The 1,140,046-nt window shown below is 45.4% G+C and overlaps 32 protein-coding genes, 2 long non-coding RNA genes, 6 other non-coding genes and 7 pseudogenes across 71 annotated transcripts in view; 19 read left to right on the top strand and 28 right to left on the bottom strand.

Moving 5' to 3' along the window:
* Positions 1–28,599, bottom strand: part of NUSAP1 (nucleolar and spindle associated protein 1) — a 34,563-nt gene extending 5,964 nt beyond the window's left edge. The window contains exons 1-9 of one of the 3 annotated variants that reach the window (XM_012766459.3): positions 28,467–28,599; positions 19,956–20,024; positions 15,136–15,273; positions 14,197–14,344; positions 12,151–12,252; positions 9,033–9,142; positions 5,666–5,853; positions 3,477–3,631; positions 76–192 (exon numbers count right to left, since the gene is read on the bottom strand). In XM_012766459.3, coding sequence (XP_012621913.1) covers positions 76–192; positions 3,477–3,631; positions 5,666–5,853; positions 9,033–9,142; positions 12,151–12,252; positions 14,197–14,344; positions 15,136–15,273; positions 19,956–20,024; positions 28,467–28,559 — 1,120 coding nt within the window. In that variant the 5' untranslated portion in view covers positions 28,560–28,599. Of the gene's footprint in view, positions 1–75; positions 193–3,476; positions 3,632–5,665; positions 5,854–9,032; positions 9,143–12,150; positions 12,253–14,196; positions 14,348–15,135; positions 15,274–19,955; positions 20,025–28,466 lie in introns of all 3 variants that reach the window. The other 2 variants (XM_012766458.3, XM_076004262.1) reach the window with 2 other exon arrangements.
* Positions 27,253–27,343, top strand: LOC142871578 (uncharacterized; annotated as a pseudogene).
* Positions 28,600–28,871: 272 nt separating the features above from the next.
* Positions 28,872–46,063, top strand: OIP5 (Opa interacting protein 5). Its single transcript, XM_012766460.2, has 5 exons — positions 28,872–29,245; positions 29,873–29,939; positions 40,105–40,227; positions 43,439–43,520; positions 45,496–46,063. Exons 1-5 carry the CDS (start codon positions 28,924–28,926, stop codon positions 45,589–45,591), a joined length of 690 nt encoding a protein of 229 aa, XP_012621914.1. The 5' UTR covers positions 28,872–28,923; the 3' UTR covers positions 45,592–46,063.
* LOC105872472 (protein archease pseudogene) lies at positions 32,825–33,595 on the top strand (annotated as a pseudogene).
* Positions 46,064–55,605: 9,542 nt separating the features above from the next.
* On the bottom strand, positions 55,606–69,472 carry LOC105872469 (uncharacterized). Of its 2 annotated transcripts, none has more exons than XR_001154608.3 (3): positions 69,271–69,472; positions 66,974–67,063; positions 55,606–55,976 (listed from the first exon to the last, which is right to left on the bottom strand). It is a non-coding gene; the product is annotated as an uncharacterized LOC105872469 (long non-coding RNA). The 2 variants fall into 2 exon arrangements; XR_001154609.3 differs by having other exon boundaries at positions 69,279–69,472.
* Positions 69,473–73,433: 3,961 nt separating this feature from the next.
* On the bottom strand, positions 73,434–110,916 carry CHP1 (calcineurin like EF-hand protein 1). Its single transcript, XM_012766457.2, has 7 exons — positions 110,703–110,916; positions 101,286–101,358; positions 92,697–92,777; positions 87,863–87,990; positions 82,076–82,137; positions 75,508–75,630; positions 73,434–75,378 (listed from the first exon to the last, which is right to left on the bottom strand). Exons 1-7 carry the CDS (start codon positions 110,767–110,769, stop codon positions 75,325–75,327), a joined length of 588 nt encoding a protein of 195 aa, XP_012621911.1. The 5' UTR covers positions 110,770–110,916; the 3' UTR covers positions 73,434–75,324.
* On the top strand, positions 77,099–80,652 carry LOC105872468 (RNA-binding protein 3 pseudogene; annotated as a pseudogene).
* An 83-nt stretch (positions 110,917–110,999) lies between the features above and the next one.
* On the top strand, positions 111,000–145,702 carry EXD1 (exonuclease 3'-5' domain containing 1). The gene is made up of 12 exons (XM_076004261.1): positions 111,000–111,699; positions 114,907–115,092; positions 117,115–117,183; positions 119,827–119,884; positions 120,214–120,341; positions 124,020–124,078; positions 128,443–128,529; positions 135,559–135,663; positions 135,737–135,817; positions 138,386–138,529; positions 140,376–140,567; positions 144,234–145,702. Exons 2-12 carry the CDS (start codon positions 114,960–114,962, stop codon positions 144,900–144,902), a joined length of 1,725 nt encoding a protein of 574 aa, XP_075860376.1. The 5' UTR covers positions 111,000–111,699; positions 114,907–114,959; the 3' UTR covers positions 144,903–145,702.
* A 2,024-nt stretch (positions 145,703–147,726) lies between these two features.
* On the bottom strand, positions 147,727–148,055 carry LOC109730555 (small ribosomal subunit protein uS14-like). Its single transcript, XM_076003634.1, has one exon. The coding sequence runs from the start codon at positions 147,977–147,979 to the stop codon at positions 147,809–147,811; it is 171 nt and encodes a 56-aa protein (XP_075859749.1). The 5' UTR covers positions 147,980–148,055; the 3' UTR covers positions 147,727–147,808.
* An 11,022-nt stretch (positions 148,056–159,077) lies between these two features.
* LOC142871648 (U6 spliceosomal RNA) lies at positions 159,078–159,185 on the top strand. Its single transcript, XR_012919880.1, has one exon. It is a non-coding gene; the product is annotated as a U6 spliceosomal RNA (small nuclear RNA).
* A 34,449-nt stretch (positions 159,186–193,634) lies between these two features.
* On the top strand, positions 193,635–335,594 carry INO80 (INO80 complex ATPase subunit). Of its 3 annotated transcripts, none has more exons than XM_076004254.1 (36): positions 193,635–194,170; positions 219,578–219,763; positions 220,012–220,181; positions 220,273–220,340; positions 222,844–223,005; positions 225,962–226,082; positions 227,305–227,519; positions 232,624–232,677; positions 233,283–233,486; positions 237,838–238,033; positions 239,275–239,342; positions 240,255–240,464; positions 241,029–241,109; positions 241,899–241,994; positions 248,939–248,998; positions 249,755–249,897; positions 250,993–251,077; positions 253,188–253,305; positions 254,461–254,546; positions 257,766–257,933; positions 258,151–258,284; positions 259,075–259,142; positions 260,724–260,817; positions 261,595–261,766; positions 283,536–283,676; positions 288,981–289,206; positions 294,145–294,272; positions 305,276–305,370; positions 314,361–314,433; positions 324,149–324,307; positions 324,883–324,985; positions 326,090–326,178; positions 329,289–329,441; positions 329,703–329,862; positions 330,743–330,958; positions 333,989–335,594. In XM_076004254.1, the coding sequence occupies exons 2-36, from the start codon at positions 219,621–219,623 to the stop codon at positions 334,204–334,206; spliced, it is 4,677 nt and encodes a 1,558-aa protein (XP_075860369.1). In that variant the 5' UTR covers positions 193,635–194,170; positions 219,578–219,620; the 3' UTR covers positions 334,207–335,594. The 3 variants fall into 3 exon arrangements, with proteins under 3 accessions (XP_075860369.1, XP_012621909.3, XP_075860370.1); XM_012766455.3 differs by having other exon boundaries at positions 329,286–329,441; XM_076004255.1 differs by lacking the exon at positions 240,255–240,464 and having other exon boundaries at positions 329,286–329,441.
* On the top strand, positions 315,768–315,893 carry LOC142871601 (uncharacterized; annotated as a pseudogene).
* A 2,601-nt stretch (positions 335,595–338,195) lies between the features above and the next one.
* Positions 338,196–569,105, top strand: RMDN3 (regulator of microtubule dynamics 3). 2 transcript variants are annotated; one of them, XM_076004256.1, is made up of 14 exons: positions 338,196–338,199; positions 548,111–548,134; positions 548,491–548,684; positions 549,838–550,030; positions 550,434–550,577; positions 560,992–561,277; positions 562,092–562,194; positions 564,849–564,909; positions 566,714–566,789; positions 566,936–567,013; positions 567,216–567,314; positions 567,547–567,600; positions 568,077–568,157; positions 568,404–569,105. In XM_076004256.1, the coding sequence occupies exons 3-14, from the start codon at positions 548,498–548,500 to the stop codon at positions 568,455–568,457; spliced, it is 1,416 nt and encodes a 471-aa protein (XP_075860371.1). In that variant the 5' UTR covers positions 338,196–338,199; positions 548,111–548,134; positions 548,491–548,497; the 3' UTR covers positions 568,458–569,105. The 2 variants fall into 2 exon arrangements, with proteins under 2 accessions (XP_075860371.1, XP_012621891.1); XM_012766437.3 differs by lacking the exon at positions 338,196–338,199 and having other exon boundaries at positions 548,062–548,134.
* On the top strand, positions 338,196–713,829 carry CCDC32 (coiled-coil domain containing 32). 3 transcript variants are annotated; one of them, XM_076004259.1, is made up of 5 exons: positions 338,196–338,199; positions 703,110–703,167; positions 706,112–706,367; positions 709,942–710,098; positions 712,850–713,829. In XM_076004259.1, the coding sequence occupies exons 3-5, from the start codon at positions 706,124–706,126 to the stop codon at positions 713,004–713,006; spliced, it is 558 nt and encodes a 185-aa protein (XP_075860374.1). In that variant the 5' UTR covers positions 338,196–338,199; positions 703,110–703,167; positions 706,112–706,123; the 3' UTR covers positions 713,007–713,829. The 3 variants fall into 3 exon arrangements, with proteins under 3 accessions (XP_075860374.1, XP_075860375.1, XP_075860373.1); XM_076004260.1 differs by lacking the exon at positions 338,196–338,199 and having other exon boundaries at positions 703,042–703,176; XM_076004258.1 differs by lacking the exon at positions 338,196–338,199 and having other exon boundaries at positions 703,044–703,172.
* CHAC1 (ChaC glutathione specific gamma-glutamylcyclotransferase 1) lies at positions 355,890–358,234 on the bottom strand. The gene is made up of 3 exons (XM_012766454.3): positions 357,870–358,234; positions 357,433–357,468; positions 355,890–356,977 (listed from the first exon to the last, which is right to left on the bottom strand). The coding sequence occupies exons 1-3, from the start codon at positions 358,098–358,100 to the stop codon at positions 356,576–356,578; spliced, it is 669 nt and encodes a 222-aa protein (XP_012621908.1). The 5' UTR covers positions 358,101–358,234; the 3' UTR covers positions 355,890–356,575.
* On the bottom strand, positions 370,149–379,206 carry DLL4 (delta like canonical Notch ligand 4). 2 transcript variants are annotated; one of them, XM_012766453.3, is made up of 12 exons: positions 378,794–378,947; positions 378,413–378,682; positions 377,844–377,901; positions 376,752–377,015; positions 376,275–376,335; positions 376,059–376,189; positions 374,412–374,581; positions 374,010–374,229; positions 372,701–372,888; positions 372,186–372,403; positions 371,608–371,716; positions 370,149–371,085 (listed from the first exon to the last, which is right to left on the bottom strand). In XM_012766453.3, exons 1-12 carry the CDS (start codon positions 378,857–378,859, stop codon positions 371,080–371,082), a joined length of 1,761 nt encoding a protein of 586 aa, XP_012621907.1. In that variant the 5' UTR covers positions 378,860–378,947; the 3' UTR covers positions 370,149–371,079. The 2 variants fall into 2 exon arrangements, with proteins under 2 accessions (XP_012621907.1, XP_012621906.1); XM_012766452.2 differs by having other exon boundaries at positions 372,186–372,888; positions 378,794–379,206.
* Positions 402,295–410,518, bottom strand: VPS18 (VPS18 core subunit of CORVET and HOPS complexes). The gene is made up of 5 exons (XM_012766451.3): positions 410,128–410,518; positions 408,977–409,118; positions 405,960–406,051; positions 403,948–405,818; positions 402,295–403,109 (listed from the first exon to the last, which is right to left on the bottom strand). The coding sequence occupies exons 1-5, from the start codon at positions 410,216–410,218 to the stop codon at positions 402,384–402,386; spliced, it is 2,922 nt and encodes a 973-aa protein (XP_012621905.1). The 5' UTR covers positions 410,219–410,518; the 3' UTR covers positions 402,295–402,383.
* LOC142871569 (U1 spliceosomal RNA) lies at positions 412,818–412,981 on the top strand. The gene has a single exon (XR_012919826.1). It is a non-coding gene; the product is annotated as a U1 spliceosomal RNA (small nuclear RNA).
* On the bottom strand, positions 421,132–421,853 carry LOC105872591 (high mobility group protein B1 pseudogene; annotated as a pseudogene).
* On the top strand, positions 434,112–436,246 carry RHOV (ras homolog family member V). Its single transcript, XM_012766736.3, has 3 exons — positions 434,112–434,479; positions 434,676–434,734; positions 434,927–436,246. Exons 1-3 carry the CDS (start codon positions 434,113–434,115, stop codon positions 435,368–435,370), a joined length of 870 nt encoding a protein of 289 aa, XP_012622190.2. The 5' UTR covers position 434,112; the 3' UTR covers positions 435,371–436,246.
* SPINT1 (serine peptidase inhibitor, Kunitz type 1) lies at positions 450,957–466,045 on the bottom strand. 7 transcript variants are annotated; one of them, XM_012766439.3, is made up of 11 exons: positions 465,778–466,040; positions 464,949–465,482; positions 456,829–456,956; positions 456,470–456,608; positions 456,210–456,380; positions 456,045–456,071; positions 455,589–455,714; positions 455,438–455,488; positions 452,675–452,845; positions 452,416–452,463; positions 450,957–451,960 (listed from the first exon to the last, which is right to left on the bottom strand). In XM_012766439.3, the coding sequence occupies exons 2-11, from the start codon at positions 465,397–465,399 to the stop codon at positions 451,755–451,757; spliced, it is 1,518 nt and encodes a 505-aa protein (XP_012621893.1). In that variant the 5' UTR covers positions 465,400–465,482; positions 465,778–466,040; the 3' UTR covers positions 450,957–451,754. The 7 variants fall into 7 exon arrangements, with proteins under 7 accessions (XP_012621893.1, XP_012621892.1, XP_075860365.1 ...); XM_012766438.3 differs by lacking the exon at positions 465,778–466,040 and adding an exon at positions 465,685–465,774; XM_076004250.1 differs by lacking the exon at positions 455,589–455,714 and having other exon boundaries at positions 465,778–466,045.
* On the top strand, positions 465,696–495,892 carry PPP1R14D (protein phosphatase 1 regulatory inhibitor subunit 14D). Of its 2 annotated transcripts, none has more exons than XM_076004252.1 (6): positions 465,696–465,785; positions 478,698–478,897; positions 484,765–485,026; positions 495,294–495,377; positions 495,570–495,602; positions 495,804–495,892. In XM_076004252.1, exons 2-6 carry the CDS (start codon positions 478,824–478,826, stop codon positions 495,867–495,869), a joined length of 519 nt encoding a protein of 172 aa, XP_075860367.1. In that variant the 5' UTR covers positions 465,696–465,785; positions 478,698–478,823; the 3' UTR covers positions 495,870–495,892. The 2 variants fall into 2 exon arrangements, with proteins under 2 accessions (XP_075860367.1, XP_075860366.1); XM_076004251.1 differs by having other exon boundaries at positions 484,765–485,056.
* Positions 491,139–491,242, bottom strand: LOC142871633 (U6 spliceosomal RNA). Its single transcript, XR_012919866.1, has one exon. It is a non-coding gene; the product is annotated as a U6 spliceosomal RNA (small nuclear RNA).
* Positions 492,934–503,487, bottom strand: ZFYVE19 (zinc finger FYVE-type containing 19). The gene is made up of 11 exons (XM_012766444.3): positions 503,127–503,487; positions 501,762–501,883; positions 501,546–501,596; positions 501,035–501,153; positions 500,791–500,936; positions 500,328–500,436; positions 498,704–498,922; positions 498,221–498,300; positions 497,795–497,893; positions 497,551–497,678; positions 492,934–497,472 (listed from the first exon to the last, which is right to left on the bottom strand). The coding sequence occupies exons 1-11, from the start codon at positions 503,178–503,180 to the stop codon at positions 497,403–497,405; spliced, it is 1,197 nt and encodes a 398-aa protein (XP_012621898.2). The 5' UTR covers positions 503,181–503,487; the 3' UTR covers positions 492,934–497,402.
* On the top strand, positions 503,466–538,017 carry DNAJC17 (DnaJ heat shock protein family (Hsp40) member C17). Its single transcript, XM_012766445.3, has 11 exons — positions 503,466–503,611; positions 525,859–525,928; positions 526,982–527,040; positions 527,272–527,359; positions 529,471–529,556; positions 529,814–529,910; positions 530,508–530,551; positions 530,992–531,069; positions 531,677–531,757; positions 532,273–532,383; positions 537,822–538,017. Exons 1-11 carry the CDS (start codon positions 503,534–503,536, stop codon positions 537,942–537,944), a joined length of 915 nt encoding a protein of 304 aa, XP_012621899.1. The 5' UTR covers positions 503,466–503,533; the 3' UTR covers positions 537,945–538,017.
* Positions 533,417–537,822, bottom strand: C6H15orf62 (chromosome 6 C15orf62 homolog). The gene has a single exon (XM_012766446.3). It carries the CDS (start codon positions 535,355–535,357, stop codon positions 534,830–534,832), a length of 528 nt encoding a protein of 175 aa, XP_012621900.1. The 5' UTR covers positions 535,358–537,822; the 3' UTR covers positions 533,417–534,829.
* GCHFR (GTP cyclohydrolase I feedback regulator) lies at positions 538,171–541,825 on the bottom strand. Its single transcript, XM_012766450.2, has 3 exons — positions 541,628–541,825; positions 539,875–539,969; positions 538,171–538,656 (listed from the first exon to the last, which is right to left on the bottom strand). Exons 1-3 carry the CDS (start codon positions 541,661–541,663, stop codon positions 538,533–538,535), a joined length of 255 nt encoding a protein of 84 aa, XP_012621904.1. The 5' UTR covers positions 541,664–541,825; the 3' UTR covers positions 538,171–538,532.
* On the bottom strand, positions 571,726–603,523 carry RAD51 (RAD51 recombinase). 3 transcript variants are annotated; one of them, XM_076004257.1, is made up of 11 exons: positions 602,893–603,523; positions 601,717–602,018; positions 599,898–599,980; positions 596,884–597,021; positions 592,478–592,595; positions 589,315–589,406; positions 583,399–583,493; positions 573,819–573,932; positions 573,347–573,476; positions 572,995–573,116; positions 571,726–572,525 (listed from the first exon to the last, which is right to left on the bottom strand). In XM_076004257.1, exons 3-11 carry the CDS (start codon positions 599,976–599,978, stop codon positions 572,402–572,404), a joined length of 1,014 nt encoding a protein of 337 aa, XP_075860372.1. In that variant the 5' UTR covers positions 599,979–599,980; positions 601,717–602,018; positions 602,893–603,523; the 3' UTR covers positions 571,726–572,401. The 3 variants fall into 3 exon arrangements, with proteins under 3 accessions (XP_075860372.1, XP_012621885.1, XP_012621886.1); XM_012766431.3 differs by lacking the exon at positions 601,717–602,018; XM_012766432.3 differs by lacking the exon at positions 601,717–602,018 and having other exon boundaries at positions 603,075–603,523.
* LOC105872451 (ferritin light chain pseudogene) lies at positions 607,628–608,135 on the bottom strand (annotated as a pseudogene).
* On the bottom strand, positions 611,345–681,386 carry KNL1 (kinetochore scaffold 1). 3 transcript variants are annotated; one of them, XM_020285948.2, is made up of 27 exons: positions 681,027–681,386; positions 672,682–672,742; positions 671,897–671,950; positions 670,455–670,494; positions 664,700–664,759; positions 660,634–660,695; positions 659,712–659,764; positions 659,111–659,144; positions 655,967–656,004; positions 654,844–654,896; positions 649,002–654,053; positions 645,549–645,687; positions 645,083–645,150; positions 644,203–644,301; positions 630,172–630,287; positions 627,958–628,048; positions 627,288–627,404; positions 625,629–625,716; positions 623,700–623,777; positions 623,505–623,544; positions 621,661–621,762; positions 620,782–620,882; positions 617,950–618,018; positions 616,863–616,972; positions 616,545–616,663; positions 614,960–615,082; positions 611,345–613,036 (listed from the first exon to the last, which is right to left on the bottom strand). In XM_020285948.2, exons 3-27 carry the CDS (start codon positions 671,929–671,931, stop codon positions 612,922–612,924), a joined length of 7,002 nt encoding a protein of 2,333 aa, XP_020141537.2. In that variant the 5' UTR covers positions 671,932–671,950; positions 672,682–672,742; positions 681,027–681,386; the 3' UTR covers positions 611,345–612,921. The 3 variants fall into 3 exon arrangements, with proteins under 3 accessions (XP_020141537.2, XP_020141538.2, XP_075860362.1); XM_020285949.2 differs by lacking the exon at positions 672,682–672,742; XM_076004247.1 differs by lacking the exons at positions 664,700–664,759; positions 670,455–670,494; positions 671,897–671,950; positions 672,682–672,742; positions 681,027–681,386 and adding an exon at positions 661,208–662,457.
* On the top strand, positions 681,496–681,577 carry TRNAS-GCU (transfer RNA serine (anticodon GCU)). Its single transcript has one exon. It is a non-coding gene; the product is annotated as a tRNA-Ser (tRNA).
* On the bottom strand, positions 691,816–696,679 carry RPUSD2 (RNA pseudouridine synthase domain containing 2). The gene is made up of 3 exons (XM_012766427.3): positions 695,741–696,679; positions 693,675–693,971; positions 691,816–692,725 (listed from the first exon to the last, which is right to left on the bottom strand). Exons 1-3 carry the CDS (start codon positions 696,344–696,346, stop codon positions 691,994–691,996), a joined length of 1,635 nt encoding a protein of 544 aa, XP_012621881.2. The 5' UTR covers positions 696,347–696,679; the 3' UTR covers positions 691,816–691,993.
* LOC142871668 (U6 spliceosomal RNA) lies at positions 704,025–704,128 on the bottom strand. The gene has a single exon (XR_012919896.1). It is a non-coding gene; the product is annotated as a U6 spliceosomal RNA (small nuclear RNA).
* Positions 713,830–720,723: 6,894 nt separating the features above from the next.
* On the top strand, positions 720,724–720,864 carry LOC142871593 (U4 spliceosomal RNA). The gene has a single exon (XR_012919834.1). It is a non-coding gene; the product is annotated as a U4 spliceosomal RNA (small nuclear RNA).
* A 26,035-nt stretch (positions 720,865–746,899) lies between these two features.
* LOC142871398 (uncharacterized) lies at positions 746,900–752,430 on the bottom strand. Its single transcript, XR_012919647.1, has 2 exons — positions 752,195–752,430; positions 746,900–747,347 (listed from the first exon to the last, which is right to left on the bottom strand). It is a non-coding gene; the product is annotated as an uncharacterized LOC142871398 (long non-coding RNA).
* A 39,503-nt stretch (positions 752,431–791,933) lies between these two features.
* Positions 791,934–794,116, bottom strand: CHST14 (carbohydrate sulfotransferase 14). The gene has a single exon (XM_012766426.2). The coding sequence runs from the start codon at positions 793,925–793,927 to the stop codon at positions 792,797–792,799; it is 1,131 nt and encodes a 376-aa protein (XP_012621880.1). The 5' UTR covers positions 793,928–794,116; the 3' UTR covers positions 791,934–792,796.
* A 2,777-nt stretch (positions 794,117–796,893) lies between these two features.
* Positions 796,894–820,980, bottom strand: BAHD1 (bromo adjacent homology domain containing 1). Of its 2 annotated transcripts, none has more exons than XM_012766422.2 (7): positions 820,621–820,980; positions 804,645–806,084; positions 802,192–802,574; positions 801,055–801,214; positions 800,515–800,591; positions 799,672–799,772; positions 796,894–799,178 (listed from the first exon to the last, which is right to left on the bottom strand). In XM_012766422.2, exons 2-7 carry the CDS (start codon positions 806,068–806,070, stop codon positions 798,989–798,991), a joined length of 2,337 nt encoding a protein of 778 aa, XP_012621876.1. In that variant the 5' UTR covers positions 806,071–806,084; positions 820,621–820,980; the 3' UTR covers positions 796,894–798,988. The 2 variants fall into 2 exon arrangements, with proteins under 2 accessions (XP_012621876.1, XP_012621875.1); XM_012766421.2 differs by having other exon boundaries at positions 799,672–799,763.
* Positions 820,981–841,164: 20,184 nt separating this feature from the next.
* Positions 841,165–856,325, bottom strand: IVD (isovaleryl-CoA dehydrogenase). Of its 2 annotated transcripts, XM_012766419.2 has the most exons (12): positions 856,064–856,325; positions 854,802–854,891; positions 854,545–854,596; positions 849,830–849,999; positions 848,929–849,022; positions 848,452–848,588; positions 847,065–847,161; positions 845,400–845,493; positions 844,861–844,942; positions 843,845–843,949; positions 843,667–843,739; positions 841,165–842,151 (listed from the first exon to the last, which is right to left on the bottom strand). In XM_012766419.2, exons 1-12 carry the CDS (start codon positions 856,214–856,216, stop codon positions 842,018–842,020), a joined length of 1,281 nt encoding a protein of 426 aa, XP_012621873.1. In that variant the 5' UTR covers positions 856,217–856,325; the 3' UTR covers positions 841,165–842,017. The 2 variants fall into 2 exon arrangements, with proteins under 2 accessions (XP_012621873.1, XP_012621874.1); XM_012766420.2 differs by lacking the exon at positions 843,667–843,739.
* Positions 856,326–863,936: 7,611 nt separating this feature from the next.
* Positions 863,937–877,534, bottom strand: KNSTRN (kinetochore localized astrin (SPAG5) binding protein). 5 transcript variants are annotated; one of them, XM_012766415.3, is made up of 9 exons: positions 877,133–877,534; positions 876,905–876,999; positions 873,802–873,934; positions 872,744–872,791; positions 871,557–871,662; positions 871,244–871,337; positions 867,755–867,810; positions 866,607–866,681; positions 863,937–864,705 (listed from the first exon to the last, which is right to left on the bottom strand). In XM_012766415.3, exons 1-9 carry the CDS (start codon positions 877,390–877,392, stop codon positions 864,574–864,576), a joined length of 999 nt encoding a protein of 332 aa, XP_012621869.1. In that variant the 5' UTR covers positions 877,393–877,534; the 3' UTR covers positions 863,937–864,573. The 5 variants fall into 5 exon arrangements, with proteins under 5 accessions (XP_012621869.1, XP_012621870.1, XP_012621871.1 ...); XM_012766416.3 differs by having other exon boundaries at positions 877,184–877,534; XM_012766418.3 differs by having other exon boundaries at positions 864,576–864,705; positions 866,607–866,671.
* Positions 877,535–881,262: 3,728 nt separating this feature from the next.
* LOC105859471 (nascent polypeptide-associated complex subunit alpha pseudogene) lies at positions 881,263–882,035 on the bottom strand (annotated as a pseudogene).
* Positions 882,036–891,486: 9,451 nt separating this feature from the next.
* DISP2 (dispatched RND transporter family member 2) lies at positions 891,487–909,385 on the bottom strand. Of its 4 annotated transcripts, none has more exons than XM_012766412.3 (10): positions 909,211–909,385; positions 903,005–903,334; positions 902,691–902,720; positions 902,388–902,511; positions 901,995–902,110; positions 901,675–901,802; positions 901,251–901,348; positions 895,637–898,701; positions 893,569–893,725; positions 892,644–892,769 (listed from the first exon to the last, which is right to left on the bottom strand). In XM_012766412.3, exons 1-10 carry the CDS (start codon positions 909,324–909,326, stop codon positions 892,740–892,742), a joined length of 4,194 nt encoding a protein of 1,397 aa, XP_012621866.2. In that variant the 5' UTR covers positions 909,327–909,385; the 3' UTR covers positions 892,644–892,739. The 4 variants fall into 4 exon arrangements, with proteins under 4 accessions (XP_012621865.2, XP_012621866.2, XP_012621868.2 ...); XM_012766414.3 differs by having other exon boundaries at positions 896,114–898,701; XM_012766411.2 differs by lacking the exon at positions 893,569–893,725 and having other exon boundaries at positions 891,487–892,769.
* Positions 909,386–978,204: 68,819 nt separating this feature from the next.
* On the top strand, positions 978,205–990,792 carry CCDC9B (coiled-coil domain containing 9B). 2 transcript variants are annotated; one of them, XM_012766407.3, is made up of 11 exons: positions 978,306–978,344; positions 979,182–979,295; positions 979,582–979,689; positions 980,261–980,416; positions 980,498–980,623; positions 981,263–981,432; positions 981,735–981,793; positions 982,338–982,391; positions 982,488–982,578; positions 983,155–983,197; positions 983,281–990,792. In XM_012766407.3, the coding sequence occupies exons 1-11, from the start codon at positions 978,333–978,335 to the stop codon at positions 983,827–983,829; spliced, it is 1,482 nt and encodes a 493-aa protein (XP_012621861.3). In that variant the 5' UTR covers positions 978,306–978,332; the 3' UTR covers positions 983,830–990,792. The 2 variants fall into 2 exon arrangements, with proteins under 2 accessions (XP_075860359.1, XP_012621861.3); XM_076004244.1 differs by having other exon boundaries at positions 978,205–978,344; positions 980,261–980,623.
* A 1,173-nt stretch (positions 990,793–991,965) lies between these two features.
* INAFM2 (InaF motif containing 2) lies at positions 991,966–995,028 on the bottom strand. The gene has a single exon (XM_012766409.2). The coding sequence runs from the start codon at positions 994,637–994,639 to the stop codon at positions 994,178–994,180; it is 462 nt and encodes a 153-aa protein (XP_012621863.1). The 5' UTR covers positions 994,640–995,028; the 3' UTR covers positions 991,966–994,177.
* Positions 995,029–1,009,009: 13,981 nt separating this feature from the next.
* PLCB2 (phospholipase C beta 2) lies at positions 1,009,010–1,027,437 on the top strand. Of its 2 annotated transcripts, none has more exons than XM_076004242.1 (32): positions 1,009,010–1,009,350; positions 1,012,522–1,012,599; positions 1,013,229–1,013,297; positions 1,013,921–1,014,061; positions 1,014,199–1,014,278; positions 1,014,361–1,014,414; positions 1,014,518–1,014,593; positions 1,016,110–1,016,210; positions 1,016,373–1,016,539; positions 1,016,630–1,016,776; positions 1,016,971–1,017,128; positions 1,017,374–1,017,456; positions 1,017,729–1,017,813; positions 1,018,315–1,018,489; positions 1,018,579–1,018,688; positions 1,018,816–1,018,912; positions 1,019,934–1,020,018; positions 1,020,160–1,020,284; positions 1,020,787–1,020,941; positions 1,021,464–1,021,628; positions 1,022,113–1,022,212; positions 1,022,708–1,022,812; positions 1,023,206–1,023,300; positions 1,023,441–1,023,516; positions 1,023,747–1,023,797; positions 1,023,919–1,024,147; positions 1,024,236–1,024,401; positions 1,024,489–1,024,565; positions 1,024,656–1,024,751; positions 1,025,263–1,025,320; positions 1,025,943–1,026,029; positions 1,026,373–1,027,437. In XM_076004242.1, exons 1-32 carry the CDS (start codon positions 1,009,267–1,009,269, stop codon positions 1,026,574–1,026,576), a joined length of 3,579 nt encoding a protein of 1,192 aa, XP_075860357.1. In that variant the 5' UTR covers positions 1,009,010–1,009,266; the 3' UTR covers positions 1,026,577–1,027,437. The 2 variants fall into 2 exon arrangements, with proteins under 2 accessions (XP_075860357.1, XP_075860358.1); XM_076004243.1 differs by having other exon boundaries at positions 1,009,023–1,009,302.
* Positions 1,027,438–1,032,235: 4,798 nt separating this feature from the next.
* ANKRD63 (ankyrin repeat domain 63) lies at positions 1,032,236–1,038,407 on the top strand. The gene is made up of 2 exons (XM_076004241.1): positions 1,032,236–1,035,235; positions 1,036,623–1,038,407. Exon 1 carries the CDS (start codon positions 1,032,683–1,032,685, stop codon positions 1,033,820–1,033,822), a length of 1,140 nt encoding a protein of 379 aa, XP_075860356.1. The 5' UTR covers positions 1,032,236–1,032,682; the 3' UTR covers positions 1,033,823–1,035,235; positions 1,036,623–1,038,407.
* A 349-nt stretch (positions 1,038,408–1,038,756) lies between these two features.
* Positions 1,038,757–1,073,153, bottom strand: PAK6 (p21 (RAC1) activated kinase 6). Its single transcript, XM_012766397.2, has 11 exons — positions 1,072,039–1,073,153; positions 1,071,209–1,071,292; positions 1,059,898–1,060,023; positions 1,049,388–1,049,596; positions 1,047,918–1,048,571; positions 1,042,521–1,043,018; positions 1,042,251–1,042,384; positions 1,041,775–1,041,901; positions 1,041,551–1,041,676; positions 1,040,962–1,041,096; positions 1,038,757–1,039,378 (listed from the first exon to the last, which is right to left on the bottom strand). Exons 4-11 carry the CDS (start codon positions 1,049,589–1,049,591, stop codon positions 1,039,211–1,039,213), a joined length of 2,046 nt encoding a protein of 681 aa, XP_012621851.1. The 5' UTR covers positions 1,049,592–1,049,596; positions 1,059,898–1,060,023; positions 1,071,209–1,071,292; positions 1,072,039–1,073,153; the 3' UTR covers positions 1,038,757–1,039,210.
* A 15,349-nt stretch (positions 1,073,154–1,088,502) lies between these two features.
* BUB1B (BUB1 mitotic checkpoint serine/threonine kinase B) lies at positions 1,088,503–1,139,013 on the bottom strand. The gene is made up of 23 exons (XM_012766393.2): positions 1,138,934–1,139,013; positions 1,135,388–1,135,534; positions 1,128,017–1,128,076; positions 1,127,441–1,127,585; positions 1,123,021–1,123,217; positions 1,118,169–1,118,338; positions 1,115,502–1,115,716; positions 1,115,243–1,115,334; positions 1,113,113–1,113,342; positions 1,107,966–1,108,078; positions 1,107,342–1,107,457; positions 1,106,723–1,106,772; positions 1,105,452–1,105,512; positions 1,105,228–1,105,333; positions 1,100,664–1,100,938; positions 1,099,473–1,099,606; positions 1,099,039–1,099,179; positions 1,098,605–1,098,705; positions 1,096,103–1,096,252; positions 1,095,158–1,095,300; positions 1,091,728–1,091,890; positions 1,090,833–1,090,939; positions 1,088,503–1,089,417 (listed from the first exon to the last, which is right to left on the bottom strand). The coding sequence occupies exons 1-23, from the start codon at positions 1,138,966–1,138,968 to the stop codon at positions 1,089,243–1,089,245; spliced, it is 3,126 nt and encodes a 1,041-aa protein (XP_012621847.2). The 5' UTR covers positions 1,138,969–1,139,013; the 3' UTR covers positions 1,088,503–1,089,242.
* Between the last annotated feature and the right edge of the window lie 1,033 nt (positions 1,139,014–1,140,046).

Below are 1,140,046 nucleotides of genomic sequence, written 5' to 3'. Positions count from 1 at the left end.
TTCACATCCTTAGATGCAGGATTGACTAATCTGATGTCTTTTATAGGCCCTGTACCTCAAAACACTCCCACATACCTTTGTGTGGCTCATAGTTGAGGGGACGAGACAAACTTGCTTTAAGATCAAACACTGGCTTCTTATTGGAGACTGGAGTCTGCATTGCCTCCGTTGTCAACTTGAATGGGGTAATAACTAACAACAACAAAAAAACACCAAAAAACACCAAGTATTAATTAGAAAAAAAGACCCGTTATAGTTTTTGTCAAAGTATCACTTCTCAATCTTAAAATTATAATCTCTGTTATAGACTAAATGTTCGTGCCATTCTCCCCCACCCCAAAATAATATATTGGAATCCTAATCCCCTCTATGTAATTGGTATTTGGAAGTAGGGGCTTTGGGAGGCAATGGGATTGAATCGCATTCATTTCTTATAATGGGACCTCACAGAGTTCTCTAGCTCTCTTTCTACCATGTGGGAATACAAGAGGTTGGCAGTCTGCTAACCAGAAGAGGGCCTTCACCAGAATCTGATCATGCTAGCACCCTGGTCTGCCTGATCCAGCCTCCAGAAGTATGAGAAATAAATGACTGTTGTTTATAAGCCAGTAGATGGTGCTTTATTATAAAGCAGTCCAAATGGACTAAGACAATCTATATGAACAAATGTGGGGTTAAAAAGGAGAAAAGGGGAGAAAATACAAACTAAGGAAAGTTCACCTATTAGAAGTTTTGTTTCTCCTGTTAAGCAAATATTCTGATTATTATTAAATTTTCTAGGATCGGCTGGGAGTGTAGAATTCTTTTTGAAGGAATAATAGGGTCATTTTTCAGTCTATTTCTCTTATAGTAGATAGATACCCTTTTAGATAATTATGTTATTGGCCAGGCATAGTGGCTCATGCCTGTAACCCTAGCACTTTGGGAGGCTGAGGTGGGAGGATTGCTTGAGCCTAGGGGTTCGAGACCAGCCTGAACAACATAGCAAGACTCCATCTCTATCTAAAAAAAAAAAAAAAAAGAAAGAAAAAATTAGCTGGGTGTAGTGGCGCATGCCTGTAGTCCTTGCTACTCAGGAGGCTGAGGCAGGAGGATTGCTTCAGCCCAGGCATGTGAGGTTGCAGTGAGCTATGATGCACTCTACCCTAGGCAATAGAGGGAGACCCTGTCTCAAAAAAAAAAAAAAAAAAAAAGCCCAGCTTGGTAGCACACGCCTGTATTCTTAGCTATTTGGGAGGCTGATGGAGTTAGATTGTTCAAGTCCAGGAGTTTGAGGTTATAGTGAGCTATCATAGTGCCACTGCACTCTAGCCTGGGTGACCCTATCTCTTAAAAAAAAATTGTTATTAATAGTATCATCATTAACACAAACAGATATAAAGAAACATGATCACATATAGTTGAAAAGATTCATGGCTGTGGTTAATAATAAAGGCTGTATAACTTATGAACGTGAATTTTTGCATCATAAAGTTAGAAGTATACCAAAATGGTATAACTTGGTAAGCTTTTTGCTATAGATGGACATCAATATCTGGCACATTTTATAATCCCCTTTCCTCAAAGAGTAAGCCACTCACTTTCATCCAGGTTGTTGTCAAATGTTAACACCTGCCTGTATTTGTGAAGCACCATTCAGAATGTATAAGCTATCCCATCATGTTACTATCAAGTGCTGGTAGGGAGTGGAACAAGGGACTGTCATACGCTGCTGGTGGGGGCACTGAAAAGGTTTAATTCAGCCAGGATAGTAAATGTCTACACACCCTCCAATCCAGCAGTCCTGCCTCTAGGTCTAAAAAAACTCGTGCACATGTACAAGAGACATGTTCAAGAGTGTCCATAGTTATATCATATATAATAATGAAGGCCGGGGACGGTGGCTCACGCCTGTAATCCTAACTTTCTGGGAGGCTGAGGTGGGTGGATCCTTTGAGCTCAGGAGTTCGAAACCAACCTGAGCAAGAACGAGACCCCATCTTGCTCAGAAAGAAATTAATTGGCCAACTAATATACATAGAAAAAATTAGCCAGGCATGGTGGCATATGCCGGTAGTCCCAGCTACTTGGGAGGCTGAGGCAGAAGGATCGCTTGAGCCCAGGAGTTTGAGGTTGCTGTGAGCCAGGCTGATGCCACGGCACTCACTCTAGCCTGGGCAACAAGCCGAAACTCTGTCTCAAAAAAAAAAAAAAAAAAAAAAAATGAAAGCTGGAAATACCAATATGTCTATAAGCAGGGAAGTAGATAAAACAAAATATATCCATACCCCTGAAAAGTACAGTGAAAATGATTCAATATGGTTGAATCTTCAAACATTATGCTGAGTGAATGAAATAAATCATAGGAAAAGAAATCAGAGTTTGATTTTGTTTATATAAAATTTGTCATTTGTTAATTGGAAAAATATAAAACTATCTCTTCCAAACTGGGCACACTCCCAAATTACTTACAGAGGATGGCTCAGAATGTTGTAAACATTTAGTTTTGGCCTCGTGCCTTTATCTGTGGGCATTTGTAAACCTGTTCTCATTATAAAGTAGGTGGCTACTGTTCAGTAACTGCCAGCTCTTTGTAAATAACAGTTGTATCTTAGGTAAGTCCACCAATCATTCTCTATCACTGCCCCCTACCCAGTGCCTTTCTTCATGATTTGGAATGTTTGCTGGTGGATACAGATAAGGGTAAGGAGGTAGAGTAGGAATGGGAGGTCATTTAGGGGAAGAATCATAAATTTATTATTCTCACCTCTGGGCTCACTCGAAATTTTGTTGTCAGTCTCACTTACAGTCTTTAACTTAGGTGATTAAGACATGAAGTCCTTAAACCGTCTCTCCACACTGATTATTACCAACCATTCTCTCCTCTAGTCTTATTTCTGATGGAATCTTGTAGTCTCAGGGAATCTGGCAATAGTTTCTGTATCTGTGTAACCAAAGATCTTAGACCAACACATTCCACAGGACTGTCAAGGGAACCTTGACATATCTAGTTGTATTACAACTTGATATAATGTTTGAACCTTCATATCACTACTGTAAGTATTCTTTTGAAAGGTAGTGGTCCAGCAGAAAAATATCTGTGTAGAAAAATATCTGTATGTATTACTCTGGCCTGTATAATCTATTAGTCATTAGTGTGACATTTATTCCATGAACCACTCTGTGGTCTGGGATCCTGTTAGTTTCCAAGTCCTGCAGAACCTTTCAGAGACTGTAATGTATACTGTGCTCTTCCTCTCACTCCCTGAGTTCTAGAGGGGCACAGTGCTCCTTAGGGAGCCCTCAGGCAGATATCATGCTTTTGTTCATGTCTTTGACATTTCTGTCACAAGTATAAAATGAAAAATATCCTATGGTAAAATTTTCAGTTGTGATTTATAGAGATGGAGAGGATTTCAGGGAACCGATATACTTAATAATTTTGGGAAATTACATGGCTTAAAGATGAAACAGAAGTGTGTTTTTTTGTTTTTTACCAGCAACAGCAGAATTCCCCTTGGTGGTCTTGTGTGTCCCAAGCACAGCCTGGCCTTTTGAGGCAATCCCAGATGTGGTCACATGTGCAGACTTTCTGGCTGGAGTCTTGGTCAGTGAACGCTTATGCTCATTATCTTTAGTAGCAGCTGAAAACCTGAACAGTACAGTGGAGTATAAGACATGAGTACTTGGGGCAAGAGTAACCTGTGTCAAGCTTATAAATAAAACCACTCGACCATTAGCAAGTAAAATGGTCTCAATAAATACTTGTTATATGAATGAACCTCTTTTGCAGAAGAAACATGTTCTTAAAGGCTGATACTAAAGCAAATCATTTATCAACTTCTGTTACTTGTTAAATATGTTCTTGTATTTTCTGTTCTCCCTGCCTTGGCCAACAACAGTATAAGACAGCACTCAAGGTATAAGTCTGTAGGCCTTAAGTTATAGTTTAGGACATAATCCCAGGGGCTCCCCTTCTTTCTCTTCCTGCTCCTGGGGTCAGCAAGTCAGAGGGAGCAGGAGATGGCTATGCCATATGAGCAGTGATAACAGATCTTATATCTTCCTAGAAGAATGCCATTCAGTTGAGTGGTACAGAAATAACCACATTCTCTACTCATGGCAAATGGCCATTAATATACTTCATTGATTTTCTGATGTGTATTTATTCTACATTTTAATGTCTCTGAAATTGGTATGTGTCTTGTAATTGGTAACATGTCAATACTTAATTGGCAGTCACTTTTCAGTCAATGTTGTCTTAAATTCAATGAAAATCCAGTAATGACATATATAAATGCACATAGGTTTGGTGGTGATAGGGTTAAGAGAAAGAAACTTCTGGACTTATAACTATAAATTTGATGGTCATCCTGAATCAACACACTGAAATTATTAACAAGCAGTATATAATAGAGTTGAAGAAAATTAGATGTTTCTTGGCACAGTGGCTTATGCCTGTGATCCTAGCACTTTGAGAGGTCAAGGCAGGAGAATCACTTGAGCCCAGGAGTTTGAGACCAGCCTGGGTAACACAATGAGACCCTGTTCTCTACAAAAAATTAGAAAAATTAGCCAGGTGTGGTGGCATGAGCCTATAGTCCTAGCTATTTGGAAGGCTGAGGCAGGAAGATAGCTTGAGCCCAGGAGTTTGAGGTTGCAGTGAGCTACAACTGCGCCACTGCACTCCAGCCTGACTACAGAGCAAGACCCTATCTCAAAAACAAATTAGACGTGATAGGATAGGTGCTGTGAAGTCCAGTTCTGTACAATGCAGTGAAGCAAGGACCAGAAGATTCACCATGGGGTTCTTAAGTAATATCAATGAAGCTGGGGCAGTGGCTCACACCTGTAATCCCAGCTACTTGAGAGGTTGAGGCAGGAGGATCACTTGAGGCCAGGAGTTCAAGACCAGCATGGGCAATAAAGCAAGACTCCTGTCTCCAAAGAAAAAAAAGTACTGAATGAAATCAGAACCACTAATTATAGGTATTTCATATTCCAAGCTAACTCAATAAAGAGAATTGCAAACTTAAGGCCATTTTTAAGTTTTAAAAACTATGTTAGATAATTGCACATGTTGGGAAAAGTTACCATGCCCCAGGTCTATTAGATTCTACAAATGCCTTTTGAAAAGGAGAGAATAAAATTTTGGTATTAGAAGGAACTTGAAGATTTTCATCTATGAGGACAGTCATAGTTGAAGGTGACCTTGATGTTAAGAAAGGCACAAGCAAAGAAAAATGGGGATTAATGGGGCATAATATGGGTATGATACTGCAGTGCCCAATGGGTTACAATATTAGTACTTTAGGAAAAGTCAATTTTTCAGTTCACTGCATTGAAAGACTTTCTGTAGGAATTTAGCATTATGTATTATATTTAAATCAATGGAAAACTTTCTCCTTAGACATCTTGACAGGCTTACATTAATAAAATCAAAGACTATCCAAATATTATCTTTTTAAAATATTTACTTATTAATGAAATATGTGCTTAGGAAAGCTGGATAATACATAAAAACTGAACACACATTTAAAGAGAAAAGATTAGAACTTAAACTGTTTACTGATCTCTCAGTTCCTTATCTTCTGTTTTTTTTTTTTTTTAAACCAATGTTAAAACAAATTTGATATTGTCCACCTGAAATCTTGCCTATGATTATACTCTGAAGTGACTTCTTTACCTGACACTCATTTTAGTTGCGGAGAGAGCAGAGCACTTGACTGACCCCTTCAGACCCAAGGTGCTCTGACTTGCAGGGCTGTGAAACCAGCCTTGTAAGTGCTGTTGGCTGACGGGAGTACAAGCCACAGAACTTCTTCCTTTTGGAGGAACTGGAGTCACTACCTTGCCCTTATTGACAGTCTGCTTCTGAAAAACAGAAAAAGGCACCATTTTAAAAGCTTGGTCTCATATACAGTATTGTCTCCAAGACAAAGCCCAGAGGAGTGTTCCCATTTCCCCCTTGTGTCATCCCCACTTTGAACTCCACCTGGCATCTCTTCCTTCTGTGCTATACCACCTCATCCTATCCTACCTGTCTGTCTAGCAGCCCAGTTACCCACCACTGTGTTGCTAGGGTGATTCTACTGTAAAGAATAACTTTGGGTTGTGCTGAGTAGTGAATTACGAGAAAGTCTTTCCCAGCTGCCATGTACCCATACGTAGAAGCATTTTCTAACTGGAGAAAGAATATAGCACAACTGTCTCTTGTAGCCAGAAAGAAAGAATAGATTCTCTTGGAAATATGGTAAATTAGAGAGCATGATATACAGTTTATTAGATACAAACTGAAAGAAGAAACTATTATATATTTTGCAGGTGGAATCTACAAATAATTCCACCTTGTCCCTCTCTCCCCAAACAATAGCATTTTGAAGTTCTTAAAAATAAAAAAACTAAGGCCGGACACAGTGGCTCATGCCTGCACTTTAATCCCAGCACTTAGGGAGTCTAGGGCAGGAGGATCACTTGAGGCCAGGAGTTTGAGACCAGCCTGAACAACAGTGAGACACCATCTCTACAAAAAATAGAAAAATAAGCTGGATGTGGTAGTGCACACCTGTAGTTCCAGCTACTCCAGAGGCTGAGGCAGGAGGATCACAAAAGCCCAGGAGTTTGAGGTGGCAGTGAGCTATGATAACAGCACTGCACTCTAGTCTGCATGACAGAGCAAGACCCTGTCTCAAAAAAAAACAAAAAAACAAAAAAAAACTTAAAAAAGTAAAAGAGTAAAGAAAAAAATGGGAAAGAGGGAAAGAAATGCTCACTTTGAAATTGCTATGAAGGGTTCCACTTAGGTTATAGCTTTCAGAGCTTGTCAAGGCACAAAGAGTAATGGAATGTTTTACTATTATCAATCTAAGATCTGTTATAAGTAGAAAAAATGTAACTTCATTACTGAGACAGGACAACTGAAATTGACATATAAAAAAAAATGTGGGTTAAGGATTAAAAACAGGGAAGAAGCCAGTCGTGGTGGCTCACACCTGTAATCCTAGCACTCTGGGAGGCTGAGGCAGGCAGATCACTCGAGGTCAGGAGTTCAAAACCAGCCTGAGCAAGAGCGAGACCCTGTTTCTACTATAAATAGAAAGAAATTAATTGGCCAAATAATATATATGGAAAAAATTAGCCGGGCATGGTGGCACATGCCTATAGTCCCAGCTACTTGGGAGGCTGAGGCAGGAGGATCACTTGAGCCCAGGAGTCTGAGGTTGCTGTGAGGGAGGCTGACGCCATGGCACTCATGCTAGCCTGGGCAACAAAGCGAGAGTCTGTCTCAAAAAAAAAAAAAAAAAAAGAAAGAAATTAGCTGGACAACTAAAAATATATAGAAAAAATTAGCCAGGCATGGTGGTGCCTGCCTGTAGTCCCAGCTACTTGGGAGGCTGAGGCAGAAGGATTGCTTGAGCCCAGGAGGTAAAAGTTGCTGTGAGCTAGGCTGATGCCATGGCACTCTAGCCGGGGCAACAGAGCAAGACTCTGATTCAAAAACAAAACAAAAAACAGGGAAGAATAGAAATAAATATAAGAGCTTATTTTAATAATCTTGGGATAGGCAAGGCCTTACTAAGCATGATGAAAAACTCAGCCTTAAAAGGAAAACTTGAATAAATGTAACTAAAACAGAAATAAGACCTTCCTCAAGGTAAGACACCATTAATATAGTTAAAAGATAAACTATGCGGCCGGGCGCGGTGGCTCACGCCTGTAATCCTAACACTCTGGGAGGCTGAGGCGGGCAGATTGCTTGAGGTCAGGAGTTCAAAACCAGCCTGAGCAAGAGTGAGACCCCCATCTCTACTATAAATAGAAAGAAATTAATTGGCCAACTAATATATATATAGAAAAAATTAGCCGGGCATGGTGCCACATGCCTGTAGTCCCAGCTACTCAGGAGGCTGAGGCATAAGGATTGCTTGAGTCCAGGAGTTTGAGGTTGCTGTGAGCTAGGCTGACGCCATAGCACTCACTCAAGCGTGGGCAATAAAGCGAGACTCTGTCTCAAAAATAAAAAAAAGAATTGGCAAAAGAAAAAGTAAATCCACAGAAAACAGACAATTATAACATATTAGGATTTACAACTATATAACCAATATATAACATGCAATGATGAAAGAAAAGACATTTCTTCAGGCTGGGAACAGTGGCAACATAGCAAGATCTTCATCTCAAAAAAAAAATCACTTAGAACTTAGCACCCAGTGTGTTTCTCTCTTGGCACTAGTTGCTGGAAAACTCAAAACTTAAGTGGGTGATTGATATATAATTGACCTTATCTCTTGGTGACAACTGTTTTATAAACAGAATAAAGAAAAAATATCCTGAATCATGCCAGGGTCAAAAATAAATAAATAAAATGAAATAAAAAAAAGAAAAAAGAAAATCAAAACAGTTTTGTTATATTAATGCCACAAACTGCCTTAAATTCTTTTTGAGAAATAGGCAGCTTGTTATATATTATTAAATTCTAAAATAAATGTTTTTCACCCTCTATCTGGTACTCCCTTAGCACCAGATACCAACAACACCAACTTCCTAGGATGTCAGGAACTCACTACTCTGCTAACTGAAGCTCAGGGTTGATTTTATCACTTTCTTTTACTTGAGGAGGCCTTGAATCCAGTAGGACTAGGATTGAAGGCCCCCGAGGGAGCTGTTAACATAGAAACTGTTTAGGTTAGCCACTATTAATCACTCCATTTTCCTTTAGGTGAGAGATAAGAGAAAGAAGACTGCTTTAGCCATAAGTTAGTTCATTCTCAACGAAAGTGATAGGCAAAAACGTCTGAATATGGAAAACAGAATGACTTATTAGCACTTTGGAATTAGTTCTTCATAGTGAGGATTCACTACTTTATTTGGAGGGTTTTGAGAATTCTTAAGGCTGTAGAACACAATTTTAAGATAAAGATATGTTAAGCCAAAAAAATCCATTCCATTGATAGAGAAATAGAAAGCTGGCTGTATTAACCATGGTGTTATACAGTTCATGCATCAAAACTAAACAGTTTAGTCCCATTAAGAACATAATTTTATCTACATACCTTCAGTTCCTTAACCAAATTGTGTTCTTCAAAATGTCTCTTTTTTCTCTCAATATATTGATCAAGGGACTCCATTTCCTTAAAATGAGCCTCATGAAGCTTCTTAAAGTCTAGAATGTTCCCCCCAAATATGAAAATTAATGACAAGACAAAATCCACTCATATACTTCCTGTGTTTTTCTGGTAATAATTATTCTCTCTTCTTTGCATCCCTGACATTCAATTTCAACATAATTTTTGCCAAAACTTTAACCTCAAAATACTTAGTTTTTGGAAAATGAGAGGCAAAACATATTTCTCTTATAACTAAACATTTGCTATCTGTCCATTTTACTGACATCTTGGATTAGTCCAGGGAATAAGAGTAATAGATTTATCTTCTACAGTTAGTCAAATTACTTTTATTTAACCATCATAAATTTCATATTCTATAATGCTTAGACAGCTCTATGCCAAGGACTCACAAACTTTTCCTCTACAGGGCTAGATAAAAAGTATTTTAAGGCTTTGTGGCCAGGTATGGTATGGTCTCTGTCTCTTTCTTCTTCTTTTAAATATTCTTATACTTTATTTTTCTTATTTATTTATTTATTTATTTAGAGACAGAGTCTTGCTTTGTTGTCCAGGCTAGAGTGAGTACCGTGGTGTCAGCGTAGCTCACAGCAACCTCAAACTCCTGGGCTCAAGCAATCCTTCTGCCTCAGCCGCCTAAGTAACTGGGACTACAGGTATGCACCACCATGCCCAGCTAACTTTTTCTATATATATTTTTAGTTGGCCAATTAATTTCTTTGTATTTATAGTAGAGACAGGGTCTCACTCTTGCTCAGGCTGGTTTCGAACTCATGACCTCGAGCAATCCTCCCACCTCGGCCTCCCAGAGTGCTAGGATTACAGGCGTGAGCCACCGCGCCTGGCCTTTATTTATTTATTTTTTATAAAATTTCTTTTGCTCCAGGTAACTGACCAATCTTTCTTCTTTTTTTAAAACCTTTTTTTTTTTTTTTTTTTTTTTTTTTTTTTTTGAGACAGAGTCTCGCTTTGTTGCCCAGGCTAGAGTGAGTGCCGTGGCGTCAGCCTAGCTCACAGCAACCTCAAACTCCTGGGCTCGAGTGATCCTTCTGCCTCAGCCTCCCGGGTAGCTGGGACTACAGGCATGCGCCACCATGCCCGGCTAATTTTTTTATATATATATCAGTTGGCCAATTAATTTCTTTCTATTTATAGTAGAGACGGGGTCTCGCTCTTGCTCAGGCTGGTTTCGAACTCCTGACCTTGAGCAATCCGCCCGCCTCGGCCTCCCAAGAGCTAGGATTACAGGCGTGAGCCACAGCGCCCGGCCAAGCATTTTATTTTATTTATTTTTTTTTTTTGAGACAGAGTCTCGCTTTGTTGCCCAGGCTAGAGTGAGTGCCGTGGCGTCAGCCTAGCTCACAGCAACCTCAAACTCCTGGGCTCAAGAGATCCTCCTGCCTCAGCCTCCCGAGTAGCTGGGACTACAGGCATGCGCCACCATGCCCGGCTAATTTTTTCTATATATATATATTAGTTGGCCAGTTAATTTTTTCTATTTATAGTAGAGATGGGGTCTTGCTCTTGCTCAGGCTGGTTTTGAACTCCTGACCTTGAGCAATCCGCCCACCTCGGCCTCCCAGAGTGCTAGGATTACAGGCGTGAGCCACCGCGCCCCTAAAACCTTTTTTAAACACATAAAAACTGCTGGAGCTGGGCGCAGTGGTTCACTCCTGTAATCCTAGCACTCTGGGAGGCCAAGGTGGGCAAATGAGTAAAGGTCAGGAGTTCGAAACCAGCCTGAGCAAGAGCGAGACCCCATCTCTACTAAAAATATATATACAAAAAATTAGTCAGGCATGGTGGTGCATACCTGTAGTCCCAGCTACTCGGTAGGCTGAGGCAGAAGAATCACTTGAGCCCAGGCGTTTGAGGTTGCTGTGAGCTAGGCTGACGTCATGGGACTCTAGTCTGGGCAATAGAGTGAGACTCTGACTCAAAAAAAAAAAAAAAAATTACAACAAAACAAAGAATACCGCTGGGTGTGGTGGCTCATGCCTGCAATCCTAGCACTCTAGGAGGCCAAGATGGGAGGATGGCTTGATGTCAGGAGTTCAGGACCAGCCTGAGCAATAGCGAGATCCCCATCTCTACTAAAAATAGAAAAAATTAGCCAGGTGTGGTGGTGTGTGCCTGTAGTTCCAGCTATTTGGGAGGCTGAGGCAGGAAGATCGCTTGAGCCCAGGAGTTTGAGGTTGCCGTGAGCCAGGCTGATGCCATGGAACTCTAGACTGGGCAACAGAGTGAGACTGTCTCAAAAACAAAAAAGTAAAAACCATTCTTATCTCAAAGGATATAAGAAGACAGGCCAAGGAAGGCAGTAGTTTGCTTACCCCTGCTCTATGCCATTCTAATTAAGTACATAAACATTGATTGAATCTCTAGTATATGACCAACAGCATTCTAACTACCTTAAATACATAACAATCAACATTCTATGTGCAAAACAGTGTTCCAACAATATAAGATAGAGAAGAATTACATATCTAAAAATGGAGGTCCTTAGATTTATGAGAAAGTATTACATGGTGGGCTTTATGTCAAGTACTTCATAGACATTCATTCAGAGTTTTTTTTAAAAGATAGGATCTTGTGTGTCACCCAGGCTGGAGTGCAGTGGTGCGATCACAGCTCACTGTGACCTTGAACTCCTGGGCACAAAGTGATCCTTCTGCCTCAGCCTCTTGAGTAGCTGGGACTATAAGACACACACCATCATGCCTGTCTCATGCCTCAGATATTTACTAAATCCTGGATAGAGGTTATTTGCTATGCTAGGTAATCAGTAGTGGAAAAACATTCTCAATTAATTTATGTATCAACCTGATGAAATATGTACTGTAGTAAAATTATTTACACTTTACATTGAGGAAGTAGGTTTATTGAAGATAAGTTGCTCAAGATCTGAAAGCTAGAAAATGAGAGAACGAGAATGTAAACTCTAGTTTCATCATTTAACCTTCTAGCTGTTCCAATCCACTGCCTTCCAAAATCAGTTTAAAGTGGGCTAACCATTACTTTATGTACCTTTGTGTATAAAACTTACTTGGAGTAGTGATTGCAGTTCTTTTGGTTTTTCCACGTTTGTAAAATTCATCTCTGTAGGGAGACTTCTTTCTTTCTAAAGATACCTTTGAATCTTCATTACCTAAATCCAAAGACACAGAACTAAGAAGGATTTCAAAAAATTTAAGAAGCCCGGGCGCGGTGGCTCATGCCTGTAATCCTAGCACTCTGGGAGGCTGAGGCGGGCGGATTGCTTGAGGTCAGGAGTTCGAAACCAACCTGAGCAAGAGCGAGACCCCGTCTCTACCATAAATAGAAAGAAAATAATTGGCCAACTAACATATATAGAAAAAATTAGGCGGGCATGGTGGCACATGCCTGTAGTCCCAGCTACTCGGGAGGTTGAGGCAGTAGGATCCCTTGAGCCCAGGAGTTTGAGGTTGCTGTGAGCTAGGCTGACGCCACGGCACTCTAGCCTGGGCAACAAAGCGAGATTCTGTCTCAAAAAAAAAAAAAAAAAATTTAAGAAATGTCTAAGTTAACAGAGCATTTTTCTATTGTAGGCTCTGCCAAAGTGGTGGTAGAAATGGTACATAAGGAACACAAAGAATTATATCTGGGGGGAGGGGGGGAATGGGCATCTATTGAAACCTTAAAATCTGTACCCCCATAATATACCGAAATTAAAAAAAAAAAAAGAATTATATCATTACTACCATATTAACTCATAAGCTTCAAGTGGGTAGAAATTTTATGCTGTCTGTATAGAAGTTACATAAATATACCAGAAAGTTAAATAAAACTTTTTCAGAATTTTTACTATGAACATATTATTGTTATAACTAGAGTGATGAAAATCACAAAATCAGCCGGGCGCGGTGGCTCACGCCTGTAATCCTAGCACTCTGGGAGGCTGAGGCGGGCGGATTGCTCGAGGTCAGGAGTTCGAAACTAGCCTGAGCAAGAGCAAGACCCCGTCTCTACTATAAATACAAATAAATTAATTGGCCAACTAATATGTATATATATAATTAGCCGGGCATGGTGGCGCATGCCTGTAGTCCCAGCTACTTGGGAGGCTGAGGCAGGAGGATTGCTTGAGCCCAGGAGTTTGAGGTTGCTGTGAGCTAGGCTGACACCATGGCACTCACTCTAGCCTGGGCAACAAGTGAGACTCTGTCTCAAAAAAATAAAAAAATAAAAATAAAAATAAAAAATTAAAAAAAAAAAAAGAAAATCACAAAATCCCAATAGCCAAAGAAACACCATTAGCATTTTGGCATATTTCCTCTGGTTGTCTGATTCTATACTTACTTATTTTTAAAGAGACAGGTCTTGCTATGTTGCCCAGGCTGGCCTTGAACTCCTGGGCTCAAGAAATTGTCTTGTCTCAACCTCCTGAGTAACTAGGACTACAGGTCTGTGCTACCACACCACTTACTTACTTACTTACTTATTTTTGAGACAGGGTCTTGCTGTCTCCCAGGCTAGAGTGCAGTGGCTGCTCAGTGCAACCTTGAACTCCTGGGCTAAAGTGATCTTCCTGCCTCAGACTCCCAAGTAGTTGGGACTATAGGCACATGCCACCATACCCAGCTAGATTTTTCTATGTTTTGTAGAGATGGGGGTCTCACTGGTCTTGAACTCCTGGGCTCAAGCAATCTTCTTGCCTCAGCTTACCAATGTGCTAGTATTATAGGTGTGAACCACTGTGCCCAGACTGGAGTACTTTTAAGAAGACAGATGTACCTAGAGAGAATGCCATATGATAACAGAAGCAGAGAGTGGAGCTATGTGGGTGCAAGCCAAGAACACCAGGCATCGATAAGTCACAAGTCAGGGAAAGGCAAGGAAGGATTCTACCCAGTGTCTCAGAGAAGAATGGCTCTACTGACACCTTGATTTTCGACTTCTAGTCTGTAGAACTATAAGAATCAATTTCTGTTGTTCTAGCATCTAAAAGTATGAGATAATCAATTTCTGCTGTTTTAAGCTACGCAGTTTGTGGTATCTTATTATAGCAGTCCTAGGAAACTAACGTACATGGCTATAACTAGCAATTTTTTTTTAATGTTACTTGGCATACCATTTATTCCACTTTTTCCTGAGGCAACTGCATGCTTAGCTCCTTGGCTCTCATCTGATGGGGAAGGAGTAGAGCTGAGATCTTGGTTTTCCTGCTTTTCACAATTCTGGAATTCAGTGGGATCACTTATTTTTATCTCTGAATGATCCTGCTAATTTTAAAAGGAAATAAAAGATTTAGATGATAAGTAAGTGCTGCCTTCCAAACATAGGTGCCAGAATGAAGAGGGGAAGAGGCTAAAGGAATAAAAGTAGGAGAATGAGACTTCTGAGTGTTGGATTTGGGCTCTGCCCCACCAAGTATCAAGAGAATGTAAATTTAGAAATAGGATACACTAGGGAACATTGGAAGGCATAAAAGAAATGATAAAATTAGCCTCTCTTTGGGATAAGATAACACTACTAACAAAAGGACTACTAACCAAAGGACTATATGAAGCTAGAAAATAAAAAATTAAGACTGTGTTGGGTAAAAGTTAAATTTGAATGGAAAGATAAGATAGAACAATAAAATCAGAATCTAATCAAAGCAAATGAGGGAAGTCTCTTGCTCATCATATGACCATAGTGCTGAAAGACTAAGTACATGGTGATCACCAGGCAGGGGACAATTTAGGAAAGAGAATTAAATGAAAAAATCATAGTTGATGTTGGTTTTTCTTTTCTTCTTATGTACTACACCTCGTCTAAGTGAACACTTAATGAAGGTTCCTGTTTATTCAAATATTTATTTGTGCTTAATACTTAAAAAGTACTTCTTGGGTGCCAGGCCCTAGGGTGCATCAAGCAGCTAGACTTGGGCCTGGGCCTTCATGGATCTTATAGCACACAGTCAACTTGAACCACCTGATATCATAAGGAAATTTAAAAAGGAAGCTCCTTAAACATGCCAGTTTGGCACAGGTGTTAGCTTATTTTCAGTCTGTACATTTCCATTCACCTGGGAGTCAGGGTTCCCATGGACTGTCTTGTGCCTTCTCCTTGTTTTGGTGACATGGCCAGTTGGCTCTCTCTCACCTTGCTCCTGATTGTTAATCTCAGTCTCATCACAGGAGGACGCAGAAGTTTGACTTTCATCCTGAAAAGAGACACATTAATCTGCCATGTCCTATGGACAGAGGTATAAAGCTTAGGAGAATCAGAATTTAAACTGAATAAAAAACATATTGCACATATAAAAGATAATTTTTAAAACTCTCTAGCAATAAATTATAGGCAAGGACAAGAATTAGAGAGTATTTAAAAAGAAACAATCACATTTAATAACCTGAGATAATGAACTAGGCTGGGAAAGCATTCCAAGTTATCTTAGTGGGAATAAATAAATTAAATAATTATTAAAAGTGCATTCATTTATTGAATATACACTATGTGCCAAGCACTAAGTGATTAGCTAATAATAATTATAGCTAGTATTACAACTTTACTGGGTTAAGTATTTATGTGAATTATCTCATTTATTCCTTAAAGCCTATGATATATGTATTGTTATTATCCTTAGTTCACAGATGAGGAAACTAAACTTTGATAGCCCAAAGTAACTTATCAAAGGTAAAAATAACAGAGTAAGGCGAAAAGCACTTGAATCACCATAAACTAGAAGTAAAATGGTACAATATGAAAACAGTGTGGTCAGGTACCAGAACATCCAAAACAGATCTGCTTATTTAAGAAATAATTGTTTGATTAGAATCTGAGGGTATTTTGTAAAAAAAAAAAAAAAAGAAATAATTGTTTGATAATGGTTGCACTTCATATTAGTGGGCGAAGATTGGATTCATTATTCAACACATGATGTGCGGAAAACTAACAATGTTTTTATAATTTTGGTGGCTCGAACAATTGGTTGTTCTCTCACACCAAAATGAAATCTGGATGGGTTAAAGATTTAAATATAAAGAGTAAAAAGTAAAAGTTTCAAAGCATTAGAAAAAAAAATACGTGAATATAAAGGCATATTATCTTATCTAGAAACTATAAAGGAAAGGCTTGATTTGGTTTTGATGTTTTTGTATTTTAAGTAAATCCTAATTTTTTGAAATAAACTACTAGATACATATGGCTAAATCAAAAACTAAAGAAAAGATTATAATGAAAAGCAATTGGTTCTCTGCTCACCCTTGCTATATGTAAGGCTTAAGTTCAGGTGGTTATTTAATATACCACCAGTGATTTGCTGATGGGATATTTGTATTTTCAACAGCTATTTTAGTGCCTATCACGTGCTAAAATTAGCTTATTTGTACTCTCATGTTGCCGTCTTCTTCCTGATAGAATTATAACACTTTAATCACTCTATTACTTACTTTTGCAGCTATAGATATACCTTTAAATCTTGTTCCACAACTACAGGCAATATATCCTGTAAGTCATAGATATTAACATCTTTATGTGTCCTTGTACCTCTTGTCTTCCCTTTACTTCTCAATTGCTGTCATCTATTCATTTTAACTATCAAGTTAATGATTCTCCTGTAAATACTGAGCTGAGAGCCACCATATAAAATATGTGTGCTAGAAGTAAAATAATAAAGAACTGAAGGCCTTAGACGGAGGTGAAATATTACAAAAGTGGAATCGTTCCAAGAGATGTAAGGTCTAGGATATACCCAAAGAAGTGGATGGCTGTTGAAGAGTAGAAACAAAGGTTACTAGAGTTAAGGAACAAGGAGGCCAAGATAGTAAAAAGAGACATACAGATGGACCTTTGAACTCACCCAAAATAAGGTCTGGACATAAGGCAACGAAGACAATGGGACAAGAAACAGTAGAGAGCAACCAGGAGGTCAGCAGATAAGAGATTAGAATAGGGGAGCATAAATTTCAAAAGAGCAGGAATTTTTACATGAGAAAAGAAAAATCCTATCTGGATCCCACTTTTTTTTTTTTAAATTTTTTAAATTTTTTTTTTTTTTTGAGACAGAGTCTCACTTTGTTGCCCAGGCTAGAATGAGTGCCATGGCGTCAGCCTAGCTCACAGCAACCTCAAACTCCTGGGCTCAAGCAATCCTGCTGCCTCAGCCTCCCAAGTAGCTGGGACTACAGGCATGCACCACCATGCCCGGCTAATTTTTTCTATATGTATTAGTTGGCCAATTAATTTCTTTCTATTTATAGTAGAGACGGGGTCTCACTCTTGCTAAGGCTGGTTTCGAACTACTGACCTCGAGCAATCCACCCACCTCGGCCTCCCAGAGTGCTAGGATTACAGGCGTGAGCCACTGCGCCCGGCCTGGATTCCACTTTTAAAGTATCCTCCCACACCCCATAGTAGTGAAGTGTAGATAGGTCCTGTAATTTGTTTATTTTTATTTATTATTTATTTATTTATTTTTGAGACAAGAGTCTCGCTTTGTTGCCCCGGCTAGAGTGAGTTGTTAATTAATTTCTTTCTATTTATACTAGAGACAGGGTCTCCCTCTTGCTCAGGCTGGTTTCAAACTCCTAACCTCAAGCAATCCACCCACTTAGGCCTCCCAGAGTGCTAGGATTACAGGCGTGAGCCTGGCCTATAATTGGTTTAAATACCTGTTATGACTCCCAGAGATGTCTTATTTTAATTCCATGTACCCGAACCATGGTATGTTAGTCTAGGAGTCTCACAATGATCAGGGAGCAGTATGTTCATTCCTGAATGGACCATGATAAACCCTCTAACTCAGTTGTCTAAATCTAAGACTCAAAAGAAAGCATACCTGCTTCAGTTGAGGCAATGGCCAGCACACATCCAGACTAATGTAGTCAGAGCTGTTACAACTCATATTTAAGGCCTCTAGAAGGTCCACTGTCACCCTCACTTAAATATAATACACAATGGTGCACTTCTTAGAGGATGATTTTGTGGTCTGGAAGCTTGTACATCTGTCTATCCTAGGTAACACTGAAGATCTCTTTGCCACATATCTGGACTTTGCCGACTTGCTTCTGTATTCTTAAACTCTCTTTGATTTACCCAAGTGATGTCTACATCAGGCCTTTTCACCCATCTCATTAACAGATTCACCACTTAGGAATCCTGTACCTGATTGAATTCTGATTATTTCATCCTGTTCTTGTAAAATGTTTAAATGTTTTTTTTTTGTTTTTTTTTGAGACAGAGTCTTGCTTTGTTGCCCAGGCTAGAGTGAGTGCCCGGGTGTCAGCCTAGCTCACAGCAACCTCAAACTCCTGGGCTCAAGCAATCCTCCTGCCTCAGCCTTCCAAGTAGCTAGGACTACAGGCATGCGCCACCATGTCCGCCTAATTTTTTCTATATATGTTAGTTGGCCAATTAATTTCTTTCTATTTATAGTAGAGATGAGGTCTCGAGGTCTCGCTCTTGCTCAGGCTGGTTTCAAACTCCTGACCTTGAGCGATCCACCCGCCTCGGCCTCCCAGAGTGCTAAGATTACAGGCGTGAGCCACTGTGACAGCCCATAAATGTTTATAAGTTAGAAAACAGAGGAAGAAGTTAGATTTTTCAGTTCATGTTTATATTTACCTTTGCTTTCAGATATATGATCAATCTTTCTATATGGCTCAGTCCTTAAGGCCTTTCATCCTTTCCCTCTATCTCAAGTTAAGAATCCTGGCCCTTAGGCCGGGCGAGGTGCCTCATGCTTGTAATCCTAGCACACTCGGAGGCCTAGGTGAGGCAGGAGGATCACTCAAGGTCAGGAGTTCAAAACCAGCCTGAGCAAGATCAAGATCCTGTCTCTACTAAAAATAGAAATTAATTGGCCAGCTAAAAATATATATACAAAAAATTAGTTGGGCATGGTGGTGCATGCCTGTAGTCCCAGCTACTCGGGAGGCTGAGGCAGTGGCATTGCTTGAACCCAGGAGTAGTATGAGGTTGCTGTGAGCTAGGCTGACAGCCATGGCACTCTAGCCCAGGCAACAGAGTGAGACTCTGACTCAAAAAAAAAAAAAAAAATCCTGGCCGGTGATCTATCTAGGTGTCATGACTTACAAAAAATCCTTGGCATCGGTCTGAAGCAACCATGACAATCTCTCCCATCAGTAGTGGTTTACAATTTAAAAGTAAGTCACTTTCACAATCCCTACTTTATTTGATTCTCACAACACTCAGTTCAGCACAGCAGATACTATTTACAGTTAAAAGAGGAGTTTCAGTTTTTTAAGGTCACAAAGAAAGAAAAGAGAGCTGCTACTTCACTTGGGGCTTTCTGACTTCAAATCCAGTTACCTCCCTACTCATCAGGCCATCTCTCATCACATTTGCCAACTAGGACTTGGCCTTTGCATTTATATTATCCAACAGATTATTTGCCTCAAGGCAGTTTTACCATTTATAACAAATAGTTATTATGAAAGGATTCAGTCCCTGGCACTATTACCAATAATGATCTCTTTGGTAATAAATAGCATGTCTTAAATCATCACTAATTATGTGGCTTTTTTTTTTTCTTTTTGAGACAGAGTCTCGCTTTGTTGCCTAGGCTAGAGTGAATGCTGTGGCCTCAGCCTCCCGAGTAGCTGGGACTACAGGCATGCACCACCATGTGCGGCTAATTTTTTCTATATACATTAGTTGGCCAATTAATTTCTTTCTATTTATAGTAGAGACAGGGGTCTCACTCTTGCTCAGGCTGGTTTCGAACTCCTGACATGGAGCAATCTGCCCGCCTCGCCTCGGCCTCCCAGAGTGCTAGGATTACAGGCGAGAGCCACCTTGCCTGGCCCTAATTATATGTTAATTGCTCATTACCTAAATGGTTGTTTTGTTAGCTAATAGGTGATGATGAAAAACATTACTCACCTGATTCTCATTTTCTTTTTTTGCTTCATGTTTAAGGTGGGCTTTTAAGGCTTTTAACAACTTGTCTGCCTGCAAAAATCAAACAGGAAAGATACATTGAACATTTTCTGCTGTTTTAGTATTCAAATGTACTCTTGTCAGGCTGTAGGTCTAGAACTATGACCTAGCTAAACTAGTTCCTGTCCTAAGGGATTTCATGCCTGAGTGGGAAAGTCAGAAAAGGAGAGAGGCGATTGCAATACAGTGGGGTAAGTACCCAAGACAGGAGGCTCAGGCTGTGAGAGAACACAGGTGGGCTTGGCCCCAGGCCAGTACTTTTTTATTTTTTGAGACAGACTCTTGATTTGTTGCCCAGGCTAGAGTGAGTGCCATGGCGTCAGCCTAGCTCACAGCAACCTCAAACTCCTAAGCTCAACCGATCCTGCTGCCTCAGCCTCCCAAGTAGCTGGGACTACAGGCATGTGCCACCATGCCTGGCTAATTTTTTCTATATATATTAGTTGGCCAATTAATTTCTTTCTATTTATAGTAGAGACGGGTCTCGCTATTGCTCAGGCTGGTTTCAAACTCCAGACCTCAAGGAATCCACCTGCCTTGGCTTCCCACAGTGCTAGGATTACAGGCATGAGCCACCGCCCCCGCCCCCTAGGCCAGTTCTTAGATAAAGATGTGTTGTCTAGCTGCTGAGATCCAAAAAATGAAGGAGAGTGAATGAGAAATAAAGAAAAGGGTAGAGAAATAGCACAGCAAGGCAATGCCAACGGTGAAGTTTGAGGAACTTAAGTTCGGTGCGGCTGGAGCATGGAGCTATTGGAAGGAATGGTGAAAAATAATGTTCAGAAAGTGGGCAGGGGCCTGACCTTGCAAACCTCTTAAGAGTGTGAACTTTACTCTTAGGGAAAAAGGCAGTCTCTGAGGAGTTTGCAACAGGGCTGTGGGTGACCAGTTTCAGATTACTCAGAATGATCACTCTGGTTTCACAATGTGCAGGATGCACTCAACGGGGATAAGATTGAAGACAGGGAAACAGTTAGGAGCCTGTTGTAGGAAACCAGAGATGCTGTGACCTGAAGTAGAGCAGGGCTAAGGCAGCATGGATGAAGTCAAAACCTTCTTAGGAAGTAAAATCAGTGCAAACGTGGGAGTTGAAGAATAGGGAAACTTTGTTACGCCCAGGTTTCTGGCTTGGGCAGCTGGTGGGACATGGTGGCGGTCCCTAAGATGTGGAATGCAAAAGGTCCCTGGTGGGAAGGGAACTCCTAGTTTCTCTTTCCATTTTAGGAAACCTTCCCTCTTGTTCCTTCTTGAAAGAGTAATATTGATCTGATTGGTTACATTTTCCTGTGCTTTAAAAGCTCAAGTATATTGTTTGGGTTCTCTTTTCTTCCTCTTCCACCTAGCCATGCAGTTGAGGGTCAGAGACATCCTTTTCAAGGCGGGCCCGCCACTGGGCTTGGTTCTGTTCTTCTCACACCTTTTTTTATTGGTCATGTGCCCAGTAAAGAATGGCAGAGATCCTGAAACTTGGTTTGGGCTTTAGGGAACAGGAGAGGTTTTGCTTAGGGTCTGAGCCTAAGCCACATCCTATAGCCCACTTTACCAGAACTTTCTGTATAACAACAGGTACCATCTCAGCTAGTAATAAAATGGTACTTTATTTCCTACTTGTTCCTTGAACTGCCCTTGAGGGTCTTCTCTGGGAAGGAGGTGATTGGTAATGCAGAATTCAGGAATCCTTGATCATTCTGACTCTAACACCTTCTTAACATACATGTCACCAAACATACAAGAATGCTGAAGTGAGATACTTTGTGGCAGAATCAAGTGAGGAAATTTAGCAGATTAAATGATCTGGGCTGATACTCAAGAGTTGTGCTGAAGCTAGAGATGTTCCTTATCAGCATGTATCCATGCCTTCCTTTGACAGCATTTATTGAGCTTCCAGGCACTAGCAAAGACAATGGTAAACATAACAGACAAGGTATCTGCCCTCCAGGAGCTTCTAGTGGTGGACTAGTTGGGAAACAGCCTATTCACCAAGTGAGCTAGAAATAAATGATATGACATCAGGTGCTATAAAGCAAAAACTAAAACTGGGTGATTGGGGTAGGGAGGGAGTGCTATCTGAGTTAGCATGGTCAGAAAAGGGCTCTTCAAGGTGGTGGCATGAGCTGAGATGTGAATGAGGAAAGGGGCAGCAGGTGAAGTTGTGGGGAAAGAGCACTCCAAGCAGAGGGGACACCAAAGCACAGAGGCCCTGAGATGGACTGATGAGTCAAAGGACAGAAATAGACACTGTGGCTGGAGCATGGTGAACATGGGTGCATGGAGGGCAGGAAAATCAGAGAGGTGACTCAAAGCTAGGTCAGGTAGATTTATAGGCCACTGCAAAGAGTATGGATTTCTTCCCCCTAATTTATTAGAAAAATATCAGGCCTATAGAAGTCAAAATAATGTAATAAACACTCATACTCTCCACCTAGATTCAACAATCATTAACATTATCTTGTATTTGCTCTCTGTATTAACATATATTTCTTGCCAAACTTTATGAAAGTAAGTTCTAGACATCATGATATTTTAACACTAAATACATAAACCACATCTAAAGGGTAGAGTCTCCTATAAAATCTCTAATGCATTATTGTACCTACGAAAGTAATAATTTCTTAATATTACCTGATACATAGCCCATAATGAAATTTCCTTGTCTCTAATTTTAACTGTTTTCTTTTAAAAAAATTTCCCTCTAAACCAGGATCAAACCAAGCTTCTCTCATTACATTTGGAAGAGTTTAGATTTTATTTTAGATGTGAAAGAAAACATTGGAGGGCACTGAGCAGAAAAATGTCATGTTCTAAGTTCTAAATATGACTCTGACTACCAAGAGAACACTATTAGGAGGCAAGAAGCCCGGTATGGAGACTGAAGCAGTGGTCAAGAGATGAGAGTGCTATGGCCCAGGTTTGTAGCACTGGCATGGTGCCCAGAGGTTGGTTTCAAGTGTTCCTGGGAGAAAATTCCAAGAAGGATGAGTGGGTGGGGTGTGAGCAGTGAAGTGAGGAATCAAAGATGGGCCTACACTATATACTGAAATGGAGAAGAGATTGTCAATGTTTGGAACTAACCATGCTGTCAAAAAGCAGCTCAGGCCGGGCGTGGTGGGTCACCCTTGTAATCCTAGCATTCTGGGAAGCTGAGCGGGTGGTTTGCTCGAGGTCAGGAGTTCGAAACCAGCCTGAGCAAGAGTGAGACCCCGTCTCTACTATAAATAGAAAAAATATATATAATATATATATAGAAAATATAATATATATATAATATATATAGAAAAAAATTAGCCAGGCATGGTGGCACATGCCTGTAGTCCCAGCTACTTGGGAGGCTGAGGCAGAAGGATGGCCTGAGCCCAGGCATTTGAGGTTGCTGTGAGCTAGGCTGATGCCACGGCACTCTAGCCTAGGCAACACAGTGAGACCCTGTCTCAAAATAAAAGAAGCAGCTCAGAGGAGAGGTCCTACTGGAGATGTGGGTTTGGGAGGCATTAGCTTCTTGATGAATTTAAAGTTACCGGAGTGAATAAGATCACTAAGGGAAAGAGCACAGTTAGAGCAAAGGCCAACGAACACACCTAGGCACTCCATGTTTAGAGATCAGGCAGAGGTAGAACTAGCCAGGTAGACTAGAAAGAACTGCTAGTAAGGCAGGAGAGAGTGAACAATCAAAGAAATCTAGACAGAAAGTTGGAGCAGACGGGAGTGTTCAATCATGCCAAATGCTGCTGATAGGCAAGGGTGGGGATAGAGATGGACCACAAGCTTTATAAGATGGTGGCCTCAACAAGAGAAATGTCAGTAGAAAAGAATACGGAAATGGGGCAATAAATGAGAGGAAGACCGGGGGTCAGGAGAGGATTTTTGATTTCTTTTTTAAAAAAATGAGTGATATTAAAACATGATTGCATGTTTTATGGCAATGAACCAGCAGAGTGGGACAAACTGATGCTGGAGAGCAGATCTCATTACAAGAATGTAGTCCTAGTGGAGGCAAGAGGGCCCAGGATCCTCAGCATAAACAGAAAGGTTGCCCTTAGATACAGCCTCTTACTATAATGGGTGGGAAGGCAGAGTACTTGGTGCAGGTGCAGGCTAGCTAGAGGGTTTGGTGGTGAAGGATGAGGTAGTTTTCATCTGATTCCTTCTACTTTTTCATGACCTATGAGGAAAAGTCATCAACGGAGGGAAGGGAGCCAAGTTGAGTAAAGAAGATAGGAAATAGTTATCCTTAAAAGCGGGAAAGTTAATGACTAACATGAAAATATTGGAGGATCATATGCCCATTTTAAGCTTTAGAGTCATATATTTAATATTTAAAATAAGTTCAGTCAGCAAAGTTAAGTGGTTTCTCTAGCCAGTCAGCTGCATAGCTTTACGAAAGGATTATGCACAGAGCTGGGTTTAATCAGGCTTGGGTTTTGCCAGGTTGAGTACAAGGAGAGGCGAGGAAGTGGCAATAGTGCCAGTCTTTTTTTTTTTTTTTTTTTGAGACAGAGTCTCACTTTGTTGCCCAGGCTAGAGTGAGTGCCGTGGCGTCAGCCTGGCTCACAGCAACCTCAATCTCCTGGGCTCAAGCAATCCTGCTGCCTCAGCCTCCTGAGTAGCTGGGACTGCAGGCATGCGCCACCATGCCCAGCTAATTTTTTGTATATATATTTTTAGTTGGTCAATTAATTTATTTCTATTTTTGGTAGAGACGGGGTCTCGCTCAGGCTGGTTTCGAACTCCTGACCTTGGGCAATCCGCCCGCCTCGGCCTCCCAAAGTGCTAGGATTACAGGCGTGAGCCACCACGCCCGGCAGTGCCAGTCTTTGTATTATAATTTAAGCTTGCAATAAGGGAAATGAGAGCATGAAAGAGGAAAAGAACAGTGGGCCACAATAATTATTAATACCTGATTCCCTCATTTTGCTTTACCATTAAGAGAAGTATCTCAAAAGAAAGAGCTAATATTTTCTCTTCTAAATTTATTTATTTATTTTGAGACAAGGTCTCACTCTTTTGCCAGGGCTAGAGTGCAGTGGCATCACCATAGCTCACCGCAACCTCAAACTCCTGGGCTCAAATGATCCTCCTGCCTCAGCCTCTGGAGCACCTGGGTCTACAGGGCACACCAATACACCCAGCTAATTTTTCTTTTCTTTCTTCTTTTCCCCGCCCCTTTTAAAAGACAGGTGTCTCCCTGTGTTACTCAGGCTGGTCTTGAACTCCTGGCCTGCCTCGGCCTCCCAAAATGCTAGGATTACAGGCATAAGCCACCTTACCCAGCCTAAATTTAACTTTAATAATATCATACTGGTGGAATTTATTTTATTTTATTTTTTGAGACAGAGTCTCACTCTGTTGTCCAGGCTAGAGTGCAATCCTCTTGCCACAGGCTCCCGAGTAGCTGGGACTACAGGCATGCACCACCAGGCCCGGCTAATTTTTCTATATATTTTTCAGTTGGCGAATGAATTTCTTTCTATTTTTAGTAGACACAGGGTGGGGTCTCACGGTTTCTGACTCCTGACCTTGAGCAATCCTCTTACCTTGGCTTCCCAGAGTGCTTGGATTACAGGCATGAGCCACTGAGCCTGGCCTAATGGAATGAATGAAGGAATGGATGGATGTTTTATTATTTATCCATTCATTCATTTATTTAGACAGAGTCTCACCCTGTTGCCCAGGCTAGAGTGCCATGGCGTCAGCCTAGTTCACAGCAACCTCAAACTCCTGGGCTCAAGCAACCCTCCTGCCTTAGCCTCCGGAGTAGCTGGGACTACAGGCATGTACCACCATGCCTGGCTAATTGTTCCTATATATTTTTAGTTGGCCAATTAATTTCTTTCTATTTATAGTAGAGACGGGGTCTCACTCTTGCTCAGGCTGGTTTCCAACTCTTGACCTTGAGTGTTCCCCCTGCCTCGGCCTCCCAGAGTGCTGGGATTACAGGTGTGAGCCACCACGCCCAGCCTGGAATTTATTTAAATTGTATTTTGTTGGGTAGGCATGGTGGTTCATGCCAGTAATCCCAGCACTTTGGGAGCCTGAGACACCCCCCTCCTCTATAAAAAACAAACCAACAAACAAAAAACCAACCAACAAACAAAACAAAAAAACCAGGGTGTGTTGGCAGGCACCTGTAGTCCCACCTACTCAGGAGGCTGAGGCTGGAGGATGTCTGAAACCCAGGAGTTCAAGAGTGCAGTGAGTTGAGACTGCTACGCTATACTCCAGCCTGGGCAACACAGTGAGACCCCATCTCTTTTTAAAAAAATTGTGTTCTGTTAAGTTTTAATCAAATTTTGATAATTTCTCAGAGCAATTTATTAAGTTTTTTGCTATGTTCTTGGAATTTAAACAGGCAATTGATTTAATGAGCTTGAGCTATACCAACAGTAAATAATTTAAAACATCTTATTACAGAAAATTTCAAACATACACAAAAGTAGAGAGAATAGTGTAATGAACCCCCATGTATCTATTACCAATTTCAATAATTATCAACATTCTACTGTTCTTACTTCTAGTTCCCCCCTCTTACAGGTACTATAACATTTCTTCCATAAATACTTGATATGTATCACCAAGAGATAAGGACTTATAAAAAAAAGTTAACATAACCACAATACCATTATCATACTAGACCAAGTTTAATTTTCCTCAGTAGTCTCAAAAATGTCTTTGGTTGGTTATAATAAAGCCTCACATGGTCAAGTTCGTCTGAGAAATAGTACATTCCAACAAATATTTATCTACACCTACTATGTGCCAGATATTGCTAAGTAGGCAATGGGTTCTGTAGTGACAAGACATACTGTATTACCCCATAGCTATGAAAACTGATTAATTGGCTACCCCAGATCAAGTGCCTCAATGATAGGCAGGACTTTGCGGAAAAAAATTTAACTTGCTGGAGCTTTTCAGAGATGCAAATAGTTGTGGTGCCTTAACATTAGCCAGAGCTCTGAACTCAGGTATGAAAACTCAAGGTAACTCTGGCCAACCTAACTACCTTCTGGTGCATTATTGTAGCACTGCCTAGAAGAAATTGTAAATAATTGTTGTGAATAATTATTCAGCATCTCTTACATAAAATGTACTGCAATTAGGGCCATAAAGACTTCCATGGTGGATTCATGAAATCCCTGTTTGAAGAACTTTTAGTAGAGAAGATAACATACATACTGGATTGCAAGGTGAAACCTGGCAGGTGCTCAAATACAGTACTTGAAAATAAACTGGTTTAAAAGCACAGATTGCTTCTCTGCTTTTTGGCTAAGATCAAATGTAGTATCTGTTCTTCTAAGTTTAAAAGCACAGAGTGTTCCTGGAGCAGTAGACATGTGGCCAAGGGAATGAAGGGCAGGGGACCAGGCGCCAAGTCAGTGATGCCATTTTGGTTAGACTGTGAAGGGTAATTGAAAATTATCCCATGCAGATAAAGAAGGAGAGAGAAGGGAATCCGAGGCCAAAGGGTCAAAATGAGCAATGGCACAAAAATGGACAAAAGTACCAAGTGTTCAGGGATGCAGCCTTGGATAAAAGATTTCATTAATTCAGCAAAAATCCTAAAGTATTTAAACTAAGAAATTAAGGCTTTGTTCATGAACTATTGAGGAGCCATTAACCACTATAGCCCAAAAATATCCCAAAGGACGCGCCTTTGTCATTCATCCCCAACAGGTACCTGAGCCTGAATTATTTTGTTCAAATCATTGGAAAACATTTGTGATGACTGATTTAGGCATTCATTCAGTAACTGTCACAGCCTGCAGGACAAATCTCCAGAGTAGACATTAGTATTATGTGGGAAATATCAGCTAGAATATATAAAACTCCAACCCCATATTGAAACACCACATTTTCCCCTAACATCTTGCAGCCTCGGAGTCAAAGACCTTGGCGGCTTTGAAAGAGACTCCACAACAGCAAGCAATAAATAAATGCTTATGCTAGATCAGGGTTGAGTTATAAAAATTTACGCCCTGGAGGTGGCCCCCTAAAAGGCATTGTTTTCTATTAGGTCCCTCAATAAAATATCAAGAGATTATAGGCACTAATACAATTTACTGAAGTGTTATTGTTTGAAGTTTTCCAAAAGCTGAGTCAATTATTTATTCAACTGCCTTAAAATTAACCGGCATTCCTTGGGCTGTTGGGGCCTGCGTTTCCTAATCGATGTAACTGAGAAGTGCCCTAGAGTACTTCCAAAAAATCCCAAAGCAACCAACCCTTTCGGAGCAGAGGCCTATGTAAGCCTCCAGAAAACTCAGCCTCAAAGGAGGTGAAAACTTTGGCTTCTCTTCCGTTTCGCAGATTCTAACTGGGACCACCTTGAACCAAATCTATCGCCCCAGGGGCGGGGACACCTACCTCAGCCCGCTCAGTCCCTTCGCAGCCTGCGCATCTCCCCAAGGCCCCGAAACTCGTACCCCGCCCGCCCAACGGCACGCACCGCCAGCCCCGTACCCTTAGGTTTGCCCGGAGGCCCAGACTCTTGGCTAAGTTCTGCAGGTCACTGTACTTGAAGGAGTCCAGCTCCTCCAGGGAGGGGACGGTCATCGCGATCAGCAATCCAGTCGATCCGCAGAGGATGGACAACCAAACCTACGCGGCACCGTTCAAAACTCTGGCGCCACTCTCAGCTTTGACCAAGTAGGACTTTATAGTCAGTTTAAACGAAGAACATTGCACTTCCATTGGATGAAAACGTCTGGAAGGCGGGGTCTCTGGCGCAAACCAATAGGAAGGCCGATTTCGCGCCTTCACTGACTCCGGCTCGTCCACACGCTTCACCTACACGCCCGCGCCGAAGGGTCTGTGAGGCTGTGGAGCCCATAGCCCACGACGTCCAATGAGGACGCAAGAACCGTACTTGAGGCGGGGCCTGGTGCGGGTTTGAAATGGAGGCGCCTGTTGCTGGAAGATGGCGGCGCGGCCACAACAGCATCGCTCGTGCGGTGCAGCGCTGCCTGGGGGTGACTTTAATGATGGCGCTAGGAGGCCGATTGACGAACCTTCTTTGACAACCTCCATGGAGTGGGACACGCAGGTAGTGAAAGGATCCTCGCTTCTAGGCTCCGCAAAGCTAGAGGCGGAGGAGCCTGCTGCTGGCCCGCAGCTGCCGCGGTGGCTGGAGCCCGAGAGGTGCACAGTGTTCCATTGCGCCCAGTGCCACGCCGTGCTTGCCGACTCAGTGCACTTCGCCTGGGACCTGTCGCTGTCCCTTGGAGCCGTGGTCTTCTCCAGTGAGTTGGATGCGGCGATTGGGAAAGGCGGGCCCCAGGGGGTGTTCCGGCTTTCTTCACTGGGTGGCTGAAAACCAGCTGGGGTATGGGCGCGTTGGCTCACGCCTGTAATCCTAGCACTCTGGGGAGGCCCAGGCAGGAGGATCGCCCAAGGTCAGGAGTTTGAAACCAGCCTAAGCATGAGCGAGACCCCCTCCTTCCCTGTCTCTACTAAAAATAGAAAGAAATTAATTGGCCAACTAAGAATATATAGGAAAAATTAGCCAGGTATGCCTGTAGTCCCAGCTACTCTGGAGGCTGAGGCAGGAGGATCACTTGAGCCCAGGAGTCTGAGGTTGCTGTGAGCGAGGCTGATGCCACGACACTCACTCTAGCCTGGACAACAGAACAAGACTGTGACTCAAAAAAACAACAACAAAAAAAAAAACCACCAAAAAACAAACAGCTGTGGAAGAAACGGGGATGAAGATTTGTAAGGACATTAACCCCTTGACTTGGGGGATAGGGGCGGGAAATGGGGGAGTCTTTTCTTGATTTTTTTTTTAATGGCCATGATGAGTCGACGGGGTGGATTTCTATTTCAAGGCCCGCAGAAGTACGCATTCTGACCCGTGTTTGTATTCATAGGAGTCACAAATAACGTCCGTTTGGAAACGCGCTTCCTAGTTGGCATTGAAGATTCGCTCAAAGGGAGGTATGTACTGAGAATTCCCGATTGTTCTTAGTCCTTGACCTGAGACTGAGGACCCTGGAACTGACGTGTGCGAGGAGAAAACAGTTTGTTCCTATGTTGTGCTAGAAGAAAAGGTTATTCCATTCAATTCAGTATATTTGAAGGATAGGAGGTTGCTTTTATTTTTTTTATTTTTTATTTTTAGACAGAGTCTCACTTTGTTGCCCTGGCTAGAGTGCCATGACATCAGCCTGGCTCACAGCAACCTCAAACTCCTGGGCTCAAGTGGTCCTACTGCCTCAGCCTCCCCAGTAGCTGGGACTACAGGCATGTGCCACCATGCCCAGCTAAGTTTTTCTATATATTTTTTAGTTGGCCAATTAATTTCTTTCTATTTATAGTAGAGACTGTCCGGCTCTTGCTCAGGCTGGTTTCGAACTCCTTACCTTGAGTGATCTACCCGCCTTGGCTAGGAGGTTACTTTTACCTCTTTGACTCTTGTACAAACTTGATATATTAATGAAATGGAAAAGTTATATTAATATTTGTGTATAGGTTTTTTTTGTTTTTTTTTTTGAGACAGAGTCTCACTTTGTTGTCCAGGCTAGAGTGAGTGCCGTGGCGTCAGCCTAGCTCACAGCAACCTCAAACTCCTGGGCTCAAGCGATCCTTCTGCCTCAGCCTCCCGAGTAGCTGGGACTACAGGCATGCGCCACCATGCCCGGCTAATTTTTTTTTTTTATATATATATCAGTTGGCCAATTAATTTCTTTCTATTTATAGTAGAGACAGGGTCTTGCTCTTGCTCAGGCTGGTTTTGAACTCCTGACCTTGAGCAATCTGCCCGCCTCGGCCTCCCAGAGAGCTAGGATTACAGGTGTGAGCCACCGCGCCCAGCCTAATATTTGTGTATAGGTTTTAAGATCTTTCTGAGGGCTACATCTCCCCAGTGGCATGTACAAGTGAAGTGAGGCTAAGAAAGTTATGTCTAGAAGAGGAAAAAAGAGGAAATATCATTTTGGTTTATAGTAATAGTAACATACTATAAATGACAGTCCTTTGAGATACTGGGACTTTTAAGTTTGCATTTAATGTGGAGTTTGTAATAAGCTATGTCAAGTCTGATTCTTCTATAACCCGAGAAACTAGGGAAAAACACAAGTTGAATGTTATGCACTTTAATACTACCTTGTAAACTTTGCATCTAGCCAGTATTGTGGTTTACAAGTGACAAAGTAAGTACTCAATGAGTTTGGTATTACAAGGCTATTCAATTTTTTAACATTTTAATCTATTTTTCCTTATTTTTACTTTTTCAAGTTAGAGGTGTATTTTAATCCTCAATTTTGAGTGTTGGCTTTCACGGCAAGACAATTCATTTTGACCACAGTTTGGTTCACTTTTAGGATTAAAGTATAGGAATTCTTAGTTGCATTGTCCAGTAACCAGGAAGAATTCGGTAGCTTGAACAAACATGAAACTGCATTAGTGAACAAACATGATACTGCGTTAGTGAACAACAAACATGAAACTCCCTTTCTCTTTCCCAACTGAAAGACTCTCCCTATGGCTATTGGAGTCCTCTTCCTATTCAAAGGGGACAGTGAAGGAAGGAGTGATGGCCTCCTTGGAATTGGGTGATATGGGGCCAGAGGCAGAAGCTCCTTGAATCTCCTTTTGGAGAGAAGGATAATGCATCTAGACCTGTGCTGTCCATTGCTGTAACGACTAGTCACATGTGGCTATTAAAATACAGCCATTCTTTCCTTCGCTGATTTCTTCCCAAAAAAAAAAAAAAAAAAATACAGCCATTCTGTATTGAGATAGGCTGTGAATGCAAAACATACACTAGGTTTCAAGAACTTGGTACAGAAAAATTGATCACTTTTTAAGAATGATTAAATGTTGAAATGACATTTTTAACATATTGGCTTAAATAAAATATTTTAAAACTTATTTCACCTGTTTCCTTTTTTTTTTTTTTTTTTTGAGACAGGTGTCACTTTGTTGCCCAGGCTAGAGTGCCGTGGCATCAGCCTAGCTCACAGCAACCTCAAACTCCTGGGCTCAAGCAATCCTCTGGCTCAGCCTTCCAAGTAGTCGGGATTACAGGGATGTGCCACCATGGCCACCTAAGTTTTTCTATATATTTTTAGCTGTCCAAGTAATTTCTTTCTATTTTTTTTGTAGAGATGGGGTCTTGCTCTTGCTCAGGCTGGTCTCTAACTCCTGAACTCAAAAGATCTGCCCGCCTCGGCCTCCCAGAGTGCTAGGATTACAGGCATGAGCCACCGCACCCGCCTGTTTCCTTTTTTTTTAAATCAAGACTAGTAGAAAATTTAAAATCACGTATGTGGCTCATATTATATTCCTGTGAGACAATGCTAGTATAGATGCTTTGCAAAACACTGTAGGGAAAGTCCCATGTGTTTCTGTATTTGTGGAATAAGAAGAGCTATGGGACTTAGGGAGAGGATAACGAAATGGCACAGCTCGCGACAAGTTGATTTTTTTTTAAAGAGCGTTTATGTTCATTACCTAGATGGGCTCAGAGAATGAATTAAGAGGATGATTACTGATATAGCTAATAAAGCATAAATTTTGAAATAAGACTTGGGTTCTAATTTTAATTTTATCTCAATAATGCATATGAAGGATACTGATCCCTCTCAATCTACCATATTTAATTAATTCTAAGGTATACTCTCCCTCTCCCACATTTAAACATCTTAAAATTGGCATGAGCTTTTCAGTTATGATACCTCCTGGATTCAAAGTCACAAGGTAGATAGATACAAGGTTATTTCTTGCATCTACATTTTATTATTCTGTTACTGGTAGACGGTTTATTGCAACTAATTTCAAAAAGCATTATTTTTTTTTTTTAACATGCTGTATGTCAGAACAAAAAGCATTATTTATAGTGTGCTGACACTTAGAAATAGCTTTGTTACTCTGAGATTTGGTTGTGCTCAACTAAGTGTCAGTATTAAATGGAATTTTGCTTATATTGATTGTAAGTAAAGTACATTGTTTTTTAATTGTTATGGCACAAACACCAGACAGAAGAATATAATGAACTATACACCCATCACTACACTAGAACAGTTAATCCATGGCCAATTGTGTTTCATCAAAATCATACTTAAGGCAATCATGGTGCTGGAAGAGGCAGATGTTAGAGACAATTTGACCGAGGAGCAGAAGGCGATCAAGGCCAAGTATCCGCCAGTCAATAAGAAGTACGAATATTTGGATCATACAGCGGATGTTCAGTTACATGCATGGGGAGATACTTTGGAGGAAGCATTTGAGCAATGTGCAATGGCCATGTTTGGTTACATGACAGATACTGGGACTGTGGAGCCCCTCCAAACAATAGAAGTGGAAACTCAAGGAGATGACTTACAGTCTCTTCTGTTTCACTTTTTGAATGAATGGCTTTATAAGTTCAGTGCTGATGAATTCTTCATACCCCAGGAAGTGAAAGTACTTAATATCGATCAAAGAAATTTCAAAGTACGGTCAATTGGGTGGGGAGAAGAATTTTCATTGTCCAAGCACCCTCAGAAGTCAAAGCAATAACATATTCAGCAATGCAGGTCTATAATGAAGAGAAGCCAGAAGTTTTTGTGATTATTGACATTTAAGACACCAAAAAAGAAAAGAAAATAAAACTACTCCTGGGAAGAACTGTTTTTTTCCTCTTCTTTTTAAGAAGATCCTATGATTTAAGTTCTATATTTTCTTTTGATCGATGGAAATTTGCAGAACGGAAATTTTAAACTTAAAGTATGACTTTGGGAAATGGAAAATCAGGGCACAGCCTTGGTCTATGTTCCCCAGTATTCAAACTTTAATAAATTCTTCAGTTCTTGAGGGGCAGTTATGGTCCTTCATTTGTTAATTCCCTGCTGTGGCCGCAGGTGCCTCATGCCCTTCCAGTGGGATGCAAGCCCTCCAGCCTCGACCTAAAAGGGACCACTGATGTAAGCAGCAGCCTGGGACTGAATCCAGTTCAAAAAAAGAATAATTTGAGAAAAAAAAAAATCATACTTAACTCCTTCACCCCATATTTTGAAACAGATACTTGAAATTGTATCATTCTGGCCATAAATATTTTAGTGAGAATCCTTATAATATAGGAACTTTTTTCTCTTTTTAAAGGCATAACCCAATTGTAAGAAAAGTATATTATTGGAAAACTACTTTTTGGAATAAACTAAGTTAAGCATTCAATATTTTTTGTAGATTGACTCTTTTTAAAACTTTTTTTTTTTCTTTTTTTTTTTGAGACAGAGTCTCACTTTGTTGCCCAGGCTAGAGTGAGTGCCGTGGCGTCAGCCTAGCTCACAGCAACCTCAAACTCCTGGGCTCAAGCAATCCTACTGCCTTAGCCTCCCGAGTAGCTGGGACTACAGGCATGCGCCACCATGCCCGGCTAATTTTATATATATATATTAGCTGGCCAATTAATTTCTTTCTATTTATAGTAGAGATGGGGTCTCGCTCTTGCTCAGGCTGGTTTTGAACTCCTGACCTTGAGCAATCCGCCCGCCTTGGCCTCCCAGAGTGCTAGGATTACAGGTGTGAGCCACCGCGCCCGGTCTAAAACTTTTTATTATGGAAAAATTTAAACATATGCCAAATACTGTACCCATCAACTCTTTTCAACAATTATCAATATTTTGACAATTTTGTTCCATTTATACTTTTCACTTATTTTATCCTGAAGTATTTTTTTGTGTGTGTGTGTGTGAGACAGAGTCTTACTTTATTGCCCAGGCTAGAGTGTCATGGTGTCAGCCTAGCTCACACCTACCTCCAACTCCTGGGCTCAAGCAATCCTTCTGTCTTAGCCTCCCAAGTAGCTGGGACTACAGGCATGCACCACCATGCCTGGCTAATGTTTTCTATATATTTTTAGTTGGCCAATTAATTTCTTTCTATTTTTAGTAGAGACGGGGGAAGGAGGGAGGGGGTCTTGCTCATGCTTAGGCTGGTTTTGAACTCCTGACCTGGGGTGATCCTGCCTCGGCCTCCCAGAGTGCTAGGATTACAGGCATGAGCCACCGCGCCTGGCCCTGAAGTATTTTTAAAGCAAATCAAAGACAAGTCAACTTTTCACCCCTTGTTGGTATTATTTCTATTGTCTTGTAAATTCACAGAATGTTATGACTAAAAGATTTTATAATCTAGTTGACCTCATTTTACAGATAAGGAAATGGAGAAGCAGTTATATTTGCCAGTATATTGGAAGTATGTACTTCTAATAAAATCCTCCAATGTCCATGATCCAATGTAAGAATGGAAGGCCCTGCAAGTTAGATGATGCTAACCCTTAATGATGGAGCAAGGTAATCCAAAACAGCTCTATGAGTATGGGTAAGGACTTACTACCTAGTGTGGTAACTTTCTTAACAAAAATAATGAGCCACAGACAATACAAATGATCAGAGGCAAATTGTGGAAATTAAAATTTTTAATCAGAAACTATGATTCCATAGCCACAGAGGCACTGCTGTATCATTAATTTCACTATCTGAATTTATTAAAATTTTTCTTTTGTGTACTAATATTCAATGAAATATAGGCATGTCTTATATTATTGTGCTTCACTTTATTGTACCTCACAGATACTGCATTTTTTTACAAGTTGAAAGTTTGTGGCAACGCTGCCTTGAGCAAGATTATCGGCACCATTTTTACAACAGCATGTGCTCACGTCGTGTCTTTGTGTCATATTTTGGTAATTCTCACAATTTAAAATTTTTTTCATTATTATTATAGCTGTTATGGTGATCTATGATCAGTCATCTTTTTTTTTTTTTTTTTGAGACAGAGTCTTGCTTTGTTGCCTAGGCTAGAGTGAGTGCCATGGCGTCAGCCTAGCTCACAGCAACCTCAAACTCCTGGGCTCGAGCAATCCTGCCTCAGCCTCCCGAGTAGCTGGGACTACAGGCATGTGCCACCATGCCCAGCTAATTTTTTCTATATATGTTAGTTGGCCAATTAATTTCTTTCTATTTATAGTAGAGATGGGGTCTTGCTCTTGCTCAGGCTGGTTTCAAACTCCTGACCTCGAGCAATCCACCCGCCTTGGCCTCCCAGAGTGCTAGGATTACAGGTGTGAGCCACCGTGCCCGGCCAATTAGTCATCTTTTATGTTACCATTATAATTCTTTTGAGGTGCCATCAATTACACCCAAATAAGATGGCAAACTTAATTGATAAATGTTTTGTGTGTTTTGACTGCTCCAGTGACTGGCAGTTCCCCCATCTCTCTTCCTCTTCTCGGGCCTCCCTATTCCCTGAGACACAACAATATTGAAATTTAGCCAATTAATAACCCTATAATGGCCTCTAAGTGTTCAAGTGAAAGGAAAAGTCATAAATCTGTCACGTCAAATCAAAAGCTGGAAATGATTAAGCTCAGTAAGGAAGGCATATGGAAAGCAAAGTTGTGAATGTAAAGAAAAAGTTCTTGAAGGAAATTAAAAGTGCTACTCCAGTGATATTCTGATACAGAAAATTTTAATAGTCTGGATGGAAGGTCAAACCAGCTACAACCTTTTTTTTTTTTTTTTTTTTTTGAGACAGAGTCTCACTTTCTTGCCAAGGTTAGAGTAAGTGCTGTGGCGTCAGCCTAGCTCACAGCAACCTCAAACTCCTGGGCTCGAGAAATCCTTCTGCCTCAGCCTCCTGAGTAGTTGAGACTATAGGCATGTGCCACCATGCCCGGCTAATTTTTTTTTTTTTTTTGAGACAGAGTCTCGCTTGTTGCCCAGGCTAGAGTGAGTGCCGTGGCGTCAGCCTAGCTCACAGCAACCTCAAACTCCTGGGCTCAAGCAATCCTTCTGCCTCAGCCTCCCGAGTAGCTGGGACTACAGGAATGCGCCACCATGCCCGGCTAATTTTCTATATATATTAGTTGGCCAATTAATTTCTTTCTATTTATAGTAGAGACGGGGTCTTGCTCTTGCTCAGGCTGGTTTCAAACTCCTGACCTCGAGCTATCCGCCCGCCTCAGCCTCCCAGAGTGCTAGGATTACAGGCGTGAGCCACCGCGCCCGGCTTAATTTTTTTATATATATGTTTTTAGTTGGCCAGTTAATTTCTTTCTATTTTTAGTAGAGATGGGGTCTCGCTCTTGCTCAGGCTGGTTTCGAATTCCTGACCTTGAGCAATCCACTCTCCTTGGCCTCCCAGAATGCTAGGATTACAGGCGTGAGCCACCATGCCCGGCCATAACACTCCCTTAAGCGAAAGACTAACGGAGAACAAGGGCCTGTCTTCAATTCTATGAAGGCTTAGAGAGGTGAGGAAGGTGCCAAAGAAAAGCTTGAAGACAGCAGATGTTGATTCATGATGTTTGAGGAAAGAGGCCATCCCTATAACATAAAAGTACAAGGTGAAGCAACAAGTGCTGATGGAAAGGCTGCAGCAAGTCACCCATCTAGAAGATCTAGCTAAGATCACTGATGAAGGTGGGTACACTAAACAAGACATTTTCAGTGTAGATGAAACAGCTTTGTATTGGAATTAGATGCCATCTAGGACTTTCTTAGCTAGAAACAAATCAGTGACAGTCTTCAAAGGACAAGCTGACACTCCTGTTAGTGGCTAATGCAGCTGGTGACTTCAAGTTGAAGCCAATGCTCAATTTACCATTCCTGATATCCCAGGACCCTTAAGAATTATGCTAAATCTACTCTGTGCTTTATAAATGGAACAACAAAGCCTGGATGACAGCACATAGCACATCTGTTTATAGCATGATTTACTGAATTGTGCCCACTGTTGAGATCTACTATCAGAAAAAAAGATTCAAAATATCTCTGGTAGAAACCATGAGATATGAAAATATAGATTTACTGTTCATTGATAATATACCTGGTCACCCAAGATGTACAAGGAAATTGTTTTCATACCTACTGATTAAACATCCATTTTGAAGCCCATGGATCAAGCAGTAATTTTGATTTTCAAATTTCATCATTTAAGAGATATATTTTGTAAGGCTATAACTGCCATAGGTAGTGATTCCTTTGATGGATCTGGGCAAAGTCAATTGGAAACCTTCTGGAAAAGATTCAGTATTCTATTTTTTTTTTTTAATTTTATTTTATCTTATTTTTACTTCTTTTCTCTAAGCATTGCGAAGCAGAAGGGATTCATTATTCTAGATGCCATTAAGAATATTCATGATTCATGGGAGGAGGTCAAAATATCAACATGAACAGGAGTTTGGAAAAAATTACTTTGAGGGGTTCAAGACTTCAGTGGAAGAAGTAACTGCAGATGTGGTAGAACTAGGAAGAGAAGTAGAATTAGAAGTGAAGCCTGAAGATGTCACTGAATTGCCACAATCTCATGATAATTAAATGCATGAGGAGTTGTTTCTTATGGATGAGCAAAGCAAGTAATTTCTTGAGATGGAATTGACTCCTGATGAAGATGTTGTGAACAGTGTTGAAATGACAACAAAGGATTTAGAATATTATATATATAAACTTACTTGATAAAGCAGTAGCAGGATTGGAAAGGATTCACTCCAATTTTGAAAGAAACTGCAAGTAAAATGCTATTAAACAGCATCACATGCTACAGAGAAATCTTTTGTGAAAGGAGGAGTCAGCTGATGCAGTGAATTTCATTGTCTTGTTTAAAGAAATTGCCACAGCTACCCCAACCTTCAGCACCCACTGTTCTCATCAGTCAGCAGCCATCAACATCAAGGCAAGACTCTCCACCAGCAAAAAGATTATTATTTGCTGATGGCTGAGATGATTAACATTTTTTAGCAATAAAATCATTTTTAATTAAGGTATTTACATTGTATTTTTAGATATAATGCTACTGAACACTTCCAGGGGTCCTCAAACTTTTTAAACAGGGGGCCAGTTCACTCTCCCTCAGACCGTTGGAGAGTGCGCACTGTGGGCCCAGGACGAGTGGGCTGCTAAGCAGGACGGGCAGCAGTGGCAAAAATACCCGGAGGGCTGGATAAATGTGCTAGGCCGTAGTTTGAGGATGCCTGTTAACAGACTATAGTATAGTGTAAAAATAACTTTTATATGCCCTGAGAATCCAAAAAATTTATGACTTGCTTTGTAGTGATATTCGCTTTATGGCAGTGGTCTGAAAACAAACCAACAATATCATTGACATATGCCTATATTTCTGTTATATTGCATGCATAAGCATAATATTGGGATTTCTTTACATATTGTGTTGTTCCATATATTAGTTTCTTCTAAGATATTTGTCTATAAGTACTGTGCTTTGTCTGAACTAATTAATTACTATGTGGAATTAATTCAAATTAATGCAACTTTATTTCATGGCTTGCTTTTTGGTTACCTGTATTCATAAAATTACAGTACTATATGTGTGGTATGAGACTTGTTATTACAAAGAAATTTAATATATTTTGTCCCTCCACCCCACCCCAAGATAGGGTTATTTTATTTATTTATTTATTTTGAGACAGAGTCTCACTTTGTTGCCCAGGCTAGAGTGAGTGCCGTGGCGTCAGCCTAGCTCAAAGCACCCTCAAACTCCTGGACTCAAGCAATCCTTCTGCCTCAGCTTTCTGAGTAGCTGGGACTACAGGCATGCCCCACCATGCATGGCTAATTTTTTTCTATATATTTTTAGTTGGCTAATTAATTTCTTTCTATTTTTAGTAGAGACAAGGTTTCGCTCTCCCCGTACCTGGCCTGTTTTTTATTTTTGTTTTTGTTTTTGTTTTTTTGAGACAGAGTCACTCTGTTGCCTGGGCAAATGCCATGGTGTCATCGTAGCTCACTTGCAATCTCAAACTCTTGGGCTCAAGCCTCCTGTCTCAGCCTCCTGAGTAGCTGGGACTATAGGTGTGAGCAACCATGCTCAGCTAATTTTTTATATTTTTAGTAGAGATGGGGTCTTGCTTTTGCTGAGGCTGGTCTCAAACTTCTGAGCTCAAGCAATCCTCCCACCTTAGCCTCCCAAAATGTTAGGATTACAGGCATGAGCCACTGTACCTGGCCAACATTTGTTAAATGTGACATTCTTCCAGTCTTATTCCTATTATGGCATCATTTTCACTTATGTCTTAGGTGACTGGAATCCTTCCAGAGACTGGTTGTTTTTTAAATTCTATGATATTCTTTCTTACCCATATTCTGTTTTTCCCTTCCTTTAGCACTTATAACCTTCTATTCTGTGGTCCTTGTGGGATTCCCATTGGTTTCCATCTATATTCTACCCATGCTGCCATGGCTGCCTTGAGAGGTCACTTCTGCCTTTCCAGTGACAAAATTATGTGGTAAGTACACTTAAATATTGTTCATCAAATTAATATTAAAAGATCTTCTAGAAAAGACAAAGTGTTTGTACCAAAGAAGATGCTTGAAAAGGACGAAAAAGATGCTAAAGCTAGGATGAAAATATAATGTCATAATTTTATGATCATTTAAAATGTCTTGGCCAGGCGCGGTGGCCCACGCCTGTAATCCTAGGTCTCTGGGAGGCCAAGCCGGGCGGATCGTTTGAGTTCAGGAGTTCGAAACCAACCTGAGCAAGAGCGAGACCCCGTCTCTACTATAAATAAAAAAGAAATTAATTGGCCAACTAATATACATAGAAAAAATTAGCTGGGCATGGTGGCACATGCCTGTAGTCCCAGCTACTCAGGAGGCTGAGGCAGCAGGATTGTTTGAGCCCAGGAGTTTGAGGTTGCTGTGAGCTAGGCTGATGCCACGGCACTCACTCTAACCTGGGCAACAAAGTGAGACTCTGTCTCAAAAAAAAATATGTCTTATAATCCTACTATGTATTAATCATACCCTAGAACAATTCAGAGGGAATTCTTTCATTAAAGAAAATTCTAGAAGGTAATAAGCTTTTGCAAAATAATGTTACTGTAGACACCTTTTGGGTTTGTCTCCATCCCATAGCCAGTCTTGTGGTTGTTTTTCTCATGTGTGATACCACTCCCAGGTATGGGATCAAGAATAGATACCTAGGGCCAGGAACAGTGGCTCACCCCTGTAATCCCAGCACTTTGGGAGGCGAAGACAGGAGATCACCCAAAGCCAAGAGTTCAAGACCAGTCTGGACAACATATTGAGACTCCATCTCTACAACAAATTTGAAAAATTAGCTGGGTATGGTGGCGCACGTCTGTAGTCCCAGCTACTCAGGAGGCTGAGGCAATAGGATCGCCCGAGCCCAGAAGCTTGAGGTTACGGTGATGCCTGATGTTGCCCCTGTACTCCAGCCTGGGTGACAGAGGGACTCTGTCTTAAAAAAAGAAAGAAAAAAAAGAATTAAGTTTAAAGAGGAAATAAAAGTATCCCTAAGCATGTGTTATTAGTAATCTCAAATCTTTTTTGGAAACAGGTATAAGTAAATGTCCTAGAAGAGCTATAATTGAGTTTTTGCTAGGGAAGTAAAAATAAAAAATTTTAACATAAATTTGAAAAGCATTCTGGGATTTTGATTAATTTCTTAATCTTTAAAATGAGTTGGATCAAAAGTCAGTTAAGTAGAAACTAGGAAAGTATTGGTGGCATGGGTCTGGGAAGATAATAAATCTCTATCAGGATGACTTTAGTTGCTAATCACAGAAAATCTGACTGACAGTGGCATTAGTAAGAGGCAGGGGCAGTTGGCTGCTCCAGGAATCATTTAGTTGCTCAACCATCACAGGGCTTTTTTTTTTTTTTTTTTTTTTTTTTTTTTTTGAGACAGAGTCTCACTTTGTTGCCCAGGCTAGAGTGAGTGCCGTGGCGTCAGCCTGGCTCACAGCAACCTCAATCTCCGGGGCTCAGCGATCCTACTGCCTCAGCCTCCCGAGTAGCTGGGACTACAAGCATGCGCCACCATGCCCGGCTAATTTTTTTTTGTATATATATTTTTAGTTGGTCAATTAATTTCTTTCTATTTTTGGTAGAGACGGGGTCTCGCTCAGGCTGGTTTCGAACTCCTGACCTTGAGCAATCCGACCGCCTCGGCCTCCCAAAGTGCTAGGATTACAGGCGTGAGCCACCGCGCCCGGCCTATCACAGGGCTTTGAGTTAGCACTCTTCTGGTTCTCTTGGCTTTTTCCTCTTGGATGCAGGATGACTGCTTTAATTACAATCATTCCATCTATCCATGCTAGCATCCTCAACAGGAAGAAAAAGGATATGGAGAGTATGGGAACACAAGAAAAAAATCTCCTTTTATCAGCATAAATTTCTTTATTCATGGTCACCAGAATTATGTCACATGATCACCTTAAGCTGGGAAAGTAAGTATGTGGCAATATGCTTGTCACAGGCCTGGTGTGGTGGCTCATCTCTGTAATCCTAGCACTCTGGGAGCCCAAGGCAGGAGGATCACTTGATGTCAGGAGTTCAAGACCAGCCTGAACAACAGCGAGAACCCCATCTCTATTAAAAATAGAAAAAATTAGCTGGATATGGTGGCGCACATCTATAGTCCCAGTTACTCAGCAGGCAGAGGCAGGAGGGTTGCTTGAGCCAGGAGTTTGAGGTTGCTGTGAGCTAGGCTGACACCATTGCACTCTAGCCCAAGCAACAGAGTGGCGGGCAGATCGTTTAAGCTCAGGAGTTCAAGACCAGCCTGAGCAAGAGCAAGACCCCATCTCAAACTACAAAAAAAAAAAAAAAAAAAAAAAAAAAAAAAACAGAGCAAGACTCTGTCTCAGAAAAAAAATAAAAATAATTTTAAAAATAGGCTTGTCACAGTTGGTTTACAACAATTATGATTCATCTGCTAGGGCTGGGCACACTGCTGCCCTAGACAAAATCTGGATTCTGATAGCATGAAAGATGTGCAGAATGGCCACTGGGTAGGCAACCAACACTATTCTCACAATGTGATTACTTTCCTTCAGACTATGCTACAGGTCTGCTGGTGGAGTGTGAAGCTTATACTCATCGTCATTATTCATAAGACCCTGGTTTTTGTCTTCAGTTTATCCTGAGATAATTTTGTCTCTTGGAAGGGGTAGGATGAGGCACAGAGCTTCTCTGATTTGTTTATTGAGAATCTGTTTTTCCAACAAAATACAGTTATCTCTCAGTATCCTTGCGGATTGATTCCAGGACCCTCACAGATACCAAGATCCATAGACAATGAAGTCTCTGATATAAAATGGTGTAATATTTGCATATAATTTTTCTATATCCTCCCATATACTTTATATCATCTCTAGATTACTTATATAACCTAATACAATGTAAATGCTATATAAATAGTTGTTATAATGTTTAGGGAATGATGGCAAGAAAAAACGTCTGTGTTCAGTACAGATACAACCATCCATATTTTAAAAAATATTTTCAGTGCACAGTTAAATCCATGGATGCTGAAAGAGGGCTAAGTGTACATCATGAGTTTTAAAATTGTAATCAGTTAAGAGGGCAGGCTTTGCTTGACAGATCTTTTCTTTAGATGGCAAGTTTGGTTCATTGATAATCTTAACTGTGGTATGATACTAATGTTTTCTCTGTATATTTTCTATTTAGCTATCATTTAAAAACAAAAGCCATAGTAAATGCATCTGAGATGGATATTCACAATATACCTCTACGAGAAAATATTGCAAAGGTAAAATTTCATGATGGTTCTTAGTTACTTTAATATATACTACTCTTGATAATTTGTGCCAATGAGCTAGGGGATGATGAAATGGTGTGATACTCAATAACGGTTTATACTTGGTATGGCCTTCTTTATTGACAAGGCAAAATACTAAAGTCATATTTTAAGGTCTAAATCAGGAAGAGGGGAAAGCTGCTTATCTACTGCATTCCTGTATTCGCCTTTGTGCTGAGAATGGACATTAGCATCTTGCATAGAGCTGTCCTCTCTGCAGTTACCTTATAATTGTTTACCAAGTCTCAGAGGAAGGTGTGGTTAAAACAATTATTGAGAATTCTTATTTAAATGGGTTTTTTTTTTTTTTAAGCCTCTAAACATTTGGCATTAAATGGGTTTTATGAGCAGTTGATGGCTTTGAATTGAAGAAAGATTTTTTAGTAGCTTGCAGACTTATACTGAGTGAAAATTTGGTTATAACTTTATTATCCTGAAAAGAACAATCTTAGAATTTACTATTGATTTTGTCATTAGTAGTGTTAATAGTTTATACCTTGTGAATTACACATTTTGTAACCAATGACATTTATTTTTCAAAATTTAACATTAGGAGTAACATTAAGGACAGAACAGTGATTTTTTTTTTTGTTTGCTTTTTTACAAAGCTAGCTAAGCTCATTATACAACATTCTAAGCCCAGGAGTTGGCAAACCTCTTCTGTAAAGGGCTGGATGCAAATATTTTAAGCTTTGTGACCATATAGTCTCAACTACCCTACTCTGCCATTATTGTGCAAAAGCAGCCATAGATAATGCATAAACAAATGGACATGGCTGTGTTACAATAAAAATTTACTAAAATGGGCAGTAGGCCCATAATTTACCAGTCTCTACTCTGTGAGTTCATGAGAAGGTCAGTAAGTATTGTTCCTAAAAATAATTGACATGGGAAATGACATTGGAATGACAGAGTCCACAAAGCTGAAGAAAATTAAAAAGAAAACAACGATCTTAAGTCTGTGGAAATTTTCCTCAAGGCATTCAATAAATAGAAAAACAAATATTTAAGAAAATCTACTACATCTTGGTAAGAACAGTGAGAGAGCCTGTGGGATCTGAGCCATAACCTGTTCTCTCCCTTCTACTCCCCACCCTCAGCACAGAAGGAGGGAGGCTCCATCTGGGCAGGTGCAACCAAGAACAAAGGAATCCTTTCCCCCCCATCTCCCAGTCAAGGGATATGGTATCTCCCCATGAAGGGCGGGCCACCAGTATTTCTCATTCCCCTATTCTGTGTCGCCGAAGCTCTGTTCCAGGCAAGAGTGGCCATTTGTAGTGTATTGGTTCTACTACAGGCACAATAGGCCAAGAATATTGGGAACCCCAGCTTGATTGTAGGTGAAAATTCCATGCTGGGACGGACAAGCTGAGATGACCAGAAACCACTGCCTCTGCCCTGCTGAGGAACACCACTAAATGTGGTTCTCAATATAGCTCTTCTAATGTGACAGAACTCTTGAAAATTATCTAATTAATTACAACAAAACATTTGTTCTAAACCTAATTACCAGGGTTATTTATGAAGACCATTTGCAGAATATTCAAATCAGAAAGGTATTTGTTACTGTTAACAAAAGGTTCAAAGAAAAGCTAAATTCTTGCCACTGAAAAAGGAGGTGAAGACTAATTGATGCTTCTATCTCCACAAAGCTCTCTGACCACATTTGATTCTATTCCTCACAGAAACAGTGATGCTCAGCAGTGGCTGGTCTTTTTTCACATGAAACTTTATGTCTGAGGATCTTATTGTGCACTAGGTTGTTGCATGAAGTTCTTTCAGAAACAGAATGTGTTCTTGAAATGTGTTGAGACATTGCCAGTTCCCAATCACTAGATATAAACTAGTTTAAAAATTTGAAGTGGGTTTACAACTAGCAAATTAGGAGTTAAGCTTAAGATGCCCTAATATCTATCTCTCTTCCTAGCTAAAAGAGAAGATAATGTTAACGCATACTCGCTTAAGTTCACTAATGAAGATTCTGAAGGAAGTGACTCTTGACCAGCCCAAGCCAGAAAACTGATCCAGAACCAAGGCTCAAGCATCAGGTTTCAGGCTTTATTGTCTTCAACAATTTGGTCTTTTCTTGAAAAAGACTGGCTTCAAGAATGGGGGAAAATGCAGTTTATTATGTTTGCCGCTAGACTGATTTTCCAAATGATTTGTGAAGCTGTTTTTAGATTAGAAATTAAAGAGTCTTCTGTCCAGGTTTAATAGCTATTTGCTTTAAGAACTTATTTTAGCTTCTTATCAATTTCATAATACTTATCTCTGAACACATCTTTGATTGCAAATTTAGGAATTAGGATGCAATGTTCCATGTGTCTTCTGATCTAAAGTTGCATGGTTGGTCTGAAAGTAGAGTTGGGTTTAATGTTGACTATTTGTATTCCTCTGTGGAGTAGTTGTTATTAATGCTGAAAAATCATTTTTTGCTTATGTGAAATAGAGATACCTGATACTCTATAGGTAATATTTAATAAATTGACTGGATAATATATAATTTGTCTCTTTTATAAACTGAGCTTAACAGGATAATAATGAAAGCAATGATAAAGTATCAAACATTCACTGAAGTATTGTTTTCTCTAATTTTCCTTTATGTAGCACTTTGGCTGAGTAGCTTATCAAAATATTTATTTAAAAATTTATAAGGTATTATGCTTAGGTGCTGGGTAAAAAAGGTAAGCAAAAACAGTTACTGTGTAGCCTCACAAAGTTTATAATCTAGTCACAGGTACACATTCACATAATCACATACAGACATGTAAAATTATGACAGTGGTAAGGGTTTTGAGAAAAAGGGACAGTGCTACAAGCACATAAAGCAGGCAACTGATCTGGTCTCTGGTTCAGGGAAGGCCTCTCTGAGGAGGTGGAGTTTCAGCAAGGGTCTCAAAGAAGAGTAGCCATTAACAAGGTGATAGAGGGAATAGCAGCATGTGCCAAGACCATGTGAGGTCGTTTGAGCCTATTAAAAGGCAGCCTGCAAGAATTGTAAAGGTAGCCAGAAACCAGAGGGTGCAAGGATATTTATTTTTCACCCAAGAACAATGGGAAGCCCTCGAAGAATTTTAAGCGTGTGTGTGTGTGACAGATCAAATTTACTTTTTTAGAACCTCATTTTCATTGTCCTGTGGAGAAAGGGAGGGAAAGGCAACAAGCAGACACTAAGGAGAGGCTGTGACACTAGCATAATCAAGGAATTATATATCCAGGTGGTGGTGGTAATAGATGCTAACTTGGTTGAAATGTAGCTAGTAAAATTTTTATATATAGCAGATTCTTTCCACTTTATACTGCATATAGGACATTTTCCTTTAAAAAGGTTTTATACTGAGAAAATTCTGATTTGCTTGCAAATATGCTTTTGAGTTGCCAAATTTGGTTCCATAAGCAAGGACAATAAAGGACACTAGAAAAACTTTTAGGCTTGGCGTGGTGGCTCACACCTGTAATCCTGGTACTCTTGGAGGCCGAAGCAGATGGATTGCTAAAGGTCAGTTCAAAACCAGCCTGAGCAAGAACAAAAACCCTGTCTCTACTAAAAATAGAAAGTAGCTGGACAACTAAAAATATATAGAAAAACTTAGCTGGGCATGGTGGCACATGCCTGTGGTCCCAGCTACTCGGGAGGCTGAGGCAGAAGGATCACTTGAGCCTAGGAGTTTGAGGTTGCTGTGAGCTAGGCTCATGCCACGTCACAGGGCAACAGAGTGATACTCTGTCTCAAAAAAAGAAAAAGAAACCAACTCCATTTTTGTAACCCTACCATCTAGCACAGTATCTGGAAAAGTGAAGTGTACTAGTAAATGTTTATTAAATGAATAGTTTCATAAATCAGAGGAAGTTATATTAGTCACATGGACAAAAACCACATAGCTTTGTTCCTCCCCATTTGACAATAGCCAGTCCCAAAGAACTCTGTAACACCTACTTTACTTGAAAAAACCTTTCCTTTCTCCTGAATCAAGAGAAGCATCTTTTAATTATTATACTTTAACGTTAACCTCTTGAGATAACTAAGCTAACATTTACATACTTGATGTAAGAGCATCTTAAACACTTTATATCATATTTCAGATGGGAAGGATTCCCTGCAATAGTTGTGTCATGATTATATAATTTAGCTATTTCCTTACCAGAAACTAAATATTTATTTGTTGATAGACCTTGCATAAGGTAGGCAAAACAGGGAAATGGAGTCAGTTGAAACAGGATGCCCATTTTTCTTCAGATGGCTGCCTGTTCCACTGGACAACATACAGCACAGACTGCCAGAACTAGGTATCAAGAAACCTTGTCCTTGGTCTGTTCTTTGATGTCTGGAGCCTACTTGAGCATGGGTCTATGGAAAGGCTCCTTCTCCATCATAATTTTCTGTACTATTTGAAATTACTCATTCCAAGTAACAAATAACACACAATGAAATTTCAGTGCATTCTCAGCCCATGCTGCTTTATTGCTAAAATATATATATATACACAGGTGCAGAGTTTCCAACTCTCGTAACAGTTCCTTTTTACATCAGAGAATAAAATTTCTTCTTCAAAATCCCAAAGATGCATAGATTAAAAAGCAACCTGCCTTTTATAATACTTCAAACATATTCAATAAAATTCTTTCATCATTATAACATATACTAATGATGCAATGGAGAATATGTAGGACAAGTAAACATCGTGAGCAACTCCCATACTTATAGGACAGGACAGTAAACTGTAATGTGGACATTATACAGTAAGTAAACTAATATGAAGGGCTCTCTAATACTAATCTTTTTAACTACAAGAGATGGGTGGTTAAGATAAGCAACAAGACTACTGTTATTTACAAATTGATGATAATGGTTTACCTCTGGAAGAAAAATACATGTTAAGTGATGACATGGCATATCATTACCAAGGGAGACAAAACCTGAAAACTATAAGGTATCTATTCTGACTTTGTTTAGGAGTATGAGTTCCTGGAGAAATCTGTGATGTTTGGTTTTCCAATATTAACTATTTTGACAGCCTTAATGGAATAATCAGAAGAATTTAGAAAGACTGTCCTTAAGTCTTCATTGGTTGGCAGACATGCTATCATTAAGTGGCAAAGAGAAAATATGGAATGACTCCTCACTTCATATATTTGAATGGAAAACAAACATTGCAGTGACAAGTCTAGTTCAATTATGAACCACTGAAAAGTTACCATTCCACTTACTTCATTCCCAGGGGTATTTGTAGTGAAGTCCCACAGCAAAGAATATGAAGTTAAAATAATTTTGAAAAATATTTTTTTTTAATCATAGAACATGAAACCTGAAAGTAATCTAGTGAAAACCATGTAGTTTAGTCTGGAATTCTCTTCTATTTAGCTTCTTTAGACATGAATCCCATTTGTACATTATTTGTCATAATGATTTGTACTTATAAAGGTTATTTCAAAGTAAGAAATCTCAAGGAAAATTTTAAGCTATATAATAAATTGATCTATTTATTCATCAAATAAAATAAATGGCAAGGATTTTCATGTTTTTTAAAGTGAAAAATGCTCTCCTCTTTACCTGGGATCAAAAGCTTTAGGGGCCAGGTGCAGTGGCTCATACCTGTAATCCTAGCAGTTTGGGAGGCCAAGGCAGGAGGATCACTTGAGGCCAGGAGTTTGAGACCAGCCTGGGCAACAAAGCAAGACCCTGTTCTCTACAAAAATTTTAAAATGAGCCAGATGTGGTGGCATGCACCTGTAGTCCCAGCTACTCGGGCTGAGGACCGCTTAGACCCCGGAGTTCAAGGCTACAGTGACGTAAGTCACTGTACTCCAGCCTGGGCAACAGAGCAAGACCCCATCACTTAAAAAGAAAAAAAAAGCTTTAGGTAAGAAATTGTATATATTCCTGTTTCTGAATACTCTCAATAAAAAAAAAAAAAGAAATTGTATATAGTCCGACTAAACTATCAAGGATAAAACTTTGACTATACAAAATTTTTTTAATGTAATACAGTAACAGAAACCAAAACATAGATGTATCCATATGTCTACAAAATAGGACTGTCTCCCTTACGGGGGTCCTTTATGGCTGGTCATTACCAGTACTATCCACAACGGTTGCCTAGTTACCTGAAAATCCTGAAACATCTGAAATATGTGCATGTTGACTATTCAATTCCAAGATACTAGTTTTCAGAGACCCCAAACTTAATCTACATAAATTTTAACATAAACCCCATACCCAGTTATTTTATATGCTCCATATTGGCATTCTTTATTTTCCTGCCTTTTCTGAAACTCTGCACCTTTCTGATATTATAGCCATAGCAGCTTATTTATTCAACATGCGTAATTTGTGCCTTTTGTTTTCAAGCATGCTTGGGGACTAATGGAACCAGGAAAGAGGTTAAAGGGTGAGCACTGTTATGCCCTATTCCTGACAGTTTGAATGTCTTATGGTTGCCCCTGTTTATCTTCTACTTCCCATTTTCAATGGAAGTAAGATAATCTTTAATTAAAAAATGAAAACTAATAATCCAAATAAATTCAAGCTATTGGTTTAAGTCTCTATTGCTTCATTATTAACAAATGCATATGTAAAATTACTAGTAACCACAACACTGGACATGTTCAGCCATGCATTACAATATTAGTACTCTAAAATCAGAGTTATGGGCCTGCCAATATTGCTTGCAATTTCAACCAAACCCAGTTTTAGTTTAACAAACATGCAAAGTAAACTCCTTGATTGAGAGGAATTATGGAACAAGGAAACATGCAAAGTTTCAACTGAATGTTTAGGTTAATTACTTAGAAATGTAGACAGATGCACATCTGTCACAACGCTGCTTCAGAACAGAGGTACAAGCCAGAAACAAAAATGTTAAAATTAGGACCACTAATCAATTTTAAAAGGCTTATATGCAAATCCTGCCCTTTTGAGTAGAGAATGATGTAAAAGCTCTGAGAAAGGAGAGATGTACAGTTTTATGGTGCAGTTAAGTATTCTTGGCCATTTATTGACAGCTATATCTTAGAAGAGCATAGGTGGTGTAGGGAGATGAAGATGCTCTTAGGCAGAATGGTTTCTTTTCTGATTCACATTAATAAGCATTACCTGTACAGCTCCCTGGGGAAAAGATGATAAAGAGCAGAGCGAATACAATGTAAACTCAAGCATCAATGCCCTGAAATTTAGCATAGCTCTTTGCTTTTTAAAATTGTTTACCAAGGGATCCTTCCAAATATGGTATAATTAATAGCCGAGCAATGTTCTTAAACTAGAAGCCATTTTCTTGCACCAACAGCACCATGAGAATGTAAACTCCTGGAGGTCAAGGGTCTCTTCATATTTTGCATATCACAGGTACATAGAGAGTAAACATAAGACCACAATAACTTTGCAAAGAAATTAACTGCATGCTTTGAGACTATGACAACTTGTAGCATATTTTAGCATTTAGGACTATTGACATGGCTGTGAAGGGTAATCTTTAAAAGTTCCAAGTAATGGAACTATTGACATCACTGTAATATGTACCCGTCCCCATGATCATGCAGATATCTAAATATTGTTTCGATGTCTCTAACACCAACTGATGGTATAGGATACTCAAAGAGAAGCTATAATCAACTTAAAATAGCCTTTTCTCTATCTGTTAAGAGTTGTCATATAAGAATTAAATATTTAAGAGACACTATATTCTTAGATCTATACCACTTATCTTTTAGTATTTGTTTCCTCTGGGAAAACGAGGGAACATAAATCCAATCTTTTCAGGGATCTCGAAGGTGCTAAATGGCAAAGATGGACGTGAGGTAAATGGGAGTAAGATATCACCCTAGTTCCATTATTGTAACCTGATATGAACTGTGTGATTCCTCAGATCAAGAAAGAAATTAGTTTGCTGGGTTCTCCTTATTAAGAAAATAAGCAATCACAGGCCACAGGCCACATCTCCATTAGACAAGGTTTAACACACACACAAACAAACATACAGGCATTGGCTATTCCCTTCAATGCTTTTACTTTTCACCTTTAAATCCCAATTTCAAAACCATAAACATTAGGAAAATCCAGCTATCCATGTTCTTGGGTTTTATTAAGATACTAAACACACAAACTTTTCTCTTCTTTTTTAAAAAATGAACAGGAAAGTAATGGAGAAAAATGAGACAAATCAGAAAAGTATGCCATTCTACAGAATAAATGCCTGTTGTTAGAAAGAATATCTTAAGCACAAAACCCACATGACAGCTTCAGTGGAGTTGTAGAAGCATATTTGTTTTCCAGTTAAGCACTAGAAAGGTTTCATTTCAACGGCTCACATCCTTTGCTTTAGGAAACAAACAGGGTTTTCAACCTTTAACTTATACAAAAGTTGTTATTTCTCAAACAATGATATATTCGTATACATTCACACTATTTTAAAAGAAAGTACCTCTTATATGCTCTTTATCCAGAACATTTTTCCTTTTGTGCAACTCTGTTGATTGCAGAGCCCCACAAACTCAAGTCATTCACTTATTTTACTGTACAACCTTGTTAATGCAATTTACTATACAAGCAAAACTGTTATTGCTATTAAAATTCTACCTCTTGAAAATTATTAGTTCATTTTATGGCTTTTTTTTTTTTGCAACAGGAAATATCCTTTCCTATATATACTGTGCTATTTTGCATTTATTACCTTTACAGAGGTATTTTTTTAAAAAAATTAAATGCTTTTCAGAAATGGATTCTCCCAGGCACTAAACTACTTGAGTCAAAGTACAACTACTTTAAGTATACTATGAGAATCTAAACCTGAGTCCCTGGAGATCTGCTGCCAGAAGCTTCTTATTCTAACTTGCTTGTATACAAGATACACCACATTAAAACAGTTTTGTGTTTCCTATCATACTAGCTATAGAATCTATGTCAACAAATCCTGGATTCAAATCTTTAATACTGAGATTTAAGAATCACCTCAGAAAACTGCCACTTCCAAGTTCTCAAGGTAGCTTTTAGAGGTAGGAATTCGTTTTCTATAGAAAACTATCTTAACGCTTTCAGAACAACTGTCCACAAGGAAAGTAGTAAAAAATGAAAGCTGTCTGAGGCTTTCTATAACCAAGGCAAAGAGTCTACTTATTTCATAGCAACCTAGGTACTTGCCATCCAGCTGTATCTCCAATTCTCATGAAAAGGTCTGAAATTCCATTAATACACAATTCAGCAGATTTGGCAGTAGGAAGAGCCTATTACAAATAATCTAGGATACTCTGAATTACTAACAGTATTTACACACAGCATGCTGCAGACAGGAAATGTAAATGGTCTGCAGATTTAAAAAGCACTCACTGAAACAATATGGCATCTTAGTATGACATGCAAAATGTAAAATAATTTGAGAGACAAGGAATGGGAAAATAATCTAAAAGACAAATTAATATGAAGACAGTTTAAGAAGAAAATCACATCAAACTAAGAGCAAACGGAATCAGGAAACGGGGGCTCATTTTAAGATTTCATAAAATAAAAAAGGTTTCCAGCTACCTCATGGAAAGCCAAAATATCCTGAAACACAATATTCAAGATTTTGACCCCACATTTCTATTCAAAAATGACACTTATTTGGCCTTAATCTCCTTTCCCCAGGGAGAATATCACAGATTCGGACATTTATGAAAAAAAGGCTAGATTTTCCACTCTTTTTACACTATTGTTATAATCAACAATTCATCCTGAAGTGTAAAATTATTACTAGGTTCATGCACTAACCCCTAACATGGCACTACAATATGCTACCAAGCACTAATGCTTACAAAACTATACACATCTCAAAATGGAAGACATTGGTGATTTTGTTGTTCTTAAACAACTTGTAACATTTGTCCACAAGTATTAAAATATACATATATATATATATATATTCCTATTGCACATATCCCATTTTTGTCAAACTTTTCAAAAGAGAAACTGCCAGCTAACATGTAAGAGCAAGGGAAAGGAAGGATGCACAACTCCATATTAAGGATAGTCCTGCCTAAAATTACAGCTTTTGCCTTCAAGAAGGGAACAAAAATAGACAAGAAAAAATACAGAGGTATAAGTAAACATTAGGCAACTACAACTGGAATATACCCACTTTGTTAAGTAACATCTAATATCAGCCATGGAAGATGCAGAATAGAATCTGAAAGCATTAAACACAGTTGTCTGAACTAAGAGATGGAAAAATACAAAGCATCTAGAGAAGCTTAGTCGAATACCTGTTCAAACCAGAGGGCCAAAGCTGGTTTCACCGGTGCTGATGAATACAAGTACCCTATCCCCTGCCCAACAATCCTACCAAAAAAGTTGCCAAAGGACATGGGGAAGACAGATAACAGATAATTGGAAGGTATAAATTTTTCATAAGATATTCATAACATACCATTGGGAACCATGTATGCAGACTTCATTCTATCTTTAACAATTCCAAAATTCTAAAGGAAAACATCAGGAAGTGGCTTGGAGATTATTCAGAGAAAAATTTAAGTTACCTTTAACCAAAGTTAATTCTATGCATTACGACTTAGTGATTGTCCTCAATTAAAAGAGATTATATTTCATCTGTATCATGTAATAATTTTACCAAAATTCTTTTTTTTTAATCCCAATTCAAATTGGTTGATCAATCTCACTAATCATTAAGAGTGCTCAGCATTTCCTATTTGGGGCCATTCCTCTCACTCAAATTTTGATGAATCTACACTAAGTTCCCAGCACTGCAGCATGCATGGCCCCAAGCAAACATTCTAAAAAACACAGAGATGATCTAATTCTGTTCTTAATTTCATCTAAGAGGTTCTAAATTCATTCTGTACTCACAAAGAATCATAAAAGTTTTACTCTTCTTATGTAAAGACCTGACAGTATGTACAATGTTCCTCTGTTGATTTGGAAGCAATGAGTTTTCTACTATAGTCTGTACATTATATTGTATAACTTTGTTAAGGGGAAAATCTCTATTTCTTATTAGAACAATTTTTCTTGTTTGAGGTTTCTTTTCCATGCCCTGAAACTACAATGACCCATCCACAAGTTTGGGAAGATTGTTTCTGAAGCCAATTCCCTGGTAAGACAGTTCAGTCCCAACTGAGGAAAGTACCTGAGTCCCAGCCTTTTCAGCATAACATTACACCTATCACCTAGAATAAATCAAACATCCAAGTATCCGTCTGGGGTCTAAGGAAAAGAGTTATGTTTAAAAAAAAAAAAATGGAGCTATAAAATATAACACACATAAAGTTAGATGGATTTGCATTAGGCATTTTTGTTTCTTAGAAGAGGGAGTTAAAATGGAAAATTCTCTCATTTCTCCCCATTCCCCCTACTCCTCAGTTGAAGGCAGGTCATACTACTCGGTTTATCACATCTTCTGAACTGAAAAACCACTTATACCACTTTTCTTCCAGTCTTAGCAATGCGGAAAACAAAGTCTCAAATGTATGTAAGATTCCACAAAAAAGAATGAAGCAATTTATAGCAGTTTCTCCTTCTAAGGGGGTGAACAGGTCCATCACTGGACTCAAACTGTTTTCTTTTACTGCCCTTTCACTAAACCCAAACATGCATTCATAGGGTTAATTGCTACACAATCTGTTACTTCCTTAGAAGAATGAAAATCATTTATAAGTACCAAATGTCCAAAGACTTCTGAGAAAGAAATCCAAAAACAGCTTCCTTCTCTGGGAGAAAAATCCCTCTTCTGATCCGAAAATGTGGATTTACACATGTAAAAGTGCATATTTGTACAGACAATGGGAAGGCATGTTCACATAAGAAATTAACGTTGACATCTTGTCTTTATGCTTCTTTTATCACATCGAAGGTTTAATTGTAAAACTAGACCTTTGTTCTTATTCTGTAAATCTGTGTCACAGCATAATGAGCTAGGATATAGATATATATGTAATTTTTTAGCATCTTTCATCTCAAATTAGAATGCATATTTGGAATTCACTGCTGCAGTCTCAACTGTGCTTATCATGATAGTGGCTGAAACTGGAAGACATTTAAAAAACCCTGAAGTCATCCATATTTGCTATTTATTTAGTCTTCTCATTTGGAACAAAAAGAATTCACAAATACCACCACCTAAGCACCTGTTTCAAATGAAACATCCACCTTCAGCTTGTAAAACAATTTCTTTATAATTAAGCAAAGAGCAGCAGAAGACACCCATATCAGTTGCTTCTCTTTCTGGAGAAGTAGGCAGGATAACCGCATCTTAAGGGCTTCTCTTTGTAGAATCTGAGAGGTGGGACAAAAAAACAACCTGGTCTTTTCCATTCCAAATCATGGAGGTAATGTGTAGAGAAGAGATATCCACATTTCATGATTAGAGAAAGTAGCTGGATAAAGGAAGCAGGACTACCCGCTCTAGGAGACAACTTAAGAGATACCTGGAATACAAAATAAATTAAAAACACAAAGATTAGAACAGGTACTTCTGCATGAGTTGACCTTTAAAAACAGTATTTAAAAACAAGAAAAGAATATTTTGGATTACACATTGTCTAAAATAAAATGTTCAGGCTGGTCCGAAGGTAGTGAGTTATCTCACGTGATTGTTCACAGTCAGTTACAGATTGAACTCCTTGTTCTACTACTTTCCCCCCTCCTCACTACTGCACTTGACTAGTCTTAAAAAATAAAAAAATAAAATAAAATGTTCAACCATAACACCAATTCAATATTGTCATCAGAGGCCGGGCGCGGTGGCTCACGCTTGTAATCCTAGCACTCTGGGAGGCCGAGGCAGGCGGATTGCTCAAGGTCAGGAGTTCAAAACCAGCCTGAGCGAGACCCCGTCTCTACTATAAAAAAATAGAAAGAAATTAATTGGCCAACTAATATATATTGTAGGGCAGAGGAATTTGTAGGACAGAGGAAGGGCAGAGGAATTCTTCCAATTGTCGGGAATTTACTTGGGTGGGGCAATGAGCTAACCGCAAACTTTTGCTTCTGGTCATTGCTTGCTCGCTACACCGCTGTAAGGGGAATTATGGGATGAGGTCATTAAAGCACGGGCAACTGGCCCATCAGGCAATAGAGGGCAACCAACCCGCCAATTATTTCAAAAGGCAATAGTGGGCAACCAATCATTTTAAAGGTCAACGCATGATCCATGCATAGTCGGCTTGTGCGCAGCTTGTGCACCATGGGGATAAAAGGCATGCCGTTGTTCCGGTCGGGGTCCTTGCCTGCGAGAGTGGCCACTGCGTTGGTGCTCTGGGGCTTGGACCCTGGCTAGCCAGAAAATAAACCTCCTCTTGCGTGAATGCATCCTCGATGTCTCTGCTTTTCTGTCCGGTGGGGCTGTGGAAGGTCGGTCCCTAACATTATATATAAAAATTAGCCGGGCATGGTGGCATGTGCCTGTAGTCCCAGCTACTGGGGAGGCTAAGGCAGTAGGACTGCTTAAGCCCAGGAGTTTGAGGTTGCTGTGAGCTAGGCTGACGCCACGGCACTCACTCTAGCCTGAACAACAAAGCGAGACTCTGTCTCAAAAAAAAAAAAAAAAAAAATTTGTCATCAGAAAAGCAGCAGTAGCTGGAAAAAATATACATATAAGCATGATTTAAAAAAGCTAGATTTAGGCCGGGCGCGGTGGCTCATGCCTGTAATCCTAGCTCTTGGGAGGCCGAGGCGGGCGGATTGCTCAAGGTCAGGAGTTCAAAACCAGCCTGAGCAAGAGCAAGACCCCGTCTCTACTATAAATAGAAAGAAACTAATTGGCCAACTGATATATATATATATAAAATTAGCCGGGCATGGTGGCTCATGCCTGTAGTCCCAGCTACTCGGGAGGCTGAGGCAGAAGGATTGCTTGAGCCCAGGAGTTTGAGGTTGCTGTGAGCTAGGCTGACGCCACGGCACTCACTCTAGCCTGGACAACAAAGCGAGACTCTGTCTCAAAAAAAAAAAAAAAAAAAAAAAAGCTAGATTTATATATAAAACATTTGTGTTTAAAAGCAGCACTGTACTCCAAATTAGATGTCTATTTATATAATACTCAAAACTATATGCATCATCTTTCAATTACTTTCACCTACCACCAGTTAATAAAAATTTTATAAAATAAACATAAGTAAAACAATATATATTACCACCAGCTGCAAGCATGTAAAAACAACCAAACTAAGTTCATTGCTGTCAAATGTAAAACTGTCAAATTTGCAAAAATAAGTGAGAACAAAAGGACAGATATTATATAATTCCACTAACTTGATATTCCTAGAATAGGCAAATTCATAGACAGAAAATTGAATAGAGATTACCAGGGGCTGTGGGAAGAAAGATGGAAAGTTACTGATTAATGAATACTGAGTTTGGGATGTGAAACATTTCTGTAAATAGATAGTGGTAATGTTTACACAACAATGTGGAATATTCTTATGTCAACAAATTATAAACTTAAATGTGGTTAAAATGGCTGGACATAGTAGCTCACATCTATAATCCCACTAACTCTGGGAGGCTGAAGCAGGAGGGTTGCTTAAAGCAGGAGGGTTGCCAGGAGTTCGAGACCGGCATGGGTAATATATTGAGACCCCTGTCTCTAAAAAAATTAAATAAATGAATGGTAGCTTAGTGTAAAAGCTAAAGTTCATGTCCTCTTAAGATCTGTACCTCCTCATTTACCTCTTCTAATTTCAGCTCTCTCTCTCCCTCCTTCATGGGCTCCAACCACAATGGACTCCCTCCTATTTCTGGAATGTAAGACACACTCCTACCTTACACCCTCTGTACTGGCTGTTCCCACCCACGTTGGGAAGACTCTTTCCCCCAGGTTAACTAACCCATAGCTAACTCCTTTCCTTAATGACGTCTACCCTGGGCCCCTATCTAAGATTATATCCTTCCCCTATCCTACATGTACTCTTCCACCATTGCCCTTTACCCTGCTATTAATAATGCTACCTAACCTCCTATTTAAGGTACATATTACATTTCTCATTTATTATTAGGTCATAAAATATGAAATGTCTGATTTCCAATCAAAACTTATTTATTCTATCTCAAACAAGCAGTAAAATTAATCAAAGTATGCGCCTAAGCTATCGACCCATGGCCTAAACATGGTTTTGCCATTTTAACAGTAGCTTGTGTATGCCAGCAGCAAAGAAGCATGGAGAGCAAATGGCGATGAAATCTCAAAAGTTGTTTTCCATACACAGCTTGTTGAGAATTGAATATTTTTCCTTGCAAGAAATAATCCAAAGCCTGGAAGAAGTGGCAGTCAGTTGGTGCAAGGTCTGGTGAATATGGTGGATGACAGAGAGTTTCCAAGTTTAGCCTCTGTAGTTTGAGCAGTGCTGTTTGTGTGATATGTATGTCACGCAAGAGGATTGGCCTATCTCTATTTACCAATCTCAGCTGCTTAATTGCAAGCATCCTCACCATTTCATCCAATTAATTGCAGTAGACATCCCATGTCATCCACTGACAAGGTTTCATGAAGCTGTAGTGGATAATACCAGCATTGGACCACCTGACACGATTAGCTTTTTTTTTCATATTCAGTTTTGGATTGTGTTTAAGCACTTCATCTTTATTCAACCATTGTGCCAAATGCTTGCAATTGTCAAAAAGAATGAATCCATTTTTCATCACACGTAACAAATACCAGTGTAGAAATGGTTTGTCTTTATGTCATGAAAGCAAAGAAAGGCAAGCTTCAAGACAATTTCTCTTCTGATGCTTGTCTGATTCATGTGGAACCCATCTATCCAGCTTCTTTATCTTGCCAATCTGTTTCAAATGGTCCAATATTGTTGGAATAGTAACATTAAACCTTGTTGCTAATTCATGAGTAGGTGGAGATGGATTCACTTCCACTACAGCTTTAAGCTCATCATTATTCACCTTGGTCTCAGGTTACTTCACGGGGCTTATTTTCAAGATTAAACTCACCAGAATGGAATTTCTCAAATCATCCAACGTACTGTGCATTCATTAGCAACATCCTGCCTAAACGCTTTGTTGATATTTTGAGTTGTCTGCACAACATTTGTTCCATAACAGAACTCTTATTTGAAAATAACATGAATGTTTAACTTATCCATGGTTTCACAAAGATTGCTCTAAAAAAAATCTGAAAGATAATCACAAGCCAAAATATGCATTTGACTTAGGATATACCTTCCAATAAAAATAAAACAAGAAGTGTCTAAGTAAGATGTGAGAGATATCAACTGTCACTTACTACTTCAGGGAATCAGACATTTCACACTTAGTAACCTAATATCCAGTCTAGAATGTAAGATCCACGGGGAAGGAGCCTGTTCTGTTCACTGATGAAGCATTAAGTGCCTAGAATACCACATGATCCATGATAAGCACTCTATGAAAATTTGTTGAATAAACGAATAGCTGGGCTTCTCAAATACAATTGGCCAATGAATTAAAAACTTAAAATAGGCCGGGTGCGGTGGCTCACGCCTGTAATCCTAGCTCTCTGGGAGGCCGAGGCGGGCGGATCACTCGAGGTCGGGAGTTCGAAACCAGCCTGAGCAAGAGTGAGACCCCGTCTCTACTATAAATAGAAAGAAACTAATTGGCCAACTAATATATATAGAAAAAATTAGCCGGGCATGGTGGCTCATGCCTGTAGTCCCAGCTACTTGGGAGGCTGAGGCAGGAGGATTGCTTGAGCCCAGGAGTTTGAGGTTGCTGTGAGCTAGGCTGACGCCACGGCACTCACTCTAGCCTAGGCAACAAAGCAAGACTCTGTCTCAAAAAAAAAAAAAAAAAACTTAAAATAGACAATTTCTAAGTTTAGGTAAGAAAATCTAGAACTGGCCGGGCGCGGTGGCTCACGCCTATAATCCTAGCTCTCTGGGAGGCCGAGGCGGGCGGATTGCTCGAGGTCAGGAGTTCGAAACCAGCCTGAGCAAGAGCGAGACCCCGTCTCTACTATAAATAGAAAGAAATTAATTGGCCAACTAATATATACAAAAAATTAGCCGGGCATGGTGGCACATGCCTGTAGTCCCAGCTACTTGGGAGGCTGAGGCAGGAGGATCCCTTGAGCCCAGGAGTTTGAGGTTGCTGTGAGCTAGGCTGACGCCACGGCACTCACTCTAGCCTGGGCAACAAAGCGAGACTCTGTCTCAAAAAAAAAAAAAGAAAATCTAGAACTATACATTCTGATGCACAACACTTTAAAATAAACTGTCTGTAAAGTTGGTACCTCACTAGGGCACTGCTGGGTCTCTGAAGTTTCCTTGCATGGTGCTGTTGATTATACAAAGTCACTTTGTACTAGAAAATCTGACTTACTGGGAAGATGGAAAGGGAAAAGGAATTTTCAGTGTAGCACTTAAGCTAGCCAACTTATTGAGTCAATGACTGTGTGCTAGATAGCCTCCAGAATAGCCCCCAGTTATTGTTACCTCCTGGTATTCATGCTCTTTTACAGTCTATTCCAACAGTGTTCAGGGTTAATCTATGTGATTGTTGTATTATATATTATATAACAAAGACTTTGATTGGCCTTTGTCCTTGGGAAAGAGACTCTAACTCCTTGGAATTTAGAGTAAATGAGCCAGTGGAAATTAAACAACATACTCTTTTTTTTTTTTTTTTTTTTTGAGACAGAGTCTCACTTTGTTGTCCAGGCTAGAGTGAGTGCCGTGGCGTCAGCCTAGCTCACAGCAACCTCAAACTCCTGGGCTTGAGTGATCCTTCTGTCTCAGCCTCCCGAGTAGCTGGGACTACAGGCATGCGCCACCATGCCCGGCTAATTTTTTATATATATATCAGTTGGCCAATTAATTTCTTTCTATTTATAGTAGAGACGGGGTCTCGCTCTTGCTCAGGCTGGTTTTGAACTCCTGACCTTGAGCAATCCGCCCGCCTCGGCCTCCCAAGAGCTAGGATTACAGGCGTGAGCCACAGCGCCCGGCCTAAACAACATACTCTTAAATAACCAGTGAGTCAAAGAAGAAATCAGGGCTCACGCCTGTAATCCTAGCTCTCTGGTAGGCCGAGGTGGGTGGATTGTTTGAGTTCAGGAGTTTGAAACCAACCTGAGCAAGAGCGAGACCCAGTCTCTACTATAAATAGAAAGAAATTAATTGGCCAACTAATATACATAGAAAAAATTAGCCGAGCATGGTGGCGCATGCCTGTAGCTCACTCTAGCCTGGCCAACAAAGTGAGACTCTGTCTCCAAAAAAAAGAGAGAGAAGAAATCAGAAGGGAAATTAGCAACTATCTTAAGACAAATGAAAACACAACATACCAAAAACTTAAGGGATGCAGTGAAAACAGTGTTAAGAAGGAAACTTACAGATGTAAATGTTTACAATAATAAAGACCTTAAAATCAACAACCTAACTTTATAGGGGAAGAAACAAGAAAAATAAAACTAAACCCAAAATTAACAGGAAGAGGAAAAAAATAAATATTACAGCAGATATAAATAGAGAACAGAAAAATAGGGAAAAACCAATGAAATCAAAAGTTGGTTCTAAGAGGGTCACGGGAATCCCCAAATTTGTAGTGCAGGTTGCCTAGGGGTGCTACAAAGAACAGCTGGCATCCGAAATGAGGGCAGTTTTGTTGGGGACCTCACCCTTTGATTTGTGGAGTCTATAATAACTCTGGATGGTTACTGTCAGAATTGTATTGCAGTAAACCAGTTGGTGTCAGAATAGTGACCAATATGATGAGGAAGAAGTGATAGCGACTGACTTCTGAGGCACGGTCACAGTCATAGAGGAAACTGGCTTCTGTCTTCTCTTGCTTGCTTAGGCAGAAGCTAGCCACTATATCATAACGACACTCAAGCAGCCCTGAAAGAGGCCTACATTGGGAGGAAATGTCCCCATACCCAGCATGAATCTGCCAGCCATGTGAATGTGCCACAATGGAACTGTAAGCCAAAACATCCCAGCTATCTACTTCCAAATTCTTAAGAGAGATAGACAATGCATTTTGTTGCTGTTTTAATCCACTAAGTTTTGGGTTGTTATACAGAAATAAATAACTAATAAAGGCCAGATGCGGTGGCTCACGCCTGTAATCCTAGCATTCTGGGAGGCCAAGGCGGGAGGATCCCTAGAGGTCGGGAGTTCAAAACCAGCCTGAGAACGGTGAGACCCTGTCTATATTAAAAATAGAAAGAAATTAATTGGACAACTAAAAATATATAGAAAAAAAATTAGCCAGGCATGGTGGCGTATGCCTGTAGTCCCAGCTACTTGGGAGGCTGAAGCAGAAGCCCAGGAGTTTGAGGTTGCTGTAAGCTAGGCTGATGCCATGGCACTATAGTCCAGGCAACAGAGTGAGACTCTGTCTAAAAAAAAGAAAAAAACAACTCCTGACCTTGAGCAATCATCAGGCCTTGGCCTCCCAGAGTGCTAGGATTTACAGGCATGAGCCACCACGCCCGGCCTACCCCATCAGTTTTTCTTCTTCTTCCTACTATGAAATAGAGAGACATACATATGCATGTAAGAGTTTTTTGCTTACTTTTTCCAATTTTTTTGTGATAAAATACACATATAATTTACCATCTTAACCTGTTACAACAGTATAACTGTATACAACAGTTCAGTACTATCAAGTACATTCATATTGTTGTGCAACCATCACTACCATCAACCTCCAGAACTCATTTCATCTTCCCAAACTGAAATTCTGTACCTGTTAAACAATTTCCACCCTCCACTACCATTCCTCCCTTTTCTGCAGCTGGTAGCAACCACCATTCCACTTTTGCTATGATTCTGACTACTCTTAAGTAACTCACACATGTGATGTATAAGTTTTTGTTTTGATTTTTCAAAGAGAGAGGTCACTATATGCCCAGGCCAGGGTGCAGTGACTATTTACAGGCGCAATCATAGTACGATGCAGCTTCGAACTCCTAGCCTCAAGTGATCCTCCTGCCTCAGCTGCCGGAGTACCTGGGACTACATAATCTTTAAAGCAGTTGTACAATGAATTGTTTTCATATAATACAATCAAGGTATATAATTAAGTAGGTGTTATGGGTTGAATTATGTTCTCCCAAAATTCATAATGTTGAAGTCCTAGCCTCTAGTACCTGAGAATGTGACCTTATTTGGAAATAGGGTCACTGCACATGTAATTAGTTAAGACAAAGTTCTACTAGAGCATAGTGTGCCCCAACCCAGTATTACTGATGTCCTTATTAAAGAGGGGAACTAGAACACAGACCACACAAAGGGAGAAACTGATGTGAAGATTGGAGTTATGCTGCCACAAGGCAAGGAACTACAAGAAGCTAGAAGAAGGTACTAGAACAGATCTTTTCCTAGTGTCTTGAGATGATGGTCCTGCCAACGCTTTTGATTTTGGATGTCTGACCTCTAGAACTTTGAGACAATAAATTTCTGTTGTCGAAACTACCCAGTTTGTGGTACTTTGTTACAGCAGGCCAAGGAAACTAATACAGTAGGTATGAAGCCTATTTTGTAGATATAAGGTATTCTGTCAGTTAAGAAAGCACAAAACTCTTGCTATTTGAGCAATGAACCTACTTTACCTCTGTGATAAATTCAGAAGATATCAACATTTGGCACAAAACAGCCACATACCTAGGAATGTTAAACATGAACTGAAAAGTCTTCTAGAAATTGAAGATTAAAATATCATTTATCAGCCGAGTATGGTGGCTCACTCCTGTAATCCTAGAACTCTGGGAGGCCGAGGAGGGTGGATCATTTGGGCTCAGAAGTTCAAGACCAGCCTCAGCAAGAGCGAGACCTTGTCTCTACTAAAAATAGAAAGAAATTAACTGGATAGCTAAAAACATACAGAAAAACTTATCCAGGCATGGTGGAGCATGCCTACAGTCCCAGCTACTCCGGAGGCTGAGGCAGAAGGATCACTTGAGCCCAAGGAGATCACTGAGCCCAAGAGTTGGAGCCTAGCTGTGAGCTAGGCTGATGCCACAGTACTCTAGCCTGGGTAACAGAGTGAGACTTTGTCTCAAAGAAAAAAAAAAATAAATAATATATATAGAAAAAATCAGCTGGGAATGGTGGTGCATGCCTGTAGTCCCAGCTACTTGGAGGCTGAGGCAGACGGATTGCTTAGGTCCAGGAATTTGAAGTTGCTGTAGGTAGGCTGATGCCATGGCATTCTAGCCTGGGTAACAGAGCAAGACTCTTGCCTCAAAAAAAAAAAAAAAGCATGTATCTATAATTAAAACTTACATAAATGTATTCTAAAATTTGCCTGGCTATAGAGAAAAGTAAACTCTTATTCACTGTTTGTGGGAATAGACTGATATAGCCACTATGGAAAATAGTATGAAAGTTTCTAAAGAAATTAAAAATAGAACTACCGTATGACCCAGCAATCCCTCTTCTGGGCATATAATCAAATGACCTGAAATCATCACCTCATAAAGATTAACGGCACTCCCCTGTTCACTGAAGCATTATTTACAATAACCAAGATAAGGAAACAACCTAAGTGTCCATCAAGGGATGAATGGGTAAAGATACTATAGAAACGAGGGAACACATATACCATGGGATATTATTCAGCCCTAAAAAAAAGAACAAGATCTTGTCATTTGCTACAACATGGATGAGCCTGGAGGACATTATGCTAAGAGAAATAAGCTAGACAAAGAAAGAAAAATTTTATACAGTCTCATTTATATGTGAAATCTTAAAAAAAAAATCAAAGACAGCAATAGAGAACAAAACAGTGGCTGGGGGATAGGAAATTCAGAGATGTAGGTCAGAGGATATAAAATAGCAGATATGTAGGATGAACAAGTCTAGAGATCAAATGTACAACATGAGAACTATAGGTAAAAAAATTATACTATAAATGAGATTCATGCTAAATGAATAAGACTTTAGTAGCTCTTGCCAAAAAAAACAAAAAAATGGGTAACTGTGGAAATGATGGATATACTAATTTGCTTTAACTATAGCAATCTTTTTACTATTTCTAGGTTCTTCCATAACATCATGCTATATACCTTAAATATACACAATAAAAATTATTTAAATAAATAAATTTAACTAGCAACATCTTTTTAATCAGGCGATTTCCTTCAATATAATTAAATCCATATCTTTTTTCTTTACCCATTAAAAATTACTGAGTAGCACTCTGGGAGGCCGAGGCGGGAAGATCACTAGAGGTCAGGAGTTCGAAACCAGCCTGAGCAAGAGCAAGACCTCGTCTCTACTAAAAATAGAAAGAAATTGATTGGCCAACTAAAAAACATATATGAAAAATTAGCTGGGCATGGTGTTGCATGCCTGTAGTCCCAGCTACTTGGGAGACTGAGACAGAAGGATCGCTTGAGCCCAGGAGTTTGAGGTTGCTGTAAGCTATGCTGACGCCAAGGCGCTCTAAAAAAAAAAAAAAAAAAATTACTAAGGATGGATGCAGTGGCTCACACCTATAATCCCAGTGCTTTGGGAGGTCAAAATGGGAGGACTGCTTGAGGCTCGGAATTCTAGACAATCCTGGGCAACATATTGAGACCCCCGCTCTACAAAAAATAAGAAAAATTAGTGGCGTGGTGCCGCACGCCTGTATCCAGCAGGGTGATAGAGCAAGACCCTCTTTAAAAAAAAAAAAAAAAAAAATCGGCCGGGCACAGTGGCTCATGCCTGTAATCCTAGCTATCTGGGAGGCCGAGGCGGGCGGATTGCTCAAGGTCAGGAGTTCGAAACCAGCCTGAGCAAGAGCGAGACCCCGTCTCTACTATAAATAGAAAGAAATTAATTGGCCAACTAATATGTATAGAAAAAATTAGGCGGGCATGGTGGCGCATGCCTGTAGTCCCAGCTACTTGGGAGGCTGAGGCAGGAGGATTGCTTGAGCCAGGAGTTTGAGGTTGCTGTGAGCTAGGCTGACGCCATGGCACTCACTCTAGCCTGGGCAACAAAGTGAGACTCTGTCTCAAAAAAAAAATTACTGGTTTGGGCAAACGATCAATTTTTTTTAACCCATTTGTTGAAAAATAAAAGATTGAACTTAAATATCAATAATTTAGTCTTTTTTTAAAAAAATTGAGACAGGCTCTTGCTCTGTCACCCAGGCTAGAGTGTAGTGGCATGATCACAGCTCACTACAAACTCTAACTGTGGGGTTCAAGCACACAGTTCTTCTTGCCTCGGCCTGTGAGTAGCTGGGACTACAGGAGCACGCTACTATACCTGGTTAACTTATTATTTCTTTTTGTAGAGACAGGATCTTGCCATGTTGTCCAGGCTGGTCTCAAACTCCAAGATTCCAGCAATCCTCCCACCTCAGTCTCCCAAAATCCTTGGCCTACAGTCATTTTTGATGTTCATCTTCTGTTGAAGCTAATGGCTTACTGTTCCACTCTATCTAGCTATTTTCAAGCTGCTTAAACAGCACTTGGACCGATTAGCCCTCTATTACTTACTTTCAAAGTCCTGAGTTCAGCATTTTGTTTTTGAGATGAATATAAAAGCACCTAAAAGTCAAGGAAAATGTTCTTCTTGTGATAAGGAACCTGAAAATAAAAAGAAAATTAAGGATATAGACCTCACTGGTGGTAAATACATTAGTATACAAAATTATTCAAATAAACCAAGCTATTCCAATAAAACATTACTATCATAAGCTATTCAAAAGGAACAATAAGAAAGCAATTACTGGCCAAGTGGCGTGGCTCACGCCTGTAATCCTAACACTCTGGGAGGCTGAGGCGGGTGGATCACTCGAGGTCAGGAGTTTGAAACCAGCCTGAGCAAAAGCGAGACCTCGTCTCTACTAAAAATAGAAAGAAATAAATTGGCCACCTAATATATGTAGAAAAAATTAGGCGGGCATGGTGGCACATGCCTGTAGTCCCAGCTACCCGAGATGCTGAGGCAGGATTGCTTGAGCCCAGAAGTTTGAGGTTGCTGTGAGTTAGGCTAACGCCACGGCACTCACTCTAGCCTTAGCCCAGGCAACAGAGTGAGACTCTGTCTCAAAAAAAAATAAAGAAATAAAAAATAAAAGAAAGCAATTACTGTCTATCTGCACTGGCATCATTTTTAAAAGATGTCAGAACTCTTGAAGCAGTGGTTCTCAAGCTTTTATGGAACACAGTTCTCTTTGAGAATTTGTTGCTATTATCGAACCTCTTATTCACACAAAAATGTATAATTGTGTACAAATTTCCCCAGTAGTTTCTAGTACCCTATTAAGGACCTTTCCTTTAGTGTGTCAATGAGCGCTTCCCCTGTAAGACAGGGAGCGATAATGTTCCATTCCTTTCCTCTGGCCCATATCTTTTTTTTTCTGAGACAGTCTCACTCTCTTGTTTGGAATAGAGTGCCATGGTATCAGCCTAGCTCACAGCAACCTCAAACTCCTGAGCTCAAGCAATCCTGCCTCAGCTTCTCCGGTAGCTGGGACTATACGCAGGGGCCACTGTGCCCGGCTAATTTGTTCTATTTTAGTTGTCTAGCTAATTTCTTTCTATTTATAGCACAGACTGGTCTCACTATTGCTCAGGCTGATCTTGAACTCCTAAGCTCACGCAATCCTCCTGCCTGGGCCTCCAAGAGCGCTATGATTACAGGCATGAGCCACCTCGCCCAGCCTGGCTTGTATCTTTTTTCTTCTCCTGGAGATGAAAAAAACCACTGACAAAAGCAACAAAAAAGGTCACATTTACAAGTGCTTGTTTATCTGATATTTGCAGATCTACTAAATCCAGGGCCAGCAAAGAACATATAATCTACCAAAAACATTCATCTGTATAATGATATGGCCATTCAAACTGGAACTAACTAATGTGCCACACATTTAAACAAGTTTCACCAATTCAGAAATCTAATAACAGGAACTCTCCTGTTATTAGTTATTAACTGAGAGACCGAATGAGGGATTGTAATAATGCAAATTACAAAATGAGATATCCCATGAAGTTAAACAAGAACCGAATGCAAATGCCTGACAGTACTAATACTCTGCAACCCCACTACATTACACAAATTATGTTCTAATAACATTTCTCTAAACTGTTTTACATCTTCTCTCTTTAAAAAAAAACATTGTACACTAGACTCCTTTAGTTCTGGATCAGAAACCAAAACCAGTAAATTCTACCGAGATCTAGTGTCAGCAGAAACTAATGCGCCATTAGGGCATTCTAAGAACATACTCGGACAAAATTGCTTACTCAGTTTTCTCATAAAAGTTTGGGAGGTGGGAGTGAGAGTGAATGGACATAGTAAAGATTGCAAGAGGACGTCTGCTGTACATGTACTTGAATGAATATCCTAAAGGGAACCTGTTATACTAAATCTCAAGGTCAAAGGGGTGGGGACACAAAGTACTCAGGGCCGCAACAGGCCTCCATTGATACTAGAACCTCGGGCAAAAGAGAGGGCACTAAGTCGTGAGGCAAGAAGTATAAATAAATCAATAAAACAAAGATATTCTTCAAAAAATAAATCGATGGCCGACGCACCGGCTCCCAGATATAGCCCTGCGTGGGTGCAATCCCCAGGGAACAAGCAGAAAGCACAAAGGCAGCCAAAGGCGCTGCACTGGAAAGGGCTGTGGCGGGTCGAGGAGGGAATGGGCTGGGCTACATGTCCAGAAGGCGGGTGCGGGCCACCCTGGGGCCGAGGAGGGCTGAAACACCCCCGCTGGGGCAAGGCCCCGGCGGCTGCCAGCAGGCTTCCGCACACTCCCGTTCCCGGCTGCGATGGACTGAGCTACCTCCTCACCGCCTGTTCGTCCTTCCGTCGCCGGCCTTCTCGGCTCACCTCGCACGGGCCGCCAGGTGCACTCGGCCTCCCGGGGGCCGACCCGCCCCCGGCCCAGAGGCCAGTCAGCAGCGGCACGCCTCACTCCGCCATCTTCGCTCCTTCTCAAGTCCGCCAACCCTGCGGCGAGCCGTTTCCGCAAGCCCCGCCCCCGCCGCCGCTGCTGAGGTACTGATAGGACATCAGCTTGCTCGCGCGCGCTCTCCTTCCGTCGTAGGTTGGTTGGAATGCACGTCGATCAATAGCGCTCGCCCCACTTGATCCCGTTTCTTTGGGAGGAAGTCCCAGGGTTGCGGTAATCGTGGAAAAAGCTTTTGTAAGTCATTTATTAAGAATGTAAAATTATTTCCGCGAAGAAACAGTGTCACACGGTGGTAAGATAACCTAGCTGGGCTGCATGACTATTTTAAGCCATTATTAGGTTAAACTACTGAACAGATAATTTTATTCTAAGGGCAGAGAGCGAGAGTCCTGAGCGTCACATAACACCCAGGCAAACAATGTCATGGTTCCAGTTTGTCTCTGACTTTGTTTGACCTATTCAGACTCTTAAAGGGCCTGAACGTAGGCCTGCATTTTAGAGCTCTGGTCAGTACACGAGAGCAGGCTTTGTCACTCTTAAGGGCCCTCCTGCCGAAGGAAAATCTGTTATAATTGGCAGTTTTGTTTCCTACACCCAACCGTAGGGCTCAGATCCTTTCTTTAGCGACTGATCCAGAAGCAGGGAGGGTAATAGGGTGGCGCCTCTTCTCGGAGCAGAGCCCCTAGTCCACAGTGCTTCCCAAACACCATGAGGGCTGTCATCTGGGTCGCTTGTTAGAAACACAGATTCCTAAGGCTGCACTTCTCCAAGGCCCAATACCCTGTCTTCCGATGAGGCTGAGGAATCTTATTTTTACAGAAGCTTATGATAAAGGGTATCTGGAAAAACCTACAGCTTACATTATACTTAACAGTAAGACGTCATACTTTCCCTTTAAGATCAGGAACAAGGCAAGGACACTGGCTACACCACTTCTATTCAACATTGTACTGGAGGGTGTAGCCAGTGGAAAAAAAAATCAAATGGCATCCAGATTGGAAGAAATAAAACTGCCTAGGGCCGGGCGCGGTGGCTCACGCCTACAATCCTAGCACTCTGGGAGGCTGAGGCGGGCGGATTGCTCGAGGTCAGGAGTTCGAAACCAGCCTGAGCAAGAGACTCCTGTCTCTACTATAAATAGAAAGAAATTAATTGGCCAACTAATATATATAGAAAAAATTAGCCAGGCATGGTGGCGCATGCCTGTAGTCCTAGCTACTCGGGAGGCTAAGGCAGCAGGATTGCTTGAGCCCAGGAGTTTGAGGTTGCTGTGAGCTAGGCTGATGCCACAGCACTCATTCTAGCCTGGGCAACAAAGCGAGACTCTGTCTCAAAAAACAAAAACAGACTGCCTTTATTTGCAGATAACATGATCTTCTGTAGAAAATCATTAACAAAAACAATAGCTACCAGAACTAGTAAGTATAGCAAGGTCCCAGGATACAAGATCAGTATAAAAAATCAATTGTATTTCTGTATACTAGCAACAAAAAATCAAAAACGAAGTTAAGAAAAGAATTCCATTCACAATAGTATCCAAAAAGATACTTAGGAAAAAAATTAGCAAAACAAGTGCAAGATTTTTACACTTTTTTCCACTACAAAGCATTACTGAGAGAAATGAAGACCTAAATAAATGGAGAGACTTAACAGACTTTTATGGTTAGACTCGATATTTTTAGTATGGCAATTCTTAACTTGATCTATAGATTAAATGCAATCCCTAACAAAATGCCAGCACTCTTTTTTTTAGAAACTGGCAAGGTGATCTTAAAATGAATGTAGAAATCCAAAGGGCCTAGGATAGGCAAGACAATTTTGAAAAAGACCAAAGTTGGAGGAATTCACTAATTTTTTTTTTTTTTAGGGACAAGATCTCACTCTGTCACTCAGGCTAGAATGGAGAATGCAGTGGAATCATGATATTAATAGCTCACTGCAGTCTCAAGCTCCTGAGCTCAAGGGATCCTCCTGCCTCAGCCTCCCAGATAGCTAGGCTGACAAGTACACCCTTGGTGGCTAATTGTTTTATTTTTTGTAGATACCAGCATCTCATTATGTTGCTCAGGCTGGTCTTTTTTTTTTCTTTCCCTAACTGTATACAGTGTGACTGCATTTTTTAAGAACTCCAGCCAGAGCCAGGTGTGGTGGCACGAGACACTAGTCCCTGCTGACTAGGGGAGGGGGTTCAGGTAGGAGGATCACTTGAGCCCAGGAGTTTAAGGCTGCAGTGAGCTGTGATTTGATGCTACTGCACTCTAGCCTGGGTGACAGAAGGAGACCACATCTCATGGGGGGGAAAAAAAAAGAGTTGAGGAAAGTTTTAACAAGCTCTCTAGATTAAAAAAACAAAAACAAAAACTGCACCCAGACAACTCAGTTTCAAAACCTACTACAAAGCTATAGTAATCAAGACAGTGTAATACTGTCATAACACATACATCAATGGAACAGAATTGAGAGTCAGAAATAAACTTTTACATTTATGGTCAATTTTCAACCAAGATAAATCATTAGGGAAAGAATAGTCTCTTCAGGATGCAGGATGTAGGATTTTGGCAAGGGCAATTGATATTTAGCTCAGTTTATTAAAATATTAAAATATAGGCCGGGTGCGGTGGCTCACGCCTGTAATCCTAGCACTCTGGGAGGCCGAGGCGGGCGGATTGCTCAAGGTCAGGAGTTCGAAACCAGCCTGAGCAAGAGCGAGACCCCGTCTCTACTATAAATAGAAAGAAATTAATTGGCCAACTGATATATATATATATATATATATATATATATATATATATAAAATTAGCCGGGCATGGTGGCACATGCCTGTAGTCCCAGCTACTCGGGAGGCTGAGGCAGGAGGATCGCTTGAGCCCAGGAGTTTGAGGTTGCTGTGAGCTAGGCTGACGCCACGGCACTCACTCTAGCCTGGACAACAAAGCGAGACTCTGTCTCAAAAAAAAAAAAAAATATTAAAATATAAACACACTTGCTTAGGAGTAGCCATTGTCCCAAACCGGTCCATGCTTCACTTACTAACTACCTTGCTGCCCCACAGAACAGAAGACTTCCAAGACCTTGCTCCAGCCCTACATTCTGATTGGTCATTGTAGCACTGGTTGTAAAATATTTTGAAAATCATTCCCAGATACAAGTGTTTTTCTTCCTGACACACAAGCAACTAGGGAAAAACCAAAACAAAGCCATAAAATAGTGTTAACTGGGATACAGGCTATGTTTCATTCATTTTCTCTTCCTTAGCAACCCCCTTCCTATTTAAAAAACCTTCAATGTATAGCAATGTGTGTTCTTGCAAAGAAAACAGAATCAAACTTGCATATAAGTTCCCATTTTTGTAAAATACTGTTATATCTACTAGGAAAACTTGCTATTTAAAGAAATGATATTATACATTAAATTACCTAGTTCTGTTTTCTAGAAATGTAACAGAGGGCCTTTTAAGGGCAGGTCCTTAGCTACCTGAATATAGTTACCATATCATATCTTTCTTTTCTCTGGGTTAAAGTCCAAGTTCCTACAATTGTCTAAAACAATAAATTGCCTTTAATCTCCTCACCATTTTACTACTTGAGAACACATCATTTTTTATCAATGTCCTTCCATTTTTTTTTTTTTTTGTAAAAGACGCTTAGAGACAGAGTCTCACTCTTGCCCAGGCTGGTCCTGGCCTCAAGCAAATCTCCCACCTCAGCCTCCAAAATCCAACTGCTGGGCAGATGTGAGCCACACTGCCCAGTGATTTTTCTACATTTCAAGGAGCCAGGAAATCAAGAACAAAGATTGAATCTTACCTGGAATGAATGGGAAGTGGCTGTCTGTGGCTGACAAAACTGTGCCTAGGGGCAGACAATGCTGGTCCCTAGATGAATGTTTCCATTTCATATGTCCAGGAAGCAGCAGACTAGACCTGCAGCTAATATTACAGACATAAATTTGAGTGAGGGAGATACTGTTTGTGATCTCAAACTTGGATGGGGCTGAGTTATGTAAAATTCTTATAAAATATACAGACAAAATCGTTTTTTTTGTTTTAACCACAAGTGTTTATTGATGGATCAATGATACAATTTTATGGAACAATAAGGCACAACTGTGGATTAAAACAGTTTGCTGTACAGCCAAAAGGGAGAAAAGCCATAATCTTAGGAACTTTAAATATGTAAATCAAGGAGCCTCTGAAGTACCTCTAACAGATCAGTATCAGACAATTATTCCCTTTTATCCAATTCCTATATTACATCACTTAATCATAAAGTCAGACTGATACTTCATAAAAAATTCCTTATTTGTTTACACTTGAGCCATCCAGCCTGGCCACTCCCCTGTCCCCCACCCTTCCCCATCCCTTTGCAATGAGTGATATTTTTTAGCAATCCCCTTCCTAAAGAATTGTGTACACATCTTAGCCTTCCAAAAGCAAGGAAACGAGCAAGCAAGCAAGTCAGCCAAAGGCAAATATATGGATGAATTGACTCATACAGACATACATTAGGATGTCAACAGCCTTATTCACTGAAGCTTAAACTAAGCTGACTTTGGCAGAGAAGCTGCTATGGCTTGCACAAAGACCTGTGATGCCGCCTTAGGTTGTGGCACCAGTGCCAGACCCCTAAGGGATTAGCAGTGGTCTACATGAAGAACTAAGAAGCTTACACAACCAGGCAGCTAATGATACAATACTTTCAATGCTTTGGACCTGCATTAGGAGCTGACCTTTGGCTTCCATCATTAACATTTGCCAAGTGTAAAATTCATAAAGAATTTTGTATAAAACTTCAAGACACTGAAGACAATCTTTAAATCTTTTGTACTGGGATAAATTAGGCACTTCCGTAACACTAATCTTTCTACATGGAAACATGAGGTGGAAAGCATTCCAGTGTACATAACACTGAGGCATAAATCATGCTGCACAGGCATGAATTCAGGAGGCTTTAGGGGGTGCCAAACCTCCTTGTTCAAAAAGCCATGAGAAAGTCCCCAAGCATATTGTCAGAGCAGCCATTCTGGTGGTAACAATGTCCCAAAACTAAGCAAACTTGCAGGCATATGGCTCTTTTCTGAATAATCAGCACTAACAGAGCCACATGGGTACGTAAGTTAAGAATCAGAAGCCAGAGGTAGAGAGCCCTGGACAAGACGTGGCTCTATACCTCACCAAGGCAACCTTTCAAAAAGGAAATCTTCACCTAGCAGCCCTTTGATGACAAAACATAGTGCAAGGGACAAAGAGATGGTCTCATTCTTCAGAGAGAAATGTTGGTTACCAAAAAGCTCCCAAAGAGGCAAAATTCCAGAGACCCACTGAAGTGTGAAGGTGAATAAAAACTGCCAGACCACCGAACTATCCTGCCAAGTCAGAAATATATTTAACAGGCATAGCTTGGGGTGCCAAGTAGAACAGAGGAGATTTCGAGACTCAATAAAAAGGAAAGATACTATTAGACTAAGTGAATCGTTTGTGGGATGACAGAGAAGTAGGGAGCAAAAAACATATAAAAAGGATGAAAAATATGCCAAAGCCTCACTAGAGGGAAGGCAACATGGCTACAGTCTACATCCGGTGAAAGAGCTTTGCTGGCTTGTTCTTGGCATTATTCCCTCTCACTTTCTTAGACTGGATGGATGTGTAGCATATATTAGCAGAACAAGGGAAGATGATATTTATAAATGGAGAACTGATGAATGGATAATGAACAGAAATAAACTGGGTGTACCATTCTGTAATGCCCTGTTTACATACCAAAGGCAGGTTTGTATTGACAGAATATATTTGGGGTTGTCATGCAACAGCAGTAGTACTCTGGGAGAAGGGGAATAACGGGGTGGAGGTGGGGCTGGTGGATGGGAGGATTCTCAAGTTCCAGTTCTTAAATACTAGAAAGTAGTGAACAGTTTGGTTTCTATCCCTTAGTGAAGAAATCGGATGCTCATTTTCTGCTCTACGTCCACCTTCTCCAAAACCTGGGGGAAAAAAACAATTACAGTTATAAAGGTTGCAATAGTCCCCAGCTCTTATCTAAATAATGGTTCTCCCCCTCCCTCTTCTGTAGTAGAAGTTAACTTTTTCAAACAAAGAGGTGATTGACCAACCTTAACAAATTCTGTGAAAGATATGGCACTGTCCCCATCCTGATCAGCCTCCTGAATGGTCCTGTCTGCGATGCTGCCCAGCTGTTCATCTGAGATATTCACTCCAACCATCATGCGTAACACCTATAGGAACAAGAGCCAGGAATTACAATACAAGGAACTTGGCAGTCAGCGCAACCCTTACTAGGATTAAAGATAAATCTACCACACCCTACTTTTCCTATGATGCCCTCAAATATAATCATGCTTTGCACGATGTTTTGGTCAATGACAGACTACATATAATAATGGTGGTCCTATAAGATTTTAACACTGTAGTTTTATTATACCATTTCCATGTTTAGATATTAGATACACAAATACTTACTGTGGTGTTACAATGGCCTAGAGTAGTCAGTATAGTAACATGCTGTACAGCTTTATAGGCTGAGAGCAATAGGCTACACTACATAGCCTAAGTGTATAATAGGCTATACCACATAGGTTTGTCAAGTACCCTCTATGACTGCAGTCCCCAACCCCTGGGCCACAGACCAGTATCAGGCCAAACAGTAGGAACCTGGCCAATCAGTAGGAGATGAGAGGCCACAAGTGAGTGAAGCTTCATCTGTGTTGACAGTTGCTCTTCATTGCTCATGTCAATGCATAAGCTCTGCCTCCTGTCAGATCAGCAGTGGCATTAGATTCTCATAGGAGCACGAATCCTACTGTAAAGCGTGCATGCAAGGGATCTAGGTTGTGTGCTTTTATTTTTTTTTTTATTTTTTTTATTTTTTTTTTTGAGACAGAGTCTAGCTTTCTTGCCTAGGCTAGAGTGAGTGCCGTGGCGTCAGCCTACCTCACAGCAACCTCAAACTCCTGGGCTCAAGCCATCCTCCTGCCTCAGCCTCCCAAGTAGCTGGGACTACAGGCACAAGCCACCATGCCCGGCTGATTTTTATATATATATATATATATTAGTTGGCCAATTAATTTCTTTCTATTTTTATGGTAGAGACAGGGTCTCGCTCAGGCTGGTTTTGAACTCCTGACCTTGAGCAATCCACCCGCCTCGGCCTCCCAGAGTGCTAGGATTACAGGCGTGATAGGTTGTGTGCTTTTTATGAAAATCCAATGCTTGATGATCTGAAGTGGAGCAGAAGTGGTGATGCTAGCGCTAGGGATTGGCTGAAAATACAGATTATCATTAGCAAATAGGTTTGACTGCACAATAAATGTAATGCACTTGAAACCATCCACCCTGCGTTGGTCTATGGAAAAAGTGTCTTCCGTGAAACCAGTCCCTGGTGCCAAAAAAGTTGGAGACCACTGCTCTATAATGAAATTGCCTAATGACACATTTCTCAGGACCTATCCCTGCCATGACTATATAACAGCTAGAAAGCTAAAACTCTTATCTTCTTATCTAGGCCACTCTAGATAATGATGTAAACAGAACTTTCTGGCAAGGTCACTGGATAAGAAAACAATACCTCATGAAGGATGAGTCCTTTGCATTTTGCTCTTCCTCATTCTTCCTGCCCAGAGTACAGATATGTCTGGTGGCATAGCAGCCATCATAGAACCATGAGGTGAGTTATGTGTGCTATGGATGCCAGAGCAAGAATATAGATGGAGCCTGGTTCCTGGACGTCATTTAGGTACTGCACTAGCCTGGACAGTCTATCCCCAGAATACTGGTAGCATGAAGCTAACTAGTTCTTTGTTGATTTAAGTCAGTTTGGTGGGGCTTTCTGGAATCCTACCAAAATGCACTCCTAAAGTATGGCCCAAGAAACATAAGGATCCTTGAAGGGTTAAATTCCCTTCTTAGAAAAGTAACAAGCATATTTAAAGGGTTATGAGAATTGAGTAAAGAGAATTTAATACTGTTTCACCAAATTAACCAAGCCACCCTGCTCTGCCACCACTCCCCCCCAAGCAATTATACTAACATCTTCATGGTGTCAACATATTTTGAAAATTGCTGCCTTAAATGAAATAAGCAACTTTAACCATTTAACCATTAGACAATATGAAAAGGTTGACTCTTAGACAATATGAAATGGGGGACAGGGTGCTTTTCATTTAAAAAAAAAAAACATTTTAAATTCTTTTTCCACTTCAGTAAGTTGATCTAGGGGTGTTTTTCTGATTTCCTCATATGATTGCAGTCAGCCACCTCTGTCTTCAAAAGGTCTTAGCTTTCCGCAGGAAAGAAAGGTCCTCTAGCCCAATGGTACACAGGCCTTTCTTTCTCCATTGCTTTCCCCCCTCTCCAATCTCATTAAATAGATTTTTTACAAGTACATTACAAGCCTGGTGCAGTGGCATGCACTGGCATAGCTCCAGCTACTGGAGGCTGAGGCAGGAGGATTGCATGAGCCCAGGAGTTGGAGTCCAGCATGGGTAACATAGCAAGGCCCTGTCTCAATCAATCAATGAATCGATAGTAAATCACAAGATTTTCAAAAGAGAAAAGAGCTGAAATACTGATTTGTACCAAAACTGGTTATTTTTATAACAATCCAACTCTTAAAAATTGGAAGTTACATATTTTAGGTATAAATGTACATAAATTGAAGGACTAATAAAAAGAGGCAATGCTAGCAAAGATAATAAATACTCAAGCCATGGCCAGGTAATCCTAGCACTTTAGGAGGCTGAGGGATGAGGATCAGTTAAAGCCAGGAGTTTGAGGTTGCAGTGAGCTATGATCACTTCACAGCACTGTATCCTGGATGACAGAGTGAGAGCCTGTCTCAAAAAAATAAAAAATGAAGAAATAAAATATACAATGTGATAAGGTTGGACATATGTGTATGTACATACACATGACATCATCATCACAATCAAGATAATGAACATATCCATGACCTTCAAAAGTTCAACCAGGACTTTTTACAAGAATCATATTAAGAAAACGTGACTACTCAGCCTTTCCTTAGGATAAATTCATCACAAACTTTTTTTTAAACTTTAAATGACTTTTTTTTAGCATATTATGGGGGTACAAGTGTTAAGGTTACATATATTGCCCATGCCCCCCTTCCCCCTCGAGTAAGAGCTTCAAGAGTGTCCATCCCTCAAATGTTGCACATCTTACTCATTATGGTTGTATATACCCGTCCCTTCCTCCCCCCTCCCACCCTCCTGACACCCAATAAATGTTACTCCTATATTTCCACTTAGGTGTTGATCCGTTAATACCAATTTGCTGGCATCACAAACTTTTAACATCCACTGAATACCTAAGAATTCCAAGTTTCCAAATGTTTTAGGAATTGTAGTGTCTATAAAGATAAACTTTCTTCTTTTCTCTCATTTTGGTCAAATGTTCACATCCCCTTCCTACTAGGAAAAAACTAATTGTGACATCTCAACGGTCGATGAGCACATTTAACCCAAAGTCATTCTTGGCCCCAGGAACACTCTAGTGGAACTTACTGGCAATCTGGCCTTATGGTGTCCTCCCCACTCCCTGCCTGAGGCTTTCATTATCCTAATAATAAAAACAAATCAATCCTTTGCTCCAAAAAAATCTTTCTGGCAGCTATATCTGGGCCAAAGGATAAAAACATGCAACTATAGAGTGACTGCCTGTGTCTCTTCTCTTCAAAACTCATCAGCCTATATGTAGCAACTTTTTTTTTTTTTTTGAGACGGAGTCTCGCTTTGTTGCCCAGGCTAGACTGCCGTGGCGTCAGCCTAGCTCACAGCAACCTCAAACTCCTGGGCTCAGGCAATCCTGCTGCCTCAGCCTCCCGAGTAGCTGGGACTACAGGCATGCGACACCATGCCTGGCTAATTTTTACTATATATATTAGTTGGCCAATTAATTTCTTTCTATTTATGATAGAGACAGGGTCTCGCTCTTGCTCGGGCTGGTTTTGAACTCCTAACCGAGAGCAATCTGCCTACCTCAGCCTCCCAGAGTGCCAGGATTAGAGGCATGAGTCACTGTACCCGGCCAGCAACTTTCAATAAAACAAATTCTTCTCACTGAAGAAAGACATTCCCAACTCAAAAGCAATAGACAGTAACACTGACCTGCAGACTGTTTAGTTTTTTGCTCATACATAGAAATGTAGGAATACTCTGGATTGGTCCTGAATCTGGCCTGAGTAATCTTCAACTTGGAAGACTTCTCAAGACACTAAATAAATTCAGATTTACTTAAGGACGAGTGGAAAACACTTTACTTTTTAGGTATATCTTGAAATGGAGAAATCTCTCATGGAAATTTGGGAATATGTTAGCCTCCAAGGGTCCTCCAGACACTAGGCATCGTAGATTTGATGAAATATGGTCTCTCTTCCAACAAATAAGGAAGCTTCATAAAAAGAGAAAACCACCCTATTCTCCCTGCTCGCCGGTGCTCGCAGTTTGTCCGGTCCTTTTGCTTTTTAATTTCTAGGACTCGAATTTACTGCCAAGTCCTCTGAAGAAGGGAAGCTCTTTGTGGGAGGGCTCAACTTTAACAATGATGAGCAGGCGCTGGAAGACCACTTCAGCAGCTTTGGGCCTATTTCTGAGGTGGTCATTGTGAAGGACCGGGAGACTCAGCGATCCCGGGGTTTTGGCTTCGTCGCCTTCACCAACCCAGAGCATGCCTCAGATGCCATGAGAGCCATAAATGGAGAGTCCCTGGATGGTCGCCAGATCCGTGTGGACCATGCTGGCAAGTCTGCCCGGGGAACCAGAGGAGGTGGCTTTGGGTCCTATGGGCGTGGTCGCAGCTACTCTAGAGGTGGTGGGGACCAGGGTTATGGGAGTGGCAGGTATGACAGTCGACCTGGAGGATATGGATATGGATATGGATATGGACGGTCCAGAGACTATGGTGGCAGAAGCCAGGGTGGTTATGACCGCTACTCAGGAAGAAATTACAGAGACAATTATGACAACTGAGATGAGACATGCACACATAATATAGACACAAGGAATAACACTTCTGATCCAGGATCGTCCTTCCAGATGGCTGTATTTATAAAGATTTTTGGAGCTGCACTGAAACATCTGTTTTAATACACCAACTTCTATTTTTAAATTGCTCTTCCAAGGTAGTTTGTTAAAGACCTTTTAGAAAGCTCTGTGTATTTTTTAAGATATGTTTTTCTCCCATTTAAAGGCAAATTCTGAGATATTTGTAAAGTCTGGGTATTTTTTCTTTTACCAGTTTTTTGTTTAGGATCTCAGGATTATTGGTTCTGGCAAGCTTAGCCAGACTGGCTTTTCTTTTCTATTTTTTTTTTTTTTTTTTGAGACAGAGTCTCACTTTGTTGCCCAGACTAGAGTAAGTGCCATGGCGTCAGCCTAGCTCACAGCAACCTCAAACTCCTGGGCTCAGGCAATCCTTCTGCCTCAGCCTCCCGAGTAGCTGGGACTACAGGCATGCGCCGCCATGCCTGGCTAATTTTTTTTTATATATATATATTAGTTGGCCAATTAATTTCTTTCTATTTATAGTAGAGACAGGGTCTTGCTCTTGCTCAGGTTGGTTTAGAACTCCTGAACTCAAACGATCTGCCCGCCTTGGCGTCCCAGAGAGCCAGGATTATTCTTTTCTTTTAATTAATGATTATCTAGGATATTTTATTTGTATTTTAGGGACATTTTAAAAACACATATACAATGTTTATCGTGGTTAGAAAACAATTTCTAAATGTACCTGAGAGAAATCTGTATCAGGAACATGATTGCCTGGGGTTTTCTTTTTTTTTTTAACTGAAGTTAACCAACCTGATTATACAGAAGAGCTGCTTTAAAATGTTTGTAAATGTTATTTTTTAAAAAATACTGGAAGAAAAAGTATTCTGTTGTGTCTCACGTATTTAGGTTATCTTTCATGAAGCTGATTAAAAAGATGAAACTTTAAAAAAAAGAGAGAAAGAAAGCCAAATGTCCTTTTTCTTATTCTTATCCTAGAATGTTTTTTAAAAAAAATAACGCTTAAGTGGTTCTGTCAGTTACATCACTTCACACAGGCCATACACACACACACACACACACACACACACACACACACACACACACACGTTTTAAAAAGCATCATTTAGTCCCCTATTAAATTTACAGAAAGTAAAAGAGGTAGGGGAAAGAGAAGGGCAATGCTAATAGGATGAAATGCCAGTCCTTGCTAGCTAGAGGACCAGAAATTGTCCACAGGAGCAACAAAGAGCAGTGAGCAGTTAGCTCAGGGTACACCAGCACAGCAGCAGTTCTTTAACTCTTATTTCAAGGCTCGGGACAGAATAAATAGCAGCATTTACCTAAGTATCATCAGAACTACGTGGTTGCCAACAAGCTGATTTAGCAATAACTAAACTATTTGATAAACCATGTTATATATTTTAGTTCTGCCTGTGATTACCTAAAAGACATTTAGTTAGCTTTTAAACAGTAAAGACATCTATCTGTGAAAACTCAGTGAGCCATTCATTTGAAGTTTTCCCAGGTCATCTATGCTACCTTATATCTAGGATGGGACTCTGCATACAACAGTAATTAAATAAATACTTACTGAAAGAAAGAACAATTCCTGCCCACAAAAACAAGCAGACAGGGGCCTTACAAGTTATCCACATACCTGTAACAGCTCATCACGGGATATCTTGTCATCTTTATCCAAATCATATAGTCGAAAAGCAACTGTAGGGAAAAACCAGGAGTTAGTAGAAATTCTGTAGTGTTTTCTCCTTTTCAAGGAAATAAATATGTGAAGGACACTAGACAGAAAACTGATAGCCAATTCATAGATTTTTCAATAGCAATTATGATTATTTCATAAAATATGATCTTTCTTCCAACAAATCAGAAAACATCACAAAAAGGGAAAGCTGACGGGGCATGATGGCAACAGAATTCTAATAATTTTCAGCTTATTGTAACAGTTACCGTGTTTCCCTGAAAATAAGACCTACCCATAAAATAAACCCTAGCAGGATGTCTAAGCATTTGCGCAATATAAGCCCTACCCCGAAAATAAGACCTAGTGATGGGTGTGGCTACGCAGCACATCTGCACAACCCATGCATTTCGTTGTGGAGCGATAAAGAAGATGAGCAGCCCTTCTCATCTGCCCCATCGTGACAACTACTATCCCAGAGGTGATGGGAAAGGTGCAGGCAACCCCACCGACAAGGTGGGCTCCCCCTGTCAGGTCTGGGCCATCCTGTGCGTGCTGCAAGCTGAGGCTTTGAGGGGAAAATAACACATCCCCTGAAAATAAGCCCTAGGGTGTCTTCTTGAGGAAAAATAAATATAAGACCCTGTCTTATTTTTAGAGAAACATGGTAGTCCAGGAGCCAAGACTAAAGTATCTAAAGAAAAAAACTATGCATAACTTGCACAGCACCTGTTATTATTTTATGTCATCCTAAAGTTTGCCATTTCTGTGGCAATCCAAACTTCTTTCTTGACAGAATATCATCCATAGCTTCAGGAGGAGAAATAGGGATCTAGTGTAAAATCTTTTCTATTTTTATATCCTAAGCCTTACTTTTAACACATGGAAAGTCTTATGGCAAAACACTTTAATAAAAGACTGTCCTAAGCATAACCTGAAAGAGGCAGCACAGAGAGAACTGTTAATCCTTAGCAAAAGTGAGTTAAGCAAAAATAGAAATTTTCCTTTACTAGGAAATGTTTGGTTTTTTTTTTAGACAGAGTCTCGCTTTGTTGCCCAGGTGTCAGCCTCCCTCACAGCAACCTCAAACTCCTGGGCTCAAGTGATCCTGCTGCCTCAGCCACCCGAGTAGCTGAGACTACAGGCATGGGCCACCATGCACGGCTAATTTTTTCTATATATATTAGTTGGCCAACTAATTTCTTTCTATTTATAGTAGAGACGGATCTCGCTGTTGCTCAGGCTGGTTTCGAACTCCTGACCTCGAGCAATCCGCCTGCCTCAGCCTCCCAGAGTGCTAGGATTACATAGAATATGGTTTTATGATTCTACATGGAACTCACAAACTAATTATACCTACAAAATAGTAATAACTAAATTGACCTCTATATTGATTTTTCTAACACTCATGTAAACAAATATTACTAACGGCATTTTATAGACTCCACAATCTACAAAAGAAAAAGTCAATCTAGTCTCATCAAAATTAAAAACATTGCTGGACTCAGTGGCTCACCCTGTAATCCTAGTACTTTTGAAGGCTAAGGTGGGTGGATCACTTGAGGCCAGGAGTTTAAGAACAGCCTGAACAACATAGCGAGACTGCATCTCTACCAAAAAAATAAAAAATTAGCTGGCATGTTGGCGCCAGCCATTCAGGAGGCCGAGGCAAAAAAATCACTTGAGCCCAGGAATTCAAGGTTACAGTGAGCTATTATCATGTCATTGCACTTTAGCCTGGAACAAGATCAATAGAGCAAGATCCTGTCTCTAAAAAAATAAAATAAAATGTTTGCTCTGTGAAAGATCCTGTTAAAAAAATGAAAATATAAGCTCTAGACAGTGAGAAAATATCTGCAAACCATATACCTAACAAAGGACATGTATCTAGAATACATAAATAATTCTCAAGACATAACAATAAAAGAAAATAATCCAATCAGAGCACAAGCAAAAGATGTGATCAGACATTTCACCAAAAAAGATATATAGATGGCAAATAAACACATACAAAGATGTTCAACATCATTCAGGGAAAAGCAAAATAAAATCACAATTAGCTATCACTGCATACATATCAGAATGGCTAAAATTAAAAAATAGTGACACCACCAAATGTTGGCAAGGATGAGGAAAAACTAGATCACTTGTACATTGCTGGTGGAAATGTAAAATGATGTAACCACTGTGGACAAGAGCTTGGCAGCTTCATTCTTTAGAGTTTTTTGGTAACAGCTTTATTAAGATATAATCAATATAGCATAGATTTCAAACAGTTTCTTTTTAAACTTTATTTTGAGATAAATGGACATTCACATGCAACTGTAAGAAATAATACAGAGATCTACTGTGCTCTTTACCTATTTTCCCTTAATCATGACATCTTGCAAAACTATAGTTTAATTGCACCAGATAGTTGAATGCCGGGATAAAGGCACAGAACATTTCTATCAGCACAAGGATCCCTCGTATTGCCTTTTACAGCCACAACTACTTCCTCTTCAACTCTACCCCCTTTTTAATATCCCTGTCTACCACTAATTTGTTCTCAATTTCCAAATTTTGTCATTTTAAGAATGTCATATACATAGAGGCCAGGCAAGGTCGCTCATGCCTGTAATCCTAGCACTCTGGGAGGCCAAGGCAGGAGGATTGCTCAAAGTCAGGAGTTCAAAACCAGCCTGAACAAGAGTGAGACCCCATCTCTACTAAATATAGAAAGAAATTAATTGGCCAACCACAAAACATAGAAAAAATTAGCCGGGCATGGTGGCCAGTGCCTATAGTCCCAGCTACTCGGGAGGCTGAGGCAGAAGGATTGCTTGAACCTAGGAGTCTGAGGTTGCTGTGAGCTAGGGTGATGTCATGTTACTGTAGCCTGGGAAACAGAGTGAGACTCTGTCTCAAAAAAAAAAAAAAAAAAAGCTGAAAACTGGAACCAATCAAAATGTCCCTCAATTTGTAAAAAACCAGATTAAAAAAACTGTTGTACATCCATATCATGAAATAAATAAATAAATGTAATAAAGTAGAATGAATTTTGATAACATGCAAGAATTATGCTGAGTAAAATAAAGCCAATCCTTACAAGGTTACATACCTTATGGTTTTATTTATATAATATTATTATTTTTTTTTTTTGAGACAGAGCCTCGCTTTGCTGCCCAAGCCAGAGTGCCGTGGCATCAGCCTAGCTCACAGCAACCTGAAACTCCTGGGCTCGAGCAATCCTGCCTCAGCCTCCTGAGTAGCTGGGGCTACAGGCATGCGCCACCATGCCTGGCTAATTTTTTCTCTATATATCAGTTGGCCAATTAATTTCTTTCTATTTATAGTAGAGACAGGGTCTTGCTCTTGCTCAGGCTGGTTTCGAACTCCTGACCTTGAGCAATCCGCCTGCCTCAGCCTCCCAGAGTGCTAGGATTATAGGCGTGAGCCTGGCCTATATAATATTATTGAAATAAAATTATGGGCCGGGCGTAGTGGCTCATGCTTACAGGCATGAACCACCGCACCCAGCCTGTTAATTGTATTTCAATATAATTGGCTAATGTTGAGTATTCACATTGCCTACCTGTTGAGTTGGATGCTTATCAAGAGTCAGATATGGCCAGGCGCAGTTGGCTCAAACCTGTAATCCTAGCACTCCGGAGGCCGAGGCGGGCAGATTGCTCGAGGTCAGGAGTTCGAAACCAGCCTGATCAAGAGCGAGACCCTGTCTCTACTATAAATAGAAAGAAATTAATTGGCCAACTAATATATATATATAGAAAAAATTAGCCAGGGATGGTGGTGCATGCCTGTAGTCCAGCTACTTGGGAGGCTGAGGCAGAAGGATTGCTTGAGCCCAGGTGTTTGAGGTTGCTGTGAGCTACGCTGATGCCACAGCACTCACTCTATCCTGAGCAACAAAGTTTGACTCTGTCTCAAAAAAAAAAAAAAAAAGATTCATTTCAGTTCTCCTCAAACTATTCATCTAAGATATGTTATTTTTATTTATTTTTGTTTTTAGACAGAGTCTTGCTCTGTTGCCCTGAGTTTCATGGCATCAGTTTACCTCACAGCAACCTCAAAGTCCTAGGCTCAAGCGATCCTCCTGCCTCAGCCTTCCAAGTAGTTGGGACTACTGGCATGCGCCACTATGCCCAGCTAATTTTTTATATTTTTAGTTTCCTAGCCAAGTTTCTTTCTATTTTTTAGTAGAAACGGGTCTCACTCTTGCTCAGGCTGGTCTCAAACTTCTGAGCTCAAATGATCCTTCTGCCTCGGCCTTCCAGAGTGCTAGGATTATAGGCATGAGCCACCATGTCGGCCATTCATCTAACGTATCAACAGAGGAGTAAACTTATATTCCTATATACCCAAGGAGATCTGGAGATACAGACCAGGGGCCACAAACTAAAACATTAAATCTCATGTACCATTCCTCAAATGTATATAAATTTGGCATTGTATTCTATAATTTATTTATTATTTGTTTTAATATTAAAAAGCCCTTTATTTTTCTTGAAACCACCAAGTAAAATTTTGATGGACCCCATTTATTCTGTGGCTTCACAAACCTCTCTGTATTCCACTGTGTGCTCTTGTAAGAAAAGCTCGGGCTCAGTAAGTTTAATACAACTTCAATTTCAAGTTGTGTTGAATGAAAAGAGACATTTCAGCTGGGCGTGGTAGCTCATGTCTGTAATCCTAGCACTCTGGGAGGCCAAGGCGGGCGGATTGTTTGAGTTTAGGAATTCGAGACCAGCCTGAGCAAGAGCAAGACCCTGTCTCTACTAAAAATAGAAACAAATTAGCTAGAAAACTGAAAAAATATATATGAAAAATTAGCCGGGCATGGTGGCGCATGCCTATAGTCCCAGCTACTCAGGAAGCTGAGGCAGTAGGATCACTTCAGCCCAGGAGTTTGAGGTTGCTGTGAGCTAGGCTGATGCCACGGCACTCTAGCCTGGGCAACAGAGTGAGAATCTGTCTCAAAAAAAAAAGAGAAATTTCAATTTCCTGGAGAAGTGTTGTAAGGCATTGGGCAATATCATACATGAAGTTGCAGAAACTTCTCTGGCATGTAACAAAAGCAAAGGAAGAAAAAAAACATCATATATAAACTGACAAGAGCCGTAGGGAAATGTAACAAATGCTCTAGAAAAGGAGGCAAAAGGCATGGGGACAAAAATTAAATCTTGCACTAATCCAGCTGTCTACCCCTACATAAGCCACATCCTGAGTCTATCAAATTCTAAGATGGGCTGAGGATTGCCATTATTCCTTACAGATGGGGCCTGGGCCTTGTTCACTATTGCCACTCTAGCGCTTACCACAGTGTCTGGCACACAGTAGTTGCTCAATGAATTATAATGATAGGTGACACTTATTGAGTACCTAGTATATGCCAGGCACTGGTACAGCACTTGATGTAAATCAACTCATTTAACCCTCACAATGATCTGATGCAGAACATCTTAATATACCACTTTATAGAAGAAGAAACCGAGGCCCAAAGATTTTTAAGTAACTTGCTCAAAGTCACAAGGTCAAAATGTAGTAGAGTTGGGACTCAAACTCAGCTAGTTTAGCTCCAGACTCTGAGCTCTTATACAAGAGCATAGCAGAGCTGAGCTCTGCTATGCTCTCGTAAATGCTTGTTCAATGAATGAATGAGCAAATAAATGAATTTTAAGGAATGAATGAGCAAATAAATGAATTTTAAGGAATGAAAAGCAAATATTTTAAACCACTGTTCCTTACAGTGCAGTTTGTTGCTTCGGCTGTTGAGTGGTTCTGGTCCATTCACATCTTTGCTCTTTTCATTATCCTCAATGGGTCGGAAATGAGCCAAAGTTCTCATGAATCCACGGAAGTTTACCTGGTCCTCTCTGATGGGGAAATATAACAAACAGAACACCATATCAATCTGGGTGATTATTTCTTATGAATTCAAAATACTGAAAATAGCTTTAGCTACAATAGCCTGAAAGTCCATTTAATGAGATCTCTTTCCATATGCATGATACTTCAGGGCTCACAGAATATCATTTAAGCCTAACCCCAACCTTGTGAGGTGGGTGTTAATATTTCCACTTTATAAATGATTAACCTGACTTAGGGAAGTAGCATGATTTATCAAGGGCAGAGTTATCTGTTGAATTTACTTATATTTCTTTTCTTAAAACATGATTTAGAGTAGTGCCAAAGCTACACAAACATGAGAGTCAGAACCTGAACTCACTGCTTTGAACCCTGCATGAGCCACAAGTTAGTCATTTCAACCCAAGGACTCCTCAGCCATGTCCCTATCTCCCCTACAATAATGTATACCTAGGGATATTTTTAAATTAAGGCATATTATGGAAAAGCTGCTTTTAAAATAAAGTTTATTTAGTTGTAGAAGCAATTAAACATATATTTGAAAATTTCGAAAAAAGAAAAATGTCACTCCTAATTTTACCAATTACAACTATTCTTTATTTTTTATCTTTTTCTTTTTTTTTTAAAGGCTGGTCAAGTGGAGCAACAACTATTCTTAATATATTTTATTCTAAGAACTTTCCTATGCTTTCCAGATAATTGTGAACATATTATATATAAACTTTGTATCCTACCTTTTTGTTTTGTTTTGTTTTTGCTGTGTTGTTCTGGAACTCCTAAACTCAAAAGATCCTCCTGCCTCAGCCTCCTAAGTAGCTGGTACCACAGGAACATGCCACAATATCCACATTTGAAAATTTTTTTTTAACTTTTAAGCATTTCTCCAATCAATAAAAACACTTTAGAACATTTTAAATGCCTGCATAATAATTATGTGGATATATCATGATTTTATTATTCCCTCATAATTGGATAATTTTTTTCTCATTTTTCATTATACTAAGTAATGCTTTAAAAGACTTCTTTGTGTATAAAGCCTTTTCAGTACTTAGGCTTAGAGAAAATCTTTTTATCATGCCACAGGGTAATCAATAACCCTATAAGAAATAATTCTCAAAACTTGAAGAATGTTCTTTAATATTAAAAAAGAATGACTGAAGTGACAAAATTATGACTTGAGAATGACTCAAGTGACAAAATTATTTATCTAAGGCAGTCATGGAAACAGCAGATAGCCTGGTTCTGTGGCTACCTAAAAAAAGTCCCAGTTATCAGGTGCCCCACTAAACAGATGAAGTATGTAGGGTCAATTTTTTTTTTTTTTTTTTTTTTTTTTTTGAGACAGAGTCTCACTTTGTTGCCCAGGCTAGACTGAGTGCTGTGGCATCAGCCTAGCTCACAGCAACCTCAAACTCCTGGGCTCAAGCAATCCTACTGCCTCAGCCTCCTGAGGAGCTGGGAATACAGGCATGCACCACCATGCCCGGCTAAATTTTTGTATATATATTAGTTGGCCAATTAATTTCTTTCTATTTATAGTAGAGACGGGGTCTCACTCTTGCTCAGGCTGGTTTTGAACTCCTGACCTCCGGCCTCGGCCTCCCAGAGTGCTAGGATTACAGGCGTGAGCCACCACGCCAGGCCATATGTAGGGTCTCTTAAGTGCCAGGTACACACAGTTCAGAGACCTCCTAAAGGCAGAGTTGAAAGACTAGCTTTTGAGCCCCTTGTACTCAAAAGAATGACCTTTAGCTTGTCAAGGGAGTTATACTGCTAACAGAGCAGTATCTGGTAAAATATGTAAAATCCAAGGAATCAAATAATGTGGAATAAGATGTAAGTCATATGCCAGAACAGATTAATGAATATTATTAGCATAAAGTTTCTGTGAACTTTGGTTCTGTGAACAATGGTTCACTTTCAATTCTCATTCTTTAAAACAAACAAACAAACAAACAAAGATACAAAAAATTCCATGTGCATAAGACTAGAGAAGAAAAACCCAGACGCCAAGTATCTGTCTGATTAGAGCAAGAAGCAGAGGTGGGGCCTACTAAGAGCTAAGCAGTAGAGCCCACTACAGTCCTCTGCTTCCTCATATGCACCCTGCCTAATCTCCTCAGCAGCAGATTGGTGGACAGGATGGCAAATGATACTGTAGTCAGAGCAAATGTGGTTTAGTCTTACAAAATAGCTGTCCACAAGCTGCTTCTTCAAGTAATCGACGGTGACTAAGGAACTCTGAAAAAAAGTTGGCAAAATGACTCTACCAAGTTTACTTTTCATTACAAAAGGTTTGGATACAAAGCATAGCTGTGAAAGTTATCTCTGGACAGGGTTCAATGCTGTGCAAGGGCTAAAAGAGGAAGCAGAAAAATGGAAGAATTCAGCATAAAAACCACACCTGAAACAATCAGAGCAGTTCAGGGAGAGAGAAAGGAAAATAAGAGGAAGGGTATGAGATTAGTGATGGTCAACACGAATTTGAAAAGTGCAAGTAAGTCTTAGTCTGATTCAATTCCCTTCTTTACATAAACTAACTGCCAGTCTCCATTCCCCTACTGTGATTCAGATTTATTGAGTGCCCAACCCTCTCAACTAGCAAATTACTTTACTCTCAATTGGGAGTTCTAAAATTTCCTCTCCAGGCATTTTATCTGTTAGTGTCCTCACTGACAGTCTCATTATTAAGAACTAGCACCCATCTAACATTTTAAAATCCTTTGGGTCATATAGACAATTCACATGGAGCCAGAAAGAGACTGTTTAGGAGATTACTTAAAACAAGATTATATGATAAGCTCTATTCATGAAAAGGTAGCTAATCAAATCAATAAATATTTACTAGTACTCTGAAGGCAGTGTATTAGATAGTGAAGCATATCAAGTCTAGTTTTTGTTTTTGTTTTTGTTTTCCTTGAGACAGAGTCTTGCTTTGTTGCCCAGGCTAGAGTGAGTGCTGTTGGCGTCAGCCTAGCTCACAGCAACCTCAAACTCCTGGGCTCAAGCAATCCTGCTGCCTCAGCCTCCTGAGTAGCTGGGACTACAGGCATGCGCCACCATGCCCGGCTCATTTTTTCCATATATATATTAGTTGGCCAATTAATTTCTTTCTATTTATAGTAGAGACAGGGTCTTGCTCTTGCTCAGGCTGGTTTCAAACTCCTGACCTCGAGCAATCCGCCTGCCTCAGCCTCCCAGAGTGCTAGGATTACAGGCGTGAGCCACCGCGCCCGGCCTCAAGTCTAGTTTTATATTAAACAAATCCAACTTAAGGAATAATCTACTTGAAAAAGTGTATGTGTGATGAGGAGAATTGTATCCTTAGTCAATATCATAAAAGTAAAACAAAGGCTGTGGAAACGTTCCAGATTAAAGGAGGCTAAAGAGATATGACAATTGGCCCAGACTAGATCCTCTACTGATGAAGGGGAAGTGCTATAAAGGAGATTAATTAATGTATGAACTCACAAAATTGGAATATGAATAATAGATTAGGATAAAACAGATAATAGATTAATAAAACAGAGTAATGGATTAAAGTATTATATCAATGTTTAGTTTATTGAAGTGGATAACTATACTATGGATATATAAAAGAATATTGTCATTCTTAGTAAACACATTGAAGCAGGAATAAAGGGCCACAACTATGCAACTTACCCTCCAAAGGTTGAAAAATACAATTATGTGAACATACACAGAACAATTATGTAAGTATATGTGTATGTATCTGAGAGAGAAGTATGTACAGAGAGAGAGAAACAGGAGGGTAGAAAGAGAGAGTATGTATAGAGTGAGCATGGGTAAGCAAGCTGCACTGTCCAATACTGCAGCCACTAATCACATATGGCTATGAGCATTTGAAACATTTGTCTGATGTGGTATGTGCTATAAGTGTAAATTACACATTAGATTTCAAGAACTTAATATGAAAAAAGTATGTAAAATATCTCAGTAATTTTTAATATTATGTATGGAAATGATAATGCTTTTAATATATTGGGTTAAATAAAATACATATTGCCAGAGTTAATTTAAATTATTTTTTACTTTTTTAATGTGGCTACTAGAAAATATATAAATATGTGGCTTCTATTATATTTTCATTGGCTACTACTGAGAGCATACAAATGAGCCAAAATGTTAACATAATAGATGTATCTGGGTAAATAATATACAGGTATTCTTTGTACTATTTTTAATTTTTGCAACTTTCTGTAAATTTGAAATTATTTCCAAAGTCTAGTTTTACATCAGTGATAAACAGAGATTAAAGACAGAATTTTGCTGGGCACAGTGACTCAAACCTGTAATCGTAGCACTTTGGGAGGCCAAGGCAGGAGGCTGGCTTGAGTTTGAGGTTGCAGTGAGCTATGATGACACCCCTGCACTCTAGACTGGGTTACAGAGTAAGACCCTATATCAATAAATAAATAATTTAAAAATAAGATTAGACTATGTGGAGAAAGGTAAAAAAGATTTTTTTAAAAAACACAGAATTTTGAAGACAGGCCTGTATATCTATTTGAAGTTTAAAACAGAAGGGGGTACAAAAGAAGAGATACTCTAGATGTGACCAAATTAAGGATGCCCAATATAATCAGAGGGATCATGCTCTGAGATGACTGAACCAATGTCATTATTTCAGATTAGCAATGATTTGAGGCTGAGACAGCCTCAGAAACGAAGTATATCACGTGCACTGACTTACCCCTCTGGAAAGAAGGCATTGATGATTCGGTCCCCCAGTGGGTTGATGGCAAGTTCTGGAATCCTCTGGAAATCTTCCCGGCTGCCAAGAGAATCACCTGGAGTTAAAGACCACTGACCCCTGGCATAAACTCTTCCAGTCTAAATGAGGGTACAACCTAGCAAGAATATCATCTCTTGGAATTTACTTCTGTGGCAAATTATACCAAATAACTGCAAAGAATAGCACTTTAATAGCTGCCAAGTGTTTCTTGCACCAACTCAGGAGTTGAAGAAACCAGATTTGACTATGCCACATTCCAGTGAATTCAGCACACAATAAACCAACTGACAAGCACATACTAAGCCATCCCTTAGTAAATGATTCCTTGAACATTACCATTTTGTACTTAGTTATTAAGTTTGGAGACTGAACAGCAAAGGGAAAGTATCAAATACTACAGAACTTAAATATGGGGACAAAATATTTAGAGGGGGTCTCCATATCCTTGTTAAAAAGATCTAAAGCACCTATGAAACTGGATGAATTCTTAGGCGATACTTATATCAGTGTGAGAACCCATTGATTTCCATATTTCCTTGCTCTGTCTCGAGCTTTTTCTCCATTCCCTTCTACACACTAGAACAGTAGAGGCAATGGAGAACGTAACAAAGAGCAGTCATCTTCACATAACTTAGGTGGGTGTAGCAAATGTTAGCTACTGTTCATTGCACATATATTATGTGCTGCTTTTATAAACATTATCTCATTTCTTCATGCCAATGTTTTATCTATACCCTTTTAGAGCTGAGGAAATTGAGAGTCATAGAGAAAAGTAACTTGTCCAGTGCCATACCACTACTTAGTATCAGAACTGTGATTTAAATCTAACTCTATAAGTCAAAGTATGTATTCTCTTTCTAAAAACCACATTTTGTTTCCATATTAAACTTCTTGAAAGAAAGTTGATCTCCCAAAAAATATTCAGTATTTTTTCAAACTTCTTTGGTTGATGTCCTGTGCCAAAAATACAAAGCTACAACATATCTGCACTGCACTCTTCAAAATATCCATGTCACGAAGGACAAAGAAAGGCAGAGGATTGTTCCAGATCAAAGGGGACTAAAGAGACATACAACTAAACCCAATGAATGATCCTGGACAAGGACAAATATTGCTATAAGGGACATCTGGGTGACAGGTGAAAATGGAAAATGGACCACATAGAATAATATGAACTATTACATAATAGAACTATATCAAAATACTAAATTTATTGATTTTGATCTAAGAATGTCTTTGTTTGGCTGGGTGCAGTGGCTCACACCTGTAATCCTAGCACTCTGGGAGGCTGAGATAGGTGGATTGCTCCAGGTCAGGAGTTCGAAATCAGCCTGAGCAAGAGTGAGTCCCCGTCTCTACTATAAATAGAAAGAAATTAATTGGCCAACTAATATATATAGAAAAAATGAGCCGGGCATGGTGGCTCATGCCTGTAGTCCCAGCTACTCAGGAGGCTGAGGGAGAAGGATCCCTTGAGCCCAGGAGTTTGAGGTTGCTGTGAGCGAGGCTGACGCCACGGCACTCACTCTAGCCTGGGCAACAAAACGAGACTCTGTCTCAAAAAAAAAAAAAAAAAAAAAAAAAAGAATGTCTTTGTTATAGTAAATATACACTGAAGTATGTGTGACAAAATGTTAACAATTGGTGAATCTGGCCTTAGAATGAAAATTCTCTTTGTACTATTCTTGTTATTTTTAAGTTTGAAATTATTTCCAGATAAAAAGTTTAAAATGTATATATATATAAACTTGAATGAATCTGATCCTGCCTTTTAGAAGTTTGCTGACAGAAGAGATAAAACAGGCCGGGCGCGGTGGCTCACGCCTGTAATCCTAGCTCTCTGGGAGGCCGAGGCGGGCGGATTGCTCAAGGTCAGGAGTTCAAAACCAGCCTGAGCAAGAGCGAGACCCCGTCTCTACTATAAATAGAAAGAAATTAATTGGCCAACTGATATGTATATAAAAAATTATCCGGGCATGGTGGTGCATGCCTGTAGTCCCAGCTACTCGGGAGGCTGAGGCAGAAGGATTGCTGGAGCCCAGGACTTTGAGGCTGCTGTGAGCGAGGCTGACGCCACGGGACTCACTCTAGCCTGGACAACAAAGCGAGACTGTCTCACAAAAAAAAGAAGAGATAAAACACATTCCTTCACTTTATACTAAATGCTAATGAAGACAAAAGAGATCATGAAATGCTTCTATTTTAACCCAGGAGTCTTCACACTCTGTTCCTCTTGTGGTTTAACATTTACATGGTGCTTAATTAATTCAACAAGCTCATCTCCACCAAATCTGGTGACACAGGTAGAAACTGACCTAGTGAACTGAGCACAAAGCTCTGGAAGAGTAACTCTGAATTCTAATTTTCCTTTCATTCACGGTTATAATTTTTATATCAATGAATGAACCAGAAAAAGCCAATCATAAGATAATTAGATTGCTCAAGATGATAAAGAAAATCACTGAGGTCCTGGTTATTTAATTCAACAAACATGTACTAAGCTTTTATTACATAATTTGTTCTATAATACAAAGTCCACATTATCACCAAAATGTAGCTCCCCTTGTTTGAGAAGTTAAGAAACAGTAACTACTCCCTTTTAAATGAAGGCTAAAGCTGATTTGAATTGCATGGCCACATACTTCAGTTTAATGTCTAACAAGCTCAAGTAATTTTAGCTGAGAAGAGGCACAGTTTAAACACCAAATCTATCAAGTGTTGGGTGCACAACCTAGCCCGAACCCCTTTAATCTCAATGAGGGAATCTAGACTTGGACTTCCAATCTCAATAAAGACCTAAATCCTGTCCTATGATACTATTTAACTCCAGTCTTAGAATTTAGATTGTAATACAATGTGGTTCCAGTCACCAAACCAAGAGGTATACTACTGAAAGTATCAAAATAAAAATGAAAGTAAAAAAATAGTCTGTCGTCTGCTAAACAAAATGCAACTTATTATTAGTTGCTCTGTAGTAGAATATAGATCATCCTGGCAGTGTCTCCAAACTTATCTTTTCAAATGTGCCCATCAACACAAACCTAATAGAGAAAAATAAATACTCCAAAGTGGCCCACATACCACAAGTACAAGATCCATTTGAAATTCAGATTTTTATGTACTTATTAAGAAACCTATTGACATTATATTGTACCTCATAGTATATCTTTGAGGAAAATCTTCCTCAAAGAATTTTTGAGTAAAAGATATTATTAAAGGCCAGGCGTGGTGGCTCACGCCTGGCCTTTAAAATAAAAAATAATTTAAAAAATAATTAAAAAAAAATAATTTAAAAAAAAGAAAAAATGGCCGGGCGCGGTGGCTCACGCCTGTAATCCTAGCTCTCTGGGAGGCCGAGGCGGGTGGATTGCTAGAGGTCAGGAGTTCGAAACCAGCCTGAGCAAGAGCGAGACCCCGCCTCTACTATAAATAGAAAGAAATTAATTGGCCAACTAATATATACAAAAAATTAGCCAGGCATGGTGGCGAATGCCTGTAGTCCCAGCTACTTGGGAGGCTGAGGCAGGAGGATTGCTTGAGCCAGGAGTTTGAGGTTGCTGTGAGCTAGGCTGACGCCACGGCACTCACTCTAGCCTGGGCAACAAAGTGAGACTCTGTCTCAAAAAAAAAAAAAAAAAAAGTAATAAAAGAAAACTTTTTAGTTAACGGACCTATTTTTAGTCTAGGAAAGTTCATCTAATCTTGAGCAATGAATAGTGAAAAATGATACACAAAAAGGTCATCTTGGTGAAATTCGAAAATATCAAGAGGTGATATTTGAAGCTTTCAGAGGGAAAAAAAAGATTACCTACAAAAAGAACAAGAATTAGATTGGCATCTTGCTTCTTAGCTGTGAAATTCTATCCTGGAATGACTGATACCACTGTGTACAAAGCAAGTGCTTGTCCAGGATATTGAAATCAACTGTCCTTTGGATAAAGTAAAACAAGAAAAGGAACTTCAAAAGCACTTAGTGTTTGAGCAGATAAATGGCTACCATTCAGAACACAATCTCCTAAAATTTATAGATAATCTTCTTTAAAGTTACATAGAACAACACAGCCAACTAGCAATTCCCACTAAAAACTTCCTTGTAGGGCTTAGCTACAAGGAAGCTAGTAGTACTGTCTCCTATAGTCAACTCAGCCTGCATGATTTAATATCCAGGAATATTTTTATCATGGCATTATTTGAGAAAAAGTATTAACTGACAAACACCCAACATCAAAATTGCTCAATGCAGAGGATAGTTTTACAGCAAACTTTGACTAAAGTATAACATACATAAAGAAAAGCAAATCAAAAGCATCCAGCATAATGCATTTTCACCAAGTGAAGACTATAACCAGCATACAGATCAAGAAACTAATTGGACGGCCACGGTGGCTCACACCTGTAATCCTAGCACTATGGGTGGCTGAGGCGGGAGGATCGACTGAGGTCAGAAGTTTGAGATCAGCCTGAGCAAGAGTAATACCCTGTCTCTACAAAAAGTAGAAAAATTAGCTGGGCATGACGGCATGCTCCTGTAGTTTCTTGGGAGGCTGAGGCAGGAGGATCACTTGAGTCCAGGAATTTGAGGTTGCAGTGAGCTGAGGACCCCACTGTACTCTAGCTTGGGCAACAAAGCAAGACTGTGTCTCAAAAAAGAAACTAATGGCAAAGTCATAACATGTAACCAAAATGTTTGTACCCCTATAATTTCCTGAAATAAAAAAAAAAAACTAATTATTACCAATACTCAGAAGCTTCCCTCATGCTACGTTTATCTCTACCTGCTCCCTTCCTCGAAAGGTAATCATTACCCTGACTTGTATGTAACACCATAGATTAGATCAGCACAGAGAATATTTAAACAAAAGAAACCATCTTTGTGTGCAGACGCTGACCAGGCTCTCAGCTTGACCTGACCTACAAAAGACCCCTCTGGGACCCTTTCCAACACCCAGCTGCCTTTTCAGAGAAAAAACAAATCCTACGGCAATGGTGGAAATATCTCACCTATGATAATGGTATCTTAAGAAAGTAAGATTAGTAAGGTCATAGTATGTATTTATATTCTATGAAATACCAATCTGAAGGGATGGTCCATGTAAAAAGGAGTCTACAGAGAAAATGCAAATCAATTTGGTAAAAACTGTTTTCCATACTTCCCTCTTAGAGATTTCTAGTTCACCTGAGTGTGTTAGAGATGTGGTAAAATCCTATAATTGGAAGCCTGTTTAACCTTTACCAAGCTTTTCACAAATTTTAGTGATTTTTTCTTCCTTCCTTCCTTTTTTTTTTTTTTTTTAACACAACACCTATTGACAGACCAAGGAATTATTGTTCTATAAAACATACTTTGCAGGCCTGGCGCAGTGGCTCACACCTGTAATCCTAGCACTCTGGGAGGCCGAGGCAGGCAGATTGCTCAAGGTCAGGAGTTCAAAACCAGCCTGAGCAAGAGCGAGACCCCGTCTCTACTAAAAATAGAATGAAATTAATTGGTCAACTAATATATATAGAAAAAATGAGCCGGGCATGGTGGCACATGCCTGTAGTCCCAGCTACTCGGGAGGCTGAGGCAGGAGGATTGCTTGAGCCCAGGAGTTTGAGGTTGCTGTGAGCTAGGCTGACGCCATGGCACTCACTCTAGCCTGGGCAATAAAGCAAGACTCTGTTTCAAAAAAAAAAAAACATACTTTGCATACATAGGCGAGGTAGCTCATGCCTATAATCTAGCACTCTGGGAGGCTGAAGCGGGAGGATCACTTGAGGTCAGGAATCAACCCCAGCCTGAGCAAGAGTGAGTCCTTCAACACATGTAACCTAAACATTTGTACCCCCATAATATGCTGAAATTAAAAAATAAAAAAGAGTGAGGCCTTCATCTTTACTAAAAATAGAAAATTTAGCTGGGCATGGTGGTTCGCACCTGTAGTACCAGATATTCAGGAAACTGAGGAAAGAGGATAGCTTATGCTTGGGAGTCTGAGGTTGTAGTGAGCTATGATGATACCACTGCACTCTACCTGGAGTGACAATGCAAGATCCCATCTAAAAAAAAAGAATACTTTGCAGTGAATCTCTGAAATCACTTTGAAGAAGCTCCATTCTAACCAAAACCTTCAATAGATTTTGCTTTGGGACTGGCCACTAAAGGAACACAGAATGACAAACTGTATATACTATAGCCTCTCACTCTATAGAATTTGGCTTCAGGTCCCAGACATGGAGCATCTTGGAAAAGTAAAAAAAACATATAGAAGGGAAAATATTTCTCCTGATAACCACAACTACATTCTTAAGAAGATGGGAGCTATTCCAGGTAACAAACAATAGGAATCCACTTGTATTAAGATGAGCATTCTGACAGGTTCCGGAAAGATCAAGATAGGTCTTGAGCTGAGTTTGGCAGCAAAGGCTGGAGGAAGCTGATTCTCTCTGCACTACAAAGAGTTTAGAGTTCACCAGCTGATATCTAAGGCTACAGGGGGTAGAAAAATGTTTGTACTTCAAAGGACACAATAAAAAGAATGAAAAAACAATCCATATGAGCCACAATTCCACTTATAGGTATATACCAAGAGAAATGAAAATATATGTCCACACAAAAATGTTCAAAGCTGCACTATTCGCAATAGCCAAATGGTGTAAACTCAAATGTCTACCATCTGATGAATGGATAAACCAATGTGGCATATCCATACAATGGAATATTATTACTCAGTCATAAAAGGGAATGAAGTACTGATAAATGCTACAACATAGATGAACCTTGAAAACATCATCTTATATGGAAGAAGGCTATATTTATATGAAATGTCCAAAGAGAGAAAGAAAGTAGATTAGTGGTTGCCAGGGGTTCAGGGAATGAGGAATAGGAAGTGATTACTTAATGGACATGGGGTTTCTATTTGGGGTGATGATTATGTTCAAAGGCTTAGCACCCATATGTCTTCCCCCTTTATGGTACACCCCATACCTGTGCTAGAAACCTTCCAAGATGTCCTAAACTGTTTCATGCCAGCCACCAGAAAGACAAATGGCTTCATTACATGCCAGTCAACCAAAGCTGAAGAACAACAGTATAAAAAAGGCTGCTACTGAGAGTTAGGTGGGAGATGGGGCTAAAGAGATATCTCATTTGACTGTAATAAGACAATTATAAACACAATACAATGCAGCATTACATCCCTCTGAAATCATATACTTACTCTACATCAATTTCTCAACTTTGGCACTGCTGACATCTAGGGCAGAATAATTCTTTGTTGTGGGGGCTGTCCTGTGTATTGCAGGATATTTAGCAGCACCCCTGGCTGATACCCACTAGGCACGAGTGGCATTTCCCAGTCATGACAATCAAATATGTCTCCAAAGGCCAGGAGCAGTGGCTCACTCCTGTAATCCTAGCACTATGAGAGGCTAAAGCGGGAGGATCGCTTGAGTTCAGGAGTTCAAGACCAGCCTGAGCAAGAGTGAGACTCCATTTTCCACAAAAAATAGAAAAATTAGCTGGACATGGTGCACACACCTGTAGTCCCACCTACTAGGGAGGCTGCCACAGGAGGATTTCTTGAGCCCAGGAGTTTCAGGTTGCAGTGAGCTATGACACCACTGCACTCTAGCCTCATGACAGAGTGAGACTCCTTTCACAAAAAAAAAAAAAAAAAAAAGAAGTCCTGCCTGGTGGCTCACGCCTATAATCCTAGCACTCTGGGAGGCTGAGGTGGGAGGAACTGTTCAAGGTCAGGAGTTCAAGACCAACCTGAGCAAGAGCAAGACCCCGTCTCTACTAAAAATAGAAACAAATTAATTGGCCAACTAAAAATATATAGAAAAAATTAGCCGGGCATGGTGGCGCATGCCTGTTGTCCCAGCTACTCGGGAGGTTGAGGCAGAAGGATTGCTTGAGCCCAGGAGTTTGAGGTTGCTGTGAGCTAGGCTGACGCCCTGGCACTCTAGCCCAGAAAACAGAATGAGACTCTATCTAAAAAAAAAAAAAAAAAAAAAAAAAAAAAAAATTCTCCAGACATTTTTCCCCTGAGTGGCAAAATGGCCTTCAGATGAGAACCACTGCTATAGACTAAAATACTGATTATCTTGTCTAAAATTAATATACATAAAGTGATGTACCCTAGGGTTATGGGTTGGGTTGTGAAATGAGAGGAAAGAAGAGAGAACAACCCTAGACCACCTGGGATTGCTGAGATTGCTATGGGTCAACTTCATAAAAGCCAATGTTTGGGAAAGGATTGAGGGAAAATGCAAACAGAGAGAGTTGAAGTCTTGAAAGTATGTTCTTACGACCAAAATAATGGCCACTTAAACTAAGGGAGCTGGAATAAAGCAATAAAGCATCTGATGATAAATTTAATGTAATTGTTCTGCTGATTTAACTTCCTGTGGATCAATGATGCTCAAAGACTAGTGAAGAAATGGTCCCTGCCGTCTGAAAGCTGGATGCCTATCATGTCTGCTTCTTGGGATACAGGCAGCTATTCAGACATTGCCAGAGAGTTTCTAGCTTCTGTGAGGAAAATAAAGAAGGGAACTGCCTACCTGAGAGTCCCGTTCTCTCCTTTGTCCAGGCTGGTGAACCGGCTGTAGAGGCGAGTGATTTGACTGTGGGAAACTAAAGAGCACAAAATTAGTCCCAGCTGGGGAAATAACCCTCACCTGAACTGAACCTGCCCCCTACTGTCAAATGCTTCCAGTGAGTAAGCTAGGGAGATACAGCAATTCTAAAAGTTGTCTCTAACCATGAGTTCAAGTCTAGCCTGGGCAACTTAGCAAGAACCCCATCTCGGCCGGGCGTGGTGGCTCACGCCTGTAATCCTAGCACTCTGGGAGGCCGAGGCAGGCGGATTGCTCAAGGTCAGGAGTTCAAAACCAGCCTGAGCAAGAGCAAGACCCCCATCTCTACTATAAATAGAGAGAAATTAATTGGCCAACTAACATATATAGAAAAAATTAGACGGGCATGGTGGCGCATGCCTGTAGTCCCAGCTACTCGGGAGGCTGAGGCAGGAGGATTGCTTGAGCCCAGGAGATTGAGGTTGCTGTGAGCTAGGCTGATGCCATGGCACTCACTCTAGCCTGGGCAACAAAGTAAGACATTGTCTCAAAAAACAAAACAAAAAAAAGAACCCATCTCTACGAAAAATAAAAAAATTAGCTGGGCATGGTGACATACTGTAGTCCCAGCTACTCAGGAGGCTAAGGCAGGAGGATCATTTTAGCCCAGGATTTCAAGGTTGCAGTGAGCTATGATCATGCCACTGGACTCTAGTCTGGGAGACAAAGTGAGACCCCTTTTCCAAAAATAAATAAAATAAAAGTTATCTCTATAGCATTGATGCAGAAAGTTTAAAACCTAAAGAATGAAAGGAGTTAGAAAATTAAAGAACAACCAAAATTGAATCTCAGGGCCAGGCGCAGTGTCTCACGCCTACAGCACTCTGGGAGGCCAAGATGGGAGGAAAAAAAAAAAAAGAAAGAAAACAAATAAAACACCATAAATTCAGGCACAAGGTGACAATTTTAATGAGGTAATAACTTCAGGTACACAATACAATTTTGAAAATGCAAAAAGGCATGTGAGAGTTTTCACAGGAGAAAAGACAACAGCCAAAAAGGGTGTGACAAGTGTGGACTTTGTCCTAGGCTGTACCTTCGGAGGTTTAAAGGGGTGGCTGAAATAGTTCTGATAGTTGTTCTCCTCCCTCAGCTCAAGAAATACAAATTTACTAGCAGTGTTGGGAACAACGGAACAAAGTAAACAGGGGCAAGCAGGAAGTGAGTGATCCAAAGCGGGGATGAGAAGACACACTAGGTGTGCCTGTGAATTCTTTAGCATTAGTTTTCACCCTCAAAGCTGGGCTCTGTTCTACACTATCACTTTAAGGTGAGTATAGAAGGGAGCAGAGAAGGGAGCAAAATCACTCCGATCCAGGGCAGAGGCAACAGGGCTCCAGCTACCACTCAAGAAGTGGTGGACTGTTCTGCCAGCCAGCCAGGTGTGAATAGCTCACTATAAAGAGCACACACTTGTGAGGGTCAGGCAGACAGATTCTGATTCCATTCATAGCTTCATAGCTTACCAGTGAGGGGTCAGTGAATGGGGCTATGGGCAAACTGAGTCAATGAAAGGAAAATGCTTGGCCAAGTGCCTGGAACATGACAAGCAACTCCAGGTTAGCTATCATCATTATGTCGTGAGCTGGAAGGCACAGTTTTATTGCTGCACTAATTACTTTCCATTTCCCTCCTGACTCTGCCAGTTATAACTGCTTTCTTTAACCACTTGACCACTCTCTTCCGGCTCTGGCCTCAGGCCTTAGAGGCTACTCTTTACACTAAAGTTCCCTTTAGCTTAGCCAAAATAGGTACTTTAAAGAATTACTAAGTTTCCCAAACTATTTTCTGAAAAAACAAAATTTGTTCACAATCCCAACACTGCTCTTTCCATTTCTTCATATATCATCTATTATACTGAGTCACTTGTATACTTTATATAGTTGCAATAGCATACTTTTCATTTAATAATTCCTAATTTTTCTATATTGCTTAGAGTCCTTTTCAATAACTGCATAATATTTGGTCTATTGGATCAACTTTTAGTGTTCAGAATATTAAGTATTTATATTACTTTAAGAAGGAAAATTATTTCTTTCTTTCTTTTTTTTTTTTTTTTTTAAGACAGAGTCTCACTCTGTTGCCCAGGCTAGAGTGCCAGGACGTCAGCCTAGCTCACAGTAACCTCAAACTCCTGGGCTCAAGCAATCCTTCTGCCTCAGCCTCCTGAGTAACTAGGACTACAGGCATGCGCCATCATGCCCGGTTAATTTTTTCTATACCAATTAATTTATTTCTATTTTTAGTAGAGACGAGGTCTCACTGTTGCTCAGGCTGGTTCCAAACTCCTGACCTTGAGTGATTCTCCCGCCTCAGCCTCCCAGAGTGCTAGGATTACAGGCATGAGGCCCAGCCTGGTGGCTCACGCCTGTAATCCTAGCTCTCTGGGAGACTGAGGCAGGTGGATTGCTCAAGGTCAGGAGTTCAAAACCAGCCTGAGCAAGAGCAAGACCCCGTCTTTACTATAAATAGAAAGAAATTAATTGGCCAACTAATATATATAGAAAAAATGAGCCAGGCATGGTGGCACATGCCTGTAGTCCCAGCTACTCGGGAGGCTGAGGCAGTAGGATTGCTTGAGCCCAAGAGTTTGAGGTTGCTGTGAGCTAGGCTGATGCCACGGCACTCCCTCTAGCCTGGGCAACAAAGTGAGACTCTGTCTCAAAAAAAAACAAAAAAAAAGGATTACATGCATGAGCCACCACACCTGGCCTAGTATTTCTTTTTATACTAGTTGTTTTTTTTTTTTTTTTTTGAGAAAATAATCCACGCACATGGCAAAAATGCAAAAGGTACAAAATACACAATGAAAAGTCACCCAAATACACCAATTTCCCAGTGTCCTGTGCCAAAGAGCAACACTATTATCAGTTTCTTGTGAATACTTCTAGAAATTTCCCATCAGTATATATATTATGTGAGTATATATCTATGAGTGTGTATATATATATATATGTATAGTGATTTAGAAAAATTTTAAATTGGAAGGAATATTACCTAGTCCAGTTCCTTCTATTAGGAAATGAGCCAGTACATCTTTCTTTTTTTTAGACAGACTGAGTCTCTGTTGCCCGGGATAGAGTGCCATGGCATCAGCCTCGCTCACAGCAACCTGGGCTCAAGCAATCCTTCTGCCTCAGTCTCCTGAGTAGCTGGGACTACAGGCATGTGCCACCATGCCTGGCTAATTTTTTCTATATATTAGTTGGCCAATTAATTTCTAGACGGGGTCTCACTGTTGCTCGGTTTCGAACTCCTGACCTTGAGCGATCCTCCTGCCTTGGCCTCCCAGAATGCTAGGATTACAGGCCTGAGCCACCACACCCAGCCTATAGTATGATTTTGTAAATTCCTCAGTAAGTATTGGCATGGCATTACATCCCATCCATATTTATTTATTTTTTTTCCCCTCCCTACCCATAATCCCCATCCATATTTAAAAAAAAAAAAAAAGAATGAGTTTATGGCTGCTTGAATTCACAATGTACTAATATGTTAAAAATAAATATGTAAATATATAAACAAGTAACCAAAACAATCATAATACTGATATTTCTCAGGACAATATGGAAATCAATGGAGAAATATACAACCAAATGTCAACTTTTAAAATTAATATGGTTACATCTGAACCTATCTCCTAAATTTTGGAGTTAGTATTATAATTATATTGTAACAAAAAGCTTTCTTAACAAGAAAAAAAAAGAATGAGAGAAAGTGTTAATCTTGGTGCTAAATCCACTGTGACAAAGAACATAAAGCAACCTTCAGGTGTAGAGCTCAGAACAACCCCAATCCACCTATAAAGAGGCTACACAATCCATATGGAGAAAGGCATTAGAACTAGCACAAATGAAGGCAGGGCATGTTTCCAGTAAACCATCCTCACCTCAAGGCACTAGGCTAGCCAGATACATGCCCCAAACCTGCACAATTCTTGGTAACCCAAAGGAAGTCTCAGGAGTTGAAAGTTACTCTCAGAAAAGACTGTGCATAAAGACATGTCTTGAATGAAGCTATATTTTCTATCACTGATGGGCAAATAATTATTTTAAAGCATTAAAAGATTTAAAAGACCATGTTAACCTTCCTGACTATAAATCTTTCTATCATCATTGCATTGTGCTCAGAGGGAGGTGTTTTAGAGAAGTGCCAAGCACCAAGGAAAAATGGCAGAGAGAAGAATAAGAACAAAAAGGAAACAAGAAAAAAGTTATTTTGCCCTTGCCTTTATCCTAAATCTTAATATAGAAGAACAAATTGATAACCTCGGTAAAGTATAAAAGGGTAGCCAAAGGTAGCTCTAGATAAAAGATTTCGGGTCAGGCCAGTGGCTCATACTTAGTAATCCCAGCATTTTGGGAAGCTAAGGCAGAAGGATCACTTGAGCCCAGGAGTTTAAGACTGCAGTGAGGCATGATCTGGCCACTGTACTCCAAGCCTGGAAGACAGAGTAAGACCTGTCTCTAAAAAAAATTATTTTTAATAAAAAGATAAAAGATTTTGAAGTTAAAGTCTATACCCCTAATCATTCCTCCTGAACACTCCACCTTAACATTTCCTCTGACATGAGATTTCAAGATCTGGCCTCTTGTAATCTCTAAAAAAAAAACTTAAAAAACATTATATAGGGCCAGCGAGGTGGCAGACACCTATAATCCTAGCACTCTGGGGGGCCAAGGCTGGAGGATCGCTCAAGGTCAAGAATTCGAAACCAGCTTGAGCAACAGCGAGACCCCGTCTCTACTAAAAATAGAAGTAAATTAATTGGCCTACTAAAAATATATAGAAAAGATTAGCTGGATATGGTGGTGCATGCCTGTAGTCCCAGCTACTCAGGAGGCTGAGGCAAAAGGATCGCTTGGGCCCAGGAGTTTGAGGTTGCTGTGAGCTAAGCTGATGCCATGGCACTCACTCTAGCCTGGGCAACAAAGTGAGACTCTGTCTCAAAAAAAAAAAAAAGAAAAGAAAACATTATATAAAACAAACCCTACCTTCTCATAATTGGGGAAATCTGAATATGGACCAAATAGATAATATTATAAAATTATCAACTTTCTTAGGTGTGATAATAGCATTGTGATTATGCAGGGAAAAAATTCCCTATTCTCTGGAGATACAAGCATAAGTATTTAGAGATAAAGAGTTCCAATACCTGCAACCTTCAAATGATTCATCAAAAATATACATAAATAGATAAAGCTTTTATCTTTGCAGCTGCTGCTGGGGTCGATTATCTTCTAAATGAGTAAAACTCCAGGCTCAGAATTTGGTGGTATGCCCCTCTGAGCCTGCCAGCAAAATAAAAGCTGATCCTCCAATCCTCAATAAATAAATAAGTAAAACTCCAAATACTCTATGCTCTGGACCACCTTTCCCTACCAAAAAAATGTTCCCAGAGTCTCCCTCCCGCAGAGCCCTCTCTAATGTAACAAGTGGTTGCCTCTTACCACTTTCTGGAAACAAATGAGAATAAAACTTCATACTAGAACTAAAAAAGTACAGAGCTTTACAAATTACCTAACTCAAAATAAGCTAAAGGTGTTAGTTATCTGTGCATTCCATTTCAATGGAAGGAGGAAGACAGTAGAGTCTCCTGTAGTGACAGAACCTTCAGGCACCAAGGCATGGCAGGTGAGGGCCATAAAAGGGTCCTGCACTGGAGGCAGTAGCAGCCTGGAATTGCACTTCCACTTACATTCTAGCCCGGGAAATTATTCTCAAGCAGTTGCCTTTGCCAGCCTCGCACTTTGGTGGAACTGTAGGGAAACCTACATTGGTTCTATCATCACTACACCCTTTCAAACAAACAAAATCTCACCATTCTATACAATTTACTTCCTAAACCTGTTCAGCACACTCCACATACCATGTGACATACACCAGAAGGTAGAGACTAAAATAAATTAATCTGTATTCATTGTTACTTTGTTGGTATGAATTGTTTCTCATAGATAAGCTTTTAAGTAATTCACAACCGGTTTATTGCTACAGTTAAGTAAACTAAGGACTGGGAATACAAAAATCCCCAAGATATTTGTGGCTGTCTCCCAATTTCATCTTTTATTCAAATGAGCTTTAATTTATGAAAATGTAGAAGTGTGAAAGAAGGTAATAGAACAAAGACAGTATAGCAAATGTCTTATGCCAACCCAAAGCGTTTCTTGGACCATGTTTCTTAAATTGTTAAAAATATAATTTCTACTCCTTTAAAAGTTTTATTTCCTTAGAATTGGCAAAACGTCTGTACTTGATTCCTAATCCAATGCATACTGAAAATAGAAAATGTATAAAATATTGTCACCTCCCCCAATCATATAGCCCTACACACAGTTTTTATAACTAGCACGTGCAAATGATATTTTCACAATGAAATGATCTATGGTTCAAAATAATAATACCTAACACACTGAATTTATTATACCAGACACTATTCTAATTTACCTCATTTAATTGTCAAAAGAATCCTATAAAGTAGGTGTTTATCTTCTCTTTTTTTCTTTTTTTAATAGAAGATCTTGCTCTGTCACCCAGGCTGGAGTACTGCCTTGGCACAATCATAGCTCACTGTAACCTCCAACCTCTGTCTCCCAAGTAGCTGGGACTAGAGGCTCAAGCCAAGTAGGTACTACTATTATTCTCATTTTACAGATGAAACTGAGGCTCACAGGTAATTCTTACCTAGAATTACTTTTCCAGACATTTAGTGGTTAACTTCCAAATGCCAGCTAAACTGGTCATATATGAACTCTAATCAATTTAAATTTACAAAAAATATGTTTAAATATAATCATCAATTCCAATGCAAAGCTTTCACATTGACTATAAGGTCAGTTTCCCCCAATTATACTACATTTTCTTACTTGCAAACAGGGTAGTAAAATATCTACTTGTTCTTAAAGTGTTTCTGAGTGATATAGTTCCCCAATTGTTCTTCATGAAACAAGAAGCAGATGAAAATAGGACAAATTCCACCTTTTTACTGCACCCTCCAGGTATCTGTTGTTTTTATTCTTCAAAACCTTTTGCATCATACTAAAATTACTGCTTTAAAAAACAACTCTGATGAGGGGCACCAATTGGATAAACTGATGGCTCCACTCTCAGGGCAGAGGAATGTCTTTGTAGCAGGCTTGGGGGAGATCACTCCTGGAAGTCACCCAAAATGACCTAGGCTAATTTATCCAAATCCAATTCGCTTATGCATGCACCAAGGCCCAATTCTGTCCTCCACAAGGCCAGCCCACAAGGACTCTCTCTTCCCTGTTTTCTGAAGGTGGATGACACAATTTCAACTTCCTAATGTCACAATGCTAATCATAACTCTCTTGGGCTTATCTTCCCAATGAGGTTGTGGGCGTCTGCTGTCACCATCTGCTCTGGGTACCTAGCATAGTACTGAACAGATACTGTGAAAATTCAGTAAGTTCTAATTTCACTAACATTCTGGCTCAACACATACATATGCATTGATTGTGATTGAGAATCCCCCCCCCTTCACTCTTTGGCAACAGGTAAAAGAGCTCTTCATGAGCACTTAGTTCTGCTTGTCCACAAGTCACATGGTAAATAAAACATCCCAGAGTCCTATAGCAATCCAGACCCTTTTCATTTGGTCAAATATAAATAAACCAGAATGGGACTATTGCTCCCTTCGCTCTGAGGCAAACATGGCTTTTCTCATCTTCACTATGGTTTACACTTCCTCATTATGTGACTTTCTATTTTAAGCACAAATGCTTTAATTTGGGTGTCACCTTAGACCTAAAATAGTTACTATATTTACAAGTGTGGCCATAGGTCATGGCCACAAAATGTAATAAAATGTTTGCTAAATCCAAACTGCCTATATTTCTATTCCTGGACTCAGATTAAGTCATAAAATGACTATAAGGTTCAGTGGCCAAACAAGTACTGCAAATTATGAATAGCTAACTACTTTGTCATTCATTTGAAATCATTGAAAGGACTGCCTTGGTAAGTGGTGAGGTCATCATCATTAAAGGTCTTTATGGAGAGGCTTAAGGGCCATGTTAGGAGATGCTGAAACAAGTAAATCAATCATACAAAGGGTGGGTCTAGATAACATGCCTACCACCTTGAAGAGTCTAGAAAGTTGAACTCAGAAAGCACAGGACACCATTTAATTTATCCCAAGCCATTAATGCCTGAGTAATTGTGTAGTTCCCTCAGCACTCCTCAGTACTACCTACATATAGTATACTGAGTACTTACTGCTCACATCATTATCAAAGACAGGTATCATGAAGAAACAGAGGTCAGGTACTTACATATCTCAAAACTCAACCAGAATCATAAAGGATTACTCAGAAAATATGGTATGCATCAATATAATTGTATCATGCATTGCATTATCAAGGGCTATTTAAATGTATAATGGTATTTTACAGAGCTTCTGAATTCCCAGAGCCCTGTTACTCCACTGTTCAGGCTAATAAGGAAGAGACTGAACTATCAAAAAAATCAGTTCCTAGTACAAATTCACACTGAGATTTTTAGAGCACATCCAATTTCAATTGCGACTGCATAAAGTACACCAGCATAGTAGAAATCAACATACACGAAATTAGGACAGCAAGTATGTTCAGTGTAAGTAAAAAAAAACACTGGTGTCACAGTATCTGTGCTTTTTCTCCAAAAGTTCAATTTGAAATAAGTCTCACACTCTCAGAACCCTGATTAAAGGTCTCCAGGCAGTGGGTCGCATCTTCCAAAGTCTTACTACTACGTGGTCTTGCTTTCTGGATTTGTTTATCTAGTTTGTGGCAAGAACTTGTTTATGATTCCCACAGTTGTCAGTGGTTTTAGATCCTTGCCCAAGAACGGATTATGTTTTCTACAGAATCCATCCAGAATTCCTGAATTTGATTCTCCGGCTTTACCCCACTGGTCAGGATGCCTGTTCATAGGGAAGGGTGATGTGAGGATAGATAGAGGACAGGAGTTTGGTCAGGGACTTTCATGGGCCGGGGACTTTCAGAGGCTGGGGGTTGCGGGTGGGAGGAGAAAAGAGAGGATTCAACGCTCTATGAGTGATCGAGACTCCCGCCTTTGTGGGGAAGGACAGCTCCACAAGAGCTAGATCACTGCTCCGGAAAGCAGCAGCTGGAAGAACAGGTCCTCCCAACCCTCGGTCTCCAAACCTGGAGGCTGCCCAGGACCCCTCCACACACACACACACACACACACACACACACACACACACACACACACACACACACACACAGTCACTCCACCTCCAGACCTTAGCGACAGCCGCCCTCGGACCTGAGGCCAGCCGGAGGCGCCTGGCAGCGTTCCCACCCCCCAACCTAAACTCACAGCCCGTCTCCTTCTTGATCTCCTCAAGCTCTTCGTCCCGCAGTAACGTAGAAGCCCGAGACCCCATCACCGAGCCGGGAGCAGCGGCGCCTGAAGCGACGGCGGCTGAAGGGAGGGAAGGAAAGGAAGAAGGGAGGAAGGGTTAGGGGTCAAGAAGGGAGAGGGCAGTGTTTCTACTGCGGACCCGGGAGGGAACCCAGGGTTGGCGCGCGGGGGAGGGCGGCCCCGGGGACCAGCCAATCAGGAACCAGGCTGCGCCCTGCGCAGGAGCCTACGTCTGTGCGGCGAGTTCCAGCCCCCGAATGAAGCAGCCCAGCGCCAGCCGGAGTCCTGCTGAAGACGGACCCCGCCCCCGGAACCGCGGCTGCTACCGGCCTTAAAGGGGCGATGCCACTCTGGCGCTAGCGACCTCGATTAAAAGGGACACACCATCGACCCGCCGTTTTACAACAGAATAACCTGCGGCAGACAGCGTATCCTACCCTTTCTCACAGGACTCTTAACTGAAGGAATCCTACCCAGCAAGCGGTACGGATTTCGGAAAACAATAAAAATGAATAGACAAAACTTCGTGAGGTAGAACCCTGGGGTGTGTCTCCTGGGAACTGCATGCTGGGAGTCGCACCTCTTCATTTTTCCTGGGCGGCCTTCCCTCCTCCAGGCCGCAGGGGGCGCTGGGGAGCCCTCCTCGGGCCGCGAGCCGATTGGCTCTGTGCAAACAGCCGGGACTTGACGAGGTTCCCGGCGGGCATCTGCTCTGCGGCTTGGGCGCCGGGCGGTGCGGACTCTTCTCCGGTTTGCCTTCATTATGCTTTGCTAACCGCCGCCGGGGGATTTGGAGCGCCCAGAGATTTCTTCCTTAACGGCAGTCCCTCTTCTTTTAGTTCTAGACTGAAGTTCGAGAACCTCACCATTTGGCTGAAATTAGGATCCAGATTTTCCACACTTCCTTCGGGAAAAAAAAAACCCTGACGGAGGAAGAAAGTGAATTCTTAGCGTATGGCCCGCCGTTTATTTGAAGTTTATTTTGTCTTAAAAATGAGGAATTTTGTATTTTACTCTTATGGCATGTTTGTTTTCATGACAAAGTCTAAAGACACCCGTCAAAGTAGTACACCCCCTCTGGTGAACCAGTTATTTTCCTTTGTCTTCAACTGTCTTACTCGTTCACCTGTTTATTTTGAGATATAAAAGAACCACATTCTGGTCACTATCGCTTAGTACCTATACCTAAGTACTAGGGTATTCTTATCTTAGCAAGGTTTCCCGGATCAGTTTAGGTTACTAGTTTTAAATGTTACATAAGGCCTTACAGCTTAGCCTGAGGCCCCAGGGGTTCCCTGTAGGCTGAGTTCTAGTCTCACAGTTATTTTCACAATTGGCTTGCTCGTGTCTGACCTAGTGATGTAGGCCTTCCTAGACAGAGAGAAACATTTTGGATATGCTGGCCTAAGAAGCCACTGTAGCTGCTTTTTATTTGCGAATATGGGTGTGGTAGGAAAACCGAGACGTTGGCCACATGATTATCCCTTTTCTCAGTCTGCCTTGAAGCCCATGTCTTGATCCTGACCTTACTTCTTCCTTCCTCATCTTTTTTTTTTTTAATATTTTTTAAAAATTATATTAAATATCTTTTTTCTTTTTTCTTCCCTAGGCCCATCCATGTACTTACATTCCTTCCTCATCTTGAAGCTTACCATTTACAGCTGTCTCCAGTCGAAGCTTTCTTTGCTTAGTGTTAACATATTTTTCTGATTTAAAGTTTCTTTTTTCTTTGATGTTTAAAAAATGTTCTTGTTTTTCAAGCAATAATTCACACACTTTTCTTTCTTTGGTATCTTTTTAAAATATAAATTAGTTTTTGTCTCTATTGAGGGCTTCCCCCTCAATTTTATAATTTTATATTATTCTTTCTATAAGAAATCCCCTTTTCCCTGTTGGATTAACTTGAGCAAATAATTTATTCCACCCCCCCCCCCAGGATCTCATTCTGTCACCCACACTAGAGTGCAGTAGCTCACTGTGGCCTCAAACTTCTGGGCTCAAGTGATCCTCCCACCCCACCCTCCCAAGTAACAGGGACTACGGACACACACCAGCACACCTGGCTAATTTTTAAAATAGGGTCTTCGGTGGCTCACACCTGTAATCCTGGCTCTCTGAGAGGCTGAGGCTGGTGGATTGCTCAAGGTCAGGAATTCGAAACTAGCCTGAGCAAGAGTGAGACCACCGTCTCTACTATAAATAGAAAGAAATTAATTGACCAACTAATATATTTATATAAAATTTGCCAGGCATGGTGACGCATGCCTATAGTCCCAGCCACTTGGGAGGCTGAGGCAGAAGGATTGCTTGAGCCCAGGAGTTTGAGGTTGCTATGAGCTAGGCTGACGCCACAGCACTCACTCTAGCCTAGGCAACAAAGCGAGAGTCTGTCTCAAAAAAATAAAATAGGGTCTTGCTGGGTTGCCCAGGCTGGTCTTGAACTCTTGGCCTCAAGCAGTCCTCCCACCTCGGCCTTCCAAAGTGCTGAGATTGTAGGTATGAGCCATCAAGCTCAGCCCAGAATGATTTTTCTCAGGCTCTCTGATGACTTGTTTTATGTTCTCTCTGGATGCATAACACTTGGTCTTGTAGTAGAAACATCCTGCACTAGAGCCCTGGTCTTGGTTCAGTTTCCATTACCTTCTAGCTGTGTGACTTTGGGCAGGTGTCTTAAAGCTCTAAGCTTCAGTTTCCTCATTTATAAATTAGGTTGTAGTTGTTAAGTATCAAATAATATTTGTATAAGCACTTGATAGACCTTAACATTTAAAAATAGGTTATTTATTTGGCTAACAGTGATATGTAACATCTCACCTTCCTGGTTGAATTAGACTCTAGTTGTTTCATCAGTGTTTTTATAGTTAAATCGCAGAATTCACTGGTTGAATTTTGCTAGTGTGGCAATGGCAAGTAGCTTTTAAATTTAAACCACCATAGAAGAACATTTATCTAGGGTTCGAAATACAAGGACATCCAAATAACAGAATAGTTCTAAGAGATACTTTTAAAAAAGCATTTGTCTTTTTTTCTTTTTTTTTGAGACAGAGTCTCACTTTGTTGCCCTGGCTAGAGTGAGTGCCTTGGCGTCAGCCTAGCTCACAGCAACCTCAAACTCCAGGGCTAAAGCAATCCTCCTGCCTCAGACTCCCGAGTAGCTGGGACTACAGGCATGCGCCACCATGCCTGGCTAATTTTTTCTGTATATATTAGTTGGCCATTTAATTTCTATTTATAGTAGAGATGGGGTCTTGCTCACGCAGGTTTTGAACTCCTGTCCTCGAGCGATCCGCCCGCCTCAGCCTCCCAGAGTGCTAGGATTACAGGTGTGAGCCACTGTGCCCGGCCTCATCTTTTAAATTACTGTATTACACTAAAGAATGAAAGAGTATCTACTATGAATGAGCTATTTCTTTACTTTGTATATTTTTCTTTGTATATTTCTATATTGTTGTAATTCTTTATAATGAGCATATATCATTTTTATAAAACATTTGAGTGTATGGCATGTGGCAGTTTGATCTGTCAGGCTGCACATGACTAGGTGGTGACACTACAGCAGCCTAGTCCCCAAGCTATGGCCAGGGTGGCATGGATTGACCCTTGCAGTGATATCATGGCAGCTGGATTGGCAATGCATAAATTGTGATAGTTCTAAGTCAGTTATGCTTTAGTTGGTAACAGTGTAAAACTCTGGAAATGTTTTTAATCCAGAAGAGGATAGATCCAAAAGAGGTTACAGTCAAGACATTTCTGGGTAAACAATTTATTGCAGCATGTGTTAGCGAGTATTTTTGCTGATGTCAATTTTTAAAATTTGTTCTTTTCCCTTTTTTTGGTTAAAACTATGTATGTATGTGCCTTTTAAAAGCCTCTAAATATTCTGCTTGTTCCATTTATGTAAGGAAGGGAAGGTGATATTATCCCCATTTTAGAGACAAAGAAGCCAAGCCTACCTTGCCCAAAATCTTATGGCTTTTCGTTTCCCATGTATGAGAGTTAGTGCTTGCAATGATCCTTTTCTCATCATCTAAAAAGATGAGCAAAACTGAATTACTCATATTTTTATTCTTCTTGTCCATTACAGATATGGGTAAAGGAAAAATAATCTTACTCTCAAAAAATCGTTTTAAAATCATAAATCTCTTTATTAATTTTCAAGTGTTTGGATGCTTAAAGAAGATTATTTGAAGACTGCTTTTGGAATCAATTGGCATGGATCTCAGCAGTGACTACCATTTCCTCAATCAGATTTTGTGGAGAAGGGTAAAACTCACATTGGTTTGTGGCATCTTCGAGGGTGTGCTCCAGCATGTGGACCCTAACAAGATTGTTGTCCTAAAAAAAGGTCTCATTCTATTTCTTATGATCTTCTGCCTTTTAAGAGATTAGTGACTGAATTTAAGTGATGGCTTTGGGCTCCATTATTAGCAACTGGGAGGGTGGGTGACATTATCCCTATTTTGGGGAAGGGGTGGGAGGAAGGTTAGAATATCATTTTCAGAACATTTCTAGCAGAACAATGTGACTACATATGCTGGTTAGTCCCCACTTCTTTACTTTTGACATGATAGCAGAATTTCAATATAGAGAGTTCTTCTTTTTTTCTCCCAGAGCAGTGAGGTGGTGAGAAAGCTTTTAATTGAGTACTTCTTTTAATTTCTGTCCATATGCATCTTGACATTAAACATGACTACTGTATTAGTTAGAATTGCTTTTGACTTCAACAGACAAATTCACAAAGACAGTAAGGGGTTGGTTTTTCTCATGCAAAAAGAATTCCATAAATAGGCTTCTGAGGAATAGTGCAGTGGCTGAAAGACACTAGAAGGGACCTGATGCTTTGTGTTCCTGCTCTGTCACCTCTGTGATCCTCTGTCTCATGTTTATGGTCACAAGGTAGCCTCTACATCTCCCGGATTCAATTCTGGTTTATTATAAAGGGTACAAATCAGGAACAGCTACATGGGAGAGATGCACAGGGCAAACTCTTGGGAAGGGGACACAGAATTTCCATACCCTCTCTGGGTGCATCACCCTCCCAGAGCGTCCATGTGTACCAGCCCCAAAGCTTCAATATATAGAGTTTTTATTCAGCTGCAGTACTGATTTGCTAGGGTAGTTGTTTTCCTGACATGATAAATTTAAAGTTCGCAATTGAGACATGTATAAATGGCATTTGAGATATTACTGCTATTTGTTAAGCTATATTTTGAGTTAAAATAGGCTTTTGTGAACTAGGATGGGACTATAACAGGTTTTTACAACATTAATTTATTCAATAATCATTTATTGATTGCTTTATATCCCAGGTACTGTGCTTGGGATGCATGTAGGAATAGCATGGTCCCTGTCCTCAAAAAACTTAGTCCAATAAGGAGACAAATAAGTAGACAAGTGATATCCTCTCTAATAGAGGAGAGATGCACAAGATGCTATGGAACTTTATCTTTTAGTGCATGGATTAGGATAGTGGAGATACCTCCTAAAGGAGAAATTGATGATGTAACTGCATCTGGGCAAGTAGGAGTTAACAATGAGAAAAGAGAAGGTTGTATTAAGCCAGTGGTTCTCAAACTTTGTTGTGTATCAGAATCACCTGGAAGACTTGTTAAAACACAGATTGCTGGGCCCTACTCCCAGAATTTCTGATTCTTAAGGTCCAGAATTTGCATTTTTAACAAGTTAATAGATGATACTGTGCTTTGGAGCCACACTTTCTTTTTCTTTTTCTTTTTTTTTTTTAAACCAATTGGAGCCACACTTTGAGAGAACCATTGTTTAAAACAGAAGTAGCAGTATGTGCAAATACATAGAGACATAAAAACCTGGTGCATTCAGAAAAACTAAGTAAATTTCAATATAAGGATATGATGAGAGATAAGGCTGAAGAAGTAGGCTTGGAACAAATCAGAAGGATTTACATATCAATCAGGAATTAGATTGTTGTCCTTGATAATATTGTAGAGCATGTAACATGACATGAAGCAGTGTGTGGACTCTAGAAGTAGTCAGATGACTTCAATTTCTTTCTGGATTTATTAGATGCAGTAAAAATAAATAGAAGTATAACTAATAGGTAGTCCTGAGCCCCAAAGGCCTTAGAATATTCTCAGGAGAATTTTAAAATCAGTGTCCTACTGCTGCCCTGTTTAGTTTCTCTTGGACCATAACAGGGTTTACTTTGTTCTTTACTTCTTTCAGGGCTGTAGCTTTGTAATATATTATTGACTATTTCCTGGGGAAGATAATTTGCGGATTTTTATAAAACTCAGATTTGGGCCATTTTGAGAGTAAGAATGTTTTCTTATTGTTTTAGGAAAATATATTTTTTAAAATTATTAACTGAATGAATTGTTTTCTGTAACAGTAAAGAATGTACAGACAGGTCGAAGTGTCCCAGGAGTGAAGATGTTTTTTGGGCATGAGATTGTGAATGGTGAGAATTTCATCTTCCCTGAATGCTAGTACTAGGATTTGCAGTAGTAGTAAACTCACTGCTCTGCCTCATTCCATTATTTGAAATAAAATGGGATTTGTCTTGCCTTTTATATTGCACTTATGAACTCTTAAAGTTGGTATTTGAGAATTGACCCTTTCTTACTGTTGCTTTGGGTACTCTATGAGCAGAATAGGCTTACAGAATTGCAATTATTTTGGTTTTATAATATGAGGTCTGTTGGTGCTCATCACTAGATTTGGACAGCTGGCAGTTAGGAGCCTGAATAAGAAGGGATTGTCTTGCTAAGCAAGCTAGTTAAATGCTATAGGTCCACAGTCCAGTCACAATTCCTTATCTGAAACCTTAGAACCAAATGTCTCTGAATCCAGAATTATCCTGTACTTTCGGAAAACATAGCACAGAGAATATACTGTTCATATTATGTCAAGAAGGTATGGGCAGCACTCTGAAATACAACACATTTCTCCAGAGATAATCCTACTAAGTGGAATAAAATTGGACTATAAATAGCATGTCAGGTTTTGCTGCTAGAAGAGTTACAACAAAATTCTGGCTTTCACAGGTTTTGGGATTTTGAAATTGCAGGAAGTAGCTCTGTTTTTTTATGTCTGCTAGTACAAGCCAGTTAGCAAGAGTAGGTACAATTGTTTGCCTGAAAGAATAGCTATAGGAACTCATCTGGTCAGTGTGCTTCAGACAAGTCAAGTAGGATAAGAGAAAGCAGGAACATTTCTTGCTTTTAAGGATTCAGGAGCTTTCTGCTTCTACCCCAAGGAGGAGTGAATATCAGTGCTGAGCAGAGGAATGGAAGCTCTGGGGCCTCTCAGGGCTGTGCATTTCTCCCCATTGGGGCAGATCAGAGGAAAGGAGCATTTACTATTGCTTAAAAGATTGCTTTGCTTTGTGAGAAAACTAGAATTTAGGAGGAGATGAAAATCTCACCAAATTAATGATTGCAAATCCAGAGCCATTGCAAGTTCCACAAGTTTGGACAGCTACCTAGCTATCCTTTCTCATTGAAGATGCTACCATAAACTTTGTCCCTTGAATACCTTTTTGTAATAGCATTGATTGTGGTGGTGCTAGTGGAATTCTTAACTGTGCTCTGTTAACCTTTGCAGTAAAACCGAGCTCTGGACTGGAACAAAGCTAGGCTGTGGATGAGTTTATAGTGAGAAGCAAAGGAATCACTACTACCTTTTCCCTAGCTCAGAAGAAGGCTGATTATTGACCAGCTTTGTAATCTGTACACATGGAATTCATCTCTTCCTAAATTCTTTACCAGGACTTGTCCTTTGTTCATAATTTTTAAGCTCAAAAGATGGTCCTCTCTTTCTTTGCCCTGTGGCCCAATCAGCCATGGAGAGGTCCCCCCAAAAAGCACCTTGGATAAGAATTGTCAAGATGGGCTGGGCACGGTGGCTCACGCCTGTAATCCTAGCACTCTGTGAGGCTGAGGCAGGTGGATTTCTCAAGGTCAGGAGTTCAAGACCAACCTGAGCAAGAGACCCCGTCTCTACTAAAAATAGAAAGAAATTATCTGGACAACTAAAAATATATATATATAGAAAAAATTATCTGGGCATGGTGGTACATGCCTGTAGTCCCAGCTACTCTGGAGGCTGAGGCGAGAGGATGACTGGAGCCCAGGAGTTTGAGGTTGCTGTGAGCTAGGCTGATGCCATAGCACTCTAGCCCAGGCAACAGAGTGAAATTCTGTCTCAAAAAAAAAAAAAAAAAGAATTGTCAAGATGAAGGATAATAATAGCTAATCAGCATTTTTACTGAATTTTACTTTTCTCTGCCCCATATTCAATAGTGCAGAGAAAGATAGTGCAGAGAAAAGAGACATTTAAAACATAGTGGCCCTCTGAGAGGCTTTTTCCTTGAAAAGTACCTAAACATGCTTCATTGAATCTAAGGTGCTATTAATTATGAGACACACTGTTGCTTTTTGCATCATAAGAAAAAGAAACTTCCAGTTAAACTATCATATATATTTACTAATATTGAAAACAGTAACTTCAGAGCTATTTAAAATGTCCATGTTAGAATCAATGAAATACAATATTTCCCTACATTACCTGCACAATTTGATTAAAAATAATGATTTCAGGATTTGTGTGCAGTATTTCTCTTATAATTCTTTTGGGATTTCCATTTTAGCTTTCATTACCCTTCATGTCACTGAACTATTAATGCACCAGCCTGTGAGAATGGCAGGGACAGATCTATGAATGATTTAAAAGAAAATTCTCAAACAGTACACAGTGTGAGTGAGGGAAAATGCTTTACAATTGGGATGGGTGGGGAAAAAAATCTCTAGAACCAGTGTGAAAGACAACAAAGGCACCCTGGAACAAAAAGAGTGAAGGGAATATGTAGAGAGGTTCCTAATCCTATTGAATAACCAAGAAGCTACGTAAGGACATGATATTGGGAATCTTCATCACTTTGGATAGGCTTTTCTACTCTATTTATTGCTGGCAAATGAAAGCCCTATGGACTGAAATTTCAATTACTATTTGCAGTACCTAGTAAAACTGGATGTGTGGTGGTTGGGAGTGGTTAATTGTTTTCAGCTTGGAAACTGTTGGAAGCCAATTGGTTATTTTACAGTGGAACTACTGGATGAAGTGGAGCAAGGTGCAGTGAGAGAAAAGGCATCTTCTGTTAGGTATGATGGAATTGTTTTCTTAATTATGATATTTCCCAAATGTGCACATTAGTGTGGAAAGCCTAATTCTCACTCTAAGCCTAAGCCTAACTCTAATTCACTAGCTGCTTGATTCCTAAAACGGCATAAGGAAATAGAAATAAGAAATATATAGATGTTTTCTTCCATCTTTAAATAGCACCCTCAAGTCAATGTAACAATGGATAAATGGATCCTTTAGTTAATGGGGGACCACAGTCCTTACCATTAAGGTAGGTGTGGAGGAATCTGTGTATGACATCAGCAACAAAGAACAAGTTCACCTGAGTGTTGTTTTTTTGTAAGGATAGTCTAAATACAGAAAGAACCAGGATGGATAAAATGAAAGATGAAAACCTAAATGTATGTGAGCCTGTTTCTCCTGACCCTGAGGCACCAACCACATCCCTGCTGAATGATCTCAAGTACAGCCCATCAGGTGAGCACTGGGGCTCTGAATTTTCTAGGCTCTCTTTATTGTGGTTCAAAACTCTTTTTTTTTTTTTTTTTTTTTTTGAGATACAGTCTCACTCTGTCGCCCCGGGTAGAGTGCAGTGGCATCATCATAGCTTTCTGCAACCTCAGACTCCTGGGCTGAAGCTACTCTCCTGCCTTGGCCTCCTGAGTAGTTCGGACTATATCCGAGTCCACCGCACCCAACTAATTTTTTCTACTTTTGGTAGAGATGGGTCTCACTACGTTGTCCAGACTTGTCTTGAACTCCTGGCCTTAAGCTGTCCTACCACCTCAACCTCCCAAAGTGCTGGGATTACAGGCATGAGTCACCACACCTGGCCTTTTCATTCTCTTAAAGTATTTTTTGAAGAGCAGACATTTTTAATTATTATGAAGTCCAATTTACCCACTGTTTTTTCATTTATGGTTTGTACTTTTGGTGTAATATCTAAGAAATATTTGCTTAACTCAAAGTCACAAACATTTTCTCCTATTTTTTCATTTTTTTTTCTTTTATTTTTATTTTTTAAAACATATCTCATAGGGCAGTTCCCTTTTTTTTTAAATTAACATCTCTTATGTTTTCCTCTAGATGTTTCATAATTTTAGGTTTTACATTTAAGTCTATCATCCATTTTGAGTTAATTTTTATATATGATAGGTATAATTCAAGGTTAGATAGAAAGAAAGAAAGAAAGAGAGAGAGAGAGAGAGAGAGAGAAAGAAAGAAAGAAAGAAAGAAAGAAAGAAAGAAAGAAAGAAAGAAAGAAAGAACGAAAGAAAGAAATCTAATTGTTCTACCACTATTTGTTGAAAAGACTATACTTTCTCCATTCAATTACCTTTGCATCTTTGTCAAAAATCAGTTATCTTAGCTGGGCCTGGTGGTGCATATCTATAGTCCTAGCTACTCTGGAGGCTGAGTGGGAGAATCACTTGAGCCCAGGAATTTAAGGCTGCAGTGAGCTATGATCTGGTCATTACACTCCAGCCTGAGTGGCAGAGCAAGACTCTGTCTCTAAAAAGAAAAAAATCAATTATCTGTATCTGTTTATTTTTGAAATTTCTATTCTGTTATATTGATCTACTTTTCTATCTATATACCAACAACCTTAGGCTGTTTTATTATCATCAATTTATGACAAATCTTGAAATCAGATAGTATTAGTTATCCAACTTTGTTCTTCTTCAAAGTTATATTGGCTATTCTAGGTTCTTTGCATTTCTCTATAAGTTTTAGACTCAGCTACTCAAGTTTCTTAAAATGAAACAAAACAAAACTCACTAGAATTTTGATGGGAATAACATTGAATCTATAGATAAATTTGGGGAATATTGGCATTTAAAAAAATTGAATATTTCAATCTATGTACTTGGTATGTCTCTCCATTTGTTTTAGATCATTTTTAACTTCAGCAGTGTATTATAGTTCTCAGTCGTTCACATCTTTTGTCATATTTATCCCTAAATATTTCACATTTTTATACTATTATAAACGGATCACAGCATGGTAATTGGGTTAAAAAAATGAAAAAAACTATTACAGATGATCTTTTTGAAAACAATTTCCCATTGGAAACTTTCGACCAGTGGAATAACACGATCTGACTTCTGTTTTGACAAGATCACTCTAGATGCTGTATAGACACTGAGAAGAAGTCAGGGGTAAGAGCATAGATACCAGGCCGGGCGCGGTGTCTCAACGCTTATAATCCTAGCACTCTGGAAGGCCAAGGCGGGAGGATCGCTCAAGGTCAGGAGTTCGAAACCAGCCTGAGCAAGAGCGAGACCCCATCTCTACTAAAAATAGAAACAAATTAATTGGCCAACTAAAAATATATAGAAAAAATTAGCCGGGCATGGTGGTGGGTGCCTGTAGTCCCAGCTATTGAGGAGGCTGAGGCAGAAGGATTGCTTGAGCCTGGAAGTTTGAGGTTGCTGTGAGCTAGGCTTATGCCACGGCACTCTAGCCTGGGCAACAGAGTAAGACTCTGTCTCAAAAAAAAAAAAAAAAGCATAGATACCAGTTAGGAGGCTATTGAAATAATTAAAGACAAGTGGGTGGCTTAGCTCTTGGTGGTGGCAATAGAGTTTGTAAGAAGTATTGGAATTCTGGATGTATATTGAAGGTGGAGGCCACATGATAACTGATAATTAGATGTGGATGTGAGAGATAGAAAGGAATCAAGGATGATTTCAGGGATTTTGGCCTGAGCAGCCAGAAGTGTAGAGTCATTATTAAACTGAGATGGGGCCGGGCGTGGTGTCATTTAGCACTCTGGGAGGCTGAGGTGGGTGGACCATTTGAACTCAGGAGTTCAAGACCAGCCTGAGCAAGAGGGAGACCCCCGTCTCTACTAAAAATAGAAAGAGCCGGGCGTGGTGGCTCACGCCTGTAATCCTAGCACTTTGGGAGGCCGAGGCGGGCGGATTGCTAAAGGTCAGGAGTTCGAAACCAGCCTGAGCGAGACCCCGTCTCTACCAAAAATAGAAATAAATTAATTGACCAACTAAAAATATATATACAAAAAATTAGCCGGGCATGGTGGCGCATGCCTGTAGTCCCAGTTACTCAGGAGGCTGAGGCAGTAGGATCACAGCCCTGGAGATTGAGGTTGCTGTGAGCCAGGCTGACGCCACGGCACTCACTCTAGCCTGGGCAACAAAGTGAGACTCTGTCTCAAAAAAAAAAAAAATAGAAAGAAATTAGCTGGACAACTAAAAATATATAGAAAAAATTAGCTGGGCATGGTGGCGCGTGCCTGTAGTCCCAGCTACTCGGGAGGCTGAGACAGGAGGATTGCTTGAGCCCAGGAGTTTGAGGTTCCTGTGAGCTAGGCTGACACCACGGCACTCTAGCCCAGGCAACAGAGTGAGATTCTGTCTCTAAATAAATAAATACATAATAAAATAATATAAAATAACTGAGATGGGAAAGACTATGGGCGGGAAAAGTTCTGGGGAGATGAGTAGGAGTTCAGTTGTGGTCACCTTAAGTTTCTATAAAAGCCTAGAATGAGGAGAGCATTCTGAGATGGAAAGATATATAAATTCAAGAATCAGCCTATAGATGATATTTAAAGCCTTGAGACTAAATGAAGTTGCTAAAAAACTGAGCATGGATAGAAAAGAAAGAGGTACATGAACTGTCCTGTGCCACTCTAAAGCTTTAGGAGTTGGGAAATGAAGAGAAACTCTGTGTTCTATTATACCTTTAATTTTTAAAATTACATAATTTTTAACAATAATTAACTGTTGGGATACAGAGAATTCCAAAAGTGTGGGCATTAGCCCATCTCCAGAACTCATTTATTTTAAATTATTATTATTTTTTATGAGCATGCTTTTAAAAAGTTCATGTATTAAAGTGTTCAAGATGTACACCTATGAGGAAGGAAGCATTCCTGGAATATCCCAGAAAATGAGCAAAAAGTTCCATTTGTAAGGCTATCATTGGTGGGGATTTTGTTTATTCTTAATTGACAAACAGGATGCTAATTAGTGTTCACTTTGTGATGGCCCGATGCAGGTGGTAACAAAATAACATTAGACATTTGAGTTGTAATAGAGTAGAAGTATATGAATTTTGCCAAAATTAGTGGGAAGGCTATTCTATTGCCAAAGGAGGAGAAATATATCTGATGCCATCCTTCTCCTGTAGAGGAAGAGGAGGTGACATACACAGTCATTGATCAGTTCCAGCAGAAGTTTGGTGCTGCTGTAAGTACTGTCCTCAGTCATTCCCAGTATTGTCTGTATATAGGTATTGTGTCTGTGTCTCATAAATTTATTGTAAGATCTTTGATATTTTCCCTATTAATTAAACAAAAATATTTAGGTACTTGCTATATGCCAGACATTGTTTTGAAATCTGGGGTAAAACAATAATCAAGACAAAGTTCCAGTCCTCAAGGAGTTTACATTCTAATGCAAGACAATAAACAAATGTTTGCATTTCAGCTGACAGTAAGTGGTATGAAGAAAAATAAAGCATGGTATGCAGAATAGAGTGACAGAGAGATCCTGTTTTATATGGAGTGGACAGAGAGAACTTCTCTGAGGAGGTGACATTGAAACAGACCTGGCCGGACGGGGTGACTCACGCCTGTAATCCTAGCACTCTGGGAGGCCGATGTGACAGGATCGCTCAAGGTCTAGAGTTCGAAACCAGCCTGAGCGAGACCTCGTTTCTACTAAAAATACAAAGAAATTAATTGATCAACTAAAAATATATATACAAAAAATTGGCTGGGCATGGTGGCGCATGCCTATAGTCCCAGCTACTCGGGAGGCTGAGGCAGTAGGATCACTTGAGCCCAGGAGTTTGAGGTTGCTGTGACCCAGGCTGACGCCACGGCACTCACTCTAGCCTGAGCAACAAAGTGAGACTCTGTCTCAAAAAAAAAAAAAAATCCAAAAGAAACAGAGACCTGAAGGAAGGAAGGGAGCTAGTAAAGTGGATATCTAGAGGAAGAACCTTAAGTAGAATTAGCAAGTGCTAAGACATTGAGGCTGAAGCATTCCTGACTTGGGTGGAGGAACAGCAGGAAGGTCAGTGTGGCAGGAACACAGTGAAGAACAGTGGTAGAAAATGGGGAGGGGCCCAGAGGCAGATCATGTAGGGCTTTTTACACATTATAAGGATTTTGAGTTCAACTTGAGTGAGATTGCAAACTATTGACAGTTTCAGAGAACAGTCAGAAATTGTATGACTTAACATTTTAAAAGGACCACTCTGGATGCTCTACTTAGGCAATTTTTCTATAACCATGTATTTATTTGAGAAGTGGCTGTATCTATTTATCCTAGAGTGTGGTTCACAAATGGGCTTCAGGAGAGTTATTGAGCTTTCTGTGTAGGTGCAAGCCTATGCTTATGTGTACATCGATGCATTTTTTTTTTTTTTTTGAGACAGAGTCTCACTCTTGCCCCAGCTAGAGTGCCATCGGATCATCTTAGCTCACAGCAACACCATACTCCTGGGCTCAAGGCATCCTCCTGCCTCAGCCTCCTGAGTATCTGGGACTACAGGCATGTGCCACCATGCCCGGCTGATTTTTTCTATATATATTAGTTGGCCAATTAATTTCTTTCTATTTATAGTAGAGACAGGGGTCTCGCTGTTGCTCAGGCTGGTTTCGAACTCCTGACCTCGAGCGATCCACCCGCCTCGGCCTCCCAGAGTGCTAGAATTACAGGCGTGAACCACCCCACCTGGCTATGGATACATTTTTAAAGTGAGAGTTAATCGTCAATTCTTTTTTTTAAAACAGCATTATTGAGATATAATTCATATGCCACACAGTTTACCTATTTAAAATGTATAGGCCAGGCACGGTGGCTCACACCTGTAATCCTAGCACTCTGGGAGGCAGAGGCGGGTGGATCGCTCGAGGTCAGGAGTTCGAAACCAGCCTGAGCAACAGCGAGACCCCTGTCTCTACTATAAATAGAAAGAAATTAATTGGCCAACTAATATATATAGAAAAAATCAGCCGGCATGGTGGCACATGCCTGTAGTCCCAGCTACTTGGGAGGCTGAGGCAGGAGAATTGCTTGAGCCCAGGAGTTTGAGGTTGCTGTGAGCTAGGCTGACACCACGGCACTCACTCTAGCCTGGGAGACAAAGCGAGACTCTGTCTCAAAAAAATAAAAAAAGTATAGTTCACTGGTTTTTAATATATTCACAGAATTGTACCTCCAACATCATAATGAAATTTAGAACATTTTGATACCCAGAAAGAAACCCCACACATCTGAGCCATCACTCTCAATCCCTCCTCAACCACTGGGAACCACTAATCTACTTTCTGTCTCTATAAATTTGCCTATTCAGGACATTTCATATAAATTGGATCATACATATGTGTGGGGGTTTTTTTGTTCTTTTATTTTTTATTTTTTTTTTTTCTTCCCTTAAAAGCGTCTCCAAAACTGACTTTGTTTACTTAGCATAATGTTTTCAAGATTCATCCACATTGTATCATGAATCAGTATTTTACTTTGTTTTATTGCCAAATAATATTATATTGTATGGATGTACTTTTTTTTTTTGAAACAGAGCCTCACTCTATTTCCCTGAGTAGAGTGCCCCAGTGTCAGCAACCTCAAACTCCTGGGCTCATATGATCCACCTGCCTTAGCTTCCCCAGTAGCTGAGACTACAAATGGACGCCACAATGCCTGGCTAATCTTTCTATTTTTAGTAGAGACAGGGTCTTGTTCTTGCTCCGGCTGGTCTTGAACTCCTGAGCTCAAGCAATCCTCCCAGCTTGGCCTCCCTGAGTGCTAGGATTACAGGTGTGAGCCACCACGCCCCACAAATGTACTGCATTTTATTTATCCATTCACTACTCGATGGGCATTTGGGTGGTTTCTACTTTTTGACTATTGTGAATAATGCTTCCATGAACATTCATGTACAAGTTTTTGTATGAACATATGTTTTTATTTATCTTAGATACCTAGGAGTGAAATTGCTAGGTTGTATGGTAACTCTGTGTTTAACTTTTGGAGGAATGGCCGGACTGTTTTCCAAAGCTGCTGTACTATTTTACATTTCTACCGGCAGTGTATGAGAGTTCCAATTTCTCCACATCTTTGCCAACACTTGTTATTATCTGTCATTTTGATGATAGCCATTGCATTGTGGTTTTGATTTCTATTTCCCTGATGGCTAATAATGATGAACATTTTACCATGAACTTGTAATTTGTGTAACTTCTTTGGAAAAATATCTACTTAGATCCTTTGCCCATTTTTTAGTTGAGTTGTGATAATTGTTTTTATCAGTGAGTTGTAAGAATTCTTTATATATCACAGATTCTTTATAGGGCCCATGACAACAATAATAAAAAATGAGGTGAGAACTTTTGCTCTAGAATTTTGAGGAGGTAGTTGGGAATTCTTATCAATAGTGAAATATAGCTTTTGCTGCCAGTTCTGCAGCCTTCTCATTGTTGATTGCAGATGAAACTGAAATGCAGTCCCCTTTTCACATCATTGGTGAGAGATACTCAGAATATAGAGCACTTTATGCTCTCTAAAGGAAGACAATGCTAATGTAAATTGCTATGTCCTTCTATTTTCAAGTAATTTACCTACCTATAAAATAGGGAGAATCTTATGTCATGCAGATATTTTTATGGATTATGGATTAAGGATTTTAGAATTATATAATATTTTGAAATAGGATGAGATTATAGATAAAGTACAAGAGGGTATTCCTGGGGTACCACTATTTCAGTTTTAAGTAACTTAATGAATCCAAGGCTTTAAGGGACCTATTGAGTCCTTATTTCTGTCATTCTGAATAGTAGACACAGTGAGACTTAGCCATAGCATGTGTTCCTTTCAGATACAATAAATTGCCCTGTGTTAGGGGCATGACATAAATTTGCATGAGGAATCTCATCATAAAGATTAGAATTCTTTCTTGGAAGCATCAGTGGTAACAAAAGGTGCCTGAGTTTTCAACTGTTATTAGCATTTGGGGTATGAGTGATTTATTTTCCAGTTGTGGAATACTTTTGCTAAAACTAAAAAGAGAGTCAGAATTGTCAAGTGGTGATTTATGTGTGTATTTGGAATAGACTCTGTGTTTCGGATTAGTCAAATTTTGTAAGTTTAAAAAATATGATCCACTTTTTGGCCGGGCGCTGTGGCTCACGCCTGTAATCCTAGCTCTTGGGAGGCCGAGGCGGGCGGATTGCTCAAGGTCAGGAGTTCAAAACCAGCCTGAGCAAGAGTGAGACCCCGTCTCTACTATAAATAGAAAGAAATTAATTGGCCAACTGATATATATATAAAAAATTAGCCGGGCATGGTGGCACATGCCTGTAGTCCCAGCTACGTGGGAGGCTGAGGCAGGAGGATTGCTTGAGCCCAGGAGTTTGAGGTTGCTGTGAGCCAGGCTGACGCCACGGCACTCACTCTAGCCTGGATAACAAAGCGAGACTCTGTCTCAAAAAAAAAAAAAAAAAAATATGATCCACTTTTTAAAATGACTGGCCATTTTGCTTATGCTATTCATGGTGTTATAATGCCAACACTTATTCCTCGGAGCATTTTCCTTTTCTTACTAGATGTTCCACATCAAGAAGCAGAGTGTACTGAGTGTGGCAGCAGAAGGAGCTAATGTGTGTCGTCATGGGAAACTGTGTTGGCTTCAGGTAAAAGTTGTTTCCGTTTTTTATTTTGTGACACAGGGTCTTGCTCTGCCACCCAAACTGGAGTGCAGTGGCACTCCTGGGCCCAACTGATCCTGCTGCCTTAACCTCCCAAGTAGCCAGGATGGCAGGTGCATGCCACCACACCTGGCTAATTTTTAATTTTTTTTTAAGAAGGGGTCTCTCTGTGTTGCCCAGCCTGGTGTCAAACTCTTGGCCTTAAGCATTCATGCCATCTTGGCTTCCCAAAGTACTGAGATTATAGGTGTGAGCACCTCACTAGCCCAGATTTTTGAAAACTTTTTATTTTTAAATAATTATAGAGGGATGAGGGTGGGGGGATCAAAAATTATCTATCCTATACAATGTATACTATTTGGGTGATGGGCACACTAAAAGCCCTGACTTCCTCATCATACACTTCATCCATGTAACAAAAAACTATTTGTATATAAAAAATAAATTTTTCCTGATAAACAAATGGTATCCTCAGTTTGATGCTATCAATATACTCTACCAAATTTTTTAAAAGAAATTATAGATTCACTGGTAGATTTATTTTATTTTATTTATTTATTTTTTGAGACAGAGTCTCACTCTGTTGCCTGGGATAGAGTGCCATGGCATCAGCTTAGCTCACAGCAACCTCAAACTCCTGGGCTTAAGCAATCCTCCTGCCACAGCATCCCAAGTAGTTGGGACTACAGGTATGCACCACCATGCCTGGCTAATTTTTTCTATATATTTTTAGTTGGCCAATTAATTTGTTTCTATTTTTAGTAGAGATGGGGTCTCACTCTTGCTCAGGCTGGTCTTTGAACTCCTGAGCTCAAACGATCCACCCGCCTCAGCCTCCTAGAGTGCTAGGATTACAGCTGTGAGCCAACTGGCCCAGCCAGATTTATTTATTTATTTATTTATTTATTTATTTATTTATTTATTTATTTATTTATTTATTTATTTGAGACAGAGTCTTGCTTTGTTGCCCAGGCTAGAGTGAGTGCCGTGGCATCAGCCTAGCTCACAGCAACCTCAAACTCCTGGGCTCAAGCATTCCTTCTGCCTCAGCCTCCCCAGTAGCTGGGACTACAGGCATGCACCATGCCCAGCTAATTTTTTCTACATATGTTAGTTGGCCAATTAATTTCTTTCTATTTATAGTAGAGACGGGGTCTTGCTCTTGCTCAGGCTTGTTTTGAACTCCTGACTTCGAGCAATCCGCCCGCCTCTGCCTCCCAGAGTGCTAGGATTACAGGCGTGAGCCACATCACCCGGCTCAGATTTATTCTTAATTGTCTTCTTTTTGTCAACTCAGTGTCATTGTTCTATAACTTGTTTGGAATGTTATTCCTTCTAGTACTTAATTTATTCTTTTCACAAGAAAGAAAAGATTCACTTTTTCACCATCATTGCTGTCTCACAGGCTCTGATTGAGGTCTTCTTTCCCACCTTTGTTCTATCACCTTAGATATATGAAGAGTTTTTTCTCTCTTCTTCTAGGGTGGTAGCTTTCCACAACAAATTTCTATCACATCATTTTTGTTTTTCTGAACCTGGGAGATATTACGTGACGATCCCCATTATAGATAGCCAAAGAAGTTTGTGGTGAGCCTCAAATAGCTAGAGGGGATGGGTAGCCACTTTTGGATCTATCTGAGCCACATCGGTATTTAAGGGTGGTCAAGAGAACACACTGAATCCTCAGTCAGTGTCTTCTATGGTTTGACTCAGGATCTACTGCCACTCTCTGAGAGACTATTTTCTATTAGAGTTGGCAGTCTGTCCTCTTAAACTCCCCCCTCTGGAATGTTTACCTTCTCCAAGGGAAAGGAATGGAGGTGTTTGAGTCTAGTTTTGCTCAAGGATTAAATTGCCTCTCTCTTGTTCTGTGTACTTACTTGATAATCCTTAGTTTTTAGATGGCTAGATTTGAGTTAGTAGTACAATCACAAATAACTTTTTTTTTTGAGACAGGGTCTTGCTCAGTTGCCCAGGCTAGAGTACAGTGGCATCATCAAAGCTCACTGCAACATCAAACTCCTGGGCTGAAGCAATCCTCTTGCCTCAGCCTTCCTAGTAGCTGGAACTAAAGGCATGTGCCACCATGCCCGGCTAATTTTTCTATTTTTTTTTTAGAGACAGGGTCTTGCTATGTGGCCCAGGCTGGTCTTGAACTCCTGGCCTCAAGCAGTCCTCCTGCCTCAGTCTCCCAAAGTGCTAGGACTACAGCTGTGAGCCACCATTCCCAGCCACAAATAACTTAAAACAAACCAAAATTTCTGTCTACTAAAACAAAAGCATATACTTTCCGGTAATGCAGGTGTGGGCAGTCCTGAGTTATTTCCTAATTTGTTTTTCTAGGTACCATAGGGGACATCCAGTTGGTTATAGCTGTCTTCTTTGTGACTGGAAGCAAATTAATGGGCACATTTTCCCCATCTAGGTCCTTGGGCTTGTGTGTTTCAACCCCCACAAATAATGGTAAATATTTTATGAGGAAAGAAAAATCCCACTACTTTTTTTTTTTTTAAGGCAGGATTGGCTGGGTGAAGTGGCTCATGCCTATAATCCTAGCACTCTCACTTGAGCTCAGGAGTTTGAGACCAGCCTAAGCAAAAGTGACACCCCATCTCTACTGAAAATAAAAAATTAGCTGGGCATGGGGGGAGCGCCTGTAGTCCGAGCTACTCGGGAGGCTGAGGCAGGAGGATCGCTTGAGCCCAGGAGTTTGAGGTTGCTGTGAGCTAGGCTGACGCCACGGCACTCACTCTAGCCTGGGCAACAAAGTGAGACTCTGTCTCAAAAAAAAAAAAAACCACAAAAAAAGATGTAGGTGGCAAATATTTGTTAAGAGTCATGCAGTTTTTTATATCCTTTTGCCCACTTCTCAGGGCCACTTTTAGGAATCTATTATAAATAATTGAAAATATGAAGAAAAATACATATGCAAGAACCTACTTCTCTGGGCATGATTTTAAATAGCTAATGATAGATGTTATGGTACATTTGATAGATCTTATACAACTGTCAAAAATTGATGATGAGGCTGGGCGTGGTGGCTCACGCCTATAATCCTAGCTCTCTGGGAGGCCGAGGCGGGCGGATTGCTCGAGGTCAGGAGTTCGAAACCAGCCTGAACAAGAGCGAGACCCCGTCTCTACTATAAAAATAGAAAGAAATTAATTGGCCAACTAATATATATATAAAAAAAATTAGCTGGGCATGGTGGCGCATGCCTGTAGTCCCAGCTACTCGGGAGGCTGAGGCAGAAGGATTGCTTGAGCCAGGAGATTGAGGTTGCTGTGAGCTAGGCTGATGCCATGGCACTCACTCTAGCCTAGGCAACAAAGCGAGACTCTGTCTCAAAAAAAAAAAAAATTGATGATGAGAGAAATATGGAAAAATGTTTGAAAGTTTATGAGTGACAAAGTAGGTCATAAATTTGCATGTTGTTTATGCATGTATTTATTTATTTTTTTGAGACATAGTGTCACTCTGTTGCCCTGGCTAGAGTGTGGTGGCATCAGCCTAGCTCATAGCAACTTCCAACTCCTGGCCTCAAGTGATCCTTCTGCCTCAGCCTCCCAAGTAGCTGGGATTACAGGCATGTGCCACCATGCCCGGCTAATTTTTTCTGTATATTTTTAGTTGGCCAATTAATTTCTTTCTATTTTATTTAGTAGAGACGGGGTCTTGCTCGTGCTCAGGCTGGTTTTGAACTCCTGGCCTTGAGTGATCCGCCTGCCTCGGATCAAATGCTAGGATCATAGGCGTGAGCCACCGTGCCTGGCCTGTTTGCATGTTGTTAAAGCCTTATACAGTTTTTGTATATGTATGGCATACATTGATTCACTGAAGAAATGGATAACAGCCATCTATTTGTTCAGCTCTGTTGCAGTTGTTAAATAGTGGTGTTAATGGTGAACCCTACATAATCTCTTCTACCACAGAGTTTGCAGTCCAGTAGAGAATTATTTTCCAAACATTTATAATGTGTCTATTCAATTTTTATAATTAAAGAAGCAGAGATATCAAGTTTGTGAACTTTTATTACAAAAAGAAAATTGAAAAAATATTTTAAAAAAACAATAAAAAAAAAAAAAAGAAGCAGAGAAAGGCTGGGCGTGGTGGCTGACGCCTGTAATCCTAGCACTCTGGGAGGCCGAGGCGGGCTGATTGCTTGAGGTCAGGAGTTCAAAACCAGCCTGAGCAACACCGAGACCCCGTCTCTACTATAAATAGAAAGAAATTAATTGGCCAACTAATATATATATGGAAAATTAGCCGGGCATCGTAGTGCATGCCTGTAGTCCCAGCTACTTGGGAGGCTGAGGCAGGAGAATTGCTTGAGCCCAGGAAATTGAGGTTGCTGTGAGCTAGGCTGACGCCACGGCACTCACTCTAGCCTGGGCAACAATAGAGTGAGACTCTGTCTAAAAAAAAAAAAAAAGAAGAAGAAGAAGAAGCAGAGGAAAAAAGCAGGGATTCACTCTTAGTTGTCAAATTCTAGCATAACATATGAAGGTTCTGAGACTAGATGTCAGCTAAGTCTGGCAATTGTAGCTGTAACAATAGTTCAGCTTCTAAAGTAACATCAGACTTCACATGGCTGGCTTTTTAGATCCATTTGGATCTTTTTTGCCTTCATTCTCTATCTTAGTAGATCATCCAGCTATGCTGCTTTTGTGATTTCTGTGATTAGAAACTAGAATTCTTATATAAAATTGATCTATAAAATACTGTTGAATATTTCACATCCAAATGTTTGTGCCATTGTATTTGTTGCCTGTTTTAAACCTCTAGAAGGCAGAGATCTCCCCTTATGTGTAATTTTATGTAACACCTAACACAATCATGCATATTTTGGAACTCAGAGAGGTAGCATTTCATGTTAATAACAATGGAATGCTGTTCATTTACTTTATTTATTTATTATTTTTTGAGACAGAGTCTTGCTTTGTTGCCTAGGCTAGAGTGAGGTGCCATGGTGTCAGCCTAGCTCACATCAACTTCAAACTCCTGGGCTCAATCAATCCTGCTGCCTCAGTCTCCCAAGTAGCTGGACTACAGGCATGTGCCACCATGCCCGGCTAATTTTTTCTACATATATATATTAGTTGGCCAATTAATTTCTTTCTATTTATAGTAGAGACAGGGGTCTTGCTCTTGCTCAAGCTGGTCTTGAACTCCTGACCTCTAGCAATCCGCCCGCCTCAGCCTCCTAGAGTGCTAGGATTACAGGCGTCAGCCACCGCACCAACCTGTTCATTTACTTAAACCAGTGATCCCTGGAGAGTTAGAGTTAAAGATACGGGGGTAAAATTTTTTTTTCCCTAGTCTCTACTGTTTACTCAACACAGACAAATTCTGACCCCAGATGTGTGGAGATTGTATCCCGTCACACCAAACATTCAATTCTGCTGTGTATTAGCTTAGTGTCCTCTAATTCAATTCAATTCTGACACTATTTACCTAGAGATAGTGTCAGACCCCACAGATTGAGTGCTCAGTCTTATAAGACTGCCCCCTACTTCAGATGGCAATGTTTCTTTTTTTCTTTTTTCTGAGACAGTTTCACTCTGTCACTTGAGCTAGATTGCCATGGCGTCATGCTGCCTCAGTCTCTGAGGTAGCTGTGATTACAGGTGCGCGCCACCACACTCAGCTAATTTTTCTATTTTTAGTAGAGATGGGATCTTGGTCTTGCTCAGGCTGGTCTCAAACTCCTCAGCTCAAGTGATCCTCCCGCCTTGGCCTCCCAGAGTGCTAGGATTACAGGTGTGAGCCACTGAGCCCTGCCAATTGCCAATGTTTCTGACCAACCAGCATATAAATTGGGGTTCCCATGACCCCCTCCTCTCATTGATTTAATTTGCTAGAGTAGCTTGCCTAACCCAGGAAAACACTTTACTTACATTTACCCACTTCTTATTATAAAGACTATTACAAAGGATATGGATTATTAACTGCCAGATGGAAGAGCTGCATAGGGTGAGGTATGGGAGAAGAGGCATACCACCCTCCAGGAACCTCCACATGCTCAGCTATCCAGAAGCCCTCTGAACTCAGTCCTTTGGAGGTTTTATGGAAGCTTCCTTATGTAGGCATGATTGATTACATCTTTAGCCAGTAGGGATAAGCTTGACCTTCAGCCTTTTCCCTTCCCTGGAATTTGGGGAGTAGGGATGAGTCAACCTCAACCCTCTAATCTTGCTGGGGGTTTTTCCTGTGACCAACAGTTCATCCTGAAGCTATCTAGGTGCCCCCAGTCACCATCCATCTCATCAGCATACAAAAGACACTTTTATCATTTCCATGATTCCAAAGGTTTTAGGAGCTTTAGGACAGGAAACTGAGGGGGTGGGGAATACCAAATATATATCTCACAGTATCACAATTAGAATGCTATCAGTGAAATTGGTAAAACAGTAAAGTTCAGACTGTAAAAAGTGAAAGTCTAAGTCATCAGCTTATCCTTTCCTTTTGAAAATCACAGTGATTGTCTTTTTTTTTTTACTTAAGATTATTTTAAACCTTTTTCCCCTAAGAATCATTGAGTGCCTATTATTTACTTAAATGTGAAGATGTTAATTTTTTTTTTTTTTTTTTTTGAGACAGAGTCTCTGTTGCCTGGGCTAGAGTGCCCTGGCTTCAGCCTAGCTCACAGCAACCTCAAACTCCTGAGCTCAAGTGATCCTCCTGCCTCAGCCTCCCCAGTAGCTGGGACTACAAGCATGCGCCACCATGCCTGCCTAATTTTTTCTATATATTTTTAGTTGGCCAATTAATTTCTTTCTATTTTTTATTTTTAGTAGAGACAGGGTCTCGCTCTTGCTCAGGCTGGTTTCGAACTCCTGAGCTTGAGCCATCCTCCTGCCTTGGCCTCCCAGAGTGCTAGGATTACAGGCGTGAGCCACCACACCCGGCCAGATGTTAAATATTTTATTGCATGTCTTTTATTCTTGATTCCCAAATCCCTTAACACAGTTCTTCCTTATCCTATAATATGTATGTCTGGATGGTTTATTGTAGGTGGCTACAAATAGCCGAGTTTACTTATTTGACATTTTCCTTCTGGGAAGTCGTGCTTTCAACAATGGACTTCAGATGATATTAGAAGATAAGAGAATTTTGAAGGTAAGTTTATAAGCTGATTTCTCCCCAGTAAGATTATCAGCCAGGTTCTAATTACTGTCTCCTGATTCCTTAGGTTATTCATGATTGTCGTTGGCTTTCCGATTGCCTCTCTCACCAATATGGAATTTTGCTGAATAATGTCTTTGACACACAGGTACGTGACGGGAAATGCTGGATTCAAACCAGTACACATAGCTCCTGTACAAAATAGGCCTCGTCTGATGAGTGATTAAAAGTCTCCTTTTTGTTTGGTGCCCCATTCCTGCCCAATTCTTATGTAAGATGTTTGTATAATATGATATGTGAGAACATTCATATATTATAAAAGCACTGTAGGACAGTTACTTAAAATTATTAAGGAATACGTTTTCTTCATTTTGCTCCATAATTTGTCAAATAAGAAGCAGGGTGTTCATAGCATTCAGAAACTCAAGCAATTTTAGGATCATTCAGAAGTCTGACATGGGAGATTTTGGTGTAAGATGAATAATCACATCTCTCTGCCTTTACTTCATATGTATCAATTAAGACAAGTTGGCTTTTAGCTCAGGGGTACAGGTTGTTCTGGATATGTCCCCCAAAAACCTTTTCTGACCTAAAACAGCCTGAAGAGATGTGATTTGTCTCTCATCTAAGGGACCTTAGAGAAATGAGAAATCCCTAGACTCTAGTAACCCTTAGAGCTGATCTGGGTTTCTGGTTTGGCTGTGAGAGCAGTAAAACTATTAGTTCTCCTTATGTTTTCTTTAAGTTCTTCTAGGTTTATGCCAGTGAAAGGAATATCTTGAATACATAGCCTACAGCTTTTAGAGGAAATGAATGAATTAGCCAATTATTTTTGAGCAGCAATTCCTAAAATCCACTTTTGTGTTACTATATGTGGTTCACTTTTGCTCTTTGTTTATCTACTCATAGACTTTGACATTTCTCTTGTTTACATGTTCCTTTGTGTCTTATTTCAGGATCTTTCGTTATATAGAGATTGCTTGTATGCTTTCTCCAAAATGTAAGAGAATTGCTCATTTTTTGTTGAGGTCGATAGGCTTCTTGATTAAATCTATTGTCTAATGAGGACTGTGGCACATCTTTCCATGTTTTTCTTTTCAGATTTTCATTGTCTAAGAAACAGGAAATCAGAATTTGACCAATTTGTTTTTCTTTAACATACTATATTAGTTTCCTATTCTGCTGTAACAAATCACCACAAATTTAGTGGCCTAATACTGTTTTGGAGGTCAGAAGTCTCAAACCACTTTCACTGGGCTAAAGTCAAGGTGTCAGCAGGACTGGTTTCTTCTAGAGGCTCTGAAGAGAGAGAGATCATTTCCTGGGCTTTTTCAGTTTCTAATAGCCACTTATATTCCTTCACTGTGGCCTCTTCCTCCATTTTCAAAGTGCATCACTCTAATTTTCGCTTCCATCATCACATCACTTTCTTCTCTGGTTATAGTAAAATCTACCTCTGCCTCTCTCTTAAAAGAACACTTATAATGACATTTAGGCCCTACCTAGATAATTCAGGATAAACTCCTTATCTCAAGATCCTTAGCTTAGTGACAGCTGCAAAGTCCCTTTTGCCATGGATGATAACATTCACAAGTTCCAGGGATTAGTATATCTTTGGGGGCCATTATTTAGCCTGCCGTACACAAATAATTATTGAAATTTTTAATTTTATTAGCTTTCCTTACCAAAACTTTATCAAAGTTGCTAATAGGTAATAAAAATAATTCTTGAATTTTATCTTCCTTTCCTATTAACCAGAAGCACCAAAGAGTAATAAATGACTATTAAAGCTAGCAAATAAAAGAAGTAGAAAAGAAAGTAGACAATGATCTATTAAAGTTGTATTATTTTTTTCCTTTTTTAGAAACATTTTTTAGAATAAGTTGACTGAACAACTTTAAATTTCCTATTGACATTGTCTATCATGTGGATCCTTGGGGAAAATTATATTTAAAGAATTGTCTCTAGGCCAAGCGAGGTGGCTCAACGCCTGTAATCCTAGCACTCTGGGAAGCCAAGGCGGGAGGATCGCTCAAGGTCAGGAGTTTGAAACCAGCCTGAGCAAGAGTGAGACCCTGTCTCTACTAAAAATAGAAAGAAATTAATTGGCCAACTAAAAATATATAGAAAAAATGAGCCGGGCATGGTGGCGCATGCCTGTAGTCCCAACTACTCGGGAGGCTAAGGCAGAAGGATTGCTGGAGCCCAGGACTTTGAGGTTGCTGTGAGCTAGGCTGACACCATGCACTCTAGCCCAGGCAACAAAGTGAGACTCTCTCTCAAAAAAAAAAAAAAAAAAAAAAAAGGCTGGGCGTGGTAGCTCACGCCTGTAATCTTAACACTCTGGGAGGCTGAGGCAGGCGGATTGATTGAGGTCAGGAGTTCGAAACCAGCCTGAGCAAGAGCGAGACCCTGTCTCTACTATAAATAGAAAGAAATTAATTGGCCAACTAATATATAGAGAAAAAATTAGCTGGGCATGGTGACGCATGCCTGTAATCCCAGCTACTCCGGAGGCTGAGGCAGCAGGATCGCTTGAGCCCAGGAGTTTGAGGTTGCTGTGAGCTAGGCTGACGCCAGGGCACTCACTCTAGCCTGGGCATCAAAGTGAGACTCTATCTCAAAAAAAAAAGAATTGTCTCTAAATATATTTCTGCCATGAGATAGATTTCTATATATATTCAACTGTTATGTTTATCTTTTTTTAATACCACAGGTAGCAGATGTCCTTCAATTTTCCATGGAAACAGGTGGCTTTCTTCCAAACTGCATCAGTACTTTGCAGGAGAGTTTAATCAGACACCTTAAAGTAGCCCCTAAATATCTCTCCTTTCTAGAGGAGAGACAAAAACTAATTAAGGTAAGTATTAAAGGATGTTCCATATGATATTAATTTTTTTTCTTGAGACAGAGTCTCACTCTATTGCCCTGAGTAGAATGCCATGTTGTCAGCCTAGCTCACAACCTCAGAGTCTTGGGCTTAAGCCATCCTCCTGTCCCCAAGTAGCTAGAACTACATGCATGCACCACCACACCCAACTAATTTTTCTATTTTTTGTAGAAACGGGGTCTCACTCCTGCTGAGGCTGGTCTCGAACTTCTGAGCTCAAGCAATCCTCCCACGAATGCTAGGATTACAGATGTGAGCCACCATGCCCGGCGGATATTAATTTTTTCAAGTGTTTTCTTTTTTTTTTTTTTTTGAGACAGAGTCTCGCTTTGTTGTCCAGGCTAGAGTGAGTGCCGTGGCGTCAGCCTAGCTCACAGCAACCTCAAACTCCTGGGCTCCAGTGATCCTTCTGCCTCAGCCTCCCGAGTAGCTGGGACTACAGGCATGCGCCACTATGCCCGGCTAATTTTTTATATATATATCAGTTGGCCAATTAATTTCTTTCTATTTATAGTAGAGACGGGGTCTCGCTCTTGCTCAGGCTGGTTTCGAACTCCTGACCTTGAGCAATCCGCCCGCCTCGGCCTCCCAAGAGCTAGGATTACAGGCGTGAGCCACAGCGCCCGGCCTTCAAGTGTTTTCTGAACAGGATCATCAGCCTATTTTATAGAGAAATGACAGCTGCCATATAATTACAAGCATTGCCTAAAATGTTAGTTGTGCCAAATGAGAACTGTTTGTGGTCTCAAGTGGATAAAAGCCAGGATCCAGATTTGTTGGTTATCAATTAAAAGTACTTTGGGGCCGGGCATGGTGGCTCACACCTGTAATCCTAGCACTCTGGGAGGCCGAGGCAGGTGGATTGCTCGAGATCAGGAGTTCAAAACTAGCCTGAGCAAGAGTGAGACCCTGTCTCTACTATAAATAGAAAGAAATTAATTGGCCAATTAACATATGTAGAAAAAATTAGCCGGGCATGGTGGCACATGCCTGTAGTCCCAGCTACTCGGGAGGCTGAGGCAGAAGGATCGCTTGAGCCCAGGAGTTTGAGGTTGCTGTGAGCTAGGCTGACGCCAGGGCACTCACTCTAGCCTGGCCAACAAAGTGAGACTATGTCTCCAAAAAAAAAAAAAAAGACTTTGGGCCAGGTACAATGGCTTAGGCCTATAATCCAGCAGTTTGGGAGGCCAAGGTGGGAAGATCACTTGAGGCCAGGAGTAATGAGATGTTGTCTCTACAAAAAAATAGAAAAATTGGCTGGGCGTGATAGTGCATGCCTGTAGTTCCAGCTACTATGGAGGCTAAAGAAGGAGGATCATTTGAGCCCAGGAGTTTAAGGTTGCAGCAAGCTAGACTGATGTCACTGTGCCCTAGCTCAGACAACAGAGTGAGACCTTGTCTCAAAAAACAAACAAACAAAGGTACCCTGAAATAAATTTTAAATTTTTGACAAGGGGGAAATTTTGTGGTAATTTGGTTTAAGGCAATGAAACCAAAATTATCCCATTTATTTCTCCAAAAAAAATTAGCTCCTAATATCCTTGACTATATTGACTACAATTTTGTTCATATAATGAAGTCTGTTGCCTCCAGCTTTGAATGAGAAGCCCTGATTGATTGACCTACCTCTCCCCTTAGGCGTGTTTGTGTGTGGTGTGTGTGTTTGCACACTTGCATGCTCTTAAGACTATTGATAGTATGAAAGTAGAAGGTAATGATAGAAGAAAATGACGGTGTTTTAAATTAAGCAACCCTTAGACAGTTATTCTCTTTAAAGTCTTGCCTACTATTCAGAGAATTATTTTCTTGTCTCTAGGAAAATCCAGAAGTATGGTTCACACGACCCCTGTTACCCTCTTTACTGAAAATGTTGGCTCTGGAAGCTACCTATCTGCTACCCCTTCGCTTGGTACTCCTGGATGAGATGATGTCTGACCTAACCACCCTGGTGGATGGGTACCTAAATACCTATCGAGAAGGGTCTGCCGACCGGCTTGGAAGCATAGAGGTAGGTGTAGCTCTTTGTGGGTGTGTCTTCAGGACTTCCTTTCTGCCTCCTTCCTCGTGGAGAACGGGCATAGTGATACCCTTTCTTCATAGCTGCAGCAACTTTTGTGGGACAGACTTGGTGATAAATATTTTTCACGGGGCTACAGCTTGGGCTTGATCCATTCCCTTGAGCACCTTGTCACAATATTAAGTTATGTTTCCAAGAAATACTTCTGTCAAAGAATGGGTAAACTCCTAGCACTCTGGGAGGCCGAGGCGGGCGGATTGCTCAAGGTCAGGAGTTCAAAACCAGCCTGAGCGAGACCCCGTCTCTACCATAAAAATAGAAAGAAATTAATTGGCCAACTAATATATATATATATAAAAATCAGCCGGGCATGGTGGCTTGTGCCTGTAGTCCCAGCTACTCGGGAGGCTGAGGCAGGAGGATCACTTGAGCCCAGGAGTTTGAGGTTGCTGTGAGCTAGGCTGATGCCACGGCACTCACTCTAGCCTAGGCAAGAAAGTGAGACTCTGTCTCAAAAAAAAAAAAAAAAAAAAAGAATGGGTAAACTTAATATTTCATTGGTTCTTTTCTGCAGCCAGAGTAATATAAGAAAATTATAGACTAGGAATTGGCAAACTGTTTCCCACTGGCCATATCTGGCCCATGGCCTATATTTGTACAACTCATGAGCTAAGAACAGTTTTCACAGTTTTAAAAAATTATATAAAAAAAAAAAAAAGAAGTAGTAGTCAGGGTGAGGTGGCTCATACATATAATCTCAGCACTTTGGGAGGCTGAGGTAGGAGGATTGCTTGAGGCCAGGAGTTCGCGACCAGCCTGGGCAACATGAGGTGTCACCCGCCATCTATTAAAAAAAAAATTAGCTGGGTGAGGTGGGATGTCTGCAATCCTACCTGCTTGGGAGGCTGAGGTAAGAGGATCATTTGACTCCAAGAGATCAAGGTTACAGTGAGCTATGATTATGTCACTGTATTCCAGCCTGGGTGGCAGAGTGAGACCCTGTCTCTAAAAAAAAAAAAAACAGAAAAAAGAAGAAGGAGAAGGAGAAAAAGAATATAAGACTGAGTTCATCTGTAGTTCATAAAGCCAAAATATTTACTATTTGACCCTTTACAGAAAAAGTTTTCCAGTTGCTGCTATAAACCATTCACAGTTATGAAAATAGATACAAAATTCTAAATAAAATACTAGCATTTTTCATATGTACCCGACTTAGATGTGTTATTTTTTATTAATGTGTTACTGGATTCTGGTTGCAAGCATGGTTAAACATTAGAAAATTCTCCAAGAGCCATTCTCTTTCTTGGCTCTATAAGAGCCAAGAAAGTCTTATGATTATCTCATAAATACTGAACTTTTAAAAATCATATTTGGCTAGATACAGTGGCTCACGCCTATAATCCTAGCACTCTGGGAGGCTGAGGTGGGAGAATCACTTGAGGTCAGGAGTTTGAGATTAGCCTGAGTAAGAGCAAGACCCTGTCTCCACTAAAAACAGGAAAAAAATTAGCTGAGCAACTAAAAATAAGCTATTACACACACACACACAAACACACACATACACACACACTCCATGGTTAGAAATGCCAATATGGAAACATCTCCAAGGCAGTTTTTTTTTAAATCAAGATACAGAAGAATATATAATGGTATATAGTAAAAATGGTAATAGTATGTTACCATTTGTATAAAATGATTTTTAGAAAGAGTTATCATGGGCTGGGCGCGGTGTCTCACGCCTATAATCCTAGCACTCTGGGAGGCTGAGGTGGGCGGATTGCTCGAGGTTGGAAGTTTGAAACCAGCCTATTAGCCAGACATGGTGGCAAATGCCTATAGTCCCAGCTACTCAGGAGGCTGAGGCAGTAGGATTGCTTGAGCCCAGGAGTTTGAGGTTGCTGTGAACTAGGCTGACACCATGGCACTTGCTCTAGCCTCGACAGCAAAGTGAGACTGTCTCAAAAAAAAAAAAAAAAAGAAATTAGCTAGACAACTAAAAATATATGGAAAAACTTAGCCAGGCATAGTGGCGCATGCCTGTAGTCGCAGCTACTCAGGAGGCTGAGGCAGCAGGATTGCTTGATCCCAGGAGTTTGAAGTTACTGTGAGCTAGGCTGATGCCATGGCACTTACTCTAGCCTGGGCAACAGAGTGAGACTCTGTCTCAAAAAAAAAAGAGTTAGATGGCCAGCCACAGTGGCTCATGCCTGTAATCCTAGCACTCTGGGAGGCCGAGGTGGGTGGATCACTCAAGGTCAGGAGCTCAAAACCAGCCTGAGCAAGAGCAAGACTCCGTCTCTGCTAAAAATAGAAAGAAATTAATTGGCCAACTAAAAATATATAGAAAAAATTAGCCAGGCATGGTGGTGCATGCCTTAGTCCCAGCTACTCAGGAGGCTGAGGCAGAAGGATTGCTTGAGCCCAGGAGTTTGAGGTTGCTGTGAGCTAGGCTGATGACACAGCACTCTAGCCTGATGCCACCGCACTCTAGCCTGGCCAACAGAATGAGACTCTGTCTCAAAAATAAATAAATAAATAAATAAATAGAAATAATAAAAATTTGAGTCTGGGTCGGTGGCTTACCCCTGTAATCCCAGCATTTGGGGAAGCCGAAGGCAGGAGAATTGCTTGTGGCCAGGAGAATTTGAGATCAGCTTAAGCAAGAGCAATACTTCTGACTTTATAAAAAATAGAAAAATTAGCTGGGCATGATGGTGTGCTCCTGTAGTTCCAGCTGAGCCGTAGGGTTGTTAGAGCCCAGGAGCTTGAGGTTGTACTGAGGTATGATGATGCCACTGCACTCTAGTGCAGGTGACAGAGCAAGACTGTCTCAAAAATAATAAATAAAGAAAAATTTAGGGGAAAATAAAAATGTAATCCAATAAAAGGATAAACATTTAGTAAGAGACATATGTATAGGCCGGGCGAGGTGGCTCACGTCTATAATCCTAGCACTCTGGGAGGCCAAGGCGGGCTGATTGCTCAAGGTCAGGAGTTCAAAACCAGCCTGAGCAAGAGCGAGACCCCGTCTCTACTATAAATAGAAAGAAATTAATTGGCCAAACTAATATATATAGAAAAAATTAGCCTGGCATGGTAACGCATGCCTGTAGTCCCAGCTACTTGGGAGGCTGAGGCAGCAGGATCGCTTGAGCCTAGGAGTTTGAGGTTGCTGTGAGCTAGGATGACGCCACCGCACTCACTCTAGCTGGGGCAACAAAGTGAGACTCTGTCTCAAAAAAAAAAAAAAAAAAGGGATGCATGTATATACATATGACCTTACATGCCTAGACTGTCTCTGGGAGATTACATAAGAAGTTGCTTTTTTGGGGATGTACCTGCTAAGGCAACTGGTGCCAGTTTGGAAAAGAGACTTTCTTTTCCCATATGATCTTTATTCATGCATGCTTATACACGTGCACGCTCTTGTAGATTCATTGCCTTTTCAAAATATTTAAATTACTCAAAAAATAGTACTATTCTGTAGCTAAATTTACTTCAGTAAAAAGAAAAATAAGTAATTACTATAGTTGAAGACACTAGAGGGTGCTATATGAGCACATTTGAATAGACCCTCCCTGGCCAATTACCATTGATTTTAAGTAACAGATTCAGAAGTTTAGTTATAAGTAACTCATGTTCATTTTCTTTTCTTAGCCTACATGTATGGAGCTGCCAGAGGAGCTGCTTCAACTCAAGGACTTTCAGAAGCAGCGCAGAGAGAGAGCTGTAAAAGAATATCGGATGAATGCACAGGGCCTCCTAATAAGGACAGTGCTACATCCAAAGAAATTATTGACAGAGACAGCAGGAAAAGAGGAAAATATCAAAGGTTTTTTATTTTGTAAAGATTCTCAGACAAATAAATCTCCAAGTTTTATTAATATATCTCCTGAATCTCATGAGGATGTGAATTTTCTGAAAGAAGAATCTAAGAGTAAAGAAAATACAACACCTCAACCTCTACCTCCCATAAAAGATGGGGAAGCCAGTGAGGATTCCAGTAACAAACACATTTGCCTAGAATCAGAGAGGTCAGAAGACCAGAAAATGGCTCAAAAAGAACACTTTACAATACATAAACATGAGTTTCAGGCAAATTTATCTTTGAAAGAGGAGATAGAACAGTTATTGATGGTGGAAAACAAGGAAGATTTAAAATGCACAAAACAAGATGTTTCAGCATCTCCTCTTCTTCAGGAAACCAGAGTCTCTCCAAGTGACGTCTTTCATCCTTTAAAAAGAGCTGTGCTTTCCACACTGCCTCCCTGTCCAGCCTTGGAAAAGACTGATTCCTGGATAAATCCTTCTCTAAGTCTGCCTTAGGGATTTGCAATTTGTTCTTAAGGCCATAAAAGTGGCCCATTTCCCCTGCCATCAGGACCTTACATAGTGCTTAAGTTCCTTATGTTGTAAATTTCTTAATGTTCAGTCACAGGCTTGGGGGGGGCGGAAATTACATCCTCTTGCTTAGTCCTACATTCCTGGTATTTGGATTAGAGTGGGAATGAATAAGTTAAATAATGGAAGAAGTAAAATTTCTAATTATGTCACTATGCAGTAATGTTCCCAGTGGCTGGAGTGAATTATTTATCATAATTTGGGTTCCTCTGATTTGAAGAAAGGAAAAATCTTGGGCTTAGTATCAGGAAGAATCTATAATTTTTAAATTTTTGTTTCTTGTTTTTGGCTTTCTCTTTGGCTTGAAGGGAGTTGGTAAAACTATTAGTCATGAGTTTTTTAAAAAATTGGTACCTGACAACTTTATCAGCACTTTTTTCTGTATTAAAATATTGGTTTTATGTTTGAATTTTGAATGTTCTATCTCATGTCATACATAGACAAACATTAGTTAATGTTATTATAGGAATCAATACCTTAGTTTTAATTTCTTTTTATTTCATTTACTTTTAGAAGGTTTTGTCCATTTTCCTAACAAAGCAGGGACTCTGAGCTTCTTGTTATTATGTCTATTATGTAAACTTGAAGTTTGATCTGTTCTCTCTCCTTGGAGTAGATATACTTTCTTATGGTGAAAGAAACACAGCTTGTTCTGAGCCTTTTTTATGTTAAATACTTATCAAGCTGCCAACATTCTTTTGTGTAAAATTACCAATAAACCTGTTTTGGCATTAAGTTATCTCTCACTTTCTTCATTGGGTCAGAGTAGGAAGAGATGTCTGGATTTCTAGGTGTAGAGTCCAGTTTATAAATCTGTAATTTGTCTCTGTTACAAGACTCTAACTCTCTGTTACCTCATACACTGAGGGAGAATCTAAGATTCGGAACATCTTTGTCTGCACCAGCCACTTCTATGATGAGTGCCACCCAAAGAATGGCTGTGCCCTACCAAACTCTAGAGCCTAGATCTAGTCTGAGTTTAAGATTAAGGTAGGCCCAAGAACAGTTGGCTCAGCCCTGCAGTTGCCTTGTCTCACTTTAACCTAGTTTTAGAAAGTCACTTAGGGCCAAAGTGGTTACTGGTTCATCTTGGGTGCATGTATCTTAAGGTTGAGTCCAGAATGTGGCTAATCTAAGTTTACTCTGGAAATGGCATGAATTCCTAGAATTGATTTAGCTTCTTATGGAATTATTAAGTTACCACTCACAACACATATACATATATGCTACAAAGTATTAATACCATATAATTGTCTTTGTGTTAAAGTATTTTTCTTTCATTATATAGGTTTGTGACTATACTTAAAAATAGCAACAGGGCCAGGCACAGTGGCTCACATCTGTAATCCCAGCATTTTGGGAAGCTGAAGTGGGAGGATTGCTTGACCCCAGGAGTTCAAGGCTATAGCGAACTATGATCAGGCATGTATGACATGTATGTATGCATGTATGACATGCATGTATGACATGTATGCCTGGGTGACAGAGCAAGACCCTGTCTCTAAAAAATAATAAATAAATAAATAAAGTAATTAATTAAAACAGGACTGTTTTAGGCCTTTGCTGCTTTGTTCAGTGTGGTAGCTATTCGCCATATATAGCTATTTAATTTGAAATTAAGTTAATTAAACTGAAATAAATTAAAATGTTCATTCCTCAATTACACCTACCACATTTCTGGTACTCAAGTAGTCTTATGTGGTAGTGTCTACCTTGTTGAACAGCACAGATTTAGAACATTGACATCATTTTAGAAAGTTCTATTGGACAATGTGTTTGAGAAGTACTTTGACTCCCCAAACTAAATGAGCCTTTTGGGTTTCATCACAGTATTTTCTCAACAAAACACATATACCTGAAACCATATGTTTTCTTCACTTCTCCATTCTAGCCTGGAGTGTCTACCTAAATTCTATGTGTGTGGTTAGACCCTGCAATAAAGTTCTGTTCTTTGCTAGAGTATAAAAAAATCCCTGGGTTATTCAAGCCCTGTTGCTAGTGTTCTGTGCTGTTACTCATATTTCTTTTTTTAAATCCTGCCCAGAATTTTGGGAATCCTGGGTTTTGTAACAACCCATCATTGAGTTCTTTACTTACTCTGTAAAGAACTAGTTTGAGAGATCATAAACTATACTGCCTGATTTCCCAAACTCTTGGGGTCTTGCTGTAGTCTACCACTAATTTTCTGCATCTCCCCATCTCAGCTGACTTTTCTGTACATGACTTGCAATTAGAGTAAGTAATCTGACCCTTTTAGTACTGGAATTAGGAAACAAGGTTAAATGAACTCCCTGAACAAAAATGCAGCACTGAGAATAGAACCAATATTTCTTGGCTTCTTGGTCCATTCAGTGTTCTCTCAACTATAGAAAGGAAAATCATTGTGGCAGCTTTGCCTCTTACCTGTAGGCTTGATAAATTATGACACAATAGAATTTTAATGCCCTATAGGCCTCTCATCATCTTCACACAAGACAAGTCCCAGCAGCAAGCTGAGATGAGGCCCAGGGTAAACTAGGGGCCCTGGGTGCAACTGACTCCCTGTGAGTCAGCCAGGTATACTTGTCAAAAGGTATTTCTTATAAAACTAACACAAATAAATACATAAAATTTAAAAAATAAAACTAACACAAATAAATACAGGAAATGTAGAAAATAAGAAAAAAAATACTCGATTACCACCCTACTTTATATAATTATTCCTGGCATTTTGACTTTTTTTTTCTTTCTTTTTTTTTTTTTTTTTAAATTTTATTTTATATACAAAGAGCTACTAGCATGGTCTCTTTCACTTCGTGGGTGCCGTGGAAAATCCATTCAAAGAAGATCACTTAGTCCAACTTAATGAAACCGATGTCCTTCGCATACACACAGAAACACTGGCGGCACATATTGAGGCCGTATTTCCGGATCAGACCGTGCCGGTTTGAGCAGACTCGACAAGAATGAGAACCCTGGCCGAATTTTCGCGGGTGGCTCCAATAGAGCTGCTGGTGACCCATCTTGCTCTCAGGAGGGCAACGAGGCAAAAGACGACATTTTTATTTCTATTCTCTCTCTCCCACCACATACACAGATATTTGAAACATAATTACAACTAGACTGTAAATACATTTATTGTGTTTTGCTGCATATTTTTCTATTTTATATCCTAACGCCCAACATTTTCAATAGATATTTCATTTCAAAATCAATATACTATTAAATAGAACTTAGAAAATACAGGAAAATAAGTAAAAATATACTTATTTCTCTAACTCAAGGGAAAAAACAGGTAACATTTTTGTATATTTCAGTCTCTATGGACAGGATCTTTTTCCACTACATACTTGTAATCATACATGTGTATATATCCTGCTTTATGAATAATTTATGAATTATTTCCTATACTGTTAAATAGCCTTTGTAAAGATGGTTATACACACACACACACATGCACACACACATATATATACATTTTTTTTTTTTTTTTGAGACAGAGTCTCACTTTGTTGCCCAGGCTAGAGTGAGTGCCGTGGCGTTAGCCTAGCTCACAGCAACCTCAAACTCCTGGGCTGAAGGAATCCTCCTGCCTCAGCCTCCCAAGTAGCTGGGACTACAGGCATGCGCCACCATGCCCGGCTAATTTTTTCTATATATCTATTAATTGGCCAATTAATTTCTTTCTATTTATAGTAGAGACGGGTCTCGCTCTTGCTCAGGCTGGTTTTGAACTCCTGACTTCGAGCAATCCGCCCGCCTCTGCCTCCCAGAGTGCTAGGATTACAGGCATGAGCCACCGCGCCCGGCCATATATACATTTTGTTACAGAGACTCACTCTGTTGCCCAGGCTAGAGTGCCTTGGTGTCAGCCTAGCTTACAGCAACCTCAAACTCCTGGCTTCAAATGATCCTCCTGCTTCAGCCTCCCGAGTAGCTGGGGCTACAGGCGTGCAGCACCATGCCTGGATAATTTTTTCTATTTTTAGTAGAGACAGGGGTCTTGCCCTTGCTGAGGCTGGTCTCAAACTCCTGACCTCAAACAATCCTCCCATCTCAGCTTCCCAGAGTGCTAGAATTACAGGTGACTCACGTCACTGTGCCCAGCCAATTTATTTATTTTTGAGATAGGGTCTCACTGTGTTGCCCAGGCTAAAGTATAGTAGCATGATAATAGCTCACTGCAAAATAAAAAAAATAATTAGAAAAAAAAAAAAGAAAAAACAAAACAAAAAAAAAAAAAGAAAAAACAAAACAAAAAAAAAAAAGAAAAAAAAAATAGCTCACTGCAGTCTCAAATTCCTCAGCATAGGCAATCCTCCTGCCTCAGCCTCCTGAGTAGCTGGGACTACAGTCAGTTGCACATGCCTGGCTCTTTGTAAAGATTTCTAATGACTGTGTACTATTTCTAAGAGGATGCAGTGTGGTTTATCTAACTGTATTTTGGTATATTCAGGTTATTTCCAATTCTTTATTTCATTCATAAAGCTTTCCCCATTTTTTTTTTTTTTTTGAGATAAAGTCTCACTTTGTTGCCCAGGCTAGAGTAAGTGCCATGATGTCAGCCTAGCTCACAGCAACCTCAAACTCCTGGGCTCAGGCAATCCTTCTGCCTCAGCCTCCCGAGTAGCTGGGACAACAGGCATGTGCCACCATGCCCGGCTAATTTTTTCTATATATATTAGTTGGCCAATTAATTTCTTTCTATTTATAGTAGAGACGGGGTCTCCCTCTTGCTCAGGCTCGTTTTGAACTCCTGACCTTGAGCAATCTGCTCGCCTCAGCTTCCCAGAGTACTAGGATTATAGGCATAAGCCACCACGCCCAGCCTTTCCCCATGTTTTGGATCATTTTGTTAGGATGAAAATCTAGAAATAGAACTAGCAGATCAAAAAGAGTGCTTTTTGTTTGCTTGTTTTTACCAACTTTTTACAGCTATTGCTAAGTTGCTTTCTAAAATGTTAATTAATTATAGCACCACCTTCATTTTTGTAGTAATTATGTTCCATTGAGAGCATTAGGTTTTTTTCTTGAGAGTCATGGCATACTTTTAACTTTCAAAATTCTAACTTCTTCATCCATAAATTCGATAGGTTTTCTGTCATTTTTTGTAACTTACCTGAACTGGAAGCAATGAAGATTGATGAGACCATAATTAGTAGGAATAGTTGAATCCTGATAAAGGTCCCTAATCTCTGAGTAAGGATATTATTAATATTATGAACGAAACATTTTAATCATTGAAACCCTAAAATAAACCAAAATTTATATACTCATTATAAAAAATATGGTTGAGGTGGACATGATGGCTCACACCTGTAATCGTAGCACTCTGGGAGGTGAAGGTGGGAGGATTGCTTGAGGTCAGGAGTTTGAGACCAGCCTGAGCAAGAGTGAGACCCTATCTCCTCTAAAAATAGAAAAATAAAAATAAAAACTAAATAAATAAAAATAAAAATAGAAAAAAATTAGAATTAGCTGGGTGTAGAGGCATGTGCCTGTAAACCCAGCTCCCCAGGAGACCGAAGCAGGAGGATGTCTTGAGCCCAGGAGTTTGAGATTGCTGTAAGCTAGGCTGACACCATGACACTCTAGGCCAGGTGAAAGAGCGAGACTCTGTCTCAAAACAAAACAAAACAAACAAATAATATATATACATGGTTGAAATGTCTTCAGGGCTCTAATCAGGGATAATCTAATCAGACAAAATTATGTTTACTATTACATGAAACAAGACTTTAGGGTGAACCTAAATTGCTAGGGCTACCCTAAGACAAAGTTTTATACATTCTATATACTTATAGGATTTGAGCTTATGACTCTATAGTTTAATAGATCTCCTCAAACAAGAAGAGCTGTTAAATTGTAATCAGGGCATAATCAGCAACCCATCTTAAAATAACATGTCATTAAAAAAATGTCTAAGCTACACTTCAAGTTAGCAAGAAATAAACAGCATTTCTTAGTGGAATAAAACAGAAAATAGCAGACTGTATTGCACATAGTAAGGGAAAGTATTATTTTGTGAAACCTCTTTTTTCTTCTATTTCTGGGATATGTGTGGTTTGCTCTTGGTTACAGTAAAAAATAGCTAAAGATGTACACAGAGGAAAATTTGTAGCTTTAAATGCTTATAATACAACAAGAAAAATCTAAAACCAATGATATAAGCTTCTTATATCAAAAAGAAGAACAAATTAAACTTGGAGTAAATAGAGGGATAGAAAAAATTAGAGTGGAAATCAATAAAATTAAAAATGGACAGAGAAGGCTGGGCGTGGTGGCTCACACTTGTAATCGTAGCACTCTGGGAGGCCAAGGCGGGAGGACCGCTCAAGGTCAGGAGTTTGAAACCAGCCTGAGCAAGAGCAAGACCCCGTCTCTACTAAAAAAAATAGAAATATTCCATCCAAGTTGTTACAAATTATAAAATAAAAAAAAATAGAAATAAATTAATTGGCCAACTAAAAATATTTAGAAAAAATTAGCCGGGCATGGTGGTGCATTCCTGTAGTCCCAGCTACTCAGGAGGCTGAGGCAGAAGGATCACTTGAGCCCAGGACTTCGAGGTTGCTGTAAGCTGGGTTGATGCCATGGCACTCTAGCCCAGGAAACAGAGTGAGACTCTGTCTCCAAAAAACAAATAAAAACAACCAAAAAACTGTCATTGACACCAAAGGTATAGACTACAGAAGAAAAAATAGACACATCTGTCTTTAATGAATTAAAATATTTTGTGCATCAAAAAACACTATTGACAGAGTGAAGTGGCAACTCACAGAATGACAGAAAATACTTGCAAATCACATGTCTGATAAGGAATTCATGTCTAAATATATAGAGATAACTTCTAAAACTCAACTACACACAAAAATCAAATTCAAAAATCAGCAAAAGACTTGAATAGACAGGTCAAGTCCACAGAAGATAGACAAATGTTCAATAGGCATAAGAAAAGATGCTTATTCATAATAGCTAAAACATGGAAGCAGCCCAAGTGTTCACCGATTAATGAATGGATAAACAAAATGTGGCATATACATAAATGGAATGTTATTGAGCCTTAAAAAGGAAGGAAATTCTGACATATGCTACAACCTGGATGAACCTTGAGAACATATGCTAAGTGAAATAAGCCAATCTAAAATGGCAAATATTATATAATTCCATTTATATGCAATCCTTCCTGAGGTCAAAATCATATAGTCAGAAAGTAGAATGGCGGTTGCCACAGGCTGGCCGGGTTTGGGGAGAATGGGGAATTGATGTTTAATTAATTAGTATAGAGTTTCAGTTTTGCAATATGAGAACAGTTCTTTTTTTTTTTTTTTTTTTTTTTTTGAGACAGAGTCTCACTCTGTTGCCCAGGCTAGAGTGCTGTGGTGTTAGCCTAGCTCACAGCAACCTCAAACTCCTGGGCTCAAGCCAGCCTCCTGCCTCAGCCTCCCAGGGAGTTGGGACTACAGGCATGCGCCACCATGCCTGCCTAATTTATATATATATATTAATTTTCCAGCTAATTTCTTTCTTTTTTTTTTAGGAGAGACGGGGTCTCACTCTCGCTCAGGCTGGTCTCAAACTCCTGAGCTCAAATGATCCTCCTGTCTAGGGCTCCCAGAGTGCTAGGATTATAGGCGTGAGCCACTATACCTGACTGAGAAGAGTTCTTGAGATGGATAGTGGTAAAGGTTGCACAACAATATGAATATACTTAATATCACTAAACTGTATACTTTAAAATGGATAAGATGATCAATTTTATATTATATCCATTTTACCACAATAAATAAATTGAAAAAAAAACTATTACTAACAACACATTTATGATGAATGGTGAAATTTTGAATGTTTTCCCACTAAGACTGACAATAAAGAAAGGATATCTTCGTATGTGTTATAGGATGTTTAGCAAAAAAAAAAAAAAAAGAAAGAAAGAAAGAAAGAGAGAAGAGAAAAGAATAAAAAAGAAAGGATATCTAACCTCACTACTTCAATAGATCATTGTACTGTGTTAGTACTAACTCATGCAATAAGGCAAGAAAAATAAAAAGCATACAGATTGAAGAAAAAATATAAAACTGTATTTGGAGATGACATGATCATGTTTATATGAAATCCTATGGAATCTACAAGAAACCTACTATAATGGGATTGAATTTAGCAAGGTCACAGGATACAATGTGAATACAGTATATGAATACAGTATGCAAATGTAAATCTGTAGCAATGAACAATCAGACATTGAAATTTAAAAACAAAACCACTTACAATAATACCCAAACATAACATCTTTAGGGATACATTTAACAAAACATATGCAAGACTTTTGTGTCCAAAACTACAAGATATTGCTGTGAGAAGTTAAAGAGGATCTAAATAAATGGGACATATACCATGGAAAACTAGGTATTGTCAAGATGTCAGTTCATCTCAAGTTGATCTATAGATTTATTGTAATCCCAATCAAAAGCCTAGCAGGCTTTTATGTAGAAATTGACAAAATGATTCCAAAATTTATACAAGAATGCAAAGGATTTGGGTTACCTAAAAACAAGTTAGAGAAGGAAGGCTAAAGTTAAGGGATTTATACTTCCTGCTTTCAAGACTTTGTATAAAGCAACAGTAATCAAGACAGTGCAGTATTAGTGCAAGGAAGTCACAAGATTAATGGAACAGTTGAGGGTTTTGTTTGTTTGTTTGAGACAGAGTCTCCCTTTGTTGCCCAGGCTAGAGTGACTGCCATGGCATCAGCCTAGCTCACAGCAACCTCAAACTGCTGGGCTCAAGTGATCCTCCTGCCTCAGCCTCCCAAGTAGCTGGGACTACAGGCATGCGCCACCATGCCTAGCTAAATTTTTCTCTATATATTAGTTGGCCAATTAATTTCTTTCTATTTATAGTAGAGACGGGGTCTTGCTCTTGCTCAGGCTGGTTTGGAACTCGGGACCTCGAGCAATCCGTCCTCCTCAGCCTCCCAGAGTGCTAGGATTACAGGCATGAGCCACCTCGTCTGGCCTTCAGTTGAGGTTTGACAAAGGTAAATTCAATGTGGAAAAATTGTTTTTAAAAAGTGATTGTAGGGCAGGCACAGTGGCTCATGCCTGTAAATCTAGTACTTCAGGAGGCTGAGGTGGGAGGATTGCTTGAGGCCAGGAGTTTGAGACCAAACTGAGCAAGAGTGAGACCCCGAGACCCCATCTCTACAAAAAATAGAAAAATTAGCCAGGCATGGTGGTGTTCACCTATAGTCCCAGCTACCGAGGAAGCAGAGGCAGGAGGATCTCTTGAGCCAAGGAGTTCGAGGTTGTAGTGAGCTTTGATGACCCCACTGCACTCCAACCTGGGCAACAGAGCAAGACACTGTGTCTTAAAAAAAGAAAGAAAGGGCAAAAGATTTGAACACTAATTTCAAAAATATATATAATAATGGCAAATACACACATGAAATGATGGTTAGCGTTACTCATTACCAGAGAATAAAAAGTAAATCCCCAATGAGATACAACACACTCATTACAGTGGTCTTTAAGAAGACCAACACCACCCAGTGTAGGTGAGGATGTAGAGCAACCAAAACTCGCACACATTGTCGATGGGAATGTAAAACGGTACAACCATTTTGGGAAAAGTTCTGGTCATGTTAGAGCAGGAAACCATAGGACCACAGAACAAAGAGACAGGGTCACTGAGGCTGAAATCATCAAGAGGAGTTTTATTGACTAGCTCGAGCTAGGGTCTAAGTCCCAGAGCACCGATATGGCGGCCTCCATTGGGACAAAGACCCGGTGCACTGTGGGACAGAGCCCTTTATACCCTAGGTGCATAACCTGTCCACGAGCTTGACCTTTACATTGATTGGTTGGCCCCCTGTGCCCACACACTTGACCTTCACATCGATTGGTTGGCCCCTTGTGCCCATGAGCTTGACCTTATCATTGATTGGTCCCTTGTGCCCACATGCTTGACCTTTACATTGATTGGTTGGCCCCTTGTGCCCACGTGCTTGAACTTTACATTGATTGGTCCCTTGTGCCCAAGTGATTGACCTTTTGTTTCATTCCAAAATTTTAGTGCGATCGGCCCAACTTCCTAAAAACAAGCAATATACATAAACTTAATGAAAGCAATTAGCCTGAGGCTTCACAGTCATTGCTTAAAAATTTCCTATAAATTCAGCATATAGTTACCATACAAATCAGCAATTCAACTCTTAGGTATTTATTCCTCAATTTTTTTTTAATTTAAAAGAAATACGAACAATACTAAGTGTTTCAGGATGTGGGACAGCCAGCACTGTAAAATGTACAACCACATTAAGAACAATTAGTCAACTTCTTGAATCCACTCCTAGGGATTTATTTCAAGAATAATGAAAGCATATAACTATACACAGAAAAATGTGGACACAAATGTTCAAGATTTTTTTTTTTTTTTTGAGTCAGAGTCTCACTCTGTTGCCCTGGCTAGAGTGCTGTGGCATCAGCCTAGCTCACAGCAACCTCAAACTGCTGGGCTCAAACAATCCTTCTGCCTCCCAAATAGCTGAGGTTGTAGTGAGCTATGATGACCTCACTGCACTCCAACCTGGGCTACAGAACAAGACATAGGCATGCGCCACCATTCCCGGCTAATTTTATATATATATATATATATATATATATATATATATATATATACATATATATATATATAATTTTTTTTGTTTTTTGAGACAGAGTCTCACTTTGTTGCCCAAGTAGAGTGAGTGCTGTGGCGTCAGCCTAGCTCACAACAATTTCAAACTCCTGGGCTCAAGCAATCCTGCTGCCTTAGCCTCTCGAGTAGCTAGAACTACAGGCATGTACCACCATGCCCAGCTAATTTTTTCTATATATATTAGTTGGCCAATTAATTTCTTTCTATTTATAGTAGAGACGGGGTCTCCCTCTTGCTCAGGCTGGTTTTGAACTCCTGACCTTGAGCAATCCGCCCGCCTTGGCCTCCCAGAGTGCTAGGATTACAGGCGTGAGCCACCATGCCCAGCCAACAGTACAATTCAAATAGGTACATTTTATTGTATGTGAATTATGCCTCAATAAAGTTTACTTAAAAATATTTGGAAGCTAGTGGTCTAGTGGGTGTAGGGGAAATATCATTAGGGGCACAATATTCTGTTAAACCAAGTCAAAGAAGAAAAGGAGCAAATATGTGTCACTACTGTAGTTGGATAAAATTTAAACAAAATTTTAAAAGAAACAGTAATAGATACACAAGGTTATAAAATAAGTGGTACAAGCCGGGCCTGGTAGCTCATGCCTGTAATCCTATCACTCTGGGAGGCTGAGGCGAGCGGATTGCTCGAGGTCAGGAGTTCGAAACCAGCCTGAGCAAGATCGAGATCCCGTTTCTACCATAAATAGAAAGAAATTAATTGGCCACCTAATATATATATAGAAAAAATTAGCCAGGCATGGTGGTGCATGCCTGTAGTCCCAGCTACTCGGGAGGCTGAGGCAGCAGGATTGCTTGAGCCCAGGAGTTTGAGGTTGCTGTGAGCTAGGCTGACGCCACAGCACTCAGTCTAGCCTGGGCAACAAAGTGAGACTCTGTCTCAAAAATAAAATAAAATAAAATAAAAAGTGGTACAGAAGGGCTTATAATGAAAATAAATAACCCTTTTCCCCATCCTTTCTTAACCTCAGTCCTATTCCCCAGAGCTGTCCACTTTTAATACTTAAAATTTTTTTTTCCTCTGTTTCTCCAATGAACCAGAGGGTAAACTGGTAGATGTGGAATGGTTGATGAAAGGTATTTAATTTCAGGGTAAACTAGAGTGCCAGTAACTTAAGCCTGGGCTGCTGATCTCTCCACATTGCAACAGTAGCCTCTCTGATTTTGATGAGACTCTTCCACACCCTGGAGTTTTCAAATTTCCCAAATGCTTTATTGTTTATAACTTGAAAGCCACCTGATGGCTAAACCCTGATTATTTTAAATAAGAGCTTTGTAATGGAAACAAATTCTAATGAAGACATTCCTTAGGAAGAGCCAAAATGGCAAATTCCAGGAATGAGGGAAATGAGGGAAATAAGCTTTCTTTTTTATTGTGTAACTTGTTGGGATGTCATCCAGAGTTTGCTTTTTAAGATGTCATTGAAATAACAAAATCTTTTTTTTTTTTTTAAATAGAGATGGGGGCCGGGCACGGTGGCTCAAGCCTGTAATCCTAGCACTCTGGGAAGCCAAGGCGGGCGGATTGCTTGAGGTCAGGAGTTCGAAACCAGCCTGAGCAAGAGCAAGACCCCCGTCTCTACTATAAATAGAAATAAATTAATTGGCCAACTAATATATATATGTAATATTAGCTGGGCATGGTGGCGCATGCCTGTAGTCCCAGCTACTCGGGAGGCTGAGGCAGCAGGATCACTTGAGCCCAGGAATTTGAGGTTGCTGTGAGGTAGGCTGATGCCAGGGCACTCACTCTAGCCTGGGCAACAAAGTGAGACTCTGTCTCAAATAAATAAATAAATAGAGATGGGGTCTCACTCTTGCTCAGGTTGGTCTCAAAGTCCTTAGCTCAAGTGATCCTCCCCCCCACCTCAGCCTCCCAGAATGCTAGGCTTACAGGCATGAGCCACCACATCTGGCCTGAAATAACAAAATTTTGATTTTGGAGAAATGGAAGGTCTTCCTCAGCTGTTTCAGAGAAGGCCAACTTAAAAGAAGCAAAATGTAAATTAAAATATTACATGTATGACCGGCACATACTCACACTCACCTTTAAAATAGAGACCCCTGAGCTATGGCTATAAAGCTACCGCACTACAGTGTCTTGAGTAGTAGCCTTCATTTGGTTTTTGCATTCATTAGCACACATTTTGAATTTTTTTTTTTTGAGACAAAGTCTCGCTTTGTTGCCCAGGCTAGGGTGAGTGCTGTCTTGTCAGCCTAGCTCACAGCAACCTCAAACTCCTGGGCTCAAGCAATCCTACTGCCTCAGCCTCCTGAGTAGCTGGGACTACAGGTATGCGCCACCATGCCCGGATAATTTTTTCCATATATATCAATTGGCCAAATAATTTCTTTCTATTTATAGTAGAGATGGGGTCTCACTCTTGCTCAGGCTGGTTTTGAACTCCTGACCTCCCGCCTCGGCCTCCCAGAGTGCTAGGATTACAGGCGTGAGCCACCGCGCCCGGCCTCATTAGCACATATTTTGAAATGTCTTTTTGAGCCAGACACTGTACTGGATTGGGGAATCAGAGATAAAGAAACAGAATCCCTACTCAAAGAACTTAGAGTCTAGTGAGAAACATGTACAAAAAATTATAACTGAAGTAACAGTTATGTTTAAAGTATACTAGTGCATTGTAGGGATATAGGGGAAGGCAGAGTAGCTTGGAAAGGAGATTGCACTCACCCTGGAACTGAGATGTGTGTCAAGAGCTTCTTAAGAGGTGAGGGAAGAGTACACCTTGAGTGGGAGACTAAGAGGAGTTCGCTATTGGAAGACGGGAAAACACATAGGGTATGCCAGTGAGACGGAAGGCGGGAAATAGACAAGGTCCTTGTATCTGTTGTGGTTTTTCAGTCGTAAGCAAAACGACTGACTCAGATAATATAAACAAACAAGAATTTATTGGAAAGATGGGTGGCTCGCAGGGTTGACGGGAAAGCTAGAGAACTAGGCTTGGAAAAAGGATGAAGGGCTGCTGCAGAACTCTAGGCACCAGGAACAACTCAACTGTCAGAAGGACTGAGTGCCAATATATATTTTTCCCATACCTGCATAATTTCACTCAGGATTCAAAATCCCGAGAAGGAGAGTTTAATTGGCCTTGTAGCATGGACCTACCCATCTAGGGTACCTTAATTTATTGTTCCTTCAACACCACCCACAGTGGGGGAAAGGTTATTCCCCCAAAGGAATCTAAGTGCACTGCCAGAGGGAGGGGCAACTGAAGATATGCCTTGTTGAGGAGCTTAGATTTTATCCTAACCAAAGGAAACAATTGAAGAGTTAGGAGCAAGGAACTGAGATGGGCAGGAATGTAGACTATAGATCATCCTGGTTTAAATTGGAGGAGGGATTGAAAAGGAGCAAGAATAGTATGAGGAGGACTTGATACAAACCAGTATTGAGTGCTCGCTTCAGCAACACATAACTAAAAACTTGGAACAATGCAGAGAAGATTAGCATGGACCCTGTGCAAGGATGGCATGCAAATTCATGAAGCATTCCATATTTTTTAAAGAAAACACGAGGGATGTGTATGTGTGTGTGTGTGTGTGTGTGTGCGTGCATACACACACACCATGGAGTACTACTCAGTCATAAAAAGGAATGAAATAATGTTATTGGCAGCACTGTGGAGGGAACTGGAGATCATTATTTTAAGTGAAGTATCTCAGGAATGGAAAACCAAACACCATATGTTCTCTCTCTCTTTTTTTTTTTGCAGAGTCTCGCTTTGTTGCCCAGGCTAGAGTGAGTGCTGTGGCATCAGCCTAGCTCACAGCAACCTCAAACTCCTGGGCTCAAGTGATCCTGCTGCCTCAGCCTCCCAAGTAGCTGGGACTACAGGCATGTGCCACCATGCCCGGCTAATTTTTTCTATATATATTAGTTGGCCAGTTAATTTCTTTCTATTTATAGTAGAGAAGGGGTCTTGCTCTTGTTCATGCTGGTTTCGAACTCCTGACCTTGAGCAATCCGCCCGCCTCAGCCTCCCAGAGTGCTAGGATTTCAGGCCTGAGCCACTGTGCCCCGCCCGTATGTTCTCACTAAGTGGGAGATAATAACTGGGTACACGTGGGCACAAAACGACATAAAGTATATGAGAAACCAAGAAGCAGGGAAGGTGGGAGGGTGGGTGTGGGATAAAAACTTATCTATTGGGTATAATGCACACTATTCTGGCAATGGGCACACTAAAAGCCCTGACTTAAACATTATACAAGATATTCTTGTAACAAAAACACTTGTACTCCCTTAATATTTTGAAATAAAAAAAATGAGGAAAAAAACCCTGGTATTGATACAAGTGGGAAATGGTGACTGCTGATACAGAGGGACAGAGAAGTTGGGAGGGGCCAGGCCCAGGGGTCCAGGCCTATAATTCTAGCACTCTGGGGGGCCAAGTCGGGAGGATTGCTTGAGCTCAGGAGTTCCAGACTACCCTGAGGGAGAGTGAGACCCCCATCTCTACTAAAAATAGAAAAATTAGCTGGGCATGGTGGCGCATGCCTGTAGTTCCAACTACTCAGGAGGCTGAGGCAGGAAGATTGCTTGAGCCCAGGAATTTGCTGTCAGCTGGGCTAATGTCACTGCACTCTAGCCTGGGCGACAGAGACTCTGTGTCAGGAAAAAAAAAAAAAAGGAAATTGAATTCCTCCCTCAATCCCTGCTTCATATTAAAAAATAAAAAGAAGCTGGTAGGATGGAGAGGACTACACAAGTATGGATGATATCTAGGAAGTAGAATGAACCAAATGACCCATTGAACACGGATGGAAGAGGAGAGGAAGGAGTCTTGGTTGATTCCCTGGTTTCCGACGTGGTCGTCCGATAGGACGGTGGTGCCACATACGGAGAGAATACACTGAGAGGGGAACCTGAGGAATTGTGATTTAATAAGTTGAATTTTACATGTTTCCTATTTAGAACACATTTGGAATTTCTAAATGGATATGTGTAACAGGCACTTGGATATATGGGGATGTAGAGAAGGAAAAAGCTCAGAGCTAGAGAAATTAGGAAATGGAAATGGCCTTTGAAGTCATGGACATGTATGATATTTTTCAGGTAGAGAGTAGAGAGTGTAAGAGAGAAGGAATGAGAAAAATCACATTTTAAAACAGGGTAAAGGTCGGGTGTGGTGGCTCACGCCTGTAATCCTAGCACTCTGGGAGGCCAAGGCGGGCGGATTGCTCAAGGTCAGGAGTTCAAAACCAGCCTGAGCAAGAACGAGACCGTGTCTCTACTATAAATAGAAAGAAATTAATTGGCCAACTAATATATATAGAAAAACTTAGCCAGGCATGGTGGCATATGCCTGTAGTCCCAGCTACTCAGGAGGCTGAGGCAGCAGGATTGCTTGAGCCCAGGAGTTTGAGGTTGCTGTGAGCTAGGCTGATGCCAAGGCACTCACTCTAGCCTGGGCAACAAAGTGAGACTCTGTCTCAAAAAAATAAAAACAGGCCGGGCATGGTGGCTCACGCCTGTAATCCTAGCTCTCTGGGAGGCCGAGGCGGGCGGATTGCTCAAGGTCAGGAGTTCAAAACCAGCCTGAGCAAGAGCAAGACCCCGTCTCTACTATAAATAGAAAGAAATTAATTGGCCAACTGATATGTATATAAAAAATTAGCCGGGCATGGTGGCGCATGCCTGTAGTCCCAGCTACTCGGGAGGCTGAGGCAGAAGGATCGCTCGAGTTTGAGGTTGCTGTGAGCTAGCCTGACGCCACAGCACTCACTCTAGCCTGGACAACAAAGGGAGACTCTGTCTCAAAAAAAAAATAAATAAATAAATAAAATAAATAAAAACAGGGTAAAGAGGAAGAGAGACACAGAGAACAAGAAGGAAAAGACACATTGGAAGAAAATCAGAATAGTATAATGTAAACCAGACAATAACTCACTTATAGTTTGATGAACATTCATTGTGAATATGTCATCCACAAAGTATTTTAATAGCTTTACTAAGATATAATTGATACACCATATAATTCACTCATTTTAAGTATACAATTCAATTTTTTTAGTATATTCACAGGTTGTGCAACCATTACCACAATCTAATTTTAGGACATTTTTGTCTCCACTAAAAGAAAGACCATATCCATTAGCTGTCACTCCCCATCTCTCCTCCATTCCTCCACAGACCTAAGCAACTACCAGTCTGGATATTTCATGGGAATGAAATCACACGTTATGTGATATTTTGTGACTGGCTTCTTTCACCTAATATAATGTTTTCAAGGGTCATTCAAGTTGTAGCGTGGTATCAGTACATTCTTTAGTTTGAGACAGGTCTTGCTCTTTTGCCCAGGCTGGAGTACAGTGGCTCAATTATAGATCACTGCAACCTTGAACTCCTGGACTCAAGTGATCCTACCACTTCAGCCTCTCGAATAGCTGGGACTACAGGTGCATGCCACCATGCCTGGCTAATTTTTTTTTTTTTTTATAGAGGCAGGATTTTGCTATGTTATCCAGGCTGGTCTCAAATTCCTGGCCTCAAGCAATACTCCTGCCTCAGCCTCCTAGAGTGCTGGGATTATAGCTGTGAGCCACCATGCCTGGCCTCACAATTCCCTTTCATTGCTATCATTATATTTTATAGACATGCCACATTTTATTTATCCATTCATCAATTGATGGACATTTGAGTTGTTTCCACGTTTTGGTTATTATGAATAATGCTGCTATGAACATTTCTGTGCAAGTTTTTGTGTAGACATATGTCTTCATTTCTCTTGAGTATATATACCTAGATTGGAATTGCTGGGTCACAAGGTAACTCATGTTTAACTTTTTGAGGAACTGCTAAACTGTTTTTAAAAGTGGCTGCACCATTAACTGCAAATTCTTTTAAACATTTCTTTAGCCAATATTTTGGATGTATAATTACTTTGAGGAGACATACACTTTATAACTAAATACCTTATTTAGTATAATAAACACTCCTGCAATAAAGACCCAGGTCATGCCATAGAACTTGGCTAGCCATTCCAGAAGATCCACCATATGCCCCAACTCAAGCTTAGCCCTGGCTTCTGTCCAAAAACAGCACCATTCTGATAATCATATTATATCTATATCTCTTACACATCAAAAATTCAAGTTGTGGGTTAGGCGCAGCGGCTCACATCTATAATCCCAGTGCTTTGCAAGGCTGAGGCAGGAAGATTGCTTGAGGCCAGGGGGTTGAGAACAGCCTGGACAACACAGTGAAACCCCCCATCTCTAAAAAAAATAAAATTAGCTGGGGGTGATGGCACACACCTGTAGTCAAGCTGCTTAGGAGCCTGAGGTGTTCCCTTTTGAGCCCAGGAGTTCTAGGTTACTGTGAGCTGTGATCAAGCCAATGTACTCCAGCCTGGGTGATGGACAGAAATCCCGTCTCTAACAAATAAATAAACAAGCAAATGAATGAATATAAGAATTCAGGTTCCTCCTCCTCCTCCTCCTCCTCCTCCTCCTCCTCCTCCTCCTCCTCCTCCTCCTCCTCCTCCTCCTCCTCCTCCTCCTCCTCCTCCTCCTCCTCCTCCTCCTCCTCCTCCTCCTCCTCCTCCTCCTCCTCCTCCTCCTCCTCCTCCTCCTCCTCCTCCTCCTCCTCCTCCTCCTCCTCCTCCTCCTCCTCCTCCTCCTCCTCCTCCTCCTCCTCCTCCTCCTCCTCCTCCTCCTCCTCCTCCTCCTCCTCCTCCTCCTCCTCCTCCTCCTCCTCCTCCTCCTCCTCCTCCTCCTCCTCCTCCTCCTCCTCCTCCTCCTCCTCCTCCTCCTCCTCCTCCTCCTCCTCCTCCTCCTCCTCCTCCTCCTCCTCCTCCTCCTCCTCCTCCTCCTCCTCCTCCTCCTCCTCCTCCTCCTCCTCCTCCTCCTCCTCCTCCTCCTCCTCCTCCTCCTCCTCCTCCTCCTCCTCCTCCTCCTCCTCCTCCTCCTCCTCCTCCTCCTCCCTACTCAAGTGCAACAGTGAGAAGGGGGGAAAGCGGTAGAACAAGGCTGACTGTGAACAATCAAATGAGATAACTCACTACCTTCAGACCAGCCAAGAATTCACATTCTTAAGGACATGTGGGGCCGGGACTGGTGGTTCATGCCTGTAATCCTAGCACTCTGGGTGGATTGCTTGAGGTCAGGAGTTTGAGGTTGCTGTGAGCTAGGCTGACGCCACGGCACTCATTCTAGCCTGGGCAACAAAGTAAGACTCTGTCTCTGAAAAAAAAAAAAAAAAAAACGACATGGGGGATATTAGAATTAGAATATTCTGTAACTAACATTTGCATTTGCTTATCCACTTTGCACATGCAGATGTTTCTTTTTTTTTGATTGAGACAGAGTCTCACTCTGTTGCCCAGGCTAGAGTGCCATGGCATCAGCCTAGTTCACAGCAACCTCAAACTCCTGGGCTCAAGCAATCCTTCTGCCTCAGCCTCCTGAGTAGCTGGGACTACAGGCACACGCCTGTGGAATTTAAAAACAAACAAGTTTAAAAACTATACAAGTCTGATCCTAGCACTATGGGTGCCCGAGGCGGGAGGATGGCTCAAGGTCAGGAGTTCGAAACCAGCCTGAGCAAGAGTGAGAACCCATCTCTACTATAAATAGAAAGAAATTAATTGGACAACTAACAATATATAGAAAAAATTAGCTGGGCATGGTGGAGCATGCCTGTGCCCGGCTAATTTTTTCTGTTTTTGGTAGAGATGGGGTGTCCCTCTTGCTCAGTCTGGTCTCCAACTCCTGAGCTCAAAGGATCTGCCCGCTTTAGCCTCCTTGAGTGCTAGGATTACAGGCGTCAGTCACCATACCCAGCCCAGATGTTTCATAATGATAATACTAGTACTACTACTATCACTGCCACCAAATTATGATTACTGAAAACAAAGTTTTTCTGCATACGGTGTTTTCTTTTTCCCACATTATAAAATAACTATTATTAATATATTTAAATTGTTAGGTCAAGTAGCTATTACATACTATAATCTCTCTCTCTTGTTTAATCTTCATTTAGTTTTAGTTCTACAAGGAACTATATATTTAATGTTTACCACCAGTGCATTATATCAGTGATCCTCTGGACATTTTGATTGTTTGAAGCTCTTTGTCTAATAGATTTATTAGCAGGGGCTCATGGGAACAATATTCACTGAGTTAATGCAAAATGTAAAAAATGTATTTGTGACCTTTATTTTTAAATGTCAGTTTTGCTGGATAAAATATCCTTGATTCATATTTTATATTGTTCAGTGTCTTTGTCTTAATATACTCTTTCTTTTTTTTCTTAAAGAGAGCTTTATTTTTCATGAAGGGGTCTCAACCTGCAGTGGTCATTCTTTCTTTTTTTTTTTTTTAAACGTACCTTTTACTTTGCTACTTGCTACTTGCAGTGGCCTTTCTGACAGGCTGAGAAACACTATTCCAGCCACAAGGCCACAAGGTAGGAACACGTTTCCTGTTACTCTATTTTGCTGTTTAAGTCTAATAATACTTATCTAATTTTACTTCTCACTTTATGTCATGCACTATTCTTATCTAGGTGCACACAGGGATTATTTTTCTTTTTCTTTCATGCCAAATAAATTTACTAGATTATTTTTTGGTGTTGCTCATTCTGTCACCATTTTCAGAAATACAGTGCGATTTTTTAAAATATACTTTTAAAGAGAGGGGGTTCCACTGTGTTGCCCAGGCTAAACTTGAACTTCTGGGCTCAAGTGATCCTACAGCGTCAGCCTCTTGAGTAGCTGGGACTACAGGTATGGGCCACTGTGCCAGACTTGTATAGTTTTTTTTTTTTTTCTTCTTTTTGAGACAGAGTCTCACCCTGTTGCTCAGGCTACAATGCCGTGGCATCAGCCTAGCTCACAGCAACCTCAAACTCCTGGGCTCAAGCGATTCTTCTGCCTCAGCCTCCTGAGTAGCTGGGACTATAGGCATGAGCCACCATGCCCGGCTAATTTTTTAATATATTTTTAGTTGGCCAATTAATTTCTTTTTATTTTTAGTAGAGACGGGGTCTCGATCTTGCTCAGGTTGGTTTTGAACTCCCGAGCTTGAGAGATCCGCCCACCTCGGCCTCCCAGAGTGCTAGGATCAGACTTGTATAGTTTTTAAACTTGTTTGTTTTTAAATTCTAGGAACATTTTCTTGAGTTATATTTTTAGTATTTATCCTCTCTTCTTGCTTTTTTTCTCTTTCCTTCTTCTTCTCCTTTTTATAGACTGGGTCTTGCTCTGTCACCCAGGCTGGAGTGCAATGGCATTATCATAGCTCACTGTGACCTGGAACTCCTGGGCTCAAATGATCATCCCACCTCAGTCTCCCAAGTACCTAGGGAGACGCACACCTACTACAGGTGTGCGTCACCAGCCTGGCCTGTTCTTTTCTTTAAGGACTCTTATTGTCCATGTATTAGATTTTTTTTTTTTTTAGTCTGTCTTCAATAGCTGTCACTTTCTCTGGAATCCTTTTACTTTCTTCATTTCTTTTTTTTTTTTTTTTTTGAGACAGAGTCTCGCTTGTTGCCCAGGCTAGAGTGAGTGCCGTGGCGTCAGCCTAGCTCACAGCAACCTCAAACTCCTGGGCTCAAGCAATCCTGCTGCCTCAGCCTCCCGAGTAGCTGGGACTACAGGCATGCGCCACCATGCCCGGCTAATTTTATATATATATTAGTTGGCCAATTAATTTCTTTCTATTTATAGTAGAGACGGGGTCTTACTCTTGCTCAGGCTGGTTTCGAACTCCTGACCTCGAGCAATCCGCCCGCCTCAGCCTCCCAGAGTGCTAGGATTACAGGCGTGAGCCACCGCGCCCGGCTTCTTTTTTTTTTTTTTGAAACAGAGTCTCACTTTGTTGCCCAGGCTAGAGTGAGTGCCATGGCGTCAGCCTAGCTCACAGCAACCTCAAACTCCTGGGCTCAAGCAATCCTGCTGCCTCAGCCTTACCATGCCCGGCTAATTTTTTCTATATATATTAGTTGGCCAATGAATTTCTTTCTATTTATAGCAGAGACGGGGTCTTACTCTTGCTCAGGCTGGTTTCAAACTCCTGACCTCGAGCAATCTGCCTGCCTAGGCCTCCCAGAGTGCTAGGCTTACAGGCGTGAGCCACCGCACCAGGCCTTCTTAATGCCTTTTAGCTTCTTATGCACTAACACATTAGAGCGTTAATCTGTTTATTGAGTAAGACGTTTTAGCATGATTTCATTGGGATATTTATTCTGTTCTTGGAGTAACTTGTATGGAAATTTAGTTGGTTACTTTCCTGTTGGTCATATTTATGTGAGACTTATTTTCTTAAAATCTTGGAAGAAGGATTAGTTCAATTAATTTTTTAAATTTACATAGCTTACTCGTTTTTCATTTTTGTATAGTGTTAAAACTGCATCGTTTGCTTTCTGAGATTTTTCCTGGCTCAGTTTTCCTCCCCTGGTTTTATCATTCCTTATTCTCTGTTGTCTCTGCTCTGCTCAGTTTTTGTTCCATTTCTAGCAGTTTCTCCCCAATGTAGGAAGCTGTCCTGGAAGGGATACATGGTTAGTTATTATCCAGTGTTTATGGGGTCAAGACTGTCGTAGCCTGTGTAGACCTTCATTCTGTGGGACCCTTACATGCACCTGCTACTGGAGTGGGCAATACCCTTCTTGGTTTCAGCCATTGTTCTCAAACTGGCTCTTAGCACTTTTGAGTGAATGCCAATAGGTTGTTTTAGGGTTTTCTTCTTAGGTCAGTCCCATTGCTTTCCTCTGTTGTGTTTTTTTTTTTTTTTTTGGAGACATTGTCTCGCTCTGTCACCCAGGCCAGAGTGCCGTGGCATCAGCCTAGCTCATAGCAACCTCTAACTCCTGGGTTTAAGGGATCCTCTTGCCTCAGCCTCCCAAGTATCTGGGACTATAGGTACATGCCACCACGTCCAGCTAATTCTCCTATTTTTTAGTAGAAACAGGGTATCACTCTTGCTCAGGATGGTCTTGAACTCCCAAGCTCAAGCTATTCTCCCACCTTGGCCTCCCGGAGTGCTAGGATTACATGCATGAGCCACCACGCCTAGCTCACTTCCCTCTTTTTTTTTTTGCTACATGGATGTCAATAAGCTCTAGGTTTGTCCTTATGTGCTTGCAATTTCAGGTTTATGGGATACTTTGTCATCTAGTGTTGTAAATAATGTTCCTGGGTCTTGTGTTTTGCTAATTATTCTGTTTTTATATGGGAGTTTGGGAAGATCTAAAAACTATGCTACTACTACACTGCTACCATCTTCCCAGAATCTTGGTATATATTTTTATCCTTACTGAAAGCTCTAATACTGTAGCTACATCTTGGGTGCACTCTCTCCCTCTCAGATCACTTGCTCTGGGCAATTCAGCTGCTATGTGGGGAGAACATTTGGGCACCCCTTCCTATGGAGAGGTCAACATGGCAGAGAACTGAGGACTCCAGCCAACAGCCTGTGAGACACTATGTCCTCAGCAACCACCAGACTTAAATTTGGAACCTCATGAGAGACCCTGAACCAGAACCACCCAGCCCAACTAATCTTGGACTCTCGATCCCCAGAAACTTTGAGATAATAAACATTTACTGCTTTAAGCTGTTGAATTTTGGGTAATTGGTTACCCAGTAATAAATAACTAATGCACCTATAAACAGATATTCCCATTTTGTGAACCTCAATATCTTTCTTGCTGCCTTCAGTGATGTTTTCCTAACATTTTATTATATTAATAGAATATTTCAAATATACTGCAAAGTCAAAAGATTTTACAGTGAGCACCCACGTGCCCACCACCTAGATTCTACCATGAACGTCTTTCTGTGGCTTTTAATGATATCATCTAGAATTTGTAGAAAACCATTTCATTTTTAATATTTCAACAATATTTACAGAACTGTAGGCTCCACGGTCACCATTTTTCAAGGCAAATTGTTCCCCTTTTAAGACTCTTCTGCTTATTTAAATATTCTTCCTGATTTTGAGATGAAATTTGTTTTCCTGAATTTTCTGTTGGGCCTCCCATGTACAGTGGAGAATAAATTCATTCCCTCTCCCAAGTAATGGCCCTTTGACTTCTTGGAGATAAATGTCATGACTTTTCTGAATCTCCTTTTCCTTCCTAGTCACTCCATTTTTTTTTTTGTCCTTATTCTGTTTTCCTACTTGCGCTGTTGTTCAGCTGGATTTGGTTAATGGAAAGCACTAGTGGAATATAGGAGGGAGAGAGAAGCCAGGATGCTGCACTCTCCCACTCTGCCCTGGGTGGTCCCTCTAGCATTGGTTGCATCTTCTCCATGGCTCCATTACCAGTGTGACAGGCCTGCATGCTTTCAGCTTCTGCAGCGTGGTTCTGGCAACCGGGCCCCAGTAATACCACTTCTTTGCTTTGTCCCTTTGGCTAAGGTGTAGTAGTCTTCTGGGCACTGATTATCTCTGGACTGCCTTACCATCCACTGTTGGCTGCTCACCTCCTCCACCAGCTGTGCAATTAATTTCCTGCATTAAAACTTCCTCTGTTTCAAATACTCTGTTTTCTTGGTTAGAGCCTCACTAGAACAGGAGTATACTACATAATTTTTTAGGAAGATATATGCATAAGAGGGTATCTGTAGTGCTTACCACAATCACCTGTGCTTTCTCCCAGGACATGGAATTATTATGAATTTGTGTTTTCTCATTTGTGCCCTGCCACCCATGTAAATGCCTGGAGGAATAAGAGAAACCCTATTTTCAGCGGTGCCTGTAATTAGATGAGGAAAACTTACAATAATGATATTTTAGAAAATGGCATATGAATGAGTTGTAAGCATAGAAAAGGAAGTTTCTTTGGAGTGATGTACTATAAATGAGATTAGAAGAAACATGACAGCCAAGGAGAAATTAGGTGTCAGAGGATTTGATTTCGGTCAGGCACATGAACAAAAAGTTGACTGTATATTGAAAATGTCCTTTTAGTAAGAAAAAGAAAAATAGACCCATTCATGATGAAAAGCAAACACCAGTAATATTGTATGACTTGTTGCTAATGTTTCAAAAACAAAAGGGAAATCAAAATCATTCATTAGTAGTGTTTCTCATTATGACATAGGTTAAACATTCCATTTATTGTTACTTTTACAGAATATCAACAATGTGTCATTGTTATTTTCATACATCTGTATGTGCACTGAAGGTGCTAAGTAGCTAATTGGAATTTGGGGAAAATGAGGAATGAATACATGAATTTCAAAAAATGTTTCTGGAAATCACCATAATGCAACTATGATATCAACATTAAATAAAATAACTGAATAAATATTTAAAAAGAAAAATGTGTAAGCCTTTAAAGTATGAAGGAATTCTGACTAATCAACAGCAGTGATGAATTATAAATAGTGGATCTTGCCAGATTGGTATGAGTGGTTTTCTGGGGGGTTTTTGGATTAAGAATTCCAGGAACAAGAGAAGGAGTTAAGTGTTAGACAGTCTATATTGGGTTGTCAGTAAAGCATTTTGATCTAGCATCTTGTGAAATCTCAATTACCGAACTAATTTATAGTGATTTCCAGGTGAGAGTCATAACTGGAAACTTTCAAGGAAGACTTAGAGGAACAAGTGAGCAATGCCTGGAAAAGTTTTTAAAAACTTTTTATTGTGAAATATACATAGAAGTTAATAAAATGAAAATGTGCTGTTTACAAAAAATCAAAAGTGGACATCCAGTTCAAGAAATAGAACATTGCAGTACCATAGAACCTCACCTGTATCCTGTGTCTGTCACAACACCTCCCACTTTTCCACCCCCAGAGATAACCATTATCCTGATTTTTACAGCAGTTGCATCCTTACTTTTCTTCATAGGGTTAACCTTAACCTGTGAATTTCCCCCAACAAAGTAGTTTTGCCTGCTTTTTTAAACTTTAGAGTGAATCATATTGTATATATGCTTTTGTATCTGGCTTTCATTCTACATTATTTTGTTGTTGTATGCTGTGTGTGGCTATAGCTCATTCATTTTCATTGCTCTATGGTATTCCATTCTTGCTATATACCACAATTTATCTATTCTATTGTGTGTATTAGCCTTGCTGCGGTAAACAACCCCTAGTCTCACTGGCTTACAATAACAAGTATCTGTTTCTTGCTCTTGATACTTGTAAACTGTACCAGCTTAGTTCTTTTCCATGTGTTTTCTCATTCTAATACATAGAGCAAACTCTGTCTCGGACATGCCTTTTTGTAGCATAGGCAGAAGCAATAGCTTTGGCAGAAATTCATTGTGACTCGTAAAGCTTCTGCTTGGATGTGATATATATTACGTCTGCTCTGCTCACATTTTATTGACCAAAGCACGTCTCACAGCCAAACCAAAAGTCAATTAGGTGGAGTAAATACTCCACACCAAGATGCATGACAAGTCACATGGGGAGAAATATATATTATCCTTTTGAAACAAAAGGGGGTACCATTTGCCTCCACTATTGATGTTCTCTGTGTTTTGTTATCACAAATAGTGTTGCCATGAGCTTTTTTATGTATGTCTTCTGGTGCAAACGTTTTACGAGTTTCTTCAGGAGTGAAATTGATAGGTATGTGTATATTCAACTTTATTGCTTTCTGACAGTTTTCTGAAATGACTTTACTTTCTCTTTCTTTCTTTTTCTTGTTTGTTTGTTTTTTTTAGAGATGGGGTCTCTGTTGCCCAGGATGGAGTGCAATGGTGTGATCATAGCTCACTGCAACCTTGATCTGGGCTTAAGTAGTCCTCCCTGCCCAGCTAATTTTTTCTATTTTTAGTAGAGATGGAGTCTCATCCTCACTCAAGCTGGTCTTCAACTCCCAGCTCAAGCAATCCTCCCATCTCAGTCTCCCAAAGTACTGGGATTACAGGCATGAGCCACCATGCCTGACCCTGAATGATTTTGCTGATTTATACACTTAATAGCAATGTATAAGACATCATTACATGCCTCTTAGGATAAATATTTTTAAAAAGTTAAACCAACCTTGGATTCCTGAGGCAAATAAGACTTGGTCCATTTAATGTATTTCCAGGGGCCGGGCACGGTGGCCCATGCCTGTAATCCTAGCACTCTGAGAGGCCAAGGAGGAAGGATCTCTCAAAGTCAAGAGTTCCAAACCAGCCTGAGCAACAGTGAGACCCCGCCTCTACTAAAAATAGAAAGAAATTAGCCAGACAACTAAAAATATATAGAAAAATTTAGCTGGGCGTGGTGGCACATGCCTGTAGTCCCAGCTACTAGGGAGGCTGAGGCAGCAGGATTGCTTGAGCCCAGGTGTTTGAGGTTGCTGTGAGCTAGGCTGACGCCACGGCACTCACTCTAGCCTGGGCAACAGAGTGAGACTCTGTCTCACACACACACACAAAAAAAATATATTACTGGAGGTTGGATGTGGTGGCTCACACCTGTAATCCCAGCACTTTGGGAGGCTGAGGCAGGGAATGGATTGCTTGAGGCCAGGGGTTCCAGGCTGCAGTAGGCTGTGATTCACTGCACTCAAGTCCCAGAGACAGAGTGAAACCCCATCTCTAAAAAAATAAGAAAATACATATTACTGGATTCAGTGTGCTAATTATGTTTGAGTGAAATTGATGTATAATTTTCTTCCTCTCAGATTTTGTTAAGATTATATTAACTTCATAAATTGTGTCATGGAATTCTGTGCTCTACAAGTTTGTGATTGTTCGAATTAGTTGTTTTTATGTTTGATAGAACTCCCTAGTAAAGCCAGGTGTGCCTGGTATATTCTTTTTGAGAAGATTATTTTTTTTTTTTTTGCGTCAGAGTCTTGTTCTGTTGTCTGGGCTAGAGTGCTGTGGTGTCAGCCTAGCTCACAGCAACCTCACACTCCTGGGCTCAAGCAATCCTACTGCCTCAGCCTCCTAAGTAGCTGGGACTACAGGCACACGCCACTATGCCCAGCTAATTTTTTCTGTTTTTAGATGCCCAGCTAATTTTTTTTTTCTTTTTTTTTTTTAAAGACGGGGTCTCGCTCTTGCTCAGGCTGGTTTTGAACTCCTGACCTTGAGCAATCCGCCCGCCTCGGCCTCCCAAGAGCTAGGATTACAGGCGTGAGCCACAGCGCCCGGCCATTTTCTTTTTTTTGAGATAGAGTTTCACTCTGTTGCCCTGGCTAGAGTGCCATGACGTCAGCCTAGCTGACAGCAATCTCAAACTCCTGGGTTCAAGCGATCATTCTGTCTCAGCCTCCTGAGTAGCTGGAACTATAGGCATGTGCCACCATGCCTGGCTAATTTTTTCTATATATTTTTAGTTGGCCAATTAATTTCTTTCTGTTTTTAGTAAAGACGGGGTCTTGCTCTTGCTTAGGCTGGTTTCAAACTCCTGACCTTGAGCAATCCTTCTGCCTTGGCCTCCCAGAATGTTAGGATTACAGGTGTAGAATTGGAGTCTCACTCTTGCTAAGACTTCTCTCAAACTCCTGACTTCAAGCAATCCTCCTGCCTTGGCCTCCCAGAGTGCTAGGATAACAGGTGTGAGCCCTCATGCCTGGCCTGAGAAGATTTTTGATTATAGATTCAATTTCTTTAAGAATTACAGGACTGGCGGGGCAGGTGTGGTGACTCACGCCTGTAATCCTAGCACTCTGGAAGGCTGAGGTGGGAGGATCACTGAAGGTCAGGTGTTTAAAACCAGCCTAAGCAAGAGTGAGACCCCGTCTCTACTAAAAAAAAAAAAGAAAGAAATTAATTGGCCAACTAAAAATATATAGAAAAAATTAGCCAGGCATGGTGGTGCATGTCTGTAGTCCCAGTTACTCGGGAGGCTGAGGCAGAAGGATTGCTTGAGCCCAGGAGTTTGAGGTTGCTGTGAGCCAGGCTGATGCCACGGCACTCTAGCCTGGGCAACAGAGCGAGACTCTGTCTCAAAAACAAACAAACAAACAAAAAAAAGAATTATAGGGCTCAGGTTTACTATTTATTTTTGAGTAAGTTTTAGTAAATTATAGTTTTCTATAAAAATGTTTTCAAATTTGTTGACATATTATTATTTATATAATGTCTTATTATTATCTTTTTTTTTTTTTTTTTTTTTGAGACAGAGTCTCACTTTCTTGCCTAGGGTAGAGTGAGTGCCGTGGCGTCAGCCTAGCTCACAGCAACCTCAAACTCCTGGGCTCAAGCGATCCTCCTGCCTCAGCCTCCCGAGTAGCTGGGACTACAGGCACAAGCCACCATGCCCGGCTGATTTTTATATATATATATATTAGTTGGCCAATTAATTTCTTTCTATTTTTATGGTAGAGACGGGGTCTCGCTCAGGCTGGTTTTGAACTCCTGACCTTGAGCAATCTGCCCGCCTCAGCCTCCCAGAGTGCTAGGATTACAGGCGTGAGCCACCATGCCCGGCCTATTATCTTTTTAATTGTGAAGAATCTTTTGATGTCTTTCTTTTAATTGCTAATATTGGTTATTGATGCTTTATCTCTTTTTGTCTTTAATCACTGTCATGTGAAGTTTGCCAATTTTTAGTCATTTTGAAGAAACAACTTTTGGCTTTATTTATTTATTTTTTGAGAGAGCATCTCACTCTGTTGCCTAGGCTAGAGTGCCATGGCATCAGCCTAGCTCAAAGCAACCTCAAACTCCTGCGCTCAAGCGATCCTCCTACCTCAGCCTCCCAAGTAGCTGGGACTACAGGCATGCGCCACAATGCCTGGCTAATTTTTTCCATATATTTGTACTTGTTTGGTTAATTTATTTCTATTTATAGTAGACATGGGGTCTTGCTCTTGCTCAGGCTGGTCTCGAACTCCTGAGCTCAAATGATCTGCCTGCCTCAGCCTCCCAGAGTGCTAGGATTACAGGTGTGAGCCACCGTGCTCGGCCTTTGGCTTTATTTTTTCTCTCAATTATATGACAGATTCTTGATGGTGTAAGGAAAGCCAGATGTTAGATGAAATCACAGCCTAATTCGCCATTCTATAAGATATCACATTCAACACCTCTAATTATAGTACATCCACAAGGCCACTGGAGAATGATTAGTAATCTAGAATTTGAAAAAAGTGAGCTTACTTAATTAAGAATTAGGACATCTCCAAGTCATAAAATAGTGCTGGCTGGATCTAAAGAAGCTCTAGTGGAAAGCAATATGGAGATACCTCAAAGCGATACAAGTAGATCTACCATTTGATCCAGCAATTCCACTACTGGGCATCTACCCAAAAGATCAAAAGTCACTTTATGAAAAAGACACCTGCACTCGAATGTTTATAGCAGCACAATTCACAATAGCAAAGCTATGGAAACAACCCAAGTGCCCACCAATTCACTAGTGGATTAATAAAATGTGGTACATGTATACCATGGAGTACTACTCAGCTTTAAGAAACAACAGGGATATAGCACCTCTTGTATATTCCTGGATAGAGCGGGAACCCATTCTACTAAGTGAAGTATCTCAAGAATGGGAAAACCAGCACCACATGTACTCACCAGCAAATTGGTATTAATGGATCAACACCTAAGTGGACATATAGGAGTAACATTTATCAGGTGTCGGGAGTGTGGGAGGGGGGAGGAGGGGATGGGTATATACAACCACAACGAGTAAGATGTGCAACGTTTGGGGGATGGACACACTTGAAGCTCTTACTCGAGGGCCGAGGGGGGCATGGGCAATATATGTAACCTTAACACTTGTACCCCCATAATACGCTAAAATAAAAATAAATAAATTAAAAAAAATAATAGAGGCTCTAGTGTTGTGCTGTCCAATATGGTAACCACAGCCACATGTGGCTATTTAAATTCATTAAAATAAAAAATTCGTTTCCTTACTAGCACTAGCCACATTTCAAGGACTCAATAGTGGCTACCATATTGGACAATAACTTGATACTACTAGTGACTACAATATTGGACAGTACAGAACATTTCTGCCAGCATGGAAAGTTCAATTAGGTAGCACTGCTCTAGAGCTTTGTTATTTAAAGTGTAGTCCATGGACCAGGAGCATCAGCATCACCTGGAAGCTTGTTAGAACTATACAGTATCTGGATTCTGCTTCAGTCTCTTCACCATCACCCTTCCCCACTCCAAACCACAGTTTCTCACCAGGCAGGTGGGTTCTTGTTTCTTGCATTCCCAGCCTTACCCCTTTCGGCCCCTCAAAAGCAGGGCCAGGAAGCTGTGCACTCTCCTTGGTCCTTGGGGTTCTGTAGACCATGTCCTTTCCTGAGTCCCTCCTTCCATTTTCAAGTCCTTCTGGAACTCAGACTTGCAGTCCTCAGGCCTCCTGGTTCACAGCCACCACCTTAGGGAGGATCCTGAGCCCTCCACCGGGGGAGTTAACCCACCCCTATCCTGTGCCACCCTGAGTTCTTCTTTCCCCAAGCCCATCCCACTGGCTGTGCCTGTCAGGTTATATTTACGTTCCTCATGTCCCACTGGAAAATGTGCTCTTTCTGGACAAGGGACAACTTTCTTCCTATTCCTGTGCATTTGAAAATGGGGCAGAAGGGTGGGGAAAAAGAAAGAGACAAATGGAGAACACAAGCTGCTGGTGTATCTTTCTCTTCTCATAAGGAAACCAGTCAGATCGGATTAAGGTCCACACTAACAGCGTCATTTCAATTTACCTCTTTCAAGGTCATATATCCAAATGCGGTCACATTTTAAAATGTGTGGTTCAACACATGAATTTTTGGGAGACAAAGTTCATTTCATAACAGTTGATTCATTCATTTTCAAGCCTTCTGCTTTCAAATAAGTGTTTTAAAAGTTAGACATTTCTGGGCGTGGTGGCTTATGCCTGTAATCCTAACATTGAGGCCGAGGTGGGAGGATTCCTGGAGGTCAGGAGTTAGAGACCAGACTGAGCAAGAGCAAGACCCCATCACTACTAACAATAGAAAAAATTAGGCAAGCGTGGTGGCACATGCCTGTAGTCCTAGCTACTTGAGTCCCAGGACTCTGAGGCAGGAGGACTGCTTGAGCCCAGGAGATTGAGGTTGCTTTGAGCTAGGCTGATTCCATGGCACTCTGACCTAGGCAACAGAGTGAGACTCTGTCTCAAACAAAAAATAAATAAATAAATAAAATAAAAGTTATACATTTTTTCAGGATAACAACTGTGGTTATGGTTTTGACTACTTTCATTCTTCATGGATCTCAGGACTAATCGGTAATGCTCCTTTGATATTACTGCAACCTCATTATTTTAAACTTTTTTTTTTTTTAAATTATCTAACTTGCAGGTATACATGGATTCTTTCTTTCTTTTTTTTTTAAATTATTATCTAACTATTTTAAACATTTATTGTCTTTTTTTGTTTGCTTGTTTTTGAGACAGAGTCTCACTTTGTTGCCCAGGCTAGAGTGAGTGCCATGGCGTCAGCCTAGCTCACAGCAACCTCAAACTCCTGGGCTCAAGCAATCCTGCTGCCTCAGCCTCCTGAGTAGCTGGGACTACAGGCATGCGCCACCATGCCCGGCTATTTTTTCTATATGTATTAGTCGGCCAATTAATTTCTTTCTATTTATAGTAGAGACGGGGTCTTGCTCTTGCTCAGGCTGGTTTCAAACTCTTGAACTCAAGCAATCTGCCCATCTCGGCCTCCCAGAGTGCTAGGATTACAGGCGTGAGCCACCGCGCCTGGCCACTTTCATTGTCTTTTCATTAGTTTTGTTTGGGCTACCTGATTATTGTTTATTTTCATTTTGATCTTATCAACATAAGCACCTATGGCCTATTTTTTATACATACATAATTTTCAATTAGCCAAAATTTTCCCTGTGGCCAATTGCACTTTTTTTTTTCGGAGACAAAGTCTTGCTTTGTTGCCCAGGCTAGAGTGAATGCTGTGGCGTCAGCCTAACTCACAGCAACCTCAAACTCCTGGGCTCAAGCGATCCTGTTGCCTCAGCCTCCTGAGTAGCTAGGACTACAGGCATGTGCCACCATGCTCGGCTGACTTTTTCTATATATATTAGTTGGCCAATTAATTTCTTTCTATTTATAGTAGAGACAGTTTCACTCCTGCTCAGGCTGGTTTCGAACTCCTGGCCTCGAGCAATCAGCCCACCTAGGCCTCCCAGAGTCTAGGATTACAGGCTTAAGCCACCACGCCTGGCCCAATTGCAGTCATATTTGATTGATGTAATGAGCTTACTGAAGTGGAATACAAAGTCTTTGCATTTACATTTTCATTAAAGTTTCAGAAAAAAAAAACACAGAGATATACAATATCTACCTCACTTCAGACCTACTAAATCAGAATTTGCATTTTAACAAGTCCTTCAAGTGATCTAAATGCACTAAATTTTAGAATCTCTACTGTAGATATTATCTCCAGTAACCTACACGTATTGAGACAAAAAAGGCAGAACTTTTGCCAGGGATTTCCTGGAAACTTTTCTAAATCTTTAGCACTACTAGCAAATGTATTGAGTTTACTAAGATATCACCAAAGTAATACCCACATGATTCAGCCAGCCTACCTGAGGGACTGTCCAGGTGGTGAAGTAGAAAGATTGGACTTTTTGGAACTAGACAGACTTCTACTGACCCCTTTGAATGTCAGTATTCACAAATGTGCTGCAGTGGAACAAGCAGGAAGCAGCAGTTCATGTCAGAATGTGATTTTTGCAAAAAAAAGGTACAGATCCAATTTGACTGGTGTTACCAAGACAGAAAAGGAATCAGGAAGTTTCCTGAAGGAGTTAAAATTTCAAAGGGCTTGAGAAATCCATGCTAAGTAAGGAAAATAAAATGTACTGGTCAGAGTTCACAGGTCACTTATGGAATCCTTATTATGACTAGGAATTATGTAGCAATTCCTCAAAATCTTGGCCAAGTATCAGTGTTAAATATTTTCATTATTTGTATGCAATTAGATCCTAGAATTTTTCAAAAGTCTTGAATGTATGCCATTAGATTCCAATGACTTTTTCCTAGTATCTTACTATAGAAATGTCAAACATACAGAAAAGTTATTTTAGAGTGAGCAGTAGATTCACCATCTAGATTCTAGAATCAATATTTTACTATACAGTATTTATGGCAGATCTATATATCCATCCCTGTACCCATCCATCAGTCCATCTTGTGTTTTAAAGCTTTCAGAGTAAGTTAGAGACAGAACACTTTGCCCTAAACACTTTAGCATGTATAATATTAAGTAGAGTTTAGCATTTGGTTACTTTTTTTCTGAAGTAGAAATACATAATCATAAATGTACCATTTGATGAGTTCTGATAAATATACACAATTGTGCAACCCAAAACCTCTATCAATATTCGGAAAAGCCTGAGCATTAATCCAGAAAGTTTCTTTCTCAGAAACATGACCCTGCATTCCAGAGGCAACCTCTGTTCCCATTCTTTCAATCATATATTAATTTTACCTGATCCAGAACTTCATATAAATGGTTTCATACAATATGTACACTTTTGGGTAAGGATTCTTTCATTTAGAATGTTTTTGATATTTATCCATGTTATTCCATGCAGCTTATTCCTTTTCTTTCTTTTTTTCTTTTTAAGAGGACAGGGTCTCACTATGTTGCCCAGGCTGGTGTCCATCTCCTAGCCTCAAGTGATTCTCCTGCCTCAGCCTCCCCAGCTGCTGGGATTACAGGTGTGAGCCACCACACGAGCTAGTTTGTTCCCTTTTATTGCATAATAATGTTTCATTGTATGGTTATACCATAGTTGATATATTTTGGTTTGAATATTTTTTGTTTTCAAATAATTTCAGACTAAAAAAAAAGTTGCAAGATTAGTACAAAGAATTCCAGAATATTCTTGATGCAGGTTCTCCAAACGTTAGCATGTAACTATACTATCAGAAGATGAGAGTGACACAATAGTATTGCATAATCTACAGACCTTTCTCAGATTTTGCCAACTGTCCCAATAAGATCCTTGATAGTAAAAGAATCCAAGAATATATATTGCCTTCAGTTGTCATGGTATTTTAAGTCTTCTTTAGCCTAGAACAGTTCTTGAATCTTTCTTTGTATTTCATGGTATTGATAATTTTTGAAAAATATTACCAAGTTATTTTTTAATTAAGCTTTTATTTTGAGATAATTATAGAGTACATGTAGTTTAAGAAATAATACAGAAAAATCCTGTTTATACCCTGTACTCAAATTCCCCTAATGGTAACATCTTGAAAAACTATAATACTATGATATCACAACCAGGCCACTGACATACAGTCAAAATACAGAACATTTCCATCACCAGAGGGATCCCTCACATTGCCCATTTATAGTCACTCTTACTTCCCTCCCACCTCCAATCTCCTTAACCCTGGTAACTAGTAATCTGTTCCTCATTTCTGTAATTTTGTCATTTCCAGAAAGTTTTATAAATAGAGTCATACACAATCTGTGACCTTTGGGATTGGCTTTTTTCACTCAGCATAGTTCTCTAGAGATTCATCTGGGTTGGTGCATGTATCAATAGTTCCCTCTTGCTGAGTGGTATCCTATGATATGAATCAACCACAGTTTATGTAACCATTCACCTGTTGAAGGACATGTGGGTTGTTTCCAGTTTTTGCCTATTATGAGAAAAACCTGCTGTAAACATTTGTGTACAGATTTTTGTGTGAACATAAGTCTTCATTTCTCTGGAATAAAAATGCAGAAGCACAATTGCTGGGTCGTGTGGTAATTGCATGTATAGTTTTTTAAGAAACTGCCAGATTGTTTTCCAAAGTGGCTGTACCATTTTGCATTCCCAATAGCAATGTATGAATAATAAAGTTTCTCCAAATCCTTCCTAATACTTGTAACTATTTGTCTTTTTTATTTTAGCAATGTGAGTAGGGGTGAGGTGGCTTTATTATGCATTTCCCTGATGACTAATAATGTTTTCATATGTTTATTTGCCATCTGTATATCTTCTTCATTAAAATGTCTCTTCATGATTTTTGCTCATGGATTGTTTAGACTTTTCTTTTTACTGTTGAGTTTTAAGAATTTTCTTTTTTCTAAATTTTATTTTATTGTTTAAGAGATGAGGTCTTGCCATGTTGCCCAGGCTGGAGTGCAGTGGTTACTCACAGGTGCAATCCCACTACTAAAAAGCACAGGAATTTTGATCTGTTCTGTTTCCAACCTGGGCCAGTTCACCCCTCCTTAGGCAACTTGGTGGTCCCCTACTCCTGGTATGTCAGACTTAGTGTGGACACCCAATCAGCATAGACAGTCCAAAAGTCCTGGGCTCACGTGATTCTCCCACCTCAGCCTTCAGAGTAGCTGTGACTATAGGAGTGTGCCATAGAGCCTGGTGAAAATATTAAATAAATAAATATATATTTTAATGGATGGGGTCCTACTCTGTAGCCCAGGCTGGAGTGCCGTGGCATATGCCACCAAGTCCAGCTAAGTTGTTTTTTCTGTTTTTGTTTTTAAGACAGACTCTCACTTTGTTGCTCAGGCTAGAATGCTGGGGCGTCAGCCTAGCTCACAGCAACCTCAAACTCCTGGGCTCAAGCAATCCTACTGCCTCAGCCTCCCAAGTAGCTGGGACTACAGGCATGCACCACCATGCCCAGCTAATTTTTTCTATATATATCAGTTGGCTAATTAATTTCTTTCTATTTATAGTAGAGACAGGGTCTTGCTCTTGCTCATGCTGGTTTCGAATTCCTGACCTTGAATGATCCTCCTGCCCTGGCTTCCCAGAGTGCTATGATTACAGGCGTGAGCCACTGCACCCAGCTGGAGTTAATTTTTTATATGATGTGAGACTTAGATCAAGGTTCATTTTTTGGCCGGGCGTGGTGGCTCACGCCTGTAATCCTAGCTCTCTGGGAGGCCGAGGCGGGCGGATTGCTCGAGGTCAGGAGTTCGAAACCAGCCTGAGCAAGAGCGAGACCCCGTCTCTATTATAAATAGAAAGAAATTAATTGGCCAACTAATATATATATAGAAAAAATTAGCCGGGCATGGTGGCGCATGCCTGTAGTCCCAGCTACTTGGGAGGCTGAGGCAGGAGGATTGCTTGAGCCCAGGAGTTTGAGGTTGCTGTGAACTAGGCTGACGCCATGGCACTCACTCTAGCCTAGGCAACAAAGCGAGACTCTGTCTCAAAAAAAAAAAAAAGGTTCATTTTTCTACCTACGAATGTCCAGTTACTCTAGGACATTTATTGAAAAGACTATCCTTCCTCCGTTGATTTGATTTTGCGATTGTTTTTTGTGACTTGTATTAGGCAATAGTTGCCTAGATGTCACACCAAAGGCACAAGCAACAAAGGAAAAAAATACATTGGACTTAATCAAAATTTAAAACTTCTGTACTTCAAAGGACACCATCAAGAAAGTGAAAAGACATTTCAAAGAATGGGAGAAAATATTTGCAAATCATATACCTGATAAAGGACATATATCTAGACCATATAAAGCACTCTTAAACAGGACCCCTATCTCCCACTATTTACAAAAATTAATTCAAGATAGAGAAAAGATTTAAATGTAAGGCATAAAGCCATAACAATTCTAGAAGGAAATGTAAAAACTCTTCTAGCCATCATCCTAGGCAAAGAAGTTATGAGTAAGGCCCCAAAGGCTAATACAGCAACAACAAAAATAAATAAATGGAACTTGATTAAATTTAAAAGCTTCTGCACAGCAAAGGAAATAATAAACAGAGTAAATAGACAATCTAAATAATGGGAGAACATATTCCCAAACTATACATCCGATAAAGGGCTAATGTCTGCCGGGCGCTGTGGCTCACGCCTGTAATCCCAGCACTCTGGGAGGCTGAGGCGGGCGGATTGCTAGAGGTCAGCAGTTCTAAACCAGCCTGAGCAAGAGTGAGACCCCATCTCTACTATAAATAGAAAGAAATTAATTGGCCAACTAAAAATACATAGAAAAAATTAGCCGGGCATGGTGGCGCATGCCTGTAGTCCCAACTACTCGGGAGGCTGAGGCAGAAGGACTGCTTGAGGAGTTTGAGGTTGCTGTGAGCTAGGCTGATGCCATGGCACTCACTCTAGCCTGGGCAACAAAACGAGACTCTGTCTCAAAAAAAAAAAAGGGGGGGGGGATAATGTCAAGAATCTACAAAGAACTCAAACAAATCAGCAAGAAAAAAAAAATCAAACAATCCCATTAAAAAGTGGAAAAAAGACATGAACAGAAGTTTTTCAAAAGAATATAGATGAATGTCCAACAAGCATATAAAAAAATGCTCAATATCACTAATCATCAGGAAAATAAATGTAAATTAAAACCACAATGAGGGCCGGGCGTGGTGGCTCAAGCCTGTAATCCTAGCACTCTGGGAGGCCAAGGCAGGCAGATTGCTTGAGGTCAGGAGTTCGAAACCAGCCTGAGCAAGAGCAAGACCCCGTCTCTACTATAAATAGAAATAAATTAATTGGCCAACTAATATATATAGAAAAAATTAGCCAGGCATGGTGGCTCATGCCCGTACTCCCAGCTATTCGGGAGGCTGAGGCAGGAAGATCGCCTGACCCCAGGAGTTTGAGGTTGCTGTGAGCTAGGCTGACGCCATGGCACTCACTCTAGCCTGGGCAACAGAGTGAGACTCTGTCTCAAAAAAAAACACACAAAAAAAACCCACAATGAGGAGTCTACTTGTTCAAGGCTTCTTGCATGTGGCTCCAGATTAAAAAAAAAAAAAAAAAAAGAAAAGAGGCCGGGCGCTGTGGCTCACGCCTGTAATCCTAGCTCTTGGGAGGCCGAGGCGGGTGGATTGCTCAAGGTCAGGAGTTCAAAACCAGCCTGAGCAAGAGCGAGACCCCGTCTCTACTATAAATAGAAAGAAATTAATTGGCCAACTGATATATATAGAAAAAATTAGCCGGGCATGGTGGCACATGCCTGTAGTCCCAGCTACTCGGGAGGCTGAGGCAGAAGGATCACTCAAGCCCAGGAGTTTGAGGTTGCTGTGAGCTAGGCTGACGCCACGGCACTCACTCTAGCCTGGACAACAAAGTGAGACTCTGTCTCAAAAAAAAAAAAAAAAAAAAAAAAAGAAAAGAAAAAAAAAACCCACCACAATGAGATACCACCTTACCCCTGTCAGAATGTCCATTATTAAAAAGTCAAAAAAAGGCTGGACGTGGTGGCTCACACCTATAATCCTAGCACTCTGGGAGGCTGAGGCAGGAAGATAGCTTGAGCTTAGGAGTTCGAGACCAACCTGAGCAAGAGTAAGACCCCGTCTCTACTAAAAATAGAAAAATTAGCTGGGCATTGTATTGCACACTTGTAGTCCCAGCTATTCAGGAGGCTGAGGCAGGAGGATGCTTGAGCCTAGGAGTTGGAAGTTGCAGTGAGCTATGATGAAACCACTGCACTCTACAAGCAGGACTCTGTCTCAAAAAAAAAAAAAAGATACTGAAATAACACAGGCAGGCAAAAATAAATAAATAACAAATATTCATATTATGGACATTCCAAAAGAAGGAGAAGAAAAGGTAAAAGTTGTAGAAAATATTTAATGAAATACTAGCTGAAGACTTCCCAAGTTTTGGAAGGGAAATGGACATCCAGGTACAGGAAGTTCAAGAACCCCCAATAGATTCAACCCCACCAGGTCCTCTATGAGGCACGATATACTCAAACTGTCCAAAGTCAAAGACAAATAATTCTAAAAGAAGCAAGAGAAAAATGTCAAGTCACATGTAAGTGAATCCCCAGTAGATTAACAGATTTCTCAGGAAAAATTTTACAGGCCAGGAGAAAATGGGATGCCATATTCAAAGGATTAAAAGAAGAAAAAAAGGCCAGGTGTGGTGGCTCATGCCTGTAATCCTAGCACTCTGGGAAGCCGACGCAGGTGGATTGCTCAAGGTCAGGAGTTCAAAACCAGCCTGAGCAAGAGCGAGACCCCGTCTCTACTAAAAAAATAGAAATTAATTGGCCAACTAAAAATACATATAAAAAAAATTAGCCAGGCATGGTGGCGCATGCCTGTAGTCCCAGCTACTCGGGAGGCTGAGGCAGCAGGACTGCCTGAGCCTAGAAGTTTGAGGTTTCTGTGAGCTAGGCTGATGCCATGGCACTTACTCTAGCCTGGGCAACAAAGTGAGACTCTCTCTCAAAAAAAAAAAAGCCATTCCAGATTATTATACCCAGCAAAGGTTTCCTACAGAATTAGAAAGGGAAAAAAAAAAAATCTGGGGGCAGGGAGGGGTGACTCACGTCTGCAATCCTAGCACTCTGGGAGGCTGACATGGGAGGATCGCTTAACCTTAGGAGTTCAACACCAGCCTGAGCAAAAGTGAGACGACCTCTCTACTAAAAATAGAAAAATTAGCTGGGCATCATGGTCTGTGTCTGTAGTCCCAGCTACTCAGGAGGCTGAGGCAAGAGGATTGCTTGAGCTCCAGAGTTTGAGGCTGCAGTGAGCCACGATGACACTACCACATTCTAGCAGTGTGACAGAGTAAGACTCTATCTCCAGAAAAAAAAAATCCTTCTGTGATTTTGTAATCACAAAAGACCCTGAATAGCGAAAGCAATCCTGAACAAAAAGAACAAAGCTGGAGGCATCCTACTACCAGACTTCAAAATATACTATAGGCTGAGTATAGTGGCTCAAGCTTGTAATCCTAGCCCTTTGGGAGGCCAAGGTAGGAAAATCACTTGAGGCCAGGAATTCGAGACCAGCTTGGGTATGAGTGAGACCCCATCTCTACAAACAAAATGCACAAGCTATACTACAAAGCTGGCTGGGTGTGGTGGCTCACACCTGTATTTCCGGTGCTTTGGGAGGCTGAGTGGGAGGATTGTTGAGGCCAGGAACTCAAGACCAGTCTAGAAAAAAAAACGAGCCCAGGAGTTTTAGACTGCAGTGAGCTATGACTGTGCTACTTACTGCATTCCAGCCTGGGCAACAGGGTGAGAACCTGTTTCAAAATAAATAAAAATAAAATAAAATAAAAATATATGTTAAAGCTCTAATAACCAAACAGCAGGAAAATACTGGCACAAAAACAGAAACATAGATCAAAGGAACAGAATAGAGAATTCAGAAATTATTCCATGTATCTATAGCGAACTAACTTTTGAGACAGACACCAAGAACGTACACTGGGGAAAGGACAGTCTCCTCAATAAATGGTGCTGAGAAAACTGTATATCCATATGCAGAAGAATGAAAACAGACCCCTACCTTTCACCCTGTACAAAAATCAACTTAAAATGGATGAAAGTCCTACATGTAAGACCTGAAACCATAAAACTACTAGAAGAAAATTTGGGGGAAATTCTTCAGGAAATTGGTCTGGGAAAAGATTTCATGAATAAGATCTCAAAATCACAGGCAACAAGGCCGGGTGCGGTGGCTCACGCCTGTAATCCCAGCACTCTGGGAGGCCGAGGCGGGCGGATTGCTCAAGGTCAGGAGTTCAAAACCAGCCTGAGTGAGACCCTGTCTCTACCATAAAAATAGAAAGAAATTAATTGGCCAACTAATATATATAATATAAAAATCAGCCGGGCATGGTGGCGCATGCCTGTAGTCCCAGCTACTCGGGAGGCTGAGGCAGGAGAATCGCTTGAGCCCAGGAATTTGAGGTTGCTGTGAGCTAGGCTGACGCCACGGCACTCACTCTAGCCTAGGCAAGAAAGTGAGACTCTGTCTCAAAAAAAAAAAAAAAATCACAGGCAACAAAGGCAAAAACAATCAAATGGGATTATGTTAAACAAAAAACTTTTGCACAAGGCCGGGCGCTGTGGCTCACGCCTGTAATCCTAGCTCTTGGGAGGCCGAGGCAGGCGGATTGCTCAAGGTCAGGAGTTCAAAACCAGCCTGAGCAAGAGCGAGACCCGTCTCTACTATAAATAGAAAGAAATCAATTGGCCAACTGATATATATATAAAAAATTAGCCGGGCATGGTGGCACATGCCTGTAGTCCCAGCTACCAGGGAGGCTGAGGCAGAAGGATCGCTCGAGCCCAGGAGTTTGAGGTTGCTGTGAGCTAGGCTGACGCCACGGTACTCACTCTAGCCTGGGCAACAAAGCGAGACTCTGTCTCAAAAAAAAAAAAACAAAAACTTTTGCACAGAAAGGAATCAATCAATAGATTGAAAAGCCAACCTACAGAATGGGAGAAAATATTTTCAAACTATTCATCTGATTAGTATCCATAGCATACAAAGAACTCAAACATCTCAACAGAAAAAAAAAAAAAACACGCACACCAAAAAATCCAATTTTAAAAATGGGCAAATGGAGTGCTTTGGGAGGCAGAGGTGGGAGGGTAGGAAGATTGCTGGAGGCCAGGAGCCCTGCCAACATAGTGAGATCTTGTCTTTACAAAAAGAAAAAAATTAGCCAGTTGTGGTGGCGCATGTCTGTAGTCTTAGCTACTCAGGAGGCTGAGGCAGAAGGATCACTTCAGTCGGGGAGTTTGAGGCTGCAGTGAGCTATGATCAGGCATTCCAGCCTGGGTGACAGAGCAAGGCCCTGTGTGAAAAGAAAAGAAAAGAAAAGAAAAGAAAAGAAAAGAAAAGAAAAGAAAAGAAAAGAAAAGAAAAGAAAAGAAAAGAAAAGAAAAGAAAAGAAAAGAAAAGAAAAGAAAAGAAAAGAAAAGAAAAGAAAAGAAAAGAAAAGAAAAGAAAAGAAAAGAAAAGAAAAGAAAAGAAAAGAAAAGAAAAGAAAAGAAAAGAAAAGAAAAGAAAAGAAAAGAAAAGAAAAGAAAAGAAAAGAAAAGAAAAGAAAAGAAAAGAAAAGAAAAGAAAAGAAAAGAAAAGAAAAGAAAAGAAAAGAAAAGAAAAGAAAAGAAAAGAAAAGAAAAGAAAAGAAAAGAAAAGAAAAGAAAAGAAAAGAAAAGAAAAGAAAAGAAAAGAAAAGAAAAGAAAAGAAAAGAAAAGAAAAGAAAAGAAAAGAAAAGAAAAGAAAAGAAAAGAAAAGAAAAGAAAAGAAAAGAAAAGAAAAGAAAAGAAAAGAAAAGAAAAGAAAAGAAAAGAAAAGAAAAGAAAAGAAAAGAAAAGAAAAGAAAAGAAAAGAAAAGAAAAGAAAAGAAAAGAAAAGAAAAGAAAAGAAAAGAAAAGAAAAGAAAAGAAAAGAAAAGAAAAGAAAAGAAAAGAAAAGAAAAGAAAAGAAAAGAAAAGAAAAGAAAAGAAAAGAAAAGAAAAGAAAAGAAAAGAAAAGAAAAGAAAAGAAAAGAAAAGAAAAGAAAAGAAAAGAAAAGAAAAGAAAAGAAAAGAAAAGAAAAGAAAAGAAAAGAAAAGAAAAGAAAAGAAAAGAAAAGAAAAGAAAAGAAAAGAAAAGAAAAGAAAAGAAAAGAAAAGAAAAGAAAAGAAAAGAAAAGAAAAGAAAAGAAAAGAAAAGAAAAGAAAAGAAAAGAAAAGAAAAGAAAAGAAAAGAAAAGAAAAGAAAAGAAAAGAAAAGAAAAGAAAAGAAAAGAAAAGAAAAGAAAAGAAAAGAAAAGAAAAGAAAAGAAAAGAAAAGAAAAGAAAAGAAAAGAAAAGAAAAGAAAGAGAAGAGAAAAGGAAAGAGGCAAATGATCTGAACAGATATTTCTCAAAAGAAAACATAGAACTCATCAATAAATATATGAAAAAAATGCTCAATTATCACTAATCATCAGGAAAATGGAAATCAAAACCACGAGGTATAATCTCGCCCCAGCAGAATGGCTATTATCAAAAAGGCAAAGAATAACAAATGCTGGCAAGGATGCAGAGGAAGGGGGACTCTTATTCACTGTTGGTGGGAATATACACAAGCACAGCTGCGATGAGGAACAGCATGGAGGTTTGTCAAAAAACTATAAATCTAACTATAAGTAGTGGGATTACTGGATCACATGGTAGTTAGATTTATAGTTTTTTGAAAGGGAATTTGTTTATCAAAGAGACATCTGCACTCATGTCTTTTGCAGCTTTATTCACAAAAGCCAGAGATGGAATCAACCTACATATCTAACAGCACATGTATGGATAAAGAAAATGTGGTATATATACACAATGGAATACTATTCAGCCATAAAAAGGCATCCTGTCATTTGCAGTAACATAGATGGAACGGGAGGACGTTACTTTAAGTGAAGTAAGCCAGGAACAGAAAGTTGAAAATCATATGTTCTCACTTATATGTGGAAGTTAAAAATAAATTGATCTCACAGAAGTAAAAAGCAAAGGATGCCAGAGGCTGGGAAGGGTGGATAGGGAGAGATTTGTTAAAGGACACAAAATTACAACTAGATAGAAGGAATAAGCTCTAATATTCTATAGTACTTTAAGGTGACTATAGTTAATAATATATTACATAGTTTCAAATAGCTAGAAGGATATAGAATATTCCCCACACAAAGGAGTGATAAATGTTTGAAATGACGAATATGCCATTTATCTTGATCTGATGATCACTATATGTTATGTGTGTTGCAATATCACTATGTACCCTACAAATATGTACAATTATTGTCAATTAGAATTTTTTTTTTAGATTTTAGAAATCAGGAAAAACTTTAATGCTAAACTCGCAAAAATTATACATATTACTGTTACACATTAATTTCATAAATACAACTGTAAAACTGAGGAAATATTTCAAAATGTTGATACCATGTTTCCCTGAAAATAAGACCTACCCATAAAATAAGCCCTAGCAGGATTTCTAAGCATTTGCCCAATATAAGCCCTACTAGGAAAATAAGACCTAGTGATGGGTGTGGCCATGCAGTATATCTGCACAACCCATGCATTTCGTGGAGGAATGGTAAAGACGAGCAGCCCTTCTCATCTGTCCCATGAGAGCTCTATTGCTTGACATGAGAGATTGAGGCCAATGTTTCTAAAGGAAATAAGAGTTGCAAGAAATTCAGGATGGAATCCGGGGTTTGGAGAATTATGATGATGTTCCAGAAGAAGACAACTTAACTATATTTGAATAAATGTAGATTGTTCTACTGTACTTAAAAAAATAACACATACCCTGAAAATAAGCCCTAGGGTGTCTTCTTGAGGAAAAATAAATTTAAGACCCTGTCTTATTTTCGGGGAAACATGGTAGTAGTTAATGCTGAATGACATGACCCAATAGATTTTCATTTTATTCCATTTCCTAAATTGTCCTAGATTACCTTGTACTACTTGCATATCTGAATCCCAGAAGCTCCCATGCAACCTGAGGGGCAATGGTGAGAATATGTGCAGGTGCTGCAGCTGAAAAGAAACTAAGACTTGGAATAGCTGTCAGTTTTATTTCCTGCCATAACAAACATTTAAGCGCATAACAAAAAAACAAGGGCACCCTGAGCACCTGAGGGCTGATACAGGCAAAACTTAGGCCCCCACACTAAAGTAGCAACTGCTGTGGGAATCACTGCCCTAAGGAATGATGCCCTTCCTGGGAGACATAAGGTCAGACCTACTCAGCTCCTTTACCCAGGCTAGGCTTAGCGAGAAACAGGGGGCCCAAAGCGCTGCATGGTCCGCACCACGAGGGAAAGCTGGTCAAGAAAGTTGAGGATGGAAATTCGGAGCAGGCGCGAGTCTTCAGCTTTCCAGCGGACGGCAAGGATACAGCCACTCACTGCAAGGTCCTTCCCAACGGCCCTTGGGCGGGGTTCGGCACCTGGAGCCAGGGACCCATGGGCGATTTCCGCCTCCAAGGAGGTCGGAAAAGGGATGCAGAGGGTGAATATGTGTGGTTGAATTCCTGGCCTTCCGGCCACAGGTACTGCGTCTCCGCCGGGACACGGGGTGTGTGGTGCCCGAGCGACAGGGGGCGCTCCGCCGGCCACAGCTGCCGCCATGCTCCGCCCCTGGCCGTCAGCGCCGCCTGCTGCACCTAGAAATTTTGAAAATTAAAAAAGCCACTTAGCTAAAAAACTGTTAATTAAAATTGTACAGCAATTTTTAGAGAATTGATATCTACACTATGTTGCATCTTTCAGTCCATGAACATGGGATGCCTCTATTTATTTAGATTTTCTTTAATTTCTTTCATCAACATTTTGTAGTGTCCGGTAAATGAGTCCTATGTACAAGATGTACACCTAAGTGGTTTTCTTTGAACAATTTAAACGGTATTGTATTTTAATATTGATGCCCATGTGTTCATTCCTAGTATATAAAAATGCAATTGATTTTTCTTTCTTTCTTAGACAGAGTCTCACTCTGTTGCCTGGGCTAGAGTGCCCTGGCATCAGCCTAGCTCACAGCAACCTCAGACTCCTAGGCTCAGGCAATCCTTCTGCCTCAGCCTCCCAAGTAGCTGGGACTACAGCATGCGCCACCACGCCCAGCTAATTTTTTCTATATATATTAGTTGGCCAATTAATTTCTTTCTATTTATAGTAGAGATGGGGTTTCGCTCTTGCTCAGGCTGGTTTCCAACTCCTGACCTCAAGCAATCCGCCCATCTCAGCCTCCCAGAGTACTAGGATTACAGGTGTGAGCCACCACACCTGCCCCAGGTCGGTTTTATGGAAGACAATTTTTCAACTGATGGGGGGGGGGGTTTGGAAGGGGTAGGGGAGGCGGAGCTCAGGCAGTGATGCCAGTGATGGGGAGCAGCTGTAAATACAGATACAGCTTTGCAGGGCCGCCACTCACCATGTGTGTGTGGCCTGCCCTCACCCTGTTTCCTAAGTTTTGTGGAAGACTATTTTTCCAGAGGGGTTGGGAATGGGGTGGCAGAGCTCTGCTGCTTGGTCCCTAAGATGCCCTGGACCTACTGGTACTGGTCCATGACCTGGGGGTTGAGGACTACAGATCTATATAGTGTATTTACTTACTCTAGTATATACATAGTTTCAAATTGCTAACCCATTCCCCTGTAAAAAACTTATGTGGATCACAGTATTTACATACTGCTTACTTGGTTTTATCCTTAAGTATCCAGTCAAGATACTGTTTCTCTGTTACCTAGGTGAGTTCTTTTCTTCCCCAGACCCTGCAGAGTGGCCATGTTACTCATTGTAATACAGCTAAATTCATTTGTTAATGTTTACATTCAGTTTTAGGTCTCCCCTCACCCCTACACATCTTTTTCTTTATTGCTTTACTATTTGGTTATGTTGACATATAAAGCTTTTTCAAAATGATTGTTAAATAATATTCTGTATATTTTATTTTCTAATGTATTTTAAACACTATCTTGATTTTAGCCCAGTGAGATCCAAACAGTAATCTAATAAATTTGTGCTGTTTTGAGTCACTAAGTAGTGGTTATTTGTTAGCAAAGCAATAGAAATCTAACAGACAACCTACATTCAAACTTTAAAGGCCTCTACAACTTGGTCTTGCTAACCTTCTGACTTTTCTCTATTCCTTTCCTTCTGGCTTATGCTCCAGACAGAACTCATTTTTACTCAAATATTATGCTAGTTGGTTTTAGCTGTTTACTTTTTTGGTACCTGAGGGCTATGTGAAACATTACTATGGTTCACAGTCCTTTACAAAAAGATTTACCATTCCCTTCTGAATCCAGCTACAAAATTCCCATTCCTTTCCTTCTTCCTACACTCCCCATACAGGAAGTCAACCATGTTAGTTTATGGTTAATCTTGAATTTTGTTTGCATGAATGAGCAGACATCTGTGTTTTCTTTTATTTTTTTTTTTGAGACAGAGTCTCGCTTTGTTGCCCAGGCTAGAGTGAGTGCCGTGGCGTCAGCCTAGTTCACAGCAACCTTAAACTCCTGGGCTCAAGTGTTCCTCCTGCCTCAGCCTCCCCAGTAGCTGGGACTACAGGCATGCGCCACCATGCCCAGCTCATTTTTTCTATATATATTAGTTGGCCAATTAATTTATTTCTATTTATAGTAGCGAAGGGGTCTCACTCTTGCTCAGACTGATTTTGAACTCCTGACCTCGAGCAATCCGCCCGCCTCAGCCTCCCAGAGTGCTAGGATTACAGGCATCAGCCACCGCGCCAGGCCTTTCTGTGTTTTCCTACATTCCTTTTTTTTTCCTTTCTGAGTAGAACAGTTGTCCCGTGGCTTCTGAGGGGATTGGTTCCAGGACTCCAGAGGATACCAAAATCTGATCCTCAAGTCCCTTATGTAAAATGGTATAGGATTTGCACATAACCTACATATCCTTCTACATACTTCAAATAATCTCTAAATTGATAATGCCTAATACAATGTAAATAATTGTTATACTGTATTTAAAAATTTGTATTTTTTTCATTTATTTAAATATTTTCGATTTGCTGCTGCTTGAATCCAGGGATGCAGAGCCCACCGATATGAAGTGCCAACTGTATACTATACTTTTTGATCTTAAGCAAACTTAGCTTTTTAGAGTTCAGTGAATTGAGCACAAGAAGCCAAGTCTTTTCTGTTTAAATGCTAAAGGCCAGATTGAACTGGATTAAAGCACGAGGCATGAAAGAACTGAAATATCAGCATATTTAACTTTCAGGAAGTTCTAATTCTTATCCATAGCTAGGCTCTACTCGGTGTTTCTCACCATAGATCCTAATAGTTGGGTTAAATTAACTGGTAAATGTGGGTAGCAGGGGACTGAAACTATAAGGTTGGCACAGACAAAATCAATTATTCCCTTTCGAGAGACTCACAGTGTGGATACGAGAACAGGGTGAGCTTTTTGGGAACAAATCAAATTGAAATCCTTGAATCCTAAAACCTTCACACCTTACCTAACTATGCCATCTTACCTAACCTATAGCTCTCTTGGTCCCAGAGTCTAAACGGAAGCCCTAACTACTAATATAGGGGTGGTACTAAAACACCAGGCACTTCCCCGATAATCTGCAACCCGTCTAGAGGGGCCAGAAACTGAGGACGAAACATCAGCTCCGAGATGTTCCTTCCCCTCAAGTGATCTTATCAGTGTTTGGTAAGACTTTTCTACCTCGAGCCTGCAGCGACGAAGGTTCCCAGGATCCCCAGCAGTTTCGATTGACGTTACTTCCGGGAAAAGTAACCTTTCTTCGGCGGTTGTAGGCCTGGAGAACTCTCGCGACATTTGCTCCCGCGAGATCTGCTGGCTCACTCTAGCGATGACATCCTCCTCCTCCTCCCCACCGCCTTTCGGCAATCTTCGCCAGTCCCAGCCCCGACCAATCTGCACTCAGATGGCATGGATCAGAGTCTCCCCCCGAACCCCGGTCCGCGCGGGGCGTCAGGCAGCAGCGGCGGGGTACGAGTTGCACGAGGCCGACGGCAGCGGCACTACGGGCGGCCACGGGCTGGTGACGAGCAGTGAGTGTGGGCGGGGCGGGGGTAGGCCAGCCGAGTAGCTGCTCGATTGTTCTGGCCTGGCTATGGCGCCTCTCCTCCCCCCCGCCATGGCTCCCCGTGTCCCTGCTCCGCTCCTCTCAGTGAGTGAAAGTGGCCGCCGCCGCCGCCGGCCCAGCGCCCGCAGCCGCCTCAGCGCCGCCGCCATCTTGGGGTCCCAGGAGCCGCCGAGGGAGCGAGCTAGGAGCGTCCACGCCCAACGCAGTCACGGTCCCACGGCCTCAGAGAGCGAACCGCGGCTCCACAGTCGGCGGGGCGACCCCCCCCTCCGGACCCCGCCCGCACCCCGCCCCCCCTCCGCCGCCGTCGCGGCGGCGGGGCCCGGCGGCCCGAGGTGAGGCGATTAGACGTGGGCGGGCGAACGGAGGGGGGGGTCGTGTAGGCCCCGTTGCGCCCCTCTCTGCGGGCGATGACTGGGCCGCTTCTTAAAGGGGCAGTCGCCCCCGGCCCTGGGATTTGTTGGGGTTAGTATGGAGGATGGGTGTGGACACTCCCCACAGGATTGGGACCTTAGGGACCTGGGCCGCTTCCTTCCCCTCTCATATCTCTGGAGGTACGGGGTCACGGCGGTGACCTTAGTTACCTGAGGAAGCCCGTGGGGCGCCCACACGTGGGGCGTGTGTTAGACCAGGTGCACGTGGGACTCGGTGGGGCGGTGTCGGGCTAACACGTGTGTGGGTTTGCGGGTGGGGAGGGGCAGGGCGGGGGCTGGTTGGGCTAGAGTGGGAACCAAGTGAGGGTTATACCTGTCATTTTAAACAAATGAGATTTAAGGGCTTATAAGTGTCAATTTGTGGGGAGCAAGTTGGGATATGGTTGAATGGTGCACACTGCTGGTTAGTGTTGGGTGGGGGCAGGCTAACACGTGCATAGACTTAAGAGTGTGTAGGTGACACCTTTTCTGGTTTTTTAGGGCGTCTAGGCAAGTGTCATCCTATTTTGACATTTCTTCTTGAGCTTGCTGATGAAAAGTACTACTTCCGTAATCACTGAGGATGGAAGCCCCCTACAGTTTAGGAGTGATAGAGCCTAAGAAGGCACTTAACTATTCTAGTTAACAGCCAACTGTGCCTGGAATTCTTTGATTCACACACAGTCTCTTGTTTCATGTTCTTGTACTAGTTAGGAGTGGGGGAGGGAATTTGGAGGTTGTCCTCGCTAATATCACAGGTTAGCTTTCCAGTCAGTGGCTTTCATGATTTCCTTTCCCAACAGAATTTTCATTGTGGCTTTTCAGTGGCAGCTTTTCGTTTTTTTAAAATTTAAGTAACAGCTTTATTGAGATATGATTCACATATCAAAAAATTTAGGGTCTTAATGTGTATAATTCCATGATTTTTTTTTAGTATATTCATTGAGTTGTACAGCTATTACCACTATTTAATTCATCACCCCAAGAAGAAGCTCTAGAAGCTACTTAGCAGTCACTCTCCTTTCCACTCTCTCCACCTCTGGCAACCACTAATGTATTTTCTGTCTCTGTGGATTTGACTATTCTGGACAGTTCCATTTTGTATAAACAGTATGTGTCCTGTGTCTGGCCTCTTTCACTTAATATGTTTTCAAGGATCATCTGTGTTGTAGCAGGTATCAGGATTTTATTCCTGTTTATTGCCAAATATTCCATTCTGGTTGTGTTTTATGCTTGAAATTCCCACCTTCTTGGAAAACATTAATTTAGGATTATTATATATGGTAAAAGTTGTATACCTTCTAGATTTTAAAATGAATTTTGTTTTATTTATTTACTTATTTTTTTATTATTTTATTTATTTATTTATTTGTTTTGAGACAGAGTCTCACTTTGATGCCCAGGCTAGAGTGAGTGCCATGGCATCAGCCTAGCTCACAGCAACCTAAATCTCCTGGGCTCAAGCGAACCTACTGCCTCAGCCTCCCTAGTAGCTGGGACTACAGGCATGCGCCACCATGCCCGGCTAATTTTTTCTATATATATTTTCAGTTGGCCAATTAATTTCTTTCTATTTATAGTAGAGACGTGGTCTCGCTCTTGCTCAGGCTGGTTTGGAACTCCTGATCTCAAGCAATCCGCCTGCCTCGGCCTCCCAGAGTGCTAGGATGAATTTTGTTTTAAAATGGCATTAAATTTCATTGTTTTAGTTTATTTTGTTCTTTTCCTTTACATTTTGTTTCAGAAGAATGCAAGTCGAATTTTTTTTTTTTTTTGCCTCAAAAAGTGACATTTATTCAAAGAAAAAAAAATGACAAGATGTCCATCCCTTGGCTCCCTTCCCTCCCTCCCAAGTCGAAATTTTTTAATGACGGTTTTTAATGACAGGGTCTTGCTCTGTTGCCTGGGTTAGAGTGCAGTGGCATCATCACACACAGCTCACTGCATCCTGAAATTCCTGGGCTCAAATGATCCTCCTTCAGCTTCCTGAGTAGGTGGGATTACAGGTGTGTGCCACCATGCCCAGCTAATTTAAAAAAATTTTTTGTAGAGATGTTTGTCGTCTTGCTGTGTTGCCCAGGCTGGTCTTGAAGTCTTGGGCTTAAGCGATCTTCTCGTCTTAGCCTCCCGAATTGCTAGGATTACAGGTGTGAGCCACCACACCTGGCCTAAATAAATTTTTGAAAGTCTGCATCTTTTGATAGAAAATAACTGTAGAGAGCACAAATGTGATTAGAAAATTTAATAACTAATAAAAATATTTTGTGTACATCAAAGTGGAAATATTAAATCAAAAGATCAAATAATAAGCTATAGTGTTATAATTTCACTTAATAAAAGTTTGTCATAGTATTACCAAGAAAAGTTATCATAACAGCTTTGACTGCTAGTTACTCGTGAAGACACAGAGATAAGGAAGGAATAATGGACACCTTTTCTGACCGAGAGAAGATAAAAACTGACTTGGAGATTTAACGTGTCAACATAGAAGTTCACACAAAATATAAATGCTAGGATGCTGTGGATTTTTTAGTGCACAGAATGGGATAGGGTTAATAGGAAATTGTGTTTGTAGGAAAATAGTTGATAAGTTTTTGTTTTGGCTTTTTTGAGACAGTCTCGTTCTTTCACCCTGTGTAGAGTGCAGTGTTGTTGTCGTAGCTCACTGCAACCTCAAACTCCTGGGCTTAGTGATCCTCTTGCCTCAGCCTCCCAGAGTGCTAGGATTACCTGCATCAGCCACCTTGCCTGACCAAGTTGATAAGTTTTAAAGTTGGATCTTAAGCATCAGAATTTTGATATGATAGGTTGTCTGTAGTATACAGTGGATGAGAAGAGCATAGTCACTAATGTTGGTTAAATGTCTCTTATGAGCCAATAACTATGGAGGTACCTTATATATTATAGTTTTGATCCCCACAAAACCCTCTGGTGGATAGTCTCTCTTTTTACCATGAGAAAATTGAAATCCAGTGAAATTCTATAACCAGTAAATGATAGACTCATTATTCTCTTGTTATAGTCCTTCTGCCTTCCCAAATATTCTAAAGTTTTTAATAAGATTCTTTATGTACATAAAGTCAGAAATTCAATTACAAAAACATTAGATTCACTTGTTAATCGTGATATAGTAGGTTAGGGTTGAAAAGTTGGTCACAAAGTACATAAGGGAGATTTCCTTATGTGTTAGGTCAGAAGTAGATCAGTAATAGTAAATATAGTTGAAAAATGAGATACAAAAAAAATCATTGCTACTAAATGCTGTCCTTTTAACAGACTAGTGGAAAATGGGTAAATTGTATGACATGCCTTTTTTTTTTTTTTTTTTTTTAATATTTGAGACAGAGTCTTGTTCTTTTGTCTGGGCTAGAGTTCGGTGGTGGTATCATAGCTTACAGCAACCTCAAACTCCTGGGCTCAAGCAATTCTCCTGCCTTGAGTAGCTAGGACTGCGGGTGTGTGACACCAAGCCTGGTTAATTTTTTTTCTATTTTTTGTGGAGAGAAGTTCTCTCACTAAGCTCAGGCTGGTCTTGAACTCCTGGCATTAAGTTAACTGTCCTCCCACCTTGACCTCCCAGAGTACTAGGATTACAAGCGTGAGACACTTTGGTCAACATGCTTTTATATAAACCTTCACTACCAAGGATTGACGGCCTGTGTGATGTCTCTAGAGCAGGGTTTCTCATTTTTATGTGCCTTGGGACTCTTTGGCAGTCTAATGAAGCCTGTCAACACCTCAGAGTGTGACTTCTAAATGTATATAATATAGTTCTTGTATTTAAAAACAATTTGTGATGTAAGAAATTTGCTTTTTATTATTGAATTAAATGACTAGTGGTAGCCTTGCCAATATTGCTGCATGTGCTGCCTACATTTATAATTATAATTGTAATTTCAATTATAAATTAGTGAAAATAAGGTATAAATTTTTTTTCATCCAAATTCATAGACCCTAGTTTAAGAACCCCTGTCTTGGAGAGTTTTGGCCACATAGCTCAGTTATTTCATGTGGGATAAACCAGTGGTTTCCATACAAGAAGGATTGCTGACTTCTAAGTTCTTGTTCACAAGAGCATGAACATGACTTCTTACAAGAAGAGCCATTAATACTTTAATGAGAAACCTGGTAGTATAGGAAAGGCATTGGTTTTGGGCTTATAAAGACTTGGGTTTGATTCTTACCTACTGGGTAAGTTACTAAATTTTTTTAGTTTGAGTTCTTATCTTTAAAATGGGGATCATAATTTCTGCTTCTGTGATTAAATGGTGCGTTAAAAACACTCAACACATCAATGAATGTTAGTGTATTTTCTTCTTTGAAGAAATAAATATGCCAAAGTCTATGATATATATTTAGTTTTTATTTATTTATTTATTTATTTGAGACAGAGTCTTACTCTGTTGTCTGGGCTAGAGTGCCTTGGCATCAACCTAGCTCACAGCAACCTTAAACTCCTGGGCTCAAGCAATCCTGCTGCCTCAGCCTCCCGAGTGGCTAGGACTACAGGCATGTGCCACCATGCCCAGCTAATTTTTTCTATATATTTTTTAGTTGGCCAATTAATTTCTTTCTATTTTTAGTAGAGATGGGATCTTGCTCTTGCTCAGGCTGGTTTCGAACTCCTGACCTTGAGCGATCCTTGCGCCTTGGCCTCCCAGAGTGCTAGGATTACTCGAGTGAGCCACTGTGCCCGGCCTACATTTAGTTTTGATTTAGAAGAGGAAAAACAATTTATGTAATTTGAAGGAACAAAATATATGGACATGGAGTTTTCTCAGTTATTCAAGTATAGAATATACGTTTTTAGGAATGCTACTAAGAATATTCTTATTTCTTATAAAAGAATGAATAAGGTGCCTCTGGGTTTGCATGGAACAGCTCTTTTGGTAAGAAGTTAGTAGCAGGCCAGGCGTGGTGGCTCACACCTGTAATCCTAGCACTCTGAGAGGCCGAGGTGGGTGGATTGCTCAAGGTCAGGAGTTCGAATCCATCCTGAGCGAGATCCCGTCTCCACTAAAAATAGAAAGAAATTAATTGATCAACTAAAAATATATATATACAAAAAATTAGCTGGGCATGGTGGCACATGCCTGTAGTCCCAGCTACCTCTGGAGGCTGAGGCAGTAGGATCTTGAGCCCAGGAGATTGAGGTTTCTGTGAGCTAGGCTGATGCCACGGCACTCACTCTAGCCTGGGCAACAAAGTAAGACTCTGTCTCAAAAAAAAAAAAAAAAAAAAAAAGTTAGTAGCCACATAGGATAAAGTGTGGTTAAATCTTTCATATCTGTGTGCATGAACAGAGAAATGGCTAGTGAAGATCAATATGATAAAAAGCATGGTAGACCAAGTGATCAGTTTATGTCCCTGAGAATGTTGCCTAAATATATTGCCAGAAGGGCCAGTAAAATGTTAGTTATTCCCAAGAAGGGTATGAAAAACAAATTTAAAAGTAGGCTGTATTATCTTGATAAGAAAAATCTCGATACATCCACTCTTAGACTATTGAATGAAGATTCCAATTATTGTACCTCAAGAAAGAGCACATTGAGCAATAGTGAAGTTTCCAGTAAGTGGCAGTAAAAATGATGAAGGCAATGGTGAGGCTTTCATATGAAGATAAAGAGGGCTGGGTGCAGTGGCTCATGCCTGTAGTCCCAGCTATTTGGGAGGCTGCAGCTGGTGGATCACTTGAGCCTAGGACTTCGAGGTTATAGTGAGCTGTGATCGGTGGCCACTGCTTTCCAGCCTGGGCAACAGAGTGAGAGTCCCTGACTCTTAAAAAAATAAATAAATAAATAAATAAAAAAAAATATGACCGCAGAATGAGATAGACTGTGAATGGTATTGAGTTAGGGAAGAAACATAAATAATAATCCTGGAAAATTAGAACTAGCTTGAAAGATGAATATTGCTTGACAGGACTTGAATAATGAATGCTTTGTTTTTAAAACTCCTTAGTGCAGAAGGTGGTTAAGTCTCAAGAACAGAGACCAGACAGTTCAAAGATTATAAAACCAGTGACTTTTGTGATCCAACCCTTCTTCAGTTCTGGTCAGTAAACCATTTATTGATATTTGTACCTAGTGGTTTATGTAACTCCTTATTCCATTCATTTATGTTTATTGAGCACCTAGTGAATGCTTTTTTTAAAGAAGAGATTAGGTCTGCCTCTGTTGCCCAGGTTGTGTGCAGTGACGTGATCACAGCTCATTGCAAGCTTTAACTGGTGGGCTTAAGTGATCTTCCTGCCTCAGCCTTCTGAGTAGCTAGGACTTCAGGTGTGTGCCACCATGCCTAATTAATGGCTAATTTTTCTTATTTTTTTGTAGAGATGAGATCTAGCTGTGTTGCCCAGGCTCATCTTGAACTCCTGGCCTCTAGTGATCCTCCCACGTTGGTGCTGGGATTACAGGTGTAAGCCACTGCACCTGGCCAGTGAATCCTTTTTGATGCAACCATAAACCGTTTCTTGAGCATTTGCCATGTTCAAGGGACTGTAATAGTCTGTGGGGCATACAAGGGAATCAATCCAGTTGTTTATGTATGTGTAGAGAGTTCAGAGTGGCTCTACAAAGGTAAACATACTATTAGGCAAACTCTTTAGTGCCATAGAGGAGAAGTATTAACCTAAATGTTTCTCTTGAGGTGCAGATATGAATTACCAGTACTTAGTTTTTGGTTTGTTTTTAAATCATAATGAGACATTCTTTTCATTTTTTAAAAGGTCCTAAGCTGCCTTTTTAATAAGCAACATTCTAGTGGCAGTGTAGGTTAGCTAAATTTCTTTTAGATCCAGATGCTCTGGGTTGGTTTTGTTTTTTTTTTTTTTTTGTTTTTTTTTAAAACTATAGATACAGATCTTAGAGCCTGAGAAGGTTTGAATTTTAGCTCTCTCTCTCAACTTTGTGGCCTCTGGAATACTATGTAAGCCTTAGTTTAAGTTAGGATAATAGTCCCTACATCATAGAGGATAATCATGAGAAGTAAATGAATACATAGAAAATGCTTGGAATATTACCTGGCACATAGTGCTCTCAACAAGTGTTAAATCAATTTGACCGAGAGTTTAGTTTAAACTATTTTATTTATTCATTCATTCATTCATTCATTCATTCATTCATTCATTCATTCATTCATTCATTCATTCATTTTTGAGACAGTGTCTCGCTTTGTTGCCCAGGCTAGAGTGAGTGCCGTGGCGTCAGTCTAGCTCATAGCAACCTCAGACTCCTGGGCTCAAGCAATTCTCCTGCCTCAGCCTCCTGAGTAGCTGGGACTACAGGCATGTGCTACCGTGCCCGGCTGATTTTTTTCTATATATATTAGTTGGCCAATTAATTTCTTTCTACTTATAGTAGAGACAGACACCGGGTCTCTTGCTCAGGCTGGTTTTGAACTCCTGACTTTGAGTAATCCGCCCGCTTTGGCCTCCCAGAGTACTAGGATTACAGGCGTGAGCCACTGTGCCCGGCCTAGAGTTTAGTTTAAACTATTGAGACCAGAACCTTTTTACTGTGAGTAGAATATAACTAATATCTTTCTTTAAATAAGGCGGGGAAAACCACATCAATAAAAAACTAATTATATTGCATTAACCTTTGTGTTTATATAATGAATGCCAATAAATGTTAATAGAAATACTTAAGATTATAACTCAAAGAGGTGGTGTTTTGCAATATTAAGCAGGTTTTAAAATATTTCTGTCCAGGATGTCATTCTAATGTTAGTAATAATTTGCCCTTTTAGAATCACTCATACAATACAATAGTAGGCCAAGCTCTGAAGCAGGGCTTGGGAAAGTTTTTCTGTAAAGGGTCAGATAGTAATGTCTTAGGCTTTGAAGGCCATACCTTCTCTTTGCAGCACTTCAACCCTGACTTAGTAGCGTGAAAAGCTGTGGTCAATATGTAAGTGAATGAGTGGGACTATATTCCAATAAATTTTATTTATGAGCACTACAATTTTAATTTTATATTTTCATGTCACAATTTTTTTTTCCAGCCACTTAAAAATATAAAAACCATTCTTAGCTTAGCCTTTACAAAAATGGTCAGCAGGCTAGATTTGGGTTATAGGCTGTACTGGGTCAGTCCTTGCTCTAGAATTTTGGCTTAGCCACTCCCTGACTATGTGATCTTGTGCAAGTTATTTAACCTCCAAGCCTTAATCTATCTTTGAAATGGGGATAATAATACTATCTACTTTATAGAGTTGTTAGAAATAAGTTAGATGATCTGTGTGAAGTGCTTAACACCATTCATGACACATAGTGTTTAGGAAATGCTATATATTATTATCATCTAATTTAACCCTCAATTTTACATTGAGGCTTTGGGGACCCTGAGAGGATAGCTGTTAGTCCTAAGGTCTATCTGTGGCTTGTCAGTGGGTTAAACTCACAGCCCTTGACTTACCAGCTTACCTTACCATGCTGCTTCCATCAAGGGTTGTAGTGCTCTTTAATTCAGTTAAAATTACTGCTTGATAAAAAGTGTTCTATTTGATACTGTAATGATTGGATACATGATATTATGCATTTATTAAAATCCATAGCATGTGGAACTTTACAGCATAAAGCATAAACTTTTTTTTTTTTTTTTTTTTTTTTGGAGACAGGATTTTGCCCTGTAGTCTGGGCTACAGTGCAGTGGCGTCATCATACCTCACTGCAGCCTCTAACTCCAAGAGGCAATCCTCTTGCCTCAGCCTCCTGAATAGCTGGCACTACAGGTGTTAATGTCCACACCCAACTTACTTTTTTTTCTATTTTTTGTAGAGACAAGGTCTTGCTTGCTGTGTTGCTCAGGCTGGTCTCAAACTCATGGCCTCAAGCAGTCTTCTCACCTCAGCCTCCCAAGGTGCTAGGAGCACAGCTGTGAGCCACCTGCCAGGCTAAGAGTAAAGATTTAATGTGTGCAAATTTATTTATTCATTTTTTTTAAAGCCAGTCAAATTTAGCAGTGGGGGGTTGATTTCCAACTTTAGTGATACTGAAGTTAAGTTCCGGTAACCCACTACCATCAGGTCAGCCTAATGTGTGCAAATTTAAAAAATCATTTAGGAAGTCAAAGGATTTCAGGAACTAATGCAGACTGTGACTTGAGAATCTAACTGTATCATACCCTAAGGGAAGAGGGGAGGAAGTAACCTTGGCTATGAATGGAATGTGTGAGACAAAAGGAACTGCACATAGGCACTTTACTCTAATTGATAAAGGTGTGTCCCATAGGGGTACAGGTTAACATTTCTTTTCTTTCTTTCTTTCTTTTTTTTTTTTGAGACAACATCTCACTCTGTTGCTCAGGCTAGAGTGCTATGGCCTCAGCTTAGCTCACAGCAACCTCAAACTCCTGGGCTTAAGGGATCCTCCTGCCTCAGCCTTCCAGGGTTAACATTTCTGATGCTGATTGATATACATGTATACTGCAATTGAACAATTAAGTAAATGGATGGCAGGAGATAGGCTTCTCACCGTTGGAGTGGGAATTTACAGATAAGGGCAGGAGGCTAGAATGATTCACGTGGTAATACAGTAGAGCTGGAGATATCAGCAAGGACCCATGTTTACATGTAGAAATATTTGTAGATATATGTCCATACTTGAGTTAATAAACACATATCTTTCCATGTTCTGTCAGCTAAGAAAATTAAAAGAAACAACACTCAGGAACATACCTAGTGCCCAGATCTTAGTTTCTAATACCATTCTCCAATAAAAGGAACTAGAGCTCCTTGGAGAAATGGCTGATACTAGGATTGGGACAGGAAACATATGTATAAGATAAGCCTTGAGCATCTTGTAGTGCCAGAAAGTAAGGAAGTGCTAAACAACAATAGGTAGCAGCAACAACCCCACATTAATGGGGCTATGTCAAAGGAGCATGGGAACCCTCTGAAAGAGCTCCCGAATGACCAAAGCTGGAACAATTTTGAGTAGTGAAATAAAGAAGTATTGGATTATAACCTATAGTATAAAATAAATATATGAGTCTGTATTGATACAAACAAATGACTGAATAGTTTAAAGTACTGCTTGAATTACTCCAGTGGCATGGTTTTGTGTCCTGGGAGCCTGTGATTTGCTGGAGGTACTTCAGACGATATTGGAGTAGTTAATCTTGTGGGGCTTTGGAGTGGGACTTCTTGGATTCCAATCCTGGCCCACTCTGGCCGTGTGACCTTGGGCAAATTATTTAAGCTCAGTTTCTTTATCTGTACAATAGTGGTTGCATTCATATCTTTCTCATATAAGGTTTAAATGAGTTAATGCGTATAGAAGATGCACATGCATATAAAATATTTGGCACGTAGCTCTCAGTAGAATGTGTTCCATGTAACTTCCTTATTACAGTAGTATTTGATAAAATAAAGATTTTGGACCCTGCTTGTAATTCTTTGTAATGGAAGCCTCCCCTCTCCCTCTGGCCAACTTCTTGCATAGAGAAAAAATTCTAACATTAATTCAACAAATGCTTATTGACTACCTAGTTTAATGCAAATTTATCTGTTTTTTCAGATTGTTAGACCACATAGTGGAGAGAATGGCAGTAATTATATTTGCTATTAATATAATAATTACAGGTCTAAGTGGCTGAAATATCTAGAGATTGAAAAGCAGGATCCCGCCGGGCACGGTGGCTCACGCCTGCTCACGCCTGCTCACGCCTGTAATCCTAGCACTCTGGGAGGCCGAGGCGGGCAGATCGCTCAAGGTCAGGAGTTCGAAACCAGCCTGAGCAAGAGCGAGACCCCGTCTCTACTATAAAAATAGAAAGAAATTAATTGGCCAACTAATATATATAGAAAAAATTAGCCGGGCATGGTGGCGCATGCCTGTAGTCCCAGCTACTGGTGGGGGGGGGCGGGCTGAGGCAGCAGGATCGCTTGAGCCCAGGAGTTTGAGGTTGCTGTGAGCTAGGCTGACACTGTGGCACTCACTCTAGCCTGGGCACCAGAGTGAGACTCTGTCTCAAAAAAATAAATAAATAAAAAACAGGATCCGATTAGTATACGATTCAACTCATGCTTATTTTTATTTATTTTATTTTATTTTTTTTGAGACTCTGTCTCAAAAAAATAAATAAATAAAAAACAGGATCCAATTAGTATACGATTCAACTCATGCTTATTTTTATTTTTTTTTTGAGACAGAGTCTCACTCTGTTGCCCAGGCTAGAGTGAGTGCTGTGGCGGCAGCCTAGCTCACAGCAACCTCAAACTCCTGGGCTTGAACTCCTGACCTTGAGCGATCCGCCCGCCTTGGCCTCCCAGAGTGCTAGGATTACAGGCCTGAGCCACCGTTGCCCGGCCAACTCATGCTTATTTACAGATGATTTGTCTTTGGGATGAATTACCTGAATTTAGATTTTCAGTCTTCCTTTGCAGGACACAATTCTACACAGCTTCTCTGTTACCACTCATATCAGTTAAGTGTGTCCATTCCCAAATTGAAAACTGACATTTAGTATAGTAAAGCTAAATATAAAATCAAATTTCAGAATATCAGTTGGTTTTCCATGTTTCTTTATATTCTCAATAGTAACCTCTCACTATCACTTGTGTAATAATGGAGGGTTGACTATATCCAACTGATAAGTAAATTTCCCCAGTGCTTTGTATGGGATCTCTACATTTTACAAGTGACTACCAAGTAAGCTAATGTTATCTTTCCTTTGCTGAGGAATGAACTGAGCTGCTCAAATTTTTCTAGGCTTTGAATTTAGTCCTTTAAATTATCTACCACCCTAAAAAAATAAACAAAATAAATAAATTATCTCTCCTACAGAAGCATATTTGTTTCAGCTATCTCATTCCCTGAATAAGGTAAGTGATTTCATGGACATAGTTGTCAAAGTTGTTGAAGTCATTGATTCTTCAGTGAGAGGGATCTTTTTGTTTTTAAATTTTTAATTGAATAAATTGTTATTCATGTTGGGTGCCTTTTGCCAGAAGACTTACGAAATACAGCTTAGGGGCTATCAATATAGCCTAACTTTTTAAAAAATTTCCATGTGAATAGTCTACTGGCTAGATCAAGAAACATTCCCCCTGCTTTTGGATTTCTTGATTTAGTAATATTTAGACCCTAAATACCTCATAAATAAGGATTAAACTTGTTTCACCAAATGTTCTGTCTATGGTATATACTACAGCACTTCTCTTAGGCAGTTGTGCAAATAAGGCAATTTCTTTTATTATTCTGATGTTTTTTTTCCCTCATATTCTCAGAGATATTCTTTTAGGAAGTTGAAATGATTCTTTCCTATAGAAGAAAGCAAATCCATTGTTATTGATTTTGTTGTCCTTGGTAATATATTTCATTTGGGGAAACGATCAAATTTCATTAAGGGAGAAAAATAGGGAAGGGAAATAATATATAAGCACTTATTAATTTCTCACGATATACTTAGGTTGGCCAAAGTATTTTTCTTCGCTATTTTAGAAATTTATGGAAGGGCTGTCTTTTTTTTTTTTTTTTTTTTTTTTAGCCAGAAGTTCTTCATTCCATTTAAAATGCAGGTATTATTTTTATCCCCAGCGCTCTGTGCTCTGGGTAAACCCTAGGCCTGTCAAATTGCTAGACTATTTCCATGCTTGTCCAGTGATCCCTTCAGTTGAGCAGGTTGTTTCTGACCTCCATGATCTGTGGAGTGGAGGGCTCTGTCTGCCTCTACTCCTTGAGGGCAAGGTCATTTGCTGCTTGTGTCTGGTTCAATATCTGGTACATGGTAATCTCCTAATAAATATGAGCTTTGTGATTTTATTTACCTCTTATTTATTATGGGTAGGGTGACCAAATCTACCTGGATTATTCAAACCTGGATACTTTTGAAAGTGAAAGGAGGCCAGGAATGGTGGCTCAGTCCTCTAATTCCAACACTTTGGGAGGCCAAGGCAGGAGGATCACTTGAGGCCAGGAGTTCAAGACCAGCCTGGGCAAGAAACCTTGTCTTTACAAAAATATTTTCCATTTTTTTCTTTTTTTAGACAAGAGTCCTGCTCTGTTCTGCTGCCTGGGCTAGAGTACCATGGCATCAGCCTAGCTCATAGCAACCTCAAACTCCTGAGCTCAAGCAATCCTCCTGCCTCAGCCTCCCAAGTAGCTGGGACTATAGGCACACACCACCACGCCTGGCTAATTTTTTCTAATTTTAGTAGACACAGGGTCTCACTCTTGCTGAGGCTGGTCTCGAACTCCTGAGCTCAAGTGATCTTCTTGTCTTGGCCTCCTAGAGTGCTAGGATTACAGCTGTGAGCCACTGCACCTGGCCAAAATATTATTTTCTTTTTATGGTTAGCGCTTTTTATGTTCAAAGCAATTTTTACTTACCCCAGGTCACAAAGATATGGTCTTACATTTTTTTTAGAAGCTGTATCGTTTTAGCTGCATCTAAGTCTATGATTCATCTCTAATCTCATTTTTGTGTATGCTATGATGTAGGGGTTTGAGGTTCTTTTTCCCCATGTATAGATCTCCAGTTGTTCTAGCACCATTTGTTGGAAAAATTTTTCTTTCCTTGTTGGATTGTTTTAGTGCCTTTGTCAAGAATTAGTATGACCATCTAAATGTAGGTTTCTCTCTGGACTCTGTTCTGTACCATTGGTCTATTTGCCCTCATACCAATACAATATCATCTTGATTACTGTGACTTACAGTAAGTCTTGAAATCAGATAGTGTAAACTCCAACTTTGTTCTTTTTTTCAAACTTGTTTTGATTATTCTACATTCTTTGCATTTCCATATAAATTTTAGACTCAACTTGTCAGTTTCTTCAAAAACCCTTGATTTTGATTGGAAATGTGTTGAATCTATAGATTAAATAAGGGAGAATTGATATCTAATAATATTCCAATCCAAGAACATATATTACTAATACATATATTAATATATCTATATATAGATATAATTCCTTTGTCAGATATATTAATAAAGGACTCCTATAACTCAATAAATAAGACTGTAGTTTTTAAAGAAGTGTTCAAAAAGCTTCAACACACATTTCACAAAGGAAGTTACACAGGTAACCCAAAGCATATGAAAGGTTCTCAACTTTATCAATTATCAAGGGTGTATAAATTAAAATTACAATGATAGACTACTCACTACCTACCAACATAGAATGGATTAAAAAAGGTCTTTTTCCTTTTTTTTTTTTTTTTTTTTTTTTGAGACAAGATCTTGCTGTGTTGAGTGCAGTGGTGTGATTACAGCTCACTGCAACCTCAAACTCCTGAGCTCAAGTGATCCTCCTGCCTCAGCCTCCCAAGTAGCAGGGACCACAGGCACGTGCCACCATGCCTGGCTAATTTTTCTATTTTTTGTAGAGACGGGGTCTTGCTCTTACTTAGGCTGGTCTTGAACTCCTGGCTTCAAGCAGTCCTCCCACCTTGGCCTTCTAGAGTCCTAAGGTTATAGGTGTGAGCCACCACATCCAGCCACAGATTTTTTTGAGATGGGGTTTTGCTGTATTGCTCCGGCCATTCTCAAATTCCAGGGCTCAAGCAATTGTTCTGCCTCAGTCTCCCTTACAGCTGAGACTACAGGCTTGCCACTATACCTGGCTAATTAAAAATTTTTTATTATTACTGTATTTTTTCAGAGATAGTGTCTCTCTGTGTTGCCCAGTTCGACTGGTCTCGAACTCCTGACCTCCAGGGATCTCTCACCGCAGCTTCAATTACAGATGGCCAAAATTACAAATTGTAAGACCAAGAGTTGACAAAGATGGGGGAAGCAAGTAGAACTCTTATACATTCTTGGTGGTAGTGTAAAATGATAGGACCATTTTGGAAAATTAGTGATTTCTTTTTTTTTTTTTTTTTTTGAGACAGGGTTTCACTTTGTACCTGGATTACAGTACAGTGGCATTATCATAGCTCACTGCATCTTCAAACTTCTGAGCTCAAGCAATCCTCCGTCAGCCTCCCTAGTAGCTGGGACTACAGGCATGTGCCAACAGCCTACCTAATTTTTCCATGTTTTTGTAGACAGTGTCTCACTCTTGTTCAGGCTGGTCTCGAACTCCTGGCCTCAAGTGATCCTCCCATCTCAGCCTCCCAAAGTGCTGGGATTACAGGCGTTAGCCACTGCGTCCAGCCAAATGGGTGATTTCTTACAAAGTTAAACAAATGCCTGTGACTCAGCAGCCATTCCCAGAAATTTACCCAGAGAGAAATGAAAACCCAAATATCCATCAATATATAAGTGGATAAACAAATTGTGTTCTGATTCACCACCAAAAGGGGGTGAAATAGTAATACATATACCAATAGGTATGGATCTCAATATCATGCTGGAAAAAAGAGTACATACATTATGATTCCCTGTATATAAATTTCTGGAGCATACAAAATTAATGTGTGGTGATAGAAATCGAAACAGTGATTGCCTCTGGGACAGGGTAGGAGTTGACTAAAAAGGAACATAAGCCTGAGAAAACTTTCTTGGGGTAATGGAGCTAGTTGTTGTTGTCATCTTCTTTTTTATTTTATTTTTTTTTTTAGAGACAGTCTCGCTATATTACCCAGGCTGGACCCAAATTCCTGGTCTCTAGCGACCCTCAGTGTCCTGAGTGGCTAGGACTACAGGTACACCATCACCCCACCTGGCTTCCTGGGGCTATTCTTCATACATCTTGATAGGAATGTGAATTATACAGATATGTGCATGTGTGAGAACTCAACAAGCTATATATTTGGTATCTGTACATTTCAACATTTGTGAATTTTACCCCAGTTTCAAAATCTTGGTAATTTTTTTCACTAATACATACATGGTAAGAATTTTGAAAACTACCAAAATTAAAAAAAGAAAGTAAAGGTCTCCTATAGTCTAGTTCCCAGAAATAAACACATTCAGTTATTTGGTGAGTATCTTTCTAGATATTTTCTAGTCTTATTGGTGTAGTGGTTAAAGGCTGGGGATTAGGGATCAGATTGTCTGGATTCAAATCCATAGACCCTATTAAGTTATATAACCTTTAGCAAGTTACTTAACATGTGTAAGCCTTTGGTTCCTTATCTGTAAATGGGATAATAATACTAACAATCTTTTTAAACAGAAAATTGAGTAGGTACTGTGTGCTAGAGGTATTATACTAGAAATTTATAAGAACCCTCTGAATATACGGAATTTTAATTTGTCAAGTGTAGCATATATTTTTAACAATTTACTATTTCTTTTTAAACTATATATTTTTTCTGTGCAGAAATGTTACATTTTTAAATATGTTTATTGATATATAACTAATTTACATACAGTCCACAAAATCACTCATTTAAAGACTTTGTGGTTCTAGTATATTCAGTGGTTGTAGTGTAGTCTCAGAGTTGCAACACTTACCACCATGTAAGTTTGGTTTAGTAGGTGAGTTGTTACATACTTCTCTGTGAATTCCAACTTCCATGGCGATCATCCTGCTGTAAAAAAACAACCACATTTATATTCTTCCCCCCTTCATCTTTCCCTTCCTTCATTATGGTTTTGATTTGCATTTTCCTGGTGGCTGTAGATGTTAAAGCATGTTTTTATGTGCTTATTATCCATTGGTATATCTTTTTTTTTTTTTTGAGAAATGCCTATTCAAATCCTTTGCTTATTTTAAAATTGGTCTTTTTACTGTTATTGTGTTTAAAAATTAGGCCGCTCACAGTGGCTCGCACCTGTAATCCCAGCTACTTTGGAGGTTGAGGCAGGAGTGTCATGTGAGCCCAGGATTGTGAGGTCGCTGTGAATTGTGTTGATGCCACTGCACTGTAGCCCAGGCAAAAGAGAGAGACTCTGTCTCAAAAATAAATAAGTACATAAATATTCTGGATATTATTTCTTTATCAGATATATGATTTGTAGATATTTTCTTACATTCATCAGTTTCTTCATGATATCATTTGTGGTGCTAAAGTTTATTTAATAAAGTCCATTTATTTATTTTTCTTTTTGTTGATTCTGCTATTAGTTTAACATCTAAGAATTACCTTCTCCAAGGCCATGAAGATTTATCCCTATGTTTGCTTCTAAGTGTTTTATAGTTTAGGTATTAAGTTAATGTCTGTGATCTCTTTTGATTTTTGTGTATGGTGTAAGGAAGGGATTCAGTTTCATTTTTTTTTCTTTTTGCATGTGACCATCTAGTTGCCATAGCACTGTTTTTGTTTTTTTTGGTTTTTTTTGAGACAGAGTCTCACTTTGTTGCCCAGGCTAGAGTGAGTGCCCTGGAATCAGCCTAGTTCACAACAACCTCAACTCCTGGGCTCAACCAATCCTTCTGCCTCAGCCTCCCGAGTAGTTGGGACTACAGGCATGTGCCACCATGCCCAACTAATTTTTCTGTATATATTAGTTGGACAATTAATTTCTTTCTATTTATAGTAGAGACAAGGTCTCGCTCTTGCTCAGGCTGGTTTCAAACTCCTGACCTTGAGTGATCCGCCCGCCTTGGCCTCCCAGAGCATAGCACCATTTTTTGATAAACTTTTCTTTTCCCATTGATTAATTTTGACATGTTTGTTGAAAATCAATATTCTCTGTATAAGGACTCTGATCCTGTTCCATTCTCTATAACTAGCCTTATGCTGGTACCACACTGCAGTAGCAGCTATGTAGTAAATTTTGCATTTGACAAATGTAAGTCCTCCAACTTGTTCTTTCTCAAGATTGTTTTGGCGACCCTGAGTCCCTTGCATTTCCATATGAATTTTAGGATCAGCTTGTCTATTTTTGCAAAAAAGCCAGCTTAGATTTTGATAAGCATTATATTGAATCTGTATATGTTGCTGTCTTAACAATATTAAATCATTCAACACATGAACAATGTCTTTCTGTTTATTTATTTCTTTTAAAATTTCAACAATGTCTTGCTGCTTTCAGTGTATGCCTTATGTTTCTTTGGTTAAATTTATTTCTACATTTTTTGTTCTTTTTGATGCTATTATAAATGGAACTTTCTTAATTTCATTTTCAGGTGATTCACTGCTAGTGTATAAAAATATAATAGTTGTATATTGATCTTGTACCCTGCAAGATTGCTGAGCTTATTAGTTCTGATCAGATTTTAGTGGATTCCTTAGATATATCTGTATATTAGGTGTCATCTATAAATAAAGTTTTACTTCTTTCTCTCCAGTCTAAGTGTCATTTATTTCCTTTCCTTTCCTAATTGCCCTCGCTAGAATAGAAGTGGTGGTGAAAGTGCACATACTCGTTTCGTGTGTGATTTAGTCTTTTGCCACAGGTATGATGTTAGCCATGGGTTTTTCATAGATTTTCTTTTATTGTCTTGAGGAAATTCCCTTCTTTTCTTAGTTTATTCAGTGTTTTTATATTGAAGTTATATTGGATTTTGTCAAATCATTTTTGTGTGTCTATTGAAATGATCGTATGAGTTTTGTCATTCTATCAATGTTGTGTAGCACATTGATTGGTTTTTGTGTGTTATACCACAACCTTGCATTCTTAGCATAAATTCTTGGTAATGTGTAATCCTTTTTATATGTGGCTGGATACTAATATTTTGTTGAGGATTTTTGTTTCTATTTTAAGTGATATCAGTAAATTTTCTTGTGATATCTTTGCTTAGTTTTGGAATTAGGGTAGTATTGACCTTATGGGATAAGTTGGCAGGTGTTTTTTCCTATTCTGTTTTTTTGAAGAGTTTGTGAAGGATTGGTATTAGTTCTGCTTTAAATGTTTGGTAGATTTCACTAGTGGAGCCATTTGGCTTTTGCTTTTCTTTGTGGGAAGTTACAAGCATTACCTTTTTTTTTTTTTTTTTTGAGGCTGAATCTCACTCTGTCACTCAGGCTGGAGTACAGTGGTATCACCATAGCTCACTGCAACATCAAACTCCTGCACTCAAGTGATCATCCTGCCTCAGCCTCCCAAGTAGCTGGGACTACAGGTGTGAGGAGCTGTACCCAGCTTCCCCCTTTTTAGTAATAAAAGCTAAAAAAAACAAAAACAGACTCAAAACTGTTTGCTAGACTGGGCTGCCATTTGAATCGTGCTGCTTAGCTCATTTCCCTCCAGAGATAGTGTGGCTTTCTCTCCAAGTAGATATCATTGTTAGACTCTTCATTGGGAGGAAGATGTAAATCCTCCCACAGGTAAGAATTGGTGATTTGGGACCCTTATTGCTCACCATATATAAAAATCAACTCAAAATTGATGAAAAACTTAAATGTAAGACTTGAAACCATGAAACTATTAGAAGAAAACGTAGGGGAAACGATTCATTTGTCTAGGCAAAGATTTTATGGACAAGACTTCAAAAGCACAGGCAACAAAAACAAAAATAGACAAATGGGACTGTATTAAACAAGAAAGCCTTGCACACAGCAAGGACAAACAGCAGAGTGGAGAGACAACCTGTTGAATGGGAGAAAATATTTGCAAACAATTCATCTAAGGGATTAATAGGAACTCAAATGATTCAACAGCAAAAAACTCTAAATAATCTGATTAAAAATGGGCAAAGCATTTGAATAGCCATTTCTCAAAAGAATACATACAAATGGCCAAGAAGTATATGAAAAAACCACCCACAATGAGGTATCCCAGTTAGAATTGCTCATCCCAGTTAGAATTGCTATCATCAAAAAGTCAACAAATAGGCTGAGTGCAGTGGCTCATGTCTGTAATCCTAGCACTCTGGGAGGCCTAGGTGGGAAAATTGCTTTAGCTCAGGAATTGGAGACCAGCCTGAGCAAGATGGAAATTCTGTCTCTACTAAAAGTAGAAAAATCAACTGGGTGTAGTGGCATGGTGCCTGTGATCCCAGCTACTTGGGATGCTGAGGCATGAGAATCATTTGAGCTCAGGACTTTGAGGTTGCTGTGAGCTAGTGCTAGGCTAACGCCATTGTACTTTTAGCCCAGGTGACAGAGGGAGTATATGTCACTCACACACACAGACACACACAAGACCAATTAAAAAGTCTAAGAAATAACAAATGGAGGTAAGCATGTGGAGCATCCTTATACACTGTAGAAATCTAAATGGCCATCAACAGATGAATGGATAAAGAAAATATGGTGTATGTACATAGTGGAATACTATTCAGCCATTAAAAACGATGAAATCTTGTCATTTGCAGCAACATAGATGTGCCTGGAGGACATTATGTTAAGTGAAATAAGTCAGGCGCAGAAAGGTGTATACCTCATGTGCTCACTCATATGCTTGAGCTAAAAATTGAGTTTTCCTAGAAGTAGAGAGTAGAATTCTGGTTATTAGATTCCAGGAAGGATATTGGGGGAAGGGAGGACAGGGAGAGATTGGTTAGTGGGTACAAAGTTATAGCTAGATGGAAGGAATACGTTCTAGTGTTCTGTAACACTGTAGGTAAATATAGTTAGCAATAATTTAGTGTATATTTTCAAAAAGCTAAAAGGATTTTGAATGTTTGTAACACAAAGAGATGATAAATGTTAGGGGTGATGGATAGGCTAAGTATCCTGATCTGATCATTATGTATTGAAATATTAGTCTGTTTCATAAATATGTACAATTATGTGTCAGCTAAAAAGGAAAAAAGAATTGGTGGTTGGCGGAGGTGCACTTCTATAAGTATTATAAAACCTTGATCTCACCTGCCCAATATTTAATAGCTTGTCTGAGATAGTTGTTTAAATTTTATTTCATTTTATTTATTTTGAGATGGGGCCTCACTATATTGCCCGGGTTGATCTTGAATTCCTGGGCTCAGTGGATCCTCTTGGTTCAGCCTCCTGAGTGTGAGAGACAGTTTTTGTAGAAGATTTCCAGAAGGACAGTTAGTTTTTTAATTCTCCTGTGCTTGTTCACAACAGTGGTTATGAATGATTGGACCCATTCTGCTACTTTTGAATCTTTTGGTTGGTTTTATTTAAACTTTTGTTTCCAAATCATGTATCCAGATGGAGCTGGAGGCCTATGATCATTAACTACAGATTATCTTTATATACAGTGTAACATTAGAACCAGAGTTTTGTAGCCTTGACATTTAAGATTGTGCATTAAAAAGGAAGTTAATGTAGTCATTTGTAAAATATCTGAAGTAAATAGATTCATGAAATACGTACTCTTTCCCCAAATAGTTTATAGTTTAGTAAGGGTGATAAAGCATGCACGTGAACAGTAAATTCAGGTCATGAATGAATGACAGAATATTTTTGTTGGACAGTCCTGATTTAACTAAGATGTGCTTGTGGTTAAATGAATGTGATCAATTTTTTGAATTTTGATAGTAATTTTTGTTTTTGACCTAAGATTTGTACATCCTATTGATAGTAATTCTAATTCAGTAAATGTTATCACTGTTTTCCCTTTCTAAAGATATGATTGGATTTAATTAGTAATGTTCAACTTTTCACAAAGATGGTAAATTGCCATCTCAAAACCAATTGAAGATTGGTTTTATATTTAGACTTATATAACTGGTTATGTGAATATATTTAAATACTAGGGAAATCCCTTCACTGTCTCATACTCACTGGTGTTTTAATTTGTGTTCATTGGCCTATTAAAGGTGAGGGCTGGAGATAAGGTAGCAATGTTTACTTTGTATTTTGGTCTTCATTATGCCAATCTAATTCTTTGTGTCTACTAGAATGCTGCCTCTTATTTATTGAAAGGTGTTTTAGTGTGGTTTATTATGTAATATCAAATAAAGAATGTTTAATGCTGCTCACATTTTATAGACAATCTATAAGGTTAAATGCTTTTAAAAGTCAATGTGACAAGCAGTATTAAATTTAACTTTTGAATTCTTTACTACCTAAGTCACACTGAGTTATAATTTAGGGTTGTCTTTAAACAGCTCTTCAAAAGCACATAAAACTGTAGAACTGATGTATATGTGTGATCGGTAATGGTGCTTTTACCAACTCATTAGAATGATTAAAGTAGAGGAGATACACACAAATTTAAAAAATTATGTGTGATCATAACTTAAGATAATTAAAATCACAGATCATGGAGAAAAATTGTGGATGGTGGTAATAGTTGCACAATAATGTGAATGCACTTAATGCCAATGAATTGTACATTTAAAATGATTAGGCCGGGCGCTGTGGCTCACGCCTGTAATCCTAGCTCTTGGGAGGCCGAGGCGGGCGGATTGCTCAAGGTCAGGAGTTCAAAACCAGCCTGAGCAAGAGCGAGACCCCGTCTCTACTATAAATAGAAAGAAATTAATTGGCCAACTGATATATATATAAAAAATTAGCCGGGCATGGTGGCGCATGCCTGTAGTCCCAGCTACCCGGGAGGCTGAGGCAGAAGGATCACTCGAGCCCAGGAGTTTGAGGTTGCTGTGAGCCAGGCTGACGCCACGGCACTCACTCTAGCCTGGGCAACAAAGTGAGACTCTGTCTCAAAAAAAAAAAAAAAAAAAATGATTAAACTGGTAAATTTTGTTATGTGTATTTTACCACAATAAAGAAAATAATCAAACACTTGAGAAGTATTATTACTTGGCTCTCCAGATAATCACTGTAAGACTTCTTGTGGAGATATGTCAAGAACTTCATGCTTGTAGCACCTTTTCTTTGTAGTCTTGTGGACTACAGTTCACAACTGCCTATTTCAGCTATCAGTGGTGATATGCTACAAAGGTTATTCTGGGATTAATTAAACTACAGAATTGATGTGTGCTAGGTGTCACAAAGGGACATATATTGAGCATTGTGGGACTGTATAAATAACTAGGATCTTTTCTCAACAAATTCGTTTTGACTTCATGTTCACATATAGCCTATTTACTGAGGAATGAATTTTGAAAACATCCCATTCTTTTTGAATCACACAGTATTACATTTTAGTCCTTAATTAGGACCATTTTCATTATCAGGCCAAATAAATAAAGCATTAGATCAATTGTTTGTAATAAAACCTCAGGAAGGAACCAAGCAGGGTTTTATCTACTTATATATACATACATCAAGCTGAATTATTTCCTGTCTCTAATTAAGGGAGTTTAACTGTATCTTTAAAACCCAATTTCTTGAAGTCTTTGGGAATTGGTACATGTTAGGTCTCACTTTGAAAAGGTGAATTTATTGAAATCTTTATTGTTTAACATTCTTTTTATATTATCAAGACTGATGATTTATATATCATGAAATTCACCTCATTTAAATGTACAGTTTAGTGTCTTTTAGTGAATTTACAGAATGGTGCAACCATCACGATAAAGTGAGTTTAGAACATTTTTGATCTTCCCCCAAAAGTTCTCTCATACCCATTTACAGTCATTCTGGTACGTACCTCCCAGCCAACCACTAATTTATAGACTTCTTTTTCTAGATATTTCATACAAATGGAATAATACAAGATAGGATCTTTGTGTCTGGCTTCTTTTACTTAGCATAATGTTTTAAAGTTTTTGAGGTTCATTCACGTTGTGGATATATCAGTAGTTCCTTTTTATTGCTGACTAGTATTCCATTGTGTGGATATACTACATGTTGTTTATCCATTCACTAGTTATGGACATTTGGATTTTTCATTTTATTTTTTTTATTTTTATTTTTTTTTGAGACAGAGTTTCGCTTTGTTGTCCAGGCTAGAGTGAGTGCCGTGGCGTCAGCCTAGCTCACAGCAACCTCAAACTCCTGGGCTCAAGCAATCCTTCTGCCTCAGCCTCCCGAGTAGCTGGGACTACAGGCATGCGCCACCATGCCCGGCTAATTTTTTATATATATATATCAGTTGGCCAATTAATTTATTTCTATTTATAGTAGAGACGGGGTCTCGCTCTTGCTCAGGCTGGTTTTGAACTCCTGACCTTGAGCAATCCGCCCGCCTCGGCCTCCCAAGAGCTAGGATTACAGGCGTGAGCCACCGCGCCCGGCCTCATTTTTTGATTATGATGAAAAATGCTATGAACATTCACATAAAAGGCTTTAAGTGTATGTATTTTTATTTCTCTCAGGTAGATATCTAGGAGTGGAAGCGCTAGGCTATGTGGTAAATTTATATTGAGCCTTTAAGAAACTGCTGTACATTGTCATAGTGACTGTATTTTGCATTTTCACCAACAGTATATGAGGGCTTCAGTTTCTTCACATCGTCCCCAAGAATTGTTATTGTCTACCTTTTTTATTACAGACATTCTAATGGCTAAGGTGGTATATTGCTATAATTTTATTTTCTTTGAATTATTTAAAATTTTTATTTATTTACTTATAGATTCAAGTCTTACTCTGTTGCCCAGGCTAGGGCGTAGTGGCCTGAACATCACTCACTGTAACCTCAAATTTCTTGGCTCAAGGGATATTCTCACCTTATCCTCCCAAGTAGATGGGACTACAAGTGTACCACTAGCCCAGCTAATTAAAAAAAAATTTTATTTTTAGAGATGGGGTCTTACTGTGTTACCCTGGCTGGTCTTGAACGCCTTACCTCAAGGGATCCTCCCACCTTAGCCTCCTAAGTGCTAGGATTATAGGAATGAGCTACTGTGCCCCTCGCATTCATATATTTTTGGCAAAATGTCTGTTCAAAAGTTTTTGCCCATTTTTAGATTGGATTATTCATCTTACTGGGTTGTTAGAGTTGTTTTATGTACACTGACAACTGTGTCAAAACAAGGTTAAATTGTTTAGATAATATGAATATAAGACATTTATTAGATGACTTTCAGGTATCTTCTAGTCTGTGGTTTATCTTCATTTTCTTTTTATTTATTATTGTATTCTTTTAATTTTTTAAAAATTTTTTAAATTTATTTATTTATTTATTTTTTTAGACAGAGTCTCGCTTTGTTGCCCAGGCTAGAGTGAGTGCTGTGGTATCAGCCCAGCTCACAGCAACCTCAATCTCCTGGGCTCAAGTGATCCTTCTGCCTCAGTCTCCCGAGTAGCTGGGACTACAGGCATGCGCCACCATACCTGGCTAATTTTTTCTCTATATATTTTTAGTTGGCCAATTAATTTCTTTCTAAGTTTTCTAAGTATTTAATCCTGACTTAACGGTTTAAGTCTTTGAAGATTGCTGTGGCATGGATTTGGATAGTTCTTTGTTCAGAGTTGTGAGTAAATGTTCATTGTGAGGAGAAAGGAAAGTGGGTGTACATTTTAAGGTACAGTTTCAAATAAAGTATATGAATTTTCATCGTGAGATATGGCACTATTTTTGTATTTCGATATTCTTCCCATCCTGCATTTGTGTTAGGAGGCATTGTCTAACAAGGGCTTTATCATTCTCTTTCTACAGACAACTATCTTTTCAGTGTCTTGTGTTCTAGAAGGCCTGATTTCTCTTCACTTTCAGAATAAGCCGGCAAGAGAAAGCGAGAATGTATTCTCTTGTAGCATTTCATCTTTAACTACTTATCTCCATTCTGCAGCCGTGCAGTCGGAGGCCCTTGTGCATGAAGACAGATTTGTTCTATGGCCTCGGAGTTGGGTGCCGGGGACGATGGCGGCTGCACTGAGCTGGCAAAGCCCCTCTATCTTCAGTACCTGGAGAGGGCCCTCCGGTTGGACCATTTCTTGCGACAAACATCAGCCATCTTCAACAGGAATATTTCTAGGTGTGTTATTCTATCTTTGCAGTATAATATTTAACCACATTTCTGATTTCCATCATCCCTATAGACTTTAGGAGTAAAGTATTTTAGGATTTTTGTTATGTTTGGTATTTTCCTTCTTTCAAATAAGACATAGTCAACTTATTTAAAGGATCGATTTCTTCTGTAAAGTGTCCAGTTATTCTAATCTTAAATTAGAATATTTTGGTGGGTCAGCTTTGATTGTGGATTCATCATTCTTCAATTTATAGTGATGACAGTGAAGATGGACTGGATGACAGCAATCCCTTATTGCCCCAGTCTGGGGATCCCTTAATACAAGTTAAGGAAGAACCTCCAAATTCATTGCTTGGTGAAACTTCTGGAGCAGGCAATTCTGGAATGTTAAACACATATTCACTGAATGGAGTTCTACAGTCAGGTTAGTGTCATATGAGATCCTTTTTTGGACTATCAGTTATCTGGGCGTAGTCATCCTTTAATTTTTTTTATGTTTATGTTTATTTATACAGAATCAAAATCTGACAAGGGGAATTTATATAACTTCTCGAAGTTGAAGAAAAGCAGAAAGTGGCTAAAGGTAAGGGATAATGCAGAATGTAATTTGAATAATTTACTAACATTAATAGACGGGAAAGTTATCAGTCATTTTGGCAGATGGACAGATGTTTTTCCAGATGTTAGTTTTTTATACTGGATATGGTTTTGTGAAGAGATTATAGAGAAAATCTGGAATAGTCAGTGAAGTCATTTTAGCAAACATTTATTGAGTACAGGTGGAGTGTTCCTTATCCAAAATGCTTGGGACCAAAAATGTTTTAGATTTTTTTTGGATTTGGAATATTTGCAATACATAATTAGATATATTGGAGGTGGGACCCAAGTTTATAAACATGAATATTATTATTATTTTTTTTTCCTTACCTGAATAGTGTTCATTGTAAAAACATGAATATTATTTATGTTTCCTATATACCCTATAAATATAGCCTGAAGGTAATTTTACTTTTCCCTTGGGAACACAGAATAAACTCTGTTGTGCACCAGTGTTTTGACTATGACCTATGACGTGACGTCAGGTTTGTAATTTTCCACTTGTGGCATCATGTTGGCACTCAGAAAGTTTCAGATTTTGAGGCATTTCAAAATTTCAGAATAGGGATGCACAACCTGTTATAAATCACTGTGAGGAAAGGGATTTTAAAAAATTGATCCTTGCCCTCATAGGCTCACATTATAATCAGGATAATTAATCTGTCTTCCATCAGTGTTGATTGAGTGCATCCATGTGCCAGGTACTGTTTTAGATGGGCAAGTTTCCTGCCCTGTGGAGCTTATATTCTAAAGGCAGGAGGCAATGAGTAAGCCTATAAACAAATAAATACAGCTTCTTTAAATAGATAACATTTCAACTGATTTATGATCACAGAGAACCATGTTAAGGTCTAGGGTAATTGCATTTCAATCAGAAGGAACAACTGTCCTTAGCGAAGAAGCAACTTGGTATGTTTAGGGGTGAAGGAAGGCTATATGGCTGGAGCACAGTAAATGAGGAGGATGGTAGAAGATGAGGTTAAAAAATATGATCACATACAGCCTTGTATACCAAATTGAGGAATTTGTATTTTACTCTAAGTTATAGTTGTAAGCCGTTGGAATGTTTTTAAGCAAAGAAGTGGTGGTAGAATCTCGTTTATACTCTTCAAGGTTATTGTCAGTGGGCAAACTGAATTGAGGATAGTATTTCTTAAGTTGAAACTATTTCTCTATTTTATACTTTTCCTGTGAAGAATTCAAAACAATTTAAATCCTTCATTATTATCACTAGGCCATTTAAAAGGCTCATGTGTAAAAGGTCCGATTTGCTCCATATCAGTAAGACTTTAGGCTATTGGGTATACAGAAATTGTTATGCTTAGCTGTCTTATTTTGAAAAATTGAGCTATAATTCACTTGCCATAAAATTCACCTTTTTAAAGTATACAATTTAGTGATTTTTAAATATATTCACAATGTCGTACAGTCATTACCACAATCTAGTTTTAGAACATGTTTAACACCCAAAATGAATCCCGTACCCATTAACAGTCACTCCTCGTTCTCTATTTTCCTCAGCCATTGTCAACCACTAATCTGCTTTCTGTCTCTATTGATGTGCCTATATTGAACATTTCATATAAATTAAATCATATATATGTGGCCTTTTGTGACTGGCTTCTTTTCACTAAGCAAAATGTTTTCAAGATTTTTCATGTTGTAGCCCCCATTAGTGCTTTATTCCTTTTTATGGCTGAATAATATTAATATCTTATCTGGATATACCATATTTTGCTTATTTATTTGTCAATTAGTGGATATTTGGGTCATTTCTCATTTTTTTAGCCTTAATAGCTTGCTTTCTATATTTCTTTATACCCTATAGGTAGGTTTTTTGTTTTGTTTTGATTTTTTGCCTTGGTATTTGACATTTAGTTAGAATATATTATATATAGTATAAGTACTTAGAAAAATTTAGCCTTTTTGCTGTTTATAGCACATCCCATACTTTATTGCACTTTAATTTGTAATGACTAGATTTTTGTGTTTTTTAGTTGGATTGATAAATTGTATAACAAGGGAAATTGGGGATGGGCATGGTGGCTCACACCTGTAATCCTAGCACTTTGGGAGGCCAAGTTGGGAGGATCACATAAGCTCAGGAGTTAGAGACCAGCCAGAGAAAAGAGTTTTATTTATTTATTTATTTATTTCTATTTTTCTACTAAAAATAGAAAAATTAGCCAGGCGTTATGACAAGCACCTGTATAGTCCCGGCTACTTGGGAGACTGAGGCAGGAGGATTGCTTAAGCCCAGGAGTTTGAGGTTGCTGTGAGATAGGCTGATGCCATGGCACTCTAGCCCAGACAACAGAGTGAGACTCTGTCTCAAAAGAAAAAAAAAAAGGGGGTAATTGGAGTGACTGTCCTAGCTGTTTTTTTGTTGTTGTTTGGGGATTTGGGGAAAAAAGAAAAAGAAAATGCTTGGATTATAAACAGAATTGCTTCACAGCAAAAGTTATATTTCTATTTTTGCCCTTTTTCAGAGCATTCTGCTAAGTGATGAGTCTAGTGAGGCAGATTCTCAGAGTGAAGACAATGACGATGATGAAGAAGAACTCAATCTCAGCAGAGAAGAACTTCACAACATGCTTCGACTACACAAATATAAGAAACTTCACCAAAATAAGTATAGTAAAGACAAGGAGGTGAGAGTTTCAGGAGAAACAGACTTTCATTCTGTCTGGGTACTCACCCTGTGATTTATAGTCATTAAGGGATACTTCATTTTAACTGTATATTTAGTTAGTGGTGGTTGTTAATAGCTTTATTGAGATATAATTTATATATCCTGAGATCATAGAGAGATATAATTCACCTTCTAAAGTATGCAGTTAACTTATCTTTAGTATATTCTTGGATTTGTGATGCTATCATCACTAATTCCAGAACACATCACCCTATAAAAAACCCTCTAAACCCCTTAGCTGGTGCCCCTTATTTTCTTCATCCCACTTAGCACCAGGCAGCTAACAGTCTACCCTCTATTTTTATAAATGTGCCCATTCGGGACATTTCATACAAACAGTACAACATGTGATTCTTTATGTCTGGCTTCTTTCAGTGTAATATTTTCAAGGTTCATCCATATTGTAGCATGTATTAGAACTTTATTCCTTTTTATTGCCAAATATTCTATTGTGTTTGTATCATATTTTGTTTATCGATTGTTCAGTTGATGAACTTTTTAGTATTACAAATAATGCTACAATGAAGATTTGTGTAGAAGTTTTGTGTGGACCTGTGATTTCATTTCTCTTGGTAATATACTTAGCAGAGGAATTGCTAGGTCATATGGTAATTTCATGCTTAACCTTTTGAGGAACTGCCAGAATGTTTACACTGTAGTGGTTGCTTCTTAATGCAAAACTCCCTTTCTTCACACACTAACATTAAAACTATGGTAGTTTTAAGTGACAACTATTTGAACACTGTCACCAAAGCCTTCTGATTTTTTCCACTAGTACTGTACATTGTACATACTGATCAACAGCATATTTGAAGACCTAATAATTTTCCAGCAATTACTTTACGTCCAAAGTTAGTTCAGAGGGCTTTGAATAATAGGCTGAAGCTTATCAACCTATAGAATTGATAAACAATACCTGACCATTTTGATTCAAGCAGAATTCCTTCCTAAGTTCAGTGCTAAGGCACTTCGTGATCTAAATATTTGCTTGTTTTTTTTTTTTTTTTTTTGAGACAGAGTCTCGCTTTGTTGCCTAGGCTAGAGTGAGTGCCATGGCGTCAGCATAGCTCACAGCAACCTCAAACTCCTGGGCTCAAGTGATCCTCCTGCCTCAGCCTCCCGAGTAGCTGGGACTACAGGCATGCGCCACCATGCCCGGCTAATTTTTTCTATGTATATTAGTTGGCCAATTAATTTCTTTTTTATTTATAGTAGAGACGAGGTCTCGCTCTTGCTCAGGCTGGTTTTGAACTCCTGACCTCGAGCAATCCGCCCGCCTCGGCTTCCCAGAGTGCTAGGATTACAGGCGTGAGCCACCGCGCCTGGCCCCTTATTTTTGTTTTTTTGTTTTGTTTCTGTTGCCCAGGCTAGAGTGCCATGGCATCAGCCTAGCTCACAGCAACCTCAAACTCCTGGGCTCAAGCAATCCTACTGCCTCAGCCTCCTGAGTAGCTGGGACTACAGGCATGAGCTACCATGCCCGACTAATTTTTTTTTTTTTTTTTTTTTTTTTGAGACAGAGTCTCGCTTTCTTGCCCAGGTTAGAGTGAGTGCCATGGCATCATCCTAGCTCACAGCAACCTCAAACTCCTGGGCTCAAGCAATCCTCCTGCCTCAGCCTCCCGAGTAGCTGGGACTACAGGCACGAGCCACCATGCCCGGCTGATTTTTATATTATATATATTAGTTGGCCAATTAATTTCTTTCTATTTTATGGTAGAGACGGGGTCTCGCTCAGGCTGGTTTTGAACTCCTGACCTTGAGCAATCCGCCCACCTCGGCCTCCCAGAGTGCTAGGATTACAGGCGTGAGCCACCGGGCCCGGCCTCCCGACTAATTTTTTATATTTATATTTTTAGTTGTCAAGCTAATTTGTTTCTATTTTTTTAGTAGAGACAGGGTCTCATTCATTCTCAGGCTGGTTTTAAACTCCTGAACTCAAATGATCTGCCCACCTCGGCCTCCCAGAGTGCTTAGGATTACAGGCGTGAGCCACCATGCCCAGCCTATTTGCTTGTTTTTTAAATTAAAGTAAAACATTCTTAGAGAAGAAGAGTTCATAAATATTAAGTATTTAACTTGATGAATGTTCATTTAATTTTGACCTTTGACAGAGGACCTAGTAATAGTACTCCATGTTGTTCTTTCGTCTTAGTTTGATTCCTTGAACAATTCATTTGGTTATAATCCAGGGAAGAGGTTCATCAGTGGAGTACCTAATTTTAATTTATATTCGTATTTATTCATTTGTAATAAGTGAGACAAAATTAATGAGAAATTTAGGGGTTAATTTAAGTGAAGTGCTTCAATGGATTTGCCATTTCCTGGATGAGAAAAATTATTCATATGTTAGAATTCTGATAATGTAGGCACTATCCAGAATAATAGCAGACTCTCTTAGTGGGAAATGAGGAGAGAAGAGACTTGAAACAATCAAGAATTGGAATGATTGATGACTACTCAAAGCAAGTGTAAAACTAAGAGCCTTAATAGCAAGCATCAGGAACCTTAGTAAATCTGAGAACCTATCGGTAGTAGAAATATGGGTTATTTCTTGTTGAGGAATTTCCAAGGGAATACCTTTCTATAAGGAATTAGTTGTATCTCAATGTATGTAATTTTAAGTAAATAGTCTGGTAGAAATTCATTCAGAAGCATTTCAGAAGAGTTTTCCTTTCTTTAATCATTTCCAGTAACTTGTCCTGTGCATTGCAGTTGAACTCATTTTGTTTTTAAGTTAAGGAAATAATTTCCTTTGATGGACTAAATTCTTTTCTGTGGGAACAATCTTGTGTTTAAAAATCTTGTGTTTAAATCTTGAGTGATGATTTCTTCTGGCTCAGCTTTCTATAGTAAAGATGATTTGAAGGCTGTACTGTAAAACACAGATCCATCATGGTTTTTGCCTGTTTCAGTTGCAGCAATATCAATACTACAGTGCAGGCCTGCTCTCCACACATGACCCTTTCTATGAGCAACAGCGGCACCTACTTGGACCCAAAAAAAAGAAATTCAAGGAGGAAAAGAAACTTAAAGGTGAGCATGTTAAACTGCCTTCCTTGTTTATTCATTCTTAGTTTCAGAATTTTGTGTGGCTTGCTAGTGTTTTTGGACTATTTTTTTTTTTGAGACAGAGTCTCGCTTTGTTGCCCAGGCTAGAGTGAGTCGCCCGCCTCGGCCTCCCAGAGTGCTAGGATTACAGGCGTGAGCCACTGGGCCCGGCCCCAGCTAATTTTTTGTATATATATTTTTAGTTGGTCAATTAATTTCTTTCTATTTTTAGTTAGAGATAGGGTCTCGCTCAAGCTGGTTTCGAACTCTGGACCTTGAGCAATCCTCCCACCTTGGCCTCCCAGAGTGCTAGGATTACAGGCATGAGCTACCGCCCCTGGCCTCTTATGACTATTTTTTATCGTTATTTATTTTTTGTATAAGCAACCATTTTACCAAGATTTTTCATTTTAGACAATCTTACTCTGTTGTCCTGGGTAGAGTGCAGTGGCATCATTGTAGCTCACTGCAACCTCCAACTCCTAGGCTCAAGCGATCCTCCTGCCTCAGTCTCCTTAGTAGCTGGGACTAGAGGTGCATGCCATGACACTTGGCTAATTTTTCTTTTCTTAGTAGAGATGAGATCTCACTCTTGCTCAGGCTGGTCTGGAATTCCTGAGCTCAAATGATCCTCCCGCCTCTGTCTCCCAGAGTGCTAGGATTATAGACGTGAGCCACCATGCCTGGCCAGATTTTTATTTTTGTACAGTGCAAATTAATCAATTTAAATAGTTACAAGAAAGCACAGCAAATTAGAGATTATCTTTAGAATTATTAGTGCTTTTTTAAAGACCAGGTAGGATTAGAGGGTAAGAAATGGTATAGGGTAGGGGGAACACCTGACTAGCTCTAAGGCTTTAAATACACAGTGCAATTGATTACATATTAATCTTGTGACTATTATTTGAGACCATGGTACTTCATAAACCTTTCTTACTGTTGTGTTCAAAAGAAATTGGGTTCTCAGGTTTTATTCTGTATTTCTCTTTCATGTAAACAGAGGAAGTATCCAGTGTTCTTTTCTAGGTTGGTGAGATTTTCCTTTTCGAATATTCATGGGCCTGGTTAGATGAAGGGATAAATGTTGCCAGTCTCAGGTGGAATAAGGAAAGAACCTTGAATTTTCCAAAAATGATAAAATTGCTTTGTGACTATCTCCCATGGTAGGGAAGAAATACAACCTTGTTAGCATCTGTTTCCTTTGCAGCCAAGTTGAAAAAAGTGAAGAAAAAAAGAAGAAGAGATGAAGAACTTTCGTCTGAAGAATCCCCTCGCCGTCATCACCACCAGACCAAAGTCTTTGCCAAGTTTTCTCATGATGCACCTCCCCCTGGCACCAAGAAAAAGCACTTATCCATTGAGCAGCTTAATGCTCGTCGCAGGAAAGTATGGCTCAGCATTGTGAAAAAGGAACTCCCAAAGGTAAGTGAATAACTTCTGTAGAGGGGGATGTGGATAATATTTTCTCTCCTTATCCTCTGAGGTGGAGCTATGACAGCTAGATACCTGTACAAATAGGATTTCAGAAAGGAAACTAATCAGTTGGAATTAAGGGAATTCTGAGCTGTACTCTTTTTTATTAACTATTGTTTCTAGAATTTGGTCAGAATTCACAAGAGAGTTATTGTCAATGCTCCTTGGCCAGAAAAATGGAAGGAAACCTCTTAGAGGAAGGAATGCAGTTTTCTTAAAAATAGCAATAGAGATTTGACAGTAAATTGATAGGTGATAATAGAGAAAACTAAAATAAAAAGGAGATGATATGTTTCTTACAGAATTTATAAACACTTGAAAATTGCAAATAATTACAGGCACTAGAAATAAATTGAATGATTTAAAAGAAACATGTATAAACATTCTTTTTACTCTTTTTGTTTAGTTTTTATAGCATTTCGTTTTGATATAATTTCAAAATTAAAAGTTGTAAGAATAGTGCAAGGTATGTTCATATACCCTTTACTGTGATTCACCAATTGTTTGTATCATACCCTTAACGATGAATTACATTTAATGTTGATATGAGCGGGATATTTCATTATAAATTAGATATTTCGTAATCATGATATTTTATGTATTTAGACAAGTTGATCCTGAAGTCCATATGGATAAAGTCAGTATGCAAGTGTAGCTAGGGAAGAATTGAAAAAGCCCTATGAAACATTAAAACATACTATAGTTTGTGCACAGTGGCTCACTTCTTTAATCCCAACACTCTGAGAGAGGCCACGGTGGGAGCATCACTGGAGTCCAGAGTATAAGGATACGGTGAGCTATGATCATGCCACTGCACTTCAGCCTGGATGAGACCTTCTCTCAAAAAATAAAAACCAAAAATAAAACAACAAAAAAAACCCCCGAAACCTCCACAATTAAAAAATGTGGTACTGGCAGATGAATAAGGAAATTAGATCTGTAGAATAAACTGGTGGAGTGGTGCTGGGAAAACTGGGTAGCAATTCAGAAAAACATTGTTTGGAATGCTTTTTGGAAAAAGATAAAATTAGATCTGTATCTCACACATATATTCCATATGGATTTAGGATCTCAATGTAAAAAAAAATGAAACCATAAAAATACTAGAAGAAAATGTGATTACATTCCCCTGTAAACTTTGTATCGGAAAAGAGTTTCTAATTATGACTCAGTGTCTAACAGAAATAAAAGAAAATAGTGATTAAAAATTTGACTAAATAAAATGAATTTTTTTTTTTTGAGACAGAGTCTCACTCTGTTGCCCGGGCTAGAGTGCCGTGACGTCAGCCTAGCTCACAGCAACCTCAAACTCTTGGGCTCAAGTGATCCTCCTGCCTCAGCCTCCCGAGTAGCTGGGACTACAGGCATGCACCACTATGCCCAGCTAATTTTTTCTATATATTTTTAGTTGGCCAATTAATATTTTTCTATTTTTAGTAGAGACGGGGTCTCGTTCTTGCTCAGGCTGGTTTCAAACTTCTGACCTTGAGCAATCCTCCCACCTCGGCCTCCCAGAGTGCTAGGATTACAGGCGTGAGCCACCGCCCAGCCAGAAGGATTGCTTAATCCCAGGAGTTTGAGGTTGCTGTGAGCTAGCCTGACGCCACGGCACTCTAGCCTAGGCAACACAGTGAGACTCTGTCTCAGAAAAAATATAGGAGATTGTCAAAGGAACATGGAGGCCAACCTGAAGGAGTTCCTAATGGTCAAAGCTAGAACAATTTTAGCAACAAAAAAATAATGATAATATTGGACTTCAGCCTTTAGAATAAAAGAAATATTCATGAATCCATACTGTTATAAATAAATAATTGAATATGTAAATAGGTGAGATAGAAGAACATCTTTTTCTTTTTAAGTAGAATTACATTGATAAGTATAGAAGAAAAGAAGGAAATAGAGAATCATCATTAGCCAAACACCAAGTAATAATTGTTGGTGACCAGATCCATTGATGAATGCTAATATTAGAGGGCAAAAGTTAGAGGAGAAACAGAATTAGCATAGACTCAAAGCAATTTACTCAAGCATATGCTTTAGGACGAAAGAAGAGATAGTAATCAGTGGTGAATATTGACAGAAAGCCCCTTAACCAAGTTATCAAAGTAAACATCACTAATGTATATTTTAATATTAACTCTTTGATGTGATGCACTGAGAGCACATCATTTCTGTGGTACTTTTGCCAAAATTGCATAACTTTATTCCATCCTGAGAAAATATCAGAAAATCCCCAATTGGGGAACATTCTGCAGAATAACTGAGTGATATTCTTCAAAAGTATCAAGGACATGAAAGAGAAAGATTGAGGAAATATTATAGATCTGAAGAGACTAAGGAGAAAACCAGCCAAATGCAATGTGGTATCCTGCCTAAGATTCTGGAATAGTAAAGGAATGTCAGTGGAAAAATTGTTGATGGTCAAATAAGACCTTTAGTTAATAATATTGTACCAATGTTAATTTCCTTTTCCTAGTAATTATACTGTGGTTAGTGTAAGATGTTGAAATTAGAGAAGGAATAGGAGATTGACAAGAACTCTGTACTATTTGCAATTTTTCTGTAAGTCTAAAGTTAGTTTAGGCCTGGCACAGTGGTACACAGCTGTAGGCTGAGGCAGGATTATTGCTTGAGTCCAGGAGTTTGAGTACAGGCTGGGCAACATAGCGAGATCTTATCTCTTAAAAAAATTCAAAATATATGGCAAGGATCTACCATATTTACTTTACTCATATTTGGCAAATGGTTGCCTCATTAACTTTATTTTTCTCTTTGGAGATAGAGTCTTGCTTTGTCATCCTGGCTAGAGTACGGTGGCATTGTCATAGCTCATTGCGACCTAAAAATCCTGGGCTCAAGTCATCCTCTTGCCTCAGCCTCCTGAGTAGCTGGGACTACAGGCACACTCCACTGTGCCTGGTTAATTTTTTGTATTAATATTTTTGGTAGAGGTGGTGTCTCGCTCTTGCTCAGGCTGGTCTCGAACTCCTGGCCTCAAGGAATCCTCCCACCTTGGCCTCCCAAAGTGCTAGGATTACAGGCATGTGCCACTATGTCCAGCCCTCATTAACTTCTGTTATATACATGCATACCTTTTATTTGTCAACCTTTTTAGCGTTAGAGACTTTGTGCTACACTTACTACTAATACTTGAGTGTGTATTTCCTGAGGAAAAGGACATTCTCTCACATACAAAGCATAGTGCAATTATAAAGATTAGGAATTTAACGGTGACATAATACCATTATCTGATCCATAGTTCATAGTAAAATTTCATCAGTTGTCTCAATAATGTCCCTTATAGCTTTTTTTTTTTTTTTTTTTTTGAGACAGAGTCTCGCTTTGTTGCCCAGGCTAGAGTGAGTGCCGTGGCGTCAGCCTAGCTCACAGCAACCTCAAACTCCTGGGCTCAAGCAATCCTGCTGCCTCAGCCTCCCAAGTAGCTGGGACTACAGGCATTCGCCACCATGCCCGGCTAATTTTTTGTATATATATTAGTTGCCCAATTAATTTCTTTCTATTTATAGTAGAGATGGGGTCTCGCTCTTGCTCAGGCTGGTTTCGAACTCCTGACCTCGAGCAATCCGCCCGCCTCGGCCTCCCAGAGAGCTAGGATTACAGGCGTGAGCCACCGCGCCCGGCCTCCTTATAGCTTTTTTTTCCTTCAGATTCAATCCAGGATCCAGCCTAGGACTACATGCTGCGTTTATTTGTCAAGTCTCTTTAATCTTGTTTAATCTGAAATAGTTCCTCAGCCTTTGTCTTTTATGACATTGTTATCTTTGAATAGCATCATGCATGTTATTTCGTACAATGTTTCTAAATTTGGGTTTGTCTGATATTTCATCATGATTAGATTTGGACTATACATTTTTTGGCAGTATTACCACAGGAGTGATGTGTCCTTCTAGATATATGCATCTGATGACATATGGTATATTTGTCCTAATAATGATGATATTATCTTTGGCCCCTTAGTGTAGTGGTAGTTTGCTACTGTAAAATTAAAGTTTTTTTCCATACCAGTTAAGAAATATTTCTGGAGGGGTAGTTTATGTATGAGCATTCTTGATGGTAAAGTTCTGGGAAAAACCTGTTTAGTACCCGATGAAGAGATTTCCAATGATGCCCTTTCAATGATAAGAATTGACTTTTCAATAGGAATATTTTCAGTTCTTTAAAGTGACAATAGCTACTCAAGAATTCAAGGAAATTTTTGATAAAAGGCTCAAAAGTTTCCATAAGCAGATAGTCTGAGCTGGAAACATTATAGAAATGGCTTTCACACCCTCGGTGTAACTTTGAATCTGTTGTTTTTTCAGCGTCAGGAAGATGGCTCTTTAATAGAGAGCCACTCTACTTTGCCTCTTCTGTGTCTTCTCCCATGTCAAATAGTGTCTCACTTCATGGAAAGTGAGATTTCTTTATTGACCTTTTTTTTTTTTTTTTAAGCTTGAGTGGAAGACACTAATAGCAGGAGAATGGGTTGTGGGATGCTGGGTCCTCTTGTGTTAGATCTACCTTTGAATTTTTTATTGGAGCTGAAACTTAAGTGGTGGCAGAAATTGAGTAATAGTGACAGGAGGCCCTGGCTGGAGCTGGGTCTAGAATCACAACCTGGGAGACTATTTTACCTTTCTTCTAATGATTCCTGTATCTGAGTGTGCTGTTCTCTCAGCTTTGTAGATTGGCCCTGGAAAGCAATGTGTTTTAATCAGGATGGTGCTAAGGTTTGGGTATGTCACATTTTCCTTGTCCACTTAAAGCCTTATATATAACTTAAATTCTTTCCAAAAGTATACAGAGGGTTCTATTTAAGGCAGCTGCAATGTTAGCTTATTCTTCTTAATGCTTCTTTAGGAGCTTGTGTATAACACTGAGATAGTACATCTGGATGACTTTTACATATATGCCTGGCTTGACATTTTCTTTTGTTTTTTATTTTGACATTTTATTTTCCCATCCTCTAGGAATTGAATAAAAGACAATGTCAGTCTACATAATGTTATTTCAAAAATTAATCCTAAATGAAATATTATTTTAAATATTTTAGGCCAACAAGCAGAAAGCTTCAGCTCGTAACCTGTTTCTCACCAATAGCCGGAAGGTAAAATTGTAGTTTTAAATTTTCCATTTCATGTTTTGCTGGAATATCTATTCTCTAAGAAATGATTCTGTGAACTTATTCCCTCAGAGGGCAATAATACAGTTTCCTTTAAGAGTTGTTTTGAGGATCAGAGGAGGTTAAAGTTAACTAGTTGTTTTTTCCTGCACTAGTTATTCAGCCTCTTTTCTCATTTATAAAATGAGGATTATGATAATACCAACTTCATAGGGTTTCTGTGAGGAATAAATTAGTTTAATATATGTTAAAAAGGTGCTGAACATATAATAAGTGGTGATAGCTATTATCATTAATGTGTGTGATAATACCTTGTAACTTCCTAGCACATCTTAGGGCCATCTTAGTCATTGTACTTTGTTTCATCTTCTAAAGTGATAGATATGGATAAATTTCTTATCCCTGATATTACTGCAGGGTCTGGGTCACATTATTATACAGGGACATTAATCAAGTTGGGAGAGAAAGACATGTAGCCATAGGGTTACTACTTGTGCCAAACAGATTAAGGAATGATGTAATTCAGAGTCCATGAAGAACCATCCTCGGGTATTGGGTCTGCCCTGTTGTGATGACAATGTTGTTTGCAGCTTGCCCACCAGTGCATGAAGGAAGTGCGTCGAGCTGCCTTGCAGGCCCAGAAAAACTGTAAGGAGACCTTGCCTCGTGCCCGCCGCCTCACCAAGGAGATGCTTCTTTACTGGAAGAAATATGAGAAGGTGGAAAAGGAGCACCGCAAACGTGCAGAAAAGGAAGCTTTGGAACAGCGGAAATTGGATGAGGAAATGCGGGAGGTAAGGCAAAAGCATAAAATTTTGAAAACCCTAATTACTATAGCCATATCAAGCGATTTGTTTGTAATTTGAAAATTGTACATCTAACCAGTGAAACTGTCAAAAATTTTTAGACTTGAAGGTAGAGATTTTAGTCCAGTAAACTGTTTCTGTTCTTTCGGTAAGGCCCTCCTGATGACCTTTGCCTCTTTTCTTCTATTCTATTCTCTGCAGCCTTATTCTTCAACAAAAATGCATGAGTAAAAGAAAAAGAAAGCATCTTATAGTTCAACTTGACTTATTTCCAGATGCCAGCTATAGTTTTGATTTGTTTTTTGTGACAGAGTCTTGTTCTGTTGCCCGGGCTAGAGTGCTGTGGCATCAACCTAGCTCACAGCAACTTCAAACTCCTGAGCTCAAGCAATCCTCCTGCCTCAGGCTCCCAAGTAGCTGGGACTACAGGTGCATACCACCACGACCAGCTAATTTTTTCTGTTTTTACTTGTCCAGCAATTTTTTTTCTATTTTTAGTAGAGACGGGGTCTCAACTCTTGCTCAGTCTGGTCTCAAACTCTGGAGCTCAAGCAGTCCTCCTGCCTTGGCCTCCCAGAGTGCTAACATTACAGGCATGAGCTACCATGCCTGGCCTGTAGTTTTGATTCATTGGGTATTAAGGGCTAGATGCCAAATTTAGAGCCAGATAGGGACAGTGGATGATTAGACTAATTTTCTGAGACTCATCCCCCCACCTACTTTACTGTTTTAATTTGTTGCCACTACTATTGCTAAACCTGATGTCAGCTGATCTAGGCTGTGTATATTGTTGAGGGAAGCAAGAGGAGAGAAGAAGAGGGCAAAGTTATTACATTGCCATTTGTAACATAGTTAAGAAAAATGGAAGGAAGGCTGGGCACGATGGCTCAGGCCTGTAATCCTAGCACTCTGGGAGGCCGAGGCAGGTGGATTGCTCGAGGTCAGGAGTTCGAAACCAGTCTGAGCAAGAGTGAGACCCCCGTCTCTACTATAAATAGAAAGAAATTAATTGGCCAACTAACATATATAGAAAAAATTAGCCTGGCGTGGTGGTGCATGCCTGTAGTTCCAGCTACTTGGGAGGCTGAGGCAGGAGGATTGGTTGAGCCCAGGAGTTTGAAGTTGCTGTGAGCTAGGTTGACGCCACGGCACTCACTCTAGCCTGGGCAACAAAGCAAGACTCTGTCTCAAAAAAAAAAAAAAAAAGAAAGAAAGAAAGAAAAATGGAAGGAAAGTAGAAGTTTAAAGAAAGAAGGGAATCAGTGGTTTGGATGATGTTTTCTTTCAGATATAGGTAGTAACTTTTGTCAAAGTACAGCTTTGGAGCCTCCTCTAAACTCTTGATCTTCCCTTTATCATGGCTCTGAGGATAAATATGGATTTTGCTCAGTTCTCCTAAGTAACTTGAGTAACTTGTATCTTTGTATGTAAGATAAATGTATTACTCAGTTAGTGTATACATTTGATGCTGTTGGGACTACTTAACTCACTGAGTTTAGAGGCTTTTGAAAATTTCATCTCTTAATTAATTTTTTCTTTCTCCTGCCCCCCCCCCCAATTTTAAATTTTTAAGTGGCTTATCTTATAATCTAGATTTGGTAGACCTAGATTCTCTCAGTTTTGTTGATAGCTAATTGATAGGAATTTCATCTGTGGTTATACTGATTTATGTGTCTTTCTTTTAACTTTTGAAGTAAAACTTTGCTAGCCAGGCACAGTGGCTCACATCTGTAATCCTAGCACTTTGGGGAGGCCAAGGTGGGAGGATCATTTGCACAGTCAAGACCAGCCTGAACAACAGTGAGACCCTGTCTCTACTAAAAGTAGAAAAAATTAACTGGACAGAAATAAAAAAAAAAATTTAGCCTGGCGTGGTAGTGCACACCTGTAGTCCCAACTACTCGGGCGGCTGAGGCAGGAGGACCCCTTGAGCCCAGGAGTTTGAGGTTGCTGTGAGCTAGGCTGATGCCACGGCACTCACTCTATTAGCCTGTGCAACAAAGCGAGACTCTGTCTCAAAAAAAAAAAAAAAAAAAAAAAAAAGTGAAAGAAATAAAACTCTGGTGTATTTTTATTGTTCCCTTAATTTACACTGGTCAGGCTGGATGCGGTAGCTCACACCTATAATCCTAGCACTCTGGGAAGCTAAGGCTGGAGGATTGCTTTAGCTCAGGAGTTTAAGAGTAGCCTAAGCAAGAGTGAGACCCCATAAAAAAAAATTAAAAAGAAAAAAATTTACATTGCTCATTAAAACATGTGACAATTAACTAAGGTGAAAGGAAATATTACTAATTTTCTTAATTATTTTACTTTAGAAAGTTTTTCTTGATAGCACTTTAGCTTTAACTCATGAACATCCATTAAGGAAGAATTTCTTGACGTGTCAGATTATGTGTTTAAAGAAACAAAAAAGAAGGCCGGGCGCGGTGGCTCACGCCTGTAATCCTAGCACTCTGGGAGGCCGAGGCGGGCGGATTGCTCGAGGTCAGGAGTTCAAAACCAGCCTGAGCAAGAGCGAGACCCCATCTCTACTATAAATAGAAAGAAATTAATTGGGCAACTAATATATATACAAAAAATTAGCCGGGCATGGTGGCGAATGCCTGTAGTCCCAGATACTTGGGAGGCTGAGGCAGGAGGATTGCTTGAGCCAGAAGTTTGAGGTTGCTGTGAGCGAGGCTGATGCCATGGCACTCACTCTAGCCTGGGCAACGAAGCGAGACGCTGTCTCAAAAAAAAAAAGAAAGAAAGAAACAAAAAAGAGAAAAACTTCAGTTTTCTCTCATTCTCTCTCATATTTTCTTCTAATTAGAATCTGGCTCAAATGCTATAAAGCCTGAAAGGGTAATTTTACGTAGCATTCTGGTTTGTAAAATACACTTCTGGACTTTTTGTCTTTTTTTTCTGTGTTCCTTATTTTATTATTTTTCTTGTGGGTAGGTAGATCAAGGATAAGTCACGTATACTTCATATGAATTTCATTCTAAGATAGTTATTCAAAACAATGACTTTAATTTAGTATTTATAGAGTGTTCTATATTCCATAGTTTGGCTTTTTGGATTATTTTGTTTAGCCATTTTATTGTTTATCTTAAGAATAATTTTATTTATTGACACAGTGATTATTTTTCTTATCTAGTTATTTCAGAGCCTTTTTTTTTTTTGAGACAGAGTCTCACTCTGTTGCCCGGGCTACAGTGCCGTGGCATCAGTGTAGCTCACAGCAACCTCAAACTCCTGGGCTCAAGTAATCCTCCTGCCTCAGCCTCCTGAGTAGGTGGGACTACAGGCATTCACCACCAAGCTTGGCTAATTTTTTTTATATATTTTTAGTTTATTCATTTTATTGTATTAGTTGTACAACTAATTTTGTTCTAGTTTTTTAGTAGAGACATGGTCTTGCTCTTGCTCAGGCTGGCCTCGAACTCCTGCACTTAAACAATCCACCTGCCTCTGTCTCCCAGAGTGCTAGGATTATAGGTGTGAGCCACCGTGCCTGTCCCAGAGGCAGTTTTAATTTAGCTTTCTCTTTTTTTTTTTTTTTTGAGACAGAATCTTGCTTTGTTGCCCAGACTAGAGTGAGTGCCCAGGTGTCAGCCTAGCTCACAGCAACCTCAAGCTCCTGGGCTCAAGCAATCCTTCTGCCTCAGCCTCCCCAGTAACTGGGACTACAGGCATGTGCCACCATTCCTGGCTAATTTTTTTTTTCTATATATTAGTTGGCCAATTAATTTCTTTCTATTTATAGTAGAGGCGGGGTCTCACTGTTGCTCAGGCTGGTTTTGAACTCCTGACCTTGAGCAATCCGCCTGCCTTGGCCTCCCAGAGTGCTAGGATTACAGGCGTGAGCCACCATGCCCAGCCTAACTTTGTCACATTAAAAAAAAATTCACACACATAATCAGTCTATTCTTTTTTTTTTTTTTTTTTTGAGTCAGTGTCTCACTTTGCCCGAGCTAGAATGCTGTGGCATCAAGCTATCCACATGTGATTATACCACCAAGGTTATAAAATAGAATATGTTGTTTGAATTTAATTGATGTCTCAGTGCCACTATATAAAATAATATAGCGAGGAAGTAATAGAGAAAAGATTGATAGTGTAAAGGAGAGCAAACAGAGGTTATGATTATACTATGAATGAAAGTTATTCATTGCTTTTAGCGCCCCTGACTTTACTAAAATAAAATTATTCATTAGCAATTTTTACCTTTATAAAAGTAAAGGATTTGTAAAGGAATTGTATGTAAACTATATAAAGGTTCAGTGAATTCTGTTGACTTCTTGAATATAATTGATAAATTGTCTCTGTTTTCATTTTCAACTTTTTCCCTCTTTAGGCGAAGAGACAACAGCGAAAACTCAACTTCTTAATCACCCAGACAGAATTGTATGCCCATTTCATGAGTCGCAAAAGAGACATGGGTCATGATGGTATCCAGGAAGAAATCCTAAGGAAACTAGAAGACAGTTCTACCCAGAGACAAATTGACATTGGTGGAGGAGTGGTAGTTAACATCACACAGGAGGATTATGGTGAGTCCTGAATCAGGAATTAGAGGGGAAGTGGGTACCCCGATTTTTCCAATATAAGGTTATATACGTTATTAATTCTTTTTTTTTTTTTTTTGAGACAGAGTCTCGCTTTTTGACCAGGCTAGAGTGAGTGCCGTGGCGTCAGCCTAGCTCACAGCAACCTCAAACTCCTGGGCTCAAGCAATCCTGCTGCCTCAGCCTCCCGAGTAGCTGGGACTACAGGCATGCACCACCATGCCCGGCTAATTTTATATATATATTAGTTGGCCAATTAATTTCTTTCTATTTATAGTAGAGACGGGGTCTTGCTCTTGCTCAGGCTGGTTTCGAACTCCTGACCTCGAGCAATCCGCCCGCCTCAGCCTCCCAGAGTGCTAGGATTACAGGCGTGAGCCACTGCGCCCGGCTCGTTATTAATTCTTATAAGTATTATTTTGTTTCATTGGTAATATTCATCAAAAAAGGGAGGATTTATTGTATTGGAGTAAGAAAAGTGTGCATTTCTGTAAAAAAGCCTATAAAATAACTTATTGAAGAATTTTTAGAAAGGAAAGGGTCTGGTTATGCGATCTTGCAAATTTGGAAATAAATTTTATTTGTTGTGATATGTTAGTAGAAATAAAAGGTATTGAATCTGAATTCAGTGAACATGTTTGAGCAGAGAAAAATAATCTTTTGCACAACAAGATTCTTGCTTACACAAACATGAGAAAGATACTGTTCAGTTTTGATTTTTCGTGACTGAAAGGGGAGGTAGGAATTGGGGTGAATGATGTTTGAAAGATTTACATAGAGAATAGTGCTTCAGATCATGTTGAGCTAGAAATAAAAGATAGTGGAAGTGTTTTAGCATATCCTGGGAGTTCCACATTTGTCTGTCTTCTGTTTAAATAGTTTAACCTAGCATAAACATAATGATAATTTGAATCCTCAGTGTCTTTCTTTTCCTTCCAGTTGGCATCAAATCATAGAAGAAACCCCAGGGCTTAGAGATAGTGGACCTCAGGTGGTTTTTGTGAGCTAGCTTTGGCTACTGAAGACCATGGCAGCCCTCTCTGCCTCCATTGTACTTCTAGCTCCTTATGTCTAAGAATTTAGCTTTTCTCTTCCCCCACCTTCTGTGAACTTAGGGATAAGTAGAATGAGGGAATTAGTGGTCCACACATGTTGTGTGAATTGCATCTTTGAAGGAGCTTAATTGACAAGGTAAAATAATCTAATCTACAAGTTTTCCTTTTCAGATAGTAACCATTTCAAAGCGCAAGCCCTGAAGAATGCCGAAAATGCTTACCATATTCACCAAGCTCGGGTAAGTCTTAAAAATGAAAAGGTATCATGTAATTGGCCCTGGAAATACCTCACAATCCTTTACTTAGGTGGTCTTCCTTTAGTGTTAGTCACATTTTCAGTTATAATAAAGGCACTGGCCAGCTTGTTTGTGTGTGACTATGTGTATAGAGTCCTGGGGGCTGCATTTCGGTTTAGTTTAGATTAGCAGGAATACTTGAGGAAAGGCAGAAAAACTGGCATTCACTTGCCTAAGCTTTAGGAGTGTGTTGATTTAAAGTTAGACTAGTTTGTATATTTTTTTTCCTCTTGAGTAATCAGTGGTAATATAGTATGAAATGTATTGTGGTTATTCAGTGAAAAGGCCACCATACTCTTGGCTTATTGAGAGAGCTGTATCATACTTGGAAAAAACTGCTAAGTTATTATTTTCTTTCACTTTAGTGATAACTTGCTCTGTGTTATTCATGATATAATGATGTTTAATAAAATCAGAACAAAATTGCAGTTAGATTGAACTAAGTAAAGAAAATTCAGTTTTCTGCATAGGAGGCTCTATTTAACTTTGATAGGATCCAAGTCAATGATAGACACGGAACAACCTTCTCCCAACCACCCCTAACCAAACACATTTTATATCAAATCTTTAACAAGTGCCTTGAAGCTAATAATGTTATAATATGGTGTAGTGGATGTTCATCAAAAATATTATATTCCTAACATAATTGTTATATTAATTAAATAATGAGTAATATACTTCATTATAATGTTTTACGTATATCATGTTAGGTTATATTATCATTATTTTTTCAGAAATTTTGTTCCACTTATTTTTCTTAGCATAGGATAGATAGATATGTTGTTATTGTGAATTTTATTTGCATTTAATATTTTTCCCTCTTATATTTTTCTTCTACTTTTTAAATTTTTCCAGACAAGGTCATTTGATGAAGATGCAAAAGAAAGTCGAGCAGCTGCCCTACGGGCCGCAAACAAGTCTGGCACTGGGTTTGGGGAGAGTTATAGCCTAGCAAATCCATCTATCCGGGCTGGTGAGGATATTCCACAGCCCACAATTTTTAATGGCAAATTGAAAGGTTATCAGCTGAAAGGCATGAATTGGTTGGCCAATCTCTATGAACAGGTGAATTTTAGCTTTCTGACTTTTGCTACCTTACTAATTCTCTCCATTTATTATTTTCCTAGAATCATCAGTTCAATGTAATTGTGAAATGAACACAAGATAATGTCTTTTATTTAAGCCCTTTAAAAAGCTTTTTCTTTCTTTCTTTCTTTTTTTTATTTTTTTTGAGACATGGCTTCATTCTGTTTCCCAGGCTAAAGTGCAATAGCGTCACCATAGCTCGTTGCAATCTCAAACTCCTGGGCTCAAGCAATCCTACTACCTCAGCGTCCTGAGTAGCTAGGACTACAGGCTTGTGCTAACAACATACCTGGCTAATTTTTAAATTTTTTGTAGAGATGGGGTTATACTATGTTGCCCAGGCTGGTCTAGAACTCCTGGCCTCAAGCGATCCTCCCACCTCAGCCTCCCAGGGTGCTAGGATTACAGGTGTAAGCCAAGGGGCCTCTTTTCTAATCACATTTGTTTGAATGAGTCTCTTATCCTGGATAGTTACTTTTGGCAGTAGGTTGAACCCTGTGTGATAAAACACATGGGGTATTGAGCATGTATTTTATTTTTCAGGGTATTAATGGCATTCTTGCGGATGAAATGGGCCTTGGTAAAACAGTACAGAGCATTGCCCTTCTGGCCCATCTGGCTGAGGTAGGTAGATGTAGTTTTTCTATCTTTTTGTTTCTAGAATTTAGGCTCATTTTCTATTGAGAATTAGCTACTTACAAAGCACTATACTCCCTACACTCTTAGCATACCAAGACAATAGGACTTGATCCTTGCCCTCAAGGCTTTTTACAAGGGAATGGTATAGTATAACTTCTTGGTTTTCAAGAGGGCTAGGACTATTTTGAGCATGTGTGGTTTGATAAACTCCCTCCCACTTCGTATTGATTATCACCAGTGTAGTGACAAGGACACTGTAGTTAGAAGACCTTGATTCACATCTGAACTCTGTCCTTACTTGCAACATAAACTTGGGTAATTCACTTAATCTCTTTTCTAGTCAGTTCATGTTAACTCTCTGAGGCTTAGTTTCTTATTCTGTAAAGTGAGTGTTGTGAGAATTAAATAAGAAAATTAAAACACTGAAAAAAGCAAATGCTCTATACCAATTAAGTAATTATAAAATTATTATGATAATCTAGTATAAGAAAAAACAATACATTTAAGCAAGTGTGTCATTTGTGAATGACATAAATTAGGACCTATGAGAGGCCAGAAAGGTTAGTAATTGCTTGGTATTTTTTTCTCAAGCTATACTCTTATGTTGTTAATATTAATATAGGATATTATTATTTACTGTACAGATTTGGGAACTAGGTACGGTTTCTCTTGTTATAATGTGTTTCCTATTCTTAAACTGCTCTTGTCATTAATTATTAATATTAAATATTTTCAGTTTTTCTACAGTTGGCTGACCCAGTTTTTCTGTTACAGAGAGAGAACATTTGGGGACCTTTCTTAATAATTTCACCTGCTTCTACACTTAACAATTGGCACCAGGAGTTTACAAGATTTGTTCCTAAATTTAAGGTAAAAATCAACCCAACAGAAAAATCTGTTGCTGTTTAAAATAAGCTGACTCTTCTTTTGCTGCTTTACTAATTTACTTACTCATAATCATTTTACATTTTTTCCATTGTTTCTAAAATAACTTGCATATATTCACTATAAAATTTATTGATGCAAGCAATAAGAGAAACTTTACATTTAGCAATGTGAATTGACACTTCTGGTCAAACTGCCACGATAGAACATGTCTACTTTGTTTGGTTTAACATAGATTTTAACAAATCATATCTTCAAGACACATATCCTGTAATTTATGATGTTGCTTCCTCACTTCAAATCTATTGATAAATAATTCATGTTTTTTACTGTAAAGCCTGATCTTTGGTCTTGGTCCAGCTTATAATGTTTAAAATAGATAATGTGAAAGTTGATTTAACTAATTTGAGGAAAAGAATTGAGTTTGAGGTAGGAAGTGATCAGTAGGGAAGTATGTTGTCTCAGGTTGGGCAAGACATGGACAAGATTTAAACAAGTGTTTAGTGATAGGAAGTTGTACAGATGTATTAATAAAAAAGAATGGGTAGGGTTTATCACATTAGTTGCAATTAAAAAGGGTGGAAAATGAGGTAATTATGTCTTGTGTCCCTAAAGGGGCATGGTCAGGAGGATTTTATGAAATATGTATCAAGAGATATTGACATGATCTGTCTAATTTTGGGTCTCCATAACAGTTTAATGTAGTTTAAAGGGCCTGGGGTGGGGTAGAAATGGGAGGCTTCTACTTTGTAAGGAATAGGAAATTGTCTGGGATTTCACACTTTGGGGAAGCTTTATGGCTATTGTTCTATGTTTGTGGCTGAATTGTAAATTTAGAAACTGTTTACAAGACACATTAGGTATATAGCTTTTAACTTGGCTGACTCTTCTTCATCTAAGAAGATGAGATCATTGAATATTCTTGAATTGTTTGCCATATGGATTATGGAGATCACCATCTTTTTCTCCCTCTTTTTTTCATACAATGTTCAGTACATGTTGAATAATCAGGATGTTGAAAAATAAAAAGTCTTATAAAAAATTTTCATCAAACCACTCAGGTTTTCAATAGCTCCTCCACTGGCTGATAGATGGCAATGTGGTACCACTAATGTGATTGGTATCTCTCCTTTGATTTTATACCTATGCTTGACACTAAGCTTTAATTTGTATGTTGAGCTTCTTTTTGAAAGTCTAGTTTAGGGATTAGTAAAATATAGCCTGTAGGCCAATTCTGCCAACTCTTTGATTTTTTTTTTTTCTTCTTTTTTTTTTGTGAGACAGAGTCTCGCTTTGTTGCCCAGGCTAGAGTGAGTGTCGTGGCGTCAGCCTAGCTCACAGCAACCTCAAACTCCTGGGCTCGAGTGATCCTTCTGCCTCAGCCTCCCGGGTAGCTGGGACTACAGGCATGCGCCACCATGCCCGGCTAATTTTATATATATATTAGTTGGCCAATTAATTTCTTTCTATTTATAATAGAGACGGGGTCTCGCTCTTGCTCAGGCTGGTTTCGAACTCCTGACCTCGAGCAATCCGCCCGCCTCAGCCTCCCAGAGTGCTAGGATTACAGGCGTGAGCCACCGCGCCCGGCTTATTTTCTATTTTTAATAGAAATAGTGTCTTACCCTTACTCAGGCTGATCTTGAACTCCAGAGCCCAAGCAATAGTAGGCTTGGAAGTGCTAGGATTATAGGTGTGAGCCAGTGCACCTGGCCCCATTTTAACTGTTTTAAAGTATACAGTATAGCAGCATTAAGTAAATTCACAATACAATGTTGTGCAACCATCACTGCTATCTAGTTCCAGAACTTTTTCACCACCCTAAATGGAAACCCCCTACCCATTAAGCAGTCACTCCCTGTTCCCCTCTGCCTACAGCCTCTGGCAACCACGAATCTATTTTTTGGCACTGGATTTATTTATTCTGGACATTTCACATAAATGGAATCATAGAATATGTGGACTTTTTCTTTTCTTTTTTTTTTTTTGGAGACAGTTTCATTGTTTTGCCTGGGCTAAAGTGCCGTGGCGTCAGCCAAGCTCACAGTAACCTCAAATTCCTGGGCTCCAGCAGTCCTTCTGCCTCAGCCTCCCAAGCAGCTGGGACTACGGGCACACACCACCATGCCCCAGCTAATTTTTTCTATATATTTTTGGTTGTCAAGCTAATTTATTTCTATTTTTTTGTTGTTGTTGTTGTTTATTAGAGACAGGGTCTCACTCTTGCTCAGGCTGGTCTCGAACTCCTGAGCTCCAACGATCCACCTGCCTCCTGAGCTCAAATGATCTTCCTGCCTCGGCCTCCCAGAGTGCTAGGATTATAGTCATGAGCCACCACACCTGGCCCCATATATGGCCTTTTATGTCTGACTTCCTTAACTTAGTATAAAGTTTTTGAGGTTTACCCATGTTGTAGCATGTGTCAGTGCTTTATTCCTTTTTATGGCTAAATAATATTCTATTATATATATGTATCACATTTTGTTTATCCATTCATTGGTTGAAATTTGGGTTATTTCCTACTTTTTGCTGTTGTGAATAGTATTGCTGTGAACATTCATGTGTAGTCTTTTATTTTAATACATGTCCTGTTTTCACTGCTTTTGGGTATATACCTTTGAGTGGATTGCTAGGTCATAATTCTACTTAGGAATCTGCCACTTTTTTTGTATGGTCTATAAGCTAAGAATAGTTTTTACATTTTTAAATTATTTATTTAAAAAGAATATTTCTTAAGATGTGATATATGAAATTGAAATACATATATATTAGAACACAGCCACACTTTTATTTATGTATTACTTATGGCTCATTTGCCATACAATAGCAGAGTTGAGTTATAATGGAGACTGTGTGGACTGCAAAGCCTAGAATCTTTACAGATAAGGTTTGCTGGCCCCTCCTGTAGCTGTTTTATTGTTTCAATTGCAACTGCTTTTTTATGTTGTCAGAAATGTGTTAATTTTCCTATAGAATATAGATGTGGACTCTGCTCAGGTGTGTAGTTAGATTATATTCAAAGACAGTTATATCTTTGACAACATCTGAAAGTTCATTTTATTTTTCAGTTATCTGAGTAATATTCTTCATGGTTCTGCTGTGATTAATGCCCTGTAACTTCCTCTTCATTTCTTCTGACTTCCTTTTTCCACATGAAATGTGATTTATGTCATTTTAATAGTTACTATACTAATTTTTATTCCTGAAATTGGTTATTCTATTTGTTTTCTAAATCATTTTCTTCTCTATTATTTTTTTCCACTTACTTTGAAGCTTTTTTATTTTTCTAATGCTTTGAGAAAGAATTTAGAGTATTGGTTTTCAGCTTTTAAAATGTGTGCATTTAGGCGTGGCTCATGCCTATAATCCTAGCACTCTGGGAGGCCAAGGCGGGAGGATCGCTCAAGGTCAGGAGTTTGAAACCAGCCTGAGCAAGAACGAGACCCCATCCCTACTAAAAATAGAAAGAAATTAATTGGACAACTAAAAATATATAGGAAAAAGTTAGCCAAGTGTGGTGGCGCATGCGTGTAGTCCCAGCTACTCGGGAGGCTGAGGCAGAAGGATTGCTTCAACCTAGGCGTTTGAGGTTGCTGTGAGCTAGGCTGATGCCACAGCACTCTAGCCTGGGCAACCGAGCAAGATTCTGCCTCAAAATAAAAAAAAGAAATACAAAAAAAAAAATGTGTGCGTTTAAAGGAATTAATTGCTTTATGTGACATTAGCCATCCAAAATTTTGATGTGTCACATATTAATTATCTTTCAGTTCAAAATAATCTCTGACTTCCATTGCAAGTCTTTCTTTGATTCATGGTTTATTTAAAACTATAGTCTTTTCAGCCCGGCGCGGTGGCTCACGCCTGTAATCCTAGCACTCTGGGAGGCCGAGGCAGGCGGATTGCTCGAGGTCAGGAATTCAAAACCAGTCTGAGCAAGAGCAAGACCCCACCTCTACTATAAATAGAAATAAATTAATTGGCCAACTAATATATATAGAAAAAATGAGCTGGGCATGGTGGTGCATGCTTGTAGTCCCAGCTACTTAGAAGGCTGAGGCAGAAGGATTGCTTGAGCCCAGGAGTTTGAGGTTGCTGTGAGCTAGGCTGATGCCATGGCACTCACTCTAGCCTAGGGAAACAAAGTGAGACTCTGTGTCAAAAAATAAATAAATAAAAGTATAGTCTTTTCAAACAACAGAGGATTTTCCAGGTGCCTTTTTTTATTATTAATTTATGGCTGAAATCCATTCTGGTAAGAAAACATAGTTTTTGTGATTTTAATGCTTTGACATTTGTTGAATGTTGTTTTTGTGGCCTAGCATATAGTCTATTTTTCTGTGTTCCCTGTGTGTTTGAAAATTATAGGTATTCTGCAATTGTTCAGCACAGTATTATATTTGTTTTCATTATTTCAAGTTTGTTAACTCGTTCAGCTCTTCTGTATCTTTAGTGATTTTTTTTTTTTTGAGACAGGCTCTTGCTCTCTCTTGTCTGGGCTAGAGTATAGTGGTGTCTTAATAGCTCACTGCAGCTTCAAACTCTTGGGCTCAAGTGATCCTCCTGCCTCAGGCTCCCAAGGAGTTGGGACTACAGCAAGCATCACCATGGCTGGCTAATTTCTTTATTTTTTATAGAGACGGGGTCTTGCTGTGTTGCTCAGCCTGATCTCAAACTCCTGGGCTCAAGGGTTCCTCCCACCTCAGCCTCCCAAACTGCTAGGATTACAGGCTTGAGCTACCATGCTGAGCTCTGCTCTTAATGTAATTATTGGTATGTTGAGTTTAAATCTACTGCCTTGCTGATTGTTTTTTACTTATTTGACCTCTTCAATTTTTCTTCTCTTTTCTTATATCCTTTTGGATTGGTTAAATTTTATTACTTTCCCCCCCTTTCTTAGTTTTCTAGTTGTGCTAGTCTTTGTGCTGCTATAGCAGAATACCTGAGATGGATGATTTATTTAAAAAGGAGATTTATTTCGTACAGTTCCAGAGAGTGGGAAGTCCAAGGTTTAGGGGCTCTAATCTCATGAGGGCCATCTTGCTATGTCATCCCATGTTGAAAGGTATGGAAGAGCAAGAGAGTACAGGAGGGGTCGGGTGGTGTATGTGTGATGGGGGAAGGAGGGACTAACGTTATCCTTTTAGTAGTAACCCACTCCTGTGATAATAACATCCATTCATGAGGGCTCTGCCCTTACGACTTTTTACCTCTTAAAGGTCATAACCTCTCAACATTGTTACTTTGGGTATTAAGTTTCCAACACATGAACTTTGAGGGGACACATCCAAAGCATAGCACTAATTATATATTCATTTTATTATTTAGTAGATAACCTGGAGAACACAACAATATTCTTAACTTTTAAAAAAAGTAATATAAATTAATACTGTTAATATTTCCTGGCCGGGCGTGGTGGCTCGCGCCTGTAATCCTAGCACTGTGGGAGGCCGAGGCAGGCGGATTGCTCGAGGTCAGGAGTTCAAGACCAGCCTGAATAAGAGTGAGACCCCATCTCTACTATAAATAGAAAGAAATTAATTGGCCAACTAATATATATAGAAAAAATTAGCCGGGCATGGTGGCACATGCCTGTAGTCCCAGCTACTCGGGAGGCTGAGGCAGAAGGATCGCTTGAGCCCAGGAGTTTGAGGTTGCTGTGAGCTAGGCTGACGCCACGACACTCACTCTAGCCTGGGCAACAAAGCGAGACTCTGTCTCACAAAAAAAAAAGAAGAAAAAAATTTCCTAGATGGTACAAGGGCCTCAGTATACTTTAACTATATCCCTTTCTTCTAGACTTACATGCTGTTGATTTTTTATATTAATCTTCATTTCTTCCTGCATTTTTATGCTTCTGTCTGGCTAAAAGTGTTGAATTTTGCATTCTTCTGTTTCTCCAATGCTTTATTCTGGATATTTTCTTCTGTCCTATCATCCAGTTCATTAATTTCGTCTTCAGCTACATCTAATCTGTCATTAAACCCATCTATTGAATTTTTAATTTTATTTATTATATTTTTCAGTTCTAAAAATTTCCTTTGGTTCTTTTATAATACACCACTGATATTTTCTGTGTATTTTCTGTGTACAAATTAAATTAGCATTTTTTAAAAGTCCTTTTTTTTTTTTTTTTTTTTGAGACAGAGTCTCGCTTTCTTGCCTAGGCTAGAGTGAGTGCCGGGGCGTCAGCCTAGCTCACAGCAACCTCACACTCCTGGGTTCAAGTGATCCTCCTGCCTCAGCCTCCTAAGTAGCTGGGACTACAGGCATGCACCACCATGCCCGGCTAATTTTTTGTATATATATTAGTTGGCCAATTAATTTCTTTCTATTTATAGTAGAGACGGGGTCTCGCTCTTGCTCAGGCTGGTTTCGAACTCCTGACCTCGAGCAATCCGCCCGCCTCGGCCTCCCAGAGAGCTAGGATTACAGGCGTGAGCCACCGCGCCCGGCCTAAAAGTCCATTTTTTATATCTTCATTGTGTGGCTCTCCTCTGGGTTTTTTTTCTGTTATCTGTCTTTCATGTTGATTTTGAGTCTTGTGATGCGGCCTTCCATGTGTCTGGACTTTTAAAAAATTGTATGCTAGACATTGTATAGAAAAAAAGTCTAGAGATAATTATGGGAAAGTATACCACATAGTAGACTTACCTTTCTGGGGTTCTTTTTTTTCTAGTTCTTGTCTCCATAATTCTCTACTGCCTAGTAGTTCTCTGATGCCTTCAAAACAAATGTATCATGTATGTGTTTCTATTTGGTTTGCAGAAGGATTGGTAAAACCACCTATTCCACTATTGACAGCAGAGGAACTCTTATACTCATTCTGTTAAATCATTCTATTTTAAATCATTCTAAATAACTAACATATTTGTGATGATAATCTTAAGATTATTGATAGAAAATAATATATATGTTGGCCCTTTTTCCAGGTGCTACCATATTGGGGAAATCCTCATGATAGAAAAGTCATCAGGAGGTTTTGGAGTCAGGTAACTTTTTGCTTCCTGTAAACATACATACATGCAGTCATCATTTCTCCAGTTGATTTGAATAACTTCTTGTGGACAAAGTCTTATGTATTATATATTTCTGGATACTGAGCAAGTGTCCATTTTTTCTGATAATATATTTTTCCTGTTTTGCTTTTTTTTTGTTTTGAGACAGAGTTTTACTCTTTCTAGAGTGCCATGGCATCAGGCTAGCTCACAGCAACCTCAAACTCCTGGGCTCAAGCAACCCTCCTGCCCCAGCCCCCCGAGTAGCTAGGACTACAGGCATTTGCCACCATGCCCAGCTAATTTTTTTCTGTATATGTTTAGTTGTCCAATTAATTTCTTTCTATTTTTAGTAGAGACTGGGTCTTGGTCTTGCTCAGGCTGGTTTCAAAACCTGAGCTCAAATGGTCCGCCTGCCTTGGCCTCCCAAAGTGCTAGGATTATAGGCATGAGCCATCGCGCCCAGCCTACTTTTCCTGTTATAGGCAATCAGCTGGACTTGAAGTCCAAGATTAAGTAATTACTTTTTTCTTTAATAAGTTGAAGACCAGTTTTTAGCATAGTTTGCGATAAAGGTGACTGTTTTAAAAACAGTTATGGTTCACTTCATTGCACATCTCCCTACCACATGGGAAAAGCACATTTTCAGGGCTATCTTAATTATCCTGGCCCTAGAAAATGTCCATACTTCATTACCCTATTATGAATTGTTAGGTATCCCTTTTCACCCTTCCCCTCTTGTATTTACAGAAGACCCTCTACACTCAGGATGCCCCCTTCCATGTGGTTATCACTAGCTACCAGCTGGTGGTGCAGGATGTAAAGTATTTCCAGCGGGTCAAGTGGCAATACATGGTACTGGATGAGGCTCAGGCGCTCAAGAGTAGTTCCAGGTAATATGAGCAGTAGAAACCAAACTCAGTGGATTGGATCATTCCCATATATAAATGAATGAGATCCAAGAACATAGTGTGACATGGTCTCTGCATCAGCCATGTAACTGAGCAGAAGGCAGAAATTCCCTTTTATATTTTTTCATGGGACACAAATATTAATGCATAGAATACAAAGCTTCGTATAAGCTTTTATCTCCTTATTCAATAATTGTTAATATGACATTTTAACAGGTTGTTTTTCTTTAAGGAAAATTTCTATAGAGAAAGGTGTCTCTTCCCTTTCTTTAAGAGGTTATTTTAAATGGGAGTGCTAAGTAGGAAGTAAAATGTTACATTATGTGATTTCTAGGTTCTTTATGTAGATTGTCTCCGTCCCTGGAAGGTTATTAGACCTCCAAGGATCCTTTTATCTTAAGTTATATGTTTAAAGTATTTCACATACCTGTGACATTCCAAGCTGAATATAAAATGTTACTCAGTGGTATTGAACCTTAGGTTTGAGGCATTTTTATTAACTCTTGATGAGGCCAAAGAACTTTCTTAGAGGTCTGTGTTAAGTGGCTGGATGGTATTTTCCATGGAACTTTCTATCCTCTGAATGGCATTATTTCATATTGCATTCTTTTGAAGGAGGATATGCCTGTGGCCAGGAGCAAGGAAGACTAATTTTATATTTTCTTCTCATATCCTCTCTTCCTCCAGTGCTTCCTTCACACTCACACTGGAAGTGAACAGATTAATAATTTTACTGTAGTATAAATACTACAAATAAGTAACTTCTGATTAACTGACTTATTTCAACAAAACTGACCAAAGATAACAGAAGAGTTTATGAAACCAGAAATGACCCTACTCTGCCTATTTGAGGGCTATTTTTTTCTAAGCCCTAATATCATGTTTTTGGTATGGAAGAGTCAGTGCCCTTGAAATTTCCTATTCTCACCTTTGTTGAATAATCTTTTTTAGTTGTGTACATGATGGCATATTAGATTCTGAGTGTTACTTTTTTGGAAAACATTTTTAGAAATCTGGGGTCAATAGAGTAATTAAAGGAACATTTATTGCTAACATGGAATTTATTTTATTAAACAGTGTTCGTTGGAAGATCCTTTTACAGTTCCAGTGTCGGAATCGGCTTTTGCTAACTGGGACCCCAATTCAGAACACCATGGCAGAGGTAGGCACGAGTCTAGGTCCCAGGTTTATGTCTTCATAAAACAGAATTGTTCCAGCAAAGCATAGAATTCTCTACCCATGTCCCCTTGGAGTGCTACTGCTCTATATGAATTATAGTCTCTACATAAAAGGAAGAATTTTTGTTTGTTTGTTTGTTTGTTTGTTTGTTTGTTTTGAGACAGAGTCTCGCTTTGTTGTCCAGGCTAGAGTGAGTGCCGTGGCGTCAGCCTAGCTCACAGCAACCTCAAACTCTTGGGCTCAAGCAATTCTCCTGCCTCAGCCTCCCGAGTAGCTGGAACTACAGGCATGCGCCACCATGCCTGGCTGATTTTTTCTATATGTATTAGTTGGCCAATTAATTTCTTTCTATTTATAGTAGAGACCGGGTCTCGCTCTTGCTCAGACTAGTCTCGAATTCCTGACCTCGAGCAATCCGCCCGCCTCGGCCTCCCAGAGTGCTAGGATTACAGGCGTGAGCCACCACGCCGGCCAAAAGGAAGAATTTGACTATAGGTTTCATAAGTCATCTTTAAGGCATCTTCCTATTTTTTCTTCCCTCTCCCTTTTGACAGAGTCTCACTCTGTTGCCTGGATTAGAGTGCCATGGCATGAGCCTGCTCACAGCAACCTCAAACTCCTGGGCTCAAGCAGTCCTTCTGCCTTAGCCTCCCGAGTAAGGACTCGGGCTGGGACTACAGGCATGGGCCACCATGCTGGGCTAATTTTTTCTATGTATTTTTAGTTGGCCAATTAATCTCTTTCTATTTTTAGTAGAGATGGAGTCTCACTCTTGCTCAGGCTGGTTTCAAACTCCTGACCTTGAGCGATCCTCTCGCCTAGGCCTCCCAGAGTGGTAGGATTTACAGGAGTGAGCCACTGCCTCCAGCCCATTCCTATTTTCTTATTCTCTGCATAAGCCAATGCATTATTTCATTCCTTTTTTTTTTTTTTTTTTTTGAGACAGAGTCTCACTTTGTTGCCCAGGCTAGAGTGAGTGCCGTGGCGTCAGCCTGGCTCACAGCAACCTCAATCTCCGGGGCTCAGCGATCTTACTGCCTCAGCCTCCCAAGTAGCTGGGACTACAGGCATGCGCCACCATGCCCGGCTAATTTTTTGTATATATATTTTTAGTTGGTCAATTAATTTATTTCTATTTTTGGTAGAGACGGGGTCTCGCTCAGGCTGGTTTCAAACTCCTGACCTTGAGCAATCCGCCCGCCTCGGCCTCCCAAAGTGCTAGGAGTACAGGCGTGAGCCACCACGCCCGGCTATTTCATTCCTTTATGTAATAAATAGTGACCTCATTAGGAAATGTTATCCATCTAATGCAGAGATGTTTTTATATTAGAGTAAAAAAATAATATTATTTAACAGTGAGAAAAGCTATAATAAAATTTTCTTTAGGAAACTTAATCATCTAGAATAACAATCAGAATGTTTTCTATAAAGCACCAGATAGTAAATATTGTAGATTTTGTAGGCCATACAGTCAATGTTGCAACTATTCAACTTTGCCTATGTAATGTGAAAGAAGCCATAGACGACACATAAATGAATAAGCATGGCTATGTTTTAATAAAACTTTATTTATAAAAATATGTGCAACATTTGGGGGATGGACATGCTTGGGGCTCTTGCTCAAGGGGTAGGGGGGCATGGGCAATGTATGTAACCTTAACATTTGTGTCACCATGATATGCTAAAAAAAAAAAAAAAAAATAGGTGGCAGACCAGACTTGACAGGCCATAATTTTCCCTTGGTGTAGTTTTATTAGTAGCAAGTTATGCTACCTCAGACTGTGTTCAGTTGTGGAATGGATTTTAAAAATAAGATCTTTTAAACTATCCCACTATAAAATCTGAGCAGCACTTGCACTTTCAAAGTTTTAACTTGAAATTAATTGAAAAATAATCACAATATCTAATAGAATTAAGGTTACTTGATAAGGCATGTGCTTGTACTCAGTTCACTTTCTCTCACACTTAACACCTGTGTCTAGACACATACACACACATAGGCACCTTCAACTTTCAGTTTTTCTCTCCTAATATGTCCTTATAAACTGTCATTTTATTGCCTCACAGCTATTTCATTTTTTCTTTGTTTCCAGCTCTGGGCTCTGCTGCATTTCATTATGCCAACATTGTTTGATTCACATGAGGAATTTAATGAATGGTTTTCCAAGGACATTGAGAGCCATGCCGAAAACAAATCTGCCATTGATGAGAGTGAGTACCATTAAGAGCTTTCTTTCTTTCTTCCTTTCTACCTATGAATGTGTAGGCACCACATAATTGTATATTTCTTCTCTGTGAAGAATTTTTCCTAAAGCATACATAGAAGAATTAGGGCAAAAAATTTTTTTTTCTCTTATAAAATAATTATGTTTTTTGTATATATTTAACGGAGTCAAAAAAACAAAAAAAGGACTAGTATAGGCGTTAGTTATTGTAATCTTGACTAATGAAGGCTGAAAGCTTAAGACTAAATGAAGTAGTAAAGTACTACATTTTGGCTTGCCGACTCCCTATTATCCACATATATCTTGAAAAATTCATATTAGAATTATATGCTTTGTGTAATAGGTCAAGGCTTTTTTTCCTGAGGTAAAACCAGAAAATATTAGAAGGGTCATTTTTGTTATTTTCTTCATATGTTAGGATTTGTTTCAATTTGAGCATTTTTAGCTTTTTTTTTTTAATTTTAAAAGTGAGATTTAATTATACTATAGGAAATAGAAATTCTCCTCCAGTTTTTCTTCTAATTAGCATTCCACAAACCTTCCAGTGCTCTTATTCTTCTATTTATCCATTACATTTTGAATTCCTGGGGAGCAGCAATCCTGTCTTTAGAGTTTAAATAATTATCACAATGCTTAGATTATATTTAGCCTTATTTATCAATACTTTTTACTTTATTGAATTATATCTACCCGATTTTAAGAGCATCTAAGGTGTTTATTACATAGACATGAGGTGACATCTACTAACTGTTATAAAAGTCTTTAATTGATTGTATACTATACGTTGTTAATTTGGTGACATTCCTTGAAATATAATTTTTAGGGAATACTGAGAATCTCATATAGTTTTCATTAGATTTATATGAGATCTCTATTATTGATTTCAAAAAGTATTCCTAAAAACTTGTAAAAGTGAATTCTAGTAAAAATAGAAAGTAGAGCCTGATGGATTTAACCAGTCTACTATAGCAAGATGTTACAGAAAATTAAAATTCCTTGCTTTTCTACTTGGGGAAAAAGTTCCAGAATACTTTCAGAGAATCATTGAGGTATTTGAAGGGTTTAGTGAGAGATGAGCAATTTGTTTTGATTGTTTGTGTTAAATCAGTATAATGTTTTGGGGGGCCTCCTGGCATTTCAGATCAACTCTCTCGCTTACACATGATTTTGAAGCCATTTATGCTGAGGAGAATCAAGAAAGATGTGGAAAATGAATTATCTGACAAGGTAAGAAAGGAAGACCTCATGAGTTTAAGCCTCAGTATGCACCAACTTAGGGTTTTACGGTTTGGTAAATGTTTTGATATATATTTAGTGGAAGGGTATTTAGAATGTTTGAGTGAAGACTTTTAAACTTGAGTGGATCAAAGGGAACTTAAAAAAGAGGCAAATAATCAAGGAAAGTAACATTTCCCCCCTTCTTTTTGTTTATACTTTTCTTTTTTTTTTTTTTTGGAGACTGAGTCTCACTTTGTTACCCGGGCTAGAGTGCCATGGCATCAGCCTAACTCACAGCAACCTCAAACTCCTGGGCTTAAGCGATCCTCCTGCCTCAGCCTCCCAATGTTTTATACTTTTCTAATGGGAGAATTTGAAACATTACAAAAGTTAAAAGCATAGTGTAATGAACCCTGTTGTATTCCATCATACAGTGTCAACAGTGATTGAGTCATGACCACCCCTAACTTTCTGGATTATTCTAAAGCAAATCCCAGATGTCTTTTAATTCATTTATAAATATTTTCATGTTTTTCTAAAAGAGTTGGTCCTTTTAAAAACTACGTAACCACATGCCATTATCACTCCTATTAAAAGACAGTTCCATGATAATGTCACGTATCTAGTCAGTGCTCAGATATCTCCATTTGTCTTTGTGTATGTGTGTGTATGTCTTTTTTAAAGAATTAGTTTGTTGAGATCAGGATATAAGCAAGGTCCACACATAGCATCTGGGTGATATGTCTGTTACATATCTTTCCATCCCTTCTTTCTTTTTTCCGCCTTACAATTCTTTGTTGAAGAAACAGAGATTTTTGTCCTGTAGCGTTTCCCACATGCTAGATTTTGCTAAATGCATCATCATGGTATTGCCTAACATGTTACTCTGTCTCCTGTATTTCTGCAAACTGAGAGTTAGATGTAGAAGTTTAATGTGCTTCGGGTTATAGCATTTTTTCTAGTTCAAAGCCAGTAATTTTTTATTGGATGGGGCAGGATCCTTACTAGATTTCTGTAATTTTCTATTATCTCCTGTGAATCCTTCCCATATTCTTCTTGCTTCTTTTTCCCCCAGTTTCCAGTTGTCTGGGGGGTTTCCCCATCTTCCATAGATTTCACCTGTTCCTCATGAGTCTACTCTCTGCCCTAAATGCATCTTCCCAGGTTATTGATAATATCTTGATAATTTCCTAGGTTCTCCTCTATCCCTGCTAGAACGGTTTATCATTTTGAAATTAGTGACTCTGGAAGTTGTAGTAGGGATGTACAAATGGTTCTTGACTTACAATGAGGCTGTGTCCCAATAAACCCCATTGTAAGTTGAAAATATATTAATATTTAATGCTGGCAACACAGCAGATGATCCCCAGATTACTTTGATTTTCTATGATTACTGTGATTTACTATGACTTAAATTTTTTTGACTTTATGATTACACATAACCCATACTTAATCAGTAGAAACTCTAATCCCATCCTAAGTTATCAGGAGGTGCTTCACCTATGTGTAGATAAACCCATCATAATGTCAGAAAATCACTATGTCAGGCAATGTACGTATACCCTCTTAAGACAGGACAAAAAGCGTACCTACGTTTTATCCCCTTTTCTAAAAATTTTGACAGATATTTTGTCAAACTGGCTCATTTTACCTGAGAACTATAGTAACAGCATCATAGGAGGAATATACCTTATTAAATAAGTGAATCAGGCCAGGCACAGTGGCTTACTCCTATAATCCTAGCACTTTGGGAGGCCGAGGTGGGAGGATCGCTCAATGTCAGGAGTTGGAAACCAGCCTGAGCAAGAGTGAGACCCTGTCTCTACTAAAAATAGAAAGAAATTAATTGGTCAGCTGAAAATATATAGAAAAAATTAGCCGGGCATGGTGGCGCATGCCTGTAGTCCCAGCTACTCAGGAGGCTGAGGCTAGAAGGATTGCTTGAGCCCAGGAGTTTGAGGTTGCTGTGAACTAGGCTGATGCCGTGGCACTCTAGCCAGGGCAACAGAATGAGACTCTGTCTCAAAAAAAAAAAAAAGTGAATCCTTGAGGCATTTATATCTGAAAGGGCTTATAAATGATAGTGGGCTTATAAATGATAATTTTCTTTGTTTAGTGGTAAATAGGTGATCAGAAGATGTAGTATGGTTGTTTTTAACCAGTGTACATGGTATACATTTCTTAACTATCATTTAATGTTTCTAATCTCATTTTAGTTAGGAAAAGTTAGAGAATACAATAAAGCAGAGATGACATGTGAGCTAAGTCTTGAATGATGAGTTGGCATTTACTAGGAAAATATGGTGGGAACAGAGTGCTAGGCACAGGGTGGCATGAGCAAAGGTAGAGTGATATTAAAATATGTAGCATGTTTTGGTAAACATTTTTCAGACCATTGTGACTAAGTTGGTAATATGGGAGGAGAGCATGGTGGTAATCAAATGGATAACAGGGTGGATTAGATTATGGGAGGCCTTTTGTGCCTGCATATGAAATTTCAATGTTTTATTATAGGCAAAAATACACATTGCAGATTTTTTAGCACTTGAATTACTTTATAAGATTTAGGTGGAAGTATTACTATACTAGAACCAGGAGAGACTGGAAGCAGGAAGACCTAAAAATATTAGCAATCTAGACTATATCAGATGAGGGCCTACAGTAGGGCAATGGGAATGGTTAGAATGGGTAAATATTGATAAATTTTCAGGCTGCATTAAAGGATTTTAAAAATGGTAGAACATGAGGTGTGTGAGAGACAGGGAAATCAGAGCGGAAATAAGTTTGTCTTTGGTCAACTAAATGAATGATAAAGCTCTTAACTAATTTAGTAAATGATATAAATAGTGGAAAAGATAATTTTTTCCCTGATATGTCACATATGCAATTGCTGCAGACTGAGTGGTACTCTCATAGTTAGTAGTTGAAAATATGAGTCTGGAGATGTTTGGGAATATATTTTTGCAAGTCACTATGGGTGATAGTTGGTGCTATTGGAGATGGAAGACATTCCCCAGGGAGAGCATGTAGAGTGAGTGACAGGAGAAGGCCAAGGAAGGAACATTTTTTCTTGGTAATGATCCGCATCACAGGTTTATAGAGATAGTTCGTGTATGTGTCTTATTTACTCAATCATAATCTGGTTTGTATGTGTTTTCAACTTTAAGATGATACTGAATTTTCTTACAAACTATTTTCCCAAGTATATGTGTTCTTACTGATTTTTAGATTGAGATTCTAATGTACTGCCAACTGACCAGCCGACAGAAACTGTTATATCAAGCACTAAAGAACAAAATTTCTATTGAGGATTTATTGCAGTCTTCTATGGGCTCTACCCAGCAAGCACAGAACACCACCAGCAGCCTCATGAATCTGGTCATGCAGTTTAGAAAGGTAAGAGCTTAGGTCAGCTGACTTGAAGTTGTCTTTATTAACCCACTTCAAGAAAAAGACTTTAACCTTGATACCAAATAAAGCCCATTAAAAACAGTGGAAAATGGGAAAAGTATACATTTTCAAAGGTAAAAATTTGGCATTTGGGATCCCCCGTTGTTTCTTAGAGTAATATCTACCCATGTCAATGTTGTCTTACTATTTCTCTTCCTCCTAGGTATGTAATCACCCAGAGTTATTTGAACGGCAAGAAACTTGGTCTCCATTTCATATTTCCCTAAAGCCATACCAGATTTCGAAGTTTATCTACCGTCATGGACAGATCAGGGTCTTCAATCATTCACGAGACAGGTAAGCAAGTCACAATATCTGTTTAACCTGAGTGTTTTTGTAATTTGGGATTTTATGGCTTAGTAGAGAATATGAGTTCCCCAACAATGAGGCATTTAAGCAGAGGATGGACTAATATTGAGTGATCTTTTGGTAGAAATTTGAACAGTAGTATGGCTTTAACTAGATGACTTTAAAGACCCTAACTAATATGCTAGAGACTACTTCCACTCAGGAAACAGGTGTGTGGTCCATTCTACATCTCTGAATTAGGATGGCCTAGGCTTCTGCATTTTATAATCTTCCAGAGTATTTTTCTGCACACCAATGTTTGAGAACCATGGTTTTAGAAATTTTCTATAGAGAAACGGTATAAACTGTGTTATAAAAATAATTGTCAACAATATTTAGCCTAATGAAACTGAAATTGAAATACATTTATTGAATTTTATTTTGTGAGTTCTCTGTGATAGTTCCAGGTTAACATTTAAGTGTATAAGCAATGATAAAAGGCCAGAGCTGTAGTACTTTTTGTTTAGTAAAGTATGTGATAACTTACGGTGCTAGAATTATGATTCTCTGAAATAAAATGAGACTATGAACTTGTATCATCTTCTTATATTTTCATTAAGTAATTTGTACTTTTTGACATTTATGCCATGATTTTTGTCTGGTAATATGGCAGGAAACTTATTAAAAGTAGAAATATCTTCAAAACGAAAAGATTCTCCTTAATTTGGAACCTCCAATCTAATTAACTTCCCATTATTTATATTTGGATTTGGATTTATTTTATTTACTTACTTCACAGATGGTTAAGAGTTCTTCTTTCTCCGTTTGCACCAGACTACATCCAGCAGTCTCTCTTTCACAGAAAAGGTAGGTGTTTTGATCTTTGGGAAGGAAGGTATGTCAAGATTTTATCTGGGTGCTCTTTGTTTGTCTGAGTGACCACTTTGAAAGTAGGAGTAGTTTTGCCTATATACTGGGCCTTTTTTTTTTCTTATATTTCCTTACTCTTATTATTCTCTATACTGGGCCTTTATAAAATATTGATAAGGTTTAATTAAGTAAATTAGTCATGTTTATCTATATAGCCTCTATGATTTGTGGCTCTAACAGGAAGCAATGGAAAATGGTTATATTGGCCTTCCATCTTTAAGAATTTCTTGACAAAGTCAATGCTAGACTCTTTTTTTTTTTTTTTGAGACAGGGTCTGTTGCAGTGGCATCATCATCGCTCACTGCAACCTCAAACTTTTGGGCTCAAGTGATCCTCCTGCCTCCGCCTCCCAAGTAGCTGGGACTACAAGCACATGCCACCATGCCCAGCAAATTTTTTCTATTTTTAGTGTAGACAGGGTCTCACTTTTGCTTAGGCTGGTCTCAAATTCTTGACATCAAGCAATCCTCCCACCTCGGCCTCCCAGAGTGCTAGAATTATAGGCGTGAGCCACCTTGCTCGACCATGTCTCGTCCTTTTCTTTTTCCTAGCATGATAAAAAGAAAAGGCATTTAGCCAAGGTTCCCAAAATCCCAAAGGTGACTGATGAACCATCTCCAGTCTGGTCCATGTGCCGTATCTCATAGACTTGCCTCTTATACCTGTGATTTTAGTATAAAGATATACACTCTGACTTCCATCAAAGTGGCTTGATCAGAACCTTTAGAATATCTTTTGATTCTAAAGTCAAAATTCAGCAGTTCAGCAGGTTTTAGTTGAGTATAGTGTCTTGGTTTGCCATTGGGGTGTTTTTTTTTCTAAGACAGAGTCTCACTGTGTTGCCTGGGATAGAGTGCTGTGGCATCAGCCTAGCTCACAGCAACCTCAAACTCCTGGGCTTAAGCAATCTTCCTGCCTCAGCCTCCCAAGTAGCTGGGACTACAGACATGTGCCATCATGCCCGGCTAATTTTTCTGTATATTTTTTTTTTTTTTTTTTTTTTTGAGACAGAGTCTCACTTTGTTGCCCAGGCTAGAGTGAGTGCCGTGGCGTCAGCCTAGCTCACAGCAACCTCAAACTCCTGGGCTCGAGTGATCCTTCTGCCTCAGCCTCCCGGGTAGCTGGGACTACAGGCATGCGCCACCATGCCCGGCTAATTTTTTATATATATATCAGTTGGCCAATTAATTTCTTTCTATTTATAGTAGAGACGGGGTCTCGCTCTTGCTCAGGCTGGTTTCAAACTCCTGACCTTGAGCAATCCGCCCGCCTCGGCCTCCCAAGAGCTAGGATTACAGGCGTGAGCCACAGCGCCCGGCCTCTGTATATTTTTACTTGTCCAGCTAATTGCTTTCCATTTTTAATAGAGACAGGGTCTTGCTCTTGCTCAGGCTGGTCTTGAACACCTGAGCTCAAACCTTCTGCCCACCTCAGCCTCCCAGAGTGCTAGGATTACAGGCGTGAGCCACTGCACACGACCTTGCCATTGGGTGTAAAATTGTCCTTTGGTATTCCAGGGATTAATGAAGAAAGCTGTTTCTCTTTCCTTCGATTTATTGATGTATCTCCAGCAGAAATGGGAAACCTCATGCTTCAGGGACTTTTGGCCAGGTAAGAAGTTTGCTTATTGTTTGATAAGAGAGCAGTTGGGAATAAACTAGGACAAAAATTGGATACTGTGGAATATTTTATCATCTTAGAGAACCTCTCACTCTTTTTCTATTGTTATGAATAATGCTCTGTCATAGATAAAGCTAGAAAAAAAATAAAATTGGAACAGTAATTTTCTTTTGATGATTTAATAATTACATGATTCTTCATGATATACCATAAAACTGTTTAGACTTTTCTTCCATATGCTACTAGAATGTTTTCAAATCTTATATTCTAGTTAGTCTCCTGTGTTTTACTTGCTCCTATAGTGCAAACAGTGGCTGATAATTCATTTAGTTAGTGGTGATGGCCACATAGCCTCCCTCAAGTGTTCTGGGAAATTTAGTTCTGTGTACTTATTCTTTGGTGTAATGGATTTCACTGATGTATCACTTTGTATTTATGTCATTGGGAATGGCTCTCTCCTTAATATGAAGATGTTTTCATGATATGGATTTTTTGTAGTTTCAGGATGAATATTCTTTAATACTGAGAGGAGCTTTTTGGAGGAGTTTAGTTTTCATAGTAACAAACCATGTCATGCCAAAGAATTTACAGAATATAAGTATAAATCAGTTTTATCTGTAAATAGGAAAGAATGTTTCTAAAGTAACAGAGACTTACAAATAAGTTATGTTAATGAGAGACAACCCTTGGATGGTTCCTCGCTGCTGTGAATGACCCTCACACCTCCATGGAGCACTGAATAAGCATGTCTGCTATGGTTTGTTTCAGATGGTTAGCTCTTTTCCTGTCTCTGAAAGCCTCCTACAGGCTCCATCAGCTGCGCTCCTGGGGAGAGCCAGAAGGGGAGAGCCAGCAGAGATATCTGAGAAACAAGGATTTCCTTCTTGGGGTTAATTTTCCACTCTCCTATCCCAACCTTTGCAGCTGCCCTTTGTTAAAGGTAAGCAATTACTTGAACATAAATTACCTACTTAGTCCTCAATTCCCTTTTCTTTCAATCAGTAAAAAACATAATAAAGTAAATGAAGACCTGACAGAGCCAAAGAGTTCCCAGAGGAGTAGGTGCAGTGTATTTATTCAGTTATAACTTAATGTACATTTTGTATATACATTTTAAGTGTATATATTTTTTCAAAGTATGAAGTTTTTATGTAACTTTACTGGAAAGTACACCAATCTTAAATATACAGCTCTATGAATTTATACGTGTCTATACACTTATGTAATAACCACCTAGATCAAGATATAGAACACTTTCAGCATCTCGAAGTCTCCCTCATGCTCCTTCCCATTTAAAATGCCTCTAGTTCAGAACAAACCAACCAACACATAAAGATAATCACTGTTCTACTTCTGTCACTGTAGATTGTTTTTGAGCTTTATATAAATGGAATTATCTTGTATATACTTTTGTGTCTGATTTCTTTCTCTCAATATTATGTTTATGATATTCACCCATGTTGCATATAGCATTCTTTTTTTATTGCTTTGAAGTGTTACATTGTCTGTATAGAACCACAATTTTTTTTTTTTTTTTTTTTTTTTTGAGACAGAGTCTCACTTTGTTGCCCAGGCTAGAGTGAGTGCCGTGGTGTCAGCCTGGCTCACAGCAACCTCAATCTCCGGGGCTCAGCGATCCTACTGCCTCAGCCTCCCGAGTAGCTGGGACTACAGGCATGCGCCACCATGCCCGGCTAATTTTTTGTATATATATTTTTAGTTGGTCAATTAATTTATTTCTATTTTTGGTAGAGACAGGGTCTCGCTCAGGCTGGTTTCGAACTCCTGACCTTGAGCAATCCGCCCGCCTCGGCCTCCCAAAGTGCTAGGATTACAGGCGTGAGCCACCACGCCCGGCCCAGAACCACAATTTTTTAATCCATTCTGCTCTAGGTAGAAAATTATTTCCAATTTGGTGCTATTATGAACAAAACTGTTGTATACATTCTTGTTTATGTCCTTTGATGAATATAAATATTAATTTCCTTGGGGTTTATATCCAGGGGTGAAATTGCTGCACCATCAGGTATAAGTATGTTTAGATTTAGTAGCTGTTGCCAAAAATTTTTCCAAGATGGTTTTACAAATTTACATTCCCACCAAAAATGTGAGATTTGCTGTTGTTTCAGCATCCTCCACTAAACCTGACATTGTAAATCCTTTTATGTTCTTCTTCTTTTTTTTGAAAAATATTTATTGAGTACCTGTTTTAAGGGGCTGGGAACTAGCTGGGAACTAGTGTAAGGCACTAGAGATATAGATAAGAATAATAAGATGGCCTGCTCTTGAGCTCACAGTGTAGTGAGGAAGGTAAATATAAACAAATCACTGTGATTTTAAATTATATTTTTGTGAAAGGTAATGTTGTGCAGTTTTTCTTGCACTTTTTGGCCATTGCAGAGTAGGTGACACAGAAAGTGACAGGAAATGAAGTTATAAATGTAGGTCCAGGTCATGGGGAGCTTCATAGGTGTTGCTGAGGGTTTGGATTTTATTTTGAATGAAATCGGTTATACCAGAGAGTTTTGAGAAGAGGAATGACAGTTTGTATGTTATATAATCCTTTAACTAGATTAAAAGTTTAGATGCTAGATCATTTTTCTTGTGTCCTCTAGAAAATTCTATGGGTTGTTATTAGGGAAGCACAGGACATGCTTTGCTGGATCCAGTATTTGCCCCATGTACACTGGAAGGCTCATATAATTTCCTTCTCTTTTATTTTGTAATTGATTTCTCAAGTTTTGGCCCAAGTACTTTTTTGGACTTTGGAATAGAATCAGTAATGCAAAAGGAGAATAAAATTGGGTTTCAATTTTGGAATAATGTAGACAGTGGTGGTGGGGTGATTTCCTACTGGTAAAATATTTCTAGCACGTCTGAGAATACTGATATGTGTAAAGAATTGCTTAACCTCCTATAGACTATTTCCTTCTCTCAACACCTGATTTTGGTAATATATGTTACTACAGTAATACATTTTTACTATTTCTGTTTTTGGTACAGAAAGCATCATTCTCCCAAGGGTTATTCATGCCCTATTATGTAGACATCTGTATCTTAACTCATGGAGATATGCATCACTTCTGTGTATTCTTCTCTGTTTTCTGAAAATACAGTAATATGTTAGATAACCTGCTCATTGAAATCCTTATTGTATCAGTTAGAATTGCTTGAAAATTTTAGATGTGGATAGTATACTTTATGGGAAATTGGTAATGAAATCTGAAAGTTTACCTAATTTAAAGATTCTCTTCCATTTCCTCTTCTTTAATTTTATCTGTGTTATGGGTAGATATTTGCTGTTGTAGTGGTTTAGAGTATAACAGTGACTGAGCCAGTGGGCCATAGGTAGCTGAAAGATTGTCATGTGTGTATAGAGACATGATTTTGCTTTCACTCTCATCTTCCTCGTCTCCAACATGTGTATATTGAAATACCAGCGAAACGCTGCCTTTTGCTAGAGTTTATTGATCTCGTAATTAATTATGACTGTCAATTTTAAGAAATCTCTGCTGTCAGCTAAGCAGAATACTCCTTAGGTGGTGTCTAGTCTTAAAGATTAGCCTAGGTCCTGAAAATAGATTTATTTTGTTAAAGCTCCAAGTGTAACAATTAATAAAAATGTAATAAAGCTCACTATATGTGTGCCTTTTGAAGTTTGGATATGACTCTTGTCAAGAATATTTTACATCACCAAGGCCAGGTGCGGTGGCTCATGCCTGTAATCCTAGCACTCTGGGAGGCCTAGGCGGGCAGATTGCTCGAGGTCAGGAATTCGAAACCAGCCTGAGCAAGAGCGAGATGCCGTCTCTACTATAAATAGAAAGAAATTAACTGGCCAACTAATATATATAGAAAAAATCAGCTGGGCATGGTGGCGAATGCTTGTAGTCCCAGCTGCTCAGGAGGCTGAGGCAGCAGGATTGCTTGAGCCCAGGAGTTTGAGGTTGCTGTGAGCTAGGCTGACGCCATGGCACTCAATCTAGCCTGGGCAACAAAGCGAAACTCTGTCTCCAAAAAAAAGTATATTTTACATCACCAAATGGCAAGTATATACATATACCAAAAATTATTTACATAACAAAAATACATATATTTCTAAAACAAAACATTGACAAAATAATATTTGTTCTCTGATTTTTTTTTTCCTTCTCTTTCATTCTGATTTTGTTTTTGATTTTGCAAACAGGATCTGTTGCCTGGGCTAGAGTGCAGTGGCATCATCATAGCTCACTGCAACCTCAAACTCCTGGGCTTAAGTGATTCTCCTGCCTCAGTTTTTCAAGTATCTGGGACTACAGGTGCACATCACCACACCTGGCTAATTTTCCCATTTTTTGTAGAGACAAGGTGTTGCTATGTTGTTTAGGCTAGTCACAAACTCCTGGCCTCAAGCAATCCACCTGCCTCGGCCTCTCAAAGTGCTGATATTATAGGCATGAGCCACAGAACACAGCCTGTTTTCTTAAATGTTAGTTGGAACCTATTAAAAAAATGACTTTATAACTCCTAGTTTTAAAAATACAGTACTAGATACTATATAATATTAAAATAGCCAAAGAACTAGATAGTCACCGTGTATAAGATTTTTTATCAATCTTTTTAGTAGTAAGAGTAGAAATAAACTTATTTGTCTTAATCAGCTTGGGTTACCATAACATAGTAGCATAGACTGGGTGGCTTAAACAACAGCAGTTCATTTTCTCACAGTTCTGTAAACTGAAAGTCCAAGATCAGAGTGCCAGCATGGTTAGGTCCTAATAAGAGCTTTCTTCCTCTCTTGCAAATGGCCACCTCCTCACTATATCCTCCCACAGAGGAGAAAAAGAGAGGGGGGGGACACAAACTCTCTAATGTCTCTTTTTACAGAGGCACTAATCCCATCATGAGGGCCCTACCCTTTCAACCTCATAAACCTTATTTCCTCCCAAAGGCCCAATCTCCAAAAACCATCACATAGATGCTAGGGCTTGAACATGTGAATTTTTAGGGGGATACAGTTTGACCCATAGCACTGACCTTTTGGGACTTTAGAAAGTCTTTCTGAATATAAAAGGGAAGTCTAGAATCTACTCAGAGAGCAATATGCATACATATCATTTCAGAGTTACCCTGACATGTAGTTATTGATCAAGGTGCATCTCTGTCTTAGTATATTCTGTCATGTATCTGTTATATCACTGGTATTCAAAGATAGTATACATTAAGCAAGTTTGAAAGAAACAACTAATTTAAGCTTGAGCAAAGAATGGCTTGTGAGAATAAGCCTATCAACACTATTGTGCTATTTCTCATACTGGTTTTTCTGAATTGACTTTTTCTTATTCAAGAGACATTTCTTGGCCGGGCGCAGTGGCTCATGACTGGAAATCCTAGCACTTTGGGAGGCTGAGTCGGGAGGATTGCTTGAGCTCAGGAGTTTGAGACCAGCCTGAGCAAGAGCAAAACACCGTCTCTATTATAAATAGAAATTAGCCAAACAGCTAAAAATAGAAAAAGTTAGCCAGGCATGGTGGCACATGCCTGTAGTCCCAGCTACCTGAGAGGCTGAGGCAGAAGGATTGCTTGAACCCAGGAGTTTGAGGTTGCTGTGAGCTAGGCTGACGCCATGACACTCTAGTCCGGACGACAGAGTGACATTCTGTCTCAAAAAAAGAAAGAAAGAAGATTTCTTGAGAAAACATTGGTTTTCTCTGCCGCCTTATATTAGTTTACATTGGTTTTCTCTTCTGCTTTATGTAAGAGGAGTAGAGAAGGAAATTTCAGATACCTAATCCTTTCAGAACATATTTCCAGAATTCATTAGTTAAGAGGATATGGTAAAAGTTAAACTCAAGCTTCCTAATATTTTGGTATACATGCACACATCAAACCATATTTCCGAATTTCATCTACTCTGATCTTGCAAGTTTTCAGTTTAAAAAAAAAAGGTTTGACAAAAACCAGTCTTTTTAAAAAGATATTAGACCAGTTGTAGTGCACATGCACATCTATATTTCCAGCTACTGGAAGGCTGAGGCGGGAAGATTGCTTTAGCCTAGGAATTCCAGGTTGAGGTGATCACTCTAGCCTGGGAAACACAGCAAAACTTATTCTCAATTTAAAAAAACAAAAGATCAAATGTGGACACCAAAGTTGAGACTTCAGTGTAAAAATCATTTGTTGTGAAGATGTCTGAATTTGTCAGTTTGTTTTAAATACAAAGTCTTGGTTTATTTTTCAGTTTGTTGCTTTGTATCTTTAATTTCTGACATGATTTATTCCCTATCCTTGAGGTCTACAGAAATATTTATAGCGTTGTTAATACAATTTGCAAATTCTATAGAGCAACAGTCCCCAGCCTTCTTGGCACCAGAGACTGGTTTCATGGAAGACAATTTTTCCACGGACAGGGCAGGGAGGGCACAGAGGTTTCAGGATGATTCAAGTATATTACATTTATTGTGTACTTTATTTCTGTTATTATTACATTGTAATATATAGTGAAATAATTATACAACTCACCATAATGCAGAATCAGTGGGAACACTGAGCTCATTTTCCTGCAACTAGACAGTCCCATCCGGGGGTCATGGGAGACAGTAACATCTGAAGTGTGTTGCTTGTGTCCAGTCTACTCCACAATCTCATTTTGGTTGCTGTCATTCCAGAAAACCATACTTCACAAAGATAGGATATTGGAAATGGAAGCAGGCTTTTCATTTTCAGTGCTTCTGTGGCAATCTTAGGATATTCCACCTTGACTTTAGTCCAGAACATATAGAGATTTGAAGTTGTCTGAAACACTTCTAAGCCCAGTGTCATTTGCGATCTCAAGCAGTTGATCATCTTCTAGCATGAACAAAGTCAATTCACCTGGCATATTCACAAATGGGTCATGGATCCATTTCTTCCCAGTTTAGGGGTCTTTAGTGGGTGAGAAGTAATGCTCAAATTTGTTTGAAAGCTGAAATAAGTGGTCATGCATCAGCTGGGAGAAAGAAGTCCCTGGCTCAGTCTTTTTCAAAATCTCTGCTAATGTTTGAAACATGCCAGAAATCCCTATGTTCACTTATTGACCCCATAATTCCAGTTTGGCTTTGAATGCAGCCACTTTATCTGCCAAGTTGAACACAGTTGTTGTTCTCCACTGAAATGACAGATTGAGTTTGTTGAGCAGGTTCAATATGTCACCCAAGCAAGCAAATTTTGTGACCCATTGTGTCACTAAAATGTGCTGCCAGTGGCGACTGTTTTTCTAAAGGAAATCTCTGGAGTGGCAGTTGTAACTTAAAAACTCTGGCCAGTGATCTGCCTTTAGAAAGCCATCTCACTTCTGGTGTAAGAGAAGATGTGTGTTCTCTGCGTCTATCTCTCCATGGAGCTGTGCAAATAAACATGAGTTAAGGGCATGTACTTTAATGTGGTTGATAATTTTAGTCACATCCTGCAAAACATTGTTTAGCTCAGGTGACATTTTTCGGCTAGCCAGTATTTCTTTATGGATGACACAGTGTATAGACTCACATTCAGAAGCAACCTCATTGACCCAAGTAATGAAACCAGAAAGCCTTCCTGTCATGGTAGCCACTCCATCCACATATACAGCAACACAGAATGATCAGTTCAGTTTTCCTGATATGTAATTATTCAAAGACTTGAATAATCTTCGAGCAGAACCTTGGAGGTGAAAAATAAAAATTTAATATAAAACAAAGACAAAGACTTGAATAATCTGGAGCTATGGTATGGTGTTGATTGACAACAAAAGTACACATAACATATCCTCATGCACATCCTCCTGAAAAATATATTGCACAAAAACAAGCATTGTTGCCTTGTTGTCACATAGGTAGACTTGTCAACCTGGACTCATTAATCCTCTCTAACAATTGTGCCTCAGTATCCTTTGCTGTTTTATCAATTTGTCTAGTTATGGTGCTAGCTGAAAGAAGAACATATGCCACCTTTTGAACTGCAGCCACTCCTCAAAGTTCATGGCAAATGTCCCTAGCAGCAGATAGGATCAACTCTTCACCAATGGTAAAGGACTTCTTAGCTTCAACAATGTGGTTAGCCATTAAGAATGATGCTCTCAATGCAGACATATTTGATGAAGTGGTGACCTTCAATAATTGCTTGTTTGTGTTCATGTTTTTTTCTTTATTTTTGAGACAGAGTCTCGCTTTGTTGCCCAGGCTAGAGTGAGTGCCATGGCATCAGCCTAGCTCACAGCAACCTCAAATTCATGGGCTCAAGCAATCCTGCTGCCTCAGCCTCCCGAGTAGCTCAGACTACAGGCATGCGCCACCATGCCCGGCTAGTTTTTTCTATTATATATTAGTTGGCCAATTAATTTCTTTCTGTTTATAGTAGAGACAGGGTCTCACTCTTTCTCAGGCTGATTTCGAACTCCTGACCTCAAGCAATCTGCTCACCTCGGCCTCCTAGAGTGCTAGGATTACAGGCGTCAGCCACCGCGCCCGGCCTCTTAAAGACTTGTCTTTTAAAGCTAGGTCCTTGGGATCCATGTGGCGAAACAGTTTTGAAGCTTTCAGGGCTTTGTTGGATAGCCAGTCGCCACATATGCAAAGTGGACTTGGAGAGTGTGAATCACCTGTTGTATGAACCCATAATCTAAGTAGGACTTTTGTTATTTTCTTTTAAATGCAGCTTTCATTTTGTTGGCAGTCTTAGAGTCTTCTGCTGTCTCATCATTGGATCTTTCCCCCTTTTTCAAATAAGCTCTCCATGTTGTTTTTTTTTGTTTTTTTTTTTTGAGACAGAGTCTTGCTTTGTTGCCCAGGCTAGAGTGAGTGCCGTGGCGTCAGCCTGGCTCACAGCAACCACAAACTCCTAGGCTCAAGCGATCCTCCTGCCTCAGCCTCCCGAGTAGCTGGGACTACAGGCATGCGCCACCATGCTCTGCTGATTTTTTTCTATATATATTAGTTGGCCAATTAATTTCTTTCTATTTATAGTAGAGATGGGGTCTTGCTCTTGCTCAGGCTGGTTTCGAACTCCTGACTTCGAGCAATCCCCCTGCCTCGGCCTCCCAGAGTGCTAGGATTACAGGCATGAGCCACCATGCCCGGCCAGCAACGTTTGTTTTTTACTCAGTTTTGCTAGGGTTAGCTTTTGGGCTTACCAAAATTGTGACTGAGATAAGTACGTAATAAGAGGCATAATAATTATATTATATTGAAAATCTTAAGCCTTTTCTGTTGTTGGCTTGGCTAGTAACATACATACAGAAAAATACACAAATCATAAATGTACATATAGCTGATTACTACCCAAAACCTTACAAGAACTCTACTCCCAAAGCCCCTTCTTGCCCGTTTCCATTGACTGTTTCTCTCCAGTGTCCTCTACCATGAGAGTTACTGTAGGAAAATATTTGCATGGTTCCAGTTTTTGTTATTATAAATAGTGCTGCTATGAACATTACTGTACACATCTTTTAGTGAAAATTCATGAACATTTTGTAGATCTAGTAATCAAATTCCTGGGTCTTTGGATATGCATATGTTCATCTTTAATGATGCTAATCAGTTTTCTAAGGCAGTTACACCAGTTTTCACGCTCATTAATAGTCTATGAGTTCAATTGATTTATATCTTTGTCAAAATATTGTATTGTTTCTCTCTTCATTTTCACTCTTTTGTGTGGTAATATCTCCTTGTGACTTTAAATTGTATTTCTCTTGTGGATAATGGCAATGAATACCTTTTCTGATGCTTATTGGCCATTTGGATAACCACCTTTTTTTAAATGCTTATTCACAACTCTTATTTATTTTTCTTTTGGGCTATCTGTATTTTTTCTTATGATTTTTAGTTTTTTATGTATTATAAATATCTTCTGTGTAGCTTTCTCACTCAGTGGTGACTTTGATGAATAGTCAGCAATTTTTGTGTCTTGTTGAAGAAATCTTTCCCTACACCAAGTTCATGCAAATAATTCTCTATGTTTTTCTCCAAAAGTTTTCAAAACTACAAGGATTGCCACCCCCCCCCAATTTGGCAAGGGTTTTCTTTTTTTAACATATGGATACCTATATCATTTGACCTAATTCCAATTACTGAAAAGACCATCCTGGCTGCACTACAGCATCACTTTTGTCAAAAAGGTGGCTATATATGTGTGGGTCTCTTTCTGAACTCTGTTTTGTTACATTAGTCCATGTGTGTATCCTTGAACCAGTACTACTCTGACTGAATAACTATAGCTTCATAAATTGTTTTTTGTAGACAGTTTCACTCTCTTGCCCCAGATAGAGTGCAGTGGTGTCATCATAGCTAGCTCACATAGCTCCCTGCAACCTCAAACACTAGGGCTCAAGCAATCCTCCTGCCACAGCCTCCTGAGTAGATGGGACTACAGGCATGTACCACCATACTGGTCTTATTTTTCTATTTTCTGTAGAGATGGGAGTCTTGAACTCCTGGCCTCAAGCAATCCTCCCACTTTGATCTTCCAGAGTGTTAGGATTATAGGCGCCTGGCCCATAATAAGTCTTGATAACCAATTATACAGGTCCTCTATCTTTTTCTTCAATGTTGCCTTGGCTGTTTTTTAGCTTTTTACATTTTTGTATAAATTTTAGAATCAGTTTATAAATCCTTACTTAATCTCACCTCTTTTCAATAATCTATATAGTGTAAGCCAGTAGTCCCAAAATGTTTTTTGATTATGTACTCACATTATTAAAACATTGTAATCCATTTCCCCAATACCTTTATGATGTTTTATTTAAAATTGTATACATATACTAATAGTATTGATTATGTTGTGAGGTTTGCATGTGATTACCTTAGAAACCTCTGATCTGAACAGTAAAGGAAATTTAGTTGAGTAAGGAATTGTGATAGGCCTGGCACGGTGGCCCATGCCTATAATCCTAGCACTCTGGGAGGCTTAGGTGGGTGGATTGCTCGAGATCAGGAGTTCGAAACCAGCCTGAGCAAGAGTGAGACTCTGTCTCTACTATAAATAGAATAAAATTAATTGGCCAACTAATATATATAGAAAAAATTAGCCAGGCATGGTGGCGCATGCCTATAGTCCCAGCTACTCGGGAGGCTGAGGCAGGAAGATCGCTTGAGCCCAGGAGTCCCAGGAGTTTGGGGTTGCTGTGAGCTAGGCTGATGCCATGGCACTCACTCTAGCCTGGGCAACAAAGCGAGACTCTGTCTCAAAAAAAAAAAAGAAACTATGTAATATGTTATTAACTATAGTCATCTTAAATACTATAGAATATTAGAGCTTATTCCTTCTATCTAGTTGTAATTCTTTGGATAATGATTGGGAGTTGTCTTTTCTTTGCTCTAGGCTACCTTCGGGGTAGCCTCTTCCCAATGTCAGTCCAGTATAACAGAGACAACACATGTAATTAATGTTGTTTAAAGGTATGTTGGCCCGATGAGGTGGTTCATGCCTATAATCCTAGCACTCTGAGAGGCTGAGGCAGGAGGATCACTTAAAGTCAGGAGTTCGAGACTAGCCTGAGCAAGAGTGAGACCTGGTCTCTACTAAAAAATAGAAAAATTAAGCTGCGCGACTAAAAATAGAAAAAAATTAGCCAGGCAGTGGCACATGCCTGCAGTCCTAGCTACAGAGGAGGCTGATGCAGAAGGATCACTTAAGCCCAGGAATTTGAGGTTTCAGTGAGCTGTGTAGCCCAACAGCATGTAGGCAACAGCAAAACCCTGTCTCAAAAAAGAAAAGAAAAAGGAATAAAAAAGAAATAGTATTGTTTAAATTGGATCTGGGTTAGTAGGAATCTGGATAGGAGGAAGGTCATTCCAAGTTAAAGATTTAAACTGAAATAAAGGATAGTAATGAGAGAAAGGGCAAGAAGGCTGAGTTGTGGGATTTTCTGAAGGCCAGCCTATGAGGGTTTAGATACTACACCAGTAGGCCTAGCCTGTTTTGGCTTGCTTTCTCCCAACAAATGGCTAAAGTTGTAGTCGTAGGGGGATAAAGTGTTGGTAGCTACTGTCAAGCCATGGGAAGGAGTAATCTGGTAGCTGGCTTCAGAAAGGCTGCTAAATCACCCAGGTGTTAGAGCATACCATGTGGGGATTCTCTGTTGTTGGTATTTTATGAATATTAGTCTCAGAATGTGATGTCAGGAAAGTTTGGAGACAGGGATGTATGTTAAGGAAGATAGTAAGCAAATACTACAAGTAGCAGGTACTAAAGACCCAACAGAAATGGTTGTAACAACCACAACAAGTAAGATGTGCCACGTTTGGGGGATGGACATGCTTGAAGCTCTTGTTCGAGGGGGGAGGGGGGCATGGGCAATATAAGTAACCTTAACACTTGTACCCCCATAATACACTAAAATAAAAAAAAAAAGAAATGGTTGTATCAGAAAGATTATAAAGAAAAGATCAAGGGACTATTATTGATTCGGATATGGATGGACATTGGAGGTGAAGAAATCACGTTCAAAAGCCAGAGTTCACTGCAGGATACAGTGGGACTATTATTAAGTTATACTTTCAAGTTTAAAGTTGCTCTTTGATTTCTGAGTACACATAAAATAGAGAAGGCAGAAACCCAGTAGCAGGGATTTATAGGGAGAAAGATTCTGGTTAGGAGGCATAGAGAATGAGCAGTGAAGTGTAACAGTTAAAAAGAACAGGTAAGAATTTTGGGAGGGGAGCTGGGTTTAAGTAAAAGTTGTATTTATAAGGGAAAGGAGGCTGGGCACGGTGGCTCACTCCTGTAATCCTAGCACTCTGGGAGGCTGAGGCGGGGGGATCACTCAAGGTCAGGAGTTGGAAGCCAGCCTGAGCAAGAGCGAGACCCTGTCTCTACTAAAAATAGAAAGAAATTAATTGGCCAACTAGAAATATATAGAAAAATTAGCCGGGCATGGTGGCGCATGCCTGTAGTCCCAGCTACTCGGGGAGCTCAGGCAGAAGGATTGCTTAAGCCCAGGAGTTTGAGGTTGCTGTGAGCTAGGCTTATGCCACGGTACTCTAGCCTGGGCAACAGAGTGAGACTCTGTCTCAAAAAAAAATAAAATAAAATAATAAGAGAAAGTAGACTTTCTGATTTGAAGACTAAGGAGAAGATGACCTTAGAGAGGGAATTGGAACATGTAAGAGAGGCAAAAGATGGGAGTACAGAAGTGTTTAACTGCACCTCTTATATGGTGGAAAGCTCTCGTGAATACTGGTAGGAGCTCAAAAATTAACAGAAAGATACTTTTCTACCACAAAGAATATTTTACAATGTCTAAAACTATTAAAATTAAGCTTAACATTTTTAAAAAGGACTTATTAAGCCATTCTCTCTCTTTTTCTTTGTTCCTTTTTCTCCTCCAAGTGAGAAACAGTTTAGATGTTTGGGCATTTTATGTAGGTCATCTTTTCCTTTTGGCCTGGTTATTTTAGGTACTTAGATGGTTAAATAAATGTTTGTTGAATGACTTAGTGAATATTGGTTATATTATATTAATCTTTGAATCATAGTATGTATTTTTATCTGACGGAATGTCCTCCAGCCTAAAATTACACATATAGTTTTACTCAGTATTAAAACAGAATTTTGTGAAGAGTTGTAACTTTTCCCAGGGGGTTGGGAAAAGTGGGTAGGATAAGTAACTTGTTTGATCATTCATTGATCTTATTGTACATTTGTTATTTTTGCCTTGCATTTGATCTGAGAACTAGAGGCAACATTACTTGGGGAGTGAGGAACACTAGAAAAAAGCTAATATAGAGCAACAGCAAGAGAAATTGCAGAAGGGTTCAACTGTGGGTATCATCCCTGTAATAGTTATTTATACCTACATATGAACCCAAAACATAGAAATTAAAACAAACACTTGATATTTCATACTTTTTCTGTTGGTCAGGAACTTAGGAGCAGCTTAGCTAGGTGGTTCTGCCTGAAAACATCTCATGAAGTTGCAGTTAAGGTAATAGCCAAGCAGTTATCTTAAAGATTGACTGGAGCCATAGGATATGCTTCCAGTGTATCTTGCTTACATGCCTGACAAGTTTGTGCTAGCTTTTGGACAAAGGCTTCAGTTACTTGCTGTGTGGACCTCTCCACAGTACCGCTTGAATATCCCCATAGCATGGCAGCTGGCTTCCTGTAGAGTGAATGATTTGAGAGAAAACGAGGAGGAGCCACAGTGCCAGGCTTTTTGTGACCTAGTTTTAGAAGTTACTATGTCTAGCCCACACTCAAGAGGAGAGGAATTGGGCTCCAAATTTTGAAGAGAGGGGTATGAAAGAATTTGTGGCCAAATCTTTTTTTTTTTTTTGAGAGAGAGAGTCTTACTCTCTTGCCTGGGCTAGAGTACTGTGGCATCAGCCTAGCTCACAGCAACCTCAAACTCCTGGGCTCAAGTGATCCTCCTGCCTTAGCCTCCTGGGTAGCTGGGACTACAGGCATGTACCTCCATGCCCAGCTATTTTTTTCTATTTTTAGTTGTTTGGCTAATTTCTTTCTATTTATAGTAGAGTTGGTATCTCATTCTTTTTTTTTTTTTTTTTTTTTTGAGACAGAGTCTCGCTTTGTTGTCCAGGCTAGAGTGCCGTGGCGTCAGCCTAGCTCACAGCAACCTCAAACTCCTGGGCTCGAGAGATCCTTCTGCCTCAGCCTCCCAAGTAGCTGGGACTACAGGCATGCACCACCATGCCCGGCTAATTTTTTTTATATACATATCAGTTGGCCAATTAATTTCTTTCTATTTATAGTAGAGACAGGGTCTCGCTCTTGCTCAGGCTAGTTTTGAACTCCTGACCTTGAGCAATCCGTCCGCCTCGGCCTCCCAGAGAGCTAGGATTACAGGCGTGAGCCACCGCGCCCGGCTGGTATCTCATTCTTGCTCAGGCTGGTCTTGAACTCCTGAGCTCAAGCAATCCTCCTGCCCCGGCCTCCCAGAGTGCTAGGATTACAGGCGTGAGCCACCATGCCCGGCTAAATCTTAAAACTAAAACAGCCCCTTGTGGGCAGGCCAATGCCATTATTTTAGGTACCTTGTTAATGAAGTTTGTTTTGGATTCCCTGTTGTGAGATTTTGGCTTAGGCTATAGATGGTTTCTTACCATGTAACTTTTTTTTTTTTTGAGACAGAGTCTCACTTTGTTGCCAGGCTAGAGTGAGTGCCGTGGCTTCAGCCTCACTCACAGCAATCTCAAACTCCTGGGCTCAAGTGATCCTCCTGCCTCAGCCTCCCAAGTAGCTGGGACTACAGGCATGCACCACCATGCCCAGCTAATTTTTTCTATGTATATTAGTTGGCCAATTAATTTCTTTTTTATTTATAGTAGAGACGAGGTCTTGCTCTTGCTCAGGCTGGTTTTGAACTCCTGACCTTGAGCAGTCCGCCCGCCTCGGCCTCCCAGAGTGCTAGGATTACAGGCGTGAGCCACCACGCCCAGCCCCATGTAACTTTTTAAACTGGAAAGTATTTTGCAATTTCTCCTTGTTCCCTGTTCTCTGTCACCAATGTTTAACTGCAGCAAATATCAACTGGGAAAAATATTAAGTACAGTATAATATATGGTTTTTTTGTTTGTTTTTTGAGGCAGAGTCTCGCTTTGTTGCCCAGGCTAGAGTGAGTGCCATGGCGTCAGCCTAGCTCACAGCAACCTCAAACTCCTGGGCTCTAGTGATCCTCCTGCCTCAGACTCCCTAGTAGCTGGGACTACAGGCATGTGCCACCATGCCCGGCTAATTTTTTCTATATATATTAGTTGGCCAATTAATTTCTTTTCTATTTATAGTAGAGACAGGGTCTCACTCTTGCTCAGGCTGGTTTCGAACTCCTGACCTCAAGCAATCCGCCCGCCTCAGCCTCCCAGAGTGCTAGGATTATAGGCATGAGCCACCATGCCCAGCCTAATATATGGTTTTAATCTTCTTCAACAGTTATTTATTATAAGCTCTAACTCCTTGTGCGCATTTTTTTCATTGCAAGTTCTGTTCTATTCTGTAATTTGCATTTTCTTTTAATTTGCCATGTTAGATCTGATTATGTAACTTTAATTATTTGAAAACATAATCCACAAGGGATGCAGTTTCTTAAGCTATTTGTTTTGTTTTCTTTTGTGGTCCAAGGAAGTAGAGTAGCCATGTTCTAATTTGCAAAGTGAACACGAATTGTGTTTCCGGGATTTAACAGAAGAATATGTGAATTGAACCCAGATTCCATGTTACAGATCAGTCTTAGGTGAGGTTTGGGGTTACTGTAACTCAAGCAAATAGACCTGAGAAAAAAGACACAGGAAAATGCTGAAATTAGAAGGAATTGTAAAATTCTAATAATATTTTAGAATAAAACTCCTTTGGATCCACCAAATTAGCTTTGAATTAATTTTTTAAATTGAGCTTTGTCCTCTTAAGGCAGAAAATCCTCTATTCTGTGCCTTCTTTGGTTTTATAAAGAGTAGTAGATATTGTTCCAGCAGCCTGTCTCCTAAATATAGCTTCCTAGCATCAGATCAAAGGTGATGGTTTTGTTTTTATTCTCCAGGAATATGGATAATGAGTGTTGACTTTAGCTATGTGGGAGGGTGGGGGTAAACTTATAAAAAAATTAACTTAGCTACATGTTGTTATCTTGTTCTTGGTAAGTTATCTCAGGTCGCCTACTGTCTTAGCCACACTGAGCAGCCTAACCAAATCCTTCCCTTCTCCCCTTTCTCCTCATGGATATGAATGAAGCTAGACAGTGAGAAGTTCTACCCCAAACCCCCACAGTGTGCCTGTGAAATCCTGTATTCACCCTGCAGTGAATATTAAATTTAAATTCTGTCTTACAGAATTCAAGGAAGTACCATTTTTATATTATTGGCTTCAGGATGATATGTAAACATCAGGGAATTGAAAACTAGACTAAGGACACTGATCAGTTGACTCTTAGGCGTGTTTTGGACAACATTTAGGGTTTCTTAAAATCTCTTACTTGATGTGTGTGCTTTTCTGATTATTTCCTTCTTTTATGTTTTTGGAGCAAAAGCCAGTATGCTTTCCTGCGTTCTACTTAATTTGTATTATATTCCACTCTGCTTTATTGCTAAGAATTTCAGGAATAGTATTTAGCTCAAAACTTTCAGAAATTCAGTCTCACATACCTCTTTGCCTACTATAGTACTCTGCCCAGAGCTCTTTTCTCATACTGTTTTGCAGGGGATAACGAGTATAAATCTCATATATGTGAATTTTTTCAAATCTTGTTTTGCTTAGAAGAATAAAGACAAAAGCAGAACTTGTAGGAAATATACCGTTTGGTCATATTTATTGTGGCATAACAGATTTTAGTCTATACCCAGTTAAATGTAGTGTTAAAAATGATGGTTAGGCCAGGTGTGGTGGCTCCCGCCTATAATTCTAACACTTTGGGAAGATGAGGCAGGAGGATTGCTTGAGCCCAGAGGTTTGAGGTTTGAGTTTGAGGAGTTTGAGCATGCTGTGATGATGCCACTGCATTCTAGCCAGGGTGACAGAGCAAGACTCTATCTCTGGGAAAAGAAAAAAATATATAGATAGATAGATATGATGGTGTCAGAATGCAAGTATAGTACCAAAATTGATTCCATCTCCTAACTCAGTCTCAGTGAAACTGTTGGCATAGTAACAGTCTACTTAGGCATAGTATGTGTTAAAATCTATGATCTACAAATCTTATGAGTCAGGTAGTTCATAGAAATTGGGGACATTTCAGATTTTGCAGTTTAATATATACAAAAGCTTGTAAACATGAAGAATGGCTTTGAAAAGTGTGGCATATATTTAAGTTTTAAACACTGTTCTCTATTCAATGCTTAAAGAGCATTGACTGGCTATTTATGAAGAATCCCAAAACAGGAAGTTTTTCAAAAGACTTCTACTAAATGTTAATTTTCAGCTACAGAATCTATATCTATCATCATTTCCTAAGATCGTGAATGCTACCTACACCCTTTGTGGAACACTCTGGGTAACCATTGTGTTTTTCTGTATTTTATTTTCTCCCATTGTGTTTGGACACTTAAAATATCTGTGAAAACAGAATCCACGTTGTCTAGCTGCTGATTTGTAAATACTATACTCTTTCATTTAAAGTGACAACTTTTCCTCTATATCTAAGTTTGATATGTTCTTTAAGAACAGAAGCAGAAAACTGGTTTTGAAGTAATGGAGACCTAAATTTTAACATAAGTATTCTTTTTAATTTTAAACAAAACATGGGGAGTGAAGCATTGCCTCTTGTTAAAGGAGTAAGTCTGTATCTGAGGGAAAAACATCTGTGTGTTTCTATGCTATGCTTTGGCGAGAAGCATGCAGCTGTGGGGCCTGTCATCCTGGCCTACTTATTTTCACTTGAGACTTTTGCATGGTGCCAAAAGACTCTTTAGAAAAGACTCTTCACTACTATGTGCATATTGTAGTTCTGGCAGCAAGACGTACACAGCTGCCAGTGCTTACTGGCTAATGAGACATTCACAGAGCATGACAAAGGCACAACAGAATAGCAAAAGCTGTGACTGCATTAAAACCAAGTCACATTCCCCATAGTGTGGCATTGTTTTCTTTTTTTCTAAATTTTATGTGGCCAAAATAGGCTGAGGAAGTAATGAATGAACCTCCTTTTCTGTGGCCATCCTCCAAGTATTCTACATGATGGTGTTTAAGGTGTTCCTTGTCTTCTATGTCAACCATTAAATATTTCTGTATTTAGCAATGTCTGGCAATGTATAGCAGTTCATGTCATTATGTGAAGGGGAATTGGATAGCATGAGACTAAGGACGAGAGTTGGAACTAATGTAAAGAGAAGATAATCTAGAAAAGTAAAAATTACATAATATATTCCAGGGGTAGTCAGGGTTTCTCTAAAGCTAAGAGGCTATATGTTAAGCATTTTGAACTAGTAAGTTGTGGGTTTTTTTTAAAAATCTGGAATAAGAAAACTATGAATCACTTTGACTTAGTGACTTCCAATGAGAATACCATCTTAACCCAGCTAATGAAAGATAAATGAATGTGTTCTAATTTGGGAATGACCACCTCTGGGAATAGAAATATAGCTAAAAAGATATTTGTCCAGAAAAGTATTATAAATAATATATTTTGTTAAAAGGACTTTCTATGGTGAGTGTTATCCCTTTGTTAGTAATAACTACAATGTTGAAGTTGTTACAATGAGAAGATAATTGGAGGAAATGTTCATTCTCTTACTTTTTACCTTTATATTTTTGGACTAAATAAACAGGTTTCTGGTGAATTTTGCCGTTTGAGAATATTCAAAATGAGGATAATTTTTTAAAGTAGATTTTTATTTGCAAAAAAAGAAGAGATGACAAAAAACTAACCTGAATCAGGTTCCTAAAATGAGGGTGATTTAAAGAGCTCTCTTACAGAGACATTGTGTAGTTACTGTTCTTTAGAAGTTAGTAAGAATTCAGAAGGCTTTTATTATTATTTACTTTATTTTTTTTGTAGAGACATTATCTGGCTGTGTTGGCCAGGCTCATCTCAAATTCCTGGCCTCAAGTGGTCCTCCCAACTCAGCCTCTAAAAGAGCTGAGGTTACCCGTGTAAGCCACTGCACCCTGCCAAGAATTCAGATGTCTTTAGGTCAGCTACTGCTGCTATCTCAGCCACCTATCCAGGAGTGGTCTGAGTGGCAGTAGATATCCTGGCTACCAGCCCTGAACTACTACGTAGCTGGCTGAGATGAGCAGAAGTTAGGCTTGAGTCACCTCTTTTATCAATTACAATGGGCAAGAGTGGCTACTGCTAATGTCAGAAATGGACTTTTAGGAAATAAAAAAAATGGAGACATCTTTTTACCTCTGTCTGTATATTAGCAATAGGATTTTTTTTTTGGTAATATTCCTAGCTATTCAGTGTCCAATCTTAGGAGAAGGGGTGATACCCAGACAAATATTCTTTGTAATGATCCTCACACAAAGCATTCAGATGATAATGGACATAAACATGTAGAGAGATGGATGAATCACTGCAGATGCTAGCCAAAATAAAGAAGAGAAAAAAGATGTTGAAAACTCTATCAGAAGGCTAAAATTCTCTGCTGGGTAATGACAGGGACCTCAACATCTAGAAAATAGGCCAAATATGTCATAGCTACATGGGACCAGCTTTATAATCAAGTGCTGTAGTCCCCAGCCCCTGAGCCTCGGGGACCGGTACTCTTCCCTGGCCTGTTAGGAATTAGGCTGCACAGCAGGAAGTGAGCAAAGGTCCATCTGTATTTACACCTACTCCCCATCTCTCACATCACCACATGAGCTCCATCTCCTGTCAGATCTGCTACAGCATTAGCGTCTCATAGGAGCGTGAACCCTACTGTAAACTGCACATGTGAGGAATCTAGGTTGCGCGCTCCTTATGAGAAACTAATGCCTGATGATCTGAAGTGGAGCTGAGGCTGTGATGCTAACAGTGGGTAGCAGCTGCAAATACAGATTATTATTAGCAGAGAGGTTTGACTGCACAATAAATGTAATGCATTTGAGTTACCCTAAAACCATTTTCCCCCACCCTACCTCCCTTGGTCTGCGGAAAAATTGTCTTCTGTGAAACTGGTCCCTGGTGCCAAAAAGGTTGGGGACCACTGATCAAGTGTGTAAAGACTCCATACTGTGTGGTTAGAACTCTCCAAAGACAGACTAGCTATGCTAGGAAATAGTTAAAGTTTTTTCAGTTTGTTCATAACATTTATTATAGAAGATGCTAATTGGTTCATGGAAGCAGGTAATGATGCATGTGTCCTGCTAGACAACTTGAGATGACTCCTCTCAAACTATGATCCTAAAGAATGCATTTACTTCAGGAGATTGAAGCCCTGTATAAAATAGACTTACATGAGTAGAGGGGCAAGATATGTATTATATTAAAAAAAGCCTCTAAGAGGTTTGGTACTGAAATTATAACTGTTCTTCTCTAGAGGGTCTAGGATGCTGTTCTGATCTTGCTGTTTGTATTCTTGACCTTACAACAATGTGTAAATTAGACTGCCCTGTGTGTTATCTTCATCCAGATGGTTATTTATTTATTTTCCTTTTGAGACAGAGTCTCATTCTGTTGCCTGGGCTAGAGTGCCATAGCGTCAGCCTAGCTTACAGCAACCTCAAACTCCTGGGCTCAAGCGATCCTCTGCTCAGCCTCCTGAGTAGCTGGGACTATAGGCATGCACCACTGTGCCTGGCTGATTTTTTTCCATATATTTTTTTTTTTTTTTTTTTTGAGACAGAGTCTCGCTTTGTTGCCCAGGCTAGAGTGAGTGCTGTGACGTCAGCCTAGCTTATACCAACCTCAAACTCCTGGGCTCAAGCAATCCTTCTGCCTCAGCCTCCCTAGTAGCTGGGGCTACAGGCATGCACCACCATGCCCAGCTAATTTTTTCTATATATATTAGTTAGCCAATTAATTTCTTTCTATTTATAGTAGAGACAGGGTCTAGCTCTTGGTCAGGCTGGTTTCGAACTCCTGACCTTGAGAGATCTGTCCCCCTCAGCCTCCCAAAGTGCTAGGATTACAGGCGTGAGCCACCGTGCCCAGCCCAGATGGTTATTTAGGTTATCAACCTGCCTTATTAAGAAACCACATTCACAACAAATAGATGACGTAATCAAGAGTGTACATCCAAAGATAAAATGTATAGCATACTGAAGAAAGAACTTCTGCATGTGCAACATAGAATACTGTGTCCCACTGAGTAATTCTTAGTATATGAACATTTCTTCCTTAAAATCTTTCATATGAATGACTATAAACTGTAGCTTTAACATGAGCTGTGAAGTCTATTAAAATATTTTTTGGGCCGGGTGCAGTGGCTCATGCCTATAATCCTAGCATCTTGGGAGGCCAAGGCAGGTGGATCACTCAAGGTCAGGAGTTTGAAATCAGCCTGAGCAAGAGCGAGACCCCATCTTTCAAAAAAAAAAAATAAAAAAGAAAGATATTAATTGGCCTACTACCAATATATAGAAAAAATTAGCTAGTCATGATGGCACATGCCTTGTAGTCCCAGCTACTCAGGAGCCAAGACAGAAGGATTGCTTGAGCCCAGAAGTTTGAAGTTGCTGTGAGCTAGGCTGACGCCATAGCACTCTAGCCCAGGCAACAGAGTGAGATTCTGTCTAAAAAAAAAAAAAAAAAATTTGATACAGTAATATAAATAATTTATATTTTCATTATAAAGGGTTGTCAGAGAAACTAAAGAGAACTATTTTCTGTTTCTGACCACTGTATTTATGTCCTCAAATAAATAAATAAAACAACTACCCCTGAGAGACCTACATTGCACTGTTAGTACACATGATGCTAAACTGCTTTAAAGAAAGATTTAGAAGGAAATAGTGTTGGTCATCATTGTTTTTAAGTCAAGACATAAGTTTTCATCCACAGTATAGCAGATGAACCAAACTCCCCCCCACATTCACACAGTATTTTGTGTAATGAAGTTTTGTTCTGCCTAGTTATGATTAATAGTATATCTCTTCCAGCAAAAGGTGGAATTAGAAATGACAGTTGCTTAAGGTACATTAATAAAACCACAGTTTGAAATTAATATGTGCTTTGACTGTATTATATACTTGGTTCTAATTAGTGGTTCATTGTATATTAGAATTAATAATATTCACTAGGGAGAAAGTTCTTTAAGTTAGATGTTTAATATGTGACATTTTTTCCATTTTGATAACATTTAACATTATTGTTATTGGCACTAATTTGCATTTTTATTTTGTAGTCTCTTGTTTTTAGCAGCCACTGTAAAGCAGTGAGTGGCTACTCAGACCAGGTCGTCCATCAACGGAGATCAGCTACCTCCTCGCTTCGTTGCTGTTTGCTCACTGAGCTGCCATCATTTTTGTGTGTGGCCAGTCCACGAGTAAGTGACACAGGAGGGAAGAGACAAAATAGATGGTACTAGAAGAATAAACCAATTTTCAAGGGATTCATTTCTTAAGCAGAACTATTTTAAATTATTTGGACTTTAAGAAACATAAATTTTAACATTCAAAACAGAGGTCATCCATGGTTTTCTCCTTCTCAAGACAGCACTTTCTTACCTTGAATTGTTGACTTGAGAATAGTTTATGGCGGATAGCTTCTTCCTCTCATTTAGTCAGGAGCTCTAAACTATGATGAGAATAAGCCATCTGTCAGGTAGATTATCACCCATCAGCAGGGTCAGAGGACAGGGTGCCATTTGTCATTGGCATTAAAGTTTTTGAGGGTTTTCATAGGAGGGGGCCATATTAAGGGGGGAGATTTGATCTGGCCTTATCACCTCAGTGTAGTCTCTAAATAACAAAAGGAAACATAACACTCCAGCATCAGGAAACTTCTCAGTCTGATGTTTTCTTGTTTTCCTAAGCAGCCTTGCCTGAACTATAGTTCACAATCCTGTTCTATCTGAAAAGGAACTATTGCTTCTTATTCACCATTCAGCAGTTGTACTCTTATTTGCAGAGTGGGGGTAGTTTCCCTTGCAGTTTCAATTTTGAGCAGCTGTCTGGATCTTTCTTAATACCCTGTTTATCGGAACAGAGTACTCCTGATTTCTGACAAGCATCACTGCAAAGGCTCCCATTAGCACATTGGGGTTGTTTACTTTGCTTACAACTTCCAATTCTTTCCTGTCCTTGTTGATCAGAGCCAGACAAAAGATCTTTTCTCACATCCACGAAGAAGTATGTGAAAGGAGAGAGTTAGAAAGCGATGTAGCCAGATTCTGTGATCAGAGCAAAGAATGAATTTCTGTCTTCCCAGTTTGTTGTTTCCTTTTGCTCCAAGGGGCAGTTTTCAGTTAGCCAGGGACCTCTAAGAGTTTGACATTTCTTACCATTCTCTGTTTTTTTGTTTGTTTTTTGTTTTTTTTTTTGAGACAGAGTCTCACTTTTGTTGCCCTGGCTAGAGTGAGTGCCATGGCGTCAGCCTAGCTCACAGCAACCTCAAATTCCTGGGCTCAAGCGATCCTCCTGCCTCAGCCTCCCAAGTAGCTGGGACTACAGGCATGCACCACCATGCCCGGCTAATTTTTTTTTTTGGTATATATATTTTTAGTTGGTCAATTAATTTCTTTCTATTTTTAGTAGAGACGGGGTCTCACTCAGGCTGGTTTCGAACTCCCGACCTGGAGCAATCTGCCCGCCTTGGCCTCCCAGAGTGCTAGGATTACAGGCGTGAGCCCATTCTCTGTTTTTAATCTAGTTTCTTCACTCATCCTAGCAAGTCTACTGGTTCACAGTTCTAAAGAAGGAAGGAGCCTTTTTACTCTTTCTTGGAAAATATTTTTTTACTTTTTCTTATCATCAGTTTGCATCCTTTATTAAGTTTATCCAAAACAGAATCTGACAGGGGATACAAAGAAAGATGAATAGAAATGAACTATTGAATCCTGCATGCGAAGGTTTCTTTCTGCTGGTTCTGTGCTACATGAACTTAATTCTCTTACCACTATCAACTAGTTTAGTTTATGTCAGCTATCCAGAAAGTATTTGGATTTTGTATGTATCATGTTATTCCAAAATATTCTTGGTCTTGGAAGCTTCAGTTCATGTAGGGAAATGCACTTTTTCTAGGAAGCATCTAAAGCCAAGTGCTTCCATTAAAGGTAGCCTTCAGTCTTCATGGTTGCATGGTTGGTTTTGTTCTCTTGGTCTGATTAGTGTATACCAAGAGGCCTAATAGGAAGAAGTTAGATTTCTGAAAGAGGTATGTCAAGTCTTTTTTACTTCTCATATTCCCAATGTTTTGTAGAGCCAATAAAAGTGAGCTATCTCAGCCTATAATTGCATTTATTGACAGAAATATTCTTCATTTATTATCACTCAGAGCTCCCAAAACCTCTAATGCCATCTACTTTCAAGAACAATCCCACTCTAACACATGTGCGTGCCCCAACTGTACCTCTTCAGTATTGTTTTCATGGAAGCAAAAAATCTAAACTACCATGCTTAGTGCTGCTGTTTTCCTAAAGAACAATAAATGTAGCTGAGAAAAACTGTAATAGCTGTAAATGTGTGGTAGCAAGGAGGGAGCAGGAGAAAGCTGTTATTGTTTGCCTGAAAGGCTGCTCCCCAGCACCTGCCTTTCCAACTCGACCACTCTCATATTTGTTTGTAGAGTTTCTTCTCAAAAGCATGTGCTAAACCTGAAAATGGGAGTAATTACACCATGATTATGAGGGCTGGAAGAAGAGTTTTAAATATGTCTCAGTATTTCATACATACATAGCCTTCACCATTCTGAGTCCTGAGGATTCAGATCAGTAAATAAGGCAACATTTCATGAGATACTTTAATTATCTTATATGTATTTCTAACCCATCTGTGCTGGGGAGAGAGAAACTGACTTTCTTTGAATCCTCAATCATGGCCTTAAGTTAACACAAATTAATTTCCCTGGCATATGCTATGAAAACTTTAGGGTCACTTTAGGAAGAACTTTCTTAGTGGCAGAAAGGAATTATAGGAGTTGTTTTATCATTGGCTGAGGAAATAATTCCACAGAGTTAATAAACTACAACCCTGGGAATTCATCTTACCAACATACTGCAACGCTTGGAGTGGTTACGCTTCTTAGAGCTAGAGCACGAACATGCATGTCCTCGGGAAGAACGCACTGAATACTTAAGGAGGCAACCCCGGAAGGTACTGTAGTTTCAGAGGTTAATGAAGCAAGAAGCAGGCTAGCTCATGTGGGACTAGAGGGAGTATGCATTTCCATTTGTGGAGAGGGAAGAATGGTATGTCATGCTTCATCTCCCCCTGCTTCTAAGCAGTCAGGAAAGCCACGTGGGGTTAGCAGAACGGGTGGAGGCTATCTAGGATAAAGCTGACTTAGAAAGCAGGATTTATTCTAAGTAGAAATGGACTTTTTTGTCCTCTTTTGGACCTCATGAGTACACTGCTTATGTACATACAACATGGCATTCTGTGATTCTGTGTATATCTTGATCCAGAGCTCCTGCCAAAGAAGCTTATCAAAACATTAAAAAGTATTTCACTAAGAACTGTGTCTTGCAAACCTCCCAATATCCAGCCCTGGACTTGGAAGGTTATCAGCAAAATGAAAATTGGAAAATAGGTGAAAGTTTATAACTGGAAAAATTTGTTTTGTTTTCAAACTATAAGAATGCCTAGAAATGAGTCCCAGGAAAAAAAACAAAAAACATTCTTTTTGTGTCACTGTTCTCCCTTTATTTCTTCATGCTGAGTTTCTAGCTTTTGACTTTTCATCTTGAGAATATGTACCCAAAGTCTTTATTAATCTTTTCTACCTGCCCCCCCTAAAAAAAACAAAATTGTTCTGTATGAGTCTCTTCATTAGAAAAGACTAAGATGCTTTACTCATCCAAAAGTATACATGCTGTTTGAGATACAGAGACCTGGTCATAATTCTATAATCCATCTCACTATTTATTTAACTATTTTTATAGAAGTACAGCTGCTATTAATTGACACATATCCTACATGGGAAATGTCCGCTCTGGCCCAGGGCCTGCTGGGGTACCGCCAGAACAAGCCATAGCCAGGAGAGACCCAATTTTTATCCACCTACATTGTCTTTCAGTCTTTATTTGCCTGTGCTGAAGTATGAGTGGGAAAAACAAATAAGTTGAAAGCAAGAAAACAAACTCTTCTGGAGAGTATAAAGGTGGTATGAGCTCCTTATACTGTCTGAATAAACTGATTTCTGTGGTCAACCTGTGTGGGTTTTGGAACTCCAGGCCGTTCGCTGTGCCCCTCTGTAGTTTTCCATCTGGACTGTAGATGGCACTGCTCCCTAGCAAACTCACTTGAGCTTCATCTGCAAGCCAGAGTTTATTCTCTGGTTATTGGTAAACGATGCTCTTTTTGTAACCTTGGTACCCTCTTGTTCTCAGCAGAGTCACCTGTAGCCCCATGGCCAGCTAGCTCACTGTTCATATGCCCCAAGGCAGTATTCTCTGGGCTTGGAGGCCCTTATACATACCAAAACTTGACAGCCATTGCCCTAAAGATTGATTGACATGAAAATAGAAAAGTTAATAAATAGCAAGATAGGGTTTCCTAGGTGCCTAACTTCCAAGAAATAATTGAACTTCCTTGCTAAGTCCAACCAATATTTTATGTTCTAATCTGTCCTATACCTTGGCCCTTGCTTCTTATGCTCAGTTTCTCCCCAGCTCTTAGTCTAAGCTCCAGGGTTCTTCTGAGCAATTTTACTGATAATGCATACTGAGTATCCCTTATCCAAAAATCCAAAATTCAGAGTACTCCAATGAGCATTTCCTTTGGGTGTCATATAGGCACTCAAATTTTGTAACATTTAGGATTTTGGATTTTTGGATTAGGGACACTCAATTTGTATTGGCCTTTTAGGATTTTATCAACCTAGGCTTGGCAGGTAATCACAGCCTCCACATTTTAACAAAAGGTAACCTTGTCATCTTCAATGGGCTCCTTATCAGTTGATTTCCTAGCCATCTGAATACACAGCTGCTTCTTAGAGCGGGAATAGACCCAGATAGTGAAGAAGGATAAAACCTATGTTTCTAAATTTGCGGGAGCCCCCTATTTCATAGGGAGGGCAGCGTTTAAGTGTTGTTGGGTTGCACCTGTGGTGAGATGAGATTCTGTGCATAGCCTCTGCCCTCGCCAGGAAATGAATATGCTACTCTCTGGCAATTGCTTCCCTCCCATCCCCTATCCTCCTAACTCTCCCTTTCCCAACTTACAGACTGAAAGAAAGTTGTTCTTATCTTCTGTTAGTTTTGTCAGTAAGCACCTTGGTCAGGGAAAAGGAGAAAGAAATTTTGATAAACTTGGGAGCTTTACCTCAAAACCATCTTAAAGATAGCTTCAATTACACTAGGTCAATACTCTTTAGTTCCTTAATGATGTCTAACTAGCTCCAGCTCCCTTTCTGGCATTACTATCATGTTTATGGCTATAGAACTTTGCTGAGAACAATATCTAGAAGGAAAGGAGATGGCAAAGTGATCATATAATAAGAGGTTAGCCTTTAACATGGAGAAGCTCACTATGTCAGCCACTAGGGACAGCTTAGTTTGTCAGAACAGGATATTTAAAACCGTTATCCTAGAAATTACCATATTAGTCTGATTTCAAAGTAGAGGTGCCCAAAAGGCTTAGTACATGTGGACAGTATGAAAGAACCATCTCACGTGAATCTTTCACTGCAGGTTACCGCAGTGCCATTGGACTCTTACTGCAATGACCGAAGTGCAGAATATGAGCGACGAATTCTGAAGGAAGGAGGCAGTCTGGCAGCCAAGCAGTGTTTGTTGAATGGGGCCCCTGAACTGGCTGCAGACTGGCTAAATCGGCGATCCCAGTTCTTCCCAGAGCCAGTCGGAGGGCTGTGGAGCATCAGGCCTCAGAATGGCTGGTCTTTCATCAGGATTCCAGGTAAGTTCTCCATGCTCTTGGAATATATTCCCAGGTTTGGCAAGTGGAGAACCAGGGAGATACTCCATCTGGTACTTTTAGATGTTTGAAATTCAGTATGCTTGAGGTTTTTATTTTCTCTTTTAGCCCTAAGTAATTTATAGATAAGAATACTAGTAATTTGTGACTTGAGTGGAGAGATAAATGTTTTTAGATTTGTGCTTACATTTGAAAGGAATGCCTCTTTAAAGAAAAAAAATGATAGAAATGACCCTTGGTAGGAAAGGCTCCAGGTCGAGTGAGTACCCTTGTCTTATGCCATTGCCACTGAAATGAATGAGAATGTCACTCCCAGAAAGCCTAGTTTAAGTAGCATAAGCAGCATCCTGCATTAAGTACTAGAGATCTAGATGATAACGAGGAAAAATAGTGCATTTGTGCCAATATGCTAGCGAATTCCCAGACCTCTAGGGTCAAGGTCAAGGATTAAAAAGAAACTAGGTTTTCATCTTTGCTTTAGTGAGTCTGCTTTTAAGGAAACTGAACACAGAGGGTTTGTAGGCTCATGTTCTTTTATTATACCTGCTGCACAAGCTGAAGTAGTAGCTACAGTGTTAGTTTTGGTTGTCCAAATTCTCTGATATCTTGATTGTATTCATCTTATTGGCCTATCATGGAAGTAAACTAGAGCTAAGCATTCAAAAGAGATCGTCTGCCATTTCTAAGAGATAATTGATTCCAATTTTTAAGGCCTGGTTTTTCCATTTAATGTTAACTTTGTCAAGTGTCAAGGGATTTGCGTCAGCCTGCCAGTAGTTTTGGGAGTGCTTTGAACTGGAAGATGCCTTTTTTGGTATATGAAAGCAGTATTCCATATGGCCTCATAGCTGACTTAGAACACCTGAAAGCAGTGGGTAGAGGTATATTGTTTGAAAGTCAGGGGGCAACCTAAGTGTAAACAAGCCTGTTGGGAAATCACAGAATCCAAGGCAGGAGCGGGGCCTCCTGCCATAATTGAAAGAAGCAAGATAGCACCTTATTTATTCTTTCTCCCTTCTTCATTCTGGCTGTTATATTCCCAGTACAGGAGTAGAACGCTTATTGCTGGTGCTGTGGGAATCTCTTGTGGCTTTTCCTGTTCTTTGAAAGAAAAATGGAGCTTGTTTAAATAGCAGGAAGTGTCTGAGTTCTTTTTGCATCGATAAAAAGCACCAGCCTCACTGGCTGTTTACTGTGAGAACCAACCATCTCCTCACTGACCCTATTGTGCTCTGTAGACTAGCTGGGGCGGGTGGGGTGAGGAGCTCACTAGAACTTGTATTGTATCTCTCTTTCTTCTATATTTTATATTTGTTGTTTCCCTGGGAAGGGTTGGTTCCATATTCCTTGAGAGACTGACCAAACTCTCCTGGGTTTCACACCTTGATTCCGTCTCTGTGGTTTTACCAGAAAGATGTATAATTCCTTCAGAAGTCTCCTTTCCTTGGAAAAAGGAGGTATTATAATCTGTTGCCCTAATTTTGGTGCCATAGGCTATATTCTCATTTTTTTATTTTTTTTTTTTTGCTTTCACCACTCACTTTCAGTATTTTACTATTGCATTTATAACATTTACAATTGCATTCTAGCCAGGGCAATTCTTTTTTTGTTATTTTTATTTCAGGACAATATGAGAGTACAAGCATTTTGGTTACATTTTGTATCTTTGCCTCTCCCTAGCAAGAGCTAGAGGTATGCCCCTCCCCTCCACAATGCTCACCACATCCCTCAGTTGTGAGTCTTCCCCCCCAATCCCTGGAGAACACCAACACCATTTGAGCACCATAGTGTTTATCAGTCAGTACCAACTTGATGGTGAGTACATGTAGAGCCCATTTTTCCAATCTTGTGTCACCTTACTTCGGATAATGGGCTCAAGCTCAATCCAGGAAAATATAAACTGTGTTTCGTTTTGTCTCTGAGCAGGATCTTATACTGTGGGCAGTAAGAACGTGTATCTAAATGAAAGTACTATAAGATTGTACCATAGGATTGTAAGAGAGTTTGTAAGACAGTAGGATAGGTTTGTTCATTTCAATATTTTTTGAGCTCCTATTGTGAAGGGCTGAACTTGGATTTGACTTGGCAAAATCAGCCTGATTCCTAGGGAATTGTGCTCCTCATGGCTCTGTGCCCAGCTTAGCAATAGGTGGTGCTCTTGTCCAGTACAGCTTTGGTAGCTCCAAAAGTTGTACTCCAAAATATTGGGTAATGAGTGCCAGGCTGAAAAAACATCAGTGTGTGTAGAGAAGAAAACATGTTTTTTTAATATATCTTACTAGAGTCAAATACTAGAAGCTGATTTCCTCTGTCTAACATGCTTATCAGAGAATCAGAAGTATATTGTTCATTGTCTGTTTTAAGGCTATCTCTGAAGTGTTTCTTCAGGGAAGTCCAAAGAAGTTCAGTCCATCCACTTCCACCTCTCTCACCTACATAATAACAAGCTGACAACAGGTACCACTTCTTGCTTCCTTTAGGTGCATCAGAGTTCTGTCCTTATAAGTATATGCACATCTTCATCTCTAAGTGTTTCTAATCCTACATCAGCTCATTCTGGTTAGCAAAGCAAAGTAGATGTGGGAAGCAGGAATATGTGAAAACCATTGAATCATGACTTTGAAGTGAATTGAGGCTTCTTAAAATTTGGATGCAAGACAGATTTGGATATGCTTTAATATTTGTTTTTTTTTTTTTTTTTCTTCAAAATTCTGTCTTGAATGCTTTAATATTTGTGCTGAGAGAGTATATCTGAATGGAGAGAGAAAATAAGCAGGCTGCAGAAATCTGATGAATTTAACTTGTGTACTCTTACTCAATGGCTAAAAAACATACAGGTTTTTTTTTTTTTTTTTTTTTACCTTCCTGTGCTTTTTTAATTAAAACAGAAAGAAACAGGCCAGACGTGGTGGCTCACACCTATAATCCTAGCACTCTGGGAGGCCAAAGAGAGCAGATTGCTTGAGGTCATGAGTTTGAAACCAGCCTGAGCAACAGCGAGACCCTGTCTCTACTAAAAATAGAAAAAAATTAATTGGCCAACTAATATACATAGAAAAAATTAGCCATGCATGGTGGCATATGCCTGTAGTTTCAGCTACTCGGGAGGCTGAGGCAGGAGGATTGCTTGAGCCCAGGAGTTCGAGGTTGCTGTGAGCTAGGCTGAAGCTATGGCACTCACTCTAGCCTGGGCAACAAAGTGAGACTCTGTCTCAAAAAAAAAAAAAAAAAAAAACCAAAGAGAGAGAGAGAGAGAAACATAGTTAAAGCTGATTGGTAACTCTGTGGGAAATGTTTAGGAGCTATCAAAATCGAGAGACCCCAGGGAATCCAATTAATGGGCAAGGGTAATTGTGATATGAAGAAAACTTTAAAGTTGTTATGAAAGCTTTGCTGCCTGCTCAGACTTGGAATTTATACAGGCCTCCTTGTCTGGTGCCAGGGGAGAGCTTAGCAGTCAGTCCTGTCCCAGCTGCAGTCATTTGATTGTGTTGTTAAGGAGACCAACAAAAAGAAGAGCATTTCAATAATCTAAACAGGACCAAACAAAGAGACTGAACAAAGGTGTGTACAACAGTGTGGGGGGGGGGGGGTGGAGGGAGAGAGATGGTCTGGCTGTGTTCCGAAGGTGGGAGAAGGCAGGCTGCAGTGCCGGGGAGTAAACAGCTAGGACCTGTGGCTTTGTAGCAAAAACAGAGTGGCTGATGATTTGTTATGGTTCTGTCAGCACATCCGTTCTTGTTCAGTTTATACAATAATTGTGCACTTGGCAAATTGTGATGAGAACAGAAAAATGACTGTTAAGAACTCTTGGATTGCTCTCAACAGTCAGCCAAAACACAGTGTGTTTTTCTTAACAGTTTTCTCCTTTACTCTTAGTTGTTAGTTGTCTGCGTAATATCTCTATCCTTTCTCTCTCTCTTTGTGTGTCTTGTGCCCAGTTCCACATATACTCTTACCCAAACCCTTAAGTGCCTCATCTCTTCTCTTAATGGCAGCAATTGTTCAGGGCATGTTTATGGACCAGTGTGCAAACAGGAAACTCTCCTTCCTGAAATATGATGGGAGTTTAATGATACTGAATGGATAAGAAAATTTGTGAGTTGAGTGTTCTTTAAAGATCTGTGGCTGAAATGCTTTTCTTATGGGAAGAGGAAGGAGAAAGCACAAGTTAGTGAGTGAAAGCAGCTTCATTGCAGAGAAACCCAAAGTTGGTCTTTCTGAAAAGCGGAATAAGCTCTGGTGTCTTCATTGAATTACAACTTGGGTAAATGACATTTACCAGCCAGCCTATTTGCAGTTTTCCAGGAGAAGTAGTTTTGGTTTTCAAAAAAAGTGGAGGAGGAGGGGGAGTCAAGGGTGGATATATTTATTTGCATTTCTTGGTGTTTAAATATCTCTAAGGGCAGGCAGGAGCAATTCTTGTTTCTATAAATTCTCGTGCTTTCAGGATATAAACACTTAATCACAGAACTAGCAGATTTTGCAGTGAAGTATGCAATTAAAAAAAAAGAACAAACAAAAACAGATATCTAGAGATAGGGTGAACAAAGTAAAAACAGATTTTTCTAGTCACAGTAAATAGGACATAGACATGACCCATAGATGTCCATGTATACCTGCTGTCCCTTGAGTAAGGATATGGAGCAGGGTTTTAAGATGCCTTGGCAGCAGATGTCTGATTGGGAGCTATCAGTTGGGAGGGAGTCTGCACCTCCCTCCTTTCATGGCATTTCTTCCTAGATTGCTTCTGGAGTTATGGTTTTTTCAGGGTTTTGCATTCTTTCTCTAGAGCACTTTCCTGCCCTCGTGATGACAAGCGTTTTGGTTGTAGTAATTTTGGTTGCATACAGCTTTGCAGTGAGTGATTTTGTTGCTTCAATTAAATCCATTCCCCCCTCCCCTTTTTCTTCTCCCCAGGCAAAGAGAGCCTCATCACTGACAGTGGAAAGCTGTATGCCCTTGATGTCCTGCTGACTCGGCTCAAGTCTCAAGGGCATAGGGTTCTTATCTACTCCCAGATGACCAGGATGATAGACCTGCTGGAGGTAGGAGAAGGAACTTTGGGGAACTAGGATACCTTGACATTTAACCTATAGAAATCAGATGGCCATGACTAATGTCAGTCCTGCTTAATGGAAACCCCTAAACTCCTCCTTTGATTTTACAGTCTATAAAGGGAACAGAAGCAGCTCGTGGCAGATGGAGAGTATGCAAAGGGTATCTGCTGCCCCCTTCCCTATACCAATGAAATAGAATACCTCTTATGCCCTTCTTTTACTGGGGAAGAAGTCCCCTAATTTTAAAGTAGATCACAACCTAGAAATCTTCTTGAAAAGTCCTCTGGAATTCTGTATGAAAAACAAGATTTGAGATTAGTTCTATATGTGAAAAACTAGCAAGCAGCTAGCTATTCAGCCTGAGTTAATGTAGTGATTCTCAGCTTCACTACATACTGCAGTTGCCTGGGAAGCTTTAAAAAATATGAATGTTGCCGGGCGTGGTGGCTCACACCTGTAATCCTAACACTCTGGCAGGCGGATTGCTCAAGGTCAGGAGTTTGAAACCAGCTTGAGCGAGACCCTGTCTCTACTAAAAATAGAAAGAAATTAATTGACCAACTAAAATATATATATACAAAAAATGAGCTGGGCATGGTGGTGCATGCCTGTAGTCCCAGCTACTGTGGAGGCTGAGGCAGGATTGCTTGAGTCCAGGAGTTTGAGGTTGCTGTGAGCTAGGCTGATGCCACGGCACTCACTCTAGCCTGGGCAACAAAGTGAGACTCTGTCTCCAAAAAAAAAAAAAACATGAATGGTTGGTCCCATCCCCAAAGCTTCTTATGTAATAAGTTTGGAATGAGGCCTGAGCATCAGGATATTTGAAAGCTCCTGCAGTGATTCTAATATGCATCCAAGGCTGACAACTTCTGAGTTAGTAGTGAAAGATACAGCTGTGTCTTACTGTACAAGGCAGCTTTTGTTTATTTAATTATTTAATACTGCTGTGTTGAGGTTCTTTCTTTTTGTCTAAGTAGTTGCCTATTATTTGAGAGAGGAGAAGTCATAAACCTAGAAATAGGGAAGGAAAGATGAGAACAAACCATGAGAATAAGTCATTAGACGAGAAAGATTAAGAGGCTAACGCACCTGGGTATCAGGATTGTATGAATACTCTTGTGGTTTTTTCTTGGGTTTTTTATATTTAAGTCTTCATATTCTAGCCTGGCTACTCTGTAGAGTAGTGATAAGTAAGTGGAAATTGGCCATACTCATCCCTATCTAGGAATAAAAGCATGGGGACCATATCAGTATAGAAGGAATGAAGGGTAGCAATAGGGAAGGTCCTAACAGCAGTAATCCAAAATAAAAGGACTGCCTGCATCTCTAATGTTCTGTTCAAATCAAGTGATGTCAACAGTCAAACCAATCTGAGTTACTCCCTTTTTTAGGTAAAGTGCACTTGCATTGTCCAAAGAGTCAGGGAAGGTAATAGATGAAGTAGTGATCTTTAGCTGCTAAGAACTATAGAAAAGGCAATATGCTAAGGATTTAGTAAGGGAGATGATGATCTTTCTTTTCCAAGGCTATATCATATATCAGTATGTTATAGAGTCCTAAAAGTTGATTCATACTAAAGGAAAATTCCTAGGGATTGTGGGTGAGCAATAAAAAAATAAGCTAACTCTGATAGGTGAAGGTAAGTATAGGTGGATTAAGTTTGATGTAGCCTTACATTTTAGTCCTTCATTCTGTATGTTGTGCACTTGTAGGTTCTCATAAAATACTACTAAAACAAGTAATTCAAAGTATGGTAATGAGTTTTGTTCAGGGTGAGTTCTATAAACCCTATTTACCAGGATCATTTCCTAGCTATCTGTAATCCAGCAATTATTTTGGGGGCATGGACCTAGTAGGTAGGTTTTATAAACAAGGCAGCTTGAAAACCTCTGTAAATTTAGATGCATCTCCCTATGGGGAATTCCAAATTAGGGAAAAGCAACTTCAAAGCCTGAATTTCACAACTGCTGACATTCCTTAGCCATATGTGTAACATGCATCTAAATGTTGAAGCCAGAAAATGTTGCAACTATTTATGTTTCAAAAACTAACCCCATCTCTCCTCTTTTTTTTCCTTTTTTTGAGACAGAGTCTCACTCTGTCCCCCAGGTGGTATGATCATAGCTCACTGCAGCCTCCAATGCCTGGGATCAAGCGGTCCTCCTGTGTCAGCCTCTGAAATAGCTAGAACTAGGGGCACATGCCACCACACACAGCTAATTTTTAACTTTTTGTAGAGAACAGGGTCTTACTTTGTTGCCCAGGCTTATCTCAAATTCCTGGGCTCAACTGATACTTCCACCTGGGCCTCCCAAAGTCCTGAGATTACAGGTGTGAGCCACCATACCTGGCCAAGACACTGTCTCTTAAAAAACTAAACAACAAAAAAAACTTGCCTTATTTCTTCCGTCTCAAAATGTTGCTTGTTTTTGTCTTCTTCAGGATTGTCCTTTTTCCCTTGAAATCTTATATGCTATACAAAGAGGGAGACAAAAGCTTCCAATAAAGTAGGATTTAGAAATTCACATTGGGGGCATTGAAGCTCTGTTTTGTAGCTGTGGAGTATGTCAACGTCTCTCTTTTATCCAGCAGCCTTTTTGGTTTGTTGTTGTTCTGTGCCTCAGCCCTGGCTATTTGTTTGTCTCTATTTCTGGGACTCAGCAGAACTAGAAGACAGTAAAAATCCAAATACTTCTATGTCGCCAGGTTTCTATTCTGTGAGAAATACTAGTTCTAGACACTTAGTATTTGCTCAGTATTTTCTGAATTGATTGATAGCTTCTTTTTTCTCCTGGGTAAAAATCTGACTTTAATTTAAATTTCTTGTGTGTGTATAAGATCTTCTTCCAAATAGAATTCTGTATTCAGAAACATTTTATACATTCACATGGCATCCAACTAGTATTTGTGGATAGGAGATTTAATAAAAAAAGGTGACTGCTTCATTTCTAGGACTAGGAACTTTTAGTTTGCCACAGGCAGAAGACAAGGACATAAATACATAGGATATCATAGATTACTAAATGTCATGTTATGGGTTTATTTTATATTTACTAAACTGCCTCTAACATTTTGGCTGTTGGGTGTACTATGGAAACAGACATCACCCCTGTGCAGTTGGGATGGTAGTGTCCAGCTGGATATCAGACAAAACTTTTCCTACTACCACCAATTTTACCATATTCAGGGGAACTCCCTCCATATTTTAGTATTTGCAGAGAGCTTTTAGCTGAGTACAAATGACTTATATTATCCCTGGGTCTTCTCAAGAGTGACCCTGTTAAAAATAAACATATCCCTCTTGTTATGCTTAGCTCTGTTCATGCTTCATTTTGGCACCAGTATTAGGGTTCATTTGACAGTTACTTTTGTGTGTATATGTCTTCTCCACTGGATACATTCCTTAAAGTCAAAGACCATGTTTAACTGATATTTGTATCTGCCTAGCAAAATACCAGGTGGTGTGGGGAAAAAAAGAATTTAAAAGATTATAAACAGCATGGTTCTAAGATGAGAAATTTCCTTCTATCATTCCTAAGACCTAATGCAAATTGTAGTTAACAGTGACCCCAATTTGCTTTTCATTTGCAGTTTTGGAATACTCAGCTTCCTAGTATGTTTAGAATCACAGCTCCCACAGGTAACTTGGTAGTTCTAAGAGAAATTACATCATAGATGATAGAATGTCTGTTCAGGATGAATCCTCCCCCAGTGAAGTATAGCACTGGTATAGCTGACAGGGCAAGTTACACAACCCAGTGTCTCAAATGTCATCATTAGCTATGGAATATCTGGATTTAATTCTGTTTCATATATTGGTACAGTTCAAGGTTTGTCTAGATTTCAGTACTTAACAATCACATCACATATAGCGTCAATTGGCTGACCCTTTCCAAATATTTTTAAATTGCACAGAGAATACTTGAGTGGCTACTTTTCTTAAACTACAGACTTAGTTGCCTGATGCAACAGGAATGAAACTCAGAAGACCCAGAGATAATTTGTAATCAGTTAAAAGCTCTCTGAACTGAACTTAAATAGAATTTTACCCATCGGGAGAAGAGAATTTAAGACGATGGGACCCTGGTTATAAAAAGGCAAAGAGAGCCGGGCGCGGTGGCTCACGCCTGTAATCCTAGCACTCTGGGAGGCTGAGGCGGGTGGATTGCTCGAGGTCAGGAGTTCGAAACCAGCCTGAGCAAGAGCGAGACCTCGTCTCTACTATAAATAGAAAGAAATTAATTGGCCAACTAATATATATATAAAATTAGCCGGGCATGGTGGCGCATGCCTGTAGTCCCAGCTACTCGGGAGGCTGAGGCAGCAGGATTGCTTGAGCCCAGGAGTTTGAGGTTGCTGTGAGCTAGGCTGACGCCACGGCACTCACTCTAGCCTGGGCAACAAGCGAGACTCTGTCTCAAAAAAAAAAAAAAAAAAAAGGCAAAGAGATGAGAAAGTATTAGTATAAGATGTTTGGGAACATTAGTCCATTGTGACTGAAACATATGGCATAGGAGAAAAGGAAATAACACAAGTAGGTTGAACGCAGATTATTATGGGCCCAAGAGTACCTTGTGTTAGGGTCTTGCTCCAGAGGGGTCTGTATTAGATTTAAAAAGTGTGGGTTCTAAGAAACTTCAGGTGTTGCCAGTTCTGCTTGCCAGAGGGCTGTGCCTAAATACCTGAAGAACAAGGTTCAAAGTTGCACTGTCCTGCCTGCTGTCTGTAGTGCTTGTTCTCAGCTGCTGATGTAGTATATGTGTTCAAATCATCTTTGAAGCTTTTTTCCATTCAGCTTTATTGAGGTATACTTGATAAATAAAAATTGTATCTACATAAAGTGGACAATGTGATGTTTTGGTATATGTATACATTGTGAAATTATTACCACAATCAAGCTAATTAACATACCTCACATAGTTATGATTTTTTGTATGTGTGGTGAGAACACTTAAGATCAACTGTCTTGGGGACTGGGCATGGTAGCTCATGCCTATAAACCTGGGAGGCTGAGGTGGGAGAATAGCTCGAGGTCAGGAGTTCGAGAGCAGCCTCAGCAAGAGCAAGACCCCATCTTTACTAAAAATAGAAAGAAATTAGCCAGACAACTAAAAATAGAAAAATTAGCCAGGTGTTGTGGTATAGACCTGTATCTCAACTACCCGAGAGGCTGAGGCAAGAGGATCGCTTGAGCTCCAGGAGTTTAAGGTTGCTGTGAGCTAGACTAATTCCATGGCACTCTAGCTCTGGCAACACAGCGAGACTCTGTCTCAAAAAAAAAAAAAAAATCAACTGTCTTAGCAAATTTCAAGTATACAATATTATTATTATCATCATCATTTTTTTCAGAGACAGGGTCTCACTTTGTCACCCATGCTAGAGTGCAGTAGCCCAATGACAGTTCACTATAACCTTGAACTCCTAGGCCCAAGGGATCCTCCTGCCTCAGCCTTCAGAGTAGCTGGGACTATTGGTGCATGCCACCATACCCAGCAAATTTCTTTGCTTTTTTATAGAGATGGGATCTGGCTGTGTTGCCCAAGCTGGTCTCAAACTCCTAGCCTTAAGTGATCCTCCTGCCTTGGCCTCCCAGAGTGCTGGGATTACAAGCATGAGCCACTATACCCATCTCAATATTATTAACTATAGCCACCATGCTGTACATTAGATCTCCAGAACTTTTTCATCTTATATAACAGAGCCTTTGTACCCTTAGACCAACGTCTCCCAATTTCTTCCAGCCCCTAGCAACCACCCTTCAATTCTCTGCTTTTATGAGTTTACACATATAAGTGAGATCATACAATACTTGTCTTCCTGTGTTTGCCAGATTTCACACAGCATAATGTTCTCCAGGTTCATCCATATTGTCACAAATAGCAAGATTTCCTTCTTCTTCTTTTTAAGGTTTAATTATATTCCATTGTATATATATATTACATTTCCTTTATCCATTCATCTGTTGATGGACACCTAGGTTGGTCCCATGTCTTGGTTATTGTGAATAATGCTGCAATGATCATGGGGGTTTAAGATAAAATATTATCTATTGTAACTGTGTAAGTCTCAAAGCTTCCTAAATGTTAATTTTTATTTTATGCAAGTAGTATTAGAGCTTATTTACTTCTCAGTTATTGATCCCACAAGAGTCATCTTGAGAGTACTTGTGTTCATTTTTATTCAATCAAAGGAGGGCACTAAATTATGAGACCTCTAGGAGAGGACAAAGGTCTATACTTGCGTTCTCTTCTCTCTTTGCTGCTTTAGATGGAACAAGAGGAATTCTGATTGCTTTATGAGGCTCCAGGAAATTCAGTCATACTGGTGGATCATTTTCTGAGCCTTTCCTAAAAACCAAAAATGGATTTGGGTGAGAGATATACTTGGTTTATACAGAGTACCCTGTGTAAGGAATAACTGGGTGATGGTTGGTCTTTCTGTGCCTGTGTAAGCCCTCTTTCATGCACAGAAGTGCTGAGCATAACACAGTTACTACAAACCATAGTAATGTCAGACTAATCATCCACCAGTGGTCCTTAGACGTAGGAGTGAACTGTACAGAGTTAAGAGATGAATGGGAATGATTATACCACTTTTTTAAAAAATCTAAGCCAGGCGCAGTGGTGCACACCTGTAGGGATGAGGGATCTAGCTGCAAAACTCAGCCAATAGACAGTTTCTAACTAACCAGATCTCAACTGCTGGCTTTGAAAACATACTAAGCAAGGCTCTTGAGATAAATCTTAGAGCAACCAGCATGATGGCTCACACTTGTAATCCTAGCACTTTGGGAGGCTTAGGTGGGAAAACCACTAGAGCCCAAGAGTTTGAGACCAGCCTGAGCAAGAACAAGACCCTATCTCTATACAAAAAAAAAAACAACAGAAGAATTATCTGAGCAAGGTGAAACACACCTGTAATCCCATCTACTCAGAAGGCAGAGGCAAGAGGATTGCCTGAGCTAGGAGATTAGGTTGCAGTGAGCTATGATGCAGTGAGGTTGCAGTGAGCTATGGTGATACCACTGTACTTTGGCCTGGATAACAGGTGAGACCATGTCTCCAAAAAATAAATAGATAGATAGATCTTAGAAGATCTTTTGGTGTAGAAATTGGTAAGTAGAGATTCTGGGGGGTTTTTTGAGATTTTGTAAAATAAATTTCTAAGAAAAGTGCTGTGAGAACCATAATATCATTTGTTGTTAGAATTTTTTTTCATTTATTTATTTTTTTTTTTTTTGAGACAGAGTCTCGCTTGTTGACCAGGCTAGAGTGAGTGCCATGGCGTCAGCCTAGCTCACAGCAACCTCAAACTCCTGGGCTCAAGCAATCCTGCTGCCTCAGCCTCCCGAGTAGCTGGGACTTCAGGCATGTGCCACCATGCCCGGCTAATTTTTCTATATATTAGTTGGCCAATTAATTTCTTTCTATTTATAGTAGAGACGGGGTCTTGCTCTTGCTCAGGCTGGTTTCGAACTCCTGACCTCGAGCAATCCGCCCGCCTCAGCCTCCCAGAGTGCTAGGATTACAGGCGTGAGCCACCGCGCCCGGCTTATTTTTTAGGAGATAGAGTTTTGCTGTGTTACCCAGGCTGTTCTCGAACTTCAGAGCTCAGGTGATATCCTGCCTCAGTCTCCCAAGTAGCTAGGAGGAGGTACAGGTGCATATCACCACAACCAGCCAGAATTTATATTTTTATTATAATAACAGTATACAATTGTATACCAAAACATTAGATTTTTTAGATCATGTGAAAACTGAACCAAGAATGGAAGTGGGCACAGTTCCTAAAATTTACAGTTAGAAGAAATTAAAGATTTCTTTACAAATGAACATTTATCTTTTTCTAAACAGCTTGGAATTTTGGAGAGATAACTAGAATAGCTTTGGAATACTTAGAATTTGTGAATGAGAATCATATTGAGGCTGGGTGCGGTGGTTCACGCCTGTAATCCTAGCACTCTGGGAGGCTGAGGTGGGCGGATCGTTTAAGCTCAGGAGTTCAAAACCAGCCTAACCTGAGCAAGAGCAACACCCCATTTCTATTAAAAATAGAAACAGGCAGGGTGCAGTGGCTCACACCTGTAATCCTAGCACTCTGGGAGGCTGAGGCGGGTAGGTTGCTCAAGGTCAGGAGTTCGAAACCAGCCTGAGCAAGAGTGAGACCCCATCTCTACTATAAATGGAAAGAAATTAATTGGACAACTAATATACATAGAAAAAAATTAGCCGGGCATGGTGGCACATGCCTGTAGTCCCAGCTACTCGGGAGGCTAAGGCAGGAGGATCGCTTGAGCCCAGGAGTTTGAGGTTGCTGTGAGCTAGGCTGCAGCCACAACACTCACGCTAGCCTGGGCAACAAGCGAGACTCTGTCTCAAAAAAAAATAAAAAAATAAGAATAAAAATAGAAACAAATTAATTGGCCAACTAAAAATATATAGAAAAAGTGAACTGGGCATGGTGGCACATGTCTATAGTCCCAACTACTCCGGAGGCTGAGGCAGGAGGATCGCTTGAGTCCAGGAGTTTGAGGTTGCTATGAGCTAGGCTGATGCCACGGCACTCTAGCTCAGGCAACAGAGTGAGACTCTTTGTCTCAAAAAAAAAAAAAAGACACATTGAATTGCTTTTTCAGCCCATTGTTTATCTTTTAGTTTTTTTTCCTATAGCATAAGCATATAGACATTGCTCTATTCAGCTTTTTTTTTTTTTTTTTTTTTGAGACTGAGTCTCGCTTTGTTGTCCAGGCTAGAGTGAGTGCCGTGGTGTCAGGCTAGCTCACAGCAACCTCAAACTCCAGGGCTTGAGCGATCCTTCTGCCTCAGCCTCCCGAGTAGCTAGGACTACAGGCATGTGCCACCATGCCCGGCTAATTTTTTATATACATATCAGTTGGCCAATTAATTTCTTTCTATTTATAGTAGAGACGGGGTCTCACTCTTGCTCAGGCTGGTTTTGAACTCCTGACCTCGAGCAATCCGCCCGTCTCGGCCTCCCAGAGAGCTACGATTACAGGCGTGAGCCACCACGCCCGGCCTCTATTCAGCTTTTAATAGATTTTTCCATATCCCTTTACTTGTATTTTGAAGATAATTTATTGAAATAGAATCTAAACTTATCTAAAACCTCTGAAATCCCACTACTCCCCTGGGTAGGAAAGCTAAGGCTTGAAGCAGTAAAAAGGAGAAATTCATTTCTGTTGTCTGAATTACAGGCTGTCTGTAATTAGGGTTGGTTTGATTATGATCTAGGATTAATATCCTTGGTGTTGTGGTAACCTTGATATATAAATATATGAACAGCAAAATTTATAAGAAGATTCATTCATCAATGTTTTCATGAGTTTTGAAGTTCTGGTTTAGAAGGCAAAAACGGTACTTGTGCAGGAAGCCTACCTTTTTGTTAAAATCCAAATCTTTGGCTTAGATGGCTCTCTACAAGCTATCTTGATATAGTCTAGTTATTTTGATGTTTCAGCCTGCAACATTGCCTGATTGGATTAGATGCCAAGGGACATAACAAGCCTCTACAGACCGTCATCATGCTGTCATATTTTACCTTCTTTCCTGAATTCCTTCTTGTCCAAAACACCACCTGCTTTTCTACCATTAATTCAGTCCTGTTTTAGAGCTATACCACTAAGTGTGAACTTGAAGCTCACTTCGAATAAATATTTTCCATCCCTCTTTGATTATCAAAGCCCTTAAGGGGCCAACCGTTGTAGTTCATCCCTATAATCACAGACTTTGAGAGGCCAAGGCAGATGGATTGTTTGAGGCCAAGAGTTCAAGACAGGCTAGGCAACATAAGCAAGATCCCATCTCTACAAAATCTAAAGACAAAAAACTTAGCTGGGCTTAGTGTCACACGTCTATAGTCCTAGCTACTCAGAAAGCTGAAGCAGAAGGATCACTTGAGCCCAGGAGTTTGAGGATGCAGTCAGCTATGTGCATCACCGCACTGCAGCCCAGGTGATAGAGTGAGACCGTGTCTCAAAAACAAAACAAAAAAAACCACTATAAAACACAATGAAGATGTGTGTGTCAGTAAGCTTGTCTGCTTTTTTAACTAGCTTCACCTCACAGATACCCAAGCGGGAGACTTTTACCATGTTGGTGTTCACTTGCTTGAAGAATAGGCTGCCACATACATTGCACCAGCCATATCAAACTACAGCAACCTTGTGTGCTCAAATGCCAGCCAAGTATAAGAGCTACAAGTGAAGATATTACAATATAAAAACATTTGACCACAGAAAACTAACATAAATATTTCCCAAATATACAAATGATTAGTCTTTTTCAATAGAGAAAAATTATTTTAGAACCAAAGTAACTATATGATGGTTTTTCTTATAAATAGGCAGCTATGTTGAGCTTTTGATAATAATTCTACAAATGGACTTTTGTAGTATAATCAGAGGTAACAACAGAGGAAATCAGTCTTCATTTGGACATAACTGAAAGAAATTGCAACTTCTATAAAATGGAGAAACATTCTCTCTATTGAATCTCTTGACATCTCCTCTCCATTTTTAAAAGTTGTAATTCTTCTTATAGATGATGTCAAGAACATTCTCTGCCATGGAAAATTAGCTTATCTTCTGTTTCACTCTGATGCTTAGCCCTTGCTTAAGATTGATGCATGCTCTGATGGGAGAAGGAAGCTCAGGCTATAAATCCAAGGACTTTGGTCAGCAAGGATTTTCTGGGGAGAAATACATTAGGGTGACTGTTACTCACTGAAAAAAAAACTGAATATTTTCATAGCTGTGAAAAAACATCTCATTGATGACTGAAAAGACAAACACTGGCTGTAAACTTATTTACAAGTTAAGTTCCTGTGCTTTAGGGGTTGCTTTCTCCCCTTTCTAGATATAATGTCTTGCCTCTATTATGGATGAGGAAGGTGGAAGGTGGGTAGATGTTTGTGAGAATTAAAATACAGTAATTTGCATCAGACTTATTATATTCTTTTTCCCTGATTGACAGGAATATATGGTTTATAGGAAGCACACTTACATGAGGCTTGATGGTTCATCTAAGATATCGGAGAGGCGGGACATGGTTGCTGATTTTCAGAACAGGTAACATTAATGGGAATTTTTAAATTATTATTTTTATTTTTCTGTAGTGCTTGAAGTGGTGGGTTTTAAAAAAATGCCAAGATATCCACGTTGTTAAACAATCATGATATAATTCCTACCATTTTAAGAAGTTGCTGAATTGCTAAGTCTGCTTATAGAGAATCAGATATATGTATCTGGAGGAGGGTGTCTGAGTATGAACCAAGATCATCCTCAATGAATAATACATATGTAGAAAAACGTCCATAAGGCTATATTCCTAATAATTAACAATAGCCATTTCTGGGTATTGACTTAGAGTTGACTTTTAGTTTATTTCTGTATTTCATTTTATATAAATTTAAGGAAAAGTACCTTTTTCCTGCTTTCCTTCTAGCGTAGTAGCAGTACGGTGCAATGTGACAAATGACAGTTGGGTGCAGTCTATTCAGCTAGCAGCTCTCAGCCACAGTACTTCTCCCACCTGCTAATGAGCCTATGAAATTTCACATACTGCCTGTGAATGCTGATGGTTTATAGAGCCATAATTATCCTGAGTGCATGTTCTCTTTGTAGTAAGCAGAGTCTTATTACTCCTCTCTTCAAGGAGGAAGCCAGGCTCTGCTATTGATAGGTCTGCTGAACTCCATCTTAATTTGCTTCCTTAGACCTGGAAAATTGATGAATAAAGTAGATCTTAATGTTTGAAAATCAGAACAATTTTGACTTTCTGCTCTTTAATTTTGTGGCCTGTTAATATTTAACTTTTGAATTCTTGGGTAGAAATTTAAGCACATAGCCTTTTGTACTTATATTACAATTTTTAATTTGTTTTAAAGCATTTCAGTTTTAAAGCATGGTGTAATTCAGATGTAGAATTAGCACAAAACACATCCATAATTCAACAAAGAATGCCTTCTAAGAATTTTTGCTATTATGTTATTTTTTACAATGGAGCACAGATAAGGAGATATATGATGTTTTTGTTTACAATGTGTACCCCATTGGGCCAATAACTCCTAAGTTAAAACTATACACCAGAATTGCAAGTAGCTGTTTGACCAACAGTGGAAGGGAAGATCTGCTTTGAACCTATTTCAGTTTGCTACCTTGGAGCATCTGTGTGGGTAGCCTGACCTTGCTTCTCACCTAGCAGAAGTTATCCACAGATCCTAAAATTGATTATTTGAAACATGAATAAGCACAGCAGTGCCACTTAACCCACCACATTGTTATGGTGAAAAGAGGAAAAAGCATATCGGGTGATCTTCCTCTTTTTTTGATTCTGAAATCAGTGAGTTGTATTTTACCATGTCCTTTACTACTCCAACCTAAGACCTCCAATTGACGAAAATCTTTTTATATGCAAGATCTATAGACTGTGTTTTCCCAGAGTGGCTGTATTTTCTCCAGTTATGCCAGTGCATCTATGGTGTGGGTACATTGGTATGGGGTGGCATGCATTGTGTGTTATGACAAGAGCTGTTAAGTAATAGGTATTTTACCTAGTACTGTTTACATTATTTTGCACTAGTATATTTGATATCATATGTTTGAGGATCTTGTTTTGTTTCTGTTTTTGTTTTTGTTTTTATTTTAATTTTAATTTTTTTTTTTTTTTTGAGACAGAGTCTCACTTTGTTGCCCAGGCTAGAGTGAGTGCCGTGGCGTCAGCCTAGCTCACAGCAACCTCAAACTCCTGGGCTCAAGCAATCCTGCTGCCTCAGCCTCCCGAGTAGCTGGGACTACAGGCATGCGCCACCATGCCCGGCTAATTTTTTTTATATATATATGTATATATGTTAGTTGGCCAATTAATTTCTTTCTATTTATAGTAGAGATGGGGTCTTGCTCTTGCTCAGGCTGGTTTCGAACTCCTGACCTTGAGCAATCCGCCTGCCTCAGCCTCCCAGAGAGCTAGGATTATAGGCGTGAGCTGCCACACCCAGCTAGTCTTAAGTGTGTATATATGGTTGTATTTACATTGTCATAGCACATTATAAATAGGATTTTGTGTCTTGATCTCTTCCACTTCACATTATATCATGATATTTTCACATATCATCTAAAAGTCTTTGCAATCATTATTTTTATGACCAAAATTCCATTATACTAGGTATATATGCCACTCTTCTTTTTTTATTTTTTTTTTTGAGACAGAGTCTCTCTCTCGTTGCCCTGGCTAGAGTGCCGTGGCATCAGCCTAGCTCACAGCAACCTCGAACTCCTGGGCTCAAGCGATCCTCCTGCCTCAGCCTCGCCAGTAGCTGGGACTACAGGCATGTACCACCATGCCTGGCTCATTTTTTTCTATATATTTTTAGTTGGCCAATTAATTACTTTCTATTTTTAGTAGGGATGGGGTCTCACTCTTGCTCAGGCTGATCTCACGATCCACCCGCCTCAGCCTCCCAGAATGCTAGGATTACAGGCGTGAGACACCACACCTAGCCTCCACTCTTCTACTGTTAAAATATTGAGTGAATATGTTTGTGTATAAATCTTTGTTATTAATACTATTTTAGATTACTTTCTTAGCATAGATTCAAACAAGGAAAATTACTAGCTAAAGGGATAAGAACATTTAAGACTCTATGCATATTGTCATATTGCTTGGTAGAAAACTTCTGCTGTAGCCTCCAACCACAGCTGTAGTATTTTGACTTCTAGTGATTTGGGCTTCTGAGTTGTAGAACTATGACTGTTCTCCTAGTTGACCCAATACCCCAGAAAACTGGGCTATGAGATCCAGGGCTCAGTATATTTTGCAGTTTAAAAAAATCAGTAGATGGATCTAACTTATTACCTCTAAAATCTCTCATTTAACTAATGAAGCAAATTTATTTGGGCAATCCCAGTAGTGCATAATTGTTTTGAAAAGCTTGGCTCTGAAAGAATGGTATTTTAACCATTAAATTGTAGTAGATCTACTTAGTAAAAATCTCACTTTGCACAGACTTGTTAGGAAACCTTACTTGAGCTTCCACATCCTACAACTGAGAATTTCCCAGGTAGCAGTGACTGTATATATAGCGAACATTTGGATAACTATTGTTTTAATACCTTCTGTCTAAAATTAGGCAAAATGAAGAAATTAAAGTCTCCTTTCTGATCCCTGCCTACATTATAAGCTAGATGCTTAGAGTGGAAATTATGGCTCAGAAATAATCTACTTACTTCTTGTACAGAATCTGAACTGTGCCTCTGCTGACCAGAAACTCTTTAAGCTGACCCCTCCAAATGGGGAAAAAACAGTACAGTGCAACTTAAAATTTGAGTGGCTATAGTAAACCAATATAGAGAAAAAGACAGGTGTTTTTGAAAACAGAAAAGCATTCCTTGCCAAATATTTTCATATTATTAATGAAATACATCAAAAGAAAAAATTGTAGTTTCAACTGGAAAGCCCTGTGGCTCAAAGGTCAGCCAGAGTAAACAAGAGCTCCTATAAAAAGCCATTTACATTCCCTTCATACAAGATTTATTTATGAGGGATCCTTCCAGGAAAAAGTCTGACCGAGACTAAAGACTATTTGGCCAGGATGTCCTGACTGGGCAACATTCAGAACATGTGACCATGCGTGATCCTAGAAACCATTCACAAGGTCTTTGCTCTGTAGTGCCTTGGCCTTTGCTTCCCTTTTCTCCTACACCATGACCTTAACCAAATGGTTCCCCACCCCATTATCTGACCACTCAGGGTTACGCTTTGGAAAACAAGAGAAAAAGTGACTACCGCATGGGGTTTTTCTTGATGAGAGTATTATAGAGCTCTAGTGTCCTGTTTAATTGTGGTTCTTTTTCAGTTATTCAACAAGCCTTTATAGCTGTCAGCACTGTTTGGGTATTTTGGTGCAGTCAGGCCTCAGTGGATCATTAAAGAAGAGAGAGTGAGACCTACACATGTCTTTGCTATATGGTTTCATAGGCCACTCTACAGACTACTCAGAACCCTGATCATCTTAAGGCCTGTTCCAACAGAGACTCTAGGTTGAGATTCCTTTTCAGCCCCCTAGAGGGCACTCAAACCACCATCTTGCCTTCTGGGTTTGTGTGTGTTTGTTTTATTTTGTTTTGTTTTTCCAGAATATTATGGGGGCTACAAATGATTAGGTTACATATATTGCCTTTGCACCACCTAAGTTGGAGCTATAAATGTCCCCATCCCCTGCACAGCGCTCTGTACCCATTAGGCATGAATTTACACCCCTCCCAGCCTGCTGGTTCATCTGTTTAGTCAGAGCCCCTAAAACATTAATTCACATTATCAATACTAGATTTATTTTATTTTATTTTATTTTATTTTATTTTATTTTATTTTATTTTATTTTAAGACAGGGTTTCTCTCTGTTGTCAGGCTGCTGCATACAGTGGCCTGATCATAGCTCACTGTAACCTCAAATTCCTGGGCTCAAGTGGTCCTCCTACCTCAGCCTCTCAATTAGCTAGGACTATAGGCAGGTGCCACTATGCCTAGCTAATTTTTTTTTTTTTTTTTTTTTTTTTGGTAGAGATGGATGTCTCACTGTGTTGCCCAGGCTGGTCTCAAGTTCCTGGGCTTAAGTGACCCACCCACCTGGACCTCCCAAAGTGCTAGGATTACAGGCATGAGCCACTGTGCCCAGCCTGATACTAGATTTTTTAATTTTGAGACAGAGTCTTGTTCTGTTGCCCCAGCTAGAGCACCATGGCATTAGCCTAGCCCACAGCAACCTCAAACTCCTGAGCTCAAGCTCATTGATCCTCCTGTCTCAGCTTCCTGAGTAGCTGGGACTACAGGTGCTTGTCACTACACCTTGCTGATTTTTTGTTTCTATTTTTAGTTGCTCAGCTAATTTTTTCTGTTTTTTTGGTAGAGACAGAGTCTCACTCTTGCTCAGGCTGGTCTTGAACTCCTGAGTTCAAGTGATCCTCCTGCCTTGGCCTCCCAGAGTGCTAGGATTACATGCATGAGCCCCACGCCTGGCCCGGAGACTAGGTTTATTAAGTAGAAAGGAACTTATTAGCAGTTTGATTTAGATGTTTTTGTTTATAAATAATCCAGCAGTATAATCCAGGATGTGAACTAATTTATTTGATTATAACAATGTAAGATTTCTATAATCTGTTCTTTCCATTATAATTTGATAAAATTACATTGAATGTAGCCAAACCTTGTTACATACCATCTACCTCATCATCAGAAGGTATTTTCTTTCTTTCTTTCTTTCTTTCTTTCTTTCTTTCTTTCTTTCTTTCTTTCTTTCTTTCTTTCTTTCTTTCTTTCTTTCCTTCTTTCTTTCCTTCCTTCCTTCCTTCCTTCCTTCCTTCCTTCCTTCCTTCCTTCCTTCCTTCCTTCCTTCCTTCCTTCCTTCCTTCCTTCCTTCCTTCCTTCCTTCCTTCCTTCCTTCCTTCCTATCTATCTATCTATCTACCTATCTATTTATTTATTTATTTATTTAGAGACAGAGGCTCGCTTTGTTGCCCAGGCTTGAATGAGTGCCATGGCATCAGCCTAGCTCACAGCAACCTCAATCTCCTGGGCTCAAGCAATCCTCCTGCCTCAGCCTCCCGAGTAGCTGGGACTACAGGCATGCACCACCATGTCCGGCTAATTTTTTCTATATATATTGGTTTTCCAATTAATTTATTTCTATTTATAGTAGAGACGGGGTCTTGCTCTTGCTCAGGCTGGTTTCGAACTCCTGACCTTGAGCGATCTTCCCACCTTGGCCTCCCAGAGTGCTAGGATTACAGGCGTGAGCCACCACGCCCGGCCCAGAAGGTATTTTCTTAATACATAATTTATCTATAAGAAGCCATAGTATTTCTAAGTTTTTCTACTAATTTATTTTTGCCTACATTTCTTTCACTAGTACTGTTCTGTATATAGTCCCTATTTATAAGTGCTTACCACATCTAGACACTCAGCTCTTTGGCTGTCCAAACTATGGAAATGACCCATCTTTCTGCTTCTGTCCTTTCTTTTGTTGTATTTTTCAACTGCCTTCTACCTCCCTCACCCATTCTTCTATCCCTACCCCCAACCCTGACTCATGCTCAGATTCTGGGCTCTTTCAGGAATTACCCACAACACCTCCAGCCATTGTGTGGCTCCATCAGCTCTCAGACAGGGATCACAATAGAAGCTTCTGACACCCTTCCTCTGTACCTATCAAAGCAAGAGGGAAGATATATGGAACAAAAGCAATCTTCTCAATGCCAGGGTGGGAAGGAGGATGGATTATTCATTAGAGACTAGTACAGCCCAGAAAATTCAATCAGGGCCTGCTGTGGTGGCTCACACTTGTAATCCTAGTACTTTGGCAGGCCAAGGTGGGAGGATCCATTGAGGCCAGGAGTTCAAGACTAGCCTGAGCAAGGACAAGACGCCCCCCTCTACAAAAAACAAAGAAACTCTATCAGTTTTCATTAGTCTTTATTAGAAGACTTCTTATGGTTAAATATTATTCTGTGGGCCTGTTGAGGTATCATGCCTCCATTTAAATCAAAATGTGTTTGGCACCCTTCAACTTTTTGGTTTACACTGTATGGTTTAATCATAAAAGATGACATTTTATAAATCAAATAAGTAAAATTATGAAATATTAAACTTCATGATAAAATTCAATGACAGACTAGTAGAACTTTTCCTGGGAATACAAAGCTTTTAGAATCATGAGGTAAGAGAGGCCTGCAGACATGTTCTGTTATCCATGCCTGCCCCTAGAAAAGTTGTGTTTAATTGAACAAAAATAATGAACAGATTTCTACTAAAATCTACCCAGCTTAGTGATTAACCAGGATGCTTATTTCAAAATAGTTCCTTCACTGATCACATATCATGTTTGACACTGATATGTCATCAGTTAGTCACTTCAACTGTATTCATAGCACCTTCATTTTATAGTCCAGGAAACAGGCTTTCAGCAGTCAAGTGACTTTACCAGGGAAGAATAGCCTGAAGGGATAGGAGCCTCCTATCTGGAACCCACAGAATAAAATCATTTTACATTGTGATTTAGTACCTCTGTATCATATCTGAAACTTGATAAAACAGTATTTACCTTTATGACTTAAGATGCATTCGAATATTTTCTTTCTTAATTTTTTTTTTTTTTTTTAAGACAGAGTCTCACTCTTTGCCTGGGCTAGAGTGCTGCGGCGTCAGCCTAGCACACAGCAACCTCAAACTCCTGGGCTCAAGCAATCCTCCTGCCTCAGCCTCCCTAGTAGCTTGGAGTAGAGGCATGCGCCACCATGCCCGGCTAATTTTTTCTATATATTTCTAATTGGCCAATTAATTTCTTTTTATTTTTAGTAGAGATGCAGTCTCGCTCTTGCTCAGGCTGGTTTTGAACTCCTGACCTTGAGCGATCCTCCCGCCTCGGCCTCCCAGAGTGCTAGGATTACAGGTGTGAGCCACCATGCCCAGCCGCATTCGAGTATTTTCTGTTGTCTTTTTTTCCTTTATTAATTTATTGCTTTAATGCAGTCTAGATCCCCAAACTTATTTCATGATAGATGTGAACTGTAATTTAAATAACAGTGATCTAAATAAATTTCCAATTGTATTCATCACTATAGACATGAAGAAAAGGGGTTAGCAGCTTAACTCAGAGGACTATCAAGGTTTTTCACCAGTATAATGCAATCCCTTGCCCTTAGAAATGTTCTGGAAAATAACCTAAGGTGGCAGGAACATGAAAATACAAGATAATCTTAAGATATATTTATGTTATCTGTAAAAATAGGCTAAAAGTGAGCGCCTATTTCTGTGTGTGCACAGATAAACTTACACTCAGAAGCCTATTCTTTGTGGTCTGGTATGGACCTTATTCCTAGAAGATATCAGTAAGTATTTACTGCCTAAATGAGTGACAGTGGCACCTACTAGTTTATTTATAATTCATAGTTTCTTTAAAAGAACGTGGGATGTAGAAAGAAACTGAAAAAACTATATCTAATTGTTTCTTTGTAAGGGCAGTGCTAGCATTCATCCCAAAATACTTTAGCCTATCTTCATGTATTGATCCAGAATTTGATTTAGTATGGAAAAGTCATGACGTGGGGCCAGGCACAGGGGCTCACACCTGTTAGTCCTAGCACTTTGGGAGGCTGATACAGAAGGATCACTTGAAACCAGGAGTTTGAGGTTGCTGTGAGCTACCATCATGCTACTGCACTCTCATACCGGAGAGTGAGACTCTATCTCAAAAAAAAAAAAAAAAAAAAATTCACAGCCTGGGTCTTAGTCTTGTCCTCAGGTCATTTTTATGGGACTCAAGACTTTCTTGATCTTAAAACTATAGCTTTGAAATAGTAGTCATTAGGCTGGGTGCAGTGGCTTACACCTGTAATCCTAGCACTCTGGGCACTCTGGGAGGCCAAGGCAAGGAGGATCACTTGAGCTTAGAGATTCGAGACTAACCTGAGAGAGTGAGAACCCATCTCTACTAAAGACAGTAAAAAAAAAAAAATTACCTGAGTGTGATGGTGCACACCTATAGTCCCAGCTACTTGGGAGGCTGAGGCAGGAGGATCACTTGATGCTCATTTGAGATTGCTGTGAGCTAGGCTGATGCCACAGCACTCTAGCATGGTTGACAGAGTAAGACTCTGTCTCGAAAAAAGAAATAGTAGTTATTAGTTCCCAAGCTATTAGAAGTCATGATTCTTGGGGAAGACCAGGAAATACTGTTTTATTTGGCCCTCAGTATGAATTAAGAATGGTTTGACTTATTAAAAATATGACTAGTGGCTAGAGAGAGTTCTGTATTTCTATGGTAACATATTTTTCTGTTATGTTTACTACATGTTTATGTTTGTATGGTCTATCAGTCAGACATTAGTGGGCAGCAAAAGTTTATCTGGAAATTAGAAGATGACATTCGTCATTTGATTTAAGCAACAGAGCAGCTTTGTACAGTGTCCTAGACTCTATGTTATATATTCATAGATCTCTCTCTTTTGCTACATGCCATTTTTCCTTTTCAGTTTTTCCTCTTAACATATCCCTCCTTTTTCTGCAGGAATGACATCTTTGTGTTCCTGTTAAGCACACGAGCTGGAGGACTGGGTATCAATCTCACTGCTGCAGATACAGTAAGTAATGAGACCACTGTACACTGGAGGTGCAAGTTTTCTACTGTAAATACCATTCAGTTTGTTTTACCCTTTGCTTTGTTGACACATACTTTTTATTTCTATTTCTTTGCCTTTTGTTGTGTTAGAAGACTGTAGTTGCACCAGGTGTTGTGGCTCAAGCCTGTAATCCCAGCACTTTGGGAAGCTGAAGCAGGAGGGTCGCTTCAGGCCAGGAATTTTAGACCAGCCTAGGTGGCAGAGCAAGACTCCATCTCTACAAACAATATAAAAAATTAGCTGGACGTGGTAGTGCGCACCTGTGGTCCTAGGTACTCAGGAGGCTGCGGCAGGAAGATCACTTGAGCCCAGGAGTTCCAGGTTGCAGTGAACTGTGATTGCACCACTCCACTCTAGCCTGGGCAACAGAACAAGGCCCTGTCTCTTTTAAAAAAAAGACAGACGCTAGTTGTGCTTTCACTGGAACTGAAGCATTTTAGCTTTCCTTTCGGACTTTTTGATCCATTTTCTTTGAATAAGTTTTTTACACATTCATTCAACAAATATTTCATGAATGCCTCGTATATGTCTGATACTTGAGATATATCAGTGAAAACAGACTGGAAAAAAAATTAGTCATATTTGTTTTAGGAGCTATTAATGTAATTGAACAAATCAGAAAGGATTGTTGCACTCTGGGAGGCTGAGGCGGGCGGATTGCTCGAGGTCAGGAGTTCGAAACCAGTCTGAGCAAGAGTGAGACCCCATCTCTACTATAAATAGAAATAAATTAATTGGCCAACTAATATATATAGAAAAAATTAGCCAGGCATGGTGGCGCATGCCTGTAGTCCCAGCTATTTGGGAGGCTGAGGCAACAGGATTGCTTGAGCCCAGGAGTTTGAGGTTGCTGTCAGCTAGGCTGACGCCATGGCACTCACTCTAGCCTGGGCAACAAAGCGAGACTCTGTCTCAAAAAAAGAAAAAAAAGAAAGGATTGTTTTGTTTTGTTACTCTCATGCATTATTCCATTACTGGAAAAATTCATGTTTTTTGTATCCTAAACTTGAAAAGGTGATTAGAGAGCAATCTATTTTTTTATATACAATCTCCTTATAGGAATACTTCAGTGTATGAAAGGGAGAAGAAAAGAACATTACTTTTGAATCTCAGAATTATTCCCAGGATATTCAAATTTATTTAGTTAGTTAATTTATTTTTTATTTATTCATTTTTTTTAAAGATACAGGGGTTTTACTTTGTCACCCAGGCAGAAGTGCGGTGGCATGAGCATAGCTCACTGCAGCCTGAAACTCCTGGCCTCAAGTGTTCAGATATATTCAATAACAATTGCAAGCTTTGCACAGTGGCAGTATCGTAGCCAATGAGGCTTATCAGAGGCACTATTATTGCTAATCGAAAACTTTTCCTGGCTGGGCGCGGTGGCTCACACCTGTAATCCTAGCACTCTGGAGGCCGAGGTGGGCGGATTGCTCGAGGTCAGGAGTTCGAAACCAGCCTGGGTAAGAGCGAGACCCGTCTCTACTATAAATAGAAAGAAATTAATTGGCCAACTAATATATATATATATATATATATATATATATAAAATTAGCCGGGCATGGTGGCGCATGCCTGTAGTCCCAGCTACTCGGGAGGCTGAGGCAGGAGGATAGCTTGAACCCAGGAGTTTGAGGTTGCTGTGAGCTAGGCTGATGCCATGGCACTCACTCTAGCCTGGGCAACAAAGCGAGACTCTGTCTCAAAAAAAAAAAAAAAAAAAAAAAAAAAGAATGAAAAACAGATTCTATCATATTATTTATCTGAAATTATAGATTCTGTAATATCAGTCATGGGACTCAGCTGTGCCTTTCTTGGCATCAAACCTCTTCCGTCAGTTAATCAGATGGGGCAGGGCTTCAGGGCCTGAGATTCGCTGGAGGCATAGCTGGGTAGATGCACATGATTGGCCTTTGTCATCTTATGAGAAGGCTGTCACGTGGTGGTAGGAGGTGTTCTTGTGGGTTCGCTGATATAGTGGTTCACTTGATGCCATATTAGGTAGTAGTAACTTGCCTTTCTCCTTGTTCTTCTTGGTTCTTGCTCTGTTTTTTAAGCATTTCATGCAGTTCCGGCATAGTCATATTCTCCGTGTGAGTACAAGATTCATCACTTTCTGTTAGCTGATGTTTTGGACTCCAGTCTTAGTTCCCAGCTCTATACTTATTAATCCAAATGCATTCTTTGCTATACTGCTACTCCATTATAATGGTTTGTTTATACTCTCCTTCTTTGCTTAAAGCTTTTCAGAGATTGTCCATCATTTATGGAATAAAGTGTAAGGTTTGCATGCCATACATGGCTTTTCACTTGTGGCCTTTCCAGCCTAATTGCCATACCACTTTCCCTTCTACAATATTTGTTCCAGAAATAATGATTGACTTGTAATTTCCTGAACACACCATGCCATATCACACTGTTGCATAAACTGTTCCTTCAGCCTAGATTGTCCTCCTATGAGCCTCTTCGTCCACATAGTAAGCTTCTGTTTGCTCTTTATGATGCCACTCTGGTATCAGCATTCCTTCCTAGCCGCCCCCCAACTAAAGTTAATCATATTGTATTGTAAGTAATTATTTTACATACTAGAGTTTGAGCTTATCAATGGAAGGAAGTATTATAAATCTGTATTTCTGGTGCCTGGAACAATTTGGTAATTTGTTCATTTGTCATTCAGCAAACGTTTAATGAATATCCACCAAGGGCAGTGGAGCATTGTTTTAGGCTCTAGGAATTCAGCATGCAGTGAAACAAAGTTCCATTTCTGTCCCCTCCTAGTTACTAGAAATTACATTTCTAGTGGGAAGTGGGAGGGAGACAGAGTATAAACAAATGGGAAAAAATAATATGAATACAGTGAAGAAAAATATAGCAGGTGAGGAGTGGTGGAGTAATCAGGGGGTGCTGTTTTATATGAGTTGGTAAAATTTCTATGATAAGAAGACATCTGAGCCACTATCTGAAGAAAGTTAGGAAGCAAGCCAAGCATGTATCTGGCAGAAGGAAGAGCATTCCAGGCAGAGGAGATAAGTGGAAAGCCCTGAGGTTAGAACATGCTTGGCATAATCAAGCAACTGCAGGGAGCCCAGAGTAGGTAGGTGAAACAGAATCCATGAGGGGAGAGTGTTATAAGATGGGTGTTGCAGAAGCAGATCGTGTACAATTTTAGTAGGCCATGGTAAGGACTTTGATATGGGGGTCCAACTGGAAGAATTTGAACAGAGGAGTAACATGATCTGGATCGGTTCTTTTTGTTTGTTTTTATTTTGTTTTTGAGATGGGGGTCTCTCTGTCACCTAGGCTGGAGTGCAGTTGCATCATCATAGCTCACTGCACCCCAGACTCCTGGGTTCAAACGATCTTCCTGCCTCAGTCTCTAGTAACTGGGACTACAGGTGCATGCCACCATGTCTAGCTAATCTGGTTTGGGTTTTATATGTATCTCTCTCGCTTCTGTTTGGAAGGGGAGAGAAATGAAACACTATAGGGAGAAAAGTAAAAGCAGAAAGATAGGAGTGTCAGACATTAAGTGGCAGTGTCACCCAGGCAGCAGGGTCTGAAGTTCAACAGGAAGATTAGGGCCAAAGACATATTTTGGAATCATCAGGTTGTAGAGGATATTTAAGACCATCAGACCAGATGAGGTCACCTGGGGAGGTCTGGTATAAGTTCATTACATTAAAATATATTATCCTCCTTCTTAGCTTGCCTATCTCAGGTTTGGTTTGTGGTTTCTTTCTTTCTTTTTTTTTTGAGACAGAGTCTCACTTTGTTGCTCAGACTAGAGTGAGTGCCATGGCATCAGCCTAGCTCACAGCAACCTCAATCTCCTGGGCTCAAGCGATCCTACTGCCTCAGCCTCCCGAGTAGCTGGGACTACAGGCATGCACCACATGCCCGGCTAATTTTTTGTATATATATTTTTTAGTTGGTCAATTAGTTTCTTTCTATTTTTAGTAGAGACAGGGTGTCACTAAGGCTGGTTTCGAATTCCTGACCTTGAGCAATCCACCTGCCTCGGCCTCCCAGAGTGCTAGGATTACAGGCATGAGCCTGGTTTGTGGTTTCTTTTTTTTTTTTTTTTTTTTTTCTTTTTTCTCTTTTTTATTTATTTATTTTTTTTTTGAGACAGAGTCTCACTTTGTTGCCCAGGCTAGAGTGAGTGCCATGGCGTCAGCCTAGCTCACAGCAACCTCAAACTCCTGGGCTCAAGCGATCCTTCTGCCTCAGCCTCCCGAGTAGCTGGGACTACAGGCATGCACTACCACGCCCGGCTAATTTTTTTGTATATATATTAGTTGGCCAATTAATTTGTTTCTATTTATAGTAGAGACGGGGTCTCGCTCTTGCTCAGGTTGGTTTCGAACTCCTGAACTCAAAGGATCCGCCCGCCTCGGCCTCCCAGAGAGCTAGGATTACAGGCGTGAGCCACCGCGCCCGGCCATGGTTTGTGGTTTCTTAAGGAGTAGTTTTTCTAATTGTTCATTTGAATGGTCAAAAACATAAGCACATTTGAAGGAGGATATCAGCATCGTGTTTACAAGGTTCACATAGTTTGCCCTGTGAGGGTGAGGAGTTCTGCCAGACACAAAGCCTCAAAAGTAGGCCTACGCCCCTAACTCATAGCTAGAGGAATAGAAGTAGGAATTCTTTTTTCTAGAGAGAAGCTCTGAATTCTAAAATAATTTACACTTTAATTTTTCAGGGAAGAAGTACCTAGGGGTCACTTGTAAATTAGAAGCTCCTAGAATATTCCTTACAAAAATAGAATAGCAAAATTGAAATTAATTCCTAGTTTATGCTTTGTATAAACTCAAGTTATGGGGTGTGTGTGTGTGAGAGAGAGACAGAGAGAAACAATAGGTTTAGCTGTTTGTCTGGCATTTTTTCTTTGCCCTGAGATTTATTTAGTTTTGGGAGATCCCCAGAATCGTTTATGGACAAGGAAGAAGTTAGTCAACCTAAAAATGTCAGAAATAACTTAATGTCTTGTGATTGAGAATGCAAATGTAAATATGTAATTATAAACAGTGGCAGTCTATCTGGCCCACTCTGTTAGTAAAACATGATTTTAGCAGATGATGAATGGCAGCTGCCCCTTACTGTCTGTGTTGATTTTTATTTGTGTATTCTTCCTGGAGTAGGGTTATCTTTGCATTTGACTCTGTTTAGTGAGGGGTTGTTATAAACTGCTTCGTTTGTTTTTGTTTCTGTGTCAGACCTGTTTTATATGGTTACATGTAAAGAGAATGAGGAAGGAGCTTTTTGTCCCTTAGTAGCAATGTGAGAAGTCCTTTGTCCCATAGGTCAGCTTTTAGTCTCCCCTCCCCCTAAGGGACTTAACTTCCCCCCATTCTCATGGGAGAAAAAAGCTCCACCCTCCAATGTTGGTCCAACTTTTTCCGGTTGTTCCTCTAGAAATTTTCCTGTTTTCCATTTCATTCGCTTGTCCCCTGAAGGTCTTCCTCATTGACCTATATAGCCAAGCCCTTCCACCCATCTCCACTCTCACCTCCTGCCCCTATGCCCGCCCAGCTTGGTATTTACAACTGCATGAAGGTGCTGACTATTAATAAATTTCCCCTTAGTCATTGCTGGGCCACGCTTTGTGGATTTACTTGCTTTAATCTTTCCTAGTTAAGTCAGTTGTTCTAGACCTATAATTGTTACTTGTTTTTCTCTAGGATGTCTCACTGAGCTCCATAGACCTGATCGCTAAATATAGGTGTCATCTCTAACCCACTGTGGAGTATTGTTTCCCCAGCCCTCCCCCGGGGTCATGTCTTGGTGTATTTAGTGCTTGGTTGTCAAATAGGATGATAACCATACATCTGTCTTGGTTTTTAGTTTTCTTACTCTTGTTCTTAACCTTTAATTCTCTCTTGTTTTTATCCTATTAGCTTATATGTATTTCATTTTTTTTCCTGTGTTATAATTTTTCTAAATAGAATCCTATTTTTTCTCTTTTCCTCCCAAATTCCCCACCTCTTTTAATCCATTTAAAGGATAAATAGCCATTAAATTGGGATGTTTTTGTTTTGGTTTGTTTGTTTTAGACAGTGTCTCGCTCTGTTACCCTGGCTAGAATGCTGTGACATGATCATAGCTCACTGCAACCTCAAACTCCCGGGCTCAAGCAGTCCTTCTGCCTCAGCCTCCTGAGTAGCTGAGACTACAGGCACATGCCAACACGCCCGGCTAATTTTTCTATTTTTTGTAGAGACGGAGTAAATATGATTTGGTTTTTTGGGGTTTTTTTTTTTAAATTAAAGTATAAACCTATCTCTTTGTACTTTAATCTTCTTATTGTTTGTGAGCTCAAAAGAACCAGAGTTAATCAGGTTTCATTGCCACTGAGACTTCTAGGAAAAAATGTAAATGTTAAGGCAGTAGCTATGAAATGAATCATGACATAGGCCTCCTCGTTATGAATTTATGCTGAACCACAGGCTCAGGCTTGGACCGCTCAAGGTACTGTCTTTTGGGTATGACATCAGCCCTCAATTTCCACATAAGTAGTCATTTTAGGTAATTTGGGCAAGTAATGTTACTCACTTGTCCAACTGGAGGCCTACTTTTTGTTAACTCTGTCATCCCTTCGTTTGTTCTCCCTGCAAGTTTAAACTCAGTTTTCTAGAATTTTACATGTCCTATTTGAAACTCCAAAATGTCCTACGGTCAGGTTTGCTGTGTTCTTCTACAAGTGACAGGCACTGTATACTTCCAAGTCTTAGATCTGTGGGACGCTGTGGATTTAACAATAAGCTTTCACCATGAGTTTTTCTTTGGCCAGCAGTTTGCAATTTTCTCCCCAAGGATTCTAACCTCTGCTAAAAATGAAGGGATCATCCCTCATAGAGAAGCAAGACCAAAAGGACACCATAAAAAAGAGCCAGTATTAGTAGAAGCAAGAGCATTGAAAACGCTGATGCCTTTTGTCCATCTTCACCCAAGGTCTGAATTACACAGAGGATAGCAGAATTGCCTCTATCTTTAAATTAGAAAGCAAATAAATTTCATAGGACTAATGTTAAGCAATGGGAAAAGCGTCATAGAGAAACAGTTTTTAAAAGGTGGCTCACTTTTTGAAATAGTATACATGAAATAATTGGATACCCATAGAAGATATTGATTAAGTGGGGACTTGGACCAAGATAGATAGGCAATGAAGAGTATTGTCGCTAGTGTAGGTTGTGGAGGGGGGACTATTAGATCAATCCTCAACCCAGACACTCACTATGATCTCAGTCTAGTCTCCTCCTTATTTGTAAAATGGAGGATAGATACATAGGGTTTTTGTGAGAATCCAGTAAGATACGTAGGCACACTAGTCCTAGACACATAGTAAGTACTCAACAAATTTTAGCCATTATTATTTGTAATAAGAATTCAGGGGAAATAAGAAGTAGGGATAAGAAAAGGAAACATTATAGGCAAGAGAAATCAGGGAGGACTTGCTGAAAGCTTGAACTGAGCCTAAAGGGACCAGTAAAGAAAAGTTGAGGAATTCCAGTTTAGAGAAACAACTTGAGCAAAAAGAAGTACAAACAAACATAACGTACGTGAGGAACACTGGAGAGACCCATCTGACTGAAGAGAAGGGGTGTGTTTGTGTTAGGAAAGAATGGGAAATGAAGTTGACTCTGTATAACAGGGCTTGATTATTTAGGACAGTTTGGACTTGGTATGTTACAGCATAAAGAGCAGAGTAAGACTCTGCTTTCTCCCATCTGTCACATCCCAGGCCCACCACTGTAGGCTGTGTGATCTTTGGTACCGTTGAGTTGTCTCAACGGTACCCAAGACAGACTGAAGAAGGAGGACCGAGATCTAGGAAGCCCGCTGATGTAACAGAGCATTAGTGATCTAAACGTAGGTGATGAGGGCCTGGTCAAGAATGGTGACAGTGGGACTATAGAAAGGACAGGTTCATTTTTTTTTTTTTTTTTTTTTTTTTTGAGACAAAGTCTCACTCTGTTGCCCGGACTAGAGTGCCATGGCGTCAGCCAAGCTCACAGCAACCTCAAACTCCTGGGCTCAAGCAATCCTTCTGCCTCAGCCTCCCAAGTAGCTGGGACTACAGGCATGTGCCACCATGCCCAGCTAATTTTTCTATATATTTTTAGTTGGCCAATTAATTTCTTTCTATTTTTTAGTAGAGACGGGGTCTATCTTGCTCAGGCTGGTTTCGAACTCCTGACCTCGAGCAATCCGCCCACCTCGGCCTCTCAGGGCGGTAGGATTACAGGTGTGAGCCACTGCGCCCGGCCAGGACAGGTTCATTTCTGAATGAAGCACAGGCTGGGTTTGGTGACTTTTGATTGGATATCAAGGAGCACATGTGGAAGATGAGGGCCATTTTGAACTGGGATTCTTTCAGGAGGTTCCTGTGTTGGATAGTAGCCTCAAGGACTCAGGAGTGTGTTGGTTTTAGGACCACTTGGTGTTAGTACATTTTTTGTTTGTTTATTCAGCAAACTAGAAGTAGCTTTCAGGGAATCTGTTCAATATTCCATCCTTGGAATTGGTGGGACAGGCAATGACCTTATTTATGGGAGCCTGAGAATGCCAGGAAGGCCATGTTTGTCTATTTTCAGGATAGCTACAGTCTTAAGGAGAAAGCTTTCTCCCATCTGTCACATCCCAGGCCCACCACTGTAGGCTGTGTGATCTTTGGTAAATTCTCTAATTCTTCTGTGCCTCATTCTCCTCATCTGTAAAATGGGAGGTTCTTAATTATACCTAAATCATGGTGATTGTGGGATTTAAATTAGTTTCATCCATTTAGAGCAATGATTGCACTAAATGTTATTGTTGATGGACTAAGCACTAAACGTTAACTATTAATATTATTCCTACTCCTTTTTTTTTTTCTTTTTGAGACAGTCTCACTCTATTGCCTGGGTGTTAGCCTAGCTCACAGCAACCCCAAACTCCTACTGCCTCAGACTCCCAAGTTGCTGGGACTACAGACATGTGCCATCATGCCCAACTAATTTTTTCTATTTTTAGTAGAGACAGGTCTTACTCTTGCTCAGGCTGGTTTTGAACTCCTGAGTTCAAGCTATCTTCCCACCTCAGCCTCCCAGAGTGCTAGGATTACAGGTGTAAGCCACCGTGCCTGGCCTCTTTTTTTTTTCCTATTTTTTTTAAAGACAGGGTCTCCCCTTGTTGCCCAGGCTGGAGTACAGTGACACCATCATAGCTTATCGTGACCTTGAGCTTCTGGGCTCAAGTGATCCTCCTGCCTCAGCCTCCCAGGTAGCTAGGGCTACGAGGGTAGGCCACCATGCCTAGCTAATTTTATTTGTTTGCTTTTTGTAGAGACGGGGTCTCGCTATATTGCCCAGGCTGGTCTTGAACTGGCCTTAAGCTAGCTTTCCTCCTCAGCCTCCCAAAGTGCTGGTATTACAGGCATGAGCCACTGTGCCCAGCCATACTCCCTCTTTTTAACGAAAACTGAAAAAAGCCAGGAGCATATCTCTTTTGCTCAAGGGATGTGAAGGAATGGTTAGTTTTATGAGTAGATGTATCTTCTCATCTTAATGTTAAAAAGAAATATGACCCTGGTGACGCCAGAGAGGTGAAGACAGACAGTCACTCAGCTGCTGTCTGAATTTCTTGTCTACCCTAAGAGTGCTTCAGTCTTTGCTCTATTCTCATCCTGCCTGTACAGGTGATTTTCTATGATAGCGACTGGAATCCCACTGTGGACCAGCAGGCCATGGACAGGGCCCACCGTTTGGGGCAGACAAAGCAGGTTACTGTGTACCGGCTCATCTGTAAAGGCACCATTGAAGAACGTATTCTGCAGAGAGCCAAGGAGAAGAGTGAGGTGAGCATGAGGGAGAGGAATGGTTGTACTGGTGGAGAGAATAAAGAGTCCAGTCACAATGACTAGACTGAGACTCTCTTGCCTTTCATTAGTCATGAATACACTACAATTTCTTCTGAATAGAAAATAAAATCAGGTTCTGTGCAACAGCAGCCTCGACTGCCCTGGCCGTGCCTCATTCCCTTTCCACCAGAGGGTATCCACAGCCCAGATTTGGCTGTTGTTCATGTGAGACTGATGCCAGTAATGGCCTCTCACATTCAGAAAAAGAAGGATTGATGTTTTTGACATTTTGAGCTCTCAGCTTATTTGCCTAAGTTGTATGCTAAATTTGCTAGTTATTTTTGGTTTTTTTCATCCTGATTCAATATTATTGGACTTTGTAGCTATCGATTAGCAGTCTTAAGCAATGAAGTTCTCATTGTCCTTTCTGTTGGACTAATAATCTGGATGAACCAGTCAGGTGAACAGGAAAGAAATAGGGAGCAAGTTGAGAAAGATGTTTACTTGTTTCTGGATATTTGCCATAAAGGAATGGATGCCAAGAGGTGATGTTTTGATCTGTCTTGGTGTAGATTCAGCGGATGGTGATTTCAGGTGGGAACTTCAAACCAGATACCTTGAAACCCAAAGAGGTGGTTAGTCTTCTTCTAGACGATGAAGAGTTGGAGAAGAAACGTATGTACTCTAAACTGCTTGATGTGCTTTTTTCTCTAGCCCCATGTAGCTAGAATGGAAGGGGTACTTGGCTATGTGCCATGGGTAGGCAAAGCCAAAGACTATATTTGGGGAAAAATTTTTACATTAATATTTTATATGAAAACCCAAATAAGAATGTGTTGTAGGCCGGGCGTGGTGGCTCACGCCTGTAATCCTAGCTCTCTGGGAGGCCGAGGTGGGCGGATTGCTCGAGGTCAGGAGTTCGAAACCAGCCTGAGCAAGAGCGAGACCCCGTCTCTACTATAAATAGAAAGAAATTAATTGGCCAAATAATATATATAGAAAAAATTAGCCGGGCATGGTGGCGCATGCCTGTAGTCCCAGCCACTTGGGAGGCTGAGGCGGAAGGATTGCTTGAGCCCGGGAGTTTGAGGTTGCTGTGAGCTAGGCTGATGCCACGGCACTCATACTAGCCTAGGCAACAAAGCGAGACTCTGTCTCAAAAAAAAAAAAAAAAAAAAAGAAAGAAGAATGTGTTGTAGAAAAGGCAAAATTTATGTTTTAAAAGTAAGTATGACTTCACATAACTTTTAGTTTGCTCAAGGAAAGCTATACCTGACTCCTCAGCAGAAATATTTGTGTGGAGAAGTTAGAGAAGCACACTGCTATAGCCATGCTGACCCTTCTCCCACGCCTCTCTGACTTTTAAAAATACTGAGTTTGGATTTATCCTGTGAGCCTCTGAGGACTTCCATAGCATCACATCCAGAAAACAAGTTCACATTTGCCAGCACCTTCTGGAAGCCTTTCAGAACTCTGTAACTATACTCTATCTGTGCAAAGCAGAGATAGTAAGAGGCTGGAAATAAAAAAGGGGAAAGACAAGGCAAGAAAAGGCCCATAATAATTAAATGGAATCTCAGTTTAAACATAAAACCTATTAGGAATCCGAGAACTCTGTTCTTTCTCAACGTTAGAAAACTACCAGTTATCCGCCTTAAATAGATAGAAATCATATCTTAGAACATAAACATCAGAGTATATGGCCACCTTAATTTCAGAGAATGAAGATCATGATTTCCACAAGTACTTCATCAGATCTTTTTTTTATTTTCTTGGTAGTGAGACTGCGACAGGAAGAGAAACGGCAGCAGGAGGAAAGCAACCGAGTGAAAGAGCGCAAGCGTAAGAGGGAAAAGTATGCAGAGAAGGTACATTCAGCCTGGGGTGGCTGGTGGGGCATGGGGTGCTTACAGAAAAGGCTTTGGGGTACATGGCTTGTTATCTTGGTTATTGGTTGGCATCCAGCTCCAGCTGTGTGTGATTAGTTGCAGTTCTGGGATGACTTATGTTTGATCAGAAGAAATGCAGCCTTGGTAAATATGTACTCCCTACACACACCCCCTTTCAGTGGTCACAGTTTAATTATGGAAACCATTTTTCAGGGCTATTACAAAGCACAAGGCTAAAGTATGGGTAAGATGGATATTATTTATATATATTATTAGATTCTGTAAAATCTTAGAAAGGGCCTAAGAGGTCATGAGATTTAATCCTTCTACCATAATTCTGCTAGTATATCATTCAGTGTCTCCTACCACTGGAAAAATAAATCTCTGGCCAGTCTGATCATCTTTTTTTATCCAGTTCACTCCAAAGACTTGAGCTGCCTTTTGTCTCCTTTCTGACTTTTCCTGCTTGAGCCTACCAGGCTAGCTACAAAGTGGGATGTTATTTCTCTCCATTTTGCTGTTTCTACTAAAGTATTACATCAGTAATTCTTATCCCTGGTCTTTATTGACATGCAATTGGGAAGTGAGGCTGTCAGGACTTATTCTTATTTCAGGGGTCAGCCCATTAGCACTGACGAGGTTCCAGACATATTATGCCTACAGGCTGTGGTTTGGTACCATTTTACTATCTGCTTGAGAGTGCTAACTTGTTCTAGTGGGTTTGGCTTACCTTTGGGTTATATTACCCATCCCATCTTTACCAGCCCTGGTTGGGCTCCTGATCTTAAACAAGATAGTCACCTGAGCTTCAAGTATCTCCATAGCTCTGATCCCTCAAATCCCATCCTTGTTTGTGCCCCATTTTCCTGGCCTGTTTGGTTTACCTGAAACCTATTATGTGCTACATGTTTAGACCGGTTCTGCTTTTAAGTGGAGGTCAGCTTCTTCCCTTTGCCCACACTTGTACTGGACCTCATGGCATTTTGCCTGTATGGCTTTGATGGTCAGCTGCCTAAGCGCCTGTCTGTATTATATCATCATCTTCCAATAGATGTACCAGCTGTTCCTGTTGCAAAATGTACATCCTCAGACCTCCTCTAAGCAGAACTGTTTCTAGCTATACCTGATAGAAATCATGTCATTTACAAAGTTGAAAAATCCTATGAATGAAGGATCAAAATCCGCTCAGGTGTGGTGGCTCACGCCTGTAATCCCAGCACTCTGGGAGGCCAAGGTGGGAGGATTGCTTGAGGCCAGGAGTTTGAGACCAGCCTGAGCAAGAGTGAGACCCCTTCTATACAAAAATAAAAAAATTATCTAGGCATAGTGGTGCATACTAATAGTCCCAGCTACTGAGGCTGAGGTGGGAAGATTGCTTGAGCCCCCAGGAGTTTGAGGTTGCTGTGAGCTATGAGAATGCCACTGTACTCTAGCTGGGGCAACAGAGTAAGACTCTGTCTCAAAAAAAAAAAAAAAATGCTTCTAGCCTGTGCTGCCATCTCTATCCATTTCCCCAGGCTCTTTTATTATTCCACCCTCAAATATCTAACCCATTACTTACTACTGTTTAAAATAAAATAGCTTTAATATTCAGAAATAATATCGAAGAAAAGACGGTTTTCTAACATAGAACATTGTAGGGTTTAATAGTTTTTTGCATCAGATACTATCTCTGCTCTAAGCATAGAATAATAAATGCCCAGTGATGCTATAAATTGCACAAAGACATGGCATATTAACCATATTATAGATAAAAATGCAGTGGTACATTGGGTGAATGAGATTCCCACATGTATCATAGCTCATTCTATGATTTCAGGTCCCTAAACTGTGACAGAGCCTTACTGAATTGATTTAGAACTGCTTAGTGTAGCTCAGTCACTCAACCCAGAAGAGTTTGTGTAATTTGAGGAAATAGTGACAGAGGAACTCCATTATTCCTTGGGAATAAGGCTCTTCATTCTCCTCTTGCATATTTAAAACATGCAGAGAAAAAGTAGATATGCATGCTCTCCATTTTGCTGTGAAACTGCTCTAAAAAATCAGTCTTTTGGAAAAAAAAGGATGAAGCCGGGCATGGTAGCTCACACCTATAATCCTAGCACTCTGGGAGGCCAAGGCAGGCAGATCACTCAAGGTCAGGAGTTCGAAACCAGCCTGAGCAAGAGCAAAGCCCCGTCTCTACTAAAAATAGAAAGAAATTAATTGGCCAGCTAAAAATATATAGAAAAAATTAACCGGGCATGGTGGTGCATGCCTGTAGTTCCAGCTACTTGAGAGGCTGAGGCAGAAGGATCGCTTGAGCCCAGGAGTTTGAGGTTGCTGTGAGCTAGGCTGACGACACCATGGCACTCTAGCTCAGGCAACAGAGTGAGACTCTATCTCAAGAAAAAAAAAAAAAGATGTGCAGAAAATACGTTGACAGCACTGCAATCTTTTGTGAAACTACATTCATTCAGCCCCTGTAAGTGATGTAGCTTGATGTACCAGAGGCTGGCCATACCCCTTGCCCTACCAGGATTGGGTTTGATTTTTTTGTTGTTGTTTTTGAGACAGGGTCTTGCTCTGTCTCCTGGGTAAAGTGCAGTGGCATCATCATAGCTCACAGCAACCTCAAACTCTTGGGCTCAAGCAATCCTCCTGCCTCAGCCTCCTGAGTAGCTGTGACTACAGGTCCATGCTACTATGCCTGGCTAATTTTTCTATATTTTGTAAAAATGGGGTCTCACAAAATACACATGAGCTCTCATAAAGCCATCATTCTTCTTTAGGAGGTTTTTATTCCTTAAAAATATGCTAATTGAATATACACACCTAATGGGTGCAGTGTGCACCGTCTGGGGGATGGACACGCTTGAAGCTCTGACTCGGGTTGGGCAAGAGCAATATACGTAAACTAAACATTTGTTCCCCCATAATATGCTGAAATAAAAAAGAAGAAAAAAAAAACAGATGAAAAAATATGCTAATTGAGATGTTTATAAAGTAAAAAATACAATCTCTGTTATTCTTTTCTTCCTTAATCCCACTTTCTCTTGAGAGTGCATCCTCATACTTTTTCCATTTTTCCCAATCTGTGTTCCCAGAAGAAAAAGGAAGATGAATTGGATGGGAAGAGGAGAAAAGAAGGTGTGAACCTGGTGATCCCATTTGTTCCCTCGGCTGATAACTCCAACCTCTCTGCTGACGGGGATGACTCCTTCATTAGCGTGGACTCGGCCATGCCTAGCCCTTTCAGTGAGGTGAGGCAGTGGGGACTGTGTCCTGACCTTATACTAGGGACACTCTGCTGGGCAGCCTTGCTTCTCCTGCAGTCCTCCTGCCTTAATAGAAGAGCGTTGCATAGGAATCCATATGGAGAAAAGCAAGGGGGGACAAGTTGGCTTCTTGGGAGCCAGAGAAGGTGGATCTAGCCTCAACTGTGATACATGTTCTTACATAGGTTCAAGGCCATGAACAATGGGTACTGGGAGTAGCAGTGGTCTCAACCCTTCCTTTTCCAGATCTCCATCAGCAGTGAGCTGCACACTGGCTCCATTCCCCCTGACGAGAGCAGCAGTGACATGCTGGTCATCGTGGATGACCCAGCCTCCTCAGCCCCTCAGTCTCGAGCCACCAACTCTCCTGCATCCATAACAGGCTCTGTCTCAGATACCGTAAACGGTAAGTGCTGCTGCTGTGTCTTCCAGGTTGGGCCTGGTCCACTACCCAGCACTGGAGTGGTGGTGGGGAAGGTCCTGATTGCTTCTACAATTATGGCATTTTCTTCTTTCTTCAGAGAAGAGTAGAATGGAGCAAAAATATTTTTGTAGGCTTATTCTTTCAATAGCTCTGTCAAGTGAAAGGAAGAAAGAGAAGGTGTGTAGGGGGCCAGTTCACTGTCCCTCAGACTGTTGGAGAGTATGCACTGTGGGCCTGGAACGAGTCGGCTGCTAAGCAGGACAGGCAGTGGCAGCAAAAACACCCGGAGGGCTGGATAAATGTGCTAGGTGGCCCGAGGGCTGTAGTTTGAGGACGCCTGGTTTAGAAGAAGCAAAGTAAGAACTTTGTAAAGATTTAAAACTTGTTTGTTTTCCAGTCGTCCCTATCAAGTTTTTAATTAAAGTTACCTTTTTTGGGCCTTTCCTCAGTTTGTTGTATGGGGAACGGTGTTGCTGCTCTTTCTTGGGGTGTTCTAAGTTTAAAACTGGGGAGTGACAGTTGACTCTTCAAGACAGGAGCACATTAGAGTGTGCAGGTAAATCCCAGGTAGTAAATCCCTGAGGTTCAATTAATAACAGATTAGTCTAAAGAAGAAGTTCCGGGAGTTAATAAGACCACTCTTTACAATGAAAAGTGGTGTGAGGAGTAAGGATGCTTTAGGTATTTAGAATTCTTAGCAGCTTTGTGTGACTCAGTGGCCTAGCCATTGAATGGAGACATAGACCTCCTCAGGGGTCCTTAAACAAACACCCTGAGAGCCAGCTTTCCCTGTCAGGGAAAGATTATGTTAACATTTTGAAGAGATTAATTTTTTTTCCTTTTGGCCTGTTTGTTCCCACAGGAATTTCCATTCAGGAAATGCCAGCTGCAGGACGTGGTCACTCAGCCCGAAGCCGGGGCCGCCCCAAAGGTTCAGGAAGCACAGCCAAAGGAGCAGGGAAGGGCCGAAGCCGGAAGTCCACGGCGGGCAGTGCCGCCGCAATGGCAGGAGCCAAAGCAGGGGCTGCAGCAGCCTCTGCAGCTGCCTATGCTGCGTACGGGTACAACGTGTCTAAAGGTGCGGAGGCCCCGGGTGGCTTTAGGCTTGTTCTGCCAGGTAGATCATGGAAACTCTTAGGCCAGGAAGCTTCTTCCCAGAGCCCAGATTGAGGTTCTGCTTCTTTGCATTGAGCAATCTTGATTCTCCCCTTGACCTCATGACTTGGTACAGTGCCACCTTTGAACTGGAAGTCGCTGTGAAAAAAGTGCTGAATTGTGGGCTATATTACTTTAGACATTCAGAGTTTTTCTTCCTTTTGAAAATTGATTTTGGGCCGGGCGCGGTGGCTCACGCTTGTAATCCTAGCTCTCTGGGAGGCCGAGACGGGCGGATTGCTTGAGGTCAGGAGTTCAAAACCAGCCTGAGCAAGAGCGAGACCTCGTCTCTACTATAAATAGAAAGAAATTAATTGGCCAACTAATATATATAGAAAAAATTAGCCGGGCATGGTGGCGCATGCCTGTAGTCCCAGCTTCTCCGGAGGCTGAGGCAGGAGGATCGCTTGAGCCCAGGAGTTTGAGGTTGCTGTGAGCTAGGCTGACGCCACGGCACTCACTCTAGCCTGGGAAACAAGTGAGACTCTGTCTCAAAAAAAAAAAAAAAAAGAAAATTGATTTTGGCCGGGCATAGTGGCTCACGCCTGTAATCCTAGCACTCTGGGAGGCCAAGGCGGGCAGATTGCTCGAGGTCAGGAGTTCGAAACCGGCCTGAGCAAGAGCAAGACCCCATCTCTACTATAAATAAAAAGAAATTAATTGGCCAAGTAATATATATATAGAAAAAATTAGCCGGGCATGGTGGCACATGCCTGTAGTCCCAGCTACTTGGGAGGCTGAGGCAGCAGGATTGCTTGAGCCCAGGAGTTTGAGGTTGCTGTGAGCTAGGATGACGCCACGGCACTCACTCTAGCCTGGGCAACAAAGTGAGACCCTGTCTCAAAAAAAAAAAAAATCGATTTTATTTTTCTTCCTAGTTTTTTTCTGAGGTACATTTCAGTAATCCACACTCATAGTTAACATTCATGTAGCTATGTGATGATCGATCACCTTAGGTATTAACACACCTGCTGTATGCATAGGAATATGGAATATAACACATGGACTCTGCTCCTGTGTGTATTATAGAAATGAGAAGGGGAAGCTGTGTGTGCAGTATGTTCAACAGCCATACACGGCAGCATACAGATGTGGGGAAAAAGAGGGGAGGTTTGGCTGCGGTTGTAGGTCAGGAGGCGGAGGAACCATGGATCTGCTGATAAGGTTGCCAAGCAACCTTTTTCAAAAAGGAAAAGGATAGCTGAGTGGGGTGGCTCACGCCTATTATCTTAGCACTCTAGGAGGCCGAGGTGGGAGGATCCCTCAAGGTCAGGAGTTCGAAACCAGCCTGAGCAAGAGTGAGACCTCGTCTCTACCAAAAATAGAAAGAAATTAATTGGCCAACTAAAATATATATTTAGAAAAAATTAGCTGGGCATGGTGCTACATGCCTGTAGTCCCAGCTACTTGGGAGGCTGAGGCAGAAGGATCGAGCCCAGAAGTTTGAGATTGCTGTGAGCCAGGCTGATGCCACGGCACTCTAGCTAGGGCAACAGAGTGAGACTCTTATCTCGAAAAAGCAAAAAGGAAAAGGATGAGGAAGGATTTCAACTGGTGACAGAGGCAATAGGGTCACCAAGCAGGTCAGCCAGGTTGCAATGAAGAGAAGGTGGATGTCAAGGCGAAAGACATGGCAAGACCTGATGGACAGGACCCTAGCAGGAATACAGCAAGGGCCTGCAGACAGTTTGAGAAGGGAAGTGGCTGTTGTGACCGTGACATATAAACAATGATGGTAGCCATGGATATGGGACATCTGAGCGTAGTGAGAAAGAGAGAGCCCATTTACAGACCTGTCTCCCCATTCAAAATGTGAGCTAGTATCAATTACTGTGGCAAGTAAAGGCATTCTCAAATAGAAAGTACTTGGCCTGTAGTATGTGCTCAGTAAATGTTACTTTACCTCCCCTTTCACCTACTACAGGAATCTCAGCTTACATTATTGGTTCATCCAGGAAATATGAATTATAATAGCCTAGCCCAGTGTTTCTTAACCCTTTGCCAACTCATCACATCCTTGGAGAGCAATAATCATGCCAGTAGTCAAGGCTGCTGTTGCAGGGTCTCACCCATAGATGGGGCCGAGCATGACACTCATCAGGGTTTCTCCTAGGAACCTGACTGCAAAGGGATCAGGAGGGGAAGGAGACAAAGAGGGTACAGCAGCACTGAGAAAAATCAGCCAGGCTTGGCAACTGGAGTGGGAAGCGAGGGAAGTGGGGAGGGGTTTAGAGGTTATCCGCAGTTCCACTGTGGATGAGGAGGAGAAAGGCATGTCCACCCACTAAGCATGTAGCATTCTTTTACACAAGAAAGAGTTGAGGAATTGTCTTAGGCAACATAAGTAGATTTGGCTGGCTCATACTAGAAAAAAGGAAAGTTCACTGTTGCCCAGGGAGTCATCACTAGATGAGGGATTTGAACTGCGTTCTTGCAGTGGTATAGCTCGGAGAGCGGGAGTGGCCACGGCCACTGTAGAACTGCATGAGTGTAGACACAGGGTAGAGAGTGGCCAGGCTTACTCGGGAGTAGGAAACATCTTCTATGAAATTAAGAAGAAAACCGCTAATCACCAGGGATGTCCTAAGAAAAAGAAAAGAAAAACACATTGGTGCCTGTTAAGTTACAGCTCTCACACACAAGCCTTGGTGTCCCAAATTGTGTGTGCACTATCCAGAATGCCAAGATGAACATTTGACTCTCTGTGGATGAAGTAATATGGAGAGGGCCAGGCAGATGTCATTTTCTCTTAAAAACCCCATACCCCTTTCTGAAAAGACAGTTGATAGGAAGAGCAAGTACACATGCCAGGAAGAGGTTGGCAAGGAGTAGCAGGGAGGGATTCTCCACCACCTGTCCTCCAGCCTAGGCGCTGCTTACCAAGACCACAGGCTCCAAGGAAGCTCACGCACCACTGGCGCTTACACTCCTGTCTCTTTCTCCATCCCCACAGGAATCTCCGCCAGCAGCCCTCTGCAGACATCCCTTGTTCGGCCTGCTGGCCTTGCTGACTTTGGACCTTCAAGCGCCTCTTCTCCTTTGAGTTCCCCTTTGAGCAAAGGAAATAATGTTCCTGGGACCCCCAAGAACCTCCACATGACCAGCAGCCTAGCCTCAGACTCCGTGGTCCGGAAGCAGGGCAAAGGCACCAATCCGTCTGGAGGACGGTAACCATCTGGACCCTCCGACTTCCTTCAACCAAACCAAGGTCTAGAGTCCCGGCCTGCAAATCGTCTTTGGATGGCTTGCCTAGCGCAGCATCTTAACATCCTGAGTCAGAGGGCAGAGATGTCCAGTGTGGCAAGGGAAAATGGGCGGGTGGTTGGTGTGAGCACTTTCATCACATGTGTCTCAAAAGGAGTGTATGAGATACCTACCTATAGGAGGAAGGCCCAGGACAGGGATCAGCCCCGCAGCATCTCAGACGAACTGTATAGCCAAGTCTTAAACCTCTTACCAGGGAAGGGCCTGACGTGATAGCCCCCTTTAGATGCTCAGGCACACTGTCTCCATCCTCATTCCACTCTTTGGCTCTGACCACGTCCCTTGCAAAGGCTCCACAGGTACTGTGAAGAGCCTTCCATGGTGGAGACTTCTCCTGAGGTTGTGATGATTTCCTGTAAGGTTAGGAAGGGAGGAGATCATGTACCTGGCATCCACAGCCTTTGGGCAGCTCCCCAGTCTCCAAACACTATTTGCCAGAGTGTCATCATTAAAGAGAATAGTGAATGCGAGAGAAGGTAGTGGCTAATAAGGATGGCAGAGGCTAGAGGAAGCGTACCCACAGGCGGTCATGTTCCCAGTATTGCCTCCCCTGCCCTGCATGGTTCACACCAGAGAACCTTCAGGTCCTACCAGCAACAGTAGCAGCAGCTCCCACCCAAGGGACTCCTAGAAGCCAGTAAAGAGACCAGGAGCCACCTCAATCAGCAGGACATCCTCACTGCCCCTCTTGTAGACTCCCCTTTGTCCATCCTGAATGCACAGTTTCCCTGCTCCTGCCCTTCAGCCCCCTGCTTGGCTGTATGCACTGTCTGTATTGCACTGAGAAAGGAAGGGACAGCAGAAGTGAGGGAGAGAGGGTGGAGAGAGAGGGCAAGCTGGGCACAGGCCCTCCCAGCCCCAGCCCCAGGGGCCTGAGCTTGCGCCCTCCAGCACAGGCAGAGGGACAGCGTTTGCATGGGAGGTGTTTCTGCCGGCCTGCCTCATGTCCCTGGTGGAGCAGGTGCTTCCGGGCGGGCCAGCCTCTAATTTGCACACCTGAAAATCGCGGAATTGAGTTTAGACAGATTGATTTTTAAAACTTTTTTTTGGGAGGAGGGGTTGTAGGGGAATCATTTAATTTAAATCATTAAGATTCCCCTGCCCAAACCCAGACTCCTGTGTACAGATGCTATTTAGAGGGAATCAGAAAAATGCCAAGCCTTTTTTCTCTTTGAATGTGCTGTCTATTTTTATAACTGAACTTGTACATATGTATAAAGAGAGACACATCTTTCTTTTACTAACTGGATAAAAAAAAATCTTAAATAAAATGGAGTGAGATAATTTTATGTAAATTGGGGTGTCTGTGGTCTTTGCAGCTGCTTCTCCTTGGAGGCAAAGTAGGGCCCTTGGTGGACGTGGCGGGACAAAGGGAAAGCAGAGCCCTAGCCTTGTTCCTGTGACCAGAGAGAGAATGGGTGGGACAAGGGGGTGGCTGTGGGTGTTTCCTCAATGGCAGAATGAATTAGGCTTAGGAATTTGCCTCCAGCCATCAGAGAGAAGGCTTGACCAAGTGCCTGGCATGTGGCAGCCTAGGCCTTTGGGTGTGGGCTCTTTATGACTCAGGACCTAGGCGTGGGCAGCCTGGCCTGGCCCGGCCCACCATTAAGTAAAGTTACATAGTGGTAATCGTAACACTGACTGTTCTGCAAGTTAGTGTACTCGTAAGAATCATGAAAGAAAACAGTGAAATATGTTCCTAGGGATTCGAAAGACATCCTCGCTTGGAAAACAGGACTGGCAGCCTGAACTGGCACCCAGTGTTTCTCTGAGCCAAACACGATAGGCTCTTGCGTCATCTGTGAGCAGGGCTCGTGCTGTTCCCAAGTGTGCTGGCTGTGGCCTCCCTAGCCGTGCTCACCCTGCACACTGTTGATCAGGGTGGGCCAGCTCCTGGGCAGCTATTGCTTGTGACCTGCAGTCACAAGGGTCAGCCTTTCTTCATTTCATTGATCTCCAGAAGCATTTATCAGATACTCTGCAGCTAAACTTGACCAAGGCTTCACACCAAACTAACCAACATCAGAACTTAGCTCTGTCTTTACTTGCTATGTAAAGATTTTTGCATTTAAAAATAAATAGTTTGAAACCTTCTGAATCATCCCTTAAGGCAATGCTTCTCAAACTTTAATATGTATATGAATCACCTTAGGATCTGAAAATGCAGGTTTGTTTCCTAAAGTCTAGGGTGTGACTTGAAACTAAACTTCTTTTATTTCTTCTTTTTTTTGAGACAGCCCCACTCTGTTGCCCTGGGTGGAGTACTGTGGCATCAGCCTAGCTCACAGCAACCTCAAACTCCTGGGCTCAGGAGATCCTCCTGTCTCAGCCTCGTGAGTTGCTGGGACTACAAGTGTACGCTACCATGCCTGGCTAGTTTTTTCTATTTTTAGTTGTCCAGCAGATTTCTTTCTATTTTTAGTAGGAACGGGGTCTTGCTCTTGCTGAGGCTGGTCTCGAACTCCTGACATAAAGCAATCCTACTACTGCCTCAGCCTCCCAGAGTGCTAGGATTAAAGGCGTGAGCCGTGCCTGGCCAAGACTAAATTTCTGACCAGATCCCAGGTGAAGGCTGAGCTGCTAGTCCTCAGACACACCTGGACTCACAAGGCCCTATAGTACATTCCAGCCTTGCCAGTCACAAGAAACTCTAATCTTCGCCTGTATGTCCCCACCACAGCCAGGAAGCCCTTTGCAGGAAATACTACTTTATTTTTTCTATTGCTCACCTTAATTCACCTGATGACAGAAAATGAAATCCTAGCATTCTAGGAAAATTCAGCCCCATATACATGTTTTCTTAGGTTTTGGTTTTTTTGTTTTGTTTTTTTCCTCATTTTAAAACTGTCAGTTCATACATTTTCTCCATCCTTCTCTCCTGGCTAGTGCCTCTGTTGAGCATGTTAAGTTTGACAGTTCTCTGATTTGCTACTGTCCCCCTCCTTTGTGGCCTCTACCAAAAACGCAACCTGTCTTTGATTGCTGTCATTCACTATAGAGCATCTATGACCCATGGACTCACTGTTTCCTGTGCAGGGTGTCCTCTTAGCATGACCAGCACACTCCTTCCAGGTTAGTCAGCTTCCTTAACTAGTTCCTGAACTCTTCTCAGGGGCATGGAGACATTTGGCTGCTCTCCCATGCTTCTCTGAGACTGCTAGGGTGTGGGGAATCCCTGCGATTTGGGAGCAGCTATGGTTACTGCTGGCTGCCCAATTCAGCCATCTTCATGATGACATTCAAACCATGAGATGTGGAAGGGGTGGACGTGCATGTCTTGTTCTAGAGAACACAGCATCTAGCTTGAAAATGTGTGCCCAGTTCCCCACATACTTGCTATATGGTAGTAAATGATGCTAAGAAAAGTATCTGCCTGGGGCGGCAGAGACACCTGAGGACTGTTGCAAGAGTTTGGGCTATTTCAGCCCTCTGGGGATGACCCACCCATTTGCCACCCAGGAAGTATCTGGGGCAAATAGCCCCGGGACCAGGCTATGGAGATGCTGATTGCCAGTGACAGTACCCAGGACTGGGTGTAAGAGGAGGTGGGAGGAAGGGGAGGAAGAGGGAAGACATGCTTGAGGCCCACTTCCTGGTTGTTAGGAACTCTGAGGAAGCAGAGTGCCTCCCTTATCACCAGGCCCCTGGTCTGTTCCTGTGCTCCCACTTCTTTCTTGCTTCAGGTCCTGGAACTTAGCTGGCTTCCCTTTCCTCTTCAAAATTGCTACCACCACATTCTCGCTCCATTTTCCCCTCCCCATAGCAAGCTGCTGGGGGGAATACTCCTTGTTTTCACCAAACTGCTGCCAAAAATGAGCATCTTACTTTTTTTTTTTTAATTAAGGGTTTTCTTGCTCTTCCAAACAAGGACACCAGGTAAAAATAGTACTGTACATGGGGAGTTACAAAGCTTAAGAAATATTTCACAGGTCTCAGAGTCCCAAGTCTGCAGTTCCTGGCACCTCAAGTGAGTCCTGAGTGAGAGACTCCCTGACTCGTATCCTCTTCCTTCCAGGGAGCTAAGAGTTTCTTGCAAAAAGACTGGCAGAGGTGTATCTGTGAGCGCCTGCAGGGCCTGGGCCTGTGCTCTGTGCCGCTTGAGATGTCTTTGTCCTGGGATCCAAAGCTGAGAATGAATGCTTGCACAAGGACCAGGTGGCCTCTCTTGTGTCTGACCAGTACTGGGGATTAGGCTGCAGCAGCCTCAGGGAAGAGGAAAGCAGGAGCACAGGTTCAAGTTGTAGGAGAAGGGAATTTTCTAAGCTTGCCTAGCCGAAGGCCCACAAAAGCAGCTCTCTGGGAAAGAATGCCCAGCTGCAGCCCAGAATGTCTTACCCCCCACCACGGGCAGCACACAGCCCAGAGCAGCCCAAATCCCCACTCTGCGTCAGAGGCCCGCCCCACAGCTATTCCTGGCTGCCAGAGAAGAGGAAAGGGGCTCCCCTCCCATTTCCCAGGTGAGGGCTCCCAGAAAACCTCAGGCAGCTCCATGCCTTGCACCCCTGAAGAGATGGTGCCTCTTGCCTGAGACTTTCTGAGGAGGGCGGTAGGAGGGAGGAATGGGAGAGAGTTGGAATCCAGTGGATTGTCAGTGCAGTTCGCTTTCAGCAGTCTTGGTTTGTCCTCAGCCCAGATCCTGGGGGTTCGGAAACCATTTTACCTAACTCAGACTTTCTCAACCAAAGAACTACAAAAGGGAAACTGGTGCTTCCTAGGAATTAAGCAATTGAGCTACAGTGCATGCTCCTGCCTCGACCCCAGTACCTGAGTTCTGGGTAAGTAAAGTGCTCTGGATAGGTGTGTTCTGGTTTGAATCTGTTCAATAAAATTTATTGATTTTTATTTTATTCCTTTGGTTTTTTTCCTAAAAACACACAAAAAATGTATCGATGAACCTACACACCTAGAAATAGCTCTGCCAGGCCGGGCGAGGTGGCTCACACCTATAATCCTAGCACTCTGGGAGGCCGAGGCAGGCGGATTGCTCGAAGTCAGGAGTTCAAAACCAGCCTGAGCAAGAGCAAGACCCCTGTCTCTACTATAAATAGAAAAAAATTAATTGGCTAACTAATATATATAGAAAAAATTAACCAGGCATAGTGGCACATGCCTGTAGTCCCAGCTACTCGGGAGGCTGAGGCAGCAGGATTGCTTGAGCCCAGGAGTATGAGGTTGCTGTGAGCTAGGCTGACGCCACGGCACTCACTCTAGCCTGGGCAACAAAGTGAGACTCTGTCTCAAAAAAAAAAAAAAGCTCTGCCAAGGGGTCTAGGCAATAGACTAGTGCATGCTCACTCTTGGAATTCAATCTGAAGGCAATGTAAGCAAATGTAATCAGATTTTAGTGGGAGCAAGGAAAATGAAAGGAGTGGTCTCAAAGACCAGAAGCCAGACACAAAAGACCACATGTTACATGATTATGAAATGTCCAGAATAGGCAAATCTATAAAAACAAAAATCAGATTCATGGTTACCCAAGGATTGGGAGATTGGGCAGTAACAGTAAGGATATAGTATGGGGCCTGGCAGTATGTAAATGGTGCTTTATTTAACAGAATACCTGTGGAGGAAATAAAGCACACTTGATGTAAAAAAAAAAAAAAAAAATGATACAGTATGGGGTTTCTTTTTCGTTAATGAAAATGTTCGAAAACTGGCCGGGCGCTGTGGCTCACGCCTGTAATCCTAGCTCTTGGGAGGCCCAGGCGGGCGGATTGCTCAAGGTCAGGAGTTCAAAACCAGCCTGAGTGAGACCCCGTCTCTACTAAAAATAGAAAGACATTAATTGGCCAACTGATATATATATAAAAAATTAGCCGGGCATGGTGGCACATGCCTGTAGTCCCAGCTACCCAGGAGGCTGAGGCAGAAGGATCACTTGAGCCCAGGAGATTGAGGTTGCTGTGAGCTAGGCTGACGCCACGGCACTCACTCTAGCCCGGGCAACAAAGTGAGATTGAGGTTGCTGTGAGCTAGGCTGACGCCACGGCACTCACTCTAGCCCGGGCAACAAAGTGAGACTCTGTCTCAAAAAAAAAAAAAAAAAATGTTCGAAAACTGATTGTGGTTATAGCTGCACACTTCTGTAGATATATAGTAAGAGACACTGAATTGTACATTTTAACAGGTAAATTGTATGTGAATTGTATTTCAATGAAGTTGTTAAGGAAAAAAATATGTAGCCAAAAATGTAGGGAAAAAGTAGGTTGAACAGGCCGGGCGCGGTGGCTCACGCCTGTAATCCTAGCACTTTGGGAGGCCGAGGCGGGCGGATTGCTCAAGGTCAGGAGTTCGAAACCAGCCTGAGCGAGACCCCGTCTCTACCAAAAATAGAAATAAATTAATTGACCAACTAAAAATATATATAAATAAAAAATAAAAAAAAATAAAAAAAAAATAAAAAAAAGTAGGTTGAACAAAATGAAATTGCTCTTTCCATATGTGATCATTTTTGATTTACAAATATGGCAGTTTCATATGTTTCAACCTATTGATAATTAAAACTAATAATGTTATTTTATGATTCCTGAGGTATCATTCAATTTTCTTTTGTTATTCTAAATATTCACCTTTATACTTAATTTTTTATTCATTTTCTTAAAGTGGGCTTCCCCAAATTGCATAAGATCTCTAACACCCAGATCCCAGGGTGGGAATGAAAAGTGATAGAACTCTCCAGTCACTGGATGCTGTCTAAAAAAAAAAAGAAAAGTGATAGAACTTTTATAGGGCAATTTGACAATATGTATCAAGAATTTTTTTTAAATCCATGCTGTTTGATCCAGCCATTCTACCTTCAGGGATCCTACACAAGGATGCTGCACGTCAGGGCGTCTCAACTTTAAGGTACAATCTCTTGGGGTGCTTATAAAATGCTGAGTCTGATTCAGCAGGTTTGGGGGGCACCTAGATTCCTGCATTTCCAGTAAGCTCCCAGGTGATAAGGAGGCTGCAGGTCTGCAGACCCACTCTGAGTTGCCAGGCTGCAGAGCGTGTTCCGTGGCTGTCCACACAGCATTCCCCCCTCACGCACCCTCCAACCGCCACGTCACACACCTTGCCATCATCACCACCTGCTTAAGGATGGGCAGGGAACCCAGGCCGAAGGCCATCAGGACTAGTTTCCCTCCCTGATAGCTATCCTTGCATCAGGTGGCCCAATCAGAGCAATGTAGGGGCCACCCTAGTGGTCAACACCAGGAAAGCTTATTGCCCCAGGGGCTGGAGAGGCGGCAAGCTGAGGGTGCCACTGCCAACTAGGAGGGCAAAAGCAAAGAAGATGCAGGGCAATGGGGCAGGAGCCTGGCTGAGCCTTGCCCAAAGCTCCCTTCCTCTCAGTTTGAGCTTCACCAATAACTCCTATTTACTCACACCCATTTCAGCTGGAGTTTCTGTTATACACAACTCACATGAAAGGTTCATGGCAGCATAATTGAACCTAGCAAGAAACTGCAACAACCCAAATGCCTCGTATGGGATTGGTTAAGTAAATTTTTGTACACCCGTGTAATGGAATAATTTACATGGCCACTAAAAATATTTTCAAGAATATTTGATGTCATAGGAAAATACGCAGAATATACTCTTAGGTGAAAAGTGGGCCACAAAGAGGGAGGGCCAGAAGGAAGTAAACTTTCCTGGACGGTGGAATTATGATATGAATAATTTTTAAATTCTTTATGCCATTCTGTATTTTCCAAATCTGCTACTACGATCATGTGCTAGTTTACAGTTATAATAAGTACTATTAGGAAAAAAGTTTGTGTCTTTAAGGGAAATTAAGATAAACTCAAAAGCAAGAAAAAACTTAATTAAAACTTTCTTCCCCCTGGACTGTTTGGCAGAAAATAATTTTTATAAAGAATGAAAAAAAAATTTCTTACAGCTTATCTCCCTATTTCGATTTAATTCAGGTTATAAAATGACATCGTGGTGACACCTCCTTCCTCTGAATATAATCAAGGGCACTTTGGAGAAGCTGTACTTCAAGCAGAGGAGTGACTCCAAAGGTTGCAATTTCAGACACTATGGAGAGATTTTTTTTTTTCTTGAGACAGAGTCTCACTTTGTTGCCCAGGCTAGAGTGAGTGCCGTGGCGTCAGCCTAGCTCACAGCAACCTCAATCTCCTGGGCTCAAGCGATCTTCCTACCTTAGCCTCCCGAGTAGCTGGGACTACAGGCATGCGCCACCATGCCCGGCTAATTTTTTCTATATATATTAGTTGGCCAATTAATTTATTTCTATTTATGGTATAGATGGGGTCTCGCTCTTGCTCAGGCTGGTTTTGAACTACCGACCTCGAGCAATACACCCGCCTCGGCCTCCCAGAGTGCTAGGATTACAGGCGTGAGCCACCGCGCCCGGCCTTGGAGAGATATTTTAAGGCTGGTATTTTTCTTTATTCCTCAAATTATATTCTAAGCCTTGATAGTAACTTGCTCCAGTATGCAAAGCTGATGTTTTGGTTTACCCAGGCATACAACCAGCTTTTCCTCTAAGTAGAAAGGCAGCCCCTAGCCGGGCTTGGTGGCTCACGCCTGTAATCCTAGCACTCTGGGAGGCTGAGGCGGGCAGATTGCTCTAGGTCGGGAGTTCAAAACCAGCCTGAGCGAGACCTCGTCTCTACTAAAAATAGAAAATTAATTGACCAACTAAAAATATATAGAGAAAAAATTAGACAGGCATGATGGCGCATGCTTGTAGTCCCAGCTACTCGGAGCCTGAGGCAGAAGGATCGCTTGAGCCCAGGAGATTGAGGTTGCTGTGAGCTAGGCTGATGCCACGGCACTCACTCTAGCCTGGGCAACAGAGTGAGACTCTATCTAAAATAAATGAATGAATGAATGAATGAATGGCAGGCCCCTTAGCCTTCTCTTCCCAGTTCTTCCTGGAGTCGGGAAAAACTAGGAGGGGGGTGGAGGAGAAAAAAAGAAAGAAAGGAAGCCCCCTGCATGGCCCACAAGAGTACTCTTAGCCTCTAAGTACCAGCCCCTCTTTTCTTTGTGCATAAGCCTTTCTTTTTCATATCTGCATTTTTATATTTTTTACTTATTTACTTAGGAATAAGTAATAAACTTGCACAGTTCAAAATCAAAAACATACAAAAGGGCATAAGAGGAAAATGTCTCTCCCATCCCATCCTCTGGCCCCCAATTCCCGTCCTGGGAAGCAAACGGTGTTGACAGTTTCTTGTGATTCCTTCCAGATATATTTCTATACTTTTTAAAAGACATGACTGTACTCACATTACGTATCTAACTTTGTATGCTTTTTTCCCCACTTACTATGCAGTAATAACGTTATGTAAAGTAACGTTATGTAAAGTAAAATGTTTCTTAGCATTAGTAAGCATTCATAAATGTTCATACTGACTGCAAATATGACATCAAAGGGAGATGACCCATTTTATTGTCCTATCGCTGGACAATTAGGGTTTTCTCCCCTTAAATCCTCTGATTCTGTCCAAGATGAAACTATCTATACAGGTTTGGCCAGCAATTGCCATTTAGTTTGGACCAGGATTGGCCATTTGCTCCCTGGGGACACAGGGCTCTGGGGTCAGGAGGAGGCCCAGGACCCAACCCTGAGGGATGGAGCAGGGTGGTCCCTGGTCTGCATAGCCTTCAGGGGCTAGCTGTGTGGTCCAGGCCAGCAGAGGAGATATATTTAGCTGGGTCAGATGCTGCTGCCTGTGCCATGACCCAGGAGGACTGTGCTGTTGAAAAACAAACCAGGATGGCCTGGCTGAAGCCAGCCCTCCTTCCTCGGCCCCCTCTCCAGCTTACTGGCCTGGCAAGGAGTATGAGAAGGGGAGGAGGGCACGGACCAGGGAGAGGGGGCGCCGAGAGAAGGGCACCTGCCAGCACCCGCCCAAGCAGATTTGGGAAATGGCTTTTTCATCTCCCTCTCCTGCCTCAGTCAAAGTGGCAGAGCCTGGGCAGCCCTGGAGGCACTTCCTTCCTGCTCCCTGCCTCCTCCCCCCTTCCCTTTCTCCCTCCACCCCAGTCAACCTTATTTGCCTTGCTAAATGAGTGGAGTCCATTTGTTCATGCATTCATTCCATTCGACTCATTTATCCATATATCTGTTCAGCAAAAATTTTTCGAGGGCCTAAGGTAAGCCAAAGCTCTGAACTAAACACAAGGATACAGCAATGAACAGGCAAGTGCCAGCTCCTGCCCTCACGGAGCTCATACTCTAGGGAGATAAGAAAGAATCCAATAATTAATCAGGAGTTGGTGAAAAATAATGCTATTAAGAACAATAATAACCAGGCCAGGCGCCGTGGTTCACACCTGTAATCCTAGTAATCCTAGCACTCTGGGAGGCCGAGGTGGGTGGATGGGTCAAGGTCAGCAGTTCGAAACCAGCCTGAGCAAGAGCAAGACCCCGTCTCTACTAAAAATAGAAAGAAATTAATTGGCCAACTAAAAATATATAGAAAAAATTAGCCGGGCATAGTGGTGCATGCCTGTAGTCCCAGCTACTCGGGAGGCTGAGGCAAGAGGATTGCCTGAGCCCAGGAGTTGGAGGTTGCTGTGAGCTAGGCTGACGCCACGGCACTCTAGCCTGAGCAACAAAGTGAGACAGTGTATCAAAAAAAAAAAAAAAAGAAAAGAAAAAGAGGCCGGGCGCTGTGGCTCACGCCTGTAATCCTAGCTCTTGGGAGGCCCAGGCGGGCGGATTGCTCAAGGTCAGGAGTTCAAAACCAGCCTGAGCAAGAGCGAGACCCCGTCTCTACTATAAATAGAAAGAAATTAATTGGCCAACTGATATATATATAAAAAAAAATTAGCCGGGCATGGTGGCGCATGCCTGTAGTCCCAGCTACCCGGGAGGCTGAGGCAGAAGGATCACTCGAGCCCAGGAGTTTGAGGTTGCTGTGAGCTAGGCTGACGCCACGGCACTCACTCTAGCCTGGGCAACAAAGCGAGACTCTGTCTCAAAAAAAAAAAAAAAAAAAAAGAGAACAATAATAACCAACTTTCACATAGTGCTTTAAAGTATGTAGAGTGTTTTCACCTGGTAGCATATCTAATCCCAAGAATCTGGGAGGAAGTTATAGTTATCAGTCCCGCTGTACACATGAAGAAATTGCAACTCAGGGATAGTAAGTGACCTAGCCAGGGATTTAAGTGGAACCCCAGTTCTTGAATCCATTTCCTCTGACTTTAAGCCCATGTCACTCCTGAAAAGGAGCACCACCAAAACTGGCAAGGAAATAGTTTCTGGTCTAGATCTTCATTTTACATTTGAGGAGATAGGTCCAGGGCAGGCGTCCTCAAACTACGACCCACAGGCCACTTGCAGGTGTTTTTGCCCATTTGTTTTTTTTACTTCAAAATAAGATATGTGCAGTGTACCCAGGAATTTGTTCATAGTTTATTTTATTTTATTTTTATTTTTTTGAGACAGAGTCTCACTCTGTTACCTGGGCTAGAGTGCCATGGCGTCAGCCTTGCTTACAACAACCTCAAACTCCTGGGCTTAAGCAATCCTCCTGCCTCAGCCTCCCGAGTAGCTGGGACTACAGGCATACGCCACCATGCCCGGCTCATTTTTTCTATATATTTTTAGTTGACCAATTAATTTCTTTCAATTTTTAGTAGAGACGGGGTCTCGCTCTGGCTCAGGCTGGTCTCGAACTCCTGAGCTCAAACGATCCGCCCACCTCAGCCTCCCAGAGTGTTAGGATTACAGGTGTGAGCCACCGTGCCCGGCCCATAGCTTTTTTTAAACTACAGTCCGGCCCTCCAACGGTCTGAGGGACAGTGAACTGGCCCTCTGTTTAAAAGTTTGAGGACCCCGGGTTCAGAGAGTCAAAGTACTTTGCCTAAAACATACAGGTTAAAACAAGGACTGGGACCTGCGGACTCCCAGCCCAGTACTCTCTTTGCATCTGATCTGCAGTCGCATGTGGGGTGGTCATGGCAGGTCTGCTCGTCCCCTCCCCTGCCTGGCCTACCCGCTCTGCTGCACAGCCCCTCTTCTGGGTAATAGCCCAGAGCACCCTCCCAGCTCCCACCCTCCTCTCATCATGGCCTGCCTTACTGGGTGAGCAGGTTTTCCATTTAACCATCACTATTCACTGACCCCATGAGTGAGCACCTACTGTGTGCAGACTCTTCTGGGATACATAGTGACAGACTTGATCGCTTCCCTCAGGGGCTCACAGACATCTTGGGGGGAGAAGAAAAGAAAGAAAGAAAAAGGAAGAAAAGAAAGAGGAAGAGAGAGAAAGGGAAGGAAGGAAGGAAAGGGAAGAAAGGAAGGAAAGAAGGAAGGAAGGAAGAAGAGAAAGGAAGGAAGGAAGCAAGCAAGGAAGAAAGAAGAAAGGAAGGAAAGAAGAAAAGAAGACAGAAAGAGAGGGAAAGAAAGGAAGCAAGGAAGAAGGAAAGAAAGAAGGAAGGAAGGAAAGAAGGAAGAAGGGAGGGAGGGAGGAAAGAAGGAAGAAGAGAGAGAAAGGAAGGAAGCAAGGAAGAAAGAAGAAAGGAAGGAAAGAAGAAGACAGAAAGAGAGGGAAAGAAAGGAAGCAAGGAAGAAGGAAGGAGGGGAGAAGAGAAAGGAAGGAGAGAGAAGAAGGAAGGCAGGAAAGAAGGGGAAGAAAAGAAGGAAAGAAGGAAGGAAGAAAGAGAAAAAAGGAAGGAAGGAAGGAAAGAAGAAGAGAGGGAAAGAAAGGAAGCAAGGAAGAAGGAAGGAACAAAAGAAAGGAAGGAAGGAAGAAGAGAGAGAGGAAGGAAGGAACAAAGAAGAGAGAGAAAGAAAGGAAGGAAGCAAGGAAGAAGGAAGGAAAGAAGGAAGGAAGGGGAAGAAAGGAAGAGGAGGAATAGACAAGGCCGTAGTGCGATCAATGCTGCAAGAGAAAAAGCACAAGTGTCAGACATGTGTGGCTGGGCAGACCTTGGTGGTCTTCAGGGAAGGCTTCCCAGAGAAGGTGACATCTAAACTGCACTCTGAAGTCTAAGTGACGAATTAGCCAAACCGAATTTGGTAAAGAAGAGATTTTCAAGATGAGGGAACTGAGGAGATCAAGGTGAGAAGGCAAGGCACCCAGCACGCGGCAGGGAGGTTGCAGGTTTCTGTCCGAGCAGCTCCCATCTGTTCAGTGCACGTCATGTTCTCAGGCTGCAAGTGACCTGTGAGCAGGAGCTGGGGCTCCCTTCTTCTGGAAGTCCCCATGGGTGAGGGCCGACTCTTGTGCACGGATGACTCAGGCACCCCACGTGAGCAGCTTGTCACCAGCTTTCACCACCCATGGACTCACCGTCCCTCTCAGCCAGAGCCCCCTCCCTGTCTCTTGCCACCCTCGTTGCCTGGCATAGACATGATCAGGCCCCATGAGGGACTGTGCCTGGCTGGAGGCTTTGACTGTGGGAGAGCCACAGGTGGTCACATTACTAACCTGAGTCCCCTTCCTCCCCTAGTCGCCAACATCATTAGACTGTGCCCAGGGAAGCCAAGCTCCTCTCCTGCGGAGACAGGGAGAGGCAGAGTGGGTGTGGGCGCACCACCCACGAGGGCTGTAAACAGCTTAGCACCCCGGGTGGGAGGAACTAGCGAGGGGTAGCCCCTTCCCCTGGTGTGCATTCAGGGCCCTGCGCTCACAGAGACAGATCAAGGGAGAGAGAAAGGGGCTCACCTAGGACGGCAGCCACCAGCTTGGGTCAGCACCACCCCGATCAGGCACGTGCTGGGCTGCCCATGCCTGGCCGGTCGCCCTTGCCCCTGTGGTTCCCAGTCCCACATTCCTGGGCTTTGCACACGAACATTCAGATTGAATATTAGCCTGGGAGGCAACTTGGCACTCACCCTCGAATGTGACGGAGGTTTTTATGGGATCTTTCCCTCCAAGGTGATGTGTGATGTTGCATTCAGAAGGATCATTTCCCACAGGTCCCCTGAGCTCTGCCTGGGGCCTGGCACCATGCTCCTCAGAGGTGTCCTGTTCAGTGGGGACAGACCTGCAGGTAGATCAAGTCAATGCAACATGCCAAGCACATATAAAAAAAAAAAAAAAAAAAAAAAAAAAGAAAAAAAAAAATAAAAAAAAAAAATAAAAAATAAAAATAGAAAAAAAAAAACAAGAAAAAAAAAAAAAAAACAAAGAAAAGAAAAAAAAAAAAAAAAAAAGAAAAAACATGCCAAGCACAAAGCGGAGGTGGGCAGAGGTGGCAGGCGGCACTGAGGAGGGCACCAGCCTGCAGGGTGAGGTGTGAGGGGCAGGGCGGTGGGAAAGCAGCGAGAGCAAAGGCTGAGGGGCCAGAGGCAGCAGGATGTGGGTGTGGGGGGTCACGGGGTCTTGGCGGAGAGAGTGGGGACCACTCCGGCCCTCTGGGATACACTCCCTGTGACCACAGCCTCCCCTGACCTGGCCTTGGGCACTGAAGTTGGACTCACACCCCTCCTCAGATCCAAGCCTGGGGAAAGGGGTCTGTCCTGTTTGTGGTCTTTCTCTCCATCATCTCAGCTTCTCTGACAACTGACATCTCCTCCTCCTTCAGGGGCATGACAGCCCCCAGAGGAACGTGGTCCTTCCTGCCAGCCCTCGAAAGGTGCGTGTGCTGCAGCCACACTGGTGACCACCACATCCGCCTGCACTGTCCACATCCCTGCTGAGCAAGTGGCCCCCTCAGCAAAATCCTGGGCCCCCCAGTCCCCGCCCTCCGGCTGGCCGCACATCTCCAGCTGGCTGCCTGGAGGCACCTGCGCCACCTTCCCTGTTCCTGGCTTTCCCTCAGGCCTCATCTACGAGTTTCTGGAACTTCACAGCCACCAGGCCTCACAGCCTGCAGCCCGTCTTCCCAGCCACCAGCATGAGCCTCCTCAGACCCAGGCCTGAACGTGACACGCATCTACGTTAAAGGAGACAAAACAAACAAAAAGAACAAAAACAGACTAAAGATACTTCAGTGGGAGGAAAAACATGAAAAAACAAAAACATCACTACAAAACTCAACTTCCTTACAAGAGAATGTCTAACATTTCCTCTACAGTCTGACCCCAAAGCGACTTTCAGCCTCCTCCCTAACGTCAGCCACTCAGGCAGTCGCCAAGCTCTGTTGTCCCGCCCTTCTGGCTGGAGAGCCTGTCCTCCGCCTGTCGGGTTCCTGCTGCTTCCTTAAGGAAGGTCCCCTCAGAGCTGGCCAGCTTTGTCCCGTCCCCTGAGCTCTTAGAGTTACCCTATCCCAGGCCAGGTGTGAGGGTGGCTCTGTCTGTCCCCTAAAGCTGGAGGTCAAGGGCCCTGTCTGTGGTAGACTCAATACACAGCAGTTGAACTGGCTGAGCCTTCTGACTGACTCCTGGTCCTCCTGGAGGGATGGACAGGGTGACCTCTGAGGCCCCGGCTAACTGTGAAATCCCTTAATGCTATGACCCAAAGTTGGGCACCCACCCATCAACCTGCTCAAGTCCTTCTGAACTAAAAAAATTTTAAAAAAATAAAAAATGAAACAAAAATGTTTCTTTTAATGCTTCTATACCAGGAGTTGTCAAATTATGGCCCAAACCATTGAAGGTCCACAAGAGCTTTTCCCGAAGTCTGTTAAGTCAAAACTATTTTCATAGTAATACAAGAGGTTGCCTTTATTTTTTTTCCTTTTTTCTTTTTGAGACAGAGTCTAGCCTTGTTGCCCAGGCTAGAGTGAGTGCTGTGGCTTCAGCCTAGCTCACAGCAACCTCAATCTCCTGGGCTCAAGCAATCCTGCTGCCTCAGCCTCCCAAGTGGCTAGGACTACAAGCATGTGCCACCATGCCCAGCTAATTTTTTGTATATATATTTTTAGTTGGTCAATTAATTTCTTTCTATTTTTGGTAAAGATGGGGTCTCGCTCAGGCTGGTTTCAAACTCCTGACCTTGAGCGATCCGCCCGACTCGGCCTCCCAGAGTGCTAGGATTACAGGTGTGAGCCACCCCGCCCAGCCTACAACAGATTGAATAGAGAAGCATATTAGAATCCAGTAGCATATATAAGGGTCCTTCAGAAAATTCATGGAAAAATAGAATTAAACAAAGAAATAAAATATATTTTCCACAGATGCCCTTAAAAAAAAGACCTTATTTCTCAGCATAAGCTGCATCAAAGTTCAAGAAAATTGGGGGTTTTTTTTAAATTTTTATTTATTTATTTTTTAATTTTTTTGTAATTCCAAAGGTTTATTTCCTTAAGTTGATATTACACAATAACACAAAAGGGGGAGATCACACAGAATTCATTTTAAATAGACAAAGGGGGCCGGGCGTGGTGGCTCACGCCTGTAATCCTAGCACTCTGGGAGGCCAAGGCGGGTGGGTTGCTCAAGGTCAGGAGTTCAAAACCAGCCTGAGCAAGAGCGAGACCCATCTCTACTATAAATAGTAAGAAATTAATTGGCCAACTAATATATATAGAAAAAATTAGCTGGGCATGGTGGCACATGCCTGTAGTCCCAGCTACTCGGGAGGCTGAGGCAGGAGGATCACTTGAGCCCAGGAGTTTGAGGTTGCTGTCAGCTAGGCTGCAGTCACAGCACGTACTCTAGCCTGGGCAACAAAGTGAGACTCTGTCTCAAAAAAAAAAAAAAAAAAAAGAAAGAAAGAAAAAGAAACAAGGGCTGGGTGTGGAGGCTCATGCCTGTAGTCCCAGCTACTCTGGAGGCAAGAGGATCACTTGAATCCAGAAGTTGGAGGTTGCAGTGAGCTGTGATGATGCCACTGCACTCTACCCAGGGCAATGGAGTGAGACTCTTGTCTCAAAAAAAAAAAAAAAAAAAAATCAGGACTTTAAGGCAAATCTCTAATGATTTCCCATTGAAACTCAGGTAAAATCGCCCTGGTTGGATGAGAGGAATAGGAAGGAACATGTCACAGTGGAGAAGGACTCTCTGGTGAGGCTTTCCTGGGCAGTTTTCTGCTCAAACCTTGGCTTTCTCAAAATACTTTCATAATAAGCAGACATCATTATCCTTTGACCCTCCAAAAAGTCAACAAGCAAAATGTCTTGAGCATCCCAAATAACTGTTGCCATGACCTTTGCTTTTGACTGATCCACTGCTGCTTGGACTGGACCACGTCCCCTCTTAGCAGCTGCTGCTTCGACTGGCTTTGTCTCCATGACCTTACCAGTGAAGCCGTGTTTCAGCCGTTACAATTTTTCCAAGAAAGTCTTCAGGCTCTTGATCCCACTTGTCTGCAGCTGATCTGGGCTTAACAGTTTTGGCACCTGATGAATGGAAAGTTTGTTCAACTTTAATATTTTAGCAAGAATTAGTTGTGTGAGCTGAGCCCATTGAGATGTCTATGGTATTGGCCATTGTCTCTGTTGTTAATTGTTAGTCCTTGTGGCTCACGCCTGTAATCCTAGCTCTTGGGAGGCCGAGGCGGGCGGATTGCTCAAGGTCAGGAGTTCAAAACCAGCCTGAGCGAGACCCCGTCTCTACTATAAATAGAAAGAAATTAATTGGCCAACTGATATATATATAAAAAATTAGCCAGGCATGGTGGCGCATGCCTGTAGTCCCAGCTACTCGGGAGGCTGAGGCAGAAGGATCACTTGAGCCCAGGAGTTTGAGGTTGCTGTGAGCTAGGCTGACGCCACGGCACTCACTCTAGCCTGGGCAACAAAGCGAGACTCTGTCTCAAAAAAAAAAAAAAAAAAAAAAAAAAAAAAAAATTGTTAGTCCTCTTCAATTAGGGCACAGACAAGATTAATTTTTCCTTAAAAATTGATGTGGATGTGGCTCACGCCTGTAATCCTAGCTCTCTGGGAGGCCGAGGCGGGCGGATTGCTCGAGGTCAGGAGTTCGAAACCAGCCTGAGCAAGAGTGAGACCCCGTCTCTACTATAAATAGAAAGAAATTAATTGGCCAACTAATATATATATACAAAAAATTAGCCGGGCATGGTGGCGAATGCCTGTAGTCCCAGCTACTTGGGAGGCTGAGGCAGGAGGATTGCTTGAGCCAGGAGTTTGAGGTTGCTGTGAGCTAGACTGATGCCACGGCACTCACTCTAGCCTGGGCAATAAAGTGAGACTCTGTCTCAAAAAAAAAAAAAAAAAAAAAAAAAATTGATGTGGATGGTCTGCCACCATGGGCTTCATCTTCAACATTGTCTCATCCCTTCTTCTTTTTTTTTTAATGGAGACAGGGTCTTGGTCTGTTTTCCAGGCTGGAGTGCAGTAGCAGGATCATAGCTTACTGCAGCCTTAAACTCCTGGCCTCAAGGATCCTCCTGCCTCAGCCTCCCAAGTAGCTGGGACTACAGGCATGTGCCACCATGTCCGGCTAATTTTTTCTATATATAGTAGTTGGCCAATTAATTTCTTTCTACTTATAGTAGAGACGGGGTCTCGCTCAGGCTGGTTTCGAACTCCTGACCTTGAGCAATCCGCCCGCCTTGGCCTCCCAGAGTGTTAGGATTACAGGCGTGAGCCACAGTGCCTGGCCCTCCTCATAAACTTTTTAAAAAGCATCAGTGATTTCACCCTTCTTCCACCCAAGCTTCAACACAATTTTTTTTTTTTTTTTTTTTTTTTGCCTTTCTTATCTGGGTGATGGGATTCACCACAAATTTGATATTTATTCTTTTTTTCTTTTGAGACAGAGTCTCACTGTGTTGCCCAGGCTAGAGTGCATCCCGTGGCTGCAGCCTAGCTCACAGCAACCTCAAACTCCTGGGCCCAAGCAATCCTGTTGCCTCAGCCTCCCGAGTAGCTGGGACTACAAGCATATGCCACCATGCCCGGTTAATTTTTTATACATTTTTTTTAGTCGTCCAGATAATTTCTTTCTATCTTTAGTAGAGCCAGGGTCTCGCTCTTGCTCAGGCTGGTCTCAAACTCCTGACCTCGAGCAATCCTCCCGCCTCGGCCTCCCAGAATGCTAGGATTATAGGCGTGAGCCACCACACCCTGCCGATTCTTTCTTCAATTTTAGCAGAATTCAGGTTGCTCTGATAGTGGCTCTTTTCAAATTGATGTCTTATCTTTCTTTATGCATCAGACTAGATCCTGTTTAGACATGTTATAACAAATTAGTATGAGTTTATTTTGGTCGAAAACATTTTGAAATCCATGCATAGTTTTTTCATAATATGCATTTTCCATGAAATTTTTTGAATACCCCCCCATATTAAGTTAGACATTAAAAAAAATAAATAAATAAATAAATACAGGCCAGGCTCTGTGGCTCAGGCCTGTAATCCTAGCTCTCTAGGAGCCCGAGGCCAGCAGATTGCTCAAGGTCAGGAGTTCCAAACCAGCCTGAGCAAGAGCGAGAGCCCATCTCTACTATAAATAGAAAGAAATTAATTGGCCAACTAATATATATATAGAAAAAATTAGCCAGGCATGGTGGTGCATGCCTGTAGTCCCAGCTACTTGGGAGGCTGAGGCAGTAGGATTGCTTGAGCCCAGGAGTCTGAGGTTGCTGTGAGCTAGCCTGATGCCACGGCACTCACTCTAGCCTGGGCAACAAAATGAGACTGTCTCAAAAAAAAAAAAAAATACAAAACAATGGCCGGGCTCAGTGGCTTGTGCCTGCAATCCTAGCACTTAGGGAGGCCAAGGCGATAGGATTGCTTGATGCCAAGAACAACCTGAGCAAGAGGCAGACACCTTCTCTAAAAACAACAGAAAAATGAGCCGTGCATGGTGGCTCAGGCCTGTAGTTTCTCCCCTGCCCACACTCTGCCCATCCAACCAGCTGCCAAACCTGTCTACCTCCCCATAAACTGCTCCCTAACCCATTCCCCAATCCACTCCCACTGCCGAGCCTCAGCTTGGGCCCTCTTCACCCCTCTCCTGCCTCTCTTTGGCTTTCTTCCCCCTCCAATCGGATACAGCAGCCAGCGTTCCCTCTTAAGCACATCTGCGCCCTGCTCAAAATTCACTGGAGGACCCCAGTGACCCCGGAGAAATGCCACCCGCACAGCACAGCTCACTAGGCCAGCCCAAGTGATGCAGTCCTGCCACCTGTCCAGCACGTGTGCCCTGCCCCAAGCTGCTCTGTGCCAGCTAACCTGACCTTGCTTCCCCCTCAGGCACATGGTGTTCCCTGACTCTCAGTTCCCCAGAAGCTCCTTCTCAGGTTCCCACCCCCAGAAAGCCTTCCGCGACCGCCCTGCTCAGGTCAGGAGCCCATTCCAGGTGCTCAGGGCCCTATTCTCCTCCCACTTCACACTAAATGTCACCCTCAGTTTCTAGACTCCACGATCCTTGAAGAGGAGGACTTCTTTACTATGGTATCCCCAGAGCCTAGAATGGTGCCTGGCACACAGTGGGAACTTAGTACATACTTGCTGAATGAATGGCTTGACCAATGCATGCCCCCCCTCAGCCCATGTGCACCTGGCAAGCAGCCCTCTCGAGCCCCATTCAACTCCCAGTACAGAGCAGGGCTCTGCTCTGGCTGTCTGGCCCTGCCTTGGCACAGGAGGCGCTGCCCAGGGCTCCTTGGCATGCGCTGCCTCCTCCTGTTGTGTTGCCCTGACCAGGCTCCAAGAAGAACCTGGCTGGACTCCACACTTTTCCCATCAATGGCCAAGACATGAGGACACCAAGACATGGGCACACAACCCAGCCATGGGCACCTTCCCCAGGCACAACGGCTGTCCAATGTGGTCAGAGCTGACCCTGCCAGGGACACCCAGACCAGTCCAGGGCACCAGCCACAAGCAGCAGCAGCACATACCACACAGCCTGCCCCATGCGTCATTCCATGGGTACCGTTCCCTCACAGTAAGCTGATGCTCAGAAGGCTGAGTACTTTTCTCCAGGTCACTAGGCAAGTGCAGGGTGGACTAAATTGAACCCAAGGTATTCGGCTGCTAAAGCCTGTCATCTTGTCCCTGTCCCCATTCTGCAGGTCCAGGAGTCAAGTGGCACTAAGGGGCCACTCCCTGGTGAGGAGCTCAGGGCCAGGCTGATTTCCTGGAGCTGGGATCTGCCTCCAAGAGCCAGGACAGGAGGAGCAGCATCCAGGGATAGGCAGGGAGCGAACAAGCAGCAGCCCAGGGCACCTGGCAACTCATTCCAGCATACACAAGAGTCCTGGCGGCTTAGGGTAATGGAGAAAGCACAGCCACCACCACAGCCCCAGCAAGTGAGCACCTGGGCCCTGAAAGTAAAAGGGACACCATGTCCTCTGTGCCAGAGGTCCCTGATATCAGCCTTGCCCCAGAAGTTGTCATCACCCCATCCTAACCGATACACTTTAGCAGGAAGCCCAGGGCCTGGCCCTGCTGTCAGGAGAGGCAGAAGCTGGAGGAAAAGCAGGTCTGAGCTCCAAGCCTGCCAGCCTCCTCAGGGAAGCTGGGAGGATAAGACATGGGGTCCCAGGTTGGTGACAGGGACACTGCTCACAAGGCTGCCCAGTAAAGCTGCATGAGGTAAGTTCTGCATAACTCAGTGGGCACTGTTTGCCTGCACTAAGACGTGAATTGCACCCACGGGAGTGATGTTACTGGTAGTTCTGCTGCTCAGCTGCCCTGTCACTGGGATAAAGGGCAGGAGAGGAAGAGGGAGCCCTTTCCCCCTTCAGGAGCCTCCCATGGCTTCACCACCTTGCTCACCCCAACCCTTCATCTAAAGAAGGAACCACATTCCAGCACAGCACAGATAGAGACCAGTTTATGGATAACAGCATGGGACGGACTGGGAAAGTTCCAGGGCCTGTAGTGATGAGCTTCCCAAGAACAGACAGACAGGAGTGGCCCAGACAAACCAGCAGACAGAGGGACAGGAAAACAAAACCAAATGGGTAAACAGTTGTGTCCAGGCATCAGATCCAGCTCTGCCCTGGCACTTGGTGGAGCAGGGCTGACTGGTAGGGCCCCTCCCCTCAGTCCCCGCCACCCTCATCTGGCATGCTGGGACCTTTGGCAGGTAGAGTTTCCAAGGCTATGGAACGGTTGGTCTGGGTGGGCAGAGGATCAAGGCTTTTGGATGCTCCCTGGAGAGATGGAGGCCTGGGTGGTGTGGGGTTAGCAGCACTGGGGGGGAATCTGGCCAGGCTCCAGATGCCTGGTGTGGGGCCACTGCTCAGCAGGGCCCCTGCGTCCAAGGCAGGCCCCCCACCCTGCCCAGCACACCAACATGGTGCAATAAATAAAGTTTCAAGTGGTTAAGTCAGTGTTGAACAGGAGAGCTGGAGGCTTGCAGACAGGCAGGGGCTTAGGGAGAGAAGCCCCAGCCACCATGTCCTGTCAGTGGGCTCTAACTGTTCAAGTCAGTCTTGGGCACTGAAGTGGATGTCTCGCCCTGATGTCCATATGGGCACTCCCTGCAGGGGCTCAGCCCCTCAGACCAGTGCCAAAGCCTGCTCCGTGGGGCAGAAGCAGGGCAGCATGGTGCCCACAGCGTCCACGATGGCTGCCAGGTGCTCGTCCTGTGCCTGAGGCCCACACAGCTGCATGAAGTCTGCCAGCCGCAGCAAGTACTCAAGGTTGTGGCCAGAGAAGCCTCGGCAGGCCAGGATCTGTGTCGCGATGGCCTCCTCAGGCGCAGGGCCCAGGTAGCCAGGGTTCTGTGGGGTAGCCACATAGGCCAAAGCCTTGAGTGGTTGGTCGGGGGTATCTTGAGGATAGAAAGTGACCTCCTTGGTATCGTAGCCGCCAAGCACTGCCTCCCGCACATTCAGGTACTTCAGGGCCTCGCTCACCTGCTCGCCTTGCACCTGGTACGCCACGCCCCAAGTGCAGCCCTAGGAGCAAACAGGGACATCTGGGGTCAGTTACAACAGCTCCTTGCTACCCCACCCCTAGCCCCAGGGTTGTGCTCTATAAAGGACATAGGTGGCCTGCAGAGGAGCCATCTGGCAGCAACACGCAAGTGCTTACTCCCTCTTTCTTAAAGGTTGACAAGATGGTCTAGCTCTGGGGACAACAGGATTCCTACTGAAAATGTGGTCCAGGAACCAGTGGCATCACCTGTAAGCTTGTTGGGCATGCTGCATCTCAGGCCCCACTCTAATCCTACTGAGTTAAAATCTGCATTTCAACAAGCTCCTCAGGTGATTCTCCTGAGAAGCACTGAGCTAGACCAGCTTCTGCCCTACCAGAGAGGTGTCAGGTCTAGTTCCCAGCCAAGGGGCTCTGAGCTCTGTCTGCACCCCTCCACGTTGGGCCCCAGGGTCCCCCTCTTGGCTCAGGGGCTTACCTCATGATCTTCAAGAAGAGTCACCACACGGCCAGGCTAGAGGGGGAAGATTTTGAATAAGACAAGTTAGAAATCAACTCTGCCATCAGTGTAAGGAAGCCCTCACCCCATTGGTCCAGCCTCAGAGAGCCCCACTCTGCAGGCTCAGTCTCACTCGTGCAGGGGCATGTGGGCGAGTGATGTACAGATGCAGAAGAAAGAGTAAGATAGATACAGGCCAGTGGCCCAGATTGGTAATCAACACGGGAGTCTACAGGTTCACCGATTCCAGCCATCACGATGATCCACCGGACATACACATTTAAGCCACAAACCCCAGACACGGATTTACACATGTCCCTCCAACGGCCCCGAGCGCCCCGAACATTCTAGGGCACCAGCGCCCCACTATCCTGACCCCATCCCCCACATTCCCCTGGACACAGTGGGATGCTCACCATCTTGTCGCTGCCCCGATGGAAGGTGTCTCCCTGCCAGAAACGGCGGCTGTAGCCGCGCACGAAGCCCACACGGCTGTCGCTGTAGGCGAAGTCGGGCCTCCACACCAGGGAGCCGTACCCGAAAATCCACAGCGCTTGAGCATCGCCGTCGTCCCGGGGGTGCTGCGCGGAGGGCGCAGGGGACGGCGAGCGGGGCGGGGTATTCGGGTCTGCGGATTCCTGCTTCATGGTGCCGGGCTCAGGAATGGGCCCAGGCGGCCTCCAGGGCTGGTCTCCGGCGTGGGCACGGAAGGACCGACGGACGCCCACACCTGGCCTGGCACCGCTCGGTCGCTCCAGCTGAGCAACCCCCTACGGAGGCGCCCTTTAAACCCTCTGGCCGGGAAACCCCGCCCACCACGGCTAGCTACCGCGGTGATTGGGGTGGGGCAAATCCCCTTTTGGCCAATCACCTTCGGATTTTGCTCCTCTCTTAACCGCGCCGCCCTCTGAGTGGGTGGCTGAGCGGGCCCAGCGCGCCCGCTGATTGGTTCGGCTCCACCTCTGTAGCAAACCTGGCAGGAGTGATGCAACTGCAGGGGAGGTTTCTCCAGAGCCGGCATGCAGCAAGGGTGCTACGGATTGCGTCAGGCGGCGGGCAGTGGGCACTGGTCGGGCACCGACACGGGCATCGGGCATCTCCCCGGGGGCCCCTCCATGGCTTGGGCCCCGCAGGAGCGACGGCGGACGGGTCCCAGGGGGTGTCTTCCCAGCGGTTTTGCCAGTGCACCTGGCCGCGTCACTGCCACCCCAGACAGCACGGACTCAGTCCCAAGGCCAGTGCAAGGCACGTCCAGAAGGAGCGCTCTGGGCGGCATAAACTCTCGTCTCCCAGGCCCCGCCTGACAGCCACGCACTGCGGGAAAGCCGTCGGAGGCACCCTCCGCATTCCTGTCAGGTGCCTCATGCCGTTGGCCCGCGTGAGCAAATGGTGAAACTGAGTCACGGGGGCGGCAAGGGGTTCTGCAGAGGTTGCAGGGCTGAGTCAGGCCAGACGCCGGGAGCTTGCAGGCCTCACGTGAGGTCTACGCCCCAGACCAGGAGCCGGACCCCCTGAGCCCAGGCCGGGTTCGGGTTCGGGAAGACCTTGTTAGAGCACTTGGAATGGCAAGCCCAGGCGATTGCTTAGAGAGGTCTTAGAGATAGGAAATCCAAGCCAGTCTTGCCCCCAGGCGATGGGTTTAGTTCTTCCCTGACGGGAGATTTTGTAGCAATGGTTAACCCTTAGGCACTGAGATTGCGGGAGCTGCTAGCAAGCAGGAACCTCTTGAGGCGGTGAGCAGCTAGCAACCTTCTCCCTCGGCTTCTGGCGTCCCAGCAGAGTGGGCCCACTAAGCAGCAAAAAGGTACTGCCCCCTGGAGATGTCTCTGACTGGAAAAGGGAAAAAGAGGCAGCTCAGGGCCTTCCGCTCCCGGAACTGGCTCCGGGAAAAGGCTGGCAATCTGGTTTCTCATTCGATTCTAATTAGATATTTAAGCTAAAAATTATCTGCACACTTCTCATACGCATTCAAAAGGCGTCTAAGATATATTTCCCAGTGGGAACGTTGCACAGTGGTGTGTATAGTATGAAGCTATTTCTTTAAGAACAAGTTATACATTAGTATTTGTGTATGAAATAATCTGAAAGAATATACCTAAACTGTTAGAGGCTGTCACCCAAGGAGAACTATCAGTATTAAAAATTTATGAACAGGTTTGGATTTTTACAAGGAGCATGAGTTACTTTTACAATTGGAAGAAAAAGCACAGGCAAAATGGTCTTTTCTGGTTATTTCTCTTTCCATTCCCTATGTTCACTCTCCCCTCTTCTGTCTCTCCTCCCCACTTTAGTTCATATGAGCACCCCTTAGCTGCTAGCTTCTTAGAATAACTTCTCCACTCACCATCCTGGGGTAGTAGTAGGGTGGGGGTGGAAACTAGCACCAGCATATTGCTGGAAGAATCTGAATTGGCACAAAGAACCCTTTGAGAAGGCATCTTGGTGATACAAATCAAGAATCATAAAATGTCCTTGCCCTTTGACCCATTACTTCCACTCCAGGAAATTATTCAAAATATGAGAAAAGCCATATGCCTGAAGATTTTCAATGCATTGTTATTTATTATAACAAGAACAAAAGAAGAAAAACTACTTAAATACCCAAAAACAGCTAAATGTTTAAGTAAAGTATGGTCAATTCACATGATGGGAAAATAGACTCATATACACACACAAAAGAAACAACTTAGCCGGGCGTGGTGGCTCACGCCTGTAATCCTAGCACTTTGGGAGGCTGAGGCGGGCGGATTGCTCAAGGTCAGGAGTTCGAAACCAGCCTGAGCGAGACCCCGTCTCTACCAAAAATAGAAATAAATTAATTGACCAACTAAAAATATATATACAAAAAATTAGCTGGGCATGGTGGCGCATGCCTGTAGTCCCAGCTACTCGGGAGGCTGAGGCAGGAGGATCGCTGAGCCCCGGAGATTGAGGTTGCTGTGAGCTAGGCTGACGCCACGGCACTCACTCTAGCCTGGGCAACAAAGTGAGACTCTGTCTCAAAAAAAAAAAAAAAAAAGAAAGAAACAACTTAAATATCCAGCAGTATATGATTAGTTATATAAAATTTTATATAGTCCATTAAATCCATGCAGCCATCAGAAACAATTATGTATGCCTATATTTATTGACATGGAAACATATCTATGATATATAATTAAGTGAAAAAAAGTCAGGTTATAAAGTAATCTAGCATAACTTTTTAGGCCTGTGCAGTGGCTCATGCCTGTAATCCTAGCACTCTGGGAGGCGGAGGCAGGAGGATCGCTTGAGCTCAGGAGTTTAAGGTTGTTGTGAGCTAGGCTGACACCATAGCACTCTAGCCCTGGTGACAGAGCCAGAGCAAGACTCTGTCTCTCATATATATATATATTTTAGTTGGCCAATGAATTTCTTTCTATTTATAGTAGAGACAGGGTCTCACTCTTGCTCAGGCTGGTTTCCAACTCCTGACCTTGAGTGATTCACCCGCCTCCCAGAGTGCTAGGATTACAGGCATGAGCCACCACACCCAGAGGAGACTCTGTCTCAAAAAGAAAAAATAGGCCGGGCGAAGTAGCTCACATCTGTAATCCTAGCACTCTGGGAGGCGGAAGAATCACTCAAGGTCAGGAGTTCAAGACCAGCCTGAGGAATAGTGAGATCCCATCTCTACTAAAAATAGAAAGAAATTAATTGGCCAACTAATATATATAGAAAAAATTAGCTGGGCATGGTGGCGCATGCCTGTAGTCCCAGCTACTTGGGAGGCTGAGGCAGCAGGATTGCTTGAGCCCAGGAGTTTGAGGTTGCTGTGAGCTAGGCTGATGCCACTGCACTCTAGCCAGGCAACAGAGTGAGACTCTGTCTAAAAAAAAAAAAAAAAGAAAGAAAAGAAAGAAAGAAAGAAAGAAAGAAAAGAAAACAATGTAGTAAAAATATCTATATGGCCAGTCAAGGTGGCTCACGCCTATAATCCTAGCACTCTGGGAGGCCGAGGTGGGCAGATCCCTCAAGGTCAGAAGTTCGAAACCAGCCTGAGCGAGACCCCATCTCTACTAAAAATAGAAAGAAATTAATTGGCCAACTAAAAATATGTATACAAAAAATTAGCCGGGCATGGTGGCACATGCCTGTAGTCCCAGCTACTCGGGAGGCTGAGGCAGTAGGATCACTTGAGCCCAGGAGATTGAGGTTGCTGTGAGCTAGGCTGATGCCACGGCACTCACTCTAGCCTGGGCAAGAGAGTGAGACTCTGTCTTTAAAAAAAAAAGTCTATAATTGGGACATTTTTATGTCCCAATAAATGGAAACTATCACATGTACTATGATTAAAACTATTAAAAACAAGATGCATGAGGAATAAAGGTGGGGGCACCAAAGACAATGGGTATATTGGGGTGTTGGAATTATGGATTTTTCCTCTATTTTCCAAGTTTTATAAAATGTAATTTTTTAATAATAAAAAGTTACTTTTAGCCAAGTGTGATGGCTCATGCCTGTAGCCGTAGCTACTTGGGAGGCTAAGGAGGGAAGATCGCTTGAGCTCATGAGTTTGAGGTCACAGTAAGCTATGATCATGCCACTGCACTCCAGCCCAGGACCCTGTCTCTCTTAAAAAAAAAAAAAAAAAAGGCCGGGCGTGGTGGCTCATGCCTGTAATCCTAGCACTCTGGGAGGCTGAGGTGGGTGGATTGCTCAAGGTCAGGAGTTCGAAACCAGCCTGAGCAAGACCCCATCTCTACTAAAAATAGAAAGAAATTAATTGGCCAACTAAAAATATATATACAAAAATTTAGCCGGGCATGGTGGTGCATGCCTATAGTCCCAGCTACTCGGGAGGCTGAGGCAGTAGGATCACTTGAGCCCAGGAGTTTGAGGTTGCTGTGAGTGAGGCTGATGCCACAGCACTCACTCTAGCCTGGGCAACAAAGTGAGATTCTGTCTCAAAAAAAAAAAAAAAAGTTACTTTAAAAGAGTAGTTAGTGGTTTTCTGGTGGGTGAAGGGTGGATAGCATATCTGAATCATCTGGGGAACATTTTCACGATGCCAATTCTCAGAACTTTTCCCACTCCAACCAAAATGCCAGGTGTTAATAACTCCTCTGATGATGTCCTCAATTACCTGATCTTGCTCCAGGCAGAATTAGACACTCTCTCCTCTGGGCTCCCACAAACCTTTAGGTCACTTCTGTTTATGTATCTGTCCCTTCCACCTTGTGCTTACAACAGAAATAACCATTTTTTAAAAACATTTATTTATTTATTTATTTTTGAGACAGAGTCTCACTCTGTTGCCTGGGCTAGAGTGCCGTGGCATCAGCCTAGCTCACAGCAACCTCAAACTCCTGGGCTCAAGCAATCCTGCTGCCTCAGCCTCCCGAGTAGCTGGGACTACAGACATGCACCACCATGCCTGGCTAAAGAAATAACCATTTATTGAATGCCAGGCAATTTGCTAAACACTTTTACATCCATTCTAATTATAAATTTCTTTACTACTTTGTGAAGTAAATATTATTTCGTAGATGAGCAAACAAGAAAGTTAGGTGACCTACTCACAGTGACATAGCAGTAAGTAGTAGTGCCAGGGTCCGAAGGCAGGTAGTAGTCCAGCTCTGAAGCCCCCTGCTGATAATTCTTGGACATCCTGCCTCCTACTAACTTGAGAGCTCCCCAAGAGCAGGGTTCATCTCTGAAGGCCCAGAGGAATCAACACAGTGCTGGCATGTGGAAGGTTCTTCACAAACATAAGCAGAGTAAGTGAAGATCTGCCTTGGAAAAGGCCGGGGCCATGTCTCATGTGCTGCGTGATGCAGGTTCAACTTTGACCCTCTGAAAATAGGAATCTCCACAGAAGTTGGCCAAGGGGATCTTTAACATCTTCCTGGAAACATGTCTTGCCTGCTCCCATTCCTTACTTATTCTTGCCAACCATAATTGCCTCTTTTCCTCCTAGAGGGACACTTCCAGGCAGTAAACCACCCACTTAGCTGGTTCCTCTGAACAACAGCAGCAAACCTTTCCCACCTTTCCTTCTAGAATCCCCTCAGGAAGGGGCTGCAGACATCAAACCCACAGAGGTAGCAGCTCACGAGAGGTGATCGACCCGAGTATCACCTCCACTTTGCAGAGTCGCGCATGGTTTGCACATGATGCACACATGGTAGCTTCCTATTTTGGACTTTCCCCAAATTAATCTTTCCTTATTGTTCCCCTTCAGGTGGTTACCTCTCATCTCCTTGTGATCTGTTCCTTCCTGCTTCTCATTCCAGACACTGCAATCAACTCCTGGTGTTAGTGAGCATAGTTATCTGAAGCAAGGAAAGGCAGTGGTTCAGGAACTTGAGAATTAGGCTAATTTTATATGCTAAATGGCAAAATTGCCTGAGAAAGCTGCTGGTTTCTGAAGGATGAAAACCCTTCCAAGACACCAGCTCCAAGTTCAGCTTGCTCAGATTTGAGCCCAACCCTGCCATTTACCGGCTGGATGACCCCACACATGTTGTCTCTTGTCCTCAGTTGTTTCAGTTGTGAAGGGGGAAGAAGAGTAACAGCTTTTACCTTGTAAGATCTGACAAAGATTGAAAGAAATAACACCTTAGCCAGTACTTGTCACATGGAAACGCTCAATTAATGTTGACTCTTTACTATTTTTACTTCACACTTTTCACTTTCCATTTTATCCAGGGCAGAGCCATCGTCTGTGTCTCAGTCTGCCACAGATCAGAAGAACTGAGTAGGTTGGGAAAGTGATCAGAATTAAGTATTTTAGATTCAGTGGAAGAAATCACTGGCCATCTCACCTTGCATTCTTCGTATGAAGTTCACAGATTATTCCAGCAAATAAGGTGCTAAAGGAGTGTTTTTTTTGTTTTTTTTTGTTTTTTTTTTTTTGAGACAGAGTCTCACTTTGTTGCCCAGGCTAGAGTGAGTGCCGTGGCGTCAGCCTGGCTCACAGCAACCTCAATCTCCCGGGCTCAGCGATCCTCCTGCCTCAGCCTCCCGAGTAGCTGGGACTACAGGCATGCGCCACCATGCCCGGCTAATTTTTTGTATATATATTTTTATTTTTTTTTTTTATTTTTTTTTTCAGGGCTTCCTCTTCTTGGTAATATATATATTTTTAGTTGGTCAATTAATTTATTTCTATTTTTTTTGGTAGAGACGGGGTCTCGCTCAGGCTGGTTTCGAACTCCTGACCTTGAGCAATCCGCCCGCCTCGGCCTCCCAAAGTGCTAGGATTACAGGCGTGAGCCACCGCGCCCGGCCTAAAGGAGTGTTTTTAAAAGGCAGAATGGATAATAGTCTGCCCTAAGCATGCTATTAATAGAACAGTTGCTTGAGCAAAGAGATTTTTCTTTTTTTTTTTTTTTTTTTGAGACAGAGTCTCACTCTCTTGCCCAGGCTAGAGTGAGTGCCATGGAGTCAGCCTAGCTCACAGCAACCTCAAATTCCTGGACTCAAGCAATCCTTCTGCCTCAGCCTCCCGAGTAGCTGGGACTACAGGCATGTGCCACCATGCCCGGCTAATGTTTTCTATATATATTAGTTGGCCAATTAATTTCTTTCTATTTATAGTAGAGACGGGGTCTCGCTCTTGCTCAGGCTGGTTTCAAACTCCTGACCTCGAGCAATCCGCCCGCCTCGGCCTCCCAGAGTGCTAGGATTACAGGCGTGAGCCAACACGCCCGGCCCAAAGAGATTTTCTGTGTATGCATGGGAGTGGGGGTGTTAAAGTAAATGAATTAATAAACAATCCACAGTCTATGAGGGACTACACCTCCCACAGGCCTCTGAGAGGTAAGTGTGTCCTCAGGTCTTTGGCCCATGTGCAAGGAAGACATAGGTCCACTGACACTCTGGCAAAAGGATGGGAAGATGGAACAGGGGAGTGTCTCCATACAGTCCATCCCAGAAGAGGGGGACACTATCAGAGGCAGCTGTTCTGCCGGGTGTGCAGGCAAGCCCAGGGCTGATGGGGAAGGCAGCTGGGCCCTTGGTCCACAAAGCAGGGGCTGTAAGGATTCACCCACATCCTGGCAGAAGGGTGCATGGGATGCTGGAAGAACCCGGCTCCCTGCCCATTTTCCAGCCTCCAAGGTGGGAGAGAGAACCAGCCAATAGGGTACCTCTGGGGTGGCCAGTGTTCCTGCTGTTTGGAGCTGGGTGCTCTTCCACCTGGAAGGGGAGGGACCAGGCTCCAGTCCAGGGCTGAAATGGTGGGGAGGTGCCCCCAAGTTCAAGGAGAGAGAAAGGTGTGTGGGAGCAGGGGCAGGAAGCCATGGGTTGCAGGGCTGAGGAGAAGCTGCAGGGGGGAGCATTGCAGTGGAGTGACAGGGCTGCTTAGACCCCCCAGGTCAGGGGTGAACATCAGATCCCATGGAAGTGCTGCAGTGTGGCGGGACCTAGCTTTAGGAGAGAATCCTCAGAAAACAGCCCATGTGGAGAAGTAAGACTGCTGGCAAGGGGCCTGGTGGGGCTGTAGACTCTGAGTCCCACAGAAAGCCAAGGGAGTGAAGCTCCCTGGCCATGCCTGGCAGGGCTGTGGCTCATGACACGCAGCCGGCTTGGGCAGGCATGGGCCCAGAGCCCACCTGTTGCTAAATCCAGATTCCTGCAATGCTTGTGTCTGGCCGTAGCCCCAGCTGGCTTCTTGGACCCTGTTCCTGGCTTCAGAGCCCTCTCCCCTTTGGGGAGAAGGGAACAGAATGAACCCACTCTTAACCAGACAGTTAAAGTGTACCATGTCCCAGAGGCCAGGTGGCAAAGGTGGCAAAAGTCACTTGTGGCAGATCTCCACAGGGAAGGTGATTTTTGGGGACTTGGGGTCCTGCTGCCCCTTCCCATAACAAGGGCCTCCCTTCTAACCCTGCCCACACCAGAGGCAGCTGACTCAGATTCGTGGTGTTCCTCAAAGACAGGGCACACAGGGAGGTGATAGTGGTGGCAGCCTGTGAACTAAGTAAGCCTTGCATGGTCCTAGAGCTCTTGCTGGGACTATTCTGCCAGACCCCAACCTCCCCCCTGGAGCCCACCTGGCTGCTGTGGCTGGGGGAGTGGAAGCTCCACAAAGTGGTTTACTGAACTGTGCTTGAGGTGCCTTCACCAATCAGCAGAGGTTAAAACACTGCTCACAAATGTTTCCATACATTAACGCATTTCGACCTCATAGTAATGCGTAAGAGGTATTATCCTCAGAGAGGTTAAAGATAATCAGCTAGAATTCAGCGGTCCCCAGCCTTTCTGGCACTAGGGACCTGTTTCATGGAAGGCAATTTTTCCACGGATGGGGTTGGGGGGTGTGCAGGGAGGAACCGGGAACGGCGGAGCTGTGCGGCCCGACCCCTGACAGGCCACGGACAGTACCCGTCCACAGCCCGGAGGTTGGGGACCGCAGAGATAGATGTTAGCTTCCCTGGGCAGAGACCCTGTTTTGCTGTCAATACCTGGCATATAATAGGGGCTCACTCAGCGTGGAAGGAATGAAGAAATAGACTTGTCCCAGATCCCCTGGCATCGAGGGGCGGTGCTGGAAGGAAGCTTCGGCCTCTTAACTCAGTACCAGTGCCCTTTCCAGCCCTCTGTACCGGGATGGCTGGAGGGCCGTGGGGGTGGCGAGGGGAGCTGACTGGCGGAGCCCACCGGGCTGGCTGCTGAGACGGCTGGAACATGTTTAAGGGCCCTGCTCCCCTGCACACCCTGAGGATATGTGGGGAAAGCCTCGCACTGGGTTCTCTCCAGTTTACTCCTTCCGCTTAGGGGCTCTGTGCCTGGGGTCACCTCTGCCCGGCGAAGACGCAAACTGAAGGGCTACCCCCGCGAGCCTTGGGGGACGGCGGCACCCATCGCGCACAGCCCCGACGGCCGCGCAGCGCCCTCTAGTGCCGGGCAGCGCGGCCCGGCGGTCCGGCCTGCGGCTCCGGCTTCCCGCGGCTCTGCTTCCCGCGGTCCGGCGCGGGCTCCCCGGCGGGGGCGGGATTCGGGGGACGGGAGGCGGGGCCGAGCGGGCGGGGGAGTCTCCGAGAAACTCGCGGCCTTCGGCAGCTTCCCGGCCCGGGAAGTGAGCCGGGGTCGGCGGCAGCAAACAGGAAGTCGGGCTGTAACAAAGAGCGCGGGGGCGGGGAGCCGCGGGACCTCCAGGGCGCCGGGCGACGGCGGCGGCAGGTGGAGGGCTGACCCGGGCGAGCAGGCGCACCTGCCCTTCCGCCGCTGCTGGGGTCGGGCGGCCGGGATCCGGCGGTGCGCCCTGGGCACGACGGAGGGCGCGGCCGCCCAGGGAAAGCCGCTGGGACCTCCCAGGAGCATCCCAGCCCCGGGACGGGACAGTCACAGTTCCTTGAGTGAATCACTTCCATCCCCTTCCCGGAATGCAGCAGGCCACGTGGGGTGGAGGGCTGGGTCCGTTGGTTGATCCTGTGGACCCACCGGGAGAGGCTGGGAGAACTGCGGGGAGGGAGCCTACGGAGAGCCCTGTGGGTCCCAGTTAAGAGATGGAGCTTCCGCACTGCCCGGTCTAGTCGACTGGCCTTATCTAGCCTGCAGTGGGGGGAGGTAGGAGCCAGTGTCCTCTTTTGTTTCCTACCTCCCAAGCAGCCTGACCCTGGCCCTGAGGCAGGAGAGGGGACCCTGGCTGAGCAAGCGGAATAAAGGCAACTCTCCTTCTTCACAGCCCCTCCCTAACGTCCTCCCCAGAGATCTCCAGGTGGTTACCAGCCCTGGAACCCTGGAAAAGCAGCTGTCCTCAGGGCTGGAGGTCACTGTGGGGTCATATTTGTTCTCTGGGCAGGGCACTCCAGGCCGTTATGGAATGGCTAAACTCTTGTGAAATACTCGTGCAAATTAAATATGGACATTTGCTAACCCAGGGAAAGCACTTCACAATGAGTCTAGTCTAGAGCTATTGTCTGGCCAATGAGTCTAGTCTAGAGCTATCGACTGGCCTTGTTTCTGCCAAGCCTGGGATATCTACTGTAAACCTGGACACTCAAGTGGTGGCGAAAGTCTTGGATAGCTTACCTATGATAAGGGGCTGGACCCTCAGGAAATGCTGGGGAGAGCAGGTTCACTGTTGCCTGTTCATGCACCAAGTATCTGCCCAGCTTCTGGTATGATGTTAAGGGCGGAGCCTGGCATGAGCTGCAGGTCAGAGGTACCCAGACCAAGCCCACGCATGGGGCCCTGCTTTTCTGCAGAAAGCCACCTTGGTGGTGGGCTCTCCCAGCTTCCCTGGGAGTGGCTAAGTGGTTGTAGCCAGCCAGCTCCTCTCCAGGGCTCTTCTCTGAGTGTACAGCTGCTCGTGGGGGCCCGCACAGTCTGATGATGTGGACGTGCAGGCCAGCGGGTGTCCTACCTGTCCCCCACATGGGAGCCTCGTCATCTCGCCTTCGTGTCCCAGCCCAGTTTCCCCCGCCCCTCCAGGGCCCGGGAGCTGCTTTCCTGTTTCATTTTGGGCAGGAAGAGTGAGGTCGTGTTGTTCTTCCCCCTGCTGCCGGCTCAGGCTGTGGGAACGGTTCCCTGAATGCTTTCCTGTTTGATACCCTGTGTGTGCAGGGAAGGGAACAGGCAGCGAGAAACAAGGCATGGAGTGTGTGCATGCTCCTGTGTCTCTGGCAGAAGCACCCAGGTCCAGGGCGGGCATGCTGTGACCGAGTCAGGGAGAGGAGAAAGAGGGAGGGCAAGTTGTGCTGCAGACACTGGGCTGTGTTATGAGCCAGGCATCTGGCAGGTCCATTTTGCTTTACTGTGGACAGGCCGAGAGCTGGGAGCATCTGCTCAGCTTTTTGTCAGTGGCTCATTTGTTCTTCGTTTGCTCTCCATGCGGTATGTTTGTGGTTGTAGAGAGAGGACTGTGGCACCCTAGGGACTGTCCTGTGCCTTGGAGGAAGCTAGGCATGAAACTCCTAGCTAGACTGGAAACTCCCTCCTTAGTACCTCTGCAGAGAAACCTGGACTCAGGGAGGGCCACCCACTCTTCTCCTCCCCTGCCCTGTAGCTTTCTATAAGCTCCAGCAGCCCTGGGTGGATGGGGTGCCCCAACTCTCAGCTCTCTTGGCCAATTGCAAGGAGGAAAAATGTAAGGACATCATTCCTCCTGCCCTGTCCCCTGAGACCAGTGCATCCTGCATCAGCAGAAGGAATGACCCAGATGTCATCATGGTTCAGAGACCCCTTCTCTGACCAGAGAATCCTTTTGAATAAGAGAGAAACAGGCAGAACTAGGGAGCCCCATAAGCTTTTTCAGGCTTGTGGAGAGAAAGAAGGATAGATTCAGATTGGGGGGAACATCCACCAAGGAATGGTGGGAGTGTGAAGAGGGAAGTGGGGAGCTGCATCCAACCTCAAAGCCACTGGGCAAGGAAGGCTGGCCGAGGCTGGGGACTCGGGGGTGAGGCTGGGCTCCTGAAGGACTGGAGTGGGACAAGGGCCTGGGGCACAGCACGCCAAACCCAAGCACAGGCCCCAGGGGTTGTGGCAGGGCATGCAGCAGCAGTACAGGAGGGGGGTTTAGAATTCTTAGGTGTGAGAAGACAGGGAGGGGACCCCCCACTCTGCCATCACAAAGACAGGACCCAAGAAGTGATAAACTCCTGTACACATCTGTTCCATATTATAAATACACATTATATACAAAACAATGTTATAAAATGTAGAAAGGTCAGTGCTTCTGATTCTTAAATTATCAAAATACTAGACTCCAAAATAAACTACAAAAAAACAAACAAAATAAAAACTCATATTATTGATTTCTGAAGATCGGCTTTGAGGGTGCTCTTGGGGCAGTAGTGGGTGTGAGCAGAGCCCAGACTCGAGGTTGTCAAAGTGAGTTTTTGAGGGAGGAATGGGTGGCAGCAGCACCCAATTTCTCCCTCATTGGAATTTCTGATGTAACTGCCCTGAGCTCCCCAATTAGGCCTGGCGCCCCTGGCTGGCAGAAGGGGCAGGATCTTGCCTATCTGCTCACAGAAGCCCCAAGGCACCCAGGAGCCAGAAGGTGGTGGGAGCTGGGTAAGGCTGACCAGCATTCCTGCCCAGAAGGCCTAGGCTAGGGAGAGAGGGTGGTGGCATTCTGAGCCAGGCCCACACGCAGTAGTTGAGGCACGGGGCAGAAAATGCTCCTCTCCCTTTGAGCACTCACCTCACCGGCAGGGCAACCGCTGCCATTGCTGCGCCCAGTAGTTTTCCGGCCCTACCCTCACTGGCCCCCTCTCTCCTTTCTAATTTGGGCCCAGCTGTGGCCATGGAGCCTGGGCCAAAGGCACTTTTGGAAACACAGATGCTGATGGAGGCCACAGCAGCTCCAGACCCCATGGGGCCACTGCCACTCTCTCTGGAAACAGGCCAGAGCCCCAGAAGGAACCCTCTGGAGCCACTGCTGGCAGGGTAGGTCCCAGCGGCATCTCTCCTTTCCTCCGTTCCCTGGCTGGTGAAGCTGCCAATCTGATGCCAGACAGACACCCAAAGGTGTGGAAGGGTATTGCATCTCTTGGCAAGTTCACAGTCTGTCCAGTTCATGCCATTCCCTCCTCCTCCTGAGAGCAGCACGTTGCATATTAAAGACGTCCCATCCAGGATGCAATGTAAACAATGCAGAAGGAAGGTCCAGCTGCTGAGCCCAAGCCAGGATGTGCTGGGTAGGCTCCTGCCTTATACCTGGGAGTGTGTGGACAGCAGGAAATGGGTTACCTGACACAGCACTCCCTCCTTGGCTGCCCTGGGCCTCCCCAGGAGAAGCTGGTGGGCAGGCGGGGTGAAGGGCAGGTAAGGTGGTCTTCCTCAGGCTTCTGCCCCAACACACACACGTGCCTGGGAGCTTGTGTTTGTGAGGTGGCCTAATGGAGGAGGCCAGTGGGGAGGGCCAGGAGGGGCACACGGGGTGAGGGCCCCTCACCCGCCAGTGGCTGGCAAGCAGCACCTGGGAGCTGGCCCAGTGCCATGGCCACCCAGCCCAGCACCAACACAGGAGGAAGGGTCCAAGGCCAGGCTTGCCACCACGGCTCCTGTTTCACACCCTCTATGACAATGAGGACAGCAAAGGACCCAAGAGCCACTGAACCTGGCCTGGTGAGGGGGGGTCCGGACCCATCCTTCAGGAGTAGACCATGGAGTCGAAAGAGACCAGGCCACAGAGGGCAGGAGGGCCATGCTAGCGGGGCAGGCAAGCCCAGCACTCACCTCCGTGGCAATGACACACTCGTTCCTCTCCTCTGATATCAAACACACAGACTGGTACATGGAGTCCCTGGGGGAGCATATCGCTGATATCCGACACTCTGGCTTTTCACTGAGGGAACACAAGACAGGAGCGTGAGGGAGGGATGGGGAGAGGACTGGGGGGAGGGTGGGCCCTGGAGGGCCAAAGGGCACCTGCAGAGGTGGTTCTGGGGGAGGACATGGTGGCTGGAGGTGCCCAATGCTGGCCGGGAGGGAGCAGTTAGGAACAGCCCTCAAAGGGCCACAGGACCCCCAACCTTACCAGAAGGATCTTAGGCCTGGAAAAAGGTAGCATTGCCACTAGAGGCAGCCACACTGTGGAAGTCACCAAGGACACACTAGGGCCACCTCACATTTGTGAGCAAACAAGCAAATAGGAGGGAAGGACTAAGGACCCCTGGCAGAAATCTCGTTGGAGGACCTTCCCATCAGTAACAAAAGCCCCTATCTGCTGAAATGCCTCCCCCGGCCTGGCAGGAGCCCATGCAGAACCGTGAAGGGGCCCGGGGCCAGGCCCTGGGCTTCCAGGTGCCGCTTACCTGTGTAACCGCAGTGGTGCCTTCTCTCCTAAGCTCTTGTCACTGTGGGGAAACTTCCCTGGCATGGTCCCCCGCCCCAGGGGTCCTGGGGCCAGATTATAGTCCAATGTGTGGTTTTGCTGTTTGCCACAGTTGGACTTGTCCAAGCCACAGTCCACTTCCAGCTCCTTTTTCTGGTTTGTGTTCTTCAGCTGGGCGGCAGGGATCAGGTTGTCCTTCTGGAAGTCCGACAAGTTGTTCATGGCCTCCCTGCTGCCGTCGTCCGGCCGCCGAAGTCGCAGCTGCCGCACAGCCACCACCACCATGCCCAGCAGCACCAGCAGCACCGCCAGCCCCACACCCAGGGACACAGCCACCCAGGGGAAGCTGGGCGGCAAGCCCATGGGGAACTCGCAGCGGCTGCCCACAAAGCCATAGGGGCAGTTGCAGACGAAGTTGTCCAGGGAGAGGCCAGCGTAGCAGGTGGCCCCGTTGAAGCAGGGCCCAGAAGCACAGGCATCGCTGGGTGTCCGCACCTCGCAGCGCCGGCCAGAGAAGCCGGCAGGGCAGGTGCACATGAGCCCGTTCTCCAAGTCATGGCAAGTGCCGCCGTGGGCACAAGGGCTGCGGGCACAGTCACTGACATGACGTTCACAGTGGGCACCTGTGAATCCAGGACGGCAGCGGCACATGCGTGTTGGACCTCGGTTCAGGCACTGACCCCCTGGGAGGACACATGGGACACAAATCAGCTACAGCCTGGGAACCCCCCCAGGGCAGGGGGTGGGTGCCCCATCCCGGGAATGAATTCACATTCTTCTGTCCCCAGGTACGCAGTCAGCATTTACAGAGAACCCCGCAAAGAGAACTTCACACAGCCAGGAGACCTGGAATGCAGGTTCTCCTTGCCTCAGTGGGCTCGTGTATAAAAATCACTAGCATCTTACAGAACTTTCAAGTAGAATCAGACAGACATGCGTGAGTTTGAACCTTAGCTGACTTTCTCTAACTGGGGACCCAGCACCTGCTACTTTACCTTATCCCTGAGCCTCAGCTTCATCCCACGTCAAATGGGAATAGAAGGTTCTGCCCTTCACGGGGTAGCTCTGAGGGTTGGTGGGAAGGTGCATGAAGGCAAGAGCACATGCTTGGTATGTAGTGAATGCTCAAGTGAGTGCAATTGTCATTTTTCACTTTATCTTCACAACCACAGGAAAGACAGAGGAGGGCATTTTATCTTCCCCATTCAGTGATGAAGAACTGGCAGCTCCAGGGCATTAAATGAGAGCTCAGACTCCATCTCAGCCCATCTAACCTCTCCCCAGCTCCTGAGCTGCTCTCGTGCACGGTGCTGCCTGCCTGCCTCACTGTCTCACTTGGAGGCTGAGTAGACAAGGATTACACATGCTTTGTGTCCCAATAGGTGCTGAGCATTCTAGATGCCTCATGTCACACCATGCTCTATGTGGGCATGTGGCAAGATGAGGTCTCCAGGAGCAGGGCTCTAACCCTGTCACCAGCCTCCCTTCAGGAGGGACACAAAGCCTCCAACATCTCTCTCTCCAGCCCAGGATTTGCTGGGTAGGGTCAGAGGGCAGCCCAGCCAGGACAGGGCTCTGACATGGGAAGCTATGCAGGGTGCACACCAGCCTATCTCCTAAGGCCTGCATGCCACTAACCTGCTCCTTCCAAGCCTCCCAGTTGATCAAGAAAGCTCTTCACCCTCCAGCACAGATAAGGACCCATGTCAGACTTCCCAGAGTGACAGACAAAGCCTCTTTCCTCTCCTGACCCTCCCTCACCAGAAGGGCAAGCCCACCAGGGTAGCAAGGCGACGGGACGCACCATTGGCACACGGGTTGCTGGTACACCTGTCCACTTTCTTCTCGCAGTTGGAGCCAGTGAAGTTGGGGGGGCATTCACAGGCATAGCTGGCCCCCTGGTTGCGCTCTCGGCAGGAGCCCCCATTGAAGCAGGGGGAGTCAGCACAGCTCAAGGTACTATGCTCACAGTGCAGGCCGTAGTAGCCTGGGGGACACAGGCAGTGGTAGCCATCCTCCTGATCCTGGAGAGAGACCACAAAGGGGCCAAAATCAGACCCTGGGAGGCAAGGATGCGTGACTGGAGGCTGGGCTCCACTGCCCACAATGCCTGTCCACGGCTGCACATCCACTGGCCACCTGGCTGGGGGATGCCTGGACACCACCTGACTTGACCTCTGCCTTCCTGTGCTAGTGTGGCCCTCACCTTACAGCTGCCCCCATTGCGACAAGGGTTGCTGTCACACTCGCTGAGCTCCAGCTCACAGTCCACGCCAGTGTAACCTGGGCGACAGGTGCAGGTGTAGCTTCGCTGCCCACTGTTGGAGCATGTTGCCCCATTCTTGCATGGGGAGTGGTGGGTGCAGTAGTTGAGATCTGCAGAGACAGGAACCAAGCGGCTGAGCAAGGCCAGGGGATGCTCCCACCTCCAGGCTCCTCGCAGTACAAGTTCACCCCCATGTTTGGCCCAAAGAGGCTCCAACTTAAAGTCTTTCAGGCCCAAACAGCCTTCCTCTCCAACCAATGGAATCATGTTTTCTGAAACATCTTGAATCATGTATGACCAGTGCAGTCAACCAAGGTTGAAATAACACGGCTGGATGACATCCTGCCAGGTAAGCTCACAAACGCTGCCAGCCAGTAGGAAGAAGGTAAGGAAGAGGAGGGGAGGGCAAGGCCACATGTCAGGGAGGAAGTCAGAAAAGGCTTCATGGAGGAGGGGAGGATGAGATAAGCCTGGAAGGAGGGATAAAATTTCAACAGGTGGAAATGGTAGAGGTAAGATAAGAGCCACCATAGGTAGTGACCAGACATTTTTTAAAGGAGGAGGTGTTACAGGGCTATTTTGAAATATAAGTATTTGTCTTCTTATTTGGGAAGGACAGGGAGGGAGAATCAGACAGAGCAAATATATGCAAGGCTGTGTTTACACATGATGAGTGTATGACGACTGTATCACCTGGGAGCAAATGTGGGGGAGAAGAAAGAGAATGAGCAGGTGTGTGCGTGTTGGGGTGGGGACGGGGACACACACACACACACACACAGAATACAGGGACTGATTCCCAAGCCCCTCGTTGACAGCAAGTCAGGGCCTGGGCAAGTTCTTCCCATCTTGCCAAGCCCCTGCCCACCCTCCCCAGGCCTGTGCTGCTGACTCTGACAGCAGGCACACCATTTGGACCCTGAAAATGGGAGGCACAGGCTGCAGCTGGCTACCAGGATGCAGGTAAAATGGCTCCCTTGCCCAAGGTTGGGGCTCAAAGAGCCCTGTGTAGCCAGAAGAGTGACTCACTCCCCGAACACCAGGCAGGGACAGCACAGGCACAGGCAGCTGCCTGGCAAATGCAACTGGGGAAGAGCAAGGGAGGCTGTTTGTGCCCACACCGAAAAGTCGGTTAGCTATCACTCCGCCCAGAGGCCCAGCTCCCCCACAGCCCCTGGCAGCCGGTGGGCACACCCCACCAGACAGCTGTTTAGGGGAGAGCTGCTCAAACAGCCTGGAAGGTAAGCAAACACTTAGGGGGTTAATAGGTAACTACAAGCAGAAAGCGGAACTGAGCCTGGCATCACTCTCTCTTCGTCTTTGCTAGAATTTATGAGTGTAACCTCCAGGCCACCAACCTGTCACCCTCCTGGCTTCTTCAGCCACCCTGGGCCTCTAGCATCTGGAGAAGAAGTACCCACCAGCTCATTCTAGGCCAGTTGTAAAGGTCCTTAAAAGTCCCAAGATCCTTGAAGGATAATGGTAAAACCAAGGCAGACGTCACCAGGATCCAGGCGACAACTCTGGTTCCCACTCCCTGCTCCATCTTTCCCACCCACTCTGCATCCTCTCCTCGCCCCGACTCACCTTGGTCACAGAACAGGCCTCCCCAGCCCTCATCACAAGTACACTGCCAGGGGCTGCTGCAGGTGCCGTGGCGACAGCCATTGTGGGGGATGCATTTGTTGCACAGGCGGCCCTGCCAGCCTGGGCGGCAGCTGGGGGACAAAAGGGAGGCTGAGAGTGAGGTGAGAGGCCTGGCCAAGGGAGTGTGCCCCCTCACCACTTCCTGCCCCTACTCACAGGCACTCTGCTGGCTTGCTGCAGTAGCCGTTCTGTTCGTGACAGCCAGAAAGACAGATTGCTAAGGAAAGAAGACAGGGCTGAGTGAGGCCGGGATGCCAAGGACTCTGAAGTCTTCCTCTCCCCTCCTGGCCCTGGGGGTATCCTGGCTCTCCTGGGCTCACTTCCCACTCCTGGCCTCCCAGAGGGGCCCTGGGTATCTTAAAGGGAAACAATGACAGAGGGAAGGAGAATCCAAGCTGGATGGAATGCAGTAATGGGGTCTTTGTGGGCTCTGGCATGATGGGGAGGAGCACTGGGAAGAGACAGGAGGTCTGAGTCCACACCCTCCCTCAGCATCCCCAGGCGTCCCTGAGGCCCAGCTGGAGGGCTGCCCAGACCCCGTCTTCAGGGGAGGCAAGCTGTGGCCGAGAAGACTCCACTGTGTTTGCTCAGGGGACCCCCCACCACCATGCAGGTGGGAGCTTGGCTACTTACGCTGTTGGCAGTATTCCCCAGTCCAACCAGGCAGACAGGACAGGTTGCCATCGGGCTGGCACACGTAGTGGCCAAAGTGATCATTGCGCTTCTTGCACAAGCGTGAACAGCTGTCCCCATAGTAGTTGTCACTGCAGATGACCCGGTAAGAGTATCGCAGCTTCGTGAGGGTGCTATTTTGCTCGTCCTGTAACCAGTTCTGACCCACAGCGAGGGAGCCCTGGATGGAGATCTTGCTGATGAGTGCATCTGGTGGCAAGGCCTCTGGAGGGGCAGAGGGGCAGGTCAGGGAGAGGCAGCCAGTCCCCAAGGGTGCCAGCAACTGCTGGCCAATACCCTTCTTGGCTGTGATGATGGTGAGCAGCCAAGAAATCAGCCCAGTTGTCCAAGCGACCCCCACCTGCCAGCAAGCACAGGCCAGAGGGATCTGAAAGTCCCACTACTCAGCTGACCTGTGTGTGTGCATGTCAGGGGTCCTGATATCATTCAAAAAGGGGACAATAGAAGGATGTTAAGATATTCCAGAGTCCTGGAGGCCGAAAGAGGAAAAGAGGTCAAAATGGGGGTGAAAAAAGGAAATAAAAGGAAAAAGAAAGAAAAAGAAAAGCTCTCCATGCTGGGGAGGACTCTGGGAGCAGAGGCTCCTTTGGTGCCCATCCAGGGGTTCTGCCCCCAGAGGTGGGTAGTGGTTTTCTTTTTCCTTTTCAAAGTGAGAATTGTTGTGCTGCTGAAATATCCTTTTCCTCTGTGTCAGAACAACATCCCAAAGCCATTATTCCCTTTCCAAAGGAGCGGAATTCGCGAAAGGTGTAAAATACAGGAAGAGGCCCGTCAGCGGCGCTGGCAGCTTCGGCCTTTCTCACCGCCGTGCTCCCCGCGTTCCCACGCCAAAAATAACCCGCAGGAAACGCAATTGTGCTCTGAGTCCAGGCAGCGGGCGGAATCTGAGCGTCCAGCGCGGGGCGCAGCTCCGGGCCAAGCTAAGCGTCCTGCCTTCCACCCCCAACCCCGCACTTCCCCCGCCTCTAACACGTTAACTCTTTCAGCGCTGCGCCGTGTCGCCCCCCTGTGGCGGCGGCGCGAGCTACTCACCTGGCCGCAGGTCGTCTCCTGGCGCGTGCCAAGCTTCGATGATGAGTGAGAAGGTACCCTGGGAAAGAGGGTGGGGGACGGAGAGATAGCGAGATGAGCAGGGGGGAGAGGTGGGGGTGCCTGCAGCAGCCGGTTTAATTAACCTAATTGCAGGATATAGTTACTGCGCCCGGGTGGACATAACGGGTCTGCGCGCAGTGTAGCGCTCGAGCCGGGAAGGTTAGAGGAGAACCCCGGGGAGGAGGAGGGTTGAGGGATGGGAGAGTGTAAGCGAGAGCCATAGTGTTGGGGGGGGGGGTACCTCGCCAGGGTGGTAGGTAATGCGAATCGTGTCCCAAGAGCTGGGGGAAGGGAGAGTGTAAAACTGGGAAGAGGGAGGCTGGTGAGAGCCTTCTCTGGGATGAGGTCCCAGGAGAGAGTTGGGAAGAAAGAGCCAGGAGCGAATGCACGCTGAGGTGCTTTTTTTTGGGGGGGGGGTGAAGGAGGATATCTGGGGAGGGGGTTTTGGTCCTAGGGTGCCTCTTCTTCTTGGCTTCCGTGACCTCCCAATGCGCCCAGGCTGTGCTCACCGGCCAGGTGAAATTGAAGGGCAGTTGGAGAGGGTTGCGGCCCCCGCCGCTGGTGTCCTCCCGGACTGCGAAGGAGTTGATGCCCAATACCGGCGTGGAGACGCTGCCGAAGGTGCAGGGCCCGGGCGAGACGATCGCCTGGAAGTGCTTAAGGCAGACGCGGAAGAAAGTCCGGCAGCCGGGCTCGCACGGCCGCCCACTGGCCAGCACACCGCGCTCGTTGGCGAACTCCTGCAGCTGCAGCTGGAAGACGCCGGAGCCGGCCGCTCTCTATTGCACAGGGATCGAGGGAAGGAAGGAGGGGATCGGTCAGCTCAGCTGGCTCTCGGGGCTCAGGCCCAGAGCGCGGCAGGAGGGAACGGAGAGGGCGCGGGACGTTACCTGCTGCCAAAGTGCCACCAGCAGCAGTAGCGCCCAGCCAGAGGCGCTCCGGGACGCTGCCGCCATCCCCCTTGGAGCGTAGCTCTCTCCACCCGCTGGCCCTGAATCTGGTTCTGTTCTAGACGCTGTTTTCCCGCGCGTCCGCCCGCCGGCGCGGTCCCTGAAAAGCCGAGCTCCTCTCGGGACACTGCTCCCCCTGGCCTTTTCGCTAGCTCCGCTGCAGCTACCGCGGTAGGTAATCCAGGTGAGGGCGGCTGGGCGGCGTCCGCGTGGAGGACTTGTCCTTGGGCTAATCCAGGGGCTGAAAGCGGGCTAGTGCCCGAGTACAGTGCACCGAGGCGGCTTGGGCTGCGGCTCTTAGCCTCGTGTTCCCGGCCTGCGCGCAGCGCCGCTACTGAAACCTGCGCTCTCAGGAGCCTTCCTTATATATATTGGCTCCTCTCCTCTCTGCCTGTCACTCAGACTCATGGTCACTTTCCCCTCCCCTCTGGGCTGCTAGCTGCTACAGTCCCAGCGCCGCCGGGAGGGGGCCTCCGCCCCCGCCCCCCTCCCGGGCAGCCAGTCCGGCTTAGGTCCCCGCCCCTCGGTGCTGCTCCCAACCCCTGGGTACCTCAGCTCTGCGCGTGCCGAGGTGAACCGGTCATCGGAGATCGCTGGGTTAAGGGCTGAGACCCTGGCCGCTGGAGGATAGGGGGAGCTGGCCGGGGAATGGGGCGGGAGGTGAGTGAGTGGTTCCGGGATGGTCCTGGGGGCGGAGACACTAGGGAGTCCCCATAGGCGGTGTGTCGGCAGCGGGCGCTAGTTACCTGCTGTCCTTGGGCAGGTAAAAGAACTTAAGGCCGGAAAGCGAAAACCAGCCTCAGGGGACTCCAATCTCCTTTTCCTTCCTGGAGCTTTGGGAGTCCTAGCCAAGCAACGAGCGCCCACCCACCACGCGTCCCCGGCTCAGCAGGGAAGCTGGCAGTCGCGATAACCTCTCCGCGATAACCTCTCCGTGCCACTCCGAGCAAGGCGAGGGGCCACGCGTCTGAGACTGGGGCCCTCTCCCTACACCTGGGGGGCCTCCTCCTCCCTAGCTGTGGGGACGTGCCCAGCGCGTGCCTTCTCCTTTTGCTCTTCCCCCGAACCACCCCCCGCTCCCCGCCTCTGCCTGTGTTTGGCGCGTGCCAACACCCAGACGCTCGGTCCTCGAGGTGGGGGAAGGCAGTGCATGGTCCGGGAGGTAGGAGGGGGTGCTTGCTCAGCTGTATGGTAATAAGGTTCTGGCCCCGCCTCCAATGCTTCCCCTCACCTGGGTTCCGCTTCAGCTCCAGCGCCCTTCTCCCCCCACCCCAGCAGCCCCAAGCCCAGGCCGCGTCCTGTAGCTCCGCTGGGGCAGGGAGGAACTCTTTTGGCTCGAGAGTTGGCTCAGGCCACTGGAGAGTCAAGGTGAGGGGGCTGAGGCCAGGCAGGCCCAGGTCCTCTCTTCTTAGGGCGAGATGTGGGGTGGAACTGGAGGCGCGTGGATTTGTTTGAGTTTCAGGCGGCTTCACACGCCTCGCCCTCGAGGCTCCCCCGGGTGGCCCCACTCCTCCGGGCCACAGCGGCGCAGCTGCTTTCCGGGAACCCGGCGCGATCCCGGGAGGCCGCAGACCGGGGAGGGCCGGCTTCTCCCAGTCTCGGGGGTGCCGGGAGCGCTCTCTCTGCGACGCTGAGGGCGGCGGGGGCCCTGTGGCTTCAGCTGTCAGCCCGCCGGCGCGGTGATGGCTGTCGTCGGGCGATAAGATCAGCGCGGGGGGAGTGGGGACGCGGTGCGGGCCCCGGGGAGGCGGGGGGGGGGGGGTTGGGGAGCGCGGCTCGGAGCCCAACAGCTGCCAATGCCGAACATGGTCTGATTTTTTTGACTTGGTTAGTGGTGGTGGAGGATTGAGGGGAAAAGGATGAGAAACAAGAGGTTGGGAGCGTGGGTTGGGGGAGGGGCGAGGTGAGGAGACGGGCTCCGGGGTCCCCCACGCACGGCCACCCCTCCCAGCCACCATCTGGCGCGAGCGGGTTGGCGTGGGGAACCGAGGTGGGGCGGGGGCCGGCAGATGGGCCCAGGCTGCGCTCGGGAGTTAATGTAGGTTATGGGCAGGCGGAGTCCCAAGCCCGGGGGAGGGGGAGCCCGGGGCGTGCCTCCCGGCGGTCCTAGCAAGTGGGCTCCCAGATCCTCTCTCCGCCCATACTCCATAGATCCCTGGACCCGCCTCTCTAGGATGCCAGAGGGTGCTCCTCGCTGTCCTCCAAGCTGGCATCCAGCTCTGCCTAGCTCTGTCCACTCCCATCTCCAAGTCTTGGCCTGGGAGTTAATAAAAACAGCTTTTTTTTCCTTTCTTTCTTTCTGGCGCTGGCACTTAACTGACCCTCAAGAGGGACATCTAGTCTCACACAAGTCATCTCCGCCAATACTGGTAGATCTGGAATACTCTCTACTTTCATACCAGGACTAATGTGCCCAAAAGCACTTTGTGAATGGTCAAGGACCACACAAAAGTTTGGATCATTATTATCTTCAGAGACACCAAATGCACGGGATCCCAGAGAAGTAGAGTCTCTGGCCTGGGGAGGAAAGGGTTAAATTCTCAGTATCAAAAGGCGTTTATAAAGCATGTATTTGCTAGGGGCGCTGTTCCAGAAGCTCATTACTGGGCTAGGAGGCTGCCCTCGGCCCTGGGTGCCTACTAGCGCTTCCCCTAGAGCTGCTGGGGTGGAGCTTCGCGCACACTTGCTGACCAGGAGACGGTCGCACTGCGGGCAGGGAACCCGAGAGCGAAGGAAGGCCGCAGTGTTTGTCCCCGCCCCGCAGCTGAGGCTGCTCCTCCCTCCCCCCCCCCCCCCCCCCCCCCCCGCTGCCGACTTGCGGGCGGTAGAACGCGTCCTGAGGGCCCACAAGAGCAGGAGGATCTGAGGCGACGCGAGGCAGCAGATCACCGTAGGGCTGGACCCGAGTCGAAGTCGGCCGCCCCTGCCCCTGCCCCTGACACAGAGGCTCAACGACGCCCCGGAGCATGCATAGACCCAGGGCCCGAACCACTTGGGCTGCCACCGACTGCGGGCCTTCCGCAGGTCCAGGGTTCCTCCACCCGCCCTGCACCCGCGAACACTGCCCCGGGTGGGAAGCCGGAGCAAGGTGAGGCCTGGCTTCACGCAAGGCCCACAGCCTCCAATCGCAGAGGCCTTCTACTTTTGCTGTCCCTTCCGCTTGGCTACTGTGCTCAGTCCCACCAGCAGGCAGAAGAACCAGCACCTGGGGCCAGGAAACGCCAATGTTGTCTTCCATCGGTACCCCAAGCTGACTCCACTTATTGGGGTGTTACTGGAGCCCCGTGGGGCCTCCGGACTCTCCCTGCTGTATAGACTACGCTCCCTCCCGCTGGCCGGGGGCGCAGCTCTCAGCTTGCAGCGCCGTCTCGCCCCTCCTCTCCCCTGCACCCGCTCTCCCAGGGGACAGCGCTCTCCGCGGGGCGCTCTGCCACCGGGTAGGAGCGCCGCCGAGGCCGGGCCACAGCGCCCGCTGGGCAGGCCGGGGGCGGGGACGCAGGCCTGGCTTGGGCGGGGCGCTTAAGCCTTGAGGGGCGCCGCTGCGGTCGCTGTGGAGAAGGGGCCACGTGCAGGGAGCGGTGGCCCGAGAGCTGCACAGAAGGCGGGGAGATTTGCAAACTGTTGCTGCCACATGGCTGCTCCATTCGATCCATTCACATTGAAATGAGGCCGGCGCGTGCCTCATCTGCCGCAGGGCGCTGCCACGCGTCAGCCCGGCCCGCCGCGTGCCAACTGGGGCAGTGGGGCTGGCAAAGCCTGCCAGCCGTGGGGGCGCAGCCCAGGCCCTGCGGCCAGGAGGGGGTAGGAGGAGGGAGTGGAGCTCCCCTAGCCACTGAGGCGCCGCAGTTTCGCGGACCTTGGCCCTACAATTGGGAATGAGCTGTCGAGAAAGGACCAGGACCGACAGGTTTCAGAGGGGGCCGGGATCGATGCCGCCTCTCCCCGCAGATGCGCCCCGGCAGCGCTACTCTCCATCTGCCGCTGCTCGCACCTGCCGGTCAATAAATCGATTTTACAATTTAATGCAGCAGCTTCCCGCCCGCCTGGGACAGATGCCGCCGCAGAACCACCTCCGCCCTCGCCCCTCCCCTCGAGGGGCGCCAGCGGTTAGGGACGGGATTCCCGCTCAGCAGGCGGCGCCCCGCGGGGCCTCATTCACCTCTCCTGGAGCCCCTACAAGGAACTGCCTGCTCTGGGTTTTTCCCGAGGGACAGAGTGGGTTCCCTATAGGACAGGCCTGAGGCTGGTGAAGCGGGGAGAGGAAGATGATGACTTGGTGGTGGCCTTGAGAACTCCCTGGGGGCATCAAGGAAGGAGCAGGATGCAGCGACTGATAAGATGTGTGGGCCGGAGAGGAGGAGGAGGTAGGGCCTGGGGCATGGGCACGGGCACTGAGGGACACACTGAGTTCTGAAGAATCTCCCTGAGAGAGGCCTGAGCAGAGATGGGGAGGCTCCATACCACCATCCAGGTGGTATGGAGCCTCTCCCCACCCTCCAGGTTATGCTGGTGAATAAGCATGGCATGAACCTGGCTCTTAGCACTTCCTAACCACATGGTCTTGAGCTTGTAACAATTCCAACTCTACACCTCAGTTTTCTCATCTGTGCAATGGGAATAATAATAATGATGATGATGACCTGGGAGGGTAACTGAGGGACCGTATCAGAGTGTGCATTTGCAGGACCCAATAAACAATAATCTCCTTTCCCCCAGGTGGTATCCAGACAGCCAGGGGCTGACTAGGACCGGAGGGGCAGATGGTCCCTGACTGCAAAAGAGTTCCAGGAGGAAAGGAAAGAAAAAGGAGAGTGGAAGACAAACCTTCCTAAGGGATGAGACAGGAGAAGCAGAGGGTGGGGAAGGAGAAGAAAGTGAGGTGGGGCATGGAGGGGATATAGACCCTGTGGAAACAGTCAACTGTTTGAGGGCCTTTTGTGGGGAGAGAGTGTGACAAAGTTCTTGCCTGGAAGTAGAAGACCGGAGCTTTGAGAATGGGTTTGGAGAAGACATGAAGGTTTGGAGGAACCAACTGCTCACGGTCTTGAATCTCTAAGACCAAGATCAGCCTCCTGCCAGGGCCAAGTGTGGGTCCCAAACTGACACCCTTCCTCCTCCATGGTGGTGGTTCAGAGCAGAGACCTCTGGGAAGAAGGAGAAGGCAACTTCTGAATTGTCCTCAATTGTCCAATTGTCATTGAGGCTCCTAGCAGCTCAGGAGAGCTCAGCTGTCTCCATGTCACCAGAGGGCACACAGACTGGACTGGACTGTCCACTGGCAGACAACTCATGACCCAAATGTGCCAAGGAAGGGATGCCCAGGTGGGCGGGATCATTGGGCATGAGTTGGAGTATCAGCTCTGGAGTCTCATGAGACCGGGAGGGCCTTCCACCTCCTCTCTCCAGCTTCTCTGGGAGTCTGAGGGCCTAGGCTAGTCCCATACTGCCTCCTTTGCCTTCTCAGAAGACCAGTCCAGGAGGTGCCTGGAACTGGGGTAACTAGTGTGAACTGGGCCCTCTCCTTCTGGATGAGAACAGCTTTGGCAAGCAAAGATAAGGGCCCAAGAGAGGTCCTCGACCTGAGAGGTCTCTTTGAACTGTGATTCATGGTGGGTAGAAAGCTCTCCAGGCCTCCTGGGTGCAGGTCAGGAGGACAGAAGGAGAGAGAGGCGTGGCAGGGTGAAGACCTGCTGGCTGGAGAGGCTGATAGGCCTGGCGCAAGGGCTCGCATTGCCGGTGACCCAGCAGCTGCCCCAGCTTCATTTGCCAAACCCAGGGGATGCCTGGAAAGCTAGGGCCAGGAGCCACGCACTGGGTATTTCCAGCCACGGCAGAGGCCGGGGTTTAGAGCAGCCTCCACGGCAACTTTCCCAGAGCTCCTGGCTTCCCCCTCACTAACTCCTTCCTGTCCCCACCCTGGCCAGTGAGCAGGGAGGCTCAGGGCTGCCTCTGCATGGAGACCCCCAGGCTAGTGGCCTTGCCCAGCCTGTCCTTGCCTCCTGACCTGATCCCTTAGGGCCCAGCGGGCTCTAAGAGGGGCCGGAGACAAGAACACAGGGCAAAGGCATGGCTGGGAGTCACTGAGCCAAGAGAACCGTGCTGTAGGACCTGCTCAGTTGCGGGAGAATAGCCTGAGTTCAAAGGAAAGCTCCAGCCACGCTCTTGGACCAGCTTCCCTACCCCATAGGAGTATAGAAGCTATAGAAGCTTCCTTCCTTCCTCATCCTCTGCCTCGACTGTCCTCTCCTCTTGCCCCCTCTCCAGCATATGGGTCACTCATCCCCGAAACCTCTTTTCTCTATAAACTTTGCCCCCTGGGAAGCTCTCCCCAGCCCTGCCTTACCCCTCAGCCCTCACTCCACTCTTCTAGCTCTGGCTTTCCACTGCCCCGAACCCTTGGCATGCCCGGGTCCTTGCGTGCACTCCACCTGTCCCCGCTGAGTAATAGCTCGTCTCCTGGAAGAAACCCTGACCTCTCCTCAGTTCCCCACACAACCTCTGATCTCTGATCCCGGCTGCCACCCAGGACTTGAAGCAAGCAAGAGATAGGGATGGGGCCACACCTCTCCCAGCAGGAACCTGGTAGTAGGGGGCCAACTAGATCAGCCCTGGTCCCCTGCAGTCTCCCTAGAAGGAGGCGCAATCCTGAACCAGGAAGTGCCGTTTCAAATACTCTCATACACAGAGGAAGAAACCAGGGACAGGTGCCAGTTCTGTGAACAGCTGCGTGCACAGGCAGATTGCTGTTCCGTAGCGAAGGCTGAGGAGGAATCCAACTGCCACGGTCAAGTAGGTAATGGGTCTTAAGCGGAGAATGGTGACTGGCTGTCTCCTTCTTCCACCCCAGTCAGAATGAGAGGAAACAGGCTTCAATTGTGGCAGGAAGGATTTAGGTTAGACATATGGGAGAACTTCCCGTGACAGAGTGTCTACACTGTGTATCCTAGCTGTTAATCCAGGTTGAACTCTCCCCTGAATTGATGAGAACTGCATGTTGATGCTTGCTAATGAGTAACTTGCCTTGTCTGTGATTAGCAAAGAAACCCCAGCCCAGAGAATTCTCCTTGTGTCTACATTGTCTCCAGGGAACAAGTCCAGAGAGACCTGGAGGTACCAGAAGCCTGGCCCTCCTCTTAGCCCTAAGGAGTTTTTTGGACAGTGTTTAGGCCACTGTGAGCCAATCTCACTTTGCCTGCCTGCCCCAGCCCTCTGGGTGCCATTCTCAGAAAATCAAGCCCTACAAGAACTGTCCAGCCATATGAACTTTGTAGCAAAGGATTTAAAGTCTGGGAGTGCAAAGAGAATTTCCAGAGCAATAGTGAATAGTTAGCGTCTCCAACACCAGGAGTTCAGTAACATCCTCAATTAACTCTGTATATTTAGAGATAGATAGGTGTCAACACTTTTGTGCCCACTCACCCTAGTTTCATGAGTCCTGCTTGGGCAGTGTGAACACACCCATTGTTGGAGCCATTCTAGCTGCCAAGATCCCGGTGCTACCCTGTGGCCAACTCCTCTTTCCTACTTCCTCTCCTCTCCAGTGTGGTGGCTTCATTCCCCTCCTCCCATTACTGACTACAGTCCTCCAGGAAAGGAGGAAGCCAGGGAGACCTGAGACAAGTCTATCAAAACTGCCACCAAGAAAAGAGAAGGCAAAGCAACAAACGTGTTTCATCTGGAGCATGGCCCCGTATGCCCCATGGTTAGTTTTCCATGGTGTGTGTGTGTGTGTCTGTGTGTCTGTGTGGTGTGTATGTGGAATTTGGGTCCATCGTCACCCAGGTGTGAATGAGGTCTACCATGTGCCTAGCACTGGGCTCAGGTTAGGGCGTAGAGGAACATAAGATTCAGCCCCTGTTGCAAATGGGACATAGAGATGAGATTGAAGCACACAAAAAGGACTGTAGCCCAGGGGCAGTGGCTCATGCCTGTAATCCCAGCACTTTGGGAGGCCAAGGCGGGAGGATTGCTTGAGGTCATGAGTTCAAGACCAACCTGAGGCCGGGCGCAGTGGCTCACGCCTGTAATCCTAGCACTCTGGGAGGCCGAGGCAGGCGGATTGCTCGAGGTCAGGAGTTTGAAACCAGCCTGAGCAAGAGCGAGACCCCGTATCTACTATAAATAGAAAGAAATTAATTGGCCAACTAATATATATAGAAAAAAATTAGCCGGGCATGATGGCACATGCCTGTAGTCCCAGCTACTCGGGAGGCTGAGGCAGCAGGATTGCTTGAGCCCAGGAGATTGAGGTTGCTGTGAGCTAGGCTGACGCCATAGCACTCACTCTAGCCTGGGCTAGAGCGAGACAGAGTGAGACTCTGTCTCAAAAAAAAAAAAAAAAAAAAAGACCAACCTGAGCAAAAGCAAGACCCCGTCTCTACCAAAAATAGAAAAATTAGCTGGGTGTGGTGGTGTGCACCTGTAGTTCCAGCTACTCGGGAGGCTAAGGCAAGGAGATTGCTTGAGCCCAAGTAGAGGTTGCAGTGAGCTAGGCTGAAGCTACTGCACTCTACCCAGGGCAACAGAGCAAGACCCTGTCAAGAAGGAAAGAGAAAGAGAGAGAGAGAGAAAATAAAATAAAATAAGGAAGGAAGAAAGGAAGGAGAAAGAAAGAAGAAAGAAAAAAAGAAGAAGGAATTGTGATAACCTGTGGACCAGGTTTCAGAGGGACTGGGGCCCCATGGACAGAGGCTTTATGGGGGAGGAGGGATTACACTGGGCCTGGAACAAGAACAGAACTTAGAAGAAGGAAGGGTATTCATGGTAGGGGCAACGAGGAGAGGCACAGGATCAGGGTGTGAATGAAGTAGGTGGAGCTGGGGCAGAGGCTCTGCTTGTGGAGGGCTGGCTGTGAGGTTAGATAGCTAGGGTATGGAAACCCACCAGGCACATGAATTCCGACCTGATGGATAGGCACTAGGGAGCCTGTGGGCTCTTGAGCAGAGGAGGGTGTTCAGTACCATCTGGCAGTGGCATCTGTGTAGTCTGGAGCAGGAAGGTACAGAGAGAAGGCCTGCACCTGTGGCTGGTGGCCAGGTATGCACTGATGCCCGGTCCTGTCCCTGACTTGGTAGCTCCCACGTGTAGATGGCTGGGCACCTGAGAATGCCAGAACCCTGATGACCTGCTAGGACAGGCTCCACATTTTCCTTGATGGCAGCTGCTCTCTCCTCTCACTCCCAGATAGGCCCCTGCAAACAGCATCATGGCTTCCCCAGCTCCTATGCTGAGGAAGTATGTCACTTTCCTAGCTAGCTCTTTCCCCTTCCTCCTTGTTCTCTCAGAGGCTTGAGGCCCTGTCTGGCAGCCCAGACTTGCCTGGAAGAGGAAAAAGGGTTGAATCAGACCTGGAAGCCACAAAGGAAGTCCAGAGGTGTCTTGGGGAAATGACCTGGAGCCCTACATCTAGAAGCTTAGTGTGAGGTGAGCTCCCAAGGGGCACTGAGACCAACTCCATATTCGAAAACTAAGGACTTGAATACCTCTGGGGAGGTATTGAATACTCCCTTTGAATATCCCCTCTCCAGGCTGCCCCACGCTCTTTAGATGGTTCTGGTTATAGAAAGTACATCCTCTTGTTGATCTGGAAGTCTGGCTATGGTCAGCGTGGGCTGGTGCTTTGGGAGGGCTCTGTTTGGTCTGGACCTCGCTGAGGGGCTTCTGGAATGGCACTGCCAGAGGGAGGGCCCACCAGCCTCTTGTGTCTGGGATGGCTCTGCGGAGTCCCATGGGCAGCCTGCTGTACCTGCTTGGTGCCCTGGGAAGTTGAAGCGTGAGAAGTTTGCAGCTCTACTGGGGTGGGGCAACCAGGGTGAGGCTGCCTGGGTCAGCCCTCTTCAGCCTCACAGGGGAGGCCAGGCTTGGGTCAGCCTGTCACACGGGCCAGCCCTCCCCAGGCTGAGATCATCGTCCTCCAGCCTCCATGGCAGCCCCCACCCCCAGCTGAGCTCACTGCCCTGGCCCGCTGTGGGACATTGTTGTCGCCTGGGTCCCTCCCTGGGCTCAATGAGCTGTTTGTTGGCATGTCCGGCGAGGGTAGGGGGAGGGCAGGCACAGGGAGCCCGCATACAATGGGGATTCCGTCCATTCTGAGGTGGCTGCGGGAACCAGGCTGGCTTTGTCCCGTGGACCCTCATTCCCACCATTTAGCGGAGCCGGAACTCCAGGCGGAAGGCCCCGTGTAAGAACAACAATGTCGTCACCCTGTCTGTGGGGGAGGCGCTGCAGGCCAGACCTCCTGGGGTCCCAGGGACCTGCCTGGGGCAGTCTGAGGGGCACTTGGGACAGGTCCTAGGACCAACATTGTGCCTCAAATCTGAGGGAGACACGGGCAGGCAGATGGATGCCCCCTCACCCTTCACCTGCCCTGCCAGCCCATGAATGAAGCGGCCCCTGGCTTCCCTGGCCACACTCAGCTCCTCTGAGTGCAAAGAGTGCTAAGGTGCAGAAGGGACCAACGCATCCTTGGTCCTTGCTGGGTGCTGTCTGACGGAGGGGCTGGCTTAGGGGCAGCCTGGCCTGCAGGCCTTTCTGCATCCAACTTGGGCAAAAGTCCCTCCTCAACGCTGGGCTCGGGTCTGTCCCTGGGCCTTTAGCCATGCGAGCTGCCCCTTCGGAAGTGGTGCTGGCCGGTCAGACAACAAGTGTTTATTTTCCAGCAGGGGGGACAGGACGTCACTGCGTTTCCCTCCTGCCTGGTGCTGCACTGGTTCTCACAGTCTGGGCACTGGTGACATCATCAGCCTTTCCTCCTCAGCCCCGGCCTCCTTGCCTCCCCCTCCCAGCCCAGGCCCTGGCCAGGCTGCACAGTGCCCGAGCTCCTGCCTCCAGTGCGGGCACTTCTGAGCAGGGCTCGCAGAGGGCGCTGGGGGCCACGAACTGGACCAGCCCCTCATTCACGCACTGCCCCTGGCATTCAGGTCAAGCCCAGAGATAGCCCCTCTGCGCTCTCCTCACCAGAGCGGTTGGCGTCCCACCCAGGGCATGCGCCAAGTGCGATGCTGGCCCTTTAAGGGTCTTGGGAAGCCAGAACAACAGGAAATCCAAACGGCCTCATTAGGCAGCTCGGAGCTCAGCACAGTAATTAGTGCCCTGAAAACAAAACAAGGAAAAGCAGGTGGTGGTGCCCCCCCCATCTCCGCTGCCCCCCGGAGTGGCCTGTTAGTACCCACAGCTAGGCAGCTGGGATTGAACCCCCTCCCTCGCAAGGCCCCTCGCTCCAAGCTCCTGAAGCCTGCTGCCCACTGCCCGGGCCAAGGGTCAGAGCCTAAGCTTATGGGGAGCAGGCCGTGGCCTGATGGAAGCCCCAGGGACACACGCTGGGGCTTCCCCTCTCCCGCAGCCAGGTGGCCGCCTGTCCACAGCATCCTCCACCTGTTTGGAAAATACTGTGATGGGGGTTGGGGGCTGGTTTGGACTCCTCCAGAGGGAAAGGGGAGACCCCTGGGAATCCCAGGCCAAGAAGGCGCCCTTAGGAGGAGAAAAAGCCTGCTCTGTGGTCCTGCCACTCAGGCTTTCTGGTGAGCCTGAGGTGGGCAGAGGGGGTGGCAACCCACAGGCCCTCTGGACAGACTCTGGGGATTTGCAGGCCCCCTCAAAGCCTTGCTCATTCTCTCCTCCCTCCCCGCCAACATGGGATGCTGTTGGAGCCCATTCTGTCCCTGACCACTGAGATGTCTCCTTTTACCTGTAATGCCAGGGAAGGGACATTCTATGCTCCACTTAACAAACAAATATTCACTCAACAAATGTTTATGGAGCAGTTGCAGTGTTCCCTACGCTATGCTGGTGGGGAAGGCTGTGGGGAATAAAAGTGGTGGCTACCTTGTGACAGCTCATTACAGAAGGCCTGGGAGAGCAGGAACTGTGACTTTCTCCATGCGCATATTCCAACACAGGCCCAGCGCTTAGTAGGTGACTGGCACATGCTTGTGAGCAATCAAAAATGAACCAGAAATCACCTCTGACTCTGAGGAGTTCACCACGTCACCCAGGATTTGGCATGGCACGGCAACGGCCCCCTTTCAGGGCCCCCGGTGCTTGGGGAAGGCCCCAGTTTCTGTGCTCAGAGCCCAGACCTCCCAAGGGCCCTGGGCCTTGTGCAGAGCAAGGGCTGGGGGCACTGTGGGGGAAGGAACCCCGGGTCCTCTTGAGAACAAAGCTGGCATGACCCTGGCATGTGGGGAGGGACTGGCCGGGCGGGCCTGGCTGCAGGCTTGCGGGTGGACGCTGGGTGGGAAAGGGGGCAGGTTGGGTGAGGAGGTGGCCAGTCAATGGCCACTGAATGGGGCTGTAATTAAACTGTGGGTAGGTTTCTGGTCACACTCCTGTTGGCTGAGAACAAAGGCCCCAGGCGTCATTGCCCAGGGGGAAGGAGAAGGAGCAGAGGCAGGGGGTGGGGGTAACCCAGAACCTGCTATTGGGGGTGGGCAGCTGGCATCCAGCTGGGGCAGGGAACTCTGCAGACACCTCCAGAGGCCACCAGCCAGGTGGTCATCTCTGAGGGGCTCCGGTCTGAAACTGAGGGACCAGTTCTGCTGGTAGAGGTGGAACAGACCAGCCAGAAAGTGAAGAGTTACCGGGTCATGGAGCAGTTCTCAGCCCTGGCCACACAGAAGAGTCACCTGAACGGCTCCCTAGAGATTCCTGATGTAATTGGTCTGAGATGAGGCCTAGGAGGCCCGGATATTTTCTAAAAGCTCCCCAGGTGACCCAGTGTGCCGCCAGGATGGAGAGGTACTGCTGGCTGGGAGCATGGGGCCTCACCTGCTCCCTGTTCCTGGCCTCTCACAGAGCCCCATAGTGTGCAAAGGCCACACCCACCTGCTGGACCAAACAGCTGAATGCCCCAGCGGGAAACAGGCAATAGAGTCCTCTGGCCTTTGGCGAAGTTCTCCCCTTCTCCACCGCCCCCACTAGTGGAAAGTTACCCAGGGAAGCAGCTGTGGGCAGACAAAGCCAGAAGCCTGGGGGAAAGCTGCCCATGGGTGCCCATGGCCTTAGCCAGACCCCTGGGGAGGGAGCCTCCTGCCTCACCCCGCAGCCCCAAGGCCTGGGGCAGCGCCTGGGAGAACAGGCTGGGGACTGGGAGGGAAGAGAGACTCAGAGCACCTGAGCCAGTGGGGCCTGGCCCCGTGTAGGGACGTGCTCCGGTCCTGAATCATTTCCCGGATATAGCTCACCAGCCCAGACTTCAAGGTTTTTTGGGGGAAATCTTTTTTCCAAGTTCCTCGATCTGTCATCCCCCTCCCCCACCGGCCGGATAGGACTGGACCAGTGTCCTCTCTCGGCTCCCCCTCAACCTCCCAGCTCAGACCTTCTCCACTGTGCTCCCTGGACATTGTTTTCCGCCTCAGGAAGTCTCTGATGCCCTGCACTGGATTTTGTTTTCCTTGTTATCGGGACAACTAATATTTTTTCCTGTGCGGAAAAAAAAGAGATTTTCCCAAGCAGATTACAGCTGTCAGTGAGGGGGGAGGGGGCTGGAGGTTGAGCTCTTCACCCTCCCCTCTGCTACCCTCACAGGGCTGAGCTTTTGAATGAAAGAGGAAGCCCTGGCCCCAGAGCCAGCCGGGCAAGCTGGAGCCAGGGGGGCAACTCTGGTCTCAGCAAAAAAATCAGGCCCCTCTCCTCTGCCCGTGGGGCCCTGCTCCCCACTGAGGGTGCTGTCAGTGGGCTAGGCCACATGTCCATGGACAGGGAGAGGGTCCTGGTCTTGTCTTCTCTCCAGTGGGGCAGAAGAAGCAGGCTGACCCCTAGCTGTAGGACGGGGGTCCCATGGCCCTTTGCAATTAATTCTTCCCAGGCCAGAATTCTGAACCATCAGGCAGCCCTGTAGGACCAGGGTGGCAGAACAGGAGGAAAGATACCTAGGAAGGGTGGGAGCACACAGGAGACCCAGCTGTGCCCAACTGTGTGACTCTGGGCAATTGCCTGCCGTCCCCTGTGCCCTGGGCTCCCCACCTCCAACACGGACATATTGATACCGCCTCACCTACCTAAATGGTCATGCTGTGAGGATGCAGACAAGATAAAGTATCTGATTCAATGCCAAGGGTTCTTATGACTGGTCAGAGGGTTAATGGCAGGTGTCTCAGTACTAGTGTAACCGGCGTAAGGCCTCCGCAACCAGCAAACCAGAAAGCAGAGGCCATTACTGAATGTGCATTCTGGGTGAGCATGAGCAGACACACACACACACACACACACACACACACACCCACACACACACACACACACACAGGTTGTGCATTCTTCCGGGTAAACTCTCCCTTTCTACACCAGGGTGCTGTGGTCCTAGGGCCAGGCTGCCTGAGCCTTTAGGGCGGGGCCCTGCAGCATAACCACCACTGTAGTGACAGCGGCTTGCCTAAGATAACCAAGTTTCTTTTCAAGTTAACAAGGGCCTTAGATGTGGGTTACTCAATTGTTTGTGGTTTGCAATGTATTAAGAAAAGTAGTTGCCCCCTCGTGCCCCGTATCCTCTTGTAGGGCGATGGTCCACTCTGAGAGAGGCTGTCCTGCCTTCATCTCTCTACGTGGTGGGCTGAACACCGGGGCCAGCAAGGCATCTGCTGGGGGAGAGGAGGTAGGAGGAAATAGGATTTCTATTTAGACTTATTTTTTAGCTAAAAAAATAAATTAGACTTTGATAATATTTAATATATGTTTTGTCTGTAGTATATAATCTATACATAAATATTCATAATCAAAAAAGTTTGGAGACCACCATTCCAGAAGATTAGTGAGGGTGTTACATCCTGTCGGAAGCCAGTTTCAGATTGGGTGATGGGGAGGGGGAAGGGAGCGTGGGGGAGGGGCTGGTGAGCTGGGGGTGCAGAACCACACAGCAGTCTGGACCTTTCTGGCCACCACTGGTCCCCATGGCCTCCCTTCTCTCTGTCCCCCCTTTAGACATGCTTAAGTCCCGGGTGGGTCTAGGACCCTTGGCCGCCATGCTCCTGCAAGGGAGAGAGGGGTCCTGTGTGACTGTACACTCCCCTTACCCTCAGGCTGGCTGAAGTGCGGCTCAGCGAGGCTGGGGTCTCTGTAGCTGCCCTAAGTTCCATGTCATCCCCAGGAGAAAAGTCCCTGGCGGGAGGCGGCCCTCTGCCGGGAGGCTGTTTCCTCAAGCGGCCAAGGTAAGAAGTGGGGGATTTCCAGCCCGGCCAGTGGGGCTGACTTCAGTACTGGGGGCTCCTCTCCCTTCTCATGCAGCCCCAGCTGGGGTGGGGACAGCAGCTCTGGAGTTAGGCTTGGTTGTGGGCAAGAGGGAGTGGGGACATCGGAGTCAGCTAGGCCCACAAGCCTCCAGCTGCTACCGCCTGCTCAAGGGAACCCCAGGGCTGCACCTGCGACCCACAGAGACCCAACCCTGGAAGACCCCAATGGGCATCTCCAGAGGGGGCCTGGAAATCCAGAGCCATACTTACTCATGCGCCTGTGGGGAATGACTCAAATCGATGAATGCCCCTGCCTAACCCCAGGTTCTGCCCCGGGGCTGCTGGATGGGCCTGGTTATAAGATGATTGGCAGGTCACAAGGTTCCACTGACTGGCCAGCGCTTCCAAGGATTGTGGAGAGTCAAAGGAGTCATCGTGGGCCATCAGGAGCTGAAAGGCAAGGGCTTTACCTCCCAGACCACCTTGCCCTGAAGGCTTGACCCACAGGAGAGGGGAGAGGTACTCTAACAGCATTCCCTGTATTCGTGTGCTATGCTCAGCTGGGCAGGGAGGGTAGGTGCCATCCTGGAGACCAAGTGTTGGGAGACGGAAGTCATGGTGACCTGGTGATGGTGGCACACACAGATGTCCCAGCTCCAATGTCAGCCCACTGAGGCCTGGGTAATGACTTAGCAAACAGACTCTTCCTCCACCCCCATGGAGAGTCCTGTGCCTCAGACACTTGTTGAGTTTCATTTCATTACCTGGCCTGTGTGTTTGCTGTGTACATGTGTATATATGCTTTGTGCACATGTGTAGTTTTGTGTGATAGAGGCATGCCAGGTCAAGGAACAGGTAGGGACTCATGCAAGGTCCCTGGGCAGAAGGAAAGGACCAGAGAAGTGAAATGATAAATCCAGCCACCATCATTGTAGGCTAATAATGTGGCGAGACCTGAGCCAGGGTTTTTACATGCACTTTTACCAATCTGCACAGCAACCAACCCTCAGAAGGAGATATGATTATCTCCATTTTATAAATCAATAAACTGAGTGAAGCTTAGAGACACAATTAGCCTTAGGTCACATGGTGAGCAAATCAGGCCAGGATCTGAACCCTGGTCAGTCTAAGGCCAAACCAGAGATGTCTCTGGCAAACTCTCTTGGTATGGTCCTCCTCAATTATGGCTGCCCTGGTCTGAAGTGACAGGCCCCTCCTCTCCCCTGTCCTCTCTCCTCCAGTCAAAGTGGCAAAACAGAGCCTGTTTAAGGCCTTGAGGAATCCAGCACGCAGCACACAGATCTTCACCCACCAAGCCAAGTCCCAGTTCAGAGAGGGTCTGGCTGGCCCTGGACAGGATCAGCTAGGGCTGAGGAGGGCAGCTGTTTACTGTAAACAGAAAGCTCTTGAGGAAGGAAGGAGGGGAGGGGCTGGGGTCGTCATGGAGACAGGGACCAGCAGCAGGGCCTGGGCCCTGATCCACAATGACTGGCAATGCATCCCTGCCCCTCCAGAGCAGAGGGGGCCCAGGGACGGTCCAGCAGGGGCAGCCAGAGCCCGAGAGGCAGAGGCAGACCTCGTTATGCATTTCTACTCATTATTAACAATAACAGCCACTGTTTATCGAGCTTTTACAGCATGTCTGGTGCTGGGCCCTTGATAACATGTTTTCTTATTTAATCCTAACAACAACCAGGTGGTAGGTATAGTAATAGTCGCTAATTTATAGATGAGGAAATTGAGGTTCAGAAAGGTTAAGCAATTTGTCAAGGCCAAACATCTTATAAGTGACAGAGTAGAAATTCTGGATCAAAAACTCCTTCTACGAAGGCAGGTAGGAGATAAGTTAGCTGGTGAAGCTCTGAGTCCCACAGTAGTGGGGAAACTGAGTCCCTTAGGTGTCAGGGGAGTTTCCCAGGCTTCTGGTTACTCGAGATTGCTGGGGACAGAACCCATGTGCTATAGTCCTAACCACTAGACCACACGGCTTCTCCATGGCTTGAGCTGGGAAGGTCCAAAGAGAAACTCCCCTTCCAGCCCCAGCCTGGAGTGTAGACTCTTCCCCCAGCCACATGGATGCCCCTGTGGAGGCCGAGCTGGGTCAGAGTGTGGTGGGGGATGCTGGGGGGTTTCTGCCCACACTTATGGTTTCCAGATTCCAGGGGATGAAACGGAGGCCCTTACAGGCGGAAATGGGGGATATGTGATGACAAATTTAGACTGATTGCTTAAAAAAAAAAAAAAGCCAGAAACTCTAAAAAATAAAAGCAAAAATTCCACTAGAAAACCAAAGGGAATTATTTGATTGTGAAACGCAGTGCCGTGAGGCACAGCACGGTTTAATGTGGAACAGTATCAAGTATCAACGTTGGCTGTTTAGAGGAGGAAAGGAGGCTCTGTCTGCTGTTCCTGCTTCACCTGCTGGGGTTTGGGACAGGGATACAGTCGGGCAGGACACCTGCGAAGATGTCTGGAGTCAGGAGCACTTGTTGGGGTTTGGCGGGGACAGCCCTGTAAAGCTTGGGCCCTTCAGACAGCCACATTCCAAGCGTCCTGCTGGCTGTGGCCAAGCATGGTCACTGGCTCATGTAGGGAGCCACTCCAGTGGGGGCTCCAGCTGGTCTGTACCTGAGAGCACAGGGAAGGATGGGCTGTAAGGTGGGGGCTCGAGGTGTCTCTGAGTTCCAGGGAAATGGCCAGGAACAGAAGGTAAAAGAGCAGACATCTGGCTGGAATTCTGGCCTGCTGCAGGCCCAAGAGGTCAAAGGTCAACGGGAGGACAAGGGGGACTTCCTGAGCCTCCCAGGGGAGTGCCAGCCAGGCAGACTGTTGTGCAAGCTCTGGGCTGGCCCATGAGGGCAGGTTGGCAGAGGAGCTGTGCCTGGTCAGTGGCCAGAGTGATATCTGCCGAGTCCCCTGGAGCTGGAGGAGTGCCCTCTCTTCTCCGGGAAACCAGGACCACCAACCCAAGGCAGCACTCTTGTCCCACCTGTGGCCATATTCTACATGCCCGATGGCTTCCGCTCTCATTCTCACCCTGAACCTCTCTTCCATAGAATCACCAGTATTCAAGAAACCAGATAAACACCTCAAGGAAGCCCCTTTTTTTCTAGTTCCCTCTGATTCCTGGAGATCAGAGGGGTTTGCGAGGGACAGAGGAAGAGGTCTCCGGGTTCCCAAGTCTACAGGAATCAGGCTCAGAGTAAAGGGGCTGAGACCAGGGACCTGGAATTGCTCAGGAACCAGGCACTGGGCTGCCCTGTCAGATGTGCCGCACTGCTCCCGCCCAAGCAGAGCCTCTCAAGGTCTGCCACACTAAGTCACATCTTAGAGGTGAAGAAATCAAGGTTGCAAGGGTGTGATAACCCTGACACTTGGTAAATGGCATGGCAGAGACGTGCACTTGCTCTCTCCAGAGCACCTCCTTGTCCGTTGGTTCAGCCCACTTTGGCTGGAGATGGGAGTGAGCACCATGAGGAGCCCAGGACAGTGTTGGGCTCACAGCGGCAGGGGATCGCTGCCGACTGGTGCTGAACCCCATGGATCCTGGATAGAGCCACCTGTCAGCCACCAATTTCTCCTCTTAGATTCAGCATCTGTAAAATCAGGAGGTGGGATGGGCAGCTCAGTGGTTTTCAGACTGGGTTCTTGGGCATCCTGGCATCCCACAGGGATTGGGATTGGAGAGGAAAGGACAGGCTGAATGAATGGGGGCCTGGGCTCCCCCAGCCCAGCTTCCACCAGAGAAGCTCAGCATATCAATTTCAGATACTAGTAATTCAAGAAAGTTTTTATTTAAACAACGGTTCCACAGCACTCTGTGGTCTCTACTTGAAGTTTCTGCAGCTCTGGCCTTCTGGGAGCTGTGGACAGCTGAGGTGCTGGACTAGGGAGAAAAGCCACAAGATCTGCTGAGGGAAGTAAGTGGGGTAGACCATTTCTGGGCTTCTAGCCCTGTGGAAATGGCAGGGAGGGAGCAGATAGAGGACCAGAGCTGTGAGATCAGGCACAGCAGGGGTGGTGAGCTGTAGGCACCTGCCTCTGCACCAGGAAAACACAAACTGAGGTTTAGCCACGGCAGCCTGGAACTAGGAGCAGCAGATCCTAGGAGCCAGACCAGTGCCCCTTTCCCTTTTTTCTGCCCCGGCTTGCTCTCAGTAGAGGCTGGTTGCCAATCTAACCTCCCCCAACCTCATGGTACGGTTCTTGACTGCTCAGCTCAAGGGCTACTACAAGGCGAAAGCTGAGCAAAGAGAAAGCTGCTCGGGGAGAGGAAAGCACCAGTCATGGGGCATTCAGAGTGGGGGCCAATTCCATGGAAAGGACAGCCCTAGTTATTTTATGCCCCTTTTATCAGCCATCCTAGACCAAAGTTTACCTCTCTGCCTCAGTTTTCCCTTCTGGAATCTAAGCTTGAGAATGGTGCCCCTCTCCTGGTGGCTTCAGCATGCACAGCTCCCTGAATATCATCATCTCCAGATGAAGGAGAAAGCAGAGGGCTCCAGCTGCCCAAGCATAGAACTTTCTAGCATCCTCCTTCTAATCTCACTGCCCATCCCAGGCCTGCTTCTGATCACCATTCACCCTCAACCTGCTGTGGGGCTCAGCTTCGCCCCACAGAAGCAAAGCCGCCAGCAGGGTCCTTTGTGGTGCTGCTCCCGTGTGGCACTGCCTAGGGGCCCCACCATGGGGCAACAGATGGACCTATGGTCTCTACAGAACAATGGTGGGGGAGGGGCCCTGGCATCGCCCTCCCCAAACAGGAAGCGCTGCATGAGCTTCAAAGGACTGGCAGGGCCAAGGGGCTGAGTGGTGGAGCCAGTGCCAGGACTGGCGGCTGCCTGAAGAGATGCCTGCCAGCCTCGGGATGCCCAGCCGAGGGGGGTGGGGCTGTGGTGGCAAGGGCAGCTGCGGCTCAGGCAAAGGATGCCTTGCACTCTCAGGACAGCAGCCTCTGACCTGGGAGCAGGTTGGGGCAACTTGGGTTGAACACTGGGCAGCTTCCCAGTTCTACTGCCACTCGCCAGTGGGGCTGCAGGTTCTTTCCCAGGCCACAGTCGGCCTGGCTCTCCAGCAAGTAACCATGAGGGGCAGGGCTGGCACCAAGCCTGCCGCCCACTCCCTGCCTCCTGCTCCCAGCTGCTCCGCTCAGAGCCTTTTCCTCTCCACTTCCTGTTCACACAGGGGCGGGGCGGGAAGTGGAGGGAGGAAGTTGGGGGGAGGCGTATAAGGGGTACCCATTGAATAAAAGGAATTAACCGTTTCCCTCCTCTGACCTCTGGGAATTTCCGCCTGTGAAAGTGTCTCGAAGAATCAGTAGAGCTGGGGGAGTGGAGAGGAGGTGTGCCCCCTCTTGGCCCCCTCCCCCACCCGGTGGTGGTGGTGGGGCCAGATAACTCCCTCTGGGCCCCTAACCTTTTGTTTCCCTGGCGCCAGGGGGCAGCGCCAAGGGCAGCGTGGAGCCTGGTGGCCTCAGAGCCCCTCCAACCAATGGGGTTGGTGCCAGACCCCCGGCCTGCGACGCGAGCCTTGGGGGGAGGAGCAGGAATTATGAGAATTGGTGGTCCAGGAGAATAATCTCACACCCAGGCTGGCCAGACTGAGCCCTGCGCCTTCTCTGCCAGGGCTGGTGCCCTTGGCCAGCCCGCCTTGGGGACAGAAGGCAGGCGGTGAGGGCGGGCGGGCGCGCGAGCTAGCCAGCCGGGCCTGGGACTCTGGGCCGACACACCCTCTAGTGGCCACACCCCCCGGAGCTCCCGGAGGGAGCAGAGGGTTCAGGAAGCCAGTAGATGGCGCCCCCTAGTGCCTGCTGCCGACTCCGCAGGGCGGCCCCCAGGGCCCTCTCAAGGGCGGGCCTCAGGAAGCACCTGCTCCCCAGGACCAGTGGCCGCCCTGCGTCTCCCCCAGGTGGCTTCCTTGTTTACAGGCCTCCTGCCCTGGTCCCAGCGTCACTGCCTGTAGCCACTCCTCCTATTTCCAGTGACCTCCAGGAGCAGCTCATTCATCTTGGCCCCTGCCCACGCAGCTGCTCCCCCACCCCACCCCCTTCTGGCCCTCCCCCAGGCTTAGGGCCAAAGCCCTGAGGACCTTCACTCTGCTCTCCACCAGGCCTTGCTTCGTTTCCAGGGATCTAAGAGCAGTGGCTTCCCGTTGCCCTGACTCACCAGAACCCCATTCTGTCGGTGCCAGGGAAGCCTGGGGCCTTTTCCCAGGAAAGAGGAAGCAACCTAGGACCAGATGGGTTGGCTTAGAAGACAGAGGGGAAGGGGTGTCCCAGGCTGCTTTAGCCAAGCCCTCTGAGAGCAGGGAGCAAGAGGGCAGTGTTTGTTTAACTAACATTTTAGGCACTCATTATGTGCAAGATAGAAGCCCCAGGCTGTTTTATCTAAGTAAGCAAGTGACCACCAAGCATTTATACTCAGTACTCACTGACAGCGGGGAACAGGGACCCCTGAGCCCTCCGCTAGTTACGTATAGGTGTGAGGGGAGCTTAGGCCATATGCGGAGAGGAAGCAGTAATTCCCCAAATTTTCCTGGAACAGTGCAAAGAGAACAGGGTTAGGATGCCCTCTACTCAATGGGACCCCATCCCCCACATTTGCTCCCACTCTTGCTTCTGGTGGAAGCTGGGGATCCTGAGGGTCATCAAAGCTGGGCAGCTTCCAGCTTTCTTGGTTGGCAGGGGCCGTGGAGACATGCTGTTGTTCTAGTGGTTAGGGAATTCAGCAGCAAGATTCAACCAGGACTACAGGAGAAAGTTTTTGGCAGAGGATTAGACTGGAGGAGAGAAGCCTACAGTGACCAGCCAGGTGGGCCTGACCCCAGCCTGACTCCAGCAACACTCACTTGTTATTTTGTTCCAATCTGGACCAGCTGACAGATCACACCCAGAGCCAGGCAGTGCAGTGCAGTAAACACTTGCCCTGGGGCAAAGGGCTCAGCTGATACCACAGGAAGGCCCCACTCCAGGACTCTCTAGGACTCAGCCTCTAGCCACACTAAAGCATAATCTAGGGGAAGAGCAGTTACAGGAGGAGACTGAGGAGAAAACATATCTGCCAAATGTTGTGGATAGTGGCAGTGGCAGTCTGACCACGTTGGACCTCTATATTGCGGTTAAATGCTAGACAGTGGCAGGGCAGTGTCCAAGCCGGCAGAGGCTGGTAAGGTAGTATTCAAACTGGCAGGGAAGGACAAGCACAATCTAGCATGCATAAGAGCTAGCAGAGGAAGAATGAGTGGCTTAAAATCATGTTAAGGAAGTGCAGACACTCAGAAAATTCTTGGGACGAGTAGGGAGGGACTAGATTGAGAAAGTACTCAAGTCACTGGAGAGTGACTTGAGAAGTCAGTGCCCTGAGCTGCCCAAGTGTGAAGGATTCTGAAGGAAGCAGCACCACCTGCTGGCCAAAGAGAAGAACAGCCCCTGCTCCACGATTTAGGTAGGGGGCTGTAATCCCCACCCTCCCAGCCCTGGAGTCAGGGAGGATGGGGGGGGCGACAATGAAGTGAGTAGAATCTGTCAAGATCATCCTGTCTCATCTCCAGATAAAGGACCATGTGCCAAGGAGTGAAGGCATGTGGGAGCCCAGCAGCGCCCTGTGGCATCCCAACCCTGCCTGGAGATAACTCACATACTGCTCAGTCCAGCATCAACACAAAGCTATTAATTCCAGAGCCACCAACGTAGTGCAGACAGTTTAATGCTCTCCACCCCCATTACCATCGCCCACTGTCCTTCATGAGGCCCTTGGCCCCAGGGCACCCCTCACACAGGAGCCCCAGACTGTGCACAAGAGCACACCCACCGTTAGCACCACCTTTCCCACACAAGACTTTCCCTCCTAGTCTCCTAGGACTTGGAGGGCTGCCTTTTTCACTTCTGGGACACCTGGGGCAGACAGAAGAAAAGGCTTCCTCTGAGGAAGAAGAGCTAGATGTCCAGAGACCAAAGAGTGAACAGAAGGAAGAATAGTCCTCTCACTCTAGAAAAGCTAGAAAGTGAACAAGGACAAAACAGCTGCTAGATGCAGGGACGAGGTAATGGGCTCAGATTTCTGACTTCCTTAGGCTAAGGCCCTCTACTGGGAGGCAGGCGGATGGCCTGGTATAACAGGCTCTAAGGCAGGTCAGAACAGCATGAGCTGGCAGAGTACACTCGTACCTGACACCTCACGGATGACAGCTATCATTCTACTGCCCCCAGTGTGGTCATAGTCCAGCAATCAAAGACAAATGATTTAACTTGTTAATATAATAGAAAAAAAAAAAAAAAAAGACAAATGAGCATAGACTAGAGAATGGCCTTCCTAAGAGGGGTCACATAGCTGCTCCCGACTGCCTGCCCACCCATCACGGGTGACACCCTACTACAGCCAACTGAGATGCTCCTCCTCATAGCGCTGGGGGTCGATGAAAGGCCGGTCAATAGAGCGGATCATCAGCTCCCCACAATACACACACTCAGCAGCCACTAGTTCATCAAGGTCAGCCTTGAGCTGTTCCCGGCTGGGCCCCCCAGTGGCAGCCCCACCCTCGGCCTCCTTGGCCCGGGCAGAGCCCTTGGCAGGGGGTAGGGCAGCCCCCAGCTTTCGCTGCAGCTCCTCGAGCCGGGCCTGCTTGTAGGCAGGCAGGCCAGGTCGCACGGCCTGCAACAGGCAGTCAGCGTGGAACATGTGACCACAGAGGAAAAGGTAAAAAGGGCGGTTGAGCAGGGGAAAGTCACAGGTGGCACATTTGTCCTGAGGTTCCACAGTGCCATAGCGGCCCCGCAGCTCCTGCAAGTCTCGCCGGATGCGCTGGGCACTGGCTGTGGCCTCTTCCATCTCCCGCTGCAGCTCCTGGATGTGGTGGTTGTAGGCCTTAAGCGAGCTGCAGATCGCCTCCTTGAAGTGGTCGATGGTGACAAAATCAGGAAAGAAGGGCAACACATCCTCAATCTTGAGCAGGGGGCAGCTGGCCAGGCAAGCCATGGCTGTCTGCACGTCTTCCTCCTCCTGTACCACATGCCGCGCGATCTTTAGCCACAGCTTCTTGCGCAGTTCCTCATCCTCCTCAGGCAGGTCTGCACACTGCTTGGCCAAGTCCACGTCCACCTGTGGGGAAAGCGTGGCGTTAGGGTCAAGCCCCTCCCCACTCACAACGGAGGTATGGGAGAGACAGATACTGGGGAAGAGGGCCCAAGGCAGGGTTCCCAGCACTCGTGGAGGCAAGGGGGCCAGGATGGGAACCTGTATCAGTAATGGGCCTGTCCCTGTCACAGCTATGTAAACACTACTTATATTAATAGTAGCAGGGCTCCCATTTTAGTGAAGTTAAAAATCACTTGGGGAACATATTCAAAAAAGAGTTTTGAGCCTCACCCTCAGACATTCTGGTTCAGTAAGACCTAGGTTCAGGCCCAGGCATTTGCATGTTACATAGCACTTCATGTGATCCTAAGGCAGGTGACAATTCATGACTTGAGAAATGTAACTTAGCACCTTCCCTTCTGCAATCAGCCTTCCCCTTCTGCTAGCACATATGTTCCAGGCACAGTTCTGAGTGCTTTTCATACACAGTACTTTACTTAAAAACCTCTTAGGTAAAAGTACTATAACATTATCCCCATTTTGTGGCTGAATAACCTGAGGCACAGAGAGGTTCAGAAACTAGCCAATGTCACATAGCTTAGTGAGTGGCAGAGCCAAAACACAAACTCTGACTCCAGAGTGTGTGTTCTTTTTTTTTTTTTAATTTTTTTTATTTCAGCATATTATGGGGGTAGAAATGTTAAAGTTATGTATAATGCCCATGCCCCCGCAGAGTGTGTGTTCTTAACCTCTACGCTACAGCACCCCCTTGCCATGGCCCCCCCAGCCCCAGCCTTTCAGCATCTAAAGCTACTGCTCTCTGGGTCCCTCTCCTGGCTGGGGTCAGAACTCGCCAGCTTACCTGCAGGGCCAGGTCCACAGCCTCCTCATACAGCTCCAGGACCTTGTAGACATGGACACAAGCACGATGGTGTCCATGCTCAGCGCAGAGCCGCAGGGCATACTTGAGGTCGTAATGCACCCGGTGTGGGCTGGCCCCAGCCTGCTCGAGGTAAGCCAGCAGCGAGGCTGGCTGGCCGCGGGCATACAGCGACAGCAGGTAGTTGTGAATGGCCTGCTCGGTCTCCCCCAGCACATTCACACAGAATTCCATGTAGCGGATGGCCTGGCTCACCTGCTGGGCCTCACCCCCCTGGCTGTAGTTCACCAGGGCAGGGATGAGCTGCCGGGCATCCAGCCGGCTGCCCAGCTCAATCCAGGCGTCTACCAGCTGGCGGGGGATGTGACGGATGAGGATAGGTGAGAACTTGTAGAAGAGCTGGGGGTCCCGGTGGCGGGCAAGCACAGCCAGGGCCTCTTCGTAGGCCTCGTGCTGACAGTGGTATGCCACCACCCGCTCATAGTCCTGCATGATCACAGCAAAGTACACCATGTGCTCAGTGTCCCCGTGGCTGGCAAGCAGCTCATGGATAGAGGCCCGGCTGGCAAAGAGCCACTCCTTGTGGCGGGGGCTGCTGAGGAAGGCACGGAAGCGCTCCCGTGTTTCCCGATAGAGGGTCAGGGCCTCTGGGTCACCCTGCAGAGCACCGAGCCGGCTCAGGTAGAGCTCTGTCAACCAGGTGGTCAGCAGTGTGGCCTGTGTACGCTCAGCTGGCTTCAAACTGGCCAATTTTCGCTGTAGAAACTCAGCCAGAGCCTCCTCCTGTCGGGCCTCCAGGAACTTGAGGGCAATCTCCTCAAAGTAGCTCTGGGTCAGGGCGTAGCAGCGGGCGCTCTCCAGGTAGCGACGCTGGCGAAAGCAGAAATCAGCCTCTCGGGCCAGCACTGTGTCCAGGCAATCAGGCCGCTCTCGACAATACTCTTTGGCCAGATCAAAGCGGTTCATGTCCAGGTAGGTGCGCCAGACATCCCGGGCCTCCCGCTGCACGTGGTAGCGGAAGACAGCCCGCTCAGTGTAGGCCCACAGCTGGCCTGTGGAAGAGTCCTTCACCATGTGCTTCAGTGGCCCAAACTTCTCCAGGAAGTGATCCCGCAGCACCACCTGCCCGGTCAGTGTGCACACTGCCTCCACGCGGTCTGCCAGCAGCAGCAGGAAGTGGAACTGGGTCAAGACGATGGCTAGGGGCGGGCTAGCCCCAGGACCTACCCCCTCTGGGTACTCCCAGACTCGCTCCTCACTGAGCAGGGAGTCAGGACGCCCGCAGTCCAATGCACCATACAACACGCCATCTCCCATCATCCAGGCAAAAGCCCGGGGTGCAGAGCGCAGCTTGGGGGTGTAGAAGGCCAACTCGCTGTAGCCCAGGTTGCTGGGAAACTCACGGAATGGGGGTGGGTGGTCCGTGAAGGCTGCAAAGAGCCCTGAGAAGCCCTGGGCCTCAGCCCCCTCTGCTGCCCGACCTATGAACTGGAACAGGCGCTGTCGAGTGGTGGCAATAACAAAGCCACGCCCATCAGGTCCCCGCTCGGCCTCAAGAGAGCACACAGGCGCTGGACCCCCTTCTTCATTTAGCACGTACAGTGGGCGGAAGTAGAGATCTGGGGCAGGGCCAAAAAGCCCACCCTCGCTGGCTGAGAGCTCTGCTTCGAAGATCTGGCCTTGGGCAGTCCCAACCAGGATGGGGCCTGTGCTGCTCTCAGTGCCCAGTGCCTTGTTCCAACCCACACTCTCCACTAGCTGCCCCTTCCAGCGTGCTAGTGGCCGTACCTTCTGTCCATTTCGGTTCACATAGAGGACCTCGGTGCTGCTCAGAGCAATCAGCAGGTGAGAGCCTGGAGTGGGGAAAGCATGGCACTCTAGTGGATGCTGCCATTCCCACCTTCAGCCTCCTCCCGGCCCCCAGCATCCTCAGAGCCCACCCACCTGGGCAGTGGCTTACCCACAGGCCTCCTCCTTAGATCACCACCACTTACCAGTATGGTCCAGAAACATCTTGTGAACTTTGGCATCATCCTTGCGCCCCAGCTCCACATGGTTGGGTTCATTTGCCTTTCCCAAGTCAATGCTGTGGGAGCAAGAGTCAGTAACACTTTAGAGAAGGGAAGATGCTTTTGCAGATCATGGACTTCCTTAATAATCTAATGAAAGCCACAGCCTTTCTTCCCTGAAATCTACACATACACATAAAATTCTGAATACAGGCCAGGTACGGTGGCTCATGCCTGTAATCTTAGCACTCTGGGAGGCTGAGGTAGGTGGATCATTTGAGCTCAGAAGTTCAAGACCAGCCTGAGCAAGAGCGAGACCCTGTCTCTACTAAAAAAATAGAAAGAAATTAGCTGGACAACAACAACAACAACAACAAAAAAATATATATATATATATATATATATATAAATAAATATAAATAAAATTAGCTGGGCATGGTGGTGCATGCCTGTAGTCCCAGCTACTCGGGAGGCTGAGGCAGGAGGATTGCTTGAGCCCAGGAGTTTGAGGTTGCTGCGAACTAGGCTGACGCCACGGCACTCTAGCCCAGGCAACAGAGTGAGACTCTGTCTCAAAGAAGAAAAAAAAATTCTGAATACAATCCCAAGGGAACCCTAAAACATATACAGGGTCCTACTTAAGAACCCTCAGCTCTGAGAACTCTCCCCCACCTCACTTTGAGAAGTCACTAAGGAGAAGTTTTTCTCCTCTGCTCAAAAGATCTCCAGTGCATCTGGGAAGACAGGCAGGGCTCTCTCAGATTGCTGAGGCAAGAAAGGAAGAACAAAGAGTAGCTAATGGTTACTGAGGACTTTTGAAATACCAATCACCATGCCAAAGGCTTAATAAAACTAGTATTATCTTAATTAATTTTCACAATAACCTTGAGGGGTACTCCTGTTTAAATTATATTTTCCTTACTAAATTCTTTCTAAATTATATACTTATTCTCCCATCCAAGTACTAACCAGGCTCGACCCTGCTTAGCTTCCAAAATCAGACAAGATCCGGGATATGCAGGGTGGTGTGGCTGCAGACTGCTTATTCTAACTGAAGAATCAATGCAGCCAGGAGAGGTGGCTCATGCCTGTAATCCTAGCACTCTGGGAGGCCAAGGTGGGAGAACTGCTTGAGGTTAGGAGTTTGAGACCAAACTGAATAAAAGCAAGACCCCGTCTCTACTAAAAATAGAAAAAAATTAGCCAGGTGTGGTGGCACATGCCTACAGTCCCAGCTACTCAGGAGGCTGAGGCAGGAGGATGGCTTAAGCTCAGGAATTTGATGTTGCAATAAGCTATGATCAAGCCATTGTACTCTATCAGGGTGACAGAGTGAAACTCTTGTGTACAAAAACAAAAAAATCAATGTAAAGATGTATAAAGAACAAGTTAATAACTTTCTTCTCAAACCTGTCATTCCCAACTGAGAATATTGACGTTAACATCTTTTTTCATATTTATAACATAATAGGGTGCTTCTGTTGCCGTTATTACAAAAATGCCTTCATATTATATATATGTGTATATGTCTTCATATGTAACTTGATTTGCTTTTCTCAATTAACGATATTTCATGAATAGTCAACTAGTCAACAGATATAGCTGTCATTATTTTAATAACTGCATAAAATCCCATATCATAATTTAATCATCATTTTCCTAAGGATGGGCATTCAGCTTAGATACTGTTTTTCCTATCACAATACTGCTGCTATCATTATCCTCGTGTTTATACACCTGCAAACTTTTATTTCTACAGTATATATTCCCCAAAGTGGGACTGCTAACTCCAAGTTATAGATATTTTAAAATTTAGTAGACAGTGTCAGATTATCCAAAGATGGTGGCCATTTACTCTGTCACTAGCAATGAGTGACAGTCCCTTTCCCTGCATCTTCACCAACACTGTTTATTACTGTTTGATAGGGTTAAAAAAGATGGTATCTTACTGTTATTTTAATTTGTATTTCCTTTCCCAGAGGTTCAAAATATTTTCATATGTTTATTGGAAATTTTAAGTTCTTATTCTGTGAATTGCTTGTTTATATTTTTTGCCCTCTCTTTTCTACTGAATTGTCTTTTTCTTACTAATTTGTAAGGGCTTTCTAAGGAACAGGGATATAAATCCTTAGTCATATGTGAAACAAACATTATTTTCCCACTATCTTTTGTGTTGACCTAATGTATTATGAGTTTTTATTTTGTCATAACAGCAATTATTATATAGTCAAATACATATATCTTTTTCTTTCTTTTTTTTTAGAGATGAGGTCTCACTATGTTGCCCAGGCTGGAGTGTAGTGACTATTCACAAATGTAGTCATAGTGCACTATAGCCTCAAACTCCTGGGCCCAAGCCCAGCCTAACAAGTAGCTGGGACTACAGGCATGCTCCACTGCACCTGGCTTAAATATAACTTTCTTCTTGTGGTTTCTGGATATTCTAGCTTGAATAAGAAGGTCTCCTTTTGGCCCAAGAACACAGACATTTATTAAATGTTCTTTTTATATTCTCATCATTTATTTTTTATATTTAAATAATTGTTCCATCTAGAATTCATCTTTGTGAGACAGAGGTCTAGCTCTGTTTTATTCCCTATGGTTAATCCAGATACATAAACAATTTTGTTGACATCTTTGTCATATATTATTGCCAGTTATAGTGGATATATTTCAGGACTCTAGACAGTTTCAATGATCTATGTGACTAATCTGTGGGCTGGTACTACCTTTAAAAGATGAAGGAAATAAAGGAACATGTTTAAAGAGATTAGGTGACTTGCTCAAAATTTCATAGCTGGTAAGTGGTGCAGCTGGGATCTGAACCCAGGCCTATCTGATTCTTAATTACTACACTAGATTGGTTCTCTTTGGGAAGGAACTAACTATTTCCTGAAAATTCCAAACCTACTGCTTCATTTGCCCAGAATGGAAGTAAGGTCCCAGTCAGTTAATAGTCCCCAAATAGTGCCTACTCTTAAACCTCTTCAGCCCTTGATTACCGGAGCAGTGTGTCCTTGCCCAGGCTCATACACAGCTGATTGCTGGAGACAACAAGACTTGTGATCCGCTCGGCAGGGGTAAAGTCAATGCGCTGCTTTGTGAAGATGGGTACCTCCTTCTCCAGCTGGGCATTCACATACCCTATGGTGAGGAGTGAAGAAAAGATCAGATATGGGACAGACAGAGGAAAAGCAAGGAGAAGCCAAAAACGAAACAAAACCCAGTACTCTTCACTACTTTCCAACATATTTCTACTTCCAGAACCTTGATTAACAATAGTTTGATATCAAGTAGTTTGCAGATCACCTCTACATTAGAGATCTTGAGCTCTTCCCACACTTCTGACAGCAGTGGGGGTTGATTCTTTGAGTCGCTGAGATGCTGTGACAGCATGATGTACTTGCTCCCAGTGGTAATGAGGGGGGGGTGTAGTGTGGTTGGTGATTTGGGCATTCTCCCTTATCAGTCTTTGGCCCAGCAATCTCAGCTCAACTAAAGTAATCTAGCTCCATTCTATCCCCTCCTCCCTGCCCATGCAGTAATGAGACTCAGTGAATTTCCAGAAGAACGAGGGGAACGTCCCAATTAGTGGTGTTAACAAACTGCTGCTACTTTATCTTTAGTCTTTACCCTCATTTGATAGTTCCAAACATGCCAGCATTCTGCCAACTGTAAATACTTCCCGCAAACTACAAGCTGCACACAGCCCCAGCCAAGGCCCAAAATACTTCATCTCTATTTTTCTCTGTTCAGTGACAAAATTCCCTTTAGCACCCTCCCTCCTTCCACAACATTCCCCTTTCAGCAGTTTCTTTGCCCATTCCCTTCTTCCCACCTCCAGAAAGGGTCTCGTGGGAAAAGGACAGAATCAAGCATCAGGAGAAGCTTGGGGCCTATTCTCAGTTCTCCTAACAGCCCAACTGCGGCCTTGTAGGCAAGCACTTCCTTATCTGGGCCCCAGTTCCCTCTCAGAAGGACCCTAGTGGTAAGGCTGCTCCTGTTGCTCTTTCAAACTCTGACCATCCACCAGCTGGGGGCCTAGATCCGGAATGCACGTCCCATGGGCTGGACCTGAGTTGTTGGAGCCGCCCTCTTCGTTCCTCTACTGCAGGTGCTAGGAGAGCCCATGGGGGCACCTCCTTTTCCTTACCGGAGTGGGGAATGCCCACGCTCGGGCAGCCGGGCTGCAAGACGGCCGAGCGGGACAGCGAATCCTCATACTCATCCAGGATGGATGCCATGGTGCCCGGCCTCTGGGCCCTTTCTTGGGGGCCCGGGGATCACAACAGGGCTCCCCCAAGGATCCCCGTCTCCCCGGATTAGAAGCTGCGACTCCCCAGACTCTGACAGATCCTGGGAACCTGCTGCCGCTGCTTCCTCTTTAAAATCCTGAGGATCTTTGTGCTCTCCCCTTACAAAGCGAGAGCAGCCTTGCACCCCACTCTCGCCCTCAAAACATAACAGGGTCCCTTCAACCGGTCCCAGGTGTCTCAACCTCGCCCCAGCAGCTCAGCTGACTCCCGCCCCGCGGCGCGCACCGATAACGTAACTTCCGGGTTCTCAGAGCCCGCGGTTGCGGACGCAGGGCGGGCCGAGCCGCCGCTGGGGGCGCGGCGAGGGGCGGGGCGCGGCGAGGGGAGGGGCGGGGCGAGGGGAGGGGCGGGGCGTGCCGGCTGGCCTCATCGTGGGCGGAGCTCCGGACACCGCCTCCGAGCCGCAGCTGAACCCAGCGAGCTGGCCCCGCTGCGCTTCCGCGCTGCCACTCTAGGGGGCAATGCCGGCCTTTCCGCCGCAGCTTTTCCGCCCAGGCTTCCCTCCCGCTGACGGTCTGCTCAGCCTCCCGACCAGCTCCCGCTCCCACCTCTCTAAACAGCCGCGGAGAACCTAACCTCTGCCTCGGTCCCACCTTCACAAGGCACGGGCAAAGCAGTCCTGGCCTCCCTTCTCCCGTCCCCTGGGCCCGTGTGCCGCGACCTGCCCCACAGTGGCTCCTCGGTGTGGGGCGAGGCACCCGGGCCGCCAGGGGAGACAACGGAGATAGGTCAGCACCTTCCCTGCCCGGGAGAAGGTCATAAACCAGCAGGGACTAAGGACCAGTAAATAGATTATTAATATCAGAAAAGCGATGGATGGATTTATTCATAAGGTCACTCGTTCCACAAACGAACGTCCACTCTGTGCCAAGCACAGTTCCAGGCTCTGGATACAGGGCAGAGAACAAAACGGAAAAACATCGCTGCCCTCGTAGGGCATACCCAGCGACATGGCCACAGCGCCATGGGAGCGTGGAGGAGCGAGGAACAAATACCGCAAAGCCTAACGAGAGCGGGGAACAAGTAGAGGCGGGTGGTGACGGGGTGGGGGGTGAGCCGTCCACAGCCTAAAAGCAGAGAGGGATGTCCCAACCCGTGGGTGCAACTGTGGTTCGGTTTCTTTCTCCCTCCTGCTTAGGCGACCCAGACTAAGCCTGTTCCCTTGGGGGGCACATGGGCTCTACCTTGCTCAAGTGGAAGTCTCTCGGCAAGGGTCACCAATGTCCTGGCTTTTGCGGGTGGCCATAGCCTAACAACTTAGATCACCCCTTTGGTCTCCAAAGCGTCCAGGTTTGCATGCTTTACGTGGTCACGCTACTCTTGCGGAACTTCCCTGCCAGGAGCGGAGAACTGAGACCCTCACCGGCTCCCACTATTGGCTCTCCAGGCCTAGAGGGGATTGGCCACCAGAGTTGGTTACAGGCTATGCTGTCCAGGGTCACTTCCCGCCACGCGGGGTCCCGCTTCTCCTGACCAAACGTGCAGCCATGTCGCCATCCCACCGCCAGGTCCAAGGACGAACAGGAGCTATGAGGTAGGCAGGAGGATCCTGCGCTGGGAAAAATGATCTCAGGGAGGGAGCTGCCTGCCCCAGGCATAAGACTCCACCCAGATCACCTGCCTTCTCCTCTCAGGTCTGGACTGTGCACAGAGGTGTCCACCCTGGAACCCACCAGCAGCTGGAGGTCAGCATAGGAGGGTCATCTCAAGGGCAGAGTACTTCCAGCCACTGCCTCACTGTCCTCAGTGCCCCCCTGATGGGTTCCACTGTGCTCTGGGATGTATGGAGTGGGGCCTAGGTGGACCAGACTCAGTATGTTCTCCCCTGATGCAATCAACAGCAGTACACCTCTGCATGTTCGTCCTTCAATCATTAGGCTGGACTTCGGAGTAGGAGCCAGAGCTCAGCCTTCTTGTCCCTGCCCAACCACTCACCGGCTGTGACACTACACAGTTGATGCTCTTAGCCTTATCTACAGAATTTTCCTTGTCTATACAAATAGTTATAACACCTACCTAGTACGTCTGTGTTGAGGAGTAAATGAGGTGACTCAGGTGAAAACTCATTGCTACAAGATAGTGTCCAACATAGAGCATGTGCTCAATACACTCTAAATTCAGCTTTAATCTGACAGCTCCTCTCAAGTCTCCCTCCTCCGTGAAGCCCCCCTGGACCCCTCAGAACTGCTGTGACTTTTCTTCTCCTGGCCACTTGTGGGTACCTAATTATGAAGTGGGGACATTTTGCTTTGATATAACAGAAGCTGGTTGTAGGAAACAGCCTTGGCATTTCTGAGCATGGGGATACAGAAGTGTCTTTGGCAACTCTCAGCTGGAGATATGGGTTCACCAGCCTCTAGAATCAGTGTGGCAGTTGCCACGAGACAGGTGACGGCTGACTGTTGGGCCAGCAAGAGGGAGGGTTTGTGTGTGAAAGCAGTTGAATTTGACATAAGACTTGAAATGCATGTATGATCTCCAAGGGCAAAAAAGGGAAGGCATAACGCAGCCTTCAAGGAAACCAAGAATACTCACCTGGCAGAGGAGATACCATGGGTGGTTTTCCCAGGGCAAGATTTATCCATTGTGTTCCGGATGTGCTGACCCCTGCAATTTCCCCAGGTGTTGGAAACTCAACTGCATAATTTGTGGTGGTGGTGGTGGGGGGGACTGTGTTTGTACTCTCCCTTGGTAAAAAAAAAAAAAAAAAAAAAAAAAGTGAAGAAAAGAAAACCAAGAGCAAAAGCCTGCAAGCAGGGTGATGTTTGGGGGCAAACACTGGAGCACTTGGGAGTAATGGAGTGGAGGAAATGGGGCTGGCTATGGCCAGATTGTGAAAGGTTTTGGTTATGACATCATCTGATGTGGGTGCTAGAGAGATGAGTGGTGGCCTGGGTGGAGTTTACCTCGGAGAGGAGGAGACCCGAGACAGAGGAGAAGCAGTAAAGGACCCAACTGGGAGAAAGTAGGCTGGGAAAACATTTCCCAGGAAGGGCCCCCTGGACTTGGTATCAAGTTAGGTGTGAGGGGTGAAGAGGACAACTCCTGGGGAGACCTGGCAGATGGTGGCAGTGACACCATTCAAGCAGGAGGAGGACTGGGTGGAGTGGGGTGGAGGTCGCTTGGTTGAGCTCCGCCTGGACACCTGCAGGGCACTTACTGGAAGAGCCCCAGCACTGTGGGTAAATTCTGCCAGGGCAGTCACTGACTTTCCAACAAATACATATTAAACAATTGCATGACTGAGCTCTCCTGTATATCTCAGTTTCTAAATCTGTAAAATAAGCAACTCCATCTTACAGCATTGCAAGTATAATAGGATGTAATGCAAATCACTCCACGCTGTGCCTGTACCTAGAAAGTGCTCAATACAAGTTAACTATTAGTAGTAATTGTGGACTGAATTAAGATCCAGACCAAAAGGAATGATTTAATTGACTTAGTTAAAAATAGATATCATTTTTTCCTTATTTATTTATTAATTTTTTTTATTGAGAGAGTCTCATTCTGTTGCCTGGGCTAGAGTAGGCAACTGATGACAGTGGTGTCATCACAGCTCACTGCAACCTCGCACTCCTGGGCTCAAGTGATCTTCCTGCTGCAGCCTCCCAAGTAGCTGAGACTGCAGGTGTGCACTGCGCCCAGCTAAAAAATGTATATATATATATTCTTTTTCAAAACAATTTTAAATTTAAAGAAAAATTGAAAAGACAATACAGAAAGTTTCCATATACCTCATATATAGTTTCCCTTATTATGAACATCTTACATTAGCATGGTACCTTTGTTAAAATTAATGAACCAGTATCAATACATGATTATTGGCCATGAGCAGTGGCTCAAGCCTATAACCCTAACACTCTGGGAGGCAGAAGCGGACGAATTCCTCAAGATCAGGAGTTCGAAACCAGCCTGAGCAAGAGTGAGACCCCCCATCTCTACTAAAAATAGAAAGACATTAATTGGCCAACTAAAAATATAGAGAAAAAAGTAGCCAGGCATGGTGGCCCATGCCTGTAGTCCCAGCCACTCAGGAGGCTGAGGCAGAAGAATTGCTTGAGCCCAGGAGTTTGAGGTTGCTGTGAGATAGGCTGATGCCATGGCACTCTAGCTGGGGCAACAGAACAAGACTCTATCTCAAAAAAACAAACAAACAAACAAAACACACGATTATTAACTCAAGTTCATACTGTATACAGATTTCCTTAGTCTTTACCTAATGCCCTTTCTGGTGTAGGATCCCAGCCAGCATACCATGGTATGTTCTCATCACATCATATGAGAAGGGTGCATAATGTCAGCTTGACTTACCGCTGTTGATCTTGATCAACTTGCTGAAAGGACTGTTTTTCAGGATTCTCTACTGCAAAATTACCTTTTTTTTTTTTAACCCTTTTCATGCTGTACTCTTTGGACGGAAGTTACTATGTACAGTTCACACTTGAAATGTGGAAGTTATGTCTTCTTGAGAGCAGAGTACCTACATATATTATTTGGAATTCTTTTCTATGGGAGATTTGTCTATTATCCCCCATATATTTATGTATTCAATTATTTATTTATATAGTGTCAGTATAGGCTTATGGACATTTACTTTATCCTTTGGGGTATAATCCAATACTACTTTATTTTATTGCTCAAATTGCTCCCCTTTTGGCTGTTGGAAGCTCAGTTGGCTCCTGTGTCCTTTCGAAGTGCAGTGGTTCCCCCTTACCCACAGTTTCACTTTCCATGATTTCAGTTCCCTGCAGTCAACTGACATCTGCAATTAGGGAAGTGTAGTACAGTAAGATCTTTTGAGAGAAAGAGAGAGAGACCACACTCACACAACTTTTATTATAGTATATTGTTATAATTGTTCTATGTTATTATTAATTACTGTTATTAATCTCTTACTCTGCCTAATTTATAAATTAAACTTTATCAAAGGCATGTAAGTATAGGAAAAAGCATAGCTGTCATGTCTCCTTAAACTCTTCTTGACTGGGGCAATTTTTCATATTTTCCTTAGTTTTGATCACCTTGACAATTTTGAGTGGTTGGGCAGGTATTTTGTAGCATGCTCTCTATTGGAATTTGTTCAGTTTTTTTTTTTTTTTTCATGTTTAGACTTGGGCTGTTTATGGGTTTGGAGGCGATAAAGCACCATTATCATCATTGTATTGTATCAAGGGTGGATACTATCAACATGACTTATCACTTTGATATTGACCTTGATCACCCAACTGATATAGTGTTTGTCAAGTTTCTTTACTGTAAAGTTAGTCCAGGGTTTTTGCTTCCTTGAGGGTGAAGTATCTACATAAATCCTTTGGAATTCTGCAGGGGAGATTTAGGAATTTGTTTTTTTTTTTTTTTGAGACAGAGTCTCACTTTTGTTGCCCAGGCTAGAGTGAGTGCCGTGGCGTCAGCCTAGCTCACATCAACCTCAAACTCCTGGGCTCAAGTGATCCTCCTGCCTCAGCCTCCCAAGTAGCTGGGACTACAGGCATGCACCACCATGCCCAGCTAATTTTTTGTATATATACTTTTAGTTGGTCAATTAATTTCTTTCTATTTTTAGTAGAGACAGGGTCTCGCTCAGGCTGGTTTCGAACTCCCGACCTTGAGCAATCCGCCCGCCTCGGCCTCCCAGAGTGCTAGGATTACAGGCGTGAGCCACCGCGCCCGGCCAGGAATTTGTTTTTAAATTTAATTTTTCTTTTAATCATCATAGCAGATGTACACAATTTTAAATGGTTTTAAAATATGGTTATAAGACTTATTAAGAAAACCCAGCAGTACTTTGCTCCATCCCCAGTTAATCTCCATCTGTACTCATCACTCAAGGCCCCCAGCCATGCTGATCTAATGATGTTCCTAGAATACCCCACTAGACATTGGAGTATTTAGTTTTGGGGGTTTGCTCACTCTAGAATGGCTGCCCTGATACTCTTCCTCTTGCCAGGATCAGGCACCCCACTTCTCTCTTTCTTGGCAGACAGGAACACGTGTCTCTTGCATACCACCTCTGATACAGGGCCTGGCACAATTGTTGGCTCCTGTTAAAATATGCTGAAAGGAAGGAGGCCCATGTAGAACAGCTCTCCACTCCCTTTTCTGTTCTCTCTCCTGTTTGGTTCCCTACCAGATGGGTCCAAACCTACCTGAATAGCCCCAATTCTCAAAAAGTATCCCCTCACTGTTATAGTCATGCCTTCTTTCACTGAAGGAATGCCAAAGCCCCACTCAAGGACCTTTTTCGTCCCCTACCATCCTCTAGGGCTGTAGGGCCAGTAGCCCCACTTGTTTAGGTGGGAAATGAGGGCATCATCAGGTCAGGGTCCTTAAACAAGGGTTCACACATCCTTAGGGCTATGAAAGGATCTCCCAAGGGACACAGGACACAAAATCATTTTAAGGGAATCAGTTTCTGGAGCCTCAACTTCCCTGGGCTCTTTGCTAAAAGTGATCAGTAGATAAGGTGCCTAGGAGTAAATGGTAGGTTCCCTTCCCACCTCTCCTGCTCCTGCTTGACAAGGAAAATATCACCACTCACCCGATTCCATCACAATGGAGCAACCTCACCAAACCCCCCACCCCCGGGTGCATTGATTGAGGGGGAGGGGGTGTAAAAACCTCCAGAGATTCCAGCAAACAGACCACTTGAATTATTGGCTTTGTTCCCCACAAAGAGAATAATGACCAGGTAAACAAGTCCTTTGCACACCAAATAATTTCCAATTCTTTAATTTGAATAAAATTTGAGGACCTTATCAGGTTTTAGCCGTCTGGGAAAAAAAATCACTAATATTTTTGGCATATGACTTGGAAGAGGATCAAATAATGGATTAACATTGCTATACCAAACTTCGTTTCATTCCCATCTAGTGGTTTATGTGAAGGTTTCTCTGCATTTACATCAACACAAAAGAAAGTGTCGGAAGAGAACTGATGCTGAATTTGTCTGTTTCCAACATTCTACTGACAAATACATAAACTAAATGAAAATAAGAATAATTAAAACAGTATGGGCCGGGCACGGTGGCTCACGCCTGTAATCCTAGCACTCTGGGAGGCTGAAGCTGGAGGACTGGTCAAGGTCAGGAGTTCAAAACCAGCCTGAGCAAGAGCGAGACACCGTCTCTACTATAAATAGAATGAAATTAATTGGCCAACTAATATATATAGAAAAAATTAGCCGGGCATGGTGGCGCATGCCTGTAGTCCCAGCTACTTGGGAGGCTGAGGCAGGAGGATTGCTTGAGCCCAGGAGTTTGAGGTTGCTGTGAGCTAGGCTGATGCCATGGCACTCACTCTAGCCTGGGCAACAAAGTGAGACTCTGTCTCAAAAAAAAAAAAAAAAAAAAAGCAGTATGCATCTCATCGAGAGATAGTAATACATTTCTATCACAATTTTACTTTTTTTTTTTTTTTTTTTGAGACAGAGTCTCGCTTGTTGACCAGGCTAGAGTGAGTGCCGTGGCGTCAGCGTAGCTCACAGCAACCTCAAACTCCTGGGCTCAAGCAATCCTTCTGCATCAGCCTCCCGAGTAGCTGGGACTACAGGCATGCACCACTATGCCCGGCTAATTTTATATATATATTAGTTGGCCAATTGATTTCTTTCTATTTATAGTAGAGACGGGGTCTTGCTCTTGCTCAGGCTGGTTTCGAACTCCTGACCTCGAACAATCCGCCCGCCTCAGCCTCCCAGAGAGCTAGGATTACAGGCGTGAGCCACCGCGCCCGGCTACAATTTTACTTTTTATGTCTAATAATTTTTATCAAAATGTATAATATATTTTATGTTTTGGTCAGTTGAATATGAATAATAATTGTAATGATAACTTAATTCAAATGAAAACACCGTTACGACTTAGAGCCTTACAAGAGATATAATATTAGAGAAGAAAAAGAAAATAAATATAATTTTATAATGGTCAAAAAGAAATGTATACCAATTACAAATATGAATGATAGGTATCAATAACAATGTTTAAGTATAACATATATTCCAGGCCAGGTGTGGTTTCACGGCTGCAATCCTGGTACTCCGGGGGCCAAGGCAAGAGGATCGCTTGAGCTCAGGAGTTCGAGACCAGCCTGAGCAAGAGTGAGACCTTGTCTCTACTAAAAATAGAAATAAATTAGCTGGGCAACTAAAAATATATAGAAAAAATTAGCTGGGCATGGTGGTGCATGCCTGTAGTCCCAGCTACTCGGGAGGCTGAGGCAGGAGGATTGCTTGAGCCCAGGAGTTTGAGGTTGCTGTGAGCTAGGCTGATGCCATGGCACTCACTCTATCCTGGGCAACAAAGCAAGACTCTGTCTCAAAAAAAATAAAAAGATAAATGGATGATGGATAATATCAAATTGCTTTAGTATTTAGATTACAGGGCATACATTTTAAAAAGTGAGATAACAGGCATGAGCAACGTGAGGTGAGGGTTGCAGACACCAAATTTCCCATTTTCATCTTGTAGACAGTTCTCTTGCAAAGATGGTCAATGTACTTAAAACTTGAGGAACTTTGTAGGAAATGTGGTAGGCATCAGCCTCACAAAGAGACCCAGTATGAGAAGGACAACGATTCTCTGTGTGCCAGGAGAAGAGGTGCTATGATTAGAAGCAGAGTGGCCATGGTGGGCAAAGGCAATTTTCTGGGAGGAGGCCAAACCCACAGAGAAGATTGTGCTAAGGCCCAACTGTGTTAGCCTAACTGCAGATCCAAGAGGATGCTGGGCATTAAGAGAGGCAAGCATTTTGAACTGGGAAGAGATAAGAAGAGAAAGGGCCAAGTGATCTAGTTCTAAACTTTGGGAATATTTTTGTTCTTTTAATTTTGAGGGGAAAATGTTGAAGCTCTAGAAAAATTACCTGTAGGAAAATAAATACAGTGATATTCTTACTCCAAAAAGAAAAGGTGAGGCAACAGTTTTATTTAAATGACAATATTTACAGTACACTAGAAATGACATCCTTTGCCACTATTTAGTCTTAAAATGACAAGTTTGACTGTCTGCAGTTTTATAAACTTCTTTAGGGAGTATGAGAGTCTAGATGGGATCAATGCTTTGTGCCAGCACCACTTCTGCCCGAAGCCCCCCAAGGCTGGACTTTGCTCTCCCCTCCACCACCCTTCTGCTTCTTTTCAGTGGCCTTGCTGGCCACGCCCTCAAGGCCCCCACTTCTTTTCAGATATGGAATCCAATTCAGCCAATACAGCTGGACAAGTCCCTTGGCCCCTCTGAGCTCCCTGCTTCTTCTTTCAACTGTAAGCTGAGAAGGTAGAACTAGACCATCTCTAACATTCTGTGATTCTCTAAAAGCCAAATCCTTGTCACACTTTTATTTTTGAAAGAAGTTTTTTATTTTTTGAGTCAGAGTCTCACTTTGTTGCCCCTGCTAGAGGGCCATAGCATCAGCCTAGCTCACAGCAGCCTCAAACTCCTGGGCTCAAGCAATCCTTCTGCCTCAGGCTCCCGAGTAGCTGGGACTACAGGCATGCACCACCATGCCCGGCTAATTTTTTCTATATATATTAGTTGGCCAATTAATTTCTTTCTATTTATAGTAGAGACGGGGTCTCGCTCTTGCTCAGGCTGGTTTCGAACTCCTGACCTCGAGCAATCCGCCCGCCTCGGCCTCTCAGAGTGCTAGGATTACAGGTGTGAGCCACCACGCCCGGCCCAGAAGTTATTTTAATTAAATTAAAATTCCAATTTAATTGAAAAAAATTTAGTAAGCCCCTACTATGTGCAAGCAACTTTCTCAAAACTAATTAATTACAAATTTAAGTGGCATTATTCAAAAGAGTAAAAAATATCCTCATTAAACTTCCAGGAGAGGCTCATGGTACCACTAATAGAAGTCAGGAAAACAAGGCTTTGAACATCCAGGATTTTGCAGGTATAACAGTAACAGGCCTCGACATCACTTAACACCACCAAGGTTTAATGAAACAGATTAGTGGTTGCCCAGGTCTGGCAGGGACACATCCCAAAATCACCTGTCTAAATAGTTTTTATTGTATTCACAAAGTTTTTTTTTTTTTTTTTTTTTGAGACAGAGTCTCACTTTGTTGTCCAGGCTAGAGTGAGTGCCGTGGCGTCAGCCTAGCTCACAGCAACCTCAAACTCCTGGGCTTGAGTGATCCTTCTGCCTCAGCCTCCCGAGTAGCTGGGACTACAGGCATGCGCCACCATGCCCGGCTAATTTTATATATATATATCAGTTGGCCAATTAATTTGTATTTATAGTAGAGACGAAGTCTCGCTCTTGCTCAGGCTGGTTTTGAACTCCTGACCTTGAGCAATCCGCCCGCCTCGGCCTCCCAAGAGCTAGGATTACAGGCGTGAGCCACAGCGCCCGGCCTGTATTCACAAAGTTTTTAACCATCACCACAGCCACTTTTTTTTTAATAAAAAAAATTGTATTTACTTAGAAGCATTCAGAATGTCAACAAAACAGCTGCAACTTTTTTTTGCAATTACAGAGTGGTATTCAGTTAACAGAACAACAATTATTTCGTATAAGCTGCATCAGAGACAACTGAAGATGAAAAAACTACCACCCCCATATATAACTGATTTGCGCTGTGCACCAACAAGAACCTGCTTTAAATTTCCATGCCAATTTACAACCCCCATACTGTACCAGGCAAGCTTAGCGGCTATTGAAAATACCACCAGGACAGGGCTAGCTAAAGACACATTCGGTAGTGTGTTAACTATACAAATAAAGACACTGTATAGTTTAAAAACAAATCGTACACAGCCTTACATTTAAATTTTTTTCTTTAAAAGGAGTGAGTTGTGTACAGGGGGGTTAAATGCTTTATAGACAAGGAAAAAAAACTGCACTAGAACCAACTTATTCATCATCATCATCTTCTTCTTCATCTTCATCTTCTTCATCTTCCTCCTCCTCTTCATTCTCTTCATCTTCCTCATCTTCCTCCTCTTCTTTCTTTTTCTTGCTTTTTCTGCCTTGACGTCTATCTTTTTTGCTGCATCATGCTTTCCTTTAGCTCGGTATGCAGCAATATCCTTTTCGTAATTTTCCTTCAGCTTTGCAGCCTTCTTTTCAGAAGGCTGCTTATCATCTGCAGCAGTGTCATTCCACATCTCTCCCAGTTTCTTTGCAACATCACCAATGGAAAGGCCAGGATGTTCTCCTTTGATTTTAGGGCGATACTCAGAACAGAACAAGAAAAAGGCCGAAGGAGGCCTCTTGAGTGCATTGGGATCCTTGAACTTCTTTTTTGTTTCCCCTTTAGGAGGGATATAGGTTTTCATTTCTCTTTCATAACGGGCCTTGTCCACCTTTGCCATATCTTCAAATTTTCCTTTCGCTTTAGCAGACATGGTCTTCCACCTCTCTGAGCACTTCTTAGAAAACTCTGAGAAGTTAAATGAAGCATTTGGGTGCTTCTTCTTGTGCTCCTCCCGGCAAGTTTGCACAAAGAATGCATATGATGACATCTTGCCTCTCGGCTTCTTAGGATCTCCTTTGCCCATGTTTAGTTATATTTCCTCAGCGAGGCACAGAGTCACCCAGTGCCCGTCCGGCTCTCACTTGCCCCGGCACTGTCTCTATGAAGCTCAATGTATTGCAATGGCTCCACAGCCACTTTTAGAACATTTTCATCACCCTAGAAAGAAATCCTGCACCCCGAAGCCATCATGCCCCAAGTCCTCTTTCCATGCCTGGTTAGAAAATCCCGAGGTGGGGACAGTGCACAGGGAATAATGGTTTTCAGGGCATTGCCTCAGAGCTGGGTGTCATGCTTCTTTCCTGTCCCTTAGTCTTGGAGACATTTCAAAAGATGCCTCAGCCAGGGAGGCTGCTCTGACTAATGCGAAACCCAGGGAAATCTAACAGCCACCACTCGTCTTGCCTCCAGCCCTAACAACCTTTTGATCATAAGACCTGACACCCTGTAAGCACTTGGGAAGCGCCTGCTGAATGAACGCATGATTTGACACGTTTATGTGCGTTATATGCACACACTACATGCTGCGTATATGTGAGCTAAACGTGCCTATTTATTCACCCACATGGCCTCTTGCAGAAACCGTTTTCAAACTTTTAAAAATAATGGGATTTTATGTTAAAAACAACAGCAACAACACAACAATAAAATCCAAAATGTTTTGTTTTTGTTTTAATCCTTCTGAATGAGGACAAGCAAAATGTTTTTTTTTTAATTTATATTTTTTTGTTCTTTTTTTTTTTTTCCCCAAAAATCATGGCTTGTTGGAGTAAAATGTTTTAAAACACCAACATCACCAAGTGTTATGAGATTGTAGAGCAACTGGAACTCTCCTACATTGCTGGTGGGAATATAAAATGGTACATTCTGAAGTGATGGGCCTTGTAATTAAAAACAATAAATGAATAAATAAAAATAAAATAAAATAAAAACAACTACTAACAGCCATATTGACCTTGTGATCCAGCAATTCCACACCTGGGTATTTACCCAAGAGAAATGAAAACATGTCTACACTAACATTTGTCCAAGAATGTTTATAGCAGCTTTATTCATAGTAGTCCCAACTGGAAGCAACTCAAATGTCTATCAAGAGAATAAATGGGCCGGGTGCTCACGCCTGTAATCCTAGCACTCTGGGAGGCCGAGGCAGGAGGATCGCTCAAGGTCAGGAGTTTGAAACCAGCCTGAGCAAGAGTGAGACACCGTCTCTACTATAAATAGAAAGAAATTAATTGGCCAACTAATATATATAGAAAAAATTAGCCGGGCATGGTGGCGCATGCCTGTAGTCCCAGCTACTCGGGAGGCTGAGGCAGAAGGATCGCTTGAGCCCAGGAGTTTGAGGTTGCTGTGAGCTAGGCTGACGCCATGACACTCACTCTAGCCTGGGCAACAAAGTGAGACTCCGTCTCAAAAAAAAGAGATAATAAATGAATTGGGGCACATCCATACAGTGGAATACTACCCAGCAATGGAAAGAAGAGAGAACAAACCACCCTTACACATGACAGTATGAAAGAATCTCAAAAACATGCTGAGCAAAAGAAGCCAGACACAAGAGAGTACGTAGAATATGATTCTATTTATCTGAAATTCTAAAACAAACAAAAATCAAGCTATAATGATAGAAAGCTGACTAGTGGTTGCCTGGGACCTGGGAAATTTTATTTTATTTTATTTTTTGAGACAGAGTCTCACTCTGTTGCTCGGGCTAGAGTGCTGTGGCATCAGCCTAGCTCAAACTCCTGGGCTCAAGCAATCCTTCTGTCTCAGCCTCCTGAGTAGCTGGGACTACAGGCATGTGCCACCATGCCTGGCTATTTTTTCTATATATTTTTAGGTGTCCAAGTAATTTCTTTCTATTTTTAGTAGAGATGGGGTCTCGCTCTTGCTCAGGCTGATTTCGAACTCCTGACCTTGAGCGATCCTCCTGCCTTGGGCTCCCAGAGTGCTAGGATTACAGGTGTGAGCCACCTCGCCCGGCCAAGATGGAAATATTTTATATCTTGAGTGTGGTGGTGGTGATTTCGTAGATGGATACACGTGTCAAAAATCATTGAGCTGTACATTTAAAATGGGTGCATCTTATGTATGTAAATGATATCTCAAGAAATTGATTATAACACAAAATTTAAAAAAAAATCTCTGACAAAATGCCAGAGTGTTAATCAGTTTATATAAGGCAAAAGATAATAAAACAAAAGCTAAACCTGCTTTGTGACCCATAATTCTAATGGGGAGGACTAGAAAGAGGGTGGTGTTGGAATGACAGACTTGGGCTCAGATCCCTTAGCTTGAGCAAGTCACTGAACCTCTATGAGACTCAGTTTCCCTGTCTGTAAAATAAAGATAATAACAATAGCAGTATAAAAGAATGAAGACTTGAATAAAAGGCAGTTTCTTTTGTGTGCCCTATCTGGGTCACAGAAGACAGAATTTTGAATCTTCCTTTACCTGACAAATTTGTATTGTTCCTTCTCAGGCAGGGCCTTGACTTCATCTGAGAAAACTTGTGCTGACCCAAGGGGAAGATCCTTATAATAATACTGCACTCTTACAGAGTACTCTGTATGTATAGGCACTATTCTAAGCTATCTCCATAAATCATTTAATCTCCACGACACTCTATGAGGTAGGTACTATTTTAATTCTATTTTACAGAAAAAGAAACTGAGGCCTGGAAAAGACAACAGCTAGTAAATGACACAACCTGGATATGAATCCAGAGCCTTTAGCCCAGGGTCCATGTTCTTCACTGTCAAGCTAACATGTCTCTTGTTGACAAAGTTGTAATTTGAGATAAAGAAGGGAAAAGGATTTAGAAACACTAGCTTTACACAAACTTAAATATAAACAAAACCCAGTACTTTTCATATCAGTACTTTTACAAAAAATAGTGAAACCTGTTTTCATGTTGGTTTGGAACATCCTGCTCTGTTTCTAGTCTCAATTGTTAATGGTCTTTCTGGAGAGCAGACTGAAACTGCTAACCAGAGCAAAAAGGGATCTAGTTAGGGTGATCAACCATCCTACGTTGAACACTGAAAGTCCTGTATCCTGGAATAGCCCTTAGTCCTGGTCACCCTAGGCCTTGCTGTCCTCCGCAGAAACATTCTTCTTTGCTTGGTTTGCACTCACTCCAAATCCAACCAGACTGAGGAAGTTCACCAGGTATACACCAGTATGGCTACACCAGTTGGTATGTTGAAACATTTCTGTATTGGTTGGTATATCTGCTTCCCTGTCACTCCTCCCCAGATCCAGCCACTAAAGGGTTAATGTCAGGCACAGCAGAGGTCTTCTAGAACGCTGTTCTATCATAAGAACTGACATCTTTGCTGAGGCCATACTAGTTGTTAAATAATTTAAATATCATCCCTGATCACAACAATGTAAAATACAAATTTATATAAGCCATGCCAAGGCCGGGTGCGGTGGCTCACACCTGTAATCCTAGCACTCTGGGAGGCCGAGGCGGGTGGATTGCTCAACATCAGGAGTTCGAAACCAGCCTGAGCAAGACAAGACCCCGTCTCTACTATAAATAGAAATAAATTAATTGGCCAACTAATATATATAGAAAAAATTAGCCAGGCATAGTGGTGATGCCTGTAGTCCCAGCTACTTGGGCGGCTGAGGCAGCAGGATTGCTTGAGCCCAGGAATTGGAGGTTGCTGTGATGCCACGGCTCTCACTCTAGCCTGGGCAACAAAGCAAGACTCTGTCTCAAAAAAAAAAAAAAAAAAAAAATATATATATATATATATATATATATATATATATATGCCATGCCAAGAAGAGAATTTGGAGTGATAGGATTAATTAAATGTTTTTCTATTGGATCCTCTTTTTGTAAAGTTGCTGATGTTCATCATGAGCATGCACCATCATGATGGTGAAAGGAGAACACCTGCTCTAGGGTTAAGCCTGAGACTTGACTGCATCTTGGTGGTGGCCGGCCTCAGCTTCATTCAAGAAGAGGCTTTGAGCCAGTGGAATCATTCTTTGGGGAGGATTTGGCTTGACCCTTTGGACAAGTGCCTGTGGCATCAGGGAAGATGGGGTTGCCCACAGTCTTCTTATCATTTGGCAAGCCATGCCTCACCATCAATTCATTCATTCCACAAAGAGTTAATAATAATAGACTCCTACTAAATGGGCTACCACTGGGGTGGTAAGAGCTCAAAGTCATGTATGTATAAGACCTTCTTGTCCTCTACTTGCCTACAGTCTAGTTGAAGTTTGAGATACACACACAACAAACATGGCGTGTCCTCAAAATTAGGGAAACAGGCAATGAGTTCAGAGAAGCAGGGGTTGATGGGGGTAGAGCAAGGGGAGGGGGAGAGATGAGCCCTGTTTTGTTCACCGCTGTACACCCAGCACTTTCCACGGTGCCTGGCCTCGTGGGTTCACAAAGAACCTCACCAATTGAATAAGTGAGAGGAAACTATCCATAATCCTTCCATTCAGAGGTAACCTTTGCTGACATGTTGATGCATTTTCTCTTTTTTATTCCAAGTATACAATAAATAATTTTTTTAAATTTCAGAAACATTTTTCTTTGCAAAGATAACGTGTTTATTATAGAAAAAGGAGAAAATGCTGGTAAGCAACATAATGTTAATAGCTAACACGTGCTTAGCACTCATTACGTGTCAGGCAAAACAAGCTTCCCACCTACTGGAAGTGACTCTCCACATTTTGGTACACATCTTTCAGATAGGTCTCTCTAGCTGGACACTTTCTTTAAATTCTTGGGCTCAAACTATTTATATAATTCTGTATCATTTAAAATTATCATTTAACACATCCCATGTAATTGATTCTCTTAAGAATCGTTTTCAGTGGCTGCTCATTCACCCATCCTGGGTGTATGTGTACAGGGATTCACTATAGGTTTTTGAGTGGGAGAGTGATAAAAAAAATGTTGATTTAGGAAGTTTGGGTGCACTAAAAATGAACAAAACATAGACAGGGAGGCAGGTAGGAGGTGCTTATTGTGACAAAGGACACCAGAAGGCAGAGAAGGAATCAGGACCATGGAGGAAGGAAAGGAAGGAGTCCAAGTACATCGTGAGGTCTGCAGGCTTTTCAGGGTCCAGCTGCTTCTAACTCATTAAATTGAGCTAATTATGTTCCCAATTGTCAGAAATAAGGAAGTTAGGAGAGGGGCTCAATTAATTAAAGGAGAGGGGAATCCTTTCAGATGAACATTTTGGGTGGCAACTCTTACAGGTATTTCAGAAATACTAGCCAGGGCTTGAGTGCAAGGTCTGAGCAGAGAGGTTGGAGGGGCAGTAGCAGTAGGATCAGCTGTAAGGAGGAGTAGAGAGAAAGGAAGGGGGAAGTGGAGGCTAAGGCTGGGTGTTGGGGCGCTGGAGGGCAGGGCAGAAGCCCAGGAACCAACCTGAGCCCAAGGGGCTGCCTGGAGAGTGTGGGGACCAGAGACTTGGGACCTGGAGAGTAGGCCAGCAGCACCATGGGCCCAACTCAACGCAGACTGCTAAATTCACCACAAACTCCTTTCTAGGACACAGCACACGCAACAGAAAATGACCTCTGGTGACCCAATTAATTGGAAAGCTTGAAAAGTGTGCAGTCTAATTATTACATTATTATTATATTATTATCAGTATGTTGGTAAACAAGTGTTAAATATAAAATTCTTTTTCTTGCATCTTCTCTTTATTTCAAAGCTTTCTGACCTGCCCAGCTTCTAAGCGGCAGGCCTGATTTTGGGGTCTTTTTTTTTTTTTGAGACAGAGTGTCGCTTTGTTGCCCAGGCTAGAGTGAGTGCCGTGGCGTCAGCCTAGCTCACAGCAACCTCAAACTCCTGGGCTCAAGCAATCCTCCTGCCTCAGCCTCCCAAGTAGCTGGGACTACAAGCATGCGCCACCATGCCCGGCTAATTTTTTCTATATATATTAGTTGGCCAATTAATTTTTCTATTTATAGTAGAGACGGGGTCTCGCTCTTGCTCAGGTTGGTTTCGAACTCCTGAACTCAAACGATCCGCCCGGCTCGGCCTCCCAGAGAGCTAGGATTACAGGCGTGAGCCACTGCGCCCGGCCTGATTTTGGGGTCTTGAAGTAGAGTATGCAGAAGAAATAGAAAAAGACAGTGTAAAAGTACATTTCACTCACAAAGAACCTCCATCTGTGTGGAGTTTTTGAATAAACTCTTCCTCATCACTGGTGTTCTTTTGATTTCTTTCTTTCTTTTTTTTTTTTTTTGAGACAGAGTCTCACTTTGTTGCCCAGGCTAGAGTGAGTGCTGTGGCATCAGCCTAGCTCACAACAACATCAATCTCCTGGGCTCAAGCGATCCTGCTACCTCAGCCTCCCGAGTAGCTGGGACTACAGGCATGTGCCACCATGCCCAGCTAATTTTTTTGTATATATATTTTTAGTTGGTCAATTAATTACTTTATATTTTTAATAGAGATGGGGTCTTGCTCAGGCTGGTTTTTAACTCCTCACCTCGAGCAATTCGCCCGCCTGGGCCTCCCAGTGCTAGGATTACAGGCGTGAGCCACCACGCCCAACAGTAAATTTAAATAAGATACAGGATTATCAAAAATGCCGCCGGGCGTGGTGGCTCACGCCTGTAATCCTAGCACTCTGGGAGGCTAAGGCGGGCGGATTGCTCGATGTCAGGAGTTTGAAACCAGCCTGAGCAATAGCAAGACCCGTCTCTACTATAAATAGAAAGAAATTAATTGGCTAACTAATATATATATATATAATTAGCCGGGCATGGTGGCGCATGCCTGTAGTCCCAGCTACTCAGGAGGCTGAGGCAGAAGGATCTCTTGAGTCCAGGAGTGTGAGGTTGCTGTGAGCTAGGCTGACGCCACGGCACTCACTCTAGCCTGGGCAACAAAGTGAGACTCTGTCTCAAAAAAAAAAAAAAAAATGCCTAATAAGAACTTGACCACACCTGAGGGTGGACCTGTGGCTGGCTTGTTCATTCTGGGACTGACTGCCACTTACTAGTTTCTTGATCTTGGAGCAGATCCCCTAATTCTGGGACCAGGACCTACCCTCTGGGCCTCAGTATACTCACTGATAAAATGGAAATAAATACACATACACTGCCACACCTCCTCAGACACATTCCTCCCCCAACCCTCCCACCCCACCCCACTCCCCGCCGCTGCAGCAATCTCACCTAGGTTCTTATGAAACAGGGCAAACTACAGCACTTTTGCAAGTCTAGAGCCCCATATGATTGTATTGGACATTTTAGAAGCAAGATGTTGCTACTTTTTTACTATCATGATTCAATGTCAGGTTTAGTTTTAGTTTTTGTTTTGGTTAAACTGTTTATTTTAGATCAGTTTAAATTTACAGAAAAATTGAGAAGAGTGTTTTCATATACCTCACACCTATATTCTTCTGTTATGAACATCTTACATTAGTATGACACATTTGTCAAAATTAATGAACCAGGGCTGGGCGCAGTGGCTCACGCCTGTAATCCTAGCACTCTGGGAGGCTGAGGCGGGTGGATTGCTCGAGGTCAGGAGTTCAAAACCAGCCTGGGCAAGAGCGAGACCCCGTCTCTACTATAAAATAGAAAGTAATTGGCCAACTAATATATATAGAAAAACTTAGCCAGGCATGGTGGCACATGCCTGTAGTCCCAGCTACTCAGGAGGCTGAGGCAGCAGGATTGCTTGAGCCCAGGAGTTTGAGGTTGCTGTGAGCTAGGTTGACGCCACAGCACTCATTCTAGCCTGGGCAACAAAGTGAGACTCTGTCTCAAAAAGATAAATAAATAATGAACCAGTATTGCTACATTATCATTAATTAAAGTTCCTGTTCTATTTAGATCTCCTTAGTTTTTACCTAATGCTTTTTCTTGTCCAAGGTCCCATTCAGCATACATCACATTCTCATATCATAGGAAAGTGCATAATATCAACTTACCACTGTCGATTTTTTTTTTTTTTTGAGACAGAGTCTCACTCTGTTGCCCAGGTTAGAGTGCCGTGGCATCAGCCTAGCTCACAGCAACCTCAAACTCCTGGGCTCAAGCAATCCTTCTGCCTCAGCCTTCTGAGTAGCTGGGTACAGGCATGCACCACCATGCCTGGCTAATTTTTTCTCTATATTTTTAGTTAGCCAATTAATGTCTTTCTATTTTTAGTAGAGATGGGGTCTCACTCTTGCTCAAGCTGGTTTCGAACTCCTTACCTTGAGCAATCCTCCCACCTCGGCCTCCTAGAGTGCTAGGATTACAGGCGTGAACCATCTCTCACGGCCCATCACTGTTGATCTTAATCTTGATCACCTGACTGAAGGAGTAGTGTTTGTCAGGATTCTCTATTGTAAAGTTACTGTTTTCCCACTCTTTTCATACTGTACTCTTTGGAAGTCACTATGAACTGCCCACACTGAAGGCGTAGGGCAGAGTATCTACATACATTATTTGGAATTCTTCTATATGGGAGATTGGTCTATTGTCCCCCATTTACTCACGTATTCAATCATTTATTTATATAGGATCAGTACAGACTTATGGACATTTATTCTTTGGGTTGTAATCCAATACTACTTTATTTTGTTGCTCATTTGAAACTCCATTGGCTCCTGTGTCCATTTGAAGTACCCCCCACCTTCCCATTTTTTGTTTGTTCATTCACTTAGAACTTCCTTAATTTCTACACCACAAACTACTCCAGGCTTATCTTGGATATTTTTGTTTTGTCCTAGAATCTACCATTTCTCCATGGAGAATGTCAGGCCAAGTTTTAATCCTAGCAAATGTGTGTCTAGCTGGAAGTTGGGGCAGAAGATCTGGCAGGTGGGCAGGAATAAGGCCCAACCCACTCTTAGGAGGGGACTTTCCCAGCAGTTGCAGCCAGAATTGCAAGTCATTAGCTGAGAAATAGGTGACTCAACAGCTCCCCAGGTTGTCTCCTCCCTCCCCCTCTTGCTGACAAGACTGTCCCTAAACCAGCTCAGACAGAGGGACCTAGGTCAGAAAGTGTCCCCACCCATGAAGCCAGAAAAGAATGGCCTGTCTCAGGCCAAGTCAGGGTTTTGGCTCATGCTCATCAGACATCTCCCTCATTTGTGTATTTATACCTTTCCTACCTGCAGAAAGGATTAAACAGGATTACCTTCAAATTTACAGCTACAATAAATCTATTATTATTATTTTTTTGAGACAAGGTCTCACTCTGTCACCCCAGCTAGAGTGCAATGGTTTCATCATAGCTCACAGCAACCTCACAAACTCCTGGGCGCAAGCGATCCTCCTGCCTCAGCCTTTCAAGTAGTTGGGACTACAGGCATGTGCCACCATGCTTGGCTAATTTTTTATATTTTTTGTAAAGGCGGGGGTGTCAGTCTTGCTCAGGCTGGTCTTGAACTCCTGACCTCAAGCAATCCTCCTGTCTTGGCCTCCCAAAGTACTAGGATTACAGGCATGAGCCACTGCACCAGCCTAAAACTATTATTAAAACCAAGGTAAAAGGACAAGAGCACTGCAAAAAAAAAAAAAAAAAAAAAAAAAATCTGTGTGTGTGTGTGTGTGTTTAGTAATTTTGTCCCAGACACCTGGGCTGAGACAGCTTCCCTAGGATCCCTGGATCTCAGATTGCTGGCATCAGAAGGGCTTTCAGAAATAACCATGCTTCACCTGTCATTTTACAACACTGAGATGGATGAAATGATTTTGCAGAAGTGACACAGCTAGTGACCTGAAGAAGTGGGAACAGTGGGACAGGTCTCTTGATGTCCAGGTCTTTTTAAATCTCTTGCCTTTTCCAGGAGAACAAAAAAACAGCTTTTGGACTTTCTAGGGGGATACAAAGGCTGGACAACATGTATGACCTCTTTCATTTACTAGATGAATAAATTTATGTGGAAGTGCCTGAGAGATCTTTGAGGGTTTGGAGCTATAATTGGGGATTATTAGCATCCCCAGACATTCTGGTATAGGAATGTAGGATGTAGACATTGGGTTGCAGAAGTGGATACAGGGGATCGAATCATTTTCCCATAGTCAAGATTTTAGGATAGGTGCAGTGGCTCATGCCTATAATTTTCAAAAAAAAAAAAAAGATTTTAATATTTAGGTCAGCAACTTTCTAGCTATTGTCCTCTCCTTTTGACTCAAAAAAAAAAAAAAAGAAGCTTGTATCATTTTTAGGTAAGCCCCTTTTTTTTTTTTTTTTTGAGACAGAGTCTCGCTTTGTTGCCCAGGATAGAGTGAATGCCATGGCGTCAGCCTAGCTCACAGCAACCTCAAACTCCTGGGCTCAAGCAATCCTACTGCCTCAGCCTCCTGAGTAGCTGGGACTACAGGCATGCGCCACCATGCCTGGATAAGTTTTCCTATATGTATTAGTTGGCCAATTAATTTCTTTCTATTTATAGTAGAGACAGGGGTCTCACCCTTGCTCAGGCTGGTTTCGAACTCCTGAGCTTGAGCAATCCGCCCGCCTCGGCCTCCCAGAGTGCTAGGATTACAGGCGTGAGCCACCGCACCCTGCCTGATTTAGAGATTTGAAATCATAGAGTTTTTTATATCACCAACTCACTGAAAAGTAGGATTATCTCTTCTCTTTAATATTCACTGCCCCCTCCTCACCCCAACACTCTCCCTCCCCAAAACTCTAGAATGGCTGGCTCCCTGTGTGAAGGCGTTTTCAATGATCTTTATATAGGCTGAGATGAAAGACTGCCTTGGAGATCAGAGAAAGGATCCTGGGCCTGGTGTCACTCCAGTGTGGCAGCAATAAAGAGACGAAATTAGCATCAGGCTACTCTTTACTTGCTGTCTCGGTGACCTTCCTAGGGCTACCTGGGATCTTCTCTCAGTTTGCAAACTCCTTCTAGGGTAAGGTCAGTGGGTGGCCCAGAACAGCATCTGCAAATAGGGAATCATGGGCTTTTGATGATGATGAAGATAATATTAGGTACTTTGGGGACTTATACAGTATTCAGATGGGGAACTGCCCTTGAAGATCCTCTCCAGCTAGCTTCTCAGCACCCTGAGTTCCTTTAGCAGGAGGGCAGTGAAGGTGTTCAAACCCTGCCTTCGGGCGGAGTCTAAGGGAAGCCCTTCTGTGAAAGGGAGCACAGTGCATTCCTGCCTGCTGTGCTCAAGCTTGAGTTCCTCTGCCTCTCTCGTGATCTGAATACGGTCGACCCTTGGACAACACGAATTTGATTCTGCGGGCCCACTTACGCATGGTGTTTTTCCAACAAAATTTACACCCAATGTGTCTGTCTCTCCTGCCTCCCCTTCTACCTCCTCTACCTCTTCCGCCTCTGCGACTGGGAGACAGCAAGACCACCCCCTCCTCTTCCTCAGCCTACTCAATGTGGAGACCACGGGATGAAGTCCTTTATGATCCACTTCCATTTAATGAAGAGTAAATATATTTTCTCTTCCTTATGATTTTCTTAATATAACACTTTCTTTTCTCTAGCTTACTTTATCGTAAGAATACAGTATATGATACATATAACATACAAACTATGTGTTAATCAACTAAGTTATCGGTAAGATTTCCAGTCAATAGTAGACTATTAATAAAGCTTTTGTGGAGTCAAAAAGTTACATGTGGCCGGGCGCGGTGGCTCACGCCTGTAATCCTAGCACTTTGGGAGGCCGAGGCGGGCGGATTGCTCAAGGTCAGGAGTTCGAAACCAGCCTGAGCGAGACCCCGTCTCTACCAAAAATAGAAATAAATTAATTGACCAACTAAAAATATATATACAAAAAATTAGCCGGGCATGGTGGCGCATGCCTGTAGTCCCAGCTACTCGGGAGGCTGAGGCAGTAGGATCGCTGAGCCCCGGAGATTGAGGTTGCTGTGAGCTAGGCTGACGCCATGGCACTCACTCTAGCCTGGGCAACAAAGTGAGACTCTGTCTCAAAAAAAAAAAAAAAAAAAAAAAAAAAAAAAAAAAAAGTTACATGTGGACTTTTGACTGCAGGGGTATCAATGCCCCTAACCTTCCCATTGTTCAAGGGTCAACAATATTAATAAAATTATCTCAGCGTTTTAATACTCATACAAACATATACACGGAGTTTTTTGTTTTAAATTAAAAAGGTTTAATTTGAACATTTGTTTAACTTGAACATGTTATATGCTCTGCAACCTGCTCCCTCCTCCTAACAATAAATCGTGGATGTCTATCTCTTCTTGGTATTCTCATCTGGCGATTCTTTGTCCTTGTACCTGCGTGGTGCTTTGAGCGTCAGCTTTTCGCCTGCCTGTCCTCCTCCCGGTGTGTTCAGACAGCCGGGCCTCGCGGGTGCCTGCGTGGGGAGGTCCGGCCGGCGGGCCGGGGCCGGGGCCGCTCGGGACATGCAGATGAGGTGGGCGGGGCCCTACATATACCCGCGGGTAGCGTTGGGCCGGCGCGCCCAGCCGGGATCGGCACAGTCAGCGGCAGTCAGCGGAACCTGCTCTCCCGAGCGCTGCGGAGCTGGTCCCGGGCTGGCCCCTCTGCAGCCCCTGGAGCGGGCCATGCCGCCGCGGGAGCTGAGCGAGGCCGAGCCGCCGCCCCCGCTCCGGGCCCCGACCCCTCCTCCGCGGCGGCGCAGCGCGCCCCCAGAGCTGGGCATCAAGTGCGTGCTGGTGGGCGACGGCGCCGTGGGCAAGAGCAGCCTCATCGTCAGCTACACCTGCAATGGGTACCCTGCGCGCTACCGGCCCACAGCGCTGGACACCTTCTCGGGTACGTTCAACGGCCCCGGCGGCCGCGTGGCTGGGGGTAGGGCTGTGCGCCGGGGAGATAGGGCGCGCGTCGCGGCGGGAGGGTACGGAAGACCCCGGCTAGGAGGCGGGACCGGGCCTCTAGGTGGCGCCGGCGACGCCTGGTGGGACTCAGGACGCTCTTCCTAACTCAGTCTCTCTGCGACCCGCCCCTGCAGTGCAAGTCCTGGTGGATGGAGCCCCTGTGCGCATTGAGCTCTGGGACACAGCAGGACAGGTGAGAAGCAGGGAGTAGCCTTTGCTGGTCTTGGGGGAGGTGGGCTGGGCGCTAGGAGGACTCCAGATGGAACAGGAATGGAGAAGGCCTTGGGCTCTTGGAATCTGAGTTCTCCAGCCCCTGGCGAGAAGTGAATTCCTGTTCCATGTGGCAGGAAATAACCCTACTAACCACCTGGCCTTCCCACCCCAGGAGGACTTTGATCGACTTCGCTCCCTCTGCTACCCTGATACGGATGTCTTCCTGGCATGCTTCAGTGTGGTGCAGCCCAGCTCCTTCCAAAACATCACAGAGAAGTGGCTGCCGGAGATCCGCACTCACAACCCCCAGGCGCCTGTGCTGCTGGTGGGCACCCAGGCCGACCTGAGGGACGATGTCAATGTACTGATTCAGCTGGACCAGGGGGGTCGAGAGGGCCCTGTGCCCCAACCCCAGGCCCAGGGTCTGGCAGAGAAGATCCGGGCCTGCTGCTACCTTGAGTGCTCAGCCTTGACACAGAAGAACTTGAAGGAGGTGTTTGACTCTGCCATTCTCAGTGCCATTGAGCACAAAGCCCGGCTGGAGAAGAAATTGAATGCCAAAGGTGTGCGCACCCTCTCCCGATGCCGCTGGAAGAAGTTCTTCTGCTTTGTTTGAGCAGCTATGGCAGCATAGCTAGTGGTAGGCAGGAGGCCAGAGACTTCTGGAACCTGGGGCACTGGGCCTTTGAGGGGGCTATTGGCAGTGCCTGGCCACCCCATGGAACTTAGTTCCCTTCTGAACACTTGGGAGACATGGGCCTCTAACTGCCCACTCTGATGTACCAGGGTGAGCCTAGGGCCTGGAAGAGGGAAGGCTCTGATGTGGATTTCTCCAATCAAGGCTCACAGAGAAAACCCAGCACTTTGATTTTCATAGGATGGGCCTAACAATGTCACCCACCCTAGAACAGTTTAGGATCTAATTCCCAGTTTCTTGTCATGGGCCCTCAGGTGAGCCTGGCTGAATCAGGACCCCTTGTGGTGGTCCCCACCCCCTCCTTAGCACAGAGGTGAGGAAGAGCCTGGAGAGCAGCCAGTCGGCTTGGAGGGGTGGAAGGTATTCAGCCTTGATTTGGAGAGAAGTTTGGGATGGAGGAGGTAGGACAGAGACTAGTGAACGATTGAACAGAAAGAGAGGCCTCAGAACCATGGGAGGCCTGGGCCTGGAAGGAGGAAGACAGGAGGAGGAGAGCAGGGAAGTGGGCCAGCTGAGGAGCAGCTGACACCTGGGCTGCCCTCCACCCCCAAGGCCAGGGAGGGCAGGGCTGGTCCCTGGGAAGAACTGGGTCTTAAGGCTCCCTAGGCACTGCCCAAACTGGCTGGGCCAGCAGTAGGGCAGGAAGTGAGAGTCAAGGCCCAGCAAAGGGAGGGGAGGAGCTGCAAATTAGAGCCTGAAGGAGGGAGGGGTTGGGGGTCATCCCTTTCCTCAAGGTCACACAGCCGAGAAAGTAGAGCTGTGCAGACTCTGCAAATAAAACCTTACATTTGTGAACCTGCTTTCTCTGTCATTTCCTGGAGCGGCCATGCCGCTGCTTCCTCCTAACCCTCAGGGGGGCCAACTGCCTGGATAGAGACAGGTTGGGTACCAAAGGACTGAGGCTAGGTCGAAGGGTGGGGCTGGGCTGGGCTGGGCTGGGCTGGGGGGTTGGTAGTGTGATGGGAACTGGATTGGGGGGGCAGATGTGGAGCTCCCCGCGTGAGGCTTAGCTGGTTCCCAGGAGAGCTAGCGTGGGAAGCAACCTGGAAACGGGTTTCCCCAGGTGTCTGCGCCAGAGCTGTGTTCCCATGACCTCACCAGGTGGGTGGGGCCCCTCCCTCCCCTCTCCCCCTCCTTCCTAGAGCGCTGCTCAGCGCTGGGGCTCAGGGCAATCCGAGCCCTCTAACCTTTCTGCTCCCATCCTTCTGACAGTTTTCGGGGCCCAGGGTCTCAGGTTGGGGGACCCCCCCTACAGTGCACAGCCTGAACAGGAAGGGAACCCACATACAGCCTAAACCTCAACCACTGGCCAGTCTTGGCACCTAAGGACCTAATGAAGGTCAGGGTGCTGGTTGTACACAATTTAAAGAGGTTTGGGCTGGACACGGTGGCTCACGCCTGTAATCCTAGCACTCTGGGAGGCCAAGGTGGGCTGATCGCTCAAGGTCAGGAATTCAAAACCAGCCTGAGCAAGAGCGAGACCCTGTCTCTACTAAAAATAGAAAAATTAATTGGCCAACTAAAAATATATATGTAAAAAATTAGCTGGGCGTGGTGGTGCATGCCTGTAGTCCCAGCTACTTGGGAGGCTGAGGCAGCAGGATTGCTTGAGCCCAGGAGTTTGAGGTTGCTGTGAGCTAGGCTGACGCCAGGGCACTCTAGCCCGGGCAACAGAGTAAGACTCTGTCTCAAAAATAAATAAATAAATAAATAAATAAATAAATAAAGAGGTTTGGCCCCAGAAATCCTGTGCAAGTGGGGTTCATTGGGAAAGGACCTTACCACTCTGGGAGGCTGAAGCAGAGGATTGCTTGAGGTCAGGAGTTTGAGACCAGCCTGAGCAATAGCGAGACCCTGTCTCTACTAAAAATAGAAAAATTAGCCAGGCACTGTGACGTGTGCCTATAGTCCCAGCTACTTGGGAGGCTGAGGCAGGAGAATCGCCTGAGCCCAGGAGTTCGAAGTTGCTGTCAGCTATGATGATGTTACTGCACTCAAGCCCGGGCAACAGAGCAAGACTCTGTCTCAAAACAACAATAAAAAACCCAAACAGAGAACATTCCCTGGAATTGGAGCTTAAAGAAACTTTAAAGGGCACCTTGGGGTAAAACAACACAAAACGAAAGCTTATTTTACCATAAGGAAACTGAGGGCCGGAGAAAAAAAGGTAATATCTCAAGTGAGATGTTATTGCCATGTAGTTGTAAGAGCACTTTGCAAATTTGTAAAGGCTAGAGTTGGGCACATGGTATGTGTTATTCCTGTAGCGAGGTACTTCTAAGGCACACTTAGCACACCTGCTAGGCAAGTGCTGGGCCAGGTGAGCACTCATGCCTGTCCTAGCCCACCTCTAGAGCCAGCTCCCTCTGCAGGAAGCGACAGCTATGTGTGTGTGAGAAAGAACATGACTGAGGAACAGAAATTCTAGCCAAGTGAAACCTCAGATAATCCCCAAGTTTAGCTTTGGCCAACACTGTCCGCCTCCTGCCCCACCAGGACCTCTCCCCCAGCACTGCAGCCACTTTGCCTCCTTTTGTCCCTCGTCCCCTTAGGTGGAGGTGCTGAGCTGCACGTTACAACCAGGTTGTGAGGGTCTCGTACCCCTGCACCACGCCTTCTGTTCCTTCAATCCAGCCTGACACCTGCCCCTCTAAGACAGAGACCTGGGTTCAAGTTCAGATTTTGACACCAACCATGACTTTAGGCAAATCATTTCCCTTCTCTATGCCTCGGTTTCCTCATTTGCAAAATGAAGGACTCAGGACTCTGACTTGATTCAAAGTTATTCAACTTGTTCTGAAGAGCCTTAGAGATGCCATGGGGGTATGGGGAGGAAGCCTAATCAGGCAAACTCTGGGCCCCCCACCTCCAACTCCTTCCCTAATTCTCACGATACCAGCATATCCATGTCACCCAAATTGAAACCTCAGTCACCATGCCTCCTCTCCTGCTGGGTCACAGAGCCTGGGCGGGACCTCTGTCAGCCTCACCCCTACATCCCTGCCTCTGTGGCTCCCCACTCCAATCTACCCAGTGCTGCTACCTTCCCTCTGGCAGCCCCTAACTCAAGACTGTTACTGGCTCTCACTGTTTACAATGAATTCCCAGCCCCTCATTTCGGTATTCAAGGCCTTCTCAAATCTGACAGCAATGTGGACCAGGGCAGTTTGTTCCAGTGATCCCTAATTATGGCCTGACTTCCGGGCTTTTGCCAGTTTCCCTAGTTTGGAAAATGTCCCCCTCCCTCCCCTCAGATGCCTGGTTTCTCTTCTTTTTATTTTATTTTATCTATTTATTTTGAGACAGAGTCTCACTCTGTTGCCTGGGCTGACGTGCCATGACGTCAGCCTAGCTCACAGCAACCTCAAACTGCTGGGCTCAAGCAATCCTCCTGCTTCAGCCTCCCGAGTAGCTAGGACTACAGGTGTGCGCCACCATGCCTAATTTTTTCTATATATTTTTAGTTGGCCAATAAATTTCTATTTTTAGTAGAGATGGGGTCTCACTCTTGCTCAGGCTGGTTTTGAACTCCTGACCTTGAGCAATCCTCCCGCCTCAGCCTCCCAGAGTGCTAGGATTATAGGTGTGAGCCATCTCATTGGCCTGGTTTCTCTTCTAACCATCTTCCAACACCTCTCTCCTTCAGAAAGGATTTTTATCTATATGAGTGCCTTCATTGCTCTCTTGGCACAACAATAACACCCAGTTTTGTCACTAATTCAAGCTGCATCTTCCCAACTACACAGAAAGAAAGAGAATGCCCTATTTAAGACCCTTACGCTCCTGCAAGGTCTGGGTACAGGCATTGTTTACTGCTGGCCCTGAAATGCCCAGGGAAAAAAAGCCAGCCAGTGGGCCCTGGAGGAGACTTGAGGATCAAGTTCAGCCAGGTTTGTGTCACAGAGGCCTGAAGATTGAGGCCTAAGGGCAATGGCTAGCTGGGAAGGCCCTCTGAGGCTCCCAAGCCCATATAGGACAAGAGATATTTATTTACCTTTGGTTCCAAATCCACCACTCTCTCTGGTTCTGTCTTTCCACAACATGGTCTATCTTTACTTTTCTGGGAAAGTTTGTCTGTTTTTATGTCTCTCTCTCTGTTTCCTTTGCCTCTGTTCCCTTCTTTCTCTGTTTTTTAAATCTACATTTAAAGCAATATTTATTATATTCATTGGATTAGATATATTTCTTACATATATCCTTATCAATGTAAGTTACTTTTAATATCCATCTAACCCTAAGTTATTTAAAAAAAATTTTTTTTCCATACAAATTAGAAAATTCATAGAATTAGAAGATTAAAAAATCACTAATATTCTTAACTCCCAAAGGCAATCAATAATATTTTGGAATACTCCCTTCCAGTTTTTTCTTCTATGCATATTTCTTTTTTTTTTTTTTTTTTTTTGAGACAGAGTCTCACTCTGTTGCCCAGGCTAGAGTGAGTGCCGTGGTGTCAGGCTAGCTCACAGCAACCTCAAACTCCTGGGCTCAAGCAATCCTGCTGCCTCAGCCTCCCAAATAGCTGGGCCACCATGCCTGGCTAATTTTTTCTATATATATTAGTTAGCCAATTAATTTCTTTCTATTTATAGTAGAGATGGGGTCTCACTCTTGCTCAGGCTGGTTTTGAACTCCTGACCTTGAGCAATCCGCTGGCCTCGGCCTCCCAGAGTGCTAGGATTATAGCCATGAGCCACTGCACTCGGCCGTATGCATATTTCTTTAAACATTTTTTTGTGATTCTGCTGTATATACAATTTTGGAGGTTTTTTTCTCATTTAATTTTTTTTTTAATTTCGGCATATTATGGGTCATTTAAAATTTTTAACAGTGTTTTCTCATGTTTTCATAAACTCTGACCATGAGGCTGTGAACTGTATGTGTATGTTTGCTAACTATTCCACCCTGACTTTAATAATTTTAACTAGATGCCCATTTGGGGGCATGTAGGTTGTTTTCCTTTAACTTTGGATGACATGTAGATGACACTGTATCTACAATCGGTTATTTTTTCCTACATGGGTGGTTGACTAACTACAGAAGAAAAGTGCTTCATCTTTGGCTTGGGACTGGGCCCCGTATAATCCCGAGTGGATCTTATCATGAGGAAGCTTGGGTTTCTGTGTGTGTTTGTGTGTGTGTGTGACTGCGTGTGGGGGGGTCTTTTTCTGTTGGAGCATGACTAACAGATTGTGGGTGTTCAATAAATACTAAATGATGACAAGGTATGCATGTGTCTGTGTTCATGAACCTTTCTCTGTGTCCGTGATTTTGCTCTTATGTATTTAAAGAGTTTGTGCAAAATCTCTAAATGTAGTAGTTCCATTATGTGCATATCTGTGCATGTATGTCTGTAAATGCAGTGTGTATCTTTATGCAAAATGTGTGTATGTCTGTATATCCACATCACACCTGTCCTTAAAAGTGTGGACTACACATACACCACTGTATATGTGTATCTGGGTGTGTATGTTGGTCTCTGTGCCTTTGTGTGTACCTCTAGGTTGGGCCTCATTTCTTGGGCCATGTGTCTCTGTGTCTATGTGTGCCTGTGCTCAATTCTGTGTGGATCGTGTGGGTCCCTATCCATGTGCATCTTTGTGCTGGGTGTGCATGCTGGGCCTGGGCTGGTGCGAGTGTTAGTGTGAGCCTGTGCACACCTGAAGGAGCTGTGTCCTTGCTTTCCCCCTGGGAGCAGAGTGGTGCCCAGGGCAGAGGTGACGCACCCTCCCTGAGCTCCCTATTCTCTTGGGAACCAGCGGCAGAGAGTGAGACCGAGAGCAGACTGCGTCAGGAGCGCCGGCCCCTTTTGCAACCAGCCCAGGCCCCAGGCAGTAACTGCGGTTCTCACAGGTCAGACCTGCCCACCGTGCCTCAGCTGCCAGGAAAGCTGGCTGCCGGCAGGGCTGTGCTGTCAGTGCCTCCTTGGGCCTGGGCCAGATTCCCAGATAGTGGAACCCAGCCGAGGGACCACATTAGTCACCCTGTGGCAACAGTGGGGAGTGACTTCCTGGACCCAGCCAGTGCTGCTTTCTGCCCTGCATGCAGCATTGCTTAGGCAATCTTCCATCCTCCATTGTAGCCTTGCATCCTGAAACTGAACTAAAAGTCAGGCCGCTTTTATTAGCGGCAGTTTTCAGATAAGGAGACTGAAGCACTCTGGCCAAGCACTCTGACAAAGCAACATGGCCACGGTTAAGGCAGAGCCGAGCCTAGTTCCTGACTTTCCTGACCCTGTGTCCAGGCCTCTTCTCCCTGCTCCACATGTGGGGGTTCTGCTCCCCAGAAATGGTTCTCTTAGAGGGCAAGGTGGGAGGCATGTTTTCTGGGACAGACTAGGTTGTCCTGGGCCAAGGAGTAAGGGAGAGGGAGACAGAGCTGGGGGTGGGGACAGGTGTCAACACTGAATAGGCCTGCCTTCTTCCTGGAATGTTCTCAAGGCTTCCTCCACTAACAGAGGCTGAAGCATTTGTCCCATAACTGGGATGACCATGGAATTCATTGTCCGACTCAATGTTTTTGAGACTGAAACGGTGTTCTATTAATAACCTGAGCTTATGATCACCCTACCCATATTGTAACCCCTCTCGAAGATGGACTCGGTCATTGTCACCAGTTCCATGGCCTTCTTGGCCCTCACCTGTGCCAATGTCTCTACCCACAGGTGTCCAGATGACCCCTGGCTCCTCAGCAGTGAGGGGCAGCAGGGGAGCCTTTAGGCCCAGCGTGGACATTGGGGTTCCTTGGGACAGCTTAGATCGGACAGAAAAGCAGTCAGCACAGACCCCACCCAGGGACACTTGACCCATGGGAGGTCCTCCTCACACCTGCATTCTCTGTGGCCATGTTCCTGCTTCTGCCTGTCTTTCCTCCCTCCCCTGTGCCCTGAACCAGCAAGCAGAGTCTGTCCCTATAGGTCCCCCTCCAGGGACAGTGAGATCACTCCCCTCATGAAACAGGGGACCCTCAATTCCTGGGACTGTGTACATTCTTCTACCTCCCCCACCCCCATCCCAATGCCAACAGGCCGTGTGACCACCCTGCCATGGGGCCTTGCAGACTCAGCTTCTTGTTCCAGCCCCATCCTGACCTGCTGAGTAACTTTGGGCAAATTACTGCCTTCCTCCTTGTCTGAGTTTCTCCCAGTTTGAAGTGGGGCTAATACTCTCTGCCCCTCCCTGGCTCCCAGGGACATGCAGGGATAAGCAAGATAATAGCCGGGAACTGATTTGGAGGAAGCTATTGAGAGCCAAGTAAGAGGTATCAGTGCTGGCCTGTGTTTACAGGGGCGTGGACCGTCAGTTCCCAGCCTCCTGGGGCTCGGGACCAGCCCTGACAGCTTCTTGGCTTGTGGTTCTTTTGTCCCACTTCCAGAGAAAGGACAGAAACTGAAGCCAGGAGCCTGGTCCTCTGGAGATGAGACTTGCAGAGCTCAGGGTGTGGGACTCTGGAACATTGATCTCCTGGTCTGGTTGTGTCCCCAATCACTGGCTGTGTGACCTTGGGCCAGTCACTACCCCTCTCTGGGCTTCAACTCCTCAGCTCTGACAGCCTCCCTCAGCTCTATACTCAGGAGGTCCTAGAGCCTATAAATTGGAGGCCAACACCACAGTTTTGGGAGCGAAAGGATTTTGTTATCTAGTCTGGCTCCTTTATTTTTCATAGACTACCATGGGCCCCCTCTTTGGGAGCTACAGACTAACCTGCTGGTTAACCGAAGGTCATAAACTGGCTGACAAGGGGATCATGTGGAAGAGGGTAAGTAGGTTAGAGAAAACCCCCTGGGAAGACAACCCCAAGTGAAGTAGTGAGTCAGCAATGTACTTTTTACTCCATCAGTGGTTTCTGTTTTCAAGACAGGATCTCACTCTGTCACCTGGGCTGGAGTACAGTGGTGCGATCATAGCTCATTGTGACCTTGAACTCCAAGACTCAAGTGATCCTCCCGCCTCAGCCTCCCAAAGTGCTAGGATTACAGGAGTGAGCCACGGAGCCAGACCCCTTGGTCAGTGTTTGATTCTCCCTTGTCCCTTCAGCCTCTCCATGCTAGTTCCTTCCCAGCAGCTGAAAACCCAGCTCCGGCCTCTCCTTAACCCACTGTGCTCCCTGTGGCAAGGGATCCGGCTCTTCTCACCTGCCCTGCTACGCCTAAAACAGCCTCCACCCAACTTATCCCATGCCCGTTAGACTTGCACCTCGCTTATCCCTAAGGACAGATACTGCTGCTCTCTTAGCCATCCATGATGGCCAGCGACTACCTCATCCCCAGCCTGGCGAGGTTTGTAACCCCTCACCTTTTTTATTTTTGTTTTGAGACAGAGTCTCACTCTGTTGCCCAGGCTAGAGTGAGTGCTGTGGCGTTAGCCTAGCTCACAGCAACCTCAAACTCCTGGGCTCAAGCAATCCTCCTGCCTCAGCCTCCCAAGTAGCTGGGACTACAGGCATGTGCCACCATGCCTGGCTAATTTTTTCTATATATATTAGTTGGCCAATTAATTTCTTTCTATTTATAGTAGAGACAGGGTCTCACTCTTGGGCAGGCTGGTTTCGAACTCCTGACCTTGAGCAATCCGCCCACCTTGGCCTCCCAGAGTGCTAGGATTACAGGCGTGAGCCACCGCGCCCTGCCAGAAACCCCTCACCTTTAAATGTGTCTCCTCCCATGCCTCCTGCAGCCCCTCTGGCCTCTCTTTCTGCATCCCCTTCCTCCTCCCAATGCCCCATCCTCATCTCTGCCCTCTGCCCTCTTCCCTCTCCCGTCCACCCTTCTGCCTTGTTCTGTGTTTGTCTCTTGCAGCAATCTGGTCCACTCCTCTGTTTCACCCTTACACCGCCCACTCCCACATCTGGAGCTCTGTCATCTCCCCCAAGCCCAGACCCCTCACCTTGGAAGTGTGCGGGGCCTCCCCAGGAAGTGCCCACAGCCAGACCGCTCAGGGCTGCCTGTAGGGCCCAAGACCCTCAAACTCCTGTGTCTTTGCCTCACGCTTATCTCTATTTTATGTTCCTTCTTACATTTTAAAGTATAATCTTGTTTCTACTTTATACCCACGTTATCTCATAATTTATAGACCTTTTTAAACTGCCTTAAATCCTTCCTCCTTAAGACAAGCCAAAGCAAACAAAAGCTAAGTAACTGACAATAAAATCAATAAAACCAGTCTCCATCTGGTGCCGGCAGCCTCTCACCTTCTGCCTGGTTCTCCTAAACTGTTCTTCCTGAAACCGTCCCTCCTCCACTGTCCGTTTCCACTGGTGGCATTGCCATCAAGAGTCCTGAGTCTTGGAGCAGCTTCCTTTCCCAAGTCTCCACAAGCTCTGTCTTCTCCCCCATCCCCACTGTCTCTGCCACACCCCAGAACTTCACAGTTTAATGGTTTCTTTTTCTTCTTGCGACAGAGTCTCACTCTGTTGCCCCTGGTAGAGTGCAGTGGCATCATTGTAGCTCACAGCAACCTCAGACTCCTGGGCTCAAGCGATCCTCCTGCCTCAGTCTCCCAAGTAACTGGGACTACAGGTGCGCACCACCACGCCCAGGCTAATTTTTTCTATTTTTAGTAGAGACAGGGTCTCACTCTTGCTCAGGCTGGTCTCGAACTCCTGAACTCAAAGGATCCTCCTGCTTTGGCCTCCCGGAGTGCTGGGATTACAGGTGTGAGCCACCGCACCTTGTCAATGGTTTCTTTCTTTCCTAAACATATATGACTACTTTTACTTATTACAAAAGCAATAGATATTCATTGTAGAAAAAGAAGAAAACAAAACCTATCTGTAATTTTATCAATGAAAGATAACACTGTGGACATTCAGGTTATAATATCCTTTTCCCATTTTTTTGTTTGTTTTTGTAAACATAGATAGCCTTTAAAAAAAAAAAAACAGTCCATCAGTCTATTGCCAGGAAAAAAAAAAAAAAAAAACTCCATCACAAGGGGCCTCTATTTCTTTCTCAGTCTATGTTCTGGGTCTTTCTGGTTCTGGGCGCTGCTCCCCCAGGAGCTGCTGCAGGTGGCAGCAGGAGAGGCCAGCTCTCTCAGGTAGCCTGTGGGAGGGTTTAAGCTACCCCTGGCGACACTGGGCTTCCGGGTTTGGGGCTTCCAAGTGAAGCTATTGACAACAATGGGGTGGGGGGGAGCTTTAAAGTACCTTCCCAGGCTTTAGTCTTGCTGTGGTTGGGAGGGGAAGGAAGTCTTGTGCAATAGAGCAAACCACTCCTCATTCAGTGCTGTTTATTTAAGTGGGCAGGGATGGGTTTAGAAGAAACAACCTAGTTTTTGTATTTATTGGAACCGTTGGGACCAATAAATAAATTTTGGAGACAATTCCCCAATATGGGGAAGGCAGGATGAGCGATAAGGGATAAAATGATGAGGGCATCCCAAGGCTGAATGCCTGGAGGTCGCAGGTAAGCCCCTAACCCTGGGTGGGTGGGGGCTGTGAATGGGTTAGCACCACCTGCCCAGCTAAAGAGGACCCCGAACTCAGTGCCTGGCTTGCCAGGTCCCCCAAGTTTTCACCAGATGCTAACAATATAGATTTTTTTGTTTTGTTTTTGAGACAGAGTCTCACTTTGTTGCCCAGGCTAGAGTGAGTGCCATGGCGTCAGCCTAGCTCACAGCAACCTCAAACTCCTGGACTCAAGCAATCCTTCTGCCTCAGCCTCCCAAGTAGCTGGGACTACAGGCATGCGCCACCATGCCCGGCTAATTTTTTGTGTATATATTTTTAGTTGGTCAATTAATTTCTTTCTATTTTTAGTAGAGACAGGGTCTCGCTCAGGCTGGTCTCAAACTCCTGACCTCGAGCAATCCACCCGCCTCGGCCTCCCAGAGTGCTAGGATTACAGGCGTGAGCCACCACGCCCGGCCTAGATTTTTTTTTAAATGAAATTTCCTGACTGTTTAAATGTTGTCACCTAGAGAAATGAAATCACTGTTTGAATCAAAGCATGATCGCTGGCTGCCAGTGTGCAACCTTCAACCGGCCTTTACTGCACCTCTGCCACGTACTTCACACAGGTTACCTTGCCTAATTCACTTGGTTCCTCCCTCTGCCCCTCTCCCTGTGGTGTGACCTCTAGTGACATGGCCTGCTTACCTGTCCACTCCTTAATTAATTAATTAATTTATTTTTTGAGACAGAGTCTCGATTTGTTGCCCAGGCTAGAGTGAGTGCCGTGGTGTCAGCCTAGCTCACAGCAACCTCAAACTCCTGGGCTCAAGCAATTCTGCTGCCTCAGCCTCCCAAGTAGCTGGGACTACAGGCATGTGCCACCATGCCCGGCTAATTTTTTTTCTATATATATTAGTTGGCCAATTAATTTCTTTCTACTTATAGTAGAGATGGGGGTCTCGCTCTTGCTCAGGCTGGTTTTGAACTCCTGACCTCGAGTGATCTGCTCGCCTTGGCCTCCCAGAATGCTAGGATTACAGGTGTGAGCCACCACGCCTGGCCTCCAATTATTTTTTATTGAGCTAAAATACACACAACATAAAATTTACTATCTTAACCATTTTTAAATATACAGTTCAGTGGCATTAAGTACATTCACTTTGTTGTGTAACCATCACCACCATCCAGCTCCAGAACCTTTTCATCTTGCAAAACTGAAACTCTATATTATTAAACAATAATTTCCTATTTTCCCTTTTCCCCAGAAAACACCATTCTACTTTCTGTCTCTAGAATTTTGACAATGTTGAGGATTTCATATGAGTAGAACGATACAGCATTGCCTTTTTGTGACTAGTTTATTTTATTTAGCATAATGTCCTCAAGATTCAGTCATGTTGTAGCAGACCTTCCTTTTTCAGGCCAAATAATATTCCACTGTATGTATTGTACATCGATAGACATTGGGTTGCTTCCACGGTTTAGCTATCGTGAATAACGCTGCTGCGTACATGGATGTGCAAATACCTCTTTGAGACCCTTGCTCATCTCAATTTATACCTCCCCCATGAAGCCATTTCTCAATCTTCTTAATCTCCATGACTTGACCAGCCTCTGCTTTGTTCTAACAGCCAGTTCATGGGGGATACTGGGCCCTGCTGGTCCAGATGAGGGCAGACACACTAACACACTCCACACCTATGCAGCAGAGCTGTGTAGAGCATGAGCAGATGGGGAGGGTAGCAGTGGACTTTGGCTGGAAAGCCAGAGGAGTCTTTTTGAGCTGGAACACGGAGTAAAAGTAGGGGCTTCCAGGGGCGAAGGGGCATTTGAGGTAGAGGCTACTCTGCTTGTGCAAAGCATGCTGGGGCAATCACAGGGATAAGGAGCAGTTTGGGGACCAAAGTGTTTTGTTGTAGTATCTGAATCCCTGCTGCCTGCACTCTAGACTTCAAGCTCCACACTTGCCACCTGAGACTACTCCCCTCAAACCCTTGTGGGAGGCCGGGCGTGGTGGCTCACACCTGTAATCCTAGCACTCTGGAAGGCTGAGGCGGGAAGATTGCTTGGGGTCAGGAGTTCCAGACCAGCCTGAGCAAGAGGGAGACCCATCTCTACTAAAAATAGAAAAAAATTAGCCAGTCAGTTAAAAATAGAAATAACGAAAAATTAGCCGGGTGTGGTGGCTTGCGCCTGTAGTTCCAGCTACTCAGGAGGCTGAAGCAGGAGGATCGCTTGAGCCTAGGAGTTTGAGGTTGCTGTGAGCCAGGCTGATGCCATGGTTCTCACTCTAGCCAGGGCAACAGAGTGAGACTCTGTCTCCAAAAAAAAAAAAAAAATAAGGCCAGGCGAGGTGGCTCACGCCTGTAATCCTAGCACTTTGGGAGGTTGAAGCAGGAGGATCACTCAAGGTCAGGAGTTTGAAACCAGTCTGAGCAAGAGTGAGACCCTGTCTCTACTATAAAGTAGAAAGAAATTAATTGGCCAACTAATATATATAGAAAAAATTAGCCGGGCATGGTGGCGCATGCCTGTAGTCCCAGCTGCTCAGGAGGCTGAGGCAGAAGGATTGCTTGAGCCCAGGAGTCTGAGGTTGCTGTGAGCTAGGCTGATGCCACAGCACTCACTCTAGCCTGGGCAACAGAGTGAGACTCTGTGTCAAAACAAACACAACCCTTTCGGGAGATACCAGGGCACCCGGGCATGGTGAGGGCGCCCCCTAGTGCTCCCTGTCAGCTCCTGCCACTAGAGGTGACCCAATGATGCCCTCTGTGCCTCCCCGCAGCTGTTACTGGTGAGGGCGCTTGGCCTGGCATCCTCTTACTTGCTCTCTACCCCTCCCTGAGGGGATGTTCACTTTGGGCCAACAAACACTTAGAAAGCACGTACTTTGTGTTCATCACTGTTCTAGACATAGGGATAGTTTGAGGCATTAATCATCCCAGCCCTGGAAGTGCTCACAGACAACTAAGGGACAATGGGGGTTGTTCTTGGTGTTGGGGGGACCAGAGGAAGGATTGAGTCTGCTTTGAGCCTCAATGGACAGAGGAGTGACAGAGTAGGGGGTTACAAAGGAAAACACCGTGCCCTGTGAAATGTAAGAGAGCAAATGAGCCCCAGCCCTGGCCATCTGCTCAACATTTACTACAAAACCACCATTCGCTGAGGTCATGGAGGGAGCATGAGGTGCCGGTGACCCAGAGAGGACTAAGACACCATTTGCAGCTCTGGAGGCTCACAGCCTGGCTGCAAGACAGACAAGTAAAGGAAATAAGAGGTGCTCTGTGCTCAGGGTCCTGTTAGCAGACACAGGGGTGAGCAGCAAGGAGTATCTGCCACCTAGGGGTGCGTGGCGGCGTTTTTTTGTTTGTTTATTTGTTTTGTTTTATTTGAGACAGAGTCTCACTTTGTTGCCCAGGCTAGAGTAAGTGCCGTGGCATCAGCCTAGCTCACAGCAACCTCAGACTCCTGGGCTCAAGCAATCCTACTGCCTCGGCCTCCTGAGTAGCTGGGACTACAGGCATGCACCACCATGCCCGGCTAATTTTTTGTATATATATTTTTAGTTGGTCAATTAATTTCTTTCTATTTTTAGTAGACGGGGTCTCGCTCAGGCTGGTCTCGAACTCCTGACCTTGAGCAGTCCGCCCGCCTAGGCCTCCCAAAATGCTAGGATTACAGGCGTGAGCCACCACGCCCGGCTCGTGGGGGCGTTTTGAGCTTAGGCTGAGGGATAAGAAAGTGGGAGGTGGTCCAGGTGAGAACAACAGGTACAAAAACACAGAAGTGCTACCCACCAGAAGGAAGCCCATCCTAGTGTGCTAGGAAGGTTCTGCTTCTTGATTTGGGCGCTTGCCTCAGAGGTGTGTGCCGTTATGGAAACTCACTGAGCTGTACACTTGTGACTTCATCTACGCACATGCACATCAGTTGTACTTCCATTGCTTAAAAGCAGCCCCCAACATCTTTTGAAAGACAAGACTAGACTGTGGAGCCATACTGTTAGGTTCGGGATCCAGTCCTCCCATCCCAGCTCCAGGACCTTGGGGACTCTATCTCAGAGTTAGCTTCCTCACCTGTAAAAGAGGGATAACAGTACCTGCAGCACAGAGCTGTGCTGAGCCGACAGTTTGAGGTATGTAAAGCATTTAAATAGTGCTTCCTATGTGCTTCTCTTGAAAGTGCCAAATTTCTAATGATTGGCAGTGCCTGGCACAGAGAAGCTCAATATAATTTGTTGAATAGATGAAGGAACAAATTAGAAGTGTGATTTTTTTTTTTTTCTACACCAGAAAGTGGCTTGAACAAGTGCAGGGGTGTGGGTTGGAGTGGAGAACCCCCACTAGAGGCTCCTAGCAGGAGAGCAGGGGCTGCATTCCTGAGCAGAAGCTGAGGCTTCTGTGGGTGGGGAAGGAGAATGGCCAGTGACTTGAGCCCTGTCACTTGGGCCCTATTTGGCGGAGATTAGAGCCCTGGGTCAAGCCTGTGTGCCCCCATCCCCAAACGCACACTAAGGCTCGCCCCAGCAACTGCACAGGCTGCGGAGAGGCTCAGACCAGGAAGGAATAATGAATGCTACACACAGCTTTGTGGCCTCCCTGCACCCCTTCCTCCTATGGCCCTCTCACCCCTCCCCTCTAGTGGTCAAACTCCGCACTTCTCCCCACCCTCAGGGGCCAGGGCAGTTTCGGGAGAGGTGGGAAAACCGGCTCAACAGGGTGGCCAAAGCCTGAACCGGTTAGACAGGGCAGCCCCATCTCCCCCCAGCAAACTTGTCCTTCTCCTGGCCCACAGAACAGAGGCAGAAACCCCACAAAAACAAACCATTTTATTGCATTGTGGGTGGACTGGAGCGGTGGGAAGCTGAGGAGGGGGTGAGGGTGTGGGATGCAGCTGAGGCTCTTCTGGCTCTGGCCGTCCAGGCCAGGGTGGGGCTGGTCATGGGCAGAGAGCTCAGTCTTGGGAGAAGAGGAAGGGAGGAGGCAAAGCATTCCTGTCACCCACTTCATGGCATTAAATAAACACAAAACATCTTTTTTTTCTTTTCTTTTTAATAAAATTAATTCTTTATTACTTTTTTCCTTTCCTCTTCTTGAGGGAGTTAATACAGCTGTACTTTTTTTTTCTTTTGAGACAGAGTCTTGCTCTGTTGCCCGGGCTAGAGTGAGTGCCGTGGTGTCAGCCTGGCTCACAGCAACCTCAGACTCCTGAGCTCAAGCAATCCTCCTGCCTCAGCCTCCCTAGTAGCTGGGACTACAGGCATGCGCCACCATGCCCGGCTACATTTTTCTATATATTTTTAGTTGTCCAGCTAATTTCTTTCTATTTTTAGTAGAGATGGGGTCTCGCCCTTGCTCAGGCTGGTCTTGAACTCCTGAGCTCAGACTATCCTCCCACCTCGGCCTCCCAGAGTACTAGGGTTACAGGCGTGAGCCACAGCGCCTGGCCACAAAGCAACTCTTTACAAAGCAACTCTTTACAGCACAAACTATATGGGGAAGTCCTTCCAGCCCTGGACTTCCACAGAGTGGAAGAGAATCTCTGGAGGACAGGGTTGGGCCTTCTGCTTCTGTCACCACCCCAGGCCCCTTCCCAGTGCCCCAGGGCAGGGGCAGGCAGCTCTGAACAGGAAACAAAACTCCAGTTTCTTCCAAACTCCTCCTGGGCAGGCAGGTCCATCTGTGTACCATACTTCTGGCCCAAGGTTTTTCTGGTCCCCCAGACCCTGAGTTTTCTCAGGACCTGAGCTTAGCTTAGATTCCTCCAAGAGAGGCTAGAGTCCGGGCGTTTGACACAGAGTGGGCCTGGGAAACACGCAGTGGGAGTCTGGTCCTAAAGTTTTCCCCAGCCCAGGCCTCTGCCTTGGCAAGTAGAAAGCAGGGCCATGTGAGAGCTGGCGAGAGACCCAGGCTCAGAGGGGTTGGGTGGTGTGATAATAGACCAGGTGCTCCGTGTCCTCGGCAGTGGAGACGGTGGAGCTGGCGGGGGTGGGCAGTGGCTCGTGGCGGTGTCGGGGGAAGTCTTTTCTCTTGTTCTTGAAGAAGCAGTAACCCAGGATGGCTACCATCACCACGATGCAGGTGGTCAGGAGCACGGCGACGGCCATCTCCACAATGCCTGGAGGAAGAAGGGGCGAAGCGAGAGGCTCCCAGGGCCTGCCTGGTTCTGACACCCACCCCCACTCTGTGGAAGGGACCAAGTCAAATGGATGCCAGGTGTGGAAGGACACAGGCACCCAACTCGGACCTCCGACACATGAGCGACTGAATGGCTCCATCCAGGAGCCCAGGGGGATTCTGCTGGGCCTCAGGACTCAGCTCCAAGTGGCTACCTTTACAGGTGGCTTGGGGGAAGTCCTGGAACTCCGATGGCAGACCTCTGGCATGCACTTTACTAGACTTCCCTCCCTTGCCCGTGGCAGGCATCACTATTTGATTGTGGCACTGTCTCTATGGGCAACCTCAGGATCCTTCTCAACACAGGTGTAGACAGTCACAACCAATCAGGGGGAGTTGATTCCTTGAGCTGATACCTAAACGTCAACCTTGGTAACAGGACAGACCAGGGCTTACCTACACCGGGAATGGGGCTTTCCCGCCGCAGCCCAAACACATCCTTCTCTGCAAAATGATGAGGTAGAGACCAGTCAGCACTAAGGGCTCTGGGACTCAGCTGCTCCCAGTGCCCCAGACCCCCACTGCCATTGTCTCCCACCCTGACTCCAGGCACTCTGAGAAGGGAGGTGTGACCCACCCAGGACTTCTGACAGAGAAGAGTGTGCTAGCTACACCTTTCCCCTCCACACCTCCACCCTGCCATTGCCCCGCTCACTGGAGATGCCACGACAGGACTCAAGACACTGCTGCTCTTCCTCAAAGTTGTTCTTGTTGCCATAGCAGCCACCATAGGTAAATCGGGCACAGCTTTCATTGAAGGGGTTGTAGTACCAGCGCGGGATGCTCTCCTGGCAGAGTCCCGTCTCTGGCAGGTCCACACAGTGCCCTGGGGAGTAAAAAGCAGACCAAGTGGCAAGTGAGTCCCCAGGGCATCCTGCCACCATCTGCCAGGCTCCACACAGCTGCTGCCCACCACCTCCTGACCCGCCTTGTGCTCTGGGCAGCTGTGGCTGAGGGCCTGAGAGGCCCCAGAAACAGCTGGCCCATCTGCAGTGTTGCCAGAAGCAAGGAAGACAAACCCTGGACAATAATCTTAGGCACGGGCTGGGTGTGGTGGCTGACGCCTGTAATCCTAGCACTCTGGGAGGCCCAGGTGGGTGGATTGCTCAAGGTCAGGAGTTCAAAACCAGCCTGAGCAAGAGCAAGACCCCATCTCTATTAAAAATAGAAAGAAATTTGGCTGGGCACAGTGGCTCATGCCTGTAATCCTAGCATTCTGGGAGGCCGAGGCAGGCGGATTGCTTGACGTCAGGAGTTCGAACCAGCCTGAGCAAGAGCGAGACCCCATCTCTACTATACATAGAAAGAAATTAATTAGCCAACTAATATATATAGAAAAAATTAGCCAGGCATGGTGGCGCATGCCTGTAGTCCCAGCTGCTCAAGAGGCTAAGGCAGGAGGATTGCTTGAGCCCAGGAGTTTGAGGTTGCTGTGAGCTAGGCTGACGCCATGGCATTCACTCTAGCCTAGACAACAAAGTGAGACTCTGTCTCAAAAAAAAAAAAAAAAGAAAGAAAGAAATTAATTGGACAACTAAAAATACACAGAAAAAATTAGCCGGGCATGGTGGCACATGCCTGTAGTCCCAGCTACTCGGGAGGCTGAGGCAGTAGGATCATTTGAGCCCAGGAGTTGAGGTTGCTGTGAGCTAGGCTGATGCCATGGCACTCTAGCCCGGGCAACAGAATGAGATTCTGACTCAAAAAATAATAATAATCTTAGGCATGAACGTAAACTACACTGGCTAACAGTCTCGTTTCCTAGGATAGAGTGCAGAGTGCAGTGGCATCATCATAGCTCACTACAACCTCAAACTCCTGGGCTGGAGCGATCCTCCTGCCTCAGCCTCCCGAGTAGCTGGGTACTACAGGTGCACATCATCACGCCTGACTAATTTTTCTATTATTTTTGTAAAGATGGGGTCTTTGTGTCTCACTCTTGCTCAGGCTGGACTTGAACTCCTGGCCTCAAGCAATCCTCCTGCCTCAGCCTCCCAGGGTGCTAGGATTACAGGCGTGAACCACCATATACCCAGCCTCTTTTTCAATCTTCTTTCACCTTTTCTGACTGTGTCAAGGACTCAGTTTTCTACACAGGGAGGTTTACCTTTTTAACAAATAGGATGGGCCTCAGAGTCCAAGCCTTGGCAGGCAACAATATCCAGCTAAAATTTATTAACATTGCTTTACTGTATTTATTTATTTATTTATTTATTTTTTTTTTTTGAGACAGAGTCTCACTTTGTTGTCCAGGCTAGAGTGAGTGCCATGGCGTCAGCCTAGCTCACAGCAACCTCAATCTCCTGGGCTCGAGCGATCCTTCTGCCTCAGCCTCCCGAGTAGCTGGGACTACAGGCATGAGCCACCATGCCCGGCTAATTTTTTATATATATATCAGTTGGCCAATTAATTTCTTTCTATTTATAGTAGAGACGGGGTCTCGCTCTTGCTCAGGCTGGTTTTGAACTCCTGACCTTGAACAATCCGCCCACCTCGGCCTCCCAAGAGCTAGGATTACAGGCGTGAGCCACCGCGCCCGGCCCACTGTATTTATTTTTATCATTATTTTCAATGTATGGCAAGTAATAGTGGCTTCCCATTTATGGTAGTGATGTGAAATTTCCATTTCAATTATTAAGTTTATTTTATTTTATTTATTTTTATTTAAAGTCTGTCTCCCCTGCTAGAGTGCTCTGGCTATAGTGCTGTGGTATCATCATAGCTCACTGCAACCTCAAACTCCTGGGCTCAAGGCATCCTTCTGCCTCACCCTCCCTAGTGGGACTACAGGCATGCACCCCAATCTCAATTATTAAGTTTAAAAAAGTACTTGACTGGCCAGGCATGGTGGCTCACGCCTGTAATCCTAGCACTCTGGGAGGCCGAGGCGGGATGGTTGCTTGAGGTCAGGAGTTCCAGACCAGCCTAAGCAAGAACAAGACCCCATCTCTACTAAAAATAGAAAGAAAGTAACCAGACAACTAAAAAATAGAAAAAAATCAGCCAGGCGTGGTGGCACATGCCTGTAGTCCCAGCTGCTCAGGAGGCTGAGATAGAAGGATTGCTTGAACCCAGCAATTTGAGGTTGCCGTGAGCTAGGCTAACACCACGGCACTCTAGCCCGGGCAACAGAGCGAGACTCTGTCTCAAAACAAAAAAAAAGTACTTGATTAAATAAATAACATCTCGGTGATGGGCATGGCTAAGGTTATGAAGCTGTTCAGAGAATGAGTGATGCTTGGAAAACACAGAGCCACAGAAGACAGCCCAGGAGCCAGCTGAGGAACAGGCCACTCATCTGGAGAACTGGGGAGCCCACCCTGGCTCTTTGTGCCCACAGCCTGGCACACACAGCAGGCCCCACAGGCACTGCTGGATCAAATGAGTGAGGATGGCAGCCCTGACCCAAAGATCTCACCCTTGTCACTGTGGAAATGGATGCTCTGGAGCTCATCAAAGCCACTGGTATCTGCAGAGATGAAAGGTCAGAGGCTCTGCCCAGGGGCACAGGGCAGAGCCATCAGGGCCTCCAAGTCTGCTGCCTACTCCCTCCATCCCCCAGGCCTCACATTTTTCACAGCTGGCCTCATCAGAGGCGTCAGGGCAGTCAGGGGTGTTGTCACACTCCAGGAAACTGTCGATGCAGCAGCCATCATTGCAGTGGAACTGGGTGGAGTGACAGGTGCCAGAGCACACTGGGTCGGGGTGGGACAGAGTGGGGGTGAGGTCAGGCTCAAGCACAGAGCAAGTGCCAAGGGCTCATCATCTACCTCGCTCTCCCTACCCTGACACGGCATCATGACACGGACACGGCCCCCATTCCCTTTCTACCAACCCGAATGCTCCTGCGAGTGGACTGGGCAGATCCCGATAGGAGGATGCTGGGCTGGGATGGGTGGGATGTTTGTGGTTCTTCCATATACTATGGGGGGAGGAATGGGTTGGGCCAAGGCAGGTTGGCCAAGGGATGGATGGGCTGGAGACCTGACAGAGGTGAGGGGAATAGGGAAAAGAGTAAAGCTCACCTGGATGGTGCCTTTCCATGGAGGGGCCTGGGAGAGAGAGAAGAGAGAAGTGAGAGAAAGCATGGCCAGGCTCCAGCAGGGACAAGATGACTGGGGGTACCCATCTCCCTTACCAGGGAAGAGAGACCACCCACCCTGGGGGAAAGCCACCTCTCAAAGGCCCACCTTGCACATCCCGGCAGGCTAGCATACACTCCTCTTCCCGAAGGTAGTTGTTCTTGTTGCCTAAGCAACCTCCATACGTGAAGCTCTTGCACATCTGTTCTGTGGGGTCGTAGTACCAGCGGGGAAAGGAGCCCCGGCAGCGGCCCACCTTGTTGGATGCGAGGCAATAGTCTACAGGAGAAGAGCTTGTAAGGGGGCCTGCGGGGCCTATCTGCAGAGGGGGGGTGGCTCCGGGCACTGCCTCCCCACCTCTCCCTCACCTTCTGTCTGCTTAGCAGACAGCACAATGACAGTGAGGTTGGCCGTGTCCTCCGGCTGATCTGAGTCAGTCACTGTCAGCTGGAACAGGTAGGTGCCTTCCTTGAGTCCCCACAGCTCGACCTGGTCCGGATCTTTCCTCTACACACAGGAGTGGCCATCAGGCTTGGGCACCTGCTGATGCCCTCAGGCCACCCCAGGCCCTCTCAGCCATCCCCGAATACCCTAGGGAGAGCAGAGGGACTTGGCATTAAATGTACCCTCAGCTACTCTCCACCCCATCTGGAACCACCGGCCTGTGGCCCCAGAAAGGGGCTCCAGGAGGCTAAGGGGGTGTCAGGGAGTCAGCCCAGTATCTTACCTCTACCCTGACGTCTGTGTCACCTTGCAGTAGGTGCCAATCTGCATGGTCCACATCCTTCAGCACCAGGGGTTCCTGGGGCTGTACCTTCAAGTCTATGCCTGCCCAGACCTTGGGGATCCGGGACCCTGGGGGAAGGGTGAGGTAAAGTCAACTCTCACTGAATGGACCAGGGGTGAAGTCCGGCCATGTCAGTATGGGCCACACCTAGACCTACTTGAGACTTGGCAGCCTGCGTGGGGTACAAGTGGGAGTTCATGACAAAACCAGCTTATTACTGTCTAGTCACACATTATGTCTCTGGTATACTGAAGACATTTTGATGTTGTGAAACCCTCTTTCTGAAGCAAACTACTGACCAGCATGTGCCATCTGATCTCATTTAGGGAAAAAAACATAGATAGATATTTGAGGGGGTGGGCTTATTCCTATTTTCTACAATAACCAAGTACTTGGGCTAATTGCTTTAAAAAGTTAAAGTAACAATTTTTTAAAAAGCCAAATAAGGAAATGTGTGATTAATACCCATTACCCTTCACTCCACTGTCCAGATTGCTACTGAGAAGCCCAGCTGGACGGAGGCCTTAAGCACAGAGTCCCCAGGGAAACAATGTAGCAAGTCTTGGTGCCCTAGGACGAGTGGCCAGGGGAAGAGGGTGCCTCTGGCACCTCAGGCAGACTCTGTCTCCAGTTATGACGGGTCCGAGGGAACAGCACCCTCCCTTGTCCTGACGGTGCCTGTGCCTGAGACTTCCTCTGTCTCAGGGTCAGGGCTGGCTGGAGAAGGAAGCCAGGCACAAAGCAGGATTCCTACCTGCAGCCGGATGAATGGTGGCTCCCTCAAAAGACATGTCCACATCTAACCTCTGAAACCCATGAATGTGACTGATTTGGAAAAAGAGTCTTTGCAGAAGTAATTAAGCAAAGGATCTCCAGATGAGATCATTGTGGATTAGCTGGTTAGGCCCTAAATCCAATGACAAGTATCCTTCTAAGAAACAGGAGAGGAGGCCGGGTGCAGTGGCTCACACTTGTCATCCCCAGCACTATAGGAGGCCTAGGTGAGAGGATCACTTGAGCTCAGAGTTCAAGACCAGCCTGAGCAAGAGCGAGACCCCTGTTTCTACTAAAAAAACAAACAAACAAAAAAAAAAAAACAGAGAGAGAGAAAATTAACTGGGCGTGGTGGCATGCACCTGTAGTCCCAGCTACTTGGGAGGCTGAGGCAAGAGGATCCCGTGAGCCAAGGAGTTTGAGGTTGCTGTGAGCTAGGCTAACACCACTGCACTCTAGCCTGAGTGACAGAGACAGAGTAAGACTGTCTCCAAAAAAAAAAAAAAAAAAGAGGAAAAAAGAAACAGAAGAGGAGAAGGAAGAAGACAGAATGAAAGACAGATGAGAAGGCCATGTGAAGACAGAGGCAGATAATGGAGTAACACAGCCACAAGCCAAGGGACACCTGGAGCCACTAGAAGCTGGAAGAGACCAGGAAGAATTTTCCCTCAGAGTCTTCAGAGGGAGCATGTCATGTTCCTCTGGACACCTTGATTTTGGACTTCTGGCCTACAGAACCGTGAGAGAATAAATTCCCATTGTTTTAAGCCAACCGATTTGCAGTAATTTGTTGCAGTAGCAACTGCAGTGAATACACTGCCCTTAAGGGGAGTACAGCCCAGGTGGGCAGATTAACAGGCAACAACATGAAGCAACATAGGGAGATAAGAGCCAACAACATAAAGCAACATGTGTACAAGATAAGGAAAGCGACATTCAGAGAAGGGAGCCACGGCAGACTAGGGGAATATGGGGAGGCTTTCTGGAGAAGGGTTTTTTGATTGTTTTTGTTTTTATTTGTTTGATTATGAGGAAGAATGTGGGGTGTTGTTGATGATAACAGAAAACATGAGAAACCAAAGCAAGGAATTAGGAATTTGCAAGGCTAGTTAGGTAGAGAGAGTAAGGAGACCAGCTTGCGTGGGGCAGACCTCAAAGCACCCTGGATACCAGGCCAGGGGACCTGGACACAGCAGGAGTGACATTCAAATATTAAACAACAGGTGGTGCAGGAAGGGAACAGACACTGGCCATGAGCAGCCGAGATTCCTGGAGGGCCTGGCTGCACCAGACATTGAACTCCTAGACACGTGATGGAGATCCAAGAGTCCTAGGGGAGGGGCCCAGGGCCTGGGCAGCAAGGGCACGCCTGAGCTCGGCCAGCAGCTGTCTTCCCATCTATTTATGTGTGGGAGGGAGGAGGCTGGCGGGTGGACCAGTGCAGCAGTTCAGGACAGACGTGACAGAAGCGGCCTGAATCCCGGGGAAGCCAAGGGAATGAAAAGCAGGATATGAGTAAGATACAATGCCGGCCAGACACTTCAGGCTCCCCCTGCCAGGCTCTGGGAACCGGGGAGCAACTGCCAGTCTCCGGGAACTCAGCGCACAGGCATGCAGGAAACCAGATTTAGAGGGAACACGTGAATTCAGTCACAGAGAAGTGGAATTTCAGGGAGGGAGGGAAGGCCGTCAAGACCAGCAGGCAGTGGGAGATGGGCATGGGAGCTCCAGAGAGGCCGAGGTTGGAGACCAATCAGGAAGCATATTGTTAACCAAAGATGCCACTCCGTGAGTGTATGCTGCACAGTGTGCTAGATACTTTCCCTTTATCATCTATTCCAGGGTTGGCAAACTGTGGCCTGCAGGCCAAATCCAGCCCACCATCACTTATATTATTTTTTTTTTTTCTTGAGACAGAGTCTCACTCTGTTGCCCTGGCTAGAGTGCCATGGCATCAGCCTAGCTCACAGCAACCTCAAACTCCTGGGCTCAAGCAATCCTTCTGCCTCAGCCTCCCGAGTAGCTGGGACTACAGGCATGTGCCACCATGCCCAGCTAATTTTTTCTATATATTTTTAGTTGGTCAATTAATTTCTTTCTATTTTTAGTAGAGACAGGGTCTCACTCTTGCTCAGGCTGGTCTCAAACTCCTGAGATCAAAGGATCTGCCTACCTTGGCCTCCCAGAGTGCTAGGATTATAGGCATGAGCCACTGTGTCTGGCCTTATTACTTATTTTTTATTTTGTTTAGAGATAGCCTCTCACTCTTCACCCAGGCTAGAGTGCAATGGCATAATCATAGCCCACTATAGCCTCAGACTCCTGGGTTCAAGCAATCCTCCCAAGTAGCTGAGACTACAGGTGCATGCCACCATGCCTAGCTAATTTTTTAATCTCTTTTTAGAGATGGAAGTCTCACTATGTTGCTCAGGCTAGTCATAAACTGGCCTCAAGTGATCCTCCCACCTCGGCCTCCTCAAAATGCTGGATTACAAGGTATGAGCCACCACGCCCAGCCATATTGTTTTTAAATAGATGAAAAAAACCAAAAGGAGAATAATCTTTTGTGACATGTGAAAAGTACAAGAAATTCAAATTTGTGCTCATAAATTGAAACACAGCCTTGCCTATTTGTTTACATATTGTGCACGGCTGCTTCTGTGTCACAACCGCAGAGTTGAGTAGCTACAACAGTGACTTACGGGCCGGGCGCTGTGGCTCACGCCTGTAATCCTAGCTCTTGGGAGGCCGAGGCGGGCGGATTGCTCAAGGTCAGGAGTTCAAAACCAGCCTGAGCAAGAGCGAGACCCCGTCTCTACTATAAATAGAAAGAAATTAATTGGCCAACTGATATATATATAAAAAAAAATTAGCCGGGCATGGTGGCACATGCCTGTAGTCCCAGCTACTCGGGAGGCTGAGGCAGAAGGATCACTCAAGCCCAGGAGTTTGAGGTTGCTGTGAGCTAGGCTGACGCCACGGCACTCACTCTAGCCTGGACAACAAAGTGAGACTCTGTCTCAAAAAAAAAAAAAAAAAAAAAAAAAACAGTGACTTACGGTCCACAAAGCCTAACATACTTGCCATTTAGACCACTACAGAAAAAGTTTGTTGACCCCGGTCTCTATCATCGACCTTCATAACGACCCTGCCACACCTACATTCTCACCCTCTTTTCAGATGAGACAGTTGACAGCACAAAGGTTCAACGACTTGCCCAGCGTCGTCGCTCAGTTTCTAAATGGCAGAGCTGGGATTTGCCAGGTCTGTTTGACTCCACAGCTCACGCTCTCTCTAAAATGTTATCCTGACCATCCGCCTGCTTAGAGGTGTGATTCTGATTACTTTTATTTTATTTTATTTTTTTGAGACAGAGTCTCGCTTTGTTGCCCAGGCTAGAGTGAGTGCCGTGGCGTCAGCTTAGCTCGCAGCAACCTCAAACTCCTGGGCTCAAGCAATCCTGCTGCCTCAGCTTCCCAAGTAGCTGGGACTACAGGCATGTGCCACCATGCCTGGATAATTTTTTCTATATATATTAGTTGGCCAATTAATTTTCTTTCTATTTATAGTAGAGATGGGGTCTCGCTCTTGCTCAGGCTGGTTTCAAACTCTTGACCTTGAGCAATCTGCCCGCCTCAGTGTCCCAAGTGCTAGGATTACAGGCGTGAGCCACCGCACCTGGCCCTGATTACTTTTATAATCTTGAGTTTTTGTTTTTTCAGTTTAAGTAACACATATACATGATATAAAATTCAAAAGGCACAAAAGGTCAGTGAAAATTTAGTCCCCTCTTCTCCTTAACTCTATGGGTTCCTCACCCAAAGGCATCCTCTTTTATGCGCGCACGCATGTGTGTCTGTGTGTGTGTGTGAGAGAGAGAGAGAGAGAGAGAGAATATGGAGATAGCATTTGAATTCACAAGCATGCAAGTTATTCATCTTGTTTTTACTTTAATATATACTGAACAATCATTCCATAGCAACACAAAAAGTTTCCTATTTTTGTTATTATGGTATAGTATTCATTGTATGAATGTACCACAATTTATAATTTATTTAACCAGTCCCTTCCAGCTTCCTGATTTAGAGTCTCTTTCTTCCTTTCTCTCTCCCTCTCTCTCTACTAAGAACTAAACCATGCTGCCGTAGGGTTTATTATTACTATAATGAAACAGCATCACAGTATTCAATTATTGGATGTGTTGACAGACATTGAGATTGTTTCCAATTCTTCGTTACTGTAAACAATCCTACAGTGAATAATTGGCTGGTAAGTTGTTTTACACATGTCTAAGTACAGCCACAAGAGGAATTCCTACAAGTAGAATTGTGTCAAGATGAATTCCTACAAGGGGACTTGTTATGCACAACTACAGTTTTGATAGATATTGCCAAACCATCCTCCGGAGACTCTACAGAGGGTATTCCAAGTGTAAGAGTGCAAAGGAAGTAGAGAAGAGAAAGAGCTAAGAACAGCTGGGATGGGGCTGAGTCACGGGGATCCCTCCTTGATGAGGCAGAGAAGGCAGAGCCAATGGGGGACTCACAGAGGTGGTCACAAATATGAGAAGACCAAGACACACTCTGACAGCAAAAGGGACACGAGGGGAGAGATTTAACAGAGAAACATGTCAAATGGTGCAGAGGCCTACAATGATGAAAAAAAAGGGAAACTGGATTCAGGGATGTGGGGGAAGTAAGACAGGGAGAACAAGGATGGAAAGTGGCTGTCTAGAAGCAACTCCCCAGCCCAGGGCTAGGCTGGCAACCAGGAGAGGACCCTGAGAGACAAAGCCAAGGGGCTAGCAAGCTGGGGGAAGATGTTCCTACCTCCCTGAATTTTGCAGAAAATAATCAGCTGTTGGAAAAGGGGAAAGAGGACAGAGAGATAGAGGGAGCCCCACTGGGCCCCCAGGGTGGAAGCAGCAGGCAGAGTGATAATTAGATCTTGGGCTGAATCTCAGCCCCACATAACTCTGTCCTCTCCAAGCCCCAGCCCCCAGGACCAAGGGCAGGTGCCCAGCCCTACCACTCCCTTCCTCTCATCCCCAAGAGAGCAAAGGGCTAGAGTGGCAATAAACCAGCCCTCCCCCAGCTGTCAGGCCTCAGGACATCTCCACCTTCTAAGACTCCACCTCCTAAGCCACTCCTCCATAGGAGGAGGAGGAGGGCAAGAGAAGGAGAGAAGAGGAAGAGCCAGCTTGCGAGGTCCCTTGCTGCAGGAATCTGGCCTGGCCTGGCCAGGCCACACGCAGAAAAAGGGGAACAAACAAACCCACCCTGAGGAGGATGTCTCTATCCAATAGAAGAACGAAAGGTTTAGAATTAAAGAGCACCCACGCCACCTTGCCTGCCTTATCCATCTGGCCTCTAGGAGGCCCTTAATGGCTTTACCCTGTCCTTACCCATCTCCAATCTCTCCAGGTAGACTGAGCTGAGAATAGGCCCCTTGACACCCACAGAGCTTTCCCTACTTCCCAAAGTATCCCAGCACCCTAGGAATGGCCTGGAGCTCACGTTCAGTCCAAGCCCTACCTAGCTCCCTAAATGCCCCAGGAAATCCCCACTCCACCCTAACTTGTGCCACGCAGGTCAGTCCTGGGGGTTTCCAGATGAGGAAGGCTGGTCCCAAGACCATGTGGCCCCAGTCCAGCTCAGCTCCTGACCAGACTTCAGGCTCTGGCCCTGGAGTAGGACTCCCATGGGGCCTCTGTCAGTGCAGGAATGGCACAGGCAGCTCAGGTCAATAGGAGTCATCACCACCTACACTTTCTGCTACTTCCTTGTGGAACAGGCTCTATCCCTGTTCCAGTGGGACTCGGTGGCCCATCCTGGCCCACAGATGTGCCCCCTTCCTCCAGAATCGTCATCTCACCTCTCCTCAGAGACCCAAGAGAGCTACTGTAAGGACAGGGAGAAGAGAGGGCCCGTAGCCTGACAGAGAGACTAGCCCAGGAAAGGGCTGGAGAGGAAAGCCCTTTCTCCACTTTCCAGAAATGGAGACCACCCCAGACTTGGCCCCAGCCCAGTCCTGGCCCCTGGACTCCCTCATCTTGGGTTCTGTTGTCCACTGAATTGTCCTAGGTCAGAGATGGGTTTCTACCAGAAAAGCAGTCTTGTGTGCAAAACAGCACAAGACTTTTGGAGGTCCCCCCTCTGGGGTGTCTCCCAGGCCTACCACTTATGGGCAGTGTTATCCTGCGCAAATTATTTAACATGAGAGTCTGTTTCCTAATCTAAAAAATGGGATAACTACTAACAGCACCATTTTTGGAGATTGACGTCATGAGACCTAAGTGAGAGCATGTGTGGCACAGCACTCAGTAAACTGTAGATTGCAAACAGATGTTATCAGTGTGACCCGCCCCTGCCCTGGAGCCCCACCTAGCCAGAACTGCAGTAGAGAGAATGGGGAAGGAACCCTGGATTGACCCTGATCCCAGCTGACTGTTCAGACCCAGGACGAAAGAGGAGGAGCCCTGGCCCCTACTTTGCTCTCATCCCTGGAAGTAAACAAGGCTTGGCTACCAGAACCTAAGCAGGGAGAGCCCTGTCTGGCTCACATGCACAGGCGCACACACCTGCCTAGACAGCTGACATCCCTTCCCTACCAGGTATACATAACAACAGGCTGACTCACCCAGCAACTCTCCTCACCCTGCACCCCAGAGCCTCTAGGGTACTGTGCCCACAACACAGCCCCTCTCCGTTTGGGTCAAGCGCAGACTGGGCTTGTCCTTTAGTCTCTGGGGTCTGACAGTTTTCCCGGACCACCAAAAAAGGTCAATCTGTTCCCAGGGCATAGAGAGATGCTAACCAGTCCCAAGTTCAGCCAATGAAGGAGACTGTGGTCGAGCTACTTGACAGGACCTCAAGGTGCCCAGGACAGTGCATGGCCAGGGTGCCTTTCTAGTGGCCAGGCTTCATCCAGACAGCTCGCTCGCTCTCTCAGCCTGTCGGTGCCGGGGGTCGGGGATCCTGGGGGCTGCCTCCTCTGTCCAGTACACACAGCCCGGAGCAGCAGGCCTCCGGCGTGAGCACCGGCTCATCACCTCCAACCACCCTGAATCCAGGAGCCAGAGTCTTGGCTCTAGGATGTCACCCATTTCCACTCACGTCCCCACTCCTTTCTGTACTGTTTATACTGCCTACTTTTAAGGAGGACTTGGGGTAGAAGTGGACTCTCCTCTTTAACTCCTTTCTGATGCTCACCTCCCCCAGGACCCCGTCACTAGCCCCTTTTCTGAGTTTCTCCAAATCCATCCATCCGCGCACTCTCCTCCTTACCCCCAAAGCCTTGGGTGCGCAGATCGCGGTAGGAGCGATAAACATCCCGAGTGAGGTAGTTGATGAAGCCTTTCTTGTGCGCGAACTTGCACACGAAGTTCTGCTCGTAGAGGCAGTTCATGAGGAAGCAGGCGGCGATGGCGTCCTCCCCGTGGTCGGGCTGTAGCTCTACCAGCGCCAGGTTGCAATTCGGGGTGGCGCAGCAGGCGCGCACGCAGTCCCAGCTACGACGCACCTTGGGGGACTCCAGGAAGGTGGCCCCGTTGCTGACCGAGGCCGTGGTGTCCAGCACGAAGCCAGGCACCCCGGCGGTAAAGCGCTCCAGGCAGGCGGCTCCCGCGGGCAGCCCGGGGGGCTCCGGGGGCGGCCCGGCTTCGGAGCCCTGGAGGCCGAGCGCACACAAGAGCCACACGGCGAAAGCAAGGAGGCGGGCCAGGACGGGACAGGCCATCGTCCTCCCACGGGCCGTCGCTCTCCTCCCCACGAGGGTCACCTTCACAGTGCGGGCCTCTGGGTTCTGGAGGTGCTTGAGACCTGAGAGGGGAGGGAAGAGGAGGAGGCGCACCTGATCAGCCGGGCGGACTTTGAAGAAGGCGCGTCGGCCGGGAGGAAGTGGGGGGTGGAGGGAGCACAGGGCCCCCGGAGTGAAGTGCGGGACGCGGGCGGGGCCCTCCCGCGCACACTCCGGTGACCCGGCCGCCAGACGGACGGACGGACCGCTGAGGAGCTCACGTACCCGTACACACGCACGAGCGCAGAACAAAGGGCCAAACATGCTACCAGCCCGCCGCGCCTCCGCCTCGGCCTCACACTCTGGGGCCCGGGTTACCTGCGCAGGTGAGTGGGGTGGGGCCCGGCCTGCTGAGGTTCCGGTCCCGGCTTCCTGCGCGGCCTGGGGCGCAGCTTCCGCCCCGGTGCTCTGTGCGCCGGGGATCTGCCACTTCCTTCGCCTAGTTTCTGGTGAAACTGAGTCAGTGCGGTCGGGGCGGGACACACATTAACCCCTGCGCCGCCGGCCCCGCCCACGCCCGGTGCGCCTCGGCCGGTCCTCCCCGGCGCGGCTGCCCGCCCTGCGGTCCCTGGCCCCGCCCGCAGTCTGGTCCCCCGAGGGGCTCGCGGGCTCCGCCGGTCTGGCTTCGCGAATGGGCCCCGCGCCCCCTTAGTGCCTCGGGGATCCCGGAAGCCAGGGCACGGCCGGGACGCTGCAGCGAAGTTGGGCGAGCGAGGGTCCGGCGCTCCGGGGCGGCTGCCTCCGGCCTCCCTTTCCGGTGGAGGCCAGCATTCCCAGCCCCAGGCCTGAGGCGCTTGGGAAGCGCAGAGGAAGGAGAAATGCGGGAAAGCCGCATGCAAATGATCTCGACCTCGGTTGTCGATCTCCCCTCGGGGAAAACACTTCTTTCCGTGGCGGGAAAAGAACCCGGAAGCTGCATCTGCGATCACTGGAATCCGGGATGTCTGCCCCAGTGTCGCCGCCCTCGCCAGCCCCGGGAAGCCCTCCTTGCTGCCAGAGTGAGAAACGGAGGCGACTCCCGGAGCCCAGCCTCCCCTGCTGGACCCACAGTGTTCCCTTTTGTTTGAGGCCCTTCTTCATCTTGTATTGAGGGTTCCCTTCCGATCTGTTACCAGTCATTGGTGCAGTCACTGCTGCCCACGCCTTGGAGCTTAGGTTTCTTCTCTCCCACGCAGGAGGGGTGTTCCTGGCCACCACTCTCTTCCAGTGAAATGTCATTCTTGAAAGCTTAGGGGTTCCACTTCACCCTTCACAAAACCATGGGCTTCTTGAAGCCAAGCTCATCGCTCTTCCTGAGCGAAGAACTCTTAAAAGACCATTCCCTACACAGCTAGATTGGTCCTATTAATCCCAAAATAGAGACTGCAAACCTTTTAGTAATGGCTTAACAACCCCCAACCTAATTTCTCACCTAGAGCAGCTTTACCTAGTAGGTCCTATAGCCAAACCTTGGATCATTTTTCTTTGCTGAACTGGGGCATCCTCCAGCTGCCCACATTATGGGTGTTGGGGTGGGTCTCTGGGGTCTGTCTCCCCTTCCCTGGATTTTCAGGGTTCTTCTACAAGCCCTGGCACACCGTAGGACATAGAGCGATGATGGGATGCTAGGAATGAAGCAAATGACTTTGCAGTTACTGGGAAGAAAGAGTGTTGTTGTGATTTGATCCTTGTCTCTCCCCCATAGCTTATCCATACAAGACTCCTAATACAGGGGAACATTATCTTATGGTAATATTATTAATACATTACCATAGATTTATCATTACATCCATTATACATATCATTACAAGAACCTGCATGTACTATTTTTTTTTTTGAGACAGAGTCTCACTTTGTTGCCCAGGATAGAGTGAGTGCCGTGGCGTCAGCCTAGCTCACAGCAACCTCAAACTCCTGGGCTCAAGCAATCCTGCTGCCTCAGCCTCCCGAGTAGCTGGGACTACAGGCATGCGCCACCATGCCCGGCTAATTTTTTCTATATATATTAGTTGGCCAATTAATTTCTTTCTATTTATAGTAGAGATGGGGTCTCGCTGTTGCTCAGGCTGGTTTCGAACTCCTGACCTTAAGCAATCTGCCCGCCTCAGCATCCCAGAGTGCTAGGATTACAGGCGTGAGCCACCGCGCCCGGCCTGCATGTTCTATTAATAGCACTGATAATGCCCAAACCATGTTCCTAAGCACTTCCCACACATTACCCTATACTCAAAACAAACCAAGGAAGGTACTATTTTTATCCCTATTTTACAAATGAGCAAACAGGCTCAGACAGGTAACCTAACTTGTTAGGTCATACAGCAGTTGAGTGGCAAAGGAGGGACTGGAGCCCAGGCAGGCCAACTCCACTGCTTCAGTGCCTAAAACACTGGGCTTTATGGCACTTGCAATTCTGACTTCACCTTGTAGTTGTACCCTCACTTCAGATTTAACTTGCCGGAAACAACTCAACATTTGTTGAGATGCCTACTGTGTTCCCTCCAGGTGCTTGACATACATGATTGCTAATATGATTGCTAATACGCACAACAACTCTGAGGATTGTTTGCACTTTGCAGAGAGGTTTATTAACTCCGTCAAGGTCAGGTAATGAAGAGTGGGAGACAGGTCATATAGGGGTTGAGCTTGTGGGCTTCAGACTCAGACTGCTGGATTTAACTCTTGCATCTGCCATTTATTATGATTATTATTATTTTTGAGACAGAGTCTCACTCTGTTGACCAGTCTAGAGTGCCATTGTGTCAACCTAGCTCACAGCAACCTCAAACTCCTGGGCTAAAGCAATCCTTCTGCCTCAGTCTCCCGAGTAGCTGGGACTACAGGCATGAGCCACCATGCCCGGCTAATTTTTTCCATATATATTTTTAGTTGTCTGGCTAATTTCTATTTTTTCTTTTTTTAGTAGAGACAGGGTCTTGCTCTTGCTCAGGATGGTCTCGGACTTCTGACCTCAAGCGATCCTCCCACCTCAGCCTCCCTTATCTACCGCTTATTAATACTGTGTGTGGCTTTGGGCAAGTTATTTGGCCTTTGTGTTCCTTAGTCTCCCTGAAACAGAAGTGAGGCTTCATAGGGTTTGCTATGAAGATTGGATGAGTTAATACAGACAGATAAAGCCTTTGATACCCTGAGTGCTCAATAAATGCTATCTGAAAAAAAGTGACAGAGCCAGGATTTTATCCCAATTCTCTCTGACATTGAAAGCCACCCTTTCTATGCTTCCTTTTTTTAATATACCACAGTGGCTAGAAGGTGCAGGTAAAAGCTACAGCTCAGGGTTTTCCATACTTCCTTATGCTCCTTCTTACATACTAAAAGGAAAAACTACCCATGAAGAGAAAAAAGACTGTAAGGAATTCCATAAAAGTGATAAAAGTGATGATATATGAATGGTGGGATATAGAATAATATTTTCTTCCTTCTAGTTTTTAAAATATTTTCAAAGTTACCTTTATTTTATTTATTTATTTTCTTAGAGACAGGGTCTCTCTATGTTGCCTAGGCTGGAGTACAGTGGCAAGATCATAGCTCACCGCAGCCTCGAACTCTTGGGCTCAAGCAATCCTCCTGCCTCAGCCTCCTGAGAAGGTGGAACTACAGGTGCACACCACCACACTTGCCTAGTTTTTAAATTTTTTGTAGGGATGGGGTTTTGCTATGTTGCCCAGACTGGGCTCAGGTGATAGCCTGACATTAGAATGTTTTAAAGGTTTAAGAAAACAATGTTTTATTTCAATATAGCTTAATGTTATACTCTTGGTCTTTGTTGAGATGTCTAAGTTATTTATAATAATATGGTCAGAAAACTTCTCATGCTGTTGCTAAGGGTCCTTTATTCCTCTATGCAAGGTACTAGTTTTTCTTATTCATATTCTTCTATAATGTACTGTACACTCATGACCCTGGACATACTCTTGCTATGCTGGATTAATTCAAGTGCCTTTTTCATCAGGTTTTAACTTCCAAGTTATCTAAACACACACACATACACACACACCCACACAAACCCCAAACCAAAAAGTAATCTCACTATAGAAGGTTTTTCTTTACATTTTCGGTTATTGGCCTAAAAGTAACAGATTTTATGCTTTAACAAGATAATTCCTGATCCTCTGGGGTTGCCAAGCTGGGAGGACAGAGGGGAGGGGCTCTTCTTGCAGGCGTCCACCTGGAGAGAGCCTGCCTGAAAATGAAGGCACTGCAGAGGCCGGCAGAGTCAGAAATGGACAATTGACCCGATGGCAGGTCTAACCCTGGATCCAGTGTGCCTGAAGCCATTCCTCTTAGATGAGACCATCAAATGCCCCCTTCCCTTCAGCCAATTTGAGCCAGATTTTCTGTCACTTGCAGAAAAATATTCCTAAATGACAACCACGGCTACTATTGTTTCCACCAAATCACAATCACAATCCCTGGTGGCCAATCTAAGTAACTTCCAGACTGACTTTTTTCCTCCTTCTGCTCCTCTGCTTACTGCCCTGGAGCGACACGCGGACAGACATTTCCCTCCAGCTTTCACCATCCCGCCCAATCCGTCTGACAGCCGGGAACTCTCTCTAACACACTCACGTGTGTCCCACGCACCTCCTTAATCTCCTCCGGAAGATGCTCCGGGCTTCCCTTACTCTTGTTTTACGTATTTTGTTTGATTAGTCTCAGAGATGGCAAGAAATGATTCCAACGAGAGGACCACATCTGGCAGCAGGGGCGCCGAAACACAAGTCAGGAGACTTAAAGTTTTAGTCCCAGCTCTGCCACTGGAACTCTGGGGGGCTTTGCAGACCCTTGAGGATGTTGGACTTAAGTTCTAAAACCTTCTCATTCTGGGGTGCCCAGCCCGAGTCTGGATCCCTGAAGGTAAACGAATAGGTTCCCTGCTTTGTGTGAATGAGCACCCTTCTTCACCCTTCCTCAGCTTGCTGGGTTTCTGTCGTTTGCAAATGAAAGTACCCTGACTCATCTAGACAGCATGCGGTGGGAACACCAGCCTTCAGCAACAAGGCCCCGTCTTCAGGCGCCTGTCATCTGCCACGCACAGTGCCACTCGCTGTACCCACACTCCGTCCCCGCTGCGACCCTTGAGCAGGTTTTCATTATCACCCTTTCACAAGTGAGAGGGTCGGACAATGCAGGTGGCTGGTCCAAGCAGGGTGGTGGCTCTCCCTCCCTGAGCAGTCCAAGGCAATCCCTGCTCAAGGTCCCTCCTTTCCAGACCAGCATGTCCCTCTTCGGGCCCCTCTCTCCACATCTGTCCCTGAGCATGGCAGGCAGATAAGGCTGCTCGGCGTACCTCCCCTGGACTTCTCACTGGGGCTGCTGGCCCTGGGGCTTTGAGGGGCTCCACAGCCAGGCCTAAGCCAGGTCCCTGTCCTGGAGGACACAAGGGTTGTGTGAGCCCAGTGGGGTGGCCGTGTAGAGCACTTATGCCTTTGAGGGGGCTGGAGAGCCCCAGGAAAAGAGGGGTTCTGTGGTCTCTGGCTTCCTTCCCCTGGGAGCCCTCCTGCCTGCATGCTGGGGGCCCTTGTCCCTGTCTGCCTCCCTCCTTGTGCACCTGGTGGGCCTCTGAGTATTTGTCACCCACTCCCACTTGGTTCTCAGGCTCACCAAGTTTCTTTCTGTTTCTGGGTCCCGCCCCAACCCCTCACACCCCAAGTCTGCCTCCCTGTCCCATTGCTGCTTTGTTTCTGCCTGCTTCTCAGTCTTCCTGCCTCTGTGGGTCTTGGGGTCACCCCTCCCCTTTCTGACTCTCTCAGTCTCTGCTCTGTTTTTGTCTCTGTTTCTGTCTCCTCTCTTGTCTGTCTGTCTGTCTGTCTGTCTGTCTGTCTGTCTCTGTCTTGGGAGTGCTCCCCCCCTCATTTCTGCCGCATCTCTGTCATTCTCTTGTGTCTCTGTGGCTCTCTGTCTCTCTTGTGATCTGTCTCCCTCCTCCTCTTCCTGCCCCTCCCTCCCCACATCCTGAGTTGTCTTTGGGGAACCAGAAAGTTGGGGGATCAGAGAGATAACGGGAGGCTGGAAATTTGGGGGATCAGAGGGATCATTATCTCTAGGTGGCCGAGCTGCTGCCACCTAGAGATAATGCCAGATGGGGTGGGGTGTGGGGACGGGAGCCCAGAATCCACCGCATCCTCCTCCTGGCCCTGGTCCCACACGGAGGCAGGCAGAGGGATTCTGTCACCTCCGCAGGAGCCTCAGCTCCTGCCTCTGTGAGCTGGGCCTTGTGGGTCCAGCCTCCCTCAGGGCTGGAGGGCTTGGGGTGAGGGTCAGTCAAGCAGCCAGACAGAACAGGGACTTGGGCAAGTGAGGGCAGAGGGGAGGGCGCCCTCCAGGGGTGTCCCAGGTCCCAGTGGGGGCTGTGGAGGGGCTGAGAGGAGGTGAGGCTCTGGCCTGGCATTGGGAAATTTCCAGGTGCTCTGAGCCTGTCCCCTCCCCTCCCTGTGCCTCTGTTGTCCCATCCGTACTGTGGTGGGCTTATTGGGCTTATTTGTTTAACAGACACTTAGCAGCACTCACACTGTGACAGGCCCTGTTCTAGTGTTCACTGCTTTAATCTTCGCAACAACCCTACGAGGTGGGCCGGGTGAGGTGGGCCAGGTGCGATGGCTCACGGCTATAGTCCTAGCACCGTGGGAGGCTGAGCCAGGAAGCTCGCTCAAGGTCAGGAGTTTGAAACCACCCTGAGAAAGAGTGAGACCCTGTCTCTGCTAAAAATAGAAAGAAATTAATTGGCCAATTAAAAAAAGAGAGAGAACCCTACCAGGTGGGTGCTATTATTAACTTTATTTTTTTTTATTTTTTTTTTTTTGAGACAGAGTCTCGCTTTGTTGTCCAGGCTACAGTGAGTGCCGTGGCGTCAGCCTAGCTCACAGCAACCTCAAACTCCTGGGCTCAAGCGATCCTCCAGCCTCAGCCTCCCGAGTAGCTGGGACTATAGGCATGCGCCACCATGCCCGGCTAATTTTTTTTTTATATATATATATATCAGTTGGCCAATTAATTTCTTTCTATTTATAGTAGAGACGGGGTCTCGCTCAGGCTGGTTTTGAACTCCTGACCTTGAGCAATCCGCCCGCCTCGGCTATTAACTTTATTTTACAGATGGGGAAACCAAGGCACAGAGAGGTTGAGTGACCTGCCCAAGGTCACACAGCTAGGATCCCTTGAAATGACAGGACTCTGAATTAGGTTGGTCATTGCCAAAGTCTGGACTGGCCGTATGCTTGTCCATTTTAAACAGAGGCAGCATTAATTCACCTTAAATCCTGGGGAGAGAGAGTCACTTCCTTCTCAATTTGGATTATTGTTGCAGAGAAAGTCTCCTTTGGGTGCTGCTGTTTAACACCCTTAGACAAGTGCTAATCTCCTTTCCACAAAGAGGGGGGAAGCCTTGAGCCCAGTGCCCTGAGCAGGCAGTTCTATAGAATTTAATAATTTGTTTTCATTTTATAGGATTTGCTTTTTAGGGTCTCCTTTTATTTAGGGCAAGCAACACCAGTTTTCTGTTTAAGGTGTGGCATGTAGTTGCCTTTGAAGTGAATTTAAGTTTAAGAAGGAAGTCATTTTAAAAGGAAGAAAACTAATAAGAAAATCGGGTGCAGGCAGTTGTAGATATGGTAAAAGATGTGAATGTGGATTCAGAAGAATTGCATTTTAAGGCTGGGCACAGTGGCTCACGCCTGTAATCCTAGCACTCTGGGAGGCCGAGGCGGGCGGATTGCTCAAGGTCAGGAGTTCGAAACCAGCCTGAGCAAGAGTGAGACCTCGTCTCTACTATAAATAAAAAAGAAATTAATTGGCCAACTAATATACATAGAAAAAATTAGCCAGGCATGGTGGTGCGTGCCTGTAGTCCCAGCTACTTGGGAGGCTGAGGCAGGAGGATCGCTTGAGCCCAGGAGTTTGAGGTTGCTGTGAGCTACACTGACGCCATGGCACTCACTCTAACCTGGGCAACAAAGTGAGACTCTGTCTCAAAAAAAAAAAAAAAAAAAAAGGTAATGAATAATACATTTGAACTCACAAAACAAGCTTATGCTGTTTAAGATGGTTTTCACCCACCTCCCGTTTCATGTATATGGGGCTGCTGGGTCCCCCACCATCTGTCCCCAGCTTGCTCCCTGAGTCAGTCACCTGGGCCTTTCTGCTTCCTGCTACCCAAACACACCAAGCTTGTGTCTATCCCTGGGCCTTTGCACTTGTCCTTCCCTCTGGCTGGAGCTCTGCTGTTGTGTCCCCACGTGGCCCCCCATTCGGATCCCGGCTAATTTCCCCTTCTTGGAGGGCCCTCGCTGTCCACTCCTTGTCATTTTGTCTCTGTCTCACAACCCCTGCGCCCCCACATGGCTTTGTGATGCTGATCCTTTTATGCATTTGGTGTTTCTTTTCTGTCTCCCCCTAGACTGTGAACTCCTTGCTTGTGTCTGTCACCCCGGAGCCCAGCATGGAGCTTGGCACGGAGTAGATGCTCAGGAAATATTGATGAGTGAATGAACGAAAGAGCTTCAGACAGGCACATGAGCCCCTAAACGACAAGTACCCCCAGGTCCTTGTGGGGGTAACGTGCAAACATGTGGTACGTGCCCAGCCTCGGAGAAAGTGTTGTTTAAAGGCGAGATTGCAGGTGGTCGGGCCTGGCGGTGGGGCTGGCGGCTGCGGGCCGGGTTCTGGCGGCGCCACGTGAGGCCGCTCCCCGGCCCGCTGCGCTTTTCTTCCGCCCCCAACCAGGTCTCCACCTCGGCTGGGAAACCGAGTCCGAGGCCGGGGTCATCCCCTCCTCCACCGCCCCTGACAGGCAGTGGCCTCTGACGTCTCCCGCCCTTTTCTCTCAGACAAAAGGGGGCGCGGGCGGCCCTGCAGGCCACTCGAGCCCTAATGGTGATATCCCTGGTGCTGGGTTTCCTGGCCATGTTTGTGGCCACCTTGGGCATGAAGTGCACGCGCTGCGGGGGAGATGACAAAGTGAAGAAGGCCCGTATAGCCATGGGTGGAGGCATCATTTTCATCGTAGCAGGTCTTGCTGCCTTGGTAGCTTGCTCCTGGTATGGCCATCAGATAGTCACAGACTTTTATAACCCCTTAATCCCCACGAATATTAAGTACGAGTTTGGCCCTGCCATCTTTATTGGCTGGGCAGGATCTGCTCTTGTCATCCTGGGAGGTGCACTGCTCTCTTGCTCCTGTCCTAGGAGTGAGAGCAAAACTGGATACCGTGCACCCCACTCCTACCCTAAGTCCAACTCTGCCAAGGAGTATGTGTGAGCTGGGACCACCAGGCTCCAGCCTGACAGGCTATGGGTGTGCCCAGATGCTTGAAAGGACCTGGGGCAGAGCTCAGCCCCACAGTGGGCAGGGTGTAAGACAAAGGCCTCCTGGTCACTTCATCCCTGCACACCATGTACAGTTCTCTAGGGGGTTGGGTAGGGGAGACAAAAATAGGGGAGGGTGTGCTTTTTGTACCGTAATAAAATATAAGTTTTGGAAAAAAAAAAATTAAAAAAAAAAAAAAGGCGAGATTGCAAACTGGTGGCCCACTGAAGTGTTTAATTTTTTTAAACATTGTGGTAAAAAAAAAAAAAGCCACACAGCATAAAATTTGCTGTCTTAACCATTCTTTTTTTTTTTTTTTTTTTTTTTTTTTTGAGACAGAGTCTCGCTTTGTTGTCCAGGCTAGAGTGAGTGCCGTGGCGTCAGCCTAGCTCACAGCAACCTCAGACTCCTGGGCTTGAGTGATCCTTCTGCCTCAGCCTCCCGAGTAGCTGGGACTACAGGCATGCGCCACCATGCCCGGCTATGTCTTAACCATTCTAAGAGTAAATTTAGTAGTATTAAATATATCCACATGGTTGTGCAGCGGATCTCCAAAACTTTTTAATCTTGCAAAACTAAAACTCTGTACCCATTAAACAACAACTCCGCAGCCCCTGGCAACCACCAAAAAAAGAGATAATTCCTTTGTTGTCTTTATTAGGTTTTTGGCTAACTATAAAATCTAAACTTTAAAGGGTTAAGGAAGCAGTCCCCAGCCTTTTTGGCACCAGGGACTGTTTTCATGGAAGACAAGACAATTTTTCCACAGATTGGGGTTGGGGGAATGGTTTCAGGATGATTCAAGCGCCTTTCATTTACTGTGCACTTTATTTCTATTATTGTTACAGTGTATGGAGACCCCTGAGTTAAGGTTTACCCCCATATAACTTCCTGTATTGCTTTGAAAGTCTTTTGATGACTATCACTGTTGGTTAAAGAAATGACCATTATTTTATGGTGACTTGTGATTTTATTTTGAACAAATGTTTTAAACCTTTAATATTTGACAAACTTCCCAGAAACAAAATTCTAAATCCAGTCCATTGCAACCATAAAGAATTTCCTGCTTCCTATGATACCCAAGGGAGGGAAGGAAGAAAGAAAGAAAAAAAAAGAATTTCCTGCTTCCCATAGACTTAGAGTTTCCTGTGTAAGGGCCTGGTTGCAGCCCAAAGCTGCTGGCTCACTTGTGCAAGCCCGGATAACAGAAAATTGGCCCAGGGGAGGAGTAATCGGCTTCTGGAAACTGCTAGCTTGGGGCCCTAAGGTAGAGCTATCGGCTAAACGCATATTTCTGCTTCTGAGAATCGCTTGCTTGCAGCTAGACGCATAGGTACGGTGCCAGATAAAGGGAGAAAGGCCCCCTTCCCGCCAGCGGGCTACCAGTCCACCAATCATTTTAAAGACTAACACGCACAATCAGCTTGTGCATCGCGGGTGTTCAAGAGGGAGGGGGGATAAAAGGGCAGCCCCAGCTTTGGTCAGGGTCCTTGCCTGTAAGAGCGACCACTGCGCTGGCACTCTAGGGCCTGGACCCTGGCTAGCCAGAAAATAAAGCTCCTCTTGAGTGATTGCATCCTTGGTGTCTTTGTTCGTCTGCCTGGCGGGGTGCAGGAAGCCGGTCCCTAACACCTGGGTATAGTTGTTGCCAGTTATGCAAACAGTTATATAATAAGAAATTTATTGGCCACCTTAGGACAAATTACTAAGATGACTGCAAAAGAAAAAATTATGATACAGCAAATGTCTCTAAATTCCTTAGCTTAAGTGACTAACAGTGCTTATGTTTTACATAACAAATTGTTACAAGTCTGCAACTAAACCCAAGAATATAGTTTAACTTTATAGATAGATAATTTCGTAGCCTTGCCTTTGACATTTTGGTTTTTACTCTTATGTTATCTCAAAGGTTTTAAGGGTTAATGGGTACTTGTCCACCTCCAGGCCCATCTGGCCTAGAACATTTAATTGGCCGTAGCCTTTTTGGCTCTTAAATCCTCTTGGCCACAAGGGTCCCATATAGGGCCTAGATGGACCTGGGGCAGGTGGCCACAGCACCCTGGCAACCATGGGACAAAATAAAAGTTCGACCATCAATTCTGCCTCTGGTAGATGTTGGTGAAAAGGGGGAAATTGTGAACTAAAATAAAATCTTAAGCCCCCCACCAGCTGACTGAGTGGACCCCATCTTGGCCAAGGGCACTCCGGAAATACCCTAAGGCTGAGTTGCTGGCCATGAGAAGGAAGGTCAGACATGCCTTGTCATGCCCCTTTCCCTTCTTGGAAATATCTTTTGTAACTCATTAACAGGCCTAAGGCTATACAAGACAAAGCTTAAACTCCTGCAGGTCATCAATTTACTTCACAAATCACTTGAGTCTGGGTATAAGTTTGGTAGCTTGTCTCTCATTAACAGACTTCCTTATCTTATCTTCCTTATCTTCCTTACCCTCCCCCCAAAACCCTGTAACACAACCATGGTAAGAAGACTACTTGCTCAAGGCTTCTTGGGTTTGGCTCTCCGGGCTCTCCAATATGTCTCGCACATATTAGACTCAGAATAAACTTCTTTAAATTATTTTATAAAGTTTGGATTCTTTTCCATTGACAGCAGGAACTAATGTCTGTTGCCAACAGCCTTTGAGGACCTGAGACCTGCCAACACCCACATGAGTGAGCTTGAAAGTGACTCCTCCACCAGCAGGAAAGGAATCTAAGGAAAGGAATCTAAACATTCTAAGCTTTTAGACAAAGCTTCCATTTTTTAATCCATTACATGTCAAAGAATCTTTAAACCCACCTATAACCTATAATCCCCAGCTTTGAGATGTCCTCCCTTTTCAGGCCAAACTAATGTACCCCATCCATGTATTAATTCACAACTTTACATATAATTCCTGTCTCCCTGAAGTGTATAAAACCAAACTGTAGGCAGGGCTCACTGGCTCACGCCTGTGATCCTAGCACTCTGGGAGGCTGAGGCAGGAGAATCACTTGAGCTCAGTGAAAGGGTGAATGACCCAAAGGACAGACTTCGCACACAGGCTATGTGGGAGCAACATGGCTGGTTTATTCACGCAGGTGCAAGTGGGCTGAGTCCGAAAAGAGAGCACAGAAGGGGGTTTAGTTAAGGTTCTTATAAACAGGGATAGCCGACCCCCTCCCACCTGCCCTGTTCAGTTCTTTGTTTCTGAGCCAAACTGGCAGGTGAAGAATTGCTTCCTGCTATGTGCAGTTCCTGTATGGCAGAGGACAGTGGGCAGAAGAGCTGTTTGTAGTATATTCTTCAAACAACCAACTCCTGCAACCCCTTTGCCCCAGTCACATCCATCCATCTGCGCTGGCGCTGACGTAGTCCTTATCAGGAGAGCTAGGGAGGGATAACTTTCATCTCTATCAGGGAGGGAGGGGGAAGGGATGCTGGCTGCAGCTGCCTGTTAGATATACTAAGTCCAGGGACTCCCCAGACTCCTGCGGCTATTGTTCTACAAGCCTAAGTTTTGCATTAACCACATTCTGTCCTATACATACTTTTCAGGTTCCCACCTGGAACAAACCTAACACTCAGGAATTTGAGACCAGCCTGAGCAAGAGGAAGACCCCACCTCTACTAAAAATAGAAAAAATTAATGGGGTGTGGTAGCGTGCACCTGTAGTCCCAGCTACTTGGGAGGCTGAGGCAGGAGGATTGCTTACGCCCAGAAATTTGAGGCTGCAGTGAGCTATGATGATGCCACTGCACTGTAGCCAGGTTGCAGAGTGAGACCCTGTTTCAACCCCCTCCCCCCCAAACCCTGTAACACAACCATGGTAAGACTACTTGCTCAAGGCTTCTTGGGTTTGGCTCTCCGGGCTCTCCAATATGTCTCGCACATATTAGACTCAGAATAAACTTCTTTAAATTATTTTATAAAGTTTGGATTCTTTTCCATTGACAGCAGGAACCAATGTCTGTCGCCAACAGCCTTTGAGGACCTGAGACCTGCCAACACCCACATGAGTGAGCTTGAAAGTGACTCCTGCACCAGCAGAGCCTCAAGGTGACTCTTGTTCTGGCTGACACGATGACTGCGGCCTTATGGGGGGCCTTGAGCCAGACCCAGCTGAGCAACTCCCAGAATCCTCACCTACTGAAACAGTAAGATAACAAACACTTGTTATTTGAAGCTGATAAATTTGGGGTTGATCTGTTATACAGCAAAAGATAACTAATGTATTCATTAACTGAAAAAAATTAGGATTTCAAACTATGTGGAGTTTATTTGGTTAACCTTTTAGGGATCTAAATGACCATAAATATCAACTCCCCCCCCCCCTTATAATTTTGTACATCCTTTAACTGTGTAGCTCTACCTCTAAAAAATTCTCTTAAGGGAAATCATGGATGCTAACAAAGAAACAGTTACAAGGATGTTCAGAGCAGCACTGTTTATAGTAACAAATTGGTAGCAATCCATACATCACAGAATTGAGTGGCTAAATTATGGAATTACCTCTGATAGAACAGTTTGGAAACCATTAGTGAGTCTTGAAAACAATAAAGTGACTTGCCAGTAGCACTGGAAAAAATAATGGAATAGAATTAAAAATATTAGAGTAAGGACAAGTTTTGCTTCATAAGAAATTTTCATTTTAGGCCGGGCACGGTGGCTCATGCCTAGCACTCTGGGAGGCCGAGGCGGGCCAATTGCTTGAGGTCAGGAGTTTGAAACCAGCTTGACCAAGAGCGAGACCCCGTCTCGGCTATAAATAGAAAGAAATTAATTGGCCAACAAATATATATAGAAAAAATTAGCCGGGCATGGTGGCGTATGCCTGTAGTCCCAGCTACCCAGGAGGCTGAGGCAGGAGGATCACTTGAGCCCAGGAGATTTAGGTTGCTGTGAGCTAGGCTGATGTCACGGCACTTACTCTAGCCTGAGCAACAAAGAGAGACTCTGTCTCAAAAAAAAAAAAAAAGAAAGAAAGAAATTTTCATTATATATATATATATATATACACATACATATATATATATATATATTTAAGTCAGAGTCTCACTCTGTTGTCCGTGCAAGAGTGCCGTGGCGTCAGCCTAGCTCACACCAACCTCCAACTCCTGGGCTAAAGCAATCCTTCTGCCTCAGCCTGCCAAGTAGCTGGACTACAGGCATGCGCCACCATGCCTGGCTGATTTTTTCTATATATTTTTAGTTGGCCAATTAATTTATTTCTATTTATAGTAGAGACAGGTCTCGCTCTTGCTCAGGCTGGTTTCAAACTCCTGACCTTGAACGATCCTCCCACCTCGGATTCCCAGAATGCTAGGATTACAGGAATGAGCCAGCGTGCCCGGCCTTCATTTCATATTTATACATGTATATGTTGTGATATTAAATTTCTTACTCTAATTCATGGTCCAAATTTTGAAAACCTGCAGTGTTAACAAAAGATATCTAAAAAACTACTAAATAACACAAAAATATCTGAAAAATATATATACATATATATATATATATATATTTGTTTTTTTGATACAAGGTCTTACTCTGTTGCCCAGGCTAGAGTGCATGGAGTCCATAGCGTCATCATAACTGACTGCAACATCAAACACACCACATTTTTCATTTTCATCTCTTGCGACATTCTCAACAAACTCTAGGCAATGTCTGTTCCTTGTCATGCTAAGCACTTTTACTTTTATATATTCATGCTGCCATTGCTCCTTCAAGGCCTTCTCTGTCCTCTGTCCTCAAAATCAATTCTTCTTAAATTTGTGAGAAACAATGTTGGCCGGGCGTGGTGGCTCATGCCTGTAATCCTAGCACTCTGGGAGGCTGAGGCAGGCGGATTCCTTGAGGTCAGGAGTTCGAAACCAGCCTGAGCAAGAGTGAGACCCCCGTCTCTACTATAAATAGAAAGAAATTAATTGGCCAACTAATGTATATAGAAAAAAAAAATTAGCCAGGCATGGGGGCGCGTGCCTGTAGTCCCAGCTACTCGGGAGGCTGAGGCAGCAGGATTGCTTGAGCCCAGGAGTGTGAGGTTACTGTGAGCTAGGCTGACGCGACAGCACTCACTCTAGCCTGGGCAACAAAGTGAGACTCTGTCTCAAAAAAAAAAAAAAAAAAAAAGAACAATGTTGATGCATCACCTTCTATGGCATAAGAGAATATGTAGGTTTGGGGATTTTTTGGGTTTTTTTTTTGAGACACGGTCTCGCTCTATCCCCCAGGCTGGGATGCAGAGGCATCATCATAGCTCACAGCAACCTCAAACTCCTGGGTTCAGGGGATCCTCCCACCTCAGCCTCCTAAGCAGCTGGGACTACAGGCATGTGCTACCATGCCTGGCTAAGTTTAAAATTTTTCTTTTTGGAAGAGACGGGATCTCACTATGTTGCCTAGGCTGGTCTCTGGACTCAAGGAATCCTCCTGCCTCAGCTTTCCAAAGTGCCAGGATTATGAGCCATCATACCTGGCCTGTATATAGCATTTAACTAAGTTAAGTATTTATGCATAGAAAAAAAAGACTAAAAAGAAATTTGTCCTCATATTAGTAGTAGTGGTTTTTGTCTGATGGGATTATGGGGAATTTTTAATGTTTTAGAAAAATTGTTAAGGTTTCTAAAATAAACATGTTTTTCTTCTATAATAAAATTATTAATAAAAGAAAGTAAAGGCATTTAAGAGCAGCCTGGTTTGCTGGAGTCTGCTGCTGCCTATTTTATCTCAGCTCTGGACGTGGGCCAGGCCAGGAGATCTGGCAGACACCCTCCCTTCTGCCCAGGCTGGTGCCCTGTTTGCTTCCTTGCCCTGATGTATGTGGCTGTGTGGTCCCCATGGCTGTTTCCTCTCCTCTTATCTTTTTTTTTTTTTTTTTTGCCTGCCATTGTTGCCTATCTCCTCTTATCTTGGGTCTTGTGCTCCCTTATCTTGGGCAAACTCACTAATGAATGATGACACACATAGGCCATGAGGAGATGTGGGTCAATGCTGAGATGAAAGAATGTAATTAAATAATTACACTATAAGTAATTGGACATTGAGCTTTACAACATCCATGCTGCACGCTCATATAGACTCTCCTCAACTGCTAGTTTACAGATGAAATAAACTCACAGGGACTCTGTGCATACATCTGTCTGTCCCTGTGTAGGTATTCATGTTTTATATTTGTGTGTCCCCAGTTCACTACCAAGTTCTGTTAAATATTACCCTCGAGATAGTTCCTCCATCTGTCTACCTCTTGTCATCAATAGTGCCACCTCTCAGTCAAGCCCTACAGCAATGGCCTCCTAACTTGTCTCGACCAGCCCTTCTATGCACTCTGATGCTCTTTCCATACAACAGCCAGGGTGATCTTTTGGAAATTTAAATCTGAACATATCACCCTGCCCAACCACCATTGCTTAAGACTCTTCAGTGACAGCCCAGTGCCCTTAGGACAGAGACAAAACTCCTCAACGTGGCTCACAGGGTCCTGGTGTGGGTACCTCCACCCCTTCTTCTGACTCATGGCCCACTTTTCCCTCCCTCCTCTGTTCCAGTCCCACTAGCCCTCTCTTAGTCCCCTGCACTCACTCCCAACTCCCTTCTGCCACAGGGCCTTTGCATATCCTCTGCCTGCTGCCTGCTGCTATTCTTGCTGGCTCTTGTGCCTAGTTAACTCCTACTAATCCTTTAGAACTTAGGTCAGATGTCATCACTCTCTAGATTACACTCTCACTAGATATTCTTATAGCACCTCCTACCTTTTTTTCAAGTCACTAAATGAAGTTGCAACTTTACATTTATTTGATTAGTTGATTAGTCTTTATTTTCACACTAGAGCATAAGTTCCATGAAGTCAGGGACTATATCTCTTTTGGAGCACCAGTCCCTAGTACTGGGCATAATGATTGGCAAACTAGGGGAGCTCATAAAATCCTTGTTAAATGAGTTAGTTAGTGAATTAACAAAACCCAATGACACTTCTGATCTGGTTCCTCTTCCTGAAAGGGCTCTCAAACCCTTTGGAAGGTAGGAAATAGAAGAGGGAGGGGACTATCATAATAATGCCTGCTGCTCACAGAATGTCGAAGTGACAGTTGAATCCACAGGCTGCATGTTAGAGGCCTCCCTCTTGCTGCTCATCTCTGCCCTCTGCCAAAGAGGGGCAGGAAAAGGGCCACCATGGTGAAGCCTGGGGCCAGCCTTTGGCGACCAGAGCCTCACCAGGAGGCAGGGGGAATGGAAAGGTAAATAAAGGAAGGAATGAATGTCTACTAAGAAGGGACTCTGTTTTGGATGCCATGCTTGATTTGTTTATATGAATAAACAAATAATAATAAATATAATAATACTTATATTATTATAAGTATACTTATATAACATAATATAAGTATACTATATTATGTTATATAAGTATACTTATATATAAGTATAATAATAATTATAATATAATATATTATATAATATATAATAAATATAATAATAAATAATATACTTATTCGTATAAACGAATCAAGTTATTTTGTCTTCCCAACAATTCCATTTTGCAGATGGGAAAACAAACTCAAGGAGGTTATGAAACTTGGCCAAGGTTATAAAAGCAAGGCAGGTCAAAACCCCAGCCAGATCTGTCAGCCTTCCTTCAAAGCCTGGGCTTCCCCAGGCTGCCATCCTCAAACACCTCCCCACCTTGTTAACTTAGGGCGCAAAGTTCCATTGTTAAATACTCATCCATTGGCCTTTTTCTAAAGCTTTCTTTTATGAGTCAATGTATAATAGTTGAAGTTGATACATTGGAAACAGAAACTCAATGTCATAAACGCAACCACTACAAGACCTAAAAAGTATATAAATAAAAATCAGAATGTAGACAGTAAAGGTGATGAGGAGTTAGTGTGAGTGAGTTGATTTCTCAGCCTTCGTATTGAGGAGACAAGAGATACCATCTAATTGACAAATTCAGAGAGATATTATATAAAGGATAACGGTGATTGCAGGAGAACTAAAAACAGAAGCTGTCTGTGAGGGTTGCCTCTGGGAAGAAGAGAGAAACCATCCTTTTTCATTTGTTTGCCCTTCAAAGCTGTTTACTTTTTAAAAAATTAATGTTCTATTTTGTAACTTAAAAAAAGAGTTGTTCTAAGCTCTTTACATATCAGAAAAAAAAAGTTGAGAAATTTTTCTTACAAAGGACTAAACAAACAAAAATAGCCTACTTTTAGAATGCGAGTATGTCTGGAAGTATAATATTAGTCCTTGACACGTGGGTATAAGTTAGGTCTGCAGATTTCATCTGTGTCAGGAAGTATCTGCATGGGGGAGGGGGGTGTCATGTGATAATAAATGTGATTCCTAAGCAGTTGCTGCAGGGGAACAGGCAGGTAGACCAGGCTTGATAAATTTGCCTTTACAAACACACAGGGCCAGGCTGACACATTCAAACACACCCAGACACGAGGGGGCACTGGTCCCATGAGGGCCATGGATAACGACCCTCCAACTCCATCCACCAGCCAAGACTCTGTCCACAGCAGAGCTGTACTCTGAACAGGAACCCCTGCCCGCCAGGGATCCTGCTCCAGTGGGATCTGTCTGACCATAGCTTCCTGGGGGTCAGAGTGGATCTAGTCCCAGGAAGGTGGGATGCAGGGGGAATCTCAGGTGAGAACAACCTCAGGTCTTGTTCCAGAGCTGGCCACAGAGCACTGATTGGAGCCCTAAACCCCTTAGGACCCAAGGGCCTCTTCCTCCTCCCTGGGCAGGGCAGCCTCTTGACCTTTGCTCACCTGCAGTTTATGTCCCTTTGGGCCCAGCAGCTGAAGGAAGGAATGCTGGGCACGGCTCTGGAGTGCCACTTGCTGGCTGGCTGTGAGGAGCCAGGAGACTGGCATTCCTAGCACCAAAGCCCTGTTGATCTTTGACCCCCACCCCTCCCTGGGAGCCTTGGCCCTCCTCCTGCCTTCCTTTTTTCCCTGCAGGCCTCTCCCTCTGTTTGCCATCTCCTCACTTCATTCTGTGCCCTTCCTCTGCCTAGCATGTTTCCCCAGCCTCTGGCTCAGTCCAATCCTTCCATGCTGTCTTCAAGCCCTGCTTCCTGCACGTCTCCCAACCCAGACAAGGAGAACCCAAGTAAGAAGGTCCAGTGGGCTTCTGGGAGGAGGAGGACATCATCCACAGACTCAGAGTCCAAGTCCCACTCAGACCCCTCCAGGGTGTCCAGGTCCCGGAGACCCAGCCGGCTGACGGTGAAGTACGACTGGGGGCAGCTCCAGCGCTGGCTGGACATGGAGCAGTGGGTAGGTGCTCAGCTGCAGGAGCTCTTCCAGGTGGGTAGCGCGGGGGACAGCGGGGCAGGTGTGGGCCCAGAGTCGGCCGAGGGTCTGAGGGAGAGGCTGCTCAGAGACCTTCACAGGAGCTGGAGGCTGGTGTGAGAGGCTCCCATGACCAGAAAGCGTTTCCCAGCAGGTGGGCTTGGAGTCTGGAAATCGGCCTGGCTCTGGTTTTGGCTGTGCCTCTAACTCTCTTCGTGACCTGGGAAAGGTCTTTTAACATCCCTGAGACTTAGTTTCCTAACCTATGAAATGGGGTTATCAATGTCTGTTGTAGATCCTTTGTGGGACTTTGTGAGGCTCAAATGAGACAGTAGAGGGGAAAATGCTTGGTCAGGCTATTTTTCTTTATGTCTTTATTTACTCTTATCCTCAACACACATACATGTCTAGACCCACATTTTCCAATACTGTAGCTATCAGCTGCATGTAGGTTTTTAACTTTAAATGAATTAAAATTAAATATAATTTTTGAATTCCTCAGTCACACTAGCCACATTTCAAGTGCTAAACAGCCCCATGTGGTTAGTGGCTACCATATTGTCAGCACAGATAGAGGACTATTTCCATCATCTCAGAACGGATGGTGCTGGGCTAGAATGTTAGAGCAACCAAAGGTCAGCATGCAGGGTGCATACCCTTGACCCTGGCTCTGACAGACTCTTCTTCAACCCTACCCTGGGAAAAGGACGGGTCTTGGCCCCTGGTCATAGGAAGTGGTAATTTCTTACTTAGATACCTCCAATTCTGGATCCTAGAGTAGTAAGAACTGCTGTTCTAGCAACAAGAATAAGATTTTTAGCACTTAGCTACGTGCGAGGCACAATGCCAAGCACTGACATGCATTATTTCATTTGATCCACTCCACATCTCCATTAGGCAGGCACTGTTTTACAGCTGAAGGAATGGAGGATCACAGATGTTGAGTAACTTGCCCAAGGTCACACAAATACCATGGGACCAGGAGCTGTAGCTAGAGCTCTGGCTGCTGAGCTTGGGCACTTATTCAAGCAGCCAGTGGTAATCCATACTTCAAATACTTAAGAAAAATCACTGATGCCCCGGCTCCACTTTAACTGAATTTAAATATGCTATGGTGGGGTCCAGACATTGTTTTTTTTGTGTGTTTTTTTTTGAGACAGAGTCTCACTCTGTTGCCTGGGTTAGAGTGCCGTGGCGTCAGCCTAGCTCACAGCAACGTCAAACTCCTGGGCTCAAGCGATCTTCCTGCCTCAGGCTCCCGAGTAGCTGGGACTACAGGCATGTGCCACCATGCCTGGCTAATTTTTTCTATATATTTTTAGTTGTCCAGCTAATTTCTTTCTATGTTTTTAGTAGAGACGGGGTGTCGTTGTTGCTCAGGCTGGTCTCGAACTCCTGAGCTCAAAAGATCCACCCGCCTCGGCCTCCCAGAGTGCTAGGATAGTTCTATTATGTGGTCAATCTGAGAACCACTACACTAAACCAGAGTACCTGGAGTCCACCTAGTCCACAATATGTGGTCCTTGTTTCTGCTCCTTGTTGACTCAGGTCCTGTTTTGTCTTTTGGGGGCAGCAAAGGCCTGTGATTCTTGTGGGTAGGGGCTATCAGTAGTCCTGTGGTTGAGGGTGGGGAAGAATGATAGATGTGGCCCAGTCCATCTTGAAACTCACTGGGTCATGTGTCAGTTTGGTCCAGGTGTTAACCATGTCCCCTGCAGCATCCTAAGCCCATTCATGGAGAGGAGGGAGATGCCCTAGAGCTGGGAGCAGGAGAGGCAGACTTTGTTGGCATGGGCCTACTCTCCTTGTGGGACACCTCCACTGCCTTTCCTTAATTCCAACACTCCTTACTGGATCAGTTTCAATTTCAGATTGTTTATTGTGCACTTTCATGAAAAGTCTCATATTTCAGACACACCAGAGCAAAATACTTCCAGGCATCAGAGAAAGACAGCAGCTAAAGAACCTTGTTTTGTAAGAAGAAGGTGGAGGGCAGGAAGCTGTACAATATAACAAGCCCATAACACTGGAAAACAAGACATGTGGGTGGACCGCTCCCAGGCAATGACCGGAATAAAATGCCTGGCTTGTGGTTGCCATGGCAATTGTCCAAAGGTGCCAGGTGACAGTTCCTCTTCCAATCCCTACTGTTTTCAGCAGGAAGCAGTGAGGTGGCTGGGGAAGTCCCAGGTAGCTGGTCATCTAGGGCAGAGATCAAGGCAACACAGTCTCCAGCTTCACTCTGCTCCAGTTCTACCTTCACAGAGCCCCTCCTCCCCCACCAGGGACCTACCCCATCCACCCCCCCTGGACAGCATCACTGGGAATGGATCTAAGGATGTATCACTCTACTGTGTAACTTAATGGGACCAACCTGCCTTTGTTAGGGGGTCCTCTCTCTTCTCCCTGCATGTACAGCCTGGTTTGGGGTCCTCAGAGGAATGAACTCTGGGAATACAAACAGTCTTGGGCCCCTGGAGTTCCTGTGGCCCAGAGGTAGAGTGTGGATTTGGCTTCTAAGCAGTGACTTAAATACCCATGAGTTTCTCCTATTTTAAGGAGACCCTCATTCATCAACATCCGCCTCTCTAGTTACCATCCCCTGTTTCTTGTCTCCTTAGAGCCAGACTGCTTAAAGGATGTGTCCACACTCACAGCCTTTACTTACTTTTTCCTTCCTCTCACCACTCAATCCACTGAATCTGGATCCTTCTCCCACCATTCTGTTGAGAGCTCTGGCCAAGGGGACCAATCACTGCCTTAGGGCTAAATCTAACGTACCCATCAGCAGGGAACACTGTTAACCATCCAGAGTTTTGAAACGTTCCTTTCCTGTAGCTTCCATGACACTATCTTCTTTGGTGCAGCTGACATTTTGATACATCCCTTTTACATTTTCTTTTTTGTTTTTATAAGAAATGGGGTCTCACTTTGTCACCCGGGCTGCAGTGCAGTGGCATCATCATGGTCCATTGCAGCATCAATCTCCTTGGCTCAAGCAAGCCTTGGACCTCAGCCTCCTGAGTTGCTAGGACTACAGATGCGTGCCACCACACCTGGCTAATTAAAAACTTTTATAGAGATGGGCTCTTGCTGTGTTGCCCAGGCTGGTCTCAAACTTCTGGCCTCAAGCAATCCTCCCACCTTGCCCCCCCCAAAGTGCTGAGATTATAGGCATGAGCCACTGTACCCACCCTGATGTGGTGACATTTTAAGTAATGATCTATCAAACTTTCAACTGTAGAAAAGGATTGTCAGTGAATGTGTGAAACAAACATTTGTCAGTTCATCTGAGCCTTACTCCGTTGCTGATCCCCATGGTGGAGAGATCAGGAGGAAGGGGCCTCGTGTGGGGTCGAGGTGAGAAAGGGGGTCAAATCAGGCGGCATCTGGCAGGAAACCACCCTATGTAATACAGAGTCACAAGTTTACCACGCTTGTTCATCTCAGCAGGGGTTGTTTTGTGTACCTGCTTATTTCCTGAGACTTGAAAAAATACTTGAGGGAAAGAATATTTGGACTGTGATATGAGCCCATATTCTGAATACCACACTGCAGTGGCAATCTTACTCTCAGTAATACGCATACCTTATATTTGATATATAGTCACGTCTTGCTTAGCAATGGGGATACATTCTGAAAAATGCATCATTAGGTGATTTCGTCTTTGTATGAACATCATAGAATGAACTTGCACAAAGCTAAGTAGTATAGCCTGCTACACACCTAGGCTATGTGGTCTAGCGTATTGCTCATAGGCTACCCACCTGCACAGCACATTACTGTATTGAATACTGTAGGCAATTATAACACAATGGTAAGTATATGTGTATCTAAACATATCTAAACATAGAAAAGGTACAGTAGGCTGGGCATGGTGGCTCACGCCTGTAATCCTAGCACTCTGGGAGACCAAGGCGGGCGGATTGCTCGAGGTCAGGAGCTTGAAACCAGCCAGAGCAAGAGTGAGACCCCGTCTCTACTATAAATAGAAAGAAATTAATTGGCCAACTAATATATATATATAAAATTAGCTGGGCATGGTGGCGTATGCCTGTAGTCCCAGCTACTCGGGAGGCTGAGGCAGCAGGATTGCTTGAGCCCAGGAGTTTGAGGTTGCTGTGAGCTAGGCTGATGCCATGGCACTCACTCTAGCCTGGGCAATAAGGGAGACTCTGTCTCAAAAAAAAAAAAAAATGAACAGTAAAAACACAATATAAAACATAAAAAATAGTACAACTTATAGGGCACTTACCATGAATGGAGCCTGCAGGACTGGAAATTGTGCTGAGTGAGTCAGTCAGCAATTGAGTGGTAAATAAATATGAAGGCCTAGGACATTACTGTACACTACTATAGACTTTATAAACACTATACACTTAGGCTACACTAAATTTATAGAAATATTTTTCTTTCTTCAATAATAAATTAAACTTGGTTTACTATAACTTTTTTATTTTATAAACTTAAAATTTTTTTAAACTTCTTGGCTCTTTTGTAATAATACTTAGCTTAAACTACACATTATATGGCTGCACAAAAATATTTCCTTTCTTTATATCCTTATCCTATATGCTTTTTTCTATTTTTATTATTATTATTATTGTTTTTTTACTTTTCAAACTTTTGTTGTTAAAAGTGAATATACAAACACATACATTAGCCTCGGCTGCACAGGATCAGGATCATCAATACCTTCCCCCCCCACATCTTGTCCCACTGACGGTCTTCAGGGACAATGACACTCATGAAGCTGTCATCTCCTATGGTAACAATGCCTTCTTCTGGAACACCTCCTGAAGGACCTGCCTGAGGCTGTTTTACAGTTAACTTTTTTTTGTTTTTTACATAAATGGAAGGAGTACACTCTAAAATAATGATAAAATGTATAGCATAGTAAATACATAAATCAGTAATATAGCTGTTTATTACTGTTATCAAGTATTGTGTACTGTACATGATTGTATGTGCTATACTTTTTTTTTTTTGAGACAGAGTCTCGCTTTGTTGCCCAGGCTAGAGTGAGTGCCATGGCATCAGCCTCACTCACTGCAACCTCAAACTCCTGGGCTCAAGCAATCCTACTGCCTCCAGCCTCCCAAGTAGCTGTGACTACAGGCATGCGCCACCATGCCCGGCTAATTTTTTCTATATATATTAGTTGGCCAATTAATTTCTTTCTATTTATAGTCAAGACCCGGGTCTCGCTCTTTCTTGCTCAGGCTGGTTTCGAACTCCTGACCTCGAGCAATCCGCCCACCTCGGCCTCCTAGAGTGCTAGGATTACAGGTGTGAGCACTGCACCTGGCCTGTGCTATACTTTTATACCACTGGTAGTGCAGTGAATTTACTTACACCAGCATCACCATAAACACATTACTTTGTGCCTAAACATTATGACAGCTACATCGTCACTAGGCAATAGGAATTTTTCAGCTCCATTATTATCTTATCAGATTACCATCATATATACAGTATATTGTTGACCAAAACATCATTATGTGGTACACGACTACACATAAATCGACTGTCATAAATGATATAACAGTGGTTTTGGGGGCAGGGTTGATACTTGTTTAGAGGCAAGGTTCTAATCATTAGAGTATATCTTTATTATTCTGCCCCATCCCCACCTTCTGAGATTCCATTTCTCTCATTATTGTGTTCATGTCTTCTTTGTCTGCTAATTCCATCATCTCTACCATTTTCGGGTCTGCTTCGATTGACTGGTTTTCCTCCTAGTTTTAGGTCACATTTTCCTCCTTCCTGGCATGACTGCTTTTTTTTGAGACAGTCTCGCTCTCTCACCTGGGCTAGAGTGCTGTGGCGTCAGTCTAACTCACAGCAAGGTCAAACTCCTGGGCTCAAGCAATCCTCTTGCCTCAGCCTCCCAAGTAGCTGGGACTACAGGCACGTGCCACCATGCCTGGCTGATTTTTTCTATTTTTGGTAGAGATGGGGTCTTGCTCTTGCTCAGGCTGGTCTCGAACTCGTGACCTTAAGGGATCCTCCCATCTCCACCTTCAGGAGTGCTGGGATTATAGGCATGAGCCACTGCACTTGGCCTAATATTTTTTTTTTACCTTTTTTTTTTTTTTTAAATATGGAACGTGTCACAAATTTGTGTGTCATCCTTGCGCAGGGGCCATGCTAATCTCTGTATCATTCCAATTTTAGTATATGTGCTGCCAAAGCAAGCACATGACTACTAATTTTTTTTTTTTTTTTTTTGAGACAGAGTCCCGCTTTGTTGCCCAGGCTAGAGTGAGTGCCGTGGCGTCAGCCTAGCTCACAGCAACCTCAAACTCCTGGCTCAAGCAATCCTCCTGCCTCAGCCTCCCAAGTAGCTGGGACTACAGGCATTCGCCACCATGCCCGGCTAATTTTTTTTTGTATATATTAGTTGGCCAATTAATTTCTTTCTATTTATAGTAGAGACGGGGTCTCGCTCTTGCTCAGGCTGGTTTCGAACTCCTGACCTCGAGCAATCCGCCCGCCTCGGCCTCCCAGAGAGCTAGGATTACAGGCGTGAGCCACCGCGCCCGGCCTATGACTACTAATTTTTGATTGGAAACTGGACATTGTGAATTTTATGTTGAATAATTGGACTTTTAAAAATCTTCCTTTATTAGGCTGGGCATGGTAGCTCATGGTGCCTGTAATCCTAGCACTTTGGGAGGCTGAGGCGGGGGGATAGCTTGAGCTCAAGAGTTCAAGACCAGCCTGAGCAAGAGCCAGACCCCGTCTCTACTATAAATAGAAATAAATTAGCCAAACAACTAAAAATAGGAAAAAAATAGCTGGGAGCAGTGTCACATGCCTGTAGTCTCAGCTACCCGGGAGACTGAGGCAGGAGGATCGCTGGAGTCCAGGAGTGTGAGGTTGCTGTGAGCTAGGCTGACGCCACAGCAATCTAGCCCAGGCAACAGAGTGAGACTCTGTCTCAAAAAATAAAAGGATTATAGGTATAAGCCACTACGCCCAGCCGAAATCTTCCTTTAGTGGGTGTTTGGCTTTGTTCTAGTAAGCAGTTAAATTACTAAGGGTTCAGTTTGATCTGTGTGAAGCTTGTTTTTAAGCTCTGTTAGGGTTAATCTAGAGTAGCCATTAATCTAGGGAATTATTTACCCTCCTAGTAAAATATGACCATTTGAGATGTGTACTGAATTCCTGCATGATCAACAATAACTGTCCACTCTGGTTATTTGGAACTTGATTTGTCCCCAGTCCTGTGTGAAGTCTTGGAACTGTTCACCTCGGTGCCTTCAATGCCTGGTAGTACCAGGTCTTGTGAAGTTTTACTGTGTGGATATACACCTTAGCATTCAATAAGATTCGAGAAAACGCTTATGCAGATTTCTGGGGGTCTCTTTCTGTCCAATTCCCTTCTCTCCAGAACTTTGTCCTGCAACTTCCAGCCACCTCACCCTCCCAGGACTCTGTCCCATCAATCTAGCAGGACAATTGTGCTCTGTGTGGGAGCTCTATCTCTGCTCTGTGATCTGGAAATTGCCTCCAGGAAGAAATATGGGGCAATTATAGAATCTATCTCTTTTGTTTCCCTCCTCTGTGGGATTACATTCCTGAGCTACCTGTTATCTACTGTCTGAAAACGTTGTTCATATATTTTGTCTAGTTTCCTAGTTACTTACATTGTGAGAATAAATCTGGTTCCTGTGACTCCACCATGACCAGACACATAAATATCTGATTAACTGTTACTCAGCCTTCAGGTCTCAGGTCACTTCCTCTAAAAAGCCTTCCTGAACCCCAGGTGGGCTAGATCCCCCCTCTGTCTCAAAACAAAAACAAAAACAAAACCAGAAAGTGGCACTAAATTGTACTAGTAGTGTTTGTTCTTTACCAGCACGTCATTTTCACTTAAGAAAGTCTTTGATGAAGCAGTAAAAATGTATTAATTTTATTAAATCTTGAGCTCACGTCTTTTTAACAGACTTTGATTTCTTAGAGATGTGTTAGGTTCACAGCAAAATTGAGCGTAGGATACAGAGATTTCCCATATACCCCTGCCTCCACACATCTAAGCCTCTTCCACTATCAACATCTGGCAGCAGAGTGGTACATTTGGTATAAGCGATGAACTTACATTGACACATCAGTATCACCCAAAGTCCATAGTTTACATTTGGGTTCACTCTTGGTGTTGTACATTCTATGGGTTTGGACAAATGTATAATGACATGTAGTCACCATTACAATATTATTGCCCTGAAAATCCTCCGTGTTCTGCCTAGTTATCCCTCCTTCCCCCCTAACTCCTGGCAACTACTGATCTTTTTACTACCTCTGAACATCATATAATTGGAATCACAGTATACAGCCTTTTCAGATTGGCTTCTTTAACTTAGTAATATGCATTTAAGGTTCCTTCATGTCTTTTCATGCCTTGATAGCTTGTTTTGTTTTTGCACTAAATAATATTCAATTGTCTGGATATACCACATTTTTTTTATCCATTCACCTATTTAAGGCCATGTTAGTTGCTTACAAGTTTTGGTAATTATGAATAAAGCTGCTATAAAACATGTGTGTGCAGGTTCTTGTGGACTTGTTTGCATCTCATTTGGATAAATACCACAGCGTGTGATTGGTGGATTGTAAGGTAAGAGTATGTTTAGTTTTACAAGAAACCACCAAACTGTCTTCCAAAATGACTGTACAGTTTTGCGTTCCCACCAGCAATGAATGAGAGTTCTTGTTGCTCCACATTCTCGCTAGCATTTGGTGTCAGGGTTTTGGATTTTTGACATTCTAATAGGTGTATAATGGTGTTTCATTGTTTTGTTTTGTGATTCCCTAATGACACATGATGTTGAACAGCTTTTCACGTGCTTATTTGCCATCTCTGTATCTTCTTTGGCGAGGTGTCCTGTCTGTTCATATTTTTCATTTCTTTTTTTTTTTAGAGATGGGGTCTCACTCTGTCTCTCAGGCTAGAGTACATTAGCCCAATAATAGCTCACTGCAGGCTCAAATCCTGGGCTCAAGCAATCCTCCTGCCTCACCCTCTGTAGTAGTTATGACTACAGGTGTATGCCACGATGCCTGGCTAATTAAAAATTTTTTTTTTTGCAGAGGTGGGGTCTTGCTATGTTACCCAGGCTGGTCTTAATCTCCAGCCTCAAGCGATCCTCCCACCTTTGGCTCCCAATGTGCTAGGATTATAGGTGTGAGCCACCATGCCCAGCCATTTCACCATTTTTAAATTGTGCTGTTCATTTTATTATTGACTTTTAAGAATTCTTTTTATATTTTGGATAACAGTCCTTTATATGTCTTTTACAAACATTTTTCTCCTAGTCTATGGCTCATCTTCTCATTCGTTTAGGTTTCTTTCATTTTTATTTTTATAAACACTATTGATTTTTTCAATGACTATAACTTTTAAAAAATTTTATTGAAATATGATTCATATACCATAAAATTCATACACTTAAAGTGTACAATTCAATGGCTTTTAGTATGTTCACAGCGTTTTGCGACCATCACAATTTAATTTTAGAACATTTTATCCCCTAAAAAGAAATGCCACCCTCATTAACAGTCACACCCAATTCCCCACCACTACTACTTCCAGCCGTAGCCAGCCACTAATTTACTTTCTGTCTCTATAGATTTGTCTGTTTTGGACAGTTCATATGCACTGACTCATACAATGTGTGACTTCTTTCGTTAACATGCTTTCAAAGTTAGTCCATGTTGTAGCATGAATCAGTATTTCGTTCCTTCTTATTGCCAAATAATATTGTATGACTATAACATATTTATTAATTTGTCAGTTGATGGATATTTGGGTTGTTTTCACTTTTTGGCTATTATGAATAATGCTGCTAAGAACATTCATGTGCAAGTTTTTGTGTGAACTTTTCATTTCTCTTGGCAATAGACCTAGGAGTGAAATTGATGGGACAGACGAAAACTCTATATGTAACATTTTAAGGAACTGCCAAACTGTTTTTCAAGTCAGCAGTAACATATTACATTCCTACCAATAATGTATGTAACTTTTGACATTAAACATGCACATTCCTTAAAGAACCCTGGCACTGTTTCAGGTAGAACATAGTAGGTGTTCAGTAAGTTTGTTGCAAGGAAAACTGAATGGGCATTCTGAGTAAGGTAAGAAGTCTGAACATGGGAAATCGGAGGGAGATGGGTTGACTCTGACAGTAAACTGCATTCCAGCACCAGCTGGTCAGGCCTCTCTGAGCCCCATGTGATTCCCAAATAGGATCAACCAGCCCCTTCTGAGCCTGAGATTGACCTGGAGGCTCTCATGGAACTATCTACAGAGGAGCAGAAGACTCAGTTGGAGGTAGGATGAAGGATGGAAGAAGGGGACTGGGGGCTGGAAGCTGGGCTTGGGCCAAGGGGAACCCAGGAACCCAGGCTCTGCCTCCTTGGGTGTAGAGAACCAATTCACAGGGGAGAATTTTTGGGAGACCGAGTGGGGGCTTGTGGGAAAGTGCTGTGGCTCGGGGCTTATACTCTGCTCTCTCTTACCCAGGCCATTCTCCAAAACTGCCCTCGCCCCACAGAGGTAAGGAATGTTCTCCTGATCTGGGAATAAGGGCCCCAGTTGGGGAAGGGAGCTAATGAAGAGGAGTATTTAAAAGGAAGGCTTGGCCCTGGGTCCTTCTCCCTTCCTTGGCTCCAGGGAGACAGTGTCAGGGGAGATTAGGAGGGCAGTGTGGTGGTGGATGTGACCCCATGCCTTGATTCACTCCTGTTTCTTCCTTAGCCTTTTATCTCTGAGATGCTCAGTGAACTCAAGAAACTCCGGAGACTCAGCCGGCCTCAGAAATAACCCTGAGAGACTATCTTCAGCAGCCTCCGTGCTGTCAGACCTGTCTTGAACCTCTGGATCCCAGCTGAGAGGGAAACAGCTCTTTCGGACACAGACAAGGAACATGGAGGACAAGGAGGGACATTTTGTACATACCTAGTGTATGTGCAGTCACAACTGGTTTCTGTCAGCTGGGCTGTCTGGGAGCCGACCATGGCTGCTGCCCAGTGCTTTCCTTGGCAGCCAAGTGGATAAAACCTTTAGGATCCCCAGCTAAATGGAGTATGGAGCCCATCTGTGCTGAGGGACACGGGGAGGGAGAGGGTAAAGTGATACGCTGGAGGGCCAACATCCTAAGTCACTAGAGGCTGTACCCACAGACCTCATCCATCTGTCCGTCCATCCAAACAGGCCTTGAGAATTCAAAGATGAAGGTCATGGCTCTGCTTCATAGAAATCGCAATCTAGCAAGGCCCAGAGGCCAAGCAGAGAGCATCTGTCTGAGACACACAATATCCTGGCACCACCAGCAAGAGGGGCCTCAGTAGCAAAGACTAGTTTTGAATCCCAGAGGGGAGGTAACAGGAAACACCTAGTTAGATCTGGGGGCATCAGGAAAGGCCAAACCTTCCTCTACCAACAAATGATGCAGAAGGCCTCAGGCTGAAGACTCTTTCTGGAGTTAGTTACATCCAGAGGCAGAAAGAAAAAGCAGAAGCTATGCAGAGAGTGTAAAGGGTACAGGCTGAGAAGCCAGGGGTTGGGTCAGGGGAGTTGCCTTAAGTCAGATACTGAGTCTGAATGGCAGGTAGGTTGGGATGGGAGCCCTGGGATGTGGGATGAGAAAGGCAGGAAAACAGGGTATGTATCCCTTGTTCCTGAATGCATTGTTTGAGTGGCAGAGAGGCTGAGAAATCCAACATGGTGGGGCCTGTGGCTAAGCTGGGCGGCCCATAGCAGGAAGCATGGTTCAGGTGAATGAATATTCATGCTTACTTTGGAAGGCAGCTATGCTAACCACTATACCACCAACGCCACAGTTCATGTATGACTCCAGGATTCCTGCCTGGAGAAGCTTACTGGATGGCTCAGCCTTTTCTTTCGTTTCACAGGACTGTGCTTATTGCCTACTCTGCTCCTGCCACCTCTCACAGGGCTCAGGCTCAGGACCCAGAGAGTTCTAGAGATAAGAGAAGCTGGACCCAATGAACCAATAAAGCAGATACTTTATTAGATCCACTAAGAGCCAGGAGAGGGTCCTGGGCCCTGAGCGAGGCTACAGGGCTCATCTTAGATCAGTCTATCTTTCCCCATCATGCTTCTCATTCCCCATCTGGGCTTCTAGTAGGAGGGCCCCTACTTTTCCTTCCCCTGGTTCCTCCAGTCATCGTCTCAAATGGAGACTCTTTCCTCTTTCCAGGGATGCGAAGGCTCAGGAGCCTTCAGCAGTACAGCCAGACATGCTCTCCCACTGGACGCCCTGAGGCTGGGCCCAGAGGTCGGTGCCAAGCCTGTGGGACTGCCTCACTGGGAGGACCAGTTTCCTCAGTGCTCTCAGCTTAAGTGCAGGGGGCGGTAGGCAGATGTCTGGTGCTCTTTAAGATCAAAGGCATCATGGCCCTCCCTGTGGAGCAAAGAGATGCAGGTCAGGGATCCCATGCAGCCCTTCAGCCCTCCCACAGGACATGATACCTGCACCCACCGGAAGCAGCGGGCACAGTAGAGGTCTCCGTCACAGCCAGCACAGCGCAGGGTGGCATCTTCATTGCAGATGCAGCACCAGGGGAGCTCCTCTTCCTCGGCCTCAGGCCTGGGGTCCACAGCATGGGCCTTTATGGACCAGAGAGGAATGGGGGAAGTAAGGCACCTGGCTGCCATAGGAGCTGTCAGCCAAGCAGGCAGCACGGCTGTGGGCAGCCTGGGGGCTGTGTCTGGGGTTTTCTCACCTCAGGCTCTGCCCTGTGGGCTTGGGCCCGGGGTCGGGGAGCTGGTTCCGCAGGGATGTTAAAGCCACTTGCCTCATCCAGGGCAGCTTCTTCAGTGAGCTGTGGACGGGGTGGAGAGGTAGCACTCCTTGCTCCAGGCTCAGCCCCCTGCCCACACCCCCTCCCATCCAGTATTTCTGTGCTCTCTGGCCTTAGCTTCTCAACTCAACTTCCTGGTCCTGCTGCCTGGGGCTGCTGATTCTCCATCTCAAGAGACCAGGGGGCAGGTCTGGGTCATAGGGACAACACAGCCCCAATAAGAACAGGAGCTGCAGAGTGACTGTCCATCCAGCCCCAGAGTAGAGGCAGGGTGAACGGGGCCAGGCAGGAGGTGGAGCAATGAGGCAGCAAGACACAGGGTGCTCGGGTGGGTAAGCCAGGGCTAACCTGCTGCAGGACTCTCTGGATGGCTGTCTCCTCATCCTCATCATCATCACTGTCTGGGAGATGATAGTCCTGGAGGGTCACTTGAAGAAGGAGAGATAAGAACAGGGGAAGGAGAAGTGGGGGTGAGAGATTTCACCTGAATGCCTGCCCTGCTGCCTCAGAGAACTGGTTCAGTTCCCAGGTGCACTTGTTCCAGAGCTGTGAAGCCTCTTCAGCCACTCTGATCAGACCCTCTCCCTCCTGCCCAAGAGCTGAGGGCTGGGGGGCACCTCAATGGACTAAAGGTCCCCTGATGGCTGCCATTAATTCCTCATTAGCTGCTGTGCCCTAGTACCTTCCTTGTGGCTCTGGGCAGAACTCAACAGGTCTCTGGGTACTGGGACCCCCAGCACCTACTCAGCTCTGGGAGGGAGAGCTTGGCCTGGGAGTGAGGGGAGGCCTTGACCAACAGACATGAGCGAGTGGGTATTTTCCAGCCTTTACCTCTATCAGGGTCTCGTCCCTGAAGCACGGCCAGCCGCTTGGCAAGTGCCAGGATCCGCTCCTGCCTTGTGTTCTCCTCTCGAAGCTCAACTGCTGCCTCAGCCAGCAATCTGCTTTTCTCCTTGTCCAGGGTCCAGCTGGTCTGCCCCTTGGAATTAGTGCTCTGGCTCCCTGGGCCACCCTGGCTCAGGTCATTCTGGAGAGAGGCAGCTGGAAGGACTAACACAGGGAGGCAGAGACAGTTCAAGATCTTTCCTTAGAAGCCATTGAGCCCATATCTTAATTATTTTCTAACCACAGATCATCAACTGTTTGCTCAGCACTAGCACCTATGGTTTATGTTACAAATGAAATTTGTATGTCCTCCATTTTTCCAAAGTAGTAATCTTAGACATGCCTTTTTCAGTCACATCCATCCTCACCCACCTGATACTCTGGCATGCTGCCCTGCAGGTGAGTGGCCATGGTTTGAGAATCACTGCCCTAAAGGATCAGGATATGGAAAGGCCAAGGTTCAGCCAGTGTCTTTGCCTTTCAAGGCTGGAATTAACATTTCCTGGGTGCAGCACAGAGGGCATGAAGGAAGTTGAAGTCTTGTATATCACTGGGCAGGAAGAATTTTACCAGAGTGGGTGTGGCTCTTACATCACCTTCAGTGCAGAGTTTCAGAGCAAGAGGTTTGAAACCACAGCTTTAGGTTCAAGTCTCACCTCTGCCACTTAATAGCTGTGTGACATTGGTCAAATTCCTTAAGCTCACTAGGCCTCAGTTTTCTCATTTATAAATAAGGATAATAATAGTATATACTTCGTAGGATTATTAAGGATATTCAATGAGATTATGTCTCTAATGCAGAGTTTCTCTACCTTAGTTGTATTGATCCTTTGTGGTGGGAGGCTGTCCCGTGCACTGTAGGATGCTTAGTGGCATCCAGGCTTGTACCCTCCAGGTGTTGGTAGGACCTTCTGAGTTTTGACAACCAGAAACTCTCCAGATATTGCTAAAAATGCCCTTGGGGCAAAGTCATCCCTTGTTGAAAACCACTGCTCTTCAAGCCTTCCAAATAGCACTGTCTAATAGAATTTTCTATGATGAAGAAACATTCCATATCGTGTTCTATATCTGTGCCATCCAAGACGGTAGCCATGAGCCCATGAGGCTATTAAGCATCTGAAATGTGGCTGGTAGTGCTAAGCAACTAAATTTTTAATTTCATTAAGTTTTAGTTAAATGTAAATAGCTTCTTCCTCCTTATCATCATCATTGCAGACAATATTCAGTGAGCACTTACTAGAAGCCAAGCACTTATTGGATTATCTCATTTACTCCTCATGACTTCCCCATGAGGTAGGTTTTACCATACATACCTCCATTTTACAGATGAGGAAAGTTTAAGACTTAGACTAGTCAAGTAACTTGCCCAGAGTTATGCAGCTAATACATGGTAGTACTGGGAATCACTGTCTGATTCTAAAGCCTATACACTTAAGCCAGGCTCACACTGGCTCCCTTTGGAGTAAGCACTTAATAAATGGTAGCTCTTATGTTGATCACTCTCTCATTTATGTTCATCTCCCATCTAGGGAAAGAGGTAGGGCAGGTCCCTGGGGGAGCTAAGCATTACCTGGGCCTCTTCGTTCCAAGCTTTCATCAATAGCCACCTCAGCTGTCAGGTGCGTTAGCAGATCCTGTGCCTGCTGGGCCTGGGTCCTGGTGTCTGGTGTCTGATGTGCCTGCCCAGAAAAGGGAACCTCAGTGGGGTGCAGGGTAGTCTACAGCAGTCCAGGTTAGGGGTGGATGTTCAGGAGTTCTCAAAGCCCAAGCAAAGGGGATGGATCCAGGGCCCACATAACTGGGTAGGTCTGCCAGTCCTCAACAGGACTGGGGTCTATTCTTTCCTGCCCTGCCCAATTCTGCTGCTTGTCCCTGGTTCCTTGGCCTAGCAGCAGGCCTGAGGATCAGGAGGAGTTAGGGGTGGGAGGCTTTGCCAGCTTCTGCAAAGTACATAAAGTACAAAGTACATGTATCTGGGCTTCTCCCAGGTCAATGCCCTAGAACCCCCTTTTCTTCTAAGCCATAGCACTCACCGGCTGGGGGGTCTGAGAAGGTGGAACTCTGTCCTGCAATGCGGCAAGCCGTGCTTCCATCTCCTGGGTAGAAGGGATGGAGCCCTGGAGTTCATCCTTCAGTGCAGCCAGCCGTGCCTCTATCTCTGCCTGCGAGGGTACTAACTCTGCAATTGGCATGGGGGGAGCCTTGTAAGGGCCAGAGGAATCCCAGTCCCAGAAGCTCCACACAGTCTTTTAGACCACCCTGCCTGCCCCCACTCACTGGGCTTGTTCTCCTGGCGAAGCCGTGCTAGGCGCTCAGCTATGACTTGGTCTTGTTGGGTCAGTCCCTTGCTCTGGGGAGTGCTGGGCTTCTGCTTGGCTTCCAAGGCTGCCACACGCCTGGTAGGATATGAGATAGAGGCTCTTGAAGAAGGAAAAAGGCAGAAGGAATGGAGGTACCCACTTACCTACTGTTTCCCATTCAAATCATTTCTGGGCATCTAGGGAGGCCTCCAGTGGGCAATCATTTGTGGTCCTAGCTAATGTCACCCTGCAGCCCAACCCAGCCAACCAGCCAGAGGGTATGGCTGAGAGGGCAAGATCTACCAATTGGTTTTTCTGGGGAAAGGGCTGATGAGCTGTTTTCTAAGCCCAAGTGGGCAGTCAGGAGCCTGAGAGGTAGGCATTCTGACTCTGTGCTCATCTGATCTAGAGGCTGAGAGGAGAGTACTACCCCATGGCTCTCTTGTCCTTTCCCCAGACCCATTTGTCTTTTTCTCTTCAGCACTTACTTCTTATAGTTCTGAGGTGGTGACCACTTGGAGTCATTGGCAGAAGAGCCGCTATAGAGAAGAAATCCAGTGTCAGAAGTCCTGCTATCCTGCCAGTCAGTGCCTCCCACTCCAAACATTTCCTGGGCTGATTCTAGCCATAGGGCCCATGGCTGCAAAGGCTGGCCAAGTGCCCACTGCCACACTTGGCTGAACTTTCACCCATCTGCTTCTCACCTGGTCAGTACCTCGTGACACTGCTTGCAGACTTTCTGTTGGGTGTTTCCAGTCCGAGGTACTGCTGCCCTGAAGCTGAGGCAGCCAGAACAGAAGGCCCGGCCACAATTCTTACAGCCATACTAAAAGAAACATGAAGCAGGAGGATCCACTCTCACCCTCTCCCCAGCAAGCTGCTCCCTGGAACTCTCCAAACACATAGAGAGAGAAGGGACTGAAGTTGTGACCAGTTGCTGGGAAGAGGAGTGGGCCCCTAAGGCCTAGGGAGAGACAGGGGCAGAAGATAAGGCAATTCCTTGGTTTCCAGTCTCTTATTCTAATCAAATAAAGCTTTCTGCAACATTCCCATACTTTATACCCTGGTTTTCAATTCCCCAGCACAGGGCTGTAGAATACAGATAGGTAAAGCCCCATGCTGCAGGGGGGGCTGCTCTCACTGATTCTTCAACAAAGGAGAATCAGAGAGAGTAAAGAGCCATGACTTCTCTACTCTAGCAGAGATGGAGGGAGGCTTGGCTCAGGATGGGATAACAATAGATTCCATTTATTAAGCCCACACTGTGTGCCAGGCACTAAACTCAGCACTTAACATTCATCATCTGATTTAATTGTCACAATATACACATATTATTTTACTTAATCCTGATGCCCACCGTTATTATCCCTATTTGCCAGAGAGGTTATATGACTTGCCCAAAACCAAGGTCACCCCATGAATAAATAACACAGCAGAGCTCCAATATGAACCCTGACTCCAAAACCCAGGGTGCTAAGTACTACACGTCCTGCCTCCCTACGCACTATTTATTCATCCTATCTGGGCCCCATCATCTCCTGGTCTGATGCCCTGGCCACATTCGCGGCAGGGGAAGCCTGCAGTTCACCAGAGGAACTTGGCAGGTCTGTGCTGAGGACAAGAGAGTCTTTGGTTCTTGCTCCCTGGGAGCAGGAGTAAATTTGGTAATCTAACTCCAGAGACCTGGGAAACCCAGGCTGCGGGGTGAGGTAGGTTTCAGAGCAGAGAGAGTAACGGGCTTGGTGTAATAGACACCAAGCTGCAGAGGAGCAGCAGGGCGGAGAGAGGAAACAGCCGGATGCTACACTTGACCCACAGAAAAAGCACAACTTTTCAAAAACGATAGCAACGCTCTGCCTCAAGCCTGTAATTCCAGCACTTTGGGAGGCCCGGGCAGGAGGATCGCTTAAGGCCAGGAGTTCAAGACCAGAAATGGAAGCTGAGACTCAATGACTTTATCAAAATCTCACAGCTCGAAAGAAGCTGTAAGACCAAGTCTTCAGATTGCAAATCTTCCCTCCACTCTGCGTCCTCCCGGGCCCCCTATCCCTGAGGGAGAGAAGACTCGCCTCCTTCTTGAAGAGGGTGAACCTGACAGCGCAGCCGTAGCACCGGCTCTCCATAGCGGCTTTCAGCGCGGCAGAATCGGCAGAGCTGAGGTCTCGTCGCCCAGGTCCAGGGCTCCCAGGACCCTCACCCAGCTCTGCTCTGTCCCACACACCCACTCGCGCGGTCCGGCTGCGGCCTGGGGCGGGGAATCCGGACGCTCTCCCACCCCTAGCACCAGAAAGGCAGTGGCGGGAGCGGGGGCTGCTGGGAGTCGTAGTGCACTCACGACTGTCGGCCTCCCTCTGAGTCAGTCAAGCCTGACTCAGAACACAATTCCCAGAGGGCTAAGCGCCACTCGCAGCCAGCAGTCCCCACTCACGCTTAGACTCTTGGGAATTGTAGTACGAATCCAGTCAGGGTTGGAACCATGGCGGTGACCAAGGAGCTCTTACAGATGGACCTGTACGCGCTGCTAGGCATTGAGGAAAAGGCGGCAGACAAAGAGGTGAGAACGGTGACGAGGAAGCTGATCCTGAGAGGCCTGGCGGCCCCTTCCTGTCCTGGCGTCTCACTCGCGGCTGGCACCTGCTGTCCAGGTTCGGCCTGGGCGGGGAGCGAGGGTCAGCCCCTTGGCCTCAGCAGGCAGGCTCTCAAACATATTCTGGACGGTCTGAGGTCCTCACGAGGAAGGGGAGGGCACACAGGACTCCCGCGTTGGTGGCTATGCTCTTTCTGTGCTTCCTGTCGGGTAGAGGCCCCGGGGCGAGCTTGTGAGGTTGGCTAGTCTTCTCTGCGCCTGCGCAGTCTCAGTCTCGGCTTTCGCTTCTGTCTTGGTTGTGGCTGGAAGTGCTTCATTTAAGTCTCTCCTTCAGGCTGTTTTAACTTCACTTTTAGCCTAAGGCAGAAGAAAGGTTAGCTCTCAAGACTCCTCCACTCCCTCTTCCTGCCCCCTTACTGGTGTGACCTGTGACCTTGCTGTCTCTGTTTTATTTTCCTTTCTGGCCCATTGACTCTTTTTCAAGCAGCAGATGCTCAGGTGTTGCCCTTCTCATCATGTAGTAGTTAGTAGGCCAAAAGCAGGAGGATCAGAGGGTAAGGCAGGTGGCCTGGAGTTCTGTACTACCTTAGGTATTGATACAGGTGTCAAGGGGTGAAACACTTACCAAGCTGGACTTAAGATTTCTGTTATTGCCCCCTGGATCATGGTGGTGGTTGTAATAATATATGAAGGGAAGGTATTCACTGGATGAAAATTAATCTCCACTAATGCCCCTGTACTTTTGGGCTGCCCTGCTCATGGGGTGAGTGACATTTTGAGAAGAGGAAGCTCTGGGGCAGAAAAGCAGAAAGACCCAGAGGACGCTTGAGGAGAGATGCTGTCAACCTGCACAGAAATGTCTGATGCACCTGCAGCTGAAACCAGAAGTGGCCACAGAATGTCTACGGTGCACCAAAAGTCTGCTTCACCTTTCTCATAAGTCTTAACATTTTAGTGTTAATAATGCCTAACACCTGTATAATGCTTACTATGTGCTGGACATTAATCTTAAGTGCTCTACATGTGTAAATTGCTTAATTAGTACTTTATTAATAATGAGAAAGTATTTGGAACATTTCACACAAAATCCAGCCAGTGCAAAATCTGGAGTTTAGAACTCTAAAGTTGAGAACTCCTGAGGAAGGCAATTGGGAGCCACTGATGTAGATATTAATCAGAGAAGTGACATAATTGGACTTTAAAGAAAAATATCCAACATCAGTATGAAGAATGGACACTGGCGAGGGGTGAAGGAGCTGTCACTAGGAAGTCAGATGGGGCTGGTGACAAGGCAAGGGACCAAGATCTGAGCTGTGCAGTGGTGGCTGGGATCCAGTTCTCACTTAGATGGGGTAAGGGATATGTGTGAATGCTCTTTATAAAAGGTAACAGGTGCTGCTCCTTCCTTTTAGTAGGAGAAGCAAGATTCATGGACAACTATAATACAAAGGAACCATGACAAGTACCTTAAGAGGGATGGAAAGTATGTGGATGTGCAAAGTAGGCCAAGATTGCTTTTAGTTTGAGAGAAGGGGTAGGGGAAGTAGAGAAAGCATTTGAGGCTTTGAAGAATGGGTGGAGTTTGGACATGTGAAGATGGAGGAAGGGCATTCCAAGAAAGAGGAGAGTGCGTATAGTCCAATTTATCTAGAGCATAAGCTAAGAAGAAAGAGTAAAAGAAGGTAAACATTAATGAGTAGGTGGCATCTTCAGAGAGGCTTGCCTGTTCTCTTTTTTTTTTTTTTTTGAGACAGAGTCTCGCTTTGTTGCCCAGGCTAGAGTGAGTGCCGTGGCATCAGCCTAGCTCACAGCAACCTCAAACTCCTGGGCTCAAGCAATCCTGCTGCCTTAGCCTCCTGAGTAGCTGGGACTACAGGCATGCACCACCATGCCCGGCTAATTTTTTCTATATTTATTAGTTGGCCAATTAATTTCTTTCTATTTATAGTAGAGACAGGGTCTCGCTCTTGCTCAGGCTGGTTTCGAACTCCTGACCTCGAGCAATCCGCCCGCCTCGGCCTCCCAGAGTGCTAGGATTACAGGCGTGAGCCACCGCGCCCGGCCTGCCTGTTCTCTTTCATAGCAGCCAATTCTCTTCCTTTCCAGCACTTATTTCCATTTGTATGTTGGATACACTGGCTAGCTTCATGGAAATGGATACTTTTTAGTAGAAAGCAAGGGAGACCTAGGCCCTGGTGTCCCTTCTCCATGGTTTAATACCTGTCATAATGTCTAGGGCAGTGGACCCCAACCTTTTTGGCACCAGGGACCTGTTTCATGGAAGACAATTTTTCCACAGACCAGGGATGGATGAGGGGGATGGTTTCAGGATGATTCAAGCACATTACATTTATTGTGCACTTTATTATTATTACATTGTAATATATAATGAAATAATTGAACAACTCACCATAATGCAGAATGTAATGCTGCCACTGATCTGACAGGAGGTGGAGCTCAGGCGAAGATGCAAGAGATGGGGAGCAGCTATAAATATAAATGAAGCTCCACTTTCTCACCCTCTGCTCACCTGTGCTGTGCTGTCCACTTCTTAATAGGCCACTGACTGGTGCCGGTCAGTGGCCTTGGGGCTTGGGGTCCACAGTTCTATGGGAACCTGGAGGACCAAGAAATATTTAAAGTGTATACAAGGAAGGCCTCCTAAACTTCAGTTGTCTGACCATATAGCCTAGGAATTCTTAATTTAGTCTCTATGGAAAGGTTCCAGGAACTGGGTGAACCCCTGAAATAATGTATAATTTTTTTGTGTATTGATTTTGCAGGAGAAGAAGTAATTTTTATCCAAAAAACGTTAAAAGAAGCCCTGACCTAGGCAAAGCTCCTTGTGTTACTGGTGAAACTAAAGCTCAGAGAGGGTGGTTAGTGACAGAATTAGAACTCAAATCCCCTGATGCCCAGCTCAGGTCTGTGTTCCTGCTACTGTGTCTCCCTGGCCTATCCAGCATTGTTCAGTGGTAATGATGAGCACCAACACTCAATTTAACCTTTGTTCAGTCCACTTCTCTGAATTCCAAATCCATATTTCATCTCCCTATTTGATCGCTCCACTTAGATGATTCATAGGGGTCCAAATGTTACTACATCCAAAATTGAACTCTCGAACTTCTCTCTCCAAACCTGCTCCTTCCTTGGACTTCTCCATCTCAGTACATGGCACCACCATCTATTCATTCAAGCGAGGAACCTGGAGTCCTTCTCCATAACTTCCCGTCCTCCTACCCCTGCCATCTAGTTTATCACCGGGTCCTAATGAGTAAATCTCCCAATAATTCTCAAACCTGCTCACTCTCTCCATCTCCACCACCACTGCTGCAGCCTGAGCCCCATCCACTCCCAACTGAATGTTTAGAGTAGCCTGCCACCTTATCACTCTGCTTCCACTCTGTTCCATTCTAATCTATTGTACCTCTCCAATCTATTCTCCTCACAGAAAATGGAATGATTTTAGTACTCCCTTAAAACCCTAGTTAGCACTTTTAATAAAATAATAGAATTTCTTACCCCATCATACATGCTTTTTCCTCTGCCAGGAATGTTCTTCCTCCCCTTCTGTTAATATCGGTTACTTTTATTTATCCTTCAGAACTTGGTTTAAATGGCACCCTTATAAAACAGTAACTCAAAGTACTCGGGGGGAAAAAAAGGCCTTGCCTATCATTCTCTTTCATAGTAGGCTATTCTCCTTTCCAGCACTTATTTCAATTTGCAATTATATATTCATCTGTGTAATTATTTGTCTCATGCCTTATTCCCCTCTCCATTCACTTCTGTAACAGCCCCTTACTTGGTGACTGGCACATAGTAGGCTTTCATTCTTTTTTTTTTTTTTTTTTTTTTTTTTTGAGACAGAGTCTCGCTTTGTTGCCTAGGCTAGAGTGAGTGCCCTGGCGTTAGCCTAGCTCACAGCAACCTCAAACTCCTGGGCTCAAGCAATCCTTCTGCCTCAGCCTCCCGAGTAGCTGGGACTACAGGTATATGCCACCATGCCCGGCTAATTTTTTCTATATATATTAGTTGGCCAATTAATTTCTTTCTATTTATAGTAGAGACAGGGTCTCGCTCTTGCTCAGGCTGGTTTCGAACTCCTGACCTCGAGCAATCCGCCCGCCTCGGCCTCCCAGAGTGCTAGGATTACAGGCGTGAGCCACCGTGCCCGGCCTCATTCTTTTTTTTGTTGAAACAGAGTCTCACTCTGTTGCCCGGGCTACAGTGCCGTGATGTCAGCCTAGCTCACAGCAACCTCAAACTCCTGGGCTCAAGTGATTGTTCTGCCTCAGCCTCCTGAGTAGCTGGGGCTACAGCCATGGGCTACCATACCCGGCTAATTTTTTCTATTTTTGGTAGTGAGGGGGTTTCGCTCTTGTTCAGGCTCCTCTTGAACTCGTGAGCTCAAATGATCCGCCCATCTCGGCCTCCCAGAGTGCTGGGATTACAGGCGTGAACCACCACGGCTGGCCCATAGTAGGCTTTCAATAAATATCTGTTGCCTGAATAAAGTAGTAGCTAAAGACACCACTGCTTGAGAATCAGGAGACCTAGGGTAAATCAATGCCTCTCTCAGGGCTTGGCTTTCCCCAAATGTAAAATGAATTGTTTGAGGGATCAGATGGACCATAGCCTTTGTTTAAAATGGCTTATGTGCTAAAATGGCTTTTTACATGTTTAAAGGAATGTAAAAAACAAATACAACTCAACAACCAAAAAACAAACAACTCAAGAAATGGGCAAATAACTTAAATTTTCTCCAGAGAATATATACAATTGGCTAATAAACACATGAAAAGATGTTCACCTTCACATGTCATTAGGAAATGCAAATCAAAACCAGGATGAGATACCACTTATTATGCATGAGGATAGCTATTATGAAGAGAAAAAAACTTCAGAATATTAAAAATATTGGCTAGGATGTAGAGAAATTGGAACCCTTGTTCATTGCTGGTGGTACAGCTACTGTTAAAATAGTGTACTGATTCCTCTCTCAAAAAATTAAACAGAATTACTGTGTGATCCAGGAATTTCCATATGATCTATATGGTAATTAAATATAGAATTAATATGATCTAGCAACTAAAACAAACAAAACGAGGAAGAACAAAGACCATATGTGGCCCCTAAAATTTTTACTTTTTGGCCCTTTATAGAAAAATTTGCTCACCCCTGGTAGAGTTAGAGATGAGAACAATTCTGTGTTTCTGTACATGGAACTGGCCCTTCTGCAAATGTTTTCCACGCTTACCACCACAAACCTAGGAGGCCCAGAAGTGGGCTAACACCACCCTTCAAGGGAATTTAGAAAATCAACAATTCCTATTGTTCCCCATCCAGCCCTAGAAGAGACTGGAAGGGCAGGGTATTGTTTTCTTGTGGGAAAGTCTTGAGTTGACTTAGGTTTCTAGTGGAAGTGCTCTTGGGGAGAGCATCAATCTCCTGCTGGACGCTAAAGCAATAAGCCCCAAATTCTTACATACACACTCGACTGTCAAAATGAAGAGTAGATCACAAATTAATGCTGTTTGTAAACCTTCAAGAGAGATTCCAAAGTAATCTCAGGAATTATTTGGGTGACTGCAGTGGCCTTCTAACCCTTTCCTATTTCTGTTCTTGCCCCTTTGATCCTTTTCACACAGCAGCCAGAAGGAGCCTTTAGAATGTAAATCAGATTTTGTCACCTCTGGTCATAACTGCCCAATGGCTTCTCATCAGTCTTTCCCTGCCCATGAGGCCTTTATTGCCTGTCCTCCATGTTCTCTACCATTCTCCCCTTTGCTTATTGTGCTCTAGCCACATTAGTCCTCCTGTGATTTAAAAAAAATTGTGGTATGCATACATATTTAACATAAAATTTACCGTTTTAATCTTTTTTAAGTATGCAATTTAGTGGCATTAAGTATATTCACCTTGTTGTACAACCATCACCACCATTCATCCCTAGAACTTTTCCATCACTCCAAACTGAGATTTCATAACCAATAAATAATAGCTTCCCATTTCTTCTTCCTCCCAGCTCTTGGTAACCACTATTCTACAGGGTGTCCCAAAAGTCACCATACATAGGGAAAATGGGAAATTATAGCTAAATATACCTTTATTTACAAAATATTTAAAATTACAAAATTTATAAAATTTTTCCTTTGTATGGAGACTTTTGGGACACTCTGTACTTTCTTTTTTTTTTTTTTTTTTGAGACAGAGTCTCACTCTATTGCCTGGGCTAGAGTGCTGTGACAGCCCAGCCCACAGCAACCTCAAACTCCTGGGCTCAAGCAATCCTTCTGCCTCAGCCTCTCAAGTAGCTAGGACTAGTAGGCATGCACCACCATGCCCGGCTAAGTTTTTCTATATATATATATTTAGATGTCCAGCTAATTTCTTTCTACTTTTTTTTTTTTTTTTTTTTTTAGTAGAGATGGGGTCCTGCTCTTGCTGGGGCTAGTCTCAAACTCCTGAGCTCAAACGATCCTCCCGCCGTAGCCTCCCAGAGTGCTAGGATTACAGGTGTTACCTGTACTTTCTTTCTATTTGAATTTGACTATTCTATGAACCTTATATAAGTGGAATCATATAATATTTGTCCTTTTGTGTCTGGCTTACCTCACTTAACATCATGTTTGCAAGGTTCATCTGTGTAGCATGTGTCAGAATTTCTTTCCTTTTTAAGGTTAAATAATATTCCATTTTATGTATGTACCACATTTTCTTTATCTGTTCATCCCTCGAAGGATATTTAGGTTGTTTCCATCTTTGGCTATTGTGAATAATGCTTGTATGGACATGAATGTACAAATCTGTTTGAGTCCCTACTTTCATTTCTTTCAGGTATATACCCAGAAGTAGAACTGTTGGATCATATGGTAATTCTGTTTGATGTTTTGAGGAGCTGACATACTGTCTTCCACAGTGGCTATGCCTTTTAACCTTCCCACCAGCAATGTATAATAGTTCCAATTTCTCCTTTCCAACACTTGTTGTTTTCCGGTTTTGGGATAATAACCATCCTAATGGGTGTGAAGTGAGCCTCCTGTGATATTTTTTTCAATCTCACCTAACACATTCCTGCATCAGGACCTTTATACTTGCTAATCCTTCTGCTAGAACATTCAACATTCTTTCTCTGGGCAGTTGTATATCTCACTCCCACACTTATTCAGATTTCCATTCAAATATCACCCCCTTGGAGAGGTTTTCCCTAACCACCTGTTTAAATTAGCTGCCCCCACACCGGTACCTGCTGTATATTTCTTTTTTTTTTCTTTTTGAGAAAGAGTCTCACTCTGTTGCCTTGGTTAGAGTACCGTGGCATCAGCCTAGCTCATAGCAACCTCAAACTCCTGGGCTCAAGTGATCCTTTTGCCCCAGCCTCCTGAATAGCTGGGACTACAGGCATGCGCCACCATGCCCGGCTAATTTTTTCTATATATTTTTAGTTGGCCAATTAATGTATTTCTATTTATAGTAGAGACAGGGTCTCACTCTTGTTCAGGCTAGTTTTGAACTCCTGACCTTGAGTGATAGGCCACCTCGGCCTCCCACAGTGCTAGGATTACAGGCATTAGCCACTTGCCCCTGCTGTATATTTCTAAGTAGTAGATCTCACTATCCTACACATTATGTTACCTACCCATTTGCTTACCATTGGTCTCCCCAATTAGAATGTAAAAAATCCAGGAAGGAAGGGACTTCCTCAGTTTTGTTTCCAGCTATGTCTTTAGTGCCTAGAACAAAGCCTAGCCCTTTATAGATGCGTAGTAAATCTTTGTTGAATGATTGAGTGAACATGCATTATTATTTTCTTAGGCAATAACATTTTACGACAAAATGAAATTACTAGACCAAAATTAAATATATTTTCAAACTTTTGATTTATAATGCAAAATTGCCTTTCAGAAAGGTTGTACTGACTTCTATTCAACCAGGTAAGTAGAAGGTTGCCCATCTCTCTGCTTGCAGTCCTGACTCTGGAGAGCAACATACTGTGTGCCCAGTGACTTGCCCAGAGCAGGCACACAATGAACCTTTCTTTCTTTTTTCTTTTTTTTGAGACAGAGTCTCACTCTGTTGCCCAGGCTAAGAGTGCTGTGGTGTCAGCCTAGCTCACAGCAACTTCAAACTCCTGGGTTCAAGTGATCCTGCTGCCTTAGCCTCCCGAGTAGCTGGGACTACAGGCATGCACCATGACGCCCAGCTAATTTTTCTATTATTAGTAGAGAGAGGTTTTCACTCTTGCTCAGGCTAGTCTCAAACGCCCGACCTCAAGCCATCCTCCTGCCTGGGCCACCCAGAGTGCTAGGATTACAGGCATGAAGTCACCACACACACTGAACCTTTATTAGATCAAACTTTATAGTATTCTTCCTGGTTCATTTTCATTTCCTTTTCTTTTCTCCATGTGTGTTTTAGAGGAGGGTAGAAATATTTCCTGTAAGCCGCATTTTTATTAAGTGCCTGCTGTGTGTCAGACTCTGAGCCTGGTCTTGGGCTACAAATGTGAACAAAAGCAGTCACGATAGGGTTTCTACATCTTGTCTGTTTCCAACTTCTACATCTCTTGCTCTTGGGGCCCATCATTTGAAACACAGAGGCTGACATTAGTAATTCTTCTAGAAGTTCATCTCATTTTCAATCAGGTGGTGATTTCCTAGAGAGGAACTTGGTGCAGAAAGTAACAGTTATAAAAGTTAATTTTATAACTAATCTTTAACAAGTAAGGCCAAGAATTGTTGCTTGTCACATCCACCATGTGCTGAGAGGAGATGGAAATTATAATACAGGACATTGAGCAATGTTAGGAATTGTAAATGTGCCTTTATAATCACCTTTGTACTTATCAGCAGTTACAATTAAGATTGTAGACTTTGGAGTCAGACTTTCTGGATATTGGCTCCAGGACTTACCTAGTTTGTGACCTTGAGCAAATATTTAACCTCTCTGTGCCTTGGTTTCCCCATCTGTGAAATGGGGATAAGAATAGTCCCTCCTTGATAGCAGTGTGAGGCTTGATCCACATGAGCACTTGGCACAGTGCCTGGCATAGAATGAGTGCTCACTACCAGTTAGGTCTTGCTGTTTTCACTGTTAGTGCACTTTCCTTACTGTAAGCTTTAGTCGTATATAAATCACCCTCAGTTTGTGTCCAAGGGTGCCCTCTACTCCATACCCCTTCTTTACTCATTCCAGTCCTGACTGGTCAGTGCTGTCAGTGCACCAGTGGTTCTTAGTTGAAGCAGTGGTCAGGGTAGAAAGGAGGGGAGGAGTCAAGAACAAAATTGAGGATTACTAGAGTTCACTATTTAGTTCAAATCAACAAATTAATGAAGTATATCACCATGGATAAGGTACTATGTGGGCATGGTGGGACTTTAGAGCTGAGTAAGAAATCACTTTTGCTTTCTGACGCTCACCCAATGTAGTATTTCTTGGTGAACTCTGAGGTAGAATGAAAGAGGTTCAGTAAAAGTCTACAAGAAAATGCCCAGCCTGGGCAACACAGAAAAATCTTGTCTCTACAAAAAAATAAGAAAATCCCTGGTGATCTTGTGGCTAAACATTTAAAAGAGAAAAAAAGAAGGAAAAAATAAGAAAAATTAGTCAGGCATGGTAGTGTGCACTTGTAGTCCCAGCTACTCAGGAGGCTGAGGCAGGAGGATTGCTTAAGCCGAAGAGTCAAGGCTGCAGTGAGCTGTGATCATGCCACTGCACTCCAACCTGGGTGACGCAGCAAGATTTTGTCTCTAAAAAAATAAAAAAGAAAATGCTGTAGGAAGAAAAAGGAGGACCTGATTCATATGATAGGCAATATCAGGGATGGCTTCCCTGAGGTGTTTTTTGCAGGACCTTGAGGGGAGAAAGAATATATTGCAGCAGCGTTAGAGGGATCTTCGTGGTCATTTACTGTGTTTATTTTGTAGACAGGAGGATGGAAGTCCAGAGAGGTTATGAAACTTGTTCAAGACTATCCAACGAGTGAGCATCGGGCTCAGACTGGGGCCCCAGTTTAATATTCTTTCTGCAGCCTACTCCTCTGCAGCCTACATTCTTTCTCTTCCCTCTGTAGCAGCCTTGGCTTTCATTTGAAGCTCTTTGAAGGGTATATAGTTCACTCTGTCTTGGCAGGTATTACTTGGGGAAGCCAGGTGCTTGAAAATGCCATTTGATCAACTCTTTCAAGACTCAAATTTTAAGTCTATTGATATGAAAACTACCAGGGAAATTTAGTATTGATATTTTCAGGGAGGGAGGTTATTCTATAGCATATATAATATAACTTTCCTTAGGTAAGTTACTTAAGGAAAAGGCTATTTTATCTGTATGCTAGCTAAAACGTACATATTTCTCTTATGCTTTTAGAGTGTGGTGCATCAACATTGTTTCTTACAAATTTAAGAAGAATGTGGTTTTGAGGACAGAGGGCGGAGAAGGGCTTACAGGAGCAGCAGGAGCATGAAGGTGTAGCAGTAAAAGTGCATAGCATGACAAGGAATGGGCATCACCTAGGGTTTGTTGAGGATATTGCAGGAGATGAAAACGAAAAATGTGGCATGTTTGGTCTCTCTGCTCTCAGGAGATTAGACAAGATTCTTTGGGCGTCTGGGAGCCATTTCTGGATTTGAGGTGTGCCTGATGCAGTTTACTGTCTCCAAAGGGAGCCTTTCCACTTGTCTCTGGACTAGGCAATGAGGCCTTAAGGTTGGGCACTGAGCCTGGTTTCACTTGAAGATGGTCATTCTTCACCAAGAGCCTGACCAGCTCTGGGCAGATCTAGGAGCCAGCCTTCAAGGCCTATTGGTATCTCTAACTAATTCTTAGCCAAAACTGTCTGGCCAAATCTCTGGATTTTTCAAGTTACTTGGCTGCCTGTTGAGTCAAAAAGAATGATTCATTTGTGTTTGTAAGCTATTCATTAGCATTCAAGATAATAAATACCTCACATTTATATGACACCAAAGTGCTTTCACATAAATTATCTTATTTGATGTGATCTTCAAAACAAGCCTATGAGGTAGGCAAAGGACTATTAGCTCCAATTTATAGATGAGAAAATCAAGAATCAAAGAGTTTAATTGATTTGCCCAGCATAAGGTGGCTAGTAAATGCAGAGCCCCTGCCCAAACCTGAATTTTCTACTCCTCTTTCAGAGCTTTTTCCATGACCCACGCTTCAGGAGCAATTAGAGCAACAAGAGACGGGTCTGTGGGGCCCCAGAGAGCTCACTACTCCATCTGTGAAACAGATAGAGATTTGACTCTCTAAGTAAAGCTGCCTGACTTGGATAAACCCAGCAGGTATTAAGCTGCTCTTAACAGTGAAGGAACAGTGTTAAAATTTATGTTAAAATTACTACAGTCCAGTTTCCATTTTAGCTTAGACAATATTCAAAGTATTTTACATTTGCTTAGCTGCTTTCTCTATTTTTGTTCCTGAGTACTTTTATTTAGTTGTTTTCATTAAATCAACTCACTTCTTTTTACTAATATAAATTTGTTTATAAAGGAAACTAGTGCATTAAAAGAAAAAAGAAATGAATGAGATGGAAGAAGTACCAGGGCCCAGAGGGAAGGAGTTCTACCCCTGGGAAAGGACAGAGACTGGGCAGAGAAAGTGGCTCTGGGGCTGGGGACCCAAGTCTCTAGGGGTTGAGGGTGACAGCAGGCAGTGGAGAGAGGAGAGGGGAGCCAGACCCAGGGTACCCAGGCAGATATGGGAGGGGGGTGTTCATCTACAACCTGAGAAAAGAAGGTGGGAAAGGATTTTAGGGTCTGATCCTGATACAGGGGTACTTACAGTAAGGGTGGGAAGAAGGAGGCAAGGCCAGAGAGAAGGGTGGTGTCTGAGAGAAGGAGGGCTGTAGATGGCTCCAGGTGGGTAGCTGGTTTGGGGAAGTGGTCTCAGGAGGTAGTAGGACAGGGTTTGAGACCCAGGAGGGAGTGCTGGGATGGCTAAAGGAAAGAGTACCTGGAGGTGAATACCAGAGGAATGGGAGGAGCTAAAGGGTGAATTCAGGATGGGCTGAGGATCCAGAGCTCAGAGTGCCGTCATTTGGGGAGAAGCAGGCCAGGCCCAGTACATGGTCCCATTTGTTCCAGGTGGCACACCTGTTCTGAATCTGGACCATGGGCCATGGTTAGCAGCCTGAGAGAGATGTTGGTGTGAGGTGTGGGTCCCCCCAGAATCATCTTGATAGCATCAGCAGGCCCACATATTAGGAGCATTGAGCTGAGGGGGCTGATCTGGGGTGGGTGGGTAGCTGACTCCGGGTTGTGCTGAGCCTTGGGAGCAGCCAGCAGTTTCTACAGTGCTCGGGCATTTGGGGATTTCTCTGTAGGGCTATTTCACTGGGGGCCACAGGCTGTAAGGAATAAAAGAACCAATCTTTCAGGCAGAGGGGACTTTCACATAAGTGTCCAGAGCTCTGTGGTTTGCTTCCTGCCTGTGACATCAGGTAGTCACATAACCTCTGGTGTTCCTGCCAGTGAGGGGATGAGGCGATATCTGCCTCCCCCAGGCTTGGGGAGAAATGGCTGTCCAGGCTGTTGTTCCTGACTTCCCATTACTGGAACTGGGCCTCGTAATGGATTTCTAGCTGATTCACCCAGGATGGTTTGTTCATTCAGTATCTATTGTCACCGCCTCCCTGTGTCCTCTTTATCTGAATCTAAGCTGTCAGCCTGGCTTTTTGAGAACTAACTAGACCTTACTAGTTACTCACCTGGCTCCAAGTTTTATTACAAGAAAGGACAGCAGCCTTTTAAAAAATAATGATGCCTTCTTTATGGGGCCCCTTTCTTTTAAGTTAATGATGGCTATTTTCTATTTATTGCGCCCTTTAGCGCTTTGCTTTTTGGGGTGAGTCAGGAGTTCTTTCCCCTCAAGAGGTGAAACTGGAGGCAGGTGGACTGTCTGTCTGAGGCCATGCCTTGTGCCTGGGGCAAAGCCCAGCGCAGATGGTTGGAGAGCCAGCTCCCAGCCCTCTCCCCTGCTCTGGGCTCAGGTTGCTGAACGTGGTAGAACCAGTTATGGAGCTTCTGGAGAAGGGCTGGGTGGCTGCCAATTCCTTACTCATTCTTCTCCTCTGTGATGTGGGCTGTGAGGGAATAGCATTTAGTTCTCACTGTGGTTATCCTGGCAGTCTGCTTTAGTAATTTCTTCCCTTTTTCAGATTTGGTTTTTTAGGAGGAAGTGTTAGCAGGGAGACTGGGAAACTGTGAAGTAGTGGTAAGGACTCCTAGGGTCAGGATGGCACCCATTTCCTTCTACTCCTCAGTGTGCTTGAAGTAATTGACATGGTTGAGGCTTTCTAATTGTGTTTGGGGTGAGAACAAATGAATGTTTGCCCCGTTCATTCAACAGGTATTTATTGTGTGCCTAACTAAGGCTGTTCCCTGTACTGTTCTGGGCTCTGGGAGGAGCAGAACTCCCTGCCTCCTAAGCACATTCACTTTATTTGTAAGGGGAACCCCATTTCTTCCTATACCTGTGTATTCTCATTTGAGGTATAGTTATCACCAGCTTATCTCTTTTTCCAGACCATTCCAAAAAAGCAGCAGATTAGAAGCACTTCTATGGAAGTGCTGGCATCTGACATTACAGTCTAGTAGTGGCTGAGTAGGGAAGAAATAGAAAAACTATAAAAGGAGTAGAATTTAAGACCCTCAGAATTTAAGACCCTGAGAAGCATAGGAAAAGCCTGACTCTTTGCTCTCAGTAGCAGTTGAATGTGTTGTACTGTTCAGTAGTTTTATGTTATGTATGATGATCCTGAGACATTGAAGACAGATTAAACTCAGCTGGTATCCCAGGATGGGAAAAAGGAGGTGGTAGACAGTAAGATTTTAGAAGGATATCGGGGCTAGGTGCAGGGTGTAGGGCTCACACCTGTAATCCTAGCATTTTGGGAAGCTGAGGTGGGAGGATTGCTTGAGCTCAGGAGTTTGAGACCAGCCTGAGTAAGAGCAAGACCCTGGTTTCTACTAAAAATAGAAAATAGCTGGGCGTTGTGGCATGAGCCTGTAGTACCAGCTACTTAGGAGGGTGAGCCAGGAAGATCGCTTGAGCCCAGAAGTTTGAGGTTGCTGTGAGCTAGGCTGATGCCACGGCACTCTAGCTTGAGCAATAGAGTCAAACTCTGTCTCAAAGAGAAAAAAAAAGGACATCAGAGGAAAGACCAAACTTCAGCAAACTGGAGTTTAAAGTACTTGTGGAACTTACATTCATCTAAGATCTTTGTCATTCTGGGGCTGGGCCTTAGAGACAGCCTGGCCTGGTCCTCTTAAAAACCATGATATGGACAGGAGACGTTGGTGGGGAAACCCTTGACCTATCACCTTGTTCCTCCTTTGTGAAGTCTCAGGAATGCAGGTATTTCCAAGTGCTAGGTAGACCAAGGAATTTGGCGGAAGCCTATGCTTAAAGAAGAAAAGTTGCAAGTATTAAAGACAATTGTGGGGCCGTTGGCAACTTGCTGTGGCTGCTTCAACCCTGCCTGAGTGATCCCAGCTCCTGCAGACAGTTTCATAGCAGAGCTTGAAACCTGGAATACTTGAGTTTCAACAGTCCCATCTTTATCCTCCATCATTATGTGGATTATCCTTCTATCTTTGTTTTTCTGAAAGTTCCTTTCCTTCCTAATTTAATCAAGTTAAGAAAAAATATTGTTTCACCTTTTTACCCTAAGTCTAGCCTATTGAGCTGCTCATAAGTTAGGATTATTTCATAATAAACAAATATTATGTTTAAACAAACAACATAATGAACACAACCAGAAGCTTTTTCAAAAGTCTGCGTTAGGGGAGTTGTGTTTACATCATTAGAAATTCTTCAGGCAGCAGTCACTCCAGGAGGGCTGGACAAAGCTGGTAATCCAGTTTGTAACACAAAGCACCAAACTCCAGGCCAACTGGTTCAAAGTCAAAACTAGCCTTCCAGGCTAAAACCAAGGAATGGGCCCTGCCCAGGGCCGGTTTACAGCTAAATATAGTAATAACTAGTCAATCAGGACTGGCACACACTTGACTAGCATTTTTAGGCCTGCTGAGTTTTGGTTCATAGCCACTCTGGAAGATCTCAAGCTACCTAACCATGCCCTCTACTCTTTGAATAAGAGTATTTCAGAGACCCTGGAGGCTAAGGATTGAATTTTAGGACTCCCCCCTAGCACTCTAAAAACTATGCCTGTCCACCTGAAGAATTCAAATTGAGTTGACCTGCGTCCTCTGTGGACCAGGGTCCATTCCTGGAGTTCCTGTCAGGTGGGCATCCTACTGGGCTACTACCACAATTTACCCCGTTTCCAGGAGTAGTTGAGGGAGAGATTTGGGAGCTTGTATTGAATGCCCAGTTTTTGCCATGTGCTTCACACGGATTATTTTCTTTAATCCCTCCAACAGCCCTATGTGTAGAGGTTATTTTTCTCACTTTGTTGTTGAAGGACCTGTGGCTGAGTGAGATCAGTAATTTGCTCAAGGTCATGCTGTTAGACCTATATACATCTGTCAGATGCTAGAATTTTCTTTCAGTGAACCATGCTGCCTCCTAGTTTAGAATAGTGGAAAGAGGCTAAACAACTTTGTTTCTTAACATAAGTTTTGAAAAGTAATACAAGTTCATTGTAGAAAGTAAATATCAATGTAACCCTTTCTTTCATGGGTATTTTTATATTTTTGTAAATTTATCTGGCAGAGACAAAAGTCCCAGCTTCCTATTTGGCCTTCTCTGATACTAATCTGGTGGATGTTTGGGGTACTTGGTTACAACCTGGTGAGGTTTGAAATCTAGACTCCTCATTTGGCATTTTATGTCATGTATTGGATTTGGGCCACTGTTTTTCCTGTGGTTTTTGGCTGGATTAGAATGGTTTTTGTCTGAAATAATGATTGCATGATTTTTCATTGAATTGATTCATATCAATTATGATTCATATCATAATTATGTCAGTTTCCTCATTGGAAAAATTAGGATAACAGTAATTTCTACCTCATGGGGATTTTGAAGGTTAAATAAGTTAATATATGTAAAGCACTTCAAACAGAGCTTACCATATGGTAAGCATTATATAAGTGCTAGCTACTATTTTTATTGTCATTTTGGAATTGAAATAATTTCTGACTTCTCTATTATGAATGATGATATAAATGAACAGCAATGTTTATAAATATTATATGAATTTCTAAATATTTCTTTAGAATAGACTCTTAGATAAGGCCTTGTTGGGTCAAAAGGTCAACTTTTTGAAGCCTCCTAATATGTACTACCCACCAGATGTATTCCAGAATTCTTGTGTCAGTTTCTATATTCACCACACCACCACCACCATTAAATACTATCCTTTTTTTACTTGTTGTCAACTAACAGGTCAAAAATGACTTTTAATTTTTGTATGTGAGGTCAGGAGTTTGACCTCATGTTATTAACCATTTATATTCTTTTATGAGGTATCTCTTCATGTTCTTTCCCTATTTTCTTATAGTTTGTTTATTGCAAGGATTGTGTTGTCTGTCGTATTTCATTCAGATACTTCACGCAGTTTTCATTCCCCCTGTCTTTTAATTTTGTCTATGATTTTTGACTTGGAGAAATTTAAAAAGTTTTCATAGTCAAATTCATTCATTATGTATATATGTGTATGAGAACATGGGTGTGCATGTGTGTTTGATTTCTTCCCTTTTATGTTTAGTTTCTTTAATTTTTATTTTATTTATTTTAATTTAATTTACTAAGAGAGTCTCACTCTGTTGCCCAGGGTAGAGTGCAGTGTCGTGATCTTGGCTCACTGCAACCACTCAGGGGGCTCAAGCAATCCTTCCACCTCCCAAGTAGCTAGGACTAGAGGAGTGCACTACCACACCTGGGTAATTTTTCTTGTTTTTTTGTAGAAACAGGGTCTCAAACTCCCAGCCTCCCAAAGTGCTAAGATTACAGGTGTGAACCACCATACCTGGCCTCTTTTTTATATTTAATGTTTTGAACTGTCTGAAATTATATTGGTATATGGTTTAAGATGAAGATGTAACTTTTTTACCCTTTAGTGTAATAAATTTTTTTTTTTTTTATGGACACGAAGAAAAGAAAGTGTAATAAATTTTAATAGTAACTTTTACTACATACTGAATTTTTATACTTATTATGATTTGGTTTTGGCTAGGCTTATGTTCCATTAGTCTTGCCTGCTGCTTTTGTGCTTTAAGAAACATTTTCCTAGCAGACAGAGAACATTGAGATTTAAGTTCTTTGAGCTTGGAGACCCCATAAGCCTCCTCAGTCATCCATCCTGGTTTATTACCCCTGAACTCAGGAAGCTCTCTGCATCCGGCCCTGCTCAGAATGAGCACCACGGGGCCTTCCCTTCTAATTGTTGTATTCTCTGTTTTATGAGTCACATATAAACTATATTTTCAGTATCATACCTGAGTTAATGTTACCATTTTTTAATCCTTGTTTTCTCCTCTTCTTGACCTGGTTTGCATTTCTTTTTTTTTTTTTTTTTTTTTGAGACAGAGTCTCGCTTTGTTGCACAGGCTAGAGTGAGTGCCGTGGCATCAGCCTAGCTCACAGCAACCTCAAACTCCTGGGCTCAAGCAATCCTTCTGCCTCAGGCTCCCGAGTAGCTGGGACTACAGGCATGCACCACCACGCCCGGCTAATTTTATATATATATATTAGTTGTCCAATTAATTTCTTTCTATTTATAGTAGAGACGGGGTCTTGCTCTTGCTCAGGGTGGTTTCAAACTCCTGACCTCGAGCAATCCGCCAGCCTGGGCCTCCCAGAGTGCTAGGATTACAGGCTTGAGCCACCACGCCCGACCTGGTTTGCATTTCTTTGCATTACTCTCATACTCTAGTATTTCTTTGTCCCAAGTCTGCATTAAAATCTGTTTGTATGAATTTGTTTGTTTCCTACAGCTTTCCTCTATTTTCCTTGGTTGAGTTTTTTTTTTGGTTTTTTGTTTTTGTTTTAGACAGAGTCTCACTTTGTCGGGAGCAGTGGTGACAGAGTGGGGTAGAGTGCAGTGGTGTTATCATAGTTCACTGCAACCTGTGCTTGAGCAATCTTCCTACCTCAGCCTCCCGAGTAGCTGGGACTGTAGGCCAGTACCACAATGCCACAACTCCTGGCTAATTTTTCTATTTTTTTGTGGAGACAGGGTCTTGCTCTTCTCAGGTTGGTCTTGAACTCCTGAGCTCAAGCGATTCTTCTGTCTTGGCCTCCCAGAGTGTTATGATTACAGGCGTGAGCCACTACAGCTGGCCTGGTTGAAATTTTTTATTTAACCAAAACATCCTTTGACAAAAAACATTTTTATTTCCATGTTTTATTGCAGCCATGTCTTTTTCTCTTTGTCTTTTTTTCTGTTCTCAATACCTTTTCCTCATTAAAGTAAAACTTTTCTATTTCTCCTCTAATCTTGAAGAGAAATATAGCCTCTTTATACCCTCTGTTTTGAATTTCATTTTAGGTTCTCTGCTTGGAGAACTTCTACTCACCTTTGGAGACCCGTCTCAGATATTGCCCCCTCTGGGAAGGCTTCAGGGCTAAATTAGTCACTCCTTTTCCCTGTTCCCATTCTTATGGACCACTCTTACATCTCATATACTGTAGTTGTAATTCATTGTTTTCTCTGGCATCTTCTTTGCTAAGCAGTGTCCTTCCTCTTCAGTGTGTCAGGGAACATACCTGATTTTTCTCTGTATTCCCAGGCTCCAGATCAGCCCTGTATATCCTAAATGCTCCATCAGTAGACCCGCAGGTTGGGTGAATTCAGTGTTGCACTGAGGGGCTCATGGAGAATTCTTTTTTCTACCCTTTGCGTTCTCTCCCTGGGAATGAATACCAGCCTTACCCTGACTTTCTGGACCTCAACTCTTTCCCTACTAATATCTAGCCAGTACATCAGAGTGGTAATTTTTCCTAGAGGACTTTAAAATACAGAATGTTCAGCCCATTCTACCTTTAAAAGATGGTTTGGAAATTGAGGCAGAAGCCAGGCCTTGAGCCAGGTCCAGGATATGTCAGCTTGATTCAGGCAGTTATGTCCGGTTGTAAATGTTGGGAGTGTGGGAGGCTAGAGAGGTGAGGGGTAGGATAGCATTCACCCAGACAGGGCATAACATAACCTTGGTATAATTTTACTAGTTGCATTAAAATCTTGGCCGGGGTCGGTGGCTCACGCCTGTAATCCTAGCGCTCTGGGAAGCTGAGGTGGGTGGATTGCTCAACATCAGGAGTTCGAAACTAGCCTGAGCAAAAGAGAGACCCTGTCTCTACTAAAAATAGAAAGAAATTAATTGGCCAACTAAAAGTACATGGAAAAAAATTAGCCGGGCATGGTAGCGCATGCCTGTAGTCCCAGCTACTCAGGAGGCTGAGGCAGTAGGATTCCTTGAGCCCAGGAGTTTGAGGTTGCTGTAAGCTAGGCTGATGCCATGGCACTCTAGCCCAGGCAACAGAGTAAGACTCGGTCTCAAAAAAAAAATCTGATGAGACTGTTATAAACATTTGTCAAGGGAACACATTCTACAAAAAGAATTGACAAGGAAGCAAATTAATATATGCAGATCAATTAGTACATAATATTTTTCAGTTTGAACAATTTTATTTTTCTATTTAACTAAAAAATTAATTTTCCAATATAGAACATCCAAAATAAATTATAAAACACAAAACAATATTTATGATTCCTTCATAATAAAATTCAGAAAGCATTCTCTTTATAAAAAAAGGAAAGAAAACAAAAACTAACACCCAGCCCAACCAATGCCCCTTTTGTCTTGCTTTCTTACTGCTCCCTCTCACTACCCTCTCTCTCTTCTGCTGTCCCTCTCAGGTTTACAAAAAAGAACATAGAAACCACTTTAGAAGAGTCTCATAATACAAAAGAAAAAATCAGGGCCAGGCATGGTGGCCCATGCCTATAATCCTAGCACTCTGGAAGGCTGAGGCAGGAGAATTGCTTGAGATCAGGAGTTTGAGGTTGTAATGAGCTATAACGAGGCCACTGCACTCCAGCCTAAGTGATAGAGTAAGACTCTATCTCAAAAAAAAAAATCTTCCACAAAATTCCCCTAAATCAGTAGGGCAGCCCTGCTAGTTCTGGTCCTGGGGAAGTTCTTCCCAAGGACACTGTTGCAGGGTAAGGCCATTGACCCCCAGGAGATGAGCTGCCTCCAAGACTCTGGGTGCTTCCCTCCACCTCTTCTTCTCACCCATCTCAGAGAGAAGGTGGAGATGGGATCAGAGAGGTAGGATTGAGAGGCCAGGAACAAAGAACCCTAACAGATTCCTATCAGTGTGCAGGTGCTTGTATTTGTTGGAATGATCAAGGAGGATGTAGGTTAGCAGGACACCCACCATCACAGTCAACCCCGGAACCTCGATGTTAGAGGGCTGGGGAAATGGGAAAGAACATTAGCTTTTTAAATTTCTCTTTACACATTTATGGTATTATTTTACTTACTGAAAACAGCAAATGAAGGGCCCTAAAATATAAAAACTGTTTCATAGAGTCTTAGTTGAAAATAAAAAGGAAATGAGGCTGGGGGCACAGTAAAGGAGGCAAAAGGGAGTGAAAGGGAGAAAAGACAAATGATAAGGGACCTAACGAGTAAAGATGACATTGCAAATGTAAGACTGTCTATAAAGTTAGCACCTCCCCTTCCTTTAGTGTTGTTATTTTTTATAGTGAAAGCAGAGCTAGAGAGGAAGGGTGAGGGTGGGGAGGTGAGCAGCAGGTCAGGTGTGCATGGGGGTGATCAGGAAGGTGGGGTAGAGCAAGGAGGCACATCCACAGTCTCACTACCTGAGGCCTGTCCTGGGAGTGGTTCCTGCTGCCTCCAGCTCAGTCAGGAGAGCCATACTGGGCTTGGATTGCACTGGCAGGTGAAGGGGTGCTGCTGGCTGTGGCCCAGCAGGTGGCAGCACACCCCTAGAGGTCCTAGGCCTCATGGAGGTAGGAGTTGAGTCAGGCACCTGCTGGGCAGGCCACCCCTGGCAGATGTTGGCTGCTGTCTGCTTACCTCTGAAGACCCTTATTTAGCACACTTGGGCAAAGAAGCCTCTCTTGGTTCTATCTGGGAAGCTTGGAAAGCCAGTCTGCTTAGCCGTTCCTCCAGGAGGTTTGAACAGCAGGTAACACATATGGAGCAGAATTGAGGAGGCAAAGGCCTTGGGAGGCTGGGGGCAGATTCTGGAATTTCATACTTTGTTTTCACCTACAACAGCTATGTAAGTAACACATGAAAGAGAATCTTGGTAGCTGTGTTTATTTTTACTAATATAAAAAATATTAGGTTTTTTCCTTTTTAATACAGAAAGGTATGAAGATGAAAATTTAAAATGGACCATAACATCCCCACTAAGATAAATCCTTTTGGTGATAAAAAATAATAAAATAGGGCCTAAATTTTGAAAATTTGAACTACAGAAAGGTATAAAATGAGAAGTAAATGCTTCTTTCCTCCCTGCCTTCATCTTCTCCAAAGGAAACCTCTATTAAGTTTCAGCATTGCTTTGTGAAAAAAATAAAAATAAAACAACTATGCACATGCCCGAGTGTCTATAACTGTATTTCATTTATTTGTTTGTTTAATTTAAATCCCAAAGTGATCATATTATATACACACTGTTTTGAGCCTTGCTTTTTTCACTCACTCTACCCTGAAGATCTTTCTGTGTCAGCACTTAGAGACTTCTACCTGTAATAGTTGTTTTAATGGGCCTCCCTATTGATGGAGATTTTTGCTGGCTTCAGTGGGGGACTATTACAAACAGTGTTGCAATGAGTATCTTTGTATATTTATTTTGGCATACTTCTACAAGTCCAAATTCCTAGGACTGGCTCAAAAGTAAAGTACATTTTAAAATCTGATATCTGAATTTTCCTCCAGAAATGTTGCCCCAGTTTACATGCCCACTAAGAACGTATAGAGAGTACCTGTCTGCAGGTGGCCATAAAGAAACCAAGATACTGTGCTCCTACCTCTTCCAGGAGCCCCTTGATATCTGAGACTGAGCACTTAGCAGGAAGCAGGCCCAGCTCCTCAGCTGGGTGGCAGTGCCAGCTGCCTCCATGCCCTTGCTGCCTCCCAGGAGCCTCTCTGTTATGTGGGCATGGGATTTACCTTATTGCTTGAGCAAGGTTTTTCCTGTTTGTCCCTAGGGTGACAGAGTGAATGACCGTGTCTTCTCTCTGATTCTTGCAGGTGAAGAAGGCTTATAGGCAGAAGGCCCTCTCCTGCCACCCAGACAAAAATCCAGATAATCCCAGAGCAGGTAAGATCCTCCTCCTAAAGGGATAGGGAGAAAGAGACCTGCTCACCCAGGCATTGTTTCTCCATCTAAGCTCTGTGTATGGAATGTAGGCACACATGGCCTGGGGCTCTGGGCAAGTGAATCCCAGGGATTCCTTCACATGTTAGGGGTATCCAGTCAGTTGCTTATGTGCTCACCCATCCTTGCTGGTCTGTCATCTGTTGATGTTGGCTTTTCTGCCCACCCTGTGGCTTTTTTTTCTTAAGACCTTTTTTTCCAAGTAACCTGTGGCTTCTTTGAAGTATTTTTTTTTTTTTTTTTTTTTGAGACAGAGTCTCACTATGTTGCCCAGGCTAGAGTGAGTGCCGTGGCGTCAGCCTCGCTCACAGCAACCTCAAACTCCTGGGCTCAAGCAATCCTCCTGCCTCAGCCTCCCCAGTAGCTGGGACTACAGGCATGCGCCACCATGCCCAGCTAATTTTATATATACATTAGTTGGCCAATTAATTTCTTTCTATTTATAGTAGAGACGTGGTCTCACTCTTGCTCAGGCTGGTTTCGAACTCCAGACCTCGAGCAATCCTCCCGCCTCGGCCTCCCAGAGTGCTAGGATTACAGGCGTGAGCCACCACGCCCAGCCTGAAGTATTTTTTGTTTTGTTTTGTTTTGTTTTGTTTGTTTGTTTGTTTGTTTGTTTTGAGACAGGGCCTTGCTATTACCCAGGCTGGAGTGTAGTGATGCAGTCATAGCTCACTGCAGCCTCAAACTTCTGGGCTCAGGCGATCCTTTTGCCTCAGCCTTCTGAATAACCAGGACTACAGGTGCATGCCACCACACCTGGCTAATATCTATATATATTTTGTAGAGGCAAGGTCTTTCTGCGTTGCCCAGGCTGGTCTGGAACACTTGGATTCAAGTGATCCTCCCACTTTGGCCTTCCAAAGTTCTGGGATCATAAGCGTGAGCCACCACACCTGGCTTGAAGTGTTTTCTTTTTTTTTTTTGAGGACACACACTATCACCAAGGCTAACTTTGTTTTTTCCTTTCTCTCCTTTTGATCTCTATGTGTGTAGCTGAACTCTTCCACCAGCTTTCTCAGGCCTTGGAGGTGCTGACTGATGCTGCAGCTAGAGTAAGTATATCCTCCTTTAACTGAATTATCCCCCATGGTTAGAGACCACTGCTACCCTTCAACCTCAGTCTTCTGCCTTGTGGCAAGTCCTTGCTGTTTAAGCCTTGGAGACTCAGTCACCAGGCTGCCTCCCTGATCGCTCTGCAGCTAAGAGGCGGGGGCCAGGCAGATTGCTGGGGCTCTGTCCTTTTTATCTGGTGGACCTGCTGCTCTGTTCCTTTCTCTTGCCAGGCTGCTTATGACAAGGTCAGGAAAGCCAAGAAGCAGGCAGCGGAGAGGACCCAGAAACTTGATGAGAGAAGGAAGAAAGTGAAGCTTGGTAGGTGACGTCATAGTGCTGGATGGCCTGCGGTTTCCCTTGGCCATTTTCTTTCATCCCCCTAACTTTTCTTCCTGGAACTTTACTTCCACAACTCAAAGCTTCTTAAGCTCAGGTTCTGGGCAAAACTTTGTTCTTAGTGGTTGGTTCCTATTATTCTTAGGAATAATAACAATGACTGTATTTACTATTAGCTAAGCATTATGACAAATGCTTTATTGACTTCTTTAATTATCACAACTATCCAAAGAAGTGGGCGTTACTAAACCCATTTTTTAAGGCAAAGGAGTTAAGGCACCAAAAGTTTTAGAACTTGCTGGAGCTGGGATTTAAACATATAGTGTTAGTAAAATCAGGGGTCATATTCACCATCCCCAGCTGAGTGTTGTCCCAGCCTCATTCCTGCCCAGAGCAAGCTGAGAAGCTCCTTTAGAAGGATTCAAAGAGGTCCGGGTTTCTCTTCTTTTTTACAGCTTTATTGAGTTGTTCTTTGCATATCATAATATCAGCCTATCTCAAGTGTCCAATTCAATGATTTTTATTTTTATTTTATTTTTATTTTTTTTGAGACAGAGTCTCACTTTGTTGCCCAGGCTAGAGTGAGTGCCGTAGCATCAGCCTAGCTCACAGCAACCTCAATCTCCTGGGCTCAAGCAATCCTGCTGCCTCAGCCTCTCAAGTAGCTGGGACTACAGGCATGTGCCACCATGCCGGCTAAATTTTTCTATATATATTAGTTGGCCAATTAATTTCTTTCTATTTATAGTAGAGACGGGGTCTCATTCTTGCTCAGGCTGGTTTTGAACTCCTGACCTCGAGCAATCCACCCACCTTGGCCTTCCAGAGTGCTAGGATTATAGGCATGAGCCAGCGCGCCTGGCCAATTCAATGATTTTTAATAAATTTACCAAATGATGCAACTGTGACTAAAAATCAATTTTAGTACAATTTTAGTACTCAATTTTTCTCCCTTTCTTCTTGCCTATTCAATATCTATATATTTTAATGTGTACATGTACCATCCCAATATATCCATTTCTCTATTAAAAACAAAAGGAGGCTCTAGGTAAGTAAAGTACACAATCCACAAACTTCCTAGGCCTGAGAGGGCTTGTCACAGTAGCTGGCGTGGTGTAGGGCTGCAACCAAGTTTCCCCTGGAAGGCAGGAAGGGCTCTGGGACCTGGGACCTGGAGTAATACCGTCCCACAGTCTGCCCACCCCTGTAGGAGCCACTGCTGCCCATCCACAGTGAGGCTTGATAAATAAGAGTTGAGGGAGAAGGTAAAGGAGACAGTAAGAACTTGAACTCAGTGGTAGGAAGAGAATCAAAGCCAAAGCAAGGGCTGGGTATGGTGGCTCACGCTTGTAATCCTAGCACTCTGGGAGGCCCAGATGGGTGGATCACTCAAGTTCAGGAGTTTGAAACCAGCCTGAGCAAGAGCAAGACCCTGTCTCTACTAAAAATAGAAAGAAATTAATTGGCCAACTAAAAAAATATATATAGAAAAAATTAGCCGGGCATGGTGGTGCATGCCTGTAGTCCCAGTTACTCGGGACGCTGAGGCAGAAGGATCACTTGAGTCCAGGAGTTTGAGGTTGCTGTGAGCTAGGGTGATGCCATGGCACTCTAGCCTGAGCAACACAGTGAGACTCTGTCTCAAAAAAAAAAAAAAAAAAAAAAGCCAAAGCCGAAGCAAGGTCCGAGGTCAGGCTAAGGTGCCCTAGGAACAGAGGCCAGTGGCTCCACCCACTGACATCCCTGGAAGGCAGCTATGCTCACCACTATACTACCAATTTGCTTCCACTGGCATCCCTGACACATTGTCCTGGGCTTCTGGCATAAGCACTCATCTGTACCCTGTTCACTGATTGGAAACAACCAGCTTGGTTCTAGACTTTTGGACACACCGCTGGAGCCCATACTTTGGTGCTATGATTTTTCTCAGTGGGAATTAACTCAGGGACATATAGGCATGGAGGGAGAGGATGGAGTTACTGTATGGTTTTGTCCTATATAAAACTTTGGGGAAGGAGCCAGAGCTGAGGTGGGCTGAGGCCAAGTAGAAAGTACGAAGACTAGTAGTTGGATCATGTAACCCTTGTGCCTAGACCTAGAGGCTCGGGAGCGGCAGGCCCAGGCCCAGGGGAGTGAGGAGGAGGAGGACAGCAGGAGCACCAGGACACTGGAGCAAGAGGTGAGCATCTAGGCACGCTGGCCTGAGAGCCATCTGCAGGAGAAGGGGGAGGAGGAGGAGAATGGACTTGGGTGGCCGTCTGGCTGGAGAGGGCATGCTCTTTCCACCTTCTTCTGTGGGATCTGGGTAATTTGTCCCACCCACAGGTTGCTGAGCCCTAGCTTGCAGGTGGAACCTCCCAGGGACCTTTACAAGGTGAGCCAACCTGGAATTGGATCTGCACAGAATTGTCACCCCTCCACCCCCCCGCTCTGCAGATCGAACGCCTACGAGAAGAAGGTTCCCGGCAACTACAGGAACAGCAGAGGCTGATCCGGGAGCAGATTCGCCAGGAACATGACCAGAGGTTGAGAGGTGAGAGTCTGTCACACCCACCTGTCTCCCCCTCCAAGGTAGCTCCAGATTGCCAAAGTGGCCACACTGGCTGCTTGGTGGAGTTGCTGTGGAGGCTTCCACCTGTTGAGCACTGGCAGTACCCCATGGTACCTCACTCTTATATATGCCACCTGTCCCTTCTTCCTACCAGATCTCTGGGACCTATTTGCTTTTTACTCTGAGATCTCCTGGCTGCATTTGGATTAGTCCCAAGCAGAGGTGGCTCTATTTGGAAGCAGATCCCGGGGAGAAAAGCTCTGAGATACTTTGTTTCAGTAGAACTGTGTAGTTTGTGTCTCTGCTCCCTGTCCCCAGAAGATGTTCCTAGCTCTTCATTTGGAGAATGCTAACAGGTGGCCCTCAGGTAGCTGGGCAGACCCCTCCTGGGGTGGCAGCTTCTCTGGGGATGGGAGCACTGTGTCTGCTTTCTCCACCAGGCCCTCACAGGGCAGGGCAGATATTGCACTTGGTCAGAAGTGACCTTTTCTAGGTCCTTCTGGCTGTGGACTGCATCTTCTTTGGGAGAATCTCTTATTCCCTTATATTCTACCTTTCTTTTTTTCCCAATATTTCTAGGAAAAGCAGAAAATACTGATGACAGAGGAACCCCCAAACTAAAGGTGAGCATGGGCAGGATCTCTGAGCCTCATACTCATCACCACCTCCTCTCAGCTAGAACAGATGCATCCTGTGGCTTGAGGGGTTCTGGTAGGGACACTGGATCTCTGAGGGGAGCCAGCACCACTGCCGCTTCCTTTCTGTCCTCCAGCTGCCTGGAGACCAGACTGCTTCCTACAGCTTGCCATGAAAGGCTGCTCTTAGCCCTGATGATTGCAGGGCAGCATTCCCCAGAAGCCCTCGAAGGGCTGGAAGCATTCCTGGGGTGAGCAGGCTGCCCTGCCTATGTTTCCAAGGGGGAAAACATGTCTTGGTGGTGCTCTCTGGATTGCAGGTGCCTTGGGGAGTCAGAGGGTATCTGCTCATTCAAAGCCTCGTTGTGGGGTTAGGTACCATTTGCCATTCAGCTAAGGGTCAGTGTTAAATGATACTGTCTTTTCAGCTAAAATGGAAGTGCAAGATGGAGGATGAGTCAAAAGGTGGCTACTCCAAAGATGTCCTCCTGCAGCTTTTGCAAAAGGTCTGTACCTCTGATTTCCTCTTTTTCCTGTCACCTCAGTCCACATCGCAGCCCATATCCCAGGACTCTTTATGCTTGATCTTCGCTTAACATCTCTTCTACCTGTTTTTTGTTGTTGTTGTTGTTGTTGTTTTTTACTTTCTCATAGACCATAGAACAGCCTAGAGACTTCTCCCCAGGCCATGGTCCTCCTTTCTCTTGTGTTGCCATGTGCCTCCTCCAGCCTGGTCTCTCCTTTGCTGACTAGGTCTGTTCCCTGCCATCCTTAGAAGAAAAGGGCTTGGCTGGGGGTGTTGGGAGAGAGGAGGTGGGTGTGTGGCATGAAAACCCCATCCTCTTTACTACCTTCAACCAGCAAGGCAGCCATGTGATTACGCCAGTCCAAGTCCCCAGACCTTTGCTTATCTCTCCTTTGCCATCCTGTGTTCCTAGAGAAAAACTTCTTTTTAATCTTTGATCTCACTTCTCTGGGATTCTAGCTCTAAGAAGTTATCCCCCAGCTGAAAATGCCACAGTGGGCCTCAGGACAACCCAGGCTTGTCTCTGGCATGAGTTGGGCCATCCTAAAGGCCAAGCCATGCTTACTGGGACTCCCTTGTCCCCACAGTATGGTGAGGTTCTCAACCTGGTGCTTTCCAGTAAGAAGGCAGGCATGGCTGTGGTGGAGTTTGCGACTGTCAAGGCTGCGGTGAGTGCTGTGTGAGGTTTGGGGGCCACTGGTGACCCTGTCATTCTAGGGCAGGGACCCAATTCTCTGGGCTCTCTGAGTTAGGTGATCCATACTCCCTAGAGATGCTGGGCCAGCTCGGAGCCAAGGCTCCCTGAGAGGCTCCTGACTTCCTGGGGACAGAAGTGCTGCACATGAAGGGAGAATGCCCTGGGAATAGAGGGGAGTGCACACTGACTCTTCATTCCCTGATGGCTGGCTTCACACCCTCCACCCTGCACCCCTTGAGGTAGTGCCTTCCTACCCTTCATGCTTCTTCTCACTCCCCCAAGTCAGAAGGTGCATCCCCATCGTTCTTCCACAAGAAGGGAAGTTTGACATCAAAGCTTTAAGGCCCCATCGTTTGAAGGTTGCTGAGGTTGCCCAGCTCAGCTGAGAGCACTAGAATGCTGGTTCTGTCCTTTCTTTGGGGTAGAGAGAGCCTCTTTATAGCTGGTCTGATGGACAGGCCCAGGACTAGATGCTATATTTGGCAGGAGCTGGCTTTCCAGAATGAAGTTGGCCTGGCCAGTAACCCTCTGAAGATTTCCTGGTTGGAGGGACAGCCCCAGGGCATGGCGGGCCCCAGCTACCCAGGCCTGTCAAAGGTAAGGAGCCAGGCCTTACCCAGTTGGGTCTGCCCAGCACTCAGGGAAGCTCTTCCTGTTTGGGCTCCTCTAGGGGCCCTTTCCTCCCAAATTTAGGTCTTTGAGCATAGAGTGAGATTAGCTAGTCCACCACCCTGAGCAGGAGGGGCTATGGTTCCACCGTGACCCCTTTTACTCTCTGAGGGCCAGAGGGACCCTCCCCTACACACTATTCTTAGACCTTGCCTGCCTTCCACGTCTGGTCTCCTGTTGGGACTCTGATCTTTACCCAAGGGGATCCTACTGGCCTGCAGGTTGCTTGGTTGCGTGTGGTGTGAGGCATATGGAGCTTAGCTGACCTAGTGCTGCAGGAAGGGGCAGTTGACCAGGGCAGCTTGCCTCCCCAGCTCTTCAGTTTTCTAGGTGTGTTACTGGCTGCGCCACACAGGGGCCGACTGTCAAGAGGCAGTGTCTCCTCTTTAGAAATAACACTGGCTACAGATAATTGTTCCATGTCGAATAAAAAAAAAAAAAAAAAAAAAAAAAACAAATAACACTGGCTACCCTGCTAACACTGGATTGCCTGCCCAGACACTGTGGTGAAGTCTAGACCTCTCAGATGATGCCAGCCCCATGCCAGCTGTTTGTCCTCATGGCTCCATGAAGCCTATGTTCAGCACCCGCACCTTCCCACCACAGTCATTGTATTTTCTGGCCTGGATGCAGAGGCTGTTGCTGTAGGGCTCCTGGCCACACCTGCACCCACCTTTGTGCGACAGATTGCTTTGAGGGAAAGAGCTAGCAACCTGGCTCTTCCCTTCTCTGCAGTGGCCTGGGGCCTGTCTGTAGTTCCTCGGTAGGCTGGCAGGCAGGGGGCTGTTCTCACTGCCCTCAGCCATGTCACCCTGTTCTCCCTGCCCCTCCACCTTCCTCCTACTGGACCCTGGGCAGGGGGGAACACAGACTGATTTGAACCAAACTCGGGACCACGCTTTAGAGACCTCAGCTCTTCCCCCTGCTTTAAGTCCCAGCATTTCACAGATGACACTCCACAGGTTGTTAGAAAGAATTTTATTCATTCTTTCCCATATCCACAGAGGAGCCTTTCAGCTTGGCACATCTAACAAGAGAAGCAAAGAGGAAGGCCACTGATTTGGGTTGTGGAAGCGGTGTGTCTAGAAGCCTCCCTCTCCCCCTTGCCACTCTTGGAGAGGCTCAGGGGCCATGTGGCCCAGCACCACGTGACCCGGCTGAGTGCTGCTGGGCTCTTGCTTCAAGTCTTCTGGCCAGGCTACAGGATGGGGCAGTAGCAAACAGCCTATGGCCTTGACCCAGCGGGCCTGGCTTGGTTGAAAAGCCCATTGTCAGAGGGTTTGGGCAAAGCAGAGCTCCCCAGGCCTGGTACAAGGTTCTGGAGACCAGTTATGCCTCTCTACCACTTAGCGTCCATCTCCTTTCCAGTCCTCCTCTCTTCTAGGAAGGAAATCTGCCACTGTTCTGTTGCATTTCCCAAGCGCTCCCATCACTAATAATTTTGGGAATTCCCAGAACACCTCTTTGCAAGCTGTGCCTGTGCCTTCAGCTGGCATTCCCGAGCGCTGCTTGCCTCAGGGAGCAGGGATTGCTCTGGTAGCTATGTTGGAGGTTGAGTCTCTCATGCCACCCCCTTCTGCCAATGTTTGTGTGGCTTTTTTCCTGAGCTATGCTCTATATCTCTACCTACCTCTCCCTGCTCCGCCAGCCCCTCCCTTCCCTTGCAGCCCCCGTATGTTTCCCCCTTGTCTGCCAGGGCTCCGGGCTGTGCTCTAGCCAGCGCTGTCCAGTAGGACTCTGTCTTGTGGTGGGAATGTCCATTCTGCACTATCCATTGTGGCAGCCTTAATCATGTGGGGCTCCTGAACATTTGAAACTGAGTAACTTAATGTTTTATTTAATTTCAGTCTCAATTTAAATAGCCTCATACAGCGAGAGGCCACCAGGGTGAACAGGGTAGAGCCTGTCTCTATTCTCCTCTCAGGTGTGCCTGCTTTCCTTTTTGGCCTGGGTTGGACCACTTTTGCCCAGGCTTGTCCTGTGACCTCTCTCTGTTGACAGTAGCTTCCAAGGTGGGTGGTGCAGGGCACCCGTCTGTTCTGCCGTGTCCTCCCACTCTCTTACTCACCCCCATGCTGCTCTCTGGCTCTGCTGGCCTCTGCCTGGTTCCTGTGGTTGCAGGGCGTGGCCTCCCAATCCAGGCCCAGCCAGCTTCCTTCAGGGCTCCTGCCATGAGGTTCCCTCCCAACATTTCCAGCTTGCCTCTGTCCCTCCACTCTGGGGTGACTTAGAGACCTGTTCAGGACCCAGAGGGCAGCCAGAGCCCTGGATTCCCATTGCTGCCCATTCCTTCATCCATGATCATCCCCTCCTTCCCTGGGTCCCCAGGTTCCAGCTCTTCCAGTCACTCCAGCTCTGCCTCCCCTCACCCCATTCAGAAGCTGGGCTCGCTGGGAAATTGTTCCCTCAGCATCTGTAGGACTTCCTCAAGAAGTGAAATCCCCAGGTCCACTTTGAAGGAGAAGAAGGGATCATTAAGGTCTGGAGCAGGTGTCCTCTGGAAGGAGGGAGTGTCCAAAAGGTCGTCCTCTGAGTATTGGTGTAGGGCGTCCCCCAGAGAGAGTGCTGACGGCAGGGTGGCTGAGTAGGCAGCAGAGTAGGCGGGTGGGGGCTCCAGGATGTTGGGGCAACTGGAGCTCTCTCGGTAGAGGCGTGGGGGCTTGGGTGGGGCCAGGAGGGTGGCCCGAGGCTGCTCGTCCCCCCACAGTGGCAGGCGCCGGCCATCTGGCCTCCCTCGCAGCTCCCGTATGACCTCTCGGTTGCTGTATTCCTCATGGTCACCACCAGCGGTGCTGGCCTGGCTAAGCACACTGCCCTGTCGCCGGAGTCGCCGTGGCCGCCCCAGGCTCAGCCGCTTGAAGAAGGAGGCATTGCGGAAGGAGCCTTTCCGCCAGGTCTCCATGGGGCCCAGGGCAGCCAGCAGACAGGCCTGGTACCTCAGAAGCCCGGCAGACAGGCATTCAAGAGCAGCTGGTGAACATTTGGTCCGTGCTGGAGCAATGAATGCCAAGAATCAGGGAGACACCCCTAGTGGGCCAGAAGCAGAGGCCTCGGAGTTTCTGCTCAGCACAGAGCTTTGGCCGTGTCTTCGATGGTGAGATGAAGTCCCAGGAAGAGGGTGCTTTTTTATCCAGGAGAGCAGAGCGCTGGGAGTTCTGGCAGCAGGTTTCCCACAGGGACTGGAGTGGCCTGGTTACTTGAGAGGGCAGTGGAAAAACCCCAAGAGGAAGAAGCAGCACTTACTGGAGCTGGAGTGAGGGCAGCTCTGGTGGTGGCAGAGGCGGATCTTCTTGGGCCAGACAGGAGCACCGGGTGCTCCTTCCATAGGCAGGAGGCAGAGGGGCCTGGCTCCTGTGCCGTCTCTAGGGTAGTGTGTCCTCTCTGCCGGCGGCTCCCGACTCTGATTAGTGGCTTGGCTGTTTGTGGCGGTGAAGACGTGTTTGTGTTTTCAGCTGACTCAGTCAGGTGGGAAGCTGGGTTTCATGCTCTTGGGTAATTGCAGCATCCGCATGCAGGGATTGGGGCAGCTGTGACCAACACCCCAGGGCAATGGAGAGCTTAAGATTCCTCTGGGGACTTGTCTGGGGGCAGCCCTGCTTTATGTGTCACCACACTGCTTCCTTTCTCATCACAGCCCCGCTGCCCTGGGCCCAGCAGGCAGGCAGGCTCCCCAGCCCACAGTGTGTCTGGGTGGGAGGAGCTCAGGGAGGGTGGGAGTTAATTGAAAGGCAGGCGTGTGGAACAACTGTGGAAGGAAGAGACCTGCCACTGGTGCGGTGACTCAGGCCTGGGGCCTGGTGACAGGCCCTCATTAGCAGAGACTGTAGGAATGGGGGGAGCAGCCCCATGCCTGTAAAGGGCTCAGCTCCTCCCAGGGTAGGGCTGGGGACATGCCAAGGGTGACTCCAGGTTTTCTTGGCAGAGGAGCATGAACTTTGGGAGGGGAGAATTGCCCTCCCCTTGGCCTGCCATCCAATCTGGCTACTGAGTTTCCTTGTCCTCCCTGTTTTAACCAGATGGCTTCCTGGCAGGAAGAGAGCAGTGGAGGGCCAGGGTCTTCCCTTGGGGACCCTCTTCTGTGAAAGGGGTGGGCCACTGGGGCTGCCATGAATTGCCAGTCCTGCTCTGGGCCAAGCGTAGCAGGTGGGCCTGGCTGGGAGGCCAGCTCTCAGGTGAAGGGTGGGGCTGTCGGGAGGAGCAGGGGCAATCCAGGCTGAGTAGCACTTCCTGTTTCTGTACACCCCTTACTCCAAACCAGTTGGCCAGGGCCCGGCAGCTCAACCTTGGCCACTCCTTTCTTATTCCCCGGGTCACTGACCACGTTTTCCTCCTTGCTTGTTTGATGAGAGCACTGGTGTGGTGTGCCACAGGACAGGGCTCAACAGTTCTGCCGTGGACAGGCCACCGCATCTTGCAACTCCTGGCCTGGCTCACTTCTGTGCCAAGTCAGGAGGGCTTCACACTACTCTAAGCAGCTGTGGGAACCACATGATCATCACACAGTGTCAGCCACACTAAGGGAGGAAGCGATTTAATTCCTACCGTACACCTTATCAGGTTGTGGGGGTGGCAGCTCAGGGCTCTGCTGTGGAGCTCCACCCCACAGCCTTAGCCTATTGAGGTGGTTGTTTGTTATTCTTTTGATTATTAAAATGTAGTACTTCTTAATCCCCCGCACTGTGCTGGCAAGATCATAAAAGAGAGCCTCAGGCCCTGCCCGCCAGGAGCTCTGCTGCGTGTTTAGTTGGGAAGCTGGCTGCACGGCCGCTCCTGTCCTGCTGGGGTGGGGCTGGGCTGTCCAAGGCTGTGTTGGGGGCAGGTCCCTCTGCATCCTCAGTGGGAGCCTGGCCACAGGGATCGAGGGACCAGGGCAGCTGCCCAGCACATCCCTACACCTCAGACAGCTTCCCTTCCTTGGAAACCTGTGAGAGGCAGAAGCCACGGCAGGAGGGATGGAGTGCCAGCTAAACAGCTGAGAGGAAATGAAGGGAGATCAGTGCCTGGCTAGACCACAGGAAGTGATTTGGTGATTGGTGTGGGACAGGTGAACCAGAGCTGACTGGAGACGTGAAGGGCCTGGGTAAAGGGAGTAAAACCAGTAAAAAACTGGTTGACATAACTGGCTGAGAGGGACTGCAGGGAGGCCAGCTGAGGAGAAACTGGCCTGGAGGCCAGTGGCCCGCCTTCCCTGGGAGAACATGGATGAGTGGGATTCCAGAAGGATGTTAGAATCATTCCCTTCCTCTGCCCTCTTCCCTCTTCAACTCTTAGACAGCATTGTGCTTAGGCCCTGTCCTCTGAGTATGGAGTCCACTGGGCTCTGCCCTGGTATCCTTAACCCTTCCCCATCCCCTCTCTGTCCCCAGGGCTCAGTGCTGTCAGAGAGGGACTACGAGAGCCTGGTCATGATGCGCATGCGCCAGGCCGCTGAGCGGCAACAGCTGACCGCCCGGATGCAGCAGGAAGACCAGGAGGGGCAGCCCACATAGCCTGCGGCTCCAGCCCACCCCCCGCCCCCGCCCTTTCCTTAAACATCACCAATAAAAACTTTTTTTAATAGTCTACCTCTACTCCATACATAGGTATAGGGTGCTGCGCTCTGCCTCAGAGGGCTCCTCCCAGGCCTGGGCTCCCTCCCTGGGAGTTGGGCAGACCTCCAGGGAAAGGCCTCATGTGGTGAGAGTCTGGGCACAAGCAGAGCAGAGGAGCAACCACTCATCACAGCCCTTTATTGGCTTGGACTAGCTACGTAGGACCCACCTGCCAAGTCCTGGCACCATCCTCCACTGGAGTGCCAGTGTGGCAGGGGCAGCCTGCCCACAGAACATGGCCTATGCCAAGGCCCTCGGGTCAGGCCTGAAGCTGGAGGGCAGCTGGGAGCACTGGGGCAAGGGGCCCTGCCCTCCCCCAATGACCAAAGCAGGATTGCAGAGTAGGCCATTCACCACCCACTGGGGATGGGCTGGGGGCAGGGACATCCTGGGACAAGGCAACCAGTGAGGCAGGGGGTTGGAGGAGGGGCCCACAGCAGCCCCTCCAGAGAAGGGGTGCCCCGTCCACAAATCATTGTGAGAAGGTCACTCCTTGTGCAAGCACCACACCAGCGTCTGGCCCACCCCTGTCATGCTTAACACACGGAAGCCCCTGCGTTCCAGCTTGTCCAGGACTATGCGAGGAGGGTCATTGACGTAGTACTCACAACTGCAAAGAGACCAGGGTGGGCGGTGTGAGGAGAGGCACACAGAGCAAGCTTCCCCTACAACGCTAGTGTCCGCTGAAGGCTAGGCCTGGGCAGGAGCTCTCATCATGGTGACTGACATTTGCTGGTGCCAAGCTAAGTGCACAATTCCTGCCCCCTCCCTACTAAGCACTTCACATGAATTATTTATTCCTCTCAACAACCTAGGGGAGTTATCATTTGTTCCCATTTATACAAGAGAAAAATGAGAGGGATTAAGGAGCTTTCCCAGCGTCATGCAGATAGAGACTCTGCAGTGCTCTGACAGCAGCCACCTGCCCCGAGCACTCCGCTGTTCACTGGAGTGGCCTGTGCGCCCGGCTCTCACTGGGGCCTCTGGGCCTCTTGCTGCCCTGGCAGTCCTGCAGTCCTGGAGCAATAAGGGTGGCCTCTAATAGCTCCTGACTCTGTGTGCCATACCCTGCCATGGAGAATGCTTAATTTCCCTTTTTTCAGGTTTCACTGATGCTGAAGGGCCACCACACAGATAAAGGGCTCAAGCAAATGCCTCATGGCAAAGGGAGGGAGTTGGCTTCTGCCCTCCAACCTTGACCCAAGGGCTAGGATCAGCTAGCCTTCCCTTTCCCCCACTTGAACTGGGACTCACTCCGGCAACTCTTCTCAGGGCTCCTGAGCCTGTGTAGCCAGGGTTCTCCCTGCCTACAGGTAGGAGGGGGTAAGGGAGCAGAAAAGGAAGCAGTGGTCACAGTTCAGACATGGAGATGGTGTGAAGGATGCCAAGGGAAGTGGCCAAGTCGAGTGGCAGCAGCCAAGCTGGAAGTCAGAGCCAGGCTTCCTGTTCCGTTTCTAGGGCTTAGCTTTGTTACTCAGCCAGCTCTTCAAGGCAGAAGCCTTTCTCTCTGCCCCTGTCTTTGCTGATGGGTCCAGCTTAGAGATGAGGGCAGGACAAGGAACACCCCACTTATGGTGTCCTAGACCCAGGGGACAGATCTGTCCTGGGATTCCACTAATGATGGGCAAGCTTTCCAGTGGAAAGGCTTTCAGAGCAAGCCTCAGGGGGGCTGCAGGAAGGCTGCAGGTGGGACCACCCCTACAGAGGACTGAGCCCCAGGGTGCAGGCTCTGAGGCTTTGTACTGTCCTGGGCTTGGAGGCTGTATAAAGGGAACAGGCAGGTCTAGGGGTTGGCAGGAGGAAGACACCGAGGGATGCCACTACTTACAAGTTGTTTCCCAGGACACTTCTCTTGGAGGCCCCCAGATGCTGCATCAACTCTGGATCTGAGTGTTCATCGCCCACCATGGTGGGGCCCACCTCCTGCAAGGTAAGCCACAGTAGCTCCTTGGCTGGCTGCCCGGTAGAGGTGAAAGACCTCCCCCTCCTTCCTCCCCTGCCTGCTGGCCCTGAGAGCTTCAGGTAAAGGCTGGAGTGGGTGGTGAGGATCCTGGGGGAGCCCATCAGTGATCAGGAGGAGCAATGTGGGGCCTCCCTGGTCCCCTAAAACTGAGCTGGGCATTGCATGGCGATTGGCATCTTCATGCCAGGCACCACCACCCACGTTTGTGTGTACCAGAATCACACAGAGAGCAAGAGAAATGAAACATGTCCACATGCAAACGTGTATACAAATGTTCACAGTAGCATTATTCATAGTAGCCAAAAGGTAGAAACAACCCAAATGTTTGTTAAACTGATGAACAGATAAATAAAAGGTAGTATAGCCATACAGTGGAATCTCATGTGGCAATAAAAAGAAATGAAGTACTGATACATGCATGCTACAAATGGGTGAAGCCTGAAAACACTGCATAAGTGAAAGAAGCCAGATACAGAAGAGCATGTGTTACCACAGAAGGTAAATTGGCGGTTACCTAGGGCAGAGGGACTTGGGAAAAATGAGGAGTGACTGCTAGTGGGTACAGGGTTTCTTCTGAGGTCTTGGAAATGTTCTAAAATTGAATGACGATGGTTGTACAACTCTGAATATGCTTTTTTAAAAAAATACATTAAATTGTATGCTTTAAATTGGTGAATTCTATGGTATGTGTGTTACACATTAATAAAGCTGTATATTTTAAAAATAAACCACACATTTCCAAGTGTGATCCCCAAGCCCCAGACATAGAATTTCAGGAAGTCTGGGAAGGGGCCCAGGTATCCACGTTTTAACAACTGCACAGGTGGCTGGTTCTCCAACCACTGCTCTAGGACACTGTGGAGACCTCTCCTGCTTGGTGGTGAACCCGCCAGCTATTTTCCTTATCCCAAGGGAGCTATGTACCCTCTGCTGGATGACCTGAGCACTGAGGAATGGGAAGGGGGAGAGGAGCACCCTTGCTACCCAGCTGTGGGGCCCAGTTATTCTGAAGCTAAAAGGGGACTTCAGAGCAACCAGAGCCGCCTTTCTACAGATGAGGAAAGTGCACCCTGAGGAAGGAGCATGACATCTGACTCCTGGATGGTATCACCCTACCCCTAACCCCAGGGCCCCATATCTCGTTCCTTCTCTTCCTTTCCTAAAACTTCAGGGATAGCCCTTCCTGGAAGTGCCAAGGGTGCAGCTAGTGGCTGTGTATGGGCCAGGGACTTGGCACAGGGGTTTTAGCGCCTTGGCACGTCCTTTTCTTTTCCAAGCTTCTTTCCCTCGGGTTATTCCACGTTCTTCCTGTGGAGCGGCTCCGTGAGGGGCTCTGGTGCAGCCCGTGTGAGGCGACAGCTCCCCGTGTCCGTCCCGCGGACAGGTAGGACTGGAGTCGGAAGCGCCGCAAGGCAGCCCCGGGGCTAGGACGCACGCACCTGCCCCCTCCGCGGCCATGGAGCTGCGGGCTGGCCCGAGTTCCCCGAGCGAGCCCGGGGGTCGCGCGGCGCCGGCTTCCCCAGCTCCTTCTCGGTGCTGCCCAGGAACGAGGCGCGAAGGCACAGTCGCACCCCCGCGGGCCCTGACCGGCTCGAGTCGCCGGGCGGCGGGTACTCACCATGCGGATCTGGGTGCTGATGAGCAGGTAGGGCATGGTGCGCGCGTCCCGGCCGGCTCCCACCCCGCGGCTCTGGGCCAGGCGCCAACGCCAGCCCCTCTCGCGTCGGGACTGCGACCCGCGGCCCGGAGTCCCGTTAGTCCGGCTCTGGCCGCGGGCGGCGCCAACCCCGCGGCTCCGGGCCGGTGACCGCCGCGGCCGGCCAATCAGGGGCCGAGGCTGTGACGCGCCCCGCACTCCGCGCTGGGGCCCGCCCCTGCCCTTCTGGCAGTGGACTTGGACTCTGGGCCGGCCCGCGGCTTCCGCCCGGTGGTCCAGCCGCGGGAGGAGGGGGCGGGGAGAAGGAGCGCTCCCGCGGCAGGGAGGTGAGGGTGGCCCGGCGGACTCGCCCGGGCTGCAGCGGCCGTGGCGCAAGCCCGCGTGTTGACTCCGCGCCCTCTTCCTGCAATATCTCCCGGTCAAGTTCCAAAGTCCTGCGGGTCCCGCCCGGTCCCTGTGATGCAGAGCGGAGAGCAAACGGCGACTTTGCTGAGGCCTCCCCAGGCTCCAGCGCACCCCTTCCAGGGCCGCCTCTACAGCTTTAGCGGGTCCCCAGTTCCCTTCGCCAAGACACGTTCTCAAGACATTCCTTAGGTGCTCAGGAGGGCAGGGCTTGTGGCCGGTCCTGGGTGCTACAGCTAAATACCAGTCCGGGCACCCTTCGCATTCCCGCCCCCAGACTCTAACGCCTAGTACAGGGCCGGGTCACTGCATTTCTGTGGCCTTACAGGTAAGTCTGTAAAGGATTTGCGCGCTTGGCTGGGTGCCAGGCCTGGAGTGACTAAAAGGATGGAACCTGGTGCTGCATCTGAGGAACTTCGCGTGCAGCTGGAGAGACAGGGCGCACGCACGCGCAGGTGGTCACAAGGCCACACCTGTGGCAAATAAAACAACTTCCCGCTCACGAGCCACCAGTGAGCTCCCAACTATGCGTCCATGCCCTCATCTGATGTACCACAATCTGACAGTTCATTTTTTATTTGCCTTGTTGTGATTGGTTCTCTAAAGAAAAAAAGCGAAACAAAAACGGCCTATATAACCTTTCCTCCCCAGCTCTGGAAAAATCTTCGCTTCCTTCAGGGGCATTTATAGGGCATGCTTGGTGCCTCCAGCACTTTGACAGACATGGAGAGAGCTAAAAGGGAAGTAGGAAGTTGTAATCCTAAAGGATCTTAACTGAGTTAATTTATTATTCTGTGGTCCCCACCCCTACCCTCTACCCCCTGGACTAACAGTTTAGCCAGAAAGATAAAACATTCATGCTTAACAAAGGATTTGTTAAAACGAACAATGCCCAAGACCTGTAAAGAACTCCAAAAATCACTGAGAAAAAGGTAAACCAATAGAAAAACATGGGCAACTGACTTGAATAGGCACTTCACAAAAGAGGAAATGGAAATGACACCAACATAACATGCTCAATATCATTAGAAATCCAGAAATGCAAATTAAACTACATTTTAAACCACAATAAGATGTTGCCCTATGGATTAACAAAAAATAAAACTTAAAAAGTCTGTAACTATCAAGTGTTGGTGAATATGTCTAACTATCCCACTACTGTTGGGCTTGCAAATTGGTGTGATTGATACAATCAAATGTGCATACCCTATACAGCCAGATCTCTCTTAAATAAACCTTAAGAAAACTCACCTGCATCAGGATACATGTACAAGCATGTTCATATCAGCACTGTAATTAGCAAAAAACTGGAAACAGCCCTTATATTGATCAAAAGTAGACTAGATTAAAAGTTTCTGGTGGGCTGATGCAGCAGGATCGCTTGAGGTCAGGAGTTCGAGACCAGCTTGAGCAAGAGTGAGACCCTGTCTCTACTAAAAAATAGAAAAAAAAATAGCTGAGTAACTAAAAATAGAAAAAATTAGCTGGGTGTGGTGGCATGCACCTGTAGTCCCACTTACTCGGGAAGCTGAGGCAGGAGGATCGCTTGATCCCAGGAGTTTGAGGTTGCTGTGAGCTAGGCTGATGCCATGGCACTCTAGCCTGGGCAACAGAGCAAGGTTCTGTCTCAAACAAGAAAAAAAAGGTTTCTGGTAGAGCCATACAATAGAAATTGTATAACAATGAAAATGCTGAGTGAAAAAGCAAAGCTTAGAAAAAATATAGAATAATTCTAATTAGAGCTCACAAACATACAAAACTAAACAATATCTTGTTTAGGGATAAAAACTTGGTCAGATTATAAAGAAAAGCAAGAGAATGATAAATATAATATTTGGGGAGCAGTTACTATTAATAGTTACCTCTGGAAAGGGATGCAATATGGAGGAACATGCAGAAGATGTGATGTTCTCTTTCTTACACTAGGAGGTGAGTGTAAAAGTGTAAAGTCTTATAAATGTATTCTTTTTTTTTTATAGACAGAGTCTCACTCTGTTGCCCAGGCTAGAGTGCCGTGGCATCAGCCTAACTCACAGCAACCTCAAACTCCTGGGCTCAAGTGATCCTTCTGCCTCAGCCTCCCAAGTAGCTGAGACTACAGGCATGTGCCACCATATCTGGCTAATTTTTTCTATATATTATTAGTTGGCCAATTAATTTCTTTCTAGTTTTAGTAGAAATGGGGTCTCGCTCTTGCTCAGGCTGGTTTCGAACTCCTGACCTCAGGCAATCCGCCCGCCTCGGCCTCCCAGAGTGCTAGGATTACAGGCGTGAGGCACCTCGCCCAGCTCAAATGTATTCTTAATTGTATACATGCATTATTAATATTCTTTTATAGCCACTAAGTATTTAATAACAGCTTTTAAAACTAAGAACTTTTTATTTTATTTTATTTTTTATTTATTTTTTTTTTTTTGAGACAGAGTCTCGCTTTCTTGCCTAGGCTAGAGTGAGTGCCGTGGCGTCAGCCTAGCTCACAGCAACCTCAAACTCCTGGGCTCAAGCGATCCTGCTGCCTCAGCCTCCCGAGTAGCTGGGACTACAGGCACGAGCCACCATGCCCGGCTGATTTTTTTATATTATATATATTAGTTGACCAATTAATTTCTTTCTATTTTTATGGTAGAGACGGGGTCTCGCTCAGGCTGGTTTTGAACTCCTGACCTTGAGCAATCCGCCCGCCTCGGCCTCCCAGAGTGCTAGGATTACAGGCGTGAGCCACCGCGCCTGGCCTAGAACTTTTTATTTTTAATTAATTTATTTGAGACAGGGTCTTTCTCTGTTGCCCAGCTACAGTTCGGTGGCATTATTGAATAATTCTCCTACCTCAGCCTCCCAAGTAGCTGGGACTACAGGCATGTGCCACCATGTCTGGCCAAAAACTACTTTTTAAAGCATCAAGAACCTTAGACATTATACACAAGGGGTAAGGCTACAATCTCAAGGCATTTGACTTGTCACCTTTCTTGGAAGAGCCAGTTGAGGCAGATGTTCTGGACAGAGGGTAGGACAGAAGTTTGAGATCTGCTGTGCTCACCTCTCTCATGCTGGGCTCTGGAGCGGGTGGGAAAGAGAGGGGAGGGGAAGGAAGGACATATCTCAGGCTGCCACGGTTTTATTCCATTTGCAAAACTGGTCTGCAGATGCAGCATAAGATACAGAGCTCCATCCACAACCACCTACCACGCTGCTGATTGCCCTGGCAGCCACACGCCTGCCAGATAACATCTTTAATATCCAGGGGGAAATGAATTCCCCCGTTTAGTCTGTCCATCTGGCCTAGTCTCTCACCACAATCAGTTTATCTAGCAGAGCTGCCTCCCCTGGTAGAGAGGAGAAATTGTTCTGCAAATGAGCTTTCCATCACATCTGAGAAAGCACTGTCAAAGTGGCAGGGCCTGGGTGTTAGTCATTCCTTCTCTTCTTCCTTCCCCCATTCAGCTTTTATGGATGGCTTTTGCATCCGAGCTGTGCTAGGCACAGGGGACATGGAGATGAAGCAGGCATGAACCCCATCCTGGAAGAGTGAGCAGTCCCGTGGGGTAGACAGACTAGAAAGCAAATAATCACAGAGCCAAGTGTAATAGAGGTAACGGCCTCAGGAACAAAGAAAGATAAAAAGATTCATTCCACCAAGGTGGTGATCTGGGAAGGAAATGAGCTTTTATTTCCTCAAAAATAAAGTTAATATTTTTTATTACACAAGTGTTACATGTTTATTATAGAAAAGTGAGAAAAAATACTGGAAAAAGATATTAAAAACACTCTTTTCTCACCACCAAAACAATCATAGTTAATCCCTTAGTGTATCTCAAAAGTGACTAATTGAACTGAATCTTTAAAAATGAGTAGGAATTTTGAGTCCTATCTGGGATGCCAAAAATAAAAAAAGATTAAAAAAATAAAAATGAGTAGGAGGTATTGGTGAAGTATCTATTCCTTAAACTGTTGTGGTAGGTACCTCAATGCACTTATAGTGCTTCTTTACAATGTATATGCACATATACATCAAACATATTCTTATATGTGTAAAATATCTCACAATTAAAAGGTAAATAAGGCTGGGCACAGTGGCTCACACCTGTAATCCTAGCTCTCTGGGAGGCCGAGGTAGGCGGATTGCTTGAGGTTAGGAGTTCGAAACCAGCCTGAGCAAGAGCGAGACCCCGTCTCTACTATAAATAGAAAGAAATTAATTGGCCAACTAATATGTATAGAAAAAATTAGCCAGGCATGGTGGTGTATGCCTGTGGTCCCAGCTCAAGCAATCCTCCTGCCTAAGCCTCTCCAGAGTGCTAGGATTACAGGTGTGAGCCACTGTGCCTGGCCTAAACTTTAACTCTTAAGAAATGTTAGGCCAGGAGCAGTGGCTCACACCTATAATCCCAACAGTATGAGAAGCCAAGGCAGGAGTGTATCCCTAGAGGCCAGGAGTTTGAGACCAGCCTAAGCAACATAATGAGATAGCATCTCTACAACCCACCCTCCTTTTTTAAAAAAATGATTTACAAATTTATTCAAACAGCATCATAGGAGGGGTTGTGGTGGCTGTATCTGCCAAGCAGAGGGTAAAAGGTAGAGTGTTCTAGAAGGTTCTAGGGATATAATAGGCAAAGGTTCAGTAGGTAAACTAGTGTACTTCATTTACCTTTAAGCTAGAGAGTTTAGGATCTTGATTTATTTAAAGCTATAGATTCAGTTTAGCTTTAACCTAGACAGAAAATGAAAGACATTTTACAAGTGGAACAAACAACAAGAAATAAAGCAACAGATAGCATATGTGAAAGCTAGACAAGGGCAGAGATCACGGCATGTCTGGCTATTAGCTTTGTCCTTGACTTCTACAAAAAATTTTAAAACTTAGCTGGGTGTGATGGTGCACACCTATAGTCCCAGCCACTTGGGAGGCCGAGGCAGAAGTATTGCTTGAGCCCAGAAGTTTGATGTTGTAGTGAGCTATGATGATGCCACTGTACTCCAGCCTGGGCAACACAGTGAGACCCTGACTAAAAAAAAAATAAGTTGACAATAAAATAGAATCATAGTCCATAAAATCATAGTCTCTTTATTTTATTTTTTTATATTTTTTTGTTTTTATACTTCTTTCTTTCTTTTTTGACATTGATGAAGATTCACCTTATCAGAACACATAGTCTCTTTAGTCTCCAAAAATACAAGAAGTTGTATAAAATGACAACAGTAAAATGGAATTATAAAAGAATCTATGGGTCACTAATGGACACAGAAAAACTGATCAACACAGACTGAAAACAAATTAAAACCTGAAATGGTTCTCAACCAAATGTTTAAAAACGTTATCATCAGATAAATAAATTTCAAAGATTCTATCTATTCTGGAATAGAAAAAGTTTACATTAACCTGTCCCTGGTTAATGTAAAAACGAGAAAGTTAGTTTTAAGATTTTTTAGTGCTGGGTGTGCATCTATAATTTAAGCGTCAGCTGGCAGATGCTGGCCCTGGGGAATCGTGGATCTCTTGTGGATAAGCAATAATTTATCTGTTCTCATTTGATCTCAGCGCTATTTTCAAAGGCGCTATTGTTGGGGCTTAGTACATGGTTTGAGTAAAACATCTATAAACGATTAAATTAAGCCAAAATGAAAGAAGTCTGAACCATGACAGTGTCAAGGAAAGGTGGTTTTCCTGGTAGAGAAGGGGTCAAGCCAAACTAGAAAGCGTGAGTACGCTGAGCCTATTCCGGGAGCAGCAAGCTGGTGTGAGTAGAGGGAAATGGAATCTCAGCTGGCCAGACCTGAGAGATGGGGGTTACAGTTCGAGTGTTTGGCTCAAGAAACCTCTCAGATTTCTGGCTTTTTTTGCTCCCTTCTCCCGGCTTCCCGGTTCCCCTTTCCCGCTCGCTGCTGGCTCCGCCCCTCTGGAGTGCCCGCGGCCCCGTCCCCCGAGGGCAGCAGGGGCCGGAGGCGGAGCCTGTGTGGTCATCTCACCGCGCCTTCTTGCGGTGCTCAGAGCCCGTGGCGCCGTCTGACTGACGTCACGGTTATTGACAGGCTGCGGCGTCTGCTGCCATGGTGGCTGGCGGCCGGGTAAGGGTCCAGGTTGCTCTCCTGCCAGGCCAGAGCGTCTTCGGGGACACGGGGGAAGCCAGGAGTTTGCAGTCAGAGTAGCGGGGTTGTTGTCTGCAGTGTGGTGAAGCTGAGGTGGGGGCTGAGAGCTCAGAAGCTGGATTCAGTGAACCGGGTCGGGCGTGGGCTGGAGGAGAGGCTACGTCCAGGCTGCGTGAGAGACGAGGTAGTCAGGCCCAGGGGGCTGGAGGAATCCCTAGGGTCCAGATTGGGGTGAGTGTAGTCAGGGTCTAGGCAGGGTTCGGCCTTGGGGGGTGAGTTTACCAGGCTCATGAATCTCCCCCCGCTCGCCCGCTCGTGGCTTACGCGGGCTACAGGTGCAGCATGTCTAGGCTGGGGTCCCTGGGCGGTGCCCGCGCGGGTCTGGGACTGCTGCTGGGCACCGCCGCTGGCCTTGGATTCCTGTGCGTCCTTTACAGCCGGCGATGGAAACGGACCCAGCGCCATGGCCGGAGCCAGAGCTTGCCCAACTCCCTGGACTACACGCAGACTTCAGAGCCCGGACGCCAGGGTAGGAGACCATCTCCTGAGACCGCGATCACAGCCCACTAATGGGCCTGGGGTCCAGGCTGCTTTTGGTAGAGCCTGTGGGAGGGGGGTGCCTGAGGGCTTCACTTTTTTGGAAAGCTTATTGAAAAGGCTTTCTTCGTTTTCTCTACTCTTTCCCTGTATTCCTAGGAAATTCTGAAAAGACTATTTAGCTTTCACTTTTAGTTCTGGCTACAGTAGTGCTATATGTGTATTAAAGGCACTTCCTTGGGTGAGGTGTATAATAAATAGAGGAAAAATCCAAAAGACAAAAGGAATAATAATCTTGTAGGGATTAAAAGTCATGAGGTTTACATATACATATTAGAACTCGAAAGAACTTGGAGACTATCTAATCCAAGTTTTATTATCCTTCTTATGAGGAAACTGAGATTCAAAATGATTGTGTAACTTTCCTGAGATTGTCACAGAGTAAGTGGCAGAGTTGGGGCCTGGGCACCTGGTCCAGTAGACTTTCCACAGCACAAGGCTGGGAGCATACTTCAGCTGAAGCTGAATGTGACTGGAAGCCAGCCACAGCTGAAATGGGTAGTGCTTTCAGTTTTGCAAAACTTTCAGATTAACTTGTTTGAGCAAAGCATTTAGGGCTTATTCAAACCACTCCTCTCATCTTTGTGTGATAGGGAGTGGTTAGATTATCTCACCCCTATGTTAATTGGAAATGAGTGTTTTCTCTGATTACTAATGTTAGATGGTTTGGAAAAGTTTGTTTTGGAAGAGTTTTCAAAGAGTTATCACCTTATATTACAACTGATTGTCAGCATTTTATAATCTGGTGGTAACCTAGTATTGCATATGTGCTTGTCATTCCTTCCCTTTTCTTGTGTTTTGTTCATTTGTTTGTATTTTCTTAGCAGTATTTCTTCTACTGAGGTTGGGAGGAAGTGGCCACATTCCCAGGGATCTTTCTTACTGTATGTTCTTGAATATTTTTCTGGATAGTTACTTGGAGCTTGTTACCATGACTTAGCTGTCAACATATGCTATCTGAGCCCCAAGGGTCTTCTCTATAAATGGAACTCCATTGAGAAGCAAGTGTTCTTGAATTCTAGGTGTGAGATCTTTTCCTCCTTATATCCCGTGGGTGTCACTGTCTCCTGTTCCCCTTCCCTCAGTGATGCTGCTGCGGGCAGTCCCAGGTGAGGCTGGAGATGCTGCGGTGCTGCCCAGCCTTCCACAGGAAGGGCAGGAGAAGGTGCTGGACCGCCTGGACTTTGTGCTGACCAGTCTTGTGGCACTGCGGCGGGAAGTGGAAGAGCTGAGGAGTAGCCTGCAAGGGCTTGCTGGGGAGATTGTTGGGGAGGTCCGGTGAGTAATGCAGCCTCCTCTCCTGCTTGGCCCCCACCCTCAACTCTTCCCTGCCCTTATAGCTTTTTCAGTTGAAGTGTGTTCTGGCCTTTGATGTCTGTCTCAAACCAGTTTTATACCTTCTAACCTAACTTGAGGGGAAGCTGTATGTTTGGTACCTGGCCTTGTGTAAGCTCCTTGCAGCTTCTGGGCCCATGGTCTGTGGCAGCTGAAACTTTGTTCTGCCTATGTAGTCTGGGCTCAGGGAGCTGCTCTTCTTGACCTCCGAAGGGTAGAGACCCAGGATATTCTCTGCTTTTGGCCCTTTAATGAGGAGCAGTAGTAAGAAGCTCCCCCATAGAAAGGGAAAAGACAAGCTGGATGGAGCCTAATGGTACTCTCTGGAATGGGGCCTGCTTTCCAGATCCCACATGGAAGAGAACCAAAGAGTGGCTCGGCGACGAAGGTTCCCGTTTGCCCGGGAGAGGAGCGACTCCACCGGCTCCAGCTCTGTCTACTTCACGGCCTCCTCAGGAGCCACGTTTACAGATGCGGAGAGTGAAGGGGGGTGAGTTGTCTCTCCTGGAGGCATCTATGGCTGCAGCCAGGTTGTGTTTTGTAAAGGTATTATTTATCAATGGAAAATTCAAACCAAGCTACCGTAAATAATTTTGGGAATAAGGTAAAGTATAAATAAATAAAATACAGAACGCTTGAAACCAAAAAAAACACCCCAATTTATGCCATTCTGACAAATGAAATTAACAGTGGTTATTATTTGCCTCTGTTATTTTCTTTTTCTTTCTTTCTTTTTTTTTTTTTTTTTTTTTTTTTGAGACAGAGTCTCACTTTGTTGCCTGGGCTAGAGTGCCCTGGCATCAGCCTAGCTCACAGCAACCTCAAACTCCTGGGCTCAAGTGATTCTCCTGCCTCAGTCTCCTGAGTAGCTGGGACTACAGGCATGTACCACCATGCCCGGCTAATTTTTTCTGTATATTTTTAGTTGCCCAATTAATTTTTTATTTTTTAGTAGAGACGGGGTCTTGCTGTTGTTCATGATGGTTTCGAACTCCTGACCTTGAGCGATCCTCCCGCCTTGGCCTCCCAGAGTGCTAGGATTACAGGCGTGAGCCACCGCGCCTGGCCTTCTGTTATTTTCTTAGAGAGTTTATTTTTTACATAATTGTTATATATTTTTATTAGTTTGGGCATTTTCCTGTGTTATCACAAGGACTTTATAAGCATTATTTCATGACTTTGTTCCTTTCCTTGAGTGGCTGAGCTGGGTATGCAGAGATCTCTAAGTGTGAAGTGTGCTCCCCCTCTGTGAATCACCCTCTTCCCACAGGGGAACCCTGCTTCTGCTCTCTTGCATATTTGTAAGTGAGAGGTGACCATGTTGAGTTCTTAGTGGCCCAGCAGTCCTGACCATAGGGCTTTCTGTGAGGCGAGGCAGAGTGTGGTGGACAGCTGCCTCCAAGTTTGGTCAGGCTGAATGCTTTTTGACTTTAAATCACTAGCACCACTTTGAAACTTTGGTCCCAAGGACAGAGTCTGATGCTGTCAGTGGCAGTATCTGCTCTTGTCTGCTGCTAGCTGTCGTCATCCAGTGTGCGATAGCCAGCATGAGATACGAAGGCTAATCTCTCCTTATCCAACCTTTCTTTCTCCTCAAGGAAAAGGTTGGTGCAGTGAACAGCCAAGCATATGCCAGGTCAGAGGAATTAGCTATAAACATGCACATGGAAACTAGAAGTAAAAATCAGCCATTTGAGGATAATCTTTGTGGATTGTCCCTCTTTAGCTGAAACACCTCATAATACCACCTACCATTTAGTCTTTCCTTCTGACGTATACCATGCCAAGCACTTTAGGGGTATTTCTTCAGTTAACCCTGTGACGTGGATACTGCTTTTCTGTTTCTGGTGGGGAACTTGAAGCTTAGTGGGGTTTGATGCCCAGACCAGGGCTGTACAGTGATCCAGTGCAGACTTAGCCTGTCTGACACTGAGTCCCATTCTCCTGACAGCTGGGCTCATCTGTAGGGGTGTGAGGATCTATGATCTGAGGCATAGCTTGGTCATCAGGGCATGTGAGGACTCCAGCAGGAAGATATGTAGCATGTAGCCCTTTGGAGTTCTTCCGTTTGACTAAGCAGCTGCAGCTTACTGCCCAGGGAGGGCCTGAGGCATGGCGGTACAGTTTGTTCAGCACATCTTACTCAGGAACTGCAGCCTTGTTTACTTGTTTGGGCTATTATGTTCTCTTCTCTTTGTTTGGTTTTCTAAGAAAATTAAGAATAATGTTATAGTCATGTGTCACTTAACAGGGATACATTCTGAGAAATGTGTCGTTAGGTGATTTTGTTGTCAGGCGAACATCATAGATTGTACTTACACAAACCTAGGTGGGATAGCCTACTGCACACCTAGGTTCTATGGTCTAGCCTATTGCTCCTAGACTACTAACCTGTGTAGCATGTTACTGTACTGAATATTGTAGGCAGTTATAACATAATGGTAAGTATTTGTATTTCTAAACTTATAAAAGTTACAGTATAAAAGATTTAAAAAATGAGCTGAATGTGGTAGCACTACTTGGAAGGCTGAGGATTGCTTGAGCCCAGGAGTTTGAGGCCATACTGGGGCAACATAGACCCTGTTTCTACAAAAAATAAAAGTTTTTTTTTTTTTTTTGAGACAGAGTCTCACTTTGTTGCCCAGGCTAGAGTGAGTGCCGTGGCGTCAGCCTAGCTCACAGCAACCTCAAACTCCTGGGCTCGAGTGATCCTTCTGCCTCAGCCTCCCGGGTAGCTGGGACTACAGGCATGCGCCACCATGCCCGGCTAATTTTTTATATATATATCAGTTGGCCAATTAATTTCTTTGTATTTATAGTAGAGACGGGGTCTCACTCTTGCTCAGGCTGGTTTTGAACTCCTGACCTTGAGCAATCCGCCCGCCTCGGCCTCCCAAGAGCTAGGATTACAGGCGTGAGCCACAGCGCCCGGCCCAAAAAATAAAAGTTAAAAAATGGTACACCTTTAGCACTCTGGGAGGCTGAGGGTGGCAGATTGCTTGAGATCAGGAGTTCAAAACCAGCCTGAGCAAGAGTGAGACCCCGTCTCTACTATAAATAGAAAGAAATTAATTGGCCAACTAATATATATAGAAAAAATTAGCCAGGCATGGTGTCACATGCTTATAGTCCCAGCTACTCAGGAGCCTGAGGCAGAAGGATTGCTTGAGCCCAGGAGTTTGAGGTTGCTGTGAGCTAGGGTGATGCCACGGCACTCGCTCTAGCCTGGGCAACAAAGCAAGACTCTGTCTCAAAAAAAAAAAAATGGTACACCTGCATAACGCACTTACCACTAATGAACCTTGTAGGACTGGAAGTTGCTCTGGGTGAGTCAGTGAGTGAGTGGTGAGTGAATGTGAAGGCCTAGGACATTACCTGTACACTTAGGCTACCTTAAATTCATAAAAAGTATTTTTCTTGGCCAGGCACAGTGGCTCACGCCTGTAATCCTAGCACTCTGGGAGGCTGAGGTGGGCAGATTGCTTAAGGTCAGGAGTTCAAAACCAGCCTGAGCAAGAGCGAGACCCTGTCTCTACTATAAATAGAAATAAATTAATTGGCCAACTAATAAATATAGAAAAAATTAGCCGGGCATGGTGGTGCATGCTTGTAGTCCCAAGCATGGGAGGCTGAGGCAGAAGGATTGTTGGAGCCCAGGAGTTTGAGGTTGCTGTGAGCTAGGCTGACACCACGGCACTCACTCTAGCCTGGGCAACAGAGCGAGACTCTGTCTTGGAAAAAAGAAAGAAAGAAAGAAAGAAAGAAAGAAAGAAAGAAAGAAATTAATTGGCTAACTAAAAATATATAGGAAAAATTAGCTGGTTATGGTGGCGCATGCCTGTAGTCCCACCTACTGGGGAGGCTGAGGCAGAAGGATTTCTCGAGCCCGGGAATTTGAGGTTGCTGTGAGCTAGGCTGACATCGTGGCATTCTAGCCCAGGTAACACAGTGAGACTCTGTCTCAAAAAAAAACACACACACACACACACAAAAAAAACACTTCAGTAATAAACCTTAGCTTACTGTAACTTTTTTACTTTATAAACTTAAAAGTTTTAAAAACTTTTTAAAATTTCTTTCATTAAAAACAGAGACATAGGCTGAAAACGGTGGCTCATTCCTGTAATCCTAGCATTTTAGTAGGCCAAGGCAGGAGGATTGCCTGGGGTCAGGAGTTCGAGACCAGTCTCAACAACATAGCGAGACACCATCTCTACAAAAATAGAAAAATTACCTGGGCATCATGGTGTGTGCCTATTGCTTATAGCCCCAGCTACTCAGGAGGCTGAGGCAGGAGGATCATTTGAACCCAGGACTCTGAAGTTGCAGTGAGCTATGATCATGGCACTGCCCTCGTGCCCCAGCAACAAAGAGAGACTCTGTCTCAAAACAAACACACACACATATGTTAACCTAGGCCTGGACAGGGTCAGGATGATCAATATCACTGTCTTCCACGTCCATATCTTGTCCCACTGGAAGGTCTTCAGGGGCAATAACACCCATGTAGCTGTCATCTCCTATGATAACAATGACTTCTTCTGGAATACCTCCTGAGGACCTGCCTGAGGGTGTTTTATAGTTAACTTTTTTAATAAGTTGGAATATATTCTAAAATAATGACAAAAAGTATATTAAATACTAGGTGATAGAAATTTTCAGCTCCATTATGATTTTATGCAATCGCTATTTTTTTTTTTTTTTTTTTTTTTTAGGCAGAGTCTCACTCTGTTGCCCTGGCTAGAGTGCTGTGGCATCAGTCTAGCTCACAGCAACCTCAAACTCCTGGGCTTCAGCAATCCTTCTGCCTCAGCCACCTGAGTAGCTGGGACTACAGGCATGTGCCAGCATGCCCAGCTAATTTTTTCTATATATTTTTAGCTGGCCAATTAATTTCTTTCTATTTTTAGAAGGGGTCTCACTGTTGCTCGGGCTAGTTTCGAACTCCTGACCTTGAGCGATCTGCCCACCTCGGCCTCCCAGAGTGCTAGGATTACAGGCGTGAGTGACCGTGCCTGGCGCAGCAATCGCTATTTTATACGCAGTCCATCCTTGACTGAAACATGTATATGTAGCATGTGACTGCACTCTCTGATTCCGTATCACTGCCATTGGTCACCAGTGCTGGATTTGATTACTCCTCAGGTGCCTGCTGAAATAAGGGAAGTCTTGGTGAAACCCTCTAGCCCTCCATTTGTAACTACCATTGCCTGGGTTGTCCGACCCCTGTTATCTGTATTCTCGAGGGCTAGCAGAAGTTGCCCTTTTCTGTTTAATTTACCTAAATGGCTCTGGGCCAGGAGACAATTTCAGAGGCTGTGTTAAGGAGGGGGAAAAATGAAATTCATACTTGACACATTTGAATTGAAGAGGAGGAGGAATTAAGTAGTTGATAGTGGGCACTGAGACTTAAAGAGCATCTCTGCAACTCAAGGAAGCAGGTCTCTTGGGTGGGGAATTGATGTTTGAACTTTGTAAGGGGGTACGGGAGAGGTCACAGCTCTGCCCAAGATCAGGATGTAGAACTCAAGACCCTTAACGATGATTTAAAGGAGTTGTACAGGCCGGGCGAGGTAGCTCACGCCTGTAATCCTAGCACTCTGGGAGGCTGAGGCGAGCGGATTGCTCAAGGTCAGGAGTTTGAAACCAGCCTGAGCAAGAGTGAGACCCCATCTCTACTATAAATAGGAAGAAATTAATTGGTCAACTAATATATATAGAAAAAATTAGCCAGGCATGGTGGTGCATGCCTGTAGTCCCAGCTACTCGGGAGGCTGAGGCAGGAGGATAACTTGAGCCTAGGAGTTTGAGGTTGCTGAGCTAGGCTGACGCCACGGCACTCACTCTAGCCTGGGCAACAAAGCAAGACTCTGTCTCAAAAAAAAAAAAAAAAAAAGACGTTGTACAAATTTCTGGGGTCAGTGAGAGCCAGAGTGCTTAACCAGAAATGCTTGTGGGTCCTTTGCTGTTTGGGAGCTCACTAGGGTTCCCAAGGTCACAGGAGCAGGGCAGGGTGGCCAGCCCCCTGTGATGGGAAGGGGTGGCTTTCTTTTTTTCTTAATTTTTTTAGAGACAGGGCCTTGCTCTGTCATCCAGTCTGGAGTGTAGTGGTGGCATCATAGTTCACTGTAATCTTGAGCTGGGCTCAGCTGATCCTCCCAACTCAGCCTCCAGAGAAGCTGGGACTACAGGTACATACCACCATGCCCAGCTGGGATTTTCTTAATTATAGCTCCAGCAGGCTCAGCCCTGTGACTGATCCTGTGACATGTTAAAGCCAGTAGTGGTGCAATACTCTGGTTCAGCCAGCTGCTAGCTAGGGCAGTGGCCATGGTGAATGATTCTTTTTGCCGTGGTCAGTGCCATATAGGTCAAAGGAGAATTCTGGGAGAAGTGCACAAACTCTGAGATGGCTTTGAACATGTGGGCCTTGGGGCGAGGAAAGGAAGGAAAGGGCTGCTCTCTTTCACTGAAGGCTATCTTCACACTTTCTTCTAAACAAAATAACTTTGTGCTCCCAGGAGATTTACCGAATGTGGCAGAGGCAGAATCATTGTGCCTGTCTGTGAGCTTGTTCCCCGGGCACCGTACCAAACACAGCTTGGGTTCCTGTCAGAACCCAACTTGTCTTAAATCACTAGCTCCTCCAGCAAGCCTTCCCAGCGAGCCCGGCTAAGAGGGACTGCCTGCACCATCTTCCTCTTCACTCTTTCTTGGCCATTTGTCACCTCATTTAGGTTGTGTCTTATCTCCTCAACCCCTGACAGCCTCTTAGGGCCCGAGCCCATGTGCCTGGTCATCTTGGAATGGCTCACACTCAGCCCCTATAATGGGGCTTAGGCAGAGTTGAAAGAAGCTTAAGAGGGGATGTGTGTGTAACTATGTCCTTGACTGTGGCCTTTCCTGAAGGAACAGAGTGGGATAGGTGGGCCTCCTTGCTCAGAGGGAGCCTGGGGTCTCCAGCCCACTGTGGGAACAGTGTGTTCCTCCTGAGTGCACAGGTCCAAAGGGCCTTTTCAAAGGTCCCCACTTGACCCTGGAAGATTGCAAAAGCATCAGGGTATGTTAAACAAAAGGGCCACAGAAGGGTGGTTTTCTCCAGGGGTTGGGTGCTAGTCTGGGAGGCGGAAGGTGTGAGAATGGCATAAATGCAGTAGTGCTGGCACATGATTTTAATTTCTCCTGAGACCCTGGAAGTCCATGGGGCTGATGCCAGGCAGTGGGTTTTGAGACTGAAGGTGAGGCAGAAGTCCTTGAAGTGAGGCTGAGGTACGATTAAAGTCCTCTTTGTGCCAGCCTGGGTGGAGCCTCCCTGCCTCAGAGGGCTCTGCCAGCTCTCTCTCTGTAGGTGGCGGCAGGGCCCCTCCTGACCTCTGCATCTCCTTGGCTCTGTGAGCTCCAGCCTTTAGGACCTAGAGGGATGGCAGCATTGTAGGAGTCTGCTGGCTCAGGGGAGACTGTGCTGATGCCAGTGCTCTAGCAGGGAAAAGAGCAGTGGTCCCTCCCTGGGAGTGCTGATGGCCCAGAGACTCCTGTTTGGAACTCATCGGCTGAGGCAGCGCTCAATGCAGCGGCAAGTAGGGTCTCCCCCTCTTCTAGCAGAGGGAGATGAGGAGACTCAAGCTTTCCACTCTTTTTTTTTTTTTTTTTTTTGAGACAGAGTCTCACTTTATTGTCCAGGCTAGAGTGAGTGCCGTGGCGTCAGCCTAGCTCACAGCAACCTCAAACTCCTGGGCTCGAGCGATCCTTCTGCCTCAGCCTCCCGAGTAGCTGGGACTACAGGCATGCGCCACCATGCCCGGCTAATTTTTTATATATATATATCAGTTGGCCAATTAATTTATTTCTATTTATAGTAGAGACGGGGTCTCGCTCTTGCTCAGGCTGGTTTTGAACTCCTGACCTTGAGCAATCCGCCCGCCTCGGCCTCCCAAGAGCTAGGATTACAGGCGTGAGCCACCGCGCCCGGCCAGCTTTCCACTCTTGATAAACCATTTACCCAATATGCCTTTGGGCCTGGCTGGGCAGAGTAGACTCTGGTTTGGTTTTCTCATTTGGGACAGGTTCACTTGGGAGTTTCTTTAGGTTGCCTGTGTGGTCTTGCTCATTGCTACCCAGTTTGGTTGTGATGTCTGATGTGTCATTTCTTTGTCTCTTTAATTTCTAGTTGTTTTTTTTTTGAGACAGAGTCTCACTTTTGTTGCCTGGGCTAGAGTGAGTGCCATGGCGTCAGCCTAGTTCACAGCAACCTCAAACTCCTGGGCTCAAGCAATCCTTCTGCCTCAGCCTCCTGGGTACCTGTAGAGAGAGTGTGTGTGTGTGTGTGTGTGTGTACCTGTAGTGTGTGTGTGTGTGTGTGTGTGTGTGTATGTATGTGTATATATATGTTGGCCAATTAATTTCTTTCTATTTATAGTAGAGATGGGGTCTCGCTCTTGCTCAGGCTGGTTTTGAACTCCTGACCTCGAGCAATCCTCCCACCTCGGCCTCCCAGAGTGCTAGGATTACAGGCGTGAGCCACCGCCTGGCCTAATTTCTAGTTTTTTAATGCAAATTGCAAGAGGGGAAGATACTTGGATAAACTCTTAAAAAACAAGATGAGACCCGGTGTTGTGGCTCACGTCTGTACTCCTAGTACTTTGGGGCACTGAGGCAGCAGGATTGCTTGAGGTGAGGAGTTCAAGACCAGCTTCAGCAACATAGTGAGATACCATCTCTACAAAAAATGGAAAAATTAGCTGGGTGGGGTGGTGCCATGCACATGTAGTTTCAGCTACTTGGGATGTTGAAGCAGGAGGATGGCTTAAGCTCTGAAGTTTAAGGTTGCGGTGAGCTATAGTGATGCCATTGCTCTTATACTCTGAGCCCAGGCAACAGAGCAAGACCCTGTCTACAAAAATCAAAACAAGTGAGGTTAGGAAGTTGTCCCCCCACCCCGAGATAGGATCTCGCTCTGGAGCCTGGAGTGTAGTGGTGCAGTCAGCTTGCTGTAGCTTTGAACTCTTGGGCTCAGGTGATCTTCTTGCCTCAGCCTCAAGAGTAGCTACGACTACAGGAATATGCCAGTGCACCCAGCTGATTTGTTTTGTAGATAGGAGGTCTCCCTATGTTGTTCAGGCTGGTCTTAAACTCCTGGCCTCAAGCAACCCTTCTACCTAGGCCTCCAGTAGTGCTGGGATTACATGCATGGGCTATCATGTCTAGCTAGGAAGGTTTTAAATACCTGACAATACCTTTTTGTGGTAGATGTTCCTGGGGTCCCTGTTTTAGATGTGACGTGAAGCTCCTCTATAAGGACACAATCAGCATGGATTAGGCCCCAGGTCTGGGTGCTCACTTGGTACCTTCCAGAGCCTGGAAAGTCACCTTTATTGTCTCTGGTTTTCTGGAAGAGGAATATGGCACTTCTGCCTATGACATTCCACCCTGACATTAGGCTGTCTCATACTGACTTTATTGTAGGTGTTTCCCTCATTTCTCCTTCAGTTGTTTTGCTCCTGCCATAGGGCACCTGATCTTTTCTTTTATTTCAGGATAGAATAGAATATCCTAAGATATTCCCTATGTTTCAGGACCTTCTGGCTCTGACAGACCCTGCTTTTCCCTCCCACAGTTGAGAGAGTTCTCTGTTGTCTGCTCCTGGCTGCTGGAAGTCCTACCTTCTCCCTTGCTCAGTTATCGTATGATTCAGTTGGCAGGGAAGTACGCTGATGGCAGTTAAGATCCAAGAGAAACTCGGCTTCCTCTTCAGTGGGTGCATCAGGGTTGGGGCTCCCTAGCAGCCCAGAAATACCTTCCCAAGGGGTCTGTCTGCATTTTCTTCCTCTCACGCTTCCAGCTGCAAAGTGCCCATACTACCTCCCTCCACACCCCCAAGGTTCCCAAGGGCTGCTCCTGTTGTGGTTTAGGTTTGATTATTGACTGGGATCACAGAAACAGGTTTGAAAAAGAAAATGTGCATGTGTGTGGCTGCCCATGGCCCCAGAGGCTGGCATCCATGCATGTTGGTTCTGGCAGGTGTCTTTGGCTGATAAAAAGCAATTGACAAATCTGTACCCTAGTAAACAGTCTAGCTCAGGAGCTCAGCTCCACCTACATCTTAAGGTTTTTATCTTAAACATTTTTACTTATAAAAAGAATATATAGGCCAGGTGCAGTGGCTCACGCCTGTAATCCTAGCACTCTGGGAGGCCCAGGCAGGCGGATTGCTCAAGGTCAGGAGTTCAAAACCAGCCTGAGCGAGACCCCATCTCTACTATAAAAAAAATAGAAAGAAATTAATTGGCCAACTAATATATATATAGAAAAAAAAGTAGCCGGGCATGGTGGAGTATGCCTGTAGTCCCAGCTACTTGGAAGGCTGAGGCAGGAGGATTGCTTGAGCCAGGAGTTTGAGGTTGCTGTGAGCTAGGCTGACGCCACAGCACTCACTCTAGCCTGGGCAACAAAGCGAGACTCTGTCTCAAAAAAAAAAAAAAAAGAGAATATATATTTACTAAAGCAATCATATACTATTAAAATTTAGAAGAAAAATTACCCTTAATTCATTGGCCCTAAGAGATCTGCTGGCAACATTTTGTACATACCTCTCTCTGCTTTTTCTTTTTTTCTGGTAGATTTGGTGGTGGCTAAACAAGGGGGTTCTCATATTGGCCCTGATTGTCACAGGCCTCCAACTGGTTGACTACTTTTTCCCTCTGGATCATTCTCCCAACCCATAGTTCCCATCGGAAGCTTTCTCTTGAAGACTAATTTCTGCCCTTAAGATGTAGAAATGATTGTTATTTGGTACTTTGAAGGACAATGCCACATAGAGTCCCTCTTTGGGGCCAGGGGATAGGCCCTCGAGGCTCAGAACTGAATAATCCCCTCTCTTGACCCTGTTGCTTACATTTCTCTGCCAGTTATACAACAGCCAACGCTGAGTCTGACTACGAGCGGGACTCTGACAAGGAGAGTGAGGATGGGGAAGATGAAGTGAGCTGTGAGACCGTGAAGATGGGGAGAAAGGATTCTCTGGACCTGGACATGGAGGCAGAGGCAGCATCAGGTCTGGGGCCCAGTGCTCTGGAGGCTGGAGGTTCCTTGGAAGATGTGCTGCCCCTCCTGCGGCAGGCGGACGAGCTGCACCGGGGCGACGAGCAGGGCAAACGGGAGGGCTTCCAGCTGCTGCTCAACAACAAGCTGGCGGTGAGGCTCCAGCTGCCTGCCTGCTCCCCTTCCTCCCCCCTCAGCTCCTGCCCCCCAGGGAATGAAGGAAGGTCCATGTGCTTGCTGACCCTGCAAGGTGACGGTGATGTGGGAAGGAAAATAGGGATGAGATGGCTGGTTCTGCCTCTAGCCTGCAGGTTGCATATCCTCTTCCAAGGAGGCCCAGCATGGCCCCTGGGAGCAGTGAACTGCTTGCCCAGAGCTGCTTCCCCTCTGGGGAGGAGGAGTGCAGTCTCTGCCTCTTACAGAGATACTGTAAAAAGAGCTCCACCTCTCACTTGTAGTGAGAAATGTGCAAAGAACTGGAATGGGTTCTTTTTCCTTTGTTTCCCTTGAGGCAGAGCCCAAGCTGCCTGTCTCACCTGGAAGTTTGCATCACAAGTGACAACTGTGTGGTCACTCAACCACAATGCCCTTTTCAGGTTCACTGACAAAATTTATGTTCACCCAGGTATAAGTGCCCCCTCAAAAGTTAGGATTTTCCCTTTTCTTGGGCAATTTCATATTTTTTTCACGTGTCAGCAGACCTTTCTTGCTGTGCCTCATGACATCTTGGAGTTGACTTTTCCTTCTGGCAGTATTAGGCCAGAATGCCCTCACGCTGTGATTGATTGTTCAAGTTATGGGCTGGAGATAACGTGTCATCAGTTAAATGCCCGTGGGAAGTGGTGGGCAGGGGAAAGCTGTGCAGGGGGCTGGCCCAGCGTCAATGACTGTAACATACTAGCCTGGAAACACCCACTCTCCACGGCTGAGGGAAAAGAGGCCTTACCCCTTTCTGTTTGGTCTGCAGTATGGAAGCCGGCAAGACTTTCTCTGGCGCCTGGCCCGGGCTTACAGTGACATATGTGAGCTCACTGAGGAAGTGAGCGAGAAGAAGTCATATGCCCTAAATGGTAGGTGCTGCCAGTTCCTGGTAGGAAGGTGACCAACTGATTCTGGGGGTGGTGCTGGCCCATCCACCTGGAGGAACCACCAAGATGCTGGCTGTCAGGGCAGTTGTGGCTCAGCCACTCAGGACAACCTCTGGCTCCCGAGGACCTTTGCTTCCACCTCTCAAGGAAGACAATTTTTTGTCTTCCTTGAGAAAAAAAAGATCACAATCTTTGCTCATCTGCACATCATGGTGTGCAACATAGCCGCATATTTTTATTTTTTTAAAGAACTGAGGCTGGGATGCATATGTTTTTAGAAGTAGTTGTGTCATATTAGCATCATTCTTTGTTCTTGTTCCCCAACCACAAAGAGGGAGCTAAAACCTCCCTTCTTAACCTGAAGTTTTTTGCTGCTGCTTAGGAATCTGGCCTCAGTTATGGAGCTGTGGAGCAGATGTTCTAAACACAGTGAGTGGAGTATGCGTGATGAGCACTTAGGAGAAGCAGTTTGGGAGATTACTGCTAGCGCCCCTGGGATCTCCTTGGGAAGTCTGTTGGCAATGTCTACCCTGGAGGATAGGGTGCACCTGACCTGTGTCAGGCTCAGGGTTTGGCCTTGTCTGTCTTGAGATCAGAGAATCCTCTAGGACTTTAAAAAGAGACTGATGTGGCCTGCCTAGCCACACACTGAGTCAGGCACCTTCAATGGGCTTCCAGATCTGTGTGGATTCAGGCCAGGAGTAGTGGCTCGCTCCTGTAATGCCAGGACTTTGGGAGGCTGAGGTGGGAGGATCACTTGAGGCCAGGAGTTCAAGACCAGCTTGGACAACATAGACCCTTTTTGAGACCCTTGTCTCAAAAAATTCTGCTTTCCCTCCTAAATTTCAGGTGAGGATTCTGATCAGCTTTGGGGCTGAATTTTAGACCCTTAGTGTCTGTCAACAACAACCTTACCTTCCCTCTCCCTCTTCTTTCCCTCTCCTCTTTCCTTTTCCTTTCCTCTTTCCCTTCCCTTCCCTCTTACCCTTCCTTCTGATCATTGATCATCTCTTATTAGTGCTTGCAACATGAACCCTGAAGGTAGAGGTGGGGGCAGTGGTTAGAGGAGCAGCCAGTCAGTGACTGGTTGGCTTCCTGAGCTTAGCACCCCTTAGCACATCTGACCTGCTGGAGTTCAGATGACTTTGTAGTGTCTTTGAAGGTCCTGCTCTGGAATTATAGCCTTTAAGAACTATCCTTGGGCCAGGCATGGTGGCTCACACTGGTAATCCTACCACTCAGGGAGGCTAAGAGTTCAAGACCAGCTTGAGCAAGAGCGAGACCCCGTCTCTACAAAAAATGGAAAAATTAGCTGGGTGTGATGGCGTGTGCCTGTAGTTCCAGCTACTTGGGAGGCTGAGGCAGGAGAATCACTTGAGCCCTGAAGGTTGAAGTTGCAGTGAGCTATGATGCTGCCACTGCACTCTAGCCTGAGTGAGGCCCTGTTGCAAAACAAACAAACAAACCAGAAAACACCATCCTTGCTGGGTCTAAAATTCATTTTGTTTCTCTCTAAAAAACTGGAGGCAAGCATTCTTTGGGATCTCAGGCAGTATCTTAATCTTACCCCCCTGTCCATCTAGCTTGGCAGGAACTGGTTGTCTCATACTTTCCTAATGAGACAGTGCTTTGAAGGGGGCAGAGAGAAGTGCCCTAAGTGGTAGTGTCCCATGTTGGTGGGGCCATATGGTCCTTCTGTTGGGAAAGGGGGATGTAGAGTCCTTCACAGCATCAGTTGTCTTAAAAAACGTATTTGTCATATAAACGTCACACAATTATCACTGAAAGAAGGCATTTTGGATTAGCCAGCCTACCACTTAACACATTATATTGTTTTCTCCATGTTCCCTCCCAAGCCCTCTCCATTTTAATCAAGTCCCATTTTGCAGTGTGTTCTTTTCTCCAGTGCACAGGCACGATGGTCCCCATCTTAGTCTGTAGGTTCCAGCCTCTTTGATAGTCTAAGGGACGACCTTTGTCAGAGTTTTCCTGTGTTTGGACTTTGATTTCTTTGTTGGAAAACTAAGAAAACTTGGGTAAGACTAAGCAAAAGTCACCTCTGGTCAGACTTCAGTCCATTTGGCTCGTGAAGGAGTTTTGGCCTAGAGTTGTGTTAATCGTTCTTGGATCATTGCTCCTTCCTGAGAACTTTGTCAAAGCTGTAAACCCTCTCTCCAGTAAAATGCACATATACCTAAAATTTTACACAATTTGAGGTTCATGAATATCCTGAAGCCTGTTTATTGACCTCAGATTAAAAACCCTCTAAAATGAGGTTTGTTGGGGAGTCTCTGATTATTGTCGGTTCCTTTTATATTTAAAATGCTTAGACATGAGGGTCTTGTGTGAAAAAAAAAAATAAATAAAATAAAATGCTGAAATTGGCTTCAAGCACATCAGGTGGGTGTTATAAAAAGAAGATACCTGGGACTGCTGATGACACAGGTGGGGAACTTGAGGTGAAACAGAAGAAGCTGTATGTGGCCTTTCATTCTGTTCCAGTTCACAACTATTTCCAAACAAATCAAGTTGGGTAGGGATTGGTGAGAGGTGAAGCAGTCATTCTTCCCACAGCTCTTCCTGTGGCATTGTGCATGGGAGCCCACATCAACTCTGGGTCTACCTTTGTCTTACAGGAAAAGAAGAAGCAGAGGCTGCTCTGGAGAAGGGGGACGAGAGTGCTGAATGTCACCAGTGGTAATAACACACTATAGGGTTCTGGAAAGAGCCAGCAAGGGCCAGAGTAGAGGAAAGCTCTTTGCTCTGCTCTGGCCATAGAGGCATTTGCCAAAGGAACCAGGAGAAGGGAAATCAGGCCTTGCTCTCCTCCCAGCCAGTTGGCCAAGTTTTCTTTGGGAGGTGCCTTGGGTATGAGGCAAGAGAAAGTACAAACTTTTTTTCTGATGGGGCTTGGAGAAGTGAGTAGTTTTATAAGTCATCCTAGCTATAAAACTTGTGAATTCTTGGCTCCTTAGGGAGGCTGGGACAATTTGCAGCTCTGTCTTGTACCAGCTTTTCTTTCCCCTAGCTGCAATCTCTGGCTGGTGGTGGGCTTTGGCTTCTTTGCTGGGTTTGCATGAGGAAAAGTGGACGTGAGCTCACCCCCAGGGAGTTCAGTGGTCAATGTATTAGCTTATAAAAAAAAAAAAAGGCTGGGCGTGGTGGCTCACACCTGTAATCCTAGCACTCTGGGAGGCCAAGGCGGACGCATCATTTGAGTTTAGGAGTTCGAGACCAGCCTTAGCAAGAGCAAGACCCCATCTCTACTAAAAAAAAAAAATAGCTGGACAACTAAAAACATATAGAAAAAATTAGCCGGGCATGGTGGCGCATGCCTGTAGTCCCAGCTACTCTGGAGGCTGAGGCAGAAGGATCACTTGAGCCCAGGAGTTTGAGGTTGCTGTGAGCTAGGCTAACACCACAGCACTCACTCTAGCCAGGGCAACAGAGTGAGACTCTGTCTCAAAAAAAATAAAAAGAAGTTCAGGCCTTTTTGTGGTCTCATGTGAGGTGAGTTTCTGCCAACTTGCATGGGTCAGGGCCAACTCATGCCCTGGGGGCCAGGTTCCAGCATGTCAGTTTTAGTGAAAATGTTTCTTCCATATCTCCACCCGCAGATTGTGAACTATGTGAGGTGGTTTTTCCATCTGATGCTAAAACTTAATAACCCTTTCTTGGGGGTCACTGCTTCCCTGGGCTCCCAGAGATGAAAATTGGCCTCAGTTTCTTGGCTATTCCTAAGGAATAGCTGTTTGGATTAAACATGGAAATGAGCCTCTGCAAGTTACCTGATACAAATATACCCCAGATATTTAGCAAATACCTGAAAAAGCAACTTGGGTCTGGTTAGACACTCATCTAATGTCAACTGTACTTCTGGGAACTAAGACCTTGTTTCTGAAGATAGAAGCTGGGAAGCTGGGTGGTGAGTTGGGGTTGGTGAGGATGTACAAGGGATAGCTCTTTCTTCCTTTGGTTCTGTTTCTTCCAGAGTTATAAGAAATTCCTAGAGTATCCTCTCCCAATTTGTATTAAAACATTGCTTTCTAAGTTCCAATGATGTATCTGCATACTAAAAGGTGACTAAGTCCCACTTTTAGTGTCTACTTAGGAGACAAAAAGCAATGTACTCAGGTCTCTTATACTTTGATGCTGATTATTATTTGATACTTTTCAAGTTTTTATGACACCTGTGGCTATATTCTTTATGAGAAAAGGGAGATTTGGACTGAGACCTTGCCTAAATATTAAGTGTAAAGGAAAGAGTTATTGTGAAGAACCCAGCCTTTTTGTACCTACAACACACTGGAGAATTGTAAGCCTACCACTGTGTTTGTTAAAGAATACTAATTGGGGCCACAGGTCAGTGGAGGGAATTACACACAGATGAAAACTATTTCAGCTCTAGTTGAGGGTGATGGGGCAGGGGACAGTGCACCTAGCCTGTGGGTGGGGGACGTCCATTCCTTGGCCCTGAGCTTGCTGCTGCTTCCCCCCTTAGGTACGCAGTGCTTTGTGGTCAGCTGGCTGAGCATGAGGGCATCCAGAGGCGCATCCAGAGTGGCTTTAGCTTCAAGGTGAGGACAGGTTCCTCCTTCCCTCGTGCTGGCCGATTCCAGATTTCCTGCTCTTTTCCAGCTCGATTTGAAGAGGCCTACTTGCCTCTCTTCCCTTTAGCAACTCTGGTGTCTGACATTAGTTTATATTTACATTTTGCCCTTAGGAACATGTGGACAAAGCCATTGCACTCCAGCCAGAAAACCCCATGGCTCACTTTCTTCTTGGCAGGTGGTGCTACCAGGTGAGCTGTATTCCAAGACTTTGTCCCATGACACTGATGTTCTTGCAGGAAGACAGGTTCCTTAGCCTGGTCTGGCTCAGGTGCCATTTCATTTGAATACTCACATTGGTGGTTGGACCCAGCCCTGTTTGTTTATTTTTAGTACAGAATATTCAGTGTTCCTAAAGATAACCTTTAAAACCTTTTGATCTTTTGGTGGCAGGTATCTCACCTGAGCTGGCTAGAAAAAAAAACTGCTACAGCCTTGTCTGAAAACCCTCTCAGCGCCACAGTGCAGGATGCCCTTCAGAGCTTCCTAAAGGTATCAGGGAAAGGATGACGGCAGCTTGTTTTTCATGAGGACGTTACTGGGACTCTTAAGGGGAGGAGGCAATTTGTGTTTGCCTATACTGTGGGAAAAATCAGAATCACCTGCAGAACTTATTCCCAGACCCAATGAATCAGTCACCAGGGTGGGGACTGGAAATCTCTACTTAATAAACTTCAGCCCAACTTGAATTTGGAAACTTCTTACTGAAATATCTTTTCTTTAGGCTGAAGAACTACAGCCAGGATTTTCCAAAGCAGGAAGGGTATATATTTCCAAGGTAAATTTAACTCACCTGTCTACTTAAAAATGAAGATGTTTATGTTGACAGTATTTCTGGAAGTCCTTGAAAGCACACCTAATCAACCCCTTCTAGTTTCTGATATTTCTCCCAGGTTGTTTTTTTTTTTTAGACAGAGTCTCGCTTTGTTGCCCAGGCTAGAGTGAGTGCTGTGGCGTCAGCCTAGCTCACAGCAACCTCAAACTCCTGGGCTCAAGCAATCCTACTGCCCTAGCCTCCTGAGTAGCTGGGACTACAGGCATGCGCCACCATGCCCGGCTAATTTTTTCTATATATATATTAGTTGGCCAATTAATTTCTTTCTATTCATAGTAGAGACGGGGTCTCGTTCAGGGTGGTTTCGAACCCCTGACCTTGAGCAATCCGCCCGCCTTTGCGTCCCAGAGTGCTAGGATTACAGGCGTGAGCCACTGTGCCTGGCCTTCTCCCAGGTTTTCACTGTTGTCTCTTCTCAGTGCTACAGAGAACTAGGAAATAACTCTGAAGCTAGAAGGTGGATGAAGTTGGCCCTGGAACTGCCAGATGTCACTAAGGAGGTAATACTTTTTATAAGGGCTGTTTAGATACTGGGTTCCATCAATGAGTCATCATGTGACATTTTCAGATAAGAGTCTACCCTTTTGCACAGATACCCTTGTAGGCTAGGGTAAAGGCTCCAAGCTATCCTGGGAAAGGAGAGAGACTGTAACAGCTCAGGAAGAAAGCAAAGGGCCCCTCTTCTCTGGTTCCAGTGGGTTTGGGAAAAATTTTGAGTCCTGGATTTGTTCTCTCTCTCGCTCTAGGATTCAGCTTTCCAGAAGGACCTGGAAGAATTGGAAGTGATTTTAGGAGAATAATCAAATTTCAATGGCCTTCATGACTGGAGTGATACCACTACTTAAGGGGGAAAAAATCAAGGCTTTCTTCCTTAGACTCCACTAAGATCATCTGGTTTAGGATTCCCCAACTTCTTGTCTTTTGTCAATCAGTTAATTTATTCTAATCTCTTACCTAATCTAAAATTGGGGAAGTATTTGTGGCCTGTTCTCCCCTTTAAGTACATTTTTGAAAAATCAAGACTAGTCTAGCACCTGCCCTAGGGTTAAGAATGGTGGAGCCCTGGAGGTTGCTAGAGCTGAGAGGATGAAGTAGCAGCACTGTGCTGGTGAAGCGGATGGACTTCAGAAAGCTACAGGAACAAAGCACAGAACTTGTCACTCTCTCATCTTTTTTCACTAATACTCAACACCAATGTATACAGAGTCCTAAGATCACTACTTACGGGGTAAAAGGAGAGGTCAGAGCAGCCCATGGATATTGTCGCCTTATCACCCATCATGTGGATTCTACCTGTATTTCTGGGCCGGACCACTTGACTTCGTGTCCTGGAAGCTCTTGAAATGATACCAGTGGCATAAGGTTTATGAAACTGTAAAACAACGATCTGAAGAGCTGCCTGGAATATATTTTGGTACAAACTCGAAATAAACCAAATTTGATTGGAAGTGGTTATATTTTCCTTTCTCTATTTTGGTTATCAGCTCTTTATTCTTGCTTGATACCTCCATATTTGTTTCCTCCTACAGAGGCTATTGCAGACAGAAAAACAGGGCACCAAATACAGCTTATTTTCAGTAAGGCCTATTGCAACTAAGCAAGGCCAACAGCACAAACCATAATTCCATCTAGAAGAAACACTGAGTTTCTAGGTCAAAGTCTCTTAAATACCTTATAGGACCATAAGACTGGGACACTATTATATAAGAACACTATTATATAAGAACCAACCTTTTACTCCCATATCTGTCACTGTGGTTATATACCATCCCAGGCTTATTTTGTCATATGAAAACAAAGATTGGACCACATAAACTCAATTCTGGGGATACAACAGTTTTTGTTATCTAAAACCCAGATTCAGTGGGCCTGGGAATCTATATTTTTGATAAATTGCAGGTGATTCTGATTTTTCCCACAGAACAGCCAAACACAAATTGCCTCTTCCCCTTAAGAGTCCTCAGGAAAAACAAGGTTACTCTGGTATTTCTGGCTGTGACCCACCGCTCCCTTCCCCAATACCTTTAGGAAGCTCTGAAGGGCATCCTGCACAGTGGCGCTGAGAGGGTTTTCAAGCAAGGCTGTAGCAGCATTTTTTTCTAGCCAGCTCAGGTGAGGGACGTGCCACTAAAAGATTAAGGTGTGAATAAAAGGTTTTAAAGGTGGTCAGCTGAACATAGTGGTTCACGCCTGTAATCCTAGTACTTTGGGAGGCCGAGGTGGGAGAATTGCTTGAGCTTAGTAGAGACCAGCCTGAGCAACAGTGAGACCCTGTCACTACTAAAAATACAAAAATTAGCTGGGCATGGTGGTGTGTGCCTCTAGTCCCAGCTACGCAGGAGGCTGAGGTAAGAGGATCGCTTGAGCCCAGGAGTTTGAGATTGCTGTGAACTAGGGTGACACTATGGCACACTACTCAGGGCAATGGAGTGAGACTGTCTCAAGTGAAAAAATAAAGCTTGTTTGTCTTTAGGAACACTGAATAATCTGTACTGAAAATAAACAGGGTCAAACAGGGCTGGGTCCAACCACCACCACCACCAGTATTAAAAGGAAATGGCACCTGAGCCAGACCAGGCTGAGGACCCTGTTCTTCCTGCAAGAATATCAGTATCATAGGATACTTAGGACCATTCCACTATAGTAACCATTTTAATATGTATAATATACCTTTATAGTATTATGTTGTATACCTTAAATATACACAATCAAAAAAATTCAAACTGAGCACTTTGGGTAAGATCTGGATTAGAAGTTCCAACTACTGAAGACGGTAGAATTTGACAGAAGGAAAATGGGAGAAATGAGGTAAAGTACATAAACTTAGGAAAAAAGAATCCTGTAAACCCACTTGGTACCTACTCTCCAGGGACACTGACAAGGCTACTTTTATTTCAGTCCCTGATTCTTAATCTTAAATTTAGGGAATAGAGCTACTTTTAAAACAAAAGCTAGGTCAGGCAACACAGTGGCTCATGCCTATAATCCTAGCACTCTGAGAGGCCAAGGTGGGAGGATTGCTTGAGCTCAGGAGTTCAAGACCAGCCTAAGCAAGGGCTATATCCTGTCTCTACAAAAATTAGAAAAATTAGCTTGGCATGGCAGCATAGGCCTGTAGTCCCAACTACTCAGGAAGCTGAGGCAGGAGGAGCTCCTGCTTGAGCTCAGGAGTTAGAAGTCACAGTGAGTTATGGGAAGTCCTCTCTTCCTTTTCCACTGCACTCTAGCCTGGCAGACAGAGTGAGACCCTATCTCAAAAAAAAAAACAAAAGCTGCATTAAATTAACTTGAGTCTTTCTATCTCCCTACATACAGTGGGACCAACATAGGCAGCAAGAGAGATGTTCACTGCCTTTCCTCCCAATACTAAGTGAGAGGTCCTTTGAAATTTGGAGAACTGGTTAAAACTTTATCTCCAGTAGAAGTTTGCAGGGAAGAGAAGTATTTCAAACCACTGAAGTAAAATAATGCAGGCAAGTATCAGAACTCTACAACATGAGACTTAAGAGAATAAAAACAAAGGCCACAGGAAAGCCAAGATATATCTTATAACATTTTCCATTAAGTTGAAGCACAAATAAGCTCAAGTTGAAGCACAAATAAGCTCAATCATCTGAATGTAGGACTTCCCTTTCAGTTTTCAAATCTTAAAAAGCAATAGAAACTGATCACCCCTACCCCAGTGCCAAAAAGATATTATGAGGCCGCGCATGGTGGTTCATGCCTATTATCCTAGCACTCTGGGAGGCTGAGGCCGGCGGGTCGCTCAAGGTCAGGAATTCAAGACCAGCCTGAGCAACAGCAAGACCCCCGTCTCTATTAAAAATATATAGAAAAAATTAGCCGAGCATGGTAGCGCATGCCTGTAGTCCTAGCTACTCGGGAGGCTGAGACAGGAGGATTGCTTGAGCCCAGGAGTTTAAGGTTGCTGTGAGCCAAGCCGACGCCACGGCACTCTAGCCCAGGCAACAGAGTGAGACTCTGCCTCAAAAAAAAGAAAAAAGATATCATGGAGACCCTAGCTTGAAATATTCAGTTTGCACTAGAGTAACTACTATAAACAACACATTCATTACAAATAACTACTTTATTAGCAGCCTAACAATCAATCTGCTTACTCAGCCTCTGAAATACTTAAGATGCCAGAATTATCTTGAGTTAGTGTTAGCAGTAAAAGCCTAAGCAAGTAATAGTGAAGGGATGATGGCTTAGCAGGCCTTGAGCAAGAGTCTTACCAAAAACAAATTCTTACATTAGAGTGTTCAAGCATACAACTTAAAAACTTACTTCTGATTGATGGGAGAGTTGTACTGACAGAGAAAAAGAACTATGCAGAGACCCATTCCTTTTGCTACATACATAGTTCAGGCATTTTATTTTACCATTATTCAGAAGTGAGAGAAGGGTCAGGTCTCCCAAGCTTTACTTCTCTTGGAGACATAAAGTTGTCAATAGAAAGCTGTTAGACCTGAGTCAATCCCAAGGCACTATATCAAAGGTATTTCATACCTCTCCCCCAAAACTATAGAGAAATCAGAGATTAATGCACTCCAGAAGGAATAAACATTTCAGATCAGTTTGTGACTACTGTTTACACCATCAGAAAAGCTGATACAATAGCTGTTTTTCCTGGAAGCCTTTTCCTGCCAGTCACAACAGGAAGAGGCCCATATAGAACTCCAGCGGGTGGTCCTCTCCATTAGGCTGCAGCACTTAAGGTATATCACTGAGGAAAACCAGTGATTCAGTCTTTGGCATCTCCCACTCCATCTGCATTTATGGCAAACATAGCTTCAGCTTCAGGAAGACAAGGAGAGTCGTAGATTTTGCAGATTCTGGTTTCCCCTCTTCCTTTTCTCAGGTACAGTCTGACCCAGAGACAGACCAAAGCACAAAGTTATTATAACTAAATGATTCCATTCCTGACTTTATTTAGGATAGAGCAAATCATTTTTTAGACATAATGCTTCCCAAAAGGGGATATTTCTGTACTGTATTCCTTAGTGCACTTCCAATCTAGAGGAGTCTATTTCTGCCCTGCCACCTTTCTGAGTGGGTTGTCTGTATTAAAACAAACATTTTTCTTTAATAACCAGGGTAAGGCATATCAATTATTCATATTTATTCTTCTATACTTGTGAGTTTTTAATTCCTTTATGAACTAAAAGCAAACACCTATCCCAACCAGAGCATGGCAATTAGATTTAGCAAGAATTCCTAAGTATCTAATTATATAATAGTAGCTTTAACAGGGCTTAATTGGAAATGTTATATCTTCATGTCTATTTCATAGTTAATAGGACGTTCCAAAAAGAAGCATTTATTCCATTACTTTACCTGGTTGTTGACGCATGGGCAATGATGTTTCCTCCAATAGGTTTTTTTGGATCTGCAGCAAACATGGCTGCTCCATCCACTTGGGCTACCACCTGGTTGGTGATTACCACTGCTACACCAAACTGATGGGGAAAGGATCAATGTCAGTTTTGTGCCATAGACACTCCAAGAGCCCTAATGCTGCCACCACTCTCTTCCACAAAGCAATGAATAACTAATGTCTCTCTTCCTCCTTCCTTTCTAACTGAAAAGCTTGATGATACCAGGCACTGATGTTCTGGTCTTCTAGCAAGGCTCCTGGAATTCACAGTCACTGAAATTAGGCAATCTCTGTCTCTATCCCACAACTTACCTCATCAGCAAGTCGCAGAAGCATCCGCAGAAACCTGGCCAAGTGCATCTGCCTGGCTGAGAGCTCACCTCGGCCGGAATAGTCTGTTCTGTAGAGGGCGGTGGCACTGTCTACAATAAGCAGTGCATACCTACATGGAACAAGGATTGTCGGAAGCCTATGTCAGAGTATGCTCCCTTCCTTACCACCCTAAAATCTCACATTCATAGTTTCACTTGTATATAGAGGTTTTATTAAAATAATTATACAGCACTGACATCTGAGACACTGTTTAACAAATTAAGATTTCCAGCAAGTTCAAGTAGATCATGGCTTCATTTTTTAATAGTGACTTGACTAAATCACAAACTAAGAGTGTCAAAATAGAAATTAAACTTAAATCTCCCCGTTTCTAATTCAAGCTACTATCAGTTTAGCCAAACAACCTTTATAGGATTCAGCAACATATTTAGTGTCTATACTGAGCACATACCTAGATTCTACCATCATGGCTGACGCCTGATAAAGGAGCTGGGTCTGGTGGTCTGTGTTGAATCCCCGAGCATATGCTACATTATCCAGGACATCACTGCCAGAGAGGCCATATCTAGAAGAGAGGAGAGAACATTTGTAGGCTGTACACAGGACTCAGGCAGATGAGATATTCATCTCTAACACTTAAATTATCTGGCTGGATAGTTAAGAAGTGATGTCGACAATGGTTTCAGGGCCAAAGAATATAATTTCTTTCTATTAGAAAGTTCAGGCAAAATATATATACAGATATGACAGGAGCAACTACTTTAGAGTAGATCTACCTAGCAAGTCATCAGGATAAATCAAATCTATTCCTTTTTTTTTTTTTCGACAGGGTCTCGCTCTGTTGCCCAGGCTAGAATACAGTGGTATCATCATAGCTCACTGCAACCTCAAACTCCTGGGCTCAAGTGATTCTCCTATTCAGCCTCCTGAGTAGGCTGGACTATAGGAGTGTGCCACCATGCCTGGCCCAAATCTATTCTTTGAAGATTCCTGAACTAGAATGAGAAATTTCCAAATATAAGGAAATAACATTAACCTGGAAAAACCAAGGGCAATGACAGAATTGTGACAAATAACGAATCATTCAAAGATCAGTTAAATTCATATAAAATATATTCATATTACAAGACTACAAATTCTTTCAAGGAAAAGACTGGGCCGGGCCTCTCTACCTACTAATACATTTTACATACCTAATAAATTCTGAGTAAACGTTGCTGAATGAAGCTTTTAGCCATAACCCAAACAAAAAGAGAATCACGTATCATCACTTTAACACAAGTAATGTTTTCACAGCTCAGTAGCAAATCTGTCCAAAGGATATGTATAGGTTGGATTTGTTTTGTTTTATTTACAATACATAAAAGCTTGGTGAGTTTTTTTGTTGTTGTTTTTTTCCTGACAGGATCTCACTGTCACCCAGGCTGGAATGCTGTGACGTGATCTAAGCTCACTACAGCCTTGAACTCCAGAGCTGGAACGATCCCCCTGCCTTAGCCTCCCAAGTAGCTAGGACTATGAGCACATGCCACCACACTTGGCTAATATTTAAAATTTTTTTTAGAGATGGGGTCTTCTGTTGGTTTAACTCCTAGCCTCAAGCAATCCTCTTGCTTCCTGAGTTGCCAGGACTATAGGTATGAGCCTCCATACCTGGCTACACAACACTATTTTTGTTCGTTTGTTTGAGACAGGGTCTTGGTCTCTTGTCCTGTCTAAAATGCAGTGCCATCATCAGAACTCACTGGAGCCTCAAACTCCTGGGCTCAAGTGATCCTCCTGCCTCAGCCTCCCAAGCAGCTGGGACTATAGACGCACGCCACAATGCCTGACTAATTTTTCTGTTTTTTTTAGAGACGGGGTCTTGCTCTTGCTCAGGCTGGTCTTGAGCTCCTCAAGCTGGCCTCAAGTGATCCTCCTGCCTCAGCCTCCCAGAGAGCTGGGATTATAGGAATGAACCACTGTGCCCAGACATGTTTTCACATTAACATTACCTAAAAGCATTATAATACAAAAGTATAATAGTAACTGCTTTATGTAATAGTCCAAAGGAGATGTTCAAATAAAATCCAAATGTGTTATAATTCTTTGAACTATGTTCTAGGTTCATAATACTATCATGGGGATAAGAAGATGAAGTGAAGACAGAGTTTTATCTTATGATCCCAACTAAATAAAATGTCAATGAGGAGATAAACATTTTCTCTATTTAAATCATGGTGTTAAGGAGGTAAAAAAACAAGACACGACAGGCCTTAGTACCATACTGTACAAGTCTTCTAGTTTTGGTTTTGCCTTAGGAAACATTGATATGATCTTCTATCAGGAAGAGAGATGATTGTGTTTTTGCTATCAGAACACTGAAGGTTTACCAGAAAAACAAAGAGTTATCCCAGCTTTTCCTTCAGCAGCACTCACAAAAAATACTATGGGAACCTCTGTGCTTAGGTTCCAGAAGCAGGATGTGAAATTTTCAATTCCCACAGCTTTGAACAAGTTGGCTAGAAATAGCATCCTCTCTCATAGTGTTTCTTGAACTTCCTTAAAGATAAGAAAAATCTGGAACACCTATTAAAAAACAAGTTCCTGGACCAATACAGACTTAATGAATCATAATCTTTAGGGAAGAGGCCTGGTAATTTGTATATTAACAAATACCTCAGGTTATTCTTAACACCTAAGTTTGAAAAACTCAGCTCTATCACACCAAAGGGATTCTGTCATTCTCTTATAGTACTCAAAAGAACTTTCATAAAAGGTGGTGATTTTATAGCTAGCAATGGTGGCCATGGTTCTCAAACTTCAGCAAGCCATCAGATTACTTGGAGAGCTTTTGTTAAAACACTGTCTCTGGTTCAGCAGACCTGTAGTAGGGCCAGAGAATTTGTATTTCTGACAAGTTCTCAAGTAATGCTAATGCTGCTGTTCTGAGGACTACATTCTGTGATTGCCTGAACTGTGAATGTGGGCAAATATTTTTCAACAGGGCATGGGAAAAGTTAATCACTGAGGGCTGTTCTGTTATGAATCGAAATTATGTTCATAGATGTTAGCTTAAGGAGGCCTTGTGACTTTCTCACAACTATAATTTAAATGTAATATATATAAACAGAAATTCAACTATAAATTTTTTTGATAGGTAGACTGGATTAAAAAATTGATGAAATTTCTATTTAAACATATTTTTCTTTTCACTGACAAAAAGCCACAAACATGGCCCTAAATTAGTAAATATTAATTAACTCATTAACAAATATTGCATACACTGTTCTAGGGCTTTGGATCCAGTGGGTGACCAAAACATTGTCCTTGTTTCCATAGCCTATATTCTACTATACAATCTCATCTATCTATTGGAATAGTTCTTTATGTTACTTGACAAAGTCTCAGTGACCCTGTCCAAAAGGAAGTCTTTATTTTCTTTGAGACAGGGTCTCACTCTGTTATTTGGGCCAGAGTGTACAAAAAGCAGTGGTGTCCTCATAGCTCACTGCAACCTCAAACTCCTAGGCTCAAGTGGATCCTCTTGCCTCAACCTTCCAACTAGCTAGGACTACATGTGCGCGCCACCATGCCTGGCTAATTTTTCTATCCTTTGTAGAGATGGCGTCTTGCTCTGTTGCTCAGGCTGGACTTGAACGCCTGGTCTCAAGCGACCATCCCACCTTGGTATCCCAAAGTGCTAGGATTAAAGGATTAGGCCCACCCGGGATTCCTTAAACTATTAAAATAGTGTATTTAAAAGTGTGAATTCTGGGCTGGGCGCGGTGGCTCACGCCTGTAATCCTAGCTCTCTGGGAGGCCGAGGTGGGCGGATTGCTCGAGGTCAGGAGTTCGAAACCAGCCTGAGCAAGAGTGAGATCCCGTCTCTAATATAAATAGAAAGAAATTAATTGGCCAACTAATATATATATACAAAAAATTAGCCGGGCATGGTGGCGAATGCCTGTAGTCCCAGCTACTTGGGAGGCTGAGGCAGGAGGATTGCTTGAGCCAGGAGTTTGAGGTTGCTGTGAGCTAGACTGACGCCACGGCACTCACTCTAGCCTGGGCAATAAAGTGAGACTCTGTCTCAAAAAAAAAAAAAAAAAGTGTGAATTCTGACCGGGCGAGGTGGCTCACACCTGTAATCCTAGCACTCTGGGAGGCCCAGGCAGAAGGATTGCTTGAGCCCAGGAGTTTGAAGTTGCTGTGAGCTAGGCTGATACCACGGCATTCATGCCCCAGCAACAGAGCAAGACTGTCTCAAAAAAAAAAAAAAAAGTGTGAATTCTGCACAAGATTGCCAAAACAATTTCAAGATGACAGACATAGGCCGGGCACGGTGGCTCACGCCTGTAATCCTAGCACTCTGGGAGGCTGAGGCGGGAGGATCGCTTAAGGTCAGGAGTTCGAAACCAGCCTGAGCAAGAACAAGACACTGTCTCTACTATAAATAGAAAGAAATTAATTGGTCAACTAATATATAGAGAAAAAATTAGCCGGGCAGGGTGGCACATGCCTGTAGTCTCAGATACTCAGGAGGCTGAGGCAGCAAGATTGCTTGAGCCCAGGAGATTGAGGTAGCTGAGCTAGGCTGACGCCACGGCACTCACTCTAGCCTGGGCAACAAAGCGAGACTCTGTCTCAAAAAAAAAAAAAAAAAAAGGCAGACACAGATCAATATATACATCTTCATAAAACTAACATCAGGTTGAGTAATTCTTTTTCCGTGACAGGAATTTTATAGGCAGAGGCAAAGGGTAGTAATTATTGTTCCAACCTAATTTTACGCACCAGTGCGTACAACCAATGAGTTGGATTACTCAAATTATAAACTGGGAAAGAGAATTTGATTATACAATTATAAAACTTGAGAGAATATTCTCCTGAACTTAGCCAGGCAGTTTCCAACTTGAGTCTGACATCTCAACATGTAATTAAATTCTTTTTAATCACTGGGTTTTAGTAAAATGTGTGGCAAGAATTTACCATATTTGACCCTAAACAAGGGAAAATAAGTAAAATAATTTTGAAAGCTGTATTAGATATAGAAACTTATCAATTCTTCATCAGCTTTAATGAAGTATAATTAATATACCATAAAACTGACCTGTCATAAAATTCCATGAGTTTTAGTGACTTTGCAGTTATACAACCATGATCACAATCCAATTTTAGAACATTTTCATCACCCCTAAAAGATCTCTCAAGTTCATTTGCAGTTACTCCTCATTCCCACCCATAGTAACTACTGTATATTATCTCTTAGATTATATCCCCTTCCAGAAATTCAATATAAACAGAATCATACAATACATGGTCTTTTGTATTTAACTTCTATCATATAGCATTTTTTAAAGTTCATCCATGTTGTAACATGTATCAGTACTTAAGTTTCTTATTTCTGAAGAATATTACATTATATGGATGGATATATGGACATTTTTTTTTTTTTTTTTTTTTTTTTGAGACAGAGTCTCGCTTTGTTGCCTAGGCTAGAGTGAGTGCCATGGCGTCAGCCTAGCTCACAGCAACCTCAATCTCCTGGCTCAAGCAATCCTTCTGCCTCAGCCTCCCGAGTAGCTGGGACTACAGGCATGCGCCACCATGCCCAGCTAATTTTTTTTTTATATATATATATTAGTTGGCCAATTAATTTCTTTCTATTTTTATAGTAGAGACGGGGTCTCGCTCTTGTTCAGGCTGGTTTCGAACTCCTGACCTCGAGCAATCCGCCCGCCTCGGCCTCCCAGAAAGCTAGGATTACAGGCGTGAGCCACCACGCCCGGCCTTTTATGGACATTTTGCTTATTCATTCTCCAGTTGATAGATATTTGGGTTATTTCCTGTTTGGAGCTATTGTAATGATACTGTAAACATCTACATACAAGCCTTTGTCGGACATGTTTTTACTTCTCCCGAGTACTTAAATAGAGTGAAACTGCTGGGTAATATGGTAAATTTAACTGCTTAAGAAACTGCCACACTATTTTCCAAAGGGACTGTACCATTTTATACTCTGATCAACAATGTATGAAGTTCTAGTTTCTCCACATCCTCCCCAACATTTGTTACTGTCTTTTTAATTACAGCCATCATAGTGGGTGTCAAGTGGTATCTCCCTGTGGTTTCACTTTGCATTTCCCTAATGACTAATGATGTTGAGCATCTTTTCATGTGCTTATCAGACATTTGCATATCCTCTCTTTGGAGAAATATGTTTAAATCCTTTGCCCATTTTCAAATTGGGTTATTTTATCATTGGATTATAAGAGTTCTTTATATATTCTAGATACTAGTTTATCAGATATGATTATCATTTTTATTTTGAGACAGAGTCTCACTTTGTTGCCCAGGCTAGAGTGAGTACCATGGCGCCAGCCTAGCTCACAGCAACCTAAAACTCCTGGGCTCAAGCAATCCTCCTGCCTCAGCCTCCTGAGTAGTAGGGGCATGCCTGGCAAATTTTTTTTTCTATATATATATTAGTTGGCCATTTCACTTTTTTTTTTTTTTTTTTGAGTCAGAGTCTCGCTTTGTTGTCCAGGCTAGAGTGAGTGCCGTGGCATCAGCCTAGCTCACAGCAACCTAAAACTCCTGAGCTCAAGCAATCCTCCTGCCTCAGCCTCCCGAGTAGCTGGGACTACAGGCATGCGCCACCATGCTCGGCTAATTTTTTCTATTTATATTAGTTGGCCAATTAATTTCTTTCTATTTATAGTATAGACAGGGTCTTGCTCTTGCTCAGGCTGGTTTCGAACTCCTGACCTCAAGCAATCCACCCGCCTTGGCTCCTCAGAGTGCTAGGATTACAGGCGTGAGCCACTGCGCCCAGCCATGATTATAATTTTTTATTTTACATTCTTTGGGTTGTGTTTTTTCTTTCATTTATTCACTTTTTTTTTGAGACAGAGTCTCACTTTGTTGCCCAGGCTGGAGTGAGTGCCCTGGCGTCAGCCTAGCTCACAGCAACCTCAATCTCCTGGGCTCAAGCAATCCTGCTGCCTCAGCCCCCCAAGTAGCTGGGACTACAGGCATGTGCCACCATGCCCGGCTCATTTTTTCTATATATATTAGTTGGCCAATTAATTTCTTTCTATTTATATTAGAGACGGGGTCTCTCTCTTGCTCAGGTTGGTTTCGAACTCCTGAGCTTCAAACAATCCACCCGCCTCGGCCTCCCAGAGAGCTAGGATTACAGGCGTGAGCCAGGGCACCCGGCCCACTTTTGTTTTTTAAGACAGGATCTCACTTGGTTGCCCTGGGCAGAGTGCAGTGACATCATCATAGTTCACTGCAACCTCAAACTCCTGAGGTAAAACGATTCTCCTGCCTCAGCTCCTGAGTAACTGGAACTATAGGGATGCACCACCACACCCAGCTAATTTTTTTTTGTTTTTAGGCAAAGTCTCACTCTGTTGCCCAGGCTATAGTGCCATGGCATCAGCTTAGTTCACAGCACCCTCAAACTCCTGGGCTCAAGCAATCCTTCTGCCTCAGCCTCCCGAGTAGCTAGGACTACAGGCATGTGCCACCATGCCCAGCTAATTTTTTCTATGTATTTTTAGTTGGCCAATTAATTTCTTTCTATTTTTTTAGTAGAGACGGGGTCTCACTCTTGCTCAGGCTGGTTTTGAACTCCTGACCTTGAACTATCCTCTTGCCTCAGCCTCCCAGAGTGCAAGGATTACAGGCGTGAGCCACCGTGCCCAGCCACCCAAGTAATTTTTTCTATTTTTTGTAGAGACGAGGTCTTGCTATGTTGTCCAAACTGGTCTCGAACTACTGGTCTCAAGTGTCCCTCCCACCTCAGCCTCCAGAAGTGCTGGGATTAACAGGCGTAAGCCACAATGCTTACTTAACCTTTCTTGATTATCATTGTAGCTTTATGGTAAGTTCTAAAATAGGGAAGTCTAAGACCTATAAATTTGGTAGGATTTCCCTCCCTAAGAACATTTTACCCATTCTAGGTCCTTTGCATTTCCACCTAAATCTTGTGATTAATTTGTCAATTTTTGTAAAGTTTGATAGAATATTGACAGATTGTGTTGAATCTATAGATCAATTTGAGGAGAACTGCCATTTTAATAATATTGAGTCTTCCTATCCACAAATGTGGAGTGTTTCCCTTTATGTACATCTTCAATTTCTCTCAGCAATGTTTTGCTGTAGTTTTCAGTGTACAAGTCTTATGCTTTTGTTAAACTTAGTCCTAAATATTTTCTCTTTCATGCTACTGCGAATGAAGTTTGTTTTCTTCAGTTTATTTTTAAATTGTTCTTTGCTAGCATACAGAAACACAACGGGGATGGTGGGGAAAATAAATAAATAGAAATGCGATGGATTTCTGCACAGTGACATTGTATCCTACAACCCTGCTAAACTAATTTAGTTCTAGTTCCTTATGTCGATTCCTTAGGATTTTCTACACACAGCATGCCATCAGCAAATACACAGTTTAACTTCTTCCGTTCCAATCCCAATGCCTTTTATTTCATTTTCTTGCCTGACTACACTGGCTAGGATCTTCAAACATTTTGAATATAAGTGATAAGAGTGGACATCCCCGTCTTGTTCCTTATTTTAAGGGGGGAAACCATTCAAAATTTTATCATTAAGTATGCTAGCTGTAGGTTTTTTGTAGATGCCCTTTATGAGAGTACCTGATAGATGTCCTATCCATTATTGAGAGTGGGATACTGAAGTCTCTATCCATTACTGAAAGTGAGATATTTGTCCCCAACTATTAAAGTGTCTATTTTTCCCTTGAATCCCACCAGCTTTTGTTTTACATATCTTGAGGCTCTATTGTTAGGTGCGTATGTTTGCAATTGTTATATCTTCCTGATGAATCGACCTTTTAACTCTAAAATGTTCCTCTTTGTCCCTAGTAATATATATATATATATATATATATTTTTTTTTTTTTTTTTTGAGACAGAGTTTTCCTTTGTTGTCCAGGCCAGAATGAGTGCTGTGGCGTCAGCCTAGCTCACAGCAACCTCAAACTCCTAGGCTCAAGTGATCCTTCTGCCTCTGCCTCCCGAGCAACTGGGACTACAGGCATGCGCCACCATGCCCGGCTAATTTTTCTATATATATTAGTTGGCCAATTAATTTCTTTCTATTTATAGTAGAGATGGTTAGACCAGTTAAAGAAGTACTGGCAGAGAAAAGAAAAAGATGTAAATATTTAAATAATAAAAATAGGAAAAAAAAAAATATATATAGTAGACACGGGGTCTCTCTTGCTCAGACTGGTTTCAAACTCCTGATCTCGAGCAATCTGCCCGCCTCGGCCTCCCAGAGTGCTAGGATTACAGGTGTGAGCCACCACGCCTGGCCACCTAGTAATATATTTTTGTCTTAAAGTCTATTTTGTCTGATATGAATATAGCCACTCAAGCTCTTTTATGGTTACTGCTGCATGGAGTATCTATCTTTTTCCATCCTTTTACTTTCTAAAGTGTTTCTCTGGAAGAAAAAGGATCTTGTTTTTTAATCCAGTCTGGGCCGGGCGCAGTGGCTCACGCCTGTAATCCTAGCACTCTGGGAGGCCAAGGAGGGCGGATTGCTTGAGGTCAGGAGTTCAAAACCAGCCTGAGCAAGAGTGAGACCCCCATCTCTACTATAAATAGAAAGAAACTAATTGGCCAACTAATATATATAGAGAAAAAATTAGCCAGGCATGGTGGGACATGCCTGTAGTCCCAGCTACTCGGGAGGCTGAGGCAGGAGGATCGTTTGAGCCCAGGAGTTTGAGGTTGCTATGAAATAGGCTGATGCCCCGGCACTCTAGCCTGGGCAACAAAGTGAGACTCTGTCTCAAAAAAAAATAAGAAAAAAAAATAATCCAGTCTGACAACAAGTCAAAGATTGTTGACTAAAAGAATGCCTTTTTCCACTAAGGAAGGTCATTCTTATGAACCACATATACAACTTTGGAATGTGGAATAATATAGAAGAGACATTCTTGAGCCAAACTAACCCTGTCAAATCACTGTGGTGACAGATGCAGCCATACTCTCTGGTTTAATCCAGTAACCTACCTCTCAGCCACTGCTAGCAGCCGTTCTGGCCTAAAGGTACCCTCGGTGTCAATGTACATGGCCTTTCCTTCACCTCCACCCCGATCAATTGGAAGCTACAGACAACAAAAAACAGTGGAAATGAACACTCTATTTCTGATAACACTGACCAAGTTCCCCATGACATCTCTGCAATTCCTCCCAACCGCAGTAAGGCAAAGGGAAAAAAAAACACTTCAATATGACAATCAGAGATAGGCAGGAGGCATTCCCTTTTGACAGAAATACAGCTAGCAGATGTATTTCTATTGTATATTTCTATTTGTGTCTCATAGCACATACAGGTATTGTCTTGTCAGAATTGGACTGCTTAGAAATATAGTCCAAAGTAGGGGATAAAATTCTATAACTGCATACTAATGTAAGATTGATCAATTCAAAAACACAAACGTTTGGAAAACCTTTAATCAATAAGGGGCCCTAATCCAAAACCCAATTAATTTTAGCATGTCTAGATCAAACTTATCTTAAACAATAAGATAAACTTATTGTTTATTGTGAACAATAAACTTCACTTTATTGAGCAGAGTTCATTCCTAAAGGTTACAAAAGGGGCTTGTCAATGCCCCAGAAAGATCTATAGAGCAAGTTATATCATGTTTTGGCAGGTTGGCAGACAAAATCTTCCATATCATAGGAATCCACAGAAGGAGCAAAGGACAGGTATATAACAAAATGCGGCCTTGATTGAGGAAAGATTTGGAACCACTGGCCAAGAGGACAGAAAGCAGAAGCTGCCTCAGTTTCTTAGAAAGGAGGTAATCTTGACACTCTGCGGACTAAGTTCCTAGGAAATAAGATAAACAAGGTTCCCCTTTCTCTCACCTTCTGCTATCTTCGTGCTATCATGAGGGGAATCTTTTCCAACTGGGTGGGCCTCCTGGGCTGAAGGGAGGCCATAGATTGGGCACAGATAGGCTGACAGACAGCTGGGGAGCACACAAGGTCCCAGTGTATTGTTGGGCCAGTGGCAGCTGGGAGCTGACTCAGGAGCATGGACTACATTCTCTGTTCTCCAGTCTATTTGGTCCCCTCCACTTTGTCCTCCCAGTACCACTGCAACCATCTTGTGTTACTGGGCTGGGACACCACCAGATTAGCTGTTCTTAATAACTGCTTAGGACCATAATTTAACTTTTCTTCCTATTTTACATTGATGTAGGTTGCTTCTAACTTTTACCATTTTAACAATGCTGTGGTATAAACTCTTTGTACACTTATCATTGGATATATGGGAAATGTTCTGTAAGACAAATTTTCTGTCAAAGGAAATATGCTTTCAAAATTGGTATTTATATTAAATTGTGTTCTCGATTTAAAAATTACTCTAGTACTTTGAACAAACATGGGTTGTTCATTTTTGTAACCTAACTGTAGCTCTCAACTTTATATAACTGGATTATTAGAGATCCAACACATACCGGGGTTTTCACTCAGTAAGTTGAGAAAATCTAAACAATGAAAGTAGATAATGTTTAGATTTAAGTATTAATCTAACATCCTCTCTATAACTCTGGTTTCAACTCTTAGGCTGGTGAAATGTAATCCTTTCTACTATCAAATTAGCATTCTTTTTCTCTAGAAAAAAATCAAGGATATATAGTTCTTCAGCCACTTATAAATGTTATTTTTATAGAGAGGTTATATTTACTTAAGAATTTTACTTCACAGTTTATTGTTGACAGACATTACATAACTACTTAATGAACATTCTCAGGCTAGGATTCTATTTGTACAACTTTAGACTGTAAGCCTGATATGCTGAGTACCCATGGCAACTATGAACATCATGTACTGTATTCTAAATATTTATTTCACATGAATCTGTCAAAACAACATAGAGAAACATTTCTATTTAAAAAGGTCACACATCATGTCACATGACCCATATTAAACAGTCGTCTTTCTCTTTAGCTATCAAGTTTCTGATGGGGCTCAGGCAATAGCTATAGCTTCCATAGCTTACTACCACCTTTTCTCTTTTCAGTGCTTCCTCCCTGATTATCCTAAAAGTTCTCTTACATGCCCTCCAACCCCAAACGCTTTCTTCCTCAGAATTGTTTACAAGGAGAGTCAACAATGGCATAGGTCCATTTGATACTGAAATCCTAACTCAGCTGTCTCATAAAATATAGGGTAACATTTTGGCCTGCAAAGAAGGATCCGTGGAACAATCAAGGAAAGAAACACAATTAAAATAACAAGTGAGAAAGGAAAATAAGAAAAACAGGACACTATCAAGCTGGGCCACTTGATGTTAGATAAAACTTAAAAAAATATTTATTGTGGAGACAGATCTAGGCTATCAACGTTGCCCAGCTGGTCTCAAACTCCTGGCCTCAAGCGATCCTTCTACCTTGGCCTTCCAAAGTGCTGGGATTATAGCAGTGAGCCACTACACCTGGCCTAGATAAATTTTTATTCACAAAGAACCAGAATATTTCTTAAGAAATGGCACTCACAACCTTAAGACAAATGTAATAAATGATGAAAGACATATCTGAAAATAATGAGATACTTTCTTGGGTGACTTAAGAAAAATCAGTGTTCTAATATTATTCTCTATAGACATATGTTTTACCATGCATGACACAGGGTCCTAACAAAATCCATTTTTTATGACATACACCAACTTTAAAAATAGCACAGCATTATATCAACATAATAAAATTTTTGGTAAAGTACTATTTAAATTCAGAATAAATTATGAAGAAGAAGTTCTTAACTTTTTTATAAGAAAAAAACACAAAAGAGAATAATTTATATTTGATTTCTAAATTTATAACTGAGTTTCAAGAACTTCTATTGTTTGGTTCAGAGTATAAGAACTCACACCACAATGGAAAAATACTAGAAAGCCCCATCTATCATGAAATTTGGAGGCAAATTTCATTTCAGCTATTCTTGAATTCCATCAATAAGTTGTGTCTATGGTAGAAGTGAGTATAATCTATCTAGATTAAAATAGTGCTATTTGCTTCAAAATACCTAAAATTATAATAAAGCCTTAAAAGAATATAACAGAAGAGCTGGACCATGGGCATGAGCAAGGTTCTAGGTACTTGGTAGACCAGCCACTCACAGCAGTATAAAATCTTAGAGCCAGAGAATGTTAGTACTCACTCAGAAAAAGAAAAGGGCTCCCCATATTACTGCTTAAAGTTGCAGAAGAGGGAAAAGTTTGTTAGTCTATTCTGTATACTACTCCTTCTCTCTCATACATCTTTCATTTCCAGAGTTTTCATTGTTAATTCTCCCTATGACTTCATTCTACATCTCTCAATAGTATTAGACATTTTCACTTAGGGTTTGTCACCTCAAACCTACCATCTCTAAAGTTGAAGTCATGTTTCCATAAAAACTATCTTCCCCTCCCAAATACTTTTTAGAGTTTACTATTAATAAACTATAATACATTGTTGGGCTGGGGTGTATTTTTTTTTTTCCTTAATATATGAAAGGAGACAGTGAGGAGGGGGGTTAAATTTCCTTTCCTTTTTTTTGAGTCTCACTTTGTTGCCCAGGCTAGAGTGAGTGCTGTGGCATCAGCCTAGCTCATAGCAGCCTCAAACTCCTGGGCTCAAGTGATCCTCCTGCCTCAGCCTCCCGAATAGCTGGGACTACAGGCATGCACCACCATGCCCAGCTAATTTTTTCTCTCTCTATATTAGTTGGCCAATTAATTAGTTTCTTTTTATTTATAGTAGAGACGGGGTCTCGCTGTTGCCCAGGCTGGTTGTGAACTCCTGACCTTGATCAATCCACCCGCCTTGGCCTCTCAGAGTGCTAGGATTACAGGCGTGAGCCACCGCACCCGGCCTCAATTTCCTTTTTGAGACATTCTCACTTTGTCACCCTAGCTAGAGTGCAATGGCGTCTTCGTAGCTCACTGCAGCCTCAAACACCTGGGCTCAAGTTATCTTCCTGCCACAGCCTCCTGAGTAGCCGGGACTACAGGAGTGAATCACCATGCCTAGCTTATTTTTCTATTTTTAGTAGAGATGGGGTCTCACTCTTGCTTAGGTTAGTCTTGAAATCCTAAGCTCAAGTGATCCTCCCACCTCAGCCTCCCAGAGTGCTAGGATTATAGGCGTGAGCCACTGTGCCTGACCTGGAGTATATTTGTTAATTGTCAGTCATTAAGTGCTGTACTTTACATTTTCTCCCTATATCCTTTCAGGGTCACTATTTTAATTTAGTCCCGACCAGTTAATAGCTTGTAATAATCCTACATCAAATATCCTTAGCTCCACCCTTTCCTTTAAAATCCATTCAACAGGTTGCTACCACAATATTTCTAAAAGTTTTGCTTATGCTACTCTTCTAAATAATCTCTACTCTTTTTTTATGGTAATTTTTTTTTTTTTAATAGAGTCTCACTCTGTTGCCCTGGCTAGAGTGTTGTGGCATCAGCCTAGCTCACAGCAACCTCAAACCACTGGGTTCATGCAATCCTTCTGCCTCAGCCTCTCGAGTAGCTGGGACTATAAGCATGCGCTACCATGCCCGGCTAATTTTTTATATTTTTGGTAGAAACGGAGTCTCGCTCTTGCTCAGGCTGGAATAGTCTCTATTCTTTAAAAAATTGTTTATTAGAAGCAAGACTTGTCAGTAAAAAGAAAAAAAAAAAAAAAAAATTGTTTAAACTTCTTGCCCACACTCAAGACCTTGTAAAATATGGTCTTGATGCATCTTTTTAAGGTTTATCTCCTACAACTTTTCTACATAAACCCTGAGTCAGGTAAATGGGATCATTTATTGTCTTCTCATACATTATGGCCTATCCATCCCCAGTACTTCTGTTCATCACATTCCGTATAGTTAAATTGCTTTTAATTTCCTTCCTCCCCAACCTTAGTATTCTTCAAGAGTCTTGTCTAGTATCTTTCTCTATAAAGTCGTCCACGATCACTCTAGGGTGAAATAATTCCTACCCCTTTCTTAAACAGTTAAAGTATGTCCTCTATACCATTCATTTTATAATATATCAGGCATGCCTTTGGACATATGTTATCTCCATTCAAGTTATTTATTGAGTGTTTAATAAGTGCCAAGCACTGCCTTAGGCGCTAGCAATACAATGGAGAACATACTAGCTATTGGCTCTACCTTATGAACTTTTAAAAGCATGGGCTATGAAGGCTGGTTTAATTTCTAGTATTTACTACTTACATACGATATATTAGGAAATTCATTAACCCACTATGTCCATTTCCAAATCCACCCATGAATGGGAGTATAAATAAAGGAAGAAGAAACTGAAGGGGCCCAGGGAAGGTTTTTTCCCCAATGGAGGAGATGCTAGGCACATTTGTATATTGATGGGGATAATTTAATAGAGAGGTAAAACAAAATGCAAGGAATAGAGTCCTTGAGAAGGTAGCAGGAAATAACCAAATCACACTAGTAGAACAGGACTTTGAGAGGAAAAGGGACACTTTCTCCGTTGTAACCTGAGATAAGAAAAGATGGTCACAAATGTAGGTGGATTTATGGATTTGATGCAAAGAACATGTTAGGTCATTGACTGAGAGCCAGGGTTGAAGAGTAGCATGATGGTTTAAGAGAGGACAAAGTATATCTATCTGAATGGGAAAGCACATATAAATGATGAGTCATAAAACCTAAACCAATGAAAAAGAGAGCACATAAAGCCAGGAGAAGCCTGGTAAAGTATTGGAAATCAGTAATAAAAGTATTGGATATCAAAATCTGGAAGTTTCTATGATGTGGAGGAGTTTTGCAGTAGGAGTCTATCTTCTAACCATTCTTGGGGACAGAGAAAGGACTTTTTATGTCCATCCTAACAGATGCTTGCAAATAGCAGGTATCAACTAGTTCTTGCAGATTTGATTAACCAGAACCCCAACAACTCACCTGGCATGTTACAGCCAGTGTATGACAGATCTGGGTCTTCCCAGTTCGAAATTCTCCAAACATCTCTGTGATAGATCCAGTCTCAATTCCACCTAAGATAGCAATAAGAAACACATCTTAGTACAATACAATTTTTAAGAACCATAATCAAAGAAATATTCTTGGAGTTCATCAGAAAGATGTTTCCATAATTTGGAAATCCAATTTTTCCAACAATAATTTTTGAAAAACTTATTTTGAAATCATTATAGATTTATAGAGAATTGCAAAGTAAGGTACAGGGAGGTTCTATGCACTCCTCATCTTGTCTCTGCCAATATTAACATCTTGCGCAACTATACTGTTAATAACAGAAAACTGACATTAGTGCAATCCACAGTTTGTTCAGATTTTTCCTGCTATATAAGAACTCATTTGTGCAAATGTATAGTTCTATGCAATTTTATCAGATGTGTAACTATAACAATCAAGATATAGAACTGTATCTTCACATGTCAGTAGCAGTAATTTAAAAAGAATTATAGGCCGGGTGCGGTGGCTCATGCCTGTAATCTTAACACTCTGGGAGGCGAGCAGATTGCTTGAGGTCAGGAGTTCGAAACCAGCCTGAGCAAGAGCAAGACCTCGTCTCTACTAAAAATAGAAAGAAATTAATTGGCCAACTAATATATATAGAAAAGATTAGCCGGGCATGGTGGCACATGCCTGTAGTCCCAGCTACTCAGGAGGCTGAGGCAGCAGGATTGCTTGAGCCCAGGAGTTTGAGGTTGCTGTGAGCTAAGCTGAGGCCACTGGCACTCACTCTAGCCTGGGCAACAAAGTGAGACTGTCTCATTCATTCATTCATAAATAAACAAACAAATAAAAGAATTATAGCAAGGACGGCAGAACTGGGGTCCTAGGTGGTGTGGTGGGGCCAGCGGGTAGAGCCAAGGTGGGCGGTGGTGTCGCCAGGTGAGGGCTCTGGTGGGGATGGGGATGGCGGGGTGGGAAGATATTATAGCCAGGGTGCACATTGGCTCATGCCTGTAATCCTAGCACTCTAAGAGGTTGAGGCGGGAGGATTCCTTGAGGCCAGGAGTTTGAGACCAGCCTGGGCAACACCTCATTCACTACTAAAAATAGAAAAAATTAGCCTGGTGTCGTGGTGCACGCCTGTAGTCCCAGCTACTCAGGAGGCTGAGGCAAGAGGATTGCTTGAGCCCAGGAGTTTGAGGGTGCCATCAGCAAGGCTGACGGCACGACACTCTAGCCCAAGCGATAGAGCAAGACTCTGTCTCAATAAAAAAAAAAAAAATTTTTTTAACTTTTTATTTCTGAGCTCCACACCACCCTCTGTATACCCATGGCACCCTACCCATTTCACTTTATCCTACACACCCTGTCCTACCCACCCCCACCCCGGGTCCATGGAAAAATTATCTTCCACGAAATGAATCCCTGGTGCCAAAAAGGGTGGGGACTGCTGATACTAAATGTTTCTGATGTACATGGCATTGTACTATGGATTTTATGTATCATTCTATTCATTCCAATAACCTATAATGTAGGAAGTCCTTTTATCCTCATTTTGAAGCTAAGAAAACTAAGGCAGCAATATTGAATAATTTTCATCATATACTATAGCCAATAAATGCTGGGAGGGGGAACATGGGAGGGCTAACATATTTGAGTATGATTCCTGAACCCATGTATTTTGTATCTCCCAAAAAACAGAAAATTCAAAAATTAGCTAGGAGTGGTGTGGTGCTCCTGTAGTTCCTGCTACCTGGGAGGCTGAGGCAAGAGGATCACTTGAGCCCAGGAGTTTGAGACTGCAGTGAGCTATGATGATATCACTGTGCTTTAGCCCCAGTAACAGAGAGAGAACCTGTCTCAAAAATAAATAAATCAAGGCCGGGCGCGGTGGCTCACGCCTGTAATCCTAGCTCTCTGGGAGGCCGAGGCGGGCAGATTGCGCGAGGTCAGGAGTTCGAAACCAGCCTGAGCAAGAGGGAGACCCCGTCTCTACTATAAATAGAAAGAAATTAATTGGCCAACTAATATATACAAAAAATTAGCCGGGCATGGTGACGAATGCCTGTAGTCCCAGCTACTTGGGAGGCTGAGGCAGTAGGATTGCTTGAGCCCAGGAGTTTGAGGTTGTTGTGAGCTAGGCTGATGCCAGGGCACTCACTCTAGCCTGGGCAACAAAGTGAGACTCTGTCTCAAAAAACAAACAAACAAACAAAAAAAACAAAAACAAAAAAATAAAGAAATAAATAAATCAGAGAAAACTTGGGAGTTCAGGGAACTTCCTAATAGCACAACATGTGGAGAATCCTGGAAGATGGTGCACCTAGGAAGAGCATGGAAGCTCCACACTCCTTCCCTTATACCTTGCTCTATGTACCTCTTCATCTGCATCTTTTGTAATATCCTTATAATAAACAGAGACAGGGGTTCTCGCTATGACTATGCTGCCCACACTGTTTTTTTTTTTTTTTTTTTCCTGAGACAGATTCTTACCCTGTCGCCCTGGCTAGATTTCCCTGGTGTCAGCCTAGCTCACAATAACCTCAAACTCCTGGGCTCAAGCAACCCTCCTGGGTTGGTCTCCCAGAATGCTAGGATTACAGGTGTGAGCCACCTCAAAGGGCCTAATTTTATTCAGGTCCCACCCTGCAGCAGTCTTACTTCTTCAATGTGGATATTTCCCTTATCTCTTTTTTTTTTGTTTGTTTTTGTTTTTTGAGACAGAGTCTCGCTTTGTTGCCCAGGCTAGAGTGAGTGCCGTGGCGTCAGCCTAGCTCACAGCAACCTCAAACTCCTGGGCTCAAGCAATCCTTCTGCCTCAGCCTCCCGGGTAGCTGGGACTACAGGTATGCGCCACCATGCCCGGCTAATTTTTTATATATATCAGTTGGCCAATTAATTTCTTTCTATTTATAGTAGAGACGGGGTCTCGCTCTTGCTCAGGCTGGTTTTGAACTCCTGACCTTGAGCAATCCGCCCGCCTCGGCCTCCCAAGAGCTAGGATTACAGGCGTGAGCCACAGCGCCCGGCCTCCCTTATCTCTTAATCATACCTATCATGTAAATCCTACCCAAATATTTTAGTTTTGTTCTATGACCGGATGCTTTGTTAATTAGCGTTCATAACATAGGATAAAATATTACCATACCTTGAAGTAGTTTGTCAAGCTCTTTGGAGCCAGTAGTAATCTGTATGATCTCTGACCGCCTTTGGTGGAATTCAGTTGCAGTGGTGAAACCCATCGGAACTAATTTAGCTGCCTCAGCCTGGGCAAATAAGAAATCTTAAGTCAACAAAATAATAAAAAATAAGAACGAGGCATATAGTGGGAAAAGGAAACATCTAACAAAATTTCCAGAATGATTTCTCTTCAGAAAGTCATAAAAAAGGATAATCTAATTCAGAGATGTCATGAAGATCAATTTTTTAATTGCCAAGAATACATTCATGTAGTTTAAGAAATATTATAGATCCACGTATATGTGCCACAACTGATTTATCACAAAAACTCAAATACAGTATTATATTTATACTTTCATCTCCTGTTCCATGAAGCACAGACTTATCTTTTCACTTTCTACTTTATAAAATAAGGACATTTGCCCTCCTTTTCTCCTTCCATGTCTACTTCCCACCTCTATCAGCTGTACCTTTTCTTTTACATTGTCAAAGTTGAGACATTCACATCCTATTTTACAATTATAGATAAATTGGCTATAATAAATAGGACTATGGGTTGATTCTAAAATTTAAAAATAAATGCATTCACGAATATACAGAAATTAAACAACCCACTCCTAAATAACCAACAAGTTCAAAGAAGAAATCACTAGGGAAATTAGAAAACACTTTTTCCATGAATGAAATGAAGATACAACATACCAAAATATCTGGCATCAACAAAAACAGTCCTTAGAGGGAAACTTATAGCTGTAAACACCTATATTAGAAAAGAATATCAAGACTGAACATGGTAAGACCCCGTATCTACAAAAAATAGAAGAATTAGCTGGGCATGGTGGCACATGCCTATAGTCCAGGTACTGGGAGGCTGGGGCAGAAGAAAGGCTTGAGCCCAAAGAGTTTGAGGCTGTAGTGAGCTATGACAACACCACTGCACTCTAGCTCATGTAACAGAGCAAGACTCTGTCTCAAAAATAAATCATAACCTGACATTCCACTTTAAGACGCTACAAAAAGAAGAGCAAACAAAACATAAAGCAAAATAGAAGGAAATAAATGTGAGAGTGGAAATTAATGAAATGGAGAATAGAAAATCGAATGAAACCAAAAGTTGGTTCTTTCAAAACAATTAACAAAATTCACAAACATTTAGAAACCACTAACCAGGAAAAAGAGAGAAGACTCAAATCACTAAAATCAGGAATGAAAGCAGGAATAAAAGGATTATCTAGAAATAAAAAGGATTATAAGGAAATATTTTGAACTCTATGTCAACAAACTAGAACACTTAGATGAAATAGGCATAGAAAGACAAACTATCAAAAGTCACTCAAGAAGAAAATGTAAACAGACCTATAGGAAACAGAGTAAACTTATAATTTAGAAACTTTCCACAAAGAAAAATAAAAATCAAAGAACAGCTGGGTAGTGGGTTTGTATTATTCTTTAAACTTTTCTATATACTTAATACTTCATTTGCAAATTCATTACATCCTAGCACTCAGGGAGGTGGAGGTGGGAGGACTGCTCAAAGTCAGGAGTTCGAAACCAGCCTGAGCAAGAGCAAGAGCAAGACCCCGTCTCTACTAAAAATAAAAAGAAATTAATTGGCCAACTAAAAATATACAGGAAAAAAATAGCCAGGCATGGTGACATGCCTGTAGTACCAGCTACTCGGGAGGATGAGGCAGAAGAATTGCCTGAGCCCAGGAGTTTGAGGTTGCTGTGAGCTAGGCTGACACCACAGTACTATAGCCTGGGCAACAGAATGAGACTCTGTCTCAAAAAAAGAAAAAAAATTAATTACAATGTTTGTATTATAGATAGCTTTGTAAATATAATTCACTGGAGAACCAAATAGTACACTAGAAATACAATTCCTTCTCTAAGGTTCCAATCTTATGTCTCTCAAAGATTTCCACTGCCAAAGACTAATGAATTCCTTTTCCTTTATGCCACCAATTTCAAATCATATTCCTTGCTTTATATCTTACCTTGCTTTATATCTGAACAATGTCTTTTTCTCTAGCATTCTGTGAATTTATCATTTGTCAAGTCCTCCCAACCTCTCATTCTTACTGAGCACCTCCCCACTTTCTACCCAAAGATATGCTTTCCTTCTCCAAACTGGACTGTCTACTTTTTATGTTAGCTATTGTACTGGGTCTTCCTACACTGGGTATCTGAATTGGACCCACTCTAATTGAGATTCTGTTTTCTGTCCTCATTTTAGTAAAGTATATCCCCAAGTGACTTCCTAAGAGTAGGTGAGATGTTCTGAATCCTTGCATTTCTGAAATGTTTTATTCTGTCCTAATACTTCATTAATAATACTGGCCAGGTTTGGTGGCTGAAGCCTATAATCCTAGCATTGTGGGAGGCAGAGGCAGGAGGATTGCTTGAGCTCAGGAGTCTGAGACAAGCCTGAGCAACAAGAACTCATCTCCACTAAAAATAGAAAAATTAGCTGGGTGTCATGGCTTGCACCTAAAGTCCCAACTACTCAAGAGGCTAAGGCAGGAGGATCACTTGAGTTCAGAAGTTTGAGGCTACAGTAAACTGTGACTGTGCCACTGTACTCTATCATAAGCTACAGAATGAGACCCAGTCTCAAAACAAAAACAAACAAAAAAGGCAAGAACTACCAAACCCTGGGACACAAGGCATAGAATGGCAAGTAAAAGAAAAATATTACAAAAAATATCTATGTTGAATCTGTCAGTGCTATCATGGTGTACCAAGAGAACATAGCTCAATAAAAGTCACTTACAATTATATTAAACTTTGAACATGTGGAAAATGAAACACAAAGAATCTGGCACCTTCTGAATAACTAATTTTAGTCACAATATCTTTTTTGCTCAATGTTTTTTTCTTTTTTTTTTTGAAACAATGTCTAGCTCTGTCACCTGGGCTAGAGTGCAGTGGTATCATCATAGCTCACTGCAACATCAAGTTCCTGGGCTCAAGCAATCCTCACACCTCAGCCTCCTGAGTAGCTAGCACTACAGTTATGTGCCACCATGCCCAGCTAATTTTTAAATTTTTACTGTAGAGAGTAAGTCTTAAACTCCTACCCTCAAGCAATCCTCTCACCTGGGCCTTCCAAAGCACTAGCATTACAGATGTGAGCCACTGTGCCCAGCCTCAACCATTTTGGTTAATATTCTGAAAGGGGGCTGGCCGCGGTGGCTCGCACCTATAATCCTAGGACTCTGGGAGGCCCAGCAGGAGGATTGTTTGAGGTCAAGAGTTTGAGATCAGCCTGAGCAAGAGTAAGAACAAGACCCTGTCTCTACAAAAAATAGAAAAAAAACCCTAGCCAGTCAACTAAAAATAGAAACAAAAAGTTAGCCGGGCTTGGTGGCTTGTGCCTGTAGTCCTAGTTACTCAGGAGGCTGAGGCAGGAGGATTGCTTGAGCCCAGGAGTTTGAGGTTGCTGTAAACTATGCTGACTCCACAGCACTCTAGCCCAGGCAACAGAGTGAGACTCTGTCTCAAAAAAAAAAAAAAAAAAAAAAAAAAAGGAAAACATAAAAACTTCACAGAATTGCAAAAAATAAGAACTGCTCACACATTCTTACCATCCAGAAATAACAACGTCAACATTTCAGTGTATTTATCACCAGTATGTGGTCGCTATATAAATATATAAATACATACATTTTTTTTAAAAACAAAAAATTAAATATATATGTTTTATTAACCTGCTTTCTTATATCAGGAACATTTTCCTTTATCAATAAATATTCTTCTAAACTGTTTTTTTTTTTGAGACAGAGTCTCGCTTTGTTGCCCAGGCCAGAGTGAGTGCCATGGTGTCAGCCTAGCTCACCATGCCCGGCTAAATTTTTCTATATATTTTTAGTTGGCCAATTAATTTCTTTCTATTTTTAGTAGAGACAGGGTCTCGCTCTTGCTCAGGCTGGTTTCAAACTACTGACCTTGAGCAATCCGCCCACCTCAGCCTCCCAGAGTGCTAGGATTACAGGCGTGAGCCACCGTGCCCAGCCTTAAATATTCTTCTAAACTGTTTAAATGCTGTATACTAATGAATAAATTTCTAAGATCATAATATCTAAAAAGACAAGGTCCCCACCAGTCACTGCTGGTGGGAGTGTAAACTGTTAGTAAATTTTGCAATATTTATGTCAAATCCCACGATACGGGAATTCTCTAGAAAAAATCTGAATTTAGGAAAGGAGGTATATACAAAGATAAGAAACTAGTAACACAGTCCGTTCTGGAAAGGGGAACAGGATGACAGGAGAATGAGAGCTAGAAGGAGGAAGAGCACCTTTTACTACTTACCCGGTTGTACTATTTCCACTAAGGCCTCCCTACGTCAAATATACAGTACTTAAGGCTTACCAGAATTTTATCAGCTTTGGCCTCACTAATTCCCTTAATATTTATTAGCTCCTTCTTTGGTGCATAGGCAACAGCCTCCACAGTATGGAATCCAGCTTCTTCTAGTTTCTTCACATCATTGGCATTTATGCCACATTGCTATAAGTGAAGAAAACCATGGATAAATTTAAGCTTCAGTTCTCTCATCTGTCTAAAGCAGATAATATGCATCCTACGTATTTCACAGGTGTTTAAAAGACTGTAACACAGTTATCCCTTGGTATCCACCAGGGGATTGGTTCCAGAATCCCCAGCAAATACCCAAATCTGCAGATTGTCCAGTCCCCCATATAAAATGGCATAGCATTTGCATATAACCAACTCACATCCTTCCATATAGTTTAAGTAATCTTTAGATTACTTATAATACCCAATAAAATGTAAATCCTATGTAAATAGTTATACTGTATTTTAAAAATTTATATTATTTTTATTGTTGTTTTTTTATTGGTCTTTCCTAAATACTTTCAATCTGTAGTTGGTAGAATCCACTGATTCGGAAACACATAGATACAGAGGGCCAATTGTATTAGCCACAAAAGCTGAGAAGCATATCCTATACATATTGCATTTAATAAGAAATTATCAACCTTTTCTTTATCAACCCAGTGGTTTTAAACAAGCACTATGTCATGTTTAAGAAATTGGGATTAAACCAACAACTCTAAACCTTTTATGAGTGACTGTAAATGACCTTTGAGACCTTGGACCCTAAAAGACCACTTTAAACCAGTGTTTCCCAATGTTTTCTACAATAAGCACACACTGAAAATGATACTTTTACACTATGCTAGGGTAAACAGATAAGGCTACCCCCAGAACTGAGGGAAGCACTATCTTGGCATACCCATACCCTTTTTGTTGAACAATGTCTGGAAAGCTCCACTCTCAAAACTGACATTAGGAGTGGGGAAAACTGGCCAGATGTGGCAGATCAAACCTATAATCCTAACACCCTGGAAGGCTGAGACAGGAGGATCACCTTGAGGCTGGGAGTTCAAAACTGGCCCAAGCAGCACAGTGAGATCTTGTCTCTACAAAAATTTTAAAAATTAGGCCAGGCGTGGTGGCTCACGCCTGCAATCCTAGCACTCTGGGAGGCTGAGGCGGGTGGATGACTCAAGGTCAGTAGTTCAAAACCAGCCTAGGCCTGCCACACGGATCACACCATGGAGGCTGGGCTGTAAAATAAAAAAAAAAACCAGCCTGAGCAAGAGTGAGACACCATCTCTACTATAAATAGAAAGAAATTAATTGGCCAACTAAAAATATATAGAAAAAATTAGCCGGGCATGGTGGTGCATGCCTGTAGTCCTAGCTACTTGGGAGGCTGAGGCAGGAGGATCACTTGAGCCCAGGAGTTTGAGGTTGCTGTGAGGTAGGCTGACGCCACGGCACTCTAGCCTGGGCAACAGAGTAAGACTTTATCTCAAAAAAATAAATAAATAAATAAATAAAAAATTAGGCCGGGTGCGGTGGCTCACGCCTGTAATCCTAGCACTCTGGGAGGCTGAGGTGGGCAGATTGTTCAAGGTCAGGAGTTCAAAACCAGCCTGAGCAAGAGCGAGACCCCGTCTCTACTATAAATAGAAAGAAATTAACTGGCCAACTAATATATATAGAAAAAATTAGCCGGGCATGGTGGTGCATGCCTGTAGTCCCATCTACTTGGGAGGCTGAGGCAGAAGGATTGCTTGAGCCCAGGAGTTTGAGGTTGCTGTGAGCTAGGCTGATGCCACGGCACTCACTCTAGCCTGGGCAACAAAGTGAGACTCTGTCTCAAAAAAAAAAAAATTAGCCAGGCATGGTGGAGTGCACCTGCAGTGGCAGCTATTCAGGAGGCTGAGGCAGAAGGCCCAGGAGTTTGAGGTTGTAATGAGTTAGGACTGTGCCACTATACTCCATTCTGGGTGACACAGCAAGACACTGTCTCCAGAAAAAAATAAAATAAATAAATAAAATAATTACCAGCCTGAGCAAAAGTGAGAGCCCGCTGCCACCAAAACTAGAAAAAATTAGGCAGGCATGGTGCCATACACCTGTAGTTCCAGCTACTTGGGAGGCTGAGGCAGGAGAATCCCTTGGACCCAGGAGTTGCCTAGGCGACAGAGACTTTGTCTCAGAAAAGTTATGATTGAACTGTCAAAAGTTTATCACAGGCCAGGCATGGTGGCTCATGCCTGTAATCCTAGCACTCAGGAGGCCAAGGCAGGAGGATTGCTCAAGGTCAGGAGTTTGAGACCAGACTGAGCAAGAGTGAGACCCCATTTCTACTCTGTCTCAAAAAAAAAAGTTTATCACAAATCTATTTAAGTAACTTCTAGTGTCTTAAACTTCAGTTGGAGATTCAAGGAATATATAAAAGGAGACAGAAGAACCAAGGCATTCTCTCCTACTTCTTTCAGCCCAAATCAGCTACACTCACAGTGGGACTTCTACACAATGGGCAAATAAATAATACAAGTCCCCAGTTCTAGTGCTAGATATTCTTGTGTAGAGTCTTGAATTAGAGCTTGGCTTTTATATCTTAATAACTCCAAGCCCTTCTCCATGCCAAAGACAGCTGTCAGCACAGATTGGGTCAATGAAGGGAAGGTGCTCTCTCTTTCCCCTCTGTATAACTGGTCCAGACCACTGTAACTCCCTGGACAGCATTTTCATACCTTGTGCAAACACAGACTGCACTGTGGGATCCCAGGCCTATTTTCTGACAATCCAGGTTTGAGAAAGAAAACTGATAAAGTAGAAGGCGAACTGTTGACAAAAGAGGCCTGTCCAGACATTTTTAGCAACAATCTTAAGTCTTTCCACAGGATCTTTGATAACCTTCCTGAACTCTAACTTGGATCTTGACCTTAGTGGTAAACCTATGGTTTATGTAAAAGTTGTGTTATCTCCCATTAGGCTACTTCTACAACTAGGTAGAAGAATCCCGTACAGCATTATAATTTCAAAATTAGCAACTGAGCACATACCTCTAACCGTGAAACAGGTTGTGGGCCAAAGCTTTCTTCTTCCAGTGAAGTATCTGCATTTGCTTCCAGCTGCATAGCCATTACTGAAAAACACAGATGGCCATCAGTATGAACACCAGAGAAACAATGTGGGGTAAGTACAAAGCTGCCAGCTTACTTTTGCAATAAATCTCTGAAGAATTACTTTATAAGCTTTTGCTCTAATCACTGACCTACTCACAGCAGGAAAAAGAACAAACTTGTCACCTGCTTTCTTCTCCATCTATCTAGACAGTTAGCTAGTTGCAGCAGAAAGACTTTAGGAAGAGCCAAAATCATTCATTCTGCCTCTTAAAAATGCATACCTTGGGCTGGATGTTGTGGCTCATGCCATTACGAGAGGCCAAGGTGGGAGGATTGGTCTCAGTCATGACTTTGAAACCAGCCTGAGCAAGAGCAAGACCCCATCTCTACTAAAAATAGAAAGAAATTAATTGGCCAACTAAAAATATATAGAAAAAATTAGCCAGGCATGGTGGCACATGCCTGTATTCCCAGCTACTTGGGAGGCTGAATCAGGACTGCTTGAGATCAGGAGTTTGAGACCAGCCTGAGCAAGAGTAAGACCTTGACTCTACTAAAAATAGAAAAATTAGCCAGGTGTGGTGGTGCATGCCTGTAGTCCCAGCTACTCTAGAGGCTGAGGCAGGAGGATGCTTGAGCCCAGGAGTTTGAGGTTACTGTGAGCTAGGCTGATACCATGGCACTCTAGCCCGGGCGACAGAGTGAGTCTCACCAAAAAAAAAAAAAAAAAAAAAAAGCACACCTTAACTAAATTAGTCTCCCTGGTTTTTTTCCTTTATATTCCTCAAGGTAAGGGCCAAGTCTTGTTTACTTTTTTTTTTTTTTATTTTTGTTGTTTACTTTTATATACCCCATGATACATTATAAATGTTATTTGTTTGCAGAAGGACAAATATGGTATTATCTCACTCATGTGGAATCTAAAAAGTTGATTTCATAGCAGGGAGTAGAATAGTGATTACAAGACCCTGGGGAGAACAGCTGGGAGAGGGAGAGGTTGGTCAACAGGTACAATGTTACAGATAGATAGAGGAATAAGTTCTGGTGTTTTATTGCACAATAGGGCGACTACAGTCAACAACTGGTACAAACCAATAGATTGGCTTAGGTACAGATCTCTTAGGTGGAAGATTTAGCATACTGTGAATCAATGACAATCCTATGCATCAGAATCATGTGAATGCAATTTAAATTTAAATATCTCCCTTCATAATTTATGAAAAAGAGTGCAGTGCAGAGTAATGGGGTAAGGATTTTTTTTTCAATAAACAGTGGTAGGCTGGGGGGAGGGAGGGGGGCAGGGGCAATATTTGTAACCCTAACAATATTTGTACATCCATAATATGATGAAATAAAAGGAAAAAAAATAAATAGTGGTAGGCTGATTGGATAGCCTTATAGAATAAAATGTACTTGATCCCTTTCTCACACCACAGAAAAAATCAATTTCTAATTTAGAGTATAGATCTAAATGTAAGCAGTAAAATAAAGTTTTCATAATATAGAATATTTTCATGATCTCAGGATAGAGAGAGTTCTTAAACTGGATACATAATGCAATAACTGAAAGGGATTTATTACAGTACTTCTAGCCATCAAAAGACACCATTAAGAGCATGAAAAGTCAATCCATAGTAGAAGAGAAAAAATTTACCACATATATAACCAAGGACTGATAACTAGAATACAAATATAAGGAATTCTTTAAATCAGAATAAGAAAAACACAAACCAAGGCCAGGCATGGCAGCTCACACCTGTAATCCTAGCACTCTGTGAGGCCGAGGCAGGAGGATGCCGAGGCAGGAGGATGCCGAGGCAGGAGGATGCCGAGGCAGGAGGATGCCGAGGCAGGAGGATGCCGAGGCAGGAGGATGCCGAGGCAGGAGGATGCCGAGGCAGGAGGATGCCGAGGCAGGAGGATGCCGAGGCAGGAGGATGCCGAGGCAGGAGGATGCCGAGGCAGGAGGATGCCGAGGCAGGAGGATGCCGAGGCAGGAGGATGGCTTTGAGGTTAGGAATTTGAGACCGCAGTGAGCTATGACAACACCACTGCGCTCTAGACAGGGCAACAGAGAAAGACTCTGTATCAAAAAAACCAACCCTTCCCCCCAAAACCAAAACTAACTTCGGATCATTCCCTAGGCATCACGTGAATGGTTTTCCGTATTAGATGATGCAAATATCATTTTGGCAACTGGAAGTTGATACCTCATAAGCAAAATATGGTGTAAAGACGACTGACCAGGAATCCGGAAACCCTGGTTTTGACATTAAAATAGTTGTAACTGCACCTCTCTGGATTTCGACTTCCTCGCTCAACTCAAGCCCATAAAATGGGTGTTGGACATTAAGGTCTATAAGGTTTTCCCCTCTAGCTCTAAAGACTGCGGTCTAGGCCGGTGCAGTGGCTCACGCCTGTAATCCTAGCACTCTGGGACGCCAAAGCGGGCGGATTGCTCGAGGTCTGGAGTTCGAAACCAGCCCGAGCAAGAGCGAGACCCGTCTCTACTATAAATAGAAATAAATTAAATGGCCAACTAATATATATAGAAAAAATTAGCCGAGCATGGTGGCACATGCCTGTAGTCCCAGCTTCTCGGGAGGCTGAGGCAGCAGGACTGCTTGAGCCCAGGAGTTTGAGGTTGCTGTGAGCTAGGCTGACACCACGGCACTCACTCTAGCCTGGGCAACAAAGCGAGACTCTGTCTCAAAAAAAAAAAAAAAAAGACTGGGGCCTGCTTGTTTTCCACAACGAGCTGTGACGGTCGGTTGGGCTCGGGCATGCCCTGCTCCGCCCCACCATATCTGGGCTTCTTACTTGGCGCAGAGGTCCCAAAAGCCTCCTGCGAGAGCACGAGCCGGGGCCGATCCCGCTAACGCGGACGAGCCGCGGCTGTGGGAAGGGCCCGGCCTGCGCCTCTCACACTCACCTCGGCAGGCAGCTCGGCTCGCTCGTGGGGGCCTAGCGCTCCGACTTCAGTCCGCGGGCCTGCACTCGCCCGACTCCGCGCGGACCGCGGACCCCCGCCCCCCGGCTTGCGCCCCACTTCTCTACTCCCTTGTCCCGGCCTTCTGCACACAACCAGGCGAGTTTCAGCTCCTAAATACGCGCCTCGGGCAGCTCCTCGGCTCTCCTCAGGACTCGGGCTCCGGCCGCAGCGAGCACTCAGTCCCGTGGCTTTCGTAAATCCCGCCAAAGCCTCTCGGGCAGGGCCACGCCGCGTCAACGTAACGTCTCCCCGCCCTTCTGGGATCCGCCCTCTAGTCGCTTTCGTCGCGATCAGTCGTGAACTAAGGGATGGGCTCAGGGACGCTGAGCCTGCAGGATACTATGGATCGACCTCTTCCTTTTTCCCCTAAAGACTAATTCAAACTGGGAGTTGCCGCCTTCTTTGCCAGATAAAGGACTACAACTCCCATGAGGCAGTGCAAGATGTAGGACTACATTTCCCAGTGTGCACGGCGGGTGCCGCGGCTTCCCACCTTCCGCCCTCCTGGTTAACAGCCGAGTTTTAAGATCTCTTCTTAGTTTGTTTCTGCCGTGTATGTACGTGGGCCAGTGTGAGACCTCTGACTCGAATTCCAGGAGCCAGGTGTTTTCCAGGCCCCCTGGAGGTGGAGGGCTTAGACCTCGAACTGGGAAATCGAGCTAGTGGAGAGGAGAAAGAAATGACTGAAATATTAGTTTGTGGTGCTTTACCGGAGATTTGCACAATCCCAGAGAAAGGAGGCATTGAATTTGATAAGGTAAACCTTATCATTTTACCATAAAGTTTGACCTGTGACTCTGGTTTTAAAGCCTGAGTAGGATTTCCCAGGCAAAGAAGTGGAAGACATAGCAGACAGAGCATTACGGGCCTAGAAACGAACAGTGTGTTTGAAGAGTAGCCTTCTCTGATTATCAGAGAGGAAAAGTACCAAAGCGGGTGCTGAGACTGGAAAGTTAACGTTTGGTTCAGGCTATGAAGAGGCTTAAGATCATGTAAGGAGCTTTGGTCTTTATTCTTAAGGTAATGGGGGAAATCATTGAAAGATTTTAAAATGACGAGTCCTATGGTTACATTTATTTTGATCCTACTACTACTTTATGTTTATGGAGTTCTTTAAAGTTGAAAAGGTTTTTATACAACCCTCACACCATTATCTTGCAGCATTGAAGGATAGATTTCAGGAGAGTGAGAGTGAAGACAGCAAAAAACTTTTAGGAAACTCTTGCAATATTTTAGGCAAGAGATGAATGCTTGAATTAGAGCAATGACAGAACTGACTCAGGAAGCTTTCTGAATGTAGAAATAACCTGTTAGGGATGTTCCTACCAGGGGCTAAGTGGTTTGGGGAGAAGGAAAGAGAGACATTTTATTACTTTGCCAGCAAAAGGAGGATGGAGACTCCTTTCAGAAATGCCATTGTCCTCATAATAAGCAGAAATACAAAGCTTTTAACTGATGGGTTCTTGTCTTCAGACAAGTACTGTTCAACTACAGTTGATGATTCTGATTGTCCCATCCTCTGCTGAAGACAATTCCCTGACCTCCACCCAGGACCTCCCTTTACCAGATCTGGGCTAAACCATCTCCTTTAGCACAAATAACAAAATACTTACCCTGCCCCTTCCAACCTGAGGCAGGGATGGAGCTTTAGTTCTCAAAAAGAAGTGGAGGATGTTTGAAACACTTTTATTTATTTATTTATTTTTTTGAGACAGAGTCTCACTTTGTTGCCCAGGCTTGAGTGAGTGCAGTGGCATCAGCCTAGCTCACAGCAACCTCAAACTCCTGGGCTCAAGCAATCCTGCCTCAGCCTCCCAAGTAGCTGGGAATACAGGCATGCGCCACCATGCCCGGCTAATTTTTTCTATATATATTAGTTGGCCAATTAATTTCTTTCTGTTTATAGTAGAGACGGGGTCTCGCTCTTGCTCAGGCTGGTTTCAAACTCCTGACCTGGAGCAATCCACCCGCCTAGGCCTCCCAGAGTGCTAGGATTACAGGCTTGAGCCACTGCTCGGGCCGAGGATGTTTTAAAGAGACAGAAAATATTTTTGCCAGGCCGGGCACTGTGGCTCACGCCTGTAATCCTAGCTCTTGGGAGGCCGAGGCGGGCGGATTGCTCAAGGTCAGGAGTTCAAAACCAGCCTGAGCAAGAGTGAGACCCCGTCTCTACTATAAACAGAAAGAAATTAATTGGCCAACTGATATATATATATAAAAAATTAGCTGGGCATAGTGGCACGTGCCTGTAGTCCCAGCTACTCGGGAGGCTGAGGCAGAAGGATCACTCGAGCCCAGGAGTTTGAGGTTGCTGTGAGCTAGGCTGACGCCACGGCACTCACTGTAGCCTGGACAACAAAGTGAGACTCTGTCTCAAAAAAAAAGAAAATATTTTTGCCGTTTTTTTTTTCCAGACCATTCCCTCTATTACATATTCCTTACTCTCAGCATTTTCCTTCCATATCTGTGGGAGGAGGGGTGACTACTCTGTTACAAACAGAACAAGTAAGTTATTACCTTTACATGTTAAAATAAGAAACAAGAGCAAGAAAAGTACTGAAATAAAATGACCTAAACTGACCGGATACTAAAACATATTATAAAACTACAATAATTAAAAAGTACTTTTACAGAAAAGATAAATTGATGGAACAGAATATTTACCCAAGTGTATGAGTTTCCTATTGGTGCTATAATAAATTACCACAAACTTAATGGTTTGAAACAATAAAAATTTATCATCTTACAGTTCTGGAGGTGAGAATTCTGAAGTACATTTCAATGGGTTAAAATCAAGGTGTTGGGCCAGGCACAGTGGCTCAAGCCTGTAATCCTAGCACTCTGGGAGGCCAAGGCGGGCGGATTGCTCAAGGTCAGGAGTTTGAAACCAGCCTGAGCAAGAGCGAGACCCTGTCTCTACTATAAATAAAAAAGAAATTAATTGGCCAACTAATATATATAGAAAAAATTAGCCAGGCATGGTGGTGCATGCCTATAGTCCCAGCTACTCGGGAGGCTGAGGCAGGAGGATCACTTGAGCCCAGGAGTTCGAGGTTGCGGTGAGCTAGGCTGATGCCACGGCACTCACTGGAGCCTGGCCAACAAAGCGAGACTCTGTCTCAAAAAAAAACCAAAGACCATATTGGGATACTATGAAAAAGTCTGGTAATGTACTATATTAATAATAATTTGGGGCCGGGCGCTGTGGCTCACGCCTGTAATCCTAGCTCTTGGGAGGCCGAGGCGGGCGGATTGCTCAAGGTCAGGAGTTCAAAACCAGCCTGAGCAAGAGCGAGACCCCGTCTCTACTATAAATAGAAAGAAATTAATTGGCCAACTGATATATATATATAAAAAAAAAAATTAGCCGGGCATGGTGGCGCATGCCTGTAGTCCCAGCTACCCGGGAGGCTGAGGCAGAAGGATCACTCGAGCCCAGGAGTTTGAGGTTGCTGTGAGCTAGGCTGACGCCACGGCACTCACTCTAGCCTGGACAACAAAGTGAGACTCTGTCTCAAAAAAAAAAAAAAAAAATAATAATAATAATAATAATTTGGGGAACTGGGTAGTCATTGCTAGTAAGATTGATATGATCATTTGACAGGGAAGTTTAGTACTTTTTAGTCTATCAAAATTACAAATACAACTAGCCTTTGACTCAACAGCTCTATTTCTAGGAAGCTATCCTACAGAAAAACTAAATCTGGTATCAAAAACAGTCACTGGAAGGTACACAGCCTTGTGGGGCAAAAGTGATTTATCAGGCTTCATTCACTAAGGCCTGAATGAAATCTCTGTGTTACCAAAAGTTTGGTCCTTGGGGGCCAAAGAATGAGGACAAGTAGTTTGAGGAAAAGGAAAGAGAAGTTTATTAATCTGCTGGCAAATGAGAAGGGTGGCAGATTCTCATCTTAACACATTAACTGCCATGTGAGTTGTGTTTAACTCAACGGTAGTTTTGAGCCCAGGGCCTCGTGAAGCATATGTAACTCACACGTCTCTACCTTGGGAGCTGTGAAAACTATTTTTCAAGTTGCATATAACCCATGCACAGAAAACGATAAAAAATAAATTTTTCATTAAATTTCAATATTTTTATTCTATTTTCCTAATAAAACACCGTGGCCCCAAGGAAAAAATTTTTTCCTAGTGGCACAATGTGTTAAAGTACCATCTTCCTCCATTTAAGCAGAAATACAGAGCTTTTAAAGGCAGTTTTCAGCTTTGGGCTTTTGCTGTTTACAGCATCTCCAGCTGACCTCTACCTGGACAATTCCATTGAAACATCTTCTGTAGTACAAAAAAACAAAGAACCCTCCCAGACCCTTCTGATTACTGGCCTAGAGTAGGAGTGCAGGTTTTAATTCCCAAAAAGGGTGAGGGGGTTTTAAAAAGACAGCCTGTAAAAACATTTTACCGTTTTTTTCAGGACATTACCTCTGTTATATCAGAACTATACTACCTTTAGCTATTTAGCCACAGGGTGAACTTCTCTGCACCCCCCATTTTTTTTTTTTTTTGACGCTGCAAAAAGCTTTATTTCCATTTTGTTCAAAGCTTGGGAGAGGACTCCAGAGTAGTTAAAAAGCTGCCTAGTGGCTGGAGGGAGAGGCTCAGGCAGAAGCCCTGATACTTTGAGAGAGGCTCCTCAGTGGTACCTAGGCTTGGCAGCCTTCTAGTTGTGCTTGAGAGTGAGCCTTTCGAAGAGATACTCGCCGGCCCAGCCTGGGGGCCGGCCAGCCTGCCGAGGTTGGTCAGGTGGTTGCCCATCTTCTTGATGAGTTTCATTTCCTCATCTAGGAAGTGATTCTCCAGGAAATCTCAGAGATGGGGGTCTGTGTAGGTAGAACCCAGGGCATGAAGATTCAGAAGATTCTCCAGGACCATGGCAGCTTCCATTGCGTCCTGGGTGGTACCCCACTCATCTTGAGATTGCTTCTGCACGTCCTAGAAGTGAGCACGCCTGCCACGCTGGTTTTGCGTCTTCAAGAGACGCTGGGCGCCCTCGCGCTTCTCATCAGACAATTCGAGGAAGAGTGGCCCACGCCTTCCAGAGCCACATCATCGCGATAGAAATAGTAGCCCTGAGAGTAGGTGTAGGAGGCCCGCAGATGCAAATTGACCAGGTGGTTGACGGTTGCCTCCACCTTGGTGAAATAATTCTGACGAATCTGGGAGCTCATGGTTGCTCAGCAGTGAGACACTACCCACAAAAAAAGGTGTTAGCTGGCTCCAGCAGCAGGAGACAGCAGAGATCTTCTCTTGGTCTGGAGGTCTTGGTCCCGGAAATTGCAAGTGGAGAGGCCATCAGAGAACAGTCGGAGGCTGGAAAAAAGGAAGTCCTGGGGTCTGTTCTGTCCAAGCACTGTTGAAGCAAAAGACAGAGCCACGAGACCACCCAACGCTCTGCCTGCATCCCCAATTTTTAATTTTTTTAATTAAAGAGGCAGTCTTGCTTGGCTACCCAGGCTGGAGTGCAATGGTGCTATCATGACTCACTGTTACCTGAACTCTTGGGCTCAAGTGATCGTCCTTGTCTCAGCCCCCAGGGTAGCTGGGACTATAGGCGTGTGCCACCATGCCCTAATTTTTTCTATTTTTAGTAGAGATGGGGTCTCGCTCTTGCTCAGGCTGGTCTCCAACTCCAGACCTCAAGTAATCCTCCCAAAATGCTGGGATTATAGAAGTAAGCCACCTCACCTGGCCTCCCAGAGTGCTAGGATTACAGGCGTGAGCAACCACCCCACCTAGCCAAATTTTAGAATTTCTACAAATGATGTTTCAAGTTATACCCCTTTGAATTTACAGTTGCGTAAAAGTGTTTAAAGAATTGTGATTCTGAGTTTGACACAGGAACAGATTTTGGACAGAATCTGCTTATACATTGTGAAATATGCACATTAATACAGGAACAATTATGTTTTTCTATTGCAGTCTGTTTTCTATTGCTTATAACAGAATACCTGAAACTGGGTAATTTATAAAGAAATGAAATTTATTTCTTACAGCTCTGGAGGCTGAGAAGTCCAAGGTTGATATGGAACATCTGGTGAGGGCCTTCTTGCTGATGGAGACTCTCTGAAGAGTCCTGAGGTAGCCCAGAGTACCACATGCCCAGGGGGCTGAATGTATTAGCTCAGGTCTATTTTTCTTTTTGAGAGAGAGTCTCACTCTGTCACCCTGGCTAGAGTGCCATCATCCACCTAGCTCACATCAACCTGAAACTTCTGGGCTCAAGCAATCCTTTTGCCTTGGCCTCCCGAGTACCTGGGACTTCAGGTGTATACAATCACACCCGGCTATTTTTTCTATTGTTTTAGTAGAGATGGAGTCTTGCTCTTGCTCAGGTTGGTCTCTGATCTCCTGACCTCAAGTGATCTTCCCACCTTGGCCTCCTTCCCACCTTCCCAACTGCTGGGATTATAGGAGTAAGCCACCTTACCTGGCCTTAGGTTTTAACTTCTTCCAATGTTTGTTGTTTTCATGTATAAGTCTTAAGCCTCCTTGGTTAAACTTACTCCTAAATAATTTTATGAAGCTATTATAAATGGAATTGTTTTCTTAATTTCATTTTTGGCTTGCTCATTGCTAGGTATATAAAAATGATTTTTGAATACTGATATTGTATCTTGCAAACTTGCTGAACCATTTATCAGTTTTAATAGTTTTTTAGTGTATTCCTTAGGACTTTCTATATACGAGATCATATCATCTGCAAATAGTTTTACTTCTTCCTTTCCAGTCTGGATATCTTTTATTTCTTTTTTTTTTTTTTTTTTTTTTTTTTTTTTTTGAGACAGAGTCTCGCTTTGTTGTCCAGGCTAGAGTGAGTGCCGTGGCGTCAGCCTAGCTCACAGCAACCTCAAACTCCTGGGCTTGAGTGATCCTTCTGCCTCAGCCTCCCGAGTAGCTGGGACTACAGGCATGCGCCACCATGCCCGGCTAATTTTTTATATATATATCAGTTGGCCAATTAATTTCTTTCTATTTATAGTAGAGACGGGGTCTCGCTCTTGCTCAGGCTGGTTTTGAACTCCTGACCTCGAGCGATCCGCCCGCCTCGGCCTCCCAAGAGCTAGGATTACAGGCGTGAGCCACAGCGCCCGGCCAATATCTTTTATTTCTTCTTCTTGCCTAATTGCCCTAATCATGGATCTATACAATGAAATATTATTTGGCCATAAAAAGGAATGAAGTACTGATAAATACTACAACATGAATAAACCTTGAAAACATCATGCTAAATGACAGCCAGTAACAAAAGACCATGTATTATATTATTTCATTTATATGAAATGTTCAAAATAGGCAAACCTATAGAGACAGGAAGTAGACTAATAGTAGCTTTAAGAAATGTCAGGTGGGAAATGATGTGAAGATAGGATAATACCTAAAGGGTATTGGTTTTTTTTGTTTTTTTTTTTTTTTTTCTTTATATATAAAACTGAACTGTAAAGGGTATTGGTTTTTTGTTTTTTGTTTTTTTTTTTTTTTTTTTTTTGAGACAGAGTCTCACTTTGTTGCCCAGGCTAGAGTGAGTGCCGTGGCGTCAGCCTAGCTCACAGCAACCTCAAACTCCTGGGCTCGAGCGATCCTTCTGCCTCAGCCTCCCGGGTAGCTGGGACTACAGGCATGCGCCACCATGCCCAGCTAATTTTTTTTTTTTTTTATATATATATCAGTTGGCCAATTAATTTCTTTGTATTTTTTTATAGTAGAGACGGGGTCTCACTCTTGCTCAGGCTGGTTTTGAACTCCTGACCTTGAGCAATCCGCCCGCCTCGGCCTCCCAAGAGCTAGGATTACAGGCGTGAGCCACAGCGCCCGGCCAAGGGTATTGGTTTTTTAAAAATTGTGGGAAAATATACGATTTAGACTTTGTTTTTCTAGGTGATGAAAGTATTATAAAATTGTGATAATTGTTATATATAACTGTGAATATACTAAAAACCGTCCAATTTTATACTTTGATAACTTTTATGATGAGTGAATCATGCTTTAATAAAGCTAATAAAAGGAAAAAAGAAAGTGGGGGAAAACCCCACAAAATGCTGGTCCCTACTCCTGGGTTTCAGATTCAGTAGGTCTGGGGTGAGGCTGATGCTGCTAATCTGGGAACTATACTTTGAGAGCCACTGCATTAGCTCAGAGAACTGATAGCTTCCTGAGGAACCTCAAAATAGTTTTGTACTGTTATTCAGAGACACAGGGCTAACTCGGGTTTGTACCTGGTTCTTACATTAAGGTCCTGACATATTTTAATCCTATCTTAGTTTTCAAATAGGTAAGTGGACCTAGAGGGAGGTTTCTTTGGTATATCTTCAAAGGTCTATTGGATACATGCTAAAATACTCTTCATAAAGAAATACTACTTACAGAAGATTTCAAGTAATACGCTTATTTTAATAGTGCAAAAAATAATCTGTTTTCCAGTTAGTGAAGAAAAACCTTCCAAAAAATTTATGAAAATAACCAATACTGTGAACAAAAAACCCCACAAATAGCTAGGTAAATATCACAATTATGAACTAATATTACAAATCCAAGAAAGCAGAGACCATCATTACAAGCCAAATCATTCTTGTAGCTGGTTGTTCCAGGTTACTAAAATGCATAAAACAAAACTTCTACTGTTTACACTTATGGAAAAGAAATAAAACAGTCCTAATAAGAAAGCTAATTTAACCTTCATAGAAATAGACCATACTGATGACTTTAAAGTTTTTCCAAGGAGTTTATGGAAATAGGGAACATCTACATCTTGATTTTTATAGCAAATGAGTTTTGTGTTGACTTTTGAAGGTTAAAAGACCATGTGATCTTTTGATGTACAGCTCAGAAGTAAAAACCAATCAAGAGGGAAGGTAACATTCCCGGTACCCATAGGGCTTTAATCCTAAAGTGTAAAGCAAAATTTTAAGATAAATTAGTTTAAAAATGTAAATATATTTTAGTTTAGAATTAAATATAAAACACAAAATTTATGATTATGGTTTGACTAAAGTTTGAGTAAAAGTGTTTTCATGTTTGCCTCATAGATAATATTGCTCATTTAATAATCAATGGATATTATTTTTGTATAGGAGGAGGGTATGGCTTCAGGAACCAATACTTATAACAAGTTTATTATTTTATTATTACTGCCATAAATTGATAATGTTTTGGATACGATATTGTTTGAAGTGTCATTATTTAATAAAAGATTGAGAATCTTGCCCTAAAGTATCCTTCAGAAAGATGTAAGCTGCCTAGGCTGAAGGTTATCTCTATATTGTATCTCTACATGAATTTCTATATACATCTCCTTATTACATGACAAACACAAAAACATTAATATATTTACATATGTATACTGGACCCAAATGAATTAACTTTCCCTACAAAAATTATACTTATTAAGCAAACATTAATGGATACTATAGAATAAAAGGCAGGGCCCTCAAAAAAAGATGGCAACCATTCCAATAGGTGAATACTATCGCTTTCTCTTAACAGCGTTTTTGAAATGGAGAAAAAGGAAGAAGAATAGTTTGTAGACACTCCTGTCTCTACTCCAGAAATATCTGCTGGGAAGCAGCCAGGCCACCTAAAAATCAAAGCTCTATATATGGAAAAATGGCTAATGTTTTTGTCATTGGTAACAACTCCTCTTAAACTTAAAAGTTACTCCTTAGGGTTTGTACTAAAGCAGAGAGCCCTATTTTAGTTAGGGAAATTTTCCCCAAGTGTCCTACTACTAAACCTTTGGTACAAAGATACACAAGTTGATAACAGGCTATTTGAAGCCTTTTCTCATTCCTGACTGCAAAGACTTAAAAACTAACCATACAATATAACTATCACATCATCAGAAGGAATTTTACTAGGGTGTATACATACTAAAGAAAAAGGTTACAGAGCAATGGAGACCCTGACATAATGTCATTAAGTACATTCTAGTTGATTGTTACACAGCTGTAGTCCAGGGGTCTAGTGGAAGAAATGGCAGTCGTGAAGCAGATCTTGGTAAATTTGCTTGACTACATTCTTCAGGTAGTTGTCCTCCGGTGGCACTTTAGATAGAATGGGAGCAATTTCATCTTGGCTGGAAAGAACAAAAGGTTAATTTTTCTGGAATCTTATACTTGTCTCCATTTTAGTGGAATTATATGTTCTTGGGTATGGTTTCTCAGTCTCCTAGGAAGTGTACAGAGGCATTTCTGGGAATAACCGGACTATCCTGTTTGAAATGGGATTCCAAAACAAGACCTAAGAAACAATTTTGATTGAGCCAAGAGGAAAAGTACAAAAAAGAACAATTTTGCATGTAATTATAAGGTATTTTTTTTTGGGTTTTTTTTGAGAGAGAGTCTCACTCTGTTGCCCAGGCTAGAGTGCCCTGGCATCAGCCTAGCTCACAGCAACCTCAAACTCCTGGGCTCAAGCAATCCTTCTGCCTCAGCCTCCCTAGTAGCTGGCACTACAGGACATGCATGCAACACCATGCCCAGTTAATTTTTTCTATATATTTTTAGTTGGCCAATTAATTTCTTTCTATTTTTAGTAGAGACAGGGTCTCACTCTTGCTCAGGGTAGTTTCGAACTCTTGACCTTGAGCAATCTGCCCGCCTTGGCCTCCCAGAGTACTAGGATTATAGGCATGAGCCACTATGCCCACCCTTTTTTTTTTTCTTTTAAATATAAGTTGAGAGTTTATTTGGGCCAAGTTTGAGAACTGCAACACAGAAGCATAGATTCAAGGTGCCCTGAATAGATGTTCTGATTAGCAGAATTTTACAAGTTTTTTTTTTTTATACAGAAGATACTAAGAACTTGAAGAATATAAGTGGGGTTTTTCATTTTTGTTTTTAGAGACAGGGTCTCTATGTTGCCCAGGCTGGAGTGCAGTGGCTATTCACAGGCATGGTCTCACTACTGATCAGCATGGAAGTTTTGACACACCCTATTTCTGACCTGGGCTGGGTCATGCCTCCTTAGGTAAACTGGTGGTGCCACTCTTCCACCCTGCAACTCCCTCTACCGGGAGGTCCCCATGTTGATACTCAACTTACTGTAGACACCAGGTCAGCATAGCACACTTACAGCCCAGAACTCAAGTGATCATATTGCTTTAGCTTCCTGAGGTATTTTGACCTAGCTGCTTTCTCTGGCTATAAAAATCTAGCATTGGTGTTTGTTGATGGATTTGAAGTAGGCAAATTCTAAACTCTGCCATCTTCCAATCTGTCAGCAGTATGTCTAAAAAGTCACAAAATATATCAAAGCCTAGTAGGAATAAGACATTTTTAGAAGTGTTTTGACTGCACAGCTTTTCAAATGATTATTCTGGTTTTTTTTTTTTGTTTGTTTTGTTTTTTTTGAGACAGAGTCTCACTTTGTTGCCCAGGCTAGAGTGAGTGCCGTGGCGTCAGCCTGGCTCACAACAACCTCAATCTCCGGGGCTCAGCGATCCTACTGCCTCAGCCTCCCAAGTAGCTGGGACTACAGGCATGCGCCACCATGCCCGGCTAATTTTTTGTATATATATTTTTTAGTTGGTCAATTAATTTATTTCTATTTTTGGTAGAGACAGGGTCTCGCTCAGGCTGGTTTCGAACTCCTGACCTTGAGCAATCCGCCCGCCTCGGCCTCCCAAAGTGCTAGGATTACAGGCGTGAGCCACCACGCCCAGCCGATTATTCTGTTTTTAAGGCCACAGAAGTTGTTTATATGTGATCTGGGCTAAGCTTATAAAGGATTTTTTCCTTCTTGATTCCTGTTCTACGTAGAAGTGTTTTAAAAAGTGAAGCAGATATAAAAGAATAGACCAATGGTCTCCAGCATCTACTGGAGATAAAAATGAAGGTCAATGACTTTAAGAACAATTCTTCAAAACGAAGTCAGAGAGAACTGACATTTAGTTCTCACTGTGGTCCATCTATTTGCTGACCACTTTGAGGGATCTTTCAAATAAAATAAAAAAGTGAAAAAGTAGTTGGGAGTCTTATCCTGTTGGCCCTTTACTCACCCAATGTTCCCAAGGTGATTTTGAATGGTGAAAGGCAATGGTACAGATGGATAATGGGCTGAGAGAGAGAAAGTTATTTCAAACTTTGCAAATGCTGCAGAGCTACAGAATAAAAGCTTCAATCTGTAAAAGACAAGATCCATAATTAAAAATGTAAAACAAAACTAGACTGAAAAACAAATACATTTTCTTTTTACACTGGCATGCCAAAATTAAGTGTAAATTATTTCTTGCCCTTACCAAATGAACAAGGTAAAACATCTAGAACAAGATATTTTTTGGGGGGAGGGGGCAGAGTCTCACTCTGTTTCCCCAGGCTAGAGTCAGTGCCATGGCATCAGCCTAGCTCACAGCAACCTCAAACTCCTGGGCTCAGATGATCCTCCTGCCTCAGCCTCCCGAGTAGCTGGCACTACAGGCATGCACCACCATGCCCAGCTAATTTTTTCTATATATTTTTAGTTGACCAATTAATTTCTTTCTATTTTTAGTAGAGATGGGGTCTCGCTCTTGCTCAGGCTGGTTTCGAACTCCGGATCTTGAGCAATCCACCCGCCTCGGCCTCCCAGAGTGCTAGGATTACAGCCGAGAGCCACCACACCAGGCTAGTTTAATAAGTTTTTAACTAATTACTTACTGTTATGGGTTAAATTGTATTCCCTCAGAATTCTATGTTTAAGTGCTAATACCCCCAAACCTTAGAATGTGACTTTATTTGGAAATCAGATCATTATAGATGAAATAGGTTAAATGAGGTCTTATTGGAGTAGGGTGGGCCCCTAATCCAATATGACTGCTGTCCTTTACAAAAAGGAGGAAATTTGGACACAGACATGTGCAATGAAAGAACACTGTGTGAGGATGAAGGCAGAGATCAGGGTTATACATTTTAAGCCAAGGAATGCCAAAGATTGCCAGTAAACCACCAGACGTTAGAAGAAAGGCACGGAAACAATTCCGTCTCACGGCCCTCAGAAAGAATCAACCCTGATTACACCTTGATCTCAGATTTCTAGCCTCTGGAAGTGTGAAACAATGAATTTGTGTTGTTTAAGCCAGTGGTCCCCAACCTTTTTGGCACCAGGGACCAATTTCATGGAAAACAATTTTTCCATGGACCAGGGCCAGGGGAATGGTTTTGGGATGATTCAAGCACATTACATTTATTGTGCAGTCAAACCTCTCTACTAATGACAATCTGTATTTGCAGCTGCTCCCCAGCATTAACATCACCACCTCAGGTCCACCTCAGGTCCACCTCAGATCATCAGGCATCAGATTCCTATAAGGAGTGTGTAATCTAGGTCCCTCGCATGCACAGTTTACTGTAAGATTGGAGCTCCTATGAGAATCTAATGCTGTAGCTTATCTGACAGGAGGTGGAGCTCATGTGGTGATGCGAGTGATTGTAAATACAGATGAAGCTTTGCTCACACTCCCTATGCTCACTTCCTACTGTGCAGCCTGGTTCCTAAGAGGCCAGGGACTGGCACTGATCCGAGGCTCAGGGTTTGGGGACCACAGGTTTAAGGCATCCAATGTATAGTATTTTGTTACGGTAGTCCTAGGGAACTAATATACTTACTCAGTATTATTTACATCTATGTTCATCAGGTTATAATTTGGTCCCCATCTCTTTAAAAACTCAATCTCCTCTCCAAGGAGTCTGCAATGGTTTACTGCCATTGAGAGTTCTTGAAGCATCTAGAAAAAATAGGGGGAAAAATTGATGAAATTATGAAAACACTAATGTTTGGTAGCTCTTTTATAAAGAACCCTAAAAAGCCAAACAATTGAATATAATTATCATTTCAGGATCCACCATCATATACGTAAAATTTCAGTTCTGCTGTTAGGGAAAATAACATGAATTTTCCTTTAAATACTTCAATCAGACTTTTACCTTGGGTATCTCATGCTGTGTTGTACATTTCTTTTTCCAAGATTCCTGTTCTTTAATGTACTGGAAAATAAGTTTATGAACTAAAATGGAGGAAGGAGGAGCTTTATCCTCTGGGAAAGGAAAAAAAAATCAAAAGCAGGATATTACTTATTATTCATATATTTTAGATAAGCAAAAAACACCCTATCATATAAGGTAAAAATACCCTCAAACTACTAGGTACATAAGGATCCTCCTCCAATTTTATTTTGAAACATGATTGTAAAATGTATGATAAACATAAGACATTGCTACAAAAACTCAAGCCTTTATTACATATAGAATAGTACTTAATGTAACATAAAACTGAGTTTAAGTCTGGCTTTCTTTATTAACTGATACCAAGCACAACACTTAATTTTTTTGATCTGTACTTTCATAATTTGTAAACTGGGGAATTAATACGTCCTTTATACTGTTAATGTAAATAATATACATGTCCAATACAGACTAAGGGCTCACAGTGGTGATTTTTAAATTATGGAAATAGCTATTATTAATCATTGCTCAAGACCTAGTAATAATAAAGAATTTCTTTTAAAACCTACATAATATTTGCAATATTACCCAGTTTTACATTTAATACACATTTCTTTTTTTTTCAGACAGAGTCTCACTCTGTTGCCTGGGCTAGAGTGCCGTGGCATAAGCCTAGCTCACAGCAACCTCAAACTCCTGGGCTTAAGCAATCCTTTTGTTTCAGCCTCCCAAGTAGCTGGGACTATTAACATGTGCCACCATGCCCGGCTAATTTTTTCTATATATTTTTAGTTGTCCTATTTTTCTTTCTATTTTTAGTAGAGACGAGGTCTCACTCTTGCTCAGGCTGGTTTCGAACTCCTGACCTTGAGTGATCCACTCACCTCGACCTCCCAGAGTGCTAGGATTACAAGTGTGAGCCACTGGCGTTCAGCCCTAATACATATTTCTAAGGAGAAATTATTATTATTGTTTATATTTAACCTAGTATGTGAAAGACTTCTTGAGAAACAATTGATACCTGTAAATCACCAACAAATCTTTAGAGGCTTAAATGTTTTGAACTTACCATCCAACAGAGATTGAAAATTCATGTCCACAATCTTCTTGTCAGGCTTCTCCAGGAAACAGCAACCAACTAGGAAAAACCAGAATAAGGAGAGTATTTATTTTTACTCATTTTATTGAAACAAAGTCTCACTCTGTTGCCTGGGCTAGAGTGCAGTAGGTCAGCCTAGCTCACAGCAACCTCAAACTCCTGGGCTCAAACAATCCTTTTGCCTCAGTCTCCTGAGTAGCTGGGACTACAGGCATGTGACACCATACCTGGCTAAGTTTTTCTATATATATTTTTAGTTGTCCAGCTAATTTATATTTTTTTAGTAGAGACGGGGTCTTGCTCTTGCTCTTGCTCAGCCTGGTCTCAAACTCCTGAGCTCAAATGATTCTCCAGCCTTGGCCTTCCAGAGTGCTAGGATTACAGGCATGAGCCACTGCACCCAGCCTATTTTTATTGATTTTAAACCACATAAAACTCAGTAGTTTAGAATCCTACTCCTTCTGGGTATCAGGGCTTTTGTCAATAGGCAATTGGAAGTTTTGCCTTGAAGCATATCATTCTGAATATGGTAAAGGGTCCCCTGATACTGCTCAACTACATTTATTGGTAGAACTTTGAAGGAAATTTAAACTGCAGTACACAGTTATATTTGTTAAGGCCTCCCCCTATAACCCCTAACTTCTGGGCAAAGATAATTTTATTTTCAGGAATCATATAAGGAAAATGACTATGACCTCCTCACACCTACTATCCTTGTACAAATAGAATAAAAATGATTTATGCTCTTAACATTGCTGTAATAAGTTTTAGGTAGCTAGGATAGATGCTCACTCCTCTAGACTCTAGAGTTATCTCCTGTCTTTCAAATTCTTTTCTCTTTGTTAAATATTTTCTAAGTGTTAGGCACTATGGACACCATAATGATGAAAATAGACATGCTCAACCTATGCCCTCAAGGGGCTTGCAACTTAAGGGGATACACAGATCATTGTACTAATAAACATACTGAGAACTACAAACTGTGATAAGCACTATCAAGGAAAACTGCAGGAAGCAATGAGGACATATATTTATTAGATAAAGAATACACACTGCAGCTAGTGAATATTGCCCTTTGTTGAATTATATTAGATGATAATAATTTTTTTTTTTGAGACAGAATCTTACTCTGTAGTCCTGGGTATAGTACAGTGGCATCATCATAGCTCACTGTAACCTCCAACTCCTGGGCTCAAGCGATCCTCCTATCTCAGCTTCCTGAGTAGCTGGGACTGACTATAGGTACGTACCACATCACCTGCCTAATTTTTCTATTTTTAGTAGAGATAGCATCTATACTAAAGAGGGAAAATGGCAAGGAAAACTTTCCTGAGAAAGTGGTAATTGAGGCTTAGCTCTTAAGGATTATTAATAGGAATTTATAAGGGCAGGGAAAGAGTTCCTAGGCATAAGAAATATCAGCATGAAGGTCTTGATGTAGGATGGAATATGACTGAGCATAAAAGATCATAATCATTTAAGGAAATGAAAGAAGTCTATCATGGCCAACATGCAGAGAATTGGTAGGCATTAATAATAAAAGATGAGTCAGGAAAATGAGAAAAATTCAATTCATGCAAAGCTTTATAGACTACATTAAATATTTTTATCATAAGCCTAAGAGTAGTAAGTGCATGATCAGATTTTAATTATCGCTACAGTTATAGGAAAGAGAATGAATTGGAGAGGAAAGGAAGATCCATAAACAGCAGTTAGAATGTTATTGTAGTCATCAAGGTTAAAGACAACTATTGACATGGCCAGGCGCGGTGGCTCATGCCTATCATCCTAGCACTCTGGGAGGCTGAGGAGGGAGGATTGCCTGAGCTCAGGAGTTTGAGACCAGCCTAAGCAAGAGTGAGACACCATCTCTACTAAAAATAGAAAAATTAGGCGGGCAATGTGGCACGTGCTTATAGCCCCAGCTACTTGGGAGGCTGAGATAGGAGGATTGCTTGAGCCCAGGAGCTGGAGGTTGCAGTGAGCTATGCTCATGCCACTGTACTCTACCCAGGGTGACAGAGTGAGACTGTCTACAAAAAAAACAACAAAAAAAATTATTATCATCTAATATAATTCAACACAGGGCAATATTCACTAGCTGCAGTTTTTATTCATTATGTAATAAAATAAAATTATATTATCACTAAAGCAATTGATTCTTTTAAGATTTTCAGCAGTGCTCTCATTGTGTCAATAGTAATCATTTAGGCTGGTGGTGGTGACTCGTGCCTCTAATCCTAGCATTTTGGGAGGCCGAGGTGGGAGGATTGCTTGAGGTCAGGAGTTCGAAACCAGCCTGGGCAAGAGCAAGACTATGTCGCTACTAAAAAATAGAAAGAAATTAATTGGCCAACTAAAATTATATACAGAAAAAATTAGTTAGGCATGGTGGCGCATGCCTGTAGTCCCAGCTACTCGGGAGGCTGAGACAGAAGGATTACTTGAGCCCAGGAGTTGGAGGTTGCTGTGAGCTAGGTTGACTCCACGGCACTTTAGCCTGGGCAACAGAGTGAGAATCTGTCTCAAAAAAAAAAAAAAAAAAAAGAGTGAGACCCCGTCTCCACAAAATATAAAAAAATTAGCTGGGCATGGTGGTATGCACCTGTACTCAGCTACTCAGGAGGCTGAGGCAGGAGGATCACTTGGACCGAGGAGTTTGAGGTTGCAGTGAGCTATGATCATATTGCCCTGGCAACAAAGTGAGACAATTTCAAAAAAAAAAAAAGTTACCATTTGAATTTTTAGTGAGTTTAGCCATTCATTTTTCTGCAGAGGAGCTGTCTTGCTTTGGCTACTCACCTACTGATTCTCCAAAGCTGATGGTGAGTTCTACTGTGTCATAAACAAAGGTGAATACAGCTTGGTCGTCACTCCACTCAATGATATCCCATTCAGACAGGCTGGAGAAAGATAAACAAGATAAGAATTTTTTTTCCCTAAGATAAAAGAAGGGGGAAGGCCGGGTGTGGTGGCTCACACCTGTAATCCTAGCACTCTGGGAGGCCGAGGCGGGCGGATTGCTCGAGGTCAGGAGTTCGAAACCAGTCTGAGCAAGAGCGAGACCCCGTCTCTACTATAAAAAGAAAGAAATTAATTGGCCAACTAATATATCGAAAAAATCAGCCAGGCATGGTTGCGCATGCCTGTAGTCCCAGCTACTCGGGAGGCTGAGGCAGCAGGATTGCTTGAGCCCAGGAAATTGAGGTTGCTGTGAGCTAGGCTGATGCCACGGCACTCACTCTAGCCTGGGCAACAAAGTGAGACTCTGTCTCAAAAAAAAAAAAAAAAAGAAGAGGGGGAACTGGTACCACTCAAAGAGTACCAACAGCAGCTACTAATGTTTTTCCACTGGATTGGGAGACAATATTTCAATTCAAATATTGTAAATGTACAAACTTTTGCTTTTGAAATAAATAAGAGATCAATCTTGAGTTGTATACCACAGAAAAATCCAAGTCTATGCAATGTGAAGTGTTAAATATTTAAAAATAATAATTTCATAGTTCTCCAACTCTGTATATTTTCAGCTTAGTATTGATCATACTGTCTTTCTGAAGTTGCACTGTACTATAGGTTAAAAACAGCAACACATTAAAAACATATCAACTCTTCCAGTAGTTCAGACAACCACTAAGGCACAGGATAAGACAGAAACTAATAACACCTGCTTTTCCTTACCTCAGCTGATCCAGTAGCTCTTCAGTCCTCTTTGTTTGTTTTTGCAGAAAGTCTATTTGAGCAAGTGTCTGCTCTTTTTGTACCTCCAGTTCTAAGAGATTTCTGCAAATAAAAGCAGGTATTCATATAAAGATAAGGCCTTTGTTAGAGAATTCAGATTATTAGTCTAAAAGGTTTGTAACAATAATTCATATGCTAGATAGCGCCCTATTGAGGTAACAATGCAGGTATATGGCATCTATTTCTACATTATTAGTTTTAGTTTCTTTGGTTTTTTTTTTTTTTTTTTTTTAGACAGTGTCTCACTTTGCCCAGGCTAGAATGAGTGCCATGGCATCAGCTTAGCTCACAGCAACCTCAAACTCTTGGGTTCAAGTGATCCTACTGCCTCAGCCTCCCAAGTAGCTGGGACCATAGGCATGCACCACCATGCCCAGCTAATTTTTTCTATATATTTTTAGTTGGTCAATTAATTTCTTTCTACTTTTAGTAGAGACGGGGTCTCGCTCTTGCTTAGGCTGATTTCAAACTCCTGACCTTGAGCGATCCTCCTGTCTTGGCATACCAGAGTGCTATGATTACAGACATGAGCCACTGTGCTTGGCCTTTTTTTTTTTTTTTTTGGGGGACAGAGTCTCACTTTGTTGCCCAGGCTAGAGTGATTGCCGTGGCGTCAGCCTCGCTCACAGCAACCTCAATCTCCTGGGCTCAGCGATCCTCCTGCCTCAGCCTCCCGAGTAGCTGGGACTACAGGCATGCACCACCATGCCCGGCTAATTTTTTGTATATATATTTTTAGTTGGTCAATTAATTTATTTCTATTTTTGGTAGAGACGGGGTCTCGCTCAGGCTGGTTTCGAACTCCTCACCTTGAGCAATCCGCCCGCCTCGGCCTCCCAAAGTGCTAGGATTACAGGCGTGAGCCACGGCGCCCGGCCTTGTTTTGTTTTTTGATAAGCATTAATCTATAAGTGGGTCTACTTAAGAAAGTTATAAATCATTGTCTTTCAAATTAGGATCCACGAAGACATCCCTGGGATTCACATAAGATAATTATTAAATATTACATTTTTAGTTAAAATTATTTTATTTTATTTTTAGAGATAGGGTCTTGTTCTGTCACCCAGGCTAGGGCAATCATAGCTCACTGCAGCCTCAAACTCCTGGGCTCCAGTGTTTCTCCTGCCTTAACCTCTTGAGTAGCTGGGACTACAGGTGCATGCCACCATACCTGGCTTGTTTTTTTTCTTCTTCTTCTTCTTTTTTTTTTAGAGACAGGGTCTTCTATGTTGCCCCAACTGGTCTTGAACTCCTGGCCTCAAGCAATCCTCCTGTCTCAACCTCCCGAGTAGCTGGAACTACAGGAATGCTCCACCATGCTGGGCTAATGTTTTTATTTTTTGTAGAGAAAGGGTCTTCCTACATTGCCCAGGCTAGTCTTAAACTCCTGGGCTTAAGTGATCTCACCTCAGCCTCCCAGAGTGCTAGGGTTACAGGTGAGAGCTACCATTCTGGGCCTACTTTCTTTTTGTCTTACAGTTAAATAAGAGTTATAAGCCTAAGAAATATATACCTCCTTTTATATTTACTTAAATATAATATAAAAGCAGTTTAATGCTAGGCTTATTTTCTTTAAAAAGATACTGATAGTATTCAAACAATAAGTGCTTCGAAAATATTGTTGACTAAGATGGTTTCTAGGGTCCAATTCAAAGTGGAGCAGAAGCCCTGAGTCAGCCTTAGTCAAGAGTCATGTCCCCAATTCTGTCAGTCTCTGGAGGCAGGAAGTCATTTAGCCTAGGAGTTGAGCATTATATTTTCTAACACTTGGATTGAAGACTGACCTTTGAAGCTCTTCTTCTTCAGTTTTCAGCTGTTCTAATTCTTTAAAAAGAAAAAAAAAATCCAAAATGGATACATTAGAATGTTGCCACAAAAATCATCTGTCTCACTGAAAATTCTGACTTAATCTCACCTAAATATACAAACAGAACAGAAGGGCGTGTTTTCCCATTTATCTCCTTAACTAATTCAGTTACCTTTCTCTGCAACTCTTATTTCAGAAACCCCTTCTTCCATAGGATTGTCTTTGTCTTCATTCTCCAAATTCTTAGTTTCTAAAGTAGATAATAACATGTATTAGGAAAAACTCGGTCAAAAAATTTATTAAACAATCAGAGATTATTTCTTTAATAGTAGGAAGCTTAGACGTTCTACCTGATGGCTTCTATTTTTTTCTGTGAAGTAGAAAGTAAAGTAATGAATAAAGGGGTAGAGTAGTCTTAGACTATGGATTTCATATACACAATTGTCAATTCAATGCAGAAAACATGTACTAGGCACTTATTCTGTGCAAAGTATAGCGTTAAAGACTTTGAAAAATACAGAGAAAAATAAGAGCTGATCTTTGCCTCCATGGAGCTTATATTTAATTAGGAAGATAAACTGTACAATAACTATAGTATGAATAGGCATGATGGGTACTATATAAGAAGTACTAACAAAATAGCTGTGGGAGCTCAAGGAATATAGAGACTAATTCCTTTGGTGAAAAATAGAAGAAGAATGAATTAGCAAAGACAAAAGTGGCAGAACTGCATAGAAATGGCAAGATTTGGTTGGAATTTAAGATGTATAAGGGAGTATTAGCAAGTCATGTAAAAAGAAGATCTGAATATGATTAAAGAGAATGTTAAATGTGAAGCTTAGGAGTTTGGACTTTATTTTTTTATAAATAGAAAGATAAAAGTTTTTGGGGGGTGTAAAATTATGAAAACTGTCCTTCATAATTATTAATCTCGCACCAATGTGAAGGATGGACTGAAAGGAGACAGAATGATGGATTAGTTAGAAGACCTAAAATTGCACATTTCAGAATTAATGTGAGCCTTAATGAGAAGGGGGAAAAATACAAGAGATGCTGAAGAAGCAGATATGACAGGACTTGTTAAGAGTGTCAAAGACATTGAAAGTTTTGAGCCTTTTATAACATATCAGAATTGTGAAGCCTTTAATAGAGATGAGAAACATCATAGAGAAAACAAGTTCTTGAATTTGATTTTGGAGATGGGAGAGGATAATAAATTTCATTCTATTTGGAGAATTGAAGGTACTTAAGGATATTTTTGCATAGAGGTTCAGAACGAAGCTAGAAATCTAAGTCTGGAACTCAAGAGAAAGATGCCAAAAATGACCCCGATCCAAAATGATTTTAAGTTACTTAAGGACAAAATATGTGTCTTAAATATCTTAATTTTATTTTATTTTTCTAATACAAAAGTACCTTATCTGTCATGTACTATATGTTTAACAAATACATGGGCTGGGCATGGTGGCTCACGGCCTGTAATCCTAGCACTCTGGGAGGCTGAGGCGGGAGGATTGCTTGAGCCCAGGAGTTTGAGGTTGCTGTGAGCTAGACTGACACCGTGGCACTCTAGTCTGGGCAACAGAGTGAGACTGTCTTAAAAAAATAAAAAACAACAAAAACCAAAACAAATACATGATGAATTTAACTGAATTTGGGGATTAGTCACACAAGCATAATTAAGGCAGATGAAAACATTAGGAGGGAGAATATAGAAAAGAACAGATGATAAAATCTAAATCCCCCACAAGGGGTTAGAGAAAGAGAAGTCAATAGAGGAGTAGAAAGGAAGAGCCAGGATAAAAGAATAGGGTCAAGGTAGTGCAATAGAGGTGAAAGGAGATGAAAGTTTCAGGAAGAAAAGAACAATTAGCCGTGTCAAATGCTAAAAGAGAGTTCAAGATAGCTAAGGACTAAGAGGGACCAAATTTGATGATTATGTGGAATTATGTGATCTTTGAAAAAAGGGGCTTTAATTTGCTCTAATTTAATGTCTAAAGCTGCTGATAGACGTCTTCAACATAATGATATCAACAATCTCTACTGTATGAAAGCATATAAAATTAAAATTTCTTTTGGAAAAGTATTTCAAATACTTTACCTATTTCCACCTCAGTGAGACAGTTATTGATCTTCTTAAGTATGTTGTCCATCTCATCTATCCTTATCTGAAGTTTCTCCCTTTCATTCTAAACACAGAATATTATAGACTGTCAAGTTAAACCTCTAAAATATTAGAAATGGTTCAAACTGCTGACAAAATTACTATATCTCAATCATGAATGGGCAAATTTTAAAATGAAGGTCATAGCTTCAAGTCTGAACTTAAAAATAAATAAAAATAAATTTTGTGAAGTAAATTTATTTTATAAATTTATATAAAATAAAATAATTTTTTTAAAAAAGCAGTTTAAGGCCAGGAATCATGGCTCATGCCTGTAATCCTAGCACTTTGAGAGGCCAAGACGGGAGGATAGCTTGAGCCCAGGAGTTCGAGACCAGCCTCAGCAAGAGTGAGATCCCATCTCTACCAAAAACAGAAAAATTAGCAGGGCATGATGACATGCCCCTGCCTATATTCCCAGCTACTTGGGAGGCTGAGGCAGGAGGATCACTAGAACCCAGGAGTTTGAGGTTACAGTGAGCTATGATGTACCACTAGAGTACCACTGTACTCTAGCTCAGGAGACAGAGCAAGACCCTGTCTCAAAAAAAGAAAAAAAAAAAAGGCAGATTTTTATGCTTCCTTTATTGCAGCATTTCTATATGTGTCCCATGGAACATAGGATATTAATATTCATTACTTTGAAAAATAGTTCTTCAGAATTATAGACTACTTTGTTTTTAGACTTTAAAAAGTTTATATTTCTCCTAAAGGGGATATTGCATGAAACATTTCCCATACTTATTTGCAATGGAAAGTTTTTTTATGCAGACACTTTTTTTTTTTAAATATTCTATCTTCTTTTTTCCTTTTCATGAGTACTAGTGCACCATAATGCAGACCATTTTCAAAAGGATAGTCATTTTGGAAAATACATATGCATACACATATATAGCTCTGTATGAACTATGAGGAAGATAATACTATGATACAGTCCTTATCAACAGGAGACTAGAATCTTATATATAATTAATTAATTAATTAACTTACTTATTTATTTATTTATTTTGAGACAAAGTCTCACTTTGTTGCCCAGGCTAGAATGAGTGCCGTGGCATCAAACTAGCTCACAGCAACCTCAAATTCCTGGGCTCAAGTGATCCTACTGCCTCAGCCTCCCGAGTAGCTGGGACTATAGGCATGCGCCACCATGCCCGGCTAATTTTTTCTATATATATTAGTTGGCCAATTAATTTCTTTCTATTTTTAGTAGAGACGGGGTCTCGCTCTTGCTCAGGCTGGTTTTGAACTCCTGACCTCGAGCAATCCGCCCGCCTCGGCCTCCCAGAGTGCTAGGATTACAGGCGTGAGCCACCGCGCCCGGCCTAGAATCTTATATATATTTTAATATGTATAATGAATGACAACATTTAAAATGAGACATAGGCCCGTATTAGTAACTATATTCCAATATTACTCAAGATACCAGGATTTGCCACTTTTGACAAATTGAATCTCACCTCTTATAAACAATTGTTAAGTTTTTGTCCAAGTCTTATTTGTGTATCTCCTAAGAAACATTCTTCATATTCCACAACCACTATAAAGTAATTTTAATATCTCTTTCTTTCTATGATGTTAAGTCTCTCAAATTACCTGAGCTGATTGCGCCAGCTTGCCATATAGAGCCACTTTTCCTTGGTGAGTGAAAACTTTAGTCATCTTGGTAAAACGTGATTTTATTTTGTTAAGGTATATTCCAAAGGCCTTCAGCTGTAAGAGATAGTTAAAGAGTACATGTCAGAAAAGGTAAATGATCTGCCATGTGCTAGGCTTTACCTATCCTAGATTATGATTCCTAAGGCAGGATACTTCTCATTACAAATTTAATTCCATATAATTGTTTAAGAACATAACCAATGATTATAGTTTGATTCCTGCTTTTAATTTGTTTATTCATATTACAAATTAAAAAATGACAGGTTCCTAGTTTTACTATATTAGGGCACATACAAAATGGGTCATCTAGTATTTTATCAACTAAAGTAAACTTTTCTTCATCTAAATCTAAGTGAAAGGCACACAGGAAGGAACTCAAATAAACTTCAAATATATTTCATATATTAAATTGATCACCACAGGTTTGACAAGATTACATATTAACAATTACTTATATATAATTAAATAAGACCTTGGTAGCATATTACATCTAAGAAATAAGTTAATGAACTCATAACTAATGATCAAGTAATAGTTATTTATTTCACAATAAACACTGTTCAAAATGTCTATACTGATTTCCGTTCAGAAAATGAGACAAAAGTACCTGTTCATCAGAATAGTGTCTCATTTTTTCCCACAGGCTCCTATTTATATCAGCCAATAGTTTATCTTGGTTCAATGCAGAAAGCTTTAATCTAAAATACAGAGAAGTTTATTAGCACAGGGTTCAGAAGCCAGCTTAAATAAATCAGCTAAGATCTATAGGCATACTTAATTTAATTTTTCCTACTTTTTCTCTACATAAAAAGAGGGGAATTCACTTAAGACAAATGGCCAGCCTAACTATTCACTAGAACAGCAGTTCAAGAATATCATAAACCAAAAAAACTTCTTTCACTAACAGAATTCTCATCTTGATGTTATCAGCTTGCTCCAACATAAAAACATGTTGCTTATAAAGTACCCTTAAGGTCTGTCAATAATAACTGCTATGAAGTTATAGCTATTAGTTTAGGTAAAAGTCCCCAATTAAGTTCAGTCACAGCTCACCATTATAGAATAGCATCTATAAAAGTAGCAAAGCTATTGTAAATGCAACATATATTATTAGTCTCTTGTTAATAAGTGGAGGAAATATATTTCTATTAGAGTTAGAAGATATACAAAGGCACGTAGGTGCAAAATCAAATAGAAGACATCTAAAAATACTGCTCATTGAGTTCAAGATCACAGTTCATTGAAAATAAAACATTCTCAGACAAATCCAAACACTCAACTCTTTTAAACAACAGGAAGAAACTTGTCTGTCTTGTTTAGTGATAAACTCCAACACTTAGTACAGTGCCTAGCACATGTAGGCGCTCAATAAATATTTATTGAGCGAACAAATCCAGAATCAGGCAAATTTTAAGTACTATAATTTAACAGTATCTTAAATTTCTTTTAAAACAATATAATTCGTAAAGATTATATTTCTTTTCTGTCTGTTAGATTGGTTCAAATTTAGTTGGATAGTCCTAGATAAGAATGACATAAACATTAGGTTGTAAATCCTGATTTACCTAAGGTAATCAAGATATATCTAATTTATAAATTAGTCTGCAGCATTTACATACACCAAAGCAATGAGCTATCTTCTAAGTAAAACCATGATCTTTTACATATGCAAATCAAGGGCAAATATGATAAAATTATAAACCTGGGCAATTTGATTTCAGCCATTATATACAGGTTGTTCATACCTCATCCAAAATGCTTGCTACCAGAAGTGTTTTGGATTTTGGACTTTGTCAGATGCTGGAATATTTGGATATACATAATGAGTTATCTTGGGGAGGGGACCCAAATCTAAACATGAAATTCATTTATGTTTCATATATACCTTATACACATAATATGAAATTAATTTTATACTACATTTCAAATAATTTTGTCTACTGAAACAAAGTCTATGTACTTGTGTGTGGAATTTTCCACTTGTGGCATCATGTCAGTGATCAAAAAGCATTTCCAATTTTCAAATCAGGAATACTGAACCTGTATAAATCCCTAAAGGGTACTATCTTCTTTTGAAGATGTTCTGTAGCAATCAATTTATAATATCATAAGCTAACAATTATTATTTATTTTTATTGAGGACCTATTTTTTGCTCAGAATAGTATGAAACCTTTTTTTTTTTTTTTTTTTTGAGACAGAGTCTCACTCTGTAGCCTGAGTTAGAGTGCCATGAGCCTATGTCACAGCAATCTCAAACTCCTGGGCTCAAGCAATCCTTCTGCCTCAGTCTCCCAAGTAGCTGGGACTACAGGCATGTACCACCATGCCCAGCCAATTTTTTCTATTTTTAGCTGTTTGGCTAATTTTCTTTCTATTTATAGTAGAGAAAGGGTCTCGCTCTTGCTCAGGTTGGTCTTGAATTCCTGAGCTCAAGCAATCCTCCCACTTTGGCCTCCCAGAGTGCTAGGATTACAGGCGTGAGCCACTGCGCCCGGCCCAAAAATATTTTATATACACTATTTCTACTGTTCATTTCTATTGACTGAGTAGATTTTATCTCTACTGTACAGATTTGGAAATGAAAGTTAAATGACTTACCCAAGGTTACACAGCTAGTGTTGTAGCCAGGACTGAGCTTCATTTAATCTGACTACAAAGCTGACACTCTTTCCCTCATATCACATTGCAGTTAATGCCATCAACTTTTTCCCATGCCAATGTTATTCTAATCAAAACTTTACCACACAGACTATTCACTGATCCACCAAGCAAAACAAACAAACAAAAATCCCATTCACACAAAAATCAAAGCTTTCTTACTCTTCAATCTTTTGGCAACGAGTTTCACAATCTTCTTTATAAATCTGAATCTTCGGTCGATAAACATACTGACTTAACATCAGGTCTTCTGGAGTAGGTGGTGTGTTGATAGCAAACTGAAAAAATAAATAAGTAAGTCCCTCAGAACTGGTATCTTGAGGACAAAACCATGTACAAGGACTAATTCAAGTTTCACAGTGGGTTTTTTAAAAAGTTCTATAAAATATTTTGAATATTCTATTAAGTTCATACAGCTAGTAAGCTACAAATTGGAATTTGTTTTTTACTTACTTATTATTTTTTTTAGAGTAAGAGTCTCACTATGATGCCCAGCTGGTCTTAAACTCCTGGGCTCAAACCATCTCCTCCCCTCAGCCTCCTGAGTCAGGCGTGAGCTACCATGCCTAGCCCAAGATGGAATTTGAATTCAAGTCTCTGACTTCAAAAAGTCCATTTCCCCACAGATGTTTAATGCAACTGTATCTTGTGTCATTAATGCCATCAGCATTCCATTGCATTCACATGGGACTGAAAGTGGTTTGAAATCAGTTATGCAGTATCTAAGAAAATCAATACGACCTAAAAATTCAAATTTACCAGGTACCTCTTTATTACCAAAAAAAAAAAAAAAAAAAAAAAAAAAGCAGGCTGGGCATGGTGGCTCACACCTGTACTCCTAGCACGCTGGGAGGCCCAGGTGGGTGGATTCTTTGAGCTCAGGAGTTTAAGACCAGCCTAAGCAAGAGTGAGTCCCTACATCTACTAAAAATAGAAGGAAATTAGCTGGGCAACTAAAAATATATAGAAAAAACTAGCTGGGCATGGTGGTGCATACCTGTAGTCCTAGCTACTCGGGAGGCTGAGGCAGGAGGATCGCTTGAGCCCAGGAGTTTGAGGTTGCTGTGAGCTAGGCTGATACCACGGCACTCTAGCCTGGGCAACAGAGGAGGACTCTGTCTCACAAAAAAAAAAAAAAAAAAAGAGCTGGTTTCCTAGATAATACTTCCCATTCTCTAACCATAATCCTTACTTCTATCCAAGATGAACTCAAACTTTTCTAGTATATCCTCCATTTTAATAAAATAAGGCAGTCAAAATTTAGTTATTTTAACATGTCTTGTAATTCTAATCCAATGACTTTGAAGGCCTTGATGCAATATTGAAAAAATCAAGTCAGCTCTTTATATCACATGACTGATAAAAACGAAACAAAAGGCCAGGTGCATTGGCTCACACCTGTAATCCTAGCCCTTTGGGAGGCCTAAGAGGAGGGTTGCTTAAAGCCAGGAGTTCAAGACCAGCCTAAATACAAGCAAGACCCCTTCTCTCTAAAACAAACAAACAAACACACACACCCAGAAAAATTAGCCAGCTGTGGTGGCATACACCTGTAGTGGCAGCTTGCTCATGAGGTTTAAGCAGAAGGATCACTGGAGCCCAGGAGTTTGAGGCTACAGTTAGCTATGATCACACAACTGCACTCTAGCCTGGAAAACAGAGCAAGAACTTGTCTTATAAAAAACCAAAAACAGGCCGGGCGCTGTGGCTCACGCCTGTAATCCTAGCTCTTGGGAGGCCGAGGCGGGCGGATTGCTCAAGGTCAGGAGTTCGAAACCAGCCTGAGCAAGAGCGAGACCCCGTCTCTACTATAAATAGAAAGAAGTTAATTGGCCAACTGATATATATATATATAAAAATTAGCCGGGCATGGTGGCGCATGCCTGTAGTCCCAGCTACTCGGGAGGCTGAGGCAGAAGGATCACTCGAGCCCAGGAGATTGAGGTTGCTGTGAGCTAGGCTGACGCCACGGCACTCACTCTAGCCTGGACAACAAAGCGAGACTCTGTCTCAAAAAAAAAAAAAAAACAAAAAACAAAAAAGACCCAAACAAAACCCTACAACTGTCCATTATTCACAGGCAGTGTGGTACAAAACCACTCTAAACTTCATACTCTAGACTCCTCATCTATAAAATGGACGTAATATTGACCAGTCTCTTAAGGTCACAGAAAAAGTTTTTTTAAAAAAGGTACCAGAAATGCTAAAGAAATCTAAGATTTCTCTTACTCTCCCCTTTTAGTTGATAAATTAAAAGGAAGTAACTGAATGAGGCTTTAATTCCTATCTCTATCCTAACACATTTTCTAGCAGATACACTAAGAAAATGTAGAAAAGTGCTAAAAGTAATTATAATTGAGGTTGACTCTCTTTCTTAAAAACTATTTATTGGCCAGGCACAGTGGCTGATGCCTGTAATGCTAACACTTTGTGAGGCCAAGGTGGGAGGATTGCTTGAGGTTAGGAGTTTTAAACCTGCTCTCTACAAAAAAATTTAAAAAATTAGCTGGAAGCCGGGCGCAGTGGCTCACACCTGTAATCCTAGCTCTCCGGGAGGCTGAGGTGGGTGGATAGCTCGAGGTCAGGAGTTCAATACTAGCCTGAGCAAGAGCAAGACCCTGTCTCTCCTAAAAATAGAAAGAAATTAATTGGCCAACTAATATATATAGAAAAAATTAGCCGGGCATGGTGGCACATGCCTGTAGTCCCAGCTACTCAGGAGGCTGAGGCAGAAGGATTGCTTGAGCCCAGGAGTTTGAGGTTGCTGTGAGCTAGGCTGATGCCACGGCACTCACTCTAGCCAGGGCAACAGAGCAAGGCTCTGTCTCAAAAAAAGAAAAAAAAAACAAAATTAGCTGGAAATAGTGGCATGCACCTATAGTCACAGCTACTCAGGAGGCTGAGGTGGGAAGATCACTTGAGCCCAGGAGTTTGAGGTTGCAGTGAGCTATGACGACACCACTGCACTCTAGTCAAGGCTACAGAGTGATAACCTGTCTCTCAAAAAACAAAAAAAAGTATTTGCAAGGCTATAATTATCCATAAAAATCAAAACTATATGCATTGGCTCAAAAAGAAACAGCAATGCTAGAACACTGATTGTGTTTTCTAAACACCATTTTCCCACTAAAAGAAATCAGGGGGCTAGGCGTGGTGGCTCATGCCTGTAATCCTAACACTCTGGGAGGCCGAGGCAGGTGGATTGCTCGAGGTCAGGAGTTCGAAACCAGCCTGAGCAAGAGCGCTCGGGGACTAGTCCCAGCTATTCCAGCTGTAGTCCCAGCTATTCAGGCTGAGGCAGTAGGATTGCTTGAGCCCAGGAGTTTGAGGTTGCTGTGAGCTAGGCTGACGCCATGGCACTCACTCTAGCTTGGGCAACAAAGCGAGACTCTGTCTCAAAAAAAAAAAAAAGAAATCAGGGCTCCTTGGAAAAATGGCTGAGTGCCTTCCCTATAGGAACTAAATAGTTGGTAAAGGAATATTTCTCTCTCTTTTTTAAATTTCAGCATATTATGGGGGTACAAATGTTAAGGTTATATATATTGCCCATGCCCCCGCCCCCCTTTTTTATTTCAGCATATTATGGGGGTATAAATGTTAAGGTTACACATATTGCCCTTGCCTCCCCTCCCCTCTGAGTCAGAGTATCAAGCGTGTCCATGCCCCAAGTGGTACACATCACACTCATTATGTATGTATATGCCCATCCCCTCCCTCCCATCTGACACTCGATAAATGGTTTTTTTTGTTTGTTTTTTTTGAGACAGAGTCTCCTTTTGTTGCCCAGGCTAGAGTGAGTGCCATGGCGACAGCCTAGCTCACAGCAACCTCAAGCTCCTGGGCTCAAGTGATCCTGCTGCCTCAGCCTCCCGAGTAGCTGGGACTACAGGCATGCGCCACCATGCCTGGCTAATTTTTTCTATCTATATTAGTTGGCCAATTAATTTCCTTCTATTTATAGTAGAGACGGGGTCTCACTCTTGCTCAGGCTGGTTTTGAACTCCTGACCTTGAGCAATCCACCCCTCGGCCTCCCAGAGTGCTAGGATTACAGCCAACGTGCCCGGCCCCTCGATAAATGTTTTGTTTGTTTGTTTTTAACATTTTGGTTACATTTTATATCTTTGCCTCTCCCTAGGAAGGGTTAGAGTTATGCCCTTCCCCTCCACAATGCTCACCACATCCCTAAGATGTGGGTCTACCCCCCCAACCCCCGAATTCCTGGTGAACACTACCACCATTTGAGCACCATAGTGTTAATCAGTCAGTAATATTTCTCTTTATAGAAGTGTTTATATAATAAATGAAGGAATAATGAAGCAGAAAGAGTTATTACAGGTTGAGTATTCTTTATCTGAAATGCTTGAGCCCAGAGTGTTTTGGATTTTGGACTTTTTCACATGTTGGAATATTTGGATATACATAATGAGATATCTTGAGGATGGGATCCAAAGTTAAACACAAAATTCATTTACATTTCATACACAACTCATACACATAACCTGAAGTTAATTTTATGTAATATTTTAAATAAATTTGTGCATGAAACAAACTATATGTACACTGAACCATCATAAAGCAAAGATGTCACTCTCTCAGCTACTCATGTGGACAATTTGTAGATGTTTGGCATCACCATAATTCCTGACTCACAGTACATTCCCCTGCACCCCCCAACTGAGGATACTCCATGTGTGGCCCCAGGAGACCACTTGTGTGAACCCAGGATGCCACTGGCCTCTTGGACCCATCTCCCCTCTGAAATGAGAGGATCCACTTGACTGGTCCTGGGGATGAGTGACTGTGACCAGGAAAAGCCTCCTCCCAACCAATTAGCTGATATGCTATCTGGCCCCATCAGACTGTCAATTTCTCTTCTGTCATCTGCATTTTTTCAAAACAAATCAATGCCGCTGGGTCCTTCTCGGAAGAGAAGCCTATCTACCCTGGAAGCTGTGTGCCTTCTCAACACTCCTATAAACCCCAGTGGGAATAGGTCACTGGAAAAACAAGCCTCACTTGAAGTGTGGCGGTGCCAGTGGCTGCGAAAGTGTCTGACATGTTTGGATTTTTGTTTGCCAGTCAAGGGCTACACAGGTGGCTGAGGATTTGTCCCATCCCAACCTGCCTGGGTTGGTGCTGCTGTCTGCTGAGCCCACTCTACCCCTGTAGGTCTCAGCTCATCTGCAGGTCCCACTCTGCCCCTGCAGGCCTAAGCCTACCTGCAGGTCCTGTCAGCCAGAGAGGGCTGGTGAGGGGACACACAGTACATTATGACTGCAACTTGTTACATGAAGGCAGTATGGAGTTTTTCCACTTGTGGTGTCATGTCAGCATTCAGAAAGTTTTCAATTTTAGAGCATTTCAGATATTGAAATTTTATATTAGGGATGCTCAATCTGTAGCATATCACTACGTTATAACCCCTAATGAATTAACAGATCTAGATAATGATTATTAATGGCTCCTAAATATCACCATCAGACATTATCTATCACCTGATGGAAGTACAATTAAAGTAAATTTAGAAAAAAAAAGAAAATCCTTAATCTGATCAAACCTATAATAATTTACGAAAGCATAAGGGGCAGAGAAATATATTTGGGTATGCACAATTAGCAAAACCCAGACTATGGTAAACTGTACAGGAAAAACCTGGTTTCTTCATTAAAAGGAAGAAAGGAAGAAAAAAAGGAAGAAAAAAAAAAGAGATAAAAAGGGACCTTATACATTAAAAGACTAAGGTAAAGTGGCTCACGCCTGTAATGCCAGCACTTTGAGAGGCTGAGGAGGCAGGAGGATATTTTGAGACCAAGAGTTAAAGACTAGCCAGGTCTCGACACAGCAAGACCTTGTCTCTATCAAACAATTAAAAAGTTAGTTGGAGGGGAGGGGGTCATGGGCAATATAAGTAACCTTAACACTTGTACCCCCATAATACACTAAAATAAAAAAAAAAAAGAAATAAAAAAAAATAAAGATAGCACTGTAATGAAGGAGATGGATATTGACAAAGATATGTGTGAGAATACAAGAGATAAAGATGAAGTAATTTGGAAGACAAAAAGAGAAAAGATGAGGAGCTATATATATATATAATTTTTTTTTTTTTTTGAGACAGATTCTTGCTTTGTTGCCCAGCCTAGAGTGAGTGCCGTCGTGTCAGCCTGGCTCACAGCAGCCTCAAAATCCTGGGCTCAAGCAATCCTCCTGCCTCAGCCTCCCGAGTAGCTGGGACTACAGGCACGCACCACCATGCCTGGCTAATTTTTTCTATATATATTAGTTGGCCAATTAATTTCTACTTGTAGAGACGAGGTCTCGCTCTTCTTGCTCAGGCTGGTTTCGAACTCTTGACCTCAGGCAGTCCGCCTGCTTCGGCCTCACAGAGTGCTAGGATTGCAGGTGTGACCACCGCGCCCAGCCTAAGATGAGGAGCTTTATGCTTATTGCTATTATTGTATTTCTATAATTTGCTAAAAATGATTTACTATTTTGCAAATCATTACCTTGTAACTGTCAGAATTACTATGAAGAAATCTTAATATAACAAAGGTGGTTGATGAAAATAGAAAATTCAGGTGGATTCCCATAGTTAAAGCATCTGATTATCAGGTTTGCAAGTTAAGAAATTCATTGCATATAATTTTATGATGTTTAAATTCACTGTCACTACTGCTACTCTTTCCACCTTAATGGAAAAATATTGTAAAAGAAAGGGATTAGTGTTGAACCTAATAGTAATAATCATCTTTTTTCTTAAGGCTGACTGAAATATTTTTACCTAATGATATCATAAAGAAAAACAAATGTTAAATTTCAAAATAATGTGCAAAAAAGGATCATATTTTGTAAAAAGTACAAATAAAAGTACAATGCAATTAAAAAAAAAAATTAGTTGGGGCATGGTGACATGCACCTGTTGTCCTAGCTACTCAGGAGGCTGAGGCAAGAAGATCACTTTAGCCCAGGAGTTCAAGGTTACAGTGAGTTATGATTGAGCCACTGTACTCCAGTCTGGGTGACAGAGCAAGACCCTATCTCTAAATAAATAAATAAAATAATAGAGATTTCAACCAACTGCAATGTTTGAACCTCATTTAGATTCTAATTTAACTGGAAAAAATGTTTAAGACGATCAGGGAAATATAAATACCAACTGAATAATTAATCATTTTAAGGTATGATTATGGTATTAGATATGTTTTCAAAATAAGAGTATTTATCTTTTTAGGGATACATATTGAAATACTTACAGATAAACAGATAATGCCTGGGAATTGCTTCAAAATAATGGGAGTGGGTAAAAGGTGGGTTAAGTAGAGGCAAAACAAGAGTTGATAATTTTTGAAGTTGGGTGATAAATACATGGGGGCTCATTAGACTATTCTCTATTTTTGTATATGTTTGAAATTTTCTATAATACTAAGTTTAAAGAGCGGGGGCAGGTTTCTTCATGAATCTTCATAAAGCAAAAAATGAAGCACAGAACCATGTTCCCAGAGATTTGCCAGGAATAAAAGTATCAATGAATATTGGGCTCATGCACTAGGGACACATTTTAGATGCAGGTGCCGATGCTGTATACAGTGGGTGGAATAATTTGCTGCATCTTGAACTCAGGACCATGTGTACAAGCTACTCTCCTCTCTTGAATTATCATGATTAAGTGTCCAACTTATACATAATCAGCATCTGGGTACTTAAGGCCTAGCAGGAACACCTGAAATAGTTCCTCTACCTTACTGGAGGGTTTGTTATTATGCTTTTTAAACATTTTTTATTTTTATGCAGGCCCTTGCAAATCTGGCTTGTCTGTCTCTGAGCTCACCTCCTGTGTGTTCCTCTTCTCTCCACTCCTCTCCCCACACTGCTCCCTCAGTCTCTATTCATTCTTTTTCTGATTCTTACACATTCCAAGGTCTATTCCTGCCTCAAGGAACATGTGCAGTTCCCTCCAGCTAGGTGCTATTTCCCCAGATGTTCACGGCTGCTTGACTGCTTCCTTCTCAGCCAAACTCAGCCTTCACTACCTCCCCCCCACCACTCCCCATTCTATACACCCAGGTATCCTCCCCTACCCACTCCCCCACTCATATCCTCCTTCGTTCATCCAGGTATGTGTTTGTCAGCTTTCCTCTTTCTAAGACCAACTGCCTGAGATCAGGGACCTTATCTCTGTTATTGTGCTTTGTTCTGAGCCACTCCATGAGCATGCAGGTAGTCACAGGCCACTAAACAGCACCGTCTGCTGGTGCTTTTGCAACTGCACGCACAAATGGGTGCTGAGTACATGTCTATGAGGACTAGTGCACAACCCTCTCCCCTGCCTCAAGAAGACGTTCTCTAATTCCTCCACCCTAAAAGAGACTTAGTCATTCAAGTCCTGAAACAGATATACACGGCTGTGAACTTCATTTCCTATGGGCCGTATATAATGTGTCTTTTTGGCCTTTCCCTACTTTGGGATTTTCTTTTTTTTTTTTTTGAGACAAAGTCTTGCTCTGTTGCCAGGGCTAGAGTGCCATGGTGTCAGCCTGGCTCACAGCAACCTCAAACTCCTGGGCTCAAGTGATCCTCCTGTGTAAGCCTCCCAAGTAGCTGGGACAAGGTGCATGCCACCAAACGTGGCTAATGTTTTTCAGTTTTTAGTTGACCAGCTAATTTTTTCTATTTTTAGTAGAGATGGGGTCTCGATTTTGCTCAGGCTGGTCTCGAACTCCTGAACTCAAGTGATCTTTCCACCTAAGTCTCAGAGTGCTAGGATTATAGATGTGAGCCACCACGCCTGGCCCACCCTAGGTGTTAGGAAGTGGAAACTCATTGTAGTATTCGTTTGCATTTTGTAACAGCTAATGATGCTGTAAAAACTTTCACGTGTTTATTGACCATTTGTATACAGTCATATGTTACATAATGATGGGAATGTATTCTGAAAAATTTGTCATTTGGGTATATTTACACAAACCTTGATGGTATAGCCTACTACATACCTAGGCTACATAGTATATAGCCTATTGCTCCTAGACTACAACCCTGTACAAAATATTACTGTACTGAATATTGTAGGCAATTGTAACACAATGTATTTGTATATCTAAACATATCTAAATATAGGAAATGTACAGTAAATAAAAATATGGTATAAAAGATAAAAATGGTACATCTGTATAGGGTACTTATCATGAATGGAGCTTATAGGACTGGAAGTTGACCTGGGTGAGTCAGTGAATAAGTAGTGAGTAAATGTGAAGGCTTAGGACATTACTGTACACTACTGTAGACTTTATAAACATTTATGTTTAGGCTACCCTAAATTTATTTAAAAAAAGATATTTCAAGGCCGGGCGCGGTGGCTCACGCCTGTAATCCTAGCACTCTGGGAGGCCGAGGCGGGCGGATTGCTCGAGGTTGGGAGTTCGAAACCATCCTGAGCGAGACCCCGTCTCTACTAAAAATAGAAAGAAATTAATTGACCAACTAAAAATATATATACAAAAAATTAGCCGGGCATGGTGGTACATGCCTGTAGTCCCAGCTACTTGGGAGGCTGAGGCAGGAGGATCGCTTGAGCCCAGGAGTTTGAGGTTGCTGTGAGCTAGGCTGACGCCACGGCACTCACTCTAGCCTGGGCAACAAAAGTGAGACTCTGTCTCAAAAAAAAAAAAAAAAAGATATTTCTTCAATAATAATTAAACTTAGCTTACTATAACTTACTGTAACTCTTTTTTCCCCTTGAGACAGAGTCTCACTCTGTTGCCCTGAGTAGAATGCTATGGCATCAGCCTAGCTCACATCAACCTCAAATTCCTGGGCTCAACCAATTCTCCTGTCTCAGCCTCCTGAGTAGCTGGGACTACAGATGCACACCATGATGCCGGTGAATTTTTCTATTTTTAGTAGAGCTGGGGTCTTGCTCTTGCTCAGACTGGTCTCTAACTCCTGAGCTCAAGCAATCCTCACACCTCAGCCTTCCGGAGTGCTAGGATTACAGGCGTGAGCCACCTTGCCCAGCCCATAAACTTTTCACTTTTAACTTTTTGACTCCTTTGTAATAACACTTAGCTTAAAACACATTGTGCAGCTATACAAAAATAGTTTTCTTTATATCCTTATTACATAAGCTTTTTTCCACATAAAATTTTTTTTTCTTTTTTTTTTTTACTTTTTAAATCTTCTTGTTAAAAACTAAGACACAGGACAGCTGTGGTGGCTGACGCCTGTAGTCCTAGCACTCTGGGAGTCCGAGGCAGGAGCATAGCTCGAGGTCAGAAGTTTGAGACCAGCCTGAGCAAGAGTGAGACCACATCTCTACTAAAAATAGAAAGAACTTAGCTGGACAACTAAAAATATATAGAAAAAATTAGCCAGGCATGGTGGCTCATGCCTGTGGTCCCAGCTATTCGGGAGGCTGTGGCAGAAGGATTGTTTAAGCCCAGGAGTTTGAGGATGCTGTGAGCTAAGCTAGGCTGACACCATGGCACAAGATTCTATCTCAAAAAAAACAAAAAAAAAACCAAAAAAAAAAAAACCACTAAGACACAAACACACACATTAGCCTAGGCCTACAAAGGATTAGGATCATCAATATCACTGCTCTAGCTCTACATTTTGTGCCACTGGGGAAGGTCTTCAGGGGTAATGATACCCATAGAGCCACCATCTCCTATGACAACAATGCCTTCTTGAATAATATATGAAGGATCTGAGGTTGTTTTATCATTAACTTTTTTTATACATTGGAGAACACACTAAGGTAACAATAAAAAGTATAGTATAGTAAATACATAAACCAGTAACATAGTTGTTTATTTTCATTATCAAATATTAGGCACTGTGGATAGTTTTGTGTATTAACATTATCCTTTAATATGACTGGCAGCAGTTTTGTTTACACCATCATCACCATAAACATGTGAGCTTTGTGCTACAACATTACAATGTCACTAGGCAATTTACAGCTCCACTATAATCCTATGGGACCACCTTTGTATATGTGGTGCAGTTGATTGAAATAGTAATGCAGCACATGGCTATCTTTCTTTGGAGAAATGTCTATTCAGATCCTTTGGCCATGTTTAAATTGGGTTGTATTTTTATTTTTGAGTTGCAAGAGTTCTTTGTATATTTTGGATACAAGCCTCTCATCAGATGTATGATTTGCAAATGTTTTCTGCCATTTTATGGGTTGTCTTTTCACTTTCCTTATGGTGTCATTTACAATACAAAAGTTTTTAATTTTGATAAAATTCATTTTTTAATTTTGTCACTTGTCTTTTGGTGTTGTATGGAATTAATTTTTTTTTAAGATTCAGTCTCACTTTGTTGCCCGAGCTAGTGCCGTGGAGTCAGCCTACCTCACAGCAATCTCAAACTTCTGGGCCCAAGAGATCTTCCTGCCTCAGCCTCCTGAGTAGCTGGGACTACAGGCATGTGCCACCATGCCTGGCTAATTTTTTTTTCTATATATTTTTAGTTGGCCAATTAATTTCTTTCTATTTTTAGTACAGACAGGGTCTTGCTCTTTCTCAGGCTGCTCTCAAACTTCTGACCTTGAGCAATACTCCCACCTCGGCCTCCCAGAATGCTAGGATTACAGGCGTGAGCCACCACACCCAGTCCAGAATTAATTTTTGTGTATAGTGTGAAGTAAGGGTTAAGATTCATTTTTTCCTATGGATATCCAAGTGTTTCAACACCATTTATAGAAAAAAAATCACTGTTCTGCAGGGGCACCTTTGTCATATATCAAACATCCACATTAGTGTTGGTCCCTTCTTTAAAAAAGTCAACTATAACTCATCTTGTCCTATTAATAATTTTAATGGAAATTTAAAAATAAACTTTTCAATGGTAATCAATTAGTTTTCCAGCTCTTGGTTTAATTTTGATAATTTATATTTTATTAAATTATCTAGGTCTTACAATTTATTGTCAGAGTTGATGAATTTTTAAAAAATTCTTTTAATCTCTCTTAATCTGTGAACTCATGTTCTTTCTCAATCTTAATCTTCTATATTTTAGCTTTCTCTTTTTTCTTAGACTCAGGTATTTTCTTATTTTATCATCTTTTCAAAGTATAGTTTTTGGATTTATCCTTTCTATACTAATTTTTGTTTTCTATTTCATTAGCTTCACCTTCAACTATGTTGATTGTCCTATTACCTTTTTTGTGGATATTATTTTATTTTTCATTGTCCAACTTAAAGTTTAAAAATTTCTTTCTTTTTTTTTTTAGACTCTTCTAAAATGACAAAGATATCTACTGCTGTTAATTTCCTGCTAAGGGCCAGGCCTGGTGGCTCACGCCTGTAATCCTAGCACTCTGGGAGGCCGAGGTGGGCGGATTGCTCCAGGTCAGGAGTTCAAAACCAGCCTGAGAAGAGTGAGACCCCATCTCTACTATAAATAGAAAGAAATTAATTGGCCAACTAATATATATACAGAAAAAAATTAGCCGGGCATGGTGGCGCATGCCTGTAGTCCCAGCTACTCAGGAGGCTAAGGCAGAAGGATTGCTTGAGCCCAGGAGTTTGAGGTTGCTGTGAACTAGGCTGACGCCATGGCACTCACTCTAGCCTGGACAACAAAGCGAAACTCTGTTTCAAAAAAAAAAAATTTCCTGCTAAGTATAACTTTTGCTGTATGTCCCATTGATTTGGCATTAAATATTCCCCTTTACTTTGCTTTAAAAATAGTTATGATTTTTTTATTTTTTTAGACAGAGTCTCACTGTGTTACCCGGGCTAGAGTGCTGTGGCCTCTAGCTCACAACCTAGCTCACAGCAATCTCAAACTCCTGGGCTCAAGCAATCCTTCTGCCTCAACCTCCCGAGTAGCTGGGACTACAGGCATGAGCCACCATGTCCGGCTAATTTTTGTATACATATCTTTTTAATTGGTCAATTAATTTCTTTCTATTTTTAGTAGAGACGGGGCCTCTCGGTCTCCTTCTTGCTCAGGCTGGTTTCAAACTCCTGACCTTAAGCCATCCACCCGCCTCGGCCTCCCAGAGTGCTAGGATTGTAGGTGAGAGCCACTGCACCTGGCCTTGATTTTTTTTTTTTTTGATCCAAAAGTTATCTAGAAGTGTTTCTTAATTTCCAAGACATTCAGAATGTTTTGGTCCTTTTTTTAGTTCTAATTTTATTGGATTAAGATCAGATGATGTGGTCTATAAAATCTCCATTATTTAAAAATTAATACATTTATTTATTAATTTTTTTTGTGGCCCAAAGTATAACTAATTTTTGTAAGTGACAGACTTAAAAGAAGAAAATATTCCTATGTAAGCTATGTAAGTTTCTCTATGGATCTTTTAAATTGAGTGGTGCTTATATTATTCAAATATTCTATGCTTTTATAAATTTTTTATTTTGAAAAATGTTGATCAAAAACTTCTATTACAATTAGATGTTTATAACGGAAGAAAAAGCATACATTACTTTTATAATCAAGAAACAATATCAAAAACAAAATAGATGGCAAGGAATTAGGAAAAAATTAAAATTTTGCCTTATCAAAATACATGATTAAAAAAAAAATCCATGTTTAACTTTTTTTTTTTTTTTCGAGACAGTGTCTCACTCTGTTGCCTAAGCTACAGTGCCATGGAGTCAGCCTAGCTCACAGCAACATCAAACTCCTGGGCCAAGCAATCCTCCTGAGTAGTTGGGACTACGGGAATGAGCCACCATGCTCGGCTAATTTTTTCCATATATTTTTAGTTGTCCAGCTAATTTCTTTCTATTATTTTAGTAGAGACAGGGTCTTGCTCTTGCTCAGGCTGGTCTTGGGCTCCTATGCTCAACGGATGCACCCACCTCAGCCTCCCAAATTTGCTAGGATTACAGGCATGGCTCACATTTTTTTTTTTTTTTTAGAGACAGTGTCTCACTCTGTCATACAATGGCATGGTCATAGCTCATTACAGCCTCAAACTTCTGGGCTCAAGCAATCCTCCCACCTTAACCTCCAGAGTCACTGAGCTTACAGGTGTGAGCCACCATGCAGGCCTCCCATATTTAACATTTAGTCTTTTGTTTATGCTAACCACATATGTATTTTGTATAGGAAAATTTGTTTCCTTTGATTCTTGTTTTGCTTTTTAATAAATGCTTGCTTTGATGCAGATTAATAAAAAGTACAATATATTTTAACTGTGATAACTATACTCCCAAAAAATTGCACTTACGTTCGCTGGGAGATTGCTCTGTCGGGGTTTCTGTATCAAGATGTGAACTTGAAGAAGTATAAAGAACTCCCTTATTGTTATTCTCCCATCTTTGAGTTTCTGAGAAAAGAGAAAAAATTTGCATGACCATTCAAGGTAGGCTCACTTTGACTTTGACACCTCATTTGTTTCTATACTTCTTTTTTTTTTTTTTTGAGACAGAGTTTCACTTTGTTGCCCAGGCTAGAGTGAGTGCCATGGCGTCAGCCTAGCTCACAGCAACCTCAAACTCCTGGGCTCAAGCAATCCTACTGCCTCAGCCTCCCAAGTAGCTGGGACTACAGGCATGTGCCACCATGCCCGGCTAATTTTTTCTATATATATTAGTTGACCAATTAGTTTCTTTTTATTTATAGTAGAGACCAGGTCGCATTCTTGCTCAGGCTGGTTTTGAACTCCTGACCTTGAGCAATCCTCCCACCTAACTAGGCCTCCTAGTGTGCTAGGATTATAGGCATGAGCCACCATGCTGGCCTTGAGCCACCATGCCAGCCTTGACACCTCATTTGTTTCCAAATAGCATAAATACTTTGTATACAATCACGGAAATATTACTCAGATATTTGCAGGCTATACATGAACAGATTTTATCTAAGATTACTTCTTAAGGTTATTCAATAACAATAGAGTTTTAAAAAAACCCAAAACATAATCTTTTTTTTCTCTCTTTTTCTAAAACAGTCTTTAATCATGATTTCTACTCCATACAATTAATTGCTGTCGAGTCCTCAACAAAGAAAACTAGTCTTCTGCATATTTGAAATATTTCATAATTTAAAACAAATTTTTTAAAAAACAAGAAAATTAGCTGCATTAGAAAAGAGCAATACTTTTAACATACCTCCCTCAAGCTCTCTTCACAAGTAGTGTCTGTGAGAAACTGTGATTCCATTTGACTATTGCGGCATGCTAGAAATAAAGCAAAGTCTGGTGGTGAACAAATCAAAACTAAATTGTAAACTTAATTTTAGTTATCTTTCAGGTTTTTGTGTGCTTCATTATCCTGAAGCCACCAACTGGGATCTTTCAAGTAAGACAGTCATGCAGCATGGCAAAGTATATTACAGTTTTAAGGCTCCATTCAATGTTTCTCCAATAATTATAAGCCCCTGGAGGAAATCCCTCTACTCTGTAGCATATCACTTTGCAATTCGCTAAAATAAACTAAATATTATTTTACTTATCAACTTTTCATAACTCCAAAAGGGCATATACAACACTCAAATATTTACTGAACAATAAAATACATTTATTATTAGTCAAGTATGCAGATGGCTACTATTATTTAACTTTCATGAAGATCTTACTGCTGAAGTCCAGAGAGGTCCCATCAGCCTTGATTGAATCCAGAGAGCTGCTGCAACTAGATGGGGTCCTGCTTGGGCTTTTTATCAATACGCTGTTAGCACTTTTATCTATATCCCCTTCAGTATGGTGATCAAAAATCTGAAATTGTCAATTAAGGAATACCATCAGAATAAAGTTATGACACTGTATACTTATAATGATTAAGTGTTGAACATTAATAGAAATACTACCTTTTTTTTTTGAGACAGGGTCTCAGTCTGTTGCCTGGGCTACAGTACAGTGGCTCATCATAGCTTGCTACAACCTCAAACTTCTGGACTCAAGCAATCCTCCTGCCTCAGTCTCACAAGTAGCTGGGACTACAGGCCCGCACCCCCACACCTGGCTAATTTTTCTATTTTTTGTAGAGATGAGGTCTCATTATGTTGCTCAGGCTGGTCTTGAACTCCTGATCTCAAGTGATCTTCCCACCCCAAAATGCTAGGGTTATAGGCATGAGCCACTGTCCCTGGCCAAAAATACTACTTCTAATGTAAAATTTACCCACAATTCATATGAAATACCTTAGTAAAGATTAGGATAAATAACAGGCAACTTAGGCCTTTAATTAGAATTAAAAGTTTATTAAAAATATATAAAAATAACTTTATGCATTATACTGTGTAAGGAAATTATTTCTCAGATGTATCTAAGTTATAGCCACATCCTATAAGCTACCAAATGTTGACCTATCCAATTATTCAACTACTAGGCACCAACAGCAAGGGTACCACGCTACAGAAAACCAGACAAGAAACTTTTTTCTGCGCATTTCTACTTTCCTCCCCAGAATCCTTTGCCTGAAGTCAAATAAAACATATGGTCCTGTTTTTACCATTTTAACCCACTGATTTTACAGCTTTAAATGCCATCTTCGTCTACCTTTATATACTTTCATATATATACATACACACACACATATATAGGCAAAAAATATATACATATTTGTCTTATTTTATCATTTTATATATGTGTGTGTATATATATATATTTTTGCCTCCCAAAGTGCTAGGATTATAGGTATAATTCACACACAATATAATCAGCCATTTAAGTATACAATTATTTTTTTTGAGACAAAGTCTCACTCTGCCACCCTCACTAGAGTGCAGTGGCGTCATCATAGATCACTGTAACCTCAAACTCCTGGGATCAAGGGATCAATCCTCCTGCCTCAGCCTCCTGGGTAGCTGAGACTATAGGCATATGCCACCATACCTGGCTAATTCTTCTTTTTTTTGGTCTTTTACTTTTTTTTTTTGAGTCAGAGTCTCACTCTGTTGCCTGGGCTAGAGTGCCGTGGCATCAGCTTAGCTCACAGCAACCTTCAACTCCTGGGCTCAAGCAATCCTCCTGCCTCAGCCTCCCAGGTAGCTGGGACTACAGGCACGCGCCACCGTGCCCAGCTAATTTTTTTTTCTAGTTTTAGTTGTTTGGCTAATTTCTTTCTATTTTTAGTACAGACGGGGTGTGGCTCTTGCTCAGGCTGATCTCAAACTCCTGAGCTCAAGCAATCCTCCCGCCTCAGCTTCCCAGAGTTCGAGCATTACAGGCGTGAGCCACCATGTCCTGGCCTCTTTTACTTTTTTATTTTTACTGGTCAAGTGAAGCACTGGGAGTAGAGAAGGAACAAATGAATCTGTAACTGACTGTGATCAATTAGTTTTAAACACCACTGCACTTGGACCAACCATCCAGCAAATTTTTCTGTTTTTCATAGAGACAGTGTCTCAGCCAGGCGCTGTGGCTCACGCCTGTAATCCTAGCACTCTGGGAGGCTGAGGCAGGAGGATTGCTTGAGCTCAGGAGTTCGAGACCAGCCTGAGTAAGAGCCACACTCCATCTCTACTAAAAATAGAAAGAAATTAGCCAAACAACTAAAACTAGAAAAAAAAATTAGCCAGGCACGATGGCACGTGCCTGCAATCCCAGCTACTTGGGAGGCTGAGGCAGGATTCTTTGAGCCCAGGAGTTTGAGGTTGCTGTGAGCTAGGCTGACACCACAGCACTCACTCTAGCCTGGGCAACAAAGTGACACTCTGTCTCAAACAATCCTCCCACCTTGGTATCCCATAGGATTACAGGCATGAGCCACCACACCTGGCCTATATATGTTTTCTCTGAGGACAGTTTATTCAACGTGCTAGAATGTAAACTCCGTAAGAATAGATTTTTGTCTGTGCATTCCCATTTGATGCAGCCCCAAGACCTAAAACAGTGCCTAAGACACAGCACTCAATAAATTTCTAGTGCACAAATAGAACACTAATTTTCATAAAATCTACTCAGATTTAAATTTATATTACTATTACAACCTTCTCAAAACTTTATGACTGGCAGGGTGTGGTGGCTTACGCCTGTAATCCTAGCACTCTGGGAGGAGGGCGGATTGCTCGAGGTCAAGAGTTCAAAACCACCCCGAGCGAGACCCCGTCTTTACTAAAAAAATCGAAAGAAACTAATTGACCAACTAAAAATATACATACAAAAAATTAGCTGGGCATGGTGGCGCATGCCTGTAGTCTTGGCTACTCGGGAGGCTGAAGCAGGAGGATCACTTGAGCCTAGAAGATTGAGGTTGCTGTGAGCTAGGCTGACGCCACGGCACTCACCCTAGCCTAGGCAACAAAGTGAGACTGTCTAAAAAAAAAAAAAATCTTTATGACTAACCATTTCCTCATGACATCTGATAAGAACTGATGAAATCATTTTCTATGCTTATTAGTATTTCTTAACATAGTTTAAGCTTTATTTTCTATGAACACCTAATACTTTCTAATCATTTCCCCACCTATAAAACTTAGTTTGAGTGACAAGTTTTGTTCTCCCCAAGTTATCCAAATAGGTATTTCTCAACTAAAAAAAAAATCTGTCTTCTTTCAGTAAAAACAAAATCTCACTTACTTCACTTTGAGACACTGGGCTTGACCTAGGTATCCTCCTAGCCACTAAAGAAATGGACTCCCAGCTTCTACATTTCCTTGTAGTCAAGAAAATTCAGTCATGCCTTTTTTATGCAGTTTGCATAATAGAAAGGCTTTCTAAACTACCCAAATATTTATAACACTGAAAGTGCCTTTTCAAATTACATATATCTCCCTTAGAGATTCTCACATACAAAGCAACATAGACAAATCACTATAGGTGACAGAATAGTTAGAATTATACAGTTTCAACATAGGTTAATTTTCATACTACTTTCCATTTTGTCTTTTTTGTGCTTGTCACTTTAAATTGTTTTGAAATCTAGCTGTTAGTCAATTAATTACTGAAGTTTCTACATAAGAATATCTCTCCAACTCTGTAAGTAACCAAATTCTGCTTACGCAAGGCTAAAATTAAAATTCAAGAACATCCACAATTAAAAAAACAAAACAAAAGAACATTCCTTGGGTCAAGAAGACAAAGCTCACCTCTAGATCTTGTGTAGTATCTCTAAGCTTAATCTCATTTTTTCTGATTTTTTTCTCATTCTGAATATCATCATCTTCTTCTTGTACCCAGGTTCTTTTTTGGCTATTAAATGTTTCTTCCATTTTATTTTCAGATGGTGAAATCTCTTTTTGGTATGTCTTAATCAAAGCCTTTTCCTCAGTTTCTATGCTAATTGAGTCTGAGGAATTAATCTCATCAGGATATATAGGAAGATTTTCCTCATTTATATATTGAGATGGACTTAAGTTCAGTTTAGCTGCAACATCTTCAATGCCTGCATCCTTGCTAGAGACTGGCTGAGTTTCTAACTGATTTAAGCCAGTTGTGTCTGCTGAAATCTGCTCCAGGTCGTCAATACCAGTGACACTACAATTTCTCTTATTTGGCAATCTGGGCAAAAAGATTCCCAAAGAACATCTCCTCATTTTATCTTTAACAACTGTCTTTAATGGTACAGAGGTGGTTTCAGTTCCATTATGAGACTTTTTATTTTCTTCGTCTCTATTATAATCTTCAGCATTGCTGGAGACTATGTTAACGTTATGTATTTCTGTAGCTTGCACTATACTCATATCATTGTGTGCCTTATTTCCTAATTCAAGTAATTGTTCTGGAGGAGGTGCTATATGATCAGTTTGAAAATCTAAAAACTCTTCAGTTTTTCCATTGAAATTGTTCAGATTTGGGTTGAAACTACTAAAACATGGAACATTAGATGCAATCACAGGATCTGATGCTTCTCTAGCATTGGCATGGGTTTGAATGATTTGCTTAGTCAAGTCTGAGTTACTGTGGAAATCCGTAACTGTATTACATTTAGCTATTTGTATATTTTCCTTCAGTTCCTTTTTGCAGGCAATAGCAAACTGCTTCTCATTATTGAGCATTTTGGACTTGTTTTCTTGTGTGGGTGGAGAGGAATTTCCTATATTTAAACTCTTATTTCCAGCTTTAGACAGTATTACTTCATCTTTATTAACACTACTCTGTGCTTTTTGAGGCAATGGAGGTTGCTGGGTTAGGGGAGGAGGCTGAGAAGTAACACAAACATCATCAACAAAAGCTTCCATTTGATCTTTTGGAAGCTTAAAAGATACTCGCTTTGAATTAAGTTTAGTCATCTCCCCCAGATCTTGACTATATATTAAAGTTTTATTAGCTAATAGATTTGGGGGCTCCTTAATCAGATCTTGATCTTTGAGTAGTGTTATGACACCATCTAACTGTCTTTTGGTATTGGTCTGAATAACTTCTTCATTCTCTAATGAAGAACAGGGAGCAGAGACAGGCAGTACCTTAGATTTCAAGTAATATTCACTGGCTAAATTGTTTGCATAAGCAAGATTAGTTTGTACTGGGCAATTCTTGGCTTTCTCCTTATTTTTATCACATAAGGACATGATACTACTCTCTAAATTATCTGTACAGGCGATAACATTTGGTAAACCAGAACAATTATCACAGGATCCACAAAGAGCAGTTGCATGACTGCTTGTAAACTCCACATTCCTTCCATCTGTAGTATCCAAGTGACAGCTTTCAATTTTGGCTTTTACCAATATATGGGCCTGGTCTACAACTTTCCCTATGACCTCTTCATCCACAGCAGTGTTATGGGATTTGATGATTTCTATTTCACTTTGATCCCCACACAACTTATTAGAAGGAACAAAGGGCATCATATGATGCTTTTGGTCTGTGTGAAGAACAATTTTGTTTTCTACAGCCAGTGCTTGCTTTTTAGTGATTTCTTGAACACAGTTAGCATCCCTAGGAAAAGAAACACCTAAGTTTTTTCCTTTTGCTGTTCCAAATTTAGGGTACTCTTGAAATATTTTTTCTGTGGCTTGACAATCAATGAAAACAGTATGGGACTTGGTGACTTCCAACTCATTGTGATTATCTACAAACATTACAGTTTTGTCCATAGGCCTGGTAATTTCACCTGGTGAGACAGTTTTACATTCTAAGGCAGTTGTGTGACTTCTAGTGATCTCCATGTCATCCTGCCCACTTGAATACAAAATAGTTTTAGAAGTTCCTGCCACAGGCACCAAATTTAAGTCCTCTCTATCTTCCAGGGCACTTTTGTTATTTATTTTCACCATACAACTCTGGGCAATATCTATATCATTTTTGTCATTCCCTGAAAATGCAATGGTCTTGTCATTTTTTAGCCTAAGGCTTTTTCTTCTCTGACTTTTGCCTGATAGAGGTTCATTCAGACATTCAGGTTTTTGTACATCTTTGACATTTTTCCAAGTGGCTGATTTAGGCACTTCCATGTTATCATCAGCTATAAATGATACAGCTTTCTCTATGGGATCAATATTAGAGAATTCATCCAGATATGTCAACTGTCTGTCTTTTGATGCTGGATGGTCACTGTCATCATTTTCTGGAAAGAAAACACTCTCCTCAGTTGGAGTAAGTATCACTTTTGTTTTTTCTAGGCTTTTCCTATGGGATAGTTCAAAATTAGTTTTGTCTAGAAGCACAGTTCTTTCTTTTGCTTGGTAGTCAATAAAAACAGTGTTGGATTTTGTCATTTCTAGTTCATCATGATTATCTACAAACAATACAGTTTTGTCCATAGGCCTAGTAATTATTTCATCTGGTGAGATAGTTTTACATTCTAAGGCAGTTGTGTGACTTGTAGTGATCTCCATGTCATCCTGCCCACATGTATATAAAACAGTTTTAGAAGTTCCTGCCAAAGGCACCAAATGGGCATCATATTTATCCAATAAAGGTCTATGGTTTATTTCCACTGTATAACTCTTGGTGATATCCATATCATTCTTATCACCTTCTGAAAATACAATAGTCTCATCAATTTTTAGTCTACCAACACTTTTCCTTCCACAAATTTTGACATTTTGCCTTTTCTTCAGAAAACCAGGTTTCTGTACACTTTCATCCTCTGACACATCTATAGGAGTATGAGATGTAAATACTCCAGTTTTTTCTATAGGACCTTTATCACATTTTTCAACATTTACAGCTATCTGTCTGTTGACTGTTGTTAGCTGACTGGTAGTGTGTTCTAAACCAGTTTTACCAAGTTCTTGTTCTTCAGAAGAACTAAATCCAATGACAACTGTGTGGCTCTTGGTTAAATCCATATTGTGTTCCTCCTCTGAACAAATAATCTGGTCATGAAAACAGTCAGGAGTGGGATCAAGTAAATTTTTCCCCAGTGGCTCAGGCAGTTTAGAACACTGGCCTAGTACAGATTTCACTGTATGACTGTTAACAGCAGTATTATGATTATTCATGGCAGATTGTTCTTCTGATGAAAATAATAGTTTTGTGGTAGAAAACAAAGATTGCTCACATGAAGTTGTATTTCTGTTATTTCCCAGTGCTACTTGTTTATCAAGAAGTCCACCACAGTAGACTATATTATGGCTTGTTGCTATGTCCTGATTACAATCAGCTGACTGAGGAGAATCTTTATCAAGACAGGGTGAAATCTTCAAAACCTGATCTTTTTCTTTGTTCCAAGTGTCAGTTAGGATGTTTTTAGATATTATATTTGGTTGTTGGGATGGTTCAATATGAACTTTGGTCATTTTTTCCCCTTCATCTGAAGGGCTTTTTTTATGAGAATGAGATTGACTGGTATTCTTGGTTGCTAAATTATAAGATGCAAAAGCAACCTGATTTCCTAAGTTACTTGTATGACCTTCAGTCAAATCCATATCTTCACCTGCTAAGAGTTGAGTCTTTTTGTCAGTCAATGAAATAGATAAAGGATTTTCCAGGCTCTGCTGAAATCTTTCCTTAGATATGTGACAATTTACATTCATTTGCCCATCTTCTGACATGGTTATGTGATTTTGGAGTATCATTTCTTTTTCAGATATTGGTGCAGCTGACATCTGTACATTTGTCTGATCTTGTTTAAAAATATGATTATCTATTGCAATTGTGTGACTCTTGGTAATATCCATGTTATCCTCTCCTGAATAAATAGTTTTCTCTGTGAGAAGAGAGGTGGCATCAGGATTGGGATACATTTTAGAATTATTGTCATGCTTTAGTAAATTCTTCTCCTCTCTCATACTTGAGAGACACTTGGTCAGTTCCATGGCATCATTACAACTAGAATAGAAAACTGTCTTATAACCTTGAGTAGCTGGACTAGAACATATGGATTCTGGGGTCATGGCTAATATTCTGGCATCTTGATTAGAAGTCTGTGTGACCATGTAAGTTTCTGCCTCCATAACATGACTTCTGGTACTATGTATTTTGTCTTCAGGGTTTAAGGAAGGGTCTTGAAAAGCAGTATTTGGTTTATTTTTAAAAACAGTTTTCTTTCCTAGAGCTTTAGTTCTGTAACCTGTTGTGACATCCATTGTGACATTCTGAGTTTGACTTTCTATTTCAGATAAATTACCTGCTGAGGGTAAAATCTGTATAGTGTGGTTAACTGTCAAGTCCATAAAGTCATTACCATAAATTGTAATATCATTGCCTTTAAATTCCTGTAAGTTGGCCTCACTGGATGTGGGAATCAAAGTCTGAATATTGGCTGTATGACATTGGGTGAAATTCATCCCATCATCTTGTTCTCTAAAGATTCTAGTTATATTACTACTGTTCTCATCTACATTAAGAGGTGCATGCACTTGATGTGTTGAAGAGGCACTATTTGATTCTTTGGAATAAATAGATACCTCAAAATTTTCTTTATCAGGCCCTGTAGAAGGAGAAGCATTATATTTTCTTGCTTTCAATCTTTTTATGAAGTCATTGAAATTTATTTTCTTCTCTGAAGTGTTTTGAGTTGTAGGAAAATTTAATTCTGTTTTCATTCTTGAATCCTCAGTATGGAGCTTTAAATTAGCTAGAAATGATGTAGTATCTATTTTGGTGGACTTTTCACTTTTGGTACTGTCTAAAAGGCCTTTGGTAATCATCACAGTATGACATGCTGTCAGGTCCATCTGGTTTTCATCAGAAAAGATGACTGTCTGGTCATTTCTGTGTATCCTTTCATGGTTATGTTCTATAATTGAAAACTATAATGAAAGCAAAATATAAGAGATCAGATCAAATGGAAACTTGTAAAAAGGCATTTTACAACATGTACTATATAATTGATCCTCAGTGATGGTTTCATGACACATTGGTTTGTTTGAATCAATGACATTCATACAATTTATTAAATTTTTTTTCTAAAGTCTATGAATGAGTTACTTTTAGTGTTTTGGGACAGATTAAAAAAACATGGTTAAAACAAATTCAAGATTAATTACATACCCAGTAAAATGACTGAAAAATGAAAGACACAATTCTAAATGTAACCATAATGAAAATTCTAATTGCTATATTGGATAGAAGGTCATGCTCATCCTAAATAAAAAAAGTCTTAGAAAGGCATAAATGCATGATGGCTAACTTATATTATATTCTGTGCTTGATTTTTTTTTTTTTTTTTTTTGAGAGGACATGGTTTAACTCCTTGCTACTGAAAGTATGGTCTGTGTACCTATGCACTAGTATCACCGAGGTGATAATTAGAAATGTAGACTCTCAGGTTCTACTTCATTTCTACTGGATAAGGATCTGTTTTTTAATAAATTCTGAGATGATTCACACACTCTTTAAAGTTTGAATAGTCTTGGTATAATATATCTATTATTTAAATTAGCAGTGATTTAACTATCGTTAGTTAACTGAGAAGGCAGGAAGTTTTTATAATTTATGCTGATTCATTTTGTTAAGTCACTCCTAAATCATGCCAGATGCTTTTTGAGTTTTAACTGTCAAGAGAAATTAAAATATGCAGGTAGGTGCATAAACTCATACCTCTTTCTGTGGCATCTGAGTCTGAATGGGAGCACAAAGCAATGTGTTCATCCCTATTGAGAAAAACAGACTGTAGTCAGAAAAATCACTAAGAGCCTGATTTTCCTTTTCTTAGGTTCTTCATCAGTTACAAGTATTTACCAATTACTAAGCCCTTCATGAGGACTTACAAATTAAATTATTTTTAATTTTTATAAAATTATTTTTAAAAAGTTTTACTGATATAAAATAGTTATATATATTTGGGGGGTACATGTGATATTTTAATACCTGTATAGAATGTGTAATGATCAAATCAAGGTAATTGAGATATCTATCACCGCAAACATTTATCTTTTGTGTTGGGAATGTATTAAGTTTCATTTACTTTTAATGGTCCTATTTTAATGACAGAGAAATTAATGATTATTGTATCCTCTGCACAGTGACAGGCAAATTGGAGTAGAAAGAACACTTTAGATACAGAAAAGACCATTCATAAATGTATATAGGCAGGAAAAAGTCCATATGGGGAATGGCAAATAATTCATCATGGGCTAGAGCATAGTGGGAAATAATCTTGGAGAAGACAGGCCAAATTATAAAGGACTTTCTAAGTCACTGCTAAGGAATATGGGCTTTATCCTCTAAGCAAAAAAGTGTCAGTGAACCATTTTAAGCTGGGAGGAAATATAATCAGATTAAAAAATATGGAGAATAAATTGGAAGAATGAGAAACTAAATACAATAGCCCAAGTAAAAATAATGAGGGATGAGGACTTGAATTAAAGCAGTGGCAGAACAAATAGAAAACAGGTAACAGATTTGCAAGATATTTAGAAGACATAATAGAAAGTAGAGCCAAATAGAAGTGGGGAATAAAGGAAGAGGTCAAAATGACTCCTTGATTCCTGTCTTGAGTCAATGGCTGAGTGAGTGGGAGTTCAAAATAAGGAAAAGAGGAGGAATAGCAGGTTTGAGAGAAACATAATAATAGTGAGTCTGTGAAATTTTAAATTGAAGACTTTGTGTAAATGACAAAGTTCTCTACTTCTTTTTTCATGGTTCTTATACATATTACTTATCAAGGAATATGGATGAAGAGAAAGATGTATGATGAAAAAATTATTCCATTGATACTCACCAGTAATCTCACAGTAATTATCTTCTAAATTCTTATTCCTAAAAATTAAGAAGTAGTTTTATAATCTGTACCCCAAACAATTACCAAGAATCTTTCAACAACAGAAGAATAAGGAAAGTAAAAGGTTTTCATAGAATGACTGGCAGAGGGCTAGGTGCAGTGGCTCACACCTATAATCCCAGTAATTTGGGAGGTCAAGGTGGGAGGCTCACTTGAGGCCGAGAATTTGAGGCCAGTCTAGGCAACACAGCAAGACATCCATCTCTAAAAAAAACTTAAAAATTAAATTAGTTGGGTATAGTGGCACAGGTCTGTAGTCCCAGCTACTTGGGAGGCTGAGGTAGGAAGATCACTTGAGCCCAGGAGTTCAAGGCCGCAGAGCTATGAAACCCACCACTCCGCTCCAACCTGGGCGACAGAACTAGCCCTGACTCAAAACAAAACAACAAAAAGAATGACAGAAAATTGCAAAGACATCTTTTAAAAAGAGACTCATCTAATACTGGCTGAAGAAATTATAAAGCAATGGCCAGGTGCGGTGGCTCACGCCTGTAATCCTAGCACTCTGGGAGGCCGAGGCAGGTGGATTGCTCAAGGTCAGGAGTTCGAAACCAGCCTGAGCAAGAGCCAGACCCCATCTCTACTATAAATAGAAAGAAATTAATTGGCCAACTAATATACATAGAAAAAATTAGCCAGGCATGGTGGCCCATGCCTGCAGTCCCAGCTACTCGGGAGGCTGAGGCAGAAGGATTGCTTGAGCCCAGGAGTTTGAGGTTGCTGTGAGCTAGGCTGATGCCACGGCACTCACTCTAGCCTGGGCAACAAAGCGAGATTCTGTCTCAAAAAAAAAAAAAAAAAAATTATAAAGCAATTAAAGGACACTGTTCAGATTGGTCTTAATGGTTTGTTAATTTCAAGAATACTATAAAAATATACTTAATATATGCCACTTGCTTGTTAAAAAAAAGACCTGTAATACAATTCCTTTTCTAGAAATTTAGCCTTAAAAAAAGTAAATAAAAGGAAACAACCCAAGTTTCCATCAATGGGGAGCTGACTAAATGTTGGTGCAGACATATAATAGATTATAACAGACTAAGTTCATCATTATGTAATAACATGGAAACTGCTACCAGACATATTATTAAGTGATGTCATTTTTGTCTTGTTTAAAAAGCAAAAGCTAAACATGCGTTTGAATGTATTCAAAAAACTTCTTGGGTGGGGCAGAATGCCTCCAGAAAAGAAGGGTGGTCAGAAGAAGGGCCATTCTGCCATCAGTGAGATGGTGACCCCAGAACATGCCATCAATATTCACAAGCACATCAAGCGGGCTTCAAGACGGGTGCCCATCTGGCACTCAAAGAGATCAGGAAATTTGTCATGAAGGAGATGGGAACTCCAGATATGAACATTGATATCAGGTTCAACAAAGCTTTCTGGACCAAAGGAATAAGAAATGTCTCACACCCTATCTATGTGCAGTTGTCCAGAAAATGTGAGCATGAAGATTCACCAAACAAGCTCTATACTTTGGTTATTTATGTACCTGTTACCACTTTTTTATTTTTTGCAGAGACAGGGTCTTACTCTATTGCCCAGGCTAGAGTGAGTGCCAAGAACATAGCTCATTGTAACCTTGAACTTCTGGGCTCAGGCAATCCCTCCACCTTAGCCTCCTGAGTAGCTGGACTACAGGCATGTGCTACCATGAGTGGCTAATATATTTTTTTTAATGTTTTGTAGAGTCAGGTCTCACCATATTTCCCAGTCCTGGCCTCAAGCGATCCTCCTGCCTCTGTCTCTCAAATTGCTGGGATTATAGGAGTGAGCCACTGTACCCAGCCAATTTTTACTTTTTAATATTTACTTTTCAATTTATGTCCTTCTGTAACTTCTTGAAACCATGACTACTATTACTTCCATTTCTTTTTTGCTTTTTAAATTTTCTGTAGAGATGGGGTCTTGCTATGTTGCCTAGGCTAGTCTTGAACTCCTGGCCTCAAGCAACCCTTCCACCTCAGCCTCTCAAAGGGCCAGGATTACAGGCCTGAGTTACTGCACCTGGCTTCCTTTGGTTCAATAATTTTTTTTTTTTTTGGAAATAGGTTCTTTCTCTGTTGTCCAGGCTAGAGTACAATGGTGTAATCATACTTCACTGTAACCTCAAACTCCTGGGCTCAAGCCATCTTCCTGCCTCAGCCTCCCAAGTAACTTGAAATACAGATGTGTGCCACCATACCCAGCTAAGTTTTCTATTTTTTGTAGAGATGGGATCTCACTATGTTGCTTAGGCTAGTATCAAACTCCTGGTCTCAAGTGATCCTCTTACCTCAGCATCCCAAAGTGCCAGGATTATAGGTGCGAGCTACTACACCTGGCCTGCATCTTGCTTTTTATAGAAAGTAATAGAGATTTTTCTACTTAGTACATATAAAAAGAAAATCTTGTTTTCCTAGCTATACAGTAGTCAACTATATGGAAAATGTGCAATTAATTTAACCAGGTCCTTTCTGATGGACCTTTAGGAACCTTCACAACCTTTACTATTATAATAAATGCTGCAGAGAATAACCTTATCTATTCATCATTTCAAACATTCAAAAGTATATTGGTGAGATAAATTCCCAGACATGAAATTGCTGAGTCAAAGGATGTATGCATTTGAAATTTTGAATGATACTGCCAAGTTGCTTTCTATGATTTATACTCCACCTAGCAATGAGTGACTTTTTATCTTAATCCTTAACTGATTAGACAGACAATAATATCCAATACAGTTTAAATTTGAAACGCTCTTACCATAAATAAAGATAACCATTTTTTCATTTGTGAAAGAGACACTGGTATTTACTCTTCTAGTTATTAATATTATAAGAAAGATTAATGACACAAATATGAAGACTTGCTATTTATTGTTTTATACTATCTGATGAATTTAAGGATTTATATATGAAAATAGTGTTTCATCACTATTAAAACTATAAGCTGCAAAATGTCCATATTTATCAGCTATAGCAGTTTACTAAATTCTGCAAAGAATTTGTATTCTGAATTAATCCTAAGTATTCCACAAAAGGGACACGAAAATAAAAAAATTTGTAATTTTAAAAATATAATTTGAACATTTCTCTTACTTACTGTATAAATAGGACATTTTCTCCTGCTTCTGTTTCTAAAAATAAAATAAAAGTTAAGTTTGTTCAAGGATACACTCATAAAAACATTAGAAAAATTATATAAGGATATTAACAAGAATTATAAAAAAAAAAAGAAATTACTAACTATCCACTCTCCTCTCTATCCCCATGATTCAAGGTATACTTTTTTTTTTTGGAGACAGAGTCTCACTCTGTTGCCTGGGCTAGAGTGCTGTGGCATCAGCCTAGCTCAGAGCAAGCTCAAACTCTTGGGCTCAAGGGGATCCTCCTGCCTCAACCTCCCAACTACAGGTGTGAACCACCACGCCTGGCTAATTTCTTTCTATTTTTAGTAGAGGGGAGTGGAGGGGATGAGGGGGTGTTGTAGTCTAGCTTTTGCCAAGCTGGTCTCGAACTCTTGACCTCAAGCAATCCTCCCACCTCAGCCTCCCAGAGTGCTAGGATTACAGGCATGAGCTACCATGCCTGGCCTCAAGGTATACCTTTTAAACAGTAAGATAGACAATAAGTTATCTGGTTAGACATGCACAGTAAAATTTTAAAGAAAACAGATTTAGCAAAAGTTATAGTAACATATTTACCTGCCATTTCTGACTTTCTCACTATTTTCATATGAGGCTCTGTCTGGAATACCCTAGAAAATTAAATAAAGATTCCTGAAAATCTATAATTCTTAATTAGAATCTTTTGGTGTTAACTTATAGTCTAAGTTGAGATAGGTACAAATAACAATTTGAATTCAGCCTCTTCTTTGTTATACCACGTGCTATTAGTATCTCAAATACCAAAATTAGTTTAGCAAATTAAAATGTTACAGGTTTTTAATGAGCTCTGACCTAATCATTCTTTTATCCCTCTTTCAAAAAATTTTTTTATTTTACTTTATTTTTTGTGGAGATGAGGTCTTGCTACGTTACCTAGGCTGGTCTTGAACTCCTGGCCTCAAACAATCCTTCCGCCTTAGCCCGCAAAGTGCTAGGATCATAGGCTTTAGCTATCATGCCCAGCCTGTTTCTTTTCTAAACATAATACTGAATAACAGCCTTTTTTTTTTTGGAGACAGAGTCTGGCTCTGCTGCCCAGGCTAGAGTGCCGTGGCGTCAGCCTAGCTCACAGCAACCTAAAACTCCTGGGCTCAAGCAATCTTTCTGCCTCAGTCTCCCAAGTAGCTGGGACTACAGGCATGAGCCACCATGCCCAGCTAATGTTTTCTATATATTTTTAGTTGGCCAATTAATTTCTTTCTATTTTTAGTGGAAACGGGGTCTCCCTCTTGCTCAGGCTGGTTTCAAACACTTGACCTTGGGCAATCCACCCACCTCGGCCTCCCAGAGTGCTAGGATTACAGGTGTGAGCCACCACATTGGCCAACAGGCTTTTAAATAGCAACTTTCTAACGTTTATCTACTTGAAATACAGATTATCCAAGTTACCAACAGACTTGGTTTGACACACAAAAAAGCATTACCTGTAACATTTTCATTATTTCTCCTTTCAACTTACTTTATAGTATCTGCAAAGCTGACTCGACGAGAGTTTTTCTTACTCCTCAAAGCATTGGATTCCTAAAGGCAAAGAATATATGGTACGACTCTTAGTAAAACCACTGTGAATTAGGTCTCCATACCTATAGACAAAGGTCTTATTCTGAATTAATTCTTCACATGCCACAACATGTGTCAGAATTTCTTTCTTTTTTAAGGCTGAATATTTCATTGTGTGTGTGTGTGTATATATATATACACGTGTATATATATATATATATATATACACACACACACACACAAACACACACACACAGGCACATTTTGTTTATCCATTCATCCACTGATGGACACTTGGGATGTTTCCACTTTTTGGTTACTGTGAATAATGTTGCTATAAACATGGGTGTACAAATATCTCTTTGAGATCCTGCTTTCAATTCTTTTGGCTATATACCCAGAAGTGGAATTGTTGGATCATATGGTAATTCTATTTTTAATTTTTTGAGGAACTGCCATACTGTTTTCCATAGTGACTGCACCATTTTATATTAATGTATTGTAAAAGGGTCCCAATTTCTCTGCAGCCTTACCAACACTTATTACTTTTGTTTTTTTGTACAGCCATCCTAATGGGTGTGAGGTGGTATCTCCTTGTGGTTTTGATTTTCATTTCCTTAATTATCAGTGATGTTGAACAACTTTTCATTGCAATATACTATCTTTAATTTCCTTCTCCACCTTCTTCCTTAAAAAAGCAAATATTTCTACACACATGGATACAAAACACACACACACACACACAAGAAAAAAAACAAAGAAACAAAATCCACAGAGAATTTTACTGGGTTAATTCTCAATACCTGATCATAAGTCTTTTTATAATAATAATCAGGAATAGTATACCCTCTGCATCAAGCAGTCTATGTGGTTATGGCCCTAGCAGACACTACAGGTAGCCCTAAGCTTAATATGACAATGATAATACATGGTAAACACCAGGGCTAAAAGAGACTAATATATTTCTTACTAAAAAAAAGAAAAATGGAAACTTCTATGAAATATAAGAAAGAGCACTGAGCTAGAAATCAGTTTCAATCTGAGATCTGTCACTAACTAGCTGTGTAGGCAGGCTTAGGCAAAACATCTAACTTCTTTGGACCTCATATTTCTCATCTATAAATTGAAGGAACTAGATTCAAGATTACTGGTTAGGTCCTATTGATTTTTAAGCTCTATGACACTACTTGGGAGTGTGAGGCTGGAAGATCGCTTGAGCCCAGAAATTCAAGTTCAGCCTAGGCAGCAAGACGCTGTCTCTTTAAAAAAAAAGCTCTACAAGTCTATGAATCTGTCACTTAGTCATTCAACACTTGTTCAATTAATAAAACAAAACATAGGACAAACTAGGATGGAAAATAAATAAATAAATAAATAAATAAAACAAAACAAAACACAAACATAAATACACCCATACCAGATCCTGTGCTGGGTGATGGAAAAATAGTGGTAAAGGAAACAGATACAGTCCCGACTCTACTGAAGAGTAGATTAAGATATTAAAACAAAAATTAACACAAATATAAAATTTAATGCATGAGAAGTGCTATGAAGGAAAAACTCCATAAAAGATGTATATTTGCCTTCGAATCAGGGAAGATTTCTTTGAGAAGGTACATTTAAGTTGTGGCATGAAGTATTAGTTAGAAGTTAGCCAAATAAGGCCAGGTGAGGTGGCTCTCAGGCATGTAATCCTAGCACTTTGGAAGGCGGATTCTTTGATCTCAGGAGTTTGAGACCAGCCTAAGCAAGAGCAAGACCCCATCTCTACTAACAAAATAGAAATTAGCTGGACAACTAAAAAAAAAAAAAAAAAGTGTGTGTGTGTGTGTATATATACATACACACACACACACACAATTAGCCGGGCATGGTGGTGCATGGCTGTCCTGTAGTCCCAGCTACTCAGAAGGCTGAGGCAAAAGGATCACTTGAGCCCAGGAGTCTGAGGTTGCTGTGAGCTAGGCTAACGCCACGGCACTCTAGCCAGGGCAACAGAGTGAGACTCTGTCGCAGAAAAAAAAGAGAATTTAGCCAGAAGAAGAGTTGAGTAAAGGAAAGTTTGAGGCCGGGCGCTGTGGCTCACGCCTGTAATCCTAGCTCTTGGGAGGCCGAGGCGGGCGGATTGCTCAAGGTCAGGAGTTCAAAACCAGCCTGAGCAAGAGCGAGACCCCGTCTCTACTATAAATAGAAAGAAATCAATTGGCCAACTGATATATATATAAAAAATTAGCCGGGCATGGTGGCACATGCCTGTAGTCCCAGCTACCAGGGAGGCTGAGGCAGAAGGATCGCTCGAGCCCAGGAGTTTGAGGTTGCTGTGAGCTAGGCTGACGCCACGGCACTCACTCTAGCCTGGGCAACAAAGCGAGACTCTGTCTCAAAAAAAAAAAAAAAAAAAAAAAAGGAAAGTTTGAGTCTAGGCAGAATATGTGCAGAGGTCCTGATGTGGGAAAAAGCTTGATGTGTTTGAGAAATAGAAAAATTAGAGAGGCCAAAATTATATGTCTCCAAAAGTATATGTGTTTTTACAATCAACAAAATATACTAAAAGCCAAGAATGTACCAGACACAATAAATACAAAAAACACATAATAAAATTCTTGCTCTCAGAGAATTCTCAACTTACAATGGACAGAAGTAAGTATTAATAATTACAATAGAATCTGTTAAGGCATGACTTTCTGAGAGAGGTGATACCAAAGCTGAGTCTTGAAGGACAAATAGGAATTACCTAAATAAACAAGAGGGTTGGCCAGACACAGTGACTTATTACACCTATAGTCCCAGCTACTTGGGAAGCTAAGGCAGGAGGATTTCTTGAGCCCAGAAGTTTGAGGCTGCAGTGATCTATGCTCATGTCACTGTACTCTAGCCCAGGCAACAGAGCTAGACCCTGTCTCAAAAAAAAAAAAAAAAAAAAGGAAGAAGAGGGCTACAGATTTATGATAAAGCAAGTATGAAAAAATATAAATTATACTCCAACTTCTAGTCCCTGAAAAAAAAAAAAAAAAGAAAAAGAAAAACTATAAATTATAAAATCTAGGTGATGAATATACGAGCACTCACTGTAAAATTCTTTCTACTTTTTGAAAAAACTTTTCATAAAATGATAGGAGAAAAAAGAATGAGGGTCTAGCTACCTAGACAGAGGGAAAAGCATATAAAAATAATTGCAGGCTCACTGGCCCAGTGTAGTGGCTCACACTTGTAATCCCTGGACTTTGGAAGGCCAAGGTGGGAGGATCACTTGAGGCCAAGAGTTTAAGGGCAGCCTGGGCAACATAACAAGACCCGTCTCTACAAAAAATTAAAAAATTAGCTAAGCATGGCAGCACACACCTATAGTCCCGGCTACTAGGGAGACTGAGGCAGGAGGATCACTTGAGCCCAGGAGTTTGAGGTTGCAGTGAGCTACGATGATGCCACTGCACTCCAACCTGAGTGACAGAGTTAGACCCTGTCTCAAAACAAATAAAAAACCCAAAAGTTGCAGGCCCAATAGCTCGTGTCGTTTGGGGAATGGTAAGCAATTCTGAATGGTGGGCTACATTTATGAGAGTAATAAGAAAGAAGGCTAAAAACTTAAATAAGAGTTAAATATCATGAATGTCAGCACATACAATTGTTAGGACGTTTTCTTCTTTTTTCTTTTTTAAGTACATTCCAGAGAAGGAATGGGTCAACCGCCACAGTGGAGGAGATGTCAATTTTTTGGATTTTAATCTAAAGGCCATTGTAAGGCTGGGCACCGTGGCTCATGCCTGTAATCCTAGCACTCTGTGAGGCTGAGGCGGGTGGATCCTTTGAGCTCAGGAGTTTCAGGTTGCTGTGAGCTAGGCTGATGCCACAGCACTCTAGTGAGAGTCTGTCTCAAAAAATAAATAAATAAAATAAAGGCCATTGTACAAACATTCAGTTGGGAATCATTTATGATGTTCTCTCTTTGTAAAGCTAATGAAGTTCCTTACTAAAAAAAATCACTGAAAATAGTTATCTATAAAGCATTTGCACTAGGGACTTACCTGAACTATTTCATTCCCACCTCTGAGGTCCTGGAGAGGACTCCTTGGAGGTTTCAAAATCTAGAGGTAATGATTAGATTTTTTTAGGATCTGGCATGTTTGGTAAGAATCAGTATATTTCAAGTTATACCATGAGTAGAAAGCTAAAATTTCTATAAAAACCTCTGAAATTCCTCAAATTCCTACTGCCTGGCAGATTCAAAGATTTTACATCTTTCTTCTACCTCTCCACTTTCCCCAGTTAATTTGCCTACTTTCATCCCATATAGTCTGAGTGAAGCTCTACACCAGGGGTAGGGAATCTGCAGCCTTAAGGCCACATGCAGCCTTCTAGGTCCTTAAGTGCAGCCTTTTAACTGAATCCAAATTTTACAGAACAAATCCCATTATTTTTATTAATACATTTTTTGTTCATCTTTTATATTTATATTTTATTTTTAAAATGGACATATTTAAAATACCAAAAAGTAAAATAAGTTTCAATGAAATAATCTTCCCAGATTGAAAGGCACAATAATAACATTAGTAAGTCATAGGGCTAACTTGACGGCTGCTATGTTCATGATTTAGTTCTAACTTCCCCGCCTAACTGGCACTACTACTGCATAAAGCTGGTTGTCAAGAATTTATGGAGGTTGAGTATGCCAGTCTGTTATCCACTTTTAACAACAGTGCACTGTGTTTTTGTTTCAAGTGGAATTTGTGAATAGTTGCCCAGCTTGACATATTTTTTAATTCTGTCTGCTTAACAGCCCATCATATCAAGGAAGACCAAGAGAACGCTGAAGGAAGAAAACAGATTTTTTTAAATGAAGATTTGGAATTGCAATATTATCTTGTTTCTGCTAAAGATGATTTGCTTACTTTGTGATAATGCAATATCGACATTAAAGAAATTCAATGTTCATCAGCATTTTAACACTCACAAGGACCACAGATGTTTTAAATTACAAGGAGAGGAACAAAGGTTGTACTGCAGAAATTATTAATAAAAGATGAAAACAAAAGCAAAGACAATTCTTTCAAGCAGCAATACAACCTGGAAATCATGCCATTGAAGCAACTTATAAAGTAGCTTATATACTTGGGGGGGAAAGGGAAGCCATTCAGTGATGTAAAAATTGTGAAAGAATGCATTGTTGAAGTTGTAGGATGCTTAGACGCCAATAATATATGAAAGTACAAACAACTGCTTCTTTCAAGAACCATAACTGATGGGCAACATGAATTAGCCTTCAACTTAAGAGAACAACTTCATGTAATACTTCAAAAGGAAAATATTTATTATTCAATTGCTTTAGATGAATCAGCTGATACTAGTGACTTAGTGCAGGTTTTATACTTCTTCATTTGGGTCATAACAGAAGATTTTCTTTGCTATGAAGAGTTACCCTCTTTGGGTACTCTTGTGAACAGAACATAGGGAACAGAATCCTTCAACAACTTTCAAGATAAGCGTCGTGAAGTCGGACTGAATTTGGTAAATTTAGTGGGTATTTGTGCAGATGGTGTACTTTCCATGACAGGAAAACATGAAGGGTTTATTGCACAGATAAAAAAAAAAAAGTATTATTAATAACTGGCCAGGCACAGTGGCTCAAGCCTGTAATCCTAGCACCTGGGAGGCTGAGGTGGGAGATTGCTTGAGCTCAGGAGTTCAAGATCAGCCTGAGCAAGAATGAGACCCTGTCTCTACTAAAAATAGAAAAATTGCCATGTGGTGCATGGCTGTAATCCCAGCTACTTGGTAGGCTGAGGCAGGAGGACTGCTTGAGCCCAGGAGTTTGAGGTTACAGTGAGCTATTATGATGCCACTGCACTCTAGCTGGGGCAACAGAGTAAGACTCTGTCTCAAAAAGCAAAACAGGCCGGGCGCTGTGGCTCACGCCTGTAATCCTAGCTCTTGGGAGGCCGAGGCGGGCGGATTGCTCAAGGTCAGGAGTTCAAAACCAGCCTGAGCAAGAGCGAGACCCCGTCTCTACTATAAACAGAAAGAAATTAATTGGCCAACTGATATATATATAAAAAAAAAAAAAAAAAAAATTAGCCGGGCATAGTGGCGCATGCCTGTAGTCCCAGCTACTCGGGAGGCTGAGGCAGAAGGATCACTCGAGCCCAGGAGTTTGAGGTTGCTGTGAGCTAGGCTGACGCCACGGCACTCACTCTAGCCTGGACAACAAAGTGAGACTCTGTCTCAAAAAAAAAAAAAAAAAAAAAAAAGGCCGGGCGCTGTGGCTCACGCCTGTAATCCTAGCTCTTGGGAGGCCGAGGCGGGCGGATTGCTCAAGGTCAGGAGTTCAAAACCAGCCTGAGCAAGAGCGAGACCCCGTCTCTACTATAAATACAAAGAAATTAATTGGCCAACTGATATATATATAAAAAAAATTAGCCGGGCATGGTGGCGCATGCCTGTAGTCCCAGCTACCAGGGAGGCTGAGGCAGAAGGATCACTCGAGCCCAGGAGTTTGAGGTTGCTGTGAGCTAGGCTGACGCCACGGCACTCACTCTAGCCTGGGCAACAAAGTGAGACTCTGTCTCAAAAAAAAAAAAAAAAAAAAAAAAAAGCAAAACAAAACAAAACAAAAGTATTAACAGATCCAGATACTTTCATTTCTTTTCAATATATCTTGTATCAGCAAAATCTCTGTACTAGAATTAAATGTCTGCTAAATGATTTGCCTTATATGGAAGTGTGGTAAACAATTTGCCATTTTTTAATTAAAAACTTTTTTCTTCACATCCTAAAAAGAAAACCTTTGTGCTAAAGTTACTATTTTAAGTGACACTTTGCAACAAGTTATAAGTATTGTTAACTACATTCTCAACATGCTAGAGTTGAAGGATGAGGTATTCAATGTGGATTTGCCTTATCATTCTAAAGTATGTTGGCTATCACAAGCACAAGTATTAGCCAAAATTTTATTTCTGCCAGAACAGTCAAACTTTATGAAGAATGAATCAGCAATGCGAATTACTGAAAGAAGATTTCTATAATAATGCAGCATTTCTGTGTGATATCATGTCAAATCAAAACAATTTAAATATTTCTTGCCTTTTTAATTCATATCTGAGTGGGCGGTGGCGATTCATGTTGGCAGCTGGCTCTGCCAGGCAAGAGGTAACTTTAGTGGTTGGGTGGTTTTTAGTTTAATTTTTCCTTTCTAGCTCTCCATTGATGGCCAGTGCTCCCTTTCTAATCAGCTGAGGCCATGTCAGGAGACTGAGCCACAGAGCAGGGAGCAGGTGAGGAAGGAGAGTGGTGAGGCCTCGTGGTGACCTCTTCTCTCCAAGTCTGTTCTTCCGATTGCCCCAGCCATGTTCCCGTGAGGAAGGAATCAGGGGTCTAGTGGGACAGGGTACAGAAAAATTATAGGAATGGGGAGCAACATCTGAATGAGATATAAAATTTCTCGACGTCCCTGTTTTAGGTGCTAATACAAACGAATATTTGATTTAGATAATAGTCAGGAGACTGCTTCGTGCCATTTAGATTCATGGGAATAATCCTGATGGGATGCGTTCCTTTGACAGCATTTGGGGTTAGGGTGGTTAAGCATTGATTATTTTAATGTGAACCCACCATTTTTATTTCTTTTTTGTTAATTTTATAATTAAAAATATATTAATTTCTTTTTTTTACCAACAGCAAATTACAGAGAACCTGCCGTTTTTAGAAAAACTTGAGAATGTTCTCCCATAGTTAAATATACTGTATCCAGAAATAGGTTACTAGTTCTAACAGTATTTGAGAAGAAACTAATCTGCAGAAATAGACTCTTGTGAGAGCGAATTAAGAAAGAAGCATTCTACAAGTAGAGTGTGGTTATGCTGAAGTTTTGGGAATTTTGAGGCTTTCTCACTTCCTTTTCTCCCTTTTAGCCAACATTTCATTTTATTTTCCCAGCTAAACAAACGTTGAATTTGATAATTTGAAAACAGAAGTCTGTCTTAGCCACTTGTAAATAAAAGCATCTGTTTTAGTATAAAAAAAATTTCTTGGCAAGGTAAAACCAAGTCTGTATATGATATATGGCAAAAAATCCAAACATTTTGAAAAAAAGCTGTCTTTTTTCAAAAAACTTCTTCAAAAGGAAATTTCAGATGAACATTTTTCTCAGTTAGCAAAGGTCACTGATGAGGAGGTGATACATGCAAATCATTTAAAGAATACATAGCTGTTGGTCAGGCGCCTCACGCCTATAATCCTAGCACTCAGGTAGGCCAAGGCGGGCGGGTGGATTGCTCGAAACCAGCCTGAGCAAGACTCCGTCTCTACTAAAAAATAGAAAGAAATTAGTTGACCAACTAAAAATATATATATAAAAAATTAGCCGGGCATAGTTGCATGCCTGTAGTCCCAGCTACTCGAGAGGCTGAGGCAATAGGATTGCTTGAGCCCAGGAGTTTCAGGTTGCTGTGAGCTAGGCTGATGCCACAGCACTCACTCTAGCCTGGGCAACAAAAGTGAGACTCTGTCTTAAAAAAAAAATACATAGCTGTTAAAGACCTATGAATTGGAGAATATAATGAAAGTTTCATCCCTTTGAGAATCATGACATCACACTCAAATTAGTATGTCATCCTCACCTAGTTGACATCACCAAAGCACCTAAAGAACTACAGATGGTACAGATACAGGCTGCTGTAAAAAAAAAAAAAAAAAGAACTACAGATGGAATTGATTGAGCTCTCAATAAATGACAATTTGAAGTTATTGATGGTAGGAAAGATCCAATTGAAATATGGAAAAATGTAGTAGAATATCCACACCTTTGGCAACATACCTAAGAAATGCTTCTTTGCTTTTCAACCACTTACTCCTGCAAATCAACATTCTACTACCTAACCCAAATCAAGACACCCATAAGGCCACAACTGATATCCATATTAGAGGATCAACTGAAACTGCAGACTTCCATGCTGCAACCAAATATTCAAATGCTTTCTAACAAAATGCAGACACAACAGAATCATTAAAAGATTAGATAACTTTAAAATTAACAAACAGTTTTCATTTTGTGAAATTATTAAGTACATAGTAATTAGATTTTTACAAAACAATGAACATTTTTAAGTATTTTTAATTGAAGTTTCTTCTTGAATATGGCCTTATTTTATTATAGCTAAATTAATGAAGGCTTCCAACATAAAAAGGTTCCCCAAGTCTGCTCTACACCAACTCTAGGGTACAACATGTAGCCCTGTCTAGAACAATCTGATATTCTTTTGTCAATAATGATTGGTTCAGGAATGAGGACTTGACCTGTATCAGAATAATTGAGCCAACATGATTCATTTCTGAATCTTTTCTATCTTGATTACCCAACGTAGGCAGGCAGAACAAAAAAAGAGAAAGTATATCCTAGAACTGGTGACATTATTGGAACCCCTGGTCAGTAAGTTGTGCCTAAATCCATCCCTATCTTTGGATTTTTTAGTATCATAATCCAATATATTTTATACTTAAATCAGTTTGGGTTGGATTTTTGTCTCTTGCAACAGCTTTGTACACCAAGTTAAACATATTTTTTGAACAGCTTTATCAAAGTATGATGTACATAATGTAAAATCATAAAATTAATAAAATATGAATTTTAGTATATTTACAGAATTGTATAACCAGGTTAATTATTTGAGTCTTTATCCACGGAGCAATAGGAAACCAGTGGGGGTGGGATGATAAAGCCACAAAGTTACTGTGATACATAGTTATCATTCAATAAAAGGTAACAAACATTAAGTATGTCTTTCTTACTGAAGAACGTCGTCTTCTAATAGGTCTCTCTATATTGTCACTGAAAAAGGAAAAAAAAATTATGTACATATTGGTAAAAGACCGAATTTTCAAAAGCCATCATCATAGCACCCCTTACATGCTTTTAAACTGACCATCACTTTCATTTAGCACTCTGGCCAGCAAAACTTATAAGAGTTTAAACTCAGTATTGAAATTCAGTGTTTTAAAATACATACTGTGTAGTATAAGTCTATCTCATGAATAACAATCAGTACAACATTATATATTTATAGAAGTACAATAATAAGATAAATGGGCAATACATCAAGAAACTCTAGTTTTGGTTTTACTACTGTGTTTTAGATTAGGTTTTGAAAATTCAAATGCCTATGAGGTCAAACAGATAATTTGTTAGATGTAAGAAAAATAGGTAGTGTTGAGACTGTAATGACCTGGAGAATTCCTGCTTCATATAAAGGCCAAAGTCATTATTTTGCTCTGGTTAGTTGCTATCAAACAAGAATACCAGGCATGCGTCTTGGCTCACACCTGTAATCCTAGCACTCTGGGAGGCTGAGGTGGGCGGATCGTTTGAGCTCAGGAGTTAGAGACCAGCCTGAGCAAGAGCGAGACGCCATCTCTACTAAAAATAGAAAGAAATTAATTGGCCAACTAAAAATATATAGAAAAAATTAGCTGGGCATGGTGGTGCATGCCTGTAGTCCCAGCTACTCGGGAGGCTGAGGCAGGAGGGTTGCTTCAGTCCAGGAGTTTGAGGTTGCTGTGAGCTAGGCTGATGCCACGGCACTCTAGCCCGCCACAGTACTCTAACCTGGGCAACAGAGTGAGACTGTCTCAAAAAAAAAACCAAGATTATGAACCCATTGTTGCCACATTCAATTCTTCAAGAGGAGTTGTATGAAATCTTGAGATTTTGGTAACTAATTCAAAACTTAAAAAACACATGTAGGCTTAAAGCCAGTGCGGTGGTACATTTCTGTAGTCCCAGCTATTCAGAGGCTAAGTAAGAGGGAAGGATCCCTTGAGCCCAGGAGTACAAGTCCCCCCTGGGAAATATAATATAGCAAGATCCTATCTCTAAAAACAAAAAGAAAAGCAAAAGCACCATGTGTAAGCCAAAAACATTATGTCTGTAGCCTACAAAAAGCCACTAATTTGTGATGACAATTTTAGACAAATCACTTCATCTTCCTGCGCCTAAATTTTCCCATCCTTAAATTGAAGAGATGGGAAGTGGCGTCTAAAGTTCCTCTCAGTTTTGACTTTAGATGAGTTTATATAAATATATGGCAATGAAAGTTACTGTTTTGTAACATTTACTTCTTTTCCCTGGAACAAAATGGGAAAAGATTTCAGAAGTTATGGATAGAATTTATTAGCTGAAAAAATATCTTTCTCTGTCAGAATATAACATTTCTAGCTGCATTAAATGAACTTACTTTTCTTCATTAGTCTCAGAAGGCACCCCATCCATTTCTGGAGAAAATTTTTTTCTGTAACAAACATACAATATTAGAAAAAGTGAGAAAATAGGAAGGGAAATTACAATCTATGATGAGATTAAGAGTACAGTTGTGACATTAGGGTTACTTTCTGAGGGAACATCAAAAACAGGAAGGAAAAAACTACATTGCATGGATATAAAACCAGACATTTTAAGCCACTCCTATTATAATTAATACTCCTGGAAAATTCTCACACATAAAATAAAATCAGTGACTAACTCTGATCCAGGTAATATGAACTTTACTGATTCAAATAAAAATTTGGCCTAACTTATAAAAGCTTATGCATTACATAATAATTCAATCCCAAAATGGAAGTCAATTAGTTATCTAAATACAGTAGATTTTCATTATGTGCATATTTTAGGAAAGTTCAACTATAAGTACTCAGTCTAGCTTTGTTGCCCAAGGCTACAGTGAGTGCCATGGCATCAGCCTAGCTCACAGCAACCTCAAACTCCTGGGCTCAAGCAATCCTACTGCCTAGCCTCCTGAGTAGCTGGGACTACAGGCATGTGCTACCATGCCCAGCTAATTTTTTCTATATATATTAGTTGGCCAATTAATTTCTTTCTATTTATAGTAGAGACCGGTCTCGCTCTTGCTCAGGCTGGTTTTGGACTCCTGACCTTAAGGGATCCTCCCGCCTTGGCCTCCCAGAGTGCTAGGAGCCAACGTACCTGGCCTATGAGTACTCAGCAAAAAAACTTAAGACTTACAAATAACACTTTAAATAGTGTAGCTGATTATGTTTGAAATTCCACTCAGTGAGTATTTGCCCTGGAAAGAGAAAAATAAGAGGCATTACCTGAAATTTCCTCAATTGGTTTTGGTTCCTGCCTCCCTATAACTAAATTAGGTTTTCACTTTATGCATTAACTTTAGAACCTAACCTCTAGGTAATAAAAAAAATGCCATTGTAGATTTAAAATTAGGGAACTACTTCATACTAAACCTGAACTTCAAACTGAAATAAAAGTCTGCTTATTTTTTAGTATCACTGAATTCAATTAGCTGTCAATGTAGATAAAATTATGGGCATCTTTTAGAATTTGATCTCTGATCCTTTCCTTTTGTCCTTGATCACTTTCTCCACATGTTTTTCCATTCTTCTAGTTTTACTTACCTCCTGTTCACAAATAACATTCATATCTACTTAAAATCGTATTTTTAATTTTAATTGTTATGCACCAATATAAGGAATTGATTATATAAGACTGGTTAAATTGCTGTTTTTTAAACTAGCAGCAACTTGCACTTTAATATCCTCCTTCCCAAAAGCAGCTACTTTTACCTTTAGCTGATTATTTTTGTATTTAATCTAGATAATTTGTTAATCTAGATAACTTGTGTATATTGCCATTTTTTTATTTTTCTAGTTTTTGACATTAAACTGTCTTCCCACCATGGAAGATAAAAATTAAACTCCCTTTCCTGCAACCATTTCCATCACATATACACACACAAATAGATAAATACAGTACAAGGCAAGATTACATGCTGATCTCATCACCATAGTATTAAAATCTTAAATACAATATTAGCAAAAAGATTCACTTGACCAGCCTAAAAAATATATAAAAAATAAAAAATATTAATAAAACGAAGCTAGCATTTGTAAAAAGGGTCATGTATGACGGTTATGTTGGTTTTATTCCAGAAATGAACAACTGGTTGCTGTGTATGGGGGGTAGGGAGGATGTTGTATCTGTAGTCTTAGCTACTTGGGAGGCTGAAGGAAGAGCCTAGGAGTTTGAAGCTGCGTGAGCTATGATGCCACTGCACTGTAGCCAGGGCAACAGAGCAAGACCCTGTCTTACAAAAAAAAAAAAAAAAAAAAAACTAATCGCAAACATCAACTTAATGATTAAGCTTTGAAAATTTTTCCTCTAAAATCAAACAAGTATGACAGCTATTCTGTTCAATCCATTATTAAGTCTTAGTAGTTCTATTTCCAATACATATCCTCAATCCATTATCTTTCACATAGAATACTACTATACCCACCTCATTGTTATCCCGCTTTTACTCCTATCATTCCACAATCTTTTTTCCACACAGCAGGGGGTTTATCTTGTTAAAACATAAATCACATTTAAGACATTTCCTACATCACAGCCTTAAAGCCCATCAGCTGGGCCATGCGTGGAGGATCCTAACACTCTGGGAGGCCAAAGAGGTGGCAGGATTGCTTGAGGTCAGGAGTTTGAGACCACTCTGAGAAAGAGTGAGACCCCCATCTCTACAAAACATAGAAAAAATTAGCTGGGCGTGGTAGCATGAGTCTAGTCTCAGCTACTTGGGAGGCTGAGGCAAGAGGAATGCTTGAGCCCAAGAGTTTGAGGTTGCTGTGAGCTAGGCTGACTCTATGGCACTCTAGCCTGGGCAACAAAGTGTAGACCCTGTCTCAAAAACAACAACAGCAACAATATCAACAACAAAAACCATGGGGTGGGGGGAGATGGGGGAAAAAAACCCACACAAACATTCCTACTTAAAAATCCTTCAAGTCCGGCCGGGCGCTGTGGCTCACGCCTGTAATCCTAGCTCTTGGGAGGCCGAGGCGGGCGGATTGCTCAAGGTCAGGAGTTCAAAACCAGCCTGAGCAAGAGCGAGACCCGTCTCTACTATAAATAGAAAGAAATTAATTGGCCAACTGATATATATATAAAAAAAAAAAAAAATTAGCCGGGCATAGTGGCGCATGCCTGTAGTCCCAGCTACTCGGGAGGCTGAGGCAGAAGGATCACTGGAGCCCAGGAGTTTGAGGTTGCTGTGAGCTAGGCTGACGCCACGGAACTCACTCTAGCCTGGACAACAAAGCGAGACTCTGTCTCAAAAAAAAAAAAAAAAAAAAAAAAAATCCTTCAAGTCCGGGTGTGGTGGTTCACGCCTGTAATCCCAGCACATTGGGAGGCCGAGGCGGGCAGACTGCTCAAGGTCAGGAGTTCCAAACCAGCCTGAGCAAGAGCGAGACCCCGTCTCTACTAAAAACACAAAGAAATTAATTGGTCAATTAAAAATATATAGAAAAGGTGGGGCGCAGTGGCTCACGCCTGTAATCCTAGCACTCTGGAGGCCCAGGCGGGCGGATTGCTTGAGGTCAGGAGTTCGAAACTAGCCTGAGCAAGAGCGAGACCCCATCTCTACTATAAATAGAAAGAAGTTAATTGGCCAACTAATATATATAGAAAAAATTAGCTGGGCATGGGGGTGCATGCCTGTAGTCCCAGCTACTTGGGAGGCTGAGGCAGCAGGATTGCTTGAGCCCAGGAGTTTGAAGTTGCTGTGAGCTAGGCTGATGCCACGGCACTCACTCTAGCTTGGGCAACAAAGCAAGACTCTGTCTTAAAAATATATATAGAGAGAGAGAGAGAAAAAAAAAATTAGCCAGGCATGGTGGCACATGCCTGTAGTCCCAGCTACTCGGGAGGCTGAGGCAGGAGGATCGCTTGAGCCTAGGAGTCTGAGGTTGCTGTGAGCTAGGCTGACGCCCACTCACTCTAGCCTGGGCAATGGAGACTCTGTCTCAAAAAAAAAAAAAAAAAAAAATCCTTCAGTGGCTTCCCACCATACTGAGAATAAACTCTTTATCAGGACCTACACAAAGCTATACGAGGCCGGGCGTGATGGCTCACGCCTGTAATCCTAGCTCTCTGGGAGGCCGAGGCGGGTGGATTGCTCGAGGTCGGGAGTTCGAAACCAGCCTGAGCAAGAGCAAGACCCCGTCTCTACTATAAATAGAAATTAATTGGCCAACTAATATATATAGAAAAAATTAGCCGGGCATGGTGGCGCATGCCTGTAGTCCCAGCTACTTGGGAGGCTGAGACAGAAGGATGGCTTGAGCCCAGGAGTTTGAGGTTGCTGTGAGCTAGGCTGATGCCACGGCACTCACTCTAGCCTAGGCAACAAAGCGAGACTCTGTCTCAAAAAAAAAAAAAAAAAAAAAAGCTATACGAGATCTAGTCCCTGCTTGCCTCTCAGACTTCATACTTTATATCATACCACAGCTTCCTCATTGACTATGCTATCCATACTAGTCTTTTTTTATCACTGCACATGCAGAGTTCTTTTCTGAATCAATGTGTTATTTGCTACTCTTTCTTGGTAAGAGAGACAAGAAAAACATTCTTTGTAGCACTATATATATATCTTCTTAGTAGCATTACCTCAATTGTAATTTAAAATCTATTATGTAGGCCAGGCATGGTGGCTCACGCCTATAATCCTAGCACTCTGGGAGGCCAAGGTGGGAGGATTGCTTGAGGTCAGAAGTCTGAGACCAGCCTGAGCAAGAGTGAGACCCCCATTTCCACTAAAAATAGAAAAAATTAGCCAGGTGTTGTAGTACACACCTGTAGTCCCAGCTACTTGGGAGGCTGAAGCAGCAGCATCAGCTGAGCCCAGGAGTTTAAGGTTGCTGTGAGCTATGATGACACCACCACACTCTAGCTAGGTGATAGAGTGCAACTCTGCCTCCAAAAAGAAAAAAAAAGTGTGTGTGTGTGTATATATATATATATGTAAAAAAAAATAAAAATCTGTTATGTAAATTATGTTATCTCCACAAACTACCTTTGTCACAACAGTAAACTCTATGAGAATAGGGGTGGTATCTCTTTATGTTCACTATTATAGCTCAGCAATGCTTTGTAAATAGGAGCTCAACACACTCTGGGAGGCCAAGACAGGAGGATTGCTCAAGGTCAGGAGTTCCAGACCAGCCTGAGCAAGAATGAGACGCTGTCTCCACTAAAAAGAGAAATAAATTAATTGGAAAACTAAAAATATATAGAAAAAACTAGCCAGGCATGGTGGTGCATGCCTGTAGTCCCAGCTACTCGGGAGGATGAGGCAGAAGGATTGCTTGAGCCCAGGAATCTGAGGTTGCTGTGAGCTAGGCTGATGCCATGGCACTCCAGCCTGGGCAACAGAGCAAGACTCTGTCTCAAACAAACAAACAACTTAAGATAAAAAAAAAAAAATAGGAGCTCAACAAATGTTTGCTTAATTAGTAATTATTTCAACCTTTAAATTAAAATTATTTCAACCTTTATTATCACCAACTTGCATATTTTTTCTCCTTTGGAAATATTTTTAAATTCAGTACACATATTGAAAATTCTCAGATAAAAATATTAAATACTACCAACTCCAGATCACCTAAACATCTTTGCTGTTTGAAATAGTCACTAAGCATCATTTCTGTCCAATCTGCAGACCAGCTGGCACTTAATTTTTTATTTTTTGAGACACAGTCTCATTTTGTTGCCCAGGCTAGCTAGAGTGAGTGCCGTGGCGTCAGCCTAGCTCACAGCAACCTCAATCTCCTGGGCTCAAGCGATCCTACTGCCTCAGCCTCCCGAGTAGCTGGGACTACAGGCATATGCCATCATGCCAGGCTAATTTTTTGTACATATATTTTTAGTTGATCGATTAATTTTTTTCTATTTTTGGTAGACAGGGTCTCACTCAGGCTGGTTTCGAACTCCTGACCTCGAGCAATCCGCTCCCAGAGTGCTAGGATTACAGGCGTGAGCCACAGCACCCAGCCTGGCACTTAATTAACTAAGATTCAAAATGTCAACTGAAGTCCCCCTTTTTAAAATATTCTATTACATACGTTCCACCTTTAACAAAAATATTAATAGGAGACCCCAGACTCTCACATTAAGCTTCATCTATAAAATGCTGTTATGCTTGAACTCTTGACGGCTGCCACATTGATTATCGATTGGTTCCACATTGATTGATTACTGATTGGAACCCAGGGTGCTACAGCATACTCACAGAGGTGTCCTGAGATATTTTGAAGTTTTGAGAGACATAGAGAAATTCTTTTTTTTTTTTTAATTGAGACAGAGTCTCACTCTGTCACCCTAGCTAGGGTGCAGTGGCATTATCATAGCTCACTGCAACCTCCAACTCCTAGGTTTAAGAGATCCTCAACCTTAGCCTCCCAAGCAGCCCAGACTACAGGCTCTTGCCACAATGGCTGGCTAATTTTTCTATTTTTAGTAGAGATGAGGGTCTCACTCTTGCTCAGACTGGTCTTTTTTTTTGAGACAAAATCTCACTCTGTTGCCTGGACTAGAGTGCCTGGGCTTCAAGAGATCCTTCTGCCTCAGCATCCAGAGTAGCTGGGACTACAGGCATGTGCCACCATGCCTGGCTAAATTTTTCTATATATTTTTAGTTGTCCAGCTAATTTCTTTCATTTTTAGTAGAGATGGGGGTCTCACTCTTGCTCAGTCTGGTCTTGAGCTCCTGAGCTCAAACAATCCACCTGCCTCAGCCTCCCAGAGTGCTAGGATTACAGGCGTGAGCCACTGCTCCCGGCCTCAAGCTGGTCTTGAACTCCTGACCTTAAGCCTCCCACCCCTGGCCTGCAGAGCAATTCTTCAAATGTTGGGCACTGTGTGAACTGCTAGCTCATTCACATTACATTAGTTTTAATAACATATTGTGAAGCTAGATTTTTGGCAGTTGCTATGATAAAAAGCAAGCACTTTTTAATTAAATTAGTACATGATATCTAAGTGGCAGTGTACAAACTGATTCCAAGCTTTGACAAATTGTGCAGTGTTCAACAGTTATATATATATATCCAATTAGTAAGAAATTGTGATTTAAGAATAAAATAAAAATTTATCACCTTTTCCTTCAATTTATGTATATTGTTTTCAAATGGTTACTAAGTGTCTGGGACATAAATACTTATTAAGTTGTTTGGACCTAATTACTGTACCTAATAAATGGAACTCGTAGGTATTTCTTTTGGTCTATGGGTGCCACAAACCAAGAAAGTTTGGGAACAACTAGTGTAAATAATACAGAAATCTGCAAACTACTGCCAAGTGGCCAAATCAGCCTTTGAGCTAAGAGTGGTTTTTTTTTTTTTTTTTTTTTTGAGACAGAGTCTCGCTTTGTTGCCCAGGCTAGAGTGAGTGCCGTGGCGTCAGCCTAGCTCACAGCAACCTCAAACTCCTGGGCTCGAGTGATCCTTCTGCCTCAGCCTCCCCGGTAGCTGGGACTACAGGCATGCGCCACCATGCCCGGCTAATTTTTTTTTATATATATATCAGTTGGCCAATTAATTTCTTTCTATTTATAGTAGAGACGGGGTCTCGCTCTTGCTCAGGCTGGTTTTGAACTCCTGACCTTGAGCAATCCGCCCGCCTCGGCCTCCCAAGAGCTAGGATTACAGGCGTGAGCCACAGCGCCCGGCCTCTAAGAGTGGTTTTTATATACTTTTAATGGGTTGTAGAAAACAAACAAAGAATATGTGACAGAGACAATGTGAGTGACCGTGTAGCCCACAAAGCCTGAAATATTTACTATTTGGCTTTTTTGCCCATTCCTGCATTTACACTACCAGTATCTAGAGTTAATATTTTCCAGTGTCCAATGATATAGACTAGACCTGAGCTATCCAACATAGTATTTACATTTAAATTAATTTAAATGAAACTAAAATTTTTCTTTGGTCACAATAGCCACATTTCAGGTGCTCAGTAGTCACATGTGCCTAATGTGATACTATGTTGGAGTATAGATATAAAACATTACCATTATCACAGAAAGTTCTATTGGACAGCCCTGTCCTATTATCAATATCTATAATATCTTGTACAGTCTATTATTTAGCATCAAACACATCATTACTACAATTCCAAATATTTTTACTCAATTTACATGTATTTGTCATCTTGTAAACATTTCCAGCCATTCACATAGTCAAGAAGAATTATACTGCTTTGAACCTAACTTTTAATTATCAAAACTATACAATATATTAACTCCCCATCTCTGTAAATCATCCCTCCAAGTTCCACTTCAAATACCACCTTCTCTATGTTAGTCTCCATTGCCAAAAGCATCAAATAAGCTCTTCCTTCTCTGTGCTCCCATACTATTTTAGAATGTCATATAATCCTTTACATTCTTTCTTGTATTATAGTTATTTGTATATATTAATCATTTCCCTTTCTGAATTGTAAGCCTCTTTAGTTTAGGGACTCTGAATCATCTGCTCCCAGCCCAATCACAAAGAACCGCCCCTCTCCCCGCAAAAAAAAAATAAATAAATAAGAAACAAAGAACCCAATAAACATCTAAGGAATTCGATTGGCCCAATTCAACTCAGTTGAAAACTTTAATCTTAATATTTAGAATAAGCTTCTGCTTTGGTCTTCATCCACATCCTTTATCTCTGTAAACGCCTAATAAACCTACCTGTAAAATCCCAATCAGCGATACTTCTCCCCCCGACGCACACAAGCTCGAATATTTAATTAAACCGCAAAAGTGGCTTAAATCCTGAGCTTGAATAATGGAACAGAGGAAGATTTTAAAACACTAATCTGTGGCTTACTAATATTGACTTTATTTGTTAATGTTATCATACCTGCCGAAAACCGAAAATCTGTTACATGCTGCTAGCACTCCGATCAGACACCTCAAATAAACCATGGTGACCCTTTTAGTTAAGACAGAGGGGTCCGTTCGTCGTCTGTGGCGAACGTATCTTGCTCTGTGAACCTACCTCTTGCTCTGTAAACCTACTTTGCCCTTTCTCAATAAATTTCCTTTCACGCTTGCAAAAAAATAAAAATAAAAAACCATGATGAGCCGGGAATTTTAAAACCACTTACTGCTGTCACTTCATTTATAGCCAAGAAAAGCTTAAGTCAGAAATGCAAACAGCCGTGAGCTCCCCCGGGAGGACTGGGGTGCGAGGAACTCAGACAGAAGATAGCAGGGCAGGGCGGGGCGGGCGGGGACCCCCCCCCCAGAGAGCCACAAACAAGCCACCTAAGCCGGCCCGAGGGGCCCAGGTGTGGATGGAGAAGTGCTAGGGAGGAGGGAGGCGGCACAATATGCAAGCCAAGGTGAGGAAAGAAAGCGCCCAGCACCCGGGGCGGAGGCGCCTACTCTGGGCCTGGTGCTACCGGAGGCCGCCCGGCTGAGGGAGCGTCCGCCACGGGATCTTCAGAGCGCTCAGACAAAACCCGAAGTCTTCCCAGGAGCCTGGAACGAAAGGGTCACTCTCTTTACCCACCGCGGCCCGCCTGCTTGACTAATTCTGCTCAAACTTGTTTGCAGTCCGCACGCTCCTGAGAGGGGCAGCTCACCGCCGCCGCTCGCCGTCACCTCACAACGCCCAGCCAGCTACCGAGAAGTATGTTCAAATCTAACCGCCCAGCCGACTCGCATGCGCAAAGCTGCTCTACGCGTTGGCTCCGCCCCTGACTCCACACCAACCCCAGTTCTACGATGCCTTTAATCAAATTTCTTCGCCATTGTGCCAATTTTATTTCTTTCAAGTTTATTTCAATTTCTACTGAATTTCCTTTGTTTATCCCCAATGCAGACGCCTCCACATCACGGGAGCGGCCATCTTCTTTCGATTGCTTGTTACAAAAGTGATCAGACCTTGGCTTCCGTACAAAATGGCGGCTTCCATAAGATTGCGTCACATCCCTCCTACTATTACTCCCTATAGCTATCAGGAAACAGTAGGCTTCTGGGACGAGGTGGCCGAGTGGTTAAGGCGATGGACTGCTAATCCATTGTGCTCTGCACGCGTGGGTTCGAATCCCATCCTCGTCGGTCGTAGCGTTTTCTTTTTTTGCTTCAAATAAAGGGGAAATTTATTTGCAGACGGGAAAGTAGGTGAATGATGCAGTTATGATTTATGAGCCAATTTATTCTGCTGTTTCCGGTCTTGATTTTCAGATATTGAAAATACAGTCTTTGGAGGGTTCTGACTTCAGAAATGAAGAAAAGAAAGGAAAAGAGACTTTTTCTGGAAATCAGAAAATGTGTTTGATTTAATTTATTTTTATGTGAAGCAAACAATAGTACATAGAATTCTACGATTATTACCAAACCATATGTTCCAATGCTGGTCTGCTCCAACTTAAGATAACTTAGCTCCTAATTGAGGGGTTTCAATTATTGTGGACTCTTACCCTAGCGTTTTTAATACTTGTCCTGATAATGAAATATCAGGTTTGACTTCAAAAACTACAGCGACACAGAGTATTCAGCAGTCTCTTCTGACCCCCAGCAGGCTGCAGATATTCAAGACACGTATACATCGGGAAGCCTCTTCTCTGTTGGCTCCACTGGCTCCTCCCTGGTATAGATCCCGATCCCTTGGGAATATTGACATCTCACCTAACTAGCCTAGCTCTCTAATCCATTCTCCAACCTGCTGCTCAGAAGTGTTTCCATCCTGGGTCTACACATTGCCAAGGGGTCCATGGATAGAATTCAGTGGATTATTTGGTTGTGAAAAAAATTTTCATCCTTATTTTCATAATCTTTAATTTAAAGCACTTCCTTCAATAAAAGTAAACAACAAACAACAATAAATATTGACCTTACTCATTCCTTTGTCCCAATAGAAATCACAGATATTTTTGTGTTACGTTACCATTATGGCTTTACACTCATTCTCGCTACTTCAAAATTTTGGTAATTATTAGACTTGTCATTAGATCTTGTAATGTTATGCATTCATAAAGAAGTACATACATTATTATATTATTATATCACACATTTTAAAGATATTTTGATAAATATATTCCAACATACTTAATTTGATCCATTTGAACACAATATTCTGGGAAGAGATTCATAGGCTTCACCGGGCTGCCAGAGAGGTCTGTGTCACTGTTAAGGTGAGGTGGCTCACACCTGTAATCCTAGCACTCTGGGAGGCCGAGGGGGGGGCGCGGATTGCTCAAGGTCAGGCATTTGAAACCAGCATGAGCAAGAGTGAGACCCTGTACCTACTAAAATTAGAAAGAAATTAATTTGCCAACTAAAAATATATATATAGAAAAAAATAGCGGGGCATGGTGGCGCATGCCTGTAGTCCCAGCTACTCGGGAGGCTTAGGCAGAAGGATTGCTTGAGCCTAGGAGTTTGAGGTTGCTGTGAGCTAGGCTGATGCCACGGCACTCTAGCCCAGGCAACAGAGTAAGACCCTGTCTCAAAAAAAAAAAAAAAAAAAGAGCCTCTGAGGGATCTTTCTAAGTTGTCTGAATGACACTGATCTTACCTTTCCCTGGACTAGGTCTTGCTCTCTCTCTACCCCTTTGCAGATGCTGTCCCTAGTCCTCTCCCTGGAATGTTCCCCTGTCCCCGTCCCACTTCCTTCTCATCCTATCACTGCCTGGCTGGCTTCTGTTCCTCCTTGAGATCTCAGCGTAGATGTTATCCCCAATCTGCAAGCCTACCCTAGTCCTGCAAGCTGCAGCTCCTTCTTGCATTTGCCTCAGTTAGTCCCTGTGCTCTCTCTTGCTTCTGGGCCTTTGTTCCCCATCTAGATGCTCCTGCAGCCGTCTGGGTTTTCCTCAGCACCTGCCAGGCAATATTTAAATTGCTTATTAGTGCTGCAGCTTCTCTGGAGGCAGCAGGACTACATCATTTTTCTGAGTTTTGCCAGTTTTTTGCAGTGATGATTTTCTTTGGAAAATTGATTAAGGTCTATTGATGCATCCATTCTCTATAAATAAAATGTGGGCGGATTATTTTCTCAAAGGAAAATTTTCAGCTGTAGAAGTTCTGTAAAATACAATGTACTGGACGAGTCTAGAGGGAAAAAAATTGTGAGTTGGAAACCCACTTTTCTTTATTTTTATTTTTTATTTTTTTTGAGACAGAGTCTCGCTTTGTCGCCCAGGCTAGAGTGAGTGCCGTGGCGTCAGCCTCGCTCACAGCAACCTCAAACTCCTGGGTTCAAGCAATCCTGCTGCCTCAGCCTCCCGAGTAGCTGGGAGTACAGGCATGCGCCACCATGCCCCGCTAATTTTTTCTGTATATATATTAGTTGGCCAATTAATTTCTTTCTATTTATAGTAGAGACGGTCTCGCTCTTGCTCAGGCTGGTTTCGAACTTCTGACCTCAAGCAATCCGCCCGCCTCGGCCTCCCAGAGAGCTAGGATTACAGGCGTGAGCCACCACGCCCGGCCTATTTTTTTTTAAAAATTTTTATACAATCCACACCTTTAGGAAACTCACTTTTCTATTCCTTAGTTCTTTACCTGTTTTCATGCTTAGTTGTTCACTTGAGGTTTCTTTCATATGAAATTATAATACCACTTGCTATGACAGTCCCAGTTTTTTGCATTTATGTTGATTTCCTGATCCATACTGTGCTTATTTTCTCTTTTTCTAAGGAAGTCAAAAGAATCAGGCCGGGCGTGGTGGCTCACGCCTGTAATCCTAGCTCTCTGGGAGGCCGAGGCGGGCGAATTGCTGAAGGTCAGGAGTTCAAAACCACCCTGAGCAAGAGCGAGACCCATCTCTACCATAAATAGAAAGAAATTAATTGGACAACTAATATATATAGAAAAAATTAGCCAGGCATGGTGGCGCGTGCCTGTAGTCCCAGCTATTCGGGAGGCTGAGGCAGCAGGATTGCTTAAGCCCAGGAGTTTGAGGTTGCTGTGAGCTAGGCTGACGCCATGCCACTCACTCTAGCCTGGGCAACAAAGCAAGACTGTCTCAAAAAAAAAAAAAAAAAAAAGAATCAACAACATGCCAGAATATCTAAAAGCCGGGGTTGGGGGGGTTGGGGGGGGTAGGGCGGGAGCAAAGGGTGAGAAATAATTGAAAATTGAATTAGTAATGGAGAAAGTTTGTAAGAAGCTGGCAGTGAAAGAGAGGCGCCATCTACTGGAGCAGCTGCAACGGCAAGACTTGTACAAGATAGTTCTACAGGAACGGTTGCTACTTTTGGAAACACCTATATGACTGCGGGTCTACCTCTGGCTCCCCTGAAATTCATCAACAAACCACAGCTCAAAGAAACCATTCTCTATCAACACCAGGGTTCTTCCTCACAAGTAATATCTAGAAGTATAGCAGGACCCCTCAACCTCTAGGAGACCACACATACACAAAGCCTGTTGCACAAATACATTACCAAGATATTCCAGCTCTCTCTCTACTTGAGTGTCAAAGAATACGTCTTCATTCTCTGAATCCAGCTTCAGAAAGACCCATTCTCTCTATTGAGAATGAGGTTCTCTGAGAATAAATGTCCAGTGTTATTTGGTGCTGGTTTGCAGCCCAGATGGGCCATTATGTGTCAGCAGCTCTAAAAGAAGAATTGAAATCAGTGCTTTTGTGTATCTGTGTGTTGACAGTTTATTTCTTAACTCTTGCAAGAAAAAACCAGACCTCAGGCTCCATGACTTGCAAAGATTGTTTTTCAGAAGCAGGCAATGACAGAAGTGAGGTCAGTCTCTTCCTTACCATTAGGAATTGCGAACCCACTGGAAAACTAGCTCTGGGAAAACAGCCATGACAGAGCCTGAAGAGGTTCTAGAGTGAATCCAGGCATTCTTCTCTGCGTCTGCAACACCAACATGAAAAGTTTTTCTTTGCTCAAATCATCCCCTGAGCTGCATGTTATCATGTGAAAATATCTACCTTGCTATAACAGCTTCTGGGAATGTCTACTGAGCTGAAAATTAAATAATTTTGTCATATTGAAGATCAGTAGAGAAAAAACTGAAATTCAGTTTATAGTAACATTGCTTAGGAAAGCTAAGATGAATGAACAAATGCCAATAAACTAGCAGAAGTGCAAATAACACTTGAAGGTATATGCCATGTGAGATAGCAATGGATAGTTAGCAAAAAGTAAACAGTTGTTTAAAATGGACCAATAAAAATGATCAAGTCATCTCAATTGTCAGTTTTCTGTTGATAGCTAATAATAGCTATGTAGTTAGAGTTCCGATTTTTAAGTTCTTGAATAGCACCAAAACTTGACATCTGAAAAATGGATGTCTTTTTTTGGATTTTTTAGCTTTCAAAAAACTGAAAGCTCCTTTATGACAGTTCCTGGGTACTCACTATAAGAATCACTTCCAATCAACGCTCTTCTCAATGACTCGTCAGTAATCACTTTTGGTATAATCTACAATGAAACAGAGTCAGCCTTTATTTCAGCCCATTATACAGGGCTTTAACATTCTTTATTTTTCTTTTTGCTTGAGCAACAACAATGTTGTCTCTCTATTCTGGAGGCTAGAAGTGTGCGATCAAGTCACCACCATTTGTGAGGAATCCACACCTTTCCCTACCCAAAGGACTTCTACCAAGCCTCATCTCCAACACTAGGGATCAAATTTTGACATGAGATTTGGATGGAACAAATACCCAAACTATATCACTTATGTTCTAGAAAGTCTGAATCCTAAGGACCAGTGACCTGAGGAGGCTTTACAATGAGCTCATTTTCTCTAAAGCATTTGGAAGCAAGATGGACTCAAGCAAATTTAGATCAACTATTAAGAGATACAGATATTCTAGGAAACCATGGTTACAACCCAGGGCTGCAACCAAAGCCAACCTTGAACATGCAGCTGCCTGACCAGCTGTTTCAGTCACTACATTGCGCTGCCTCTGCCTCTCACACTGCTGGAGAGAATGTAAATTGATATAATCTGTTTTGGAGGGCAGTTGGTATTACCCATCAATATTTAAAGGTATTAACCCCATTACATTAAAAAAAGTTGTTCCATAGAAACATTGGTACAAGTGTGGAAGAATATAATATAAGGATGTTTTACTACAGTCTGAGAATAATGAAAAACTGTGAACACCTAAAATTCCACCAGTGGGGGATGCATTACAGTACAATGGAACACAATGCAGTTATTTTAAAAAGGTCCTAAAGAAAAGCAAGTTGCAGAACAATTTGTAGGGCATGATCTCATTTTTATTAAATGAAATACATGTAAATTTATGTATCTATGAATAGAAAACAGAAAGGAGACCATGTGATTATTAGTAGTGGTTACCTCTAGTATAGGGGAGGACAGGTGCTATAATAAAAATTAAATTTAAAAATACCTGAGCAATTTTTCTTTATTTAAATAACAAAAAAAAATTTTTTGTTTTTTATTTATTTAAATAACAAAAAAAGACAAAAATTACCATTTACAAGGGGGAAAAACACATTCAAGACTGTACAGCTCAGATGGGTGTGATGGCTCACACCTGTTAACCTAGCACTCTGGGAGTTGAAGGCAGAAGGATTGCTTGAGGTTAGGAGTTTGAGACCAGCCTGAGCAAGAGTGAGACTACTGCCCCCCAACTCTACTAGAAATAGATAAAATTAGCCAGGCGTGGTGGTACCCAGCTACTCAGGAGGCTGAGGCAGGAGGATAGCTTGAGCCCAAGAGTTTGAGGTTGCTATAAGCTAGGTTGACACCATGGCACTTTACCCCAAGTGACAGACGGAAACTTACTGTCTCAAACAAAAAAAGTATATGGGAGGATATTTGCAGGTTATATGCAAATACTACATCATTTTATATAAAGGGCTTGAGCATCTGTGAATTTTGGTATCCAGTGTGGGGGGAGGTCCTGGACCCAATACCAAAGGACAACTGTAACCCAATTTAAAAAATGGGCAAAGGACTTAAATAGATGTTTCTCCAAAGATGATATACAAATGGCCAACAAGCATATGAAAGGATGCTCAAGATGACTAATTATCAGAGAAATGCACATTAAAACCACAATAAGATATCACCTCACACCATTAGGATGGCCACTATCAAAAAATTTAAAAAATGACAAGTGTTGGCAAGGATCTGAAGAAATTGGAACCATTGTACATTGTTGGTAGGATTGTAAAATGGTGCAACCACTTTGGAAAATAGTCTAGAGGTTCCTCAAAAAATTAAAAATAGGCCAGGTGTGGTGGCTCATGCCTGTAATCCTAGCACTCGGGGAGGCTGAGGCGGGCGTATTGCTCGAGGTCAGGAGTTTGAAACCAGCCTGAGCAAGAGCAAGACCCTGTCTCTACTATAAATAGAAAGAAATTAATTGGACAACTAATATATATAGAAAAAATGAGCCGGGCATGGTGGCGCATGCCTGTAGTCCCAGCTACTCAGGAGGCTGAGGCAGGAGGATTGCTTGAGCCCAGGAGTTTGAGGTTGCTGTGAACTAGGCTGACGCCATGGCACTCACTCTAGCCTGGGCAACAAAGTGAGACTCTGTCCCCCCCCCCTAAAAAAAATTTAAAAATAGAATTACCACATGACCCAACAATCCCAATTCTGAAATGTTCTCCTTTCTGTAGCCTGTCTTTTCACTTTACTAATAGTGTCCTTTGACTCATAAAAGTTATAATTTTGATGGAGTCCAGTTTATTCTTTTCTTGGTTGTACTTTTGGTGTTATATCTAAGAATCCATTGCCAAATCCAAGTAAGTCATGAAGACTTACTCCAATATTTTCTTCTAAGAGTTTTATAGTTTTAGCTCTTACATTTAGGTGTTTGATCCATTTTCAGTTTATTTTTATATATGATCAGGTAGGGGTCCAACTTCATCCTTTTTTTTTTTTTTTCCGAGACAGAGTTTCATTCTGTTGCCTGGGCTAAAATGCCATGGCATCAGCCTAGCTCACAGGAACCTCAAACTCCTGGGCTTAAGCAATCCTCCTGCCTCAGCCTCCCGAGTAGCTGGGACTACAGGCATGCACCACCATACCCGGCTAATTTTTTCTATATATTTCTAGTTGTCCAGCTAATTTCTTTTTCTTTTTTTTCTTTTTTTTTTTTAGTAGAGACAGGGTCTTACTCTTGCTCAGGCTGGTCTCGAACTCCTGAGCTCAAACGATTCTCCTGCCTTTGCCTCCCAGAGTACTAGGATTACAGGCCTGAGGCACCGTTCCCAGCCCCAACTTCATTCTTTTGCATGTGGACATCCAGTTTTCCCATCACCATTTGCTGAAAAGACTATTCTTTTTCCCCATTTAGTGGTCTTGGTACTCTTGTCAAAAATCAATTGACCTTAGATGTATGGGTTTATTTCTGGACTCTTCATTGGATTCCATTAATGTACATGTCTATCATTATACTAATGCCACACTGTTTTTACTTGCATTTCCCTAATGACAAATAATGTTGAGCATTTATTCATGTGCTTGTTGGCCATTTATCTTCTTTGGAAAAATGTCTATTCAAGTATTTTGCCCATTCTTAAAATTGAGTTGTTAGTCTTTTTGTTGATAAGGATATCATATCCAAAATACATAAAGAACACTTACAACTCAACAACAAAGACTAACCACCCACAATGAGATACCACTTCTCTCCTACTAGAATGACTATAATAAAAAAACAGAAACCAACAAGTGTTGGGGCCGGGCGCTGTGGCTCACGCCTGTAATCCTAGCTCTTGGGAGGCCGAGGCGGGCGGATTGCTCAAGGTCAGGAGTTCAAAACCAGCCTGAGCAAGAGCGAGACCCCGTCTCTACTATAAAAAAAACAGAAAGAAATTAATTGGCCAACTGATATATATATATATAAAAAATTAGCCGGGCATAGTGGCACATGCCTGTAGTCCCAGCTACTCGGGAGGCTGAGGCAGAAGGATCACTCGAGCCCAGGAGTTTGAGGTTGCTGTGAGCTAGGCTGACGCCACGGCACTCACTCTAGCCTGGACAACAAAGTGAGACTCTGTCTCAAAAAAAAAAAAAAAAAAAAAAAAAAAAAACAAGTGTTGGCAAGCATGTGGAGAAACTGGAACACTTGTTCATTGCTGGTGGGAATGTGAAATGGTTCAGTCACTGTGAAAAACAGTTTGGTAGCTCCTCAAAAACTTAAGAGGCCAGGCACAGTGGCTCATGCCTGTAATCCTAGCACTCTGGGAGGCTGAGATGGGAGAATTGCTAGGTCAGGTGTTCAACACCAGCCTGAACAAAAGTGAGACCTGTCTCTACTAAATATAGAAAAAATAGCTGGGCATAATGCCTATAGTCCCAGCTACTCAGGAGGCTGAGGCAGGAGGACTGCTTGAGCCCAGGAGTTTGAGGTTACAGTGAGCTATGATTAAGCCATTGCACTTGACAGAGCAAGACTATGTCTCAAAAAGAAAAAAAAATTAAATGTAGAATTATCATATGACCTAACAATTACACTATGAGTTGTATACTCATAACTGAAAACTTGTATTCAAACAAAAAACTTGTACATGAATGTTCATAGTAGCACTATTCACAGTAGCCAAAAGGTAGAAACCACCCAAATATCCATCAACTGATAAATGGATATTCAAAATATAGGACACCCATACAATGGAATATTATTCTGCCATAAAAATGGATGAAATATTCGTATGTGCTACCAATTAGATGAACTTTGAAAACATGCTAAGTGAAAGAGAGACATAGGTCACATATTATATAATTCCATTTCTATGAAATATCTAGAATAGGCAATTCCATGGAGATAGAAAGTAAATTAATGGTTACCAGAGGCTGGGAGGAGAGTGGAAAGTAACTGCTTAATGGATACAGGTTTTGTAATAGGGTGATGAAAATGTTTTGGAAATATCCAAGAGGTGATGGTTGTACAGCATTGTGAATGTATTAAATGCTACTAAAGTGTATTATCTTACTTTTTTTTCCCTAGTGTATATCAGGGACATAAAGTGTATTATCTTAAAGTGCTTAAGTTTTATAGAGTTTTACTTCCATTAAAAAAAACATGTCCAGAAAGAAAATGCTTAAGATTAAAAAAAAAAAAAAAAAAAACAGGGGGAGGGGGGGAAATGGGCATTTCTTGAAACCTTAAAATCTGTACCCCCATAATATGCCGAAATAATAAAAAAAAAAAAAAAACAGGGCCGGGTGTGGTGGCTCACGCCTGTAATCCTAGCACTTTGGGAGGCCAAGGCGGGCGGATTGCTCAAGGTCAGGAGTTCAAAACCAGCCTGAGCGAGACTCCGTCTCTACCAAAAATAGAAATAAATTAATTGACCAACTAAAAATATATATACAAAAAATTAGCTGGGCATGGTGGCGCATGCCTGTAGTCACAGCTACTCGGGAGGCTGAGGCAGTAGGATCGCTGAGCCCCGGAGACTGAGGTTGCTGTGAGCCAGGCTGACGCCACGGCACTCACTCTAGCTTGGGCAACAAAGTGAGACTCTGTCTCAAAAAAAAAACAGTAAGTGGCTGGGAACGGTAGTTCATGCCTGTAATCCTAGCACTCTGGGAAGCTGAGGCAGGCGGATCGCTCAAGGTCAGGAGTTGAAAATCAGCCTGAGCCAGAGCGAGACCCTGTCTCTACTAAAAAATAGAAAGAAATTAACTGACCAACTAAAAATACATAGAGAAAACTAGTGCCACCATGCCCAGCTAATTTTTTTGTATATGTATTTTTAGTTGGTCAATTAATTTCTATTTTTTAGTAGAGACGGGGTCTCGCTCAGGCTGGTGCATGCCTGTATGGTGGTGCATGCCTGTAGTCCCAGCTACTTGGGAGGCTGAGACAAGAGGATCACTTGAGCCCAGGAGTTTGAGGTTGCTGTGAGCTAGGCTTATGCCAGAGCACTCTAGTATGGGCAACAGAGTGAGACTGTAACCAGTAAGAAAACAAAAACCAGGGCCGGGCGCTGTGGCTCACCCCTGTAATCCTAGCTCTTGGGAGGCCGAGGCGGGCGGATTGCTCAAGGTCAGGAGTTCAAAACCAGCCTGAGCAAGAGCGAGACCCCGTCTCTACTATAAATAGAAATTAATTGGCCAACTGATATATATAAAAAAAAAAAAAAATTAGCCGGGCATGGTGGCACATGCCTGTAGTCCCAGCTACCCGGGAGGCTGAGGCAGAAGGATCACTCGAGCCCAGGAGTTTGAGGTTGCTGTGAGCTAGGCTGACGCCACGGCACTCACTCTAGCCTGGGCAACAAAAGCGAGACTCTGTCTCAAAAAAAAAAAAAAAAAAAAAAAAAAAGAAAACAAAAACCAGTAAGAAAACCAGACATACAATATATTATAAAAAAAGATATATTTATAAACTAAAAAGTTTCCAAACTCTAGCTGGAGGGAAAGGAAGAAAGGAGGTAGCAAGTATGAATAAGTTTCTTTAGAGCCCAACTTCACTCCTATAAAAACCCAGAGCACCAGCCCATGGGGTCGGCCTCTGCCCTATGGCCTATCCCTGTCCCAATCCAAGGAGCAGTCCCTCCTTGGCCACAGCCCTCAGTCTTCTTGCCAGTTATCCTGTGCCCAGGCAGGCATGGGTGAAAAGTACTCAAAGCCTGGCCCTTTATAGTTTAGGGCATGTAGGAACATCACAAGGTCCTGGGGCAAAGGATCCTGTCGTACCAACTGGCACTCTGCACAGAGTGGGTCTGTCTCTTGATTCATAACATCTTTTTCAGCTGCCTTCTCTGGTGCCAAGGCCATTGTGTCCAGATCCTTAGAGGCTGATTCAACTACTCCATCCATCTTCTGGGTGGCTGCAGCCTCTTCCAGGCTGTCCTTGCCCATCTCTGAAGAGGTGGCTGTAGAGTCTGTGAGTCCTGGGGACAGGTCACCCTCACAGAGATCTAGCACATCCAGGCTCTGTTTGGCCTGGTGCTCTGCCACCAGGTCCCGCAGCAGTTCCTCATCTGTCTTGGGAATGTGGCCGCCCCGGCCTCGGGAAGGACCCCAGGCAACTGAGTTGTAGATAGGGTCATTGAGAATGGGGTGGCCCAGGAACTGAAGGTGGACTCGGATCTGGTGGGTACGTCCTGTAAGTGGCCGGCACCGTACCACACTGGAGTGGCCATTGTAGCTTAGCCTCTGGAACACTGTCTCACAGGGCTTGCCCCGGGGATCTACACGGCATACCCCGACCTTGTAAGACACCACTAAGATGGGTTCCTTGCAGGTCACTTCCTTGGCGGGGAACTCCCCTTCCACACGGCACACATATTCCTTCTCCAGCTGCATAGGAGGGAAGAAGGAGAAAGTCAGTACAAAGCCTAAACTCATGGAGTCCAAACCCTCTGTAGAGAAATAAGGAATGCACCAGTGTGAGATAGAAATGGATTTTTTTTTTTTTTTTTGAGACAGACTCACTTTGTTGCCCAGGCTAGAGTGAGTGCCGTGGCATCAGCCTAGCTCACAGAAACCTCAAACTCCTGAGCTCAAGCGATCCTACTGGCTCAGCCTCCCAAGTAGCTGGGACTACAGGCATGCGCCACCATGCCCAGCTATTTTTTTGTATATGTATTTTTAGTTGGTCAATTAATTTCTTTCTATTTTTTAGTAGAGACCGGGTCTCACTCAGGCTGGTTTTGAACTCCTGACCTCAAGCAATCCGCCCACCTCAGCCTCCCAGAGTGCTAGGATTACAGGCGTGAGCCACCATGCCCAGCCTAGAAGTGGATTTGGACACCATTTCTCCACCCTAGCTCCACCATTTGCCAGTTTCATGATCTTGGGTACATTACTTATTTAACCTTTGTAAATCCCATGAACTCACCTAGAAAATTTGAGATTGAAAAAACATTTATCTTATAGGGCTATTAGAAGCAGTAAGTTAGGCTCTACTAAACTTGGTATACAGTATGTGCTCAATAAATGTATTACAATCCAGATCCAGAATTACAAGTCTCAAGATGACAATCATTATCATTAAACTCTTCTATCCAAGGGTCTTCAACATCATCTACAATGTGTACAACAAGCAGGCTCTCCTCACAATTTTAAAAACCTTATTTAGTCTGGTCAGCACTTTAAAACTTCAAAACAGCAAATCACCAAGAGAAGCAGTATACTCGATCTCTAAAGATCTTTTGAACTATATGAGCTAATAACGTGCATCTGGCACTTTATGTGTTGACTGTCCTGAAGAAGGAAGTGGCTTGCAGGAGACAAAAGCCTGGCTCACCTGCCGGTCCCGAACCTGCTCATGAATTCTCTCAGAGACTGCAGCTGTCTTGGCAAACATGAGTACCCCAGAGGTAAGGCGATCAAGCCGATGCAGTGGGTGTAGCTCCTTGAGTTGGTGCTCCTTGCCCAGGATGAATATGACTGTGTTGTGTCGGAAGCGGCCACAGGGGTGGACAGGAATGGAGGAAGGCTTGTCTACAACCACCATATCTTCATTCTCAGCTAGTAGGCGAATAGGCTCTGCTGTGACTGGTGGCTCATGCCTGTGCACTGTGTTCCGCAAGAAATCATTGTCCTGTCAAAGACATGGGTAACCAGTCAGCTTAGGGGCCAGCAGCCTGTTATGAGGCAACTTCATACCCAGCTCCCCCTGTTCCTTATTAACATGGAAGAATGGTCACAGTACATCCTTAAGCAGAAAAAGCAGTGTGCATCGTGTGCTCTCATTTTGTAAAAATACAGACAGACATACAGGTGGATAGCTGACACAGAAAAAGTACTGGAAGGACAGACAAAAAAAAAGTTAATGGTGTTATCTATGGGTGGTGAGATTATGTCTTTTGGTTTTGCCACCAGGTCCTGTAGCAATTCTCCATCTGTCTTGGGAATGTGGCTGCCCCGGACTTAGCCTATGCATTTTCTCTACAATAAAGTTTTATATATATATAAATTTTCTTTTTTTTGAACTCCTGACCTTGAGTGATCCTCCCGCCTTGACCTCCCAGAGTGCTAGGATTACAGGTGTGAGCCACCATGCCTGGCCTAAATTTTCTTTTTTTTTGAGACAGAGTCTCATTCTGTTGTCTAGGCTAGAGTGCAGTGGCATCATCATAGCTCACTGCAACCTCAAACTCCTAGGTCAAGCAATCCTCCTGTCTCAGCCTCCTGAGTAGCTGGGACTACAGGTGTGCCCCACCACACCTGGCTAATTTTTCTATCTTTTTGTAGAGACAGAGTCTCACTCTTGCTCAGGCAGGTCTCAAACTCCTGGCCTCAAGCAATCCTCCTGCCTCGGCTTCCCAAGTGCTAGGATTACAGGCATGAACCACCTCATCTGGCCATAAAAATATTTTTAAAGTAAAAATTTTTAAATAAAGGAAAAACCTCCATAAATCACCACTAATCATGACCTCAAACCAACAACATCAAGCTGTAAGTCCAGAGATATGGGCTCTGGACCTGGATTTGCCATAGGCTTGCTACATGCTTTTGGGTAAGTTACTTAACTTTTCTGGGCCTCAGTTTCCTGTAAAATGTGAGGGCTACACCAGGCCTGTGCATTTCAAAATTGGGATAGGAGAGGGGATTCAAATCCTCCATTCTCCAAATGCTGAAATCACACTGTCTCCCCTCACAACCATGCGAGCCAGTGTTAAGGACAGGGGTTTCTGGTACCTCTTAGCTGTGATGGAATTTTAAAGGAGTCAAAGCACTGGGCTGGACCATTATATATCTCTATCGGTGATATCTCACAATTCTATTACACATTGGGCTCTATAATAAGTAGTTTAAGTAGTAGTTATAAAAACACAAGCTTTGTAAGTAGCACTGTTGCCTTACCTCTGTGAGTTTTACCTTAGTTTACTCAGTTTTTCCGTAGATAAAATGTGGCAGCAATACCCACTCCACAAAGTTGTCGTTAGAATTAAACGTTAAAGTACATAAAATGCTTAGCTTTGTGCCCAGCACACAGTAAAGAGACATACATGATAGCCCCTATTATTATTATTTGTACAGAGATCTACAATGCAGGGTAGAAAGTGATCAGTATGATTGCCACAATACAGTGTATAAAAGGAACTGTGAGAATTCCAACTTTTGTCCCTTGCAAACAAGAAAGCCGCCTTGACGGACAGGATAAACAGGCTGAGTTCTGACTGTCCACTTGCGGAGATGTGAAGTGGGGGCTAATGTTGTGTTTCAAGTGAAAGTGAGAACGCTTCCGAATTGCCATGATTTCACTCCAGTACCTATGCTCTACTAAGTCTGAAAAAACAACAACAAACAAACAAAACCCTGCCCTCTTTCCTCTCCTGCTTCTGGCCAGCCCCACCAGGACTCCACCTTAAGCACGATGCTGAGGTCCTGTACCGGCTCCTCGTTGAGGTGCAGGCGGCCCGCCTGGACGGCGGCCTCGTAGTAAGCCAGGGGCTGGGCTCGGAACTCGGTGCTGAAGACATGCAGCAAGCTGTGACCCACCCATCGACCTTTGCAGTAGGTCCGGAAGTCGAAGTAATAGGGCCGCACCTTGCGAAGGCCGCCCTCGAAATAGTAGCTGGTCTCTGCAAAGTGCTCATCACCGAAGCTCACCCCAGCCCGTCGCTTCTTCGGGGGCGGCACGACGCGCTCTCCGGCTGCGCCCCGCCGCTTCTTCCGCTTGCCTGGGCCCCGGGCTGCAGCCGAAGCCTGCTCGCTGCCTCCTGGGGTCCGCTCCACTCCTGGGGCCGCCGGCTCCGGGTGCCCTGGGAGCCCCTCACCCTTCGCCTCGCCACCAGCGTCTCCGTTTTGCTGAGCCGGATCTCTCAGTTCGCCTGCTGCCTCAAGCCCAGTCGAGAGAGTTTCCGCCATCGGACCCTTACAGCCACTCCAAGTCCTTGCAAAGCTGAGGTGACGGAGGCGGCAGCGCCACGGCCAGAAAGCGCGGAGCCAGCTGTGGCCGCCAAACCTCATATCCTCATGGCCCTCCGCCAGAGTCGCGATTTGAGGACGTCACTCGGCACCAGCCAATCAGTGAGGCCCAGTACTGAGGCTGGGAGTCTGAGATAAATGAGTGCGCGAGTGAGTGATTGGAATTGAGTTAGAAGAGTTGCTTTGACTGTAGAGTTGAGAGGCTGTGAGGTTGTCTCACCAAAAGTGACCTTGCGCAAACTCCTTCATAAAAGAAATCTTTGGGATTGCTCTGTCTAAAAGCCGTAGCAGGAGTTGATTGTGTAGATTCCGTGTAGATATGCTCAGAGTCCCATGGGTCTGAAGAAATGCTTGAAAGGAGCTTTATTTAAAACAACAAAAAACGCAAACAATTGGAATAAAGGTTACTAAACACTGTGAATATATGAAAAACCACTGTATATTTTATTTTATTTATTTTTTGAGACAGAGTCTCACTCCGTTGCCTGGGCTAGAGTGCCGTGGCATCAGCCTCGCTCACAACAACCTCAAACTCCTGGGCTCAAGCAATCAATCCTCCTGCCTCAGCCTCCCAAGTAGCTGGGACTACAGGCATGCGCCACCTGCTCGGCTAATTTTTGCTATATATTTTTAGTTGGCCAATTAATTTCTTTCTATTTTTAGTAGAGATGGGGTCTCGCTCTTGCTCAGGCTGGTCTCGAACTCCTGAGCTCAAACGATCCGCCCACCTCGGCCTTCCAGAGTGCTAGGATTACAGGCGTGAGCCACCACGCCCAGCCTGTATTGTATATTTTAAAACGGTTAATATTTTAGCATGTGACTTATGTCTCAATAAAGCTGTTATATATGTATTTAACACACACACAAAGCCCAGAAACAATGTTTTCATCCTTCTCCTTAACCCTACCAGCATGAGAAGGGTTTAGATGTCTCCCATTTTGCCTCCCATATGCTCCCATCCTGAAATTAAAACTGCAAATGGATCAGATGACCGTACTTGCCAAGGTTCTTAAATGCAAGATACTGAAACCAACTCTGGTTAACTTCATCAGAGAAGGGATTATGGAAAGGATATCAGTGCCTCATAGAATTCACAAGAGATCTGAAGAATAGACTCAGATGAGGGGCCAAATCAAGGAAAGTCAAGGCCTTTGAGAACTAATCCCACCTAATGCCAGGGAAGAAGCCCAGTTGGAATGTTGTAGCTACCAGACACTATGTCGTGCCCAAGGACTCTCTGCCCTGCAGCCCTGATACCCCTCGGAAATCCCTAAATCCCCCTATGTCTCTGTGTCCCTTTCTCAAGGTTCAGAGTTCTGTAGGGGAGCCTTCCATCAGCCAAGCCTGGGTCACTGGTTTGAGCCCTCATTTCCAGGGTGCCGGTAAATAGAGGAATTTAACCCTCTTAAGTTTCCAGAGTGGGATTCCTCCAAATAGGTAGGCGTTTGGATGCTAGGGTGCCAAAAAAAGGGGACAAATGCTCAGTCCAATTCAATACACTGAGCATTAGCCTTCACTGGGCCTTTGTGATATAAAATGCCAGTGTTGATTTAGGACATTCTTATGACATGCATTAGCACTCTGGAGAGGAGAAAGGGAAACTTTTTTAAGCTAAATTCCTTCTTCAAGTCATCAGTCTCACCAAACTAATTGAGGGACTTCAGCTGACACTCTTATTCTAGAGCAGGCACAGCAACAAAACTCAATATGCTGAAAAGCCTGATTCATGACTCCCTTCTCAAAATGAGAGTTAGAATTTTCCACTGATTGTGGAGTGCATTAGAACCAAGTTGCTTCAAAGGACAGACATTATCTCTCAAGCGAGTCACCTTATTAAGGTATTCACAATGAGAGTAGCACCCTATCCAAAAGAAAAGTATGCATTCTTAGCTAGCCTCTCTGCCTCATAGGATTGGAGTGGGAGAATTAAACGAGTAACTTTGAGTAAAACACTTAGAATAGTGCCTGGCAAAACTATGGAGATAGAAAACATATCAAAATCTTGTTCCCGGCCGGGCGCAGTGGCTCATGCCTGTAATCCTAGCACTTTGGGAGGCCGAGGCAGGCGGATTGCTTGAGGTCAGGAATTCGAAACCAGCCTGAGCAAGATCGAGACCCCGTCTCTACTATAAATAGAAAGAAATTAATCGGCCAACTAATATATATATAGAAAAAATTAACCGGGCATGGTGGCACATGCCTGTAGTCCCAGCTGCTGGGGAGGCTGAGACAGGATTGGACTGCTTGAGCCCAAGAGTTTGAGGTTGCTGTGAGCTAGGCTGACGCCACGGCACTCACTCTAGCCTGGGCAACAAAGTGAGACTCTGTCTCAAAAAAAAAAAAAAAAAAATCTTGTTCCTTTACTGTAAGCAACTGTAAAAAGAAATCTTGTTCCCCTCTCCCCTTCTGACCTATTGAATGAGAATCTGCATTTTAACAGGATCCCCAGGTAATCTGTCTGCATATTAAAGTTTGAGAAGCACTGGCATAGACCATGTAGAGTAGACATTTGTCATACTCTATGGACATCAAGCATTTTCTGAATACTATTCTTTTGTTTGTTTGTTTTTGAGACAGAGTCTCACTTCTGTTGCCCAGGCTAGAGTGTGAACACTATTCTTTTGAGTGGGGAATTTCTCACATTACATTACTGCCGCCAAGAGGTGGAAGCCCTTCCAGCTTCTCTTGCAGCTTGGGCATAGGCATTTGACCTGGACTCCATCTCTCAGGCACAGGCATTGGTTCATACAGCAGTGGAAGAAGGCACAGTGTGGAATCCATGTCTGACAAGGTAGCATTGGAGGCATCTGTTTTGGGAAGCTAATGGCAGGGGAGGTTCTTGCATCCAGTGCCCAGTCAACGATTCCAGCTGTAGTGGCAGTAGCAGTGGGGTGTTCCCTGAGCAGTCCCTCAGTGAGGTTTAGACACTGTTTCTGGCTGTATGGATCTAAAGCCTAACTCTCTGCCCACATTGAGATTCTGTGAACTACTAAATATTCTTCAATCCTGTGCTTCAATCCTGTGCTGTAGGGTCGCCATTGGCCACACATAGCAATTTAAGTTTAATTAAAATAAACTAAGCCACATTTCAAGTGCTTAATAGCCACATGAAGCTAGAGGGCTACCTCATTGGACAGGTCAGACAAGGAGTGTTTCGATCATCACAGAAAGTTCTATTGGACAGAGCTGCTTTAGTTAATTTTATTTACTGCCTAAACTGGTTAGAATTAGTTCTGTTGTTTGAATTAAGAAATCCAACTAATTTGCTATGATAAGGATTTAAGTCTTTATTTTTAAGAACAAAAGAAAATCAATCATCAAAGAGTTTTTGGGTGTTTTGTGTGTTTGAGAGAGAGAGAGGATCTGACTTCCATTCCAAAGGGATCACCCTGGTTGCAACACAGAGAAATGACTGGAGAGAGAATCACAAATTTAGCTCTAGTTCAGTGTGGTCCTTGACCATGAGGGTTCTAGCTCAAATATTCACACAGCAAACAATTTTTGAACATATGCCAGACTTGGTTCTGGAGATAGGGAGGTAAGAAAGACATGTTTCCTGATCTCAATGAAGGCTTAGGCTGGTTGAGGTGACATTAAAAAACATATTAGTGCAATCACACTGCATTGAAGGAGAAAGCTCAAGGTAGAGGGCTGCTGACTGGCTTCACATGGTTTCCTAGTGTGAGCAGTCCTTAGGGAGGCAGCTTATGGTTTTACTTTGGCTTATGGTTTCAGCCTTCCAAGACCAGGATCTGGTTTGGATTTGTTCAGTGCACACATCAATCAGACTCAGAAAACATGGGTGAATTGGTAGGGTGCCAATTTGTTCATTCATAACTTTAAGCTTAAATCATAAAATGTAATTTTCCCATGACTGGGCTATTTGTGACTACTGTAAAAGGAAACCTCATCTTGGTATTAAGATTCCTGAGAGGCCAAATTTGAAATCAAGAGTTTGTTTGGGCCGGGGCATTGGGTCACATCTGTAATCCTAGCTCTCTGGGAGGCTGAGGCGGGAGGATCGCTCAAGGTCAGGAGTTTGAGACCATCCTGAGCAAGAGCGAGACCCCATCTCTACTAAAAATAGAAAGAAATTAGTTGGCCAACTAAAAATATATAGCAAAGATTAGCCAGGCAGGTGGCGCATGCCTGTAGTCCCAGCTACTTGGGAAGCTGGGGCAGAAGGATTGCTTGAGCCCAGGAGTTTGAGGTTGCTGTGAGCTAGGCTGATTCCACGGCACTATAGCCTGGGCAACAGAGTGAGATGGTGTCTCAGGAAAAAAAAAAAAATTTTGTTTGTTGAGCATGAAATCAGAGAAAAGAGCTGAAGTGAGTCATGAGACCATGGAGTACCTTGATGAAGCACTCATAAACCTAGGACAGTGCCCCTTCCTGTGAATCAGATACTGCCAGATTCACGTCTCTCTCCCTATAATAAGCACTGCCAAAATCTTGTCTATTGTTTGCTCCCTGGACTTCTAATGTTCTTATTTTCCGCTTCCTTCTGTTTGTATATTCTAAGAATGATTATACATGTGAGCAACAGTGGCTCACACCTGTAATCCTAGCACTTTGGGAGACCAAGATGGGAGGATCACTTGAGCCCAGGAGTTCAAGACCAGCCTGGGCAATACGGCAAGACCCTCTCTATAAAAAATAGAAAAAATTAGCCGGGCATGGTGGTGCACTCCTGCAGTTCCAGCTACTCCGGAGGCTGAGGCAGGAGAATCGCTTGAGCCCAGGGGTTGGAGGCTGCAATGAGCTATGATGACACCACTGCACTCTAGCCAGGGTGACACAGCTAGAACCTGCCTCAAGAAAAGAAAAATAAAATGTGAGCAACAAGCCAGGCGCAGTGGCTCAAGCCTGTAATCCTAGCACTCTGGGAGGCCGAGGCGGGTGGATTGCTCGAGGTCAGGAGTTCGAAACCAGCCTGAGCAAGAGCAAGACCCCGTCTCTACTATAAATAGAAAGAAATTAATTGGCCAACTAATATATATATATATAAAATTAGCCGGGCGTGGTGGCGCATGCCTGTAGTCCCAGCTACTCGGGAGGCTGAGGCAGCAGGATTGCTTGAGCCCAGGAGTTTGAGGTTGCTGTGAGCTAGGCTGACGCCACGGCACTCACTCTAGCCTGTGCAACAAAGTGAGACTCTGTCTCAAAAAAAAAAAAAAAAAAAAAATGTGAGCAACAGAGTACCTTGTGGTATTTTTGCATGGTGGTACCATAGCCACATTGATTGGATTTGGACACGTCTAGAGACTATGACTATTTCCTCAGCCCAAGTTACTTCTACTGGTGGTTGGCTGATGTCTTTTATCACATTTCTTTTTTTTTTTTTTTTTTGAGACAGAGTCTCACCTTATTGTTCAGGCTAGAGTGAGTGCCATGGCATCAGCCTAGCTCACAGCAACCTCAAATTCCTGGGCTCAAGTAACCCTGCTGCCTCAGCCTCCCGAGTAGGACTACAGGCATGTCCCACCATGCCTGGCTAATATTTTCTATATATATTAGTTGGCAAATTAATTTCTATTTATAGTAGAGATGGATCTTGTTCTTGCTCAGGCAGGTTCTGAACTTCTGACCTTGAGCAATCCACCCGCCTCGGTCTCCCAGAGTGCTAGGATTACAGCATCGGCCTATCACATTTCTTGAGAAAGAGTAACAGGCCCTGAAGTTTGGGATGTGAACAGGTTGTTTCTCAATGAACATGCTGATATTCCCTGAAGGATATCAAAGGTTATCTCCTTAAAACAAAACAAAACTGTTTCTGACATGGACTTGTCATGACCACTCTCTCCTTTATGTTCTCGGGCCACACTTCCATCATATCCTTTATAACTGTGGTCCCCAACCCAGGCAGCAAGAGATGAGCAGTGGGCACAGCCAGAGAAGCTTCATCTGTATTTACAGCCGCTCTCCATCACTTGCATCACTGCCTGGGCTCCACCTCCTGTCAGCCCAGCCACAGCATTAGATTCTGCATTATGGTGAGTTGTATAATTATTTCATTATATATGACAATGTAATACCAATAGAAATAAAGTGCACAATAAATGTAATATGCTTGAATCATCCTGGAACCATAACCCGCCCCGCCACCCTCCCCTCCCTGCACCATGGAAAAATTGTCTTCCTTGGAACTGGTCCCTGGTGCCACAAAGGTTGGGGACCACTGCTTTATAACTCTTTGCTGTTATTGCAAACTTGTCTGCCTCCATGGTGTCTGCCTCCTCTGAGCTGTAAGAATCACTGGGGGCATACCAAACCTTATGTGTTTTAAATTCACACTGGACATAATGCCCAGAAAACAGCAGGAGTTTAGTGTCCATTGACTGAATGAAGGTAAGCTTCATTACTCAGTGAATGGAAAAACGGGTCTCCTGTGAGGAAAGAGGCCAGCAAAGTGCGCTAACTTGGGTAGGGAACGGGTGAAATTTTTAGAAATAAACACCGACAGAGAGAATTGTCAAAGAGGTGGACTTACTCTGGGGATCAAGAAAGTCAAAGGTCTTGGAAACTCGGCTTTCAGATCCAAGCAAAGGGAGAGTGAGTGGGTGGAAGGCTGGAACCTGGGATCTATCTACAAGGCACCAAACTGGGAGGGGCGGGGGAGGGCTCAGGACACGTGACTCCACGGTTTCCCGGCAACCACAGACCCGCCCACCGCTTCCCGGCACTGCACTCCTGGCTTCCTCACTCGCGAGCTCTACTCGACCAATTGACGCACAGAACATCACCCGGTCAGGCGGTAATTGGAGGATTCCTGGGCTTCGTCTCTCGGAGACTCCAGCACCCATTTCTTCCCGGCTGCCAGCTACACAGCTGAGCCGAGCGTTTGCGGGCTGCTCGGCAGACTGGTATGGTAGGTGAGACGGGGCTGCGTTGCCCAGAATTTTGTATTCCCCTCTCTACCTCGACCCCGGAATATCAGAGAGACCTGGGACCTGATACATCCCTCCTAGCCAGTCCTTGAGACCATAAAGACTGAGGCCTGGGGTCTGGACATCACAGGGTTTTCTGTGCAGTTCTGGACGCCCTGGGGGCGGGGGGACGCGAGGCTCTGGTGGGAGCAAAGTTTTGGTTTGGGTGAGTTCAGACGACTTGGGGTGGGGTTTCATTCTAACCCCTGACATCCACTCGCCTAGGGCTGCTGTCCCGTTTACTTCCGGGCCTTTACACTGATGGGTTCTGTCGCATGGAATTACTCAGATCTTGTCTCAGGCAGCCTTCCTGATCTCTGAGGCCCCTCTTGAAAGATGTCAACCCATACTGTAAGCCTAGTTAGTTAGGAAAGCCTCCAGGCTCTTTGTGTAGCCCTTCCCACCTATTCGTGCTTGGGCTGCTTTCAGTATGTTTTCCAAACAGGCATGATATTGGGTAAAAACATGGATTCTGGAGCAACAGAGGTCTGGTTTCTAATCAAGGATTCACCATATGTCGGTAAAGTGCCCTTGGGTAAGCTACCCTTCTGATCCTCAGTTTCTTCATATGTAGAATGGTGAAAATACCTATCTTCAGTGTTTCTGATTATGAAAATAAGAACATGAGGCATATAGCTCAGCATCTACATAACAATGAGCACATGCCTCTTGCATTATGACAGTGTTCTCTGACAAACACTTTTCACCAAACAACACTTTTACTATCTTCATGTATGTGGAACTGTAAAAGACCTTTAGTCTATGTTCTATTTTTTTTATTAAAAAAATATTTTTTAAATATGGAACACTTCACGAATGTGCGTGTCATCCTTGCTTAGGAGCCATGCTAATCTCTGCATCGTTCCAATTGTAGGATATGGGCTGCCGAAGCGATCACTAGGCTATATTCTATTGAAGACAGAGTTTAATTGGCTGAGGATAGAGCTGTTGCATTTTGGAGAGCTTTGGCGAAAAGTGCAGGATGGTTTGTCTATACTGGGAGTGTCTAGAAATTCATTTGTGTGTGTGGGTGGCAAAATATACATAGCATAAAATTGACCATTTTAACCATTTTTGTATATATAGTTCAGTGACATTTACATTGTTGTGCAACGATAGCCACCATCCATCACCAGAAATTTTTCATCTTTCCAAACTGTAACTCTATGCCCATTAAACAATAACTCCCCATTTCTCTTCCCTCCAGCTCCTGGCAACCACCATTCTATTTTCTGCATCTATAAATTTGACTACTCTAGGTGCCTCATATAAGTGGAATCATGCAATATCTGTCCTTTTATGTCTGGCTTGCAGGAATTCCTTTTTTTTTTTTTGAGACAGAGTCTCACTTTGTTGCCCAGGCTAGAGTGAGTGCCATGGCATCAGCCTAGCTCACAGCAACCTCAAACTGGGCTCAAGCAATCCTGCTGCCTCAGCCTCCCGAGTAGCTGGGACTACAGACATGCACCACCATGCCCGGCTAATTTTTTCTATATATATTAGTTGTCCAATTAATTTCTTTCTATTTATAGTAGAGACGGGATCTTGCTCTTGCTCAGGGTGGTTTCGAACCCCTGACCTTGAGCAATCCGTCCGCCTCAGCTTCCCAGAGTGCTAGGATTACAGGCGTGAGCCACTGTGCCCGGCAGGAATTCCATTTTTAAAGACAGACTTTATTATGAAAACAACTTGAGTACAGAGCCAGCAGAGGAACCCAGTTGCCCTTCTGTCATCTTTTTTCTATAACATATGAATCTGATAGAAGACATTTTTTTTTTTTTTTTGAGACAGAGTCTCACTTTGTTGTCCAGGCTAGAGTGAGTGCCGTGGCGTCAGCCTAGCTCACAGCAACCTCAAACTCCTGGGCTCGAGCGATCCTACTGCCTCGGCCTCCCGAGTAGCTGGGACTACAGGCATGCGCCACCATGCCCGGCTAATTTTTTTTTTTTTTTTTTTTTTTTTGAGACAGAGTCTCGCTTTGTTGCCCAGACTAGAGTGAGTGCCGTGGCGTCAGCCTAGCTCACAGCAACCTCAAACTCCTGGGCTCGAGCGATCCTTCTGCCTCAGCCTCCCTGGTAGCTGGGACTACAGGCATGTGCCACCATGCCCGGCTAATTTTTTATATATATATCAGTTGGCCAATTGATTTCTTTCTATTTATAGTAGAGACGGGGTCTCGCTCTTGCTCAGGCTGGTTTTGAACTCCTGACCTTGAGCAATCCGCCCGCCTCGGCCTCCCAAGAGCTAGGATTACAGGCGTGAGCCACAGCGCCCGGCCTAATTTTTTTTTTTTATATACATATCAGTTGGCCAATTAATTTCTTTCTATTTATAGTAGAGACGGGGTCTCGCTCTTGCTCAGGCTGGTTTTGAACTCCTGACCTTGAGCAATCCGCCCGCCTCGGCCTCCCAGAGAGCTAGGATTACAGGCGTGAGCCACCGCGCCCGGCCTTGATAGAAGACATTTTAAGTTTTGTTAAAAGAAACTTCTTTTTTTTTTTTCTGAGACATAGTCTCACTCTGTTGCCCAGGCTACAGTGCCATGGCATCAGCCTAGCTCACAGCAACCTCAAAATCCTGGGCCCAAGCAATCCTTCTGCCTCAGCCTCCCAAGTAGCTGGTACTACAGGCATGTGCCACCATGCCCGGCTAATTTTTTCTATATATTTTTAGTTGGCCAATTAATTTCTTTCTATTTTTAGTAGAGACAGGGTCTTGCTCTTACTCAGGCTGATTTCGAACTGCTGACCTTGAGTGATCCACCTGCCTTGGTCTCCCAGAGTGCTAGGATTATAGGTGTCAGCCACCTCGCCCAGGCTACTGCATACTTTCACTGTATCTTTAAAGCCAGTCCTTACTCACTTGAACTTCTGTTTTCTAGCTCAGATTCCAAATGAAAATGTTTGAAGGTGTTGACTGTACATCCACAAGATCTAGCCGGGACCTCTGGGCTGAAATCTGTTCCTGTTTGCCAAATCCTGACCAAGAAGATGGTGCCAGCAATGCCTTCTCAGACTCCTTTGTGGATTCTTACCCTGAAAGTGAAGGCCAGAGAGGGGCAGCAGCCTTTGCTGTTGAGCTACCTATAAAGCCTTGGGCTCCCTTGCAGGATTCAGAAATGTATTTAGCATCTCTAGGTAAGTTAAATGGCTTTTTTTGTTTGTTTTAATCAGAAGCTGGTGGTTTTAGGGAAGCATGTTGAAGTTCTGTTACATCTAACCTGATTTCCTATTCTCCCCCCCCCCACCACCACATGTGTCTATCAGATATAATTCTAAGGGGTGTTTCAGGTTTGTTGTTAGGAAACAATCCCTCTTTCCTTGAACATCCCTTAAAACAGTTTTTGTCACCTCTTGCCTCTGGCCATTTCATCTAAACTCTGTTTTATTTCTTAGCTTTCTGTAAAATCATCTTGTCTACTGTTGGTTGCCCATATATTCACATAACGTTAAACCATCCTGCAAGAAGAGGTCATGGCCTTGGAACTACATGGAAATTTCTGATGATAGAGTTTGAAAAACTGTTATATTAAATAGATTGATTGTTGGGAATGGGAGGATGTTGACATAAGATTCATTTTGTCTCTTGTTAGCCATTTTGTTTATTTAGATACAGGATCTCCCTCTGTTGCCCAAGCTGGAATACAGTGGTGCAATCATAGCTTGCTACAGCTTTGAACTCCTGGGTTCAAGTGATTCTCTCATCTCAGCCTCCTGAGTAGCTGGGATTACAGGTGTGGGCCACCACACCTGGCTAATTTTTTAACTTTTTAATTATTTGTAGAGATAGGGGTCTCACTATATTGCTCAGGCTGGTCTCAAACTCCTGGTCTCAAGCGATTCTCCCAAAGTGCTGGGATTACAGGCTACCACACCTGGCTGCTATATTTTTTTACTATTTCCTGAACACATTTTCAGGTCCTGTCCTGTGACCATAGTGTAAGTATTAAGAGAGACTGCAAACACAGGAAAGAGATTCAGATTGTTCCACACTAGAGGACAAAGAAATATCCAGGGATTGCCAGTCTTTAGAATTGTGGTATCCCTTTATTGTGGAACAACCATGAGACCCATCTTTGTGTCCCAAAACCAAACCTGGGAGTAATTATTTGAGGAAGAAAAGGCAATTCACAAAGAAGCAGCTTTTGAGAAAGGACAGAAAAATGAGTCAGAAGAGCACTTACGTGATTGCTAAGAAATATCTTGGGAAAACAAAAGAAATTTTGTTAATGATGTACTGGAGGGAAAAGATATGAGAAAAACACAGGTGGAGTGATGGAAAGATAAGGGAGTACTGTGAAATTTTTCAGGAGGCCTCCAAAGATAGGATAGTAATGTTTGCAGCCATGGCCAACGGAGTTGAAAATTCTGCATGTGATAGCCAGAGCATCTGCTTAACAATGATAAGCAGAAGAAGCAACAGTCTAAGAAAGCTGAAGAACCAGATCCTTTGGTTTGTTGGTGCTATGTGACCAGGGGTTATAAGAAACTTTCATGGAGATGGTGATGTGGAAAAATTAGTTAAGAAGATAATTAAAATTTCGTTCTCTGAGGAAATAAGAACCATTCTGTTGCCTATGGCAGGGACTGGAAGACATGATAGGCAGGTTTAGAATATGTGTTAGCGCCTGTTTCTGCCTGCACTATAGAGATCACACCTGATCAGGAACTCAGCACATTCAGAGAGGGGAAGACTTTCTCCAGCCCAAAAGAGTACCTTCAATCTTGACAATCGAGGCCAGATAATATGAAGATTGTTTTGTTTTGTTTTGTTTTGAGACAGAGTCTGGCTTTGTTGCCCAGGCTAGAGTGAGTGCCGTGGCATCAGCCTAGCTCACAGCAACCTCAAACTCCTGGGCTCAAGCAATCCTCCTGCCTCAGCCTCCTGAGTAGCTGGGACTACAGGCACGCGCCACCATGCCCGGCTAATTTTTTCTCTATATATTAGTTGGCCAATTAATTTCTTTCTATTTATAGTAGAGATGGGGTCTCGCTCTTTGCTCAGGCTGGTTTTGAACTGCTGACCTCGAGCGATCCACCCACCTTAGTCTCCCAGAGTGCTAGGATTACAGGCATGAGCCACCGCACCTGGCCAGCTGATGTGACTTTTTAAGAAATGAAAACAGGGCCGGGTGCAGTGGCTCATGCCTGTAATCCTAGCACTCGGGGAGGCCGAGGCATGCAGGCAGATGGCTCGAGGTCAGGAGTTCGAAACCAGCCTGAGCAATAGCGAGACCTCGTCTCTACTAAAAGTAAAAAGAAATTAATTGGACAACTAAAAGTATATAGAAAAAATTAGCTGGGCATGGTGGTACATGCCTATAGTCCCAGCTACATGGGAGGCTGAGGCAGGAGGATTGCTTGAGCCCAGGAGTTTGAGGTTGCTGTGAGCTAGGCTGATGCCATGGCACTGTAGCCCAGGCAACAGGGTGAGACTCTGTCTCAAAAAAAAAAAAAGAAATGAAAACAGGATTGCAAATTATAGTTTCTTTTAGTTCTGAGCTTAATGTTCACCCTCTCCCCAAAAGTAATCATTTACCTATGTATTTTTAGTTGAAGACAAGACTAAATTAAGGCAAAAGGTAAATGGTGATATTCTTTCTTGTATTCTTCAAAAGGGGAAATCTCTTCAGCAATTAATACTTAAAATATAAAGAAGATTAATTAAACATCTTTTATCAAGAAGCCATATAGACCACCCTCAAGGGATTATAAGATGGTTTTTTTTGTTGTTGTTGTTTTGTTTTTGTTTTTTTTGAGACAGAGTCTCGCTTTGTTGCCCAGGCTAGAGTGAGTGCCATGGCGTCAGCCTAGCTCACAGCAACCTCAATCTCCTGGGCTCAAGCAATCCTGCTGCCTCAGCCTCCCCAGTAGCTGGGACTATGGGCATGCGCAACCATGCCCGGCTAATTTTTTCTATATATATTAGTTAGCCAATTAATTTCTTTCTATTTATAGTAGAGACGGGGTCTTGCTCTTGCTCAGGCTGGTTTCGAACTTCTGACCTCAAGCAATCTGCCCGCCTCGGCCTCCCAGAGTGCTAGGATTACAGGTGTGAGCCACCTCGCCCGGCCTAAGATATTTGTTTTTATTAGTCTCTAACATCCAGGCCACAAGTTTTGCAACTTTAAAAAATATTAAGAGGTTGTTTTTCTTTGATCAAGAATTTAGTCACACATAGAGATCTTAAAGCTCTCTTAGTATTGAGTTCTCATCAAGTCAATTTTAGTATCTAATGAACCATTGGATCTCTCATCATTTTATCTAATTCTTTCTTGTGAGGTTTACAAACTACTTCCTGTCACTGTAACAAAAAGAAAAACTATTTACTTCTCAGATTATTTTCAAGAAGTTGAAAAAGGCAATAGTATACACATGTCAAGCCAAGGAAAACAAGCATTTCTTAGAGAGATACCTGCTGGGCTTATGTGATTTCAAAGAAAACATGCCATTGATTTATTTATGAGAACCTATGACTTTTCCCTTTTCTGGGGCTAAACATTTATTTACTATAAAGCAGGGTGAGGACATTGTGAAGGAAAAAGGAGAATGTTCAATCTTCTTTTATCTATACTTAAAGAATGACTTCTTTTGCAGGGAGTAGGGATACATTCATCAGTGAGAGAATTTTGAAGTTGGCATTTTCCATTTTAGATTCAGTTAAAATTTTGTGTCGTACTTTTCTTGTTAAGCTTCACTTCTCTCTCTGTAGAGAGGAAACTGAAAAGAATCAAAGGTTTAAATCAGGAAGTCACTTCCAAGGACATGCTTCGAACCCTGGCCCAAGCCAAGAAGGAATGCTGGGATCGGTTCCTCCAGGAGAAGTTAGCATCAGAGTTCTTTGTGGATGGACTTGATTCCGATGAGAGGTAATTTATTCCCAGGCCAGTTCCAGGTGACAGTCTATTTCACTGAGAGCATTTCTCTTTCTCTAAAGAATTCAGGGATAGTGACATCTGAGTCCTGATATTAGTTGACATTAGCATCAGCAATTCTGAGTTGAAATCAACCTTTATAATGTTTCGTTGTTTGCTCTTAGTCCAGCAGATTTTTGAGGATGAAGGTTGTTGTTGTTTTTTTTTTTTTGAGACAGGGTCTTGCTCTGTTGCCCAGGCTAGAGTGCAGTGGTGTGATCATAGCTCACTGCAACCTCAAACTCCTGGGCTCAAGTGATCCCCCTACTTCAGCCTCCAAGTAGCTGGGAATACAGGTACATGCCACCACATCTGGCTAATTTTTTTACTTTTGTAGAGATGGAGTCTCACTATGTTACCCCAGGCTGGTCTCAAACTCCTGGCCTCAAGTGATCCTTCCACCTTGGCCTCCCAAAGTGCTAGGATTACAGGCATGAGCCTTGCTCCCAGCTTGATTTTTGTTTGTTTGCCAAAAGGCAAATACCCCAGCTACATCTGGGTCACAGATGAATAGAGTTGAGGATAAACCATTGTCTTCATTTTTTTAAGTATGGAGTGCATTTGAGAAAGTAGTAGTCAGTCAACAACTATGTTTTCTTTCTTTCTTTCTTTTTTTTTTTTTTTTTTTTGAGACAGAGTCTCGCTTTGTTGCTCAGGCTAGAGTGAGTGCCATGGCATCAGCCTAGCTCACAGCAACCTCAAACTCCTGGGCTCAAGCAATCCTCCTGCCTCAGCCTCCCGAGTAGCTGGGACTACAGGCATGCCACGATGCCCGGCTAATTTTTTCTCTCTATATATTAGTTGGCCAATTAATTTCTTTCTATTTATAGTAGAGACAGGATCTCACTCTTGCTCAGACTGGTTTTGAACTCCTGACCTCGAGCAATCTGCCTGCCTCGGCCTCCCAGAGTGCTAGGATTACAGGCATGAGCCACCGCACCTGGCTAACAACTATGTTTTCTTACCCCTGAAATTCCATTGCATTACAGAGTTTCTGTCATATTTTAGCTACTCATTAAGATATTAGATTAAATGAAAGAATTTATTAAACATCTGCTATGTAATAGCATTGTGCTGGGTGTCTTAGGGAGGGAGGAAGTTTTATTTATTTAATTTTATTATTTTTAGTGGGGGACAGAATCTCACTCTGTTGGCCGGGCTAGAGTGCCATGGTGTCAGCCTCGCTCACAGCAACCTTAAACTCCTGGGCTCAAGCTGTCCTCCTGCCTCAGCCTCCTGAGTAGCTGGGACTATAGGCACACGCCACCACGCCTGGCTAATTTTTTCTATTTTTAGTAGAAACAGGATCTCACTCTGTTGCCCAGGCTGGTCTCGAACTCCTGGTCTCAAGTGATCCTTCCGCCTCGGCCTCCCAATGTGCTGGGAATACAGGTGTGAGCCATCGTGCCTACCCAGTGATTTGGTATTTACATATATTCTCTTTCCCCTTAAATATTTCTCTCCTCTCCAGTTCTGAGAAAAAAAGATAAAATTTTCTCTTGTGTAATTCTCAAGTAGGAATTTTTCTCTGTCTGAAATCAGATTGGCATGTTTCTGGGTATTGTCAGTACATAAAATAATGTGGTTTTCCCGTCTATAGAAATAATTTGAACAATTCTGTGAAAAATGTGGTAGATGAAGATTAAATGCCATGTCACCTGAATCTCCTGTGCTGTGGCCACCGGGACCAATCAGGTGCTCCCACTGCCTTCTGACGTTTGAGTTGTTCCCCTAAGCCTACATCTGTGGGAACACTTCTTTCTATCATTGTTCAGAACAAACACCAGGAAACCGTAGTTATGTGTTTGTTTTCAAACTTCACAGTTTATGTTTTAAACAAAGGCCATCTTGCAGTGGATTTGTGTGGGTCTTCACGCATGTGAGGGCCCGCCGGTGAGCCTCCTCGGAGCATGCTTTTGGAAGGGAGTGATGGGCTGAGAAATCCCACTGCCCAAAACATAATTCCTCCATACATTGATATATGTCTAAAATCTGGTGTTACGACTTTATTTCTTGGATTAAGACCTTGTGCTATTGAAGGACATAGAATGGGGTTTACATTATCTCTAGTCATATATATTTTACTGTGAATGTCTAATAGCTTTAGGGTGGAGGAGAGCTTGGTCCCTACAGATCCAAACAAAAAGAGAGGCCTCTGGCATAGTGGTTATTCCCTTGTGGGAAACATTTGCCCAGATATTTTCATCTTGGGGACTTGCTATAGGATGAAATAAACCCACAAAAAAGTCACACTTAGTGCAAGTAAGCGCTATAAGTATATTGAGCCCCACACTGGCTCAGGTGTAAGAGGCATAAGATGCTAACCTCACTAATAATTTGGTATTTATTTGAGTGTTTCCTCCCTGTAATCATTTCTCTCTTCTCCAGTTTTGAGGAAAAAAAGACAGGACTGAGGCATAAACTCTTCAGCTATTCTCATCAAGCCTTCAGAGGCTCTGCACTTGAAGGGAGCCTGGTGCTGCTTATAGCCAAAGTGCCCACTAGGGGGTAAATTATGCCTCAGAGCTGCCAGGATGCACAGCTGTCAGAGGAGTATCCTTGTACTCCCCGTGTTAGCAGTGAAAAACAATTGTAGGAAGAAATTGGTGGTGGGCGGGAAGGCAGTATTTGAGTAACTGAGATAATCATTAAGTAATTAATCAGTGAGGTCTGACACAGCCACCCTTTTCTTCTGCTCTTTTGTAGCACCTTGGAACATTTCAAGAGGTGGCTGCAGCCAGATAAAGTAGCCATCAGCACAGAGGAGGTCCAGTATCTGATTCCTCCGGAGTCACAGGTTGAGAAGCCAGCCGCCGGGGAAGAGCCAGCAGCCAGGGAGGAGCCACCAGCAGCAGAACAATAAATACATGCACTTGGAGCAGCTGTCTTGGGTCCAGAGAGAACAGCGGAGAACTCAGCAGTGGCAGCAAGGAGAAATCTAGGGAGGGAAAAAGCCCAAACTTCTACTCCATGAAGAAAACAGCTGGAAGCCCCTGAGGACTTACTTGGGGCTGGGATGTGTAATTGTCTTGGATGAAGTGACTGACCCAGCGCGTGCTGGATCAAAATACTGCTTTCCTCTGGGTCTTACAGCTTCACTGAACTCTGTTGCTGCAGGTTAGAAGTCTGCTAAGGATCTAGTGAAGGACCAAGTATGAAAGTACTTGGAGAAACTGAGGCCCTGGTGTGTAATGTATAAGTTAAGTAAGCCATATTTTTCCTTGCCTCTTCTGGATATTGATGCCTGTGTCCCCACCAGGTAACTTGTCAGGGGTAAGTGGAGCCAAGGAGAATGAAGTCTGCCTCCTTGAATCCAAACCCCATGTGGGGCTTGTCTAATAAATCTGTAGTAAATACAGGGACTCTACGTAAAGGGGCTTGGCTTTTGCTTTCTCCCATTTGTTCTTTGTGGAGAAAATGGGTGAAAGAAGTATGAAAATGTGGGTGTTTATGTCTGTGTATATATATTTTTATTTCATGCATGGCTTCTCCCCCAACTTCCTCCTGCACTCAAAAAGGGCCAGATTCCAAATTAGATTTGTAAATACAGTGTTAGTGTTTGGCACTACTGAATAGTTCCAAACTTATTCCTTGCGGCAGCTTTCCTGGCTGAGTCTGAGCTCCATGCCTTGTTTGTTGCATTATCATTCAGTGTGTATTGTCATATAAAACTTGTCATCAGAAGAGCTGTGTGTGTAGTGCCGTTGACCCAATTCTTCCTCCCAGACGATGCTCTCAGGCAGTGGGGATGTAGGGACAAATGCACACCAACACCTGGGAGCTGGGAGCTGTCGCCAGCTTCCTGTTTCTAACATGTACCCTTTGACAGGCCAGACCTTGGTGTTCTGAGGGTAGGATTCTGAGGCCATGTCTCCATGGAACTTCTTTCTGGATAATAGTTTCCAAATCCCTAATGATGAGCAGGGTGGCTATAAAAATCTTCATAGAACATTTGTTCATTTCTAAATCAAGTGTTTGCCCTGCCCACAAGGGTAGGAACCAACTAGGTGATTCCACATACTTCCATATACTTGCTTAATATTATGATTTTTTTTTTATTTTTGAGACAGAGTCTTGCCGTGTCATCCTGGATAGAGTACAGTGGTTTTCAGATATAATTTCATCTTTTTTCTTTGACTAATGATGTTAGCTTTAGACCCACTGCTTTTTATTAGTAGGATACCTTTGACATAGGCATAAAGACTGGCCCTCTGTGGGCTCTGAGCACTTTGAGAAAGCCAGAGCACTGATGATCATGTGGCCCTGGACCAAGCTCGTGACCTGCCCTCTCTGCCTGGGCTTCCAATGCCATCTGATGGTTTTCAGCTGGATGGATTAAATAAATAAATAAATAAATAAACAAACAAACAAACAAACAAACCTAAGATTTTTCTTCTCCCTGCATGATAAACAAAAAGTTATTCTTGGCTGGGCGAGGTGGCTCACGCCTGTAATCCTAGCACTCTGGGAGGCCGAGGCGGGCGGATTGCTCAAGGTCAGGAGTTTGAAACCAGCCTGAGCAAGAGTGAGACCCCATCTCTACTATAAATAGAAAGAAATTAACTGGCCAACTAATATATATATAGAAATAATTGGCCGGGCATGGCGGCGCATGCCTATAGTCCCAGCTACTCGGGAGGCTGAGGCAGGAGGATTGCTTGAGCCCAGGAGTTTGAGGTTGCTGTGAGCTAGGCTGATGCTACGGCACTCACTCTAGCCTGTGCAACAAAGCGAGACTCTGTCTCAAAAAAAAAAAAAAATTATTCTTCCTCAGTAACAAGAATTTAAGGGGGAAAAGCAATGAGGTCCCAAAACACTCTCCCAAAGAGCATCTGGTCACAGGATGATACGAGAATGTTTTTGTACCAGAAAACAGTGTTCTGTCATTCAAGCAAGATCCTAGCTTCCCTTTTCCCTACCTCCTCCCATTTTCTGCTTCAGAAACAAAAATTGTAGTATGAGAGGGTAGAGAGTTGATTTAGAGGAACCAAAAAGAAGTTGTAGGACTAAAAGGCTTCCAGCCTTGTATGAAAACCTGGATGAGGTGTGAGAGGAAGGCCCCAGATCTTTATTTAGCCACTTTCTCGGTGAACTCTGCAACAGAGATAGGTCTCCCCAGAAGGGAACCTAGTGAGTTGTAACTGTGGTTTCCTAATTGGTTTAGAAATGACAACTTAAGCAATGGCTCTAAAAGTGACAATTTACCAAAACCAAATTTGATATTAGTTCCCCAAGCTAACTAATATAGATTTGTCTTAGGTTATTGAAGTGGCAGTAAATTTGAAACCGAGAGTCTTGGGTGCTATCTTTGTCTTGTGGCTTACTGAGTAGTCATAAATAAATCAAGTGACCTCTTTGTGTTCCAGTTCCCTTTTAGTAATTGGACTACCCATAGGAAAAACAGTACTGGCCCCAAGTACTGATCTGTTTCCTTTGACCCTGAAAACTCCAAGGAACTCCGGTTAGGACTTCCTCAAAGCAGTACAGTTTATGATTTGGGAGAGCCTTACTTATCACCCCTAACTTTCTTCCTCCCTTGTCCTTAATGAAACCGAAAGTTAGAGCAAATGGAGCAGTATTTAGTGCTAAGCCTTAGAGCGAGGGTAATCACCAACAGGGCAAAACAGTAATGACTTGGTATGCCCAGAGAAGGCTGCTGGGCTGGAGCCAGGGAGATAAGCAGAGAACTGCTACTGTTCTTTCCTGGCACACACACTCATCACCCAGCACTTGCCGAGGTCACTGCTGGAATGGCATGGGCTTGGGTCCAGTACCTGCTCCAGAAATAGGCTGTGGATGTAGGCACAGCAAGTAAACATCCCACCAGCTGTTGCTGAGGTGCATCCCTCCCAGGCAGACCTCCCCACCGGGACCAATGCTGGAAGAGGGAAGAGGTCCTGGAGCCACTCCCTTGCCCTGCCTTGGCATGAATCCCCTGAGGCTGAGAACAGCCCAAGTCACATTAAACAGCCAATATTTTCTTGAAAATTCTAAAACTATCCCAACAAGCTTTGGCCCTACTTTAGTCATAAGACTTAAAATAGGACACTACCAGGCTGGGTGCAGTGGTTCACATCTGTAATCCTAGCGCTCTGGGAGGCTGAGACAGGAGGATCACTTGAGCTTAGGAGTTCGAAACCAGCCAGAGCAAGAGTGAGACTCCGTCTCTACAAAAAATAGAAAAATTAGCTGGGTGTGGTGGCACACACCTGTAGTCCCACCTACTCAAGAGGCTGAGGCAGGAGGATTGATTAAGCCCAGGAATTTGAAGTTTCAGTGACCTATGATGACACCACTGTACTCTACCCAGGGAGTCTCAAAACAACAACAACAACAACAAAAAAAAAACAAGACAGGACACTTCCATAGCAATCTTAGGTTTGTGGGAGGACTGTTTACTTGAGCGCAGGAGTGGGTTATTAAGGCACAGATTCATTCATTGAACCAGTATTTGTTGAGTTCCTCAACACGGTGCCATGCTCCAGGCATTGTGCATGGTGTCAAATAAAGCCAAACCATGGTTCCCACATAGAATGATGGAGGGGCAGCTAGGGCCTACCTGATTCATACTATGGGAAGTATAAGCATAGGATGCTTTAAGAGGACATGGCAAGGCCGGGCGCGGTGGCTCACGCCTGTAATCCTAGCTCTCTGGGAGGCCGAGGCGGGCGGATTGCTCGAGGTCAGGAGTTCGAAACCAGCCTGAGCAAGAGCGAGACCCCGTCTCTACTATAAATAGAAAGAAATTAATTGGCCAACTAATATATATAGAAAAAATTAGCCGGGCATGGTGGCGCATGCCTGTAGTCCCAGCTACTCGGGAGGCTGAGGCAGGAGGATCGCTGAGCCCCGGAGATTGAGGTTGCTGTGAGCCAGGCTGACGCCATGGCACTCACTCTAGCCTGGGCAACAAAGTGAGACTCTTGTCTCAAAAAAAAAAAAAAAAAAAAAAGAGGACATGGCAAGGAGATATGAGAGCCCTAGGCAAGACGAGGTGGAGGCAGGAGCGAGGCAATGTTAGGGAAGACGAGTCTAGAAAAACAAGTAGGAGTGAGAGGATATTGAGGAATAAGAGCATGGGGCCAAGGAGAGTCCCAGAAGAGGAAAACAGCATGTACAAAGGCTTAAAGGCAAAAGAAAATTCAAAAGATGAAAAGTAGTTCAGTGTAGCCAGAACATAGAGAACAAAGGAGGAAGTAACAAAGTTGAGGGTGGAAATGCATAAACAAGGCCAGATGTGAAGGGCTTTATAAACCATGTTAAGGAGTTTGGAATTTACTGTGGGGGAATAGGGTGATTTTAAGAGGGGCATAAGAAGATCAGATTTGTATCTAGAAAAATGATTATGTCTGCCATGGGCTTGACATGGTTAAATTGATTGGGGGCAGACAAATTATTCACACTTGGTAAGGATATGTCTGCATGAAGTGATGCAAATAGAGGGCTCATGGTTTTTCTTTTTCTTTTCTGCCTTGTTTTTTTGTTGGTTATATTTTCACTGTTACAGAACAAATAGAACCATGTATGGCAGATTGGGTTTTCCAAAGATTATATCACATCCCACATGTTCATGTTATAGCATGATACGGACACTCCTTCACTGAGATGTTGGGTCAATATTCTCTCTTTTAAACCTGAACAGACCTATGTAACTGCCTTGCTAATAAAGTACAGAACAAATAATGTGACTTCTAAGCCTAGGTCATTCCATCTGGGGGCTTGCTCTCTCTCTGTCAACATGATCCTTGGGAGTTCTGAGCTCACATGTAAGAAGTCAGTGAGAAGGCCGGGCGCGGTGGCTCACGCCTGTAATCCTAGCACTCTGGGAGGCCGAGGTGGGCGGATTGCTCAAGGTCAGGAGTTCAAAACCAGCCTGAGCGAGACCCCGTCTCTACCATAAAAATAGAAAGAAATTAATTGGCCAACAAATATATATAATATAAAAATCAGCCGGGCATGGTGGCTCGTGCCTGTAGTCCCAGCTACTCGGGAGGCTGAGGCAGCAGGATCGCTTGAGCCCAGGAGTTTGAGGTTGCTGTGAGCTAGGCTGACGCCACGGCACTCACTCTAGCCTAGGCAAGAAAGCGAGACTCTGTCTCAAAAAAAAAAAAAAAAAAAAGAAGTCAGTAAGAGAGTGAGGAGAGAGTAAGGAGAGAGAGAGGGAGAGAGGGGGAGAGAGAGAGACAGAGAGAGAGAGAGAGAAGGACCCAGGGAGGGAGTCCCAGCTTTTTGAGTCTTCCCACCTCAGGCCTCAGACATATGAATGATTCAGATGATAACAGCCCCCAGCCTTCAAGCCATCCCAGCTGACACCAAATGGAACAGAGACAAGCTATCCCTGCAAAGCCCTGCAGATTCATGAACAGAATAAATGCCATGATTTAAGCCCCTACATTTTGGGTTGATTTGTTAATCAGCAATGAATGACCAATACACCATTAGCTAGGTCTCAGATTTTCTGTTTATAGTTTTAAGTATTTTATTTTGGAGTCCTCTCTAGTTTGTGATGCTTTCAGAATTTTAATACTTATGCTGGCTACAGTATGGAGGAGACCAGCTGTGAGGTGGTTGCAGTTGTCTAAGAAAGAGATGATAATAGCTTGAGGACTTTTTCCACTTAGGATGTAGAATAATGAAAGAAAATGTTACTCCTACCATAACACTGTGAAAAAGCCAGATCATCTACAAAATCTTAACTTTTCTCTCGAGCCCTTCAGAAAGATGAGATCATAAGACAACCAACTAAAGCCCCTCCGAAGAGAGACAGTAACATAAGAACTGTTTCAACTTTGGCAAAGATATGACTATCATTACAAATGGGTGAGAAGAAACCAAGAAATATGTTAACAAAATTTTAACACATTAACTGCCATGTGAGCTGTAGTTAACTCATGCTAGTTTTGAGCCTGGGGCCTTGTGAAACAAAACCTGGGCAAAACCCTGCAGTTGGTTCCTGAAAATCTTACTTGTTGATGTTCTTATTGTTAAAATTAATACTGACAAATTAATCCTAAAAACGTGGATTAAATGAATAGAAGCCAATAAATTTCATTTTTCATTAAGTTAGAAAGGATTGTTTTGTTTTCAAACTTTTTTTTTTTTTTTTGAGACAGAGTCTCACTTTGTTGCCCAGGCTAGAGTGAGTGCCGTGGCGTCAGCCTAGCTCACAGCAACCTCAATCTCCTGGGCTCAAGCGATCCTCCTGCCTCAGCCTCCCCAGTAGCTGGGACTACAGGCATGTGCCACCATACCCGGCTAGTTTTTTCTATATATATTAGTTGGCCAATTAATTTCTTTCTATTTATAGTAGAGACGGGGTCTCGCTCTTGCTCAGGCTGGTTTCGAACTCCTGACCTCGAGCAATCCGCCCGCCTCGGCCTCCCAGAGTGCTGGGATTACAGGCGTGAGCCACCGCGCCCGGCCTGTTTTCAAACTTTTTATTCTATTTTCATGATAAAACACTGTGGCCCCCAAAGAAAAAAATTTTTTTTCTAGTGTGGCAGTCAATGTGTTAAAGGTTCTATGCAGGCTAGCATGTCAGTTTAGAGTAGCTGGATACTATTCCAGACACAGGAGAGTTTGCACTCACAGGCCACCTTTTCTCCACAGGCCTCCCCTAGGTTTCAGGAGAAAAAGTGGGAGCAGGGCAGGAGATGGAGGGACACTTCTTCCTTGGTGATGCAGATGTGCAGGAGTTGATTAGACGGCTACTGGTGGATGGCAAAAAGCCTCAACTGCTTCCACATTCCTCTCCTTTAAGCAAAAGCCTTAAGCCTCTGGGGGAGGGGCAATAAACTCTTGCTTCAAGAGAGGAAGAAAAGCAAAACTCATCTGCTTCTGGTGAGGGATAGAACCTTTTTGCCCTTGAACACAGGCAAAGATCCATTGTTTCTGGGAGAATAGAAGCAAAAACCCTCTACCCCCGGGACAAGCGGGAAACTACATTGGGCTGAGGATTCAAGCAAAGGTCTGCTCTGTTGGGGGAGAAGGCAAGAAACTCTGGCTCACCCCAAATGAACCACAGATATAAGGCAGAGTTTGGCTACTATGGGGAGAAGGGACAGAAACACTGAGAAAGGCCCATCCTAGAGCTCAGGAGTAGGACCTGATTAAGACTGAAGTTGAGGCTGGGTGTGGTGGCTCATGCCTATAATCCCAGCACTGGGAGGCTGAGGTGGAAGGATTGAGGCCATGAGTTCAAGATTAGCCTGGACAACATAGTGAGACCCTTCCCTACTCAACCCCCCATCTCTGCAAAAAATTAAAAATTGGCCAGGTGTGGTGGTGTGCACCTGTAGTCTAGCTACTACTTGGAAAGCTGAGCCAAGAGGATTGCTTGAGCCTAAGAGTTTGAGGTTGCAGTGAGCTATGATTGCTCCACTGCACTCCAGCCCAGGTGACACAGCGAGACTTTGTCTCTAAAAAAATAAAAGCTTTTAGGCCGGGCGCGGTGGCTCACGCTTGTAATCCTAGCACTCTGGGAGGCCGAGGCGGGCGAATTGCTCAAGGTCAGGAGTTCAAAAAAACCAGCCTGAGCGAGACCCCGTCTCTAAAAAAATAAAAAATAAAAAATAAATAAAAGCTTTGCACAGTGGCAGTATCGTAGCCAATGAGGTTTATCCGAGGCGCGATTATTGCTAATTGAAAACTTTTCCCAATACCCTGCCATGACGACTTGAAATATAGTCGGCATTGGCAATTTTTGACAGTCTCTACGGAGACTGAAAAAAAAAATAAAAAAATAAAAAACAAACAAGAATGCTATTAGAGACAAATTGTTTCAATGGACTTTTCAGTAGCTAGGCACAGCTGAAGAAAGAACCAGTGAACTTGAAGATAGATCAATAAAAATCATCTTAACTGAAATACAAAGAAAAAATGGGGGGCAGGGGACAAAGCAAAACCAAGTTTCCAAGAGCTGTGGGACAATAACAGTCTCAGTATGTGTAATTTCAGTCTCAGAAAGTGAAGAGAGAGAAAACGGGGCAGAAGAAATTTTGAAAAGATGGTGGTTATGTGAATGAAGTATGGCAATGAGGCTACAGAGAAGTGAGTATGAGGAGCATTTGCAAGAACCACTGGGACTTTGTAACGGGGTGGAAGGAAGCGTGGCACCTGAGTGTCTGCTGTCTTGGGAGCTGGGGGAGCTCACACAAGGCAATAGTGTGTGGTTAGCTAGCAGGTGCTAGGTTTGAGAGCCAGGTCTACCTCTGTCCCGAGCTTGTGCTCTGTTGCTATACCACACTGCCTCCTACAGGCCAAATAGAGCAACAGTGGGCCCCTGCTCCTTGATTCCCAGCCTTCAGGCCCAGGCTTTCCTAAATTCTCAACGTACTGCCCCCTTGTGTCAAGGCGGGTGGGGAACCTGCGGCCTTGGTGCCATATGTGGCTGCCTGGATCCTTGAGTGTGGCCTTTTGTCTGAATCTAAATTTTACTGAACAAATCCTTTTATTTATTTTTATTTATTTATTTTTTTTGAGACAGTCTCACTCTGTTGCCTGGGCTAGAGTGAGTGCCATGGCATCAGCCTAGCTCACAGCAACCTCAAACTCCTGGATTCAAGCAATCCTGCTGCCTCAGCCTCCCGAGTAGCTGGGACTACAGGCATGCACCACCACGCCCGGCTAATTTTATATATATATATTAGTTGGCCAATTAATTTCTTTCTATTTATAGTAGAGACGGGGTCTTGCTCTTGCTCAGGGTGGTTTCGAACTCCTGACCTCGAGCAATCCGCCCGCCTGGGCCTCCCAGAGTGCTAGGATTACAGGCGTGAGCCACCGCGCCCGACCAACAAATCCTTTTAAAGGGATTTGTTCTGTGAAGTTTGGATTTGGTGGAGGGGCAGTGCCTGGGGATCTGGAGGGCCACATGTGGCCTCAAGGCTGCAGGTTCCTTCTGCCCACCTCCTGTCCCAAGTGCTACATGTCACAAATTGCTCTGAACTAAAGGCTTTGTCTTCCCAAACAAATTGACTCTCTTCTGCCTTCATGCTGACCTAATTCCCACCCCCCCTTTTTTTTTTACGCTAGTCAAATTTAGCAGTGGGGGGAAAGCCTACAGCATTGGGTATTTCTAGTCCATCTCCCATCCAAGTACTAACTAGTCCTGACTCTACTCAGCTTCTACAATAAGGTGCATTAAGGGTGGTGTGGCCATAGACCCTAATTCACTTTTAAAAATTGGTTCTAAGGCCCAGCGCCATGGCTCATGCCTATAATGCTAGCACTCTTGAGGCCAGAAGTTCAAGACCAGCCTGAGGAAGAGCGGGACCTCCTCTCCACTAAAAAGAGCGAGACTCTGTCTCAAAAAAAAAAAAAAAAGGTTCTAAAACAGATAAAATACATAGGGAGGGAGGAGGCAAAAGTAGGGTGGGTGAGAGGGATTGTGTGTGTGTGCATGCATGTATGGGCAAGAAGGGAGATGGGTTACTGAGAGTTTATGAACACTTTAAAGAATAATCTCTAGTACCAATTTTGATTTTTCAGTTTTATATCCTTTTTGGATGAGATTATCAACTATTACCTCAGCAGAATGCCATGGTGCAGCGTGGTCTTTGACATGGTGCCTGATTAAGGGAGACGGGGTAGAGAGTGTAGGTTGGATAAAAGTAGAGTAGACTCAGTTGTTTGAACAATCATTTCAAAGGTTAAGTCATTTATTGATGAACATGCTGCTAGTTTATTCTTTCTTTTTTTTTCCACTTTGTCTAGCTCAACATTTTTATCAATGATTTGGATGAGTGCATAGAAGGTATCTTTATCAAAAATGAGAGGGATTGGTAATTGATTGAATAACAGAATCCCAATTCTAAAAAAAATGTTTTTTAGAGACAGGGTCTCGCTGTTGCTCAGGCTGATCTCAAACTCCTGACCTCAAGCAATCCTCCCACCTCGGCCTCCCAGAGTGCTAGGATTATAGATGTGAGCTACCGCACACAGCCCTCCAATTTCAAAAGTTTTTAATAAATTGGAGTGGGAGTGATGGGACAAAGTATGAAACCTAATATGGATAAATGTGAAGTCATTCATGTAGGATCGCAAATGAACTACACAGGCTGGGCGGGAGGTGGCTCACGCCTGTAATCCTAGCATTCTGGAAGGCCCAGGTGGGAGGATCGCTTGAGGTCAGAAGTTTGAGACCAGCCTGAGCAAGAGCGAGACCCCATCTCTACTAAAAATAGAAAGAAATTAATTGGACAACTAAAAATATAGAAAAAATTAGCTAGACATGGTAGCTAATGCTTGTAGTCCCAGCTACTTGGGAGACTGAGGCAGAAGGATCGCATGAGCCCAGGAGTTTGAGGTTGCTATGAGCTAGGCTGACGCTACAGCATTCTAGCCCAGGCAACAGAGTGAGACTCTGTCTCAAAAAAAAAAAAAAAAAAAAAAAAGAACTACACAAGTACAGAACAAAGAAGAATTATGTAATAATTAATTTATTCTAGTCACAGAAGTCAGGCTCAATCTAGCCTAAGCCATAAAGGGACATTGATTGAGAAGGGCAGAAATGGAGCTGGCCTCAAGGTCAGTTGGACCCAAGGACTCCAACAGTATTTTCAACCTCCTCTTCCTTCCACTCTTGACCCTTCTCTGTATGTTGGTGTAGCATAGAGAGCTCTGGGCTTACATAATCCCAATTGAGTAACTCTAGTGGAAAGATAGCACTTTCCAACTTCATATCACAAATCCCAGGGAAGGACTCTGATTGGCCTGGCCTGGGTCACATGCTCATCCCTGGACCAATGACTATGACCAAGGTAAGAGCCATGGCTAGGGCTACACAATACTGTGGTTAACAATCCTACCAGGATCATGTGAGAATGGGAAGTGGAGTAAGGTTGCTGTTATCTGAAGAAAGGGAAAAGGGATGCTGAGAACGAAAAACAACAGATGTTCAGCGTCTTAACAGTTCAGCTGAGTCAGTAGTGTTATATAGCTGCTAATAAAAGTTATAATTCTAGGAATCAATAGTGGAAATGTACTTGGGGCCATAGTAGTGTAAAAATACTTCTGTCCTGGTAATACCACCCTGAAAGCTTCATCTGGGTGCCACAGTGTAAGAGGAACATTGACAAAGCACAATGCTCCCTGGAGGAGGGGTCCAGGGTGAGAAGGCTCAGAATATGGAGCCATTTGAAGAAAGGAGAAGCAATCAGATTGTTTTGCCTGGAAAAGAGAAGGTGTAATAGAGAGCCTGTTGGCTTGAAAATATTTGGAGGAGTCTTTGGTAGAAATCGGAGACACCAAAGTACAAAGGAGAAACTAGAACCAGTGAGGGGAAGTTTCAGAGAGACCAATTACCATTCAGTGTTCAGGAGAACTTTCTAATAACTGTTCGATAGTGAATAGGGCGGCCTCATAAAAGGTAGTTAGTTCCCTGTCACTAGAGGTGTTTAAGCAGGTGTCAGAGAGGTTATACAGGGGATTACTCATTGGACAGAAAGTTGTGTCAGATCACCCTTATGGTCCCTTCTAGTTATGAAAGTCTGTGGTTGTCCACTGGAGACCTCTGGGGGTTTGCTGCTAGTCAGTCAGCCCTGGTCTCCCCAGTGTTTGGAAGGGAGAGCTGGTGAGTGCTTTCTTCTCCTCCCTAGCTGATAGTGACTCCTTCCCACAAACACCTGATCACCTACCACCCAGCAGTCAGAGGCAGAGCCCAGCCCTGTGGGACAGACTCTGGGGCTGGGAAGATCACCAAAGGAAGCCCTTGTGCTGTTTTATTTCTCTTGTTTCTGAACACACGGAAGTGGGGGCTCAGTCCTCCTAGGATCACTCTGAAGAGCCATAAAGAGTTTCCCTCTGAGTGATGGGAAATCAAGGGGGATATAATTCCACTGATGCCGTCCATCATGGGTGGAGGTTTGCTTTTTGGAAGCATTAAGCCCGTGCCACTTCTAGGCTGCCCTGCAGGGGCTGATAAAACCTCAGACAGAAAAGGAGAGAGGTGGGAAGCTGTGTGCGAGCACAGGAACTGCTCACTGCAGCTGCAAGTGGTCACAGAGGTGGGCTGGAGGGTGTGGAGCAGCACATCAACATGTGACACAGTCCTTTTTGCACCAGGTCCAGGGTCCATCTTCCAGGGCAGTACCAGACCTTTGATTTTCACATCCCAACCTCCATGGCCCAGTGCAAGCAGTAGTTCTCCCAGGTCGGCTAGTTCAGCTCAGTGTCTGAATGTCCACCCACAGCTCTCTTGGGCTCAAGTCTTCCTTCTGGGCCCAGCTCCCTCACCAGGCTCTCTGGGCTGAGGGCACCAGGGTAGTGGGCACTCCAGGCCGGCACCTGTTCAACTTAACACCAAAACACGACCTTGGAACATGGTGACATTAGGGACACTGACAGCATTGTCCCTTCTACACTATGGTCACAGTCAGGACAGGTCAAAGGCTAGATGAGCCCCAGAGTTTCTTGTGCTGACGGCCAAATTATTTTCTAAGAATAACGACCAAGAATTCAAAGACCCTGAGAAACCTCACTCAGAGCCCTGGGGACACTGGGAAGACGGGAAATAATGGCACCAATGTTGGAGGCAGGGCTCCCAGCCAGGCCCGGAAAACCAGTGCAAGGGACCCACAACTCCTGTTGCCTCTCTTCCGGCTTGCCCCAGGCAGAGCTCTGAACCCATGTCTCCCTTCCTCCCTCCCCTTCCTACCACTTACGCCCTCACTCCTGTCTGTCACTCACTGTCCAGCCCGTCTCTCCCCTCGTTACCTCCAGGGGCTTCATCATCTCTGCTGCCCACACTCATTACTCCCTAAATTTTGCCTCTTTTTTTTTTTTAAACCATCCCTGCTCTGTGCTCTGATGCCCATGTCACCTCCTAGGAGAGGTGAAGCCGAGAGTACATATTTACGATGAGTTTGGGGTGAAATGGGATCAAGGGCCTCCCTGGAACAGGGAGGGGTGTGGGTGCATGTGAGCTTAGGGCAAGGCCCCCCTGAAGGTGGCAAATGTCTAGCCAGAGGAAGTATGGGCAGCCAGTCAACTCAGCTGCGCCCTGAGACCTCAGCGAGGATGAGGTGAAGAGAAACTCGCTGCACAAGAGACGTCCTGGGATGGGAGCTGTGGTGGAGAGCTGATTTCTCTCACACCTCTCCGCCTCCCTGCTACTCTCTGCTACTCTCTACTGGGGTTCTCAGTGCCTCCCTTTGTCTCTTTCTTCTTCCCACCCCAGCCTCTGCTTTGCTTTATTCATCCCTCTGGCCTGCCTGGGGGCTCTGTCCCCACCTCACTTTCTCGCATCTTCATGTTCCCCAGCCTCAGTATGCTTGTTGCTGCGTGGCTCTGCCAGTGTGTGTGCCTCTGACTTTGAGTTTTCTGCGTGTCTGTCCATCTGTCTGTATTCCCAGACGCCCCGGAACTCCAGAACCCCTGGCAGGAGTAGCTTTTCTGAGAATGGAGCCTGGGACAGCCACCCAGTGTGCTGAGTAGGGGTGGCTAAAGACAGTTCCAGCCAAGCAGTCGTCATGGCAACAGCCAGGGCGGGCCAAACAGGGGATGTGGGGAACCACGTGGGCCTGACCTTTCTGTGGGTGTCAGGTTTGAGCGGGAGCTGGGGAAGAACAGCAACAACTGCTTCCCTCTGGCCTGGCCCTCGGGGCTATGGGCGGGGCTGACAGGAGCGAGGGAGAAACTGAGAACTGGGACAGTTAGCGAGAGAGTGAAGAGGACAGATGGGGTGAGCCACAGCCACCTAGAGGGACCACAGGAAAGAAGACAGGAGCACAGGCCTGCACACACTTGCACACGCTCCCAGGGTAGTCACCCAGCAGGTCCCGTCTGGAACTGACCTGTGGAGAGCACGAGGCATCAGTCCTGGAGCCTCATCTCGCAATTTGCCAGCCCGTGGCTCTGATGGGTGGTTATTAAAGGTCAGCTCCCCACACTTGGAGCGCCCCCAGACTCCTTCGGATCAAATGTCACTTTTTCCATATTGCGAAAGCCTTCATTGCTCTGAGGAAAATATGCTAAAATAAAAAGAAGCAAATGATTCTTTTAAAAATAGAAATATTATAAATGCAAAAGTCCAAAGGAAGACTCTGAAAATGAAAGGCATTCCAGTCCTCCCTCTGCTTCCCCCAGCTCTGAAGGTTCCTCCACAGTTGTGGCTCACGCCTGCCAGGTCAGGGGACAGAGATGGGTCTGGACCCCAAGGGTCCCTTCTCTGACAAGGGGACAAGAAGGGAAGCCAAATCAATTGTTGCCCTGGACCCACAGGCACCCTCTGCATACACACCAGTGAAGGAGACTCATTTCTCTCCACTCCTCTTTCTCCTACTGGTACGTATGTACAGGCAACAGGAAGAGGAGCCTACAGGTGCCCCGGGACCCCTTGAGGGAGAGGCAAGAGGTGCAGGGCAGCCTCGGCTTAGCTCCTCGGTGAACACAGCTCACCTGTGAATCCATTTCCAGACTTTCAAATCATGGCCCTGCAAGAGACTGCAGTCTTTCTGAGGCACACTGCTATGGAAAACGAGACCACAGAGTCAGAATGAAAAATAAGCTCTCTGTGTACTGGAAATCTACATTCGGGAAAGACAGGAAGGGGGCGCTCACTAGCCAAGAGGTGGGTGACCTGACACACCAGCAACACAGGCTTTCTGCTACACAAAGCACAAGCCAAAATCCGCTTGGAGAATCACCTTCTCAGGTGATTCTTCACCCAGACAGGTGAAGGGGACACTGGCAGGAGAGGGGACAGCAGACTCTGCGGTCATAAGTTAGCACATTTCAAAAAGGAGATTTGGAATGAGTGCTGTTTACATATATTTAAAGTGGTCACAGTATTACTAAAGGTCCAGGATTTTTGAGACTAATTTTTCTCCAGCTCACAGGTTATGTGTTGCGGGTCTCTGTTTGGGAACTGATTGTCATTAGACCTTAGTTTGGCCCCTACAGAACTATTAATGTCACTGAACTCACCTGCCCCATCCCTGGGTTCTGGAAACCTTCAGGTACCTGGGTCCCCCGGAGCAGTGGGCAGAGGACAAGAAGGCTATCGGTGCTCTGACACCCCCACATGAGGCCAGGCTCCCCCCAGGCCTCAGGACACATGCGCTGTACCATTCATTGTTTCCCTGCGTGGGACTCAGGCGTGGACTGGAGCCCAGTGCTAAGCCCCCTCCCTCCAGCTCTGCCTTTTCTGTCAGACCCTCTGCTCACGGCTGGGGCCCTCCAGCTGAGCATGTGAGTCTGGAGCAGCTCCCCAGGGATTCTGATAGAGTCGAAGAGCATCCGCCCAGCACCTGAAGTGGTGTGAGCTGGGCAATGAGGGTCATCCCGGCAGTTGCTCCTCCTGCCTGGCCTGTGACCCCTGGTGCTTCGCTATACCCCACCCCTTCCCTCTCCATGCATGCTCAGGGCCTGCCGTGGCTCCTGACTGTTCACTGGGCTAGGACAGGCCACCCCTATTCCACGCCCTCTTCCTCTGCTCACTCTATTCCCTCTGCCAAAACCATCTTCTCTGGTGAATCTCTCTGTTACTTCCAGGCACAGTTCAAATGCCACCATCCAAGGGAAGCTTTCCTCAATCTACGCTAGGCGGTTCTGTGGCCCCATAGAACTTTTTCTTGTCACTATTGCAGCAGTTGTCTCTGTTTTCACATCTGCCTCTCCAGGAAGGAGTGTGCTCTGTGGAACGGACTGGATCATACTGACCCCTGGACCTCCAGAGCCTGGCTCGGTGCTGCTCACTGAGTGTTACTGCTACTGGTTGGTCCGAGATGTGAGCCAGAGAAGGTCCCAGACTGCCCAGAGACAACAGGCATACCTGCATAGCAATGAGTCATTGGTATAACGTGTCACGTACCTCCCCCCCTGCGTGATCAGAGCACCCTCCTGCTGCGGGTTCCATAGTGCCAGGCTGGTTGCAAGACAGAGGACTCCTCACTTCTGAGAAAAGCACAGCTTGGCCCATTGGCCCCTCACCTGGGATGGATGGAGCAGCAACACCTGGCTGGTGTCTGACCACTCATTCTCCTGCCCTGGGCAGCGAACTCCTGTAGTTGTTCCCTCATCCCGTGGCTTTCCCAACACCCCCCCCCACACACACACACACACGCACACACACATACACACTAGAGAGAGCCTTGGGAACAAGTGAGCTCAGAGTGGGAGGAGAGGGCTAAGGGCATCCTTCCTGTCTTCTCTCCCGCCCCTTCCTCTCGGCAGCTGCAGCTGTGCTGCGTGATGCGGAACTGAGCACAGTCTTAATTACCGCTCAGCCCTGCTCATTAGTGCTTCTGGAAGCCAGAGAAGCCCCGAGTTAGGAAGCCTCAGTCACAGTGGAGACCCAGGCTGCAGGCCTCCTGGGTGATCACTAGTCCCATGGCTCCCAGATTGTGTCTGTGTGACTTGGGACCCTTTTGGGGCCTCCAGAGGAAGATACCCTCCCTGGGACGGGGGAAGGGCTGAAGCTGGAGGGAGCTGTTGCCGAGTTAATCTTCCTGATGCACAGCTCTGATCAAGAAAACCTGTAATGTTTCTCTTGCTGACTGCATAGAGCCTGGAGTCCTTGGCTTAGCAGTCAAGACCCTCTATCATCTGGTCCCACAGGACATCCCCAATCTGATTTCTCCTTCCACCCTGGCAGACGTAGAGGGAAGGCTGGCCCCCTCATGGGCTGTCACTTGTGTGTGCAGAGCATCACAAGGACAGCATATGGTGGAACATGTGAAACTCCACTGTGATCAGAGAAAGATGAAGGAATGATTAAATAAACCAAATGCACTCACATCCAGCACATCGATGATTTACCTGTTTTCGCAGGGACTTAAGCAAAACGCCTGGTGTGTTTTTCAGCATGCATCATCATCATCATCATTATTATTATTATTTTTGGTAGTGAAATGGAATAAAGAACTGTGAAGTGCCTGAAGACTGAACAAAAGGAAGCTGAGTGGAGGAGGAGAGAAGGGTGGGCCCTGAAAATTATAAACCCATAGGCCCGATTTCAATATCTGGGAAAACTCCTTCACAAAAATCCACTTGTAAACACCTTGAAGATCAAATGAGATGATGCACATGAAAGCACTTTTTGAACTGTAAAGGGCTTTAAAAATATAAGGTGTTATTCTGTAATATTTCTGCTCAGTGCAGACTTTAAAACAGATGCTACGGGAAGGCTGGAGATTTATGATAATAGCTCATCACCCACAAGGTACTCGCACAATTTGGGCTGTTTCATTTAATTAGTCATTGCCTCTCGTGTAGACTACTGCAGGAGCCTCCTAAATGGCCTCCCCACCTCTGCATTCTCCCCCGTTCCATTCCTCTTATATGCCACTGCTGGATTAATCTTTCCGATGCACAGCTCTGATCAAATACTTGTAATGTTTCTCTTGCTGACTGCACAGAGCCTGGAGTCCCTGGCTTAGCAGTCAAGATCCTCCAAAGTCTGGTCCCACAGCACTTTCCAACTCTGATTTCCCTCCTTCCATCCTGGCAGGCATGGGCTCAGGAAGATCAAGTCACTAAACCCAAGACTACACAGATGCCAAGTGGCAGATCCCAGAGCCAAGCCCTGAGACCCAGACACCTGACTCCGAGACTAACATCACTTTCTCACTTTGATGGTGCAATGGACTGAGGATTTGTGTCCCTCCGAAATTTATATGTTGAAATACTAATCCTGATGTGATGGTATATGGAGGTGAGACTTTTGGGAGGTATTATAATTATTAGATCATGAGAGTGGAACCCTTATATATGGAATTATGTCCTTATAAGAAGAGGCCAGAGACCTAGCTAGCTCTCTGTCCATCATGTGAGGATACAATAAAAAATTGACACTCTGAAACCCCAAAGAGGGCCTTCTCCAAAACCTCACCCTACTGGCACCCTAACCCTGAACTTCCAAACTCCAGAAGTGTGAAAACTAAATGCTTGTTGTTTAAGCCACCCAGTTTATGGTATTTTGTTATAGCAGCCCTATCTGACTAAGACAGATGGATACTGCTGCAACCATCTTCCTGCATAGAGCTTTTTCTCTTCTTTGGAAAAATTTCCTCAGGACAAATTCCCAGGAATGGGATTACCAGGAAAAATGACATAAATATTTTAAATGGCTATGTGAATTGACGTAATGCTTCACAAAGGGGCTAGGCTGATTTCTATTTTGGCCAGTGATGTCAAAATATACAAGATTCACCAGACTCTCTTCTCTACTGGGAGTAACTTTTGACCAAATTGCTAATTGAATAAGATATTTCTTTGTTTTAGTTTGAGTTTCTTTGACTATTCAGGTGGGATGTTTTCCATGAATTGATATACTCTTTACTTTTTGCCTTGTGTGAATTATGTGTTCATATCTGTGGCTCATACAATTATTAAAGTATTCATATTTTGGAAGCTGAAATTTTTAAAAAAGAAAAGAAAAGGCAATCTTGAAGATCAAATATGGTGGGCTTCATGAAATCAGAGCAGAGGTCCTTGTCTGACGATGTCAGGTATATAAGCTGTATCTCAAGTAAGTCTTTAAAAAATTTCCAGTCAGCTAACTTAAAATACTAGGCTACATTTAAAGGGAGGACTTAGGAGGAAGGCTTCATCCTTGACTCAGTACTTTTCCTGACCCTGTCCATGTGTTCTAACACTAGCATTCATTATTTATTTCAGAGTCATTTTGGTGACTACATAATTGTACTGAAACAGCAATGCTTTTTTATTTTATTTATTTATTTATTTTTGAGACAGAGTCTCACTTTGTTGCCCAGGCTACAGTGAGTGCCATGGCGTCAGCCTAGCTCACAGCAACCTCAATCTCCTGGGCTCAGGCAATCCTCCTGCGTCAGCCTCCCGAGTAGCTGGGACTACAGGCATGCGCCACCATGCCCGGCTAATTTTTTCTATATATATTAGTTGCCCAATTAATTTGTTTCTTTTTGGGTTTTGTTTTTTGTTTTTTGTGTTTTTTTGAGACAGAGTCTCACTTTGTTGCCCAGGCTAGAGTGAGTGCCATGGCGTCAGCCTAGCTCACAGCAACCTCAATCTCCTGGGCTCAAGCGATCCTCCTGCCTCAGCCTCCCGAGTAGCTGGGACTACAGGCATGCGCCACCATGCCCGGCCAATTTTTTTTTTTTTTTTGTATATATATTTTTAGTTGGTCAATTAATTTCTTTCTATTTTTGGTAGAGACGGGGTCTCGCTCAGGCTGGTTTCGAACTCCTTACCTTGAGCAATCCGCCCGCCTCGGCCTCCCAAAGTGCTAGGATTACAGGCGTGAGCCACCGCGCCCGGCCTGTTTTGTTTTTTGAGACAGAGTCTCCCTTTGTTGCCCAGGCTAGAGTGAGTGCCGGGGCGTCAGCCTAGCTCACAGCAACCTCAAACTCCTGGGCTCAAGCAATCCTCCTGCTTCAGCCTCCCGAGTAGCTGGGATTACAGGCATGCGCCACCATGCCCGGCTAATTTTTCCTATATATATTAGTTGGCCAATTAATTTCTTTCTATTTATAGTAGAGACGGGGTCTCGCTCTTGCTCAGGCTGGTCTCGAACTTCCCACCTCAAGCAATCCACCTGCCTCGACCTCCTAGAGTGCTAGGATTACAGGCATGAGCCACCGCACCCCCGGCCAGCAATGCTTTTTTAAAATGTTGTGTTAAAAATTACTTTTTTACTAAATAATATATACTCATGATATAAAAGTCAAAACATCTAGAAGGGTGTGTGATAAAAAAAATGTCTCCTACTTTGTCCTTCAGTCACCTTGTTTCCCTTCATGAAGGCAGACACTATTACCAATTCTTTGTGTATCCTTCCAGGGCTATCCTATGCGTGTATTAGCTTCTGTGTCTTTCTTTCTTTCTTTCTTTCTTTCTTTCTTTCTTTCTTTCTTTCTTTCTTTCTTTCTTTCTTTCTTTCTTTCTTTCTTTCTTTCTTTCTTTCTTTCTTTCTTTCTCTCTTTCTCTCTTTCTCTCTTTCTCTCTTTCTCTCTTTCTCTCTTTCTCTCTTTCTCTCTTTCTCTCTTTCTCTCTTTCTCTCTTTCTCTCTTTCTCTCTTTCTCTCTTTCTCTCTTTCTTCCTTTCTTCCTTTCTTTTTTAAAAAATGTAGTGCCTTATGTAGTTTTCTATTCTAAAAAAGTTTCAATAGGCTGGGCGTGGTAGTTCACGCCTGTAATCCTAGCACTCTGGGAGGCCGAGGCAGGAGGATTGCTAGAGCTCAGGAGTTTGAGACCAGCCGGAGCAAAAGTGAGACCCTGTCTCTACTAAAAATAGAAAAAATTAACTGGGCATGGTGGCATGCATCTGTAGTCCCAGCTATTCAGGAGGCAGGAGGATTGCTTGAGCCCAGGAGTTTGAGGTTGCTGTGAGCTAGGCTGATGCCACAGCACTCTAGCCTGGGCAACAGAGAGAGACTCTGTCTCAGACCAAAAAAAAAAAAAAAAAGAAGAAGAAGAAGAAAAAGAAAGCTCAATAAACAAAAATCCAATCCATGTGTGTAAAATGAATTTGCAAAGAGGTATTTAACTTCACTAACTGAGCTTTTATTTCTATAGAAATCCTCTAAATATTAAGCCACCTTCACATATTTCAGTTTCATTTCATTGAAATTATGTTTATATATTTACGGCTGAAAGATTCTATGAAAAGCAAAGGCCATTTAAGTTAGAAATTATTTATTAAGCAAGTCAATTGTTAAAAGATTATACTTCAGTCAAAATGACAAATCCTGGCCTGGTGACAAAGTGTGATTATATGCTTGAAAAAGTGTAGCCTATGTAATTCTTGTATTTTTAAAAAAACCTACAAATGTAATAATTCTGCCTGTTCAATTTTGCATTTTGTTTAACAAACACCAAAAGTGCGGAATGTAAAGGACTTTCAGTGTTAGTTATGAGAGAGATGCATCCAGAGCCAACTGGGCTACTCAGTTGGACCCACCCTACCAAGATCCTGTGTCCCAACATGGCACAAGATGTGTTTCTTAAGAGACTAGACTTTTACTCTGAATCACATCAAAAGGTTGGGGGATACCCTCCAAATATCCTCAATTTCTTTCAATCGCTAACCCCAGGGCTGGCGTCCATGGGTTTATTGGAAACTGTCCCATGCTTTCAGCCTGTGCTGTCTTTAAGGGCCTAAGTCTCATGTGTTTACCACCTGCTGTGCAAAGAAGCAGCTTTCTTTGTTTGCCCTCAAATTACTCTGGAGCAACAACTGCTACTGTTTGTGGAATGAGTCATTGTTCATCCCATCTGCACTTTGGATGATTTTTTAAACTTTGATCTTATCTCTCCTTGGAATTTATCTTTCCAAACTTGGGATCTTAGTTTGGAATGCCTTCTCATGCCTGCTTCCTAATGACATAGTTAGAATGTATCATAAAAGTCATTTTATTTGTTCATTTATTTGTCCATGTGTTATTCATGGTTTGCTCTCCTCTCCTCCAAGTCTTTGCCCAAACGTTAACGTCTCAATATGGCCTACCCCAAGTATTCTATTTAAAATGGAACACCCTCTCCTTCTGTACTCCCTTCCTCTCTTTACCCTGCTCTATTTTTTTTATATTACCTGACACCTTCTAACATAATATTTATCATGTATATTCTTTATTGTACATTCTCCACCCCCTCTCCCCATTAGAATGTAAGCTCCCTTTTGTCTATGTAATTTGCCGATGTGTTCCCAAGGCTTTAGAACAGTGCTTGGGGCATGGCAGGATCGTGACAGTCAAATAAGATAACGCCTGTACACAGCTTGCGGTGGGCAGCACCTGGTAAGAGCTCATGATGGACTGTCATCAATCCCCTTCTTTGTCTTTTATTTTTTGAGACAGAGTCTTGCTTTGTTGCCCAGGCTAGAGTGAGTGCCATGGCGTCAGCCTAACTCACAGCAACCTCAAACTCCTGGGCTCAAGCAATCCTGCTGCCTCAGCCTCCTGAGTAGCTGGGACTATAGGCATGCGCCACCATGCCTGGCTAATTTTTTCTATATATATTAGTTGGCCAATTAATTTCTTTCTATTTATAATAGAGGCGGGGTCTTGCTCTTGCTCAGGCTGGTTTCGAACTCCTGACCTCAAGCAATCCACCTGCCTCGGCCTCCCAGAGTGCTAGGATTACAAGCATGAGCCACCGCGCCCGGCCCCCTTCTTCGTCTTAAATGCCCATCAACAGGGGAACACGAATTATGGCACAGAATATTATAAATCAGTAAAATGATAATTAAAAAGAATGTGTAGCAGTATGGAAAAAGTTTGTGACTAACATTAAGTAAAAAAAAGGCAGACTACACACTTATCCATGATTGCAACTGAGTAAAAATAATTCAAAATCTATACAAAAAATGAGGAGACAAGACAGTGGGTCACAGTGAAGAGCTGTTAAGCAGGAATGGAAACTGGTCTGCCTAGAAGCAGGTTTTAAAAACAGTTTCTCTTCAAAACATCTTTCTTCATACTACCTGATAAGCATCTTGCTACACCATGACAGTAGCAGCAGTAAAATGGGTGATATCAAAGAGAACTATCTTGAAACATTTATTTCCAATCCAAAACAGAGTTTTGTGGTTTTTTTTGAGACAGAGTCTCGCTTTGTTGCCCAGCGAGAGTGAGTGCCGTGGCGTCAGCCTAGCTCACAGCAACCTCAAACTCCTGGGCTCAAGCAATTCTCCTGCCTCAACCTCCTGAGTAGCTGGGACTACAGGCATGCGCTAGCATGCCTGGCTAATTTTTTCTATATATATTAGTTGATCAATTAATTTCTTTCTATTTATAGCAGAGATGGGGTCTCGCTCTTGCTCAGGCTGGTTCTGAACTCCTGACCTTGAGCAATCCACCTGCCTCGGCCTCCCAGAGTGCTAGGATTACAGGCGTGAGTCACCACGCCCGGCCCAAAACAGAGCTTTATATTGGTTTGTTGTAAATCTATGTGTTCTTCTCTTCCAGATGACTATCATTGCAAAGTGCAGCTTGCTTTGACATCTGATGGCAGGATGATGGCACGCTCCCACCCTTCTGTGGACATTGCATATGAACACACAAAACCTGTCCCTCGGCCAGATCCTGTGCACAGTCATGAAGAAACAATGATCAAGTGCTAAAAACTAGAGTAGAAGAAAATAGTGAGCACCCTGAGCAAGAACCCATGCTAGAACAAGGACCCATGCTAGAACAAAATGTTCTTTGCTATAAAGCGCCACTGGTATCCTCCATGGACAGTATCACAGATTTCATAAAAAACTGGATCCTCAAAAAAACAGATAATATTAAGGTTCTTTGGGGAATCAAAGAGAAATGTTATCCTCTTTCTCATTTGCCATCTGAGAAAGTGCAATCTGGTATATGGACTAATATGTTACATAGCAAAATGATAATAAAATGTCTTTTCATATTAAAAATAAAAACAAAATCCACACAAAAATTAAATCCATTATGGGCTAGTCTGGTGGGAATGAGGATTAATTTGTTTTAAGTGCTCCTTTGTGTTTTGTAATTCTTTTTTGTCCCTTTTTATTTTGATGCAATTTCAAACTTACAGAACAGTTGCATGTACAAGGAATTTGCAAACACCTTTTACCCAGATTCACCAACGTTACCATATCCGTATGTTCTCTTTCTCTCTCTCTCTGCATACATATGTATTTCCTAAAAAGAAAGACATTCTCTTACATAATCAAAGGGTAGATTTTCTACTATTTTTACAAATAAAAAAGCTGAGGAAATGTAACTTCTTTTTCAGAGATCCTGGTCCACGATTTCACTAGGTTCAGGATGCAGAGCCCTTTTCTGTTTTCTTTGGACCCCTCCCTGCAAACACCGGCAAAGCACCGGTTCTGTCACGTGACAGTGGACAGCTCCCCCTGACAGCCTGTCTGTCACACCTGGCACAGGGGAGTGGGGATTGTACCGGAGGCTGTGTGGGGGGAGGAGTTGGCGTGGAGCCACCCCTGCGGAGCAGCAGCTCCCGTCCCTGGAACGAAATCCTGTGCGTGTAGGTCACAGAGGACCCTGGAGGAATGTGACCCTGGAGGAATGTCCACTGGAGCTGAGCTTCCTCAGGGAACGGGATCTCAAGGGAAAGGCACTGTTGCCTCCTGGCTCCCCTCCCAGAATCTACTGAAAATATTTCTTCAAACTGCTGAGCTCTGAGGACCAACTGGCAAGTGCTGGAGCCAGAGTGGGTTCAGCAAGATTGTGTCCCCAGAACTCCTCGGGTTAGAGCCAAAATACAGGAGCATTGTTTGGGGCTGGGGGCTCTTTTTCTCTTTTTGAGGAATGAGGTCTGTGCTGAGGGCCTTGGCCGGTGACTGCAGTGGCAGCCAGCTCAGAGGATGGAAGAAGTCTGCCATTAGTTTGTGGGCAGGGCCTGCCTTCTATAATCTACTCATACACACCTCTCCCATCACCAGGGGAACGGCCCTCCCGCTGTTCCCTCAGTCCTTCCAAGTTACCAGACCCAGGTCCCTCCTCTCCCTGTGTTTGGGGCCCCTGGACCCTTTGTAGTCTTCACCTCGTGCCTGGCCAGGACAAGCTCCGAGCACAGGCGGAGCAGGTCCCACAGGCTGCAGGCCAGGGGAAGGAATCTCATGTCATTTCCTCCCCCAGCCCCCACGGCTCTGGCTCTGGCTCGGAGACCCAGCCCTGGTTCCAGCCGAGTCCTGGGGTTAATTATGGCTTTGCCTTTGCTATGCTTACCTTCACCCTCAGACTTCCATTCCTCCCTGGTTTTGTTACTTTTTTTTTTCTTTTCTTTTCTTTTTTTTTAATTTCAGCATATTATGGGGGTACAGATTTTAAGGTTTCAATAAATGCCCATTCTCCCCCTCCCCCCACCAGTCTGAGTCTCCAGCATGACCATCCCCCAGATGGTGTCAGCCTCTCTTGTCTGGTTCCTCATCTATGAAAATGGGATAATGACATTTATTAGAGGGTAAAGGATAAAGAGAAACATGCATGTGAAAAGTACATGAGTGACCACAAAAGTGGTAGTCAACTCTGAACCTCACCCATGGGAGCAGCCAGAGCTTTACCTCCCTTCATTTTTGCTCTGGAAGGCCCTGTGCTGAAGGTTAGAAGCTGCTCAATCGGTCCTGACTGCTGAGGCTAATTTCTGTTGAAAAGCTTATTGCCCATTTTAGCCTATCAGACGGACAAACTCTCTGAAGAGAGGCCAGGGGGAGTAGGAGGAAGGGCCCTCTCACACACTGGTAGGAGCAGAAGAAATGGGTACCATCCTGATACCTGGTGTCTTAACCTGTTTTCTGTTGCTTATACGAGAATGCCTGAAACAGGGTAATTTATAAAAAAGAGGAATTTATTTCTTACAATTCCGGAGGCTGAGAAGGCCAAGGTCAAAGGGCTGCTGTTGGGGACTTTCTATGGTATCCTGAGACAGCACAGGGCATCGCTAGTGACAGGGCTGAGCATGCTAACATGCTAGCTCAGGTCTCTTTTCCTCTTCTTGTAAAGCTACCAGTTCCCCTCCCATGATAACCCATTAATTCATTACCTATTAATCCATGAATGAATTAGTCTATTCATGCAGAGCCCTCATGATCCAATCACCTCTTAAAGGCTCTACCTTTCAATCCCCACTGACACATTGGGGATTAAATTTCTTTTTGTTTTGTTTTGTTTTTTGGAGGCAGAGTGTTGCTGTGTTGCCCAGGCTGGAGTACAGCTGTGTGATCACAGCTCACTGTAACCTTGAACTCCTGGGTTCAAGCAATCATCCTGCCTCAGCATTCAGAGTAGCTGGGATAACAGGCATGTGCCACCATGCCCAGCTGTTTAGGTCTTCTTTATTTTACTTATATTTTTATGTTTTTTTTTTTTTTTTTTTTTTTTTTAGAGCTCATTCATACCAAATACTTATATTTTTAGATACAGAGTCTCACTATGTCACCCAGACAGTGGCGTGATCATAGCTCACTGTAACCTTGTGTTCCTAGGCTCAAGTGATCCTCCCATCTCAGCCTCCCAAAGTGCTGGGATTACAGGTGTGAGCCACCACATCCAGCCCAAGGGATTAAATTTCAATATGAGTTTTTGAGGGGACAAATATTCCAACCATAGCACCTGATACAACAATTAGGAATATTCAGTATGTTTGCTTTAATTAAGCAGTTCCCCTTATAGGAGTCTTTTAGAAATATTCACAAATGTGTACAAGATCATAAGACTATAGCATTGATAGCAGTGTCATATATAATAGAAAAGTTTATGGAGACAATCTGAATGTCTAAAATTAGTTAAAGAAATTGTGGAGTTATGATGCTGCCATGCTATGGAACACCAAGCAAGTATCAAAAATAATAACGGAGATCATTATGTACTGACATGGAAATATTTTAGCAAAAACAGCAAGGCACAGAATTATTTTCGATTACCTAAAACAGTGCCTGGCATATGGTAGCTAATCAATAAATATTTATTGAATTGAAAGAGTATGAGGCCAGCCTGTTTTAAAAAAATAATCACCACCTCAACACACACTTATAAACAAGCCCACATACTTTCATTTAAAAAAAGGTTCTGGAAGGACAGTGAGCACTGTCGACTGTGTATGCCTAGGGTATGCGCAGCTGCACTTCCCCTGGCTCTGGTCCACACGGCGCACACTGTGTGCAGTGAGGCCGCAGTGAGCAGCCCACACATACACCAGGCGGCTTGCAGGAGAGGTCGTTGCTGGAGGGGTCGTTGTCCTGCTCTCTCCGTGGGAAAGAGCAGTAAAACCCAACCACCCAGAATCACCACTTAAGGTAACTTGCAGAGACAGGGACAAAAAAAGCTAAGGACAAGATGTGCAATTATTCAAGACATTGTTTTATTTATACCTAAGGAGAGACACCAGAGTTTGAGCTCCCACCTGGGCCTTGGGTGGGCCACACATTGTGGGTGGGTAGCTTTTATGTCTTGGAGAAGCCAGGCCAGTGCCAGCCAGTATTCCCTGAGCAAGTGGCTGAATCCTGAAAGTCCTGGGTCTCTGCACTCAAAGATTAAGGGAGAAACAAAGGCTGTCAGGTAGAGTCAGCTTTAAGGACCCCGTGAAGCCCCAGTGTCCTGCCAGGGTGAGGTCAGAGGAACACTGGGATCTGGGTAACAGGTCACTTAAGAGTAGCAAGGTCAGGCCGGGCGCGGTGGCTCACGCCTGTAATCCTAAGACTCTGGGAGGCTGAGGCGAGCGGATTGCTCAAGGTCAGGAGCTCGAAACCAGCCTAAGCAAGAGCAAGACCCCCGTCTCTACTAAGTAGAAAGAAACTAATTGACCAACTAAAAATATATAGAAAAAAATTAGCTGGGCATGTTGGCGCATGCCTGTAGTCCCAGGTACTCGGGAGGCTGAGGCAGGAGGATTGCTTGAGCCCAGGAGTTTGAGGTTGCTGTGAGCTAGGCTGATGCCACGGCACTCACTCTAGCCTGGGCAACAAAGTGAGACTCTGTCTCAAAAAAAAAAAAGAGTAGCAAGGTCAGTTGCAGTGGCCTGAAGAGGACTGGCAGGCTTCCCTAAGGTTTTGGAGATGGGTATGAAACAGTGTGGCTTTGGAATATTCAGAAATTTAGGAGACATATGTAGTTTAGGGGGACTTCAGAAGAAAAAAAGCCTCAATTCACTTCCAATTTGCTAGGATGAGCTCTGTGTGACTCTAGTGCAGTGTGGGCAGCTTACAGACTCCCAGGCCAGTCAGAGAAAAGGGTATCCTGGGCGTGCAGGGTAGGGCTAAGAGGCAAAAGGCCATGCCAATCCCCTAGGCTCTTGGAGGGAAGGCAGGTCCTAGTGGGGCCCAGCCACACTTTGAGAGATTCCAGCCCTTCCGACAGGGTGGCCTGGAAGTGACTGTAGCAAGCCATGACCCTGGCAGGAGACAGCTAAGAGGGATAGCTGAGGAGGTTAGGTCAGGATTTCAGGGAGGCTGGACAAGCTGGAAGGCTGGGGGCATCTCTGATTTACAAGCCCAGGGTTACTTGTGAAGCCCATCACGGCACATGTACATGCGGTGTTACATTTGGTCCTCACAACAGCACCGAGAAGGGCATTTTTATTTATTTTTTGAGACAGAGCCTCACTCTGTTGCTCAGACTAGAGTGAGTGCCCTGGCATCAGCCTAGCTCACAGCAACCTCAAACACCTGGGCTCAAGCGATACTCCTGCCTCAGCCTTCCGAGTAGCTGGGACTACAGGCAGGCGCCACCATGCCCGGCTAATTTTTTTTTTCTATATATTTTTAGTTGTCCAATTAATTTCTTTCTATTTTTAGTAGAGACAGGGTCTTGCTCTTGCTCAGGCTGGTTTTGAATGCCTGACTTTGAGCAATCAGCACCCCCCTTGGCCTCCCAGAGTGCTAGGATTACAGGTGTGAGCCACGGCGCCCAGCCAGAAGGGCATTTATTAATTTATTGATCAATGAGAATTTATTTTCACCAAAGAAAATCCATCTCTTGGATTCATTATGACAGTTAGCAAACCACTTGATACAGATAAGAGAGGGCAGTAGCTGAAGTACTTGTAATAGCCAAATCTGAAATGTGGACTTATTATTTTTTAATTAACTTTATTGAGGTATGATTTACATACAATAAAATGTACCCATTTTAAGTATATTAATTTTAATGTACATCAAGTTCATTAACGGGAGCTCGGTAAATTTTTCCAAAGGTATACACCTATATAATCACCACCCCAGTGAAGACAGAGCTTTTCCATCACCCCAGAGTGTCCCTTCCTGCCTCTTTGTAGCCCACTCGCCCCAGGCAACCACTGATCTGCAGTCACTATAGCTTAGTTTTGCCTGTTCTAGAATTCAATACAAATGAAATTATACAGTACACACTCTTCTGCATCTGGCTTCTTTCACTTAGCATAATATTTTTTAAGACTTGTGCATGTTATATGTATCAGTGATTTTCTCTGTTTAATTATTGACATGTCTTTAATTGTATTGGATATACTACAATTTATTTATCCATTCTCTTGTCATTGGATATTGGAGTTGTTTCCAGTTTTTGGCTATTGTGAATAAAACTGCTATGAGCATTCATGTAGAAATCTTTCTGTGAATATATGTTTTCATTTATTTGCATTTCTCTTGGGTAAATACCACAGAGTGGAACTACTGCTATATATGTTAACTGTATATATGTTTATTAAGAAACACTGCCAATATGTTTCCTAAAGTGGTTGTCCCAATGAGCACTCCCACCAGCAGTGAATGAGGGTTCCAATTACTCCATATCTTCATCTGTGCTTCATACTGTCTTTTTAATTTTAGCCATTCTGGTGGGTAAGTGTCTCATTGTGGCTTTAATTTGCACTTCTCAGCTGGTTAATGATACTGAGCATATTTTCATTTGTTTATTGATTATTTGTATATCTTCATTAATGATCAAATGTTCAAATATTTTGTCTATTTATTTTTATAACTTAAAAAATTTCATTCAACACATTTTCACTGAAGTAAGTCAGGTTTCTTTTTCACAGGTAAGGAAGGTAAATCCAGAGAAGACTTACCCAAGTTTTCTTATGGTCGAAAACGAGCAGCTTGTGGCAGCAACTCCAAATTATTCTGAACAACTATCTGTACTGCAATGGTGGAGATTGTCATCCTCAGGCTTTGCTGAGTGACATCTACATGCTTAGTGGGATGTATTCAAGGTAACCAGATGTTTGAGAATGCCAGATCTGTCTGATATTTTAGCTTCCTGCCCAGTAGAATTACAATTTAAAAAGCAGATGTGCATCGAAATTAACAGAAAGACATCCCATGTTCAGGGATCAGAAGACCTAATATGGTTAAGATGCCAATACACCCCAAATTTATCTACAGATTCAATGCAATCCATAGCAAAATCACAACTAGATTTTTGGTAGAAATTTTTGTCAAGATGATTCTAAAATTCATATAGAAATTCCAGGAACCCAGAATAGCCCAAACAATCTTGAAAAAGAAGAGCAAAGTTGGAGGATCCACACTTCTCAATTTTAAAACTTACTACTAATCAAGACAGTGTGGTTCTAGCATAAAGATAGACATAGAGCAATAGAATAGAATTGTGAGTCCAGAAATAAACCTTTATATTTACAGTCAATTGATTTCAACAAGAGTGCCAAGACAATCAATGGGGAAAAAAATAGTCTTTTCAACAAATGGTGCTGGGACAACTGGATATCCAGTTGCAAAGGAATGAAGTTGTACCCCTACCTCACATCCTATATATTATATATTTCTTAGAAGAAATATATGGAAAGTATAGAAATAACATCTGTGACCTTGGGGTAGGCAAAAGCATAAGTGACAAAAGAAAAAATAGATACACTGGACTTCATAAAAATTAAAGACTTTTGTGATTCGAAAGACACCACGAGGAAAGTGAAAATGTGGCATAACATATGTGAAATCAGATATCTGATAAGGAACTTCTATCTAGAATATATAAAAATTCTTCCAACTCAATAATAAAATGACAACCCAATTTAAAAAATGGGCAAAGAGCTGGGCATGGTGGCTCACTCTTGTAATCATAGCACTCTGGGAGGCTGAGGCGGGTGGATTGCTCAAGGTCAGGAGTTTGAAACCAGCCTGAGCAACACTGAGACCCCATCTCCCCATCTCTACTAAAAATAAAAAGAAATTTAACTAAAAATATATAGAAACTAAAAATATATAGAAAATATATAGAAACTAAACTAAAAATATATAGAGAAAGTTAGCCGGGCATGGTGGCGCATGCCTGTAGTCCCAGCTACTCAGAAGGCTGAGGCAGGGGGATGGCTTGAGCCCAGGAGTTTGAGGTTGCTGTGAGCTAGGCTAATGCCACAGCACTCTATCTAGCCCAGGCAACAAAGTGAAAGTGAGACTCTGTCTCAAAAAAAAAAAAAAAAAAAGGGCAAAGTATCTGAATAAACATCTTTACAAAAAAGATATGAAAATGGCCACTAGCCATCAGGGAAATGCAAATCAAAACCACAATGAAATACCACTTAATACTCATTAGGGTGGCTATTATTAAAAAGACAGATAACAACAAGTGTTGGCTAGGATGTGGAGAAATTGGAACCCTCATATATTGCTACTGGGTATGTACAATGCTGCAGCCGCTTTGGAAAACAGCCTGGCAGTCCCTCAAAAGGTTAAATCATGTGATTCAGCAATTCCCCTTCTAGGTATATACTCAAAAGAAATTAAAAAATTTAAAAAATAAAAAATAATCTAAAAAAGTGTAAAATGCAATGCTTTTTAGTATAGTCACAGAGTTCTACAACATCACCATAATCAAATTTATTTATTTATTTATTTTTTTGAGACAGAGTCTCACTTTATTGTCCAGGCTAGAGTGAGTGCCGTGGCGTCAGCCTAGCTCACAGCAACCTCAAACTCCTGGATTGAAGCAATCCTGCTGCCTCAGGCTCCTGAGTAGCTGGGACTACAGGCATGCGCCATCATGACCAGCTAATTTTTTCTATATATTAGTTGGCCAATTAATTTCTTTCTATTTATAGTAGAGACGGTGTCTCGCTCTTGGTCAGGCTGGTTTCAAACTCCTGACCTTGAGCAATCTGCCCGCCTCTGCCTCCAGAGTGCTAGGATTACAGGCGTGAGCCACCACGCCCAGCCTATTTATTTATTTTTGAGACATGGTCATGCTCTGTTGCCAGGGCTAGAGTGCAGTGGCATCATCATAGCTCATTGCAACCTCAAACTCATGGGCTCAAGTGATCCTCCTGCCTCAGCCTCCAGAGTAGCTGAGACTACAGATTTGAACCATCATGCCTGCTAATTTTTTTATGTTTTCTAGAGCCAGGGTCTCACTATGTTGTCCAGGTCGGTCTCAAACTCCTGGGCTCAAGTGATCTCCTGCCTTGGTTTTCCAAAGTGCTGGAATTACAGACATGAGCCACTGGGCCTGGCTGAATTTTACACTTTACAACAATTAGGTGAACTGTAAAAAAAGATTGTGCAAATTTCCATTTTTATAAATTATTAAACATTTTCTTAACTGGAAAATGATTTTATAAATATAGTTACATTATTGTTCTGTATAGGAAAGTACTTTTTTTTTTTTTTTAAGGCTGGTCAAGTGGAGCAGTGGGAGTGGAGAAGGAACAAAGGAATCTGTAACTGGTTGTGATCAATTAGTTGTAAACACCACTGCACTCGGACCAACAGGAAAGTACTTTTATTATAAGCTCACAGAGCAGAATGCAAAATAATGCTATTTAAGCATTCACATTGGTTGATATTTGCTGAAATTGTATCAGTATAGTGCACTGATCCTGCTTCAAAGGCAGTTATAGAAAGGATTTCCAATGTGATAAACAATGTGTGGACAGAAAAGCTGAAGAAAATATGAATAGAATTGGGTACAAAGTAAATGCAAATGTGTTTTCTTCAACATTTTGCTGTATTCATATTATTGTTCTGAAATGAAAGAATAGGTTCTAAACAATACATAAACAAAAAAACCCAAGAAAATGATGTAAAACACGCAGAATACATTTTTAAGAACACATTTGTACACACACACAGAATCTGGCTGCTGATGCTACATCTAGAGACAATTGTTGTTGGGTAAAGCCTCCCAGTTTCCTCCAAGGAAGGACATTTCTTGATTTGTCATCTCCACTCCCCGGCCTAGGTGCAAAGAGGGGAGGGGAAGCCATGCACACCAGGTTGTCTCTTCTTTCAGGGAGCGCCCTGTGTGTTGGGGTAGGAGGGGACCTAGGGGAGAAGGACACTCTCAGGGGTGTGGCAGAGGGTGCTCAGCCCGCGGGCAGCCTCAGCAAGCAGCACTGCCACCTTGTGGTCTGCGATGTTCTCACCTCTGGGTAGGGCCCCTGGAACCCTCAGGGGGGCTCCTTGGGAAGAAAATATTTGGTTATTCAGTAGCATTCCTTTGAATATCATTTTTATTGTTTCTTTCTTAACATAAAAGTAATTCATGTTCACTTTATAAAATTTAAACAGTAGTAATAAGGAAAAAGAAAATAATAAAAATTACCTATAAATCCGACCTCCTGAGATAACTAAGGTTAGGTACTCGGGTGTATAGTCTATATAGACATAGACTATACTAAAATGCTATATGTTCAAGAAACATTTTAAAGTCTTGTTTCTAAGTTTTTTCCTTTTTAAACAAAAAACGGTATTATATAGTATATGCTGTTTTTTCATAAACTAAATATATTGTACAAATATTTTTCTACTTGTTCTGCAACACATTTTTTTAAATTAAGGAATATTTCAAAAAATTTTTTAAATAGAGAGTCTAGCATAATGGGATCCTATATACAAATCACCCAGACTCAACTATTATCAAACATATGGCTGATCTTACAACACCATTTTTGATGGCTGTATTATATTCCTTTCTTTGGATGATTGGGCCTTAGTTTATTTAACTAGCTATTGTTGAACATTTTTTTCAATGAGGTAAAGAATGCTGGACTGAACATCCTTGCTGCTGAGTCTTTACTGAAATGCATAGTTTTTGTTTGGTTTTGTTTATTTTTACAGATGGAGTCTTGCTGGAACTTCTGGAGTGAAATGATCCTCCCATCTTGGCCTCCCAAGTAGCTGGTACTACAGGCTCATGCCCCTGGGCCAGCTCATGGTTATTTTCTTGAGTGAATTCCCAACACAAAGTGGATGTGAAGTTTGTAAGGTGTTTCTCATCTATAGTATATTAACCAAGACTTTCTAGAAAGGCTGAATTAGGAGCCTTTTTAAAAAATAAAAAGATGAAGGACCTTCTCTTATATGACAGTGAGCAGAAATTGATAGAGAAAACTTACAAATGATAACAAATACTGTATATTCAGAAACATTTAAAAGTGAATTTTATTTTTATTAATCACAATTACACCTATAGACGAGGTCTGTCAGAAAGTATCCAGCCATTGTTAACATAACAAGAACGGTCTGCTTGAAATCGATATAACCTGGGCCGCAAGGCGAGTGGACCGGGATGCGCATGCGTGAACAACGATGCCTTCTCCGTGCTAGTCAGTGGGGCGCCAGACACCACTGAGGGAGTGTGCGCAGTGTGGCCGTCACATTCAAAATGGCTGAGCGGGTACAGCAGCCATATCAAATTTTTGCATTAAGCTTGAGCATTCTTCTGAGGAAGCTATTTGGATGATTTCAAAGGGTTTTGAGGATGATGCAATGAGTGCAACGCAAATAAAAGTGTGGCACAAATGCTTCAAAGATGGTCTAGAATCTGTTGAAAGTGATCCACATCCTGGAAGGCCTGCAACAAGCAGAACACCTGAGAATGTTGAAAGTACACAGATTAGCTTAAGAGATGCTGGGGATGGCCGGGCGCGGTGGCTCACGCCTGTAATCCTAGCTCTCTGGGAGGCCAAGGCAAGTAGGTCGCTCAAGGTCAGGAGTTCGGAACCAGCCTGAGCAAGAGCGAGACCCCCGTCTCTACTAAGTAGCAAGAAATTAATTGGCCAACTAAAAATATATAGAAAAAAAATTAGCCGGGCATGGTGGCGCATGCCTGTAGTCCCAGCTACTCAGGAGCCTGAGGCAGAAGGATCGCTTGAGCCCAGGAGTTTGAGGTTGCTGTGAGCTAGGCTGATGCCATGGCACTCACTCTAGCCCAGGCAACAGAGTGAGACTGTCTCAAAAAAAAAAGGAGACGCTGGGGAAACTGTGTGAGGTCCTAAGGTGCCTACTTTGAAGGGGACTGAGATGTCATTGTTCTATGTACAATGTCTCTTGTGTTTGTTAATCATAATTATATGATAACAATTGTATTTTCTTCAATAAATATCTCTATTTTTCATATTACATGGCTGGATACTTTTTGGACAGAACTTGTACCTTTCCTTTCAATTTTTTATTTTTAAAAATTTCAAAAACACGGAAAAGTTGAAATAATAGTATTACGAACACCCCATACCCTCCACTAAGCTTCAACATTTTCAACATTTTACTACATTTTCTGTTGAACTTTTTGAAAGCAAATTGCAAACATCATGTCACTTCACCTCTAAATATATTAGCATGCATTTCCTAAAAGAAGGACATATGCCTACATAACTACAAAATCATTATTACACCTAAGAAGACTAACTATAATTCTATAACATCATCTAATATTTAGTTGTATGAAAATTTACCCAATTGTTCCTAATTACAGCTTTTTTTAAAAAAAATTATATTCAAGCCTGGGCACTAGATGTAACGCCTATAATCCCAGCACTTTGGGAAGCCAAAGCAGGAGGATCACTTGATGTCAGGAGTTCGAGACCAGCCTGGGCAACATAGTGAGTCCCTGTTTATATAGAAAATAAAAAAATTAGCTGGGTGTAGTGGCACATGTCTGTAGTCTCAGCTACTGGGGAGGCTGAAGAGGGAGGATCACTTGAGTTCAGGAGTTCAAGGCTGCAAGAGCTATGATGACGCCACTGCACTCCAGCCTGGGAGACAGTGCAAGACCCTGTCTCAAGGCCAGGTGTGGTGGCTCACGCCTGTAATCCTAGCACTTTGGGAGGCTGTGGCTGGTGGATAGCTCAAGCTCAGGAGTTTGAAACCAGCCTGAGCAAGAGTGAGACCCCCCTCTTACTAAAAATAGAAAGAAATTAATTTGGTCAACTAAAAATATATAGAAAACAATTAAGCTGGGCATAGTGGCGCGTGCCTGTAGTCCCAGCTACTCGGGAGGCTGAGGCAGAAGGATCACTTGAGCACAGGAGATTGAGGTTGCTGTGAGCTAGGCTGACGCCATGACACTTGCTCTAGCCTGGGCAACAGAGTGAGACTCTGTCTCAAAAAAAAAAACCAGAAGATTCACTCGAAGCTTATGAATTGTATCTTTTAATCTAGAATAGTTATGCTTTTCTTTTCCCAAGACATTGTCTTTTTTGAAGACTCCAGGTCAGCTTTCCCACAGAATGTTCTGCATTTGGGATTTAGTGATTATTTCTTCATTGTGTTGTTTAACTTGTCCTTCTGCCCCTGTGTTTTACGTAAATTGGAAATTAGGTCCAAAGGCCCTTTATAAAACAGTTGTACCATAGTTGATGGTATTACTGGTTCTGATTGTATTCTACCCTTTCTTGTGAGGTGGTTATACATTCATATACTTTTTTTTTTTTTTTTTTTTTGAGACAGAGTCTCACCCTGTTGCCTGGGCCAGAGTGCTGTGGCGTCAGCCTAGCTCACAGCAACCTCAAACTCCTGGGCTCAAGCAATACTTCTGCCTCAGCCTTCCGAGTAGCTGGGACTACAGGCATGCACCACCATGCCCAGCTAATTTTTTCTATATATTTTTAGTTGGCCAATTAATTTCTTTCTATTTTTAGTAGAGATGGGGTCTTGCTCTTGCTCAGGATGGTCTCAAACTCCTGACCTTGAGCAATCTGCCTACCTCAGCCTCCCAGAGAGCTAGGATTACAGGCATGAGCCACCACGCCCGGCCCATTCATATACATTTTGCTATGTGGCTTGCAGCACACCTTTTTGTAGGAGGAATATACTCTGTTGCCCCATTAAAGGTAGGTATGGTCAAATGACTTTCTTTGGGCAATAAAATGTGAGTGACGATGACTGTGCTCTTCCCTGCAGAAGCCTTACGAACTATGAACTATGGCTGGCTTCTATCACTTTCTTTTCCCTCTGCCATGAGGATGTCAGGTTCTAGATATAAGCTATGTCTCCTGCCTGGATACTAGAAGGGAGATTCTAACACAGAGCAGAACCACCGAGGACCACAGCCGACAAATATGTGTGAGAAATAAGCCTTTGTCTGTAAGCCACTAAGATTTTTGGGCTGTTTGTTACTGCAGTATAACTTAGGGAAAGCTAATTGAAATGTAGGCCAGGTGTGGTTGTTCACACCTGTAATCCTAGTGATTTGGGAGGCCAAGGTAGAAGGATGGCTTGAGGCCAGGAGTTTGAGATCAGTTTGAGATCAGCCTGGGCAACATAGCCAGACCCCCTCTCTACAAAAAAATAAAAGAAATGAGTCAGCATTTGGGGTGCATGCCTATAGTCACAGCTACTAGGGAGGCTGAGAATGGAGCATTCCTTGAGCCCAGGAGTTCAAGGTTACGGTGAGCTACAATTGGGCCTCTGTACTCCAGCCTGGGCAATAGAGCAAGACTCTGTCTCCAAGAAAAAAAAAAATCAGTTCTACCATTATCCCATCAGATAACAAGGAGAAGCATCGAGGCTGCAGTTTAAACAACAACATAAAAAACTTAAAATCAATCTAAACACACACACACACAATCTTTCCCTGGCTAGGTGTGGTGGCTTATGCTTATAATTCCAGTGCTTTGGGAGGCCGAAGCAGGAGGATGGCTTGAGCCAAGGAGTTTGAGACCAGCCTGGGCAACATAGAAAGACCCCCTGCCTCTACAAAAAATAAAAAAATTATCCGGGTGTAGTGGCTTACACCTATAGTTCCCAGCTATTATACTACTTGGGAGGCTGAGGCAGTAAGCTTGAGCCCAGGAGCTTGAGGCTGCAGTGAGCTGTGATCACACCACTGTACGCCAGCCTGGGGGACAGAGCAAGATCCTATCTCTAAAAAAACTACTTCATTCACCTGAGAAATTATTTACTAATTACAAAGGGAAAAATAATAATTTAACAGTGCAAAAACCTGATAGCCACCATTTTAACCAAGTGATGAAAGTTAACATCTTCTTCAAACAGGACAAACCAATGTCATGTGCCTTCCGATGTCATGCACTGAGACAGGACGCATCATTTCTGTGGTATTCTTGGCAAAAATACATTACTTGAATGAATATAATCATGAGAAAACATCAGAAAAGCTCCATTTAAGTACATTCAACATAATAACTGCCCTGTTCTTTTCTCTCTCTCTCTCTCTCCCTCTGTCTCACACACATACAAACATCAATGTTGTGAAAGACAAAGACAGACCGAGGAACTGTTCCAGATTCAAGAAAACTAAAGAGACATGACAACTAAAAGCAACGTGTATACTGTCTTCCAAGGTTATGTAAAAAAAAAAAAAAAAAGAAAAAGCAATGTGTGATCCTGGAGTAGATCCTACACCAGAGAAAACAACAATTTGAAGAAGAAATGAGAAGGAGGAGGAGTGAGAGAAGGAGGAGGAAAAGAAAGGGGAAGGGAGAAGAGGGAGAAAGAGGGAACAGCAGTAGTGTGGAGGTCATTATTGGGACAATTAGCAAAATTTTAATAAGGTACATAGATTATAATATTGTATTAACACCAATGATATTAAATGTCCTGATTTTCATGATTGTACTGCATTATTTCAGGGTAAAGGGTACAATGTCTACAATTTATTATCAAATGGTTCAGTAGAGAAATTTATGTATATAGAGACTATTCTCTTTCTTGTGTGCATACTATCTCCCTATGCATCTGTATGTATATAGAGAGAAAGATTATCATAAACCAAATATAGCAAAACATTAGTAATTGATAAGTTTGGGAGAAGATTTATGAACAATAGTTCACTATACTATTCTTGCAAATTTTCTGTAGGTTTTAAATTATTCCAAAACAAAAAGTAAAAAGAAGGCCGGGCGTGGTGGCTCACACCTGTAATCCTAGCTCTCTGGGAGGCAGAGGCGGGTGGATTGCTCAAGGTCAGGAGTTCAAAACCAGCCTGAGCAAGAGCGAGACCCCGTCTCTACTATAAATAGAAAGAAATTAATTGGCCAACTGATATGTATATAAAAAATTAGCCGGGCATGGTGGCGCATGCCTGTAGTCCCAGCTACTCGGGAGGCTGAGGCAGAAGGATCGCTCGAGCCCAGGAGTGTGAGGTTGCTGTGAGCTAGGCTGACGCCACGGCACTCACTCTAGCCTGGACAACAAAGCGAGACTCTGTCTCAAAAAAAAAAAAAAAAAAAGTAAAAAGAAAGCAAAAATTTGTTATTAACTCTAAAATGATGTCATTCCCATATTTCTGGAATTAGAAAGTTTGTTTATAAATGAAATGATGGATTCGTAGATGGCAGTTATTTTTAATGAAGTCGCTTGGCAAAGTAAAAAGTTACCTACCCCCTGTTGGCCCTTCCTCCGGTGTTTTTCCTGGTGCAAGAAATCCTAAAATGTGGGAAGCACCGTTTTAGTATCCCTGAAAGGATGGACTCCTACCTTCATCCAGAGGCAGGACACTGTGTTTTCCTCAGCGATAGGCCAAGAACAGCCTTGTGGCAGCCTCGTGGGGCAGGAGAGGCCTGTGAGCACACATCTTGGGCATGCATCCACTGCACACATCCTGCCCCTGCAAAGCAGGCCCAGCCTCCCCTGGCATGTGATTCGCTGTCCAGCCCAAGATGTGGTGGGTGCTCTGGAGCTGACCGGAGGGATAGAGTTGACATCACCGTCTCTTTCTGGAAATAGCAATGACAGAAAAAACCACAGCAAGTGATAAAGGCAGGCTCTAATTAAAGCCCTCAGCTGTGTGGGACTTGGGTCTTGATGGAAGGGGCAGGATTTAGCTGGGAAGAAGGATGATGATTTTCCCTCATGGGGGTCCTTTAATATACCCAGTAGGTAGAAAGTAGCGATGTTGCCACTGTTTTAGGAAACAGGGGCAGCCGAGACTCTGAGGATCAAACCAGCCCTTGTTTCCTTTACCAGTTCTTGGTGGGAATGTTTAGCTGACCCAGTAGCATTCCTTTCACCTCCTCCTTCACCAGCAAGGCTAGTATGGTCTCTGCCCCAGGAGGGCCCAGGAGGATGCAAGACCCTCAAAGACAGGTGCGATTAAGAAATGGGGTTCCAATCTCTTGAGCAGAAGCAGCAGGAGCCTAGATCTGCTCTGTGGACCACAGTGTGCCTGCTGGACAGGAAGAGGTTCCTGCCAAGCCCCTGGACTCCATCAACAGTTCTGTGAACACGAGTGAGAGTGTAGGCTGGCGTTTGGGAGCCTGGGACAAGGCAGCAGCTGGAGTCTCACCACAAGGACACCAGCAGGCCACACAAACTCCAGCAAGAGAGCATTCTACGCTTGGCTGGGACAGTGAGGGGCCTCCGGAGGGAAGACCTGAGTCAGGGACCATCAGGACAGCTGTGGAATGGAAGGGCAGCACTGGGGGCATGTTAAGGATGGAGGTTAGTGAGGGTGGGGGAACAGAGAGCCAGAAAGAGCCAGAGAATTGTGAAGACTGGGAAACAGAGATAAGGATGGCTATGAGAGTTGAAAACTAGGGTTAGAGCTGAAGGAGCAAAGTGAGCCTGAACAGTGACCAGGGTCAAACGTTAGGCGTGGAGTTGATGCAGGGACTGGGGGAGATTTGTCACTGCAGAAAACTGGGTGATAGTGAGGAGAAGGAGGAGGAGGAGGAAGCAGGATGCCAAAGCCCAAAGTCTGTGGATAAAGCGAGAAGGTGCAAACACGTGTAGAGCAACCCCAGGTCCGTGCAGGTGGACACTCAGCAGGTGGGGGTATCAGAGCCAGGAGAGTTCATGCTTATCTTCAAAATAGAAGTTTGGGGAGCAGGAGCGGATGCAGAGGCGTGCGGGGTGCGAACATGGGGAGGAGTCAGAAGTACACTCCCCAGTGGGTTTGGAGGGCTGCCTGCCCAGGCCTTGCCTGCAGGAGAGCTTGGCTCTCGTCCACAGTTGCATCACCAGCTGAGCACATGGAGCCTGTGACCCTGTTCCAGTCCAAGCAGCATCGGGAGAGTAGTCTTGAACTGTTCCGATCAGCCAGAGCGCAGGCCCACGGGCCGGGGCGGGCCACACACAGGCGGCAGGGCGCACACCAGCGCGGCAGCCCAGCCGGCGGCCTCCGCCCCTCCTGGCCGCGGGGTCCCAGCGGGCGGCCAGTCTCCGCCCGGTTGGCCGCGGGGCAACCGGCTGCGCAAGATCCGCGCTGGAGCGGCCCGCACGTTCCCGCCGGCTCAGCGCCAGGGGGCGGCGCTGCGAGCGGCCGGAGCCGAGACCTTGACCCTGATCCGGCCCCGGGAGAGAGCGCTAGGCCGGGGAACGCGCCCACGCGCACTCCTGGGCTTCATGGGGCGGCTGGCCGGCGTGAGGCCAGAGTTGCGAGCAGAGGGCGCGCTGCGACGAAAGCCCCGGGCCCACCTCGGAGCGCGGGTCAGTGCCGAGGGCACGCGGAGAGCACAGGTCCTCTCACGCGCCCGGGTTTGGGCCACTGCGGCCAGACCCCAGGGGCGGGCCCTCGACCTGCGCGGCGCGGGCGAGAAGCGCGCCAGGGATTCACACCCGGCCGCCGCGGGCCGGGACAGCGGAGACGCCGCTCACTGCCCGGCGCCTACGGCCAGCATGAAGCCACGTGGAGAGTGGGAGGGGATAATTTGCGTCCAAAAGAGGGAGGTTTCGCCAGACCACAGGCAAAGCAGAACTGGAGCTCACTGTATCCAGTCTCCATCGCACAAGCGCCCACCTGAAGGCGCAACGCCTTTGTTGTTATAGAAACACGTGCTGGGGCAGCGACTTGAGCCCACAGAGAATGAGGAACGTTCTTTTGCCAGAATGTGTGCATACTTGTAACTACGCACATACCCTGAACCCAGGACTGTGCAAGGCACATTACATAGGTAACCCAGATGTGGGTGTTCGCAACCTTTCCTCCCTGTGCTACTCGTGAGGCAGGATTTAGCAATTCTCCCACCCCTCCCAAAAGAATCCATTTACACAAGAGCTTTAGTAAATCAGGTAGACTTTTTGGAAGGCTTATAAAGGCGATGGAGGAAAGAGATTTTATATATAAAGCACAGAGTGCAGCATTTCGTTCCCCTGGATACTTCTTCCTAGACATCTCTTCCCTTATTGACCCTTACGGCTGTTTCTCATGGACCCTTTCTTTGGGCAGCCTCTGAATCTTGCCCAGCCCCAGGCACTTCCTCTAATATATTCCTCTGGGCTTCTTCATCTCTCCCTATTCTTCATAAGGGGAAGACCCACTGGGTCTTGCTTTTCCAATCTGCCAGTGGGAACACACACTCTCAACCCATGCCAGACATCTTGCTCGACAAACTCAGCACCAGCATTCACCCTCTGCAGAGGTCAGCCACAGTTTTCTATTTCTGAAACACCTACCTTCTCTCATCCAACTTGCCCAGGAGGCAGTTATCCACAGGATGTAGTCATTATTCTCATTTTACAGATGAGGAAACTGAGGCTTAGGGAGGTTCAGTAACCCCCCCCCCCCAATAGCACATGTAATAAGTGACAGAAACCAGCATTCAAACCCATGCAGTCAAGCGCTTTCTCCTGCCCGAGGAGCCTCACAGAGGGTCAGTTTAAAGAGCCACACCTGCTGCAATGTCTTCTGGTGCATCTGTACACATTGGTCATGGAATTGTTGTGCATGTAGTGTCCAGGTCACAAGAATGCGTGATATGCTTGCATCGTCCCGTGCTTCTTTGGTATCTGGACTTGAAGCAGCTCTTCTCAGATACAGAAATTATATGTCAGAAAGCTAAATTGAGTGACTTAACTCTTTCGTAATACAAAAACACATTTGTATTTTTTTTGTATTAATCAAATACAAATGTAGCTAAAGTATACAGCCCCAGTTGATCCTCACAGCCACCTATGAGGTTGGAACAGTGGTAAGGTGATTCCTCTCTCCCCATTGTGAATTCCCTTTATGGAAAATTCTGATATATTGTACTTTAAAATGTAAGTCTTTCCCACAATGCCACAGATTTTGAACTAATTATAAACACTATATATAAATGCTATACAAGTACTACATGTAGATACTATAAATGCCATACAGACACTTATATAATAATATCTATATGCCAGGCACTGCTTTAAACACTTTACATATTAACTCATTTAATAATTACAACAACCCTGCCAGGTAGGAATTATTTCTTCAAAGATATTTTTAAATTGAAGTTGAATTTACATACAATAAAATATACAAATTTTAAAGTACAGTTCTATGAGTTTTCACAAATGTATGTGCTCATGTAACCATCATTCAGTCAAGATTTAGAACATTTTCATCGCTATGGAAAGTTCCCTCTGCCCCTCTCAGTCCAAACTATCCAAAGAAACCACTGTTCTGATTTCTAATACAATAGTTTAGTTTTTTTAGAACTTCTTCTGGAATCATAGAATCTGGCTTAGTTAGTAAAATGCTTTTGCATTTCGTTCATGCTGTCATATGTATCATAAGTTTGTTCCTCTTATTACTGAGCAGTATTCCATTGTATGAACACAACACAATGTGTTATCACTTGCTAATGAACGTTTGGGTTGTTTGTAGTCTCTGGCTGTTATGAATAATGCTGCTATGAACATTTGTGGGCAAATCTTTCAGTAGACATCAATTTTAATTTTTCTTGGGTAAAAATGAAGGGGTTGAATTGCCAGACATAGAGAAAGCGTATATTTAACTTTATAAGAAGCTACCAAATAGTTTTCTAAAGGGGTTGTACGTTCTGTATTATACAAAAGAGGAAACTGAGGCCCAGCCAGGTTAATTAATTGCCCCAGAATAACTTGCCCAAGTGTAGGTGTTCTAGAGTCTCTCGAGGTGGGGGAAGCTGGGGCTGGGAAAAGGAAAGGCTGTGAGGTGGGAGGGAAGAGAAGCTAAACCCAGGGGAGCCAGCCTTGAACTGCCAGCTCTCTGTGTCCCGGGACGAGGCCCCGTGTGCAGGCAGGGGACCGGGCTGTTGGGGCTGAGCCCTGGCGTTCCTGCCTGGGCGTTGGCCGACGACACCACTCCTCGCCACCTTCTCGGGCCCTGTGGCTGGCGGCTGCTCGTGCTCACTCCGCCACCAGGAAGCGGCGAGCGGGAGGGCACGGCAGCGAGCTGCCTTCTCGGCGAGGCTCCCAGGAAACGCGAGGCTTGAACGCTACGCCCAGGACAGTTCTCTGCGGATCCCGCAGGGGGACCCACTCCCACCTCGAGAGGCGGCGGAGGGCGGGTTTCCATCTGCCGGCGGCGAGGCCCGGAGCCCCCTCTGGCCTTGGCGGGAGTGTTTCGGCGCCTGCTCCCCCGCCGCAGCCCCAGCGGTCAGCGCGGCGCGCTGCTCTCCTACGTCTTTTTCTCTTCTCGCCACTAAGTGATTTTGTAGGCAGGCACTCCCATGGAGAAGTGAGATAGATCACTTTGTGTGGTAAAATCAAACACCACAGCGGAATCGTCCTTTGGCTCCAAAGACACCGACTTGCTGATTCCAACAATAGGGTTGTCGAAGTTGAAACGAGTGGAGGAAATAGATTTTTAAATGTTGGCATTTTGTACAGACAGCCATTTGAACCAGGAAATACCATCTAACATACAATGGGTAATTGACTGACTAGAAAGCAGTTTCCATCAATAAGATGGAAACTGCCTTTTTAAAAAATCCTAAAGGTACACTCTCAGGAGGCCCAATTTACCTGGCAACTATGTGCCTTCTACCTTACTTGTTCTTTTGCGCTATTATTTTGATTTACTTGATGAAGTGGAAATATACAAGAAGTGCTCATGAAGAAAGGGGGTGAAAAAGACTGAGCGGCCTGATCTATCAACCAGTTGTCCTCAGACATCCACAGGGTTCCCAGGTTAACATGGAAGGGACTCCAAAAGAGGGCTGGCGATTTCACTGGGGAGACAAGAAGCAATTCGTGAGCCCTACAAGATGGTCTGTACTATGCCATTATGTCTCTAGTTACAAAAATTCAAATTTCTTAAGACCATTATCATCCTACCAAAGTGGAATTAAATGTTGACTGAGATCTTGCAAATTTTTTAAATTTAAATTTTTGAATAGATAATACATGAACAAACTTCAACCATCAGGAAATATTTAAAACATTTTCACTAAAGTGTGTCTCCTATGGCCTCTCTTAGGCACCGGTTCCCATCTGCTCTCCACCACTTTTATTAATCTGATCCCAGAGTTGCTTTATGCACCAAGAAGCACATAGGAATAATCTCCCCTCTTTTTTTTATACAAAATACAGCACACTCTTCTGCATCTTGCTTCTTCTCCATATCTTGAAGATCTTTCCATATCAGCTTATAGACAGCTTCCTCATTAAAAAACCTTTTTTCATAATGTGATAGTATGCCATTGTATAAATGAGCCATAAATTAAGCATCTAGTCCTTTTATCTATGAGCATTTAAGTTGTTTCCAATATTTTTGCTATTACAAACAATAATGCAATGAATAACCTATTATAAATGTCATTTTGCACATAAATTTATCTTTGAGGTAAATTCCTTACAAGTGGAATTTGCTCCCTGGAAGGAAGTGCATTTTTAGTTTTGAGAGATATTGTCAAATTGCTCTCTACAGAGCTTGTCCCACATTATCCTCACCTCAGAGTGTGTTATCAAAGGTTTAGATTTTTGCCAAATTCTTAGTGAAAAATATTTTCAGTGCAGTTTTAATTTACATTTACTTTATGAATGATGTTGAACATCTTTTCAATATATTTAAAGCCTGTTGTGTGTTCTTTTCTATGTAACAGATTTTTATATCTTTTGCTCATTTTTCTATTGGGTTATTAGAGTTTGGGGGTTTTGCCTTGTTTTATTTCTATTAGTTCTCATATAGCAGGGAAATTAAGTTTTTGTGATGCAAGTTGCAAATATTTTCCAAAATTTTACATTGTTTATAGAATTTTTGCCGTGCAGGATTGTTTTTCGTTTTAGTGTGGTTAAATATATCCATCTTTTCTTCTGTGGCTGCTGGGGTTTAGTCATAGATAGAAAGGTCTCCCCATTTTAAGGGAGGAGCTTGTTAAAACAGCAGAACATATTTTGTTTTTATAAAACTGTATAAAGGCCGGGCGCTGTGGCTCACGCCTGTAATCCTAGCTCTTGGGAGGCCGAGGAGGCGGGCGGATTGCTCAAGGTCAGGAGTTCAAAACCAGCCTGAGCAAGAGCGAGACCCCGTCTCTACTATAAATAGAAAGAAATTAATTGGCCAACTGATATATATATAAAAAATTAGCCGGGCATGGTGGCGCATGCCTGTAGTCCCAGCTACTCGGGAGGCTGAGGCAGAAGGATCACTCAAGCCCAGGAGTTTGAGGTTGCTGTGAGCTAGGCTGACGCCACGGCACTCACTCTAGCCTGGACAACAAAGTGAGACTCTGTCGCAAAAAAAAAAAAAAAAACTGTATAAAACTAGGCATTTATTGCATAATGTTCATCCCCTCCCCTGCCCCGCATTAGTACATATTAAGATAAATAAACATGATATGATCAAAAGTGATTGCTCTTTTAAATAGACAAATGCCCATATTCAGATACTTTTAGACACTTTTATTTATGATTGTGTTCTAACTATTAATAACATAAAGAACAGAAATTTAGTTCCTTAGCCAATCACCAGATTTAAAGCCGGATAGCAGATGCAGAACTGAAGATGTGGGTCTCAGCATGAATTTTGAGGGGTGGGAAAGAAGAACTAAAGACATGGGGACACTTCAATTTAGGGGACATTTTCATAGAATGTATCCCTTTCATATTGAATAAAGGAGTATCCATGAAATGGATTGATGCCTAGAAAATATGTAACTATTAAAATAAATATTTTAGAACAGCATACTCAGGTAAGACATGGTTGGGACAAACTCTGGATCCACCTTAATCCATCCAGAGTCAATACATGTTTAGCAAGTGCCTGCTGTGGCAGGCACTGCCGGGCACTGCGGGGAATATAAAGAAATGAGGGGTCATTGTTCATGTTTGCCCTTTACCATTTTACATAAATTTGCACATCTTTATATGACAATTTGGGTACTACGCCATCTTTCCAAGATATTTACCTGTCAGAATCATCTAGAAACATTGTCTAGGAGACAGCAAATACAAATAACCATGTAATTTTTGTTAATAAAATTAAAAGAGGAAAACAGTTGATACTTCATTTCTTCTTTACCAACTTTAAGAGCATTGAGGAGGAGCCCAGACTCCAGCCTCCCTCATACTGAACCATCTTGCCCTCACTTCATCTGCCCCTGCAATGGAATGAATGGAGGTGGGTGTTGGTTATCTTACTATTCCTTCATCCCCCTAGGCCTAACTCATTCCATCTTGTGGGTACACTTTTGTGACCATTGCCTTTGGTTCAGTAAACCATTACACGGTCTTTTAGTATTCTTACTATTGTGCACAATGCATTTTTTTTTTTTTTTGAGACAGAGTCTCGCTTTGTTGTCCAGGCTAGAGTGAGTGCCGTGGCGTCAGCCTAGCTCACAGCAACCTCAAACTCCTGGGCTTGAGTGATCCTTCTGCCTCAGCCTCCCGAGTAGCTGGGACTACAGGCATGCGCCACCATGCCCGGCTAATTTTTTATATATATATCAGTTGGCCAATTAATTTCTTTCTATTTATAGTAGAGACGGGGTCTCGCTCTTGCTCAGGCTGGTTTTGAACTCCTGACCTTGAGCAATCCGCCCGCCTCCTCGGCCTCCCAAGAGCTAGGATTACAGGCGTGAGCCACAGCGCCCGGCCTCACAATGCATTTTAAGTGTTATTTAATGTGTTTAGGGTCAGTGAAAATGGGTAGGTAGTGTTGGATGGTGAAATCTGGAATACATCTTCAACATTTTGTGTTCATCCTTATGGAAATAAGTTCCATTTATAAGTTATAGCAGAGATGAAGAGCTACTTACCAGACTTCATGCTTCTCTTTCATAGTATAGTGTATTACTAGGAAAAGGCCAGGAACTGTATTTCCGGCTCCCCTTACGTCTAGGTGGGGCCAACTGATAAGTTCACATTGATGGAATGTGAACAAAAGTAATTGTGTACCACCTTCAGGCAAGGTTTGAGAAATGTGTGTGCCTCCTCCAAGTTCCCTCTTTGCTAATTGGCTGCAGAGGATGACAAGGTCCTAGGAGATAGCAGAGCCATGTGATGGAAGAATCACCTGGGCCTGAATCACCAAAAGGAGGAAAGAAACCCACTGATCAGGAACATTAGCCCTGGACTGTTATCCGGAGGAGAAATAAGCTTCTGTTATATTAAACCTCTTAAATGTTGGAGTTTATGTGCTACAATAGCTAGTGTTATCCAAACTAAAACAAAAATCCTTTCATTGTAAGTTGCATTTTACCGGAACTTAACTTCAATATGGAATGTAGATCAGTCCTCTATTTCCACTATATAAGTTTGATCCCTTTGTCTCTATCGAGGCTATAATTTAGTTGACTGTTCTCTCTTTAGCCATGTCTTCTTTTAGCATTTAGTGACCCAAATGAACAATACAAAATCTAAAATGAAATTTGCAGACATTCACAAAGCTGAAAGGGATAGCATGATGCTCAATAAGAAAATTGTCAGCCGGGCACGATGGCTCATGCCTGTGATCATAGCACTCTGGGAGGCCGAGGCAGGAGAATCATTCAAGGTCAGGAGTTTGAAACCAGTCTGAGCAAGAGTGAGACCCCATCTCTACTAAAAATGGAAAGAAATTAGCTGGACAACTAAAAATATATAGAAAAAATGAGCTGGGCATGGTGGCGCATGCCTGTAGTCCCAGCTACTTGGGAGGCTGAGGCAGAAGGATTGCTTGAGCCCAGGAGTTTGAGATTCCTATGAGCTAGGCTGACACCACGGCTCTCTAGCCTGGGCAATAGAGTGAGACTCTGTCTCAAAAAAAGAAAAAAAGAAAAAAGAAAATTGTCTAGGCTGTAATGTTGGGTTAAAAGTAATAAGATGAAATTTAGGCATGCATTAAATAATACATTCTCATAGACAGTGATTTGAAATGATTGTAATGATTCAGACATTATTTTGAATTGGGATATGCAACATTTGATAAGCAATGGAAGAAAAAAATGGATTATTTCCACCATATGAAAGGGAAAGTGATTTTGGTGCTCCATGAGATGCGGTTTACTCTCCAGTAACCTGAATAAAAAACATCTGGATCAGAATGTTGTAAATTGCCATTTATATACCTTGAGTGGGTTAATTTCTCCAGACGTAGAGACTTGTGTAAACTGAAAAACAACAATAAAACACACATCAGAAGGACTGAATTCAAAAGATGAAAACATACACATTTTTTATTCATTAAAACTTATACATTTATAGAAAAATAGGGATACATTCTGTGTCAGACTCTGTCTAGGTGCTGACCTCAGCGGTGAAATGGAATAGCATTCCGAGTGAAATTACCATAACAATAATAAATCATATTTACAGGGCTCTCGTGCAGTGCTGTACAATAGAAATATGAGTCAAATATGTAATTTTTAATTTCTAGTAGCCACGTTAAAAATTAAAAAGAAACAGGTGAAGTTAATTTTAGTAATATATTTTATTTAACCCAGTATATTCAAAATATTATTTCAACCTATGTTCATTATGAAAAATTATTGAGCTATTTTACATTCTTTGTTTTCCACACTAAGTCTTCAAAGTCCAGTATATATTTTACATTTACAGCACATCTCAATTTAGATGAGCCCCATTCCAAGTTCAGTAGCTACATGCGGCTAGTGGCTGTGGTATCAGACACAGCAGTTCTGAAGCGTTCATCCACACTGTCTCGTTTGATCTTCCCAGAAGCCCTGTGCCATAGGTATTATTATTCACATTTTACAGACAATAAATTTTTTGCAGAAGTGAAGTAATTATGCATAGCCACACAGACGCGATGGAATAGCCAGGGCTTGGACTGGACAGCCGGTGTATCCTCAGGGTTAAGAGATTTGATATGGATTCAAACAGAACTGGCTTCAAATCCTGGTTCTGACATTTACTAGCTGTGCTACCCCAGGCACATTTTTTTCACTCTGACACTTGGTTTCATTATCTGGAAAGTGGTGATAATAACCTTCATAGGCTGTTGTGGGCTTAAATGAGATGATGCATGCAAAGTGCTCTGCACAGCGCCCACCCACTGCAAGTGCTCCACGGAAGTGGTTATTACCTTGACAACAAGCCCAGTGCTCTTTCCACCTTCCCACACTGCTTCCCGGGAGCTTCGCCTTCCCTTCCACAAAGGTTCATTCTCCATGCGTGGCAAGAACCAGCAAACTGCATGATGGTTCCGACTGCACGACTGACGACTTCACGTCCAGCCTCCTCCCTCTCTTTCACAACTGCTTGGTTGTCATTTTTAGGTTGAACCTATTGTTGTCATCTTCTAACAGCATAGGTGTGATGACTTGACAAACCACAAAGCAAACTTGGAAATGTGTGAAGCCGAACCACACAGTCTCATTCTGAGACCCCCTCTGGAGAGCCACCTCATGGCTCAGGATCTTAGGAATGCCTGTCACTCAGTTCTGGGACTGCCCACCCCCTTCTTCAAGCCCCTTGCATTCTGCATAGCCGAAGGGGAAGAGGTGGTGTCCCCAAGCAGGAGCTGGGTGTCTTCGCAGCCTCCTCCCTCACTGGCACTGGTATCCTCACCTGCCTGCAGTGTCGTAACATAACCTCTCCCCCAACAGCCAGGGTTGACTGCCTGCCAGTCAGTAATAGAGTGTTTTTACCACCCTGAAAGAAATACTTCAATTTGTGGTTGGAGTATTGAAGCCACAGATAGAAACATTGTGGTGCTCACACATGTAATGCATACTGTAGCAACAGCCCCAAAAGTGTTTTACTTGCCATCACAGGGAAATGGGTTTATTGAAGATAAAAGTTCTCAGAAGACTGACATGTAATGAAGTGAATCCTAAACATAGTTCATTCACTCATTCAACAAATATTTATGCAGCCCCTACTCTGGACCAGGTGTGCAGCATACTGGCGATGCAGTGGTGCACAAAAAAGACAAAATTGCTGCCTTCAAAGACCTTATCCTCTAGAGGGGGATGTAGATATAAATCAAATACAGAATTACAAACTGTGGTAAGAGCTACAGAGGAGAGGGACACAGTGATTGGGGAGCAAACCACACAGAGATGTGATCTGGTCTGCAGGTCAGAGGAGGCTGCCCTGAGAAAGTAGGGAGTGAGCCAAGGGGGCATAGACTATATCTGCGATCCCCAATCCCCAGGCCCCGGACCAGTACCAGTTTAGGAACCTGGGCCACACAGCAGGAGATGAGCATTGGGTGAGCAAGTGAAGCCTTACCTGTATTTACAGCCATTCCTCATCACTAGCATCACTGCGTAAGCTCCGCTTCCTGTCAAATCAGCGGTGCCATTAGATTCTCATAGAAGCATGAATCCTACTGTAAACTGCACATGCTGGGGATCTAGGTTACGTGCTTCCTATGAGAATCTAATGCCTGGCAGGGCGCGGTGGCTCACACCTGTAATCCTAGCACTCTGGGCAGCCGAGGCAGGCAGATAGCTTGAGGTCAGGAGTTCGAAACCAGTCTGAGCAAGAGCGAGATCGCGTCTCTACTATAAATATAAAGAAATTAATTGGCCAACTAATATATATATAGAAAAAATTAGCCGAGCATGGTGGCGCATGCCTGTAGTCCCAGCTACTCGGGAGGCTGAGGCAGCAGGATCGCTTGAGTCTAGGAGTTTGAGGTTGCTGTGAGCTAGGCTGACGCCATGGCACTCACTCTAGCCTGGGCAACAAAGCGAGACTCTGTCTCAAAAAAAAAAAAAAAAGAATCTAATGCCTGATCATCTGAGGTGGGGCTGAGCCGGTGATGCTAGCGCTGGGGAGTGGCTGCAAATACAGGTTATAATTAGCAGTGAGGTTTGACTGTACAATAAATGTAATGTGCTTGCATCATCCTGAAACCATCCCTGCAACCCCATCCATGGGAAAATTGTCTTCCCTAAAACCTGTCACTGGTGTCAAAAAGATTGGGGACCCCTGGACTCCGTGATGGAATAAGGGGAATAGGGGAGAGATCTCGGCAGAGGGGAAAGTGTGGTAGGGATTATGCTAGGGGGACTTCCGGGTCTAGGATAACAGAGCTGGCTAACAAAAACATCTTTTCCGTCCTGACGTGGTGGCTCATGTCTGTAATCCCAGCACTGTGGGAGGCTGATGCAGGAGCATCACTTGAGGTAAGGAGTTCAAGACCAGCCTGGGCAACATAGTGAGACTGTGTCTCCACAAAAAAAGAGAAAAATTAGCTTGGCATGGTGGTGCATGCCTATAGTCCCAGCTACTCGGGCGGCTGAGGAAGGAGGAGGATCTCCTGAGCCCAGTAATTTGAGGTTACAGTGAGCTATGATGATGTCACTGCACTCCAGCCTGGGTGACAGACCCTGTCTCAAAAAAAAAAAAAAAAAAAAAATCAACTCTCCTAAATAAGAAAAGTAGAAAAATGCTGCCCAAAACTTTGGAAAGAAGCAAGCTTGGTGGGCAGGAACTCCTTCTAAGGTAAGAGAGGGTTGGGCGACCTGGACACCATCCATGGGGACTAGCTGGTGTCCTGCTCAACAGGCAAACTATTCAGGATTTGGCACCTACTCAAGAGAGCTGGGCCTGGTGACAGTGGAGGAACCATCCCTCTGCTCACATTAACTGGGATGGCAGCTGCAGTTGAATGTCACAAGGGTCAGGGTTGTGGCCCTGGTCTCTTTTTGGCAGCCAGTGGCTAGAGCAGTAATAAAAGGGCAGCTGCAGAGAGTGGTAGACGTGGGAGAGGCAACAGCAGCCAGGGCAGCTCCAGTGAGCGAGTGAACCCAGGGCAGAGGGAGACCTAGGCTGCTGAGGTCTCACTCAGTGACTTCAATGAGTTGAGGCTTGTTCTTAGAGATCACTGCTTTGTTTTATGCCCATAACTGGCCTCCAGGTTGTTAGGCTGTGAAAACACGATAATATAGCTTGAAAAATGTCAGGAATTGGGAGATACATGCAGGCAACATGGCTCATGGTCCCTTGAAACAAGTGGTAGTCTCTTGGCGGACATTTTCAGCAGCACTGATGAGTAACAAACGCAACAACCACCTGGGACACTCAGGATTTAAATAAGACCCGAGACACCAAAAACATCATTTACTGTAGACTCTGACTCTTGGGGTGCCCACAATTCTGTCCTTTGTATAGATCCACTCATGATTGAAACACATATCAAAAGAAAAGAGGTAAGAGTAGGAAACCTTTATGTTTTTGGTCTTTTAAGGAAATATGAATACAAACCCACTAAAATACTTTTTAAAGCAAAATTGAAAAACCACTTTTATTGTTAAACAGTTTCACATTTTTAGTATTCACAATAGCTAAGACTCCACAGCCAAGCTGAGGGTACAAAGGTAAGCAGAATTAGACACAATCTCTAGCCTCGTGAAACAACTTGGCTAATGGAAAGACAGTCATTAATTAAATAATTGCACTAGCAGATATGTAATCTCGCGCAGACAGAAGGGCGGTAACGATGAGATACATCCCACTGTGAGAGCTTAGAGCAGGCCAGTGAGTCTGCTGGAGGGGGTCAAGAGGGCTCCCCTGAGGACTTGGCAATTGAGAAGGTCCAAACGACCTTGAGTTAACCAGGCAGGGAGGGATGGAGGCAGGGGAGGGAGAGCAATTCAAACAGAGGGACCAGCACGCACAGAGGCCCTGTGGTAGGCAGGGAGGCAGGGGAAACCGAGCCCCTGAAGGGCTATGTGGCTGGAGAGAGTGTTCTGGGAAGTGGAGGTCAGAGAGGAAGGCAGGGCTGGACCATGAGGGTCTATGGCTGTGCTGAGTGTGTGGGTCTTTATCCTTACAGTGGAGGGAAGCTATTGAAGGATGTCAGCAGAGTTGGGTTGGAATGGGGGCAGTAGAGATTTGGGTAGAGAGAAAGAAGGCTATGGCCATAGTCCAGACACAGATGATATTCATCATCACCTCCACTGTGGCACGAGGGAGATGGAGTAGAGACAGAGGAGTGGAGGCCTTTTCAAGATAAAACAGACAGGCCAGGTGCAGTGGCTCACACCTGTAATCCTAGCACTCTGGGAGGCCGAGGCAGGCAGATCCCTCAAGGTCAGGAGTTCAAAACCAGCCTGAGCAAGAGTGAGACCCCCATCTCTACTAAAAAGAAAAAGAAGAAGAAGAAGAAAATTAATTGGCCAACTAAAATATATAGAAAAAATTAGCTGGGCATGGTGGCACATGCCTGTAGTCCCAGCTACTCAGGAGGCTGAGGCAGAAGGATCGCTTGAGCCCAGGAGTTTGAGGTTGCTGTGAGCTAGGCTGACACCACAGCACTCTAGCCCGGGCAACAGAGTGAGACTCTGCCTCAAAAAAAAAAAAAAAAAAAAAAAAAAAGATAAAACAGACAGAATTGGTGATTGTCTGGAATTTGGGGAGAAAAAAGTGTTGAGCAAAATTCCCAGGTGTGTGTCCCACGGAACTGGATGAATGGTGGTCACATTCATGGAGACAGGGACAGAGCCCAAACAGCAGGCTTCTTTCTGTTCTACTTTCTCCTTCCCTCCTCCTTCCCTTCCTTCCCCTTCTGTTTTCTCCTCCTTCCCCTCCTCCCTCTCCTCTTCCTTTTTCTTGGGGAAAAACCATGAGTTTTGGACATGTTGAGTTGGAAGTACCTTTGAGACACTTACGTGGTGATGTTAATTAGCAGCTGGATACATTAGTCTGTATCTTTTATAGGGTGAGGCCTGGGCTGGAGATCTGTGTTTAAGACCACGGGCATCTACAGTACTGGAAATGTGGGCTGTGAATGAGACGGCAGGGGGGAAAGCACAGGGTAAGGGGAGAAGGGGCCCAGGAAAGACCTTGAAGAGCCTCAGTGTTCAGGGACTGAATGTAGGAGATGAGCCCACAACAGAGTCAGAGGAGCCAGGGGGAGCTCCAGGAGAGGGGGCTGTCCGGAAGGGAGGAGGGTGTTTCAGCAGACTGTGAGGGTTGAATGCTGCTGGGAGGTCAGAACAAAGCCTGAAGATGCCCACTGGATCTAAAGAGGCAGCGGTCATTTTCCATGGGGAAACGTCTCTCTGGAGCGATGGGGGATGGAGTTGAGGAATGAATAAGAAGTTTGGAGTGGACACAATGTATATAAACAACTCTCTCTTAAAATTTGGTTGTCCTACTAGAGCGTGCAATGGTGACCTTGAGACCTTTGCATTAGGATTCTCTGAAGCAAGTAGCATATTTCAATGGAAAGAGAGCCCCGGCTTGTTAATGGGAAACCCACATACTAAAACGGAATGAGCTTTAATGAATCTGTGGAGCACTGACTCTGGTGGGGTTGCTACATATATCATGGCAGCAACAAGACAAATGTTCTGCATTTTGAATACACACATGTAATGTAAACCTAAACAGCATGATATGTATGTGCAGATGGTTTGGAAAACAATTACTGATACGGGGGCAGTTTTAGTCTGTTGATCTATTAGGAACAGGAAGTGGCAGCGAGAGAGACTAATCCTAGTGATGGATGTATGCATCACAGTTCCTGACTCATAGCATGCATCAGCACCCAGGTCTTGCTGCCGTTGCCTGTGATACTTCAACAGCACAGAGGCCACTTTAGAACCACGAGGCAGGTTCTGCTACGGAAACACAGGCATGTGGCATACATTCAACCGACAAATGAGAACTGTGAGGGAATGGGAGTTTCGGGACTAAAACATACACTGAAACCCACAGCTTTGATGCCTGATGTCAGAAGCAGGCAACTATTTCAGTCATTCTGGGTCTTCATATTTCAGACATTTTGACCCATTTGAAGACATTGATGACATTCACTTGGTAGCGATTAGGAACCAGCACGTATTTCTGATTTGTGTGCACATGCCATAAAAATCTCCTAACCCTAATTTCTGATACCCGAAGTGTTCGTTTTAGTGGCCAGGCACCCCTCCTTTTATTTTATCCTTTTTACCTGGAAAAAGGTGGATCCTGAAAAGTTGAAATACATGTCAGGAGAATAGAAAGTGTTTAAAACTTTCAAATTGGTGTTCATTAAGGCAAGTATCTACAGGCACATCATATTGACAGCCGCGATGCCTTGTACTAAGAGCGCTGGCACTTATTTAAAAATGGCTTTGGTCACACGTGAGACATAGTCGTTCATAGGCTGTGCATACATTAAAGGGGAGAGTTTTCAGAGACAGTTATTTGATAGTGACAGTTCCCGATGTTCAGACAGCTGGCGCTTGCTTCTCTCATGCCTGAGCTCCATCTTGGGGTCAAGAAACACACAAGGGCTGCCAAAATATCTCGTTCCTGCCACAGATTCACTTTAATAAACACTGATGTACAGCATGGTAATTATAATTAATAGTAATGTATTATGTACTTGAAATTTGCTAAGAGAGTAGATCTTTAGTGTTCTATGTACACACACACACACACACACACAGTAACTATATGAGGTGATGGATATGTTAATTAGCTTGATTTTGGTAATTAATTCACAATGTATACGAATATCAAAACATCACGTTGGGCCGGGCGTGGTGGCTCACGCCTGTAATCCTAGCTCTCTGGGAGGCCAAGGCGGGCGGATTGCTCAAGGTCAGGAGTTCGAAACCAGCCTGAGCAAGAGCGAGACCCCGTCTCTACTATAAATAGAAAGAAATTAATTGGCCAACTAATATATATATATATAAAAAAATTAGCCGTGCATGGTGGCGCATGCCTGTAGTCCCAGCTACTTGGGAGGCTGAGGCAGAAGGATTGATTGCTTGAGCCAGGAGATTGAGGTTGCTGTGAGCTAGGCTGATGCCATGGCACTCACTCTAGCCTAGGCAACAAAGCGAGACTCTGTCTCAAAAAACAAACAAACAAACAAACAAAAAAAACCCCATCACGTTGTACAATTTTTGTTTGTCAATTATATCTCAGTAAAGTTGGGCGGAAAATATCAATGTTTCCAGGTTTCTGGAGGAGAAGAGTGAGGCAGGTGAGCCTAGACAGGATGCCTGTGTCTAGATGGACCAGGTGACCTGAGTCTCCCAGAAGAGCCACTTCTTCCCAGGGGGAGAAGGCAAGCTCTGGCCTGGGGATGGCTGGAGGGATGTGGAAAGGACCTTTTGGCAGGTGGGTGGGACCAGTAACAAATTACAATCACAAAACTTCCTGGCTGGGTGCAAGGCAGGATTCCCTCTAACAGGAGTTACAGAAAAAATGTATTAATAAATAATTATAGCCATTCCAGAGGTAATTCAGAGATTTGAATTCACTCTCACATGTTGCTTGGAGAAAACTGGTTGGGCTGAAGGAGAGTGGGAGAAAGCCCTGGGGAGGCTAGGAGTGCTGCAGGGGAGGGGACAGAAGCCACATTTTGCTTTAGCTCAGGGCTAGGTCTGAGAAGGAGGGAGGGAGAGAGAGACAGTAAGATGGGAATCGGTTCTTTCTACCCATTTGACGGCCCAATCTGCAAGTCCCAGGTACTTGCTTTAACAAGTTGCCTCCAATGTCTTTTTTCATCAGTCTTGACAACTTCTGGGTCAACACAGGACCTTACAATTCATAGTAAAACATCCTTTGTGGAACATATGTTCAGGAGAACCAATTCTGTTCACTACCTTCATTTTCTGAAGGAATTGGGGTGATAGTTAGCGGAGACCAAACCAAACTTAGAGGAGGGAGCCCATTGAACTCTGCTATCCCAACTTTAATAATATGGTTTTTGTGGGTTTTTTTGAGACAGAGTCTCACTTTGTTGCCCAGGCTAGAGAGTGAGTGTCGTGTCGTCAGCCTAGCTCACAGCAACCTCACACTCCTGGGCTCAAGCAATCCTCCTGCCTCAGCCTCCCGAGTAGCTGGGACTACAGGCATGCGCCACCATGCACGGCTAATTTTTTTTTCTATATACATATATATATTAGTTGGCCAATTAATTTCTTTCTATTTATAGTAGAGATGGAGTCTCACTCTTGCTCAGGCTGGTTTTGAATTCCTGACCTTGAGCAATCTGCCTGCCTTGGCCTCCCAGAGTGCTAGGAAATAATATGGTTTTAACATTTGCACATATCTTCTTAACGTTTAGGATCTTAAGAGTTTATATGTGTCTATGTATGCACACACTTGCCATTATTATCTTATAACTTTTATTACTTAAAAACCACGTCTTTTTATTAATAATATTAAAAAAAATTTTTTTCCTGCCTCACAAGGCTAGAAAAAAGTCACATTTTTTTTTTGCAAATCTGTCTCTTTTTTTTAATTTTAGCATATTATGGGGGTACAAGTGTTAAGGTTACTTATATTGCCCATGCCCCCCCCCCAGTAAGAGCTTCAAGCATGTCCATCCCCCAAACGTTGCACATCTTACTCATTGTGGTTGTATATACCCATCCCCTCCTCCCCCTCCCACCCTCCTGACACCCAGTAAATGTTACTCCTATATGTCCACTTAGGTGTTGATCCGTTAATACCAATTTGCTGGTGAGTACATGTGGTGCTGGTTTTTCCATTCTTGAGATACTTCACTTAGTAGAATGGGTTCCAGCTCTATCCAGGAATATACAAGAGGTGCTGTATCACCATTGTTTCTTAAAGCTGAGTAGTACTCCATGGTATACATATACCACATTTTATTAATCCACTCATGAATTGATGGGCACTTGGGTTGTTTCTATAGCTTTGCAATTGTGAATTGTGCTGCTATAAACATTCGAGTGCAGGTGTCTTTTTCATAAAGTGACTTTTGATCTTTTGGGTAGATGCCCAGTAGTGGGATTGCTGGATCAAATGGTAGATCTACTCGTATTGCTTTGAGGTATCTCCATATTGCTTTCCACAGAGGTTGAACTAGTTTGCAGTCCCACCAGCAGTGTAGGAGTGTTCCTCTTTCTCCGCATCCACGCCAGCATTTGTTGTTTGGGGAAAGTCACATATTTTTAATGAGAGGCAATACGACCCAGTGTTTAAGGGAGTAGGCCCTGGAGCCAGATGGCCAGGGTTTAAATTCCAGCTCATCTATTTGCTAGCTATCTGGCCTTGGGCAATTACTAACCCCTGTGTGTCTCACTTTCCTCATCTGTAAAATAGGCATGGTAATCGCATCCGCTTCATGGGGTTATTATGACATTTCAGTGAGATCATGCATGAAAAGCCAGGACAAAGTCTATACGTAGTGACAACTCATAAATATTAGCCACTTTTGTTGGTGTTTTAGAGTTTTGCTTCCCATATCTTCCCAACTCACTGAGATGTTCTTCTGTCTTCTTTTTTGCAAATTTGCAGCTCCTTCAATCTACAGGTGGCGATGTGTCCTTTTACAAGGATGAACATAACATCTGGTTATCTCAAGTTTCATAATGTCAGCAGCTGTTGATACTCAATGCCTAGTTTTATTAGTTCACTGGGTATTGCAAAATAGTGATATGCTATTATTTATTATTTATTAATTGTAGTACTTTATTTAAAACATGCTTCCCTTCATCTACTACTTGGTTACCTGGTGGAAAATTTCAATAGAGGCTGGGAGCAGTGGCTCACATCTGTAATCCTAACACTCTGGGAGGCCGAGGCTGGAGGTTCGCTTGAGGCCAGGAGTTTGAGACCAGCCTAAGCAAGAGCAAGACCCCATCTCTACTAAAAATAGGAAAAATTAGCTGGGCACAGTGGCATGTGCCTGTAGTCCCAGCTGCTCAGGAGGCTGAGGCAGGAGGATTATTTGAGCCCAAGAGTTTGAGGTTGCAGTGAGCTATGATGATGCCACTGTACTCTACCTGGGGCAACAGAGCAAGACTCTGTCTCCAAAAAAAAGCAAGATAAATGCTTGATTCTTCTCTTTATTTACCAGTTTTGAAGATAATGCCTATCATTTTCTGAAGATGACTATTTTTTAAATAGCAGTACAAATTCATAGATTTGAATGCAGCTAATGGTTTCAATCAGTTACAATTATTATCCTTTTAGAAGTTAAAATTGTCCCACCTTTGGCTGGTGGGAGACTTTTTAAGTTGGCTCTTGAGTCTTTTGACATGACCCCAGTGGTCTTTGACCACTGCCTTGCTAGTCAGTAAAACAAGGTGTTCAGACTTTATCTTGTACATTTCCTACCCAGGATGTAGAATCAGCCATATCTCTAAGAAGCTCTGATTTCCTTTAAGAGAAAATGGTATTTCAAGACTACAATTTGAGTACTGTACTTATTGCTAATGGCTTGGTCACTGTTTCTAGGCATCTTCAGTTGACATAGTTTGTATGGATAGATGGATAGATAGATCCATCACTTCATCAGTTGACAGATCTATCCATCAACTGATCAATTGATAGATAGATACAAAAATATCTCATGAATTCCTATAGATACTTCAAGTTCAGGACTAAAGGAGGTTTTTATTTGTTTTTAAATCTCAGAGAGTTTTTTTATTAGTCATGTATACTTAAGTAAGAATCAGTGAGATCCTTCCAGATTGACAGGTATAAACAAGTTCTCAAGCTAGCTTAAACAGAAAAGGGAAATTTAGTAGAAGGACACACAGAGCCCAGGGACAGAAATGCAGCTAGGCCTCAGTAAGGAAGCAGAACCAGGGAAAAGAAAGTTGTCAGGAATCAGGGCAGCCCTTCTCTGCTGGGAACTTCTTGCTTTTCTTTCTCTAGACCTTCTTTCTCTGCTTCCTCATGCACATGGCCAGTAGAAAGCATCCAAACACTTCTAGCCAGTGGGCAATCTCATGCCATAAACATGGCTACTGGAGTGGGAACTGGGAAGAGCAATCCCCACGCAGGAGGGGCCCTCACGAAGGCGGAGTCAATGGTATGCTGGGTGTGAGAACATAAAGGCTCCGGGTTCCAGGGACGGCAGCTGTGGCTTGTGAGAAGAATGTAGGACTACAGGATTTTCGCTTAACCTATTCTGTATTACATTTCTATCTCCTTTCTTCCTCTCCAAGAAGCCTGGTTCTCAAGGACACGGGGCAGGATAAAATTAGAATATCACATTATTAATTATCCACTTTAGCCCACATCACACACACAACTGTCTCAGAATAACATTGACACTACCACCATCAATATACTTACTGAAAGCACTGAAAATTATTTCTTGGGTACACTCTCCCCCTCCTTCCCCCATTTCTATAGCTACACTATATGAACATATGGCCCTAACACACTATATTTTCTCTCTTTTAGCCCTCACTCAGTCTTAATTCTATGAGTCACTGTATATTTGATGCTTACCACCAGTTCTTAGGTTGATGTTGCTCTAGACATTTGATTGTCTTTATTGGGATTTTAAAAGAATATCTATCAAAGTTGTATTAGTCAGCGTTCTCCAGAGAAACAGGACCAACAGGATGTGTGTGTGTGTGTGTGTATGTACCTATATATATAAGGGTTTATTATAATGAATCATCTCACATGATTATGGAGGCTAAGAAGTCTCAAGATCTGTAGTTAGCAAGATGGGGGCCCAGGACAGCTGAAGGTGTAGCTCCAGTTTGAGTTCAAAAGCCTGAAAACCAGTAAAGATAATGGTATAAATTCAAGCCAGAAAACTGGCATGCTTGAGACCTAAGAAGAACTAATGTTTCAGTTCAAATCTAAAGGTAGTAGGAAAAGGCCAATGTTCCACTCAGAGCAGTCCAGGAGGAGGAGTTACCTCTTACTCTTGAGGGAAGGTTAGAAGTTTTGTTTAATTCAGGCCTTCAGTTGGCTAGATAAAGCCCACCCACATTGGGAAGAACAATCTGCTCTACTCAGTCTACTCATTTAAATGTTAATCCCTTCCAAGAACACACTTACAGACACACTCAGAATAATGTTTGACTCAATATCTGGGCATCCTGTGGCCCAGTCAAGTTGACACACAAAATTAACCATCACAAACGTAGAAGGCAAGAAGATTTTTGCTGTTGATTTTATAAAGAGCAGTCATTCATTATGCCTGCTGTTTCACAAGGCCAGCTCTAGTAATGGCACTGTCAAATACTTTATAGGAATGGCTGCAATTTGTAGAGTATTACATGTGTTATTACATCTAAATCTCCAAACAAACTCCATTCTGCAGGTCCAAAAACTGAGGCTGCAAGAAAGGAAGCAATTTACCCAATGTCACACAGACACGTTGTGAGCTGCGGATTTGAGAACAGATCTGCCTTATTACCCACCTTGTGATCTTCGTTTTTTTGTTTTTGTTTTTTCAAGAAATGTGGTCTCACTCTGTTGCCCAGGCTTCAGTGCAGTGGCAATATCATAGCTCACCATAACCTTGAACTCGTGGGCTGAAGCAGTCCTCCTACCTGAGCCTCCAAAATAGCTAGGAATAGAGGTCCATGCCACTGCAACTGGATAATTTTTTTAATTATTACTTTTGTAGAGACAAGGTCTCGCTGTGTTACCCAGGCTGGTCTTGAATTCCTGGTCTCCAGTGTCCTCTTGCCTTGGCCTCCCAAAGTGCCATGGCTACAGGTATGAGCCACCACCCTGTGCCCTTAACCACTATGGTAAATATCCTGAGAAGAGTATGGACTTACAAGGATAGAGAATGCAGTTTTCTACTCTGTGGCACACCATTGAACTTAGTGATGTTTATGGGCATTCCAAGCCTCACAGCATTTTCATACATACTTTGGGAAAAAACATTTAAAATAACAGATATGTGAGAAAAAAAATAAACCTATTTTGACCAATTTTTAGACTTGCTTATTGTAATTTAAAACTTCAGGGCCGGGCGTGGTGGCTCATGCCTGTAATCCTAGCACTCTGGGAGGCCAAGGTGGGTGGGTTGCTCAAGGTCAGGAGTTCAAAACCAGCCTGAGCAAGAGACCCCGTCTACTATAAATAGAAAGAAATTAATTGGCCAACTAATATATATAGAAAAAATTAGCCAGGCATGGTGGCGCATGCCTGTAGTCCCAGCTACTCTGGAGGCTGAGGCAGGAGGATCACTTAAGCCCAGGAGATTGAGGTTGCTGTGAGCTAGGCTGATGCCACAGCACTAGCCAGGGCAAGAGAGTGAGACTCTGTCTCAAAAAAACCCAAAAACAACAAGACACATGAACCATCCTGCAGTCATCTTTTAAATTCTTTTTTTTTTTTTTTTTGAGACAGAGTCTCGCTTTGTTGCCCAGGCTAGAGTGAGTGCCGTGGCGTCAGCCTAGCTCACAGCAACCTCAAACTCCTGGGCTCGAGCGATCCTTCTGCCTCAGCCTCCCTGGTAGCTGGGACTACAGGCATGTGCCACCATGCCCGGCTAATTTTTTATATATATATCAGTTGGCCAATTGATTTCTTTCTATTTATAGTAGAGACGGGGTCTCACTCTTGCTCAGGCTGGTTTTGAACTCCTGACCTTGAGCAATCCGCCCGCCTCGGCCTCCCAAGAGCTAGGATTACAGGCGTGAGCCACAGCGCCCGGCCATCTTTTAAATTCTTAAAACTGGATTTCCCCAACATATTTGCCCACCAAATCTTTTCACTAGGCCTGTGACCAGAATGCAACTTGTGTTCCTCTGGGGAAATGCTAGCACGGGCTTGGCCCGGGGTAGGCACTCACTAATGACCGTGGCATGCACGGATGCTTCCCTGACCAGTGATGCTAGTGACAGCGCACTCTGGATGGTAAAACTTCTCTAGACACCTGAGTAAAGTTGTGGCTCAAGAGGGAGGAGGCCTAAGGACAAAGCCATAGCTACTCTGGGCAAACAGAGAGCCAGAGGAGGGAGCCGACGCAAGAGGGGAAATTTGCTTTGCTGGTCCAAGGAAACATGATATTATCTTAACGTTTGCAATTCAGGTGGTGGTTTCCACTAGGAAAGGGGTGCCTTGAATTATGAAAAATAAAGCATAAATGGCCAGGCGCGGTGGCTCACGCCTGTAATCCTAGCACTTTGGGAGGCTGAGGCGGGCGGATTGCTCAAGGTCAGGAGTTCGAAACCAGCCTGAGCGAGACCCCGTCTCTACCAAAAATAGAAATAAATTAATTGACCAACTAAAAATATATATACAAAAAATTAGCCGGGCATGGTGGCACATGCCTGTAGTCCCAGCTACTCGGGAGGCTGAGGCAGTAGGATCGCTGAGCCCCGGAGATTGAGGTTGCTGTGAGCCAGGCTGACGCCACGGCACTCACTCTAGCCTGGGCAACAAAGTGAGACTCTGTCTCAAAAAAATAAAAAAATAAAAATAAAAAAATAAAAAAAGCATAAGATCTTGTTATTTGGCCAGGCACGGTGGCTCACGCCTGTAATCTCAGCACTCTGGGAGGCCGAGGCGGGCGGATTGTTCGAGGTCAGGAGTTCGAAACCAGCCTTAGCAAGAGCGAGACCCTGTCTCTACTATAAATAGAAAGAAATTAATTGGCCAACTGAAATATATAGAAAAAATTAGCCGGGCATGGTGGCACATGCCTGTAGTCTCAGCTACTTGGGAGGCTGAGGCAGTAGCATCGCTTGAGCCCAGGAGTTTGAGGTTGCTGTGAGCTAGGCTGACGCCACGGCACTCACTCTAGCCTGGGCAACAAAGTGAGACTCTGTCTCAAAAAAAAAAAGCAAGCAAGATCTTGTTATTTGACTTGTGCTTTAATCAGTAAGTCTCATTAATAGCGATTACGTTAACAATTATTTTTGAAAGTGTATTGTCCCAATAGAAGCTTAAGAATACAAGCTGCTGAACAAAATGTGTCAGCACCTTGTGAAGCTGCTCCCCAACCAGCTTAGACACCACCAGGGAACACGCACAGTAACAGTTTCATCACAAACTCCTACCCCTAGCAAGATGAAGGCAGAGACAATTAAAAATGATACCGTCCTGCTCCCGTGGGACTTGCAGTCCGAGATGATACACCACCAGAGACCCAAACAGAAAAAGAGGACAGGCTTTGGGAAAGCAGGCATCCATTTTAGGGAAAAAAACACTACCACTGCATTGATCAGTTAGTGCTCCGTGAGTAACAACGTCTTATTCAAGGGTGCAGAGTAAGACGGCAACCTTTTCACCACAGTGTCCATAATGCTAACTGAAAAACCCAGCAACAACGATATTAAGTACCAATGAAGCCTGATTTATGTTCTGTGAGCTCCTTTGGCTGTCATGCCTCTCTGTGATTTCCCCCTGGCACCATGACAAATCCACTGTCCAGGACCACCACTTTTGACTTTTGTAGAGTATGTGGAATGGGAGTCTAATCTGCAGGCTCCTGGGACCAGATAAAAATGCTGAGAGGCAGACAAACACAGTGGCAGCGGGCCCTCAGCACCCTGCATGCCATCTAGGGATTCTGGGACCACAGGTTAAGAAACCCTGGTCTAGGCCGGGCGCGGTGGCTCACGCTTGTAATCCTAGCACTCTGGGAGGCCGAGGCGGGCGGATTGCTCGAGGTCAGGAGTTCAAAACCAGCCTGAGCGAGACCCCGTCTCTACTATAAAAAATAGAAAGAAATTAATTGGCCAACTAATATATATATATATAAAAAAATTAGCCGGGCATGGTGGCTCGTGCCTGTAGTCCCAGCAACTCGGGAGGCTGAGGCAGGAGGATTGCTTAAGCCCAGGAGTTTGAGGTTGCTGTGAGCTAGGCTGACGCCACGGCACTCACTCTAACCTAGGCAAGAAAGCGAGACTCTGTCTCAAAAAAAAAAAAAAAAAAAAAAAAAGAAACCCTGGTCTACCGATGGCATGTTTTCCAGAAATATAAAGAAATCATCCTAAAATTCGTATAAAATCTAAAAGGACCCCAAGTAGTTAAAAACAATCATGAGAAAGAAGAATAAAGGTAAAGGCCTCACACTTCCTTATTTCAAAACATTACTAAGCTACAGTAATCAAAATAGTGTGGGACTGGCATAGAGGAAGACATTAGGCCAATGGAACAAGATAGAGAGCCCAGAAATAAGCCTGCATGTATATGGTCAAATGATCTTCCACAAAGATGCCAAGACTAGGCTGGCCGCAGCCCAGGCACAGTGGCTCATACTTGTAATCCTAGCACTTTGGGAGGCCTAGGCAGGAGGATCACTTGAGGTCAGGAGTTGAGACCAGCTTGAGCAAGAATGAGACCCCCTCTCTACTAAAAATAGGAAAATTAGCTGGGTCTGGTGGTGTGTGCTTGTAATCCCAGCTACTCAGGAGATGGAGGCAGGAGAATTGCTTGAGCTCAGGACTTTGAGGTTGCTGTGAGCTAGGCTGATGCCATAGCACTCTAGCCCAAGTGACAGAGCGAGACTGTGTCTCAAACAACAACAACATTATGGAGGTTCCTCAAAAAATTAAAACTAGAACTACCATATGATCCAGTAATCCCACTTCTGGGAATATATCCAAAATAACTGAAGAGATATTTGCATGCTCATGTTCACTGAAGCAGTATTCATAATAACCAAGATGTTGAAATAACCTAAATGTCCACTGTTGGATGACTGGATAAGGAAAACATGGTATGTACATACAATGGAATATTACGCAGCCTTAAAAAGAAGGAAACACTGGCATATATTACAACATATATGAACCTTGAGGACCATATGCTAAGTAAAATAAGCAAGTCACAAAAAGACTAACACTGTATGATTCTACTTATATGAGTTATCTAAGATAATCAGACTCATAGAAACAAAAAGTAGAATGGTGGTTGCCAGGGGCTGGGGCGAGGGGGAACAGGGGAGTTATTCAACTTGTATAGAGTTTCAGTCATGCAAAATGAAAAGCTTATGCAAATCTATTATACAACAATGTATATATAGTTAATAATACTGTACTGTACATTTAAATATTGTTGAGAGGGTAAATTTATGTTATGTGTTTTTTGCCACAATTATAATTTAAAGAAAGAACCCCTGGTCTAAAAACCTCCTTTAATGCTGCTCTGAGTGATGTTCCTCAAGCAGTATTCTCTATCCAGGCCCTGCAAGACTTATTTTCCAAGATCTTTCTAGAAAAGAAATGTAAAACGGAGCTGTCTGGACATTTCAAGAGCTGGAATGACAGAGGAGAAACCATCCGACTTCAAGGAGTCAGGTGTGGTGGCACAGGGACTTGCATTGGAAAGTAAGGACACAGCAGCACAGGGGAAGATGGCGGAGGAGACAGTGCACGCCAGTGGGGCAGGGAGGAGGTAGTGCCAGGAGGAAGCTTCCCCGAAGGCTAGAGCACTCACTGTCCAAGGCAGGCCGCCACTCTGCAGGCTGTTGAGTAGCATGGAAACGGGAGTGAGGTCACCAGGACAACCGGAAAAGCCCCCACGTTGTGGAGGAGCAATGTGAGCAGCTGGGACTCTCAAAAGATTGGAGTAGGGGGTGACAGAGAGGAGCCTGAAGTTCTGGGAATGACATTGCCATTTTGAACGGGACTCACGGTCCAACAAAGGCTACATACCATTTTATTTTATTTTATTTATTTATTTTTTTTACATACCATTTTAAAACACCAACACTGGTAAATTGCTTGATATTTGATCCTTAAGAGGGTCAAAGTTAATCACCACTTTTTGACTCCTTTGAGACAGACTTTCAAGTTGAAGCCTCTGACACTTTGTAGGTTTACAGGTCTTGCTACAGATTTAAATATATAAGTATGTGTATATATATGACTATGTAACTATAGAAAACATGACTTTAATGCTTTCCAGAAGTGGATTAGGAAATGGAAATATTTCCTGTCCCCCACATTCAACCCAACCTGTCCCCTTGACCTCATGACAGTATGGTCCCTTCCCCTCAGGATTAGTGCTGGCATCACAAGGAAGCCGTATCTTGAGAAAGTCAAACAGCAGTCCAGCGAGGCTTGCCGTAATAAAACCTCCAATAAGCTTTAGTTCCCACAGTGTGGGAAAGTGACTTCGGACAAACCCAGGAATCACACACTTGACATTTCCAGAAATAACCAAGTAATTTGCTGTGTAATCCTGTATCTGGGAAGCCTTTGAAATCAAATCACTCCATTGCTTGAGACCCTAACTCAGTCATTCTTCAAAAGAAAAAGGGGTTAGCTAGAGAAGGAAACACAAAGAGTTATCAGTAAGTGCCACAGCCAGCATTTCTCACCCTTGAGTAATGTACGCCATCAAAGGAAAAGAAAAAAATGCCCCATTTCTGGCGTCAACATGTTACACAAGTAAGTACAGACGTGAAGCTAAGGATACTTATGCTAATAGTTATGCTATTGTAAAAGCCAAAAGAAATTTACGAATTCAAACAAAATTACAACAAAAACAATTTGAATTAACGTCATTAATTGTTTTTTTTTTGAGACAGAGTCTCGCTTTGTTGCCCAGGCTAGAGTGAGTGCCGTGGCGTCAGCCTAGCTCACAGAAACCTCAAACTCCTGGGCTCAAGCAATCCTGCTGCCTCAGCCTCCCGAGTAGCTGGGACTACAGGCATGTGCCACCATGCCCAGCTACTTTTTTCTATATATATATTAGTTGGCCAATTAATTTCTTTCTATTTTTAGTAGAGACGGTGTCTCACTCTTGCTCAGGCTGGTTTCGAACTCCTGACCCCGAGCAATCCGCCTGCCTCGGCCTCCCAGTGCTAGTATTACAGGCGTGAGCCACTGTGCCCAGCCAACATCATTAATTTTATGTGACAAACAACACTGTGTTTTCTGCAACTGCTTTCTACCCACCTGACTATGGTGCTCACTGCTAGAGTGCAGGTTCTTTCAGTTTAGCAACTCTTTTTTTTGAGACAGTCTCACTCTGTTGCCTAGGCTAGATTGCCGTGGCATCAGCCTAGCTCACAGCAACCTCAAACTCCCGGGCTTAAGCAATCCTCCTGCCTCAGCCTCCTGAGTAGCTGGGACTACAGGCATGCGCCACCATGCCCGGCTAATTTTTTCTATATATTTTTAGATGTCCAGCTAATTTCTTTCTATTTTTAGTAGAGATGGGGTCTCACTCCTGCTCAGGCTGTTCTTGAACTCCCGAGCTCAAATGATCCGCTCGCCTCGGCCTCTCATAGTGCTAGGAGCCAGCCAGCAACTCATTTTACGAAGGGCTCAGCCTCACCATTTTTTTCTTTTTTTTTTTGGTATCATCACCATCTATATTTTAGGTCTGCCTCTGTTTTTTCTAATTGGAATGAAACAATTTGGGTGGAGCTGTTTGGCACCACCTCTGTTGTAGTTCAGAAGCTGAGGTGGTGGCAGTACTAAGAAGGTAGTCATTCAAACCAGTAGGAACATTATAACTTATTTAGATTATTGTCAACAATGAAAATTCACAATTAGAAGACTCCTCAAAATACTTCCTTGGGTCTTGGTTTGACAAAAAGCTCCATAGCCTAAACTCAAGGCTAACCTTTTTTTTTGTATCACAGTCTACTTTGGTGCTTTGGTGAAGCCTCAGAATAAATGTTTTGCATAAAAAATGCATAATATTGCCAAGGAAACCAATTATATTGAAATTGAATTATCAAAATACTAAAAAACAAAAATATGATATTGTTATGTACGTATAGCAGTTCCTCCTTAGCCATAGTTTTGCATTCCATGGTTTCAATTACCTGCAGTCAACTCTGGTCTGAAAATATTAAGTGGAAAATTCCAGAAATATACAATTCATAAATTTTAAACTGCATTATTCTGAGTAATGCAATGAAATCTTGAGCCATCCCACCCTGTTCCTTCTTCATCACTAGAAGGATAAATACAGTCCAATGAGATATTTTGAGAGAGAGACATCACATTCGCATAACTTTTATTATAGTATATTGTCATAATTGTCCTATTTTATTATTAGCTATTGTTGTTAGTCTCTTACTGTGCCTAATTTATAAATTAAACTTTATCATAGGTAAGTATACATAGGAAAAGTTATAGCATACATAGGATTTGGAACTATCTGAGGTTTCAGATATCTACTGAGCAACTTGGAAACATATCCCATAGATAAAGGGGGACTACTGTGCTTTGGGAACACATTAAGGATCTAGTGACAGATCTAATACTCGCATAATTTCTAAGTAGTAGTGAGTAAAAATGGTATTTCAGCAACTGTAAAGTGATATAAAAATATCTATGATTTCTATAGATGACAAAGCCACAGATTTTGCTAATATTAATATTTCATAACACTATTAATTTACTAACATTTCGTAAAATATTTTATGCATTTAAGAAGAATTTAGTGAAAATTAAGAGGTATCTTTTCCCCCAACTTTTTCAACACCCTGAATTCTGTCCACAGAACCCTAAGGGGTCCCAAGGGCCCTAAGTAATGACAGTTGCCCTAAACCTTACCCAATATCTATGAGCGATCCTGAGCGATCCAAGCAGATTGCACAAGGTCAGGAGTTCGAAAACAGCCTGAGCAAGAGCGAGACCCTGTCTCTACAAAATAGAAATTAATTGGCCAACTAATATATATATAGAAATAATTGGCCGGGCATGGTGGTGCATGCCTGTAGTCCCAGCTACTTGGGAGGCTGAGGCAGCAGGATTGCGTGAGCCCAGGAGTTTGAGGTTGCTGTGATTGAGGCTGACGCTATGGCACTCACTCTAGCCTGGGCAACAAAGCGAGACTCTGTCTCAAAAAAAAAAAAAAAAAAAAAAAGAAAGAAAGAAAGAAAGAAAAAGAAAAGAGTAGCTGCAGGCTTGGATGATGAGGGAGCTGCCCAGGTATGTGGACTGTCCATCTCTTTCCTTGCACAGAGGGGCATGGCCAGGACCCGAACTCAGCCCTCTTGGCCAGCAGGTCTCTGAACACCTGTGGAACTGTCCTATGAGAAGCCTAACTCTCCTGGCATGATGAGGTTCTTATCTGATCTTCTCTTTTTACCCTTTTCTCTTCAAAGAGTCACTGCAGAGGGAGGTATGTGTCCTCCCCTTAGCTCTCAGCACTCCTCCCCAGGAGGAGGCCCACATTGCATGGTACATTTACATGGCTCCCAGGCCAGGAGCAAAGACCCTAAAGAGACTGCTCAACCCCTGGGAGGAGGAAGGCAACTTCCCAGAGTGCAAGGACCTCCTTGGCTGTTAGGCAACTGGTCATGCAGAGACTCCCAGAGTAAGAAGGAACCAACTAGTCATGTAATTGCCCCCTCCACCCACCCTCCGGCTGGAAAGGGCTGAAATGTCCTGGAGTTGCTAGGCAATGGGACAGAATTGAGAGATGACTGTACCCAGAGGATTGCTACATCCCCAGTAGTGTGTGGCGTGTGGTATGTGTGATGTGACGCTTCACTCTCCTGGAGGTCTAAAAGGGGCAGAAAAAGTCAAATTTCTAAGGTGGCCTAAAGGAGCTCTTGGGGCCGGTGGGGGGATGGTTCCAGACAGGGCTAACTACAGAGGCCAGGGCTCACTGCAGAGAGGATGCTGCAGGCGTCCCCGCCCCTGGGCTACCCCTCTTCTTCCCTCCCCAAGCCCTGTCAAAATCTGCTATGTGTGGCCAAGGTGCTAATGGGCGCTGATAGATGAATCTATCATAAGAAGAACCCAACTGCAAAGACTTCACAGCCGCTCCTTGCCGGGCGAGGTATGAGTACAGACTGGAGTCTAACTCTCTGCATCCAACCCTGGGTCGGCCTCTCAGTAGCTACGTGACGGCCCTCTCTAAGCCTCAGCCTCCACTTGCATAAAATGAAGAAAAATCCATCAGAGTTAGCATGAGGACTAAATGTGCAGGTCAGCCTGAATCTAACACGAGGAAACCATCAGAAAATCTAAATTGTGGGATACTCTGCAAAACAACTGATTTGAATGCTTCAAAATGTTGCTAGCATGAGAGACCCCCTCCCTCCAGAAAAGGTGGAGGATTGTTTTAGATTAAAGGAGACTAAGAAGCCATGACAAGAAAATGTGCATTATCCTTGATTGGATCCTGGATTAAAAAAAATAAAGTCATAGAGGACATTATTCAGACAATTGGGAAAATTTGCATATGGATTTATACCACTTTATTAATGTAAAATGTCTTCGTTTTGATTACACTACCCAGTTACATAGCAGAACATTCTTTTCCTTAGGAGATACGTGCGGAAGTTTTCAGGATGAAGCATCGCAATGTCTGTAATCTATTCTGAAATGGTTTAGCAAAACACACATATACAGGGAGATAAAACAAAAGTGGCAAATGTTAAATGGTGAATCTAGGTCATGGTATTCATTGTACTATTTTTATAACTTGTATGTAGGTTTGAACATTTTCAAAATAAAAAAAAAGTAGAAAAAAGGTGTACAGACATCTCTCAGCACAGGGCCTGGCACAAAGAAGCAGTCAGCGCATGGTGGCTCCTTACTATGAATAGTTGACTTTTGCGTCTATGTGGAGATGATTTCCTAAACCAAGAGAACAATGCTATAGAACAGTGGAGTGACGGGCTTCTGGCACGGGATGATGGCAGGTGTTGGGGTGCTGGAGCCTCCCCTACTCCGCCTGGCCTTTCAAGGGGTGTGAACAGGGCTCCTGGACACAGAGGGCTCCCCCTGTCGGGGTAGGATGCTGGGCTCTCTTGGCTCAGCTCATCAGACAAGTTCGGAACCTGGCCTTCAGACCTCTCCTCTGTGGAAGGGAATGGATTAGAGCTGGAAATGACGCTTTTCATCCCAGGCTTGTCGGAGGCAGCCCCCTAGATCCAGAACTTGGAGAGCAGACGGCACCTGCGTGAGAATGACAAGGTGGTGCTCTTTCCCTCCTCTTCCTTCCAGCCTGTGTCCTGGTCCCCACTGCCAAGACACACACAGCAGCCTTAATAAATCCCTTGTGTGTAATATTGGCTTCCATTTATTCAATGGCAGGCACTTTCTGTGACTAGTTTTGAGATCTCACAACAACTCTTCAAGATAGATGTTATTTTGCTCATTTCGCTTGTAGAGAAACAGGCTCAGAAAGGCCTAGCTAGTGAGCGCCATAGAGCAAGAATCTGAATCCAGGGCTCCCTGACTCCTAAGCTCTCACATTGCTGCTGCACTCCATGCTTCTGTTTGTGCAGCGTTTTACGCCATCCAAAACTCCTTTCCTTGTGTGGTCTGCAAACCCTGCTAAGGTGGTGAAAGGGGCAGGTGAGGAGACTGAGACTCAGAGAAGGGACCTGCTTGAGATCATCAGAGGCTTGTGGTAGGGCCTGGACTGGAACACGGGAGTCTTCTTGCTCTGACTCTTTTATTCCCCAAGGGACTCCCTCCCTGACAACCATTAGAGGCTGGGACACTCTCCTCTAGGATGCTGCCTGGGTGGGTTATGAGCAAGTGAACATGGCCCCCTTTTACTTCTGCTTTAGGGAAGCCATTTGATCGCTTGAAGTTTTTCCCTTTGGGTAATTCTCATGGTCGTCCTCTCTTGGTTCCACCCTTCATGACATCTGTCTCTGACCTAGTTATGTTCCTGCCAGTCCAGATGCCACCCTTTCCCTCCTGCATCTCAGCAGGCCCAAGACCCAGCACTGCCTGGGTCATTTCTTCCATCTTGGACCCCAAACCCCTGGTATTGCTTCCTTTGTGGAACATGTCCTTCCTTCCAGTCATCTCCTCCTTTTAAGAGGCAATATGCCAACTGCCAGATGTCCATTGTGATTCCTGATTTCTCTTCCCACAGAAGTTCATCTTCCCTTATCCCCCTTGCTGCCATCTACCCAGCCAGGCATCCATGCATCCATTTATCCACCCAACTACTAATCCATCCAGCCATCCATCCTTCCGTTCATACACACATACGCACACTCTCAGCCCTAGCCATCCACCCATGTATTCATCCATCCAGTCCTCAGGCTTTCCATGGATTCAACCTTTATTGAGCACTTACTATGTACTAAGTACAAAGAAAAACAAGGCCTGGCTCTTGCCTTCGGGAAACTTCAGTCTACAGGACAGAGAAGTCACATCACAGGTTGAAAGCTCTCCTAGAAGACAGAGAAGTTCAGAGGAAGGAAGGGCTAGATGGTCAGTAGCTGAGAAAGTCAGGAAGGGCCAGCATCTGCACTGGGACTGAGCCTCCTTCCCTTTCTGTCCCTCCTCTGTGGCCATCACTCCCCCGGCTCTCCACCTAGTCACTTTTTTGTCTGTGGGTGCCACGGCCCAGGCTAGTCTCAGTGGTCAAAAATTAAAGACCCCTCCCCAAAAGTTGCACAGGGGCTAGGTTTTTCCTTCCTGGCTTTCCTGTGTAGTTAGGTCAGCTCGCTGTCCCTCATCTGTCAGAACAGCTCTCTTTCTCATTACCAGATACTTGGGTGGCAGGAAGCCTTCCAGGGGATTAGGCTGCCACGTGTCCAGCAGCTTCTGTGGGAGAGGCTCATTAGAACTTGTCATGGGTGGCAGTGGGGAAGGATGCCTGTGCTGCCAGAGGTCCACTGACCCCCAACCCTGCTTAGCTCCTTAGCTGTATGCCCCACCCTCCAGCCCCAACCCCCGCCCAGCCAACCCCACTCTTCTTGGGCGGCCTCAAGTGCCTTCCTCCAGGCAGCCTGTGGCCCCTACAGGCAGCACGTGGGGGCTCCAGCCCTGTCTCCACCCCTTGCCCTGTGGACTCCTCTGCTCTGCTGGCTGCTCTGGCCACAGTGCTTGGACTCTGAGGACTCTGGGGTTTGGCTGGGGTCCCAGGGGCAGCTCAGTCTCTCCAGGGCTGAGACTGGAGAAGTAATCAGGTGATGCTTGATGGTCTCCTGCTCCTTGGGCTGAATAGCTGGTTTTCTCCATCTGCAAACCAGCTGTTGGCCTAGCACCACAGGCTCCTCTTTCCCCATCTCCTGAAGTTCCTCATCTCTCTCTGCCCCCCAAATCCCCACCCCAAGGCCCAGGCTGGCACTGCTTTCCTGCTGGAGGGTTGAGGGGCAGTGGATGACCTGGCCTGACCTGGTTCTCCTCATCCCCTCACAAGGGCAAAGTGAGGGCTGATCCTGTGACTCCCTTTGCCTCTGTGGCGACTCCTCTGCAGACGGGTCCCCTGTTGCAGCCACGATCTGGCAGCAGCCAGCTGAAGAGCCCAGTAGAGGGATGCTATAGATGCTCTGGCACTCATATGCATGCAGGTCCCTGGGCACTCTTTGGGGTAACTTCCCGTCCCTCCCAGGCTGCCCCTGGAGTTGAGGGAGCTTGGGCTGTGTCCCCTGGGGCGTCCACAACACCAGCAGGTTGAGTCTGCTCTCTCTTCCCAGCTGAAGGATGTGACCTATGAGAGAGGGAAACTGGGCAAAAGTGATCATTACTATCCACCAGTTGGGACAAAGACACAAACCAAACATAATCACTACCTGCAGCGACTTGGGAAAACTGCAGAGAAAACATCCTGAACATTACAGCATGGAGAAGGGCAGGGCCAGCAGTCTAGCTGTAAAGCCAGGGGATGCCACTGGGGAGTTTAGTTCAGGATCCACCAGACATGCAGAGGCTCTTGCTAGGCCAGCAGCTGTGTTCTGGTTGTTCAAAAGGCCATTATGTCAGCCAGGCACGGTGGCTCACATCTGTAATGCTAGCACTCTGGGAGGCCGAAGCAGGAGGATTCTTTGAGCTCAGAAGTTCAAGACCAACCTAAGCAAGAACGAGATCCTGTCTCTACTAAAAATAGGGGAACAAAATTAGCCAGGCAACTAAAAATAGAAAAAATTAGCCGGGCGTGGTGGCATGCACCTATAGTCCCAGCTACTCAGGAGGCTGAGGCAGGAGGATCGCTTGAGCCCAGGACTTTGAGGTTGCTGTGAGCTAGGCTGATGCCATGGCACTCTAGCCCAGGCAACAGAACAAGACTGCCTCAAAAAAAAAAAAAAAAAAAAAAGCCATTATGTCAACAGAACCCCTGCTGGCCAATACCCATAAGTCAGAGTGGCCAAGTTGGGTCTGTGTGGAAGTCTCTCTTCAAGAGAACCTGCTGGGAGAAGTGCAGCTTGCTGGCAGCCCCCAGCCTCTGCACCTTCTATTTGGCTTAGTGTTCACCTTTCCCCTGGCTGCTTCCAGCCAATGACCAAACACTCCTGGGGGTACTGAAACTGGACCGTCTCTGCCCATGGAGGGCTCTTTGCCTGGGGTTCCCACTGGCCTGACTGAGACTTTCTAAGAGCTGCACTGTAATCTGAGACTCTTCCCACCCAATTCTTCCACTTGCTCTCCTTTCACAGGTGTGGGCTTTTTCTGCCTAGCCAGACTCCTTCCCCTTTATCCTTCACAGGTGTTTTCGCCAATAATTATCTTGCATATCTGATTCTGCCTTTGCATCTGCTTCTTGGAGGACCTGAACTGACAGTCTAGAACATTCGTGGTCTGGGTCCAACAGTACTAGCAAGTTGATCTTCAAGGAAGGCAAATCTGGGTAATTTTATAATAGCTGGAGAGACCTGTGGACAGAATCATTTGCGCAGTGTTGGGAAGGAGGGCTGCAAAAGGGTGTAAAAATCAGAGAAAATGAATATGATGCTCATCAGCAAATGTTTGGAGCTGGATAACTTAAAGAGCGTGTTCACTTTTGGGGGAAAAAACATGAGAAGGAGCTGAGTTTGAATGCAGGCCTGCCATCTCTTTGGGCAAGTCACTTAGGCTTAATTTCCTCTTCTATAAAATGGGAATAGTTTTACTTGCTGGGTTTTTGTAAGAGTGAAGAGCATAATGCGGGTAAAGCACTGGCACAGGTGCTCTCAATTCAAGGGGCTGTTGTTAATTATTAGCGTTTCCCTTTAGGAAGGGGAAGAATGCCTTCCTCTTGCTTGGAGCCAGGCAGTAGCTGGTTCAAAAAGAAAGACACTGGATCCATCTGGGAGGAGGCTTGGGAGCTTGGCCCCCTCTGGCGATGGGCCCCCGGGAGAGGTGAAGGTTGTGTGTTCACCCAGGTGGGTGGCTCAGCTGCTCCACTTGCTCTTATTGCTTCCTGCGGGGGGCCTGTGTGGTGTGATGCTCTGGGGGGGTGAGGATGGGGGGGACAGAGAAGTTAAATAACCACCAGCTCCATCCCTCTGTGCCCAGGGGACGTGGGTTATCCAGAATGGAGAAACTTCTAAAGGGGCCCTTTGTCTTTTTAGGGGCTAGGCAGTACTGTAGGGCTTGGCTCCGTGTCATTATCAGAGCAGACCCCATGAAAAGGAGGAATTCCAAGATGACACAGGCCAGCTGTCCAGCTCCGGGATGCCACTGCCCTGGCCCGTGGTGCCCAGAACCTGCAGCACCTCCCTCTCTGGCCTGGGCGCCTCGTACAAAGTAGATCCCACCAGGGCTGGCTGGATCCCACGACTCTACGCCACCTCTGTGGCAGCTTTTTTTAAGCAGTCCTGAAAGGAGGGGTGGATGACAAATTAAGTTCCTTGGGGGCTGACTGGAGGGAAATAAAAATGAGGCAGTAGGCGGCAGTTTGTCTCACCAGCCCTCCTCCCACTTCCCACTTCAGACCCTGCTCCCCACGCCACAGGTGGCCAGCCGTGGCTGTCAGGATGCTCTGTGGCCCAGCACCCCTTTTCTGTCTGGAATGAGTAGCCAATACATTAACCACTTCAGGGGACGTCATGTGGCCCCCACTCCTCCAGGGCAGGGACTGGTATAAGTCAACTGGGCTGAATTGGATTCGTTGCAAAGGAAGAACTGAGGAAGGAGAATGTTTGTAAATGCCCCTAAGACCCCACCTACCCTCCATCTACCTTCACCTTTGTATTCCCTCCTCTCTGTACCCCCGCCTTCCGTGAGCTCTCTGCCTGTCCTTTCCTCCCTATCTGCCTCCCATCCCATCTGGGAGACACACAGACCTGGGTTGGACACTGTGGGCAGGTCAATCTCTCCGTGCCAGTTTCCATATCTGTAAAACAGGATAACTAACACGTATGGCATTGGGCTGTCATGAGGATTAAATGAGATGAGGCGAATACAACATCTGGGCCCAACATTCTCGGGGTTCTCGGGTTCTAAGCTGTGGGCCCTTGTGAGGGGACTGACTCGTTACTATAGATCCCAAGCAAGGAAGAAGGGGGAGAGGAGGTGGCATGCAGGAGGGGCTCGAAAGGGGCCAGAGGCTCAGAGGACTGGTCATTGGTAGAGGAAGTGAACTCAGGGATCAAAGGGGCTCTGCCAGAGGCAGCTGGGGTCTCCAGCTGGACACAGTGTCCTGGCTTCTTCTCAGTCTCCCAGGTCTCTGAGGGATCAGGTATTCAACGAGCCTCTCAAAGAACATCCATCAAGCCAGGTGCTAGGATAGATCCTTTTACCCATTATGTCTTCATCAATCCCCCAGCAATCCGCATAAGATAAGCATTATTATTCCCATGCTATAGTGGAAAACACAGAGATTCAGAGAGGTAGTCAGGCAGGTGGTGAGGAGTAGAGCTGGGACTTGATCAGTCTAGGTAAAGTCCCCAGAGCCAAGGGGACCTTGAAGAAGGACATGGGACCCAGATAAGGGATCAGGTAAGGCCTCCTGGAAGTGACATGACCTGATGAGTCATGGCAGAGAGCCATGAGTGCTCATAGAAGTCCCTCCCTCAAATTTGGGAATGGGGTGTTTTCCTCTCCCAAATCTGATCCATAGCAAAGCTAGGTACAGGGGGTACCTGCAAGGGGGCCCTCCCCCCCTCTCTCCCTCATGCCCTTGGGCCCCCTTCTTACCACAACCTCAGGCCCCTAAAGTAGAGCAGGTCCCGCTGGGGGCATATGAAATGGACCACTCAGTAAGCGCCAGCCCTGGCCTTGCCTCCCTCCCAAGGCACAGCAGGCCCAGCCCTCTGCTTGCCATCCCTTGGGGGGCCTGGGTTCTCTGGAGAGCAGGGGGGACAAGGCCACAGAGGGCTGTCCTCTTGTTCTGACTATTCCTCCCACAACTTCCTCTGGACCTACGTCAACAAGAGCCTGCCCCTGACTCAACCTCCCCGCCGTCCTTCCTTCCAATGCTCAACACCAGCAATAACCTCCCCTTGCTCACACACCAATCCCCTTTTCCATTTGAAAACACTCTGGGGGCCTCATCACTCACGAAGTATTCCTGCCTAAGAGGAAGAGGAGCCCATGTTTCCTACCCACCCCCTTCTTCAGGGAATAAGCTATGTAGGTACTTTCTGGATCTGGGGCCATTCCTAACTGGGCTTGCCCTTTGTGACTCTGTTATGGCCTATTAGAAGCCCCCAATGGCTCCATGGCGATGGCCTACTGAACCAGCCCAAGCAGGCGACACCTTGTCTTACCTTCTCTACCTGCAAGCTCCCTCTCCTGCCCTAGGGAGACAGACCTCTAGATTTGCTGGACCCACAGGGCCTCAGAGGGGGAATCACAGAGATGCTCACTTTATATACAAAACAGCTTTATTAAAAATTCAGCTATTAGGAAAACAAAGCCTTTACAAGAGTTCTATCAAAAAGTATAAATTTTAAATAAATGCATCATAAAAATGGCAGCCAGATATACCAGCCACAGTCACAATCTCGAAGGCCTCTGGGGTAGGAAGGGAGGATTAGAGAGGAGGTTCTGGGAGCCCAGGAAGAGACTGGGCACAGGGGTCTTTGGATGCCTGCAGGGCTGGATCCTAGAGCTACCAGGCAAGGGCCCTGCTTCAGTTTTCCTTTCCTTGGAAAAACGGAAAGAACCTAGCAAGTGTAGGAAATTATGAGTCTGGAGCAGAAAGCACAAAAGTCATTTATAAGGCACAACTGCTCACTCCAGTCCTAAGGCACATGAGGAAGCGGGTGCTGAAGGTGCTTCCAGTTATATAAATGGGGTATCAGAGCCACGGGGTTCCTGGCTCTGGTGATGCTTGCTCTTGGCAGGTGCCACCTCTGGGTTTGGCCACAGGTTAAATTAAGGTGGACCAAGTGACTGCACAATCCCAGCAGCCGGGGGCCAGGAGCCAGTCTTTACATCGGATGTGCTGCTTCCCTGGCAAACTCGTGTCTGGCCCTACTGGGACAAGAAGGATCACACAGGGCTCCAAGAGTTCTCCCCAGTGGGGAGCACAGGCCTCCCGTCTAGCCCTGTCCTCTGAGCCACTGTGGGCACCCAGCCTGGACAAGGAACTTCTGAGGGTAGACCCTGCCATCCAGGCATCTGGAGAAGCCACAAGCCCCAGAGCCAGGGTTTCTCTGAATGGCAGGAAGAAGCACAAGAAGCTGATGTTGTTAAAACCAATCCACAACAGCTGCTGGCCCTACACCTGCAGTCACTGGTGACAGGCCTCCCTGGTGACATTAGGCAGTGGGTAGGCAAAGAGGGAGAAATCCATGATATACTTAGGCAGGACGTCCTGCAGCAGGGCCCGCGGGGCACTGCACAGGTGGTAGTGCAGGCTTTCGGGGCTGGCTGGCCGGTACCAGGCCTGGCGAGTGGGAAATCGGACATGGGGTGGTGCTCGCACCCACTCCAGCACCTGGTTGGCATCAGCCTCCAGCCTCTCGTAGGAGCCCACAAAGTCATAGCGCACCGCACAAGGCTGGCACAGGTGGTACACAGGCATCCAATGCTCATTCATGCGCTCAGGGTCCTCGTCCACCAGGTATCTCAGGAACTCGGGGAAGGTGACATCGTCCCCCGCAGGGCTGGGCCCAGCTCCAGCCCGGTACCGCCTCACGATCTCAGCCCCATAGCGCTGCTGGTACTCTCGGATCTCGCCGAACTTGTTGCGGTAGGCGGACAGGAGGCGTTCCAAGGGGTCCCGCACAAACAGGAACTTGAAGTAGTGCTGCAGGCGGTAGCGAATCTCCTCAGGCCGCAGGTCCGCCAGGAACACCAGGTCACTGCGGTGGTCCATCTTGAGGCGGACATCCACGCTGTCCAGGACACCTGCCAGCACCTTCAGCACCCGCTTCCAGTTAGAGCAGGCCACTTTGGGGACGTAGCAGTAGAGGAAGCGGTAGCGGTCACTTACGAGGATGTGGCGCAGCAGGGTGCGCCGCTGCCCCACCGGCAAGTCCCAGGGGTCCCGGGGCATGCCGGGCTGTCCGCACACCGCCCGCAAGGTCCGGTTCCGGACGTCCTGCCGCACTTGCAAGTCCGAGTCCCCAGCATTCAGGGACAGGCCCCCAGGCTTGGGGACTGTCCCGCGCCAGGCTGCGCCCTCGCGGCTGAGCGGGTGCAGGGGAAGGGGCTTCATCTCGGCCAGGATGCCCCGCTCGATCATTAGCAGCAGCCCGCTGGAGGCCACGATCACCGCAAACATCAGCATGGACGGCAGCAGCAGGGGCTGCCCCCCAAGCCCGGCCCGGGGTCTGCCCAGCGGGGCCCGCCTCGGCGCCCGGCCCAGGGGCTCGGCGCCATTAGGGGCCGCCAGCGGGGTCAGCGGGCGGGGGAACATGGTGCTCCCGGGGTGGGGGCCTGCGCCGGCCCGGCCGATCCGGGGGCCGCCCGGGAGGCGGGCTCGGGCTGGGGGCGGGAAGAGGGTTTGGGCCGGCAGAGGGAGGCGGGAAGGGGAGGGCTGGCGGGCGGCCCTGGCGCGTGCGGGGGTGGCCGGCTCCCGGGCCGCAGCGCTGGAGCGGGCGGCGGGCGGGCGCGGCGAGGTACCAGGGCCGGATGTCCCGCCCGGCCGCTCTCCACCCCCGGCCCAGCCGTGACACAGGCGCGGGGCGGGCCCACGCCGGGGGCGGGGAGAGGGGCGGGCACCCCTGCGGGGACCGGGCTGGGGAGGGCGCACGCGGACCCCTACCCAGGAGAGGGCGCCTAAGCAAGGGCCGCCCGGGTCCTCTAGGCTTGGGGACAAAAGCTGCTGAGTCCTCGAAGGCGGAAAAGACGCATGCTGCGGCCCCCTGTCGCTCAGCGTGTGCCCTCCGGGAGCTGGGCGATGAGGACCCGCACTACCGCCCGCCGCAAACTCCGGCCTGGCGGAGCCCTTCCTCCGACAGCGGGTCTGGAGGCAGGAAGACCACACTCGCTGCCACTCCAGACATGCGGGGGCCGGGCTTTCTCTGTTAGCAGAGTTCTCGGTGTGCTCTTTCTCGCTGCCTTTACCCTCCTCGGCCCCGCAGGTCCCGGCCACTCCAGGAAAGAGGAACAGGACTGTCACACACTGACCGATGTCTCCATGGTGACATAGGGTTTAGCAATACCTAGGGACTACAGTGCTTATCCACGGGGCAACTAGAAACGTCTGGAAATGAAGTCTCCTCTCTTCTGCCTTCTCTCCCCTAGGCCTGCAGCACTGGGATAACTGGGGCACTCTGGGGAGGGACTAATGACCAGTTGGTGCCTCGGGACTGCTGGCGTGGCCAGCACACATTTTGAAGGGCGAGGAGCTGGGGGCACAGAGCAGCAGGGAACTGCCAAGCAGTCTCCTTGCCCGGAGCCCAATGTGTGCTCAATGGTACCAGGCTAACTCCCACCCCCCACCCCCAGTGCTTTTGACGTCAGTAGCCAGCCCTTACCTATCACTGGGAGCCTAGCTAAGTATCCAGACTCCGCTGTGCGCGGTGTGGGGAGCCAGCAAGGCTCTGAAGCAGAGCCCAAGCCGTACTGAGGCTGGCGCCTGCTAAGTGTTTTGTACTCATTATCTCCCTTAGTAAGACATTCCCCTCTTACAGCTGAAGTAACAAAGAGGCTCAGGGAAGCTGAGCCTCACTACAGTCGTTCTGACTCTAAAACCTAAATTCCTAACCACGCTCCTTCCGAGATTAATAGAGCACATTGTGGAACGGATGGGAGGAAGCAGCTGATGCTGGGCTGGCTGTACTGAAGGATGAAGATGGAAAAGGAATAGAAGATGCCAGTGGGAAAATGGAGCTACCACTGATCAGATGAATTCAGGATGAGGGGGTTCTGAGGGACAAGACAGCGCTAGAGGTTTCATGGATGCCCCCAATCCCAGCAACATGAGAGCACACAAGGCAGGTGAGGGAAGCCTGTGGTCTTCCAGCTCCCCAGGGTGGGCTCCCCATATCCCAGTCTGAATGCTGGGGTGCACCCTCAGGCCACCACATGCCCACCCACTGCTAGAAGTCTGTGTAAAGGATTAGCCTTGACCACACTGCTCCTTGCTTCCAGTAGCACTCTCTGATAAGTAAGATTTTCTACTGAGATCATCTTTTTCCCTCCAATAAGTGTGTCTTTTTTTTTTTTTTTGAGACAGAGTCTCGCTTTCTTGCCTAGGCTAGAGTGAGTGCCGTGGCGTCAGCCTAGCTCACAGCAACCTCAAACTCCTGGGCTTAAGCAATCCTCAGCCTCCCGAGTTGCTGGGACTACAGGCACGAGCCACCATGCCCGGCTAATTTTATATATATATATATATATATATATATATATATATATATATATATATATATATTAGATGGCCAATTAATTTCTTTCTATTTTTATAGTAGAGACGGGGTCTCGCTCAGGCTGGTTTTGAACTCCTGACCTTGAGCAATCCGCCCGCCTCGGCCTCCCAGAGTGCTAGGATTACAGGTGTGAGCCACCGCGCCCGGCCTAAGTGTGTCTTTTAAACTAGGAGAGGAAAAAGGCCTTTAAAAAGGTTTTTGATAATTTGGCCACATGTACTCATTTCTGTAAGAGGGCAGTTTTCCGAGTTAGCAGTCAGGGTGGGGCAGTCTCACTCTGGGGGAGTGCTTGACCAGCGTACTTTATCTCTCGTATCAGTTTCCTGTCTGTAAAATGAGGACAGGCTATCACCCACCTCAAGGGACTCTTGTGGACAGTTAAGGCAGTGCTATGGCAAGTCCATGGTAGTGTCTGTGCCGCTAACAACCTCTATGGAAATGAACCTGCCCCATGACCGGATGTCAGTAACAAAATGGAGAAGAGGGTTTGGTTTGGTGGCCATGATCTGCCTCCCAGGAACCCCCCACAGCCTCAGAGCCACCCCACCTTGAACACAGTCAACACTGAGGCTTCTGGGCTGGAGAAGAGATCCCACTGGTCACAAACCCTTAGCCTATGATGTGGCCTTCGTTCCCTCAGCAAGCAAGGAGTGCCAGTTCCAAGACACTAAGGACCTAGGACAGGTTCTGCTGGCCAGTTCCCCAAGGTGATGGGTGGTTTCTTCACTTGCAGTCCCCAGGTCACTGACCAGGTGAGGGCTGGCAACCCGAAGATTTCACACAGACTAAACAGGCAGCTGTGGCCACCACCGTGTCAAGAAGCCAGCTCCAAGTCCCTACACCTCCTGTGTCGGCTCTCCTCACTCTCCTCTCCCCCTACTTTCCCGCCCTCTTTGCTCACTGGCCTCAGTGAGCACAGGCGCTGCAAGGCTTTACAAGGGAGCCAGGAAATAAGAATAGTGAGTCCCTCCACACCCACACACCAAAAGATGACAGGACACACAGGAAATGATCCTTTTCTAAATCAATACAATTTCTCAAATTTATTTTTTTCTTAAAGAAGTACTTCTATCTCTGTCAAAAGGGAGGCGAGGAAAGGTCCTCCCTCCCTTGTAAACACTGAAATACAGATCTGGGAAACCAAGATCAACACACACAAAAAGTGCATTTTACAAAATATCAACTAAAATATATTTTACATGGATTATGTTTCCATTGAAATTCTACCAGCTGCATTTTCAGGTTCGAAAAAATATTTCCACATCTAAGAGATTTCAAAAGCATTTAAATTCTGGGCGGCAGCCCCTACCTCCTGGGAGGAGGGGCCTTGATCTCCACTCCTGCTGGGTGAGGCTGGGCTCCTTGGCAGCAAGGGCCCAGCACCCTGGGAATGAGCAGGCTCCAAGGCTGGCTCTCCAGAGCCCCTGCTGCCACTCTACCAACCTCTCTTAATGACCACCCCGTCTTCCCACATAGACACCTTCCCCCAAACAGCTTATTCAATACAAGGAGACCCAGGTCCCTTCCCTTTGGGGTTTGGGACCAGGCTTCCCAAGCATAAATTCACCTCTGAAGCCTCCAGGCTGCACCCAAGCCTAATGACCAATCAGGAGCAAGTCATCTTCTAAGGGACAGGGCAGGGCATGGGGGTTGGCAGGGGAGAGTTCAGGATTCATGTCCACCTCCCTCCACAGCCCCTGCCTGACTGTCCTCCTCCAGTGCCACCTCCTCAGCCTGCTGGGTCTGTCTCCCCCTGCTGCCCTTTTTGGCTCCTGCCCCTGGGGATATGCCCTTGTGGAAGTGCTCAGCTAGCAGGTTCCCAGTGCCAGGCCCCAGCCACAGTGCACTCCACTCCCTCTACGCACCATGCTCCTCTTTGGTACAAATAGGAAATAACCAGGCTGCTCCAGCCCCCTCACAAAGAGTCCCAAGGCCAGGGCCTAGTCCAGGCAAGGACAACAGGGGGCTGAGCCTCTTAATCTACTCTGGGGAGCAGCATGAGGTGAGAACAGGGCCTCTGGGCAACAGGAACAAACTGAAAATGCAGGTCCTTAGCTCCTAGAGTGAGTGGCTGCAGCTCAGCAGGTCTGTGGACTGATACAGTGTTGATTCTCGATGGGATGTAAATTAGTGCAATCTACAAAAGACTAGGTAAGGGGTGGCAGGGCAAGGGGGGCCACAGCACTCCTTTGGTTTGATTTCAGGTGGGTGTGGCTTGAAGAGTCATGTGTGAAGTTCTGCAAGAGGTTTCCTGGAACCTCCAAGAGTAAGGCAAGAGGAAAAATCTTCAACAAATCAGGTAGCAATTTTCCTTGTCCCCTGCCCCCCACCCTCTCCCAGCACCCATCTGCCCTCCCAGACGTGACAAACCCTAAGTTGATCAGTTTACTTTCTGGGAAGCCAGGCCTGCTGGGTGGCCCTCTCCGGGAGGTGGACAGGACACTGACTCCCATGAGTGGGCCACACCTGTAACTGTCAGGGCCGGGTCGGCTTGTCCCAGCACCAGTGGCTACTGCAGGGGCAAAGGAGGAAAGCCAGAGAAAGGCCTCGAGTCCAGGAAGAGGAAGTCTATGCTCTGGAAGCCAGACTCTGGCTCTCTATGCCTCAAAGGAACAAGCTCAGAGCTGTGCTAGAATCTGGGAGAGCCTGGTCCCAGGCTGAGGGGAAGCAGCGGGTCACAGTGGGTGAGGTAAAGCTGGCTCCCATTCCCCCTTGGAGGGCTTGGGGGAGGCTCCAGAGGGCCTGTTGGGCCTGGTTCCTGAAGGATCTTGCCCCTCCTTCTACCCCCTCCCCTCCAAGGGCCCCACGTCCCTCAGGCTTGGCCCAGCCTTGGGGAAGACTGCTTCTTTGAGTCTCCACCCAGGGGACCGCAGACAGGTACCCCGGGCCAAGCTGAGGGATCTGATGCTTTTCTTATACACCGGCCTCCCCTTCCCTCCCATAGGGCCCAGAACCCGCAGGGGCCCCTGACCTTCCCACCCCCAAGGGAACCACAGGGCAGCAACCACAGGCTCCTGTGGCCCCTTAACCAAGTGCTGTGCTTCAAGCAGTGCCCCTGCCCCAAGCCCCACCTGCCCGTGGGGAGCCCCAGTGTGGGCATGAGGAGGCTACTGAGGGTTCTTGAGGATGCGGCCATGGCGGAAGTCATACACATGGCGGCAAAGGAACACCAGCTCCGGGTCCGTGTCCTCCGGCACTGTGCGGTGTGGTGGGGTGGAGTAGTCTGCCGAAGGGGGCACCAGTGCTGTCTTCCGGCTGGGGAGGCCCTCACCTCGGCGCTTGGCCATGGCACAGAATCTGCAGTGACACACCATTCGTTGTCTTTACCCCAGCCACCTCTGCAGTAAGACCAATTCCCTCCCTGTCCTGCCCAGAGAGCTGGGATACACCCCCTGCCCTCCAAGGGGTAGTGCTGCCTCCACCCTGTCACTGTCATAGGGGCTATGCCCACTCTGCCAACCGCCAGTCCCTCTTCTCTGTCACTGAGGAACACACCCGCCAAGGCCTCCCTCCAATTACCTGCCAATTCTCCCAGCTTTTCTCCAAGAGCAGTACTGTCACCCCCCAATTCTGCTCCAACCATTCTACCTGAGTGGGGCAACAATTTTTCCTTTCTTCTAAAAAAATCAGATGGTGGAGGCAGGCCATAAAGAAGAAAGTTCTGGGAGATTAGGCCCAGTGAGATCAGGCCCAGAGCAGAATGAGATCTCCTCGGGGAATCCCAGGTAGCCCCCAAACAGCCCTGGGGAAACTGAGGGCAAAGGCCAGCCAGAGTGCAGGGTAGACGCACCTGCAGTACTCAGCGAAGGTCAGCACATAGCACTTCTCTTCAATGCAGGCCACACTGTTCTGGTCCTGATGCCGCGATGCAAAGACTTCATTCTGCAAAGGCTCAAGGGGAGGCAGGTGGAGTTTGGTTACCAGGGCTGGAAAGCACCTAACTCCTGGAGTGAGGCAGACATCAACCCCTCTGCTTCAACTGCTGACCTGAGATGACTTCAGCTAGTGACCCCAGAAAGCCAGGGAGCTTCCCTGGAAATTCAGCCTAAGTATAGACACCTCACCTGCCACGCTCCCAGGCATTCCCCTTACATATCTCCTAGGTCCTGTCCTTCTCAGGAGTAGCCTCCTGACTGTCACTGACCTCCTGAGCCCCTACCCCTGCCCAGGGGAGCAGAGGGGAATTGGTCCCTATCTTCCCAGTTAGATGAAAAGTCCCTACAAGGGGGAACGAAATAAAATGTGAGCCCGGATCACACCCAGATGCAGCTACCTCTCTCAGTACATGGCTTAATGCAGAGCCTAGGGTGTGAGGAGTCTTTTCTCCCCCTCTCATCATGCAGACACCCTCAAACAGGGCCAGGTGTACAGCTCCGCCTCACCTCTCTTCTTCTCCCAGTCTGGCACCCCCTGCCCTCAGGGGTTCCCTTTTTAAGACAAAAGCTTAATGCCCCAGTTTCCCTTTGAAACATGAACTGGGGCAATGTCAGAAAAAAAAGCTAAACTCTAGGCCCTTCCGTAAGTTCTCTGGAGTCCAAGGTGACAAACCCAGGGACTTGACTTCCCTTGGCTGCCCTCCCCATACCACCACCCCTCCCTCTGCCACCCCGGCCCTATCTGCCAGGCAGCTCACCTCGTGCATGCTGGGACTGCGACCTCCCTGTAAGTGCTCAGGTCTGTAATACCACAGGAGGCTCATCATCAGCTCTCCTGAGGGGACAACAGAAGTGGTCATGGTTTGAGCTGGCAAATCCAAGTTACTCAGACAGGCAGACAGGCTGGCCGCCTGCCCTGGAGGCTCATCCAACCTGAATGCCTGGGCCAATCCTGCAGGCTCCGTCCACCCACGTCCCCTGCCCCAGGCCAAGCATTCGGTGGCCTGGAATGCTGTTAGGCATGGAGGGAGAAGGGGGAGAAGGCACTGACAGGTGAGGTGGGGGGACAGGTGTCCAGGCCCTACTAGCTGGAAAAGTTAGTGAGCCGATCCAACCCAGGCCACAAGGTTGTCCGCAGCCCTCGGCAGCAGAAAGACCCCAGCTGAGCGGAGGCATGCTCTGTGCCAGGAACATGCGGAGACTTGTGCCAAGTCAAACTCCAGGCAGGGACTTTTCTGGGGCCTATAGTCCTGCCAAAGGCAGCTGCCCCTTGGGTCCCCAGTCAGAAGGAGAGGTACCTGACTCAGGGTTCTCCCAGAGGGCAGAGATCTTGGCCACATAAGGTGTGGATGTCTTTCGCGGGCCTGACTTGAGGAGAACAGTGTCCCGGACTCGGATTGTCTCTCCGTGTCGCTCTACCGCCTGGTAGCTCTTTCGGATGGCTGGTTCCGGCTCATCCTAGGCAAGAAACCAATGATACAAAAAGGCTCCCAGGGCCATACTCAGAATGAGGATAGAGGGAGGGAGGGAAGGACGTCGTCTCTATGACCTCCTCAGGGTAGTCAAACCACTAAGCATGCCTGCATGCTGGACTCTTCTCCTTGAGCCTGGCTTTCAGGGACAGGATGGGGTGAGGGATTCCCATGGTTGGAGAAAGGACGGGAGATCGGAACAGGGGTGGGAAAGTGGCCCGAAGCTTCTGCAGCTGAGCTCTGACCACCACACCCTGCAGCTGACCCTCCCACTCCAACCCCCCAGTACTGGATAAGTGCTCAAGCTTCCTACTGGGACAGTCTGGGTCTGAACCCTTAAACCACCATCATAAGTGGCATAGCTTTGGGCAAGTTATTTAATCTACGGCTAAGCCTCGCTTCCCCATCTGTAAAATGGGGATAATTATAGGAACATGACATACCACAGAGGCTAGGGTAGGGAGAAGATTAAAGGGGATGATGCATGCAAAGTGCTTAGCTCAGTTCTGGCATCTAAGAGGTGCTCGATCAATTGCAGCTGACCCTCTTTCATCATCCCAGTCTCTCTATCACTCATTTTCTCTGCATATCCCAACTTTCCCTATACAAACTCATCCAAAAACCTTCATGAAAGTCCTGCACTTCACGATCCAGGATGGAAGGACAATGAGCAGGCACGAAAGAGGAAGACACTCAGATGGCTGCCACAAGTCAGTCACAGATATGGCAGCCACCAGCTGTGACTGTGTGTCCCCTGTCCTCCCCAGGCATCCAGTAGGATCAGTAGGGGGTGGGGAGCAGGCCGGGCCAACATGACTGGCTCCTGGGGCACAAGTGAACTGGAGCCTTGTCACCTCTCAGAGTAGCCAGAGAGCCAGGGGCTCCTGAGACCCACCCTCCCTGCAGGTCCCATGTCTCCACTGCCACCCTCCCTGTCCCCAACAGCTAAGAGCTGGCACTCACCAAGACATACACGGCCTTCTCACAGGCAGCCCCAACGGGCACCCAACCGTTAGTGCGGCGACGGCGGCGGCGGCGAGGGCGTGGGCGCTGGACACGTGGCTGCTTGGGGTGGCTGGGCCTGCGGGCAGCCTTGCTCCTTGCAGTGTGCCTGCAGCCGGCGCCCGTGCGCAGACCTGACTTGGACCCGCTGGGAGGCTTGGCGCTCTGAGGGCACGCGCGGGCTACTGTTTGAGGCTCTGAGGTGGGTGTCTGAAGATGGGGGACAGGCTCTGCTGCAGGTGGCACGCTGGGTACAGGGCATCCCAAGAGGGGGTGGGCGGGTGAGGCAGGGTGTCCAGCTTCTGGGAGAGGAAATTCCAGCTGGCCTAGGGACCTGCAGCCTTCTAGGAAAGGAGAGGGTGGGTCAGGACAGGACAAGCAGTAACTTCCTCAACCACCTGCTTTCAGAGCCTGCTCCTGTCTTAATTCTAAGTGTGTACTCCAAGGCCACTGAGGTGGCATATGGGATCAGAAGCTTCATGGTGGATTGTCAGAGTGATTATCCAAGGAGTGGGGCAGTTCCTAACCTTGGAGATTGGCCAACAGACATTTCTACCTCCCCCTCTACCCTTCAAGAAAGACAGGTACTAGCACTCTGGGAGGCCAAGGCAGGAGGATTGCTCAAGGTCAGGAGTTCAAAACCAGCCTGCGCAAGAGCGAGACCCCGTCTCTACTATAAATAGAAAGAAATTAATTGGCCAACTAATATATATGTAAAAAATTAGCCGGGCATGGTGGCGCACGCCTCTACTCGGGAGGCTGAGGCAGCAGGATTGCTCGAGCCCGGGAGTTTGAGGTTGCTGTGAGCTAGGCTGACGCCACGGCACTCACTCTCGCTGGGCAACAAAGTGAGACTCTGTCTCAAAAAAAAAAAAAAAAAAGAAAAAAAAAAAAGAAAGAAAGACAGGTAGTGGAAACATCTTTAGCTCTGATGTAAACTTCTCTCAGGCTTCCATAGTGCGCAGTAGGGTTTCTGGAGTCAGACAGCCTGGAACCTGCCACTTCCTAGCTGTGTGACCTCAGGCAAGTCACTTTGCCCTTCAGTGCAACATAAATAGTAGTTAAAATACCACACATGTTCAGAACTGGCTGTTTTTCTTACAAACATAACTCATTTCATCCTTACGACAACCCTTTGAGGTAGGTACCACTACCCCACTTTACAGTTAAGGAAGCTGAGACAGAGCAGTTACAGACTTGTGTCCCGCAGTCGTGTGGCTAAGGAAGTGGGGAAGAACATTTCACTCCAGGCTGTCCGGCTCTAGAGTCTGTGCTCAATTACATGCCAAGCAGCCTCCCATACGTAAAGCACTTAGAACAGTCACTGGCACATGGTGTTTACTGGTGTCATTATTAGGCCGAGGGGGTTAGGGTCTGGACTTGAGGAGTGGTATAAAGGAGAAGGAAAAGCCCAAGAAAAAACTTGTCTCATTTCTTAGAGTTCTAACTCACGCAGAAACCTGAAACAACCAGTCTGTCCTGAGCCAACTGGTCTATAAAGTTGTTTTATAGACCCCTGTAAGAGAGGTGGGGGAGCGGAGAGCTCTGGGAAGGCCCAGCCCTCATCTCCCCAGCAACAGGGCAGAACTGCTGGCCAGGGTCACTCTGGTCATCTCATTTCCACCCATGAGCTGGGGAGGGGTCCTGGACAGGCAGTTGAGAATAGCCCTAGCCAGTCTAGGGGAAGAGAAATGACTCTGGGGCTGTCCTGTTAGCTGGAACAAGAGCTTCTTAGGTGTCTGGGTCTTGCTAGGAAGGCAAACACCAAGGCTATGGGCCCTGACAACCATCCCATCCGTGCCAGTGAACTTGGCCTGTCTGTTCTCAGGGTCTGCCCACATCTAGCAAGGTGATGCTAAGTCTGGGTACCTCTTCTCTTTCAAGGCCTGTAGAGCCAGGACAAAGCTACCCTACTGCTTGCCTCCCAAGCCTGGTACCCATCACCCTTCCCATGAATGCTGAACTCTGCCTGAATGGAGATGGTACTGGCTTCTGGAAAGTAAGAAATTCTAGCTTTCCTCGAGGAGGGCAGAAGGAGTACAAGAACAACTTGGCAAAAGCCCTCATTTTAATACCTAACTTGCTACTAAGAGTCTAAGAATGAATGGGTATCCCGATGAGAAGGGACGGGAGGCCCTCCTGTGCCCTCCACCATCACAATGCTATCCTCATGCCAGGCCAAGAAATCTCCCTAACAGACTGCGCAAAGCCCTATTAAGAACTAAATATGGGGCTCCCTTCCTGGGAATGTTTCTAGGCTTGAGGTAGATTAGGGGAGTTCTACCTTCTCAAAGCCCCCTACATTCCAGATAGCAGCTAGATCCTCAGGGGGTCTCCTGCCCAGAACCACAGCCCACCCTCCCAGCACGCCACATCTTAGAGACTTCTGATATCCCACTCCCAGGAAGGCTTACCTGCTGCAAAAGGCATTTTGTAGGGGCAGCCACCACAGGTAGTTCCAACGTGGGTGAGGGACAGGGGCAACACTCCACATATGCTGTAGCCATTCACTCCAGTGTCCTCGCTAGAGCAGTAGCGAGAGGAGCCCCAGGGAGGGTGCTGGAAAGGGGTGCCTGAGGGCACTGAGCTCGGGGCCAGGAGGAGCCCCTCGTTAGGTGCACCTATTGGGGACAGCTTGCCCTCCGGGAGCATGGGGCAGGGGGAGTAGCCCCCACACTGCAGCCCGTCTTGGCCACAGTACAGGTAAAAGTTGCCTGCAGGGAGCTCAGGCCTCACGCACAGGCCACTGTAGTCGGCAGGGTTGCCAGGCATCGGCAGGGGGGACAGCTGAGGTGTGGGGAAAGAAGGCTGATGTAGTTCCTGCTTGGGGGCAGGTGACTCCTCGCCTGGGCGCCCAGGCTCTGGCTTCAGAGCTGCTTGCCCACCCATCAGTAGGGGCAGGTGGGGGCGCAGCCGCAAGGGGCTCTCGAGGGCCTTGCTCAGCGGCTGGTAAGGTGGCTGGCCAGATGACCCACGAGATGTGGCAGATGGCCATGGCTCATCAGGGCGCCCTTGCCAGCCAGGTGGCCCTGCAGCCTCCCCAGAGCCAGTCCCCTGCCGGGCCTTGAGATAGTTCTTGCTATTCACTTTGGCCCACTTTGGCCTCAAGGCCTTGGGTGCCAGGGGCTCAGTGGAGCGCCCATCTGCTTCTGCATGGGCACGAGGCGGCCGCAGGGGTAGCTCCCGCTCCTGGCTCAGCTTCAGGAAGGCAGCTGCATTCAGGCTAGCCAGTCTCTTGGGAGCTGGGTCTCCATCTCGGCGTGCACCTTCATCCGGTGCTGTCTCTGGGGACAGGTCCCGACTTCCTCCTCCGAGGTCCGCCAGCCGGGGCCGCTTCTTGGAGTTAGACCAGCCCCCAGTGGCCCGGTCGCGGTCCCGGCTGCGATGGGGGTCTCCCCCTCGACTGCGGCGGGCGCCTGCCAGGCTGCTGGTGTCCTCCCGCTCCAGCAGCAGGTTGTTGACGGCCTCAGCATTGAGGGAAGCAAGGCGCCGCTTGCGGGGCTGGGGGAGACCAGGGTCCTCGCTGGATGGGGTTGGGCTGGGGGGCTTAGGCAGGTCAGGGGGCAGCTCATCAGCCTCATCTGCACTCTGGGGACCAGCCACATTCTCTAGGCGGGTCAGCAGCACTTTGCAGGCCTTGGGCTTCTCGGGAACCAATGGACGCTTACGCAGTGGGTAGTTCTTGCGGCGCCCTGCAAGGTGCCCCGGGCTTTCAGGCACGCCTGGCTCCACACCCTCAGCCCCTTGCTCCATGTTGCTGTCTTCCATCTGCAGGGGCTCTCGGCGGCCAGTGGGGCCTGAACTCAGCATGGGAAGGGACTTCCTCCGAGTGTGTGTCATGGAGTACTTCCAACCTGCAGGGCAGAAGGCAGGTAATGAGAGGAGCCCCTTCCTGCCTGCTTTCTCTCCCACTGCAGCACCACCCAGCCCCACCTGCAGGAACTCTGGCCTAACCCTACCCCATCTCCAATTTGGATTTTCCCAGGACTCCCCTTTCAGAATGTGATGGGCCAGTGGAATCAGGCTACCACCATCTGTGCAAGGACCAGTTCCTTCTTTCTCCTTTGAGCCCATGGTCTCTCTGAACCAAGCCCCTGGAGAGCCTAGGCACAATGCAGACCCCAGAGTCAGGGGACACAAGCTTGTGGCAAAGCTCTATATCCTACTAGGCACTCATCACAGGACAGGGGGAGTCTCTGAAGATGCTGAGCCAGGATCGGGGAGTGGGTGGCAGGAGCCCATCTATTCCTTCAAAGTATTACCAGAGTATCACCAACCTCCTCCCCCAACACGGGGCTTCTGAGATTGGCCACAAAAGGATAAGGAGATGGACATCGAGGAACTGAGATGAGGAACCTGCCTGCTGGGCCGGAAAGGGGCAAAATCTGGCTTCTGAGGACTGCCTACCTGGCACACAAAGCAGGACAGCCATAACCTGGGTCTTGCTGGGAAAGCCCTGTCCCTATAAAGGGTCTTGCTTTGAGGAGCTCATGCACAGGGAGATCTCAGGCAGCCCTAGGAGCCAGGCCCACTTTAGTTCAAATGCCAGGAAGGGTAGCCCAAACAGTGCCAGTACCTGGGGAAAAGGTGTCAGGAAGACTGGGGTCAGCATATTCCTGGGGGTGGAAGAAACCCAGGGACTGCACACTGGACCCCGCAATACAGATTTAAACCCCTGTCAGCCACATAGAGTTGGGAAAAGAAAGTAACAAAGAGAAGAATTAACACAGGTGACAAACGGGCTGCCCTGTTCCTTAGTTCTCCCTCTTGGCAGGCACAATGCCAAGTAGAGGGCAGGGTCAAGGGAGGTGGGGAGAGCCTCAGGAACCCCGGAGCCCAGACAGAAAACACCCATGACCAAGCATCATCCCCTAACTTTACTTGGCTTGGCAAAAGCCCCCCAGCATCCACCTGTGCACTGGGAGCCGGCAAGGCCAAGGCAATGAAGAACTGGGAGGGATGGGGGAGGCAGAGACTACTGAGGCTCAGAGACTGCTGAGCTGTTTCCTACCTACTCCTCAATCCAAAGCACAGGAGCAGCCAAGTAAGGTGCCAGACAAGGCTCTGCCCCTCACCAGGCACCCCTGTGACCCCTCCCCACCCAGCAGGCCCAGGCTTTTCAGCTTAATTTCCCTACTGCTATTGTTATTCACACTTACTCCACAGAGGAGCTTCAAGCAGTCCCTGCTGGGCCAGAATTTAACCCTGAAAGTCCCAAGCCCGAGGGCTCCTAGGGATCCCTGAGTCCTTCCCAGCTAGCTCCTGTGGCCTTTGGCCTAGTGCCTGGGATCACTGGACATGCTCTCTCCAGAGACATGCCACATTAGTCGAGAAGGAATACTCAGGAAACCAGGCGGAGGGGAGTGTGAGCAGCTCTCAGCCCTGAGACAGGACTCGGAAAACTGGAAAGGAGAGGCAGTGTGCCAGGCTTTGCTCTGGCCACGTGCAGGGGGACCTGCCACTGCCCAGAGACCCAGCCCCAGGCAAGACAGAGTCACAGAAGGCAAATCCATTCATTCCTGAAGCACAGACGGAGAGCTCCGAAAAAATCCCAGGCATCTGCTAGGCTCCATAAGACTGTTCCTGCTTCTAATCAGGGTGACCACCCGTCCCCTGTCTGCTCAGCATGCTTAGTGCCAATGCCTCCTTTTACTCTCAAAAGCATCCCATTGGCTTATAACCCACAGGCCCTTTGCCCAAACCCAGGACTCCCCTGTGCTGGGGGTGGAGGCGCAAGCAGAAAAGCAGCAGAGGCACATCTGTACTTCCTAGGAAAGCCCAGCCCGGCCCTCCCTCACTCCCTAGGGGCCTGGAGATGAGAATGAGTGGACAGACCATGCAGCTGGGCAGGGGCTGAAGCCCCTCAACAGGCCCCAAGTTACCAGAGGGGCTGGGCCTACAAATGGCCAGGGGCCAAGGCTGAGATCACCTGGGCTTGTGGCCTTTGAGGACAAGGACACCAAGTACAGAGCAAGGAGGGGGTGGATAGGAAAGAGAGAGTACAGGGAGGTTCTTTCAGGCCTGGCTAGTAGAAGCTTTCATAGCAGGGGAAAACCACTCCCCCACAGCCTGCTGGGGGACTGGCTGCAAGGGCGGATGGTCCCTGGGTCCTGGGACACCTGCCCCATTCAGAGTCACCCCCTCAACACACAAAGGTCTCAAGCAGAGAGAGGTGGGAAGGAGAGTCAATGCCTTGAGACACACCTTCTGCGTTCAAGAGCCTGTCCCCAGAACCTGAGGGTTTGTTCCCTGTAGACTATCTTGCTCTTTAACCTCCCATTCAGCTTTCCAGTCCCTTAGGGACATCCACTGCCTCCCGAGGGGTGGGCACAGATCCTGGGAAGCCTCTGAATCACAGGGTGCGAGTCACATTTCCAAATCAAGCTTAAGAGCCTCCTGCTAACCTCCCTTGAATCTGCCAAATCCCGTCACCCGCTAAAAACACCCAAGGCCATCAAAAGCACATTGCAAAACAACTCTTAGCTTTCCTGTGGTGCCTCAGGCGGCTGCGAAGTCATTCAGCCACTTGGAATCCCAAGGAGGGGATGGGGTCTCTGGCACAGCAATCTGGGGAGAGCATGTGTGAGTCATGCTTTAAAGCCAGAGTGAGGAGCTGGCTGCAGCTTTTCCCTCGGGTGGGGCTGGGTGGAGGGGCTCCCAGCCTGCCAGGGCCCCTCTAACCCGCAGGGGGTGGCCCAGCTGGGTTGGTTGGGAAAAGGAGATCCCAGGAGAGCAAGCTTGGCTCCCCTTCTTGCCCTGCCAATCCTCCGGCTGTTCCTCCCATTTATGTACTAGCTTACCCAGGAACTTTCCACCACTGCCAGGGGACAACATGCACTGGGTTAGCTCAGCACTGCCGCTCTTCTCCGGGAAGCTGTTTCTAGGAGGGACCCCCCCACCCCGGGGGGATACATTACCTCTCACCTAGACTGTGTAAAGCAAGCTCTCACTAAAGAAAACCAGTCTAACTGTCCCCAGTGACACAGCTGCCTTGAAGGATAGTGGCTGGCCGACAAACCCCTAGGCCAAAGATCAGAGATCCACAGGCTGAATCCCAAAATCCTCACAAGTGTACTCTAAAAACAGCAAGCAGGCCATCTCTGCCTCTCCGGTGCATCAGGGTGTCAAAATCGAGGGGGAGATCAGGCCCCAATGAAGTGTCATGGTGGGGTCTGGGCCTCATTGCTGCTCAAGCCTGCCCAGGGCTGGGAGAAGTCATCTCCACGGAGGCAGAAAGGAGAGATGTCCTGTCTCTTGCCCTCGAGCGGCAGCAGCACCAGGTGAGCAGAGCACACCTGAGGTGCTGTGTGCCCGGCTCCCGGCTCAAGCAAGGCAGGGCCAGAGGCCCAGAGGAGCATAGGTTGCTGGCACCACTGAGGGGAAATCAGGGGCGTGGGGGGCTGCAAAGGCAGGTCAGAGCCCAGAACACTCCCACAAGCAGAGGCTGCCCTGGGGCAGGAAGAGGGCCTCAGGCCTGGCCACTGCTCTGCCCTCACTGACCTGTTCCGGGCTACACCCCGCACACCATCCTCAGGGTTTCGGGTCGCAGGGCCCTGTCCCACTGCCCTTCCTGAATCCTGTCTTACCAACTGCACTTTAAATTTGGCTTTTCAGGCATTTCTGATTCATTTTTATTGGGAGGGAAGTATTGGGGGCGAGAGGGGGTGTCTCAGATAAGGGCAGACCAGTGGTCACCTGGATGAGGGCTGGGAGGTGTGCTGCCCCAAACCACCTCCCCATAACTGCAGCTGAACCCACACAACTGGAACTGAGTTAAGCACTGTCCTCCTCCTCTACATTCTCTTGGAATAACCTCTCCCCGCCATGACAGGAGTAAGACTTGTCATGAGCACTAAGTTTCCTGAATCTTTTATCAGAGAAGAAAAGTGGCAAGAGCACAAAGGCAGACTCCCTTGCATTTAAACGTAGTTGTTGTTACTTTGTGGAGAGATACAGAAGGTGAAGCTGCTGCAGTCCTTCCGGTAAAGCCAGGTAAAGACAGGACTGGTATCTCCTGAATCTCTCGAAGAGCTGGTAAAGTAGAAAGAACTCAAGCTTTGAGTCAGGCAGACCTGGATTTAAATGCCAGCTGTGCCCCTCATGAGCAACTTATTTAACTTCTGTAAACTTCAGACTCCTCATCTAAAATGGATATACCAAAGGAACCATACGTAAGAGTGGTGGTGAAGTGCTGTCACTGTGCAGGAGCCTAGCAGAGTGCAGGAACCGGGCAGGCCAATGTCCCTCCCTTCCTCCAGACCTGGCAGAGGAGCTCAGCCTTGGCCTGGCAATTCCCCACAGCAGGAGCCCAGACTGCTTCCTCCTACCGCTGCAAACCCAGCCTATGCCCGAACCCCACTTCTATTCCACTGAGAACACCGAAGTGTCCACCCCAAGGAAAGATGACAATAATCACAAGGCTTCTTCTCCCTTGCAGGACTGAGTGAGGGGTGAACTGTAGGGGGCTCGGTTTACAACAGAGGAAGAAGGCAGGGGCAGGAAGTGTATCCCAACAGACCCTGAACACCAGCTCTGTGCTGTAGGAAGACTCTAAGGTGAAAGGAGAGCTGCTCAGATTCTAAGGGCAGAGCTAGACCCCAGGGATGGGGCCAGAGGGTGTCTGTTCTGCCTGTTCCCGCCATCGGACTGAGGCTTCAGTGCAGCAGCCACACAGAGCAGAAGCCTCAGCTCTGTGGCAAGAAGTTCCAACCCTGGTGCCACGCTGAAGACAGGCAACCCCACCGCCTTGGTGTCCCGTCAGCCTCACTTGCTACAGGCACTCAATTCATGCTGCAGCAAAGCTGGGAGCCTAAAACACCTGCGCAGAAAGCATGATGCACCACCTAAGGTAACTGGCCTAACTCATCTGGACACAGGCTTGTTTTTAGATTGCCCTCAGGTCTGGTGGCCATCTAAGGAGCCAAGAGAGCCCCCTGGAGGCAATGACCTTACCTACGGCCTGTGAAGCCACCTGTCCCTCACACTGCACACTGGAGGTTCCTGGGAGACCAGAGAGGCAGGAGGAATCGTGCAGGAAAGGTTCACACTCAGCCCATGCAGGCAGGGCTCAGTGCATCAGCCAGCCCAGCCCTGCAGCCAGGTCCCACCTATGGCTACTCCTGTCCACTGGCCATCCCAGCAAAAGACAGACATACAGGCCTGGGACTGCACCCAAGGGTCCAGAGTCTCTGCTTACTTCCAGCTCGCGAGCCAAAGTCAGACATCCCATCTCCTCTAACTGTAAAGGAACTTAAATCCCAGTGGAGAGGGAGGGGAGTTTTAAACTATAAAGTGGCCTCCTCCATTTTATATTAGAAAGGCAACTAAGTACAGGCCTATAGTAACAGTAGAGTTGGTAGAATCTCACATAGTTAGAAACTGCCAACACCCTAGACTTGAGGCAAGGCCCTTCCTACAGATAGAGGCTGAGGGTGAGAGACAAGACGACACACCCTTTGGATTTAAAAGCTGCTCTAAAACACACAGATCCCTGAGCAAGGACAGTGGGCAGAGAGCATGGTATTTTAAGCAATACCAGTGTTCTGCTTTAAGAAACTCTAACCTGACAAATTAGAAGGTAATCACGTGCAATACAAAACTAGTCCTTAGAGGCTTTCTTTAAAGGTACACGTCCCTACTCCAGGGATCTGCCCTCCCCGGCTTCTTTCCGGCGCACAGCTCCCGTGTGCAGGGGCAGACGTGCATCCACAGGTGCTGGCCCCGCTAAGCCAGAGGACCTGCTGCTCACTCTCAGGCACACACGCCTCTGCTGACCTTTGCCCATTCAGCCAACATTTGCTGGCCCCCTGCCATGGCCCCACACAGCAGAGGTGAGACCCATGCAGGGCTGGAAGCCACTTCATGCCACTGCTAATCCTAACTGGGCTCCGTCAACGGCTTGAACGCTCAGCCTCGGTTTCCTTGTCTCCACAGCAAGTTGTTGTAAGGATCAGTTTAATAAATATGTGTGTGTGAAGTACCTAGCAGAGTGCCTGGAATACAGCAGGTGCTCAATATAAGCTCATTAAAAAAAAAAAAAAAAACACTTGTATTTAAAGACAGGGTCTCACTTTGCTGCCCAGGCTGGAGGGCAGTGGCACAATTATAGCACACTACGCCCTCAAATTCCTGGGCTCAAGCAATCCTCCCACCTGGGCCTCCTTAGTAGCTGGGGCTGCAGGTGCACACCACCACACCCAGCACACGCTCATTCTTTTTCCCTTTCCCCTACATGTATGTACCAGGCTAAGTACTGGGGGAAAAAATGCAAAAGAGTAAGAAACTGGAGCACAGACTGGTAGGAAGACAATGTGACAAGGGCTAGGATGGATGCTATGATGCTCAGAGTTTGGCTGCGAGATCCCCTAAAGGCAGCTTCTCAAAGGGCACATCTAAGCCAAGCCTTCATTCCAACACTTACTGAGAGCCTACTTCATGCTAGGTGTGCTTTGGGAATGAAAGCCCAGTAGGGAGTGCACAGCACTCTGAGAAATACGTTTCATAAATGTTTGGATGCAAGAAGGGGTGACAGACAAAGGCTGAAGTCTTAAAAAGCAGGAGACAAATTCAACTTTCCAAGACTCACCCCTCTCGGCTTCATGTTGGATTACTCCAGGCTGGGGGAACCCGAGCTCTAGGCTAAGGCTCCCTCAGACCCTCCTACACATATGCCACATTACCCAGGTTGGGCCAGGACCCATTTGCTCCGAGCAGTTAATCACATGGGGGAAATAAAACAGAACAAACAGGATATGGGGTGCCTCAAAGCTCAGCAACAGGCCCTCAGCAGAATCAGGGGGAATCCTCATGTTACTGATGCACCATTCTTCAAAAAAACAAGCCAGCAACTCACTAACCTGCTCTGAGCACCTGCCCAAGAAGGGCAAAGGATGTGTGTTGGACACCCCAGGAACCAACAACTTAAATTCCTAAGATGGCTTACTTTTCAGAAGAAACTAACCAGGCAGGCCAAAATGGAGCTCTGCTCCCAGCCTCCCCAACACTCCACTAGCAGAATCACGAGGCAGACCCTACAAGAGCTGGGGACACCCTACTCAAATCTCTCTTATGTAACTAAGTACCTAGTGCCACTGTCAACAGGATGCAAGCTCCATGGGCAAAGGGGTGCATCTCCCCCACCCACAGGACTTAAGAGCTTGTTGAATAAACAAAGATGTGGCTGCCCATCTGCCCCACCCCATATAACATTTCTAGACCAATAGTACCACTTGGAGCCCATGATAAGAGCCCTCTGACCCCCAAACTCTCCCCTCCCCCATCCCCAGAAGTCCACTGCGCCTCTTCAATCCAACCCACAGTTCAATGGGGTTACTCTAGGAAACCTCTTATATTTACACAGCATAACCCTCCTCCATTACCATCCTCTTTCTCTTCTCTCCCAAATTGCCCAGCTACCTCAGGAAAATATTCTACTTGTTATCCCCAAACCATTAAGCAAGTGAGTGTAGTACCGGGCACACTTGTATCAAGACAAAACATGCCGCAGATATTAAGGTGCAGTCAGCAGCAAAGAACCAGAGGTAGCAATATCAGCCCCAAGCCCCCTAAGGGTGCAGGGAAGGGAATTTCCGATTTGGTGAAGAGGCTTCTATTGGAACAGGATGGCCAATGTCTGTCACACACTCACTATGCACCTGCACCCCCCTAAGCATGCCACATTCACTATCTCTTTTATCCTCACAACAGCCCTACAAGGTAGTTGTCATCATCTCATCCTTGGGAGGAGAAACAGGTACAGAGAGTTAAAAGTTGCCACAATCCTGCTGGGAGCGAGAGCAGAGGCAGGCATCCGGCAACCATCCCAAAGCCCTCACGCTGCCTCTGTCTAGGGCCTCACAGGACAGCTGCTGGGTCACAGACCAACCAACATGTAGGGTAACTTACACATTTGCCTGAGCCCACGAGTTTGAGGGTGCAGGGAGCTACAATGTCTCTACTGCACGCCAGCCTGATAACATGCACGTTCAATTTCATTTTTCTGTATTGTCTGAATTATTGGCATTACAACCCATTATTAGTTTTTCCTGATTTTTCACCACAAAGGAACTGAAGATGCACTCCAATTAAATGGGATCTGTGGGCTGGCCAGGGAATATAATTTTAAAAATCATTTCTGCACTTTTGAAACTAACACATTTACATTCTAGAAAAGGGTGCTGGCTTCAAAGATATGTTGTCCTGACCTCACAGTAAATCCAGAAAAAGGTAAACTTTCCTCATGTGTCTGTCCACATCTCTTGCCTCAGATGAAATCCCCTTCCTCCAGCCCAGACTGCAATCACACTCTAACAGTCACCTTAATATATGGAGACATTAACTGCCCCTTGGCTACCTCTCTTTGGGCCAAAAAATCCAAATCCTTTCAATTTTCTCTGAAGATCATCTTACAGCCAATCATTTTTAGAATTCCTTTCTACATTCTGTCCAAACTGTCTAAGTCTCTCCAGGAACAAGGTAGGAGACACCTTCACGACTAAGGAGGACCCTGCTGGTTCTGACTACAGTGGAAACGTGGACGCCATCCTTTCTTCTGGCATACCTGTCAGGATCTCCTGGCATCAGGTCGCACCCTAATAATACCTTTTCCATGATTTCTACAAAGGCCTTCTAAAAACCAGTAAATTCACCTCTAAACTAATCACATGAGAATGTAATTAACAAACTGAATGATCCCCAAACATTTTGTACAGGTAGGAGAAGGGTGGTAAGTGTGGGCTACCCCTCTCCTCTATAGGCAAGAAACTGAAAAAGCCGCAAGGATGGAGGCTAGGAATCCCAAAAAGGCTCTGCAGATGGAATGAAAGTGGGAGTGGTCAGCACCACTCCAGGTGAGATGGCTGGGGTCATGAGAAAGGCAGAAAGACAGGTCCCATCTCCTTACCTAAGGAGAGGGGGTCAAAGCATCTCTCCTCTCCAAACCCAGTGGAAAAGGAACTGATACAAGAAAAATACTGAGACCCAAGTTCCTGCCTGGCATTGATACTGTTAACCAAGAAAATTCACTGTCGTTTTTCTATGCAGGTAACTTGGTCAGGGTACTCGGAAATAAGTTCCCAACTCAAATCAGCGAGGCTGAGAGACAAATCCATTTTTTACCCCTGGTGGACTGGGCCTGCAGAAGATCTCAAACACAATGCTATTTTTTGTGTGAGTGCGACAAACACTGAGTCAGGTGAACAACCATCCTTGTGGGTGTTTCCCACTGGGAAAAATAGAATCTGATGATTTCCCTGTCTTCCCCACCCCCTGACCGAGGACACAACACAAAGTCCTGGGCATAACTAAGCCCTGGGCATGACTGAGCCCTAGGACCTGCTCCCTAAACCCACAGTACTCTGGTCCCCAGCTTTCAGAACAAGCCATCGAGGGCATGACACCAACATTCCCATTGGCTGGGCGGAGGGTGCTCTCAGATCGCCTGCAGCCTTGCTGCTGCTACTCTTCCTCCTCCTCCCTTTTAGCCATTTTACTGCTCATTAGTGGCACTACCAGGAGGTGGGCAGGGGAAACATAAAGAAGCTGAAATTCAAACCAGTCCATTTTATACCAGTTAGGTGCCGCCCATAAAACCAGGCAGGATTTCATCATCAAGGACCTCCCTGTCCCCTGTCCTGGGGAGGTCTAGGCAGCCCGAGGGCTCCAGAGCTGCAGAATCTTGGGACTGCAGACTTCAGGAGCCTGTGCTTCTAATCACCATGAGCTGTCGACTACGCACTGTCCTTCCCAACTTTGCAGGGCTAACAGGCACTTCCAGCCATGAGCTGGCCATCAAGTCAAGGCTGGGGAAACCTGCAAAGCGGGGGCCCTGGGGCTGCCCTCAGAACTGAAGCACACTCTCCTTGTCCCTCCAAAGTTCCCAGCACAATGGCAAGTTCACAAAGGAAGTGAGCCTTGCCAGACTGTGCTAGCAAATTCCCATAAATACTTGGGCTGGGGTAGTACTGCTTATGTAAAATGCTTCCCCATTGAGAGATGCTGCTTTATTTACATTCTTCACAACCCATTCATAAAAAGGAGGCCCTTTAATGTCGGGGCTGTTCGTATAATGCTCCATAAACTCGGCAGCTTCGGCTGGCAGCCTTAGTTCAACACAGGCTACTTCTCAACTCCAGAGACTTTTTTCCTTAAGTTTTTTTTTTTTCTCCTTAATGACTCACCTTGCGACAGGGCGCTGAGGCCAGATGTTGCCGGAGCAAGGCCAAGAGGAATAAGAACAGATAAAATGAAAACACACAAGTCCTCCTGGATGCTGGGACAGAGAAGTGGGGAGGAATGAAAATAATTTTGAAAATCCCCACAAAACTCCATTTTGAAGTACATATGCTAGGAGGCTGAATTCCTTCCATGTTTACTGAAACTTCCTTTATGGATGTCAAATGCTCCCCACCTTATACCTCCAAACACCAGAGAAGGTGTAGACGGGATTTTATTTTTTTTAACCCGAAAGGAAAAGATAGAAGAGGGCTCTTTCTGGTTTTTAATTTGCATTTCAGGTGAATAAATAAACAGAAATTTTCTCTGTTTCCTTAATAGAAGTGTTCGAGGGGCTGCTGGCTCCACGAGGGGCACAATTTGCTTAAGGTGAAGAAACTCAGGCAATCCCCAGAAAGAAAGGACCACGTTCTAGAACACACAGCAAAAACAGCTTAAGCAGCTGAGGAGAGCCCAGGATATGCATTCTGAGGTAGCTTTTCTCCTGCTACAGTAGAAGGAGGAGAGAAGTAGTAGGGATTTTTTTTTTAATTGACGGGGGAGCGGTCTGCATTGCCATGGCAACTGTGAGGGGTGGCCTTCCAGCTTGGAAGGGAAATGCTGGTCCATTAATCATCAAACTGGGGCACAAAAGGGAGGTTTGGGGGAAAGGGGATGGATGCAGAATATATTTTTTCACTGTCTCGCCTAAACCGGTCACCAGTCCTCTTTCCATTTCCCCCATGATCCAGGGTTGATGGGGAACAAAAACCGAAGTCTGAGAGAGCTGGGATTGTAGCTTTCCTTTCTGATGGGTCCAGTGTGGGGCTGACTGTGCCTCTCACATCAGTGATGCCCCCATAAATACCTCTTCCAAAAACAGCCCCAAAAGTCCCATCCATGGGCCAGACCCAGGAGTATTTTTCTTTTCTGTTCTAAGAATTGTGTTTTCTCCCTCATTTACACTCGGATTGAGAAGAGATAAAACATATGGATTCATTTAGCACGGACAACAAGGAAAACTGCATGAGAGCAGCAAAGCTGGGTAGAGAGAACGGTCTGGTGAGGTAGGAGGAAAACAGGATTACAGCCCTTTTCCAATTCATGTCTATATGGTATCATGTGAGCGATCCACAGGACAGATTCCTCACCAGCATAAATATCAGAAACAGCAGCTCAATGTCCCATGCTAGAGCACCCCAAACATGCCCTATCTTTGTGCCTTTGACAGAAAAGGTTGGAAACCCTCAAGTACTTCACACTGAGCTTTTCTGGGGAAGCTAAAGGGAAGGTTTCCCCTCTGTTCCTGCCCAACTCAGCAGCCAACTGCATTTATTCATTCAACAAAAACAACGTGAACAGCTCTATCCGAGGAATCTTGGAATATTCTCACTCGCTTTTTCACTCACACACACACAAAGGTTTAACACTCTCATACTCTCCCTGTCCTTAAGAAACTTCCAACATACAAAACCACTCAAGAAGATGTCATGTTAGAAAATCCAGAGGCAGATGAATGCGCTGGCCTGGAGTGGCCTGAGCAACAGCGAGACTAAGGACAAGTGGGACTCAAGTGGGAGAAGAGGAAGGGAGGGAGTGGCAGGAGCAAAGATGCGGGAGATAAATGTGCATGGCATGGCCAGGGAACAGCCTGAGGGGACACTGTATAGGGTCAGGCTGCAGGAAAAGGGGTGCCATTGCAAGTTTGTGGGGAGGGGAGTCACCTGGGGAAGGGGAGCTTTAGTAAGAACATTCTGGTAGCTGTGTACAGACTGGATCAGAAGGGCCAGGAGGGAAGCAGGAGGGAAATGGAGGCTGTGACAACACAGGCCTGACATGGGGACAGAGGGCAACAGAAAGGAAGAAAAGGAGGTGTCAAAAAGAAACAACCTAATCACCAACTAAATGCCCCAGAGCAGACCCTCCTAAACACCAGATCTGACTGGCATGAGTTATTTTGACAACTCTTCTTCATATTCCAGTAGCTAGACCAGGTCACCTCCTTCTGACTGTCACCAAAGAAACTGTACAGCCCCACAGAAGGCACAAAGGCCTTGAGATTCTTCATTCTCTGGATTTTAGACATGCAATTAAACTCTCTCAGAACAAACTTTTGTCTCCAGTGTGAGGTAATATCTCCCTTTCCCACAAGGTTCAACTCCACCTGGACTGGGGTCTAGACCCTTCTGGGGAGGGTGTTGGGGGTGACCATGAATAAACTCCATGCCCATTCTACTCCTCTGGCATGGCAGGCAGGCAGCTTTGGGGGGGGGGGGAGATTACAACCAATCACAGCTGAAAGCAGCTCCTAACCAGCCCTCCCCAAGATGGGACTCCAACCCAGATTCTCAGCAAAAATCCACATTCTAAACAGCCTGAGTTCCCATGTCTTTGTGATCCCAACTCTTCCTTTAGGTGTGGTGTCCACATGAGGGGGAACAGGGAGTTGAGTGAGTTTTTCCAAACAGGTAAACACATCCAGCTTAGAGCTGGTGGCTGGTGGGGTTGGAGGGACTCACAGCTTATGCCAGTGGTTCCTAAGTGTCCTCCAGCTGGCCAAGGGCAGTGGTGCCCCTCCAAGACAAGTGGTCCCTCTGAGGCCTTTTCTCCTTTTTTATGGAAGGCATGGAGTGAAGAAGGTGGGGAGGAAAGTCTCAGGTGGCACAAAGGAAAAAGGCTGGAAACCTTTTTATTTAATCATTAAATTCCTGCCTGGATTTTTAAACTCAGCTTCTCATTTCCCTATGTGGGTACCTCCTTGGCTAAGGAAAAGTGCTGAAAGCAGTTGTGGAGGGATTACAGGAGCACATTTGGGGGGTGTCTCCTAGTTCCAATCCAACTAGTGTTCTGCACTCTTAGAACTGTCTATAATGGAGACTAGATGGTTCCAGGTGGGGTGAAACCTTTGCCCGCAGGCAGACTCTGCTTGCTGAAAACCCCTCATTCCTGGCAAGCTCTAAAGCGGCTCACGGGGAGAGTCGCCTTGATGTGTCCAGAACCCTGCCACCACCAGCCAGGACGCACTGTGCGCACACCCCCACCCCTGCCCCTCGGCCCTGGCCGAGTCGACCCCACTCTTCCCACAGCAGCGAGGCGATCAGCGGCTGGAGCGGTGAACCAGTGCCGCAGCTCCTCCCGGCGGGCGCCCCGGCCCCCGCAGTCGCAGGGGCAGAGTCCGGCCCGGTCACCCGCCCCTCGGGGTGGGTGCCTCGGACCCGCTCCCCTCCCCGACGCCACCACCTGCGCCCGCTCGGGCGCCGCCTTTGTCCGCCGCCTTCACAGCCGAGCGGGCCCCTCGGGCCCGACCTGACCCGGCCCCCAGTCCTAGAGAAGCAGCGGCGGAGTGGGCAAGGCAGGACCAGGCCGGACCGCGAGCACGGGGTCCCGCTGTCACTTAGAGGCGGTCTGACAACTTCGATTCCCCCCGCCCCACCTCGGACTCGGCCGCCGCCCCGCACGGTCCCCGCCGGGCCTCCCTCGGCCCACACTCGCTTTTCGAACCGGTCCCCTTCCGTCTTCGGCGCCTCCCTTCCTCCCAGCCCGATCGGGTCGGGTCTACACTGCCCCGTGCCCCGGCGCGGCCCCCATCTCCTGCCCCCCATCCAGCGATAACCGGTCAGCTCTCAGCGCGGGAGGGCGCCCCCCACCTAGAGCGGGCGATCCCGCGGCGCCGCCCCCGGCCGCGGCCCCTAGCCTCGGGGACCGCGATGGGGGAGGGGGCGCGGCGGGGGCCTCGCCGCCCGCGCACTCGGAGGCGAGCCGGCTCCGCGGCGGCGAGGAAACGACCGGCGTCCTCCCGCCCTCCGCAGCCCGGGACGCCCGCGCCGCCGCCGCCCGGCCAAGCTGCCACCCTGCGGCCGCCACCCACCCCGCCCCCGGCCTGCAAGGCGGGCGGCCCCCGGGGGCTGTCACCTCGAGGCGCGCGGCGGTCCCCGATGGCGGGACCGTGGCGCCGGACCCAAGGGAGGGAGGCGGCGCGAGGGGGCGGGCGGCTGCACCTGCTTCGCGTAGTCCGTCCGTCCGTCCCCTCCCGGGCTGGCGGGGGCGGCGACGCGGCGCGCTTGGTGGGGCGCGCTGACGGGCGGCCGGTCCTCTCCCCCTTTGCTTGTCTGCCTACCTCGCTCGCTCCCGCCTGCCCGCTCGCCCCTTCCCCCTCCTCGACCCCAGCCCTTAGCTCACCGGAACGGGCGGCGCGGACGGCGCGGCTCAGGGCGCCCGCAGGCCCCGGCCGGGCTGGAATCCGGCGGCTGGAACCCCCCGGGGGCGCTCAATTCCCGGGCTCCACGCTGCTGCGTCAGCGCCTCCTCCTGGGGGCCGGGGCCGGGCGGGCGGAGCGGGGGCCGCGGCCGGGCGGGGCCGTCGGGGGGGCGGGCGCGCCTGGCCGGGGCGGGCGGACGGCTGGGGCCGGACGGGCGGGGCAGGCAGCCGGACGGGCGGGCGGCGGGGGCCGGGCTCCGGGATCCGCTACGCCGCTCGCGGTTCCCCCACAAACTCCCCGAGAGCGGAGCCTCCGCCGCCCTCCTTCCTGCTTCCTCGTCCCCAGCCAATCAGCGGCGCACCCCTCGGCCAGCTCCGCCAATCAGACGCCCCGCCCTGCGCTGGCCCCGCCAGCCAATCCGGCCCTCGGCTCCCCCTCCCGGTCTCCGACCAATCAGAACCGTGGGTCGGTCGTCCCAACGCAGGGGGCAGCACGAGGCGGCCGGGGGAGGCGGTGCGGGGAGTGGTGGGGACTGGGGGGAGGGGTACGGTGCCAAGGGTGGTGGCGGGGGGATGATTCTCTTTGCCGGCTTCTTGGATTTTCTCTTCGTCTCCAGAGCCTGAGCCCGTATCCCATGGTGACCCGACCCTGGAGCCCCAATCCCCCAGCCGCTGCCCCCCTGGAGAAATCTTATCTCGCCCCCGCCCTGACCGTCACCCCTTTGCATCCCCTTTCCCCCTTATCCATCGTCCCAGCAGCGGCAGGGGAAAACTGCGGGCGAGGAACACCCCACCCTCGCCAGAGGCTGCTGCCCCTAGGGCAAAGCTTCGGGAAGACCAGCCGAAAATCAAGCGAGAACAACCCCCCTTTCTTGCAGAAAGGGCCCCAGACTCCAGCGAAAGGGCCCCGACTGCTGAGAAGCCCCTCCCGCCCTTGCCTCATCTTTCCGACTTCCCTGCGTGCCACGTCTCCTTTCCTTTCAAGCAAGGTCGGTCCTGGCTCGGTAACCCCTCACCCGCATCTTTTTTTCCTCTTTCTGCCCTTCACCTACCGCCCCCAACCCCAGCTCCTAATTCACCCTGTTCAGAAGCAGAGTGTGGAACCCTCATCCATTTCCAGCTGACAGCAGAGCCTGGTCTGTGAGTCCTTGACACCCACACACCCTCTTCCACCACCGCGGGGAACATCCGAGCTCTCTGGGGGAGGGAGAAAGGGGCGGGCAACCTGACAGGCGCGGCTGGACACACTCGCGTCCCCAAGCCACGATGGGACCAAGTGTAGACACTTACCTGGCTTCCCCCTAGTCACCGAATGCTGTGGCTCCGAATCTCACACCCACAGACGTGTCTTTCCAAGCCCGAGCACGCTCGCGGGGTCAGCGGAGTGGGTGGGCACAGCAAGCTGAGGTCACAAGGAAAGGTGGGAGGTCCCTGTTAAGTGCGGGAAGGGGCCGTGTCTTGGGCTTCTTGTAGTAACAGAGCCCGCATAGGACTTCACTTGAACAAGCACTACATGTGCACACAGTAGGTTCTTGAGAAATGCGGAGTCCACCCCGGAACAAAGCCTCATTCCCAATTCAGCGGGGGAGGGGAGCTTTGGGAGGTAAAAGGAGCAGCAGCAGAAAGGGTAGTGTCAAGTCACTGGAGTGCTGGGAGCAGGAGCAACCCAGGGAGGGGCTGGGCCCAGGAACGCCTCGGGCTGAGAGAAGCACCCAGAGTGCTGAGGCTGCCTAAGCAAGCCAGAAAAACCCAGCCTGGGAGTGTGGCTGAGGGGTTTCTCCAGAGGGGCCCCTCTGCACCACACACAGTGCCCAGCCTTTCTAGACCTTGGGACTCAAGCACTATCTCACTCAGGCAGCCTTTAAGAGAATCAGGGCTGCTAGCAGCTATGGCTGGGAAATTAACCCCCCCCAAAAGTGTTCCCCCATCTGCCTCCAGAGCTGTCAAGGGTCGTACCCTGTCTAGCTGTGTCGTGGGACACCTTTAAAGGAGGGATCCACCCAGCAAGGGAAGTATGTTACTGGAAGCTAAGACTGTGATCTGGAAACTTCTCAAAGGGCCAGTTTCTCCTAAGACAACTGCCCCTACTTCTCCCACGTCCCACCCTTGGGGAAAGCAAAATCCCCAAACTTATAAAAGTAGGACACTAAAAGATTTCTCCCCTCCTTAAGCTTCCCAGGACAGATTCCCAACAGCCCCCTCCCCTACACACATCAGGGCTACCCTACTCCCCACCTCACAAAACTCCCCCTCTCCCTGTCCCAATCTGTCCTGTGGGCCAATTAGCCCCATGGTGTCCCACACCCCCATCAGAGATTGGTGGTAGAGGGTAGCAACAGCAGTGGCCGCTACAGGCCAAGGCAGAAGAGGGGACAGGGATCCTGTCAGCAGCCCAGCCTGTGCTGACCGTGGCAGCTGCTTCATGCTCCACAATGGGCAGGGACTGAGAGGTGAGAAGAGAAATGTACCTGGGCACAGGGAAGGAGACTCAAGTGGCAGGAAGCCCACACTCAGCCTAGGAAATGGTGGCAGGATGAGGTTGGAGGAACTAGACTTTTCCCTGGCATCTGGGGGTGAAGATCCAGTGGTCCTGGGGTGGGGAGAAAAGAGTTGTCTTATTTGGGGCCCTGGTGGGAGGAAAAGGGGAATACTGACTGGAGAGGAGGCAGGATGGTCATGAAAGCCTACTCCACCCACCCGGCCTGCCCAGCCTGCCCGGCAGCTGGAGGGTTCTACCCTCAGAGCCTTCCCATGTGGGTGGCTGTGTCCTTTGCTCCAGGAGACTCTGACTGAGAGGCTATGGTTTGGGGACACAGGCTGGCTAAAGGCACTTGGTGTTCCTCCTGTGCCGCCAGCTCACTCATCTACCTCTATTCCCCGATTCCACCCTGTTGCTTATTAAGGCTGGTCAACAAGCCAGCAAAGAGGAAGCCAGGGGCTACACCCTGCCTGTCCCCCAAAGGGACCTTTTGGCCTCTCCTGTCCCTACTTCAGGGACCTCTGCCACTGGGCCTCCTTCCTTCCCAGCAGAAAGCCCTTCCACACCTGAAAAGGACTTTACCTCTTCTTCCTTCAGCGCCTCTAACCTTTCCTGAGTGAATGCCGCCCTCACTCAAGTTGACCAGGGCAGCTATGCCAATGGCAAGGGCCCTTCACCCTTCCTGCCCCTGGCATGTTCAGCAGCCCAGACGTCCCCCACTGAAAAGAGTTTGGCACTTGGTCAGGAAAGAAGACTGGGTCCACCATGTCTCCAGGTCCACCAGGGCCATCCCCTCCCTACCACCGGGCAAGGGCTTTCTCCACCCAGGCACCTCCAGACCCATCAGGAAGGGTTAACTGCCTCGGAGCCGGAGAGCCGAGAGAGGGAGATGCCGAGAGGAAAACATCCAGGGCCAGAGAGAACACGCTGCACACCCCTCCCCCACCGCGAACAACCAGACTGACAGCCGGGACAGACTGGCTGCTCCGTCATCTCCAGTCCAGCCGGCAGGCACCTCCCCCCACTGCCCGCCGCAGTCCCTGCGGACCGCCTGCCCTCAGATCCAGCCACCTGGCACGGGACAGGGCACCCCAACCGGCAGGGCAGTCCCTGCGGTGGTGTGGCAGTGACCACTTTCTCCTCCCTCCATTCCATGCCCAGGTCCCGTCTGCTTTCCTGGGAGTGGGCACCTCTTCTCCCACCCCTCAAATCATCCCCCAGAGCGCCTGATTCTAAGTCCCAGGAACACTTACTGAACCACCTGGCCCCTTAGCCCCACTGGACAAACTGAAGGGCAAAGCTCTCTGGGGGAGGGACACCAGGTCACCAATTAAACGCGGCTGCAGCTTTTGCCCCCTCCCCCATCATAGGAAGCCCCCGGGGGGTGGGGGAATAAAGAAAGCTGGACTTTTATAGTCCTTTTGCTGTGACCCACTCCCTCTTAAAGGGATCAGAACACCCCTCCTTAAAGGGATCTCCAGAAATTATTTGCCCCCAGGCAAATCCAAGTGCAGAAGTCAGTTCGGTCTTTACCTGCTGGGGCCCCTTCCCTAGGGAGGGGGGAAGGCAGAAGTGCTCCCCTGTGACTCTGAGCTGGTGGGGCAAGACCCCCTCCTGCCACCTAGGAGCCAGCTGTTGAGTGCCCAGCAAAGAACAGGACCTCTCCCTCCCCTAAGGGCACTCACTGCCACAGTCGGGGGCGGAGGACAGGGGGCAGGTGATGTAGGAAGCCATGTGGGACTCAGTAGCCGCACAAGAAGGAACAAGGGGGGCTACATGCGCTTAGACTTTGGGGAACACATGTCCATGGCGCTGTGTCCAAAACCCCCATCTGTCCAGCGCTAGCCTCCAGATTGCTGGCCAGGGGAAGTCTTTGCAGTCTGCCTCTCCCCGAAAAAGCTGTTTCTGCATTCCCCTTCCCTCCTTCTGAGTCCAGACTCCGACCCTCTTTGGGGCTCCAGGCCTTCCCTTTGGGGTGCGTTCTCTGCCCCTCACCCCAGTCGCCTCCACCTCAGCCCCAACAACACGGACTACACCCTATTTTAGCCTCTTTCCCGCCCTAGTCGGCATGTCCCAGGGGTCCGTCTCACCCGCCCAGCACCCTCCCCGCCCCCCGCCAAGGGGGTGGGGGATGGGCACACCTCGGCTCCCGGGAGCCCAGCAGAGCTGCATCCTCTCCCTACTGCTTACTCGGCACCTAGTCTCACCCTGCCTTTAGGGCTGCAGAGTTCAAGGAGGGGTGGGTGTAAATGGAGGGGGTGTCCGAGGACGCACTCCAGCCTGAGGGACGGTGTCGGAAGCGGACACTCACTGAAGCCACCCCTTCTGCCCCTCCTCCCTTCGCCGGCGGAGGGTCGAAGCTGCCTGGGGAGGGCTTTCTGGGCGCTTGGGAGCGCGCCCGGGCCCCCACCCATGCCACTCCCTGGAGAGGAGACTCCCCCAAGGGCTGGAGCTCGGATCCCTCCTCCCCTCACCACCACCCGCCCCCCCCCCCCAGGCAGCTGCGGCAGCCTCCGGCTGAGGTCAGGCTCCACCTCCTTTCTCGGGAGGGAGAGCGCAGAGGGTTGTTTGTTGTTGGGGTGTGAGAGGGAGAAGGTTCGAGATCACCTGGCCGGGTGGGCACGGCTCAGGGAGTGGGAGCGGGGCCGGGTGGCCTGGGTTTGGCCGGAGCCTGCTGCAGAGGGCTAAGTACTATCCTCACCCCGCCCCCACCCCTGCTAAAAAGCAGCCCCATCCGCTGCTCTAGTTCTTCCATCCTGCCGCCCACTTGCCGGTGCCCCAGCCCAGCTCTCCAGCCCCGTGGAGTGGCCAGGACGCCCCAGGCAGAAAGCTAGCCTTAGGGTTACCTCGAGGAACCAGAGTTTTCCTGCTCTCAAGAAGCTTCCAGTCGGGGGCTGGAATGGGTTGGGGGTAGGGGGTCTAGTAGTCGGAGAGCACTGTGATAACTTTATGACAGCAACACATAATGGCCGCTGAAGAGGAGGGAGGACTGCCAAGGTCTGCCCCTGGTGTGGGGCTGGGGTGAGGTGCGCGGACGTTCTGAGAAGGGGCTTAGTCGTGAGCAGCCTTTGTGAGGGCGCAGACCTGCCTTTGCTAGCGGGAAGGCTGAGGAAGCCAGGCTGGAGTACAAACAAGCTTTGGCAAAGGTGCAGAGCCGTGAAATGGGTGAGGCAGGAGACGAGTCTGGAGAGGTGGGTGGGGCTACCCAGGCTTTGTCGCCCTGCCGAGGGGCTCTGTCCCAAAGGCATGGGAAGACACTGAAGGATTTTGAGGAAAGGAAGCTGCTGATCTGAAATCCGCGAGGCGAGTTGGGCGAGCAGCGGGGTGTGCGCGTTCATGCAGGGGGAAATGTTGCCCCTTAGCTTCCTCGCAGTGCTGACCTACTCCAGGGATGTTTGACCTTGGGCCCCCGCCCTCCCTCCCAGGTGTGGGTTAAGTGGAAAGGTCCATCGTGGGGGAAAGAGTCCTCTCTGAGCGCTGTTCCCAGCCCGCGGCTGGCTGCGCTGGGGCTCTACCTTCTCTGTCCCGGGGGAAGGGATGGAGAGAACCCAAGTGCCTCCATCTCCTCCCTCCCGGCCAGGGTAAGCAGCCCTGTCCTTCCACCGTCCATGCCATTTCCTGGAGCAACGACAAGAAAGACAAACATGGGGACCAGCTTCGCCTTCCAGGTGCTTTTTCCTCACCCCACTTGAGACTAGAACTCTCAGGCAGTGGACTTTGCAGATTTTAAAAACCGTGTGAAAACAGGACAAACGACATACTGAATCGGTTTCTTGTCCTTACCCCCATCCCAGTTGATAAACATAATTACTGTCACCATTTCACAAATCAGGAAACTGAGGCTTACAGCGGCTAGGAGTCACACCCTAGCCTGCCTGACTCTCAGGTTAGGGTTCAACCCCCGCAGGTGTTGTAGCACTTGCCCAGCCACTGCACTGCCCTCTGAGAGCATGGAGGGCCCCCCTCTCTGCCTTTCCCTCTGGAGTTGCCAGGTCCCGTGACGATGTGGGGGTGTGGGGGTGTCAGCGAAGCCTCAGACTATATATACAGCCCTGCCATTTCTAGCGAACGTTTTCCCATGACACCTAGAAGCAAACTTCTTGGGCTTTCCCCTGGGGTCTCCAGCATCGGTCGTGACCATTCATATTTGTTCCTGGAGCTCAGTGGACTCTGCCTCCAAAATCCTCATGCTCAGAGTCTCAAGCCTGACTTCCTGGAAAGGTCTCCCAAAGCTCGGGTCCACCTTGCTCCCTGCTGCCCTGAACTCCAGGGACTCAGACTGTCTCCTGCTCGTGCCTTCCTGACCATCTACTGCTTTGCCTGAGACTCTGTAATGAGATTGTAAACCCCTGGGAGGACAGGACTATTGCTTCAAAGTCCTCTTTATGGCTTCCTTGCGGCCTGGCCCCAAGAAAGGATGGCACTGTAAGTCCCTTATAACCTGGTCCCAGGACACACAGCTCTCCATCTCTTCCACAGTCCCAAACTAGTAGCCTTTGGGCTGAATTCAGCAGGCAGGCAAGTTCTGTTTGGCTCTCACAGGGCTTTCAAAAAAGATTAAAATTAAGAGCCAATGCTGAAATTTTTGGAGATTTAACATAAAAATCCAGATTTCCAATTTCTCTTGAAAAATCAGAAGATCTGCTACTCTTGGCCCATGTTTTCACTTACAACAATAAGCTGGTGCCAAGTAGCAAATGCCATCTTTATGGGGCAGGCAAGCTCCAGTTTGCCATGGTCCCACCTTGACACTTAGGGCATTTATGAGAACTACCTGAGCCCTGAAAGTTCCCAGATGTGTGATCCCTGCCCTGCACTGTGGCCATAGAGAAGTGGATGGGTATCATGGTTTAGGACTTTGGAGTGTCCACTTTTTCTGAACCTACTTACCCTTGTTGCATTCCCATGCCCATCTCTAAAAGTACTTTTAGGCTGGGCTTGGTGGCTCACGCCTGTAATCCTAGCACTCTGGGAGGCCGAGGCGGGAGGATCGCTCAAAGTTCAGGAGTTTGAAACCAGCCTGAGCAAGAGCAAGGCCCCCGTCTCTACTAAAATAGAAAGAAATTAATTGGCCAACTAAAAATATATTTAAAAAATTAGCTGGGCACGGTGGCGCATGCCTGTAGTCCCAGCTACTCGGGAGACTGAGGCAGGAAGATTGCTTAAGCCCAGGAGTTTGAGGTTGCTGTGAGCTAGGCTGACGCCATGGCACTCACTCTAGCCTGGGCAACAAAGCGAGACTCTGTCTCAAAAAAAATAAAAAATAAAAATAAAAGTACTTTCATTATAGTCCCAGGTGCAGATGTTTACTGAGTATACTCCAAGATCCACAGACACATGCTGGAGATGAGAAGGGAAATTAAACACGGTCCAGAGGATGTGGGCTCTTCTAGGTGACTACTTCTGATAACATAGCATAATACCTGGCAAATAGTAGGTGCCTAATAATGTTTGGTGAGATGAATAGTAAATGATAGGTAAATAGCAACTGAATTAATACATACATGGGAAGGGGAAAACCACTTCAGGAAGTGTGAAATGTCTGTGATGATCTAGGTGTGGGTTGGTTGGGACCTCAGATTCCTGTGTCGGCTCCTTCACTTACTAGGACACTTGTCTGCTCAGATATCAAACTAGAGTATGACTTTGCTGAGGAACTAAGGCTGTGGACTGGAATCCAGGGGTGCATCCTCTGTAGTTCCTGAATTCCAGACCTGCAGACTCCTGGGATGCTGAGGAAATCGAGATCTGCAATGGGCAGTGTCTCGAGAGCCTCCAAAGCCAGGGGTCTTGCAGAAGGCATGCACAGGCACTCAACATACGTTTCTTTAATCCTCAAGAACTCTGGTAGTTAAATATTATTCTCAAATTTACAAATGAATGAGGAAACTGAGACCTAGAGAATCTAAGTAACTGCCCAAGATCACACAGGCTTGGAGCGGCTCCAAAACCTTGGCTTTTTTTTTTTTTGATATGGCATTTAGCATAAAGGTCAAGTAGAGGTCTAACCCTTTGTAGGTCTGAAACCCTTTATTCTTTTTACATGTCACATAGTATAGTGGTTAAGAATGCAAGCTCTGATGGCAGAATTCCTGAGTGGGAGTCCTGGCTCTACAGCTTCTTAAAACATATAAAGTACTTTAAACAGTGCCTGACCCATAGCCAAGTGCCCCCACAGCATTAGCTATTGTGAATCGACTTCATCATGGCTGGATCAGGCCATGCCTGCAGCCTGCCCTGCTTCCATCCTGGAATGCAGTCCTGCCTCCCCTGCTTCCAAACCAATCCCCTGTCTTCTGGCTGGAGACCCGACTGTGTAGTAGTGCCTGTGTTTCTATTCTGTCCAACCAACTGTAGTGGGCCCCACTTTGGCTTCGGTCAGGCTGGATGGCTCCCTTTGTTGCATCTGGGGGAGGGGCTGACCCCTCTTCCATGGCTTCCCCACTCTGCCCTCCCAACACCAGGACTGCTTCCTGGCCCCATCCATCGCCTGCTTTTGGAAAGATTCTTTGTGGCATCCCTAATCAAATTTCCCAAGGTGAGATAGCTCCATCTCCTACAGGCTTCCAGCCACAGCCACTGACCTCTCTAGTCTTCCAAACGCAGAGCAGAAGAAGAGAATCACCTGCAGCTCTTTTGCCATCTTTGCTCAACCTCAGTGAACCCACAGGAAGAGCCAGGACCAGCCCTACACAGCAGAGACACTCCCTGGGGGGTCACAGTCTGGGCCTCACGCATGGTGCTAAGCAACCATGGTGCCACCTGTGCTCGGCTCTGTCCAGGCACCAAGAAGACCCGGGAGGCCATGCAGGTAGCATTGCTTCTGACCTCAGAAAGCTTCTAGTCCACCCAAGAGAAGAAAGACCCTCTGAAACTGAAGACTCCATCATTAAAGAGTATATGACCCAAGCAAGACTGGGCCAGACAATAAATAGCTGGACAGGTGACACAAAGACTTAGGAGGTCTGACAACTTTTTTTCCTGATTTGTATTATTCTATTTTTTAAAATCTTACAAGGGCATTTGTAAAAATCACAGTTATATGGGCAACAATTCTTTATTGAGAAGGATTATGGGGAAGTCAGCATATTGCCTTTTTTGTTGTTTTCCTCTATAAGCATATATTCTGTAGTGATAGGTAACATTCTCAGAGATTCCATGAGCTAGGCACTGTGTTAAGTTCCCTATGTACTCTCTTTAAATCTTCAACCAATGTTATGAAATAGGTACTGTTATTATTTCTATTTTACTGACGGGGAATCTGAGGAATAGGGAGGTTCGGTAACTTACCCAGGGTCACACAGCTAATAAGTAGTGGAGCCAGGATTCAGATCCCAGCCTCATCCCTTTTAATTATTCCTCCATCACTTCTTCCTAAATGAGCTCCCCTAAACAATTCTCTATTCTTAGGTTTTCCACACGTCTGTGAGCAACTCATTTGAATTTTACACATGAAGTTTCTGTGAGCAACATTCATCTCACTATTAGATTTGGGGCGAAATGTTGCAAGTGGATTGTCATATTTCTTTATAAAAAGAATATTCCTTTGGCAGAGCCTCATCAAAAGTACCCTTTCCCTGCCCTCTGCACTCACATTGACACTGAATAACAATGTGGTCTTTCAGGAGCATCCGATACACTTCAGCCAACTTCCAGCTACAGGCAAACCCAGCGCTGCTCTCCCAATGTTTCGATTTGGGGGTAAAGGAACCACTTCCCACCCGGTTTCAAAAGCCAAGAACCTTTGAATCATCCTTGGCACCTCCCTCTCCCTCTGCAGCCACCACCCATATCTAATCGGGCACCACAGCCTGTCTGTCATTTATCCTGACCCTCCTTGCTCCTCCTCCGACCCCAACCACCAACTACAGCCCAGGCCTCCCCCATCAGCTCTGCCCCAGTCAGGGATCTTTCCAACAACAGAGTGTGCATCATAGCACTCTCCTGCTCAAACCCTTCTGTGGCTCCTGCTCACTCTCAGGAGAAAGGTCCAAATCTGGAGCTGACTTGACAGTTGTGGCTGCCTCAGCTGGGAGGCTCCGATCTCATCCCCAGGGGCTCAGTCACACTCTTACACCTGTGACGCTCCCTCCCTAGCAAGCCTGGCAAGCCGGTGATTCCTGGCTAAGACCTGTCTACCTGTCTTCCCCACTAGGCAGGGGGCAAACCACATCTGTGTTGGGTCCTACTGTTTCTCCACAGTGGCCTGCAGCGTACCTGTACATGATGGGTTTTCTGGAACAATTGCTCCATGGTGAATGAATGGCAGAGAAATCTAGCCTCTGCCTGTGCCGCAGCAGCACTGCAGACTGATGCTCTTCCAGGTGGTCACAGCGCTGGACTTTCATATTAGCTTAGAAAACTGTCTCCTGCGGCCACACTGCGTGCCAGACTCTGCCTGCTGCCCTTAGACTCACTCCTCCTGACCCAGATTGCCTGTTTTCAGGGGTGATTATGACGTTACCTTGGCCTCTGAATCTCCAGGTTTGTACTTTTTGTGACTTGTGCATATTTTTACTATAAAATTTACTGATGATTCATTCAAGGACCGATTATAGTGGCTATGGATCTGACAAGGCAGATGCATTGAAATCTGGAGGCATAAAAGTTATGGTTCTGGCTTTGGCAGTCCCCATGACTGGCTTCCTGGAGAAGCTAGGAGTTATGGCCCCACAATCTTGCTCTTTTAGCTGCTACTAAAAAGATCTGAGAATTTAGTTCAAGGCAAAGCCTTGAGATTTCCCTGCCCACTCCTGCCCCTCCCCCTTCCAAGGCTGCCCTTAATGTTTCAGTTAAATCTGATTTCATTTAGATGAGCTTGCTGGAGGGCAGAGAGGTGGGACCCCTGCAGCCCCCCAGGGTAGGCATTCATTATGCAAGTGTTTGTTGGGTGGGTACCTCCACTTAGCCAGGTGCAAAGTGCTGGGGATGCAGCAGCAAACCGGAGACACGTAGGTGTTGGGCTGGGCAGTGCTCATGCTGGGTCTTAAACAATGGATGGCATTAAAATTGATTGGAGTGATTGAAGTGATCTGTTTTTATGTCTATCTCCCCAGCTAACTTGTAAGCTCCTTTGACTCCATACTATTACTTGTCTTGGAATCCCTGGCATCCTGGAATGTAGTAGCCACTTAGCAAAAGCTAGTTGTTCTTAGCTGAGCAGGGGATAGGTGGATGTTGGGGCAGGTCACTCAAGTGGGCTGAGCCCAGGGTGTGCCTGTTGGGGGGCGGCCCGGTGCCTGATGGCAGAGGCTATCCTGGCAGGGAGTTGGGGGGCAGGGTACTGGGCCGCAGGGAGCCCCAGCCTACTTTCTAAGATGCTGAGAGAGATGAAGCTTCCATGGGGCTGCAGGGACATGAGTTGGGTGGCTGTTCCTGGTAAGACTGGGGGCTGGGCAGACGCATAGGGCATACCACAGGAGCCCGTGGGGAAGCATGAGATGGCTGAGCCCACAGCAGTACCCACGTGGAGTTTCCAGCCTTGGAGAAGAGGGGTACTGGAAGTTTCCCTGGGATTGCAGAATATGGGATAGGGAAGGGGTACTCATCAGTGAGGGAAACGCTGTAGGGGTTTATACAGTGTTACCTCTGAGGCTGCTACAGGTGTCCCAGAGGGCCTAGGAGCCTGTGTTCCTATCTCTGACCCTTCTGCGGGAGGCCTAACAGCCTCTCCTACAGAGAGATTGCCCTGTCATCTAGCAGTGCCACACTCTGAGGCATGTCCTGGGCTCCTGCCCCACCCCTATGACCTCTCTCCAGGTGCAGGAGTCCAGAACATGGGCTCCAGTCCCCTTGGAGGTGTGGGTGGTCAGGGGGAGAGCAGAAAAACTGCAGCATGAAGGTTTCTAACAACCCCGAGGACTAGTGACTGGGGCATAGGGGTGTGTGTGGCAGGGTTCCAAGCACCCGGGCAGCCAGCCCACAGAGACTAAGGAGGGCCCCACTTGCTTCCTTCATTCTAGAGCCAGGCAGCCTCCCAGGGAGAGGAGGTACCTGGGGGAGAGGGAGATCCCAAAAGCCAGCCTGCTTCCCAACCAAGACACCTCCTTCTCCAGCCTTGAAGGACCACAGGGTGTACTCTGCCCAGGGGTACACTCGCCCTCTGTCTCTGGAAGCAGGGAGAGAGGCACTGCGTGGAGTTGGGACTTGCTGGATCTCAATGTCTATCCAGGAGGTGATTCTTTAGCTTGCACTGTTGCCAGCTCTGAGACTTGAAAGCAGCTTGGGACTGAGGAGCAGATCCCAGCTCTCCCAAGCATCTGCAGTCATATAAAATTCACATAAAGCCCAGTGTTTGTTTTGATTTTTTGAGATAGGGTCTCACTCTGTTGCCCAAGCTGGTGTGCACTGGCATGATCATAGCTCATTGCAGCCTTGAACTGCTGGGCCCAAGCAATTCTTCCACCTCAGCCTCCCGAGTAGCTCAGACTACAGGCATATACTACCACATCCAGTGTGTCTTTCTTTGTTTTGTAGAGACGGATCTCGATATGCTTCGTAGGCTGATCTGGAACTCCTGACCTCAAGTGATTCTCCTGCCTAAGCCTCTGAAAGTACTGGGATCACAGGCCTGAGCCACCCCATCCCCCCGGCCCCCCCAGCCAGGTCCAGTCTTAATGAGCAACCTTGCACCGGCCCTGACCCCCGTCCTTCCACTCTGGGTTTCTGGAAAGAAAGGAGGAGCTGGGCAGACTGCAGACCAACTATGAAGGACATCAAGTCTCCCTTCACTATCCTCTTCTCGTTTCAGGTTCCTCCTTCCTCCTATTTTAAGTCTTAATTCGTCTTATAGTAAATTTCATTAGACAATTTGACTTCAACAAGTAAAGGGACCTACTTTATACCCAATCCTGTCCAGCCTGGCAGCATCAGACAGCACTCAAGTATGAAGCAAGAGATTTTGCTACCCAATTCCCAAAAATAGAACAAGCATTTGGGGTGGGGGGCAGGTTGTCCTGAAAACACACGGCTTTGTGGAAGCTCCTCTTGGGAACCCAGGTGGATGTGCGAGAGGGCTCTCAGGGCATGCCGGCAGGCAGCTCCCAGTGCCGGGCTTATCTGCCTCGAGCAGCTGCATGTTCACACTTCTTGCCTCTGCTCCTGCAGCATGTCAGACAGCCTCTCTCGGTGTGTGGGGTGGTGTGCATGTCCATGTGCGTGCTCACCGTGCTCGCTCCTGCAGGAGCACAAGGGACGGGGTGTGGGGCTGGAGCTAGACGTGTGTCTGTCTCTGTCAGCACAGGCTCGGCCCTAGTCTGCCCTCCTTTCTTCTTTCCCTTCCCCTCCCGCCAGCAAGGGCAGCCCTCTGTACTTCCTCCACTGATGCACTGGCCACCTTCAAGGAGGGGAGATACTGCTTGTGCTGAGATATCCCTGGGCCGGAGTAGCTTTCCTCTCCTCAAGAAAATCGCCACTTACCATGCTGAGTGCGGTGGCTCTCGCCTGCAATCCCAGCACTTTGGAAGGCCCAGGTGGGAGGATCGCTTTAGGCCAGGAATTCAAGACTAGCCTGGGCAATATAGCGAGACCTCCTCTCTATAAAAAATTTTTAAAATTAGGTAGGTGTGGTGGTGTGTGCCCCTTGGGAGACTGAGGCAGGAGGATTGCTTGAGCCCAGGAGTTTGAGATTGCAGTGAGCTATGATGACATCATCTCACTCCAGCCCGAGTGACAGAGCGAAACACTATCTCAAAACAAAACAAAACAAAACAAGCTGGGTGCGGTGGCTCACACCTGTAATCCTAGCAATCTGGGAGGCCGAGGCGGGCAGATCATTTGAGCTCAGGAATTCCAGACCAGCCTTAGCAAGAGCAAGACCCCGTCTCTATTAAAAAAAATGGAAAGAAATTAGCTGGACAACTAAAAATATATAGAAAAATTAGCCGGGCATGGTGGCGCATGCCTGTAGTCCCAGCTACTCGGGAGGCTGAGGCAGAAGGATTGCTTGAGCCCAGGAGTTTGAGGTTGCTGTGAGCTAGGCTGACCACAGCACTCTAGCCCAGGCGACAGAGTGAGACTCAGTCTCAAAAAACAAACAAACAAAAAAATAAAAACAGGCAATGTAAGCAACATTGTTAGATATATATACAGAAGTAGGAAACCGCGAAGAAAGGTAAGGAAAGCGCTATCGCTAACTGCAGGATGGTGGCTCCATGCAGGAGTATGTCACGGAGGGGCACATGGGCTTCAAAGATACTTGGAATAGTGTCTTCATTGAGCTGAGTACTGGGTACACAGGGGTTTGTATTATTATTTCCACATTGCATATGTGCGTGTCACATACTCTTCCATATATACCATATATTTCACACAAGAACAAAAAGGGGCCGGGCGTGGTGGCTCATGCTTGTAATCCTAGCACTCTGGGAGGCCGAGGCAGGTGGATTGCTCGAGGTCAGGAGTTTGAGACCAGCCTGAGCAAGAGCAAGACCCCGTCTCTACTATAAATAGAAAGAAATTAATTGGCCAACTAATACATATAGAAAAAAAATTAGCCGGGCATGGTGGCGCATGCCTGTAGTTCCAGCTACTTGGGAGGCTGAGGCAGCAGGATCGCTTGAGCCCAGGAGTTTGAGGTTGCTGTGAGCTAGGCTGACGCCACGGCACTCACTTTAGCCTGGGCAACACAGTGAGACTCTGTCTCAAAAAAAAAAAAAAGAACAAAAAGGATGTGTGCCCCACTGTGCCCTCTCTCTCCATCTAGCTCCCATTTTCATCCTCTGCTGGCAGAGGAGGGGCCAGGATCCCTCCTTTCTTCTGTCTCAAGGTGGGTCAAAGGAGTATAGGGGGTGAGGGCCTCCCTTCTGCAGCTGGGCCCTGGCTACACCAGGGTGGGAGGGCCTGGAGGAAGAAAGGCTAGGCAAAGCCTGCTGGCCCTGCTGTTTCTGCCAATGCTAGGGATTAGGCCAGGGCTCTGGCCCACCTGTCATTTCACTCATTCAGCATGAACATAGCCACTGAGTGCTTAATGTGAGCCCTGGGTGCCATTGTGAGGGTTCAGATACGTAAGAGATGATCTTTGACCTCAAAGATCTTATAAGATTCTCAGAGAGGACCACATACCCAAAGAACTATATGCCAGCAAAATGTGAGCTAAGTGTCACATGACTCCTCATTTACTCTTTCAATAAGTAGTGCATTTGTTGAGCACTTATTTATGCACCAGGAGCTGTGCTGGATGGTGATCATGCAGTTAAATCACAGTCCTGGCCCTCATGTGCACAGCCTAATGCAGGGGAAACAGACACACATTAAAAAAATACAACCGTGTGGCAAGCCCATTGGTGCAGATATGCCCAGGGAGAAGGAGGAAGGGGACCCACCCAGGGTGGATGAGGTGGGGACAGACGAGTGGGGAAAAGTTGGGAAAGGGAGGTCCTCCCGAAGGAGGCAGGCCTGAGACACAGGCTTTAGGAATGAGGAAGCAGGAGAAAGGTAATAGGGCTGGAAGGACTTCCTGGGCAGAGGGACCGGCTGGGGCAAAGGCATAGGGGTGAGAAACACAGCGATGAGGACCTGCAACAAGAACGTAAGTGCTCAGCCAGGGGGGAGGGGAGCCTCGAGAAGGAAGGCCCAGCTGGAGTAGAGTCATATTGGCCCTGCAAAACCTTAGCTCTTGGCCGGGCGAGGTGGCTCACGCCTGTAATCCTAGCACTCTGGGAGGCCGAGGCGGGTGGATCACTCAAGGTTAGGAGTTCGAAACCAGCCTGAGCATGAGCGAGACCCCGTCTCTACTAAAAATAGAAAGAAATTAATTGGACAACTAAAATATATAGAAAAAATTAGCCGGGCATAGTGGTGCATGCCTGTAGTCCCAACTACTTGGGAGGCTGAGGCAGGAGGATCGCTTGAGCCCAGGAGATTGAGGTTGCTGTGAGCTAGGCTGACGCCATGGCACTCACTCTAGCCTGGACAGCAAAGTGAGACTCTGTCTCAAAAAAAAAACACAAAAAAACAAAAAACTTTAACTCTTATAGGTGCTGGGAACCACCGAAGTGTTGGGGGGAGCTTGATAGTTCACTCTTGCTCAGTGTATAGGAAGGGTTGAGGCCATGGAATGGAAGAAGAGAGGCAAGTTGGCAGGATATTGTGGATCCAAGAAATATTTAGAAGATACCAGGCTAGTCTGTGTGTGAGAGTGGGTGGGTGGTGGGTGCCTGGAATGGCACCATGGTAGAGTAACCAGGTGGAGCACACAGGGAGGGGAGAGCTCCCACCCAGCTCTAGTTTGGCTTTGGGCTCTGGGCACTGAGTACCGGGAGGGGCCAGGGACAGCCAGGAATGTGGATGGAGTTCTTTGTACCATCTGATTCTGGGGCTTCCAGATGCTGGCCCGTGGACAGGGCTTGTCTGAGGAAGCAAAAAAAAAAAAAAAGGCATTAATGAGCTTCTCATAATCTTTAGTTCTTAAAGGATGCACTTTAAAGATCTATCCTTAATAATGTCTACAATTAGACTGGGCGCAGTGGCTCACGTCTATAATCCCAGTACTCTGGGAGGCTGAGGCAAGAGGATTGCTTGAGCCCAGGAGTTTGACATTGGCAGTGAACTATGATGATACTACTGCACTCTACCCAGGGTGACAGGAGACTCTGTCTCAAAAAAAAAAAAAAAAAAAAAAGCCTACAATTAAATCAATAAATAAGCATATCACTTAGAGGCATGAGCGACCAAAAGAAAGATTCAAAAGTAGTTTCATCATCCTGGGGGTGGGAATGGGGGTGGGAGGTGGGAGGGATGGGTGACAAGTTTTTTTTTTTTTTTTGAGACAGAGTCTCGCTTTGTTGTCCAGGCTAGAGTGAGTGCCGTGGCGTCAGCCTAGCTCACAGCAACCTCAAACTCCTGGGCTTGAGTGATCCTTCTGCCTCAGCCTCCCGAGTAGCTGGGACTACAGGCATGCGCCACCATGCCCGGCTAATTTTTATATATATATATCAGTTGGCCAATTAATTTCTTTCTATTTATAGTAGAGACGGGGTCTCGCTCTTGCTCAGGCTGGTTTTGAACTCCTGACCTTGAGCAATCCGCCCGCCTCGGCCTCCCAAGAGCTAGGATTACAGGCGTGAGCCACAGTGCCCGGCCGACAAGTTTTTAAATAAGCCATCCCCCCCCCCTTTTTTGAGATAGTCTTGCTCTGTCGCTGGGGCTAGAGTGAGTTCTGTGGTGTCTGCCTAGCTTACAGCAACTTCAAACTCCTGGGCTCAAGCGATCCTCCCACCTCAGCCTCCCAGAGTGCTGGGATTACAGGCGTGAGCCACCATGCCTTGCTAGCCTTTTAAAACTATATTTACGAGCCTTTAATAACTATGAATATAAAGCATACACGAAAATTTAAAAATAAAAAACACACTGGCTTTTGTCCTTTCTTTTCTCTTTTTATAGACGAGTTCTCGTTATGTTGCCTAGGCTGGTCTGGAACTCCTGGACTTGAGCCATCCTCCCACCTCAGCCTCCAGAGTATAGCTGGGAGTGCAGGTATGAGCCACGGCTCGGGGCTGAGTTTACGTCCTATTTTTTAATTGTCAGAAATGTCCTTTCTTGTATGAAATGATGGTAACAGAAGATAGACTTTTGTTTTTTCCTCTTCTCTTTTCTGTCCTCGTTTGGCAAAAACAAAGCGTCCTGCGTCCTGAAATCCCAGGCTGGGAGACTGGAGTGCAGACTAGCAGGGGGGCCGCGGGCTCTCCGCACCTGCGACCCCGCGGGCGGCCGCCAGGGGTCAGGCGAGCTCCATGCAGCGCCCGAGCCGCGTCCCGGGAGCCAGTGCTGCGCTCCGCCGCGCGCGGTGCCTGGAGGGAGGGTGACAGGGGGACGGCTCTGGACCCGCTCTAGGCTGGGAGTCGCGACAGACGGCCACGGGGTCCCAGGCCCCAGCTCCCCGCGGGCAGGCGCTGTGTGGGCGCTCCTTGCCAGCCCGCAGCGCAGGTGTTTACACGCCGGCGTCCATTCGTTTGTGCTCCGTGCGCAGCGCACCTTACCCGGGTCTTCCGGAAGGGGGCCCTGCGCAAACTTGCCTCCCGCACGCGGTTGTCGCTGAGATCAAGGAGCTCACGTGTCACACGAGACTTGAGAGGGTTACATAGTAAGGGACTGTTATTAGATTACACAGGTTTAGAGCTGGCACTCAGGCCTCTGGGGAAGGCCCTCTAGGACCCAGACCTATTATAAAAGGTTGAGGCGCCTCAGAGTCACCCCTAGGGATGTGATTAGGTCCGGAGGGGGGCGGGGATGCTCTGGGGCGGGATCCCGAGCTTGCATGTTTTTTACAGGTTGCCAAATTCTGATAAGGGGTGTGCTCAGACCACACTTAGAGAAACATCCCCTAGCTTCCCCTGCCCTCCCACAGTGGCCCTGGGCAGATAGTGGGACCTGCCTAAAGTTGGAGTGGAATTAGAGGTAGCCCCAGCAAGGAGCCGTGCTGACACCAGGCGCTGTGGACTTGCCCAATACATGCAGACAACCAGAAATGCCCATCAGAACCAGAAGTGCCTCTGCTCTTTCATTTACCACTCAGGCTGCATGGTTCATCTTTATTTGGGGGGGGGGTTATTTTAAAACATTTTACTTCACATACAGAATCAGGAGAACAATCACCTTCTCCCCAATTTGCAGAGGAACGCTCGATGAAACTTCCCATTCTGTCACATTCTGTCTCTAGGTTACAGGTTAACCCAGTAAGATCAAGGGTTTAGCCGCATCCATCTCCAACACGCTGGGGGCTCAGGGAGACAGGGAAGGGAGGAGGCAGTCCATGAGCCCTGGACCTTCCCCCGGGGATGGGACTGGACTGGGTGGGTAAGTAGCTAGCCCACTTGTCTCAAGCCCCAGGCTGGGGCCCAAAAGCCAGGCCACGTGCCACTGGGCTGGGAGACAAGAAAACCTCTTTTAGAAATTTTGAAGGCGTGGAACAACCCAGACCTGTTCCATTCTCAGACCATGCTCCATCCAGGATGCTGTGCAGTGGGGATGAATTCTCAGAACACTCCCATTTTTGCCACTAGATCTGGAACCTAGCTCCAGTTCTGACCTTGAGAAAGTCAAATTGTCTTGATCTTTTAAAAACCTTAAGGGTAGATTCCAGAAATTTATAAGCTTCTTTCTAGCTCTAAGACCCTACCACTCTGGGCCCCTTCCTTCCTTTAAAAATCACCATAAGATCTGGGAAAGGGAGGCTGAGCCTCCTCTATCCTAAGGGCTGGTTTTACACCCCCCCCCCCCCGCTTTTTTATTTCAGCATATTTTGGGAGTACAAACGTTAAAGTTACGTACATTGCCCTTGCCTCCCCTCCCCTCTGGAGTCAGAGCCCAAATGTTGCTGGTGTACATTGAACTCACTTTGTGAATACCCATCCCCTCCTCCCCTCTCCCATCTGCCCAAAACCTGTTTTTTTCTTTTTTTTTTTTAACATTTTGGTTACATTTTATATCTTTGCCTCTCCCTAGCAAGGGTTAGAGGTATGCCCTTCCCCTCTACAATGCTCACCACATTCCTCAGATGTGGGACTACCCCCCAATGCCCGAATCCCTGGTGAAGACCACCACCCTTTGAGCACCACAGTGTTAATCATTCAATACCAATTTGATGGCGAGTACATGTGGTAGTTTTACCCTCTTGTTCCCCATTACCAAGAAGCAGGCTAGGCTGGGCATGGTGGCTCACGCCTGTAATCCTAGCACTCTGGGAGGCCAAGGTGGGAGAGTCGCTTGAGTTTAGGAGTTCGAGACCAGCCTGACAAAGAGTGAGACCCTATCTCTACTAAAAATAGAAAAATTAGCCATGTGTGGTGGCACGTGCCTGTAGTTCCAACTACTGGGAAGGCTGAGGCAGGAGGCTCACTTGAGCACAGGAGTTTGAGGTTGCTGTGAGCTAGGCTGACATCACTCAACCCTGAGTGAGAGTCTGTCGAAAAAAAGAAAAAAGGAGCAGGCTAGAGGGCAGGAATAGGACCTGAACCAGCCACTCTCCAAGGACACGGACTGAATCCAGACAGGAGGCAACAGCAAGTAAATTTCTTCTCCCCCAAAACACCAGCTTAGAAGCAGATTGGTTTGCTTCACAATATGTTTAATACAAAATGGCAGCAGCCACTGTGCAACTGTAACAAAATTAGCCACAGGGTGTCTAGAGAAATGGAGTCTGGCCAGCCAATCCAGGCCTGCATGGGCAGGGCCTTCGCCTGCTGCCCAGTCAGCTGCAGATGGTCACACGGCCAGGCCTGGACGGTGTCGTGGCAGGGCAGCGTGGAGTGGAGGCTGGGGTGCCGCCGAGGAGCTGACCCTGCAGGAGCACACAGACACGCCGCCCTCTGCCCTACTGCAGACTGCCTCAGCAGCACACGTGTCCACAGGCTGCTGGGAGCTGATGCCTGTGGAAACTGGCAGAAACAGGGCTAGGTTTTTTATTTTTTTCTCCAGAAAAGAGTCTACAAGTTGATTATCCTTTATCCAAAATGCTTGGAAGCAGAAATGTTTCAGATTTCAAATTTTCAGATTAGGGATACTCAACCTATACCAGGTTCCAGTGAATGGAGAGGGGCAATGCTTTCGCCGTACTTGAGCAGAGGCATTCCTTGCAGAGGCTCACCCAAGAGAAAGGGTGGGCACCTGCATGCTTCTAGGTGCCCACCCTGATGTGGGAGCATCGGGCTCAGAAGTTGGAGAACGAGGGCAAGGCTTATCCCAGCAACCTTCGACTCCTGCAGAGTCCATCTTAAGCCACTGAAGCTGCCCTGGCTGGCTGGCCCGGCGGTGAGGTCCGTGGTGCTCCGCAGCCGTGCAGAGGCCGGAGGGCTGACACAAGAAGGGCAGCTGAGCAGCAGGCCTGCTTCAGGCAGGGCAGGAGAGCCGCCACGTCTCCACTTGCAAAGAAAGGCCTCTAGGTGCTGGGAAAAGGGTCTTGAGCTAGTCAAAGTCTGTGTTGAAGGCTCTGCCAATGATCAGCCGCCTCACCTCACTGGTCCCAGCCCCGATCTCATATAGTTTGGCATCTCGCAGAAGGCGGCCCATGGGAAAATCATTGATGTAGCCATTGCCACCTGCAGTTGGGATTTGGGCAGAGAAAAAAGGACAACAGGGGAAGTGATGGGCAGAGGGAAGAGTAAAGAAAACAAACAGAAGGCCAAGTCCGTGGAAAGAGGTCATAGGAGAGACTGATTAGAGAGAGGCAGCAAACAGCAGTGAGAGGGAGAGATTTGGGGAGTACAGTAGTCCCCCTTATTATACTTGGCTGATGCATCCCAAGACCCAGAGAGGATGCTGAAACCTCGGACAGAACTGAACTCTGTATATACTGTTTTTTCCTGTATACCTATATACCTAAGATAAAGTTTGTCAGTTAGGCACAGTAAGAGATTAACAACAACAGTAAAAGACAACAATTGGCCAGGTGCGGTGACTCACGCCTGTAATCCTAGCACTCTGGGAGGCCTAGGCAGGTGGATTGCTCAAGGTCAGGAGTTTGAAATCAGCCCGAGCGAGACCCTGTCTCTACTAAAAATAGAAAGAAATTAATTTGGCCAACTAAAAATATATAGAAAAAAAATTAGCTGGGCATGGTGGCACATGCCTATAGTCCCAGCTACTTGGGAGGCTGAGGCAGGAGGATCGCCTGAGCCCAAGAGTCTGAGGTTGCTGTGAGCTAGGCTGACGCCACAGCACTCTAGCCCAGGCAACAGAGTGAGACTCTGACTCAAAAAAAAAAAAAAAAAAAAAAGAAAAGAAAAGAAAAGAAAAAAAAGAGAACAATTATAACAATATGCCAGCATCATTACTCTTGCACTTTGGGGCCATTGTGAGGTAACATAAAGGTTACTTGAAGGCAAGCGCTGTGATCCCAACACAGTCGATCACATAAGCCACACGGCGACTAAGGAGCAGGTAGCACAGGAAGCATGGATATGCTGGACAAAGGACTCACATCCTGGCGAGGGGGCAGAGTGGGATGGTGGCAAGATTTCATCACACTTTTCAGAACATCATGCAATTTAAAACTTATGAATTAATGCTGAAATTTTCCATTTAGCATTTTTGGGCCCAGGTTGACTACGTATAACTAAAACCATGGAAAGAGAAACCGAGGATAAGGAGGGACTACTAAACCTTACTGGGGGTAGGGTAGACAAGGGGCTGGAGCTGGAAGGCCACGCAGAGCGCCAACGATCCCAGGCAAAGAAAGGGGAGAACCACTGAGGACATGCGAAGGGGGAAGGCACTGGCGTGGCGGAGCGAGCATCCACAGCTAGGCTGTCTGGCTCAAGTCTGCTCGTAACCACCGCGCGGCACTGACACTGGCTGTTCCACCCGAGACCTCTCTCTGTCCCCATTTCCTGGTGTCTATGAGGGCAGGCGGGGAGCATGAGAGGCTCGCGTGGCTGAGGGTCGCAGTCTTCTCATTTGCTTTCCAATTCCTCCTCGTAACTGGGGCAGGGGGCGCCTAAAGGAGCCAGCTCAGCTGCGCCTAGCTTAAGCGGAGCGCGGGGTGGAAGCAAACTTCCTTCCGAGGCAGCCCAGGAGTGAGGGCAGCCCTGGGAGTGGGGAGCGGGGCCACTCACCGAAACACTGAATGCCGTCCAGGGCTACCTTCGTGGCGCACTCGGCGGCGTAAAGAATCGCCCCCGCGCAGTCCTACGGGAGGAGGCGCGGCTCAGCGGCCGTGCACGTGCACGCGGAGCGCAGCCCCGCCGCCAGCCCACTGCGCCCGCCTCTCCCTCCGCGGAGGCCGGCCCTCACCTTGGCAGTGCAGTGGCCCTCATCGCAGGCCTTCGCGACGTTGTAGACGTACTGCCGACTGGCCATGAGGCGGGTGTACATGTCGGCCATTTTCCCCTGCATCAGCTGAGCACAAAGGGAGGTCACAGGTCAACATGCTGGAACACTCTTCCTAGTTACCAGCGGCAGCAATGAGGAGTGGGGACGCAGGGGCACAGAGAGGAGATGGGACTTGCCCAGAATGACAGGGATGGAAGCAGGTCGGGGAGTTAAGGCCAGAGAGCTGCCGCTCCACTATGGTCACTGCACCCTGAAATGCCTCTTGCTGTCTCTGAAGGGCATTGTTCCCAAGGCACCATCTACCAAACCTTTGTTACCTTCTAGCAGCCTCTTCAGACCTGAAGGGCTGACTAGAAGTGCCACTCCCTTTCCCCTATGCTCTCAACAACCTGCAATGCATCACCCTCCAACCTACTTTTTTTTTTTTTTTAGACAGAGTCTCGCTTTGTTGCCCAGGTTAGAGTGAGTGCCGTGGCATCAGCCTAGCTCACAGCAACCTCAAACTCCTGGGCTCAAGCAATCCTGCTGCCTCAGCCTCTCGAGTAGCTGGGACTATAGGCATGCGCCACCATGCCTGGCTAATTTTTTCTATATATATTAGTTGGCCAATTAATTTATTTCTATTTTTAGTAGAGACGGGGTCTTGCTCTTGCTCAGGCTGGTTTCGAACTCCTGACCTCGAGCAATCCGCCCGCCTTGGCCTCCCAGAGTGCTAGGATTACAGGCGTGAGCCACCATGCCGGGCCCCAACCTACCTTTTGATATCTAGTTCATTCACCTCAAACAGGAGTTGAAGTGACAATGTGATGAACTTCCTGACAATTTCCAAAGCTAGGCTGCATGCTGAGGAAGCCCACATTCCAAGCGTTCAAACTCATTTCAGTAGGGAAGCATGGCCAATAACCCCACTTCCTCATTCTTTAAAGAAAACTTGCACCCAGTGAAAGAGTGCTTGTCAGCAAAAGCATCCCACTCACCTGGAAGTGGCCGATCTTCTGGCCAAAGGCTTCCCTCATGTGCAGGTAAGGAATAGTGTGGTCCAGGACGGCTTGCATGAGCCTGGCAGAAAGGAGAAAGGTGCAGTGGAGGCACCTCATTGTCCCTCCCACCGGGTGGCAAAGTGCCAGTGTACAAAGGACTGTGGGGAGAGCTTGGCAAGGTCAGGAGCTGCAGTCCCAGGGAGGAGAAAAGGAGCCTAGAACTCCTGTCACCCTGCCTAGTTACCCACTGACTGCCCAGAGGCAGGAGTGGCGTGACCTCTGCAGTCCAGGGGTGTTAGAGCCCAGGTGTCTCCCGGCGCAGTTAAGCAATACTGCTCCTCAGGCCTTTTGTCTGTCACTTAATGATAATTCCCTTTTGCATGAAGAAATTAAACATGGGAAAAGGAGGTTCTTTTTGTCTCCAGGGGAGTACAGCAGCAGCTCCCTTTGGCCCCCCCAGGGGAAGGCTGCTGTTGATGGCGCCACCAACCAGGGAGGGAGACAGAGCTCGGCTCTCTGTGAAGACTCACACTCACCCGAGGGGCCCCCCAGCCAGCACCAGCCGCTCCAGGTCCAGCCCACTCATGAGCACGTACACGCCTTTACTCTCATGGCCCAGGATGTTGGCAGCTGCCGGGGTAAGTGCCGGTCAGAGGGAGAGAGCAGTCCATGGCCACCTCACTTTTATAAAAAGCATTACATTTGGTAACATGGCTCTCAAACAAGGCACTAAAATATGCCACTTGACCTTGCACTAGGGTTCTGGGCGAGAGAAAAGAATGGCATTTACCCCTTCCAGTCAGAAGTGGGGCCGCCAGGACCCCCACACCATCCTGGAGACCAGACACAAAGCCCTAAGTTGCTAGACCTTTCCCTTCTCTCTCTGCACTCCCTCGGACGGGAAAGGAGAAAAGCTAATTGGTTTAGAAGTCATCCAAATCCTCCCTGGTTCTTTCTATAAATGCTCCCCCAGGTGGAGTCTGCTCTGGTCCAATGTCACCTCCCTGCAGGGTGGTCCATAAAAGCCTCTTTGTCCAGGATACAGCCATTCAGAGCTAGTGACAGAAGCTGCTGAACACCTCTCCACCCAGTTATCCAGGACACTGGAAGGCCTTGGGAGGTATGGGCAGAAAACTGAAGTACAAAAAGTTGACACCACTCTCCTGCCTTTAATGCAGGCTGGATTTTTTCCTGTCAATAAGGAAGGATCTGCACGGCCCCCCCTCCCTAGATGTTCCTTGTAATCAAAGCTTATTTTTCTGGTCTGGCAAGTCGTAGGGGAGGAACAGTGTGTGGCTGAGGCACAGGGCAAACCTAACTGGCCATCAAACTCACACACCCTTGCCCTTGGTCTCAGCAGCACATGATGGGTGTGCTGGCTTGACCACAGTGCCATACTGCATCGCGTTTTCAGTTCCATGTCAAGAAAGAAAATACTCAAACTGAATTGCCTTCTCTTCATGGAGCCTGGCTTTTGTCAGTTTATTCAGATGTATCTTTGAGCACCGTTAATGAATAACTCACACAGCCTGTACAGAAGACTGACTTTAGGACATTAGTGGACTCGGGTAGACCTGACCTTTCTCCTCCAGCTACTGGAATACAAACCCCAAGCAGAGTTTGTCACCCACAAAGGAAACATTGTCCTTCACCTCAGTCCATCAGGTATATAGCTGCAGGGGCTCTGGCCAGGAAGGACACCTGTCTGGCAGCCCTGGGCCATAGTCTAGCCACATGTGGTTGAAGAGCTAACAATGGTGAACCTCTCTAACCAAGAGATAAGCTTTCTCGGTTTAAGAACAGCCAGATTAGGCCAGGCACCATGGCTCACTCCTGTAATCCTAGCACTCTAGAAGGCCAAAGCGGGAGGATCACTAGAGGTCAGGAGTTTGAAACTAGCCTGAGCAAGAGTGAGACCCTATCTCTACTAAAAATAGAAAGAAATTAGCTGGACAACTAAAAATATATAGAAAAAATTAGCCGGGCATGGTGGTGCATGCCTGTAGTCCCAGCTACTCAGGAGGCTGAGACAGTAGGATTGCTTAAGCCCAGGAGTTTGAGGTTGCTGTGAGCTAGGCTGATGACATGGCACTCTAGCCCAGGCAACAGAGTGAGACTCTGTCACCAATAAAAAAAAGAACGGCCAGATTAGCTTGTGAAGGGGTCAGGACAGGGGCTCCCCCATTCTCAGAGACACTTACCAGGAACCTTGCAGTCTTCAAAGATGAGCTCGCAGGTGTTAGAGCCCCTCATCCCCAGCTTGTCAAGCTTCTTGGAGGTGCTGAAGCCAGGCATACCCTTTACAGGAAACAGAAGGTGGCCCTGATTACAGACCAGCCCCAAGGGGGCCTAGAAAAGGGAAGGCCCCTCCCTTAGAAGAAGTTGCCTTCCTATCCAGTCCTTGTACCTGCATGGCACACCAGCATCCTATGCCCCTCTCCTGTGCCCTACCCCTGAACCCTCCGGTGCCAGTGCCACATCCTGATCCCAGTCTCCTCTGCTGCTGGCTGGTGCTCTCCCCAGTTCTCAATGAAGCAGATCTTCCTCAGTGAAACACCCAGTCCCCTGATGCCTCCTAAGCCTCCTTAGCCTTACTTCCTTTCCCCAGGGGACATCACTTCCAAGATACTCACCAGCTCACTCAATTCCTTTGCCCCCTTGTTCTTCTGTCATCTGTACCCAATGGGATCCCGGCAGAGATGAACTGAACCACCTGCATGCTTTGAGCTAGATCATGCCGACACAGCAGGCATTGGCAAGTGACTAGTAGAGTGCTGGCACATGTTGGTCCCCCCCCAGGCTGACAAGGGTGGCATTACATAACCTTGAGATCTCCAATCTCAGCCAGGCCCTTTTCACTCCAACCTTAGACAGCTACTTTCTCCCTCTCACTCTGGAGGGTACTGCAAACCTTCACCACACTCTTGCATTAAACTCCCTACCAACTCCCCCAGCCCTCACAGGCGCCCGGCCTCCGACTCAGTAATCAGGAAGGTGGTTCCTCTACCATCACCTGCAACCCGTCCATAACTCTTCCCCCAGCTCACCATTGTGTTTTGCTCATCATTCCCACACATCTCAATTTCTCCCTCTGTTTTCCTTTCTGTTTACCAAAAATGTGTTCAGTTCTCCCTCATTCTTAAAAATAAACCTGAACCCCCAACTTTTAATTCTATCTAACTCCTGCTTTGTCTCCCTCTTGCTTTTGTTGTCAAGACCGTTAAAGGCACAGTCTTCAATCTCTACTTACCTCCCACCGACACCTCAGTTTCCCACACCGTGCTCGTGGGGCTCACCAGTGGCATCCTGATTACTACCCAAGTCCTGGCCTCCTTCCAGCCCTCCTCTTCCTGGACCTCTTTGAATGACCTGTCACTGGGGAAGTCTACACCTTCAGACCTGAGCCACTCCCCTGGACTTGAATTTTTGGCCACCCTCCTCTCAGTCTGCCCTCTGCCCTACTGCCACCCCCAGGGGTCTTGCAGAGCACACGACACTGATCACATTTGAGATCAGTGGAAGAGGGCCATCTCCGATGCCAATGTCAGGGTGCCACTGTAGATAGGTCGCACAGCCACCTACACTCACCTTCTCCACAATGAAGGCTGTGATGCCCCGAGAAGCTGGCACAGCAGCCAGGTTAGTCTTGGCATAGACTATAAGGACATCAGCATCAGGGCCATTGGTGATCCAGAACTTGTTGCCATTCAGAATGTAGTGATCTCCTAAGGGGAGGATGTTGGCTATTAACTCAGGCTGTCTTTTTTTTTTTTTTTTTTTTCCAGTTACTAGGTAATATTTTTATTTCTTCTTCTTCTTTATTTCAGCATATTATGGGGGTACAAATGTTAAGGTTACGTATATTGCCCATGCTCCCCCTCCCCCCAGCTCAAGCTGTCTTGACCTGTCTCACTCAGCCAGGCAGTCCACAGACCTACTGAGCAAGAAGCTGCCCAGCTGAGAAAGTTCTGGAATCCCAGCAAGAGACACCCCCAATTGCTGTTCTCTCAACCTAATAGTCAGTCCTTCTGCCCATTTTAGCTTTCAAGTCAAGAGTCACCTCACCTTTGCTTTCTGCTTTGAGCTTCATGGAAACAACATCAGAGCCAGCATTGGGCTCGCTCATGGCCAGGGCTCCGATGTACTCGCCGCTGATCAGCTGCAAGAAAAACCCCAGCGGGCCCCGTTATGACCTTGGAGTACCCTATGGCAGCTCACTGATACTGCTTCCCATTGGCACTATGCTCCTTCAAATTCTCTCTCAGACCTGGGTACTGGTAAAGTCCTCCAAGTCTCTTCTAAGAAGCCCAATATCTACAAGGCTGAAAATGTCTCTCCTTTTTCCATTCCCTTTGCAAGGGAAGCTAGTCCTTCTCGTCTTATTCTTAATGTGCTCTTCAAGGCCGGGCACAGTGGCTCACACCTGTAATCCTAGCACTCTGGGAGGCCGAGGCGGGCGGATTGCTCAAGGTCAGGAGTTGGAAACCAGCTTGAGCAAGAGTGAGACCCCGTCTCTACTATAAATAGAAAGAAATTAATTGGCCAACTAATATATATAGAAAAAATTAGCTGGGCATGGTGGTACATGCCTGTAGTCCCAGCTACTCGGGAGGCTGAGGCAGCAGGATTGCTTAAGCCCAGGAGTTTGAGGTTGCTGTGAGCTAGGCTGATGCCATGGCACTCACTCTAGCCTGGGCAACAAAGTGAGTCTCTGTCTCCAAAAAAAAAGAAAAAATGTGCTCTTCAAATGTCCTTTTGTTGTCCAACTCAGAAGTTCTGGCCCTATTTTAATTGTTTTTACTCAAGCATTTTAAAGCAATTTTTAGCTCCTTCCTAACCACATGTGGTTCATGGGAACATGCTACAGAAAGCAAAACTGACTGGCCTCCACCAAGGGGAGAGGGTACGTTGTGGTTGGCACTTGCACGGGGAGATCAGTGTGTTTTATTCATTTCCATTTTCTCACCTTGGGGAGATACTTCTCCTTCTGGGCCTCATTCCCATTGCGCACAATCTGGTTGACGCAGAGGTTGGAGTGGGCACCGTAACTGAGCCCCACTGATCCAGAAGCTCGGGATATCTCCTCCATCACCACCACGTGTTCTAGGTAGCCCAGGCCGGAGCCGCCATACTGAACTGGGAGAGGGGTGGTACACAGGAATGGAAAAAATAGCCCAGATTAAATTGGGACACCAACAGGAATGTTACATATTTTGGCAGAACAGAAACACCCTTGTAGGGCTGGGCGCTGTGGCTCACGCCTGTAATCCTAACACTCTGGGAGGCTGAGGTAGGCAGATTGCTCAAGGTCAGGAGTTCAAAACCAGCCTGAGCAAGAGTGAGACCCCGTCTCTACTATAAATAGAAAGAAATTAATTGGCCAACTAATATATATAGAAAAAGTTAGCCGGGCATGGTGGCACATGCCTGTAGTCCCAGCTACTCAGGAGGCTGAGGCAGGAGGATTGCTTGAGCCCAGGAGTTGGAGGTTGCTGTGAGCTAGGCTGATGCCACGGCACTCACTCTAGCCTGGGCAACAAAGTGAGACTCTGTCTCAAAAAAAAAAAAAAAAAAGACACCCTTGTAGCACCTATTCCGAGTTCCCCCTAGCAAGGTTAATTCTGGTTACAACCTCACAGAACTGGTTTTGCCTGCTGCTTGCTGCTGGGCTGAGGTGTGGCTGAGAGAATAAACATTACAACTCCTGCTTTATCCCAGACAGACCTCTGCTAAGGATGTGTGTGCCAAAGGCCTAAGAAAGGTTAGCAGATTTTATAGCATAGGTTTGGACCCAAAGAAGCAAGACTGGAAATGGGACAGGAGAGCTGCAACCTGCGGGAAAATCTGGAGGTGGGCTGTGCAGTGGAGGGCAGAGCGATGCTGGTAAGGAATTTCAGAACACCTAATAAAAAATGAGGTTTGTCCTTAGCAGCAGATCCAAACTCAACGTAGCTGTGTCATCTGGTACTACCTCCTACCCTTGCTGCTTGGGTGAAGCCCAGCAAGGCCCCCTGCACATGTTCATGCTGGTCCTGGGCTCTAGGGGAAGCTTGACTTGACCCCTACAACTCTAGGAAGGAAAGCCCAAAGGCAAGTGACATTAGGAATAGTCATTAGGAAATCATGCAGAAACCAGAACTCATGTCTAGCTTTCTTTTCCAGGTTCTCCCTTGAAAGGGTTTTCATCTGATTTTTTGTTTAGTTTTTTGTTGTTGTTTTTATTTTTTTGAGACAGAGTCTCACTTTGTTGCCCAGGCTAGAGTGAGTGCCGTGGCATCAGCCTAGCTCACAGCAACCTCAATCTCCTGGACTCAAGCAATCCTCTTGCCTTAGCCTCCCAAGTAGCTAGGACTACAGGCATGCGCCACCATGCGCGGCTGATTTTTTCTGTATATATTAGTTGGCCAATTAATTTCTTTCTATTTCTAGTAGAGATGGGGTCTCACTCTTGCTCAGGTTGGTTTCAAACTCCTGAACTCAAACGATCTGCCCGCCTCGGCCTCCCAGAGTGCTAAGATTATAGGCGTGAGCCACCGCGCCCGGCCCTTGTTTTGTTTTTTGAGATAGGGTCTCGCTCTGTCACGAAGGCTAGAGTGCAATGGCATCATCATAGCTGGCTGCAGCCGTGAGCTCCTGGGCTCAAGTGATCCTCCTTATCTCAGCCTCCTGAATCGCTGGGAATACAAGTGCTTGCCACTACACCTGTCTAAATTTTCTATTTTTTCATGGAGACAGGGTCTCTACTTGAACTGTTGGTCTCAAGGAATCCTCCTGCCCTCAGCCTCCCAAGTGCTAGGATTACAGGCGCGAGCCACTGCCCCCAGCCTTCATCTGATTTCTAATTGCCTCTTTCTTCCATTAAATATTACCTGACTCAGAAGAATATTCTCTATGAGGGGCAAGGCTCACAAACCCCCCAAAACACAATGGGAGAAAGTCTTGTTTAAGAGATTCCAGGCCAGGCATCGTGGCTCACACTTGTAGTGAGACTCTGTCTCAAAAAAAAAAAAAAAAAAGAGATTCCAGCAGCTTTTCCCAACCATTTTACATTAAGATGGTCTCAAGGGCTGGGCGCGGTGGCTCATACCTGTAATCCTAGCTCTCTGGGAGGCCAGAGGCAGGATTGCTCAAGGTCAGGAGTTGGAAACCAGCTTGAGCAAGAGTGAGACCCCGTCTCTACTATAAATAGAAAGAAATTAATTGGCCAACTAATATATAGAGAAAAATTAGCCAGGCATGGTGGCACATGCCTGTAGTCCCAGCTATTCAGGAGGCTGAGGCAGTAGGATTGTTTGAGCCCAGGAGTTTGAGGTTGCTGTGAGCTAGGCTGATGCCACGGCACTCACTCTAGCCTGGGCAACAAAGCGAGACTCTGTCTCAAAAAAAAAAAAGAAAAGATGGTCTCAATTAATTTTTAAGAGGTTTCATTTTATCATTATTCATGATTTAACTTTCTATAATCAGCTCAAATCCCATGAACTATCCTATAGTGGTGATGAGAAGATATAAGTAGAAGTACATTGTGTTCCACCCCTATTCTCATGCCCAGAGTGAACACAGAGCCAAGCAGAGTAGGCTGTAGAGGCCTTGGTTGCTGAGGCCACAGGTTCACTTCTTTATTGGGTACTGCAAGCCAGGATGGGCCTCTCTTTCAGGGGCTAACAACCCAACCAGAGCCTATGAGCTCCCTGGGCTCTCCCCCTGAAAAAAGTAGTTAAGATCCCCAGGGGGCTGGGTATAGTGGTTCCCCACTGTAATCCCAGCACTTTAGGAGGTGGGAGGATCACTAGAAGCCAGGAGTTCAAGACCAGCCTGGGCAACATATTGAGACCCCTGTCTCTACAAAAAAAAATTTTTTTTAATTAGCCAGGGGCTGGGAGTGGTAGCTAACACCTGTAATCCTAGCACTCTGGGTGGCTGAGGTGGGAAGATTGCTTGAGGTCAGGAGTTCAAGACCAACCTGAACAAGAACAAGACCCCATTTCTACAAAAAATAGAAAAAAATTAGCTGGGCATGGTGGTGGGCACCTGTAGTCCCAGCTACTTGAAAGGCTGAGGCACGAGAATCACTTTAGCCCAGGTGTTCAAGGCTGCTATATAAGCTATGATCATGCCATTGCACTCTAGCCTGAGCGACAGAGCAAGACTCCATCTCTAAAAAAAAATTAAAAAAAAAAAAGATGCACCACATGCACTTACCATCAAATTGGTATTTACTGATCAACACTTAAGTGCACATATAATAATAACATTCATTGGGTGTCAGGCAGGTGGGAGGGGGAAATGGGGATGGGTATATATACACCTAATGGGTGTGGTACACACTGTCTGGGGAATGGACATACTTGAAGCTCTGACTCAGGTGGGGCAAGGGTAACATACATAACCTAAACATTTGTACCCCTACAATATGCTGAAATAAAAAAAATAATAAAAAAAGAAATATGAATAATAATACTAACTTTCAAGGTTTGTTGTGTGGATCAAATGAGATAATCTGTGTGCTTTCTTACTGTGCCAGAATTATTACAAGTAGTTGCTCAATAAGAGATAGATGATAATGATGGTATTTTGCAAGACCAAAAAAAAAAAAAAAATCCCTAGGAGACAATGGGCAGGCCCATGTTTAATGGGAGAGCCCATTAGTAACTCTTTTTTTTGGAGACAGAGTCTCACTCTGTTGCCCGGGCTAAAGTGCTGTGGTATTAACCTAGCTCACAGCAAGCTCAAACTCCTGGGCTCAAGTGATCCTTCGGCCTCAGCCTCCCGAGTAGCTGGGACTACGGGCATGCACCACCATGCCCAGCTAATTTTTTCTATATATTTCAGTTGCCCAATTAATTTGCTTTCTATTTTTATTTATTTTTTTGAGACAGAGTCTCGCTTTGTTGCCCAAGCTAGAGTGAATGCCGTGGCATCAGCCTAGCTCACAACAACCTCAAACTCCTGGGCTCAAGTGATCCTCCTGTCTCAGGCTCCTGAGTAGCTGGGACTACAGGCATGTGCCACCATGCCCAGCTAATTTTTTCTATATATTTCAGTTGGCCAATTAATTTATTTCTATTTATAGTAGAGACAGGGTCTCACTCTTGCTCAGGCTGGTTATGAACTCCTGACCTTGAGCAATCCGCCCGCCTCGGCCTCCCAGAGTGCTAGGATTACAGGCATGAGCCACTGCGCCTGGCCTGGGAGAGCCCATTAATCACATCATCTGGCCACCTCACTTGGAGGCCTGAGCAGGTGCCCCTCTCACCTGTACCCCTATCTGCTCCCAAATGAGCTCCAGGGCCAAACTGCCTATGCCAAAGACATAGGCAGTCCCCACAGGGACACACTTGCCCTGAGTGTTCCTGCCTAGAAGCCACTGATAGGACATTAGCTTAGGGATTAGAGGAGCCAGTAAAACCAAGGTACTATGACAACCATTCAACCCACAGTTTTCTCTCCAAATCACCTGGAGGAACCCATTAAGTACGCAGAGTTCAAGAGTCTGAGTGATCCTGTCCCAAGTGAGCTGTACCGACCCAATCCCTTTGTTTGTTCAACATCACTATCTAAAGAAAAAAGTAGAACTTTCTCAGGTCTGGGGTTTCTTCAATTGTGTTATCTTCCCTCCCCCTTCCTGCTTCTTTTGAGACAAACAAGAGAAAAGTTCTCTTTAGGGAAACAAACTATACTCACCAGGGGCCGTGATGCCCAGTACTCCCAGGCTCCCCAGCTGCTTCCAAAACTCCTGCCAACAGATCGGAGTGGAGTGAAGTGAGTTGTGAGAAGGCAGCCAGTCACATATGTGGCTGGCACAATGAGACCCAAACACTTCAGATAGAGGGGCTGCAATCCGAGGGAGGCTTTGTTTACCAGAAGACTGTGCAAACCCTTCCAGGCAGCATACTCGGCCCAGCTCCCAGCCTGCCCCTTGCCCAGGTATCACCACTCACCCTCAGGTTCTTGAACTCGTTGCTATGATCAATCTCCTGGGCCTTGGGGGCCAGGTGCTCCTGAAGGAACTTAGCCATGGTCTGACGAAGCTACAGGGACAGAGGTGGATAGATGCCACTGAAACCAAGACATTATTGCCACTGAGGACAGTGTCTCCACTACTGAGAACACATTCAGGGAAACAGGCCACAGTAACCTCACCACACAGCATCAGACTGAAACTGAGAGGCCTCACTAGTTACGTGTCTTCGGGGATGGTCTCCATCCCTTTTGCTTAAAATCTGCAGCCTCGACATCCTAAAGGTAATTTTTAAAATGTCACTCCCCTACATAAAATCATTCCATTGTACTTAGAATGAAATACAAACTCCCTACTCAGGCCTACAAGGCCCTGCACGAGCTGATCCCAGCTAACTCTTCCAGCCTTCCCCAATACCCTTCCATCCTGTACCCACTGGGCTCCAGCCACACCCCACACCCTTGGGACTCAGTCCCTTTAGGTGTCAGGTCATTTTAGGTCCCCTGGAGCCTTTGGCTAAAAAAGGACAGATTACTCAAAGAGATTAGAAACTCCTCTTGTCACAAAGGTTTTGAAAACTAGGATTAAATCCGTTCTGGCTAAGGTGACTCAATCTACTGGCTATAAACCCAGATAAACTTTGGAGCTGTCGGGAGGCTAGCAGACTTGCTTAGAGTCCAGGAAGGCTCTGCTTCAGCTCCATTCGTAACTACTTCATTCAAGTTCTTTTTCAACTTTGTGCCTTGACCCAATGGGCTGAAGAATTATAGATCACACTGTGCCGTTTTAAACCCCCAAAGTATTTATTCAAAAAAGATTCCCTGATGATAATGATGATGAATCAGATTTGAGAGCCATGTCTTGGCGTGCTCAGATACAAGTAGACTACATATAGATTAAGGGCCCTTTTGCCACATGGGATAGTATGGGCCAATCCTCCACGAAAACACCCTCAGCCTCCCGGGTGTTTCTTGGCCTTCACTCCTGCTACCTACCTCCAGCAGCATGCCTCACATTCTCAAATCTTTCCTCCACACACGTGAGGCTGAGGTTACAGGCCCGGCCTGAAGCGGGAGGACCAGTGTCCCCCTCCCACCCCCAGGCTGGCGCGCCTACAGCCCTGCCAGCACAAGCCGTGGCTGGGCGAGCGCGGGGCGGGGAAGTGCGGAGGGGACCACTGAGCTGGGCTGATGGGGCAGGGGCAGGAGGCCTTGGGGTCGGGAAGGGGGTCAGTTTCCTTACCTGCTTCTGCTCCTCGCTTAGCCCGTTGATCGCATCGTCCACGGGCAGCAGCGAGTGGGCCCGCTGGGGAACGAGGCCGGCGAGCGGTGGCAGTGGCGGCCGCAGCCTCCAGCTGGCCACACGCCGTCCCAGCAGCTGAGCAGCAGTCGCCATCTCTGTCTTGCACGGGGAAGCGGAGCTGCAGTTGAGCCAGCTCTTCTGGCTGCAATCCAGGCTTCGCCGGCGCGCAGACCCGCAAGGTGGAGGGGGAAATGGGTGGGTCTGCAGCAGCCAATCACCGCCCGCGGCCCGCCAGAGGCCGCGCTGCCCTTGGCAGCCGCGCGAGCCAATCGGCGGTGCCAGTCACGCCTCCGCCCAGGGCTCTGTAGCCGCGCGAGCCAATCAGCGGTGCCAGTCACGCCTCCGCCCAGGGCTCTGTAGCCGCGCGAGCCAATCAGCGGTGCCAGTCACGCCTCCGCCCAGGGCTCTGGCGCGCAGCGCGCTGGAACTGCCCGCGTCCTTCCTGGGGTGGGGTTGTTTTTGTTTTGGGGTAGAAAAGCAAGGAAAGTGTCTTTTCTTTTGAGCCCGCAATATAGCATCTCCCAGCGTTGAAATAGTAGCCCCTAACCGCAGAAATCTATCTCTGTGGGAAAGCTGTGTTAAAATAGCAATCGGAAAACTGCCCGAATTGCGCAGTAAATTGGTCAAGCGTTATCCGGAGAGCACTGCTGGTTCTGATGTGCACACTGATTGTAACTCGGTAAAGTTTGCTTTACTATGTAAAAGGCTTGTTGCCTGATTCGTGTTTTATGGGAAAAAGGTTAAGGAGTAACAGATGCTACTCGATTTACGACGGGGTTACTTCTAGATAAGCCCATCGTAAACTGAAAATTTTGTAAGTCGAAAATGCATTTTTTTACACATCTAACGTACCAAACACAGCTCAGCCTTGCCTACTGTAAAAGTGCTCAGAACATCAGAAACATTTGCGTTAGCGCTTTGTTTTTGTTTTTTTTTAAAGAGACAGGGTCTTGCTGTCTCCCAGGCTGAAGTGTAGTAGCGCTGTCATAGCTCACTGCAGCCTCGAACTCCTGTCCTGAAGCGATCCTCCTGCCTTGGCCTCCCAAAATGCTGAGATTATGGGTGTTAGCCACCGTGCCAGTCCACAAAACCGATTGTATAAAATAATGTTGTATATCTCAATTTATTGAATATTGTACCGTTTCCATTGAATGGGTCTTATTTTCTTACCATCAAAAAGTTGAAAAAATCTTGAACCACTGTAAATTGGAGATCATCAGCATTTAATACGTATTTAATATTGAATATTAAATAATATGTATTTATATATTATACTATACATATTAAATAAGATGTGTTGAATAGTAAGTAATGTTATTTAATGTACCATGAGAACAACAGTCAAGGCCGGGCGTGGTGGCCCACGCCTGTAATCCTAGCACTCTGGGAGGCTGAGGTGGGCAGATCGCTCAAGGTCAGGAGTTTGAAACCAGCCTGAGCAAAAGCAAGACCCTGTCTCTACAATAAATAGAAAGAAATTAATTGGCCAACTTATATAGAAAAAATTAGCCGGGCATGGTGGTACATGCCTGTAGTCCCAGCTACTCGGGAGGCTGAGGCAGTAGGATTGCTTGAGCCCAGGAGTTTGAGGTTGCTGTGAGCTAGGCTGATGCCACGGCACTCTAGCCAGGGCAACAGAGACTCTGACTCAAAAAAAACCCAAAAAACAAAAAACACCAGTCAAGACTATTTAAAATGGGAGTTTTAAAATGGGGCAGGAAAGGACAGGTATGTGAAGGGAAAGGAGAACTGATGGTATTCAGCCTCTATCCCCTTTCCCCTCTTGCTCTATTTTCCTTCTCCTCTGTGTTTTCCTCCTCCTCTGTGATAGGTCAAGGATCTTGAGTAGCTCATCTCAGGTGATAACAGTGCCCTGAGTCCAGGAACCAGGGCTTTGCGGTAGTACCACTTCCTAGCTGTGGGGCTTCAGGCAAGTTTCTTGGATCTTTTCAGTCTGTTTTGTCCTCTGTAAAATGAAAATACCACCCACTTGAAGGCTATTATGAGGAGTGAAGGAGATTGCATCCTTGATGATTTAGCACAGTACTTGGCACATTGTTGTCATTTTTTTTTTTTTTTTTTTGAGACAGAGTCTTACTCTGTTGCCTGGGCTACAGTGCCAAGACATCAGCCTAGCTCACAGCAACCTCAAACTCCTTGGCTCGAGCGATCCTTCTGCCTCAGCCTCCCGAGTAGCTGGGACTTAAAGGCATGCGCCACCATGCCAGCCTAATTTTTTCTATACATTTTTAGTTGGCCAATTAATTTCTATTTTTAGTAGAGACGGGGTCTCGCTCAGGCTGGTTTCGAACTCCTGACCTTGACCAATCCGCCTGCCTCGGCCTCCCAGAGAGCTAGGATTACAGGTGTGAGCCACCGCGCTGGGCCTGTTGTCATTTTTAGATCACTTAACTGCAACTGACTTCCCTGCACCTGTTCCCTAGTTCTAACTCACCTTCTCCCCACAACTTCAAGCCCTACATTCTGAAATTTCACTGTTGAGAAGTCAATGCCCAATCACAGCACTACTTCTCCGTTTTTTCAAATCTGGTTAAAATTAATCTTTTAGATATTTTAAGATTGTCCCTGATGTCTTGAAAGCTCGGGGAGTTTATGTGTAAAGGCTATAATTGTATAGCTAAGAGTTGTGGTGGTGTTTCTTAGGACTTACCTCAGCAAAAATGAGCAAACCTTGAATCTTTATCATTGACTCTTGCACAATGTGGTAAACATTACTTCATATGAAATAGGGATGAGAAGCTCAAAGATCAACGAAAGTTGCTAAGAATAGTCAAGGATCCAGGCTAACACCCCAATTTGCTTGCTTCTACAACACCAGCCAATTTATCTTTTTTTTTTTTTTTTTTTTTTTTTAGTTTTAAAAGTTGATAGTACCATGTTTCCCCGAAAATAAGACAGGGTCTTATATTTATTTTTCCTCAAGAAGACACCCTAGGGCTTATTTTCAGGGGATGTGTTATTTTCCCCTCAAAGCCTCAGCTTGCAGCACGCACAGGGTGGCCAGGACCTGACAGGGGGAACCCACCTTGTTGGTGGGGCTGCTCACACCTTTGCACCTTTCCGATCACCTCTAGGATAGTACCGTGTTTCCCTGAAAATAAGACCTACCCATGGCAGAGCTCGGTGACTCACACCTGTAATCCTAGCACTCTGGGAGGTGGAGGTAGGCGGATCGTTTGAGCTCTGGAGTTCAAGACCAGCCTGAGCTAGAGCAAGACCCAGTCTCTACTAAAAATAGAAAGAAATTAATTGGCCAACTAAAAATAAATACAAAAAATTAGCTGGGCATGGTGGCACATGCCTGTAGTTCCAGCTACTCGGGAGGCTGAGGCAGGAGGATCACCTGAGCCCAGGAGTCTGAGGTTGCTATGAGCTAGGCTGATGCCACGGCATTCTAGCCCAGGCAACAGAGTGAGACTCTGATTAAAAAAAAAAAGACCTACCCATAAAATAAGCCCTTGCAGGATTTCTAAGCATTTGCGCAATATAAGCCCTACCCCGAAAATAGGACCTAGTGAAGGGCGAGGCTACGAAGCGTATCTGCACAACCCATGCATTTCATCACGGTGTGGTAAAGAAGACAAGCAGCCCTTCTCATGTGCCCTGTGAGAGCTCTATTGCTCGACATGAAAGATTGGGGCCAATGGTTCTAAAGGAAATAAGAGTCGCAAGAAATTCAGGATGGAATTCAAGGTTTGGAGAGTTATGATGATGTTCCAGAAGACGACTTAACTATATATTTGAATAAATGTAGATTCTTGTACCATACTTAAAAAAAATAACACATCCCCTGAAAATAAGCCCTAGGGTGTCTTCTTGAGGAAAAATAAATATAAGACCCTGTCTTATTTTCCGGGAAACACGGTAGCTGTCACGATGGGGCAGATGAGAAAGGCTGCTCATCTTCTTTACAGCTCCAAGACCGAAATGCATGGGTTGTGCAGATACCCTGCATAGCCACGCCCATCACTAGGCCTTATTTTCGGGGTAGGGCTTATATTGTACAAATGCTTAGAAATCCTGCTAGGGCTTATTTTATGGGTAGATCTTATTTTTGGAGAAACACAATACATTCATGTGTTCAAATATCAAAAAGATGTGTCTTGGCCAGATGTAGTAGTTCATGCCTGTAGTCCTAGCTTGAGGCCTGGAGCTTGAGAACAGCCTGAGCAACAGTGAGCCAGACCCTATCTCTATAAAAAAAATTTAAAAATTAGCCAGGTGTAGTGGCATGCACCTGTAGTCCCAGCTACTCAGGAGGCTAAGGCAGAAGGATTGCTTGAGCCTAGGAGTTTGAGGTTGCAGTGAACTATCATGATGCCACTGCACTCTAGCCCAGGTAACAGAGACCTTGTCTCAAAAAAAAAAAAAAAAAAAATTAAAAAGTGCCCATTTGCATCCTGTATTTTTTCATCCTGTTCTTTTTCTCCCTATAAACTCCTATATTAGTTTCTTAAATATCCCAGCATTTTAAGTGCAAGCAATTATGAATATACATTCTTATCCTTTCACTTATCTTTATTTTCTCTGAGAGTTTCACTTTGTCACCCAGGCTGGAGTGCAGTAGCACGATCATAGCTCACTGCAATCACCAACTCCCTGGCTGAAGTGATCCTCTCACCTCAGCCTCCCTAGTAGCTGGGACTACAGACATGCACCACCGCATCTGGATAAAAGAAGAAAATTTCTTCAGAGACAGGGTCTATGTTGCCCGGGATGGTCTTGAACTCTTGGCCTCAAGTGAGGCTCCTGCCTTGTCCTCTCAGAGTGCTAGGATTATAGGCACAAGTTACTACACCTGGCAATAAGTGTATGTGTGTGTGTGTATATATATATTTTTTCCTCTATCAAGATAACTCATTTTCCCACATCAAAGTTTCTAAAAATAAACAGGTTCAGTAGTAAGAATGGCATTGCTTAAAAATTGAATGGTATTGGCTGGGCACAGTGGTTCATGCCTATAATCCTAGTACTCTGCGAGGCCGAGTCAGGAGGATTGCTTGAGCTCAGGAGTTTGAGGTTACAGTGAGCCATGATGATGCCACTGTACTCTACCCAGGGTGACAGAGGGAGACTGTCTCCAAAAAAAAAAAAAAAAAAGAAGTTGAATGGCATTGATGGCAAGCTAAGCATTCAGGGTAGTGTTTTAACATATTTGTAAAGTACTTGTTCATTGTGGAAATGTGTACTTGATGAAAACCATATGTATCTATGGAAACTACTTTTGTAGTTTAGGATATATAGGTTTTGCGTTTATGTGGCTTATTGTGTTAAATTATTATTGCACTTAGCTTAAAATAAAGATTAAAACTGCATTTAAATACATCACTGTATATAACTTTGTGAAACTGAACTTTGTGTGTGCCACTTATATTACCTATAAATCAGAAAACCCTCTTGAACACAATTTGATGAGCTTCTGGGTTGCTGAACATAGAGGGCATGGAAGCTCTATGCTGCTTTCCCCATGCCTTGCCTTACACATCTCTTCCATCTGGTTGTTCACGTGTACTTTGTAATATCCTTTATAATAACTGGTAAACATAAGCGTTTCCTTGAGTTCTGTGACCCAAGTTGGGGATAGTGGGAACCTTAAGTTTTCATTTTTTAAATTTTTTGAGACATGCTCGGACTAGAGTGTCGTGGCGTTAGCTTAGCTCACAGCAACCTCACTGCTAAGAGTAGGGACAGTAATTTATCAACCTGTACACTTAAGGTTAGTGCACTTTGTTAAGCCTCAATACTTTTTTAACTGTGGTAAAATATACATAATGTGAAATTTGTCATTTTAACCATTTTTAAGTGTACAATTCAGTGGCATTAAGTACATTCACAATGTTGTGCAAACATCACCATTATCCATTTCCAGAACTTTTTTAAGATCCTCAATAGAAACTCTCTTCTCCTACTCTCTGCCCCTGGTAATCTCTATTCTACTTTCTGTATGAATTTGCCCACTCTAGCTACTTCATATTAATGTCTTTGTGTATTTTTAAGCCAGATTGGAAGAGGAAAATGGTGAGTAACCACACTTCTTGAGAAATTTGGCTGTGAATACAGGATAGGTGGTAGCTGGAGGGGATAAGGGTGGGGTTTTTTTGGCTTTGTGTTTTTTTTTTTTTTTTGAGACAGAGTCTCGCTTTGTTGTCCAGGCTAGAGTGAGTGCCGTGGCGTCAGCCTAGCTCACAGCAACCTCAGACTCCTGGGCTTGAGTGATCCTTCTGCCTCAGCCTCCCGAGTAGCTGGGACTACAGGCATGCGCCACCATGCCCGGCTAATTTTTTATATATATATATCAGTTGGCCAATTAATTTCTTTCTATTTATAGTAGAGACGGGGTCTCGCTCTTGCTCAGGCTGGTTTTGAACTCCTGACCTTGAGCAATCCGCCCGCCTCGGCCTCCCAAGAGCTAGGATTACAGGCGTGAGCCACAGCGCCCGGCCTGGCTTTGTGTTTTAATTTTGGTTGTAATTTTGCCTTAAGAGTCTAAGTTCAGAGGTGAGGGTGTGCGGCAAAAAAAAAAAAAAAAGAGTCTAAGTTGAAAGTTCCCAGCTCTAAGGGAAGTTGCTTATCTAAGGCCTGCAAAAGCATGGTAAGATGAAGGCACTATGTTCTGGGGTAGGGGAAGTGAGAGGGGACGCTGGAGAAATTGGGGGCAAAATTATGACGAGAATATTCTGCCAAGATAAGTTTTGAACTTTAATATCACCACCAGGATCTGAGTACTTTTACCAGGCACTGGATTAGGTGCTAGACATAATTCTTTTATATCAGTCTAGCAAAACAGTTATTATCTCTATTTTATTGCTAACAACTTAGGTTGAGAGAAATCATTTGCCATAAGCCAGTTTTTAGTGAGTAGGCTCAAAATATTTGAGATATGATCAACTTTGTGAAAGTGTGTGTGAAGGCAATTTTGGCCAAGCTAGGGTAGAAGTGTTACTTGGCTTCACTTGGTGGTTCTGGGCAGCCTTAAAGATACTCAGGGGTGGAGTGTAGGAGTGTTTGGTGAAGAAATTAGGAAGTGCAGAAAAGAATGGAAGATTCACTGGAATAACACTCTTTTTTTTTTTTTTTGAAGGGAGAGAGAGTTTATGGAATAACACTCTTAAAAAAAAAAAAAAGAATGGAAGATGGCCAAAGCCAAAGGCAGCCTGGTTTGACTAAGAAATAAAATTTGGCCATGCCTTTGGTAAAGTAGGGGGAGGCTTGCTATGGACTAAAGCAGGGGTCCTCAAACTTTTTAAACAGGGGGCCAGTTCACTGTCCCTCAGACTGTTGGAGGGCCATTGGAGAGTGCGGCACACCTTCTACACATGTGCACTGTGAGCCCGGGACAAGTCAGCTGCTAAGCAGGACAGGCAGCTGCGGCAAAAACACCCAGTGGGCCAGATAAATGTCCTCGGTGGGCTGCATGTGGCCCACAGGCTGTAGTTTGAGGACCCCTGCACTAACGAATATATGGGCCCAGGCTGAGGACTGGCTGTACAAAGCATAGAGCAGACACAACATCATGCCTAGGAGTACAGGGAGAACATACGCAGCGTGTGACCACACACCTGGGGAGTAGAGTCTGGTACCTACTGCTACAAATGGGGATCACCCTCAGGAGACTAGCCAACGCTCCTGGAAGACAGTGGGGCTAGTCTCAGGGATTTAATGAATAGAAGAAAAATATTTTGGGTTGTTAGAATATCTTGAACTTGTTAACTAGATTAGTTCAATAATAATTAATCAGTTGACGTATTTAGGTTAAAAGGCTATTTTTGTTCTTCAATGTTATAGTCAGAATATTTATAGAAATATTTATTTTGAAAGTAGCACTTTAAAAAAAAAAGAAGTGACTTACATTAAAAAGCTCTAAGGTGTATTATTTCAAGTACATGTTATTACTATCTATACCTCTACCCCATTTATTAAGCCAAAAACATTTCAAGCAACTTTAAGTCCATAAATTAATGAGGTACAGAAGCACAACCAGAATGGGACAGAAAGTGCTCCAAGTTAAAAGTGGACAACATAGCTCCTTAATGATGTCTCCCATAAAGCACTTGTAATTAAGATTTCTTCCCTAAAATTGCAATGTGACATTTTAGATGCTCTGGCTGTGACTGGTTTAGCCCCCCATTTCTAATGGTGTGCTAGCATCAAGTGGTTGCCCAGGAGGTCAATCCAAGATTCCAGGTGGCACTCTTGTAGGCCCCAATTATCAACATGTGGCTCAGGAGGGCTGATAAACCTGAAGGTTGGGAAAACCTGCTTAAAGGAAGAACTGCCATTCCAGCATAAACTGTCCTTAATCCTACTGCAGAAATTGTTTTCATTCTGGAGGTGGTAAGTCCCAGAAGATCCTGGCCAAGAAGAAGTCCTAAGTGGCTTCCTCTGAGAGTTTATCCCCAAGAGGGAGCCATCTGGCCACTTGCTTTTTATTACATTTCCAATAGCTGCTCCATTTCCTCAATGACTGTTGTAAAATCATTTACTTGACTGTTACATAAGGTTTGCTGTTCTAGGAATTGGAGCCTTTCTTCTTCTTTCATCTTCAACTTTACCTTTAAGGCCTGTATTGAAAGACATTTTGAAAGAAAAAAAGAAACACAAAAAAACTCTTGACTCATAGGAAAGACAATACATACACCAGAATACTGTTTCTATTCTACTGAGGAATAGCAATAGACATTCTATTTTTTCTTTCTTTCTTTTTTTTTTTGAGACAGGGTCTCACTCTGTCACCCTGGGTAGAGTGGCAGTGGAATGATAATTGCTCACTGCAGCCTTGAACTCCTGGGCTCAAGTGATCCTCCTGCCTCAGCCTCTCCAGTAGCTGGGACTACAGGCATGAGCCATGATGCCCGGCTAATTTTTCTATTTTTAGTTGAAATGGAGTCTCACTCTTGCTCAGGCTGGTCTCGAACTCCTGAGCTTAAGCAATCCTCCCACCTCGGCCTCCCAGAGTGCTATGATTACAAGCACAAGCCATCTCGCCTGGCCAGAATCTGCATTTCTTTTTTTTGAGACAGAATCTCGCTTTGTTGCCCAGGCTAGAGTGAGTGCCATGGCGCCAGCCTAGCTCACAGCAACCTCACACTCCTGAGCTCAAGCAATCCTCCTGCCTCAGCCTCCCGAGTAGCTGGGACTACAGGCATGCGCCACCATGCCCGGCTAATTTTTTTTTTCTATATATATTAATTGGCCAATTAATTTCTATTTATAGACGGGGTCTCGCTCTTGCTCAGGCTGGTTTCAAACTCCTGACCTCGAGCAATCCGCCCGCCTCGGCCTCCCAGAGTGCTGGGATTACAGGCGTGAGCCCCTGCGCCCGGCCAGAATCTGCATTTCTTACTACAGGTCTCCTTCTTGAGATAGCAATTTTCCATAGCATGGATTTCATATAGATTTCAACTCTCAACTTTAAGCAATTTACTGTGTTGCAAATTGCCTCATGCCCTGGAAATTTCCTCAGAAGAGTCCTCAGGAATAGAAAATTAGTGGGAAAATCTGGCAAAATACAAATTAAGTCTTGGAATTTAGTTAATAGCAATGCATCAATGTTGGCTTCTTAGTTTTGACAAATGTACCAGGATGTTACTACAAGGGGAATTAAATTTTTTGTGTTATTTTGCAACTTTTCTGTAAACCTAAAATTATTTCAAAATAGTTTATTTATTTATTTATTTATTTTTGAGACAGAGTCTCACTTTGTTGCTCAGGCTAGAGTGAGTGCCATGGCGTCAGCCTAGCTCATAGCAACCTCAAACTCCTGGGCTCAAATCGTGATCCTAGTGCCTCAGCCTCCCGAGTAGCTGGGACTACAGGCATGCACCACCATGCTGGCTAATTTTTTGTATATATATTTTTAGTTGGTCAATTAATTTCTTTCTATTTTTAGTAGAGACGGGGTCTCGCTCAGGCTGGTTTCAAACTCTTGACCTTGAGCGATCCTCCCGTCTCGGACTCCCAGAGTGCTAGGATTACAGGCGTGAGCCACCGAGCCCGCCCTCAAAATAGTTTATTAAAAATAAACAGAAAAGGCCGGGCGCGGTGGCTCACGCCTGTAATCCTAGCTCTCTGGGAGGCCGAGGTGGGCGGATTGCTCGAGGTCAGGAGTTCGAAACCAGCCTGAGCAAGAGCGAGACCCCGTCTCTACTATAAATAGAAAGAAATTAATTGGCCAAATAATATATATAGAAAAAATTAGCCGGGCATGGTGGCGCATGCCTGTAGTCCCAGCCACTTGGGAGGCTGAGGCAGAAGGATTGCTTGAGCCCAGGAGTTTGAGGTTGCTGTGAGCTAGGCTGACGCCACGGCACTCACTCTAGCCTAGGCAACAAAGTGAGACTCTGTCTCAAAAAAAAAATAAAAAATAAAAAATAAACAGAAAAGTAGGAAATAAAGACTCTTCCATAATCTACCTATTGTGGTAGGAAATGGTAATCTTGCCTCAGGGTGATGTCTGACTTACCTGTAACTCCTCCATCTGCTTTTTGGCTGTTTCATTAAAAAGCTTCAGCTCATCTTGCAAAGTTTCTAAAAGCAACTAAGAAAGTACAATGAAGTAAACAAATCTTCACATGAGAGTTGAATTAGATGATGGATAATGACCCCTCCATTCACTCAGTCACTTACTGAGCATCTGCTGCACATACTGGGCTTAGACTTCCTTGAGGAACTCAGTCCCCAGAATAGCCAGATTATTTCACTACTATGGGCTCTGTCCTACTGCTCAGACCTTATGAGCAAAATGTAGTAGCCACAGAAGGGGAGACTAATGGACTGTGGGGACTGATTAAAGCTTCCACATCCAGTGCTCTATGATTCTAAGATGACAATTGATCTTCCTGAAGAAGACATCACAGAAGTTCTAGAGACGTTAAGCCCAAACAATTACCTTCCTACTGTAGGGAAGACACCAAAACAACAGCTGAGAATTCAAATGTAATAGACTTGACCTTTGCATTATATAGCTCTCAGCAAAAGAGTAAGAGGAGAAATTTGGTAAAGTTTAGAATGGAGGAACCAGAAAGCTTTCTATAGAGGTTCACATTATTACATGGTTTTTGTTTTTTGAGACAGAGTCTTACTCTGTTGCCCAGGCTACAGTGCCATGGTGTCGGCCTAGCTCACAGCAACCTCAGACTCCTGGGCTCAAGCAATCCTTCTGCCTCAGCCTCCAGAGTAGCTGGGACTATAGGCATGTGCCACCATGCCCGGCTAATTTTTTCTATATATTTTTAGTTGTCCAGCTAATTTCTTTCTATTTTTAGTAGAGATAGGGTCTCACTCTTGCTCAGGCTGGTCTGGAACTCTTGAGCTCAAACAATCCACCTGCCTCGGCCTCCCAGAGCACTAGGATTACAGGCGTGAGCCACCGCGCCTGGCCTTATTATGTGTTTTAAAGTACATTTTCAATTCAGATCACTTACATTTGTAAGCACAAAGCTACCTTCCAAGTCAAATATGCTATTTTGAGCATGCATCCCATTGCTCTCTTCTACCACCCTGGTAGACCAAAGGCTGGGTCTCGGGACTTGCTGAACGCACAGCAGAGACCTCAGATTTACAGAGCACCAAGGTCACTGGGCCCTCACCCATGCACATCCATGCTCTCACCATAGAGTCCGTGTGATCTGTCGTGGATTCTTGCCGTGAAGTCAAGGTCTCACTGCCTAAAGTTGATGTATACAACAAAGTCAGCCTCACTCAGGGAACTATACCTTAAACAAAAGGAAACAACCCCTCCTTGGACAAGTCCAGGAATATTCATGAGGGAAACTTCTGTGTCTGGTCCTAGACTTTCTCCCCTGAGTTCTCACCTTGGCAAGGACACCCACGCCAGCCTTCTAGAGTTGTATTTTATCTATGTTTGTTTTTTCCTTTTTTTTTTGAGACAGAGTCTCACTCTGTTGCCTGGGCTAGAGTGCTGTAGCATCAGCCTGGCTCACAGCAACCTCAAACTCCTGGGCTCAAGCCATCCTTCTGCCTCAGCCTCCCAAGTAGCTGGGACTATACACGCATGTACCACCATGCCTAGCTAATTTTTTCTATATATTTTTAGTTGTCCAGCTAATTTCTTTCTATTTTTATAGTAGAGATCTATGTTTGGATATGGACAAAAATTCACTCTATTTTCTCCTTAGCTCAGGGGCAAATTTGTCCAAAGGAAATAAGGAAATGTATAGGTTGGATTTTTTTTTTTTTTTTTTGAGACAGAGTCTCGCTTTGTTGCCCAGGCTAGAGTGAGTGCCGTGGCGTCCTAGCTCACAGCAACCTCAAACTCCTGGGCTCGAGTGATCCTTCTGCCTCAGCCTCCCGGGTAGCTGGGACTACAGGCATGCGCCACCATGCCCGGCTAATTTTTTTTATATACATATCAGTTGGCCAATTAATTTCTTTCTATTTATAGTAGAGACGGGGTCTCGCTCTTGCTCAGGCTGGTTTTGAACTCCTGACCTTGAGCAATCCGCCCGCCTCGGCCTCCCAAGAGCTAGGATTACAGGCGTGAGCCACAGCGCCCGGCCGGATTTTTTTATTTACAATACACAAAACTATTTTTTGTGTGATAGGGTGTCATTGACACCCTGGCTAGAATGCAGTAGAGCGATCATAGCTCACTATAGCCTTGAACTCCTAAGCCGGAATTATCCTCCTGCCTCTGCCTCCTAAATAGCTAGGACTATGGGCACATGCCACTACACCCAGCTAATTTTTAAATTTTTTTTTTTTTTAGAGATGGGGTCACATTGTGTTGCCCAGGCTGGTCTTGACTCCTGGTCACAAGCAATCCTCTTGCCTCAGCCTCTTGAGTTACTACCACTACTGTATGAGCCTCCATGCCTGACTCCACAAAATTTTTTTTTTGATACAGGGTCTCACTTTGTGGCCCTGGCTAAATTGTAGTGGCGTTAGTCTAGCTCACAGCAACCTCAAACTCCTGGGCTCAGGCAAACTCCTGTTTCATCCTCCTAAACTGCTAGGATAATAGGCATGAGCCACTGTGTCTGGCCCTCAAAACTATTTTTTTTTTGAGACAGAGTCTCACTTTGTTGCCCAGGCTAGAGTGGAGTGAGTGCTGTGGCATCAGCCTAGCTCACAGCAACCTCAAACTCCTGGGCTCAAGCAATCCTTCTGCCTCAGCCTCCTGAGTGGCTGGGACTATAGGCATGCACCACCATGCCTGGCTAATTTTTTCTATATATATTAGTTGGCCAATTAATTTCTTTCTATTTATAATAGATACGGGGTCTCGCTCTTGCTCAGTCTGGTTTTGAACTCCTGACCTCAGGCAATCCGCCTGCCTCGGCCTCCTGGAGTGCTAGGATTACAGGCGTGAGCCACCAATCCCGGACTCAAAACTATTTTTAAAACCTTTTAAGGCCTTAAAAAATTATTTTTGGTAATAGTGCATGCACATTATAAATTAAAATCATGCAAAATATTTATGGTGACTATATTTAATTATTTTATTTGGGTTTTTTTTGGAGATGGGAGTTTCGCTATGTTGCCCAGGCTGGTCTCAAACTACTGAGCTTAAGTGATCCTCCTGCCTCAGCCTCCTGAGTAGCTGGGACTACAGGCCCGTGCCACCATACCTAGCTGTGGTGAATGTAAAGAATATCCTAAACTGTACCCATAGGTTAATCAGAACCATTTAAAGTACAAATTCCTTAATTTAAAAAGGCCTAGGCCCCTTTCCTGGGCATTCTCTGGCTCTGCAACTCAGTCTGAGGGCCTCTTACAGTCTTTGGGCAATTCCTTTTTTTTTTTTTTTTTTTTTTGAGACAGAGTCTCACTCTGTTGCCAGGGCTAGAGTGCCATGGTGTCAGCCTAGTTCACAGCAACCTCAAACTCCTGGGCTCAAGCAATCCTACTGCCTCAGCCTCCCGAGTAGTTGGGACTACAGACATGTGCCACCATGCCTGGCTAATTTTTTCCATATACATTTTTAGTTGTCCGGATAATTTCTTTCAATTTTTAGTAGAGACAGGGTCTCACTCCTGCTCAGGCTAGTCTCAAACTCCTGACCTTGAGCAATCAGCCTGCCTCAGCCTCTCAGAGTGCTAGGATTACAGGCGTGAGCCACCACTCCTGGCCTCTGGGCAATTCCTTCTTTGGCTCTCTTGGTTGCTGTAGACTCTGCTCTCCAGGAATAGAGTCAGAACAGGAGTCATATCTTAACCACTGTGATTCTGCTGTTAGGAATGCTTGAAACAGTATTTTCTCTCTCTTGCCTCACATGGGAAAGTTTCCAGTATGCTTTCCCTCTCTCTCTCTTTTTTTTTTTTTTTTTTGAGACAGAGTCTTACTTGTGAGTGCCGTGGCATCAGCCTAGCTCACAGCAACCTCAGACTCCTGGGCTCAAGCGATCCTACTGCCTCAGCCTCCCAAGTAGCTGGGACTACAGGCATGCGCCACCATGCCCGGCTAATTTTTTCTATATGTGTTAGTTGGCCAGTTAATTTCTTTCTATTTATAGTAGAGACGGGGTCTCGCTCTTGCTCAGGCTGGTTTTGAACTCCTGACCTCGAGCAATCCACCTGCTACGGCCTCCCAGAGAGCTAGGATTACAGGCGTGAGCCACCGCACCTAGCCTCTTTTTTTTTTTTTTTAAACTTTAAATATTTTGTTTTAAGCCAGGCGTGGTGGCTCATGCCTACAATCCCAGCACTCTGGCAGGCCCAGGCGATAGGATCACTTGAAGTCAGGAGTTTGAGGTTGCAGTGAACTATAATGATGCCACTGTACTCTAGCCCGGGCAATAGAGCAAGACTCTGCCTAAAAAAAATAAAACAAAACAAAACTTAAGTTGCTCTATCTCTCTTGAGAAAAACAAAAGGTTTCTGGTCTATTTGCAAGGTCATACCTTTTGGTACCAAATGAATGACAAAGTGTTCAGGTAAGAAAGAGATAAGCCTCTCTATAATCATCTGAAATTCCTTTAGGCAAAAATCAATATTGCATGCAAACAGAGAGGCTCCCAAAAATCTTTAGGGCTTTGCTAAGTGACCCCTGCACTGACTGGGCCACTGATGCCATGCTGCCAAGGTCAACGCAGGAAGAAGTGCATGCGCTGATTCCATCACAGCAGCTGTGTGCTCTCACCTGGGTTCAGGCCTTTGCTCTCCAGAATTGCCAAACAGTTGTCCTGAAACTTTTCCAGCAGCTCCACCTTCTGGGTCAGGTCCTTCAGCTCTCCCTGTTGAAGTGACACACAGATAGATCAGACACTGTCCCACTCCCCAGGAGTAGCTGCCCTTTCTTGCCTTTGCTCTTGGATAGCGACAGCATAAGCCTGGCTTTTTCTCTTTCTGATCTTGGGCGTTACAGGCTTGCTCACCACCCAAGGGCCATCCATCAGGATTCTACACGGATCACCCAGTGGCAGCTGATGACAGAGGTCTGGTGGCTCTCCTACCTGAGTTTCAGTCAACTTCTGGTGCAACTGCTTGTTGACAGCCTCTAAGAGCTGGTTCTTATCCTTGAGCTCTTCCTCTGATTTTTGCTTAGTTGGTGGTTTATAGCTGTAATGATAGTTGTACTCATGAAGAGGTAAAGGGGTTAGGGCAGGCATCCTCAAACTACGGCCTGAGGGCCACATGTGACCTGCCTAGGACATTTATCTGGACTGCCGGGTGTTTTTGCCCCCGCTGCCTGTTCTGCTTAGCAGCCAACTCATCAAGGGCCCACAGTGCGCACTCTCCAACGGTCTGAGGGACAGTGAACTGGCCCGTTTAAAAAGTTTGAGGACCCCTGGGTTAGGGTGAGGGCTATGGAGTTACACAGGATTGAATCCTGGCTTTATTACATAGTGGTATAACTTTCCTGAGGTTCTGTTTCCTCATTTCTAGAATTAGGAAAATACCTACATCTCATACTACTATTATGAAGAATAAAAAATACATGTACGATTCTTAGCTCAGCCACTGACACATGGTAAACATTTAATAAATAGCCTTTAACAACATCAGTATTAAGCCTCTTTGAAGTTATCAGTCTTTCTTGCTAGTGTTTTTTCTTTTTTATCCTAGCCACTAGATAAGCAGTAATCTTTTTTCCCCTAACATGAGAAAGTATCAAGTAATTGCTAGTATTTTGCCTTCAAAACTTTTAAGACATGCCCAAATAGAAGATTTGAAACTAGAACCTATTTGTACAGACTTTTCAGCTTATTATTTCTGTTGCCAGGACTGCAAAACTTCCAAGCTAGCCTCAAATAGAGACGGATCCTTCTCCACAATACTACCACCACCATTGTCACCACCACTGCCACCACCAGAATGTCTACGTCAAGATCACTAACTATATGCAACCCCTCCTATCCTGAAGGCTTCACACTCCTGCTAATGGGCCATAGCTGGGTTTGATTTCTAATCAGCAGCGGTCCTGGTGTGGAGCCCAAAAAGCTCTTGTCTGGTACTCAAGATATTGTAGCACCACTGATTCTTGCCATGACAATGGTTCTCACACCTAACTGTGCCTCACCCCTCAAAATTCCACTCAGGTTTCTGGGGTGGTACCCAGGCCGAGTGATTCTGATGCACAACCAGGACTGAGACCTACTACCCTAAAACAGCAGCCAAGTTCATTTACCCCAATGCTCACCCCTTTTTGGCATTCTTCCTGGTGGCGTTGTCTCCAACTTTCATCTGCCTAGACAAGCAAAAACAAAGAAAGTAATCAGAAAATCATAGTATTGTCATGTGTGTTGTGAACAGGTGGAACAAAGAGCTTGAGTTTCCAAGGAAAGAACCAGAGATTATATACAAGGCAAACAGCACAATCTTGGGATTTCTGAGGACCCGTGCATTTTTGTTTCAGCGCAGACTACTGAAAAAGGCTTATGAATAGGGAAGGGGTATCTTCCTGACCACCTCAGCAACCTGATAGTGCTGCTCAAGATGGTGTGGATATCTCATGTCAATCTCACTCACCTGGGAACTAAATGCAGGGTGGGAACACACTTAACACACCACCCTGGGGCTGGACTGTGCTCAGACCAGCAACCTAGGCTTACAACTAGCCTGCACTCCTCACCAATGCAACTTAGGGCTGGTGTTTCACTACTGTACTGCCATTTGTATGTTCAGAGCAAGTGATGAGAGGAAAGAATTACTCTCATCTTAACACTTGCTGTGTCTTTTCAAACAGATCAATATAGAAGGTGGTGATAAAGAGCTCAGCAATGCTGCGCTGCTATGGGCCACTAATCATAGTTGTTCAAGAGCCTTGTGCTCCCCCAAGCCCTATTTTCTTTTCTTTCTTTTTTTGAGACAGAGTCTCACTTTGTTGCCCAGGCTAGAGTGCCATGGCATCAGCCTAGCACACAGCAACCTCAAACTCCTGGGCTTAAGTGATCCTCCTGCCTCAGCCTCCAGAGTAGCTGGGACTACAGGCATGCGCCACCATGCCTGGCTAGTTTTTTCTACGTATTTTTAGTTGGCCAATTAATTTCTTTCTATTTTTAGTAGAGACGAGGTCTTGCTCTTGCTCAGGCTGGTTTTGAACTCCTGAGCTCAAACGATGCACCCGCCTCGGCCTTCCAGAGTGCTAGGATTACAGGCGTGAGCCACCGCACCTGGCCCAAGACCTATTTTCTAATTCTTAGTACTGAAAAATTTCTAGCAAGATGTTCACATTGGATACCAATGATCTGCTCTCACCCATTCTCTCGTTTCAGCTTGGTGATTTTCATAACATCAGTCTCTGAACCTGCTGAATGAAGATGTCTGGGAACATCGACTTCTTTGGACCTAACAGGTAATAGACTCTTAGAAGTGGCTCGAGTTTGTGTGTCTGCAAAGGAAAATAAGACAATAAAATCTCAAGCATTAGGACCCAAAAGTTGCAACCCTGTAACAAACAGAGTTTCATTCTAAGTTGTCATAACCTTTATTTTCATTCTGACCAATCTCATTTCATTCTGACTAATTTGTGAAAATTAATTCAAGAGAATAAAACTTCTAGGCTAATTGGCAATAGAAACCAAAATTCTTTAAATGTGATAGTACACCATGTTTGAGAGTAGCCAAAAGTTTCATCGAACTGAATGGCTAGAGGGTATAAATATGAACGTAAAGATTCATACCAGCAAAGAGCTAATAATGAAAGGCAGGGTGGAAGTTAGCAGACAAAACATAACGAGTCCTTGTACCATCTTGTTAAGCTCCCCAAGCACTCTGCACACTCCCCCAAGGCAACATTCAAGCTGCTTTGAGTTTTTCACTCTTGCTTAGTTGTTTTTATAAGAATGCCTTCCTGTGTCCCCAGCGCCTAATAGAGTAGTTGGCATATGAACCAAGGTTCAATAACCACTTGCTGAATAAGTGAAATGCTTCACAGTTTCATGGTTGTTTCACAGACCATCTCTACACTATCTCCTCTGGTCTTCTTTCCTTCTTCCATGTTGATTGCCTCTACCACCAGCCCTTTTTCTTCTTTTTCTTTTCTTTTTTTTGAGACAGGGTCTCACCCAGGATAGAGTGCAGTGGTGTCATTACATCTCACAGCAACCTCAAACTCCTAGGCTCAAGCGATCCTCCCACCTCGGCCTCGCAGAGTACGAGGACTACAGGTGACAGTCACTGTGCCTGGCCCCACCAGCCCTTTTCATTTGTTTACTTGTCATTAAGTTGAGGTTCTCCTTTTGGCATTCTATTTGGACCTTCTTGCTAGGGCACTGCTGCACTGCCATGACACTCTTCTTCCCCAAAGGAGAGCATTTTCCTCTTAGCTGTATGCCAGCACCCCGCCCTGTCCGCACATACTGTCTGCCATTTATATTGCACAGCAAATTCAAGTAACTTACTTTGGAGTTAAGCACCCTCCACCTCACCCTCACACACTGGCTTTTCTAGACTATACTTTCACTTTGTTCACTGTAAAATGGTCCCTTTAAGCTTGACCTAACAGCCATTGCAACAGAATCAAGTTGAAGCACTGAGGTACAAAGCACCAGATCATAGAGATTAGGATAAGGACATTTTGTATCTGATAAAGAATTTATTTTGATAACTCCAGTTGCACAAATTTGGAATAAGTTTGGTCTCTCTGGTCAACAAATTATTTCAGCTGGGCTCACTGGCTAGGACCTGTAATCCCAGCTACCCGGGAGGCTCAGGTGAAAGGATCACTTGAGCCCAAGAGTTCAAGGCTGCAGTGAGCTATGATCTGCACTCCAACCTGGGTAACAGACCAAGACTTGTCTCTAAAAAAATAAAGAATTTCATGCACAGACTCATTTACTGGGCACCTGCACTGTCTATTTTTGATATTTTTACCCACAAAGCAAATATCAAAAGGGCTCTTTTTGAAGTATCTGTCTAAAGTAAAAGGTAATCTTAGGGGAGATTATTCTCTAAAGTATTAGTTACTAATAGTTATGAACAAATCTACCCCATGTAAAATGGAGTTAACAGTAAATTGATCAATATTAACATTTCATAGACTGGAATTGATTTCAATAATTCATATTTGCCAAAACCTACGGATGGCATTGTAGGAAAAATTTAGTAGGATTTAACAAAGATGTCTCCTAAAAAATGGGAGACACTAAGGAGGGGAACTGGATGGCTGGTGTCTAGGAAGGGAAGGAAACTTGTTCTTCCACTGCATAATTTATGATTTTTAAAATATGTGCATATATTATCTATTAAAAAAGCTGAAGCTTAAAAACAACCCACCCATACTCAAAATCCAAAGAAAAACTTGGGAGATAGTCTAGAAATGTTAAACTGTTTCGGTTACATATGATTACAAAGCTGGGACAGGGATAGAAAGGAAAGAGATGAAAACCTCCAGCCTGGCTGGGAGAGCTAGTCACTGCTGGCTGATGGAGGGGCACTGCAGCTAAGGGAAAGTCACAGCTGTGTGAGAAGACCTGGCTCTAGTTCATCCAGCAACGCCCAGTCCCAGCAGGTGTCAGGATCAACAATCAGGTGGTTCTGAAGCAACACAAGACCAACAGAACCCTTTAAGCCTTTGGAGAAAAGCCTATTTACTTCACAGCTCAATCCTGCCACCGCTCCTCTACCAGCTGCATGGAATCATCAGGAAAGGGATCATAAATAGCTTCTCCATAATCTTCCACAACAGTTTTCTGATGTCTGAAGCTTATTCTATGCTGTAATCTCTAGATTAGGTAGCTTGACAACTGCACACCCTATGAGATGACTTTCAGCCACAAGCAAAACAACACAAAGCAAGATGGCACAGGAATTAAAAATTATGGCACAGGAATTAAAAATAATCAGATGTCTCTCTTCTCCCAAGGTTGTCAAATACTCTAGCTAGGCCTGACCCCTCTCTCCCACTTCACTCAACATTTATTGAGAATGTGCTAATGAGACACACTGTGCAGAACCCACTCCTCAAATAACTCTCCTCTCTCCCCCCTGACAACAAACACAATCCGTCATGATAGCCCAAGAAATAAAATGGATAACTGGTTAGAAGGGGATTCCTAGCTTAATGGGAATAATACTGTGTAACAGCCAGCAACGTGAATCTAATTGATGAATGCAGCACAGATGTAGAGTAGAGGGTGCAGGGCAGGTCTAAAATCCTACCACCTGGGCCCTTCCCTTAACTCCCATCGTAAACCTACGCAGCCTGGTTCTAGCGGGGGCTAGCCTACGGAATGCCCTCCTTCTGCCCGCGACCCTCATTCCAGCCACCGATCAGATCCTCACACTCCAGTGCCTGACCAAGCCTGGCCAGTCCGCAGTGCTGGGAGTGGGAAGTGAGGGAGGCGGCGCGGACACTCACCTGTGGGCAGGCCGCCGCTCGGCACAGACGAGGGCTGCAGGCTGTACACGGTCTTAACCACACTGGTCATCGTGACGAGGCGGCACGGCTGGACCCTGGAAGGTGCAAGGTGAATGTTACCTAGCGTTAGGCCACCCGGCACTAGTAGGTGGAGGGCCCAGGGACAGCGCGACGCGGACGGCCCCAATTCCGGGTCGGGAAAGAGCAAATCCTCCTTTCCCAGCCCACCCTGTCTGCTCCCCACATCCAGCCCAGTCCCTCGCCGCAGGAGAGCCGAACCCAGGCGCCTGCCGCTCCTGCCCCCAGTCCTGGTCGCTCCTGTTCAGAAGATGCTCAGCTTCAACCGCCGCGCCGCCGACCGGGTCTGCCGCCTCCGTTTCAAACAGAAACTTCCGGTATCTGGGCGGAAGCGGTTGCGGTTCGCGCTCTGTAGGCAGCCCTGCTGTACGGAAGACTCCGCCCTGGGCCGTGGCCTCGGGAGCAGCCATGCTGCACGGAAGGCGCGCGCCGGGGCGAGAGCATGCGCTCGCTACTGAAGGGCCTCCGAGCCCCCAGATCTGGGCGGGGCAGGGGGTGGTACATGCGCAGGCTTCAGGGGAGCTAATGAGCACCTGGCGTCGTGTTCCAGGCTGGAGAAGCAAACGTGGCCTGCGTGGGACCCATGTCACAATCTCCTTTATTTGGTCTGTGATTTTCCGGGGTATTGCCAGGAGCAGTTGACTTGGATGAAGACTACCCGTTACAGGTGGAGAGTGACAAGTGAGGCTAGAGGAAAAGGGCCTGTGGGGTGAAATACCTACGGCACTTACCCGCAGTCCTAACTTTGATAGCACTGATCCAGATTTTAAGTAGACATTCAAAGTTACTCCTAATAAACAGGGCGGAGTTCTCCATGACTTAATGCACTCATTCATTTCGTCCAACATTTATTTATTTATTTATTTATTTATTTTATTTCAGGATATTATGAGGGTACCAACATTTTGGTTACATTTTATGTCTTTGCCTCACCCTAGCGAGGATTAGAGGCATGCCCTTCCTGTCTACAATGCTCACCACATCCATTAGTTGTGAATTTACCCGCTCCCAACCCCCTAATCCCTGGAGAATATTACTACCGTGTGAGCACTGTAGTGTTGATCAGTCAGTGCCAATTTGATAGTAAGTACATGTGGAGCCTATTCTTCGATCTTGTGATACCTCACTTTGGAAAATAGGCTTAAGCTCTACCCATGAAAATATAACAGGTGCTAGGTCACTGTCATTTCTTATAATTGAGTAATATTCCATTGTATGCATATACCAAATTTTAATAATCCACCCAACAAATATTTATTGACCACCCTCTCTATGCCCAACACTAAGTGGATAGGTAGAGGTGAGGGAGAGCAAATATCAAGACTGACCTTAGCTCTGCCCTCCTGGAGTTTATTTATTTATTTATTTTTTGAGACAGAATTTCACTTTCTTGCCCAGGCTAGAGTGAGTGCCGTGGCATCAGCCTAGCTCACAGCAACCTCAAACTCCTGGGCTCAAGCAATCTTACTGCCTCAGCCTCCCGAGTAGCTGGGACTACAGGCATGTGCCACCATGCCCGGCTAATTTTTTTTTCCTATATATATTAGTTGGCCCATTAATTTCTTTCTATTTATAGTAGAGATGGGGTCTCGCTCTTGCTCAGGCTGGTTTCGAACTCCTGACCTCAAGCAATCCGCCCGCCTCGGCCTCGCAGAGTGCTAGGATTACAGGCATGAGCCACCACGCCCAGCCCCTCTGGAATTTATAATCTAGGAGATAGTGAACAAATAATCACACATAAATATATATTTACCAATTGTGGCAAAAATATGAAGGAAAAGTACAAGATGCTATGAGAGAAAAAAGCAGGGAAACCTAGATTAAATTGGGGGGTTAGGGAAGACCTCTCTGAGGTGATGTTTGATTAAGAAAGGATGACGGGAAAAAAGGAATAAAAGAAAAACTAGAAAGTTATTGCAGTAGATCACACCTGTAATCCCAGCATTTTGGTTGGCCGAGGAGGGAGGATCACTTGAGGATAGAAGTTCAAGACCAACCTCAATAATGTTGTGAGACCCCCATCTCTACAAAAAATTTAAAAATTAGCTTGGTGCAGTAGTGCATGCCTGTAGTCCCAGCTACGTGGGAGGCTTAGGCAGGAGGATTACTTGAGCCCAGGAGTTCAAGGTTGCAGTGAGCGATGATGAAGCCTCTGTACTCCAGCATGGGCAACTGAGTGAGTTCCTGTTTCAAAAAAAAAAAAAGGGCCGGGGGTGTTGGCTCAAGCAGCCTGTAATCCTAGCTCTCTGGGAGTCTGAGGCAGGCAGATCCTCTGAGCTCAGGAATTCCAAACGAACCTGAGCAAGAGCGAGACCCCATCTCTACTATAAAATAGAAAGAAATTAATTGGCCAACTAATATATATATATAGAAAAAATTAACCGGGCATGGTGGCGCATGCCTGTAATTCTAGCTACTCAGGAGGCTGAGGCAGGAGGATTGCTTAAGCCCAGGAGTTTGAGGTTGCTGTAAGCTAGGCTGATGCCACAGCACTCACTCTAGCCTGGGCAACAAAGTGAGACCCTGTTTCAAAAAAAAAAAAAAAAAAGAACTGAATGACAGCTGGGCACGGTGACTCACGCCTGTAATCCTAGCACTCTGGGAAGCTGAGGCAGGCAGATTGCTCAAGGTCAGGAGTTCGAAACCAGCCTGAGCAAGAGTGAGACCTCGTCTCTATACTATAAATAGAAAGAAATTAATTGGCCAACTAATATATATATAGAAAAAATTAGCCGGGCATGGTGGCACATGCCTGTAGTCCCAGCTACTCGGGAGGCTGAGGCAGGAGGATTGCTTAAGCCCTGGAGTTTGAGGTTGCTGTGAGCTAGGCTGATGCCACAGCACTCACTCTAGCCTGGGCAACAAAGTGAGACCCTGTCTCAAAAAAAAAAAAGAAAAGGTGACAGGAGGAGAGGGTACAGATAAAGCTGGAGCGATAAAAAGTTAAATGGCATGATTTGTAGGCCAAGGTGAGATTGGACTTCATCATAGATTTTATCTAAGAGTAATGGGAAGCCATTGAAGCAATAGCAGGAAAGTGTCCTCCAATTCATATTTTAAAAAGGTCACCTTGGCCACTCCATGGAGAATGGATTGAAGTGGGGCTAGAGTGACACCAGGGAGATAGTTAGAAGGCTATTGTCATTACTCAGGTGAGAGGTGATAGTGGCTTGGCTATGATGGTGGTTGTAGTAGTAGTAGAGAGAGAGAGAAGTAGACACATTGCAGATAGCTTTTGGAGATGGAATCTCAGCACTAGAATGGATGTGGGGGAAGGGAGAAAAGGAGAGGAAGACATGAGGAATTACTCCCAGGCTTGAATAATTGTGTGGACAGAGTCATTATTTTGTGTTGAGGAAGACTGACTGTTCAGTTTTGAACATGATAAACTTGAAATGCCTTTGAGACTTGCCAGTGGAGTGGTCAAGTAGGCAGTGGGAACTACAAGCCTTGAACCTGGAGGAGAGTCTGAGTTGGAGATGTACTGTTGGGAGTTATTGATATATTTAAAGCCTTGATACTAGATAAGATCATCACCAATGCAGTGGCTCACACCTGTAATCCTAGCACTCTGGGAGGCCAAAGCAGGAGGATCGCTCAAGGTCAGGAGTTCAAGACCAGGAGTTCAAGACCAGCAAGAGCGAGACCCCATCTCCACTAAAAATAGAAAGAAATTAGCTGGACAATTAAAAATATATAGAAAAAATTAGCTCGGCATGGTGAAGCAGGAGGATGGCTTGAGCCCAGGAGTTTGAGGTTGCTATGAGCTAGGCTGACGCCATGGTACTTGAACTCCAGCAACAGAGGGAGACTCTGTCTCAAAAAATAATAATAATAATAGATAAGATCATCAAGAGGGAACAAGTAGAGCTTCAGGGCATCAATTTATGCATCATATTTTGTATGACTGGCAACACACTGACTTTAGAATTTGCAATGATAATAAGGTGCTCCCAAGAAACCTAATAAAGAGGTGAGAAGAAAACAACAAACGAATGGTGTCCCCGAGCCAAGAAAGAGAAAGTGGTAAACTGCTGAAGGAAGGAGTAGTAAACTTTTTTTTTTTTTTTTTTTTTATTGACAGTGTGTGGTTCTGTCACCCAGGCTGGAGTGCAGTGGCGCCATCATAATTCACTGCAGCCTTAAACTCCTAGGCTCAAGCAATCCTGCTTTACCCTCCTGAGTAGTTTTTTCATAAGTTTAAATTGTTGTAAAGGATGTATTTTGTGCCTGTTTTATATTGTGTGCTTTGTATTCATTTCTTTTTTTCATCTAACAAGAAGCCATAACTTTATTAATGATAGAAACAGCATAAATTTCAAACCAAGCTGCAGTTACTCTTTTGAAACACCAAAAAAAGTCCTTGTTTTCAGATGGTTACATTGTTAATTTCCTAATAGCATTTACAATATCATTACTGTTGTACTTCAGGGCTCCCAGTGCCTTTGCTCTCGACACATTTGCTTGTGACATGACCAATTCTATGTCTTTAACTTCCACACCTGTTTCATCAGCCTCTTCCTCTTCACTCTCCTCTTGTACAGTTGGAGTCTGTGTGTTTTCTTGAATGTTTGAAACAGCTTCACCTTGAACTTTGAATTTCTCAGCAGCTGCTAGCTGCCCCTGCTGAGACAAATCCTCGATCTTGGCTTCCATGAAAACTATGTAGGTATCTGAAGCTGGGCTCTAGTAGACAACTGGTTTTGTGATGACAAAGAAGATATTCTTAGATTTCTGGATACTGACTCTAGTAACCCCTGTAACCTGCCGAAGACCCAGTTTGGACATAGCCTTCCATGCCTTCTTTTCACTACTACTCTGTTGTGCTTTACTGACTGGGTCTTCTTATTTCAGCTGCTGCTGCCAGCGGTGCTTGTTGTGTGGTTGCTTGTGTGGAATCTTGTTCCTCTAGCTCTGGTACTGATTCATCACTGTCAGATTCTGCTCCAGACCCTGTCTCAGACTGAAGCTGTGGCAACTCCTGCTCTGTAGCAGGAACGGTCTCTGTGGCTTCACTGGGCATTTTGTACAAGGAACATGGAACCAAGATGGCAGCAGAAAGAGTGAGAGCCTGTATTCATTTCTAAAATTCTTTTTTCTTTTGGTGTTTCATTTTGGATAATTACTATTGCTATGTCTTCAAATTTAATACTCTTTTTGTCTGCAATGTCTAAACTGTTGTTAATCCCATCCAGTGATTTTTTTAAAAATCTCAGACATTTTAGTTTTTATCTCTAAAGTTCAAGGTGAGTATTTTAAAACTATCTTCCTTGGCCGGGTGCAGTGGCTTACGCCTGTAATCCTAGCACTCTGGGAGGCTGAGGCAGGCGGATTGCTTGAGGTCAGGAGTTTGAAACCAGCCTGAGCAAGAGCAGGACCCCGTCTCTACTATAAATAGAAAGAAATTAATTGGCCAACTAAAAACATATAGAAAAAATTAGCTGGACATGGTGGCACATGCTTGTAGTCCCAGCTACTTGAGAAGCTGAGGCAGAAGGATTGCTTGGGCCCAGGAGTTTGAGGTTGCTGTGAGCTAGGCTGACACCATGGCACTCTAGCCCAGGCAACAGAGTGAGACTCTGTCTTAAAAAAAAAAAATATATATATATACATATATATATATATATATATATATCTTCCAATTCTCTACTTGGAACATATGGAATACAGTTGTAATAACTTTAAATATCCTTGTGTAATTCTTACATGGTATCAGTTCTGGGTTGGTTTCAGTTGATTTTTCTCCTCATTATGCATCATATTTTGCATGACTGGTAATTTTTTTAAAAAACAAATAAAAGGCCGGCTGCGGTGGCTCATGCCTGTAATCCTAGCACTTTGGGAGGCCGAGGCGGGCAGATTGCTCAAGGTCAGGAGTTCGAAACCAGCCTGAGCGAGACCCCGTCTCTACCAAAAATAGAAAGAAATTAATTGACCAACTAAAAATATATATACAAAAAATTAGCCGGGCATGGTGGCGCGTGCCTGTGGTCCCAGCTCCTCGGGAGGCTGAGGCAGTAGGATAGCTGAGCCCAGGAGATTGAGGTTGCTGTGAGCCAGGCTTACGCCACGGCACTCACTCTAGCCTGGGCAACAAAGTGAGACTCTGTCTCAAAAAAACCAAAAAAAAAACAAATAAAAGTTTATTAACAGGTGCATCAAGCTTATATTTGGGAGCACTCACTGATGAGTAACTCAAAGGAGTGATTAGAACTCATGCTTATGTTGCATCTTAACAAAAGAATAATACATTTTTAGAGAAGTGACAAGACAAATGAAAAGGACTTTGAGTTTCCAGACTCTGTAGTGTGAAGGTAAATATATAGGGGAACAAATGGAAGATAATGGCTAGTTAGTAAAGTTTGTTATGTAGATGTCGTTCATGCTGTCTCCAGGCTGAGAAAGATCTAGAGTTGTCTCCAGTGATTGTGATTAACTTCTGTCTTTCCTGCTATCAAGGGATGGGAGATCCCTTACAAATTTATGTCACACTTTTAGGCAAATAGGGAAAAAGCAAAGAGCTTTTCTTGACTCTGCTTCTTCTCGATTACCTTCAGCTCAAAATAACTCTTAGATTAATGTGGCATGTTTTGGGGTGGCATTTTCTGCTACCTTTTATTACTGACTCCACTAAGTTGGAAGAAAAAATTCACTTCAGCTGAAAATAGACTGCTGCTGCGCTTCATCTTCACACAGGGTGACTGAAGGATAGGAGGGAGGAGTAATACTTCCAAGAAGCAGAGAATTGAGTCCATTCAGGGTTGGTGGTGACAATGTTTTTTTTTTTTTGAGACAGAGTCTCGCTTTGTTGCCCAGGCTAGAGTGAGTGCCGTGGCATCAGCCTAGCTCACAGCAACCTCAAACTCCTGGGCTCAAGCAATCCTCCTGCCTCAGCCTCCCGAGTAGCTGGGACTACAGGCACGCGCCACCATGCCCGGCTAATTTTATATATATATATTAGTTGGCCAATTAATTTCTTTCTATTTTTATAGTAGAGACAGGGTCTCGCTCAGGCTGGTTTTGAACTCCTGACCTTGAGCAATCCGCCGGCCTCGGCCTCCCAGAGTGCTAGGATTACCAGCGTGAGCCACCACGCCCAGCCCGGTGGTGACAATGTTTAGTGGCCTGGAGGGGAAAGTGAAGTAAGGTAAGAAGATGTGGAGATTACTGAATAGTCACAAGTTGCTGGACTGGTTTGTCATATTCTAGAAGGAGCAAGATAACAGGATTATAAAATCAGAGATCTTATATCCCAAAGATGTTTGGGAAAGTAGCACTCGAATGAACTTGCAGAATTAAGCATAAAATGTATGGATCTTTGTGTGTCAAATCAATGCCCGAAAGAGAACATCTACTGAAGAGGAAGCACTGAACATGTTACAGCCCTACAAGGTTCACTGCCCGCTGCTCAAGAGGAAGACAATGCACTGAGACAGCCGGGGTTACAGCAGACAAAGAGAAAGAGCAGAGACTGGAGGAAATTCTCAAATTCTTTTTGCTGAGAATTTGGGAGAAAGGGTTTTTAGGGATCGTTTGGTGGGCAAAGAGCTAGGTGATTGGGTCTGCTAATTGGCTGGATATGGGGCAGATAGGGGTGTAGAAATTGTCTTCTTTGCTGAGTCCGTTCCTGGATGGAGGTCACAAGACCACTGGAGTCAGTTCCTTGGTACGGGCCACTGGTCTGAGTGGGTCAGCCAATCCACTGAAATGCAGGGTCTGGAAGATATCTCAAAAGCTAGCCTTAGGTTTCACAAGGGTGATGTTATCTATGAAAGCAATGAAGAAAGCTAAGGATCTTTATGACCATCTGCTATGTGACTCTTGAGCAGTAAGCAATTATAGGAAAGCAAGCTGGGGAACAATGGCTGGTTATATATATATATATATATATATATATAACCTACCATAGTTTCCACCTCATGGCCCTTTATTCATTTCATAAATGGCGGTTTCAAATACCTGTGTGACTAGGATATGATGATCAGCCAGCTCTGTCCTCAGCTACTCAGTGAACATGATGGGCCCACGAACAGGACACCTGTGGTAATAGGCAAGGAGGCTCGTTGGGACCCAACTACAGTTGAGCTACCTGCTGCCAAAGGTCTGACTTGTTAGCAATAAGCACTGAATCTAAGCCCTCAATATGGCATCATACTTCAAGGGAACCCACCAGTCACTTGTTACAAGTTCATTAAATCAGATCCCTTCCACCCTGTGGGAGACAGCAATTCATGCTTTTCAGGACTGTTATGTATCACAGGCTTGGGTCTGCCTTTGTTGGCCTCATGCATCAGCCACTGAGATTGCTAAATGTTTAAATCAGGTGTCTTCAAACTACAGCCTGCGGGCCACATGCAGGCTGCCTAGCACATTTATCCAGCCTTCTGGATGTTTTTGCCCCCGCTGCCTGTCCTGCTTAGCAGCAGACTTGTCCTGGGCCCACAGTGTGCACTCTCCAACGGTCTGAGGGACAGTGAACTGGCCTCCTGTTTAAAAAGGTTGAGGACCCCTGGTTTAAATCTTCTCTATATTTCTCTACAAATATAGAGAATATTTCTCTATTTCTCAGCAAATACCTTTACCATTGTGCAGACCACATTGCCTTCCAGTTTTATAACTCTGTTTCAACATACAAAAGTTCTTGAACTTCTTGAGGAGAGATGCCAGGTCTCATTCTTCATGTGTTCGTCATTCCTACTACAGGCCCAGACCACACAGCATAAGTTTATAAATATTTGGTGAGTAAATGAATGAATAAAAAAACCATACATGGGACTGCAAGCTAGTTCAATCTCTGTGGAAAGCAATATGGAGATACCTCAAAGCGATACAAGTAGATCTACCATTTGATCCAGCAATCCCACTACTGGGCATCTACCCAAAAGATCAAAAGTCGCTTTATGAAAAAGACACCTGCACTCGAATGTTTATAGCAGCACAATTCACAGTTGCAAAGCTATGGAAACAACTCAAGTGCCCATCAATTCATGAGTGGATTAATAAAATGTGGTATATGTATACCATGGAGTACTACTCAGCTTTAAGAAACAATGGTGATATGGCACCTCTTGTATATTCCTGGATAGAGCTGGAACCCATTCTACTAAGTGAAGTATCTCAAGAATGGAAAAACCATCACCACATGTACTCACCAGCAAATTGGTATTAACGGATCAACACCTAAGTGGACATATAGGAGTAACATTTACCGGGTGTCGGGAGGGTGGGAGGGGGGAGGAGAGGATGGGTATATACAACCACAATGAGTAAGAGGTGCAACATATGGGGGCTGGACACGCTTGAAGCTCTTACTCGAGGGTGGAGGGGGGGCATGGGCAATATATGTAACCTTAACACTTGTACCCCCATAATATGCTAAAAAAAAAAAATTCAAATACCCAAATGAGGATACTAAGAGCCCATGACTGGTAATTTTTTATTGAAGACCCCAGACATTGTAAATTTTACATTTTTGGGTGCTGGGTTAATTTTGGATTCCTGTAAATATTCTTTCTTTTTTTCTTTTTTTGGAGACAGAGTCTCTGTTGCCTGGGCTAGAGTGCTGTGGTGTCAGCCTAGCTCACAGCAAGCTGAGACTCCTGGGTTCAAGCAATCCTCCTGCCTCAGCCTCTCGAATAGCTGGGACTACAGGCATGTGCCACCATGCCCGGCTAATTTTTTCTATGTATTTTTATTTTTTTTGAGACAGAGTCTCGCTTTGTTGCCCAAGCTAGAGTGAGTGCCATGGCGTCAGCCTAGCTCATAGCAACCTCAAACTCCTGGGCTCAAGCAATCCTCCTGCCTCAGGTTCCCGAGTAGCTGGGACTACAGGCATGGGCCACCATGCCCGGCTAATTTTTTCTATATATATTAATTTCTTTCTATTTTATAGTAGAGATGGGGTCTTGCTCAGGCTGGTTTCAAACTCCTGACCTCCAGCAATCCACCTGCCTCGGACTCCCAGAGTGCTAGGATTACAGGCGTGAGCCACCACGCCCAGCCTCTATGTATTTTTACTTGGCCAATTAATTTCTTTCTATTTTTAGTAGAGATTGGGTCTCACTCCTGCTCAGGCTGGTCTTGAACTCCTGACCTCTAGCAATCCTCCTGCCTTGGCCTCCCAGAGTGCTAGGATTATAGGCGGGAGCCACCGCCTAGCCACTCTCTGTGACTACTGGCTACCGTTCCTTCCCATTGTTTTGGGTGGTTCTTTCCTTGGCCTCAAGAAGTTTCCTCACACTCAGATGATGAGTCATATTCTGTTGAACCCTCAAGGGGGCATCTTTGCCAATTTCCAGAATTCTCCCTTTGTGTACCTTTTTCCTCTCCAGTATTCTGTCCTGAGTACTCTAGCCACCTTTGATGCCCCAAAGTCTCAGGTGTCCCCTCAGCTTGGAGTCTGCATGGCTTTGCCTGGGCTCGCCCTCCCTGCAATACATCTTGTTCTTTTTATTTATTTATTTTTTCTTCTTCACATGCTCTATTCTGCTGGAAGCAATACATCTTGAAAACTCCCTCAAGTAGTAAGCTGGGCGATCCATCGTGGGCTCAGCTCACTTGTTTCTTGTTTCTCAGGATCACTGTCTTTTGTTGCCTGATGTCTAGAGTCTTGAAACCCATTGTATGATGGTTTTCTTTTTTCTGTTTAGTGGGAGGAGGGTAAATTTGGTCCTTTCTACTCCATCTTGGCTGGAAAGGGAAGTTGTATATGTACTTTATTTATTTTTTTTTTTGAGACAGAGTCTCGCTTTGTTGCCCAAGCTAGAGTGAGTGCCGTGTATATGTGTACTTACATATATGCTTAAAGTGTATATGTACTTTAAATATATTTTTGTTCAAACCATGGAGCTGCAGATTAAAGTTATTTGATTTTGGAAAAATGGCCTCCATATATCCTACTTTCAAAGCCAATCCTTTCTGGCAAACCCATCAGCCAAATCAGACTGACTTTCTATCAGAAAATGTCTGATTTTGTTTTTCCATTCAAATAAGTGTGGTTCATTCATTTCATCTCATTCATTATGTACCTGTCAGCATTGCACTTTTGAATTTGAATTCTTTTTTGCTTTTTTTTTTTTTTTGAGACAGAGTCTTGCTTTGTTGCCCAGGCTAGAGTGAGTGCCATGGCGTCAGCCTAGCTCACAGCAACCTCAATCTCCTGGGCTCAAGCATTCCTGCTGCCTCAGCCTCCCGAGTAGCTGGGACTACAGGCATGCGCCACCATGCCCGGCTAATTTTTTCTGTATATATTAGTTGGCCAATAAATTTCTTTGTATTTATAGTAGAGATGGGGTCCACCCGCCACGGCCTCCCAGAGTGCTAGGATTACAGGCATGAGCCCCTGCGCCCAGCCCTTTTTTTGCCTTTTTTTTATTTTTATTTATTTTTTTTTTTTTGAGACAGAGTCTCACTTTGTTGCCCAGGCTAGAGTGAGTGCCGTGGCGTCTGCCTCGCTCACAGCAACCTCAAACTCCTGGGCTCGAGTGATCCTTCTGCCTCAGCCTCCCGAGTAGCTGGGACTACAGGCATGTGCCACTATGCCCGGCTAATTTTTTTTTATATATATATCAGTTGGCCAATTAATTTCTTTCTGTTTTTATAGTAGAGACGGGGTCTCGCTCTTGCTCAGGCTGGTTTTGAACTCCTGACCTTGAGCAATCCGCCCGCCTCGGCCTCCCAAGAGCTAGGATTACAGGCGTGAGCCACAGCGCCCGGCCTTGCCTTTTTTTTTTGAGACAGTGTCTCACTCTGTTGCTCCAGCTAGAGTGCTCTGGCATGATTATGTTAGAGCAGGAAACCGCAGTACCACAGAACAAAGAGACAGAGTCACTGAGGTTGCAATCATCAAAAGGAGTTTTATTTACTAGCTGGAGCTAGGGTCCAAGTCTCAGAGCGCCAAGCAGTGGCCTCTATTCTGACAAGGACCCCCCCTTGGGTTATGGGTATCCCTTAAGTAGTTTTCTCTTAAGTTTATCCCTTAAGTAGTTTCCCTCCCTCCCTCCTACAGTCTTCTTTAGCAATTTATTCCATCTCTTTTCTGGTTGGCTCTGGTTGGTTTTCTTACTAGCTGATTGGTTCTGGCATTAGGGCTTTTCCTCTGCATTTTATTGCAGAGTTATCTGGTGTTTGGCCCCCTCCCCCTGTCCCTGGACTTTTCAACCTCTTATCAGGGAATGACCTGTAGTTACTGCCTTTTGAGGCCCAGCACCCACTGAAGCCTGTCATGGCTTCACTTAAGCTATATATTGTAAGCAAGCAAGCTGGAGGGATAGAAGCTAAATAAGCTGTTAGGCCCGGTGCAATGGCTCACGCCTGTAATCCTAGCATTCTGGGAGGCCAAGTCGGGCAGATTGCTTGAGGTCAGGAGTTTGAAACCAGCCTGAGCAAGAGCGAGACCCCCGTCTCTACTATAAAAATAGAAAGAAATTAATTGGCCAACTAATATATATAGAAAAAATTAGCCGGACATGGTGGCACATGCCTGTAGCCCCAGCTACTCCGGAGGTTGAGCCAGAAGGATCGCTTGAGCCCAGGAGTTTGAGGTTGCTGTGAGCTAAGCTGATGCCACGGCACTCACTCTAGCCTGGGCAACAAAGTGAGACTCTATCTCAAAAAAAAAAAAAAAAAAAAAGCTGTTAGCTTTGAGCTTTTCTTATAATTTCATAGCTCATTGCAACCTCAAACTCCTAGGTTCAAGTGATCTTCCCACCTCAGCCTCCCAAATAGCTGAGACTACAGGCATGTGCCACCATACCTGGCTAATTTTTCTATTTTTGGTAGTGACAAGGTCTCGCTCTTGCTCAGGCTAGTCTTGAACTCCTGAGTTCAAGCTATCCTCCCGCCTTGGCCTCTCAGATTGCTAGGATTACAGGCATGAGCCACCACACTTGGCCTGAATTAGAATTCTTAAATGAAAAAGGCGCAAAACTGAGCCATAGGGCTGGCCACTTTGAAACTTCTCAAAGAAGCTCTTGTAGGCTTTGCTTTCGCGAAGATTTTCTCAAGCAGAGCAGTCTCAAGTAGTCCTTTTATTTGTTTTTTTTTACACTGCAGAGCAAGGTGCCAGAATAAGATTCAGAATGAGGGAGAAGGGTAACTGGGAGGTCAGGAAGGAGAACTGCAGACCTAAGGCTGCTTCTTGGGCACATCAGTAAAAGGAGAGGGAACATGCAGGAGGTGGCTCTGGAAATTGATTCCCTGAAAAGGATCTGTGTCCACCTCCCTGCTAGGAAGTCTCCACATCCCTGTAGTCTCCACCCCAAACAAGCCCTAGTTTGGAGGCCTCTGACCCAGTGTGTGAAGCCACTGGTGGAGCCACGACTGCTTCCTTCCGCATAGTAGGAGGGATGGGGAGAGAAGCAGGCAGGAGGAGGTGTTACAGCAAGTGCTACAGCGGGTGGTCCCAAGGACAAACCGAGCAGCACACCGAGAGTCCAGACGGAGAATCAAAGTTTATTTCACAGGTGGGCTCAGAGGGGGCCTAGCCACCAAATTCTGAGCACTGCCTACCCGATTTTTCCCAATTTTATTAAGTTGGGGTGGTCAGAGGGGTGAGGTGTCAGGCAATAGGTTAATATGTTGATGGGCCAGGCAATAGATTTAGTGTTATGCTGATGTCAGGCAATAGACTAGTTAATGGGCCAGGTAATAGGTTAGTATTATGCTGATGTGGGTCTTCCATGAGAAGTGGGGGTCTCTAGTGCCTGATGAGCCAAGTAATAGATGAGGGTTTTCCTTATCAGAGGAAAGTAGATAAGTTGGGGCTCTGATGCCTTGGAGGTGAGGAAATTTCTTTCTGAGGGCTTCAGTTTTCTTCTTCAACAATGAGTTTTTTTGTCCATGAAAAATGGGGGTGGGAGGATGGAGAGGATCAAATATTTGAGGAAGGTGGAGAAAATATGAAATCATCCTTATAAAGAACAGAAACTAGTCACCAGAATGGAAACTAGCTAGGCAGAGATGAGGGTCCAGTTGAGGTGAGTGGTCATCGATTCAAATCTACATCTGCTCAACTGTGGGATTTTTTTTTAAAGCAGTGCTGAAGCTCTTGTTTGTTTAGTGTTTGTGTGAATTTGGTAAAATGCAGATCTTTTCCCTATGTTGAGATATAACATGAATAGGCCGGGCACCTGTGGCTCATGCTTGTTATTCCAGCACTCTGGGAGGCCAAGGCAGGAGGATCGCTCAAGGTCAGGAGTTGGAGACCAGCCTGAGCAAGAACAAGACCCTGTCTCTACTAAAAATAGAAAGAAATTAGCTGGACAACAAAAAATATATATATGTAGAAAAAATTAGCTGGGCATGGTGGCGCATGTAGTAGTCCCAGCTACTCGGGAGGCTGAGGCAGGAGGATCGCTTGAGCCCAGGAGTTTGAGGTTGCTGTGAGCTAGGCTGATGCCACGGCACTCTACTCAGGGCAATAGAGTAAGGCTCTGTCTCAAGAAAATAAATAAATAAAAGAATAAAAAGAGATATAACATGAATAATCACACGGAGGCCAGATAATAATTATCAGAAAAATTTATCAAGGTCCTTCCAGGGCTCTTCTGCACAGGGTGGCTTTGGATGGCCAGACGTTTACATAGCACATAGTAGCTTTCTTTTGTTCCTCATCATCATGGTAAATTGAGTTACAATTTCTTAAGCATGAACATCTGTAGTCCTCAAGTTACAGTCATCCCTATGAACAAGGGTAAGGGTGGAGATGGTGCGGAGTGTCTGTTTTTCCTCTCCCCAGGTAAATGGGATCTTGATGCATGGCATGGGGTACCAGTGAGCTTGCCATTGCCCCTGTGTATTATCGAAGGATGAGATAATGCCACCATAGAAGAAAAGATCAGAAACTCTCTGGACAACAGACGAAGGTTGTAAACCAATGTATCCTCTTTCCTAAAACACTTCACCTCCTGCCTGTCCTTTCATGCATTGGGAGGACAGAATGAATTGGAGGGGGCTTGGAAGTTTGGCTTATAAATCTCTTGTGAAATGTTGCTTTCAATATTGGCTCAAGCTGGAATATTGACTAAATATCATAGTATGGGATATGCTATGTATCAGAAAAATCAATGATTCTGTCAGTCACATCAATTGCTCTCTAACATTGTCACTCTAAAAGTCCCCAAAGCACCACAGCCATGGAAGGTTGTATTTTCTCACAGTAACAAACTATTCCAAGTTTTATATAGATACACATATTTGTTTGTTTTAGAGATAGGGTCTCGCTTTTTTACCAAGGCTACAGTGCAGTGGTATGATCACAGCTCACTGCGACTTCGAACTCTTAGGCTCAAGCGATCCTCCCACCTCGGCCTCCCAAAGTGCTAGGATTACAGGCATGAGCCACCATGCCCAGCCCCAAGTTACATTTTTAAGACATATAGCACACATACTCATACTCTGAATGTAAATTCAAGGATAGGTGGCACAAATACGAGAAATGACCTCACGTCCCAAGTGAGTGTTAATATAGTTCTATTTTAAAGTATCTTCATGAAAAGAAACCATTTCTTGAATTTTGCAGGGCAAACATGGATGCTTTGACTGGTTTTCACAAGCCTCAAAGCATGCTTCCAAGCGACATGTGTCCAGGGCCATGGCATTAATAAAGTGAACAGATCTGCTGAAACTCAAAGGATATTGAAAATGCTTTAAGTTCCACATTCCAAAATCAGGGCTAGAGAGGCTGGCTGGATTACCCGTTGATGTGGGTTTCCTGCTGTTGGTTTGGGCCACTCTAGGTATGAGGTGATGTTTTAGATCACCGCTGGGTTCTTCCAGTCTTCTGGGCCTGGCAACATAAAGAACAAATCCAGTTGACACATCAGCTGCTATGGCTCATCTGCCTTCCTGCGGGGTTGTGTGGCCATGGCCTGCAAGACTGGGCCCCAGAAATCCCCAAATAGGGCCCCCAGGTGTGCCCAACTCCCTGATGCCCACCTACCCACCCACTCCTCCACACTAACATTTCAGTGGTTGTGTTTAGGCCAAGTGTTTGAAACTCCAGTCCCAGATACCAATGTCTTCCTTTGCAAGATACAAAAGAGGGAGCAGATTCTCAGAGGGTTCAGGTACCTGCTGGTCTCCCACAACATGGGGTGGAAGAGCCTAAGTGAGTTGCTGAAAAGCAACTAACATGCTGGACTCTCTTTTGGGTCAAGGCAGGACTTTTGCTCATGCTCAGGACGAAGGGGCCCCTTGTCCTTGGCTCATCGTTCCAGAAGAGACCAGGGCTCTCTCAGCCTGGCTGTGTGATAACAGAGGGACACAGGTACCAGAGAAGCCAGCACCCTGATAGCAGCCATAGGCCAGAGAGGCTGAATGCTACTTGGACATGAAGAGAGAGAGGTCGCAGCAGATTCCCAGGGGACAGGTCCAAATTAGGTCCTAGTCACTGCCTCTCCTCCTTAGTGTTTATCTTGATTTATTTATCTTGCAAAGGAGCCAAGGTATCCTGTCATTCCTGCCTACTGTCTTCTGTCCCTTCCACAACTCCCATGTCTCATTTGGGTTTCTGCTGCTAATCTCATGGAGTACTTGGGGCGGGAGATGGGTCTCAATAACATAGGAACAAACCAAAACAAAAGTACCTTCCGATTTGCCTCCAGCTCTGACACCGAGTGGCCCTGGAAAAATCCCTTCCCTTTTCTGATACTCATCTGTAAAATGGCCTGGATCAGTGGTTTTCCGACCACCTTCTGTGGAGCTGCCAGGAGCCTGAGGGGTTCCCCGGGGTCCCCGAAGAGGCTGCAGTAAAAAGGGAGGCTGAGCTGACTCTGTACCCCAACACCCAGTGCCCACCAGAGTGGATACTTTTTACCTGTTTTACATATTGTGTTTCCATACAAGGGTTCTTTGAAGAAAGGGTCCTGAGACTACAGTGTTTGAAAGCTGCTAGAGGAGATGATTGCTAAGGCCCCTTCCAGTCTAAGATATTTGGTCTTCTGAAGCCCAGCTCAAGTCATTCCTCCTTCAGGAAGCCTTCCTGGTTCCCCAGTCCTGGGTACTTGAGCTCCAGCAATAATGATGAAGCCAGTGATATGGCACCATCAGTGACCCATCCAATGCCTGCATGTATATGTCAGCTGTCTCCCCAGCTAGATGAGCTCTTTGAGGGCAGTGTTTGATTTTTCCTTCCATACCACCGTCCCTTTGTAATTCCATATGCAAAGTAGGTGTTCAGTGAACTCGTCAATGCTACCTAGTGTCATGAACTCTTGCATAGGATAAAACCTTCCCACCAGACTCTGCTTTGGGGAGGGGGGGCTAGCCTTTGGTCTCCTAAGCAGTCTGCACAATGACCTGTCCTTAAGAAGCTGGGGACCCTGACCTGGGGAGCAGCTTCAGACTCATACACTCCCATAAAGGGCAGGTCTGAGTTCCTGCCTTAATTGGATTCCACTCAATCTCTTCCGTCCCTCAGCACCTCTCCTGGTGGGGCCTCTCCACAGAGCACGGCCATGGCAGAGGCATGCTCCCAAAGCCTGGGGATCAGAGCAGCCAGGAGGCCCCAGGCCAGTAGGCATCTCAGCCAGATTCCAAAGGGAAGCATGGGGAGATGGGGGGGACTCCAGGCTTTGCTCAGACTACAGCTCTCTCTGGAGATGGGGGTTTACTCAGAGACATCGGAGAAGGCAGGTTGGAGGAGGGTGCTAGGGGTGAAGGACCAAGACAGCCATAGGCCAGTGTCCCTGAGGCAGGAAGCCAGGAAAAGACTGGGAGTTGTGGGGGTGGAATGAGTCAGAAAGCTGCTCTGCACTTGCTAGGGTAAGTCAATTAACCTTACTTAGTCTTAATGTCTTTACCTGTAAATTGGGGGCAAAAGACCCTGACCAACTGCAGGCTACCCTGTAGTGAAGTAGTGAGATTCTAATAAGACTAAAAAGGTGCAAGGAGTTAAGGATCATTGTTTAACAGGGGAGAGCACCAGAGCCTGCTTCCAAAGGGGGACTGTCCTGCAGTTTAGGAATGCTCCGAGGCTGACCATCCCTCCTTCTCCTGCATCACTCCCAGCAGCCACCTGTGCTAAGCCTGGAGAATTTCTGGTTAGGCTGGTGAGCAGAGCAGGGCAGTTCAGGACAGAGGCCTCAGCCCAAACCTGGCACAGAAAAGCTCCTCAAAGAGAGAGAAATGTCCTGATGAAGAGCCCATGAAAGGGGGGAGGCTCAGGAGACTGCAGAGATTCCTGAGGGCTCTTCTGGTCAGTGAGATACCCTGACGGGATCCCAAAGATGGGGTCCCTTAGTCTCACTGAACTTGTCACTTGGGATGGGGGTCAAGTCAGCCTCCCCTAATACCTGAAGCTATACATGTGGCCTTCCCCCTTTCTAGGGAGGGGTCTTGGTTGGGACTGTGGGGCAGACGAGCCCTCAGCAGGTCACAAGCAAGTCCCCTCCGAAGCCCCTCCCCATGGGATCCTCCAGCTGTGAGGAGTAAGCAGCAGCCAGATCAAGGCTGGAGCATCTGGCAGGGTTCCTGCCTGGATCTGGCCTCCCTCAGCTGCTGTAGCCCGAAGTGTGGGTACTGGGCCTGCGCAGCCAGACATCTGGCAGATCGGGCTGGCTGTTGGGCAGCATCACAGGGCTGCCATCCCCCACCCCCCCGTGGCCCTTCCAGGACAGGCAGCTCTGGTGGGAGGTGGGCAATAATGGGTCGTACACCGTCTCCTTCAGCGCCAGCCACAGGGTCTCCCGCTTCCCATTCATCTGGCCCCGCTCAGGTACTGGCTGCCCAGTGTCATCCAGGTCCTCTGGGGAGGCACCCACGGAATCTGGTACACGGGCACTGGGCTCAGAGGTGCTTAGGCAGGTCTCATCGGAGACGCTCAGCCCCTCCAGGGTGCTGGCTGAGGAGCAGAGGCCATCAGGAAGCTCTGCAGCCTTGGGCTCGGGCAAGTGGGCAGGGGCTTCTGGTGAGGCTGGCAGGGGCTCAGCCTCCTGCCCTTGGGAGTCCTGCCTGGCCCGGGTTTGGGGGCTGGGGCCAGCCTGCTTATAGGGGGAGGAGGTCTGCAGGGCTGGGCACTGGCTGAAGACGGCCTGGTGGTCCAGGAATAGCTCCCTTGGGGAGGCAGGGGTCGGCGGGGGCCGGGGGCAGCAGGGACCATCATGCAGCTGTAGGTCCTCAGAGAGTACTGACGGTCGGTGAGACAGCTTGCTGGTAGCTGTGCTGGTGTCAAAGCTGGGGCTCCGGCGCCGTGCCAGGGGCTGTAGCTCATATTGCTCTGAGCAGGACCCAGGCACTACCCCGATTGGCCCTAGTCGTGGGCGGCCTGCCTTCTCCCTGCCAGGCTCCCCAGTGCTGGCGTCCCATGGCAGGTGGGCACAGGGCCAGAGGATCTGCCCACAGTTCTTCTCTGGCCCAAAGAAACAGCACAGAGATTGGAAGAAGAAGCTGGCAAAGGCACAGCTGACGCACTTGACCATCATGAGGATGATGCCCAGCTTGCGGTAGAGCAGCACTGTGGCAGGCAGCATGAGCACGCCGGCTGCGAACAGGGCTGCAGCCCCCACTGCCGTGGCGCAGCTGCTCTGGCGCAGCGAGAAGGCCACGCGGCTCAGGCGGTCAGGGTGTGGGCACAGGTGATAGGAGATGCAGTAGTTGACAGTGAAGTCCACTGCGAGGCCCACAGAGGCAGAAAGAAAGAGCGCCTCGGAAGTGTTGAGCTGCCACTCGAGTAGAACCAGGAGTCCCACGGTGAGCAGTACAGTGCCTGCCACGGCTGCCACGGAGAAGAGGCTGAGTGGAACATTCCAGGTGCCCAGCAGCAGTGTGGCAAAGGCCAGCGCCAGAGCCAGGCCCAGCACCACAGGAGGCTCAGTGGTCAGGCTGTACTGCAGGCTGAACAGCTCTAGACGGCTAGTGAACCAACCCCGGCGGAGGCCTGGAGGTGCCATGCCCAGCTCTGCGGCCAGCCAGTGGCTGACCTCAGCGTAGAAGTGATGGATCTGGCCATAGTCTGGACTATACTGGAAGTTGGTTTGGAATTGCAGGACCAGGGCAGCCAGCCTGCCATGGGTATCATAGCGGGGTCCCAGGTCAAGGGTGCCGTTGGGGCCTTGCTCCATAGCCATCATCTTCAGGCAGTGCAGGAAGAGCTGGGGGGCCCAGGGGAAGTCTGAGTGACCACAGCAGAGGTCAGGCCCCAGGCGCGCGCAGCCGGGGCTCTCCATCCAGTGCTGCAGGGCCTCCATGAAACACAGTGTGGGCCAGCCCTCTGGCTGTGCGCCAAAGAAGCTCTGGTTCTGGGCGCGGTGGCAAAGTGCCAGCAGCCAGCGCTGGGCCTCAGGGCTGCTGGCTGAGAAGGCAGGGTCGCTCACCAGAGAGCTGTTGCTGCGAGGGTCCAGGGGGTCGCTGGTGTCCACAGGCAGGATGCCCCACACCAAAACCACGGGCATGTGGCCGCCCTCGTCCCCAGACACCTGTTCAAACAGGAACTGCTGGCGGTACTCTGCGTCGTAGCGCTCGAAGGGGTGGCTAGGCCGGAAGTACTGGCTGCCCGGGGGCTTCAGGGTGGGCATCCCCAGGCGGGGGCTGACCCCGGCGATGTAGCCGCCCCCTGCCGCCAGCACCGCGAACCAGCAGACCCAGATGTAGCGGAACTTGATGACGCCACAGGGCAGCAGGCGCTGGAAGAGCAGGCGCGAGGTGATGGTTGCGGCCCTCCGAAGGCCGCGGAACCACCGGTGGAGGCTGCTGCCGCACGGAGCCTGCTCACAGCCGTTCACCAGGTAGCGCTCGTGGAGCACGGCAGAGGCGGGCAGCCAGGCCAGCGTGAGTGCCAGGTGCGCCAGCACAGCTGTGCCCATGTAGAGGGCGAAGCAGCGTACGGTGGGCAGGCGGCTCAGGTAGCTGGCGTAGAAGGCCACACTCGTGGTGAGGCCAGAGACCAGCAACAGGTAGCCAAAGTGGTGCATGGTGCGGCCCAGGCGCTGTGCCAGTCCCCCAGAGGGCACCTGGCGCTTGCTGAGGCGCCATAGGTCGAAGAAGATGAGCGTGTGGTTGGTGCAGACGCTGCTGAGCAGGATGAGGGCCGCCAGATTGACGAAGGGGAAGTAGGCCATGCGGAAGACCACTTGGTAAAGGAAGAAGGCAACCAGCAGGGAGCCCAGCACCCCCAGCAGCATCATGAGCGCAAGGAAGAGTGAGCGCAGGTAGAGGGTGATGCCAAGGAAGATGGCAGCCAGGCCCAGGAAGGGGTACACCGTGTCCTGGGCTAGGTAGTACTTCAGCAGCTCCTCCTTGACTCCTAGGTCCATGCCGGTGACAGAGGTGTAGTTGTCAGTGAGCACCCCGGGGGTGATGAGGTGGTCCAGGTAGATGCTCAACATAGAAGCATCCTTTGGGGTGGGCAGGAAGAGCAGGCTGAACTTGAGGGAGGGCACCTGGTAGTCAGCAGTCTGGGGACTCAGAAAGTCCCTGTCCAGCAGAAAGTGCAGGAGTTGGTAGATGGCACTGCTCTGGGAACACTTGGTGGGAACCTGGGCACAGTGTGGGGACTTGTTCTGCCCGGGTCCCAGACAAGAGGGCACCAGGTCACCTCGGTGGTAGTAGACCGCACAGATCCGAAGCAGGGCCAGTACACGGTCTGTGTCAGCTTGGGTGATGTCGAAGCAGGAGGAGCGGTTGGAGAGCACAGATACATAGTTGCCCAGGGACCAGCTGGGGCAGCATTCGTTGGTTGCTGTACGCTGGCACAGAGCCCCAAAGTGGCTATGGGAGCGGATCTGTAGGACACACACAGCAGAAGAGAGCTCAGGGGCAGTTCAAGGACTCAGGTTTCCCAGCCCTGTCTGAGGCCCTCTTACCTCCTATCAGGCTGCAGGACAGAGGCAGAGAGGGATCTTGACAGCCTAGCAGAACTGCCTTGTCTCAGAGCTGCCTTTGGCTCCTGGCCTAGGTGCCAGCAGCTACATCTCTCTCTCTTTTTTTTTATTTCGGCATATTATGGGGGTACAGATTTTAAGGTTTCAATAAATGCCCATTCCCTCCACCCCCCACAAGTCTGAGTTTCCAGCATGACCATCCCCAGACGGTGCACATCTCACTCATTATGTATGTATATACCCGCCCCCCTCCCCCCTCCCACCTGCCCAATACCCTATTACTGTAGTACCTATGTGTCCACTTAGGCGCTGCTCAGTTAATACCAGTTTGCTGGTGAGCATATGTGGTGCTTGTTTTTCCATTCTTGGGATACTTCGCTTAGTAGTATGGGTTCCAGCTCTAACCAGGAAAATATAAGGTGTGCTATATCACCGTTGTTTCTTAGAGCTGAATAGTACTCCATGGTATACATATACCACATTTTATTAATCCATTCTTGGATTGATGGGCACTTGGGCTGTTTCCACAGCCTTGCAATTATGAATTGTGCTGCTATAAACATTCGAGTGCAGGTGTCTTTTTTGTAGAGTGTCATTGGGTCTTTTGGGTAGATGCCCAGCAATGGGATTGCAGCAGCTACATCTTGACTCCATCAAAGAGGAGCCTCAGGGATGCTGCCCAAGGCCTCAGCCTGAGAGGCCCTGCCCTAAGAGCCCCTGTGGGTCACATACACCTGCTCTGCACTGCCTAAGCAGGAGCAGGAGTGGAGGTGGCAGGCACAGAAAGAACTAGGCCAAAGGTCCAAGGAGCTGGAAGCAAGTAATGGGGAAAGTGAGCCAATGTTTTGGCCATGCATGGAGTAAAAAATTCCAGAATCACAGTTACTATCAAACCTCAGTCCCCTGCTTCTGAAACTGGGCTGCTTAAGGCCTCTTAGGGACCAGGCTGTTTCTTTTTCAGACTTCATGCTTTCTTTTCTCTCCCTCCCTGCTGTTGACACCACAGCAGCTGATGTAATATGGAGAGCACCGAGCTAGGAGTCAGAAGCCCTGCTCTGCCACTAACTGGCTATGGGACTTTGGGCCTGAGATTGTGGTGATGACACGGTAACCTTTATTGAGAGATTACTATTGCCAGTCATGTTATATTCTCCCAAATTCTATCCTGTTTAATTGTCACAACACGCTGTGAGGAAAGTACCCATTTAGCATATATGAAGACTGAGCGGGCCAGGCACGGTGGCTCACGCCTGTAATCCTAGCACTCTGGGAGGCCGAGGCGGGCAGATTGCTCGAAGTCAGGAGTTAAAAACCAGCTTGAGCAAGAGCAAGACCCCATCTCTACTATAAATAGAAAGAAATTAATTGGCCAACAAATATATATAGAAAAAATTAGCCGGGCATGGTGGCACATGCCTGTAGTCCCAGCTACTCGGGAGGCTGAGGCAGTAGGAGCCCAGGAGTCTGAGCTTGCTGTGTGCTAGGCTGATGCCATGGCACTCACTCTAGCCTGGGCAGCAAAGCGAGACTCTGTCTCAAAAAAAAAAAAAAAGACTGAGGCACTGAGAGGTTAAAAACATGTTTGGGCTGGATGCGGTGGCTCACACCTGTAATCCTAGCAGTCTGGGAGGCTGAGGCAGGAGGATCACTTGAGGTCAGGAGTTTGAGACCAGCCTGAGCAAGAACAAGACCCCATCTCTACAAAAAATAGAAAAATTATCTGGGTGTGGTGGTCATGTGCCAGTAGTCCCAGCTACTTGGGAGGCTGAGGCAGGAGGATTGCTTGAGCCCAGACATTTGAGGTTGCTGTGAGCTAGGCTGACACCACTGTACTGTATAGCTAGGGCAACAGAGTGAGACCCTGTCTCAAAACAAAACCAAAAACCAAATGTCCAAAGTCACACAGCAAGGGAACCGTAGAGCCGGCTTTAAATTCAGGCATCTGACTCCAGAACTCATATTCTTAACCATTGTCTTTTGGTATCTTGGATATCCTCATGTGAAGTGGGGGGCTTGGGCTACTGAGTGGTTTTCACACTGTTTTTAGCAGCAAACCTTTCTTCAGATGTTATAGGATATGGTTCTCCAGTGAGCATAATTGGATTGTCACTGCTTGGGTTGATGGGGGCTGGGGTCTTGAAGCCCAGTCCCTGCTCCCTGGGCCAGGCCTTCTCAACAGCTCTTGAGGCCCCTTTTTAGGACCTTTTGGGAATTCCCAGGCTCTGCATGGGCTCTCTTCCAGCACTTGTATCTTGGCTCTTCTAAAAACAGCCCACTCTCCTTTCCCCACCCCAACCTGGAGCCTCTCGCAGGCTTGGAATAATTTTCTAAGTGGGGAATGCTCTTCCCCAGTCCACCTGACAGTCTTGGCTCCGATGTATTTCCTTGGGATCAGGTCCTTTGTGTCTTTAGTTTCCCCCAATCCCCTGACACCACCCCGGCCAGCTCACCTGATCCCGTTCCATGCGACACATGGAATGGAGGGCATGCACGTTCCACAGGCTGACCTCTGAGGTGGATATGAACACCAGCTGTGCGTAGCCCCTCTCTGCAACACACAACACTGGAGCTCAGCCCTTTGGCCCCAGGTCCTGGACCCACCAAAGGACAGATGCTTATCCAGGGTTATATAAGGTTCCGGTTCTCAGGAGCTTCAAACCTGTGCTTGGCTGCCTGATCCTGCCCCTGTGCCCCTCACCCCCACAGCTTGACCCTACCTGGCTTATCTTTCCAGCTGTAACCCAACTTCTTTGGTGTGAAAATGGCCAGCTGGCCACCTTCCTTTCTGTCTGCCTAATTTGTTTGGGCCTGCCTGTCCTGCTAGGTGGGGTAAGGACTACCATTAAGTCAGGAGTTGGCCAGGCTGCAGCTTACCAGGGGGGCCACAGAAGAAGCTCTCCTGCCCTCTGTCCTCCGGGGGTTCCACCATCCTCCGAGGCCGAACAACGCCCTCCTGGGCACTGTCCCAGGATGCGGGGCTCAGAGAGGTGTGGGAGCTTGAGCTGAGGTAAAGACAACATCTATGCCAGGCACCATTAGGGGTGGAGGGCTCAGAGGAAGCCAGAGACTGCTCCCCACGGAGGCCCAACAAGCCCCTCTGACTTGCCTTGGGGGAGGTCACCCAGTGTCCCCTCCCTGGAGATCTTGTTCTTCTTCCCTTTCCCACCCACAGTGGAAAGATGAGAACCTGTTACCTGTTCAACTCAAGTTCTGGGGAAAAGGAAAGCAGCTTCCTGGGGCCCGTAAGGGCCTGCAGTGCTCTCCAGACCACTAGCTTACGCCCAATGTCCGTGTCCCGAGGCTCAAAGCCCTGCAGGGAGGAGGGCGGAGAAGAGCAGGTGGGCAGGGGAGGAGTTGTCCATCTGGGCCCTTCTCAGCTCTGCCCCTTTGGTTCCTTGGAGCGGGAGGGCCAGCCCATGTGCCTGGACTGTAGATGTCAGTATGACCTTTATACACCCCCCCAACTCTCCCTGGGGGTAAAGAGCCCCCATTGCTACCCTGCCCCCAGCTAGGCCACTCCAACTCTGCCCCACAATGAGCTGAGGTGGCCAGGCCTGGGGGCCCCCTCCCTCTCCTTGGCCCCTCACCAGCAAAGGCTTGGAGAAGTTGGGCAGCTGGCCCCCCAACAGTCCAGCCAGGGTGCAGAAGAGGACGACAGCCAGACACAGCAGCAGCACGGCCACTGGCCACTCAGCAATCAGCTGGGCATAGCTGGGAAAGAGGGAGGGAGCCCACATGAGTTGATGTTGGGTTGGTTAGCAGGGACCTGGTGAGTTTAGGGTCCACCAAGAAAGGGGGGTAGAGCAGATAGAGCAGAGAACATGTGGAGTAGGGCTAAACTGGCCACTAGTATGGTCACCTATAGAGGTCCATGGAAGGCCCAGTCCTACCTCTTTGGCATCCGGAAGGCCCGTTCCTGCCTGTGGAAGAGAAGAAAAGACACTTGCTTGCCAGAGTCCTCTTGTGGGGCAGGGGTGTGTGTTGGGGAGAAAGGAGTGGGCAGGTGAGAGATGGAGTAAGATGGTCTTAACCCTTTTAGGGCTTTCCCATTTCCGCATTCCAGTCCTTACTTCCTACTCCATCCGGACAGAGGACATCCAGGCCGCCTCCTAAGCAAGGAGTCCAGAGCCCCGGGGGTCTGCCCCACTTTTAAGCCCTGCCCCACTTCCAGTGGCAGCTGACAGGCTGCTGGACCCCTCCTTACCTGACGCTGACCACATGCTGCTGCACAGAGGGTGGCTTCCAGGCCCCATCACACTGTAAGGGGGCTGGGGAAGGGTTGAGGCTGCAACCATGGGAGCACAGAGCTGCCAGGTCCCCATGTCCTGGCAGGGAATTGCTCCCCTGGTATTCCTGTGGTGTCTGGGAATAGGTGAAGTGAGCAGAGGCCAAAGGGCTGGATGAACCCACAGGCTGGAGTGTGGAAGTTGTTGGTGGGGGTCCTGAAGAGCTGGAAGGGTCCTCAAGGGGGCAGCTGTGGAGGGAGCAGCTTCTCTCTGGGCTTGCCTCAGGGGCCACAGCCTTGGCCTGGATGCTAGGAAGAGAGGAGGCAGGGAAGATTGGGGTGGGGGCAGTGGTGGCCATCCCATGCCCCAGCATTGTTCACTAAGACAAGACAAGGCCACAGGGCTCAGGGTTGATTCATTAGTAGTCCTAGGGGAGAGATGAGGAGGGTAAGGGCTCAAAGTCTACACCTTCAGCCTACCTCTTGGAGGCCATTCTCTTTCACCCATCTATCTGTGCTCTCAGAAAACATTATTGGCAGCTTGCTACATGCCAGGCCCTGTGCCAGACACTGAACATGCTTTTACATACATGATCCTATTCACTCCTTACAAAAACCCTACAAGGGAAGTGTTTTCCTTATTTTATAGATTTGAAAACAAGTTCACTGAAAAGTAAAGAGCTGGAGCTTGCACCTAGCTCTTCACACTTGTAGCCCTGAGCTCCTGCTGCTGCAGTCATCTGTGCATTCTCTTGACGGACATCCAGTACATACCTGCTGCACTCTTGTTCCCATCTCACAGCCTTTGGACTTTCTTTTCCCCCTGCCTGGGATGCTCCTCCTCCAGATAATTGCTTTCTTTTTTTCTTTTCTTTTTTTTTTTGAGATAAGGCCTTACTTGGTTGCCATGTCTAGAGAGGAGTGGTGTTCTCATGGCTTACTGCAACCTCAAAGTCCCAGGTTCAAGCAATCCTCCTGCTTCAGCCTCCCAATTAGCTAGGAGGTATAGGTGCGTACTACCATGCCTGCTAATTTTTCTAGAGATGGGGTCTTGCTATGGTGCTTAGGCTGGTCTTGAACTCCTGGGCTCAAGCAATCCTCTTGCCTCAGCCTCCCAAAATGCTAGGATTATAGGCATGAGCCACTGTGCCTGGCCCATGTCCTTCTTTTTGATTCTGGTCATGGTTCAACTATTACCTCCTTTTATTTTTATTCTTATTTTTTTTGAGACAGAGTCTCACTTTGTTGTCCAGGCTAGAGTGAGTCCCATGGCATCAGCCTAGCTTACAGCAACCTCAATCTCCTTGGCCTGCTGCCTCAACCTCCCGAGTAGCTGGGACTACAGGCATGCACCACCATGCCCAGCTAATTTTTTCTATATATATTAGTTGGCCAATTAATTTCTTTCTATTTATAGTAGAGATGGGGTCTTGCTCTTGCTCAGGCTGGTTTTGAACTTCTGACTTTGAGCAATCCGCCCACCTCGGCCTCCCAGAGTGCTAGGATTTCAGGCGTGAGCCACCGCCACTGGCCCAACTATTACCTTCTTAGAGAAGCCTTCTCTGACTACTCTCTCTAAAATAGTCACCAGCCAGCTCTCTATCTCCTTACCCTGCTTTATATTTTTTTCAGAGCATTTGCTGCAACTGCATATTATGTTCTATAATTGTCATGTTTATTACTTGTCTTTCATATGGAATGTGAGTGCCAGGAGAGCAGGGGCCTGGTGCATTTGTTCATCTCCAAATCCCCAGGGCCTTGAACATTGCCTTGCACACAAAAGGTGCCCTGGAAATGTTTGTTGAATGAATGCTAGACTGGCTGCACTGGCTGATAGTGGTGCTGGGATAAGACTCAGTCCACGCCCTCTGGGTACTCACAGCACTTGGGAGATATGGGCAGTACAACACATTGAATGCTGTGAGTGAGGAAGTCACAGAATGCTGAGGGAGCGCAAAGGGGCTCAATTTTGACAGCGGTGGAGGTAGTCAGAGAAAGTTTGCAGAGTCAATTGCTGTTCTTCTACCAACCCTGTCATGGGCCATACATAGAGCAGAAGGGTTGCTTTGCAAGTATGTATATAGTTGGGAGAGGGAGTTAGGACCCTGCAAGGTACTTGCAAGGAAGGAGTTAGCAATACATGTCTCTCCCAAATTGCTCATCAGGGCACCACTCTGTGCGTGGATCAGCCCCACTCCTTGGGTGTGGGAGGAGGTGGAGTCCCAGGATTGCCAAGCCAAGGACAGGAAAAGATGGCCACAGAACAGAATGCCTGAGGGCAATGGGGGTTCTCAGAGGGGTTCAGGGCTAGGCAGCCTGACAGAGCCATGTCTTCTTCCCTCTGACACTTCGACTGTCTCACTTGCCCACCAGAGTTTCCCTAGCTCCGACGGAAGAGCCAGATCTATACAGAGCAAACCCTGGCTTCCAGTCTTGGCTCTAGGGGCCGTGGGCCAGAGTCCTGGCCTTGGTTGCAGACAGGCATTCTCCATGGAAGCTTAGTTCTTCCCTGAGATCAAGTAGAAGACTTGGAAAGAACAGACAAGTTCTTGCTCTTCTTCCCAGAAGGGTGGCTGGCTGGCCCAGCAGTCTGGGACAGCTTTGACCTGAGGCTGAGGGGAAAAGAACAGTGGAGGCGGGCTCCTGGCTCCAGCACCCTTGGGTTCTGGGGCCTTGGGAAAATGCACAATTCTTGCAACATTGGCATCCTTGTCTGCTGAGGACATGATGATAATGCCCACCTCTTAGTGTGGTATGGCAACTAACTGATACAACATATGTCAGGTGCCTGGCACGGAGCCTGGCCTGTGGAAGACACGTTTGCTTTCCTGCCCCTTCCCACACTCAGTGCTGTGGGGAGCACACACTTTAAGATGTATATTTTTATTTATAACTTGGCCTCTTTTGGCACCTCAGATAATATATCTCCATTTTAGAACTTCTCACACCTTAAGAATCTTACTACATATGTAATTATAAATACTTGATTTTTATTATCCAAAAGCTGCATCAAAATTAGATCTCATGATTTAAATCACTGAAATTTGTCTTTTTACTAAGTCAAGATTTAGAAAAATAGGAATTTGGCCAAAGTTGTTCTAAGGAAAGACCTCAGATGCCTCAATAAAATTAATGACATAAGCGACCAGTGTCCTGGCAGACAAAAGACCCTGTAGGCCAGTCCTTGTGAGTCAAGGAGAAGTTGGATAAATGCCCTGAGGTATGTGTGTAAGTGTGGACATCTACTTCTTTAAGGTTTTTTAATTCTTCAGGTCTTTTTTGACCAGCTATCATGTGCTCAGCCCTGTGGTTGCTCTGGGTTGGGTCCAGAAGGCATGAGGATGACCCATCAGCCTTGGTCTCCCTCTTTAGAGCAGAGCCTGCCTTCCACTGGTCAGGAGAGAGGGTCAGCCTGGGTGGAGGTGAGGGACCTGTTCCAGCTGCTCATGGCCTTAGAGAATGGAGCACTGAGCTTGTTCTAGAAGCCAGCCTCCCCCCTCCCGGAGTGTCAGTTTCTTGTGCACTGAGAGAAGCCAGCACTCCAGGGGGTGTTGGAAGAGAATGGGAACCCTCTTCCTTTACTAATCTATCAAAGCTGTTTCTTAACTGGCTCCTGTTGAAGGGGGATTCTAGCCTCCAACATTGGTTTGCTTCTCCTGTGGTCTCCCTAGCTCCAGATCCTCCCTTTTACCTGTACTCTTTCTTTCCGGGGACCTAGGGTCAGCTGCCCCCAATCTCACCGTTTTTGACTGTGCCCACCACTGTCAATGTGGCAGAATTTGAAACCCTCTGCATTCTGGCTGCAGTAGAGCCAGGCCTTTTCTCAAGCCCCCCCGCCCCAAAAGAGAAAGCCAAACCTCACTCTTCTCAGAATAAAAGCTTTCTCTTGCCAGCTCCTGTTGCCCTGTGCTCTCAGGAGACCCAGTAATAATAGGAGTTAAGTACCCCAGGCCTCCATTTCCCAAGGGTCTTTCATTCTCACACTCTAGTTGCATGGCCCTGACTGGGATGAGTAACTTTCTGGGCAGCCTACCTATGCCACTGGCCTATATTCCAAGTGACTGGGGCAGGCAGGCAAGGGGAATGGAAAGTGGTGACATAGGCCTCACTCAAGAGGCCAACATCCAGCAATCAGGGCCTAACTGACAGGGCCTCGACAGAACCCCAACTTGGGAGCCCCGTAAGGGGCACTAATCGTGCTCCCAAGCCCACAGACACATAGCCATATGGACATCTGTGTTATCCCACAGAATGTCCAGGACCGATAGGGAAGCAGCTGATACCACTAGGAAAATACAAAGGTAAATTAAAAAAAAAACAATAATTGGTCAGACATGGTAGCACACGCCTGTAATCCTAGCACTCTGGTAGGCCGAGGAGAGCAGATCATTTGAGCTCAAGAGTTCGAGACCAGCCTGAACAAGAGTGAGACCCCATCTCTACTAAAAATAGAAAGAAATTAATTGGCCAACTAAAAATATATAAAAAAAATTAGCTGGGCATAGTGACACATGCCTGTAGTCCTAGCTACTCATGAGGATGAGGTAAAAGGATGGCTTGAGCCCAGGAGTTTGAGGTTGCTGTGAGCTAGGCTGACGCCACAGTACTCAAGCCCGGGCAAAAGAGTGAGACTCTGTCTCAAAAAAAACCAAAAACAAAAAAATCCCCCAAAACTAACTATATCAAATTTCTCTGTGGTCCATGCATTTGTAAAGGACTGTGTGTGTGTGTGTGTGTGTGTGTTGTTTTATTCACTGTGTATCTGTCCCCAGTATAATACTTAGCTCAGCAGGAGAATATTTGTGCTTCTTTCTTGAATTGCATGGGCAAGGGCCTATGCCTGATAAGTGTCCTTGGTCTCTGCGCAAATACAGAGAGGGGCCAGAGGACCCAGGGAGTTTCTGGAATAAAGGAAATGATCCTATGCTCATAGGAAACAAGCAGACAGGGCTGACCCTTGGCAAGATATCCAAGTCAGCAAATGACTGTCTGACCCCTTCTAGGGCTGCTCCTGGCCCCCGACCCCTGTCCTGCCCTTCCCTGTCACTGCTCCATCCCTGGCTTCTTTGGTCAGGCCATGGCTCCAGGCAGGCCCCTGGTCTGGGGAACACACCCATCCTGTGTCTCACCCTCTTGAATGAGGTTCTGTGCCTTTCAGACTGAAAGGTGGTTAAATGTGTCTAGGCTGATGTGTTAGCAACACAGAGAAGAAACATTTCTCTCCACTTGTGGGGATTTCACTTCCCATTGAGGTACAGAATGTACATTTTATCTGGCACAGGCTGGAGACAATGTCTACCCCTGGTTTTTGCTACCCATGAATGCCTTTTCCTTCAGTGCAGGCAGGAGAGAGGCAGCGTCATTTCAGAGGAGGGATTCTGGGGACGGCAGAGCCAGCCAGGGCACAGAAATTGCGCCATATTGCTACCTGCTGGACTGTTCCCTCACACATATGGTGGATGAAGGGAGAAAGAGGAGAGGCAGGGAGACCTGAGACCTCAGCAGGAAGATGTCTGTCCTGTCCCACCAGCCTGGGTTCCTTTAGAGGTCTTACAGATCAGCGGCCTGAGCCATAGAGCTGGCCCACCTTAGCGGCTGCAGCCAGTGTCAATGGCTGCCACAGGAGGGGACTTTAACACACACGTGCACAGCTGGGGGCCATGCAGGGCAGGAAATCCACTGACAGTGACTGAGAAAGACAGTTCCTGCCGTGGCTGCACAGTCTTGGCCTACCCCAGGACACCTTCCTTGGCGAGCCTCCCATCCACGTCCACAGGCACCCCCTGCATTCTGACAGGCAGAAACCCAGACTGAGCGTGCTGGGGGCTAGGCGCTTCTGCTTCTTCGCGAGAAGATGCAGGGGCAGGGCCTAGAGGGAGGGGCTCGGGAGGCTAGAGGAGAAGGGAGGGGAAACGCGGGCCTTAGAGCAGATGTAGGAAAGTGGGTGAGGCAGGTCCCCAAGCGGTGAGGGCGATGGGGGCTGACAATAGGGGGTTTCGGGGAGCCCGGAATTTGACCCCGCAGGATGAGGGTGTGTCGAGAGGGCCCGGGAGCGTGGAAGCAGAGAAGGGCCTCTGGGAGGGTCTGGGGAATGAATGGGGAGACATATTGCAGCCACTGGGGATACCTGAGGCGGGGGTGCTGGGAAGGTCTGTTGGCTGGGTCTGCGGAGCGGTCCGCCCTACCTGTCCGGGGAGCTGCCATCTGGGGCCAAGGGCTCCCCGTCGAGCCCTTGGTCCCCTTCCAGACCTCTGCCGGGAGCCAGACCGCTGTTGCAGCTGCTGCTGCTACCACCGTCCATTCCCGTGGGCGGCGCCGCTGTCCGGGCGCTGGTGCTGAAGACGCGGCCGCAGAGACTGTGGCAGCAGCGGCAGTCTGGCTTGTGCGCATGCGTTTGCAGGCAGCGGCTGGTCGCTGGGCGGTGCCGAGGAGGAGCCCAGCCAATAGACGCGGCGCTGAGGGGCGGGGCCGAGCTTGCTGGGACGCTGCGGGGCTGAGCCAGAGGCTCGCTGTCTTCCTCAGGGCGGGACTGGTGGCCTGGCCCCGCCACCATGCCAGAGTCTTAGAGCTGCTCTTAAGATTCTGGCCATCTGACCCTTCGTGGGGGCCTCGGCCTTCCCCTAAGGTGCCAAAGAGGGCGGGCCAAGCACAGCTCCTCACTAATTGAAACCCAGACTCCTCCCTGGGAAAGGGCGCGTCTACACGCCCGCACCCCCCTGAGGAGAGATCGGACCACTCTAGTCCCTCAGCGCCCTCCTCTCCTCCCCAGAGGGCCAGGCGGCTGCTCATATTGGGTCTTTCTTCCTAGGCGTCTGGACCCGGACCTTAACCTGGGTCTGTGCCCCTGAGACGTGGAGCCCCGACTGCGTTATTCAAGTGCAGAGTATGGTGGAGGAAGAAGGAAGAAGACAGACACTCAGAGCACCTGCATCCAGTTCCTTTTCTTATAGTCACCCATACCACCCACATCAGCCTGGGAGGGGCCCAGTAGCCACTCACTCCAGGGCACTCGCCGGCTCCCCCATCAGGGAGTAGCTGTGAGAAAGGGGAGAATAGAGCACATCAGGGCGTGATGGGCATGTCTAAAGGACTGTGGCAAAACTAGAATGGACATGGGCAGTGTGAGAGGCCTGGCGGGTGGGAGTGGAGAGGGCCCCGGATGTGTTGGCATTTGCATAGGTAGAAAGGGTTTCACAGCAGGCAGGCTGGTCAGGGCCCGTCTGCAGGGGCAGGGAGGTGCCTTGGCTGAAGGCTTGGGGCTGGGGAGAAAGTCAGAACCCAGGAGCATTTGGACTCTGTCCCTAAAATGTGTGTCAGGGCCAGTCCGTGCACAGCACTCATCTTAAGGGTAGCGGTGGGAGAATCTAAAGGTGTAGAAGTGAGGAGTCTTCCCTGAATAACATACAGTTTGGCTGGAAATATAAAGGGCCAGCACATAAACTGGTGCCAAATGGGCAGGCCATAAGATGGGCCTTTGCAACTTGCTGTGGAGAACGGGACAGTGTGCAAGCTCAGAGGACCTCTGTTTTTCTTAGGTAAGGACCTCTGTTTTCTTAGGTCAGAGGACCTCTGTTTTTCTCGTGGAGATGGTGGAGCTTCAGCTGGATTGGAAGGAAGAGTAGGCTTTGAAAATGTGGAAGTAGGAGACAGGGAAGGCATTCCTGACCTGGGCTGTGAGGCAGGGTGTAAAATTGTGTAAAGAAAGTTAAGGAGGGTGGAAAGTTCACTTTATTTTGAGGGAATGGTGAGAAATCCATCTGGACAGTAGGGAGCCACTGAAGGCTTCTGATCTGTAGCATGAAGTATGTAAGCTGGAACGTTAGAAGACCCACCAGATCTGGGTGTACATGATGGGGTAGAGGTGATGAGGTCATGCTTGAGGCCCCATGATGGGAGGAGGCAGGAATGAAAAGGAAAGGAGAGGTGACCTACAGGTATATATGAGAACCACTGAGCCAAGTTTCTGAGAACGCCAACCTAAGTGCCCCATTGTCACAACTAGGGAACTCAGAGACAACTGGGCCCCCTAACCACCAGGTTGTATGTGAAGGAAGACAGGCTCTTTTAAGAATAGAACGTGGCTTCCAAGAGGCTGTTTATTAGGAGAAGAAGATTCTGGTTCCTGGCCTCATGACAGGTCAGCAGGGCAATTCACTCAGGCTCCGCATCTTGGTCTCTTCTCCTTTCTCAGTGATGTGGTCCAGGGGGGGGACAATGGGGCCCTGGGCCATGTCCAGGTGGGGGACAATGGGGCCCTGGGCCATGTCCTGGTGGGGGACAATGGGGCCCTGGGCCATGGTGAGGGGGTGGACAATGGGGCCCTGGACCATGGTGAGGGGGTGGACAATGGGGCCCAGGGCCATGGCCAGGGTGGGGACCAGGGTGACCTGGAGGATGCCCCCCACCATGGTGCCCAGGGCCATGGCCATGGCCGTGTCCCTGTGAAAAGTCAATTCAACAAGGTCAGAGTCACAAGTCAGTGCCAATCTTCCCTGAGTTAACTCCCCTTCACCCCACTTTCCTGGTGGACTCAGGATTCCTGGGCAAGCAAGGGGTAGTGGTGATGGCTGGGTGCCATGGATAGCAAGTGATGCTCCCAGCCCTGGGCCTTGTTTTGGGAAGCCAGAGTACTAAGCAGATAAAAGGGGAGCAACCTACATTTAGTGGTTTCTGTTCCTTGAAGGGAAATATAACTCTTACTCCTTGGACCTCAGTTTATTTTATTATTATATTACATTATTATTTTATCTGTATCTAAGAAACAGAATTATTTCATCTCTTCCCTTCCCTCACCCAGGAATCATTGGAGAGTGATCAGAAGATCTGCTATGCTAGAAATTGCAGGCTCACCATATTTAGGAGCAAGGGTAAAGCTGGAGGAGATTACAAAGGAGCTCACTGAGGGCATGGGGCAGGAAAGATAGGAGGCTGAGGTGGGGGCCATGCAGGAGCTAAGCAGGAGGAGGAGGACAGCTGGACCATGAGAGGAGAACAAGGGTGGGAGGTGGCAAGGTGGGGATGTGTGTGTTCTCTGTGTAGGGGTAAGTGTACACATCTATACTGCATTTACACACAAATAGCTATGTCTGTGTCTATGTATGTGGGTGGGTGCATACTCAAAGCCCTCTATGTTCATAGATACGTGGATGGGGGATGTGGTTGTGTGTACATGAAAACAGGTGTGTGTGAGCTCATGCCTATTCCTGAGCAGATGCCAGACCCAGGAAATCAGGAAGAATGGAAAATAAAGTCAAAGGTTTCCTGCCTCAACCAGAAGATGCCTGGGAATAGTGTAATTTAATTTTCTGTCTTGGCTGGAAGCACTCCCGAGGCCCCAAGGCCAGAGGACTTCCTTTGACTTTTGTCTTGGGCTCAGGGAGGAGAATCATCAAGACACCATCTTGCTTGTGTGCTGAGGCACTAAGGAACTGGGGCCCTGTGGAGTAGGGGTGAGGTTATGCCTCTACCTATGGGTTGGATAGCTCCACAGCCTGCTTTTGCCTGCTAGGGCCTGATTAGAGCTTGTTCCAAGTAGGAAAGAGGCAGGCTCCAGGGCTGCAGGCTTTCCCTGACCATGTTAGAGCAGTCTCTGCCCCATCCAGGCTCAGTGATGCCTGGAAACAGCTAGTTCCCCTCCCACCTGCCTCTCCTACTATGGCTGCTTTGTTTGTGGGTTGGCAACTGGAGGGGGCACAGAGACCAGGCCTAGATCTGCTGGTGGTAGCCAGTGGGAGGAAGAGGTGGAGCACAGGCAGCCTCCCTTCTCTGGCAGAGGCAGGTCCTAGGGGCTATTCAGTGTGGTTGGGGCTTGGGAGCAAGGCAGCCATCCGCCTAGGCTGTGGGGGTAGCCAGGAAGGCAGAGAAGCATAGAACAGGCAGGGAATCAGCAGGAGAGAGGATGGGCTGCTGGGGCAGGGAGAGGATTTCAGGAAGTGAGAGAGACAGAGGGGAAAACAGAGGAAAAGATGCCAGAAGGCTGTAGCCATCAGAAGGTGGGGGAACAGCGATGCCCTGCAAAATGGGGCTGGTGCCTGATCCTGCTCCCTACTTGTCATTTGGGGGAAGTCTTGGCTGCTCCCTAAGGGAAGGAGGCAGAAGGTCTGAATGACATGACAGTGGGCAGGAAAGAGGAGAGGGTTGGGGAAGATTCCTACCGTCGGACCTGTGGGAGAGGAAGGGGAAAAAAGAGGCAGCATTGGTCATTTTGTTCTGTGGTGAAAACCTTGACTTCTCCTTAGCGCTGATCTTGTGCCCCCACCCCTGCACCAACAACCACTCCTGCATTCATTCACTCAACAAGAAGCACATACTGAAAGTCAATACAAGGTTTAGCTGTGTGTCCCCATGTGCTCAAGAGCTGGCTGAGTTTTCCAGGGACAGTAGAGCCAGTTAGGATGTGTGGGTTCTTGTCCCCACTCTGTCACCTCTGTGCTCTCCCGACTTCAGCCAAATCCATGATACTGAGGATGGGCCTTCCCAGGGCAAACCCTGATTGTTTTCTTCCACTTCCAGGCTGCTCCCACCCCATCTGCCCATCTGCTCTGCCTTCCTCATGTCCTGTTTATTTCAGCCATTGTCTCTGCTCAGCCTCTCAGCTGTTTCTTGCCTCCTGCTTCTGACCTTCTGGTCCCAAAGCCTGGCCTTTGCAGATGCCTCTTGCCACAGGGAAATCTCTCAGGCTCAGCTTTGTGGTGCCTTCCTGCAGGAAATCCATGTGGACTGGGCCATCAGCCTGCCCAGCTGTGGGTGCAGTGGGCTCACTCTGCAGCAGCCTAGCTGAGTGGTCCTGGATGTTGGTAAATGCTCCCTTGGTGGGAATTGCCTGCTGATTTGTAATGGCAAGGATGGTCTCTTGTTCCATTTGAGGGGAGCCGATGCACAGCTGCTGAGAGCTGGGTTCTGGGCTCCAACCCAGCCCCACCTCCATGGCCTTACCCTGAATGTGACTCTAGCTATGGGGGACCCTGTGTGTGCAGTGGGACAAGCACCTGACTGTATTAGTCCTCAGCTTGAAGACTAAGTGAGATGAAGGATGCAGAAGTACATTTCCCCAACTGTAACATGTTGTAAGGGCTTGTTGTCATTGCGGACCCTGCCACCACCTTCACGCAAACACACACAGCCATGTTTTTGGTGTGCAGTAGATATGGCTGACTGATTGCCCTGACTTCACCACTCTCCTTCCTTCTCTCTTCCTTCTTCCACCCCACAGCCCTCCAGCCATGGTGCTTACCCGGATGCATCTTGATGGGGCAAGAGCAGGTAGTGACACAACGATCACCTGTGTTGAAAAAGTAGCGTGTTAGTTTACCGTAATCTAAATCAACCTCTTTCCTTCTTCCCTCCCAGGGATGCACACACACTCCTTCAAAGGACAAAAGTGATAAAACTGCTTCCTTTGGCTTAGCCTGTCACCCATATGGAGCTGGCATTCTAGGTGCCAGGCAGGATGTTGAATAGACACAGTGGGTTTACCCACATGGTGGGTAGACAGAGACACAAGAGAGTACCAAGCGACAGTCCCTGAACTCCCTACTCCTACACCTGTCCCCTGCCCCACCCAGCTCACAAGCATGTGTTAATTCATTTCTACTTGGGTGGATTTCAATCATGTTAAGTATTCATGTTATATGCCTGCCATGTGCCGGGTCATGGTACCTCTGTCCGTACAGATTCTTGCCCTGTGTAAAGATCAGGCATAGGGCTGAGAGAGAGGCTTAGACTGATCAGTGTACCCATAGCTGGGAAAGGCAGGGTGGGCGGGGGGTAGGGGTGTCTGAGGGATCCATGGCACCATATGAACTTCGCACTGAAGCACAGGTGAATGGGAAGCCTTCCAGGGTCCTAGCTGCTTGTTCCTGTTTCCTCCCACCAGGATTGGAAGGGGGAGTGAGCTTTGGGAAAGCTTTGAGAAAGACCAACAAGTCTTTCTCTCATCAGATGGAGGATCCTGGGGTGTCCTGGTGCCAAGGGCGGCCTGGCCTTGCCTTGCTTGGGGCTGGCATGCAAGTCACATTGGACAACCCCAGTGCACCCAGAGTACATTCGTTTTTTTTCCAATCCCCCAAATCAGAGTCTAGTATGTGTCATCAGGACCGAATAAATACTTGACAGCAGAGCTGTCTCGTGCTCATTTGGTTGCTGAGCATACAAGCACAAACAGTCCCTGGCAACAATGACACCATTCCCTTGCAAGACATGGCCCCTGCACCTCCTTAGCCACCCTTTTTCATTGGTTCTGCTGGTGCCACAAATGTTAAGCTGAGGTCAGCCTGGGCACCATAGCCTTGGTCTGTCTCTCCCCGATCCTTTACCTTAGTGAGTGTTGAGGCTAGAAGACACCCACGGGCAGGACTTGGGGGAGGGAGAGGTAAAGGACACCTTGGGGCCAGTCGAGGTCGGGGTAAGGAGGAGCAAAGACAATGCTCGGACTACATCTACCCAATTCAGGTCAGGTGTTTGAGGGGCCGGAGTTTGCAGGTCCAGAAGGAGCCTGATACAGTCCCTTCAACCTTCAAATTAGCCCCTCTGCCTGGCAGAGGCTGTAAACCTATTATAACTCAAGTGGACAGTGGAGGCGCAGGGCTCAGCCCAGGAGTGGCGGCCAGGAGGATGGGTAGACAAGCACAACCACACAAAGACACGTAGACAAAGGTACCAATTTAATGCACATACACATTCCCCAGGAGACCATGACCCCTTGGATACATGACACAGCCCCCCCCCCTTGCCCCTAGTAACAGTCTAGTCCTTACCTCAGAGTGTAGAGCCGGAGAAAGACGTCTAAGGTGCTGTCTGTGGTCAGGTGTATTTGTATAGCGAAGGGAGGGGCTGGGCTTGGCCAGGTGCACTGGGAGGGGCTTGGCCAGAGGAATTGAGGCAATAAGGAAGGATGGGCTAAACCTTACCTGGGCAAAGAGCAGCTGGAAGCAGGATGTGGGGGGAGTGTGTGAGTGCATGTGTGTCATTGGGGAGAAGATGAGGGGCGTGGGGAACAAACTGTTACCAGATTGCTATGGAAATGAGATGCCACAGAACTAGTCTCCAATGCTGGCAAGTCTGTTTAGCAGCCAGGGACAATCTCCAAGCATTTGGAGAGCTCCTACTGAATGCCAGGCCATGCATGAGGTGCTTAACACACAGTACCTGGCCCGGCACGGTAGCTCACGCTTGTAATCCTAGCACTCTGGGAGACCGAGGCAGGTGGATTGCTCGAGGTCAGGAGTTCAAAACCAGCCTGAGCAAGAGCGAGACCCCGTCTCTACTATAAATAGAAAGAAATTAATTGGCCAACTAATATATATAGAAAAAATTAGGTGGGCATGGTGGTGCATGCCTGTAGTCCCAGCTACTCGGGAGGCTGAGGCAACAGGATTGCTTGAGCCCAGGAGTTTGAGGTTGCTGTGAGCTAGGCTGACGCCACGGCACTTACTCTAGCCTGGGCAACAAAGCGAGACTCTGTCTCAAAAAAAAAAAAAAAAAAACAACAAAGAAAACACATACACACAGTACCGTGTTTCCCTGAAAATAAAAGCTACCCATAAAATAAGCCCTAGTAGGATTTCTAAGCATTTGTGCAATATAAGCACTACCCCGAAAATAAGACCTAGTGATTAGCGTGGCTACACAGCATATCTGCACAACCCATGCATTTTGTTGCAGAACAGTAAAGAAGATGAGCAGCCCTTCTCATCAGCCCCATGAGAGCTCTATTGCTCAACATGAGAGATTGGGGACAATGGTTCTAAAGGAAATAGAGTTGCAAGAAATTTAGGATGGAATTCGGGGTTTGGAAAGTTATGATGATGTTCCAGAAGATGACTTAACTATATTTGAATAAATGTAGATTGTTATACTATACTTTAAAAAAAACAACACATCCCCTGCAAATAATCCCTAAGGTGTCTTCCTGAGGAAAAATAAATGTAAGACCTTGTCTTTTTTTCGGGGAAACACGGTAGGTAACCCACTCTCTCCTACAAAATACATAGGACGATCACCTCCTTTCCGCAGGGGGAAGAGGAAACAGTGACTCTAATGGAGGACCTGGTGGAATCTGTGCCAAGCCCCAGGCACAAGTTCTCAGATGTGCTGCCCAGCTCAGGAGCTCGCCTGGGAATGGAAATCGCACAGAAAAGAGGGTTTTCAGGATGGAATGTAGGCAAGTGGGAAGGGAGCCCAGGCTGCTGGCTTATTGTGCACTCTACAAGCCTCTTGTGGTTGGTCCCCATTGAGCCCCTGCAGACAGACCAGATGCCCCTGCTGCAAGCTCTCCTGTGTGGCAGGATCCCTGCTTCTCATGTCTCTTGCTCTCAGTGGACTATGCTCCATGAGTGCAAGGACCAAGGTCGCTCTCTTGGTCACTTTTACATTGTGCGGGACTGGCCCTTAGCAGTTCTCCTGGCATCAGAAGATTCCCAGTAAGTATTCGGTGAATGAATAAAGGGCCAGTTAGTTATCATGGGGTAAGACCTGACTTCCATTTCTTTTCTTTTCTTTCTTTCTTTTTTTTTTTTTTGTGGTCTGAACTGAAATGAAATTTTGTGTTTGTGGCTTCCATTTCTGTAGCTTATATTTTCTGTTCTTTTTTTCTTCCTCTTTAACATATTTTTAAAAATTCCATCTGTTTCTGGAAAAAGAAGAAAGAGGAGCTCTTTTATGATCTCACTCTCCTGGCTGACCTGGGCTCATGCTGCCCACCCTTGGGCTCACAGTGCTGGGTAACACTGAGGGCAGCTAGACTCTCACCCTTAGCCAGGCAAAGGGGCCTGGCTGGCCCTGTTTCAATGAAGTAAAAGAACCATGTCAAATGAAAAGTAGAAAAGTTAAAAAAGCCACTGTTTCCAAGTTTGTCTGCAAAGAGCCTGGATCAACTAGCTGTACTTCAACTGTATAAGATTCATTTTAAAGAAATAACTCACACACAAGGGAATGAAAAATACAGGTGTTTTCAAAGGTTTATATGTGAGCATTCATAATAGCTTTTAGAATAGCTAAAAAGTCGGAAGTTGTCCACACTTAACAGATAAATATATTGTGGTACATGCATTCAATGGAATACTAGTTAATAATTAAAAGGAATGAACTATCGATACAGACTAAAGCATGACTCAATCTCAAAATAATTATGCTGAGTGAAAGAAGGCAGACATAAAGAATACATACTATATAATTTTATCTATAAAATTCTAGAATATATAAAACACTGGAAAGGGACATGAAGCAGCTTTGGGGTTGATGGATATGCTCATTATCTGGATTGTGGTGATGGTTTCATGGAGTATACATAAGCCAAAACATCACATTGTACAATTTAAATATATCCAGATTATGGTACATCAATTTGACCACAACTAGAGCTGTGAATGCAAAATAACCACCAACAGAAAACAATTTGAGCAAATGGACAGGACGAAAAGGGGTGATTCTCCTTTATTTCCATGGAGGGCAGGAAAGGAATGTATTTATGTGGCAGGTTCTTTCACAGTTCTTTGGAGGTAAGTATTGTCACTAATATCATTCCTTCCCTAGTTTTTTTTTTGAGACAGGATCTTCCCATTTTGCCCAAGCTGGTCTCAAACTGCTGGCCTCCATTGGTCCTCCCACCAGCCTCCTGAGTATCTGGGACTACAGGTGTAAGCCAGGTGTCTAGCTTCTTTCCCTCCTTCATAGATTTAAAAATGCAGGGTTTAAGAGACATTAAGAAACCTGCTTGGGCCGGGCGTGGTGGCTCACACCTGTAATCATAATCCTAGCACTCTGGGAGGCCGAGGCTAGAGGATCACTCAAGGTCAGGAGTTCGAAACCAGCCTGAGCAAGGGCAAGAACCCCGTTTCTACTGAAAAATAGAAAGAAATTAATTGGCCAACTAAAAATATATATAGAAAAAATTAGCCAGGCATGGTGGTGCATGCCTGTAGTCCCAACTACTTGGGAGGCTGAGGCAGAAGGATACCTTGAGCCCAGGAGTTTGAGGTTGCTGTGAGCTAGGCTGACACCACGGCACTCTAGCCAGGGAAACAGAGTGAGACTCTGTCTCAAAAAAAAAAAAAAAAAAAAAAAAAAAAAACCACAAAAAACCTGCTTAGAGGTCACCCAGCCAGTGTGTACTTAGTCCCAGTCTAGTGCCTGGGCCTGTTCTCCACATTAGATTATCTCTTTCTTTAGGTATCCTCGTCTAAAAAATATGAGCCTGTTTTGGTAACAGGATGAAAGGACTTTGGTTTATGACTAGGTGGGGAGTTATCAGTCTGTTCTACACACATTTCCTGTGAGACTGCACGGAGCCAGGCCAGGATGGGCATACTGGCTGGCTGCGGGGGAGGAACAGAGGTCCCAGGGGAAGTTTACTAAGGTGTGGTTCCTGCCAGGGTCCATCTCAGCTGTGAGAATGGCACTATATAAATCGAATCACACCCTGCTCTCACCAGCCCGCCAAGCCCTACTCTCCTGAGGATTCCTTTTCCCTGCAGCTGTCCTAACTCCAGACCTGCCTACCCCAACTCCAGCTCTTGGCAGGAGGCTGAAAAGAGAGGTCAATATCCTCAATACCCCAAGACAGAAAGAGAAGGCATGGGAGCCCGAGGCTTTGGGTTCCAGGTTCAGGACCCCAGTTCCCACCAGCTCAGTAGTCAGGGTCTGGGCTCCGAATCACAGCAGGCAGGCCGTGGAGGCAGTGAGGCCCTGGGGGAGGACATAGGGCCTGCATTGATGGGTTGAAGAAAGAAGGTAGGCCAGTCTGAGTGGCCAGGTAGGCCAGGAAGCCCGTGGGGGTGAGGACGATGTGAGCAGGTTGGGTCAGTCTGTGGCAGGGTGTATGTGCTCATGGGTTCTTTCCCTACTCATGCTAAGGTTGGGAGGCCAGGCAGAGCCTCAGTCACACACGTGTCCCCTCTTCCCCTTGACACTGTGCCTTACAGGTCACAACTGCCCACTAAATGCTTGGACTTACTGTTTGTCTCAGAGAGGTGGCGCTTCCTTCCAGAAAGCTACAGAGCAGAGTAGAGAGGAGCTCTTCTTTGTGGAGCAGGAGGAATGTTCTGGGTGGAGGGGTGGATCAAGGAGAGGAGAGGGGAGGACAGGAAGAGGCTGAAGCGTCTCCTGGGCCAGTGGAGGCCATGGCAGGGGTGGGAGGGTGAGGACCTGTGGTAAAGGCCGGAGGTGGGATACTGTTGCTGTGTGATACCAGTGTCTCCAAGCAGAGCCAGCCAGGCTGTCCTGCCCCCTGGGCTGCCTTGGGGGGTGGGGGGTGGGGGAGGGTAGGCAGGGCAGCCAGGTGCCTCCGCATGTTTTGGGTGGACAGGTTTCTCCTGGCACCAGGGCAAAGGTAGCACAGGATGGGCATGGACGGGACAGGGTGCAGCGGGGACGGGCCTCAGTGATTCTGGTATGTGGGGAGGGCCCCCACCTCACAGATTCCTGGGAAGCTCACTGACCTTCCCTTCCTAAGGAAAGCTAATAGCACCTGCCCTGGGGAATTCACGGATTTCAGAGCTTCAAAGAGACCAAACACCATCACAGTGTGAGGGCTTTTTCGGTGTGTTATTGCTATTGGTACAAACACTGGTGGCCTGTTTTACTCTGGGCCTCATCATTCCTTCCCTCCTCAGCGCTGGGGATCTGCCTGTGGGACACTTGGTCCCCACTGTTGGCCTCTGGCACCATCAGAGCAATTCACTGACAGGCTCCCGAAGGTTCCCTCCCTGCCGTCACCCGCTGCAGTCCTCTCCTTTCCAACAGGTGAGAGAATCCAGCTGTACCCAGGACTGACCTGCATGGTCCAGACTCAGGACTTTGGGTGCTTAAATGAAGACTGTTCCAGGCAAACCTGGACAATTGGTTATCCAACATTCCTTCCCAGTGCCAGGCATCCCAGACCTAGCAGTTCAACGTGCTCTCTCTCACCCTGGTGGCCCTTTCTTGCCCAGAAGCCTCTAGGCCAAGTGATAGCCCCTGAGCCAGGCCACCTATGGTGCTCCAAGGACATCCCCTCCTCTCAGTGGCCCTCACAGGTCCCTCAGCCTTCTTGTCATCCTGTGTCCATTCCTCAAAGCTGCACCAGGCCTTTTCCCTACCCCTACAGGGTGTGACCTCACTGTCTCAGCCCAATGTCATGAGCCTTGAGAAAAGGTAGAGCCTGTCTGTCCCATCCAGCCATGTGGCCTCTGCCTTCCCAGCTTTCATCCTTCCTCCTGGCCCAGAGGCAGGAGTACCCTGGGGCCATGTAGGCCAGCCTGTCCTGTTCCCCACCAGTATGCGGGCCCCCAGGCCTCAGACCTTAGCTCAGAATGGCTATTCCCCTGGTGTCTGTGCCCTGACCTAAGGCATGATAAGGTTCTGAGGCCTCCTGAAGGCTTCCCTGTTTCCCTGGAGCCCCACTGCCCTGCACTGCCTGGCCCAGCCCACCTCCACCCCAGCCAACCCATCTGGGCCATGCTGGCTTCAGCTTCTTGAACCACTGTGTTCCCTTCTTGTCCCTGCTATGAACCTTTGGTCAGCCCCCTGGGATACTTCACCTTCTCAGTCTGTCCTCCGGTCACCTCCCCAGTCTGGTCTGCAACTTCCTAACCCAGCGTCCCTTCCGGGCCTCCTCCAGACTGCTGGCTTGGAGGTTTTTGGAGGGCCCACTCACTACCAGCACCTTGCATGAGCCTTGCTCATCCTCATGAAGCTCATCTACTCTGGAAAAGTCCACGGTGGGCCTGAGCCCTCTCCTGCCAGGTGCTGGCAAGTGCCTCCGAGGTGGAGCCTGGGGCTTTACCCCTTTGTTCCCTCATTGCCTCGGCCAGGTGAAGTACATAGTAGGTGCCTGGGTGTGGCGTGGCCTGGGCAAGCCCCAACAGTGGCACTGCCTAGTGTCCGTCTGTGGGCAGCTCAGGGCTGGGAATGCAGGTGGGGGATCTGGGAAACACTGTGGGTCCCCTTTGCACCTGCCATGGGAACAGAGTCCCAAACAAGGGAAACTTCGGGGTTCAGTTCCCTGCCAGGGTTCACCTCCCGCTGTTGGACCCAACGCCCTAGGCCTGCGTGTGCCCCGGGGAGTGGAATTGAGGGGTGGGTCCCCAGCCCAGCCTTCCTTCTACTACCAGATGCCTCAGAGGGCTTTGTCATGCACCCTGCCCTGTTCTAACCTGTGTGTTCTTAGAAGGGTGTGGCCCAGACTTTGTCCCTGGCAGCTGCAGCCTGCCCAGGGCTGACACTTCAGTCCCACCTCAATCACTCTGAGTTTTCCCCAGTCAGGGCTAGGCCTGGTCTGACCAAGAGTCCTGTACACAGACCTCTAGTCACGGGAGTTAGGACAGCAGTTTCTCCAGACGGGAATGGCCATGAGGGGTGTGGGGGAGGAGTGCGATTGTGGGGAAGGAGGGCTGTGCTTTAAGTCACTCTCTTGCCCCTTCCGACCTGGAGGGTCCAACTGCTTATTAGCTGGGCTCTCCTTAAATCCAGCCTTGCCCCTGCTCTTCCTCAGGCTCAACCAGCCAGAGCTGGCAAGTGGCATCAGTGATGGCTAAGGGCTGAGCCCACAGACAAGAAGAATGTTTCCCGAGCACTGGGATGTGAGCCTGGGCACGGAGGGATCCAGATGCAGGTGAAATACAGGGACTGGTTCCATGAACACCAGTCCTTGGTGGGGACAGGTGGCAGCCAGAGGCCAGGACTTCAGAGGAGACAGGGTATGGGGGAGGAAGTGGGCAAGAACTCCCTGGAGAGGGTGGGACAGCGGCCTGGCCTTGCGGGATGTGCTGGGCAGGAGACATAAAGGGAAGGTGCTGAGGGGCTGCCTCTGCATCTCCCCCACCACGTCACTAGAGTCCCCCTACCTCCAAGAAGTCTTCACTGTGTTCAGGCCCCACTGGGCTGATGGGAGACCGCCTTTGTGACCCTTAAAAAAGGTTGCTGTGGAGGTGGCATCTGGTAGGTGGCTAAGACAAGATTACCTGAGGCAGGAAGAAAACTGTTTTAGCCTGGGCCACACTTTGTTCCAGATATGGACAGTTACCCATGTTATTTCATTTCCTGTCCAAATGACTCTGCGAAGCACGTACACCTCATTTTGTAGATGAGGACCAGAGACAAGGGGACACAGCTAGTAAGGGGTGAGGTTAATCTGGAATCCACCATCGCACCCTGCCTTGTCTATGAGAGGAGTGAGATGGGCAAGGCCGGGAGCGCTCTCTCTTTACTGATCTACCATGTGCAGAAGCAGCCAATCTGGAACATGAACGAGGTGTGAACAGCACTGCCCTCATGGGTGTAGCCTCTGCAAGCTCTGTCCTGCCAGCGTCCCCCTGTGTGGTGCAGAGGGACTTTCCTGCCCTGTGGCCTCTATCCCCTCTGCTCTTCAGTGAGCATCCTGACTTACAGCTAACCTGTCTCTAGCTTTGGCACATGTCTGTGTTGGAAGGACTGTGAATAGGTTCCAAACACAGTATGCCTGGGCAGAGGGGCTGTTACCTGACCTGGCAAGTGGCCTGGGAGGGTCGGGGAACAGCCAGGGAAGATACTTGAGCCAAGCCTGTATCCCGAGGTGCTGGGACAACAGTCCCGATCCTGGGTAGAGAAAGGGAGCACAGAGAGTGAGGTTCAGCAGAACAGGCATTGGCGGAGCAGCAGTGCAACGGCCCAGGGATGGGAGACATTGGCTGGGCTTCCAGCCTCATCTGTGCCACAAACAGGCTGTGTGACCTCACCAAGTGGAGCCTCCTCTTTGTGCCTCAGTTTCCTCATCAATACAGTAAGTCTTCTATGACTGGATATATTCTCTAGTGTGATGGAAGTGGGACGTACGTATGGTGGCAGATACTTCAGGGACAGGAGCTGGGCATCAGGAGGGAAGGAGGGGAAAACCTCCCCCACCCATTGCCAGGCTTTGCAACTCTGCTTCCGCCTGGCAGTGGAACACAGAAACACAAATGGGGTCTCACTGGGGAACAGGGGCTGTTCCTCCTCTGGCCTCCCCTGCTTCTAGGGAACTTCTCCCCTGCACAGGGCAGGCACTCTTGGGGACCTTTACCACCAACTAGCTCCTTCAGGGCTGTGCAAATTGCAGGTGGACAGAGAGGCAGTCACAGCCTATGCATAGGATACCCACAGCTATACACGGGGCGGCAAGGTTTATTCATTCATGCCTTCATTTTGCCAGCGCTGATGGAGGGTCTGTAGTATGGAGGGGCACTGTGCCTTTCGATCCCCAGGGACATCATTCCTGCCCTCAGAGTTCCTCTGTCCGGTGGGAGAGCAGACTGGGAAGCCACAGAGTCTGGAGAGTTGGGAAACAAGACGATGGGGGCTGGTCACAGGTGTGATATCTTGTGTGAATAACACTGGGGAAGCACATGGCCAGTACCTGTGGGTCCCTCTCTGACTGCTGGTTTGTCCTGGGCATGTAGGCCTCCAGCCGGATGGGCCAGGAAGCCTTTGCCCCTAAGTTAGAGGAGTCTCTTCTGGCAGATTATTCCAGAAGAGCTAGGTCACACTCCCTAGGGATGGCTGGATTTTTACCTGTGCCTGTTGCTCTCCTCCTTGTCCCTGTAGCTTCCTCTACCTACCTTCCTCCTCCCAGACCTGGTCTGGGGTCCTAGGTTCTGCGGAGGGTCTCCCTGCAGGGCCAGTGCTCGGTGGGCCTGATGGTGTCAACAACCTAGTGTGGGGGCAGGCGAGGGGAGCGTAAGGCTCTTGGAGGCTTCTGAAGCCTTCTGAGGCTGGCCTGCAAGACAGAGAAGAAGAAGGAGGCGGGAGAAGGAAAGCATGTGCATAAGGGGCCCAGTGCAAGGAGCCTGTTTTCTTACTGTTTAAAGGAAAGTGGACCACTCTGACTCAGTAGGGACATCCAGTCCTGGCTACAGCACTTGTATACGGCTTGCCAACCAGAGTCCTAGCTTTGGTTGCAGACAGGTATTGCCCATGGAAGCTTAGTTCTTCCCTGAGACCAAGTAGAAGACTTGGGAAGAACAGACAAGCTCTTGCTCTTCTTCCCAGAAGGATGGCTGGCTGGCCCAGCAGTCTGGGACAGCTTGACCTGAGGCTGAGGGGAAAAGAGCAGTGGAGGTGGACTCCTGGCTCCAGCACCCTTGGGCTCTGGGGCCTTGGGAAAACGTACAATTCTTGCAACATTGGCATCCTTGTCTGCTGAGGACATGATGATAATGCCCACCTCTTAGTGTGGTATGGCAACTAACTGATACTACATATGTCAGGTGCCTGGCACGGAGCCTGGCCTGTGGAAGACACGTTTGCTTTCCTGCCCCTTCCCACACTCAGTGCTGTGGGGAGCACACACTTTAAGACGTATATTTTTATTCATAACTTGGCCTTTTTTGGCACCTCAGATAATATATCTCCATTTTTGAACTTCTCACACCTTGAGAATTTCACTACATATATAAATATAAATACTTGACTTTTTGTTATCCAAAAGCTGCATCAAAATTAGATCTCATGATTTAAATCACTGAAATTTGTCTTTTAAGCAAGTCAACATTTAGAAAAATAGGAATTTGGCCAAGGTTGTCCTAAAGCAAGACCTCACATGCCTCAATAAAGTTCATGACATAACAACCGGTGTCCTGGCAGACAAAAGACCCTGTAGTTCAGTCCTTCTGAGCCAAAGAGAAACTGGATAAATGTCCTGAGGTATGTGTGTAAGTGTGGACATCTACTTCTTCAAGATTTTTAATTCTTCAGGTCTTTTTTGAGCACCTATCATGTGCTCAGTCCTGTGGTTGCTGTGGGTGGGGTCCAGAAGGCATGAGGATGACCCATCAGCCTTGGTCTCCCTCTTTAGAGCAGGGCCTGCCTTCCAGGCGTCAGGAGAGAGGGTCAGCCTGGGTGGAGGTGAGGGACCTGTTCCAGCTGCCCATGACCTTAGGGAATGGAGCACTGGGCTTGTTCTAGAAGCCAGGCCTCTGTGGAGTGTCAGTGTCTTGTGCACTGAAGGAGGGCAGCACTCTTCTTCCGTTACCAGTCCTCCAAACCCCTTTCTTAGCTGGCTCCTATTCATGGGGGATTCTAGCCTACACCATTGCTTTGTTTCTACTGTGGTCTACCTGGTCACAGGTTTCACCCATACTGTTTCTCTCCAGGGACCTATGATCAGCTACCCCAAACTCACCATTTTTGACTGTGCCCACCACTGTCAGTGTGGTAGAATTTGAAACCCTCCACATTCTCACTGTAGTATAGCCAGGCCTTTTCTCAACCCTCCCAAAGAGAAGAGCCAAATCCCACCGTTCTCAGAATAAAAGCTTTCTCCTGTCAGCTCCTGCTGTTCTGTGCTCTCAGAAGACTCAATAAATAAAATTAAGTATCGCAGGCCTCCCTTTCCCAAGGGGCTTTCATTCTCACCCTCTCAGTTGCATGGCCCTGACTGGGATGAGTAGCTTCCTGGGCAGCCTGCCAGGGTAGGCAGGCAAGGGGAATGGGAAGTGGTGACACAGGCCACGCTCAAGAAGCCAACATCTAGCAATCTGGGCCTGGCTGACAGGGTCCCAGACCCAGAGCCCCAACTTGGGAGCCCAATAAGGGGCATTAATCACGCTCCCAAGCCCACAGATACACAGCCATATGGACATCTAGGCTATCCCACAGAATGGACAGGAGTGATAGGGAAGTGGCTGATACCACTAGGAAAATAAAAAGGTAAATTCAAAAAGACCAAGAATTAACAATTTCAAAATTCTCTGTGGGTCATGCATTTGTAAAGGATCATGTGTGTCTTGTCTTATTCACTGTGTATCTGTCCCCAGTGTGCTACTTAGCTCAGCAGGAGCATATTCGTGCTTCTTTCTTGAATTGCATAAGCAACGACCTACACCTGATAAGTGTCAATGTTCTCTGGGTAAATAAAGAGAGGGGCCAGAGGATCCAAGGAGTTTCTGGAATAGAGAAAATGATCCTATGCTCAGGGGAAACAAGCAGACAGGGCTGACCCTTGGCAAGATATCCAAGACAGCAAATGACTCTCTGGCTGATTCTAGGGCTGCACCTGGTCCCAGGCCCTGCCCTGTCCTGCCCTTTCACTGCTCTATCTCTGGCTTCTTTGGTCAGGCCAGGGTTCCAAGCAGGCCCCTGGTCTGGGGAACATTCCTATCCTATGTCTCACCCTCTTGAAGGAGGTTCTGTTCCTTTCAGACTGAAAGGTGGTTAAATATGTCAGGCCGATGTGTTAACAACAGAGAGAAGAAAACATTTCTCTGCACTTGTGGAGCTTTCACTTCACATTGAGGAGCAGAATGTACATTTTAACTGGCATGTTTGGAGACAATGTCTACCCCTGCTTTTTGCTACCTTCAGTGCAGGCAGGAGAAAGGCAGCGTCATATCAAAGGAGGGATTCTGGGGGCGGCAGAACCAGCCAGGGCACAGAAATTGCGCGATATTGCTACCTGGCTGGGTTCTCCCCTCACACATGTGGTGGCGGAAGGGAGAGGAGAGGCAGGGAGACCTGGGCCCTCAGCAGGAAGGTCTGTTCTGTCCCATCAGCTTGGGCTACTTGAGAGGCGGTACAGATGAGCAGCCTGAGCCTCAGAGCCTGCCCACCTTAGTGGCTGTAACCAGTGTCAACGGCTACCACACTGGGGACTTGAACACACACGTGCACAGCTGGGGGCCATGCAGGGCAGGCAATTGACTGCTAGTGAGAAACAAGGGTAGTTCCTGACGTGACAGCAGAGTGTCAGCCTTCCCCAGGACACTCGCCTTGGGGAACTACCTGCACACTGACACGCATAATGCAGACTGAGCGTGCTGGAGGCTTCACGCCTCGCGAGAAGACGCAGGGGCAGGGCCTAGAGGGAGGGGCACTGGAGGCTAGAGGACGGGTGGGGAGGGAGGGGAAACGCGGGACTAAGAAGAGATGCAGGAACGCAGGAACGGTGTTTGGGTCAGGGCCCCTAGCGGTGAGGGCGATGGGGGCTGACAACTGGGGGTGTCCGGTAGTGAGGAATTTGACCCCGCAGGATGAGGGCGTGTGGCGAGAGGGCCCGGGAACGTGCGACCCAAGAAAGGCCTGAGGAATGAATGGGACGACATATGGCGGCCACTGCGGATACCTGGGGCAGGGTGCTGGGAAGGTCTGTTGGCTGGGTCTGCAGAGCAGTCCGCCCTACCTGTCCGGGGAGCTGCCATCTGGGGCCAAGGGCTACCCGTCGGGCCGTTGCTCCCCTTCGGGACCCGAGCCGGGAGCCTGACCGCTGTTGCGGTTGGTTGCTGCTACCACAGTCCATGCCTGTGGGCGGCGCGGATGTTCTGACGCTGGTGCTGAAGACAAGGCTCGTGCGCATGCGTTTCCACAAAGCGGACCACTCGCTGGGCGGGGTGTAGAAGGAGCCCAGCCAATAGGGGACCGAGGTTTGCTGGAGCGCCCTGGCGCTCAGTGAGAGGCTAGCGGTTTTCACCAGTGCGGGTCTTGCGGACTGTCCTTGCCACCCTGCCAGAGTCTGAGAACTGCTCTGAAGCTTCTGGCCATCTGGCCCTTCCTTGGGCCTCGGTCTTCCCCTAAAGTGGCAGGGAGCGCGCCCCTAGCACAGCTCCTCACATATTGAAACCCAGACTCCTCCCTGGGAAAGGGCGCGTCTACACGCCCGCACCCCCCTGAGGAGAGGTCGGACCACTCTAGTCCCACATTCCTCTGGGCTCCCTCAGCGCCCTCCTCTCCTCCCCAGAGGGCCAGGCGGCTGCTCATATTGGGTCTTTCTTCCTAGGCGTCTGGACCCGGACCTTAACCTGGGTCTGTGCCCCTGAGACGTGGAGCCCCGACTGCGTTATTCAAGTGCAGAGTATGGTGGAGGAAGAAGGAAGAAGACAGACACTCAGAGCACCTGCATCCAGTTCCTTTTCTTATAGTCACCCATACTACCCACATCAGCCTGGGAGGGGCCCAGTAGCCACTCACTCCAGGGCACTCGCCGCCGGCTCCCCCATCAGGGAGTAGCTGTGAGAAAGGGGAGAATAGAGCACATCAGGGCATGCTGGGCATGGCTAAAGGACTGTGGCAAAACTAGAATGGACATGGGCAGTGTGAGAGGCCTGGCGGTTGGAGTGTGGAGAGGGCCCCAGATGTGTTGGTATTTGGGTAGGTGTAATGGGTTTCACAGCAAGCAGACTGGTCAGGGCCCGTCTGCAGGGGCAGGGAGGTGCCTTGGCTGAAGGCTTGGAGCTGGGGAGAAAGTCAGACCCAGAAGCATTAGAACTCTGTCCCTAAAATGTGTCCCAGTGGCAGTCTACGCACATCATACGTCTTTAAGGATGGGCTGGGAGAAACTAAAGGTGTAGAAGTGATGAGTCTTCCCTGAACAGCATACAGTTCAGCTGGAAAGATAAAGAGCCAATCTTTCAACTGGTGCCAAATGGGCAGGGTATGGGCAGGCCCATAAGATGGGCCTCTGTAGCTTTCTGTGGAAAAGGGGGCAGTGTGCAAGCTCAGAGGGCCTCCATTTCTAACAGTCCTTAGGGTAGGCTTTGTGGAGATGGTGGAGCTTCAGCTAGATTGGAAGGAAGCGTAGGCTTTGAAAATGAGGAAATAGGAATAGGCAAGGCATTCCTGACCTGGGCTGTGAGGGAGGGTATAAAATTGTGTAAAGAAAGTTAAGGAGGGTGGAAAGTTCAATTTATTTTCAGGGAATGGTGAGAAATGTTGTGGACAGTAGGGAGCCATTGAAGGCTTGTGATCTGTAGAGTGAGGTATGTAAGCTGGGAAGTTGGAAGGCCCACCAGATCTGGGTGTACACGATGGGGTAGAGGTGATGAGTTCATGCTTGAGGCCCATGATGGGAGGAGGAAGGAATGAAAAGGAAAGGAGAGGTCACCTTCTGTAGCCATATATGAGAACCACTGAGCCAAGCTCCTCAGAATTCCATGCTAGATGCCCCATTGTCACAACTAGGGAACTCAGAGACAACTGGGCCCCCTGACAACCAGGTTGTATATGAAGGAAGACAGGCTCTTTTAAGACTATAATGTGGCTTCCAGGAGGCTGTTTATTAGGAGAAGAAGATTCTGGTTCCTGGCCTCATGCCAGGTCAGCAGGGCAATTCACTCAGGCTCCAGATCTTGGGTCTCTTCTCCTTCTTCAGTGATGTGGTCCAGGGGGAGGCCCAAAGTGCCCTGGGCCATGTCCAGGCGGGGGACCATGGGGCCCTGGGCCATGTCCTGGTGGGGGACCATGGGGCCTTGGGCCATGGTGAGGGGGATGAAAATGTGGCCCTGGACCATGGCCATGGGGGTGCCAAAAGTGACCTGGAGGATGCCCGCCACCATGGTGCCCATGGCCATGGCCATGGCCATGTCCTCCATGGTGCCCATGGCCATGGCCATGACCGTGTCCTCCATCATGGGAGTTCCCCTGAGAAAAGTCAATTGAAGAATGTCAGAGTCACAAGTCAGTGCCAGTTTTCCCTCAGTTAAATCCCCTTCACCCCACTTCCATGGTGTACTCAGGATTCCTGGGCAAGCAAGGGATTGTCATGAGGGCTGGGTGCCATGGATAACAAGTGATGCTCCTAGCCCTAGGCCTTTGCTTTGGTGAAGTTAGAGCGCTAAGTAGACAAAAGGGGAGCAACCTACATTTAGTGGTTTCTATTCCTTGAGGTGAGATATGACTCCTACTCCCTGGACCTTGGTTTAATATTATTATATTATATTATCTGTATCTAAGAAACAGAATTATTTCATCCCTTCCCTCACCTAGGAAACCTTGGAGAGTGATAAGAAGGTTTGACATGCTAGAAATTACAGGCTCACCATATTTAGGAGGAAGGGTGAGGCTGGGTGAGGTTGCAGAGGAGCTCAATGAGAGCCTGAGGCAGCTGAGACAGGAGGCTGGGTAGGGGCCATGTAGGAGCTGAGCAGAAAGAGGAGGACAGCTGGAGCATGAGAGGAGGACAGGGTGGAAGGTGGCAAGGTGGAGATGTGTGTGTTCTCTGTGTAGGGGTGTATGTACATGTCCATACTGCATTTATATACAAATAGCTATGTCTGTGTCCAGGTACATGGTTGAGTGCATAATCAAGCCTGCTGTGAGCACATATACCTGCATGGAGTACCTGGTTCTGTGTATATGAGTATAGGTGTCTATGTGAGCTCATGCCTGTTCCTGAGCAGATGCCAGACCCAGGAAATCAGGAATAATGGAAAATAAAGTCAAAGCATTACTGACTCGATCAAAAGAGGCCTGGGAATAGTGTCATTTAATTTTCTGTCTTGGCTGGAAGAATTCCTGAGGCCTCAAGGCCAGAGGACTTCTTTTGACTCTTGCCATGGGTCCAGGGAGGAGAATTATCAAGACACCTTCTTGCTTGTGTGCTGGGGCACTAGGGGCCTGGGGCTCTGTGGAGCAGGGGTGAGGTTATAACTCTACCTAGGGGTTGGATAACATCATAGCCTGCTTCTGCCTCCTAAGCCTGATTAGGGCTTGGCCAAAGTGGGCATGAGGCAGGCTCCAGGGCTGGAGGCTTTCCCTGACCATGTTAGAACAGCCTGTGCCCCATCCAGGCTCAGTGATGCCTGGAAACAGCTAGTCCCCTCCCACCTGCCTCTCCTTCTATGGCTGCTTTGTTTGAGGGATGGCAGCATGAGGGGGCACAGAGACCAGGCCTAGATCTGCTGGTGGTAGCCAGTGGGAGGAAGATGTGGAGCACAGGCAGCCTCCCTCTCAGGCAGTGGCAGGTCCTAGGGGCCATGCAGTGTGGTTGGGGCTTGGGAACAAGCCAGCCATCCACGTAGGCTGTGGGGGTAGCCAGGAAGGCAGAGAAGCATAGAACAGGCGGGGAATCATCAGGAGAGAGGATGGGCTGCTGGGGCAGGGAGAGGGTGTGAAGAAAGAAGAGAGAGATGGAAAAACAGAGGAGCAGATGACAGAGGCTGTAGCCAGCAGAAGGTGGGGAAACAGCGATGCCCTGCCCCATGGGACTGGTGCCTGCGTCTGCTCCCTACTTGTCATTTGGGGGAAGTCTTGGCTGCTCCCTAAGGGAAGCAGGCTGGAGGTCTGGATGACATGACAGTGGGATGGAAAAAAAGGAGAAGGTTGGGGAAGATTCCTACCATTGGACCTGTGAAAGAGGAAGGGGGAAAAAAGGAAGCATTGGTCATTTGGTTCTGCAGTGAAGACCCTATCTTCTCCCTAGTGCTGCTCTTGTGCCCCCTCCCCTGTGCCAACAACCATTCCTGCATTCATTCACTCAACAGGCACGTACTGAAAGTAAATACAAGGTTTAGCTTTGTGTCCCCATGTGCTCAAGAGCTGCCTAAGTTTTCGTGGGACAGTGGGGCCAGTTAGGACATGTGGGTTCTTGTCCCCACTCTGTCACCTCTGTGTTCTCCCAACTTCAGCCAAATCCATGATACTGAGGATGGTCCTTTCCGATTGTTCTCTTCCACTTCCAGGCCACTGCCACCACAATCTCTCCATCTACTCTGCCTTTCTCAGGTCCTGTTTATCTCAGCCCTTGTCTCTGCTCAGCCTCTCAGCTGTTTCTTGCCTCCTGCTTCTGACCTTCTTATCTCAGAGCTTGGCCTTTGCAGATACCTCTTGCCATGGGGAAATCTCTCAGGCTCAACTTGGTGGTGCCTTCCTGCAGGAAATCCACGTGGACTGGGCCATCGGCCTCTCCAGCTGTGGGTGCAGTGAGCTCACTCTGCAGCAGCCTAGCTGAGTGGTCCTGGATGTTGGTAAATGCTCCCTTGGTGGGAATTGTCTGCTGTTTCTTAAAGGCCAGGATGGTCTTTTGCTCCTTTAGAGGGGAGCCGATGCACAGCTGCTGAGAGCTGGGTTCTGGGCTCCAACCCAGCCCCACCTCCATGGCCTTACCCTGAATGTGCCTCTAGCTTCGGGGGACCTTGTGTGTGCAGTGGGACAAGCACCTGATTGTGTCAGTCCTCAGGTTGAAGATTGAGTGAGATGAAGTATAGGGAAGTACATTTCCCCAACTGTACTGTGTTGTAAGGTCTTGTCATTGCGGAATCTACCACCACATTCACACAAACACACACAGCCATGTTTTTGGTGTGCAGTAGATATGGCTGACTGATCGCCCTGACTTCACCACTCTCCTTCCTTCTCTCTTCCTTCTTCCACCCCACAGCCATCCTCTCCCCCTCCCCACCCCCAGTCATGGTGCTTATCCAGATGCATCTTCATAGGGCAAGAGCAGAGAGTGACACAAGGATCACCTGTGTTCAACAGGTAGCGTGTTAGTTTACTATAATCTAAATCAATTTCTTTCCTTCTTCCCTCCCAGGGATGCACACACAGCTCTTCAAAGGACAAGAGTCATAAAACTGCTTCCTTTGGCTTAGCCTGTCACTCATATGGAGCTGGCACTCTAGGTGCCAGGCATGAGTTTGGAATAGACACAGTGGGTTCACCCACGTGGTGGGTAGACAGATACACAAAAGAGCACCAAGCGACAGCCCCTGAACTCCCTACTCCTACACCTGTCCCCTGCTCCACCCCAGCTCACAAGCATGTGTTAATTCATTTCTACTTGGGTGGATTTCAATCATGTTAAGTATTCATGTTGTGTGCCTGCCATGTGCCAGGTCATGGTACCCCTGTCCGTATAAGTTCTTGCCCCTGTGTAAAGATGGGGCATACAGGTGAGAGAGGGAGTCTTAGACAGATCAGTGCACCCATAGCTGGGAAAGGCAGGGTGCGCTGGGGTAGGGGTCTCTGAGGGATCCAGGGCACCATATGAACTTTGCCCTGAAGCAGAAGTGAATGAAAAGCCTTCCAGGGTCCTAGCTGCTTGTTCCTGTCTCCTCCCACCAGGATTGGAAGGGGGTGTGAGCTTGGGGTCTGAGCCAATTTCTCATTCCCCAAGGAGTCTTGCTCTTACCAGATGGAAGATGCTGTGGTGTCTGGTGCCAGGGTGGCCTGGCCTTGCCTTGCTTAGGGCTGACATGGAAGTCACATTGGACAACTCCACAATAGACCCACTGCACACAAAGTACATACATTTTTTCCAAACTCACAAATCAGAGTCTAGTATGTGTCATCAGGACCAAATAGTTAACAACAGAGATCTCTCGTGATCATTTGGTTGCTTAGCCTAGAGTCACAAACAGCTCCCCAATACAGTGACCCCATTCCCTTGCAAGACATGGTCCCCTGCACCCCCTTAGCCATCCATTTTTATTGGTTCTGCTTGTGCCATAAATGTCTAGCTGAGGTCAGCCTGGGCACCATAGCCCTGGTCCGTATGCTCCCCCATCCTTTCCCTTTGTGAGTGATGAGGCTGGAAGACAACCATGGGGCAGGGCTTAGGGGAGGGAGGGGTAAAGGACACCATGGGGCCAGTTGTGATCTGGGTAAGGATGAACAAAGAAAATGCTCAGACTGCATCTCCTCAATTTAAGCCCAGGTGTTTGAGGGGCAGGAGTTGGCAGGTCCACAAGGAGCCTGATACAATCCTTTCAATCCTCAGCTAAGCCCCTCTGCCTGGCATGGCAGAGGCTATAAGCCCATCATAACTCAAGTGGAGATTGGAGGTGTAGGGCCCAGCCTAGGAGTGGGGAGAAAGACAGACAATTATGCAGGTGCACAACCACACAAAGACACAGAGGCAAAGGTGCCAATTTAATGCACACACACATGCCCAGGAGACCATGACCACACATATACACAACATGGAGTGACCCTCCTGTCCCTGGCAAGAACATGCAGAGCCAGGTCCTTACCTGAGAGTGCAGAGCAGGAACAGGAAGTCTAAGGCACTGTGTGTAGTCAGGTGTATTTGTATAGAATAGGGAGGGGCTGGGGTTAGCCAGATGCACTGGGAGGGGCTTGGGCAGAGGAATTGATGCAATAAGGAGGGATGGGGTAAACCTTACCTGGGCAAAGAGCAGCTGGAAGCAGGATGTGGTGTGTGTGCGTGTGTGTGTGTTTGTCATTGGGGAGAAGATGAGGGGCATGGGGAGCAACCTGTTACCAGATTGCTATGGAAATGAGATGCCACAGAACCAAGCAGGGGTGTCCAACCCTGGCAAGTCTGTTTAGCATCCAGCGGCCACCACCAAACATTTGTGGAGCTCTACTGAATGCCAGGCCATGCATGAGGTGCTTAAACACAGTATGTAACCCACTGCCTCCTTTAAAATAGATAGGACAATCACTTCCTTTCAGCAGGTAGAGGAGGAAACAATGACTGGTGACTTGGCGGAATCTGTCCTAAGTCCCAGCCTCAAGTTCTGAGATGTGCTGCTCAGCTCAGGGAGCTTGCATGGTAATGGAATTCGCACAGAAATGGGGACTTTCAGGATGAAATGTAGGCAGGTGGAAGGCAGCACAGGCTTCCGGCTTGCTGTGTACTCTGCAAGTCTCTTGTGGTCTGGTCCCCATTGAGCCCTGTGGCCACTGCTGCATGCCAAAGCCTCTGGCTAGGTGTGCTTCGGCCATGCTGGCCTCACTTAATCCCCTGTAGAAGGGCCAAGTGGGCCTCCTCGAAGCTCTCTCTTGTTTTTTTTTTTTTTTTTTTTGACAGAGTCTTGCTTTGTTGCCCAGGCTAGAGTGAGTGCTGTGGCATCAGCCTAGCTCACAGCAACCTCAAACTCCTGGGCTCAAGCAATCCTGCTGCCTCAGCCTCTCAAGTACCTGGGACTACAGGCATGTGCCACCATACCTGGCTAATTTTTTGTATATATATATTAGTTGGCCAATTAATTTCTATTTATAGTAGAGATGGGGTCTCGCTCTTGTTCAGGCTGGTTTCGAACTCCTGACCTGGAGCAATCCGCCCGCTTCGGCCTCCCAGAGTGCTAGGATTACAGGCGTGAGCCACCCGCCCAGCCATCCTCGAAGCTCTCTTGTCTGCCTGCATCCCTGGTTCTAATGTCTCTTCCTCCCAGAGTGGACTTGCTCCATGAATGCAAGGACCAAGGTGGCTTCTGGGTCACTTAACATTCCGAGGGACTGGCCCTGGGCAGTTTTCCTGGCATCAGCAGGTTTCCAGTAAGTTTTGGTGAGTGAATGAAGGGTCAGTTAGTTATCATGGCATAATAACTGGCTTCCATTTCTTTTCTCTTCTTGTTTTTGGATCCAGACTGAGATGAAATTTCATGTTTGTAGCTTCCATTTCTGTAGTTTATCTTTTGTTTATTTTTTCTTCCTTTTTAACATATTTTTAAATATTCCATTTTTTCTAATAAAAGAAGAAAGAGGAGCTCCTTTATGGTCTCAGCGTTCTGGCTGACCTGGGCTCATACTGGCTCACAGTGCTGGGTAACACTGAGGGCAGCTAGACTCTCATCCTTAGCCAGGCAAAGGGGCCTGGCTGGCCCCTGTTTCAGTGAAGTAGAACAAGAACCATGTGAAATCAAAAGCGGAAAATTAAAACAGCCTCTGTTCCCAGGTTTGCCTGTAAAGAGCCTGATTGAACTAGGTGTATTTGAATTGCATAAGATTCATATCAAAGAAGTAACACATAGTGGCCTATTAGAACTTTAAATATATAAAAATATATAAATAATATATAAAATATAAAAATAAAGGAAGAAAGAAGTAACACATACCAAAGGAAATGAAAACGTAGGCCCTTGCAAAGGTTTATACGCGTGAGCATTCGTAATAGCTTTTGGAATAGCTACAAAGTCAGAAGTTCTCAAATATCCACAACTTATCAAATACATAAATTGTGGTACATGCATTCAATAGAATACTAGTGAATAATAAAAAGTAATGAACTATCAATACAGACTAAAGTATGACTGAATCTCAATGTAAATATGCCGAGTGAAAGAAGGCAGGCATAAAGAATACATACTGTGTAATTTTCTGTAAAAAGTTCTAGAATATATAGAACACTGGAAATGGCCATGAAGCAGCTTTGGGGTCAATGGATATGCTCATTTTCCCTTCAGCTGTCCTGACTCCAGGTCCTGCCCACCCCCACCCCAGCCCTTGGCAGGAAGCTGAAAAGAGAGCTTATGTCCTCACAGACCCCATGAGGGAAAGAGACGGCAAGGGGGCTGGAGGCTTTGGGTTCCAGGTTCAGGACTGCAGTTCTCACCAGCTCAGGAGTCAGGGTCTGGGCTCCGAGGAGACATTTCTGGGCTGAGGGGCTGGATAAAGGAGAGGAAAGGGGAGGACAGGAAAAGGCTGGAGCGTCTCCTGGGTTAGTGGAGGCCATGGCAGGGGTGGGAGGGAGGGTGAGGACCTGCAGTAAGGCCTGAGATGGGATACTGTCCCTTTCTGTGATGCTCAATGTCTCCAAGCAGAGCCAGCCAGGCATTCCTGCCCCCTGGGTTGCCCTGGGGGTGGGGAGGTAGGCAGGGCAGCCAGGTGCCTCCCAATTGTTAGGTCGGACAGGTATTTCCAAAAACCTGGGCAAAGGTATCCCAGCCTGGGCATGGGCGAGACAGGGTGCTGCAGGACGGGCCTCAGTGATTCCGGTGTGTGGGGAGCGCCCCCACCCCACAGATTCCTGGGAAGCTCACTGACCTTCCCTTCCAAAGGGAAGCTAATAGCACCTGCCCTGGGGAATTCATGGATTTCAGAGCTTCAAGTGACCAAACATCGTCATGGTGTGAGGGCTTTCTCGGTGTGTTATTGCTATTGGTACAAACACTGGTGGCCTGTTTGACTCTGGACCTCATCATTCCTTCCAAACTCAGCACTGGGGATCTGCCTGTGGGACACTTGGTCCTCACTGTTGGCCTCTGGCACCATTACAGCAATTCACTGACAGGCTCTAAAAGGTTCCCTCCCTGCTGTTGCCCCTATAGCACTCTCCTTTCCAATAGGTGAGAGAATCCAGCTCCACCCAGGACTGATGTGCATGTTTGAGACTCAAGACTTTCAGTGCTTAAAGGGGCACTGTTCCAGGCAAACTGGGACAATTGGTTACCCAACTTTTCTGCCCAGTGCCACGCGTCCCAGACCCTGCATCTCACCCTAGTGGCCCTCTCCTGCCCAGAAGCCTCTAGGCCTGCTGAAAGGGCCTGAGTCAGACCAGGTGGCATGGAAACCCAGCACCAAACAAGAGAAACCTCAGGGGTTTAGTTCCAGACCAGAGTTCACCTCCCCTGCTGGACCTAATGCCCTAGACCTGGGTGTGCCCTGGAGAGTGGAATGCAAGAGTGGGTCCCCAGCCCAGCCTTACTTCTACTACTGGATGCCTCAGAGGACTTTGTCCTCGGCCCTGCCCTGTTCTGACCTGTGTGATCTTAGAAGGGAGTGGCCCAGTCTTTGTCCCTGGCAGCTGCAGCCTGCTCAGGGCTGACCTTCCAGTCCCATTTCATGCACTAGGAGTACTCCCCACCCAGGGCTGGCCTCATTTCACCAAGAGTCATGGGAGTCAGGACAGCAGTTTCTCCAGGCGGGAATGCCCATAATGGGGTGTAGGGGGAGGAGTACGTGTGTGGAAAAGGAGGGCTGTGCTTTATGTCACCCTCTTGCCCCTTCCAACCTGGAGGGTCTAACTGCTTATTAGCTGGGCTCTCCTGCAATCCAGCCTTGCCCCTGCTCTTCCTCAAGGCTCAACCAGCCATAGCTGGCAAGTGGCATCAGTGATGGCTAAGGGCTGAGCCCACAGACAAGAGGAATAGTTCCTGAGCACTGGGACGTGAGCCGGGGCCTGGAGGGATTCAGATGCAGGTGAAGTACAGGGACTGGTTCCAAGAACACCAGTGCTTGGTGGGAACAGGTGGCAATAAGAGCCTAGACTTCAGAGGAGAAAGGGTATGGGGGAGGGAGTGGGGAAGAACTCCCTGGAGAGGGTGGGACAGCGGCCTGGCCTTGCGGGATGTGCTGGGCAGGAGACATCAAGGGAAGGTGCTGAGGGGCTGCCTCTGCATCTCCCCGACCAGGTCACTAGAGTACCCATAGCTCCAAGAAGTCTTCACTGTGTTCAGGCCCCACTGGGCTGATGGGAGACCACCTTTGTGGCCCCTGAAAGGGTGCTGTGGAGGTGGCATCTGGTAGGTGGCTATGACAATGTTATCTGAGGCAGTAAGAAAACTGTTTAGCCTGGGTCACACTTTGTTCCAGATATGGACAGTTACCCATGTTATTTCATTTCCTGTCCAAATGACTCTGCGAAGCACGTACACCTCATTTTGTAGATGAGGACCAGAGACAAGGGGACACAGCCAGTAAAGGGTGAGGTTAATCTGGAATCCACCATCGCACCCTGCCTTGTCTATGAGAGGGGTGAGACGGGCGAGGCTAGGAGAGCTCCCTCTTTACTGATCTACCATGTGCAGAAGCCAATCTGGAAGGTGAACGAGGTGTGCGCAGCACTGCCATCATGGGTGTAGCCTCTGTAAGCTCTGTCCTGCCAGCTTCCCCCTGTGTGGTACAGAGGGACTTTCCTGCCCTGTGGCCTCCATCCCCTTTGCTCTGTGAGTATCCTGACATGCAGCTGTCTTGTCCCCAGAGATGGCCACAGGTCTGTGGGAAAGGACTGTGAGTAGAGTCCAGAGATATTCTTCTAGACAGGAGGCTGTTACCTGACCTGGCAAGTGGCCTGGGAGGGTGGGGGACCAGCCAGGGAAGAGACTTGACCCAGGCCTATGCCCTAAGGTACTGGGACAACTGATCTAATCCTGGGTGCGGAAAGAGAGGGCAGAGAGTGAGGTATCAGCAGAACAGGCATTGTTGGAGCAGCAGAGAAAGTGCCCTGGGCAGGGAGACATTGCCTGGGCTTCCAGCCTCATCTGTGCTACAAACAGGCTGGGTGACCTTGGAAGGTGGAGCCTCCTCTTTGTGCCTTGGTCTCCTCATCAATATAATAACCCTTCTATGACTGGATACATTGTCTTGTGTGATGGAGTTTGGAGGTGGGGTGGCAGAAACTTGGGGAACAGGAGCTGGGGAGCAGGAACAAAGGAGGGGAAAACCTCCCCCACCAATTACTAGGCTTTGCAACTCTGCTGCCCCCCAATGGTGCCACAAAGAAACACAATGGGGTCTCACTGGGGAACAGGGGCTGTTCCTCCTCTGGCCTCCCCTGCTTCCAGGGAACGTCACCCCTGCACAGGGCGGGTACTCTTGGGGGCCTTTACAACCCCAGAGCTTCTTCAGGGCTGTGCAAATTCCAGGTGGACAGAGAGGCAGTCACAGCCTATGCATAGGATACCCACAGCTATGCATGGGGCGGCAAGGTTTATTCACACATGCCTCAATTTTGCAAGCGCTAATGGGGGGTCTGTAGTATGCAGGGGCACTGTGCCTGCCCCTGGGGATGCAGAGGCACTTGGCACATCATTCCTGCCCTCAGAGTCCCTCTGTCCGGTGGCAGAGCAGACTGGGAAGCCACAGAGTCTGGAGAAGTGGAAGAAGGTGGGGGCTGGTCACAGGTGTGATATCTTGTGTGAATAACACTGGGGAAGTACATGGCCAGAACCTGTGGGTCCATCTCTGACTGCTGGTTTGTCCTGGGCATGTAGGGCTCCAGCTGGAAGGGCCAGGAAGCCTTTGCACCTAGGTTAGGGGAGTCTCTTCCGGCAGGCTCTTCCAGAAGAGCTGGGTCACTCTCCCTAGGGACGGCTAGATTTATACGTGTCCCTTTGCTCTCCTGCCTTGTCCCTGTTGCCTTGTCTATCTAGTCTCTTCCTCTCCAGACCTGGTCTGGGGACCCAGGTTCCGGGGATCGTGGAGAGCATCAGGTCACCCTCCAGGGACAGTGCTCTGTTGGCCTTACAATGCTGACAACATAGTGTGGGGCAGGTGAGGGGAACATGAGGCTCCTGGAGGCTTCTGAAGCCTTCTGAGGCTGGGATGGGACAAAGAGAGGGAGAAGGAGGTGAGAGAAGGAGAGCATGTGCATAAGCGGCCAAGAGAAATTAGCCTGTTGTCTTACTGTTTAAGGGAATGTGGACCACTCTGACTCAGTAGGGACATCCAGTCCTGGCTACACACTCGTACAGGGGATGTGGGCCAGAGTCCTGGCCTTGGTTGCAGATAGGCATTGCCCATGGAAGCTTAGTGCTTCCCTGAGACCAAGTAGAAGACTTGGAAAGAACAGACAAGCTCTTGCTCTTCTTCCCAGAAGGATGGCTGGCTGGCCCAGCAGTCTGGGACAGCTTGACCTGAGGCTGAGGGGAAAAGAGCAGTGGAGGTGGGCTCCTGGCTCCAGCACCCTTGGGTTCTGGGGCCTTGGGAAAACGCACAATTCTTGCAACATTGGCATCCTTGTCTGCTGAGGACATGATGATAATGCCCACCTCTTAGTGTGGTATGGCAACTAACTGATACTACATATGTCAGGTGCCTGGCACGGAGCCTGGCCTGTGGAAGACACGTTTGCTTTCCTGCCCCTTCCCACACTCAGTGCTGTGGGGAGCACACACTTTAAGACGTATATTTTTATTCATAACTTGGCCTCTTTTGGCACCTCAGATAATATATCTCCATTTTTGAACTTCTCACACCTTGACAATTTCACTACATATAAATATAAATACTTGACTTTTTGTTATCCAAAAGCTGCATCAAAATTAGATCTCATGATTTAAATCACTGATATTTATCTTTTTACAAAGTCAACATTTAGAAAAATAGGAATTTGGCCAAGGTTGTCCTAAAGCAAGACCTCACATGCCTCAATAAAGTTCATGACATAACAACCGGTGTCGTGGCAGACCAAAGACCCTGTAGGCCAGTCCTTGTGAGTCAAAGAGAAGCTGGATAAATGCCCTGAGGTATGTGTGTAAGTGTGGACATCTACTTCTTTAAGGTTTTTTAATTGTGCAGGTCTTTTTTGAGCACCTATCATGTGCTCAGCCCTGTGGTTGCTCTGGGTTGGGTCCAGAAGGCATGAGGATGACCCATTAGCCTTGGTCTCCCTCTTTAGAGCAGGGCCTGCCTTCCAGGCGTCAGGAGAGAGGGCCAGCCTGAGTGGAGGTGAGGGGCCTGTTTCAGCTGCCGATGGCCTTAGGGAATGGAGCACTGGGCTTGTTCTAGAAGCCAGGCCTCTGTGGAGTGTCAGTGTCTTGTGCACTGAGGGAGGGCAGCACTCCTCTTCCGTTACCAGTCCTCCAAACCCCTTTCTTAGCTGGCTCCTATTCATGGGGGGATGCTAGCCTACACTATTGCTTTGTTTCTACTGTGGTCTCCCTGGCCACAGGCACTTTCATTTCACCCATACTGTTTCTCTCCAGGGACCTATGATCAGCTACCTCAAACTCACCATTTTTGACTGTGCCCACCACTGTCAGTGTGGTAGAATTTGAAACCCTCCACATTCTCACTGTAGTATAGCCAGGCCTTTTCTCAACCCTCCCAAAGAGAAGAGCCAAATCCCACCGTTCTCAGAATAAAAGCTTTCTCCTGTCAGCTCCTGCTGTTCTGTGCTCTCAGAGGACACAATAATAATAAAATTAAGTACCCCAGGCCTCCCTTTCCCAAGGGGCTTTCATTCTCACCCTCTCAGTTGCATGGCCCTGACTGGGATGAGTAGCTTCCTGGGCAGCCTGCCAGGGTAGGCAGGCAAGGGGAATGGGAAGTGGTGACACAGGCCGCACTCAAGAAGCCAACATCCAGCAATCAGGGCCTGGCTGACAGGGTCCCAGACCCAGAGCCCCATTGGGAGCCCAATAAGGGGCATTAATCACGCTCCCAAGCCCACAGACACACAGCCATATGGACATCTGTGTTATCCCACAGAATTGACAAGACTGATAGGGAAGCAGCTGATAGCACTAGGAAAATAAAAAGGTAAATCCAAAAAGACCAAAATTAACTATTTCAAAGTTCTCTGTGGTCCATGCATTTGTAAAGGATCATGTGTGTCTTGTCTTATTCACTGTGTATCTGTCCCCAGTGTGCTACTTAGCTCAGCAGGAGCATATTTGAGCTTCTTTCTTGAATTACATAAGCAACGACGTACACCTGATAAGTGTCCATGGTCTCACGGCAAATACAGAGAGGGGCCAGAGGGCCCAGCGAGTTTCTGGAATAGAGAAAATGATCCTATGCTCAGGGGAAACAAGCAGACAGGGCTGACACTTGGCAAGATATCCAAGACAGTATATGACTCTCTGGCTGATTCTAGGGCTGCACCTGGTCCCAGGCCCTGCCCTGTCCTGCCCTTTCACTGCTCTACCCTGGCTTCTTTGGGTAGGCCAGGGTTCCACGCAGGCCCCTGGTCTGGGGAACATTCCTATCCTGTGTCTCACCCTCTTGAAGGAGGTTCTGTGCCTTTCAGACTGAAGAGTGCCTAAATGTGTCCAGGCTGATGTTTTAGCAACACAGAGAAGAAAACATTTCTCTCTACTTGTGGGGCTTTCACTTCCCACAGAGGAGCAGAATGTACATATTAAGTGGCACAGTCTGCAGACAAGGTCTACACCTGCTTTTTGCTACCCATGAGTGCCTTTTCCTTCAGTGCAGGCAGGAGAAAGGCAGCGTCATGTCAGAGGAGGGATTCTGGGGGCGGCAGACCCAGCCAGGGCACAGAAATTGAGCCATATCGCTACCTGGCTGGGCTGTTCCCTCACACATATGGTGGCAGAAGGGAGAGAGGCAGGGAGACCTGGGTCCTCAGCAGGAAGGTGTCTGTCCTGTCCCACCAGCCTGTGGCTCCTTCAGAGTTGGTACAGATCAGTGACCTGAGCCTTAGAGCCTGCCCACCTTAGTGACTGCAACCAGTGTCAATGGCTGCCATACTGGGGACTTGAACACACACGTGCACAGCTGGGGGCCATGCAGGGCAGGCAATTGACTGCTAGTGAGAGACAAGGGTAGTTCCTGATGTGGCTGCAGAGTGTCAGCCTTCCCCAGGACACCCGCCTTGGGGCACTCCCTGCACACTGACACGCAGAAACGCAGACTGCGCGAGCTGGGGGCTAGGCGCTTCAGGAGAAGACACAGGGGCAGGGACTAGAGGGAGGGGCACTAGACGCTAGAGGAGCAGGGGAGGGGATACGCGGGCCTTATAGGAGATGTAGGAATAATTTTGGGGGCAGGACCCCAAGTGCTAGTGCGATGGGGGCTGACACTAGGGGGTGTCCAGTAGCGAGAAATTTTATCCGAAAGGTTGAGGGTGTGGTGAGAGGGCCAGGTAGCCCTCTCGGAACCAGAGAAGGGCCTCTGAAAGGGTCTGGGGAATGAATGGGGCGACATATGGCGGCCACTGCGGATACCTGGGGCAGGGTGCTGGGAAGGTCTGTTGGCTGGGTCTGCAGAGCAGTCCGCCCTACCTGACCGGGGAGCTGCCATCTGGGGCCAAGGGCTCCCCGTCGGGCCGTTGCTCCCCTTCGGGATCCGAGCCGGGAGCCTGACCGCTGTTGCAGTTGCTGCTGCTACCACAGTCCATGCCTGTGGGCGGCGCGGATGTTCTGGCGCTGGTGCTGAAGACAAGGCTTACGTGACTGTGGCGGCGGCGGTGGCAGGCTCGTGCGCATGCGTTTCCACAAAGCGGACCACTCGCTGGGCGGGGCGCAGGAGGAGCCCAGCCGATTGGCGCGGTGCCGAGGGGCGGGGACTGACCTTGGCGCTTGGACGCTCCGCTAGAGCCTCGCTGTCTTCGCTGTCTTCGTCAGCTGGTGTCTGGTGGCCTGTGCCATGCCACCCTGAAAGAGTCTGAGACTTGCTCTTAAGATTCTAGCCATCTAGCCTTTCCTTGGGTCCTCGGTGTTCCTCGAAAGTGCCACGGAGCACGCCCCTCGCACAACTCCACACGAATTGAAACTCAGACTCCTCCCTGGGAAAGGGCGCGTCTACACGCCCGCACCCCCCTGAGGAGAGGTCGGACCACTCTAGTCCCACATTCCTCTGGGCTCCCTCAGCGCCCTCCTCTCCTCCCCAGAGGGCCAAGCGGCTGCTCATATTGGGTCTTTCTTCCTAGGCGTCTGGACCCGGACCTTAACCTGGGTCTGTGCCCCTGAGACGTGGAGCCCCGACTGCGTTATTCAAGTGCAGAGTATGGTGGAGGAAGAAGGAAGAAGACAGACACTCAGAGCACCTGCATCCAGTTCCTTTTCTTATAGTCACCCATACCACCCACATCAGCCTGGGAGGGGCCCAGTAGCCACTCACTCCAGGGCACTCTCCGGCTCCCTCATCAGGGAGTAGCTGTGAGAAAGGGGAGAATAGAGCACATCAGGGCATGCTGGGCATGGCTAGAGGACTGTGGCAAAACTAGAATGGACATGGGCAGTGTGAGAGGCCTGGCGGGTGGGAGTGGAGAGGGCCCCGGATGTGTTGGCATTTGGATAGGTGTAAAGGATTTCACAGCAAGCAGGCTGGTCAGGGCCCGTCTGCAGGGGCAGGGAGGTGCCTTGGCTGAAGGCTTGGGGCTGGGGAGAGAGTCAGAACCCAGGAGCATTTGGACTCTGTCCCTAAAATGTGTGTCAGGGCCAGTCCGTGCACAGCACTCGTCTTAAGGGTAGTGGTGGGAGAATCTAGAGGTGTAGAAGTGAGGAGTCTTCTCTGAATAACATGCAGTTTGGCTGGGAAGATAAAGGGCTGCACATAAACTGGTGCCAAATGGGCAGGGTATGGGCAGGCCCATAAGATGGGCCTCTGCAGCTTTCTGTGGAGAAGGGGGCAGTGTGGAAGCAGAAAGGACCTCTCTTTCTAACAGGCCTTAGGGAAGGCTTTGTGGAGATGATGGAGCTTCAGCTGGATTGGAAGGAGAGTAGGCTTTGAAAATGTGGAAGTAGGAGACAGGGAAGGCATTCCTGACCTGGGCCGTGGGGCAGGGTGTAAAATTGTGTAAAGAAAGTTAAGGAGGGTGGAAAGTTCAATGTATTTTCCGGGAATGGTGAGAAATCCATCAGTAATCTATGGACAGTAGAGAGCCACTGAAGGCTTCTGATCTGTAGCATGAGGTATGTAAGCTGGTATTTGGAAGGCCCACCAGATCTGGGTTTCCATGATGGGGTAGAGGTGATGAGTTCATGCCTGAGGCCCCATAATGGGAAGAGGAAGGAATGAAAAGGAAAGGAGAGATGACCTACAGCCATATATGAGAACCACTGAGACAAGCTTCTCAGAATGCCAGGCTAAGTGCCCCATTATCACATCTAGGGAACTGAGAGACATCCAGGCCCCCTGACCACCGGGTTGTATGTGAAGGAAGACAGGCTCTTTTAAGACTATAACGTGGCTCCCAGGAGGCTGTTTATTAGGAGAAGAAGAATCTAGTTCCTGGCCACATGACAGGTCAGCAGGGCAATTCACTCAGGCTCCACATCTTGGGTCTCTTCTCCTTTCTCAGTGATGTGGAGGGGGTCCAGCGTTCCCTGGGCCATGTCCTGGAGCTGGACCATGGGGCCCTGGGCCATGTCCCTTGGCTGGACCATGGGGCCCTGGGGCATGGTCAGGGTGTGGAGCATTGGGCCCTGGGCCATGGCCAGGGGAGGGCCCAGGATGACCTGGAGGATGCCCCCCACCATGTTGCCCAGGGCCATGGCCGTGTCCCTGTGAAAAGTCAATTCAACAATGTCAGAGTCACAAGTCAGTGCTAGTTTTCCCTGAGTAAACTCCCCTTCACCCCACTTCCCTGGTTGACTCAGGATTCCTGGGCAAGCAAGGGGTTGTGGTCAGGGCTGGGTGCCATGAATAGCAAGTGATGCTCCTAGCCCTCAGCTTTTGCTTTGGTGAAGCCAGAGCACTAAGCAGACAAAAGGGGAGCAACGTGCATATAGTGGTTTCTATTCCTTGAGGTGAGATATAATACCTACTCCTTGGTCCTTGGTTTATTTTATTATTATATTATTATTTTATCTGTATCTAAGAAACAGAATTATTTCATCTCTTCCTTTCCCTCACCTAGGAACCCTTGGAGAGTGATCAGAGGCTTTACAATGGTAGAAATTGCAGGCTGACTATATTTAGGAGCAAGGGTAAGGCTGGGGGAGGTTGCAGAGGAGCTCACTGAGCACCTGAGGCAGGGGAGACAGGAGGCTGAGGTGGTGGCCATGCAGGGGCTGAGCAGGAGGAGGAGGACAGCTGGACCATGAGAGGAGAACAAGGGTGGGAGGTGGCAAGGTGGGGATGTGTGTGTTCTCTGTGTAGGGGTGTGTATACATGTCTATACTGCATTTACACACAAATAGCTATATCTGTGTCTATGTACATAGGTGGGAGCATAATCAAGCCCTCTGTGTTCCTAGATACGTGCCTGGGGTATGTGGTTGTGTGTACATGAAAATAGGTATGTGAGCTCATGCTTGTTCCTCAGCAGGTGCCAGACCCAGGAAATCAGGAAGAATAGAAAATAAAGTCAAAGTTTTCTTGCCTCAGCCAGAAGAGGCCTGGGAATCGTGTAATTTAATTTTCTGTCTTGCCTGGAAGCACTCCTGAGGCACGAAGGCCAGAGGACTTCCTTTGTCTCTTGTCCCATGTCTAGGGAGGAGAATCATCAAGACCATCTTGCTTGTGTGCTGGGGCACTAAGGAACTGGGGCCCTGTGGAGCAGGGGTGAGGCTATGCCTCTACGTAGGGGTTGGGTAACTCCATAGCCTGCTTCTGCCTCCTAGGGCCTGATTAGAGTTTGTTCCAAGCAGGAAAGAGGCAGGTTCCAGGGCTGGAGGCTTTCCCTGACCATGTTAGAGCAGCCTCTGCCCCATCTAGGCTCAGTGATTCCTGGGAACAGCCACTTTCCATCCCACCTGCCTCTCCTTCTGTGGCTGCTTTATTTGGGGGGCAGAGGCTGGAAGGGGGATAGAGACCAGGCCTAGGTCTGCTGGTGGTAGCCCCTGTGAAAGAGGTGGATCATAGGCAGCCTCCCTTCTCTGGGGCTTCAGGTTCTAGGGGCCATGCAGTGTGGTTGGAGCTTGGGAGCAAGCCAGCCATCAAGCAAGCCTGTGGGGGTAGCCAGGAAGGCAGAGAAGCATAGAACAGGCGGGGAAGCAGTAGGATAGAGGATGTGAGGAAAGGAGAGGGACAGATGGGAAACCAGAGGAGAGGATTCCAGAAGGATGTAGCCAGCAGAAGGTGGGGAAACAGCGATGCCCTCCCCCATGGGGCTGGTGCCTAAGCCTGCTCCTACTTGTCATTTGGGGGAAGTCTTGGCTGTTCCCTGAGGGAGGAGGGTGGAGGTGTGGATGACATTATAGTGGGGAAGAAAAAAAGGAGAGGGTTGGGGAAGATTCCTACCTTCGGACCTGTGGGAGAGGAAGGGGAAAAAAGAATCAGCATTGGTCATTTTGTTCTGCAGTGAAAACCTTGTCTTCTCCCTAGCGCTGATCTTGTGCCCCAATCCCTGTGCCAACAACTATTCCTACATTCATTCACTCAACAACAGGCATGTACTGAAAGTCAAGGTTCATCTCTGTGTTCCTCTGAGAGATGGCTGGGTTTCCCTGGGTGCAGTGGGGCCAGTTAGGACATGTGGGTTCTTGTCCCCACTCTGTCAGTTCTGTGTTCTTCCAACTTCAGCCAAATCCATGATACTGAGTCTGGCCCTTTGCAGGGGCAAACCCTGATTGTTCTCTTCCACTTCCAGGCCACTGCCACCCCAACCTCCCCATCTGCCCCACCTTCCTCAGGTCTTCCTTATCTCAGGCCTTGTCTCTGCTCAGTCTCTCAGCTGTTTCTTGGCTCCTGCTTGTGACCTTCTGGTCTCAGAGCCTGGCCTTTGCAGATGCCTCTTGCCACAGGGAAATCTCTCAGGCTCAACTCTGTGGTGCCTTCCTACAGGAAATCCACGTGGACTGGGCCATCAGCCTGCCCAGCTGTGGGTGCAGTGGGCTCACTCTGCAGCAGCCTAGCTGAGTGGTCCTGGGTGTTTGTAAATGCTCCCTTGGTGGGAATTGCCTGCTGGTTTTTTTTTTTTTTTTTTCTGAGACAGAGTCTCACTCTGTTGCCCAGGCTAGATTGCTGTGTCGTCAGCCTAGCTCCAGCAACTTCAATCTCCTGGGCTTAAGAGTTCCTACTGCCTCAGCCTCCCGAGTAGCTGGGACTACAGGCATGTGCCACAATGCCCGGCTAATTTTTTCTATATGTTTTTTAGTTGGCCAATTAATTTCTTTCTATTTTTAGTAGAGATGGGTTCTTGCTTTTGCTCAGGCTTGTTTGGAACTCCTGACCTTGAGCAATCCACCAGCCTCAGCCCCCAGGAGTCCTAGGATTATAGGCCTGAGCCATGGCTTCCGGCCTGCTATTTCTTAAAGACCAGAATGGTCTTTTGTTCCTTTTGAGGGGAGCCAACGGCACAGCTGCTGAGAGGTGGGTTCTGGGCTCCATCCCAGCCCCATCTCCATGGCCTTACCCTGAATGTACCTCTAGCTCTCCAGGGCCCCGTGTGTACAGTGGGACCTGCACTTTAATGTGTTACTCCTCAGGTTGAATATTGAGTGAAATGAAGGATGGAGAAGTACATTTCCCCAACTGTAACATGTTGTAAGGGCTTGTTGTCATTGCGGACCCTGCCACTACCTTTACACAAACACACACAACCATGTTTTTGGTGTGCAGTAGATACGGCTTACTGATCATCCTGACTTCACCTCTTTCCTCCCTCTCTCTTCCTTCTTTCACCCCCCAGCCCCCCAGCCACGGTGCTTACCTGGATCCATCTTGATGGGGCAAGAGCAAGGAGTGACACGAGGATCACCTGTGTTCAAAAGGTAGCGTGTTAGATACTGTAATCTATGTTAGATACTGTAATCTAAATCACAACTTCTTGGCCAGGCGTGGTGGCTCACGCCTGTAATCCCAGCACTCTGGGAAGCCAAGGTGTGCAGATCACTAGAGATCAGGAGTTTGAAACCAACCTGAGCAAGAGCAAGACCTTGTTTCTACTAAAATTGAAAGAAATTAATTGGCCAACTAAAAATATATAGGAAAAAAAAATTAGCTGGGCATGGTGGTGCATGCCTGTAGTCCCAGCTACTTGGGAGGCTGAGGCAGGAGGATCGTCTGAGCCCAAGAGTTTGAGGTTGCTGTGAGCTAGGCTGACACCACAGCACTCTAGCCCAGGCAACAGAGTGAGACTCTGTCTCAAAAAAAAAAAAAAAAAAAATCACAACCTCTTTCTTTCTTCCCTCTCAGGGATGCACACACACTCCTTCAAAGGACAAGAGTGATAAAACTGCTTCCTTTGGCTTAGCCTGTCACCCATATGGAGCTGGCACTCTAGGTGCCAGGCATGGGTGTTGAATAGACACAGTGGGTTCACCCACGTGGTGGGTAGACAGAGACACAAGGGAGCACCAAGCAACAGTCCTTGAACTCCCTACTCCTACACCTGTCCCCGGCCCCACCTCAGCTCACAAGCATGTGTTAATTCATTTCCACTTGGGTGGATTTCAGTCACGTTAAGTATTCATGTTGTGTGTCTGCCATGTGCCGGGTCATGGTACCCCTGTCCGTACAGATTCTTGCCCCTGTGTAAAGATCAGGCATAGGGGTGAGAGAGGGAGGCTTAGACAAATCAGTGCACCCATAGCTGGGAAAGGCAGGGTGGGCTGGGGTAGGGGTCTCTGAGGGATCCAGGGCACCAAATGAACTTTGCCCTGAAGCAGAAGTTAACGGAAAGCCTCCCAGGGTCCTAGCTGCTTGTTCCTGTCTCCTCCTACCAGGATTGGAAGGGGGTGTGAACTTGGGGTCTGAGTGAATTTCTCGTTCACCAAAGAGTCTTGCTCTCATTAGATGGTAGATGCTGTGGTGTCCTGGTGCCAGGGTGGCCTGGACTTGTCTTGGTTAGGGCTGTCATGGAAGTCACACTGGACAACCTCAGAGTATTTTTATTTTTATATTTTTGAGACAGAGTCTCACTGTGTTGCCTGGCCTAGACTGCCATGGCATCAGTCTAGCTCACAGCAACCTCAAACTCCTGGGCTCAAGCGATCCTCCTGCCTCAGCCTCCCAAGTAGCTGGGACTACGGGCACATGCCATCATGCTCGGCTAATTTTTTTTTCTATTTTTAGTTGTTTGGCTAATTTCTTTCTATTTATAGTGGAGACGGGGTCTTGCTCTTGCTCAAGCTGGTCTTGAACTCCTGAGCTCAAGCAATCCTCCTGCCTCGGCCTCCCAGAGTGCTAGGATTACAAGCGTGAGCCACTGCGCCCGGCTGGATGAACTCAGAATAGAGCCAGTGCACACACAGTACATTTTTTGCCAAACTCACAAATCAGAGTCTAGTATGTGTCATCAGGAGCAAATACTTGACAGCAGAGCTCTTTCATGCTCATATGGCTGCTTAGCCTAGAGTCACTTACAGCCCCTGGCAACAATGACCCCATTCCCTTGCAAGACACAGTCCCCTGCACCTCTTTAGCCACCCATTTTCATTAGTTCTGCTGGTGCCACAAATGTTTAGCTGAGGGCAGCCTGGACACGATAGCCCTGGTCTGTCTCTCCCCCATCCTTTCTCTTAGTGAGGCTAGAAGACACCCATGGGGCAGGACTTGGGGAACGGAGAGTTAAAGGACATCTTGGGGCCAGTCGAGGTCTGGGTAGGAAGAAGGAGCCAAGACAATGCTCGGACTGCATCTCCCCAATTCAGGCCCAGGTGTTTGAGGGGCCGGAGTTGGCAGGTCCAGAAGGAGCCTGATACAGTCCCTTCAACCCTCAGCTGAGCCCCTCTGTCTTGGCAGATGCTGTAAACCTATTATAACTCAAGTGGAAATTGGAGGTTCAGGGTCCAGCCCAGAAGTGGGCCTGGGTAGATGGATAGACAAGCATGCAATCACACAACCACACAAAAACAGAGGCAAAGGTACCAATTTAATGCACATACACATACCCCAGGAGACCATGACCACTTGGATACATGACATGGGAGACCCCTTCCCCTAGTAACAGCGGACAAAGCCCAGTCCTTACCTCAGAGTATAGAGCCGGAGCAAGAAGTCTAAGGTGCTGTCTGTGGTCAGGTGTATTTGTATAGAATAGGGAGAGGCTGGGGTTGGCCAGGTGCACTGGGAGGGGCTTGGGCAGAGGAATTGAGGCAATAAAGAGGGATGGGGTAAACCTTACCTGGGCAAAGAGCAGCTGGAAGCAGGATGGGGTGTGTGTGTGTGCGTGTGTGTGAGTGGGGAGAAAATGCGGGTTATGGGGAGCAACCTGTTACCAGAATGCTATGGAAATGAGATGCTACAGAACCAAGCACAGGTCCCCAGCCCTGGCAAGTCTGTTTAGCATCCAGCAACCACCACCAAACATTTGGGGAGCTCCTATTTAATGCCAGGCATACATGAGGTGTTTAACACAGTAAGTAACCCACTGCCTGCTACAAAATAGGATGATCACCTCCTTTCAGCAGGGGGAAGAGGAAACAGTGACTCTAATGGAGGACCTGGTGGAATCTGTGCCAAGCCCCAGGCACAAGTTCTCAGATGTGCTGCCCAGCTCAGGGAGCTCGCCTAGGAATGGAAATCGCACAGAAAAGGATACTTTCGGGATGGAATATAGGCAAGTGGGAAGGGAGCCCAGGCTGCCGGCTTGCTGTGTACTCTGCAAGCCTCTTGTGGTCTGGTCCACATTGAGCCCTGTGGCCACTGCCGCATGCCATAGCCTCTTGCTAGGTGTGCTTCGGCATGCTGGCCTCCTTTAGTCCCCTGCAGACAGGCCTGGTGGGCCTCCTCAAAGCTCTCTTGTCTGCCTGCATCCCTGCTTCTAATGTCTCTTGCTCCCAATGGACTATACTATGAATGCAAGGACTAAGAGGACTTCTCGGTCACTTGTACATTCTGTGGGACTGGTCCTTAGCACTTTTTCTGGCATCGGCATGTTCCCAGTAAGTATTTGGTGAATGAATGAAGGGCCAGTTAGTTATCATGGCATAATACCTGGCTTCCATTTCTTTTCTTTTCTTTTCTTTTCTTTTCTTTTCTTTTCTTTTCTTTTCTTTTCTTTTCTTGTCTTGTCTTCTCTTTTCTTTTTTTTTTTGATCCAGAATGAGATGAAGTGTCGTGTTTGTGACTTCGATTTCTGTAGTTTATCTTTTGTGTTCATTTTTTTCCCTTTAAACATATTTTTAAATATTCCATTTTTTTCTAGAAAAAGACGAAAGAGGAACTCTTTTATGGTCTCAGTGTTCTGGCTTATCTCTCATATTGCCTACCCTTGGGCTCACAGTGCTGGGTAACACTGAGGGCAGCTAGACTCTCACCCTTAGCCAGGCAAAGGGGCCTGGCTGGCCCATGTTTCAATGAAGTGGAACAAGAACCATGTGAAATCAAAAGCAGAAAATTAAAATAGCCACTGTTTCCAGGTTTGCCTAAAAGTGCCTGGATGAACTAGCTGCACTTGAACTGTGTAAGATTCATCTTAAATAAGTAACACATAGTGGTCTATTTGATCTATAACATATAAAAAAGAATAAAGAAAGAAGTAACACATACTCAAAGGAAATGGAAACATAGGCCCTTGCAAAGTTTATACGTGAGCATTCACAATAGCTTTTGGAATAGCTAAAAAGTCAGAAATTCTCAAATATCCACCACTTAGGAAATAAATAAATCATGGTACATGCATTCAATAGAATACTAGTGAATAATAAAAAGGAAAGAACTATCAATACAGACTAAAGCATGACTGAATCTCAAAGTAATTATGCCGAGTAAAAGAAGGCAGACATAAAGAATACCTACTGTAAAATTTTGTGTATAAAGTTCTAGCATATAAGAAGCACTGCAAAGGGACATGGAGCACCTTTGAGGTTGATGGATATGCTCATTTTCCCTTCAGCTGTCCTGACTCCAGATCCTGCCCACCCCCACCCCAGCCCTTGGCAGGAAGCTGAAAAGAGAGGCCTATGTCCTCACAGATCCCATGAGGGAAAGAGAAGGCATGGGGGAGGAGGCTTAGGTTCCAGGTGCAGGACCCCAGTTATCACCAGCTCAGGAGTCAGGGTCTGGCCTCTGAATCACAGCAGGCAGGCCATGTAGGCAGTGAGGACTTGGGGTAGGACGTAGGCCCTGCCTTGAAAGGATGAGGAGAGAAGGTAGGACAGTCTAGGCGGCCGGGTAGGCCAGGAAGCCCGTGGGGGTGAGGACAGTGAACAGGTTGGGTCAGTCTGTGGCAGGGTGTATGTGCTCATGGGCTCTTTCCCTACTCATGCTAAGGTTGAAAGGCCAAGCAGAGCCTCAGTCACACACGTGTCCCCTCTCTCCCTTGACACTGTGCCTTACAGGTCATAAGTACCCACCAAATGCTTGGACTTACTGTTTTTCTGAGAGAGGTGGTGCTTCCTTCCAGAAAGCCACAGAGCAGAGAAGAGAGGAGCTCTTCTTTGTGGAGCAGGAGGAATGTTTCTGGGCGGAGGGGTGGATCAAGGAGAGGGGAGGGGAGGACAGGAAGAGGCTGAAGCGTCTCCTGGGCCAGTGGAGGCCATGGCAGGGGTGGGAGGGTGAGGACCTGCGGTAAAGGCCCAAGGTGGGATACTGTTGCTGTGTGACACTCAGTGTCTCCAAGCAGAGCCAGCCAGGCCGTCCTGCCCACTGGGCTGCCCTGGGGGGGTGGGGGGAGGGTAAGCAGGGCAGCCAGGCGCCTCCGCATGTTTTGGGTGGACAGGTTTCTCCTGGCACCAGGGCAAAGGTAGCACAGGATGGGCATGGGCAGGACAGGGTGCAGCAGGACAGGGTGCATCGGGACGGGCCTCAGTGATTCTGGTATGTGGGGAGGGCCCCCACCTCACAGATTCCTGGGAAGCTCACTGATCCTCTCTTCCAAAGGGAAGCTAATAGCACCTGCCCTGGGGAATTCATGGATTTCAGAGCTTCAAAGAGACCAAACACCATCACAGTGTGAGGGCTTTCTCCGTGTGTTATTGCTATTGGAACAAACACTGGTGGCCTGTTTTACTCTGGGCCTCATCATTCCTTCCCTCCTCAGCGCTGGGGATCTGCCTGTGGGACACTTGGTCCCCACTGTTGGCCTCTGGCACCATCAGAGCAATTCACTGACAGGCTCCCGAAGGTTCCCTTCCTGCCTGCCGTCACCCGCTGCAGTCCTCTCCTTTCCAACAGGTGAGAGAATCCAGCTGTACCCAGGACTGACCTGCATGGTCCAGACTCAGGACTTTGAGTGCTTAACATGGACTGTTCCAGGCAAACAGGGACAACTGGTTACCGAAGTTTCCTCCCCAATGGCCTGTGTCCCATGCCCCGGAGCCCCTTCCTGCCAGGTGCTGGCAAGTGCCTCCAAGGTGAAGCTTGGGGCTTCATCCCCTTGTTCCCTCATCGCCTCGGCCAGGTAAAGCACACAGTGGGTGCCCAGGTATGGCATGACTTGGGCAAGACCCAACAGTGGCAGCGCTCAGCCTCTGTGTGTGGTCAGCTCTGGGCTGGGGATCGAGCTTAGAGTTCTGAGAAAACACTGTGAGTCCCCTTTGCACCTTGCCATGGGAAAATAACCCCAAATAAGAGAAAGCTCAGGGGTTCAGTTCCACACAGCTTTCACCTGCTGCTGCTGGGCCGGGAGCTGGAAAGCTCCTGAGCCAACGCCTGGGGCCAGCTTGTGCCCTGGGGAGCAGAATGGAGGGGTGGGTCCCCAGCCCAGCCTTCCTTCTACTTCCGGATGCCTCATAGGGCTTTGTGCTGGGCCCTGCCCTGTTCTGACCTGTGTGTTCTTAGAAGGGTGTGGCCCAGAGTTTGTCCCTGGCAGCTGCAGCCTGCCCAGGGCTGTCCCTCCAGTTCCACCTCAATCACTCTGAGTTCTCTCCCACCCAGGCTGGGCCTGGTCTGACCAAGAGTCCTATATACAGACCTCTAGTCATGGGAGTCAGGACAGCAGTTTCTCTAGGCGGCAATGGCCATGAGGGTGTGGGGGAGGAGTGCGATTGTGGGGAAGGAGGGCTGTGCTTTAAGTCACTCTCTTGCCCCTTCCCACCTGGAGGGTCCAACTGCTTATTAGCTGGGCTCTCCTGCAATCCAGACTTGCCCCTGCTCTTCCTCAAGCTCAACCAGCTAGAGCTGGCAAGTGGCATCAGTGATGGCTAAGGGCTGAGCCCCCAGACAAGAGGAATGTTTCCTGAGCACTGGGACGTGAGCTGGGGCCTGTAGGGATCCAGATGCAGGTGAATTACAGGGACTGGTTCCAGGAACTTCAGTGTTTGGTGGGGACAGGTGGCAGCCAGAGGCCAGGACTTCAGAGGAGACAGGGTATGGGGGAGGGAGTGGTGAAGAACTCCCTGGAGAGGGTGGGATAGTGGCCTGGCCTTGCGGGATGTGCTGGGCAGGAGACATCAAGGGAAGGTGCTGAGGGGCTGCCTCGGCATCTCTCCCACCTGGTCACTAGAGTCCCCATACCTCCAAGAAGTCTTCACTGTGTTCAGGCCCCACTGGGCTGATGGGAGACCGCTTTTGTGGCCCCTGAAAGGGTGCTGTGGAGGTGGCATCTGGTAGGTGGCTAAGACAAGGTTACCTGAGGCAGGAAGAAAACTGTTTTCAGCCTGGGCCACACTTTGTTCCAGATATGGACAGTTACCCATGTTATTTCATTTCCTGTCCAAATGACTCTGCGAAGCACGTACACCTCATTTTGTAGATGAGGACCAGAGACAAGGGGGCACGGCCAGTAAGGGGTGAGGTTAATCTGCAACCCACCATCGCACCCTGCCTTGTCTATGAGAGGGGTTAGATGGGTGAGGCCGGGAGCGCTCCCTCTTTACTGATCTACCATGTGCAGAAGAAGCCAATCTGGAATGTGAACGAGGTGTGAGCAGCACTGCCATCATGGGTGTAGCCTCTGCAAACTCCGTCTTGTCAGCGTCCCCCTAGGGGGTGCAGAGGGACTTTCCTGTCCTGTGGCCTCCATCCCCTTTGCTCTGAGAGTATCCTGACTTGCAGCTGTCTTGTCCCCAGGTTTGGTCCCAGGTATGTGTAAGGACTGTGAGTAGAGTCCAAAGATATTCTTCCTAGACAGGATGTTGTCACCTGACCTGGCAAGTGGCGTGGGAGGGTGGGGGACCAGCCAGGAAAGAGACTTGACCCAAGTACTGGGACAACTGATCTGACCCTGGGTACAAAAGAGAGGGCAGAGAGTGAGGTATCAGCAGAACAGGCATTGCTGGAGCAGCAGTGAAAGTGCCCTGGGCAGGGAGGCATTGCCTGGGCTTCCAGCGTCATCTGTGCTACAAACAGGTTGGGTGACCTCGGAAGGTGGAGCCTCCTCTTTGTGCCTCGGTCTCCTCATCAATATAATAACCCTTCTATGACTGGATACATTGTCTTGTGTGATGGAGTTTGGAGGTGGGGTGGCAGCAACTTGGGGAACAGGAGCTGGGGAGCAGGAACAAAGGAGGGGAAAACCTCCCCCACCAATTACTAGGCTTTGCAACTCTGCTGCCCCCCGGTGGTGCCACAGAGAAACACAAATGGGGTCTCACTGGGGAACAGGGGCTGTTCCTTCTCTGGCCTCCCCTGCTTCCAGGGAACTTCTCCCCTGCACAGGGCAGGCACTCTTGGGGGCCTTTACAACCCCAGAGCTTCTTCAGGGCTGTGCAAATTCCAGGTGGACAGAGAGGCAGTCACAGCCTATGCATAGGATACCCACAGCTATGCACGGGGTGGCAAGGTTTATTCACTCATACCTTCATTTTGCAAGCACTAATGTAGGGTCTGTAGTATGCAGGGGCACTGTGCCTGCCCCTGGGGTTGCAGAGGCACTTGGCACATCATTCCTGCCCTCAGAATCCCTCTGTCCGGTGGCAGAGCAAACTGGGAAGCCACAGAATCTGGAGAGGTGGAAGAAGGTGGGGGCTGGTCACAGGTGTGATATCTTGTGTGAATAACACTGGGGAAGCACATGGCCAGAACCTGTGGGTCCATCTCTGACTGCTAGTTTGTCCTGGGCATGTAGGCCTCCAGGTGGATAGGCCAGGAAGCCTTTGCACCTAGGTTAGGGGAGTCTCTTTCGGCAGGCTCTTCCAGAAGAGCTGGGTCACTCTCCCTAGGGACGGCTGGATTTCTACATGTCCCTTTGCTCTCCTTCCTTGTCCCTGTTGCCTTGTCTATCTACTCTCCTCCTCTCCAGACCTGGTCTGGGGACCCAGGTTCCAGGGATTGTGGAGAGCATCAGGTCTCCCTCCAGGGACAGTGCTCTGTTGGCCTTACAATGCTGACAACATAGTGTGGGGCAGGTGAGGGGAACATGAGGCTCCTGGAGGCTTCTGAAGCCTTCTGAGGCTGGGATGGGACAAAGAGAGGGAGAAGGAGGTGAGAGAAAGAGAGCATGTGCATAAGGGGCCCAGAGAAATTAGCCTGTTGTCTTAGTGTTTAAGGGAATGTGGACCACTCTGACTCAGTAGGGACATCCAGTCCTGGCTACACACTCGTACAGGGGATGTGGGCCAGAGTACTGGCCTTGGTTGCAGATAGGCATTGCCCATGGAAGCTTAGTGCTTCCCTGAGACCAAGTAGAAGACTTGGAAAGAACAGACAAGCTCTTGCTCTTCTTCCCAGAAGGGTGGCTGGCTGGCCCAGCAGTCTGGGACAGCTTGACCTGAGGCTGAGGGGAAAAGAGCAGTGGAGGTGGACTCCTGGCTCCAGCACCCTTGGGTTCTGGGGCCTTGGGAAAATGCACAATTCTTGCAACATTGGCATCCTTGTCTGCTGAGGACATGATGATAATGCCCACCTCTTAGTGTGGTATGGCAACTAACTGATACTACATATGTCAGGTGCCTGGCACGGAGCCTGGCCTGTGGAAGACACGTTTGCTTTCCTGCCCCTTCCCACACTCAGTGCTGTGGGGAGCACACACTTTAAGACGTATATTTTTATTCATAACTTGGCCTCTTTTGGCACCTCAGATAATATATCTCCATTTTTGAACTTCTCACACCTTGACAATTTCACTACATATAAATATAAATACTTGAATTTTTGTTATCCAAAAGCTGCATCAAAATTAGATCTCATGATTTAAATCACTGATATTTATCTTTTTACAAAGTCAACATTTAGAAAAATAGGAATTTGGCCAAGGTTGTCCTAAAGCAAGACCTCACATGCCTCAGTAAAGTTAATGACATAAGCCACTGGTGTCATGGCAGACAAAAGACCCTGTAGGCCAGTCCTTGTGAGTCAAAGAGAAGCTGGATAAATGCCCTGAGGTATGTGTGTAAGTGTGGACATCTACTTCTTTAAGGTTTTTTAATTGTGCAGGTCTTTTTTGAGCACCTATCATGTGCTCAGCCCTGTGGTTGCTCTGGGTTGGGTCCAGAAGGCATGAGGATGACCCATCAGCCTTGGTCTCCCTCTTTAGAGCAGGGCCTGCCTTCCAGGCGTCGGGAGAGAGTGTCATCCTGGGTGGAGGTGAGGGGCCTGTTCCTGCTGCCCATGACCTTTGAGCAGGCGTACTCAAACTACGGCCCACGGGCCACATGCCGCCCACCTAGGACACTTATCCGGCCCGCTGGGTGTTTTTGCTGCCACTGTCTGTCCTGCTTAGCAGCCGACTAGTCCCAGGCCCACAATGCCCACTCTCTAACAGTCTGAGTGACAGTGAACTGGCGCCCTGTTTAAAATGTTTGAAGACTCCTGCCTTAGAGAATGGAGCACTAGGCTTGTTCTAGAAGCCAGGCACCCCCCACCCCTTGGAGTGTCAGTTTCTTATGCACTGACGGAAGGCAGCACTCCTCTTCCTTTACTAATCTACCAAACCCCTTTCTTAGCTGGCTCCTGTTCAAGGGGGATTCTAGCCTACACCATTGCTTTGCTTATACTGCAGTCTCCCTGGTCCCAGGTCCTTCCCTTTGACCCATATTGTTTCTCTGTAGGGACCTAGGATCAGCTACCCCAAACTCACCATTTTTGACTATGCTCACCACTGCCAGTGTGACAGAATTTGAAACCTTCCATATTCTGACTGCAGTAGAGCCAGGCCTCACTTCTATAGCTGTTCAGAAAGAAAAGAAAAAAAATATAGAAAAAAAAAAAAAAAAAAGTAGGGCCAGGCCTTTGTCTCAGTCCTCTCAATGACAAGAGCCAATCCCCACTGTTCTCAGAATAAAAGCTTTCTCCTGTCAGCTCCTGCTGCTCTGTGCTCTCAGAGGACACAATAATAATAAAATTAAGTACCCCAGGCCTCCCTTTCCCAAGGGGCTTTCATTCTCACCCTCTCAGTTGCATGGCCCTGACTGGGATGAGTAGCTTCCTGGGCAGCCTGCCAGGGTAGGCAGGCAAGGGGAATGGGAAGTGGTGACACAGGCCACGCTCAAGAAGCCAACATCCAGCAATCAGGGCCTGGCTGACAGGGCCTCAGAGAGAGTCCCAACTTGGGAACCTTATAAGGGGCATTAATCACGCTCCCAAGCCCACAGATACACAGCCATATGGACATCTGTGTTATCCCACAGAATTGACAGGACTGATAGGGAAGCAGCTGATACCACTAGGAACATAAAAAGGTAAATTAAAAAATACCAAGAATTAACTATTTCAAAGTTCTCTGTGGTCCATGCATTTGTAAAGGATCATGTGTGTCTTGTCTTATTCACTGTGCATCTGTCCCCAGTGTGCTACTTAGCTCAGCAGGAGCATATTTGAGCTTCTTTCTTGAATTGCATAAGCAACGACCTACGCCTGATAATTGTCCATGGTCTCACGGCAAATACAGAGGTCTGGGGAACATTCCTATCCTGTGTCTCACCCTCTTGAAGGAGGTTCTGAGCCTTTCAGACTGAAGAGTGCCTAAATGTGTCCAGGCTGATGTGTTAGCAACACAGAGAAGAAAACATTTCTCTCCACTTGTGGGGCTTTCACTTCCCATTGAGGAGCAGAATGTACATTTTAACTGGCACAGGCTGGAGACAATGTCTACCCCTGGTTTTCGCTACCCATGAATGCCTTTTCCTTCAGTGCAGGCAGGAGAAAGGCAGCGTCATGTCAGAGGAGGGATTCTGGGGACGGCAGAGCCAGCCAGGGCACAGAAATTGTGCCATATTGCTACCTAGCTGGGCTGTTCCTTCACAAATATCTTGGGGGAAGGGAGAGGAGAGGCAGGGAGACCTGGGTCCTCAGCTGAAAGGTGTCTGTCCTGTTCCACCAGCCTGGGCTCCTTCAGAGTTGGTACAGATCAGCGGCCTGAGCCTTAGAGCCTGCCCACCTTAGCGGCTGCAGCCAGTGTCAATGGCTGCCACAGGAGGGGACTTGAACACACATGTACACTACTGGGCCATGCAGGGCAGGAAATCCACTGACAGTGACTGAGAAAGACAGTTCCTGACGTGGCTACAGAGTCTCAGCCTTCCGCAAGACACCCACCTTGGCAAGCCTCCCATCCATGTCTACGGGCACCCCCTGCACTCTGACAGGCAGAAACCCAGACTGAGAGTGCTGGGGGCTTCGCGAGAAGATGCAGTGGCAGGGCCTAGAGGGAGGGCCTCGGGAGGCTAGAGGAGCCAGAGAAACGAGGCCCTTAGAGGACATGCAGGAACAGTGTTTGGGTCAGGACCCCAGAGGTGAGGGCAATGGGGGCTGACACTAGGGGTGTCCGGGGGAGGAATTTGATCCGAAAGGATGAGGGTGTGGCGAGAGGTCCCAGGAGCGTGGGACTCGAAAAGGGCCTCTGGGGAGGGCCTGGCGACATATGGCGGCCACTGGGGATACCTGGGGCGGGGGTGCTGGGAAGGTCTGTTAGCTGGGTCTGCGGAGCGGTCCGCCCTACTTGTCCCGGGAGCTGCAATATGGGGCCAAGGGCTCCCTATCGAGCCGTTGCTCCCCTTCCAGACCCGGCGGGGAGTCGGACGGCTGTTGGGGATGCTGGTGCTGCCACAGCCCATGGATGTGGGAGGCACCGCCAGAGCTGGTGCTGAAGACCTGGACGCAAAGTCGGTGGCGGCGGCAGCGGTGGCGGACTTGTGCGCATGCGTCTGCACGAGGCAGCCCATCGCTGGGCGGGGCCGAGGTGGAGCCCAGCCAATAGGCGTGGCGCTGAGGGGCAGGGACCGTTTGTGGCCTGTGCCCTGCCACTGTCTCAGGGCTTGAGAGCTGCTCTTAAGATTCTGGCCATCTGACCCTTCGTGGGGGCCTCGGTCTTCTCCTAGGTGCCTGGGAGCGCAGCCCAAGCACAGCTTCTCACCAACTGAAACTCAGACTCCTCCCTGGGAAAGGGCGCGTCTACACGCCCGCACCCCCCTGAGGAGAGGTCGGACCACTCTAGTCCCACATTTCTCTGGGCTCCCTCAGCGCCCTCCTCTCCTCCCCAGAGGGCCAGGCGGCTGCTCATATTGGGTCTTTCTTCCTAGGCGTCTGGACCCAGACCTTAACCTGGGTCTGTGCCCCTGAGACGTGGAGCCCCGACTGCGTTATTCAAGTGCAGAATATGGTGGAGGAAGAAGGAAGAAGACAGACACTCAGAGCACCTCCATCCAGTTCCTTTTCTTTCTTTTTTTTTTTTTTTTTTTGCATTTTTTTCCTTTTTTTTCAGGAATGCTCTTGCTGTGCATAGTTCCTTTTCTTATAGTCACCCATACCACCCACATCAGCCTGGGAGGGGCCCAGTAGCCACTCACTCCAGGACACTCGCCGGCTCCCCCATCAGGGAGTAGCTGTGAGAAAGGGGAGAATAGAGCACACCAGGGCATGATGGGCATGGCTAGAGGACTGTGGCAAAACTAGAATGGACATGGGCAGTGTGAGAGGCCTGGCGGGTGGGAGTGGAGAGGGCCCCGGATGTGTTGGCATTTGGATAGGTGTAAAGGGTTTCACAGCAAGCAGGCTGGTCAGGGCCCGTCTGAAGGGGCAGGGAGGTGCCTTGGCTGAAGGCTTGGGGCTGGGGAGAGAGTCAGAACCCAGGAGCATTTGGACTCTGTCCCTAAAATGTGTGTCAGGGCCAGTCCATGCACAGCACTCGTCTTAAGGGTAGTGGTGGGAGAATCTAGAGGTGTAGAAGTGAGGAGTCTTCTCTGAATAACATGCAGTTTGGCTGGGAAGATAAAGGGCTGCACATAAACTGGTGCCAAATGGGCAGGGTATGGGCAGGCCCATAAGATGGGCCTCTGCAGCTTTCTGTGGAGAAGGGGGCAGTGTGCAAGCAGAGAGGACCTCTCTTTCTAACAGGCCTTAGGGAAGGCTTTGTGGAGATGATGGAGCTTCAGCTGGATTGGAAGGAGAGTAGGCTTTGAAAATGTGGAAGTAGGAGACAGGGAAGGCATTCCTGACCTGGGCCGTGGGGCAGTGTGTAACTTTGTATAAAGAAAGTTAAGGAGGGTGGAAAGTTCAATGTATTTTCCGGGAATGGTGAGAAATCCATCAGTAATCTATGGACAGTAGGGAGCCATTGAAGGCTTCTGATCTGTAGCATGAGTTATGTAAACTGGGATGATGGAAGGTCCACCAGATCTGGGTGCACACGATGGAGTAATGGTGATGAGTTCATGCTTAAGGTCCCATGATGGGAGGAGGCAGGAATGAAAAGGAAAGGAGAGGTGACCTTCTGCAGCCATATATGAGAACCACTGAGCTGAGCTTCTCAGAATGCCAGGCTTAGTGCACCATTGTCACAATTAGGGAACTGAGAGACATCCAGGCCCCCTGACCACCAGGTTGTATGTGAAGGAAGACAGACTCTTTTAAGACTATAACGTGGCTTCCAGCAGGCTGTTTATTAGGAGAAGAAGATTCTGGCTCCTGGCCTCATGGCAGGTCAGCAGGGCAATTCACTTAGGCTCCCTATTTTGTGTCTCTTCTTCTTCCTCAGTAATATGGGCCACAGCCAGGAGGTGGCCCACAGGGCCATAGTCCACAGGCAGGAGGGGGCCCACAGGGCCATGGGATATATCCAGAAGCAGGCCCATAGGGCCATGGGCCACAGCCAGGAGGGGGCATACAGGGTGATTGTCCACAGCCAGGAGCGGGCCCAGTGGGCCAGGGGCCACAGGCAGCAGGGGGCACAGAAAGCCAGGGGCCATAGCCAGGAAAGGGCCCAGAGGGCCAAGGGCCACAGTCAGGAGGAGGCCAACAGGGCCAAGGGCCACAGCCAGGAGTGGGCCCACAGTAACCTGGAGGATACCCTCCACCAAGGCAGTTCACCTGTGGAAAGTCAAACAAGCACTGTCAGAGCCAGAGGTCTGTTCCAAACTTCTCTGAGATCCACTGCTGTTTACCTCACTTCCCTGGTGGACTCAGGATTCCTGGGCAAGCAAGGGGTAGTGGTGAGGGCTGGGTGCCGTGGATAGCAAGTGATGCTCCCAGCCCTGGGCCTTTGCTTTGGTGAAGCCAGAGCACTAAGCAGACAAAAGGGGAGCAACCTACATTTATTGGTTTCTATTCCTTGAGCTGAGTTATGACTCCTACACCTTGGACCTCAGTTTATTTTATCTGTATCTAAGAAACAGAATTATTTCATCTCTTCCCTTCCCTCACCTAGGAACCCATGTAGAGTGATCAGAAGCTTTGCTACACTAGAAATTGCAAGCTCACCATATTTAGGAGCAAGGGTGAGGCTGGGGGAGGTTGCAGAGGAGCTACTAAGGGCCTGGGTCAGGGGAGACAGGAGGCTGAGTCGGGGGCCACACAGGAACTGAGCAGGAGGAGGAGGAGAGATGGACCATCAGAGGAGAACAAGGGTGGGAGGTGGCAAGGTGGGGATGTGTGTGTTCTCTGTGTTGGGGTGTGTGTACATGTCTAAAGTTCATTTACATATAAATAGCTATATCTGTGTCCATGTACATGGGTGGGTGCATAATCAAGCCCTCTGTGTTCCTAGATACATGCCTGGGGTATGTGGTTGTGTGTAAATGTAAATAGGTGTATGTGTGAGCTCATGCCTGTTCCTGAGCAAGTGCCAGACCCAGGAAATCAGGAAGAATAGAAAATAAAGTCAAAGTTTTCTTGCCTCAGCCAGAAGAGGCCTGGGAATAGTGTAATTTAATTTTCTCTCTTGGCTGGATGAACTCCTGAGGCCCCAAAGGACTTCCTTTGACTCTTGTCCCAGGCCCAGGGAGGAGAATCATCAAGACCATCTTGCTTGTGTTCTGGGACACTAAGGAACTGGGGCCCTGTGGAGCAGGGGTGAGGCTATGCCTCTACGTAGGGGTTGGGTAACTCCATAGCCTGCTTCTGCCTCCTAGGGCCTGATTAGTGCTTGGCTCAAATGAGAAAGAGGCAGGCTCCAGGGCTGGAGGCTTTCCCTGACCATGTTAGAGCAGCCTCTGCCCCATCCAGGCTCAATGATGCCTGGAAACAGCCAGTTCCCCTCCCAGCTGCCTCTCTTGCTATGGCTGCTTTGTTTGAGGGGTGGCAGCTGGAGGGGGGACAGAGACCAGGCCTAGATCTGCTGGTGGTAGCCAGTGGGGGAAAGAGGTAGAGCACAGGCTGCCTCCCTTCTCTGGCAGAGGCAGGTCCTAGGGGCCATGCAGTGTGGTTGGGGCTTGGGAACAAGCCAGCCATCCGCCTAGGCTGTGGGGGTAGCCAGGAAGGCAGAGAAGCATAGAACAGGCGGGGAATCAGCAGGAGAGAGGATGGGCTGCTGGGGCAGGGAGAGGATGTGAAGAAAGGAGAGAAACAGATGGGAAAACAGAGGAGAGGATGCCAGAAGGCTGCAGCAGGCAGGGGGTGGGGGAACAGTGATGTCCTGCCCCATGAGGCTGGTGCCTGAGCCTGCTCTCTACTTGTCATTTAGAGGAGTGGTGGCTGCTCCCCGAGGGTGTGGGAAGGATGCTGGATGTCTGGAGGAAATGACAATGGGATGGAAAAAGGGGAGAGGGTTGGGGAAGATTCCTACCGTCGGACCTGTGGGAGAGAAGGGGGGAAAAAGAGACAGCATTGGTCATTTTGTTCTGCAGTGAAAACCCTGTCTTCTCCCTAGCGCTGATCTTGTGCACCCACCCCTGTGCCAACAACCATTCCTGCATTCATTCACTCAACAACAGGCATGTTGTCATTCACTCAACAACAGGCATGAAAGTCAAGGCTCATCTCTGTGTTCCTCTGAGAGCTGGCTGGGTTTCCCTGGGTGCAGTGGGGCCAGTTAGGACATGTGGGTTCTTGTCCCCACTCTGTCAGTTCTGTGTTCTTCCAACTTCAGCCAAATCCATGATACTGAGTTTGGCCCGTCCCAGGGGCAAACCCTGATTGTTCTCTTCCACTTCCAGGCCACTGCCACCCCAACCTCCCCATCTGCCCCACCTTCCTCAGGTCCTCCTTATCTCAGGCCTTGTCTCTGCTCAGTCTCTCAGCTGTTTCTTGCCTCCTGCTTGTGACTTTCTGATCTCAGAGCCTGGCCTTTGCAGATGTCTCTTGCCACAGGGAAATCTCTCAGGCTCAGCTTTGTGGTGCCTTCCTACAGGAAATCCACGTGGACTGGGCCATCAGCCTGCCCAGCTGTGGGTGCAGTGGGCTCACTCTGCAGCAGCCTAGCTGAGTGGTCCTGGGTGTTGGTAAATGCTCCCTTGGTGGGAATTGCCTGCTGTTTTGTAATGGCCGGGATGGTCTCTTGTTCCATTTGAGGGGAGCCGATGCACAGCTGCTGAGAGCTGGGTTCTGGGCTCCAACCCAGCCACACCTCCATGGCCTTACCCTGAATGTGCCTCTAGCTATGGGGGACCCTGTGTGTGCAGTGGGACAAGCACCTGACTGCATTAGTCCTCAGGTTGAAGACTGAGTGAGATGAAGGGTGGGGAATTACATTTCCCCACCTGTAACATGTTGTAAGGGCTTGTTGTCATTGCGGACCCTGCCACCACCTTCACGCAAACACACACAGCCATGTTTTTGGTGTGCAGTAGATATGGCTGACTGATCGCACTGACTTCACCACTCTCCTTCCTTCTCTCTTCCTTCTTCCACCCCACAGCCCTCCAGCCACGGTGCTTACCCGGATGCATCTTGATGGGGCAAGTACAGGGAGTGACACAGGATCACCTGTGTTCAACAGGTAGCGTGTTAGATCCTGCAATCTAAATCACAACCTCTTTCCTTCTTCCCTCCCAGGGATGCACACATCTCCTTCAAAGGACAAAAGGGATAAACTGCTTCCTCTGGCTTAGCCTGTCACCCATATGGAGCTGGCACTCTAGGTGCCAGGCAGGGTGTTGAATAGACACAGTGGGTTCACCCACGTGGTGGGTAGACAGAGACACAAGAGAGCACCAAGCGACAGCCCCTGAACTCCCAACTCTTACACCTGTCCCCTGTCCCACCCAGCTCACAAGCATGTGTTAATTCATTTCTACTTGGGTGGATTTCAAGTATTCGTGTTGTGTGCCTGCCATGTACCGGGTCATGATACCTCTGTCCGTATAGATTCCCCTGTGTAAAGATGGGGCATAGAGGTGAGAGAGGGAGGCTTAGACAGATCAGTGCACCCATAGCTTGGGACAGGCAGGGTGGGCTGGGGTAGGGGTCTCTGAGGGATCCAGGGCACCAAATGAACTTTGCTCTGAAGCAGAAGTTAACAGAAAGCCTTCCAGGGTCCTAGCTGCTTGTTCCTGTCTCCTCCCACCAGGATTAGAAGGGGGCGTGAACTTAGGGTCTGAGCCAATTTGTCATTCACCAACAAGTCTTGCTCTCATCATATAGAGGATGCTGTGGTGTCCTGAAGCCAAGGCCTGGCCTTGCCTTGCTTATCGCTGACATGGAAGTCACATGGACAACCCTACAATAGACCCACTGCACACACAGTACATATATTTTTTCCAAACTCACAAATCAGAGTCTAGTATGTGTCATCAGGACCAAATAGTTAACAACAGAGCTCTCTGGTGCTCATTTGGTTGCTTAGCCTAGAGTTACAAACAGCCCCCCGATACAGTGACCCCATTCCCTTTCAAGACATGGTCCCTGCACCCCCTTAGCCACCCATTTTTATTGGTTTTGCTTGTGCCATAAATGTTCAGCTGAGGTCAGCCTGGGCACCATAGCCCTGGTCCGTATGCTCCCCCATCCTTTCCCTTTGTGAGTGTTGAGGCTGGAAGACACCGACAGGACAGAACTTGGGGGAGGGAGGGGTAAAGGACACCTTGGCACCAGTCAGGGTCTGGGTAGGGAGAAGGAGCAAAGACAATGTTTGGACTGTATCTCCCCAGTTCAGGCCCGGGTGTTTGAGGGGCAGGAGTTGGCAGGTCCAGAAGGAGCCTGATACAATCCCTTCAACCCTCAGCTAAGCCCCTCTGCCTGGCATGGCAGAGGCTATAAGCCCATCATAACCCAAGTGGAGATTGGAGGCGCAGGGCCCAGCCTAGGAGTGGGGGCCGGGCAGAAGGACAATCATGCAGGTGCACAACCACACAAAGACACAGAGGCAAAGGTGCCAATTTAATGCACACACACATGCCCCAGGAGACCATGACCACACATATACACAACATGGAGGGACCCTCCTGTCCCTGGCAACAGTGAGCAGAGCCAGGTCCTTACCTGAGAGTGCAGAACAGGAGCAGGAAGTCTAAAGCGCTGTGTGTAGTCAGGTGTATTTGTATAGAATAGGGAAAGGCTGGGGTTGGCCAGGTGCACTGGGAGGGGCTTGTGCAGAGGAATTGACACAATACAGAGGGATGGGCTAAACCTTACCTGGGCAGAAGGCTGCTGGAAGCAGGATGTTGGGGGAGTGTGTGTGTGTGTGTGTGTGTGTGTGTGTGTGAGTGATTGGGGAGAAGATGAGGGGTGTGACGAACAATTCGTTAACAGATTGCTATGGAAATGAGATGCCACAGAAACAAGGCAGGAGCCCCAACCCTGGCAAGTCTGTTTAGCACTCAGGGACCACCCCCAAACTATTCATGCCAGGACATGCCTGAGGTGCTTAACAGTAGGTAACCCACTGTAGGTAACTCACACAGTAGGTAACCCACTCTCTCCTACAAAATAGAGAGGACGATCACCTCCTTTCAGCAGGGGGAAGAGGAAACAGACTCTAATGGAGGACCTGGTGGAATCTGTGCCAAGCCCCAGGCATAAGTTCTCAGATGTGCTGCCCAGCTCAGGGAGCTCACCTGGGAAAGGAAATCACACAGAAAAGGATACTTTCGGGATGGAATGTAGGCAAGTGGGAAGGGAGCCCAGGCTGCTGGCTTGCTGTGCACTCTACAAGCCTCTTGTGGTTGGTCCCCATTGAGCCCTGTGGCCACTGCCGCATGCCAAAGCCTCTTGCTAGGTGTGCTTCGGCATGCTGTCCTCCCTTAGTCCCCTGCAGACAGGCCTGATGGCCCTGCTGCAAGCTCTCCAGTGTGCCAGGATCCCTGCTTCTCATGTCTCTTGCTCCCAGTGGAGTATGCTCCATGAGTACAAGGACCAAGGTGGGTTCTGGATCACTCTAAATTCCAAGGGACTGGCCCTTAGCAGTTCTCCTGGCATCAGCAGGTTCCCAGTAAATATTTGGTGAATGAATGAAGGGCCAGTTAGTTATCATGGCATTATACCTGGCTTCCATTTCTTTTTTCTTTTCTTTTCTTTTCCTTTCCTTTCTTTTCTTGTCTTGTCTTCTCTTGTTTTGTCTTTTTTTTTTTTTTTTGGATCCAGACTGAGATGAAATTTCGTGTTGTGGCTTCCATTTCTATAGTTTATCTTTTGTGTTCATTTTTTCTTCCTTTTTAATGTATTTTTAAATATTCCATTTTTTCTAGAAAAGAAGAAAGAGGAGCTCTTTTATTGTCTCAGTCTCCTTCCTGACCTGGGCTCATGCTGCCCACCCTTGGGCTCACAGTGCTGGGTAACACTGAGGGCAGCTAGACTCTCACCCTTAGCCAGGCAAAGGGGCCTGGCTGGCCCCTGTTTCAATGAAGTAGAACAAGAACCATGTGAAATCAAAAGTGGAAAATTAAAAAAGCCTCTGTTCCCAGATTTGCTGGTAAAGAGCCTGGATGAACTAGCTGCACTTGAACTATGTAAGATTCATTTTAAAGAAGTAACAGATAGTGGCGTATTTGATCTTTAAATATATTAAAAAAAAAACAACAAAAGAAAGAAGTAACACATACACAAAGGAAATGGAAACATAGGCCCTTGCAAAGGTTATATGTGAGCATTCATAATAGCTTATGGAACAGCTAAAAAGTCGGAAGTTCTCAAAAATCCTCCCGTTAGCAAACACATACATTGTGGTACATGCATTCAATAGAATACTCGTGAATAATAAAAAGGAATGAACTATCAATACAGACTAAAGCATGGCTGAATCTCAAAGTAATTATGCCAAGTGAAAGAAGGCAGACATAGAGAATACCTACTGTATAATTTTGTGTATAAAATTCTAGAATATATAAAACACTGGAAATGGCTATGAAGCAGCTTTGGGGTCGATAGATATGCTCATTTTCCCTTCAGCTGTCCTGACTCCAGGTCCTGCCTTGGCAGGGCCAGCCCTTGGCAGGAAGCTGAAAAGAGAGGCCTATATCCTCACAGACCCCATGAGGGAAAGAGAAGGCATGGGAACCTGAGGCTTTGGGTTCCAGGTGCAGGACCCCAATTCCAACCAGCTCAGGAATCAGGGTCTGGCCTCCGAATCACAGCAGGCAGGCCATGCAGGCAAGGTATTGGGGGAGGACATAGGCCCTGCCTTGATGGGGTGAAGAGACAAGGTAGGGCAGTCTGGGTGGCCGGGTAGGACAGGAAGCCCGTGGGAGTGAGGACGATGTGAGCAGGTTGGGTCAGTCTGTGGCAGGGTGTATGTGCTCATGGGCTCTTTCCCTACACATGCTAAGGTTGGGTGGCCAAGCAGAGCCTCAGTCACACATGTGTCCCCTCTCCCCCTTGACAATGCTCCTTATAGGTCATAAGTACCCACCAAAAGCTTGAACTTACCGTTTGTATTTTATTTATTTATTTTTAGATTCAGAGTCTTGCTTTGTTGCCCAGGCTAGAGTGAGTGCCGTGGCATCAGCCTAGCTCACAGCAACCTCAAACTCCTGGGCTCAAGCAATCCTGCTGCCTCAGCCTCCCGAGTAGCTGGGACTACAGGCACGTGCCACCATGCCCAGCTAATTTTTTCTATATATATTACTTGGCCAATGAATTTCTTTCTATTTATAGTAGAGAAGGGGTCTCGCTCTTGGTCAGGCTGTTTTCGAACTCCTGACCTCGAGCAATCTGCCCGTCTCGCCCTCCCAGAGTGCTAGGATTACAGGCGTGAGCCACCGAACCTGGCTTGACTTGCTGTTTGTCTGAGAGAGGTGGTGCTTCCTTCCAGAAAGCCACAGAGCAGAGAAGAGAGGAGCTCTTCTTTGTGGAGCAGGAGGAATGTTTCTGGGTAGAGGGGAGGATCAAGGAGAGGGGAGGGGAGGACAGGAAGAGGCTGAAGCGTCTCCTGGGCCAGAGGAGGCCATGGCAGGGGTGGGAGGGTGAGGACAGGCGGTAAAGGCCGGAGGTGGGATACTGTTGCTGTGTGACACTCAGTGTCTCCAAGCAGAGCCAGCCAGGCTGTCCTGCCCCCTGGGCTGCCCTGGGGGGTGGGGGGAGGGTAGGCAGGGCAGCCAGGCGCCTCCGCATGTTTTGGGTGGACAGGTTTCTCCTGGCACCAGGGCAAAGGTAGCACAGGATGGGCATGGACGGGACAGGGTGCAGCGGGGACGGGCCTCAGTGATTCTGGTGTGTGGGGAGCGCCCCCACCTCACAGTTTCCTGGGAAGCTCACTGACCTTCCCTTCCTAAGGGAAGCTGATAGCACCTGCCCTGGGGAATTCATGGATTTCAGAGCTTCAAAGAGACCAAACACCATCACAGTGTGAGGGCTTTCTCCGTGTGTTATTGCTATTGGAACAAACACCGGTGGCCTGTTTCACTCTGGGCCTCATCATTCCTTCTCTCCTCAGCACTGGGGATCTGGCTGTGGGACACTTCGTCCCCACTGTTGGCCTCTGGCACCATCAGAGCAATTCACTGACAGGCTCCCGAAGGTTCCCTTCCTGCCTGCCGTCACCCGCTGCAGTCCTCTCCTTTCCAACAGGTGAGAGAATCCAGCTGTACCCAGGACTGACCTGCATGGTCCAGACTCAGGACTTTGAGTGCTTAACACAGACTGTTCCAGGCAAACAGGGACAATTGGTTACCGAAGTTTCCTCCCCAGTGGCCAGTGTCCCGCGCCCCACAGTTCAGCGTGCTCTCTCTCACCCTGGTGTCCCTCTCATGCCCAGAAGCCTCTAGGCCAGGTAAAGGGCCCTGAGCCAGGCCACCTATGGTGTTCCAAGGCCATCCCCTCCTCTCAGTGGCCCTCACTGGTCCCTCAGCCTTCTTGTCATCCTGTGTCCATGCCTCAAAGCTGCACCAGGCCTTTTCCCTACCCCTACAGGGTGTGACCTCACTGTCTCAGCCCCATGTCATGAGCCTTGAGAAAGGGTAGAGCCTGTCTGTCCCATCCAGCCGTGTGGCCTCTGCCTTCCAGCTTTCATCCTTCCTCCTGGACCAGAAACAGGAGAACCCTGGGGACATGCAGGCCAGCCTGTCCTGTTCCACCCCTGTATGTGGGCCCCCAGGTTTGAGACCTTAGCTCTGGCTGGTTGTCCCACTGGGTACTGCGCCCACACCCAGGCATGCTAAGGCTCTGAGTCCTACTTAAGGCCTCCCTGCTTCCCTGGGGCCCCACTGCCCTGCCCTGCCTCCCCACCCCACCCCTACCCCGGCCAACCCATCTGGGCCATGCTGGCTTCAGCTTCTTGAACCACTATGTGACCTCCTTGTCCTGTCTATGAACCTTCAGTCAACCCCCTGTGATACTTCACCTTCTTAGTCTGCCCTCCGGTCACCTCCCTAGTCTGCTCTGCACCTTCCTAACCCAGCTTCCCTTCTGGGCCTCCTCCCCGGGTGCTTTCTTGTGGGTTCATGGAGGGCCCTCTCACTACGACACCCTTGCCTGGGTCTTACTTATCCTCTTCAAGCTCATCTCCTTCTGGAAAAGTCACCAGTGGGCTGGAGCCCCCTCCTGTCAAGTGCTGGCAAGTGCCTCCAAGGTGGAGCCTGGGGCTTCATCCCCTTGTTCCCTGATCACCTCGGGCAGGTGAAGCACACAGTGGGTGCCCAGGTATGGCATGACTTGGGCAAGACCCAACAGTGGCAGCGCTTAGCCTCTGTCTGTGGTCAGCTCTGGGCTGGGGATTGAGCTTAGAGTTCTGAGAAAACACTGTGAGTCCCCTTTGCACCTGTCATGGGAACATAACCCCAAATAAGAGAAAGCTCAGGGGTTCAGTTCCACACCAGGGTTCACCTGCTGCTGCTGGGCCCGGAGCTGGAAAGCTCCTGAGCCAACGCTGTGGGCCTGGGTGTGCCCTGGGGAGCAGAATGGAGGGGTGGGTCCCCAGCCCAGCCTTCCTTCTACTTCCGGATGCCTCAGAGGGCTTTGTGCTGGGCCCTGCCCTGTTCTGATCTGTGTGTTCTTAGAAGGGTGTGGCCCAGAGTTTGTCCCTGGCAGCTGCAGCCTGCCCAGGGCTGACCCTCCAGTTCCACCTCACTCACTCTGAGTTCTCCCCACCCAGGCTGGGCCTGGTCTGACCAAGAGTCCTGTACACAGACCTCTAGTCACGGGAGTCAGGACAGCAGTTTCTCCAGACGGGAATGGCCATGAGGGGTGTGGGGGAGGAGTGGGATTGTGGGGAAGGAGGGCTGTGCTTTAAGTCACTCTCTTGCCCCTTCCGACCTGGAGGGTCCAACTGCTTATTAGCTGGGCTCTCCTGCAATCCAGACTTGCCCCTGCTCTTCCTCAAGGCTCAACCAGCCAGAGCTGTCAAGTGGCATCAGTGATGGCTAAGGGCTGAGCCCACAGACAAGACGAATAGTTCCTGAGCACTGGGACGTGAGCCGGGGCCTGGAGGGATCCAGATGCAGGTGAATTACAGGGACTGGTTCCAGGAACATCAGTCCTTGGTGGGGACAGGTGGCAGCCAGAGGCCAGGACTTCAGAGGAGACAGGGTATGGGGGAGGGAGTGGGCAAGAACTCCCTGGAGAGGGTGGGACAGTGGCCTGGCCTTGCAGGATGCGCTGGGCAGGAGACATCAAGGGAAGGTGCTGAGGGGCTGCCTCTGGTCACTAGAGTCACTGCCTCTGGTCACTGCCATGGTCACTAGAGTCCCCATACCTCCAAGAAGTCTTCACTGTGTTCAGGCCCCACTGGGCTGATGGGAGACCGCTTTTGTGGCCCCTGAAAGGGTGCTGTGGAGGTGGCATCTGGTAGGTGGCTAAGACAAGATTACCTGAGGCAGGAAGAAAACTGTTTTCAGCCTGGGCCACACTTTGTTCCAGATATGGACAGTTACCCATGTTATTTCATTTCCTGTCCAAATGACTCTGCAAAGCATGTACACCTCATTTTGTAGATGAGGACCAGAGACAAGGGGGCACAGCTAGTAAGGGGTGAGGTTAATCTGGAATCCACCATCGCACCATGCCTTGTCTATGAGAGGGGTTAGATGGGCGAGGCCGGGAGCGCTCCCTCTTTACTGATCTACCATGTGCAGAAGCCAATCTGGAACGTGAACGAGGTGTGAGCAGCACTGCCCTCATGGGTGTAGCCTCTGCAAGCTCTGTCCTGCCAGTGTCCCCCTGTGTGGTGCAGAGGGACTTTCCTGTCCTGTGGCCTCCATCCCCTCTGCTCTTCAGTGAGCATCCTGACTTGCAGCTGTTCTGTCCCCAGGGTTGGCAGCAGGTCTGTGCTGTAAGCACTGTGAACAGGGTCCACACACAGTCTGCCTGGGCAGCAGGGGTGTTACCTAATTTGGCAGGTGGCCTGGGAGGGTGGGGGACCAGCCAGGGAAGAAATTTGACCCAAGCCTGTGCCCTGAGGTGCTGGGACAAGCAGCTCAACCCTGGGTGGAGAAAGAGAGTGCAGAAATGAGGTTTGCAGAACAGGCATTGTTGGAGCAGCAGTGAAAGTGCCCTGGGCAGAGAGGCATTGCCTGGGCTTCCAGCCTCATCTGTGCCACAAACAGGTTGTGTGACCTGTGCAGGTGGCGCCTCCACTCTGGGCCTCAGTTTCCTCATCAATAAAATAAGTCCTCTACAACTGGATACATTCTCTAGTGTGATGGAAGTGGGAGGTGTGGTGGCAGAGACTTGGGGGACAGAAGCTGGGGAGCAGGAGCGGAGGAGGGGAAAACCTCCCCCACCAACTGCCAGGCTTTGCAACTCTGCTGCCCCCTTGTGGTGGCAAAGAGAAAGAGAAACTTTTCCCTGGGGAACAGGGACCATTCCTAGTCTTCCTTCCCTCTGCTCCCAGGGAACTTCTCCCCTGCAGTGGGAAGGGGGCACTTTGGGGGCCTTTACCACGCACCAACTCCTTCAGAGCTATGCGAATTCCAGGTTTACAGAGAGGCAGTCACAGCCTATGCATAGGATACCCACAGCTATGCACCGGGCAGCAAGGTGTATTCATTCATGCCTTCATTTTGCAAGCGCTGATGGAGGGTCTGTAGTATGCAGGGGCACTGTGCCTGCCCCTGGGGATGCAGAGGCACATGGTACATACTTTGTACCCACAAAGTACCTCTGTCCAATGGGAGAGCAGACTGGGAAGCCACAGAATCTGGAGAGGTGGAAGACGGTGGGGGCTGGTCACAGGTGTGATATCTTGTGTGAATAACACTGGGGAAGCACATGGCCAGCGCCTGGTGGTCCCTCTCTGACTGCTGGTTTGTCCTGGGCATGTAGGCCTCCAGCCGGATGGGCCAGGAAGCCTTTGCCCCTAGGTTAGGGGAGTCTCTTCTGGCTGGCTCTTCCAGAAGAGCTGGATCAGTCTCCCTAGGGACAGCTGGATTTCTACCTGTGCCTTTGCTCTCCTCCTTGTCCCCATAGCCTCCTCTACCTACCCTCCTCCTCCCCAGACCTGGTCTGGGGGCCTAGGTTCCAGGGAGAGTGGAGAGCCACCTGGGGAGTGGCTCCCAGGGTGGAGAGTCTCCCTGCAGGGCCAGTGCTCTGCGGGCCTGACAATGCCGACAACATAGTGTGGGGCAGGCAGAGGGGAGCGTGAGGCTTCTGGAAGCTTCTGAAGCCTTCTGAGGCTGGGATGGGACACAGAGAGGGAGAAGAAGGCGGAAGAGGGAGAGTGTGTCTAAGAGAGGCCCACAAAGAGGAACCTGGTGTGTCACTGTTGCTGGGAAGTGTGACTCAGTGGGGACATCCGGCAGGAAGGGAAAAGCGTGCGCAGTGGCATTTGCAAGCAGCATGGGAACTCGCAGAGATGGGATGTGGGGCCAGCCATGCTGAGGGAAGGCCTGGACAGGAAAGGGGCTGAGCGTGGTAATCACGGGAGAGAGGGGAGGAAAGGGCAGTCCCAGAGGGGTGGAGGCTGGACCTCTCTCTGCCTGGCTGGTCTGGGAGGAGTGGGAAGGCAGTGGGGCTTTCTGCTCTGGAGACAGAGGGGATGAGTTGTGGTGTGGGGTTAGGGAACCTGGGGCCAGGTCCATCAGGGGTGTGGGGAATGCAGGCACCTCTGATCCTCACCTCAGGGCCTGGATGCAGAGCCTTGGAAGTATCGAAACAGACTCAGGCACTCCTAATACAGAGAGCTCCTAATACCCCTCCTCTCAGCACCCTAAACCTCAGGTCCCAGAGTCTCTAGGGAGGGACTGCCAGGAAGTCTGGGCTCCAGAGAGGGAGGCCAGCCTCTCCTTATGTGGAAGATTTGAGTAGAAGCTTTTCTGAAAAGGGCTACCTCTTTTATCAGAGTCAGAGAGGTGTGCAGCCTGCTATAGACCTAGGCTGTATGGTGTAGCCTGTTGCTCCTAGGCATGTCCCTGCACTGAATACCGCAGGCTGTTGTAACACAATGGGAAGTATTTTTGTATCTAAGCATACCTAAAAATAGAAAAGGTACAGTAAATATATGGTATAAAAAATTTAAAAATTGTACACCTTCTAGAGCACTTACCCTGTATGGAGCTTGCAGGACTAAAAGTCGCTCTGGGTGAGTCAGTGAGTAAGTGTGAAGGTCTGGGACAACACTGTAGACTTTATAAACACTGTACTCAGTACTTGGGCTACACTAAGTTTATAAAACAATATTTTTCTTTCTTCAGTAATAAATTCATCTTAGTTTACTGTAACTTTTTTACTTTATAAACTTTTTAGGATGGCTGTGGTGGCTCATGCCTGTAATCCTGTCACTTTGGGAGGCTGAGGTGGGAAGATTGCTCGAGCCCAGGAGTTCAAGGTTACGGTGAGCTGTGATTGTGTCACTGAACACCAGCCTGAACTAAAGAGCAAGACCCGGTCTCAAAGAATAAAAAATAAAAAAATTTTAAATTTTTAAAATCTTTTTTATTCTTTCTTAATAACACTTAGCTTAAAACACAAACACATGGTACGGCTGTACAAAAATGTCTTCTTTCTTTATTTACTTGTTCTATATGCTTTTTGCTATTTAAAACTTTTTTTTTTTTTAGCTTTTTCTGTTAAAAACGAAGACACAAAGACACCCATTAGCCTAGGCCTACACAGGGTCAGGATCATCAATGTCACTGTCTTCTTGTCCCTCTGGAAGATCTTCAGGGGGCAATAACATTCATGAAACTGTCATTTTCTATGACAACAGTGCCTTCTGGAATATCTCCTGAAAGACCTTCCTGAACCTGTTTTACAGCTAACCTTTTTTTTTTTTAATAAGTAGAAGAAATAATGATAAAAAACATAGTAAACACATAAACCAGTACCATAGTTGTTTGTTGTCATGATCAAGTGCTATGTACTGTATGTAATTGTGCGTGTTGTACTTTTATCTGACCGGCAGCACAGTAGGTCTGTGTACACCAGGGTCACCCCAAACATGTGAGTAATGTGTTTGCACGACAACTTTATGAAGGCTACAACATCACTGGGCAATAGGAATTTTTCAGCCCTATTTTCATCTTCCGGGACCACTGTTGGAGACACAGGCTGTCATTGACGGAAACGTCATTATTTGGCACATGACTGTACGGAGAAGACAATGTCCGACCTAAAGAAATGAATGGCTAATGGTGTTATTTCAGAATGTGGTAGTATTTGGTGACCTAGGGGAGCTTTTTGATCCCTTGGAATACTCAGACCGGTGCTGGCGGGAGAGCAGCAGGAGAGGGAGGCACATTTGAGGTGGGGCCCACAGACCAAGCAGCCTGATGGGCTGGGCTGTGTCCCCTAGGCCTTTTTCTACTAGTGGGAGGGATGGCGGCCTACAGGCAGGCCCAGGCAGGGGTCCTGCTGGGGCGCGGGACCTCAGGTGAAGGCAGGTCCGGGCAGCCAGGCCTCCTGCGTAGGCTGGAACCACCAGGGAGAAGTCCCTGCCGGCCCGTCTGGGGACCCTGGGGCAGGGCAGGGAGAGGTGCTGGGCAGGACCAGCTGGCTGCCAGTGCCCTGGTCCTCGCCCTCTGAGAGTGGAAGGGTGGGGGTGGCGGACGCAGCGTTCCTGGCTGGGAGCCCAGAGGAGTCTTTTGTAATCACAACATGATCTCGTGTGCTGAGCAGCGAAGCCGAAGCCGGCAGGGAGAGGCCGGCAGAGGCCTGGCTCCGGTGGCTCCAGCTTCCCTCTCGCTCTGGTTCCCCCAGGGGCTGCTCTGGAATTCTCTCGGTGCCCGCTGTTGCCATGCACTCGGCTGTGAGTGGCACTTCGCTTCTGGAGGGGGCTTTCTTGGGACTGGGCGGGGGCTGGGATACTGGGTAACCACATTCTGGGGGCAGCTGGGGACAGCTGGGCCTGGGAGGAAGAGGGCTGGGACTAGGCGGGTGGAGGGCTGGGCAGGGACACTGGCTACATCAGAGACCCTGAAGCCAGACGGGAGGACCCCGGGATCTTGATACAGAGACTCGGCTTGCCTGGGTTGGCCCCCTGGCTGGGGCTGCAGAGGGAGCTGGCTCGCTCCTGCCCCGACTGCCAGCAGCTCACGGCCTGGAGAGGCCGGGCCTGAGGGAGCAGCTCTTTCCTGCAGGCTGGGCACAGGCGTGCAGAGTGGGGTCGGGGCCTGAGAGCCCAGGACAGAGCCAGGGCCTCCTTTTTTTCTGTGATCCTGGATCTAGAAGCCAAACAGCTCCCTACCTCGACCTCCCAAATCCCCTGGCAGCTTCCCAGTCACAGCAGGTTCCACTGCCAGAGCCATTTATAACTCCCATTCCAGGATCTGCTCGCAGAAGCTCCCTGGAGAGCAGGGGGGAGGGGCAGCCCTCTGCTGGGAGCTGTGGCTCTGGGTTTTAGGCCCTGACCCGAGTCCCCGAGGAGGCAGAGACAGGCAGACAGGCCTTGCTAGAATGGGGGCTTGGGGCCTTCTCTGGTCTATCTCCCTGAGTGACCCCCTTCCTTCCTGTGACCACAGCTGTGGGTCTGGGGGCTGTTCCTTGTGTGGTAAGAATAAGGTAGGGTGGGCAAACGTGAAATCTGGGGAACTGGTAAGGGGGGTGGGCCCAGCAGTCAGGAGCTTGGGTTCCCTGCCTTCTGCAGGGGCCTCACAGAGCTGAGCCCCCAATGAGCAGGCAGGAGGAGAAGGATGCAGAGCTGGACCGGAGAATAGTTGCCCTGCGCAAGAAGAACCAGGCCTTGCTACGCAGGTACCAGGTGAGTAGGCTGTGACGGGGGCCGGGAGGACCGACCTTGCTGCCACTCCCTGCCGACCAGCACAAGCCTGCATGGTGGTCTCTCCCTGCGGACTCAGGTCTGGCTCTGGGCCTGGGGCCAGGCTTAGGGTGGGCACGGCCCCTCTCAGGGGCTTGGTCGGGGTCCAAGGACTTGTGCCTCTGCCCCCTGGTGTCCCACTGGTGTCTCTCCGTGTAGGCCTGTCAGCGTCTGTGTCTCTGTGCACCTGGGGGGCCGTGGCCTGTGCTGACCCCGGGTCCTCCCACAGGAGATCCAGGAAGACCGTCGGCAGGCGGAGCAGGGGAGCATGGCTGTGACCACGCCGGGGCTCCTCCGACCTGATGGCCTCACTGTCACCATCAGCCAGGTTCCTGGTGTAAGCCTCACTCTGGGACATAGGGCGGGTGGCAAGGAGTTGGGGGCCCAGCCCGTGTCAGGGGAGGACAGTTGTCCCTACTCCTTTTCTCCCAGTTGCCGTTCTGGGATGCATGCCCAGGTCCCAACCTTCTGCAGCCAGGCCACTGCTGTCCCCCACCAAAGGCCACATGTGAAAAGCACCCCCAGTGGAAGCCTCCTAATACCCGTTACTAGTCCCACAGCCCTGCCCCTATGCCCCAAAGCACAGAGTGCTCCTAAAAGCCCTGCAGGATGTAGGGACAGAGCAGTTGGGAGTGAATGCTGGGGATAGTGTCTGAGGGACAAAGCCTCATTGTCTGAGTGCTCTGGACTTCCCAGCTCAGAGATGACGGGCCACTGTGGCATCTTAGGCCCTGGGCCCTGGATAACCTAAGGCTATTGGCATGTGAACTCCTCGTGGGAGTCAGCTCCTCCGTGGGCATTCCAGGGAGGGCTGGGCTGGAACCCAGGCCTGGGGAACCACCCAATGGACCCAGCACCCAAGTCCTGCCCAGTGCTGCCCGTGTGGCCTGAGGGTCTTCATTCTGCAGGGGAAGCGGGTGGTCAGCAGGAACTGGACAAGGGGCACCCTCGGACCTCAAGTGGCTAATGAGATGCTTGAGCACGAGGACACAGAGGACTGCAGGGGTACTTTCTGCATGGGGCAGCGGGTGGAGCTGGCTGTGACCATGGAAAACAAAGCTGAGGTGAGCAGGGTGGGTGGGGAAGCACGGACACCGCCCCGCCTTCCCTGGCTCTGCCTTGCCGCCCATCTTCACCTTGCCCAGGCCAAGCGGATCGTAAGTGAAAAGCCCAGCAAAGCAAGGAACCAGGGCACAGATGGGTCACCTGGAGGGCATGGGGGCCGAAGCCCACCAGCACCAGTGGCCGTCAGCTCGGATTCTGCATGGAAGGTACATCTTCAAGAGTGGACAGGGACTTGAATGTGGGTGTCCCCATTTGGGGGAGGCAGAGAAGCTGAGTCAGATATGTCCCTCGTCTTCAAGGGCATGGCGGAGGCAGCACCTGCAAGAATTCCCATCCCTCCTTCCTTTCTCTGGCCAGTCTCCACTTTGGGTGGGCCTCGCAGGGAGAAACAGTGGAAGCTAGACATGGGATCCATCCCCTAACCCAGCTAGCCCCACAGGCGGCAGGGGAGCAGGGGAGAGGGCAGGAGGGTAGGGGACTGGCCGTGTGCCAGGTGTGACCTCTAGGTGGCAGCAGACCCTAGTCCTTGCTCTTGCTCACAGCCCCGGCTGCCCCTCCCACTCCAGGCCTGTCTACACACCCCTGCAGCAACCCTGTAGGTGGGTGCATTTGCTATCCCCATTTTACAGATGAGGAAATGATACACAGAGAGCTACTTGCCCAAAACATACAGCTGACGAGTGGATGGAAACCATGCCCACGGCAAACATAGCGAGTTAGAGAGGGAACAGACAGATGGGGATGTGGAAACCTTGAGCGAGGAAGGGCTTAATGGAATCTCCAGACCTCTGCTCCAAGCCTCTTTCTGCTTCTGCCCCGTGGTGCTGAGTGTCTTCTCCTTGCAGGGTGCTCGGGAGCCCCGGAGACAGCCAGTGGGGGAGCCCCCAGAGGCGGGCTGGGACTATGCCCAGTGGAAGCAGGAGCGGGAGCAGATCGACCTGGCCCGCCTCGCCCGGCACAGAGATGCACAGGGTGACTGGCGCCGCCCGTGGGACCTGGACAAGGCCAAGCCCACGTGGGTGGCAGGGCTGGGCGGCTGGCTGGGCTGACATGCTTGTGGTACTGGGGTAGGGCAAACTGTGGGTGCTGCTTGGAGGACCGGTGGGACCCTCCCCAGGATGGAGAGGACCTTGCCTGGGCCCTCTGGTCAGGCCCTGAGCTCGGGGCCCTATGGGAGGACTGGGTGCCCATCTTTCTTGGAACCATCATCTTCCTGCTGCTCTTAAGTCTGGGGCTGGGGTTGGGGGAGGTGGTGTCAGGGCAGAGCCTCTGTCCTCCTTGCTACCAGCAGCCTGACTCCCGCCTCTGTCCACACAGGCTCCAGGACTGCAGCAAGCCTGGGGAGGAGGGCCCGGCCAGGGTGGGCAGCAGACGGGGTGAGCTGACACCCACTTCATTCCTCCCTCCTCGGATTTTTTCACCCCTTACCCGCCCTCCTTGTCCTCTCTTTTCTCTGTCTCTTCATTTCCTACTTCTTTTCAGAGCTGAAAGGGCACGTCCCTCACTGTCAGAGGTGGGCACGAAGACCTCCCCTTCTGCCTTCTGAGCCACAGTACCTGCTTGGGTTCTGACCCCGGAGGAGGCTCAGTGGTGGCCCACCCTGAGGTCCTCTCAAGTGCTGGTCTCTGGCTGGTGAAGTCCTAGTGGCCCTGCCCCTGGCCTGCTGAAGGAACAGCTCTGTGGATTTCTGGTCCCCCAATTTTACACATAGGAAGCTCAGGCCCCAAGAGGGTGGTTAAGTCACCTGGCCAGAGTGTGGCAAAGCAAACACAGGAACCCCCAGCCCAGGGCTCTTTTAGTGGGGCAGAACGCTTATGATTGGGCTGAGGACTGACAGCTTCCTGGTGCTGGAAGAACCTGTGTCCTTGCCTGGGATCCTTTGCCACCCCACCCTGTCGCCATTTCGTTTGCTCCCCTTAGGTCCCAGGAGCCACCGGAAGCTACAGCCCCCACCATTGCCCCCTGATGGGAAAGGTGAGTTGGTGGGGGATGAGCAGGGGCCGGACAGCGGGCGTGGGGGCTGCTGCTATGGCCCTCTTCTCTCCTGGATTTGTGGACCATCTCTTGCAGGTCGAGGTGGGCAGTCTGGCAGACCCTCGGCGGCATCAGCCACAGGCAGCAAAGCCCGAGGGAAGGAGAGGCTGACTGGCAGGGCCCGAAGGTAACAGGTGGCAGGGGACAAAATCAAGGCAGGCATCTGAGTGTCCCAATTTCCTGGACTGGCACAGGTCTAGGTACCTGCTCTGTCCCCAGGGCCGCTGCCTCTTGGCTCACTGCTGCCTGGCAGTAGGTTAATGGGCTGCTGGGAGAGGCCATTGGCAGAGGCAGCAGCAGCAAGAGCCTGGTGCCCAGGGAGGCCAGCGGTAATTACAGGAGCTCCCTTCCCCCGGGAAGCAGGTGTGCCTTTCCCAGGCAGCGCAGGCAGGAACACGCCTGGAGTCCCCACAGAATTCGAGGTGCTGTAGACTTGGCCATAAACAGCAGCTGGGGACCCAGGATGGGGCCAGGTGGGTGGCATTTAGAGGAAATGGCTAGATTTGGGGGGAAGGGCTAGGCTGGGAGGGAAGCATCCTGGAGCCTTATTGATCCCACCCTGAGACCCTTGGGCATGGCTTCTCCCTGGGAGAAGGCCTTCAGGCCTATGTCCCTGGAGACATAGGCCACCGGGGCTGTGGAGGGGTGACATGAAGTGGGGTGGAGGTAAGCATAGGGGCTGCCATGTGCTGTGTTTCTACAGGTGGGACATGAAGGAAGACAAAGAGGAGCTGGAGAGTCAGGAGGTGGGTACCCGGGCACAGGATGGGGCGGGCTGGGGACACGAGCCCTGAATTCACCAGCCAGCTGGGCCACTCTCTTGTTTCAGGGAAACCAAAGCACCAGACAGACTGCCAGTGAGGAGGAACATGCACAGAGGCAGAACGGGGTGGAGCTGGGCAGACCAGGGAGCACCCCAGCAACCAGCCCGGCTCTGGAACCCCAAGAGGGGCCAAAAGGGGAGTCAGGCGATCACACGGCCATCTCCACCCCTGGCTCCCCGCAGGAGACTGATATGACTCCCCTTGACCTCTCCCTGAGAAGGGCCAGCAGCCCTGGGCCTGCGGAGAGCACAGAGAGCACGTGTGTGCTGAGTCCAAGGCCTGGGCCCCAGGAGAGGCCTGTGTCCCAGCCAGATGGCTCCGAGCAGTCCCTGGGGTGGAACGACCACCAGGCTGAGCTGCAAGTCCAGACTTGCTCCGAGCCACAGAGAGGAGCGGGGCCCCTAGAGCCCAGAGAAGACAGGTCTGGCAAGGCTGGGGCCCAGCAGGGCCTGCAACAGAGAAGCAGGCCCCCCAGAGGAACCAGCCAAAGGGCGAGAGGCACAGGAAGTGTGAGGAGCAGGACGGGGGGTCCTGGCCCTGCAGGAAGATGCTGAGCAAAGCCCCTGGGAGCTGGGGAGCCAGGTGGGGAGAGGAAATGGAAGAACTCAGTCTTCGATGTGATGGGCATCTGGTTGCTGGTGGCTTGTGCCAGCTGGAATAAGCGGTGTGGCAAACTCTTCTTCAAGGCGACCTTGTGAGGGCAAGGAGCTGCCTTCTCCCTGCACGTCACGTGCTCGTCCCTGTGCACATGTGTGTTTTCACGTGTAGGCATAGCCCTGGTGTGTTCCCCCGCTGGCACCTGGTGAATGAGGCTGCTGAGCCCTGACCTGGGCCTATTGCTGCCTTCTCTGCCATGGCGAGAGACCAAGGCTTGGTCGCCCTCAGCATCTGGCTCTCCTGGCTTTCTGGCATCCTCCAGGGCCTGGCCTCGTTTTCTAGCTGCCAAATCCTTGGGTCCAGGCAGCCTCCACAGCTGGCATGGCCAGCCCAGGCCTGGGCCCTTTCCCATGGCCCTGCTTGTACCCAAGTGACTCAGTCCCAGACTCACAAGACGGTTGAACCCGTTGAACTGGGTGGGGGAATCTGCCAGCTTCCTGCCTCTCCTGAAGAGGAGGCTGAGGCCCAGAGAAAAGCTGGCAGGGACTGGGCTGGGAATAGACAAGTAGAGCTCAGGTATTCTCTGTGAAAAGGAAGGTCTCTGGAAAGGCCTCTCTGAAATCGGGGGGAACCTCCTCACCCTACAGCAGGGTGGGAGCTCACGGCCAGGCCTTCTCCCCCACACCCAGGCCAGACATTATGGGCACCATGAATGGAGGCAGGGGCCTGGCCCTGCAGCCCAGGGTCACTTCCTGCCCTTTTCTACTTCCTCTTTCCCCCACTGCCTGCACCAGGGCCATGCAAAAGCAAGGACTCAGACAGGGACTCAAGAGATGGAGAAACAGTGGCATGACATCAGGACTTGTCTTTCCTACTTAGTCTCCATTCCGGCCCCTCCCCTGAGGCCCACGTCTGGTGAATTATCCAGACTCCGCACAAGCTGTGGCTTCCTCTCAATTCAACAAACATTTCCTGAGCACCCACTACCAGTAATCCAGCCCGTAGGCGATGGTGGCTTTGCCAGCAAGAGGGAGGGAAGAAACCCAGTCATCCGGCAGATCTAGGCTGAACAGTGGGAGCTGTTCTCCGCTGTAGGTGCGGGGCAGAGCTTGGGGCAGGATGGTGGTAGGAGCCCAGAGGAACCATTCCACTGCTGCTCTTGTTATCCTGTCCTCTGCCCCAAGCCCTTGCCCGGGTCTCACCATGTGGTCCCTTCTGCTCTCCTTCTCTCTGGTCCTGCCATGGCTGTCCCTCTCTGAGAGGGTCATGGGCTTCATGTGCTCTAGTGAGAGTCCAGATCCAATCCAGGACTTCTGCACTGTTCAGTGATAAGCCTAAAGCTTGGGGTCCCAGCTCGGGCTTCCTCACTGTCTCTCAGCTCCATCCTCCACCCCTCTACTGGGGAGGCTGAGGAGGGTATTTATTTCTCCAGCAGATCAGACTGTTTAGAGAAGAACGTCTCCCACTTTAGTATGAAGAGTTATGCAGATTCTAATCCAGTCGGTCTGGGGGCTGCTGGTTCCTGGACTATATTCTTGCATAGTGAGGGTTTGGACTTCAATGTATGGAGGGCTGGAGACAAAGACAGATTCTAGACTCCAAGGTGTGCTGCTGGCTGTGTAGGGGCTGAGGGGAGTGCTTCCCCTGCCAGGTGGTGGAGGCAGGAGTTGGGTGGGAAGCTGAGGGTCCTGGGGAAGAAGCTTTAGAGGGCAGTGAGAGAGCTGGTCAGGAATGGGATGCGGTGAAGGGCATGGAAGAGGTTGGTGTGAGGTTGATTGATCAGAGATATTTTGGAAAGGCTTGGAAACATTCCTATGTATGTGAGACATGCATAGGCTATGGATGAAGACTCCAAGCTCAAGTTTGTCTCTTGCCTTCCAGTCACAAGTATACATCTTTGGAGCATGGCACAGGCCCATGAATTCCAAAGGATGGGGCCAGTATAGAGTGGGTTCCGGCGGAGCCCTTGAATTCAGGTGTCTCCAGAAATGATTGGGATCAAGAATTTGAGTTCTGGCTGGGTGTGGTGGCTCATGCCTGTAATCCTAGCACTTTGGGAGGCTGAGGCGGGAGGATTGCTTGAGCTCAGGAGTTTGAGATCAGTCTGGGCAACACAGGGAGACCCTGTCTCTACAAAAAAAATTTTTAAAAATTAGCTGGGAGTGGTGGTACACCCCCATAGTCCTAGCAACTTGGGAGGGTGAGGTGGGAGGATCACTCCCAGGAATTCAAAGTTGCAGTGAGCTATAATTGTGCCACTGCATTCCAGTCTGGGCAACAGAGTGAAACCTTGTCTCTGGAAGAAAAAAAAAAAGAATTTGAATTCTAAGATTCATAATGTACAATCTGCTCCCAAACCTCCAATGGTGCCAACTGTACAGCTATGCCTTCATTAGAGGGTATATGCCAGGGCACGTTTGACCCTGGGGTGAGGATGTAGGAATCAGGTAGCCCTGCTTCAGCCCGCACAGCAGGACTAAGCAGGAGAGAAAGCTGGGCAGAAGGGCTATGGCAATATAGGACTTCTCTCTGTGGGGTGACACTCAGGATGATAGGAGGAGGGATGTCACCAAAGTTACTAGGGGTTGGAGAGAACGGCGACTGGCCCAAGATGGCTTCACTGTAGTAACGCTGAGCTTTTCTCATAAAAGGAGAGCTCTTTAAGGGGAGCAATAGCTATGCTGGTGACCCCTAGCTATCTGTCCAGATTGTGGCCACCCCTCCTGCTCTAGGATGGAACCAGCTAGGGGGCAGGGGGGAAGTGTTGTTAGACACCCCTCCACAGGCCTTGGAGTCATGGAAAGCTAGTTGTATTTCTTCCTGGCTCCTTCAATAAAAGGCCTGGCCGGGAGCCTTCCTCTTGGATGCCCCTCTCCTCTCTGACCAATAGACAAGACTACTCTTCAAAGATGGCAGGCCTGAATCAATCACAGCTATCAGGAGCCCAGGCCGAGGGCTGGAGGAACTGAGAAAGGAGGGCACACAGAGTAGGAAGGAGCCAGGAGGGAGATGATAGCTTTCCCGAGGCCTTGAAGCAAGGAGGGTGGAACAGGCCGAGGCCTCTCTGTCGCTGCAGGCCCATCTCTGACAGATGGCAGAAAGGAAATACAGTAGACCAGACTGCATGAAAGACATGTGTTTTGGTGACAGGCAGCATGGTCAAAAGGAAGAAGCACAGGCCTTGGAATCTGACTGACTGAATCCAAACCCTAAGTCTGCCATCTGTCAGCTGGGTGACCTTGATCAATTTTAACCTCTAAAAGTCTCAGTCTCCCTACCTGCAAAATGAGGCTAGTAATACCTACTTTGAAGGGTTTCTGAGAAAATCGAAGACAAGAGTATGCACACAATGCACAGTAGACTCTCTGTTCACAGTGGCCTGTCACACAGAAGGCACTCGATAAATACTTGCTGAATAAATAAAGTAGCTATTGGTTTGACCTCTGTCCACTTTGTTTTCTATCTTTTTCTTCACCTTCTCTTCTAGCCTCATCTTCACTGGGTGTCAGTGCACTCCCAGGGAAGCAGGGATGGTTTGTAAAGTTTATCCAGCCCTCCTAGACAGGTGGCTTCTTTTAAACCCTGGGGTGGTCTAGTGGAGTTAAGAGCTTCACAAAGTGCCCCTGCTTTTACAGGGAGTGGTCTTTGTCCTCACCCACTGGCTCTAGCTCATTTCCCCCTGGACACTGGCTCTCACAGCTCAGAGTGGGTCCTCTTTTATTCTGTTTACATCAGTAGCAATCTCACAAACTCACACAATGGTTTTTGCTTCTTCATTTTCCCCAGAAACGAACCGCTTTGCAGTTTGCTCCATGCCTCCCAGGGTTACATTCTGTCACCCAAAGGAGCAGCATGATTGCATTTTGTTACAGTCAAGGGACAGTTGGGGATCCTTGGAAGCAGGGGATCCCCAGCTATCAAACAAGGCACAAGTTTGGAAGGTTTGACCACCGGCCAACTCCAGCCCCAACACTAGCTGCAGGGACAGGAATTCCAGGAAAAGATAGCACTAGCCCCCAAAAGAACAAAGGAAACGGCGAAAATCCCCACACAGCTGTATCTTCTTATTTTGGGACTAAATCAAGGGGGAGAGGGGGCAAAGGAATAGGAGAAACTAAAGACACCATTTCACTTGTCTCTTGAGTCATTTATCAGTGTCCACAGACCCCACAAACATCTCCTCCTGAGCAAGGGTTATCAGGGCTTATGAGGAAGGGCTGACAGAGGCTGACCACAATCCCACAGAGGGGAGAAGTCAAGGTTGGGAAAGGAATGAGAGGAGACAGCGGAAAGCATGGGCTAAGGCTGTTTTCTCTCAACAAGTCTGCTGGGCCTACGTCACAGCCTCTCATTAAGCATCCACTCAACACCGGGGAAGTGAAATAGCACAGACCTGGCACCAGAAAGAACAAATGTGGCACCCACTGCTCCTTTTAAGGACTGGCTGGAGAAGCAGCAGGCCTCAGGGCAGGAGGTGAGGCAAACACATCAGTACCTTGGGGGGCAGAGGGGGGTGCTCTTGCAGCCTGCCTCCTTCTTAACAAGCTCTCCAGGGCAAGTTCTCTGGCAACTGTCAAAAATAATGGACAATGTAGGATTTTTACAGACACTGCAGACATAGTGTTTCCTCTTCCCACAGCTGAGCAGCTGGCTTCAACCAAGAAAAAGGGTTAAAAGTCACCTTGATAACCATGTGTCAAAACAGAACTATCTGAACGCCAAGTTACTGAATCAGAAGGCAAGGCTGGGCCAATGGTTCTCAAACTTTAGTGTGCATCAGAATCACCTGGAAGGCTGGTTAAAACAGACTGCTGGGCTCCACCTGCTGAATCTCTCACTCAGTTGGCCTGGGATGGGCCAACTAAGGGTGTCATTGTTTTAGAAAATTCCCAGGTGATGCTGATGCTGTTGATCTAGGCACCGGCATAATATTTACTACCCACCCCTTCACATTTCTTTCTTTCCACGCATCAGTTTTTCCCCAAAGGGACAGACGTTACCTTGAAAATATATTACTTCACGTGTACACACTATACGTGTATTCCCAATATCTCAAAGCCCTTTCACATCTATGACCTCCATTTGCTCTCATGAATTCCCATCTGGTTAGGAGAAAAGAGAGAGGTCAAAGGCCTTGACTAATGCCATTGTCGAGTCCCCAGGTCTCCTGTCTTCCAGGGCAGGGGTCTTTCCCAAGAACACTCTGCCTCCCCACCCAGGTCCCCGAGATGCTGTGAGCTGCCTACAGCTGAGAGACTGGCTGCTGGGATTCGGCACTGCCCAGCCCACCAGTGGGGAGCTGAGGGGGCAGGTGGGCCTCCAGGACACAATTTGGGGAGACCTCAACTAGCGACCCATAACACTGAGGTAGCAGAGAAAGGTATACGTATTTGAAAGGAAATTCTTGGTAATCAACACAATTGCCATTTTGGACAGTTAGTTTGGGGATTTTAGAGGCTCACTTGGCACATTGTACACACTGAATAAATAGTTCTTGAATTAATGGCAGTGACTTGTGGAAAATATTCCTAACACTATTCGTTAGAATCCCATTGCTATTTAACTAATAAGCTATTGCAAAAACAGATGACTAAAGTTAAGAGAACAGAAGACTCTTGCGGGCATGACTGTCAATTCCCTGACGGCAAGAACTGTGTGGTCATTTTCCAGTCTGTTAGCAGTAGCTTAACCAATGTTTCTAGAATTAAATGGGGCCCAGAGAAGCTGACTTTGCCTGAGTGCTCCCTCCTGGCCAGGTGGCTCACATGCAAGGTGTATCACTGGGACCCATGGCTGTTTCTGCACTTGGGATGAAAAGCCTGGTAGACCTGTGTGTGTGGAAAAGAGAAGTTGTTTTTTTTCCCCCCTAATTAGCTACCAGAGGGAACATGAAGCATAACAGGCTTTCTGGCAGAAGCAAACCACAGGCTGCGTCAGCAAGTGAAACAGATGTGACCGAAAAACTTTTGACAGCAGGTATTTTTATAGCCAAGATTAGGCCGTCCCGCTGGAACAGAGGAGACAATGAATGGGTCACGTCCGTTAAGCACCACATGGAAGACAGCTGCTGGCTTCTGGCACCTGGAAAGAACAGGAAGGCCAAGCCTGAGTCCCTCAACTTGGAAATGTAGAAACTGAGGCCACAGAGGTGAGAGCAGCTATGATTTGCAGGGGTTCACTTTAGCAACCCACCGCCTTGAACCAGATTATGGGCTGCGGATGTGGGTAGCAAGTGCATTATGACAGGGACACCACAATGACAGTAAGGCCAAGCCCACCCGACACAGTGATCAACCAGGCGATGAACCAACACTGAGCAGGTACTGAGTTAGTTAGCACTGGTCATGAGAAATGAGCAAAGCCACTACTGTCCCTCCCTCCACCAAGGGACACTGGGAGAAAAAAAAAGCACAACTGTGGCCTTTTGTTACTGAATTGCAATTCCAGAAATACCTCCACTCTCTGTAGACAGAAAAGGGAGGACGATTATTACCCTTTTAAATAGCAGTGGTAGCCCTAAAGCTTGTGACCTGACCTTTCAGTTCTCTTTAAAGAAACGTGTAGAAACATGTAGTTGCTCTGCAGTCAGCATTTCAAAACAGGATATAAATACTCAACTAAAGAACACGCTTATCTTAGAATTCCCCGGTGAAAACTGATAAACAAGGTAGACAGAAAAGCTTCTAAAACTGGGGTCTCATACCATGTAGAAATTTAGAGCTGTTAGGAAGAGAAATATTTCTTATGCTCAAAACTTCAGAGAGACACTTCTGTGCACCTCAACACCAACGGGGGAAAGAAAAGATAGCCCCACAAACTCAGTCTAAAAGGGCTCCCTGGCCACCCCACACTCCAAAATGTCACTTTCAAAGAGGATAACTCTTCCTTCAAATCTGGGCTGCAGAGGAATAAATATACATAGTAACACATAGCAGACCTAGAAATGATTCTAGCAGTCCAAGTGCAGAGTGGTTGAAGGAAAGTAACCCCCTTTTGCACAGAACTCTCCTTCCTGGCTTAAAACCTCACGGACAGTTTTGCAGCTAAGTTCCAACCCTTGAAAATAAAGCTATTCTGACCACTGCTCCCCAGCCAACCAGGCCCTGTTCTCATCAGCCAGCAGGCTCCTGCTGCACGTACTGCTCTATGTGCCCAACATGTGAAGCCGTGTGCAGCTGCAGAAGCCACATGTCGCTGTGTACAGAAAGAAGGGGCTGTGACTACAAGAGCCGTGGAAACTCTTTCACTCCCCTTCTGCTCTGCCATACCAAGCCCTCTCACAGAAAGCCATTGTGTAGGCTGAAGAGGGAAATAAAAGAAGGGCGGACTTTTTCCATGCCTCCCTGCAGACTACAAGGTGATGTAAAAGAACAGTAGCTACCCCCCCTACAGCTCTGCTGAAGTGCAGGCCTCAGGGGGCCCGCTGATGCAGGCTTCTCACTCCAGATTTGTACTGGGCAGCATTGTCTAATAATGAGCCGAGCTCAATTGCTTACCATGTATTTTGCAGCATAACTAATCCCTTATATTTGTGCTTTTCACCCACATGTTTTTTTGTTTGCTTTAAGGAGAAAAAAGCCTCACCTTTGAAGCAACCCACACCTCTCAGCCACTTGGCTCTCTTGCCTCCTCCATGGGTAGACAAAGCTCTGACCAAGCACTGAAGACACACGTTTGTTTTTCCTGTAGCATTTCTTGAACTATCTAGGGGCCAATAGTTTAAAGGTGAGAACAGTGCAGAGCTCAGCCAGCTAAATGTTTGCTGATAAATCTTAATATTCATGCTTACTGGTCTCTTAGCTTCATCAGTTCTGCCCAGAGTCCTGTAAAACAGAACTACTTCTCAGCTTTTCTAAGATTGGCAAAAGGTGACTGTTCTTCCCACTCCATGATCACTTTCCGACTAAGATGGATTCTGCCAGCCTCCACTCATCAATTCATTCAAGCCATCAGGCACCAAGAACAGCAGGACAATTGCTTTTTCCTCCTAAACCTATTCATCACCATCCATCCCCCACATCTCAGACCACTTACTCTTCCAACCTTTGCTCCTTCCCACGAAGCACAGTAAGAAACGATCAACATACAAAGACTTAGGCAGAGTTCTTAGAATGTATTTTTTGTTCACCTGAAAAATAAAACTTTTAAAAAATATACAGGACTTTTTGAGTACAGGAATATCTTAAATGGCTGAATTATAAATAATGTCTCTGGTCATGTTCACAGCTAGGGCTGGACCAAATGTCCTAATTCCAGTGAAGGCTTTAGAGAGTCCGGAGGCCAGCAGCTGGACCTGCGAGTGCTCTCTCTCAACTCTCTGATCCATCCCAAAGTGGATTTAAACAGTCCAGAAAGCAGGGGTCAGGAAGGGAACGGGGATTGGAGTCCCAGATATTCTCCTATGAGTTCAAAGGATTCTTGGAATAAGAGATCAATTTACAAATTATTAAAATATAGGACTAAAAATTCACACAGTAAATATAAATTACAGGCTATTATTGAAGTTATAAAGTGGCATTTTATGTTTTTTTCCCCAGTCTCCTACCAAAAATTTAAAGGCCTCATAGGCTTTCTAATGACTAAAGTCCTAGTCAGCTGCTAAGAAATCTCTAGCCAGGAGACCTTGGAGGTGATACCAGCCTGCTGGTAGGCTGTGACAGCTCAATTGCTATTATCTTGCCCACAACAGGACATGGCTTAAAACGAGTCTGTTGTCCTGTAAACTTGGATCAGAGCAAACTAGAGTGTAGGCAAGAAAAGTGGAGAGACAAACTGTTTCGGGACTCAGGTGGGTAAGTTTTTTGTCCTTTTTTTTTTAAAAAAAGTGCCTCATTTCTCAAAAAGGAAGCACTAAGGGGTTTGATATCTCATCACTATCCACATTCAATTGCCTAAAAGCAAGTGGCAGAAGGAAATGGAATCAAAATTGAAGAAGTATAATTCTTGCTGCACCAGAGCTATACGTATGTCGTTTCTCTTGACGTTTCTCTTCTCCTTTAAAAATTACAGGCTGCATTTAAGTACGGCATATCAGGAAAGGTAAAGACAAGCCAATTCAACCTTCCCATGGCTGGCCTGTTAACTGACTCTCAAAGCACAATCCTGAGTTTGAAGCCCACCTTCCAGCTTTTCTGATTCTGCAGTATAACTCAAAACCAGAGGACCCATGATCAAAGCTCTGGTGTTACAACAGATTTTGTCCCAGTCGGAAGGCTGCTTTGTCACTAAAGGCTCAGGAAAGATGGAAGGCAAAGGTGATTACTGGAACAAGACAAGACCTTAAGGAGCAGGGGGGAAAAAAAAGATAAAACACTTGCCAGTCACTCTACTTACAAAAGCTTGCTCTTCCTAAAAGAATTTTGTGCTGGGGGGAAAGCCAGGGCTGAAGCACAGCAGCATTGCTCTTTCCCTTCCTTCCTCCCTGGCCCATATCCAGATACTTTGGGCTGCAACAGGAAGCCTTTTTGGTGGGGGCACAAGGGTGGGAAGAGGAGGGGATCAGTACATTCCTTATCCTCCCTAAACTGCTTCTACTTTGCCTAAGGTTTTCCACTGTCAACAGTCTAAAAATGATTATACTCTTTTGTGTAAGAATGTCATAAACTTATCTTTCAGAAAGAGAAGGGGAATGGGGAAAGAGAGGGTGATGAAAAAAGCCGTGCCTGTGCCCTTCTGGCTAGGTGCACTTTGGGGCCAGCAAATAGCCCTTGCTTAACCCCAGCAGTCAGCAGCTACCCAGTGTGTGGGAGCATACATAGAGTTCTATGTGATTATAGCTTCTAGTGCATATGTCAACTATATACAGGGATCTATAAATTAAATGCATCTCTGGCCACTGCAACTAGGTTGACGTACCTGAGCTCCACTACTTTTGGTGCCCTCCTTCTTGCGAGAGCTTCAATTAAAAAAAAAAAAAAAAAAAAAAGAGCCCCTACAGCTCCCTCCTTCCCCTGAGTCTTGGGGGAAAGCCCGAGTCACCCCGGCACATAGGATACACCAGAGCTGGCGCCGCAGAAGGGTTCGGTGCTGGGATCTCCCCACCCCTCCCCCCACCCCCTATGGCTCAGGGCCCTGGCACAGCACTGTCCTGGGAAGACCAAACCCCGAGTCCCCAGCGCGTCGTGGTCCTTTGGCTGAAGATCGTGCTGCGGGCCACTCCCGGGGCGAGCCTGCGATCGCAGGGGTGTAGGGGGCGCGTTCACTCTCGTGGGGTCCCTCCCGCGGGCTCCCTGCCTCATCCTGCTGCATAGTCCTGCCTCCGGGCTTGGGGAGAATTGTTTCCGGACGCCCCCAGCGCGGAGGGGTTCAACGACTCCCGGGCGCCGCCGCCGCTTCCTCCTCGTCCTCGTCCGGCCCACGCGGCCGCTCGAGCGGCCCGGCCTGGGGGCTGTCTACTGGGGGCTCCGGAGCCACCGGCCGCGCCGCCTGCAGCGGGGGTGCAGCGCGCGGGGCCTCGCGGCGGGACAACCCGGTGGTGTTGGGCCCCGCCGCCGCTGCCCCCGAAGTCCCGGACGGGCCGGTGGCGTTGGAGCCGCCGGCGGGCGGGCCGGCGGCACCCCCCGAGGTCCCGGCGCCCACCGGCTGCCAGATGAGGCTGTAGTAGACGGCGAGCACGATGGCGGCCAGCGACACGGAAAGCACGTAGGCGAACACGGTGGCGAGTCGGACCCACTTCTTGTTGGTCTTGGCCGCCATCTTCGCCTTCTTGTCCCCGGTGTAGGTGGCCGGCTTGCCCCGCTCGGCCGGGGCCGCGTCGCGCTCCTTCATGGGGGGGCCCCGGCCTTTGCCCCGGTGCTCCACGGCCCCGGCTGGAGGGGGCCTGGCGGCCTGGGAGGACTGGCAGGGGGCAGCCCGGCGCCCTCGGTTCCCGGCGGCTCCGCGCTCCGCCGCCGCTCCTCACGCCGCCCGCCCGCAGCCCGCCACCGCGTCGCTGCAGCCGCCGCCGGGGCCTGGACCAGTCACCGCCGCCAGCGCCGCCGCCGCCGCCGGCCCGTCAGCTGCTTCCCCGCCGCCGCCACAGCCACAGCCGCCACAGCCGCCCGGCTCCGCGTCCCCATCCGCCGCCGCCGCCGCCGCCACGCGCTCTGCCGCCGCTGCCGCCGCCTGCCCGGCCGCCGGCCGCCCGGTCTCCAGTGGCCGCGCGGACAGCGCGCTCCGCTCCAGCCCGGCTCCCCCGCCCCGCGCGCCGGCAACAGGGGGCGGGGAGAGCGCTGCTGGGGGCTGCCTCTTAAAAGGGCGACGCCGGGGTCCGGAAGTGCCGCGCGGGGAGGCGGGCTGCGGTCGGGCGCCGCGAGCCCCGCCGGGACGCCCCGTTAAGAGGGAGTTAAGGGAGGCTGGCTCTTAAAGGGGCGACGTAGCCGCGGCCCCGCGCGGGCAGGCGCGGGGAAACGAGAGCCCGGGGCGCCTCTTTAAAAGGGGAGCCGCGTCGTGAGGGGCGGAGTGCGGAACTGCGAGGGGGGCGGAAGGGGCTGTCGGAGCGCAGAGCTGTCAACTCCGGCACCTCCCGCTCCGCCCGAGGCTCAGAAGTGACAGGTGGAGTAGCAGCCGCGGCTTCGGACCTCAGGCCTCGGTTCTCCTCCTGAAGTGGGGGTGGCACCACGCTCATGCTCTCGGCTCGCGCTCCGCTCCACGCTCCCCCGCCCCGAGCCGGTCCCTAGGCGCCCTCACACCCAAAGAGCCTGGCTCGCGTCCAGCGTGGGCAGCCGAGGAGCCCGGAGCGCGCACGGAGGCCACACCTGGTCGTGCTCCTTCTCCGGATCCAGGCTGGGCTTCGGGGGTCGGCTGGAACCGTCCCGGTTCCCTGTCCTCTTAGGGCCCGGGATCAGGCTGCCCAGACCTCCCGGAGCCTCCGGGACAGAGCCACGGACTGAGTTGGTTCTCCAGACTCATCTGCCGCCTGAGTCCCGAAGTTCACAACAGGTCCCAGGTCCCGCTTTGGGGGCTTCTGACTCCAGGTTTGGCACTGATTTGGACCCAAGAGGCAGCACTGAACCGGTGGAGTTTGGCTCCGAGGGCTCCTAGAGAGTTTGCCTCGCTGATCCTGTCCCGGACTCAGAGCCCGGGCGGTTGTGCCCCCTTCCCTTACTCCTTCCCGTGTGAGGTTTGTCCTCCCTGGCTCCAGGCGGGGTTGGGGCAGGCGGTGGGCTTTGTGCCTGCCTTTGGATCTCCTGGGTGCTAACAACACTTCTGGATGCTGCCGCTTTTCTTGTACCTCCTCCCTCCTTCCACCCTCCTCTCTCCTTGCAGTCTCTCCTCCCCATTCCCTCTCCAAAAGGCTTTCCAGAATTTCTGGTTTCTTCCTCCTTGAATTCTACTTCCTGTGTTCCCAGAACTGGGTGTGTGAGCCGCCTGGGTGTCTGAATGGGTGAGGGAGACTGTGGCTGCATGTGTGTCAGGGTACAGGACTGTGGTCCTGATGGGTTTCCGTGGGTGAACCCCCTCCAGCCCCCTGCCCTGGGAGTGTGTCCCTGGTGGGCAGGACCCCCTCTGTCCTTTCCACTTCCCCTTCTCCTCCAGGAACCTTCGGCTTCCACACACTCACTCCCCCCACCCCCCATGAGGAAGCCCCTTCCCAACACTGCTGCTTTGCCACCTCAGAGGCACAGAAGGCAAGTGCCTATCAGAGCTGAGTGTGCTGCTGACTCCTGGACCACAGCCCTCTAATCCAATCCCATTCCTGATGGAGGCCCAGGTGTGGGTCTGCCACTAGCAATGGCTAGCTGGATGCTATTTCAAGGAAAAGCCTGCCTTTTTTACTTTCTGAGAAATTTCAAGCATATTGGAAGTTTGGAGTATTGCCTTCTATGGACTGATCAGGGAAAAAAATAACCTATTCCTTCCCCACCCTGCTCTCAGGTTGGCCAGAGCTAGTGTAGCAGGGTGGCCTGTTGAGTTAAAAATCCCTGAATTGTGTCTGGAAGTTGTCCTCTGTTTGGGCTCTCCTGGGTTTCCTGGCAGGACTATTCATACAACCATCCCAAGGTGGATTATTCTTAAACATTGCAGGTAAGATCAATGTAAAGCAAAGCTTTCTTAGATCCCCTTTCTTGAATGCACTCCATATTCCACTTCCATATTTCTGCTGCAAATTAAACTTCCTTCCTGCTTGGTTCCCAGTGGAGTAGGAAAACAGCATGTCACTCTTCTTACCAAAGAATAATATACTTGAAGCCGTTATTCAATTCCTCTCACCCTGTTCTCCAAACTGAACAGTGCCAGATTCTTTAACCTGTCATCAATAAACCCTATTTATTATCTGGATTTACATAGTGTCTTCTACCTGAGGAACTCAAAATGCTTTCAGATATAATTGAGCCTGATCTCCCTGGTGCTTGAGCCATTAAGAAACCATTAGAGTATTCCTGTTGCCGGCAACTAAATGGCCCCCTAGTGGCCTGAAAGTGAATATGCTTCTTTAAATGCCTCTCCCCTACTAAGGGTTGGCATGAATTAGAGAAATCAGAGAATTCAGGCAGAGTGGAGATAGAATGGGCCCCAAAGGCCATCTTTTGTGAATACCACTAGGGACCCCAGCGCCTCCTCCACAACATCCCCAGGGAACACTCTCCAGTGTCAGCTAGAAGACCATCCGTGATGATGTGTGTACCTTATTGTCTGTCCCCAGAGTCAGTTCTTTCAGGCTTTGGAAAGTTTCTGACTAACACCAGCAATAATGATGCCCTTAGTATGTGCTAGGCACTATATTAAGCACTTACATTCCTTGTCTCATTTTTCTCACAACAACTAGTTAGGTTGTACTATTTATCTTCATTAAATAGTTGGAGTAACTGCTTCAAAAAGGTCAAGGAACTTGCCCAAGGTCACATATTAGATAGAATTCAAACACCTGACACCAGGGCATTAGGTTCTTGATCCCTGCTCTACTCTGCCTCATAAGTGGAGCTGAACTGTGTCTCTGTAGTGGCTGTTGTGGGATACCATCCAGGTCACCCTCAGGATGGAGGTGCTCATCCCTCCAGCTGTGGGGAGTGTTGGCTGCCAATGGCTCACAGCTGTGACATCCCTGGGCATTGCCGTCCGGTGCCAAAAGAAGCTGCCTTTCTCTCCTGGCCTACAAGACCAATAAATAGAGCCAAGTTGCAACAAAGCCCAGCCAGAGATGTTCATCGGGCCTGCTAGGGAAGAGGAAGGCTACACCCTGAAGGAGCTGCAGAGGTAGCCAACATATACCGGCTGGAGGCATAGGCCAGATCAAGGTGAGGTCTGGGCTGAATAGTAAGTTGAATAGGGAGACTTTACTGTTACAGGAGTATTCTCCTATGAATCAGGACTTCATAGCCTGACAAGGATCCTGGGAGACAGTAGAAAGGCAATGGCCCACCAAAGTGCCAGAACTATTATGGCAGAATGTGGAAGACGGGTTCAAATAGCTCAGAGAAGTGGGCATGCTATAGTGGGTATTCTGTGTAAGGCCAGAAACCACTTAAGTTCTGCAAAAAGGCCCAGAAGATACTCTGGTTATCAAAGCAACACAGAATGCACTAGTGAGAGGAGTACCAGCATCCCCGAGAAGCTCAGTTTTGGCTGTCCTCTGTAGGCCAGGCCTGACAACAAGAGGCCATTCTAGAACTGGCTCCCTCACAGCAGTGGGGACGATAGGATCGTAAAATAACAGAAGCCAGACATTGGCACAACGATTGTAATGAGCTGTAGTGTCAGTAAGGGGTCCTGGCCAGTAGAGCTGTGAAGATGGTTAATAACATATTACAGCATCCCTGGGGCAAGCTAGATGGGCAGCCAGTAAACACATTGCTCATTCTATACCAGTGGCTCTAAAATGCTTTGTTTTCAGGATCACATTACACTCTTAAAAACTGAGGTCTCTAAAGAGCTTTTCTTTATGTAGGTTACAACTATTGATATTTGACATATTAGAAATCATATCAGAATTTTATAAGATAGCTATTCATTCATTAAAAAATAATATGTCCATTACATGTTAACATCGATAATGTATTTTTATGAAAAATAACTGTGTTCTAAAACAAAAACTAGTGAAAGGAATGGCTTTGTTTTACATTTTTGCAAATCTCTTGAATGTGGCTTTATACTGTAGAGGACAACTGGATTCTCATATCTGCCTCTACATTCAATCTGCTGGAAACATATGTTGTTTTGGTTAAAATATGTGAAGGAAATCCAGCCTCACATAGATATGTAGTTGGAAAAGAGAGGAGCATTTTAATAGCCTGTTCGGATAATTATGGCTGTTTTTCTTTGATTCTACACCAAAAATCAACAAGTAATATTTTCTGAAATGTTAGTTGTAGACTATGAAACTACATTGATGAACTTTTTGTACTCGATTACATTAAAGTCCTTTGATCTACCTTGTCTTTTGAATGGCAGTTTTACCCATGCATGATTTTGTAGCACCCTGCTTTGGTCATTTGGAAAATATTGGTTCACTGAATTATATAGATATTTCAAATACTGATGCATTTCATTATATAATATTTAAAATCACATTTGGTAATTACAGAAAAAGTTTAAGTATTGGGAATCTAGCAAGTTCATGATAGCGTATACATATTTTCTAAAATTCTAATTTTTACTTGAAAGCTCAAATTTTATCTTTGGCAACAAATACTATCAGTTGTTTTTCTCACAGTGATGGGCTTACTTTGTTCGAATTTGATAAAACATCTGCCAAATAGACAAGTTTGAATAACTATAGTTTATCTGTCATTTATTTTTTTCAAGTAAAAATGGTGTTCCATGAAAAAAGTGCCTAGTTCAGCTCATAACCCAATTGTATGAGTGTTTTTCCCCAAGAGAACCATTATATTCATATAATACTTCTATGTGCAGTAGAATACTTTCCATATAACCATATAGAATATTAAATAGACATGTACTTAAGAGTCATGATTTAATAAAATTTAGTAATTGTTATTTCTTTGTTAAGGATATTCTTCTTTTTTTGAGACAGAGTCTCGCTTTGTTGCCCAGGCTAGAGTGAGTGCCATGGCGTCAGCCTAGCTCAAACTCCTGGGCTCAAGCAATCCTGCTGCCTCAGCCTCCCAAGTAGCTGGGACTACAGGCATGCACCACCATGCCCGGCTAATTTTTTCTATATATATTAGTTGGTCAATTAATTTCTTTCTATTTATAGTAGAGACGGGGTCTCACTCTTGCTCAGGCTGGTTTCAAACTCCTGACCTGGAGCAATCCGCCCACCTCGGCCTCCCAGAGTGCTAGGATTACAGGTGTGAGCCACTGCGCCCGGCTGTTAAGGATATTCTTAAGTAAAACTGACTTCTTTTCTTTCTTTTCTTCTTCTAATAATAATAATGATAATAATCTACTAGTTCAATTTAGTGCCACAGCCTTGCTTTGTTAAGATGCCAGAAATTTTACCCACCATTACTTTTGTACCATCAGTGCAAATGTCAACACAGTTAAAAAGACAAGTAATATGTTAGTATTATTATGAAAATAACTTTCACTATGTGAAACCCCTGAAATGTTCTCAGGGACTCCCAGGGGTCTGTAGATCACACACTGAGAATTGCTGAGCTGTACAATGAAAAGAAATCAAGGATGAAAGACCAGGAGGTTGATAGTAATTGCTCCAATAAAAAGTCACAATATCTTGTCTTGACCGGGTGTGGTGGCTCACGCCTGTATTCCTAGCACTCTGGGAGGCCTAGGCAGGCGAATTGCTTGAGGTCAGAAGTTTGAAACCAGCCTGAGCAAGAGCGAGACCCCATCTCTACTATAAATAGAAAGAAAATTAATTGGCCAACTAATACATATAGAAAAAAATTAGCCGGGCATGGTGGCGCATGCCTGTAGTCCCAGCTACTTGGGAGGCTGAGGCAGCAGGATTGCTTGAGCCCAGGAGTTTGAGGTTGCTGTGAGCTAGGCTGATGCCACAGCACTCACTCTAGCCTGGGCAACAAAGTGAGACTCTGTCTAAAAAAAAAAAAAAAAAAGGTCACAATATCTTGTCCAGTTTCCAAGCCTGATTTAAGTTTTAAGTTAGGTTCAGATCTGGAACCTAACCCGGAGTTCAGGTCCCCAGTAGTAAGCTTCCTGCAATACTACAGCAGTACAGTAATGACTTCCCTACTCCCTCCCCAAAGGAACCTATGGCCACTTACTTGGGTAACTCTATAGTGGGGAAAGTAGAACAGCCAAACGCTTTGCAGAATGGTCTGCTGGATGCAGTGTCTGAGTTGACGTCGATACCTGACTGGGGATGGACTCATCATCATGGCCCCTGGTAGAGTAGCCAGAGGTAAAAATATATACAGGCTCATGAGCTGTGGCAAATGGCTTGGTTAGAGGCCTAGAAAATGAATATTAGAGGACTGGAAATAAGAAGATCTTTGGAAGAGACGTGTGGCTATATCTGTGGGAGTGGGCACAAAGTATGAAGATCTGTATATTGCACATTAATGCCCACCAGAGAGCATCCACCATGGGAGAGATACGAAACAATCAAGTGGATAGGATGACTTGGAGTTGATGTTAGCCAGCCTCTGTCATCGGCCACTCCATGCTGGCACAATGGGCACATGAATAAAGTGGCCTTGGTGGCATAGATGGAGGTCACCCATAGGCACATGTGTGTGGTAATACAGGTGGCCCAACAGAATGGGCTCCCATTCACCAAGACTGATTTAGGTATTGTCACTGCCAAATGTCCAACCTGCCAGCAACCGATGGCCAGTCGGCTACTTGGTAACAAGTTGACTACATCGAACCTGTTTCATACTGGAAGGGTCAGTGACTCAGCTTGACCTGAATTGGCATGTGTTCTAGATATGAATTTGTCTTTCCTGCTCAGAGGCCATTCTGTGGGAGCTTGAAGAATAGTTAATTTACAGACATGGGATCTCACATAACATTGCATAAGACCAAGAGTCCCACTTTATAGCAAAGACAGGGCACAGGACCTTGGGATCTTTTGGGCCTATTACATGCTTCACCACCAGAAGCTGGCTGAATAGAGTAACAGAGTGATAGAACAGCCTTTCAAAAGTGCAGGCAAAGCACCATTTTAGTGAAGATGGGACCCCATGCTCCGGTATAAAGTATGTACCCTAATTAATGCCTATTATATGATGCTATGGCCCAACATATAGAATAGAGAGGTTTAGGAAGCCAGGGATAAAAGTAGGAATGACGCCAATTACCATCAATCATGGTGACCCTTCTAGGGGCATTTGTGGTTCCTATTCCTACAGTTTTGTGCTTTCTGAGTTCAGAGAATCTGTTTCCAGAGGGGGAACACTTCTACCACGGGACAGAACAAGAACCCTAAGCATCAAGAATCCTAATGTCAACCCTAAGCATGGCTGCTTTCTGTCCTTCAGACTCCTTGTGCCAAGAGATGAGCAGGAAAGAAAAGGAGTCACTTCCTGGAAGGGGTAATTAACCCTGAAAATTTGGAAGAGATTAAAGTTTCTGTTCCATAATGGGGTCAGGAAAGAATATGTTCGGCACCCAGGTGATGAACTGGGGTATCTCTTGGTATGCCCAATTTTCATGAAAAGTGGTCACATTGAGGCCGGACATGGTGGCTAACACCTGTAATCCTAGCACTCTGGGAGGCCAATGCAGGAGGATCATTCCAGGTCTCGAGTTCGAGACCAGCCTGAGCAAGAGTAAGACTCCTATCTCTACTAAATATAGAAAGAAATCAGCTGGACAACTGAAAATATATAGAAAAAAACTAGCCAGGCATGGTAGTGCATGCCTGTAGTCCCAGGTATTTGGGAAGCTGAGGCAGAGGATCGCTTGAGCCCAGGAGTTTGGGGTTGCTGTGAGCTAGGCTGACACCATGGCACTCTAGCCCGAGCAACAGAGTGAGACTCTGTCTCAAAAAAAAAAAAAAAAAAGTGGACACATTGAGGAGCATGGTCTGATTAGGTGACGAGTTATCCCATTAGGGAAGCACCCTAGACCAGCAGAGGTACAAGCTGAGGGTAGAGAGAATCTAGAATGGGTAACAGAGAAGGGGGATGATGAGTGTTATTTGAGACATCAAGACTGTCTGCAGTAGTAGGGGCTATACTTTATCCCACTTAATTCTTATAAGTTTCCCAGAAAAAGATCACCAGAATCCTGAAGAAGCTATTTCCTGGTGGAGTGAACTCACCATATGAAGCGAGCAGGTCCGAGCCGTGCAAGGTGGTACTGTCATGGTGGCTGTAGTGCACCTCGCAGATCCTGCCTTTAGGGCCAAGGAGCCTATCCTCCAAGTTGCCAGGAGTGTTGGCTGCAAATGGCTCACACCTGAGTTTCTCCTGTGGCATTTCCTGCAGCTGCCTTGCCGGACTTCATGACCCCTCCCTGGGGTGGTCTGCCCAGTTGATGTGGGGTTCAAAGGAACAGCCCTCTTATCTGAGTTGGGGCTAATTCTGAAGGGTCATCCCAACCCCAGAGCTCCCTGTGGAGGTGCTCTGTGTTGTGACTGCATTGTTGATCAATTTCCTACTCTGCTCAAGCCTGATTCTTTCAACTACCTCAGAGATGTTATCTCCGAAAGTGCCCGATAAACTTGCTGCAAGCAAACTCTGTCTCAGGATGTTTCCTGAGAAACCTGACCTGAGACAGTCCCCAAGTTCCCCTAAGACCAATTCTCACCCATGGCAGGTGGATCTCCTGACCACCCGTGTCTTCTATGCTCTGGTTCCCTCCACACTGTCATGTGCATCCCACATCCTGGCTGCTCTCCACCAAGTATCCTCCAACTCATGTGCTTCCCTGCAATAAATGCAACAAAGCAACTTACACTGGATTCTCCAAGTTTATCAGGTGTGGTCTGATGTGCCGAGAATGGGAATGGCACTGGGCCTTCCTTGGTTCTAGAACCCTGGCTGCACCTCAGAACCAGGGGTGGAGCTCTTTAGAAACACAAGCACCTCACCTTCCTTCCCCTCTCCCCACCCACCCATCCTAGATCCCGATGCAGAGGGTCTGGGCGCAGCAAGGAATATACAGTGTTGCCAGAACTTGCAGGTGATTCTGACGTAAGATCAAGATGGAGAAACACTGGGCTTGGAATCCAACTTTAATTTGGCAGCCTAAGAGTCTGTCCGTTTTTATTGGCAGCTCTGTCATTTGACTCAGATGGAGCTGGCTGTCAGCAAAAACCCTCAGTTTTATTCACACATGCTTCTGCTAAGCCGCCACTTCCCCACCCTGTCCTTGTACAGTCGGTGCCTTGGAGCCAAGCCCAGATCTCTCAGTTAAGCCCTGTTCCTTTCACCCCGTGAGGTTCAGGCCATTGCTCCAGCAGGTTAAGATGGTTTGGGATCTTTAGTCTGTCTCCCAGCATATTCCTGTCCTCACTGGCTTCCTGCTGCTCACAAAGTTGAGGGGCTTGTGTCCTCCGTGGCTTTGCCCTGGTCACAATAAAAAGGTAGACCAGCACAGGAGTAAGGGCAGAAGCGATGGGTCAGTCCTGAGGCAATGCACCGTGCTCGTTCTGGGAAGGACATTGTCTAGTTTATTTCCATCGTGCTTATGAAAACTGGTCCATTTCACAGAGAGATTGATTAGCAGAGGCTGAGAAGGTGAGGGATCGTGCCCAAGAATATCACGCTGGGGTAACAGCCAGACCTTTCCTGCCATCTACAGCTCTCATCTCTAGGGTTGTCACCTCTTGGAGGAAAAGCAGGAGATAAAAGTAGCAAGACTGGCCCTTCTGATTGGAAAGAGAGAGATTTTTAGAGGTGGAAGGAATCTTAGACATTATCAAAAGTTTGACAGATCAGAGAACTCAGGTAACTTACCAGGATTGCGGAGCAAACCTTCACTGCAGTTGGGAGTAAAATCTGGGTCTCTCGAGGGTGGGTTCAGCCTTGCCCCTGTCTCCACCTACACTCAGCTGTCAGCGTGCAGATGTGGCTGGATCCGAGCCTGGACGTATAGCTGGCCAGCTTGGCAGCTCGTGGTCCTCGCTCTCACACCTCCTCCTCAGCTTGGGGCTCTGGCAGTGTGAAGCCAGTGGGAGGCTGGCGCCTGCCCAGGACTTGAACCCCTTTGATCATCACTCCACAAGTTCAGGCCCCTTGGGGGCGGCCTGCTTCAAGTCCACAGCCAGGAGCAACCATAATTCAGCCTGCCCTGGGAGGCAGGCCCAGCCCCTCATCCACATGGACTGCTGAAAAACAAAAGAATCCAAAGAGTGAGTCAGTGAACACACTTGTGGAAATAACAGCATACATACTGAAGAAGAAGAAATTAAAACTGTATTTTTTTCCTGCCAGTGTCTAATTAAAAAATAATAATTCGTAATGATAATGATAGCACTATTGATATTGATAGTACTATATGTGCAGGCACTATATTAAGTACATTACATCCATTATGTTATTTAATCCGTACAACATTTCCATGAGGCATTATTCTCCCCATGTTACAGGTAAGAAAGTTGAGGCACAGGAATGTTAAATATCACAAGATAAACCAGCTAGCAAGTGTCTGGGTTCATAGAGCAGTGAGCGTGGCTCCTCCTGCCAGACTGGGAAACAGACCCCACAGAAGAGCTGAGCCCTCTTCCTTCCAAAAGAGAGCCAGCCATTGTCCCAAGTTGCACAATAAACCTCTGCACCCCTGAACCTCACTGCTCATCAGTGATGGCATGAGGCCAGAAAGCAACCTAATCTGACCACCTCATTTGGCTGGTAACTGTGGCACCCGCAGATCTGAGTTCAACTGCCACCACTAAGCTTATCTGATGAGCAGGTTGGGAAACCAAAGCATTGGGTCTCCACAGAAAGCTGCCAAGTGAGCAAGTAAATTCAGGACCTGCATCCTGGGCTCCAGGCCACAAGCCACAAGCATATCCCTGGGAGGCAGCACTGGGTTGAACATAAGTTCTTTTTTTTTTTTTTTTTTGAGACAGAGTCTAGCTCTGTTGCCCATGTTCGAGTGCAATAGTGTCATAGCTCACTGCAAGCTCAAACTCCTGGGCTCAAGCGATCCTTCTGCCTCAGTCTCCCGAGAAGCTGGGACTACAGGCGCTAACTACCACACTTGGCTAATTTTTTTCTGTTTTTAGTATAGATGGGGTTTTGGAGTCTTGCTCTTTCTCAGGTTGGTCTTAAACTCCTGAGCTCAAGCAATCCTCCCAGCTCCGCCTCTCAGAGTGCTAGGATTACAGGCGTGAGCCACTGTGCCAGGCCCGAACATAAGTTCTTACTACCTTCTATGACCTAAGGCTTGTAAGGCAGAGGAATTTGTAGGACAGAGGAAGGGCAGAGGAATTCTTCTACTTGTCGGGAATTCACTTGGGTGGGGCAATGAGCTAACGGCAAACCTTTGCTTCTGGTCATTGCTTGCTTGCTACACCGCTGTAAGGGGAATTATGGGATGAGGTCATTGAAGCACGGGCGACTGGCCTATCAGGCAATAGAGGGCAACCAACCCGCCAATTATTTCAAAAGGCAATAGTGGGCAACCAATCATTTTAAAGGTCAACGCATGATCCATGCGTAGTCGGCTTGTGCACAGCTTGTGCACCGTGGGGATAAAAGGCATGCCGTTGTTCCGGTCGGGGTCCTTGCCTGTGAGAGTGGCCACTGCGTTGGTGCTCTGGGGCTTGGACCCTGGCTAGCCAGAAAATAAACCTCCTCTTGTGTGATTGCATCCTCGATGTCTCTGCTTTTCTGTCCGGTGGGGCTGTGGAAGGTCGGTCCCTAACAAGGCTCCCACATGCCAAACTCTCCAGCATACGAGTCTCATGGATCACAAAAGACCCAGACCCACCAGCAACTTCCCTGAGAGTTCACTTTCTTGGAATCCCCCTGCCTTTCCCCAGCACACACATGCTTTCCAGTGTGCCCAGCAGGGGGCATCCTTGCCCTTCCACTGTCTGCCCTGGGGGTAAGATTGGCCCACTGCCTGGGTGCCCTCTATCTACTCAGCTTAGCTCAGGAGCCCCAAGGCCATGTTTCCCAAACTGGGCCTCTGAGTGACCTCCATGATTTCCTCCATATCCATTCTACTGTTATTTACATGGTATATTTTTTTGTCAACTCACATTATTTAAAATCTAACTGTATTTTTAAAAGAAAAAAGCCCTCTTTGATGAAGGTTTTCAGCTCTCCTTGCTGCCTGGATTTCCTGCATCTTAGGGCTGGCTTTGCAGGATGTCAGGATGTGGGCAGGAGAGTACAGGCCCCCAGAAAGCTGCAGTTGGGCTCTCAAGAATACTCCAGGCAGTGCAATCACAGGGTAAGGGTGGGTGAGGCTTTGTTCTGTGGAGTCAGAGCCCGAGATTGGGAGGACCAGAGTGAGAACTCCTGAAATCCTTGAATTGAGGAGAGGAGCCTGTCTCTTTCCCTCCCCAGGCTTGCCATTCCAGGCCCAAAGTGGAGAGAGGGCCGGTGGCTACAGGGCAGGCAAGAGGGAGGGACTTGGGTGCAGGGACCAGGGTGGCTACAGGTGACAGGTGCAGAGGCTTTGGGAAGGGACAGGGATTTCCCTTGCAAAATATACTCAAACAGACCCAGAGGAAACCTGATCCCAGGAAGGGAACCAAGAGGGGCCCCCAGAGGGGCCCACCACTGGAGGAAGGAGAGATGAGAGACATTGAGGAGCTATGGGGAGGGGAGGAGAGACCCTAAGCTGTTTCCAGGAGGTGAGCCTTGCTCTAGGCCCGTAAAATTGCTCTTTTGGAGAATATTTTTGTGCAGCTAAGGAATCCCTTAACTGCAGCTCCCACTGGGCAGTTTATTAGTCTTAGTCTTTTTTTTTTTTTTTTTTTTTTTTGAGACAGAGTCTTGGTCCGTGGCCTGGCCTAGAGTGCAGTGATGTCATCATAGCTCACTGCCACCTCAAACTCCTGGGCTCAAGTGATCCTCCTGCCTCAGCCTTCTGTGTAGCTGGGACTACAGGCCTGGCTACTAGGCTTAGTCTTAATTCCCCGCTGAAGAGTGTCCTCCCTCCACCTCCTTCTCTCCTGCCCTGGCCCAGACCACCAGCAGAGGCAGTGCTAGGGCTGGGGCGAGGGTCTCACAGTTGTCAGGGGCCCATGGCAGACCCTGGGGAAGAAAGCCAGGCCCTGAGAGGGGAAGGAAGTCAGGGGTAGGGCTCCTCACCTCCCTGCCTGGGTTAAGAAGGGCGATAGGAGGAGCAGGTTAGGCAAGAGGAAGTGGGCTGGGGCTGAACTGCCCAGGCCTGGGACCCTGAGCAGCCCTCCGCTCCACCAGAGCAGCCCTCCGCCCCACCACTCTCACCCCAGGCCCCACTGTGGAGCCTGGTGGAGAGCCCAGTGTGGGCTGGTGGCAAGGGCTGCTCAGAGCTGTGTGCAGGGTGGCCGGTCATGGAGGTCCAGGTCTCCACCGGGCCCAAAACTGAGAGGCAGGAGTCACGGAGTCACGTGGTAGGTCAGGGGCTGATTGCTTCCCTTGCACCTCATTTTCATGGGGAGGAAGCATTGAGAAAGAAGAGCTGGGTGTTTAGCAAACTTTGCTTATTCAAAACACTCAATCCAGGCTCACCCTGTAATCCCAGCAGGGTGGGATTGGGAGGCTGAGGTGGGAGGATTGCTTGAGGCCAGGAGTTCAAGACCAGCTTGGCAACATGGTGAGACCCTGTCTCTACAAAATATAAAATTAGCTGGGCATGGTGGCATGTGCCTGTGATCCCAGCTACTCGGGAGGCTGAGATGTGAGAATTCCTTGAGCCCAGGAGTTTGAGGTGGCAGTGAGATATGATGATACCACTGCATTCTAGCCCAGGCAATAGAGCAAGACCCTGTCTCAGAAAAACAAAAACAAAATCCACACTCAGTCCCACCTGTGCCTGTTCCCATTCCCAACTCCCACCTCTAGGGTGGTCCTAGCCTCTGGGGTCAGACTCCCTGCTCTGGACCCTACCCCTGTGGAGGTCCCTTCCCTTACTGAGCATTTGCACCTGCCCCTCAGTCCAGGCCTGGGCAGCAATACCTCAGCTGGTCTCTCAATTGTTCTTCAGCCCCCCCAGGCCAGCTCTGATCAGGGACTACCCCCAGGACGGAGAGGCCCTGGCTGCAAGGTGACCAGGCCTCATGACTACCTTGCTTCTGAGCAGCACAGAGAAGGAAGCCCTGAGCAGGAAGTGCTGAGGCACAGGGTGGGGGCGGGGGCTTCCAGGGGCAGCCCAGCCTGACAGGGCAGGAGCAGTGACCACAGCCCCCGCTGCAGGGAGGGCAGGAGGAGGCTGATTTACAAGGCAGATGGGCCCCTGGCCGGAGCTCTCAGCCCTGCACTCAGCACCAGCCACCGGTGGGCTATAAGAGCACCCAGACTTCCGGACCGGCTAGGGAGGGTGCCATGTGAGCACAGCTTGGCTCCCCCTCCTACCCTGCTTCCTTCCCTCCTCCAGCCTGCCCCGTGTCTGCCCAGCCTCTCCAGGGAGGGACACTTGGCACCATGTCTCTTCTCAATCCTGTCCTGCTGCCCCCCAAGGTGAAGGCCTATCTGAGCCAAGGGGAGCGCTTCATCAAATGGGACGATGTAAGTGGGGCGGGGGCCTCGGCTGCTAGGGGCAGGGGCGCAGGGCGACAGGGGCAGGCTGCTAGTGGGCTGTGGGAGTGTGGGAGGGCTGCTTTATGTCTCCTAGGACCCAGGCGCCGATGTAGCTTGGCCAGGCAGCAGACACAATTGCCTGGATAAACAAGCCCAGGCTGCGAGTGTGCACTGGTCGTCTCTCTGGGTCTGGATCTGTCCTGCCCCAGTCCCCGAAAGAAGAGCAGGGATTGTTACTCCTGGCTTCAAGCTGGTGGGCAGAAATCACCCCCGGAGCTGAGGCAGGACCAGGAGAGTAGAGCCCGGCCCTCACCTCGAGCGCGGGCAGAATGGCAGGGTACCCACACCCGACTCCTCCACCCCTTGCCACTGGGCACTGTCCCGGTCCCAGGGAAGCCCTGCTCTCCCGGAGCTGTGTGGGGGCAGCCACAAAACACCTCTGGACCCAAGTGAGAACAGGAGGCTTCTGCCTCCAGGGGCCTGGGAAGGAGTTAATTGACTTCTACTTCCCCTTGCTGGGCACAGCCTTGCCCCCCATGCCCGCCTGCCTGCAGGGGAAGGGGAAGGCGCTGCTTCGTCCTGTGTGCCTGTCGGCACTGTGTCTGCTGCTTCCTGAACTGGGACTGCGCCCAGCCTCGGTCCTGCTGGAGCCTGAAAATGTTGCTGCAGGCCAGCGGTTCTCTTGGGCTGGGCAGAACAGTGTGGGGACCCTCCTTCAGGGAGGGGAGGCGGTGGGCTGCCCCCATGAGATTCAGAGAAATGAAGGCATTGTGGGGGAGAGGAGAGGGCTCTTATGGCTGCTCGGCCATCTTACGGGAGGGGGTGAGGGCGTCTGGGTCCAGGCCCTTCAGGGCCGGGCTAGGCTGAGGAATCTGGCTGCCCTGACTATGGGAAGGGCCCTGTGGTGAGATGCTTCCTGCTTCCTAGCAGAGATGCGGTTGATGTAGCACGGTGGTGGCATGGAGGTGGCATGCCCCTTGAGCCTGTGGGATGAGGGAAGTGGCTCAGAATGAAAACTGAAGCAGCCTCTCTCAGTTCCTCTGGGAAGTGTGTGTAACCCGACTGGGCAGTGGGTAACCAGGGGTGGAGACATACTGTGCGGCCTTTTCCCCAAGCCAGCCCCTGTGTGCCAGGGTGCTCCCTTCCCCTCCCCAAGGCGGGGCACTGCGTGTGTCCTGGATCCTGACCTGCATGAGCAAGGCTGTCCCAAGCTCTGCCTTCGGGCTGCATTTGGCCTGGTTAGCAGATGACACAGGTATATTGTGGCATGTTGAATAAGCACAATGCATAGGATATAATAAAATCCCGACTTTATTTAGTATCCCACGGCCCCTTTACAATACATTTGGTGGTAGAAGCTCTCCTCCTGGTCATGGAAGGAAACTCAGCAGCCACAGAACATTATATTCACTCTTGGGTAATAGTCCAATGGTCACTGTTAATCCGAAAACTCAGTCCTAGTTCAGAAACTGGTTATAAGCAAAACTCCAACCTTAATTTAGAGTTACATCGTCCACCCTCCTCCCTCTAGGAATGGGTTCCGGTGGGCTGCTGGCCTTCTAGAAGGGCCTTGGTGGGACTCCCTGCTCCTGCTCCAGGCCTGTCTGGTGCTGGGCTGCAGGAAGGGAGGTGGGACAGGGGTAACAAAGTTCTCTCTTGAATGGTGCGAGCATACTCTGGCTCATGCTCTCTGAGCCCAGCAGAAGCTCAAAGCTCATTCTTTTTCTGGTGGACATTTGTGAGGATTCTTGAGAGACCCTCCCCCCAACACTGAGGATGTCTTTCTCGAGGTCCCCTGACATCTCTATTTTAGGAGGTCACTCACGATTACTTCAGCCTTTGTTACCACTTGCAGCTTCCTGTGGCTTTGGATCCTCTGCCCCTCTCTCTCCAATGGGCCCACACTGGACCCCAGCAAACACTCATGCATCCGCTGTCCTAACACACTCTGGGGGTGCTGGGTCCCCAACACACCAGCATCTCTCTGCCATGCTTCACGCAGAGTAAGCCCTTCCGTAGCCCACATGGTTTTCTGGGCGGGGGTCTGGCCTCAGTCCATTGCGCCCCACAAAAGCTCACCAAGTAGAGTTGAAACCTATGCTTAGGGTGAGGGATCAGGCACCCCCAACCCTCTCTTGGGGAGGGAAGGGAGCTGTCAACACAACTTTCTCTAAAATTGGCTTCCTCACAAAATCTTCTCTTTCCTCCGTACTCTAACCACACCTGATCTGAGAACAACTCTTTGATCCCTTCTTCTGTAAATGCTGCATTTGGTCTGGGTTAGCATGTGGCAACTATCATGCCTGTTGGATGCTTTTAATTTTAAAATCTTGTGATATATACATACAAAGACCATTAATATAAAAAGCAGCCTATGTGCTCTGTGAGTGGAACAGGAATTTAGAAGGTGAGTTCATTCATTCATCCGTTCGTTTGCTCATTCTGCAAACACCAAGCTCGTGGTCTGGCACAGCTTGCTGCCCGGAAGTCCATGAGCCCCTGGGGGTTTCATGGGTGGGAGTCTAGGTCTGTGAACCAGCCCCCAACCTCAGATTATTACAGCACGTTTCCGGGAAGCCTTTTCAGAAGGGGTGGGGTGAGGCTTGCGATAGTTCTTGAAAGTATTCGAGGCAGAGGAGGTTCGGGAGCTCAAGTGTGGAGGTAGGAGGTGGGAAGGCACTTGGTGTTTTTACAGGACAGTGGCATGGATGGAAGGCATTCATGGAGGGGAGGGTGTTCGTGAAGGGGAGGCTGGGGCATGCAGGCAGTTAGGTTGCAGCTGGATTGTGTGGGGCCTTGGATGTAGGTGCAGGAGTTTGGGCTGTCCTGGATGGTAGCAGAGAGATTTATTGGGGGAAGACATTCTATCCCTTTGGCTGAGCCATGACCCTTGAGACCACGTTAAAGTAGGGGCCAAGACCTTGGTTGGGGTCTACAGGGAGAACCTCTCTTTGGGACTTAGAGGGAAACCTATTCTCTCTCAGAAACAGCAGCCCCTATCCACTATCCCTCCCAGCGCTTAGCTCTAGAGAACAAAGGGAAAAATGCCTTCAGATTCCTGGGAAGGGTGCTTTCTAGGAAGATGATGGGCTCTGAAACCCTGGCCTGGGCCAGGAGCTTGGCCTGAGGTCTGAGAACAGAGACTCCTTCTCTCTGCAGGAAACGACAGTTGCCTCCCCCGTTATCCTCCGTGTGGATCCCAAGGGCTATTACTTATACTGGACGTATCAGAGCAAGGTGAGTGAGGACATCCTACCTGCCGTGGCCCTGGCTGAGCTCCTGCTGTGCACTGAGGCCAGGCAGCCTGCTGGTGGCCCAGGCTGGAGGCAGGGATGCTGGAGAGTAGAGAATGACACCGAAAGGTGGCCTTGGGGGCTCTCCCGTGGGCAGGGAGGGCTGTTTGCTCTAGGAGGGAGGATGTGGTCACGCCAACCCACAGCTGCCTTGGCCCAGATGCTCCAGCCTTAGCGTCCCTTTGGGAGACAGAGAGAGAAAGGAAAAAGAGCTGCTGCTGACGGCTGATCTCAGCTGTGGCCCTGGGCTAACTCGAGGGCTCGGAGAGAGGAGGGAAAAGCCCCAACAGCCAGGCAGAAGGAGGAGAAGGAGACCTGGCAAGGGTCCAGGGTGGTGGAGGAGAGACTGTTGGCTACAGTTCCTGTGCCAGGAACAGACAGAGGGGAAGGAGGAGGCCCCCACCTGGTCTGTGGGAGGGTCGGGGTCCCGGTGGTCCCAGGTAGTCTTGGCATCTAGAGAAGGCAGCGGGCCAAGATTTGAATGGGTGTGGAAGCTCCCTTCCCCCTGTTCTCCATTCTGACCTGGCCTTTTGTCCTGCGTGCCTTCTCCACTCTCACCGGGAGCCCCTCTAGGAGAAGGAGTTTCTGGACATCACCAGCATCCGGGACACCCGCTTTGGAAAGTTCGCCAAGATACCCAAGGTAGGTGGGCCGGGTAGCAGCCCAGACTCAGCAGAGCCACCATCTCCACGGGGCAAGGGCAAGAGTCCCTGGGGAGTGGGAAGCGGATCTCTGGAGCAAGGGGAATGTTCCCGGGCTGTGCAGCATGGATCAGCCCTGAGCCAGGGAAGGGGCGTGGCTGCTCCTGGGCTTGGCTGGGCGAGAGGTGAGGACCTGGGAGGCGGGGCCAGCTCCTGTCCCTAGAGCACCCCAGACTGTCTGGGAGGTGCGGCTTACTACTCCACCCTCCGACTGGTTTGCCTGTATTTGCTTAATGTTGGTAGGAAAATTGCAGGAAGGGACTGGCAGGAGGCAGGATTCCGTGAGACTGGGAGCTAAGACTCCATCTTTAAACAAAAGTGGCAAATAAAAGACATGGGGTTCCCAGGCCCTGCGCCTTGGTTCCTCTCTTCCTGTGGGCCTCTCCTTCCCACCCAGCTCTGGAGTCGGGCAGGAAGATGCTGAGGCCTGTGGTTCCTAGGACGGAGATGGGATGCTGCCCCCGTGGGCCATAGGCCAAGGGCTGAGAGGGAGGGACAGGGAGAGCCACACAAGGCAGGCATGGAGCACAACCCCCACTCTAACCACGTCACCACTTGCTGCAGAGCCAGAAGCTCCGGGGTGTCTTCGACATGGACTTCCCTGACAACACCTTCCTGCTGAAGACACTCACAGTGGTGTCCGGCCCTGACATGGTGGACCTCACCTTCCACAACTTCGTCTCCTACAAGGAGAACGTGGGCAAGGTGCGCCAGGCATTCCCTGGCCTGGGTCTTGGCACCTGGGAGAGCCGGGACGTCCTGAGAGACACGGGCTGGGCCATGGGCTGGTCGGGGGCACCCTGTGTTCGGGGGCCTGACCGCTGTGCTCTGTGGTCCTGCAGCTCTGGGCTGAGGATGTACTGGCCCTGGTCAAGCACCCGCTGACGGTCAACGCCCCCCGCAGCACCTTCCTGGACAAGATGTAAGCGCCTCCCTGTCCAGCCTCGGCCCTGGGGGCTCAGCGCCAGCCCCAGTCCCTGACTGGCTGCTCTCTGCCCCTCCAGCCTAGTGAAGCTCAAGATGCAGCTCAGCCCCGAAGGCAAGATTCCCGTGAAAAAGTGAGTCTCCTTAGCGCCCTGCCACACGCCGCCCAGCCCCCCAAAGTCTCTCCTCTCCAGGCTGGCTCCTCTCTCTGCCTGGTGCCTTTCTTTGCCCCTTCAGCTTTTTCCAGATGTTTCCTGCTGACCGCAAGCGGGTGGAAGCTGCTCTCAGTGCCTGCCACCTCCCAAAAGGCAAGGTGAGTGGTTCCTCATACCCACCAGAGAGCCACTTGGCCAGGAATGGGGTGGGGAAGGCAGGAGCAGAGATGATGTCATCGTCCCAGTCAACAGCCTGAAGAGCCAACTAACCCTAGAGCCACTACTTAGGATACTGGGCACAGAGATGGTGCCAGGGCATGGGGCTGAGATGCTAGGTTCGGGGCAGGTTGTCTGCACCCCATACTCCTCGGTGGGGGGGGGGGCTGGGCACTCAGGGCAAGTAGCAACATGGCACGCAGTCCCATTCTACCTTGGCAATGAAAGCTGAGCGTGAGTGTTTGCAGCCTGGAGGAGCAAGCAGCAGTGGCAGGAGGCAATCTGCAGGGATCTGAAAGCTGCAGGATGGGCCTAGTTCTGCAGGGCACAGCAGAGAGAAACAGAACCAAAGGTGGAAGCTGCCAGGATGCAGCTCTGGAGGCAGGGGTGGGTTTAGGGAGACCTAGTCAGGTTCTGCTGCTCAGACCCCCTGCTCCCAACCAAGACTGACAGTGGCCTGCCAGCATGACCCTGAAAGACATTTAGTGGGTTTTGGGGGAAGAAATGCAAAGACACAGAACCCTTGAATACCACTAATCTCTGCTTCTGTTACTATAGACTTGCCTATTCTGGACATTTCATATAAATGGAACCGTACAATATGTGGTCTTTGACATTGGGCTTTACTTACTTACCATGTTTTCAAGATTCATGCATGTTGTAGCATGAATTGGTGCTTCATTCCTTTTTTTTTTTTTTAGCCAGTCAAATTTAGCAGTGGGGGGTTGAATACCAACTTTAGTGACACTAATGTGAATAAGTTCTGATAACCCACTACCATCGGACCAGCCGCTTCATTCCTTTTTATTACCAAATAATATTCCATTTCCAGTGTGGATAGGCCACATTTTGTTTATCTATGTGTTAGGTGATGGACATTTGGGTTTCCACACTTTTGGCTGTCAACATTCATGTACATGATTTTGTGCCACTGAGCCTGGCCTTCACAAAAATTTCTAATTTTGATGAGATATAATTTTTTTTTTGTCTCCTGTGCTTTTGGCATCTCCAATTATTAGTGTTGTGTTGTCTGTTTCTCCCTTCAATTCTGGCAGTGTTTGCTTCTTGTATTTTGGGACTCTTGTCAGGTGCATGTATGTTTCTATACAAATTACTTCTTTTTAAAAACTTGTCCTCCACTTTGGGGAAAAACAAAAACAAAGATAGCCCACTGCCCTGGGAGGCAGCACCCATTTCTGCCTCATTCTGGTTATTCTTATTTCTAATCCTTCTGCAGCCAAGTGACTAGCCACTGTCCATTTCAGGGTCAAGGCAAACCAGCTCAGCATGCTCTCTGCTCAGCAAGCGGGGCCTAGAGAAGTGGGTGCTTGGGGTGTCCCTGATGCTCTTCTGTCTGCCTTGAGCCCTTCTTCTGAGCAGGTCCCCTTGCTCAGGGCTGGGCCTCATTTGTGCTCTGAGAATGGGAGGGCAGGGGTGACAAGGTGACTGTCCTCCCAGAATGACGCCATCAATCCTGAGGACTTCCCAGAACCTGTCTACAAGAGCTTCCTCATGAGCCTCTGTCCTCGGCCAGAAATAGATGAGATCTTCACCTCCTAGTGAGCTTCCTGGGCTAGGCTGGGCACGGGGAAAGGGTGGTGGCCAGCAGTCCCCACCTCTCCAACGCCATGCTGGGAATCAGGAGGCCCCATGGAGAAGCGGGTTGTCTGAGCCTCCAGGCCCAAGGGACATGGACCTGTGCTCCTCTCTCTGGCCTACAGCCATGCTAAGGCCAAACCCTACATGACTAAGGAGCACCTGACCAAATTCATCAACCAGAAACAGCGGGACTCACGGCTTAACTCCCTGCTGTTCCCGCCAGCACGTCCTGACCAGGTGCAGGGCCTCATCGACAAGTATGAGCCCAGCGGCATCAACGTGCAGAGGGGTGAGGACCAAGGGAACCCCTCACCTGCCACTGTCCTGTTATGTGCCAGCAGCTGGTCTGCAGCCCTGATGGCTATCCCCTGTCCCCCAGGCCAGCTGTCACCTGAGGGAATGGTCTGGTTTCTCTGTGGGCCAGAGAACAGCGTGCTGGCCCAGGACAAGCTGCTGCTCCACCACGACATGACGCAGCCACTCAATCATTACTACATCAACTCCTCGCACAACACCTACCTGACAGGTGGGCCCTGGCAAGCTCGTTGCTGACCTCTGCTTGCATGGGGGCAGCTCCTGTCCCCTGAGTCCTCCGCAGGGGTTGCCCACATGCTGCTGGCCCTAGCAGTAGCACAGACCATGATGGAGTGGGGTGGGGTGGGGTGGGGGGAGCTGGACTGTCCTGGGTGACGCCCTGCCCCTTGCCGCCCTCTGGCCCAGCCGGCCAGTTCTCAGGCCTTTCCTCGGCTGAGATGTACCGCCAGGTGCTGCTCTCTGGCTGCCGATGTGTGGAGCTAGACTGCTGGAAGGGGAAGCCCCCAGACGAGGAGCCTATTATCACCCATGGCTTCACCATGACCACAGACATCTTCTTCAAGGTGAGACTTGGGGTGTGCTGCAGTCTGGTGGCAGTGGCAGTAGGGAAGGGCCCTTGGCCAGAAGCCTTTTGGGGTTGAGGGGACTTATGCTAGAGGGAAGGAATGGCTGGAAGACCTTGGACGAGTGTGGGGACTAGAGGGCACAGGGACCAATAGTGGCCATCCAGTTATGTGAGTGGGGAAGGTGCCATGGCAGGGCAGCCACAGCACTGACCTTCTGCCCACTGGGTGCCCTTCTCCTCCAGGAAGCGATTGAGGCTATTGCAGAAAGTGCCTTTAAGACCTCCCCCTATCCTGTCATCCTGTCATTTGAAAACCACGTGGACTCGTGCGTATCCAGGCCCATGCAGCTGCAATCTCACTCAGCCCCCAGTCCCCTATCTGCCACCACCCTCTCCCCAAAGCCCCCAGCCTCTAGCCTGTCCCTCCAGCTGTCATCCAGTTCTCAACACAATTTCCTTGGGACCCCACTTTCTCCTGCCTTGTGTCCCTGCCTTCCTGACCTCCTGGGCCCCTGATAGGGGTCATCAGGGGCATGAAAAGATGGGCAAGAAGGTTGGGGCTGAGCTGCTGAACCACACCCACCTTTGCTCCCTGCAGACCCCGCCAACAGGCTAAGATGGCCGAGTATTGCCGGACGATCTTTGGGGAGATGCTGCTCACAGAGCCCCTGGAAAAGTTCCCAGTGAGTGGACTTCACTGTGGGACATTTGGGCCTGGGGCCTGGGGCAGGTGGGGGCCAGGTTAGGGAAGGGGATGTCCCCAGAGGATGCTGGGGTTCACTTGGTTGGATTGTAGGGATGGGATCCTGTAGGGATGGGATCCACCTACCATATGTCAGGCACTGTGCTGGGCTTTGGAGTATGTTAGTGACAAAGACACAGTCCCTGCCCTCAGGATTGTTACCCTCCAGTGAGGAGACAGACAAGTAACTAGGCCATTACAACCCAGTGGCTGTTAAGAGAGTACCTGGGGAGTTCTGATCTGGTCTTGGGGCATCAGGGAAGGCTTCCTGGAGGAAGTGATGGCTAAGCTGAAACCTGAGGGATAAACTGGTTTATCTTGGCAAGAATGGGGCTGAGAGGAGCAGTGAGAGGTGAATTGAGAGGAGTAGGAGGAGGGCAGAGGGAGCGTGGTTGGTATTAAGGAGCTTGGGCTACACCCCAACCCTCTCCCCTCTCTACAGCTGGAACCAGGCCTCCCCCTGCCCAGCCCCCAGGATCTCAGGGGAAAGATCCTCATCAAGAACAAGAAGAACCAGTTTTGTGGCCCTGAATCCCCCAGCAAGGAGCCTGGTGGGGAGGCTGAGGGCAGCTGCCATCCCAACGCCACTGCTGGCGAGGACACGGACACGGACACGGGTGAGTCAGGAGAGGACTGGGTGGAAGGGCAGAGGGGCAGGGCCTGAGGACCCGCTGGGCAGCCCATGTGACAGAGCTGTGTGTGACAGTGTGGGCTGGTGAGGAAGGGCCTCAGCTGGAGGAGAAGGAGGTGGAAGAGGAAGAGGAGGAGTCGGGAAGCCTGGATGAAGAGGAGATAAAGAAGATGCAGTCAGATGAGGTGTGTGGGGACAGTCCCCAGGCCCTTGTGCCATCCTCCACTGCAGGGCCCTCGGGATAGGGGGGCTGAGGCTGTGTTCCTGGGCTCTGGACTGCCCTCCTCTTCTTCCCTCCTCTCTCCTCCCCAGGGCACTGCAGGCCTGGAGGCGACGGCTTACGAGGAGATGTCCAGCCTGGTCAATTACATCCAGCCCACGAAGTTCATCTCCTTCGAGTTCTCTGCCCGTAAGTTGGCACGAGCGCTGCTGCTGCTGGTGGCGAGTGGAGGTTAGGCTAGATTTAGAAGGTTGTCCTGAGACCAGAGGAAGGGGACTCTCCCCCTTCCTTGCACCTGGGGCCCTGTCTATAAATACCCAGCCAAGGAGCCAGGCAAAGGGCTTGTTTAAGTGGCTGGCAGTGGCTCCCAGTTTCCCAGCACTGCACTGAGGAACTTGGCACCAAATAGAATGCTCTGGAATGTGTCGGTGACTGACAGGCTACCTCAGCCAGAATGGCCAAGCAGCTTCTGCAGCCTCCTGCAGGTTCTGTGGCTCCCAGTGAACTGTGCCTTGGGAGGGCCCAAGCCCAGAAGCCTGGGCCCTGGGAGATGAGACTTCCCGGGAGCAGGTGGAAGGCAGAGAAAGCCACCTGTGAACAATGCCCCTTCCACTTTTGTGCACACCTTCTATTTACTTTTACCTTCTCTGGACACAAGCACAGTGCATTTCTTCACTGTGCATGTCCCCAATATGAGCACCTCTTTCCATATACTCCTGTGCACAGCTGGACCTCTGCAACCTTGACTCCTCACTCCTGAACCCACAGCCTGCACCCCTGCCTGGGCATAACCATGGCAGTACTACCCTTAATGTGCCCCTCTGCCCACATGTGTTCAGCTATAGTTCGCACGATTTGCTCCCTGTGCACACTGCGTGCACGCTCATACTCCGTGTGGGTGCACAGCAATTGCTGACCCCATGGGCTCAGCCCAGCATGTTCCCCACACCCTCCGTGCCTATCCATGGCATGTGGCCCTCACTGTCCAGAACCACGGCCCACACTGCACCCCGTGTGAGTACCCTTCACCCCCAGCAGGCACTGTTCCCCACACGTTTCCTCCAGAGCTTGGCCCCTAAGCCCTCAGGCCTCCATGGAAATGCTGGCTTGGATGCACCTCCATGCTGGCAGGAGCTGCCCCCTAGGGAAGGCCAGGGCTGATGGAGAGAACAGCCTGACAGGGACACTCTCCGCCTTCTCCCCTATACAGAGAAGAACCGAAGTTATGTCATCTCCTCCTTCACCGAGCTCAAGGCTTATGACCTGCTCTCCAAGTCTGCAGTGCAGTTTGTGGAGTATCCTTAAGGCTTCAGTAGCCAGGATCCCTGGCTGGGGCGGAGGCTGGGGGGAGGCCAGGGGACAGGGCTCCCAGGTTAGGCGGTTGAGTCCTCCTGGTGCAGGCAGCCTCGGGCTGGGCTCCTATACTCAGGGGGCAGCTACAACAAGCGCCAGATGAGCCGCATTTACCCCAAGGGAACCCGCATGGACTCCTCCAACTATATGCCCCAGATGTTCTGGAATGCTGGATGCCAGATGGTCGCCCTCAACTTCCAGACGATGGGTGAGGGCACTCCCAGGACCCTAAGGATCTTCCCCTGGCCCCTGCCTCTCCCACTTTTACACCATCCCTGGGGGGCTTTAGAACAGATGGGGGTGTCCTGATGTTTGTTTAGGCTCCAGGAGCATGCCTAGCTATAAATGCATTAGCTCATGCCTGTACAACTGCACATAGAGAACATGCGTGTGAAGACGCCTAGGTGCTGGCATAGGTCCTGGCCGCTCTGCCTGAGTGTGTCTGTGGGAACACCTGCTCCACCTGCTCCAACTCCCACTGGGAGCTTTCGGCCTGGTGTGGCTTTGCTCCTTACGGACTACAGCTTGCAGACCCTTCCTGAGAGATGAGACAGCCCGAGGAGCCAGGCTGGGACAGGAGAAACCCTGACCCTCTCAGTCTGCCCCACTTCCCCATTTGCCAGACAAGAAAGGCTGGGATGTGTAGGAAACAGAAACTGAGCACAGACCCAGGGCCAGGCCTTCCTCAAGTAGCACCCTTGTCCCTCCAGACCTGCCCATGCAGCAGAACATGGCGCTGTTCGAGTTCAATGGGCAGAGTGGCTACCTCCTCAAGCATGAGTTCATGCGCCGGCCAGACAAGCAGTTCAATCCCTTCTCAGTGGACCGCATCGACGTGGTGGTAGCCACCACCCTTTCCATCACGGCAAGGCCCTGGGGCAGAGAGGTGGCCAGGGGGGCTGAGGTCTTGAGGGGAATGGCATGGGAGCCCACCCTTCCACTCCCAACCCTTCCTCTAATATCCTGGAAACTTCAGCCCCAGCCAGTTCGTGCAGTAGCAAGTTGCCTTGGAAACTGCCTCCTCCTCAGCACTGGAGGCTGCCACTTGGTCCCCATGGAAACCAGCAGGAAGGGTTGAGGCTGGGGTGGGGGAGGGGGAAGAGTGGGCAGGGTGGGCAGCAAAAGCCCCAGCCTGGGGGAGGGTATTGTTCTCTCCTTGGCTGGGGAGGGAGATGGGATGCCCATGTCTTGCCTTCGTGCTGGAAGCACTTAGTCCTCAGAGCTTAGCTGCAATCCTTGAGCCACACAGACCCACTCGGTGGCCAGAGCTGAATGGGGTTCTTCACAACAGCCAAGAATGGATGCTTCAGCTGCAGGGATCCAGCGGCCCCTGTGCTTAGGGAACCTGGGTGGGGATCTGATGCTGGCCTCCCATGCCCCACCCCAGGTGATCTCTGGGCAGTTCCTGTCAGAGCGCAGCGTGCGCACCTACGTGGAAGTGGAGCTGTTTGGCCTTCCTGGGGACCCCAAGAGGCGCTATCGTACCAAGCTGTCACCCAGTACCAACTCTATCAATCCTGTCTGGAAGGAGGAGCCCTTTGTCTTCGAGAAGGTGGGGGTTAGGGCAGGGCAAGGGCTGGGGTCTTCCCCTAGTTCTTGGCCTCTAGTCACAGATCAGAAGAAGTAAATAAAGGTAGTTCCTCTCCCCACCTCTCATCCTGTGCCCTCCTGAGTTTCCAGAGTCCAAAATCCAAGTTTACAGACATTCATTTGGTTGTGTGTGTGTGTGTGTGTGTGTGTGTGTGCATGCGTGTACATGTTAGGATTAGAGACAGAAATGTGAACTGCCAGCTCTAGGTTGATTGAGGGTCTCATGGGATCATGGGGTCTTTTGTCTCCATTGGATAGCTGTTGGCAAGGCTGCCAAGGGCAGTCTGCACGAGGTCCCCACAGCCCTGGGCTGCATATCCAGTGCCCTCTGTCTGTCCTCGCCATGTTCTCACACTGACGCTAAGACTTCTGGAGCTGGAGGGGGGAGAGGTGCAGCTCGGCTCCCTTGCCCCTCCCCAGCCTGTCCTGTTCCAAACTCTCCCCAGATCTTGATGCCTGAGCTGGCCTCCCTCCGGGTGGCTGTGTTGGAGGAAGGCAACAAGTTTCTCGGACATCGCATCATCCCCATTAATGCCCTAAATTCTGGTAAGGACAGGGGTCCTTTGCCCTTCCTAGGGGTCAAAAACCAAAGCAAGCATGAGGAGCCTGCCCAAAGGATGGGGCAGCTTCCAGGAGGGTGCTGAGATCTTACCTAAAACCCTCATGCCATCAGCCCTAGGGAGAGGGGCAGGAATAGGACCTCTCCAGGAACCTAACAGAGGCGGGAACTCTGCCCACCTAACAGAATGTCTGTAATTTTCTGAAACTACTAGGGCACTTTCCCAAGTAGCTGACGCTTATGGGCACTTAAAATGTGCTGAGAGCTTATAACACATTCTCACTTAATCCTCACATGAGGCAGACACTCTTATCCCCACTTCACAAAGGAGGAAAGTCTCAGAGAGTTAAAGTAACCTGCCCAAAGTCACACAGCCAGGATAGGGCGGTGCCAGACTCAGGTCTTTGAGCCGTGGGCTGTTTCTGTGCTGTGCTGGATGGCAGTGGGCTCTGGCTCACTGTCCGCCCCACCATGCCCGACAGGGTACCACCATCTGTGCCTGCACAGCGAGAGCAACATGCCCCTCACTATGCCTGCGCTCTTCGTCTTCCTGGAGATGAAGGACTATGTACCTGACACCTGGGCAGGTAGGAGCTGTCATGGCTGTGTCCTTCACACACATTCTCTCTCTTCTCCCTCTCTCTCTCCAGAGGTGGGAAGGGATGGCCCCAGGCCCTTACTTTAATGTTAGGAGATGTATTATCCAGAGCTGTCCATGCAGCTAGGGGAGGGAGAGGGCATTCCTGGGTTCTGGCCTGGGTGTGGAGGCTGAGGTACCAGATTGAAGGTCTTTCTCTGGCCAGCTCTCCTGCATGGGAACAATACGGGCTAGCTGGCCCCATGCTACGAGCCCCTGTCCCCCCTCATCAAGCCAGCCTCCAGAGTGGGGCAGGGCAGGGTATCCTGGAGTAGGTGAGGACATGGGAAGCTTCCAGGTACATCTCCATACGTACCAGGTGGGTAATGCCCTGTGCACCCAGATCTCACCGTGGCCCTCACGAACCCCATCAAGTTCTTCAATGCCCATGATAAGAAGTCTGTGAAGCTCAAGGACTCCATGGGAGGTCTGCCTGAGGTCTGTGTTGCGGGTCCACTGCCAGTGGGCTTCCAGGAGCTTTTTCCTCTCTGTGGGAGGAACGGGGAGGGGACAGAGTTCCAGGACTCAGGGAGAGAAGGGTCCTCAGAGCCACTTCCTAACCTGCTCTCCCTACACAGAAGCCCTTCCCACTCGGGAGTCCACTAGCCAGCCAGGCCAATGCGGCATCGGCCCCAACGAGCAACGGGTCAGCGGGTATGCACTCTGCGGTCCCCTAACTGCTGGAAGGGCCTTCGCGTTCTCGGCTGCACCCACAGGCATGGGAAAGGGCTGTGTCTGAAACCTGGGTGCTGGGAAAGCGCTGCAGGGGGCTGTACTGCGACTCCCAGGGGACAGGGCGGGGAGGGGGCGTGGGCTGAGGAGAGGAGTGAACTGAGAGTCAAGAGGCCCCAGGCACCTGCCAGCCCATCCTGTGGCTTTTGCAGCCCCTGCCGTCGGGGCCAGAGCCAGGGAGGAGGCCAAGAAAGAAATCGCGGGTAAGGCCTGCTGAACCCCAGGGATCTTAGGGATGAGCCTGGGGAGAGGGCCTGGGGCTCCTGGCGGGCTAGGCGGGCAGGGCGGCCCCGGAGGCGGCGCGCCTCACCCGGGAGTCCGCAGAGCCGAGGACCGCCAGCCTGGAGGAGCTCCGGGAGCAGAAGGGCGTCGTGAAGCTGCAGCGGCGACACGAGAAGGAGCTGCGGGAGCTGGAGCGGCGCGGCGCGCGGCGCTGGGAGGAGCTGCTGCAGCGGGGCGCGGCGCAGCTGGCGGAGCTCGGGCCGCTGGGCACTGGGGGCGGCGGCGGCGGATGCCGCAAGCTCGGCCCGGGCAAGGGCTCCCGCAAGAAGAGGTAAGGGCCACGGCAGCGGCCTGCCCTCCGCGGCGCGCGGGCGGCGGGCGGCCAGGGCTCAGGGCCTGTCGCCACGTGGCCTTCGCAGAACCCTGCCGGGCGAGGAGGGCGCCGAGGCCGGCCCGGGAGAGGGTCCGGAGGGCGCGGACGCGCGCGTGCGGGAGCTGAGGGACAGGCTGGAGCTGGAGCTGTTGCGGCAAGGCGAGGAGCAGTACGAGAGCATCCTGAAGCGCAAGGAGCAGCACGTGGCTGAGGTGCCGAGTGGGGCGACGACCCAACCAAGCCCACCCCTCTGCGCCACTTGGGGCTTCTTTCCAAGCCCTTCCTTCCTCTCCCCGCAGCAAATGGCCAAGATGATGGCGCTGGCCACTGAGAAACAGGCGGCAGAGCTGAAGTCCCTCAAGGAAGCCTCGGAGATGTACGAATGCCTCCTTCCCACACCTGACTCTCGCCTCCCAGCAAGGGCTTGGGCCCCACAAAACATCACCTCTTGTCTGTCACTCTGCAGGGACACCAAGGAGATGAAGAAAAAGCTGGAGGCCAAGAGGCTGGAGCGGATCCAGGCCATGACCAAAATCACCACAGACAAGATGGCCCAGGAGAGGTGAGCCCCAGAGGGGAGGCCCAGTGCTGGGCAGACCCCACCCCGGGTGGAAAGGGGCCTCCCTACAAGTGCATCCTGACTCGCTCCCCTGGCTCTTCAAAAAGGTGATCCCACCTCTGTCACCTCTCATCGGAGAGTATCCTCCCTAAGCAAAACACAGATGCCAACACTGCTTGGACAGAGGGGCACACTGGAGGGAAATCAAGCCTGCAAAGAGGGAGCTGAAGCCCTGGGAGGGCAGCCTGGCCACTCAGGTGGCTCTGCTTCCCGCCTGTGCTTCCCATGGAAGCCTTGAAGGACAGTGCGTTTCGCTAAGGAAGCTCTTCCCTCAGAAGGCCCCAGGGCTGCCAGTGGCCCCCTACATCCTTCTTGGGTCCCCATGCTTTCCCTTCTGGCTGGCTCCTGTCCCTGTGAAGGATTTCTCATTTGCCTACACCCTGAGGAGACTTCACCTCACTCAACTCTCCCCAGGGGCCTCCTACCCTTTCTAAAACTCCAGTTACACCAACAGGTTGAAGAGAGAGATTAACAACTCCCACATCCAGGAAGTGGTGCAGGTCATCAAGCAGGTGTGTCACGGCTGTGTCCTTCACACACATTCTCTCTCTTCTCCCCCTCTCTCTCCAGAGGTGGGAAGGGGCGGCCCCAGGCCCTTACTTTAATGTTAGGAGAGGTATTATCCGGAGTCGTCCATGCAGCTAGGGGAGGGATCGGCATCCCTGGGTTCTGGCCTGGGTGTAGAGGCTGAGGTACCAGCCTGAGGGTCTTTCTCTGGCCAGCTCCCCTGCATGGGAACAATACGGGCTAGTTGGCTACCGCAGGATGGGGCTGGAGTGGGCGAGTGAAGAAGGGCTTTCTGAGGTGCTGTGGAGCTGGAAGAGGAAGAAGGCTCTGCTGAGAATGGACCCAAAGCTCCCCTGGGGTTATTAACCACAGTAACAGAGCTGCCATCTCCCGAGACCTGCCCTTGTGCTAGGCACTGTGCCAGAAGCTTCACACGAACTGTCTCACATAATCCTTTACAATCCAGAGAGACAGCGAATACTGTCCTCATTTTACAAATTAAAAGGACTGCCCAAAGGTTAAGGAATCTGTCCAAAGTCTCACAAGGGGTTAGCTGGGATTACAGCTGGATTCCAATGCAGGCTGCCTGTCCTGCCGTCCTGACTCCCTGCCTCTTGCTCCCCCTAGATGACGGAGACCCTGGAGCGGCACCAGGAGAAGCTGGAGGAGAAGCAGATGGCCTGCCTGGAGCAGATCCGGGAGTTGGAAAAGCAGGTAACAGCCTGCTGCCCTAGCCCCCCGCAGAGCTGGACAGGCTCCAGCCTGTGAAGAGGCCCTGCTCCAGGGAGCTGCCAGTCAGGAGGTCAGGGGCAGAGGGACATCATCCCTCCCCAGTGGGTCCCAAGGCACTCTGCAGTGAGGCAGCTGTGCAGATCTCTCTGCTTGGGTGGAGTCTCCTCTCCTGCGAGGCTCCCCGATTGGCTCCACCAGCCCCTCCTTCGCACCCCAGTCTCCTGGAAGCTCTGAACAAGGAGACTGGGCTTCTCTTTGTCCCTCTGCCCAGGCAGGGACAGAGGCAGGGGGCTCCTCCTCAGTGTGGTCCTTGCTGTCCCCGCAGTTCCAGCAGGAGGCTCTGGCAGAGTACGAGGCCAGGATGAAGGGTCTGGAGGCCGAGGTGAAGGAGTCGGTGAGGGCCTGCCTCAGGACCTGCTTCCCCTCCGAGGCTGAGGACAAGCCTGAGAGGGCCTGTGGGGCCTCTGGGGAGCCATGTGAGCAGCACTCACCCACAGCAAAGGCCGACGTCCAGGACAGCCGCCTCTGATGCCCCCATCCCACTGGGGCCTTTAGCAAGGATGTTCAGACCCTCCTCTGGGAGGTGACTCTATCCCCCCAGGAGAACAGAGCCCCAGCACTCTGAGACTGTGGGAGGCCGGGGCTCCCTCCTCAACAGACAGCACAGAGGAGGAAGCAGGAGGCAGGTGCCATTAGGGCATGGACCTATCTGGGCCTAGAAGTCTCTTCTCCAAGCTGACTTGCTGCTTCCCACGCTTCTCCCTGATCTCTGGATAAGTGTCATATATTTGTTGAGGGCAAAAGAATATGGATTGGGAAGCTGGAAATGGGATCCTGGCCCTACTCTGCCTTTCCCAGTGTGCAACTAGTGGTACCCCATTCTGGGCTCAGTTTCCTCACCTTGAGGTTTGGACCTACCCACCTGGAGCCTTCACTCTAGTACTTGTGGTTCAAGTGGGATCAAACCCAAACTCCAAACCTTCTTGCCCCAGTGTGGGCAGCTCAACTGGGCTTCCAGGCCCCATCTCAGGCCTTGCTGTCAGCAACTTGAGGCAGAGTCTAGCACTACCTCGAAGCTCCCTGGGATGGCCTCTCCCAGGGTCCCAGGCCGAGGTCCCTTCCATCACCTTCTGCCTGTTGGCAATGGAAGGTTGACATGGAAAAGCTGCCTCAGCTGACTGGCCCTCAGCTGCTGAGTCATGTGGGGCGGTGGCCTCTCAGGCACTCTCCCACCCTGAACCTGGCATCACCCCTGGGCCTGGCGGCAGGCACTTCCTAGCATGCACCCCACTCAGGCTGCCTGACAGGTCAGCATCATTTTCTCTCCTGAATTTGTGAGGTTTATTTATTTTTCTCCTTCCTATTCCTATTAAAGAACCCTATTCCAATATTTCCTGCCTAAGTCTGGCCTCTGTTCTACAGCTAGGAAATGGGGGCTGGGCGGGGGAGTGGAGTGCCCCTGAACTAAAATGGGCTAGGGAAAAAGCCCTTGGGAGCTGACCCCAGGGTGAGGTCCCTTTCAAAGCTCAGTGAAATAGCCCTGCCCCTGGGTTTGAAGACAACTTACTTCTCCTTCTGCTGGCCTTGATGCCACAACCACTGGAAAATGATGTCACCTCCTCTTTACCCACACACAGATGTGGCCTTTCCTTGTCTCCACCCTCAAGGCTGGAACAGAAAAGCTTAGGGCAAAGGTGCCCCTCACCCTTTTGGGGACTCCCAAACCTCTAGGCCACCTGGACCCCTTTTGAGGGAAGACTTACAGCAATCAGATGCTTGGGCCCCTGTGGCAGCTATGGTTGGCTCCAAAACTCGCTGTAGAGGGGCTTGTGGGAAGCCACCACTCACTGTACCTATGGCATAATCCCAGATCCCAGGTGGGCACAGTCACTGGCTTGGGAGAGGCAGAGTGGGGGTTGGTTCTGGGAAGAGGTTGTTTTCTTATTGGAGTTATAGCAAATACGATTAGCTGTGAGCACCTGTGCCTTCGGAAAATAAACATGTCCCCCATCCCTTGGGGGGGTCTGCGTTTGAGATCCACCCTGGCTGCAGGGTGAGGCAAGCGGGCTGCTCATTCACAAGACTGCAGCCTGGCACTGATCAGCCTACCCCTTACCCCACTCTGTAGTGGATACAGCAGGGGGGGAGGGGGGAGAGGACATCAACACCCGGGGCACTGCCCTGTCTTCCACCCTCCAGGCAGGCACTCAGCCACTCCTCCTTTACCTCTCCTTCCACTTCCAGGGGTAGAAGGTGAAAGGATGAGGATCCAGGCCTAGAGGAACTGACTGACCCAGGCTGACCCCGGCAGTGTGCATAAGCCAGGGCCAGACCAAACGGAGCCCACAGGGCTGCCCCCAGCTCTTGCCAACGCCTGCTCAGGAGGAGGAGCTGCCTTCCCCTGGCCTGGGGGCCAGGCTGGGCAGACTCTGTGCCCTAGTCTGGAGCTGGGCAGCCCAGAAATAGGGAAGGTGATGCAATCCTGCCCCTGGAGAGGCCTCAGCACAGCAGGCTGGGGGCTTCCCATGTGGCCAGGCCTGGATACTCATCTCCCTGTTTTCTGTTCTCTGAAAAAGGACAATGTGTCTCCTGGGCAAATGCCATCTCTGGGCCCTGGAGATGAATTAATCTCTGGCTGCAGGGGATGTGCAAAGGAAGAGGTGATGCCTTCCCTTGGGGCACTGGGGCAGGTGAAGGGCACCTGGGTCCTGTCCCTGCTGTGTATCTGTGGGACTGGGTCAAGGATCCCTTTCCACTCAACATGCCTCAGTTTCACCTTTTGCACAAGGAGAAGGGTCCCTATTCCTTTCCCATTCCCATTGCTGACTCAGACACGAGTCCCGTGCTGACTCACTCCACCCCCTGCCCCCCCCCCCAGCAGCCCTCTGGATCTCCCAGACACGTGCCACCAGGCCCAACCCTGCCGAGCTTGTGCAACGTGACATGGTGAGGGGGCTGGTGACACTTGAGGAAAGAAGCCCAGGGGGGGAGGCAGTGGCAGACAGAGTGACAGACCACACTGAGGTGCCTCTGGGAGAAAGCCCTTTTGCCAGCCTGGGGCCTGATGGGGGACAGGCTCAGCAGGTGGGAGGGGAGGGGGAGTGTGGAGCGCCTGCCTGCCCCCTGCCTGCCTCGGCTTCATCTCCTGTCAGCCTTCAGCTCCCAAAGCGACAGCTTCTAATTCCGGCTGTTGGTGCCTCTGTGCTCTGCAGCAAAGTCTCAGCTTTTTTTTTTTTTTCCAGCTTTGCTGTTTCTTTTCTGTTCATAACGTACTGAGCCCATAGGGAAGTCAGAGCAAAAGCTCCAGGACCTGAGACCTGGCACCCCCACCCCCATCCTGCCACGGGTCTGGCTGGGCTGGTGATGCCAGCTGGGGTGATGGAACCAGCTGCTCCTTCCAAAGGGCACCCAGTACAGTGCTCTCTGCCCCGACTCCTCTTCTTCCCTGAACTGTCTCAATCCACCACAGGGAACAGGGATATAAATGAAGTGGAGTTGTCTCAGGGAGGCTCAAGGAGGAGGGGCATGGTTCTTCAGGACCAAGGGGGTGGCCATTCTGGGTTTCTGCTGCTGTTCTCCACCTGGGGGGTGCACAGCCTGGCTCCGCAGGCTGGCCTGCCACACAGAGATTCCCGGGGTACTCCCTCCCCTGATCCTCTCAACAGAGAGAAGGGAAGAAAGCAATTTTCTTCGTGCTGCAGAAAAGGGAAATTGAGTCATAAAAGGAAGAGAAGCTTTTCTTCTGCTGAGTAAAGATGGATAGCACTCCTGCCTTCTCACTGGGGGTAGCAAGGCTCTACCCACTTCTGGGGGGCACCCAGGAGGGGCCCTGTTTGGGGGCGGTGCAGTGAGGGCTGCACTCTAAATAACTATGCAGCTCTTTCCCTGACACTCTCTCACTCGATCCCATGTGAAGCAGGCAGGGCTGGTATGTGTCAGCCCCATTTTGCAGATGAAAATACCCAGGCTTGGAGCCACACTGCTAGTAAATGCATTCAAGCTAGGACTTAACCTCCGATGTCAAATACTGTGCCCTCTCTATGACACCGTGAAAGAAAAGTGGCAGAGCCCTAACCAACAACTTACAAAAAGCACAAAGGGGGCTTCACAGCGTGTGCAGGTATGCATCCCATGCTCCCCGCATGACAGAGGGGAGTGGGAGCCTCTGCTCCATGACCTGGGCGTGGAATCCAAGGTGGGCATCCCTGGAGCTGGGAGCTAGAGAGAGGTGAGAGGCTCAGGGTGCAGGGCCATGAGCCCACTTTATCACACCCATCTGAGCCCACTATCTCCCTCCCAGGAAATGCTCTCCTAGCCCCCTATCTTTCCTCTTTCCTCGGCATCTCCTACTGCAAAACATCTTTTTTTTTTATTTCGGCATATTATGGGGGTACAGATTTTAAGGTTTCAATAAATGCCCATTTCCCCCCCCTCCCCCCAATGCAAAGCATCTTATCATGGCCGTGCCCAGGCCAAGAACACTTTCATTCTTCCTTTAATTTCCTGTCTCTTATAGGAAAGGACCCCTTAAAGCAGCCCTCAACACTGTCCCCTAAAGATGTGTTTCCTGATTCCATGCTTTGCCTCCATAACTCTCTGGAATTGTCTTCCTCATTTTTTCACAGCCAGATCCCACATATCCTTGAAGGACCAACTCAGAAGTCCTGTTTTCAGAAGACCCCAGAACCTTCTCCGCCGCACAACTCTTTTCCTCCAAGGACTGTCTTGGTTTCATATTTAGCAGATGTAGTCAACCCTCAGGTGACATCCTCCACTTTCTATGTCACAGTCTGGTCTTCTCCATTAAAACACTAAGTCTCTTCCATCCAGAACCGAGCTTCTGCCTCTGTATTTCCCACTGCCGGGAACACAATGCCTAGATCATGAAACGTCTCAGAAAATTATATAGTCTCAGAAAATTATATAGTTGATACCTCGTTCGCTCCTTACTTTACAAACATCCATTCCAACCCCACTTTCCAAGTTCTGAAGCGCCCTAACTCCCCTCAACCTAGTTCTGTGTATCCCCCCCCACCTGCTTTCGCAGGACCTAGGGGGCTGCTGGTGGGAGGGAAAGGAGATGCGGTGGTTTTTCCACGCACCTCGTGGAAAATGGAATTTGTGCTTTTCTCTCCTTACGGATCAGCTAGTAGCCACAGCCAGAGCCCTGTGGCCCTAGGAAACTTGTGCTCAAGAGAGAGACAGGCACCGTAGGTGGGGGAGAGTCTTGCGTGGGTCCCTCGCTCTTTCCTAGGTGGTGGCCAGTCCTGGAGTAGCGGGGAACCGGCGCCGAGGAGGAGCTGCTAACGGGTCCGCAGCACGCCCATAAGCAGCCCGCTCCGCGTTGAGTTGCGCCGGCCGCGCAGTCTACGCTCCGCCTGCTACGCAGCCGCCGGGGCTGGCAAGCGGGCGCAGTGTCGCTGTCGGGGTTGGAGACGTCTGAGATGCAGAGCGCGCTCCCCACCCCCACTACCCCCACCGCTCGGAGTGAGCGTGTGCGGGAGGAACAATCGTGTGTGAGTGCGTGATTCGCTGCACTTCGAGTGGCAGTTCCCAGCCAGACTGAGCGCCCCCCACAACCCGCAGCACACGTGCCCCCTCCCCCAAGTTACTCCTCATCCGTCTTTCGCCGCCACCCCCAGTCGCATGGTCCAGTTCTGCCCTCACGGCGTCCCGTTTCTTGTCACTCTGGACCTCTCGGGACAGTTCTCAGTCTTCCCCGACGAGCCCGAGATCCCGCCAGTTTCTAAGGAGCCGAGGGTAGCGACTCGAGTGGGGGCGGAGGGCGGGGAGAGAAGACTGCGACTTTGGGATTGGCCGGGTTGGGTGCTTGTGGCCCCCGGCGAGCAGCCCCCGCCCCCGCCCCGCAACCGCCGCCGCATTCCCAGGGGAGCGCGGAGGAGGAGCCGCTCCCCGACTTCGTGGCCCGCGAAGGGGTGGGGGTCAGGGGCGGTCTCCGCCGCCCTGTCCCTCTCTGCCCTGACGGCGCAGCCGGCTTCCAGGGCAGCCATTGCCATGGAGACCCCCGAGGCTATAAAGCCAGGTACCTAGGCGGGCGGCGGCTCCCGCGCCGCTGAGTCCCCCAAGTGAGGAGCTCGCGCTCCGGCGTGGCCCGGCCCCCGCGAGAGGAGAGGAGGCGGAGGAACGGCGCCAGCAGCTTGAGGAGCGGCGCGCCCCGCCAGGGCTGGAGGCAGGCGTGCACGGCGGGCGCCACCGTCTCAGCAGGGGAGCGGGGGCTGCCCCGAGTGCGGGTGAGTGGCACGGCTCCAAAACACGAGGGACTGAGGGCGCCGGACACGGGGAAAGCAGCGGGAGACTCAGAAGGGGGCCGAGCTTCGGCTCCCGTCGTCTCGTGGCGGGCCAGGAGCGGAGCCCAGAGTACCTAGCAATCAACACCTTCAGGCGGGAGGCCGGGGAAGGCGCAGCGAGACGCCAGGCGTGCGGCCGAGGAGCGGCTGGGCAGCGGGAACCGCGGGTGCACCTCGAGTGGGGATCTCCGGACCGTCGGCCGCCGCGGCCCACGCGCAGAGGGAGCGGCACTAGAGCGCGGGCGGAGGCCGGAGCCCCGCGGGACGCGAGAACAGGGGCGCCCCCGTGCGGAGCTGCTGGGCCGCCCGGGTGCGGCGGCAGGGGCCATGCTCAAGCCCAAGGACCTGTGCCCCCGAGCGGGTACGCGCACCTTCCTGGAGGCCATGCAGGCGGGCAAAGTGCACTTGGCCCGCTTCGTGCTGGACGCGCTGGACCGCAGCATCATCGACTGCCGTGCTGAGCAGGGCCGCACGCTGCTCATGGTGGCCGTGGGGCTGCCGGACCCCGCGCTGCGCGCGCGCTTCGTGCGGTTGCTGCTCGAGCAGGGTGCAGCCGTGAACCTGCGGGACGAGCGCGGCCGCACCGCACTCAGCCTGGCGTGCGAGCGAGGCCACCTGGACGCCGTGCAGCTGCTGGTGCAGTTCAGCGGCGACCCCGAGGCGACCGACTCGGCTGGCAACAGCCCGGTTATGTGGGCGGCGGCGTGCGGCCACGGGGCGGTGCTCGAGTTCCTGGTGCGCTCCTTCCGCCGCCTTGGCCTGCGCCTCGACCGCACCAACCGTGCGGGCCTCACGGCGCTGCAGCTGGCCGCTGCCCGCGGCCATGGGACTTGTGTGCAGGCCCTCACTGGGCCCTGGGGCCGCGCCGCCGCCGCCGCCGCCGCCCGAGGCTCCAACTCCGACAGCCCCCCCGGACGCCCGGCCCCCGCACCCAGCCCCGAGCGTCGACGACCCAGCCCCCGCCGCCTACCGCGGCCTCTGCTGGCGCGCTTTGCGCGAGCGGCGGGTAGCCATGGCCACGGCGGCGAGGCTGGCTTAGTGGGCAAGAGTTCGGGCCGGCACCGGGCACAGGGCAGCGAGCGACCCGAGCTGGGCCGGAGCATGAGCCTGGCCCTAGGTGCAGTGACCGAGGAGGAGGCTGCCCGTCTACGGGCGGGAGCCCTGATGGCCCGACCAAACTCGCCTCAGTCAGGGCGGTGGCGCTCACACGAAGTGCTGGAGGGAGCGCCTCCAACCCTAGTGCAAGCCCCCATTGGCCTTAGCCCCCACCCGGAGGGCGGCCCTGGCTCTGGCCGCCTGGGTTTGCGCCGACGGTCCACAGCCCCAGACATCCCCAGCCTGGTCGGGGAGGCGCCAGCGCCCGAGAGTGGCCCGGAGTTAGAGGCCAACGCTCTGCCTCTCTCGGTGCCTGGGCCAAAGCCTTGGCAGGCGGGCGCGGATGCTGTGGTGCTGCACGCTCAGCGGTAAACAGCGCCGCCACCGAGGCCGAGCCTGGCTTCCCCCACCCGCCTGTCTCTGCTTTACTGGAATTTCTCCCTTCTTCTAGGTCCCTCACCTTCTCGACAGTAGCCCTACCCCCATCTCAGAACCTGTTCCGCTGCCAAAGCAAGACCTCCACCAGAAATGAGAAAGGGACCCTCATCTTAAAAAGACCCTCGTCTTTTTTTTGTGCTTGTTGGTATTCCCAGCCTTTCCTGTCCCTGGAAGGCTAAGTGTGCAATACGGGTTCTGTGGGCTGCCACCAGCCAGGAAGGTGGACCCCCCCCCCCCCGCCCCAGTCCTAGGCTCAGTCCTGGGTCTGCCTAGGTTCCTGCCAGCTCCTGGCCAGTCCCCTTTCCCCTTGCTGGGTTTCCCAACACCCTGGCAGCCAGGCAGGCAGAAGAGTCAGCCTTGGAGAACAAAGACCCAGGTTCTTTCCCTCTGCCTAGTGATGCTGACAATAATGCCACAAACTACCAAAGTCTCCTTTTCCCCTATGCGTTGGAGAAGGAAAGACCAGGAGGGGCCCCAGAGTCTTTCTGGACAGGAGGGCTGATTAGAAAGAAATCGGGCCATTTTTCTGGGGCAGAAACTCCTGCCTCAAGACAATGAAAGCATATTTTGGGGGTGGCAGAGCCCCTGGTGTTGAAGGCTAGTTGTCCCTTGAGCCAGCTTCTGGGTAACTTGAGCTCCCTCTGCCTCTCAGATCCAGGATTCGACTTCATTGATAGTGTGGGGTCACTGCTCCACATAGCCCCTACCCAGCCCAACTCCGGCTCCTAAGTCAGCCTTGCTCCTTAGCTCGGACGCATCTGAATTCCATCTTTGGGGTTCAACGCCTCAACCCTCGGAGGCCCAGCCTTATTTCCACGCACTGTCAGATGCCTGAAATGGAAAAAGGACTTAGCACTTCCCCGCCCCCACGCCTCCCAGCTCCCGGGTCCCGCACGTGGGTGCTCCCGCGGGGTGGAACGGTTGCGAAGGCTTTGCTTAATTGTATCTCTTCCAATCCTCAAAGAACTCGTGTTTGGAGCCTTTGTATATGAAGCGGAAAGCAGCGGGTCTGATCCGAGGCTTAAGAACCTGACAATATCTCTTTAAATAGAAGCTCCGCGAGGGGGATAATTGAAGTGTTTGCGACGTTAAGCGGCGGCGCGCGGGAGTCGGGAGCCCACACGATCGAGCCGCAGGTCCAGGTTTAAATTACACCCAACTCCGCTGAGAGCAGCGAGGGGCCTGTTAACCCGCTCCTGCTTCTCGCTGGGCCGCTAATGGAGGGCGGGGCAGATGCGGGATGCCGGAGGTCGAGACCCCGGACTCCTGGGCCTCCGCGTGGGCCGAACGCGGCCGGCCCTGTTCTACTGCGGGGCACATTAGTGAGTCACAGGCGCTCGCGGAGAGGTGGTTAAAGAAAGGCCCTTTACTGGCCTGGTCCTTTGTCCCCGCTCCTGCCCTCCTACTCTTTGTACCCCCCTAGCGAGGGGGCGGGGCTGAGGATGGGGGTCTGGAGGGTCGCGTGCGCTAGGACCCCGCGGAAGCGCTAGCTCTTGTGTCACCAGCGCCCCCCCAGCCCACAGTGTGGCGGCAGGTGGCTTTTTTTGTGGACCGCGAGCGTAGAGCGTGCAGCCCCTCGTCTGCCTGCGGTGGGGTCTTTCCGAGACGTCGGTCTGTTCGTCTTTGCAGGACGGAAGGTTTCTCACCAGTAACGCCGAGGGAACTGCCCAGAGCGCGACGGCCGCGCCGAGAAATTGGGCTTGGGGGTGAAGAGGGTGAGAGGTCAGGGGGCGGGCCTTGCGCAGGTGCCACACACCGCCCCGGTCCTTCCACCCCCCTATCCGACCACTCCCCAGCCGCTTAGGCCGCGCGGGCCGGCACCCTGGACGTGATCTCTGGTGCCCCCTGGCGGCAGCGCTGCGCTCTCCCCGCTGCGCCTGGCTCCGAGCTCAGACTTCTGGTTTTATCTGGGATCGCGGCTGTGTGCTTCTCCCTCCGTGTGCATTTACCCATGGAATCCTCTGCCTCTCGTAGAATATTAAATCCGGATACTTGAAATCACTTCGCAGAAGTGAAGGACAATGAACAAAAAAACTCGCTTTGGGAGTAGCAGGAGCCCAGACCCTTCACTAAGGACCCAAGTCAATCTCCCAAGTTAAGGCTCCTGAACCCGAGAGAGACCGCTCCCTTCCGAACAGCTGGAGCTGCCAGCCCTCCTTACCTTATGCTTTCTGAACCTTAGGACCTGCCCGTTATGCAGTTTTCTTGTGATGACGTTTGCTTCATTTCTGAGGTGGTCTGCCCTTCCCTTCCTTTCTTCTACCCAGACACCTGCCTTTCCTCAGTCCCCCTGTCTAGGCCGTGGGTGCACAATACTAGAGTGCCTGCAAAGTGTGGGGAGAGGGTCTGGGGGGATCACTGGACATCCCCAGTGCAAACTGCTTCATTCTGATCTTTGCTTGCTCACCTCCTCCCTTTTTGGCTGTGTTCAATTTTAATGAAGTTTTTAATGGTGTAGGAATATAAGTATTTTGGCTTAAAAACAGTATGAAGTCTGGGTTGCACATTGTATCAGAGGCTATAATCTTTCCAGCGACTCTGACAAGTTGGTTTTCTGGTTGAATGTCACCTTGGGCTCTCTTTGTTGGGTAAATGACTGTGGGGCTTGTCTCTGAGGAGTTGCCCAGAGCTTGGTGGTAGAAAGTGATGTTTCTGAAAACCCGCGGCAGATTGCTCCCGTCTGAACTGAATTGCGTGTCTGACTGCCTTGCTGTCCTTTCATGCTGCTCGCCAGGCCCAGCTCTGTGCAGAACTTCCATGTTTCGCCACATTTCACTCCGCTCAACTTCCTCTGTCAGCACCAGGGTGTTGAGGCTGGGTCCCCTCTAGCTCTCTCCACCTTAGAAGAGACTTTTCCAAGTATTTTGCTTTCCTAATTCTTGTTGCTTTCATCATTGTGAAGAGTCACTCAGGCCACTGGATCTCGGTATGGATCAGTGTGTGAGGCTAAAGGACGTACACACACCCTTTCGGAGTGAGACTGTGTGGTGGAAGGTCTTCTAGAACTCACAAGAATAGTTAATAAATCCAGTATTATTCCATTGTGAGAACTGACCTGTCTTTGCCTTGCCAACCGCTCCTGACTCTTGGCTCCCTTTGGAGCGATGGAAGGATGCCCTTGCTTCCTGTGGAGGTTTCTGCCTTAGTGAGCCTCTGTCCCCGCCTGCCCTAGTATGGCCGGCTCCATATGGAAGGTAAGTCACAGGTGCTGCTTCCAACTGAGCTGGGAGGGATGGGACCATAGGACCAGGGCACCTTCTTGGGGGCCAGTGCTGGGAGGAAAAGGAGGTTTGCATGGCTCCTTGCTCCTAAGGAGCAAGCTCCTAAGACGTTTCAGTCAACCCCAGGTTGGGGTAGATCTCAGGAAGGAAGTACTAGAATTAGTGTTGGAGCTAGAAATTGAAAGATAATTTCATCCTCCTCCCCACCCCCAGCACCAGAACCCAGGCTTCTTGATCTCCAGGCACTACTCTGCTGTTTCTCAACTCCACACCTTTCCTTCAGTTCTGGGCAACAAAGCAGGGACTGCTTTCCCACTAGAAGCAGTTTCAGACCCCTGCCTGTGGAAGCTCGAGGTCCAGGGAGTGAGAAGCGAAAGGGGAAAAGAGAAGCCTTTGCAGAAAGTGGTCATCAGCCACTGTGCCCCCCCCCAGGCCACCCCCATTTAAGGCAGCACTTCCCCCTGGGAAGGAGCCCTATTTCTTATCTCCCGTAGTCCCAAGGGCCTTTCACTTCCTGTTTCCCTCTTTCTCTGCCCTCATTTTGGGCCAGCACACCACCATGGTGGTTGGGTGTTCTGCGGACCCGACCCGAGCTAGGAGCTCACGTGTAGGAGGAGGAAGGGCCACTAGGTGTGCAGCTCAGAGATGGCCTGGCTCCACTCCCAGAGACGACAGGAAGCCCAGAGGTTCTGAACACTCAGTTTAATTTAAAACAGGCACAAGTGCAAACAATTCACAAAAATGTCTAGGGAAGATGGTTTTGTTTTTAAAACACTGACCCTTAAAAAAAAGTCCTTGCAATTTCTTTGCCCCAAAGCAGGCCACTAGGGAGCAGAGGAAATCTAAAAAATATTATCTAGATACGATCCAGACGCCTGAAATTCCTCCCTGGAGTTCCCTGTCTCACAGCAGCCCTGAAGGGGGGAGGAAGGAGACCAGGGATTCAGGTGTCTGTGGAGACAGCCAGGGGCAGAAGGTTCGCACAAATAGGGTGCCCCTTCCCTTGACATGATGGAACCCCGGGAGGTGGTTCACCTTCTCTCCCAGAGAGGGTTCTGAGGAGGAGAACAGGTCGCTGACGACCTGGTTATAGACGAAGTTGAAAAGTAAAACAGTTTATTTCATTACCATTCCTGTGTCTGGCCCCCACACTCCACAGTTCAGGAGCAACTCAGAAACCTGCGCCCCCAGGATGTGAGACTCAACATAGACCTCTTTATCGGTCAGGTAGAAACATGGGACTCGAGAGGTGGGAAGCCAGGCCAAAACAGCAGGTCCCTTTAGGCTGGAACTTAGAAAGGGTGGGGCAGCCTTCTTGAAGCTGGCGGTGGGTGACCTGAAGGGACCTGGGCTGTCAGGGTGGCCTTCCTCCCCTTACACACACACACACACACACACGCACACACACACACGCGCTCGAGCGCACACGATGTTCTCTCCATCCTGTAAAGTGAGACCACCTTTACCGGCAACCCCATTCTTTCTCTTTCACGTAGCAGATGCCCCCACTCGTCCCGTGGCCTCTGAGCTGGCCGTGTGGGGAGAGGCAGGGCAGGTGGTCAGGAAGCAGTGCAGTGGGACTGTGCCTTCAGGAGGTCAGACACAAGGGCGGAAGAGGGACTCAGGTAATAAAAACCTTCCCTGTGGCCCTCTTGAGACCCCAAGGTTTGAAGCTGGAGCTGAGAACAGCAAGTATTCGTGTGAAGACAGGCAGTCTGCCCTCTATGGTGGCCTGGGACGCCAGTGTACAACTACCTTAAAAAAAACCACAGCAGCCTTTTCTGCTGTGTTGGCCACAGTGGCCAGGAGTACCAGTCTCCACATTTCTTAGAAATATCCCTGTGCAAATAACAAAGGGTCATCCTGTAGAAGGGGCCTCCATCATCCCAAAGGCAACTGGGGACTCTCGGGAGGGAGAGGGACCAAGGGGGCAGGTCCGGCCTGGCCCGGTGGGCTGAGGGGCAGGAGGGTGGGGGTGGGGCTTCACATTCAATCTTTGGAGAGAATACTGAGAGAATGAGGCAGGGAGGCCCTGCCGGCAGGCTGGCTGTCCAGTGTCCCCTGCCTATGGGCACAGGTGGCAGGTGCACTCAGGATGGGCTCAGCAGGTGGAGGTCTGCTTGCGGTAGAGCTGGATCAGGGGCACCAGGCACTCAGGCAGTCCCGTCTGCAGCAGGAAGGGGTGGTCCAGGAGCTCCTGAGCTGTGGCTCTCTCTTGGGGGTCCCGCACCAGCATCCGTTCCAGGAAGTCTCGCAGCACTGGGGAGACCTGTGGAGACAGGGCAGCAAAAGGAAGCCACGATATGCAGTCACTTTGGTGTGACCTGACTGCCTGGCCCTGCCACTGTTTGAACATCTTGAATTCTCTGGTTTCTTAGTTCCTGGTGCTCCCTAACCCCCAATTCTCAAGGCTCTCAGCATTCAGGCTCCTCAGGTCTGTGAAAGGCACATGAAATTGACATTAAGATGTCCACCCTGGCTCTATCCCTGACCTGGGGCAAGTTGCAATTTTCTGTAGACCTCAGTTTTCTCATCTGCAAAATGGGCTAATGATAAAGCATGCTTGCCCTGTCTGCCACATAGGCCTTTATTGGAGATTTAAAAAGAGGTCAGAGATAAGGAAGTGTTTTGAAAAATAAAAAAAGAACAAGGTGGGTCTAGGTTTAGTGCCTCACCCCTATAATCCTAGCACCCTGGGAGGATTGCTTGAGGTCAGGAATTTGAGACCAGCCTGAGCAAGAGTGAGACCCCCGTCTCTAGTAAAAATAGAAAAAATTAGTTGGGCATGGTTGCATGTACCTGTAGTCCCAGCAACTCAGGAGGCTGAGTATGGAGGATTGCCTGAGCCCAGAAGTTTGAGGTTGCAGAGAGCTATGATGATGCCACTGTACTCTAGCCCAGGTGACAGACAGAGTAACACTCTGTCTCAAAAAACCAAAAACCAAGCCAAGCCAAAACAAAAAACTAAGGTGAGACCTGAAAAGGAAGATTTCTTTGTTGCTCTGAGCCTTAGAGTCTAAGGCAAGGCCTTATCTTTGTTCATTTTGAGCCATTATTTTGGGATAAGGCTGTCTTGGGCAGGAGGCTACATCCTCCGGGGAATTAGCCAATTGGAGCTCTCCACTCTCCGCTAATCTTGGGGTTAGCAGTGCAGGCTCCAGGGACCAGTTATCTTGGAAGATGTTTCCTGTTGGTCCTCCCACCCAGCGGTGTTGTGGCCGCAGAATTGCTATTTAGCGACTGGGCTTCAACCCTCTGGGACATTTCTTGCTCTGGCCACCAGATGGCAGTGCCATCTAGCAGCCAAGTGCTGACCTGCCAGCAGGGGGTGTCCACAGGTAAGGCGGGCAGGTCTGGTGTGGATTTGGCAGAAAAGGGTTAGCTGCCTGCACGTACACACATATATACTGGTTTTAAGGGGAAAGTTGAGGCTCAGCTGAGGTCAGGATGGAGGACAAGCCGATCGCTGTGGTTATGGTATGGTTCTGACAAATGGGGTGGAGGAGTTTGTACTCAATTAAATTTCCTTGGATTCCTCCCCAGCCAGCAGGGATTGCTGGTGTCCCTGCTTTTCCTGCCTGTACGTGTCTCTGGGCCACTGTCAAGTGCCTGCCGAGGAGCGACTCTACTTCTGCGGCTGTGAACTTGGAGGGAACACGGGCGTTCGTGTGTGGGTGTGGCTCCACATTCAGATTCAGGTGCTGTGTGGAGCAAGAGGAGCCTTTTCTGGGAGCCCAGACCCTCCAGCTTCTGTAGAAAGGGGAGACTGGGCCTGGCTGGGTGCCCAGGCTCTGGTCCTCTCGCCTTAGGGGAACTGGGGTCTATGGGGTCACCTTTTGTGTACCCGCTGACCTTGTGAGTGTTCTTCAGCTTGGGTGGGGGGTTGTCCCGGAGCCTCTTCATGGCTTGCACTGGGGAGTCACTGAAGTAGGGTGGCTCCCCATCCACCATCTCAATCACCATGATGCCCAGAGACCAGATGTCCACCTGCAGGAGGAGAACGTCCCTGACCACAGTACCACAGTCCGGTCCCTTGGTAGCCGCTGGAGGGTAGGGGAGCTGGAGAGGTAGGGGAGCAGCTGGTTCCAGCTCTCCTTAGTGAGCCTGTCTCCTTCTTCCCCCGGTCACCTGCCCTGTGGCCATGAATGACTACTGCCTACAGGAACACAGCTGTCAGCCTCTCTCTGAGAAAGGCTGCCATATATGGGAAGGCTGGCCACACCCCATTGTGCCCTTGAACCAGGGCAGCACTTGAAGGATCCATCCCTGGTGGCAAAGTCACAGGTGGGAGCAGCCCCATCAGAAAGGGGGAAGGTGTTGATTAAGTGGGATCTGAGAACAGGGGCTGTCTTTGGTGAGGGCACCGGAGAGGACCACAGGCAGAAGAGCTGCGTGTTCCCAAGCCTCTTTTGGGAGGCCTGGGGGATGGAGGGACAGTTACCTCAGTGGCATACAAAGACCTGGAGATCACTTCAGGAGCCATCCAGTAGGGAGTCCCCACCAGGGACTTCCTCTTAGGGACGTCTTTGCTGATCTGAGCACAGAATCCAAAGTCTGAGAGCTTTACCTGGGGCGAAAGGGGAGTGAGTGGTGGAGCAGAAGGAAGAAGGTGCTGGGAGCAGAGAAGTGGGGGCATGAGGCAGGGTAGGATGGGGAGCAGCCTACCCTGCCATCAAGGGTTAGCAGGATGGAGTCACTCTTGATGTCCCGGTGGATGACACCCTGGGCATGCAGGTACGCCAGGGCCTGCAGCACGGCCTCGCATACAGTGGCAATCTGCTCCTCGTTCAGCCTGGACAGGGAAGGCAGGGCATCCCGGTGGAAGAGAACGTTGGGTTTGGCAGGGCTGCAGGGTGGCTGGGCTGGGACGAGTAGCAGTCCCTGACACCCGGCCCCATGGCTCCCGGGCAATCCGTCTGGCAGCCCAGTCAGGCCATAATCCTGGCGAAAGCCAGGGTCTGAGTCTAGGCTGCAGACCACCCTTCACTTCCCCATTTCCAAGACCCCTGGTTCTCAGTTACCCCAAACAGGCAGGGGGGCCCAGGATGATCTGACAGGCACCCCAAGTGCTGCCCCACTCCCCTGCCAGGGTGACGGTGAGGGCAGGCCACACTCAGGGCCCGGCCCTCCCAGCTGCCCACCTGACTTGGGAGATGATGTCTGTGAGGGCCCCGCCCTGCAGGAACTCCATAAGCACCCACAGCTCCTCGCCCACCAGGTAGCTCTTGTACATCTCTACCACGTTGACGTGCTGGTAGTCCCGCATGATCACCACCTGGGGGAAGGCAGGGGGCCTGAGTGCCGGGCACAGTGCCCGTGGGGCTTGGCCACCCACTGCATACATGCGCAGCCTAGTTGTGTGCTACTGTCCATCCCAAACACCCCCGCCCATGTCCCACCTGCCCTCCCACCTCGTTAAAGAGCAGCTCCCTGCGCTGCTGCTTCCTGAGGTCCATCATCTTGACGGCCACCTGGCGGCCCGAGTGCTTCTCTCGGGCCAGGCAGACGATGCCTGTGGAGCCCTCGCCAATCTTCACGTAGCTGTCCAGCAGCAGCCGGGGGTCGCCCTGGTCCACCACCATCCTGAGTGCAGCCTTGAACTGCTCGTGCGTCACGACACCCGTGTCCTCACCAGCCAGGGCACCCTTGGTCACCACAGGGTCCTGGGGCAGGTACAGGTTGCTGGTGCTGATCTGGGCGTGCCAGGTGCGGGGGGAGCCTGCCGGGGAAGACCGGCCTGGAAGCGGGCCGGCAGCCGGGCCTGTACGAAGGGACTTCTGGGGGCTGCTGGTATCCGAAGTGGTCAGAGGGCTGAAGGTCCCCACTGGCTGATCCGAGGGCAAAGACTGGGCCTTGGCCACCAGGCTTGGAGGGGAGTCTTTCTGTGGCGGTCGGAAAGAGGAGTTGGGCTGCAGGGACAGAGAAAGAAAGAGGAAGGGGCATGGATATGGGAGTGTTTGGAACGAGCATCCCCAAGGCAGGAGCTTGCCGCTGTGACCTCTGGATGCTGGCAGGGTCAGGCAGCGCATCAGACCAAATTGGGGAGGTGCTATGAGCAGACATTTTCAAACAGAGCTGCAGCCCAGCCACAGTGCAGCTTGGGAAGCCCGCCTTGCTCCCGGGTGAGCAGGCCAAACAGCAGCTCTTTCCATCTCTCTGCTGGCCTGGGAGGACAAAGACGGCAGAGTCCCTGCGGGGTCCTGTGCTGGGTATTTCTTCCTGGGTGACTGACAGCTGGGCCCCAGGCAGGCCACCGTCTGTGCTGAGGGCTGCTCAGAGAATCTGGGTCAGAGGCGTTCTTCGCTCCCAAGGCTCCCACCTTGGGGTGCACGGGGCGGAAGACGGCGCGGCAGTGGGGTGGGGCTGTGAGCAGCTGTGGCCCAGCTCCCAGGACCAGGGCAGGAAAGCCACAGCTGGGGGCTGATGGGGCGTCTGCGTGTCTCTGCTGGGAGGTTATGGAGAGGACCATAGAACTATGTTACCATCTCGGGAGTTCTCAGGTGTTCCTCCTTGGGCTGGGATCTGGTACCAGGGAGATCGGGAAGCAGGAGCGTAGATCCAGCCACGCCCAGGCCTTGAAGCCAGGGATGGGAAGTGGCCTTCCCACTTCCTCCCAGGCATGAAACTCCTGGCTAAGGACCCCCCTCAGCAAGAGAGAGAAGGCAGGGGCCTATCTTCCCGGCTTCTCGGGGGTTGGAGGGAAGGTGGAGCCAAGGGCAGCCTGGACATCCAGCAAGACCTGCTCAGGCCCAGCCCTGGGAGCCTCCGTGTCCTCCTGCCTTTCCAGGCCCAAGCCCTCCTGCCAGCCAGGAGTGGAGCCCATCCTTTGGTTCCCTCCAAGGAGTTGTTGACATGCAACATGACCCCTCCTGGGGATTATGTGTTTTTAAAGGCACCTGGAGAGGGACACTTCAGGGCCTGCAGGGAGGCCTTCTTGGAACTTCTCCAAACTCATCACAGAGGCGGGTTGTCTAGGTGCCTGGGGGGCTTCTGGTCCTGATCCCAGAGCTGAGCTGACTTACAGGAAATCTCAGGGAGTCGGCTTTGACTGGGCTGCTTGATGGGGGACCCCAAAGCCAGGCCTGGGGCCCTACCAGGTCCAGCAAGATCCTTTTCAACCTCTTTAGCACCTCCCCTCCACTCCACCCCGCACCTGGCTTCAAGGCGCCCACTCCCCAGCCCAGGCCCTGGCCTGCTGAGGGTGGAGCAAGTGCACAGTGTCACGCAGTCGCAGGGTCATGCTGCCCCCACCCCCACCTGCCCACCCGTGTATATGCTCGGCCTCTGGAGGCTGTGCCTGCCTTGGGCTTGACCTGTGCAAGAAGGGAGCCAGAAACCTCCCAGGACTGGGTGGACTCACTCCATCCCCGCTGGGAGAACTTGGACAGAAAATAGGTCCCCCACGTCTTGGCCAGCACCTGAGTCACCCACCATCTCCCCTCTGTAGTGGAACAGAAGGACCTGTGGCCCCGGGCGTCAGGATCTGGGATCCACTCTGGTCTGTTCTGCCCTGTGATGAGCCTTAGGCAAGTCACCGTCTCGGAGCCCTGGTCCCCTCTACAAATGCGGGTGGCTGTGGACAGTGGCCTGGAGAGCTAGATAAACCGCAGACTTCTGGGTCTCAGAGAGCAATTCATGGGTCCCTAGAGACAAGGTTGCATTTTATCAAGGTTCCTGGACTTTCATGTAGGAAGTCCCGGAACACACTTTGAGCAGCTCTGGATGAGTGGGCTGTGTGACTCTGTGGCCTCAGGGAGCCTCTGGGAGGGCTGGCCTGGGGGTGGGGGGAGCATGGCCACTACTGAGTCTGTGATGCATGTCCTGGGAGCAGAGGTTCCACAAGAGGTCACCAGGTAGGCACTGGAGGGAGGGGCAGCCAGGCTCACTGTGTCAGTGACCCAAGCAGCCCCCAAAGCCCTGTACAAAGGCTCAGGGCCTGGAGGAGGCTGCCTACTGGCCCGAGAGGTTGGACTTAGAAAACCTGCTTTCCGACCAGCCATCCATGTGGGGTAGGGCAGAACTTGGGGACCTCCTAAAGCTCCTGTTGAGGTTGCTCTAATAGCAACCTTGACCTCCCCTCCACCCTGAAGTTCCCAAGGAAGTAGTCTGTAAAATGATTTCCTCCACCTTCTGGCCTCTGGGACTTCTGCACGGGCTATCTCTGCTCTGTGGATGTGTGGGCATGGTGGGGACAGGGGGTGTGAGCCATGCATAGGGGGTGAGGTGGGGGTTCCCTCCCTCTCTCCATGGTCACAGTCCTTGTGGTGATGCTGCTGTCTATGTGGCCAAGCTCAGGGACAGAGCCTGTATCTGGGGGCTGGTGGAAGGGTGGGTCTCATCAGGAGCCCAGCGCCAGCGTGGTCTGTGACGTGGGGGAGGGTGGGGGGAGAGCCAGCTCAGTCTTCACCTTGGCAGGGTCTGGTCCCAAGTGTCCCTTCATTGGCCTTGCCTGTCTCCACAAGGAGGGAGTTTTACTCAGTGTGGCCACAGAGAGGACCAGATGCAACTTGTTAAGCCACGCCAAGAAAGAGAGATGGGGGTGCGATGATGGAATTAATTGTCACAGGCTCCAGATTAATTCTGGAGTTACTTGTGTGACTGAGACCTCTTGGGAAGGAAGCCACTAGAAGAGTCATGCATACAGTTATAGTGATGCCCCATTTTCCCTCCTTTGGGCCATGGATCTCCAGCTGCAGGCTTAGGGGGCTGTACCAAGTGTGCCCTTTTGACTCTAAGTGGAACACTTCTAAGCCCCCAAGCTCCTTACAAACTCTCCTGCCTCTTTGGCCTGCCTATCCCTACTCCTGGTCTTCCTGCACTCTTTGGCCAAAGTGAGTGACTCCAGGCCATGCTGCATGGGGCTGGGTACAGGAGCCCTGGGGCCTGTACTCAGACCCTCTTGCTATGGAAGCTGCTGCAAGTGTCCAGAGTCAACACCTGGGATGTGCCCAGTGTGGAGGGCTGCTGGCTTAGTTTTGGGCCTGGGGGAGCGCAGGGGAGGGGGGTAAGGAGGAGGAAGAGGAGGAGGAGGAGGCCTGATGCTCCCCATCTGCACTGGGATTTGTTCAAAGCAGTGGTTCAATGGGGGTGCTCAAGGGATATGTGGCAATGTCTGGAGGCATTTTTGGTTGTCCCAACTAGGGGTACTACTAGCATTTAGTAGGTAGAGGCCAGGGATGCTACTGCCGTGCACAGGAGACCCCCATAGCAAAGGACTGCCTGCTCCAAATGTCAATAGCGCAGGGGTTGAGAAGCCCCGGGCTACAGCGGCCCAGAGGATGTCTCGGGCCAGCTTTTAAGAGGCCCGGCTTGAGAGTATGTATCTAGAAAGGTAAGTCCGAGGAGCCTAGAAGGAAACTACTCCTCTGGATTTGGAACTGTGGTATCTCCAAGCCCAAGACAACCACCAGCTGCTTCCACAGGTGTAGGGGACGCCCCGGCACACCCAGCAGCAGCGCCCCAAGGCAGGTAGTCAGTAAAGTGTGCAGGGTGGACAGGCCTGTCCCCTGCTGTGGGGTGCTGGCAGCAGCCCAAAAGGATGCAAACCAGTGCCCAGTCCAGTGTTGACCCCTCTTCCTCCCTGAAGCCCGCCCAGCAGGACTCCCAAGAGGCAGAGGGGGAGACCAAGCTCCGATTCTCACCCCCTGGTGCTGTGCCCGGCTCTGCTCCCACCTTAGTTTCTGGGGGATGTCTCCCGGGGGCACAGCTTTTGAGGCCCCTCAGCTCATAGATCCCAGCCCACTGTCCTTTGTCCCAGTGGGGGGCCGGAGTGTACAAAGCCCAGAACCTTCCCTGGGTGCCTCAGCTGGCAGTGACCTCGAAAGGCTGTCGGTCCAGCCCATCCCCCTAGCCCTGTTCGGGCCGGACCACACTCACCCCACCTCAGACAGGCAAGACCCAGGCTTGTTCTTAAATCCCTCCCATGGAGGGAGGCTCCATTACTCATGCCACCGTCAGCAGCTGTTTCTTAGCCTGCCTTAAACCCCCTAAGGAAGGAGCTGGAGAACTGGCTGCCTGGTTATAAAGCCTTTGTAAGCACGAGCAAGAGGGCCTGGCACAGACAGGCAGCCCCGAGCCAGTGCCCTCTCCCACCGCCCTTCTCTGACTGCCGCACGAGGCCTGGGGCTGGCTCAGCCTTTCTGAGTCAGTCTTCTCATCTGCCAAATGGGAAAGGATGTTACGTCACTGTGGACAGGACGTTATAGGGCCTGCAAGAGGCAGAAACGTGCTCCACTCTGCCTGCCAGGAAACGTCACCACTGGGGCTCCCTTCACTCTCCTTTCTCACAAGGAAAACGTGCACTTGAGGCTGTCGCACACGCCAAAAGTTGGCCCTCCTGCTGCTCCCAGGCAAATGCAATCCTCCAGCCTTCTATACGGCCACACACTGGGGAACAAATGACAGAAATGTGAAAGAAAACGACTCCCATGACAAAAAGGGAGGAAGGAAGGAAGAAAGAGAGGAAGGAAGGAGCCAGCCTCACTAGGAAAAGGGTCCCTGTGCACATTTCTGTCGCCTTAGGGAGCAGCAGTCCAGGAAGCCTCTTGCAAGAGCTCAGGGGGTGCTGGGGACAGGGAGAGGAAGAGCACACCCCACTTTGGAGGACGCAGGCTGAGCTGGTTCAGCGTAGAACCCTCAGCCGAGGCTTGATCATTTTGGTCCTTCACCTTCTCCCCAGCCCTGACGCTGTAAGTGGGGAAGGCCAGGCAGGGCCCGTGTCCGACAGCCGTTCCCCGGTGCACGCCTGCCAGGCCAGGGCCCCTGCCCTCCTGAGTGTGGCCCCAGAGGGAAGCCCCAGCCCGACTTACCTTGCTCTGCGGCGGAGGGCCTGGCTTGCTGCTGCTCGGAGGGGCCGTGGCAGGAGTGGACAGGAACATGCTTCGGAACAGTCTGCGCTTAAGGCTGCTCTCCTGGGTCTTGGGGCTAGGGCTGCCCTCCCCACCTGGCCTGCCTGTGGCCGAGCCCACCAGGCAGGACTGTGGCCGGGCCTCCTCCGAGCCATGCTTGGCAGCTTTCACCCCACGCCTACCCGTGGCGGTGGGGGGTGAGGTGCCTGGTGGGGAACTCTGCAGGCAGGCACCCAGCTGTAGGCAGCGCTGCGAGGTCCCCTGGAACTCGGCAGGGCCCAGGGACTGTGCCTTCGTGGCCAGCCCATTGGGCAGGACCCGTGGGCTCTGTGGCTCGGGCCACGGCGTCTGCTTGTGGCCTGCTGGTGTGCCCCCGCTGCAGCTGAGGTAGAGACTGTGGGGGTCAGTGCGCTCAGACTGGGGGCTCTGGAGGTACATGTCTGGGTCGGTGGCCCACTGCTCATCCCCCAGCAGCCCCAGCGACTGTGCCCGCCGCCGGCTGGTGGGGCTGCGGCCACGCAGGGTGTTGGAGCTGATGACCGACAACTTCTGGATGTCATTGAGCAGCCCCGAGATGTAGCCGTCCACGGGCACTGAGCTGCCCCTCACCACCGTCTGTAGGGGGGGGAAAGAGTGTGGGTGAGCAGCCTGATTGTGGCAGGGAGGCGTGGCCCAGAGACCAGGGCCAGAGAGCGTCGTCAGGGGCCTTGGCAGGAACACCTAAGGACCTCCCTTGTACCCACACATTAATTCTTCAGTCATTTCCAAGGGCCCATGGTGAGTCAGGCCTGTGCTGGTGCAGGGAACAAGGGTGCAGGGAGGAGGCTGCCTGTGAGCAGGGCAGACGGCTGGGTACCATGGGGTGCAATCCCTCGCACCCAGCCGTGGGGGCGGCTGAGCCTGGGGGGCCACAGAGCACTGGGGCAGGGCTCCATCCTCCAGCTCTACCTGTGGCTTTTGCGGAGATGTCTGAGGAGGCAGAGACCAGGCCAGGGCTTCGTGGCCTCCAAACCCTGACACGGCCCTTGACCTTAACCCCTGCCAGGCTCTGGGGTCTACCTGTCTTGATCCACACAACGCAATTCCCCTGGTCTGGGAGAGCCCTAGCGCCTTTGGGGTGACAAGTCTGATGTTGGATGGGACATGTACTAAAAGACGATTCATTGTTATCTGACACTCAACTTTAATTGGGCATTTTATATTTTGATTTGATAAATCTGGCAACCCTACTACCTTGCAGAGAGGGTCTCCCCAAGCTCCTCGTCCCAGGGCCACCCAAGGAGAGCCTGGCAGAATGATTAGCAGGGAATTAAAACAGCGGCTAAGTGATAGCTGATAACTGGGCGGTTCCTCCAGGGGCCTTTGGGGTCTGGCCAGGTATGTTTTCTGTGGTGCAGGAAAGGCTGCGCCATGCCCACCTGGCCCTCTCACCTTCATGGGCTGGAGCTGCACCCGCGTGATGCGCGAAGGGTCCACCACGGGCTTGGGGCGCCGCAGTGTGTCCAGGATGTTCTGCCATTGTGGGGGGAGGCCCACAAACTTGCCTTCTTTGGGGTCAAAGGAGGTGTGGACGCGGTGCTGGAAGTTCTGTGGGGCTGAAATCTCGGGGCGTTTCTTCTTTTTCTTGCGGAACATGGTGCCTGCAAGGGGAGGGGAGGGGAGGGCTGAGCTGGGTTTTGGCCCAGGAACCCCAGGGTGGCTGTAGGCGGTGCTGGGGTGCCAGGCTCGGGGTCCCCCAGAACAGCTCCCCTGTCCCCCACCTGGGGCTTCCCTTCACCCCATGCCCCCTTCCTCAGGGAAATGGCTGGCTCCCAGCTAAACAGTCCCAGAAACAAAAAAGTGCCATAAATAAGCCAACGCAGACTATAAACACGGAAAAGAGGTGTCTGTCTGCTTGTCTGTGCCAAGTCCCCTGCTGAGCAGGCAGACTCGGGGGTGTGTTTTTATAAAATCCAAAGCCCATTACAAATATCATTCCACTGTCAAAGAATTAAAACCGGGGAAAGAGGAAGGAAGCTAGCAAACTTGTTTTATGAAGCGAATATGACCTTGATTCTTAAACCAGATAAGAAGAGTACAACAAAAGGAAAATTTTAAGCAATCTCACTTATGAACATAAAGGTGAAAATCCTAGACAACACTGGCAAATTGAATCCAACAGTTATGTTCAAGTGTTTTGTTTGTTTTTTGTTTTTTGTCACAATCAAGTCAGGTTCGTCCCAGGATGGTTCAACAACAGAAAACCTATAAAAGTGATAGACGACATTAATAAAAAACCAACCAGCTGTTTCACAGACATGTTGCCCAGGCTGGGACTGTATTACAGGACCAGGGAACCCTCAAAGGGTCTTCATGGTCACCAGGTGTTTGCCTCAATTCAGAAAGGCCCTGAGCCAAGGGGAAAGCCAGGGGTGGCTGAGGGACAGCTATCTTAGGGGCAAAGCTCCCCAGAGAAGGCAGAGGCCCACCCTCAGCCTTGGGACCCTTCCCTCTGGTCTTGGCACCCTGAGTGTATGAGACATCACTCGCAGTCACGCACGCATCCCTCGCCTTGCTGACTGTGGCTCTGCCTAAGGTCCCGCTGAGCCCCCTCAACAGTTAGGAGTGGCATGGGCTTGGCTAGATCTGAGAGAGGGAAACTGAGTCCTGGGAGGGAAAGTGACTCTTCCCAAGGGCTGCTCTAGTCTCTCCTTCAGGGCAGCCTGCGGCCTGGAACCACGCGCTGATGGAAGATAGGTCAGGGGTGCCCACTTGATGCTTTGGGATCTGAAGAGGCTCAAAACGGCTCAGTGGTTCTTGCGTCACCTGGAAAGGCCAATCCCAGGTTTCAAGAAACAAAGTGGAACATGTTTCTTGAACTGAATGCTTGGATTACTCATTTATCCAAAGATCTGGAAAGCAGGGCGGGCACACTCTCTCTCTTGGCTTCTGCTCAGGAAACAGCATTTTAGTAGGTTCTGGAGGAGGTCACGGATCTGGGAGGCAGCTGGTGCCCACTCGGAAAGGCAGGGGCCCCCAAACAGCCACCACTTCCCCGCTAGGGAGTCACCACGTGCGAGTCCACCTGAATCCATGCCTTGCCTCTTGGAATGTCAGCCACTTTGCTGGACCTTAAGGGACAGGAGTCTGTCAAACACCCTAAAGGCAGAGCAACATGTGCAGGACCCCTACAGACCAAGCACTTTGAAAGGACACACCTGTCTGAGTTGCAGATGAGTTGTAGGGAGTCTCCCATTCATTTGGAGAGACTTTGAACAAGTCACTGAAACCATTTGAGCCAATGGCATTAATGAAAGGCAGCTCACAGGGCTTGGGGAGTAGGAGGTAAGCAGAGTCCCAGTAAGCAAAGGCTGCTTCTCTGGCAGTGTTACCTCTCTTTGCATCCCCGTCCCAAAGCTCAGAGCCCTACAGACACTGGTACTTGGGCAGATACAAGGCTGGGAGTAATGTCAAAGTCCTTTCCTCTTAGATTTACCTGTCAAGGAGTCATGCTGGATTTCGGGGGTTCTGGGATCTGGGGGATCTCACCACATCTCCATTATGTAGACTCTCCATGGTTTGGTCAAATCTGACCTCCTCCCTCTCAGCCTTTGTCTTTTGCTATAGAAGAGTCTTCATTCAGCAGGTCTATTCTCCCAGCCTCTTAGACAGGCCCTCTGTCCCTGGGTTAGTTTAGCCGAATGTTTCACCCTCCTCCCTAGCTCTGTGAAGTCTTCTGGAGGGACAGGGACATACCCTAGAGCTGGAGAGGAGCTGCTAATACTGTTTTCCCCCAGAACATCCCTCTGCCCCACTCCCCCCTAACCCAAGTGCTCAGCGTTTGCTGCAGGAAACATGAGGAGGGCATCTTTAGCTTATGGTCTAAATGACTCTGGGATCCCTCTCCTGAGTCCACCCCAACAGTGATTCCAGGATGGACAGCCCGGAGTCCAGGGGTCCAGGGTGTGCGGTGGTGAGGGTGGGAAGCGGGCAGAAGCAATGGGCTGCACTCAGGCTTTGGAGTGGTGTGGAAACCAGAGGCAGTCACTTCGCCAACGGGAAATCAGCAACACAAAGGGAGGCTGCCTAAGGAGGGGTGACCCAGCCCAGTGGGATGGCACCTGTGAATAGCCACTGTGCTCTAGCCTGGGCAACACAGCAAGACCCTGTCTCTAAAAAAATAACAATAAAAACTTTAAGAAATAAAAGGAGGCTCTAGGACTCATCTGTAATGTGGTAAGGCCAACAATGCCTGGGACAACGTGATTGTGTAAGTAGAATATCCAGAAGAATTTACATACAAACTGTTGGGATTATGTAAGTGAATTTAGAAGGTCCCTGATTGAAGACCAATATTTTAAAAAATCAGTTGAATTTCTACATATGAGTAACAAAAAAATGAAATTTTTATAAACATGCCCATTTACCATTTTATATTAAAAATACCAAAAATTGGACAAACTAGGATGGACAAAAAATATATATATCAAACACCTAGGAATAAATCTAATAAATGACATACAAGGTCTTTACATGAAAAACATAATATGTTATTAAAGATATTAAAGAATATTCATAGACTGGAAGACTCAATACTGTAAAGATGTCAATTATTCCCAAATTAACCTACAGATTTGCTTCAATGTCAATTAAAATCCCAGCATATTTTTTTTGGTAGAAATTGGCAAGCTGATTCTAAAATGCATAGCGAAACCGGGTATAAAGAACCAGGAATGGCCAGGATAATCTTAAAGAACAAAGCTGGAGGATTATAAGACGTAGATGTCAAAATTTGCCATAAAGCTACAATAATTAATATAGTGTGGAATTGGCACAAGGATTGACAAATAGACCAAGAAATCTTCCACAGAAGAGAGAATCCAGAAATAGACCCAGTCAAGTCAGATCACTTGGTTTATGACAAAGGTGGCACTGCAGAGTGGCTGGGGGACGGGTGATCTTTTTAATGAATGCGGCCGAAGCAATCAGATGTCCACACAGGAAAAAATGAGCCCTGAGAAAAGAGTTTATATCATACCCCAAAATTAACTGGAGATAGATCATGGACCTAAATGCAAAAGGTAATAAAATAAAGCTGGTGGGAGAGACAGGGGTGGGGTGGGGGGGTCCCATAGCCTGGCCGTCCCCTACCCAGGTGTGGCGTGAGTGACTTCAGAGGCCTGAGCTTGGTGGGCTGTCCTGGAGCCCCTAACCTGCTGGGGCCAAAACCTGTCCACGCCCCAAGGGTCCCAGAGACGAAATAAACTATCGAGGTTTTCTTTGCCTAAAGCAGAATTCTTGATGTATAGGTTAGGAGTAGGGGGTTATTTATTTCTGAAGATCACACTTATACTAATTTGTCAGTGCAGTGTGGAGGAAATACATCAAAACATTAATTGTTGTGTTTGACTGGTGGGGCTACAGGTGATTTACCTTCTACCCAATCTTTCTGCTCTTCTAAATTTTTCCTTAAAGAAAGTGGGTTGCTTTTCTAAAGAAAATAAAATATTTTTAAGTAAAGAGAAGAGTGATCCATGGAGACTGAGTGCCTAAGAGACGGTCGCCCTCCCACTACCTAGTGATGCCCAGTCACCAGGAGTGAATCACCCAGGACACAGACATCCTCTGCATCTCTCAGGTCACAGCCACCTGCGCAGCCAGGCCCCGCCCCCCCCCCCATTTGCCATTTCTAGGGCTCTCTTTTCCACCCCAGCTTCCCAGGGCCCGGGGCTAAGGGAGGGTGGCTGCTGCATCAGCCATGAGGCCGTTCAGTTAAATCGAACGGGCCATGGCAGCCTTCGACCTTGCCATCCCTGCTATCTCCGCCCCTGCATCCACACTCCATTCATCTAGCAGGAGAGCTTTCCTCAAAGAAGACACCCTGAGGAGGATGGAAGGAAGATGACTTCCCCCCAGAGAGCCAGCCCCTGCCTTTCCTCCTGCCTAGCCTAAAGGAAAGGATGTTGGCCTCAGGCCCTGAGGTGGAAGTGGGCAGCGGCAGGGCGGTGGCTCAGGTGGCCCCCACAGCCCCAGCCTCACCTGGCTGACACCTCACCACACCATGCTGCCTCAGGGAGGCTGCCCTGAGGGTTCTTCCCCAGGCTGGAAATGCCCTGTTGTGCTTGCTGGATGCTGTGAGCTTCCCTCTTCTGAACGTCTGCACACTTCTCCTTTGGGCTGGCCGACCAGATTGGGAGGGTGCCCAGTGCTGGGAGGGAAGGGTCTGGCCTCAGCCAGTTTAAGAAGGAGACTCCCCTGGCACAGAGCCGGGCAGGTGGGGGCCGGACAGTTCCTGGCAGAGGAAATGCTGCCACCCCCAGTGAACCTGAGGGCACAGCTGGCAGGGGAGTTCAGGGAGCCATGGGCCTGGGGTCAGTGGAGAGGGGACCGCAGTGTTGGAGGAGCAGAAACCTCAGGGACAGAAAGGGAGTATCTTTTCTTGAGCATCTGTTATGTGCTAGGCCCTTTCCAAGGATCCCCACAGCAACCCCGAGGGGGTAGGAATTATTATCCACAAATCCAGATGAGGCTCAAAGAGGCTAAATAACTTGGCCAAGGACACAGACCCCAGATATGACTGAGTTGGGGTTTGGACCCAGATCTGATTCCCAAGCCCCTGCTCCATCCACTGTGCCCCCCTGGAGGGAGTGGGGTTGCTGTCACTCTCCTCCCTGGAGGGCTTTATGGACAGGAATGAGGGCTGTGTGGCTGATGTAGGCCCCTGGGGTATGTGTAAAAGGGGCAGGGGACCAGGGCCAGTTCCCTCGACCTTTGACCCACCAAGATAGCTAAGTTCTCTCCTGGGCCAGGGGAGATTGGGGCTGGCCTAACTTGCAGGCTGACTCTTAGCTTATATGGAACCAGGTGCTTTTTTCTGCCCGAGAAGGGATGAGTAAAGTGTTTCAAAGAGGTCATGCTTGGGGCTGCGATGGGCAGGCCTGGCATAGATGAAAAGCTACAGAAACCGCAGCCGTGTACTCTCTCTGGCACGGGACACAGTCAGAGCCCCTCTGTAGGGTCTTGGCCTGAGGCCTGGCAACCTGTAGGCTTGGCTCAAGGAGTACTGGGTAAGGTTTTATGGTGGAGGCTACTCTTCCACAGTGACAAAATGGGACTCTGGCATTGTGGCTTGGTTGGTCTAGTGTCCACAACAGGGACCAGAAACACTGCAGTATGGGTGAGCCACCCTCTCACACTCTTCTCCTTGAGAAGAGATATCTATGTGCTGGGGCCTGAGATGCCAGGGCCACCAGAGCTGTCAGGCCCCACAGCCCCCGGCAGGCAGCGCCACAGTCTGCATTTAAACCTCAAACCAGAGCTTGGACGTTGCTGTTTGAGGCATACATACCTCTTGGGAATGTATCTGTCTATTCCAAACATGCTCGGATATTTCCAGAACTCCTCTTCCAGAACCACCTTTGGGCCCTCATGAGTCAACGTCAGGTGTTCTCCTAACCCGTCACCCTGCTTTTCACCAGAAAGGAGAGTGTCTGACGTGGTCGCCCACTTGACCCTCCAGACCTGGTTTTGAGTGAGTTTGGGCTGTTTCCACACATTGCGTCCCTTTGAAGGACACGACACTTTGCCCACTGAAGGGATTCACAAAATCGTGCTGCAAGCTTGATAGGTGGCTCTCAGAAAGCGAGTCTAAAGGGGTCTGCAGCCACTCTGCTGCAAGGGGGCAGAATTTGGTTGGTTGTGGAAGTTCTGGGATGTTGGTAAGCCGTTAGGAATGGGGCTGGTGGGATTTCCTGCCCCTCTGGGGTGGCTGGGAAGACAGGAGGTAACTGCATGCAGGGTAACTGCTCCTGGTTCGCTCTCTCAGGGTTCGGGAGAGCTGGAGAGGGCCAGGCGCCTCCAGGCTTCCTCAAAAGGGGACTCAGGCCTAGCTATCAGAGCTCACATCCAGGGCCACAGGGCTGTGCACTGGCTCCGCAGGGACCTTGGGGCTTGGTGGTCCCAAGTCCTGGCTTCTGACTTTGGCTGACTCTCCTTCCCTAGGCCTCAGCATTTCCACTGGTGACAGGAAATGGACCCATTCACCTCTGCCAGCTTCTCCAGGCAGGTGAGGGGGAGGAACAGCAACTGGTTTTGCTTAGAGAGGAGTTTGGGGTATTTTAAATAATCATTACTCAGGGAGGGCCTAGTGTAAGCACGGGCCCTGGGCTAAGCACTTCACATGTGATCTCCTCACCACAAGCCTGTGAGTAGCACTATTACTGGCTCCATTACACAGATGAAGAAACCGATATTCAGACAAAGTGATCAGCCCAAGTTGAGCAGCAAAGAAGGGGCAGACCCGAGTCTGACCCAGACCCTGATAAGAACTCGGCTGCAGTTGGCCACCACCCACCCTGTGTCATTCTCAGGCCCACTTAAGACACTTTGGAGAAGGGCTTATCCTTAAATCACAGCCCCAAGAAAGAGGTAAGTCCCCTGAGTCCCCCTGAGTCCTACAGAACTCAGAAAAGTATCCCTGGTACTCCACCATCCAGTCTGAGGGGGGCCTACAGAGGACCCTGGCACCCCGAGATCCTCAGAGTTGCTTGAGCTGTTTGTCCCCTTGGGAACTGCCATCCCGCACTCATTCTACACAGAGTGATGGGCCTCTCCTGGCCCCCTGGTTGAGAGTTACTGTGAGCAGATGACCTTTCATTGGAATCTTCTCATTGGCCAGGGAGATTTTTCTCAAAACTTTACTTGTTGGCATTTGTTTAAATATAAAATTGTATCGTTCATTCCATTATTCCAAAAGTTATCTATCAAGTACCTACTCTAATCCAGGCTCTAAGGACCAGGGTAAACCAGACAAAACCCTGGCTCTGGTGCAGTTTAGTTTACTTCTTCCAAAGTTCTGGGATGTGGGAAAATCCCCCGTTAGGAGTGAGGCTGGTGGGATTCCCTGCCGTTTCCGGTTCACTAGGGAGGGAGGAGGCAGCTGCATATGGGCTGGGCTCAGTACAGAGCTGCATGTACAGATGCTGCTGTAGCCAACCTTCTGCCCCCAGAAGACATGGTGATGCACGCTCTGTGGCACTCCTGATGGTGTCCTACCTTGCCTTTGCCCCTGCCCTAATTTCAGTCCCTCTGTGGCATTCCCAGCAAGAGGCTATCTGCACTCTGCTCTCATGTATCAGCCAGGGGTGCTGCTCCCTTTCCCAAGGCCCCTGCCTTCTTTCTTTCTTGCTCTGTTGCCCAGGCTGGGGTGCACTGGTGCAGTCATAGCTTACTGTTACCTCTAACTCCTGGGTTCAAGTGATCCTCCTGTATCAGCCTTCCAAAGTGCTGGGATTACAGGTGTGAGCCACCGTGACCGGCCTCAAGGCCCCTGCCTTCTGCCCCTCTGCCCCTCTGCCCCTCCCTGCTCATCCTTTGTGTGGAGCTGAACTCTGTCTTACCTCAGCCTCCACTAGGGGACTGGACCTGCTACCTGCTCCTCTTCATGTGACACGAGAGGCAAGACAGGCAGCATCCCAGCACCCTATCCTGGCCCCCAAAAATATACTGGGGGGGAAAGAAATTTCATCTGCTTTTCTGCCTAGTTGTCACCTGTAGGGTAGGAAGGTTCTAGACCCAAGGCTGAGGTCATTATCCCCATTGCTTGCAGGCTTTGTAAGACCTGTGCAGGGCCACTGTGCTGAAATGTGGAGAGTCCCCAGGAGGCTGAGCAGAACCTTGAGCTTCTGCAGTCCCACTCGAGGGACCCAGAGAGACATGGCATGTGCCAGGGCAGAGGGCACTGCATATGTAACAAACCAGAATGTCTGGGCTCCCTGCCTTGGTCACCATTTCCACACCACAGGCCCCAGTGAACCCCAGGGGAGAGATAATGGGCTGTTGTTTAAAATAATTCAAAGATAAAGCTCATTCAGTGGCTTGTGTCAACACTCCAGCTGAATGAGAGGCCAAAGAGACAGGCTGGCAAGCCGAGGAAGGTCAATATTGACTCAGGCCCTCCTCTCAGGCCCGGCTCCAGCTGCACGGACAGTGCTCTGGCCCAGCAGCAGCCCAAGCCAGACCAGCCCTCTGACCTCTGTCACTGCACCTAGAACCCCGACCTCTGCCCAGCCCCCTCTGGTGCACACAGCCTTCCTGGGCATGGGGTTATCTCCATCCCGGGAGGGCTACAGGCCAGGGACCTCGCTATCCCAGATTTTCAAAAGCCTCTGCACATGGAGGCCAGAGTCCTCAGCACACAGCCAGAAGGAACCTCTGGAGTTCCTAAATCACAAGACTGCCTTGCTTTTATAGCCCTTAACTTTCCAGGTCTCTATTTTGTTTGCCTCCTCACTGTATGCTCACACCACCCCTGTGAGATGGGCTGAACCTGTTTTACTGAGCCCATTTTAAAGACAGCAGGCAGCTGGGGAGAGGAAGGGAGGGAAAGGAAATGCACACATATAAAAGGCCTAACACATGTTGATACTATGCTGGGTGCTTTTTATTGGTGCATCTAATGGCTAATGATAGACAGTATGAGGTCTGTTTTACAGATGGAGAAACTGAGGCTGGGAAAGAAGTAAGATAGTGTCCAAGATAGTAAGTGCGAAGCTGGGGCTCAAAGCCAGATCTCTCCAACTCCAAGCTCTCAGCTTGCCCACCATGCTCAGGACCCAGGGATGTCAAGTGACCTGCCCTGGCTCCCACAGCTATGGAGAGCAGAGACGGAACTGGAAGCTTCAAGCCAGAGGCTCCCACTGGCTCAGGCAGCACCCATGGTAACAGCACCTAGGGTGCTCCTGTTTCTGCTGCCCAAAATGGCCTCTTCTCCAAGTGACAACAAGTTCAGAGACCCTGAATTAGCATCTCCCACTACTCGCCTTCCATGGACCCTCTGCCTTTATTCCTAACACCCTGCAACAGTATCCTGCCAAATAGCCAGACCATTCTCAAAGTTCTTCAAGAGATGAGGGCTCAGGATTAGTATTTTCCAATACTAACAACTGGAGGCTGGTGAGGTGGCCCACTGCCAGGGCAGTTCAGCTCTCGTCATTACTTACTCCTCACTACTGTGCCATGAGGAAGGCATTATCATCACCATTTTACAGATGAGGACATTGAAAATTTGCAGAGAAGTAAAACAATTTGCCTAAGGAGTCAAAGTCAGGATTTGAACTGAGCCCTTTCTGGTTCCAAACATTGTGTTCTCAGCCACTGTCCTGTATACTGTGACTGGAGGAGAATCCATAGCATCGCAATATATGCTGCACCAGCCACAAAAATGAGCACATAGACCTGTCCCCTCTTCCCCACCTAGAAAAACAAGTCGGAGAAGCCTGAAAACACACACACACACACACACACACACACACACACACACACACCAGAATAGGGCAAGATGCAGAAATACAGAAAATGCAGCTTAAACCCTGGGTATTCTCTATGTCTTAGCCGGTGGTGTTCCTAGCAGCACCTACACCAAAGATGGTAGATGGGCTGCCACTCCCAGCGTGTAGGAGGAGCCTGAGTGACTTCAGCTGGTCTGGAGGTCTGGGGAATGGGCAGGCAGGCTGGGATGTGCTGAGCAGGCACCTCTGCCTGCGACTCCCGGAGGAGCGTGCTGCGGCTGCCTGCGCCCTGCTCAGCACAGCCGCTGGGCCTGCTGCCACCCTTCCTGTTTGGGAGCCTCTTCCCCAAGCATGAATTCATTGTACTCTGCCTCGGTGACATGTCCGCGCCCCAGACAGGCATCAGACCTGAGGACAATCAGAGGGCGGGTCAGGGCGGGCCATTTGAAGCCCTGCGGGGCTATCAGCTTACCATGGTGTTGAGGTGGTGGAAATGACTTAACACGGACCCACTGAGGATTGAGAAGTGGCACCTAGAAGGGACCACTGCTGCTGCCTAACAGTACTAGGAAGGAGCCAGCCCAGGAGGGCCACCTGTCTGCCCACTGTGTCCCTCTTAGCCTGTCCTTCAAGAAGTCTGGAGAAGGTTCTCGGGCTGGAGGGCCCTCACTCACCGCCTCCCTGCGCCTTCCTCCCTCCTCCTCTTCTTCCTCAGGACTCCTCACCCTTCAATGGGCGGCTTTCCTAGGCGCTGAGAAGAGGGAAGACCAAGGACCCTCCTGGGCCAGTCCTCCGCAGGCCTGGGAAGAAACATATCAGAAATACATTGTGACAAACGTAGCAAGTGTCCCCACGGATTTTGCGACTGGCTGGAGTCCAGGGCGTTGGGAACCGCCCCACGCCGGCCTCCGACAAAGCGACCCGTCTCAGGTGCTAGAGGCAGCGGCGATTCCCTGCGAGGAGGGGACACTGGGCGCAGCGCCGCTTCCGGGGCCGGCCGCTCTCCCAGGCGCACCCCGACCCAGCGCGGCCAGCGGCCGGAGCGCGGCGCCCACGCGGAGGGCGGGCCAGCTGCGGGGCGCCGCGCTCTCCGCGCTCTCCGTGCCCGCGCGCAAGGCCACGCCGCTCGGCGCCAGCTTGTCCCGAACTTCGGGAAATGAAAACCCGGGTGCTGACGGCTGCGCGTGCGGGGAGGCCCGTCCCCTCGTCGCAGCCCTGGCCCGGAGACGGTTCTCCCGCCTTCCAGGGCGGCCGGGGCACCCACCTGCCGAGCGGGAAGCCCGGGAACGCTCGGAGCGGCCGTGGGAGCCGGCCCGCCCTCCGCGGGAGGGACTGCGGCGCGGGAAACGACGAGGAGGGGCCGCGCTCACATGTTTGTGCGGCGCCTGCTTCACCTGGGCGCGAGTTTGATTTCAGGGTGTGGCCTCAGGTAGGACATGGCTAACCCAGAGCCCGGGAAAAGTCGCCGAGGGGCGCAGGGGCCACTGTGAGGAGCCTCTGTGCCCAAGGGGGGGCCACCTGCCTAACTCTTTCGCTCCAACCACTTGGCCCCAGCTCCCGCCCGCCCTTCGCCTTCCGAGCCTGACCTGGCCGCACCCGCGGCGACATGCCTGCGGCCAGAGGCCCCACCGCTGCAGCACAGAGACTGGACCTGCATTATCCGCAGAGCACGGCCCTGTGTAATTAACTAACTCATTAACTTGCTTGCAGGCGCACGCTCTGGGCGGCGGCAGACTCTGGACTTGAGAGGTGCTGCGTACGCCCACCCACACATCCTAGAGTCCTAAAGCCCACGCTGGAGTCCCCAAACTTGGCACCTTGGCCTCTCTGTCCCATCTGGACAGGCCCTTAAGACTGTCCTGGGGTAGCCCCCTTGTGCAAGCAGGAAAGCAGGATTAAATGGGATTCTAATTCCCTTGCCAGACCTTGCTCAATCCTGGGAACCCTGTGGTTCCAGGTTTCTAGGGTAGGAGACTTTGGGCGAGAGAAAGCTTCCAGGAGTGCCACACCCCCAAAGAGAGGAAGGGGCCCATTCAGGAGACCTCTACCTGCGATTTGTTCCAGAGTTGGCATCCCTTGGTTGTCCCCAGTAGTGCCCTGGCCTAAGATCGGATGGCCATTCCGAGTGGCTCACTGCTGACTGCCCTTTGGGGGCAGAGGGTGTTTTCTATGTTGGGACAAGGGGCAGAGATCACGTGTCTGTCTCTTCTCCAAATAAGGAAGTGAGAAGACCCTTGCTGTCCTTGCCTTGGGCCCCCAGAGAGGGCTGTGTGCTGACTGAGTGCTGAGCAGATTCTTGGCGTGGAAATTCAGTACATCTGGACCCCAAATGGCTGCCTTCAAGTGGTGGCTGGGAGACTGCCAGTGTCACAGAGTAGGGACTGAGGACAGTGCAGGGGTTTTTTTAAAAATCATTGTTGGGCACCTGAAACTTCAGTTATTAATTGAAGTCGCTATTGCCATATATCATTTTGTTCACCAATTCTTTAGATATATCAGTGCTATTTATGGGTAAATCCTTTGCATTATGGGCTCTATCGCACACTACCCATATTCCCATACTTACACCTAGTCTCTTCTTTCCTCATTCTGTCCCCTCCTCCTCTCTGCATCTTTCCCAAGTGGATTCCTTCTCTTTCCTCTGACCAATAACACTGTAGGCCTGATCCTCTTAGACAAACCCTGACCTCCTGTGGCCACCCAGGAAGCTGACTGCTGAGCCTGGGATGAGGGGGCCATGCAGGGGTGGGGGGAGGATGGGGAGGTGGGGCAGGTCATACAAGTATGGCTTTCCCTACAGATTGGCTATCCAAGGACGTAAGTGTACTGGCTGAATGCTGGCAGGCAGATTGTGCTACGTGGCAGGGGTGGGGGGAATGGTTGCTTGCTGAGGACTTGAAATGCACTATGACCCAAAGCTAGAATGAAATGCATGATATTGTTGAACCTAGAATCAATACCCTAAATTATTTTTACTGACTCAAAGATGTACATGTGAATTTTTTCTTTTACTGCAAATGCCTTATATACCAAAACCACAACCCCAAGCCATACTTTTGAACTATACTACAGCAAGGTATGAATATTATAATATTATCTGAAATGAACTGATGTTGAATTTGGTTTGAAGCCAGGCTTGGGTATCCCAGAATGGCTACTGGCCAAGTCCCCTCCTCACCCTGTAGGGAGTCAGTCTAGAAAACCCTGGGTTCCTCCCACCTTTGGGAGCTGCAGTGGGGCTTGGGGCCTCCAGAGACACAGAGGCTCCAAATAAGACTGACAAGGAGGTAATGAATCCCCTATCACTTGAGGCATTAAAAAATAACTATCAGTCAGATGGACCAGAGGAAAAGTTCCCGTACTGGGTACAAGGGTAGACCAGGACCTCTCGGGCCCACCACAGTGCCCGGTTTCCGCACTTCGGTCCCTTCTACACGCGGTTCAGCTGCACTGAGTGGATGACCTCCCACACAGCAGGAGGGGTAGGGGATGCAGGGTGTGTCCTGAGTGATCAGTTCCTGTGTGTGACTCTCCCCCTGCTCTGTTCTCCTCTGATCCTTGCCCAGCTTAGCCCTGTGCAGGAGGAGAGGGCAGAAAAGCAGCATAAGAAGTGTCAGGAGCAGCCTGCGGGCCAGTGTCTCCTCTAGTGTCCCTCTGGCCCTGTTCTGAGGTGGCCCTGCTGAGCACAGGGGGGCACCAGGCACACCCTCCTTTGAAGAGCTTTGGCTGCTGGCACAGACCTTCTGGTTGGGGAGTGGCGCAGGCGCTGCCATTCCACAAACTGGGCGGGAGCTCCGCACAAAGGCACCGAGAACAGACATCTCACCACGGGAAATGGCTCTTGGAATCCTGCCAGCTCCCAGGCATTGGCTGACCAGTATGGTCGGGGAGGGCATCAAGGCAGGCTGGTGGGGCGGGACAGTCACTTCCCGGTTATCTCTCAGCTTGTGGCTGTCCGGACCTGTTGTAACATCTGAGCACCAACAGCCAGGGCTGGGAGCCCAGGTTAGGGCCAAAGAGGAAAGATACGGATCAGCTTGCGGTTTAGAAATACAAACACATTATCCTTTCCCTGTACCTTTCTGCTCCGTGACTTGAAAAGCTTCCTGGGGATCAGGAATGCTACTAACAAGCTCACTTACTCCTTCCAGGGCGCCTTTCACTGGATGACTCTGCCCTCCTCTAATAACAGTGATAATGATGCCTGCCAATTATTGAGTGCTTTCGATGGGCCAGGCCCCACGTTAAGCTATTTACACATACCGTCTCAGTCTTCACAACCCTGTGATGTAAGTACTGTAAATTTATTAGTCTCCTTTTATATATGAGGAAACTGAGGCGGGCCCTTCTGCTGTGTGAGGTTACAGTGAAAAGACAGCCATCCGTGAACCAGGAAGTGGGCCCTCGGCAGATACCAGATCTGCTGGTTCCTTGATCTTAGACTTCCCAGCTTCCAGAACTGGGAGAAATGAACTTCTGTGGTTTATAAGCCACACAAACTATGGTATTTTTCTACAGCAGCCCAAATGGGCCAAGCCAGTTATTCAGTGGAAGAACCATAATTTGAATCTACGTGTATCTGACCCCAAAGCCTGTTCTCTTTGCTTGGTGCTGCTCAGAGGTCTCTGGCTCTAAGGACTGTCTGAGAAGTTGGTGGACCAGCTCAGACCTTCATGTAAGGCATTTGTATTAAAAGAAAATAATTCACTGCCCAGGAAGGGTGAGTGATGTGAGACATGGTGGGGAGGGATATCTCTCCCACATTTCTGAGTAGGGCAGGAAGACCTCCACATGGCACTGAGTGTGAGAGGTACAGGGGTCCTCAGTTTCCCCCACTATGTCACTGAGTCCCCTGACAGAAACCAGTGCTGGTTTCCCTACTCATGAGCTAGTACCTTGCCTGAAGTCCCTGCATCAAGTCATCTGTCCTTCACAGACCCATGACAGGCCTGACCACATCGGGCCCACATGCAGGGACTGCTAGGGAGGTGGGAGCTGGCACTTCTGCTCGATGCTCAGCAAGAGGAGCCCTGTGGGGCCTGGGCTCCAGGCGGGGTAGCTGCCCACACAGCCTGGAGCCCTGGCCTTAGTAGAGAAGCTCTCTTTGGGGAAGATCCTCCTCCTCCTCTCCCCCAGGCTGCCCAGCACTTGCTTCCATGGGACCACCCATCTCTCTTTGCCTTTGGGGCCAAGAGGCAGGTGCAGACATCCGAGGGTCTGGAAGTGTGAGTCGAGGGAGCTGATACTGCCAGGCCTGGGGCCTCGGGCAGGAGGCAGGAGACAGAGTCTAGCTGCAGAGGCCACGGATGCTTGAGAATTAGAGCCCTTTTGCCTCTCTATACTTTCAGTAAGTCCCCAGCCTCAGTTTCTTGGTGTGGATCATGGGGGAAAAGAGTGCCCCTCTCCCTCAGGAAGGTGGCAGAATGATGAGGTCTAGAGCATTGGGGTACAGGGGTCTTGAGGAGCAGCACCCCTAAACAGGATGAGCGGTTCTTGATTCTCACAGGTGCTAAAGGGACCAAGGTGCCAGCTCCCCTCCCCTCCCCTGTGCACGCACACACCTGCCACAGGGAGCAACGGAGCCTAGTTGGTGTGCCTCAGAGCAGAATCCCCCGATTCTTCCAGAAGACGAGGCTACAACTCGCTACTAAATCAATACGACAGGTCTCTCTGCCCCAGATCCCTGAAAGGAAAGCCCAGACCCAGGTGGTAGCAGTGTCTGGGGCCAAGTTACGTGTTTGGGAAAAGTCCCTGGGTCCCCTGCCTGGCTGCCGGACAGATGCCCTGGGTCCCAACAGAGGGAACTGCCATACCCAGAACCTCAAGCCTCTCTCTGTCTGCCTTTCCCTCAAGTTCTGTACCTGCACTTCACTTCCTATGCCAACGGCAATGCATAGGACTGTCCTCCTCAAACACAGACTGCCACTGGGGGCTAAACTTGCCCGATAGCCCCAAAGGGGCCTGGTGACCTGGGATGAGCCACGCAGGTGCAGGGACCACTGTGGCGCTCTCCCCAGGTACCCAGTGGGGGTGTGCTGAGCTGCCCTGGGGAGGGCTGGGGACTAGAAGGAGCCACCTCTGCACTGAGGACACTCATGTTAGAGACGTGATGAATTCATTTAATATCTTCTCACCACAATTGCTTTGGAGCCCTTGCTCTTAATGGCCTCCAAAATTCCATCCAAATATCTTTCGCTGGCAGTTCAGCTCTCTGGCTGGCATTTTTCTGGCAGAACTAACAGCTGGAAGCCTCCTTGACTGGAAAGCCCTCATTGTCCTTCTCTTTTCTGAGCCTCCAGCAGCTGCTCCAGGTCCAAGGCTGGGGCAAGGCCGGAGCAAGGCTATGACTATGGCACCCTGCCACCAAGCCTGGGGCCTGACTTTCAGGAAGGACAGGTGAGTTTGGGGGAAGTGGGAGGACTGTGCCTCACCAGGGAAGGGCCCATGAGTCCGAGGAAGTATAATGTTGGTTGCCCAAGTCCCATCCCCAACATTCTGGGCAGAACACTTCAGCTCTGAATGCACAATGCACAATGTGGGCTGTGTGGCCTCCTAGTCCCAGAGCCCGCAGACTTCTGTGTCTGCCCTGGGTCAGCATTGGAAGGCATGGCCCGTCTAACTGCCGCTTGGCCGGTCTGTGCTGTGCTGTGCTGCCATCCCTTCTCTGGCACACACCTGGCAGAGCCCCTTGAAGGCTGCAGGGGTGGCCGGCCTGCTGGGACGTTCATGTGAACACTGACATAGCAAGACCCTGGTCACACCACTGCCACACCTGTGCTGGGGGCTGGCACCGCAGCCCCTGCTGGGATGATGGGCCATGTGGCGGCAGCTCCTTCTCCTGTCCTGACCATCCTCTCCTTCACAGGAGCCCCTGGCACCTGCTTACTTTGGGCCTTGCACCCACGCCCCTGGGCCTGGCTCCACCCCACCTAGGGTGCGAGACCTCCACCTCTCCCCAGCTTTCTGCATCCCAGGCAGCAGGATCCCACCTTCCAGCAGGATCCACTCTAGTGGGATATAAAAGTCTTCTTGTCCAGCATGGGCTTGGTGACAGCTGACAGGCTTCCTCCTGTCACCTTGGAACTGACCTCTAATGGCGGCCACTTCACATGTAAATGCCTGCCTGGCGTCAAAAGTCCATATGGGTGAAAACCACCTGAGGCAAAGGTCTCTGTGTCCCTCCCCTCTCCTCTGCCTGAGGATCCCTCTCGCGCTAGACACTGTCATCATTACTCCCTTCTTTGGCTTAAGACATGAACAGCTTTAAGGTTAAAATGTAAGATGCTACCTGAGACAGACAGAAAGTCAGCCAACCCATTTGCACATCAGTTAGATCTGTTCAGCAGAGTGGGCTGGTCCCAGGAGTAGCCTTGGGTGCAGTTGGCAAAGTTTGCCTTTGGGGGCACTTGGCTAACAAGCACGGGCTGGGTTGAAGTGGGGCCCCTGTGTGGAGCAGAGTGCGGGGGTGGGGGGATCGCAGGGCCCAGGCCCCGCTAGGGCAGGAGGCACACAGGAGCAACAAGGACCTGTCCAGCCTCCCAATGTGTCAGGCCGGGCGCTCCCCCAAGCCATCAGGTTCCCCAGCGGTTCCTGCCTCCTCCCACACAGCCCCTCTGCTGCTGCTGCTCACGGAAGGGCAGCCTGGGGACAAAAGAGTGCTGGACAGGGACTCGGCTCTGCCACTAGTCAGCTGTGTGATCTCAGGACCCTCTTTCCTTCTCTGGGCCTCTGTTTCCCTCTATAAAATGATGGGGTTGGATGAGACATTCTTAGAGGACTGCCTTTGGCTTGAGTGTGCTACAGCAATCTAAGGTGGCCAGTTCCTTCCAGGGGAGCCTCTTCCTCCTCTGAACTCTTCCCTGTGACCTGGGCCTGTGCTCTGGCCATGCAGGGAGGTGGCATAACTGGCCCCCAACCCCCCTCCATCCTGTGCCTTTCTGCACCATCTGGAGCCTCATTTGAAGCTAAAAGAAAGAAGATGGAGGCTGGAGACGCTCCAGGCCAGGAAGCTGAACCACAGAACCAGTCCTCCTGGTTTTAACTCTGCCGCTGCTGCTGCTGCTGCTGCAACCTTCAGCAGCCCCGGTCACCAGCCAGGCAGGTAGGCAGCAGGAGGTTTTGAGCAGGGTGACTTGTTGCTATTTGCCCTGAGGTGAGTGGGCCAGTCCAGCTGCACTGGGATCAGACACTGGAACGATGTGACAGCTGACCTGAGCTTTCTGGACCTGAGCATGCAAAGGACCCCTCACCAGGTCCTGGACAGCTTGAGTGAGTATGAAGGACACGGCTCTGCTTCCACCCCCTTAGCCAGAGGCCTGGGGGGCCGAGTGCACAGGGCTGTGGGCAAACCGGGGCACCGAGGGTTGCTGCCTAGGCTGGACATCGGGATTTACTTCCTGAAGCAGCACTTCCGGGGAAACAGGCTGCCACAGAGAACTCACAGGTGTACCAAAAAGGCCATCATGGCCCCTCTGTGAATACTAGGGTCTCTGCACTGCCTGATGTGTCACAATGAAGTTTTATAGAAAATGCTGGCCAGCCCAGTGTTCCTTTGCTGGGGCTGAGGTGGATTTGGCCTCTTGTGTTATAAGGGAACCCATTTTTCCCATGCTAATTCATCTAGCACGTGAAAGCCTATTGCGTCCTAGGTTTGCCTTGTTTTTCTTAGTTGAATAGAATTTGGGAATGCTTTTTCTAAATTCACAGAACAGATAACCCTTTGGTAGGAAAAGTCAAAATCTCTGAGAATGAGCCTTATGGTTACCAGGCATTTCCAAGTCACTTCCCAAAGTGGCCAAGGAGCCCGCTGTGGCCCCAGTCTGGCCCCTCCACATGCAGCACCCCCAAGTGTGTGCGTTGGATGGGGCTCGTTAGAACACAATGCCTCAAGGAATCAGGGACCATGTGACAAAAGATTCCAGGCCCAAAGAGAAGTGGGGCCAGGGCCACACCAGCCTCTTGATTCCTTCACTAGTGCAGCCACGTCGAGTCCTCAAGACCTCAGACTCTAGATCCCAGAAGAAGGAACTTTGCATAGTCTCAAGTAATCCCTTAGAGAACCTCAGTGGGCAAACAATGTGCTATTTTGGAAAAAAATAGATCTGGTATTGCGTTTCTTCCCATGGATTTATCAGCATTCTGAGAGCTTTAGTTTCTCTTCCAGAGTGGGTTCTTCTACCATGGAGGAGCCACCTCCTCCAGGAAGCCTTCCTGATTCCCCTAAACAAGCTGTGGTCTCTTCCTCCTGCACTTTGTTCCTCCAACACTAGTAATCACAACGATCACAGTTATCTTTTGCTGAACACTTACGCGCAGCTAAGAGCATTCCATGTCGTCTTAATCAGTCTTCTCGACAACCCTGTCTCGTAGGTACTATAATCATCTGTGTCGGACAGGAGAGCAACCTGAGACCTAACAACACGAAGTAACTTACCCGAGTCATCAGGAGGAGGCAGCACTGGGCCTGATGCTTGCCCTGCCGACTCTACACTGCTAACCAGCCACCAGCCATCTCTCCCTGCACTTGCATATCTCCCTTGACACGCACCTTCTGCCTGTAACTGAAGATAGAAGCTGCTGCTTCCTTTGTTTTCATTCTCGACTAATCTTTTTTTAATCCATCTTTATAAAGTTCTATATTAAGAACCATCAGCCAGAATTGGTTTAAGTTTCTAAATTATGTGGGCAGGATGGGTCATGGCTGACAACTTCAGTAATGAGTCTGGGGCCCAGAGTGGCCACAAGGACAAAGCCATCTGGCGGCAGATCGTGGCTCTGTGGCTCCACTTGTTCCTGGTGGGGTTGGCCCCTAGCTCATCACTTGCCCCTACCCCCTTTGGGCCACCAGGGGTTTGCACTTAGTAGCCAGGCAATCGCTGTCACCTGCTTGGAAGCCAATGAGGCAAACAAGGCACTGCCTGCACAGCCTGCCGGGAAGAGGCAAGACACCCTTCATCTCACACCCCACACCGGGGCCCTGGGGCTGAGCTGTGATGGGGTGGAGGGCGTCTGCTCAGAAGGGGGCAGCTTCCCAGGAGCAGTCGGACTGCTCACCTGGGCAGGAGGGCCAGCCTTGGCTTCCGGAAGTTGAGAGCTCTTTCTGCCTCAGAAGCTTCCATTTTCAGTGCTTTACCCCAACCTATTGGCTAGCTCACTCCTTTCTACCAAGTAGGCTCCCAGAAATGAGCTCTCTTCTCGAAGGCCCCTAGGGGCAGGCTGCGAAATGCCTGCCAATGGGGTTTGCTGGCGTCCTTCCTACTGCTCAAGTCTTAGCAGCTGCTCCTGAATCCTGGGCCTTCCCACTCGCGGCGCGGGGGCTTTTCAGGCCATAGGACAGCCTCCCAAGAGTCCTTCCTGCCTCTGCACCCAGGACACGGTGCGCTGGGGGCATCTCTGGGCTGTGTGGATGAGGAATGCAGTCTTTCAGCATCTCAGCCTCTTCCCTGCCCAGCCCTACCCAGCACCTGGGACACAGGGGCGCTCCCACAGAGGCGGGCGGGTGTAAGAAAGCCAGCCTTCCAGAGTCTTCTTTCTTAAAACCCCAGGCAGCCCTTTCCTCTCCTGCCTACTCTGCCCTGGCCTCTACTGTCTGCTCCCTGCTGGCCTGCTGTTTGCCTGGTGCTCAGTAGCCTCTGCCACTCTGCCCCCAGCTGGACACCAGCCCCTGCTCAGCTCTGCATACGCAGAGAGCTCCCAGGCTTAGAGTCACCTTTTGGGAGGAAGCAGGAAATACCCCCACTGCTGGGTCATTTTCCTCATCCTGGAGCCAGGTGTGGGAATTCATCTGAGTGAGAGACACTTATGGGCTCCTGACTCTGATCTCATGTGATCCTCCAGGACAGGGGACATTCTTAGTCATCCTAAGGAGTGGTGCACAGAGTGGGTTTTTTGCCTTGGCCGGAGACCCCACCCACCCACACCCTCCCTGTGCCTGGCACATCCCGGAGAGCTCATGAAGAATCAGTCTGTCCTGGGGCAGTGTGCAGTCCCCACACTCCCACCTGCTGCCACTCTCAGGGGCATGGAGCTTGCACCCAAATCTGCTCCCAGATGGGCTTGCTCCTGGTGCCAACCCTCACCTGGCCAGGCACCCTTGTCACTAGGGTTCCCAGGTGCCACTCCTGAGCCTGGCACCAGGCCACTGCCAGGGAAGCCTGCCTGCAGAGGGGACTCCTTGCTTGGCCCAGAGGCCTCAATCCCAGCCAGATGTGCTCCCATGGCACTGAGTCTCAGGCCCAGAAGCCCTGGGGGCCACACAGCCCTGAGCTGATCCTCTACTCCTGGATCTTGGTTCCCACAACAATCAGCTTAAGGAAGGGCCCCAAGCAGCAATGCAGAAACCTCTGACCGTGGTGTATGGTGCCGGGGAAAGAGCAAGTGGGGGATTACACTGCATTAGCCTTGCTTCTCCATGGGGTCCGGTACTCTGTAAACCTGAGCTCCCTGGGCTTGATGTCCCTGGAGCTGACCAGGTCGTTCACCCTGCAGCAGAGGCGGGCAGCCCAGGCCTGTGAAGAGTGACCGCGCTCAGCCAGGCAGCCCTCTGAACCGGCCTGGTGCCGAGTTTCAGAGTCAGAAACTGTGCCAGGCCAAACTCAGCACAAGGGTGTGACCTAGAGCTTGGGATCCAGAAGTGCTCCATAAATATTTGTGGAATGACTACATGAGGGGAATGTCCCAGAGGTGAGAGCGGCCTTGTTATGGGTGTCCTGGTGGCACTGGCTTGGCCCAGCAGGAGCAGGAAGTAAATGTAGGAATAGCAGAAACAAGCATCTCTCCCTCCAGCTAGGGAGCCAGAAGCCCGCTTAGACTGGACTGTTTCAAAATCAGTCTGGAAAGGCGGTGGCAGGTGGGGCGGGGCGTGGGGTTCCTTAGCCCAGGAACCCACAGCTGTGACAGAGTGTGGAATTGGCCTCCCTGTCCCAGGTAAGGGGTGGCCTTGGCACCGCTGGGAAGCCAGAACCGCAGTGGCAGCGGGGACCTTACCTTGGCCACTCCTTCCAGGCAGCTGGGCCTCGCGCTCCTCCACTGCAGGCTGGTGCTTGTCTCTAGCCCAGGAAGCGGCGCGCCCTTCAGGCAAGAAAGAAAAAAGGAAAAGAGAAAGAAAAAACCTCAGTGCTTTTCCCACCCAGCCTCTTCTGGGAGCTCCTGGTTGGTGTCGTCCTGCCTCTGTGGGCACATGGCCTCCTCCCCCCAGCAGCTTACTCACCGGTGTGCCCGCAAGGCTGCCAGCTGTGTGGGGGAGGCAGGGGACCACTGCCCCTCGGCCTGGCACACACCGGGGGCCAGGGGCTCGGGGGAGGGGGGCACTGACTATGGGGAAGCCGCACCCCGGCCGGCACCCTGCTCACTGAACGTGCCCGTGAGCTCAGCCAAGGACACACATGGATGCTGACGGGCCCTAGTAGAGTGGCACGATTGTTGGTAGGAAGCTGTTTCCTTGGTGTCCAGGCCTGCCGGGAAGAGGGGGTGGCTGAGGCACTGTCCAGCCCCTGGCAGATGCTTCCCACCCTCGGCCAGCGCTCTGGACCACTGTAGACCTTGGCACTGTACCATGTCTCTGTCCTGTGGATCCAGAGAGGGCCTGGCCCTGCCCGGGCTGGCAGCTGCTCCTCACCCTGCTCAGGCCAGGTGCCTGGCATCCCCTCTCCCCAGCACCCATCTCAGGGCCTGGCCCACCCAGCATCAAAGGGACGAACTGCTGTCAAGTCCCCACCCAGCTCTCTGCTGGACCCAGCTGGGGGACAGCACACACCACCTTACACGCTCTCACACTCACACACACGTGGGTCCACGCCCAGCACAGAGCCACCTACCTGCCCAGGCCAGCCTAAGCCAATCCAGCCTTGCTCTCCAAATGCTGCTCCGACCCTAGAAGCCACTCCTTTACAGAAACATCCCCTGGGAGGCGAGTTCAAAGCCAGCCCGGGACTCCAGTCGGCCCGGAGGACACACGGGTGGCCTGATCACCATATCTGCTGTGGCACTCTGCCGGCTGCCGTGGGCCCCCAGGCACTGCTGGCCCCCACAGTGCCTTCCATGTCCTTAGGGGGTGACGGTGGACTCACAGCAAGTCCCATCTTCCTGGAGCCCAAGGTAGGGAGGGGAGAGCTAGAAGGGGCGGGACTCAGGTGCAGCTCCAAGTTTCCAGCTCCCAAAATAATCAAATGCAAAGGGGAAGAAGAAAAGCTCTGGGCGGGCGGTGACTCAGTGCCAGTGGGCCGGCTTAGTCACCTGGATGGCTGCTGGCGGCTCCCGGCGCAGCAGGACAGGAGAGCGCCCTCCCCCTGCCGCTGCCCGGAGGAGCGGCCGCGGCGCCCCGGGTCCCGGCAGGCGGCGGCCACTCCCGCGGCCGGGCGGGCGATCAGGGCCCGGCAGCCGCGGCCGCGCCGCGCCCCTCCTCCACCGCGCGCCCCGGCTCACTTTGGGATTTCTCCATTAAATCCTCAGGCGGCGACCTGCTCGTTTGGGGCGCCGAGCTGCTCCAACGTTGCTTGGCAATTTTGATATCGTCGGGGGTTGCCATGGGGAGGAGGGTGATGTCATTGACACAAAAAACCCACTGAATTTACAAATCAGCTGGGGCTGGAGCTATTTATAAAAACACGTTTTCCGCTGCCTTTCTTTGCTGAGGCGGAGGGAGAAGGGCTGCTGCCGGGCTCAGGGTGAGCCTCCCGCCCGCGGTGCGCCCTAGCCTCGCCCGGAAGCCAGACCTCCGGGCTCACCCCACCCCCAGGCCCGGAGCTGCGGATTCGGACCGCTTGGCGGACGGCCGCGGCGGGGCTGACCCCTCCCTTCGCCGCCTCGGCTGGGTTTGCCGTGAAGGGCGGAGAGCGGCACCCGGGGTGCCAGGCAGGGTGGGTGCCGGCTTCCAGGGTCGGCAGGGACCGGAAGCCAGTTACTCAGCAGGCCCCTGGTTAGAGACAGGCATTTGCAGGTAAGGAAGCTTGCGCGGGGCGCCCACCTGCCTTCCGCACTGCCCGCCCCGTCTCTAGCCTTGGCGGCTCCTTCACTGGCCCCTTTTCTTCTCCCAGTGTCCCACTGTGGGTCTTGGGCACCCCCAGTCTTGGCCTCCTGCTCCTGTTGAAGCACCTCTTCTCTTTGGCCTTGGCCATCAGCCAGGCCAACGCTCACTCCAGAGCGCACCTGGAGTCTGCCCCACTGCAGGTGCCCCCTGAGGGCCAGCTCCACTCCTGGCCACGGCTGCCCACAGCCAGAGGGTGACCTGGCAGTTCTTGACTCTTCCCACCCCCAGCCGCTTACATCCAACAAGGCACGAGGCTCTATATATTATTTTCGAAAACTCTTTCTTAAATTTTCTTCCATAGTGAAGCTATGTGGTGTTTGGTTAAAAACCTAGGCTCAGTTTTCACATCCCAGCCCCACTGTTCGTCAGTTGAGTGACCTTCAGCTTGTTTTTAGCCGACTGAACGAAACTCAATTTCCTCATCCATAAAATGGGAATGATTTCACCTGCCTCACAGGGTTGTGGGAATTAAGTGAGTAAAGCTCCTGGCACAGGCGCTGCTCATCGTAAGCTCAGTAAACATTAATTTTCTTCTCTCCTGGCATGGCTGTGTTATTTGTTGCTCATTTTTGTCTGCCCACCAACTGGTGGTGAGTTCATCTTCCAAAAACCATGACCCAGTCACCTCCTGTGCAAAGGTCTCAAGCTGCACACATAGACATGTTGATTGAACTGCACAGTATTGGATATCAATCATGGTATTAAACATAAAAACTTCAGCTAATGGTCAATATGAAATATTTTTCTTTTTGAAACAAGGTCTCACTCTGTCACCAGGGCTAGAGTGCCGTGGCGTCATCATAGCTCACAGCACCCTTAAACTCCTGGGCTTAGGCGATTCTCCTGCCTCAGCCTCCTCAGTAGCTGGGACTACAGGTGCACACCACTATTCCCAGCTAATTTTTGTGTGTGTGTGGAGATGGGGTCTCGCTCTTGCCCAGGAGGGTCTTGAACTCCTCAAGAGATCTTCTCACCTTGGCTTCCCAGAGTGTTAGGATTACAGGTATGATCCACCGCACCTGGTCCAATATTTTCTCTTTAAGCAGGTTATCAGTTCCTTTTGGAAAGGAACTCTGTATTTCTCTTCTTTTTGTATGTCAGCATATTTTATGAGTAAACTTAGTAGTTATAAATAATCCACTTCTACTTTATCTTACTAATGATCCAGGAAATGCAAACTAAAAAGGGATATACCATCATAGGGAGAAAAACATGGCAGGTATGAGAGTGAATTGGTACAACCTACTTGGAAAGCAGTTTTACAGTCTTGATCAAAATTTCAAAACGTATATACACTTTATCCAGCAAATGTACTTCTAGGAATCCATGTTAAAAAATAGTTCCACATGCACCCAAAGATATTTGTAGAAGAATATTCATCATATCACTGTTTGTATCTGCAAAAAATTGGAGGCCACCAAAATGTCCATCAGCAGGGGACTGATTAATACAGGACTGTATATCCCCACGCAATGAAGTATCTGCAGCCTTAAAAAGAATGAGGTTGATCAGTCTGTTTGTATGAGGATGACAATGACAGTTGAGAGAAAAGACCAAATGCTGAACAACGTGATGGCATCAGCCCATATTTGTTTTAAAAAAAAGATTTTTAGATATCTAAATGTTTAACAACAAATGTTACTGTGGTTATGCCTGGGAGTGGCAATGGTGAGAGGGGTCTTTCACTTACGACTTTTTATAGTTTTTGCATTGTTTGCAATTTCCAGTGAACATATACTGGTTTTGTATTTTAAAAATACAAAATTAAAAATAAATAACAGTGTATGCTTTAAAAACTTATGTAGAAACTCCAGAGCTGTGAAGAATACTTAAAACTTGTATATTTGAACATTTCCTCCCACAAATTCCATTTTAAGACAATGTGGGGATTATAGAAAATACTTTTTTTTCCTTCATGTCTTCCCAAGTTCCAGAAATGTTATGTCTTAAAGGGAAGGGCAACATGAAGATGTGAAAAAGCTAAGGCAGTAGATAGAGTTTATTATATTAAATTTGAAACACTAATTTATTCACGTCATAATTATAATGACTCTCTTTAAGAAACGTAACCTTTCTAAGTTTCTGCCAGTTTATGAGAAGCGGGCAGGAATTCCTGAAGAAACCATCAACGTCATAAATCAAGAAAAATCATGTTTCCCAGATTTCTGCTATAGTGTCTAGCAGATAGAGATAATAGTCATTTCCTGAAGGAACTGAGAACAAAACAAACCACCTCCCCCATCTCTGCATCAGTTAGATTTTCTGGCCACCAGCCTGGAGAATCAAGTCTAGGACAGAAGCCAGGGCAGCCTGGGGTCTCCAAGCATCAGGACCAACCCCACAGTCTCCATAGATCCCCACACCAGGACGAAGATGCTCCCATCACACCGTCCACCTGTGTCCCTGCAGGGAGAGAGTGTGATTGGCTGGCTCAGGTCACGTGCCTATCTCTTACTGTGGGGGAGGGGAGTGGATCCTGGAGACAGTGCTTCTGCTATCACACGATGCAGGGAGGAAAATCAGGGTGCTACTACTAAAGGGAAGGGGAATTGGTGCTGGAAGCCAAAACCCAGCCAATGGGTCACCACAGCATCTTTGCTACTTTTTCCTAATCACTTTCAATTCCCGAGTGTGAAAACCAATAATGGTTGATTCTTGGATTCTTCTTGTCTTCATGGACTTCGAAACTTATGACCGAAACTGATGGCCTGTGCAAACTGAGACCAGTTCCTCTATTATGTTGCATGACTTCTTGATTTGGTGAGAGCAATGGCAAACTTAGATCCATTTTTATTTTTATGGGTTTAGAACGAGGGGATCTGCTGGCCATAGGAAGGAGCTCTGCAAAGGCTTGGCTGCCTGCTGCAGGGGGCAGGCCGGCAGATGCCTGTGCTGTGTGCCACACGCCCTCCTTTATCCCATGTAGTCACCTCTCTGCTAACCCCAGTAGACTGTGAGTTCTCCAGGGCAGGATGCTCAGCATGGTGGTTGGCACAGAGCAGATGCTCATGTAAACTTCTTGAATGGATGAATGAACATCTGAAGAGGTTCTATGCTGTAGCCACCCTTACCTAGTAAACGTGAATCACAGTGCTGAGAGGAACTCTAGGATCATCAGCCCCACCCTCCTTCTATAGGTGAGAGAGCTGCAGTCCCCAGAGATGAAATGACTCAGCAAAACCGCAGAGGAAATTCAAGGCAGTCAGGACTGGAACTCAGCTTTCCCTCCTCACAGGCTTGTGTTTTCCTTCTGCTGCCCACGGCAGGCCCATTCTAGCAGCCAGCCCTGAGTGTGATGTATCTGTCATTTGGTCAAGGGCAGTGTGGGGGCCGTCACCACGGACATTTCTGCCTTTGAGTCTTGACTCCCAGGGATTTGCAGCAGTGTGAATCAGTAAAGCCAGTGTCTTTACAATTTCTTAATAAAGGCTTTTACTTTCCTGTTTTTGTTAATGGACACATGTAGTATTTGTAGCCTCAAAGGTAATTTGCATAACCTGCATCATTTCGGTGAGTTGAGCTCAGCTGTCATCAACATTATCCCACTGCATGGTTTTTTTGTGTTTTATTTTTGAGACAGAGTCTCACTTTGTTGCCTAGGCTAGAGTGAGTGCCGTGGCGTCAGCCTAGCTCACAGCAACTTCAATCTCCAGGGCTCAGCGATCCTACTGCCTCAGCCTCCCCAGTAGCTGGGACTACAGGCATGCGCCACCATGCCCGGCTAATTTTTTTGTATATATATTTTTAGTTGGTCAATTAATTTATTTCTATTTTTGGTAGAGACGGGGTCTCGCTCAGGCTGGTTTCGAACTCCTGACCTTGAGCAATCCGCCCGCCTTGGCCTCCCAAAGTGCTAGGATTACAGGCGTGAGCCACCACGCCCGGCCAACTGCATGGTTTTTAAGAAACCATTTGGGGATGTGTTTGGAAAGGCCATGTAACAATGAGGTCCTAAATTTTTCAAAAAAACAATGTTTCACAAGCCCAAAGAATAAAAACTTTTAAAAACTAGGGCTAGGGCTCCAGTGTGTGGGAAAAATTCCCTTTTACTGCCAAATTTTTCTAGATCTTTAGATTCTTCCTCACACTCCCCACCCTGCTTGTGCTGCACGTACAAAGGTGCTTACGCAGGCCTTCCCGATGGCTGTGCCGGGCCTGTCTCCACCTGCCTACACTAATCAACGCCTCTCACCGCGGGGCCAGGGAGGAACAGGTTTCTGCCCACCTCGCCTCTCACCGTCCCAAGCCAGGGCAGGCTCTGGAAAGGAAGGACTTGGATTAACGAGCAGGTGTTGCCACCGGAGGCCTATGTGTCCCGCACTCCAGGGCTGGCCTTCTGTTAGAGGTGCCTCCAGAAGATCTAGGCCGGAAGCAGCGGCCCCAGCTTCAGGAGATTTTCCCACGCCTCCTGCTTCACAAGCGGAGTGCTGGGGGCACAGAGACACCTCCAAGACACCTGTCCCTCTCCAAGGTGCTGGCAGCAAAGGGGGCAGACCAAGTCCTGGGGTCCTCAGTGGGAAGAAAGCTCAGGGTCTTGTCAGATAGGGATGCTCTAGGTCTCTGCGCCCCCTTCCCTCCCGTGGGCAAGGAGTGTGACTGGTGGGATTCTCTCCATGAGCTCCATGGTACGCAGGCGTGCCGGCAGGGCTGCACATAGAGAATGTCTGCAAGAACTCTTTTTCCAGCCACACCGTGGAGGAGGAGTACAAGGAGTTACTACTGCTGCTGACCAACAGATCTTGCTGCCAGGCCACTGCCCTGTGGCCTTGATCAGAAGGCCCAGTGTTGGCCCTCTGCCTACCAGCAAAAAGGGAAAGACCAGCCCTCTGACGCCCAATCCGGGCTGCAGACCCTGCCTGGGCACCAACGGCAGGGGAAGGGGCCTTAGCACCGTCTGAGGAGACACAGGGACGGTGCCCTGAGATACTGGTTGACGTGCCCCTGCCCTTGGGGTGACGGGGAGGCCAGAAGAGAGGGTGCTGGGGCCTGGGCAGTGAGGGGACAGCCTCAGAGAAGAGGGCACCATTTTGCACGGTTGTCCCCTTTTGCCCAATTTCTGGTCACAGTGCTGCAGGAAACACGAAGGAGGAGAGCACGGGCCAGAATCTCATCAGGACTGGGAGTGATCCTGACAAGGACTCTGCTGCCGACCTCCAGAAGAGTTTTCCCTCAGGAAAAAGGATTTTGCAAGTAAGTAAATAGGGAACGGCATCCTTTTTTCCAGGACCAGGTGTGTGTAATTGCGAAAATACTCGGTTTCACGAGATGGAGGTGGCAGCAGAAAACCCCATTTGGTAAAGTATCTCACGCGTCAGACACCGCGTGGCGAGGTTCTTTCTGTCTTTCAGAGTCATTTCACTGAATCCTCAAAACACCATGAGGTAGGTATTATTATCCCAAGTTGTACAGATAAGGAGTCTGAGGCTCAACGTGTTTAAAATAACTTGTCCCAAATCAGCTAAGAAGTGGCAAAGCCGGGATTTGGATGCAAAGCCCTGGCTTCCACCGTGACACCCTGTGACTGAGACAGGAACTTACTGAAAGGGAGCCACTCCATCAGGGTCTGGCGGGACCTGAAACCTCAGGCGGGAGTCCGCTCTCCCTCCCCAGGGGCTCTGTGGCCAGCGGCATTCTCGGCAGAGGCCAGTCCTTTGGATGAGCCTTTCCCAGGGGCAGCCCCTATGGGAGGGGCTGGTTCACCTGTCACAGCAGGAAAAAGCAGGGGACGGGGACACTACCAAACACTGGCTGGGACTTCACCAGGGACGAGATGAAAAAGAAAAGCCTTTTGTCAGTGAAAGGGGCGCTGCTCCAGGGAGACGGCCTTGGAGCGAGGCTGGCCCAAGGGGGCTGCCCGGCTCGACTCTGAGGAGTCAGTGGCAACGTGAGGAGCTGCCCGGAAGCCAGTCAGAGCAGAGTTGCCAACTGTGGAGTCCCAAGTGCTGACTCACAGTGTGAACCTTTCCAGCAGAGGACGTGATGGGCCTTTGCTGCCCCAGCCCCCCAGGAGCAGTCTTCTTGCCACACCTGAGCTTCCGTGATGAGTGAGGGCTATTGGTAAACCCGGCGGCACAGGCAATGCAAAGCGGCAAAAGGACACCTGTAGAGTGTTCCCAACGTTTCTACAATGGCTGCAGCTAAAAGCGATTTTTTTTTTAGCACATACTGTAGGTTATGCACTGTGCTAGACACTTGCCACACATTAACTCATTTCATCTTCACAACAATACTGTTAACTAATCCATTCCACAGATATCTGCTGGGTACCTGCTAGGTACCATGCTCTATGCTTGGTGCTGGGGATAACTCAGTGAACAAGACCAGCACCTGTCCCCATGAAATTTATATCTGGGTAGGGAACTGTCATTATCCTTCCTTTTTTCCTCCCAACACCACCTATGCAGCAGACACTGTTGGCTGCCTTTCTAAATCCATCTCACCTCCCTTCTATTTGCTGGAAGAGACTCAATTTATTGGAATGTACATTCCTTTCCACCCCTAGCTAGCCCCAGGGGTGAATCTTAATTATTTTAAACCAATTTGTGGTAAAGCCCTTCCCTTTGCCAGGGACTGGCTTAGTCCTCAGATATGTGAAAATCTGGCCAAGTGCCATGAGAGGAAGTCGGCTGGGAGGGTTTTTGGGAAAAGTTTCCTTATGCTGCTCCAAGTTGCTGAGCCTGGAACTGTGGTAGCCGACTGGGACCCACAAGGGGACTGCCAGGGGATGAAAGCCCACATGCTGAGGGCGGGAGAACAGACAGGTGGAAACACTTGAGCCCTTCCATGAAATCCCAGCCATGCTGTTATGTGAGATAACAGATATTCTTACCCTTAAGATATTTTGGGCTGTTTTTTTGATTTTTGCAACTGCAAACTATGTATCTAATATAAGCCAGCTCCAACCTGTAGCAGCATGCCATGATGGCTTCGGGACACCCCCCACCCACACTGGCCTTACTTCCTCTGAGGGTTCCAACACATATTATCTGCTCCAGTCCTTTAGCTCTTGCTCATGGCTTTCCTTGAGATGTCTGGTTTTGACTGACTTATTTTTCTCTTATGTTCTCTTGGCTTTTAAGCTGTTATACCCCATTCCTCTAAATTAGAAGCTCCCTGAAGGAAGTGAGCATGCCTTACATTTCTTTATATCCTTCACAGTGCCAGTCATCAACGTGGAGCCCACAGTAGAGCTTAATAAATATTTATTGGCTAATCTTTTTCTCTGCATTCCAAGATATTTGTTGCCTTGGAGGGGAAAAGTGAACACGTTTCAACAAAGTAAAACAGGAGTCAACGGGTTGCAGCTGGAGGGCTGAGTGAATAAGAATGTTAGGCATCTCACTCAATAGTGCCTTAGATTCCACAACGGTTTACACCAGTTCCTACTGACTCCTGTGTGCCGGCTCGGGCAGGATGCTGGGGAGGCAGAGATGAATCTGTTGCTTGCTATAAGCCAAGGAACGTTCATGGTCATCAACCATATGGAGTTAATTCTCACAAGAACCCTTTTGGGCAGGAGCCATTGATACTAGTTTATAGACGGGAAAGCAAAGCAGACTGACCTAACCTGATCAAGCAGCTCGCTGGTAAGAAGCAGGGCTGGCATTTGAGCCCAGGTTTTCCAGTTTCTGAGTTGAGTTCACAGGGCTTCCTATATTTCCCCTGTCCTTTTTCCTATTAAGCAAGTGATCACTTTTTATTCATTGGCTCAGGAGACGGATGTAGCAGAGCATAATATAGAAATACAGTCATGCGTCACTCAACGACAGGGATACATTCTGAGAAGCACATTGTTAGGTTGACTTCATCATTGTGGGAACATCACAGAGTGTACCTACACAAACTAGATGGCATATCCTACTACACACCTAGGCTATATGGTGTAGCCTATTGCTCCTAGGCTACAAACCTGTACAGCATGTTATTGTACTGAATACTGCAGGCAATTTTTTGTAACACAATGGTAAATATTTGTGTATCTAAACATAGAAGGGTACAGTAAAACTATGGTATTATAATCTTATGGGATTACCACCAAGTATGCAATCTGTCAGTGACAGAAACGTTGTTATGGGGTACATGACTGTAGTTCCAAAAGCCTAAGCTCTGGTAGGAGAAGAGTCTCAGGAAGAGACTCAATGTCTTGGCCTTAAATGGGGTCAGTAGGCTGGGTTCCCTAAGCCAGAAAGCCATTCCCCCTGGTGGGGAAAGGAAGGGAAAGGAGAGGAGTAAGATGCATCTGTAGTGGCAGGTGGGCAGCAACACCCTGCCTGGCACATCAGAGCAAACAGGACCAGAGGCAGCGTTCTTTTTTTTTCCTTAGGGAGAGATGGATGCCGACAGAGGCAGCGTTCTAAAGACTCCTGCATTCTAAAGATTCCTGCGCTCTGAACATGGCAAAGAAGCAGCACAGCTGCAAGCCAGAGATTCTCTGGACTGAAAAGTGGGGACCAGATGGACTCCTGATACCTTGGTATTTGGCTGATCTTCAGACTGTCTTCTTTCAGTACAAATATTTGGTTCCCTGAAGCTTATTCCCAATAGACACAACTAATTTCCCCATATCTTTAGGTTACAGAACACCAGCTTCTTTCACCGACCTTTATCATAGCACAGGTTTAGCTGGGATACATTAACTGTATACGTGAATTAAGTCAAAAGACAGTAAGGCTCCAGTTAACTAGCTGGGATCCCATTCTGTTTAAGAGGTTTCCAGAGAACCTCAGACCATTAAACAACATTAGACCTAAATCCATACAAAAGTATCTACAAAACATATGTGCAAAAAGCTTTAGTTCTCAATACTCTGTAAAGTGGGTACATGGGTTTTCCTTAAAGAGGATGACACTGGCTCAGAGAGGTTAAGTAACTTGTTCCATGCTGCACAGATAGGATTCAAATCCAAGCAATCTGGCTTGAAAGGCAGAATTTCTAAACGCCCTGTTAGTGTTTGGTCTGGCACCATAGGCAGGGAGCCACCTCTATACTGAGGAAATTCTAAGCAGGCCCTGGGCCTATAAAGTTGACCCCCTATAATGTGAGCACTATGTGCAAGTCCTAACCAGGGTATAAAAATACAGAGAACTTGCCCTTAAAGAGAGCTCATCTGAGTTGGAGAGGTAAGGCATATATACATATATATATATGTGTGTGTGTGTGAGTCTGTATATATATATATATACACACACACACAAACACAGAAATATCATACATATGCCAGAATGGACCTACGTGCCCACAAACACAGATACAGGACTAGGACAAACACATTGAGACCTAGAGACCCACATATCAAAACACATAGCCATATATCAGAACTCACCTGACACATAAACACACACACACACACACACACACACACACACACACACACACACACACACTCACAGTCCAAGGCAACTAAGAATATAATGCAGCAGAGCAATGTCAGGTAGGAGCTATGGGGCTACGCCCCCCAGTGGCCTACGCCATGGAATCCCAACCACTGGTCCATTTACCAGAATACTGAAGATGCCAGTCTGGGTGAGTCTTGAGTTTTCTTACCTGTTCAGTGATGGGGTACACTTGATCAGGAAGGTCCCTCACAGCAATGCTAGTTAACTTTGGTCTCCTCTGCCTAGCTCATATGTTTGACAGCCTGACTCCCTTGACTCAATGGGCCTCCTCTACCCACTGTACCACACAATCCCTCACCCTTAGCTCTCATTTCTTTGAATGGGCCAACATCATGAAGCTTCCTGTGTCACTGTTTTCAATTTTGTTATCACTTTATTCTAGCATTCCCAGATTTTTTTCAACTTTGTTTAAAATGCAAAAGCAAACAAATGCATATTTATCTTTTTGTCCACAGATTTTAATTGGTATTTGTTTTTATAAAATGCTATCCTCCCTTTGTTAATTTCAGGACTGAAACAACTAAATAAAATGCATCATATGACCAGGCCAGTAAAATTAAACTACTTCGAAAATGCAACATGAATTGATTCACATAACTGTGTCAATTAAATGTGAGGCTGAATTAAACACACATAGGAAATAAAGTACACATTTTGGTGGAATATACCTGTGAAAATAACATTTAATTTAAAAAGGAGTAATAGGACAATGAAGTGTATCACAATGTAATGTCAGCAGTCAATTATAACATGTTAAACATATACATAGAAGTATCTAAAAATGAAAGCAATAAGTAAGAGTTTAAGTACTTTTACTAAGAAAAAAAAAGAAAGTGAGATTACAATTCCAGCCACATCTAGAGCCTAGGATAGATCTTTTTTTCCCCTCACCAAGGCTCCAATATAACTAGTTTCTGAACTTGTGGCTGCTCTTTTCCAATATATGAATTCACTAGTTCTTATTGAGAACTGTGCTACTTTCTGGGAGCATATAAAATAATAGGCATGTAGTCCCTTGTTCACAAGGAGTTTAAGACCTAGCAGTTGGGGCAGTCACTATTTCCCACGGAGAGGCAGGCGTGCACTTACAGGACTCTGCTGCTCAGCAGCTGAAAGCCTGCCCCGAGCCTCCAAGAAGCAAGGTTAGTGGAGTAGTGTGCTTAGATGGGGAAAGAATGTGTTTATAGAATTTAGCCTAAGTTCATCATTGTTCCTTCTTTAAACATACAACATCAGATTGTGGAGATTCAAGTTTTTATATGTATTTATAAAATGTATTTTGTTTAGGAAAAAGTTGGATTTTATGTAATTCAATCCCTCGTTCACAGACATAGGAAGCTGTAATAGAAAGATGGTAATTTTATAAAGCATCTAATAGAACATTACAAAACATTTTAACATGAATTTTCAGTATACTAAAAATAAGTTTATTATCAATGATTTAGATTATTTTTACTTATTTTAATTCCAAATCAACCTTGCTTTTATATTTGAATAAAGCTTTCTGAATTTCCCAGTTTTTAAAAAAACTAACACTTATAAGGCTTTTCATTTTTTATAACAGAGTGGGAAAAAAGCAAAAATATGGCCGATAATTTCTTTGCCTAGATTATCTCAGTAAACATTTAAAAAAAAGAAGCAATATGTGTACATGGTCAGAAAACTCAAAATGTTCATAAGTATGCAAATTGAAAACTAAAAGCTTTCATTCTTTCCTCTCTCCATTTCCATGCATTCTAAGGCAATCATTCTCCTTCCCCCACTGCAGGCTTTTTAAACATAGTCTGAAAATGTCTCTGCCTAACTCAGGTTCTGCCACCCATAAGAAGGCCCATGGCAAACTGGAAGGGCCTTCCCCACCAACGGTGAGGCACTCTGAAGCCTCCAGCTATGGTCTGCTGGCACCTCTGCATTCGTTCCAGGCCTACTTTCCCGGGGCCTGTCACATGGATTCTCTCTCTGGAGACTAATGAGCCTTGGAAGCAGTGAGGACAAATACATCAACAGTGCTTTCTCTTTAAGCACCTGTGCCAATGTTTTTGTGAGATAAATTTTAGAAAAATTTCTCAGCTACAGGGAATATTTAAATTTAATAGATATTGTTAAATTGACTTATAATAATGTACTAGTTCTGCATCCCAACTTATATGAATGCCTGTTCCCCAATGTCCTTATCCTCACAAATACAATTTTTAACCGTTTACTGTGAATGATGACAATTTCTGGTATATTTTGCATTTTATTTTATTTATTTTTTTGAGACAGAGTCTTGCTTTGTTGTCTAGGCTAGAGTGAGTGCTGTGGCATCAGCCTAGCTCACAGTATCCTCAATCTCCTGGGCTCAAGCAATCCTGCTGCCTCAGCCTCCCAAGTAGCTGGGACTACAGGCATGTGCCACCATGCCCGGCTAATTTTTTCTATATATATTAGTTGGCCAATTAATTTCTTTGTATTTATAGTAGAGATGGGGTCTCGCTCTTGCTCAGGCTGGTTTCGAACTCCTGACCTCGAGCAATCCACCCGCCTCGGCCTCCCAGAGTGGTAGGATTACAGGCGTGAGCCACCGTGCCCAGCCTTTGCATTTTATTTAATTGGAAATGAGGTTGCATATTAGCCATTATAATTTTTTAGTGGATTATTTATGTCTTTTGCCTATTTCTATTGGTTGTATATTATTTTTATTTTTTAATTTTTAAGAGTTCTTTGTACTTTAGTTAAAATAGTTTTATTCATTCAGGCGCTGTTCGAGGCACTGGGTTAAAACAGAAAACAGAAAATCCTGCCCTTAAGGAGCTTATATTGTAGTGAGATACAGGGAAAAAAGTATATGTATACACATACACATGTGAAGGGTGACAGGTGCTATGGAGAAAAATACAGGAGGGTAAAAAGGACGGAAAGTTATAGCGTGTGTATGGGATGCTATTTTGTACAGAATGGTCAGGGAAGGCCTCTCTGACAGAGTGACTTGAGAAGACACCTACCTGAGGGGAAGTAAGGAAGTAACCAACATGAAGATCAGGGAAAGAATATTCCAGGCAGAAGAAACGGCAAGCAAAAAGGCTATAAAGAGGGAAACGAGTCGCCATCTTTGCGGAGCAGCAAGCAGGTGGACAGAATAGAGTTGAGTGAGCAAGGAAAGGGGTCAGAGTAGGGACAGATCGGCTAGCATCTTGTAGGCCACAATGAAGTCTTTGGATTTGGGGCTGTGTGAGATGGGAAGCCATCAGAGGGTTCTGATTTGGCTGGAGGCGGTAGGAGAAGAGGTCAGCCAGGAAACCTTGAGATAATACACATTAAGGATAATGCAAACATTTGTTGTAACTTTTTCTAGTTTGAGTTTATATGGTGTTTATATTTTTTTGGAGGGAGGGATAGGAAGGATATATGTTAACTTTCTATCTACTATAATAATAGCAATCTTCTTGTTTATATCTTGTTTTTTTTTATGTTATACAGACACAAGATTACAAAATCCCCTAGTACTTTATATTTTCATTAAAATTTCTGATCTATCCAAAATTGTTTTGTGGATAAGCAGTGAAACAGGTTAAGAACACTGCCTAAGGATGCGCAAGTTATTTGCTGCAGAAGAATGGCAGGTTGACGGAGCAAGGCATTGAAATTCAAGGGACTGAAATTCAATCAAGCTATGGTGGTGCATGGGAGGTACTGAGTCCTAGAGGAAGGGGTCTTTGTCTAATTTGCACAAAGGTGCTGTATGAACTAGTGGTGGCACTAGAGAGAGAGTTTGAGCTCTAATTCATTGTTTCAACACCAGGTACTGAATAATCCATCCTTCCCCATACTGATTTAAAATGCTACCTTTATCCTGTTAAATATTCATAGCTTCTTATGTCTTTGGCAGAACAATGGACCCCATTATGGTTGAAGTTTGCTATGTTAAAAAATTTTTTTCTTAAATGCATCCTCCTTACCAGGGAAGTCTCAATTTCAGGAGCCAGATTAAAAGCAAAATTTGGCACATTAGAAAGAACTGGTGCAGTTGGAGGAAGAATTCCTTAGTTTCAGATGCAACAGAAAAGCTTTGTTGTCTTTGCTTAAAGACTTTGGCCTAAAGACATCAACAGAAGTTATTTCAAAGAATTTTGTGCCAACCCTCTGAAAGGCTTTCTTATCTACCTTGAGATAATAGCTCAACCAACAGTCTCAAGTCCTACTGCTACGGACTCAGGTTTGACATCGGAGCACTTTGACTTGGTGAAAGGTTTCTTATGCAACTATTGTAGGAGTATGAAGGCTCTAACAATAGTGTAAGATTGGTGGTGGATGTACAAATACTTTGTGAATGGCGAAGCACTATATAGTGCATGGTCTCTTCAAACAAAAGCAAAAATCATGTCTTTTCAGCTGTGTTCCCCACTCCCCTGGCCCAGGTCCATTGTTACACTGTTCATGCCTTAGTGAAACAAGAAATAAGAACCGTTTTAAGCTTCTGCCAAAAAAGAAAGGCTTCCTTCTCCCAAGACAAATAAGCATAAAATATAAGCAAAATAGAAAAGATTCCTCTCTATGGTTTTATGCTTAGGAAAAGAGAAAACCTAAGACATCATAGGTCCTAATTGGTCAGGTACCCTTCTCTCCCTTCTAAAAAGAAGGGCCGGGTTTGAAGGAGATGGGGAATGGAAGGAGCAGTGGCAAAACAGCTTCCTAATAAAGTAGCTTTCTCAGATTCCCCTCCCCTTCCTCAGAAACAAAGCTTTATCCATATAATAGCCTGCTGTCAAGGCTGATGAAGAATTTACTAGATAGTAGCTAAGCCTATATTAAGAAGGAATCTAAATTTACTGTCCAGCCTCAGACTAATGGCTTTATGTGTCAATGCAGTGGATTGAGAAATGAGGAGAGCAGAGAGGGAGGGGATTTGATTATGTGAAAGATACAGATGTATCATTTTATACCATCAGTAGGAGAAGCAAATGTGAGAATGTTTGGAGAGCTGTATTTTGGTTAAGAGCAAATATTTCTAAGTTGATTATCTTTCAGATCCAAGTCATGTTTCAGTGCTTCAACCATATCTGCTTAAATATTTTTAGTTGAGACATACTTAGGATTTTCTGCTTTCCAGCAATCTTAAAGCAGTAACAGTGACAATTAGAGTGAAAAAAAAAAAAAATCAAGCACCAGTATGGAGGAACATAATCTTTGATATTTAGATATAAAACATAAAATTAGATACTTTTTACTGCTCTTTTCTACCAATTTCCTTTCCTATCCCCAAGGCCAGGTATAATTCATGCTTCCCTTTAGGTGTCCACTACTTCATCTAGGCCCATTCTCTCTCAAATTAGTTCATGCTTTAAAGTTGTATTTTTATTCTGACCTCCTGCTTCCTGAAATTTTCAAACAAAATTTCCTTTTATTTCTTCACTGACCTTTGCCCCCTCCAAGTCATTCTGCTGGTGATAGAATAATTATTCTGTTTCTGAAAAATTGCTAAACCCTGTTGAAAACCTTTTCTTTTCATTTCTGACATCCATATTCCTAATCAAGAGACCCAGTAGCAGCAGCGCCACTAGATTATATAAATAGACTAAGGGCTTGGTGAATAGAAGTAAAATCATTAAAATATAAGCCACATATACAGTTTTATCATCTGAAATTTAGAAAATTTGGTCTTGTGTATATCATTTTACCTACTTTTCTTTTTTTTTTTTTTTTTTTTTGAGACAGAGTCTTGCTTTGTTGCCTAGGCTAGAGTGAGTGCCGTGGCATCAGCCTAGCTCACAGCAACCTCAAACTCCTGGGCTCAAGCAATCCTCCTGTCTCAGCCTCCCGAGTAGCTGGGACTACAGGCATGCGCCACCATGCCCAGCTAATTTTTTCTATATATATATTAGTTGGCCAATTAATTTCTTTGTATTTATAGTAGAGACGGCGTCTCACTCTTGTTCAGGCTAGTTTCGAACTCCTGACCTTGAGCAATCCGCCCGCCTTGGCCTCCCAGAGAGCTAGGATTACAGGCGTAAGCCACCACGCCCGGCCCCTACTTTTCAATCTAGACCACTTACTGGAAGGTTGAAAACACCTAAAGGAATGATTGGCTATTTTATCTTGTTATAATCCTATCATAATGGTTCCAAGTCCAGGATATACAAATTTCTAGGGTAAAATAACTCCTGTCTGCAAAATTAAGTCATTTATTATCTTAATTTGCAAAAAAGTAGATGAAATGTTAGAAGCACAAATTTAACAAATACTATTTTATTATTTACAAAATACATGGTGATCATAAGAGTACATGTTACAAATTACAAAAAGGAAAAGTACAGGGAAAAGTAGAGGCAAATGGGTTAAATGACAACAAGGTACCCATTTGTATGGAGTCTGTTTAGAATAAGACAGTTCTTCATTAAAGTTAGACAAGGCCATGAATAAGTACATTGGTGTATAAAAAATGTGAGTTACTTAGAGATAGCCTTTACCAAAAAGTAGAAAAGCCTTGGTAGTGTATCTAAATGTGTCCTAAATTAAACTATAGCATATACAGTTCCAGTGTTCCACTATACAACCATTGCTTTTAGGCAGTAATCTGTGAGAGACTTGACTATCTTACTAAAAGAGCAAAGCCTCAGGACTAGTTAGTTAGCTTCCCTACCTTCCATAAGGCTTTGTTCAGATGACTTTGGAATGTGGTGTCAAAAACCCCATTCATTTCTGCTGCAAGTTCCCTCAGAACAGACACTGTGGACTCATCACTGGTATTCAGAATCCGCACAAAGAATTTATTCCACAATTCACCATCTTTTACCCTAAAAATATATAAAACCATTTCCATCAAGATTAGGCATATGAAAATTAGAATTCTTTTTGTATTTAACTCAGTGGTACATTTATGCACCAAGATGACTTAAGAAGGTAATACCCAGAACCCTAGGGTTAGAGATCATTCAAATAGTCCTTTGAAAACCCAGGGAAGAACTACAAAAAAGGCTGCCATAGTAGGAAAAGCCATAATACAATGTACATAAAGAGAAAGAAGTTCTCTCATCTCAGTCTATAAATTTCCTGTGTACTAAGATGTAGCACTTTTCTAGCACTTTTCTTTTACAAATAGAAAGGAATTTTATCTCCTCTAATTTTTGTAGCATCTAGGACATTAAAAACTACAGCTCCCTCCCTCACCCCAATGGTTTATCATCTGCACAATTCTCTGACAACCCTAAAGTCGACTGAAGTAATTGCTGCTTAAATCTATGTTTATACCTTCGCTTATTATTATTTTCTTTTTATCAGAGAAACTTCTATTATTGTATAATACAGGGCTGTTAGGAAACCACAACTGACCCCACCTGTTTCTGCTTGCATTACCCAGACCTGCCTGGACCACCACTACCTGGAGATGCCTAACTCTATCCTATATGTTGTACATTAAATCCCAAGTCTATTTTAAAAGTACATGTAAGAGGCAAATAAGACTGGCCACGTTCTGAATTAAATAAAGAAAAAACCACAATTCAATTGTTCAGAGGGGAAAATGGAAAAAGGGCATTAAATCTTCAACAGTGAATTTTTTTTTAAGCAAAGAATGTACCAATAAGTGATAGATTGGTAAGTTTATGCTGGGAAGTTATTATCTAAGATAAGCTAAAGTAGAACACAGGTATTTAAATAGGTTTTATGAGCAGGCTTCAGAGAGTACTAAGGTTCTGAGACAAAGCAGCTCTTATTCAGAGAACATTTACTTCTTCACCAGGAAATTCAATTCTCTGATTTGGTTCTACCACTCATTAGATAAATAAAAGCCTAAAATTAGTATATACTTTAGAAATGTAACTCTCTTCTAGAAATGCTTAATACTTTTGATAACGATAGCTATTAAAAGGGGTTTTAAGACTAATATCAACTGGTTAGAAAATTATCCTCACAAAATGTTTCTTTTAACACTTTGAAACTGAGAAGCTTCCATACTATAATTGTAGTCTGTATGAGACACCTAGATTCATAATGCTGTCCTGAAGTCTGAAGAGTTTGAGTCTTATTTTTAATTAGCAATTCCTTCATCCTACACTAGGTGCTCCGCTGATACTCTAATGAAAACTGGCTGGAATTACTGGACTCATGGCATTTGGATTAAGAAAACAAAGGCTGCCAAAGCAGAGAAAGCATCCAAGAAAAAGAAAAAATTATGTGGACAGGCAAAGACCCTGAAATCACCAATACTTACTCAGAAATATTTTGGCTAAGTTTCCAGAGGGACCCATCCCAGAAGACCTGTAGGTGTTCCTTGAACAATAGTAAATGTGCTAAATCTGCTATACCAAACAGGTCTACCTGAAATCACAAAAAGTACCATCAGCTAAAATAATCCTGTGCCTCTACCATGGCAGCTTATTTATGTGGAAAGTTGAAAGGTATTAATAATGCTTAACTAAGTTTATTTTATGACATACATTTTTGTAGACTGTTCCTTACCCTTACAGTAAAGGGAGAAGCTCCCCGAAGAAGTGATAGAGCCAACTCTAGGAATTATCCTTAAGAACAAAAGATGACAAAATACCTGGACTATCAAATTCAAATTTGTAGACCTACTAGATTTATATGAACTCCAGCTGTGATCTAAATGTGGTCCAGATGACGAGTTCAGGTTCGTGCTACACATTCAATCAGCAAATGCCTTATGTCTAGGGCTGAGTTAGAAGGAATTTTTGCATATAATGCCACCATATAAAACACTTTACATTTGTCCTAATGTTCTTTTTATATACATTATTTCATTTAATTCTCACAACAATTCTCATGTATACAGAGCACAGACTGTTATCCTTATTTTACAGAGATGATCATAGAAAATAACTTATAAAAGATCACATGGATGGTAAGTGGTAGAAATGGCCCTGGCACTAGGTTACTGAGTTAGTCATGTTTGCACGTGTATGTGCATATTCTTCAGCGTTGTAACAGAAAAATGGTACGTTTTGTTTGACTTGGTGATATCTGAAAACTAGGTCATCCATTCTGGGAGAGTCAATACCAGTAAACACTAGCTTTTACAGCTTATCTAGACAATAACGAGATTAAGAAACCCTCTCCATATTTGCTCAGGCTGGTTTTACACTTACCTGGTACGGAGAAGAACAGTTAGCCAGGATCTTTTGTCCTTCCAGGATCTGTACAGTTCGAAAGCCACTGAGGGTAAAAACGTCTAGCTGCGCCTTAAGGTCAACACTGTAGGAAAAGTCTATTATCTTCAAAGCTTGATTACAATCATGGGGATCGTCGATTCTGAGCCCAAATTTAAGAGAAAGAGATAATAAAAATAGGCCATGAAAGAAGCTGCATAGCTGGTCTTAAAAGAAAAAAAAAAGTACTGCAGGTATGTTTTTACTATGCCAACAGCTCCCTCCAGTGGTTAATTGTGAAAATGCACCTGCAAGAGCAGTGGCAGTGTCCACCCAGACAGGGAAGGAATGTCAAGATCAGTTTGGTGACACAAAGTATATTTAAACCACAGTGCATGGTCACCAAACATTTATCAAGTTTCCATGTCATATAAAGTAAGTACTGGAAGGAGAAGCTTCTGCCCATACTGCACACATTAACATGTACAATAGCAATGATTTATATACTGACATGAATTATTATATGACGGAGGAAATTAAGCTTTTATAGTTGTCATTGCCTTTCTTGTTTATTATTCTAGATAAGCTTGCCAAGTATCACTCAGATTCTTCCTTCTAGGGTTTAATGAAAAACAATACAAGTCTGTTTTGTTTGTAAAGTGCTACATACATTGTAAAATTTCCTGTTTCTATTGAACTAACACCATCTATCTTATTCTTTCTGTAATTCCAACTCTTCTTAAAAAATATTTTATAGGCCGGGCGCGGTGGCTCATGCCTGTAATCCTACCACTCTGGGAGGCCAAGGCGGGCGGATTGCTCAAGGTCAGGAGTTCGAAACCAGCCTGAGCAAGAGCAAGACCCCGTTTCTACTAAAAATAGAAAGAGATTAATTGGCCACCAAAAACATATATAGAAAAAATTAGCCGGGCATGGTGGCGCATGCCTGTAGTCCCAGCTACTCGGGAGGCTGAGGCAGGAGGATCGCTTGAGCCCAGGAGTTTGAGGTTGCTGTGAGCCAAGCTGACGCCATGGCACTCACTCTAGCCTGGGCAACAGAGTGAGAATCTGTTTCAAGAAAACCACCAATTCACTATCGATTAATTATATTTTCCTTGGGTTTATCTATTCCATGCAATAAAGCAATCCTCCAAGGAGATATAGGAACTATTTACCTGACAGAAAAGAATGGACTGTTTTCATGTATTTTTTGTCTGTCTGTTTTTCTCAATTAGTTCCCTCAAACTCTTGACTGATACTGGTGCAGATCCTATATTCCTAAATACAGGCTTTGACTACTCCCATCACATACCTCCACAGCACAGAATTGTTTTTTCCTTCCCATTTTTCGTTGGCACAAAATACAGCTTTTCCTTTGGGCCACCATAAGTCTATATTTTTTAAACACTTTTAAAACTTGGGAGAGGTAAGAAAAATGTTTCTTAGATTAATAAAAAGAAGCATGAGGGTCTCTTAGCCCTCTAGTCAGTTACTAATTTACTGTGACCATGGGCAAGACATTCTTTTTTGGGTCTCATTTTTCTCACAAAAAATATGTAGCAACTAAACTAAGTCATTTCAAAAGGTTTTTTCTGGCTTTTAATTCCTTGCAAATCAATTAATTTCCTTGCAAAGCTTAATTTCCTTGCAAATTTCCTATCAAATTTGATACACACTGATGAAGTAAAAGGCAATGTCCCTTTAAAACCACTTTGGTATCAGTGTCAACAATAGTCGATAGCCACAGATGAATGCGCAACAGTGACTTTAGCCGACAGACGTGACATGACTTTTTAAATTTTTCATTTATCAAAAGAAAATTGTGAACATTTAAAAATAACATAATGAAAACATATATGTATATGTTGCCTATTCTAATTTACATTACAAGTAAAGCTGCCTGTAAAGTAAAACAAGCTTTCAGTGCTTTAAAGCTTTCCTCATCACACAAGAGCAAAACGATTCGTCGTCAATGCACAGCACAAACTATCATGTGGACTACGAGTGCCAGCTGTGGGCAAGGTTTCACGGCCGGTGAGCGCAGTACCGAAGTGGTTAATGCTATGTGCTTTCCCAGAGTCCCTGGTGGCTGAGAGAAGGGCTCTTCAAATACATAGACTATACGTACCTCTGCTTGCAATTTCCATAGCCCTGAGAATTCTAACACTGTCCTCTGAACTCGTACTGTTGTGAAGTAGGGTGAAAATAAAAACTGTAACAGGGGTTCTAACATTTGGAAACATGGAAGGATTTCTGGTGGTCACAATGGCTGGGGGACCCATCCATTGGACCCACAATGGCTGGGATTTCTGGTGGTCACAATGGCTGGGGGAATAATGGGGGAGTGTGGATATAAAATATCCTGCAATACGTGGAACAGACCTGCACAAAGAATTGTCTCATCCAAAATACCCACGGTACCCTAGGAAAATGCTGCTACATTATGTCTAGGGAAGCCTTTAGGACTCAGCTATCTCAGGAAAGAAATTCTTTTGGTTATAATTGCAGAAATACATTGAGGGTTTTTTAATTTCCATGCCAACTATTTACAGTCTAATTCAGTCTGTAAATTAAGTAGTCAGAAGAAATGTGAAGAATGATTCCAGCTTTTAGTGTATACTGATAACCTCAGAAAGAAAGTTAACTACTTACCAGAGACATGGGGTTGAACAAAGTATCTTTAAACCAGGCTGCTCTATTCTAAGACTATGAGACCAATGATCACTGGTGTGCTGCTCCTTTAATTCTTTTCACAAAACAAAAATTTTGGACTGTTTTTGCCTTGTTCATTCCTGAACATTTTCTATATTTTCTCAGTTCTTAGTATTTGGACTTCATTTCTTATTTCTTGCTCTGTGCCCAACCCTTGAATCTAATGGACCAACTGGGTTTAATTTGAACACTAAGGCCCTTTTCTTGGCATAGTTTGTATTTGCAGTCTAGTTTTACCCACTTTTCTTGGCTAACATTGCAGTTAGGCCTGACTTAAGCTTTGGTCTATGAAACTGAGCAGTGCCTCAATTTTGCTGCCATCCCTGCTAGATCTGCACTGGCCCCATGCACAGAATGACTAGATAGACAATGTATTTTACATTCCTCAAAATATCCATATTTTATAATTCTTCTTGACATGAATCATTATAATACTCATGGTTAATTCTTTTATCTGAATTAACATATTTCCTCAATGTGTTTATTTCTTTGAACTCTTTTATTTTTTTATTATTTTTTTTTTCTATTCTATGATATTTTGTTAACTTTGGAACTCTTTTAAATACCATTCCCACTGATTATTGACTTTTAGGTAGCAGATACTCTTAACATAACGTGTTCCTTAATATGGCATTTATCAAAAGGCTTTAAAAAGTTGGTAACTATCCATGTTTTAAGAGAAAGCTGACAGAATCATAAGAGAATGAAAAGGACCAACCTGTTTCTGAGGATCAGACTCCGTGGACTCAAGTCACCATGGACTATTTCTGCTTTATGTAGTTTCTCCACTATTGTCAAAAGGTTATAAATAATCAACACTGTTATTTCATGGGTAATAAATTCGCCATGTTGGAGAAGATCCTGGAAATAGAAGGATAGAAAATTCACTATTTCTCAAATTGGGTGGATTGCAGTTATACTCAATACCTTGATAATTGCTGGTTTGTACTCTTCCTTGTTCTCTACTAGAATGTAGAGTCTGGGTCTATGTCCCAGTTTTAACAATACTGTGATTTCCCGTAAGATTGTAAGGATTTAATGAGATAATGGCTGAAGAGCATCAAGGATGAGCCTGCCAAATAACAGGTGCTCTATAACTGTTTTAAAATACTCTCATTCTAACCATTTTAGAGAAAACATATTACTATCAAAATCTGCAGCAAAACCTTCTTAAGAACATACCACAGAATAAAATGATATTTTGTGTCTGAGTTTTAAAAATAATCCAGGTGCAATGGTATGTTCCTGTAGTCTTAGCTATGCAGGGTGATGTGGCAGGATGGCTTGAGCTCAGGAGTTTAAGACCAGCCTTGACAACATAGCAAGACCATGTGTCAATCAATCAATAAAACAAATCCAGTGGGGGAAGATACAACGAGTGGTCATAAGCTGATGATTATCATAGTTAGATGGGTGTTCATTGTACAGTTCTGTCTACTTTTATGTTTGAAAATCGACAAAATAAAAAGTATAAAAAAAATCCCAGAGGCTTTTGGTCAAAAAATAACTTGGAAAAACAAAATGATCAATGCTTTTAATTTATAATTTAATTGGTCTATTTCTAGAAGATTGACAGAAATTTTGTACTAAATTCCTTTGCTAAATGGAGCACAAATCTTTCTACTTGAGGACATTAAATTATATTTTTAGTATTATTTCAAACCTGAAGGGTGAAGCAGTTTATATATTGGTGCCAAACAATACAGCCATCTTGGTATTGATAACAGCTGCATAAATGATCAAACTCCTCATTTAAACGTTCCTTTAACTTGAGCTTAATATAAAAGTCCCATGGGACAGGTTGAGAAGATACCTGTAAGACATATTTTTTAAATAAGTGCAATTAGAATTTATGGTTATGGCTGGCAGATTGAAATCACATTCCCTCCAGACCTTCTGATTCTGAATTAATAGGAAAGGGATATTTTAAAGAGCATAAATCTACAATAAAGGATACAACAGCAACAAAATTCTAAAAGGTGGGAAGAGAATAAGAAGTAACCACCACTTAGAAGACCCAAGGAAAACTAATTCTAGCAATGGAGAAAGCTGAAGAGCTAAAGAGCAACCACATTTATACTATAAGAGTATCTATCTCCCTATAGTATAATAACTTTGGCACCAATTACCTACGGAAGTACGGCTGAGGGTGGAGCTAAAACAGGGTGGCTGAACCACATTTCAGAGGAAGTTAGGACTGGGCACAGTGGCTCATGCTTGTAATTCTAATACTCTGGGAGGCCGAGGCAGGAGGTTGCTTGAGCTCAGAAGTTTGAGAGCAGCCTGAGCAAGAGTGAGACCCTGTCTCTACTAAAAATAGAAAAAAATTAGCTGGGTGTGGTGGTGAGCACCTATAGTCCCAGCTACTTAGGAGGCTGAGGCAGGAGGATCAGTTGAGCCCAGGAGTTTGAGGTTGCTGTGAGCTAGGCTGATGCCATAGCACTCTAGCCCAGGCAACAGAGTAAGACTTTGTCTCAAAAAAAAAGGAAGTTAGATCCCAGATTCCCCCTCATACTCCCATAGCCCAGCCCAGCAATTGCCTCTCCCCCATTCCAGAAGACTAGAAGTTAATTCCCTAGGGAGTATAAAATAGAAAGGCTCTGGACTAGAGGGTGCCAGGAACCACTGAGGGTGGGAATACCATATGGAAAACAGGAAAAAGTTTATATATCAGATGTTAAGATGCATCTCCCTGCCCTTCTCCAGACTAATTTCTTCATTCAGCTTACAGAAAGCCGGCAGCCAGGCTCATATGCTCCGAGCAGGAAATAAAAAGTCTTCTCTGAGGGATCTGATCAGCTCAAGAGAAAAGATCTAAAGATTGGGAGATTTTCCAATAGAATGGCCAAGCTAGACCATCCTATAGTGAAGTCCAAGCTATCAATGTTCCCCCATATACACGGAGCTTTCAATGTTTCAGTGTTTAGTGTTCCACACTTAAATATGAATAGACAGCCAAAAACTTGAAGAAAGCCTCTAGTATGAGATATCAAAACAGATAAAAACAAACAGGAGGGCACAGACCATGTAGGGAGAAAAAAATTTTAAAGCAGCATTACTATCTCAGAGAGATAAGAAATATTTCATCTTTGAAATGAAGAATAGAATGTTACAAAGAAAATTTTGAGAATAAAAAAAAAACTCTTGCAAACTGAATACAGATGAAAGAAGTTTAAAAAACCTGGTAAGACAACTAAAAATAAAGTTGACAAAAGACAAAGAGAAAATAAGAGAAAAAAATTAATATTTTTAGAGGTCCTGTCCAAGAGACCCCACATCCTAATAAAAAAGAACTATAGAATGAGAGAACTGAGAAAACTGAGGGGAAGAAATAATTTTTTCATTGAAGAAAATTTCTCAGAACTGAAGGAGTTGCTAATCAGTGGCCACTGACTGCTCAGTATATAAGTGACAACAAACTCATATCAAAACATGTAGTTGTGACATTTCAGAATACTAGGGACAAACATAAGATCCTATAAGGATCCAGACAGGTAAAAATAGCTTCACTCAAAGCCTCAAGACTCAGAACAGCAACCCCCTTCAAAAGCAAGGTTAGATGCCAAAAGACAATGGGGCTCTTCAAAATTCAAAAAAACTAAAAAAACTCTTAACTTAGAATTCTATATCCAGCCAAACTATCAATCAAGTAAAGATGCAGAATAAGGAATTTTCTGACATACAAGAAACTTTATGTCCCATCCCTTTCTTAGGAAGCTGATAAAGTATGTGTTCCTTCAAAATATAGGAGATTAAACCAGGAAAGAAGAAAATATGACATCCAAATATCTGGGCATCCAACATAAGAAAAAGGTAATGTGATACCTAGGCATGATGGTAAATGGAAATTTCAAGGTGATACTGTGTGTCAAGCCTAAAGTATAACTTGTATAGATTGGAGAAGGCCATAAAATTTCAGGAGACATTTCCTCAAAAGAAAGAAAATTGATAGAATACTTATTATGTTTGGATATACTGAGAAATTTATATAATAGCCTCTTCATTATTCATATCTAATTCTGGCCTATAATAGTGACTGATTTCTTGCTATTAATATAAGGAAGCTAATAGATTATTAGAAAGATCTGATGGTACCATGAGGACAGTTATTGTTTCAATCCACATTACTGACAAAGTAACTAAAATCACAAAGAATCAGTCCCACCTTTATTGTGGTTAACTCTCCAGAGTTTCTTGGTGCCACCCAGAATAATCTGTAATCTTCACATATTAGGTATTCTCGTTTAATGCAATAATCCTCACTACCTGTTGAGAAGGTTTGATTCCATTTAAAAATCACTGTGAACATATATAGCCCTCTAGTCTTTACATCCTGGTCTAAGGGCTAGCGGCACTGGTATATTTGCCAATTAGTAGCATCTAGAATACTTCTCAAAATCATTTGTTAAGAATTGAAAGAGGAGAAGACTTAATTCCTATTGTTACTGGGACATAAAGTTATTAATGTGAGAGCTTTTATAATGCTATTACTTACAATCTAGGAATATTTATAGTGCTCAAGCATCAAACTCAAGTACAAATAATCACTTATTTGTATACTGTTTATCCACAAAAGGACGTGCATTCAGTGAAACTTACGTAATTCAATTTCCTTCTCTATTTCCAACTTAGGCATTGGTCTGTCTTCTATAGAGAACACTGCAGAGGTGATTAACTCTGGTAGGGATTTTAGTAGTTGTCTGCGATACTGCAAACACCAAGGTGACTGAGTAGGGTTTTCTACGGGGGTAGAGAGAAAGCTGAAAAAAACATCACCTAAAAAACCTAATGCTTAAAATGAATATTATAATAAAGTGAGGGTCAAAAACAAAATTACACAATCAACACTGCTAATCTAACTACATTAATCATCTGTTTCAGGTCTTTATGTAACTGCATTTAGTTAGAAATTTATTCTAGACATAGCACAATTTATGGCAATTTAAGGAAGAAAAACATACAGATCAGTTTGCTAAGTATTCACTAGGTATAGGTATAGATGTTTGCTCACAAATGGTATGTTATGATCTTACCTGCTGCCTCACTAGTAAGCTCTAGTTTCTCAGGAATTTGAAGACATTTGATGGAGGAGGTGCTTGAAACTGAGGCAGAAGATCCAGAGAAGCCAGAGGAGTGTGTGGCTTCACCACTGTCTTCAATGATTGGGCTAAAAGAACCACTAATGAGTCAATTCTCATAGGAATAATAAATGTCAACTTATCTTTGTCACAATTTTATAAGTTTAATTTGTAAATTTTATGTTATGCTTTTATTTTAAAATAAAATTTAGTTTTAAATAATTTATAATTTGTTATAAATTATTTAAAAATTTGTTAATTGCTAGTTTCATCTTTAAAGTCTATTATTTTCCCAAATCAGAATCTAGGTAACTTCCTCTATTCTGGTTGACAAGCAATGCCCAGCATTACATTTCTAGATTTATGCTTTATTTACCTAATCTATACTAAATGCCTATTTAACACCTATTCTATACTCCTGAGAAATATTGATTAACATTAACACTAACTTTCTTCCTCTCTATCCCTTTTCTGGACTTTTTATTCTTTAGTAAGAGGGAAACTAAAACCATGCAACATGAATACATGGTAGCAAATGTGATTAAAAGTTTATTAAGAAAACATTTTGAAAATGCAGTTATAAAAGCACAAATTGGTAAATTAAAGGATATTCCTAAAACTGGAATTAGTTTGTTTAAATTAGCTGACTTTGAAACAAGGCTCAGTCCCTGTCTCTCTATGCCATTCCTTCATTCATTTCTACCTCTCTATCAAAAGATACTTTTTCTTTAATATAACTTTAGTTGTATATTTAAAATTAATATTGGCTATTCTACCATTTTATTTTATTTATTTTTATTAGAGCTATACCATGCTGAGATGTATCATTATTTTAAACTCGATATTATAGGAAAACTAAATGCCTCCTCTTCTCCAATCATCTACACTTTGCCAAGTTTCCTCAAAAATTCTATAATTCTCCTCAACTTCATCTCTTAACCATTAAAATTCACTTCCTTTAACCCTCATATCCAAATCAATCATTAAATCCCATTGACACTGTATCTGGGGCAGCCCTACTCTCATGCAAAGCACTTAGCACAGAACCTGGCAGAAAGAGCTAGGTAACTGATTACTATAACTGACAAGCACACATAGAATAAGAGAGCGAAAAATCAAGTTTGTAAACCTGTAATCCCCAGTCACCTGAGCTTCTTGATGCTGAGAGTTTGATGGTAGATAGTGCCACAAGCTGTCTGCTGGTCCACAGAGGTCTTTACATCGAGATCCTCTTCCTCCAGCAGTCTCTCTGGATCAGAAGGGAGATCCTTCAAGGACATTATCTCATGAAAAGGAGTGGATACAAAACGAGCCGCTCTGGCAAAGTCACAAGTGTCTTCTGGGTTAGGACAAATAGTTACATTCCTGAAACCTGTGATAATGGCATCCTCACTCAAGGGTTCAATTCCTGTAAATTCATCCTGAAATAAAAATTATGTAAAGTTTAGTGAAATATTTCGATGAACATATGAATAACCTATCTTTCTGACTTAGACACACATTAGATCAGTGACATAGGGTACAGAAGTAGTATATCAGAATCCTCAGGGAAAGACAATTTTAAAAAGCACATTAAAGTATTTGAGGAAAATGGTTTTGTATCATGAAAACAGTAAAAACTATACTTTATCAAAAAATACACCATGAGAATTCTCCACATGAGGAAAAATATTAGACAACAGTTTGTGCCCCAATCAATTCCAACTATGAACTAAGGCACTACTATTTTTCTTCTGGCTTTCACTTAGAAAACATTCTGATAATCTGCCATCTTTCTAGTTTTTATGTCTTCTTTCTCTATGCCACATACTTGTTTTATTTATCTCTTAAAGGTATGGTATGGAAAATATAAAATATAAAGAAAAACAAAATCACCTGAAACACTATTGCCCAATCTTATATTTTTTGCTATATTTAAAACATACCTTTGTCTTTGAAAGTAATACATGTATATATGGTTTTTAAAAGTCAATTAGTTTAAAAGGATAAACAGTCAAAAAGTCTCCCTCCTACATTACTAATCCCTCATCTCCACATATTTCTACTCCCCAGAGGCAACCGATATTATCATTTATATCTGGTAGGATATATGCATAAGCATATTCTATGTATTTTTAAAAGGAGTTTTAAAACAAGTGAAATTAAGGCCGGGCACGGTGGCTCACACCTTGTAATCCTAGCTCTCTGGGAGGCCGAGGCGGGTGGATCGTTTGAGTTCAGGAGTTCGAAACCAACCTGAGCAAGAGCGAGACCCTGTCTCTACTATAAATAGAAAGCAATTAATTGGCCAACTAATATATAGAAAAAATTAGCTGGGCATGGTGGCGCATGCCTGTAGTCCCAGCTACTCGGGAGGCTGAGGCAGCAGGATCGCTTGAGCCCAGGAGTTTGAGGTTGCTGTGAGCTAGGCTGACGCCATGGCATTCACTCTAGCCTGGACAACAAAGTGAGACTCTGTCTCAAAAAAAACCAAAAAAAAAAAAAAGACACATCTGTATATGTGAATCATTATTAACATCTTAATTTTCTTAAGATTAATTCCTATAAATAGGGCCAGGTATGGTGGCTCATGCCTATAATCCCAGCACTCTGGGAGGCCAAGGTGGGAGGATCACTTGAGCTCAGGAATTCAAGACCAGCCTCAGCAAGAGTGAGACCCATCTCTACTAAAAATAGAAAGAAATTAGCCAGGCAACTACAAATAAAAAAAATTAGTCAGGCATGGTGGTGCACGTCTGTAGTCCCAGCTACTTGGGAGGCTGAGGTAGGAGGATTGCTTGAGCCCAGAAGTTTGAAGTTGCTATGAGCTAGCTAGGCTAACACCACAGCATTCTACCCAGGGTGACAGAGCAAGACTCTGCCTCAAAGAAAAAAAAAATCCTAAAAGTAGAATTATCAGATCAAAAGGTTATAAACACTAGGGTTCTTTATACACATTGCTTAGTTGCCCCCTCAAAGAGATTATATCACTTTATATATTTACCTGAAGTATACAAAAGTACATATTTAATTTAACCCTTATGGATACTAGATATTAATTTTCTAGGTTATTACCAATTTGACATAAAGTTTGAATTTCTGACTCAATATTAGTAAATAGAGGTGGGAGGTACACCTAGAAGAAACAAGGTGTAGCTAAAAAATTCTAAGATAGACAGGTGCAGTGGCTCATGCCTGTAATTCTAGCAGTTTGGGAGGTGGGGGCAATAGGATTACTTTAGGCTGAGAGCTTGAGACTAGCCTGGACAACATAGAGAGACCCTGTCTCTACAAAAAATTAAAAAGTTAGCCAAGTGTGGCGGTACATATGTCTATAGCCCCAGCTATTTGGGAGGCTGAGGCAGGAGGATCACTTGAGCCCAAGAGTTTGAGGTTGCAGTGAGCTATGATAATGCCACTGTACTCTAATCCTGGCAATAAACAGAATGAGACTCTCTCAAAAAACAAAAAGAAAATAATAAGATTAAAGTAAAATAGATGTCTATAGTCTAAGTCTACATTTTATACAAATACTATTTATGACTCTATTAGTTTAGACATTTTAAATATGATTTTTTTTTAGAGTATAAACATTTTTAGAGCTAGGTACCTATTAACAAAATTCAAGTAAAAAGCTATAAAACAACAACAAAAACTAGATTAAGATGGATTCAGCTGAACAGCTGATCCTAGAACCACTGCAAACAAATCCAGCCTGTCTAAGCATCATGTTCTCTGTTGTTATTCGCCAGAATATAGTATGTAATTAATTACTCATTTACATTGTTATCTTTTCATAGCAATCAGTGGATTAACTGTATCAGAATCACATGGGAAAGTATTTAAAAATAACAAAATACATGCTTGGACTTCTTCCCTGGAAATTCCAATGCCATAAGCTGGAATGGGGCCTGAGCACCTTTAGTCATAAAAGAATCCTTAGCCTCTTCTGAGTTGCTGCTATATCTTGATCTGGGTAGAAACTGCATGGATATTTGCATATATAAAAATTAATCTAGCTGTATAATTAATATTTACACAGTTTACTGGATGTAAAATATACCTCAATAAAGGAGTAAATAAAAGAAAAATATGTTTTAAAAAATTTCTCCAAATGATTCATTCCCTAGGATGTGGAAAACACACTATTTTAAGTCACTAAAGCTACTGATCACATCTCTCCCATAAACATATTCAGTTGTCTTCAATCTCATGACAAGTTTTCAGATGCTAGTCTAAAGAGGATGATTTTTCTTCCTTAAAACTTTAATAAAATGGCAATAATAAAGGTTATTTACTTTGACGTGAAGGTCTATGCAGGGTCTTTTTATCCTAAGTACTATCATGCCACTAGTCCCTAGTAGTTAAAATACAACATTACTAAGAAAAAAATGGTTGGTTCACATAACCTCGGCATTGGCACAAAAGGCATTTTATATAGGAAAGAACAAATGTCCTTTGCTATGTTGGTTAAAAACAATGAAAAGTGCAAAAAGTCTTTAAAAGCAGTGATTTTTCCCCACTTTAAAAAATTGAGATATAATTCTCATACCATAAAATTCACCCTTTTAAAAGTACTTCAGTGGTTTTTACAAGGTCGTATAACCATCACCACTATCTAACTCTAGAATATTTTTATCACTCCAAAAAGAACCCTATACCCATTAGCAGTCACTCTCCATCACCCTGGCCTCCTAATCCCCTGGAAATCCCCAATCTACCTTTGCCTATTCTGGGTATTTCATGTAAATGGGATTATATAATGTGTTCTTTTGTATCTGGCTTTACTCACGTGGCTTAAAGTTTTCAAGATACATCCATGTTGTGATATCTATTGGTACTTTCATTCCTTTTTCATGTCAAATAACATTTTATTGTATGGATACACAACACTTTGTTCATCCATTCATCAGGTGATGAACTTTTGGGGTTGTTTTACTATCATGAATAATATTGCTATGAACATTTGTGTATAAGTTTTTTGTGTGAACATATATTTTTAATTCTATTGGGTATGTATCTAGGAAAGGAATACTGGGTCATTTGGTAACACTATGTTTAACATTTTGAGGAACTGCCAAATTGTTTTCCAAAGTGGCTGCACCATTTGACATTCCCACCAGCAACGGATGAATGTTTTAACTTCTCCACATCTTCACCAACACTGATTATTGTCCATCTTTTTTATTATAGTCATTCTAGTGGGTGTAAAGTAGTATCTCATTGTGGTTTTGATTTGCACATCTCTGGTGACTAATGATGCTGTGCATCTTTTCACATGCTTAGTTCAAGTCAGTGGTTTCATTTTTTTTTTTTTTTTTTTTTTGAGACAGAGTCTCACTCTGTTGCCTGGGCTGGAGTGACATGGCATCAGCCTAACTCACAGCAACCTCAAACTCCTAGGCTCAAGCAATCCTTCTGTCTCAAGCCTCCCTAGTAGCTGGGACTACAGGCACGCGCCACCATGCTGGCTAATTTTTTCTATGTATTTTTAGTTGGCCAATTAATTTCTTTCTATTTTTAGTAGAGACGGGGGTCTCACTTTTGCTCAGGCTGGTTTCGAACTCCTGATCTTGAGTGATCCTCCCGCCTAGGCCTCCCAGAGTGCTGGGATTACAGGCGTGAGCCACTGTGCCAGGCCAGTGGTTTCAATTTTAACCCTAAACTTTTGTGGATTTGATGAAACAATTCAGTAGCCCATTTAAATTAACTTAGGGAGAGTGTTCCTTACACAAACATCTGGAGATATATCTTCATTTGAGGTGATGCTTTCCAAAGTCTTGAGAATTGCAAGGGGTCTTCGTTGGGCTAAAACCTGTGGAGGATCTGCAAGAGGACTGGAAAAGAGATGTTTCATTGAGCAATTTTTTCTATTTACATAGATAATAGCAACCTCCGAATTCACCCTCATTTAAAATAACAGAAAACTTTTAAGTAAAAAACAAAGAAACAAACCTTTCATTCTTTTTTTCTGAAAGAAGAAACTCATCAAAAATGGAAAAAGGTACACTGGGACCTATAGAAAGAAAGACTAGATATATATTCTTGGAGTAAATGCTTTACTCTTCGAGACAATTAGATTAATTAATTAATGTTTTGTGTTGTTTGAAAGCACAAAGGCAATTTTTTTTATAATAAAAAATCTTAAACATATAAAAAGGGTCATTTAATAATTTAACAATTACCTAAACATAGATGATCTTGTTTCATCTAGATTCCCCACCACTGCCACTACTCCCAAAACCCAACTGAACAGGATTATTCTAAAGCAAATCCAAGACATCATATCATTTCATCTGTCAATATTTCAATATGTATTTTTAAAAGAGGCTTTTTAAAAAAGCCTAATCTCAAAACATGATGCTCACAAAATCAACAATTTCTAACAAAATCTCCATTTGGAAGTTTTATAATTTACCTATTCTTCTTTAAAAAATTGTTTTAAAAGTTTATTTGAATTGGGAATGCAGAGTTAAGATCCATATATGGTGGCTGGTTCACTCCATTTAGCAATTTTTTTTTCTATTTACATAGATATAGCAACCCCCTAATTCACCCTCATTTAAAATAATGGGAAACTTTTAAGTTTAAAAACAAACCAACCTTTCATTCTTTTTGAAAGAAGAAACTCGTCAAAAACTCTTATCTCTCTTTTATTCTACAGGGTTTTTCGGTAATTTTTTTGTTGAAGAAACTACGTTGTTTGCCCCATAGTGCTGGATTTTGTCAATTCTATCCCCCCCTATTGTTTAACAATGTTCCTCCATGCTTTGTATTTCCTATAAATTGGTAGTTAGAATTAGAGCTTTCATTTTTTTGGTTTTCTTCCAAAATTACTTATAAGTGAATATTCATGTTTCTACCACTTTTAACATGTTTCCGAATAGAAAAGAAAACCAATTTGAACATAAAATAGCTTTAAACTTTTATCCCTCCTAAAAACACTACATAGTAAGTAAAGATTATTTGGTAGTTAAATTAAAATTACATTTTGAATCAAATACTTTGAAGCACTGAGGAATCTTATGAAAACACTCTTTCAAATGTCTGTCCTATCTCAAAGCATATGATTATACTGAATTCCTTGATTCAAAGACATAATAATACCCTAGTCCCCCTCTCAGCTTTTTTCAATCCCTTTGTCATAATTAAAAAATATTTATCATTTGTTACATAATACATTTGTCACCAGCAAGTTCTTCACAAGGCTGTCAAATACAACTCACCTTTAGAGTGAGATTGTTCCTGCCAAATATTTTCCGAAAGTGAAGTTTCTCTGTGAAGAAAATTATTTTAAAATGTGCTCAATACCCTCAGAAAAAATTGCTTAAGTTTTAAAAGTCCAAGAAGATTTTCCATCAAATATAATCTTTACTTTAAGATAAAGAAATTATTCTACTAATGTCAATCCAAATTTTATTGATGGAACCTTCTATCATTAAAAATGTTGTAGAAGTATATTTGATAATAGATGTTAAATTGCATTAACAGTATAAGCAGATTATAGTATAAGCTGCCATTTTAATAAAACAAAACAAAAATAGAACACAAAAGGAGAGATAAAACAGTGTTATAGTAGTTATCTCTTGGTGGTAGAAATGGGTAATTTTATTTTTTAAAAACATTATGAAATATGCATTTTTTCAATGGAAAAAAATCAGCACTCTATCCTCCCTCATCAGCATGAAAATGTATGTTGTAACATATATTTTATAAATATATAAAGACCTATAAAAATCATGTCTCAATACTGTAAAAGTCAAGGAGACTTCAAGGCACTAGAAAGTCAAAGGTCGGTCTAAATGCCTCCTATAAGCATTGTCCCTTTCATCAATGTGTTCTTACCTGGCACAAGAGTTTACTAGACAAACCGAACTGGACAGAGTGATTCCTGGCATTTCCTGAGACTTGGAAGCAATTTGCAGTTCAGCTGTCTCTTTTGTGGGCACCTTCTCTTCTTGCTATTTGGATTAAATGAACAAAATCAATGTTCCTCTCATCCAGGAAATGTTATCTATTTTCACTCTCTAGCTCCAACATTACTTTTACCTCACTCTTTCCCTAGACATTCACTAACCACATAAAATGGCTGTACCACAAAAGTTCTTTCCAATAATTTATGTTCCTAGTATAAACTGGTACTGCTGTACTCAACTGAGTAGTGCCAAGGATATACTGAATTTCTTTAGTTAAGTCCACTTAAATGGAACATGATTAAAATAAAAAGCTAAACTCAGAATTAACAAAATTATGGTAAGTATAACTAAGAAATCAATATATTGCATCACTTATTCATAGGTCACAAATTCCATTTGAAGTCACCTGTTAAATTACTTTCCTGCTCAACTTTCCTACTACTAATAGTTAAGAAACTACCAGAAACTCTCAATGAGGACTGGGAGGACTTTTAGACTATTTAAGTTTATTTCAACCAAAGCATTAGTTTTGTGTATTAAAAAGAAAAATTACCTGATCACTTGCTCTTTCTTGCTGAGTAGTTTGGATTTCTTTTAGCTTCTTCTCCATTTCTTCAATCTGTTTCTGCATTTCTGCTCTCTTTTCTGCACTGGTCAATAGCTCAGCTAGAAACAGCAAAGTCACCTGAGATATTTTTCCTCCTAGCAACTTATTCTATTGAAAACTGCCTTTGGAGCTCATGTCCTCAACATATGTATGTTACTAACAGAGATGAAAATGACATAAGCGGAACAAGGTCTCCAACTTGAGGTCTAGACTCCTATTCTTTTATTCAGTCAATAAAAACCAAAATATGGACAGTGTGCCAAGCACAATTCTGAGCACTTAGGTTTCAGTGGTACATAATATATAGTCCTTGGTCATGTGATGCTAACACTCAAATTTGGGGGAAACACACACACAAATCAACAAGAAAATCAGTATCAGCTGGGCGCAGTGGCTCATGCCTTTAATCCTAACACTCTGGGAGGCCAAAGCGGAGGATCCCTTGAGCTCAGCAGTTTGAGATCAACCTGAGCAAGAGCAAGAGCAAGACCCTGACTCTACTAAAAATAGAAAAATTAGCCAGGCATCATGGCATGCACCTGTAGTCCCAGCTATTTGGGAGGCTGAGGCAGGAGGATCACTTGAACCCAAGAGTCTGAGGTTGCTGTGCACTACGTTGACACCATGTCAGTCTACTTCAGAGCAACAAAGTGAGACTCTGTCTCAAAAAAAAAGAAAAAAGAAAAAGAAAATCAGAGTCTACAAAACAAAATAAAATAGCTGATGTGAAAATGTGTGATGGGTAGGGGGATAGAGGGCTATTTAAGACCAGTGATAAGGCCAGATCGTTCTGATAAAGTGACATTATAAAGCTGTAACTTGAGTAACAAGGGGCCAGTCAATATAAAGTTCTGGGGAGAGGTTTTAGGCTAACGAACTAGCTGGCACAAAGGCCCTAATAATGCAGGAACAGGATCACTGTGTTCAAGAATCCAAAAGGCGGCCAGTGTGGTTATAGCATAGTAAGAGGGACAACAGAAAAAGATGGAGTTGGAAAGGTAAGCAGACACTTACGGTTTTTCTCATTTTTGTTTTTAGAGATATGGTCTTGCTATGTTGCCCAGGCTGGTTTGGAACTCCTGGGCTCAAGTGATCCTCCCACCTCGGCATCCTGAATAGCTGGGACTGCAGGTGTGCACTACCTGTAGCTAGGACTAGAGGTGTGCACCACGTGCCTGACCAAGTGGGATTTTGAAAGTTAAAGAGTTGCATTGTATTTTAAGACAATGAAAAATCATTGAAGAATTTTAAGTAAAGGAGTAACATGATCTGACTTTTTGAAAAGATCATTTGCTGTGAACAAAATGGATTGTGGTAGGGCAAGCATGAGGGCAGAAAGCCTAGTTGCAGTAGTCCAGCTAAATGATTGTGGTTTGGATTAAGGTAATAGTGGGCATCTTAGTCCCTTTGGGTTGCTATAACAAAATGCCATAATGAGGTGGCTTATAAAAAACTGAAATTTATTTCTCACAGTTCTAGAGGCTAGAAGTCCAAGATTAAGGTGCTGGCAGATTCAATGGCTGGTAAGGGCCTGCTTTCTGGCTCACTCATAGCACCTTCTCACTGTGTCGTCACATGGTAAAAGGGGCAAGGGGCCTCTCTTCTAAGGACATTAATCCCATTAGTGAGGAATCTGCATCCATGACCTAATCATCCCCTAATACTATCACCTTGGGAATTAGGATTTTAATATATGAAATAGTGGGAATGGAGATAAGATTTGGGGAATATTTTTGTGGTAGAGTTGACAGGCTTATTCATTAGATATCGGGGAATGGTAAGGAAAGAGGGATCAAAGATAACCTGGTTATTTTTTGTTTTAAATAACTGGGTGCATGGTGATGCCTTTTATTGAGATGAGGAAGTCTGAAGTGTGGTGTGTGGTAGAAATCAGGAATTCTGTCTTGGCTATGTTGAGTTTAAATGTCTATTAATATAGCCAAATGCACTAGAGTTCAGGTGAAATGTCAGAGATGGGGCAATAAATTTGACAGTCTGTGGTTGTAAACAGTATTTAATCCACAACCTAGAGATAGTTGTAGAAAGAGAAGACAATTGGAGTATTCTAAGACTCTGAACTAGTCTTCAGGAAGAAGTCCTATATGAGAAGAACAGTAGTAAAGGAAATTAAGAAGAAACACACCAAGGAAGAAGCTATAAAGAAGCATTTTATCAACTGTGCCAAATGAAGATCAGGACAAAGAAATGGCCACTGGATTTGGCAAAAATGTTTCTGGTGACCACGACCAGAGCTTTTTCACAGGAATAAAAGGAATGCTTCAGGAAATAATAAGCAGTAAAGACAACAAGACTGATTATAATTCTCAAGAAATTTTGCTGTGATGGGAAGTGTAAAAATGGGCTAATGGCTGAAGAAGAACACGGGGATAATGGAGGGCTTTTTTTTTTTAATGGGAGTATATTTGTATGATGATGATAATAGTTTAGAACAAAGGGAAAAATGTTGGGGGGAGGGGAGGGGAAAACTATAAGGGCCAAATCCTCGAGGTGAGGGAATGAGCTCTAAAAACCAAATGGATGGTGGCCTTAGATAAGAACAGAGAAATTTTAAACAATTTTAACAGAACGAATGTCAGATATAGTATATGGGTACAAATTATAAATAATAAGATTGTAGATTTGGTGGTGATAAGAAAATGGAGTTACCATTAGAATACTTCTATTTTCTCAACGAAGTATGAAGTAAAATCATACCTGAGGAGGAGCAGGGGTGAAGATGTGAAAATACGAGAAAAAATTAAATTAGTTGTTTAGCAAAGAGAAGAAATTCACCTACCAGGGAACTATAGACTGCTAAGACTGCTAGGCACTGGTGAATGCCCGTTTGAGATTTATGGTCATAAATTTAAGTGAGACCAGTATACACAAATGCATTTTTCTCCAGTTACATGTAAACTTGGGTGCAGGTACAGAATGCAAGCAGATAGCTGAATTTAACCAGGGTTGAGGATTTATCAGGTAAATACAAGAAAGACAGGCAGATAAAGGGGTTAAAGGTTTTTATAGGGGAGTCATTATAATGATTGATGTGACTCTAAGCTGGGAAGGAAGTCAGGATATAAAAATGGTAATGAACAGTCAAAAAATAAATGTGCTAAGGATGAATTAGGTATCTCAATGAGGCCAAAGAATTCCAGGAGTGGAGTCCTAAAGTAAGAGCTAAAAGAGAACGTAGTGGTCAAAGAATAGGACCCTTCAAAATAGAGATTTCTCAGTAGTATGGTTATTGGGTAATAAGGTCAAGGTCAACAGTAAAACCACAGGAGGTGGTAATGGGTAAGGCTGAGAAAGTGAACATAGGAGGTGTGGTAGTTAAGGAATTGGGAAGCCATAGTACTGGGAGGTGTGGGGTGGAAAGGAAGATACGCAGGTGCTTAGTTAGTTAATGAATGATGGGCAGTGACTTTAAAGTCTGAGGTGAGAACACTAAGAAGGCTCACACTAAGAAGGCTCACAGGAGGTAGGAAAAAATTAGAGGACATAAATCTGAGAGAAGCTAGAGTTTTTCAAAGAAGGGAAAAATGGTATGGAAGTAGTGACGGAAAGAAAGAATAACATTGTCTCTAGGCCTAGATCATGGCTTCCTCTTTTCTTATATTGCTCCCTGAGAGTAAGTGGTTAGCAACAGTCTTTGAAGCCAGTTTTCAATACTAACAAGAACTCACATTTATAGGAATGAAGACTTATAAGGATACAAACTATATATAGATGGGAAATTGTAAATTCATAAAACAGATCCAGAGACCAGCTCAGGAAATGAGTATTAAAAAATCCTCAGGGGTCAATACCTCCTTTTACCTACCCAAATCCCACCTAACCCTACTATAGGTCCTTCTTTGGCTAACTGAAAATAAAATGGACTTTCATTGTATTTCTATATATCTGGTATAGGCTAGGTTTTTCCCTTAGGGAACAGTTTTTATCACGATATCTAGGTCTTTTTCCAGTTCACATTTAGTTACCTTGCTAGCCTATTCCTTTGTTAGGGTGGTCCCCATTTTTTAAAAGCCTTATTTCAACTAGCTCATTGCTTTGCAACCATCCTTCTCTCCTACCTAGACACATAGGTTACATTTTCAATATATTATTTGAACCCAAAGCACTTTGTCAGTCTTGGAAAGCGTATGTAAAAAATGAAGGCAATTCCAAACTAAAAGTCTGCTTTACAGAAGTTTGCTTCTTTCTTGTCACCTGGAACTCAGAAAGTATTGCTCCTCAAATTTAAGTGATGGTTGAGTTTCCCAGCTAATGCCACAAATGCCACAACATTTTAAGAGAGCTGAGCTACAACAGATTATTCTGGGTATCCATGTATAAAGAAACATTAATTACTTCCTTCTTTCCTGATATAGATCCTAGTCTAAATTGAAGAAACTCATTTTTGGACCCTCCCCCCACCTTATTTTCTGTACCCTTCTCACTCTCCCTCACCTTCTGATGCCATAAGCCCCAAATACCAGACTTCTCTACTTTTCAGCCCATTCTGCCCTACCTTCTAGTCTCCAAATACTCCAGCCTCCAGAATAAGAAGTATTTCCCATTTCCCCAAAATTCCTCATATCTCAATTTCTAGTAAAGCTTCCCTTATTTAGAAAGAAAATAATATCTTTAAGAAACAATACAAATATCATCTCAGTGACTTAGGCGTGACCAAGCAGGTTAAGCTCAATAAGCCCTTGGAGAAATTTCAGGCAGAATGTCAAAGGTAAAGTGAAGTGTTTCAGGCAAGATCAAGAAAAGTACTTAAGGGTGAGACATGGCATGCACATACATGCACATCAGGGATCACAGTTATCTGCTTATTGAGATGGAGAACATGAGTTGTTCATATAGTTCAGAGCTTCTTCTCCTTTATTTCTGAACACAGACTCAGTTCCCCCCCACCTCTAGGAGTTTTCACGGAAGAGAGCAATGAGAGTTCATCTTATATACAGAGGGAAACAGTGTAACCATAAAAACATCCCATAAAAGTACAAAGTAATGGAGGCAATTTTCCTCAGACTTAATATATCAGCTCAACCTTCCTATAACTAAGTCATTTTCATAAACTGAAATTAGATCAGTATACACACCTTCCCTTTGCTCTTTTAATTTCTTCCGGAAAACTTCAGCCCGGATTTCTTCAAAGGAGAATTCCCCTACTCCTGCATAAATCTTCTCCTTACAATACATCATCTTCTCTTTCTTTTCCTCAGACGCTTGCTGATGGCTTTGAACCCTTTGCAGAGGATCTCCTTCTTCCTTTCCAGGCTTTCTGGTGCTTAGAATGTGGTTTATACTAGGTTCAATTTTACATGGTGTCCTAAGAAGCAAAGTAATTGTTTTCACCACACAGGTCAAAACAAAAAATAAGACTGAGAAAGAAGCTAAAAATAACTTACAAGGGTCATCAATAATTATGTTCTGAGTACTACTTCTGTCCTGATGAGTAAGGAAATTAGCCCTAAGTAGGGTCATCAAGTAGTTTCTAAATCTTAATGCCACATCTTAATCAAACCCAGCATATGAAAGGAAGTTAACTTATGTGATATAGCCCATTTTTCACTGTTTAGCATCCAAAAGAATTACAGTTAGGAATATAGCATTAGGGACCTGACCTGATGATGTGAAGTTTAAGGTTCTCAGCTAAGGGGGAAGAATGAAAGCAGTAGCATAGGTTAGAAAGAAGGAAGCATAAGATACTTCAATCATGATACGGCAGATGTTTTCAACCCTGGCTATGGATTGGAATCACTATTAAATCTTTTATTTCATTATATACCTTGGTACAATTAAAGATATCTGGTCCTGCCCAGATCCACTGAATCAGAATGTGTACTGCTACAGTTCAGGCATCTACATGCTTAAAAAACTTCCCCCACTTGCTCAATCAGATAAAAAACTTCTATGAAAAGCCTACACTGGTACCACACTTCATGGTGAAAGACTGTATGCTTTCCTCCTAAGATCAGGAACAAGACAAGGATGCCCACTCTTGCCACTGCTATTTAACATTGTACTAGAAGTTCTAGCTAGGGTAATTAGGCAAGAGAAAAAACAAAAGGAGTCTAGATGAGCAAGAAAGAATTAAAGCTATCTCTATTTGCAGAAGATATCATCTTATATATAGAAAATCCTAAGGATCCACTAAAAAACTATTAGATAATAAATGAGTTCATCAAAGTCAAAGGATACAATATATATAAAAATCAATTGTATGTTATACACTTGCAATAAACAAATCTGAAAATGAAATTACTAAAACAAAACTATTTACAATAGTTTCATATAGAATAAAAAACTTTAGGATAAATTTAAAATAAAAAAATACGAACAGATACCTCACCAAGAAGATATATAGATGGCAAATAAGCATATGAAAAGATGCTCAGAATATGTCATTAATGAATTACAAATTAAAACACCGAATGAGGTTGGGCCCAGTGGCTCATACCTATAATCCTAGCACTCTGGGAGGCTGAGGCGTGGGGGGCGAGGGTGATCGGTCAAGGTCAGGAGTTCAAAACCAGCCTGAGCAAGAGCGAGACCCCGTCTCTACTAACAATAGAAAGAAATTAATTGGCCAACTAAAAACATATATAGAAAAAATTAGCTGGGCATGGTGGCGCATGCCTGTCGTTAGTACCAGCTACTCAGGAGGCTGAGGCAGGAGGATCCCTTGAGCCCAGGAGTTTGAGGTTGCTGTGAGCTAGGCTGATGCCGTGGCACTCTAGCCCAGGCAACAGAGTGAGACTTTGTCTCAAAAAAAAAAAAGAATTCAGCAATGTTAATTGTTAAATTAAATCTCATGCTGGCTTCAGTATCTAATCACCACTTACCATACTTTTTCATATAAATAGAAATAAGGGTTAGAAAGAAGGGGAAAAAGATATCCAGAAGGAAAGAGTAGGATAAAAGGAAAAACTATCATAATTTCTAATTACTGTTAATAACAAAAGTAGAATATCTCGCTTAAATCACAGTGATTATCTCTGTTACAGTAACGTAATGACAAATCTAATTAGTAAGTGTATTCCTTAATAAAAACATCTCCAAATGGTCTTTTAACCCTAACATACTCAAAGGAATACCGACATGAAGGATATACAAAATGTTAGTTACTTTTATTTCCACAAAAAAGAAAATACCTTTGGGAATTAGGATAGGTGCCTCTGCCCATTCTTAATAATTCCCACATCAAAATATCCAGAAATCAAACTCACATAACTGGCTGTTGTGCAGTCTCTTCCACATATGGAGTAAAACTGGGAAGCACAGAGGGTACAGTTGTGAAAGAAGCTGTATTGCCACGAGGCTGGAGATGAAAAAGAAAACTCAAATCACTATAGTTTTACATTCTGACATTACATATATAGACCATGCCTAAATATTCAAGAGGAATTAGATGCTAAAAATACTCCTCTACTCTAAATCTGAAGTCTTTGTTGTATTGGCAAAAACATCGGTTCTAAGGGTTCTTACCCTGCATTCCAAGGGTGGGCCTGCGTTCCAAGGGCCTGCTTGCAGCTCATTCTCTTTGGCCCTGGGCACAGGGGGTGCTATCCACGGCTGGACTGTGGCCTTAGACAACTCTGCTCTAGAAGCCTCATCAGCATTTTCATCAAAAACAGCAATTCTGCTATTACTTTGCATCTGTTGAGAAACTTGATTTTGGAGTCCTCTGCTCTGGCTTGGAACTAGAAGAAAAAATATTAAAACTTCATGTAAGATCTTTTTTTTTTTTTTTCTGTGACATGATTCAGGAAGTAAAATCTTTAATTATCAGGTTGGGTACGGTGGCTCACGCCTGTAATCCTAGCACTCTGGGAGGCTGAGGCAGGTGGATTGCTCAAGATCAGGAGTTTGAGACCAGCCTGAGCAAGAGCGAGACCTTGTCTCTACTATAAATAGAAAGAAATTAATTGGCTAACTAAAAATATATATACATAAAAAAATTAGCCGGGCATGGTGGTACATGCCTGTAGTCCCAGCTACTTGGGAGGCTGAGACAGGAGGATCGCTTGAGCCCAGGAGATTGAGGTTGCTGTGAGCTAGGCTAATGCCATGGCACTGTAGCCCAGGTAACAGAAATGAGACTATGTCTCAAAAAAAATATTTTTAATTATCAACTTAGATGGCAGATAAGGTATACTTATTTTTCCCCAAATCAATGAGAATAATTTCCACTACCATAAAATCAAAGAGATTTTTAAAAATAGTAATTCTTTTAAAAAACCTTAATGAATCAAAATAGTAATATTTTTATGCATTTTGTCTGTTACTTAAAATTCTTCCTTTTCCTTCCTTATCACCTACAATCTTTTATTCACAGATTTCCAAAAAGGACATTCTATATCTTTCTTCAGTCATCAATACAACATTGTCTAGTTTTGTCAGAAATTAACCTAAATTTTATTCTTCAGTTTTAAATTTTTCTCTCAATGGAAATCAGCAGAGATATACTGGAATTAGAGAACACAAAATTAACTTATATATTAGAGGTGTTCTCTTTTGTGGGCTGATTATTACATCCAAGCTTTATCAAGAAGTGGATGAAGGGCCAGGCGCGGTGGCTCACGCCTGTAATCCTAGCACTCTGGGAGGCCGAGGCCAAGGCGGGCGGATTGCTTGAGGTGAGGAGTTCGTAACCAGCCTGAGCAAGAGTGAGACCCTGTCTCTACTATAAATAGAAAGAAATTAATTGGCCAACTAATATATATAAAAAAAATTAGCCAGGCATGGTGGCGCATGCCTATAGTCCCAGCTACTCGGGAGGCTGAGGCAGAAGGATCGCTTGAGCCCAGGAGTTGGAGGTTGCTGTGAGCTAGGCTGACGCCATGGCACTCACTCTAGCCTGGGCAACAAAGCGAGACTCTGTCTCAAAAAAAAAAAAAAAAAAGAAGTGGATAAAGTATTCTTTTGGACCAAGTACTCCCTATATTCTAACTCTAGGATCATCAAGTAACATTCTGATTGAAACTGATACCAGGAAAAGGATAAGAGACCAAAAAAACCATTCTGGTATACATGTTTGCTATAAATTTAATTAATAAAAGCTTATTATTCTCTGTTATCTTCCACTTAATTTTGCTGTGAACATAAAACTGCTCTAAAAAAAAGTCAATGTTAACTTTAAAAAATTACTGTTCATCATCTTTGGGTGTACAAAGAGAGTCTAATTTCTGGCCTCAAAAGGCTAAAGACAGGATTCTTAACCATATTAAATCATTCTCTGAGGCTTTGGTACATGTAAGCTTTGCTTTGATAATATCTACTATATTACAATTTTTTTTTTTAAGGGTTGTCAAGGTCTACTTTACTTGGATTCTTTGTAGGTTTTATAAGCATACAGAAACAAGGAAGTAGAAACAGAGATATTACAATTAATATATATCTTCTTTCAACTCACAATTCAAACTCAGAAAATCTTGATGCTTCCTAAATATCAGGTCTTTCTTAAGACACAAAATTGCTGAAATATTTTGGTTTTACAGCACACTGTGATAGTAGCTCTCCTTTGACTTCTTTTTGTAAATTAAAAAAATTTGGGGGCTGGGCGCGGTGGCTCACGCCTGTAATCCTAGCACTCTGGGAGGCCGAGGCGGGTGGATTGCTTGAGGTCAGGAGTTCGAAACCAGTCTGAGCAAGCGCGAGACCCCCGTCTCTACTATAAATAGAAAGAAATTAATTTGCCAACTAATATATATAGAAAAAAAGATCAGCTGGGCATGGTGGTGGCGCATGCCTGTAGTCCCAGCTACTCGGGAGGCTGAGGCAGTAGGATCTCTTGAGCCCAGGAGTTTGAGGTTGCTGTGAGCTAGGCTGAAGCCATGGCACTCACTCTAGCCTGGGCAACAAAGTGAGACTCTGTCTCAAAAAAAAAAAAAAAATTTTTTTTGTAGAAACAGGGTCTAACTCTTGCTCAGGCTGGTCTCGAACTCCTGAGCTCAAGCAATCCTCCTGCCTCGGCCTCCCAGAGTGCTAGGATTACAGCTGTGAGCCACCACAACCCCGCTGTACTTCTTTTTGCTACCTAGTACTCAGAAAAATAGGACAGTGTCCACATGTATATTTATGCATTATCTTCTTACACAATTTGCCTACCACCAAAAAACAAGGGTTTTCCAAAATAATGTTTAACAAACTTACCCTTGAGAGCAGCTCCTACACGACTGATTGGAGCTCTTGCTGTCTTCTTCCCTCTGCTCTTTAGTTCAGCTAGTGTGCTTCGTTGTGGTACAGAAGATCCAAAAACTTCCTCCTCTTCCTCTTTCTCAAGTGCCAGTAGAGTCTGTCGAGATACTCGAGCTTGGAATTGTCTAAAGAGAATGGACAATCAAATTTTAGTGAAATGACCACTACTTACCAGATTCAAAATTTCTAATTTGTTAAAGTAAACAAAGGACAATAGGCTAAAGGAAAAAAAATACAGATATATCCCAAAGAAAGTGTTTATTTTCTCAGAAATAAAGAGAGCTACCTTGAGGTCAGAATAGATTCTGGCTAGAAAGATTTAGCTCCCCCTTTAAATGTCCAAGTTTGAGCAATTAAAATTACTTTGAAAATCATCATTAGGTTGATCTAAGGATCAGATTTATAGTGACTAAGTCTAAGATTACAGAATTTATTAAGATCAGAGTTTCCCATCAACTTTTTATTATAAAATTTGACTTGCCAATTGTTATCATTTTGCCATGTCTATTTCATCACTGTCTGTATGTCTTTTTACACACACACACACACACACACACACACACACACATAGTTTCTCCTGACCCATATGAAATGAATTTGCATACAACATGACATTTTACTTTAGCAAAGCCAGCAGAAGTTTGAAAACTAAACTTCCTATGTTGCTGCCTTTTTTAAACATTATCAAAAGGGATTCTCTACTCCCACCACTGTTTCACTTGACTAGCCTTTTAAAAAAAAGTATTATCAGTAAGGTTACAAAAAACCGAATAAATTTCAGGTGCTGGCCAAAATGGAATAAGAGTACTATACTCCCTTTTCTCTCACTCTCATCAGAATTTGACTTTAGATTTGACTAATTTGACTTTAGACAATATACAAAAAAAGCAACTAACTGAGGACTCTGAAACAAAATCAAGTGGACTGTGGAGAGAAATTAAAACTTAGAGAAACAACCCACACAGGGTTGTTTCCCGTTTTTGTTTTTTTTCCTTCTGTTTACTCTCATGGTTTTGAACTGTTGCAACAGTGGTGTGGGAATCTAAAACTCCTAGAGAAAACCCATATTTCTGACCAGAAGCCTGGGAAAGGGGGACTCTGAAGGCCAAAGAGTATGAGAGGAATACTAGAGAAGAATGGGCTGAAGAAGAGGATCTTCTAATTCAGTACATGAATTGGCTCAAATCCTGGGTTCACTCCTGAGCTGTGCACGCACACCATAGACTCAAAACAGCACAGAAAAGGTTGTGAAAACTGAATTATGATACAAACTATTGCCCAAATCCCAAACTAATGCCTGAGCAGGACATACAGGAGATAAACCCAAAGCAGCACAGCAAAGGTCTTAAAGACTGAACTGACAGTGGAACCAACACCCACATACAGTGAGAAAGAACTTGAGTCTCACAACATAGTATCAGGATAAATGTCCAGGATATAATCCAAAATTACTTGACACACAAAGAAACAGGAAAATGTGACCAATTCTCAAAGAAAAAGACGATAAACAAATGCCAACATCAAGATGACCCAGACAGTCAAGCTTTTAGACAGACATTTCAAAGCAGCTATTATGACCATGCTCTGTGAGATAAAGGTGAAACTAGTTAAAATAAATGGAAAAATAGAAATTCTCAACAGAGAAACAGAAATTATAAAAAATAATCAAGCAGAAATTTTAGACCTAAAAAATACAGTGTCTGCAACAAAAAATTTACTAAATGGATTCAATAAAAATGGAGATGGATGAGGAAAGAATACATGAACCTGAAAACAGATCAATAACTGGCCGATCTGAAAAATAAAAAAAAAAAAGTTATAAATTTTAAAAATCAACAGAGCTTCAGGGACCTATGGAATGATATCAAAAAGTCTAATTTGGCCTGATTTGTGGTATCGGGAAAAAAGGTCTAAAATTGATGTAATGGAAGTCTCAGAGGGAGAGAAGAAAGACATGTAGGTGTACAAAACTATTTTCAAAAGTGCTAAAAACCAAAGATAAAGAAAAAAATCTTGAACAAGACCAGAGAAAAGCAATACATTACATACAGGGAAGCAAAACACTCAGATGACTGCATATTTCTCAGCGGCAGTCTTGGAAGCCAGAAGATAGTGGAACAACATCTTCAAAGTGCTATAAGAAAGTAACTATGGACCCAGAATTCTATATCCAGTGAAAATTTCCTTCAGGAGTTAAGACGAAATGAATGCATTCTGAGATGAAGAAAAAGATAATTTATTGGCAACAAACCTGCTTTAAAAGAAAATGGCCAGGCCAGGTACGGTGGCTCATGCCTATAATCCTACCACTCTGGGAGGCCGAAGCGGATTGCTCAAGGTCAGGAGTTTGAAACCAGCCTGAGCAAGAGCGAGACCCTGTCTTTACTATAAATAGAAAGAAATTAATTGGCCAACTAATATATATAGAAAAATTAGCCAGGCATGGTGGTGAATGCCTGTAGTCCCAGCTACTCGGGAGGCTGAGGCCGGAGGATCGCCTGAGCCCAGGAGTTTGAGGTTGCTGTGAGCTAGGCTGACACCACGGCACTCACTCTAGCCTGGGCAACAAAAGTGAGACTCTGTCTCAAAAAAAATGAATAAATAAATATAAAATATATAGAAAAAAAAATTAGCCGGGCATGGTGGCTGCATGCCTATAGTCCCAGCTACTTGGGAGGCTGAGGCAGGAGGATTGCCTGAGTCCAGGAGTTTGAGGTTGCTGTGAGCTAGCCTGACACCATGGCACTCTAGCCCAGGCAACAGAGCAAGACTCTGTCTCAAAAAATAAATAAATAAATAACATACTACTAAATAAACACAAGAGAAATTAGAAAATATTTTGAACTGAACAAAAATAAAAATACACCATATAAACTGGTGGGATACAGCAAAAGCAGTGCTTAGAAGGGAATTTAGAGCATTAAATGTTTATATTAAAAAAGGAGGCCAGGCGCCGTGGCTCACATCTGTAATCCTAGCACTCTGGGAGGCCGAGGCTGGCAGATTGTTTGAGGTCAGGAGTTCGAAACCAGCCTGAGCAAGAGCAAGACTCCGTCTCTACTATAAATAGAAAGAAATTAATTGGCCAACTTATATATATATATAGGCATGGTGGCACATGCCTGTAGTCCCAGCTACTCGGGAGGCTAAGGCAGGAGGATTGCTTGAGCCCAGGAGTTTGAGGTTGCTGTGAGCTAGGCTGACGCCACGGCACTCACTCTAGCCTGGGCAACAAAGGGAGACTTTGTCTCAAAAAAAAAAAAAAAAAAAAAAGGAGAAAGGTCTAGAATCAGTAATCTAATCTAAGCTTTCACCTTAAATTAGAAGAAGTAGTAGTTATATCCAAAGCAAGCAGTAAAAAGGAAATAAAGAACAGAAATAAAATTAAGAACAGAAAATCACTAACAGAAAAAAATCAATGAACCCCAAAAGCTGGTTTTCTGAAATAATAAATAAAATTGATATTATAGTCAAACTAAGACAAAAGAGAGAAGACATGAACTACCAATATCAGGAATGAAAATGGGAGGGTCACTACATAACCTACATATATTAAAAGGATAATAAAGGAATATTATGAGCAACTCTATGCCCACAAACTCATCAACTTGATGAAATGGACCAATTCCTTGAAAGATAAAAATCTACCAAAGCTCATTAAAGAAATCAAAGACCTAAATAAATGGAGAGGTATACCATATTCACATGCAATCCTAATCAAAATCTCAGGAAATGGATTCTACAACTTATATAGAAAGTCAAAGGAACTAAAGCAAAGTTAGAGGACTCATATGACCTGATTTCTAGACTTACCATAAAGCTACAGTAATCTAGATAGTGTGGTATACAGTAATGGATAGACACACAGATCAACAAAATAAAATAGAGCAACAAAAATAAACCTACACAAACATGATCAACTGATTTTTGACAAAGATACAAAAGGCATTTCAATGAAGAAGGGTTAGTTTTTTCAACAAATGACATTGAAACAACTGGAAATTCATATGTTAAAAAAAAAAAGGACCTTGAGAGCCATACCTTATACAAAAATCAACTCAAAATGGATCATAGATCTAAATGTAAAAAGTAAAACTATAAAACTTGAATGTGAAAACAGTAAAAAAATCTCTGTAAGCTTTGGCACAGATTTCTTAGATGCAACATCAAAAGCATGATCCCTACAAGAAAAACTTGATAAATTAGATTCATTCACAATTAAAAACTTTTGTTCTGTAAAAGACAGTTAAAAGAATGAACAGACTAGGCTTAAACTCAGAGAAAATATTTACGATTCACACATTTGATAAAAAGCTTGTACTTAGACTCTATAAAGAACTTTTACTACTCAAATGCATTAGGCTAAATCAAAGAACCTAGACTCAAAAGGCTATATACGGTGAAATTCCATTTATATGACATTTTGGAAAAGACATGTTTATAGGCCTAGAGAATACACCAGTGTTTTCTAGGGGCTTAGGATAAACATAGGTACTGACTACAAAGGGACAGCATGAAGGAATTCTTCTAGGGATTGTGGAACTATTTTGTATCTTGATCATGATGATTATGTATCTCTTTTCATTTGTGAAAACTCATAGGATTGTACATCTAAGAGTGGATTTTACTGTATGTTGAATAAAATATTCAACATAAAGATATATTTGAAAATATATCTTTAAAATAACTGAATAAACTAAGTAAACTTAACTTGCCAATCCATCAGAGAACACTTATTCAAATACAAAAAAAGCCCACTTATTTCTATTTTTAAAGAATTGACACAAGTTCCAGAGAAGGAATTTACCGGTGCTGTGACTGCAGTCTTTCTAGTGGTTCAGCTTTCCGTTGAAGGCCTTCCTGAAATATCATATCTGCTTTCTTAAAGTTTTCTCTAGCTTCATATTCTTCAGCCCATGAGATATAGAACTGAGCAAGAGAAACGCCAATCCCTTGGTTGTGCAAATAATTGTACATATCCAAAGGCTCATTGCATAAATGCCCCTGTAACAAATTAAAAGCATAAACAGTTAACCAATTTCTGTTCACTTATTGAATGCCTATTATGTGCCAAACAATCACTGGAGATACTATATGTTATTCTGTATTGGATAAAATATCTCTATTATATTATATGATAAGGACCAAACTGGGAGGACCTAAAAAAGAGACAAAAATGAGAGATTAATTTGTAAGGAAAGGGGAAAGAAAGGAAAGGCTTCAAGAAGCAGTTTGAGCTTAGCCTTGAAGGAGAAATGGACTTTCATCAGGTGGAGATTGGGAAGGGAAGGGCATTCCAGTCAGAGAAAATAGCATAAGCAAAGACAAGGAAGACTAAACGTAGGAGTCCAGGCAAGACAAGAGTCTAGAGAAAAAGGCTGTCACAGATCTTGAAGGCTAAGCTAATCAATTTTGAATTTGTCTTATAGTAAATGTTAGAGTGGGAGAGCTATAAGCAAAGGAATGACAGTCAAATATGCATTTTAGAAGGGACTTTGTGAGACCAGATACAAAATAGATAATATTCTAATAGCAAGAGGAGGGAAAAAAAAAAATCACTAAAAACCTCACACCAGGGCCGGGCGCTGTGGCTCACGCCTGTAATCCTAGCTCTTGGGAGGCCGAGGCGGGCGGATTGCTCAAGGTCAGGAGTTCAAAACCAGCCTGAGCAAGAGCGAGACCCCGTCTCTACTATAAATAGAAAGAAATTAATTGGCCAACTGATATATATATATAAAAAATTAGCCGGGCATGGTGGCGCATGCCTGTAGTCCCAGCTACTCGGGAGGCTGAGGCAGAAGGATCACTCAAGCCCAGGAGTTTGAGGTTGCTGTGAGCTAGGCTGACGCCACGGCACTCACTCTAGCCTGGACAACAAAGCGAGACTCTGTCTCAAAAAAAAAAAAAAAAAAAAAAAAAAAAAAAACCTCACACCATAAACACTTTGATATATTTCTTCAGTCTTCTTTTCCTTAGGAAAAAAGGGACATATATCATTTTATAAAGTTTTGTCATGATAAAATTTGCTTTTATTTCACTTAATATTGCATCATTCATTTTTCCATGCTGCTGCTTACTTACCCTTCACACTATTATTATTATTATTATTATTATTTTTTAAGACAGAGTCTCACTTTGTTGCCCAGGCTAGAGTGCCGTGGTGTCAGCCTAGCTCACAGCAACCTCAAACTCCTGGGCTCAAGCAATCCTACTGTCTTAGCCTCCTGAGTAGCTGGGACTACAGGCATGCAACACCATGCCTGGCTAATTTTTTCTATATATTTTTAGTTGGCCAATTAATTTCTTTCTATTTTTAGTAGCGACGGGGGTCTCTCACTCTTGCTCAGGCTGGTTTTGAACTCCTGACCTTGAGCAACCCGCCAGCCTCGGACTCCCAGAGTGTTATGATTACAGGTGTGAGCCACCGCACCCAGCTGCACACTATTATTTTTAAATGAATGCATAATGTTCCATTTAATAGATCTTCCATAATTTAATTCTTTCCCTATTTCTGGATTTTTAAACAACTTCTAATTTTGTCCAATTATAAATAATTCTATAATAAATATCTTCATGAATATAACCTTTCACATTTTATGTTACTCCCTTAAGATAAATTCCTAGAAGTACAACTATGTTAAAAGGTAATAAATTACTTTCTAAGAATAATATAGGCCAGGCGTGATGGCTCACGCCTGTAATCCTAGCTCTCTGGGAGGCCGAGGCGGGCGGATTGCTCGAGGTCAGGAGTTCGAAACCAGCCTGAGCAAGAGCGAGACCCCCGTCTCTACTATAAATAGAAAGAAATTAATTGGCCAACTAATATAGATATATAAAAAAAATTAGCCAGGCATGGTGGTGCGTGCCTGTAGTCCCAGCTACTTGGGAGGCTGAGGCAGAAGGATTGCTTGAGCCAGGAGATTGAGGTTGCTGTGAGCTAGGCTGACGCCACGGCACTCACTCTAGCCTAGGCAACAAAGTGAGACTCTGTCTCAAAAAAAAAAAAAAAAAAAAATATAAAAATTTTAAATGCTAAAATTTAAAAATTCATGGAAACACTAGTTCTGCCAGATCCTTAGCAGCATTAGAAACTATTAAAAACAGGTTCTAATTTCATATAAAAATGGCATTTCAGGGCTGGGCATGCTGGCTCATACCTGTAACCCTAGCACTTTGGGAGGCTGAGGTGGGAGTATCGCTTGAACCTGGAAGTTCAAGACCAGCTTGGGCAACACAGTGAGACTTTGTCTCTACAAAAAATTTTAGAATTAGCTGGATGTGGTGGCATACACCTGTATGTAGTCCCAGCTACTTGGGACTTGCTACAGTGATCGCTTGAGCCCAGGAGTTTAAGGTTGCAGCAAGCTATGAACATGCCACTGTACTCCAACCTAGATGACAGAGCAAGACTTTGTCTTTAAAAAAAAAAAAAAAGATCACTTTAGAGGTTCCAACCTCTTAACAAATCACACGTAAGAATATTATATAGAATAGGCTGGGTGTGGTGGCTCACGCCTGTAATCCAAATACTCTGGGAGGCCAAGGCAGGCAGATTGCTCAAAGTCAGGAGTTCGAAACCAGCTGAACAAGAGTGAGACCTATCTCTACTATAAATAGAAAGAAATTAATTGGCCAACTAAAAATATATATATAAAAAAAAATTAGCAGGGCATGGTGGCACATGCCTGTAGTCCCAGCTACTCGGGAGGCTAAGGAAGGAGGATCGCTTGAGCCCAGGAGGTTGCTGTGAGCTAGGCTGACACCATGGTACTCTAGCCCGGGCGACAGAGTGGGAGTCTGTCTCAATAAATAAATAAATGAATGAATGAATGAATGAATGAATGAATGAATGAATGAATACTATTATATGGAATAGAATGAAGGACAAAAGCCACAAAATCCACCAGGTACCACAGTCATCAGGTTAACAAATCTATTTATCATTTTTTAGGTGCCATCCTTCATTATAACTTCCTGTAACTAATATCTGTAAGGTAATTTCTCCAACCTCCCACTAAAGATGTCAAAATATTTGTCAAATGTCCTGTAGAAATCAAGATACATTATACCTTCAGGATTCACCTAATTTCCTGTACTTGTAACTACTGTTGACCTTGATCAACATAAGTTTGAACTGCACAGGTCCACCTACACAGAGATTTTCTTCTGCCCCTGACACCTCTGAGATAGCAAGAATGACCCCTCTTCTTCCTCAGCCTACTCAACATAAAGATGATGAGGATGAAGACCTTTATAATGATCTACTTCCACTTAATGAATAATAAATATATTTTCTCTTCCTTATGATTTTCTTAATAACATTTTCTTTTCTATAGCTTACTTTGTTATAAGAATACAGTGTATAATACATATAACACACAAAATATATGTTAATCATCTGTTTGTTATCAGTAAGGCTTCTGGTCAAATTAGAGTATTAGTAATTAAGTTTCTGGGGAGTAAAGTTATATACGAGTTTTCAACTCTGGGGGTGAGCACTCCTAAACCCTGTGTTGTTCAAGGGTCAACTCTATTGGAAATTTGAAATAAGTCTTCCTCAAGAGGACTTTTAGTGAGAATTTTTATCAGTCTTAAATGTCAATATTGTATTGTAGTATAGTAGTTGTGAACAATTCTAAATATTGCTTACTTTTTTCTAATTTCTTTTAGGACAAAAAAATGAAATTAATGTCTAAGAAACCCTCATCATTGCTTTTTATGAAAAACATGTTTTTCCTACACATCAAGTAAGACACTACAAAATGGTCAGGCAGACATTTTTGGCTATAGCAATATATTAATACTAGTAATAACATACTAGAAAGAAGTCCAAAGACCAATAAAAAACTAAATCATCACTTTTTTATGGTGATTATTCTCATAAAAGGGAGAAAGGGATAACAGAATCACTTAGGGAAGCTTTTCCCCAAACAACTGTGCTACTGCCAAGTGTTGGCTACTGCATGGCCCAATTATGTTTACAATTAAATAATCCATACCCATTGAGAGATCTAAGACCTTGTGATCAATCATAAAGGGGTGAAAAACCTTATTATACTATATTTAAATATATCTTTAAATAGAAGCAATTTAACAAATATTGAGTATTTATTAAATGTTTATCATCTACTAAATGGCTCCAGTTTTACCATTTCTTTGGTATACCAAATACCTCCAGAGAAAATCTCGTTTTAATATTTTAAACTTAGATGGCACTTGAGACTTACCAATTTAAGCCAGAGACTAAGAAATCGAGGATCATTATAATATCGTGTTTCTCCTTGTAGTGCTTCCACAGCTCTTTCTAATAATGTCGACATGTTACTCTCCTTCCCACCTTGAGGATAGTTCTGCTCTGTCCAGTTGATATATCTGAATGTAAAAAAAAAAGAACATATATTTTAAGTTGAACATGTACTTTTGTTCTTGTTCCAAGTCTCATTTTGAATTTCTTTAAGCAAAAATATTTCATATATCATAGATATGTTTCTATAGAGGTCCTCAATGACCTGCCCTAAGCCTGTATCCCTCAAACTTTTCCAAAATATCTCTAACACATGCTTCTGGGAAAATTGGGGATGGGGATAGAAGGGTGTAGCTCAAAGTTATATGCCACAAACTTGAAATTTCTTCCATCTTAAACATCTCAGGAAGACACGCTATGATTATTCTGGATCTCTGTGCTCCCATGACACCACTTTCTACTCTGACGAACTGATCCATATAGCCCTAATTTGAGAAACATAGCCATAAGAATCCATCTGTTAATGTTTCTGTTGCCCTTGTTAAATAAAAAGACCTACCTATCCCAAACATCCAGGGGGTCATTTCCAGTATAAAATCGAATTTCAGATTCAAATGCCCTAAAATTTAAAAAGAGAATGTCAGCATTATGCAAAACCAATGAAAAGTATCACTTCCATTTTTATTCATTTATTAGGTATTTAATATTGATCTAGATAATTGTAGAGCTTATGAGTTTGTTAAACAGAAAAAGAATAGAAATAATTAGGATTCAGCCTAATATAAAAGGATATATTCAGCCTAACATAAAAGGAGGGACAAAATATGTAGAAATTAGAGAAACAGTTTTTAAGACAACATACAGAAAAACAGTATTATATAGCAATTAAAATCTCTGGAATAATTCCGGGCTCGGTGGCTCACGCCTGTAATCCTAGCACTCTGGGAGGCCAAGGCGGGCGGATTGCTCAAGGTCAGGAGTTCAAAACCAGCCTGAGCAAGAGCGAGACCCCGTCTCTACTATAAATAGAAAGAAATTAATTGGCCAACTGATATATATATATAAAAAATTAGCCGGGCATGGTGGCGCATGCCTGTAGTCCCAGCTACTCGGGAGGCTGAGGCAGCAGGATTGCTTGAGCCCAGGAGTTTGAGGTTGCTGTGAGCTAGGCTGACGCCATGGCACTCACTCTAGCCTGGGCAACAAAGCGAGACTCTGTCTCAAAAAAAAAAAAAAAAAAAAAAAATCTCTGGAATAAGATTCACTAGATTCACATTCAGCTCCATCAATTACTAGTTCAGTGATAGTGGACAAACTACGTAAACTCTGTTTTTAGTTTTCACATCTGTAAAATGGGGATAATAATAGTACTTATTAAGCTGATCAGTCTTAAATGTAAAGTGTTTAGACATGGTAGGTCCTCAATAAATAACTTATTTTATATGTATATGATAGTATTGAACAAACCACACACACATAAACAATAAGAATATTAAAGAAAAATTCTACATGTAATATTAGTCAAAAAAATAATATCATATATAATTTGGGGAGTACCTCAAAGAAAGTGTAAAATATGACTATAAAGAGCTAGGAAAGGCAGAAGGCTAAGATTAAGTTAAGACCCCCCCATTTAGAATAGAGGGGAAATATTAGGAAATAAACCATAATTTGGATAAATGATTAATTACCAAAACTATTTAAGGGTGTTTTTTTAAAAATTTTTAATTTAATTTAAATCTTTTTAGAGACAGGGTCTCACTATGTCACCCAAGTTGGAATACAATGGCAGGTTCATAGCTCACTGCAGCCTGGAACTCCTAGGCTCAAGCGATCCTCCTGCCTCAGCCTCTACTCCAGAGCCAATTTCTTTTTTAGAGATAGGATCTCACTATGTTGCCTGGGCTGGTCCCAAACTCCTGGCCTCAAGTGATCCTCCTACCTCAGCCACCCAAAGTGCTGGGATTATAGGTGTGAGCCACCGTGCCTGGCCAAGTGGTTATGTTTTGTTTTATTTTTTTGAGACAGGGTCTCATTCTATTGCCCAGGCTAGAGAGCAGTGATGTCATCATAGCTCACTGCAACCTCAAATTCCTGAGCTTAAGGGATCCTACTGCTTCTGCCTTCTGAGTAGCTGGGACCACAGGTATGGACCACCATGCCCAGCTAAGTTTTCTTTTTAGTAGAAATGGGGTCTCAGTCTTGTTCAGGCTAGCATGGAATCCCAGGCCTCAAGTGAGCCTCCTGCCTCAGCCTCCCAGAGTAGTAGCATTACAGGCGTGAGTCACCTCACCCAGTCTCCAAGTAGTTATGTTTGATATAAAAAAATAATAGTTTCCGACATTTATACTCTAATAAGACAAAGTACATAAATGAAAAATGAACTAAGCATACAAAGCAGTATAGTGTATTACAATTGCCAAGAATGGATGGTAAGGGGGGGCATGGGCAATATATGTAACCTTAACATTTGTACCCCCATAATATGCTGAAATAAAATAAAAAATAAATAAATAAATAAATAAATAAAAGAATGGATGGTAAAGGGTTGAAGTCAAAAGGAGGTATCACAGACGCAGCCTAAGCAGGTGGGACTCTAAAGCAGGAGTCCTCAAACTTTTTAAACAGGGGGCCAGTTCACTGTCCCTCAGACCGTTGGTGAGTGCGGACTGTGGGCCTGGGACAAGTCGGCTGCTAAGCAGGACAGGCAGCAGCGGCTAAAAAACACCCAGAGGGACAGATAAATGTGCTAGGCGGCCCGTGGGCCATAGTTTGAGGACGCCCGCTCTAAAGGAACCATAGGATTTTAAAGAAAAAGAGTTTTTCCAAGAGACAGGGAAACTACTATTAAAGTTGTGAAGCTGGGAGAGTTTATCCATAGGAAATTGAGTAGACCCTAAGCCACAACATAAAGTCAGTACTTTATGAGACTAAAAGTCAGACATATGAGACTATGAGAATAAATGGTGCCATCTGTAGAGGTAAAAAAAGGACATGCTGTGAATGTAAATGTAAAGACTTTGGATTCCACCTGCTCAAGCCCCTGTTGGTTCTTTAACTGGAGGGCATCTTGAATATGATAAGTAAAGACTACAAAAAGATTAAGCCTTTATAGGGACAGGAGGCATTAGAAGAAGGGACCATAATTATGAAGCTAATACAATTTAAATATGGGATAAGATTATCTTCAGAAATGGTGAAAAAATAAAATCCAAGACACTACTGATAAAAATCAGCAACCCTCCAAAGTGATGTATAGATTTTCAATGCCATTTATTAACACAAATCCCAGCAGGCTCTTTTCTAGAAATTGACAAGATGATTTCAAATTTTGTTTGGAAAAGCAAAGGACCAAGAACAGCCGAAGCAATTTTGAAAAAGAAGAACACAATCTAGAGACCTAACCCTGCCTGACTTACTATATAAAACTAATTAAGACAATGTGTTACTGGTGAAAGGATAGACAAAGTAGATCAGTGGAACAGAAACGATTCCAGAAATTACTCATACATAAGTGGTCAAATGATTTTTGAAAAGGGCCTACAAGCAATTCAATGAGGAAAGGAAAAATCTGTTCAAAAATGGAGACAGAACAACTAGATAGATATCCACATGGGAAAAAAACTTTTACTCCAACCCCACACCATACATAAGGGTAACTTTAAGATGAATCATACACCTAAACATAAAAGCTAAAACAATGATGCTACTAGAGGAAAACACAAGAGAATATCTTTATGACTTTGGGGTGGGCAAAGATCTCCTGAAGAGCACCCAAAAAACACTAACCATAAAAGAAAAACACTAATTAATTGAACTTCATCAAAATGAAAAACTTGGTGGCCCAGTGCAGTAGCTCATGCCTATAATCCTAGCACTTTGGGAGGCTGAGGCAGGAGGATCGCTTGAGCCCTGGAGTTCAAGACCTGCCTGGGCAACATAGTGAGACTCCTTGTCTACAAAAAAAATTTTTTTAATAAAAATAATTATTTTCTATTTCTATTTATTTTATTTTTTTCTCTTTTGCCTTTCTTTATGGTCCTTATAGACCAGCTACAGTAGAATATAAAATTTTTTTTAAAAAAATTGGCTAGCTGCGGTGGCATGCACCTATAGTCCCAGCTACTTGGGAAACTGAAGTGGGAAGATTGCTTGAGCCCAGGGGTTCCAGGCTACAGTGAGCTATAATGGCACCACTGCATTCCAGCCTGGATGACAGAGCAAGATACTATCTCAAAAAAAAATGTTAAAAGTTTGGCTGGGTGCGGTGGCTCACGCCTACAATCCTAGCACTCTGTCTGGGAGGCCAAGTTGGGTGTATCACTCAAGGTCAGGAGTTCGAAACCAGCCTGAGCAAGAGCGAGACCCCATCTCTACTATAAATAGAAAGAAATTAATTGGCCAACTAATATATATAGAAAAAATTAGCCGGGCATGGTGGTGCGTGCCTGTAGTCCCAGCTACTCAGGAGGCTGAGGCAGTAGGATTGCTTGAGCCTAGGAGTGTGAGGTTGCTGTGAGCTAGGCTGACGCCATGGCACTCACTCTAGCCTGGGCAACAAAGTGAGACTCTGTCTCAAAAAAAAAAAAAAATTTAAAAAATTTAAAAAAATAGAAAGTTTTATATTTGGTGGTTGAAAAAAACCACCAAGAAAAAAGATAGCCATGGAGTAGGAAAAAATATTTGCAACATATATATTTGATAAACAACTCCTTAGGCCGGGCACGGTGGCTCACACCTGTAATCCTAGCACTTTGGGAGGCCAAGGCGGGAGGATTGCTTGAGCTCAGGAATTCGAGACCAGCTGGAGCAAGATCGAGACCCCATCTCTACCATAAATAGAAAGAAATTAATTGGCCAACTAAAAATATATAGAAAAAATTAGCCGGGCATGGTGGTGCGTGCCTGTAGTCCCAGCTACTCGGGAAGCTGAGACAGAAGGATTGCTTGAGCCTAGGAGTTTGAGGTTGCTATGAGCTAGGCTGACACCTTGGCACTCACTCTAGTCCTGGCAACAGAGTGAGACTCTGTCTCAAAAAAAAAAAAAAAAAAGAAAGAAAGAAAGAAATTAGCCAAACAACTAAAAATAGAAAAAATTAGCCAGGCACAGTGGCACATGCCTGTAGTCCCAGCTACTCGGGAGGCTGAGGCAGGATGATCACTTGAGCCCAGGAGTTTGAGGTTCCTGTGAGCTAGGCTGATGCCAAGGCACTCTAGCCTAGGCAGCAGAGTGAGACTCTGTCTCAAAAAAAAAAAAAAAAAAAAAACTCCTGCAATCCAATTTAAAAACTAGGCAAAATATCTAAACAGATATACCACAAAGGAAGATATTCAAAAGGTCAAACAGCATGTGAAAAAGTGTTCACCATTATTAGTAACCAGGGAAATGTGAAGTAAAACTATAGTGAATACAACTATATACCACTAGGATGGCTAAAATGAAAAAGATTGACAACACCAAATACTGGAGTAGATCTGTAGCAAATGGACTCTCATATATTGCTGGTAGGAGTATAAAATATTACAACCATTTTGGTAAACCAGTTTCTTCAACAGTTAAACATGCATTTATTCTTTGATCCAGCAATTCCATTCAAAGGGAAATGAAAACCTATGTCTACAAAAAGCCTTATACAAGAATGTCCGCAACAGCACTATTCATAAAGCACAAAACTGAAAGAATGTAAATGTCCATCAAATGGTGAATGAATAAATGGAATCCTATTCAGCAATAAAAAAGAAAAATCTACAGATACATGTAACATGAAAAAACTGCAGGCCAGGAGCAGTAGTTCACGCCTGTAATCCTAGCACTCTGGGAGGCTGAGGCAGGCAGATCACTCAAGGTCAGGAGTTTGAAACCAGCTTGAGCAAGAGCGAGACCCCATCTCTACTAAAAACAGAAAGAAATTAATTGGCCAACTAAAAATATAGAGAAAAAATTAGCCGGGCATGGTGGTGCATGCCTGTAGTCCCAGCTACTTGGGAGGCTGAGGCAGAAGAATTGCTTGAGCCCAGGAGTTTGAGGTTGCTGTGAGCTAGGCTGATGCCATGGTACTCTAGTCCCAGCAACAGAGTGAGACTCTGTCTCAAAAAAAAAAAAAAAGAAAGAAAGAAAGAAAGAAAGAGCTGCAAAAATATGTTGCATGAAGAACTATATTATTGTACTTATACAAAATTCTAGAATAGGCAAAAGTAACCTATAGTGATAGAAATCTGATTAGTAAGTGCTTCATGAAGGAATGTGGATCGATTGGGAAGGGGTATGAGAGAACTTTCCAAGGTAATAATGTTTTGTCTGGAAATGCATGTCAAACTGATTAAACAGTATACTTAAAAATCTGAGCATTTCATTACAAATAAATTATACTTTAAAAAAAATCACCAGTCCTTAGTGACCAACTAAATAAAATTAGGACGAGAGCAATGAGTAAGATAATTCAGGTGAGTTTTGGTCCATTGACCAAAATGGAGTAGAAAAAGGAAAGTCATTTATGAGAGAAGAGATTCAGTATTTAATACACTAAGTGAAATATTCATCTAATTATATGTTACAGGTAGATTAAAAAAAAACGTTTAGAAGGCAAGTAAGAGATGTAAAACAATCCTGGAAAACTTGAATATGGAATGAGGACAAAGGGCAAAAAACAAAGACTTAGGTGAAAGGCAGTAGGAAGCCAACATGAAAGAAAGAAGTAGTTAAGAGAAGTGGAAAATCTAGAACAGTCATGCACTGAATAATGACATTTTAGTCAATGATGGACTATATATACAACAGTGATCCCATAAGATTATAATACCATATTTTTACTGTACCTTTTGTATGCTTAGATGTTTAGATATACAAATACTTAGCATTGTGTTACAATTGCCTATAGTATTCTTCTGTACAGTAACATGCTATATAGGTTTGCAGCCTTAGAGCAATAGGCAATATCATATAGTCTAGGCATGAAGTAGTCTATACCGTCTAGGTTTGTTTAGTACAATCTATGTCTGCATAACAATGATTGCCTAATGATGTATTTCTCAGAATGTATCCTCATTGTTAAGCATGACTATATAACATCAACAACCCATGAAGAAGAATTAAGAGTAGAACACTACACCCTCTAAAATCATAAGACCCAACACTTTTAAAGATGTTAAAGAAGGAGAAGGTTATTCATTATATTAGAACCCCAAATTATGCTAATTTGCCAGATGGCAGAATTTTTTGGTCAGAGATTGAAGGAGCATCTGATACTTTAGATTACTGTTTAGATTACCTGTTTTTAAAAAAGTATACTTATCAAAATATGTGTTAGTCAAAAGAGCAAAATCTATAGGTCCATTTGAATTAGAGTATTTTTCAGCTTTTATTTATCCAGTTTGTTAAATCATTATTGAAAAACTTTCTAGTATAAATGAAACCTCAGTTTCTCTGAGGTTTACATGAACTTTGGAGACCATAATTTCTTTTTGTCACATTCTCAAAACCTTCCTAAGAAAGTTAACAATTGAGTACACATAAAAGATAGCAGATTCATTCTCCCTCATACTCAGAATCCAAGGAGGCAATCTATCTAATTGATTATAATCAAAGAGTTAAGTCTGTTTAGGGGTCCAGAATGACACAATACTTTTGGCAAACACTGCAACATAATACTTGCTCTACTATGCTTATTCTTGCCTCCTGTATAAAATGTATTTCTATTGATAAAATAATTTGGCTGCTCCACAATGAAATTAAATCCTATAGCCCTTGTTCTTCATCATACATCTTCAGAAAGCTGTGGTGTGATGAGAAAGAAAGTGAAGAACAGATTCTCAGATCACCAATTTTTGAGGAGTATTCCTTACATCATGCTGCATGGATCCACACCCACATTATCTACCAGGCTTGCGGATGAATGATGACAGGTTGAGTTCCAACCACCATTCTACATACCGTTTTTGCTGCTGAAGAGTATTGTTACAGGCAGATTCTTGCTGTGCCAATGCTCCCTGAAGGGTGGACATAATCCGCCCTTGCCTTAAGGGTTGTACATTTTCTTTACTCAGCTCCCATTCATCTCCCTCCAGGGACATGGCTTCACTGTGAAGAGGGAAACAAAAGTAAATCTCACACCAACATTAACTTATTATAGCACTGGATTATTGTAAATAATAATAACTGTTTCAGATATGTAACTGTTCATGATTTTGGGTTGAATATGGTAGACTGACACGTTAGTAGTAGGATTACACTTCTAAGCTTCTGAGCCTTTCTATCACCTGGTTTCTAAGTTTATGGCTACAGTATTGCCTAATGGAAGAAAGAACTGGCAAAGAACTTATGTACAGTGCTATAAGAATAAAGTTTAAGGCAGAAAGAAAAGGGAAAAAGAGTGTTATAAATTTGGCAAAGCAGACTAAAAGGCAGTAAGCAGTTCTGTATCTACCACTGAATGCATCATCTAGTTTAAATTAAAATTAGCAGTGTTGTTCAGACTAACACCCCATGTTTCAACTGATGATTCAAAACTAAAGTTTGTGTATATAGGTAGCTCAGAACAGGAGCAGACAAAAATAGTTTACTAGTCACAATTATCCCCCTCAATTCTATGAAGAATTGGGGGGTAATCCCCAAAACTTTTTAGAGGCAATCACCATTATGTAAGCTTCAGAGCTCTGCAATGGTCAGAGAGAACCCTATTTCTCATTAAGAGACATTATTTTTGGGTTTAAAACACAAAGAGAGACATAAGAACTAATCTTCAAAATAGAGTGAAAATTATGTGGGACTTCAATTTAGATGAGAGCTGAAAACTCTCAAGTAACTGTAAGTGAATTTGAGTTGTAACCAGTCACATCTTTTTAACTATAATAAGTACTTAATACCACCCATAGCTTCTGGGAAACTGCAACTTTAATCAAAACAACATATAAGGAAACCAATTTTACCACAGGGCCATTGATATAAACAAGGGTTAAGTTCCTACAACATATTTCTGGTCATAAAAAAAATCACCAAACTTCTAAATAAACACTCAAAACACTTCTAATATTAAACATTGAAATAAATGTGAGCTACACATACAGTTAAGAAAGATTAATGGAAAAAAGATGATTATTTACCCAATTTTGGTGAATCAGTGAATGACAACATTCATAGTACGGGAGGCTTCAATCAAGGAATAAATGTTTGCAAAGTGAAAATTTTTTTTTTTTTTTTTTTTTTAGAGACGGGGTCTCGCTCTTGCTCAGGCTGGTTTCGAACTCCTGACCTCGAGCAATCCGCCCGCCTCGGCCTCCCAGAGAGCTAGGATTACAGGCGTGAGCCACCGCGCCCGGCCTAGCAAAGTGAAAATTTTAAGAAGCACCTCTTACCACCACAAGTTCAAAAACAAACAATAACAAATATAGTGGGCTCACTGTGTGTTTTCATACCACATTGTTTATAGTCATGTATTTATATGGTTATTACCATACAAATTTTTATTTTACCATAATTTGTATTCATTCCTTCATTTTCCAACCCACTTAATCCAGTGCAAGGCTCTGGGTCATCACAGAGCACACTCACATCCACACTCACATAGGGACCATTCAGATATGCCAGTCAACCCAAGGGGCACATCTTTGGGATGTACGAGGAAACCCATGCAGACATAGGGACATGCAAACTTCATACACACACCGGCCCCAGCTAGGAATTGATTTTTTATCAATGTTTTAACAAAATGACATTATTCAAGGACCTGCTGTATATTGTACGAACCCTGTAAATGAAAGGGCCATGCCATTTATATTTGTATCCCCACGATCTAATATAGGATATAACACTGTTATGCACTGAGTAATGTTTGTTGAATTCATCTGAATTTCTTCTCTTGTTCTTAAAAATAGCAATTACAGTTACATGTCTCAAACTGAACTGAAGACCACTTCCTCCCTTCTCTCAGGCCTACTCCTCTTATAGTCTCTTCCCCTTCCTCCAATAAATGTCCATTCCATTATTGCAGTTGCTTAAGCCAAAATTCTTGGTGCCAACCTTGCTGTCCTTCTCATACCCCTCAGGTAGTCAGCAAACCCTATTTGGTTCTACCTTCAAAATAAATCTAGAAATCAACCACTTCTCACCATTTCCACTGTTTTCCACATGGCTCTAGCCACCGTTTTCTCATGCCTAGATTATTTCAATAACCCCTTAACTGGTATCCCTGCTTCTTTCCTTTGCTGCCTTTAATCTATTCAATGCAGGCAAAGTGATCCCATTTAAACTCAATTCAGATCATGTCTTTCCTCTGCTCAAAACCTTCCAGTGACTTTCCATACAATCAGAGTAAAAAGCCAAGTCTTTACTATGCTTGCATCTTCACCTTTTTACTTAATCTCCTTTTACCCTCCTAGTTCATTCTGCTCCAGTGACAATGGCCTTGGACACGCCAGGTGCAGCTTCCTCCCCCAATACTCACCCCCAGCCTTTGTACTTCCCCCAGATACATGCATGACTAGCACTTGAGGTTCCTGCAAGTCTTCACCCAAATGATGCCTCTGCAGCGAGGCCCTGCATTCAAACCTATCTAAAATTGCACCAACGCCTACCACAAACACTCCCTATTCCTCCTTCCTTTACTTTTTTTTTTAGTACTAACCACCACCTCCACCTAACTTTTAGTTTGTCTTATTATTTGACTATCCCCCTTCATCCCATCCCAGAACTTAAGTTTCATGAGGACTGAGATTTTTGTGACTTTTATTTACCAGCTGCACCCACTGCTTAGTCAATAAATATTTATTGCATGAATAAAAGAGCCGGTGACATTGCTTTTATCTAGGTACTGTGGACACCATAATGAAAATGCATTCAAAATTTCAACCTAGAAGAACTGTTGTATATGTATATATATTATATAAGGAAAATCAGCTAACCTGAAGAGAAGGGCTTTTTATTTGTTTATTTTTTATTTCAGCCTATTATGGGGGTACAAATGTTAAGGTTATGTATATTGCCCTTGTATAAAGCCCCTCCCCAGAAGGGCTTTTTAGATCTCTACACTATTGGCATAATGATAGCACCTACCATTCGTTGAGCATTTATTTGGAAGCAATTACTTTACAAATACTTTGAATTCTCCCAGAACCCTTTAAAGTAGCATTAATATCAGCATTTCCCATATATACCCGTCCAAGGACGAACAACTAGCAAATGGCTGAGCTGAGATACAAACCCAGAGCACATTACAAACTCCAAGCTCTTTGTATCACTAGGGTCCCACAGGCTCCTCTGCTAGGAAGCTGGACGCAGCAGGATTCTCAGGTGCCCTCGCCCCTTTGCGTCTACACCTCCACCCCTAGCGTCCGACTCCATACGGGAAGGAGGATCCAGCGGGGCCTACTCTTCTCTTGACCTTGCTGGTCCTTCCCTCGACTGCACTGAGCAGTCTGTCACCTGCCAGGCACCCTCGGGTCTCTCAAGCCCAACTCCCAGCAGCTCTTCTCCCGTACCTACCTCAGAGCACCCTCTTCTTTCTTTATCGCAGCCATCCTGCATTCCTGGCTCAGGCCCTCGTCCTGCCACGGCTGTTCTTGAGAGCCGCAGACCGTCTAGGCTTTCCCACGCAACTTGGCCCTTAAAGCCACCAAAGCAACAAAGGAACGCACCCGAGTCCCTTACACGCCAGCCACATCAAGCTCACATCCCTAGCCGCCAAGTTTCAAATTTAACGGTCCCGCGCGGCCAACGTGGCTACGCCCCTTTGCACCTGCGTACTCTCTCCCCTCCCTCAAGGCATTCTGGGGCTTGTAGTTTATCCAGAGATTAGGTCTAGCGGTCGCGGTGCATAATGGGAATTGTAGTTCTGCGGGGTAGCGGGGGTGGGGTGATCAATGGCTACCCAGGTGCAGCAGGCTTAGGCGAAATGAATTCTCTACAGATGCTCCTTGCGTCCTGGCTGTAAGGCAAGTCTCTGAGCCGAGTGAGGCACAGTTTAAGCACCAGTATTTTTTGATCTTTTGAGAGTAGGGAGCTATCTTTGAGTGCTTGCACTTGGCCTCACTCTTCTGAGGCGATGGCCAGGCTATCTATACCCTCTGCTATCTGCCCCAAGTCTCACACTGGTCCAGGGTTCTTAGGCCATTCTGCCCCAGATGTTTCCTGCCCCACCCTTGAATTTGAGAACGCTGAAGTGCAACTAAGGTTGCCTAAGGGCAAGCCACAGAATCTATCTGACCCTCAATTTTCCTCTTCTTTAAAGTGATGATATTGCCTTGCTTTCTCTTCTGCGCAGTTCACAGTTCATAACCATGCCACGGCCCCTAAGGTTTCACCTCTTTTTCCCCTTCAGGAGACCAGCCTTGACTGACACTGGACACTTAGTCCCAATTCCAATTTCCTGAGGAAGAAACTGTGATGGCTCAATTGTGATCAGAGGAACAGGGTCTTAAACAAGCCCAGGTACAGGTGATTCCTCCTCTAAGACTGTGGGGATGGTGGGAGAGGTGCTAGTAACCAGAGGCTGGTGCTGAGAGTAGTTGTTCACTACTCCCTGATTCTTGGTTCCCAGCTTTCTGTCTTTGTTCATGTTATGTAAGCCGTTCTTTCCTCTGCATCATCAGGACGCTT

Source organism: Microcebus murinus, chromosome 6 (assembly GCF_040939455.1).
Source record: "Microcebus murinus isolate Inina chromosome 6, M.murinus_Inina_mat1.0, whole genome shotgun sequence".
Classification (NCBI taxonomy): Eukaryota; Metazoa; Chordata; class Mammalia; order Primates; family Cheirogaleidae; genus Microcebus; species Microcebus murinus.
The sequence above is the reverse complement of the archived record's forward strand: the minus strand, read 5'-3'. Positions and strand labels throughout refer to the sequence as shown.

Coding starts and splice junctions, on each gene's coding strand:
- OIP5 (XM_012766460.2), top strand. CDS start 28,924: ATGGCGGCGCGGCCACAACAGCATCGCTCGTGCGGTGCAGCGCTGCCT. Junction 40,228..43,438: donor TCCAGTGACAAAATTATGTG/GTAAGTACACTT, acceptor TTTTCTATTTAG/CTATCATTTAAAAACAAAAG. Junction 43,521..45,495: donor TACGAGAAAATATTGCAAAG/GTAAAATTTCAT, acceptor CTCTCTTCCTAG/CTAAAAGAGAAGATAATGTT.
- CHP1 (XM_012766457.2), bottom strand. CDS start 110,769: ATGGGGTCTCGGGCTTCTACGTTACTGCGGGACGAAGAGCTTGAGGAG. Junction 101,359..110,702: donor GATCAAGAAGGAGACGGGCT/GTGAGTTTAGGT, acceptor TGTGCTCTTTAG/TTTCCCACAGTCAAATCACT. Junction 82,138..87,862: donor CCGAAGCAACAAACTGCACT/GTAAGGAACAGT, acceptor TTTTCCCTACAG/TTGCTTTTCGACTATATGAT.
- EXD1 (XM_076004261.1), top strand. CDS start 114,960: ATGGATCTCAGCAGTGACTACCATTTCCTCAATCAGATTTTGTGGAGA. Junction 117,184..119,826: donor TGGGCATGAGATTGTGAATG/GTGAGAATTTCA, acceptor GTTATTTTACAG/TGGAACTACTGGATGAAGTG. Junction 140,568..144,233: donor ACCGGCTTGGAAGCATAGAG/GTAGGTGTAGCT, acceptor TTCTTTTCTTAG/CCTACATGTATGGAGCTGCC.
- LOC109730555 (XM_076003634.1), bottom strand. CDS start 147,979: ATGGGTCACCAGCAGCTCTATTGGAGCCACCCGCGAAAATTCGGCCAG.
- INO80 (XM_012766455.3), top strand. CDS start 219,621: ATGGCCTCGGAGTTGGGTGCCGGGGACGATGGCGGCTGCACTGAGCTG. Junction 232,678..233,282: donor TTCTCACCAATAGCCGGAAG/GTAAAATTGTAG, acceptor TGTTGTTTGCAG/CTTGCCCACCAGTGCATGAA. Junction 259,143..260,723: donor GTCTCTCTTTCACAGAAAAG/GTAGGTGTTTTG, acceptor TTGGTATTCCAG/GGATTAATGAAGAAAGCTGT.
- CHAC1 (XM_012766454.3), bottom strand. CDS start 358,100: ATGAAGCAGGAATCCGCAGACCCGAATACCCCGCCCCGCTCGCCGTCC. Junction 357,469..357,869: donor ATCGGGGCAGCGACAAGATG/GTGAGCATCCCA, acceptor TTCCCCCTCTAG/CCTGGCCGTGTGGTGACTCT. Junction 356,978..357,432: donor CTCTTCTTGAAGATCATGAG/GTAAGCCCCTGA, acceptor GTTTGCTCCTAG/GGCTGCACTTGGGGCGTGGC.
- DLL4 (XM_012766452.2), bottom strand. CDS start 378,859: ATGGCGGCAGCGTCCCGGAGCGCCTCTGGCTGGGCGCTACTGCTGCTG. Junction 376,190..376,274: donor AGCAAGCCAGCAGAGTGCCT/GTGAGTAGGGGC, acceptor TTTGTCCCCCAG/CTGCCGCCCAGGCTGGCAGG. Junction 374,582..376,058: donor AGGCCTGTTCTGTGACCAAG/GTGAGTCGGGGC, acceptor CTGTCTCTGCAG/ATCTCAACTACTGCACCCAC.
- VPS18 (XM_012766451.3), bottom strand. CDS start 410,218: ATGGCATCCATCCTGGATGAGTATGAGGATTCGCTGTCCCGCTCGGCC. Junction 409,119..410,127: donor CGTGGGCATTCCCCACTCCG/GTAAGGAAAAGG, acceptor TCCTCACCATAG/GGTATGTGAATGCCCAGCTG. Junction 403,110..403,947: donor CTGTGGACCTGGCCCTGCAG/GTAAGCTGGCGA, acceptor CTTTCCCCACAG/GTGGACGTGGACTTGGCCAA.
- RHOV (XM_012766736.3), top strand. CDS start 434,113: ATGAGGTGGGCGGGGCCCTACATATACCCGCGGGTAGCGTTGGGCCGG. Junction 434,480..434,675: donor AGCGCTGGACACCTTCTCGG/GTACGTTCAACG, acceptor CCGCCCCTGCAG/TGCAAGTCCTGGTGGATGGA. Junction 434,735..434,926: donor TCTGGGACACAGCAGGACAG/GTGAGAAGCAGG, acceptor TTCCCACCCCAG/GAGGACTTTGATCGACTTCG.
- SPINT1 (XM_012766439.3), bottom strand. CDS start 465,399: ATGGCCTGTCCCGTCCTGGCCCGCCTCCTTGCTTTCGCCGTGTGGCTC. Junction 456,957..464,948: donor GCGCACCCAAGGCTTTGGGG/GTAAGGAGGAGA, acceptor CCCTTCCCCCAG/GGTCCCGGATCCCCAAGGTC. Junction 452,846..455,437: donor CCATTTCCACAGTGACAAGG/GTGAGATCTTTG, acceptor TTTACTCCCCAG/GGCACTGTGTGGACCTGCCA.
- PPP1R14D (XM_076004251.1), top strand. CDS start 478,824: ATGACTGCGGCCTTATGGGGGGCCTTGAGCCAGACCCAGCTGAGCAAC. Junction 485,057..495,293: donor AGCTGCAGGAGCTCTTCCAG/GTGGGTAGCGCG, acceptor ATTCCCAAATAG/GATCAACCAGCCCCTTCTGA. Junction 495,603..495,803: donor ACTGCCCTCGCCCCACAGAG/GTAAGGAATGTT, acceptor TTTCTTCCTTAG/CCTTTTATCTCTGAGATGCT.
- ZFYVE19 (XM_012766444.3), bottom strand. CDS start 503,180: ATGGAGAGCCGGTGCTACGGCTGCGCTGTCAGGTTCACCCTCTTCAAG. Junction 501,597..501,761: donor TGTCACGAGGTACTGACCAG/GTGAGAAGCAGA, acceptor TCTTCTCTATAG/CGGCTCTTCTGCCAATGACT. Junction 497,894..498,220: donor TCCAGAGAGTCCTGCAGCAG/GTTAGCCCTGGC, acceptor CCCCGTCCACAG/CTCACTGAAGAAGCTGCCCT.
- DNAJC17 (XM_012766445.3), top strand. CDS start 503,534: ATGGCGGTGACCAAGGAGCTCTTACAGATGGACCTGTACGCGCTGCTA. Junction 527,041..527,271: donor TGACTGATGCTGCAGCTAGA/GTAAGTATATCC, acceptor TTCTCTTGCCAG/GCTGCTTATGACAAGGTCAG. Junction 530,552..530,991: donor GAGGAACCCCCAAACTAAAG/GTGAGCATGGGC, acceptor CTGTCTTTTCAG/CTAAAATGGAAGTGCAAGAT.
- C6H15orf62 (XM_012766446.3), bottom strand. CDS start 535,357: ATGGAGACCTGGCGGAAAGGCTCCTTCCGCAATGCCTCCTTCTTCAAG.
- GCHFR (XM_012766450.2), bottom strand. CDS start 541,663: ATGCCCTACCTGCTCATCAGCACCCAGATCCGCATG. Junction 539,970..541,627: donor TCAGCACCCAGATCCGCATG/GTGAGTACCCGC, acceptor CTTACCTTGCAG/GAGGTGGGCCCCACCATGGT. Junction 538,657..539,874: donor AGTGTCCTGGGAAACAACTT/GTAAGTAGTGGC, acceptor GTCTCTTTGCAG/TTGTGAGTACTACGTCAATG.
- RMDN3 (XM_076004256.1), top strand. CDS start 548,498: ATGTCTAGGCTGGGGTCCCTGGGCGGTGCCCGCGCGGGTCTGGGACTG. Junction 566,790..566,935: donor AGAGTGGCTTTAGCTTCAAG/GTGAGGACAGGT, acceptor TTTTGCCCTTAG/GAACATGTGGACAAAGCCAT. Junction 568,158..568,403: donor TGCCAGATGTCACTAAGGAG/GTAATACTTTTT, acceptor CTCTCGCTCTAG/GATTCAGCTTTCCAGAAGGA.
- RAD51 (XM_076004257.1), bottom strand. CDS start 599,978: ATGGCTATGCAGCTGGAAGCAAATGCAGATACTTCACTGGAAGAAGAA. Junction 573,933..583,398: donor CTGCTAGCAGTGGCTGAGAG/GTAGGTTACTGG, acceptor CCTCTCTTCTAG/ATATGGCCTCTCTGGCAGTG. Junction 573,117..573,346: donor TTCTGCGACTTGCTGATGAG/GTAAGTTGTGGG, acceptor TTTCCCCATCAG/TTTGGTGTAGCAGTGGTAAT.
- KNL1 (XM_020285948.2), bottom strand. CDS start 671,931: ATGGATGGGGTGCCTTCTGAGACTAATGAAGAAAA. Junction 664,760..670,454: donor TTAGAAGACGACGTTCTTCA/GTAAGAAAGACA, acceptor CATTACCTCTAG/ATTTTGAAACCTCCAAGGAG. Junction 623,545..623,699: donor AATAAGAGTTGCAGAGAAAG/GTAACTGAATTA, acceptor TTCTTTTTAAAG/AATTAGAACAGCTGAAAACT.
- RPUSD2 (XM_012766427.3), bottom strand. CDS start 696,346: ATGAGGTTTGGCGGCCACAGCTGGCTCCGCGCTTTCTGGCCGTGGCGC. Junction 693,972..695,740: donor ACCTCAGCATCGTGCTTAAG/GTGGAGTCCTGG, acceptor TGTCTTTGACAG/GACAATGATTTCTTGCGGAA. Junction 692,726..693,674: donor AGCAGGTTCGGGACCGGCAG/GTGAGCCAGGCT, acceptor CCTCCTATGCAG/CTGGAGAAGGAATATGTGTG.
- CCDC32 (XM_076004258.1), top strand. Junction 706,368..709,941: donor AATGTATTTAGCATCTCTAG/GTAAGTTAAATG, acceptor CTCTCTCTGTAG/AGAGGAAACTGAAAAGAATC. Junction 710,099..712,849: donor GGACTTGATTCCGATGAGAG/GTAATTTATTCC, acceptor GCTCTTTTGTAG/CACCTTGGAACATTTCAAGA.
- CHST14 (XM_012766426.2), bottom strand. CDS start 793,927: ATGTTCCCCCGCCCGCTGACCCCGCTGGCGGCCCCTAATGGCGCCGAG.
- BAHD1 (XM_012766422.2), bottom strand. CDS start 806,070: ATGACACACACTCGGAGGAAGTCCCTTCCCATGCTGAGTTCAGGCCCC. Junction 802,575..804,644: donor CAAAATGCCTTTTGCAGCAG/GTAAGCCTTCCT, acceptor CTCCTTTCCTAG/AAGGCTGCAGGTCCCTAGGC. Junction 799,179..799,671: donor ACCTTCGCTGAGTACTGCAG/GTGCGTCTACCC, acceptor GTGTCACTGCAG/ATTCTGTGCCATGGCCAAGC.
- IVD (XM_012766419.2), bottom strand. CDS start 856,216: ATGGCGACTGCTGCTCAGCTGCTGGGACGGCGTGTGGCCAGCTGGAGG. Junction 848,589..848,928: donor GCTCAAAGCAGAAAGCAAAG/GTGAGGTGACTC, acceptor TCCTCCCCTTAG/GAGATCACTACATTCTGAAT. Junction 847,162..848,451: donor CAGCCTTCATTGTGGAGAAG/GTGAGTGTAGGT, acceptor TTTCCTGTAAAG/GGTATGCCTGGCTTCAGCAC.
- KNSTRN (XM_012766415.3), bottom strand. CDS start 877,392: ATGGCTGCTCCCGAGGCCACGGCCCAGGGCGGAGTCTTCCGTACAGCA. Junction 871,663..872,743: donor AGGAAGAATGCCAAAAAGGG/GTGAGCATTGGG, acceptor CTATCATTACAG/CTATAAACCACCAACTAAGC. Junction 864,706..866,606: donor AGCAGATGGAGGAGTTACAG/GTAAGTCAGACA, acceptor CTTTCAATACAG/GCCTTAAAGGTAAAGTTGAA.
- DISP2 (XM_012766411.2), bottom strand. CDS start 909,326: ATGGACGGTGGTAGCAGCAGCAGCTGCAACAGCGGTCTGGCTCCCGGC. Junction 902,512..902,690: donor GCCTTCCGGATGCCAAAGAG/GTAGGACTGGGC, acceptor CCTCTTTCCCAG/CTATGCCCAGCTGATTGCTG. Junction 901,349..901,674: donor CTTCTTCTGTGGCCCCCCTG/GTAAGCTGCAGC, acceptor TGTGTGTTGCAG/AGAGGGGCTACGCACAGCTG.
- CCDC9B (XM_076004244.1), top strand. Junction 979,296..979,581: donor CCTTGCTACGCAGGTACCAG/GTGAGTAGGCTG, acceptor GTCCTCCCACAG/GAGATCCAGGAAGACCGTCG. Junction 982,579..983,154: donor CTGACTGGCAGGGCCCGAAG/GTAACAGGTGGC, acceptor GTGTTTCTACAG/GTGGGACATGAAGGAAGACA.
- INAFM2 (XM_012766409.2), bottom strand. CDS start 994,639: ATGAAGGAGCGCGACGCGGCCCCGGCCGAGCGGGGCAAGCCGGCCACC.
- PLCB2 (XM_076004242.1), top strand. CDS start 1,009,267: ATGTCTCTTCTCAATCCTGTCCTGCTGCCCCCCAAGGTGAAGGCCTAT. Junction 1,012,600..1,013,228: donor ACTGGACGTATCAGAGCAAG/GTGAGTGAGGAC, acceptor GAGCCCCTCTAG/GAGAAGGAGTTTCTGGACAT. Junction 1,026,030..1,026,372: donor TCCGGGAGTTGGAAAAGCAG/GTAACAGCCTGC, acceptor CTGTCCCCGCAG/TTCCAGCAGGAGGCTCTGGC.
- ANKRD63 (XM_076004241.1), top strand. CDS start 1,032,683: ATGCTCAAGCCCAAGGACCTGTGCCCCCGAGCGGGTACGCGCACCTTC.
- PAK6 (XM_012766397.2), bottom strand. CDS start 1,049,591: ATGTTCCGCAAGAAAAAGAAGAAACGCCCCGAGATTTCAGCCCCACAG. Junction 1,048,572..1,049,387: donor TGCAGCTCCAGCCCATGAAG/GTGAGAGGGCCA, acceptor CCCCCCCTACAG/ACGGTGGTGAGGGGCAGCTC. Junction 1,039,379..1,040,961: donor AGCTGAAGAACACTCACAAG/GTCAGCGGGTAC, acceptor CTGTCTCCACAG/GTCTCCCCAGTGCTGCGAGA.
- BUB1B (XM_012766393.2), bottom strand. CDS start 1,138,968: ATGGCTGCGATAAAGAAAGAAGAGGGTGCTCTGAG. Junction 1,106,773..1,107,341: donor CTAGTAAACTCTTGTGCCAG/GTAAGAACACAT, acceptor TTTTCTTCACAG/AGAAACTTCACTTTCGGAAA. Junction 1,105,513..1,106,722: donor GGAACAATCTCACTCTAAAG/GTGAGTTGTATT, acceptor TTCTTTCTATAG/GTCCCAGTGTACCTTTTTCC.